Source organism: Pan troglodytes, chromosome 23 (assembly GCF_028858775.2).
Source record: "Pan troglodytes isolate AG18354 chromosome 23, NHGRI_mPanTro3-v2.0_pri, whole genome shotgun sequence".
Taxonomy (NCBI): domain Eukaryota; kingdom Metazoa; phylum Chordata; class Mammalia; order Primates; family Hominidae; genus Pan; species Pan troglodytes.
The window spans coordinates 41496400-42340107 of record NC_086016.1 but is presented as its reverse complement, the minus strand read 5'-3'; the positions used below and the strand labels follow the sequence as shown (position 1 = coordinate 42340107).

The window sequence follows — 843708 nt, the reverse complement described above, 5'->3', positions numbered from 1 at the left end:
TGATACAAGTTAGATTCTGCCACTATACTTCCTCTTCCTCCACACTTCCTCGGTGTCCTCATTCCCTGGCTTGTTCATGCCTCCACCTGAACTCCAGAGTTAGCTGTCAGAATTGACTAGAGTGCCAATTTCAGAATATTCAGGCCATCAGAGAAGCCTGTCAGTCACCTGGGCTGGTCACTGAAGTCTTCTTCCACCTCCCCTCTTGAACTGCAGAGGACTGGTTTTGGGGGTGAGGGCAGTCACAGTTCTGGAAAGATGAAGAATTTGCTCCATCAAACTCCCCACTCTGTTTGCAGAGTGCTTCCTGGCACTCATTGCTTTGATACACTGTGATAAATTTACTTTTCTCATTTTCCACCCATGCCTCTTGTAAAAGGGGAAAGATTTATATAATCTGAAGAGAAACCAGAGCACGCACCCATGCCCATTGTAAACTCAGTGATCTCCTCAGTCTTCTAGGCCTCTGTTCTTCCTCTGCTTCACTTTGCTGTTACTTTTCCTCCTCCAAACAAGTTTCTACCTGAGTCTTCTTCCTCATTCAGGAAAAGATCTTGCTTGATCATTTTGTCTTATATCTTTCATCACCCCAGTTCTGTTTCCCTTCTCCTCTGATTTTTTTATTTTTCAAGACCTTGTCTCAGGCTGTTTAGTTTTTTAGAAATGGGGTCTGTCACCCAGGCTAGAAGACAGTGGCATGATCATAGCTCACTGCTGCCTTGAACTTCTGTCCACAAGCAATCCTCCCACTTCAGCTTCCCGAGTAGCTAGGACTACAGGCACGTGCCATCGCCTTCGTCTAGTTTTGTTTACTTATTAACTTAGAGACGGGGTCTTGTTATGTTGCCCAGTTGGTCTCAAACTTCTGGCCTCAAGTGATCTTCCCACCTCAGCCTCCCGAACGGATGGGATTACAGACATGAGCCACTGCAGTCAGCTCCTCTGAGGGTTTTGTTTTTAAATGCCTAGGTCTCTTCCACTATAGGAACGTCTTCACTTCCCGTGGTAACTCCTTAACATGGAGTCCTCATTTTCTGTCTGCCTTTTCACCGACCATTCCTGGCGCTACCACTTATTAGCTGTGTTACTTGGGGAAGTTACTTATCTTTCAGCACATAAGTCTTCCCACCTATAAAATGTGACTGATGATCCCAGGTGTTAGGTGCAAGAGCAAAAATAGACGCTGGCTCCCTAGCTCACTGTCTGGGACTCCTGTGCTCAACAAATCGTTCCCCTCCCCACTTTTTTCTTTAGCACTGAGGTGCAACTTCTGCTCTCTCCCCTTCTTCCAAATCAAACTATTATTAATTACCAATAACCTTCTCTAACAGACCAATCAAAATGTCCTTTTCCATAATATGTACTTGTTTGCCTCATTAAAGGTGTGGGGTATCATGCAGGGAATGGAATAGACAAGGACAGTACTGGTAGCAAAATTTCCCAATGTACATCTTTATGTCATTTTGACTTTTGAATCAAATAGGTTTTTTTTTTTTTCTCTCTACTCATTCGTCCCTCCTGGCTGATTTAAGTATTTAGCATTTTTGACAATTTCCTTCCTGTCTGCTTTGAAAACTAAACTGTCCTGATTTTACCCCGACTGCTCTTGGTCGTTTTTTTTGTTTTGTTTTGTTTTGAGACAGGGTCTTGCTGTGTTGCTCAGGCTGGAGTGCAGTGCCATGATCACGGCTCACTGCATCCTCAACCTCCTGGGCTCAAGCAATCCTCTTGTCTCAGCCTCCCAGGTACCTGAGACTGTAGGCACACACCACCATGCCCAGCTATTTTTGGCAGAGATAGGGTCTTGCTATGTTGCACAGGCTGGTCTTGAACTCCTGAGCTGAAGTGATCAGCCCACCTCAGCCACCTAAAGTGATGGGATTACAGGCATGAGCCAACATGCCCGGCCTCTTAGTAACCTTTTGAAGAGGCTTCTCCTCTCACTCCTGGAAAAGAAGTAGGGGAGGTTTCCTCAAGATTTAATCCATTTGGGAGGCTGAGGTGGGCGGATGACTTGAGGTCAGGAGTTCAAAACCAGCCTGGCCAACATGATAAAACTCTGCCTTTACAGAAAATACAAAAAAAAAAAAAAAAAAAAAAATTAGCTGGGCGTGGTGGCAGGCACCTGTAATCCCAGCTACTCAGGAGGCTGAGGCAGGAACATTGCTTGAACCTGCGAGGTGGAGGTTGCAGTGAGCCGAGATTGCACCACTGCACCCCAGCCTGGGTGACAGAGTGAGACTCCGTCTCAAAAAAAAAAAAAAAAAAAAAAATTGATTCACCTTTCCTCCCTTGGACACGCCTTGCACATCTGCAAGACTTACCTTCTGAGTCCACAGGTTCTCCAGTTTTGATTCTTGATCTTTAAAGGCCGCTGTGTAGACACTTCCAGCTGGCTTTCACTGTTACCTAAAGCAACATCTCTAAATAGAAATTGTTTTTTGTTTCTTGAGCCCTAATTCAATGAACACGTCTTCTGAGTGTTTTGTTTTTATTTCAAGCTTTTAAAAACCTAATTTCCCGCCCAGGTGCAGTGGCTCACGCCTGTAATCCCAGCACTTTGGGAGGCTGAGGTGGGAGGATCCCGTGAGCCCAGGAGTTTAAGACCAGCCTGGGCAAGAAAGTGAGACCCCCATCTCTATAAAAAATTTTTAAATTCATCATTTTTTCTCTGAGACAGGGTCTTGCTCTGTCCCCCAGGCTGGAGTGCAGTGGCACAACCATGGCTCACTGCAGCCTTTGCCTGGGTTTAAGTGATCCTCCCACCTCAGCCTCCCGAGTAGCTGGGCCTACAGGTGCACACCACTACACCTGGCTACTTTTTAAATTTTGTAGAGAGGGTCTCACCATGTTGCCAGACTGGTCTTGAACTCCTGGGTTCAAGCAATCCTCCTGCCTCAGCCTCTTGAAGTGCTAGGATTTTAGGCGTGAGCCACTGCACCAGGCTTCATCAGGTTTATGCTTTGAAATGTATCATCCCTGCAATTACATACAGAATGTATTGGAGATGGGGGTACTGAATATCAAGTGAGAAACCAGCCAGGCTAATGCAGTGAACTGGTTAAGACCTAATGGTGTAGGTGATCTAGCGTGGACAAAGGAAGTGGCCAAAGAAAGGAGGAAAAGAGATGAAGAGGTACAATCAACCCAGCTTGGTGAAGAATTAGTTAAGGAAGGAAAGGAAGCAGCAGAGTCCAAGAATCCTCCTAGGTTTTTAGGTTTTATTGTTGGGTGGATGATGATGTCAGTTACTACAGGGTTGGGGGTGGGGCATGCAGACAGGTCAAATTCTGCTTTGGATTTATTGAGTTTGCAGTATCATTAAGATAAGCTAAGTGCTCCCAGCACTTTGGGAGGCCAAGGCAGGCGAATCATTTGAGGTCAGGGGTTCGAGACCAGCCTGGCCAAAATGGTGAAACCCAGTCTCTACTAACAATTCAAAAAAGTTAGCCGGGCATGGTGGCGGGCGCCTGTAATCCCAGCCACTGGGAGGCTGAGGCAGGAGAATCGCTTGAACCCGGGATGCGGAGGTTGCAATGAGCTGAGATCGTGCCACTGCGCTCCAGCCTGGGCGACTGAGTGAGACTCCTGTCTCAAAAAGAAAAAAAAAAAAAAAAAAGATAGCCAAGTGCTTGGAAATGTTGAGTAGACAATTACATATACAGGTCTGGAGCTCAATGGTAAGGGTTGGATATGAATTTAGGAGTCATTCACACATAGATGGTTAAAGCCAGAGGCTTTAGGCCCTGAAGCAGGTGAACCTGCCCTTTTTGGTGCTTATATTCCAATAAGGGAGATGGAAAATGAAGAAATAAGACAATTTTACGGAGTGGTTAAGTTTTATGAAGAAAATATAGCAAGACGAGCATAGATAGAAACAGGGTGGGTTTGAGAGTTGTGACAACCATTTTTGGATAGGATAATCGGGTAAGGTCTCACATTTGGTCAGAGACTAGGCAAAGATCCAGGGGAAAGAGCATTCCAGGCACAAGAAACAAGTGTTAACAGCCTTGAGGGGGCATGAGCTTGGTGTAACTAAGAAAAAGGAATGGGCTGGCGTGATGGCTCATGACTGTAATCCAGCACTTAGGGGGAGGCCAAAGTGGGAGGATCGCTGGAGGCCAGGAGTTTGAGACCAGCCTAGGCAAAACTGCAAGATCCTGTCTCTAAAAAAAAAAAAAAAAAAAAAAAAAATTCTTTTTTAATTAGCCGGTCATGGTGGTGCATGCCTGTAGTCCCAGCTACTTGGGAGGCTGGGACAGGAGGATCACTTGAGCCCAGGACTTGGGGGCTGCTATGAGCTATGACTGTGCCACTGCACTCCAGCCTGGACAACAGAGTAAGACCCTAGTATACAGCAAACAAAGGAGGGCCTGGGTTTGAGCACTGATGCAACCCAACATTTCCTGGCTAGGTAAGAGGATGAAAGTATGAGAGATACAGGAGACAGAGGAACGCATCAGAAGACAGAAGGAAATCTAGGATTTGTGGTCTCAACAGGCAAATGGTCATGTCCACTGGACTTAGGGAGATTGTTAGTGACCTTCAAGAAAGCTATTTTAGTGAAATGATAGGGGTAGAAACCAGATTGGAAGACTGTAAGGGGAAGGGAGAACATTTCTGGAGAGTAAAAATGTGGCAGCAGTTGGTAAGGCAGTAGCTGGAATATGAGCTTTATCATGGGATGGACTTGAGCATGTGGAGGGAGCGAGGGCCCCAGTGAACACATGGAGAGAGAATGGGTAACGGAGGTAAAAGTTACCAGAAGGCAAGAAAGGAAGGATCCTGAGCAAAGAAGGAAACAGAAAAAGAAGGGAGACAGATCTTTCTCATAGTGTGGAAGCAGGAATTTGAGGGCATTTTTCTGATATCTCTAATTTTATCTGTGTACTAGTAGGCAAAGTCTTCAGTTGAGAGAGAAAGGGGGTTAAGATTTGAAATCAGAAAAGGTCTTAAATTGGGAAGGGTAGCTGCACATGGTGGCTCACTTTTGTAATCCCAGCACTTTGGGAGGCTTAGGCAGGAGGATAAGGCCAGCCTGGGCAACACAGTGAGACCTCATCTCTACAAAAAATTAGTCAGGTGTGGTGGCACACACCTGTAATCCTAGCTACTCCAGGGGTTGAGGCAGGAGGATCACTTGAACCCAGAAGGTCGAGGTTACAGTGAGCTATGATCACACCACTACACTCTAGCATGGGCAACACAGACCTTGCCTCTAAAAAAACAACATAATTGGGAAAGAAGTGGTAGAGTGAGCTGATTAGAGGAACACAGGTAGCCTGCTGGACAGTGTCAAGGTCTCACTGGGGGGTAGGTTACAGTTGATTTACAGGAGTCCTCATATGCCCTGTAGTGACTTTTTTTTCCCAGCAATGCTGGGCTGCTTTTGGGTGCTGGGGGACAGAGTTTTTCCAAAGTGGGAATGTGGTCAGACAGGTGTCAAGAAAACAGAGCGGCAGGTAAAGTATGGGTATTAGCAAGCGTGTTACTGAAATTACAGGCTACAGAATCTAAACCGGATTAGGCGGGTATGGTTGATGAAGTCAACATAGCCAGAGGAGTGGGATCCAGTTGGAAGGAGAGGAGGTCATGGTCCAGGATGCTGAAATTAGTGACTCTGGGGGGGAGCAGTTTTGGGTGAGCATGGGTATGTGTGACTGGGGTGGGCTGGAGGAAGGGTTGAGAAGCCCAGGTTATAGGTGGATTTTCCATGTGGACACTAAACTCACCCAAGGTGATGGAAGGACACATCTCTGGTGAGGAAAACTGGGTCAGACGCTAAGGTCTAAACAATCACCTTTAATTCTACAATATATTACTCCTTAGCCGTTTACACATTTTTAAAATAATTCAAATTTAAAACAAAGCCTTTGGTAACAAAGGTCTTTACAGTCTCTGCAGTGATCTGTATTCCTCAATAAGAGCACCTACCTGTGACAGGCAGGCCCTCCGTGTTTTTGAACATCTGGTGCATCTCTTCTTACCCGTTTTTCAAGGTTTACTTCTTTTGTGGTGACAGACGGGATGGCTCTACCACTTTGTACAACAGGCCTTAAGATCTTTTCTCAGAAATCCAGGGATTTTTCAGCAGACGCAATTGGGCGTCACTTTTTTTTTTAGACGGAGTCTCGCTTTGTTGCCCAGGCTGAAGTGCAACGGTGCGATCTCACCTAACTGCAATCTCTGCCTCCCGGGTTCAAGTGATTCTCCTGTCTCAGGCTCCCAAGTATCTGGGATTACAGGCACGCACCACCACACTCGGCTAATTTTTGTATTTTTAGTGGAGATGGGTTTTCACCATGTTGGCCTGTCTGGTCTCGAACTCCGGACCTCCAGTGATCTGCCCACCTTGGCCTCCCAAAATACTAGGATTACAGGCATGAGCCACTGCGCCCGGCCTTGGTATAACTTTTGAATCCAATCTGGTCTCCTATTTTGGTTTCACCCGTGACAATGAGTTTCAGTTAACAGAATGCATATACATCACATGCTTAGAATAGTGCTCAGCTTATAGTAAGCACTCAATCAATGCAAACTTCTATTGGCTACTTAAATTATTCTGAGCCGGTTGGGCACAGTGGCTCACGCCTGTAATCCCAGCACTTTGGGAGGCTGAGGTGAGCAGATCACCTGAGGTCAGGAGTTCGAAACCAGCTTGGCCAACATGGTGAAACCCTGTCTCTACTAAAAATACAAAAATTAGCTGGGTGTGGTGGCGCGTGTCTGTAGTCCCAGCTACTCAGGAGGCTGAGGCAGGAGAATCGCTTGAACCCAGAGGCAGAGGTTGTGGTAAGCTGAGATCACGCCACTGCACTCCAGCCTGGGCGACAGAGTGAGACTCCGTCTCAAAAAAACAAAAACAAAAATAAATAAAAATAAAAATAAGAAATTCTGAGCCTCAGCTTCCTAATGATCTTTCTCACAGCATTCTGAGAATAAAATCAGATACAAAAGCATCTGGAAATGAGTAAGTATTAGTTCCTGTCCATTCTTCCTCTTTACCATTCTAGAGGTGTTTCACAATTACATATCTCACAAGTCTCTATTTTAGCAGCTAACCATAAACACATCGGAGATGGGGAAAATCTAGCCCAATGGTTGCGGTTATCATGCTCCTCAGCAGTGTTGCGGCACCCGAAGCAGGGCAGATGGGCACTCAGCATGGCATTTTCTGGACAAAGCTAACTCGCTGGTTATCATCCCTGGGCACTGCAGCAGTGGGATGCAGTAGAACTCTAGGCAGGCCTCTTCTCTCTTCTCATGTTCTCATTCCAAGTGCAAATTATGATTAAACAAGACAACAGCCAAAGGTAGAAGGAGAACATTAATTTCTCTTAGAGAATTTGAACCCTGCACTGTGGCAGACCATGTTCAGCATTGGGGCAGGCGGTGAGCAGCACAAACCAACCAGCCAACCCAACAACCCTAACAAAAACATGACAAGACAAGGTAGACAGAGTTGCGGCCCAAATTCAAATGTTGAATTTCTGACAGCTTTTACATGGGAGCAGGGAGAGAAGAATAAGAAAAAATATATAAACATTCAACAAATGAGCAAATTAAACTGGCAGAATAAAACAGGAAACCACAATAGTAAATGCTTAGCAGCCAAACACATTTATTAGTCTTTTTTCTTTTTTTTTTTTTCCAGGAACCCAAAAATATTTTGTAGTTATAATGTAAGCAACTGAGTTGCACATAATACAATCATATCTTTCCAAAATAAAATAAAATAAAAAAACTAAACAAAAACAAAAATAAGCTGTTTAAAAGCCCAAAAAAACCCTTCAGAAAACTCTTATATATGCATTACATCATCTCTCAGTTTTAATGAAATGACGACGACTTAATTCCTTATTACTCAACCTGTCACAATCCAATAAAACACCACCCTTTAGTTTTTTTTGTTTTTGATACTTTTTTTTTTTTGAAATCCAGCATGAGAAATACAGTACCTGCTATGGCAAAAAATACACATAAAATGCAACTTTTCAGCTTATTTGTACATTAGTAGAGTTTAACATTTTATTGTTTGTTTTTTTAAGTGAACCAGTGATTTTAAGTACCACTATACTAAAAAGGAAAATAAAATATAGAAAAGGGGGCCCAGCCTGCCATGCAAGTGCACCTCTAAAGTGCCTAGTTTCTGTGTCCATGTAAAACCAGTAATATGAGGAGCAATTTCAACATATGGGAGTTTGATTAAACCTCTATGCTAAAAAAAAAAAAAGACAATGCCACATCCTCCCTTTTCTCCCCCAGGCGTCCTTAAATCCCACTATCTACTTCCTCTATTGCCCATCAAAGAGAGAAAAGAAAGCCACCAAAATAATATCGTAAAAGCAACTTCAAGTATAAGAAAAAAAAAAACACTTAAAGGTAACTTGCAGAGAGCATCAATATGTGCAGCTGATTAGTCATTTTTACAGGTTTTGTTTCTGCTGACAGTGTTTCAGATGAGAGGATTTTTGCTGTACCTTCCTGTTACCTGTTTGTGTGCAAAGTTGGAAAGCTGCCTTTTAAAAAATCCAGCCCCTTTTTGATGCCCTTTTCTGCACCTTCTGTCTAAAGGGGGCAAAGAGAGACGTGGAGGGAGGAGGAGAGGAGGAAGGAAGCCGCAAGTCACAAATAATTAAAATGGTACTTCTCTACCCCTCCTCCTCTGCTACGCCCCCCAGGTCCTCCTGCGTCTCTGTGAAGTGACTCCCATTATTCACTGTTTCCTGATTTGGTAGGATGTATTTTACTATGTAAACATAGCCCCCTAGGATTATGGAACCCAAAGCAGCATTTATATCTCCATCTAAATGGAGACAGATAAAATAGTCCAGAAACCTCTCCTCAGGTTGCTTTTGTTGTCTGTTTTTTGGTTATGCAAAACAGGGATGAGGTGGGTGGCGGGGAGGGCACAGAATGTGAAGTTATAAGCACATAGTGGAGAGTTAGGAGTGGGAACAGTTGAGCTGTTGTATCTGCTTTTTATTTTTTTCCTCCCAGAAGGGTTTTTTGTTTTTTTAAAACCTGTTAAAAATGTTCCTGCACCTTAAGTCATACTGAGATTAAGGCCAAGGGTGCAGAATCTTGTGCACGTGTCTCTGTGAGCACATTCACGGTGCATGCACCATTTTTGATGTCTTCTGTGAGATCACTGCATACACTTTGGTCACTGGTGTGTGCAAAGGGTGGTGGTGGGGGGAGTGTCCCAGGAAAGAAGTGCAGAGATCAGCAAAGCCCTTTGGGAGCATTGTATAAGAGATACAAGGGCAGGCAGAACCCATGAGGGATCAGAGACTGATAGAAAAAGGGCCTCCAGATAAACAAAATAAATAAAATTCCAAGGTCAACAGTGCCCAAATCAGAAGGTGGGTGGATAATATGCATGCACTTATAATCAAGCTTCTTCCTTCAAAGGAAGTCGTCACTATACAAGATCAGTGAGATCCAACTGAAAAGGGCTTCTTGACTAGTAAAGGGTTTATCTTAAAGATGGGGGCGAAGGGGATGTCTGCAAAGAAGCAATTCAAAATGATCCATTCCACCCCTGCTTCATGGGTGCCCAAATCTAGGCAAGCAATAGCTGACAGATCCACATGAGCAGCATTTGTTAAAAGCATTTCCCTCTACTTAATGTCGCTTCGAGCTCATGGAGGGGGTAATGGAAGAGGTGAGGATGCACATGGCTTTCAGGGTGGTTTGCACATCTCCTTACACAAGTTTCCTCCCAAGTAAGAAATCAGTACATTTCCAGAGCATAACAAAGTGACAAGGCTATGGATTCTACAGCGCAAACCAAAATGCCAGGGACTACATCCTTCTGTGAACTACAAAATGATACTGAGTTACTCAAGGGGTGTGTGTGTGTCTGAACCAAGAAAGGCTGAGAGCTCCAGGTATTGTGTGGAGAACATTCTGGAGTCCCTGCAGGGGTTGGATCTTCTGGAGTAGAGAAATTCAGACACTTCTTACCCTGGCACTAGATTGCTGGAAGAGATGGCAGCTATTTAAGACAGCGTTTTTGTGTGTGTGTGTCTTTTGTTTATTTTATGTTTTTGAGTTGAAGTCTTGCTCTGTTGCCCACACTGGAGTGCAGTGGTGCAATCTCGGCTCACCGCAACCTCCGTCTCCCGGGTTCAAGCAATTCTCCTGCCTTAGCCTCCCGAGCAGCTGGGACCACAGGCGCGCACCACTGCGTCCGGCTAATTTTTTAGTAGAGACGGGGTTTCACCATGTTGGCCAGGCTGGTCTTAAACTCCTGACCTCAGATGATCTGCCCGCCTCAGCCTCCCAAAGTGCTGGGATTACAGGTGTGAGCCACCGCGCCCAGCCAAGACAGGGTTTACATACTGGTCTGCTGTCACTGTGTGGGAGGCAATGGAGATAACACCCCTCCAACACAAATGCAAACCGGCTCCCCCGACCTCCTCTGCTCTTTCTTCTTAAACATGAAAGAGTAAAGATCTGAAATTTCTGATGGCTTAAAAACAAAAACCAAAAAAATACAAAAGAAGAAAACATATTTTAGGGTTACTTTCACAGCAAAGAAAATGTTTTTTAAAGTTATCCTGCTATTTACATGTTCATATTTTAAAAAGGATAATCCACTGATGTCAGAAAGGAGAGAGGAGTTAAGGGTTTACATTGCAGGGGGAAATGTACCTCGAGGTATTATTTTGTGTGAGACAGTTGAAACGTCAGGATTTTATTTTTTTGTTTTTTTTTTGTTTAAAGGCAATCTAACAGATTGGAACCCTGATAAGATCATGCCTGTGCAGCCCTGCACAGGCACGAGGAGACTGTGATCAAGTCTGTTACTCGTTACAGTACTGTGAACGTCAACAAGAAGAATTGCTGCATGGAAAACACTGAATATAGGCAGAACAATCTCTCGCTTACGATACTGTGTGTTGCAAATAATGCCTAGACCAGAGCAATGCAGGCGCTATGATTCATCACAGGCAAGATCAACAAAGGAATTGTTAGGACAAAGAAGAGGCTGCATGCAGACCTCCCCTGTCAAAACACCTCGCAGCTCATTGGCTTCATACAGCCTGCCAAATGCAAGGGAAGCAGAGAGAGGGATGGTGGGTAGGAAGAGAAAACTTTTTTGCCTGACAAGCAACAGCCCTCTTCCCCACAAAGCAGGACAGTTCCTTATAACTAAGAGTAAGTTCACTTAAACATGATTAAAAAGGAAGAAAGAAATATTAAAAAGGAGAGAGGAGGCGGAGTTTTTCAAAATTGACCTAAAGATTAACTTTCAGGTCAGCACGAGTGAAGCGTGGTTTCCTGAGCTTGAAGGGCTCTGAATTCAGGAAAGGATGAGTACTTTTTCCAGAGAACACTGGAGCCTGTGGAGTTCCATTGCTGCACTGGATTAACACTGCACGGCTAGGATCAAGAATCCTGAACCACATTGGTTGACAGGAACTGCAGGCCCCCTGGAATTTACCTGGCCATCAGACCTGCCAGCAACAGTGGCAAGAGGACTCAGAGGTCTTTATCTCACTGTGCTGACCTTACCACATTCGTCTCTCACTCCCCTTCCCCTCCAGGACACGGGGACACCATGGACACAGAAACTGGAGAACAAGGATGCAAAGCTACTCCCTTCCCCTTTCTGCCCTCTCCTCCCCACCCCCTTTGCAGAATGCATAGTTACAATTCACCTTACAACATAAAGAAGCGACGATGACCACATGTGGGACTTTTTTTTTTTTGAGAAAAAAAAAAAAATCCAACAACCTCTTCTTAAATTCAGTATCAAAATTCACATTTGCATAATAATACATTTCAAGGCCATGAGAGAGGAATGAGAGCAAAGCGCAGAAGCAGCATCTCTCCTCCCTGTGTCTTCCTGAATGAAGCTGAAGGAATCGAGCGGGAGGGACTGTTCTCCTCTTTGGGGGAGCTCTGAGGAATCATGGAAATGGCCCTTAGCATTTGCTTGATATTTCTTTAGAAGATAGGAGTGGGGAGAAGAGGTGAAATTGTTTAAAACATAAAAACAAATAAAGACACTGCAGATTTCTGTGTTCAACTATAATAGCTCTGAAGAAATAAAATATGATTTCAGATTTTTCTCTTTTCTTTCTCAAACACTTCAATCTTAACTCTTCAAAACCCCTTTTCCTTGTGTGTAATACCCTGTTTGCATCAACAGCAACGTGATGTGACGCCCATGTGGGAATGTAATGGCCGCCTCAGGACGCAGACTCAAAGGGTAAAAGCGTGCTGCCCGCTCTGCACACGGCAGAAGCTGGAAAATGCCTTGTTTACATGCATGAATGTGTCACAAGTATCACCATATTCCAATTCTCCAGTGCTTACAGAAAAACAAAAAACAAAACAGCCACAGCCACATGAGCACAAACATACAGACAGAGAAAACTAGGGAATGCAGATGTGTAAACCTGCGCTCTTGGACTAACGTGGGTCTGCGTCGCCTGGGTACCTTCCCCTGTCTCCTCTCCCAAGTCCCAGAATCTCTCCCACTCAACTCTACACTGTGCAATATTGATGCTAATGAAATCTCAACAGCTGCTCCTGGGACTTCCAGGAGGAACTTTGACTTCCCTAATGACTTAAGCTGACCGTCTGTTTGTTTGTATCCAACGGATAGCCTCTTCCTAGAACAGACGGTCTCTGTACTCACAAAGGCACATTCAGAAATACTATACTTAAGTAATTCCTTAGACAAAATTTAAAAAGGGGGGTGATGTTTTAAACACATTTATTCCAACTTATCCCAAAATTTCTGGCAAGAAGTGTCATGCTAAAATGCATCACTTGGTGAGAAACTATACTACCTTTAAAAGGTATGTAACTTCTTAAAGGGTTCCAAAGGTTTTTATTTTGTTTTGCCTAAATACCCACCTTTCCCATTTTTGGCGAACACACATAGGATGTACTGTCCTCCTCTCTATAAAGCTCTTCTGTAGGGCTAGTCCTGGCAATAAGGCCACTCCACTTTGCCTCCAGTCAACTTTTACAGCCACCCCTCTGGGAGTTGTACACACCTTTCAGTAGCCGAAGGGGAAGGAACGCCAGATTCCGGAAGGCGGGAGAGAAAGCAAAGCACTTCCTTTCACAGCTCTGCTACAACAGCATCATAAGCCACCTTGACAACTTTCTTTTGCAGCTTACTGTGAGCAGTAAAGAGGAATTTCCCTTTTTGAAAAAAAAGAAAAAAACAAAAACCATCCCAACTTGTTGATATTGGCTAGATATGGGTCAATTATAATTGGGAATTTATTTCCAAAGCAATGATTTACAGTTTAAAAATGAAGTTGAGGCACAAAGTGCTTTAAACGGACACTATTTATTCTTTATTTAAAACAGAGTACTTCTTGCCTATTTATCTGATCTTTCCCCTCCCATGAACAAGACAAGCATTTGTCACAGTGAAGAACTGAAGACTGAGCTTTTTGCAAAGACCCTTTGGCCAAGGTAGTACCATTTTTCCTGGCCATGTACAGTTTCTTGTTAAAAACAAATTCAGGTATATAGCTAACTGAAAAGGGAACGATTTAAATTCGGTGAGGCAAACACTGGCAGTTACTGCAACTTTCGTTACTTTTTTGGGTGGCGGTAGGAGGTTATGACAAGAGACTGATAGCTTAAAAACTACTCAAATATTAGGGGTATGCCACAATCACTCGGGATCTGGTCCCGGTGGCCACACGCATGCGGGCAGTGTGGGTGCTGAGCTGCTGGAGGAGTAGCTCTCCACTCCCTGACCTGTGTCCCCCTTTACCACCTCGTAGGTTCATGGCCTCTTTCTTCAGAGGCATGGGGTGGGGAGGTATGGTGAGCAGGTTAGGGAGGGTCGATGTTGAATTGTTATTGTTATTACTATGTTCACAGATTCTTGGAGCTGATAATTATTTCAAATCTAAAGAATGTGATATTACCACCCCCTTTGTCAAACTTAAGAAAGAAAAAAAAACACTATCACTGACAAATAGGGACCATTTCTGAAAATACACACACCTTTGGCGCTGGCCACAAACCCACAGACTGTTATCACAGGGTCTGCACTAACTCTGGAAATCTAGATAATATTCTGTTTTCTTACAGAATGACAATGTCCTCAATAGCATTATGTGTATCTGTGTGTTTCTTGACTGTATGGACTCCCTGTACTTGCAGATAAAGAAGTAAATGTGGTGTGCAGCAGGGTTTGTGAGTTCCCTATTTTCTTAATGACCATGAGGTCTGAAGACTGACAATTCATTGTATACACACAGACCAGAATATTTTCATCCGCATCATCACGCGGCTTTAGTTGTCCACTCACAGGAGGAAAAACACAATTAAAGAACAAGGCTTTTTTTTGTTTTGTTTTGTTTGTTTGTTTGTTTGTTTTTGCAGTAACACTAAGAAGTATAGTTAATGCATACACATGAAGTGTGACAAAACTTGGCAAAAACACTGCAGAGGAAAGTTTGATTTTTTTTAACCAGCGAAAAATTTATCTCACTTCTAAAGATCTTATAGATACTTAAAAATAAAAATCTCGAATCTAAAACAATAACCTATAAAGCTTTAAATGTTGAATTTTAACTCTGAGGATGGGGAAAAAACGGATCTTTTCTACATAAAGACTCAATTGTTCTCTAATCTTAGAGATGGCTATTAGAGCCAAGTCTGCTGAAAACATCCTGTTTACTCTGCAGAGAAAAACAGGCTTGGCGTAAGCATTTTGCTCAGCATGCAGACATTTTCATTCTGTTTTAGAGAAGAGTCAAGATGGCAGAATATAAAAAATGAAATTAAAAAGTACACAGCATCTGAGGTCAAAATGGAATCTGGCTGTTAACCTTACAAAAATCACCCCCTCACCCAAAAAAAAAAAAAAAAGTGGTAAAAATGAGTGAATAGTTGCAAAAAGTTAACAGCCTATGAGCTTCTAGTTTCTGCGAGATATATGTGTTAATAAAGGTGCTTCCAAATTCTCAGGCGGGAGTTTTATCTTTTCCTTTCTTTTTCCTCTTGCATACCTTCTATACCATATTCAACCCACAGGAGTTTGGAAGAACCAATTGCTAACTTATGCTACATTCATGTCAGAAGAGGTGGGAAAATTCTTACAACAGGAGCCATACTCATAGGAAATCAAGTTGCTATAAATAAAACTAACTAGCAATAAATGGATAAATGATTTATTGGGGGGACACTGATTAAATAATTTGGTTTGGAACCTTAACTTGCAACACTGCTAAGTTAACTCCTATGAATGTTGTAAATGAAACACGTCCAGGGTTGGGGACTGAGGGATCAGAGATGTTACATGAGCCATCCATTTCTTCACAGTGTCTCAGAGATCTGAACTCTTTTCAACACTTAAAGTTAGGTCATGATACTGGATCTAATTGACAGCAGAGGTCCTCTGTCTGGTGTGAGACACCCCTTTCTCTATTAGTGCTTCTTTTCTTTTGGCTACTCGTGTGGTAGGTAGAAACCAAGTTCGTGATGTTCAGGAGATGTACACGCCTCTAAGCCACTAGTAATCAAGTGTTTTAAAAAGTAGTTAAAAAAAAAAAAAAGGGAAAGCTCAAATTAACATAATCAAAATGTTTTTAAAATAAATCTATGTAATGAGAGGTGACCAGCAAGCCTGTATCTATGCCAGAGTGTGGTAGAAGAGAAGAAGGCACTCTCACTGAATTTTATAAGTATACTGAAGTCACCTAACCTCTTAGTAGACATGGCTCTTGCCAAAGAATACCACGGAAAGAGCTCTTCTCTTCCATGACATCCTCACCATATCCTGTTCTTAGGTCACTGCCAACCAATAAAGCAAAGCTCCCAGCAAGTTGACAAAAAGAAGGGGGAGGTCTGGGGGAAAAGGGGAGGAGACGAAGGACAAGAGCAGAACAACAGGAACCCCTTTCTATTTGCCCAAGACAAAGAGACTTTCCAAATCACTGCAGTTGTCACAATTACACACCTGGAGGAATCAATGCACAGTAATGGAGGGCACACGACACAGGAAGGAACTTGGCATTCTACATTATTGAGACATAAGCATATTAACTTGCTTGACGTTTGTTTATTTATTTTAAATTCAGCCCACTGCCTTTGGGGCCTGTCCAGAACCACTCCAATTTCCTTTATGGGTGAGTATCTTACATCTGTGGAGTGACTGGACCACACGCACACACATGTGCGTCCCCCTTGCTCAGGATGTCTGGGTGTATGTACGAAGGCACTAAAGCGGTTTTAGAGAAATTGCAGGCAGCAACCCCACCCACTCCCTTTACCTGTCGAGCTGGAGTTTCTTTCCCACTGGGAAGCTTAATGTTTAAAAGAAGCTGTGGTCATGCTTGGGAATTCTGACCCCTGGCCCCAGGAGGGAATACAAAAGAATTCAACATCACCAAAAACTGAAAGGAAACACTCCACATCTCCGGCTAAGGGATGGGGATAATTAAGCAGCAGATCTTCAAAACAGCAATTAAAACGAGCACAACAGTAGCTGGGAGCTAAAAAAGTAAAATCACTTGTTCCTTATTAGATTCTTCTATATTTTCTCCTCCTCCCAAAACAAACGGAGGTAAGACAGACATTCTTCATTAATAGGACAGTCCATAGATAATTTTCCTCTAGTAATGCCTATATTTAAAATTTGTTCCAAAAATTATTAACCTATATTTCCTAACTCTTTACATAGATTCTCAGCAATCCAACTGTACTATTTTACAGATTACTTTTTTTTTTTTAAGCTGTTGTTTCTTCCTTCCTTCCTTTCTTTTGTTGCTGGGGTTGTAGGGACAAGGAGAAGGGTTCCTTTAAAAAAATAAAAATTACTAGGGGAGATTTCAGTTCAGTCTCAAATGGAAAGGAACAAAGTGATGGCATTCTCATCTATATACACCAAACACTCTCCCATTAAACTACACACAATTTCAAAAGAATCCATGATCGAGCTCTTACAAAGCTTAATCCTTCTCCCATATTTTTAAGATAATGAATTTACCTGTTGCTGCTAAATTGATAATTTTTAAAAAATATTTCTATGTGTTTTAAAATGTGTGATCCCCAGTATGACAATAATGTTTGGAGACTTTTCTTTTTACATTTTTTTAAGTAAAAATTGTTTAAACTTTCTGAAGTTTCAGGAACTTGTAAAAGTTTATTAACAGGAAAGAAACAGCCATCTCTCTAGGATAAGATATGGTTAAATAAACCATCTTCAAAAAACTGGCTTCCTACCCTAGAATTCCTGAGAATGCTTGCAAATTTTAAAGCAGGAAAACAAATGTTAAAAACAGAAACAAAAAACACTGTTAAATGCTCCCAGAGTTAGTCTTCATCTAAAATATATATTTATATGTATATATATACGCACTTTTTGGTCTTTTTTTTTTTTAAAGTTTTTAGTTTTTTTCCCTTTAAGCTTATGATGGAAGAACATTTTAGCTTCTCATGTTTATTTTTACATATTTCAAATCCCTCATTATGTCTTGTAAACAAGAGGGGCTCTAGCACCCGGCTTTCACCGTAGTATCGTAAGGAACTCAACTAACCCATAGTGCAGGTCAAGGAACCAACAGGCAGGAGGAGAGGAGGGTGGGGCAGGACACAGCAGTGAACCAAGAGCGGCAGTGGACAGGGTCGCCACTGGCTCGCAGGAGCCTTGGGATATGCTCCTGGCCCAGGGACACTAAGATTTAACCTTCTCTAGATGTCTGAATACAAGCTGCTCTTCACCTGGTGGTCACCGCACGACAGCACTTTGCTCCACACAGAGAGCGGTCAGTGGGGGCTGCTGGAAGCAGAGCTTTTGCATGGGGAACAGTGGTGGAAGGGGCACGGTGGTGATTCAAATTGGAGAGCAGGAAGAGGGCATGCTCAAGGCACCCAGCGGGGCCACGTCAATGCTGCAGATGCCAAGTGTGACCACCTACCCACAGAGGGCTCATGCAGGCTTGTATATGTGAACACTCACTTGAGTCATGCCTGTCAATCTCTTTTGAGGCTAGGTTAATAATCAACAGGGTAAGCCAGAAGGGCTACAGAATTTCCCATTCTTTGTCTCACAAAACCACTGAAATGCAAATAACTTGTTTTAGGCTTTTCGTATACACACCCACCCACCCACCTACACACAGACACAAGCTAAAAAGTCAAATACATTAGGCATTGTTGTATTGTATCCTTCACTGAAGACGCTAAAGAAAGAAAAACTCCCTTGTCCTCAATAGCAGCAAGTTACAGAGGACAGTAGAGGTCTGCTCCCACCAAGGGTTGGAATGGGCAGGTATTTGCTGGTACAAAATGTCGGCACTTTATGTTAAACAGTATAATGCAGACTGGGATGTCCACACAAGTGCTAGCACGTCACCGGCATCCATCCCCCCACCCTATCTGGTTTTTCGCCCCCTTCAGGTCTGCTATAATTCTCTTCACAATAAGCAGTTTGATACATTTTGATTCCAACATAAGTACATACATGTTGGTGATAACTGTAGATTAAACATTGACCCCTGTTCGGCCCAGAGTACTACTACATTGATGCTTAAAAAAAAAAAAAGTATTTAAATACCGAAATAAAAAAAGCAAAATTACAAGGTGGGGGGAAGAGGTCAAAAACCAAAAAAAGGTGCAATACTTAAAAGTCTTCGCTAAGTTATACCTGCCTAAGCAAAACCACATACACAGGAAATACACAACACAGAGAAACGAAAGGAAACGCTTGAAGTACACACTGGTTTAAGAACATTCGTTAAGTAAACGTTTCTGTCAGTGATGGCCTGGTGCTGTAATGCGCCGCGGCCTGGCACAGGTAACGCTCGGCGAGAAAGGAGCAGAGGGAGTAGCTGCAGATGCTTTCAGGAGGCTGCTCACCACTTATTCTTTTCTGTTTTCATAAAATGAAAAAGAGAACCAACCAACAGAAATATGTAACTCAACTTCACCTAATTTTTTGAAGAATTTCTCAAACCTGATGATAAGGAAAGAGGGAACAAAGTTTCTCTGTTTTTGAGACATCGCATCATCAAAAGCTATCTTCCGTTCCCATTTCAAACTAACGAAAAGGCCTGCATGAAACTTAACAGATACTCAGATGTGCCTGGTGGCCATTCACTTTAAAAAAAAAAAAACAAAACAGAAATAAACACACCGTTGCTCCAAGAGGTACCTCCTGCTCTAGTTTTTTGGACTTGGCAGTGCTCCACTCTACTGCTAGGTCAAAAGAACAGCCAGAGAAACCCCACATTCAGGCTAAGTTGCAAATGGAAAGGAGCTCCCTGCTTTCATCATTAAAAAGCACTCTGTTCATCTTAATGCAGCCCAATGGAGTTGCTTTAGCAGCAGTGGCTCTCCGGGCCTGTGTGTTCTCATAGTTAAAAAAATAAAATAAAAAGCAGATGGGCCGGCCAGCCAGCCTGCAGACTGTCAGCGATGCAGCTTTCTGAGAAGTCAGGGTGGGGCAGGGGAGAAGGGAAGAACACAGGCACACACACAGAGACAGAGAAGGATGCACGCGAATGCACATGAACACACGTGCACACACACACCAGAACGAGCATGCCTGGGCAGTTACATGTGCCAGAACACACTGGTATTTATCAACCAGCCAATCACAAATTTTTTCCTTTTTTTTTTTTTTTAGGTTTTTTGTGTTTTTGTTTTTAAAGTGAGGCTCCGTCAAGTCTTCCCTCCCCCCTCCCCCAACAATTCTTTTGAATTTCCCTCCCTCCCAAACATGGTAGACCTAAGGACGGAAACACACCCAGTGCAAACAAAGTTAAAAAGCTATTTTTTTTCAGTATATATGTTTCTTAGCAACAACTTCCATATAACATGAAAAAAGTGAAAAACTAGAAACTAATTTTTTTAATTTTTTTGTGTTTAAATTTAAATGGTATGTGTACTTGCTTCACATTGTCTTTCTAGGTTGGCGTTCATGATTCAAGTATTTCAAGAGTGATATGTTCTCTTTTTGGATTCATATTCCAAACGAAAAAACTGAAGTTATAAGGGAGGCAACTATGTGCTCAGACAGTCTGTCAATGACCCACCTTTTTTTCTCTCCGTTTTCTTTTTTCCTTTTAAAAATGTATTTATTGCAAGTTGAAAAAAAAAACGAAAAGGTCAAGTTAGTGCTGCTGCTGTTCCAAAAAAGGTCACGAGGTCAGAGTTGAAAGTTCTAAGTTCAGATTGAATCCGACCCTCCTCCCAGAAGGTCACCAGGTAGTAAAGGAGCAGGGCTGCCCATCCTATGGGGATCTTCCACCGTTGGGACTCCCCATAAGCTAGAAGAATAGTTTGGGGGCCCCCACAATGAAGCGCCAGCAAGATCGGCCCCGCTGCTGCCACCAGCGCTGCTGCTCCACTGCCCGAGCCCAGTGGACCCACCAAAAAGATTCAGAGCAGGTCCCACGGGATCTGACTGGTTCTGGCCGGTCTCCAGCGACTGCCACCCCGCAGCTGGCGCACTTGGGGTTGCTGCAGGTGTAGGGGGCTGAGCTTGTGCCAGAAAGCGGCTGACTTCATCATCAGTGGCAAACTCAGCAAGGATGGTAGTGTTTCCCAACACACACCTGGAAGAAGGGAGGGAAAGAGAGCTATGGATCTCAGGAAAATCCTAAAGCATACGGAGGGAGCGACTGCAGTCCTTGACATTCAGTGTGCAGTCCTTTGACTAGAAGCTGCCATATCCATGAATGCTTTTTAGAATGCAAAGTCCAAGCTCCACCCAAGACCTCTGGGTCCAGAACTTGTATTTCAACCAGACCGCCAGGTAATTAAGAAGTAATGATGTAAAGCAACAAGGCATCACCAAAGCTCAGGATAACCAAGGACTACTAGAGAATACTATATTCTGATATTTCTTGGTGTATGGAATTTATATATTCTAGACAACTTAGCTATCAAGAAAAATGTGTGTGTCTGTGGGGGGCTAAGAGGGATGACTGAACTGGCAGAGGACTCTGATACTGTAATGGTAGATACCCGTCATTATACATTCGTCCAAAACCATATACTGTACAAGGCGGAGTGAACTCTAATGTAAACTACAGACTTTTGGTGATAAGGAGGGGTTCAGCAATCTTGACAAATGCACCACTCTGGTGGAGGATGTTGATAATAGTGGAGGCTATTCATGTGTGGCAGCAGGCGATATGACAGAAATCTTTGTATCTTCCTCTCGATTTGGCTGTGATCCTAAAACTGCTCTAAAACAAAATAAATAAAGCCTTAGATAAAAAGGAAAAAAAAATATGGTCTCTTTCTTTCCCCATGTGAGTTATGAGGCAAGAGACCATACCCAAAGCATCGAAGCAACCTGGCTTCAGCCCCCGGAAGTGCTGCTCTTTCTCAGGGGCTCCTCGCTGCCTGAGCCCCCTCATCCCTGGCTTGCAGTGTGTCCGGCTTTCTGTCATGGCATCTGCAGCCAAGGGCAGTCAGGTCTTCTCCGTCCACCAGTTTGACAGTGGCAGGGAAGGGGATGGGCAAAGTCTGATCTAGCGCCACCTAATTTAAGCAAAGACCCTGCTACCCCCCAAGACCACAATATTTCATCATCTGCAAAGAGGCTGGAGTAAGCAGCTAGATTCTATTATGAAAAACAATGGCAATTCTATTAGCTGTGTGTTTTTTTTCTTTTTTGAGATGGAATCTTGCTCTGTCACCAGGCTGGAGGGCAGTGGCATGATCTCGGCTCACTGCAACCTCTGCTTCCCAGGTTCAAGCGATTCCCCTGCCTCAACCTTCCCAGTAGCTGGGACTACAGGCATGCGCCCCCACGCCTGGCTGATTTTTTGTGTTTTAGTAGAGACAGGGTTTTACCATGTTGGCCAAGATGGTCTCCATCTCCTGACCTTGTGATCTGCCCGCCTTGGCCTCCCAAAGTGCTGGGATTACAGGCATGGGCCACTGCGCCCGGCCCTAGCTTTATGTTACTTAGAATTTACTCACTACTTCACAAATTATTTACGTTTGGAATTCTGACGACTGGCCTCTGATATATACAGGACAATCCAAGCTTTGGTGGAAAAGACCCGGCACCTCCACACTCTCCACACTCGAGACTTGCAGATGCACGTGTGACGGTGCCATTCTTCGTATATGTTCTGGTGCACCTTTAATTCAGCAGCTGCCAGAATACTCACGGGTGCATCTTCATGCATGATTGTCTATGTGGGTGTAGGACCGAATACTCACATGTGCAGTGCAGTTTGGGCCTTGGCCGCCTCCTGTTTGGTGCTGTATCGGATCAGGGCAGTGCCCTGGGTTAGATTCAGATGGAATGTCAGCAGTGGGCCATGCTGCATGCAGATCGTTCTCAAGGTTGACCCATCAATCTAAGGAGTAATGACATTCATGAGATAAAGACTGGAGGTGGGGTGGAAAAGGTACATTTTAAGATATTCAAAGCACTGGCTGAGACCTAGTGTGCCCATTTTGCAAATAAAGTTTCCATAAATGCAGCTCAAAACAAAAGCATATGATTCAGCCTATGGTCTGTTTTAAGAGATAAACAGGTGGGAGTGTTAACTTGTAGAGTCAAAAAAGGACAAAAATGAGATGGTATCCACGTAAGAATGTAAGTTAACATTCTTAGCATCACTGCTCATGTATTCCTCTGTAAAGAGAAAGACACAGACAAGAAAAGCACTACTAAACATCTGATTATTTAAAATGCTGATGGCTGACCTGGTTCATAGCCTATTCTAACACTGTCTTACCCCTACTTTGCCCATCTCAAGGTGAGACTATTTCTGCCTACTTCTCTATCTCCTGTGCTGACATCAGGCATTTTGACCAAAGGCTGTACTCCTCACCCCAGTTAGACTTTCACCACTTAAGATCTTCAGCGATTAGGGACAATTTTCCTAACCTATGAGTTGGATGAACAAACTTATTCACTCTGATTAACTTATTTTGCATCAAGATCTTTTTATTTATTTGTTTTTGAGACAGAGCCTTGCTCTGTTGCCCAGGCTGGAGTGCAGTGGCACAATCTTGACTCACTGCAACCTCCACCTCCCGGGTTCAAGCGATTCTCCTGCCTCAGCATCCTGAGTAGGTGGAATTACAGGCACACACCACAACTCCCGGCTAATTTTTGTATTTTTAATAGAGACAGGATTTCACCATGTTGGCCAGGATGGTCTTGATCTCCTGACCTTGTGATCCACTCGCCTCAGCCTCCCAAAGTGCTGGGATTACAGGCGTGAGCCACCGCGCCTGTCCCATCAAGATCTTAAATAGGTATTTAAGATCAGTCCACCATTTCAGTTCATTTCTTTGGAAGATAAACAGATTACTATTGAATAGATTAAAAAGCTGTACTACTGGTGGCAGTGGTAGACACCCTGCAGGACGAAAACAGGCAGTTTCTCTGTAGTTCTTTGCAGAAAATGATCACAGAAATGCTCTTAGCATTGTTTTATAAGTAACAATAGACTACACAAGCATGTCAGCATATGCCACAACAGACTTTTTAGGATAGATGCTCTCTAGATAAATTTTAGGTGATGAAAGAAAAATTATCCAGATAAAGTAGTCCCCTTTTATCTGAGGGGAACACCTTCCAAGGCCCCCCAGTGGAGGCCTGAAACCACCAATAGTACTGAACTCAAAGTATACTATGTTTTTTCTATACATACATACCTAAGACAAAGTTTAATTTACAAATTAGGCACAGTAAGAGACTAAAATAGAAAAGTTGCCAGGTGCGGTGGCTCACGCCTGTAATCCCAGCACTTTGGAAGACTGAGGTGGGCAGATCACGAGGTCAGGAGATCGAGACCATCCTGGCTAACATGGTGAAACCCATCTCTACTAAAAACACAAAAAAATTAGCCAGGCATTGTGGCTGGCGCCTGTAGTCCCAGCTACTTGGAGGCTGAGACATGAGAACGGCATTAACCCGGGAGGCGGAGCTTGCAGTGAGCGGAGATCGCGCCACTGCACACTCCAGTCTGAGCGACAGAACAAGACTCTGTCTCAAAAAAAAAAAAAGAAAAGTTATAACAATATACTGTAAGTTATGTGAATGTGGTCTTTCTCTAAAAACATCTTAATATTTTTTGACTATGGTTTGACCAAGGGTAAGAAATCATGGGTAAGGGGGTGACAACTGTATCAAGATTTGCTTTTTTTTTTTTTTTAAATTCAGAGATGGGGGGGGGGGTGTCTCACTCTTCTGTCACCCAGGCTGGAGAGCAGGTGACTTGCTCTTATAACCTTTTAAGCTATGATAGAGATTAGTCTGCTTTTAGGAAGCTTTGATTTTAAAATTAGTTCTAACCCAAACACGGCCACCCCCATATTCATTTTATATGGATATATGTGTATAATTAACATTTTTTTCTTTGAAACAGCATCTCGCTCTGTTACCCAGGCTGGAGTGCAGTGGTGCAATCTCAGCTCACTGCAGCCTTCACCCCCGGGTTCAAGCGATTCTCCTGCCTCAGCCTCCTGACTGAGGTGGGACTACAGACACCCACCACCATACCCGGCTAATTTTTGTCTTTTTAGTAGAGATGGGGTTTCGCCATGTTGGCCAGGCTGGTCTGGAACTCCTGACCTCAGGTGATCCACCTGCCTCAGCCTCCCAAAAGTGTTGGGATTACAGGCATGAGCCACCACATCTGGCCAGCATTTTTCATAAGACAGAACAAGTGAACAGCCGATTAGCCTGCCCAGGCTTCTTTCAAAACAGTGCATCTCTTACTGCTTCTCTCAATCTCATCATAACATCATCACCACATTGTGTGACAACTCTTAGAAAATAGGAGGTATACATAGTTTTGAGGATGGTCATACAAGATTCTTCATATTTCAGTCAACTATTTGCTAAAGAAATAACTTGGAACTTAAAAAAAAATTTTTTTTTCTCTGAGATGGAGTCTCGCTCTGTCTCCCAGGCTGGAGTGCAGTGGCGCAATCTCGGCTCACTCCAAGCTCCGCCTCCCAGATTCACGCCATTCTCCCGCCACAGCCTCCCAAGTAGCTGGGACTACAGGTGCTCACCACCACACCCGGCTAATTTTTTGTATTTTTAGTAAAGATGGGGTTTCACCATGTTAGCCAGGATGGTCTCGATTGCCTGGCCTTGTGATCTGCCCGCCTCGGCCTCCCAAAGTGCTGGGATTACAGGTGTGAGTCACCGTGCCCGGCCGTAACTTGGAACTTTGAGCTGAGTTGATTCGATACAGAGATTAAGAGCTGACCCACACCCTCCCTCATGTTAACTGTATTTAGGAAATTGTTTACCTCAATGTGCACCTTGAAATACGAGTCCTGTGATTTACTCCCTACAAATGGGCAAATGTATTTAGGAGATGTATTTCCCCACAGAGAATCATAATATGTGTTAGCATATTAAAAGGCCTAAGAAGTCTCAAAGTGAAAAAATCTGCTTAGTTTTGTTTAACCAAGTATACATGTCAAACACATTAGGCCAGAGACCTAATCATATCTCATGACAACACTCTGGAAAATGTTGGCTTAATAAAGTGTGCATGAATCCATATATGAATTAAATGCCAGAGAATGCATTCTATATGTCAAAAACAGGAGGCATAACTGACTCCTTTTAACAAGGTGTTGTAAAGGTTGTGATGGACTCAGTTTTGATGAGCCCATTTAACCTCGTTCAAGTGCTCAACATAATGCTTCTGCAAATACCTCAGTTATCTAGCAACCAAGGTGAAAGGCAGAGTGGCTTGGTGCAAATGAAGCTCCTCCAATAGAAAACCACCTAGAGGATATGGTCTGATGAGAGCAAGTTATAGTAATGCCATCTACACGTGAAGAGGATAATAGACGGAGAGTTAAACACACCCATGTAGCTTTTTTTATTTTTTTATTTTTTCAGATGGAGTCTCGCTCTGTCGCCAGGCTGGAGTGCAGTGGTGCAATCTCAGCTCACTGCAACCTCTGCCTCCTAGGTTCAAGTGATTCTCCTGCCTCAGCCTCCCGAGTAGCTGGGACTACAGGCGTGTGCCACCACGCCCAGCTAATTTGTGTATTTTCAGTAAAGATGGGGTTTCACCATGTTGGCCAGGATGGTCTCGACCTCTTGACCTCGTGATCCATCCACCTTGGCCTCCCAAAGTGCTGGGATTACAGGCGTGAGCCACTGCGACTGGCCCCATGTAGCATTTATAAACTATGAAGTCAAATGATCTCTTCCACTGGAGAGATGGATGGTTAATTATTTACAAAGCACAAAAATGGTTAATATGTTTTAAGAGGGAGAAAATACTGAGGTTTTGTAAGTAAATGATGCATGAGATCAATATTAAGAAACAAAGAACTTGGTTGAGAAGGGAAGACACTTTCAGGGATAGGGAAGTATAGGTTCAGGTCTTCTTGGAGAATTAACACAGAAACAGGTAGCTTTTGGGTGTCCTTAAAATACTCCCTTTTCCACTAGGTTCCAGATACTAACATGCACATCTGTATAGCAAATCGTGTCTACTACACAGAAATCACCAGAAAATACCACCCTACTCTGTTTCTTTTTTTCTCTTTCTCTGCCCCGTAAGATCTGCAGAAACCCACTCTCTAGTGGGTTTTACCTAGTTTTATAAACTAGCTTATAAAACTAGCTTTCACTTTTGTAAACTGTATGTGTTATCATCATCTTGAAGGCAGGCATGAAGCCTAGTGGCCAGCATCAACCCTTCTCCAGAAGTAGACTGTGAACCTTGGGTGGGGAGGGGACACCCACTCCTGTAGTCAGGACCTCTTTGCAGTGATCAGGAGATGAACTTTCATATCTGCCAGCCTCCCACATCTATTTCCCTCTCTCTCTTTTTTGAGAAAGGGTCTTGCACTATTGCCCAACCTGGAGTGCAATGCAATGCAATTCTGGGCTCAAGTGATCCTCCCACCTCAGCCTCCTGAGCAGCTGTGTGCCACCATGCCTGGCTAATTTTTAATTTTTTGTAGAAACAGGGTCTCATATTGCTTGGACTGATTTCAGACTCCTGGCTTCAAGCAATCCTCTCACCTTGGCCTCCCAAGGTGCTGGGATTACAGGTGTGAGAAACCAACCCCCATCTTTCCCTCTTTTTTGTTTTTTTTTTTTTGAGATGGAGTCTCACTCTGTCGCCCAGGCTGGAGTGCACTAGCGCAATCTTGGCTCACTGCAAGCTCCGCCTCCCGGGTTCACGCCGTTATCCCGCCTCAGCCTCCCGAGTAGCTGGGACTACAGGCGCCCGCCACCATGCTCAGCTAATTTTTTGTATTTTTAGTAGAGACGGGGTTTCACCATGTTAGCCAGGATGGTCTTGATCTCCTGACCTCGTGATGCACCCGCCTCGGCCTCCCAAAGTGCTGGGATTACAGGCATGAGCCACCGCGCCCAACCTTTCCCTCTCTCTTTTTTTTTTTTTTTTTTTTTTTTTGAGACGGAGCCACTACCACGCCCGGCTAATTTTTTGTATTTTTAGTAGAGACGGGGTTTCACCGTGTTAGCCAGGATGGTCTCGATCTCCTGACCTCGTGATCCGCCCGCCTCGGCCTCCCAAAGTCCCTCTCTCTTAATACAATCAAGTCCTATCTAGAAAACTGCGAGAAAGCATAATTACCTGTGGGGTGAGATTGTGAAGAACCAGCCAGTAACTAGGACGAACTGAGCCACCATCACTCCAGGTAGAGGCTATGAGCAACCAGAAAAATGGTTAGGAAGAGAAATAAAACAAAAACAAGAAAAGCCATGAGGGAGAAAGATTTTCATGTAGCTCACATTTCTTCTTTGCTTTTATAAATTCTCTTTTCCACTGGACTCTGACCTTCTTTTTCTCTTCTACTGGTCCCTGACTCCTATGCACTTTTATGCCTGATTTGCAAGACAGTATTTTCCTCCCAGTGTTCTCACTCTGCCATTTTTACTCATTTTACTCATTTTACTCCATCTGTCCCTTGGGAGTTCTTGGGTCCCTTTGCCTTATACTGACTGCGACTTTCACTCACTCAAGAGGTACCTTTTCCTCTACCAGAAGAAAAAGCAGACAACCATGACTTCCTCTCTTGGGAAGACCTCTTTGTGTCTTCACCATCTGTGTTAACATAAGCCCCTTGTGGATGAACAATGGTGTTCCTTTAGGCAGATCCTCCTCACCCGAGGCGAGCCGTGAGTCCTGTGTCCCCCACCCCCTGACTGATCGGGGTGCTGTGCTGCTCCAGGGAGATGATGGTTTGGGGTTGGTCAGACCAGGAGGTGGGCGGGGCAGCGGTGTAGTGTTCCTGGAGGAAATATGGTTTTTCCACATCTTGTTGGAGAGATGAGTGGGGTTGTGTCCTATGGGATCTGGGGACCATGTTGATTTGTAATCAGGGAACTTTGCTGTAAGAAGAGAAAATTAAGGAAGGAATAAGGTTAGACAGTTCACTTTTGTTGACAAATACACATGAGTTTTATCTACATACACATAAATACATGCACATTTATATTCTAAAAAGTAATAGTACACATTTTAAGCACAGCAATACAAAATAACACTGTTCTTAGAGCATAACGAACAGAAAATTTTCAGTGACTACTACTCTGAATTGATAGAATTATCATATGAATTAAAGATTTAATAAGATAACCAATTCTCTACTGCTTTCTTAGCTAAAAATGACTTGAAAAGGAGGACACACTCAAGGAGAAAGTCTTCCTAAAGATACCAGCTTCTGGGTAACAGTGAGAATGTGAACATTAGCAGAATAAAGTATTCTATAAATAATCATTGACTGAATAGAAAGTAATTAGTAAATTACACTTTTCTTGTGCCTTGATCCAGTCTATTAGATATTGATGTTCACACAGATTCTTTAAAAACAATCAAGAAATATTCACTAAGGGCTTACTATGCATACGGCACGAAATCAGTGCTGTGAGGAATAGAAACAATTATCCCTGAGAACCTCAAGCTCAGATGGGAACACAGAACAGATGAGCAACAGAAGTGGTGACCCCGACATCATCACGTAAGCTCAATACGCAGAGGGGATCAAGAACGCTGGGCTTGCAGCAAAGGCTTTATAAAGACAGCTCCTGAAGGATTTACATAAATGGATGGGCACAAAGAAACAGGAATGTGTAAACCAAGGTTCAACATAAACTCTCTGTGTATGGAATATGTTCCCCCCCAATTTTGGTTGAACAGTTCACAGGGGCAGAGAGGTAAAGGAGGTTACATATCAGGAGTTTTTGCAACTGATTCAGCATGGAGTGTTTAAACTACTGTGATAGTAAATAGAATGGAACAGAAGGAATGGATATTTGAAATATGATTGCAGAATAAATCACTAAAGAGAAATCATAACTGCCTGGATCCAGGGATGGAGAGAGAGAGGAAAGAGGAAGAAAATACTGAGGTTTTGTAACTAAATGATGCATGAGATCATTATTAAGAAACATAACTGAGTTGAGAAGGAAAGACACTTTTGGGGGTGGGGAAGTATAGGTTCAGTTTTAGACAAGTCTGAGGTGATTCTTGGGCCATCTCTCAGATGAATTTTCAACTGTTGGAAAAAGACACATAGTTCAATCTGAGATATGGGCATTTATAGGTGTAAAAGAGTTGGGTAACCAGAGTAAGTTTTTACATGTAAAAGAAATCCTACAAAAGTGTAATGTAGGGTGGTAGTTCAAAACCCGGAATATTGAGATGTCTCCTTTACATACTTGCTCAGAACTGAGGCAAGTTACATCTGCTCTCAGAACCTCACTCAGTTTCTTTATCCACAAAATAGGGGTAACAACAGGACTTACTCACAGCCTTTGGTGAAGGTAAAATAAAAATTAACGTGGAAGGTTTAGCATGATGCCTGGCCTGTGGGATCATTCAGTGAGTGGTAGGTTATTGTTGCACTGCTGATATGACAGAGAGGTGGGAAGGAGAACAAGACAATGTGTAGCCCACTAGCCTGCAGCGTCTTCGTAGTTGGACAAAGGTCTACTTTATTTGCTTTTGCCTGGGCAAAGCACGTAAGTCATAATGACTTTAACAGCTTAAGGTCCGACTTGTGCAAACTAAAGGTGCCAATTACTAATATGTCTACCAATCAGTAAGGCACTATGCTCAGTGAGTGACTTCAAAGCCTTTATTATATCCACCAACTTTTCCATTTCCTAATATCTTTTAAAAAACCATGAGGAACTTACCAAATGATGGTAAAATGAATCAAGGTCCCTTTTTTTTTTTTCCTTTGGCCATCTGCCCTTAGCCTTTGTCTATAAGTGGGAGGATTTTTAGAGAAAAGCTAGCTATTATTGGCTATCTTAGGAATAATAACCTGGCCTTCACTGGTTCTTCTCATGACCCTTGACTTCTTGGCAGCCTTGTTAAAAGAGAAGCATGTGTGTCATTAGGACGTGACTCCAGCCCTCTGGATATGCCAGCTCCCTGCAGTTATGTCACTACCGGCCTCATCCCAAAGCTGTATCTGGCTCATCCTTCCTGAGACTAGAAGTTCCTCAAAGACATAGCAAACAGAAAAGGTGTGCTTCCATCTATACTGACCTATGCTACTGAACTTCTGTAAGAGTATATCTTATGAAATACATGCCAGTTTCCTTTATAAAAGGGAACCTGATGAAAAAGTGCTAACCAAAGGGAAACAAAAAATTCACACTCATACCTGAAGTGCTATGAACGTTGGTAAAGGAGTTGTCAGAGGCACTGTAGGGCCAGGCACCAGGTGAAGGCAGCGAGGTGTTGAGGGAAGAATTAGACCCTTGGGTAACAAAGAACAAGAAGAAAATACTGAAGATAAATGTCAGTATAACCAGTGAAACCTTGAGAGTATTTTGTTTAAACTTCAATAGAATGGAGGACAAAATATGTCTCACAAATAAATGTGAAAAGCAATCTTTTTACATTTTTTGGTTAAACTTTTAGGTACCAGCAAGTACAAATGAAGTCACAAACTGACAACTATGAAAATGCTGGGTGTTGAACATGTAATAGATGCTTCGCTCAAGTACCTGTGGTGTTATCCCGCAGCAGTTGGTGGTCAGTATCTACAATGGGAGATGTGGCTGTACCCCCCAGCACACTTCCTGGGGTGACATAGGGGTCAGATTCAGGGTCAATGTTTTGGATACCTTTCCATGGCACTCCTGGTTGGAATTCTGAGACAAGGAAAACAAATATTAGAGAAGGAAGGTCGTTAAAAAAAATGATATAGTACTTTTTTTGACTTAAGAAATGGGTCTGTGAAAAGTATAAATACTGAATTTATTGTCTCTTAGATTTTCATCACAAAATTAAGGGAAAAAAAATCACCATGAACATACTCTTGCCAACAGCACCTTTGTTTTATCACACTGTCTGTGGCAGTCAACTGGAAGCCACAGCTCATCAGAGCCTGTCCCCAGTAACCTGATCCTCCTGCTCCCAGGAGACTTCAGGGCTGAAGGCAGGGAAAGCAGGAGTAAGGACTCTGGTGTTCACAAGAATCATCCCAGCATCTAGGCCAAGAACCGGTGAAAATATGGGCTAGAGATCAGTGCTCTTTCTCATTTTCCTTACGAGATGTTGGCCAAAATGCAAAAAATGTAATACAAATGATACTGCTACATAGAATGCCCAGGGATAACCAGCAGGGATAATTTAGCTTAGCAAAAGAAAGCCTAGAATATACATAAGGGCTCGGAATTTTTTTATTGGTCAATTTAAATCATTTAAAAATTTTAAGGCTATGTGACACAATAAACTTTTATTTTCCAAATCGTGATGAGAAAGAGCAATGTGTATTATATATGAACGATCTGCATTATACAGTTCTACTTTGGCCGGGCGTAGTGGCTCACGCCTGTAATCCCGGCACTTTGGGAGGCCGAGGCGGGCAGATTACCTGAGGTCAGGAGTTTGAGAACAGCCTGTCCAACATGGCGAAACCCTGTCTCTACTAAACATACAAAAAATTAGCCAGGCGTGGTAGCAGGCGCCTGTAATCCCAGCTACTTGGGAGGCTGAGGCAGGAGAATCGCTTGAACCTGGGAGGCAGAGCTTGCAGTGAACCAAGATCGCACCACTGCACTCCAGCCTGGGTAATAAGAGCAAAACTCCCTTTCAAAAAAAAAAAAAAAAATTCTACCTTAATAAAACAAAACTATACATATTCATGTCACAAATACGCATGCACAGAAAGAGGTCTAGGAGGATATATATTTATGGAATTGCTGATTTTAATTTTTGCTTTATTAAATGTTCTCATTTTTCTATCATGAGAATAGATTACTATATCCAACAAAAGAGAGGGACAGAAAGAAAAGAATTAACAAATAATCTCATTGCAATCGCTACTGCATACCTAGAAGCTAACTGGTAATAAACACTTGCCTAAGAACTAACAAATCAATTCAACAGACACTTCAAAAGAACCCATGTTACAAGGCATCCTATGCATGGGACGAATGCGAAGTCCCAGCTACAATGTCACTTATCCCCAGATTCCCCATCTAATGAAAATTTTCTATCTTCCCACAGCACATGCCTTGCTTCTAACAGACAATTATTGAATGAAAAAAATGAAAGCAAGTACCTTAGTAACATGAGTCACAAAAGCAATGTATTCTGAACCTGAAACTGACGATTACAAAACAAATGCTATCCTGGAAAAGCATTTCCTAGACAATACCTGGAGGCCAACTGGCATTGCTGGATTTACTTCCGATTTTATTTGTTGGTGGAGATTTGGCAGGTAACCAGCTATCACCAGCAGGACCCGTATGGCCACCCAGTGTGTCACCAGGGATGATATCAAACTGGTTGTACGGTGACCCTCCCCGGGTTTTACCAGGGGCCACTATAGCGCCTGAGAAAAGAGAGGAAATTAAATCATCCAGAATAACTCCTATGAATAGAACTTGTCTATTTTTTATTCGCTGGAATGCAAACAGTCTTCTGAAGCTGATGGAGTATATACAAACAGCACTGGAATAAGAGGTTGCATTCGAGACTCAGCACATAATTACTAAGCAGCATGACCAACAACAAGTCATTGCGCCTCTCTGAGCCTCTCAGTTCCTCACTTAGGCACACAGGATTGTTCTCATGCTTGAATGTTCCTTTCAGTTTTAAAATTCCATGGTCTTATGAAATTAATGTAACGTTCACATACTAGGAATCTGACCATTATCCCTAGTTTCTATGCTAACGACTCAAGAGTGAGAAATGGGGAAAATTCTAACCATTTGTAGTACATAAGAAGGTTTTAACTAAATTTCTACTGATGCTATCCACCCAGGTTCTTAAGGGCTGGCTGATCAGGCTTAGATCAGCTGGAAGCAGCAGTGTAAACAGAGAGTCCATTGGAGGGAAAAGCATCTGCAATTGCTTTAAATTCCAACGCAATGAGATGGAATTCCCGCCTAGGGTCTTTGCCAGCACAAGACCAGCAATGAACTCTGCAGCTCTGGGATCCGTGGCCTCACACATGAAGAACAGCAAATCCTTTGTAACTGGTTTCCTGAGAGCACTTCAGTGGTTTTGTCGCTGCCCCCATCATGCATTTTATATGCTATGGGGCAGGAAAAGAATTAAAAGCTTAAAATTACCTTGAACTAACAGAACATGCACTTTGAATAAAATTTTAGGTATCAGTGAGATACCAGTCTACTTATTTCTCAAATGAATTTTACATACTATATTGGGTCACTTGATCTATTCTTAGGATGCTGCTTGTGAAGGGATAAAATTATTTCCAGGGTGATGCAGCCTAATGGGAATATTATCAAAACTACCTCCATCTCAGCTAAGAGGGCATTTACTTTTCTGGAGCCACTGACAAATCTGGCTCAGAGGCACATTATGGTGAAGCAGTGGAAAATGACAAGCTCAATTACTTTGGGGATTGCTAAGGAAATGGGAAAACATGATCTATAAGCTCTAAAAAGGCAAGTAGAGATTTTGCCTTCGAGATATCCTCTCACATGCCATTTCATATTTATTATCATGCACCTATCATGTCTTTGGGGACAAGGGGACCTGGTGAATCATCAGCCTAAGAAAGCATTGAAAGTGCCCAAAGCTGTAGATATCAGTGGGCTTATTCAGTCCACAAACAGATTTTACAATTTCAATAAATCATTTTTGACTTCATGCCATGAAACCAAATGATAATGCTTAGGGATGGCAGGCAGAGAGCTCCACGTGGCTATTTCACCAGCCTCCTGGATGGGCTTATTAAACAGTGGTTTATAAAGGAAACCTGAAAGGCTTCAGACTGAATGACTTGGCTGGGGCTGGGGCCTGCCAGGGCGCTGCAGCAGGAACAGCCGGACACCTATTTATACTTGGTTCTCATGGATACAGTTAAGTCCAAGTGAATTACTGTCAAATGAAACAAACACTGAAACAAAGGCTGAAGGAAGGTTCTGAGACCTTTTATCTATTTTACAGGAAATGGAGAAGCCCTTATAGAGAGAAACTGAGAGGAAAAGCCGACCAACATCACGACCAAAGCCTGCAATGCCCTTAAATGCTGTCTTGCAGACACTCTAATTCACATAGAATAAGAAAGCTTTGTGAAAAGTTCAAATCTCATGTATTATGATCTACTAGTCCTCTTTTGGAGATTAAAAGGCAGGAAAATTTTTTAAAGCCGATAAATTTATTATGGTTCAAACAACCAACAAGATAGGTATTGTTATGATCCCTTGCTCCGCAAAACAAACTCAACAAGCTGACTTTGTTCCCTCAGCCAACTTATTAGGGTTTCACCTTGGTGGGTGCCCAAGTTCACTGCTACCACCCTCAATCATGGTGGCTGAAAAATTCTGCTCCCTTTAATTAGAACTAGTACTTTATATTTCTTGTAATTCAACATACACATGACTCTGACCTTCCTCCACAGGCAATCATAGGATTCAGGAGGAAAAAGAATACCAAGTTCTGTACTTCAAAATAGTCTTATAAGATGTTTCATCAAGACCTGCTGTGGGTTGGGGGCTCTAGCTTTCAGTGCTTCTCTTACCATTTTTGTGCATATTGGCTTCCTGTGTGGCTACAGAGGGCAGCCCCTCCATCATGGAGGTCCACTGTTTAAAGCGAGACTCGGTTCCAGCCTCCTTCCCACCAACCATGCCATAGTCCACGCCGCCAGAGCTGAAGCCTAAAAAGGAGAAGACCACATTTTATAAGTCTCCAGCATCAGTACCAAGAGTTCTGAAGCAGAGTCCAGGAATGCCTTCAAGTGTCATTCAAAGACTAATTCACAGAGTTTCTCCACTCAGAAACAGGTATTTTTGATTCCAAGCTTTGATCTTGGCTCTTGCTCGCTAAATAAGTGATGTCTCTCTGTGAAGGTGTGAAGATGTGTATGACTGCCATCGATCAGGTCTGTCTCAGTGCATTCCTGCACGCCCTTTTTCATTTAGCTGACATTTGTGCCAGACAGGATGCTGGGGCCAGCCACTCTCAAACTGAGATGGAGAAGACGACATCCAGCCAATGCAGTGCAAAAGCAGCAACAAAGCTGTAGTCAGGGTATCTTGGGGGAGGAAAGGGTTTGCAGAAGGAAGATGTGATCTAGGGCCTCAGGGAGGTATTTGGGGAAGTCAAGCAAACCAAGTATAAAGCTCTGACTCTTGATAATCAAGTGTGTTTAGGGAATGGTGAGACATTCAAATGACTCCAATGGTTAGCTAACTCTGGGATGAAGTGAGGCGGAGAGTGGTGGGGGATGAGGAGAAATGAAGTTGTGTCATGTAGGGTCTTTATATATTAGGCCAAGGAGTTCGGATCTTTTTTTCTCTAGGATAAGAAGATAGTGAACATTTTAAGCATGTAAGAGGATAACTAGTATGTATTTTAGGAAGAGAATTGGCAGCCTGAGTGTGGGGTGGGTGGAGGTGAGGGCAGAATCTGAAAGATAAATTTGAAAGTAGTCTTTAAGCAATGAGGAAGACACCAAAGCTTGAGTAGGTGGGTAGTTCGAGATTCTGAGCTCACTTTGCCAAGAGCCCCAGGTAAGCTTCAGGGGAAGAGTCTTGGTGGGTAATGTGTTCCCACTGCACAGAGCTGGAGAGCTGGAAGCCACACAGCAGAATCTGGATGACGGAGTCTAACAGGGTCCGTCATCCATTTGGGTCAGAATGTGTGTGACACCTGTTCATAAAAACTCTCAAAAAAGTAAAATAAAGGACTAAAATGATGAAACAGGGGAGGGGGAGAATAATAAATGACCATAGAAAAATGAGAATGAGCCACAGGGAGCGCAGAGTGGCAGCACGAGCGCAGGCATCCCAGGGAGGCGAGCAAGCCTCCCACCACGGCAGAGCCAAGCTTCTCTGCCCCAAGATGTGCAACTCCAGCCAGGCCAGACTCCACACTATACCCATAAAGGGTCCTCAATTTTCATCTCTCCAAATCCCACTAAGGGACCAGGTTGTGTTTTTCCTCCCCTGTGCTTATCCTAGTTGTCTGGGATAGTTTTATAAACACATAATAAATCAAGTAAAAGTCTAACACCTTCCTGACCCATGTTCAAAATGTTGCTATTTATATAAAGAACAGTGTTCTTTCACACTCTGTAACCGAATTTACTAGTTCAAAATGATTGGAGAGTGGAGGGTGGGGGTGGGGAGCAGAAATCTTTAGAATGAGATGAAAATATTTCAAATGAAATTATTATTATTTTGGAGATGGAGTCTCTGTCACCCAGGCTGGAGTGCAGTGGCACAATCCTGGCTCACAGCAACCTCCGCCTCCTGGGTTCAAGCAATTCTCCTGCCTCAGCCTCCTGAGTAGCTGGGACTACAGGCACACCACAGCCATGCCCAGCTAATTTTTTGTATTTTTAGTAGAGACGGGGTTTCACCCTATTGCCAAGGCTGGTCTAGAACTCCTGAGCTCAGGCAATCTGCCCACCTCCGCCTCCCAAAGTGCTGGGATTACAGGCATGAGCCACCGTGCCTGGCCTTATTTATTTATTTTTTTTAAAGAAGAGTTTGAGGCATTTTTAAATTTCTTTCATCCTGGGTAGCAGAAATGAAATTAGATTGCAGGACAGGGAGGTTGCAAGGAACAAAGGTTTTCTCTGACATAGCCTTAATGGCCTAAGCAGGTTGCTCCTTGAGTAAATTACACTTCTGCCTTTGAGAAAACCAGGCCAAGGTGCTTGGATTCCAGGCCACCTGAAAGCTCCGTTCTAATCATTGAGAAAGAGTTTTTGGAAATAACCTAGGATTCTGGCAAAGATTAAAAAGAATACTAGCATTATTAAGAAGAGGAGGAACCATTCCTTACACATTAATTTTCTTTGAAGTTACTCTAAAATTTCTATAAAACCCATGGTGAATTAAATTTCTTTTTTTCTTTCTTTTCTTTTTTTGAGACGGAGTCTCACTCTGTCGCCCAGGCTGGAGTGCAGCGGCACAATCTTGGCTCACTGCAACCTTCGCCTCTGGGTTCAAACGATTTTCCTGCCTCAGCCTCCCGAGCAGGTGGGACTACAGGTGCCTGCCACCACACTCGCTGATGTTTTTTGTATTTTTAGTAGAGACGGGGTTTCATCGTGTTAGCCAGGATGGTCTCAATCTCCTGACCTTGTGAGCCGCCCGCCTCGGTCTCTCAAAGTGCTGGGATTACAGGTGTGAGCCACCGCGCCCAGCCAGTGAATTAAATTTCTTTAATTTCAGCTGCTTAGAGCTTTTTTGGTGACAAATGAAATGCAGAAAATTAAAGTTATAGAAAAAAGGCAAAGAAAGAAAAAAAGCGAAAAAAGAGAAACATAAGAGGAAAGAAGGAAAGAAAATGAATGAGAGAAAGAAAGAGAAAGAAAAAGTAAGCAAGCAAGGAAAGTCAAGAACCTTAGAGAAAGCGGGCACTTTTCTCATTAGAGACTTGGGGATTATGCCACCACAGTAGGGCAGTCCCAGCGCTGCCTCACAAGGTTTGGTCAGGAAAAATAATCCAAGGGGTCAGAGAAAGAATAGGTGAGAAAATTGCCTTGAAAGGTTCAATCTACAAACCCCAAAGTATGAGAGGAAAAATCAGGCGAAGACGGACATAATTTTCTTTGATGTCACGTAGTAACCGGCCTGACGCTAGGATATGGAATGTGTCTGATGCATTTTGATGGAAGGAATTCTGGGACACTGTGCTCTAGTGGGTGCACTAACAAAGAAGAGATGGTGCTTCGCTAGTGACCTTCGGCTATTTACAAGCTGTCATATCTCTAAACCCAAGAAAATACTGACTGTATTGTACTTTCCACTACAGCAAAACAAAATTTCCTTAGTCCACCAAGTGGTTTCCCTGAAATTTCTCACGAACACAGAGCTTTAGCTCAAATTAAGCCATTTAGCTCAGTTCAATGAATATTTATGGACAGTGTAATCTGTGCCAGGCCCTGTGTTAGGAGCTGAGGTACAAGTAGAGGTAAGACATGCCCCTTGCCTGTCACCTGCTTTTATCATTCATGCAAGGACAACCCTTTGCCTGCCTCATGCGTCTTTGCTAGAATTACTCTCTCTCATTCTCCACACACCCTAATTCATGGTCTGTTCATGACTTTTGGCTCCATTCTTACATCCTTGAGGAAATGCTCTTAAATTAACTTGTCCTTACACTGATCCTGCCTTCACTCTCTCTGTTTACAGTTCTGTTTTCTGCTTCTCTTTTTGCTATACATTAAAAAACAAACTAGTTTCTATAATTATTTTTAAAAAATCACCCATAATTGGCCATCCTAACACAACTGTTCTAAGTCCGTGTCCACACGTACACCTGGTATCGACACAATCATAATTGCAGCATAGATACAATTACTCTTCTGTCATTTTTATAATCTCCAATATTTATTCAGCTTTACTTTTCACAGGGATATACCAAATAAATATTACAAATTTTGATAAATTTTAAACATAAAAAGTGAAATTTTATCAGAAATGCATTTTCTAAGAAGATGAATTACTTTGTTTCTAAATGAGTTCAGATATCCATGGTAACCAACACTCCTTACTATAATGAGAATTTTCGCTACTATCTTATTTTAAATTTCTTTGTTGACATAAAGCACTATGAAATTTGACTCATATAAATAAGTAGATGGGAACAGAAGGAGTCTTGTTATAACTTACTTCTCGAATTTCTTTTAAAGTATATGTTCCCTCCCCTAGCCCAGTAACACAGATACTAAAATATAATTTTTAGATAGGTCATTATCACCTAACAATTCAATTAGGTATTCTTTCTCTCTGTCTCCCTCTCCCTCTCACTCTCCACCTCGGCCTCTCAAAGTGCTGGGATTACCAGGCATGAGCCACGCACTCAACCTCAATTAGGTATATTTTCAATTTTGCTAAAAGGACAGAGTTAGAAACCATCTGTTTTACAAAAGAATCAGTAAGGATTAGTTAAGCAGTCATTAGTCATTCAAATTCTTAATTTTGAGATAATGTAACAAAGAGGCTTTATCAAGACATATTAAGAAACTTTCAATTATTCTTGCTACTCTTTCACTTAGAGGTATCCTTTTTAGTTCAACATACTTAGCATCAGGAAAACTGAAAGACTGTTCATTTCATTACATCTTCGGCATTTAATTTATTAGAAAAAATTTTTTAATTTCTATATATGCTTTAAATATATTTTCATCAAGTAATCTATTCAAAACAGGCAGCCAAATCTAACTTTCAGACCTAAAATGTATTCTTCAATTCAAACAAATATAATAATGCTAACTAAGGAAAAAAAATTATTTTTGAGACGGAGTCTTGCTCTGTCGCCAGGCTGGAGTGCAGTGGCATGATCTCAGCTCACTGCAACCTCTGCCGCCTGGGTTCAAGCTATTTTCCTGCTTCAGCCACTCCAGTAACTGGGATTACAGGTGCACACCACCACGTCCAGTTAATTTTTTGTATTTTTAGTAGAGACGGGGTTTCACCATGTTGGAGGCTGGTCTTGAACTCCTGACCTCAAGTGATCTGCCCTCCTCGGCCTCCCAAAGTGCTGGGATTACAGGTGTGAGCCACTGTGCCCAGACAGGAAAATTGTAAGTGAAATAAATGACAAAACACATCTATCTTATAAGGCAGATTATAAATGGTCAGGTCACAATTAAAATGAGACCTAATAATGTTTATCTATTATTTAATAAGTTAACAAATATAGAAACAAGCTAATAAGTCAATATTTCTCTTTAATATGGAATAATATAATGCATAGCTAAATTTACAAGTTACTTATGAAACAGGAGTATGACAAAAATAATAAAATTTCTTCAGTAAATACGTATATATGTGTATGCTTAACTCTGATCCTTTAGCCATTAGAAGTAAGAAAGAATCGGCCAGGTGCAGTGGCTCACACCTGTAACCCCAGCACTTTGGGAGGCCACGGTGGGCAGATCACCTGAGGTCAGGAGTTCAAGACCAGCCTGATCAACATGGTGAAACCCCATCTCTACTATACAAAAATTAGCTGGGAGTGGTGGCATGTGCCTGTAATCCCATCTACTCAGGAGGCTGAGGCAGGAGAATCGCTTGAACCTGGGAGGTGGAGGTTGTGGGAGGTGGAGGTTGGGCGACAGAGTGAGACTCCGCCTCAAAAAAAAAAAAAAAAAAAAAAGAAGAAGAAGAAGAAGAAGGAAATACAGCATAAGGACACCTTTGTTAGTAATCAAGGGAGGCCCCCCCCATGTTTGGTACCCTGGTGTTTTGCAGCCCAGATGAGCACAGAGCTGACCTTCTTCTATATCAAGTGCAAGAAAAGTTATTTCGAATTTAAGTCAGTTATCAGGCAGATCATCTTTAAGAATGAAAACAGTTGGTGGAAGCTAAGGATCTACAAAGTAATTCCGTTAAAATATCCAGATCAAGATCAAGAACACCTTGAAGTCTTTGCTCACCCCCTGCACGTGCAGTAGGAGGATCACGGGGTTGGCGCACAGTCAGCCGCTGCCATTTGTCCAGGGTCACACTGTCACCTAGAACCAGCAATTTCAAGTCTTCCCAACTCTTTTTTTTTTTTTTTTTTTGAGATGGGGTCTTGCTCTATCACCCAGGTGGGAGTGCAGTGGCACAATCTCAGCTCACTGCAACCTCCGTCTCCCGGGTTCAAGCGATTCTCCTGCCTCAGCCTCCCCAGTAGCTGGGATTACAGGCGCATGCCACAATGTCCGGCTAATTTTTGTATTTTTAGTAGGGACAGGGTTTCACTACATTGGCCAGGCTGGTCTCGATCTCCTGACCTCGTGATCTGCCTGCCTCAGCCTCCCAAGGGGCTGGGATTACAGGTGTGAGTCACCGCGCGCGGCCCAACTCTTGTTTTTTGAGTGTGCGTAGAACAGTATCTTCTTTAGAAGATAAATTCTAAATGTTGTAAGTTTGAGATGAAACTGTGATGGTGTGTGGTATCTTTTCCATTTTAAAATTTTATTTTGAAATCACTGTTTCCTCACCAATTAGATTCTGCTTACAGCATGTTTTCCAGTTCTGAAAGAGCTATGATTTGCCTGCCAAAAAATTCTTGAAGAATGTTAAAGGCATAACCTTACTTGTTCTAATTCTATTTAAATCAGATGAAATACTAATATCAAATGAATTTTTATCAATCTGCATTATAATTTTAGTTCATTTTTTCTATAGAAGGCAATTTTATTAATATGAGTACACTAAAACATTTCAAACTAGTACATATTTTAACAGATCATAACCTCAGCCATGTGTACCACTCACAGCATGCACAAGCATTTAAATAGGGTTTTAAAAATTCCCGGCGGTAGGAGAGCAGTTTGCCATTCTTACACACGTATTGAAAGACTGCTTTGGAGCCAGAGAAGTTAGAGGCCTGTCTCTGCTATTTAGTAACCATGTGGTGAGCTCTGGAAACCCACTGAAACTCAAGAAGCCTCAGATGTCTCATCTGTAAACCAGGGATAAGAATATTTACCTACCTTGTACAGCTGACATAAAAACGGAGGGTAATGCAGGCGCAACCCCTACCACAGGCCTAGAGAGGTAGATTTCTAAAAAGGTAATTTTCTCTACTAACAACTTACCAGAACCATATCCAGGTATTGGCCCTTTGGTTTGAAGGTCTGGGAGCCCCACATTCAATGCGTTGGGTACCATGTTGTCCAGATGCGGCTTGGGCCCAACAGGATGAGAGGGCGAGTGCTTCATGCCTGGCTGCCTCTGCTGCTGCTGCTGCTGCTGCAGTGCACTCACCATTCGAGCCAGCTGAGGGCCAAGAGAGACGGACACGTGATAAGCACGGCCCCGAACTTCCCAGGAAAAGACTGTGCCCGGTTCTTTGCCATCAGAGGCTAAGCCGGGATGTACTCCTCCAACACAGCACTGGAGGGACCCTGCCCACCCACGTACCTGCTGCTCTTGCTGTTGGCGTACAGCTTGAGAAATCTTTCTCTGGTTCTGTAACAACTGCTGCTGTTGCTGCTGCTGCAAGAGAAGCTGACATGCCTACAAAACAAGGGGGAAAGACAGAAAACCAAAGTTTCCTGAGACTGATTTACTGAGGACACCTAAAGGGTCTGTGCACTGAAGTACAGGTCACACAATCAAAAGTATCCAGGAGGGAAGTAACACCAAATTCCCGGTCTCTTGGTTACGTTTTCCTCCAGTTGAGCTGACAACCCTTAAGCACACTCCATAGTTTGCAAAGAAGTGTGGACTAGCACCCTTTGAACATAGAAAGTGGCAAAGATGTGGGAAGCAAATCAAAGCTAAAGAAAAAAAAAAGCAAATGACCTTTTAGCCACAGGAAGAAAATCTTCTACTTACCAACTGAAACTGGGGAATTTGTGGAAGCTGGCTCAGCATGGCAATTTGTTGAGGAGATAACTGGGGCCCCACATTGAAAAGACCTGGACTCAGGCCACTGTTGGGAAACTGCTTGAGCATTGAGGCAGAAACCTAGCCAAAAAAATAAAAAAGAAAGAAAAGAAAAGGAATCTTCAGAATTTATCAAAATAAAACTGTTTTTCTGTGAAAAGAATCTTGATGAATCTAAAGCAAGAGTTGTCAAACTTTTCTGTGAAAAATATATAACAGGAAAAATACACTCAAGTGTTAACAATGATTATCTTGGAGCAGTGAGATTACAACAGTTTTTAAATTTTCTTCTTAGACTTTCCAATTTTCTACAATAAAAAGTATAAATTTTATATTCAGGAAAACATCTTCAAGAAAAAAAAATTGATGACAATATGGCTTTTATCCAACCAAGAAATTATTACTGGAAATGTGCCATAAAACAAAACATGCTACATTGCATAAAGCTAATAAATAATACTTACGTGAAAGTATTTCTGTGATACAAGTAAGACAAATATATTAACTTGTAAATAGAAGACATGAGTTTCAATGCATGGCTTCTGATAGCAAACACCCACAGAGTGGCAGTGTAAAAAAAGAGCCAGCATCAAAGAGCCTGGAAGGTCACTGACCCGGCAGGGTCCTTCTCCCTGTTCTCAGGAGTGAGCTAGGCGAGGCTGCAGGAAGCTCTGGCGACAGAGGATTCCCTCCTATCTTTGGTTTGCTCCTCTAAGATGATTTAAGTAAGAAGAAGTGAGTTTCCCTGCACCCTCATCTACTGAACCCACTGGACTAGTTGGGGCCATGGAGAACAAGCTTAAGAACGTGTCCGTGAGTGCCAAGTAGTGTAGCACAATGGCCAAGAATTTAGTCCTAGAGGCTGGGCACAGTGGCTCACACCTGTAATCCCAGCAGTTTGGGAGAATAGCTTGTGCCTAGGAGATTGAGAACACCTGGGCAACATAGCAAGCTATCATCTCTTTAAAAAAATAAAAAGGTTAAAAAAAGACTTTAGAGCTGGGTGTGGTGGCTCACGCCTGTAATCCCAGCACTTCGGGAGGCTGAGGTGGGTGGATTACCTGAGGTCAAGAGTTGGAGACCAGCCTGACCAACATGCAGAAACCCCGTCTCTACTAAAAATACAAAATTAGCTGGGTGTGATGGCGCATGCCTGTAATCCCAGCTACTAGGGAGGCTGAGGCAGAAGAATTGCCTCAAGCTGGGAGGCGGAGGTTGTGGTGAGCCAAGATGGTGCCATTGCACTCCAGCATGGGCAACAAGAGTGAAATTCCATCTCAAAAAAAAAAAAAAAAGACTTTAGTTCTAGAGGCAGACTGCCTGGGTTTGTAATCCCAGCTCTGCCTGCCTCCCCAGTTTTGTTTTTTTTTTTTGAGACAGGGTCTCACTCTGTCACCCAGGCTGTAATGCAGTGGCGTGATCATGGCTCACTGCAGCCTTGACCTTCCGGCTGGTCTCAAACTCCTGGGCTCAAGCCATCCTCTCAAAGTGTTGTGATTACAAGTATGAGCCACCGCTCCCAACCCAGCTCTGCCATTTCTTTTTTTTTTTTTTGAGACGGAGTCTCACTCTTTCATCCAGGCTGGAGTGCAGTGGTGCTATCTTGGCTCACTGCAAGCTCCACCTCCTGGGTTCACGCCATTCTCCTGCCTCAGCCTCCCGAGTAGCTGGGACTACAGGCGCCCGCCACTGCGCCCGGCTAATTTTTGGTATTTTTAGTAGAGACGGGGTTTCACCGTGTTAGCCAGGATGGTCTCGATCTCCTGACCTCATGATCTGCCCGCCTCGGCCTCCCAAAGTGCTGAGATTACAGGCGTGAGCCACCGCGCCCGGCCCCAGCTGTGCCATTTCTAAGCTGACTCAGAGCAAGTTACTTATTTAGCCTTTCTGACCCTTACTTTCCTGATCTCCAACTGGAATGACAACAATATTAACTTCAGTCATTATTAGATTTTATGAGTTAATCAATGTCAAATGCTTAGAGATGTCCTCCATAAATGTTCACATTATTCCACAGGCTGATTCTTCAAATGTCTTCAGACAATGATTACAGTTCCCTTGCATCTCATCTTCAGGCTCAATATGATCAGTTCTTTCACCTGTATCTCCTTCCATTTCTTGGTGAAAAGCCAAGAACAGAAAGGTATTTTCTAGAGTAGTCTAACACCAAGTAGACCCTAAGCATTCTGTTAAAAGCTGTGCTTTCATTAACAATGCCTAAGATGTCAATTTCTCTGGTGATCGTAACTCCTGATTCACACACTAAGCTTAATGTTAGTTAAAATCTATAATATTTAAAAACATGCTTTTGTTCCCTCATGTAATATTTAACCCCTGTAGCTGGGCTTTTTTAAATGATTTTTTAAATTTATTTTTATTTTTATTTTTTTTTTTTGAGATGGAGTCTCGCTCTGTTGCCCAGGCTGGAGTGCAGTGGCGCAATCTCGGCTCACTGCAAGCTCCACCTCCCGGGTTCACGCCATTCTCCTGCCTTAGCCTCCCGAATAGCTGGGACTACAGGTGCCTGCCACCATGCCCGGCTAATTTTTTGTATTTTTTTAGTAGAGACGGGGTTTCACCATGTTAGCCAGGATGGTCTCAATCTCCTGACCTTGTGATCCACCTGCCTCGGTCTCCCAAAGTGCTGGGATTACAGGCGTGAACCACTGCACCCGGCCTATTTATTATTATTATTTTTAGATAGAGTTTTACTCTGTCACCCAGGCTGGAGTGCAGTGGTGTGATCTCGCCTCACTGCAAGCTCCACCTCCTGGGTTCAAGCAATTCTTCTGCCTCAGCCTCCTGAGTAGCTGGGACTACAGGCGCGCACCACCACACCCAGCTAATTTTTGTATTTTTAGTAGAGACGGGGTTTTACCATATTGGCCAGGCTGATCTCGAACTCCTGACCTTGTGATCCACCCGCCTTGGCCTCCTGAAGTATTGGGATTACAGGCGTGAGCCACCGTGCCTGGCCTTTAAATTTTTATTGATTTTTAAATTTGAGCTTAAGACCTTACGTATATCTTTATGAGCATGGCATATAGAAGATGCTCCATAAATATCTATTAAATGAATGAACCTCTATCATATTTAACTTCACAGTCACCCCACCAAGTTCTTGTTGATCCTATTATTCTACTTATTCCCAGTTTGTGTTCCCCCATCCCGTCACGGATGGGAATGCTGAACTTGATAGACCTGAGGATAATCTAGTTATATGCCGCTAAAGCTTCCTTTCAATATGAAACGATCAGCCTAGGAATCGTCAGTTACTAATCCACACAACTGTTTTAATGTTTAGCCAATATATTTCCATCTCGTCCAAAAGAGAGAAGTTGTCAAACGGCCTGTTAAAGTAGAGTACAACAACTATATTGTTCTTCTATGCCAGTATTTTTACCAATCAATGAAGGGAATGTATGAAAACTTGTTAGCAAACTATGATTATTGATTACTGCCATACGTACTCAAAAGCAATCTTCTTGATAATCTAGATTCTTTCCTGGAATTGGGACCAAGTTCATTAATCTTTTAGCTACTTTTTCCTTATTTCTCCTTTCAGAAATCATTTTAAAAATTTCCCCAGGCTGGACATGGTGGCTGACACCTGTAATCCCAAGCACTTTGGGAGGCCAAGTCGGGCAGAGATCACTTGAGGCCAGGAGTTTGAGACCAGCTTGGCCAACATGGCAAAACCCTCTCTCTACTAAAAATACAAAAATTAGCAAGCGCCTGTAATCCCAGCTACTCAGGAAGCTGAGGCACGAGAATCGCTTGAACCCAGGTGGCGGAGGTTGCAGCAAGCAAAGATCGTGCCACTGCACTCCAGCCTGGACACCAGAGAGAAACACCATAAGGAAAAAAAAAAAAAAAAGGCCGGGCGCGGTGGCTCACGCCTGTAATCCCAGCACTTTGGGAAGCCGAGGCAGGTGGATCACGAGGTGAGGAGATCGCAACCATCCTGGCTAACACGGTGAAACCCCGTCTCTACTAAAAATACAAAAAAATTAGCCGGGAGTGATGGCGGGCGCAATGGCGGGCGCCTGTAGTCCCAGCTACTCGGGAGACTGAGGCAGGAGAATGGCATGAACCCGGGAGGCGGAGGAGCTTGCAGTGAGCCAAGATCACGCCACTGCACTCTAGCCTGGGCAACAGAGTGAAACTCTGTCTCAAAAAAATAAATAAATAAATAAATAAATAAATAAATAAATAAATAAAAAATAAAAAAATTCACCATTCTCCTCAATTTCTTATAGTGGAGGGGTGCTTCTTTCCCATTTCTGATCTGAGGCTCCACACAGAGGACATCCACCTTTATTTTATCATAGAACTTAAGGCCCTTAAGGCCTCTTTCTCCTTCTTGGAAGCAAACCTGGAGAGAGGACTGCCCCATTCCGGTGACGCTGGGTTAAGGTTGGAATTCGGTATTAGGAAGTGCGCACGTTCTCCATTATCTGCTTTGTTGGTAGTAAAGAGGGTACTGTGGCCCCAATATGTTTTCCTCTTTTGCCTTAAACATTCAGAATGCGGGCAGGAAAGATGGGTGTCATTAAACTCCCCTCGAAGACTCCCAGCACTCCTCAAAAATCACAGACAGGGAGGGCTCCACAATTCTCTTCACAAATTCTTTCTCTGCTCTAGGATCTGTTTTTGGTTTGAACGTCCTTCTTCTTAATATAAAAAACAAAAGCAACAAAAATTTTTACCTCCACTCTGTAATCCCTGGGCATTACACAACTAGTCTAAGGCAATGATTCCTTTCCTAGTCACCAAACTGCATCAAACCAAACTCTAAAGGTTCTTTTAATCTACCTCATTTTTTTTGCAAGTCTCAGCTTTCTCTGTGTTTTATTCATGCTTGCTTTTACCCTTACTATCCATCTTCTGAAAATGTCCCATTATAAACTAAGTTAATCAGAAAGCTTCCCCATCTCCATTGCATCTTCTCATTTTATCATTCTTTGGCATCACGGTCAGAGTTAAATTCCTCAGTTTCCTAATACTTTTGAGCCACCATCTCTGCTACATTCTCAAGACTACATGCCTATCTTTTCTTTCTTTCTTTCTTTTTTTTTTTTTGGAAATGGAGTCTCACTCTGTTGCCCAGGCTGGAGTGCAATGGCATGACCTCAGCTCACTGCAATCTCCACCTCTCGGGCTCAAGCGATTCTCCTGCCTCAGCCTCCTGAGTAACTGGGATTACAGGTGCCCGCCACCACGCTTACCTTTTTGTATTTTTTAATAGAGACGGGGTTTCACCATGTTGGTCAGGCTGGTCTTGAACTCCTGACCTCAAGTGATCCACCCACCTCGGACTCCCGAAATGCTAGGATTACAGGCGTGAGCCACCATGCTCGGCCCATCTTTTGACACTCTTCTAGTCTATAAACATTTGACCAAGTTCAGGTTTCCTGTACTAGGCTCACCAGCTCATTTTCTCTCAAGATCTGTCACTTTCACTCCACCCATCAACTCTGTCATTTTGGAAAGTACTCTAATTTCAAGTAATAGTTCCCCCCAGCTGCTTCCTCTCTATCCTCTAAGAGATGCTGAGTGTTACCAACCAATTTAAAAATCGGTTTGACTTTCTATTTTAATAGGTGTACTCCAAGCAGACGTGAGCACCAAGTGAGCACACCACTACGGGGCATGCTGCCTCTGCACCAGTTTTAGGGCGAGCATGAGGAACACGACCTCCACAATTTCCCCCAAATAACAACTCCTCTTCATCTCTGCTCTGAATTCACACAAAATGTCACCAGTGTGACTTAACTTACTGTCTCTGATGTAATAATTTCAAACTCACTATAATTTGAGTCTGGGGGAAAGGAGGGTGAGTATAGATATATTCTGTGCTACTGAAACCATGTTCCAAACCGGATTCTTATCCCACTATACCTCAAGGATCCATAAAATCTTATGTACCACCTTCAGTGTGAATCCTAAATTCATCTGAGTTAGCGACTGTATTTGGTAACATAGTGTTGCCCATAAATTCATGCCCACTGGGAACCTCAGAAGGTGATCTCATTTCGAAATAGAGTCTTTGTAGATGCACTCAAGTTTAAGACGAAGTCATACTGAATTAGGGTGGGCCCTAATCCATTAACTGGTGTCCTCATATGAAGAGGGAAATTTTGAGACAGAGAAGAAAAAGCCATGTGAAGATAGAGACACATACGGGAGAACATCGGATGATGATGGAGGCAGACAGTGGTGATTTCAGACAGAAAAGCCTCCAGAACTGAGCTCAGGTTGATTGATTGATTGATTGACTGATTGACTGATTGATTGATTTTTTGAGACAGGGTCTCACTCTATTGTCCAGACTGGAGTGCAGTGGCACGATCATGGCTCACTGCAGTTTCGGCTTCTTGGGCTCAAGTGATTTTCCCAATTCAGCCTCCCAAATAACTGAGACTACAGGCATGCACCACCATGCCTGGCTAATTTTTGTTTTTTTTGTTTTTTGTTTTTTTTTGTAGAGATGGGGTTTTGCCATTTTGCCCAGGCTTGTCTCGAACTCCTACGCTCAAGTGCCTGTCTCAGCCTCCCAAAGTGCTGGAAGTACAAGTGTGAGCCACTGTGCCTGGCCTTTTTTTTTTTTTCTAGGTAGAGCAGACACTTTGGTCATAAAAAGATCTGCAGCACCCAAGTCTCTCACACAAAGTTAACTGCACTTTCCCAACAATTCTACCTTTGAAATCATTCTGATATGCATCTTCCCATGACTTAATATATATTAACTGCGCTCAAAATACATGTGCGGCACAGCTATTGATGCTCAGGCTCCAGCAGTGAACACAGCAGGCCCAGACCCTGCCGCTGTGAAGCTTATTACACTGCTAGGGGCAGGGCAGACAAGGAGCAAGCATGGGAGACACAGTAACAGGGCAAGAACCCATTATTCCCCACCACTCCCCTACCCCCCTCCGCCCCCGCCCTCAGGCATTCCTACTACTCAAAATTAGCTAAAGAAACCACCAAAGTAAAACCTGCCCGTGACCCAGCAGTACCATCGAGAAATTCATCCTGGGAGACAAACATGAGAATATTATAGCAGGCCAGGCACGGTGGCTCATGCCTGTAACTCCAGCATTTTGGGAGGCCAAGGTGGGCAGATCACGTGAGGCCAGGAGTTCAAGACCAGACTGGCCAACATGTGAAATCCTGTCTCTACTAAAAATACAAAAATTAGCCAGGCATGGTGGCTGGCAGCTGTAGTTCCAACTACTTAGGAGGCTGAGGCAGGAGAATTGCTTGAACCCGGGGGCAGAGGTTGCAGTAAGCTGCGATCACGCCACTGCATTCCAGCCTGGGCAACAGAGGGAGACTCCGCCTCAAAAAAAAAAAAAAAGAAAAGGATATTATAGCAGCACTGCTCATAACAACAAAAATCTAGAAGCAATCCAAATGTCTATGAACAGTAGACCTGGTAGTAGAATAGGTAAATTATGGTATAGTCATATAATGGAATATCATATGAACCATAGCTGCCCAAATCCACATGGGAATATATTTGAAATAATACAAGTAAAAATAGCACAACAAAAGAAGGAGGCTCTATACTATATGGGTTAAGTGCAAAAAAGGCAAAATGAAAACAACAGATTGTTTAAAGACAGAGAGACACATGCAGAAAGAATATAAAGAAAAGCATAGGAAAGTGATCTTTAGAAGCCACCAGCTCGTATGTTCCATAAACTGACAATTTTAGAGACAATAAAAGTGTAATTTTTGAGAAATTCCTATCCCAGCCTTGCTCAACTTCTCCTTTCTTAGGATTGCAAATGTACTGTCCCTCTCCAAAGAATACAGAAGGACCAGGGAAAAGCGCCACTAGGCTCCAGGCAAACACCTGTTCACGCCTGCCTGGGCTGCAGAGGAATCACGGTGGTGCAGGTCTGCACATTCTCCATTTCAGGGAGTTAATTATTCTGGCTTAAAAGCCCTTCAATCTCCTGCTGGATTGGAGAAAGTAAAGATCTTGTTGCAATCAATATGGCATTTAACAAAGCACTGCAGGTGCAAAATGACAGCAATTTAAAGTCAGGACAAAAGCCTGCTGGAATATGTTACTTTCTCAATATTGTATTTGAGTAACTGGAGGAAACAGGCATGGTAGAAACCCAAGGCCCGGAACATTTGTAACAAATCTTAGAAGTTTCAGTGTCAATCTTTTTTTTTTTTTTTGAGATGGAGTCTCACTCTGTCGCCCAGGCTAGAGTGCAGTGGCACAATCTCAGCTCACTGCAACCTCCACCTCCTGGGTTCAAGCGATTCTCCTGCCTCAGCCTCCTGAGCAGTTGGGACGACAGACGGGTGTGCGCCACCATGCCTGGCTTTTTTTTTGAGACGGAGTCTTGCTCTGTCGCCCAGGCTGGAGCGCAGTGGCACGATCTCGGCTCACTGCAAGCTCCGCCTCCAGGGTTCATGCCATTCTCCTACCTCAGCCTCCTGAGCAGCTGGGACTACAGACGCCTGCCACCACACCCAGCTAAGTTTTTGTATTTTTAGTAGAAACGGGGTTTCAGCATGTTGGCCAGGCTGGTCCCGAACTCCTGATCTCAGGTGATCCACCTGCCTTGGCCTCCCAAAGTGCTGGGATTACAGGCACGGGCCACTGAGCCCGGCCTCAGTATCTTCTATGTTTACATTAACTACTGATTGCCCCTATAATGTGGTCAAAAGGAATATAAAATCTGGTATTTATCAAAACCTTTTAAAATATTAACGTGCTTTGACCCAGAAATTTCATTTTGGGCAACTAAATTTAGAAAAAATGTGGGCAAAGGATTATGTATAAGGATTTCTCTGCAGCATTATTTGTAACAGGGAAAAATTAAAAACAATTTAATACTCAACAGTGGGGGAAGGGAATGTTAAGTAAATCAAGGTAAATCTACCTGATGAAACATCATTATGATCACCGTGAATGCTACATAGCAACAGCAGAAAATTCAAGGACACAATGTTAACATCAGGTTCTAGTGGCCCTGAGTGCAATAATGTGAAAAGCATCCCTGTATATGAATAGTGTCTGAACAGGGAATTAGTAAAAATAATTCCTGACATTGTATTTGGGTTGGAGGTTTCTTAAAGAATTTGTTTCTCTGCTATCCAGACTGTGTGTGGGGTTATCTTGTCTTTTTCATTTTTTTTTTAAGACAGGATATCACTGTCACCCAGGCTGGAGTGCAGCGGTGTCACCATGGCTCACTGCAGCCTCAACCTCCTGGGCTCAGGTCATCCTCTCACCTCAGCCTCCCAAGTCGCTGGGACTACAGCATGCACCACCATGCCCGGCTAATTTTTTGTATTTTTGTTAGAGACAGGTTTTGCCATATTGCCCAGGCTGGTCTTGAACTCCTGGGCTCAAGCAATCTGCCCATCTTGGTCTCCCAAAGTGCGGGGATTATAGGAGTAAACCACCGTGCCTGGCCTTTTCTTTCTTCAGAGTTACCCAACTGTTTCATTTTTTAAAAATACAGAAATGTTGGGAAAAGACAGAATAATCCAATATTTAATATTCTGCTCCCAGTATGCATTAAATAAATAAAACAAAATTAAAAAATGGAGGGAACACAAGTAATTTTCTTTTTTGGGTAGAGCAGACACTTTGGTCATAAAGAGATCTGTAGTACCCAAGTCTCTCACACAAAGTTAACTGCAACTTTCCCAACAATTCCACTTTTGAAATCACTCTGATATGCATCTTCCCATGACTTGATATATAGTCACCGAGCTCAAAATACATGCCCTGCTCAGGCTCCAGCAGTGAACACAGCAGGCCCAGACCCTGCCACTGTGAAGCTTATTATACTCCTAGGGGCGGGGCAGAGAGGGAGAAAGACAAGGAGCAAGCGGGGCGGGGGGTGGGGGAGTGACAGGGCAGGCTGCACACTGTACGTAGCTGCCCTGAGAAAGCTCCTAGGGAAGGTGGCAGAGAAGCAGAGAGCTGAAGGAGATAAAGACTGAGCCATGCTGCCATCTGGGAAGGATGTTCTAAGCGTATGCTTGGTGTGTGGGGGCCACTTGGCTGGAGCAGCATGAAGGTATGGGAGAGTGACCTGTACTTGTGGGGAAGTGGGATCACCAGGAACCTCAAAGACCAGAGTAAAGACTTTGCTTTTGCCTTGCATTCTCAGCGAGAGAACCAGCCACGAGGGGATTCCCGCTGAAAGAGTAACACAACCTGCCTTTTGTTTTAGCACAGTGCTGTGCAGAACTTCCTGCAACGCCGACACGTTCTACATCTGTGCTGTCTGCACAGTGACTACGAACAAGATGTGGCTATTTAGGTTAATTAAAATAAAATTTAAAATTCAGTGCTTCCAGTCCAGTGGCCACATTTCAAGGGCTGATGTGGCTGACGGCTATCACACTGGACAGTGCGGTGTCAGAGAATCAGTCTGACTCAGACTTGAGACAGGCAAATGTTGAGCCGAGGCAGGGTGGGGAACAGGCAGGAAGTCACTGCAATAACCTAGACAGAAACGGCGGTGGCTTGGCCAGGGCCTGTGCTGTTGAAAGTGGTAAAAAAGGATCCGCTTTTGGATAAAGGTTTGAAGGGCGGTCTTACTGATGCAATGAACATGGTCACGAGCTCCAAGGTTTTTGGCCTGAACTCCTATAGGATGAGAGTGCCATTTGCTGGGAGTTAAGGGGATGTTTTTGAGGGCAGTGTGGGGTGAGATCAGAAGCTGTGTTTTTAACATGTTAACCTGTAAGGCAACCTATGAGTAGTCTGTGGAGTTGAGGAAAAATGATGTGGGCTGAAGACACAATTTTTGAATTCAGTGCTTAAAGTCATTCCACTTGGTAAGATCACCTGGCACTGACTACAGATGGTGAGGAGAGGTTCGAAGGTTGAGATCTGGGACATTCTGCTGAATATGTATTGAGAACTTGAGGAGGAACTTGTAAAGGAGATGGAGAAGGAGAGGCAGATGGAGAACCAGTGTAGTAGGTGTCCAAAAGCCAAACACAGGAAGTGCTTCAGAAAGGAGGGGAACTCTGTCAAATGCTGCTGATACACTGAGTAAGGAGAGACTAGAGAACAGATCATCATATTATGCAACGAAAAGATCAGAGGTGACTTCCACAAGAAGGTTAATTCCCACTGTCGCTGCCTTACCTAGACTCCTGTACTAGTCCTGCAACTGCACTCCTTTGCTCTAGTACTCCTGCCATTCAAACATGTCCTCTATATTACTTCCAGTGTTTGTTTGTTCCCTCCCTCCCTTCCTCTTTTTTTCTTTTTTGAGACGGGGTCTTGCTCTGTTGCCCAGGCTGGAGTGCAGTGGCTTGATCGTGGTTCACTGCAGCCTCGCCTCCCAGACTCAATCTATCCTCCCACCTCAGCCTCCTGAGCAGCTGGGACTAAAGGTACACACCACCATGCCTGGATCATTAAAAAAAATTTTTTGTAGGCTGGGCGCGGTGGCTCACGCCTGTAATCCCAGCACTTTGGGAGGTCAAGGGGGGGTGGATCACTTGAGGTCAAGAGTTCCAGACCAGCTTGGCCAACATGGTGAAACCCCATCTCTACTAAAAATACAAAAATTAGCCAGGCATGGTGGCACGTGCTTGTAATCCTAGCTACTCAGGAGGCTGAGGCACAAGAATCACTTGAACCCAGGAGGTGGAGGTTGCAGTGAGCTGAGTGAGAGAGAGAGAGAGAGACTCTGCCTCAAAAAAAAAAAAAAAAAAAAAAAAAAAAAAAAAAAAAAAAGCTGGGCACAGTGGCTCATGCCTGTAATCCCAGCATTTTGGGAGGCCAGGGCGGGTGGATCAGGAGGTCAGGAGTTCGAGACCAGCCTGGCCAACAAAGTGAAATGCCGTCTCTACTAAAAATACAAAAATTAGCCGGGCATAGTAGCACACTCCTGTAGTCCCAGCTACTCGGGAGGCTGAGGCAGGAGAATCACTTGAACTTGGGAGGCGGAGGTTGCAGTGAGCAGAGATTGTGCCACTGCACTCCAGCCTGGGCAACAGAGTGAGACTCCAACTCAAAAAAAAAAAAAAAAAAATTTGTAGAGATGGGGTTTTACTATGTGGTCCAGGCTGGTCTCAAACTCCTGGGCTGAAGCAATCTGCCTGCATCAGCCTCCCAAAGGGCTGGGATTGCAGGTGTGAGCCACTGCACCCAGCATCTTCTAAACCTTAAATTTTCCTACATCACTACTCAGCTGAAAAATCTTTAATAGTATATTGTCTACAGCAGTGGCCAAACTGTAAGTGCACATAAAGATCACACGGGGGTGACTAAGTCCCAAAGCCACCTGTCACAGAAGATTGGTGGAGACCTGGGAACTGTGTCTTTAAGTAGCAACCCAAATAATGGTTGTAAACCACGTTGAAAAGGATTGGCCCATAGGGCCAAGTTCCAAATCCTAAGCAAAGCAAACACCTTTTCCAAATTTGGTCCCATACTTCTTGTCTAGTTCCTTTCTTTTCTATTCTAAGACAGTGTGTGTGCATTTGTGTGTACGTTTCAACAAGCTCTAACTAATTATTCAGACTAACTGCCTTTCCCCCAAATGCTATGTTCTTCTAGATATTATTGCCCCTTGCACATGAGGCTCCTGCTGCTTAGAAGGCACTTTTAATCTGGTGTGCTCAGAAAATTCTGACTCATTCTTCAAGACTCAGACGTCACTGCTAGTGTGAAGGCTCAGCCGATTACCCAAACTCTGTTAAACATTTCTATACATTTATCACACTATCTGCTGGGAATTCTGCTATCACCTCCTCCTCACCTCAACCCACCCCTCTGCCACCAACTCCAAGAGGCTGCAGAGAGAGAGATGGCATTTTCTCCATCTGTGCACGATGAAGACATTATCTACCATGCTACAGATATTTGATAACCATGAATGACTGTCAGCCTGATACCAAAGGATACTGTAAAGTATGTGTATGCTCCAAGACTTAAGAAGACACTGCCATTGTAGAGTGCCAGGGAAGTCAGAAATGGCTCTGTCTAAAGGACAAACCTCTACCTGGGGCTTGAAGGATGACTGGAACTTAGAGGGAAAGAAGAGGAGAGGTGCCAAGGGGACACAGTCCCAGACTCCCAGGCAAGACCTTGGAGAGGCAGTTGGTGGTGATGACAGGGAGGCAAGGAAGGAGTGTGGAGAAACCTGACCTCCCCCACTAAGAAAGATACAGACTCAGAATATTAAAACTAGAATTTGAAATCTATAGATGATCTTTTCAAATAAATATTTTAAGCCCTGGTCTTAAAGGGCATTTCAAAAAACAAAACAGGCTGGGCACGGTGGTTCATGCCTGTCATCCCAGTGCTTTGGGAGGCTGAGGTGGAAGGACTGCTGGAGTCAAGGAGCTTGAGACCAGCCTGGGCAACATAGCATGACTCCACCTCTACACAATTCTTAAAACCAGCCAAGCTTGGTGGCGTGCGTCTGTAGTCCCAGCTACTTGGAGGCTGAGGAGGGAGGACTGCTTGAGCCCAAGAGTTTGAGGTTGCCATGAGCTATGGATCACACCACTGCACTCCAGCCTGGGTGACACAGTGAGACTCTACCTCCAAAAAATAAAAATAAATAAAAACACAAAAACAACAAAAACTGAACCTTTACAACCTGCTGGTTGGATCTAATAAGCGCTCCCATCTTCTTTTAAGGATGAAACAGACTCAAAGCTTGGTTTATTAAAATAACATTCTAAGGAGGGACTAAGGCCACACACTGAATCCTTGCATGAGCTTATCAGCTATTACTCTATCCTCACGCTTGCTTTCTCACAAAGGGGAACAGGGAAAGTATGTGGTAGACTAACACAAATCTCTCACCTTTATCCCCAAAACAAAGCACCATCTCTTTGCACATCTCCTACTAAGGGACAGACCTAAATGGTTCCCATGGTATCCAATGGACTATGTCCTACACAGAGCTGCTCATGAATAAGAGTTGAATCCAGGAGTCTCTGCTACTTCATTAGTTCTAAAACTCCCCCTAGAGCACCTAATTGCTATGTTGGCATATAGCTCCTCAACATTTTCAGAATAATCCAGAATCTGGCAATTCTCGTTTTCTGTTTTTTTTTTTGAAATGGAGTCTCGCTCTATAACCCAGGCTGGAGTGCAGTGGCATCATCTCGGTTCACTGTAACCTCTGCCTCCTGGGTACAAGTGATTCTACTGTCTCAGCCTCTTGAGTAGCTGGGATTACAGGCATGTGCCACCATGCCCAGCTAATTTTTGTTTTGTTCTTTATGCCTGGCTAATTTGTGTTTTTTGGCAGAAACAGGGTTTCACCATGTTGGCCAGGCTGGTCTCAAACTCGTGGCCTCAAGTGATCCTGGCCTCAAGCACCTTGGCCTCCCAAAGTGCTGGGATTACAGGCATGAGCCACTGTGCCAGGCTGAATTCTCTTTTTATCTTTGGGTGAATCCTTGAGGGCAACCAGCCTCTGAACATTGACACATCAGAACTTATAAAGTAGTTTTAATTATATGCAGTTTCAAAAAATATAGTTAGAAAAATAGGAGATCTAAAAGGAATAGAATAATAAGCTTTTCATGCAAAAATATCTACTTTGTTGGTATGCATGATGAAATAAAAAATGAGATTTGAGATTTTGTTCTAAAAGTCTTGATCTTTGGCAGCTAGATATTTCATATTTTACTCTACTTGATCTTAGCCAAAAGGTCAAGAAAAGATGGCTTTTTCATATTTTATGCTACTTACTATCATTCTTTTTATGCCCACAAAAATCAGTTAACAACTGGTAATGATCTGAAATGGTCTTTCATTTTGAATTGCAGGAACACAAAATTGCTTACCTGGGGGGAAATAAACTGGGGAGGCACTTGCGCCCGGAGACTGGGAGAAGAATTTAGTGGCTGCACTGGTGTGTGCAGACCTCTCGATTGTGCTGTGCTGTTTCCAAACAAACCATGACTACCGCCCTGTAAACAGAAAAGCAGCAGTAAGGCTTTTTGTTAACATAAGAAAATGCAAGTAAGAAACAGTTCTGGTCTTTTAGATCCCTCAGAAGAATCACAGGCTGTGTTCGATGGAATAACAGAATTTTGTAACTGAGAAGTTCCTTATCTTAGAAGGCTTGGGGCAATTACTCAGATTGACTCATGGGCACCTGTACAGTCTGAAGAACTCTATAAACGGAAAGGGTTCAATTTCATCAAATATTAGGAAAAGTCCTACATTCTTTTTTGTGAACCAAAGATATAGGCAACATAACATTTATTTCAAGTACTCTTCTTTGCGATTGGGTTTACCAAATTTATTCTCAAGCTTTATAATCTGAGCTCCATCTTGAAAGGCACCTGAGTAAAAATGCAGCCTTATGAATAGTTATCAGTTGTATTTATAAAACATTATGATGTGATTTCTCTGCCGTCCAAGAGTGAGCCTAGCACCCTTCCTTGTCCTGGATCTGCTCAATCCTTTCTTTGACAGATGAGGAAATGTGACTCAATTACCCAGTGAGATAAAAAAGGAAGAAAGGGAGAAAGTAAAAACCATTACAGGGACACCAAAATAAACATTACTCACCTGTAACTTCTCATTCAAACACGTATCAGTCTAGTTAAAAATAAGCTGAACTCCCTCCTTTCTGGAGGCCCAACTCACTGGAGCACTTCTACACTATTCCAATGAGATAACTAAGAGAGTTGGGTTATATGGTGGCCCTTCCTTTCTGACTCGTTTCTAGCTGAGAAAAGTCCTTCAGCGAAGAAACCATATTTGATAATAATGCAACACTGTGTTCCCTCTGCCTGAGGTTCTTTCTGATACCATCTTCACTTGACCTCTTCAAGGCCCAGCTTGGAGGTCATCCTCATCAAGGAAGTCTTCCCCAAAACATCTTCCTGATTTCACATTCAGATTAACTGAGCCCACCTCTTCAATCTCAAAACGCTTTAAAACTCATCAAACCACACTATAGTTATTTTCCATTCTGTCTTTCTACTGTTAAATCTTTCCCTCTTCGTATTCCCAGAACTCAATAAATCCCCAGTCTGTAGGGTGAATATATCATCTGTAAATATCCATGACCCACCAATTCCACACACCGGAAAATGTCCCACTGAATACCTTCAGCAAAGACAGCTGCATCACTGCTTATACTGAGTATTATACATATACCCTGAATTGAAATCACCACCATTATCATAACCCTGGAATCACATGGATTAAGGTAATTTTAAAGAATTTTGTAATGGCTTCATTAAAACCTAGAACACTAAAAATACTGTGATGGCTTAATGATTAAAAAATAGATTAAGGGACTGCTGTAGGGAAATTAGTGAACTTAAAAGCATTGAAAATAAAAATGATTCTAAACATAAAGTCGAAATGGCAATTAAAATCTGTGTATCTCGTAAATCAAAGATCCATCACGAATTTTATGTCTCCCAAAGGGCTGTTTAAACATGAGAAGACCTTTAATTCTAGAAACTCTAAATCTCTACTGCTGCTGTCTTACCAACACACAGCCCTAACTTTCCTCAGATCGTGGTAGTCAGTAGCTTCGCCACCCTGATCATCTCCAAGAAAACAGGAAACATTTATTTCACCAAGGATATTCTGCTACGATCTTTCTCACTTTATCATCAAAGTAATGACTTAGTTATTAGATGTCAATTATTCACGACTGGTCCTTGGACGGTGGGGTTACTGGTAACTAAAGTTCCTGCCAGAATCCATTTTTTGGCAAATACAAAATTGCTTCCTGAGGGTCATTCTAAATTTCAACCTCTCCTTTAATAACAAGCATTGAAAAGAATTTACTTTTTAAGCTCCTGTAAAATCAATTACTGCTTTCCTCTTCCCAGTAGACAATTTCCACCCTCCCCCACCATAGGTTTTAGGCTTTTCATTATCAAGTGACCCTACAGCCACACAAAGCACTATGATATATCTGGAATGGACAATAATATAGGTAAGTCCACAGTAGTTGATCAAAAAATGCCTCGTCTGTAACTTAATATGGAAGCTGGGCATCACAAGCTGCTCATTTTCTTGGCCCCAATATAGCTATTTTTGCACAGTGATGTATTCAGGGGCAATCATACAGATTTGGTCTTTAAAAATATTTAGAAATTAGGAAAAGGGTAATCAAAAACTTATAAAGGCCAGGTACAGTGATTCACACCTGTAATCCTACCATTTTGGGAGGCTGAGGCTAGGAGTTCGAGACCAACCTAGGCAACATAAGCAAGACCCCATCTCTAAAAAATAAACAGGAGAAAGGCTGGGCGCGGTGGCTCATGCTTGTAATCCCAGCACTTTGGGAGGCCAAGGCGGGCGGATCACGAGGTCAGGAGATCGAGACCATCCCAGCTAACATGGTGAAACTCCGTCTCTACTAAAAATACAAAAAATTAGCCGGGCGTGGTGGCGGGAGCCTGTGGTCCCAGCTACTCAGGAGGCTGAGGCAGGAGAATGGCGTGAACCTGGGAGGCTGAGCTTGCAGTGAGCGGAGATCACGCCACTGCATTCCAGCCTGGGCGACAGAGCAAGACTCCATCTCAAAATAAATAAATAAATAAAATAAAAAATAAAAAATGAAAAATAAACGGGAGAAAAAAGGCACTTGTATATGTGCTAATGCAGGTTTGTGTGGCTATTACTAAAGCTCTACTGTTGTACAAGAGGCTTTTACAATTACCTGAGTCTGGTGGTATTTGCTTCAACTATACTGTTTAACTCAAAAAAGCATACAAATTAAAAACAAAATTACCAAGCTAACCAAAATCTGTGATTTGGAAAATCGAAATCTTAAATTTTATTAATATGAAGTATATTAAAATAATTCTGTAAGAAAATAGTCTTTAAAAACCATGTCCATATTTAGATAGAATATGTGCACAAACCTGGTTAACAATGGACTTTGTAGCAATCTACAGATCAAAAAAAATAAGAAGAATGACCTTTTTTTAGAGCCTAATGCTCAGCTAGTTTGGCTGGTCTACTATACTAATTTATGTACTAATAGCATTTGATAATCATGTGATCCACCACATTTACAATCACCATTAACTGTGAATGTTATGCCTATTTCATGTTTTCTATACCTCGATTCAAAATAAAAGAACCCCCAAAACATCAATATAATAATTTCTTCCCTGTTTATATAAACAGTATATATCCATGTCCTCTGTGGAAGCAGTAAGGAAAATGATGAAATATAAAGGAAGAAAATAAAAAATCAGTTGTAACTCCCAATCCAGAAATAACCAACCGAACACATGGATATAGTATAATCCATTTTTTAAAATGTGCTAAGGCAGCAATTAGAAAGCATATAAGAGACCTATGTGCAACTTAACTGGTGTCAGAGGTATTGCTTCACATCACCCTGTAACGTGTATGTGGAAGTTATCATATGGAGACAGAACATCATCATGTATGCATCATGTGGATGCAACTAATAATTACAAGTTGTATAATTAACGTCCTCCCACAACGTCCTGAGGTGAAGGTCACAGTGACAAGTAAGTGGTCACAGAAGTATGGCTATCACTGCTGGGGTTATTGTTGCAAAGGAATTGTGACTCCAAAGTCCTGGTTTTCTCCACAAAAACTACAACAGAGCTATTGTGGGAAGGCAGGCAGGGTCATGCTGTGCACCCTCAGGCCTGGCAAGGTGAGGAGGCATGATCCTCCCAGCCCTGCCTGTCTTGTTTCTACTGCACAGCCCTTCCCTGGAGGGTTGCCAGATCCAACCCCAGGTGCAATGAAACACTGCTGTGTCTCAGCAATACCCATTCTTCCCAAAGCTTCACCGTTTACTATTTAAAGTTACCCTTCTCCGGGTAATTACTATATTTTACACTTAAAGACACTAGATTTCAAGATGCCATAACCCACAAATACTTAATCATACTAGTTTTCCTATTTTTAAATTAGCAGGTTTATTAAATTGAAAAGATCTCCAAAGTATTACATATCCAATCTAATGTTTAAAATGGCAAATGCGTTGTTAGATTGTCTAAGGTACTTACGTAGCCTCTTTAACATTTTCCTTAGTCAGTTATTAGTTTACTTATTAAATATGAACTTATGATCAAAAATGAGAAGACAAAAAAGAAATACAGGTTTAAAATAAAATCCGTGTTGAAAAACATGAAGAGAGATGGGTTCTATGGGCTGAAAGATCTAGAACCTACACTTAATATCATTCTGTGCATTCAGTAATCAACAAATTTCCCAAGACAGACAAATGATGCAATAAACTGCAGACCAGGACCAAGGCGAGGCCATAGCCAAGCAGTTATAAATTTGAGAGGCCTCCTTACTTGTCTAGCAGCGAAGTTTTGGGGGTTGAGCCCTGTGCCGATTGCTCCAAGGCTGACGTTGGGTAGTGTGGAACCAGAGGGAGACAGCTTGTAGCTGGGAGAAGGGGAGAAGGGAGAGCAGGGAGCCTCATCCCCAAGGCACCCATCTTGATTGGAGAAAGGCAAAGTCAGCTGAAAAGTAGTAGGAGTTAGCCAATCACAACGAGTGTTGGTTAGTGAAGCAACAGAATGCAAGAAGGGAAAAGAGAGAAACACTAGCAATAAACAAAGTTAGAGTGTATTAGCAATAACCGAGGATGGAATTTGGATCTGATAATAATCTTTACACTTGGCCCAACAGACACCATCTGTCATCTTCTTTGATATAGATTTTTCTTTTCCTCTAAGTTAGTAACACGTTCTGTCCATTGCATTACGATAAAAATTGCCAGACACTTTATTTTTACGCGTCTAATATTGATTACTCTAGCAATGTGGCTGCTGAAACAGAAGCCAGGCCAATCTTGTGAATATGTTGCTGTCTGGACCAGCAACAACAGTGTCAAAACGTGCCAGATTTAAAAATTTTGGTTTTAACTGCTTTCTGAAGACCAGGAACACAGCAAATTGGTATTCTGGATCAAGATATAATTCCCACCATTAGAAATGTTAAACATCAAAACCAATAGGTAGAAACTGCTTGGTTAAATTAGGTAGATGAGAATTTGAAAAGTATACCATTGTAACTAAACACAGATCGCTAGGAACTGGGGAAAGATAACAACAGAGTTATCTCAAAACTAGAAGAAGGCAAAGCCTTAGGAGACATGGAATATTTGCACAAAATCCCAAAATTTATTTTGTAGCTGCACAGCAGCGGAAAAAAGAATGCAGAGTAAGTTTATCTCTAAAATTTCCACACTTCATGAATTTCTCAAAACTCAGATTTTCTAATACACACATGCTAAAGACAGATGGTTCTTGCTCTTGCCTGATCACCTGTTGACATCAATGGTTTTCAGGTCACCACGTTAATGCAGGTGATGTTTGTGTTTTGCTCATCTAGTTCAGTAATTCTATGCTTCCTCTAGAATCAATTATCAAAAGACAAATGGGAACCAAAGCGGTTCTCATGAATTACTATCTTAAACAAAGGATTCAACTCACCTTCTCAAAATAAGGCCCACTATCTGTGGTTCCCATGTCTTTGGAATTAGGTGGACGGAACCCAGATCGATCCTTCCTCATGATATCATTAAAATCCCCGAGATTCATCGCTCGCTTGTCCACATCAAATTTTTTATCTGAAAGGCTTCCTGAAAAGTAGCATACACAGAGTGAAAATTTCCAGAATCAATGTTTCCCCCATGAACCAAGAGTGACCTGCCCCACTATCCTCATGGGGGTGCTGGGTATAAGCTATTAAGATTTCTATTTCTGGGGATAAGACGAGACAAACTCTCATTGGTCCAGGCTGCTGGTGTTTGTCCCTGGAACACACATGGGTCCTTTTTATTTATTTATTTATTTTAAAAAACAAAACAAAACATGTATCTGTTGTAGTTTGTTTTCCATGGAAGACTGAAAGAGCCTTAGGGATAACCTGGCAAAAATCTCGCTAAGAAAACATTTAGACTGGATACTGATGTGTCCGATGAACACATCTTGCTCATAAATTCAAATGTCCTCAGGGAGAGAAGTTGTCTGTTTTTGCTATTTTAGCATCATCTAGATAAATGGTCTGGGTGAAACATAGTTACAAGGAATAAAAAGATCAAAGAGGCACAGCGGTTGCCCTAAAATTTAGAACTTAAGAGCTGAACACAGATGTGTCCACATTACCTACACGGTGCAATTTCCCAGGTGCCATAACTATACCACTTTTCTTTCACAACTCTATAAATGTGCTGTCGTCTGCTGATATAACCAGTGCTGCCCCAGGAAACTTATGTTTTAATTATTCTCGTATTTAGAAATATCATAGATCAAAGACTACCTACTTCCTTTACTACCCAGAATTATTTTCATTTCTTCTTAGTTTGATTCTTTTCAAGTTCCTCAGGGTGATCAAGAGCATTACTATGAAAACCCCACAGACTAGTGGCTAACACCGTTTCCACTCCAGTTGCAATGTGAGAGTTTGTCAATAATGAAGCATCCTGGTACAGACAGGACTGGCAACTTGAGGGCCACATCTGGCACACAATTTATTTGGCCCCATAGAGCATTTTAAGAGACCCGAATTAGTTCTGACATATAAAAATCAGGGCTGGGCACAGTGGTTCACACCTGCAATCCCAGCACTTTGGGAAGGCGAGGAAGGTGGATCACTGGAGGTCAGGAGTTCGAGACCAGCCTGGCCAAAATGGCGAAATCCCGTCCCTACTAAAAATACAAAAATTAGCTGTGCGTGGCGGCACACGCCTGTGATCCCAGCTACTTGGGAGACTCAGGTGGGAAAAATCGCTTGAACCTGGGAGGCAGAGGTTGCAGTGAGCAGAGATCACGCTGCTGCACTCCAGCCAGGGTGATAGAGCAAGACTCTGTCTCAAAAAATCAATAAATAAATACAAAAATCATAATGCCAGTATATATCTGAATTTCTGGCCTCTCCTGAAAGACTTGTCATAGCTCAGCCTGGATTCCTCCAGAGCAGCAACTGCTAGGAGCAATGCAAGGCTGATTCTTCTAGGTGGACGCTCCACAGTTAACCTGTGGCCACCTCGTCCCAGGTTTTTTTTTTTTTTTTTTTTTTTTTTGAGACTGAGTCTCGCTATGTTGCCAGGCTGGAGTGCAGTGGCACAATCTCGGCTCACTGCAACCTCTGCCTCCTGGGTTCACGCCATTCTCCTGCCTCAGCCTCCGGAGTTGCTGGGACTACAGGTGCGCCACACCATGCCCAGCTAATTTTTGTTATTTTTAGTAGAGATGGGGTTTCACCATGTAGGCCAGGATGGTCTCGATCTCTTGACCTTGTAATCCACCCACCTCGGTCTCCCAAAGTGCTGGGATTACAGGCATGAGCCACCATGCCTGGCCTCGTCCCAGGTTCTTGTACCTGGCACACATCACTTATTTACATTCTTTGCTGACTCCTGTAGACATGTGAGTTTTCTATCCCTGCAGTGTCTAGCATAGTACCTTACAAAGAGTAAGTGCTCAATCAATGTCTACTGAACTGCACCTATCCCTACTCAAATTGGGCAGGAGATGCCAAAAGGACACTGTAACACTGATATACTCCATTCTTTTCAGTGGAGTGATACACACCTACAGACAAATCCATTTTGCTGCTTGGATTATCTTCAGTCTGACTCTGAAAAATAAAGAACAGATGAGAGAGAATTAAGGATGCACATCTTTGAATCAAAGAAGTGGCATTATTCACCTGAGAGCCACGTCTTACTACTGGCACCATAGAAGGTTCTCTGAAATGAACTTGATGGTAATGAAGACATTAACATTTTTAATATGCTAGCTTGATTGCTGTTTGGGCCTATATTCCTACAATTCAGTTTTCACATACAATTAGTCTCAATAAGTCTACAAAGAGAGCAATAGATAAACAGCTGCCTGAAGAAATAAACCCCCATCCTTAAGTTCTAGTCAGCCCAGGATCAAATTCCATGAGTGGCCGCCAAATAATGACAACTTCTTCTCGTGACTTGTCAAGTCATCAAACCTTCAACTGTGCAGCCAAGTCAAGTCATTTGTCTTTTGGCAACCAGGGACAGGGTGTCCCCACAACATTGCCGAGAGATAAAGAAATCAGAAATTCTACAAGAATTCCCTATGTAATTAGTCCCAGTATAGTTTTTCTAGTTTCGTTATCGTTGCCTTTTTAAAAAATCATAATATGAAAACTAGTACAGTAATGTGGTCGGAAACAATTGCATAAATTTTAAATGCCTCTTTCTTCTCTATCCTCCTAAGGAAAAGGACAAAATGACTACACATTTAAAAGCCATAACCTTTAAATGTTGGAGTATGTCATTAATAAGAATAGAAGAGAAATATTACTTAACTCAAAAGACCAAGAACATTGCTTAACTAGTTTTTAAATCTGTAATTTTGTACTATATGTGGCAGTTGTCTTAAAATTTGTATTAATATTAAACCTAGAAGTTGGGATATGTTATACATTTGAAAAAAATAAAACTTACCAGCAATCCCATATTTGAAAACTGTTTGGCAAGAGGATTCATCCATGAATCATTGTTTCCTCCTTTGAGTGAGCACTACAGAAATGAAACACGGAACCTCAGAACCAAATAATTTATTTCAGCCTCCTGAGTTTTATTAATACAGACTGAAAATGTAGACTTGAGTTTACCTTTTTAAGTCCTATTTCTCTTTAACTAAAATTATGTTGATATTTTATGTTAGTTTAAATGATTAATAAGCCCTAGTTATATCTATGTTTTCATTTTTATAAAATTCACCACACTGAACCAGAACTGGAAAAATACATGCTCAGCTGGTACTTTTGCTTTTCAAATAGAAAGAAGTCTGATATGATTTTCTAAAATAGAAGTTTTGCACACGACTACTTTCACTTTCATTAGGCTGCTCTCCTCGTAACCCAAACTGGTTTATGTTAGGAGAAAACAGTTTGATGTCAGTGCGTGTCATTTGGAAAGGAGCCTATTTAAACTGGGCATTATAAGGAACTCATAGTGCTTCCTCTGTTTGTTTCACAGCATAAAAGACATTGGTCCTGGTGGTAAAGAGACCTAGTGGAAGACACCATTGCTGATCTCCTGGGCAAAGTAGGGCAGAGGTAGGTTTTAATTTTTTAATGGGACAAACTAGTTTCTCCCCTGAACAAGGCACTGACCATGAGCTCCACTTTCACTTCTGTGAGGGAAGCAGGGGGAACTACGAAGAGGATTGGGTGGGGTGGGGCTTTGTGCAGTTCTGTATTTCACAGGTGAAAATTCTCTATGTTGTGATGATAGCTATCTTTTTTTTTTTTTTTTTTCTCTGTCACCCAGGCTGGAGTGCAGTGGCGCCATCCCAACTCACTGCAAGCTTTGCCTCCCGGGCTCACACCATTCTCCTGCCTCAGCCTCCCGAGTAGCTGGGACTACGGGCACCCGCCACCATGCCCGGTTAATTTTTTGTATTTTTAGTAGAGATGGGGTTTAACCATGCTAGCCAGGATGGTCTCCATCTCCTGACCTCGTGATCCGCTTGCCTCGGTCTCCCAAAGTGCTGGGATTACAGGTGTGAGCCACCACGCCCAGCCCGTGATGGTAGTCATCAAATCAATTTTATTATCCTTGAAAGTGATGAAGTACTTAAGTTTAGTACAGGTTTTTTTTGGTGTGTGTGTGGGGGGCGGTTTTTTTTTTTGAGACTGAGTTTCGCTCTTGTCACCCAGGCTGGAGTGCAATGGCGCGATCTCGGCTCACTGCAACCTTTACCTCCTGGGTTCAAGCAATTCTCCTGCCTCATCCTCCCAAGTAGCTGGGATTGCAGCTGCCTGCCACCACACCCAGCTAATTTTTGTAGTTTTAGTAGAGACGGGGTTTTGCCATGTTGGCCAGGCTGGTCTTGAACTCTTGACCTCAGGTGATTCACCTGCCTCAGCCTCCCAAAGTGTTGGGATTACAGGCATGAGCCACCGCAGCCAGCTAGTACAGGTTTTAAGGTCAAAAAAGCCCTCACTAGAGGGAGGGGGGAATGGGGAGTTACTGTTTAATAGGTACAGAGTTCAGTTTTGTAAGATGGAAAGAGTTCTGTGGATAGATGGTGGTAAATGGCAACATAAGTATGTGAATATACTTATTGCCACTGAACTGTACACTTAAAAATGTACGCTATGGTAAATTATATGTTATATGTATTTTATCACAATTTTTAAAAAAACGCCCTCGGTATGTAAAGTCAGAATCACGGGTACTGGGGCTGAAAGAGTCAATTCCCAATTAACTTAATTAATTAAATCTTGGTTGTCACCCTAGAGAGGTATTTATTAGTCCCTTTCAATCAGTTAATTTAGTCTCATTGTTAATTTGTAAATAACCAAAAGAAAGCCAAAATCACACTAGACAACCTAAGAGTGCAAGGAATGCTGAAAAGTTTGCTGAATAATTCCTTCTGTGACTAAAGAAATAAAAGCTCTTAATAGAAGAAAAACCATAAGTGACTGCTTAAGCAAAACATCTCTAAACAGAAACAGACTGTATTCTTATGCTATAAAAGAAAGAGTCATCTACAAAATTAGTGTCCTATAGGCAAAGGGCAAAGGGGATGAAGGCCCAATCCTCAGACATGGGAAGGCCTCTAAGATGGCATCTGGTATTTGAAACGTGGGAGAATATTAGCTGTGAACCGTTTCATAGGGTGCCAAGACTCTCATGTTGAAGTTAAGTATTGGATGCCCATTTCGTATTTCCACTATTTTATTTGTCAAACGAAAATCTGGAATTGAAAAAAGAGAGGGTCTGCCAAGACACTGGTTCAGGCTCAAAGACTACTGTTGTAGATTGAAAACCAAAGTCCTCATCAAACTGTGATGAGGACTTTCACACAGAAGGTGAAAAGTTTAGTACACAACCTGGTACATGATGTAGAGAAATCATCTAGCTGCTAGGCTGGGCGCAGAGGCTCACGCCTGTAATCCCAGCACTTTGGGAGGCCGAGGTGGACGGATCACGAGGTCAGGAGATCGAGACCATCCTGGCTAACATGGTGAAACCCCATCTCTACTAAAAATACAAAAAATTAGCCGGGCGTGGTGGCAGCTGCCTGTAGTCCCAGCTACTCGGGAGGCTGAGGCAGGAGAATGGTGTGAACCTGGGAGGCAGAGCTTGCAGTGAGCTGAGACTGCACCACTGCAGTCCAGCCTGGGTGACAGAGCAAGACTCCGTCTCAAAAAAAAAAAAAAAGAGATATCATTAATCATTTAGCTGCTATAGCACACAAGTACTCACTGGTATTTCATTTGTCGGGAGAAGGGTTCTGGGTCTTGGAATTTCCCAAATCAGATAAAATCAAGACGTGCTGATTGCCACGGGAGAAGCCAGTATTATCTTCCTTTGGATTCCCTCCTACATATCTATGGGGATTTACTGGAAGGACTTCTCTGGCTTTAGAATGCAAAAGCATTTATAAAGTATGCCTTGAGAGCCTCCAACAGATTATTATAATGTGGAAACTAAAAATGAAAAATATCTCGTATCTTTGAAAACTTCATTTTACCCACAGCAACAGTTTTATAGTTCAAGGTTTCAAGGTCATGGGAAAGCAAGACGAAGGGTAAAAGGGAAGTAGTTATTTGTTTCCAAGAAAATATTTTTCCCCTTACTTAGGACCTTGAGGACCCCAGTTGCCTCACACCTTTCATTTAAAAATCCTCAGTTCTGGCTAGGCATGGTAGCTCCCGCCTGTAATCCCAGCACTTTGGAAGGACAAGGCAGGAGGATTGAGCCCAGGAGTTTGAGACCATCCTGGCAACAGGGCGAAACCCTGTCTCTATTAAAAAATACAAAATTTAGCCAGGCATGGTGATAGTTCCGGCGACTAAGAAGGCTGAGGTGGGAGGACTGCTTGAGCCCAGGAGGTTGCTCAGCGAGTCGTGATTGTCCCACTGCACTCCAGTCTGGGTGACAGAGGGAGAACTTGTCTCAAAACAAAAACAAACAAAACAAAACCTCAGTTCTGCCTTCTCAGAGTGAATGAGCAAGTGCGAACATTTCTAAGCAGGCTACCTTCATTTGTTTCTTTCCTCCTTGTCCCCAGCTTGCTGAGTTGTGGGAGGAAGCACTGCCCTGAGAGCCAGCGGTGTTCCAGACTCCTCCATCCTCCTCCTCTTCCCAGCTGGGATGGCGAGTTCCTGTGACTGGCCCGTCACTCTCCCCCCAGCCGTCTTGCATAGATTTGGAATCTTTAAGGAAAGAATGAATTAACTCTTTGCAACAGCTATATAAAACAATCATCAGAATAATAATTCCTTGCAGATGCAGCATTTACGTGTCTTTGTAATTTTATCTACTCCATCCCCATGGCAAGACAAACATTATTACTCATTTTTTAGAGAGCAGGAAACTAAAATCCATAAAGCTTCAATGATACACAGAAAGTTAACAAACCATAGAATCAAGGCCTCCTGATTTATGGATCAATGCTTTTTCCCTTGCACAAAGTTGGACAGGAATTTCAAAACTGAAAAGAACTTATCACAACATTCCTGGCAAGAAATTTCACATCTCAATTAAGATAAATCCGTTCCTCTTAATGAACATGGTTTACTGTAGCCCTGGTTTTATCCTCCATTCAGTATGTACTTTATATACAACGGACACTATAAATACGAGGTATGATAAAGGACAACTGTCTAGCTTGCTTGGGGTGAAGCAGAGACGAACAGAACATGAAAAGGAGGAAAATTTTTTATAACATTTTTGAATATTAGAATTATGGTGAAAGAAGAAAAATTCACATATAGCCATGGAAATCTAAAATGTATTAGAGCTACACACTTGAAATGTATTAGATACTGAAGAGGCAAAGAATATATACGTAGTGGTTTTGAAAAGACAGAAGGAAAAAATGTGAGGAAAGGAGAAAGGAAAGCAGAGAGAAATCCAAGAGGCTTTAATGTTTGAGGAAGTGGGACATCAGTATCCCATTCTAAACAAAGATCTTTAATTTGAAGACTGGAATAAGTCCTTAATTCCCTCCGAAAATACTGTACAGAATCAAAACATACTTTGCAGTAATAATACTGTATAAAATGATGAAAGAAAAGGAAACACATTCTCTTGCCTGGAAACTTCCATCTGCACCTCTACTCTCCCACATGACAGGACATTTATGAAAGTCTTCTGATTTGTACATAGCTTTATATGAAGAGTTTAAGGGCAGAAAATTGGCTCTTCCAGGCCTTTCCTTGAAGGACAGCTGTCACCCTGTAGGATCAGGCCTATGATAGACAAGTAGGTTTGGGCCAAGTACGTAAGGCACAGGGCAATTAATTTCTTCTAACTGTGGCATCTCATCCCCCAGCAAGGCCCAGGTGAATCTGACAGTCTCCCAGTGGGGTTCATTGTAGCCACAGGAAGGGGCTGTCTGTGCACAAGGGGGAGGGTTGGGATGCTCCTCTTCCTGCTGCTGGAAGTGCTGCTGATAACCAGGACTGCTGCCTCTGTATATAGGATTATAAATTTATATAATACCATATTTATGATTTATATTATACAAGCATAGGCTTTATAGCATCCACTGACAAGCAACACGAGTTAAAAACCCAATATAAATAACACACTGACCCCTTTAGAAAAATGAAGACATGCAAGTGAACCTTTCTTTTAGAGAGACAAGCTAAACTTCTAACAAATGTTTCTTACAGAAAAGATAAGAGAGGTCTAATTTTTAATCATAGGATTCATAACATCAAATTTAAGACAGGCTACAGAAGATCACAGGGTAACTGTCTCCATCAACTGGTAGACTATGATGGTTTAGCCCTTTCTTCCGCACATTACACATTTAACTTACCCACAGAAAGGATGTGTGCTATAACTATAGATGATCCTGAAGAGTAGAAGACATTTTTAGAATCTGAGGAAAAGTGGTTTTGTGATAGAAGAGAGGTGATCCTGAGGTTGGGAAAGACACATGAAAATCCTGAATATACTGCTAAAGGATCTCTTTGTGCCCAGGGTCTGATTAACATCTTCTTGCAGCATTTTGGGTCTATTTCAAGTCTACTAGATTACATTTCCCATGATGATACGACTGATTTCACAATAGAAATAATGATAAAAACAAAATTTTCATAAAGCTAACTATTTTAATGAGGTCGAGGAGATTCATGATTTTTAAAATGTAGTCAAATTACTACATATACACACATGTGAATTTCCAGAATAGAGCTAATATCACATTCCCTTATGTGGCACTGTAAGAGTACTGAATATAATGTGATAAACTTAACAGAATTTATCTTCTTGTTTGAATTTTGGTCATTCCAGAAATGTTCATTATTTAATCAAAAGATAATCCCTTAAATCTGCTTCTATATGGTAGAAAAGAGATGTTGGAACATTTTTAAGAAAGTTACAAAAATAAGTGGAAACAGGCACCTGAATTTAGGAACAGTCAATGAGACATTCCATAGCCTCAGTCCAGAGTTCTGCTCATTACTGTGACCACACATCACCAGCTGGATCAAGTACAGCTTAGATTTTAGATTTTCAATGATTCTGAATAAGTGTGACGTTCTTCATTTAAAAAATTGAAGTGAAATTTATGCCAGGTTTAAAAAATCTGAAATGCTCTTATGTGGAAGAGAGACAACGGCAAAGGAAGGTGCAGAAGGATGAAGTCACTGGGCAGCATAGATCGTGTTCCACATTAAAAGCCAGGAACTCTTGTTTTAAATTATACTAACAAGTAGAAATGCAAGCTAGATATGGTGAGCACATAGTCACTGGGCTAAAAGAGCATCACATCAAAATTATAATTCTGTCCAGATACTAAATTTAAAACAAAATTAACTGATGATTTTTAATTCACCTTAAACATTTTAAGAAACGCCAAGCCAAGCCACAACCGTTTGCTATTAACTAATTATTTAACACTCAAGGTCCTGAATCTCATAGAATCAACAGTTTAAAACTAAACAGCCCTCACCAAAATGTCAGATTCTCAAATCTGACATTTGACAAACATTTAACAAAGAATCCCGGCCGGGCACGGTGGCTCACGCCTGTAGTCCCAGGACTTTGGGAGGCCAAGGCGGGTGGATCACAAGAACAGGAGTTCAAGACCAGCCTGACCAACATGGAGAAACCCCATCTCTAATAAAAATACAAAAATTAGCCGGGCATGGTGGCGGGCGCCTGTAATCCCAGCTACTCGGGAGGCTGAGGCAGGAGAATCGCTTGAAGCTGGAAAGCAGAGGTTGCAGTGAGCCGAAATTGCACCACTGCACTCCAGCCTGGGTGGACAAGAGTGAAACTCCGTCTCAATTAAAAAAAAAAAAAAAAAAAAAAGGATCCCTCAAAAATGAAAAGCTTCAGACTTACTAGGCTTCATGGCATTGGGAGCGTTGGCGGGCGTGTTCCCCCAGCCTGTGGTCGATGCTCCTGTATCATCCATCTCGCCCCACCCAGGACTGCTTTCATTTGGCTCACCCCAAGCGGAAGTACCATTATCTGGAGCAGGTGGTGTGCTTTTGCTCCAGACTATAAAGAAAGGAAATGTCTCTAAGAATCATTTGTTAAATGAAATGCCATAATATCCAGTGGGGTGAAGGTGGAAGGAACAGGCATGCCTATATTCTGTTGGTAGAAATGTAAATAGATTCAACTTTCATGTGAGGGGTATTTGGCAATGCTACTTTTTAAAAAATCCGATGCACATTAAACTTTTCACCCAGTAACTCAACTGCCAGGAATTTTTTTTTTTTTTTTTTTGAGACAGAGTCTTGCTCCATCCCCAAGGCTGGAGTGCAATGCCGTGGTCTTGGCTCATGGCAACCTCCACCTCCCAGGTTCAAGCGATTCTCCTGCCTCAGCCTCCCGAGTAGCTGAGATTACAGGCGTGTGCCACCATACCCAGCTAACTTTTGTATTTTTTTTTTTTAAGTAGAGACAGGGTTTCACCACATTGGCCAGGCTGGCTTCAAACTCCTGACCTTGTGATCTGCCTGGCTCAGCCTCCCAAAGTGCTGGGATTACAGGCATGAGCCATCATGCCCAGGCTGCCAGAAAATTATACCATAAATATACTTGTAAAAATAGGCGAAATTACACGTATAACAATACTCACCGCATCACTGATAGAAAAAATTTGGAAACAACCTAAATATCCACCACAAGGGGACTGGTTAGACCAATTGTGGGTCACCCATAAAAGAAGTACTGTGTAAAGGCCGGGCACAATGGCTCACGCCTGTTATCCCAGCACTTTAGGAGCCAAGGCGGGTGGATCTCCTGAGGTCAGGAGTTCAAGACTAGCCAGACCCACATGGCAAAACCCCATCTCCAACAAAAAATACGAAAATTAGCTGGGCGTGACGACGCATGCCTGTAATCCCAGCTATTCGGGAGGCTGAGAAGGAGGCTCACTTGAACCCGGGAGGTGGAGGTTGCAGTGAGCCAAGATTGCGCCACTGCACTCCAGCCTGGGAGACAGTGAGACTCCCTCTCAAAAAAAAAAAAAAAAAAAAAAAAAGAAATACTGTACATGAAGCAATTAAGCAGCAGACTATGTGCTAAAATTGGAAGCTATAAGTATAATGAGAAAAGCAAGGTGAAGAACAGTATACGAAGTACAATCCCTTCTCTGTAAAATTTTTGAATGGGACACAAACTTCTAAGAGATTACCTTTGGGAAGAGACCCTAGGGGTTAAGATTATTATTATTATTATTATTATTATTATTTTTTTTTTTTTTGAGACGGAGTCTTGCTCTGTCGCCCAGGCTGGAGTGCAGTGGCGTGATCTCAGCTCACTGCAAGCTCCACCTCCTGGGTTCACCCCATTCTCCTGCCTCAGCCTCCCGAGTAGCTGGGACTACAGGCGCCCGCCACCACGCCTGGCTAATTTTTTCGATTTTTTAGTAGAGGCGGGGTTTCACCATGTTAGCCAAGATGGTCTCCATCTCCTGACCTCATGATCTGTCCGCCTTGGCCTCCCAAAGTGCTGGGATTACAGGCGTGAGCCACCGCGCCTGGCCAAAGATTCTTTTATTGACTATCTTTTGCTTTTCCACACAGTTTGAAGGTTTTTGCTATGTGGATGTAGCTTTTTAAAATTTTAGCAGGTATTATTCTGCATGGGGAGCCAGTGAGAAATCTTCATTTCCTTCCTCATTCTTTTCAATACTTGAAAAAAGAATGAGTTAAAAGTAATCATTTTTCTAAGAGGCCACAAATGGATTAGCTGAACACTAGAGGTGTACTCGGAGAAAACTGATTCTTGGCTGGGCACAGTGGCTCATGCCTGTAATCCCAGCACTTTGGTAGACTGAGGCGGGTGGATCACCTGAGGTCAGGAGTTTGAGACCACCCTGGCCAACATGGTGAAATCCTGCCTCTACTAAAAATACAAACATTAGCTGGGCATGGCAGTGGGTGCCTGTAATCCCAACTACTCAGGAGGCTGAGGCAAGAGAATCACTCGAACTTGGCACGGAGGTTATAGTGAGCCGAGATCATGCCACTGCACTCCAGCCTGGGCAACAGGGTGAGACTCTGTCTCAAAAAAAGAAAACTGGTTCTTAATATTATGATTAATTTTAACTAAAAAAAGACTGAAAGGTGCATCCCCCTTAATTTGTTGAACTATATGCTCTATAGGGACATTCAAGTTGACAATGACAAACTAAGAATGGCATTACCATTGCTACTTTTACCAGGTATGATGTTTCCTATTCAAACAGTGACGGAAGAAAGTTTAATTCTGGGCAACTGACTATCCTAACAATCGCTCTTTTTTTTTTTTTGGCAACAGGGTCTCGCTCTGTCTCCCAAACTGGAGTGCAGTGGTGAGATCATAGCTCCCTACAGCCTCCCATCTCCAGGGCTTAGGCGATCCTCTTACCTCAGCCTCTAGAGTAGGTGGGACTATAGGCACATGCACCACACCCGTCTGATTTTTAAAAAATATTTTTGTAGAGACTGAAGTCTCTCTAGGTTGCCCAGGCTGGTCTCAAACTCCTGGGCTCAAGGGATCCTCCTGCCCCAGTCTCCCATAGTGCTGGGATTACAGGTGTGAGCCATCTCACTAGGACTGAGATAACAATCTCTTATACAAAGTACTCCCATTCCAGAGGTAATCATTAAAAATCATCCGGAAAGAGACTGAAACCTTCCAGATCCAGCTTTGCTTCAGCATCATCATGGCCTTTGGAAAAACACAGAATTATTTCCCTTTGCTGGGGAAACAGAAGCAGAGACGTGTCCATGGGTAGAACCAGAATGGAAATCAGGTCTATTTCTGCTACTACTTTAATTCTTTATTTTAAAATCTAGAACATAGTTTGTTTGGCAAGATATGTCTTTTGGATTCTGCAGACCAATACAATTACAGAAAAATAATTTTGGGGACTAACACAGGGTTGTCATCTTTTCCTTTTGCCAAGAAAGAACATTAAAATGTACTACCAGCATCTGCCATCACTAGCATTTTATAAAAAGAGGTTCTGTTAGCAACAGAGTAGAAACTGTAGGAAAGCATCTCAGAACAAAACTAAGTTGAATAAATTCACCTAATAAAAATGCCTTGGTCTAGGATTCCTTTTCTTCATCAAAAGCTGCAAGAGAAAGCCACTGCTTACCTGATGCCGATTTACTGGTCATTGGGGTGGGCAGGTTTGGTTCTCGAGGTGCTGGGCCCCCTTGGGAATTCTTATCCCACAGATTCACATTCTTGTAGTTATAACTGTTAGGGTCTCCCCATGCTGAAGTGCCATCATCAATGTCCATTTTCCGACTAATTGACTGTGGGGATGGCTCTTCCCAACCACTGGGTTCCTCATCCTTAGGTGTTGCAGGCTGTGGCCCGCTGCTCCAGCTGGAATTGGAAGGTCGAACATTGCCTGGAGGTGGTGGGGGTGGGCCTCCCCACGAACCAGAAGCCTCTGGTTGCGGTGGCGGCGGCTGCTGTGGGGGCTGCTGCTGTTGGTGTTGTTTATTCCAGGAATTGGGCTGTCGGCCCGTCTCATTCCATGCTGGGGATCTTTTGCAATCCTCCCACCCACCTTTTGAAGCTAGGCTTGCATTGCCACCATTACCCCAAGTCCCGATTTCATTCTGCCCTCCTTCACCCCACCCAGACACAGGTTTACTTGCAGAACTTTCCCAACTGCTGTTTTTTGTCTGATCGACTTCCTCTCCCCAACCATTCTTTCCAGAAGACCATCCTTGATTGGGCTGGCGTCCACCTCCCCACCCCTGATCCTTGCTGGGATTCTCATTCCAAGAGGAAGTTGTCTTTTCATCAGGTCGTCCTCCTCCCCAGTTGGAAGAGTTGTTGTTCTTGTAGTCATTCCAGCCTCCTGTGTTCTTGGGGTCTTTCCACTCTGTAGAGGCTGAGAGCTCCCCCCATCCAGACTTCATTTGATTGCTTTGGCTGGGTGCATCTCCCCAGCCCCCTGAGTTCTTGGTCTGTGTGGCAGCGCTCTCCCACCCCTCAGTTCCTTTGTCAGATTTCCCCTCAGGCCTTGGCACCTCTTCAATGTCCCACACTGTGTCCTGCTTAATTTGAGTTTGGCCCCAGCCAGTGTTTGAGAGCACCCTGGGGTCCAAATCAGTTCGGCTCAAAAGAGTCTGCAAGACAGCCTGACAATCAGGATGTGTGGGCCTGTACGACCGACGGCCAGAGTTATGACTGTCACTACTTCCTGCTTTGTGGTTGCTTCCAGTGCTTTGACCTCCAACTTCACTTCCTGTGGAGCTGGAAGATCTTCCCCAACAGGGAGCCTGGGCATTGCCTTGGTTTTCAGGGAGGGGGTGGCCCTTTTGATTGTCCCATGCTCCAGTGCTAGAATTTGGTTGGTTTGGACCACTCCATTCTCCAATTTTCAACTCATCAGACCCAGTCGGCTGTTTCCATTCTCCCTGAGAGACCCCAGATGTCATTTTGTTCCCTTCACCCCATTTGTTGTCATTAGAGTCCTGGGGGCCAAAGTTCCAGGACCCACCCGTAGACCTGTTATTGTTGTCCCAAGAGTCATTTTTTGACCCAGTTGATTTCTGAACAGAAGCTCCTTTCCAGGAGTCCTCTCTCTCTTTTCCATTGTTCCCATTGTTTCCAGAATTGCTTTGTCCAGAGACTGTGTCAGTTCCAGAAGGCCCCCTAGCTGCACCCCAAGATCCAACACTCCCAGTCTTTCGATCTCCAGTGCTTTGTGAAGGGGCATCAGTGCTCCTGGAGGTGTTCCCCAAGCCCATTCCAAAGGGTATTCCCTTATTCTCCATGGGGTTTGGTGAACTTAAGTTCAAGGAGTTAGTGTTTCCATTTTTTGGTCCATCAGTGTTATGAATTTGAGCCTGTTCTCTGCCAGAGACAACAAAATTAACACCCGCATTTTCCATCTTTGACTGCTGTTCCCTGGATGTCTGACCTACTGTGCTAACCTGTGCACTGGAATTACTATTATCTGTTTCCAATGCCCCTTTCCTAGAAGTTCCTTCTTGGACCAGTGCTGGCCAGGCAGATGGGTTGCTATTTGGGTTAAAGTTGCTGAAGCCAGAGCCAGGTCCAATTCTATCCTGACCACTCACATTCCTCCAATTTCCTAGTCCATTGTTGTTCTCTGTAGTAGAGTTGGAAGATTGAACAGATTTAGCCTTAGGGTCAGATTTCCAGACCCCAAGATTACATTCGTTCCCAGAACTTGCAGACTGGCACTGGCTCCCTTTTCCTTTGTTACTAGTGGTGCTTCCTGGCAGAGTGCTCTTCTCAGAGCCAGGGTTCGAGGCACTGTTGTTATCGGTGGTGTTTTCGGAAGAAGATTCAGTGTCTTTGCTGGCAATACAAGGCCACTCTTCCATGTCAGACCCGTCTACAATCACCTTGTCCCAGATGTGAATTGGGTTGGGGGAGGTGCCGTTGTTGGAGGAGGCTCCCGAGCCCCAAGTGGAATTTGCATAATTTGAAGCAGCAGCACCTCCAAGGGTTGAGTCTGGGGAACAGATCATCTTATTAATCACAGCTTCAAATGCATTCATTACCCATTAATCCCTCAAAGGGGCTCTCCTTTGAGCTCTGCCCTTAGGAGAGCTGATCACATGCCAGTTTCTCTCAACCCAGTTGCTTGTATCACAACTGTCTTAGTCATCTCTTTTTTTTCATTTGCCTTGTGTTACACCGGTTAAGTCTAACTTCATATCTCTCAAAGCTACATCCTTTGCCATTCCTATTGACAGAGAAGGGCCTTCTTGTATCTTGGGACAAGGCAATAGCAATGGCACTCTAAACTTGCTCTGTATCTTCAACCTACTCTAAACACCCCTGGCTGGAGCAATCTTTCTAAAGCACACTTTTGATTATATCACTGCTGTATGGAGAACCTTCAACAGTTCCTTAGTGCACAAGAATAAAGCTGAACTCCTTGGCCTCGAATGTCATCAAGATGTTCCATGACCTGGGACCAACCAACTTTTCTAGTCTTATCTTCTACTACCTCCTATGTAGATGTCAATATTCGATACTACTTGACATTCCACAACTTGTGCCTTCTCACTCTGGCACCATTTCACATTGGCACCTACTGTGTTTTCCTGCTGAATTCACACAGTGAAATTTACTCATCCTTCTGGGCCCAATTCAAGTGTCATTTCATCTGCGAAGCTGTTTTCAAGCTCATCACCTGAAAATAATCTTTCCCTGTCTAGAGCCATTTTGCTCAGTGCTGTGGCACCATGTTCACAACTTTCCTTCCCCATGTTAGCGTCTTTTAGGCAGAGACCCTAACTTGCTAACGTCAGAATTCCACACAGCAGCCAGCACAATGCTGCTGAGTAAGCATCTGCTGAACGATGAATACCCACTGAGCCACTGAGCTAGGTGCCCAGGGTGGCAGGGGTGTCACACGAGTATGAATTAGGCAGAGTTCACAACCCCAAGGAACTTAATCTGATAAATGAGTCTGGCTCACCATATATTTTGGTGGAATTTACCATATTTGGTGGGAAAAACATGTTTTTAATGAGATCATTTCTTCTAAATTTATTTTGGCTTCTTTAACCAGGCAGCTTTTAATCAATTTGAAGTTTCAAAAAGTATTATACGGAGGCATAGAAAAATAAAAAGCATAGAATCCGAAACTCGAGATTTAGGGGCCTCCTCCGTTTTGATAATGTGGACTCTGACTCACACTGGACCCCAGTCTCCACCTAGGCCTGGCTATACTCGGCTGCAGAAACTCCGCCTGACAGCGCCTGCCCCTTCACATGCTTCCTTTTGCAGCTGGTTAGGAGAGCCAGGAAGGAAAGGCCATGGGTAGGGCTTATCTCTGCAGGAAGTCTGTGTCACCACGAGGTTTCTTTCCATCCTTACTCTGCACACAGCAAGATGGTGACCAAATTTTCTAGGCAATTATTTGTTCCAACTCAGAACTCAAATAAAGCATCCTACTGGTGACAACCATCAATTCATTGTCTTTGCCAATGCCTAATGGTATTCAAGCTCTGAATTTTAATATCACCCCAAAAGACATTTTAAGTTGAAATCTGTTAATAAACTTTAAAAGATATTTAGAATTTCTTAGCTGTTAGTTGACTTAGTATTCATCTATTAAAAACTCTCACAACTTTTTTTTTTTTTTTTTTTTTTAAGACGGAGTCTGGCTCTGTCGCCCAGGCTGGAGTGCAATGGCGCGACCTCGGCTCACTGCAAGCTCCGCCTCCTGGGTTGACGCCATTCTCCTGCCTCAGCCTCCCGAGTAGCTGGGACTACAGGAGCCCGCCACCATGCCTGGCTAATTTTTTAATATTTTTAGTAGAGACAGGGTTTCACCATGTTAGCCAGGATGGTCTCGATCTCCTGACCTGGTGATCCACCCGCCTCGGCCTCCCAAAGTGCTGGGATTACAGGCGTGAGCCACCGTGCCCGGCCAAAAACTCTCAAAACTTCTAGTAGAATCCTTCAGCTAAATATCCCTTATTTCTATATGCAGTTTTTAACAAAGCTCAAAATCCAGGGCCCACAAAAAGAAATAGTGAGTTTAAAAATCTAATTTAAAAACTATAGTATTATTTTAGAATCCTCCGAAGATTCTATATTGCAATGTAGCAAATCATTTTCTCTATCCTCCTAGCATTCTGGAAACATAACACAGGCATCTAAAGATTCGCCTTCGCACAAGCCCCATGTCCAATTATGCCCTGAACACATATGACGGTGGAACTATGGAGACTCAAATTTATAACACTCTAGTCTGAGAAGGAAAAAAGGCCCCCAAAATAATGAGCAACAGCAGTTAAGTTAGCCCTCATGCCAAGAGCACACACTTATGGAACACTAAACCTCAGTTCCAAGAATCACCAATACACATCGCATACTAGGATCCTCTCTCATCTTTTGACTAATCCCAGTGGTTTATATAATGAATGGCTTTCCTGGACTTTACATCAAGCAATGCAAACAAAGTGCTCTCTCTCTGTCAAGCTGCCATGCATTCGATTCACAGGGTGCCTTACCTGGCGCAGTCCCACTCTCACTCTGCAGCAGCGCTCCTGTCACTTGTGCGTTGTTTGGGTTTGCTCCAGGTGCTGTGCAGGGAGGAGGCCCTGCCCCGCCCCCAAGGAGCATGCAGGACGGTGGAGGGGGCTGCCCACGTTTTAGTAACACTTTGTGGTCCTGCTGGCAACGGAATCGCGGCGGCACCTCCCGAGGCATGTAGCGGGCGGCGCTTGGCGGTTGTCCGTTCGGCACTGCCACCCTTTTGGCATTGTTGCCACCATTGACTGGTGGCGATGGAGAGCTGCCAATTGGGCTGGCGGCCGTTGGTTGGCTTAAACTTGGTTTCGTCACTTCGGGCACTAAAAGAGAGGGGTTGGGAAACAGTCTTTGAAATACATCAAATACATTTTTTCTAAAAATTTTAAAAATAATTTTATTATTTTATTTAGAGATGGGGTCTTGCCATGTTGCCCATGCTGGTCTCGAACTCGGGCTCAAGGGACTCTCCCACCTTGGCTTTCCAAAGTGCTAGAATTACAAGAGTGAGCCACTGCGCCTGGCCAAGATTATTATTATTATTAATTTATTTATTTATTTTTGAGACGGAGTCTCACACTGTCACCCAGTGTGAGTGTCGCCCAGGCTGGAGTGCAGTGGTGCAATCTCCACTCACTGCAACCCCCGCCTCCCGGGTTCAAGCAATTCTCCTGCCTCAGCCTCCCAAGTAGCTTGGATTACAGGCGCCCGCCACCAAAACCAGCTAATTTTTTGTATTTTTAGTACAGACAGGTTTTCACTATGTTGACCAGGCTGGTCTTGAACTCCTGACCTCATGATCCGCCTGCCTTGGCCTCCCAAAGTGTTGGGATTACAGGCATGAGCCACTGCACCCAGCCTATTTTTTATTTTTTTTGAGATGAGGTCTTGCTGTATAACTCGGGCTGGAGTGCAGTGATCTTGGCTTGCTGCAACTTCTACCTCCAGGGCGCTCAAGTGATCCTCCCACCTCAGCCTCTTGAGTAGCTGGGACTACAAGGCATACACCATCATGCCCAACTAATTTTTTTTTCCTCCTCTAGAGACAGGGTTTTGCCATGTTGCCTACCTAGACTGGTCTCGAACTCCTGAACTCAAGCTATTTACCCACCTCGGCCTCCCAAAGTGCTGGGATTACAGGTGTGAGCCACCACACCCAGACCCTGGCTAAGATTATTTGTAAGAAAGCTTACATGGTACCAATTCTAACAAAGTACTTCTCCTTTTACTCTACTCTCAAGGGACACAGTTTTTCCAAATTCTCCACAATCTCTTCAGTTTGCTGAAGGTAGGATGAAGGTGGCGGCTGACAGTGACAAGAATTTAAACACAGCAAGGTCATGGAATACATTCCATTAATTAAGGCGGAGAGGGAAGCAATCAACATTCACTCCCCTAAATCAACAGTGGAATTAATTCCCTGAAGTGCTGCCTAGAAGAGTTAAATGTCCATGGCAAAGTCCTTGGGAAAGGTTTCAAGCCTCAGTCCAAGGGTCCCTTCCCTTCATCCACATTCTTAAAAGATCTACCCCTGAGTAAACTTTCTTGAAGCCCCTGGCCTAGGTGGGCTAAACATTCGTCCTAAGTGCGCCTGGAACACATCACCCATCTCTCTCTACCATGAAAATTCTCCATTCAAAAATCCATCTATCTCTACCACCGAAATTCTCCATCTACAAGTCCCATCTCTCTCTATCACGGAAATTCTCCATTCACAAGTCCTTCTCCCTCCCCAGGCCATGACTTCCTGACGGCAAGGACCCATCTTTCATCTTTTCTTTCTTCCTTAGGGCATGGCACAGAGTAGACTCTTACAAGAAACTCCAGGCCTAGAAAATCACAAACTCAGCTTGGTTCTGGTTTCTACAGCTACCTGGACTCAAAGACTTGCACCGCTCTCTGTGTAAATACTAGAAATGTTACAAATCTTTTTGCTTTTGTTAAAAAAAAAAAAGTGTTTTTTTCCCAATTCTTTAAAATAGAAATTTCAAAATGTAAATACTTTTTCTGTTTACTTTAAATAATTTGATTTTTTTAAACTTAATTTTAAAAATGGCCCGCACACAGCGTGGGAATGTCGGGGCAACCGTGAAACCGCACTCTGCCGGACCCTCTGGCTCTCCCCGTCGAACATACAGAGAAGGCTCTCTTAGATCTGTACCTCCCTCACTGCATGCTGCCAGAAGATCACTACCCTCTCCATAAAAATCTACCTGGCAAATAGAGGCTGGAAGTCATACAGAAATAATCATCAAGCCTGATAGTTCGGATGATTCTGAGGCCCAAATCCCTGCCTCCCAGGGTAACGTCAGGACCAGCTCTGGGGGTAGTACTGCTTTGACTGCTAAAATGATGCAGGGCCAGCATGTTGCTTGCTGAACTGGCTCCTTTATGAGAGAGATACATCATCAGAAATCAGGCGGCCCAATCTATGCCACTACTGGACATTAACATACTGTGGGTGACAGGAGAAAAGAGCAGGTGCCTGCAGCAACTTCCAGGTGACCCCATGTCTAACCTCAGCTAATCACAAAGCAACACCAGGCCTCCCAGTAAGGGGAGGGGGAGTGGAGGTCAGAGGATCCAAAATCTGATGAGCAGAATAAATGTGTGACTTAAGAAAATAAAATCAGTCGGCCAGGCACGATGGCTCACTCCTGTAATCCCAGCACTTTGGGAGGCCGAGGTGGGTAGATCACAGGGTCAGGAGATCGAGACCATCCTGGCCGACATTGTGAAACCTAGTCTCTACTAAAAATACAAAAATTAGCTGGGCGTGGTGGCATGCGCCTGTAGTCCCAGCTACTCAGGAGGCTGAGGACGAGAATTGCTTGAACCTGGGAGGCGGGGGTTGCAGTGAGCCGCGATCGTGCCACTGCACTCCAGCCTGGGCCACAGAGCAAGACTCTGTCTCAAAAAAAAGAAAAGAAAATTAGTCATTATCTAGTATTCATGACCTATAACGACAGATGGATACATAACTGGTAAATGAATGAATGAAGATTATTTAATATTAATTTTCTATCTGTTACTGGAGGATTCTATAGCACAGGGCATTCGCAATCCCCTTTTATCTTATTATGAGAATAAACAAGAAGTTGGCAGAGACTGGAGAAATTCATCCCCACTGGTTTTTAGGACGGAAAGAGCTATGTTTCTGTAAGGCTGCCCTGCTATAAAAGGTCTAGAATCTTCATTATAAGTTAACCAGGTCTACTACATACTTTTAACTCAATCCAGAAAAACAACAAGACATGACAGAGTGACCTGCAGGACTGAGGGCTGAACACCAGTTTGACTCACTTTAAAACATTCACAGCACTGTTTCAACCGAAGAAATTTGGTAGGTATCACGTATCATGTAAGATTCCTTGCAAAAGTTCCTCAGGGCACTTTCCCACCACATCAGAGACAGAATGGATTGTAAATGATAAAGTCATTATAAAATGGGAACACACCTCAACCACTTTCCTCCCAATACAGTGTGCTCTGGCTCAGGAGATTAGTCATTCAAACTCCAGGACATCATGTACAAATAGGTCAAAGTATAAAAAGAAAAAAACAAAACCTCCAGGAAACAGTCAGAAAACGCCCAAGACACCACCTTAGTCATAGCAAACTGTGTTTCAGCACCTGAATGAATTCTTACTCTATTTTTTAAATCACACCCTTCTGTGAATCCAAGAATGTTAAGCTTTTAAAGGCCAACCAGAATTGCCGGCACTAATTGGAGAGCAACGCAGCTTTTCAGGCAGGATGTCTGATCCAAATTGACTCCCAAAGTCCAAACTTAAGACATCAGAATCAGTGTGCATCACCCATCATCATGGTCCAGAATGTTAGACGATAAAGGGCAAGAGAAGCTATCATTAAAAGTCTGAATATGTTACTTTTCAGGCTGTCTCTTTTCTGAATCTTAAGGATTTGTAAGTTGTGCAAGTTTTTCTAAAGATGAGCTGTTCAAAGTAAGTGCATAGTTTCTTATTTTCCAGAGGAAAGGTTTGTGGCTTAAACATGATCTCAGTACTATAGGGAAATAAAAACATTGTGGGGTAAAAAAAAAAAAAAAAGGCTGTGTATCCTATTTTCTAATTTCCATTCATTTACTTCTTTTTTTGTTTGTTTTTTGAGACTGAGTCTTGCTCTGTTGCCCAGGCTAGAGTGGAGTAGCAGGATCTCAGCTTCCTGCAACCTCCACCTTCCAGGTTCAAGTGATTCTCCTGCCTCAGCCTCCCGAGTAGCTGGCGTGCACCACCACGCCTGGCTAATTTTTGTATGTTTAACAGAGACGGGGTTTCATCATCTTGGCCAGGCTAGTCTCGAACTCCTGACCTCAGGTGATCTGCCTGCCTCAGCCTCCCAAAGTGCTGGGATGATAGGCGTGAGCCACCGCACCTGGCCGTCCATTCATTTACTTTTTTTTTTGAGGCGGAGTTTCGCTCTTGTTGCCCAGGCTGGAGTACAGTGGCGTGATCTCGGCTCTCTGCAACCTCCGCCTCCCAGGATCAAGCGATTCTCCTGCCTCAGTCTCTCAAGTAGCTGGGATTACAGGTGTGCACCACCATACCCGGCTAATTTTGTATTTTTAGTAGAGACGGGGTTTCACCGTGTTGGCCAGGCTGGCCTCGAACTACTGACCTCAGGTGATCCACCTGCCTCAGCCTCCCAAAGTGCTGGGATAAAAGGCATGAGCTACCGTGCCCGTCCTGCATTCATTTTCTTTTAAGAACCATTTACGTGCTCTAATAATTGAATCTCCTCCCCTTCCTCATCCCATTTTTCTTATTCCATTCTTGTATCTCACAGTTTAAACTTCCAATTGCCCCTATTTCTGAAAACTCCAATTAGGTGCTACTTTTTCAGATAAAAGGGCTCTTTAAGAAACTTCCGAACCAGGCAGGGTTCTGAACACAGCAGCTGCACAGAACTAGTACAAACTATTATTTCCTTTAACTATCTCAATGGTATCAAATATAAAAAAGAATGACCTAGAAATGTTTTTAAAGTAGTAGTTAAAATACAAACAAGGCCTAGAAAAGATATTCTAGGCTGAACATTTTAAATCTGATGACATGCAGTGAGCGGTCAATGTGTACTGAACAATTTTCAGTAACCTCTCAGCACTGCCTCTATTTCTTTACCTTCCACTCCCTCCTCAACCCAACACACACTGGCTTTTGCCTTGAACATCTCCCTGGAAGTTTCTTTGATCCTCATAAGTCACTAGTGATCTTTGTTGCCAGTCTAACCAGCCCATTTTGGACCTTTTCTTCTTTGGTTTTTCTGCAGCTTCTGACACCACTCATCATTCCCTCCCTCCCATTTCTGTGAGACGTGCTCCAGCTAGCGCTTCAGCTCTTCCTTTCCTCTTCCTGTGTGGGCTTCTCCTACTCTTGATCAGGGGGGATCAGCAAACTTTCTGTAAAGGGCCAGATAGTAAATATTTTAGGGTTTACTGGCCATATGGTCTTCATCACAACAACTCAACTCTGCACTTGTGGGGCGTGTAAACATATGAGTGTGGCTGTGCTCCCATAAAACTTTATTTACGGACAGTGAAATATGAATTTCCTGTGATTTTCACATGTCTTGAAATATTGTCCCCATTTTTTCTCCAATAAATTAAAAAACGTAGAAAATATTCTTAGCTCATGGGCAGTACAAAAATAGTGAGGCCAACTTTGTCCACGGCCATAATGGCAACCCTGGCTTTTGACTGGAGAATGGCAAATGAATTTGGCCATAAGTAGTGGCTTAAAAACAAAACAAAACAAAACAAAATCAATGTGACGATAGGGTCTGCACCCTTTCCACATTTCAGTTCCTTGAGTACAAACTCTTCCATGCTCTGGCTTTAACTACCACTTATCATCTTTCCCTTCCTCTCAAACTTGTTTCCTAGCCCCAATCTCATTTCTTCACCCTCAAAGAATGAACTTACCACCCAATCAGCTGCTCAAGTCAGAAACCTGCTTGGTATCTTAGACTTCTCAATGTTCCCCCACCCACATATCATTATCCAATCAACATTAAGTTAAACTAAAGCCTCTCTCAATTCCTGGCTAACACAGTGAAACCCCGTCTCTACTAAAAATACAAAAAATTAGCCAGGCGTGGTGGCATGTGCCTGTAGTCCCAACTACTCAGGAGGCTGAGGCAGGAGAATCGCTTGAACCTGGGAGGCGGAGGTTGCAGTGAGCCAAGATCATGCCATTGCACTCCAGCTGGGGCAACAGAGCAAGACTCTGTCTCAAAACAAACAAACAAAGAAACAAACAAACAAACACCTGCATTAATAGACATACAGTATCCAGGAAGGGATTTACAATTCCTGCACCACACTATGAAAAGGAACAGAGAGCAACCTCCATGGACCATGTGGAGTTCGGGCCAGATTGGGCAAGGAATTTGTCAACTCAGGAAGGTTTAAACACCTGGGCTCCTAATCAGGTTCAAGTCCTCATTACCTCCTATTTGGACTATTTTCATGCCAATTTATTGGAGCCACATGTCTTGTAATACCTCACATTCATTCACTCTCTTAGAGGCAGCCAGTTCCATCTCTGAACAAGTGGCTCCCCACCACTGTGTTAGAACACACAGTGTTTCTACAAGGTGTGAGGGGTGCTGTAAGTAGTTTATAAATTATTTAATGGGGGGGACCCCTCCAATATTAATAAATGAGAGTAGACTCAAGGTTACCCTGTACTCACTGTACTATGCCTTCTGAAATAGGCTCAAAACAAAGAGTGGTAGCCAATGTCCTGCAATGGCCCATAACCCCAGCTATGCTGATGGAGAAGGTGCTGCTCTCAGCTGTGTCCCAGTGGCAAAGGACAACACCTAAAAAATTTAACTTCTACTGAGCTAGAAGCTTTTCCCTGTTGGCTTTGACTCACCATTGGTGCTATCTGAAGAGTAAGTTTCACTGAACAAAATATCTGACAGATAATTACCAAGGAACTGTTAAGTGTCAGGCACTAGAGCCCTTCAAATTTTTGAAGACAGTTACCTGAGGTTCCCCAAGCAGGAAGCCTTTCCCTGGGAGCTCAACGAGCCCAGGTGTTTAAACCTTCCTGACTTGACAAATTCCTTGCCCAATCTGGCGCGAACTCCAGAAGGTCCATGGAGGTTGCTCTCTGTTCCTTTTCACAGTGTGGTGCAGGAAGTGTAAATCCCTTCCTGGATACTGTATGTCTATTAATGCAGGTTTGTTTGTTTTTGTTTTTTTTGAGACAGAGTCTCGCTCTGTTGTCCCAGCTGGAGTGCAATGGCATGATCTTGGCTCACTGCAACCTCCACCTCCCAGGTTCAAGCGATTCTCCTGCCTCAGCCTCCTGAGTAGTTGGGACTACAGGCACATGCCACCACGCCTGGCTAATTTTTTGTATTTTTAGTAGAGACAGAGTTTCACTGTGTTAGCCAGGAACGTCTCAATCTCCTGACCTTGTGATCTGCCCACCTCGGCCTCCCAAAGTGTTGGCATTACAGGCGTGAGCCACCGTGCTCGGCCTATTAATGCAGTTTAAGATCATCTTATGCTGATAAACTCTCATTAAAGCCAGCCATCACTCTAACATCTTTTTTTGTTTTGTTTTTGAGACAAGGTCTTGCTCCATTGCCCAGGCTGGAGTACAGTGGCATAATTATGGCTCACTGCAGCCTTGAACTCCTGGGCTCAAGCAATCCTCCTGTCTCAGCCTCCCAAGTAGCTGGGATTACACGCCTGTGCCACGGTGCCTGGCCCCTAACATCTTCTTAACAAGGCTCAATATCTATGTCCAACCTCCTCCATTACATAGTCTATGCAATTGGGCTTTTTAATCCTAAACTTAATCCTAAACTTCATCCCTGTTAAATCTGAACGATTACATCAATCCATCAAACTCTTTTAGTTCTACTCTAAAATCCAACGAAGGAGGATATTAGCTTCTACCTTAAGTGCTTTCTATTATTTGATACCTGGTAGCAAGCCAGCTCTAGCCTATGTCTTCACATAACCTCCACTTGAAATCTCTACCCTATTCCTCACAGAATTCTCACATTTTTTTTTAATGGTGGAGAATACAGGAAGAATATATAATGAATACACTACTACTCTGAAATACAGAAAAATCTCACTTCAGTCCTCTACACAACCAGAGACTTGGCACCAACAGTCTTTTCTTTGTGCTTCTAGCAACTGTTGGGGAAAGATGGGTAGATTCAGAGTGAAGGAGAGATTGCCTGAGGAAGACACCATCTTTGGGGAAAGGAACACGTTCCCCAGACATGTCAGCTGAGGTAAGAGAAGAAGAAGGAGATTTAGAGTACCAAGGTGGGCTTACTGGGAATAAAGATGAAGATGTGGCTGTAAACCTAGACCCAACAATAGAAAGGTCAGGCCCTCCCTCTGTTTACAGTCTTAACATACCCCAGGGACAACTGGTATTTTTACTTGCTGTCTAACAATTAAATCCCTTAGGAGACTGAAATGGCCTCTCATCTCCCTTTAGGATTAGTTTATGTTATCTTTTGATTGGAGTGGTGGGAGGTAGGGAGAGTAGGGAGACTGTGAAACTGTATTTCATTACATAGTAGGTATGAGAAAGACCCCAATTGGAAAAAAAAAATTTTGGTGGTGAGTAGAAAGGAAAGTTTGATTTTTAAGACTGGTAGAGGAAAGAAGAATGTGTTTGAGAATAGGTCTGGTACCCCTCCCAAATTTTTTCTATAAGAAAAGATGCCTAGGCTGGGTGCGGTGGCTCACACCTGTAATCCCAGCACTTTGGGAGGCCGAGGTGGGCGGATCACGAGGTCAGGACACCAAGACCATCCTGGCTAACACAGTGAAACCCCGTCTCTACTAAAAATACAAGAAAAAAAAAATTAGCCGGGCATGGTGGCGGGTGCCTGTAGTCCCAGCTACTCAGGAGGCTGATGCAGGAGAATGGCGTGAACCCGGGAGGCGGAGCTTGCAGTGAGCCGAGATCACCTGGGTGACAGAGCGAGACTTTGCCTCAAAAAAAAAAAAAAAAAGAAAAAAAGAAAAAAAAGAAAAGATGCCTAACAGATTTTCTGTTTCCCAACACCACTTACCATACAGAGGAGCTCAGTTCTACAGCACAACTAACACTTGGCTTTGCAAGCATCAGTCTTGTGGCCAGGGCTAGGAACCCAACCACCATGTTGCAGCAACCAGAGTCTAGACTACCCAGGAAAAAATGCCAGTTTTCTCATCTGCTGTCCCCATAAATCATCAAAAAGCCCTACAAATATAAATACTTAAGTGCCCAAATCCTTTTCTAGAAAGTATGTTGGTTTAGAAAGTATGGGCACTGTACCAGTATGGATAACACTATTTCTATGGTAAAGTATCATTTATATTTCAAGCAAGTAATTTACAAAGATCCTTTCAAAATAAAGCCTACTTCTGGGCTGAAACTGAGGAAATGTACAAGGGCAGATACTATTCTCTGTAACCAATTAATTATAACTAATAATTATGGTTTCTTTTACACATCACTACAAACTCCCGGACTACATTCTCCTTTGAAATGTCTTTTGGTTAGAAATTTATTATAGTAACGCCTAGTCATACGAGAATTTATTTTCCATAACTAAGTTTCCTAAGAAATTAGCACTGTCTTATTACTCTTTCATCATTGTGTGACAGGCTTTGGTCTGGTAGTCCAACAAAACAAAACAAAACAATGAAGAAACCAATCATTACAGGGCTTCCCATCAAGCCTTGACCTCCCCGTCACCCCTGTCCTCCTCCAAGTCATCACAGTCACATCTAATTCCCTTCATCTAAGGCAGTGATTCTCAACTAGGGACATGTACTGGGGTCACCTGCAGAGCTTTTCAAAATACATCTGCTAGGGCCATGGCCTGGGACTGCGTATTTTGACGATTTTATGCAAATGATTCTTATGCATACCTAATTGAGAAACACATATTTAAGTAGGCAAGGAGAGGAGCTATCTCAAAGAATTAATTCTCTCATTCTGAAGGGGAAATGAACAAAAGTGTGACAATCACCAGACAAAACTACATGATCAAAATTAACAGGCGAGCAAGAAGCCAAAACAACATGGACTATTAGATTGAGAATGACCCAAGGGGCACCTGCTTCTGTTTACAACATGTCACTATTTTTTAGCAGAGTTAAGCTACTCAAAATGTATTATCTTTTAAAAAAGCATATTCTAAGTTTTAGCTTAGAAGGCAGAGTAAACATCCTAGGTACAATATTCCATTATCAGACTCAATGCATGCCATGGGTCAAGGTGGTGGACAAACTGCTGTAATTCCCATCTGTTAATTAAAAGCTGTTGTTTGTTTTTTGCTATTATTCTTTAAAAAAAGTTTTGAAAAGGTTCAGTTCACAATCATGACCCATATACTTTTTTTTTTTTTTTTTTGAGACGGAGTCTCACTTTGTTGCCCAGGCTGGAGTGCAGTGGCATGATCTCGGCTCACTGCAACCTCTGCCTCCCAGGTTCAAGCGATTCTCATGCCTCAGCCTCCCAAGGAGCTGGGATTACAGGCATGAGCCACCACGTCCGGCTAATTTTTTATTTTTAGTAGAGATGGGGTCTCAGTCATATCGGCCAGGTTGGTCTCAAACTCCCAACCTCAGGTGATCCAGCCTCCCAAAGTGCTGGGATTACAGGCGTAAGCCACCGTGCCCAGCCATGACCCATATACTTTTTAAAACAAGGTATTTACTCTTTTGACTCCTAAAAAATTTAAGGCCAACTAGAAACACCAATACAAGTATTTTCAATTTGTCATTACTGCTCCTCAGTGACTGCAAACAACCCACCTTAATTACTCTACGCCCACCCTCTTTTCAGTGGATTGGAGGCTGAGTCAGCAACAGTGTAAAAGCTAAACACAAAAGGTTCTAAATAATTTAAAAAGAAAAAAAAAAATCTTACCTTTGGTTTTTTGTTCCGTGACCTGCAAAATAAACAGATAAAAGTAAATGAGATTTGCTTTTTAATTCAGTACTGTATTTTCAGACTACTTTAGTCTGATAACTCAAGTAATCCAAGCTGTCAGGCACACAGGCATAGCTGAAATCCAGAAAAAGGAGCTGGGAGTCAGTTCAGACATCCTTCCAGAGACTATGGCCATATGTCCAGCTATAATTTACATGACCACCATTAGGAAGAATAGTAAAACTTAAAAAAAAAAAAGCATTCCACTCATTATATGATGAGGTCCCTGTACTGAGAATGCTACTTGCATTTTGAATGCTATGACTAGAGAAAAATCACATGAATGTGGCCCAGAAACTAAATTAGCCATAGACACAAAAAGATTCCCCTATGAGTACAGACACAAACACTTGATCTGAAATCTAAAAGCAAAACCTCAGGGACTCATCATCAGAGGCATCAGACGTCATGGTCAGAAAGCAGGATTCAAAACCAAACCTTGTCACTTTCTGGCTATGAGACCCCCAGTTTTCTATTATCTATTGAATGGAGATAATAATAGTATAAACCCTGCAAAGGACTCCTGTAAGGATTAAATCAGATATGCTATGCAGTGCTCAATAAATGTTTGCTGTTATTATCAACATTTATATAAAATAGCATGAAGTACAGCAGTAAGATTGAAATATGTAAATTTTGGACAAATCAAGGGTGCTTTGTTAAAAAAAGAAAGTATTTCTTTATATAGTAACTAATACGTCTATGGAAATGATTAACCTAGAAGGTTGGACAGGCTGAATATAGTAATGGACTTCAGAGAGTTTGGAAATGATGATTAGGAGCCTTATAGAAAACTGCTTCTGATATTTTTAAGAGGGGAAAATAAAGGAGGGCATCTAATTTATAACAATAAAACCACAAAGGTGATGCACAAGCAAAACATCCAAAAGGAACTATGCCATCGTTCCAATAGTGGTTACATTAAATTTTTGAGAGCGTGGGTGATTCTGACCCATTTTCCCAACTGTTAATCTTTTAAAGCATTTTTATTTGGTTATCTGACTTTTGTAATAAAAATATTCATATAGCAAAGAAGAAGTCTGATGATTTGTGGCTGGTAATCGTACTGGATTACGGCCATGGGGGTTCACAAAAACACAATCATCCCTGGAAGAAAGGTCCTGTAGCTGACCAGCCCACCTCGCGATGGATCCCAGCACACCATCAGACTCTAAATAAGAGTTAAAGGATCCGCCTGTAGAACTTCCTGGTGTGTTTCCTACATTCCTGTGTTAAATGACAAGCTAATTCTATTACAGTGAATTTGTGGAATCCAGCATCTTAAAAATGAATGTTTCCCAGTACTGTTACAGAGCTCAATTCTACTGAAAATATTCTTGTATAATTTTTCTACATCTTTACTTATCCAAGAATGAACGACATGCAGCCACATACCAATTCCCGAAGGCAATTTAGGTTTTATATCATTGTAACTATTTCTTAGAATGCCATTTTGAAGATCAGTTATACAGGAAGTCAGTGCCTTCCCATTGTAAGCAACAAGCCCAAATAATGTCAAATATGTTTTATCATGTGGGTTCTGTTAAAAGCTGTCCCCCAGACGGCGAGAAGCTGGATGATCAAAGCATGTGTTCTGCCAACGCTAAACAATGCTCCTTTAGCAGCATCAGCCTAAATGAATGTGAATGGAACCCTTCTTTGACACCTCTCTCATGAATGGGTATCTACCAGTTTACTCAGTGATGGCTCCAGGAAGAGCCAACTGCTACAACCAATGAACACTGGAAAAGGTTCATGCTTAATTTCTGTGTGGAGGTAATTTAGTTTTAGCTTTAAGTAAGTGCCAATTCTTCAAGAAAATTATGTTTCCACCTTCATTCTTGACCATTCACTTATTAAACAATTTCTGAGTGATTATCTTGCACCAGGCACTGCCCTAGTTACTGGCCATACAAATACAAATAAAACCAAGAAACTGAGAGTCAGTCTAACAGTGAAGATGGACACAAAGAGGTGGTCAAAAAGCACTGGGGAAAGCAGCATGAAAGATGTGGAAGCCCTTAGAAGAGGCACCACAAATGTTTGCGGACCGAATGAATGAACCACTGACCACATGACAGATCTCTGGCACGTTCTCCACGATTCTTTGCATCATAGCACATTTTATGGCTCCTAGCTGAGGTGATGTCTCTACAATAAGGTTGGAAACCACGAAGATAATCACATGGTAAGCTTTGTGCTCTCCTTAAAACTGCTAAATCAGAATTTAATTCTGAAATTATGCAATGGTTCAGTATAATAAAACAAGATCAAAGGCCACGCATCAGCCTGCGTCAGCCTAGATTCTATGTCAAGCTGATCTGGAACATTTTTGAGCAAAAACGATAGAATTTTTATTGTTCATAAAATTAATCACTTAAAAATTTTATTTACGGTAATTTTCCCCTTTGCTATCACTTCTTCATCAGTTCTTAATGCAGATGAAGGCACATAGGAGAGACTGTCCAGCTACATAAACTACATTCTCTGCATAAATAATCTCATTCACTCTCAAGTACATTCACACCATCTTTATTTTAAATCATTTTTCTTTGTGGAATCCAATAAAAGTTTACAGAGGCCTATTTTATTAATCATTTTAGGTATTGATATTTGTAGTTTAAGAAAACACTGTTATGTATGTTAAAAATGAAGAAGGAATATATACTCTCTAAATCACTCTGTTTGGCATCCTCTTGTTAACAGCCTTTGCTCAAGTACCTTGGTACCCAGCCTATTAATCACTCATCTCCATAGACTGCAAAATCCGATTTTTGTATCAACTTAGTAGAGGAAATGTGTGAGTGTCCTAAGGAAAGAAAACTTTCACTGAGGTTTAATCTCACATCCCTCCAGTTGGAGGTGGAGGGTGCAATGTGTGCGAGGCACGGGGACAAGAACCCAGAAACCACAGGGGCAATGCTACAAACACCCACAGCTGGTGGACCTGCATACTGCAACCTCAGTGACAGGGCATGTGGCCACGGACGCAAAGGAAAGTACAAAAACATCTCTGGGTTGTTATCTGACTTCTATGGTTTTTTTTTTTTTTTCTAGACACAAGATCTCACTCTGTCACCCAGGCTGGGGTGCAGTGGTGCAATCTCCACTCAATGCAACCTCCCCCTCCTGGGCTCAAGTGATCCTGCTACCTCAGCTTCCAAAGTAGCTGGGACCACAGGTGTGCACCACCACACTCGGCTAATTTTTTTTGTATTTTTGTTGGTAGAGACGGGGTTTTCATGTTGGCAAGGCTGGTCTCGAGCTCCTGGACTCAAGTGATCCCGCCTGCCTTGGCCTCCCAAAGTGTTGGGATTACAGGCATGAGCCACCACACCAGGCAACCTGGCTTATTTATTTAGACTTTTCACTCCAGAATTTTAGGCAATTCTAACAAACTCAGGTGAGAAGCAACACATTAGAAGCAGGTACCCTGACTGCATGAAGATGTGATGGAGAATATACCACTATTAATAGAGACAAACACAATTAAAAGCAGACAAAATCTTAAAGAGCACAGCGGTCTATTATAGCACCAAATAATAATGAATGTTCCTTTTAATTAAGTCATGAAGAAAAGATAAAATTACATTTCATATATTTAACATAGCAGGGACATATGCAATCCAATTCAGAAACTATTTTCAGAATTTTTCTTATGCTGATACTCACAAATTATTATTTCAATAATTCAAAAAATTGAGTTATGAGAAACGCTATATCCAATAATGCTGGAAAAACGTGCAGTGTTACACTGGCTTGTGTGTGACTGCCTTGACTGTCTTCTAAATCTAGAGTTTCCTCTGAACCTTATCACAGTTTCTTTCTCCCTAAACTTAGCTTCAATTAACTAGCACCAGGGCAGGGACCCTCGAACCTTTCCCACAGTAGGCCCTGCTTCCCAAATGCTTTACATAGCAGTAACAATACCTGACAGAAAATCACCTTACCTCCAAAAAAGGTACCAAAGCAACCCTGCTGAGCCAGAGCCCAAGTTAAGAGATGCAAAAAGAATGGTAAGGTGGGGAAACAGGTAAGATCAGACAACGGACAGGGCAGAGGGGCATGCTCTGAGGCAAACAGGGAGGTAAGGTACATTCTAACCACTCTGCCTTGGACAACTCTGCCGGACCAACCGCTCACCTGAGACCTGACAGGTGACAGCCGTTGGCCCTTTGCCTTTTTTCTTTTAGCATCTCTTGTTTTCTCTAAGCAATTCCTCAAAGCCACACAATGCCATATCCTCCAAAGCACTACGTGGGCTCACTAGATCCTTTCCGAGAGGGGTTTCTACTTGTAATTCTCCCAAGGTAGACTCATCTAGACAACAGCACCATGGGTGGAACAAAAGAACACCGGGGCAAACCTCCAGCCAGTTTTTAAAAGCTATTCTATAGGCTTGCTTAAGAAAATATAGATTAAATTAATATACAAATAAGGAAATACGACAAGAGTTGAGAGTTTGAAAACTCTCTTCCCTTTCTAATACTGTTTACTGTTGTTTTCAAAAACTCAGCCATAGCATTATTTAACATCTACTTTATGGTAACAAATGCAGACCTTGAACTTTCTCCCACTTCCAAATATAAAAACTTTTAAGTAAACACATGTCTCAAGTATCATTATTGGGATATCAGGTATTCAGGCCAGGTGCAGTGGCTCACACCTGTAATCTCAGCACTTTGGGGGGCCAAGGTGGGCGGATCACGAGGACAGGAGTTTGAGACCAGCCTGGCCAACATGGAGAAACCCCATCTCTACTAAAAATACAAAAATTAGCCCGGCGTGGTGGCGTGCGCCTGTAATCCCAGCTACTCAGGAGGCTGAGAGAGGAGCATCGCTTAAACCTGGAGGCGGAGGTTGCAGTGAGCCAAGATCACGCCACTGCACTCCAGCCTGGGTGACAGAGCAAGACTCCATCTCAGGAAAAAAAATAAAAGATATCGGATATTCAAGCCAAGACAGTTTCTTGTTCTGGATGCTGGATGCCTAGCAGATATAAAGACAGACTTAACTGATTAAACCTACCTTCTGAGTGGCTTCTTTTTTCTTTTTATCCTCTTTCTTCCTTTTCTTGTCTTCCATTAACTGTTCTTCCCTTTCTTGCTCCTTCTCTCTATTAAAGTAACATCATAACAGAAGGTTATACATCTATATTCACAATCCATTTCCGCAGCAAATTGAATGCTTGTAAGTGGTGGGCAAGACGACATTTCATCTCTGTGACTGAATAGAACACAGTATTTCATTTAAATCAAAAGGATCCATAAAACTCACATTTAATTATTCCCACATCTTGGTTTGTCACCTCTTTTGTAAAACATGACATTAAGTTTGGTTTCAAAGAAGCCTATTAAGGTAAGCTTTTATAATATCTACCTAAAAGAATACACACACAAACACACACACACACGATTAATTTCCACTCAGCAAAGGACCTGATTTGAATATGACAATATCCAGATGGCTTCTGGGCAGTATTCCTCACAGATAATGCAGAATATATTAACTCAATTATGGTACATATGTATTTATCATAAATTAGGTATTTTCCCATTTCATCTTCAGAGTGGTGAACATAAAGCTCTATGTTCTGTATTCTAAATTTTTTCTCTATATGTATTAATACTATATGTTTTATATATTTTCTATTTGTTTTATATATTTTCTATTTCTATTTCTATTTTCTATTTTTAAGGCAGGCACTGATTGTCCTATAAATCAATGTATTCCAGGACAGGCGTGGTAGCTTACGCCTGTAATCCCAGCACTCTGGGAGGCTGAGGCGGACAGATCACTTGAGGTCAGGAGTTCGAGACCAGCCTGGTCAACATAGTGAAACCCCGTCTCTACTAAAAATACAAAAATTAGCCGGGCATGGTGGCATGCTCCTGTAGTCCCAGCTACTCAGGAGGCTGAGGCAGGAGAATCACTGGAACCCGGTAAGAGGAGGTTGGAGTGAGCCAAGATAGTGCCGCTGCACTCTAGCCCAGTCAACAGAGCCAGACTCCGCCTCAAAAATAAATAAATAAATAAATAAATAAATAAATGTATTTCCTATTGGGTGAATTCACTACTATATCTTCCTGTACACATGAATTAAGACAACCAGGTTTTGCTCCACTGAATTAGAATAAAAATGGTACACAATCATAAACATTCTAGTTGGAGAAATGTGCTGAATCTGAAGAAATTAAGAGACTATAATTTACAGCACACATTTGAAAAGTAACATTTATTGGAATGCTGTCAACTTTCACTCTATGTATCAACTGGGAAAAAACATACACTCAACCAACTGCAGTAACTTCAAAGCTCACAGTGGGAAACCCCAGACTCTATGCTTATGGAATTTCATCGCTGGAAGGAGACTTAAAGATCTAGTTCCCAGGTCCTCAGAATACCGAACAGATAACAAATCCATGGTTTCACAGATATCACCTAGCATAAGGCCGAGTTACAAGTGAGTCAAATTAAAGGTTAAGTGAATAACAGGTTTGCAAACACGGCAAAATCATAAAGATGGTTCCCGAAGGACTCAAGTTTGGGAAGCGGAGATCTAGTTTAACATGCTGAAACTATACAAAAGGAACCATGGATGAAAACTGAGGTGGGCTCTCGTGAATACATAATGTCTTATTTATAGAAAAAAAAAAAGACTTAAAAAACTTTTTTACCTACATGTTGTCACTGACTTTGTCCGCATTCAAATATTAGCCTTTCTCCTTCTGCACCTCTGGGTATAAAGATATAAAAGCCTAATACGCAAAATCCACACAACCAAGGAGGAGATTTTACTGAAATTTCCTTAGGTCTTATGCTGGATTTCTTTGGAGTCAGATTGTGTGCCTCTGTCTAGGTGTGAAACACGCGGAGAAAATCCGCCTGCAGCAGCAGTGCCCTCCTTTAAGAAAATGGATTTACAAACACTGGTAAGATGGATGTTGATCATCTCAGGCAGGCTGGCCACAGATCCTGTTATATTTGGCTCTAAAAGCCTTTTGCTTCCTCTGGCTGCAAGTGGAAGGAGTGGATGGGGTTCCTCATGCCCATGTTGCTGTAACTTGGCTTCCACATTTTACAGTGAAACCAACTACAGGAAAGTAGCAACCACAGCCTGAATATTTCCTGTTTAAAGATTTGGTGTTTACAAAAAAAAAAAGGTATTAGGTTGTCATTTTTTTCTAAATCTAAAATTATTCTAAAATTAAAAGTTTACTTTAAAAAATGCAATGTTAGCTGGGCGCAGTGACTCACACCTGTAATCCCAGCACTTTGGGAGGCCAAGGTGGGTGGATCACCTGAGGTCAGGAGTTTGAGACTGGCCTGGCCGACATGGTGAAACCCCATCTCTACTAAAAACACACAAATTAGCTGGGCGTGGTGGCATGCACCTGTAATCCCAGCTACTTGGGAGGGTGACGCGGGAAAATAGCTTGAACCTGGGAGGCGGAGGTTGTAGTCAACCAAGATCACACCATTGTACTCCAGCCTGGGTGACAAGAGCAAAATAAATAAATGAATGAATAATAAATTAATAAAATAAAATGTAAAAAAAGGGGTAAGTTTTAATCAAACACGTTCTTCAAAAACAAACCTTTTCAAATATTGTCCCTATAAACAGGCAATTAAGGGAAATAGATTGAAATTCATGCTCAGTAGAAGTAAATTCATTTCTAAAACAGATATATTTCAAAGCTTTCCGGGTGACAGGCTATACTTTCACCCTGTTTTTTGTTTTGTTTTGTTTTTTTTACCATGCATCTTGGTAGGAGTTAGTCTTCTTTTTAAATTTCACTTCCTTAGGAAGAATCTACTTTGCCAAATCTGGCTTAAAAACCTGCCATTTTTAAATCAAAAATTTATAACAATAAATCAAATAGTGTGAGTCTCACCTTTTTTCTAATTCAGTAATGTTCTCTATCTAGGCTGCACATTAGCACCATTTGGGGAGCTTTAAAAAAATCCAGGCCGGGTGCAGTGGCTCACGCCTGTAATCCCAGCACTTTGGGAGGCCGAGACGGGTGGATTGCGAGGGCAGGAGATCTAGACCATCCTGGCTAACACAGTGAAACCCCATCTCTACTAAAAATACAAAAAATTAGATGGGCGTGGTGGCACACGCCTGTAGTCTCAGCTACTCGAGAGGCTGAGGCAGGAGAATTGCTTGAACCCAGAGGCAGAAGTTGCAGTTAGCCAAGATTACACCACTGCACTCCAGCCTGGGTGACAGAGCGAGACTCTGTCTCCAAAAAGTAAAATAAAATAAAATAAATCCCTGTTCTGAGTGACAGCCCAAGCAAAGAGCAATGGGCGTCTATGTGGAGAAGGCGTCCATGGGGGTGGTGATGGAGATGGGTTACATACAGGAGACTGATGGACTATTTAAGTATATTAAGAATAATAGGGACGGGCGCGGTGGCTCACGCCTGTAATTCCAGCACTTTGGGAGGCCAAGGCGGGTGGATCACCTGAGGTCAGGAGTTCAAGACCAGCCTGACCAACATGGAGAAACCCCACAGAGGTTTAAAATACAAAATTAGGTGGGCGTGGTGACACATGCCTGTAATCTCAGCTATTCAGGAGGCTGAGGCAGGAGAATCGCTTGAACCTGGGAGGCGGAGGTTGCGGTGAGCCGAAATCGTGCCACTGCACTCCAGCCTGGGCAACAAGAGCGAAACTCCGTCTCAAAAAAAAAAAAAAGAAAAGAAAAAAAGAATAATGACAGCCATGTTTCTCACTGTTGAGAAAATAAGTTACACAAATGGAAGAAAATGGAGAAAACTCAAATGAACTCTGTGGGGTTGGATCTAAATTAGTTATTGACGTGAACTCATGGTTTCCAATATATATAGACACAATAAATATTAGCTGTAAGTTTGTGTACATATGTGAGTATATATTCCTTCACACATGCACGTGCGCATGCACACACACACACACACTCTTATTCCCTTAGCTCTGTCACTCTGAGGGCTGGAGAACAAGCAATATCCAAATAACAATGAACACACTTAGCACCCAGTTTTGTGGCTTCTATTCTTCACTAAATAAAACCAGAGTTCTCTGGAACAAGAGCTAATTCTGGGGGTAGGATAAGGAAAGTACAAGATGAACCTGGAATGTACATTTGCCAAGAAGCAAAAGAGTGCTCAAAGAATGATGGGATCCGTCAAATGACCACAGACGACAGTTTGAAGTGCTCCTACAAGCTAAATCTGGAACAACATCAACATCAAAATAAGTAATTATAGTAAGAGACTATAAGCCATCGTATAAAATAGGAAAACACAAGTTCATACAGAGAGAAATAAGCAAATGAATAAATTGAAATGAGGAATGGAATAGTCACATAGTTTCAAAACACCTCCCCATAAAATACTTGTCATAAAGGGTTGAGAAGAGTAATTACGTCAAGGAGAAGCCTGTCAAGATACCACCTTAATCAAGTAATCCATGTGAACATGATCAGCTATGGGACAAATTCAAACTCTGAGTTACATGACAGGATGCTGTAAGAAGAACACAGCATTGATTCTATGAGTCCTTTTAAATGTGTTTAACCTGAATACCATCAAAGGAACCATCAGACAACTCCACATTCAGAGGCATTCTACAAAATATACTGGCCTGCAATCTTCAAAAGTTTTAAGGCTTTGACAGTCAAGGAAAGATTGAGGAATTGTTCCAAATGAAAGGAGACTGCAAAGACCTAACAACCAAATGCAATGTGCGGCAAATCTCACACCTTGAATGGAGCTGAAGAGTAAGTGGTGGTCATGAATCGGTGCGTTAATTTTTTCCCTTTGATGGTTATATTGTGGTTCTACACCAGAATGTTCTTTTTGTTAGAAACAGACTATAGTATTGGTGAAAGGGCTACAGGTGACAGCATTGGATCAGCAGTTAATTCTCAAATGACTCAGGGGGAAAAGAGGCTTTTTAAAATCATACAGATTCAAACTCTGTAAGTTCGAGATTGTTTCCAAAAACAAAAGAAAATATAAACAACAAACACAAAACTATTGCTCAGGCAGTACCCCAGGTCAATTACATAGAAATCTCCAGGGATTTTCAGAAGTCCCTCCAAGTGGTTCTAACATGTAGCTAGGGTTGAGAAACTGCTCTAAATTCTTGTTTATACCTACACTTGAAAACATTATTACCTGATTTATGTCTCAAAAATCAAACCTCCCATCACCTGAGCCCAGGAAGCTGAGGCTGCAGTGAGTCATAATCATGCCACTGCACTCCAGTGTGGGCAACAGAGTGAGACCCTGTCTCCAAAACAAACAACAACAATAAAAAACCCTCCCATACAGCAACAAATGCAAATGCCAGGTGACTAGGTGGGTCCTACTTGATCATCAATTGCTTTTAAGTATGAAGGGCAAGAGAAATCATTCATATTTTCTCTCATCTCTAAATATACAGCCAGATGTAAAACTCATCACTTTCAAATTATTTAATTCATTCAACAAATTCAGTTAAGTATTTACTGAGTCTCTACTATAGCTTCCAAAGCAATACTACGGGCACCTCCAATTCCCTAACTTTGTGCCAAGAATAGTTTATAGGTGCACCCAGCTTCCAGGTACATATGGAATACAAAGCCCCTCAAACTCCTTACAGCCCAGCCTGGGACTGCTGCTAGCCCAGTCCAACCTCATCTACTTACCCCAGTGTGCTGTACTAATCTTTTCTCTGTGTGTCTTGACCTGAAAAGGTTAGGAAGCATTGTCTAGGGGAGCTGGGGGTTTAATATTGCCTCTGCAGGGGACGAATGTGTGGGAGGTACTGTGCAGGCAGGCAAAAGATAAAGCAAGTGCAAACACCATAATCTAGAATAAATCCTGAATGGTAAAAAGCCAAACTACTCTTGAGAACCTCTCAGGTGAAGAGCGAATACAACAGTGTTTTCTTCTTAATTTTTTACAATAATAGTAGAGAAAAGTAGAAGTGACTTGTACCTGAATAGAAAATACCCAATATTCGGCCGGGCACAGTGGCTCATGCCTGTAATCCCAGCACTTTCGGAGGCTGAGGCGGGCAGATCATGAGGTCAGGAGTTTGAGATGAGCCTAGCCAACATGGCGAAACCCCATCTCTACTAAAAATACAAAAAAATTAGCTGGGCATGGTGGCGGGCTACCCAGCTGCTTGGGAGGCTGAGGCAGGAGAGTCATTTGAACCTGGGAGGCAGAAGTTGCAGTGAGCCGAGATCGCGCCACTGCACTCCAGCCTGGGAGACAAAGCGAGACTCGGTCTCAAAAAAAAGAAAGAAAAACAAAAAAAGAAAATACCCAATATTCACAATATTCACTTAAGCTGAGGCATAACAAGACTGTCCCGCATGCAAGTTCAGAACACCAAAAAGCAATGATGCTGACATCCCTAGGAACCGGCTGCATCCCAGAACTGAACCCTCCAATGGTCTGAGACCATGCAAAGGGAAAGCTAAGAGCTTGGAGCATCTGTAATTGGCATTCAAAGCCATTCATAGTACAGTTCTAGCTTTTACATTTTCCTCATTCGGCACGCCTGACAAAAACCATCCTCTTTAATGCCCATCACACCTTACCCTAGTGGCAAGTCCTAGCTCAATATCCACTTGCTTCAACAGCACCATCCCCAGTAACTCCAACTCTAGAGAAACTTGCCTTCTTCTGCAGACCCCACAACTATTGCCCCGTCTCTTGTTTGGCCCTCAAGGTCTCAAGGCAGATGACACCGGTACCGGCAGCATCAGAGCACCTGAAGTGACTTTCTGCGGCATGGCTGCTTTTACCAGGGTGGTAACAGGCACAGACCGGAAGGCACAGACTGACTTGGCTCTCTTCTACTAGGATGTCCAGGAACTGACTCATTCCTTTAACAAACATTTATTGTCTAATATGAGCCAGGCACTTTTCTTTTCTTTTTGAAATGGAGTCTTGCTCTGTCACCCACGCTGCAGTGCAGTGGCGCAATCTCAGCACACTGCAACCTCCGCCTCCCAGGTTCAAGTGATTCTCATGCCTCAGCCTCCTGAGTTGCTGAGATTACAGGCGCCTGCCACCACGCCCAGCTAACTTTTGTATTTTTAGTAGAGACGGGGTCTCACTATGTTGGCTGGCCTGGTCTTGAACTCCTGACCTCAAGTGATCCGCCCACCTTGGCCTTCCAAAGTGCTAGGATTACAGGCGTGAGCCACTGCGCCCGGCCGAGCCAGGCACTTTTTCTAAGCACTGGAGATCTGGCAGAAACAAAACCGAGCTTTGGCTCTCATGTGACTTACATCCCAGTGGGGGAGAAAGGCAACAAATGAACAAGATATACAACAAGATGCATGTATAAAATACACAGTTCAGGCAACAACAGTGCTCAGGAGAAGACAGTTCACCTGACAGAGAAGGAGAGAGGTGGGGAGAGGGCAACACCTTCCATATAATAGTTAGAAAAGGCCTCTGATACAGTTGCATGAGAATGGAGACTCACTGAGGTGAGGGATGGGGCCATGTGGGTATCTGGGGGTGAACATTCCAGACAGAGGGAGTGGCAAATGTCAATCAGTGAGATTGGTGTATCTGAGGAATGGCAACCAGAATGCAGTACAGGGTGTAAGGGAGAAGGTGGCAGGGACGACACCAGAAGCAGGATTCGGGGGTTGGGGGCGGGGGGATCTCCTTACAGGGAACGCATTTTTTAAATTAACCAGCACATATTTTCTGGTAATTGAATAAGGAATCAAATTGTGACTGGTGAACACAAGCACCTAAATGCAAAACTTCCAAAACCTCTCATTCTCAGTTTCAGTCGGGAGGCCCGCCTCTCTCCTCAGCTGTCAACCTTGCCATCGGGGGGCTGGCCTGCTGCACCAGAGCACCCGCCACACTAGAGAACGGCGAGTCGAGTGTGTGTGCGTTTCCCACGGCTGAAGCCTCTGAGCACAAGGGAAGGGGAATGAACCTTCCTTTTCTCCCTGCCCTATGTCCGTGGCACAAACACCAGAAACACAGCAGGGCCTCCAAGTAAATGCTACCAAAATGCATCATTAAAGAGTAAGCAACACTTTCTACCCTCCCGGGGGAGATGCGTTTAAAGAACAGCCTCAAAACAACGAACTACATCATCTAATAAACATGCTGAGTGTCTATGATATGCCACGCACTGACCTGTGACACAATGAGGATATAGGACTGGGCAAAAGAAGGATGGTCCCTGCCCTCAGGGAGCTGACATTCTAGATAGGAGACAGAAAAAACACACACACAACGCCAGGCAATGCCATGAAGACAAAAAGCTGGAAAGGGGCCAGAGTGTCTAAGAGGGAAGAGATGGGAAGAGGGGGCTGCCTTCCATGAGGCATCCGTAGCGGGCATCTGTGAGACAGGGACATCCAGACTCCTCCATAAAGAAAGCCATCTGGGAGATGAGTGACCAGGCCAAGAGAAGAGTAAGTCCCAGGGCCTAAGATGGGAAAGTAAGTGCTGGGTGTGAGTTTGGGGGAAGGGAGATGGCTACCCCCACTTCTTCCTTCTCTCGGCAGCAAGCCTCCCCAGACACACACCCACACCTTCTCTGGTTTTCCGGCTTACTTGGTAGTCACCCTCATCTACACCAGAAGAACTGGGCACCGTGGCTGCAAGTTTCCCTTCCGCCGCATCAGTTCCCTCAGTATTTCAGTGCTCACTTGATGCCAGGCACCAGGCTGAGGCTGAGAATTCAGCAGCAAACAAGATGCTGTGCTGCCTGCTTTCCTGGGGCTCTCAGTTCCACTTTTTAAATAGTCCTACCTCACCTCACAACCCAGACAGCACCTTCAGGGCAGAAAATGTGCTCTCCTTGCTCTGTTCCCTGTCTCTACCACACTTTGGAATACTCTGAAGACAGCCTGCAGTGCCTTTGCTGTTTTGAAAGTACCAGGATCTTGGATGTGTGAATTCAAGCTTGTGATAATCCAGGTTAGAGATCAACTTTTGTTTTTGTGACAGAGTCTCATGCCATCTCCCGAGTGCAGTGGCACAATCTCAGCTCACTGCAGCCTCCGCCTCCCAGGTTCAAGTGATTCTCCTGCCTCAGCCTCCCGAGTAGCTGGGATTACAGGCATGCACCACCACGCCCAGCTAATTTTTGTATTTTTAGTAGAGATGGGGTTTCACTATGTTGGTCAGGCTGGTCTCGAACTCCTGGCCTCAGATAATCCGCCCGCCTCGACCTCCAAAAATGTTGGGATTATAGGTATGAGCCACCATGCCCGGCCAAGAGATAAACTTCTTTCCACAAACTAGAGTCATGACCAATGGTTGCTGTATGCATGTCTCTGAGCCCATCGTGCCTCAAACATGCAGGAGAGGCAGGGCTGACAATTTCACACTTGAACATATTAATCTCCACCTGTAGGCTGATGGGAATGAAAGGATGATAAGAACCTTAATTCAGAAGAACAGCCAGGGTTCATCTTGACAGGAAATGGCTCCACATTCCCAGAAGCATCTTCCCTTCCATTAAGGTCTGGATGACTGGCTGTAACAGCATCAAAACCTATCCCTGACACCCTGTGATCAGTAAGTGTGGCAGCACCTTCGGTCCTAGTTCCAACTCCACAAAATCAAGGCAGACAGACCGGAACAGGAAGACAGCCACCCAACACGGGAACTATGCCAGAAGTAAACTAATACTGTAAAAGATTAAAAAGAACTCCACAATAAAAAGGAACAAACCATTAATAATACACCAACTTGGATGAATCTCCATGGAATTATGCTGAATGAGAAAAGCCACTCCCAAAAGCGTCATACTGTAGATTCCATTTAGATAATATTTCTGAGATGACAGGTGGTTGGGCGCCAGAGGATACAAAGGGGGGTAGGGTGAGGCAGGAGTGGTTATAAAAAATGGTGACACTAGTGACCCTTGTGGTGACAGAACTGTCCTGTATTTGATGGTGGTGGATACATGAACCCACATGTGATAAAATTGTATAGAACTAAACACATAGGCAATTAAATACAAGTAAAACTGGGGAAATCAAAATTTGGCAGATCGTATCAAAATCTGGGTTGCGACATTGTACTATAGTTCTGCAAGAAGTTACCATTGGTGGAATGGCATACAGAATCTCTCTGCCTTGCTTCTGGCATGTGAACCTACAATTATCTCAAAAATTTCAATTAAAAAAAGAGAGCTTCAAACATTGACTCATCTTTTGGTCTCCTGTTTGAAATTTTGTCAAGGACTCCTACTTTAAACGATTTTCCTTATGAAAGTCACGTTAAGAGTCAAAAGGAATTTGAGAAATCATTTAGTCCCCACATTACAGAAATAGATTTCCAAAAATATTCTAGAATCTACACTTCATCTTAACATGCTCAAATTGTTAGTTTAATCGATCAAGTATTCCTTAAGTACAGCAGGAATAGACAGATAGCCACAAGGGTATTTAAAATGCTCCTCTGACACATAATTCACAATACAATTCTTTTCCCAGGAATTTTAGTGGTGTACTAGTCACTGAGCTATTATCTCACTTTGTGGTGGTATCTTCATCAGCTCAGTCAACACCAATTCCAAGCCCCTCTGGCCTATTTCCAAGACTCCTTCACAATTAGAGATGGGGATGTGATTTATGCTATGCCAATAAGGTGCATGTGTGACTTTACCAGAGGACACACAGGGCACCCATCTTCTCAGAGAGCGCTGTAGGGATGACGTGGTCCTGGAGCCTACCCCCGTAACAGCAATTTCCTGAATGTGCAGGAAAAGAAAAAAGCTCCCACGGGACCCCCAGTTCCATGGTGTGGTGCTGGGCGTCACCTGACCCTCAGCCTCTCAAGTACCATTTAATAAACCCACACACCAGTGAGAATGAATTCTACTATCTACATACTAAGGACTCTGCCCAATACAGATTTAAATAGGGGTTTTCAAAATGCACCTAAGACATGTGACTTGTATGAACATTATTTCCTTAGAAAATAAAAGGTAATCTTGGCAACTTATAAAACAGTAAGAAAATAACTAGCCACAAAACCATTGCCAATTATAACTAATTAAGGATTAATGACACCACACGCAAATTTGGGGTAAGAAAAATTAACAAAGGAGTACAATGAAAAGAGTTAAGCCAAGTGCTCAAAGTATCCACTTAAAATGTTTTTAATTAAAAATGCACACACACAAAAAGCATGTTGGAACATATCCATTCAGGCAGAGGAAATTACATAGTAGGGTACTCCAAATATGTATATTGGATTTGTTCTTAACATTTTTTTCATTTGCTGGATATGAGGGAATTTAATGGGATGCTAATGTAATTTGCACATATTAAATTAGCAGACAAGGCCAAATAGCACTAGGGCATAAAAATCATTCTAAGTGGCTTTTAAGAAGAAAACAACATTAAAACTAGAAAGATTAAGGTAAATGCATTTTTAATTAATTTTAAGGGATAAAGAAATTTCTCCTGCCTTCAATTTTATTATGTGACATGTGATAGGTAACACTTTTATATGTTGGTAACAAAATGTAACACAGTTCCTTCTACATTGTGTTACCTTCCTTTCTGAGGCTGTGTAAAGCAATGCTTCTCAAATTTTAATGGGTATCTTGTTAAACGCAGATTCTTATTTAGAATGCTGTGGGACAGGGCCTACAATTTTCCATTTCTAATAAGCTGCTGGTCCCTAGATCTTTGAGCAGCACATGAGTACGCACTTGGTTGTTTCTTTTCAAGAAAATATAGAATTGTAGTCATTTCTTAGTTAAAATCTCATTAATATCAAGCATTTGCCTCATTATTTGTATCTGTGTTTCAATGTGTAATTACAGTATAACCTTAGTGAAGTTTTTGTTTGTTTTGAGACAGGGTCTTGCTCTATCACGCAGGAATGCAATGGTGTGATCATGGTTCGCTGCAGCCTCAAACTCCTGGGCTTGAGTGATCCTCCTGCCTCGGCCTTCCAAGTGGCTGGGACTACAGACATGCACCAACATGTGCAGCTAATTTTTTAATTTTTTGTACAGATGGGGTCTTGCTATGTTGCCCAGGCTAGTCTTGAATATCTGGACTCAAGCAATACTCCTGCATCGGCCTCTCAAACTGTTGGGATTACAGGTGTGAGCACCGCACTCGGCCTGGGAAGGTATTTTAGATTAAACAACTCGTGTAGCGTAGACTTTGTGAAACTCTACTGAAATGATGACATTAGGAATAGCTAGGACCAATCTGTGCATGTGCAGGCAAGAACAACTGCCAGCTGGATGACAGCAAATGAAAGGCACCAGCCATCCAAGGGTGGCATCCACTGTAGGGTGAATGCAGACTTCAGAGATGTCAAGTGAGTAAAAGAACGTGAGGCTCAGAATCCATGAAATATGGCAATAGACTTTTGCTGACATAGCCCTCTGACTCCAAGCTTTTCATGAATTTCCCAGTTTACGTATTTTAAGGCATATGCAAGGAATTGGCTTGTCTGGAATTACTCAAACCAAATAAAGTAAGATAATTTTTTTTTTTTTTTGAGACGGAGTCTTGCTCTGTTGCCAGGCTGGAGTGCGGTGGTGCGATCTCGGCTCACTGCAACCTCCGCCTCCTGGGTTCAAGCGATTCTCCTGCCTCAGCCTCCTGAGTAGCTGGGACCACAGGCACATGAAACCACGCTGGGCTAATTTTTGTATTTTTAGTAGAGACGGGGTTTTGCCATGTTGGCCAGGATGGTCTTGATCTCTTGACCTTGTGATCCACCCTCCTCAGCCTCCCAAAGTGCTGGGATTACAGGCATGAGCCACCGCGACCGGCCGATAATTTTTTTTTCTTTTTTGTGACGAGTCTTGCTTTGTCGCCCAGGCTGGAGTGCAGTGGCGCGATCTTGGCTCACTGCAATCTCCGGCCCCAGGGTTTAGCAATTCTCCTACCTCAGCCTCCCAAGTAACTGGGACTACAGGAACGAGGCACCACACCTGGCTAATTTCTTTTAATTTTTTCTTTTTTTTGAGACGGAGTCTTACTCTGTTGCTAGGCTGGAGTGCAGCAGATCTCAGCTCACTGTAACCTCCACCTCCCGGGTGCAAGCGATTCTCCTGCCTCAGCCTCCTGAGTAGCTGGGACTACAGGCGCACACCACTACACCTGGCTAATTTTTTGTATTTTAGTAGAGACAGGGTTTCACCATTAGCCAGGATGGTCTTGATCTCCTGATCTCGTGTTCTGCCCGCCTCAGCCTCCTAAAGTGCTGGGATTACAGGCGTGAGCCATCGCGCCCAGCCACGCCCGGCTAATTTTTGTAGTAGCAACAGGGTTTCGCCATGTTGGCCAGGCTGGTCTCGAACTCCTGTTATCAAGTGATCCACCTGCCTTGGCCTCCTAAAGTGCTGGGATTAGAGGCGTGCACCACTGCGCCCAGCCAGCTATTTTTAAAAACTTGTTTTTACTTTCCAAAATTCTATGTGGCAAAAGCTATAACCAACAATTTGAAAGCTTTTTCCCCGCAAAAAATTTCAGGGTTAGAATGGTGCCTGAAGAACATTTGTCTCATGCTTTACATACTCTAGCTGGGCAGCTCAGCAAACTCGAACAAGGAGAGATGTGGCTTCCTACTCAAACTTAGTGCAGCTGGGTAGGAAGTTCTTCATAGTGCCTTGAGAAATGTCTCCTGATAGCTTCGACTCCCTGGTCCTAAAACTTCCTTTTCAGAACACATGGAATAAATTCTCCAAATATGTGCAGTTATCCATGATGCATCCCTGAAACACTTTTAGTTCCTTCACACATTCCACTCACGACCTGGTTTTCTATCCCTTTACCACTGGGATCATTATCCCTTAAACATGTTCCAGTTTGTCTGCCCTCATCCAATTACCGGGCAAGGCAACCAAATAGGGTGGGCCTGCCACTTACTTGTCCCGTATGATATGCCGCTGCTAATACTGTTAAAGAGGTCATTTGCTTTCTTGGAAATCACATCTTACTGAGTTACAGCCACCTAACACTCCTGTTTTTTCACAATATTGCTAAGTCACTTTTCCATGACTGAGTAATTATGTATCTCTATTAATACCGTCAGTGCCAGACTGTCAAACTGCCATCACCACCTCTCCTGATCTTCCCTGCACTTCAGGAAATGGCCTGGAACTATATTTTCCAGAATCCCATTCCCTGTAGGGTTCCAGGTTAGCTGCCACCAAGGAGAGGTACCCTTCTTAGATCTGGAAAGCAGAAAAGAAGTCAATATTCACTAGAAACAGTTGCAAAAAGACACATAGGCAACAACAGGCAGGACTTTCCTATTCTGCAGCAGCTTCCAGATCATCTGAAGCCATAGCTGCACGCAACTGACATGACTGCTCCTCTAGGAATATGCACTCTAATTTCATCAACAATAATAGGAGCCTTCCTGAACTTCTTTCATCAGACTTTCCAGCGGTTGTGTGAACCTTCGATTCCCTATATTAAAATCTTTCCTATTTGGAAAATCAAATGGAGCCTACCAAAAAGGTTACCAAAATTAATAAGTGAGTTTAACAAGGCTGCAAAATACAAGATCAATATAAAAAAACTAATTACATTTTTACATACTAGGAACAATCAGAAATAGAAATTTAAAAAAAGATTCCATATATATAAGTTTCAAAAACTGTGAACACATAAGAATAAATCTGACAAAAATATGCAAGTCCTGAATATGTACACTGAAAACTACAAAACATTGCAGGTAGAAATTTTTAAAAACCTACGTAGGTGAAGAGATGTACCATGCTCATGAATGAAAAGACTAAATATTAAGATGTCAATCATCCTCCAATTAATTTAGATTCAACAAAATCTTTATATTAAAATCCCAGCAGAATTTTTTTGTAGAAATTGACAAGTACCTTCTAAAATTCATATGGAAAAGCAAAGGATTCAGAATAGTCAGCAACTATAAAAAGAACCAAGTTGGAGGACTTGCACAACCTGACGTGAAGACTTATTATAAAGTTAAAGTGATTAACACAGTATGGTACTGTCTTATTTTTCTATAGACAAAAAGTTCAATGGGATAGAACAGAATCCACAAATACACTGATATATATATAGAGAGAGAGAGAGAGACAACCAATTTTCAAAAAAGCTGCAAAGGTAATTTAGCTGAGAAAAGAGACTGTTTTCAACAAATGATGTTAGAATAACTAGTAGGAATATCTTTAAAAATGAACCTCAATTTGTACCTTGGCAATATATAAAAATTAATTCAATGAATCATAGAACTAGATGTAAAATCTAAAACTATAAAACTTCTAGAAGAAAACATACAAGAAAATCTTTGTGACCCTATGTTAGAAAAATTATTTTTTTGACACAACACCAAAAAACATGATCCATAAAAGAAAAAACCCTGATATATTGGACTCAAAGTTAAAAACTTCTGCTCTTCAAAAGACATTTAAGAGAATAAAAAGATTAAGCCACAGACTGAGAAAAAGTTATCTGCAAATCACTTATCTGACAAAGAATTTATATACACAGTATATAAAGAACCCCATCTTAAAACTGGGCAAAAGAGGCCAGGCACGGTGGCTCACACTTGTAATCCCAGCACACTTGGAGGCCGATGTGAGTGGATCACTTGAGGTCAGGAGTTCGAGATCAGTCTGGCCAACATGGTGAAATCCCATTGCTACTAAAAAAACAAAAATTAGCCGAATGGTAGTGGTGCATGCCTGTAGTCCCAGCTACTAGGGAGGCTGAGGCAGGAGAAATTGCTTGAGCCTGCGAGGCGGAGGTTGTGGTGAACCAAGATGGTGCCACTGCACTCCAGTCTGGGCAACAGAGTGAGACCCTGTCTTTAAAAAAAAAAAAAAAAAAAAAGAAGATGGGCAAAAGATTTGAACAGACACTTTGCTAGAGAAGACATACATGTGGCAAATAAACACATAAAAAGATATTCAACTTCTTTAGTGATTATGAAAAAAACAAATTAAAGCCACAATGAGATGTCAACACACTTGTACTTGTAGAATGTCCAAAATTAAAAAGACTCACCATTCCAAGAATTAACAAATGGAACTCTCTCATGGTGGGAATGTAAAATGGTACAATCACTTTGGAAAACACTTTGGCAGTTTCTTAAAAAGCTAAACATACACCTACTATATGACCCAGCCATTCATTGCCTAGGTTATTGACTCTAGAGAAAAGAAAGCATATGTCCAACAAAGACATCTAGATGAATATTCATAGCTTTATTGATAATAGCTGAAAATGAGCAACTGCCCAAATGCACATCAATAGGTGAATGGATAAACAAATTAAGGTGGAATATACAACAGAATGCTACTTACTCAGCAATAAAAATAATGGACTATTGTTAAACACAACATGGATGAACCTAAAAATAACTATGTTGAGTAAAAGAAGCCACACAAAAAAGAGTACCTACTGAACAATTCCACTTGTATAAAATTCTAGAAAATGTCAACTAATCTATGGTGACAGAAAGCACATCAATGGTTATCTGGGGTGGAGAAGGGGCAGAGAAGGGTGGCAGAGAGGGGTGATAAATGGGCAAGAGGAGACAGAGGGTGGTGAAGGACATATTAACTATCTTTTGCATACATCGTTTGAAACTTACCGCATTGTAAATGTCAATAATACCTCAATAAGGAGGTAAAAGGAAAAACAAAGGAGAGAGAGAGAAAAAAAAAAGCCGTTCCTACAGGGATACCTGGAATGGCCCATTTCCCTGGCAGAACCCTGAATGACACAGCCCCGTAAGTGAGATCCCTTTATCAGTTGAAATTTCACCCTGGGTGTGCACACTGTTCCCTAAGATCACAAATCTGTAAATCAGAACTTCTGCACAGATAATGCTCCTAGGATGGGTGCCAGGTTTCATTTTTCAATGCAATGAAGCCTCTTGTAGAAAAGAGCTTAATAAGGCAAATGTCTGAATTTTTAGAGCTGTTACCTTTACATCTCATTGTTTTAATTCTCCGGAGTGCTGTAAACTACCAGCATCTTCACTGAACTTTCCTTCGATCAGTAATACCTATATTATGTGTTTATAAGGCAATTGAACCAAAGCTGTTAATTTTTTAACCATTCTTACGGTTTTGCTTGACTTCAAAGGACACCTTAGGTTCAAAGGACACCTTAGGTCTTAATGTAAGATTTAGTGAATAAATCTTTAACATCACCTCACACCTCACATTTTACTCCTGAAAGTACTTTCCTATACATTACAATTAATATGCCATGCTTCTAACAACAGCCTGAAATTAGGAGTGGTTTTACAAATATCCAAACAGGCTAAGAAACAGCCTCCTGGGGCTGGGCGCAGTGGCTCATGTCTGTAATCCCAGCACTTTGGGAGGCCGAGGTGGGCGGATCACGAGGTCAGGAGATCGAGACCATCCTGGCTAACATGGTGAAACCCCGTCCCTACTAAAAAATATATACAAAAAATTAGCCAGGCGTGGTGGCCTGTGCCTGTAGTCCCAGCTACTAGGGAGGCTAAGGCAGGAGAATCGCTTGAACCTGGGAGGCGGAGGTTGCAGTGAGCCAAGATCACGCCGCTGCACTCCAGCCTGGGCGACACAGCAAGACTCCGTCTCAAAAAAAAAAAAAAAAAAAAGAAACAGCTTCTCAACGAGGGCTTATACCACATACTCTAACATACATACATACATACATTTATCTATTTGTTTATTTATTTATTTTTGTTTTATTTTATTTTTGAGACGGAATTTTGCTCGTTGCCCAGGCTGGAGTGCGATGGCACAATCTCGGCTCACTGCAACCTCCGCCTCCCGGGTTCAAGCGATTCTCCTGCCTCAGCCTCCTGAGTAGCTGGGATTACAGGTGCCCACCACCACACCTGGCTAATTTTTTAGTATTTTTAGTAGAGACGGGGTTTCACCATGTTGGCCAGGCTGGTCTCAATCTCCTAACATCAGGCGATCCGCCTGCCTCGGCCTCCCAAAGTGCTAGGATTACAGGCATGAGCCACCACTCCTGGCTCACATACTCTAATATTTATAATCTGGAACTGCTAAAAACTATGTTTACACCTTAAGGGCCAGACCAACCCACAAAAGCCAGAGCAGCACTCTACCGTCAGCACTTGACAGCGAAGAAACTAAAAAGAAGATGAGGAATAGCGGTCTTAGCTATGGCCTTGGAAAGAACTATTCTCTACAGAAAAGTGATGAAATATGGCTCCTAAACAGGAGAGAAAAGAAGTTTATCAACCAGAATCCACAGCTCTGAGGCACATATTATTCAGGAGAAAAACTGAGAACTTATAACAGTAACTGGTGGGACAGCTCTTCTAAACATTCAGGTGTTTTCCTTTTCATGTTGCATTTTTTTATCTGCTTTCCTCCACACATGGTTCAACACAGTTTTTCTTTTCTATTGAAAGAATAAATAATAACTGACCTTTGAAATCAGATTGCTAGCAGTTCAACATCAAAATCACAGTAAATTGAAATTCCATTAAAAGGTAATTTTAGGACCAGGTGCAGTGGCTCACACCTGTAATCCCAACACTTTGGGAGGCCAAGGTGGGGAGATCACTTGAGGTGAGGAGTTCAAGACCAGCCTGGCCAACATGGTGAAACCTCACCTCTATTACAAAAATACAAAAATTAGTCAGTGTGGTGGCATGCACCTGTAATCCCAGCTACTTGGGAGGCTGAGGCAGGAGAATCGCTTGAACCTGGGAGGCCAAGATGGCGCCACTGCACTCCAGCTTGGGCAACAGAGCCAGACTCTCAAAAAAAAAAAAAAAAAAAAAAGGTAATTTCAGGCTAGGTGTGGTGGCTCACGCCTATAATCCCAGTACTTTGGGAGGCTGAGGTGGGCAGATTGTTTGCACCCAGCCTGGGCAACATGGCAAAACCTGATCTATACTAAAAATACAAAAAAATTAGCCTATAATCCCAGCACTTTCGGAGGCTGAGGCAGGTGGATCACTTGAGGTCAGGAGTTTGAGACCAGCCTGGCCAACATGGCAAAACCCCATCTCTAATAAAATACAAATAATAATAATAATAATAATAATAATTAGCTGGGTGTGGTGACACATGCCTGTAGTCCCAGCTACTTGGGAGGCTGAGGCAGGAGAATGGCTTGAACCCAGGAGGTGGAGGCTGCAATGAGCTGAGATTGTGCCACTGCACTACAGCCTAGGTGATAGAGTAAGACTCTGTCTCAAAAAACAAAAACAAAAACTAGTGGTTCTAGGAGGCCTCCTGCCTCTCAACACCAGGAAGGTGAGCACTCAACTAAGAGCCCCTCCCCTCAGGCTCTGGGCCCTCCTCTCTCACTGACCAATGACCAAGTCTCTGTCAGGGCTGCATATGCACACAGAAGAAATGGAGCTAAATAGCGTGCATGAAGATCTTTAAAAAGCATTAATCACAGGCAAGGAATCAAAAAATAAGTGAATTCAAACAATGATACATTTGATTTTCCTCTGACCATGTGTTCTCAACTCTAGGAGGATGCATATCCAGTTAACAAGATTGGAGGAGACTTGTAACGCAGTCCATCAAGGAAGGTGATTTTTGCAGACCTTTCCAGATCTATGCTTTAAGAAAAAACCAAGAATTTTATGTTAGAAAATAGATGGAAGACATGTGGACTCTGCTCCTGAGATCACACGCTATCTACTGCAAACAAGTGATCTGACGGCAGGTGGGCTTCCTGATTATGCTGCACTACTGTCATTTTATTAAGTTTGTGTCTGTTATTCGAATCCTGGAAATCCTCTGAGAAAGGGTGCTATTTGTGACACTTATCTTGGTATTGAAAAAAATCGGCAGACAAGAAAATCAACTCTGAATTCAAGACTCCACAGGTGACAGTCGTACCCTATTTCTCAATGCTCTTAATTTGTGCTCTATTTTCAGAATAGTAAAAATGGAAAGTCGTGTTCTTGTGTGCCAGCAGTTGTCATTTAAATTTAGCAAGCTGAATAATAATTGAATTACCTTGACGAAAATGTATATTTCTGAAAGATAAGCATGTTTAATAGTAATCAAAAACTATAGAGTAAAGCTGACTTGTGAACTTACATGACCCAATTCTTCAACTAAAATTATACACCAGTGAGAAAATGACTTCAAATCTAAAAAGTGATTTACATACAGCATTTTGATAACAACTAAGCCAACATTTACCTGTGTTTAACTCTTCAGGATCAGTTACAGGATGCCCAGTTCCATTTAAAATGACATCCAAGTCTCTATACACACAGTTCAACACCTAATTTCTACTTAGGTAACCCAGGGGAAATGTTCTGTGAATGATCTACCCCTGTAATCTTTAATAGACAATCTCAGTAACAGCTATCCCAACTATGTTCTTCTCCTTCTTTTTTTTTTTTTTTTTTTTTTTTTGAGACGGAGTCTCACTCTGTCGCTCAGGCTGGAGTGGAGTGGCACGATTTTGGCTCACTGCAACCTCTGCCTCCCAAGTTCAAGCGATTCTCCTGCCTCAGCCTCCCGCGTAGCTGGGATTACAGGCACACGCCGCCACACCTGGCTAAGTTTTATTTTATTTAAAAAATTTTTTTAGTAGAGATGGGGTTTCACCATGTTGGCTAGGCTGGTCGTGAACTCCTGACCTCAAGTGGTCTGCCCACCTCAGCCTCCCGAAGTGCTGGGATTACTGGCGTGAGCCACTGCAACCGGCCTCAAACATGTTTTTCTGAGAGGACACTTCAGGTTCTCTTAAGCTATCAGAAGGATTTTTTTCTCCTTTCAGTTGAGCATTATGCTTTCTACACATCATTGATCTAGGGACTGTATTAGTGAGCGCATACAGTATTTTTGTATTTCTTTGTGTCTCCGGACCCTTCCAACACCTTCTTCAAAGTTCTTTTGCCTCCATCTCTCAAAATCCTATACTCAAGCATGGTCAACTGCAATAAGCACATGCCTCTTCCAAGGTGCTCCCCTGCTACACCGCAGCCAGGCCAAGAGAAAAAGCACAGCCTTTGGAGTCTGACACTTCAAAATCAAATTTTACGTATCTTGGACACTACAATGGTAGGAGCTTGGGCAAATTATCTGGCATCTAAGTTTCTGCATCTGTAAAATGGGAGCTATATACTACTTATCTTGAAGAGAGGCTGTGTTGATTAGAAATAATGGATGGAAAGCACCTAACAATACAAAGCACATGAGCTGCTACTGCTTCTGGCAGCAGGGTCCACCTCCTCCTCCACATCAAGCACCTACTCTGCATCAGCAAAGAAGGTGATGAGTAACAGAGGGACGAGGCACACGGCGCCCGGAGAAGGCACTCAAGAACCACACACGACTTCATAAGATCAGACCCATACCTCATACCTTGCGTGAAAATAAACTCCAGATGGATAAAGTATTTAAACGGGAGGAAGAGAGGAAGGAAGGGAAAGGAGAGAAAGAAGAAAGCTGGGAAGGCAACCATTAAAGCATTTGAAAAACCTGTGGCTGATTTTTCTTTTCATAATGCAGAACGAACAAAGACTTTCTAACTATGATACAAACTCAGAAGCCATAAACAAATGACAGCTACATCTGACTACAGAAATGCTTTAAAACAAGTATTATGATAGAATCCACCAAGGTCATTGTTGCTGGGGGAAAAAAATCAGCATTTATATCTCAAAGAGCTAGGTTTCATAATACATAAAGAACTCCTACAAATCAACAAGGAAAAGACCAACAATACAAAAGAAAAATGGGTGAAGGAAATGAACAGACAGTTCACAGAAAAGGAAAGATAGCCTTCTAAGATATAGATCAACTGCATTCTCTATAAGGGAATAGAGTATTCAAAGTATACCAAGACAGGCTGGGCATGGTGGTTCACGCCTATAATCCCAACACTTTGGGAGGCTGAGACAGGCACATTACCTGAGGTCAGGAGTTCGAGACCAGCCTGGCCAACATGGTGAAACCCCGTCTCTATTAAAAATACAAAAATTAGCCGGGCATGGTGGCTCATGCCTGTAGTCCCAGCTACGAGAGGCTGAGGTACGAGAATCACTTGAACCCGGGAGGTAGAGGCTGCAGTAAGCTGAGTTCACACCACTGCACTCCAGCCTGGGCAACAGAGTAAGACTCGGTCTCAAAAAAAACAAAACAAAACAACACCAAAGTACACCAAGATACCGCTTTTCACTGACCAAACTGGCAAAGACAAAATTTGGTGGTAACACACAGTTACCTTGTGTCCAAGGTAACACAGAAAAAGGCATTCACATATACCATTGCTGATGAGAATATAAACGGGTGCAATCTCTGTACGGGACAATTTGGCAGCTACCTATCAAAATGAAAGTGTACAGTCTTTGACCCAGCTATCCTATTTTTAAGTATTTATCACAGGAAAAGAATTACACATGTGGGAAATTATATATGCAAAGGATATTCACTGCAAAATATGTTTGTAACGGCAAAAGATCAGAAACAGTCCATCAATTAGGGGACTGGTTAAGTACGTTATTATACCTTATCCACACAAGAGAATACTATGCAATTATAACAAGCAGTTCTTTTTGTACTAAGGAAGATAAGTCTTCAAGATAAGGTGTTAAGTTTTAAAAGCAAGATGCAAAAAATGTGTACTTGATGATATCATGTACGTATGAAAAGGGGGGCTTTTACGCAATTTTTTATATGTGAACAGAGATTCCTTGAAACAAAAAACTGGCCGGGCACAGCGGCTCACGCCTGTAATCCCAGCACTTTGGGAGGTCAAGAGTTCAAGTCCAGCCTGACCAATAAGGTGAAACCCCGTCTCCACTAAAAATACAAAAATTAGCCAGGTGTGGTGGCACACGCCTGTAATCCCAGCTACTCAGCAGGCTGAGGCAGGAGAATTGCTTGAACGCAGGAGGCAGCGTTTGCGGTGAGTCGAGATTGCGCCATTGCACTCCAGCCTGGGCAACAGAGCAAAACTCCGTTTCAAAAAAAAAAACCTAGTATTACTACTGAGTCAGAGAAGGAAATGCTATTGGCTGTAACACAACTATATACCTTTTTAAACTAGATGCATTCAATTTTTAAAAATATAATACAGGTTGGGTGTGGTGGCTCATGCCTATAATCCCAGCACTTTGGGAGGAGAAGGCGGGTGGACTGCTCAAGTCCCAAAGTTTGAGACCAGCCTGGGTGACATGGTGAAACCCCAACTCTACAATAAAATATAAATATTAGCTGGAAGTGGTGGTGCACGCCTGTAGTCCCAGCTACTCGCAAGGCTGAGGCAGGCGGATTGCCTGAGCCTGGGAGGCAAAGGTAAGGGTGCAGTGAGCTGATATGCCACTGCACTCCAGCCTGGGCAAAAGAGCAAAACTCCGTCTCAAAAAAAAAAAAAAAAAGAGAGAGAGAGAGAATACAGCAAGACGTTACCAATGGGGGAAACTGCATAAAAGGATAAAAGAGATTATTTCTTACAACTGCATTTGAATATATAATTATCTCGAATTTAAATAAAAACTTTAAGTAAAAAGAAGATAATCCACTGTATTTGAACAAGATATGGATCTGGAAGTCAAACGAGTGGTCAAGACTGGAATGCTGTCCTGAGTTCAGAAGAAAGGCCACCTTAGGCTTTGCCACAGGGACCCTAGGATTCCTCCTTGAGAACTCCCCATTTCCTCACACAAGCCCCATTCCTCCTTGGCCCTCTGGCTCACGTACTTCCCTGCCTGGACTGCATTCCTCCTTTCTTCTGGTCCTAGTAAGGCCTTCAAATAGCCACAAAACTTCCCTTTCATCTATGCATCCCCTTTAAGCCCCTTTTATTCCTGACACCTCAGCATTCTGTAGAGCGGTACGCAGAGGCGACTTAAGATTCCCCAAACATGTAGATGTGGGTTGCCTAGAGTGGCCATCAATTAAACCCTCCTCAGCAATAGACCGCAAATGGGTAAGTAAGAGGTTCCAGGGACTCCCTATTTTTACTTTTAGGAAGGGACTACGAGACGGCGTGAAGACAAAATACTGCCCAACAGAGATGGGTCAGAGAGGTCTCCAGACAGCAAGACTTAGTTGGTCTCCACTTTTCCCGGGGCTTAAAGTGAGTTAGATGTAAGTCATCCTACCTTCTGGTACATTTTAAAGTAAAAAATGAGATGGGTGGGCCAGGACAACATCACTTCAGGACAGGAAGCATTAAGATCCTTCCATTCAAGCCCCCCACATATGGACTCCTTGCTCACCAAGTGACCATCTCATTCTCCTACACAGAACACCTGGGTAAGGACAGGTATTTGGGCAGAATGTCCAGTGGGAGCCTTGGAGCAAGCAGCAGCAGGAAAGTAGACAGGAGTCAAAAAAAAAAGAAGGGGGGGGGCAATAAGAAGGTGGGCCAGGTGTGGTGGCTCACACCTGTAATCCCCGCACTTTGAGAGGCCAAGGCAGGAGGATCACTTTGAGCCCAGGAGTTCAAGACCAGCTTGGCCAACATACCGGAACCCCCGTCTCTACAAAAAATTAAACTAGCTGGGCATGGTGGCACACACCTGTGGTCCCAGCTACTCAGGAAGCTGAGGTGGGAGGACCACTTGAGCCAGGGAGGTTGAGGCTGCAGTGAGCAGTGATTGTGCCACCGCACTCCAGCCGGGGGAACCAAGCAAGATCTTGTCTCAAAAAGATAAAAAATAAACAGAAAACAGAGGTAGCCAAAAATCTTCAGCTAGATGAATTATCTGAGAGAGAAAATTAACAACTAAACGTATCTGCATTTATCTAGTTCCTGAGCACTCAACTGGTGTAGCAACATTGTTCCTGAAATAGCTAGACACTCAGGCTAGACAGTCGAGATCTATCTTAGGAACCCAGGTACGTACTACAAACCATTCATACACCTCAAAGAAGGAAACAGTTGCCCTGACAAAAAAGAAACTACCCGCCATGCTGTGTCACAAGGAATGGTGAAAGAACTGGAATCTTCCACACATGGCCTGGACTCAGTGCCCAGACCCAAGAAGGAATGCTACAGGTATCGATAGAGTTGGGAGGGAGGGGCAGGGAACATCCCAGACACCAGGGGGGATGCCATCATCAGTAGGAAACCTAAAGCTTCCCAGAAATAAATAGCCAAGCCTTCTGGCTAAAGGCATGTGAGGCGGGGCTTTGGGTGAAAATGTCCAGTTGTTAGCTCTCCCCCACATGCCAGCTTCAGCTTCACATTTTTCCCTTACTTCATGGGACGTGTTCTGGGCCCTTACCAAATTAGACCAACGAGTCCAGTCTTGAAAAGCTAACAACTGCTCTCCAAACACACCAATTTCCTTTTTCCTAAAACAAAGGCTTTAAAAGGGAAGGGAAAGTGAAGAAAGCAAGCGCCTGCCAATTCTCCTGGCCAACTTGGGGTTTCTATAGTTAAGCTTTCCACTGTTCTACGTGCATCTTTTGCTTTTTTAAAAAACAAAGGTGAAAGGAGATGGGAAATGAAACACCAAGCATCAAAACTAAACTGTAACAGTGCTAACCAAAAGGTTACAAAAATTTCTAAGAAGATACAGTGATTTAAGCAAACACTTGAACAATAGAGTGTACACATACTTATAAAACTATTCAGTGCCTCCAGCAGGGTAGATTCAAACAGTGCCCCTCCCCCCCCTCCTCCCCACCAATCTCCCATCTAAGTCACTCTAAAGCTGACAAGAGTGACAAAGGCACCCCAATGGGGTGGGATGTGGAGGGGGCTCAAACCTCCACCCCTCCCTCAAAGGGAATGGAAAATGCACCTGAGTATACCTGCTGCCTTGACTTAAACTCTAGCTCCTGGTCACACTGGGAATTACATTCTGGCTCCGGCTCCATGACCACTGTGGGCTGTCCATGGCTATCAAGGGTTTGGGGATCCTTCAACAAGGATTCCCTGCTACACACTCCATAAGCCCAGAGTAAGCAGTATAGATTCAGAGCTCGGGAAGCCACAGCATCCAAGCTAGGACACACTGAAATGCTGCCTAGAGAAGCTCCACCCCCATCTACTACCGCAGCAATTCTCAAGGAGTTTGTAAGCTCTATCATAATTTGTTGCTAATAAAATCTCTAAGTTTACAAATGATCTGTATGAAACAAAGGGTCTCCCTCTGCAAGAAAACCCATTTTTCCCCCATGCATTCATTTAGTGTCCTCCATAGGCCACGCTTTGTTCTGGGTACTCAGGACAGAGGAGAAAAAGACCAAAATCATGCTTACATTCCAGTAAAGGGAACAGGCATTAAACCAGCAGACTGATGAATATGAGGATTCCAGTAGTAATCAATACTAGAAAGAAAATAAACCAGACAGGGTAATAGGACAGAATGTAGAGAGGACGGGGAATGGGTCCTTCGGATAAGGTGAGGGAAGGGGGGACATTTGAGAACTCAATGCTGAGAACAGGCCATGGGGAAGAGCGATCCAGGTAGAGGAAAGACAGACCCAAGACATGGGGAACAGCCTCGTTTGAGTGTGAAGCGCAGGAAGGAGGTCTGGGTGGCCACCACGGACACCAATTTCCTCAGCCAAAGGCAGCAGGGCAGATGGAACAGATGTGGCGTGAGGGGCACGGTGAATGCCTGAACCATACAGACCGGGAGGGAGGGCCCCTGCTATCCTTTCCAGAACTCATCCTTTCCTTGGGCTGCAATCAAAGAACTTCCACCCTCCTGCTGGCCTCCTGTCTTCATTCCCAAGCCTAGACCTTTGCTTAGGTCATTCCCACCTCCATAAATGACTTTCTTGCTCCTTCATATACCTTCCTACTCCAAGCTCTCCTTTTCCACAGTGTAGTCCTGAAAGCATGGAGCACTTACTCGTTCTTTAAAGCAAGTATTTACTGCCCATCTACTAAGTGCTATTGGTCCTGGGTATAGATACAGAGGTGAACCAGACATAGCCTGTCTTCAAGGGGCTCAGCCCGGTCTCCCAGGGAGAGGAACTGGTAGGTAAACAAATCCTATACAATGGGTGACTGTAACAAAGTCCATTTGACTTTTCATTAGGTAACAGCCTTTGACAGCAACTTAATAGTTTTGTGCTTGTGTGTATGATGTCATCTGCCTAGCTCAGCCTGAAAACTCAAGAGGCAAGTGAACCTGCTTCTCAGAATGCCCAGGAAGTTCTAATTTATGCCTGCTTCTCCTCAAAAGTGTCCCACTGTTGCCAATGACTCCATCCTTCCCATCAGGATCAAGCCAACATTCTTGGCTGGCTCTTAAAAGCTCGACATTCACGTGGCCTCAACTTTTATCCCCATCTCCTCTCCTATGTCTCCCTGAAGAGACTTGTACTCGCTGTTACCAGAATCCAACTGTAATCTGTCACCTTCTGCCTTTCTTTGGTCACCTTGTGCCGCCCATGCTTGGTCCAAGAAAGGCACTTAAATAAACGCTTGTTAAACAAAGAAATAAAAAGAATGTCTGTCAGTCTTTACCAGCAGCTAACTTGAGTCTTTTGCCTCAGCCAGGTGCAGTGGCTCCTATCTGTAGTCCCAGCACTTTGGGAAGCCAAGGCGAGTGGATCATTTGAGCCCAGCAGTTCGAGACTAGCCTGGGAAACATGGCGAAACCATGTCTCTATAAAAAAAATACAAATATTAGCCAGGCATTGGGGAGCATGCCTTTACTCCCAGCTACTCAAGAGGCTGAGGTAGGAAGATTGCCTGAGCCCAGGAGGTCGAGGCTGCAGAGAGCCATGATCATGCCACTGCACTCCAGCCTGAGTGACAGAGTAACACCCTGTCTCAAAAAAAAAAAAAAAAAGAAAAGAAAAAAGAAAAAAAAAATCATCTCTTGCCCACAAAAGCTCTCCAGGTAGCACTTCCTTTTCCTGTTCAGAATGCCTAGTTCTTGCTATCACTTGGTAATCAATGAGTTATTATATTAAAAAATTTTAAAAATCATTCCTAATATTATCAAATTGGGTCATCATCTCTAAGAATATTATAAGCACTTTGATATTAGTAGCCATAGTCTGTAAAGGACAGTATAAAGAAATGTCAGCCATTGTAACAATCACAGTAGAATTCACTGAGACAAATACGTTTTGTCCTCTTTAAAGCAGTTACCTTGGAGGGTTCTGTGCTTATTTCAGTAATTTTTTTTTTTTTTTTTTTTGAGATGGAGTCTTACTCTGTCGCCCAGGTTGGGGTGCAGTAGCGTGACCTCGGCTCACTGCAACCTCTGCTCCAGGTTCAAGTGATTCTCCTGCCTCAGCCTCCTGAGTAGCTGGGACCACAGGCACACGAAACCAGGCCCGGCTAATTTTTGTATTTTTAGTAGAGACAGGGTTTTGCCACGTTGGTCAGGCTGGTCTTGAACTCCTGACCTCAGGTGATCCACCCACCTCGGCCTCCCAAAGTGCTGGGATTACAGGCGTGAGCCACCGCACCAGGCCTCAGTAATATTTTCTTGGTTCAAACTGTTTTGAAACTATTTTCAGACAGACTAAACCAGTGCTGAGGCATCTTTTTCAGCATCTGCATAGTCTACTTTTTAAAAGCAACATGGATTTGGATGTGTAAATTCTAGAAGACTAGTTTAAAAAGAAATTAATGTACACAGTCACATTGTTTGTCCCTTCCCAACACTGCCTTACATGTAGTAGTAGGTTTATGGTCCTCACTGTGACCAAAATAATGAGCAGGGTGCCAGGAGCCCAAGCTCTGCCTCTGACACCCCACGAGACCTGGGCAGGCCACTCACTTGCTTGGGGTCATACTTATGGGAAAAGAAACTGGGCTACACAATGTCAGGTTCCTTTCAGCACTACATTTTATGGTGCTTTTAGAGAATTAGTAAAAATCCAACTTCAACAAAACAATAATTTGGGAACTGCTACGTAGGACATGTGTTAAGAAGTAGTCTCTACTTTTTTATTCACTACAAAAAAGGTTGATGCTAATGATGCAGTAATGAAGACAAGGAACAATGAGGGAAATGCTTCCAAGGTTAGGAGGAATTTTCAGAGTATGGAAATGGGCTCCTGGAAGGATATACGGTACACCTAGCCAGAGCAGACGACTTACAGGAAAGGAAGACAAAGGTACAGCTGCATCGGTCAGACAGAAGGGGCTGTACTGGAATACAGGAATTTTTAGGAGGGCAAATACCTGTGCGCTGTGGGTTCATGGTATCAAAACCTCCAATTTGGGACTGATGGCAACTCAAGGAAACGAAGTAGGATAATTCATGTTTGTCTTTTAAGGAGGGGTGGTAATACAGAAACCACTATGAGAATTAGGTTTCAACTGAGTATGTACGTTTTCAATATTATCTTTCCTGATGAATACTAGAGAAGGCAGCAACCTAACATACATTATTTCCAGTTTAATAAGTAGATTTTTTCTCCTGGTTTGGCTCCTTGTCAGTATTTTTACTGAAGTAGTTAAATGCACAGCAAGAGAGACTTTCTAAAAAATTAGAAAGAACCACTTAATATAGAGGTGTTGCGTTTTTGTTTCTGTTTTTTTATTTTTGAGACAGAGTTTCACTCTGTCACCCAGGGTGAAGTGCAGTGACGCCATCTAGACTCACTACAACCTCTGCGTCCTGGGTTCATGGGATTCACGCTTATGGTAAAAACTGATTCACCAAATGGTCTCTTCCTACTTTTAGTTCAACAAATATTTATCGAGCATATATAATGTGCCAAGCTCTGGGGCACAGCAGCAAGAAAAAAAACACTGACTTAGTTCCTGCACTCATGAAACTAAATAGTGCAGGTGGGGAAAGAGGCCTGCTGTAGAGAGTAGCACATACAAATGCTCATGGAGACTGTGGGTGCCATAAGGGAAATGAGGGGCTGGGAGTGCATGCAGTCGGGGAACAGACCTTGCCAGGGAGGCCAAAAGGGTGTTCCCCAGGAAGTTACAATTAAACTGAGGCCCAAGAAAGAAAAAGCTGACTAGGTAAGAAGCAGAAGGGGCATCTAACTAGGGGGAACGGCATGGGCCAAGGCTATGCAGCAGAAAGCAATCTGGCTGTTGAGGAGCTAAAATAAGACCTGTGTGGCTGCATCACAAAGATGAAGGGAAGCGAAGTGTGAGATGAGACCAGGCTTGTAAATGAGCCAGACCACTCACGTCCCTGCAAGAATTTTCTTCCTTTACCTGAGAGCATAGGAATCCACTGATGGATCTGAAGGGGAGGAATATCAGATTTACATTTCAAAAGGTCACTGGCTACAGAGAACAGAGCATGTATGAAGGAGAAGCTGAGATGCAGCCCATGCTGAGCTGGTGGCTCTGTTCACGAGGTATTAGTCAAGGTCCACATAGGAGACAGAAATCACACTCATCATCTTAACATACAGAATATAAAAAATTGTTAACTAGACATAAAGTTATTAACTAGTCACTGAAAAGGGGAGAGAGAGAACACTAAGGTACTATAGAGGTGGGAGCTGCCCCAGGGCTGGGGGAACAAAGGGAAGAGGCTTCCATGGAGCTTTGGGCCAGTGTCAACACCCCTGAGGATGCAGCGAAGATGGACCTCCAAGTATTGGGAAAACTGCAAAATGGATTCAGGTGCATCTACAGGAAGGAACTGCTGCTGCTGTGGGGCAAAAAAGCATTGCTCAAGTGCCCTCATGGGAACAGGAAGCAGCAAGTTCCTTCTTCCTTCTCCGGCCATGCAGTCACCCTCTCCTGCCCCGTTGGCACTGCCTAAGGAAGAGCCAGGTGGCAATGAGAAATGTGGCTGGCAGGATCCCAGCTTTAAAAGCACACACAGAGAACGGGGGCTTGGGGCTGAGAAACACACACTTAACTGATAAATCACACATGAAAAATGTAGCTAGCCAAACTGTCACCAGCTACTGTGCTTTTCCAACATGGCTGAATGACTCACTAATCATATGTATCGGATCTAGGACACCAGTGATTCTAAGATACATCAATATTTCATGTGCCACTAAGAAAAAGTGACACCAATTAAAGTGACTCAATGCTAAGTCTCCATAAATTGTTAAGATACATCCTTATTTGAAAGATGTTAAAAGGTTAAAAAAAAAGAAAGCTAAATATTCTTTAGTAAGGTGTCAAACTTGATCAAAACAAATCATTGCACAGAAAATTATTACAGAAGAAACATCTGGGTAAGTAAAAAATATTGAAAACTAGGAGCACCAAGGGAGACCTGCTTTATTCAATTTTTTTGTTTGCTTTTAACTTTTTGAGATAATTGTAGATACACATGCAGTTGTAAGAAATACAACACAAGGCTGGGTGCGGTGGTTCATGCCTGTAATCTCAGCACTTTGGGAGGCCAAGGTGGGAGGATCGCTTGAGGCCAAGAGTTTGAGACCAATCTGGGCAATATAGCAAGACTCTATCTCCACAAAAATAAAAAATAATTAGTTGGGCATGGTGGTGTGTGCCTGTAGTTCTAGCTACTTAAGAGGTTGAGACCAGAAAATCATCTGAGCCCAGAAGTTCAAGTGAGCTATGATCATGCCACTGCATTCCAGCCTGGGCAACAGAGCAAAACTCTGTCAAAAAACTCTGTCCAAAATAAAAAAAAAAAACCAACAGAAAGAAAGAAGGCAACGAATACCACACAGAGATTCTGTATGCCCATTACCCAGTTTCCCCTAATGGTAATATCTTACATAACTATAATATCCCAACGAAGAAACTGACATTGATAAAATCTACCAACCTTATTCAGATTTCACCAGTTTTACAGGCTCTCGTTTATGTGTGTATTTAGTTCTATACAACTTATAACCAACACTCCAGTCAAGAGAGAGAACGGTTCCATCACAAGGATCCCTCATGTTACCCTTTTTTTTTTAATGTTTTATTTTTTGAGATGGAGTCTCCCTCTAGTCCCCAGGCCAGACTGCAGTGGCGCAATCTCTGCTCACTGCAACCTCTGCCCCCTGGGTTCAAGTGATTCTACTGCCTCAGCCTCCCGAGTAGCTGGGGCTACAGGTGCGCACCACCACGCCCGGCTAGTTTTTATATTTTTTAGTAGAGATGGGGTTTCACCATGTTGGCCAGGCTGGTTTCAAACTCCTGACCTCGTGATCCGCCTGCCTTGGCCTCCCAAAGTGCTGGGATTACAAGCGTGAGCCACCGTGCCCAGCCTGCTACCCCTTTATTTATAGCCACAGGCATCTTTCTCCTCGGTACCTGTCTACATTATTTTTTTAAGGAAGAGAGCTTACATATTATTCTCTCATTATTTGTCATATGAACCCGAGTTCTTTTTCCATATTTGAAGAGTTATCAGTTGACTTTGGATTAGCTATTCCTATACAGTAGTGCACTGCAAAATGAGTAAAGACTTCCCCCAAAAGCAGAAATCTTGGCATCTTTCCAAAGCCCATCATTTACTAGCTGTGCGATCACTGCACTCTATGCAGCCTCCCAGGCGCTCATCATTTCCTCCTGAACCACTGCACCACGGGATGCTAGCTGCTATTATTATCACTGTGATTGTTATCAGCCTGATTATGTCTCCCTTGATCCAGTTCTGCCACCCTCTGATACATTTTCTACAGAGCAGCCAGAGTGATCTTTCTTGAAATGGAATCCAAACTTGTCATTTGCTTGCTTAAAATCCCTCAGTGGCTTCCCGTGGCTGGATGGGCCAAGTCTCATCTCCTCGGTCTGCCACACCAGGGCCTGACCCCACTTGTTCTCCAGCCCCTTCAGGTCCAAGTTAGAACCCACTTGTCATCTCTTTTCCCAGGGTCACTGCTCGTATCAATACTTCTCAGACTGAGGGTGCCGCCTCCTCTGGGAAAGCCTCCCTGATGGCCTCTCACTGCAGGCTTTGTGTCCCTTCACCATGTGCTCTTTGACTTTCCATTATGGTAAAATATATGTAACATAAAACTTACCATTTTAACTGTGTTTAACTGTACAGTTCAGTGGCATTAGTACTTTATTCAGTTTTCCCACAAGTTTATTACTCCAGGTGCGGCAGGAGTTTAAGTCTTAATACAGAAAAGTTTTCCATAAAAGAGAGGAAGGAGAATATCAGAAGTTATACACGAGAAGACATAAAATCTCATTTAACAGGAAGGTTAAGCTATCACTAACAGTTGAGACCTGGCCTGTTTAATATGGTAGCCACTAGCCACATGTGGCAACTGAAATTCAATTTAAAAATTAGGGCCAGGCGCGGCGGTGGCTCATGCCTGTAATCCCAGCACTTTGGGAGGCTGAGGCAGGCGGATCACTTGAGGTCAGGAGTTTGAGACCAGCCTGGCCAACATGGTGAAACTCCGTCTCTACTAAAAATACAAAAATTAGCTGGGTGTGGTGGCACGTGCCTATTAATCCCAGGTACTCGGAAGGCTGAGGCACGAGAATCACTTGAACCCAGGAGATCACACCACTGCACTCCAGCATGGGCAACAGAGTGAGACTGTGTCTCAAAAAATAAAAAATAAAAATAAAAATAATTAAAAACAAACAAACAAAAAAGAAATACCCAGCTGTGAAGGGCAAGAGGCAGGAGCAAAGCTGCCCAGCCACAGAGGACACTATGCATGCTGGAAGTATGTAGAAACTCAGTACACAAGAGATCACAACCTTAAACTGTGTCCATACCCAAAGGCCACAAAAATTCCAAACTAATCTGTTCCCAAAGGTATGCATTTAAAAAATAATAAATCCTGGCAATAAGGATACTCACTAAGGAGAGTGCTAACAGCACTATGTATAGAGGCTAAGAATGAAATGGTTAAGAGGCTAGGCTTTCCAGTGAGGGCCACGTTGCATCCTGAACAGGCATCAGCTAAAGGGATGCAGTGGGCAGGGCACGTCTGACAGGGTCCAAGGTCACAGAGGTGGTAGGTGGTAGAGCCAAGTCTGTTCCCTAGGGCCTGTGATCTTGACCACTCCCCAATGTTGAGGAAACTGCAGAAGCAAAAGCATTAATTTGTGAAGCAGTGGGTAGCTGAAGCCTTAAGCACAACTAAGTAAATGAGAGGAGATAAATCTATAACTCCAAGATAAGCAAGGTCAAATATAAAGGGCTTTCAGGCTAAATTTGAACTTCATCTTGGTGAGGAACCATGGAAGGCACCTACTAAGCAAAGTAATTAGACAACCACATTTGTAATTGCAAAAGCGAACATTTGAAATAAGAAAGACTATCCAGCAGGAGAAGAGACAGACGAAAGGAAAGAGGAGTTAGGAAGCAGCACACAGTAATACGAAGAGTTCAGGCTTTGCAGTCAGTCTGCCAGCATTAGCCACAATGTAGCCTGGGGCACAGGGTTCCCCCTCCCAGAGCCTCAATTTCCTGACATATAAAATGGAGATATCTCCCTAACAGTTTTGTTGAAGAACTGGCCCATCCAAGGACTGCTGCCGGAGTTCTCCTGGAGACACCCTTCTGCTGTCCCGTTCTGGGACGGCTGGCTCTAAGGACAAGGAAGCAAAGCACATGCAAGCATGTCCGCAAAATATAGAGAAGGGAGGAGTCCGAGGCTTCCTAGTAACTTAGGCCTCTAAGATCCTCTTTGGGTTTAAAAGTGTGAGCTGGGTTTAGGTTGCTTACAACCCAGAGAGCCACAGTAAGTTTGTGGCAAGGACGACAAATGATATACGTAAAGCACCACATATCAGCTACTCAATACAGGTGGTGTTCCTGAACTACTAGAATAGTTCAGGCATGGGAAAAGCACTCAAACTAACACATGAACGATGAGAATAAAAGAAAAAAAAGAACAGGCCGGGCATGGTGGCTCATGCCTGTAATCTCAATACTCTGGGAGGCCAAGGTGGAGAATTGCTTGAGTCCAGGAGTTAGAGACCAGCCTGGCCAACATGGCAAGACCTCCTTTCTACAAAAAATAAAAAAAAATAGCTGGCGTGGCGGCGCACACCTGTAGTCCCAGCTACGTAGGAGGCTGAGGCTGCACTGAGCCAGGAGCATGCCACTACACTCCAGCCTGGATGACAAAGCAAGATCCTGTCTCAAAAAAGAAGAAGATGATGAAGAAGAAATCTCACTAAGATATTCAGGAAGCAGTATTAAAAGGGCTGGTAACTGACTAAATGTGGGAGGGAAGTGAAAAAGAAGAGTGTAAGACAGTGGTTTTCAGCAAGGATGATTCTGCCCTTCAGGAGACATCTGACAATATATAGAGACATTTGTTTGTCATGACTGAGGTGGCAGGGTGCTAATAGCATCTAGTGGGTAGAAGGCTTAGGAGGCTGCTAAACACCTTACAAGGCACTGGATGGCCCCCACAACAAAGAATTACCCAGCCCCAAATGTCATTTCCAAGGTTTTGAAACTCTGGTCAAGCATATTTCCAGGTTCCTGGACTAAGGTGACAGGTAAAGAATATTTTCCTTACAATTTAATTAAGTTCTAGGAAAGACGGTTATCAATGAATGTTTGCTACCAACAATATGTTAATAGTTTCTGAAGCCAGTCTTTATTTAAGCCCTAACACCGTCTCCACTGCAGTCAAAGGGGCAAACTTAAATAGTGTAAATGAGTTTAGATTCTACACCAGTGTTAACAACTGAAAGCTGTGCGTATAAAATGGTAAAGAAAATAATTTTTACCAAAGTGTTAACAGTTTTCCATGAATAGAGAAGCAGAAACTGATATACAAACTCCCTTACCAATTTTAAGAAAAAGACTGTCCAAGCCATGTTACTTTCAAAGCTGTTTTTTAAAGATCAAATTTTGCATGTTGAACAAATAACATTACCAGGCTTGCTCAGTGAGGGGGCCAATGCCTGGTGTTAGGATGAGCATCATCTGTGCCTATATTCCCACAGAATCTGAGAGACAACAGCTTTTTCATACTCACTGTCTGTCTCATCTCACTTGACTACTTGATCTGTGTAGTGAACTTGTACCACAGATATTTCTATCTCTGTTTTATAGTTAAACCCTTTCAGGTGGGGGAAGGAAGCGAGGTCTCTAGCAGCCTGGGAGTTGGGGGGAAGGCACAAGGCGGGCATCCCACAAGCAAGGGTACAAGGTCTCCAACAGTGGTGATGCAGGCCTGCAGTTTGCAGGTCACCAAGTATGCATGTGTTCACATCTGCATTCTCTCTTTTTTTTTTTTTTTGAGACAGAGTCTCACTCTGTCACCCAGGCTAGAGTGCAGCGATGCAATCTCAGCTCACTGCAACCTCCGCCTCCTGGGTTCAAGCAATTCTCTGCCTCAGCCTCCAGAGTAGCTGGGATTACAGGCAACTGTCACCATGTCCGGTTCATTTTTGTATTTTTAGTAGAGACTGGGTTTTACCATCTTGGCCAGGCTGGTGTTGAACTGCTGACCTCGTGATCCACCCACCTCAGCCTCCCAAAGTGCTGGGATTACAGGCGTGAGCCACTGCGCCTGGCCTGCATTCTCTTTATCCCGGAGAGGTGGAAGTCTTTCTTCCCACTTTGCAAATGAGGAAACCGAGGCTCAGAGTATTCAAGTGAAAATCTCTTGAGATACACAACTAGTGACTGCAGCAGGGGCTCCTCTCACTGGGGGTACGCTTCTTATGCATGCCATGGCAGGTTAGCGTAAGAATGCCACCATTCTGGGAAGCCAGGGGCAGAACTACCACCATGTCCTGAACCGAGGTTCAGAGCCTTTAAGTAAATTACAGAGTTTTTACTCATAGTAAGTGCAGAGATGAGGCGTGAATCTAGGTTTGTTTGTCTGATTTCCAAGCCCATGTTCTTATGGTGAGATAAAGGTTTGGGCCTTTTCAACTGCTAACCAACCAGATGACTGCATGTTCAGACAGGCTAGGAAGAAATAAAAGCTGGTTTTATTATTTTGTTCTTACTATCCATTAACTAAATGGATATTGGTAGAAAGGGGCAGGTATAAGCTATCTTTAGAAGTTTCTGTTCTAGAGAATAAATTGGACTCTCTTAGCCAATTATTCACATTTTGAAGTCTTATCATTAGGAGATTAGGAACAGTAAAATTAAATGGCTGACAGGCATGAAAGCTGAAAGAGAACCTAATGTGGGAAACATTTTCCATCTGGCTCAATTACTTAGTTGCCAAAAAATAATAATAATAATAAAATGAACAGGGGATAGGCATATTGTTGCTCTGATAAAAATGTTGACGGTGCTTTCACATGCCACTAAAACCTCCTTCAGGCTGCTCTTGAGATACACTGTCACGTCTACAGCGGCAGACGCCTCTCAATGCCAATGTCATGGGACAAACAAGGATCACTAGGTCTTTCCTTTCCACGTTTCAGGCATCTCTCATTGGCAAAGAATTCAAAACGCATTTAAAAATAAGTACTCAGTGCCTGAATTACTTTTTGGATGGAGATGACATTTGCGTTATTTTTCCACTCTTAAAAAATAATAAAACTCCTGGAGAAAAATTTTTATTACATATTTAATACATATGAAATAACTTTTATATACCCCCCACTCAGCTTAAGGAATAGAACCTTTCCGGTACTCAGAAGCCCCCTGTATAATCCCACCTTTTCCTACTCCACAAGCGTTAACTTCCCCCTTAACTTAGCACTCCCTTGATTGACCACACCATGCTTGGTAACCTAAACAACATTTCAGTTGTATTTCTGAGTTTCTTAAGTGGAATTTTATCACTTTATTCTTCTGCAACTTGTTTTTCTCACACAATGCTATGTCCCTAAAATTCATGTAAATGTAAAGAGTACCAAGCTGTATTTATACATTTGCCTACTGATGGGCATTAAGGTTTCCAATTTTTGCCAGGACAAGCCACATTGCTGCACACATCTTAGGGCATGCCTCCTGTACATGCATACAGCTCTTCTGTGGGGTAGGTTACCAGCCCACAACTGAAACTGCTGGCTCATAAGAGTGTCCATGTTTTCCAACTTTACTAGACATTGCTACACTCTTTTCCAAAGTGGTTACAACAATTTACACTCCCACCAGAAAAGTAAAAGCTCCTGCTATTCCATAACCACACCAAAACTTGTTTTTTTCTTTTTTTTTTTTGAGATGGAGTCCCACTCTATTGCCCAGGCTGGAGAGAAGGGGCGCATCTCACCTCACTGCAAGCTCCGCCTCCCGGGTTCCCGCCATTCTCCTGCCTCAGCCTCCCGAGTAGCTGGGACCACAGGCGCCCGCCACCACGCCCGGCTAATTTTTTGTATTTTTCTAGTAGAGATGGGGTTTCACCGTGTTAGCCAGGATGGTCTCTATCTCCTGACCTTGTGATCTGCCCACCTCAGCCTCCCAAAGTGCTGGGATTACAGGTGTGAGCTACTGCTCCTGGCCGGTATTTTCTTAATTCTTTTAATTTTTGCCAATTTTATGAGTATAAAATGGGACCTCATTGTGGTTTAACTAGCATTTCCTTGATTACTAATTAAGTTGTATTTCCCCCTCCACATTTATTGGCCATTTGGATTTTCCCTACTGTGAAATTTCTATGTTTCTTTTGAGCATTTTTTTCTTCTACTAGGTCTTTTTCTTATTGATTAGTAGGAGTTCTGCATTGTATTCTGGATATAAATCCTCTGTTGATCACATGTACTGAAAATATCTTCTCCTAGCTTGTCTCTCACTTTGGCCATAATGTCATTTGGTGACTTTAAGTTCTTATCATGATACAATGAACATGTATCAACTTTTTCATTCTTGTTATGTTTATTATACATATATATATATATATATATATATTTTTTTTTTTTTTTTTTTTTTTTTGAGGCAGGGTCTCACTCCATCGCCCAGGCTGGGGTGCAGTGGTGTGACCACAGTAGAGGTGCCCACGAACTTCTGAGCTCAGGCAGTCCTCCTGCCTCAGCCTCCCAAAGTGCTGGAACTACAGGCGTGAGCCACAGCGCCCAGCCACATTATCCTGTTTAATCATCCCTGCTCCAAGGTCATAAATATTCTTCTATATTTGTTTCTAGAAATAATAATTTTTTTCATATTTATCTGAATCCATTTGGTATTTATTTTTGTATGTGGTGTATGACTTGATCCTTACAAGGCAAAGACATTCATGTGAAGACAGAGGCAGAAACTGAAGTGATGCAGCTCTAAGGCATGAACGTGAAGGACTGCCAGCAACCAGAGGCTAGGAAGAGATGGGGAGCAATTCTTCCTAGAGCCTTCGGAGGTTGAGTAATTTTGGACTTTTAGCCTCCAGAACTGTGAGAGAATAAACGTCCGATGTTTTAAGCCATTCAGTTTGTGGTATTTTGTTACGGCGGCCCTAAGAGACTAACGCAATCCATATGAAGTATCCCAGAGCACTTGTCGAAAAGTCCATTATTTCCCCAACTAAACTGCAGTGTCAACTGTCGCCTCTCCCTACTGTCAGGCCAGTTCCGCCACAGAGCAAGATTCCATGTACGCGTGGCGGTCTTGTCTAGGCTTCCCACTTAACGTGCTGACCCACCTCAGCCCCTGCATCTACACCACACTGCTCTTCATTACTACAGCTTTACGGCAAGGGATCTAGCAGGTTAAATCCTCCCACTTGTTGTTCCTGTTATTTCTCTTTTCCATATAAATTTTAAAATCATCTTATCAAGTTTCAGAAAAAAAGCATGGAGTTTTTATGGGAATTACTTTGAATTTATATACCCATTCAAGAAGAATTGACATTTTTTAAAATAATTGAGCCTTCTTAACCATGAATATGACAAAGCTCTGTCTATTTAGATGTTAGTTTAATGTCTTCTGATATAATTTTACATTTTCTCCCATGAAGGTCTTGTCAGGTCTGGTCCCACATTTCTAGTATTTTCTCTTGGTACTATAATGGTATACTTTTAAAAATTATATTCTTAAGCAGGGAATCGTTTAAATAAAAAAGACAAAACTTTGCTGATCTTTAGAAACAGTACCCAATCATATACTTACACCAATAAGTTCTTTAATGAGCATCTCATACAGAAATCAGATATTTTAATAACTATATTAATATCTAATATGTCCATGCTCAAAAAAACAAAAAATTAAAAATTAAAAAAATATATTTCTGGGCTCATTATGTGTTGGACATTGCCCTAAATGTGTAAACCTCACTTTCCTGAGGTAAATTCTATGAAGCTCACTGTACAGTTGAGAAAACTGAGGCTTAAAGAGGTAAAGGCCCAGGAGGCAGCTCTGGAAACGGAAGCCAGCATGTGGCTCTACTGCATTATTTCTTAAGTACTATTGCGTGGATCATCCCTTCGTCATGACAGATGAGAAGAATAAAATCCACCTTAACCTCAGAACCCAAAAAGACTTTCCCAATAATCAAAATCCCTTCTGGCTGCCTAAATTCATTTGGTGAGTTCTGCCAATCAAAGTAGCATTGAAACTTACTGCACTTGTGGATTCAAAACTACTTTTCTGATTAATTTAGAATAAAATGCTCTCCAGATGATAAACACTCAACACTTTCAATTACATTTTTAAAGTAATTAGATAATACAGTAAACCAAGAATGTCATAAAACTAGTATTACTGTTAGGCAGTGGTAGTTTCCAGATATTTTTTCAATTACTTTCTTAAAAATGCTCAATGCTTAACTGTCAATTTTCAGATTAATGACTCATTTTCAAGATTCAGTAATGGACTTCACCTAGATCCCAAAGCTTCTAGGTTGATGATGATTAGTGTTTCTATGGACAAACCAACAGTGAACCATTCTAGTGATTTTCAGTAATTACATTAATATATATCTAAATTCTTTCTTAATCTATAAGCCACAGAATCAGCATATCTAGAATACCAGTAATCTTCTGACCTTAGCCAATACCAAGTAATCCCTTTTCAGTACTGGTGCACAAAACTTTGGTCTCACCTTATATTAATGGATAATCTGTGAACACCATCTACTTAATTACATTTGTTTGCTTACTACAATGCTACAAATATTTATTAAACTTCTACTAAGTGCTTGAGGTAATCAGTGAATGCAACAGACAAAAGATCCTGACAATTTTCACTATGAGGTGGGAACTCAGCACACTCCAGTATGGCCCAGTAGTGGTCAGGAACAGTTGATCAATTTATTAGATCACATCTGTGGAACACACCTGAGATTATCATTGTGAAAATTAACATATGTTAGGCAAACTGCTCTTAGCTACATAGTTGTATACTGTCTTCAAAATGGAAAAACTAAACCATGATGTTCAGTAGGATAAAAATGTACCTGTACTTTCACAATAATAACTGATGAAAGTGTTTAATGTCATTAATTTCACTGGATAAGTGAAATTGAAGGTTAGAAACCAACTACATTTTTCCTATGCCCATTTTAGTGAACTGTTGGTATCACTATAAAAACCAAGTAATTGGCAACTTATTAAAAATAGAAAAAGCAGCAGCGCAGCAGAGACAGAACAATGGCAGGTGGCCTAAGTACAGCAGAGCTTCTTAGTAGCCGCAGGCAGCTCTGTCACTACCAGAGTCAATTATTCTCACAGAAGAGCATCAAGGAGGCCAGGCAGCCCCCCTGGGTCAGTTACACATGTATCATTTAGAGATAACATCCTGCTTACAAATAGTGGTGCAAACATTGAAACCCAAGTTCCACAACTGCTTTTGCAACACATAAAATTTACGCTCGCTAGTCACTTGTTAGCATTTTTGGAATGCAGTGGGACAGAGGAAGCAGAAGGTCAGGTCCGTAGCCAGGAAAATGTACACTGTCTGGACTCTGTTAGTCCCTGGGGACTAGAGTGGCAGGGGATGAATCTGTAATGACTGGCCCTGGCTACTGACCACAGCATCCCAACAAAGGCAAAAAAAATTGAACCTACATGCCTGGTTTATCCCAATGGTCCGTGAATAAATGCCAGAGGCTTACATTTCACAGGACTGACCAAAATTCACAAGTATGTAAAAAGTTCCTGCCCTATACCTCCTTTTCCTATAATTAAACAACAAAGAACCCACAGAGTCTGAACACAGTACAGATGGCTTATGAAATACAAACGACAAAATATTCATATCCTCTAAAAATTAAAGAGATGTGGTGGCATATAAAGACACAGAGTTAAGTATTTTGCTCAAAACTCTGCATTATAAAATGTTTCTCCTTTCTCTTTGCTGTCTTTTTCTTTTTGATTCGCTTTCATTTATTAAGAAGCGAATAGGGATGAAAAGTAGAGGGCTGAGGAAGGTGATGCTATTTGGGTGGGGAGATGGAGAGAAGGAAAACTGAAGGAGGAAAGAAAAAGCAAAATAGACACATCATAAAGGGCAATAAAAGAACAACTAGAGGCCCACGCCGATGCTGGACACCCTCCTCCCTCTCTGACTAACAGCCCGAACCCTTTTAGCATTCTACATCACCGAACCCTTAGAAAGATGGGGCTAGAATATTCAGTGGTTCCTGAAGGTACTTCTCAGCAGCACCTGCCATGTGGCAGGAAATGAAAACAAAACAAAACAAAATTGGCAGAAGCAGAAGGCCTCACCACATGATTCTGTTCTGATGACTGAACCTCAGGCTGTATAAGGAAAGAAAACACTGGGTCTCAAAATTTCATTTTAAATACAGAGCTTATTATAACTAAAGAATTACCATAAGTGGTATCTATCAAAGTAATCAAAGAGTTTTTTAGGCTGTTTTCCCAATTCTATTTTACCTTCTTCAGTTTTCCTTCTCTCCATCTCCCCACCCAAATAGCACCCAAATGTACAAAATTTGTACATTTTTGCATTTTTATGACATACCTGGAAGAGATTAAAGCAGACGCAAGGAGTACTCTCATGAAGGTGACTTTTGTTACGGAAGGGCAAATGGCGGGACATGAAATGATGGAAAGAGCAAAGTGGGTCATAGAACCAAAAACAACCCTGGTGGGAATCCATTAAGGGGGTGGGCCAGACCCTGGACAGGGGTAAGCCTGGCATGCTGTGACATATTAGGTCTTTGCAGAGTGTCCTGACACCTGGCTGGGAAGCACCCATAGCTTAGAACCAAAAATATGTTTTGAGCTACCAGTTAAGTTTGCTCACCAACATGGGATCACCAATAACTACTTCTCTCTACTATACTCAACAAGACAGGCTGATGATCAGTGGCCAGCATTTTTTGAAACCTGCTACTGAGCTAATGCAACCTGCAAGGCTGAAGCCCATTCAACACAGAACTTGGCCTTATCATAGTCTAAGACAATAGGCCTGACGTTCTCCTCACTAAATTCAGTGTGTTCGATCAAACATTAGTGAAAACCTGGGCAAGAAGGAAAGGGCTAGCAAGAAAAGACAAAATGTGTGGAAATAAGACGGATGGAAGCAATGCTGACAAGCTGTAACTTTGGAGATACCTAGTAGTGCAGACTCTGAGGTAAACGGTCAAGAGCAGAGCTCCTTCCACCTGCAGTTATCCCCTCCACGCAGTCTACTCCTGGCCCTCTTCCAGCAGGCACTTGACACATGGACTCCTCTGATACACCTTCAAGGACTAGGGATCCCTGTGGCCAGGGACACGGAGGAAATATTTTGGTCTTCGTGAAGCTATGAAGGTGTTGATCCAACACTGTGGGCTATGTATTTCAAAACTGAGAAACAAGTCATTCGTTATCTTAAGACAACACATAAATCGGATTTATCTTAAAGAAAAGGGTTGTCTCTTTCTGAAAGATGGACTCCTTTTTGCTTCACAGTTTTCAAGCACATCTCCTGTCCTACATGCATTTATATATAGTTACAGCAGCAATGGTTTATTTACATTCCTCCACTGACTGCAGAAAACCACAATCTATTTGCAATTATAATACCCTAAAAATAAGTTATTTGATTCTTTCAAATGTGAAAAGTAACAAGTGGCAACATTCTTGTTAAAAACTCATATAGAAAGTTGGTCATTTGCAAAACAGGTCTGCCAAAGGCAAAAAACAAAAAACAAAAAAACAAAAAAACAACAACAACACATACACATTTAGAGGTTTTAAAAGCCAATTCTGGTTTTTCAAGCAGGGTATACAGAAACAAAACATCAAATTAAATGACTTTAACTCAACTAGAAGTAGGAATTAATATTATTCCTTTCTCTGACATTCAAAGCTCATCAGGCGAAGTTCTCAAAACAGTATTTTCTTGGCTTACACTACTTGAGACAAAAGTATTTCCTAGTGATTAACATTACGTGACCCTTTCAAACCTGAGCAAAGCTTGCCTAACTATTCTAAAATGGTATTACAAATTGAGTGTTCCTTATTGAAATGTCTGGGAACAGAAGTGTTTCAAACTTTTTCGGATTCTGAAATAGTTGCATGAAATTTACTGGTTGAGCATCCTGAATCTGAAAATATGAAATCCGAAATACTCCAATGAGCACTTTCAGTATTGTGCTGGTGCTCAAAAAGTTTCAGATTTTGGAGCATTTTGGGTTCTAGAGCATTTTGGATTTTCAGATTCGGGATTCTCAACCTGTATTTGAAAATGGAGGCTGGGTGTGGTGGCTCACAACTCTAATCCCAGCTACTCAAGAGGCCGAGGTGGGAGGATCGCTTGAGTCCCACCAGCCTGGGCAACACAGCGAGACCCTGTCTCTTCAAAAAATAAAAAATTAGCCAGGTGTAGTAGAGTACGCCTGTAGTCCCAGCTTCTCAGGAGGCTGAAGTGGGAAGATCACTTGAGTCCAGGAGGTCGAGGCTGCAGTGAGCCATGATCATGCCACTGCACTACAGCCTGGGTGACAGAGTGAGACTCTGTCTCAAAAAAAAAAAAAAAAAAAGAAAAAGAAAAAGAAAATGCACCAATCACCACATAAAAACAACGTTAGTAGGCCAACCCTTGAGCAGAGAAAAATCTGAAAGTAAGCCAGTATTTATCTCATACTGCTCAAGTTCCAGCCCTATATGGCACAGACTTTCAGAGACATGTTCCCTATTCTCCATCTAGTTTTTCACAGCACTCTAACAAACAAAGCCACTAAAAGCAAAACTTCACAACAGAAAGGTAGCCAAATTTTTTTTAAAGATTCTAAAGTGTAAGTGTGCAAAAATGTATACAAGGCAATTTTTAGATTTATAAAAGCACGAATGATAACCTAAACGTCCCTCAGTGGGAGCTACCATTTACCAGGTGCTTGCCATGTGCCACCCACAAGTATAGCACCCTACGTGTATCACCACGTGTGATGCTCACAACAGCTCTGTTAAATGGGGATGAGACACATCTCCAGCCTGCAGATAAGGAGGCGGAGGCACAGTGAAGTTGAGTAAGATTTCAGCACAGTTGCTGGCAGGGCTGGGATACGAATATAGAGCTTGAGCTCCCACCACCATCACATTCCACTGCCTCTCATGAGAGGGAACTTAAAGAAATGATGGCTTCTCCAAATAACACAAGGCCATGCAGCTCTAGTGGCAGGGGTTTTGACCGATGACCATTGTAATTCCCAGGAATACAGTGTGCCTGTGCCTAGCATATCATAAATACTCAATATGACCTACAACATATATTACATATACATTCATACATACATAAATAAAATGCTTAAAAGGGGGGGCTAAAATAAGAAATAGGGAACATTTAATTTTATGTACTTCTCATGATTTAAATTTTAGGCAAGAATATTACTTTTTAGCCGGGCGCGGTGGCTCACGCCTGTAATCCCAGCACTTTGGGAGGCCGAGGCGGGCAGATCACCTGAGGTCAGGAGTTCGAGACCAGCCTGGCTAACATGATGAAACATGATGAAACCCTGTCTCTACTAAAAATACAAAAAATTAGCTGGGCGTGGGGGCGCACGCCTGTAATCCCAGCTACTCGGGAGGCTGAGGCAGGAGAAACGCTTGCACCCGGCAGGCAGAGGTTGTAGTGAGCCGAGATCATGCCACTGCACTTCAGCTTGAGCAACAAGAGTGAAACTCTTGTCCCAAAAAAAAAAAAAAAAAAAAAGAATATTACTTTTTAAATTATTTTAAAACTTTGAAACAATCTCAAACTTATGTAAATTTGCAAGAATAGTACAAAGAACTGTCTCTCCCCAGAACCATTGAGGGGAAGTTGTCAACTTGAGGCCCCGTCACCCTGAATACTTTAGTATGTGTTTTCCAAAAAAACAAAACCAAATCACTAGGCCAGGGACTGTGGCTCACACCTGTAAACCCAGCACTTTGAGAGGCCGAGTCGGGCGGATCACTTGAAGTCAGGAGTTCAAGACCAGCCTGGCCAACATGGTGAAACCCAATCTCTATTAAAAATACAAAAATTAGTCAGGTATGGTGGCACATGCCTTAATCCCAGCTAGTCAGGAGGATGAGGCATCATGAGAATCATTTGAACCCAGAAGGCGGAGGTTGCAGTGAGCTGAGATCGTGCCACCGCAGCACTCCAGCCTGGGCGACAGAGCCAGACTCTGTCTCAAAAGAAAAACAACAACAACAAAAACCAAACCACAGTCCTACATAACCATAATACAACCATCAAAATCAGAACATTAACGCTGATACATTTCTATCATTAAATCCTCAAGCCCCATGCAAGCTTCGTCACCTGTCCCAGCAATAGCCTTTATAGTAAAAAGATCGAGGTCAGAATCACATATTGCATTTAGTTGACATGTCTCTTTAGTCTCCTTCAGTTTAGAATCATTCTTCGGTCTTGCTTTGACTTTCATGACCCTGAAATTTTTGAGGATCACAGGCCAGTTATTTTGTAGAATGTCACTCCAACCAGGTTTACCTATCATTTCCTCATAATTAGATTGAGGTCATGTGCCTTGGCAGGAACACTGCAGAGGGAATGGTGTGTTCTCTTTGCATCCTAGCAGATGGCATGATTTCAATTTGTTCCACTGCTGGGATTACCTGGTTAAGATGGCATCTGCCAGGCCTCTCCATTGGAAAGTTGCTCTTTTTCTCCTTTGTAATCATTAAGTATTTTTGAAGAAGTACTTTGAAATTTAGAGAACCCATTCTTCAAATGCTGAATTTACTGATAAGTCCGTACATAGGTTTTCTTACAAAGTAGGTGAAGCTGTGTGAGAACTCTTAGTTTTCTTTTTTATTCAGCAGGTTCTAATCCATGACTATCACTTCTTAAATTTTGAAATAAACTCAGATTTGGCCAGTGGGAACCCCTTCAAACTGACTCTGGGTCCTTTTGGCATGTTTTCATCACTCTTTGAAGACTTCTTTGCTTTCTAACCCAAGATGTTCCGGGCTCATGTTAAACATTCCTGCTCCAATCCTATAATCAGCCATTTCTCCAAGCAGCTGGGGTTCCTTTTAGTGGAAAATGGGATATAGAAGCCAAGATCTAGAAACCTGATACACTCACTGCTATTGGAATACTGCTGTTCCCAGGCACCCTCCCCCTCTACTACGAACAGAACTAGGAAACAGATGTGCGTATGTATGTGCACACACATATGCATATAAATACACATGCATGCATGCCTTTTGCAAAGATTTTATTGCTATTTTTATCGGTCCTTATTAAAATCCAGGCATTCACACCAATACTTCTGATTCCGATCTAGCATCACAGGGTTAATTCTAGCTGTCTCCTTTCCAATATCTGTAATGTTCTTCAACAGTGAGAGCTGCTGGGGGCCATTATCCTGAACATACTTATTTCATCAATCCTCCTATATTCAACCAATCAATACAGGAAGGGCATCCCAGAAGCAATGGATGCCCTTCTCACCTCTCCTGGGCTCTGACACAGCACACCAGACCCTCCCTCCTCATCCTACTCAGGCTCTGATACCCCTGGCCAGGCCAACACCTTGCTGAGCCCACTTAATAGCCTCTAGGACTGAACTGTTCAGGAAGGAAAAGAGAGAGAAAAGAAGAATGCTTTTAAAATTAAAAAGAATTAATGTAAAAATGTATTTTTTAAAGAATATCAGTTAAGTTAGAACTTGTAATAATTCAGACGGCCAAACTAAAGTTCAACTTTGCATCATCTATGAAGAACAGGTTTGCTAAGTAAATTAATAGTGTAAACAAGCTTGTAACCCAGATATTTAACCTACTTAAGAAAACTAATTGTTTTCAAGCACTTTAAAATCACTGGGCATGTACTTGCCTTTAATTATTGTCTAATTACAAATGACTTCTATTTTCTTCGTTATAGCTTTGATAAGCCTTCTGATTATGCTTTAAGAATTACAACTTAAACTCAATACAGTTTAGATCCTTTAAAAATGTCTTTATTAATCAATTGGTTTTTCAATTAATCACCTGAAGTAAACTTTTTAACCATTCAGTGATTTTTCTTTTTTAGTTAATCTGTCATGTTGCTTAAAAAGAAAAAATGGGCCAGGCATGGTGGCTCATGTCTGTAATCCCAGCGCTTTGGGAGGCTGAGGTGGGAGAATCACTTGAGCCCAGGAGTTCAAGACCAGCCTGAGCAGCACAGGGAGACCCTGTCTCTGTTAAAAGAAGTTTTATTTAATTAGCCAGGCATGGAGGCTCATGCCTGTAGTCCCAATTACTTGCGTGGCTGAGACAGGAGGATCTCAGCTTGAGCCCAGAAGGTCGAGGCTGCAGTGAACTATGAATCGCACCACTGCACTCCAACCTGGGCAACAGAACAAGACTTGTCTCAAAAAAAAAAAAAAAGAAAAAAAGAAAAAGAAAAACGCCTTTCGGCTGGGTGCGGTGGCTCATGCCTGTAATCTCAGCACTTTGGGAGGCCGAGGGGGGTAGATCATGAGGTCAGGAGTTTGAGAACAGCCTGGCCAACATAGTGAAACCCCGTCTCTACTAAAAATACAAAAAATCAGCCTGGGTGTGGTAGCAGGCACCTGTAATCCCAGCTACTTGGGAGGCTGAAGCAGGAGAATCGCTTGAACCCGGGAGGTGGAGGTTGCGGTGAGCTGAGATCAAGCCATGTGCTGCGCTCCAGCGAGGGGCAACAGGGTGAGACTCTGTCTCAAAAAAAAACCAAGAAAAACACCTTTCAGCAGCCAGCCAGGGATGCTCCCAAAGACCTCCTATTCTGCACACCATCAGCACAGTCTCATTCTCCTGTTGTTTATCATGAATGCAGTGCTGAGGATACCATAAAGCCAGCAAGCCGTTCCCGTCATCTGCATCCATATTTTAAGACACTCCACTTTATAATACAGGGATTCAACCAATCAATTAGCAAATCATTCTGCACTGTGTTTAAGGCAGCTTGGGAAGAGAAGAAAATTTTGGTGGAGTTACAGCACCCAGTTCCTCCACCTCCTCATGTGTACATGGCTGCAGCCTGGTCATTGAGCTGTCAGCCCTCCTTTTTTCTTATGAAGATAAAACCATCCTCCACATCAGGTTGTTGGGAGGACTAAATGAGGTAATGGAAGTGTGTGCAGCATAATAGGCACTTAATGAATCAGTTCATGTCCCTTCCCCCCGACCAGAGCCTTATGGAAAAACTCAGCATGACTCAGAGCAATGTTTTAAAATTTGGTTACACAGAACCTCAGAGAGAAGCTACTGCAGAGTACAGGTCATAACTGCGAGCCTGAACCGCATCTGCCCTATCACTGCCCTGACCCAAACAAAGGGAAACCAGAAAAAAACATCAGCAAGAGTTCCACAATCTAAAAATGAGCAACCAACTCAACCCTGCCTCAGGAGAATAGAAATATTCTAGGAGAAAGAAATGAACAAATAAGCTGTTTTTTCTACCCTGACTTCCAAATAAAGGTGGCAACAAGTCCTAGAGACTCCAACGAGGCCAAGTTTTAGGGTCCTGGACCACTGAGGCACTCATTTATTCAGTGGTGGGTTATCTGGTTTTTACTTCTAGATCTGTTAAGTACCAGTAACTATTAGGATTTAACATGTGATAGAAGAAGATCACATTATTAAAAATCCATTAGAAAGCCCCACCTCTACAAAAAAATTAGCCAGGCATGGTGGTGGAGCCTGTAGCCCCAGCTACTCAGGTAGCTGAGATGGAAGGACTGCTTGAGCCCGGTAGGTTGAGGCTGAGATTGTGACATTGCACTCCAACAGACTGAGACCCTGTCTCAAAAAAAGAAAAAAATCCATTAGAGGTAAGCAATTTTTAAAATCAAAGGTGTTAACAATATGATGCACTATGGGCCAACCTAGCAGTGTATTAAAAAGAAAAAAAAAAAAGGCTGGACGCGGTGGCTCACGCCTGTAATCCCAGCACTTTGGGAGGCTGAGGCAGACGGATCACGAGGTCAGGAGATCGAGACCATACTGGCTAACACGGTGAAACCCCGTCTACTAAAAATACAAACAAACAAAAAAATTAGCTGGGCGTGGTGGTGGGCGCCTGTAGTCCCAGCTGCTGGGGAGGCTGAGGCAGGAGAATGGTGTGAACCTGGGAGGCGGAGCTTGCAGTGAGCTGATATTGCGCCACTGCACTCCAGCCTGGGCGACAGAGCGAGACTCCGTCTCAAAAAACAAAACAAAACAAAACAAAATAAAGCTGAGGATGGTGGCTCATGCCTATAATCCCAGCACCTTGGGAGGCAAAGGCAGGAGGATTGCCTGAGGTCAGCAGTTTGAGACCAGCCTGGGCAACATATCAAGGCCCCGTCTCTACAGAAAAATTTAGCCAGGTGTGGTACTGTGCACCTGTAGTCCTAACTACTTGGGAGGCTAACCCAGGAGTATTGTTTGGCTCCAGTTTGAGGCTGTAGTGAGCTGAGATCGTGCCATTGCACTCCAGCCTGGGTGACAGAGCAAAGCCCTGTCTCTAATAAATTAAAAAAAAGAGAAGACGACAAAGGCCAAAAAGCTAGTCCCTAATAGTGAATCAAGCAGAGCTGGAAAGGTCCCAGCAGGTTAGACATTTCAAACACGTGGCCTCAAAGGAAAACACTGGGATCAGGAATTAATCTAAGAATTCTCAGTAAATAATGCCAGATGATCTATTTGCTCTATATTTTCAATATCTGAAATATCTAAACTTCCTTGGCATGTAAGATGATGTGGTTTTGGTGTGTTGTTTCTTTTAAAACCATTATAATTTGTTTACATCCAAGAAAATATAGTGGCAATCCTTCCAAATTGCCTCAAGAGCAAAGCCAGACATTTAAAAAATGCAAACAAAAAAGGTACCATGAACATACATTGTTGTCTCTGCAAATAATTCTTCTTCACATAGAAGGATAAAGCTGTCTGCATGTGTCATTTGCAAAGCCTCTGCGCTTCCAAATGGCCTCCAAGCAAAATTTAAAGGAGGGCTCCCAGCAAAATTTAAAGCAGGCCTCCCCTGGGTTTACAAAGGGCCTAGACCCTGAGTGATACATCACAGGACTCAGACGTCCTCCCCAAACCACTGCAGATGCACCAGTGTTCTGCAGCAGGAAACACCAGTTCACCTCCTTTTAGGGACCATAGTGCCTAAAAGTCTCCCCTTCCCCAAGCTGGTGGAGGGGCCAGCCACTCTGGCTTTTCTTCTCTATTGGTGGGGGGAGGACAAGTAAACACAGAAGCTGCTACAGCTCAGAGAATTCACAGGCTGATTGCATTTAAAGCCTTTCCCAATTGTGAGATGTTAGGCATTCTTTGTTTCCTATTAAAGGACATTCAAGCATGTGCAAAGCAGGAGGGGAAAACTAAGAGTTCTGTATCAAGGACACTGCTACCTGAAATACAGACATTTCTTCTAAAAGGGAGGAGACAGTTCACAGCCCCCTTCCACACCACGCCAAATATTTCTTCTGGAAGGAAAGCTGGCCCAGCAACTTCAGGAAGCTACTGCAATGCTACCTGGCCTGGGAGAAGTATTTTGTCTGGTTTCTTCCTAGGGCAGAATACCATAATGCCCAAGCACAGAAGCTCAGCAGCCGAGGCCATCGGGGTCACTTCCTACCTGTGTAGCCTCGGGCAACACAGTCTCTCCGCACCAGCTCACAGGGTCTTCATGAAGATGAAATGAGTTAGCACAGGTAAAGCACACAGGAATGCTCTACCCGGGGTTTACCACAGGAAGTGCTATCTTCAGCCCTTCCAAGATGTAAATTCCCACCTCCTCCAACCCAGACTCCTTCTTCTTTTCCTTTTCTTCAGACCATTTGCCTGCCCCTGGTTCTTTTATTCTCAACCTAACACGCACTGTCATGCATATTCACCAGCATTCTCCAAAGACCTTGCCCCCTGGTTATCCCACACTACCTTTCTAAGCCTATCCTCACGCAACCTCAGACAAACCCCAACCCCAACTAACTGTGTTCTTCACCTTCCCTTGCTGGGAAAAAAAAAAACCCCTGCACAGCCACAGATCACTGCAATTACATATAACGCATCTCCTCTCTCAGTGAAGCTCTTAGGGCTGGCAGCCGGTTCTCTTTGCAGTCTTTCTTTTTTTTTTGGAGGGTGGGTGGCGCTGTTCCACATGTTTTATCTTACTTCAAGTTCTTTTTCCCACTCAGACTTCACCTCCTATTCCTACTTTACAGAAACAGTGAATGCTTCCCAGGAGAACTCCCTCAAACACCCTTCCCTCCATTTCCATATTTACTTTTCCTTCTCTGAGGCTAACCTGTCATCTAGGCAGCAAATCTCTCCCCATGCCTCAGGTCTCTTCTCTGCGGGGAGATTTTTCTCCCCAGGACATCCTCTCTTCCAGGTACAAGTCAACTAACTTTATGAAGTGCCTAGGGAGTGCCAGGCTGCAGTCCACAGATGATGGAGGTAGAGCTCATCCTCACGCCTTCAATGCTTACCTCTCTGCTAGCTCCTTCCTATTTGTGCTTCAGAAGGGAAGCCCAACCAGGGCAGCATTTTTCAATCTATTTTTGTTCACTGCTTTATCCCCAGAGACCAGCATAGCTCCTGGAGCATATGAGGCACTCCATAATTATTTGCTGAGTTGTTTCAAGTCATCTTTGATTCACTTATTCATTCAACAAATGGTCACTGAGCACCCTCTGTCAGAAGCTGTGCAGGTCCTGGGGTGACGCTGATGAACACCGTGAGTTCCTGCTGGAGAACTGCTCAATGTATTGCCAGGGAGAGACCCAAAAACCCTTGAGGAGACTTTGCCACGCGACAAGAAGAAGCAGGATGAACAATGCGCTCGGCTGCTGGGACTCACTGCAGCCTGATGGATGCCAGTGCTCCTCAAGGCCAAATCTAACTGCCCTCATTCAGGGCTTCCCAAGCTGACCGCTGGGGCGCCGGCCCTAAAATCCTTCCTTTTCGGGTTTCTCTTGCACCATCCTTTTTCCTGTTCTCACCCTGCTCCTCTGAGCAACTCCTAAGGGAGCACTGTCACTCCCATGGCCTAAAGGACCACCTCTGCATGTAAGTAAATGGCTTCCAAGCTTCTGCCTTGAGCTCCAGACCCTTATTTCTGCCTGCCAAGTTATATTAAATGTCTGGCAAATCTAAACATGTCCAAAGCCAAACACATTGCCTTCTACCCCTGCTGTTCATCCCACCACATAGCCCAAACCCCTGCTCTACCCACTGACCGCCTACCCCAATTTGTGGCATCATCCCTTCCCCCAGCCTGGGGCTGATCTAGGACCCCTCCCTCTTTCTCACCATAGCTGATGGACTCATCCCACTTCGGAAGGAGCTCAAAAATCTGGTCTTTACTTTCTTTTTTTTGAGGCAGAGTCTCGCTCAGTTGCCTAGGCAGGAATGCAGTGGCTCGATCTCGGCTCACTGCAGCCTCTGTCTCCTGGATTCAAGCGATTCTCATGCCTCAGACTCCAAAGTAGCTGGGACTACAGGTGTGCACCACCATGCTTGGCTAATTTTTGTATTTTTAGTAGAGACGGGGTTTCACCACGTTGGCTAGGCTGTCTCCAACTCCCGACCTCAGGTGATCCACCCGCCTTAGCCTCCCAAAGTGCTGGGATTACAGGCATGAACCACCACACCCAGCCTGGTCTTTCCATCTTTATGGTCACTACCTTAATTTATGTTCTCCACTTGTCCCTCTTGCTTTGACTGCCTGTCCCTTCCACCGGATCCTTAACATGAAAATGAGTGGAGGCAAGTTTAGTTTTTAAAACTGCTTTCTACGGGATAAAATCCAAATTTCTGGGCCAGGCATAGTTGCTCACACCTGTAATCACAGCTGGATCTTATCTCAGCACTTTGGGAGGGCAAGGTGGGAAAATCACTTGAGGTCAGGAGTTTGGGAGCAGGCTAGGCAAAAAAGCAAGATCCTATCTCTAAAAAATAAAAATAGGCTGGGCGCGGTGGCTCACGTCTGTAAGGCAGGTGGATCACTTGAGGTCAGGAGTTTGAGACCAGCCTGGCCAACATGGCGAAACCCCGTCTCTACTAAAAATACAAAAATTAGCTGGGCATGGTGGTGCATGCCTGTAATCCCAGCTACTGGGGAGGCTGAGGCAAAAGAATTGCTTGAACCCAGGAGGTGGAGGTGGCAGTGAGCTGAGATCGTGCCACTGCACTCCAGCCTGGGCAACAGAATGAGACTCTTGTCTCTAAATAATTAAATAAATAAATAAGCTGGCCATGATGGCACACATTTGCAGTCTTAGCTACTCAGGAGGCTGAGGCAGGAGGATCGCTTGAGCCCAGGAGTTCAAGGTCACAGTGAGCTATGATCACACTATTGCACTCCAGCCTGGATGACAGAGTGAGAACCTGTCTTGTTTAAAAAAAATAAAAATAAAACAAATTTCTTAGAATACAAAACCAATCAAACTACAACTCCAAGCTACCCTTCTGCTCTCCTCCAAAGAGTTAACCCTTGTGCCCCACTAATATCTCACCATTTCCCACTCTCCCATTCACTCCCTAACTCTTTGTCCTTGTTTATTCTATTTCTTCTGCCTGAAACAGAGCAGGGAAGAGACCTGGGAAACATCCAATTCCAGTAATAACAATAATGAAAACAGTAGCTAACGCTGACCCAAGCAACATGTTAAACACCTGAAACAAGTTCTCACTGAATCTTCACGATCACTCTTCGAGGTGGGTACTATTACTATCCCTTTACCAATGAGAAAACCGGGGCCCACAAGATGGCACAGCTGCTCAACACTGGGCTGATCTGACCACACAGCTGTCCTGACTTCAGAACCTCAGTTCTTAACCACTCCACCACACCAAGCAACTCCTATCTGCCCATTAAGACCCAGCTCAGATGTTTCCTCCTTGGGGGAGACTTTCCCATTCCCTTCCTCTTCTCTATCCTCAAGGATTCCGAAGCGTCGTCTTTATTATGGGCAGCCTCATTGTGTGTCTGTCTGTTTGCATTACTGGTTGAGTTCCAAAGATAAAAACTAGGTCTTTTTACCTTCTTGTTTCCAGCACTATACAGTGCTTGACACATTAGATTTGTTCAATAAATACTGATGCAGTAAACACATCTTTCCAATCACACAGGACCTAGATTATACCAAGCTCCAATTCAAGTCTACCCAGCATGCCAATGCTTCCAAACACCCGACACAGCTAACCATAACCTCTCCTCTCCTCCCCTCTCTGCCCCAGCACTCTTCGAAAAGGAGAAGGAGCAGGCCTTGCTGGGGCAGCCACTCCCACAACCAGCTGATAGCATTATCACACCAGGGCAGGCCAGAGAACTGCTGGCCATGGCCCTCCTGATTACAGGAGTAAAGTGCATCCAAGAAGCACCTTCTCTCCCTGAGACAGGGACAGAAGGGACATTTGATGTGGGGTTGCCAGATTTAAGGTCTTTGTCATTTAAAATGCAACAGCCGATGATGGACATAAAAATTAAAATGTACATAATATGACAGAAAATCTGCCATGGCCATTTTCATAACTCATGAAGAGCCAACAGGTTAAAATGTATACAAGTAACACAGATATGTAAGTTTTATAACCTACTTGCCATTTTACATAACCTCCAAGACTGAATCAGATAAATTTTGCTGTAAGTTTTGAGTACTATTCTAGATGCTACAACTGCTCAGCACCTAATGGAGTGGGCTTGGTTTTTCTTTTTTCAGACACGAATGTAGAATGGTTATCTGCTCACAGCATATTCAGATGGAACAAAGTAATTTTTTAAAAGGATGAGTCATGAAATCATTATCTTGGTAGTCAATAAATAAGAATGAAGGAAGGTAGTCCCAGACTTGAAATAAGGTTTATTCCTATGAGTGAGGCTAATAAAACCAGCAAGCACATACTTATTGTAATACATACTAAGAGATGGTCTATAATTAGGATGTGGTTCCCAAATGCCAAACTTTAGCACCTGTGATGATCTGTGGGAAAAAGGAAACAATGTAATCATTTTCATAAAGCTTTATTCAATTTAATGAGATGGCTCTTATTCTGAGACTGTTCATTCTACTTTTTTGTTAAAATTTTTTTTTCTTTGAAATGATGGTAACAAATGGTAAGTTTCAAAAATGCCTTTACTTGGCAAATTTCAAACTAGTAACTCATGATGGACCCCAATGTGTCTTTTTCAACCTTACAGTTCCCTGAAACCGAAGTCTGGGAACCAACATATTAAAGTGTTTGAAGAGACCTGGGAAACACCCAATTCCAGTTTGCTTAAGACCCAGTTTTAGAAAGGGATAATTGAAATGGAAAGCTAATCAAGCATTTCCCCAAGTGGACACTAAAAAACAAAAACCTGGCACTTTGAAGATTTTATATATACATCACTAAGATTTCCAATGCACATTCCCACCCTAAAGACGTTAAGAAATCCTGTAGCAAGGAAAGGCCAGTTTAATTCAGTTTAATTAGGAAAGAAACCTCTTTTTTTTTTTTTTTTTTTTGGGCAGACAAATCTATTAGTACCCCAACAAACAGCGGGAAATGCTGAACTAATCAAATGTAATGAAGTGTGTTCTGAAAACAGAACATATTACTAGTTCAGAGATGTGCCTTCGTGAAACCTGGAAGCTGGAAGACAGCACAGCAGTGTTTTCCATGAGGCTTTTCCAAAAGAGAATACATAATCTGGTAGCTACAAAGGTGTTTCCCACTTCAGTTTCTCTAATATCTGGGGGAGAAAGTATAAACACATATTCATTTCTCAATATAAATATATCAATAGCCACTTCTCAGAATGGATGGCCAATTCGGTTTGATCAGAATGAGATCCCCTGGACGGGGAAGACAACACTCTGGGCATCAAAAATATCCATCTTCTACTTGCTGAAGTAACAAATTAACGTTTTCTAAAAGTCACTAACAAATCTGGTGGATATGATAACTGAGTGGGACTGATAAATGATTCTTAGACCAGCAAAAGTGGGGATCATATGCTGAAATGGGGCAACTCATGAGTAGTGCCTTCTAAATGTTTTGAAACCATGGTAAGACAACCCTCAGTGATCATTAAATCAATTTAGTGGGTTGGAATTAGCTTGTTAGGGTTTTGTTCTGTACCATACAAAGTGGACTTAAAAGACTGTATCTGACTACATACACTTATTATCAGAAAGTAAATACTTCTGTTTCAGCATAAACATTCACATGTCTATGGGTTTCAATACAAATTGAATTTTTTATAGTAGAGCCAATCAAAAAGTTTAAAAGCCACTGTTCTACGCTACCTAATTATCTAACTAACTTCAGTTTATAAATGGGAACTTCTTGGCATTAAAAGAACAGCAATTATTTTCGGTAAGCAGAGGGGTAAAGGAAACAACGGCAAGAAGAGGCAGCAACTGATCACAAGCTTCGCTGCCCTGGGATCCTGGAGGGGAGCACACGCGATCACCTGCTAGGTCTCTGACCTTACTAAGGCATTAAAGGGCATTATTTCTGCTCACCACTATACAGTCTGGTTTTTATAAAAGCATAAATGAATAACCAAAATGCACTTCTAAAGAAAAACAAAAATGTAAGAAGTCATACTGATTAAACAAACAAAAAACAAGATTGAATAGCTGATATCCCAAACTCTGACAGGGCACTTCACAGAAAAATAAGCTTCTCTATGTCAACTGAAATGAAATCATGTAGTAACCAAAAACCAGCACTTACTCTCTCCAGTGTGAACAAGGTTTGATTCCAAGCAGGATTCAAGATCATTTCTTTATTTTGTTTTATTTTTTTTTGAGACACAGTGTTGCTCTGTCGCCCAGGCTGGAGTGCAATGGTGTGATCTCAGCTCACTGCAACCTCCGCCTCCCAGGTTCAAGCGATTCTCTTACCTCAGTCTCCCAAGTGGCTGGGATTACAGGCGCCCAGCTAATTTTTTGTATTTTTAGTAGAGACGAGGTTTCACCATGTTGGCCAGGCTGGTCTCAAACTCCTGACCTCAGGTGATCCACCCGCCTCAGCCTCCCAAAGTGCTGGGACTACAGGCGTGAGCCACCGTACCCGGCCAGATTCAAGATCCTTTCTATCTTTACTGGTTATCACTTAGATGGTCTAGTTGACAGCTGCAAAGCAGTCTCAATCAATGAGATAATTAAATGAAAATCTTTGAACCTGCTTTTTATAAACTGAAAAAACCCACCCGTATTTAGTAAATATGCGTTCAATTGGCCCAGGTCGGCAAAAAGTACACAATGAGTGTGACAATCTGGGCCTAAACGGAGAAAAGTGAGATAAGAAAAGTGAGAGACAAGCACAACATAATTAGCCTGGTGGCACCCTCTCCCACCTCACACCTCCACCACACAGGGAGGCTGGGACACTGACTTAAAGCAATCCTAACTTCATCCCCCCAACCTGAAGCCACCACCTCACTGACTCCAGGGAGTGCAAAAGAAACTCACAAACAGTAACAGGAATGCTCCCACCCCTCCTGCTGGATCTGTTTTTAAGTGTAAGCCTCTGCACCAAGCATTTCAGAAACATGGCACAAACCGGTATGTTTAGGAACTTCTACCAATGTACCATTCTGCTGACTGTAGCCCAAACACTATTTCAAATTTTGGAATCGTGTACTTTCATAAAAAGTTTGTCTCCTCACATTCAAAATTAGAGATTTGACCCTTCTAATTCTAAAAATTCCACTAGGATAAGCCAACATGTATTCTAAGAAACACTAATCCTGTGAAATGCTTTGCGATGGTGCTAAACCATTTTGGGTATTTTCAGAGTGCACATCCGCTGTACAGTAGCCTATTTTACTTCGCATAACCCTCCCTGTGCTGTCCAACAGAGTAGCCGCATGTGGCTACTGTGCACTTGCAATGAGACTAGTGCCACTCAAACTGAATTTTTAACTGTATTTTAATTAATTTAAATCTAAAAACTGACACTTATTTCCATTGCTGGAAAACTTTTTTATGTTTGGAAAAACGTGGGTATGTGAACCTACTTTTCCATGAAAAAGTAGTAAGTTTTACGAAATCTAAAAGCAAATCAAGTATTTCCAACGAAAATTTTATGTTTGAACTGAAATGTGTTGTAAGCCTAAGATACACACCAGGTTTCAAAGTCTTGGTACAAAAAAAATGTAAAATGCTGCGTTAACATTTTAAAATCAATAATATGTTGAATTGACAATATTTTACATAAATAAAGTCGATATTACTGAAATTAATTTCACTTATTTCTTTTTATTTTTAATTTTTTTTTTTTTTTTTTGAGATGGAGTCTTGTTCTGTCACCCAGGCTGGAGTTCAGTGGCGTGATCTCGGCTCACTGCAACCTCAGCCTCCCAGGTTCAAGCAATTCTCCTGCATCAGCCTCCCAAGTAGTTGGGATTACAGGCATCCGCCACCACGCCCGGCTAATTTTTGTATTTTTAGTAGAGATGGGGTTTCACCATGTTGGCCAGGATGGTCTCGATCTCCTGACCTTGTGATCCGCTCCCCTTGGCCTCCCAAAGTGCTGGGATTACAGGTGTGAGCCACCGTGCCTGGACTGTTTACTTTTTTAATGTGACTCCTGGAAAATTTAAAATAACACATGTGGCTTGCATTCTGTTTCTACTGGGCGGTGCTGGTGCCATCGAATGATTCCCAAACCAACACTGGAACACCTCCCAACACCAGGTTCGGGAATGTTGCCATAACCAAATACTTTTCTTCCTGTGCAGCATTTGAACTGCTGCCCACACCTGTGATCGAACAGTTCTTCCCTCATCTTCTGTGATGAGGAATGACTGTCCTACAGAGCCACCGTTCTTTTTATCCTTTCCCAGGTCCTCTTTCTCTTCCCGTCCCCAAGGTCTCATTCTCAGTTCTTTTTTCTATTCTTTACACTCCCATGGTGACCTCATCCTCTCCCTTAGCTTCGACTATCACTTCCACGTGGAAGCCTTCCAAGTCTTTATCTCCACTTCTGACCTCTTTCTCAAGCTGCAGATCCACACTGCCAGCTGCCTGCTAACCAGTTCCATTGCCAAGACCCACCAAATTCTCCAATTCAGTAAGTCTGACCTGGAATGCGTCATCTTCCTTTTGGTTGAAGATTCCCATCATTCACCTTAAAAACCTGGTCCCTAGTCGCATGGCCATAGCCTTATAGCAGGACCTTTCATAACAGCCCTTTTATCCCCTAACTGGCCTGCCTGTCTCTCAATTCTTCCTTTAATCAGTGCCCCCCCACCAAGTCCTCCTCTGCACCACTGCCATATCAAAATTCTCACTGCACTGCCATCAAATTTTCAACAGGTCCCCACCGTCTACCATAGCAATACAAACTACTCAGCAGGCACTCAGCTCCTGTACACGTGTGCAACCTCCCCTCAATCCTCCCTGGACACACCTAGTCCTCCTCCACCTTCCTCTAGCTAATACAGCCTGCCATGAGTCTACTCACCACCATTCTGCCCAATCTGTAGAGTTCCACTCAAATACAAAGTCCTCAACAAAGCTTTCTCTGATCAACACAGTTAAAATCAGTGTCTCTCCTCCCTCAAACTCCTTTGGTACTTCTAATAATCACTATGGTAATGAGAGTATATGGCCTTATCTTTATAAAATAGTATAGTATTCCCTTAATAGCACTGAACAGCACCTTGCACTGCATAGTACAGGTATGCCATCTTTGGACACCTTACCAAAGAAATCAACTTAAAAAGGAAAATCTTGCCAGGTGTGGTGGCTCACACCTGTAATCCCAGCACTTTGGGAGGCTGAGGTGGGCGGATCACAAGGTAAAGAGAACGAGACCATTTTGGCCAACATGGTGAAACCTCGTCTCTACTAAAAATACAAAAATTAGCTGGCCGTGGTGGCACATGCCTGTAATCCCAGCTACTCGGGAGGCTGAGACAGGAGAATCGCTTGAACCCGGGAGGCAGAGGTTTCAGTGAGCCAAGATTGTGCCACTGCACTCCAGCCTGGCGAGCAAGACTCCGTCTCAAAAAGAAAAAAAATTTTTTTTTGTAAATTTGGAACTACTGGTAACTCTTAAGTCTTTATCTCCAGACCGGGCCTGTAATTACTCCAGCCTTTCACCTGGATATCTCAGGATTCAACGATTCCAAAACTGAACTCATAATCTCAACCCCACACCTGTGCCTCATCTAAATGCACCCTAACTCAACGAATGGTGGCACCATTCCCACAAGAAGCCAGCCAGAGACACAGGTGTTATTTTACATTTCTCCAACCCCATCTTCTCATACCCAATGACCAACTCCTCCGAAATCTTCCTAAATGCCTCTGGAACTCATTCATTTGTCCCCAACTCTGTTGTCAGTCCAGGCCACTATGACCTGAGATTACTACAGTATCATCTGGTCTTACGTGCAATGTCCCAGCCAGTTTCCACAACACACCAGAATCGTCTTTCAAAAATCCAATCTGAACAAGTGACTTTCCCACTTAAAACCCTTCAACTGTTCTCAGGAAAAAGACTTTCAAACGTGGCTTATACACTCTTCTGCATCTGGTCAAGGCTTAGTTTTTCAGCTTACCTCTCATTTCTCAGATTATTTCTTCCCTTAAGCACACGACACTCCAACCATGTCAAAGTACTCTCTATGCTGTTCCCCAAATATGCCAATGTCCACTAGTGCCCCGTGGTCTTTGCAGAAGCTGTTATCTCTCTAGGTGTCCACCCTTTGTAACCCCCCAACACCCTGAGCACCAGCCAGCCCCTTGCATCTATTCTCTAACTTCAGCAGTCGTGTCTGGAGAAAATCTTCACACTACTGCTAGGCTTGTACTTGTACTTATCAACACCTGGCATGTGAAAAGCACTCAGTAATTATTTGCAGAATGAATGAGTAAACAGATCATTTTCTAAGTTTTTTAAAAAACAAATTCCAACGTCAATGAATGAAAGCCATTTTTCTGTCACCCATATTAATTCAACAGCATTGTATAAAGTGGGCAATGGACCTAAATTTTCATTTTGCCCATTGAGTCAAAACTGGCTGTTGTGCACGGTGGCTCATGCCTGTAATCCCAGAACTTTGGGAGGCCGAGGCAGGTGAATCACAAGGTCAGGAGTTCGAGATCAGCCTGGCCAACATGCCGAAACACTGTATCTACTAAAATATACAAAAAATTAGCTGGGTGTAGTGGCAGGCGCCTGTAATCCCAGCTACTCGGGAGGCTGACGCAAAAGAATCGCTTGAACCCAGGAGGCGGAGGTTGCAGTGAGCAAAGATCACGCCACTGCACTCCAGCCCGGGCGACAGAGTGACTCCATCTCATATTAAAAAAAAAAAAAAACCTAGTAATAATTTGGTCAAATAAACAGAATTTACATGTGTGGGCCCAGAATAATCACAATGAGGGAGAAAACGCTGTATTCAATGTTCTCCTTTGCCTTGTAAACTCTAAGACCAATTCATTTGAAATTGCTGAGAACCTTCTGATGCAAAGCACAGAATGTATGAAAAACAGCCAAGTAAACGTGGATACAACACAGAGGCACAGCCTGAAGGAAACTGGAGAGTTATGAAGAGACGACATCAGACCACAGGAATGTAGGGACTTGAATAAAAAGAAAAGGCTCCGTGCTGCTCCTGTCCTTGTGCAGGCTAAAGCTCTGTGCAATCACTGTACAGGCTTCATGATCCTGGTAGCCATGAGAAAGAACAGAGCCATTCTGCGGGGCCATAAAAGCCTTTCTGGTTCATTCAACAAAGGGAGATACAGCAAAGGGGAAGGAAACACTTACTAAGCAACAAGACTAGGTGCCTAGCCCTCACATATAGCATTTCCTTTATGCGTCGCAACAATATATTATCCCCATTTTGCTGGTGAGGAAATGAGCCTACCATCGTCACACAGTGAGTCCTGGTGACCTTATACTCACACATTTTCACTCAACATCTACTCCTGCCAAGCCCTGTTCTAGATGTTGGGGATACAACAGTGAGGAAAACAGATAAGGTCTCTGCTTTCAGGAAACCGGATAGTATTGTGGAGACGTACCATACACAAATAATTTCAGATGGTGATACAATTTAGGAGTGTTAAAAAAGTAAAATTGAAGGATGTGATAAAATAACTAGGAAGGCAATTCCAGGTTGCAAAGTTCTCAGAGGTAATGCAAAAGATAATTTTGAAGAGATAGTGCACAGAGCTAAAGACAATGTTTAATAAAGTGACTATCAAGTCAAACCTTCAATGAAGTCTCCAAAACTACCAGAAGCAAAAAATTACCACTCATTCCCTGATTATCAGAAAAGATAACTAAGGAGTTATCTCAGTCATAACCTAAAGCAGTAAGTTATATAGTTAGTCACCAGATGGCAAATATTTCCACATGAACCAAACTATTGAAGGCAATGGGCCAAATTAATTCTTAGATGCCCCAGCACCTACATCAGTGCTTAATAAATTACTGCTGAATAAATATATGATGGAAAGGAAAGAAGAAAACAATGTTAAGATGTCACTGCCATGAGTTAAATAAATCCCTTTTCTGGCCAAGTGGCTTCAATTCACTCCACCCTAACCCCGACACCCGTCTTAATCACAAGAAGCAGGTGAGGAAAGTGGGATTAGAGTAAATCCACGAACAATACTGTACAGAGAAACAATTAGCATATGCTGTCCCTCTCCCCAGCCACCAGACAGAAACAAGTTCCACTTAAAGAAGTCTAATATCTAAATAACTAAAAATTATTAAATGGGGTAATTATTTGGCTTCTTTTTTCTTTTTTCTTTTTTTTTTTTTGAGACGGAGTCTCCCTGTACTGCCCAGGATGGAGTGCAGTGGCACAATCTCGGCTCACTGCAACCTCCGACTCCTGGGTTCAAACGATTCTCCTGCCTCAGCCTCCCGAGTAGCTGGGATTACAGGCAGGCGCCACCACCCTCGGCTAGTTTTTTTGTATTTTTAGTAGAGACAAGGGTTCACCATATTGTCCAGGCTGGTCTCGAACTCCTGACCTTGTATCCACTCACCTCGACCTCCCAAAGTGCTGGGATTACAGGCGTGAGCCACCACGCCCGGCCGGCTTTTTTTTTTTTCCTCTTGAGACAGGGTCTAGCTGTTTCCTAGGCTGGAATGCAGTGGCACGATCCTGGCTAACTGCAGTGTCAACATCACTCGCTCAAACTATCCTTTCACCTCTCAGCCTCCTGAGTAGTTGAGATGACAGGCGTGAGCCACCATGCCCAGCTAATTTTGTTTAAAATTTCTTGTAGGGACAGGGTTTTGCCATGTTGCCCAGGCTGGTCTCAAACTCCTGAGCTCAAGCAATCAGCCTGCCTGGGACTCCCAAAGTGATCACAGGCGTGAGCCACCACGACTGGCCTATTTGGCTTCTTTAAGAAATTTTAAAACAAGGACCCTCCTAATGCAGATACTCAGATACTTCTGTAACCTGCTCTGAATATTGCACATAAACTGCCAAGTTGTGACGATCTGTTTACCAATAATGCTGACCTGGTACTCCTTGAGGAAAGGGACAAAGTACATTCATCTATCTGCATTGCCTCAGGGCTGTGTCCAGCTTAAACTGCAGATGATCAATGATTATATGATCTGAGTTATAAAAATTAAAATCTTCCCAAACTTTTCAGTCATGGAGCAGCTGGGTAGGGTGAGGAGCAGCTGAGTAGGGTGAGGACCACCCTTATTCCTCAGGGTGGTCCTCAATAGCCAGAGCTGCTCAGCCTGCTCTGCAGAACCTGAAGGTCTCATCATCGCATAACACTCTTTTAGTGTCTCTTGTAGAGCTGAAGAGCTGGAGAAGCCTTAGAAGTCTCTGCTTCAATGTTCGGAAGTTTATTTTTAAAGGACCATCCGAGTGGCGACACAGAATAACAAATGGCCATTCACAGCTGAAGAACAGAGCTGAGTTTGCACCATATATCAAAGATGCCAAAGCTTCCTTTCTGGGAACCAGATGGAATGACTGAAAAGCACTTTAAAATTGAGATACCACTTCTGATGAACGCTACCAATTTTTGTGATCTTTCAGTCATGAACCTGTGACATTTTTTTCTGAGACAGAGTAATGTTGTGGTATTATCACTAGTCGATCCAGCATTAGGAAATATAGATTGGTGGGGGGGGGGGGCGGGCAGTTAACAGGGATTATATTCACTTTCTCCAATAAGAAACTTCCTCTGCATATGCCATCTCATTTTTAAAAAGTAAAACTACAACGTGCAAGTTCCAACACCCCTGGATATTGCTCTTCATAACATCGGCCACATCTTTAAAGTCTTTAAAGCTTCAATTCACAGTACTCACAGAAAGAAAACTTCAACAGAAGGCACAAATTAAATACTATCCATCTGCACACTTAATTGATTACTCATTTTCATTTCCTTCTGGATGACCATCGTGTTGGTGAGCCAGAAGGATTGGCTCTGCAGGATCTGAGATCCAAAATGGCAGTCGAGCTATCAACTCACCAGAGCCACAATGCTTCCCATACGTGAAGCCAGGTCTTATTTATCTCACCTTTTAATTATCTAGGGGAAAAGAATATTTATAAAAAACATTTCAAAGAATCAAATGGCATTCATTGTATCATTCTCTGTTCTGCCTAAGACAGCAAGTACCCTGCTCTGGTTCCTCCTCTCTGCAAACTGAATTAACCTGCCATTCATATGTTTACACAGCCACAAAAACAAGATAATGGCAAAACATGGAAAGCCTAGGTTTTCTCTCCTCTTCAGTAAGACCAACTTTAGGAAATAGGTGTAAAATGAATCATATAACAAGCAAAGCCCCAAAAAAGTGCTTTCATTTTCAGAAAAACAGCAACAAAAATCAGAGCTGATTTTCCTTTAGGTCTACCACAATGCAACATTCTCTATCACTAAGGTAATTTCTCTATCTTTTCCCTTTAAATTCAAGCCGTAAAAAAATTTAGAGACAACTTTGTTCCAGACTACCTCTTTAATGTAATGTTTCCAATCCTTCTTACACAAAAGCTGAATTTATATCATCAAAAAATTTACAGTGAATCTAAACAGTCACTTCTGTATTTATTACCATTACTAACATAACAACATTAATTTTTTAAAATAATAAAATCCTTGCTTGTTAGAGACAGAGGGCTTTAATTATCTTATGTATTCAAATGGAAAGTCTTTTTGTTAAATTAGCGTGAAAGTCCCTTCATCTACACACAATTGGCCCAAAGAAACAGGCCATTTTCAGCACAAGAGGCCAATCCATTTTAAGAGTGAATAAAGCTTTTGAAAGCACCACACACCCTCTTCCAGACTGTCAAATTTTCAAAATGGTCCAGCATTTTTTCCACTTTATCTTTTTTTAACACTTTCAGGCCCAGTAAGCATCTCATAATTAGATTAATTAAAAAGGAAACAACAAAAAACACTGCTCCTTTCTGATCAAAATTATTCCATTTATGCTTAATTAGCTTTAATCCACGTCTACATATTTAATGATGGGGATATGACAATTCAACCCATTTGCATATTTTAAATGCCGTTTCTAAACTATACTTTGTAACAGATTTAGAAGAACAGTCTCTTTCTCATGCCAATATGCCACAGCATAAATCAGGAGGATACAAATTAGGAAAAAAAGAGAAAAGAAAACAAGGCCTCTCAGAGCCAGGGATGTGCTCAGGGGGGTGGAGTAATTTACCCAGGGGTGGGGGCAATTTACCCGCCACATCACAAACTACAATCCTTTCAGCCCACCAGACCGAGAAGCATTACATCACACTCTCACAATGATAGGGGGAGGAGGCTCTGAGAAAGCAAGTTTTCAGCTTTCTTTCCTCCCTGCTCTCAGGCTTCCAGAATCCTGCATTAGGAGTAATGGAATTTAACTTCAGGCACTGCACAGCTTCAGGGGTTACTAACAATCACATAGACTGCTACTTATACATGTGACCCTAAATGACCACTTCGCAGTGGATACATGGCCGAAACAGGCAACCACACACCCACACGATGAATTTATGCTGAAAAACCCAGTTTTGCATCTGTGTAAAATTAAACAAAAATTTTATTTCGTGAGGAATGAAGAAGGCTAATACACAGGGAGAACTGATAAAGAAATAATTTCTAATCGCGGTGAATAGCTGTTCATATCTTTAAAACACCATGTTTACAACATAGTCCTACCCTTTGGTTGAATCCAGGATCAAAATAAAAGCGCATCTGGCTGCACATTTGAGAACACACACAGAGACCCAGTGCAAATGAGCGCGCGCAGAAAGGAGAGGGGTGAGCCACATATTGCTTGGGAGGTTTTCAAGCAGGGGAATCTACAAACCCCAAACCTCCTGGTGTTCACCCGCCCCCAACCTGATGTTTAAAATGTATTAGGTCTTACTTTAGGTTTTACATCTCTCTAGGAAGGAGGGCCCAGTTTAAAAAATAAAAAGATAGAAAAAGGCTTTCCCGTTCTAGGGCTTGCCCTCCCAGATCCTTTGTCGGCCTTAGCAGCCGAAAGAATGCAAACCCATTTATATTTATGCAAATTTTTGCAGCAGATTTAAGGGGGGAGGGGGAGGTCTGTGTTTTTTAAAAACCTCTTTCTAAATAGCAAATTTCCAATTACTCGCAGCTTCATTTATTGCAAGATAGAAACGATGATGAAAATCTGCATATACATTAAAAGTGCAATTAAATCACTTCAAAATCTAAATATTTTACCACGTCTTTTCCATTTCTAAAATGCCGAACCAAAGTACATCACGGGTCTGATTTACACAGATCCACGAAATGTCTGAAGCCAGTCTCCATGCTAGACAAATGTCTATTTGCAACACCACCAGTGAAAACAGTTAGACAAGATCCATATAAATCAATTGGTTTAAAAAAATTGAAAATATTTACCAACCTCATAAAGTGCAGCAGTGCTTAAATCCAGCAAATTGAGGCATACAAGGTAGAAATGGAAATGAAAAAAGGTCCAAAAAATGAATTCTTTTTGTCTATCTGTTTTTTTGTATTTTAAATATTCAGAAACCAGCAGAGACTCTGTCGGCCATTTTGGCTTGAACTAACTCTCTCTCACACACTCTCCCTCTTGCTCTCTCTCTCCCTCTCTGTCTCTAAAGGAAGCAGCTTTTTGTGACCTTCAAATAGAGGCAGATCATGTGACTTCGGGTAGGTTTGTCAATCAGGAAAGGGGAGGGAGCTGGAGCTGAGACTGCCTTAAAGGGGAAGCAGCCCTTTTCCACTCACTTTCATTTGTGAAATGCTGTTATCTCATACTCTCCGCCTACAGACACTGCATGTGAAAGTGGCAACAGCATAAGGGTAACAGATGAACAAAACAGAAAAACCTTTATTGGTTTATAGAAATATGCTCAGTTGCTAACGATTCTTACAGCTCCTGGATCTTCTCCTGGCTCGCTTGCTAGTTATTCTCTAGATGTTTGGGCAAGCACAGGCTGGCAAACTGCTCTGTAAAAGGGGCTGAAACACAGCTCTACCAAACAAGAGGCTTTAGCTTTGAAAGAATGAGGTGAAATATAGGGCACGACTGATCTCTAAGAAACTCCTAAAATGTATAGAAAAAGACTGAAAGAAACGCACAAAAGTATAAACTGAACTGCAATTCAGAAAGGTTAAGTGACTTATCCCAAATCACACAGCTGAACAGCTGCAGAAGAGGAACTGGTTTCCCAATTCTGAACTCTACACTTATTGTTTTGCCTGTATGTGTGTTCAGTACCTCCTCCCCCCAAACCCAAATAAAAACTATGCTTCAGCACTGCAAACGGAGTTTCTCTGGGCTAGGGCAGGTCTGAGTCATCTTTAATCCCCTCCCCCACCGCAGGAGGTAGCTCTGCAGCTGAGGGAGACTAGGCACTAAATTAAAACCTACCTGGTTTCCACCACTCCTAATCCCTTCTCCTTCGCATATACATCTCCACTCCTACCCACTTAAGAAACCCAAGCTCGGTTTGCATCTCCAGCCCCCACGGCTCACAGGCTGTGTAACTTCACTGCTAACAGCAAGTAAGTCAGTCCCTTACCCATCCTCCCACCCTGCCTGCACTCATTTTGTCATTGGTAGCCGGCGGAGATTGGGCTTCCCTAGATGGTATCTTTGGTTTCTTTCACCTCTGAAACTCTGCACTTGGCTTCTTTGAGTAGTTCTGTTCATCTTTTCCTGGCCATCTCAAAAGTTCGCCTCCACCCTGGGAAGGCTTCTTGACCCTCGCAGTCCAGACCAGGCCCTCCTGTTAACACTCCCATAATATCCTTTACTACTTCTTCAGAGCAATGGTCATAATTGCAATTTATGAAAGAATGTGCTTAACATTAGTCTTCCCCAGGAGACTGTAAACTGTATAAGGAAAAACACCACGTCTTCACTGCTCTGTGAGGCTCCACACCAAACACCACATAGGAGGTAAATAAATGAATAAATCAATGACTTGGACCCTATTCAGAAGGGCTGGGCTGAGTAGGAGGAAATCTGCCACCTGAATATAAAAAATGTAGGGGAATGAGGGTCACATAGTTCCCAGAAACTCGCATTCATCTATGTTTTAAGGACGGCTTCAGGAAAGAAAGTAACTAAAATGGTAAAAAGCGCATGAGGCCGGGCGCGGTGGCTCATACCTGTAATCCCAGCACTTTGGGAGGCCGAGGCGGGCAGATCACCTGAGGTCGGGAGTTCGAGACCAGCCTGACCAGCATGGAGAAACCCCGTCTCTACTAAAAATACAAAATTAGCCAGCGTGGTGGCACATGCCTGTAATCCCAGCTACTAGGGAGGCTGAGCTTAGCAGGAGAATCGCTTGAACCCGGGAGGCGGAGGTTGTGGTGAGCCGAGATCGCGCCATTGCACTCCAGACTGGGCAGCAAGAGTGAAACTCCATCTCAAAAAAAAAAAGAAAAAAAAGCGCATGAGAATGCCCTGTGACTATCGACTCCACCTATCTCTATAAGCCAGAAAAGGGAGGATTCCCTAGTGTGCTTCTCCCATAAACTAGGCTGCCATGCCAGCCAGCAGACAACTGATGGATTCTAGAAACCTGGCTTTCCTTGAAAAGGAACCTACGAATGCTTGTAAAATCCCACACACTTGTTGTCATCCTGGCTTGTGGGTCTTTATACAGTCTCCCGCCTTTGCTCTTTCCACTCAGATATGACGACAGGAAAGGAGCTGTTTCATGGCAGGCAAAGGCCAATGCCTGGACAATCTGGCAGCCTGAATAGCTGTGGCTTAACAAGCTTCCACTGTCTTTGCCTAGCACTGAGTGAAATAGCCAGGCCCTGCACTGACAATTGAGATGCAGGAAAAAGCAGGAAACTCCTAGAATGGAAATTCTGATTATTTAGTCTATTTTTATCCTTCCAATACCTTCCAGATGAGTTACTGAAAGCCTACTTGCTTGTAGCTGGCTCGATTTGTAAAAATGTGTGGAGACTGAACATCCACCTTGTTTTAATTTGTGATGGACATGCTTTCTTTATGAAACTGAACTTTGCTAAGTCTCCATTCCCCAGTGTAGAATATTATTGTATACAAATATTTATATGTGTTGCCTTGTAAGTGTTAAATAGCAAACTGCATGAAAAGTTTGGAAACAGAACAAACATATTTTAAATAAAATATTGGTTCTAATTTCAAGTAATATGCTGAAAACATATATATATATATTTTGAGACAGAGTCTTGCTCTGTCACCCAGGCTGGAGTGCAGTGGCACGGTATCGGCTCACAGCAACCTCCACCTCCTGGGTTCAAGCGATTCTCCTGTCTCAGCCTCCTGAGTAGCTGGGATTACAGACACATGCCACCATGCCCAGATAATTTTTGTATTTTTAATAGAGACAGGGTTTCACCATGTTGGCCAGGCTGGTCTCGAACTCCTGACCTCGTGATCTGCCCACGTCAGCCTCCCAAAGTGCTGAGATTACAGGCATGAGGCACTGCGCCCGGCCACTGAATATTTTTTCCTTAACCTCCACATCATCTTTTCTATGCAATACCTCTAAATTTAATACAATTAGTCTAATCGTTTATCTAAAACAAACAAGTGCAATAAATACATTATTTCTCCCTTGTGTTTCCAGACATAATAGATTCTGTGATAGATTTATTATACTTTTTTCATATTAACAATTAGACAATATTTTAAAATTATATTATTGTGAGGTAAGGATACAAAGAAATAAAATTTTTTTTTTTTTTTTGAGATGGAGTCTCGCTTTGTCGCCCAGGCTAGAGTGCAGTGGTGCTATCTCGGCTTACTGCAAGCTCCGCCTCCCAGGTTCACGCCATTCTCCTGCCTCAGCCTCCCGAGTAGCTGGGACTATAGGTGCCTGCCACCACGCTCAGCTAATTTTTTTGTATTTGTAGTAGAGACGGGGTTTCACTAAATCACCTCGTGATCACCTTGTGATCCGCTGGCCTCGGCCATAAAAATTATTTTCTAAAACTAAAAACAAGAACATTCAAATGACTGTTATCTTTCAAAGCTGGCACCTTTGGAGGTTACATACCATTCCTCAAAATATTTTTATCAGAAAACATGATTGGCCAGGCGTGGTGGCTTATACCTGTAATCCCAGCACTTTGGGATGCCGAGGTGGGTGGATCACTTGAGGCCAGGAGTTCGAGACCAGCCTGGCCAACATGGCAAAATCCCGTTTCTACTAAAAATAACAAAAATTAGCTGGGCATAGTGGCACACGCCTGTAGTCCCAACTACTCAGGAGGCTGAGGCTCAAGAATCACTTGAAGCCAGAAGGTGGAGGCTGCAGGTTGCAGTGAGCTGCAGTGAGCAAGGTCATGCCACTACCCTCCAGCTGCGGCAATAGAGCAAAACTCTGTCTCTAAAAAAGAAAAAGAAAAAGAAAAAAAAGAAGAAAACAAGATTGAAAAATAACTGAACTGAGTATTTAACTCAAAAATCTAGAAAAAGGCTGGGCGTGGTGGCTCACGCCTGTAATCACAGCACTCTGGGAGACTGAGCCAAGCAGATCACCTGAGGTCAGGAGTTCAAGACCAGCCTGGCCAACATGGTGAAAACCCAATTCAAAATACAAAATTTAGCTGAGCATGGTGCTACATGCTGGTAATCCCAGCTACTTGGGAGGCTAAGGCAGGACAATTACTTGAACCTGGGAGATGGTGGTTGCAGTGAGCTAAGATCATGCCACTGCACCCCAGCCTGGACAACAGAATGAGATTCTGTCTCAAAAAAAAAAAAAAAAAAAAAAAAAAAAAAAAAAATATATATATATATATATATATATATATATATATATATGTTCGAAAATCTAGAAAAAGAGTTAATAAACCCCAAAAATGAATAAATATAAAAGCAAGGCTGGCCATGGTGTTGGCTCATGCCTGTAATCCCAGCACTTTGGGAGGCCAAAGTTAGAGGATTACTTGAGCCCAAGAGTTTGAGACTGGGCAACAAACATAGTGAGATCTCGTCTCTACAAAAAAATAAAAAAAATCAGCCAGGCTTGGTGGGGTATGCCTGTGGTCCTAGCTACTCCGGAGGCTGAGCTGAGATCACGCCACTGTACTCCAGCCTTGGTGACAGATTATATATATATCTGTTTTGTTGTTTTTGGCACAGATATAAAGTAACAGCCAAAAAAAAAAAAAAAAAGGAGTAAACTGAATTAATAAAAACAAAAACTAGGCCAGGCGTGATGGCTCACACCTGTAATTCCAGTACTTTGGGAGGCTGAGGGTGGATCACGAGGTCAAGTGATCAAGACCATCCTGGTCAACATGGTGAAACCCCGTCTCTACTACAAATACAAAAATTAGCCGGGCGTGGTGGCACGCACCTGTAGTCCCAGCTACTCGGGAACCTGAGGCAGGAGAATTGCTTGAATCCGGGAGGTGGAGGTTGCAGTGAGCGGAGATCACCAGTAGAGCGAGACTCCATCTCAAAACAAAAAACAAAAAACAAAACCAAAAACTATATTTTGTTTTAAAACATTAAATAAATGTAGATAATTCTGTCAAAAATCTGATCAATTGAAAGAGAGAAGTCACAAACATTAGGGCTGAGAAAGAGGATATCATAACTGCAGATTTAGAGAAAATCTTTTAACTCATGCTAGAATTATATGTAACTTTACATAAATAAACTTGAAGATTAAATAAGATGGATGATAGTCAAAGAAAACAGAAGTTACCAAAATCAACTCAAGAAAAATTAGGGGAACAACAACCCAGAGCAGAAATCTCTAAGATCTTCAAAGAATGAGCCACTAAAACAACAGCAAGCCCAATTTTCTAGGTGAATGCTATCTAACTCTTATTGAACAGATAATTTCCACATTATCCTTACTGTTCCAGGAGGTGTAAGGATAAAAGGAAAAGCTTCCTACTTTCTTCCATGAGGATAACATATTCTTGATATGAATTTGGACTAAGATGGTACAAAAAATAAAACTAAACTAATGTTCACTTGTGAAGACAGATGCAAAAATACTAAGTAAAATATTATCAGACAGAACTGAGTAGTTTTAAGAGAATAATTCATTATGACCACATAGGCTTTACACCAACAATACTACACCAACAATACAAGGATGGTTAAATTACAACGATACAGGGACAGTTAAACTAGCTACTAACATTAATCTTCATTTGTTCAATAAATATGTACTAAGTACTTTCCCTATCAGACTCTGTGCTAAGTGCTAGGGATGCAGCAGTGAAGCAGAAGGTTCTCGTCTATATGGAGCTGACATCCTCACAGGAGAAGGAACTCACTGAGAAGGGAATAAGCAGTTTGACAGGATATAGAATAATTGAGAGAGGCTCACTTTAGATAAGGTGCACAGGGAAGGCTTTTCTCAGGAGCGACATTTAAGCTGAGTTGAAAAGCAGATGTTTAGGCCGGGCATGGTGGCTCATGCCTGTAATCCCAGAACTTTGGGAGGCTAAGGCAGGCGGATCTCTTGAGGTCAGGAGTTCGAGGCCAGCCTGGCCAACATGGTGAAACCCCCATCTCTACTAAAAATAAAAATAAAAAAAAAATTAGCTGGGCATGGTGGTGCGCCTGTAATCCCAGCTACTTGGAAGGCTGAGGTGCGAGAATCACCTGAACCCAGGAGGCGGAGATTGCAGTGAGCTGAGATGGCGCTACTGCACTCCAGCCTGGGCAACAGAGAGATACTCCATCAAAAAAAAAAAAAAAGAAAAGAGAAAGAAAAGCAAATGTTTGAGTGGTCAATAAACAAGAGAAATGATCAGGAGGCTAGGACCTGGGAGCAGGGGATAGAGGCATGAAATGAATCTCAAGAGGTAGGAAGAGCTAGATCATACTAAGTTCTTCAGTCCACAGTAAAGATTTCACTTTTGGAATAGTGGAAAGTCACAAAAGAGTTTTCAGCAGGAAAAGAAAACAGCGCCATTTTATCCATTAGTTGCTTTCCACTGAATGCCTAGGGTCCATAAGCTTTTCAGAGACTTAGAAAAATGTTTGGGATCTAAAAAAAAATACAAGTTCAAAATACAAACAAAAAATTTTGACCACAAAAATTAATAAATGCTTAAATGTCCTTTATTACCACTCAGCAGTCCCATTCATTGTTAAATTTAGCATTTATGGCCAGGTGCGGTGGCTCACGCCTGTAATCCCAGCACTTTGGGAGGCCGAGGCAGGCGGATCACAAGGTCAGGAGATCGAGACTATGCTGGCTAACACAGTGAAACCCCATCTCTACTAAGAATACAAAAAATTAGCCGGGCGTGGTAGCATGCACCTACAGTCTCAGCTACTCGGGAGGCTGGGCAGGAGAATCGCTTGAATCCGGGAAGCGGAGGTTGCAGTGAGCCGAGATTGCGCCACTGCACTCCAGCCTGGGTGACAGAGAAAGGCTCTGTCTCAAAAAAAAAAAAAAAAATTAGCATTTATAAAATGTTCATCACATTTGAAAACAATTCTCACCTTGCAAAAATTCCTATACATACATATATAGATACATGTATGTGTATATATATACACCTATATAGGTGTATATGTCATATATAGGTATATGTGTATATATACACATATATGTACATATACAGGTATATGTGTGTATATATACACACATATATGTACATATATAGGTGTATATATACACACATATATGCACATATATAGGTATATATGTATACACACATATATGTACATATATGTATATATACACACATATATGTACATATATAGATATATACACCTATATATGTATGTTTATATATGTATGTATAGGAATTTTTGCAAAGTGAGAATTGTTTTCAAATGTGATGAACATTTTATATACATATATGTATGTTCATATATGTATGTATAGGATATATATATAAAATATATATATTATATATATTATATATAATAAATATATAATATATATATAATATATATATTATATATATATATATTTTTCCCCCTTGAGATAGGGTTTCGCCCTGTTGCCCAGACTAGAATGCAGCAACACGAACATGGCTCACCACAGCCTCAACCTTTCAGGCTCAAGTGATTCTCCTGCCTCAGCCTCCCAAGTAGCTGAGACCAGAGGTGTGTGCCACCATGCACAGCTACTTTTTCAATTTTTTATAGATGGGGTTTCACCATGTTGCTCAGACTGATCTCCAACTCCCGGGCTCAAGCAATCTTCCTGCCTCAGACTCCCAAAGTGCCACGATTATAGGCTTAAGTCACCATGCCCAGCCCCTAAATATGTTACCTGTTAAGAAGTCTGAGATACTTATGAATTAGTTACTTGTAGCCAAAGAATTTCAGAAGCAGAATTATGAAAAATTCTTTTAAAATGTGACAGCAAAAATAAATAGATAAATCCACATATTTAATATGGGATATGTCTACGTATTTAATATGATATGTGAGTACCTTTTAATTTTTCCTATAAACACGGGATGAAGCCTTCAAAACCTCCTAACGTGAGTATGCCAAGGACCCTTGGAAGTCTTAAAACCACTCTGGTAGAGATACAATCAGATTTGTATTTCTAGAAGCTCTTCCTGGTTTCTGTATGGAGAATACACTACCAAGGATCAAGAGAAGCAGGAAGAAAAGTCGGAAAGCCACTGTGGCCATCTAGGTGAGAGAGGGTGGCTAGAGACAGCTGGGCAGTGGAGGTGGAGAAAAGTATGTAAGTACGCAGTATATTTTGAAGGTAGAAGTGATTCTATTGTAAGATAATTGGTACTTGTTAAGTATGTAATCTTGTGACAATGAAATATCGTAAGGCCAATCAATTCATTCAAAAATAGGACTCCAGACCAGGTGTGGTGGCTCACACCTGTGATCCCAGCACTTTGGAAGGCCGAGGTGGGTGGATCATGAGGTCAGAAGATTGATACCATCCTGGTCAACATGGTGAAACCCCGTCTCTACTAAAAATACAAAAATTAGTTGGTTGTGGTGGTGCGCACCTGTGATCCCAGCTACTCGGGAGGCTGAGGGAGGAGAATAGCTTGAACCCGGGAGGCAGAGATTGCAGTAACCCGAGATCATGCCACTGCACTCCAGCCTGGCAACAGAGCAAGACTCTGTCTCAAAAAAAAAAAAAAAAAAAAAGAAGATTCCAAGCTCTGGACTCACCATTCATTCATGCAGTCAACAACCATTATTTGTTGCACAGCACCTACTATGTAGTAGGTACTATGCTAGGACTAGGCCCAGGGGCATACAAAAACGATTAATAACACCTCAAAGGAAAGAGAGGCATGTAAATCCATAATTAAAATATAGCAAAGTATCAAAATGAAAGTATAAATAGAGATATAACATGGCTGTGCTATGGGAATAAAAAGGGTAACTGCTGGGAGAATAAGAAAAGATTTCACAGGGGAGGAGGTGAGAGTTTGAACTGAGTCTCAAAGAATGAGTAGGAGTTTGCCACGGAGAGAACCTGGGAAAGGCAAAGGCTTTTCCAAGTTTTACCAACTTCGGTACTACCAAATCATGGCAAGGAGGTAGGCTGACAAGAAAAAATGTCAATGGGAGAGCTAAGCATTTCTGCTATTCTTACTCCCAACAAAGTCAGAAGATAGAAATAATAGCCAAAACTATGTTAGATCTCCAATGCAACCTAAATCCAACAATCTCTGGATTCAGTTACAAATTAGAATGTTAACATTTATACTATTTAAGTTAGAATGCTAGCAGGCCTTTTAGGGAACAGTTTTTCTCAAATTCCTTAGAATTGAACCTCAAAAGTTAAATCTGCATTTGGAGGAAGCCTTTCTTGACACTCCAGGCTGAGTCCAGTACCCCCCCATCTGTGTTCCAAGGCACCTCGTACATACCTCTAAAGCAGCGCCTTCATAGCCTGTTATGATTAACCACTTAATTGGCGTTTCCCCCTCTAAACAATGAACCCTTAAGAGGGCAGAGTATGTAGCTTTTATTTCTGGGTCTAGCACAGAAGAGAAATTCAATTAATATTGTGGAATGAATGAACAAATAAGCAAAGGAATGAATGGATGAATACTATGAACCTAGGTACTTTTAGGCTGTAAAAGAAGACAACACTTATCCTACAGTTCAGAGATTAGACATATGCATGAGGCAATCAACAAAAAAGTGTAAGATAAATTATTAACTGTATGGTTATGCTCTAAGAGAGACCAGTTTGAAAATGGAGGCACTACGGCTTAGATCAGCTGGGTTTCAACAGATAGATAAGACCAGAATGGTTGAAACAGATTTGCTTTGCTCTGAAGCTAATTTAAACCTGCAGGCCCCCTCACTTTCATGGGCCCCTCCTAAAGCTCTAGGAGGGATCCTAACAAAGTGCCCAATTATCCCGTATTTTTTGGTTACTGTTTTTTGTTTTTGGAGACAAGGTCTAGCTCTGTTGCCCCGGCTACAATCATGGCTCACTGCAGGCTCAAACTGCCAGATTCAAGCAATCCTCCTGTCTCAAACTCAGCCTCCCAAGTAGCTAGGACTACAGGTATGTGCCACCATGGCCAGCTTTTTCTTTTTTTTTTTTTTTTTTGGTAGCGATGGGAATCTATGCTGGTCTCAATTTTGGGGTTCAAACAACCCTCCCACTTTGGCCTCCCAAAGTGCTAGGATTGAGCCACGGCACCTAGTCTGAAAATTTTTATTGTGGTTAAAAAAACACAAAAAACTGATCATCTTAACCATTTTTAAGTGTATAGTTCAGTAGTGTTATGTATATTCACTCTGCTGTGCAACAGATCTCCAGAACTTTTTCATCTTGCAAATCTGAAATTCTGTACACATTAAACAACAACTTCATTTTTTCCCCCTTTCCTCAGCCCCTGGCAACCACCATTCTACTTTCTGTCTCTAAACTGACTGCTCTAAGTACCTTGGATAAATGGAATTATATATTAATAGTATCTGTCCTTCCATACCAACTTTCTTGCCATTATGGTTCCCCTTGTGTCAATGGACTTATGAGTGACTTCGGCCATTCTGGAGATCCCCCTAAGGAAACCTTAAGTTGAGGATACTTTTGTTTCGGGTTCAATGGAATAAACTAAATTTATGTGGTTTTCATAAAACTGTGTATGGTTGAGATAATGTTAACCATCAATGTACAAAGAGCTGTTACTAGGTCAACTCACTCTATCATGACTGAAATATGCGGGGCCAAATTATGTTATGATATACATATGTCAATTCAAAGGCTATTTCAGATTAGCCAATGTACAAGAAACAGTGAAGCCTGGCAATTTCATAGTGCATATATAAAAGATATTCAATAGAGGTTTTCCCAAAATTGCTAACAATTTTTTTTTTTTTTTTTTTTTTTTTTGAGACAAAGTCTCACTCTGTCGCCCAGGCTGGAGTGTGGTGACACGACCTCGGCTCACTGCAACCTCCACCTCCCTGGTTCAAGCGAATCTCCTGCCTTAGCCTCCTGAGTAGCTGGGATTACAGATGTGTGCCACCACGCTTAGCTAATTTTTGGACTTTTAGTAGAGACGGGGTTTCACCATGTTGGCCAGGCTCGTCTCAAACTCCTGACCTCGTGATCTGCCCACTTTGGTCTCCCAGAGTGCTAGGATTACAGGCATGAGCCACCATGCCCTGCCAACACTTTTACAAATTTATATGATGTTACCAATAACAAGTTGTGAGGCAGAAAGGAACTTAATAACAAAAAACATATTTTGGTCTACCATGCTATAGGAAGCACTGAATTATTTACCTATTTTAGAAAATATCACAGAATAGGGAGGGATGATCAAAGAGTATAGCACACACACAAAAAAAAGAGTATAGCATGGCCAAAAAATGTAGGGGAAAACATTTCACAGCCATGTGTTAGGCAACCAATTAATACAAATATTACATTGTTTTTCTGAATTTTGTGGTATTTGTTAATTTTTTTAAGTTGCCATTTTTGTGATTTATCTCCTCTTTGTAAATAAATATTCACTTTTGAACCTAGTTTTGTCTTTGAAATTAGTTTGCTTTTTCTTAAAGAGTATTCCCACAAAAGCCGGATTTGCAGCTAGTCAGAAAGAAGGATTTCTTTGCCTGCCCAGAGACATGTAAGGGAGAAGGAAACCAGACTTGCATGGAAGACCTTCAGGAGAGCCCCTGGCAGGAGCAGAAGTTCCTTTGAAAATATGCATAGACAGGCTAATAGCATCTTAGGGAGGTCCTTAGAAGAAAAGGTTCAGACTTGGCTAGAAAGGCATTTTCTGCCCAAAAACAAAACAAAACAAAACAAAACAACAACAAAAAAAACCACCCAATAACTGATAACTGGCTGATACAGTTTGGCTGTGTCTCCACACAAATCTCATCTTGAACTGTAGTTCCCATAATCCCCATGTGTTGTGGGAGGGACCCAGTGGGAGGTAACTGAATCATGGGGGTGGTTACTCTCATGCTGTTCTTGTGATAGTGAGTTCTCATGAGATGTGATGGTTATATAAGGAGCTTCCCCCCCATTGCTCAGCACTTCTCCTTTCTGCCGCCAAGTGAAGAAGGACATGTTTGCTTTCCCTTACGCCATGGTTGTAAGTTCCCTGAGGCCTCCTCAGCCATGTGGATGTGTGAGTCAATTAAACTTCTTTCCTTTATAAATTACCCAGTCTCAGGAAGTTCTTTATTAGCAGCATGAAAATGGACTAATACACTGGCCTATAGGCAGGATGCTTAAGGAGAACGAAGATAAAATCAGGTCTGTTGGAACATATTCAAGAAAGGACTGAATCTAAAGTTGATGACTGGGCATGGTGGCTCATGCCTGTAATCCAAGTACTTTGGGAGGTTGAGGTGGGAGGACTGCTTGAGTCCAGGAGTTCAAAACCAGCCTGGCAACATAGTCAGGCTTTGTCGCTACTAAAAACAAAAAAATTAGCCAGGCATGGTAGTGCGTGCCTGTAGTACTAGCTACTCCAGAGGCTAAAGTGGGAGGATTGCTTGAGTCCAGGAGGTGGAGGCTGCAATGAGCCATGACCATGCCACTGCACTCCAACCTGGGTGACAGCGAGAGACCCTGTCTCAAAAAGAATTTTTTTGGTTGAGGCTTGAGTGAGCCCAAATTGCACCATTGCACTGCTTGGGTGACAAAGTGAGACCCTGTCTCAAAAAAAAAAAAAAAAAAAAAGAGCCGGGGGGAGGGGTGGGTGCGGTGGCTCACACCTGTAATCCCAGCACTTTGGGAGGCTGAGGCAGGCGGATCATCTGAGGTCAGGAGTTTGAGACCAGCCTGGCCAACATGCTGAAACCGTGTCTCTACTAAAAATACAAAAATTAGCCAGGCGTGGTGGTGGGTATGTGTAATCCCAGCTACTTGGGAAGCTGAGGCAGGAGAACAGCTTGAACCCTGGAGGCGGAGGTTGCAGTGAGTGAGCCAAGATCGTGTCACTGCACTCCAGCCTGGGCAGAGTGAGACTCCATTTCAGGAAAAAAAAAAAAAAAATTTTTTTTTTTTTTTTTTGAGACAGAATTTTACTCGTTGCTCAGGCTGGAGTGTAATGGCGCGATCTCGGCTCACCACAACCTCTGCCTCCCAGGTTCAAGCGATTCTCCTGCCTCAGCCTCCTAGTAGCTTGGATTACAGGCATGCACCACCATGCCTGGGCTAATTTTGTATTTGTAGTAGAGACCAGGTTTCTCCATGTTGGTCAGGCTGGTCTTGGACTCCTGACCTCAGGTGATCCACCTGCCTTGGCCTCCCAATATGCTGGATTATAGGCATTGAGCCACTGTGCCTGGTCAAAATAAAATAAAAAAAAAATTAATTAAAAAAAATAAAGTGGAACATGACATGTTAACATGTTAACAATGCCCTTTTTTTTTTTTTTTTTAAAGGCAGAGTCTCACTCTGTCGCCCAGGCTGGACTGCAGTGGTGTGATGTTTGCTCACTGCAACCTCTGCCTCCCAGGTTCAAGTGATTCTCCTGCCTCAGCCTCCTGAGTAGCTGGGATTACAGGAGCCCACCACCACACCTGGCTAATTTTTTTTTTTTCTTTTTAGTAGAGATGGGTTTTCACCATGCTGGTCAGGCTGGTCTTGAACTCCTAACCTTAAGTGATCCACCTGCCTTGGCCTCCCAAAGTGCTTCAATGTACCTTTCTTCTGCTGATAACAGATAAAATATTCTGGAATTAGGCTTTATAATAACACCACCTCAGATTTCAAAGTGAGTGTGTAGAAGAGGGATTCTTAACAGTCGATGGGAACTTATTCATTCAACATATATTTATAGATGCTTTTTGTGCCAGGCACCTCTCTAGGCAGTGACCAAGACAACAGAAATCCATCCTCATAGAGCCGAAGATCTAGCATAAAGCTTTAACCTGATCTTTTCTGCCTTGAGCCTCCCCTCCCCTTATTTTATTTATAAAATTAAATAAAATAAAAAAATAAAATAAAATTGTGAAACACATTATCTATTAAAGTTACCCTTTTCTTTTCTTTCTTTTTGTTTTTGAGACAGAGTTTCGCTCTTGTTGCCCAGGCTGGATTGCAATGATGCCATCTCGGCTCACTGCAACCTCCACCTCCCGGGTTCAAGTGATTCTCCTGCCTCAGCCTCCCGGGTAGCTGAGATTACAGGCATGCGCCACCACACCCGGCTAATTTTGTAGTTTTAGTATAGACGGGTTTCTCCATGTTGGCCAGGCTGGTCTTGAACTCCTGACCTCAGGTGATCTGCCCGCCTCGGCCTCCCAAAGTGCTGGGATTACAGGCGTGAGCCACCGTGCCTGGCCTTTTTTTTTTTTTTTTTGATACAGGGTCTCATTCTGTCATCTATTAAAATTACTTTTTTTTTTTTTTTTTTTTTTTTTGAGACAGGGTCTTGTTCTGTCACCCAGGGTAGAGTGCAGTGGTGTGATCTTGGCTCACTACCACCACTACCTCTCAGGCTCAAGTGATCTTGAGAAGCTGGAACTACCGGCACACAACAACACGCTCAGCTAATTTTTCCATTTTTTATAGAGATGAGGTTTGGCCATGTTGCCCAGGCTGTTCTCTAATTCCTGAGCTCAAGCAGTCCTCCCATCTCTCCCTCCCCAAGTGTTGAGATTACAGGCGTGAGCCACCATGCCCGACCTTGAAGTTACTCTTACTGTAATTAATCCATGGTCCACGCATCCAAGAAAAATCAAACAAAATAGAATTCAGAATTTATTACGATTCTGAGACTTCCGGGAAAAAAAGACGTTGTTAGAGATTTTTTTTAAAGTAATGTCAATGCAAATTACAAAATTTATTAGCAACTGAAAGTTCCCCAAAGATCTAGTACAAAAAAATGTTGATGGTTTTACAAAAACTCCCAGCAGCAAAAATTCCATGAGTATAAACTATCATCTACGGAACCTCTTTGTGGCATTTTCAAAGTACCAATTAACTTGAAAAGAAAACTCATTTCCCCCAAAAGCTGTTCAAGATTATACAGAAAAGCCAACTATTCTTCTGATGTCTAGCTTACTACTGTGTAATAATGATTGAGTTTACAGAGAGTTCAACTTGCTACTTCTTAATAAATTTATTTCAACATGTACATATTGTAATGGTTTAAAGGGGGAAAAACTGGAGAAAACCTTATGGTGTAATACACAAAATTAAAACGTTAACAACAACAACTTTCCTATGGCCAAATACCAACATTTGTGTTCTGAAGATGATTATCTATAAAATCTATGATTTGGAAATATTTTTACTTTGCCCTGTGTTTAGGAAATGCTATAGAGCTGCCCAGGGTTTTTAAATAAACACCCAAAAGAATGGTTCCCAAAAAGTTTAGTGCCTAATTGGGTAGTCAAATATGAAACAAGAAATATGCTAATAAAACCGGGTGCGGTGGCTCACGCCTGTAATCCCAGCACTTTGGGACACCGAGGCAGGCGGATCACGAGGTCAGGAGATTGAAACCATCCTGGCTAACACGGTGAATCCCCGTCTCTACTAAAAAATAGAAAAAATTAGCCAGGCGTGGTGGCGCGTACCTATAATCCCAGCTACTTGGGAGGCTGGGGCAGAATGGCTTGAACCTGGGAGGTTGAGGTTGCAGTGAGCCGAGATCGCGCCATTGCACTCCAGTTTGGGCAACAAGAGCGAAACTCCGTCTCAAAAAAAATAAAAATTGGTATTTGGCTTCAAAATTAGAACAAGTGATCTTCCCACAAACCTTTAGACCATCACAAATATAAATAAGACCAAATCAAAAGCCCGTCTGCATTTTATCTATAATGACCTCTCAAAAAGCATGGTCAAACACAATCTATGAGCAAGTACCTGCTTAGCTGCTTTTTTAAAAGCTGTCATAGTTTTAATATTTACTCCTGCAGTAAACACGTCATGCAATTAAAGCTGTGTAATTTTAATGTAGTAATTACATGGCAATAAACTTTGCTTGTCTGATTTGCTAATATAACTCTCAAAGACAATATCCCAGAAAAATGATTACATTAGATAGACTAATAGTAAATAAACCCCATGGAAACAATACACATAAAGTGTTTACAGCTATATACATTATAAATCTTATTCACATACAAATACCAGAATTCAGCACAACTGATCTAGAATATTAATAGTTTAGCACAGATATTTCTCAATATCACAAGTCAATTATTTTTCAAGAGCTTTCTACATATACAGCTACCTAATCTGCCTCTTAATAGAACTTAGTTCTATTGAAATAAACATCACAGAAAATAATTTTTTAAGGTTTTGGGAACCTATGGTCAAAACATTAAATGGGGAGATAAAGAAAGTGGCACAGATCAGCTAATTACATAATTTTAGTCCTAATCATTACAAGAATCTGCTCTGTGACCTTGAGTAAGTTACATTAGTCATGTGCTCTACCAGCCTCTGTAAGTGAAATGGGCTGTTTGTACAGGCTAATACCAATGAATGAGAACCATTTGGAAAAAAATTAAGTTAGATCTCTGCCTCACACCATATACAAAACTGAGTAGCGAATCAATTAAACATCTAAACGTAAAAACTAAAATAGAAAACCTAAAGATATTTTATCAGGTTAGGATAGGAAAGACTTCTCAAGGCAAGCATAAAACATGAAAGCCAGAAAGGCTGATTTTGCTATATAAAAATTTAAAAAGTTTGTTGGCATGAAAGATATCTAATGTTAAACAATAAGGACTGAGAGAAAATATTTAAAACATCTCAACAAAGGTTAATAATATCTAAAATGTATAAAGGGCTCCTACAAAGCTATAAAAACAATCCAATAAAAAAAGGAAAATATATATAAATAGGTGAGACACAAAATAAAAATAAATGGCCAATAAACTAACAAAAGATATTTCAACTCATTAGTAAGCATAAGAACATAAATTAAAACAAGAGGCCAGGGGTGATAGTGCATGCCTGTAATCCCAGGACTTTGGGAGGCTGAGGTGGGAGGACTGCTTGAGCCTGAGCCCAAGAGTTTGAGACCAGCCTCGGCAACATAGTGAGGCCCTGTTTCTACTCAAAGCAAAAAAAAGTATCTGGGCTTGGTAGTGCGTGCCTGTAGTACAGCTACTCAGAAGGCTAAGGTGGAAGACTGCTGGTGCCCTGGAGTTTGAGGTTGCAGTGACTTACCTCACTGCAGGTACTACTGTGTTGTCTAGCCTGTCAATCAGTCAATCAATCAACCAATAAAAATAAAGATATAAGAATAAGAATGTTTAATAAAATATTATTTGTAGTAATCAAGGAAGTGAGGGCCACCAAAATATCTCTTTTTTTTTTTTTTTGAGACGGAGTTTCACTCTTGTTGCCCAGGCTGGAGTGCAATGGCACAATCTCGGCTCACTGCAACCTCCGCCTCCCAGGTGCAAGCCATTCTCCTGCCTCAGCCTCCCTAGTAGCTGGGATTATAGGCATGTACCACCACGCCCAGCTAATTTTGTATTTTTAGTAGAGACGGGGTTTCTCCATGTTGGTCAGGCTGGTTTTGAACTCCCAACCTCAGGTGATCCGCCTGCCTCAGCCTCCCAAAGTGCTGGGATTACAGGCATGAGTCACCGCGCCTGGCCCAAAATATCTCTTACAGAAGAATGACTGTAGTATATCCATTCAACAGAATGTTTGACAGACGTTTAAAAGAATGAAATAGGCTGCACCAGGCGGTTCATGCCTGTAATCCCAACACTTTGGAAGGCTGAGGCAGGAGGACTGCTTGGGCCCAGGAGCTGGAGACCAGCTTGGGCAACAACGTGAGACCTCATTTCTACAAAAAAAATTTTTTTTAATTAGCTGGGTACGGTGGTATGTACCTGTAGTCCCAGGCACTCAGGAAGCTGAGGCAAAAAGATCCCATGAGCCCAGGAATTCAAGATTACAGTGAGCTATGATCGTACCATTGCACCCTAGCCTAGGTGACAGAGTGAGACCTTGTCTCAAAAAAAAAAAAAAAAAAAAGAAAAAGAAAAAGAAATAGACTGAAAATATCTCAAATTACAAAAGTTAAGTCTTAGAAGAATGATATTGGGAGAAAAATCAATTTAATTGTTGTTTAAAAATGTACAGAAAATGTTTAGGAAGATTAGGAAGGGAAGGGTTTCACCTTTATTTATTTATTTTTAAATTTTTTAATTTTTTTTTTAATGTTTTGAGACGGAGTCTTGCTCTGTCACCCAGGCTGCAGTGCAGTGGCACAATCTCGGCTCACTGCAAGCTCCGCCTTCTGGGTTCACGCCATTCTCCTGCCTCAGCCTCCCGAGTTGCTGGGACTACAGGCGCCCGCCACCATGCATGGCTAATTTTTTGTATTTTTACTAGAGGCGGGGTTTCACCATGTTAACCAGGATGGTCTCGATCTCCTGACCTCGTGATCTGCCCGCCTCAGCCTCCCAAAGTGCTGGGATTACAGGTGTGAGCCACCGCGCCCGGCCAGGTCTCACCTTTATTTCTACAGTCACAATTACTGTTTGAATGTTTTCTGACAAGCTTATATTACTTTTATTAAAAAATTACTCAGTTCCGGCCAGGTGCGGTGGCTCACGCCTGTAATCCCAGCACTCTGGGAGGCCGAGGCGGGCAGATCACAAGGTCAGGAGATCGAGACCATCCTGGCTAACACGGTGAAACCCCATCTCTACTAAAAATACAGAAAAATCAGCCGGGTGTGGTGGTGGGCGCCTGTAGTCCCAGCTACTCGGGAGGCTGAGGCAGGAGAATGGCGTGAACCCGGGAGGCGGAGCTTGCAGTGAGCCGAGACTGTGCCACTGCACTCCAGCCTGGGCGACAGAGCGAGACTCTGTCACACACGCAAAAAAATTACTCAGTTCCTAGATTCCCTATCCAGACTGAATCATATTTACAAAGTATAGTAATAATCATTTGCCAACTGCAGTTCTGAGATTTAAAAAAAATTTGTTTTGTAAATATTTTTATTCTTGTTGCCTCAAACAAAGGAACACAGCACCTTTGCTCACAGCACCTTGTGAGAAGATTGATTTCTGCTTTATCACTTCAGTATGTAATAGCTGACCAGGCCCAGAAGAAAACAGAAATAGAACAGAATTCATCTGTGAAAAGGCCAGGCAGTATGAGACTTGTGAAAACAAAACAAGGGAGAATGGTAAGGATACGACACATGGCATTCCAACTTGCTGGGGCTGTTTGAAACTCTCAAAGAAGTACAGTTTGTATAACATAAAACTTGTGGGAGAATCTGCCCAGCAACATTTCCTGAATACCTAAATAAGCTGATTCAGGATAGGGGTTACTAGAGAGGTTTTTAAAGATAAAGACTGGTTTGAGAAATGGATATCCTTTATAGTACAGAACTTCCACCTGTTTTTTTAAAAATAGGCTTATGCCATTTTCATTGTCTCCCCCAACTCCCTCTTTTATTTATTTATTTATTTATTTATTTATTTATTTATTGAAGATGGAGTTTCGCTCTCGTTGCCCAGGCTGGAGTGCAATGGCGCAATCTCAGCTCACTGCAACCTCTGCCTCCTGGGTTCAAGCAATTCTCCTGCCTCAGCCTCCTAAGTAGCTGGGATTACAGGCGTGTGCCACCACGCCTGGCTAATTTTGTATTTTTTTTACTAGAGACGGGGTTTCACCACGTTGGTCAGGCTGGTCTTGAACTCCCAACCTCAACTGATCCACTCGCCTTGGCCTCCCAAAGTGCTGGGATTACAGTGAGCCACACTACGCCTGGCCTACTCCCTCTTATTCATGAGACTTTGATTTTGACAACTGCAGTTTTACTAACCACAGTATTTTTCAAGAGCATAGCTTCCAAGGATGGCAAAGGGTGTGAGAGAGTCGGTAAGATCTGGGTTCAAATCTAAATTGCATTTCAAGCTGCATTACCATGGGCAAGTTACCTACCCTGATCTCTGTGTGAAATGGAGATGAAATGGTGTAATGAGTGGAAATGACAGAGTAAAACATATTTAAGCAAAGTACCTTGTGCACAGAAAACTCTCGACAAATGGAGTTATAATTTTTATATGACAGACCTTTGACCAGAGTGTGGGGGTGGAGGGCTGTGCAGTGGACACGGAGAAAAGCACCTGAAGTGTTTCTCTTGTCATTCTACTGGGACTAGATGTCTGGCATTCTAATTTGCTAAAGATGAATTGATTCCATCAGCCCATGCAAAATGTAAGTGCATTTGATAGAATACAGCAAAGTTAGGATTTATATTGTGAGCTATTTTTTAAATTGCCTGGTTAGCAAATTAAACCAGCTGTGAAAATATCCTGGTTTCCATTCACAACAAATACAAGACGAGCCATTTTCCTTTAATGAATCTGGCCTCGTGGCAGCATAGTCCATTCTGCATAATTTATTCCTAAGGGTTTTAAAGACATAATTTTCTTAAGACAGACCAAAATTAAACTATTTTCTAGGAAAAAAAATATGAGTGAGAGAAGTTTCTCTGTATAGATTTTTGGTAAATTCCATGAATCACTGGCCCATTCAATTTAGGAGACTAATGTCTGAATAAAAAATAGTAGTTATGTTAGTACTTTAAGCAGTCTTAACTGTTTTTCCTTTAAAAGGGCATATGAAAAACCAGTCTGCTCTGCAACACAATTTTTCACATTCTATGACGGAGAGAGGAAAAAAATTCACTCACTGCTATCAAAAAGCTACCCAACAGACTCCCAACTTCAGGTTTAAAACCAGTCACCCCTGGCTGGGCACGATGCCTCACACCTGCAATCCCAGCACTTTGGGAGGCCGAGGCAGGCAAATCACCTGAGGTCAGGAGTTCAAGAGCAGCCTGACTAACATGGTGAAACCCCATCTCTACTAAAAATAGAAAAATTAGCTAGGTGTGGTGGCGGGCAACTGTAGTCCCAGCTATTTAGGAGGCTGAGGAAGGAGAATTGCTTGAACCCAGGAGGCGGAAGTTGCAGTGAGCCCAGATTGCACCACTGCACTCCAGCCTGGGTGACAAGAGTGATACTCCGTCTCAAGAAAAAAAAAAACAAACCAACAACAAACCAATTACCCCTTAAGGAGTTAGGGGAGAGATCCTGAATTATTTAGAATGTTGGCTAAGTTATATTATTTATAATTCCTGTTCCTTTAGAGAAACAATTTGTTATTTAAACAAAGATCAGCAGTGTAAATAACCAAATGGAATAGAATTTCAGAAAGTACCATTCAAATATATTCACACTTAGATTGCAGGGAAATGGTCTATTAGTTTAGTTCACTTCAGAAAGACATTACTGAGAAAAGGATGTACCATTTTATACTTTCTTTGGAAATCAACCAAACAGAATTAGTTCAATTTGGAACATACTGAGCCTTAAAGCCTTTGCTACAACATAACATAAATTTTGATTAGGCGTTTGTGAAAAACTGTAACGCTAACTTTCTTGTCCTTCCAGTTAGTTGGTCTATAAATAGAAGCAATGCATTAACAGCCACCAAAGCAACTGGTGAGTTCCCCAATGTCTCCAACGTATACATCTCTGACAAACACGCTTATCAGCATGTTGAACCAAAGTGTTTCCGAGGATCTGTAATAGGACTCTTTTTAAATAAACTGTGACTCACTGTTTGCTTTCTTCACCAGGAGGTGGAGTCTTGCCATGCCCTTCCATTACAAAATCCTCCTGTTCCACCTGCAAAGGCAAGCACCACAGGTCAGCAGCAGTCAGTAACTACAATGCGACTCACTCCAAGAACCCACACCTGCCCTGTGCAGAACCACAGGGCCGTTTCACTGTGGTGCACAGAACAGAAGCCTGGGCCAATGGTTTTCAAACTTCTCCTTGAGTGATTAGATCTGCAGAAAAAAGGAAACATGTTGATCGGCAAAACACATAACTCTGACAAAGGATTAGCATCTAGAATATAAAAGAACGGTGATGAATCAATGAGACAAAGACAACCTACTAGAAAAATCTGCAAATAACCAAGCAGGAATTTCACTGAAGAGAACACATAAACAGTTTCTAAACATATGAAAAGATATTCAATCTCATGTCAGTCAAGAAAATGCAAATTAAAACCATTTCACAACTACTAGGTTGGCTAAAATTAAAGTCAGGTAATACCAAGTGTTGACAAGGGTATGCAGCAATAGCAACTCTTATCCACTCCTAGTGGGAGGGAAAACTGGTATAGCTACTTTGAAAAGCAGTTTTGTCAGCCAGGCAGGGTGGCTCACGCCTGTAATCCCAGCACTTTGGGAGGCCAAAGCGGGCAGATCATGAGGTCAGGAGATCAAGACCATCCTGGCCAACATGGTGAAACTCCTTCTCTACTAAAAATACAAAAATTAGCTGGATGTGGTGGTGTGCGCCTTTAGTCCCAGCTACTCAGGAGGCTGAGGCAGAAGAATTGCTTGAACCTGGGAGGCAGAGGTGGCAGTGAGCCGAGATCACGCCACTGTACTCCAGCCTGGGCGACAGAGCAAGACTCCGTCTCCCCCAACAACAACAACAAAAAGTTTGCATTATCTATTACATTTGAAGATGCATTTACTGTACACATTAGTAACTGCACTTACTTATAGGTATATACCTAGAGAAGCTTTTGCACATATACAAAAGTATTTATAGTGGAATTATTTTTAACAGAAAAAAATAGAAGAATAAACATCTGTCAACAGTAAAATAGATAAATAGGCTATGGTGTTTTCAGAAAATAGAATACTATATTGCATGAAAATGAATGAACTACAGCTACACACCTCAATCTGGGTGAGTTACAAAAAGGTAATCAAGTGAAGGAAGCAAGTCACAAAAGAATGCATATGTAGTATGATTCTATAAATATCAAGTCCAAATATATATATATATTTTAGAGCAAACTGAAGCAGTATATATATATATATATATATATATATATATTTTTTTTTTTTTTTTGAGATAGAGTCTTGCTCTGTTGCCCAGGCTGGAGTGCAGTGGCGCGATCTCGGCTCACTGCAAGCTCTGCCTCCCGGGTTCACACCATTCTCCTGCCTCAGCTTCCCCAGCAGCTGGGACTACAGGCACCCGCCACTACGCTCAGCTAATTTTTTTGTATTTTTAGTAGAGATGGGGTTTCACCGTGTCAGCCGGGATAGTCTCGATCTCCTGATCTCGTGATCCACCTGCCTCGGCCTCCCAAAGTGCTGGGATTACAGGCGTGAGCCACCACGCCCAGCCAGAAAATATGTATTTTTAACCATATGTATGTATATATAGGCATACATACGTATATACATGCTTTTATTTTATTATTTATTTATTTATTTATTTTTGAGATGGAGTCTCGCCCTGTCACCCAGGTTGGAGTGCAATGACGTGATCTTGGCTCACTGCAACCTCCACCTCCCAGGTTCAAATGATTCTCCTGCCTCAGCCTCCCGAGTAGCTGGAATTACAGGCGCCTGCCACCACGCCCAGCTAATTTTTGTATTTTTTTAGTAGAGACAGTGTTTCACCATGTTGGCCAGGATGGTCTCGATCTCCTGACCTCGTGATCCACCCGTCTTGGCCTCCCAAAGTGCTGGGATTACAGCAGTGAGCCAATGCGCCCAGCCCATGCTTTTATATTTAAAGATATAAAGAAAAGGCTGAGGGCTATGGCATGACCCTGTAAGTCCCAGCTACTTCGGGGCGCGGAGGCAGGAGAATCAATTGAGCCTAGGAGTTCAAGACTGTAGCGCTCTATGATCACACCTGTGAATAGCCACTGCACTCCAGTCGGCAACACAGCGAGACCCTAAGTCTTAAAAAAAAATAAAGCCAATAATTTCTTAATATTAATATTAATTAATATAATTTCATAGATGGAATTATTCCCTTTCTTTAATAATTATAATTTAAATTACTAATTTTATTTAAAAATTAAAATTTATATTAAATACATATACATTATTTAAAAAGTCAAATAACATTAATACTACCGGCTGACAAACAAAAACAGTACTTTCCACCCCTGCCCCACCCTCACAACATAAGCCTCCATCCTCCCTTCCTCACAATGTAAGTTACCGTTTTTGTTCAACTCAATATTCAGTGCTAACAGTGCTATTATGTAGTAAATATATACAGCTGAATCATATGGAATGCTATAATTAAATTTCCTTTCTTGTATAATTTTGGTTTCCCTGGAACTAATAATTACCACTTCCTCTTCTTATTGTTTTTTTTTTTCTAGCTTAGTATTTGTTATGTATTTTTCATTAATTCATCCTCAAACTCTCCAACAGAACTGTAAATCTCCTCTTAATCAGTTCAAACACTTCAGGTAATCTATCAGTTTCACTCCGCCTTGGAGACACCCTCAGGGGTTTCTCCTGCTCCGAACTGGATTGATTGCTTTCTAGGCCACTGAATCGCTGACATCTCGCTAGGGATGTCTCCTACTCTTCATCTCTGGAATGCCCTCCTCTTTCTCCTACGCTGGAGCATCTGTTTCCCAGATCCTCTGTCTCTTTTACAGTTTACTCACCGATTCAGGTGGAGTATATATTCCAGTGATTTCCTGATAAAAGGTATATAGAAGGTGAATTTTTTTGAGACCTTGAATGACTGAAATGTCCTTGTTTTATCCACACATATAACTGACACATAAAAATGTTTTATTTATTTTTATTTTTTTTGAGATGGAGTCTCGTTCTGTTGCCCAGGCTGGAGAGAAGTGGTGTGATCTTGGCTCATTGCAGCCTCCCCTCCTGGGTTCAAGCAGTTCTCCTGTCTCAGCCTCCCGAGTAGTTGGGACTACAGATGTGTGCCACTACACCTGGCTAATTTTTTGTATTTTTAGTACAGACAGGGGGTCACCATGTTGGCCAGGCTGGTCTCGAACTCCTGACCTCAGGTGACCCATCTGCCTCAGCCTCCCAAAGTGCTGGGATTATAGGTGTGAGCCACCACACCCGGCCATAAAAACATTTTTTTTACCCACATATTTAATTAAATATAAAAGTTAAAGCCAGGCATGGTGGCTCACACCTGTAATCCCAGCAGTTTGGGAGGCTGAGGCAGGCGGATCACAAGGTCCGGAGATCAAAGTCATCCTGGCCAACATGGTGAAACCCCATCTCTACTAAAAATACAAAAATTAGCCGGGTGTGGCCGGGTGTGATGGCTCATGCCTGTAATCCCAGCATTTTGGGAGGCCAAGGCGGGTGGATCACAAGGTCAGGAGATCGAGACCATCCTGGCTAACATGGTGAAACCCCGTCTCTACTAAAAATACAAAAAAAATTAGCCGGGTGTGGTGGTGGGCACCTGTAGTCCAAGCTACGCAGGAGGCTGAGGCAGGAGAATGGCATGAACCCGGGAGGCGGAGCTTGCAGTGAGCCGAGATCGTGCCACTGCACTCCAGTCTGGCAACAGAGCAAGACTCCATCACAAAAACAAAAACAAACAAACAAAAACGTTGAAGTCAGTAAACTTTTCCATCCAAAATTTTGAGGGTGATGCTCCGTTCTCTTCTAGCTCCCATAGCTGCTACACAGAAGCTCAGTATCATTCTAAGTCCTAATGTATTGCATGTGTCTTCTCTAGAAACATTTAGGTCCTTATTTTTATAGTGGTAAGAAAGAAAGAAAAACAAAACCAAAAACAAAAAACCCTTTTAGGAGCTTTCATTTATCCTTAGTTTTTAAAAATGCAAACCACTAAGCAAGGTTCTTTTTTTATTTATTGAACTGGTGCTAGGTAAGTACTTATAATCTAGAATCTCTTGTTTTTCAGGTTTGGGACATTTTCTCTACTTATTTGACAGTTTCCTCCCTTCCAACTTCTGTTCTCTCCTTCTGGAATTCCTGTTATTCAGTGTTGAATCTCTCAGATTAACTGATTTGCTTTCTTTCTTCTTTCCTTTCTTTCTTTCTTCTTTCTTTTCTTTCTCTTTCTTCATTTTTGTGTCTAAATGAATCTCTGAGATTGATTTTCTTCTTTCTTTCTTTCTCCATTTTTGTGTCTTTGATTTTTTTATTTTAATTTCTGGGAGGTTCTCTCAACTTTATTTTCTAAAACTTTTAACATATGTACAATTTCTGCTATTTTAATTGAATTTTTAAGAGCTCTTCCTCGTTCTTTGAATATTCCTTTTTCCAGTCTCCTGTTCTTGTTCCATTATAACAGTATCTTCTCTCATCTCTGAGGATATTCTAGAGTTTTTGTTTTAGTTTTTTTTTTTCTTTTTTTTTTTTTTTTGAGATGCAGTCTCACTGTCGCCCAGGCTGAAGTGTAGTAGCATGATCTCAGCTCATTGCAACCTCTGCTTCTCCGTTTCAAGAGATTCTCCCTGCTTCAGCTTCCCGAGTAGCTGGGATTACAGGCGTGCATTTTTAGTAGAGATGGGGTTTCGCCATGTTGGCCAGGCTGGTCTCAAACTCCTGACCTCAAGTGATCTGCCCGCCTCAGCCTCCCAAAGAGCTGGGATTACAGGTGTGAGCCACGGTGCCTGGCCTATTTATTTTTGAGACAGAGTCTCACTCTGTTGCCCAAGCTGGAGTGCAGTGGCGTGATCTCGGCTCACTGCAACTTCCACCTCTCTGGTTCAAGCGATTCTCATGCCTCAGCCTCCTGAGTAGCTGGGATTACAGGCGTGAGCCACCACACCCAGCCTGTTTTAGTTTTCTTCTGCTCCCTACATTGTCTCTGTTTCCTCCAAGTTCCTCTTTTGTCTTTGGTCACCATCTTTCATTCATAGATTTTTATCAAATGTCTGATCATCCTTGTCTATCCACTGATATTTAAGAGCAAGACCCTAAAGAGCTTGATTTTGGGTGTATGTGTGTGTAGGAGGGGAGGGGTAAGGGAGAGTTTCCTTATCCAGGGGTTAGCTTTCTGGAGGGTGATCAGGAAGGGACCTGCCCATTTAATTAGGACCTTCAGATGCCTACAGCTATACATCCTCATCTATTTCCCCCTCCTTGGGCTATTTAATTACCCCAAAAAGACATCCTTCAATCCTCAACCTGACAGATATAAGTCAGGCTTTCAGTGTTCTGGGAATGAATTTGGGAAGAGCTAGTAAAGTCTCATATGTCAGCATGTAGCCTTTTATGTAAGTTCTGTTTTTAATTAGGTACCTCACACCCACCCTCAGCTTTTCCTGAGGTTCAGCCTTTCCAGTCTTCTGCCAGGTGGGCAAGGGTAGCGGTCTGTGGATATGAGGAAAGCGTATCTGGGGCCTTGCTTCTCATTGCCTCTTCAACCCATCTTGCTGTTTTTAGTGTTACTCCAAAAGCTTCCCAGCTTCCTAAACTTTGTCGGGCATCTCTTATCCTCTTCATCTCTTCTTCTATTCACTTTGTTTTCTGGTGGATTTATGCTTGCTGAAATCATTTCGTAAAAATATATATTTTTTTGAGATGGAGTCTCGCTCTGTCACCCAGGCTGGGGTGCAGTGGCACGATCTTGGCTCACTGCAAGCTCTGCCTTCCGGGTTCACGCCATTCTCCTGCCTCAGCCTCCCAAGTAGCTGGGACTACAGGCACCCACCACCACGCCCGGCTAATTTTTTGTATTTTTTAGTAGAGACGGGGTTTCACCGTGTTAGCCAGGATGGCCTTGATCTCCTGACCTCGTGATCTGCCCGCCTTGGCCTCCCAAAGTAAAAATAATTTTAGTGGCACTTTAGAAGGGAGCAGCAGACATTAATAACCTGCCTTAGTTTACCATGTCAAGACTTACTCTTAAAACCTTTTTTGACTCTACTTTTTCCACCCCACCGAAACTATTTTCAATTTTTTGTTGGCTTTCATTTTAAAAAAAATTATTTTATACCAGGTGCAGTAGCTCATGCCTGTAATTCCAACACTTTGGGAGGCCAAGGCAGGAGGATGGCTTAAGCCTAAGATTTCAAGGCTGCAGTGAGCTATGATGGCACCACTGTACTTCAGCCTGGGTGACAAAGTGAGACCCTGTCTCTTAAAAAAAAAAGTACAATTTTTTAGTTTTGACACATACATACACATGAAATCATCACCACAAGCAAGACAATGAACATACCACCCTAAAAGTTTCATCATGCCCCTCTTTAATCTTTTTTTTTTTTTTTTTTTTGGGCGGGGGAGGGAGACGGAGTCTCGCTCTGTTGCCAGGCTGTAGTGCAATGGCGCGATCTCGGCTCACTGCAACCTCCGCCTCCTGGGTTCAAGAGATTCTCCTGCCTCAGCCTCCTGAGTAGCTGGGATTACAGGTGTGTGCCACCACGCCTGGCGAATTTTTTTTGTATTTTTAGTAGAGACGAGGTTTCACCATATTGGCCAGGCTGGTCTCAAACTCCTGACCTCGTGATTCGCCCGCCTTGGCCTCCTGAAGTGCTGGGATTACAAGTGTGAGCCACCGCGCCCAGTCATCCCTCTTTAAGCTTCCTCTCCTGTGTCCCTGCCTAGGCAACCACTGATGAACTTTCTATCACTATAGATGCAGCTGCATTTTCTGGAGCTTCCATAAGTGGAATCAAACAGTATGTACTCTTTTTCTGTCTGGCTTCTTTTACTCAGCATAATCATTCTGAAATTCATCCATGTGGTTTCAAGTGTCAGTAGTTCATTTTCCTTTCACAGCTGAGTAGTATTCCATTGTTCAGAATGTATCACAATTTGATGGGTGTTTGAGTTGTTTCGATTTTTGCTACTGCAAATAAAGCTGCTATGAACACTCACATATGTATTCTTTTTTATTGAGTAAATACCTAGGAGGGTGTATTAGTTTGCTAGGGCTGCTGTAATGAAGTATTTCAAATCTGGTGGCTTAACAAACAAATTTTTTGTCTCACTGTTCTAGCCGCTAGAAGTCCAAAATCAAGGTATTGGCAGGGTTGGTTCCCTCTGAGAGCTGTGAGGGAAGGATCTGTTCCAGTCTGCTCTCCTTGGCTTACAGATGGCTGTCTTCAGTTTCACATGGTATTTTTCCTATTTGTGTGTTTCTATGTCCAAAGTTCCCCCCTTTTAATATGAATACCAGTCATACTGGATTAGGGCCTATCCTAATAATCCCATTTTAACTTAATTACCTCTGTCAAAGTCCTATCCCCAAGTAAGACGACATTCTAAGGTTCTGGGAGTTCGTATTTCAATATATGAATTTGGGGGGTAGGGGGAGCAGACATAATTCAACTCATAACAGAGTAGAACAGTTGGATCACATGGTAGTTACATGTTTTAACTTTTTAAGAAGCTGTTTTCTGGCCCGGCGCGGTGGCCCACACCTGTAATCTCAGCACTTTGTGGGGGGCAAGGCGGGCGGATCACAAGGTCAAGAGATTGAGATCATCCTGGCCAACACGGTGAAACTCCGTCTCTACTAAAAATACAAAAATTAGCTGGGCGTGGTGGCAGGCGCCTGTAATCCCAGCTACTCAGGAGGCTGAGGCAGGAGAATTGCTTGAACCCGGGAGGCGGAGGTTGCAGTGAGCCGAGATTGTGCCACTGCACTACAGCCTGGCAACAGAGCAAGACTCTGTCTCAGAAAAAAAAAAAAAAAAAAGAAACTGTTTTCCAACGTGGTTGTAGCCATTTTACCTTCCTTCCAGCAGCGTATGAGAATTCTACTTGTCCCATGTCTCATCAATAGCAGTACTTTGTGTGGACTTTTTAATTTTAGCCAATTCTAATCATGGTTTTAACTGCACTCATGTTGAACATCTTTATATGAGCTCCTTTGCTATCTGTTCTCTGGTAGTGTCTTCAAGTCTTTTGGCCATTTTAAAAATCGTTTTATTGAGATATAACCTATATGCCATAAAGTTCACCTGTTTAAAGTACACAATTCAGTGGCTTTTATTGTATTTACAGAATTGTGCAACCACTACCACAATCCAATCTTAGAACTTTTTCATCATTCCAAAAGAAACTACTTACATAACAGCAGTCACTCTCCATTTTGCCTCCCTTTCATCCTCCTTCTGAGGCCCAGACAACCACGAATCTACCTTCTATCTCTACAGATTTGCCTCTTTTGACTTCTCATATATAATTGGAGTGACATAATATGTGGTGTTTTGTGTCTGTCTTTGCTGTGGTCTGAATGTGTCCCCCAAAATTTGTGTTGAAAACCTAATCCCCAGTGCAATAGTGTTGGGAGGTGGGGCCTTCTGGAAGGTGTTTAGGTCATAAAAGTTCTGCCTGCATAAATTCACGCTGTTATAAAAGGGCTTGTCAGGGACACACTGTCGCTTTTTGCCCTTCCACCTTTTGCCACGTGGGGACGCAGTATTCCTCCCTCTTAGAAGCAGGGATTGGGGCCTCCCCTGACAACAGATCTACTGGTGCCTTGATCTTGTTATTCGCGGCCTCTAGAACTATCAGAAAATAAATTTCTGTTCTTTATAAAGTACCTAGTCTGTGGTATTTCATTATAGCAGCATAAACAAACTGAGATACTGTGGAACCATCAACCATCCATCTCCACAATTCTTCCATCTTTTCCATCTGAAACTCTGTACCCCTTAAACAGTAACTCCCCAGTCCCTGCTCCCCCAAGTCCCTAACAAGCACCATTCCACTTTCTGTCTCTATGACTCTGACTCCTCCAGGTACCTTATATAAGTAGAATCATACGGTATTTGTCTTTTTGTCACTAGTTTCTTTCACTTAGCATATGTCTTCAATATTCATCTATGTTGTAGCATGTGTCAGAGTTTCCTTCCCTTTGTAAGGCTAAATAATATTCCATTGTATGTATATACCACATTTTGTTTATCCATTCACCCTTCCATGGACACTTGGATCACTTCCACCTTTTCGCTATTGTGAATACCTCTAAGTAATATTTAATACAGTAGCCATCTCCACCCTTTTGAAAATCTCTGCCTTGTACTGGACCATCTTCTGTCATTTCTTTTCCTCTCTCTCACCCAATCTTAGAGGCTTTGGATTTATTCCTTTGACTTAGAAATGTTTCTTGTTCGGGCACGGTGGCTTATGCCTGTAATCCCAGCCCTTTGGGTGGCCGAGGCAGGCGGATTATGTGAGGTCAGGAGTTCAAGGCCAGCCTAGCCAACAGGGCGAAACCCTGTCTCTACTACAAACACACACAAAAAATTAGCCAGGCATGGTGGCGGGCGCCTGTAATCCCAGTTATTCGGGAGGCTGAGGTAGGAGAACTGCTAGGGGGAGGAGGTTGCAGTAAGCTGAGATTGCGCCACTGCACTCCAGCCTGGGTGACAGAGCAAGACTCCATCTCAAAAAAAAAAAAAAAAAAAAATTAGCCGGGTGTGGTGGCACATGCCTGTAATCCCAGCTACTTGGGAGGCTGATGTAGGACAATGCTTGAATTCGGGAGGCAGAGGTTGCAGTGAGCCAAAATCATGCCATTGGTCTCCAGCCTGGGCAACAAGAGAGAAACTCCGTCTCAAAAAAACGACAGCATTTCTCACATATTATTACATGAAAGCTTCCTTCACATCATTCAGTCATCAGCTCTAGGGCCATCTCTTTGATCCAGGGTGATCTTCCCCTACCAGCCCAGCTGAAATACTTCCAGTCACTCCCCAGCATCACACATATCACTACCTGAAAGGCTTATTTGTTCATGTGTCTTATTGTCTGTCTCCCCAGCCACGAATGCAAACTTCTTGAGGCAGAGACTTTGAATGTCTTATTCACCAGAAGCCTGGCACAACAAAGTTGTTTGACCAGGATGTGCCGACTTTCCCTTTCTCCTACTACTCCCTAAGCATTTATTTCCCTAGGTTCTGCCCTTGGACCTCTTTCTTCTCATTCTGCCACAGCCATTTCATCTAATCTCACAGTTTCCAGTATTAAATTTGAGTGATCCCAACTCTGTTTCCATCCCTAACCTATCACGTTTCCAGCCCCACAGTTTCATCAGGCTGACGTTGCCATGCAGATTATATGCCAGTATTTCTAACTCTGTGCTCCATACAGACTGCATCCTATTCACTCCCAAACCCGCTTTTTTTTTTGAGACAGAGTCCCGCTCTGTCACTAGGCTGGAGCATAGTGATGTGATCTTGGCTCACTGCAACCTCTGCCTCCTGGGTTCAAGCAATTCTCCTGCCTCAGCCTCCCAAGTAGCTGGGACTACAGGAGGGCGCCACCACACCCAGCTAATTTTTGTATTTTTAGTAGAGACGGGGTTTCACCGTGTTGGCCAGGATGGTCTCAATCTCTTGACCTTGTGATCCGCCTGCCTTAGCCTCCCAAAGTGCTGGGATTACAGGCGTGAACCACCATGCCCAGCCGATTTATCGTTTTCTCTTTCCTCAACATCGAATAAATTGCTAAATCCTACCCATTTTATAAATATCTCCAACCACACCCTCTACTGCAGGTACTACAGTTAAAAAGAAAATGTATATATTTTTTGAAAGCTGAGAAGTCAGCTGATATAGTGGATAAAAGAATCAATATTTAACATGGTCTCAACAGACTAAGGAGATGGGTGGAAGCTCCTAAATTTTTTTTTAATTGAAGTATAATTCACAAGCAGAAAAATACACACACTTTAAGTGCAGGCTCAATGAATTTTATTTTTATCTCATTTTCTCTCTACTTTTGAGACAGGGTCTCACTCTGTCACCCAGGCTGCAGTGCAACGGCACAATTATGACTCACTGAAGCCTTGACGTCCCGGATTCAAGTGATTCTCCCACCTTAGCCTCCCGAATAGCTGGGACCACAGGCCTGTGCCAGCACACCCAGCTAATTAAAAAAAATTTTTTTTTTTTTTTTTTTGTGGAGCTAGATAGGGTCTCTCTGCCCAGGCTGGTCTGAAATTCCTGGGCTGAAGTGATCCTCCAGTCTTGGCCTCCCAAAGTGCTGGGATTACAGGCATGAGCTACTGAGCCTAGCCTTAATGATTAATTTTAGATATGGTTGTACCTTCAAGCAACATATAGATTGAGACAGAAAATTTCCATCTCCCCAGAAAACTTCTACATGCCCCTTCCCTTGAAGATCGCCCTATTACTATAAATGGGATTGACATGTTCGAAAGCTTAATATCACTGGGATCTGACAGTATGTACCACTTTTATATCTACCTTTTTTCACTCGGTATAATGTTTCTGAGATTTATCCATGTTGTTACACTGATCAAGAGTTCATTTTTTTTTTTTTTTTTTTGAGACGGAGTCTTGCTCTGTCGCCCAGGCTGGAGTACAGTGGCACAATCTCGGCTCACTGCAAGTTCTGCCTCCTCGATTCACGCCATTCTCCTGCCTCAGCCTACCAAGTAGCTGGGACTACAGGTGCCCGCCACCACGCCCGGCTAATTTTTGGTATTTTTAGTAGAGACAGGGTTTCACCACGTTAGCCAGGATGGTCTCGATCTCCTGACCTCGTGATCCGCGCGCCTCGGCCTCCCAAAGTGCTGGGATTTCAGGCGTAAGCCATTGCGCCCAGCCAAGAGTTCAATTTTTAAACTTAGTAGTGTTCCACTGCACAGACAAACTATAATTTGTTTATTCATTAGATAGACAGCTGGCTATTTCCAGTTTGGAGCTGCTATAAATAAAACTGCCATGAGCATTTTCATATAATGTGTTTTTGCAAATCTATGCAGTCATTTCTATGGAGTATACACCTAAGAGAATGTCTGCCTTATAGGGTGGAAGTTCGTTTAACATTATTTAGAAGCTTATGAAACAGTTCTTTAAGTGGCTGTACCATTTTACACTCCTTCCAACAATGTCTAAAAGTTCTAGTTGCTCCACATTCTTGCCAACACCTGGTATTATTAGTCTTTTGAACTGTAGTCATTTTGGTGAGTGTATAATGGCATTACATTACAGTTTTAATTTGTATTTCGCTCATGAATAATGTTGAACATCTGTGTTTTCATAACCATTTGGATGCCTTATTTTGTGAAATGCCTAGTCTTTTGTACATTTTTGAGTTGTTTGACCTTTTCTAACTGATTTTTGGTAATTCTTTACATACTCTGGACATGAGACTTTTATTAGAAAGATGTATTGCAGACTTTTATTAGAAAGATGTATTGCAGGCCAGGCGCAGTGGCTCACGCCTGTAATCCCAACACTTTGGGTGGCCAAGGCGGGCGGATCACGAGATCAGGAGATCGAGACCATCCTGGCTAACACGGTGAAACCCTGTCTCTACTAAAAATACAAAAAATTAGCTGGGCGTGGTGGTGGGCGCCTGTAGTCCCAGCTACTCAGAGGCTGAGGCAGTGAGGCAGGAGAATGAAATGAACCCGGGAGGTGGAGCTTGCAGTGAGCCGAGATGGGGCCACTGCACTTCAGCCTGGGTGACAGAGCGAGACTCTATCCCCCCCACAAAAAAAAATGTATTGCATTTTTTTCCCCCAATCTATAGTTTTCCATATTCTTATTTGATTTTTTTTAGAGTCAAGGTCTTGTTCTGTCACCCAGGCTGGAGTGCAGTGGCGTGATCATAGCTCATTGCAGCCTCAACCTCCAGGGCTTAAGTGATCCTTCCACCTTAGCCTCCTGGGTAGCTAGGACTACAGGAGTGCATCACCACACCCAACTAATTTTTAAAAATATTTTTGTAGAGTCGGGGTCTTGCCATGTTGCCCAGGCTGGTTTCAAACTCCTGGCCTCAAGTGATTCTCCCGCCCTGGCCTCCCAAAATGCTGGGATTATAGGCATGAGCCACTGTGCCCAGCCTTTTTCCACATTCTTAATGGTGTCAGTTGTTTAGCAGAAGTTTACAATGTTTCATGAAATTCAACTGACCAACTGTTGTCTTTTACAGTTAGTGCTTTTTGCATGTTACCAAGAAATGTTCATACCCTCCCCAAGGTTATGAATGCAGACATCTCTTGTGCGGCCATCCAAAGGCTTCAACGTTCACAGTTAGCTCTGTGATCCACCTCAAATTAAGTTTTATATATAGTATGTGACATAGAGGTCATGGTTCATACATTTCCATGTGGTTATCCAGTTCCTCCAGCACCTTTTCCTCACTGAATTACATTAGTCTTTGGATAATTTTTTTCTAATCGTGAAGTCTTATACTTTAGGTTCAAAAGAATCAATTACACAACTATAGGATGGGCAAGACCAGTATAATAGCAGTGTATGGACAATGTGGTTGACTTCTGAAAAAAAGAAACACTTCTTGCTTATTTTAACTGATAACATATTTTAATATCCTTTGAAGCTTATTTTGACCATGTGATTAAACTCTAGTCAAAGAGATGTAAGCAGGATGTAAAGTCCAGCTTCCACAAAGTCTTCCTAAGGAAATGGCAAGTTCTCTCCTTTCTGCTACACGGAACACAGTAAGAATTGTTCTTGTTATTTTTTAGTTTAGCCATTCTAGTGGATGTGAAATGCTATTTCACTGTGGTTTTGATTTGCACTTTGCATGCTTTTTAAAGCAAAGATGCCTAAGCCCTACCCTGGGCTTCCTGAAACAGAATCTCAAGAGTTAGAATCTAGTGGCTGCGCACGGTGGCTCATGCCTGTAATCCCAGTGCTGTGGGAAACCAAGGTATGAAGATCACTTGAGGCCAGGAGTTCGAGACCAGCCTGGGCAACATAGTGGAGACTCCTCTCTTAAAAAAAAAAAAATTAGCTAGGCGTGGTGGCACTTGCCTGTAGTACTAGCTACTCAGGAGGCTGAGGTGGGCGGATCCTTTGAGCCTAGGAGTTCAAGGCTCAGTGAGCTATAATCACACCACTGCACTCCAGCCTGGGTGACAGAGTTAGACTTCTGCTTCAAAAACAAAAACAAGAAGCCCAGGCGCAGTGGCTCACACCTGTAATCCCAGCACTTTGGGAGGCCAAGGTGGGTGGATCATGAGGTCAGGAGATCAAGACCATCCTGGCTAACACGGTACTAAAAATACAAAAAATTAGCCAGGCGTGGTGGTGGGTGCCTGCAGTCTCAGCTACTCGGGAGGCTGAGGCAGGAGAATGGCGTGAACCTGGGAGGCAGAGCTTGCAGTGAGCAGAGATCGCGCCACTGCACTCCAACCTGGGCAACAGAGCAAGACACTGACTCAAGAAAAACAAAAACAAAAACAAAAACAAAAAGAAGAAAAAAACAGCTGGGACCTGGGATCTCTATTTTCTTTACAAGCACCCCAGGTGATTCCTATGCAACAGCAGGCAGACTACAGCTGAACTAAGGGGCAGTCAGTCAGAGGGAGAACCAGTGAATTTTTAAAATTCTCTTTAAGAGGTAAGGCACTTACAGACTACAGAGTAGGATTACAGCTGAGGAAGGAGGAAAGGGATTGGCTTGGGAAAGGGTTACACAGAGGCCCTCAACCATTAACTATATCCTTATTTTATTTCTTTAAAAAAGAGAGAAATTTGATCCCAGCACTTTGGGAGGCCAAAGTGGGAGAATCACTTGAGGTCAGGAGTTCGAGACCAGCCTGGGGGCAGCATGGTCTCTACTAAAAATACAAAAATCAGCTGGGCATGGTGGTGCGTGCCTGTAGTCCCAACTACTCGGGAAGCTAAGGTGGGAGCATCGCCTGAACCCGGGAGGTGGAGGTTGCAGTGAGTTGAGATTGTGCCACTGCATTCCAGCCTGGGCAACAGTGAGGCCATCTCAAAAAAAAAAAAAAGGACAGAATTTGAGTTCACCACCCATGGAAAGAAGTTAACTCCACTTTGCTCAATAAATTCATTAATTAAAAAAAAAGGAGAGAGAGAGAAATTTGAAGCAAATATGACAAAGCAAATATGTTAAATCTTGTTGATGGTTAAGTGGATGTATCTGTTATTTTATTCTCTGTACTTTGCTACATCTTAAAATTTTTTCCTCATGACAAAATCTTACCATGAGAAGGAAAACTACAAGAATAAAGAATATAAAAATATAATTATTGGCTGGGCGCAGTGGCTCATGCCGGTAATCCCAGCCTTTTGGGAGGCTGAGGCAGGCAGATTGCTTGAGGTCAGGAGTTTGAGATCAGCCTGGCCAATATGGTGAAACCCCATCTCTACTAAAAATACAAAAATTAGCCAGGCATGGTGGCATGCACCTGTAGTCCCAGCTTCTTGGGAGTTTGAGGCAGGAAAATTGCTTGAACCTGGGAGACAGAGGTTGCAGTGAGCAAAGACTGTATCATGACTCCAGCCTGGGCAACAGAGCAACACCCCACCTCAAAAAAAAAAAGGAATAAGATAGAAAAAAAATTACCATCTATTCAACAACCACTCTCTCAAATATATGAAGACTGCTCTTAATATCTTTCTTAGAAATCTGTGTAAGTGGTCAAGGACTGGTATGGTCACTTTCCAATTACCAGGGACTTGAGACTTCTATTTTGTTCTTCCATCTTCAATATGTTTCTTCCACTTTGTGTTTTAAGATGGTTGCTCCAGTCCCAACCTTCATGTCTGTGTTCCATGTAGCAGAAAGGAGAGAAGAACCTGTCACTTACTTAGGAAGACTTTGTGGAAGCTGCACTTTACATCCTGCTTACATCTCTTTGACTAGAATTTAATCACATGGTCAAAATTATTAAAATATGTTATCAGTTAAAATTTGTGGTTCTATAGCTAAGCAAGAAGTGGTTTTTTTTTTGTTTCAGAAGTCAATCACATTGTCCGGACACTGCTAGTATACTGGTTTTGCCCATCCTATAGTTGTATAATTGATTCTTTTGAACTTAAAGCATAAGACTTCACAATTGGAAACAAATTATCAGAAGACTAATGTAATTCAGTGAGGAAAAGGTGCTGGAGGAACTGGATAACCACATGGAAATGTATGAACCATGACCTCTATGTCACGTACTATATACAAAACTTAATTTGAGGCGGATCACAGACCTAACTGTGGGGGCTAAAACGTTAAAGCTTTTGGATTACAATAACAAGTATTGGTGATGATGCGGACAAACTGGAACCCTCGTGCATTTCTGGTGAGAATATAAAATGGTGTAGTCACTTGAAAAACAGTTTGGCAGTTCCTCAAAAAGTTAAACCATATGACCCAGCAGTTCCACTCCTAGGTATATAACTAAGAGAAATGAAAATATATTCCACACAAAAACTTGTACACAAATGTTCAAAGCAGCATTATAATGTTCATTTCATAATATTATTAATGTTCATAGCAGTCAAAAGGTGGGAATCATCCAAATATTCATCAACTGTTGAGTATATAAATAAAATGCAGGCCAGGCACAGTGGCTCGCGCCTGTAATCCCAGCACTTTGGGAGGCCAATGCAGGAGGATCACCTGAGGTCAGGAGTTCGAGACCAGCCTGGCCAACATGGTGAAACCCCATCTCTACTAAAAATGCAAAAATTAGCCGGGCATGGCAGCATGCGCCTGTAATCCCAGCTACTCAGGAGGGTGAGGCAGGAGAATCACTGGAACCCAGGAGGCAGATGCTGCAGTTAGCCAGGATAGCACCACTGCACTCCATCCAGCCTGGGCCATAGAGCAAGACTCCATCTCAAAAAAAAAAAAAAAAAAAATGTGTACACCCATGCAATAGGGTATTATTCAGCCATTCAAAGGATTGAGGCACTGATAATGTGCTATAACATGGATAGCCTTGAAAACGTGATGCTAACTGAAAGAAGTCTCACATCACACAGAAGGAAAACATACTATATGATTCTATTTATATGGAATGTTCAGAATAGGTGATTCTGTAGAGATGGTAAGATTAGTGGTTGCCTGTGCCTGGGAGGAAAGGGAATAGAGAGTGACTGCTAATGGATACAGTTTCTTTTTGGAGTAATGACAATGTTCTTAAATTAGATGGCAGTGATGGTGGTACAACTCTGTGAATACACTGAAAACCATTGAGCTGTATACTATAAATGGGTAAGTTTTATGGGATGTAAAGTATACCTTAATAAAGCTGCTGAAAAGGAAAAGGAAAGAACATCCAAGTTAATTCTTTTCTTTCCTTAATTTACCTTTATTTTTACTTTTTTTTAGTACTTTGAATTGCTGTTTGGGGTTTTGTTTTGTTTTGGTACTTTGAGAAAGTGAATTCTTATCCATGCTCAGGTTGGACACAGTCTGAAATATTTCCTACAGTTCTATACTTGAGCCTTTTCTCATCTGCCAGCCCCATCTATTCCTATATGCTGAGAACTCCTAATACGTATCTTGATGTCCTCTCTCTCTACTGAGCTCTAAAATGCCTACTAATTTAGTTTTACCTGGGCTGCCTGCAGGTGCCTCAGTATTTCAAAATCCACACCCAGTTAAAAATAACAATAACAGGCCAGGCGTGGTGGCTCATGCCTGTAATCCCAGCACTTTGGGAGGCTAAGGCAGGCGGATCACCTGAGGTCAGGAATTCGAGACCAGTCTGGCCAACATAGCGAAACCCCATCTCTACTAAAAATACAAAAATTAGCTGGGCATGGTGGTGTGTGCCTGTAATCCCAGCTACTCAAGAGGCTGAGGCAGGAGAATCTCCTGAGCCTGGGAGGCAGAGGTTGCAGTGAACTGAGATCATACCACTACACAATAGTCTGAGCAACAGAGCGAGACTCCGTCTCAAAAAAATAATGATAACAGTAACAATAGCTACATCCAATACCTTGCTCTATCTCCTATTTCACATGGCATCATTTAACCCACTCTTTGCAGATTTGTGCTCTCCTCCCATCCTTCCTGTATGCTTCTCCTGTCAGTCCCCTCCTCTGCAGACCACTGTTACTGCCTTATTTCAAAAGCCTTCCTCAGTCTTCTTGAGGGGACTCCTAACTCTCCTAACTGGTCTCCGTGTCTCCATTTTACAGCCTGTTGGTAATCATTTCTCCACACTCCTGCCAGGTCATTCTTTTTTTTTTTTTTTTGAGATACAGTCTAGCTTTGTTGTCCAGGCTGGAGTGTGGTGGTGTGATCTCGGCTCACTGCAACCTCTGCCTCCCAATTCAAGCGATTTTCCTGCCTCAGCCTCCCAAGTAGCTAGGATTACAGGCGCCTGCCACCATGCCCGGCTAATTTTTGTATTTTTAGTAGAGATGCGGTTTCACCATGTTGGCCAGGCTGGTCTGGAACTCCTGACCTCAAGTAATCCACCCGCCTCGGCCTCCCAAAGTGCTGGGATTACAGGTGTGGGCCACCAGGCCCGGCAGGTCCATCTTTCTAAAATATGCATCAGATCATCAGGTTTCTCCCCTGCTTAACATCCTTCAATAGTTCCCTATTGCCTGCAGGGGTTCTGCTTCTAACTCCATCTCCACGGTCTCACAGACATCTCTCAATGCTCTAACCATCTCTTCTCCGGAGAAATGTGTGGCTCTGAATACGCACAAAGCACCCTCTCCCTTCTTAGGGATTCTTCTATACCCAGGTGACTTTTCCAGTAAGTTTATCTGACATAGGGAAACAGTTGATTACTCTGCCGTGTAACTTGTCCAGGATGGAGTATTGAACTACTATGGCCTCTGGAGTCAGACAGGCCTGGAGTTCAACCCAAATGATGTTGCTTACCAGCTATGTAAACAAATGGGGAAAGCACTTGCGCTGCATGTTTGCTTTTCCAATCTGCTCTTAGAATACCAAAATCCATGAAATCTTGTTACCACTTTTGCTAAAGCAGATCCAGCCTAAGGTAGAGATATCCTAAGCTCTGGAAAGCAAAAGACTTTATTAAACAATGTGTAAATCTTTTTTCTCTGCATCACCTACCAAAACACAAACAAAACAAATTGCCAAGTTCCTAAAATACTTCTGTGTAACACTTTTCTTGACTAAATGAGCACTTAATATTAAGAACAGATCTTGCAGTTCTTTGTCAATGAAACCAATTAAAACAGATCATTCAAATACTACTGTGTATTTTATGTCTAAGTTACCCTATTTAACTATCTTTAATGTTAAGCAAATCAACAGATGACTTTATTCTCTGTAGACAAAGACTACGTTTACTTGCTGCCTTTGATAATGATAAAGAATGTTATATTAATAGCTAAAATGTTAGCTTCCTGATTCAGTAAATATTTATTTGCAGTAATTAGTAGAAACACGTGGGTACTTAAATATATAGCTATAAATTTGAAACCCTAGAGCTTACTTTTATTGTTTTATTATAAATATTTAAATATACAGGCCAGGCATGGTGGCTCATGCCTGTAATCTCAACACTTTGGGAGGCTAAGGTGGGAGGATCTCTTGAGCCCAGGAGTTCAACACCAGCCTAGGCAACATAGTGAGACCATGTCTCTACAAAAAGAGTTAAAAAAAAAAAAAAATTTAGCTCGGTGTGGTGGCATGCATCTATGGTCCCAGCTACACGGGAGGCTGAGGCAGGAGGATCCCTTGGAGCCCAAGAGGTTCAGGCTGCAATGAGCTGTGTTCAGGCTACTATACTCCAGCCTAGGTGACAGGGTAACACTCTGCCTCAAAAAAAAAAAAAAGTATATATATATATACACACACACACACACAAGATAAACATACACAAAGGTACAGAGAATATGATCACAGACACCCAACGGCTCAGCTCTATAACAAATTTTACTATATCTGTTTTAGATTTCACTTAAAAAATGAACATTTCAAGTCTAGAGCTACAGAATCTCTACAACTAGTAAGCTAACATCAACTCATTTAGAATATCGACCTAAGTTACATTACATTTAAAGTGAGAAATGGCTACAGAGTTTAAGCATTCTAATCTATCTTTGTTAAGAACCATAAAGAAAGATTACATCAGGTCTGGAGACCGTGCCAGAAATGCCAGTCCTCGCCTCCCAATTCATTTGACCTTCCATGGGATCTACTTCCTCACCTACGGTTCTTGCTCTAACTCCTGAGAACTCAGGACCCAATGGAAATCAGTCCACAGGCTGAAGTAGGCCTATTAAATCCTCTTTTCTTTTAGAGAAGCTGAATGTAAAGATACAGATATTCTAGTCTACCTACCCTCTCTACATCAACACCAGTTATCCTAACACAGCAAATCATAAAGTAAAATGTACATCTCATTTCCCTGCTTTAAACGTCTGCTGCTTTGGTTGGCTGCAGTGGCTCACATCTGTAATCTCAGCACTTTGGGAGGCCGAGGCAGGAGGATCACTTGAGTCAGAAGTTTGAGACCAGCCTGGCCAACATAGTGAGACCCAGTCTCTACAAAAAAAATAAGAAAAACTAGCCAGGCATGGTGGCACACCTGTAGTCTCAGCTATTCCGGAGGCTGAGGTGGGAAGATCACTTGAGCCCATTAAATTCAAGGTTTCAGCAAGCCATCATCACATCACTGCTCTACAGCTTGGGCAACAGAGCAAGAACATGTTTCTATTAAACAAAAAAAAATTTGCTACTTCAAGGTGTCAATAAGGTTGCTAAAATAAAAATAAAATAAAATAAATTTGTTTAATCTGTTGTCTATTCTTGAAACTCTTCAGCCTAAGATAATCTGGGCTCTGCCATGCCCCCGTTTCCCTGGCACCCAACACTCTAGTCGCTGTGTGGTGGATGAAAGATGACCTCATATTTAAGGTCAGTCTTCCCACTGAAAGGTGGGGTCTGTTTCTCCTCCCCTTGAGTCTGGGATGGTCCTGTGACTTGCTTTAATTCAACAGACTGGGGAAGAAGCAAAGCTGGGTGACTTCTAAGGCTGGGCTTAAGGTGTCTGCAGCTCCTGCACAGTTGGAATGCTCCCTCCTGAATCCCTGCCACCATGCTGTGAGAAACCCAAGGCATGCAGAGGTCATATGGAGGAGAACCTTGGGTCAACAGCCTCAAGTTGGTCTCCTAGCTGACAGCCAATACCAACTGCCAGCCATGTGAGTGGGCCCTTTCAAGCATTTCTGGCCAATTGGGCCTCCAGATGACTGTAACTCCAGCCAATACCACTTTGGAAGAGAAGAACTGCCCTACTGAGCCCAGGAAAACACAGAATTATAAGAAATAAAATGCTGTCTTGGTAATGGAGTCTTAAAAATATATGAAAACTTTATTTTTTAGAACAGGTTTAGATTTACAGAAAAATTAGGAAGATAGTCCATTTATCCGGATGCAGTTTCTGCTGTTAGTAACATGTTACCTTAGTATATCTGTCACAATTCATGAACCAATATTGATACATTATTATTTATTTATTAAACTTTAAGTTCTGGGATACACGTGTAGAACATGCAGGTTTGTTACACAGGTATACATGTGCCATGGTGGTTTGCTGCACCCATCAACCCATCACCTACGTTAGGTATTTCTCCTAATGCTATCCCTCCCGTAGCCCCTCAACCCGATACATTAACTAAAGTCCATAGTTTATTAAATTTGCTTAGTTTTTACCTAATGTTCCAGGATCCCATCCAGAATACCACATTACATTGTCATTGTGTCTCCTTAGCTGTCTCTTGGCTGTGAAAGTTTCTCAGATTTTTCTGTTTTCCTTGAGTTTTCAAGAGTGCTGATCAGGTATTCTGCAGAACATCCCGCTAGTGGAATTTGTCTGATGTTTTTCTCATGATTAGACTGGGATAATGGGTTTTAGGGAAGACAACTAGAAATTGAAGTGCCATTTCCTCACATCGTACCAAGGGTACAAAGTATAAAAATGACTTATCACTGTTGATGTTGACTTGATCGCCTGACTTTAGGGTTCTCCACTGTGTGAATCCACACTTAAAGAGTGGAAAGTTATGCTCCACATCCTTGAGGATAGAGTATTTACTAAACTTTTTGCAATTATTCCACTCAGGAGGTTACAATGGTGGTTTTAAACCACTAAGTTTTGATGGGATGTAACAGACATCAAGATATCTGAAACACAATCAAATTTTTCACCATCTCCCATCGCATATTACCTATTTTTTTTTTTTTTTTTTTTTTTTTTTGAGACGGAGCTTTGCTCTTGTTGCCCAGGCTGGAGTACAATGTCACGGTCTCGGCTCACCACAACCTCCGCCTCCTGGGTTCAAGTGATTCTCCTGCCTCAGCCTCCCGAGAAGCTGGGATTACAGGCACATGCCACCATGCCCGGCTAATTTTTTGTATTTTCAGTAGAGACAGGGTTTCTCCATGTCGGTCAGGCTGGTCTCGAACTCCCAACCTCAGGTGATCCGCTCGCCTCGGCCTCCCAAAGTGCTGGGATTACAGGCATGAGCCACCGTGCCCGGCACATTACCCCTTATATGCTATACACAGTTCCCTCTGCATATAATAGCCTTCTCCCCCTCACCCATCCAACAACAAACCAATAAAAACCATGAAACCCGTCTTTCTACAATGCCCAGTTCAAGTGTTCCCTCTCCATTGTGGACTTCCTTCCAGAAAGAATTCATTGCTTTGCCCTAGGCACATATTTAATATCAGTATCATAGCCTGTATGGTATGGTTACCTCCCTCAACTAGGTTAAAAGTGCCCGAAATGCAGAGACCATGTCTTACATAAATAACTTTGCATGCCTGTACCTACGACATCAGCAACTAGTAGGTGCCCAATAAATGTTTGTTGCATTAAATAAACTGAATGACTATAAAAGTATGTCATTTTTGATAATATCTCAATAAAAAGAGATGATACAAATAAACAGCTTAGTTCAGCATGTGTCAGTAAATCCACAATAGAGCTGAAACCTCCCAGTAATGTACAGTTCCACTATGTGACAGCGAAACCAGACACTAAGAAAAATGAGCATTACATTTAACCAGTCAAAGCCACATGTGACAGATAAAATAGTAGTATCTGTTTTCAGATCAGTGTGATAATATAAGCACATAAATGCCAAATAAAATAGGTCACATGAATTTCTCTCTACGGGAATCAGGCCAATGAAGCATATACATATCCGTGCCTCCGGATTTCCTATGTCATCAAAGACTTTTCACAGAATATATATATATATATATATATATATATATATATATTTTTTTTTTTGAGACAGAGTCTTGCTCTGTCCCCCAGGCTGGAGTGCAGTGGCGCGATCTTGGCTCACTGCAAGCTCCGCCTTCCAGGTTCACGCCATTCTCCTGCCTCAGCCTCCCAAGTAGCTGGGACTACAGGCGCCTGCCACCATGCTCGGCTAATTTTTTTGTATTTTTAGTAGAGACGGCGTTTCACTGTGTTAGCCAGGATGGTCTCGATCTCCTGACCTCGTGATCCACCCGCCTTGGCCTCCCTAAGTGCTGGGATTACAAGCTTGAGCCACTGCACCCAGCCTTTTTTTTTTTTTTTTTTTTGAGATGGAGTCTCGCTCTGTTGCCCAGGCTGGAGTACAGGGGCATGATCTTGGCTCACTGCAACCTCTGCCTCCCAGGTTCAAGCAATTCTCCTGCCTCAGCCTCCCAAGTAGCTGGGACTACAGGCCCCTCGCCCTCGCCCTCGCCCTCACCTTGCTTTTATTGAGATGGAGTTTCACACTGTCACCCAGGCTGGAGTGCCGTGGTGTGATCTTGGCTCACTGCAACCCCTGCCTCCTGGCTCCGTCCCATCCCGTCCCATCCCGTCTCGTCTCATCTTTATTGAGATGGAGTTTCACACTGTCACCCAGGCTAGAGTGCAGTGGTGTGATCTTGGCTCACTGCAACCTCTGCCTCCTGGGTTCAACTGATTCTCCTGCCTCAGCCTCCCGAGTAGCTGGGATTACAGGCACAGCTGGGATTACAGGTGCATGCTAACAGGCCCAGCTAATTTTTGTATTTTTAGTAGAGATGGGGTTTTGCTATGTTGGCCAGGCTAGTCTCAAACTCCTGACCTCAAGTCATCTGCCTGCCTCGGCCTCCCAAACTGCTGGGATTACAGGTGTGAGCCACTGCACCCAGTCACAGAAGGTAATTTTCATATTTAACCTCTAAAAATGTGGAACAATAAGACAGATCCATGGGTAACTCTGTTAATTTGATTCAATTTTATCTCTCACATACACAGCAGAAAAATTAAATAAGCCCTGAAGTGGTCCTTGGGAAAAATGTAAGAAATATTCACTGTTCCTCCAAAGGATATGTTCAGAGGCGTCTGAAGTTTTACATTAACAATAACTCTGTCAACTTGTCTTCCTTCAGCATTTACAATAGAAGCTTTCACAACAATAGCAGAACTCTCTTTGAGAAATTTGTTAGGTCATACAAAATTGCAATCTGGTGACCATTCAGGGAAAAAAAGCTCGTTCTAAACTGATGTGAAATTTAACATTCTTTCTTCCTGCCTCCACTTTAAATGGTTGGAGCTCCAATAATTAAAACAAAGAATAAATAATAGTTTAAGGAGTCAATTCTGTGTATCAACACCCAGCACAGTTCCTAGCACACAGTAGGTGCTCAATAAATATTTGCTGAATTAATCAGGAGAGAGGAGGGGAGGAAAGGAGGCAAAAATAAGGAATTTTGCTTGTGCATAATTCAGGAATGATCTATAATCTGTTTACAGCAGTCTTTTAGAAACCATCACCTGCTTTATATCTTTCTGGCAGAGAAAAAAAAAAAATCCCTAAACTCAAGAGGTCAAAGTCTACATTTCCCAACTCCCGAAGAATATATAATCCTAATCCATCTCTGAACTTCAATAAACATCTCTCTCCAAGAAAATGTTACGGAAGATGCTGCACAGTTTCAGAGAACACTCTTCAAGAGGAACAGCAAAATTCACTTCCTCCAACAAGACTTCTATACCGAGCTGGGCACGGTGGCTCAGCCTGTAATCCCAGCACTTTGGGAGGCTGAGGCGGGCGGATCACGAGGTCAGGAGATCGAGACCTTCCTGGCTAACACGCTGAAACCCCGTCTCTACTAAAAAATACAAAAAATTATCTGGGCAAAAAATTATCCGGGCGTGGTGGCAGGCGCCTGTCAAGTCCCAGCTACTCGGGAGGCTGAGGCAGGAGAATGGCGTGAACCCGGGAGGCGGAGCTTGCAGTGAGCCGAGATCGCACCACTGCACTCCAGCCTGGGCAACAGAGCGAGGCTCCGTCTCAAAAAAAAAAAAAAAAAAAAAAAAAAAGACTTCTATACCAACCCTGCCCATTCATAAGGGCTCCTGATTTATACTTGCACAACTTACCTGGATATTTTGTAAACCATATTGACCGTTTATTCATTTGTTAACTATTCTTTTTTTTTTTGAGACGGAGTCTCGCTGTCGCCCAGGCTGGAGTGCAGCGGCGCAATCTTGGCTCACTGCAAGCTCCGCCTCCCGGGTTCACGCCATTTTCCTGCCTCAGCCTCCCGCGGGGGACTACAGGCGCCCACCACCACGCCCGGCTAATTTTTTTTTTTTTTTGCATTTTTAGTAGAGACGGAGTTTCACCGTGTTAGCCAGGATGGTCTGGATCTCCTGACCTCGTGATCCGCCCGCCTCGGCCTCCCAAAGTGCTGGGATTACAGGCGTGAGCCACCGCGCCCGGCCAATTCATTTGTTAACTATTCTTAGCACCTTTTCTACAACTGCAATTCCAAGCCTTTCCTCTTAATAGGAAATCAAAACTTGTCATTTCAAGTCTTCAACTGTGTACTCTACACTCTACCAACTACAATGACTTCTCTTTCGAAGGCAATACAAAGAAAAGCTGAACCCACTTTCTTTCTTTCTTTCCTCCTCCAAAACTCCCTCCGCCATTAAACAAGAGTCAGAAGAGCAGGATTTGGGCCTGAGCTCAGGCATTACTGCAGTACGAGGCCCGTTAAGCCTGGGAATCTGAGAAACCTTTTTCTAACTGCACTCTGCCTTCCTCCACCCATTTCTTCCCTCTTTTCTCAAACATGCATAGCCCTCTTCCATTTTAAAAAAATCTTTCACTTGAACTTAATCCTCCTCCTCATTGTTCTCTCTTCCATTTATTTCCAAATGTCCTAAAATTGGGTGGTGGACTATAGTCATAACTCATTTTAAAAAATCATTTAATTTCTCTTTAACCCATAAAATTTGGTTTCTGCACCTCCTACTCCAATTAAATGGCACCCTTGAACACCAGTAAGTTATTTTTAGAAACTATCATAGAAAATTTAAAACATGTACAAAGTAAATACAAATAAACTCCTATGTACCCATCACAACACTTCAATAGTTGCCAACATTCTGCCATTCCTGCTTCATCTATACTTCCATGTATTCTCCACTCCATTTGATTGTCAGTTTCACCACATAAAACGTACCTACACTGTAACCATTTTTATTGTAATTATAAACAATTGCACCCCTATCAGACACAGAACATCTCCATCACCCCCTAGAAAGTTTTCTCATATCCTTTCTCTTTAATTAGTTCTTAAACAAATCCACGTGTCTTTTCTCACTTGTCAACCTCCTTGATTCTTGGCAGCATCTGAAGTTACTGAGTGAGACTTTCTCTTGAAATTCCCCTTTTGATTTCTATGATGCAAAAGGATCTCAATCCATCCTCGAGTCACATCAGTTTTGGCGCCAAAATACACCTCAAGTCTGTCTTTCCTCCACTTCCAGTAACACCCATGAATGTAGTCCTACCCGAACAGCTGCACGTGTCTTCTCACCAGGCTCCCTGTTTCCACTCTTAACTCTTTCCAATCCACTGTCCAGACAGCAGCCAGAGCCACCTCTTAAAATGCAAATCCTACACATCACATCACTCCTCGAGTGAACAGCCTTCAATGGCTGCCCTAGGCATGGAGAATAGGTCCACGTTGCACACTGTGGCCTCTGAGGCCTTGCAAGGTCTCTGTCTCTCTCTCTAACCTCCTGTCACACTTGGCCCACAGGTTTCTGAGAGTTCTTGGAAGAGGCCAAGAGCTTTTGCAGCTGTTTCCTGTGTCTAGAACACTGTTGCTTCAGCTCTCCACACAGCTGGCTCCCTTGCCCATTAGCTTCAGCTGAAATGTCCCCGTCTCAGAGAGACCTTCCTTGACTAGCTACGCTCTTCCTCCCAGCTGCCCTGCATGACATGGCTTTATTTTTTTCATAGTACTTACCATCATTTATAATTATTATCTTTATTTATATTTATTCATGTCTCCCACTAAAATGAAACCGCCTTGAGAGTAGGAACCATGTATTTTTGGTTCACTGTTGTATCCCATGATAACACGTGCTTAAGAATTATTTATTGAAGGCCAGGCGCAGTGGCTTACACCTATAATTCCAGCACTTTGGGAGACTGCGTCAGGAGAATCACTTGAGCCCAGAAGTTCGAGACCAGCCTGGGCAACACAGCAAGACTCTGTCTCTACCAAAAAAAAAAAAAAGAGCCAGGTGTGGTGGCACACACCTGTGGTCCCAGCTACTTGGGAGGCTGAGGTGGGAGAATTGCTTGAGGCTGGGTGGTTGAGGCTGCAGTGAGCTGTGAGCTGTGAGCCGTGAGCCGTGATCATACCACCACACTCCAGACTTGGTGACAGAGAAAGATTCAGTCTCAAAAAAAAATATTGAACAAAAATAAATTCAGCTGAAAATCACTTTTTGGTAAAAAATTCTCTACTTTTCCTCAAAACCTACTACCTTTCCTAATGGCCTTCTGTTAACAGACATCCACAAACTATGTAACCACAGCAAAATGACAAATTCCAGCCATACATTAAATCATTCCAAATATAAGATTTTATTGATTGATTGATTTACACCCTTGGAGGAGGAGAATGGACTGACCCCTGCGAGATGAGATCAGCCTCCAAATATAAGATTTTAAACAAAAGCAAACAGGAGGAAAAACATAAGAACCTGAGTTAAACTAAGGCTGATGAAGTTGAAGTTATAATCTAATTTATAACAGAAGCATCCACTTAGTGCAAGTATAAAAAGAGTGTTCTCTTATTCTTGAGTCTAATTCATTCTGAACTGATAAACTATTCAGTAACTGAAAAATCAAGAAAGCTAGTCATTTATTTTTCCAAAAAGAAGTTGAAAACTGAGTTTATGGCACAGTAATATATTCTATACCAGTCTAATTACATGTTCACCAAGCAATCTCCCAATTATACCTTCTCTTTCCAGGGAGAAAATGTACTAGCCAGAAATCCAATCTTCCTTTTTTTTGAGGCAGGGTCTGGCTTTGCTGCCCAGGCTGGAGTGCAGTGGCATGATCACAGCTCACTGCAGCGTCAACAGCCCTGGGTACAAATGATCCTCCTACCTCAGCCTCCTGAGTAGCTGGGACTGCAGGCATGCACCACCATGCCCAACTAATTTTTGTATTTTTTGGAGACAGGGTTTTGTCATGGTGCCTAAGCTGGTCTCGAAGTCTTGAGCTCAAGCGATCTGCCCGCCTCGGACTCCCAAAGTGCTGGGATTGCAGGCATGAGCCCCAGTCTTCCTTAACATTATATTTCACTATCAATTAGTAAATTAGGATCTGGAGGAAGGGTGTATATGTACCTCAGAAATTCTGGGGTGTGTGTATCTTGGGTGTCCTGGGTATGTGTGCCTCTGTGTGTGTGTGAGAGGGAGATTCCTAGATCGTGTGTGTACCTCACAGGCTCTGACTAACCCTACATCAGATTCAGGGTCTAGATGAGTCTGATGAAAACCTATAAGCTTCTGCTTTAGCTACGGAAAGAAGAAAGAAATCTGGTGATATGGGAAAGGAAAACCAAGAGGACAGGATGACATCTGTCCCTCCACCCAAGCCATGGACTAGATCATAGCCCCGTAGAGGGGGCATTCAGAAAGAAACGGAAAGAGTTGTTTTCAGAGCTCCCAGGAAGAGCTACAGACAATTCTGAATGGACAGAGAGGGAAGTAAAAGTAATACTAAGGGTCTCATGTAACTATGTTAAGAAGCAGCCAAGGAAAATCAGCACATGGAGCCAGATATAGACAAAAATATAGATAAATATTTATATATAGGATTTATATATAGGATTAATATATATTTATTTTTATTTATTATATATATTTACATACAAGATTTGATGATAACACTCCTTAGGCTTTAGATTGAAAAAACAAAGCAAACAAATTACCATTTAAAAATTTATAATACGTAGCCATAAAAAAGAATTAAATCATCCAGGCATGGTGGCTCATGCCTGTAATCCCAGTACTTTGGAAGACCTAGGTGGGTGGAATGCTTGAGATCAGAAGTGTGAGACCAGCCTGGACAACAAAGTGAGACCCCGTCTCTACAAAAAATACAAAAATTAGCCAGGTTTGGTGGTGTGCACCTGTAGTCCCAGCTACTCAGGAGGCTGAGGTGGGAGGATGGTTTGAGCCTGGGAGGCAGAGGCTGCAATGAGTCAAGATCGTATGACTGCACTCCAGCCTGGGCAATAGAGCCAGGCCCAGTCTAAAAAAAAAAAAAAAAAAAAAAAAGAATTAAATAACGTCCTTTGCAGCAACAGGGATACAGCTGAAGGCCATTATCCTAAATGAATTAACACAGAAACAGAAAACCAAATGCTGCATGTTCTCACTTATAAGTGGAAGCTAAACACTGGGTACATGTGGACATAAAGATGGAAATGGTGGACACTGGGGACTCCAAAAGGGAGAGGGAGGGAAGGGAACAAGGGTTCAAAGACAAGCTCTTGGGTACTATGCTCACTACCTGAGTGATGGAATCATTTGTACCCCAAGCCTCAGCATCACACAACATACTCATGCAACAAACCTGCACATGTACCTCTGAATCTAAAATAAAACAAAATAAAATTTGTAATAGAAAAACACCTAAAAATTACCAGTGACTGCCTCTGTGCAGCAGGAACAGGGGACCAGCTTTGACTCCTGACTTTATATACTTCTGATTTTTTATAAGCCTATAGTAACTTTCATAACAAACTTTAAAAGACATAGTATTAGTGTTCTAAAAATAAATTATAAAGTTCTCTGTAGTTCAGTAAAATTGTTTTAAATTAGCATATACGATTAAAAAGTATACTGAAAAGAAAAAATATTTCTCAATCTTATGTTAGGTTCTAATTTAACTCAATTGAATTTTTACAGTCATGTAAAATGAAATACCCATTCGACTCATCCACAGCCTCTACTGTTCAATTTCTACCCAAACTGTACCTTTCAGTAATTTACTGACCTTGGAACTGCTTTCTTCCGATACTTCTCCCTCATTGGTTTGCATGGGAACAGATTTTGTGCAAAACTCTGCAGAAACACAAAAATACTGCCTAAAAGAAGAGAGAAGAAAAAAGTATGTAAGGAATTCAGGGCAAAAAAAATTTTTTTTCAAAGGTTTAGACTGGAATTCTCTCAATAAGGCCACAGATACTGTGAAGTAACTTTGACTAACTTTGTGTGTGTGTTTTGTGTCTATGCACATGCATCTTAAAGGTAAGAAAGGGAGGGAGAGAAGCAGGGAGGGAATGTTTCCCATCTTGGGGGAGAAGGGTAGATAGGAAAGGTTTCCAGCATTGGGATATTAATAGCTCTAGATTTCTTTCCCTATTTTATTTGGCTTTTGGCAGAGGTGGTGGTGAAATTCTTACAGCAGACACTGACCTGCAAGAAAGTATGGCAGTGAGCAAAGCAGCGCACCTGTTGTTCCGCCCCTGCAGGTCACAGTGCCTGGGTATTAGGCTAAGGCTATTGGAATTGGCAGGGTTTCCCGGCCTTATAATTTATGAATAACGTTCCTGCTTTCTTTATAACTGAAATTAAAGTACACTATAATGGCTGGCCCCACTTTTCATTTTTAGGAAATGTGCTTAATAAACTAAATGTCAGTTCATTTATTTTTATATGAGACTATTTATAGGGCAAGACAGTAAAAAGTAATTAAGTTTTCCTCAAAGAATAAAATGAGTCAAGAAAAAGTTAAAATTTTATGAATTAAAATGTACCAAAAGGAAACTACTAAAAATTTATGCAACATTTTCAAGAATTCATTACACATGTAATTATTGAGGAATATTTTTTTTTTTTGAGACACAGTCTTGCTGTGTCGCCCAGGCTGGAGTGCAGTGGTGAGAGTTTGGCTCACTGCAACCTCCACCTCCTGGGTTCAAGCGATGCTCCTGCCTCAGTCTCCCAAGTAGCTGGGACTACAGGTGCCTGCCACCACACCCGGCCAATTTTTGTATTTTTAGTAGAGACAGGGTTTCACTATGTTGGATAGACTGGTCTTGAACTCCTGACCTTGTGATCCGACCGCCTCAGACTCCCAAAGTGCTGGGATTACAGGCGTGAGCCACCGCTCCTGGCCCTATTGAGGAATAATTATTCAAATGACACGAATCTCCATTATAATACAGGTATGAATATTTACAAACCTATCAGCTACTCTAAAGCTCATAGCTACAAAACATAAAAACTAAAAAAGGCCAGGTGCAGTGGCTCATGCCTATAATCCCAGCAATTTGGGAGGCTGAGGCAGGTGGATGGCTTGAGCTAACGCGTTCAAGACCAGACTGGGGGCGAAACCCCATCTCTACCCAAAATACAAAAATTAGCCAGGCGTGGTGACACATGTATGTGGGCCCAGCTACTTGAGAGGCTGAGGTGGGAGGACTGGTTGAGTCCAGGAGGTCAAGGCTGCAGTAAGCTGTGATCACACCACTGCACTCCAGCCTTGGCAACAGAGTGAGACCCTGTCTCAAAAAAAAAAAAAAAAAAAAAGGTAAAAAGATGCTGGTAGTGTATGTTTTTTGTGTGTGCAAGAAAAATCTATTAATGCACAACGCTTGATGATCTGTTTTGGTGTAGGCTTCTCTATAACCAGCCAAGACTCAAGGCTAAGAAGGCACTTCCAGGAAGCTGTTGCCTCATCTACTGGGTGGGAAGGGGTTACCAAAATATCTACTTTGCTCACCCACCTAGCAAGGTCTTGTTGGGAACAAATGCATATTTATGTGATGTGAAGGGTAAAATCAGTACAGTAGAAGCTCTCAATTGATATCCATTCACTTGCTCCCAGCTTAATCAACATTGCCCATCCTCTCTGTAAAACACATGAGGGATGCTCACAGCAAGTGAAAATAGGCTTTCTCTAGTTGATTTTGTCCCTCACCTATTTATCACAGTTGTGCAAAAAAAAAAAAAAAAAGTTCTCTTTCTATAAAAATTAGGTTGATAGCATTGGAAAAACTCAATAACTTATCCAGAAAGATTTTATGTGTAATTTGCTTCACAGATGTCTTTAAGTTCTCCTACTTCACTGAAACAGAGACTGCATTTCTCTGTTTCATTATAGGCATAGCTGAACCAGATGATGCATTATAGGCATAGCTGAACCAGAAAAACTCCTTGGAACTCCATTCATGCTTGCAGGCCTGTGCTCAGCACACTCCTTGGTCTGGTGCTGTACTGTCTGCTTCCTCCAGACCCACGCTCCATTCTCCGCCTAACTGTGTGCCCCAGGGGACACCATCATTGGGCTCCTTATCTTCTGGCTGCTGGCTGGGCTAAGCCAGTGGGAGGCACTGACTGGAGACAGGAGGTCGGGAGAGGAAGAAGGGATGGCAGTGGTTGTTTCTTCTATGAAAGGGCACTTCTCTCAACTTGCTGGCTTCTCCTTCAGCTTTAATCTTTTTACTTTCATCCTTTCTGGATTCTCCTATTTGGCTGTTCTATTTTTCTTAAGTCTCTTTCTAGCTTGACTTGCCTGGCTAAATTAGTTTTTTCCTTCTCTGACAATCACTGCTATTTCCCATTACCGACTCCTCCTCCCTATCCCCCAACACTGCACACTGTCATCTCTCCTCCCCCATGCTATCACCCTCTACCCAAGGCTTTAACCAAGACTTCTGCCCCTCCACTCACTTCTTAAAATCCATCGGGTCCCAATAAGATCCTACCAAGGCCCAAGTCTTACCTTCTCTACTACTACAGCCCTCAGTTTTCCAACATGTTAGAATGGAAATAGGGAAACCAACAAAGGCTACTGAACCACCCAGTGGCTGACAACAATTGGGAACCTTACTATTGCTAGACCTGAAGCGGAAGGGGCAGTGACTGGAACCTGGAGGGGGAGCTGTGGCCGTCACTGAAGAGTCCAACAGACCCGAATGCTTACGGATGTGTGACCTTGAGGGAATTTACTCAATTTGTCTCAGTCTCAGCTTCCCTACCAAAACTTGGGAATAGTAGTTATTCTGAGGATTCACTGACAATGTATTTGCACTTGATACATAATAGGTACTTAATAAGTACATGGAGATGACCAACTCACAAGACATTCTCTACTCTGAATTCTTATTCTTTCAGGGTCCGATCCCCAGTGATCTCCATTTCCCTTTGGACATGCTGTGAAAGGGGAATGCTTCTTCCTGGCTCCTGAGTTTCCACCTTTGGCTCCTCTCCACCCGCACACAATCCACTCCAGAGAAGGTAACAGGATCTTACTTTAATGGTGAGTTTGGAAGGAGAAACAACGTAGGTGGAGCTCAGCCCTGTCTTTTCCTTCCTTCTGGAAACCAGCTGCCCCAGGAAGCCTGCATTCTCCTCTTCTCCTCCACCCATAAACACAGGACCCTCACAACTACCCGTGAGCAGGTCAGTCTGTGTTATTATGAAGTTCAGTGTTAAGTTCACTGGCCTGTAGATGTGTCACATTCTCCAATACAGCTTTTTTTTTTTAAGCCCGGCCCCTCTGCCCAGTGGCACACATAATAGCAGTGGCAGCGGGAATGGGTGGTCCAATACCGCTTTATTAGTCAGAGAAACAGTATTTTGGTCTCCCAAATGCCCTCCTTTTAAAAAGGAGGGAAAAATGAAAAGTGTAACAATTTCTCGCTGCATATAAGCTTTTAAAAAGGAGGACATTTGGGAGACCAAAATATAGAGAGCCCAGTCAAGGGAAGGAGAGTGCTATTTATTGGGTCTCAAAGACCCTAACCTCTGGTGCGTGGCACCGAAATTTTGATAAATAGACACGAACTAAAATTCAAGGGAGTAAAATACATGTGGCATTTTTGAGGCTTCTGTTAAGGCCAGGACTTTGGGCCTTGGACTTTAATGAGGGGGCACAGTATTTTCTTGTAGAAGTTTATATTAGGCTTTTTACTGTTGTTTTTATAGTTATACACTAGCTTGTAACTATTGAGGCTGAATTAGAGGTTTATAAACCATAGGCACACAGTATTTTGACCTTAGCAGCGACTGTAGTTATGGCAACTTTGTCTTCACATAAGTGGCTGTTTCTATAGAGACAAGGCTGCGTACACTAGGCACATAAGCCTTAGCAAAGGGTTGGGGGCTTTGCAGGCTTCATCAAGAAACAAGCCACAGACGGTTGTGGCGGTGGTGGTGATGCTGGTATTGAAAGCTCATTTACATATCAGCTGTGCAGGCAGTCTCAGCATACACTGGCTGCTCTGGCCTAGCAAGCAAATGCCAGCTGTGCTGGCCTCAGCAAAGGGAATAGGGCATTAGTGGGCTTGGGTGGCTTCAGTGTACAGAAGGCTGCTGCTTGACCTTGAATTATGCCGGCACAGCTTTTCCTAAGCAGGCATGGCTGAGGAAAGATTAGACTTCAGGGAAAACAGACTTTCTTCCTACAGGCCTTTTAGACATCAGAAAGTGGAACAATTACTCGCTGCATATAAGCTGCAAAGCAGCTGAATTTCAAATAGCACACATGCATTACAAAACCAGTGAAGTTCTTCCTTTAAATTGCTTGTGCTAGGTTTATATAGGTGATTCAAAAGGAAAATGAAAATTAAGAGGTTTCTGGCTATACAAGGAAGGAAGGAAGGACGGAAGGGAGGGAGGGAGGAGGGAAAGGAGGAAGGAAGGGAGACTGGCATAACCCTGGCTGACCTAGACTTACTGGTTAAGAACAATGTACTAAGAAACAAAAGCTAGGGAATGCTAGGGGAGGAAAACTTTTTTCCCTGCTCCTGATGCTTCCTTCCACATGGGACAATATCCAATTTTTCATATTCCTGGCCTTGTATCCCTGACTCAGGCTGTCAGGGGTGAAGTCACTTCTCTGATGAGTGTGTTTGGAAGAAGAAACCAGGCTTGCATAGTCCAGCCCTTTTCTCTCCCTTTTCCCTTGGGGGCACCTGTTCTGCTCTGCTCCTTTTGTTGGCTAGGAGGCAGGCGAGAAGGCAGGTCTATTCCAGACTAGTGTTGGTGGGCGAATAAACCTGTTAAGTCCTGCAGTTCAGTATTAAAAATCTGCTTGCCCTTAGATTTAAGCCAGTTCTCCTATGGCAACTTTATGAATGATAAACGTGAAACTTTGATCTCCACCTATCTGCCTTACTCCTTTGTGCTAAGTCTCTGTTGGTTCAGAACTTGAGCAGGGAAGAGAATATTACTTATTGGATACCCTTTGATCTCAACTTGTATCTAAAACGTATCCTCCTCAGAATTAAGTTCAGTTTTCCATATCAGCCTTGTCTTCCAAATTATTCCATTACCACAGCATTAATCACACACTTTTACTTCCTAAGCTTTTCACTAACCTCATTTCTAGTTACTCTCAAAGCACCCTGTATTCTGCATTCACGCAGGCAAATCTTTCCATTCTCAGCACACAACATGCTGATCTCTCTCTATGTATATCCTAGTCCACACCCTACTGGAAACCCCTTCCCCTCATCACCAATCCACATCTCTACCCTTCTAATATCTATTCAGTATTTTTTTTTTTTTTTTGAGACAGGGTCTCACTCTGTCACCCAGGCTGAAGTGCAGTGGCATGATCATGGCTCAATGTAGCCTCAGCCTCGCTGGGCTTCCCAAGTAGCTGGAACTACAGGTACACATCACCATGCCCAGCTAATTTTTGTATTTATGGTAGAGTTGGGATTTCACTATGTTGCCCAGGCTAGTCTTGAACTTGTGAGCTCAAGCAATCCACCTGCCCAGGCCTCCCAAAATGCTGGGATTTAGGTGTGAGCCACAGTGCCTGGCCTCCAGTCAATTTTTATTTCTAAAAATCTTTCCTGATTAAAACCATGTAATGTGCCCACTTACTAAATGTCATATTGATACCCATTTTTATCTTTGTCCTTTATTTCACTTGCTCTCATTTTTTGTTGTTTTGGAGCTGTCCTTAGTTTTCAATGTGTTTCTTGAACAAACCTTGATAACATTCTTGTTTGAAGGCATGGCTTCTGGTTGTGTCTAGGGCAACTTTACTTTCCTTTTGACAAAACAGAAGGTAAGTAAGGTAGGCAATGCAGAAGTGTGCGGTTAACTAAGGGTTCCATGTAAGAAGTGACAAAGTCTAATGTATCAGTGCTAACAGAGTCACAAAAAAGTCAGGGCAAAGCCCACTTACATGAAAACTAGAGGGGTGAACAAGTCATGCCAAAGTGACAAGTCATGTCCCCTCATGAGATGATGAGACAACACACAAGTGTTTATGTATGCATGTATGTATGTATGTTATCTATGTATGTATTTAGAGACAGAGTCCCGCTCTGTTGCCCAGGTTGGAGTGCAGTGGCGCGATATCAGCTCACTGCAACCTCTGCCTCCCAGGTTCAGGCGATTCTCCTGCCTCAGCCTCCCAAGTAGCTGGGACTACAGGCACGTGCCACCACGCCTGGCTAATTTTTGTATTTTTAGTAGAGACAGGGTTTCACCATGTTGGCCAGGCTGGTCTGGAACTCCTGACCTCAAGTGATCTGCCCGCCTAGGCCTCCCAAAGTGCTGGGACTATAGGTGTGAGCCACCATGTCCGGCCGACACAAGTGTTTTCTGTTTTTGCACATCACTTCAACTTGGAGCAGTCACCAGTCTGTGACCTGCGGTAGGTGGTGGATAGTCTTGACCTGGCACAGTGCTTGCTACACACATGACAGGACTCAGCAAATGTTAAGAACTAAATACAAGTAATGTCCTACAGTACCTGTGCAAGTTCTTCCAGGAAAATAGCCAAATATGTTAATATTTTCAAAAGCCCTCCAGGATCCAGCCCTCGCCTGTCTCTCCAGCCTCGTCTGCCTGGTCTCTGTTCCATTTGTTCCAGCCGTAATGAACATCTTACAGCTTTGCCAATATGGCAGACTGTTTCAGGTTTCCATGTTTTTGTTGCTATCACTCCCTCTGCCTTTCCCTCCTCTGGTGCCACAAGGGGAGACCCTACTTTCCAATCAAGGCTCAGCTTTTATGAACTATTTCCTGATCCATCTCTAGGCAGAAATAATGATTCCTTCCTCAGTGCCTCCAGTGGATCTTGTTTGAATTATATTATGGGATCTGTAACACTTTATTGGATTTATTTACTCAAACAGATTCCTCTATGTGATAAGGATTAGACTGTCAACCCCTTGATACCAGATGCTATATCTTGTTAATCTCTGTATTCAGTCTACTTAAAACTGTGTACCTGGCATTTAATATGTATTCAATAAATTTCTATGTAAGAATGACTGAATTAATCAATGACAGTGCTTTTTCTTTAAAATGCAATAGATATCAATTCAATAAACATTTACTGTGCCTCTACCACATGCCAGATGGTGCTGGGATACTGTGTTATGCTGGAATGAGCTGTGGCTTTGAAAATGTAGAACCGTTCTTCTTTGTCAGTTATTAGCTGTGTGGTCTTGGGCAAGTTATTTAACTTCCTAATCCTGATATTTTCATCCATAAAGCTGTGCAGGAAAAGGTGTTATAAAGATTAAATTAAACAATGTGTGTAGAACTCTTAGCAAGGTGTCTAAGAGCATTTTATCTTATTTCTCTATACTACTGAGGCTGAATTGGAGGTTCAAAAACCATAGGCCACACAGTATTTTGACCTTAGCAGTGGCTATGGTTATGGCTACTGTCTTCAGGTGAGTGGCTGTCTCTATAGAGACAAGGTGCATACACTAGGCACATAAGCCTAGCAAAGGGTTGGGGAGAAATTCATCATGAATTTCTCATCCTACCCTGGACCCCTCATATTAGCTCATATTAGCAATCCTACCCTGGACCCCTCATATTAGCAAGTCCTATCATTTTTGCTTTCAAAATTTGTTTCTCAGATCCACCCACAATTCTTCATTTTCACTGCTGTCATCCTTTCTTGCTTGTGGGGGCCTCTTTTAGGCATTGAAAATAGGTTAGCTCCTTTCCAAGCAGTCTCAAAGGGTTTATATATTAGTAAAGGAGACAGATACAAATAAACAACTTTAATATAAAATATTGAATAATTTATTACTGTAATAACAACAGGTGCTCTTAGAATACAGATGAAAAAGAAATTCTGCCAAGGGAGTTTGGGAGAAGAAGACAACAGGAAAAATACAACAAGAAGAGTAGATAGTCACATTCTTCTCCCTGCTTCCAAGCTCTAAAAAGAGAAAAGCATCAACCAAGGCACAAAGCCACGAAAAAATACTATATATATATATCTAGGGAAAAGAAAATGGTCCATTAAGGCTTACAGATAAGGATTCACTAAAAAAGCAGCCAGAAATGTTGACTGGAATTAGGTTTGAAGGGATCTGTGGGACAACATCTGCAGCAACTGGATGCCATGAGGGCTGTTTAAGCAAAGGCGTGACCTGAGTAAATCTATCGTTCAGAAAGTGAACCCTGGCAGTAATGTGGACTACAGACCGCAGCAGGGAAAGGTGAGAGACAGAGACGCTAGGGGAACACTCACATAAAATTCACATAATCCTAATAACTAAGTTGTAGCTTTCTAGCATGAGGCACCAAATGTCAGTATCCATCTAAATACCAGTGCTTTTAAAAGGCACCTACCATATAGTAGGAAAGCAAGGGGCTGGTATGATGGTCACCTTAAAAATATCTTTCTGTAAGAACTTGGTAAAAGGGCAACAATGTTTTTGAAAAAGTACTTTTCTTCTTTTTAAGAAGACTATTGCCAATACATGGTAGATATATATTTTAAAAACTTACCTTTGACAGTACCTGGGGCAACACAAGCCCGTGAAGATGAGTCTAGGTTACATTCAGTGCAAAAAACCACAACCCTGAAAAGAGAAAAAAATCACTATGAACTGTATGCTCATAGCAAGATGCCACATGAAACAGTGGCACAGGCAGACTTGTGGAAATCCAGCTCCTCCTTTCACCAGCTATTGTTTCTAGGCCCGCAGCCCAACCCCTCAGAGCTCAGCTTCCTCAACCAACACTGGGAACAACACCACCACCTTCTTCACAGGGTTCTTTTGAAGTTTAAATGAAGTATGTGTAAAACTCTTAGTACAGGGCAGGATACCAAACACATGCTCAATAAAGGCAAGTGGTTATTAATATTAAGGCTTTGTACTATCAAGGGCATCACCCTCTACCCAGGTGTTTAGGTCAGACCCTGACATCCGTCATGAATTTCTCACCCAACCCCTCATATCAGCCCATCAGCAAGTCCTATCATTTCCTCTTTCAAAATCTGTTTCTCAGATCTACCCATAATTCTTCATTTTCACTGCTGTCCTTCTTGCTTGTTGGGGCCATTTCGCTGGTTCTCTGTTCCTACTCTTGCTCCTCCCCAATCCATTCCCCCATAATAGCTGGAACAGTCTCTTCAAAATCAATTCATAGCAAGTTGCTAGTAAATGCAGTAAATATTTTATTTATTCCATGATGGAATCTCTCTCTGAAATATATATTCATGTATTTGAATACAGAGATATAGGAATATATATTAAATGGCCAGCAACTTCATTTTACAATGACACAAACAAACGCAGAAGGAATGCTCCTCAAGGTTGGAGCTACCTATGTGTGTGTAGGTGCTCAAAGCAATGGCGAGCCCAGCAGAGGCTCATCTGGGACCAGCATCTACACCGCTGTCAGAAAGCTGGCACTATTTGGAAGTTGGCCCCTTAGTTTCACAGTCAACCCAATACTTCTGTCCAAGACAGCGTGCTCCATTCCCCACAGCTAGAGATTGTAAGTCAGGGCTTCAGCCCCACGTTAGAGCACAGTGCTGAGACAGTGCTGCAGGGAATCTGAAAGCACCTCACTGCCCTGCTATCTGTCGTCCCCTCTATTTGACTTACTTTATTTAATAGTGTTTGAATCAATACATCTCAGATGGAACTGTGATGAGAATTAGAAATATTTTGACTTGTCTCCCTATCTCCCTACTGTACACTGTGTCACAGCAGTCTTTCTTGCTAAAGAGCAAATTTGACCTCTGGGTATCTCGCCACCTAAATTCAGTCAATAACTACCTTTAGGGTAAAATCCAAGGCCTCTCCAGACCCATTATCACTTCATGACTGCACAGTTTCCTTACTCACAACACACACATTAATGTCTGAGAGCCCTCTGCCTATTCCCTTCCCCTTTTCCTTTAGGTGTTATCTCCTAGAAATTTTCTGTATCCTCCCTGGTTGGACAAAGTGTTCCTCCTCTGAGATACACATTATATTGGTAATATCCACGGGTCCATTTTCTTCACTCAGCAGGAGCTCCTTGATAGCAAGGACCATGTCTGACACACCTTTGAATTTGGTATTGGGTAGAGTCCAATAAACATAAGCTGAACTGAATCCCAATGGGATCCCAGCAATTCAGTACTTGAATGTGGATGGGTCCCCTAATTAAATGCATTGGTAAAAACTGAAGTTAGCTGCAACCTCCAAGATGGGTCTGGCCCTTACAGAGAACTCGAGGCTACGTGGTTATGTCTGACCCTCAGCACTTCAGAGGACGACTGGATTCATTAATTTTTTGTCAACCGCAGAGACTATCAAGAGAATAACACTAATTTTTAGTTCCCTATTCTGATTAAAGTTTCCCGCTTAGGTTAAAACACAGCCTCTTCTCTGGATCTATCATTAGTCCAAATAGTGTGCCAACCCTGTAAAGTTGTTCATTACATGTCTCCTTAACAGACAAGGCTAGAAAGAGACCATGCCACTCAGTCCCTAGCCTGCTTGGCAGTGAGTCTCAGACACTGCCTGTATTCAGAAGGGAGGGGAAAAAAAGAATTAAGGTAGAGGATAGGTAGGCTAGGGAAACTGAGCAGTTTTCCAAGTACTCTTGAATCCAGGTTTTACAGAACAGCTGCATTACTTTCTCTGCCAGGCTGTGAACCTCTGTATCAGGTACACACGTATTCAAAATAAACATAAAAATTAATTATAAAATCAACATTTGAAATTATCTAGTTGAAGTTACCTACAGCACTATTTTCCTTCCAAGGTATAAATAGCGGCAAATTCCTCCACAACTGCTTTGAAATGCTCAGAACTACACGGTAATCCTACCATCTGATCAGGTACAGCTGCAGCAGTAAAACTGTGAACCACTCCAGTTTTCTCTCTTCTCTTTCAGAGCAGCCAAACTAGTCTTGGAATTCATAGAAGGGGTGGGAATGTTCAGTGGATCTTGGATTAAATCAATCCCCAGGTCCTGCTAAACTGCAAGCCGGCTGCAAGAATTCCTCTAGGCTGGGCGTGGTGGCTCACTCCTATAATCCTAGCACTTCACTTTGAGAGGCCGAGGCAGGAGGATCAGTTAAGCTCAGGAGTTCGAGATCAGCCTGAGCAACACAGGAAGACCCTATCTCTACAAAAAAATGTAAAAAATTAACGGGGCATGGTGGCATGTGCCTGTAGTCTCAGCTACTAAGGAGGCTAAGGCAGGAGAATTGCTTGAGTCTGGGAGGTCAAGGCTGCAGTGAACCATGATTACACCACTGCACTCCAGCTTGGATGACACAGTAAGACCTAGTCTCAAAAAAATGAAAATAAAAATAAAGAATTCTTCCAAAGCCAAGTACCTAACTAAACTCACAAGATTTAATTAGAACTAAATCTTTCCTAGAGAATATGGCAAGTTGAAAGAAATACATATTCAACAAACTATATTTATTTTGCTGGTATCTTACTAGTATCACCTCTGAGTATGGCAGGGTTTTAATTTTCAAACTTGACTATTCAGCACAATTATTTTACATTTAAATTCTCATTTTAAAAATTCAAGCAGTATAGAGAGGGTCTTAACCAATGTCCCCTCTCCTTCCATTCCAGTCTTCCCAGGACTCACCACTCCTATCAGTTTGATATCCAGCATAATTCTTGGGATACAGATTATTAAGAATACACTATAAACTTTTAATTGAGTCGCAAATAACTCTGAAAACCCTGTCTGCCTACATTGTTGGCAACTGGCCTAACTTCAAGCAAGACGTCCAGAAGAGATGTCTTAAGTGAGGCAGCAGATGTGAGGGAGGAGCACAACACCAGCAAGGAGGCCTGGAAGGTCTTCCCAGGAAGCAAGAGGGGATGCCAGGAGACTTGGTGGCAGACAGGAGGGTACCACCCATCCAGCTCTGTGAGCAGGGCACCCGGCCCAAGCAGACAAGAAGATACCTAGTTAATTAAGTAACACAAATAATAATATCAAAAGTTTAAGGAGGCCACGTGTGGTGGCTTACACCTGTAATCCCGGCACTTTGGGAGGCAGAGGTGGGCAGATTGATTGAGCTCACGAGTTCAAGACTAGCCTGGGCAACCTGGTGAAACCCCATCTCTACAAAAAACACAAAAAAATTAGCCCAGCATTGTAGTATGCACCTGTAGTCCCACCTACTCAGGAGGCTGAGGTGGGAGGATGGCTTGAGCCTAGGAGGCAGGGGGTGCAGTGAGCCTAGATCACACCACTGCACTCCAGTCTGGGCAACAGAGCCAGACCTTGTCTCAAAAGGAGCACAGGTGGAGGTAGATCTGCTAGAAACAGATGGTTTTATTTAGTCCCCATACACAAGAGATTTACCATCATTCCAAGACCTGGAAATACTATCTTTGCAGTTTTAGGCCACTCCCTACTTCACTTCAACGCTTTGGAAGTTCTGTAAAAATACTGTCTGTCCACTCCTAAAAACATCCTCTTTAACCTTAAAATCTGTTCTAGCTATTGCACTCCTCCTCCCCTCTTTCCCTTCCTAGTCCAGCTTTTGTTGTTGTTGAGATGGAGTCTTGCTCTGTCGCCCAGGCTGGAGTGCAGTGACGCAATCTCAGCTCACTGCAACCTCCACCTCCCAGGTTCAAGCAATTCTCCTGCCTCAGCCTCCCGAGTAACTGGGATTACAGGTGTGTGCCACCATGCCTGGCTCTATTTTTAGTCGGGGTTTCACCATGTTGACCAGGCTCCTCTTGAACTCCTGACCTCAAGTGATCAACCCTCTTTGGCCTCGCAAAGTGCTGGAATTATAGGCGTGAAACACTGCACCTGGCCTAGTCAAGCTTCTAGAAAAAGCAGTTTATATTTGTGGTCTCAACATACTAATTTCTCATTCACTTATTAATCATCACAACTTGATTTCTGTCCCTATCAACCTCAGTGTCAATGCAACGGATACTATTCAACTGTTCTTCCTTTAATCTCTCTCTAGCATTTAAAAGTCAGAACCATTGTCTAAAAATAAACACAAAATAAATAAATAAAAATCCGAACCAGAACCACCTGAAACCTGTCATTTGGGAGCTCCTTTCGTGTCTTAAGAGTAAGGATACTGAAGATCCAGCCACTGGGCCAGGGGCATCCTGTTTTAGTTCCTGGTATCCTGGCTGTGTCGGGTCCTCCTGTTCCCTTGGGTCTGCAACCAGCCTTCTTATCATGGGCAGGGTTTGGGGTGGGTGAGACAGTGAAAAGCTGCTGCTACAGCTGCTGCTGTACATGGCAGACTGGGGGACAGGGTCATGGAGAGGGAACCAAACTCAACTCTTGGCTTCACGGATTGAACTCAGTTCTGATGCCCAATCTGACATGCAGCAGGTTTAGTCCCTTCACCCACCCCCCTGGAAGGGCCCACGGCAGTACTTTGGCTACCTCTTGGTCTGTTTCTTTCCAGTCTGTTTCACAGGACAGTTTTTTTTCTCCCTGTCCTTTCATTACTCGTGTATTCCTCCTCCGGAGTCCACACCTCCCTTTCTCTTTTTATTACACATCCATCCTTTTGCTTTCTCTTTTTTGAGACGGAGTCTCACTCTGTTGCCCAGGCTGGAGTGCAGTGGCGCGATCTTGGTTCACTACAACCTCTGCCGCCGGGTTCAAGCAATTCTCCTGCCTCAGCCTCCCAAGTAGCTGGAATTACAGGCGCCTGCCACCGCGCTCAGCTAATTTTTGTATTTTTAGTAGAGTTGGGGTTTTACCATCTTGGCCAGGCTAGCCTTGAACTCCTGACCTCGTGATCCACCCGCCTCGGCCTCCCAAAGTGCTGGGATTACAGGTGTGAGCCACTGCGCCCAGCCTGGTCTTATGCTTTCTCATAGATACACAGCTTCCCCCTGGATCTTGATGACTCCCAAGTCTTTCTCTAGTGCTGACCTTTCTTACAGTCTTTAGAACTATCTACATAACTGCCTGATGCAGCTCCACCTCAGGTGCCACAGGGCCCTAAAATAAAACAACCCTCCCCCAAAGCGTGTTCTTCTGCCTCACTTGGGAATACTGCCATCCCACTCAAATCAGAAGTCTGCGAACATCAGCAGTTCCTTCCTCTCACCAAACTGTCAGTTCTAATTCCCAACTATTCTAGTATATACTTCCTTATTCCTACTGCCACAGACTGCCCTGCTTCTGGCATAGCTTCTCACCAGTCTTATGCTAGTTATCTTTTCAATTGGTTTTCCTACCCTCAAGACCCACCCCTCCCCTACACCACTAGAATTACCTTTAAAAAGTAGAAATCCTTACTGCCTTTGCAATGTGCCTCAACCACCCTGTAGATAAAACCCCATTCCCACTGCGGTCGGTGAGGCCTGGTCCCTGCTTGCCCCACTGCCTTCGCCTCCAAAGCCCAATTGTTTTCCATTTCCCTTGAGCACCACGTGGTTTCGCGTGCCGTTGAACGTGCTGTTTGCACCTGGACTGCCTTCCCACAGACAGGACAAATTTCTTCCCGACTTTCAAGATGCAGGCTTAGGGAAACCTGTTCTGTGGTCTTTCCTGACTCCCTCTTCTCACAGGTGATCTGGACGGATCCTTCCCCTGGTGAGCAACTGCACTCAGAACACACACTAGGCTTGCTTATGTGTGTGTACACTAGGAGGTGGTTAGCTTCCCGGTCTAAGGCTTCCTTATCACCGTCATTCAATATAGTGCCAGCACAAAGGACGTTCCCAATAAATTATTGTGGAATAAACACACACATTTTTACGAAAAAACTAAAATCAACTCAATACAACATGACATTCTGAGCTTACAAAAACAAAGCTGGGGCTTATCAGCTGTAACAGTCTATGAGGGCAGTCAGTGTACTACTTGCACAGCATCCCCAGACTTCCTGGGAGAAGCAGTGAAGGAAACTTTGGGACTGATGGTAGGACCCTGGCACAAGAATGTTAATCTGATTTTTATGTCTTGGAAGTCAGGAAAGGTTGCCTAAGGAAAACAAACTCAGTCCAAAGTATGAATGACCAGAAAGACTCATACCCAACCTTGGGGTATTAATCCAGCTTGCTCAACTAATTTATGCCCTCCAGCCTGGCCCCAGAATAATCTGTCAATTCTTTAACAGAAAAGGCTTGAGAAAGTAAGACTGCCTTCTAAAAGCCTAAAACAACTGCAAATCACTTACAGGTAGAGGCAGGGATGGTAGGGAATTCACCGAGGGTTACAAGAACAGCAGAGGCAGCTACTGAAACAGCAGATTCAACTCAACCAGCTTTACTGAATGCTTACTAAGTACATGGCACTGTGCTCAGCAAGTTTTCAGAGCAAGGGCCTATGTCCAGGTTTTATTGCAATTGTTGGTCACATAAGAATTAAGCAGATTAGAGGTAATAAATATGTTAACTGGGTTGACTTAATCATTCCATATTATATTCATAAATCACAATATCACTTTGTACCCCATAAGTATATGCAATTATAATTTGGCAATTTACATTAAAAATTAAAATTAAAAGACATAATTAAGCAGATTAACATGTTAACTTTTGTGACCAATTTATTGGTGATTAAAGAAAAACCTTTGTTCTTTTTCTATATTGCATATTGATTTTATGAGGTGAGATTGTTCACAAATTTTAGATGTATACTGCTTCTCCAATTAACCAGTGAGTTGAACATTGATAATGATGATAGTAATATGAATAATCATTAACAATTGCTTATGCTGTGCCAAGCACTGTGTACCTTGGAAGTCTCATTTCAGATCTGATCCCCTTTTTCAGGGGCCTTACACTATATATAAGGAGAAAAAAGCTAAGCGCTAAGCTGAGTGGCACAGAAGTTTAGAGAACGTAGAGAAAACGGTGAGCTAGATAACCTGTGCCGCCTTCAGAGAGAAACTGGGATTCCAGCTGGAACTGACAGGATTTGAAGCAGGTGATTCTCAAACCCTTTTGTCTCAGGATCCCTTTACACTTACGAAAATTATGGAGGACCTCAAAGAGCTCTTGTTTATCTTAATTTTAATTATCAATATTTGCCATACTAAAAATTATAACTATGAAACATCAGAAGTATTAGTTCATTTATTCGGCCAACAAACTTAAGAAAAAAGCTCACTATCACTGATCATTAGAGAAATGAAAAACCACAATGAGATGCCATCTCATGCAAGTCAGAACGGTGATTTTATATTAAAAAGTCAAGAAACAACAGATGCTCGCAAGGCTGCAGAGAGATAAGAATGCTTTTACGCTGTTGGTGGGAATGTAAATGAGTTCAACCATTGTGGAAGACAGTGTGGTGATTCCTCAATGACCTAGAACCAGAAATACCATTTGACCCAGCAATCCCATTACTGGGTATATACCCAAAGGAATATAAATCATTCTATTATAAAGATACATACACGCATATGTTCACTGCAGCACTATTCACAACAGCAAAGACATGGAATCAACCCAAAGGCCCATCAATGATAGACTGGATAAAGAAAATGTGGTACATATACATGATGGAATACTATGCAGCCATAAAGAGGAATGAGATTATGTTCTTTGCAGGAACACGGATGCAGTTGGAAGCCATTATCCTCAGCAAACTAATGCAGGAACAGAAAATCAAACACTGCATATTCTCACTCATAATTAGGAGCTGAACAATGAGAACACATGGACACAGGGAGGGGAGCAACACACACTGGGCCTGTTGGCTGGGGGTGGGTGGCGGCGGGAGGGAGACATCAGGAAAAATAGCTAATGTATGCTGGGCTTAATACTTAGGTGATGGGTTCACAGTGCAGCAAACCACCATGGCACATGTTTACCTACGTAACAAACCTGCACATCCTGCACATGTACCCTGAAACTTAAAATAAAAATAATAAACTATTGCTTTTTAAATTAAAAATGGTATTTCAAAGGATTAAAAATTTGAGGACAGTGGCACTGTTTTACATCTTTGCAAATTTCTTTAATGTCTAGCTTGAGCAACAACAGCTGCACCCAAATATATACTTTTGCATTCAATCTTTTGCAGTATCACATGTCTGGAAAAACTCCAACGTGCACTCATGGGAGAATGAATTTAAAAGGCATACAGCATCTTAGTATTATTAAAATAGTTGTGACCTTCCGAAAGGGTCTTGGATGGGAGGAAGGAGCACACTTTGACAAGTGTTCATCGAAAAAGATAAAGAAAATGGTCTAAGCAAGCAAGAGCTGGGCAAGAAGGAAATGTGTGGCTCCTAAGCCCTAACTTCCAAGAACACAAACCCCTACTCTTAACAGCTCAGCTACAACCAAGCTAACCTCCGTGGTGAATCTCAGAGACAGAGATGGCCAGGGCAAGGCAGGGTTCTGCCGGGCTGTGCAGGGTGGTGCTGACAGCAGTGCCACCAGGGAGGCTCTACTGCCCTGGGCAACATTCTCTAGAGGCCACGTCAGGTTTTCCTCTCCAGAGCCTCCACTGTGCTCTCCTGCTAGAAGAGAAGCTGTAAATGGCTTACCAGAACTGCCTTGCCATGGCTTCCCGGGGCTGTGTTTACTAACTGCAAAATCATCTCCCTGCTGCAGTCTCAAAGTCTTCAGACATTTCTTGATCTGGCTGTCTTAAAAAGCAAATTTAACATCAGCCACGTAGCCAGGTTTTCCTTGCCAACAATCATGTGAGTTTGCTATTCTGTTCCTGTGCATCTTGCGCACTGTAAAAACAGTTCCTGGAGCATCATATGTCATGGATCTAGTTGCCATAAACTGAAAACATTTTCTTCATATTTTGTGGCACAAACTAAAAGCATTCTGGATGCGGTTTGCATACAGTCCATCTCTGGCCAAAAAAGAGGTTTAAATTTACGGATAAACAGAGAAAGGGGGGTAGCCACTGCCTTAGTTAAGCCATTTTATTATCAAAGTCAACGTTGGATAGTGTGTATTTTTTAATTTAATTTTTTCCAGTGATTAACGTTCTGAAATTATCCTGCAATAAGTATAACCATGTTCATTTTATGTAGCGAGCTTAAATTTGTCTAACAGTATTTTATAGCTGACAGAAGCAGAGAGGAAACAGAAGCTTCTTTTTGGTCTCTTAAAATAAAAATAAAAAATAGAAACAGTCATGAATCTATATAGTTTTTCAGTCTTTTTTTATTTTTTAGTACACATATTCATTAAGGCCCCTTAACAAGACGGGACAGATCATTTTTAAGTCAAAGTGAAACTAAAACTTTAAAAGACATTTCTGCTTCTGGGAATGGTAAACCAGGTAATGAAGACCAACCATTCTGCTGAGGACAGCCAGAAAGTCTGGATAGAATATTTAAAAATTTTTAAAGGCAGAGGAGTACTAATAAGTTAGCTAAGAATTGCCATACACAAAAATCAAATTCCAGGTGAACTGTATACTCAAATGTGAAAGATAAATAATAAAGCTTTTAGAAGATAATATGGGAAAATGCTTCATAGCCTAGGGGTAGGGAAGGATTTCTTAAATAGGATACAAAAAGTACCTAGTATTAAAAACCCGACAAACATGACTACATGAAAATTAAGAATATTTGTTCATCAAAAGATACCCTCCCTCTTTTTCCGGCTGGAACCATGGAGGGTGTAGAAAAGAAGAAGAAGGTTCCTGCTGTGCCAGAAATCCTTAAGAAAAAGTGAAGGAATTTTGCAGAGCTGAAGATCAAGCGCCTGAGAAAGAAGTTTGCTCAAAAGATGCTTCAAAGGGCAAGGAGGAAGTTTATCCATGAAAAAGCGAAGCACTGTCACAAGGAACATAGGCAGATGGACAGAACTGAAATTCGAATGGCAAGGGTGGCAAGAAAAGCTGGCAACTTCTATGTACCTGCAGAACCCAAATTGGCATTTGCCATCAGGATCAGAGGTATCAATGGTGTAAGCCCGAAGGTCCGAAAGGTGTTGCGGCTTCTTCGCCTTCCTGAAATCTTCAATGGAACGTTTGTGAAGCTCAACAGGGCTTCAATTAACATGCTGAGGATTGTAGAGTCATATATTGCTTGGGGGTACCCAAATCTAAAGTCACTAAATGAACTTATCTACAAGCGTGGTTATGGAGAATTCAGTAAGAAGCGAATTGCTTTCACAGATAACACTTTGATTGCTCGATCTCTTGGTAAATATGGCATCACCTGCTGGAGGATCTGATTCATGAGATCTATACTGTTGGAAAATGCTTCAAAGAAGCAAAATAACTTCCTGTGGCCCTTAAAATTATCTTCTCCACGAGGCAGAATAAAGAAAAAGACCACCCATTTTGTAGAAGGTGGAGATGCTGGCAACAAGAAGGACCAGATCAACAGGCTTATTAGAAGAATAAACTAAGGTGTCTACCATGATTATTTTTCTAAGCTGGTCAGTTAATAAACAGTACCTGCTCTCAAATTGAAAAAAAAAAAAAAAAAAAGACAACCTCGAGAAAACGAAAAAGCAGGCAACATAAAACCAATAAAAGGCCCATATTCAAAATAATAAAGAGTTCTAACAAGTTCTAAAAGAGAAAAAGATAACCCAACAGGAAAAGGGGCAAGAGGCTAGATGAAACATGTCATCAAACGATGACAAAAAAACCTAAATTATCCAAATGGCCAATAAACATAGGAAAAGGCATCTAGTCTCAGTAGTAAGTAAGGGTGATGCAAAAGAAAATCATAATGATACACCATTATATACCACAATGGCTAAAAACATCAAAGTCTGATATGATTAAGTGTTGCTCGGGCTATGGAACAACAGAAATCTTCACACACTACTTGTGTGAATGCAAATTATTACATCTACTTTGGAGAATGGTTTGGCTTGATTCTCCTAAAGTAGGTTCAAGACAGATACGCCCCATGATCCAGCAATCCCACTCCTAGGTACATACCCAGCAGAATGTATGCACATGTACCCCAAAGGCACACACAGCAGCACTATCCATAATAGTCCCCAGCTGGGAACAACCCAAATATCCTCAATAGCACAATGGTAAGTACACTGGTATATTCATAAAATAGAATGTCATACAGCACAAAAACAAAGGGACAGCCACATGTAACAACATGGATGAATCTCGCAAACATAAGGACGAGACACAAAAGGAGATACAGCATATGACTCCGTGTGTTCAAAACCAGGCAAAACTATAATGTTTACAGGGACATGGACAGTAAAAATAGAAAGGAAAATAAAGAAATCAAAAGAATGGTTACCTGTAGGTGGGAGAGGAAGGACTGTGACTAGTGAAGGTCACTAAGAAGGGGCTGTTGGGCCGCTATAATGTTCTATTTCCTAACCTCAGAGGTGGTCGTTTTAAAATAATTCATTGTTTTACATTTGTACTTTATGCACTTTTCTGATTGTGTGATATATTTCACAATTAAAAAGATTTAAATCAAAACAAAAATAAAATTAATACAAAAGGAAAAATGGTATTTTTGGTATAACTTTAAAAATTAGATCACGGAACCCAAATTCCTCGGATGGCCTGCCAGGCCCTTCATCCTCAGCCTTGTCTTTCTAGTCTCATTCCTTACCACCCATCTTTTCTCACAAGTAGTCTGCCACACTTGCTCTCAATAGTGTGCTTTCTTTACCTTTACTTGTGACACTTCTCTGCCTAGAAAACCATGTAGACATATCCCAATCACCTTTCTGCAGACTAGCTACAAGCTGTTATTCAAGACACAGCTTGGGTGCCTCTCCTCTGAGAAACCTTTTCAGGAGACAGACTCCAGAGCCAGACTGATTGGTCTAAATTCCAGGTCTACCATTCACTAGTAGTGTGTGACTGGTCAAAGTACCACACTCAGTTTTGTGGCCTTCTCGTCTGTAAAACAGGGTAAGGGGTTGAAGTGAAGATTAAATGAGTAAACATGTAAAATTTTTGGAATGTTCCTGGAACAGAGTATGCACCAGGTAAGTGTGAGCTATGATATCATCAATACACTCTGACACCCTCCTCTCTGCTCCCCACTCTACCTTGTTAGATCCTCTGCTTCTGGGTTCCCATGGCCCAGAATTATAGTTTTTTCTTGTATACAGCCTTTATGGACAGTTAACTCCTCAAGAGCAGAGACTAAATCTTTCACATCTCAATCCTCCACCATCTTGCACAGTGCCTGGCAGGTAGCAGATATTCAGTGAATATTTGCAGAATGAATAAACTGACTCCAAATTTGGATCTACATCACATACAGAAGTAGTCCTTTGGTGCTGCTCTATCCTGTGTGTACACCACAAAATGGAAGCATACTCTTGATAGGTTTCCTATGGCAATAACCTGAGAATACAGGTGTAGACTCCCTCTGGATAGCAACAAATAAGGGTAATACTACTTGTCCTGTCTACTTGTTGTAAGGCTACTGTAGGGCTCAAATGATAATGACTATGAAAACCATTTTTTTTCTTCCCTGAGACGGAGTCTTGCTCTGTTGTCCAGGCTGGAATGCAATGGTGTGATCTCCGCTCACTGCAGCCTCCACCTCCTGAGTTCAAGTGATTCTCCTGCCTCAGCCTCCTGAGTAGTTAGGATTATAGGCACCCGCCACCACGCCTGGCTAATTTTTCTATTTTTAGTAGAGACAGGGTTTCACCATGTTGGCCAGGCTGGTCTTGAACTCCTGACCTTGTCATCCACCTGCCTCGGCCTCCCAAAGTGCTGGGAATACAGGCATGAGCTACCGGGCCCAGCCTTCTTTTTTTCTTTTAAAAGATAGACTTGGCTGGGCGCGGTGGCTCATGCCTGTAATGCCAGCACTTTGGGAGGCCAAGGTGGGCAGATCACATGAGGTCAGGAGTTTGAGACCAGCCTGGTCAACATGGCGAAACCCTGTCTCTACTAAAAATACAAAAATTAGCCGAGTGTGGTGGCACATGCCTGTAATCCCAGTCACTCGGGAGGCTGAGACAGGAGAATTGCTTGAACCTGAGAGGTAGAGGTTGCAGGAAGCCAAGATCGTGCCACTGCACTCCAGCCTGGGTGACAAAGTGAGACTCCACCTCAAAATGTAAAAAATAAAGAAAAAAAAAGAATTATTACTCATAATAGCCAAAAAAGTGGAAACAACCCAAATGTCTTTTTTGTCCTTCAAGTAATCAATAGATAAACAAACTGTGGTAAATCTATCCAGTAGAAAACTACTCACCAATAAAAACGAACAAGCTACTGATACTACAACATGAATGAACCTCAAAAATATTGTGCTCAATGAAAGCAGCCGGACTTGAAAGACTACGTACCGTATGATTCAATTTTCAGGGGCTGCCTGGGGCATGGAGTGGGAAAAGGGACTGACAGCACTTGGGCAAGAGGGATCTCTTTGGGTTGACGGAAATGTTCTAAAACTGGGTTGCGAATGATGATGGTACAACTGTATAGACTTTTTTTTTTTTTTTTTTTTTTTTGAGACAGGGTGTCATTCTGTCGCCCAGGCTGGAGTGCAGTGGCACGAGCAGAGCTCACGGCAGACTCAAACTCCTGGGTTCAAGCCATTCTCCTACCTCAGCCTCCCGAGTAGCTGGGAATACAAGCACATGCCATCATGACCAGCTAAATTAATTAATTAATTTATTTATTTATTTTTATTTATTTATTTTGAGACAGACTCTCACTCTGTCGCCAGGCTGGAGTGCAATGGTGCGATCTTGGCTCACTGCAACCTCCAACTCCCTGGTTCAAGCGATTCTCCTGCCTCAGCCTCCCGAGTAGCTGGGATTACAGGCACGTGCCACCATGCCCAGCTAATTTTTGTATTTTTAGTAGAGACGGGGTTTCACCATGTTGGCCAGGATGGTCTCCGTCTCCTGACCTCGTGATCCACCCGCCTCAGCCTCCCAAAGTGCTGGGATTACAGGTGTGAGCCACCACGCGCAGTCAATTTTTTTATTTTTATTTTTTTAGAGATGGGGTCTAGCTGTGTTGCCCAGGCTGGTCTCTTAACTCCTGGCCTCAAGCAGTCTCCCCATCTCAGCCTCTCAAAGTGCTGAGATTGTAGGTGTGAGCTACCACAACTGGGCAATTTACTATGTTTTAATTGTATATCTAAACTGGGTGAAGTTTATATATATGATGTATATAAATTATACACAAATAAAGGTGTTTTGTTATAATGCAAATACCTGGCACTCTTTTATAACTAGCTATGATTCTCACATATTTAAAATCTCATCCACACATGTGAGGCCAAATCATGTAAGACTAAGACAGAAGTCAGCTTTTAAAAATTAAGAAATAATTAAATGTCACATACTAAATATCTTAAAAACCCAAACTGTCCTCTCTATACTTATTTTCCAAATAATGAATCCTAATAAGGGACAACAACAAATAATGATCCTGATAAGCAGGCTTTCACTGTCATTTGTTTATTTCATCCCACCTGTACAAACACACACTTTGGCCTCATCTGCATTTATAATTGCAAACATGAGTATCTGGCACAATATCCCCCTCCTTGTTTTTGTCCAACAGCAAGCATAAGAAAAAGGTAAATCAGAAAGCATAGTATATAATTTTTTTTAAAAAAATATATTCATATGATAAACACGATTTCTAAATAGGGTTTAAACTAACCCTTAGAAATTAACAGTTCTTTTATATACACAAATGTACCATAGTACTTCAGATTAAATTCTGCAAGTCCTAAAATGCTATCCAAACTAGTTTGCTGAACTGGAATTGTTAAATTGGATACTGCTTAAAGTAGGTCACTGGCTCGGCCATGAAAGTATTTGGTAATGCAGAGATCTACTTGCAAAGTCATCTGTCATAATGAGATTTGACTTAGACAAAACCAGAGAAGCGACACCGGTTGGGTGTCAATTGTCAGCTGTATTTTATTCAAATAAATCTCATTTTAGATTTATCTCACTGCAGATTCTTGAACTGGGAAATAACAAGATGAAAGAAGTGTTTTCCAAAGAGTAAATCTGGTGTCCATGTTTAGAAAATGCCTCTTTGCTTCCTGTCCTTTGTCCCACACATCTACTCAGTCTCTAAAGCCCATTAATCCTTCTTTTGAAATGTCTTTCAGCTTCATTCCTTTCTCTCCACTTCTATTCTCACCACTGCAGTCCTAATTTGAGTCAGGAGGCTTTAAAGGACAGGAAAACTAGAAAAAAAAGCCCAACTAGAGACCATTAGAGTAATCTAAAAGGGGAGTGAAGAGGACTCAGTCTAGAGCAATGGTTCTCCAAGTGTGGTCCCCAGACAGCAGCAACAGCACTTGGAATCCTGATAGAAATGTGAATATTCAGACCTTATCCCAGAACTGGTGAGCCAGAAATGCTGGGGGTGGCGCCGGCAATGTGCTGTTAACAAGCCCTCTGGGTGATTCTGATATAGGTTAAAGTTTGAAAATTAGTTATTTAAAGAAGAGGGGCCAGGCGCGGTGGCTCACGCCTGTAATCCCAGCACTTTGGGAGACCAAGGTAGGCGGATCACAAGGTTAGGAGATCGAGACCATCCTGGCTAACGCAATGAAACCCCATCTCTACTAAAGATACAAAAAATTAGCTGGGCATGGTGGCAGATGCCTGTAGTCCCAGCCACTCGGGAGGTTGAGGCAGGAGAATTGCTTGAGCCCGGGAGGTGGATGTTGTGGTGAGCCGAGATCATGCCACTGCACTCCAGCCTGGGCAACAGAGTGAGACTCCATCTCAAAGGAAAAAAAAAAAAAAATGCTGAAGAGAAAGCAATGGGCCCAGATGAGGAGAGAACTTGGGGACCTGCTGAGAATGTCTTCCACAATGTCCCTCCAATCTCCAAACCACCCTATCAAAAAAGAACTCTTCTCCAAACCTATCTCTAGGTGTTACTGACTTTTGATACCACAACCCTCTACAGTGCTTAGGTTCAATCTTCCTTCCCCCAGTCTCCATCCAATATAATACACTCATCCCTCAGTATCCTTGGGAGATTGGTTCCAGACCTTTGGTGTATACCAAAATCCATGGTTGCTTAAGTCCCTGAAACAAAATGGTATAGAGACTGGGCACAGTGGCTCATGCCCAAAACCCGTGTTTAGGGAGGCCAAGGCGGGAGAATCGCCTGAGGCTAGGAGTTTAAGTTCTGCCTGGTAAGACCCAATAATTAAGACTCCATGGCTATAAATTTTTTTTTTAAATTAGCCTGACATGGTGGTGTGCACCTGTAGTCCTAGCTACTAAGGAGGCTGGGGCAGGAGGATCACTTGAGCCTAGGAGTTCGAGGCTGCAGTGAGCTATGATTGTTATCACTGCACTCCAACCTGGGCAAGAGACAGACTCTGTCTCTAAAAAATAGGCCAGGCGCAGTGTTCATGCCTGTAATCCCAGCACTTTGGGAAGCCAAGGCAGGCGGATCACTTGAGGCCAGAAGTTCGAGACCAGCCTAGGCAACATGGCGAGACCCTATCTCTACTAAAAATACAAAAAAAATTAGCTGGGTGTGGTGGCACAGGCCTGTAATCACAGCTACTCAGGAGCCTGAGGCACAAGAATCATTTGAACCTGGAAGGTGGAGATTGCAGTAAGCCAAGATCACACCACTACACTCCAGCCTGGGCAACAGAGACCCTGTCTCCATAAATAAATAAATAAATAAATAATAAAAATAAAATGGAGGGGCCAGGCGCAGTGGCCCACGCCTGTAATCCCAGCACTTTGGGAGGCCGAGGTGGGCGGATCATGAGGTCAGGAGATCGAGACCATCCTGGCTAATATGGTAAAACCCCATCTCTGCTAAAAATACAAAAAAATTAGCCAGGCATGGTGGCGGGCGCCTGTAGTCCCAGCTACTCGGGAGGCTGAGGAAGGAGAATGGCGTGAGCCCGAGAGGCGGAGCTTGTAGTGAGCTGAGATTGCACCACTGCACTCCAGCCTGGGCAGCAGAGCGAGACTCCATTTCAAAAAATAAATAAATAAAATAAAATGGAGAAGTATTTGTGTATAACTTATGCAAACAACCTAATGCCCCCTCCTTAGGTACACATCTTCCTGTATTCTTTAAATGTAATCTCTAGGTTATTTATGATATCTAATACAATGCAAATGCTATGTAAGCAGCTGTTGTACTGTATTATTTAGGGAATAATGTCAAGGAAAATAGTCTATATGTGTTCAACAGAGACGCAATTTTTTTCCTGAATATTTCTGATCCATGATTGATTGGAGTCATGGATGTAGAACCCATGAATATGGAGGACCACTGTACTAATCTTGTTGAGGCTCTAGGTAGTCAAGGAAAAAAGACACATACCACAATGTGGAAAATTATGATTAAAAGAGTGCTTCAAATCAGTGGAGAAAAGATGAATTATTCAACAAATGATTTTTTAATAACTGGCTAGTCACTGTGGGAATCCAGAACAGGAAGCTATATATTCCTTACTGTATGTTTTTTTTTCCTTTTTTTTTTTTTGAGACAGAGTCTCACACTATCGCCCAGGCTAGAGTGCAGTGGTGCATGCGATCTCAGCTCACCGCAAGCTCTGCCTCCCAGGTTCAAGCAATTCTCCTGCCTCAGCCTCATGAGTAGCTGGGATTACAGGCGTCCACCACGGTGCCCGGCTAATTTTTGTATTTTTAGTAGAGACGGGGTTTCACCATCTTGGCCAGGCTGGTCTCGAACTGCTGACCTTGTGATCCATCCGCCTCGGCCTCCCAAAGTGCTGGGATTACAGGCGCGAGCCACCGTGCCTGGTCCTACTTTATGTTTTCTTACTCCATATATCAAAATAAAATTCCAGACAAATCAAACACATCAATTTAAAAACAAAAAGAGCTGGGTATGGTAGCATATGCCTTAAATCCCAGCACTTTGAGAGGCTGAGGCAGGAGGATCACTTGAGCCCAGGAGTTCGAGATTGCAGTGAGCTATGATCATACCACTGCACTCCAGTATGGGTGACAGAGTGAGACTGTCTCTTAAAATAAAAAAACTAAAAAAAATTAAAGAAATATGACAGTAGCAGATGAAACCATGGGTAAAAATATTTTTATAATCTTGAATTGAGGAAGACATTCCTAAAAGCATGATAAACCCACCCCAAGGGCATAAGAAATTACTAATACATTTCACTACATAAAAATCTAAATCTTTTCTATGACTTAGAACAATTTTGATTAAAAAGTCTGATAATGCAAAGGTGTGTAGACAGGCACGATCATATGCTGATGGCAGGATGTAGAGTGCCTTTCTACAGCACAATATGACAACATCTGCCAAAACCTGAAATATGCATCTCTTTGATATAGTAATTCCCCCCTTTTTATTTATTTATTTATTTTTTGAGACAGAGTCTTGCTCTGTTGCCCAGGCTGGAGTGCAATGGCGCAGTTTTGGCTCACTGCAACCTCCGCTTCCAGGTTCAAGCAATATTCCTGCCTCAGCCTCCTGTGTAGCTGGGATTACAGGCACCCGCCACCGCACCCGGCTAATTTTTGTATTTTTAGTAGAGATGGGGTTTCACCATGTTGGCCAGGCTGGTCTTGAACTCCTAACCTCAGGTGATCAGCCCATCTTAGCCTCCCAAAGTGCTGGGATTACAGGCATGAGCCACCATGCCCAGCAGCAATTCCCCCTCTAAGGGTGGATTTTACATACACTTACACACACACACACCTCACAAGTATACAAATGTATTTATTTAAAGTTGTTTTAATCTAACAACTACTTGTTAGATTAAAATAAGAGCCAGCCAGGAGTGGTGGCATATACCTGTAGTCCCAGTTACTTGGGAAGCTGAGGTGGGAGGATCATTTGAGCCCAGGATTTTGAGGCTAGCTGGGGCAACATAGTGAGACCCTGTCTTAAATAAATAAATAAGCCATTATAAAACATTTTGTATATCTTAATCCCCTGTTGGTCAAAAATATACAAATAAATATATAAAACATATATATTCATTATACATTATCTGTGTGTATATATAATGTATACAATGTATAATACAGTGTGTGTGTGTGTGTGTGTGTGTGTGTGTGTGTGTGTGTGTGTGTGTATGATATACCTGAAAGCATGGAGAAAAGTCTGGCAAGACATCCAACAGCCTTTAAAAATAGGTACCTTTGGCAGAGTGCGGTGGCTCACACCTGTAAATTCAGCACTTTGGGAGGCCTGGATCACTTGAGTCCAGGAGTTCAAGACCAGCCTGGACAATATAGCAAGACCCAATCTCTACAAAAATATTTTTAAAAATTGGCCGGGTGTGGTGGCACCCACGTGTAGTCCTAGTTACTCGGGAGGCTGAAGCAGGAGGACTGTTTGAGCCCAGTAGTTGAAGACTGAAGTGAGCCATGATCACACCACTGCACTCCAGCCTGGGAAACAGAGAAAGACCCTGTCTGGCTGTCTTAAAAAAAAAAAAAAGGACACACCTGAGGAATAGGATGCAAGAATTTTCCATTTTCTACTTCATAAACATTAAGTTTTTACAAAGAGCGTAAATTGCTCTTATAATAAAAAATAAATCTGATCATGTCATTCCTTTTTTCAAAAAGTTCAAAAGCCTTCCAGCCCACAGACAATACAGTCCAAACTCCCCAGTGAGATGTAAGGATGGTCCAGCTATGCCACCTGACACCTAACCCATCACCAGGGTGAACTCCCCTGATGGGGCAGGTAAGGATGGGGTCTCTGTTCTCCCTCCTCCACTGTATCTTTCCTGAAGCCTGGTGCCATATGGTCCTTAATGGTCAACTCTGATAACCTTTTGTGTCATTTGCAAAGCTTTTGTCATAATGGAGCACACTGCTACTACATTCCAACTTGTTCTTTTCAGAACAATGTTGACAAAGCTGTTCAAATAAATTAATAAATTTCTTCTCTGCTTTCATGGAGAAGTAAGTTCACATGCTAATGTGTAGGTGGATCAATAAAACCTCCCCTTCTAAAAGCCAAAATCTAACATTATGCTTTCTGGCTAATAAATATTAACTTTTTTTATAGACATTCGTTGGCATATATCTGGCATAGTATGTAACACATGACTATAAAAATTACAGTTGTTTAGGCGCAAGAGAAGACTGGGGGAAGTTTTCTTAGAAGTGATGAGAGGTGGAGCCAGTTTTGTGATCTCCTTGGCTGGGGCATAATGGATGATGCACACTGAGTAGCTGGACAACATCTTGATGAAGTCCTACCATTCATCTCACAAGCCCAGACTCATGTTGCTGTCAAGGTAAAGAGATATCACACCACCGGCATGCTAGTGCAAGTTTGATCCAGGGCTCAGTTAATAAAAACATCCTATCTCTGCAGGAAATGTAGATGCTTCTAAAAGAGGTAACGCTATGTGGGAATAACAGATTGTCTCCTCTGATTATCCATAACAACCATGGTTTCTTAGTATTCACTGGGTATTACCTGTGCTTTACTCTAAGCTGTTCCTTATGGCCAATGATTGTCCTCACAGACTTCCTAAGAATTGGCCATTGGAAGAGTTCCCTGTGGCTAAAGATTTGGAATCTGAAGTCTCATAAAGTTTTGGCCATGATCCTGGCATTGAGTGGTTGACCATTTACCATAAGAAGCACCAATGTGTTCAATACAACAGATCGTGCTTTCTGAAGCTCGTCTCATAGTCATGTTTATATGTTTCTAAGACAATCAACTCAGTAAGACACAAGGATTTGGGGCTGGGGATAGGAGGGGTGCAGAGGAGCTACACTGCTTGGAAGGCCTAGGCTAAAGTCACCAGCTTAGTTACCTGGTGATGACACGGATGAGCCACTTTATCAATAACATCTGCCTTGAAGCATGAGGGTTACAGGTTGTGGTACTTGTAAATTTTGTTGATATCCATCTCCCCTATCAAATGGGGTACCTTATTCATTTCTGTATTAACAGTGCCTGGCACAGAGTAGGTATTCAGTGAACGTTGGCTATATTAATGAAGCACAGGTATAAGGAAATACACATCATATAATAAAGGGGCAAGTGAGAAAAACTGATAATTGCCTACTAGATGGCATGAGGTGGTAAACTCAGTTACTTAAAGGATAATGTTAGGCTGTGGGCTCAGTCACAATGTAGGTCAGTTAAATTTATGGGTGCTTCATGGTCACAAATCATGGTTACATCGTAATCATGGCAATTGTGGTAATATCATTATTTGTTTTGCAAATGCCTGGAATCCAGATTTGGCCAGGGGTAAACTTAGGTTCAATTAGAAAGCTACATTTCCCAACTTTTCTTAAGAAGAGAGGTGGCTACATGTCACAGCTCTGGTCAATCATTAGATGAGGCACACCTTTTATACCTCACTTGGGAGGGTGCGTGGTCTGAAACGGAAGCAGAGAAATGGCCTTGCCACCATCAAGGATGGATCAAAGGAATTTGAGATATTAACAACACTGGGAGTGACTACTTATTTCCCAATTTTCTGGTGTGTAGGAAAAAATAAATCTTTATTTGGTTGAAGCAAAGTTGGATATTCCATTACACAGAGCCTAATTTATTTCTAATTGATAAAATCACAGAGGTAGCAAAAAGAGTTATGAGGCTGCTGTAATAATCTATGTATCCTAATAACTGAATGAGTAGTCAACTTCTTTGTGGTAATATAATTGTAAAGATTTCTGGAGTGTACGGCATCATGAAACGACAGCACTCTAGCTAGCAGCTTCAATAATGATTTGAGATGATCTAACCAAATCAAAATGTTTGGAAAGAGTGTTGATGCTTACATGCTCTCCGAGACATACTGCAGTATCATCAGCAATAAGACCAACTAAAACAGAGCAACATCCAGCCTCATACGAAATTAGCAAAAATCTCCTCTCAACTACATGCAAGTGGTAATCAAAACCAAGTGGAAAAGAAAAACTGAAAACATTTCAAAAAGCACCTGCAGAAGAATGCTACTATTCCAGCTGCATATTAAACTTCTGTTTATCAAACATGTTCAACATTCAACATCTGGCCTTTCCACAAGCTAGTGCTTACCAATGAAATGCTAAAGAACACTTTTCGTTTAAGTAACAGCCACTGGGAAATCTTAAGCCAACTCAAGGGCAGTTTGGTTGTAGTTCATATTTACTTCTGAAGAAATGAAAGTGAAACAGCTGTTTTAACCTTCAATAATTTATACACAAAACTCTCCAGCCATGGGTACTACACATTTAAATTCTGGGCTTCACAACACTTTCATCAACTTCTTCTTCAAACTGTTTTTTTTTAAAAAATATTTAATATACAGTATTTTCTCCTGTACTTGAGTATCTGCTATCAAAATACTATATTTCATCAATTTTGAGATTCATGGTTTTTTTTCTTTACAAGTTAACATTTGTGAAATCCGGACAGATTTTACAATTAATGACATCTTACAATTAATTGGCAGCATTCTTTCTTTCTTAATGGAGCATAAAATACAATATGTCTTAGGAATGATGGCATCTTAAATTCCATAAAATATGGTAACAGCAATCCCTAACATTTACTAGATGCGTACTGTGTAGGACTCATAGTGCTTTACATATAATTCATCTGCTTATCAAAGCATTCCATGAAGTAAGTACTACTGTCATCCTGTTTTTAAAATTATTTTTATTTTTAATTATTATGAGTACATAATAGTTGTATACATTTACGTGGTACATGTGATGTTTTGATACAGGTATACAACATGTAATGATCAAATCAGGGTAACTGGGGTATTACCTCAAGCATTTATAATTTCTTTGTTAGAAAAGTGCCAATTCTACTCTTCCAGTTATTTTGAAATATACAATAGATTATTGTTATCTATAGGCATCCTATTGTGCTACCAAATACTAGATCTTATTCATTTTATCTAACTGTATTTTTGTACCCATCAACCATTCCCACTTGTCATCCTATTTTGTAGAGAAGGAAACAGAGAAGTTAAACAACACAGTTCACTAGCAGTACAGCTCAAACTATCTGACTCCAAAGTTTAAGCTCTTAACAACTGTCCTAACTGAAAGCTCAAAAATACTATTCTACTTTTCTCCATTCATAATAAAAATGGTTTTTATTTCAAAATGTTTTTGTTTTGCCCTCATCCTTGACAGATGGTTACTTTTCTTCCAGCACTTTGACGATGAATTGTCTTGTGGCTTCCACTGTCACTGAAAAGTCAGCTATCAGTCTGCAGTCTGCTTTTTCTCTCAGGACTGTACTAGGATCTTGAATTTGCCAATGTATCCAGGTGATATTTCTCTTTCTTTACCCTGCTTGAGCTTCCTGATTCAGACGATTTAGTAATTTCATCAATTTTGGAAAATGTCTTCAAATACTGCCTCTCCCCCAGTGCTTCTATTCTCCTAGAACTTTGATCAGATGTTATATGAAACCTTCTAATTCTATCTTCCATGCATCTTAACCTTTCTTTAACATTTTCTCTGTCTCTATGGGTTTTATGTGGACAATTTCTTTAGCTTTATCTTCTAGTTCAGTAAGTCCTGCTTCACTTGTGTCTAATTTGCTTTAAGATTAGACTTGTCTACTAAATGCCAAATTCAATGATGTTGTTTGCTTCTGAAATGGTTATTTTTTCATTCTTATTTTCTTAATTGATAAAAATTGTATTTATCATGCACAGCATGTTTTCAAGTAGCTATAAACTGTGGATGGCTAAACTGATGAAATGGTTCTTTTTCAAATATATCTGATTATTATTATTTTAGCTAGTCAAATACCTCTATAGTGGCATACACCAGTTGCAAAACCCATCCTTGACATACAGGACTTTTGGCCTGATTATTCCTGATAGTCTCAGTTGCCATCTTACACCTTAAAGTTAATTGGCAGCATTCTTTCATTTACAATTTACAATATCTAATTACATTTACATTACATTTACAGTATCTGTTTTTAGCCAGGCATGGCGGTCTGCACCTCTAATCCCAGATACTCTGGAAGCTAAGGCGAGAGGGTCATTTGAAGACCAGAGGCCGGCATTTTGAGGCCAGCCCAGGACACAGAGCAAGACCTTGCCCCTAAAATAGTACTAAAAAATTAGCCAGGCATGGTGGTGCATACCTATAGTTCTGGCCACTTGGGAGGCTGAAGTGGGAGGATCACTTGAGCCCAGGAGTTTGAGGCGGCAGTGAACTATGATTTCACCACTGTACTTCAGTCTGGGTAACATAGCAACAACCCATCTCTAATTAATTAGTCACCAAAACCATAAAAAAACACAATTTATTTCCTTAAAATATTAAATATACTTATTCTATGTTCAGTTTCCAATAATTACAATATTATAGACTTTTCAAATCTGTTTTTTTTTTTTTTTTTTGAGACAGAGTCTTGCTCTGTTGCCCAGGCTGGAGTGCAGTGGTAGATCTCAGCTCACTGCAACCTCCGCCTCCCAGGTTCAAATGATTCTCCCACCTCAGCCTCCCAAGTAGCTGGGATTACAGGCACATACCACCATGACCAGCTAATTTTTGTATTTTTAGTAGAGATGGGGTTTCTCCATGTTGGCTAGGCTGGTCTCGAACCCCTGACCTCAAGTGACCCAGCTGCCTCGGCCTCCCAAAGTGTTGGGATTACAGGCGTGAGCCAACACGCCTGGCCTCAAATCTGATCATTTTTGTTGGTTCTGCTGACTCATTCACTGTAGCTCAGTGTTTTGAGTGTTTTGTGACTCTTCATTTTCGACTTCTGAATAATTTTATTTGTGAGACATATTTGAGTCCTAAGTAAGGTGTATTTTTCTCCTGAGAAGATTTATGTTTCTCTGGCAGGTTCCTGGAGGCACTACTAACCCAAGAACAATTTAAATTTTACACTGCACAGATAGTATGAATTCAAGTCTCACACCCATACACGGGCCAGTTTGTGGTTATAAATTCTCAAGGAAAGTTTTTTTTTAAGTTTCATTATAAAAAATGCTAGACACAGAAGTAGACAATAATATAATGAACGTTCAAGTTCCCATCGTCAGCTTAAATAGTTAACTCCCGGCCAACACTCTTTCACCTGTATCCCTTATTGGTATCCCTGCCTTCACATTAGTTTTAATGCAAGGACATTTCATTGATAAATACATTGGTAAATACCTATCTCTAATATATTTTTAAAAACCGTTAAAAATTTATAATACCATCATTACACTTTAAAAACATTAGTAACAGTCCCAATACCATCAAGTAATCAGCCAGTATTCAAACTTCCAACTGTCTCGTAAATGTCACACAAGACTTTGCTTTGCTGTGCTTTTTTTTTTTTCTTTGCAATTTATTTGTTGAAGACCCCAGAGCTTCACATAGTCTGGATTTTTCCAACTGTACCCGACGGTGGTACTAATATGCTGCTCTGTCCTCTGTAATTCTTATAAATTACTATATAGCTCTAGAAGCCAGATCTGTTTGTATAGGAAAGGGATGGTATATGGTTAATGTAGTGTTAGCAAGTGGTATCCAATAGCTTTTTAAAAAAATATCATCATGCTTTGGGAGGCTGAGGCGGGCGGATCACGAGGTCAGGAGATCGAGACCATCCTGGCTAACACGGTGAAACCCTGTCTCTACTAAAATAAAAAAAAAAATTATGCGGGTGTGGTGGCGGGCGCCTGTAGTCCCAGCTACTCAGGAGGCTGAGGCAGGAGAATGGCGTGAACCCGGGAGGCGGAGCTTGCAGTGAGCCAAGATCGTGCTACTGCACTCCAGCCTGGGCGAGAGAGTGAGACTCCGTCTCAAAAAAATAAAAAAAACTTTATTGGTATTCAGATTGTCTCATCATTGGATGAAGAGAGTCTTCTCTTGTATGTTCTTTGGTTCTTTTGATGTGATCCTGATCACAGTCTTTTATGACTTCCTTGTTATGTGGTGTAACCGGTTCCTGTATCAGTGATTTCTCCAAATAACCCTGCTTCCTGTTAGTGAGAATTGGTATTCCAAGACCACAATTTGGGGACTAGGGTTACACACTGCTACTGGTCACTGTTTATAGGATTTTTCAATTGAATGGGTTAGGAGGTGTTTTTTGTCTAAGATAAAATATATAAATAATTCATACCACAACTTGTAATTCAAAATTAAGTTAATCGAGAGAATGAGAAGATAAGTCAAAGACTGGGAGAAAATACAAAGATATATCTGATAAAGGACTGTTATCCAAAATATACAAAGAATTCTTAAAACTCAGCAATAAAAAATAAACAACCTGATTAAAAATGGTAAAAGACCTGAGCAGACACCTCACTGAAGAAGACATACAGATGGCAAATAAGGATACGAAAAGATACTCAACATCATATGTCATTAGGGAATTACAAATTAAAAAAAAAAAAACAATGAGATGCCACTACACACCCATTAGATGCCCAAAATGCAGAACACTGACACCACCTAATGCTGGTAACGATATGGAGAAACAGGAATGCTCCTTCATTGCTGGTGGGAATGCAAAACCGTATGGCCACTTTGCAAGACAAGTTTGGTAGTTTCTCACAAAACTAAACTTACTCTTACCATTCAATCCAGCAATTGTGCTCCTTGACATTTGGTCAAATGAGGTGAAAACTTATGTTCACACAAAAACCCACACATGGTGTTTGCAGCCGCTTTATTTTTATTTACTAAAACTTGGAAGCAACTAAGATGGCCTTCAATAGGTGAATGGATAAACTAGAGTACATCCAGGCAATGGAATATTATTCATGCTAAAATGAAATGAGCTATCAAGCCATGAAAAGATGTGAAAAAACCCTAAAATACATACTACCAAGTGAAAGAAGCCATCATGAAAAGGCTGTGTGATTCCAACTACATAACATCTGGAAAAGAAAAATCTACGGAGACAGTAAAAAGATCAGTGGTTGCCAGAAGACAGGGAGATGGAGGGATGACTAGGTGGAGCAGAGAAGATTGAGAGCACTGAAACCACTTTGCATGATTCTATGATGGATACATGCCATCATACATTTGTCCAAACCCATAGAATGTGCAACACCAAGAGCGGACCCTAATGCAAATGAACTTTGAGTAATAATGGTGTACCAACATAAGTTCATCATTTATAACAAATAGACCTTTCTGGTGTGGGATGTGACACTGCGGGAGGCTGGCAGGGACACAGAACAGGCAAATATGATAACTCTATACTTTCTGCTTAATTTTACTGTGACCCTATAACTGCCAATTAAAAAAAAAAGTCTTAACGCTGGGCGCAGTGGCTCACGCCTGTAATCCCAGCAATTTAGGAGGCTGAGGCGGGTGGATTATTTGAGGTCAGGAGTTCACAACCAGCCTGGCCAACATGGTGAAGCCCCATCTCTACTAAAAATAAAAAAATTAGCTGGGTGTGGTAGTGTGTGCCTGTAATCCCAGCTACCTGGGAGGCTGAGGCAAGAGAATCGCTTGAACCCGGGAGGCGGAGGTTGCAGTGAGCCAAGATCACACCAATGCGCTCCAGCCTGGGTGACAAAGTGATATTTCATCTCAAAAAAAAAGAAAAAAAAAGTCTATAAAGAAATCAAGTTAACAGGGTTTTATTTAACCTCTTTTATTTTATATTTGTGTCTCCTTTCACCCATGTTGGGAATCTGGATCTCAAAACAGTGGAAATTATAAAGTACCACATAATTACTCATTTGTTTTTTTCTGACAATATACACTCAACAACAATCTCAAAATAGTACTAACAAGATCACTGGTATGTTCCACATGAGTACAGTTGAAGGACTTTGTTGTTGTTGCTACTGTTTGTTGCAGTTCTTTTTTCACTCTCAGGGCATATACCCACTAAGAATGTAAAGTTCGAATTAGTGAGGTTTAAAATTTAGGTTTACTTGTTTCTCATTTTCCATTTTAAAAAGCTATCAACCATATTTAAGGCAGTCTAGCTTCTCTCCCTGTCCCCTCTACCCTATTTCCTTCCTCCTTCTCTCATAATTTTTAAGCTTGTATGATTTATTCTTCCATTAAAAAAATATAAATTGGCTGGGCAAGGTGGCTCACACAGGTAATCCCAGCACTTCAGGAGGCCAAGGTGGGTGGATCACCTGAGGTCAGGAGTTAGAGACCAGCCTGACCAACATGGTGAAGCCCCGTCTCTACTAAAACACACACACACACACACACACACACACACACACACACACACACACACAAAAGTAGCCGGGCATGGTGGCAGGTGCTTATAATCCCAGCTACTCAGGAGGCTGAGGCAGGAGAATTGCTGGAATCTAGGAGGCGGAGGTTGCAGTAAGCTGAGACTGCACCACTGCACTCCAGCCTGGGCAACAATGTGAGACTCTGTCTCAACAACAACAACAACAACAACAAAGAAAACAAAATAAATAAGTTGCAGATACTGAGATCAAAATATGTAGAAGCTCTTGCATTCATAGTAAGTGGAAGAACAGAGCACAAACACCACTGGGTCTGTAGTCAGAAGGCCCGGTGTCCAGTTCCTGCTTCACCACCTATTAGCTGGCCTTGAGGAACTACCTAATTTTTCAGAGCTTCAGTCCCTTTTCTGTATGATGTGAAAAATAGTAAATATCCACCTTATAAGGTCGCTGTGAGGATGAGACGAGATAGGAAAGTCTTTTAAAGGTAGAACTTTTTATGAGTTCATCCTTGGAGTGAAGGTTTCTGAAGATTAGCCAAAAATAATTCCGTTTATTAAAAGTTTCTTTCACTCTTAAGTACAAGGTAAGCAGGAATAATTTTAAAAATATTTCTTTATTAACAAAGGACCCTCGAGAAATAGGAGAGAAAAGCTGAACTCAGAGTTCCCAGCATCTCCCAGGAGGACCAAGAGGTCCTGAAAAGTATTATGTCTGGTCCCTAGTCTGGGTCACCAAACGCTGTACATCTGTAACGGAGATGGAGGCCAAGAGCAGCCTCTGTGATCAGGGCCCTGCCTACATCTCCAGCTCCTCTCCTAATTCCCTGCCTCCCTCTCAGTCTCCAGCCTCACTAGCATTCCCAGGTCCCCCAAGGCTTCAAGCTCTTTCCTCCCTCAGGACCTTCACACATAGCTAGCCCCTTTGCTTGAAGGCTCTGGATCCCAGTGATCACCTGGCCAATGCCTACTTTTCCTTTAAATCTTTGCTTAAATGTTACTTTGTCAGAAAGGCCTTTCTGTCCTCTCAGACTAAGCCAGGCTCCCCCCAGTTAATCACTCTTACAGCTCCCTGTATTTTTCCTAAAATGCACTTACCAGTGTTTGGAATTACATATATAATTGTCTTTCTCCCACTAGAAAATGGTCAGTTTAGCATGTGTGTTTCTTATTTCTTTATTCTCATTTCCTAGTACCATGCCTGGGATTACTCTGGTGCTCAGTATGTGTCAAATGAATAACTGAATTAATGAAAAGCTTAACATATCATGTATAAAACGGCTGAATTAGATCCTGAACACTGGGAAAGAAGGCAGGACCAAGTTGTTACATACTGAAAAAAATTTCTACATTCCAGAGTCTTCCCATAAGGGGGCAATATTCCATTCTCCTCTAACTTGATTCATAATTTAAATATACAATCATTCTAATGATATATTTCCATCTCTTACCTATAATGAGTTTTTATGATAAAAATATCCAGAAACACATTACTTACACCAAACACAAAACTAAGCTTTTCACTAGTGATGCAGTATAAGCTGAGGATATATAATAAAGCAAAATTTTCCAAACACAACACCAGGCCCTCCTAAAAATGCCAGGAAGAAGGCTTGTGTCTGTGAGAGGGGAGCCTACAAGGACGGGGGACCTGGAGGTAAAAAAAGACTTAAGAAATACATCAAACAAATGCTATAATGATAATCTTTAAACACTGCCTGGTTTTTATGTAGCTGGAAATATGAAAAGCTTATTAGCATCTCTCTTCACTGGACATGATGAACAAAGTATGGCAGAGAGAGGACAATCAATTTTAAAGGTGAGTTAAGGCTTCATTTTATTTCTATCTAAAACCTTTGTTTTCCTTTTTCTCTAACAACAAACGAAAACACTCCATATTTCACAGAAGAAAAAATTGAATTTCTCTCCATTCAAATTCAAAGTGAAAGAAGACATCTTTTGAACTCTACAGATATTCTGATAAGTATCTATTAAAAAGTCTGTCATCCATTGTTCAAGCATCCAAATGTGCCTCCATATATCCTTTCCTGCTGAAAAGAACGAGAGCTCCCTGAAGAAATGACTGACGGCTGAGACAGAAGATGCATAAGATGAACCTAAACATATCATCATACCAAAAGGAAGGACACTATAAAAAGTCTTCAGAAACCAACTTGAAGGGGCTCCTCTCACTAGTCAAGGATGGGATCATTTGAGCATCAATAAAAAATAATCATTGCAATGGATTCACATCTATGAAATATGATGAAATCCATCAGTTCATAATGAAATAAATATATTTTAAGACCTTACTGGTCTCTTTTGGAGGATACTAGGGAATCAATTTATTATTATGAAAACTGATAAATAAGAGAAAGAATCAATCATTTAATCTGCCTTTCCTAAATGGAATATACCTCAGATTAACCACAGAGTGGATAAGAGACTATTTCTGGCCAAGCATGGTGGCTCATGCCTGTAATCCCAGCACTCTGGGAGGCCGAGGCAGTAGAATTGCTTGAGCCCAGGAGCTCAAGACCAGCCTGGGCAACATGGCAAGACCCCGTCTCTACAAAAAAAGTAAAAATTAGCCAGGCATAGTGGTGTGCACCTGTGATACCAGCTACTAGAGGGGCTGAGGTGGGAGGATCACCTGAGCCCGGGAGGTTTAGGCTGCCATGGGCCATGTTTGTACCACTGCACTACAGACTGGACAACAGAACAAGACCCTGTCTCAACAACAACAACAACAACAACAACAACAACAACAACAGCAACAACAAAAATAGCTTCTCTAGCTAATAAACGAAGACAAATGACTTAGGATATTACCATTTTGTAAACCCTAATTAACATATCTTAGTATTGCTCTTCAATAGCTGTTAACATCATAATAAGATTAGATGAAACAACTGGTTATTATGTGCCTCTTGATGGAAGTAAACACCACCTCCTATAAAATATTCTTGCCAAAAAAACCCAATCTGAATTAGATCAAGCCTCCTCTGGATATAACTACAAGTTTACATAAAATTCAAGGTAAAGGAACACTCTTCCTTGCACTCTGAATGGACACAATTAGCAAAATCCAGAATGTAAGAAACTATAGGACAAACAACCAAGTTTCTTTTTAAGATAAATTGAGGGGAAGAAGAGTGAGGGAAGCCACAGATAAAGAAGCTTAGGAAACATTAACCAGATACTATGTTGGTCCCTTTTTTTGGATCCTAATGCAAATAAACCAAATTTAACAAGTAAAACAAATTTTTAAAGTCTCTGAATTTTTTGTAATATTAAGGAATTATATTTTTAGATGTGACAATTGTATAAGGCTTAAGTTTTTTTTAAAAAAGTCCTTGCCTTTTAGAGAGAGACACAGGATATTTATGAATGAAATATGTATGTGTGAGGGGCTGCAGTCACCTGAAGGTTTGTCTGGGGCTGGAAGATCTTCTTCCAAAACAAAGTGCTCACATGGTAGCTGTTAGCTGGAGTTCCTCTCCATGTGAGCCTTTCCACAGGCTATTGAAATGTCCTCACAACACAGCAGTCTGACTTCCCTCAGAGCAAGTGCTCTACAAGAGGGAGGCAGAAGTTGCAATGACCTAACAACAGAAATCACAAACCATCCTTGCCACGATATTCCAGTGGTTACACAGGTTAGCCCTGTTCAGCAGGAGAGGGGACTACACAAAGGCATGATACCAGGAGGCAAGGACCACTGGGCCATCTTGGAGGCTGGCTAGCACACCAAGGCACTTAGAATTAACATACATGCACCAAACTCCTGAGCATGACTTTCAAAACCCTTCGTCATCTGACTCCTACTGCACTCTAACCTCATTTCATCCCACCCTTTCTCAGCCCAATAAACTCCAGCCTTCCTAGCCTCCTCCTTCTCCTCAAAGGTGAGGGATTTGTACCTATTTCAGAGCCTTTATATTAACTGCTCCCTCAGACTGGATTAATTCTCTCCACTCATCATTTTATCATCCAGATCTGAGCATAAATAGCACCTCCTCAGAGAGGCCACCAAGTCTAAAAGGCCATCTATCCTCTTTCTGTCCCAGAACTCAATTTTTTTGGCAGAACACTTATCACCGTCTGACATTTGAGCACATCTGGCTCAGTGTTAAACTCTCTGGCACAATTAGTCACTACGGTTAACATACCTTTAACCTTCAAATGCATAACCTAGCCCAACACCCTGGCCTTGCAGTTGTGGAAACTGCTCAGCTCCAAGGACCTTGTCCTTCAATCTGCCTCACTCACACTCTACCATCATCAAACTCAGCTCATCTTGTGTCACCAAATTCAATTCACGGTGTGATTATTTTAGCTCACTGGCTCAAGCGTCCCATGCAAACAACTTTTCAACTGCCATGGGTCCTTCTACCCCTTGACCCCATTTTCCTTCCCCTGACTTAATTTTTCTCTTTAGCTTAGATTACATAGTTAATCATTATAATCACTTACTTGCAAGAACCTTCAATTCGCTTCCAAGGTCTCCTTCTCTCAAACTCCACAATCCCAGAACTCAAGCAACTCCCTTCTCCATGCCAAGAATACTGATGAAAAAGCATTTAACTTGGCAGGTTTACCATAAATTAAAGGTCAGGCAAATGGGCACTCAATTTAAATTGGCAGTCTAACTAGATCTCTTTAGCAGGCTGGCTCTCCTACTCTCCCCTCTGCAAGAAGGCTATTTCTTACTTATTTTTCCCTCCTCCCCAACCCTTCCCTGCCTTTTAAGCTAATGTCAATGACTCTTCATTGAGAACAAAAATACCATAATACAACGATCTGCTATCTCATGACCAGTTGTATAAACCTACCTGAATCTGCATCAATTTTCCCCTCTTTCCCCTATTTCAACAGAAGTGGCCCTCCTCCTTTCTAAGAATACTTATGCTCCTGATCCCATCCCCTCTCTCTTACTCATAAACTGCAATCTTGCAATTCTCCCCTTTTTCCTCCACCAACCTTCACTCACTGTTTCCTGGATCACCCCCACGTGCATACATGTTCTAGTATGTCCCATCTTAAAAAGATAAACAAAAATTATTCTTTGACTCTATATCACTCTTCAGCTAATACTCCATTTTTCTGCTCCCTTCACAGCCAAACTTCATCAGAATTAAAAACCTGCTATCTTTCTCATACTTTCTCACCTCCTATGCAAGCTCTGTTAAAACCATTCCGACATGACTTCTGCCCCTATCATCAGCAATATCCATGCTGCCAATCCAATGAATAGTTCATGTAACCCTTTCAGCAGCACTCAATTCAGTTAATTATTCCCTCTTTTTAAAAATGATCTCTTCTTTTGATTTCATTCAACCAATAATTACTGAACACTGTCCTGGCCAGTCACTGTTCTGGGATTGGTGAGGGATACAGCAGCTTCTAGGGCACCACACTCTCCTGGCTTTCCTTCTATGTCTTTGACTCCTCTCCTTCACCCTCCTCTGATTCTATCCTTAAATGCTAATAGTAATTCAGAACTTAATATCAAGCCCCCTTCTCTTTACTTTCTCCTTAAACAATATTCTCCATTCTCATGGCTTTTATTATTGTCTTTATAATGAAAACCTTCATATTTATATCTGTAGTTGGGAACTTTCCTTGGAACTCCAGTTCTCCTGTATTCAATTACTTAACTTGATATTCCCACTTGGGTGCCCCAAAGCATCTCGGACTTAATATAATCAAATTTTAACTCTTGACTTCCCCCCAAAACATTCCATCTACTTGAGTAAATCTCAGTAAATAACACAATATACAGCTTTCAAGCCAGAATTCTGGATTTCTATGCCTTCCTCCACTCCCACTTCTAATCCACCGGGAAGTCCCACAGAGTCTGCCTCCAAAATACATCCCAAATGTTTTCACTGTTCTCCATTTCTCTGACTATTATCATCTCTTCCCTAAACTATGGCAATAGCTTCCCCATTGGTCTCTCTGTTCCCAGCCTTGTCTTCCTCCAATCTTTTGGATACATACCTGTAAAAATGCAAATTAGACTGGCTTACTCCCTGCTTTAAGTCTTCAACAGCATCATACTGTAAAAGGAATCAAACCTGAACCCGTTCTTTTTGTCTTCAAGCTCTTAAGCAACATGGACTCTGTTTACCTGCTCTCCAACATCATCTATCCATTCTTCCTCACTCTAATACAGCCCCAGTGACCTTTCCATTTCTTGACTATGCTAAGACTTGCTCTCCTATGGCTTGGTACATGCTATTCCCTCTGTCAGAAACACCCTCTCCTCTGGCTGGCTCCTTCTCAATTTCCAGTCTAAACTTAAATGTGAACTCTCAGATCTTTCCTGACCATTGTATCTATAATAGTTCTCCCTGACAGTTTATAACACAGGTTTTATTCATTTTCTTCATAGCATATAACATTTTATAATTGCTTATTCATTTATTTAAAACTCACTTTGAAAATTTACTAACATATACAAAAGTAGAACAAGCAGTAGAATGAGCCCAAAACTTCTAGGATTTTTGTTTTCAACTACTTCCCCGGCTCTACTGTAAGCACCAATGAATAGAGACTACATCTTTTTCTCTCATTATATATACATCCAGGGCCTCGCACTGCGGCTAGCTTGTGATAAAAACTCAGTATTTTGTTGTTGTTGCTTTGAATGGGAAGCAAAGTTAAAGATGACTCTAAAGAGAATAATGCCACCACCGAGAAAAGTGACACAGGAAGGAGAGTTCTGAGGACAGTTGTTAATTTATTCATCAGCCTACTGGCGGCTAGGCTCTTGGCTAAGTATTGGGTTTCAGAGATAAACAAGAGAAAGTCTTATCCAAAGTCTTGAGTAGAAAGATACAATAATAGGAAGTATGTATTGAGGGCCACCTATGTGCTGGATAGAGCTAAGCGTTTCAGAGATATTGTCTCATTTAGTTCACAAGAACCCTATAAAGGAGGAACTATTATTATCCACATTTTGTACCTAAGGAAACTGAGGCTTAGAAATATTATATAATTGGTTGCAGGTGACAAAGCTGGAAAGTGGCAAAGCCAGGTTGAGCACTTAGGTTATCTAATTCCAAAGCCATGCCGCTAAACAACACTGAACTTGCAGATACATATTATGGTATAGAGCATTATGAAAAACGTTTCAGCAGAGACATGCACAAGGTACAATGGAAGCAAGCAGGGAACTCTGATGAGGAGAAAGGGCGGGAAGGCTCTTCCAGAGGTGACCTCTCAGCAGTCTGAAAGTTTAAGCAGGAAATTGCTAGGCAATGAAGTCCAAGGAAAAAGTATGTGCAAAAACAAAAAACAAACAAACAAAAAAACACGCAGACACTTAAAGGAACATCATGTACCCTGGATACATTGAAGAATTACAGTTTTATTTTTTAAAACTGAGTGTAATGAATAACACTGGGCTAGGGCTTAGGCTATGAGACAAAAGATGAAGCACTATGAGAAAGTTATGTGTGGGCTGAGCGTGGTGGCTCACGCCTGTAATCCCAGCAATTTGGGAGGCCGAGGCGGGTGGATCACTTGAGGTCAGGAGTTCAAGACCAGCCAGGTCAACATGGTGAAACGCACCCCCCCACACACTAAAAATGCAAAAATTAGCCAGTGTGGTGACACACACATGTAATTCCAGCTACTTGGGAGGCTGAGGCAGGAGAAACGCTTGAACCCAGGAGGCAGAGCTTGCAGTGAGCTGAGATTGCACCACTGCACTCCAGCCTGGGCGTCACGGCGAGACTCTGCCTCAAAAAAAGAAAAAGTAAGTTATACATGAAAAAAAAAAAAAAACAAAAAAGAAAGAAAGTTATACATGAAACACTCTGAAGGCACAAAGGAGGCAGGTTCTTTGCAGCCTAGCAGGAATTTGAGAAGACTTCACAAAAGAGATGTGGCTGAGCTGGATCCTGAAGGGCAAATTAACTGCCTGAGGATAAGAGGGCAGGCAAGGGAGTGACTTGCACAAAGCCATGGACATCTGGTAAAGCAAGGAACACTTGGGGAACTGTGAGAATTTGAAGTTGGATATGGACAGATTTGGAAAGAGTGGGTTACAGGTGAGTGGCAGCTGAGTGCAGATGTAATCTTCAATGTCACTGTATCTTATCATAAGAAATGTGGATTTAATGTTGTGTTTAAATAGCAGAGTGACATAATAAGATTAGATAACTGCTTAACAAAAGTGCTTCAAAGCCACCGTTACTAAAACAGCATAGTCCTCATACAGGAATCTATAATCAAACAGAATGCAAAAATAAACCTGTGCATACTATACATTGAAATCTGATGTATAATAAATGTGGCATTTTGAATCAGTGGAGAAAGGACAGATCATGCAATACAATGCCCTAGGGACAACTGGTTATCCATTAAAAAAAAAAAAAAATTGGCTGGGCATGGTGGCTCATGCCTGCAATCCCAGCACTTTGGGAGGCTGAGGTGGGAGGATCACTTACGGCCAAGAGTCAGGAGTTCGAGACCAGCTTCGGCAACATAGTGAGACCTGTGTCTCTACCCCCCCCCAAAAAAAAAAAAAAAGGCCAGGCACGGTGGCTCACGTCTGTAATCCCAGCACTTTGGGAGGCCAAGGCAGGCAGATCATGAGGTCAGGACATCAAGACCATCCTGGCTAACACAGTGAAACCCCATCTCTACTAAAAATACAAAAAATTAGCCAGGCGTGGGGTGGCAGGCGCCTGTAGTCCTAGCTACTCAGGAGGCTGAGGCAGGAGAATGGCGTGAAGCCGGGAGGCGGAGCTTGCAGTGAGCCGAGATTGTGCCACTGCACTCCAGCCTAGGCGACAGAGCGAGACTCCATCTCAAAAAATAAAAAAATAAAAAAATAAAAATTAGCCAGGTGTGGTGGTACATGCCTGTAATTCCAGCTACTTGGGAGGCTGAGGTGGGAGGATCTCCTGAGTCCAGGAGTTGGAGGTTTCAGTGAGCTATGATTGTGCCACTGTACTCTTGCCTGGATGACAGAGCAAGACCCTGTCTCAAAAAAAATAACCCAAAAATAAAGTTAGACCTGCTTCTTCATATCATAAAAAATATATATATATACTTAGATTTGGGATTAAATAGAAATAATAAAATATTTTTAAAACAAAATTATATTTCATGGAGTAGAATATAAATTTTATAGGAATTTCTCAGTTAAAACTGGAGACTTCCAGGAAATTTTATTCTGGTGGCAGACTAATGTGGGCTTGCTTACCAACATTCAGGTCATTACATTCACCCTGCTGGAAAAGACCAGAAGCACCGGTCTATAAAAATGGTCCCCATACGTTGCTGCTTATCAAGGCCACTTGGAGAGCTCTGTAACACCCACTCGCCCACCAGAAGCATCTTAGAGCTTCCAGGATGAGGGAGAGATCTTCCTTTAATGAAAGCTTTCATTTGCAAAGTAGATATTGCCCGGGCACGGTGGCTCATGCCTGTAATCCCAGCACTTTGGGAGGCCAATGCAGGCAGATCATTTGAGTTTAGGAGTTTGAGACCAGCCTGGGCAACACGGCGAAACCCTGTTTCTTTTTCTTTTCTTTTTTTTTTTTTGAGACAGAGTTTCACGCTTGTCGCTCAGGCTGGAGTGCAATGGTGTGATCTTGGCTCACTGCAACCTCTGCCTCCTGAGTTCATGCGACTCTCCTGCCTCAGCCTCCCAAGTAGCTGAGATTATAGGCTCCCACCACCATGCCCAGCTAATTTTTGTATTTTTGGTAGAGACAGGGTTTCACCATGTTGGGCAGGCTGGTCTTGAACTCCTGACTTCAGGTGATCCACCCGCCTCGGCCTCCCAAACTGCTGGGATTACAGGCACGAGCCACCACACCTGGCAAAGAAACCCTGTTTCTACTAAAAATACAGAAATTAGCTAGGTATGGTGGTGCACACCTGTAATCCCAGCTATTTGGGAGGCTGAGGCACGGGAATCACTTGAACCTGGGAGGTGGAGGTTGCAGTGAGCTGAGATCGTGCCACCTTATTTCAGCCTGGATGACAGAGTGAGATCCTGTCTCAAAAAAAAATAAACAAATAAATAAATAATAAAAAGTAGATACTGCTTCTCAGTAGTAATTAATTGGTGATTAATCATAAATAATTTTCTTTTGAGACAGGGTCTCATTCCATCTCCTGGCTGGAGTGCAATGGGACAATCAGGGCTCACTGCAACCTTGACTTCCTGGGCTCAAGTGATCCTCCTGCCTCAGCCTCCCAAGTAGCTGGGACTACAGGCATGTGCCACCACATCTGGCTAATTTTTAAATTTTTTGTAGAGACAGGCTCTCTCCCTATGTTGCCCAGGCTGGTCTTGAACTCCTGGCCTCAAGCAATCTTCCCACCTCTCAAAGTGCTGGTATTTTAGGTGTGAACCACTAAAACCAGCCAATCATAAATAATTTTTATTAAGAAACTGAAAAACTGCTTTAATGAAAAGTCTTCCAGTAGTACAGTAGTATGGAGGCTTCATGAAAGAAGTTTCCACTACTGTATCTAAACTTTACCTTTAGCTTGACAATGTGTATCTTTAAAGCCTTAAAAAATATCCACATACTCTGTGACCCAGCAATTCTTATGGAAATTTAGCTAATAAAATAACTATGGATGTGTGCACACATAGGTGTACAAATATATTCACTGCAATGTTGTTGACACTAATCAAAAACTGAAAATAAGCTACAACCAGTATGAGAAATTATTAAGTACCTATGTAGTGAAAAACAATGCAGCCATTAAATACGAAGTCTACTTACTGACACAGAAAGATAGTCACAGCACACACTGAGTGAGCAGAGCTGATCTCAATGCAGTATGTATCCACTGACATGAAAAAACTTCTCCAAGTGTGTATACACACACACACACACACACACACACACACACAAAAGACTGCCATCAAAATGTTAACAGTGGTTATCTCAGCGTAAGAGGATTACAGTGATCATGGGCTATGTGTATGTTCTGAATTTGTCTACAATAAATATTTATTACTTGTGTAATAAAGGGTTTTTTTTAAAGATACCTGTATTCAAGTCCCATCAAACAGAGTAAAAGCAATGAAAAACTGCTTGTAGCCCAGCAAATGCAAAATACTGAATCACCGTACGTGTGATTCAGAAATAAAAATTTTAATGGTTACTATAAGAAAAGATATGCAAGGTAAAGGTCAGCAGTGGGAATTGAATGAGATCTCAACTTCTGCTTCAGGCCACGATGAAGCAACTACTACCAGACTTGCCCTCCCATTATAAACAACTAGAAAATTGGACAAAACATATGAAACAATGACTTCAGGCAGTGAAGAACAGTTAGCACTGTGATTTCTGAGAGAAAGGAACCAAAGAGGTGAGTCCTTGAAGGCTCTGGCTTTCTGCTCGTGGGCACTTTGCAGACCACGGCATGGGAGAGAGAACCTATGCAGACTACCGTGAGCAAAATAATCAGAGGAGCCTGAGTTCAGGGTTTGTAGGGGTTGAGGAAGCTGGGTTTCCAAGTCAGGATACCGTATAGGAAGAAGTGCCCCGCCTCCCCTCCCCTCCCCTCTCCTCTCCCTCCCTCTTTCTCCTCTCCTCTTCTCTTCTCTCTTTTCTTTTCTTTTCCTTTTCCTTTCCTTTTTTCTTTTTTTCTCTTCTTTTCTTTTCTCTTTTCTTTTCTTAGAGATAGGGTCTTGGTACTTTGCTCAGACTAGTCTCAAATTCCTGGGCTGAAGCAATCCTCCAAACTCACTCCTCAGAGTAGCTGGGACTAGAGGTGCACACCCCCGCACCCAGCTAAGAAGTGCTGGGTCACAGGGTATGTGGATATTTTTTAAGGCTTTAAAGATACACATTGTTAAGCTAAAGGTAAAGCTTAGAAACAGTAGTGGAAAGTTTTTTTATGAAGCATCCATACTACAGTATTACTGGAAGAATTTTCATTAAAGCATTTTTTCAGTCTCTTAATAAAAATTACTTTTGAGTGGCTGGTTGTGGTGGCTCACACCTAAAATACCAGCACTTTGAGAGGCTTAGGTGGGAAGACTGCTTGAGGCCAAGAGTTCAAGACTAGCCTGGGCAAAGGGAGAGAGGCTGTCTCTACAAAAGAAAGAAACAATACAAGATAGGGATCTTTAACAATACAACAGAAAAGCATCTTTAAGGTGCCAAAAGATAGAAACTGTCTATCTAAAATTTGATATCCAGCAAAAATAGCCTTCAAAAAAGATGGAAAAATAAAGAGATTTTTCAAGAACAAATGCTGAGACAACTAATTGCCACCAGGTCTCTACTAGAAGAAATCTGTGGCCCACTGAATGACCATGGCTCACTGCAGCCTCAACCTCCCCAGGCTCAAGTGATCTATCTCAGCCTCCTGAGTAGCTGGAACTACAGATGTATGCTGCCATGTCTGCCTAATTTTTGTATTTTTTGTCGAGATGGGTTTTTGCCATGTTGCCCAAGCTGGTCTTGAACTTCTGGGCTCAAGCTATCCTCCTGCCTTGGCCTCCCAAAGTGCTGGGATTACAGGCGTGAGCCACCGTGCACAGCCTAGAAGAAATCTTTAGTACAAAAAACGGTGAAGCTTTTCAGGCTAAATAAAATAATACAGATGGGAACTCAGATCTAAATAAAAGAATAAAGGGCATTGGAAATGGCAAATATGTGGGTAAATGGAAAATTCTTTTTCAGACTTTTTGTCATTAAAAGCAAAATTGGTAACAATGAATTGTGGGACATTTAACATGTCGAAGTAAAATGTATGACAATAGTCCAAAGATATAATGGGAAAATGAAAGTGCACTTTTTGAAGTTTTTACGCTATAAATGAAGTGGCATATTATTTTAAGGCAGACTGCATAAGTTAAAGATGCATATTTTAAGCCATAAAGCAACTGTTATAAAAGTAAAACAAAGGTTTATAGCTAACAGAGGAGATGGAATAGTAAAAAAGTAATCAAAAAGAAGCCAGGAAAAGAGGAAAGAATAAACAGAAAACAGATGGGATAAATAGAAAACAAACAGCAAAATGATAAACTTAAACCCAACCATATTAAAAATGACATAAATGTAAGTGGTCTAAACACTTCAATTAAAAAACAAAGATGGTAAGATTGGACTTTAAAAATCCAACTATCTACTATCTAAAATAAATTCATTAAAAAAATAAAGACACGAATAAGTTAAAAGTAAAAGGAAACAAAAAGATATACAAATACATAAATAAGCTGGAGTGACCATATTAATATCACACAATATAGGCTTCAGGATAAGAAATATTACCAGGGATAAGGAAACGTTCTATAATTACAAAGGGCTAAATTCATTGAGAAGACATAAAAATCCTAAATGTGTATATACACATAGTTACAGAAGCTCAAGATGCATGAAGCAAAAATGAACAGAACTGAAAGGGGAAATAGACAAATCCACAATTATAGTTGGATATTTCAACACTTCTCAGAAACTACATTATATCAATGTAGAAAGAAAATCAGTAAGAAAAAAAAAAAAATATATATATATATATGAACAGAACCAACAATCAACTTGGCTAAATTGACATTAATAGCACACTACACCCAAGAATAGCAGAACATACATTTTTTTCAGGTACACATAGAACTATTCACAAAGAAGACCATACAAATCATGACAGATCTCAAAGGACTGAAATTGCATGTGTTTTATGGTAACAGTATTTTTCTTTGAGACAAGGTCTCGCTCTGTTGCCTATGCTGGAGTGCAGTGGTACAACCACGGCTCCCTGCAGCCTCCACCTTCCAGGCTCAAGCAATCCTCCCACCTAAGCCTCCCGAGTAGCTGGAAATACAGGCACACACCACCATGCCCAGCTAATTTTATTTTATTTATTTATTTTTTTTTTTGAGACGGAGTCTTGCTCTGTCACCCAGGCTGGAGTGCAGTGGCGTGATCTCGGCTCACTGCAAGCTCCACCTCCAGGGTTCACACCATTCTCCTGCCTCAGCCTCCCAGGAAGCTGGGACTATAGGCGCCCACCACCACGCCTGGCTAATTTTTTTGTATTTTTAGTAGAGACGGGGTTTTACCGTGTTAGCTAGGATGGTCTCGATCTCCTGACCTCATGATCCACCTGCCTTGGCCTCCCAAAGTGCAGGGATTACAGGCGTGAGCCACCGCGCCCAGCCATTTTCTTTATTTTTTATAAAGTCTCATATGTTTCCCAGGCTGGTCTTGAATCCTGGACTCAAGCAATCCTCCCACCTCAGCCTCCCAAAAGTGCTGAGATTACAGTCATGAGCCACCATGCCTGGCCCACCATCTTGAAATGTACTAATTTCATACACTCTAAAGATAGTTTTTCCATATGTATACCTTTTATTTACTCTTAAATTATTAGCTTGAACTAGTTACCATTTTCTTTTCCTTTTTTTTTTTTTTTGAGACAGAGCGACCTTCACTCTGTCACCCAGGCTGGAGAGCAGTGGTGTGATCTCAGCTCACTGCAGTCTCTGCCACCCAGGTTCAAGCAATTCTCGTGCCTCAGCCTCCTGAGTAGCTGGGACTACAGGCACACGCCATCACATCTGGCTTTTTTTTTTTTTTTGAGATGGAGTTTCACTCTCATTGCCTAGGCTGGAGTGCAGTGGCACAATCTCCACTCACTACAACCTCCACCTCCCAGGTTCAAGCGATTCTCCTGCCTCAGCATCCAGAGTAGCTGGGACTACAGGCACACGCCACCATGCCCGACTAATTTTTTGTATTGTTTTTTGTTTTTAGTAGAGATGGGGTTTTGCTATGTTGGCCAGGTTGGTCTCGAACTCCTGACATCAGGTGATCTGCCCACCTCGGCCTCCCAAAGTGCTGGGATTACAGGCATGAGCCACCGCACCCAGCCCTGGCTGCTAATTTTTGTATTTTTAGTAGAGATGAAGCGTCACCATGTTACCCAGACTGGTCTCGAACTCCTTGCCTTAAGAGATCCACCTGCCTCAGCCTCCCAACGTGCTGGGATTACAGCTGTGAGCCACTGTGCCTGTCCATATTAGTACCACTTAATGGTTTATTTCTACTAAGTTGATTTTATAGTTAAGTTTCCCTTCATTGACCAGTATTTTTTCCTTCAGTTAACAACTAGTGGCTCTTTGTAATGTCATAGTTCCCAGCACCCCCAAAACCCCAATAAAAGACACCACTAGATTCTTGTACTCTACCAGCCAAAGCTTGCCATAAGATCCTTAAAAATCTCTAATCCACCCCCAACAGTTTCCAGCCATATTAGAGAAGCTCCTGTTTAATGCAGAGTACTGAATCCTAAAAGGCTCCACAGGACTTGCTGTCCCTAAAGGAAGACAAAGTGTTCTTGACCTTCACTTAACAAAAAAAGTGTTCTATATTACACTCTGCAAAAACAAGGACTCTGAGACTCTCAGCTAGGAAACAGGCACCCTGGAATCCCAATGACCATTTCTGCTGTCCCACATATATGGCTCTAAATATAAGGATTGGAAAAAAAACAAAAAAACAAAAAAAACCAAGGCCCTATGTATGTGTAGGGTGTGGGGCAGTAGGGGATAGGAGTCTGGGAGTGACTGCCTGTTAGGGACTTGACCAAACAACTTGAGACTGAATGTCCTTATGTAGAATACATGTCAGGCAATACTTATTACGTGTGCCCTCATTTGAAAGGAAATATCTTATAGCCTCATTATGACAAGCAAAAGTGATTTCTGATCTTTTGTTCTAGCTTATGTCCCAATGCTCTATACCTCCACTGTGAAGCCAGCTTTTTTTTTTTTTTTTTTTTGAGAGAGTCTCGCTCTGTTGCCCAGGCTGGAATGCAATGGCACAATCTTGGCTCAGTGCAACCTCCGCCTCCCAGGTTCAAGTGATTCCCCTGCCTCCGCCTCCTGAGTATCTGGGATTTCAGGCACGTGCCACCATGCCCGGCTAATTTTTGTATTTTTAGCGGAGCTGGGGTTTCCCCATGTTGGCCAGGCTGGTCTCAAACTCCTGACCTCAGGTGATCTGCCCTCCTGGGCTTCCCAAAGTGCTGGGATTACAGGCATCAGCCACCTTGCCAGGCCAAAGATAGTTCTTGACTAAGTTAGTGCTCAATAAAAGTTTTTGAACTGAACAATAAAAGAATGTGGATTCCATATTAAGACAAAAGTTTACACTTTCCCAAAAAGGACATTCATGTTTAAATGCATTGTGATCTTCTTTATTATGGATTTAAGAACATAAATAATGTCAACAACATCCTTGGGAGTAATTAGTAGGATGACATCTGCATCCCACTGCCCACATGCTTACCTTGAGAACAACTGACTTGGTGAAGGAGCCAACACCCCGTTTCTTAAGTAAGTGCTCCGTTAGGGAAACCTCATTGTCAAATATATTATATGCTGTTTTTGACTCCTAAAAATTATTTTTCATTAAATAGATCAATAATTTATATTTCAATCTCTGTGTCTGAATAATACTCAGACACTTTCAATCTGTCACAATTAATATTCTTAAAAAATGTATCTTGTAATCCCAGTGCTTTGAGAGGCAGAGGTTGGATGATCGCTTGAGTCCAGGCATTCAAGACCAGTCTGGGAAACACAGTGAGACCCTGTCTCTACAAAAAGATTTTTAAAAATCAGTCAGGCGTAGTGGTGTATGCCTGCAGTCTCAGCTTTCCAAAAGGCTGAGGTGGGAAGACTGAGCCTAGGTGTTTGAGGTTATAGTGAGCTATGATAGTGCCAATGTACTCCAGCATGGGTGATGGAGCAAGATCCGGTCTCCAAACAAACAAAAAGTATTTCATTAACAGTTCAAAACCATGCAATCTGAACAAATCGCTCTAGAAATAAAAGCTATAACTGCCAGTTAACACAGAAAAGGCCATCTCCATAATTTAACATACAATGAACACAAAATCAATCCAAGTGGGGTTATAATGCCTAATCAGAATTCCCCAAACTGTCCCCTGGAATGTCTGAGCTAAAGAAAAAAATTATTTTAAAAGGGTCCAAACCTTGTGGTCAGAAGCTGGAGGAGTGAGGGGCGCAGTAGGGCAAGAGAAAACTTCTGCTTTTCCTTTATACTTCTGTACCATTTGGAGTTTCATGTTATCGTAAGTATATATTCCCTTATGGTAATACCAAAGTCCAAATGACACACAAGTATATGTTACTTTTTAAGCTTCCACATTCGCTGGTAATAGGAAAAGTCGGTCCAGAGAAAGCATGTTGCACCTTCTGAAACATTTCTATTTGAGATAGGATAGATATTACATGAAGTACTGTACATTTTAAATCTCTTTTACTCAGCATTTATTAACACGAGGTACCTCCGAAAGGAGAGAGGAGAAGAGGGGAACTATGAGATCCTTCATATAAAGCCAGCAAGGAGTAGGAAGTATCTAGTGGAGGTATCAGGGGACAGTGGCAACTGCCTAAGGTATTGAGCTTTGTGAAGAGGTGTCCTAATTTCTATTAACTGGCCTATAGAGAAAGAACAGATTTAATCTTACATCCTGTAGCAGAAAGAAAAAGGAAAGTGGGTTCCATTTTCAGAGAGTAACAAATGCTAGCAAACATTAGAGCTAAGAAAGTAAATACAGTCTACAGTCCCTTACCCACAATTCCAAAATCCAAAAACTTCTGAAAAACAAAACTTTTCTGGAATTCATTGGTGGTGAAACCTGATGGGAATTTAATTGGTGGCAAGGTCTGACCTGAACTGACATGAAACTATTTATAGTCTACCCACTTTAGACTTTAGTCATAGCTTTGGCTGCTGAAATACTAATGTATTTGACTCTGAAGTGCTGCCTCTGACCCTGCAGGGGCATTGTATAACATATGGTAAGTGCATCTTATTAGTTTTCAAAAAAAAAAAAAAATCTGAGCTATAAAATAAGTTTCTGATAAGGATTGTGAACCTAAAAATGAGTTTTTATTAAAATGATCATGTCAACCTTCCTGAAATATACCATTTTTTTCTTAAAATACCTGTAAATTAATTTGAATTCTTTTCCTCAAACTTAAAATATTCTACTTTGAATATCTATAAAGATATAACTGTATTATTAGTTACAATATTTTATTCCACTTCAACATTAAGTCTTATTTTAACTTCTTTCTGAAGGAAACACTGAAATCAGCCTTTAGCAGATGGTATCAGAATGGAGTGAAGACAAAGTTAAAAAAGCAGATCTCTGTCAACGAGCTTCACCCTTTCTTTTTATGTTTAAAGAAAAACAGCATGAGATTTTCTGATGTATCAAAGAACATTAATTTCAAAAGTTAACAAATCCCAATTTAAGTCATTAAAAGAATCAAATCAAATAAAAAGTCACAAAATCCAAGAAGTTACTAAATCACAAAATAAAAGTCAAGTAATAGAACAGCTACAAGAAATGAAAATTATATACTTTAGCCCAGTTACTTATCGATTTTATTATACGAATAAATGACAAAGGCACACGGAACACGCAAAACTCAAATGTCTCTCTTAGAGAAAAAAACTATAAAGCCAGATTAAAGCAAGAACTAAGACATAAAACTAACAACCTATAATTAATTACAATGAAGGGTATTTTAGAAGATAGGAAAAAATAGGCACAGAATGAACACTTTAATAAACATAAATACAACACTTGTACCTACATAAAACATAATTAGTTAAAATTTTTTCTTTTAATATACACCAATCCTCCCAACTCCCCACCTCCTACAACACAACTAACATGCCAGAAACACTCCAGCCAAATAGGAACCTCATTTCATAACTGATAGCCGTGAAAATCTCTTTTAATAAATGTGTGGTATAGAAAAGAACCCCTAATTATTTCTGTCTAAAAGAAGCTCTCGGCCGGGCGCAGTGCCTCAGGCCTATAATCCCAGCACTTTTGGGAGGCCGAGGTGGGTGGATCACCTGAGGTTGGGAGTTCAAGACCAGCCTGACCAACATGGAGAAACCCCATCTCTACTAAAAATACAAAATTAGCCAGACATGGTGGCACATGCCTGTAATCCCAGATACTCTGGAGGCTGAGGCAGGAGAATCGCCTGAACCTAGGAGGCGGAGGTTGCCGTGAGCCGAGGTCACGCCATTGCACTCCAGCTGGGGCAATGAGAGCGAAACTCCATCTCAAAAAAAAAAAAAAATTAAAAAAAAAAAGCTCTTACAAAGTTATACTCAAAGAAACTAAAGACTGAAAAATAACACAAAATATTCCTTAAAACAACTTTTAGGCCAGGTGCAGTAGTTCACACCTGTAATCCCAGCACTTTGGGAGGGTGAGGTAGGAGGATCCCTTGAGCCCAGGAGTTTGAGATCAGCCTGGACAACATAGGGAGACCCCATCTCTACAAAAAAAAAAATTTTATATCAGTCAACCTGGTAGTGTGCACCTGTGATCCCAACTACTCAGGAGGCTGAGGTGTGAGGGCTGCTTGAGCCCAGGAATTTGAGGCTGCATGCAGTGGGGCATGATTGTACCTGCACTACAGCCTGGGCGAGACAGCGAGATACTGTCTCAAAAACAAAAAACAAAAAACTTTCATAGCAAATTTGTGGCTAGGTCCTGGAAACAAAGGATAATGCTACCTTTACACTATTGTTTACTAAAGTGTGGTTTTTACTCTCCATGAAAAATATGTGGTCATAAAAATAGTATGTATGGAATTCTAAATTAATCAAAAATAAAAATTAAAAATTTCAATGCAAATTTCAAGGTAAAAAGTCCACCTCATATATATGGATTTAAAAGAAAAATCTGGCAAGGTGCAATGGTTCATTCCTGTAATCCCAGCATTTTAGGAGGCTGAGGCAGGGAGGACTACTTGAGGCCAGGAGTTTGAGACCAGCCTGGGCAACACGGCGAGACCTCATCTGTAGAAATAAAAAATAAAAGAAGATTTTCCTGTTGTAACCTTCCTTTTACTTAAACAAAACACAGAATTGAAAGAAAATGAAAAGAAAACAAGACAACGAAAAGTTACTAAGATACTAAACAAGAACATCCAGATAAAGAACAAACCAAGAGGCCGGGCGCGGTGGGTCACGCCTGTAATCCCAGCACTTCAGGAGGCCAAGGCAGGAGGATCACCTGAGGCTAGGAGTTCGAGACCAGCCTGGCCAACATGGTGAGACCTCCTCTCTATTAAAAACACAAAAATTGGCTGGGCATGGTGGCGCGTGCCTGTAGTCCCAGCTACTCAGGAGGCTGAGGCAGGACAATCACCTGAACCCAGGAGGCGGAGGTTGTAGTGACCCGAGATTGCGCCACTGCATTCCAGCCTGGGCAGCAGAGTAAGACTCCATCTCAAAAAACAAAACAAAACAAAAGAACAAACCACGTAAGTAAAAGAGTATCCACTCTATCTACTATAAGGTTCACTATTCACTATAAAGGAACTGTGAAACTATACAGTTAACTAAAAAGATGAAATTAAAGAAAATAAAAGCTGAAAGCTAAAAATCTAAGAATTCAAACCATAAGAATACTTTTTTAAAGTGCTTATCTTTCTGAATTGGGGGTGGGATGAGGTTAATAGGATCTTAGGGTGCTGGAAAACAAAGACTATGGAAAAACAATTTTAACCCCTTTCCCCCAAAAAAGAATTTGACCCAGTGATTAAGGTGGCATATGATAGAGTGTATATTCCAATCTACTTGGTTCTATGGACATTCTTTGGTTAATGACATAACATATCCACTGTGATGGTTAATTTTAGGTATCAACTTGACTGTGTTGAGAGATCCCTAGATGGCTGGTGAAGCATTGCTTCTGGGTGTGCCTGGGAGGGTGTTTCCAGAGGAGACTGACAGGTAAGTCGGGGAGTGAGACTATTGCCCTCAATGTGGGCAGGCACTATCCCATTGGCTAGGGGCCTGAATGGAAAAACCCTGTAGAAGAAGGGTGCATTCTCTGTCTCTTCCAGGATGGGATTCCCTCCTCCTCCTGCTCTTGAACATCAGAACTCCACGATCTTCAGCCTTTGGACTCTGGGATTTGCACCAGCAGCCTCTTGGGGCTCTCAGGCCTTCAGCCTTGGACTGAAAGTTACACCACTGGCTTCCTTGGTTCTTAAGCCTCTCAACTTGGGCTGAGACACGCCTGAGCTTCTCTGGTTCTCCGACTTGCAGACGGGCTATTGTGGGACTTCTCGGCCTTCATAATCACAGGAGCCAATTCTCCTACTAAATCCTCTCTCATGTATCCATACAAATATATATTCTGTTGGTTCTGTCTCTCTAGAGAACCCTAATATATCCAGAGTCAAGGCATCTCTTTGAACTAGGGCATTCACATAATTCCCACAGTACAAGACAAATACAGATATGCGCTCGTGCTACTGGAATTCAACATCGTATATGAATAGCTTTTAATTAAACTTACGAAGGCATTATAAACTGTACAGGTAACAAAAATCAATTTTACATACTTTGTATCATGCAACATATTTTTGACAGAGTGATATCAGTTTCTTTACACAGAAATTAATTAGTTGATTATCATGATGTGACAAGCTTCCACATTCTAGCCTGGGCAACATGGCGAAACTCCATCTCTACAAAAAATACAAAAATTAACTGGGCATGGTGGCATGTGCCCGTAGTCCCAGCTACTCAGGAAGGTGAGGTAGGAGGATCACTTGAGCCTTGGAGGTTGAAGTTGTAGTGAGATGAAATCATGCCACTGCACTCCAGCCTGGTGACAGAGTGAAACTCTGTCTCAAAAAAAATTTAAAAAGAAAAGAAAAAAAAAAAGAAAAGAAGCTTCCACAGTTAAGAGTGCAATGTAGTAAGGAGAAATGTACAAAAGTATTCAAATATCAGTAAGTTTATAATCAAGTTGGAGGGAGACTATCACATAAAACCAAGCTTTCTTAAATACTTCAGTTCAAATTTTAAATATAAACAATAATATATACCAGCAAATATAGAGAAGCATTCAAACTAAAGTTATTTTTCAAGATACACACCCCTAAGAAGTTTTATCCTTATCTTAATCAGGTTACCAATGAAAATACTTTGCAACTCTTATTTTGTTTCCAAACTAGTTTACAAATCACACAAGGAAAGCTGCCTTATTACACTGAGCTCATTTTGGACCTCAAACAGTATTACCCAGATGAGAAATCACATATCCAGACCTGAAAACATACTCCTGGTTGCTCCTCAAAATCAAATCCATCCTGAAAGAAGGAAGATATTCCCCCTACGGAAATTCCAAAGAATATCTCATACTCTGGAAGCAACCCCTAAAGAATTCCTGATATTTTAAGAAAAGGCAAGACTTCCGCTTCCAGAAAAGGTGAAGTAACGAGAGCAATATTTACCCTCATACCTGAAACAACTAAGAAACTGGATGAAATATATAAAACAGTTTTTAAGATACTGGCCACAGGCACCATGGGACAGTGATGTGATCCCTGAGACACGGCAAATGAAGAAGGTGGCCTATGACTGGCCTAGCTTGCTGCCTAGGGAAAGTTTCCCAGTCACAGAACAGGGAGGGAAACCCAGGGGGAACTCAGAGGAATACCTTTACTTGAGGAGCCAGAGCTAGATTCTGAAAAGGCCAAGGAATCAGAATTTGCAGCATACAGTAGTACCAAGAGAGGAAAGAGCTGCACAGAGAAAGAACTCCAGAGATCTGTAGGAGACCCTCTGAGTATTCAGCTGAGTTCAAAAACAGCACGTTTATGTGAGAAAACTGCCCTAAGCTGGGGAAATAACTACCCAAAATGATTAGAAGAAACAATCCTTGGAACTCACACGGGGCCAGGAATTGTGCCTAATCTCACCAGACAGAGTAAAAACCATCATTCGTGGGGCACTAAGTAGAAGACTCAGAAGATTCAGTTGCTTCAGTAGTGAAGAACATTAATCCAAAGTACTGTTCTGCTTCCATCTAACAGAGCTTAAAAGCAACACCCAAATGGATCAAACAGCGTCGATCCAGAACAAAGCTCAATAATATTTACAGAGATACACAAAGATCCACCATCCAATAATATAAAACTTACAAAGTTTAGCATCCAATAAAAATCACCAGACATGAACTGTATGCCAACAAATTAGAAAACCCAGATGAAATAGACAAATTCCTAGAAAGACACAAACTACCAAAACTGACTTTGTAAGAAACAGAAAATCTGAATAGGCCTGTAATAAGCTAAATTCATAATAAAAAAATTCCTATAAAGCAAAGCCCAGTGCCAGGAGAGGTGGCTGTAGTTCTAACAATTTGGGAGGACAAGGTGGGAGGGTTGCTTGACGCCAGGAGTTCAAGACCAGCCTGGGCAAAACGGCAAAACCCTACCTCCACAAAAACAAAATAATTAGCTGGGTGTGGTGGTACACACCTGTAGTCTTAGCTACTCAGAAGGCTGAGGCAGGACGATCACTTGAGCCTAGGAGTTCAAGGTTACAGTGGGCTAAGATCCACTCCAGCCTAGGCAACAGAGCTCACTGGGGAATTCTATCAAATATTTAAAGAAAAATTAATATCAATTATTTACAAACCCTCCCTCCACCCCCACCCTCCAAAAACGAAGGGAACACTTCCCAATTCATTCTATGAGACCAGTATTACCCTCATTAGAAAAAGACACAAGAAAAAACACACACATACAAAAACAATGCTATAGACCATTATCTCTTATGAACATAGATGTGAAAATCCTTAACAAAATATACTAGCAAGTCAAATATAGCAATCTATAAAAAAGGATTATAGGCTAGGTGCAGTGGCTCACGCCTGTAATCCCAGCACTTTGGAAGGCCAAGGTGGGCAGATCACCTGAGGTCAGGAGTTCAAGACCAGCCTGGCCAACATGGTGAAACCCTGTCTCTACTAAAAATACAAAAATTAGTCGGGTGTGGTGGCACATGCCTATAATCCCAGCTACTCGGGAGGCTGAGGCAGGAGAATTGCTTGAACCCAGGAGCCAGAGGTTGCAGTGAGCCGAGATCGTGCCACTACACTTCCACCTGGCGACAGAGTGAGACCCTGTCTCAAAAAGAAAAAAAAAAAAAGGATTATACACCATCACCATGTGGGATTTATCCCAGGAATGCAAAGTTAGCTTAATATACAAAAATCAATGTAATATACCACATCAGTAGAATAAATAACAAAAACTACATGATCATCTCAACAGAAGCAGCAAAAGCATTTAACAAAATTCAATACCCTTTCTTAATAAAAATGCACTGAAAACTAGGAGTAAAAAGGAACTTCCTTAACCCGATAAAGGCCATCTTAAAAAAAAAAAAAACAGCTAACATCATACTTAGTGGCAAATGACTGAAGATCATAGTGGTCCCCCTGAGACCAAAAACAAGATAAATATCCAGGCTTGCCACTTTTGGCCAACATTGTACTGGAGGACAATTAGGCAGAAAATGAAACAAAGAGCATCTAGACTTAAAAGGAAGAATTTAAACTATCCCTATTTGCAGATGACATGATCCTGTATAAAGAAAATCCTAAGGAATCCAATGAAAAACTATCACAACTAATAAATGAGTTCAGCAAGTTTGCAGGACACAAGATTAATGTATTAAAATCCATTGTATTTCTACATATTAGCAGTGAACAAACCAAAAATAAAATTGTGAAAACAATTATATGTAAACTAACATTGGGCTGGGTGCAGTGGCTCAGGCCTGTAATCACAGCACTTTGGGAGGCTGAGGCGGGAGGATCACTCGAGCCCAGGAGTTCGAGACCAGCCTAGGCAACATAGCAAAACCCTGTCTCTACAAAAAATTAAAAAATTAGGCAGGCATGGTGCCGTACAACTCTGGTCCTGGTTACTCAGGAGGTTGAAGCAGAAAGATCACTTGAGCCCAAGAGGTCAAGGCTGCAGTAAGCTGTGATCGTGCCACTGCGCTCCAGCCTGGGTGACAGAGTGAGACCCTGTCTCAAAAACAAAAACGAAAAAAAAGAAAAAAAGAAAAAGAAAAAAGAAAAAACCTAACATCAAAAAGAATAAACTCTTAGGAATAAATTTAACAAAAGAAGTGCAACACTTATACTCTGAAAACCATAAACCGTCGAAATAAATTAAAAATGATCTGAATAAATGGAAAAGCAGCAAATGTTCATAGAGCAACATTTTGTTTAAATGGCAGTATTTGCCAAATTGATCTGTAAGTTCAGCACAATTTCTATCACAATCTCAACTGACTTCCTTGTAGAAATGGAGAAGCTGATCCTAAAATTCATGTGGAAATTCAAGGGATCCAGAAGGGCCAAAACAATTTTGAAAAAGAACAAAGTTGGAGGACTCAAACTCCCTAATCTCAAAACGTAATACAAAACTACAATAATCAGTGTATTGTGGTAATGGCATAAAGACAGACATATAGATCAATGGAATAGAATTGAGAATCTACAAATAAACCCTCAATTACAGCCAATTTCACAAGAAAGTTGCCAAGATAATTAAATGAATTAAAAGAATAGTCTTTTCAACAAATGGGGCTGGAAAAACTATATATCCCCATGCAAAAGAATTAAGTTGGACTCCTCCCCTACACCATACACAAAAATTTACTCAAAATAGATCAGAGATATAAATGTAAGAGTTAAAACTATAACAATCTTAGAAGAAAATATAGAATTAGATCATTGTGACCTTAGGTTAAGCAAAGTCTACATAGATATGCCAAAAGCAAAAATAGCAAAAGAAAAAAAAAAAGATAAACTGAACTTTCTCAAAGTTAAAAGTTTAGTGCATCAACCTGCAGATTAGGAGAAAATTTCACAAAACGTGTCTAAAAAGGGATTTATATCTAGATATATAAAGAAATATTATAATTGAACAATAAGACAAGTAACCCAATTTAAAAATGGGCAAAGGATCTGAATAGATATTTCTCCAACAATAATATACAAATAGCCAATAAGTGCATGAAAACATGCTCAAAATCATTAGCGTTCAGGCAAACGCAAATGAAAATACCATTTCCTACCCAGTAGGATAGCTGACAATAAAAGTGCCAGACAATGAAAAGGATCTGGAGAAACTGGAACCCTCATATACTGCTGGTAGGATTGTAAAATGGTGCAGCCCTTTTTGAAAATAGTCTGGTTGTTCGTCAAATGGTTAATTTAAAACAAAAATAATAATATATGGCCAGGGGCAGTGGTTCACACCTGTAATCACAGGACTTTGGGAGGCCAAGATGGGCAGATCACTTGAGGTCAGGAGTTTGAGACCAGCCTGGCCAACATGGTGAAACCCCATTTCAAGTAAAAACACAAAAATCAGCTGGGCAGCTGGGCATGGTGGTGGATGTCTGTAATCCCAGCTACTCAGGAGGCTAAGGCAGGAGAACTGCCTAAACCCAGAAGGCAGAGGTTGCAGTGAGCCCAGATCACGCCACTGCACTCCAGCCTGGGCAACAGAGTGAGACTCTATCTCAAAAAATAAATAAATAAAGTAAAATTTAAAAAATAACATATTGTGGGATTTATAACATACGTATAAGTAAAATGCATAACAATAATACAAAACCTAGGAGGGCTGAAATGGAGACATATAGTTGTAAAGTTTTCTTTTTATTTTTGAGACATAGTCTTGCTGTGTTGCCCAGGCTGGAGCGTAATGGCACAATCTCGGATCACTGCAACCTCCACCTCCCAGATTCAAGTGATTCTCCTGCCTCAGCCTCCCAAGTAGCTTGGATTCCAGGCGCCCACCACCACGCCCAGCTAATTTTTGTATTTTTAGTAGAGACAAGGTTTCACCATGTTGGCTAGGCTGGTCTCGAACTCCTGACGTCAGATGATCCACCCACCTTGGCCTCCCAAAGTGCTGGGATTACAGGCGTGAGCCACCGTGCCCAGCCTAATTGTAAAGTTCTTATAACGAAAGTGATACTATACTATTTGAAGATAGATTGTGGTATGTAAAAGATGCATGTTATAAATCACTAAAATAATACACAAAGAAATACAGCTAATTAACCAAAAAAGAAGATAAAATGAAATTTAAAAATACTTAGGGAAAAGGAAGGCAGAAAAAGAAGAAAAATAAATAATATATGAGCAAGTAGACAGCAAACTAGTAAAGATACTACCAACCATCTGGACCTAATTGACATTTATAAAATATTAAATCCAGGCCAGGCACAGTGGCTCACACCTGCAATCCTAGCACTTTGGAAGGCCGAGGCAGGTGGATCACCTGAGGTCAGGAGTTCGAGACCAGCCTGGCCAACATGGTGAAACCCTGTCACTACTAAAAATACAAAAAAAAAAAAATTAGGCAGACGTGGTGGCGCATGCCTATAATCCCAGCTACTTGAGAGGCCAAGGCTGGAGAATCGCTTGAACCTGGAAGACAGAGGTTGCAGTGAGCCAAGATCACACCATTGCACTCCAGCCCGAGCAACAAGAGCAAAACTCCGTCTCAAATAATAATAATAAATCCAACAACAGCGGACATACATTCCTTTCAAATGCACAAATAATATTTACCTAGATAGACCATATTCTGTACCATAAAACAAATCTCAATACATTTTAAAGGATTCAGTTATACAAAGTGTACCAAAAAGAATTCAAATAGCATAACCGGAGGCTACTATCCTTGGAAAAGTCGGCTTGCAAAAAGGTTGGCTCTTGGGTGGCATCTGGGAATCTAAATTTCAGGATTGTTTCCACCATTCTCTAATTGATAAGGGTGGTTTACTGTGTCTAAACTCTACCTACCATGCGGTTCATGCAGAACACCTGTTTTCCTACTGGGAGCCTGAAATTTTGGTTCATGCTAGGTACCAAACTAACTCCTGATAAAAAGCCTGGATTCCTAGGCTCAGGCAAGCTTTCCTAGTAGACAACACTTCACACATATTGTTACAACTTGTTCCTGGGGGAATTAAGTGTGTCCTGTATGTTCTACTGGGAAAAGACTTTTGGAAGCTTGCACCTGGGCACCTGGCTTCTACCAGCACCTTTTCCCTTTTAATCTTGCACTGTATTTTTTCACTGAAATAAATCTTAGTCATGAGTATGACTATATGCTGGGCCCTGTGAGTTCTCCTAAGTAATCACTGAACCTAGGGATAGTCTTGGGGACCCTAGAAACACAAAGTCTATTCTTTGGTACAATAAAATTAAAGTAGAAATCAATAACAGAAAGATATGTAGAAACTTCCAAGTATTTGGAAATCAAATAACACTTCTAAATAATCCATAGGTTGGCTGGGCATGGTGGCTCATGCCCGTAATCCTAGCACTTTGGAAGACTAAGGTGGGCCAACATGGCAAAACCCTGTCGCTAATAAATTTATAAAAATTAGCCGGGTGTGGTGGCACACACCTGAACTCAGGAAGTGAAGGTTGCAGTGAGTGGAGATTGTGCCACTGCACTTTAGCCTGGGCAACAGAGTGAGACTTTTTGTCAAAAAAATAAAAATAAATAAAAAAAATAAAAAAAAGTCGTGCATTTTTTATGTTAAAACTTTTTTTGCTAAATTAAAAAAAAAAGAAAAGAAAAAAAAATGATGGCCGGGCACAGTGCCTCACGCCGGTAATCCCAGCACTTTTGGGAGGTCGAGGCGGGCGGATCACATGAGGCCAGGAGTTTGAGACCAGCCTGGCCAACACAGTGAAACCCCGTCCCATCTCTACTAAAAATACAAAACTTAGCTGGGCAATGGTGGTGTGTGCCTGTAGTACCAGCTACTCAGGAGGCTGAGGCAGGAGAATCGCTTGAACCTGGGAGGCGGAGGTTGCAGTGGGCCGAGACTGCACCAGTGCACTCCAGCCTGGCAACAGAGCGAGACTCCGTCTCGGGGGGAAAAAAAAAAAAAAAAAAAAAAAAAAAACTCTATCATGACCAATGGGGCTTATCCCAGGAATCCAGGGTTGTTTAATGTTCAAAAGTCAGTCAAAATAATTTACCACGTTAACAGACTAAAAAAGAAAAAAACATATTTTAATATATTTTAAAAAGCACATCCAATGAAACAATCTCCATTCCTGATTAAAAACTCTCAGTAAACTAGGATTAAAAGAGAAATTCTGGAACCTGATAAAGTGCAACTATGAAAACGCACAGATCATACCACAGTTAGTGATACAAGACTAAATACTTTCTCCCTAAGACACAGGAGAAAAGCAAGAATGCCCACTCATATCACTTCTGTTCAGCATGGTACTCGAAGTACTAGCCAGGACATTAAGGTATGAATTAGAACTCAAAGACTGGAAAGTAAAATTGTCTTTCTTTGTAAATGATATATTTGTTTAAAAAAACATCGAAATCTATAAAAATGCCATTAGAACTAATGAATGCAATTAGCAAAGTCTACTTAATTCATTATCATCACAATCATATCAGTAAGAACAAACTATTATCCAAATGAAGGAGGCGTTACTTAAGAAAGGCTTTCAGGAAGACAAAGTTTCGAGAAGGCTTTTTGAGAGTAAGGGGGACAATGAATTGGCAGCCAGAAGCAGGGAGAAAATTTTACATAAGTCAAACCTTTATAGAGCATGGGGACAAAAAGAGAGAAAATAATATGGAAAACAGAGAAAAGATTGTACAGAAGGCAAAGATTCAAAAGAAAGAAATGACAGTTGATAAATGGGAGCAGTAAACGAACTTGGCTCGAACAAAGGTGTTTGGATTTCACACAGTAAGGACAGGTTGCTAAAGAAAGGAAAAGAAAATAGTACGTAGGAAATGTTTTCTGGGGAGAAACTAGAAACAAGACAACTGACTAGAGAGCTATTTAAATAACCCAGAAATAGACCAAGGATGATTTAGATTCAGGATGGTGGCATGAACATAAAAATGAGAAGGTCAAAGTCCAAAGCCACAGAGAAAAGAAAAACTAAAGGATATGGCAATGTTTCCAGATTCAATGTGTCAGAATTTCAAGATTCAAGTACTGGGCAGGTGGGTTGCCAGCGACAGGGTATCCAACAGCATCACGCCTCCCCAGACGGAGGTGAAGTAGGGGCCCCTCTCCAGCCTCCAGTTACCTTTCTGAAAAGCACCCTGAATGATAAGCCCAAGGTCTGAAAAATAGGAGGTTAAAGCAAAGCAAGAGAAAATGACATGAAATACACATTTTTCAGTACAGTCAGTCAGTCTAGAGACTGTCTGCTTCCAAAGCTAACGTGCTGCATCGGTTGAGTCCCGGCTCTCGCCAGTTCAGGAAGCGCAGGGTGGCGCCACAATGTGCTGAAGCCGAGTCACAAGTTTTGGAGGACAGGTAGAGGGCCCCCTTTTTAAAGTTTTCAAACCATCCCTTACTGGCTTGAAATGTGATGTCTTTTACATCTTCATTCATTCTTCTTGTCTTTGTGATTTCGACCAAGAGCCTTTTTTACCGTTTATGTTTTGTTTTTGTTTTTTGGTGTTGTAAAAGTAGTATTTTCCCCTCTGAGCCTTTCGGCTACATACTGGGGTGTGGGGCATAAAAAGATCTCTTTCTGAAGCAGTCCACAGACCCACCTGCATGGTTTAAGCTGGAATCAGTAAGTATTGTGGCCTTTTGTTTAAGGCAATTGAGCCAAACTGCAAGATAAAACACTGTAAATTTTAAACATATTGGTGTAAAAATATAAAACTTGTATAGTAAAAAGAAGGTTGACAAAACTGACTAAAGAGTAGATGGTGAAAGATTAACTTAAAATCTGTTGTCCATGGTACATCTAACAGGAAAGTCTTTATTTAGAAGGTCTATAGAGATAACATCTGAGTAAAACCTCTCCTCAGGAAAAGGATATTACTGAGCATGAGACACCATCAGCAGGATTTTCACAGGAGAAAAACATTTAGCTCCTCAGAGAGCAGCTGTTTCATCTTTTACTTTGGATTGCCTTCCTCCACATCAGAATCTTGTACCCAGCAAGTACCCAAGACATTTCTCTTGATATGCTGACCAGGGGGTCTCCAGGTTAGAAAGCCTGGTCCACTTCCAGTTTTTGAGGCTCGAGATAGATATATATATTTTTAAATAAAGACATGCCAAAACAGCATTATGAAAATTCTGGGCCAGGCAAGGTGGCTCATGCCTGTAATCCCAGCACTTTGGGAGGCTGCGGATCACCTGAGGTCAGGAGTTTGAGACCAGCCTGACCAACATGGAGAAATCCCGTCTCTACTAAAAATACAAAATTAGCCGGGCGTGGTGGCACACGCCTGTAATCCCAGCTACTCGGGAGGCTGAGGCAGGAGAATCACTTGAACCCAGAAGGCGGAGGTTGCGACAAGCCGAGATGGTGCCGTTGTACTCCAGCCTGGGCAACAAGAGCGAAACTCTGTCTCAAAAAAAAAAAAAAAAAAAAACCTGGCATATTTTTAATGTACACATTTAATAAATCAACACCTTTAGGAAAAAAATTCAATGTAACTGTACTATTCACAAGAGGATTAATAAACATGTTCCCTTGTCATAAACCACAGATAGTGTTACCTGGTAAGAAGTTTAAAGGTATAATCAGTATCATCTTTCAATCCTGTGACTTTATCTCGACTGTTTACACCTACTATGTGCAAACCATTCTAGTGAGTGCCATGACAAAACAAAGTAGCATAAACTCATTTTGAGCTCAAGGTATCCAAGATGAGAACCCATGACTTCTTCTTACTCTGTTGAGATACTACAAGGAACTTCCAATGAGTATAGTCTACCTGTGCCCATGGGAGGAATCTGGTGGCCTTGCCCCATCAAATCTGCTACCATCTCCATTCAAGCAACTTTCATTTTTCTTTCTCTGCTGGGTGCTTCCTGTATATCTTTTAATAGATTATAGATTTTTCTTTTTTTTTTTTTTTTTTTGAGACAGGGTGTCACTCTGTCTCTCAGGCTGGAGTGTAGTGATGCAATCCTAGCTCACTGCAGCCTCCAACTCCTGGGCTCATGCAATCCTCCTGCCTCAGCCTCTTGAGTAGCTAGGACTACAGGCATGTGCCATCATGCTCAGTTGATGTTTAAAACATTTTTTGTAGAGATGGGGTCTCACTATGTTGCTCAAGCTGGTCTCGAACTCCTGGCCTTAAGTGATCCTCTTACTCTGGCTTCCCAAAGTGCTGGGATTACAGGCATGAGCCACTGCACCCAGCCTGATTTTCTATCTTACTTAAAGGTGTTGCCTTCTCAACCTCGTCCTGCTTCCATTTTTCTCTGTCCTTTCTCTTCCAAACATCTTAAACTAAACTGCATTCATTACTACCATTCTCCCTATCATCACTTAGCTCCTTAGCCCTTTGTTATGTAGATCAAATACATACACAGAACTTGCAGAAATCGGCATTACCATAAGTCAATTAACATCTTGTGAGTGTAATCAGCACTACCAGAGCATAATCACTTCTTCCCATCTGAAAAATATCAAGCTCTGAATATGCAAAGCTGAGAAACATTAGTTTAGCCAACAAGGTATGGACATCCTGCAACTGAAAGCAACTTAGCGGAAATAGAATGGAAGATGGCTAGAGATGGGGTGGATGGGGAAAGGAAGCACTACTTAAGAGTAACAGGGAGAGAAAAATGGATAGGAGGAGACAGAAAAGGAAAGAGACATTGAAAACAAATAGGAGTAAATGAAGGAAAATGGGCTACATTTTTATCCAATTAATCTCCCTTTTTCAAATCTGGTTGAGAATTAAATTAGATTAATGTTAGCTCAGTGAACCACTTGGAGACTTGGAGATATGTAAAGACCTTCAAGCTGTAGGAACTGTCTTTCCCAGAACATATACCAGAGGCCCTTCTGGGTAGTCCTCTTTTCTGATTTCCTCTCTTTCACTGGTTCAGTGTCTGATCCATTTGAGATGGTATCAGCACTCACCTCAGGTGATCTAGAAGTCACTTCCTTTACACTCTCTGCTCCTACAGATAAGCTTAAATGAGTCACCACTTTCTAATTCCACCTAACATCATTTGCATGGGTATAGGTAGACCACTGAAGCAAGTATATTAACTAGAAGTGACAAGTGCCGTTGTGGTTTATGATTATCTTCTCTGAATGGTACTCTATGCCTTTATGAATTCAAACATACAGAGTCAGATCATTATTCTAAGGTCATTTCCTGTCCTAAACTGCAGTGGAGTGAAAGAGGCTGAGTCTGACATATCATGGTTCAACTGTAAGTCAGCTGTTAGCCCTGTACCCTAATGCCAGCCTTGTAAAGCATACCGCTGTGCCGGTCATCTTCTCCACATACTAAAAATGCTCCCCCATGCCTCTACACAGGCTGTTCCCTCTGCCTGAAATGCCCCTTTCCTCCACAACTTAGTGCGAGTGTCACCTTCCCTGGGAAGGCTTTCTCAACCTCCCCATCGTGATGACGACCTTCCTTTTCATGCCCGCAGCACCTCTTGTACTGTCTATTACAGCACTTATTACGCTAAATGGCACTCATCTGTGTCCACATCTGTCTCACCCACCTGGCTGTGCATTCCTTGGGAACAAAGCTCTCCTTTCGCCCCACCTCTGTAGTCCTGGCTCCTAGCACAGCATTCAGCATGTCTATGCATTCAAATGTTTAGTGAGAGCGTCATCATGTCAAGCCCAAGCATAATTTCTTTTCTTTTTTTGGAGACGGAGTCTTGTTCTGTCACCCAGGCTGGAGCTTAATGGTGCAATCTCAGCTCACTGCAACCTCTGCCTCCCAGGCTCAAGCAACCTTCCTGTATCAGCCTCTCGAGTAGCTGGGACTACTGGCGCGCACTACTACAACCAGCTAATTTTTTTTTTTGTACAGATGGGTTTCACCATGTCACCCAGGCTGGTCTCCAACTCCTGGACTCAAGTGACCTGCCTGCCTTGGCCTCCCAAAGTGCTGGCATTACATGCATGAGCCACCGAGCTTTGCCTAAAATGAGGTTTTTTAGAAATTCTATTTTAAATTCTCTTTCTTAACTTCATTTGAAAAAATATTTATTGAGGACCTACTATGTGCAACTCACAGTGCCAGATGTTGGTGACACAAATGTGAATAAAACAGAGTATTTTTATTCATGTAGCTATTTTCCAGAAGGGGAAATATAATATACGAATTAAATAATTATACAATTGATATATTCTAATGTGGGGTGGGGTGATTAGGAAGTCATTAAAGAGGAGACACACACACTGAGCTCAGGATTGAAGAGGCATTAACTAAGGTTGGGCCTGCGGGCTTCCAGCTGTGAGAACAGTATGCTCAAGGAAGGGACCTTGGGTACTGAAGAACACACATTTCAGGAACTTGAAGAGGGTCAGTATGGTGAGAGTACACTCAGCAAGGGGGAAGACAGTAGGAAAAGAGGCAGGGGACGCTGGCAGAAGCTTCACTGGGCAGTCAGTGAAAAAGGCAAGAACAAGAATTCAGGTTCTTATCAGGGTCTTTAGGCCTCACTGACAGTTTTGTTTTTGAGACAAGGTCTCACTCTGTCACCCACACTGGAGTGTGGTGGCACAATCTCGGCTGACTGCAACCTCTGCCCCCAGGCTCAAGCTAGCCTCCCACCTCAGCCTCCCGAGTAGCTGGGACTACAGGCAGGCACCACCACGCCCAGCTAATTTTTGTATTTTTTGCAGAGACAGGGTTTTGCTATGTTGCCCAGGCTGGTCTTGAACTCCTGAGCTCAAGATATTCACCCACCTCAGCTTCCCAAAGTGCTGGGATTACAGGCACGAGCCTGTGCACCCAGTTATTAACAGTTTTAAGTAGGGGAGAAATATGATCAGATTTACACTTGTTTTTTAAGTAAATGTTTTAAATTAAGATATATACAGAACACATCTGTAGTTTTAAAAGATTATTCTCACTACAGTTTCAACAATTCTCTGAAGCAGAGAAGTTCCTACTTGCAAAAGTAAAAACTAAGACTCTGCAAAGCTAAGTAACTTACTTCAAGTTATTTATTTAACAAACATTTGAGTGTCTACGATATGACAGACACAGTACAGTATGTGCCTAGGGATGCAAAGATGACTACAACAGTCTCACTTAATAAATTTGCAATCCAGCGGGAGAGACAGATTAAGAAACATGATATAATGTAGTCTATGTCAGAAATGAGTAAAGTCTAAGAGAACAGAGAGAAATTAAATCTTCCTAGGAAGAATTAATCATTTCACCTTTGTGTTAAAGGGGTATTTTTTTTTTCCATACTGTAGTTTTTGAATTTTCAGTCATTCCTGCGCTTGGCACCCAGTATGCACTCAAGCAAATGTCAGCAATACAAATGAATCCAGGACTTTTGACTCCTAATTCAGAGACTCTCCAACTCTGCCCTAATTCTGGAAGACTTGCATTAATTACAATAATTATGGAACTATTTTGGAGCTCTACTTTTGAAGCTGCTTTCGGAGCCTGTTTATAAACCACAAAGAAAGTCAGTCTCATTAAAACTGTCAAACTTCATTAATGACCCAACCTGAAAATCCATAACAATATCTAAACATAGTTTTTTTTTTTTTTTTTTTTTAAAGAAAATCTCCAAACACATCGAGTGGTATATGTTAAATACCTAAAGCTTTTAGTATGTCAGTCATACCTCAATAAGGTGGTTTGGGGGAAAAAGAAAGCACAAATCGACATTCAGAGGATGGTGAAATGCTCCCATGAAGACAACCAAGCAAATATACCATATACACCTTCGTAATTCATGATCTCTGTACTCAAAGGACTTACATTTCAGTTTCTAACTAGAAAGACAAAGCATAGCACATAAAAAGAATAAAAGAGAATAGAAGGTAACATTTGTTCATTTATTTAAAACATTTACACACTGCCTACTACTACACGCCTGGTCAGAAACTGTTCTAGGGATACAAAGCGGGTAAGATAAATGCCTGCCTTCAAGAAACTCAGTCCTATGGGGAAGTCAACAATACACAGGCCAGACATGGTGGCTCACGCCTGTAATCCCAGCACTTTGGGAGGCTAAGGCAGGCAGATCGCTTGAGCCTGGGAGATCCAGACCAGCCTGGGCAACATAGTGAGACCTCGTCTCTACAAAACATGAGCCAGGTGTGGAGGTGCGTGTCTGTAGTCCCAGCTGTTCAGGAGGCTGAGGTGGGAGGACTGCCTGAGCCCAGGAGATGGAGGTTGCAATGAGCCATGTTTATGCCACTGCACTCCGGCCTGGGTGACAGAGTGAGACCCTGCCTCAAAAAAAAAAAAAAAAAAAAAAAAATACACAGCGTTGCTATTAAGCAGGTACACACAAATGAGAACACTGAGGCTGTGTACAGCTGCCATCAATTCTAATTCATCAGACACCGATTCTTATTGGTCCATGCTTTATCTGTTGTTAAATATTGTAATATTACCTCTGATTATAACGCAAATTGGTAAAGACCGTAAGTAATCACTATATGAAAAAAACAATGACACCAAAAAAATTGTTAAAAGTTTTCAGAGAATATGACGAGAACTTAAATTTTAATCTTAGGGTCCCCCTTTGATCTTGGGGTCCCCTTGTGTTTCTTGGCAAGGAAGGTTGGCACATTTGGATAAGGAAGCTGGTTCTAGGTGAGGGGAATAGTAGCCAAAAGACCAGTGGCTGGAATTACCCAGGTATGGCCCTTCAACTATGTGGAGAGCATGGTTTAGAGTGGTGCTGTCCAACATGGTAGCCACTAGCCACATGTGGCTACTGAGCACTTGAAATGTGGTTACTCTGAACTGAGATGTATATGAGTGAAAAATACACTCCAGATTTCAAAGGCTTAACTAGAAAAAAGAATGTAAAGTATCTCATTAATAATTTTTACCAATTACCTATTTAAATGTTAATATTTTGGATATACTGAAGTCAATAAAATGCTATAAAAATCAATTTCACCCCTTTCTACTTTTTTAATGTGGCTACTAGAAAATCTATACATATCTGGCTCATATTTGTGGCTTACATTCGATTTCTATTGGACAGTGCTAGTCCAGAAACTTTAAATAACAAGCTAAAGCATTTAAACCCTCTAGGCAATGAAACACCATTGAAGGCTTTCAAACTGTAGTGCCTGTGGTCGATTTGGGAGGGAGCAGGAAACATAAACAGAGCACTGTTTCAGGAAGATCAGTGTGGGGGCAATCTGCAGGGGTGAGACACTGGAGGCAGTTGTCAATGTCAACAGGCTGCAAAATGTCAAAGGGTAAGTAGGCTCAGCTGGAAAGTATACAAGGTCTTTAGAAGCCCCATGATGGGTGGAGGGAGGAGGAAGAAATCAAGAGCAGGTTGAAATACAGGAAGAATAACAGCCGCAAGTGCCGACCCCAGCCTGGACAACCAAGGTGCAATACTTGTGGGACTTACAGTGAGCTTAGCACAGTTTAGTTTAGATCTAGTCTGGCTTAGTGATAAGGGCTTCCAGGCAGAGGTACAATTCAGAACAGGATTGGTGTCCTCTTCAGCAATTTTGGAATCTATCTCACTGTGGCAAAACTTCCAACAGTGAGATCAAGTCCCAGAGGAGACACTGAAGACGTAGGCAAGGCTACCAGAAACTACAGGATAGGCTGGGTGCGGTGGCTCACGCCTGTAATCCCAGCACTTTGGGAGGCTGAGGCAGGTGGATCACAAGGTCAGGAGTTCAAGACCAGCCTGGCTAATATGGTGAAACCCCATCTTTACTAAAAATACAAAAATTAGCCAGGTGTGGTGGTGCGCACCTGTAGTCCTAGCTACTCGGGAGGCTGAGGCAGAAGAATTGCTTGAACCCAGGAGGCAGAGGTTGCAGTGAGCCAAGATCATGCCACTACACTCCAGCCCGGGCAACAGAGCCAGACTCTTGTCTCAAAAAAAAAAAAAAAAAAACAACCCAAAAACAAAAAAACTACAGGATAGCAATAAATAACAAAAGCAAAAGCCCAGACTTACAACACAGCCTACAAATATTTACTGGAAGTCCGTTGTATGCCTGACACTTGGCCAGGCTCTGGAGATACACTGAGATTCAGGACCAAAACAGACATGGTCCTGAATTATAAATTGTGGTGAGAGCTATGAAAAAATAACAGGAGCTCTGCCAGTCTTAACTGAGGGTGGATGGGGGTAGTGGGACGAGAGCATAAAGGAGGGCCTTTCTGAGGTGACAATTTAATCTGAACCTGAAGTTAGCTGGGTAAAAGCTAGTGGGGAGCAGAGCAAGGACAGCCCAAGCCAAGAGAGCGGTGCAGGTGTATACAAAAACAAAAGCCTTAAGGCCGGAAAAGGCTTGGGCAATTTGAGGAACTGAAAGAAGGACCTTGCAGTTAAGATGCTCAGAGAGGAGGATGGGGTGTAAAAGAAGTGAGAGAAGGTTGGGGAGGCCAGAACACACAGAGCCTCATAGGATAAAAAGTAAAATCCCAAACCGGCCTGAGTGCAATGGGAAGTCATAGAAGGGTTTTGACCACAAGGAAATGGTACAATCCTAAAGGGGGTCTAAGTGCTCCAACTACCCATGCTCCTCTCAGGTCGCTGGATCCGGGCTGGCTTGGTAGCAAAGGGGCAGCAGCCAGTATCGTAACTAAGTAGCAGGATTCCAGGTTTGAAATAACAGAGTTTATTATATGGCCCTCCAAATGCTCCAGGGTTGCAAACTTGAGAGGATGATGGCACCACTGAAAAACACTAATAATAACTATAAGTTATAGAATAATAATTAATAGAAACTAACAATAACAGAAACTAATACTAATGGGAGGCATTACTTGACTTTCAACATACTGAGTACGAAGAAGTAGCAAAGAATGCCAGCTGGGCGCGGTGGCTCATGCCTGTAATCTCAGCACTTTGGGAGGCTGAGGTGGGCAGATCACCTGAGGTCAGGAGTTCGAGATCAGCCTGGCCAACATGGTGAAATGCTGTCTCTACTAATAATACAAAAATTAGCCAGATTTGGTGGTGTGCGCCTGCAATCCCAGCTACTTGGGAGGCTAAGGCAGGAGAATCGCTTAAACCCGGAAGGCAGAAGTTGCAGTGAGCCAAAATCACACCACTGCACTCTAGCCTGGGTGACAGAGCGAGACTCCATCTCAAAAACAAAACAAAAAGAATGCCAGCAGGTAAATATGGATTTTGTTTTGGAGTATGGAAGAGAGGTGAGGCATGGATATGTAGGCTAGCATATACAGAGGTGACAGTTAAGTCTCATAAATAACACTTAAGAAGATTAGAAAAAGAGAAAAATAAAACAATAAAAGGAGCCCTTAGTAATTGACCTTAGTGTTTATCTCTGGGATAGAAGTCAGGAAAGGAATGATGCCCCAAAAGGTAAGAAGTTTTTCTAACAGTACGATGTTAGAAAAACTTAAGAAAAGGCAGAGAGTTAAGAAAGCTGACTGGGCACGGTGGCTCATCCGTGTCCTAGCACTTCAGGAGGCTGAGGTGGGAGTTTGAGACCAGCCTGGCCAACATGGTGAAATCCCTAAGGTTGGGAGTTCGGGACCAGCCTGGCCGGTCACTGTGCTAGCCAGGATGGTCTCGATCTCCTGACCTCGTGATCCACCTGCCTCGGCCTCCCAAAGTGCTGGGATTACAGGTGTTAGCCACCGCGCCCATCCAGCAGTGTATAAATGTTTTAAATAAATGAACAAATGTTACCTTCTATTCTCTTTGTACTAAAAATACAAAAATTAGCTGGGCGTGGTGGTGCGCGCCTATAATCCCAGCTACTTGGGAGGCTGAGGCAGGAGAATCGCTTGAACCCAGTGAAGTTGGGAGGGGGGAGCGGGGCAGAGGTTGTGGTGAGCCGAGATCATGCCACTTCACTCCAGCCTGGGTGACAGAGCGAAACTCTGTCAGAAAGACAAGAAAGATGGATGGATGGATAGAAGGAAGGAAGGAAGGAAGGAAAAAGAAAAGAGAAAGCCGTGATCCAAAGGGATGGGACAAGGGAGTTTTTTTTGGAGTGATGGAACCGTTCTGATCCTGACTGTGTACATTCATGTGTGAACATTCACAGAACTGTAAACACACATAAAAAGTCAATATTACTGTATGTTATTTTTAAAAAAATGTTTAAATGGATAGGAGTTGTCAAAAAGGATTGGCTGCTGCAGGGAGACAGAAAAGGATGAAACCTGAAGAGAGAGTTTTGGAAATTTTTTTTTTTTTTTTTTGAGACGGAGCCTCGCTCTGTTGCCCAGGCTGGAGTGCAGTGGTGCGATCTCAGGTCACTGCAGCCTCCGCCTCCTTGGTTCAAGCAATTCTCGAGCGTCAGGCTCCCGAGTAACTGGGACTACAGGCGTGCGCCGCCACACCAGGCTAATTTTTTTGTATTTTTAGTAGAGACAGGGTTTCACCATATTGGCCAGAATGGTCTTGATCTCCTGACCTCATGATCCGCCTGCCTCGGCCTCCCAAAAGTGCTGGTATTACAGGCGTGAGCCACCACGCCCGGCCAATGTGGGAAATTTACCCACTAGGTAATTGGCAACCTTGGAACAATCTGGCTGCAAAAGTTTAAAGAATGACTGTGTAGTGAAGACGTGAAGAAACGGAAGCAGCCAGCATAGACTGCTCTTTCAGAACTCTGGAAGTGAGAGGAACAGAAGCTCAAACATGATAGTAGAACGGAGAGATCCAGCAAACTGGCAGAATTTTCCAAGACCCCATGAGTTGCTCCATTTAAGTATTTTTTCAAAACGCGCATTTTGCACATGAACTAGTCATTTTCTTATTGTCCTGTTAAACTAAAACTGCACAATTCAACGACTAAAATGAATCCGAAATCTACACTTTGATTCTGCTCCTTAGAATCAAATGTCAGTCAACTAACGTTTTCTGTGTTCCCACTATGTGGCAAGCACTGTGCTGGATAGAAAAATGAGTAACACTTAATCCCTGGAAGAGCACACAATTTATCACAATACACAATAGCCCGGGACTGGAGCAGAGATCTGCACAAACGGCTCTAAAAGCCTTGAACTCTTGAGCTAAAATGTATTTTTACAAACTTTATAAAAATTAAACAGGGAAGAAATAAGATGTACTTTTGCAAAAATGTTATTAATTTCTAAAAGCCAAGAATGAGCTTAATGCAAACTTTTTTTTTTTTGGAGACTGAATTTCGCTCTTGTTGCCCAGATTGGAGTGCAATGGCACAATCTCGGCTCACTGCAACCTCCGCCTTCCGGGTTCAAGCGATTCTCCTGCCTCGGTTTCCTAAGTAGCTGGGATTACAGGCGCCCACCACCACACCCGGCTAATTTTTTGTATTTTTAATAGAGACGGGGTTTCACCATGTTGGCCACGCTGGTCTCGAACTCCTGACCTCAAGTGATCCACCTGCCTCGGTCTCCCAAAGTGCTGGGATTACAGGCGTGAGCCATCGCCCCCAGCCTAATTTAAATTCTTAAGTTAGGTATGGGCAACCTAATCATCAGTGGTATTCTCCTTTTCTATTCCTCTCTACTTTTCAGTGCCCTTTCTCCCTCTGATAATTCAGGGAGGAGGCAAAATGAAACACGCGTAGGCTCTCAAACCAGACAGACGTTGAGACTAAACCTATGCCCTGGAACTGCATAGCTGTGTGGCTCCTAGAGATCCCTTTTCTCAATCATAGAATAGTAATGATACCTACCCCACAGGCTTGGGCTAAGAATTAGGGGAAAAAATGTAAAAAGGCTGGCATAGAGTAAGCATACAATAAATGTTAGCTAATATTATTACTGCCATTTCAACAAGTGGTATTGCTCCGACTTGAAAACATTTTTAAGGCCAGGCGCGGTGGCTCACGCCTGTAATCCCAGCACTTTGGGAGGCCGAGGCGGGAGGATCATGAAGTCAGGAGATCGAGACCATCCTGGCTAACATGGTGAAACGCCGTCTCTACTAAAAATACAAAAAAATTAGCCGGGCGTGGTGGCGGGCGCCTGTAGTCCCAGCTACCCGGGAGGCGGAGCTTGCAGTGAGCCGAGATTGTGCCACTACACTCCAGCCTGGCACAATCTTTGAGACTCTGTCTCAAAAAAAAAAAAATTTGAGACTCTGTCTCAAAAAAAAAAAAAAAATTTAAGTGCTTCCATTTGAATGAGGGAAATTTTTTTCAAGGGCATGACATTTATATGTTACCACAGAAAAGCAGCTACGGAATTCCTATCAGAAACCACTCTGCTCAAATAATGGTGTTTAGGATAAGCCCTTAATAATAGTAAAGAACTAAGAAAATATAAAAGTATTATTATCATCATCACCACGTCCCACGTGGGACAAGCCAGTCTGATTTGTATTCTGGATATTGGTGAGTGTGTCTTCGTGCAAGTGGGCACTACACAGCCCTCCCACTACCTGCCTACAGCAATGCCGCACGCTGCAGAGACAATGCGCTAAAAGTTCCGCTCTATAAGAGGCATTTACACAACACTACCCAAAACACATCTGTACTTTCGAAGCCAAGATCACTGATGAGTCTCCAAATCAAGAGAAACCTTATACTACTGAAATCTCCCACAGCGAAGAGAGAAGTGGCCTCTATTAGTAAACTTTCACAAAATGCTTACGTCTATCATTTCTACACACTTTCTATATATACTTAACTGTTGGTGGGGGCACTAATGTTTCATTCACTGATTCTTGGCTTGTTTTATTCACTATGAAGAAATATCTTTGGCCAATTTTGTATAATTTTGCTTAAATTATAATACAAATGACCAACTTGAAATTCACCATCCTCTCGTTCAATCTCTAGCACTGATGCTAAAAAGTAATAAAACAGCCAAAACACATGAGAAAGCACGAACTTAAAGTCCCAGGCTGGTAACCTGAATTCCAAAGAATTCAGAATAAGCTGGTCCTTAAGGCGCTTGACTAGAGGTGACCGTTACTGGACGTCTTTAACCACTACAGCGTGTCTCGCTGGATCGGATGTCCAGCCTCCACAGCCGAATAAACCGGTAGTCTGGAACTGAAGGGCACCGGACCACGGGAAGGTGTAAAAACACTCTCCGTGCCCCTCGTTTCCTTGTCCAGAGTCTGAGCCGCCTCCCCAAGTGGCCGCACACGCAGGGCCCTGGCGAGGGGTGTGGAACGCATTCACCTTGTCACGCAGGTCCTGCACACAGGCCGGGACGCTGCGCAGGGACCCGAGGATCCGAGGCCTGACGCCTCCCTCTGCCACCGCCAGCCAGGGGCGGACGCGCCTCCGCGGGCTGGGAAGGTGTCCCCGCGCCGAGGCCCCCCGGAGACGGGAAGCGAACTCGACTCGGCTGGGCCAGCCCACCCGGAAGCCCTCCCCCAGCTCACACCTGCTGGCGCGTGACGCCCGGAGCCGCGCGCGCGCCCGCCAGTGCCTGCCCGGCCGTTCGGGGCGCCCCGGCCCGCGCGCCGGACGTCGCCCCGAGTCCCTCCCCGCCCCTCGACTCAAATCTCGGCGGCGCCCGCTCCCGCGGAGCGCGCGCTCAGCGCCGCCGGCAGCACCGGCCCCGCGCGCGCTCACGCCCCCTCCCCGGCCCGCTCCCCGCCCCACGCGCGCTCCCTCGCGAGGACACGCACACGCCGCGCCTCCGCTCACCGCCCCGGGCCGCGCCGCGCGCCCCCGGGGGCGACCTCGCCGACCCCCAGCCGCCCCGCGCCGTCCCGGCGGGGCGCGGGGGAGGGGAAGGACGGCGCGGCCGCCGCACCTCACTCACCGCCGAGCCGTGCCGGCTCCGAGTGCGCGGCGTTTCGCTGTGAGGCGAGGCGCGCAGTCCCCGCTTCTCCGCAGACTATGGAGGCGACGTCGTAGGGGGGACTGAGGGGCGCAGGGGTCACTCCCTCCCGTTTCGCCTTGCAGCAGCACGGGGACCCCAAAAACTAAAAACAAAATAAACAAACTTTCCCCTCCGCATCCCTCCCCCAAAACCACAACACAAACACTCGGGGGCCCGCCCAGAGCCCCACTCCATTGGCCGCAGGGAGGATGCTTCCGGCTCTCACTGGCTGACTTTTGTGCCCGTCAAGCTGTCGTTCCGCCCCTCCAATTCCTCGTTGCTGCCTTCGCCCCTCATTGGTTAAGTGCTTCCCGTTTAACGAGCTAGGATTGGCTGAGCTGCCTGAGCCAATCATGTGGGGACACACCCCCTCAGCATCCCAGAGGCCGCTTCCTCGGTCGAGGACCCAGAGAGACTCAGGGGAAATTAGAGCATGATGGCGGCCGAGGTCGCTTGGCGCAACCATCGTCTTTTTTTTTTATTTTTAGCTCATTAGTGCCTTGCCTCGGCGCTGTTTCCCTAAGCTCCTCTCTCCAACCAGTACTGCCCTATAACGGAATCCATACGCGCCGGCTCCTTGATTTATCCCCTCCGAAGTGCTGAGTGTGGGCTGGTTGTGCGTCATTGGACTGTCAGGATGTCACTCCCCAGTCAAATCTTCAAGCTATTGGTGGAACAGCAAGAAAGCCCGTCCAACAACAAGGGCTAATACCATTGGTTTGACTCCACTGTGTTATTTCCTGGCACCTTATTGGGCAAATAGGTGCGTCAGATCCGGATTCGCTCTGCTACGGTTAATTGTTTACTGGGGATTTGGGGTCAACTCTGGTTGTTTGGCCAGTAGTTGACGATAATAGTGACTCCCTTGCCTATTTTATGCCAAGTATTGGGCTGCTTTCTTCACAAACATTATCTGGTTAAACCTGGGAGTAATGCAGTATCCAGTTTTTATAGATGGGAAATTAAGGCTGGCGAAAGCTTAGAAAACTTGCCCAAGGTCATCCAGATACAGAGTCGTTGGTGGGCCTGGCATCTGGTCCTGGGTCAAACTGCAGAGACTTCACTCTTTTTATTATGCTTTAGTGCCTCCACCTTAGACAATGTAGTTGTCAGCCAACCTAGCATCTTAAAAACGTTTCATTTGGAACTCAAAGTCTTCAGTCAGTTTCTGGAAGTGACTTTGTTGGGGACTTACTATGGAGAGGTTGTCATTGCCTCCACCACATCTTCCTCCCCAGGACCCATTCCTCTCCCCTTTAAGTTAAGGTAGACATTTCTGCCTCCTTTTATGTGAAGCCTAGGCGCCACTCGCAACCCCTGACCAACCATCTACAACTCATTCTTTGGAGAGAGTCCTCAAGAGCTGGAAAACTAGGAGAAATCAAGTCTAAAGAGAGAGACAGAATAAATCGTCTTAGAAATGAATAATTTATTGCATGCAAAGAGAACAGCCCTTCAGCTCCTGGAAATCTTCCAGGATAATTGATGGTGAGCAAGACGTGTGCTCCTGGCTGGTGGCCACTGGGTTCTTTCCCTATAGCAGCATTCATCGAAGTGAATCCAACATTTCAGCCAGAGGAGGGCAGGATGCTTAGGACCCATTGCCAGTGAGCTTCTGCGACCGAAATGATCTCCAGGAGCACAACGCTGGACTCTAGCCCACATTCCATCTTGGGTAATTAACATTTTACCGTCCCAAATCCCCATCCCCTGTAGCTTCAGTGGGATCACCGCCCTTATTTCACTTCCTGATCCAAGCTGTTATGTAACCTCCTTGGCACTGCTTTAATAATAAAACAACCATTGTAACATAGTAACAATGCTCAACACTTAAGAGCCTTTCAGCAAATGAAGCCAAGGTATTTCATAAACGTCAATGAAGAGTAAGTGGCATGTATTCCTAGGGCAACTGCAAGAAGGACAGAAGAAAGATCATGCGTCAAATTCTAATATAGGTTGTAAGAACGTGAATCCTTAAAATTGTATGCACATACCCCATATTTGCCTTCCAGTATGGGGATTCTGAACTCAAAAACACAATGAATGAGAAACATTCAGAATCTAAAACCTTCCTAATCTTCAAAGTTGGTTGCTTGGACCCCTATTTTAGCACTTAAGTTGGTGCTTGACTTTCTGGGTAATTATTTGATACATTTCAGTTGTAAGTACCTTAAAGCAGATGGTTTCTTTTTCATCTCTGTGTCCTTCACATTGTTCTGATCGTAAAAGGCCCCCAAATAAATACTCAGTAAATGTTTAGTGAGCATGTCAGGCACTTTTACTAAGTTACAAAGGCTATGCAGATGAGTGATACACTCTCTCTTCCTTCAAGGACCTCAGTCGAGTAGGGGTGTCCAGCAGATAAGCAGATAACCATGATGCAGTGCTGTGAGAAGGTGCCCTGGAAGCAAATGGTAGGGACATGGGACTCCATCTCGGGAGGGACAGAAATGGCTTCCTGGAAGAAGTGAAACCTTCAAGGAGAACTAAAGAATGAGTTACGGTTAGCTGGCAAGAGACCGGTGATGTGTGGTGACCTACGACATTTGCTCTCTGGTGGCAGGGAGCAGAATGGGAATATCCAGAGATGGCCAAAGCCTGTTCTTCTTAGAATCTTTGTCCATAAAGGCCTCAGCAATTTGTCCACTCCACCTCATTGTGCCTTCCCTCCCAGAGACAAAACAAATGTCTGAAACCTTCTCCTATTTGCCCACTTGAGAATAGGAAAATAATTTCCAAATAAGATGGCCGTTTTTCTGATCATAAAAGTAACATTGAGGCCAGGCACATTGGCTTATGCTTGTAATCCCAGCACTTTGAGAGGCCAAGGCGGGAGGATTGCTTGAGGCCAGGAGCTTGAGACTAGCTTGGGCAACACAGGCAGAGCCCATTTCTACAAAAAGAAAGAAAATAAATAGTTGCGCATGGTGGCCTGCGCCTACAGTCCCAGCTACTTGGGATGCTGAGGTGGGAGGATTGCTTGAGCCTGGGAGTTCAAGGCTGCAGTGAGCCACACCACTGCACTCCAGCCTGGGCAATAGAGCAAGACCCTGTCTCAAAAAAAAAAAAAGTAACATTGAGTAAATATAATATTAACTCAATATTTAATATTCTGTATTTCAGACAATATAGAAAGTTATAAAGTAAAAGCCTCCCATAGTCTGTTACATCCAGACACTGTTAAGGAGACTATCTTCCCAGACTCTTTTATGAACAGACCCACAAATGAGTTTCTTCTTCCAACAAACAGTGGGATGTGGTTCAGGGTCTTTTCTGGGCTCTGAGAGCTCTCATCACCCAGAACTGCGGCTTTGGATGGAACCTGCCCTCGCTTTCTATACTTACAGGAAGGAAGCCAATCTGTCAATCAAATATTTATTGTGGAGAAGATGGGTTTCAATTCCTGTCACAGCCAATGGCAGGACTTTTGGGGCTTACTCAGCCTGGTGTGAATGTTAAGCCAATGATTGGGGTGAGGGCGTCTGCACTGTAGGGCTTACAGGCATGCCTTGGTGCCTGTGGAATCAACTCATACCCTGAAAAGGCAGCCCAGGTCAGAGAATGCTATGCCAGGGTGCTCTCTTGTGCTCGCTCTCATTTCCTCTCTGCATGCTACTTGGGGAAAATATTTTTCTGTTTGTTTGTTCCAACCCACCCAGCTTTCAGAGTAAAAAGACTCGTTAAGCCCTGCACACTTGTATGCAGGCCAAGTGCACTATGTTCTTGGAGCGCTGTGCTATTCTTAGCACTCTATATGTGGTGTTCTATACAGTTGGCTTTTTGCTGGAGGGGAAGGCAGATTTCATGAGTGATAGCTGCCTTGGCTGGCTACCAAAAGTGCTCTGAGCCATCTCAAGCAACAGGCCTTCCTTTTTTCCCTTGAGAGGTTGTGTTGTGATCCCTGCCCTTGGCTTGGACAAATTCCAAGGCAATGGGAATTTTTGTGAACAATTCTGCAATAACCCACAAGCTGGGGGAAGGGGGGATAGCAAGCTGGATCTGCTCCAGCTCTAATTTCTGTGACACAGAAGAACTCCTTCCGCCCTTTGCACTGGCCCCTCATAGCTATGAAGAATTTGGAAGTGTTCATTAAGCATTCTCCAATTCTTGAAGCTTATAACAATGGGAAGATCCCTGTAAAGGAATCTGATCCAAAAGACAAGGGGACAGCTGACAGCTGATACTGCTTGCTTGGGCAGTGGGTGTAGCCATTGCCAAAGACCAAGAGCAATGAGGCAGGGAAACTCTCTAGAGAGGGCTGATTACAGAGGGCATGCTTATAAGCATTTATTGCATGTCTGGGAGCATTTACTGTGCAACACATCCCTTGTGTCTGTCTCACCTTCTAAATCACCTATCATTTTTTATGACCACACTTCCTGAGAAGCTACTTAGTTAAGCAGCAAACACTGGACCCCCTCATGTGTGCTGGCCAATGCTAGACACACAGGAGGCAGCTCACAAGAGAACCAGGATTATGGTTAATAATAACTACCCTTTGGTGGACACTTGCTGTGTGTCATACACTGTACTGAGGGCTTTACGTGGATTATGGCTGTTAATCTTCACAACAACCATTGTTATCCACATTTTCTAGATAGGAAAATGGAGGCACTGAAGGGCTAACTAACCCATCGTTGAACCTAGGCGGTCTGACTCCAACGAGTAAGCTCTTGTCCACGCTGCTACATTGCCTCTGGGATGTCTGACTTGGGAACCCCACAGTGCAGCTGGGGAGATGACCAGCCCTCAATGAACAGTTGTCCTCGTAGTCTTTAGTATCTCAGCCCCATCCTCTTTACCCCCTATAAACTCAAGGAAAGAAATACACCTCTTTCCGGCTAAATTACTGCCTCCGGTGGTCCTTCCTCCACGTCCCAACTGAGATCTGGCTTTTCTCCCACTCCCTTCAAATAGCTTCCTTCCCTTTCTTCTCTATTTTCTTATCCTAGCTTTTTAAATAATGGCCTGCGGCCATCTCCACCACCAGGAATGCTCTCTCATTCTTTCTCTCTCCGAACCTGGCTTCTAGCCCTAACTCTATTGAAATTCATTTCTCTAAGCTCATCTATAACCTTTTTGTGGCCAAGATCCAAGAGACTTTCTCAGTCCTTGTTTCCATGGCTTCACCAATACGTTTTACTCTGAGAATCTTTTCTTTGCTTCCCCAAATAGCCAGCTTTCCTCCTACCTCTACAACTGTTCATGCTCTTTTCCCTACCATCTCTTTCTCTAAGCTCCTTCAAAGGAGTCTGTCTGCACTTCTCTCCTTATGTTGTCTCTGGGGGCGTGCGATGCTCACAGGACTCAGCAAGCTCAGCTGGGTCATTATCCTACTTTCACCTCTAAGATGAGAATTCTATCTCTCCATCTCCACCCTTCATTCTGCAGCTTGTTTGCTGCGTGACTTTTTGCAAGTCACACAAACTATCTAAGCTTCAGTTTCCTCGTTTCTAAAATGAATATATTGAATCGGATTTGTTATTCTCCACCTAAGATAATGATAAAACCTCACATTTTAAACCACATACCAGGCCAGGCGTAGTGGTTCATGCCTGTAATCCTCCCAGCACTTTGGGAGGCAGAGGCAGGTGGATCATGGAAGTCAGAGGTTCAAGACCAGGCTGGCCAAAATGGCAAAACCTCATCTCTACTAAAAATACAAAAATTAGCTGGGTATGGTGGCGCGCACCTGTAATCCCAGCTACTCAGGAGGCTGAGGCAGGAGAACTGCTTCAACCTGGGAGGTGGAGGTTGCAGTGAGCTGAGATCGCGCCACTGCACTCAAGCCTGGGCAACAAAGGGAGACTCCATCTCAAATTAAAAAAACTGCATACTATGCCAGGCAGGACTAAGTGGAAAATGAAAGCATGGGGTTCTGTGTTCACAGGTTTCATGCCCATGAAGCCAGCTCTAGTACCAGCCTCTGCTCCAAGCATTGTATATGTATGAGCTTATTCAGTCCTCATAGTAACTTTCTGAGGTAGATACAGATGAAGAAAGTAAGGCAGAGATAGGTTAAGCAGTTGCCCAAGGTCAGTTTTTAATTGGTAGAATTGAGGAAAATAACACTTGCCTGTTGGGGCTGTTGTGAGACTCATGGGTGCAGGTGCATAGGGAAGGCTGGTTCCTGTCCAGGGACCCCTCAGCCCGGCCATGCCCATTCTCTGGCAGAGAGTTTGTCCATGCGGTTTCTGCTGCCTATGATGCCCCCTCTTCCTCTGCCTGTCCCCAAGTCTACACTTTCTTCAAAGCTCAGTTCAAGCCCCTCCTCCTCCTCTGAGGGGTTTCTGCAGCTGAGGCAGGCCCACATCTCCCTTCCCCTGGCAGATTTCCTGAGCACCCATAGTGAAGGCAGCCCCCTCCCCACCTTAGGAGCACTCGCTGGCCTTTGCGTACTCCAGGCTCAGTAATAACCAATCCTACAAGGCCAGAGGAAAAACTTTTTTCTCCATATCCTTGGAGCAGCTTGCTACACCAGACAGGAAGGCTTTGCGGGCAAAACCTATATTTGAGTTATCTGAGTCTTCACTGTGTCCTCGATAACTGTGATTCTCATAATTCTCCTAAAAGAGTTCTGTCTAGGCTCTGGACCTTTCCCTGGAATGCCTTGCCTTATTGTCCCCTCCTCCATTCACTCCTCAGGTGTCGGCTCAGAGATTACCTCCTCCTCCAGGAAGCCTACCCTGTTCTTCTCCCCCAGGTTAAGTGCCTCCTCTGGGCTTCTTTACATGCTGTGCTTTCCCATCACAACACTTGCCTCCCAGTATCCATCTTCCTAACCATGTTCTGAACATTTGAAGGTAAAGGCCAGGTCTATCTTATCACAGTGCCTGGAACACAGTAAGTTCTCAATAAGTTCGTTTGAACAAATGAATGAACGAATGAATGAATGAAAAAATTAAATGTTGAGCAGGTGCAGTGGCTCACATCTGTAAGCCCAGCTACTTGGGAGGCTGAGGTGGGAGGATCACTTGAGCCCAGGAGTTAGAGACCAGCCTAGGCAACATAGCCAGACCCCATCCCTAAAGTTTTTTTTTTAATTAGCTGGGCAGGGTGGTGCATGCCTGTAGTCCCAGCTACTTGGGAGGCTGAGGCGGGAGGATCACCTGAACCTAGGAGTTTGAGGTTGCGGTGAGTTATGATTATGTCATTGCACTCCAACCTGGCAACAGAGACCCCATCTCTTAAAAAAAAAGTTGGTGAAAACTCTGGGCTCTGCAGGCATCTCAGCACAGGGCTTGGCACCTGATGGGTGCTTATGTACATTTATGAAATGGGTGAGAACAAATCCAGAATTTCTGTTTAGAAGAAGCCTTAGTGGCAGCGGTCTGGTTGGAGGAGTGAGACTAGTGAATTTCTCTTGACAGAACAATGACAAGGTAAACATGAGAGTTGAGAGTCCGTGTTGGGAGCAGAGGCATAAAGGAGAGGTGTCCTAGGCCAGAGGTCAGCAAGCCCAGGCTTGAGGACCAAATCCAGCCCACTGCCTGTTTTGGCACAGCCTGTGAGCTAAGACTGGTTTTTGCTTTTGTTTTTTTGTTTGTTTGTTTTTGAGATGGAGTCTAGCTCTGTTGCCCAGGCTGAAGTGCAGTGGCATGATCTCAGCTCACTGCAACCTCCACCTCCCAGGTTTAAGCAATTCTTACGCCTCAGCCTCCCGAGTAGCTGGGATTACAGGCATGTGCCACCACACCAGGCTAATTTTTGTATTTTTAATAGAGACAGGGTTTCACCACGTTGGCCAGGCTGGTTTCGAACTCCTGACCTCAGGTGATCCACCCACCTCGGCCTCCCAAAGTGCTGAGATCACAGGCATGAGCCACTGCACCTGGCCGGTTTTTGCATATTAAAAGAATATTACTACTTTGTGATACATGAAAATTATGGATTCAGATTTCAGTATTCATAAGGTTTCACTGGAACATGGCCACACCTGCTTGTTTCTGTACTGTCTAGGGGTGCCTCAGTGCTATGACAGTAGCTGCAACAGACACACTGAATGTTCACTTTTTGGCCCGCCACAGAAGGAGCTTGCAGATCCCTGTTTTGGCCGTCTAGCTGACCTAGGGGAGGAAGGACGCATGCTGCCAGCCAGCCACAAGGTGTCAGCCTCTCACCATGATGCTGCCAGCCGTGTGGGCTTCTCCAAGTTCTCCAAGGCTTCTCTCCAGGGCCACCTGCGCAGGACCAGGACTGTGGCCACTAGACCCCGTCCCACCAGGCTATAGTCACTAGTGTGAAAGCCAAAGACATCAAGGCGGGGTGTGGAATCTACATGAGGAGTACAGGCCTGGCTTGGGAAGCCCCATGGCCTGGAGAAGGGTTGGCAGACTTCTCCGGACATGCTCTGTTTCTTTGATTTAGGTTTTATTTGTATTTTGTATACAAAAGATTCTCCAAACAAACTAAAATTGTTTATTTCACCACAAACTATCAATCCAGAAAGGTTGTGGGACTTTTGCACAACCAGATAAGACCGCAGCCCTCTAAGGATGAACCTGCATGAGGGGAACACAGGTTCCTGCCAAGCAGAGTGGCTCCGAAATGGCATCTCTGGCAGGTTTTCTCTCCCTTTCTGTCGAAACCTGGGCCTTGGCCAGGTGTGGTAGCTAATGCCTGTAATCCCAACACTTTGGGAGGCCAAGGCGGAAGGATCACTTGAGGCCAGGAGTTCAAGACTAGCTTGGGTAACATAGTGAGATCCCATCTCTACAAAAAAATATTGAAAATTAGGGCAGGAGCGTTGGTGCAAGCCACTACTACTACTAGCTACTTGGGAAGCTGAGGATGGAAGATCTCAAGGAACTCATTGAGCCCAGGAGTTTGAGGCTGCAGGAAGCCATGATTATGCCACTGCACTCCAGCCTGGGTGACGGAGCAAGATCATCTTAAAAAAGAAAAAAGGAAGAAAAAAGAAACCTGAACTCTGTAGCTTCCTTCAGGTGAACAAGCAGTTAGCCCTGTGTGCCAACGATTCAATATGAAAGTGGTAAATTTCACAGGGAATTAAGGGGGAGGATCTAGGAGAGAAGATCCCAAAAGGAAAATAAGCCACTGGAGGTCACACCCCTGGAGGCTCCTCCGATGCCCAGCTGTTTGCGTCAGCCCCTGTGCTAGGTGCTTCACGTGGTTACTCTGGAGAGTCGTCTCGAGATCATCCCCATTTGACACATGAGGAAACAGGAAAGTTCAGGGATGTGAAATTGCTTGCTGGGGTCATTAGCTGTTCGGTGGCAGAGATAGGATTTCAGCCCTTGCCTGCCTGTTCTGAAGCCTGTCCTCTCTATGCCATGCGCCCCCGCCAAGGTCATGCAGGCATACCACTTCAAAACCATGCCTTCCTCGCTCACCATGGATCCCCAGGCCAGGCACCCAGCAAATATCCACCGGATGAATAAATGGGTGCAGGCCTGCAAGCACTGCAGCGAACCTTTCCCTGTGCAGTCGCCTAACTTCCAAGACACTTCCAGGAAGAGATGAGGCAGAGAGTCAAAGCTGCGAGCAGGAAATAAGAATCATGACGCATGGTTTTCCGCACACCATGGGCTCTTTTCCCCTTGCTTGTACCCACAGCACTGTGGGCACCGCGGACATACTGCCTGTTCTTGCCTTTTGCTCCTTTCCTCCCCCAGCTCCCACGTGCTTGCTGGCTTCCGGGGCAGGCCCTAGCCCATCTCCTTCTATTACGTGGACATCTGCTCCTAAAGCTGCTTTTCAGTGGCTGCAGGCAATGCCCTAACTTCTAGCCATTTTTCTAAATGAAAACTTGATTCCAGCCGGCTGTCACTGTCAAAGTGCTCTAGGACGGTCCAGATAACGAGATTCTAGCCCTTCCTGCGACTCATTGGGTGACTTTGGACAAATTTCCTCACCTTGGGCCCTCCTTTCTGTGCTAGCTTTTGAAAGGAAGCATGCAGACAGGGCCATCCTTGAGCAGCTAGAGGCCTGCAGGCCCAGTGCCACCTAGTCTGGACCACCCAGGAGATGAAGACCATGCACTTAGGACAGACGAAGAAAGGAGAAGCCTTCCTAGAGGAAAGGATTAGATCAGGAGGGACTTTTGATAAACCCAGTCCTTAAGAAATTAAATCACAGTAGAACCCCATTTGGCATATATGGTATTAGAAGTCAGGAATGAGACAGAAAGGGTCATGATCAATCCTAGAACCTCTATGACACATCCTGTTTATTCACCTGGCTAATTCTCTGTACTGAATGGCAGTCAAGTCTTCAATCATTTAACAAATAGGTATTAAGCATATATTGTGGTTGCAGAGCTGAGCCAGGCAGGTGAGGCACCAGTGCTCACAAAGCCCGCTCTCCAGGCTCAGGAACCCCAAGGACAGATGGGTACCTATCGTGCCAGGCACAGCACATGGCATCTAGAAGCAGGGCTTTCCTCAGTCCCTAGCTGGGAGAGCAGAAGCTGCAAGGGGAAGGGCGAGAAGTCCAGGCCTGCCTAACTGTGCAAGGTCTCTGGGCTGATCTCACGGTTACTTAGCCCCAGAACATACTCACAGCTGTGCCTGCCCTTCTTGCCCTTCTCCTCACTCAACCTTGGACTGGCTCTGCTCACTGAGCTGGGGGTACCTGTTTTGCAGCAAACCTCCTGCCCCTGGAACAGCAGTGCAGATGATCAGCAGCAGCCACTACGTCCTTTGGGCAGGGAGGCAGGAGTGTGGCGCACTGCCAGATGAGAAATTGCATCCCTAGCGCACGGCAGGGCTAATTAGCTGCTAAGGGGGCTTTGTCAATGTTCACTGAGAATGTGGCCACGATAGGCAGGTAGCGATTCCTGCTTGGCCTGACTTGAGTGTGGAAGGCTCTCTGCTGTCAGCACTGGCTGCTTTTGGAGGTGGGTCCACCGCTGGGCACACACAGTTATGTGCAGTGGTACTGTCTGTGCAGGACGTAGCTGAGCCTGAAGGAAGAGGGACAGACTGGCAGGAAACCCGACAGGGAGCTGAGTGGAGTGAGGCAGATGTGTGTACATAAACACACCTGTCATAGGGAACATAAGGTGGTAAAGAACTAAGAAAGATAACCAGAACAGAAAGGAAAGATGCTACTGCGTCTCCCAGGAAGCAGCGTCTCAGGCAAGTCAGCCAACCTCTCTGGGCCAGGGTGCTGTGTCCAAGGTACCCAGGGCAGAGAGTGCATTGAAACACTTCGGAGAAGTGGCCTGTGCAGGCCACCAGGTCAGGACTGTGAAGAAAAGAGCCAGTGCTCTCAACGGGGGCACTTTTACCCCCCAGGGGACATGTGGTAACATCTGGAGACATTTTTGGTGGTCTCATCTGAAGGAGTGCTAGTGGCATTTAGTAGGTGGAAGCTAGGGATGTTGCTAAATGTACTATAATGCACAGGGCAGCCCCATCCCCAACAGAGGATTCTGCAGCTCCAAAGCATCACCATTGCCGAGACCCTGAGCTCAAGGAACAGGCTCAGACCTGCATTCTCTGTGACGTGGGATCTGGGGAGAGTTGTGTGCCTCCTCATCTGAAAGATGGGGATAATGAACCTTAGCCAGGCTGGGCGTGGTGGCTCATGCCTGTAATCCCAGCAGTTTGGGAGGCCAAGGCAGGCGGATCACCTGAGGCCGGGAGTTCAAGATCAGGCTGACCAACATAGTGAAACCCTGTCTCTACTAAAAATACAAAAATTAGCCAGGCGTGGTGGCGCGTGCCTGTAATCTCAGCTACTCAGGAGGCTGAGGCCAGAGAATCACTTAAACCCAGGAGGTGGAGGTTGTAGTGAGCTGAGATGATGCCACTGCACTCCAGCCTGATCGACAGAGCAAGACACTGTCTCAAAAAAAAACAAACAAAACAATTACTTGCACTTCTCATCATACAACTTTATGAGACCCACTCCCCCAATACACAGGAAAACTGTTAACCTTTCTAAAGGGCTCTTTCTTGAGCTTTTCTTAGTTTGAAACCTTCATGTTACTAAAGCATCTAGCATGGTGACTGGCATATAGTAGGTGCTCAATAAATATGAAAAAGAGAAAAGCAATACAGTAGTAAACAAAAACAAACAAAAAAAATAGCCTGGCCGGGTACGGTGGCCTGTAATCCCAGCACTTTGGGAGGCCAAGGCGGGCGGATCACAAGGTCAGGAGATCAAGACCAACCTGGCTAACATGGTGAAACCCTGTCTCTAATAAAAATACAAAAAAATTAGCCAGGCATGGTGGTGGGCACCTGTAGTCACAGCTGCTCAGGAGGCTGAGGCAGAAGAATGGCGTGAACCCGGGAGGCGGAGCTTGCAGTGAGCCAAGATCGCTGTCACTGCACTCCAGCCTGGGCAACAGGGTGAGACTCTGTCTCAGAAAAAAAAGAAAAAAAAAAGAAATAGCCCACTTTCCCCTCTTTGGCCAGTTTCTTCCATATCTCTGGGTCTCATTTTTTGCCTAGCCTTTCTATAAAGTTCTACACAGGCAGAGGGTAGTGATGTTAACAGAGGCTATCTTGAAAGCCCTCGAGGGGTCAGGGATAAGATTAAGGACAGGTAGCTAAGGAGATGGGAAGTTTTGCCAAATCCCAAGGGGCAGGCTCCCAGATCCATCCAGAAGTCCTGTGGTTACTGCCCTTGTGGGGCAGAAGCAAGCGTGGCGGCCACACCAGGGGCTCAGCTCACTGGGAGGTTAGGTTTCCCAAAGAGCTGCACCAGCTGTGAACACTTACCCTACAGAAGCTGACTCAGAAAGTCAGACAGCAGCTTGGTGGTGGTGTGGGGGTGGGGGTGGGGGGCAGTGAAGCCAGACCCCAGTCCCGAGAGTGCTGCCTTATCCTGTTCCTCCTAGAGCCCTTCCAATGTAACCAGCCTTGCAGAAGCTGCTGTGCAGGGACCAAGGGCATGATCCACCCTTGAACATGCCATCCAACTGGGAGGGCCAGATGTACCCTTGAGATTTGATGAGTAAGAGACTGCTTCACAAAGTATGTGCAAGTGCTGGAACAGAGGGCAGGCGTACTCACAGCTGAGAAGCCAAGAGGCAGAACAGAGTGGGCCGGTGCCTAGGCAGACAGGCAAACATGAAGAGCTGCATTTTGTGAGTTCAAAATCCTTGCCATCTCGGACTACAGTTTCTGTCTCAAGCCTTTTGGAGTGGGGGGTGCCGACACCATCTTGTCCACACTGCTATAAGGACAAGGACACAGGCCAGCAGGGAGAGGCACCCTGCCTGGGCACTCCTGCCTTGTGGCTGGCCCTCTTCCCACTATGCCAACTTGCTTCCTAACATATGGTCTCCCCATCATTTCTACCAAGAAAGTGTGAAAAACGCCATCTTGGCACATGGAGAAACTGAGGCAGAAAGGAAGGCCTGGCTCAAGGCTGTGGTGACTTGGAGATTCCAATCAGGGATCCTCCCAGATTAGATGTCAGGGCAGGGGAGGGACCTGGGTGTGCTTTGGGCCTAGAGGAGGTAAAGGGACAAAGCAGGGCCTGCTCTTCTGGCAGGGGAGGCACAGATGCCCTTGGCTGACTTGCTTGGAGACCGGTCACTTCCCCAAGCTGCCTCCCTAATCCCCAGAGACACCCACCCTCCACACCAGAGAGTGATCTCTTTGCCCCGTTGCAGTTTACACGTCATGTCCCATACCTTCAAGGTGTCCCCCTCGAGCTGAGGTGTAACACCCCCACACCCCACCTCCCCCCTCTCTCCCTTCCCTCCCCTCCAGAATGAGCTCATGCCACACTGCCTGGCCTTGGTGCCTAAGGAAACACTTCCCAGAAGCATTTCACCTTCATAAAAGCTCAGGGAGGTGGGCCAGAGTCCCTTCTCCACACACCCTAGAAGCCAGCCTTGGGATTAACAGAGAAGACCCTGGGGACAGGCTCACCCTTCCTTTCCCTTCCCCTCCCCACTGCCAGAGAGATTGCATCTCCTCAATGGCCGCCACATGTGGTCCCCACTTCCTGCTTCCTCAGAAGCAATGCCTGGCTCCCGCAGCCCAGCCAGAGTGGCCCCTTTTCTTGCTCTCACATCAGCTGCCTTGCAGACATCTGTACCCCTCCCCCAGGTGCTGGTAGTGTCCTAGGGTTTTTTAGAAGGAAAGAAAGAGGATGAGAGTTTGGTTCAGAGGTCAGAGGGCAAGAAAGTCCGCTGCATGGCTCTTCCACAGGGCTTGGATCCCCCATTGCCCTGCCGGCAGGGCCGGCTCACAGAGTCTGCAGTTTGGCAATTTCTCCCAGGTCCATTCACAAACTCTCCTCGGCCCTCTCCAGTCACCCAAGTGGGGAAGGCAGAGTGGAACTGCTTACTGGGTCTCCCAGCTCAGCCTCATGGCCATTAGGCTGACCTGCTCTGGCGAGGCACAGGCTCCTAAAAATGGCCTGACTCTCGCAGGAGGCAAAGGCCAGTCTGGCCAAAGTGTAACCTGGAAGCCCTGGTTGGTGAAGGGGTCCGAGGACCCTGTTAGAGTTGAGGGAGAAAAGGCAAATGCTCCTGTCCTCAGGGCCCAGCCTCCCACACCCCCAATCCCCTCTCAGCCAAGCTCCCTCCCTGCCTTGGGCTGTAAACCAAAGTTTACTGACTGAGGGAAGGAGCAGTCCCAGGTAAAGGCCCTGTAAGGACCCCCACATAGGCCTGCAGCAGGCAGCAGCCGAGGAGGTCTCGACCACTCATGCCGAGACTGCCAGGACGGCACTGGGCAGGGAAAAAGAGACCTCAGTGCGAGCGCTCTCAGAACAGCAGTGTCAAATTCTGCCCCTCACTGCGGGAGGCCGCGGGATCTTCCCCTCATTCAAGTCTAGTTCAGGAGCCTGCAGGGATGGGGCCAGGAAGGCCACTGCAGCCAGTGCCCCTGCAGTTCCAGCTGCACCTTACATCTGGAGTTCAGAGGCTAGAGCAAGACTGGAACTCGGGATCCCAGGCTCAGGGCCCTGCCCTCTTCCCTTTTATTCCACCAATCTCTTGGGTGGGGAGCGGCGTGGGGAACCAGAAGCACCAGGAAGCCTGGGAAAGGAGAAGCCACTGCAGCTGCCCCAGACACCCCACCCCATAAAGGTTTAAAGAATGGGCCCTCACCCCATCTGGCGATCAGCGGAGGGGGTGGGGCACAAAGGCGAGCAGACACTGGTCAAGCTTCCACTTCATGTAAACAAGGAGGCCGTGGCACTGACCCCCGCCCAGCCACCGACAGTCCGGTGGAGGCGTGTGACTGAGATGCTTCGGACCCTCTCATTTGGGATCCAGCGTCCCTGAGGCCAGGACGGAGGCTGTAGGGCAGAAGGCCAGTTGGTGTCTGATGTGCAAACTGGTGCAGTGTGCGACCTGCGCTCTCCACGGCACAGGGCAGGGCAGGCAGGCATCCACACGTCCTGCCCACCACCATCCCGCAGCTCAGGAAATCACACAGTTGCTAGGCTTGGCAGAACTGGGACTTGTTTTACCTGCAGAGGCAAGGGACAGAGGCGGGGAAGGATGTAAGTGAAACGCTTGGTGGATTCAGCTTCAGTTCCTACCCTGTGTGCTGTCCACATCTCCAGTTGAGGGGCTGGGGTCACTGTCTCCCTCCCAAGCTGCTGATCTGGAAACCAAGTCAATAGGGCACCCGGGAAAGTAGAAGGGAAGATTCTGCCTGTCTCAGCAGCCTCAGCAGGAGCCCCACTGGGTGGGACATCAAGGTGACAGCCATCTCCTGACCAAAGAGGGGTCGGGGAAGGATCCAGGCTGCAGAATCAATGACAACAACCATCAAGTCCAAAGTCTTGGCTGCTCTGTCTACAGACTAGCCATTCTTTTGTTTCTTTACTTTTCTAATAAACTTGCTTTCTCACACACACACACACACACGTCTAGCCAAGAGGCCGCTCACTACCAGCTAGTACATGCAGCTCCACCGCCTGCAAAGTAAGACTGCGGTCCTTCTCTCTGGTTCCCCTCCCGGGCTGCCCCATTCTACCGTGAGATGCCCACAGCTCCCAGAGCCAGCCAGCGACAGTGCCAGAACCTGGCCTTCCCGGTCCAGTTCCAGCTCCTTCTGCCACAGGCCGCCTAGGCTGGAAGAAGGAAAGCTGGCGCCTCAGGAAAGGCTGGCGCTGGCCAAGAGCTGCCACCGTGGGGTGGATCACACTGCTTAGGACACGCCTTTGAAGGGAGGACGGAGAAGAACGCGCTGCCTGTAGGGAGGGAAGGGGGAGAGAAAGCTGCCCCCCGCCCCTAGCCAGAGAAGCTGATTTCTCCTCTTCCCCAGGCCTCTACCATTCCTTCCCACTCTCTTTACAGTCCTGAGATGAGGCCTGTGGTTCCTTTGGCTGGATTCCTGCTCTCGGACCTCCGGAGGGAGTGCAGGGGAGTAGTGAGGCAGGCCTGACACCTGCAGGCCTGCGAGGTGTCGGGCGCTGGAGCGGGGAGCCCATGTCCTCGGAGCGCTGGCTGCCTTTCCCCAGGTGGAAGGCACTCGTGTTATTTCCTGCCAGTTCCCCTCCACACAGCAAGGGCTGCCTCCCTGGTGCTCACACAACCTTCCAGTATCACCTCAGTTGTGAATTTAATTAAGGCCATGTCTGCCTCCTCTCCTGGGCCATGAGCAGGACCCACTGAACAGAGCCCAACTTGGAGCCCTGCCCTGCCACACAGGCTGCTGCTCCTGCCCACTGCACTGTGACCCACGGCCTCGGGCCTCATCCATCCAGGCAGACTGAACGAGCTCTTCAGGACTGACCACAAATCCAGCTGCACCCTCATTAAGGGTGTTCCCCCACCTTTGGGCAGGAGGCTACGCCCCAAGGGCTCCATGGCCAAGGCGCTGGGGGTCACTTTCCGCAGTGGTGCCGAGCTCTGCTAGTGGGATGAAATGCGGCCGTCTTAGAGTCACTCACTGCTGCAATGGACACATTCGTCCCCATTTCCTCCCATCAGCTGGTTTGATTTGCGTGGCCCACTAAGCAGATGTCAGTTCCTCCCCAGAGGCAGCAGCATTTTGGAGGCAGGTAAGCAAATCAACCTCCAGATCGTTAAACAGGGGAGGCGGTGTAGCTGGGGGTGGGATGGTGGGGGGTGGTGGTGGGGGTAGCTGCTTCCCAAGCCTGCACACCACCCGGCTGGCTGCCTCCGGGAGAAGCCTGGCAAGGCAGGGGCAGGGCCCGTCTTCACCAGCACCATGCTCCCCACTTTTTTGTACGGCAGGGTGAAAGCCTGGAGACAGCACCTAGACTCAGAATTCATTTCCTAGCCCCGGACAGGACAGAGAAACTGGCTTGGCTTGAGGACAAACTCTGTGTCCCTTGTCATTCCCTGAGTGCTCACATATTGGGAGCTAACCACGTGTGGGGAGTCAGCCCTGCTCAGGTGAACAGGGAAGGTATATAAATGGCCAGAATAGTCTTTTTTACAAAGTATGCGTGGCCTGGGAGCTTCAGAGGTGACGCCAAGGTGGAGCTGAAAACGGGTGCAGGGTGGGAGGAGGGGCCGCTCAGCGGAGCGGAGCCATGTGACATAAGCATGGTGTGAGGGTGGCAGCCTGGGGCACTCAGGACCTGCAGTCAGTCTGGTTTGCTGGCAGGTGAGGTGGTGCAGGAGAGAGGGAGGCAGAGGTCACCCACATGGAAGCCATGACAAGGACAATGATGTGCAAACCGCATGCACAGGCTCCAGGGCTTCGCATTCCCTGTATCTGGAAGAGTCTTCCCTCAGATGTCCACAGGGCCCTCTCCTTCCATTGAAGTCTTGCTCCGAGGCTCCTTGGTTAGAGAGGCCTTCCCTGGCACCCTTTATAGAAGGGTCATCCTCCCCTAATCCTCGTCTCTCCCCAGGGTAACATGCTCCATAAAAGCAAGGACCATGTTCATTCTGTTCACAGCTGTGCCAGGAACTTAGAGCAGGGCCTGGCACAGAGCAGACACTTCGTAGACACATATTTATTGAACAAAATGCATGAGACAGCAATGGCGAGCTACTTAGGGGTTTAGCACAATCCTAGTAACAACAGTAATAACAGCAGCAGATGCACCAGACGCAGCAAGAGCAAGAGAGAGATCTGAGACCTGCGGCCCCAAGGGATGACACAGGAGAACAAGTCCCCCAATCCAGCGGCCCGGCAGCCACAGCTCTACAGAGCCAGACCACACTGCCAGCCGGGGGCTCAACCACACATAAATCCAGGGACCCCAGGAGAGTTCTGGAAAGGGACTGTCACTGCAGGTCACCTCAGAGAAACTGGGAAGCAAAGCACAGGCCCAGGGACTCTGGGGCAGGAAAGGACCCCGAGGCACTCTGGGAAGCAAGTTGCTGCTGTCGTCTTCCTCTCGGCCCCCACAACACCGTGGGAAAGGGCTGGTCCTCTATTTGGGGCTCTGGCTCTTCCAAACAGTTTTTTGTTTTGTTTTGTTTTGTTTTTTGAGACAGATTCCTGCTGTGTCACCCAGGCTGGAGTGCAGTGGCGTGATCTCCACTCACTGCAACCTCCGCCTCCCGGGTTCAAGAGATTCTCCTGTTTCAGCCTCCAGAGTAGCTGGGACTACAGGCAAGTGCCACCATGCCTGGCTAATTTTTTGTATTTTTAGTAGAGACGGGATTTCACCGTGTTAGCCAGGATGATCTCGATCTCCTGACCTCATGATCTGCCCACCTAGGCCTCCAAAAGTGCTGGGATAACAGGCATGAGCCACCACGCCGGGCCCAAACAGTCTTTAAAGGTGCAGGGAAACGGTGCCGATCCTAGCCTTCTGGAGATGGCCATGATATCTGCAGAAGGCTGGGGAGGCAGGAGATCACACTGCCCTTTCTCCCTGGGCAGCCACGGACACAGGGCCTGGCCTCTCTGAACCTCGGGGGTCTCATTGTGAGATGCTGTCATCAGGCAGGATGGCAGCGAGGAGGACGCCAGTTCCATGTGACGGAGTATGGCACCATGTCTCTCGCCACTTAAAAAGTGTTGGCCATTTCCCAGTCATCTCCCTGGGGGAACTGGGTGGGGTCTCAGGCACAGCACAGGGATCTCCTCCCCTAGGCTGGCAGCACTCAAAGGGCAGGGCCTCATCTGTGTTTCCTCAGTCGCCACGGAGTCGGCTGGTCTGAGGACCCTCTGCACTGCGGAGCTACACTGGAAAATGAGGGCCCTAATTTAAAATGCAGATTCCTAAGCCCTGCCCAGTGGTACAGACTCTATTTGTTGGATTTTATTTTTATCTTTAAAAATTCTATTACTATTATTTTGAGATGGAGTCTCACTCTATCACCCAGGCTGGTGTGATCTCAGCTCACTGCAGCCTCTGCCTCCTGGGTTCAAGTGATTCTCCTGCTTCAGCCTCCCAAGTAGCTGGGATTACAGGCACCTCCCACCATGCCCAGCTAATTTTTGTATTTTTAGTAGAGACAGGGTTTCACCATGTTGGCCAGGCTGGTCTCGAACTCCTGACCTCAGGTGATCCACCCGCCTCGGCCTCTCCAAGCGTATTTGTTGCATTTTAAAATTTGTATTTACTTTTACTTTTATTTTTTTGAGACAGGGTCTCTCTGTCGTCCAGACTGGAGTGCAGTGGCACAATCACAGCTGACTGCAGCCTCGACTTCCCAGGCTCAAGTGATCCTCCTGCCTCCACCTCCCAAGTAGCTTGGACTACAGGCACACGGCACTACCCCCAGCTAATTAAATTTTTTTTTAAGAGATGGGGACTTGCTATGTTGCCCAGGCTAGTCTGGAACTCCTGGGCTCAAGGGATCTTCCCAGCTCAGCCTCCCAAAGCACTGGGATTACAGGCATGAGCCACCTCGCCTGGCCTCGTTGCATTTTTACCAAGGCTCTCCACTGAGGCTGCTCTGTGAGTTTGGGGGTCCCTGACCCAGGGAGCCTGTGCGGAGGGCACGGAAGCTCCAGAATAAGGGATGAACACTCCCAGCAGGAGGCGAGGGCGGAGGGAAGACGTAGAAGGAAGAGGCGCCTAGCTTCTGCCACTAGAGTGCGCCGTGAGCCTTGAAACCGCTGGGCACCCCTGGCCCCCAGCTGGATCCCCAGCCGGAAAGGAGGAAGCAACTTCCCTAAGGTTCTCCCAAGGGCCACACCTGGGTTTGCAAAAATTTGCATGCTGTTTGACAACTATATACTCCTTATCAAGCAATTTTACAGGCTGTCAGCTCTGAGCTTTTTCTATTTTTTCTCTTATGACAGAAACTGTCATCAACCCAGGTTCTCCCTTGACAAGAGGACAGCAGAGACAGAAAGAACAGAGGCAGAATCTGAACTCCAGGGGACCTCGGAAACCCTCAATGGTGCACTCCCCCCCTTCTAGATGAGGACACAGCCCCAGGGAGGGGACGGATGTGTCCTGGGTACAGGGAGCAATGTGTCCCGAATTGAGAGCCAGGTGGCAGCTGCTCTGGGAGGTTCTGAACATTTACCAGGGGAAGGGGACACTTTCCCTGCATGGGGGTCCAAAGGCAGGAGCTCAGGTTCTCACTGATTCCCACCGTGGGTGCCCCATGCTGTCAGGGGCCCACCTTCTCACACATGCAGTCCTGGCTGCTTAGCTGCTGCTGCCTGAGGGGAGACACTGAAGCAGCCCCACTTGGCCATGGTGTGGGAAGCTGGAGGCCGTGAAAAAGGGCCTCTTAGGAGAGGAGCTCCTGGCCAGGCGTGGTGGCTTGTGCCTATAATCTCAGCGCTTTGGGAGGCCCAGAGGTAGGAGGATCACTTGAGGCCAGGAGACCAGCCTGGGCAACATGATGAGATCCTGCCTATACAAACAATTCAAAAAGTTAGCCAGGCATGGTGGCACACACCTGTGATCCCAGCTACTCAGGAGGCTGAGGTGGGAGAATCGCTTGAACCCAGGAGGTTGAGGTTGCAATGAGCTGTGGTCGCACCACTGCACTCCAGCGAGACGCTGTCTTAAAAACAAACAAAACCAGCAAAAGACAGGAGAGGAGCTGCTGCTTCTCCCTCAGGCCTTGGGAGGGAGAGGAAAGATGCGTGAATTTCAGGGCTGCAGGTACTGGGCGCCCACCCAGGTGGGCAGAAGCCTTACCGGAGGAGGCTGCTCTGTGTTCGTCTAAAGGACGGACAAGGAACGGGATGATGGTTCCGGGCTTCCCCGGACCTTCCTGGCTGTCCGTGCCCTCGCCCTCACTATTCCCTCTCTCTCTCTATCCCAGCATCAGGTGCCCTGGAGAGGAGCTTCCCAAGGGCACCGTCTGTGTCTGCAAGGCTGGCTCCTGGGCACTGTGTGCAGACACCAGAGAGCGGCAGCAGGGGCAGGGCCGCCGTGACCACCCGAGATGTGGGAGCAGGGACATGGATGTGGAGGGACACGCAGAAGGCAGCGGGAAGGGACAAGACAATGGACTTTGAGTTTCCATGGAAACTGCACCTCAGGGCGAGGGGCTGAAGGAAGAGAAAGCTTCCACTCCACTTCAGTCAGGACTCGGGAAATAGTCCTTGCTGCTGTCGGCTCGCCCCCTCCTTCCCCTCTTCCCCCTCCTTCCCCTCTTCCCCTCCCTCCCTTGCCAGGTGTTCACCATGGCAACCCTTCCTCCAAACCAGAGGTACAGAGTAGCAGCAGCAGCTGGTGTTAGGGGAGCCAGGGAGCCCAGGAGGAATGGGGATGGGGCCAGCCACCCCTCCCCTGACAGAACATGGCTGTGCCCATGCCTGGTCTTGAATCCTGGCCTTACTACCACTTCCTGTGACCTGGGACCACTTCATTCACCTCTCCGAGCCACCTGCCACCTCTGTGCTTGAAGGGTGGTTGTGGGGGCAGAAGGGGAGAGAGAGTGCCTGTGCAGGACCTGGCAGGCCAGCAGCTCAGTCAACGTCTCCAGGCCAAACGGAAGGAACGCCCTGACACTCCCACTGTGCCCACAGCCACAGAGGCGCCCAGGCCTGTTCCAACTCCAAGAAGCAAAGTTAGCCAACATTTCCTGAGCACAGAATGTGTCAGACTCCAAAGCAGTGCTGGGGAATTAGCAGAGGGGATGACACTTGTGCTCCCTGCTCTCACACCATCACAATCCGGTTAAAGCTGGTGTGCAGGAATGCAGGAGTCCTGGGAGCCCTTGGGCCGGGCACACAAGACCTCAGGCCCTGCCATCGCCCACCTGGCCAGCCAGAGCCCAGTTCTCATCACTGGGCTCCACAGTGATGGAGGGAGAAACCCCACCATGGAAAGTCCCCTGACTCAGGGATGCAGAGATGAGAAAGGCACCGCCACCAGCCACCGGAAAGGCCACCCCAGAGACTGCTGCAGAGAGAGACATAAAGTCCAGGGCCTCCTGGGGATCCCAGAGAGATGCCCAGAAAGACACTGCCATGGAACAATCCCACCCAGGGACAAGCAGCTGGGCAGACAGCACTCAGCAGAGGGACGTGGAGAAACCAAGTCGGACTGCCCGTCACAGAGACAGGAAACTGGGTCAGGGCACCAGTAGGGTACAGGGGAGGGTGGGGTGTGTCTAACCAGGTGAGATCCTGACAATAGGTGATCTGGCAAGGAAGAAGATTTGCTAGAAAGGGCCCTCAACTCAGAGCCAGGGTCGAGCCGCAGCCATGCACCCCACTGTGCGGAGCCCCCGTTTCTTCACTTACAAAGGAGAAAGTTTCTCAGCTTATTTGATTTGTTGGGTTACCATGAGGGCTAATCTGAATGCCTTCTAGCAGTAGCATTAGAAGCTCTGAGACCCCTCCATGCCAAGCCTGGAATCCTTCTCTTTTTTCAGAGAAGAGGAAAATGAAACTCAGAGCTGCAGGACTTGCCCAAGGCCTCCAGGCAGCTAACGGCCGGGGCCAGAATGGGAACCAAGGACCCCGGAACCCCAGAGCTCCTGCCCTCTCTGTGCCCACAGATGGAATCTACTCCTCTGCAGGTATGAGGCAGTGCTCCTGGATAAGAGCTGATGCGGGGCCAGGGCCAGAGGCCTGGGGAGGCACCAGGCCAGAGGGAAGAGGGCTCACCTGAGATGTCAGCACTGGAATTCTCGTTGGGCCTCTTCCCCGTCAGAAACTCCACTTCAGAGAAGGTCTCGGTGGAGACAGAGCTGGCCATGCCATTGGGCGCCGCAGGCCTCTTGGCTCGGCGACTGAAGAGCCTGCTGCTGAAGCGCCTGGCGGGGGCGGCCTCCCCCCGGGCCGCTTCTCCCATGCCATTTCGGCTGGGTGCCTCTCGGGATTTGGGCTTCAGGTCTCTGTGCATGTGAGAGACCATCCTGCCATCCTTCCGGCTCAGCTCTCCCAAGGGGATGGGCTCCACGGGGGGCAGCACCTGCTCCACCGTAACCAGGTCTTTCAGGAAGCTCTCCAGGCGCCGGGCCGACTCGCCACCGCTGGCGCCCTCCTCCTGCCCCTCCGGGTTGCCACCCGCCTCCCGCTGTTGCCGGGCAGCCCAGCGCATCATCTCCCCAGGCGGGTGGCGGCAGCCTGACACCAAGGCGTACTTGGGGTTGATAAGCTTTCGAGCCACAGTGGAGGAGTAATGGAGGCCAACCCTGCCCGCCAGGCTCAGCTGCCGGTACAAGTCCACCTCCTCGGAGATGGCGTACAGCTCCCGGAACTCCGTGTCAAAGGGCTCCACGTTCTGCCCTGTCAGGAGCAGGAGGAGGTTTCTGTCCACATGGGAGGAACTCCAGGTGAACCTGGGAACGTGGGGACAGAAAAGCAAGACACATGTGCCCAGGCCTCTCTCTTGCCCTGCCCCCGCCCCCACCTGCCCCTCCGCTGTGGCCAGACCCTTGCTGCAGGTGTACGGCTCCTTGTGGGCCACACGCTGGACTGGACTCCCTCCACCCACCCGTAGCCTCCCTTTCCCCAGAGCTTGGCCTCAAATGAAGCAAGCAGGCAGTGGGTGCAGGGAAAGAGCATGGGAAGTCAGGCCTGCATTCAAACCTGGTTTATATTCTCGTGTGCCTTGTAAGCTGGGGCTCCCAGGACATATGTTCACAGGGTTGTTGTGAGGCGCAAATGAAGTAACTCATATAAAACATTTAGCTCAGTCCCTGGCACAAACACACATTTAAAAAATAGTAACTGCAGCTGCCACTATTATGAATATTATTCTACTCTGTATTGGTTCTTTTCTGATTTTTTTAAGCACTTAGTGTCTGCAGAAACTCATACTCTGACCATGTGACAGGACTTACCCTGCTATTCACTGTTTCATGTGCTCAGGTCTCTCTTCTCGTCACCTATATTTTAATTTACTTGGAGGGCAGAGATTACACAGATACAGTCTCTCGTGTTCCTGGTAAATTATTTTAAAATCAGAATTCTGAGGCCAGGCTCACACCTGTAATCTCAGCATTTTGGGAGGCTGAGGCGGGCGGATCACTTGAGGTCAAAAGTTCGAGACCAGCCTGGCCAACATGGTGAAACCCCTTCTCTACTAAAAATACAAAAATTAGCTGGGCATGGTGGTAGGCACCTGTAATCCCAGCTACTCGGGAGGCTGAGGCAGGAGAATCGCTTGAATCCGGGAGGCAGACGTTGCAGTGAGCCGAGATCACGCCACTGCAGTCCAGCCTGGGCAACAGAGCAAAACTCCGTCTCAAAAAAAAAAAAAAAAAAAAAAAAAAAAAAAAAAAATTCTAACGACATTCCCTGCACACCACACCTTCCCGTTTCTTTCCAGATCTGGTGCATCCCACTTCCTGCTTGTCCTACCTAATGACTAGCCTCAAAATGCAACTGGCTGCAAATGGACCATGAAAAGCAGACAGTGCGTAATGCCTAGGAAGAGTTGACCCTCTTTCTAGAATAATCCATCAACCAGGAAGTTTGAGGGAAGGGATTGGGCAGAAAGCTGTCCTTTGCTATTGCGTCAGATGATCCCTGTTACAAACTCATGATGACGGAGGCTCCAGTCTGGCATCTTCCTGAACACCTACCTGGAATCAAGGCCTCCTGGGCCCTTCTTTGACCTGGCACAACTCACCTGTAAGATCCAGTGGCCACTTTGTCACCATCCACCATCAGGAACCTTGATGACAGGGTCCCCTTGATCCTCCCCATGGGCATGTAGAAGCCGACGCCTGTCACAGAGCGGACACGGATGTTCTGTTGGGAAGAGTAGAAGGCCCTGTCACCTGGGTTGGGCCAGCCTCCGTGCCAGGTCCTTGCTTCTGCAGAGGAAGAGCCCCCTTGTGTATGGACCCTGCCTGCAGGCTCCTGTCTTCACTAGACGCTCTGCTTCCTACAGCCTTCCATAGGGAACCCTCTTTGGCGAGCAGGAAGAAGTCCCCAAATCTTGCTTCAGGCATGGACAAGCCCAGGGTAGTTCCTGCCTCTTCTCAAAAGGCCCCAGAAGAGAACAACAGCCCTCACTTTGAAGTCAGTTATTCTGCAGGCTAAGCACCCCAGGACCAGCCCAGAGCTGCCTCCTTCAGTCTCAGCAGCCTAGGGATAAAATTGAAACTGGGCATATGATTCAGTAGTTAACAGTAAAGCCAAGGTTAAAGGCTTGACTTTCAACAAAAGGAAAGGTGTTGAGATCTTGAAGTTCGCCTGAGCCCCCATTCAGGGAAGAGGCAGAGGGGAGCTGCAGGACGGGACAGAGGTAGTCTCTGTCTCATCTCCTGTCCACTTTCCACCCCAGTGGTGCAACTTACCCGAATCCGGAAGTCAGTGAGCTGCAGGTCCTGACACATCTCCAGGAAATACTTCACTCCTGCCTCGTCCAGGATGATGTACACTGGGACCCGGCGCTTACAGGCAGCATCCACAATGTCTTGAAAGATATCACCATCAGTGAAGAGGTCCATGACCACAGCAATGACCTGGGTGGGGAAAGGCACTGGTGAGGCACACGGTGTCTACACACCCACAGAGGCATGCCCTGCTCAGATGGTACCACCTCGCCCTAGGGTCACTGGTGGCCAAGAGTCAAAAACTCCACCTGCACCATTCCTGGAGTTCCACGTCCCCCGACCTTTGAGCATATCTGAGCCCTGGAGATGGGCCTGGGGGTGCAGGCCGTGTGCTTGTACTTCATCCTGGACAAATCCCCACCTCCCCATCCTGGGGGTCTTCCAGCAGCTCTTAAGAAACTGTATCAGGGCCAGGCGAGGTGGCTCACACTTGTAATCCTAGCACTTTGGGAGGCCAAGGCAGGTGGATCACCTGAGGTCAGGAGTTTGAGACCAGCCTGGCCAACATGGTGAAACCCTCTATTAAAAATACAAAAAATGGGCTGGGCATGGTAGCGGGCACCTGTAATCCCAGCTACTTGGGAGGCGGAGGCAGGAAAATTGCCTGAACCTGGAGGCAGAGTTTGCAGTGAGCCAAGATTGTGCCGTTGCACTCCAGCCAGGGCAACAAGAGCAAAAAAGAAAAAAAAAAAAAAAAAAAAAGCCAGGCGTGGTGGCAGGCACCTGTAATGCCAGCTACTGGGGAGGCTGAGGCAGGAGAATTACTTGAACCCAGGAGGTGGAGGTTGCAGTTAGCCGAGATCGTGCCATTGCACTCCAGCCTGGGTGATAGAGACTGTCTCAAATAAATAAATAAATAAATAAAATGGAATAAAGAAGCCATATCACGGGAGATCTAGGGGCCTGAGGAAAGTTGCTCCTGACACCCTAGAAAAACAAGCAGGCACAAGGAGATGCCATCACTGAGATGCCAGGGGTGGGTTCATCTCCGTGAACCACACATCTGCTCAAACATCACTTTCTCAGCAGGCCTGGATGCGCTGATGGCCTTGCAGCTGTGCGAAGCTCTGTGCTTCCCCAGGCACAGATCCAGGCAGAGCTCCGGCTGGCTTGGATTCCCTTGGCCTTCAGGTGTCCATCCCATACTACCCCATCCTCAAATCAAGGTCATTGCTCAGGACCCTTCATTTACAAAAATCAGTCCTGATTATCCACCCTGGAAGGCAAGGTTTATGCAGCCTGAGGCAGCTCCACCTTTCTAACCACATCTACTTCCAGCTTCCTACACAAACCATGCTCCACGCTCCAGCTGAAGGCTTTCTTATTGGCCCAAACACCCGGCGTGTGATGCTGAGGAAAAGTCCTCGGCTTTGGGGTCGGAGAGATTTTGTTTTAACTGTGGATCCACCACTTCCTAGTTGTGACCTTAGGCAAGTCACTTAACCTTAATGAGACTCTGTTTCCTCATCTGCAAAGTGAGGATACCTTGTATTTTACACTTTTGCCCTGAGGATTAGGGATAACTTTGTAAAGCAGCAAACACAACCTCTGGCGTGTAATAAGTCCTCAGTAAACGGTAACTGCTATACAGTCCAGGAAGTCGGTTTGCCTTCAAAACTGAAAGCACCGACTCTAAAGTCAGGCAGACCAGGCTGGTATCCCCATGCCACAGCCGGCCCAAGCTTCTTTGGCCGCAAAATAGAGCTAATAACTGCACCTATCTCAAAGGGTTGTCCTAGGACTTAGTGAGATGCACCATGAAAGTGCGAGTGCAGGGCCGGGCATGGTGGCTCACGCCTGTAATCCCAGCACTTTGGGAGGTCGAGGCGGGTGAATCACTTGAGGTCAGGGCTTTGAGGCCAGCCTGGCCAACATGGTGAAACCCTGTCTCTACTAAAAATACAAACATTAGCCAGACATGATGGCGGGCACCTGTAATCCCAGCTCCTGGGGAGGCTGAGGCAGGAGAATCGCTCATTGCAACCCAGGAGGCGGGGGTTGCAGTGAGCCGAGATTGTACCATTGCACTCCAGCCTGGGTGACAAGAGCGAGACTCCGTCTCAAAAAAAAAAAAAAAAAAAAAAAAAGAAAGTGCTGAGTGCAGCACCTGCCACCAGGACCAGGTACGCTCAATCAGCCTCCGTCACGGGGGTGTCACCACCTTCACATGTGTGCTCTGCCATCACCCTGACTCTAAAGACTCCTGTGCCCTGCCCTACACAATACCATTTAAAGTTCTTCATAGCTCTTACATTTTGAGAAACAAAAACAAAAACAAACAAAAAAAAGTTTTATCTGAGGAATCAGAGACCTTTTAAATTACCAGGCCCAGAGAGGCATTTAAAATGTAACAGCAGCCAGATACAGTGGCTCAAGCCTGTAATCCCAGCACTTTGGGAGGCTGAGGTGGGCGGATCACTTGAGGCCAGGAGTTTGAAACCAGCCTGGCCAACATGGTGAAACCCTGTCTTTACTAAAAATACAAAAATTAGCCAGGCGTGGTGGCGGGTGCCTGTAATCCCAGCTACTCAGGAGGCTGAAGCAGGAGAATTGCTTGAGCCAGGAAGGCGGAGGTTGCAGTGAGCCAAGATTGTGCCACTGCACTCCAGCCTGGGGGACAATGAGAGACTCCATCTTAAAATAAAATAAAATAAAATAAAATAAAATAAAATAAAATAAAATAAAATAGCAGTCATGTCTCACTCTCCCTCAAGCTAAATAATTACTATTATTTAATAAGTGGCTTGAAGCCACTTGCTGTATGAGGCCTCTAGACTGACTCTAAGTAGCCATAAAATGCTACACACTCCATAGTTCAACAAGGTAGGCTGGGCACAGTGGCTTACACCTGTAATCCCAGCACTTTGGGAGGCTGAGACAGGAGGACTGCTTGAGCTCAGGAGTTTCAGACCCACCTGGGCAACATGGCAAAACCCTATCTCTACAATACAAAAATTAGCTAGGCATGGTGGCACATGCCTGTAGTCCCAGCTACTTGGGAGGCTGAGGCAGGAGGATTGCTTGAGCCTATGAGGTTGAGGCTGCAGTGAGCCATGATAGCACTACTGCATTCCAGTCCAGCCTAGACGACAGAGTGAGACTCTATCTCAAAAAAAAAAAAAAAAAACAACAACAACAACGTATAGTCAATCACTGACAATGTCATTTCTGTAAACCAATGAGACTTCCTGACCAATGGCTTTGGTTGTCCCCCCTCTCCTGATTTCATCCTTTTTTCTTTAAAAACTTGAACCTCCCCAAGGAAACCTGGAAGTGTGTCCCGGGATGCCATCCTAAATCTTGGCCCAAATAAACTCTCTATACTAATTTTGCCTCAGAGTCTTCCTTTGAGGTTGATATTGTGATAATCATTCATGAAGGGAGAATGAATTCTTTCTGAGCCCCACAGGCAGAGAGAGGACCTAAAGACAGATAAGCTACAATGCTGATTTCAAGGGGTTAATCCAAGTGGAATGACAAGACCTTTGCACAAAATAACTAAGACATGAGATAAATGAGATAAATGCCTTTAAGAGCATGACATATGATGTGGGTTTGGGGTGAGTGGGTGAGTGGAGAGATTACTTCTAGCCAGGGGAGAATAAGACTTTACCAAGGAAGCTGAACTGTGAAGGATGGGAAGCCTTTGGCACCCAGAGAAAGGAACAGGAGGAAAATTGAGCAGGGAGGTTGTCTGGGCTGCCTTGCACGAGTGTGTCCTGCACATGGGCACTGGCTGAGGAGGGGAGTGGGAGCTGCGTCTGCCCAGGGAAGGGTCACCTTTTTCTAATCTACGTACAGGTGTCACGTGGCCTAGCAGGGGCCTGCAATGGGAGCATTTCAGGGAAAGGGCACAGCACAAACAAAGGTACCGTGCCAGTTAATTTTATGTGTTCGCTTGGCTGGGCAAACATTATTCTGGATGTTTCTGTGAGAGTGGTTTTTTGGATGAGGTTAACATTTAAATCACTGGACTTCGAGAAAAGCAGATTACCCTCCATAATGTGGGTATGTCTCGTCCAATCCACTGAAGGCCTTACTAGAAGAAAGACTGACCTGCCCTGGGCAGGAAGGAATTCTGCCAGCAGACTGCCTCTGGGCTCAAACTGCAGCTCTTCCCAGCATCTCCAGCCTGACAGCCCATCCTATAGGCTTTGGCCTCGCATCTCCATTATCCCATGAACCAATTCCTTAAAATCAATCAATCTCTGTCTCTCCGTGGATCTCGCTTACACACACACAAACATGCCCATCCAGTTGGTTCTGTTTCTCTGGAGAACCCTGACTAATACAGGCACTGAGGATGGGAATTAACATGTACTAAATACTTTCAGTGCACTCTAGGCTGTTTCCTCTGCTTTAGGTAAATTTTCTAATCTGATCCTCACAACTATTTTGAGAAAGAGTTATTCCCACTTTACAATTGAGGAAGTAAACACATAGGGGGCAAAGTCCTATGCCCAAGGTTATAAAGCTGCCATGTGGCAGAGCAAGGAACTCAGTCCTAGGTGGCTCCAGGGTCTTCATTTCACTGCTTCCTAGAGATGGGATTGCTGGGAGGTACTTCAGAAACACTGAATCAAAAACTGGCTGTTTAAAAAGACTGAACAAGATAGACAAACTTCTGGTAAAACCGACAAAAAAGGAGGAGATGTAAATAAAATACTGAATGAAAAAGAAGAAATTACTACAGACATAATAGAAATTTAAGGAATTGTAAACACGGGAAAAAGAATATTAAGGCCAATTATCTGCTAATGCAATTGAAAATGCACATGACATGAGAGTTCACTTAAAAAAGTGAACTCAAAATATACCATAACCAAGTAAAGTTTATCCTAAGAATGTTAAGGGTGACTCAACATCAGAAATGGTATCATTTTAATTTAAAACATTTATGGGGTCAAGAGGAGGAAATCATAATTATCTTAATAATTTTACAAAGTATTTAATAAAGCTAGATCCCTACTTGTGATTATAATTCTCAGAAAACAAGGAATAAGACGGATCTTCCTTAACTTGGTCAGCTCTATCTACCAAAAACCCACATGAAACATTTTACTTAACAGAGAAATTTATGATGTACTCCCTTTAAGTCTCAGGCAAGTGAAGGATACTCACTATCACTACTATAGTTCAACATAGTATTGGAGGTCCTCACCTATGCAATAAGACAAAAAAAAAAAGAAAAAAAAAAAGAAAAGAAATAAGAGACATAAGGATTAGAGAAGACAAAACTACCAGTATTTAAGAATACAATTTTCATAGAAAATCCAGTAGAATAAAGAAAAAAGCAATTAGAATTAATAAGAGAATTCAGCAAAATTGCCAGATCCAAGAAAAACTTAACAAAAACCAATAGCCTTCTTCTATTCCAGCAATAATCAACCAAAAGAAAGAAAAAAGGAAAATAAAAGAAGGAATGAAAGAAAGAAAATAAGATCCCTTCACAGTTAAAACCTAACCACATGGCATTTGGAAATAAATACCTTCAGGAAGAAATATTGGAAACTCTGCTAAAGGGCATTTTAAAATATGTGAATAAATGAAGCAATAAATCATGAAAAGATAATATGATTTAATATTTTAAAAATCGAATACTCTCCATATTAATAAAATTCAATGCAATTCCATAAAAAGCTCAGTAAATGTTTTTGAGAAACTCAAATACTTGTAAGATATAAAGAAGAATAAAGATCCACGAATAGCTACATCCATTTTGAAAAAGAAAAACTAAAAGGGAACACTTGTCCTATAGAGAGTAAGGCATACTACAGCACCATAGCAATAAGAATTGAATTACTTGTACTACTTAAGTAGGAAGGAACTGACCAATAGACCAATGGAACAGAATGGTGAGACCTAAAGTATACACACAAACACATATATACATGTATACCCACACACATACACAAAACTTCATGTATGATAGGGTAGAATCACAACTCAGTGGAGAAAAAAAATGCCCTTTAGCAGATGCAACTGGGAAAGCTGGCTTACTACATAGAGAAAAATAGAGGTGGATCCATCCCTACTTCACACCACATGTAAAGGAAAATTTCAGGTAGGCTAAGTACTTAAATGTGAAAGATATAACTAATAAGGGAGTTGAAGAAATGCAAGAAATTATCTTCATGACATGGGGTAAGAAAGAATCTCTTAAATGCACAAACCATGAAGGCAAATAAAATTACGCTAATAAGTATGTAAAAAGGAGCAGTCTTTTTTTTTTTTTTTTTTTTTTTTTGAAACGGAGTCTTGCTCTGTCGCCCAGGCTGGAGTGCAGTGGTGCGATCTGAGCTCACTGCAAGCTCAGCCTGCCGGGTTCACACCATTCTCCTGCCTCAGCCTCCCGAGTAGCTGGGACTACAGGTGCCCGTCACCATGCCTGGCTAATTTTTTTTTTTTTTTTTTGTATTTTTAGTAGAGACAAGGTTTCACCATGTTAGCCAGGATGGTCTCGATCTCCTGACCTCGTGATCCGCCTGCCTCAGCCTCCCAAAGTGCTGGGATTATAGGCGTGAGCCACCGTGCCTGGCCCTTTTGTTTGTTTGTTTGTTTTTGAGATGGAGTCTCCTTTTTCACCCAGGCTGGAGTGCAGTGGCGCGATCTCAGCTCACTGCAACCTCTGACTCCCAGGTTCAAGCGATTCTCGTGCCTCAGCCTCCCGAGTAGCTGGAATTACAGGTGCACACCATCACGCCCAGCTAATTTTTGTATTTTTAGTAGAGACAGGGTTTCACCATGTTGGCCAGGCTGGTCTTAAACTCCTGACCTCAAGTGATCCACCTGCCTCGACCTCCCAAAGTGCTAGGATTTCAGGTATGAACCACCGCACCAGGCAAAATAAGCAATCTTCATTAGTAATCAGAAAAATTCAAATTAAAACAAAGAGATGGCTGGGTGCAGTGGCTCACGCCTGTAATCCCAACACTTTGGGAGGCCAAGGTGGATGGATCACCTGAGGTCAGGAGTTCGAGACCAGCCTGGCCAACATGGTGAAACCCCGTCTCTACTAAAAATACAAAAATCAGCTGGGCGTGGTGGCACATGCCTGTAATCCCAGCTACTCGAGAGGCTGAGGCAAGAGAACTGCTAGAATCTGGGAGGTGGAGGTTGCAGTGAGCCGAGATGGCACCACTGCACTCCAGCCTGGGTGACAAGAGCAAAACTTCATTCCAAAAAAAAAAGAAAAGAAGAGATGAAAGGAAGAGACTACTTTACAACTATGAGATTAATGAAAAATCAGAAAGTTGGATAATCCAAACTATGAGATTAACGGAAAATCAGAAAGTTGGATAATCCAAAATATTGGTAGGTGGAGGAAAGGGGACCGTTGTCACTGCTGGTGGGTGGGAGCACTGGTGCAGCTATTCTGTAGAGCAACAGGCAGAAGTTAGTGGATTTAAGCAAGTGCACAGCTACAAGCCAGCAAAGCCACTCTTGGCCGTGCACCCCTGGGAATCTCTTGGATCTTTGCACAGGTCTATATGGGGGCCAGAACAAAGATGTTGCCTGCATCTTTCTTTGGGATAGCAAGGAGCTGGCAATGACTTAGATGTCTATTTCTAGAAGACTGGGTAAGGAAAATGTGAGGAATGTGATAGAATGTTTTACAGCAGACAGAAGCAACGAACTAGTTCCATGTGCCATAACTTGGATAATTCCATTTAAAATGGATAGTTCAAATGAAAATGTTAAAGAGTGAGATCTATAGCCTAATACCACTCATGTAAATAAAAACACACTACAGGCCTCAGCGACATGTGTCCACTCTAAGCTGGACACCTTGGAGTGTTTGGAAATGAGAGGACAGTGAACTCTGGCCTAGACAGCATGTGGGAGATAAACTATCAGGAGCACTGATAGATAAACTATCCCAGCCCTTTGGGAGGCCGAGGCAGGCAGATCACCTGAGGTCAGGGTTTGAGACCAGACTGGCCAACATGGTAAAACCCGTCTCTACCAAAAATACAAAAATTAGCCGGGCATGGTGGCGCACACCTGTAATCCCAGGGAGGCTGAGGCAGGAGAATGGCTTGAATCTGGGAGGTGGAGGTTGCAGTGAGCTGAGATCATGCCATTGCACTCCAGCCTGGGCAACAGAGCAAGACTCCATCTCAAAAAACAAAACAAAACAAAAAAGCACACTGCATAACATAACACTGCATACTTTTCAAGGATACAAAGATGTCTGAGGACATATGCTGAACACATGAGGGTGGCTGCCTGTGGAAGGAGAAAGGAGTGGGAGGGAAGGAGAAAGGTAAAGTAAGAGGCCTTTCAAGGCTCTCTGGTGGCATTGTGCCGTGAACTAAGGTGCACAATCAGCTCTTTGCACCTGGGGTCCAAAATAGCCAACCAACCAAACGAAAATCACCTTCGAGTCCTCCAGCTGGGCTGGCACACTTCAGGGCAGGTATGGGGTAGGTATAAGGGTGAAGGTACATGGGCTGGATACGGAGGGTTTGAACACAATGTACAGAGTTCTGGCTTCATTCCACCAGCAATGCAGTTTCCAGGGCTCTGATACTTGATCGCCATCTCCTAGTGCTGATAGTTTATCTCCCACGAGCTGTCTAGGCCAGAGTTCACTGTCCTCTCATTTCTGAACACTCCAAGGTGTCCAGCTTAGAGTGGACTCATGTCGCTGAGGACAGCTTGACCGGTTTGCAGAAGCATGTCTCAGGTTCACAAGCTTACTTTTGCTTTGTGGTTGAAAAATTAAGCAGGGAAGCTGGCCTGTCCTAGCCCCACCTGCCTAAGGATGTCAGGAGAGGCAGCAGTCCCCACAGCCTGGCTTTCGTGAGTCGGACTGTGACGCCCTGGTGCGAGCCAGCCATCTGTGTCACTACCAATTAAACAATGAAATATCTGAAGTAGAAAAAAAAATGAATTGCTGGCTGACTCCTGCAATCTAGTTGTGGAGAAGTGATAATTACCCTCCGCTTTGGTCTCTGAGGGCCCTGCTTTGACATTCAGCTCCGCAGTGTCAGGCCCAGGGGAACCACCTCCCCACTCTCTCCGCTTGGGTCTTTCACTGAGCACGTGATTCTCCACACCGAGCGGACTTCAAAGCTCCCAGTGTAGATGGAAAATCGGGTTTAAAAACATGACATCATGGGCTCAGAACCCAGGGAAGCCGATTTTGTTGGGGGAGGAAATCACGCCCCCTCCAGCTGGCTGCCCACCCCCGGCGTCCTTTACCTGGTTACCTACTGACGCGCAATGCCTGGGGAGAGAGGTTGATTCGAGGTGGCAGCAGTTTCTATAAGCTGTCGCAGGCGCATTGGCAGACAGCTTCTGATGTTGTAAGACTTCTCATTGGGTGTTTGATGAGCTCAACGTCTCCTCATCTGATATCCTGCCTGGGCGGCAGGATGGGGAGTGAAGGCCGGGAGGGAGCCTCCAAATGCCCCTCTCCTGCCATTCAGCTTTAATTAAACTGCCGGCATTTCCAATTCTCTTTCTGGACTCCGTAATTACCGTCAGATAACAAAAACGACAAGAGGGCTCCACCTGGCCCCTGCACCCCACGTGTGTTTGGATGACCCAGACTAGAGAAGGCATGGCTCTGCCAGGTGTCCACATCCACAGAGCCTACTGCAGCTTGGACGTGTCCCTCAGCCACACAGGCACTCCCCAGATCAACATCCTCCTAGTCACTCTGGCCAGAAGCCCAGGCCTCCTCCTCCTCCCCACCGACCAAATCCCATCAGTCACTGAATCCAGCGGGCCCCACCCCGGGCACCCTCTCAGGGTTAATCCTTTCTGTCCCCACTGGTACCGCCCCAGCTTGGACCCTCCTCCTTTCCTACCATGCTTCGATGAGCTTCCTAACTGCTCTCTCCTACTCACCTCTGCCCTCCAATTCATCCTCCACAGCAGGATGCAAACTGAGATGCATGGCCAGAGAAAGACAACACCATCCGTCCCCTTGCCCTGCTGACGTGGAGCTCAGGACTCGGGCGGGTGCGGCTGCTGTTGCCTGCAAAAAGCCCCAGCTTCACCCCTTCTGTGGGTGTGAAAAAGCAAAAGGCCACAGGCCAAGCTTGCTGATCTCAGTGGGGCCTGTTGGTGACAGTCACTTATCCTGGGGAAGGAAGGGAAGCAGCTAGGGACACTTTCCCACTGATTACCTACCCATGTGCGCCTGGGGCTGAGTCGCCTCCCACGCCTGCCCTGCCTGCCTCCCAAGGGCTGTTGGAAGGCTCGGATGAGATCATGCCCACGAAATCCCACAAAAACGCTGTGCAGTTATGAGGGATCGTTATAAGGCAAATGGGGGGAACTCCCCACATCTGAAGCCCTAAGTCTCTCAGGGTGGAAAGGATAGCAGCTGAGCAAACAGGTCAAACTGCTGTCTCCCAGAATGGCCGCCTGTGTGGCAGCCCAGGGGAGTTAGTCTATCTGGGACCAGAGGGCAGTTCTTCCCTTTCCCATGGAGGGTAGAGCTGGGTCTGCCTGCAGCCTCTGACTCACACATCTCCAGCTGTGGAATCTCCTTTTCTGATCTCCCCAAGGAGAGGATCAAGGTCTACGGGGCAGGTTGTCAAACTTCAGTGTGTAAAGAATCACCTGGGAGCAGGGATGTGGGTATGCCTATTGAAGATGCAGATTCCAGGACCCCATCCTCAAAGACTCGAATTCAGCAAAGGCCCAAGAAAATGCATTTTGACAGCAGCCTCCGTCTTCCACCCCCATTCAGGTCACTTGAATGCACGAGGGGGACGTCCCACTTTGAGTGAAGGCTGCTGCGTGCAGGATAATATATGGTCTGGAAGCAGAAGGTCACACGGGTTGTTTGGCTTGGAGTGAGTCATCTACTGGGTCTCAGTTACCTCATTTTAGAGTGGGGAGGTGATGCCTTTACAGGGCTGTTCTGAGCTTTAAATGAGATGCTGCAACAGCGCGGTACTTGTCCTGCTGTGAGCGATGGGTAAATGCAGGTGCCCTCTTCTCTCCTCAGTGATGGAGCCCAGAACAAAGGGGCCACCACTTCAGGAGACGGGGCGAGAAAGAAGGAGACAGCCCGTGGGGGGCCCGCTGAGCTCCCGAGGAGCCAGGCAGCCCGCGCCTCCCGCGGCACAGACATCAAGGTGGGGATGTCGTTCCTCTGCTCAATGCCGGGCCCAGCAGGCCCTGCCAATGGTGCTGATTAAAGCTCAGGGAACACGACACTTCCAGAAAGGGCAAACCTTGAACTAATTGAGGGGAAGGGCAGCCCAATTAAGGAAGAACCCACATGGTGAACCGTTCACCCAGCCATACCAGGTGTCTACACCCATATGCTGAATGTCGCAACGCACGGCTAAGAAAACCGCTGCCAGAGTAAAGTATCTCAAGGCAGGCTGCGGGGAACCAGTGCAACTTCTAACTGGCACAGCTGCCACCAGAGCACAGAAAGGTGCTCTGTGGAGACGATGCATCCAGGAGAGGGTGTCGTAAGTACTCTGGGTACACTGCAAAGACTGTCACCAAGACTGCAACAGACCCCATCTGAATTATCACCAATGTTTATGCCAGTAGAGTGGGAACCACTAAACAACAAACTTTCTCTTAAGTTCCCCATGTACATACCCTGGGGAGAGAGGAGGAGAGGAGGAGGACAGGAGGAAGAGAGGAGAGGAAACAAGGAGGAGAGGAGAGGAAACGAGGAGGAGAGGAAACGAGGAGGAGAGAAGAGGAGAGGAGAGGAGGAGGAGAGGAGAGGAGGAGGAGAGGAGAGGAGGAGGAGAGGAGGAGGAGAGGAGAGGAGGAGGAGAGGAGAGGAGGAGGAGAGGAGAGGAGGAGGAGAGGAAGAAGAGAGAAGGAGGAGGAGAAGAGGAGGAGGAAGAGGAGAGGAGGAGAAGAACAGGAAGAGGAGAGGAGAGGAGGAGAGGAAGAAGAAAGGGAGAGGAGGAGAAGAGGAAGAGGAGAGGAGGAGAAGAACAGGAAGAGGAGAGGAGAGGAGGAGAGGAAGAAGAAAGGGAGAGGAGGAGAAGAGGAAGAAGAGAGGAGAGGAGGAGGAGAGGAGGAGGAGAGGAGGAGGAGAGGAGGAAGAGAGGAGGAAGAGAGGAGGAGGCAAGCAGGAGGAGGAGAGGAGGAGAGGAGGAGGAGAGGAGGAGGAGAGGAGAGGAGGAGAGGAGAGGAGGAGAGGAGAGGAGGGGAGGAGAGGAGAGGAGGAGAGGAGAGGAGGGGAGGAGAGGAGAGGAGGAGAGGAGAGGAGGAGGAGAGGAGGAGGAGAGGAGGAGGAAAGGAGGAGGAGAGGAGGAGGGGAGGAGAGGAGAGGAGGCTGCACGGCTGCCCGCAGGAGGGGCTCCTGCTGCAAGACCCCCACAGAACACCCCTTTAACTTCCTCCATCCCTGGCCTCTAGATTCACATCGATCCAACAGTAGGGAAGTGTACTGCAGTGGGGAAAGTGCCACAGATTCCACGCTGGCTGTGAGGCCTTGTGCAAGTTACTTAACCCTCTGAATTCCACCTGTAAAATGAGGCTACTTCATGGTTCTATGAAGATGAAAAGAAATGTGATCAAGCCTAGATAAAATCTTGCCTGGTGCCTGCCCCAGCTGGCTGAGCTCTGCCCTTCCTCTGGGACAGGGCCTGACACACAGTAGGTGCTCAGGGTCACCGTGCAGCAATGCTAGTTCACGCTGCCCTGACTGTTCCCCTCTTGGCAGACGGACCCCATCACACAACCCAAGTGCCCTGTTTCCCTGCCCAAACACTCAGCGGCTCCGGACTGCCTACAGTCAAGTCCAAGGCCCTCAGCTTGGCTGCAGACCCTTCATGTGCTTCCAACCCAAAGAGGCATTTATCCACTTTCTCCCCAGATAATCAGCTCATACCCCACAAGATTATTTGACGTTCTCCAAACTCACCCAGCAGGCCCCGGCTTGTGCCTTAACTCACACGGTCACTCTCTAAGCCTGTAGTGATGGGAATGCTCTTTGTTGAGGTCCTTGTTTCACTCTTCCCAGGGCTGTCCCAGGATTGTCCTCTGTCCTCAGTCCCCCGTGTAGTGTGTGCCTTCCCTAGGACACATGTCTGCCCAGGGCTGTGTCTGTCTAGGCACATGAGGGTGTCTCCCCATCTATCCAGGAGGGGTGGGGGACAGAGCCCTGCCATCGATCTAAACAGAATGCCTCCACATAGGGGGCTTCCCTTGGGGAGCTGAGATGTGGCTTGGGCCTGAGTCCTGGTCCATCAAGAGGGCAGAGCCAAATCCAGAGCTGCAATAGCATCTTTTTTTTTTTTTTTTTTTTTTTTTTGAGATGTCATCTCACTCTGTTGCCCAGGCTGGAGTGCAATGGTGCAATCTCTGCTTACTACAACCTCTGCCTCCCGGGCTCAAGCAATTTTCCTGCCCCAGCCTCCCGAGTAGCTGGGATTACAGGAGTATGCCACCACACCTGAGTAATTTTTATATTTTCAGTAGAGACGGGGCTTCGCCATGTTGGCCAGGCTGGTTTCAAACTCCTGACCTCAAATGATCTGCCCGCCTTGGCCTCCCACAGTGCTGGCATTACAGGTGTGAGCCACCGCGCCCGGCTACAACAGGGTCTTGTTCCCCACTTGGAGGCGAGGCTGCCCCCACCCCAGCAGCAGAGCATCTGTGCTTCGTCCGCTGGGGCTTCCCGGCTATCTGTGGCCGCGTTCCATTGTCTTGGACTCACTAATTAGACATCATAAAACACTGGGCTCCCTCCCTACACTGGCAGCAGCGGAGCCCAATTCCACCCAGCCAGGCCGCTTCCTCTCCCAGAGCCCTCTACCTCAGTGTGGGGCTCTGATTCTGACCCTGCAGGTCAGGTCTCCCTGCTGCGCCCCCTGGGGCTCACTCCCTGTCGAGCTGATCCAGTGAGGCCATCACTTTCGACAAGGTTGAATGAAGGAGGGTGTATGTACAAAGGAGACCCAGGCTGGCTCTCCAGAGGAGGAAGACAGATGGCACCCATGTGAGCAAGGCCAGCTAATTCAGCTGTGAAGAACCACGTGTTGTGACCTGCCAGGGAGTAGGCAGAGCAATTCTTTGTAAGATCCTAGGCCAGCTTTTCCCTGCCCCACGGCAAGCTTCTGGGATGACTTTCCCGGCACTAAGTTGGTGTTAATTAGTGAAAATTATCTAATGCAAGCTCATTTTAACATTAGCTTAAAGCCAAACATAATTAGAAAGATAAATCAGTGGCTAAAAAAAAATCCAAAGAAGATACACAAGCGATTTTTAGGATCATCTGCTGGTTGGCGTTACTAGCCTTGAGCTCTCAAGTACATGGACAGAGCGAGGCAGGGCTCAAGAAATATCTGTCGAGGTATTTCTTGATTGATCTATCAGGGTAAGACAAATGGAGTTGGCAGTTTGCCTGGGAGGTGCTGAGACGCAGCAAGGATAACTCTGTGGCTATTGCCAGATGATGTTACCTGGGAGGGCTTCCCTAGGGAGGCAAGTTGAGAGTGCAGGGAGGGATATGATTGAAAGTGATCAGGAGGGCATTCAAGTGATGGGAACAGTGTGAGTCCACGTGTCCTGGGCCTCCAGTTTTGTACACAGCCTGCCCCGCCCTTCCACAACTGGCTGATTCAGCCATCAATTCCCAGGAAGCCGCTGTTCACCTGGAGCTCAGTACAGGTGCACAAGCCTGAGAATCGACGCATCTCAGTTCCCATCTAGCGTCCTATTTACTGGTGGTGTGACCTTATCCTCTCTGAACCTCAGTTTCCTCATCCGTAAAATGAAAAGCTGCTAGATTGTTGTAAAAAAATTAAATGGAATAGGCTAGGCGCAGTGGCTCACGCCTGTAATCCCAGCACTTTAGAAGGTCGAAGAGGGTGGATCACTTGAGGTCAGGAGTTTTGAGACCAGCCTGGCCAACACGGTGAAACCCCATCTCTACTAAAAATAAAAAATTAGTTGGGTGCGGTGGCTCACACCTGTAATCCCAGCACTTTGGGAGGCCGAGATGGGTGGATCACCTGAAGTCAGGAGTTCAAGGCCAGCCTGGGCAACATGGCAAAACCACGTCTCTACTAAAAATACAAAAATTAGCCAGGTGTGGTGGCACATGCCTGTAGTCCCAGCTACTTGGGAGGCTGAGGCGGAAGAATCGCTTGAACCCAGGAGGCAGAGGCTGCAGTGAGCCGAGATAAGAGTCACTGCACTCCAGCCTGGGTGACAGAGCAAGACTCCCTCTCAGAAAATAAAATAAAATAAAATAAAATAAAATAAAATTCTAAAAGGGCTGGCATTTGCCTAGCATTTATATGCCCAATAAGTAATAGCTATCAATATCCCCACCCCTACCACTGTGCTGTAATTTAGTTTCTTTTTGTCACCCCCCCATTAGACTTAAGGCAGAATTCTCACCGTACTCCTCGGTAAATTTCTGGTTCCTGGCACATAGTTGGGTCTCAGTGAAACATGGTGAGTGAATGAGCAAATGCAGGGAATCTCCAGGCCGTCTGGGAGCCCTCCCAGGCGGGTGAGTTAGGGAAACTCATAGTCTGTCCTCAATGGCCCACTGAAAGGTAGAGAGTTCTGGGTCCCACCTCCGCACCCCCATCTCCTGACTCACTGCTGAAAAATAAATAAATAAATAAAATAACACTTATCCGGAGCCTCCCACATGCCTTGCCAGGACTGCAAGGAGCCCAGCAGAATGATGACCGGCGTGCAAGCTGTGCCCCGGCATGCATATGTTTCCAGATTATTGGAAACCTGGGCCAGAGAGACTAATAATTAGAAAAGCCATAGGCTCTCTTCCAGGGCTAAGATTATGGGATCATTAGCAAGTCCACAGACTCTGATTTCAGAGAATGAACAAGGAAAGTGGGAAGGGCAGCAGCTCCAGCTGAGGCCGGCTGGTCATGGCACCTGGCATGGTGTGTGGGGGTGGGGGCAGGCAGAGATAGCTAGAATGACTCAGCCTGGGGGGTGGCTCAGGACAGCCCCAGGAGCAGGGGCAGGTGGTCAGCTAGGACGCAGCCCTGGGCTCGTTTGTTCTCTGCCCTGCTCCCCACCTCCCCCAGCTTGGATTGGAAGCTTGTCCCCAAACAGGCTCTGCTTTGCACGCTCTAAGAAAAGGGAGGCAGATCTGGCCACCAGCCAAGGTGAGGCAGCATCCCTGGGGGTGAGAAGATGGGGGGACTGACAGTTGCTGGGCTAGGATTCACTTCAAGGTCTCAGCCTGTCAGGGAGGGGCGTAAGTCCCAGGGGGCCAGAAAGTGGCCATAAAGAGGACAATCTAGGTCTCTGGAGAAACTACCTGTACCCAGTTTCCCTGTGTTACCTGCCTCAATGTCACTAGGCAGGAGGAACCCTCTTCCCCAGCCTTGGCACAGAGTGGACCAGCTGGCAGTTGTGTACTTGTCTGTCTCTAGAACTGGCCCAAGAGCCTCCCAGGGCCTGGCTGGCGACATACAGACTTTGAATGTTTCTGCAAGTTTTAGAGGAAGAGATGGCCCCAGAGGACAATTCCCAAGGGCAACTGCCGTGGATGGACACCACTTTGAGCTGAGACCTGGGTGGAATCTCCCCCAGCCTCTTCTGAGTTCTGCAACCTTATGCTTTCCTGGAGCCTCAGGGAAAATATCTCTTCCTTTGCAAGGTGCTGAGGGTTGGATTAACGAAACGAAATGGCACGCAGGGCACCGATCCCGTCACTCAACATTAGCCCTTCTTCAGAGAAATCCCTTTTACTGCACGCATCACTCACCTTTCTCAAAGTGCTTTCTCATAGCCTTGAACTAGGTTCTCAGAACAATTTGTGGAAATAAGCAAGAAGGCAAGAATTATCCCCATGTTAGAGATGCGGAAACAGAGGCCCAGCAAAGCTAAATGATGTACCCCACGTCACCCAGTGAGCTAGGAAAGAGATGGCCAGGGCAAAAATTACGATTCCCAGGCTCCAGGCTCCCAGCCGCATGGGCTCCCTCCACCCGCCAGTGGCCTGGACTTTTGGAGACCTCCACCCAACAGAACTGGCTTTGCTACCGTGAACCTTCAAGAGAAGGTCATGAAGTTTACTGAGGCCCCAACTTCTACTTTTGAACTTTCTGGGAAACACCCATCCTCAGAGGTTCAGGGACCCAAAGTATCGGATTTCAGAGGAGCCAACTCTCCCCTCCCTCTTCCCCAAAGAGGGAAACACAGCCCAAGGCAATGATTACATCAGGGTTAACCATCAGCAGCCCCACCCTCTTGTTCCAATGAAAGCTTTAGTTCTCCAGAACTAAAAGAACTTGGGGAGTCTTTCCAGGCTGCCCTGGGGCTCTCTAGGCTGGGCCTGTGCAGCAGTCTGGCCCTTCAGGATGACCGTGTGTGGGGAACATCCTCAGGGGACCCCCGCTTTAGGAACAAGGAAGCCTCTGCACCTTCCTGCTTTATCCCTCTCTGCCCATGTCAGATCCCAGCATAGATCCTGGGCTGAGGATTCCAACGCCACAGCCTCCCGAAGGCAGCTCGGAGGCCGGCAGAAAGCTGCCCTTACCAGCCACGGCCCACCACCACCAAATCAAGGCCAACAGATCAATGCAGTGAGCGGGTGGGAGGGCTGTGGACAGCCACTCCTGTCTCGCTCAAAGGTGGAAACAGGAAACACACCGGCACAGGGTCTTTGGCCCTCCCAATTCCCCTACCTCTAGTCTCCTGGGTGGGGCTCCCTAACTTCTGGGAAGAAAATTTGGCCACCCTTCCCTCCCCTGCTCTGCAAAAAGGCAGAGATGACAGCAGTTACTTTCTAAAATAATGAACATTTGTATGATACTTTCCAGTATCCTCAGTTTTCACACATGGTTTCTCCCTTGTTTTTCTTATCTTTTTGGTTTTTTGTTTTGTTTTTTATTTATTTATTTTGAGATAGAGTTTCACTCTGGCACCCAGGCTGGAGTGCAGTGGCGAAATCTCTGCTCACCGCAACCTCCACCTCCCATGATCAAGCAATCCTCCTACCTACCCAGCTCAGCCTCCAGAGTAGTTGGGACTACAGGTAGACACCACCACATCTGGCTAATTTTTGTACTTTTTGTAAAGATGGGGATTTGCCATGTTGCCCAGGCTGGTCTCAAATTCGTCAGCTCAAGCGATCTGCCCACCTCGGCCTCCCAAAGTGCTGGGGACGTGAGCCGCCATGCCCCACCCTCCCTTGTTTTTCAAAGCCATCCAGGAAGCTCAGTATTATCTTCCCCATTTTATCAGCCAGGAGCTTTAGAGAGGGAGGTGATTTGCTCAAGGGAACACAGTGAGTAAGTGGTCAGATGAGGGCAGAAATCAAGACCTTTCAACTTCAGAGTCTGTCTTCTGTTTTTGACATGAAGCTGGTCCATTGCTCAGAAATGCCAGCTCCTGGGATCATTGATCAAGCATAAAAGAGAGAGACTCAGAACCCAATAGCCAATTCGTCCAGGGCTTACCAGGAATACCTGGACAGGCCGGGGCAAGATCCCAGAAAGGCTAAGAAGTGCTTATTCTCTGGAGCTGCAGCTGTGCCATTATCCACCAGCCTTAATGCAGCAAGGACTCTGGAACTGCCCAGTGCCTCTGAAACAAAGCTCATGTGGCATGGCCACTTGCAGAAGGGTGGAACGATTAGGAGTGCATGGGGCCTGTGGGTCCCTGGGCTGCCTGAGAGGCCTCTTCTTGCTCTGTGAATTTAAATCAGGCTTTTAAAAGGCAGCTTAGGAGCTTCTAGATAAAGTCAATTGTCCCCCTTAGATGGAAGGGGAGGAGGATAATGGGAGGAAAGAGGGAGGCAGGAAGGTATTAGGAGCAAGTCAAGAATTGGGACCGGCTCTCAAACAAGGTGGTGAGGTGACTAATGAATGTATTGCTTGACTTTCAGAATTCAAAAACCAGTAACATTTTTAAAAATTACATACTTTTTAAACTAGGGTTTTTTGGGGCATCTGCTTCATTGCAGCATCTCAATGTCCAGCAAAGTGCCTGGTATGGAGAAGGCGCTTGGTACTGTTTGCCAGTGTAGCTGAATGAGGGAAATGTCATTTGCAGTTAATGGGGAAAGACAGTAGGCTCCACTCAGGGGCCAGGCCCACCATATGCAAAGCTGAGTCTTTTGTGGAGTTGAGCTGATGACTCCAAGACTTTGCCATGCCCGGGGGCATCTGTATCCCAGCTGTTCACCATATCCTCCTCCCACCAGCTGCCCAGACCTCAAACCAAGGCTGCTAACCTCAGCCAGCCATGCCTCCTGCTCTGGAGCCTTTCCCTAAATCCCCTGATGCACCTCCCTCCCTGCACCCCTTATCCCCAATTTAGAGCATTCTTCTCTCTGCTGCCAGCCAGCTTGTTACGATGTAGATTAAAGGAGTTCCCCAGGGAATGTGCAATTCCATGGGGACATCTCCAGACACCTGCTTCCCCAGAGGGACAGGCGGCCAATAGAAGACAGTTTTCAATTCTATAAACAGATAATTAATCACCTGTGACAGTCAGAGCACTGTTCGGGTACCGGAAAGGAAACTGAGAGAGTAAGCCAGTCTCTCTTTTCCAAAGTTCCCAATCCAGGAGGGTCAAATGCACTCTCCCAAAGCAAACTGTGTGGACCTTCTGGATTGAAAATTAAATTGACAAAATGCCAAGGCAGAGGTGGCTTCTTAGCGAGGCCTTGAAGGAAAAGGGACAAACCCATCGACAGGCAGAGGTGGGTTAGGGACCAGCCTGGCTGGTTACCCTCCTTCCTCAACCATTCAGGCAGGCCTTTTCCACTAACTACAACAGGAATAAAAATAGAAGCAGCTCCTAGTTAGTCATGGTTACCTACTCCAGCAGCCTCCCTCTCCTAGGTTGTGTTTACAATCCACATGGGGTCACTGGCGTCACTGGTAATCCCAACCAAGGACCTGGGGATGTTGTGTAACCTCCTTGTCCTGGTATGAAGATAAGTCATTTCACCCTTTTGGAGCTCAGAGGGAGCCTCTGTGTAATGAAGACAAGACCCTGCCTTACGCAGCTATTGAGGTGCCAAGGAGATTGGACAGTTTGTGATAAACCAAGATGAGCTGGTTAGCTGGGTCAATGGTGCATTTGGGTGTGAGCCAGGAATGCAGGGGTCAAGGGTCAATCTTTGAGAAGCGGATGTGGTAAACTTGCCTCTGTTCCCAAAGCACAAGGCAACGTTCTCTAAATCCGCCCAGCAGCCTCAAAATTGGATGCCGCTGGTCACAAGGGAGCCTGGGCGCAAGATGGGCGGACAGCTTCGTGCCATCTCAGCTTCCTGCTGTGTTCAGACATGCCTGTAGACAGGTCCTCGGCATCAAAGGGCCTTCCCTAACCTGGTTTAGGGGCTGGGCTAGTGCCCCTCCCGCCACGCCCTCTGTCCAGCACTCCTCAGACTGTATTAGATGATGGATCAGCAGAAGATTAGGCTATTTAAAAGCAGAGGTGTGTTTTAGGTATCTGCTTTCCACTAAAGTATGCTTGGCACATGCAGTAAACCTCTAAATATTTGTCCAGTGGCCAAACGGATGCACAATCCTTCCAAGTTGCCAGCCCATCCAGATTGGTCCCCTTACTCTGGCTTTGCAAATAAGAACCAAGAGTTTCCCAGTCTACACATGGTCTTGCTGTGAGTCCACTCCGGGGCAGTTACGATGACCTGAGCAGCCCATGCATCAGCAACTTCCCCTGGTCTTCTTTGTTAGCGTAGCATAGGTCAGGAGATCATTTTTGGGTCCCTAAAGACGCCCTTTCTGCCTGTAATTTAAGTAGACAAAGTCCCTCATTCAGAGGCACCCAGGTAAGCAGATGACTCAAAAGGAAACAAAACAAAACAAAACAAAAACAGCAGGAAAAAACCCCGTCCTACAAGTAAACAGCTGAATGGCGATTTGGGAAGGGCTTTCTGACATTTGCAGAGGCCCAGGGTACAGGCCGCTCAGCCAGACCTCCTCAAAGGCCCTCCTACCAGTCCACAAGGCCCCTGCTGGGCTGTTTCCTCACTGGTCCCCATCCTCAGCCCCTCCCCCCTCACCCCCCATTCATGTTCTCCTAATTTGGTTCCTTTCTCCATATCCCTGAGTACCAGGTATAGAATCACCCGCTGGCCTGTGACTGTAGGCACGGCAGCCACGGGCAACTCCTTCTGAACCTTACTTTCCTGTCTGTGATTCAGGAATCAAAATGATAACACCTTACAGGGTTATTCTGAGGATTAAATGAAATAAAATGCAAAACTCTGGCACACAGTTGGATGTGTGCATGTCCTGCTGCCTCCCCTCGGCAGTTCCCCCGTGTCCCTGCACATAAACCAACTCAGTCTGCCCCACCTGGCCTCACAGCAGCCAGACTCTCACTGGAAACAAAGGAAACTCCCTCCCTCAGGGCGAAAGGGGAGGAGGAAGGATCTAAGTTAATGGCCAGGGAAGGCTGCCTGCTAGCTGGACAGGCTGGCGTGGGGGTGGGGGACAGGCAGTGGTCAGAAGGTGCAGTCCCTAGAGCAGAAGCTGGGTTTTTCTAGAACCAAGTGACCTCTGCCCACGTGACCTCTGGGCAAGTCTCTTTCCTTCTCTGTGCCTCAGTTTCCTCACCTGTAAAACAGAGTCAATCTCTCTGTCCCAACTTCTTCACAGGGTCTTCGGGAAGAAGAGGCTGTGCAGACAGGCAGGACAGTGATTAAGGGTGGGGACCCGGAGGTCCTGATACTTGGGTGGGCACAGACAGTGTCCAACACTGTTGCTTCCTTGGGCGTGGCTGCCTGCCTTGGGCCCAGTTTTAGGGTCCCCAAACCAGGTCCCCACACAGTACTCACCTCCCCCCACGACAGCTCTTTTTACCTGCCAATCAAACCTCCTTGCTTTTTCGAAGCAAAAAGCTCTCTTACTGAAACAGTGCCCATTCCAGTTGACCCTCTCCCTTTCCAATTCTGCAACTCACCTCCCTCAGGAAGCCTTCCCAGATTAGGCACATTCAGCCTTAAAAACTCTTTTCTTTCCAGCAGAGCCCTAGCATTTGTTAAGCTCTTGGAGGGCAAAGCCACACCGTGTATCTTCTTCATGGCTAGGTAGTGCCTGGCACACAGTCAGCCCTCAGGAAACCACTGGTTAAACCTGTACTTATTGGATGGGTTCACAATTGTTAAAAGTTTCTGTTGTTAAATATTTAAAGAGTCAAAAATACCTCACTATGCAGGAAATAGTCCTGTCATCCCACATGGGACTAGATGCCTCAGTGGCCAGAAGTCCAGTCTCCCCCTTCTTGTAACAGGGGTACACCACCTGCACTCCAGGTTGTGACCAGGCTAGCTTCATTCAAACCCCTTGCTTAAATGGACTGCACCATTATTTCAGACACTGGGGCAGTGTAGCACAGTGGTTAAGAGCAAGGGCTTTGGAGTTTGGGTCCTGGCTCAGCCACTTACTAGCTATGGAACCTCTGGCAAGAAACTTCTGAATCCTGATGTCTTTTTCTCCAAAAATAAGGAAAACACATATTCACCCGGTTGTTGTGAAAAGCTAATGAGAAAATGCAGGTGAGTCATTAACACACTGGATGGCACATACTAAATGCTAAATAAATAGAGGCTTTGTTAGTATGACATCACGAGACTTGACCCCTAACCCCAGCTGCAGCCTGTATTGCCGCCTACATCCTTTTTCCCTCTTCTGTGTCCAATCTTGCCTTTTTCTTCTGCAGAACACAATATACAAAGAAAACTCAGTCAGACAGGGAGGAATTATAGAGAGGGAGGGTAGAAATGTGCGCAGTGGAAAGTTAACCCTTCCTTCTGGTAGCCAATGTAGCCAACTATCTAGATCACCCCAACTACCTAGATCACCCCTTCCAGGAAGATGAGCCTGAGCACTGGTCTTTCTAGCTCTATTTTCCCTCCTCAGGCCTCTTCAGCCTCGAGGGGAACCAGGACTCCAATCTCACTCACTGAGTGGAATTCGAGTGGTGAACCCAAGCCACTCCTGTTGTATTATTCTGAATTGGGCACCAAAAGCTGCTGCTGTTTCTTAACAAATCTCAGTGTAGGGCAGCCAGGGTTAGCAAATAAAAGTACAAAACGTTCCCATTCTATTTGAATTTCAGATACACAACGAAGAATTTTTCAGTATCAGTACGTCTCATGTCATGTTTGGGATAAACTGATACTAAAAAGTTATGTGTTGTTTATTGAAAGTTCAAATGTAGTGGGGCATCCTATATTTGATCTGGAAGCTGCCCAGGACTCCTACCCAAAGGCATAAAGATTAAAGACTTCCACCTGTTCCACAGTGGACTGGCCTCACCAGCCACCCTGGAAACAGCCCCTCCTTCCAACTCTCAAGCAGGACACATATGCTAAGTAGGAGCCCTTTCCTGAGCTGCCGAGTCAGGTGACCTGCTGTGCCAAGGCGCCCAGCACAGGGCCAGGCACACAGTAGGTGCTCAATATACCCCGTCCCCCATTCATTCCAGGCAGCTGGGGCCTAGTACCCGGCCCAGGAGAGGCTGTGACTGTGAGGGCGCCAGCTCAGCTTTGACTATGGGAGGAGAGGGGTGGTCCAAAGAGCAGCATGGCAGAGGTGGGACCGGGAAGGTCACCGCCACCCACTCCCTGAAGTTGTTTTGACGATCACATGAGAAAGCGGCTCGGGATATGTTCTGGGCAGCACGTAGGTTATCATCAAGACCTTTGAGTGGTGCATTTTAACCACAGGGCCTCGGCCCCCAGTCTTCCCTGGGGAGGAAGACTGGACAGGGAAGTTTCAGAAGTACAGAGCAGAGCCAGTGCCTCTGAACGCTGGAATACCGACGGCTGACATCTGTCCAGCACCTTGTAATTTGCCAAACACGTTCCCAGCCATTCGCTCTACAGGCCTCACTGCAGCCCCACGAAGTAGGGGCGGGTTGGGGCCCATTTTCCAGAGGGTGCTCAGGGCGGCCTGCCCCGGGCCCTGCCTGGGAGGTGGGGCCCGGTCCAGGGGACTGGGGCCGAGGTCCCAGCGGTGTGGGGGCGAAGGCGGGGGCCTACCTTCTGGGCCTGTTGGATCATCTGCCTGACCACCTGCTTGAGGTGCGGCGCCTTCTCGTCCTTGGGCGGGTGGGTGAAGAGCGTGACCCGGCTCACGCCGCGGTAGAAACCAGTGTCCGTCCAGCCCAGGTCCAGAGGAGGCACCTCGGTGTCGGAACGGTCGGGCCAGTAGGCCAGGGACTCGCCGGACTCAGCCGGCGCCGGCGCGGGGGCCTTGGCCTTGGCCTTGCTCTTGCCCCGGGCGTTGGCGGCGGGGACGGCGTCCTCGTAGGGGCTCCAGGCGGCCCGCAGGGCCTGGCGCTCCGGGCTGGAGAGGAAGTCCCGCAGCTGCTCCTCCTTGAGCCGCTCGCGGTAGGCCTGCTCGCCGCCGCCCAGCAGCGCCTCCAGCGCGGCCCGCCGCCGCTCGCAGTAGTAGAAGGCGGCCTGCGCCTCGGTCACCTTCTCGTTCACGTGCGCCTCGTCCAGGCAGTTCAGCTGGGACTCGGCCATGGCGCCCCAGCTCCGGCCCCGCCGCGGTCCGAGGTCCCACAGCCGCACCTGGAGCCGCCGAGGGGCGGGGCGCCTCACCTGGCCGCGAGCTCTGCCCCGGCCCGTCCCGCCCCGCCCCGCCGTCGGGGAGCGGCCAATCCGCGCGGGCGTGGCCGTCGGGCGGGGAGGGGCCGCCGCCTCCGCCGGGCTCGCCGGGACCTCCGGGCGGCCTGGCGGACGCGGTCGGGCCCGGGCCTGCAGAGCCCACCAGCCGGGGCTGGAGTCCCTGAGGGGACGCCCCCAGGGGGCGGGGCCGTCGCAGACCCACGTGCGGGCTCCGGCCCCGACTCCTCCGCGGGGTAAAGGTTCGCTGTCCGGCCCTCGCTGCCATCCGCCCCCGCCGGCCGCGTCGCGGGTACGAGTTCATTTTCCGCGCACGTGGAGTCCGGAGCACGTGTTCTGGCCCAGTCGCCTCTGGGGCCGCCGAGCTGACCCCTTCCCCGTCGAGGGTCCGGTGTTGGTGGGGGAGCCTGCTGCAGGACGGGATTGTGACGGCTGAGGAGCGGGCAGTGGGTGTGCAAAAGCGAAATGCTAATGAGAGCTCGAGCTCCCCACCCTTGCGTCCCAGTTCTGAGATCAGAGCCCTTCTGGGCTGGGAGTCCAACACCTTCACTGTAAAACTTTCTTTTAAAAAATAGCTATCCAAACAGAAATGATGTAAAGAGCAGCAGTGGAATTCCCCCCGCCCCCACCTTAATTTGCAGTAGGGTGTGTGCTGTCCGTGTGTGTGTGTTTGGGCAAGACAGGCTGCCAGAGACATGATTACTATATTAGTGATTCAAAATATATGTTTGAGCTCAAGGAAGGAAACCGCACGTGCGTGCACACCACACACGCACACACACAGCAGCAGCAGCAGCAGCAGCGGTGGCAGCAGCTCTGCTGTTTCCCATCGGATTAAATACAATCGTCTTAGTCATTAACATATTATGTTGTTCATGCACTGCTCTACAATTTGATTCTCCACATTCAAAATATTTTCAGATCATAACAACTAAAGGTTCACATTTCTCTCATTTTATAGCGCAGCATCTCAGAGCTGGAAGGAGCTTTTCAAGCTCCTCCAACCCCCTCATTTTACAGTTGAAGAAATTGAGGCCTAGCAACGTGTGCGTTGCCCAGGTCTCCCGTGAAAGAGGCAGAGCACGGGGACTGCAAGGTTTCCTGTCTTGGAGGTCTTTCGCTGACATCACGGCCGCCTTTACCCTTTCTCCTTTTCTTGTGAAACGACAGGTTATTGGGGACCTGGTTTTCACCCCAGGGGATTTGAAAAGGTCACTTACCATTTCTAGGCCTTCCTTTCATGCTCTGGAAAAAATGAGAGTTAGATTTTCAAATGTCTGCACATTATTGTTATTAATATTTTTTTACAATAATCAGTTCTGGCATCCTGTGTCAGCCCAAAGATTGGGAGTGGTGAGCAGCGAGGTGTCTTCACTCCTGGTAATGCTCCACTCTTAAGTACATATAGACAGATTGTGTCCTTAGATGGGAGAGCACTTAGTTTATTACGACTTGACGCCCTACAAGATGCCAGACTCAATAGTCTGGAGACACACAGGAGCTCAGGGCAGTGGGAGAGACAGACAAACACAGAAGAGGATAGGAGTAATGAGAGTGGTTTCTTTGGGCTTTTTTTGTTTATTTTGTTTTGTTTTACTTTGTTTTGTTTGAGATGGAGTCTCACTCTGTCAACCAGGTTACAGTGCCGTGGTGCAATCTTGGCTCACTGCAACCTCTGCCCCCTGGGTTCAAGCGATTCTCCTGCCTCAGCCTCCGAGTAGTTTGGGTTACAGGAACCTGCCACCGTGCCCGGCTAATTTTTGTATTTTTAGTAGAGGCAGGGTTTCACCATTTGGCCAGGCTGGTCTTGAACTCTTGACCTTGTGATCCACTCGCCTTGGCCTCCCAAAGTGCTGGGATTACAGGCATGGCCCAAGAGTGTTTTAATAAACACAGTCAGAAATGCTTTGGGAGCAAATGGGCTCAACAAACATTTACTCAATGCCTACCATGTGCCTGGTACACAGTTTGCACCCAGTGTACATTTCTTAAAGAATTTGAGCCAAGAGAAAGGTATGTGGAGGGAGCTTATGGGAATATGAAGGAAGGAGCAATCTGCCCAGTGGGAACTGGGTAAGAAGGGCTTTGTCCAGCAAGAAGGGATTTCAAGTGGAGCCTAAAAGGAGGAGAATAATTCAAGGTGGAGAGAGGGAATGAAGACATTATAGGTGGAGGGACTTGAAACTGAGTTTAGTCAGAACATTATGCTGGCATTGGGCTTATGTGGACTCAGTCACTTCAAGATACCTTTCAGAGCCTTAGTCTCCTCATCTGCAAAATGGGATAATAATGCTTAACTCTCCTGACCTCCCACATTGGTGTAGGGATTAAACGAGAACACTTGTTTGACTTAATTAGTACTCGTGTATCCCTGGTAGAAAGTGGTTTACAATAGTGCTTCCAAAATTTTACTGTGCAGCCAGGGGGCTTGTTAAAATGTAGATTCTGATTCAGTAGGTCTGGGGTGAGGCCTGAGACTCTGCATTTCTAGCAAGCCCCCAGGTAATGCTAGGAGTGCTGGTCCACTGACCAAACTTTGCATGGCAAGGATATCAGAGATGGTAAATAACAGCGTGAACTTTCATATCACAGAGTCCTGGGAATGAATCCAGCTTTCCTAATATTAGCTGTGTGTCCCCAAGAAAGTTATTTTTATTTCCTGGGCCTTTGTCTTATCATCAGTGAAATATGGGCAATAAGTCCCACCTCAGCTGGGCGCAGTGATGGGCCAGTAGTCCTGGCTACATGGGAGGCTGAGGCAAGAGGATCCCTTAAGCCCAGGAGTTTGAGTTCAGCCTGGGCAACATAGTGAGACCCTGTCTCTTAAAAATGAAGTCCAACCTTACTAGGTTATTTGAGAAGGGAAACAAGTTAATGGATATAGACCACTTAGAAGAATGTCTGGCACAGGTAGCAGCCAGTAAAGGGCAGCTAGTGTTAAAGTATGGGAAGATGGGACTGGAAAGAGGGGGATATGGGGCCAAATTATGGATAATTCGACTTTAGGTCTATCCAGTGGTTAAAGGGCAGCCAGTGAAGGTTGTTGAGACTGATATGGTCATAAAAAAAGTAGCAATTACTATGTGCTAATTATTTTATGTACACTTTAAATGAACCCTGTAATCCTATTAGAAAAATTGTTAGCTGAGCTGAGTGGCTCACACCTGTAATCCCAGTGCTTACGGAGGCCAAGGTAGGAGGATCACTTGAGCCCAGGAGTTTGAGGCTGCAGTGAGCTATGATTGCACCATTGCACTCCAGTCTGGGCAACAGAAGAAAAGAGAAAAAATGTTATCCTCATTTCACAAGTGAGAAACCTGAAGCACAGAGAGGTTCAGTAGCTACTCTAGGTCACCCAGCCAGTAAGTAGAATAGGCAGAATTCAAACCCAGACCATCTGATTCCAGAGCCCGCCTACCTAACCATTCTGCTACACCGCCTCAGTCTGGAATGTTAGAAAGAGATATTAGAAAGAAAAAGTATCCCCCTTGTTTAATAATTAATCCAACCAACATTTGCTGAATGCGTAGCTCTGTGTTAAGGGTTAGAAACCATTTGTTTATTTACCAAAAACTCATGGAGTCTTACCAAGCGCAAGGCCCGTTTCCAAGTGCAGGCTCTGAGCAAAACCAAGTCCTTGCCCACCCGGAGCTCACATTGAAACAGAATGATTAAGGCATGGTTTTTGCTCTCAAAGACCACAAATATTATGTGATGTGATTTGCAGTTGGACAGAAGGTTAGAAGCAGAACAGAATATTTTAGTAACAGTTCACATTGGAAAAGGTCTTTCCTAGATCTAACTAATATGAAATATTGCGGTTGTTTTGTGATATTCACCTTTATGTACCAATGACTTACTTATTCAACCAACAGTTGGAGGCAGTTAATAGATAAGCAGTACTAGATAACACACTTGACTCTGATAATAACACAGATAGATAACACGCTTGCCTCTGAGAATAACACGGAGGAATCAGACATGATAGCTGGCTGCCCTGGTGACTCTCTTAGTTTAGCTGGGAGTCAAATTCTCACAGCAGTCTTTACAAGGCAGGTTGATAAGTGATACCGTGCCACTCACAGAGAGGTTGCAGGCTATGGAGGCCTTTTAATATACAATTATCTAATTTGACCCATCCCCCTTTCCCCAAATCTGTTGAAGTACTCCGTGAAACGGATTATTGTGAGGTGTCACAGATGAATAAGCTGAGGCTTCTGGAGGGGAGACATCCAGTTCAAGATGATCCACTGGCGACTGGAAATACTGGGATGCATTTCCACATAGCCTGATCCCCAGGCCTTCCACCCTCCGGCCCAGCAAAATACTCTGTGCAATGTGATTGAGATTTTTTTTTTTTTCTGAGACAGAGTTTCACTTTTGTGGCCCAGGCTGGAGTGCAGTGGTGCAATCTTGGCTCACTGCAACCTCCGCCTCCCTAGTTCAAGCAATTCTCCTGCCGTAGCCTCCCGAGTAGCTGGGACTATAGGCATGCACCACCATGCCTAGCTAATTTTTGTATTTTTAGTAGAGACAGGGTTTCACTATGTTGGCCAGGCTAGTCTCGAACTCTTGACCTCAGGTGGTCCGCCTGCCTCGGCCTCCCAAAGTGCCGGATTACAGGCCTGACCCACCGTTTCCGGCCGTGATTGAGATTTTTTTTTTTAAATCTCTTTTTAGAGAGTGGAAACTGATTTCTTTCAGGCACAGGCCCTATAGATTAAGCTAAGTAACTTCTTTTCCAGGGACACTCCATGAGGCCATGACACCCTAGGAAAGCCCCTGGTCCTCTCCCGGTCTCTCTGGTCCTGATTCTGGACTTTCCCTGAACTAGGTGGGGCCCGATCGTAGTTACATTTCCAACTTCGGAGGCCACCTTGCCCAAGGTGACTTCAGGCTTCCTGAGAACTCGCCCCTCCTCCAGCAATTCCCCGCAACCCTGCCTGGCTCCCTCCTCCTTCCTCCGGCAGACACCCTCCCCCAAAACCACCCAACTCCTGCCTGGGTACATGGCGGGAGGGATTCACCTTCCTCTCGCCCACCCGCCAGGCACTGAGGGCTGTGTGTTCACAAGATAAAGACATGACACCTTATAGTTAATATTAATTGTAGCTGTGTTCATCCCTGCACACTTCCCAGGCCCTCTTGTGTAATTTGAGTCCCAAAATAGCCCACTTCATGATATATTCTTAGTTGAGTTTTCCAGGGGTGACTTTTTTCCTCTGTAGCAATCTGTGTCATGAGCATCTCTACAAAACTTCGGGGGCTCTCTCTCTCATGCCTCTGTAAAATTCTTGGTTGGCCAGAGAGGGTGAGAGAGAGAATAAGGGGAAGGGGTTCCCCCAGGCCCACTGGGAGGAGAGGCAGAGATCCTAGGACTGAACGACTTAAGCAACCTTCCCGTCTGATCCACTCGACCGCTCCACAATACGCATACACCGAGGTCTCTCACCTGTGTCGGAACTCACCTACGGCTTTCATCTGTTCATTAAATGACTGTTTATGGAGCACTAATTATGTACCAGGCAAGTTCCTGCCCCCACAGACCTTCCAGACTCAGGAGCTTTGCTGCTTCTCCAGCCTTGGAGGTACAGAGGCTCCCAGTCCCCTGAAGACTCTGCCACTGCACTGTTTTCTCTGAATTGGTGATTCCTGTTTGTTGTTTGTTTGTTTGCCTCCCTGCCACTCCTTCTCATTCTCCTTCATCCATCTCTGAAATGCGGTGTTCCTCGGGACCCTGCCCTGACCTTCCCGCCTTTCACATCTCGCCCATCCGTGGGCAACCTCGCTTCCCTGTGCTTGGATGACTCTAGCTCAACTCCAGAACCCTCTCCTCAATCCATGCCAGTTCATCAGGCTGCCTGCTGGTCATCTCCACTCACACATCCCCCAGGCACCTCCAACACAACTTGTCCCAAATGGCACCTGTCAGCCCCTTCTCCTATGCCCCCCAGGCATGCCCCTCCTCCTGGGTTTACCATGTCCAAAACGACCCAGCCCTCCACTAGCCAGCCTCCATCTCACCAGCATGGGAAACAGGGGCTCATTTTGACTCTTTCCTTTCCCTTAGGCCACCAGACCAGAAGAGGCTTTCTCTGGGCTAGGGTGTGATGTGATGTGGGGTGACGTGGTGTGTTTCCGTCACTGCCCCTCCCTCCTTCCCTGCTGCCACTCCCCACTCCTCCCTTCCCGGACATCCTTGCAAGAGCCTTGCAAGAGCCTCCTAACTGGGCTCCCTAACCGGATTCTCCCCTTAGATCTCTTCTAAAAGGTAAACACCATTATGTCATTTCCCTGCACAAAACCCTGCCAAGGGTCCCTATCCCTGCAGGCTACAGCCCAAGCGCCTCGAGGCCTTTTAGGATTCAGACCTACTTTTCTTCCCCTCCCCAAGCTTCTGCTGCTACCACGTGTTTCTCCCCAGCCCACGGGAGACTCTTCTGGCTCCTCTTGTCTTTAGCCTGGTGGTCACTCCCTCTGTAGAGTCTCTCCTGGACCTCTAAGTCCGGGTGCAGGGACTTTCCTTGCTTCCCGCTAGACCTGTCTGAGCATCCAGGCTCTGTGTTCTCATGGTCTGTCTCCCCCAGCAGTTGTGAGTTCCTTGATGGCAGGACTGTCACATTCGTCAGGGTGTTCCCAGGCCTTAGGCCCTAACCCCTGGGCTTTCACCTGAGGTCACCCGCTTTTTTTTTTTTTTTTTTTTTTTGAGACAGAGTTTCGCTCTTGTCCCCCAGGCTGGAGTGCAGTGGCACTATCTCAGCTCACTGCAACCTCTGCCTCCCAGGTTCAAGCGAGTCTCCTGCCTCAGCCTCTTGAGTAGCTGGGATTACAGGCATGCCACCACGCCAGGCTAATTTTTGTATTTTTAGAAGAGATGGGGTTTCATCATATTGGTCAGGCTGGTCTCAAACTCCTGACCTCAGGTGATCTTCCCACCTCAGCCTCCCAAAGTGCTGGGATTACAGGCGTGAGCCACTGCACCCGCCTTTTTTTTTAAGACGGAGTCTTGCTCTGTCGCCAGGCTGAAGTGCAGTGGAGTGATCTTGGCTCACTTCTCGGATCTTCGCCTGCTGGGTTCAAGCGATTCTCCTGCCTCAGCCTCCCGAGTTGCTGGGATTACAGGCGCCCACCACCAAGCCCGGCTAATTTTTGTATTTTCAGTAGAGACGGGGTTTCACAATGTTGTCCAGGATGGTCTCAATCTCTTGACCTTGTGATTCGCCCACCTCGGCCTCTCAAAGTGCTGGGATTACAGGCCTGAGCCACCGCGTCCGGCCCCCTCACCCTCTTTATTGCAAACGGATTGGGAATTCTTTCTCAAAACTTAGTAGGGTTTCCTCTCTTCCCCTGCCGTAAATACCACAGGAACATAGAAATAAGAACCCAAATGCCAAAGACAACTTAATTGAACATGAGTCTTTTCAGCCATTCTGTTGCCCAGTGTGACTCTGTGTGTGTGTGTGTGTGTGTGTGTGTGACACAGAGAGAGAGAGAATGCATATGTGTGGTAGGGTGTACACAGTGGACCTTTTTTTCTTTTTAGAGACAGGATTTCGCTCTGTTGCCCAGGCTAGAGTGCAGTGACACAATCATAGCTCACTGCAACCTTGAACTCTTGGCCTCAAGTGATCTCACCTAAGCCTCCCGAGTAGCTGGGATTACAGGCTCCAGTCACCATGCCTGGCTCTGGTAGACATTTTTGATTATCTTTAAAGATGAAGAAGGATTTCGGCATCCATGTCCTCCCGGGAGGCATAGTCCAAAGGAGGCCTTTTCTCCAGCCAGTGCGGATGGAGGACCAGCATCAGGAAGAGAGAGGGTTTAATCCAAAGGCTGCCTAGGAAGAGGCCTAAGGGTTTGGCGCTTCTCCCCGCCTGAAGACTCTCCGCACAGGGGTTGTTTGTTAGAACTACCCCACTGTGTGTTCCTGATGTGCATTGATCCAGAGCAAGAGCTGGTCACTGGAGAGATGACCGTGGCAGATTAGCTTGAGTTCTACCCTCTGGTCTTTAATGTTTTTTTTTTTTTTTTTTTTTTTTCTTGAGACAGAGTTTCGCTCTTTCACACAGACTGGAGTAAAGCGGCATGATCTCGGCTCACTGCAACCTCCATCCCCCAGGTTTAAGTGATTCTCCTGTTTCAGCCTCCTGAGTAGCTGGGATTATAGGCACCTGCCACCACGCCTGGCTATTTTTTGCACTTTTAGTAGAGTTGGGGTTTCACCATATTGGTCAGGCTGGTATCGAACTCCTGACCTCAGGTGATCCACCTGCCTTGGTCTCCCAAAGTGCTTGAAGGGACAGGGGAGAATATTCTAGGTAGTAGCTGATGGTAGGGAAGCAGGAAAGTTATGTTCCAGCTCTAGAACAGACCTGGTACTGAGAGGGTTGAGTGGATGAAGAGTGAGTGAGTGACTGAGTAAACGTACTGCTCAAGGTAAATGCAGACGAAACCAACTGACTAGGTCATGGTTGTGTGTGTGTGTGTGTGTGTGTGTGTGTGTATGTACATGTGTGTATGTAAGTACATGTACATGTGTGTACCAGTGTGTAAATATGTACATATATGTGTATTTCAGGGATGGGAAAATGACAAGGAGCCAGAAATACAGGTTGTCTCACAGATGCTCTTGAGTGCTTGAATTCCAGGCTGAGTTTGCATTTTGTTTTCAGCTGGGAGCCATGGAAGGCTGGGAAACTGGGGAATGGCAGGATAAAAATGATGCTTGGGATGGATGCACCTGACCAAGAGCATGGGATGGACCTGAGGTAGGGAGAGCCCGCAGTGGGCTCCAGTGACATTTAGCGTTACAGAAAGAGGGCTGCTCAGGTTCTGAGACTAGGGAGGTTTCAGGAAGGAAGCCTCGGGGAGGCATGGGGTCTTTTCTTGCTTTCTCTAGGTAGCCACACAGGAACAGGGAGTCTTGGAGCAGAGGTTCCTGGCAGGCTGTGCAGGCAGTGCAGGGCTGCTTGTGTGAACAACTTCACCCACATGACAGAGGCAGAGTGCTTTTGAGTCAGACACACCTGACTCAAGGGAGTGCCTCCCCGCTTTATGGCTGGCAGCACCAGAAATATTTTTAGGCAAAGTTTAAAACAGCTCTGACCCCAACCAAGAGGCCTGGGCTGGAATTATTTCCTTAGTGTTTGTTCAGCCTTGTCCTTGGGGCCTGGAACCTGGACATTCCAGGGCACAGGACCTGAGTGCACTCACCCTTTTAGGGCAAGGCTGGCAGAGAGAGCACCCGTCAGAAGAAGGTTCAGCAAGGCTGCTTGCTCTAGGCTGAGGGTGGAATCAAAGATGACTTTGTGAAGGGGGTGGCCTTTTCCCTGGCCTTGAAGGCTGGCTAGGATGTGAACAGAGGTAAATAGAAAGGAAGGGGGCCCCTAGGTGGAGGTGGAGGGACCTATGTGAGCACAGTTACCGAAGAAGGAGAAAGGTGCAGGGGTCAAGGGCAGGTGCAGGGCAAAGTGCAGGGGTCGAGGGCAGGTGCAGGGCAAGGTGCAGGGGTTGAGGGTGGCCCAGATGTCTTGCCTCCATGCAGCCCCACCTCCAAGAGGCAGCTTGAACCCCAAGCTCGGGGTGGCAGGGGAAGGGCATTCTAGTAAAGCCAGTGACTGATCTGGGTGGGATGCCTTGCAAAGCAGTGGAGAGCCACCAGAGGAAGTGACCTGGGATGCCTCTGACACCCCTGCCTAGCCTGGCATTCTTCCTTCAAAAATTATTCCTTTACTTGGCCAACACCCTCAGCACTCTGTCCCTTGCAGGTGGCCATCACAGGACAGGCGTACCCTGGAAAAGGGTGGGTGAGGTGAGGAAGGGGAGCTCTCCCAAAGTTGATGTGCTGTGTTGGCAAGTTATCAGTTTGATGGGTGCAGAGAGATTACCCGGGGGAGGGTGGAACACAGGACAGGCAAGTTTCAAAGGGAAGGAGGCTGTTGCAGCAACAAGTCCCATTGGGGTGGGGCAGGGAGGGGTGAAGAAGAGGCTGTTTCTGCCAAAAATGGAAAGTAGTTATGGGTGAGGTAGAGGCTGGGCAAGACTCCTGGGAGGGCCAGGAACCTTAGGAATGGACCAAGTTTCTTCTCTTTTTTTTTTTTTCTGAGATGGAGTCTCACTCTGTTGCCCAGGCTGGAGTGCAGTGGGGCGATCTCGGCTCACTGCAACCTCCGCCTTTCAGGTTCAAGTGATTCTCCTGCCTCAGTGATCAAGTGATTCTCCCTACTCGGGAGCTCCCTCTCCCAGCTCCCAAGTAGATGGGAATACAGGTGCGCCACCACACCCAGCTAATTTTTGTATTTTTGTAGAGACAGGGTTTCATCATATTGGCCAGGATGGTCTCAATCTCTTGACCTCATGATCTGCCCGCCTCAGCCTCTCAAAGTGCTAGGATTACAGGCGTGAGCCACCACGCCCAGCTGAGTTTCTTCTCTTTCATGCCCTGTTGCTTGGCCTGGGCCATAGGAATAAAAAGAATGAAGAAAGCAGTCGTGATGTCTCTCCCACTTGCTAGGCTCTTACCAAGTAGTTCCTATAATTTTGTTTACTTCTCATGACAACTCAGTGCTATTATCCCCAGTTCTCTAGATCGGCTCAGAGTGGTCAAGAAACTTGTCCAGGCTGACAGCGTAAGTAGCAGAGTCTGGACTGCAGCCCACGTGTTTCTGACTCAAAGCTTGTGACTTTTCCACCTCTCCACATTGCCTGGAGGAGAGAAGAGAGAATAGTTAGAAAGGAGGGGAGGGACAGGGTGTACAGGGTGGGGTTTTCTCTGCAGGGCCAGAAGGTTCTTGAATGCCCCAGAGCAAAGCTGTTAGCTGAGAGACCACTGACCCTGACACCCTAGAGAGGCTCACTCTGTATGTAAAAGATGTGAATTTCTCCTTCTGCTCCCAGCCAGGAGAAAACTCAGTTGTTGAGTGGGGATGGAGAATGTTCCCTGATATGATGACTGCAGTGTCCTTAGCCACACTCAGACATTGCCCTGTTTGTCATGTTTGTATGGTGGTGGGGAGGGATCAGGAGTGGCCAAAACTTAAAACTGGACCCTGGAGGCGGAGACCGAGAAGGAAGTGGGAGTAAAGACCAGCTTCTGGGGGTGGGATGGGGTCCAACCTGTCTTCGGGGATTACAGGGGCCTCCTGTGACTGTGGGTACAGATGGTGGTGGGGGTGCTGTGCAGCCAGCAGGAGCAGGGGCTCCGGCACAAGGTCATCAGAGTGCTGAGTGGGTGACATGCATGGTGGGAGAGGGAGCCACCACTGCATCATGGAGATTCGGGCGTGTAGACAGGAGGATGGCAGCTAGTGCTTGGAAATGTCATATGGATTCTGGGAATGGGATTGGCATGAACAAGGCAGGCGAACGGGGATCTGGGTACTGCACTGGTCCCAGCATCTGGGCCTGGGCAGAGATCTTATTGCAGAAGCAAGGGAAGAAGGTGGGGCTGGATCTCAGAATGAAAGAAGGAACAAATAGCAGACCCAAGAGGCTTATGCAGTGGCCCACATTGGAGGAGTCAGGATGGGTCCCAGCAACCTAGAGAGGGCTGGACCTGTGCCATGGCTCCATCTGGGGTAGAAGGACCAGCAGAGCCCAATAACTGGGAGACCCTGTCTGAAAGGACATCATGCTTTAGCAAGCTGGGTGTTTTAGGGACACACATTGCATCCTAAGTTTTTTTTTAGGAAGACTCGGTTCAGAAGAGGACCTAGGGAGCCCCAGGACTTGTGAATATTGATGTCAGAAGTGAAATTTCTCCTAGCAGAAGGGAGAATCTCTATAACTTTTTTTTTTTTTGAGATGCAATCTTGCTCTGTTGCCCAGGCTGGAGTGCAGTGGCACGATCTCGGCTCACTGCAACATCCACCTCCCAGGTTCAAGCAATTCTCCTGTCTCAGCCTCCCAAGTAGTTGGGATTACAGGTGCCCCCCACCATGCCTGGCTAATTTTTGTATTTTTAGTAGAGACAGGGTTTCACCATCTTGGTCAGGCTGGTCTCGAACTCCTGACTTTAGGTGATCCGCCTGCCTCAACCTCCCAAAGTACTGGGATTAGAGGTGTGAGCCACTGCGCCTGGCCAATTTTTTGTTTGTTTGTTTTTGTTTTTGTTTTTTTTTTTTAGACAGGGTCTTGCTCTGTCGCCCAGGCTGGAGTGCAGTGGCGCCATCTCGACTCCTTGCAGCCTCCACCTCCCAGGTTCAAGCAATTCTCCTGTCTCAGCCTCCCAAGTAGTTGGGATTACAGGTGCCCCCCACCATGCCTGGCTAATTTTTGTATTTTTAGTAGAGACAGGGTTTCACCATCTTGGTCAGGCTGGTCTCGAACTCCTGACTTTAGGTGATCCGCCTGCCTCAACCTCCCAAAGTACTGGGATTAGAGGTGTGAGCCACTGCGCCTGGCCAATTTTTTGTTTGTTTGTTTATTTTTGTTTGTTTTTTTTTTTTAGACAGGGTCTTGCTCTGTCGCCCAGGCTGGAGTGCAGTGGCGCCATCTCGACTCCTTGCAGCCTCCACCTCCCAGGTTCAAACAATTCTCCCACCTCAGCCTCCAGGGTAGCTGGGATTACAGGGGCCCACCACCATGCCCGGCTAATTTTTGCTTTGTTTTGTTTTGTTTTGGGATGAAGTTTCACTCTCGTTGACCAGGCTGGAGTGCAATGGTGTGATAGCTCACTGCAACCTCCATCTCCTGGATTCAAGTGATTCTCCTGCCTCAGCCTTCCAAGTAGCTGGGATTACAGGTGCCCGCCACCATGCCCAGCTAATTTTCATATTTTTAGTAGAGACGGGTTTCATCATGTTGGCCAGGCTGGTCTCAAACTCCTGACCTCAGGTGATCCACCTACCTCAGCCTCCCAAAGTGCTGGGATTATAGGCATGAGCCACCATGCCCAGCCAATTTTTGCATTTTTAGTAGAGACGGGACTTCACCATGTTGGCCAGGCTGGTCTTGAACTCCTGACCTCAGGGGATCCACCCGCCTCGGCCTCCCAAAGTGCTGGGATTACAGGTGTGAGCCACTGCGCCTGGCCTATAGCTTTTATTTATCCTAATAGAGACACAAGCTTGCTAGTTTCTCTATTTTTTTAAAGAAAAATAAAACTTTTTTGTTTTTGTTTTTTTAGACAGAGTCTCAGTCTGTCGCCCAGGCTGGAGTGCAGTGGTGCAATCTCGGTTCACTGCAACCTCTGCCTCCCAGGTTCAAGGGATTCTCCTGCCTCAGCCTCCTGAGTAGTTGGGATTACAGGCGTGTGCCACCATGCCCAGCTAATTTTTGTATTTTTAGTAGAGATGGGGTTTCACCGTGTTGGTCAGGCTGGTCTCAAATTCCTGACCTCATGATCTGCCTGCCTCGGCCTCCCAAAGTGCTGGGATTACAGGCATGAGCCACCACGCCTGGCCTTTTGTTTTGTTTTGTTTTGTTTTTGTTTTTTAAGATGGGGTCTTGCTCTGTCACTCAGGCTGAGTGCAGTGGCACAATCATAGCTCACTGCAGTCTCAAACTCCTGAGCTCAAGTGATCCTACTACCTCTGCATCTGGAGTAGCTGGGACTACAGGCAGGTGCCTGTATGTACCACACCTAGCTAATTAAAAAAAAAAAAAAAAATTGAGAGCCGGGCGCCGTGGCTCATGCCTGTAATTTCAGGACTTTAGGAGGCCGAGGCAGGCAGATCACTTGAGGTCAGGAGTTCGAGACCAGCCTGGCCAACATGGTGAAACCTGTCTCTACTAAAAATACAAAAATTAGCTGGGTGTGGTGGCACATGCTTGTAATCCCAGCTACTAGGGAGGTTGAGGCATGAGAATCACTTGAACCCAGGAGGCGGAGGTTGCAGCGAGTGGAGATCACGTCACTGTACTCCAGCCTCGGTGACAGAGTGAAACGCTCTCAAAAAAAAAAAAAATTTTTTTTTTGTAGAGACAGGGTCTTGCTATGTTGCCCAGGCTAAGACATAAACTTAATGCATTCCTTTTCTGCACCCATCTTGAGTCACTCCTTGCCGAAGAGGGGTCTGAGGATCAGTGCTCACTGAGGGTATGCCATCCACATGCATCAGTGGTTTAGAGCAAGAAGTGACCCAGCCTTTCCTTCATTTTACTAGGAGGAAACTGAGGCCCAGAGGGGTTGAGAGACTCCCCTTAGGTCCAGGGGCTCAGGAGAGAGTGGGGACAGAATCCCAGCTGCAGACCCCCAGCCAGTGCTCCCTTCCTCTGCACCCCCCCACCCATCTGGACTTTCCATGGTAACTAAGCCTCCTCCAGTGTGGGAAGCAGTTACCTAGCAACTTCCCATAACCAGGTTAGAGCCGAGGGAGTGAGATACCACATGCTGCCTGCCCTGGGGAATTTAGATGTGTAGAAATGGGATCGCCCACGTCATAGTGTGGCCACAAATGACCCTGCATAGAGCTATGCCTGGAAGCCCCTGTCGGGGAGAGTCTCACATCAGGATCAGTGAGTCTCAGGGATGACGGCACAGCCCTGGGCTGGCTGAGGCATCCACCCCTGCAGTGGATGCAGGGCCCCACTGTGTACAGTACTGGTTTCTCTGAACAGCATGGAACATGTCCCCATTGACCTGCTGGCTCAGTGTGGATGGGGGATCCACAGAGGAAGGCTGATGGAAAGGCTGTGTCTGTGTCCTTGCAGGTGTCTCACTGTGGCGGGGGGAATGGCAGGGAAGCTGTGCTCCTTCATGCTGCCTCTTGTTCCCTAATTATGTCAAGAAATGTTTATGAAATGACATGATTGTAAAGTAAGTGACTCTTCCTGTAATGTTCCCTGTATATTGGGTTTTGACAGCCATCCGCCACCCCCACACGTTCACCTGCTTCTTCCTGTGGGCAGAGCCCTGCCTAGGTTCCCAGGTTCTACCTCCTGAAGGGTCCTACCAATTGGCCTAAGCCAGTTATGGTGGCCTCATTCTCTTGGAAATGGCTGGTGTAAGAACAGCATGGGATCCAGTCTTGCCAGTGGGATCTGTGTGAATGGCCGCTGAAGGACCTCCAGGAAGGAAAGGGTTTCTCATTGAGTAGAATTGGGAGAGAATGTGCCCCTTCTCCATTAGACATTGTCACGTCTGCATGTGATGTCTGGAGCTGTAAGCCACTGAGAAGAGACACCACTGATGCTCAGAGACATCACTGATGCATTGTTGGGCCATTGTGTTAAGCCAGCCAATAGCTGTCTTGTCTCTGGACTTCTTGTGATGGGAAATCATGAGCCTCTTGTTGCTCTAGAGCCTTTTGGTCAGGCCTCTGTTTTTTTCGCCTCCAGCTCACTCACTTTGCACTTGTCTGAGTGGGCCACTTAATAGAGATGCCTTGACAAGTCTTGGTATTAAAGGTAAAGCACCCAAAGAAAACAAATGTCCCATATCTTTGATTTACTGACTAAATCAAAGATGGGACTCCCTGATCCTTTATCTCCTCAGTTGGAATTGAAATCTGACTAGCAGCTGCATGCCCAGCTCTTGCAGGTCTGAATAGACTTCTCCCTAAAGAGCCTGATGGCGTCCCTGGTATTCCCAGCATCTGGCACATTTCATTCATTCATTCATTCACTCATTCACTCACTCACTCATGCAGTGGTGTGCTGGGGCTGGCTCCTATCTGCCCATGAAAAACAATTGTGTACATCTCTTCCCAACTCTGGATTCAGTGATGTCATGTTGGTAGCCTGAAATCTGCCATGGTGGGAGTTGTTCTTTTTTAAGTAGACTTTTTTTTTTTTTCAGCAGTTTTAGGATCACAGCAAAATGGAACAGAAGACACAGGGAGTTCCCAAATACCCCCTGTCCCCACACACGCACAGCCTCCCTCACTGTCAACATCCTCCAGCAGAGTGATATATTTGTTACAATTGTTGAGCCTACATTGACACACCATAATCACCCGAAATGCGTAGTTTACATTAGGGTTCACTCTTCCTGTTGTGCATCCTATGGGTTTTGAAAAATGTGTCATGCCATGTGTCTATTGTTGTGGCATCACACAGAGGAGTTTCACTGCCCTAAAAATCCTCTGGGCTCTGCGTATTCATGCCTCCCACCCTCAACCCTTCCAACCACTGATCTTTTTACTGCCTCTCTAGTTTTTCCTTTTCCAGCATGCCATGTAGTTGAAATGGTACAGTGTGTAGCCTTTTCATATTGGCTTATTTCACATAGTAATATGCATTTAAGGGTTGGGTGCAGCGTCGCATGCCTGTAATACCATCACTTTGGGAGGCTGAGGTGGGCAGATCACCTTAGGTCAGGAGTTCAAAACCAGTCTGGCCAACATGGTGAAACCCCGTCTCTACTAAAAAAAAAAAAAAAAATTCAGCCAAGCGTGGTGACGGGCGCCTGTAATCCCAGCTACTTGGGAGGCAGAGGCAGGAGAATTGCTTGAACCAGGGAGGTGGAGGTTGCAGTGAGCTGAGATTACACCACTGCACTCCAGCCTGGGTGACAGAGTGAAACTCCATCTTAATAATAATAATAATAATAATAATAATATGCATTTAAGGGTTTTCGTCTTTTCATAGCTTGGTAGCTTATTTCTTTCTGAATACTATTCTATTGTCTGGAGGTACCACAGTTTATTTATTCATTGACCTATTGTAGGACATTTTGGCTTCTTCTAAGTTTTGGCAATTATGAATAAAGCCACTATAAATATCCATGTCCAGGTCTTTGTGTGGATGTTTTCAGCACCTTTCAGTAAATACCAAGGAGTGTGAATGCTGGATCCTATGACCAGCCTAAGTTTAGTTTTGCAAGAAACCATCGAACTCTCTTCCAAAGTGGCTGTACCATTTTGCCTTCCCACCATCAATGAATGAGAGTTCCTGTTGTTTCACATCATCACCAGCATATGGTGTTGTCAGTATTATAGATATGGGGCATTCTTATAGGTGTGTGGTGATATTTCATTGTTTTAATTTGTATTTTCCTAATGACATATGTTATTGAGCATCTTTTTATCTCCTCACTTGCCATCTATATCTTCTTCCATGAGCTGTCCATGTCTTTTGCCCATTTTTAAATTGGGTTGATCATTTTCTAATTGTGGAGTTTTTTTGTTGTTGTTGGTTTTTTTTGTTTCTTTTCTTTTTTTTTTTTTGAGATGGAGTCTTGCTCTGTTGCCCAGGCTAGAGCGAAGTGGCAGGAACTTGGCTCACTGCAACCTCCACCTCCCGGGTTCAAACAATTTTCCTGCGTCAGCCTCCCAAGGAGCTGGGATTACAGGTGCCCGCCATCAAACCCGGCTAATTTTTGTATTTTTAGTAGAGACGGGATTTCACCATCTTGGCCAGGCTGGTCTCAAACTCCTGACCTCATGATCCACCTGCCTCGGCCTCCCAAAGTGCTGGGATTACAGGCGTGAGCCACTGTGCCCTGCCTATTGCCTATTGTTGAGTTTTAAGAGTTCTTTGTGTATCATAGTCCTTTATCAGATATGTCTTCTGTACATATTTTCTCCTGGTCTGTGACTTGTCTTCTCATTCTCTTGGCATATGGTGGGAGTGTTTACACCATAGAATTGGCAAATACCACAAGTTAGGGCTTCTTCTTAGAGAGAGCCAATTATTAAATCTTTACGAGCACGTCACTGCATCTAGGCATCAACCATTTATTGACTGCACTGCTTATCTTTGACCTAAAAAAGATTTGGTCTAGCAGAGGAGGCAGATCAGTGAATCACTGACAATGGTGTTCTGAGTATTGGGATAGAGGGAGAACAAGGTTACTACAGGAACGTAAGTGGGGGTTGGGGGACAGGGGCACTTACATCAACCATAATATTGGGATGGTTTCCCAGTGGAGACCTTGAGCCCTGAGCTAATGATTTCAAAGTAAGTAACAGTTGTCTGGACCCACGCTGCCCAATAAGGCAGCTCTTTGCCACATGTGGCAATTTCAGTCATTTATACCAGGTATATTTCAAGTATTCAATAGCCACATGTGGCTAGTGGCTACCACATTGGATGGAGCAGATACAGAGCTTTTCCCTCATCACAGAAAGTCCTAATAGACAGCCCTTGTCTAGACAAAACAGTGGGAGAAAGCATTCCAGGCAAAAAGAACAGAATGTAGGAGACCAGAGGTCTTAGAAAACATGCCTCATTCTGGGAACCACAGATAGTTCTAAGGGACTGAAGTAAAGGGTGTTTGGGACTGGAGAGGTAGAAGATATGGCTGAACGAACAAGGCAGCAGGCAGATCACAAAAGGCCTTTAGTGCGAAGCTAAGGAGGTTAAACTCCAGCCTGAAGACTATGGAGAACCCAAAGATTTGAGCAGGAGCTTGGTATCATCAGCCTGTCTGCGAATAAGATCTCCCTGACTGCGTTGGAGGCTGTATTACAGGGTGCCAGCCAGGAAGGCGGGGAGACGAGTGCTGAGACTATTGCAGTCATCAGGGAAAGAAGTGAGAGAGGTTTGAAGTAAGGCAGTGGCTGTGGAATGGGTGCAGAGAAGGGACAGAGTTGAGAGAATGTGAAGGACCCGATGGCTGATTGTGTCTGACCCTGAAGAGGTGCTTTGTAAATATTTGTTGACTTAATGAATGAATTACAGCAAAACTTAAAACAATAGAAGTGAGTGCACAGCTACTAGGCTTCTAGGTAGTATCTACTGCACAAATGGTGTGGTGCAGAGGACACCCTTGCCTTGGTATGGACAGGCTGAAGTGTTGACTTTAGACTAAGAAAACAGCAAATATTTTGACCATGCTAATCAGTCCCCAGTGTGGGCTGTTGTGTTTCAGGTTAGCTGGGAGCTAACGATGGCATGTAGGTACATTCCCCTTCTTTTGAGCTCAAGGAGAAAGAGGCAACAGGGAAGAGTGAGAAGAGAGAGACGGAGGGAAGGGTTGGTATCCCTTGTTCTGTCTGATGGAGGGAGGGCTCGGCTGAGAAGAGAGCCAGCTGTGCTCATGGAAGATGCTGAGGGAGCCAGGGTCCAAGCAGTGCCTCAGAATTGGGCACAGGCTGGCCATTCTCCCCTCTACCTCTTCCCCAATCTCCTTGTCATGTGGACTGCAGGGCAGATTTGGTGTCCTGAAGGATTGGGTCAATTCACCAGCAGATAAATGTGGTGCATAGTGGATCCGCAGCATCTGGGAAGGCATTGTCAGCAGAGGATGCGTGGGGCAACAGAACACTGGAAGCAGAGTAGGAAGCATGAGTATACTGGTGCCTAAACACGTGAGAGATAACAGCCTCCCTCTCTTGGCCTCTCAGAAGTTAACTGGAGGAGAATCCGAAGACAGTGGCTAAAGCTACTGGAACCTGGACATCATTGTAAATATGACCTTGTTTGCATCTACATGTCTGTTAGGCCCAAGACAGTTGAGTTACAAAATGAGTAAACAAATGAGATGAAGCAGGTCCAATCATTCCTTCATTAGAAAAATATTTACTGAGCCTCTGTGTGCCTTGCATAGTGCTAGATGCTGGGTGTACAATGGTTTACAAAACAGAGGTGACCCCTGCTCCGTGGAGCTTACAGCTCCAAGTTCACTTGAACTTGGGAGGCAGAGGCTGCAGTGAGCTGTAATAGCCATGCAGCTCAGTCTGGCACCATCATCTGTGTACGTGCTATTCAGGAAAAGCACAGGACTCATAAGACCATCTTAGGGGAAGGATTATTTTAGATTAGAGGGCAGAGGAGGACTGTTTGGAAGTGACATTTAAACCCAGACCTGGGCCAGGCATGGTGGCTCACACCTGTATTCCCATCACTTTGGGAAGCCAGGGTGAGTGGATCACCTGAGGTCAGGAGTTCAAGACCACCCTGGCCAACATGGTGAAACCCTGTCTCTGCCAAAAATGCAAAAATTAGCCAGGCGTGGTGACATGACCCTGTAATCCCAGCTACTCGGGAGGCTGAGGTGGGAGAATCACTTGAACTTGGGAGGCAGAGGCTGCAGTGAGCTGAGACTGTGCCACTGCATTCCAGCCTGGGCAATAGAGCCAGACCCCATCTCAAAACAAAAACAAAAACAAAAACAAAAAACAAAAAACAGAAAACAAAAAACCAACCCAGACCTGGAGATGAACAAGAGTTAGCAGGGTTAGCAGGGGATGTGCCTCCAGGTAGCAAGAATGGCAAGTGTGAAAGGTTTGGGGACAAATCCTTGGCCATTTGGAGGCTGAAAGGCCAGTGGGGCAGGAGCATAAAAGCAAGGGGCAGGGGAGGCAGAAGAGGAGGCTGAGGAGGGAGGCAGGGGCCAGACTTCACAGGGCCACATTAGGACTTTGGACTTAAGCCTAAATCCAGTGGGAAGGGGAGTGATGTGATCAGATTTATTTTTACAAAGATCACTTTGGCATCTGTGTGGAGGACCAGATTACGGGAGAGAATGCAGGGAGAAAGGTATGAAAGCTGACAGTTGCCAAAGGAAGAGATGATGGTGGCATGGCCAAGGTGATGGAGTAAAGTGGAGGAACTGAGGAGGCATTTTTTAAAAAGAATTGAGACAATCAAGGTTTTTCTCACACTCTTGCCTTGGTATAGACGGGCTGGAATGTTGGCTTAGACAAGGCAAACAGTAAATATTTTGGCCATGCTAATCTGTCCCGAGTGTGGGCTGTTGTGTTTTAGGTTAGCTGGGAGCACAGTCCCCTGCCTCAACCAGGGCCACATCTGACCAGAGTCAATTTTATGACTAAAGATTTCCTGACAAAGCTTTTACAACTTCTGCAATCTCTGCTGATGTTTAAAATAATTACTATTAGGAAATAGTAATTATTATAGGAAATTCCTGTTTGCATTTCATCTGCATTCCTCTCACATTACATTTTTTTAATTCTAGAGATAAGGATGCTAAAATAATAAGTCACCTGGGTAGCCAAATATGAATGACGTCATAATGACCGTTCTGAATTGCATCTGTCCCAAAGCCAAAGTGACCTATTCGTTAGCAGCGAAGAAAAAATGGCCGAATATCCTCAGAAGAAGAGCCCAATTAGAGTTGTGCTCACTGCTAAGTTCTTTGCCTTTGCTCCTTAACATGTGGACCTAGCAACAGCACCCAGTAGCTTGTTAGAAATTCAGGACCAAGTTGGAAGCTGCATTTCAACACGGTCCCCAGGCAATTCGTAGGCACTTTAAATTTTGAGAAGCACCATGGTTAGATCACCCTAGGGCCATCTAAAAGTGGGTGGGCAGTGGCAGGTGCCAGATATTTGAAATGCGGTGAGGCACAGCAAGTGGTTAGGAAAACCCAACAACTGGTCCAACAGGAACTGGCTTTTCTCTGGAAGCTTCAAGTTCCCAAGTCACATAGAGTGTTGCAGCCAAACTCGGGGACAATGTGTTTGTTGGCTGCTGGTTCTGTGGCTGGTGAGAGGAGCTGGCTCGACCCTCCTCTGGTGCTGAAATGCTGTCAGGTAGAAACTAGGGCCCGTGGGGACACATGCAGAGGGGCTCCCCCTGGCAGCACCAGAGGCTGAGGGGGGTTGAGCTCTCTTTCCCCCTCCCCTCGATAATGTGGACAGTTTGGTTCTTGTCCTCTTTACCTGGCCGCTAAGAGCCCTCATTCCTTGTAGGTGGTTTGGGTGACTTTCCCGCTTCCTTCTGAATGGAGGCTGATGAGCAAGGGAAAGATGCTTTGGCATCTCAGTACAAAATACTCTTCAGTAGCTTTTGCTACAACAGAACACCGAGCTCCAGGGGTTCTGAAAGCTCTGCTCATACCGCCTGCCTACGGGGTCAGCTCCTGCAGGCCGATGACCCCTGTCACCCCTTGGTCTCGTTCTCACTCTCTACCTGAGGGGTATGCAACGCAGACACCAGACACGGCCTGGCCAAACAAAGACACTTTGTTTTATTACTGCTTTCTTGAGAAGTCTTTCAAGGCACAAAATCTCCACCAGAATCGAATCACATACCTCCGTCTAACTAGAGCTGGTCCTCCCACATCATCAGACAACTGGATGAAGTTTGTGGGCTGTTTAAAGCATATGGTTTGTAAATACTGTAAAATCAAACATTACTTATGGCTTTTATTTACTGCAGCATTTCACATTACCTAGCACCAAAATAGCTGAGGAGGTCTTCTCTGCCTTTGTTCTTTCTCCTGTTCTTTTTCTTATGCTTCTTTGCTCCCTGCCTTCCGCAGCAGCGGTTTCTCTGCTCTGATTCTTCCTCTCCCCACTGCCCGGCCCTCCTCCTGCACCATCTGCCCACCAACTCCACACCGCTCTCTTCCCTGGCCCCACTCACCCTCTCCCTTTCCTCCCCCTGTGCCTCTCACGCTGCCCCTTGATCCTCCTGGATGTCTTAGCTACCTTTCCCTCTCCCTGCTTTCACTTCCAAAAGCTGCAGGTGCTCCTTACTCACACTCGACTCCCTCCTGCCTCCACCAGGCTATTTTCTTTTCCCTCCCAATACCCACCACAGAGTTCCTTTTTTCCTCTTTCCTCTAAAGGAAACATGGGGATCAGAGAACTGTAGAATCACAGTCACAAGGGACACTGCTTGTGCTACACTGGCAGTTACTTCTGAGTCAGAAAATCTTTCTTCTCCGATCACCTTCAATAATGGCTGCCCCCAACCCCATCCCTCCTTAGAGCAAGAGAGGTTGGGGAAGAGAAAACTTCCAGGCTCCCTCACCAACACTTTCACCCCCTTTCCTGTCTCAGCACACACACAGACACACAGATGCATGCACGCACATGTCCACACATGCAGGAATGCACACATATGCATACACAAGCACACATGTATACACACAGGAGTGCACAAATATGTGCGTGCAAGCACACATGTGCACACCTGCAGGGGTACACACCCACACCCACAAACTCCGAGTGCACTTGGTGCAGAACGGGTTTGCACCCGGCCTCCCCTAAGGCCCTGAGCTTCCTCTCTACTGTCTCCTTCGCCCCTGGCCAGGCTGACCTGTGCTGTGCACCTCCAGGGTGAGCACTTGGACACATGATTCTAGCGTGAGGGGATGGAGAGCGACAGCCATGGTGGGGTTCCTTGCTCCAGGTGCAACTCTTGGGCAGCAGGAGGACAGCAGTGGTCAGACTGAACAGGAAGCTGGTGTCAAAGCCAGCTTCCACCTGGGGTCATGTTTAGTCAATCAATTCATAGTCAGGCTCCTATCATCAAGTGGGCTTCTTTCCATGCCACTGGGCAAGGCATCTTCAAAAGAGAAAATCAAGAGGGAAAATGAACAGAGCCCTGAAGACACACCCTTGTAACCATAAAACAATGACTGTAAAATTCAGCATTCTCAGCTAGAGCTTTTCAAGCACTTTACAGAATGTAGGATGCTATTTCCTTCATAGCTGGGGAAACAGAGGTTCCACTGAGTAAGCTGCTTGGGGATTGTGGAAAATCCCTCGATTTCCCAGTACTTGGCTCCTCACATTGGAACATTCATTTGAAAGACCCAAGGAATATTAATTTGAACAGAGATGAATGTCTCAGCTAGGTGTTGACTAGGAGGCCAGCCTTGCACAGGCAGGGTCTCTCCAACCCTGTCCTGCCTTCACATCCCCGCTCAGACTCGCTTGGCTGCCCGCAGCACTGGGCTGCACCTTAATTCCTAATGCAACAGTGCCCACCCCTTGGAGAACAGGAGGAGAGCTGCTCTGCAAGCCCTCCAGGTGAGCGGGGCTTGCAGGTCAGCTAGAACGTGCCCCACCAAGTTCAACCCCACCCTGTTGTTCTGTGTCCAGTGCCGAGGTGTGGTCTCTGCTTAGTTGTTCTCCGTGAAAATTCCCAAGACAAGGAGGAAGCAGTGACAGCTGAAGGCCAGGACAAAACTCCATTTCATTTCCCTGCCCCCCTCCCAACTCCCCCACTGCCTTCCACACACCCCTGAGGGGGGCAGAAAAGCAAGTGTCAATATTATTCTCCACCTGAGTTCCCTTTTGCATCAACTAATTACCAGCCCAATTGCCAATAAATTACTAGTATAAAAAGTTGTGTGTGTACACAGGCAGATGTAGATAGATGTATGTATATATAGTCATGGAGTCCAGCCTTTTTTCCTTGCCCTCTTTCTTGTGGGCAGCTCCAGACAAAAAGCTTCTGTCCCCTGAAGAGTTCATCGGGTCATGGGTGCCACATAGTTGGCAGGGAAGAGGCCCAGCTTGTTGTGCAGGCGGCCGGTCCACCAGGATGGGTTGGAGCTATCCAGGACCTCCACCACCTCCCCGCTGTGGAACCCCAGCTCGTCATCCTCCAGGGCCTCAAAGTCATACAGCGCCCGGGCCCACCGCACTCGCTGTTGGGGGAAGCACAGAAGAGGCTCTGCTGAGCTGTGGGCTGGGCAGGCAGGGGAGGGTCTGCTGGCTCCTCCTACCACATCCAAGTCTTTGAGAGCAACATTCCCTGAAGGCTGACCCCTCTGCAGCTTAAAAAAAATTTTTTTTTGTAGAGATGGGGTCTTGCTATGTTGCTCAGGCTGGTTTTGAACCCTTGGCCTCAAGCAGTCCTCCTGCCTTGGCCTCCCAAGTAGCTGGAACTACAGGTGTGAGCCACCATGCCCGGCTACCCTGCTGCAGTTTAAATCAGATACCTATGCACAGGCCTGAGCAAGAAGTTCCCAGAACGCACCAGCGTCACTCTGGAGACCCAGGACTTTTACCAACAGATGTTATTGTCCAAAGCCCCAATAGACTCCCTGAGAACCACTCTCTCCACATCAATAGGTGGTATTTTTATCTTGAGTGACAAACAGAAGGGCAACATGCCCCAAACAACAGCCCTTGGTGTTAGGGCAATCAAGTCACAGGTCAGGATGGATCACAGGCCAGGCACGGTGGCTCATGCCTGCAATCCCAGCACTGTGGGAGGCTGAGGTAGGAGGATTGCTTGAGCCCAGGAGTTCCAGACCAGCCTGGGCAATATAGCAAGAGCTTATCGCTACAAATAATATACCTAGCTACTTGGGAAGCAGAGGCAGGAGGATCGCTTGAGCCTAGGAGTTTGAATCTGCAGTGAGCCATGATTGTGCCACTGCACTTGAGCCTGGGAGACAGAGTGAGACCCTGTCTCAAAAAACAACAAAAAAAGATGCAATGATAAAGGCAATGGTAAAGGGCTATGATAAAGATGATAAAGAACTAGAACTGAGAACTATGAGAACAGGGAAGGCCTGGCACCAGACTGAGATCAACAGACTGGACGGTGCTGGCTCAGCCCCAGGCCTCCCCAAACATTCCATCACCTCTCGTTGATCTGTGTGCGCATTTTTGTTTTGTTTTGTTTTGTTTTTTGAGACGGAGTTTCGCTCTTGTTGCCCAGGATGGAGTAAAATGGCGCAATCTCGGCTCACTGCAACCTCTGCCTCCTGCGTTCAAGCAATTCTCCTGCCTCAGCCTCCCAAGTAGCTGGGATTACTGGCATCTGCCACCATGCCTGGCTAATTTTTGTATTTTTAGTAGACGTGAGGTTTCACCATGTTGGCCAGGCTGGTCTCGAACTCCTGACCTCAGGTGATCCACCTGCCTTGGCCTCCCAAAGTGTTGGGATTACAGGTGTGAGCCACCGTGCCCAGCCAGATCTGTGTGGTTTGAGTCTCTCCTGCCTCATCTCCTCCATTGACCTCTGTCCCAAGGCCTTTCCCCAGGGATCCCAGAGAAGGACAGTTCCCATACCCCTGCCGCCTGGAGCTGCACTGGGTCTGTGTGTCTCCGATGCATGAGGGCCGCATTCATTTCACTGCCCAAGCCGGTGCCACAATGCCCATCATTTATGTCAAGGCTGCCTCCTCGGCGTTCCTAGAAACATACAACAGAAGACCGGTCACCCCACTGCCAGGACATCTCCCACCGGTTCCCCCAGTGCCTTGCTCAGATGCCATCCACAGAGCCGGTATATTCCAGGAATACTTACTGATAATGACAATAAACCCTCCACGCTGAGGAGGACCTAAGCTCTAAAGGCACCTTAGATTCTGAAGGCCAAGAAGGCAAAGGCGGGTTTTATTTATTCAGTCAAGAAATATTTATCAGGCACCTACCATGTTTCCAGTAGCAGACACAAGGGAAATATAGCTGGAAAGAGAAGGTCTCTGGCTTCATGGAGCTTCCATTTAGAGGGGGAACCATGCACATTTAAGTGGTAAGTGAGCAGAGAGAAGAAATGTCTGTATCTGCCCGGGAAATCAAGGAAGGCTTCACAGAGGAGGTCATGCTTGAACTCCAGCTTAGAGGGGTAGGACTGCCCAGGGAGGGGCTCATCAGGCAGAGAGATCAGCATATAAAACGCCACAAAGGCATGAGAGGAAACGCAATGGACCATTCGGGTAACTAAGGCAGCGTGGGGGGTTGCTGGAATGTGTGTTTGCACAGGGAGTTGGCAGGGAGGCAGCAGGGACGAGGCTGGGGAAATAGATTCTGGCAGCTCACAAAGGACTTTGTGTGCCCTGCTAAGGAATTCAGGAATGATGTTATCTGGTCGTATTGTCCATCTCAGTAAGCCGCCTGAAATCCCATCGGGAACAAGGGTGGAGGGAGATAAATAAGTAATAAACAAGGCTCTGTTGTGGGTATTAAGCCTTTTTCTCTTGTGGATCTGACAGCCAGATGGGCTAAGGGGCATGAATAGATTTGGAATTGTGCTGATAGGAAAATGAAGCAATTGTTTACTGAGTCCTCAGGGGAAGTGTGTGTGTGTGAGTGTGTGTGTGTGTGAGAGTGTGTGAGTGTAAGTGTGTGTGTGTGAGTGAGAGTGTGTGAGAGTGTGTGAGTGTGTGTGTGTGAGAGTGTGTGAGTGTAAGTGTGTGTGTGTGAGAGTGTGTGTGTGTGTGTGTGTGTTCAGGTGGGAGCCATTTAATTCACAGAGATGTCTTTGCCAAGAACAGTTTCCCTATTTCTGCCATTTGGTGGGGTCCAGGGTCTTCATCATGAACTCTCTGAGAACTCAAGAGGCTGGGCCAGGCCTGCAGGGGAGGCAGGTTCTCCTTTCCACCGTACTGTGCCCACTGCCTTCTTTCCAGATACCTGGTGGAAATGGTGGTGCTGCAGATATCGCTGCTGTGGGGGCTGCTGCAGCTGCTGGGGCGCTGGGGCATATTGCGGAGGCTGTGGCTGGTGCTGGTGCTGCTGCAGGGGAAGGGTGGGGGGGTGATCCGACAGCTTCCGGTTCATCGAAGGCCGGATTTCTTCTCCCACAGCCCCACTGAGGTGTGGGCCTCCCTGGGACCTCCGGTCCAGGCTGTTGCCCCGGTGACCCTGGGAGAGAGAACAGAGATGCTGCAGATGCATCCTCCTCTCTGATCGTCTGGCCCTACCCTACCCTTGGGCAGTTGTTCCCAGACCCTGCTCATCTGGCTCCAAGAAATAGCTGGTGGGGTGGGGGCAGCTAAAAGATAATTGATGCTTTAGACCTTCACATTTTCCAAAGTGGCCTCTGCATTCTCAGATCCTCCCAGTTTTAGGAGTGCAGGTCTCTGGTTCACAGACTAACACTTTTTGCCTGGTAGCCATTTAGTCCATTTCTAGGGCGCTCGTTTTTTCTCTGTGTAATCAAGCTGAAATATTCCATTTTACTGATACAATGCCACCCCTTCTTATCACATGTTGCCACACCACTGGACAATCTACCCTCCAGATAAGCTCCACTGTTGACTTTGCATGATTTTGAACTGTCATTTACAGCCTGGTGATAGAGACCCAAACAGCAACATTCTTGCAACACCATGGGAACCAGGCCTGCCGCCGGGCTGGGCGTGGGGGAAGAAGTAAGGCCTTTTTCCCTAATGTTACAACAACCTTACAAATCAGAAATACCGTATTGTTAGTTTCATTTAACAAACAATTATGTAGGACCCTGAGGGCAGCATATACCAGGCACTGTTCTAAGCGCTTTACAAATATCAACTCATTTAATCCCATTTAATGCAATTTTATATTGCTTCTCTGAATGCCCATCCTAGTGAGTTAATACCTCTGTCCGTTTCCTGGTTAGAGTGATTCACAAGGTCTTGGCTAGCCTTTGTTTTCCTTTCTGAACTTCTGTGTGCATTTGGTGGTAACTTCTTTTCTCCTTTGGCAGTAACTTCTCAGGCTTAAAAGCAACTAGGGACTCGAAAAAGGAGGATTTTCTTGACTTCCCCAAAGCACACATTGCTTTCACAGTCTCAATATCTTTTCAAATAACCTGTCCCTAGGATTTCAGCTATTCTAGTGAATGCCTCTTCCTATGATACCTGTCTCTTATAACCATGTTATTTCCTTTGAAAAATAGTTCATAAATTGGTGTGTGTGTGTGTGTGAGTGTGTGCATGTGTGAATTTACTTATGGGAGGCAAGTTAACATGTTCTTAGTGCTTAATATGGACCAGACTCTGGTAGTGCTTAGCTGTATTAAGTCATTTAATCCTCACAACAGCCCAGTGAGGGAGGTTTTATTGTTCTCTCCATTCTACAGATGAGAAAACTGATACTCAGATGGTTTCTTAACTTGGCTAGGTAATACAGGTAGCTAAGCGATTAAAGCAGGATTTCATACCAGGTCTGTCTGACGCATTTCCTTTTAAAGCAATAGTCTGTATTCCAAACAGTTGCAACAGCAATAATTCCAAGTGCAGTTTTCTCCTCCCATGTCCTCCCTACCCCCAATCCCATCATAAAACTCCACATGCTGATTTAACTCCTGAACTCTAGGCTGTTCCCTAATGTCCCTGTCTGTAGCACCCCCAACTCCTTCATCCTTGGGCAACTCTTGAGCTAGGTTGAAAACTTTGGTGTAGCAATGTCTATGAATAACAAGAAAACAGCACCTGTGGTAAGAGCTGATGCTTGCTGAGCGCAGTGTGATGAGGAATGACATGAGGCGTGGGATACATTATCTTCTCCAACCTTCACAGCCATTCTGGGAGGTAGATATTACCATTGTCCCTACTTTATGGATGAGGAAACTGAGGCGCAGAGAACTTTCCAAAGTCACACGACTAGGAAGTGTTAAGTTGAGATCTGACCTCAGAGCTCTGAGCTCTGTCTTTCAGTATACTCAGAGGATCTACCCATCCTATGCATTTTTCCTGGTGGTTCATGTGAGAACTCGGGCTGCCTAAAATCTCTAGATTGGGGTCGATCAGATCTGGAGCATACCTGGTCTTCTCGGGTTCTGTCTCTAAGGAAGATCTGCTTCTGTCTGGAGATGGAATTTGTCCTGTAGTAGTCCACCAGCTTATTTAGGGATGGAAACTTCTCAGTCCACAGAAAGTAATTACCCTTGTTGTCTCGCATGACCTTGAAGTGTTGAACGTCATCCTCATGCCTGGAGATCAAGGCAAAACAAAATTGTATGTTACACGGTGATAATGTCACCACCTCCAGGCTGCTCACATCTGGGATGGTGGAGTTCTCTTTGAGCAGGAGATGTAGATATGGATGACTCACTCATCACTGGGCAGGTGGGCCAGCCCAGTCAGGCTTCGGCAGGAACTTTGTAGGATGGACCACTTAGGATACAGGCTATGCTAGACGGGATTTACATCAGCAGAAGGTAATCAGATGAGCTAAAATTTGTTTTGGACACTGGAACTAACCTTTTACAAGAAAAGCATGTTCCAAGTGACTTAACGACAAAGAGATCAAAGACCTTTTCACAATGTTTATTCGCAAGATGTCAACAGGGGTATTTCAAGCTCCTATTATCTTTCTGTTACCAGAAATTCTTTGAACCATCTCCTTTAAGCCCATAAGCTAGCACTGGCAGGTAAGAAGCTACTCTCTTTCCTAAGAAATATGTCACATTTTTTCTCTATGTAATAAGGATCTCTTGATCTTGGTTTATGTTTTGCATAAATAAGGTTACAAAATGTTTTCAGCTTTTAGTGAAATAGCTTTGTATGAAATACAGAGTTTTTGTTTGTTTGTTTGTTTTGTTTTTTTGAGATGGAGTCTCACTCTGTCGCCCAGGCTGGAGTGCAGTGGTGTGATCTCTGCTCACTGCAACCTCCGCCTCCCAGGTTCAAGCGATTCTCCTGTCTCAGCCTCCTGAGGAGCTGGGATTACAGGCACCCACCACCAAGTCTTTAGTAAAGACAGGGTTTCACCATGTTGGTCAGGCTGGTCTTGAAGTCCAGACCTCCGGTGATCCACCTGCCTTGGCCTCCCAAAGTGCTGGGATTACAGGTGTGAGGCACTGCGCCCTGTGAAATGATAGAGTTTTAATTGGCAAGGATGTTGGAGATTGTTTAGCCTTACTTCTCCATTTTACAGATGAGGACACTGAGGCTCACAGAGGTGCAGGGGCTTGGTCAAGGTCACTGCTGAGTAAGGGCTGAGGCCAGAACCCTGAGTCTCTGACTCCAGTCTAGTGAGCTTGGCCTGTCACGCCACCTAAACATGATAACTTCTTTTTTCTTTTTTTTTTTCTTTCAAATGAGTTGGTTTAATTTCAGGTGATACAAAGTTTAGGGTAGAACAACGACCAAAGAGCAGATTCTGGCAAGATTCTGAGCTGGTTTTACTTTAAATTCACAGTTATGGTAGGAATGACTTAGTGAAAACAACTAAAGAGATGATGAGCCACTGGAAGATTTTTTTTTTTTTTTTTTTTTTTTACAAAAGTTTATTCTTAAATGTACAACAGCTCCAAGACAACACTTAATTCCAGCTATAGGTGGCAAAAGATGTTATAGGAGGGAATAGAGAGGTTTAAATACGGATGAAATAAAGGGTCACCATCTCCTTAGGCACAAGGAACAGCTTGCTTTTTGCCAGATTTCTTAATTCCACCTGTGGCCAGGGGCCCCTTCCCCACGACCTTCGCTTTTAGCACCTCGAGTTTCTTCTGCTCCTCTTTTTGTTTCTGCTTGAAAGCCTTCTCTTCCTCGTCCATCTCCTTGGCCTGCTTCTTGGGCTGTTTCAGTGCCTTCTTCTTGCCACCTTCGTGGCCGGACATGGCGCCTGCCACCCCTTCCCCAGACCCTGCCACCGGACGATAACTTCTTTTAGATCAGCACCTTTTGTTGCCAGTCTGGACTCACAAGTGATGGGACACATTCGAACCAGGGCTAGAGAAAATGGATTTTATCCATCTAGGAAGTGTGGGCTGAGCCTTTACCATTAGATCCAGTTTTACTTCATTGCCAAGTCATTCTCTTTTGGATGTAAAGTTTATTTTTCAAACGGACATACATTTATATCTAAAAATAAACTGGCACTAGTGATGCCAATTGCCTGATGTAAAAGAAAGGTCAAGAATTTTAAAGGGTCTCGGAGAGTAAAGATACTTCTGAGATTAAGTGGAGGTTTCTTTTTGAGTCAGAGTCTCGCTCTGTCGCCCAGGCTGGAGTGCAGTGGCGCGATCTCTGCTCACTGCAAGCTCCACCTCCCAGGTTCACGCCATTCTCCTGCCTCAGCCTCCCAAGTAGCTGGGACTACAGGCCCCCGCCACCACGCCCAGCTAATTTTTGTATTTTTAGTAGAGACGGGGTTTCATCGTGTTAGACAGGATGGTCTCGATCTCCTGACCTCATGATCCGCCCACCTCAGCCTCCCAAAGTGCTGGGATTACAGGCGTGAGCCACTGCGCCTGACCATGGAGGTTTCTTAGGGATGGATTTAGGGACCTGTGTTAAGAAGGAGATGGAAATTCTGACCCTCAATCTCATCTTATGTGCTGGGATTTGCTCATAGCTGGGTGAAGCCACAGGTTGTACAAGTGGCCTCTTGCTTGACTGATTTCGGGTGGTAATCAACATATTGCAATCACTTTGTGGTCTTCCCCTTGGTTTTGGCCACCAACAGATACTTTCTTCATTCTAAGACAACATGGATCAACTCAAAGTCATTATCCTTCACATCCGGGTGAGGAGGAGAAAATATTCTTGTGATATTATAATTTTTCATCCACCACCTCAAAGAACTCAGAGTGTGAAACATTGACCCTTTTACTCTCATAAGCTGTAAGGATGGGTGTGAGGGTTGCAGCTAGTTATCTGGGTCTACAAGGAGAAGATGGCCTGACCATTGTCTCAAGCCTGAAGAGGAACAAAGGAAAGGATGTGACTCAGGGCGCTGGACTCCAAAATCTGGTGTTTTAGGCCCTTAACAAATGCTGAGTGATAGAACTACAATTAGCTCTTAATTATCTGTGCCCATGACAGATGTAAAAATAATTAATAATGATTTTGCTTTGGAAAATATTATACTACATTTCTGCAAAGACGTGATAATGATTACGGTAATTGTCACCATAACTAGAAGCTTCATCGCCTGAATATCAGGGGAAGACTTCGGTAGAAGTCAAGGCCTACTGTTTTGTAGAACTCACTTTAATTAAGGAAATATAAACCATAGTTCTGGGTCCGGGCACAGTGGGTAACGCCTGTAATCCTAGCACTTTGGGAGGCTGAGGCGGGTGGATCACATGAGGCCAGGAGTTCAAGACCAGCCTGGCCAACATGACGAAACCCCGTCTCTACTGAAAAAAACCACACACACACAAATTAGCCAGGCGTGGTGGTGCGAACCTATGGTCCCAGCTACTCAGGAGGCCAAGGCACAAGAATTGCTTTGAACCTGGGAGGTGGAGGTTGCAGGGAGCCGAGATTGTGCCACTGCACTCCAGCCTGGGCGACAGAGCGACAGTCTGTCTCAAAAAACCAACAAAACCACAAAAACCATAGTTTCTAGCTGAAAAAGCCAGAGTCATCTTCATGCAAACCAAAGGCCCAAGAGATACCCCTCAGTCTAACAAATTACTTGGTCAAGTTTATGATGGGGTAAAGAGGGGAGGCTTAAGAAATAGATTTGACTTGTAATATATATACATGCATGTTAAATATATGTATAATTGTTTTTTCTAATAATATATGTATATAATATATGTAAATAATTTTTTTCTCTTGAGACAGGGTCTTGCTCTGTCACCCAGGCTAGAGTGCAGTGGCGCGATCGATCTTGGCTCACTGCAACCTCAACCGCCCAGGCTCCAACAATCCTTTCACTTCAGCCTCCCAAGTAGTTGGGACCACAGGCATGCGCCACTGCACTGGGTTAATTTTTTATTTTTAGTAGAGATGAGGTCTCGCTAGTTGCCCCGGCTGGTCTCCAACTCCTTGGCTTAAAGCATTCCTCCCCACTCAGCCTCCCAAAGTGCTGGGATTAGAGGCATGAGCCACCGCGCCCGACCCTGACTTGTAATATATGTTAATGGAGCGAAATTTCATTAATTAAGACCTAACAAGATTAGAATTTGTGATACATCAATATTGGCCTGAACTAAAGTTAACCATTCTCCAAGCTATGAAAATAAAGTTTTTATTGAAGAAAATTAAGAGTTTAAGCAAGATTGCAAGGGCAATGCTAAAGAGACCACTTTAAAGGTATGTATGCATACAAATTGTTGACCTGTTATTTTTAAGTCCTTCCTACCTATCCTTTCAAATATCCATTCTTTCTAAACAGCAAAGTGGCCACAGTTTATTACTTGAGATTGGATTTCTGTCCTTAAAACAAAGCTTTATGCCTTTCAAAATATATTGAATAAACCAGATCGGTATTTCCTGCCAATAACTTGACAGTAAGGTTTTGCTGTACTTCTCCTGATCTGCTAACAGCATTATATTCTTGCAGTTTCACATGTGGTGAAGTCTGATACGTGACTTGCGATCCCCAACATGCTGACCACACACAGTGTGTTCCGAACTGGGCTTCTGAGTTTGGGGCTGTGTAATGTCTACGCGTGGACTGAGTCACTTCCTATGGGGTGCTGCACCTTAGTGAGATTTCGCTGTTACAGTCCTCCCCCACTCCTGGCCCTCTGTTCTGTGGTTTTCGGTCTTGCTGTACTGTACTGTGTTGAAGTAGCCTTTCTTTTTGTTCAGCTGCCAACAACTATACATGTATTTGTTGGGGCTCAGAAAACGACACCCCTTGGCATGCTGAGTGCTTGGAACCAAAGGAGATGGGAAGGTTTCAGAAGCAGCCTTGGAATCAAAGTCTTCCTTTGGCCTTCTCCTGCCCTCCTGTCTCCCACTCCTCTTTCTCCCCCTGAGTGAGTCATAGAAATTAGAATTCCTCTTCCCCACAGTGGGTCAGAGAGACTAGAAGGGTCACTATGGGGGAGGCCAAGGCAGGAGGATTACTCGAGGCCAGGAGTTTGAGATCAGCCCAGGCAACACAGTAAGACCTAGTCTCTACAAAGAAATAAGTTAAAAAAATATTAGCCAGGTGTGGTGGTGTGCACCTGTATCCCCAGTTACTTGAGAGGCTGAGGTGGGAAGATGGCTTGAGCCTGGGACACAGAGGCTGTCGTGAGCGATGATTGCGTCACTGCACTCCAGCCTGGGCAACAGCTGTCTCCAAAAAAAAAAAAAAAAGAAGACTTGGGACAGGCCTTGTTCAGTTTCCCACCTCAGTCTGTTACCTTAGATCAAACCCCCTTTGTCCAATCCCATTTCTACAGGGCTGTCTGTCCTTTGACAAACCTAAGCATAAAAATAGACAGCTTTCCCTGGGTCTTGGGTCTTCATTTCTGAAGGCTTCTGTGTCACACAAGTCTTTGATTAAATAAATGTGTCCACTCTCCTCTTGTTAACCTGTCTTGTAGGAGTGTCAGCTGTGACTCCTCTGATGGGCGAAGAAAGGTGCCACAACTTTTCCGCCCCTGTATATCCTACAGCAGTGACTTGAGATTTCTATTTTTCTCTGACTCTTCTTCAGATATGCATCAATCATAAAAGAAAAGGTTAAGATTTAAACCCCCAGATGGATCTGGACAAGTGGGAGTTCTCCTCCTCCTACCCCTCCTTCCTTCCACAAATACTCACTGAGTGTCTCTCTTTTATGCAAGACACTGTTAAAGGCATAAAGATGAAGTAGAGGAAAATCCTGCCCTTCCAGAAGCACCTGGGCTAGAAGGGGAGGCAGATGGGCGTAGAAATAATTTCAAACACACACCAGTGTTCTAAAGAGTGGTGTGTGCGTGTTTTGGGAAGGCACTGGGAGCAGCAGGTTGTGAAGCTGCTGCCATGCTTGGCCCCTAGGCCACCATGTTTCTGACCATTGGGTCATATTCCAGAGGTCCCTTCATGGCTTCAGCATTCTGTGAGGTTAACAGGCCGAGAAGGGCCAAGGCAGTGTCAGGAATAGTCAGTACCTGACAGAGATGGAGAAGTCCCCTGGGGAGCTCTGGCTGGCCCGGATGATGAAGAAGCCAACCTCCTTGCCCATGAGTAAGTTCTCTGCCTGGTGTCGAGAGAGGCCTTCGTGAAACCATCTGTGGGGGCGAGATCAAACAAGAGGATCAGGATGAGACAGAGGAGTGACAAGAGGGAGACGTGGAGAAGAGGTGACCCAGAGGGAAAGAGGCTGGGGACTCTGTACAGTAGGGAGCAGAGAGAGACCAGATGCTGTTTGAAATCAAACCAGTGCTCCAGGCAGCTTTCAGGAAAGGCGAGGGAGCATTCCCCTTGATTCACCCTCTTTGTTCCTTCTCTCCAGGAGAAGTCTCTCTCCAGCCTGGGAAACGAATCATGGAAATGTGTTGCTGCACCAAAATGGGGCAGTGTGGGAGTGACTCACTGCAGGAAGCAGCCGCCTGCCGGCAGCTGCGGAAGAGATAGACCAGAGCTGCGGGGACAGAGGATGCACTGGGGAGGGAAGGGAAGGCTTCAGGCACTGGAGCCAACCAGGTGCAGCCGGCTGAGCAGGGCCTGGGGTGCTCATGCCTGCACTGAGGTCTCAGTGGCCTAGAGGTTCCTCCCTGGGCATTAAAGGAGAGTTACAGCCCAGGGCGTCACGTTACCTAGGCTGGCATGGAGCACAAGGGGGCTTTGCTCAGTGTGCCTAGCAGAGGCTGCAGTGTTCCTAGGGAGTCCACTGTACATGCTTGGAAATCAGCGAGGCTGGCAGCCGCCAGAGAGCGGCATCTATACAACCAGATCCTGGGCCTGCCCCAAAAATCCAGGCTGGGAAATAATCTTTACTGTGGAAAAGAAGAAACAGGAGAAATTACTCTTTCAGCAGAATGGTCAGGGTGGCAGCCCCTGGAGGTACAGCTGCACACAGCGTGGCATGTATGAAATAGGTCAAACACTTACACAGGGCCAGGGAAGCTGTGGCTGCAGCCTCAAGGCAGGAGGCCAGAGACCTTTCTCCACCACAGACAAGCAAAATGAGTGTCTGCAATCACTCAGCGGCCAAAGGTGGGACTGTGTCACATTGCTTCAAGGTGGCTGCTCTAATTGCTGTCACCAGAAGGCTCATACGCATGTTCCTTTAAGATAAAAGCCCGTCAGGCCTTGGCTTTGGATTCCTTTGTGAGCAATTCTCTGTGCTTTCTAGAATTTGGGAACCTGAGACATAGGTAGCAGGAAGGATGTACTTATTGGAGACTGAGTCCCCCACTGGGACTGAGGGGGAAGTTTGGCTGTGCTCTGAGAGGGCTGAAAGCAGCAGTTTCTGGTGGCCTGGAGATTCTGCCTGAGTATTTGCCACACAATTCTACAGGGCTAAACAAGAGGCCACCACACACACCACTGCCACGTGTGGGAAATGTAATGGGGATGGGAAGAGGAATGGAGTATGCACCACAGCAGCCGTATCGCAAAGGAAACATTTCAGAAGTGAAGGGGATTTAGGAAATACACATTTGTCCTCTGACTGCAATCTGATAGGGGGCTTCTTTCAAGATTTGTAAAAATCACCACACATTGCATATTAGACATGAGTGGTCATGGTTTCAATAATACATATTCGTTCGTTCATTCATTCATTCATTCAACAGCTTTACTGAACATCTAGTACTGTGCTGGGCCCCTCCTGGGCACTGGGGACACAGTAGTGGGCAGAACAGACACACACCCCTGCCTTCAGGGAACTTACATTCTAGTCGAGGGGGACACACACAAAAGAACAAAATAATTAAGATCTGCAGCGTGCCAGATGATGGTAAGTGCTGTGGAGAACATGAAAACTGAGAGGAGAGATGGGGCGCTGTGGGTGGGAGATTAATGTAAGGTATGGTGATGAGAAAGACCTCACTGAAAAGGAGACATTCTAAACCTATAGGGGACTGGGGAGTGGGAGGAACCAACACAAGAGACTGAGGAGGAGAAGCCAGGGCAGTGTGAGGACAACCGGAGGAAGGACGTCCTGGAGCCAAAATGAAAGAGGTGTTCCAGTGGGAGGGGGGATCCCCAGGGCAGGTCATGCTGAGATGACCCCTGGGAGCTACAGCCCATGGGGAACCTGGTGGGAAGGGTCGGGAGATGAGGAGTTGGAAGTAGCAAATACACACACTCCTTTTGAAGAGATGGAGTGGCAAGTGGAAGGGGATTTGGGATTAAGAATTTTCTTGATTTATTTATTTATTTAAATTTTTTTTTTCTTTGAAACAGAGTCTCTCTCTGCTGCCCAGGCTGGAGTGCAGTGATATAATCACGGTCCACCACAGCCTTGAACTCCCAGGCTCAAGCGATCCTCCTGCCTCAGCCTCCCAAGCAGCTGGGACTATAGGCGCATGCCACCACGACCAGCTAATTTTTAAAAATTTTTTGTAGAGATGGGGCTCGCCATGTTGCCCAGGCTGGTCTCAAACTCCTAGCCACAAGTGATCCTCCTACCTCAGCCTCTCAAAGGACTGGGATTACAGGCATCAGCCACCACAAAACCCACCTGGCCTCTGGGTTTGGTTTTGTTTGTTTGTGTTTTGGTAAGTTGGGAGAAATTGCAGCGTGTGTGTTTGCTGACAGGAATGATCCAGCAGAGAGGGAAAGGAGGTTGACGTGGGAGAGAGAGAGGAGAATTTCTGCTAGAAGCAGTGACAGTTCCTTCCAGCCAGCTGCAGGAAAGGCCGACTGTTTGAGCACACTTGCAGGAGGCAGGTGGATGCGGTGGGGGAGGGGGGTCTGGGAGCTTCACTTCTGGTGGCTTTCATTGTTCCAGAGAACCTGGAATCAAGGTCACGGGCTAAGAGTGATGCACGGAGGGGCTGAAGGTTTGAGGAGCAGGTGGGGTATGCAGAGGTCACCTAGCAGATTCCTGGGCAGCATCAAGGGTTCCGTCAAGGTCAGCGGTCATTCTCTTGGTTTGGTGGTCAGTTCAGGTTTACCAAGACTGGTGCTCTTGCACCTTGCTGGAGTCACCAATACTACTGTGGTTTTCTAACAAACTTTTGCTCTTTGAGCTAGACCCTGGTTCTGAGGCAAGATTAGATTTCTATCTAACCCTTGTGGTCAATTCTTGAGACAAACGAAGCCCAATCTCAATTTTTCATTTCCTCTTTAGGAAGAGAATTTCCCCTTCCCCCCGCTGACTTCTCTCACTGGGGTGAGCATGCTTTACTGAAGGCAGGGAGTGTCTGTCGCCCACCGAGTGAAGGGTGAGAGCCTGGTGAGGATGGTTAGGATTAGGAGGTCACAGAGAAGCGCTTAGGAGAGCAGCTCCCGAAGTGGGGTGGCCAATAGCATCCCCTTTGGAATTCTGGGGAACGCCATGATTGAAATCACTATAGATAATTTGAGTTTACAAACTCATTTTATAAAAACTTAAAATAGGCCGGGTGCAGTGGCTCACACCTGTAATCCCAGCACTTTGGGAGGCCGAGGCGGGTGGATCACCTGAGGTCAAGAGTTTGAGACCAGCCTGTCCATCATGGTGAAACCCCATCTCTACTAAAAATACAAAAGTTAGCTGGGTGTGGTGGCATGCACCTGTAATCCCAGCTACTAGGGAGGCTGAGGCAGGAGAATTGCAATGAGCCGAGATCATGCCACTGCACTCCAGCCTGGGCAACAGAGCAAGACTCTGTCTCAAAACAAATAAACAAATGAATAAAAAAACCCAAAAAAACCCAAAACTTAAAATAGGCCAGGCATGGTGGCTCACGCCTGTAATCCCAGCACTTTGGGAGGCTGAGGCGGCAGATCACTTGAGGTCAGGAGTTTGGGACCAGCCTGGCCAACATGGTAAAACCCTGTCTCTACTAAAAATACAAAAACTAGCCTGGCGTGGTGGCATGTGCCTGTAATCCCAGCTACTTGGGAGGCTGAGGTGAGAGGATGGCTTGAGCCAGGAGTTTTAGGCTGCAGTGAGTGGTGATGGAGTCACCGCACTCCAGCCTGGGTGACAGAGGGAGACCCCAACTCCCCCCCCAAAAAAAAAAAGTTAAGAACAACGTAAAATAGCAATACATGCACATGGTGTAAACATCAAAAGGGAATGAAATGAAATGCAAAGTCTCCCTCCTGCCCTGGCCTTCAGCTGCATGCTCTGGAGGCTCTCCGGAGAGAGCTCCAGAGGCAGCCATTTTTGACAATGTCTTGGGTTCCCATGGGTAACTGTAGTGACTGCTGGAAACGTAAGAGGAGGGTGTGTGGGTAGGCCCATCTCAGCAGGCTGCAGATACTTACTCGGGAAACTGGATGTCTATGAAATTCTTGGGCACATATCCTTCCTGGCTCCCAAGCTCCGCCTTAAACCACTCCTCTTGGTTACTTAAAATCTACATGGAAGAAAAGGAAAGACAAAGACATTGGAGGGAGGACACCAAAAAAACAAGAGAAAGGGGCTGCCAGGCAAAGAAGGCCCTTTTGGACTTAGAGGAAAATATGTTAATAAGTTGAAAGAACTCAACAGCTGTTCTAGGATTTACCCCAGGCCTGTGGAGGAGCCGTGGGTTTACCTTTGGAGTCAGCTTCTCCTGACCCCAAGTTATTTCTGTCCACTTGTGCCATCCACTCATGTCACCCCACTGTGGCTTGGCCTCCCAAATTCAGCACTCAAGGACTTCCCTGAATCCCTTTTTCTATTTTGGAAATTCATTTGTCCCAGGTAGCACCTTAAGTTCCTCATCTCAGCAGATGGTGGGAAGGAAGAATGGTTACTCCATGGTGTATTTTTTTTTTTTTCTCTTCCAGGTAACCAGGAAACTTTTCTCTTTTTTTGGTTGTTGTTTTTCGTTTTTTTGAGACAGAGTCTTGCTCTGTCGCCAGGCTGGAGTGCAGTGGCGGGATCTCAGCTCACTGCAACCTCCACCTCCTGGGTTCAAGCGATCCCCCTGCCTCAGCCTCCTGAGTAGCTGGGATTACAGGCATGCGCCACTACACCTGGCTAATTTTTCATATTTTTAGGAGAGACGGGGTTTTACCATATTGGCCGGGACTGTCTTGATCCTTTGACCTAGTGATCCACCTGCCTTGGCCTCCCAAAGTGCTGGGATTACAGGCGTGAGCCATCAGGCCCAGGAAACTTTTCAAAAATTCAATTTGTTATTGTTTTTTAAACAGGCAGATTAAAACTTAAACATCCCAGTGGGGCCAGCTTTGGAAACAGTAACTCTTTGTGTTCACATGCTGTGTATTTCACAGATATTTGGCTGGAACCCAAGATACTTGGGATGCCTTTTCTAAACTTGCTTTTAAAGCCAGATCCCAAGCAAAACCAAAAGTTCTGTCTTGTTACTCTGTGGCCTGACTTTGACTGTGACCCCAAATGTTATTGTCTACCTCAGTTACTCATATTACTCACCAGACTTGACTGTATGTGGCTTCTGGTTTCTCAAAAAATGAGATTCACCATTAAAAGACAAAATATTTGACACCGCCACTGAGAATGTTTTGAAAGTCTGAGGCCAGGTGTGGTGGCTCGCGCCTGTAATCCCAGCACTTTGAGAGGCCGAGGCACATAGATCACTTGAGGCCAGGAGTTCGAGACCAGCCTGTCCATCATGGTGAAATGCCATCTCTACTAAAAATACAAAAAGTAGCCAGGCCTGGTGGCACATGCCTGTAATCCCAGCTACTCGGGAGGCTGAGGCAGGAGAATTGCTTGAACCCAGGAGGCGAGGTTGCAGTGAACCGTGATCTTGCCACTGCACTCCAGCCTGGGCAACAGAGCAAGCCTCTCTCAAAAAAAAATTTTTTTTAAGTCTTTGATATAGACTAGAACAATAATTCTAAATAAGGATAGCAGAGCAAAAGATGGAAAGAACTCTGATAATGTCACTGAACCGCTGAATTAGATGATACCCAGGAGCCTTCCTACTTCTGGACTTTGAGAAATTACAAGTCTTTGTTATTGTTTAAGCCATTTTTAGTTTATGTTTCTTGCTCCTGAAAATATCTTAACTGATAGAAGTGTGATGATAAAGAAGAAAGCAGAAATAGACAGAAAAGGCATCCATATGTAGAGGAGAGACCACTTGCCTTGGAAACGAAAGGAGTTACTGAGGCCAAGTCAGATGGCAATGGACTTCCTCCTTCAGCTCTGAGGAGGTGTGGTGTGTTCTGGGAATGAAATGCCTCCAGGTGGCTGGAACGTAGACTGTGAATATCTTGAAATGTAGGGGGAGCCCTTAAAGGATTTTGAGCAGGGAAGTAACAGTAAGAATTAGAGTTCAGACAGATCTCTGGCTGGGTGCGATGGCTCATGCCTGTAATCCCAGCACTTTAGGAGGCCCAAGTGGACGATCGCTTGAGCCCAGGAGTTTGAGACCAGCCTGGGCAACAAAGCGAGACCTTGTCTCTACGAAAATAAAAATAAAACTTAGCAAGGCATGGTGGAAGTGCACCTGTAGTCCCAGCTACTCAGGAGGCTGAAGCGGGAGGAGGGTGTGAGCCCAGGAGTTAAAGGCTGTAGTGAGCTCTGATTGTACCACTGTACTACAGCCTGGACAACAGAGAGAGACTCTGTCTCTAATTAAGAGAGAGCGAGAGAGCGACAGAGCTCTGTATCAGAGATCAGAATGTGAAGATAGATTGCAAGGCTAAAGTCGGCAGAAAAACTGCAGGAAGATGAGCGCAGGCCTCCAGTCAAGAGATGATAGGGCCTAGGCTAAGAAGAGGTGAGGATATATTTTAGAGAAATTCAGGAAGCAATCAGGCAGGATTTCTTGACCAATCTTGGAAGCTAAGGGAGAGGAGGACTCTGGGATGCCACTGGATTTCTGGCTTGGGAGACTGAGTAGGTGGTGACGGCTTTACAGAAATAGAAGATACATGAGAGGAGGCAGGGCTGAGAAAGGGCTCATGGGCTTCAGATTGCATGCGGGTGACTGTGAGTTGAATTCTTCAACTAAGAAGAAAAGCTCAGGGAGCAGCTGGATATGTCAGTCTGGACCCAGGAGAGAGGCTAAGATTGGGGCTTGGGGTTTCAGAGTCATCAGAAAGTGGGTGGAGTTGAAGTCACAGGGCCCTTGGGCTTCTTTCTCCCAGAAAAGAAGATGGGAAGATAATGGAAAGAACTAAGTGCTTGAGTGGAGATGATGACCTATTTCTAACATCACTCCAAGGTGGAAGGAAGGGGACAGTGTTGTGAGTTGGGAACGAGAAGACCTGGTTTCTATCTTGGCTCCATCACTAGATATGTGATCTTGGCCAAGTCAATCAGCCATTTGAAAAATGGAGATAATAATAGCCACCTAGCACCTCACAGAGCTGATGTGAGGATCAAATGAGCCCTGGTACCTGAAAGTCCTTCAGAAAGTGTAGACTCTTTTCAAAAAATACAATTCCATCAAATGTGGTATTCTTATGAGGGAGGCCTCCAGCTCTGAATAGGACATGGAAGGGTTTATACGTTCTTTAAAGCATTATGTGTGTATGTTTTGAATTTAGTCATTTATTCTGAAGAAATAAAAGTGTGTCCCATATTTGAGTTTGAGATTGCTGAGAACAGAAAACTTTATAGTTTCTAACATCAAATGTGACTGCTGGTGTCACTAAGGACATGTGGGTATGTGTGTGCTGAGGGGGCAAGGGAGGAAGCAGAAAATCTAGGTCAAAAGAACTAGGAAACCCAGCAGCAGTGCCTCGTAGCCACGTAAAAACACAAGAGCACAGTGCACTCCATCCATCGCTTCTGAATTCATGGCATTGGAATTCCTTTCTCCCGTCACATGGGAATGTGGTGTTTGGCCAGGGTAGCAAATGTCACACAGAAAGGGGTAAAAGAGGCCATTTGGAAACTACCTTGTCACCGTAAGAACCACACGTTGAGGCCGGGTGCCATGGCTCACGCCTATAGTCCCAGCACTTTGGGAGGCTGAGGCGGGTGGATCACCTGAGGTCAGGAGTTTGAGACCAGCCTGGCCAACATGGCGAAACCTGATCTCTACCATAAAGACAAAAATTAGCCAGGCATGGTGGTGCATGCCTGTAATCTCAGCTACTTGGGAGGCTGAGCCACGAGAATTGCTTGAACCCAGGAGGCGGAGGTTGCAGTGAGCCGAGATTGTGCCATTGCACTCCAGCCTGGGCAACAGAGCAAGACTCTGTCTCAAAAAAAAAAAAAAAAAAAAAAAAAAAAAGAACCACACACTTTGTACTTCGTCTTCTGACCTGAAAGCAGCTCTGTAATTTTAGTTATCATGCCTCAGACCTCCTCTAGAAACTGAAAGATTATCTCACAATGCCAGCCATTTCTCTCCGCCACCTGGTGCTTGGTCTGCCTAACACTGTGTTTCTAGAGAGGTGAATTTGCAGGCTCTTTACCATGTATAGAAGGTGAGGTTTTTTTTAAAAAAAAAATTCTCATTTTCTGCAAAGAAAAGTATTTGAGGGGAGGGGAGATGGTTTCCTCCTGCCGTTGTGGGCCCAGGGCCCCGCACATCCTGTTCTTCTCATCTCTCCATCTGTTCGGTTCCCCCTATCTCGTGTACCCATCGTGTAAACCTGAGCAAGGCGTTCAGCCTGAACACTTGAAGTTTTACTCTTGACTGTTTCTTAATTCTTATAATGTTCCCTAAGAGATGATTTTTTGGGTTACATGGCCTGAGAATAAGTTAGACGTGGGAAGAGAAGGGCCAAATTACGGCTGGAAGAATTTTTAAATTGGATGAAATTGTAGCTTTTAGAAACATAGCAGAAATCTGAAGTATTGAAGAAATGAATTATGTAGAATTAACTCTTAGTGCTTTTAGGTTGCTATTTTAGCAGGAAGAAATGAGGTCGCATTAGCTGCATTACAGAAGGAGACAGAAATGGACTGGGTCAAGAGATATTTTTCAAAACTACTGGCAAATTTAATGGCAAATTCAAATGTGAGGCTGGTGCTGTGTGTAGCTGCAGGTATGGTAGTTTGTGGCATGAATAGGAAAAAAATCTGATTCCTGAGTTTTCAAATGTTTCCGTCATGGGAGAAGCAGGATCACGTCATTTGGCAGCATTTTCCTGTCCACCATCTTGATCTACATGCCGTGTAGATCACCATCTAGTGAGCACCTGCTGATTGCACTTAGGTGCATGAAATATGGAGATAAATAAGCTGGGGCCTCTGGCCCAGGAAACTGATGGTCTGTTGAAGGGGGGTGGCTGCTCAGACTTTTTTGTACCTTTCTAATGAAAACCTCTGTTTAGTCTTTAGCACAAAAGGCCAAACAAGTCAGAGAATCTCAGAAGCGAATTGCTGGGGTAGTCAGGAGCTGGCTTTGAAAGTATTTGTGAGGATCCTGGGTGTGTTACCCATTGAGGATGGTGGGGGGCAGACATTGCAATCACATGTGGGGAGTCCCAGCCATGGGAACCAATCACCATCCTGTAGACATTCTGTGGGGCTCAGTCAACAAGCCCTCCCCATTTTGCTCTTTACCTGCAATGGACAGAATTTGAAAAGAGGGAGGGGGTTGGCTTTCTGATGGAATTCTAAATGAACAGGAAGAAATGCAATTTAGCAATTCAAGAAATATGTACTGGGCATCTATTTTGGGCCATGACTTGTGTTAGATGCTGTGAAGACACAAAGACGAACCTGGCATTGTGTGCACACGTGCATGACATTGCTCTCAGGGAATGGAGAGGAATTGAAAGTTCATTCATTCGTCAAGTATCAGGGAGTTCTAGGCACAGCTCTTCTAGACATTGAGGCAGACACAGTCCCTGCCCTTGCACAGCTTTGGCTAGTGGAGTAGACAACACATAAACGAACAATTAGGATCCCATGGGGCAAAGGCAGCAATGAGAGGTAGAAATAGAGGGTGCGTGAGACCACAGGGTCATGGCCTGCCTATAAATAGCTGCCATGTGAGGCAAAGTCATAAGTGCCTGGAAATGAGTGAAGTTTATGTGAAATGTTGGGGAGGAGCTGAAGAGGAAGTGATTTGTTTCCCTGGGATGGTAGGGAGTGGAGAGGACCAGCGAGGTTTCCGTGGTAGAGGAGGTCAAGTATGTGTGTGTAGGAGAGGGGAAATCAGAGTATATAGGGGAGAGCCTGAGAAAGGGCGGTGTATACATTGCAGTGCAACCTGGGGGCGCTACATCCACAAAGATGTCTCTGTGTGGGTGTGTGCACACATGTGTACATGTGCATAATGACACTGGACAGTGGTTTGGGGCCAGATGTTTTCGGTCTCAATCAATTGGTAACTGGAAACCCCTGAATGCTTTTGAGCAAGGAAATGATATGATCTGATTTGTCTGGAAAGATCACTCTGGGACTAGTAAGAAGAATGAGTGAAGGAGGAAAAAGACAAGAGGTAATGAGGTCAGTCAAGGAGCTGTGGCAATGATCTGAGCAGTCAGAAGCAGCGGGGATGGATGATCCCGATAATGCGGGCCACCATTTATTGGGCGTCTACGTTGGGCCAGGGTCATCACCTCGAATCCTCTCCACAACCCGGCAAGATGGATACTACCTCCACTTGCTGAGGAAGACACTAAAGCTCAAAGGGGGCAGATGACTGGGCCCCAGTCTCCATGGTTAGTAAGCTGAGATTCAAACTCAGATCCATCTGACTCAAAGTCTATGCTCCTTTTTACTGACTCACACTCCTTTCTGGTGAAGAAGAGACTTGCTTGAGAGATATGAGGAAAAAAATACATTCAGAGCAGAGTTTAGTGCTTAGGAGTCAGACAGAGTTCTGTCCAGGTCCTGGATTGGTCACATGCTAGCTGTGTGACTGTGGACATGTGATTTAATCCCTAGCCTCAGTTTCTCATCTGTGAAATGGAGGGGAAATGAATGCCTACCTCATAGGTTTGCTGAGATGATGAAATCATGCCTGCAAACCACTTAGCTAGATCCTGGCCCTGAACAGGAGCTCAGGGGATGTTGGTTACTGGTCATCAGGATTTGGTAAAGGAGGCATTGATGATAACTGGGGCTTCTAGCTTGTGACTGACCTAGGATAATAATTAGAACATGGAAAGAAGAGTGGCTTGGGTGGAAATGGGGGTGAGATGGGCATGGGGGTTTGAGTGATTCTGGGCATCCTGAGTTAGGGGCTGGAGTTCATGTGGGGACATCCAGCAGACAATTGGAAGTCTGGGTCTGGAGTTCAAGAGCAAGGCCAGAGCTAGAACACGAGCCACAGACTTGAGGGTTTTTGGCACAGAGGTGATAGTTGCAGCTGAAGAAGTGGATGAGGTGGCTCAGAGTGAGAAGAAAAATCAGAAAGCCAAAGGCAGCACCTTCAGGGAAGTGTATATTTCAGGATCAAGAGAGGAAAAAGAATGCTTGGAAATGAGACCTGTAGGAGTGGTCAGGAAGGGAGGAGAAGAACCCGGAGAGGGTGGTGCTGCCAAAGCCAGGGAGAAAGGGGCTTCCAGGAGAGGACCAGTTAGCAGCGTCAATCCCACAGACATTTCCATAGGGTCATTATACTACACATTAAGGAGATCACTGGTGAACTTCAAGAGAATGTTGCAGGGAGGGTAAAAGGCAGATTCCAGAGAGTTGTGGAATGAGTGGGAAGTGAGGAAGTGAAGCACATCCAGCGTAGAGAATTCTTCCCAGTATTAGCAACAAAGGGGAGGAGGAAAGAAATCAGGAGCTGGATTGGGAAGCAGAGTTGAGCAAAGTTTTTTTTTTTTTTTCTTTCCTTTTTCCTTTTCTGAGGAATAGAGAAAACTTAAGATACCAGGTTCTCTTTGTAATGGAAGATGAGGGTGGAAGTTGGTACAAGGATGGTCTCCAGTGGATGACAGTCACATGATCACAGTGCCCCACAGAGAAGGCAGGAACTTCTCACTGCATGGCAAGTCCCTCCAGGAGCTTCGTAAGACCCCAAAGCAGTGACAGACAGGTTTTCCTGGGTCAGGAGGCCCAACTCATATTTTAAGTTTGTGAAGGCCTACGCTTTGCCACTATGTTACTAGATCTTGAAAGTTGAGAGCAGTTAGAAGGCTACCTAATGGGCATGTTCATATTCCAAAAGAAGCCATTCTGTGGTGTTTTGTGCTCCTCAGACACTTTCAATGTCACCCTCTCACATGCTGACAAGGTTCTTTGTATAACAAACATAATTCTCGGTGGTGAGACACTAATGGCCTCAGTGTTGTTGGGCGTCCGAGAAGGCTCATCGGGACTGCTGAGGACCAGGGATCAGGCTATCTGAGGACCAGGGATCAGGCTATCTGAGGACCAGGGATCAGGCTATCTGAGGGTGCTCTGAGGTCAGGCAGAGGGGGTCTGGCTCCACACACTCCCAAATGCCCTTTTGAAGGGCTTATGCTCTTTTGCAAACAAACAAAACAAAACAAAAACCCAAGGGCTAAGATGCAGAGTCTGAAAGTATGGTGCATGAATGTGGGAGAAGTCCAAGGCCACTTCAGCTCAGCAAGTGGCCACTACAACTCAAGTGCAGGATGAGGACAAGCTTTAAAAAGCCCCTGAGTGGCCAGGTGTGCATGGCCTTTGTTGAGCCATGTCCTCTGTGGCTGACTTTCCCAAGCTGTCTCCACCCACAACCTCTCCTCCTGAGTTCCAGCTCTGCTGAGCCTGGCGCTGCTCCCTGCATTCAGCATGGGCTTGCACATCTCTGAGCTTTAGCTAAAAGCCCAAGTCACCTTCAGTGCATTCCTGACGTTCACATTGCACACACTCCTACAACCCCCATCTTTCAAGATGGAATCACTTGTTCCCTCACCTGTGCTCCCTGAGAACTTAGCCAAGAACATCTGTAACAGCCCTTTGGGTGGATGTGTTCCCCTCTCCAGACTACGAACCTCCCAGGACAAGGATGGTGGCTTATGCCGACTGTATTTCCATCACCCGGCCTGGTTGGTGTCTGGTATAAGGGTGCACAAAGGGAATCAAGGTGAACTTCTCTTTTTAAAAGGAACCACATGCAGTTCTTAAGAGACAAAGGCAGGGACTGTCAGATTACTGAGTAACTGAAACTCCCTACTGCTCCCCTGGGGCCCCACGTCACCTACCTTCAAAACATCTCCAGTGTGAAAGCTCAGTTCATCCTCACCTGAAGCAGTGAAATCAAACTTGGCGACAGCTTCCATGCTGTAACGTGAAGCTGGAAGAGAAATAATGTGGTCATTGTGCCTCTCTGCCAGGGGGAGGGCAGCAGAGCCGATGGTGCTTCCTGGTAATCAGCAGTTCCTAGGAGAGTGGGCAGATGGATGTCTCCAGGCCGGAGAGCAAGGCTCAGGCACACAACAAGGGCTTGTGTTTGCAGGAAGAGCTGCCGGAATCTATAGGATCTGGGTCCTGGGATCATTCTCGGAATCCCCAGATGCCAGGAGCAGGAAATGAAGGCCATCCGCAGCCTTTCCCTTCTCCTTTCATCATCCTGGCCTGACACCACTTTTGGGGGCATCTCTGTTTGCAGCTGATAAGGAGGGAAGGCTTGCTATCATCTATAACTTGAGGCCTGAGGGGCTGGAAAGACTATTCTGTAAACACTGTCCCAAGGCTGTCCCTTGGCAGCTATATTTAACCAGACAGTGTTAATTAGACAGATGCCATTTCCTCTTTTACATCTGAATCATTTAAGAGAATTAGACAGCATTGGCCAGTGGGGAACTCAGCTTCCTTCTGCATGGTTTGGGAGTAGAAAGAAGTTTTTGGTCTTTGAGTTGGGAGGCTCAATTGGTCAGATTACTTATTTTATGATATATTATAAACCAAGTACATTTTGGAAATTTTGATTTCAACATTTTTGAATTGAGTTAAAATAGTGGCCCCCTTCTTGTAATGCACGAGACCCATGTAAAGATAAATGAGTCGGCCTATGTAATACATTTAGTATGAACTAGAGCTGTGCTTTAGGAGGCAGCGGGGATGTAATGGTAAGACAGCTGGCTCCAATCCCAGTTTTGTTGGTAGATAGCTGTAGACTCTTGGGCAAGTAATTAAACCCTTGGGAGTCTCCGTTTCCTCATCTATAAAATGGTGATCATAATATTCAATTAATAAAGTTGTAAGGTTAAATCAAATTATAGATGCAGGCCGGGCGCTGTGGCTCATGCCTGTAATCCCAGCCCTTTGGGAGGTCGAGGCGGGCAGATCACCTGAGGTCAGGAGTTCAAGACCATCCTGGCCAACATGGCAAAACCCTGTCTCTACTAAAAATACAAAAATTAGCTGGGTGCTGTGGCACGTGCCTGTAATCCCGCTACTTGGGAGGCTGAGGCAGGATAATCGCTTGAACCTGGGAGGCAGAGGTTGCAGTGAGCCAAAATCATGCCACTGTACTCCAGCCTGGGTGACAGAGCAAGACTCTGTCTCAAAAACAAAACAAAACAAAACAAAAAAATTATAGATGCAAAGTATTACACCAGATAAAGCTAAATAGTATTTACGTTTTAAAATAATTTTATGGAATGAATTTTTCCCCAGCAAAGGTAGCCTGACCAAAATCAGCACAAGTTTTCTTTCCTCACTCCATCTCCTATGAACTTTTCTCATTGAAATTTGAGAACTAATCTCCATGACTATCAAATCCTGTGATTCTCTGCTAAGACAGCTTAACTGTCAGGACAATCTTGAAAGCTGTTATTTTCTTGTTGATCAAAATTTCCCTAAGTTTCAAACCCTTTAGGGTAGAAAATAAATACTCTCCAACCTAATAGACTTTCAGCGACCAGTCAACTGGGACCACATTTGTCCTCTCAGTGGGAATTCCTACCCAAGTTAACAAGATTTGGGTAAATAAGGAAGGTGGCTGCCAGTGAGAGGGTGAAACGCCAGGAGATCAGAGGATTAAAGCCGACTGCAACAGGGTGATAGCAAGGGGCTCATTTCTCTGATTCTCCACAATTGTTCAATCTTTCGAAGGTAATTTATAGAGATGACTATTACCCATTCAAAGGTAGATGTTAAGCAAAAAATAGACCAGGAGCCAAAGTAAAATGTCACAGTTAACTCTCTGAGTCAAAACGTACTTCCAAACAACACCATCACAAATATACTTTTTGTACACTTTCTTCAAGATCCATCTATCGAAGGCAAATTAAAATTGTTGTGACCTAGGACGACCCACTCAACAGGAAGGAGTATTCTGCCCTCCTAAGTTAATGCTAAATGCCTTTGCTGATTTGATTCACCCCATCATTTTAACACACAAGGCTTCTTCTAATTAAGGCCTTGCCTCTAGTTTGCAGAGAGACATGACTTCTGTGGGTCATCCTCATGGTATCAACAGTAGACAGTGGTCGCCTCGTGGGATCAAGTGTCAGGTGAATGGTCCTGAAGACCAAGGTCCCATTTCTATGCAAATTCACCTTAATAAGCAGGATGGAGACAAGGGAAGGGCAAATGCTAAACATATTAGAAAGTTACATAAATTAGAAATGAAAAAATATCCCAGGCAAGCTCTAGATACGACCTTGATTTGGGGAAGATCTTTCCAACATGACATGTAACTCAGCTCAGGCTTGGGCACTGGGTCCAGGCTGGCTGTAAATCACTTCAGTGAGAAGTGAGAAGGCCGAGGCAGAAGTAAAATTGCTTCTGAATAGCAGCACTTTCCTCTGCCTTCCCCCAGGAGGTAGGCGGTATGGCAAAGCCAACGACACAGCCATGTCACAGAGCTCCCCAGCTTGTAATATTAATCCTGGCTCAAAAAACCCAACTAAACAGGCCCACTCTTTATAAAATCGCTTTGAAAAAATTTGTTTGCTCCCATTTCCATTTGTGAGATGAAATCTGCCCAGCTGCTGTTTGTTCAGGGTGGGGTGGGGTATGTTCTCTTTTTGTTTAAACCACAGGGCTTCAAAAACTCTTCCCTTGAAGCACCCCTAGTAGTAGAGAATAGTAAATATGTCACCCTCATGGGTCGGTTTTCTGTTTGGTCATAAAAATGCATGGAAATGTATATCCCATTCCTCTATATCCATTAGCATTAATTTTGAAAAGTTTAAAAATTACCACCAGGGAAAAAGAAATCTGATTATCCATTTGTTTTATGATCTGTACCTGCCACCACTACATACTGCATTGGAGAAACAACAACAAAAAATATGATGGAGATATAAACTGGGTAGCAACAATTTAGACAGAGTTGTGGGGGGCGGAGTGCAACAGCCTGAATTCAAGAATGCAATGAAGGCTTCTCGCTGCTGTTTTCAATTTCAGCACTTCTGACTTCTGAAAAGAGAGACCCCTCGGCCAGGCACAGTGGCTCACGCCTGTAATCCCAGGAGGCGGGCGGATCATGAGGTCAAGAGATGGAGACCATCCTGGCCAACATGGTGAAAACCCCATCTCTACTAAAAATACAGAAATTAGCTGGGCATGGTGGTGTGTGCCTGTAGTCCCAGCTACTCGGGAGGCTGAGGCAGGAGAATCACTTGAACCCAGGAGGTGGAGGTTGCAGTGAGCCGAGATTGCACCACTGCACTCCAGTCTAGCGACAGAGTGAGACTCCATCTTAAAAAAAAAAAAGAAAGAAAGAAAGAAAAGAGAGACCCCTTTTTAGAGAACCTCACAGACGGATTAAATGTGCTTTCCCTGCCAGTGATGGGCTTTAGAAATGGCTGAAATGCTACCTGCCCATACAGTGTGAGAAGCTGCAGCCTCTAGGGGCAGCCAAACCACCTCCAGCAACAGCCCCCAACCCCCACCCCGCCAACCTGATTGATGATGATGCCATTTGTAGGGCCTCAGTGCTAGCTCTGCTTCTCACCAGCCCTCTGCACCTCTCTCGCTTACCCCTTTAAGAGCTGTCACGCAATAGCCATTAGCAGCATGCAGCGTGGATCTGCTTCACCAGAGGGTAATGCCACACAGGACTGCCCTGAACATGATTTTTTCTGCCCTTGCCTTTCCATGTGAGCTTCTTTTACTACCAAAAAAATCTTAAAAAATATTCAGGCTATATACCAGGAATGCTTGTCTACTTCTAAAATATAGCCACCACAGAGGATGAAAACAAAAGCCATGCTACAGCTCTTTAAAATAACCTCCACTGGAAACCCAGATTATAAGTGGATTTGTTCAGAAACACGTAGTTACCATCAAAATGGCACCCGGCAAGAAACTTCTTGATCAAATTCAGCTCCTCCTAAGTTGGCTATGAATAGCTAAGGTTTCCATTTTATGTATCTCTTACAAAGGGCAATTGCATAACACCACAAAGCTATGTGAAGATTCAGGCTCAGGACCCAGTGAGAGAAGGAGACAGGTCCTAAATTGCTATCACTTCCTATTTTGCTGGGGAGAGCTCTAATCTGAATACTTGCCCCAGTTTATGTTGTAATTCAGATAAGATAATGTCTTGAAATTTTTTAAAAAGAGAGGGAAACATTGCTTTTTACAAGTATTGCTTGTCACATATTTGTCAGGACATCAGCAACAAAATTAATTAATTAGTTCATTAATTTAGAGACAAAGTTTTCCTCTGTTGACCAGGCTGATGTGCAGTGGTGTGATCATAGCTCACTGCCGCTTTGAACTCTTTAGCTCACAGGATTCTCCCACTTCAGCCTCCTGAGTAGCTGGGACCACAGATGTGTGTCATCACATCCAGCTAATTTTTTTTTTTTTTTTGGTAGAGATCGGGGTCTCACTATGTTGCCCAGGCTGGTCTCGAACTCCCGGGCTCAAGTGATCCACCTGCCTCAGCTTCCTGGAGTTCTGGGATTACAGGCATGAGCCACCGTGGTCCAGCCAACAAATAATTTTTATTAGCATATCTTGTATACGAAATGAAGAGAATAGCGAGAGTAGTTTACACTTTAGGACTTTGGCTGCAGCTACTGAGAGGAGCTTAGTGAAAATGTAAAATTATACCAGCTACTCAACATCACACAATGCAGAGACAGAATCCACAGCCTTGTTGTTCGACAAATAAAGCCCCTCTCGGAGACAGTAGAGGAGAGTGCCTCCTCCCCCATTCGAATTGACAAGGTCAGCTTAATCACTTTTCAGAAGTAGGAAACCTTATACTGCCAGGAAAAATGATTATAGTTAAGCTTCACTGTACACAATAGGTATATTCTTGAAAAGTTATAATGAATAGAGTATTTGTAAATGGAATCATATTAGCATGTATTATGGAGGCTCACTCTATAAAGGAACCCTGTGGTGAATCGCTTTATAAAATGAAAGGAAAATTTGTTATGCAAATAACTACCTTTTAATTTATCTGTTTTAAAGTCAGGGTTTTCATGCATTGAGTCTTAAAACAGAGCACACCTGCCTATCCCCTCCAGCTCTGCACACTGTGGGCCAAATAAACATTTGTTTCCCCTCCTCTGAACTCCTCAAGCACTTAACAAAACAAACAGACAAAAAAAAAAAAACACCTCTCCTGTTGATATAGAACATTTCACCTTGGAGTATAGATGTGGAATTGTCAGACCTTTTCTGTGCAGAGCCAGAGAGTAAATATTTTGGCTTTGTGGGCCATCTAGTCTCTGTCACAATGACTCGCCGTGTTTTTGTAGCCAGGAAGGTGGCCTTAGATGATGGTAAATGAATGGGCATAGCAGGGTTCCCATAAAACTTTATTTGTGGACCCTGAGATTTGAATTTCATAGCATTTTTACATGACAGGAAGTATTATTATTCTTTTGATATTTTTTTCAACCATGTAAAAATGTAAATTAGCTCAAGGTCAAAAACACATGATGGGCTGAATTTGGCCCACTGGCTGTAGTTTGTCAAACCCTGATATATACATTTATAGCTATATCCTATCTCCCCCTAATAGTTTATAAACTTCTTAAGGGGAAGGGTTGTAGTTTAGTGGACAGAATATAGGCCTAGTAGTAGACGAACCTGGATTTCAATCCAAAATGTGCCACTTCCTGAGTGTCCTATTTCCACATCCGTGGGATGGGAGTCACCAGAGTTACTCTGTGGGGTTGTTCTGTATTAATGCGTAGACTCTGACACACAGTAGGTGTCCAACGAATGGCAGTTGTTATTTTTTCTTAGATTCTCTACAATGCCTAGCCCGGGCTTAGCAGGCAGCCAGGAAATGTTTGTTGGATGAATGAAGACATGCAAATGACCTGCCCTCAGCATTACTCTGGTTGATTTCCTCAGGGAAGGAGCAGGAGACAGAAGGAGCCATTTAAAAGGATCAATTAACTTCCCACTCAGAGGTGCCCTGACTTCTCAGCAAACTCAGCCAGAGATAGTGCAACATACCTACACTAAGAGGTCTGATTTATTTAAAATCCAATAGAGGGCAATGGTGCACCCCAAACCATCATTTCCATCTCGTAACTTTTCTTTGCATCTTGAGTCCCGGTAACCTTTAACTAGACAGGTTCGGTGATTGTCTTCATTGTCTCTCATGAGTTTCAAGGCGCATAAATTTTAACATTTCAAAGACTCAAACCTTTAAAATACAGAATTGCTTAGATGCCAAAGAATTCGTGGTCATCTTCTCCTACACACTGTCTGATGCTTAAATTCCTCCTGAGCAGCCTGGAGAGGTGGTTCCCATTCCTCCCAAGTGGACTTCCCTCACTCCTGCTTGGATTCTGGGTTAATGATCCTGTATTGAAACCCCTACTGTGTGTTATTCTTTGCTCTGCATCTTACATCTGTGTTTGGGGCCTTTCTGCCTTAGTTTATTACCTCTTATTGGGCATTGGACATAGGAACAGGAAACTGAGAAAGGTTACAAATGGCCCTTCTTGAAAATTTGTAAGCATAGAACGGACAACTACCTTATGGCTCACCTGTAAGCCACTGCTTAAATATTCTTCTAGAGACCCAAATCAATCTATTCTGAAAATAAAGTGGGAAAGTGAAAAAAAAAAAAGGCTGGGCCTCACCAAGAGACCAAGGAGTAGCCTTTCCCCATTTTGGGCTCTCAGATGACAATATTTTTGCTTTATTCTAAACCAGCAGACACCCTGCTTAGAGAATACCTCTTAATCAGCTGGTCATGTTGGAAATGTTACCCTTCTTACTGAATGTCTACCAAGGCTTACATATTCCTTTACTGTGCCTGCTCTTGAATCACTTCTAACTCATCTTCCGGAGCCTTTAAAATAGACTCTCACATTCTTTTTTGGTAGGGTCTTGCTTCTAGTTTTCTCTGGAGATGCGGCTCTGTGGCTAGATGCAGAGGGTGGCGTGGGAGTTGGAATCATGGCAGCTACAACCAACTCATGCAGGGCTTCCTGGGCCCCCCACCAGTGCTTCACCACATAAAGTGTGCAGGTAGCTATGAACTTGGGGGTGGCCATCAGGGTCTTCTGCTTTACTTATTTACTTTGAGATGGAGTCACCCTGTCACCCAGGCTGGAGGGCAGTGGCGCAATCTCAGCTCACTGCAACCTCCACCTCCCAGGCTCAAGCAATTCTCATGCCTCAGCTTCCCGAGTAGCTGAGATTACAGGTACAGCCCACCACAGTCCGCTAATTTTTATATTTTTAGTAGAGATGGGGTTTCGCCATGCTGGCCAGGCTGGTCTTGAACTCCTGACCTCAGATGATCACCTGCCTCGGCCTCCCAAAGGATCCTCTGCTTTAGAAGATTTACAGCCAACAGTTCCTCTGCTTAATTGGACCTCCCAAGTCAGAGATGCAGGACCATTTCTTTTTCTTTTTTTTTTTTTTTTGAGACGGAGTCTCACTCTGTCCCCCAGGCTGGAGTGCAGTGGCAAGATCTCCACTCACTGCAAGCTCCAGCTCCCGGGTTCACGCTATTCTCCTGCCTCAGCCTCCTAAGTAGCTGGGACTACAGGCGCCTGCCACCACGCCCGGCTAATTTTTTGTATTTTTAGTAGAGATGGGGTTTCACCGTGTTGGCCAGGATGGTCTCGATCTCCTGACCTTGTGATCTGCCTGCCTCGGCCTCCCAAAGTGCTGGGATTATAGGCGCGAGCCACCGCGCCAGGCCAGGACCATTTCTTCTCAGGTTCCAGATCCCAGGAGAACAAACAGCCTTCTCAAGAGGACCTGTCCTGTTTGCACAGGTGATCCCTCCAAGAGATATAAACATTTCTGGCTTTACTGCATCCAAAGATAGCAAAGACACATAAAATATACCCCCAGCAAAACCCTTTCTGGCTAGTTGGCTGGGATTTGAGTGTCCTCTAAAAGCCTCCATTTTAGGTGATTTTGCACATACAGGGCATTTTTGTTTTTCTCTTGTCCCCAGTGACTCATTATTTTCTCCTCCCAGCCCCAGGAAGCATAAATCCCCCAGTATGAGCGGCAGGGGTGAACACATGGAACTAGAGGGGCCTCTGCAGCTTGTCTGAGAATTATAATTCATCAGCGGCTGAGCTGCTGATGCAAGTCTTGGAGACCATGAGGATGGCGTTTGAACAGCAGCCCCAGGGCGCTCCCCACTCCCATCCATTCCTGTCCTGTGTGCAGGTGTGTTCCCCGAATAACGATTCATCCTCTGGCTGCTTCAGTTTTTCTGAAAGCCGCCAACAGAGCTGTCTCCGATGACAGGTGACTAACGGGCAGCTGGTTCTTGAGTGAGATACCGAGGCGTGGGCAGGAGAGGTGTGCTGTTCTCTCTTCCCCGTCTGGGAAGGGCCTCAGGCTCAGCCCACAGTCACCTTCTGTGAGGGTGGCTTTACCTGCCCTTGCATTCTCATGCTTCTCTCTGCCAGGGCCCCTCCTGCAGACCCTTGGCCAGCTTCTTGGGGTTTCCACCCAACATGGGATCCCCAGCCCTGCCAGAACCCCATGGCCTTGCCTTGTGATTTCTTCCTAGTTTCCAAATGGGAACAATCTCCCCTGTCAGAAGGTTTTCAGGTTTGGGAGCCAAATAAATACGGTATTTTTCAGACGTATGGACACACTTTACACAACTGGAGAGTCCTTCTAAATCCCTTATATCCTTATTTAATCAAATTGCTGTTCTGCAGGTCCCTGTCTGTCACTGTGGATTATGGAGATTTCATTGGTCTCAAGGATGTTTTTCTCTTTTTAAATTAGCTCCCTTTTTTCCTGCTTAAGGTTTTTTGGGTTTTGGAGGGAAGGGTAGTGAAGGGAGGGAAGTAGAGAAGGAAGAAGGCAAGTCAGGAGACTGTCCCCATGTAGGGCCTATCCCCTCCCCTGCCTGTAACTTGGATGATGCCCAAGGCAGAGCCAGCCACTTCTTTCTTCTTATGCGTATTTATTACCTTGCTCTTCTTTAATCAACGCCAGTCTGGCTTATATAATCTAACTTTTTTTTTTAGTGCAAGACGCATCACATGAAGTCTCATTTGTCCTCAAACTTTCCGTAAGAAAAGTATCTTTCTCTTTAAGTATAATGTATATGTTCTGTTAAACTCAAGCACATTTGATTCTTTTTTCCCTAATTTGCCACTGTCTGCAAGGCGAGGCTTGCCTACCTCAGTGGGAGGTTTACTACGGGACTTAGGTGTCAGACCTGGCTTCAAACTCTAGGCTCTGCTGCTTACTTCGTAGCCGGAGAACCATAGTTTATCTTCTCTGTGCCTCAGTGTCTTCACCGGAAATGCAGATAATAATCCTTAGTCCCCAGTGTTGCAGGGAAGAGGACGTAGAATACTTGGTTCCACTGCTCAATGTTTCTTTCTTCAAAGCATTTTTGCATTCTGGTTATCTACAATCCTTTCTTGTAGAGACAAATTCAAAACTGTTTCTACAGTGTAAGGCCACCAAGCGTATACTACTTTTCAGCCTCTCAAGCACCTATTTTTCCTCACTTTCCCTGGGCAGGCGCTAGCTTCTCCCGACTGCCTGTGGAGTCCTAGCTGCAGTGTTATCAGAAAGTATGACACTAATCAAGACAATTCAGTGAGGAAAGAGAGAAGACAGCACTAACCAAGGGGAAGTGGGGAGAAACGGTGGATGGAGAAACAGAAAACTGACCAGGCTTCTACACTTTGCCATCTACGCAGAGCTCAGTCACTGTGATGCTACCTTTGAGGGGACACACACCACCCAGACTGTGCCAATGCCTAGAAACGTGAACCAGCTAAGAATAAGTTACCATGGATTGATATGATCTATCAGGTGCCAAGAACTTTATAAACGGTCACCCGTTGCAACATTTATTATTGTTATTATCATCCTTTGCATTTTATAGGTGGGAAATGGAGGCAAGAGACTTCAGGACATGTCTGTTGGCACCTAAGGCTGTGTGTTCTCTTCACTTTGCTGCTCTGCCTCTCCTGCTACGAGCAACATAACCAAATCCCTCCTACTTGGTCAGGGTGACTGCTCACTAGCTTAGGCCCTCTCAACCTTCCTGGGTGGCTGTCCTTTAGCCAAAAAATTCAAGAGCAATTTTCACATACCCAGGAAATTCAAGCCCATTACTTCTTGGTCAAAGAGGTAAAGACTGCAATCGACCTGGCAGACCTCAGACCAAGCAATCATGCGCTTTAAGGCAATTGCAGAAATGGAAACAATCTCAGCTAATAGACTTACAAACTGTCGCTCTTTTCCTTTTCTTCTGCCGGTCCCCTCCACCACCCTGTCTCTCTCTCTTCCTCTTTCTTTCTCTCTCCTTCTGTCTGTGTCTCATTTGTCACAGTTCTCTTACCGTTCCCTTCATCAACTTTCCCCACAATATATTCTGCTTTTTCCAAGTTCTTTTCTTTCTCCTTGAAACATTAATAACTTACCATGAATCCAGTTAGAGAAAGTGTATCTCGCATACTTCCACTTTTAATTCTCTGACACTTTTCTTATTATAATGACACCATGAAAACATCAATCCAAAACAACAAAAATAAGGCAAAAAGAGACCACCAACCTCGCTGGAAATGCTACTTCAAGCCTCACTCTGCTGCTAGACTGATGTATCACTTGATGTTTCCTCATTTTATTCTTATTGTTTCCTAAAGCAATAACAATTGTCTACAGAAACACCTCGGATCCTGCTGGCAAAACCCAAACATAAGTGAAGCATTAAAAATACCACCCCCCACCCCCGAATCAGAAATCATTTAATGAACCCCATCAGAAGGGTGGAGGGTGGGGTGGGGGTGGCAGGGGTAGATGGGAATGACAGTCGAGAGAGACAGACAGACAGACAGACAGACATTTTACAAATCTCCAGGCTTCATTTTCTTTTACTTCTCATTTTCTATTCACATCATGATTTCCCCTGGAATATATCACCAGGATTTTATGGTGGCTTCATGTTCTCTTTTTTTCCCTCTTCCCTTCTGTTCACTTAATGTTTGTTTTTATTGATTTGGGCTCTGAAAGCATGGCTTATTTATCATGGATTTGAAAGCCTCCATCTTCTTGCTCTGTTTTCGCCAGGGCTGTGACATTGTTCACAAATGCTGCAAATATGCTCAGCGCCCCCTCTCCTTTTCCTCACTGCCTGTGCCCTGGGCTACCTTAATTCTCATCTGGGCAAAGCACAAAAGTGTCAGCAGAGGACGGCATGACCACAGTTACTTTAATCTTGCTGTCACTTTTACTTACGCTCCCAAGCCCTCATTTGTTGTTGGAATGCTGGTCATTTTTTTAGCTCACTGATCTCAAAGCTTGCAAAAGTGATCATCTATCCATAGAGAAGCTCCCCTTGCTTCATTCGATAAGTCTATCCCAGAAAAGTGGGAGGGCCTGACATTTTTACAAGTAAAGGTACTAAAAAAATGCCAGTAAAAGGGATAATATGGCAAATTCCTTTCATCAAATGAATTATAATATTCTTATTTTTGGGAAATTTTGTTCTTTCTAATTTGAGTTTGGTTCAACACCTCTTGTATTTGTCTTGTTTAAATTATCTCTTTCTTTTTACTTGCCAGTTTTGATTAAATAGTGCCCCTATCCTAGATTCTCAAAGTTAGAAGTGGCCCGGAAAGTCAGTCTTTCCCTAATTCATTGAGATGACAGACAATGGGCATCGGGGACGGCTGGGATTGGAAAGAGTGAGCTGACAGCTTGGTGAATTGTTTACGTTGAACCAAAAGCTCTTTCATCTGAATTCTGTGCTAAGAACCACAACAAGAAAGAAAAAGAAAGAATGAAAGAAAGAATGAACGAACAAAAGAAACAGAAAATGAGAATCACAAATCCCAAATTCCCATTTCTAAGCTGAAATAACCCCAGAGTCCTTGACCACCCTTCATGTGACAAGGTTCCAACTCCTTGATCTCCTGGTCATTTTCCTCAGGTCTCCTCTCAGCTATTCAATGTTTTTCTCAAAATACAAAATACATTATCTAGACTTGAACCCAGTATTCAAGATATGGTCTGAGCTGGGCTGAGTGGAATAGGATGATTTAATCACTTCATTGGTACATGAAGATTTTGTAATTGTGTTACACTGTTGGCTGGTTTTTTGTTTTCTTTTGTTTTTTTTTAGACAGGGTCTTGTTCTGTTGCCCAGGCTGGAGTGCAGTGGCGTGATCACGAGTCACTGTAGCCTTGACCTCCGGGGCTTTAGGCATCCTCCTGCCTCAGCTTCCCGAGTAGCTGGGGCTACAATCGTGTGCCCCCACACCCCGCTGCTGTTTGGGAATTAAGCAACAACAACTACAACAAAAGCCCGGGTGCTTCCCAACATGAAGACGGTCAAGCTGGACCTCTCCACCTCTGCAACGGGTTTCTTGAAGCCAAAAGGCACGGCGTCACATTTAACCTTTCTGACTGTCACCGTGTTTTTGTTCTCCCCCTTTGGCCAATTTCTCAGCCTATCACAATTCATTCGGGCATGGATTTGTACTCCTAACCCTCTGGTTATATCTTTCAACTCTTCTTTCATAAATGAACTTCGTGCCTTTTTGGTTTTTGTTTTATAATAAATGGAAAATGGACTTTTGAATCAGGTAGGGCTGGGTTCAAATCCTGGCTCCTTCATTCATGCAAGTTGGTTATCTTCGAACTCAGTTTCTTTACCTAAAGACCTCCTCCAGGTTGTCACTGACCACCCTTTAATCAACACTCTGAGTATCAACTTGAAACCTACCCAATTAAGTAGTTATCCTTCAGCCTATCTGTCCTCATTCTGTTCTGTAGGGTGTCACGCAAAGCCTGGCTGAAATCAAGCTGTGCCGTGCCTGTGGCCCTTTCCTTATATGTCACTCTAATAACCCCACAGGAAAAAGAAAGAAACCGTAACAGGGTCAACTCTTCCTTCAGGGCCATATTTGGGGAGATGCCAAGTGGAAGAAACTCTTCTTTTCACTTACTGTCCCTCTTCGGCATTTGCTTTTCCGCTTTCCTCGACCTCTTTTGCAAGCCATAGACTTTCCTTTTGTGAGGCAGCTGTCACCTTAGCTACTGTGTTCCTGTTCCTCCTCCACCCTATTCTTCTTGCTTGACAGAGCAAAGGCCCCTGTGTGCTGAAGCTTTTGACACACAACTTTCTTTCTTTTCTTTTTTTTTTTTTTTCGAGACAGGGTCTCGCTCTGTTGCTCAGGTTGGAGTGCAGTGGCGCAATCTCGGCTCACTGAAACATTCGCCTCCCAGGCTCAAGAGATTCTCCTGCCTCAGCCTCCTGAGGAGCTGGGATTACAGGCGCCCGCCACCACGCCTGGCTAATTTTTGTATTTTTACTAGAGATGGAGTTTCACCATGTTGGCCAGGCTCGTCTTGAATTCCGGACCTCTAATGATCCACCTACCTTGGCCTCCCAAAGTGCTGGAATTACAGACGTGAGCCACCATACCCGGCCTTGACACACAACTTTCTGAGGGTCATTTTTTCCATTTAGAATTTGTTAATGTCATGTTTGTCACATGACCTCTCAGATCCACTCAAGTCTCTCTTGTCATTTCAGGCCTTCAACAATCTTTCCCCATCCTGTCTGTCAAAATTAACTTTAGAAAATCACCTGCACCATGCAAACATGCTTTAGTAAATAGCTTCCCTTTGTTCTCTAAGCACCCCATCGACATCCTTGTCTCTGCACTGGTCTTCCTTCTCCCATCAAACTCACACTGCTATGTATGGTTGTGCAGGTTGCTCACTGCATAAAGGCCTCAGGCTGAGGTTGCAGTAAGGGCTGAAATGCATCCAGTGTGCTTCTCATCAAGCTGTGAGTCCCAGTATGGGGCTGCATCTGTTTAGAACTAGCACATTTTTCTTACTTAAACAAAGGCACCGGGTCTAATTTCAACTGCTCCTTTAAAGCTTTACTCAGGGCCTGCCCCCCTCATACCCCATGGTCTCACTTTCTCTTATTCTTCCAGGGTACTTGAAGTTATCTACCCCTTGCTCAGTGCTGCCGCCATCTGGGTAAGGTAGGCAAGCACACGAGCCTTGGAGTCAGGCCGCCAGCATTCAAACCCTTCTCTACTACTAGTTTTCTGGGTGACCCTTAGCAAGTTATTTAACATCTCTGAGCCTCAGTTTCCTCATTTTAAAAACAGGGATGATAATAGTGCCTGCCTCATAATGTTCTTGGGAAGAATATGTGGAATATCCATCTAATCCACTTAGCATGGTGCCTGGCACATAGTAGGCACTCAATAATTCAATAGTTGTTAGCTATTGCTACTTTTTTTTTTGAGACAGGTATCATTCTGTGGCCCAGGCTGGAGTGCAGTGAGGCAATCATGGCTCACTGCAGCCTCCAACTCCCAGGTTCAAGTGATTCTCCTGTCTCAGCCTCCCAAATAGCTGGGACTACAGGTGCATGCCACCACATCCAGCTTTTTTTTTTTTTTGTAGAGACAGGGGTCTCCCTATGTTGCTCAGGCTGATCTTGAACTCCTGGCCTCAAGTGATCCTCCTGCCTCAGCCTCCCAAAGTGCTGGGATTAAAGGCATGAGCCACTGTGCCCAGCCAGCTATTGTCACTTTTATGCATAGTCCTTAATAGCTAACAACTATTAAGACATGTTGAGGCTCGCAGGAAGTATGAATAAGAAAATGTACACCTCACCAAGTAGGGTTGTCAGATAAAATACAGAACGCCCAGCTAAAGTTAATTTTCAGATAAGCAACCAATAGTTGTTTTAGTATATGTATATCTCAAATCTTTACTTTCTCCACAGAAATCTCAAAGTGGTGGACTGAAGCATCGTTAAGAAGAATAGCAAGGACTCGTTTGATCTTTTCACCCTTTCATCTCGAATTTCCCTGCTGCCCCTCACCTCATGCAATGCCTGTCCCACAAGATTTCTTACATGAAAACCGGGGAGTGGGCTAGCCTTTGGGATAAGCAGTATGAAGGTTCTAGAATGAAGCCTTTAGATGTTCTAGTGAAAGTTGTGGTTTGGAATAGAAGTATATAATCTCACTCATATATCCTGTGAGCCACAACATGTTGTACCTTCTGTTTTCTCTACCTTTCTTGTGTTATTTGCTGCTTTTAATATTGTGTGGGTCAAAAGGCATGCTTTTACCATTATATATTATGGAATACTGTGTGTTTTGATAAATAAGTTTTATATATTGGAATTTCTGTTCTTATAAGGGAATTTTTCTTGAAGTCCGTATTTGTGGTAAAGCAGAAATCTTCTAAACTCTCTTACATATTCAGACATTTCTCTTGTGATTACTCTGGCATTTTACATTGTTACTCTCAAATTCGCCATCTACTTTCTCATGCCTATAACTCATCAAATTTTTCCATGCTTGGCATCTGCACCACAGCAAAAAAATTCCTGGGCACCAGCCGCAGTGAATTATTACTAGTCCCATCGTGTAGCACCAGCCGCAGTGAATTATTACTAGTCCCATCGTGTAGCACCAGCCGCAGTGAATTATTACTAGTCCCATCGTGTAGGCATCAGGTTGACATTTACTTGTACCACCCATGTATCTAGTCCTGATGACAAATAATCCTTGAATTGGCTTATAATACCCCATCCTTTCTTTATACGATTTGCACCATCCTAGAACCTTGTCTCTTCCTGGAACCATTTCAGAGGAAGTTACAAAACCACCAACAGTACCAAATGTGGTTCTGTTGTTTGAATGATCTTCTCTCTTTAATAGCCTTTCATTTCAAGTCCTCCATTACTGACTCCTTGCACAGATTCTTCTCTCTCCTTCCTCTCTCTGTACTTCCAGGAATTGGTGATTTCTATCCAGGTTCGTTTTCAGATTTTCTGCTGCTTAACTTCACAAGGCTGTCCTGCCCACCTTCTCTCTCTCAGGAGTATCCATATGCTTTGTGTATTCGTTCAACAAACATTTCCTGTGCCCCACTCTGTGTCAAGCCCTGTGTAGAGCATGAAGATCCAGTGTGGACTAGACAGCCCATCTTAAGACCTCAGACAGTTCAGTCTTGTAGGAAAAACAAGTCAGCCAAACCAGTGAGATCAGCACGATAAAGGAACCACACCTCAAGTGGTTCAGGAACCCAAAGGGCAGGCTCCTAATCTAGCCTAGGACGGAAACAGGTGCAGGAGGGATTAGTGGAAGCTTCCCAAATGAGGTGACAATTGAACTGAGTCTGGCAGACAAGTAGCTAGGCAGAGTAGAGAGCTCATATATGACACACAGAGAGAATGGTGTGTGCAAATAGGAGTTGGGGACCCAACTGGTTCAATCATGGACTGGCAGGAGATGGGATCAGTGATTGGACTGGGGGCAGATCATGGAGGACATTGAAAGCATGCCAGGGACTTTGGATTTCATACCAAGGATGATGGGAAGTCATTGGACATTTGATAACATTTGCATTCAGGAATGTTTAATCAGATGGCAGTATGAAGGAATGGAGGGCAGGGTGAACTGAAGATGGAGAAAGCATCGCAGTAGTCTTGGCTAGTAATGATGAGGGCCTGAACTACAACAGTGACAGATCATGCTCTTTCTTTTGACACTGGGTCTTTCCACATGTTTTTATCTCCATAGTAAGTACTTTACACATTATCTCATTTAAAGCATGCAAGAATCTCAAAATAAGAACTGCTATTGTATCCAGCTGACAGATGAGGAAAGTGAAGCTCAAAGGGGTTAAATAATCACCCAAGTTCATATGTATCAAAAAATGGTGGAGCCAGGATTCAAACTCAGCCTGTGCACTTAACCAGTATTCTCCCTTGTCTTAACTCAAGGGAATCACTGTGAATTATGACCAGTTGGAAGGGGGCTAAAAGACAGAAAAGAGTCTAGAATGGTGTTATCCAATAGGAATAGAATGCAAGTCACAAATGCCAGCCACTATGCCATTTTAAATATTTTGGTGGCACTTTAAAAAGTAAAAGAAAATTATTTTTAATAACTTATTTAACCCAATATGTCCAAAATATTATCATTTCAATTTGAAATCAATATAAAATATTATTGAGATACTTTGCATTATTTTTTCCAAACTAAGTCTTTGAAATCTGGTGTGTATTTTACACTTACAGCACATTTCAATTTAGACAAGCCACATTGAAGTACTTGGGACAGCATAGGTCTAGAACGACTCTTGGGTTCCTGCTGGGGGCATTAGGGTAGATGTTGGTAGCATTTTCTCAGATAAGGGAATACAGAAAGAGGAGATAATTAAAGGGGTGTTTGAAATGCTTGTGAATGATCTATGTAGAGACTCCCAGTCAAGGGTTGGCTATGCAGGTATAGAACTCAATAAAAAAGTCTGGGTAGAGCTATTAATTTGGGTGCTATTCCAATATAGATGATTGTGAAAACCCTGAATAAGAAGGAATTCACCTAGAGAGATTATGTAGCAGGACTGAACCTTTGGAGACAGCAGGGAGGGATGGGACACCTTGGTCATGTGGAGGAGTTCATTTGTTCAGCAGGAGACGCATCTCCCCTTTGAATGGGAAAGAAGGAGGACAAGGATGCAGAAGGTAAGTTTGTATAGGTAAGGAGGGTGAGGAGAGGCAGGAAGTAGGTGGCTTTCTAATATAATGTTGGCAGGGGTTCTCAGCTCATTCTATTGTCTTTCTTCTCTTCCATAGAAAAGGGAATGCTAGCTTTTAACCATGACTATTCACAAAATCTATACAAAGAGGCAAACAAAATGTAAATATTTGTCCAGCCAGGGACATAAGCCAACATGAACACTCCTTTTTCATGTCACTCCACTCATTCCCTCCTCTCTCTCTCTCTTTCTCTCTTTCCCTCTGTCTCTCAGGAAATTGCAAAAATAGTACAGAGGTCCCCTGTACTCTTCACCCCACTTCCCCTAATGGGGACATCTTACATCACCATAGTACAGTATCAAAGCTGGGAAACTGATATTGCTACAATACCATTAAAAAGACTTCCATCTTCTCTTTTACAACTTCCTAGCAGGAAGTATCCTTAGTAAAAAACATAAACATCTGTGAGATGTAATGTTCAACCAGGCCAAGAGCTTTATGTGTGTTCAGGAGGTTTTATCTCTGTAACTAAATGACATGCATCAAATACCACACCAAATGCCACCTAAATGCTCAGGTAAAAATTACCTTCTTATGACCATATATAATTTGCACCAACGTTATGTGGTTAGACCAGGCTCTTCACTGTCTGTTTGGCTTTATCTCATTATGGAGAAGAGCAAAGATGAACAGACAGCTCTGTTGTTCCCATCAGCATCTATAATGAGGAATGTGTGACTCAAAAGAGAGCAGCAACGTGCCCAAGCCTGCACTACTGTACAAACCAGGTCTTGCTAACTTTAGAACTCAAGTTCGGTTTATGACATCGCACTATCTCTTGGTAAATGGCTACTTCATACCCCTGTCTACACAGCAGGAAAACCAATGGATTAGGAGGGAGTTAGTATTCAGATGGGTGACTCCAATTCAACTTTCAAGTGGGGAGGAACCCATAGCACCCAACACAGTAGGCTCCTCCATAAATGCCAGGGATTTAATCAATTCAGCTTACTAAACAAACAGACTCAAATAAGTTGGGCACATTCCTTAAAAGCAGAATCAAGCAAAGAAAGCTCTGAGAAATCTCTGTGCTTCAAGGAAACAAAAGCCAACGAGAGAATATTAAGCCAACTTGAAGGGAACAGTGGCTATCCATCTGCCTCTGCCATGGTTCAACCAAGGTGAATAACCCATTTATTAGCAAAGAATGAGAGAAGTCCCAGTATTTTCATGTAAGTAGTAATTTGTTAATGGGTAAACATGGAATGAATTTCTTTCTCCCTTGGAGATAAATGAGCTCTGGTTCTCAAAAAACAATATTTCTGGCAAGAGACAGAAGACAAAAAAAAAAAAAGAGGTGTTTCATCCATTAAGATTTGGAAAGCAAAGGAAATAAGTGTATTTCTGGAATCTGGGTGAAAGGAGTTTGGCCTCGACAATTTCTGAGCAGCCGAAGGAGGAAAATGGTAGCAGGAAGAGGCAGGAACATGGGTGGTCAGATGCCTTTAGGGACAGTGATCTCTCTAATGACACTTCTCCCATCTGGGCTCCCTATTTATTTGTGGACCTGCACCTTCCTACTTACATCTCCACTTGTGGTATCCATAGTACCAGTAAGAAAATAGTTTTTGTCAAATCCAGGAAGGCAGGCCTGAGAGCAATTTGCAGCTGTGAAGGCAAACTATAGGATGAAGGAGACAGAAGGACAGGGTCCCCTTACCCTGTTGTAGCCACTGGGAAGGGGCCTCAGCCCTCAAGTGGTGAGACAGGGCAGCACACGGGGGATGGTGGAAAAGAGCCGAAATGAACTTGGCCCCGGAAATGGCCATTATCAAGTAGTCATGGGTGAGAGGAAAAAAAAAAGTCATGCCTTAGATCGATTGGGCCTGGATGGACCAAGGTTGAAATCCAGCCATGAGATCAGTTTTGTTTACCTCTCCCGATGCGATTAGGCCATTCATATCCGATCCTGACCATTTGTTTGAGGAAGAAAAGATGCAGCCTGCATTTTGAAATCTGGGCAGATGCTTAAAAAGACCTTGCTCTCCATTCAGACAACAGGAATGCCAGCAGATGTGACTTAAACATGTCTGCTTTTCAGCTGTTTAAATGTGAGCAATTCCTCCCGTCACTAGCCCACTGCAAGGGACTGTTTTTTCAGGGTCTTTCAATCCCAGGGCTGATTCACATCACAGGTATTCCCAAAAAGCTCCACAAATCAACAATGAAATAAACCCAATGCCGGACCGACTTGCACATGCCGGCGGGCCGAGAGGATGGGAGGTCCAGTCAGGGCACTGTGCCTCACCATCACTTTCCACTACAGAGAAGGTAAGTGGGGATAGCACGGCCGGGGGGGGGGGGGCAGAATTAAAACGTGATCAACGTGGCATCTGCTTTTTCTTCTCTTTTCAGCTCTCACAGAAGTGAGCATGAAAAAAAGAGAAGAAGAGGGGAGGAAAAATGAGAAGAGACAAGTTTCTCTCTGGGAGAAGCAATTCTAGTCCTGAATTCTCAACTGTGCATTCCACCTCAGAAAGCCAGTGACCGCCTCTGCTGAGCACAGGGTGACAAACTGGGCTGGATCCAGGCTGGAGCCAGGCAGTGGGTGGCAGCTTCTGCCTCAATCTTTCTGCAGCCTCCCTTCCCCATTCCAATCATGATAAATATATTTATACTTACTTGATTATGTCAGCCAGACAATACTCCCCTAATTGGCAGTGATCAGGGTTCCAGAATTGTTTGGGCGAACCTGCTGTCTCTCTATCAGGCAAAGCGATAAGGGGCCGCTAATGCAGTCCCCATTAACAATTTCCAGTGGAAAAAAAACCAATCCCCCGACTCATGCATGGCAATGAATTTTCCAAACAGCTCCTGAGAGCCAGCGATTGAGGAACTCAGACTTAACACGAACCGGTCCAGCATAGAATGCTTTTATGACTTTTCCCCACCCCCACAGCTAGAGCACATAGAAAAAACCATAGCCACTTCCTTATGCTCAAGGTTCTTTTGTTCTTTTGCTTTTTTGCTCTTTTCCTTTTTTTTTTTTTTTCTTTTGTTGGGCTTACGGAGCTAACTGTCATTTTTGGTTCTTGGTTCTTTGTAAATTTCAGGGACATCTGGCACACAGTTTATTTCATTTGCTAGCTCTGGTATTTGTAGATACGCACACTCTCTGCTGCGTGTGCATGTTAACACTTCACATGTATAATTTATGCATGCATAATTTGGAGCTTGAGAGGATAGGCTCATTTTGATGTTTAAGTGTAACTACACAGCGCCAATTCAATTATAAGTAATTACTCAATAAATATTTACCAAATGAATGAATATACCAAAAAGACAAATATGCAACTGTCATTCATTTATCAGACATTTCAATACCTAGTGTGTACCAGGCACTGTGCTAGATGCTGAGTATTCAACGATGCATACCCACAGTTCCTTTCCTCAGGGAGCTCACAGTTGAAGGATAGGAGGCAGACATATAAATAGACAATTGCAAGACATCATGGAGGCAAAGTGACTGAGCCCTATGCAGGGTAGCATGGAGCTCCAAGGAGGAAGCTTGGTCCACCTAAGGGAGGGGCTGAGGCCATGGAGAGTCTCCTGGAGGTGATGAGGCCTAAGAGGGGAGGTAAAGGCTTCAGATAATGAGGACAGCACAACCAATGGCAGGATGCAAGAACTGATAGGGTGTTGTGGAAAAGAAGCAAGGCAGAGATGAAGTCGGGGACTCAGGGAGGTACAGGATCTGGGGGGCTTGGTGTAGAGTAAGGGAGAGGAGCTTCAACTATCTCAATTAGGGCAAGAAAACACAAACAACTCCTTCATTCGTCCAAAATGCTTCTGGATTGCACCACAATTGGCACACGCACACCTCAAAGCAGAATTTGGACTGGCCTCAGAAGCACTGCTGGAGCACAGGAAGATCTGAGGCCACATGCTGAATCCGTCATTAGGGAGACGAGCAAGAGTTAGCTTATTTCTTGGTAAGTTGAGGAGGTGGACTTGGAGGGCTCCAAGCTTTTACATCTATGCTGCCTGGATTCTTTGAGGTTTGTGTATAGGCTGCACTTGGGCCCACTCCAAGTCCAAACTGGGGTGCTAAAGGAATGAGGCTGGTTCCAAGCAGCACACAGGATCACAATATCACTGTCTTACAGTGCAGAGACAGTAGGCACGTTGAGGCAGAATTTCATATGAATCCATAAGAAGTATTCACAGGAATGTAATGTATGATGGAGACATCCCATTGTCCCCAGCCTGGGTCAGGGTCTCATGATCTCAAGTCTGAAACATGTCCAATTAATTTGGAACACTGATCCCTGCTAGATTTAGTTTCTCAAAAGCACTGTTCAGCTCACATCATTTCTACTCAAAATCTCTTAATAATTCCACCTTGCTTGTAGAGTCAAGTCCAAAGTCCTTAGAGTGGCATGGCATTCAAAGTCATCCTCAGTCTATCCCACCCTGCCTGCCGTAACCCCCACCTGAGCTTTGATTCACAAAGTGTTGGGATTACAGGCATGAGCCACCGCGCCCGACCATGCATTGTCACTTCTGTGAGCCTACTGCGTAAAACTCATGGAAAGTACGACCGTGGTGATTATTGTCACAGTGCTACTGCCCGAAGTTCTTTTTCTCTCTTCTAGGAAAAAAAGCGAATCTTGGAGAGAGAGGCTTGGTATGATTACTTGGGAGTAATGAGAATGTGAAACATTTCTCCCGCGATTTATAAACAGTATTTTACATGCATTTCTTGGGAGCTTAAAGTTCATCCAGAATGAGTATTTCATAGATCAAAGGAGCATATGTGCAATCCACCAGGAGGAATAATCACTCTGCTAAATTTAAAGGGAGAATGATTGAACACTCCAGCCTGAAAGTAGAGATGGTTTAACGTCACATGGCTGGAGAAGAACATGAGTGACTTACTTAATTTCTGGCCCCCTACGTTCAGTTTTTATGGTACATATGCCAGTAAGCAGCACGTGGGATTTTTCCTAAAAGAGGAACTGGCATTAAATCAATAAGGAAAATCACCATTTCCCTGCTGATCCAATGGCATTTAAGGAAGCTGAGCCCTGCCAATATGTACAACTGTGCAGAATTTGTAACCGGGCAGTGAAAACCACCATCTAAGCTGGCAGCTGTGACTTTCCCAGAAGTAGAGCTGCAGGGAGAAAAATAGCTTTTAAACTTCAGTTCCATTTTTGCAAATTGGATCTTTTTGTAAAAACTGTTTTAAGTCCAGGTTTGTTTGTTGTTTTCCTTTTCTTTCCTCATTAGTAAAGGAAATGACTGTTTCTTTTTACTCAGATGGAAATTCAATCATTTACTCGATAATTGGGAGTCAAACTTAGTTTTAAGGGCTAGGAATGGAGATGAGGACAAAAGAGACAAAATCCCTGGCTTCAGAAAGCTTACCTTCTAGTGGGGAGGCGGGGGAGACAATTAATAATCTTGAACCGTAGATATATACTATGCTAGGCATAGATAACTGAAATAATGCTAGCATCTCATATTTGAAAACACAATTGCCAGAAAATGAAAAATGAAACCTCCTGCATGAATACTATCTTAGCTCATGTATGTCCCATATATTAAGAAGTATTTTAAAAAGAATGGCTAGTAAGAAATACACACATATTGCTCTTTGCACATGAAGTTGGCCTTCCCTACTGACCTTCAGCAGAACAGATGTCTCAGAGGTGCATTTCTGAGAGATGGATTTGTGCCAATCTATATATTTCATTCTGGCACTATCTGGCACCATTGCCCTCACAGTTATCCAGGCCAGAAATCTGGAAATTTCTTCTGGACTCCTCCGTGTCTTTTCCTCCCCTTTCTCAAATCTGGTATCTTCCACTAATGGGTCTCTAAACACTATATTTTAAATATACCTGAATTTTTTTTTTTTTTTTTTTACTGAATCTCACTCTGTCGCCCAGGCTGGAGTACAGTGGAGCAATCTCGGCTCACTGCAACCTCCGCCTCCTAGGTTCAAGCAATTCTCCTGCCTCAGCCTCCCGAATAGCTGGGACTACAGGCGCATGCCGCCATGCCCAGCTAATTTTTTGTATTTTAGTAGAACGGGGTTTCACCATGTTGCCCAGGCTGGTTGTGAACTCCTGAGCTCAGGCAATCCACCTGCCTCGGCGTCCCAAAATGTGGGGATTACAGGTGCGAGCCACCGCACCTGGCCTAAATATACCTGAAATTGATTTCCATCTTTCCATCAGCCCTCCTTTGTGTGGGCTTTATCGTCTTTCCCCACAACCCTGGCATCCTACTTCTCCTTCCTGACTCTAGGCTCAAATACCTCCATTCTCCCCTCCTCATTGCTTCCAGAGTGATTTGTGCAAAACAGATCAGACTGTGCCATGTCTCTTCTTGCACTCTCCTCTGGCTCTGCACACCTGCAGGATAAAGCTCAGGCCTCCTAGCCTGGCCTTGGTTGACCTGGGTAGCTTTATGACTCTGCTCCCTTCCTTGACCCTGTGCCTCAGTCACAGCAGCCCCATGTAAGGCATGTAAGGTTACCTAAATTTACAATGTGCAAATCATCCCTGGGTGTTTCTTCTTGGACTATTCTCCTTTTTGTACTCCTCAATTCTTGCCATCCTTTAATATGGTGCAAATGTTACCTTCTCTGTAAAGCTGTTCCCTGAGCTTAATCCTCCCTCCCTTCTGCCCCAAGGGTACCCTGGCCTCATCTTCTCATTTCAAGTATGGCACCCAATGGAAAGGCATTTGTAATGATTTGTTTGCTTGTGTGTCTTCTCTCTCAAGCTGTAAGCTCTCCCAACTGAGAAGTATCTTCTTTGTGACCTTACAGCATAGCCCAGCCTCTGGCATACAGCAGTCACTTAGTAAATGTTGAATGAATAATGAATGAATGACCTATGGTCTCTTCTGGTTTGGCTTGTGCTAAACTATGCATCTGAGAATTAGGTGGTTTTGGCAATATGATGGAGTGAAACCAACTGACAATATGATGGAACTCAGCTTTGCTCTTAAGAATAAGAAGTTTTGGGGAGGCTTAGGCTGGAGGATTGCTTGAGCCCAGGAGTTCGAGCCTGCAATGAACTATAATTGTGCCACTGCACTCTAGCCTGGGCAAAAGAGTGAGACCCTGTCTTGCAAAAATAACTAAATAAATAAATAATAAAAATAAAAACAATGGGTTTTAAACATTTGAGCTAATGGACCACAGATGATAAGGAATTTCAGTAACACATTTTCCTAGACAATGTCTCTGTGTGTACTACATCTGGAGATGGTTCAAATAAATGATTAAAACATGTAAAACAGAACCATTAAGTAATCTAGATCATTTACTGCAGAAGAGAAACTTGAAGAGACTTAATAATGGTTTTTAATAAAAGATTGTACTCCAAGGATGGCTAAACATCCTCCTTCTCCACAAACACAAAATAAGAAGAAATGAGATGAAAGCGCTTCAAAGATTAAAGTCAAAAACAAAAAGGAATTGAATGGTTTCCTGCCAGGCAGTGTAAACCCATTTCAAGTCACTATTACAGATAACTCACATTTGGAATCAGGCACAGCTCTAAATGCTTGCTATGTATTATGTCATCAATCAATCTAATTTTCATAATGAACCCATGCAAGTTTGTTTTAATTTTATTATTCCCATTGTACAGGTGAGGAAATAGAGGTTCAAGGTGGTTAAGCAGCTAACCCAGGTCACACAGCTGAGAAACCATAGAGCTGAAATTCAAATCCAGGCTGGCTGGCTTGTGAGGTTTTGGTCCGACTTCTAAGCTTCCTGCCTTGCTAGAGGCTGACATAGATGTCAGACCTCTGTCTGGGGATGGAGGCCTGAAGCTAAGCTCAAGAAAGCTCGAGAAGTTCAAGTGGCTAGCTTAAATTTAAACAAGAAAATCCTTGAATATACAAACGATTCTTCATTGCCAGGGCAACCAGCTCTCTTGAGGTCGTTACATCAGATTGTGTGTGTGCGTGTGTGTGTGTGTGTGTGTGTGTGTAGAGAAGTTAAATACCCATTTTTTGTATTCTTTATTCTGGTGAGCTGGCCTATCAGGTCTTGTCCTGCTAATGAGACAGTAAGTCGTTTTGACTTTTTTTTTGGCTGTCAGGGCATGCACGGTTTCAGCATCCACGTGTGTGTGTGTGTATTTATAAGACCTGACATGAATCGAGCCATATTTAGATATTATGACTTTACCTCCAGAGTGACGGAACTTACTCTGGGGGTTGGAGAGTCAGCATCTTCTTCCCTGTTATTTTTTCCAAGGCAAGCTTGTTTAGCCTGCCTCTGGGGCACATGAAGTGGGGTCACAGTCAGCACAGAATGGGGGTAGCATGTTCTGCAATTCAAATGCAACTCAAATGCCTGTGCCAAAGAAAGTCAACACTCATCTGATGGGCAGCAGAGAGAGGGCTCGAACACTGAGCTGCACCCCGGCTGCAGGAGGCCTGGAGGCTGGTTCAGGAGAACCAGGCAGCCCAGCAGGAGCCCCGTGAGAAGGGTGGGAATGAGTCACCAGACTTTTCAGGTTGATTGAGGTGATGTCTGTTGATTTTCTTTGAATTTAGATGTGTTATCAGTTCACACATTGGGCATAACGGGAAGAAGATGAGTGAACATTTTCTTGATAGTGCCTGACCTTCAGCAGGGTTGTGATAAGATGTGGGGTAAGATATGACTCAGCAAGAATATGCTGGACAGTGTGTGTCCCCTAGCGTGTACCAAAGGAGCGGAGGCAGATGGACCCTCTTGGGAGAAAACAGTGTGACAGGCCCACTCTTTGTTCTCTGACAGACACAAGTTGGCCTCGGTGGATATTTACTATCTTAGGGCAAGGGGAAGAACTGCTAATTTGTCACACATTGTGTTCATGGTCTGGGAAAAGCACTTGCTTTTTTGACATTGGGTCCTCCACTATAACCAGATAGATTCTGAATGCTGTGGTTAAGAGTTAGGGTTTTAGGAGTTCATATAATCTCTCTGGCCTCAGTTTCCTCGTCTTTAAGATGGAAATAACAATGGCACTTATCCCCTTAGATAGGAATAGACTAATACATATCAGGTACTTAAAACAATATATATCCAGCATTAAACTTGTATTTACATGAATGCATGCATCCTTATTTACACAACTTCATATTTATGGGAGGAGTTACTCCAATGCTTGCTCAAGATAGATGCTTGGTAAATATTTGTCAAGTATTGAAGGAGATAGAAGAATGGATTTAGTGGGGTACTTCTATGGCTATCTGTTCTGACTTCTCAGTAACCTGTAATTCAAGGATAGACAGGTAAAACTGGGTGTTAGATTTAATCTCTATTGAGCAATATTTCAAAAAAGGAGAGTTTTCTGCAATCATACATCTCTGAAGAATAGATGGAAATGGAGATGATGAGTTTGCATGAAGATTGTGAAGGAAATGGCATGAAGCATTGACTTGTCACATGTGAAGGACAGGCAGCAAGGACAATGACTCTAAATAAAATAAAAAACAGGGTCTAATATAATTAGAAACCTTAAAACTGCAAAACATACGTTATTTGTGAATCTACAAAAATAAAAACATACAAAAAACAGGAGTCAAATCTCTGACCTGTATTTACCTTCTCTTGGTTGTTGTAATAATGATAGCTTAGAAATAGAAGTAAAATGAAAAGTATTAATGTTTAGGAGCTGGTACAGTATGACAAGAATACCTTAATATTAGATTAAATTATATAAAATTACCACTTTTGGGGTAAAAAATAGGGCCAGCTATTGTCAATATCTTCTATTTATTTTTATTTTTATTTTTATTTCTTTAGAGACAGGGTCACACCGTGGCCCAGGCTGGAGTGCAGTGGTAAACCCTGGCTCTCTGTAGCCTTGAACTCCTGGCCTCAAGTGATTATCCTGGGCCCCTAAAGTGCTGGGATTACAGGCATGAGTCATGGCAGCCAGCCCCCAGATATTGTCAATTTCATATGATTTGATGTAGTATATTTCAGCTAATTGTAGCTAAATCAAAATACTTACAGTGTCTTGCCTTTATTGCCTTTTAACTATGGCCATAAAAATAAATTGGACAATTTTATTTGTCTTAACCTCTTTTACCTCTCAGACTTTGTGCATAGTAGGTACTAAACAAACCTTTTGTTAATTGAGTGGTGTTTTTGGTTATCTTCTCTCAAAAGGCAGGACAAAAATTTGCCACACTATCTAATGCTGAGACTGCCCTTAAAATATAATTACCAAAGTGTTCGCTTCACTTCAGTTTTCATGATTTAGATAAATCCTTTTTGTTCCTTGTTTGGGCAGCACTGGGAAGCTAATTAATACATTATTAATATATTGTAGAGGCAAACAAGACTCTGCTTGCTCACACAGCTATAACAATAATAAATTCAGGTCAGAAATATTTTTTCAATTAAGGGAAAATGTTATTATAATGAGAAGTTATTTTTAAACAACAAGACACAACTCAGTGTCGAAACATGGCAGAGATTTACAAATGAGGTGAATGGCAGAGTCAGGCAAGCCCTCTCCTGATGGTTCCAATCATTTAGGGCCCAATATGGACATCTAAAGTGCCCTGCAATGAACTCGAAATGATAACCTTTTGGGATCCCAGCAATGAAGAACTTCGTTATTATTCGCCTGCGATTTCATAACAGTTGGGATTGGTGCCAAACTTAGGAGCCAGTACTGAAATAGCTGAGCAGGAGGCATGAAATGCTTTTCAATTCAGAAAATAAAGAGCTCCCTCCCCAGTAGAAGAGATGCGGGAATGTTCAGGGAGGAGCGTGAAAAACCCGTGAGTTATAGTACCTCTTTGGGCCTCAGTTTTTCCATACTTTGTTAACTACCTCTTACAGAATATTCATTCTCTGTAACATCTGTTGTTGCAAGGATAAATCAGATAATGCCTAAAAATGCTATGCATTTCTTGAGGCGGGAAAAAGCTAGAGCCAGAAAATGTATTATTTTGGTTTTGGTTGACCCAGAGATGTGACAGCAGCCACATTACATAACAAGAGTTCTAAGAAAGCAGAGTTGCCTTCATTTTTTAAACAGAAGAACCACAATCTCCTCTCTGTTTGGATCCTCATACAAATCAAATATGTGAGCAAGAAAGGGCCTAAGAAATCACCAATTTTAACTTTCCCCCTAATGCCATTAATTTTTCTTAGAGATATTTTGAGCATGGAGCATGCACAATTCTGCTCAATTTTTGCCATCTAATGAGATCCCAGCCCCAGGTGCTGTGCTTCTACAATAATGTCTCAATGCTAATTACATTTTAGAACAGTTAGGGCAAGAATAGTTCCAAACATACTTGAAGTAATAACTAGTCATATATCCAGAAGGTCAACAGTTCAATCAAAGAGAGAAAAAAATTAGCATATCTTAAGAAAGAATACAAGTGGTTTTGTACAAGAGCTCTCATTTAAGTCTACAAGTGCACTTAAAATACTGATACAGCTAGGTAATTCTATATTTGCCTTTTTAACTCAGTGAAAGCTCCCAATTTCAGGGTGCAGTGTCTGAGAACGAGAAGCATCTGGCAGGTGAAGGGGAGAGGCGTGTTGTTAGGGAAATTGGCTGGAGTTTCAGGTTAGGGGTTTGTGCCAGGACTGTGCTGCATGGAGTTGTAGAGAGCGGGGCTTTGGGATGCTGATGAAGGAAAAGAAACGATGTTAGAGAGCTTTGCACTGGGCCAGGGCTCTGCGCCAATCCTCTGTTACAGTAACAACACAGCGCTGATCCATAAGCACAGTAAATCCCTCAAATAATTGTGTATCAATCACTACCAACAAAATTACACTGCTGTCATCAATGCAGTTTCCATAAAAATATCTGATCTTTCCCCCAACTTCTCAGTTTCAAAAATGATTTCTAATGAATACCAAAGAGAAGCAATTGGAAGCTCCACCCATTGCTTTCTATTCTACATGACTGAAATTACCTTTAGTTTAGAAGTGCATCACATTTTAATTAAAAGATAATAATAATTATTGAGTACTTATTATGTACTTGGCAATAGTTACATGGCTAATAGTGTTAAAGATGATTCCTAAAAAAAAGTCACCTGCCAAAACCATCAAATAAATCATTTCTGCTCCACCAAAGGTAAAGTATTAAAATAATAAAACAGCTCAAGGATTTGTTTTTAATGTGCTAAAAAAGTGGTACTTTTCTTTCTCCAAGAGCCCCGCACTCTGCACAAGAAGTTCCTTTCAGTAAGGGTGCAATGTGACCTGGCATTGTGTGAAACACAGTCTAAGAACTCGTGATTTCATGGGGGAACTAAGCTGGGAATCTAAGAATGATTTTTATAATTTGAACTATAGGAAAACCTTTAGGAAGAAAATCAAGTTATAATGAAACTTATTCAACTCACTAACTTTTAAATAGGATGGGATCTTTTTACATTCAATTTAAAATATAAAACACTTTAAATGTACAGAAAAGTAAAGAGAATAATAATAACCAACTCATCACTGAGGGTTTTTACGAGTCTAATAGACCCTGTTCCATTTCAGAGGGGTCCTACAGTTGCTCAGGTAGGAATTTTTCCAAATTGAAGACCAACCTCTGGGGACAAAGCCTTTTTACAGGATGCTTTGGGTCCGTGGAATTCTCTCCTTGATCCTCTGCCATCCTAATTGAGCTGTTCCTTCCATTCACTTCCGTTCACGGAGGTGATGAAGTGCTGTTGGGGGAGGGGGCTGTGGCAGATGCCAGGACCACTGCTGCCTTCAGCAGGTCACAGTCAATCCGGGAAGATCAATGCCCACATAAATAATTCTAACATAAGACTGAGTGCTGGAGAGAAAGAGATTCACTTAATCTGGGGCAGAGCTGGGAAGGGAGGGTGGATTGGGGGTTAGCCCTTGGGGTCAGCTAGGATTTGGGAAGGTGGCGATGAGAGGGATGGGGGAGCTTAAGCAAGAGGGAAGGCCTTAGGTCCAGAATGGTGAGCAGGCAGTCCTCAGAAGAGAGTGTATGCTCTCAGCTAAATGGGTGTGCTTTGGCTGGAAAAAATGTTGAGAGGCCCCTAGCTTGTTGATGGAAGCGTCCGTGCCCCTCCCCATTTTCTAATTTTCTTTTCCAATGATGCTACTGAGCCTTGAATTTTTACATATCATCCAGCTGCTTTTTAAACCCTAAAGTCATATAATACAGTAATAATTTACTTTTGAAGAGCATGTTACAGTTTACAAATTGCTTTTTGATACACATTATTACATGTGACCCATGTAACAGCCCTGTGACACCCCAGGCTCATCTCCACAAGTTCTTTCCTTTGAAAGTAACTTCTGCTTATAGAAACTGCCAGCTATAGAAGTCAGAAAAACATTTCCAATAGCAGTCTTATTGTGTTAGAAGCAGAAGCTGGAATAAAGTCAGCAATTTGGGAGAGACAAAGGAGAGGGCACCAGCATAGACAGAGACTGAGAGTCCCGAGAGGATGACACGATTGTGGCTTTGGAAATACAGAGTGATGCAGAAGAAAAAGAAGAAAGAGTGTGCTGCAGAAAGCAGAAGGTGGAGCAAGGAACAGGGTGGTGGCTGGCTCCAGGGCGGTGTGCTGGCAGGGAGCCAGTGTGGGGTCAATGCCTGCTCAACCACAAGTGGGGCTGGGTGTTTACCTTGAGCAGTGCCCCGTGAAACACAACTCAAAAATAAAAAAGGGTGGCTTTCAGAACATGGGGATAGAATAAAATGATTTTCTTTCTTTCTTTCTTTTTTTTTTTTTTTTTTTGAGATGGAGTCTCACTCTGTCGCCCAGGCTGGAGTGTAGTGGCGTGATCTTGGCTCACTGCAGCCTCTGCCTCCCGGGTTCAAGTGATTCTCCCGCCTCGGCCTCCTGAGTAGCTGGGATTACAGGCACCCACCACCACATCCAGCTAATTTTTGTATTTTTAGTAGAGATGGGGTTTCACCATGTTGGCCAGGCTGGTCTTCAACTCCAGACTTCGAGTGATCCACCTGGCTCAGCCTCCCAGAGTGCTGGGATTACAGGTGTGAGCCACCGTGCCTGGCCTAAAATGAATATTTTTTTATAAGGTTGGGGGGCAAAAGACCGTTTCAAGATCTGGGAAGGCAGAAATGCTCATTTCATTTGACGTACGTACGTTCTGTCGCATCCCACAATACCTCATCTGTTGTAACTTTGATAAACTGTTTTTCAGATCGAGTACGAAAGTGGTGCACTTTTGCGACTACTTTATAGAAGCAAAAACAACCAGGACACCATTTTCTGGTTGCAATCTAGTTGGAATAAATCTCACTGATGCTGGATGCATCAACATATCCACTTAGCCTGCTGTAAATCAGTTTACTTTTCTACTTAGAGACATGATGTGAAATGAGATTAATCCAGCTACAGCAAAGTGAGTGAATTCAGTTGAGTAAATCCTTTCCATGGAAAAGAACTTTGTTTTGCAGCTCATTCGAAATGAAATCCACAGGACAGTACGATGCCTTCTCTAGAACTGAACAAATGCATTTATCCTAGTTTTATTTAGAGCTAAATTCACATTAGAGCTATCCCATTTGATGGTGTACTCTATCGTCCTTAGGTGAGGGTCACAGTGAAAGCGTTTGCTGAACAACCAAAATGTTTTGGTGGAATTTAGCCTAAGGACTAGTGCTCCAACTAGACTATAAGTGCAGAGAAGATTGACAACTCCTTGGAGAGAGAGGAGAGAGACTAATAAAAACCAACAAAACTGTGTATATTCTTTTATATTCCTCCTTCTTTGTGTTCCATGGCAAAAGGGTAGTCTGCACACAGCTTTTATTTAACAAATACATATTTGGTGGTAACTATTTCAAGCAGGCAAGGCTTGGAGCAGGTCCAGAGGATAATGAGGGGATTAAAAGGTCGGGGAGAGACTCTCAGGGCAACACACTAATGGAATTGAGATGCTTTAGCCTGGAAAAGGGGTGGCTGTGCTTGGCAGTTGCAGAGGGCAGTTTGTGTTCTTTATCATTACTGAATGTCAGAAATCACATTGTGTGCAGGGTGGGATGAAAGACACTTGCTTTACATCCCAGGAAGAGGTGTTTAGGGTTAGAAATGGGGAAGAAGTTTTGACTTCGATGGATTATAAGGCACCCACTGGTCTTTAAGAAATCTTTCTCTGAAAATGTTAAAGTTGAAGCGTAGATAATCTTTCTGAAATGATTTAGGTGCACCTTGCAGTAGGGGAATGACCCAGAGGACCTCTCGAGTTCTATTCCATTTCTTATCCCGTGATTTTTCAGTGGCCACTGTCACTGGCCTACTTCTGGCTTACTTCTGGTCTACCTTTCTCCATAGCTGGCAGCCCTTGACCCCTTCTTGCAAGTCAACCGTGCTGTAGACTCAGTACTAAGCCCCTTCTCAGTTGGGAGGGATTTAAGAAGCTCACTCTAGCTGAACACTTGGCTGACTCGGCATCGGTCATGCCTGCTGCTGGCCTGGCTCTGAGGCACCCTAGTTCTAGCAAGCAGGATTCTGCCTTGTTCCTGAGTCTTCATCTTACTGGATTTACCTGAAATCTGCCTGTGTACTCCTATGCTAATACTTGAAATCCTTTCTTGTTTTCCATGTCTAACACAATTTTGAGATCATACCTGGTATCCACTCTAGAACTGAAGCCTTCTCTCTCTCTATTTCTCCCACACCTCCTTCCACCCCTCCTGGAGCTCATACCTGGTGTCCAGTCCCTGAACATCAGCCCTGTCCTCTTTTCTTTTCTTTTTTTTTTTTTGAGATGGAGTCTTGCTCTGTCACCCAGGCTGTAGTGCAGTGGTGCAATCTCTGCTCACTGCAACCTCCAGCTCCTAGGTATAAGCGATTTTCCCACCTCAGCCACCTGAGTAGCTGGGATTACAGGCGCCCGCCACCATGCCTAGCTAATTTTTGTATTTTTAGTAGAGACGGGGTTTCACCATGTTGGCCAGGCTGTTTTCAAACTCCTGACCTCAGATGATCTACCCGCCTCAGACACCCAAAGTGCTGGGATTACAGGTGTGAGCCACCATGCCCAGCCTTTTAGCCCTGTCCTCTAAAGCTGACTGCCTTTGTGCACGGAGTACCAGTTAGCATTGGTCCTAGATGTCTCCTTTCATCTGTGGCTGGATTTTCCAATCCCTGCCACTCACAACCCCACCACCATCACTCCGGCCACTGCTGGTCTATTTGTTCTTTGCCTGGTCATATAGTGACATGCCACATGACTCTATTTTCCTATGGCATTCTATGGTTTATGGTCGCACATCTGAGTCTTTATAAATCATATACTGGTGTTTTCCAACCTTGTCACTATTGACATTTGGGGCCAGTTAAGTCCTTGTTGTGGGGGCCCATCCTGTGCATTGTAGGATTCTTAGCAGCATCCCTGGCTTCTACCCACCAGTAGGACCTCTCCCTGCAAACTGTGACAAAAAATGTTTCCTGGCATTGCCAAATGTCCTTGGTGGGAGTGGGGGAGAACCCCTGCTCCACAAGAACCCAGAAAGGCAAGAGCACTTTTTTTTTAGAGACAAGGTCTCACTATGTCACCCAGGCTGGATGGAGTACAGTATCTCAGTCATATCTCATTACAACTTCAAACTCCTGGGCTCAAGGGATCCTCCTGCCTCAGCCTCCTGTAGCTAGGACTACAGGCATGCATCACAATACCTGGCTAATTTTTAATTTTTTTGTAGAGATGTGATCTCGCTATGTTGCCCAGGCTGGCCTCAAACTCCTGAGCTCAAGCAATCCTCCCACCCTGGCCTCCCAAAGGGTTGGGATTACAGGTGTGAGCCACCATGCCTGGTCGACAAGAGTACTTTAAAGCCAGTTACATACACTGAGAAATAGCTGAATATATAAACAGAACATTTGAATCTGGTAACATTTTAACTAAGGACTCTAACCTTTTAATAAACACCAAATGGAAGTTTGTAAGTTTTGTATTACAACATAAGGTCTACAGCGGGTAAAATGGGAGTGAAAATCCCTTCACTCTAGATCTGTTCTTCTCAGATTTTACTGTGCATAAGAATCACCAGGGGAATTTTTTCACAGTTTAGATTCTGATTCAATAGGTTTGAGGCAGGGCCTGAGATCCTCACTTCTAACAGGCTCCCCGGCGGTGCCGTTGCTGCTGGTCCTAGGATCACACTCTGCTACGAGTGCCCAGGCCCTGGATTAAAAATCACGTGAAAGGTTGGGGAGGGGCTACTGGAAAATTAATAATTATAGGGTCACAAGAGCAACATCACAATGTGCATTAGAATGGCAGACTAGAAAAATTTGGATGTTCCCTGCACCTGTCTATAAGGAACAAAAAAACTGCTCTCAGGGATGTGTTTTGAAATATGACATTTCTATTAGCTTGAAATGATAAATATTACACAAGTTACCTGTGAGCTCTCTGCGCTGGCCAGGGATGAAAATCTATGAACTTCTAAGCTAGCTTGGTAAGTCTTTTAAAGGTTTCCAAAAGTCTGATGGAAACCTAAACTATAAGATCTTTGTAGTCCCGTATTACAAACAGAAGAGGGTAGAGTTGAGGATGGGGCTGGGGGAGGGGATGGAGGGAAGAGAGTCATTTTAAATGAGTCTTGCAGATATACTTTATGGCACTTGCTCACATTACAAATAATGTGTAAAATGATACTGACCATCACGTGATGTTACTACAACCAAAAATCAGATAACCCAGTTATATTTTTAAAATAACTGCAAAAATGAAGTCATTAACTTTCACACGTAGCGATCAGGATAATCAAGTCTTCTGAAAGCTGCTGAGAGCCTGAAATAAACTTTTTCTCCCCTCATCTAATGCTGCCTCTGAGTGACATTTCCTTAGGGTTTTGCAGACATCGAACTCATTATTGCATATCCTCACCGCAAGGAGGAAATGGCCATTCACACTTATTCCTATCTTACTTAGGAAGACTGAGGCCCACTAGTTTGTCTAAGGATGCAGATTCATCCAGGGTTGCAGAGAATTTATGGATAGGAAAGAGACAATGAAGTTGTGGCCCTTTAGAGGCCAGAGATCCATCATGAGATTAGCTGCACCAGCAGGTAAGTACTCACCTGCAGGGAGGGGAAGCTAATACCCTAGCTCTGAAAGATTTGGACAAGTTGTTATCAAAATGATCGAGTGGAATAGAAATAAATGTCTTTACATTTAAACCTCTGTCCTAGGGTTTTTTTTTTTTTTTTTTTAAATCAACAGTGTAAGTACAGAATAAGAAAGATCTGGCTGGGCACGGTGGCTCATGCCTGTAATCCCAGCACTTTGCGAGGCCGAGGCAGGCGGATCACAATGTCAGGAGTTCGAGACCAGCCTGACCAACATGGTGAAATCCTGTCTCTACTAAAAATACAAAAATTAGCCGGGCGTGGTGGCGGGCGCCTGTAATCCCAGCTACTTGGGAGGCTGAGGCAGGAGAATCACTTGAACCCACGAGGCAGAGGTTGCAGTGAGCCGAGATTGCGCCACTGCACTCCAGCCTGGGTGACAGAGCGAGACTCGGTCTCAAAAAAAAAGAAAAAAAGAAAAGAAAAAGAAAGAAAGATCTGGCTTAGTAGTAGTGCATGGGAACTCATGGGTTTTAGTTGACCACAATTTCGGTACGAGTCAGCAGTATGACATGGGTGCCAAAAGGGCTCATGCAATCATGGGCCATATTAATAGAAGTATAGGCTACAGATCAAGGGAGGCAACTACCCCATGGTGTTCTGCATCCTCAGATCACTCCTGGAGAGCATTGCTCCATTCTGAGTCCCGTGACTTAGGAGAGGCCCTAAGCTAGAGTCCAATCAGAGGCGGGTGCTTAAAATAATGGCAGCACGCAAAACTGCCTCATAGGAGGAGTGGTTACAAGAACTAAGGATATTTATGCTTGAAAAAGAAGACTTTGAGGGACATGATTGGAAGCAGGGGAAGAGCAGGCTATCTGGGAAAAGATCTTGAGGTAATTTCCAGTGGCAGAAGTTTAGTTTCTGGATTCCCCATGGAAACTTCACATGGCTCTTCTGACTCTTTGTTGTTTGCAAAATAAACAGATCTTCAGCAAAGAAGACCCTGTTTCTCCTATGATTTCCTTGAAGTGTAAAGCTTTGTGGATGCATTGATGCCTGCTTGCTAAACCATCTCTCTCAGCCTACAGATGCACCTCCTTCAAGAAGTTCTTTCTAAAAATCTCCATCTTGAGCTGTTTTTTAATCTCCTCATCAGTTTTGCATTGTGGTAGCATTTTTTTGTTTGTTTGTTTTTCCTAGTTTCCCAAATACACTGTTCATTCCTTAGGGGAAAGGACCCAATTTTTTTTTGCTTTTATTTCCCTAAGTGTTCTCAGTACGTCTGCATACCTGTGAGCTAGGGACTGAGTGAATTTCTGCAGACAGTAGCCAAAAGATGAATTAAAGTAATCAGACAGGTAATTTTTATAGCATCTACAAGATGAAGCACTACAGCATGCTTTCTTGATGATAATAACACCTAATTGACGCTTCACTTTATGAAATAATACGAGCTGACAAAGTAGGCTGTATCATAAATCTCCCTTACATCTTACATTTAAAAATGGAAGTTGTGGATCTTCACTGGAGGAAAACAAAGTCTGCTCTCTAAAAGCTCCATCTTTTTTGTTCCAGGTATTGGGAATTTCTTTTCAGCTAGGGGATTCCTTGACTTCACACTTTCTCCTTCTTTGATTATTTGGATACTTACAGGGTACCAAGTGTCAACGCATAAAATCTTACAGTATCCGGTTTATAAAATGAATTAGTAGTCTATTTAAAAATATTGATCTAGGAAATAAAAATTCCACAAAATGAGTTTGTTTACATAAGAAAGCACCATGTTCTGCATTGTACAAATGAGATATTGTTGGGGGTAGCAACACATAAATCTTCAAAAGTCTCTTGTATAGTGGGTTAAAGAATGGCATAATTTCACTCGAGGACAGAGGAGTCGATGAGGCACAGTGAGTCATCTGTGAGGCTGAGCATAGAACACAGAATACGGGAGCCAAGCTCCTGCTCTGTCACTCTCATCGCTGGTCAGTATAACCTCCCACAGTCCAGTGACCTGACACGGTACTGAGCAGATGATACTCTCTGTAACAAGTTGATCTAACTCCACTTGCCAGCCTGAAGTTCCCTTAGAAAATTTGAAGCACAAAAAGACTGAGACACAGGGGCCCAATTTCCTATCAACACCTGGTAATCACAAATATTAGCACTTAGCTTGGATGACTCCAAAGGCCAAGGGAGAGTGGTGATGTCCTCCCCTAGTCTCAGGACTTCTGCATTCACAGCTGCAGGCCCTTTTGTGAGTCTCCAACTTCCAAGAACAATTCTGGGACATTAAAGGATATAACTGTTCGTAATAAAAAATCAAGGAGAAGGTTTTGTGCCCTTTGAAAGGCATAACCTCTTTAGAAGGATAAGAATCTATCAGCCCAAAATAAGCCCATCAGCATTATTTACTTCCATATGACTCCCTGAACTACCCAAGAGGGGTAATAAAATCTCATGGGATGTCTGCCCATTGCAGAGCACAGGGTTGGAGTATAATTGATGTGGACAGTCAGCCCTGCAGCAAGTGAGGCAGCCAGCGGCATGACACCCAAGCAGCCCACAAAGGCACTATTGAGATGTTTGTAGTTTCTAATGGGATTTGGACATTGCAAGGGAATCCGTTAAGAATTGGATGCCAGCTCTTATGCCCTACAGGGAAGGGTGAAGGGTCTTGCCATTTATGGCAGAAAAGGTCATTTCCCTCTGTTCCCAGATCCAGTAGGATTAGGTAGTTTTCTGCAGAAAATCAAAGGGCTTCAGAGAACACACAGTCTAACCTCTCACTTGACTAAGGAAGAAACTGAAGCTCAGGGAAGTTAGGTGACTTGTTTAAGATCACGTGGGTAGCTCTGGTAGAGCCAGAATTCAGCTTTCCGGAAGCCCATCGAGGGCTCCTGCATCTCCAGAATCCTGTGTTTGGACCAGTGTTGTGGAAGGGGTACAGCCTACAGTGTGACAGGCTTGGTGCTACGTCCTGGCAGACATTAGCAAATTACCTTGAGCAAGTCCCAGAAACTCTCCAAGCCTTGCTTTTCCCACTCTGCAGAATGAGAGGTAAAATCTGTGGTCTGTCTACCTCAAAGATCATAGCCAGATCAAACAAGATAATGACAACTCTTTTTATTTACTTATTTATTTTTTGAGACAGGATCTCACTCTGTTGCCCAGGCTGGAGTGTAGCGGTGTGAACACGGCTTACTGCAGCCTTGATCTCTTGGGCTCAAGGGATCCTCCTGCCTCAGCCTCTGGAGTAGCTTGGACTACAGGTGCGGGCCACTGGGCCTGGCTAATTTTTTAAAAGAATATCTTGTAGAGATGGGGCCTCACCATGTTGCCCAGGCTGGTCTCAATCTCCTGCGCTCAAGCAATCCTCCCACCTTGTCCTCCCAAAGTCAATGAGCCTGCACGACAACTCTTTTTAAAGCTCCATCAGGATCAGTGTACAATAACTCTAGAGAAAGACAATTTTTCCTATTCAGGATATATGGGTGGACACCAGGTGATTTATGATGGATGGACACCAGAATTTCCCACGGAAATTCTGTACAAAGTTGTGTAGGATAAGTGCTAGGCAACGTTGGTTTTTTTTCCCCATTGGGGAGAGTTTTCATAGCTTTCGTTGACATCTTGAATGTGTCTGTGACACTCCCCTTCCCCCACCCACCCTACCACTGCCAGTAAGAACCTATGTGCTATGGATATCAGTGTATTTATGGTCAACTTAAAGTACTGATATAAGGTATTAGATTTAGACAATTTTCTTAGTTGTCTCAATGTTTGGTTGAGATTCTCCTATTATTCTTACCGATTTAATGATCTATATTTTCAAACAAATCTATTTAGTGGAGGAGAGCCTTTTCAGCTATCAGACTTTACATTTTGTTTTATAAAGGGTTAAACTCTGTGACCTATAAAATGATGAAGAGAAATTTCAAATTACAAGTCAGCCAGGCTTTCCACCCCACTTTGTACTTCCCTTGTAATATTTCCTAGTTATTTAGAAAGAGTTTCTTTAAAATCATATTTAACAAGAGAACTATCTACTTATTATTTACTGAGTTCCTACTGAGTTCTCAGCAGTTTGTTTCTAATATTTTCCCATAAAGCACTAGACAAAAAACACAAATCATGAACCATTTGTAGGCCGACACATTAAGCCCGTGGTTCTAGAAGGCTGGCGGGTGTGGAGAAAAACAAACGAAAAAGTATTATTCATGACCAATTGATCAATTAGGCTGCTTTTCATTAAAAAACACAAAAAGGCAGAACCAATTTGGCAATGACTGTGTTAGAAATGCAAAAAGAACCATTATTAATGCTGGATTTTTTTTTTCTTATTTATTTTTAGTTCTCTTTAGAAAATTACACTTGAGAGCTTTCTGTAATGGCCACTGAAGGAGTGGATAAGATTCAACTCAGCAGTCGAACCCTTTTGTAATGCTAATGAAGGAGCATGGACCAATACCTAGTTTATACAGCTTTTTCTCAATACAGTTTCAGAAGCCACAGGCTGACTTATGGAATATCTGAGTGTATGAGATAACCAACCAGGGAAGTTACCTACTAACAACAGTCATCCATCGTCTCTTAAGGAAATCCACCATGGCCTTTTATAAATCTGACAATGGCTTATACTCTTGTGTTTTATGGTAAAATCTTATATAGTACAGAAATGTGAAAAATGAGAGGAAATTTCTCCCTCCTGATTATATCAAAATATCATCTTCCACCCCGAGGCTCTGAGGTCCCAGGTCTCATAACTCTCTGCTTGTATCGTTCCTTTCAGGGATTTTTTTCCCCCCATTACTTCATAGTTCTCCTACTCTTTTCTGTTCCAAGTATTTTATGTTCAAGGTTTCTTGTACAGAGCCTTAAGCTATGTAAATGTAATAAGAGTACTTATCTGTGCTTAGTGGAATGCTGTTCTTATTCAGATGAATGAAACCTTAAATGTGTTTGGGTGGCAACCTCCCGGATTTTCAATAACTTCAAGTCTGAGTGTGTGCGAGGGCTACTTCCACTCAGTTCCACTTGTATCACTCCTCGTTGCATGTGCCCATCATCAGAGAGAGTGCTCAGGAACCAGATAGCCTGGGTTCAAATCCTGGCTCCACCAGGTACTAGTTAAGTGACCTTGTGCAACGTACTAGACCTCTCTGTACCTCAGTTTCCTCATTGTGAAAAAAGGGTAATATTAGCACTTTCTTCATTGCACCATTAGGAGAAGTAGACGAGTTAGTACCTACAAAGTATTAGAACAATGCTTGGCAAATAACAATAATAACAGGTACTGTTTTAGGAAACTTAAATGTATAAATCATTTACTCTTCAGAACAATCCCACGAGATAGGCACCATTATTTATCCCATTTTATAGCTTAAGAAACTGAAGCACAAAAAGAATAACTTGTCCCAGTTCATTCGCTTAGTAAGTGAAAGACTGGGCTCACACCGAGGCTGTCTTGGCTCCACAGCAAGCACTCAATAAACATTACCTACCATTATTATTATTACCTGAACTTAGGCACCCAATAAATATTTCCAGCCACTATTGCTGCTGATAATGATGAATTTGCATGTCGAGTCCATCTTCAAAGCATATTAAAAATATATATGAACTCCAATGAAATAATCAATTTAGGCAAAGATTATTACCTAAAGTCACCGGGTGAGAGTTTGTTGGGAAATAGGATATTGCCACCGTGCCAAAGTGTTTATGAGATACACTTTGAGATACCCCCTGAGAGTACTTGCTAATTGCAAAGGGTGAAAAAGTGCCTGTACAACAAGAGATCCTCTGAGCAAGATCACTACCTCAAGCCCTGATCAAACTTGGCATCATGCACAGTGGAACAACCTGGCATTCTGTACCTCCTGATAAGACGCAATATGGAGCACCCAGTGGCACCTTGCAAAAAACGTTCAATCAAAATCAAATCATGCTTTTAGTCCTAACTTGGAGCTTATGAGAAATAAAGTGGTTAGAGGAACAAATTAACCATGAGGCAACAACGAATTCAGAAAGTGGGACCTGGTACAAGAGAACTGGCTTAATCTTTAAAAACATCCAGTGTTGAAGAAAGAAGCATGAGACCCAACAGCAAAATATGTTCTTATTTTTAAAAATTAGATTCCTTTTTTAAAAAACGGTATAGAAGACATTTGGGGGACAAATGGGGAAGGTTAAATCTGTACTAGCTATCAGATGATATTAAGGACTTACTGTTTATCCTCTTAGGCCTAATGATGGAATTGTGGTTAGATAGAGGAATGCCTTTATTCTTAGATGAGTACTGAATTATTTAGGAGTGAAGTATTATTTTATCTGCAACTTACAAGTAATTCAGAAAGAAATAGGTATAGATGGAGCAAATACGGCAAAGAGTTAGCAATTGTTGAACCTAGGTAGTGAGTACTAATATTTCAACTTTTCTATATGTTTTATGTTCAGTTATTTTCTCACTATCTTTTCTTTTCTTTTTTCCTTTTTTTGAGACAGGATCTTGCTCTGTCGACCAGGCTGGAGTGCAGTGGCATGATCTCAGCTCGCTGAAACATCTGCCTCCCGGGTTCAAGCAATTCTCGCGCCTCAGTCTCCCAAGTAGCTGGGATTACAGGCGCCTGCCATCATGCCCGGCTAATTTTTGTATTTTGGTAGAGACAGGGTTTCAACATGTTGGCCAGGCTTGTCTCCAACTCCTGACCTCAGATGATCTGCCTGCTTTGGCCTCCCAAGTGCTGGGATTACAGGTGTGAGCCACTGTGCCCGGCTGTTCTTCACTATCTTCTTAAGGTATGTCTTAACATTTTCTTTGGAGAGTATATAAGACTTTTATCATCATACACTTCGTGATAGTTTCTTTTAATTCTCTAAAATTTTTGTTTATAAATACATATTTAAAAAGAAAACAATCTTTAAAAATTATTTACTGAATTCCTATTGACTCAAGTTTATTGAAACTTAATGTTAACACTGTTGAAGAGAACTTGGTGCCTAGTGCCAGGCCTGGCATATAGTAATTGATCGATAAATGTTTGTAAAATTCTTATTTGTTAAACAGGACCATGCTTTCTTAAGAATTTTTAAGAGGAAAAGAAAGGGCAGGCCAGGTGTAGTGGTTCACACCTGTAATCCCAACACTTTGGGAGGCTGAGGCAGGTGAATCGCTTGAGTTCAGGAGTTCAAGACCAGCCTGGGAAACATGGCAAAACCCTGTCTCTACTAAAAATACAATATTAGCCAGGTGTGGTGGTGTGTACCTGTAGTCTCAGCTACTTGAGAGGCTGAGGTGGGAGGATCACTAAACCCAGGGTAGTTGAGGCTGCAGTGAGCTGTGATTGTGCCACTGTACTCCAGCCTGAGTGACAGAGTGAGACCCTGTCTCAAAAAAAAAAACAAAAAAAAGACTCATGAGGCTGTGTTATTATCATTATTATTATTTATTTTTGGAGATCTGCCCACCTCGGCCTCCCAAAGTGCTAGGATTATAAGCATGAGCCACCGCGCCCAGCCAAGGCTGTACTATTTCTTTACAGACCAAGGTATGCTGGGCAAATACCTCAAATGGACAAAATGGGGACCTAGCGACCCTATTGTTTGATTCAAACAACTTATAAAGATTCTTTAACAAGTTTTGAGTTTGTTTGATAGGGGCACAAAAATGAATCATCTGCCCCCAGGATTATCCAGCAGCAACTGTTACTTATTTAAGAAATCCTGATGGAATCACACTTACTGACACATTTTCGAACAATTGCAGACTTTTCTTGACCCAGGAAAAAAGGGCAAGTTCTACTCAAGTTTAGGCATGAACCCTGTCAGTCATCAACACCAGTGGGTGTTATTATCCGGGAATCAATAAATATGTTGGAACTAGGATCATTTTCAGCTCTTCTAGGAAGCAATAGTTCTAAAAGAGATGGCTTCAGGAAATAAGTGAGAGACATTTTGTATAAGAAGTGGGAAGAAAATGATCAAGAGTCAAAGAAACAACTAATCATGATATCACCTTGCATTTTTATAGCGCCTTTTTCCTAAGGCACTTCATATCTACGTTAACTCATTTATTCTTACAACATCCCTACGAGGTAGACAGAACAATTGAAAGGGATTTTCACCAGGGCCTAAGACGTGGGAAATATTCAAAAGGATATTGTATTAGCAACAGAAATATTTCTTCATATTGAATAGATTGATCATCTCCTCCTCTGCTTCAGTAAAGTCATTTTTAAAAAGATAAAATCTATTACAATTTGGGGAGAATAAGATTTCAGTTTACCACATGGGAGACACTCCAAGTTCAATCTAAAAAAGCAGTTTTATTCAATAATATAGGGCCACCTCTCTTTTACAAAAAAACAAAAAAGGGCATGAGTCAGATTTTTTTCGTATTTGAAAATTAAATATACTTAGGTGGTCCTCTATTTACACAGTGTTCCTTATGTAATAGCAGATGGTTTTGTAAGGAGAATCACTATAAAATTATTTTATAAAGTTTTACATAAAATACTGGATTGTTAAAGGAGAGTAACTTCTGCTAAATACTCTTTCCGAAACCAAAAATAAGAAACAAAAAGGAGCCACTAAAGAACTAAACCATTTATGACAAACATTGCTGCATAGAACAAAAGATTCTTCGACCTGAAGTTTCCCATCCTCAGATAACATAATGAGAACACACGAAATTTTTCCCATTGGATGTTTAGATCTAAAACATTTCCCACTCCTAGTTTATCTAGGGATGTATATGTTCAATAGTGTGCAAATTATGCTGCATACACTTTATTAAGAAGGCCTAATTCCAGGTAGATAAATATGGTAAATTTTTTTTGACAGTATACCTGTCAGGGCAATACAGTACATTTTAAATTAGTGAAACCTTTGGTTGGTATGTTCAATCCTCACGTTCAGGAAGAGTTGGGACAAAGAACACAAAGCAGCTATCTTCAGACTGGACGCCTAAACCAGAGACAGTCATAGGGATGGAGCCTAACGGCTAGTACGAAGAGAGACAATACCCTTCCAAAATACACTTCAACATAAAGTTTTCTTTTTGTAAAGGAATGAAAACTGGTGTCCTTTGTACAGGTAACAAAAATGCGAACAGAACTAGAAATTCAAGCAAAGAGAGAAATCCTGACCTCAGAGTGCTAGTGTTCATTCATCACTGCTCAGCCCTCTACCACCCCCTCCAACCCCTTCCAATTTGGATTAAATTCTGACCATGGTGAAGTGGAATTTTACCTCCATGATCCCAAGGTTGAAAATCTTTCCCTGAGATGCTTCTGAAGCCAGTTTGTGGAGATTTTTGTGTTATGCACTGGGTAAGGAACAAGTGTTCTCCCAGTTCATTTGATAGAAGTCAAATCCCATCACCACAAACATTGTCACAGCAAAAGGTTTAGAGACCTTAGCTGATGGGACTTAAAAGCAATATTTAGAGAACCAGTGAGATTCATTTTAATTAACTCATACAGAACATTCTGCAAATTATAAAACTGTTCAAAGTTTCTAGAGTATATGTACAGATGTTGTATAATGACATACCTTTTGGAAGAGAAGGGGTTGAGTTTATGTCTTGGCTTTGACACCGAGTTATTAGAATCCTTTCTGGCAAGAAGGGAGACAAATTCAAGCATCAGAGTTACTGCATTTCAGAGTATGGATCCACTTTGTGCTGTCTTCCATGTACCACTCTGAAAGAGGGTGCAAGTTTACAGATCCATTAACTGTGCCTCCTCCTCCCCACCTCTTACTCCCTCCTCCAAACTAACCCTAGTCAGCCCTGCAGTCTGTAGGCAAACCACACAGGAACTAGCACATATGGGGCTTCGGAGAGTTGGGCGTGAGCCTTAGATTATGTGGTTTTGTTTTCTTGCTGCCAGAGTTGAACTAAAATGCAGGAGGTTCACTGAAACACTTTTGCTTCTTTATGCTTGGTTTCAGTTTTAACAATATCCCCCCTGAACACTTGTGTTCACATAAGAAAATTTATAGTTCTTGATATGGCCCATCAGCAAGCTGATCTTAAGGAAAATTCTTATTCTCTTAGTATAGTCATGCATCCAGAGGAACATTAGGGCTTCTTGGGGGAACTTATTTAAGAGCACCCTCGATCACTCACAATGTTAAAATCCCAGGAAAGATGCTTTGTTCATACACTCAGCCTCTAATATTACTCTTGACAAAAAAAGAAGAAACATTCTGAGCTGGGATGCATTCTCACCCCAGGTTTGCCACAGTCCAGCATGAGTTGGAACCAGTTCCTTCAATTTCTGGGACTTCAATTTCTGTTGAGTCTTAGGCTGAAGGCTTTCTGGGATTTAAGACTTTCCATTGACCTTGAGTTTTGTTACCTTCAACTTCCTTAGTTCTTACCTTTAAATGTACCACTCACCCTTCCCCCTATATCAACTGCAACTTGTGAAGGCCTCTTCCTTTCTCTTTGCTCTTGCTAGAAAATGGATTGCCAACGTTGCATCTTTTACAGAAAATTAGAGACATTGCTACTTGCTAAGTGGCACCATTCAGAGTTTGGGGACTGGATCCAAGATGAGGAGGGAAATGTTGGCTCACTGGGATGTTCCTAGCATTAATCCCTGGAATACCAAGAGGAGAGTGTCAAGGAGAGATTCAATTTGGGGTTCTAAAATTTAAACTTTTTCTGCAATGTGAAATGGCATCCTTTTCCATCTCTTTGCTTCTTTATATCTAAACCTTGCTTAAAATTTACTTTCTTAAAACCTTTTCCTTGGTTATAATTGCCCAACATTTTTATTGAAATAGAAAAGAAGAATCAGCAAAGTGTCAAGGTGACAGAAAATGCTCAGTAAATATTTGTCAAATGAGTTAAAGGAAGTAATTTGCTATCCATAACTCCTTTTTTTTTTTTTTTTTTTTTTTTTGAGACGGAGTTTCGCTCTTCTTGCCCAGGCTGGAGTGCAATGGCATGATCTTGGCTCACTGCAACCTCCGTCTCCCAAGTACAAGTGATTCTCTTGCTTCAGCCTCCCAAGTAGCTGGGATTACAGGTAACTGCCACCATGCCTGGCTAATTTTTTTGTATTTTTAGTAGAGATGGGGTTTCACCATGTCGGCCAGGCTGGTCTTGAACTCCTGAACTCAGATGATCCACCTGCCTCAACCTCCCAAAGTGCTGGGATTACAGGCATGAGCCACCGCACCCGGCCCTGTAGCTCCTTAATAACAGGCTTTCTTTTTATTAATGCAAGTTTGTCAAATTTTCTTAAATCCTGGTTATATCTGAAAAGGATCTCTGCCATTTCCACATGTTATAAAGATAAAATTTAAAAATAACAACATCTTGCTACTTTAAAAATAATAACGTCTCAACCTTGACCTCAGAATTATTCAGCCTCCTAAGGACCTTCTTGGATCATTATATTGAACAGCTCTATTGCCAAGTTTTTAAATGCTGAAATCCTCTGGCTACAGTCCTTATTCTTTGATAGCTCCCAAGTCGATGGTTTTGAAATGGTTAAAGGAGTCCCTAAAATTCTATGGTTGGGGAGTGGGAGCGAAGGGAAAATGTTGAATGGTGTTACATGGAAAGTATCATGGTGTTTTCAGCTTGTACCCTAATGAGGAAGCTAATTTTGCACCAGGCACTACTCCCCAGGGAGCAGAATATAATCCTTCCCCTTACAAGCATGGGACAGATTGCAGAACAGAAAAATCTCAAAGGCAAGTTATTTTGGTAGTAAGTACTGATTGACAGACATGTTATGTAGAGCATAGTGGGAGGGAAGCAAGGCCACTTGAGTGGTTTATTTCATAACAGCTCTGTAACTGAACGAGTGCAAAGGCAGATCCTAAGAATAAAGACCCTAATGTGAGAATGCCAGCATTTCAGTACTCACTATCATGAGATACTCAGAAAAATAGCAGCAAGATGAGGAGGATAAAGTAACATGTGAAATCTGGACTTAGCCAAAGTGGAGAAGTTTCTTTTTTAAACCATACTTTGTTTAAAATTTTTTTAATCAATTCCTTTTGAGGGGTCATTTGTTTATATCTGAACTTCTGTTTTGTTTTGTTTTTTGTTTTATTTTGTTTTTTGGAGACTGAGTCTCGCTCGGTTGCCCAGGCTAGAGTACAGTGACGCAATCTTGGCTCACTGCAACCTCCACCTCCTAAGTTCAAATGATTCTCCTGCCTCAGCCTCCCGAGTAGCTGGGATTGCAGGCACCTGCCACCACACCCAGCTAATTTGTATATTTTTAGTACAGCTGAGGTTTCGCCATGTTGGTCAGGCTGGTCTCGAACTCCTGACCTCAAGTGATCTGCCCACCTTGGCCCCCCAAAGTGCTGGGATTACAGGCATGAGCCACTGCACCTGGCCAATATCTGAACTTCTTGCTATAATTATGCTCAATTTAACTTTATGGTAAAATATGTACTTCTTATTTAATAGTGTGAATTCAGACATTCTCATTTCATTTATTCAATAAATAAAGTTTGAACACTTACTCTGTGTTAGGCCTGTTCTAGGTGCTGGAAAACTATCAGTGAACAAAACATAATCTCTGCCCTCCTGGATCTTACATTCTGGTAAAGGGAGAAACAGGAGGTACATCAGATGGTCCTACTGTTAGGGAGAAAAATAAAATGATGCAAGAGCCACAGGGAGTGTGGCTGAGATGGGGGTTGTGATTTTACGTTGGGAAATCCAAGGACATTTGAGCAAAGTCTAGAACAAAGTGAAGAAGCCAGTACTTCCTGGATGGACATCTGGGGAAATAGCTTTTGCAGGTATAGGGACTAGCAAGTGCAAAGACTTCAGGTGGAGACATGTTTAACATTGTGAGTGAGGTGGAGAGGAGTTGGGATGGAGATCAGAGAGAGAGCAGAACATGTAGGGCCTTGTTGCCATGGCGAGGCCTTTGGATTTTACTCTGAGTGAGATGGAAGCCAATGGAAGATTTTGAACTGGGGAGTAGTATGATCTGACTTGGGTTTTAAGTTTTAAAAGGGTAGCTCTGGCTGTTGTGCTGAAATTAGATAGCAAGGGAGCAAGAACAGAAGAAGAGAGACCAGTTAGGAGCCTACTGTTGGCCAGGCATGGTTGGCTCATGCCTGTAATCCCAGCACTTTGGGAGGCTGAGGCAGATGGATCACCTGAGGTCGGGAGTTTGAGAACATCCTGACCAACATGGAGAAACCCAATTTCTACTAAAAATACAAAATTAGCCAGGCATGGTGGTGCATGCCTGTAATCCCAGCTACTCGGGAGGCTGAGGCAGAAGAATCACTTGAACCCAGGAGGCGGAGGTTGCAGTGAGCCGAGATTGCGCCATTGCACTCCAGCCTGGGCAATAAGAGCAAAACTCCATCTCAAAAAAAAAAACAAAAAAACAAGAGGCTACTTTCATAGTCCAGACCAGAGATGGTTGTGGCTTAAAACAGGATGATGTAAGTGGTGGGAAGTGGTTGGATTTTGAATATACAGGGTGATCGTAAAGTCTAGAAACATAGATAATGTTATTGTATCTTGTATTAGAATGTAGCATCAATAAATCATTTATTATCTAGACTGGGTAGCCACCTTGTATTTCAAAGCTAAGCTCATGGATATCATGAGAGCTATAAGAGACAAACACAGGAGTTAAGGTGACTCCCAGGTTCATGGCCTGAGAACCTAGAAGCAAGGATGTGTCATTTACTGAGACAGGAGAGACCGTGGGAGAGCAGGTTTGGAAGGCAAGACCAGGAGTAGAGGTCAAGGTAGTTAGATACACGAGTTTGGAGGTCAGGAGAAGCTGAAGAGAAAACCTTGAGAGTTGTCAGAATCGAAGAGTATTTACCGCTTTGCAAGTGGATAACACTACCTGTGGAGTGAATATAGATAGAGAAGACAAGAGGTTAGAGAATGGGCTCCTTCAAAGTTGAGAGGTCATAGAATTGAGAACGGATGAGTCAAGGAGATGAGAAGGAGAAATGGTGTCCTGGAAGTCAGGCAAAGCAAACTGTGTTCACTTTTATAGAACCTCAAGTTCAAAAAATTAAAGGAGAAAACCAACCAAGCTACCATAGAGCAATATTTGTATTTAGTGGATGTTACGGTATTGCAACTAAATTGTGCCCCCAAATGGAGGAAAGCAGATAAGAAGGACCCCTTACATATTGTCACTTGAACAGGGTTAATTCCACTAAGCGGGTAACACTTGACACTTTTGCCAAGCCTAACCAACTCCCTCACTGTTTATTGGGACTTCAGTCTTTAATCTTACCCTGTCTCCTACTTCCCATCTGCCTCCTCAATCACCTTCTATATGCTGACTACTCTGAAGTCTATGAACCTAGCCCCAAACCCTCTTCTTTCAGTTATCTCTATTCAACTGTCCCCTGAACATCTCCCACCTGTTGCTCAGATTCAAAATGTCCGAAGCAGAATTCCCCATCTTTCCTGCCAAACTGACCCCTCGGATCATGTTCATCTTGGTGAACACCAACAGTCATTTACTTGGTCACCCCAAAAAGAAACTTAGTCCCTGTAGACTCCTCCTTCTCTCTCATTGCCACATACATTCAGAGCCCGATCCCATAACTTCTACACTTTAACATTACATGTAAAAGTATATGTGTAAGAGGAGAGTGAACAGAGTGGAGATTCACACTATGCCCATGACCTCTGCCTTAGTTATGGCCTTCATCACTTATTGCCTGAACTATCAGAACATTCTGTTCTTCTTCCAGTTCCTCTGCTTCCAATCTACTCTTTGAACACACACAGAGATTTTAAAAGGAGAAAATGAATGAATTTAAAAATAAAAAATTGGAATCTCTGACCTTCTCCAAACATAACAAGTCCACTTGTGACTGAGTTGCTGATAGAGCTTAAAATCAAGGACCAAAGATTGGTCCTTGGAGTAGGGGAAAGAGCTAGACACAGGAGATTTGGGTTCAAGTTTCAGGTAAACTGCTTCCTAGTTAAATATCTCTGGGCAATTACTGTAATCTATTTGTTTCTCCAAACTCAGTTTAAGCTCACCTCCTCCAGGAAGCCTTCCCTGACTATGCAAATATAGACAAGTCCCCCTTTCACTCCCGTAACATTGTTTGCCTTTATTATGGCAACTACTTACAATTGCTGATTTATTCCTGTTTCCTCTATTAGAGTATTAAACTACAACTTCCTTCTAGTCTCATAGCTCAGCATAGTGCTTGGCAAATAGCAGGTGCTCAATAATGTAGAATGTATGCATATTCCACAAACTCAGCTTTCTCACCTGTACAATGGGATAATAACGCCTACTTCTCAGCATTCCTTTGAGATTTACATAAGCTATACATATAAAAAAACTTCATAAACTATACCTCAATGTATAAAATACTTGTAGTTTGTCCCCCACTATTTTATAAAGTCAAAATACCTCAACATAGCATTCAAGGCCCTGAACAATGTTTTCCAGGTCACCTTTTCGATCTCCCTCTGGCTCCCACCCCATTACTCTATATTATAGCCAGTCAAATAATATTCCAAACTCACCAACTTCTTTCATACCTCCTATCATTTTATATTGGATTCACCTATCTACATGTCAGTATCAATAATGTGGGCTATTATTATTATAATTATGACTGAAGTAGTAGGAGATAGAAACAAATGTTGCTTTTGTCTACTAAGTGTTTTGTTATCCTCTGTCTTTTCCCCTCATCCTAGTCAATATTCCATTAAAACACAGGTTCGATTACATTTTTCAATGCCTACTGGATAAAATCACCTTGTAGTATGGATAAGGTTCTTCATGATCCAACTTCCCTCTGTTATTTAACCTTCCTCTCCTGCTCCACTAATAGCCTTTGTGACAGTTGTAGTAACTACAGTACATGTAGTTTTTCCAAGATAATAGGCTGGCTCAGCTTTCATGCCTTTACACATGATGTGTCCTTTGCCTCTTACGTCCTCCTCTACTTTGTCTATCCAGTGAACTCCCTGTCATCCTTTAAGATTCAATTCAGATGTAAACTCTTCTGTGAAACCTGCCCTTAAATACTCAGTGGCAGAATTAGATGATCTCTTCTCTCTTACTATGCCATACATATCTTGTTACAATCTTCTCTGACGGTGCCTGTCACCTCCACTAGCCTGTAAACGTATCCAGCAGAGGGCTGCTTTTTATCTCCGAGTCCTTACTGCCTGGCACAAAGCGGGTGCTCACGGAAAATCAGTTGAATACATCAACAATTACCCGTCAGTGGCACCTGAAGCCATCAGTCACTGGAGCTACCCCATCATTGTCCATCACACACACTGCTCTTCATAGACTACTATTACATTCTCAGTCCTTTGAGGTGGCAATCACGTGCTGGTGGTATTTCTAGTCAGTTGAAATGACAGTAGTAACACACTTTTAAAAATGTATTCATGTGCCATGCTGGTGCGCTGCACCCACTAACTCGTCATCTAGCATTAGGTATATCTCCCAATGCTATCCCTCCCCCCTCCCCCCACCCCACAACAGTCCCCAGAGTGTGATGTTCCCCTTCCTGTGTCCATGTGTTCTCATTGTTCAATTCCCACCTATGAGTGAGAATATGCGGTGTTTGGTTTTTTGTTCTTGCGATAGTTTACTGAGAATGATGATTTCCAATTTCATCCATGTCCTTAAAACTTAAATAATAATAAATAAAAAAAGAGATATTATGCTAGAAATCTGAGTATTTTACTGATTTTCCATTTTAAGAATAAATTATCATGGCAAATTTTAAGTTACATACATTATTTTATTGTCTACTTTTTAAAAACATTATCAGCTTACCTTGGCATTTTTTTTCTTTTTTTAATGTCCGTTTTTACGTTGTGAACTTTTAGTAAATTAATTTATACTCATTTTTATTTAATTAAGAAAGCAGCTAAGAATAAATGCTAGTGTCTGATTAAACTATTTCCCAGATCTCAAAAAAAAAAAAATTTATTCTTCGAAAGGAGGATTAGGGCAGTGTCACAGCCCGGCAGCCTGTGAAACGAAGACACTTACCTTCATTCCCCTTGGTACCCTCCAGCTCAGGTATCGGCAACCATCTTGCTTGACGCCCTGACAGGAACTGCACCAGGCCAGGAAGTGAGGAAGCGGAAGTGGGGACCGGCCTGGGCCCTTGAGCCTGGCTGGAGTAGGTGGAATATCCTAGGGAGAGGAGGTTTGGTCGTTGGGCAGCGGCCGACTTTCCTCTCAGGTAACAGCCTCTGCTTGGGAGTGGTGGTGGGGCTCAAGGCGGGTCTGGAAACATCGGTTGCCTTCCCTCCTCCCGTTTCTTGCCGGCACCGTCGGAGTCCAGGTGGGGGCGGGAGGGCGGCGAGGCCATTACCATCCGCAGGAGGTGAAATCCCTGTGGCGTGACGTGACGCCATCACGTCCCTCTCTCCTTCTAGAGGCTTTCCTGAGGTCCAGCCTTCCCCTCCACTGCCGGTTCTCCTAGGGTAATCGCTGGTCTGATTCTCTGTGTGGCCGAACGCCCAGCACCTGGCTCATCTGGTACACAGTCGTCATCTGAAATGGGGGTTGTATGAATGAAGACGAGGATGCCGAGGAAAGGCCCTGCCCACAGAAAGTTGATTCTTGCTCAGCCTCCACCCGCCATTTTCAAAATTCTTTCCAAAGCATCTCGTTTCTTCCTCCCCCACGGCCCTGTCTGGCGATTATTCTTTGTGTTGCGGATGAGGGAACTGAGACTTAGAGAAGTTGTTAAGTCTTAGTTAGGAAATGGCAAAGCAGGACCTCAAATCATGACTTTGAATCCTAATTAAAGGAGAGAGATGAGGCATGTGAAGGCCCAGGTGTGAGCACATTGTGAGCGTTCAATGAAGAGTAGCTGTTTACTCCAGGGTGTGAGGACTGTGTCTTGTGCACCTGTTTCTCCATTTCCTAGAATGGAGCCTGCCACATGGTAAGCTCTGGAAGATTATTAGTTGAATAAATTAATGAACACACACTTAGGGCTGGAAAAGATTAGATTCTCTGCCTCTGACAGTATTCTTTTCATCAAAACAGTAACACCTCCTAATGGCATGGTAGTCTCTATAACCATTTTTCCGTAGCATTCTTGGCCAGAGCTCATTTCCTTACGAGTCAAACTCATGTCTATAGGCAGAACCTGCACAAACACAAGAGCTGTTCTTTTCTCATAGTTCCACCTTAAATGCATCTTTTCAGAGATAGCTCTGGACACTCAGCCTCTTAGATGCTATTGTCATTATTGTCCCAAGTCTTTGGATAAAGTCAGTTCAGCTCCTCTGTTCCTTATTCTCAATCCTGAAATCCAAAAACTTTTGGAAATCAACTTTTCCTCCAACTCATTTGGTGGTAAAACTTGGCCTGAGGCCATTTGTAGTCTTTATTCCAAATATTTACATGTTTTTATTGCAGACATGTTAATGTGTTTAATTGTTCAGAGCAGCCCCACACCTTACTGTGGGTATCATGTAATATATGGTATAGACATGGCACTACTCTTGAAAATTCCACCCCTACCACCGCACCCAAAAGAGAATTTCCACAAATCATCTGGCCTCAAAGGATTGGGATAAAAGATCGTGGACCAATAGTTTAATGCCAGCTGATAAATCATTTCCTGTTAGAATTCAGATGAAATGGGGGGAAGGAAACAGCATTGTGAAAGTGGGCAGATCTAAAAATAACACTAAAAGACCTTTTCTACGTAATCATTTGTTTTGCTGGGAATTATTTAGGAGAGAAAGCTCCTTAACTGAATGGTACGTTTTAATGTGAGGTTCATGTTTTATATTTCTCCACAAAGCTATACAAATGGTAGGTACTCAAGAAATATCTGTTGATGATTTGAAAATATTTGCTCAAAACTATAGAATTTTACTTGACAATTATGAGAGCTAGATTTTATTTATTTATTTTTTTAATGTCATGCTTTATAGGAGTTTGTGACCATCTGGGCAACCAATAAGAACTCGTGTCTAAAAAAAAATTTTTTTTGAGGCCAAGCACGGTGGCTCACACCTGTAATCCCAGCACTCTGGGAGGCCGAGGCAGGCGGATCACTTGAGGTCAGGAGTTCAAGACCACCCTGGTCAATATGGTGAAACCCCGTCTCTACTAAAAATACAAAAAATTAGCTGGGCTTGGTGGCTCATGGCTGCAGTCCCAGCTACTTGGGAGGCTGAGGCTGGAGAATTGCTTGAACCTGGGAGGTGGAGGTTGCAATGAGCCGAGATCGTGCCACTTCACTCTAGCCTGGGTGACAGAGCAAGACCCTATCTAAGAAAAAAAAAAAAAATTTTTTTTTTTTAATTAGTTAGGCTTGGTGGTATGCACCTGTAGTCCCAGCTACTTGGGAGGCTGAGGCAGGAGGATTGCTTGAGCCCAGGAGTTTGCAAGCAGCCTGGGCTACATAGTGAGGCTTTATCTCAAAAAAAAAAAAAGTGATTATAATTATAAAGCTATAGAATCAGTGCAGGTTTATCCCAAGGCAGAATCATTCAATCATTGTGTTATTTGCACAACACATGTTTCTTGAGTATCTACTGTTGCTAATTAGCTGTTAGGGATAGGATTACAGTGGTAAATAAGACAGTCAAGGTCCCTGCCCCCAAGGAGCTTCCAGTTTGGTGGTGAAGAAAGGCACTGAGCAAATGACAAATAGGTAAGTACAGATTGTTACAAGTGCAATGAAGGAAATTAACCAGGTTCTGGGGAGACCTAAGTAGTTAGTGAGGTCGGTGAAGACCTCTCAGATTTGTGACATGAAATACCTAACTTCTTCCCTCTATTTCTAAATATTATAGTGAGTTGGGTAGCCAGACAACCAAGATTCAGATGTGGAAATTTACCCTCTTGGGCACTAATTTTGTCTCATGTCAATTTTTGTCACATCACTGTAGTTACAATCTCACAGTTATTTGATGCTGTGTGTAAACAGCATTTTCATGTAGTCAGGTGTCTAAAACACATAATAAACCAACATATAATTTACAACTAACACCAATTAATTGAGCTCCTTGTCAATTTGAAAAGACAGCAGTAGTAGAATGGTGTTTTACATATTCTACGTTCATATCACAAGGTAAAGTTCAAGTCATTGTACATTAGTAAGTGATAAGAATTCACTTCTCTAGACTTTTTTCCTTGTGATTTTTCTAATGGTTGGGGTTGTATTTAATTCTGATATGGTGTCATGTAAATTCATTTTAAACTACTCTATTGGATTAGAAGGCTATTATTTTGATATTTTTCTGGGTTAGAAAATTCATTTAAGAAAACAGTTTTTAAAAGTTTAAAATATAGGTTAGAGAATGTAGAAAAACCTAAAAATTACGATTGTTCTTCCAAAATATAGATAGCTATCCAAAAAAGAAAAAAAAATTAACATTTGTTGTTCAATTCCAGCAAGTTATGATTCTAACAGGGCTTTAAAAGAAAATAGACTCGTGAAGAAACAGATCAATATTTGTTGCTCTAAGCCAATGTCATAGTGCATCTCTGCATTGAGTGAGTTTGGTAGAAGGAAAAAAAGGACAATAGAAAAAAAAACCCTCCTGCTTGACAATTTTAATAGCTTTGCTGAAATATTATAAATCAGTTTTTCACTGCAGGAAGGTGCCAAATAAAAATGACTGTGTTTGAAGTACGAAAAAGAGAAAATCAGAAAGTTGTAGAAACACAACTTCTCTTTTTCTTCCTAGGGTTAATGATAGTGTCTTTCTGAGAAATCTTAATTAAACAGATATTTAATACGTTTTCTTATTTATTTATTTATTTATTTATTTATTTTTGAGACAGAGTCTCACTCTATCTCCCAGGCTATAGTGCAGTGGCCTAATCTCGGCTCAGTGCAACCTCTGCCTCCCAGGTTCTAGTGATTCTTATGCCTCAGTCTCCCAAGTAGCTGGGATTACAGGTGTGTGCCACCAAGCCTGGCTAATTTTTTGTGTTTTTAGTAGAGATAGGGTTTCACCATGTTGTCCAGGCTGGTGTTGAACTCCTGAGCTCAGGTGATCTGCCCACGGCAGCCTCCCAAAGTGCTAGGATTACAGGTGTGAGCCACCACGCCCAACCACTTATACAGGTACATTTTCTGTCTTGCTTAGTTAAGAGTGTGTTGTATTTTTACCAAAAAGAGGTTATCTCATTTTTTTAAAAAAAAAGAAGTGATAGTTTATTTAGGATGCTTCTAAAAATTTATGTCTTCCTTTAATACACATACAGAAATTAATCAAGACTGAGCTAGTTATCTGAGAAGGTCAAGAAAGGGAAGCAAAACTAAAAGCAGTGAACACATTTGTTATGGATTTTAACATTTTTTCTTTTGTATGTATGCAGTTTCTCTAGTAAAATCTGATTATAGATCTTCTAGGTTTCGTTGGGTCTGGATGTTCGTCAGGGCTTGAAATCAATTTGATACACTGTCTTGGCAGCCAGCAGTGGTGAATCACTAGAGAAATTGCAAACTGACTGACCCTCCTTAATACAAAATAATGAAAAAGAGAAAGGGAATGGTTTCCTATACACTGAATTGATCATTCACAAGCATTATGTAAAGTTTGGGGGCTGCATTTCCCTTTTAAGTTTTAGTATATGGGCCTCTCTGTGTGTCCTTGTTTTGAGATCTGATAGACACAGGCTGATCACTGCAGGATTTAGAGAAATCCTTGCATTATTTGAGTCTTACTGTTGACACTGTTTAATCCTAAACTCATTCTTCTTTTTCCAAAGGTGAACAAATAAAGTAATTTAACCTTTCCCTCTAATTTACCAGGCTTATCTGGACTAAAATAGAGGTTTTAGGGTACCATGAATTAGCTGTGGAGTCCACTGATATACAGCTGTTTGTCTTCATAGTTGATCCTCCTTTCTTTTAGGTTTAGCAAGAAAGCAGAGTATATTTAGATCTGATTCTCGGGACTTGTAGTTCTAAAAAGAATACAGTCATAGGGTCAGTGGGTGATTCTAAGACTCAATTTTACCCCCATTTTAATTACTCTCAGAATATAATATTTTTATATGTGACAATATAAAGAGATGCCTGAAATCCTAGCACTTCAGGAGGCTGAAGTGGGAGGATCACTTGAGGCCAGGAATTTTTGAACAGCCTGTGCAACATATTGAGACCCCCATCTCTACAAAATATTTAAAAATCAGCCAGGCAGGCCGGAAGCGGTGGCTCACGGCTATAATCCCCGCACTTTGGGAGGCTGAGGTGGAAGGATCACAAGGTCAGGAGTTTGAGACCAGCCTCGCCAACATGGTGAAACCCCGTCTCTACTAAAAATACAAAAATTAGCCAGGTGTGGTGGCGTGCATCTGTAATCCCAGCTACTCAGGAGGCTGAGGCAGGAGAATCGCTTGAACCCGGGTGGCAGAGGTTGCAGTGAGCCAAGATCGCACCACTGCACTCCAGCCTGGGCAACAGAGGGAGACTCCATCTCCAAAAAAAAAAAAAATAGCCAGGCATGGTGGCGCACACCTGTAGTTCCAGCTGCTTGGGAGGCGGAGGCAGGAGAATTGCATGAACCTAGGAGTTCAAGGCTGCAGTGAGCTATGATTGCACCACTGTACTTCAGCCTGGGAAGCAGGGCAATACCCTGTCTTTGGAAAAAAAAAAAAAAAGAAAGAAAGAAAGAAAGAAAGAAAGATGTCAGAGTGCAAGTTCTGTTTTTTAAAATGTTGCTTGTCTGCTGTCCATGTAATGCTTTATAGCCATTATATTTCTGGCCAAAGAGGTTGAATGATATTTTCTCCAGGAACTTTTATGACTAGAAAGACAACCTATATTTCTTTAAATAATATAGGCCAATTTCTCATGAGGGATTTTCCCATGCCTATCCTAGGAACAGTTATATGGTACCCTCAATTCTGGCTGCTGTAAGTGAGGGGCTGATTTAGAAACAAAACCTAGATTTTCAGATTGATTTGGTCTTCTATAGACTTAAAAAAAAGTTTAACGTAAATTTTTTTGTGCTTTCCTTGCAGGAAATTGATACTTTATCAACATAGAGATTAATTATTTGTATTTGGGAGCAGCAGAACTGGGGACCAATTACCTGTCAAGAGTTTTATAAACCAGTGACATAAACAGTTATTCCATTGCTTTCATCCTCCATCTCACCTTGGAACTTGTATTACTTATGGCATTCAGGAGACAAGTGAAAAACTTTGTGAAAAATTACTCAGATGCTGAAATAAAAGTCAGGGAAGCAACTTCTAACGACCCTTGGGGTCCCTCTAGTTCTCTGATGTTAGATATCAGTGACTTGACTTTCAACACAATTTCTCTCTCAGAGATTATGAATATGCTATGGCACAGACTCAATGACCATGGGAAGAACTGGCGCCACGTGTATAAATCCCTTACCCTAATGGATTATCTCATCAAGAATGGATCAAAGAAAGTTATTCAGCATTGCAGAGAAGGGTTCTGTAACCTTCAAACACTAAAAGATTTTCAGCACATAGATGAAGCTGGAAAAGACCAAGGTAATGGTTAAAGAAGTTTATATAAGCTGGGTGTGGTGGTGTGCACCTGTAATCCTGGTGCGTGGGAGGCTGAGGTGGGAGGATTGCATGAGCCCAGGCATTTGATGCTGTAGTGAGGAAAGATTGCACCTGTGAATAGCCACTGTACTCCGGCCTGGGCAACATAGCGAGACCCCGATCTCTAAAGTTTTTTTAAAAAGTTTATAGCATGTGCCAATAAAGATTAAGAGTTTTGGGGGATCATTTTATACCAGGAGGTGGGGAAGAGTTGTACTTAAATGTACTAGCTGTCTTTCCTCTGGGACAGTTATAGTTTCCAATTTAATCCTCTGTATTGAGTCTTCAGTGCCTTAGAGAACAATACTTTTTTTCAAAAGGAAAAAAAAGGCGAACACACTTAGGTTTCTGATAAAATGATACCTCATAGAAAATGAATAAAGTGAATAAAATAGGAGGCATGGCAATTTGGTGTAATAATGTCACTGTAATTTATAATTATAATTAAACAGGAATTTAGTCATAAATTAAGGAAATATTTCCACAGGCTGGAATCTTCAAAGACTATCTAGATGGAAGCAGTTATATGAACACAAAAATTTAGATCATAAAATAATTCTTTTGGAGGCGGAAGAGGAGGTGCAGTAGGGAAAGGATAGGATCCTGAGATGATTCAGTAGTGCCTGATATTCTACAGTGGCAAAAGGCTCAGTGCTTCCTCTCCAGCTACTGTGAAATTATAATTTGTGTTTAAAATGAATAGTCTTATGAATCATGAAAAGAGGATAAAATTCAGAGCATTCTCTCTCGGAAGCATGCATTTTAAAAATAGACCTTTTTTAAGGGCAGTTTTAGGTTTACAGAAAAATTATGCAGAAAGTTACGCAGAGTTCCCATATACCCTTCCCCACTCAGACACAATTTCTCTTAATAACATCTTGCATTAGTGTGGTCCATTTGTTACAGTTTATAAACAAATACTGATACATTATTGTTAATGAAAGTTCATATCTTACATTAGGATTCACTCTTTGTGTTCAACAGTTCTGTGGGTTTTGAAAAATGCATGGTGTCATGTGTCCACCATTCCACTATCATACAGAGTAGATATGTCCTGTGTTCCACCTATTCATCCTTTTCCTCTCCTCTTGAATCCCTGGCAACCACTGGTCTTTTTATCATCTCCATAGTTTTGTCTTTTCAGATGTCATATAGTTGGAATCTTAAAGTATGTAGCTTTTTCAGACTGGTTTCTTTCACTTGGCAATATGTACTTAAGACTCCTCCATGTTCTTTCATAGCTTGAGAGTTTATTTTTTTCTTCCCTTTTTTTTTAAAAAAAACTTTATTGAGATATAATTCACATACCACACAATTCACCCACTTAAGGTGTACAGTTATATGGATTTTGGTGTATTACAGTATAATTTTTTAAAATTGTAACTATAACATAAAATTTGCCTTTGTAAGTGTACAATTCAGTTGCATTAATCACATTCACAGTGTTGTGCGGCCATCACCACTATTTGTAAAACTCTTTCATCACCCCAAACAGAAACCCCATAAGCATTAAGCAATAGCTCCCCATTCCCGTTCCACCAAGGCCCTATCTGTCTCTAAATTTTCCTGTTCTAGGTATCTCATATAAGTGGAATCATACAGTATTTGTTCTTTTGTGTCGCTTATTTCACTTACCATAATGTCCTCAGCGTTGTCATGTTGTAGGATGTATCAGAACTTTATTCCTTTTATGTCTGAATAATATTCTATTGTATGTACATTACACATTTTAAAAAATTTACTCATCTGTTGATGGACTCTTGGGTTGTTTCTTTTAGCTATTGCATTGAACATGGGAGTATAAGTATCAAGTTCTGGCTTTCGGTTTATTTGGGTGTATACTTAGGAGTGGAATTGTTGGATCATATGATAAGTCAGTGTTTAGCTTTTTGAGGAGCTGCTAAATTTTTCCATAGTGGCTGTACCATTTTACATCTCCACTGGCAGTTTAAAAATGTCCCAGTTTTTCTGTATTCCTGCCAACACTTGTTATTATCCTTTTTTGTTGTTGTTGATTATAGCTATCCTACTGGTTGTGAATTGGTATCTCATTGTGGTTTTGATTTACATTTCCCTAAAGACTAATGATGTTGAACATCTTTTCATGTAGTTGTTGGCAATTTGTATGTCTTCTTTGGTGTAACATCTATTCAAATCCTTTGCCCATTATTAACTTTTTTAAAACAACTGTTTGAGTATTAAAAGTTCTTTACATATTCTGGATACAAGACCCTTATCAGAAAGGTGATATGCAAGTATCTTCTCCGATTCTGTAGATTCCTTTTTGTTGGAGGTGTCTTTTGATGCACAAAATTTTTAAATTTTGAAGTGCAATGTATCTATTTTTTCCCTTGGTTACTTGTGCTTTAGGTGTCATATATAAGAAACTATGGGCTCCATTGTCCAATCCAAGAACATGAAGATTTATACCTATCTTTTCTAAGACATTTATAGTTTTAGCTTGTAGATTCAGATCCTGGGTCCTTTTTGAATTAATTTGTGTATGTGCTGTGAAGTTTAACTTCATTCTTTTTCATGAAGATGCCCTGCTATCATTTATCGAAAAGACCATTTTTTCTCTGTTGAGTTATATTGGCATCCTTGCAAAAATCAATCAACCAAATAAGATGTATGGGCTTATTTCTGTACTCCTAGTTGTTTCATTGATCTGTATGTCAGGCCTTATGCCAGTACTGTACTGTTTTGATTACAGTAGCTTTGTAGTAAGTTTTAAAATTAAGGAGTGTGAGTCTCCAACATTGTTCTTTTATAAGCTTTTTTTTTCTATTCTGAGTCTCTTGCATTTTCATTTGAAGTTTAGTACCAGCTTATGAATTTTGTTAAAAAGATGGCTAGGGCCAGGCGCAGTGACTCACACCTATAATCCCAGCACTTTGGGAGGTGGAGGCAGGCAGATCACTTGAGGCCAGGAGGTCAAGACCAGCCTGGCCAACATGGTGAAACCCCATCTTTACTAAAGATGCCAAAAATTAGCCAGGTATGGTGGCGTGCACTTGTAATCCCAGCTACCCGGGAGGCGGAGGCAGGAGAATTGCTTGAACCTAGGAGGTGAAGGTTGCAGTGAGCCAAGATCACACCACTGTACTCCAGCCTGGGCAACAGAGTGAGACTCTGTCTCAGAAAAACAAAAAAGAAGATGGCTAGAATTTGGCTAGAATTTTGATGGGCTTACATTGAATCTGTAGATCAATTTGGGGTATAATGTCATTTTAACAACACTAATTTCTCCAATCTTTGTACACAGGATGTCTTTCTTTTTATTTAGATCTTTTTTTCATTTCTTTCAACAGTGCTGTGTAGTTTTCAGGGTACAAGTCTTTCATGTCTTAAGTTTTTTTCATTTTAAAGATTATTTTCCAATTAATTTCAGAAGTTCTTGCATTTCTGAAAGTTATTTCTAAGCATTTTATTCTTTTTGAAGCTCTAGTAAATGGAATTGTCTTATTTTTTTTTTTTTTTTTGTGGGACAGAGCCTTGCTCTGTCATCCAGGCTGGAGTGCAGTGGCACGATCTCAGCCACTGCAAGCTCCGCCTCCCAGGTTCACGCCATTCTCCTGCCTCAGCCTCCCGAGTAGCTGGGACTACAGGCTGGAATTGTCTTCTTAATTTCATTTTCAGATTGTTCATGGCTGGTGTATAGAAATACACCTGATTAACTGATTTTTGTATATTGATCTATATACTAGATCCTGTCATATACAAATAGTTTCACTTCTTCCTCTCCAATCTAGATTCCTTGGCTAGAAAGAAGCGTTGAGAGCAGACATCCTGTCTTGTTCCTGCTCTTTGGAGGAAAGCTTCCTGTCATCAAGTATGATGTTAGCTATGGGTTTTTTCATAGATGTCCTTTATCAGGGTGGGGAAGTTCTCTTCTATTCCTAGTTGTGGAGTGTTTTTATCATGAAAGAAGTTGTCTTTTTATGCATTTGTACCTTTTATATGTATAAGATAAGGTATACATGAATATGTTTAAATTGACTATCATAAAGATCTTTCAGATTCCCTAACAGTTGATCTTAGCACCAAAAAAGTAAGTACAAGTACACTATGCTAGACTTTATGAATACTCTTGATGATTTATTACCACCAAGAGAGCAAGAAAAATACAAGTTAGAACTGAAATGTCAACAGAAGCATAGTGCATTCATTTGTTGATTATGGAAGGTACATTAGCAATTGATTGATAACATTGTACACATTATTCACTAATAAAAATTAATGAAAAAGATTCCATTGGGGAAAATATTATCTTTTACATATTTCTCTTTGTGTATTTTCTTTTCTTTTTTTTTTTTTTTTTTTTTTTTTTGAGATGAAGTCTTACTCTGTCACCCAGGCTGGAGTGCAGTGGCGCTATCTAGGCTCACTGCAACCTCTGCCCCACCAGGTTCAAGTGATTCTCCTGCCTCAGCCTCCCAAGCAGCTGGGACTACAGGCACCTGCCACCGCGCCCTGCTAATTTTCGTATTTTTAGTACAGACAGGGTTTCACCATCTTGGGCAGGCTGGTCTTGAACTCCTGACCTAGTGATTCACCCACCTCAGCCTCCCAAAGTGCTGGGATTACAGGTGTGAACCACCGTGCCCAGCCCTCTTTGTGTATTTTCTAATGAATGTGATATACTAGAAGAGTAGCTCTTGGCATAATTTCACTCATACTTAAATAAATGTGCATTTATTGAGGATATATGCATGCACAACAATTTGTTACTGCTGAGGTGTACAGTCAAAATAGTTTGCAAACCACTGGCTCTCAGGATAAAGTCAGGCCCCTTAACATGTTTCCAATCTACTTTTCTGCTCTTATTTCCCTAGTCTTCAATGTAGCACATTGCATTAACAATCATTCCTAATATATTGTATGCTTACACATTTCTGTGCTTATACTTAAGATTTGTCTTTCCCCTTGGAATATTCTTTTATCACTGTCCATGCTTTGAACTCCTACTTAGTCTCCAAATCCTAGCTCAGAATCCTTTTTCCCTCTATCCCCAACTACTCTTTCCCTCAATGGGCAGAATTAATTGCTGTAGTACTTTATTCATAATATCAAAGCAGTGCTTTTTATGGTATATTTTATTGATTTTATATGTCTCATTTTAACTAGATTGTGAGGGCATGTACCATATGTTAATCATCCTTTCACCATCAGGCCTGCACAGAGTAGACAGTAAATTTTTATCAAATGGAAGTCATAGAAAAAAACAAGAAAGAAAAACTGCTAGATAAAAATGATTTTGTTGTCTCAGAGAAGAAAGAAGGCAGTGTCAAGTCTGTACTGAGAAATGAATGAAAGAGAAATTATTTGGTCCAAGTAATCTATATCTGGAGTCTGCCCTAGTTACAGGTTATCAAGAGAGATGAAGACAAAAGAAGATACTATAGAAAAAAAGGCTTTCTTGGCTCTCTTATTTGGTCTTTACACTTGCGTTGCCTTTGCCTGGAATGCTGTTTTCCAGAAACCTGCATGGCTCTTCCACCTCCTTTGGATCTCTTCTCAGAAAGTCTTATTAGAGGCCTTCTAGGTCTACCCTAGTTATAAAAAAGCAGCCTGGCCTCCTTGTTGTACTGATATGCCCTGGCCACCTTCTGTTTCGTTTTTCCCCATAGTGCTTCTCATCTGACATAGTGTATATTCTATTTTAGGATGTGTTTATTGTCTATCCCTACTAAAGTGTAAATTTCACGACAGCAGCAACATTTTGCCTTTTATATCCGCTTTGTCTATGCCCCATCTCCAGTATCTTCAGCAGTGCCTGTCACATGGCACATGCTCAGTAATTAATAATAGTTATACTAGTAGGAAAAACATTGGGAAAACAAATCAGAAAAATTGGGAAACATCGGAGAATAATAAGTTACTTTTTCAAATAATTTCTCAACACATTTTTCCTTAATCTCTAGACAGCTTTTCAGGTGATATATCTCTGAATTTAAGCAGTGAGTCTAATTGTTAATCTGAAAAAATAAATTCATGATTTTCCCTGTGTTTCCAGACTTTGGTGATATTCTATATTGTACTTATTGTAGTTTTAAAAGAGTCACCAGTTGGATACATTGCTTTAAAGTTAGAGGTACTTCACAGGAAACAGTGTCTAGGCTATAGAAGGACATATTGAGCATATTGTTTGAAAATGTAACTAACGTAGCGTTTAAAAATAAATTTGTTCTATATTTGCTAACTTTGGGGCTCTTTTATTAGCAAGCATGTTTACTGCACTTTGTAACGAGTGGTATTCTCAACACTTGGCATGTATGAATTCATTTAATCTTCACAATAACCCTTTGAGATGGGAAATGTTGTTGGCTCCTTTTTGCTGATGGGGAAACCAAGGTGCAAAGAGGTTGAATAACTTTCCACACAGCTAGTTAGCAGAGTCAAGATTGCAGTCTAAGCATTTTGGCTCCAGAATACATGTTCTCAACAACCACAGTATATTGTTGAATGAAGGAATTAAGGATGTGATCCTCATCCTGATCATTCTGTTCACTCCTTTACTCCATCCTGTCAGCATGTGTCATGTTTCCAGCTTTGACCAAACATTTAACCAGTTACATATAGCAGGATGGAAAGGACTGAGACTGAACTAATTCTGATCACTATCCTGGGACAAGAATTCAGAAATGTATCCTTTTTATTAAAAAGTTTTTTAAAAATAAACTTCGTTTTTTAGAGCAGTTTCAGATTCACAGCAAAACTGAGAGGAAAATACTGAGTGTTCCCAAATACCCTCTTCCCCTGTACATGCGTAGCCTCCCCCATTATAAACATCCCCAACCAAAGTGGTACATTTGTTACAATCGATGAACGTATAGTTACATATCATTTTTACCCAAAGTCCATAGCTTACTTTAAGGTGCACTCTTGGTGTTGTACATTTTATAGGTTTGGACAAATGTACAATGACATGCATTCATCATTATAATATCACACAGAGTAGTTTCACTGCCCTAAAATTTTTCTGTGCTGTGCCTATTTTTTCCTCCCTCCTTCAGCCCCTGCAAGCATTGATCTTTTCACTGTCTCCATAAGTTTTCCTTTTCCAAAATGTCATTTAGTTGGAATCATTTAACATGTACCCTTTTTAAGTAGGCTTCTGTCACTGGGCTGGAGTGCAGTGGCATTATCAGAGGTCACTGAAGCCTTGAACTCCTCGACTTAAGCGACCCTCTCAGAGGAGAATCAGCTTCCAGAGTAGCTGGGACTGTAGGTGCACACCACCATGCCCAGCTCATTTTAAATTTTTTTGTGGAGACAGAGTCTCACTACATTGCCCAGGCTGGTCTTGAATTTGTGGCCTCAAGCAATCCTCCTGCCTTGGCTTCCCAAAGTGTTGGAATTATAGGCATGAGCCATTGCGCCCAGCCTCATTTCCTTTTAGCACTTAATAGTAGCCCATTGTTGGGATGAATCACAGTAAATTTATCCATTCACCTACTGAACGTTACCTTGATTGCTTCCAAGTTTTGGCAATTACAAATAAACAACTGTATGAAGTTTTTTATGTGGACAATAATTTTCAACTCCTTGGAGTAAATACCAAGGAGCATGATGTACTCAATTGTATGGCAAGAGTGTTTAGTTTTATAAGAAACTGCCAAACTGTCTTTTAAAGTGGCAGCCCCATTTTGCATTCCCACCAGCAATAATGAGAGTTCCTGATGCTCTGCATCTTTACCAGCATTTGGTGTTGTCAGTGTTCTGGATTTTGGTCGTCCTAATAGGTATGTATGTAGCATCTCTTATTGTTATTTTAGTGTGCATGTCTCTGATGACGTATGATGTGGAGGATCTTTCATATGCTTACTTGCCATCTGTATATCTTTTTTTTTTTTTTTTTTTTTTGAGACAGAGTCTTACTCTGTCACCCAGGCTGGAGTGCAGTGGTGCAATCTTGGCTCACTGCAAACTCCGCCTCCTGGGTTCCCACCATTCTCCTGCCTCAGCCTCCCAAGTAGCTGGGACTACAGGGAGCTAATTTTTTTTATTTTTTAGTAGAGATGGGGTTTCACCATGTTAGCCAGGATGGTCTCGATCTCCTGCCCTCGTGATCCGCCCGCCTCAGCCTCCCAAAGTGCTGGGATTACAGAAGTGAGCCACCGTGCCCGGCCTGTATATCTTCTTTAATGAGGTGTCTGTTAAGGTTTTAGGCCCTTTCTTAAGTCAGGTTGTTTGTTTTTACTGTTGAGTTTTAAGAATTCTGTGTATATTTCAGATAACACTCCTTCGTCTCATTTTTTTTTGCAAATATTTGCTCCCAGTCTGTGGCTCATATTTTCATTTTCTTGACCGTGTCTTTTGCAGATCAGAAATTTTAATTTTAATGAATAACACTATATTGCCTCATGGGTAGTGCTAGTACCTTATAATAATAAAATAATTCTGATTTCTTCTTCCTGTCCCTTGTATCATTGCTGTTACTTATTTTGCTTATACATAAGCATATGTGTAAGCATGTATAATCAAATACATTGTTGCTATTATTTTATTAATAAGAAAGTTTTTATTTTCACTTATTCCTTTTCTGATGCAGTTCATTTCTTTATGCAGATCTGAGTTTCTGAACTTTATCATTTTCCGTTTCTCTAAAGAATTTCTTTGAATATTTTTTGCAAGGTAGGTTACTGGCCACAGATTCCCTCAATTTTTGTTTGGCTAAAAAGTCTTTATTTCTCCTTCACTTTCTTAGTTTTGGTTTCTGAGAAGTTGAATGTAATTCTTATCTTTGTTCCTCTATACGTAAGGTGTTTTTTGCCTCTGGTTTCTTTCAGGAGTATTTTTTTTTTTTTGAAAAAAAATATTTCCATTTATCCTGCTTAATATTCTCTGAGCTTCCTTGATGTGTGGTTAGTGTATAACACTAATTTGGGGAAATTATCAGTGACTGTTTCACATATTTCTCCTGTTCCTGTGTCTCTCTTCTTTGTTAATTTCCATTACACATATGTTACACCTTTTATAGTTGTCCCATAGTTCTTGGATATTCTGTTCTTGTTGTTGTTGTTGTCATTCAGTTTTTCTCTTTGCTTTTCAGTTTTAGTGGTTTCTATTGAGATGTCCTCCAGCTCAAAGATTCTTTCCTCAGCTGTGTCCAGTCTCCCAGAAAGCCTGCCAAAGGCATTCTTCATTTCTGTTACAATATTTTTGATCGCTAGCATTTCTTTTTGATTCCTTCTTAGAATTTCTGCCTCATGCTTACATTGCCCATCTATGCTGCATGCTGTCCACATTATCTGTTAGAGCCCTTACATATTAATCATAGTTATTTTAAATTCCTAGTCTAATAATTCTAATATCTCAGCCCTATCTGCACCGGTTTTTGTTACTTGTTCTGTCTCCTCAAACTGCGATTTTTTCCTTTTAGTATGTCTTGTGATTTTTTCTTGATAGCTGGGCATGAGATACAGTAAGAGGATCTCAGGTAAATAAGACTTTAGTGATGTGGCAGTAAGTTAGGCTTACTGATCTTCCAGATCAGTTAGGCTCTGTTAATACCCCATCAGGTTAGGCTTTGGTTAACTAGCTTCTCCTAAGGGCAGAACTTGTTAAGAACAGAGTGCTCTGGAAAATTCTGAATGGTTCCTTTTTTTCCTTCCCCTGCTAGAAGCACCAGGGGATTTTTCTCCAGTATTTACTGCGAGAACTTGGTCGAGCTCCTTGAGGTAAAACAAAAGTGGGGGAGGCCCTGAAGACTTCCCCTGGAGTTTTTATCTCTCAGTTATAGTTCAGGCTTCCCGACCTCAGCACTTGTTTCCTTGGAGGTTTCTGCTCCAGCAAGCCATGATTCTCTGTACTGTATTTGCCTGTCAGTCTCAATGTGGGGCTCAGTGGTTTGCCCTGTGACTACACCTCTCTGACGGATCCAAGAAGAGTTGATTTTTCTGTATGATCAGCTTTTTACTTGTTAGGATGGAGTGGCGACTCCAACTTTTTACATTTTGCATCAGAAGTCAGGTTTATCCTTTTTTTTTTTTTATCCGTTTCTAAGTTGTTTAGGTCAAGGATGGCAAGAAGCATGCACCATGTGCTCTTTATTGTGGCTCTTGAGGCTTTAAAAATCCTTCACTAATTTGAAGGTCTTGGGTGGACAGCTAGAAACAGTTGGCAAGGCTGGGTCAGTCTCTTTTATCTTAGGTTAAGACCCATTACAATTTAGGCTCAACCTCACAAGAGTGGGCACCATAGTTACCACAGGTGATTCAGGGTTCCCAAGTGATCGTCCTGAATCTCGTTAACATCCGCAGGTAGTCTGACATTCTCTTTTTTATGCCTACAATGTCTGTATTCCTCTGTCACAGTCCATTTATGTACACATCTTTATCCCTTGCAAAACTCTGAATTTTTCAAGGGCAAGAACAGTGTTCCTAGCACTTAGTACCTTGCCTTGGGGTAGGATCACTCAATACATATTTGATGAATGAATGATTAATACCTTGATATTTTTATACCTTTAGCAAATTTAAAGCAATTGACTTTTTTTAGAAAGATAAAAAATAGAAATGTCAGAGTTGACTAATACAAAAATTTCCCTTTCACTACAAATTACTTTTTAAAATAGTTTTATGCTAACTACTTTATTGAAATATAATTTACATATTATGACATACTTAAATCTTAAGTGTACAGTTGGATGAATTTGGATGAGTGGAACTATCACCCATAGCACAATAAAGAACATTTTAATCACCTCATCCAGTTCCTTCATCCCTGCTTTCCCTCCTCTCCAGAGGCAACTACTTTTTGAATTTCTTTTTTTTTTTTTTAGATGACCCGTTAATTTTACTTCATCCCAACAATGACCTTGCAGAATCTGCGTCCCTGACGCAAAGCAGGAAGCAAATATTTGGGCAAGAAAATAAAGTCAGTTACAGATTTCACAAGTATCTTGTACACCAGTCTGTAATTTTTCATTAGAATTAGCTAAAAGACATTGTACCCTTCGCGTGTATGACTGAGCATAACAATGCTTAACAGTGGCTTTATTAAGTGAATGCCTGAAAGTATTCAACATTAAATTCAATTTATTTCACATTAATGTTTGCAAACACATCATCAATTCTTACATATTTCAAATCAACTTCAAGTACAGAAGGCTTCCTCTCAAATAAGTCTCCTGAGGTGACCTAAAGACTGAAAGAAGCCTATGACTTGAGTCCAAGTCTCTAACCAACAATCACCATATCGTCACTGGTGAACTCATACGTGGGGACTTCAAGGTTGAGAGGAGCAGGACCCAATCTGATCCTGCCAGATGCATCATAGTGTGACCCATGGCAAGGGCAGTAATAACCACCAAAATCTCCTGCATTTGCAATGGGTACACAACCAAGATGAGTGCAAACACCTATCAGGATAACCCATTCAGGTTTCTTTACTCGATCTAGATCATGCTGTGGGTCCCTCAACTGTGATAATTCAACTGCAGCTTCCTGCTCAATTTCCTTCTGGGTTTTATGACGCACAAACAGGGGTTTGCCTCTCCATTTGAAAGCCATGTTCTTGCCTTCTGGAATATCGGATAACTTGATTTCGATTTTCGCCAGGGCCAACACATCAGCAGAAGCACTCATGCTGGAAACGAACTGGGTGACGGCATTCTTGGCAGCATATGCGACACCCACAGTAGTTACTCCAGTTACCAAATAGGAGAAACCTTTCCTAGCCTCGCTGCTTTCTCTTGAAGACTTCGTACTATCTAAAACTTCAAGGCGGCGGTATTCAGAGAAGTCAGGCACCTTGACGTCTGTGTGGGAATAACAAACAGAAGCAGGGACATTGAGGCCCACGGAGGCGACCAAAGGCCGGTGCACGGCCTGGCCGCTCAGTGACTCCCGGCTGAGGAAGGGCCGCTTCAGGTCCAACACAGGCTGCTCCGGGGTGGCGGGCACCGTGGCCTGCACCAAGGGCCGCAGCGCGCCCGCCACCCCGCGGGACGTGGCCGACAGGACGGGCGCGAACGGGCCCGAGCGGGCTGCGACCGACCGAATTTCTTTAACTGTATAGATTTGTTGCATTTGTTCTTAAAATTTATATAAATGGAAGCATACCGTATGTGTTCTTCAGTTTCTGGCTTCTCTCAACATAATGTTTCTGAGAGTCATCCATATTGTTATGTATATCAGAATATCATTTGTTTTTATTGCTGAGTTGTATTCAATTGTATGTGCATACCACAGTTTATCCATCTTTTGCTGATGGATAATATTTGGGATGCTTATAGCTTTGAGTTATTGTGAATAAAACTCTTATGAACATTCCTGTGCGATATGCATTCGGTTCTCTTTGGTATATCCTGAAGAGTGAAATTTCTGGGTTGTAGAAACCATTAAATATGACTAGAAACTAAAGTTTTCTTAAGTGATTTCACTACTAATATATGAGAATTTGTTGTTCACATCCTTATCAACACTTAGGAATGTTATTATTTTCAATTTAGCCATTTTGATGGGAGTATAATGTTGTTTCAATTTGGTTTTAATTTGCATTTCCCTGAAAAGTTGTTAAGTGCCTTTTCATATGATTTTTGCCCACAAGGACATCTTTTGCCTGTTCAAGTATTGCCTGCTCAAATATTTTGCCTATTTTTAACATTTTATCTTTTATTGTTGATTTCTAGGAATTTTTACATATTTTGGATATGAGTTCTTTTGTCAGATAGACATATTATAGATATTTTCTGCCATCCTACAAGCTACAAAAATTCTGTAGCTTGTCTTTTCCATTTCTAATGTTGTCTTATGATGAGTAGAAGTTTGTCATTTTGGATGTGAGGGCAATCTGGCTGGCTAGGCAGGAGTCCTTTTCCTTCCTCACCGCTGTATGTGTGTCTCTCCTAAAGTTGGATTCTTGGTCAAAGAGGATGACCTTTGCTGATAGAAGAGGATTTTTCTTTGGTCAAGGGTATAGGAGTAGCTGCACTCCCTTTTTAGGACCTCCAAACAAGCTCTCAAGATCTATTTGTAGGAGAACATGGGGTAAAAATAGTTTTAAGTTGGTAATTTTCATGAAGTTCAATCTGTTTTTCTTTTATGGTGATATAGTTTAGCTGTGTCCCCACCCATATCTCATCGTGAATTCCATGTCTTGTGGGAGGGACTCTGTGGGAGGAATTGAATCATGGGGGCAGGTCTTTTGTGTGCTGTTCTCATGATAGTGAATAAGTCTCATAAGATATGGTGGTTTTATAAGGGGGAGTTTCCCTGCACAAGCTCTCTTTCTTTGCCTGCCACCATCCACATAAGATGTGACTTGCTCTTCCTTGCCTTCTGCCATGATTGTGAGGCCTCCCTAGCCATGTGGAACTGTAAGTCCATTAAACCTCTTTCTTTTGTAAATTGCCGAGTCTTTGGTATGTCTTTATCAGCAGTGTGAAAGTGGACTAATACATATGGTTAATGCCTTTTTTACCTTGTCAGAGAAACTTGCCTATCCCAAGGAATATGTTCTATGTTTTCTTCCAGATATTTATAGTTTTAACTAGGTCTGTGATCCATGTAGAATTAGCTTTTGTGTATATTGTGAGATAGAGATAGAGTTCATTCTTATCTGTATGGTATCCAATTGCTTGAGAATTATTAGATTTTAATAATAGAGTATTTCCATATGCATGATCTTGTTTGATCTCCTTAAAGCATCTTATGAAAAGTGAAGAGCAGGTATTTTCTCTCTTACAGAGACTTGGAGGCAAAGCTCAGAGATATTAAGTTATTTAGGTAAGGTTACATATCCAATTTATGGCTGAACACAATTAGAACTCATCTAAATAATATATCCTGATATTTAGTCATATGCTATTAGTATACTAAACAGCCTCTCCTAGTTGAGTCTTAAAAATATCCAAATGGGGTTTCACTGAAATACTAGTGTGAACTTAATTAAAATTATCTGAAAAATATCTAATCAAATATGAAAGTTTTAAAATATCATCAAATTATTTACACAAATTACAGTATTCTTTTAAAACCAATTCAGATTCTAGGAATTGTATGGATTATAGATTTGTGTGTTTTTTTAATTCTCAATTAGCTAAGTCATGAAACTGCAATTAATTTTATTTAAATAAACTATTTCATATACACATACACACATACATTTCAATTAAAAGTATAGTTTTAAAAAGAGGGCCACATTTTAAAGAGACAGATTTCAATGTTGTTATTAAAAGTTATGTTAGGCTGAGTGTGGTGGCTCACTCCTGTAATCCCAGCACTGTGGGAGGATTTCCTGAGGTCAGGAGTTCAAGACCAGCCTGGGCAACATAGTGAGACCCTGTCTCTACATTAAAAAAAAAAAGAAAAAGAAAGAAAAGAAAATTAGCTAGGCATGGCTAATAGGGGGGCTGAGGTGGAAAGACAGCTTGAGCCCAAGAGTTTGAGGTTGCAGTGAGCTATGATTGTGCCACTGCACTCTACGCTGTCTCTAAAAAAAAAAAAAAAGTGATTTTACTAGAAGTAGCATTCATTGGTGATATTCCTGCCATTGTAGCTTTTCATTTTCATTTTCAGTCACCTAATTTAGGAATGAGGTGCTTCACATTTATACTAATGACTGATTTCTGTATTAGTATAATACTCCCCATTGTATCCTCTCCCATTGTATCCTCCAACACTTAGGGATGTGCTCATACCAGTTGCCTACCTATTTGCTCACCAGATTTTGAATATCTTAGACTAAGAACTAAGCCTTTAAGCTATAGATGAGATATAAATTAAAATATGAAAGGCAAATACTCTGGAAGACATAATACATTTATTTATATTTACACTAGGTTTTGTTGGGCAGTGGGGGGAGGTTGTTTTTTGAGTTTAGATTCTCATAGAAAGAGAGAAAACATCAAGTATTTGGCCCTTGAAAAAGGTTTAGACAAAGCGGGAACCCTAGGAATAGAAGGAAAAAGCAATGTCTGAGGTCTTCCTTTTCAAGGCAATTATAATGAATTGAATAAAGCCAAGATATCTGGAAAAAATACATTCAAGAAAAATAAAATAGAAAATATTTTTTAAATTGCTCTAGATGTTGATTAGCCATGTCAAGGCTATAAAGCCAAATAACTAAAATTTGGGGGCATTAATACACTTACAGAAGGGATGGATTTGGGGTATATGAGGCAGTTCCTAGTAGTATGATACAGGGGCCAAGCATTATAGGAAACAATCTAGCTTAAAAGTGGATCAGATTTAATTTTCAGACTAGTGTCAGACATCGAGAGTCAGAATTCTCTAATCGGTGAACCCACCTAATATATGATGGTGGATTAGATTAATAAATTAGTGCAATTTCAGTGCACTCATTGTTGGTGGGTTAATTAACACAGGCTTCTGAGTTCATTTATAGCTTAAGTGAGCAAATGTAATTTCGTGTAACAAATATTTTTGATGAACAAATAGTTTCCTTTAACAAACATATGTTACAGGCTTTAGGTCATCATAAGCCTTGTTGTTAGAAGTTGTATCATTGTGAATTTAAACCAAAAACTTTTATTTAAAATAGTTGAATATTTAGCCTTGTGTTCCTTTTCAACAAATGTAATCCTGTTGGTAATCATGATAGCAAGAAGCAAAGCATGAATTCTTTTAAGCTTAAATGTGACTTTTACCCAGCTGGCTAGTCTTCCCACGGAGCTCTTTATTTATTGTACTCAGATGGACGACAAAGCACAGTAAACAAAAAAGGGAAAGCAACCAGTTTAGCCCTTTCAGTGCTGTGTCAACAGAACTATTCTCTCTTAAGGTTCTCATCAAATGAAATCACTGGTAAGTATATGCTAAGGTCAGTCAAAGAAATTAAAGCCAACCTCCACTTTCTAGTTTATTAGCTTTATGACTTCAGGAAAGTTACTTCATCACCCTAAACCTTACTTTTCTCTTTGGTAAAATGGACTTAACTCTGAGGATGGTTGTGAGGATTAGAGATATGTCTGAGAGTTAGTCACATAGTAAGTTACCCGTCGATATTAGTTACTACTATCAGCTCTTGATAGATTTTAACTTTTATTATTTTCATTTCCTAGAACAGATATTCATGTTCAAATAAAGCTCCATTCAGATACTCACTAGGAAGGTCCGTATTTATTTATTTATTTATTTATTTATTTATTTATTTATTTTAGAAGATGGGCTCTCACTCCGTTGCCCCGGTTGGAGTGTAATGGTGTGATCACAGCTCACTGCAGCTTCCAACTCCGGGTCTCAAGTTGTCTCCTGAGTAGTGGGGACTACAAGGGTTTGCCACCATGACTAGCTAATTTTCTTTCTTTCTTTTTAATGTAGAGAAGGGATCTCTGTATGTTGCCCAGGCTGGTCTCAAACTCCTGGCCTCAAGTGATCCTCCCACCTCGGCCTCCCAAAATGTTAGAATTACAGATATGAGCCAGTAGAAAAGGAGGTCTTTTCTACTGTCCTGTAGAGTTAAGTGGTCACCCTCTACTTGTCCCTAGCACCTTGTCCACGTATACATTGTAGCCCTGTCACACTGCCATAATTATTGATTGACACCTTGGCCTCCCTTACTAGGTTTGGAGGGCTGAGGATACTTTATTTGTATCTCAGTTTCTTCTCTTTCTGTGGTGGAAGTGGGAAATCAGCATTTGCTGACAATGGCTGATGGGCCGACTGAATGGCAAGTATGCTATTATAAACCCAAAGAAGGAATTTGTAGGTTTAATATTTTCTCTTTATCCTAAATATTCTTCTATTTTTCTAAAGTGTTTCTGGTATAGATTTATTTTTATTTATCTTACTTCGTCTTTGGAGATCATTTTTGACGTGAAAATTTATGTCTTTTCTGTAAAATTCTCAACTCTTGTCTCTGAATATTGCTTTTTGTCTATTACCTTAATTTTCTTTTGAAACTTCCTCTAGACGAATATTAGGGCCTATAATCTGTTCTTTATGACTTTTAATTAATCTTTTTAATCTTGTTGCCTCTCTGTGCTGTATTTTGGGAGAATTCCTTAGTACTGTTCTCCTGTTGGCTGGACACGGTGGCTCATACCTGTAATCCCATCACTTTGGGAGGTCAAGGCAGGTGGATCACTTGAGGCCAGGAGTTGGAGACCAGCCTGGCCGACATGGCAAAGATATTAAACATACAAAAATTAGCCAGTCCTGGTGGTGTCTGCCTGTAATCCCAGCCACTCGGGAGGCTGAGGCATGAGAATTGCTTGAACCCAGGAGGCGGAGTTTGCAGTGAGCTGAGATTGTGCCACTACACTCCAGCCTAGGTGGCAGGTTGAGACATTGAGACTGTCTCAAAAATAAATAAATAAATAAATAAATAAATAAAGTACTGTTCTCCAATTACCAAATCTATCTTCAGCTGTTCTAGTCTGGTTTTTATCTTGGATGTTGAGTTTTTTAAAAAAAATCTCAATGACTGTAGTTTTCATTTCTAGGATTTTTAATTGATTTTTTTCATATCCATCTGTTCCTGTTTCATATCTGCCTTTGTTTTGTTTTATACTTTTATATTCCTTGTTGTCAATATGCGTCATGTATTAATCTCTTTATTTAAAAATCTTTGTTAGAGGGTTTTCAAATCATAGAATATAGATTCCATAGAAGATCCTATAGAAACATTGATTTCATTTGGTGTGGATTTATATTGTGATTGCTGATTTTTTTTTTTTTTTTTACAATTTTAACTTTTATTTTAGATTCAAGGGGTACATGTGCAGGTTTGTTACCTGGATACACTGTGTGATGCTGAGGTTTGGGGTATGATTGATCCCATCACCCGTGTACTAATCATAGTACTCAATAGTGCATTTTTCAGCCCTTGCCTCCCTTCTCTCCTCCCACTTCCAGTAGTCCTGTTTCTGGTGTTGCCATCTTTATGTCTATGGGTACCCAATGTTTAGCTCCCATTCTCCCATTTATAAGTGAGAACATCCAGTATTTGGTTTTCTGTTCCTGCATGAATTTGCTTAGGATAATGGCCTCCAGCTGCATCCATGTTGCTGCAAAGGACATGATTTCATTCTTTTTTATGGCTGCATAGTATTTCGTGGTATATGTACCACACTTTCTTTATTCAATCCACCATTGATGGGCACCTAGATTGATTCCACGTCTTTGCTATTGTGAACAGTGCTGCAGTGAACATACAAGTGCATGTGTATTTTTGGCAGAATTATGTATTTCCTTTTGGATATATACCTAGTAATGGGATTGCTGGGTTGAATCCAGTTCTCAGTTGTTTGAGAAATCTCCAGACTGTTTTCTACCATGGTTGAACGAATTTCCATTCCCACCAGTAGTATACAAGTGTCCCCTTTTCTCCACAGCCTTACCAGCATCTGTTGTTTTTTGGCTTTTTGATAATAGCCATTCTGACTGGTGTGAGATGGTATCTCATTGTGGTTTTGCTTTGCATTTCTCTGATGGTTAGTGATGTGGAGCATTTTTTCTGTGTGTTTTTTGGCCAATTGTATGTCTTTTGAGAAGTATCTGTGCATGTTTTGCCCATTTTTTTAGTTGGGTTATTTGTTTTTTGCTTGTTTAATTGTTTAAGTTCCTTATAGATTCTGAATATCAGACCTTTGTCAGATGCATAGTTTATGAATATTTTCTCCCATTCTATAGGCTGTCTCTTTACACTGATAGTTTCTTTTGCTGTGCAGAAGCTCGTTAGTTGAATTAGGTGCCACTGGTCAATTTTTGGTTTTTATTGCAGTTGCTTTTGAGGACTTAGTCATAAATTATTTCCCAAGTTCAATGTCCAGCATGGTGTTTTCTAGCTTTTCTTCTGGGATTCTTATAGTTTGAGGTCTTACATAGATTGCTGATTTCATTGGCTGACTTTCTTATCGTTAGATTTTAAAAGTGTGTATTTTAGAATTTTAGTGTTTAGGCTATTTTGAGTGGGAGATTTTTTCCCACAGCCACTCAGGTTCATTTTCTTCCTTTTTTTTTTTTTTTTTTTAAATAAAATAAAGGTTTCTCCAGTTCCCTCTACCCAGGTCTTCTAGACTCCCTCCTGTACAGGCCTTATAAAGGTGGCTTGGGGCACATGCCCTGTGATAATACTAGAATGTCCTAGACCCAGGGGCTGAGCAAGCAGGTGGCTTCATTTAGTTCCAAGTATTAAGACTGCATGTGTATCCTCCTGCTTTTAGATCCACAGCCACAAATAAGTTGTATCCCGGGAAGCAGTTGATGGCTATTTTTTTTTTTTCTTCTCCTTTTCTTCCCAGGCTTCTCTCACAAACACTGCCCCCATAACATTAAAGAGTGAGACCAGCTGTGGTTTCCTAACACCTGAGGAGCTGAACTCTGGGCTGGCAGATCAAGAGCCCAGCAGCCCTTGGCTTCAGCCTCGCTCACTGCTTTTTCATTTCTGTTATATTTCTGCTTCGTGGGGGTTTTTATCTTGTTTTTGAGACTGGCAGTGTCTATTATTGCTGTGTATTTGGAATAGAACAGGGGGATACTTTGAAGCATGAACTTACTGTGTCAACTTGACTGGAGGGATTTTTTTTTTTGAGACGGAGTTGTGCTCTCATCGCCCAGTCTGGAGTGCAATGGCGCGATCTCGGCTCACTGCAACCAACTGAAGGTTTTCTATCCTGGAAACTTGATCAGATATTTTAGATACTTCTCCCCTCCCTTTCTACCCCCACCGCGTTACCTGAAGGCATTGTGGAGGGTAGATTGGAAGGGAGACTAAAGCTAAGTAAGTAATTTAGGACACCACAGGCAACAAATGATCAAGGTCTGAATCAAGATGAAGAGGAGAGAATGGATTTGGAAGATAATTAGTGGGTATAGTCAATAGACATGGATAACTGAATTTGGGAGGTATATGTTCATATTTCTAACTTAGAGTAGAGATAAAAGTCACCGAGAAAGGAATATGGGAAGAAGAGTAGATTTTGGTAGGGCAGTAGGTCAGGAATAGAGACAGGAGTATTAAGATTTTTACGATTGTTTGAAGCCTAGCGCGTGTTTTAGTAGAAAGATCTTCTGATACATATTTTTCCTAGTGGTGCATCTCAATGCCAAAGATCTTTGAATTTACCATATTTGCAATCTCTTTACACGATGGTCAGCTGTAAATGTATGTAGATTTCTCGGGCCGGGCGCGGTGGCTCACGCCTGTAGTCCCAGCACTTTGGGAGGCCGAGGTGGGTGGATCATGAGGTCAGGAGATCAAGACCATCCTGGCTAACATGGTGAAACCCCGTCTCTACTAAAAAAATTAGCCGGGCCTGGTGGCGGGCGCCTGTAGTCCCAGCTACTCGGGAGGCTGAGGCAGGAGAATCGCTTGAACCCAGGAGGCAGAGCTTGCGGTGAGCCGAGATCGTGCCACTGCATTCCAGCCTGGGCAACAGAGCGAGACTCCGTCTCAAAAAAAAAAAAAAATGTAGATTTCTCCTCAGCATTTGGAAAACTTTTCCTCAGCATATTCATTCATTTCATAAACTTTTCTTAAGTGTCTCTTAAACAAGCATAGTCTGGACTTCGTGGATGTCACAGTTAATTGGAGGGAAAAGACAGTTACCAAATGGGCAATGACTAACTGTGGAAGTGCTGTGAAGGACAAGGGTAAGGTACTGTGATAGTGTTTGAAAGCAGGGCCTGGCCAAGTCAGAGGCCCATGTCTGCATAGGGCACAGCGGGAGAGGGTGTTCACTGTCCGTGGAAGGCTTTCCTGAAGAAATTGGAGCTGTTCCCTGTCTGGCGCACTCTGCCCTAATGTCTGTGCAGAGCTGGCTGCTTCTTACTATTCAAGACTCAGCCATGTTACCTCTTCTGCAAGACTTTCCGCGACCACACCCAAAATTAAAGTCCGGCACATCACCCTTCTTTATTTCCTTTAGAGCATTTATCTGAAATTATCATGTTTATGATTATTGGCTGTTTCAACCAACTACAATGTAAGTGTCACAAGTGCAGGGACCTTGTCTCTTTTTTTCTGACTTGCACCCCCATTGCTTAGAATACTTCCTGAAACATAAGTATTCCAGAAATTGTTAATGGACTGCATAAATGAATGTCCTTGGACCTTGATCTCTTGCATAGTTGCTCTACTAATTTGATTTCCTTGTCCTTTTTTTGTTTGTTTGGGAGGACTCCTCAAGTTGGCTGTCTAGTTGTTCATTTTTCTATCACCTGGATCCTACCCTCACTCCCCTGTCGTGCTCTAATTGAGGTTGCCAATTGTAGCATCACACCCTATGGCCATGGTGATGGGCATGTGACTGTTTCAAGCTGGGTCAGTTGGAGTCCTTCTCCTGATACTCCAAATTTGAAGAGGGAGACTTCTCAGGTGGCAGTGTGAATCTAGAGCTGTTGGTGGCCATAACCATCCAGATAAGAGAAGCCAACTTGCAAGAAGAGAAAATGCAAGCATTTCCTAGAGAAGCAGAGATGGCAGGGGCGAGATGTCCTGGTAGTTTTCCAGTCTTGGCTTCCTTTGTACCTGAGGCTCAGTTGCAACCCCTGGTTTTCCCTAGCTTTTGCATTACCCAGTTCAAATGGAGTTTCTGTCACTTAGAGCCAAAAGATTCCCAATTAAAACTGTATATAGCTTTATTTTCACTTTAACCTGCACCTCATCTAACAACCTTTTTATCTTGATGTGTTTTATGTAATATCCTTGGGTATTGATCTGTTGGACTAGTTTAATTTCTGATTTCAGAGAATCCATGTTTTCTACTTCCAACTCCATTTCTTAATTTTGCTGCCTAAGTTTTCTACTTCCAGTACTATTCTTTGTTAGTATGCTGTCCTCCCTTTCTTTTCAGAAACATATTGTTTAGTAGTAAGAAGGTGCTAATTATTACTGTTGTTGTTATTTAACTCATCCTTGAAGCAGGTTTATTACGTTCTTCTTAGATTTTCTCACTTTCAACTTTGATGCTTTTGAACAGCCAGGCTAGTATCTAGTATTTCTAGTACCTTCTCTAGGATGATAGGAAGCTAGGGTAGTGGGCAGAAGCTCACTTCTGGGTGATTTATTCCCTATGTTTGGTGAACTGCTGTGGCCTGATCTTCCTGGTGCTGCTGACTCCTACCTCAGGGAGGGGCTCTGATGATCTGGGGAGAAGTCCTCCACTATTGCAACTGGCTCTTTGCTTGGTGTAACTGCTTGTCTCTTAGAACTATTGCAGCTGTCCTCAAATCCCACCAATCCACACAGACTCCAAGGAGAATATTTCATATCTATTCTATAATTTCTAGTTCTAACTTAATGAGAGCAGTGTTACAAGAAATTATTTCAGGCCAAGCAACTGTCTTAGGCAGCTAAGTTGTAAATTGACTTAGTATTTTTCATCAATCTGGTTCCAGTTACACTATGTCAAGAAGAAAATTAGCAGCTTTTTGGTAATTTATTCCTTTATGATTAATTCACTCGGTAAATTTTTTGTTTTGTTTTTGAAACTGAGTCTCACGCTGTCACCCAGGCTGGAGTGCTGTGGCCCAATCTCAGCTCACTGCAACCTCTGCCTCCTGGGTTCAAGCGATTATCATCCCTCAGCCACCTGAGTAGTTGGGATTACAGGTGTGCACCACCGTGCCCAGCTAACTTTTGTGTTTGTAGTAGAGACAGGGTTTCACCATGTTGCCCAGGCTGGTCTCAAACTCCTGGCCTCAAGTGATCCATCCACCTTGGTCACTCAGTAAATATTTACTGAGCATCTACTGTGTGCCAGTCACTCTTGCAGACACTGAAGATATCAGTGTCTAAAATGAGACTTCTCTGCCCCTCATGGAGCTTATATTTTTGGTGAGGAAACAATAAATAAGTAAACCAATAAATATATAATATTAGGTAATGATAAATGCGAAGGTGAAAAATAAAGCAGGATAAAGGAATAGAGAGTGATGAGGGTGGGGCTATTTTAGAAAGGGTAGGCAGAAGGGAGATTCTCTGAGGAGGTGACACTTGAGACCTGAATGAATCAGGGATAGAGCCACACAAAGAGTTCCTGGCAGAAGCAACAGCCAAAACATGGCTCTAAGTAGATGAAGAGCTTGGTGGGATTGCAGAATAAAGCACCAGGGTAGCTAGAGTAGAAGGAATGAGGGGGAAGGTGGAAGGAGATGAGTTCCTGATGTTAAAAATGGGAAAACATGTTCTTTGTGCCTCCAAAACCAAGCTTTGTCCATTTTTCAGGGGAAAGATAAGTGTCTGACATATTGTTCCCAAAGGCTAAAATTCACAGCCGACTTCTGTTTATCACACGACACTGAATGGTTACCCAAAACATTGTGGAAATTCGTGTTATGGAATGCAAACTGATCATAGGAAGCTAAGAGTGTTTAGAATGATATGATTTGAAGCAGTTATAAAGTAGATTTGGAAGGAAGAAATAACTAAGAAGTGAGATTAGATAAAATAATCTTGGAAAAGATGGCAACTTGAGCAAAAGTTTCTGACACTGTCCACACCAGTCCTTAATGAAGTGACCCGCAGTGAGAGAACATTGTTGGCCACTGTCATCTAAATACACCCCAAATCTGACCATTTCTCATCTCTTCCACTGCTAGTAAATTATAGTTAGAAAACATTAATACTTTAATTCATCACACCTAGAGCCCAAAATGAACATACAAGTGGATCATTAGGGACTTTTCAGTTTATTTTTGAAAGGTGGCTTGGGAAGCCATGTTTGTGAGTTCATCCCAAGATGGAGAAAGGTAAGTGATTTCCTTTATCGTTTTTCTAGGAAGAAGGTTGAAAAAATAGTAATACCTTATATTCAAGTGAGTTATAGGTTACAGTGTACCTTTGTATCTGGGAATTCAACCATACAGATACTGCTTGTGCTGCTTTTCAGATAGAAGACTCAGGCCCAGATAGAGACCACCTGACTGACTGAAAGTCACACAGATGGTTAAGGACAGAGCTATCAGTCTCACTAGAATTCTTGTCTTTGACTGTGCTCTGTCACTCTGTTAAAAAGCAGCAAATTGTTTTGATAGGATGTTACGTCAGAGAAAAGCCAATTGCTCTCCCTTTTCTTGTCCCACCCCAACTGTACCCCTGGAAGGTAACAGATGTTAACAATATTCTGAGTATGCCATCTGTTTGCCTGCCTGCCTGCCTTCCTATATTCTTGCCTGTCTGTCTATCTGTCTTAGTCTGCTTGTGCTGCTATAACAGAGTATCACAGACTGGGTAATTTAGAAAGAAGAGAAATTTATTTTCTCATGGTTCTGGAGGCTGGAGAGTCCAGGTTCAGGGCACTGGCAGGTTCAGTTGTCTAGTGAGGGCTGCTGTCTGCTTCCAAGATGGCACCTTGATGCTGCATCCTCTGGAAGGGAGGAATGCTGTGTCCTCATGTGACAGAAGGTCCGAAAGGCGATGGTGGAAGGCAAGCAAGAGACAAATGCTGTGGGAAGCCTCTTTTATAAGGACCTTTAGTCTGTTCACAAAGGAGGTGACCTCATGGCATAATCACCTCTTAAAGGCTCCACCTCTTAATGCTATCACATTGGCAGTACTTGAATTTTGGAGGGGATACATTCAAACCACAGTTGTATGTATTTCTTTATCTGCTTCTCTCTTCCGTGTACATATATAGTGATTTCTTTTCCTCTATATGTTACAGCTTCAAATCATATTGTGTAGGTTACTCTAAATCTTTAACCATGTGTCCTGGTCATACATCTAGGTCAGTATATCTAGATCTAATTCATACCCCTTCTTTGTATGCCTATATTGTTTGATTATTGCAAAGTATTATTGCTTTTTCTTTTTTTTTTTTTTTTTTTTTGAGACAGAGTCTCGCTCTCTTGCCAAGCTGGAGTGCAGTGGTGCAATCTCAGCTCACTGCAACCTCTACCTCTTGAGTTCAAGTGATTCCCCTGTCTCAGCTTCCTGAGTAGCTGGGACTACAGGCACATGCCACCATGCCCAGCTAGTTTTTTGTATTTTAGTAGAGACAAGGTTTCACCATATTGGCCAGGATGGTCTTGATTTCCTGACCTCGTGATCTGCCCACTTCAGCCTCCCAAAGTGCTGAGATTACAGCCATGAGCCACCGCACCCAGCCATATATTGCTTTTAAAAGGAAAATCCAATAATGTATTTAAAGTGAAAAATGTAATGCCAGTATATAATTTTATCATATATTAATGACTTATTTACCTTTTAAAGTATAAGAAAAGGAATATACTTATCAGTAGTTCTTTATTTGCTGCAGGTTTTTTCACTGCTGAGAGTTTTATTTTTAAAAAAATTTCTGTAGAAAAAAAATTAATTATAGCCTTAACTAGTATTTCCGTTTCTAAGCAGAGTCAATGTATTTTTCAGGTTATTATATCCGGGAAAAATCTAAGCAAGTCATCACATTGCTGATGGATGAACCGTTGCTGTGTAAAGAGAGGGAAGTGGCATGTCGGACTAGACAGCGTACCTCCCACTCTATATTGTTTTCTAAAAGACAACTTGGTTCAAGTAACTCACTGACAGCGTGCACTTCTGCCCCCACACCGGATATTTCTGCTTCAGAGAAGAAGTATAAGCTTCCTAAGTTTGGAAGGTTACATAATAAAAGTACGTATAATGAACATTGGCCTAAAATGCAACAGGTATCATTAAAAATGATTTAAAAATATAAAATATTATGTTTTAGTACTAAATTATTAATATTAGTATTACTATTACCATATTAGGCTTCATACTATAGAAAACAACAACGAAGAATATTCAATAGAAGATTTTATGACCTTTTTAAAGTTTATTTGTTTGTTTGCTTTATTTATTTATTTATTTATTTTTGAGACGGAATCTTGCTCTGTCTCCTAGGCTGGAGTGTAGTGGCACTATCTCAGCTCACTGCAACCTCTGTCTCCTGGGTTCAAGCAATTCTCCTGACTCAGCCTCCTGAGTAGCTGGGATTACAGGCACCCATCACCATGCCCAGCTAATTTTTGTATTTTTAGTAGAGACAGGGTTTCAGCATGTTGCCCAGGCTGGTCTCGAACTCATGACCTCAAGTGATCCTCCTGCCTTGGCCTCCGAAAGTGCTGGGATTATAGGCGTGAGCCACTGTGCCCGGCCCAATTTTATGACTGTTTTCTGAATGCAGTTATCTTTGATTCAAATAAAATGTTTTTGAGCTTTTAAGGTATTAAACTAGTGACTACCCTATTTGGCATCGTGATTCAATTTTAAGTTTTTTATCCTTAACTGGAAAGTGAAGGAGTACAGTTTTCTAAGACTAGGTGTCTAGATATGTGCGTATGAGGTCTCTTTGATCCTGTAACATAAATCAAATAATTGAAATTTTCTAAAGTATGCTTCAGAATCCTAAAAGTGCTCTAAAATTATTCTAGGACAATACCTTTTACCCTTTCCTTTGCTTAAAACTTTAAATATGGACTACCGAACTTTTATAAAAGAGGGATTTATTTATAATGTTATAATAGACATGAGTAGAAAAATGCTATCATCTTTTCTACCAAATTTGCTAAAACTTTAAAAAATATCATTTTGCTCTAACTTCTCCAGTAGAAACCCTGTTGATAAGTTGTGTATGAGAAATGGACAGCTTGAGGAAGCAAAAACATTAATGAAATGTGACTTAGAGAACTGTCCCTTTGTATTCAGTACAAATAGATAATTCCAACTGTCAGTTAAGTGCAAAAATGTAACAATGTTACTAGTAATACCAACACAAGTTAAGCTTGCTAAAAATCATTCAGGTACTTTTCTGTCTTAATCAAGAGTTTCAAATGTTCACCCAGTGAGACACAGAGTGAACATCCACACTTGGGATTGGAGAGAGACATTATAAGAGGGTAGCCATTGTAATTATAGTAGCAAATACTACCTACCTGCTTCTAAAAGTGGTGGGATCTTTAGGGGATCTGATTCTTTTGAAATAAATCTCCGAAAGAGACAGCCACTCATTCTGAAATTTTCTCATGGGAGCCTTTAAATCAAACTGATGCTAAAAACAGAGTAACAGAGAAGAATAACCAATTATGACTCATCCAGAGTTTCTTCCCCACTTTTGCTTCTTCGATGTTACCTTTCTTACTCTTCCTTCTTCCTTCCTTTTGTCAGTTCTTTCTTCTTTCATTGTAAACACATAATTATTGAATTTATTTAAAATTTGGATATTCAGCAGAAATTTGGAACTATAGGAGTGAGTAAAATAAATTTTCTTTTATCATGGAACTAACGTTCTAGTGGTAGAGACTGGGATGTCTCTGTCACAAGCATAAAATATGTCAGATAATAACAAGTCCTGTAAAGAAAAGGAAAGCAGGGTCAGGGAACAGAGTGACAGGGGTGGGTTTATTTTAGGTCACGTAATGAGAGAAGGCCTTTTGGAGGAAGTGAATCTTTAAACAGACCTGAATGAAGTGAGGGAGCAACCCACATACAGGCATACCTCGATCGATTGCACTTTGCTTAATTACACTTCACAGATAACGTATATTTTACAAATTGAAGGTTTGTGGCAATCCTGTACCCAAGAAGTTTATTGGCACCATTTTTCTGATAGCATGTGCATACTTTGTGTCTGTGTCACATTTTGGTAGTTCTTGCAATATTTTTAACTTTTTCCTTATTATTATATGTGTCATGGTGATCTATGATCAGTGATCTTAGATGTTACTGTTGTAATTGTTTTGGGGTACCACAAACCATGGCTGTAGAAGACCAGTGAACTTACTGATAGATGTCATGTGTGTTCTGACTGCTTCACTGATCCCGATCTCTCTCTCTCTCCTTGGGTCTCCCTAGTCCCTGAGAGTCAACAATATTGAAATTAAGCCAATTAATAACCCTACAATGGCCTCTAAGTGTTCAAGTGTAAGGAAGAGTCGCAGGTTTCTCACTTTAATTCAAAAGCTAGAAATGGTTAAACTTAGTGAGAAAGGCATGTTGAAAGCTGAAACAGGCTGAAAGGTAGGCCTCTTGTGCCAAACAGTTAGCTAAGTTATGAATGTAAAGGAAAAGTTCTGGAAGGAAATTAGAAGTGCTGCTCCAATGAATACGGGAATGATAAGAATGGGAAACAGCTTTATTGCTGTTATACAGAAAGGTTGCATGGTCTGGATAGAAGATCCAACTAGCCCCATTATCACTTAAGCCAAAGCCTAATCCAGAGCAAGGTTCTAACTGTCTTTAATTCTGCAAAGACTGAGAGAGAAGAGGAAACTGCAGAAGAAAATCTTGAAGCTAGCAGAGGTGGGTTCATGAGGTTTAAGGAAAGCAACTGTCACCATAACACACAAGTACAAAGTGAAGCAGCAAGTACTGATGGGAGAAGCTGTAGCAAGTTATCCAGAAGATCTAGCTAAGGTAATTGATGAAGGGGGCTACACTAAATAGATTTTCAATGTGGGTGAAATAGCCTTTTGTTGGAAAAAGATGCCATCTAGGACTCTCATAGCTAGAGAGGAGAAGTCAATGCCTGGCTTCAAAGCTTCAAAGGACAGGCTGACTCTCTTGTTAGGGACTAATGCAACTGGTGACTTTAAGTTGAAGCCAACTGCTCCTTTACCATTCCCAAAATCCTAGTGCCCTTAAGATTTCTTTAAAAATATTACTGCTCATTGACAATGCACCTGGTCACCCAAGAGCTCTGATGGAGATGTACAAGGAGATTAATATTGTTTTCGTGCCTGCTAAAACACAGTGTTTATTCTTCAGCCCATGTGTCAAGGAGTGATTTCAACTTTCAAGTCTTATTACTGAAGAAATACATTTCATAAAGCTATATCTTCCATAGATAGTGATTCCTCTGATGGATCTGAGCAAAGTAAATTAAAAACCTTCTGGAAAAGATTCACCACTCTAGATGCCATGAAGAACATTTGTGATTCATGGGAGGAAGCCAAAATTTCAACATTAACAGGAGTTTGAAAGAAGTGGATTCCAACCCTTACGGATGACTTTGAGGGGTTCAAGACTTCAGTGGAGGAAGGAACTGCAGATGTGGCGGAAATAGCAAGAGTACTAGAATTAGAAGTGGAGCCTGAAGATGTGACTGGATTGCTGCAATCTCATGATCAAACTTGAACAGATGAGGAGTTACTTCTTATGGATGAGCAAAGAAAATGGTTTCTTGAGTTGAAATCTACTCCTGTGAAGAAGCTGTGAACATTGTTGCAATGCCAACAAAGAATTCAGAATATTACATAAACTTAGTAGATAAACCAGTGGCAGGATTAGAGAGGATTGACTCCAATTTTGAAAGAAGTTCTACTGTGGGTAAAATGCTATCAAACAGCATCACATGCTACAGATAAATCTTTTGTGAAAGGAAGAGTCAGTTGATGTTGCAGGCTTTATTGTTGTCTTACTTTAAAAAATTGCCACAGCTTTCCCAACCTTCAGCAGCAACCACCCTGATCTATCAGCAGCCCTCAACATGGAGACAGGACCCTCCACCAGCAAAAAGATGAAGACTCGCTGAAGGCTCAGATGATTGTTAGCCTTTTTAAATTAGCAATAAAGTATTATTTAATTATGTATATATATTTTTTAGGCAACATGGTATTGCATACTTAGTCTACTAAGTAGACTGCAGTCTAATGTAAACATAACTTTTATATGCACTGGGAAACAAAAATGTTTGTGTGAGTGGCTTTATTGGAATATTTGCTTTATTGCAGTAATCTGGAACCCAACCCACCGCAGTATCTTCAAGGTGTGCCTGTATATCAGGCAGAGGGAACAGCAGGGTAGATGCTCTGAAACTGGAGCAAACTTGGCCTGGTGAATCGTAAGCTTAAGAAATGAATCCCTAAATTGATACAGAAGTAACCCAACTCTGATTTTACGATTCATGCAAGAAATTCTAGTTTATTGTTTTGTAGTCACAGATTACTTTTTTTTTTTTTTTTTTTTTTTTTTGAGACGGAGTTTCACTCTTGTTGTCCAGGCTGGAGAGCAATGGCACCATCTCGGCTCACTGCAACCTCTGCCTCCAGGGTTCAGGCGATTCTCCTGCCTCAGCCTTCCATAGTAGCTGGGATTACAGGCATACGCCATCACGCCTGGCTAATTTTGTATTTTAAGTAGAGACGGAGTTCCTTCATGTTGGTCAGGGTGGTCTCGAACTCCTGACCTCAGATGATCTGCCTGCCTCAGCCTCCCAAAGTGCTGGGATTACAGTCATGAGCCACTGCGCCCAGCCCCACAGATTGCGTTTTTAAACCTAAAATGATATTCTCCATCTTTATGACATGTCTCATTCACTACACTGAGCTATGAATGACTTGACTATTTTAAAAAAGTGAATCCACTTTCAAATGAAGTTTTGCTACAATTTATTATTTTTTAATACGACAAACACATATTGAGTGTCTGCTCACTATAATGCCAGACATTGTTCTAAGCCTGTTAAGTAAATTGACTGTATTTCTGCTCTATTGGAGGCTATAGCTTGTGATGTACTGTGTGCTTTTTCTTTTCCTTTCTTTTTTTTTTTTTTTTTTTTTTGAGACAGGGTCTTGCTCTGTCACCCCGGCAGGAGCGCAGTGGTGTGATAATGACTCACTGCAGCCTTGAACTACTGGACTCAAGTAATCCTCCTGGCTTAGCCTACCAACTAGCTGGGACTACAGGCACACACCGCCACACCCAGCTGACTTGAAAAAATATTTTTTCGAGACAAGATCTTGCTACCATGTGCTTTTAAGTATGTTTCACAAAAAAGATGTTCTAAAAAAGCTTTAGTCAATGATGGCATCATTATTGTAAATCTATAGTAAGAGTACCATTTAAAGCGAACAGTGAATGTTTGGATGTAAAATCTGTAGTAAATTTGTTTTAAAATCTGTTATTTTTATTTCATTTATCTGCTTTCTATATGAATACATCCTAGATATACAGATGTGTGTGTTTGTGTTCAAAAAAGAGTAATTGGATTAAGTAAACTTGGCAATACTAACCAATTCCATGTAGGCATTTGAATCTGAAGCTGTATTTTAAAGGAAGAAAGAAAACTGACAGTTTGGAGTTGGGGTGGGAAAAAATAAGAAATTGAGGGGACATTCTTTTTTTTTTTTTTTTTTTTTGAGATGGAGTTTCGCTCTTGTTGCCCAGGCTGGAGTGCAGTGGCGCAATCTTGGCTCACCGCAACCTCTGCCTCCCAGGTTCAAGTGGTTCTCCTGCCTCAGCCTCCCCAGTAGTTGGGATTACAGGCACATGCCACCATACCCGGCTAATTTTGTATTTTTAGTAGAGACAGGGTTTCTCCATGTTGGTCAGACTAGTCTTGAACTCCCAACCTCAGGTGATCTGCCCGCCTCAGCCTCCCAAAGTGCTGGGATTACAGGCGTTGAGCCACCGCGCCCGGCCACGAGGGGGACATTCTTAATGGGACAGGAGAAGTAGCAAATTAAAACTCAAAGATAGGTAGATTAGTTAGAAGGAGGTGCATCCACAAGTTATGATAGTAGAGGCCACAAAAGTGCTAGCAGCTTAAACATACAAATTTATTTCTCTCTTCTGAAATACTCTCTTGTAGGTGTTCTATGACTGATATGGCTCTCTACACTGTTGGTTTCAGGGCTATTTTTGAGTCTCATTGCTCCACCAAACTCAGCGTTTAAGTTCCACTTCATGGTCCACTTCCACTTTTTGATTCATTGCTGCTTGAGCTCCAGCCATCACATCTGCCTTCTAGCCAGTAGAAAGGAAGGGATATTGAAAATATGAATGTCTCTTCCCTTTTTTTTCTTTCTTCTTTTTTTTTAACAAGGACACTTGTTAAAAGTTGCTTATAACATTTTAGCTCACGTATTATTGTTTAGTACTTAGTCCCACTGACACTCCTAGCTACAAAGGAGGTTGAGAAATACCATGTGCCCAGATGAAAGTTAAGAGATTCTGTTATTAAGGAAGATGGAGAGAATAAATGCTCAGGACCACAAATCATTTCTACAATAATGGTAAAGAATACAAGCAAGACACAGATTAAGCATGGTAATATAGAGTTGTCTGACTAAATGGAATAAAAATATAAATTTGAATATGTAAAACAGTAGGGGTAGATAGCTGAGAGTACTCAGAGCAATTCATAAATGACCTAATAAACTCAGTTTGATATGAGTAGCAACTAGGAACCATTGTAGGCCTTGGAGAACAGAAGGAATGTTTAGCTTAGTCACAGAACTGAGCTTCCTTATTACTGAAAACAGCTATTTGTGGAAGATAATTCTTATTGCTTTGTGTAGAAATGAAGGAGATACAAATTGAACGAAGCTTGTAAGAGACAGTTGTTTCAATCCAGGCATCCAGGACCTGCTCCTAGGGTTATAGAAATGAGGAAACAGTAGTGTTTAAAGATAGACTGTAGAGAGGCAATGGGGGTAAGTGGATGATGTATTGGAGAAGAGAGAAATTGAAATTGACTAACATTTGCATTAGAGAAAATGGAGGCAAGTGATGATATCATACAGGTAAATTTTCATTAGAAGGAGTCTAAAGATGTCTGTAAGTTATTTAGTTACAGCGAAATGTAAAATTGAATGCAGGAAATGTGATTTCCAGCCTTTAGGACCTAGAGCTGAAACAGCTGTGCCTCCCTTCTTTATGGTGAATCAGCAAGTGAAAAGAGGCACTTTAAAGAAGGTGTTATATACACATCACCACTTCTACTTCTTTTTTTTTTTTCTTTTCTTGGATGTTTTCCCAAGTTTTAATTCTAGTAGATAGCCTGGGTGGTTTTTGTTTCGATGCTTTTGAAGTTTGAAGGAAGAGATGGACTGAAGGATCATTGCTGCTTGATGGCAAGACAGAACAATACAAAAAGGACAATTATAACTCAGCTGTAAGCGTCAGGCCATTTTTGTAGAGGCAACAGTTATTACAAAAATGATCTCCAGAGGCACTACTTACAGCCAGACCAGCAAAACTTTACCTGTGTTGGTCATCTGATCTTCCATAAAGAGCTCTTCGCTAGCATCATTCTTTGCAACAGAACTTTACCTGTATTAAGGATTACTCTGGTCTGTGTCAAATGTAATAGCATTCCATATCATGGAAAAATTTCCCTGAAATCTATCATTGCTGTTGAACCAAAATTATACAGTAGGTCCTTGAATAACATCCTTTTGTTCAATGTTGTTATAACTGATGAGAAAAACATCAATTCCTGGCTGAGGTCCCTGTCTGTGTGGAGTTTGCACTCTCCCCCTGTCTGCCTGGGCTTTCTCCATGTTCTCTGCTTTTCTCCCACTTCCCAAGGATGTGCACGGTGAGTGAATCAGCATGTCTCAATGGTCCCAATCCAAGTGAGTGTGGAGTGGGTGTGAGTGCACCTCACAATGAAGCAGCATCCCTGTCCAGGGATGGTTCCCACCTTGTGCCCTGAGCTTCCAGGATGGCTCCAGCCACCTGTGACCCTGAAGGGAGCACATGAATCATCTTACTTATTTTTACTAATCTTCCTTAAATGTATGTATAGCTCACATTTATTTCAACATTTAATAATAAAAGTGGGCCAGGCACAGTGGCTCATGCCTGCAATCCCAGCACTTTGGGAGGCCAAGGCAGGCAGATAACCTGAGGCCAGGAGTTCAAGACCAGCCCGGCCAACATGGTGAAACCCCTATCTCTAGTAAAAATACAAAAATTAGCCAGGCATGATGGCAGTTGCCTATAGTCCTAGCTACTCAGGAGGCTAAGGCAGGAGAATTGCTTGAACCTGGGAGGCAGACGTTGCAGTGAGCTGAGATCACGCCACTGTACTCCAGACTGGGTGACACAGCAAGACTCTATCTCAAAAAATAATAATAAGAAGAATAAAAGTGTTTTGGTTTTTTTGTTGTTGTTGTTTGTTTTGAGACAGAGTCTCACTCTGTCGCCCAGGCTAGAGTGCAGTGGCACGATTGCAGCTCACTGCAATGCTCCTCAGGTTCAAGTGATTCTCCTGCCTCAGCCTCCTAAGTAGCTGGGACCACAGGTGCCTGCCACTACACCCGACTCATTTTTGTATTTTTTTTTAGTAGAGAGAGGGTTTCGCCATATTGGCCAGGCTGGTCTCGAACTCCTGACCTTGTGATCTGCCTGCCTCGGCCTCCCAAATGTTTTGGTCTTTATTTTTAAGTTTGGTGAAATTTTTGTGACTAGAAATACGCTGTAGGAACTTAGTTCTTGTTTATATTAATTAGCCTATGGTAAAATTGGTTTCATTATACATTGTTTCCCTTAAAGTAGCAATTTCCAAGAGACTATGGACATCATTAAATGAGGACTTGGTGTACTGCAAAGTAGTTGTCATGCTTTTATAATAAAAAACAGCAACGTTGATGTTGTTACTTCCTACAAAGAGCTTTGTACTAACAGAGTTGATGTGGAGTCATGCTTGGTTGCCTTGCCACATGTAGATGAGATGGCAGGGCTAATGGTACAAACTGTGGTTGTAACTAAAACATTTGCATTGATAAATGTCAAACAGCTGATCTTTTAAATTTAAAAATAAATATATAAAAATAATTTGTATCTGTACCACCCTAAACCGACCACTGTTAACATCTCAGAATAGTCATGTGTCATATAATGATGTTTCAGTCAATGGTGGACTGCGTGTATGATACTGGTCCCATAAGATTATATTTTTACTGTACCTTTTCTATGTTTAGATATGTTTAGACACACAAATTCTTACCATTGTGTTACAATTGTCCTTGTGTTACAATTGCCTACCACATTCAGTACAGTAATATGCTATACAAGTTCATTGCTTAGGAGCAATAGGCTATATCATACAGCCCAGGTGTATAGTAAGCTCTACCATCTCAATGTGTGTAAGTACACTCTATGATGTTTGTACAACAATGAAATTGCCTAGCAATGCATTTCTCAGAAAGCATCCCTGTTGTTAGGCTGTGCATAACTGTTTCTTTTTTATTTTTGTTTCAGAAAACCATTATACTCTTGTAAAAACAATATAGGCTTGTTATATAATTACTCAGAAATAACCATCATTAATATCAGATGATTGCAATTCTAGGCATCTTTTTTGTGAGACAGGCTCTCACTCTGTTGTCCAGGCTGAAGTACAGTGGCACCATCACAGTTCACTGCCACCTTGACCTCCCTGGGCTCAGGTGATTCTCCTACCTCAGCCTCCCAAGTAGCTGGGACTGCAGGCATGTGCCACCACACCGGCTAAATTTGGGTTTTTGGGTTTTTTTTTTTTTTTGGTAGAAACAAAGTTTCACCATGTTGCCCAGGAAGGTCTCAAGCTCCTTGGCTTAAGCAATCTGCTCGCCTCAGCCTCCCACAGTGCTAGGATTACAGGGGTGAGCCATCATGCCTGGCCAGCATTTTAAAAAAATCTATACATGCATATAGAGAGATGGATAGCTAGAGAGAAATTATTTTTATAAAAATGGAATTATATGCTGTTTTTTAGTAAAAAATATTAAAGGCCTCCTTCAGGCAATGAGACTAGGAACTCCATTTACTACACAATAACCAAAGACTGGAAGTGACACACTATTTGCGACACTACTGGCCTCACAAGAAGTGTGGGAAGTCTCTAAGTTTCTCTTTTTGAAAAATGTAAAATAAAATAAGAATAGTACATGTGAGCTGAAGTCAGAGTGACTTGGCATTCTGCCTGTGGGAAGCTGCAGGTAACTGTAGGGGTTGAGTTGCTCAAGATCAGAGAATGAGTTTGGGGCCTGTCTTGAGCATTGGGAAGGAAAGCCTTGGTTACTATGCTGAACCCAGACCCTCAAGGGGACTGAATTGAGAAAGTGTACTCAGTTCATAAGTTATGTCCAATAGGATTTTCACCAGTTTAAGACAAGCAATGAGCTCAAAATCCAGTATCACCAAAACAGGAGGAGGTAAGCAGCAAAGAACATACTTAATCCCCCAAAGAGTGTAGATATTGGAAAGGTCAGATACAGAACAGCTGTGTATTTACATAAATAAAGGATATAATCGCATGCATCACCAGTTATCAAGAGATTATTAGGACTGAATGGATGAATTTGAAAAAAGGGAACTTGCAGAAATGAGAAATACTACTGAACTAAAAAAATGTATTTAGTGAGCTAGAAGATATGCCTAAAGAAAATGGAAAACATGAAAGTAATATTAATTAAGCCATATGGAGGATACTGCTACAAAGGAATGACAATTAATTACTGTACCAGAAAGCTTCTCATCTTCTACAGTAGAAGCCTGACGACAGTGACACAGTATCTTAGAAATGCTGAAGGAAAATAACAGCCTATAATTGTGTACCAGCAAGACTATGATTTAAGGGTGACGGTGAAATAGTTATTTATAGATGAATAAAAAAACGAAGAGAGTTTACAACCATGAGACCTGCATTAAAGGGTATACTTCAAAAAGAGGAAAATTGTTCCAGAAAGATAGTTGAAAATTCAAGAGAGAATAATGAATAAATGGTAAACACACACATAAATATAGATATGTATGTATAATAAACATTTGATATATAAATCTAATTTTTGAGTTAAGAAAAAGACAACTAGAATAGTGGGTAGCCACGGTATGTAAGTGGGGGTGGGCAGGTCCAGAGTTGTGTTCTAAAGGTCCTTGTGTTTTTAAGAGAAGGTAATGAATATTCTTCGACTGTAAACTTTTAAAGGTAAACGTGCATGATAAACTTTCAAGAATAAACTTTAAAAGAAGAGAAATAGAGTGCATAAATTCCAGACAAGTAGCAAGAAGAAGCAGAATGAGAAAAAAATAAAATTTTATAAAGGGCAAAAAGCATAAAGTGGAACAAATGGAAATTAAAAAGTAAAATAAATAATAGAAATAAGCCCAGATAGATTAATAACCACAGTAAATAGTAATAGATTAAACTCACCTATTAAAAGGCAGAGACTATCAGATTGGGGAAAGAGAAATCCAGATATATGCTGCAAGCATAAATTCACATAAAGATTGAAAGCAATGTATGGAAAAAGGTAAGTCAGGCATATACAAACTAAAAGAAGGCTAGTGTAGGTACTTAATAACAGACAAAGGAGACTTTAAAGCCAAGAGCATTAAGGATAATAATAAGATGCTCAATTTCCCAGGAAGATGTAGTATTTCCAAATGTGAATATACCCAGTAAAATAACTTCAAAGTATATAAAGCAAAAGTTGGTAGAACTACAGGAATAAATTGAAATATCTACCATCATAGTAGATAATTTTAAAACATCTTTATTGATAGGTGAAGGACATAAAACTTTTTTAAGTATGGATTTTATAACTGATTATATGTGTTATAAAGGAAGTCTTTACATTTCCAAAAATCTGTTTCACAGAGGACACGTTTTCTGACCAAAATACCATTAAATTTGAAGTTAACAAAAAATATAAATAAAAAATTTCCATATATTTGAATGTGGGACTATTTCTTTTAGAATAAGGTGGAAGAAAAGGACATCAGTTCTCCTTGCTACGTCAGCTTTGTAGTGGAGGTCCTAGCCATCACAGTAAAACAAGCAAGAGAAATTAAAAATGTAAGTATCAAAATGGAAGAAACGAGCATCATTTGTAAATGATAGGATTTTCATATAGAAAACTTCAAAAGATCTACAGACATATTAAAAATAGTGAGTTTTAGAAAGATGGCTGGCTATAACATCAAAACATAAAATCAAGTTATATTCTATATATCAGTAACAAATATTAAACATAATTTTTAAGATACCATTTATAATAGCTAAAAATCTTGATTTAGGAATAAGTCTTACAAAAGAAGTACAAAATCTGTACACTGTAGGTTATAATGTTTAATTGAAATACATTAAAGACCTATATAAATGGAAAGATATTCCATGTTTATCAAAATAATAATGTAAACATGTCAGTTCTCTCCAAATTGTCTAGATTTAGTGGAGGGTTTCTCAGCCTTGGTACTATTGATATTTTGAAACAGATCATTCTTTGTTGTGGGAGCTGTGCATTGTAGGGTAGTTAGCATCATCCCTGGCCTGTACCCACTGGACGCTATTAGCAAACATCCCTTTCTGTTGTATTGAATCAAAAAAGTCTGCAGACATTGCCAAATGTCCCCTGGGGGCCAAATTGTTCCCAGTAGAGAACCGCTGATTCAGTGCAGTTACAATCAAAATCCAAAAAGGATTTTAAGAGTTGAATTTGATGTACTGATTCCAGAGTTTACCTGGAAGAATCAAAAGTTCAAGAGTATCCAAAATGTTCCTAAAATAGAGTAAGGTGGAGGGTTTGCCTTTCTAAATAACAAGACTAAAATTTTACTAATCATGACACTGTGGTATGGATGCAGGATAGGTGCATGGACCAATGGAACAAACCATAACCCTAGAAAACAGACCTGGGCCACTATGGAATCAGTAAATGACAGAAGTGGCATTTTTGAATAGTGGAGAAAAACTGAACTGCTCAATAAATAATACTCGGATAATTTTTTATCCATATTGTAAAAATGAAATGAGGTCTCTACCTGGATGAATTAAGGATTTAAAGGTAAAAAGGCAAAACTTTGAAATGTTTAGAAGAAAATTTAGAATATATTTTTTACATTGAAATAGGGAAGTATTTCATAAACAGAAAAAGTGCACATTATTTTTTAAAAGTGTTTATGAATTTGACATTTGTGGTAGGCAGAGTTTTGAGGATAAGCCCCATGACCCTTGCCTATATACAGTCCTCTCCCCTTATGAGTGTGGACAGAACCTGTGAATATGATGAATTACCACCCCCATGATTGTTATATTCTAAGGCAAAAAATGTATTATGCTGGTAGGCCCTATCTAATCAGATGAGTCCTTTAAAAGCAGAGAGTTGGCTGGGCACTGTGGCTCATGCCTGTAATCCCAGCACTTTGGGAGGCCAAGGTGGGTGGATCATGAGGTCAGGAGATCAAGACCATCCTGGCCAACATGGTGAAACCCTGTCTCTACTAAAAATACAAAAATTAGCTGGGCGTGGTGGTGCATGCCTGTAATCCCAGCTACTCGGGAGGCTGAGGCAGGAGAATCACTTGAACCCAGGAGGCGGAGGTTGCAGTGAGCCAAGACTGTGCCACTGCACTCCAGCCTGGTGACAGAGACTCCGTCTCAAAAAAAAAAAATTAATTAATTAATTAATTTTAAAAAAATGAAAGCAGAGAGTTTTCTCTAGCTGGTGGCCGAAGAGGGAGTCAGAAAGATTCCAAGTGTGAGAAGGATTTGAAGCGCTATTGTTGGCTTGAAGATGGAGTAATAATGAATGCAAGTGGCCTCGAAGGTGAGAGTGGCCCCTGGTTGCCAGCCAGCAAGGAAATGGGGACTTTAGTCCCACAATTGCAAGGAGCAGAATTCTGCCAACAGCTGGATTGAACTTGGAAGTGGATTCTTCCCCAGGGTTTCCAGATGACAGTTCAGCTTGGCCAACGCCTTGACTTTGGCTTTGTAGAAACAGAGAACGCATTTAACCTGCCTGCACTTCTGACTACAGAACTGCGAGATAATAAATGGTTGTTGTTTTGGGCCACTAAGTTTGTGGTAATTTGTTATAGCATCATTAGAACAAATGATCTTATAGCACCATTAGAAAACTAATAAAACTGTATTACCTTTTATTTTCTGTGCTTTTGGGGTCATATACAAAAGTTCTTTGCCCAGATCAATATCAAGAAGTTTTTCCCCGTTGGGTGTGGTAGCTCATGCCTTTACAGGTGACTCATGCCTCTCAGCACTTTGGGAGATCAAGGCGGAAGGATTTCTTGAGCCCTGGAGTTTGAGACCATCCTGAGCAACACAGCAAGACCCTGTCTTTTTTTTTTTTTAAGTTTGCTAATCAGCTGACTTTTTTTATTTTTATTTATTATTATTATTAAAGTTTTAGGGTACATGTGCACAATGTGCAGGTTACATATGTATACATGTGCCATGCTGGTGTGCTGCACCCATTAACTCGTCATTTAGCATTAGGTGTATCTCCTAATGCTATCCCTCCCCCCTCCCCCCACCCCACAACAGTCCCCAGAGTGTGATGTTCCCCTTCCTGTGTCCATGTGTTCTCATTGTTCAACTCCCATCTATGAGTGAGAACATGCGTTGTTTGGTTTTTTGTCCTTGCGATAGTTTACTGAGAATGATGATTTCCAATTTCATCCATGTCCCTACAAAGGACATGAACTCATCATTTTTTATGGCTGCATAGTATTCCATGGTGTATATGTGCCACATTTTCTTAATCCAGTCTATCATTGTTGGACATTTGGGTTGGTTCCAAGTCTTTGCTATTGTGAATAGTGCCGCAATAAACATACGTGTGCATGTGTCTTTATAGCAGCATGATTTATAGTCCTTTGGTATATACCCAGTAATGGGATGGCTGGGTCAAATGGTATTTCTAGTTCTAGATCCCTGAGGAATCACCACACTGACTTCCACAATGGTTGAACTAGTTTACAGTCCCACCAACAGTGTAAAAGTGTTCCTATTTCTCCACATCCTCTCCAGCACCTGTTGTTTCCTGACTTTTTAATGACTGCCATTCTAAATGGTGTGAGATGGTATCTCACTGTGGTTTTGATTTGCATTTCTCTGATGGCCAGTGATGATGAGCATTTTTTCATGTGTCTTTTGGCTGCATAAATGTCTTCTTTTGAGAAGTGTCTGTTCATATCCTTTGCCCATTTTTTGATGGGGTTGTTTTTTTTTTCTTGTAAATTTGTTTGAGTTCATTGTAGGTTCTGGATATTAGCCCTTTGTCAGATGAGTAGGACTTAAATGTTAGACCTAAAACCATAAAAACTCTAGAAGAAAACCTAGGCATTACCATTCAGGACATAGGCATGGGCAAGGACTTCATGTCTAAAACACCAAAAGCAATGGCAACAAAAGTCAAAATCGACAAATGGGATCTAATTAAACTAAAGAGCTTCTGCACAGCAAAAGAAACTACCATCAGAGTGAACAGGCAACCTACAAAATGGGAGAAAATTTTCGCAACCTACTCATCTGACCCTGTCTCTTAAGAAAAAAAACAAATTAGCTGGACATGGTGGCATGTGCCTGCAGTCCCAGCTATTGAGGAGGCAGAAATGGGAAGATCGCTTGAGCCTGAGCGGTAGAGGCTGCAGTGAGCTGTGATCACACCACTGCACTCCAATCTGGGTGACAGACCAAGACCCTGTCTCAAAAAGAAAATTTTCCCTATGTTTTCTTCTAGTAGTTTTACAGATTCAGGTCTGGCATTTTAAATCTTTTATCCATTTTTAGTTGATTTTTATATGTGTGGTGGATTATCCAGTGTTCCCAGCACCGCTTATCAAAGAAACTGTCCTTTCCCATTGTGTATTCTTGGTACCTTTGTTGATCAGTTGGCCATAATTGCATGGATTTATTTCTGGGCTCTCTGTTCTGTTCCATTGGAACAGATTATACGTCTGGTTTTGTGTCAGAACCACCCTATTTTGATTACTATAGTTTTGTAGTAGATTTTGAGGGGAAAAAAAACCACCATGTAAAAGTGAAAAAAAAAAGCCACAAAATGGGAAAATTTTCCAACGCATATAACTGACAAAGGATTAGTATCCAGAATATATAAAAAATTCTTGCAAATCAATGAGAAAAGAGTAGCTCAACAGAAAAAGAGGAAGCAAATATGAAAATCATTTCTAGAAAAACAGGAAACATGTAAGGCCAAGAAACATTTTTTAAATGCTTAGTTTTGTATTATGTAGTGACAAGAAACAATTATGAATTTTATGAAAGATATAATTTACAATAACTTCAAAAATGAATGCCATATTGTGAGGAATTTTCCTTCTGTTTCTTGAGCTACATTTTCTTCTGCATTTGGGATCTTTCTTTTATGCATGCCATCTCCCTTTCTTTTCCTTTCATGCTTCTCCTTCCCTCCTTCTCTGCTCGTTTTTCTACCGGAATGTGTTTGTTTAGTTGCCAGGCCATTTCTTCACATCTTGCTGATGCTTAGGCAGCTCTCACTAGGCACTGTCTCTTGAAGGTGGTAGAGTATAATGGTTAAGGGCTCAGGTCCTGGAGCCATACTGTCTGCATTTGAATCCTGACTGGTTGTATGACCTTGGACTGGCTACTTAAGCCCTTGTGCTGTAATTTCACCTTCTGTAAAATGGGGTTAACATGGGCCCTGTGAGGGAGTTGTTATAAGAAGTAAATGGGCTAATACAGAGTCAGCACAATAAACTTTGGCTGTTGTTTGTTCAGAAACACTTAGTGATTTCTTGACTCTTCCCACCATATCTGAGATCAGTTTGTTTTCTCCACCAGGCTGCAGTCTGTGGGCTTTTTTTTTTTTTAATCAATTTTTCTGTAGCAGATCTCAGCTGAGGCCATGTATGGTCTTCTTTAGAATACCTGAACTCCGTTCTGTTTTTGAGTCTCTTATACGAGGTCCTGCTCATTCTACCTAGTTGAGGTATGTATCCTATTCCTGTGGGGGAGAGATACCTTCAAGCTTTAGATCCTTCGCCCAGTTCAGTGTCAAACTGTAGCTTTCATGCCTGTTGAAGTGTAAGCACCTTTATTTACGCTGTTACACCCATTTTTTTTCTCTAGCTATTTTCACCTCTCCTCCGTCATAAGTGGGAAGAAAGCATTCTCCATTCAGTTCTCTTTTTTTCCAGACATGTGGATATTGATGAGAACTCTAAGATTGTTGTCATCTTACCAGTATTGCTTTTGGGGGAGAAGGGATGTCCTAGATCTTGTTTCTTTGCTTGGCCACCAGTTATTTTGATTCTTTTTCTTTTAGAAATTTTAGTTATATCTGTTTCTATGTTAGATTGCTATTGACTTTTTAAAAAAACCTTATTGCATACTGGGTGATGGGAATTCTGTGTTGCAGTTTCACTTTGCTATCTTAACCCAGGAGTCAGCCACTGAATATTAAAACTTGCTTTTGTAGTGACTGTTTATTTTTCCTTGTCCCTGGAGCTGAGCATCTAACTTGGTTTGTGAATTTCCCTGTTTCTCATTATTCTTAAGTGAGAACTACTGGCAGTGTCTCAAATTTTATATGCTATTGTTAGCAAAATACTGAAATAAAATTGTCTCAACTCCATTTTTAAGATCTCCAGCAGTAAAGTTGGTTCTTTTTCACTTTTCTTATCTACCTATTTCAAATTTAATTTTAAAAATCTACTTAAACATCTCTGCTTTCTTATTCTTCTCTTTTCACCTTAAAAAATGCCTTTCCCCTAGTAATCTCAAAATTCATCTACCAAGAAAGATGTACAGTAATTGTACATCTTTAATCTCAAAATTCATCTACCAAGAAAGATGTACAGTAATTGTACACTCCATCTCCTGTGTTTTGAAGCATTTCTCAGGTAAATGGAAGCAGAGCAATAAAGCAGAAACATAGAGGTTGTGTCTGTAGTGGATACTGTGGTGTGTCTCCCAGATCCTTGCTTCAAGATCAAGGCACTCTTGAGTTGTGGGAGGGTGTTGGCTGTGGGCTCTCAACTGAATCCTCCTCTGGGAATTCCCAACAGCTGAAGACAGCCTCTTCGTTCAAGGTCATGCCCCCTAGCTAAGGGATCCTACATCAAGGCAGGACAACTGTGAAGAGCCATTCCAGCCTCAAAGCTCCTATAAGGATCAGCTGAGTCCTTTATTGCAAGTGTGCTACAGTTATTGCAACTGCGCTTGCTTGACCCGATCCTTCCTGCCTGCCTCCCTCCTCACTGGTAGTTTCTTTTTTTTTTTTCTTTTATTATTATACTTTAAGTTTTAGGGTACATGTGCACATTGTGCAGGTTAGTTACATATGTATACATGTGCCACGCTGGTGCGCTGCACCCACTAACTCGTCATCTAGCATTAGGTATATCTCCCAATGCTATCCCTCCCCCCTCCCCCCACCCCACAACAGTCCCCAGAGTGTGATGTTCCCCTTCCTGTGTCCATGTGATCTCATTGTTCAATTCCCACCTATGAGTGAGAATATGCGGTGTTTGGTTTTTTGTTCTTGCGATAGTTTACTGAGAATGATGATTTCCAATTTCATCCATGTCCCTACAAAGGACATGAACTCATCATTTTTTATGGCTGCATAGTATTCCATGGTGTATATGTGCCACATTTTCTTAATCCAGTCTATCATTGTTGGACATTTGGGTTGGTTCCAAGTCTTTGCTATTGTGAATAGTGCCTCAATAAACATACATGTACATGTGTCTTTATAGCAGCATGATTTATAGTCCTTTGGGTATATACCCAGTAATGGGATGGCTGGGTCAAATGGTATTTCTAGTTCTAGATCCCTGAGGAATCGCCACACTGACTTCCACAATGGTTGAACTAGTTTACAGTCCCACCAACAGGGTAAAAGTGTTCCTATTTCTCCACATCCTCTCCAGCACCTGTTGTTTCCTGACTTTTTAATGATTGCCATTCTAACTGGTGTGAGATGGTATCTCATTGTGGTTTTGATTTGCATTTCTCTGATGGCCAGTGATGATGAGCATTTTTTCATGTGTTTTTTGGCTACATAAATGTCTTCTTTTGAGAAGTGTCTGTTCATGTCCTTTGCCCACTTTTTGATGGGGTTGTTTGTTTTTTTCTTGTAAATTTGTTTGAGTTCATTGTAGATTCTGGATATTAGCCCTTTGTCAGATGAGTAGGTTGCAAAAATTTTCTCCCATTTTGTAGGTTGCCTGTTCACTCTGATGGTAGTTTCTTTTGCTGTACAGAAGCTCTTTAGTTTAATTAGATCCCATTTGTCAATTTTGTCTTTTGTTGCCATTGCTTTTGGTGTTTTAGACATGAAGTCCTTGCCCATGCCTATGTCCTGAATGGTGCGATCAACTGGAAGAAAGTGTATCAGCAATGGAAGATGAAATGAATGAAATGAAGCAAGAAGGGAAGTCTAGAGAAAAAAGAATAAAAAGAAATGAGCAAAGCCTCCAAGAAATATGGGACTATGTGAAAAGACCAAATCTACGTCTGATTGGTGTACCTGAAAGTGACGGGGAGAATGGAATCAAGTTGGAAAACACTCTGCAGGATATTATCCAGGAGAACTTCCCCAATCTAGCAAGGCAGGCCAATGTTCAGATTCAGGAAATACAGAGAACACCACAAAGATACTCCTCAAGAAGAGCAACTCCAAGACACATAATTGTCAGATTCACCAAAGTTGAAATGAAGGAAAAAATGTTAAGGGCAGCCAGAGAGAAAGGTCGGGTTACCCTCAAAGGGAAGCCCATCAGACTAACAGCGGATCTCTCGGCAGAAACCCTACAAGCCAGAAGAGAGTGGGGGCCAATATTCAACATTCTTAAAGAAAAGAATTTTCAACCCAGAATTTCATATCCAGCCAAACTAAGCTTCATAAGTGAAGGATAAATAAAATACTTTACAGAGAAGCAAATGCTGAGAGATTTTGTCACCACCAGGCCTGCCCTAAAAGAGCTCCTGAATGAAGCGCTAAACATGGAAAGGAACAACCAGTACCAGCTGCTGCAAAATCATGCCAAAATGTAAAGATCATCGAGACTAGGAGGAAACTGCATCAACTAACGAGCAAAATAACCAGCTAACAGCATCATGACAGGATCAAATTCACACATAACAATATTAACTTTAAATGTAAATGGACTAAATGCTTCAATTAAAAGACACAGACTGGCAAATTGGATAAAGAGTCAAGACCCATCAGTGTGCTGTATTCAGGAAACCCATCTCACATGCAGAGACACACATAGGCTCAAAATAAGAGGATGGAGGAAGAGCTACCAAGCAAATGGAAAACAAAAAAAGGGAGGGGGTTGCAATCCTAGGCTCTGATAAAACAGACTTTAAACCAACAAAGATCAAAAGAGACAAAGAAGGCCATTACATAATGGTAAAGGGATCAATTCAACAAGAAGAGCTAACTATCCTAAATATATATGCACCCAATACAGGAGCACCCAGATTCATAAAGCAAGTCCTGAGTGACCTACAAAGAGACTTAGACTCACTGGTAGTTTCTAAGAGCGCTCCCTAATGGCTCTCCCACATGCAAATCTGAGTCTGAGAGTCTGTTTCCTAGGGAACCCAACCTACAATGGCTTTTCCTCTAGATTTAAAATATAGGACAGTAATAATATGTGTACATAAATAGATAATGAGAATAGAGAATAAAGCAAATGGGGCAAAATGTTAACAATTGGTGAATCTGGGATGAAGACCATATGGGCATTCTGTGTACTATTCTTGTTACTTTTCTGTAAGCTTAAAATTATTACAAAATGAAAGTTAAAAAAATACGACAAATACCAACTACTTTAAGATGCTTAAGTTAGCCAGGCGCAGTGGCTCATGCCTGTAATCCCAGCACTTTGGGAGGCCGAGGCGGGTGGATCATGAGGTCAGGAGATCGAGACCACGGTGAAACCCTGTCTCTACTAAAAATACAAAAAATTAGCCAGGGGCAGTCGTGGGTGCCTGTAGTCCCAGCTACTCGGGAGGCTGAGGCAGGAGAATGGTGAACCTGGGAGGCGGAGCTTGCAGTGAGCTGAGATCACGCCACTGCACTCCAGCCTGGGCGACAGAGCGAGACTCCGTCTCAAAAAAAAAAAGATGCTTAACTGTGTGCCAAAACAACGAAATTGGAGTCAAGGTTCCAAATTCACAATTCTGTAAAAGTTAGATATGAACTTAAGCACCATCAGACTTGACTTTTAGATCTTACTAGCTCTTCCTTAGCCCACTGAATATTTTCTATAATGCAATGTATCTGTCTGTTACTAAAAATTAATTTTGTTAAGCAAATTATTTAATTCACTTACATTACACCTAAAAGGACATGGTTATTATATGCTAAATAATAAATGGAACAATTTGGAAATCTGTTCAACTTATGGAGCGTTGCATTTCCAAAATGTATGGTGCATTGCTAATGCCTGATAATTTGAACGTCAGTTTGATATCTCATCTAAGAAATATCGGAGGGTTCACAAGTTCTGCTTTGTGATATTATCTGAGTGGTGCAGGCTCAGTGGGATGTACAGCTTCTTTCTAGATAGTTTCCACAAAGTACTTACAACCTTGGTATCGAAGCACTCATCTTTGAATGACTCAATGGCTTCATTTCCTGCAGCATCATTACTTTTTCCTCTGAGGTTTCTCATTCACATACTAGTCTTCACTGGCTTGTGACTTCACAGTGTCAATTGATAAGTAGCTTACAAGACCAAAGGGATCTCATTTCCACTAAGGAACTATAAGGAACTAAATGTATGTTCTCTCCTACTTGCTTGTGAAAATCCAGAAATAAATGTTATGTAATTACCAAATCTAATTAAGCACACCTCACTTCCAGTGTTATGCTATCTGATACTGAAAGAAAAATTTAATGAGTTTCCATAGGCCCACTATATTCTAATTGCTTTCTTTCTTGCCTTATAAGATAGGTTTACTACATTTAGGCTGTTCTAGGCCAAAGTGCATCTCCAACATGCAAGATATTTTTTCTTTCACAATTCTTGCTATTCTTCAGTTTCTCTCACAATTTACTTCAAAATTGACCATCTGACATTTTTACTAATCTACTTCTGTAATGTCTAAAACCTAAGACCATATGATTTCCAAGATAATTTAGTTGCTGAATGCCGAGCGAGTGATAATGTAGTTGATTAAATCCAGTGAAAGTAGATAGATGATCTAAGCCCCAAGTCACCACTCTTTGCCAATATTAGCTACAAAATCTCCAAGCCCCAAATAAGCTCATTTTAATTATTCACTTTTATGTGAAGTTAAAACAAAATGAAAAGTTACAACCATAAATGAAAGATTCTTATTTCTTCAGTATCTCTGGTATCTACCATACTTTCTCCCTTTGCCCACGTAGTTCCTTCTGCTCAGAGTAATTTCTCTTTGCCTCTACCCTTATTGGAATCCTAGCCATCCTTCAAAGCCTTGTTCAAATTTTACTTCCTCTTTGTGGCTGTTTTTGATTACCCTGGTGCACATTGTTGTTTTCCTCCTTAGAGTATCTGTTCCTAAAATTAATTAATTCAAGAATGTTTAGCATATAATTGTTCTCTGTTTCCTGTAAGTCTGTATGTTAGACTTATATACCTAGTCAGGCTATAAACTTCTAGAAGGTAAAGACTGTGCCTTATATTACCGCTTTTCAGTATTTTTTTTGTTTTGCATAACCCCTAAAATGATTTTGAAACACTATGTACCTCCTCACACATTTTTGAGTTGATATATGAAGTTTTATAAGTATAAATAACTGCAAAGGATATAATTCTGGCACATTGTAAATATTGACATTAAGGACAAAAGAAAAGAAAAAACAAGCAAACTGTTAAGTTATATGCATCTTTTAAATGTATCTAAAGGAATCTAAATACCATTGTGATTGATAACTGTAGTCATTCATTTAAAAAAAATACATGAAGTCCTTAACTGTTAGAAATTTTACATTATTCCCTTTTCTCTCTGAAGTCATATGTTTATTCTACATTTCTTGCAGAATTTTATTCTAATATAAAATATTTTTATGCTTGGAAATCTTCTCTACATCAAATAGATATAAAATTGAAATTATTTTTCTAAATTTTCTCTGACCAAAGGTTTTAATATTTCTTCTAGATTGACTTATTACAATTATTGTTAGTATGCAGTCAATCAAAACCACATAAATGCATTATAAATCTGTATGAATATTTGTTAAATATAATTTTATTAGAAATATATGGTTTTATGAGATAATTGGAACTGCTCGTTTGCCCACATAGGAATGTGACTGATTGCTAGCTACAAGCAGGGCTCAGCAGAAATCCTGCCTCTATTTTATTTATATTTGTATAAAGATAAATGCTGAGAAAACTTGTTCACCTAAATCATAGATGGGACAAGAAGGTGCTTTATTATAATAGTGTCAGTCAATTCTATGAATTTCTTCCAAGTAATATGCTGGAAATTATATAGTGATTTATTATAAAATATATTTTTATCTCTTGTTGACTGTTAACTCGATGAAGTCATTTTTCAGTGTTGCTAAAAGCAAAGAATTAGAAACACCCTACTTAGAAAAAGACTTGTTAAACAGTCATAAGGAGTAATTTACTTTCTCAATTTCTGGGAACAATACCAAAAAAATTCATACTAAAATTTACTAAATAACTATTAATTAAACCTGTTATACTTTAATTTAACCGAATATACTCAGAAAGTGTGAGAAAAATTAAAATATTAATTGCAGTATATCTGTCAATACAATTTTTTGAGAAAATGATTTTATTGTATCATATGCTGTAAATATACTTTCATCAACTCTACAGAACCTCAGATTTGGTTCATTCAATTTTTGGAAAATATTTACCATATAATCTAGGTTGGCAAAGCCAACTCTCATTGTTAAGACAACTAGCCAAATCAGATTTAAAGTTTCCTTCAGAAAATGTCTTACTTTATTCAAATAAATGTATAAACAGATGTTGTCCTGATTGTCTTCACACTCCTGAATCCTTTCCTAAGATGGATGGCAAAGGCATGCAGCCTCATCAGGAGTTTGTTGCATTGGTGACATATGGCACCCCTGCCTCTCATGCTTGCCTGGCTTTACTCCCAGGGGACTCTTCCTTAGGAATAATGCATTCTTTGATAATAGGTGAGGAATGAAAAACACAAGGACATTAAACAAAACTTGTCATCTGTCCTGCTGCCTCGTACTGTAATATATCAGAATACCAAACATGCTGGTGTGGACCAAAATACCTTGTTATTTATGCCATGCTTTCCCATTACAAGAAATGTCTGGACAGACAGACCATTAGTTTTTTTCTGCTTTGATTAAAGGAGGCTTCCTCTATGTTCGTATTTTTAACTATTATTTGGTGCCTTAGAGGTTCTTATGCTTGGGAAGATATCATAATAAGATGGGTGAGGATATGCCTTTCTTTTGTAAAATGGGAGAAAATTGATTATTGGAGGGAAAGGGGAAAGAACTAGCCTGATACCTCTGCATAGTTGCATTCTCAGGCAGATCAGTTTTTGGTAAGAACATAGGTGGAAGTTGCGGATCTGGAAATTGCTTCCTTTAAAACTATCTATGCCCACCTAGCCCTTGAGAAATCTTTACATATCTCCAGTAGTGTGTATATACCAATTTGAAGGTAGTTTTTCTTATACTTCTTATTGTGCCCAATGATATGCTGAGATAGAGTTGGTACTGATACTTTCAGATTAGACTTTTTAGAGTTGGTACTAATATATAGTAATTAACATAGCAAGGGAAAGATTAGGACTATGAAAATATTGTTTAGCAAAAAGATATAAACAGAAATATCAGTTTATTTTCACTGGTTGTATTAGTACATTCTCAAATTGCTATAAAGGACTACCTGAGACTGGGTAATTGATAAAGAAAAGAGGTTTAATTGGTTTATGGTTCTGCAGGCTGTACAGGAAGCATGGCTGAGGAAGCCTCAGGAAACTTACAATCATAGCGGAAGGCAAAGGGGAAGCAAGAATGTCCTACATGGCTGGAGAAGGAGGAAGAGAGCGAAGCGGGAGGTGCTACACACTTTTAAACAACCAGCTCTCATGAGAATCCACTATCACAAGAACAAGGGGGAAATCTGCCCCATGAACCAATCACCTCCCACCAAGCCCCTCCTCTTAACATTGGTGATTACAATATGACATGAGACTTGGGTGGGGACACAAATCCAAACCATATCACAGGTGTATTCTTTTATGTTCAAATCAAAATTTAAAAATTGTGTTGAGTTCTTTTATCTAATAATCTATACATTTCTGATTAGTTTCTCTTAGAACACATCAAATTCACACTGCAGTAATAAAGTTCTTTAAAATATGAATTAAAATAATTAGTTCTCATTCCTGCTTTGCTAAAATTTTATTTGAATACTTTTCACTTTTTCAAACTCTATTTTCTATACTACATTAAACCTTATTTTTTAGAAAAGATGACTAAGTAATGTTATAACAGAGTTGTTGATGTAGGAAAGGGCTAGAATTTAAATTATTTTTCTAAATTTTCTCTGACCAAAGATTTTAATATTTATTCTAGATTGACTTATCATAATTATTGTTAGTATGCAGTCAATCAAAACCACATAAGTGCATTATAAATTTGTATGAATATTTGTCAAATATAAAGAAAATAATTTTATTTTCTTAAGAATTTAAGTTGTATTTTTAAAATCAGTCTGAACTTCTCACTTATTACAAAGAGACATATTAAAGTGATTAACACTCATAGGTTACCACTGGCAGATGGTTTATATTTAGCAGGAAAAAAGGTATCTTCAGAAGTGATTAACTTACAAATTGGGAACTAATATAAAAACATAACTGTGTTTTGCCAAAGTAAAATCTTAGCTTTATATTGTTGACAGAAAATGTGTGCAAGGCAGGATTGAAACAAGAGCATTGCCAAGATGTTCATTTGCCTACAGAAACTATGTTGTCCCAGGAAACACTTCCACTCAAGATTCATGGTTGGAAATCAACAGAGGTAAGTCTATAGTTTCCTATAGCTGCTGTAATAAATCACTGCAAGTTTTGTGCCTTAAAACAAACAAATTTATTATCTTCTGTAGGTTAGAAGCCTGACCCAGGGCTCACTGGGCTAAAATCAAGGTGTCCGTAGGGCTGTGTTCTTTCTGGAGGCCCTAGCGGATGATGTGTTTTTATGTTTTGGGTTTTTTTTAAATTTGTCTTTTGCAGCTTCATGTGTTCCAAGAGAAATTGTGCTTGTCTTTTAACTTTGCTTTTGGTGTCTTTTGTTATTCAGGGCTTTAAATATTAATAAGGTCAAATTATCAAAGTTTTATGGTCTGTGCTATTAAAAAAATCTTGAGAAATTATTTCTTACCCTAATATAATAAAATCTCTTATTTTTTCTTCTAAGTGTTGAGGTCCTTATGTCCTCTAGAATTTTTCTGTATAGTAGAAGATAGAGTCCTTCTTTGTACCCTTGTGGATAGGCAATATTTAATTTGTTGAATAGTCTTTTTCTACCCATTAAAAAGAATTCTTACTATGAAATAATTGTATACTCACAGGAAGTTGCAAAAATAGTACAGAGTCCCGTATGCCCTTCTCTCAGCTTGTGCCACTGTTGGCATGTTGTATGGTTGCAGCGCAACATCAAAACCAGAAAACGGATATTGGTATATTAATTACTACCAACTGGATTGCAGCCCTTATTCATTGTTCAACTTTTCAATTCACTGTTCAGATTTTTAAACTTGCATTTGTGTTTTTGTGTGTGTGGTTCTATGTAATTATATCCCATGTATAGATACGTGTAAACAGAACCACAATGAAGATATAGAACTGTTCCATCACCACAAAAGAAGTGCCTCGTGCTACCCACCCCACTCCCAACTCATCCTCTGGCAATAATAATTTCTCCATCTCTGCAGTGTTTGTCATGTCTAGAATGTTATATAAATGGAATGAGACAGTATGCAGCCTTTTGAGATGGAATTTTTTCACTCAGTGTAATGCTCCTGGGGGGCCGACAGGTTGTCACATGAATCAGTAACGCATCCCTTTTTGTTGCTGAGTATGTTCCACTGTCAGGATATACCAGATTTTGTTCAACCATTCATTCATTGAAGAATATTCGGATGTTTCCTTCTTTAGCTATGATGAATAAAGTTGCTGTGAATATTTGTGTACATATTTTTGTGTGAAGTTTTCATATCTCAGGGATAAATGTCAGAGAGTTGTAGGGTTGTACGGTAAGTGCGTGCCAAGTTTTGCAAAAATAGTCAAACTATTTTCCAGAGTGGCTATACCATTTTATATTCCCATGAGCAATACATAAAAGATCCAGTAGCTCCGCATCCTAACCAACTTTTGGTATTACTGCTATTTTAATTTTAGCTCTTCTAATAGGTCTGTAATGATATCTCATTGTGATTTTAATTTGCATTTTCCAAATGGCTAATGATGTTGAATATCTTTTCATGTGCTTATTTGTGGCATTATAACTTATCTTTGACCTTATTCATATGTTCACATCTTTTATCCATTTTCTAATTGAATTGGTTTTCTTTTTACCATTGAGTTTTGAGTTCTTCACATATTCTGGATGTAAGTTCTTTGTCAGATACGTGATCTGTGTATATTTTCTCTCCATTTGTGGCTTGTGTTTTCTTTTTAACAATATCTTTCACAGAGCAAAATTTTAAGATTTCAATGAAGTCAAATTTTTCAGTTTTTGAAAATCATGCATTTGGTGTCATATCTAAGAACTCTTTGCCTAAACAACGTCACACAGGTTTTCTCCTAAAAGTGTCATGTTTTACGTTTAGGTCTGTGATCTAATTTTGAATTAATTTTTGTGTAAGGTGTGAAGTATATAGATAAAGGGCTTTTAATTTTTTTTTTTTTTTTTTGCCCAAGTATATCCAGTTGTTTCAACACTATTTGTTGAAAAGACTTAATTTTACTACAGTATGCGTAAGTGTGGTTTTCTTTTCTTTCCTCTTTCTCACCCATGGGACTTTTCAGTTGCAGGATTTTTCATCTGTATTTAGTCCTGTGAAAGTTATCTCGATTTTTCTTCAAACATTTTCTACTGTTGATTTTCACTTTTTTATCTTTCTTGGACTCTTATTATCTGGATATTAGTAATTCTCTTTCTATCTTTATATCTCTTCACTTTTCTTTATAGTTTCTATTTGTTTTCTCATTTTCCTGTGAGTTCCTCAATTTGATCTTCCAGCTTAGTAATTTATTCTCAGCTATATCCATTCAATTTTAAATATCATCTATATTCTCTATTTCAACTATTCTATTTTTATATGTAATATTCAGTATTTATGTTTCTTCTTTATATCATGTCTTCCTGTTTCATATTACTTATATCCCTTTTTATTTATCTTGGTATGTTTAGTAAATTTATTTTAAATCCTTGGTCTATGTTTTCTAATATCTGGGCTTCTGATGAAATCAGTGATTCAGTTTTTAATTTTTCTTTTGAAATAGTTATGCTCCTCCAATGAATGGCTGGTTATCTTTAGAGGTAATGGCTGCTTTTTTTTAGGATTGCTAAAGGCTAGAGCTTAATCTGTCTGCTCCCTATCAGCTTAAGTGGGAGGTGAAGGAAATGGACTCTAGAGTGAAGAGTGTTTCTTCCCCTTCACCCCCATAAGACCTAAGCTGATCATTCCTCATCCTAAGGATCAATGCCTCAAGTTAGGAAGTAATTCTTAATACCCCAAGAAGAAGTAGCCTTAGGGGGAGACACTTCTTAAATTGCAAACCACATGCCCACCTGGGGGACAGGAAGAGGAAGGGTGAAGAAGCATCTTCCCAAGCCTACCCCAGTCGCCCCCAAATTTTCTCAGCTCCTTGCCCACTCGGCTTCTGCACAGACTGGAAGGTACTCCTGCGTACAGCTGCCTGAGTCCCAGTAGCTGTGGAGGCCAGTTGCAGGGCAGCAAATGGAGTGTCATTATGATACTTTCTTCCTATGTTATCTTGTCACTGCAGACTCCCTTCCTTCCGTCCCAGGATAAAGCCAGCACCGACACCCCTACTCACTCTCACACAAATTTACCAGTTCAAAAGAGCTCTGTGTCTCCCCAGGGGCCTTTCAGTTTCCTTCTCATTTTGATGTCGTTCCTTTATAGTACCTCCTGGGTTGATCTTGTGAGAGGGAGCCACCAGAACCAGGAGCAGGACTCGCTGTTCTTTCTGCAGTGTTCTGCGACCTTCTCAGACATAGTATCTACTTAACTCCTGTTTGCACTTTCACATGACAACTCACATCTTTAATTTTAGCATATAGCTCTTCAAACATTACTTTTCCTCCATCTCCTTGAACACTTTTTCTGCTTAATTTCCGTTAAATATACATTGGATTACTCTGTCATTTTTAATGGCTTTCAGCAGCTTTTTAAAACTTTTTTTTGTTTCATATCTCCATGCTGCATTGTGATTAGATCATCTTTCAATTCATTTATTCTCCTTTCATAGGTGCCCACTTAGAATTTTTCTGTCTAGTGAGGTATTTATTTATTTATTTATTTTAGAAACAGAGTTTCCCTCTGTTGCCCATGCTGGAATGCAGTGGAATGATCATAGCTCACTGTAACCTCAAACTCATGGGTGCAAGCGATCTTCCCACCTCAGCCTCCCAAGCAGCTGGGAGTCCATCACTATGCCTGGCTAATTTTAAAAATATTTTGTAGAGACGAGGTCTTACTATATTGCCGAGGCTAGTCTCAAACTCCTGGCCTCAAGTGATCCTCCCGCCTTGGCCTCCCAAAGCACTGGGATTACAGGCATGAGCCACCACACTCTGCCAGGTTTTTATTTCAATAACTCTATTTTTCATTTAGAGAACCTCTCATTGCTTCTTAAGTATATCCATTTGTACTTATTTCATATCTGCCTGTTTTTATTTCTTGATTTATTCCGGTAAATTAAATGTTATCCTTTTCATTATATTTTAAGACTACGTGTACTCAGTTTTAAATACTTTCTATATATTTTGTTTGTTTGTTTTGTTTTTTGAGACAGAATTTTGCTCTTGTCAGCCAGGCTGGAGTGTAGTGGCGTGATCTCGGCTCACTGCAACCTCCGCCTCTGGGGTTCAAGCGATTCTCCTGCCTCAGCCTCCCAAGTAGCTGGGTATACAGACGCCCGCCACTACACCTGGCTAATTTTTTACATTTTTAGTAGAGATGGGGTTTCACCATGTTGGCCAGGCTGGTCTTGAACTCCTGACCTCAGGTGATCCGCCCGCCTTGGCTTCCCAAAGTGTTGGGATTACAGTCATGAGCCACCGTACCTGGCCCCTATATTTCTTTATTATATTGACTTTTTCAGGAGTGAATTTGGTTTTCTTTCTGTGTTTTAGAGTATTGGATTATAAGCTCATCTTGAGTAGCTCAAGTTTTTGTTTTTGTTTCTTAATCTTTCTGTGTCCTTTCTCCTTCCTGCTTAACAGTCTTTCATTTTGCCTCCTCCTGACACCCAGAACTATTCATCCACATTCAGGACTTACTGGCAGCTTGGGATTGCTTTCTTTTGCTGGTATCAGAGATATTGCAGATCTGGTCCCTAGACCAAAGGATGCTGTGTTTTAATTGCTAGAGAGGTTTGTGTTCTCTCACCTATCCGAGTCTAATACTTTTAGAAGCCACAACCCCAGGCTGTGACTGATGACAGGTTATTTCAGCTTCCTTTGTAAGTGGGGATCCTAATACCTGAGCATAATCTCAAGCAGGGATCCATATTCAGCACTCCTATCTTGAATTGACACTGTAGCCTTCAGCAGTTGAGCTCCTGATTTTCTCTGACATTTTCTGTACCCAGAGCCCCAAAGGTCCACAGCTTCAGCCTCTCCTTACCATTATTTGTTTCTGTTCCATGAAGATGTTAATCTTGGTTTTGAGCATGACTATATCTTTTTAATTTTCACATTTGCATTTTCTCTCTCATTGCTCTATATTTGGAGAAGGGAGACATCCCCAAAGTATGAACATACAGAACCATCTTGGCTAGAAATCCGTTTCACTCATGACTGTGAAATTATCTCATTAATTCGTTTTTCTGTTTGTTGTCTGTTTCTCCCACTAGAAGGAAATCTTCTTGAGTAGAGACCTTTTTAGTCTTTATTCATTGCTGAATCTTCAGTTGACAAATTTTTGTCAACTGAAGAAATGAATGAATAATAGACAGTAAATGAACGTTAGCTTCTCTTTTTTTCCTGTGAAAGATGCTTGTTTAGTCTTGTGCTCAGAGTGCTTTTCTTAGTGTTCCCTGCTGCAATTCCTATAAGGAAGGTTGGAATTATTATTATTATTTTTTACTTTCTGTTCCTGATGCCTTTCCCCAACCCAATTAGGTATCGGATTCAATTGTTTTTCTAACAGCTTAGAAAGGTACATAAAATTAAAATTTCGCTGTTCTTTAATTTCGTAATAGCTCACTGACTGAAAAGACATAGATTATTTTAGGGGCGGGGCACAGTGGCTCGCACCTGTAATTCCAGCATTTTGGGAGGCCGAGGTGGACGGATCACTTGAGGTCAGGAGTTCAAGACCAGCCTGGCCAACATGGTGAAACCCCATCTCTACTAAAAATACGAAAATTACCGGGCGTGGTGGTGTGTACCTGTAATCCCAGCTACTCGGGAGGCTGAGGCAGGAGAATTGTTTGAACCTGGGAGGCGGAGGTTGCAGTGAGCTAAGATTACACCACTGCACTCCAGCCTGGGTGACAGAGTGAGACTCCATCTCAGGTGTGTGTGTGTGTGTACACACATAGATTATTTTAAAAGATAAAACAACAGGGCATAGTGATGTGTGTCTGTAGTTCCAGCTACTTGGGAGCCTAAGGCAGGAGGATCACTTGAGCCCAAGGAGTTTGCAACTGTAGATAGTATGCTATGATTACACCTGTGAATAGCCACTGCATTCCAACCTAGGCAACATAGTGAGACCCCCATCTGTAAAATAAATAAATAAATAAAATTTAAAGATAAGACATTAAGTCAAAAATTATGTTATGTTATTTATTTATTTATTTATTTATTTATTGAGACAGAGTCTCTCTATGTCACCCAGGCTGAAGTGCACTGGCACGATCTCGGCTCACTTCAGCCTCTGCCTCCCAGGTTCAAGTGATTGTCCTGCCTCAGCCCTCCAAGTAGCTGGTACTATAGGTGCCTGCCACCATGCCCGGCTAATTTTTGTATTTTTAGTAGAGACAGGGTTTCACCAGGCTGATCTTGGCCAGGCTGATCTTGAACCCCTGACCTCAGGCAATCCACCCGCCTTGGCCTACCAAAGTGCTGAGATAACAGGCGTGAGCTACCGTGCCCAGCCAAAATGATTTTAAAATTTGAGATCAGCCTATTTTCTGCTGATGGCTTTTGAGGTAGAAAATAGACTTGAATAATCCTATGTGCTTTGGAACGAAAGAAATAAATTGTCACCTAATTTTTTTTTGTATCTGTCTTTAAATCCTGATTACTCTTGTTTATTCCTTACTTCAGAGAAACTCAGTGTTATTGATCTACATTACATCTTATTTCAGTGAGAAAAAATGTTGCATTTCTCTCAAAAGAAGTTTAGAAGTTGGATTTTCCTTTTTCAAAGCATCACTGTATTATAACAATATCCCATTATCCTCTTGACAAGCATCTTTTCTTATTACTATTAGGAGCATTTGTTACATTCCAATATGTCCTCTTCAGTAGTCTGCTCTTGTAGCAGAAGACAAAACCTAGTAAGTTGAACAGTAAATCTAATTGTTGTTGTCAAATGTACTACATCTACAGAATGAGAAATAAATGATTGCTTAGGCAGAATGAGGGGCGCTTAAAATATCTCTTAAAAATGTAAATAGAAACCTCTTTAACTATTCTCATTTTATAAATGAAAGAAAAATTATCTTAAATGCAGTAAACAAAATTCATAACAGAATAGAGCTTTTAAAAGCAGAACAGGGCTTGCCTAAATGTTACTTTCGAAACTAAGGAAAGACTTTAAATTTATGACAGACATGATCTGTTTTCTCTCTATATATACTGCCCAGGATTTTTATTAGTAGATTTGCTAGTGAATAAGGCTATTTGCAGCTTTTCATCACCTCAAAAGACCTTACTCTTTTCCTGTTTGAGGAGATTCAACAATGAGGTTGTGATGTTTTTGGTCGCAGTTGTTTCCATAGAAACAGATAGAGATACTATGAATTGGTTCACACAAAATTAAAGCTGACCGAAACCTTCAGTCTAGTTGTGATTTACTAAATTGATAGTGATACACAATAAATATTTGTTTCCTACTGCCTTCATTTGTTATTTTGCTAAATGAAGAGTATACATTTTTATCTTTTGGTTTATTGGGATGCCATTTATTATATTTCCTAAAATTTGATCTCACCAAAGTTGTTAGAGAAATGGAAATTCTACTTATTCTAATTATGTTAATTCATTTTTCTTGTATCTTTTTGCTACGTCATTGTTTTATGCTTAAAAGGTTTTTTTTATTTTCATGCTTGTACTCTTGTTACTTCTTTTTAAATTAGAAAGCACTTATTGAAAAGTGTTCAGACAACATCAAAGGGTAAAGAGTACAGAGCAGGGTGGCTCCTTACTCCTCCATGCTTCTCAAGTTCCTTTCCCCAGAGGCAACTCCAGCAGTTTCCAGTGATTTTGGGGGGAAATTTTGTGTCTACACATTTCTTTTACCTAACTGGTCTCATTCAATATGTATTGCTCTGCAACACGCTTTGAACTGAACAATATATCATGGACATCTTTCTGTATAATAAATGTAATCATTCAATGTATATTTCAAGATATGCTTTTTTAGTAAACTACATCTTATAGACATTTTTCTATATCAGTACATATTGCTGTGCTGTATTCTTTATCTATATACGTATACACATATATATATATATAATCTTAGCCATTTCCTATTGGTAATCACTTGGCTCTTTCATGTTTTTGCCTGTTAAAGCAAAGTTGCAATAATAATCCTTGTACATATATTTTTATGATGCTGTCTCAGAAGGGGAATTGCCAAAAGGTTATGCTTATTTTTAATTTTGAAAAATGCTGCCAAATTATTCTCCTAAAAGTTGTACCAGTTTACTGGTACACAGTACTGGCATACAGTTTATACAGTCTATCATCTTGATTCCCCTCATCTTTGCAAATACTGTTATCAAAAGTTTTCATTTTTGTCAATCTGAGAGGAAGAAAATTTTTATTTTAATTTTTTACTGTAACTTTTTATGTGTTTATTGGGCATGTTTGTTTCTTTTTACTGTTAACTCTATTCATGTCCTTTGCTTATTTTCCTGTTTGGTTTCTCATCTTTGTCTTAGCAATTCCTAAGAGCAATTTATGTATTAGAGAATTAGCCCACTTCCTGGTTCTTTATCTATTTTCCATTTGATTTAAAATTTTTATTTATGACTTTTTTTGCTTTATAGAAATCTTTATAAAATGTTTATAAAATCTTTATTAAATGTTTAAAAAATCTTTACAAAATGTTACCCTGGGCTGACCATACTGGTTCATGCCTGTAATCCCAGCTCTTTGAGAGGCTGAGGCAGGTGGATCACGAGGGCAGGAGATCGAGACCATCCTGGCTAATACGGTGAAACCCCATCTCTATTAAAAATACAAAAAATTAGCCAGGCGTGGTGGCGGGCGCCTGTAGTCCCAGCTACTTGGGAGGCTGAGGCAGGAGAATGGCGTGAACCTGGGAGCCAGAGCTTGCAGTGAGCCGAGATCGAGCCACTGCACTCCAGCCTGGGTGGCAGAGAGAGACTCTTTCTCAAAAAAAAAAAAAAAAAAATTCGTTGGGCATGGTGGCATGTGCTTATAGTCCCAGCCGCCAGGGAGGCTGAAGTGGCAGGACAGCTTGAGCCAAGATTATACCACTGCATTCCAGTCTGGGCAACAGAGCAAGACTCTCCCTCAAAATTTAAAAAAAGTCACTCTGATCTTTTTTTTTTTTTTTTAACATACTATTTTTTAGAGCCATCTTAGGTTCACAGCAAAATTGAGTGGAAGGTACAGAGATTTCTCCTTATGTCCTCTACCCCTCCTACAAGTACACCCTTCCCACCCCTACCAACATCCTACATAAGAGTGTCAAATTTTTACAATCAATGAATCTACATTAACATATCATAATCACCCAAAGTCCAGTTTACATTAAGGTTCACTCAATATTAGCAATATGTGAAATACAGCTAAAGCGGTGGTGAGCGGGAACTTTTCAGCACTTACATTTATAATGTAAACTTTTTTTAAATTTTAATTTTTTAAACGCTTACAGTAGAAAAGAGGAAAGGTTTGAAATCAATAATCTAAGTTCTTTCCTCAGGAAACTCAGAAAAGTGAAATAAATGCACAAGGAATAGAAGAAAGGAAATCATAAAGAACAAATTAATGAAATTGAAAACAGGAAAACAACAGAGAAAAAGGAATGATACGAAAAGCCAGTTCTTTGGGGGGAAAAAAAGATAAATAAGTAAAAATAATTAAAAAATTTAAAAAACAATAAAAGTTGATAAACCTCTAACAAGACTGGCAAAGATAAAGAGAGAAGACACAAATCACCAGTATCAGGATGAGACAAGAGATAACCACTACAATTGCTTCAGCTCTAAAAGGATAGTAAGGGATTACTATCAACAACTTTATACTTACGGGCCAGGCATGCTCATAATCCTAGCACTTTGGGAGGCCGAGGCAGGCGGATCACTTGAGGCCAGGAGTTCGAGACCAGCCTGGCCAACATGGTGAAACCATGTGTCTACAAAAAATGCAAAATACAAAAATTAGCCAGGCGTGGTGGTGTGCGCCTATAGTCCCAGCTACTCAAGAGGCTGAGGCATGAGAATCACTCGAACCTGGGAGGCAGAGCTTGCAGTGGGCCCAAGTCATGCCACTGCACTCCAGCCTGGGCTACAGAGTGAGTAAGACTCTGTCTCAAAAACAAAACCAAAAACATCTATTTGGTTTGTTTGGTTAGTGGGAGGGAGGGATGAATAGAGCACAGAGGATTTTTAGGGTAGTGAAACTACTATGTCTGATATAAACCAAACAAACCAAATAGATAATCAAAATAGGCAGGCAGAGTGAGACTCTCTCAAAAAAAAAAAAAAAAAAACAAAAAAAGCACAAAAACTTTATAACTTTGACAAATCAAAAGAAATAGAATACTTTCTCAGAAAATGTAAACTACCCAAACTCAATAGTTCTACAATCATTTTAAAAATGAGAGTCTTGATTGCACCACTGTACTCCAGCCTGGGTGACAGAGTGAGACCCTGTCTCAAAAAATAAAAAAATAAAGAAGAATTAACAGCAGTTTTACACAACGTCTTCCAGAAAATGGAACAGGAGGGAAGACTTCCCAATTCATTTTATGAGGCAAGTATTACCCTGATCCCAAGTTTAAACAAAGAAGGTACAGAAAAAGAAAACTACAGACTAATATCTCTCATGAAACTAGATGCAAAAATTCTCAACAAAATATTAGCCAGTTGAATCCAGCAATATATAAAAGCATACAGAAATCAACTGAATGTCTACATACTAACAATGAACATGTGGAAACTTAAATTAAGACAATACCATTTGAAATACTTAGGTATAAATTAAAATACTTAGGCATTAAAATACTGAAGTATAAATTAAAATACTTAGGTATAAATCCAAATTGAAATACTTAGGTATAAATCTAACAAAACATGTACAGAGTCCATATGTTGAGAATTATAAAATACTGATGAAGGAGATTAAAGAGGACCCAAATAGAGACCTATCATGTTACATGGATTGGAAGACTCAACATAGTAAAGGTCATAGTACAGATGACCCTAATTATTCTATAGGTTTAATGTGATTCCTATTAAAATCCCAGAAAGGTTTTCTATAGGGGTAGATAATAACCTTGTTCTAAAATTGATATGGAAAGGCACAGGCCCTAGAATAGCTAAAACAATTTTGAAAAGGAAGAACAAAATGGGAGTAATCCTTCTGCCTGATATTAATGCCTGTGTATAGCTACAGTAATCAAGAGAGTGCGGTATTGGTGGAGAGACAAACACGTGGATCGGTGGAACAGAATAGAGAACCCAGAAATAGACACACACAAACATGGCCAACTGATTTTTGACAAAGGTGCAAAAGAAATTCAATGTAGGAGGATTAGCCTTTTCAAAAAATAGTGCTACAGCACTGGGCATTCAGACAACCATGAATCTCAACCTAAACCTTGTATAGAAATTCACTCCAAGTTAATCACAGACTTAAATGTAAACTATAAAACTATAAAACTTTTAGAAAATATAGGAGAAAAATCTTTGAGATTTAGAACTGGGGCCGGGTGCGGTGGCTCACCCCTGTAATCCCCGCACTTTGGGAGGCTGAGAAGGGCGGATCACTAGGTCAGGAGTTTGAGACCAGCCTGGCCAACACGGTAAAACCCCGTCTCTACTAAAGATACAAAAAATTACCTGGTCGTGGTGGCATGCGCCTGTAATCCCAGCTACTTGGGAGGCTGAGGCAGGAAAATCGCTTGAACCCTGGAGGCGGAGGTTGCAGTGAGCTGAGATCGTGCCATTGCACTCCAGCCTGGGTGACAGGCGAGACTCTGTCTCAAAAAAAAAAAAAAAAAAAAAAGAACTGGACAAAAGCATGATCCCTAAAAGGAAAAATATGATACATTAAACCTCATCAAAACTGAAAATGTTTGCTCTGCAAAAGACCCTGTTAAGAGGATGGAAAGATAATTTACAGACTGGGAAAAAATATTTGTAAACCCCGTATCTGGCAAAGGACTAATATTTGGAGCATTTAAAGAACTGTTAAAACTCACCAGTTTAAAACCAAACAGTCCAATTAGAAAATGGGCACATGTTATGAACAGTCATTTTAACAAATACAGATGGTAAGTAAGCGCACGAAAAGTTGTTCAACGTTATTAGCCTTCAGGAAAATGTAATTTAAACATGCAATGAATATTAAAATGGCTAAAATTTAAAAATAGTGACAACACTAAATGCTAGTGAGAATATGGAGAAATTAAAACACTAATATATTACTGGTAGGAATGCAAAATGGTACAGCTACTCTGGAAAACAGTTTGGTAGTTTTTAATAAATCTAAACGTGGCTACTATATGAACAGCAATTGCTCTCCTAGGAATTTATACCAGAGATATGAACATCTAGGCTGGTACAGTGGCACATGCCTGTAATCCTAGCACTTTGGAATGCCAAGTTTGGGTGGATCGTTTGAGCTCAGCAGTTCGAGACCAGCCTGGGCAACATGGCTAAACATCATTTCTAAAAAAAAAAAAAATTAAAAAAAATTTAGTCAGGCATGGTGATGCGTACCTGTAGTCCCAGCTACTTGGGAGGCTGAAGTGGGAGGATCACTTGAGCCTGGGAAGTTGAGGCTGCAGTGAGCCAAGATGGCGCCACTGCACTCCAGCCTGGGCGACAGACTGAGACTCTGTCTCAAAAAGAAAAAGAAAATGTATATCATACAAAAACCTGTACACAAATGTTCACAGCAGCTTTATTTGTAATAGCCAAAATCTAGGAACAATCCAGAGGTCCTTTAACAGGTTAAACTATGTTACATCTATATCAAGGGTACTACTCGCAATGAAAAGGAAGAAACTTGAAATGAAATAATTTGGATGAATCTCTAGGAATTATGCGAGGCTAAAAAAGCCAGTCCCAAAAGGTTACATACTGTATGATTCCATTTATATAGCATTCTTCAAATGTCACAACTATAGAAATGAAGGAGAGATTAGGAACAGATTAGTTCTGTTGAGGGAGTGTATGTCTATAAAAGGTCATCAGAAAGGATTCTTGTGATTGTGATAGAAATGTTCTGTATCTTGACTATTTCAATGTCAATATCCTGAGTATGATATTGTACTATAATTTTGCAAGATGTTACCTTTGGAGGAAACACAATAAAGGTTACATAGGCTCTATTATTTCTTACATGTGGATCTAAAATGAGCTCAAAGTTGAGTTTTTAAAAGGGGTAAATCACTTTGGAAACTGGTTTGGTAGTTTCTAATGAAGTTAAAAATAGACCTGTCCTATAAGCTAGAAATGCTATACTACTACTATGTAGTATCCAGGAATAATGAATGCATTTGTCCACAAAAAGATTTATACAAGAATGTTCATAGTAGCTTTATTCATAATAGATGAACTTTGGAAATAATCCATATGCAGGAGAATGGATAAACAATTGCGATACATTCACATCTGTTTTTTGTGCAATCTCTCCCTCGTTTCTTATAGGTAGGAAAGGAGGGAGGAACTACACAGTAAAACATGGATGAATCTCATGTACATTATGTTGAGCAATAGGAACCAGACACAAAAGTATACATAGTATATGATTACATTAATATGAAACTCAAGAACAGACAAAATTCAATAATGGTGATATGATAGAATAGTGGTCATGATGCAGGCTGGTGGGATGGTATCAGCTGGAAAGGAGCTTGAGGAAACTTTCTGGGTGAAGGAAATGTGGTTACTATATAATTGTATACTCATAAAAGTTATCGAGCTCTACATGTAAGGTCTGTGTATTTTACTGTATGTTAATTACAATGGAGAAAAATTATCCCTAGTTCACAGAAAAAAAAAAAGACATACCAGCTAAACCCACTCTATAGACTTGATTTGGATCCTTTTCAAACAAGCTGTAGAAAAACCTGTTTATGACATTTAGGAGAAGTTGGAAATATGAACAGTTTATGGTAATTGATGACATTAGGAGCTATGAAGTGTATCAGTTTGATGCAGTTATTATCAGTTAGAGATTGCTATCGTCTGAATACTTGTTTTCCTCCCAAATTCTTAGTTGAAATCCTAACACCCAAAGTGATGGTATTAGGAGGCGGGATCTTCGGGAGGTGACTAGGTCATAAGGGCATAGCCCTCATGAATATGATTAGTGCCCTTATAAAAGAAGCCAAGAGAACTCCTTGGTCACCTTCTGCCATGAGGTTATAGTGAAGAAATGACTGTCTAGGAGGTGGGGCCTTGCCAGACATCAGATCTGCCAGCAGCTTGACTTGCTAACCTCCCAAACTGTAAGGAATAAATTTCTGTTGTTTATAAGCCACTCAGTTGATGGTATTTTGTTATAGCGACCGGAATGGACTAAGGCAGAGATACATAATGAAATAAGGGATTATTCTAGGATTTGCTTCAAAGTGAAACAGGTTGTCACAGATCACAAATGAGGCATGGTAGGGATATAAATGAAACAAGATTAGCCATCAGTTGATTATTGTTTAACCTGCATGATTGGATTGATTATCTTTTGTGTCTACTTTTTACTTGATGATAAAAAGTTAAAAGTTTTAAATATGAATAAAAGATATATACGAGTGACTTTATGATTGCCAATGAGACAAGATAATTGGCCTCTGAGATAGTATGCTGTAAGGATGCTGAAGGGTGGTAGGTAAAGGTAGTGCCCTAAGCAAAATCCTTGCTATCTACCGACGGTGTCTTCAGCAAGGTCTGGGGATTCCCGAGGGCACAAAACCTCCCTACACCCAGTAGACAGCCAAGTGATAGATGTATGTTTGAGTTAATTAAATCAGAATGTGTTTATGATGATGTTAGCACATTTAGATACTTTGTAGCTCAATAAATTGTCCATCCAGGGATATTAATTTTTTTCTTCAATTCTCATGTTCTTGTGTTTTCTGTCAGGACCTGATGACATTTTTGGATGATGATCCAGAGCTGCCTTTACTAGCAACACCTCCTTCCATTGTCTCTCCAATCACTTGCTTGTCAGAAGCAGAAGAAGTTTGTAATCTTTCGGGTGCAGGTAAATTGGTTAAGGAATAGGAAGTTTACTTATCAGATTTAATTTTGTGAAGTACAGCAACCGTTGGCTTCTATTTAACTTTGTTAATCAGGGACAGAACTAGCATGGATAAATTCAACCCACAACATGGTCCTATAATCTTGTTTTACCATTTGTTTCAGTGTTTTCTCTCTTCCTGTTTTACTTTTTCCTTTTTCATTGTTTGTTTCAAAAATTGACTACAAGCTTTAACTCTTTTACAAGTAGTTTTAATAGCAGAAAATTAATTTTAGTTCCTGTTTTTTTATAAAGAATTTAAATTATGAACTCTTTCAAAAGCAGGCATCAAGTGAAAATGTGAAGAGCTAAGATGCACAGTAGCCACAAATTGGTTAATCATCTCTTGAATAATTAACATTAGAGAAAGGCACAGTATAAAATTATACAAAACTAGCCTCCAATAAATTACACGATTGAGTTCCAACTGGGCTCTGCGACTACTCTGGATCCTTGAGGATCTGACTGACTCACTGTTGAGTCACTGCATCCTGTCTCTATTCTCCATGAACTCTCAATTTTCAATGCATTCTTCCTCTTGATTTTCTCAGAAAGTAGAATGGAAGATCTTCTGCCACCATGAGAACGAAACGTTCTCATTAGTATCTTTCATCACCTTATAAATCTTTGCTTTTATATTCATACAGGCATCTTTTCCCTTACCACAGAGGTGGCTTTTTATGTTTTGAGTTATATCTTCCCACTCTTCTTGGACCATGCATCTCACATTTTCTCCTTATATAGATCTATAATATCCAGTGTATAAGTGCTATAGTTTATTAGTATGGGTTTATTTTCTTGTTCAAGTTCGTATTTATAGAGTTTTCTTACAAAGCCAGTTGTGAGAATGATGAGGATATTTTAATAAACACAAAAACAAGAAATTGGGGGTTATAGTGATGTTTGTATAAGGATGGCATTAGTCACATGGATAATTAGTTATAAGTGGTTATAATTTTTAGACAGCTTGCTTTGTATTCTTAAACAGATTTAGATCCAGAAGCTTGAAAGAAGAGCATTAAGGAAAATGTTTTGTATTCTGCACCCCCTGACAGTTTTTTCTCCTAAAATTTTAAAAATAGACTTTGTTTTAGAGCAGTTTTAGGTTCACAGCAAATTTGAGCAGAAAGTAAAGAGTTCCCACGTACCCCTGTTCCACACCAGAGTGGTACATTTGTTACAATCAATGAACTTCCATTGCCATATAATCATCCGAAGTCCATGGTTTATATTGGGGTTCCCTTTTGGTGTTATATATTCTGTGGGTTTGGACAAATGTATAATGATGTGTATCCACCATTATAGTATCAGACATAGTAGTTTCACTACCCTAAAAATCCTCTGTGCTCTATTCATCCCTCCCTCCCACTAACCCCTAACAACCAGTGATCTTTTTACTGTCTCCATAGTTTTTCCTTTTCCAGAACGTCATATAGTTGGAATCAGATGGTATGTATGATTTTTAGATTTTTTTTTTTTACTTGGTAATTAACACTCTGGGTTCCTCCATATCTTTTCACGGCTTGATAGCTCTTTTTTTTTTTTCTTTGTTTCTTTTCTTTTTTTTGTTTTTGTTTTGAGACAGAGTCTCGCTCTGTCACCCAGGTTGGAGTACAGTGGCGCAATCTTGGCTCACCGCACCTTCCACCTCCTGGGTTCAAGCGATTCTCCTGCCTCAGTCTCCCGAGTAGCTGGGACTACAGGCACCCGCCACCATGCCTGGCTAATTTTTGTATTTTTAGTAGAGTCGGGGTTTCATCGTGTTAGCCAGGATGGTCTTGATCTCCTGACCTTGTGATCCACCCGCCTCAGCCTCCCAAAGTGCGGGGATCACAGGCATGAGCCACCATGCCTAGCCGATAGCTCTTTTCTTTTTAGTGCTAAATAGAATGTACCACAGTTTATTTATCCATTCGCCTACTGTAATGCTGAATAGAATGTACCACAGTTTATTTATCCATTCACCTACTGAAGGATATCTTGGTTGCAGTTTTGGCAGTTATGAATAAGCTGCTTTAAACATCTGTGGCAGGTTTTTGTGTGGAGAAAAGTTTTCCCTCCTAACATTTTAATACAAGTGAAATTGAGTATAAATGAGCATAAGAAGCAATCCTAAGGAGGGAAAAAGTAAAAAATGTAGCCGGAGGGGGGATCCCACCATTTTACTTGGCTGGGACCCATCTTAATCAGAGGGGCTTTTTCTATTTTTAAGTCATTCATTTCTGCAATCTTTCCTTTACAGTAGTCTCAGAGATATCTTGCTAAAATGCAGATCTTAGCATTTCACTTCCCAGCTTAAAAGCTTTCAACAGTTCTCCACTGGCAATAGGATAAGTCTAATTTTTAAAATAGTACCAGACAAGTACTTTTCATAGTCTGGTCCCACCCAGACTATGGGCTTCATCACCTAAAACTGCCAGTACTCACAATGCCCTGTGACAGTCCACTGCTTGTGTACTTTCTTCTCTTTAGAATGTCTTTGTTCCAGTTACTTTGACTGTGTAACACATTGCCCTGAAACTTCGTGGCATAATCATTTTTTCTGCTCAAGGATTCTCTGGGTCAGGAATTAGGATAGAGCACAGTGGGGATGGCTTGTCTCTGTTCCATGATGCATATCTAGCCTTAGCCAGGGAACACAAAGGCTGGGGCAGGAATCATCCGAAGGCTTGCTGACTCACGTGTCTAGCAGTTGATGCTGGCTATCGGCTGGAGGCCTCAGTTCCTCTCCATATGAGCCTCTTCATGTGGTCTTTCCATGTAGGCTAGTTTGGGTTTCCTGACAGCATCGTGGCTGTGTTTCAAGGATGAGTATTTTGTGAAAGAAAGGACCAGACAGAAATTGAATCATCTCAGAAGTCATGCTGTAATACTTCCACCTCATTCTGTTCAACAAGGCAATCACAAAGTCCTGCCCAAGTTTAAAGGCGTGGGGACATAGACCCCCCCACAACCTCTCCATGGAGGAAGGAGTGTCAGTGTCATATTGAAAGAAAGGCATATTGGATGAGACATATGTTGGCATAGTCATCTTTGGAAAATATAATCTGCAACAATCTTCCATCAAATTATAAATCCTTGACAAAATCCTGTTTGAATAGCCAGGTCCAGTGAAAATGTCACAACTGCTATAAAATCTTTCTGCATGCTAAACTAGTTTCTCCTTTCACTATGTTCCCAGAAGACTTTGCCCATTTCCCCATTATACAGTTTATAATTTTGTATCATAATTATTTTATAAATATTTATTTTAAAATTATATAAGTGAATATACTCTTAATTAAAAAAAATTCAAATACAGAGAAAATCAAAAGCTCCCTTGACTGTCCCTTACCCCAACACAGTCCCCTCCCCAGAGTGAACTATTACCAGTTTAGTGATTACCTCCCATACCTTTCTCTGTGTATTACATACATACGTGTACCTTTAGAAATATATAGAATTCACTTTGTTTTAAAACATTATTCTGCATTTTCCTGAAGCTTTTTTTAACTTAAGAATATCAGTTGACTATCCTTCAGTGTATGTCAATATGTAGAGATTTGCCATATTTTTAAAAACTCCTGCAATTCTTGCTATCATAGTTTATTCCCTTGCTGATGACATTTTGATATTTTTCACTGTTACAAAGAATGCTTCAGTGAATAACCTTGTGCACATATGTGAGTGTTTCTTTAGGGTGTGCTCCTAGAAATGGATTCTCTGGGTCATGATTTGTGCCCATTTTCATCGTAATTCATACAGCCAAACAGCCCTTCAGAATATCAGTATCAATTCACACCCTGGTTTGCAGCCTATTCACTCACATTCTCACCAACACTTGATGTTTTCAAGCCTTATGTTTTTATCACTTGGGTAAAAAGTTGCATTACATAGTAGGTATAATTTGCATATAGCTACATATTGAGTAGATATTTCTATTTCCTCTTCTATGGATTACCTGTTTTTTAACCTATTTTTTATTTTTTTCATTTAAATTGATTTTATAGCTATATATATAGATATAGATATATATCAGATATATTTCTATATATCTATAGATATATACATAGATATCTGATTCTTTCTCTGCTATTTATGTTGCAAATATCTTTCAGCTTGTGAATTGTCTTTCAACTTTCTTAATGGTGTCTTTGTAGAAGTTTTATGTTTTATTTAGTCATATTTATTCCTCTTTTTCTTCATGGCTTTTAGTTTTTGTGTTTTTAAGGTGGCTTTTCTTATACCAAGTTAATAGAACATATTTGCCCATATTTTATTTTAATTATTCTGTAATCCATGTGCATTTAAAGTATTTGCGAATGGTTTTAGATAAGGGCAATGGGCAGCCAGTTGTCTCAACATTTATTGACTAGTCCATTTTTCTCTACTGCTTTGAAATGACTCTTTAACCTGCACTAAATAGTATCTGTTTAACAACTCTATTCTATTCCATTGGTTCACTTTTCTTGTTCTGGTCTGTTTAATTTTTTGCAACAACTATAACAGCGTACCATAGTGTTAATGTATACTATTTTATTTAACCAGTATTGTCATAATGGTCATTTAGGTTATTTCCGTATTTTTGCTTTTATAAACAATGATGAAATGGCATTATTTTCCCCTCCCAAATAAAATAGACTTTATATTTTTCCCTGATTTGACACAGATTCTAAAATACATCATTCTGAATTTCTCTTGGTAAATTCTGTCCAGTTCACTAACTTATCCTGTCAACAGATGGTTCTAATTTCCATGTTATGATTTTGGCAACTTCAGCTCAAGACAAAAATAAAGTAGGAAAGTTATTGTGGTACAGAATCCTCAGTTCTCCTTTTCTCCCTTGCCTTTGCCCTCCATAGGCACGTGATGATCTGCTGTTCACACTCTGGCCTGCAGTAGAGAGGTCTTACTCCCTCACACCCCCACAAGCACTAGGGACTTGTCTCACTGACTTGCCCCTATCCTCACCTCCAGAGGAACCTCTCTTTACTCATTATTCCTTGCTTTTCTTTATAGTTTTACTACATGTTTATACTCTACACAATATATATTTCGTTTCACAGGCTTTTGAACTTTATATAAGTAGAGTCATTATGAATTTATTTTTCTGTGACTTTTATCATTCAATATCATTTCTTAAGATTCACCTATTTATTTTCACCGCTGTACAGTATTTCATTGTATATACATACAATGAAATGTATTTATAATGCATTTGTTTATTCTGCTGTGGAATACTATCCTCATTATGTATCAAGTTATTGTATTGTAAACAATGCTGTTTCTGCATTTGTATATTTGTACAAGATTCCTGGTTCTCATGGACAGGAGTTTCTCTAGGGCATATATTTGGAAGCGAAATTGCCGTACGGTTAGATATGAACATCTTCAAATTTGCTAGGTAATGCCAGATTGTTTTCCAAAGTTCTAGTTGCAGTTGCTGCGTGTCCTCACCGATTTTCCCCCTAGAAAAATCCAGTCTATTGGGTGGGTATCATTTGTTCTAAAATGTTTACCTTTTTTTTTTTTTTTTTTTTTTGAGACGGAGTTTCACTCTTGTTGCCCAGGCTGGAGTGCAATGGCACGATCTTGGCTCACTGCAACCTCCACCTCCCAGATTCAAGCGATTCTCCTGCCTCAGCCTCCCAAGTAGCTGGGATTATAGGCACGCACCACCACGCCCTGCTAATTTTTGTGTTTTTAATAGAAACGAGGTTTCACCATGCTGGCCATGTGTTTTTAATAGAAACGAGGTTTCACCATGCTGGCCAGGCTGGTCTCAAACTCCTGACCTCAGGTGATCCACCCACCTCAGCTGGGATTACAGGCATGAACCCCTGCACCAGGCCTTAAAATGTATTTCTTATAATGAAATTCAGCATATTTTCATATGTCGACACATTTCATAGGTGTGACTCACTCATGTTTCCTCATCTGACGTGTCCATGTCTGTTGGTCATTTTTCAGTTTGGTTGTTTGTTTTTTTCTTAATTGATTTATAGGAGTTCTTTATTCTGGAGCCTAAGTATCACATCTCATAAACATTTTTCCAGTTTGTGACTTGTCTTTACACTTTGTATGGAGTTTTTGAATAACAGAAGTTCTGAATTTTAATGAGGTAGATTTTTTTTTCTCTATGGTTTGTACTTTTCATATGTATCTTGTGTTATTTTAAGAAATTCTTATTCAAGACTATAAAGATAATTCTATATAGACTAACATTTTCTTATAGTTTGCTTCCCACAATTAAATATTTAATGCAGCTGGAATTAATTTTGGTGTATGATTGAGGTAGAAGTCCAATTTTACTTCTAAATGGATAGCCAGCTGTCCCAGAATCATTTATTGAAAAGTCTGTCCTTTCCCAAGTGAACTGCAATGCCATCTGTAACCTAAAGTAGATTTACACATATGCATGGAACTGTTTATAGCCTCCCTATTCTGCTCTGTCAGTGATATGACCAACCCTGCATTGATAAATAGTTTTAATCACGCCACCTTTGTAATAATTCTTGATGACTTTTCTTTCATCAGGAATGTTTTGGCTTTTTTTTTTTCCCCTGAGACAAGGTCTCACTCTGTCGCCCATGCTGGAATGCAGTGGCACAACTGCGGTTCACTGCAGCCTCAACTTCCTGGGCTCAGGTGATTCTCCCACCTCAGCCTCCCAAGTAGCTGGGACTACAGGCTCACACCACCACACCTGGTTAATTTTTTTTTTTTTTTGTAGAGATGGGGTTTTGCCATGTTGCCTAGGCTGGTCTTGAACTCCTGGACTCAAAGGATCTGCCTGTCTCAGCCTCCCAAAGTGGTGGGATTAGTTTGGGCTATTTTTGACCCTTTGCTTTCACACATGAAAGTTGGTCAAGTTTCTTGAATAAAACCTGTTGGAGTTTTGATTGGCTCTACATTGAATCTTTAAGTCAATTCGGAGAAGTGACATTTTTATGATATCCAATCATTCTATTCATCTAATTCTTCCTTAATGTGTTTTTTTATAGTTTTTCATATAGGTTCTGTATATCTTTTGTTAGGTTTAGTCCTAGGTACTTATGTATTTTCATTGCTACTCTAAAATATGTCATTTTATAAATTGCATTTTCTGTTTGTTGATGAAAATGAATAGAATTAAGTTTTGTATATTGATTTTGTATCCAGCAGACCTGCTTAATTCTTACCAGTTTTCCCAGTTTATCTGTAGATTCTTCTGGGTTTCTTAGGTTGAAAATCATTTAATCTATAAATAATAATGAACTTATTTCTTAATTTTCAAGCCATACACTGTGTATTTTGTTTTCTTACCATACCATGCTAGGTGGAATGACTTACACAGTGCTGAATGAAAGTGTGATCGTGGACTTTCTAGACTTAATGAGAATGATTTAAACATTTTGTCATTAAGATACAGGCTTAATGTGTGTTTTTGCAGATCTCCGTTCCTTAACAGTTTTATCTTGACTATATGTTGAGTTTCTCCACTTTTAGCATTTATATGGATAGTTACAGGTTTTTCTCCTTTAGGCTGTTAATTTAATAAATTAGTTGATTTCCAGATATTAAAATAACCTTGAATTCCTGGAATAAGCTGAATGTGGCTGTGATATATTATCTTTGATATATATTACTGGATTTGATTTGCTAATATTTTGTTTAGGAGTTTCGCATCTATGTCTATGAGTAAATTAGCTAGGGTTGTTTTTTCTAAAATTCTCTTTGTCATATTCTAATTCTAAGGTCATGCTACACTCATAAAAAGAGTTGGAATATATTTGCTCTTTTTTATACTCTGGACTAGTTTGTGTAGGGTTGTTTGTAAGGTGCTGTGAACATAAATAAGGTGTTCTGTAAGTGCACAAACGGTGGTGCTGGCAGAGGGCTGCAGCAAGGGAAGGCGAAGCTGCACCCACAATGTGTCTCTCCCTGTGAAGACAAAGCACTGGGCCGGGCACGGTGTCTCACACCTATAATCCCAGCACTTTGGGAGGCTGAGATTGGCGGCTCACTTGAGGTCAGGAGTTCAAGACCAGCCTGGCCAACACAGTGAAACCCCACCTTTACTAAAAATACAAAAATTAGCCAGGCATAGTGGTGCACACCTGTAATCCCAGGTACTCGGGAGACTGAGGTGGGAGGATTGCTTGAGCCTGGGAGGCAGAGGTTGCAGTGAGCCGAGATTGTGCCACTGCACTGCAGCCTGGGCGACAGAGCAAGACTCCCATCTCAAAAAAAAAAAAAAAAAAAAAAAGACGAAGGGGTCCAATGTAATCAACCTGCCACCTGGTAACTGGCTGTTTTCCCTGCTAGTGATGTAGCATTAGCTACCACTCCGGGCATTTTGGATGCTCCGCATCTGTGGCAGCCAGGTCACCTTGGTGAGGAGCAGTCATGTTGTTGAGCCCCTGCCTGTTGAGGTCATCCTTGCTACATGGCCTACTGAAGAACCACTGGAATGACTAGGAAAGAAGATTATTGACAGCCACTAAGTCGAGCATTTTTCCCACCTGATTTTTGAGAACCTCTTCCACAGTGAACGTCCCCTAGCAAGCATTTATAGTGACATAAATATCTTCACATTGTGCGCACATCCTGAAAAGTCCATCCACATGCCTCCTTGTTACTCTTTCTAAGTCCCTGGCCAATACCCATTAGGTATCTTGTCTTCCAGGATGTCCTGTGTGAAGATATACTGTTTCCAATGCTGTCGACTAGGAGGATTATCCTGCAGTCTTTCAGGAGCACTTCTGAGTGGGCTGTAGTGTTGCAGTTACCTACTTCTGGGTAGCGCTGGCATACTTGACGTATTAGCAATCCTGGCTAATTTCATGTTTAAACCAATCCTATACATATTCCTTTTGACTGACAATAGAGAATTATCCATGAAGCTCTAGCTCTAGGTGTAGGTTGAGGGAGAGGCAGTGAAGGAGTGGGATCATGCTCCATGGAGTATGAGCCACCTGCTTGCATTGTTTACATGGGCTTCAGGACTGGTTTCATCTATGTCATTTTTTTGTTTGTTTTTGTTTGTTTGTTTTTGTTTGGTTTTTTTTTGAGATGGGGTCTCACTGTGTCGCCCAGGCTGGAGTGCAGTGGCTTGATCTCGGCTCACTGCAAGCTGCGCCTCCCGGGTTCACAGCATCCTTCTGCCTCAGCCTCCCGAGTAGCTGGGACTACAGGCGCCCACCACCACACCCGGCTAATTTTTTGTATTTTTAGTAGAGACGGGGTTGCACTGTGTTAGCCAGGATGGTCTGGATCTCCTGACCTTGTGATCTACCCGCCTCAACCTCCCAAAGTGCTGGGATTACAGGTGTGAGCCATCGCACCCCGCCATCATCTATGTCATTTTGATTTGACAGTGGAATGCTACTGCGTACATCCAGTTTCATCTTCTATGGATCAGGTAACACCCATAATGTGAGCTGACAGAGTCACTTGGTGTACTGTGGTCAAGCATTCAGTCTTTATCAGGGTGTAGTAGCAAGCCAAGTGTTGTTTTTTAGGTGGATAATAGTTGTAGGCAGAAGAACGCATGACCTTACTCCAAAGCCCTAGTGGCCCACTCCTAGGGTTCTGCTCTGTGATTTTCTTACTGCTGCCTGTCAGAGGCTCCATTGATCACCTGTCTGCCTCAGGCACTTCCCTTACCCTTGGTTCTGCTAAGTTATATGATCCAGGTGTCGGGGCAGCTTATCCAGTGGCCTGGACCTGCTGCAGGGCCTTTTGTTTGCTTTGGTCCTCACTCAAAACTGGCAGTAAATAGAGAGAGCAGCATACCCATGGCCTCCAAAGTTTAGAGAGGCCCATGATTATCATGTTTCTTTCCTTATGTTGGGCATTTCAAGATGCAATAACATGTCTCTGACTTTAGAGGGGATATCCTGACATGCTCCAGACCAGCGGATACTCTAAAAACGTCACAGATGTGGCATTCCCTTGAACTTTCCCAGGACTTATTGGCCACCTTCTACATACATGTAGCATCAAGAGTGCTTGCCACTTCTTGCATAAGTCCACTTAGCACTGTATCATCAATGTGATAGCCAGTGTGTTGCTCTGTGGGACAGACATCAAGAGATTTAAGGTCCCTCTTGCCTCTATTGAAGGACATAGCAGAGTTGACACAGCCATAAGGCAAGACAGTAAAGACAGTATACTGTTGTCCCTGTCACATGAAAGTTAACTGATTCTCATTATCTTTATTAATAGGGATTTTAGGAAAGTTTCTAGGTCGACACCTATATACTATAGATGCCTGGGGCTGTGTTGATTTGCCCTAGTAAAGAGCCCACAACTGGAACTATAGCTATGCATGGTACCATCACCTGATTATATTTGCAATAATCTACAGTCATCCTTGACAGTCCACGTGGCTTTGCAGAAAAACAGGCAAGTTATACTGGAATGTGGTAAGAATCACTACCCCTACAACTTTGAAATCTTTGATGGTGGCACTAATTTCTGTAATTTCCCCAGAAAGATTTTTAGAGGGGAGGTGGTATAATTATAGCGGTTCTGCCTGGTCTCTCTAATACCCTAATAACTTGAACTCCATGGGTGGTGGAAGCAGAGGGGAGAATTTCACAGGTTACTAAGCAGGTCTGTTCTCACCATACATTCTGAGACCATGGAAATAACTAGAGGTAGGTCTGTGGTTTAGCTGGATTTGGTGTGAGGTAGCTCTTAGGCCAAGACTTCATGTGTCACCTGGTTTCTTAAGTTCCTCCTCTGGCCAGTAGACTACGGTGGCATTGTTGGATCTCCAGAAATTAGTGTCAGTTCAGAGCCAATATCGGATAAGTACTTATCTAAGTACGGTCATTGTTGTGAATAGCTTCAGGTACCTCTAGGGGAGGCTTGGGGAAGATTTACTGTACACGCCTGTGGCTACATTGCAGGATTCATTCTCAAAGGGCTCAGACCTTCCCCTCAAGAAGTTCTTGCTCTGTGAACTGGCCTAGGCTTAGGAGCTGGATAAGAGGCTATGAATCCCCTATAATGACAGTAGTTAGGTTTTCTATCTATTTATATTAAGCTCACTTAGTAGGCTGCCTATATATTTTCCATAGGTCCTGTGATTCATTAACCACCACCACACATCCTGAAAGTAAGAAAACAAAAAACAAAAAACAGAAAACGGATACCACGGCATCCCTGTGGCTTACTATGATTATCATGCCTAGCTTGTCTCCAAGAGTTAAGCACTGCTATTTGCTTTTACTGCTCCAGGACCCCAGTATTCCCAGTGAGATCAGGAAACCCAATTCCATTGCACCATCCCTGTTATCCCTGGTCATCTCAGCCTACAGATGACAACCACTACAGAGCTCTTCAGAGATGCTGGTGCCCCATCAAAGTATGCTTTTTAAATGCCTTAGTGAACAGAGTGTCCTCCAAGGCAATTAAAAGGTGGCCGAGCAAATTGTATGTAATAGATCCATCCCGACAGTCCCATCTCATGGAGCTTTTAAGCTCCCTCTCCAGTGTGCCAGAGCAGTGCCCTTTTTCTGAGTCCTACACACATGGCACATTCTCACGCTCTCATTCTTTTCACATCCTGTTGAGATGTTACAGTCTCAGGGAGGCTTTCCTGGACATTTTATTCAAAATCAACACCTTCCCACTGCCAGTGGCGCTCCTCCCTCTTCCCTGCTCATTCACTCTATAGCACTTATCAGCATCTGACTTACTGTGTAACTATGTGTTTGTCTGATTTAGGCAGGAGTAGTGTGACCCAGGAGTCCCCAGACCACTCTCTGATATCCTAGTGAATCTGCCACTAGCACAGCACTGACTTTGGCCTGTGTTCTTTGGCCACTCCTAGGTATATAGGCTGCTTTTCAAGCCATTGCATACAGTTTTTGTGTGTTGTTTATAAATTGGATGCATTTACAATGTCCTCCATTTTGGGGGAAGTTGCTGCCTGCCTTCACATTTCCTTAAAAGTGTCTTTATATCAGTCATCAGAGCATTGCAAAGTGTGCCTCAAATTATAGAACTGACTGTAGAAATTCGAGAGGGTATCAACATAGTAACTGTGTATTATGTGGTTGACATTAAGACATCCAATTAAAACCTTTTTAAACTTAATTCCCCCCTCTTTTTTACTTTAAAAATATGGGAAAGCATGATTCATGCATGAAAAACAGATAAATGAGACTACTAAAGGCTTTCATTGATAAGAATGAATAAATAAAACAAAGCCACAGTTGCAGTAGAAGTCAATTAAAAGGCCAGAAGGGTGGTAAGTACATTTAAACATGCCATTCTTTATCTGCAGTGGCCAACTTTTTTCATTATTGTGATAATTAAAAGAATATTAAGAGACACTGACTTTTGAACTATTTATGAATTTTAGGTCAAGAAGCCATCCAACCTAAACTCTTTTTCCCATTACTAATGAGTGTATGTATTATAACAATGTCATACAACCCCTTTGACAGTTCAAATTAGGAGAACGAAGACTAATCTAAACTGACAGATTCTTGATTAAAATGACCATGACCTCTCAAGTGTGGAAGTTCCAAGTTGACTTTTTATTAGAATGAAACAGCTGTATGTTTCTTTCAAAGGGTAAGTTATTCATCCCACAGAAATTTACTAAACGCCTACTGTGTACTAAGCACTGTGCTAACTGCTAGGTAGTCAATGGTGAACAAGTTCCTGCCTTTATGCAGCTTCCAGTCTAGTGGCTTAACAGACCTAATCAAACAAATGAGGTATCAGGATAGGGAGAGGACACGAACATGTACAGGAGGGCACCTAACCCTGCCTTAGGACGGCAGGGGGCGCTTTCTGGAGAAAGTGATGTCCAAGCTGGAACGAGAGGGATGGGTGATGATAGTAGCAGTAGCCAGCACTCATGTTGTGTGTGCTGGGTGTACTTTTAAATGTTCGAGCTCATTTAATCTTCATAACAATCTTATGAGACAGATGAAGAAAGTCCACAAAGAGATTTTTAAAAATTTGCCATCAGTCACCAAACTAGGAAGTGGCAAAGTCAGCATTTAGACCAAGCTGCTGGTGTAACCCTAGAGCCTATGCTGATGTGTTTCAAACCTTTTGACTGTGACCCACAGTCAGAAATGCCTTTTATGTCATGACCCAGTATATATATATATATATATATATGCACGTACATATATATACACACACGTGTGTATATATATATACACTATATATATACACACTATATATATACATATGTGTGTGTATATATATATACGTATGTAATATATATATACACACACACACCCCTAAAACAAGAGTTTCACAGTTTCACAAAACAATGTTTATTGACAGTGTACTCTGATCTATCTTAGTCATTTTACTTTTTAAAAAAATTTAGATGTGACCCACAAAATTTATTTCACTACCCACTAATTGGTCACAACCCACATTTTGAAAAACAGTTCACTGCACTATTTTGCCTACTACGCAGAATGAGCCAAACCAAGTGAGGAGAGAAGAGAATCTCAGGCAGCATGAACAATGTGAGAGGCTGGGGTGGGAGGAACAGGAGGAGCGGGCAAGAGAGACTTGGCCAGTTGGGAGAATTGAAGGAAGTTTAGCAGAGCCTCAGGATGAGGTGGATGGCAGGAGAGGCCTTGAAGAGGTGAGCAAGGTCTTATATGTAAAAGTGACCATATTGCTTCCTGGCCTTTGGGCTAAGATCAGGTGTAGAAGAGGTGGCCATATGTTTATTGTTCAGTCAGGCCACTTTAGAGAGTGAAAGTGAAAAATTATGCCAGGGTAACAGATGTAAACCTGGAGCTTCCCTGGCAAAGTGGCACGTAGGATAAGCCATGTTGAGGAGTTTTTATTGCGTCTGAAAAACAATGGGGAGCCTTTGATGTGTTTTAAGCAAGGACATGATACAACCAGATCCTTGCTGTAGGAAGATGACTGTGAATGCATTGTAAAGAAAGGACTGGATGTGAGCAAGTTAGGGAAGCAATCAGGGGTCAAAACAGAATTAGAGACTTAGGACATTCCTAAAATGAAGCCCTGATCAGTCACAATTCTGAGAAGCTCCCTTAGGATAAAGTTCTAACAACTTAGTGTGGCAGGTAAGCTCCTTCCCACATTGGCCTGTGCTCACCCCTGCAGCCTCACCTTTAACCTCCTTTCTTCCCCCAGCCTCTGATGTTCCAGCTTCGTACACTGAACTGCTTCCCCCAAACACCATATTCTCTCATGCTTTGCACACTTCTCAGCAGGGAAAACCCTCCCCTTGCCTCCGTCCTCCATTCCTATTCATTTGTCTGAATCTTGCTCATTCTTGGGATTTAGCTAAGATGTCACTTTTCCCAGAAAGCCTTCCCTGGCATTCAGAAGGCAGGGGCTATTGTTCTCCTCCTCTGGGCTCTGAAGACACCCTGTGCCTGCCTCAGATCTGGTGCCGATTCTGCTGGGTTGTCCTTGCCTGTTATTTCCCTCACCATCAAACCAAAGCCACTGTAGTTTTTTGAGAGCAAGGGCTGTGTCTTCTTCATCATTCTAGTTTCTGCCTCTAATCCAGAGCTTAGTACATAGTAAATGCCCCAGTAAATGTCTGTTAGCTGAATAAGTATCATTGGAAATGCCCCTCAATTGAATACAGCCATCCTCTCAGTGCTTTTTGTATTTTTTGCATGTACTTTAGAAGTGTCTTCAAAGAAGATTCATCATGGCTTTTTAAAAGAAGAGCAGCATGGCCAGCACACTGGGAGTCCTCTGAGCTCACCAGCGAGGTTCCCCACCAGCAGGGCTGTCTTTTGAAATTTTATAGAACTTTCCTCATCCCTAGTTGACACTTGATTGTTAACATTAGCTAAAGAGAGTCTATTGAAAAGGAGGAAGTGCTCAAAACACATAGAATTTTAAATAATGTTTAAGGAAATAGTGAGGGAATGCATGTGGGCATTGGCACTGGCCCCGATATTATTTATTTAGGTTTTCCTTTCATACCACTTCAAGTCTGATCTGAAGCCAGGATCTGTCTGTAGTGTGGCAGGAACCCAGAGATGTAGCATTGATTTCCCCCGAGTTTCTAGATGTTGGGGTATTCACTGAAGTTAGTAGGTTGTAGAGGGCTACAAGTGAATGAGGAAAGGCTAGAGGGCAGAGAGCAGACTGAGGAGCTGTCTTAGTAGTAACTTAGAAGAGGTGGTTGGAGAAAGGACAGAGGGCCGTCTGGCAGCTGGAAGAGCCCCACAAAGGCAAGATGGCATCTTATTCATGCTTAGTTGTGGACACAATATTTTCAAGCCATGACCTCAAGTGTGCCCAAAGGAGTAGCTATATTTCTGTAATTCAAAAAAAAAACAAACAAACCAAAATCTTAAATTTCCTGTGGCAGAAAATACAACCTTGGTTATTCTGTTTTCTTAGTCACTTCCATCTTAAACTCAGTCAATTCAGGATTTCCTGTTTTCTCCCTCTTGCTCTTGAGAACGACCTCAAAGTTCTGGGGACCTGCTTGGCATCATAACTTTGGGGATGGGGGAAATATCTGGTCTGTGGGTTGTTGGGCATCTCTTCACACTGACTTCTGCTAAGGGGAAATTGATCCCATTGTTTTTAATTGTCCAGCTGTGTTTCTGCCCACATTAATTGATACGTTAGCAGCACTGCCCTGCTTAGCACAGTTAAGCCATGCACTCTGCATCTTCCATGTCCCCAACCTGAGGCCCTTTCACTTCTGCCACCCTCGCTCAGCTAATTCTCTAATGCACAAAAACTGCTAGTCTCTCACACATCTCACATAGTAAGGGACTTTGAGTGACTGATGCAGATATTCCCTTCCCACACCCTCCCAACTCCTACTTCCGTTCTACTTCTTCCATCCTTCAGCTGTGAGGTGAAGAGGGTTGAGGGAATTCTGCAGTGTTGCTCACTTTTTCAGGCTCCACCTGGGAAACAAATAGAAATCTTCTTCGCCCTCAGAATGAAAGAAGAATGAGGGGGAATTTTTCTCTATTTCATTCACAGAACACTCAGTACCTAGAACAGTGGCTAGCTAATAGTAGGTGCTCAAGAAATACTTGTTGGATAGATGGATGACCAGCCCCTCCCTGGTCTCCCCAGCTCCCAAGACTTAGCCATTGACAGACTCGAGATGCAAGGCCTCCCTCGCCAGGGACATCCTTGGTGCCCTTGCCAGGATCTGACTCTTGCTGCAGATCTCTATCCTCAGGATTCTCAGTCTGGGCTAGAAGCTTAGATGGAGGGGTGGGCATGAGGGGAGGGAGAAGCTCAGCCAGTATACTTCCCAAATCTTTATCTGTTACATACGAATCTAGTTTTTGTTTGTTTAAGTCTTTCATCTCCTAGACACATCATGTGCCTTCCCCTTGGGCAATAGTGGCTTCATCTTTAGGAGCCTGTGCTTGGGGAAGGGCCTTGGGGATTCAGTGACATGTGGAGTTGTGGGGAGGGAGACCATGTCTGTTAATCCTCCACTTGTTATCCTTTCACCTTTGTACACCCAGTTCCTAACACGGTACCCAGCACATAGTAGACTTTGAATTAATTTTTGTTGAACTGAATATTGGATGAATCAGAAATTGGTAATGTATTGAAGAGAAAAGAGCAAAAGCTTGGGGATGTCCTGAGGTTAAAGAGGGAAATGGGATATTGAGAAGTGCTCAGGATTATCAATTTTTTTTTTTTTTTTTTGAGACAGAGTCTTTGTCACCCAGGCTGAGTGCAGTAACTACTAGGGTCAAGTGATCCTCCCACCTTAGCCTCTCAAGTAACTGGGACTAGAGGCATGTGCCACCTCGCCTAGCTAATTTTTTACTTTTTTGTAGAGACAGGGTCTCGCTATGTTGCCCAGGCTGGTCTTGAACTCCTGGACTCAGACAGTCCTCCCACTTCAACCTCCCAAAGTGCTGGGATGACAGGCATGAGCCACTGCACTCAGCCTTTTCTTTTGTTTTGTTTTTCTTTTTCTTTTCTTTTTTTTGAGACAGAGTTTTGCTTTGTCACTCAGGCTAGAGTGCAGTGGTGTGATCATGGGTCACTGCTGCCTCAACCTCTCAGGCTCAAGGGATCTTCTTGCCTCCATCTTCTGAGTAGCTGGGACAACAGATACATCCTACTATGCCCAGCTGATTTTTTTCTATTTTTTGTAGAGATAGGGTCTCACTATGTTGTTTACACTGGTCTCAAACTCTTGGGCTCAAGTGACCCTCCTGCTTCAGCCTCCCAAAGTGCTAGGATTACAAGCATGAGCCACCGCACCTGACCAGATCATTGATTCTTTGTTGAAACACTTCCATTCAATAAAGCCATATAATTTGTTAATAAAGCCTTTTGTTAATTTTGATACTGATGAGAAGTATTGCTATTATATTTATTGATTGGCAATATAGTAGGTGATCTCTAGACCCCACTTAGTAAATTAGCACCCTAAATTAGAGTCAAAACCCAGACATTGTTCAACTTGCTATAAGCATCAAGTGAAGCATGGTTATCAGCATCTAGGTGTTAATTGTAACATAGTAAAATTCTGGAAGGAAATATTGAGAAATTAGATTTTAATTCAGTAAATACTTAATGAGTTTCTGTCAGGCACTGTAATCAGCATGGATTTATGGCAGTAAACATGGCAGACTCTGCCTTCAAGGAGCTTCTGTTCTGGTGAAGATAGATAATAAACAAAACAATTATAGATTGTAACATGTGCTATGAAGGAAATAAACAAGGAGCTTCATGAAGCAATGATGGGAGCAGCAACTTTAGTTAGGGTAGTCAGAGAAAGCCTTTATGCAGAGATGTTATGAGGTGAGACGAGAAGGATGAAGAAACCTGGAAAGGAACTTTCCAAGCAGAGGGAAGCGCAAATTGAGAGACTCAGTTATGGAGAAAAGGTTAGTTTGCTTCTAGAATTGCAAGGAGGCCGTTGTGGCTAGAACGTAGCAAACGAGGGGATGGTGGTGTGAGAGATCAGAGAAAGACAGGCAGGAGCAATGGCATGTGGGCAGTGGAAGTCTTGTGGGGAGATTTAGACTGAGTTCCGAAGACAGCAGGAACATAAGAAGCAGAGGAGGGATAGAATCTGATTTATATTTATTTAAACACAAATTGGGGAGGATAAATTGGAGATAGGGGAGGAAGTGCGAGCAGAAGCAGAAAGATAAGGAAGAAGCTATATTGACTATCCAGGTGACCGTGACCGAGGACAAAGGCACTGGCAATGGAAGAAAGTGGGCAGATTTGAGATAGACTTTGGAGTTTGGCCCTGAGGATTTCCTCATGACTGATTGTCAGAGTGATGGAAAGAAAGATGGCTCTTAGTGTTCTGCCTCTGAGAAGTGAGTGTGTGATGGCACTCTGTTGGGGATCAGAGAACAATACCCCAAAGCATGGCACTTGGGTGTGCCAAGTACTTTGAACTGAGGGACATCGGAAGAGCTTCAGAAGCAAAGGCTCTCCTTGCTCTTCTCTTGCCCTTCTTTCTCCTGTTTCCCTTTCTCTCTCAAGGCAGGCCATAGAAACTAGAATTCCTCTTCCCCAAGGTGGGTCATAGAAACTAGAAATACTACTTGAACCTTCCCCTGCCTTTCTGTGTAGGAGCCGGCTATAAAGAAATTCTCTGACCTACCTTGTGTGATAATAGGTTATAAGACCCTCATTCCAGAGGGGTCCTGCCCTGTACTGGGGAGGAAAGAATGTCACACAAAGAGACCAAAAAGAATCTGAACACACAGGCCTTGCTGGGTTTCCCCACTCAGACTATTAGCATCTGACCATTCCCTTTTGTCCAATCACATTTCTACATGGCTGTTAATTCTTCATCCAACCTAAGCTTAAAAACAGACGGTTTTCTCTGAGTCTTGAGTCTTTATCTCTGGAGACTCCCATGTCATATAAAATTGTGATTAAATAAATCTGTTATACTTTCCTCTTGTTAACATGTTTTAGTTACAGGAGTGCTGGCCATGACCCTCATGATGGGGAAGAAGGGTATCACACCTTTTTCACCCTATAGTTCTATTTACTGAGAAAGGGAGGGTGGAGGAGAGAATAGGTTTGGGGATATTTGAAGAGCTACATTTTAGATGTATTGTTACATTTGAGGTGGCTATGAGACACCCATTTAAAATCCTATATTTACTCTTCTGGGAATATTAAACATCAATGCACTAAAATAATTAAATCAGAACTTAGACGATTGTTTTTCCTATTTCTTTAATATGGCTCTCCTTCCTTGAAAAAGCAAATTAAAAAAAAATGTTAACTGTGCTTTCTGGATAATGGTTGTATGTCTGCTGTGCAATTTAGATATCTGAACCTTTCATTACTATTAAAAAAGAAAACCACAACAAACCTTGAATGTAGGTCATTAACAAACATGCCCAGTCCCTTACTAAAATTCTGGGAGAAATCTAGTAGTCTTTGCTCTTGTTTCTGATTATAGCTCAACATGTTTAAGTTACAGCTTCATTCTTCCTGAAGTTAGCAGTTTTAACAAAATGTAGTCATCTTCCTCTTTATATTACTACCTCCCATACAACAGAATATGATGCTTTAGAGGACTAGGCATAGTAGACAGTGAATAAGCTTGTTTCTGATGGGTTGATTACACTCATGCAAATGTTCTTTTTTCCTTTCTAAATATTTTGTAGTATCTCTTTGTATGAGTGTATGTGTCTGTAAGTGTGTAATATGATAGCACTATTGTACAACACAGCCACTCTAGAAGTGCCTTAGAGAGTTTTGCAGCAGATGTTTCTTTTGTATTGTTGGATCCACATGCAATGTGGCCTTAAGATAAGCAAAGGACTACAGCAATTACAAATCTTGATAAGCAAAGGGTTACAGCAATTACTACAGCAATTACAGAGCTCAGCCGTGGCTCTTGCCAAGGTCAAATGTTTAGAATAAATACAGATTTAAAAGGTGTTTTGCTTCCTTGTAAGAATTTGACTCATTTAACTTAGGAGTGCTTAGTGCTTAGTAATGATAATTACCATTGCTTTGCTACCTATAAACTTGGAACAGCTTAATTATTCAGAAATAATCACTCAATTGTGATAAGTCTATGATAATCATATCTTAACTGTCATCTCTCTCCCTACTTTGGACCCTTATCATCCCCTGCCTGGGCTGTTAGAATACCTTTGTTAGTGACCTCCTCATTTGAGCCTCACTCCTATCTATCTGATCATGTCACTTCCTCTTCAAACAGCCTTTAATGGCATTTCATTGTCACCAGGGTAAAAACTATACTACTGACTCCTTACATTTTCAGCAGTGTGGTGGACTAGACAACCTCAAGGTTCTCATGCCATTAAAAAGCAAACCTAGATTCTGGATGAAAGATATCTTTTAATGCATTGCTGCATCCATGGGAGCTAAAGGAAATCTCTAAGGGCGAAACAGAACAAAAATTGCACAAACCAAATAAACCCAAAGCTGAAACCTGATTGGAGCAGGGAGCTATGAATGTAAATGAATCCAAAGGCAGGTTTCCCTGAAGGCAAATGCTATATCAGTAACAAATCAGAAAACTAAGCCTCAAGCCAGTAGCAAGAGAGGAAGGTGGGCCTCAGACTTTTGCATGAAGTTAGAGCATTCAAGGAGGCTAAACTGACTCTAGATCCCAGGCTCCTGAGAAAAACACAGATCCTTTCTGGAAGAAAGCATGCGTAGGTTAGACACGCAGGATTCTTGCAGATTAATCTCATCCTGACATGATTGGAAGTTGCCAAAAGAATAAGAGAATAGAGAGGGGCTTCAAAATGGCTGCCTAAAGGCATCTTGGCAATCATCTCTTCCACAAAGAAGAACCAAAATAGTAAGTAGATAATCACACTTCACATAAAACATCAAAATGAAAACACTGGAATTTAACAGAGAAATGACAGGAACCACCTAAGGCATAGGAGCAGAGGGAAGCAAGGCAGCCAGCTTGGCCAGGATTGGCTGGGAGCTTGGAGAGGCTCCCCAGTGTGGAAGTAAGTGAGAAATCCTCATGGCCAACATTCCTAGTATGGACTCCTGTAACCTTAGCTACAGGAGAAATCCTCAACCTTGTGGTCCCCAAGACTAGCATAGGGAGCTGCCTAGAGACTGCAATAGATTGCTCCAGAGAGGGAGCTTATGCTGGCTCCCACATATTCCCTAAGTCCTAAGCAGCTGTAGCACAGTGCCATTTTCAGAGCCCAGCCCCCACCAGACTACATCCTGACCTGGGACCTAACAGCCCCTGCATCTCCACATCCTGGGAGTCCTCCAACCCCCAACTACCCAGAAGGTTGCAGCAGTGTGCCACTGTTGGACCCAGCAGAAGTGACAGGGTCCCCAGTGATAGAGACAGGAGACAACCGAATGCTGCCCAGGTCATTGTGCACAGGAGGCTTGCCTAAACATGCCCACAGTGAAAAATTCTGTCTCTTAACACATGCGCCGTAAGGGAAGTAAATCAGTGTGGAGTGGCTCAGACTAAGAGCTTGCATGCGCACTGGACGAATGGGCTGGAGCCACCAGGAATTCACACCTTACGCTGCAGGGGAGTCTAGCCTCTTCAGCTCGTGTGTGGTGGCCTGGTATTCAATTTTTTTGAGGTGGAAAACCTGCATGCAGGACCCGTCTTTTTTTGTTGAGACCTTTCTTTTCACTTAATAAATTCCGCCCTCCTCACCTTTCAATGTGTCTGTGTACCTACTTTTTCCTGGTCATGAGACAAGAACCTGGATTTTAGCTGAACTAAGGAGCAAAAAATCCTGCATCACCACCACTCTAACACACAGTGTCCTGCAGCCCGGGGGAATGGAGGTGCACTAGGGAGGCTGCCCATGGCACAAAAGAAGCCATAGTGCATGCTCCTTAGAGCCTGAGAACTACCTGCCTATGGCTGAAACCACTGTGAGCACACCCTCCCCTCCCCCCAATTGCGGTAGGGCCGAGGTATACTTGTGCACATACTAGGGACAGGCTCCCACCATCCACTGCCACCACTGCTGTAGCCACCTGAGCACTCCACTGCAGGGAGCCTGGAGATCACCCCACTACAGCCAGTGCCTGAGTATAAAACCAGAGGGCCTGAGAACAAGCCTGCGTGGCCTAGCACCAGTGACCTCCAGGGCCCAGACACACCACCTAGGGGCCTGGGGATTATCTTGCCCTGTCCATCATAGCTGGCATCTGTGCATTCCCTCTGGGGGCCTGAGGATGAGCCCACCCAGCCTGCCACTATCACCACAGCCAGCACATGCCACCTAGAGTCCTTGGGAGTGGACTGCACACTCCATCACAGCTACTGCTAACATCAATACATACCGCTTTGGAGACCAACGATTGTCCCACCACTGCTACTGCCATCACACACTGCCCAGGGGACGGAGGACTCACCCACCCATCTAGCTCACCACTGCCACTGCTGGCTCCAGAACAAGCCATGTGGAAGCCCAAGAATAGGCCTGTTTGGACCTGCTTCCATTAGTGCCTGTTTCTACTGCCCAGGGGCCCAAGGACAGGCACCCTCAGCTTGTTGTTGCCACCACTGGGGCCCAAGGACTGGCTGACTTGACACTCCTGTCCCAAGAAAAACCTTGCCACAGCCCCCTACTAACAACCACAGCCTAAGCCACTGAGGAAATCACAGACACCACTGATGCTATTTATAGCCAAAGAAATAATATGGAGACTACACTACTGCATGCACCCAGAATCAAAGCTAACATGTCCTACCCAACCAACACCATAGATACATCCTCAGAAAGAAGTCTTCGCCTACAAAAGCCAATCCAATACTTAACAATACAAAGAAATCAGAAAAACAATTCAGGATATAAATGAGAAATTTACCAGAGATAGATATTATAAAGAACAAAACCAAAATCTTAGAACTGAAAAATCCAATGAATAAAATAAAAAATTTATTAAAGAGCTTCAACAATAGACTAGAACAAGCAGAAGAAAGAATTTGGAAGCATGAAGATGTCTTTTGAAATAACCCCATCAGACACACTCAAAAAAAACCTATAATAAAGAATTTTTAAAAAGAACAAACAAAACCTATGTGTCATATGGAACACTATAAAGCAAACAAATATACACATCTAGGATGTTCAAGAAGGTGAAGAGACCTTTAAAGGCATAGAAAACCTATTTAACAAAATAATAGCTGAAAACTTTCTAAGTCTATTAAGAGATTTAGACTTCCAGATACAGGATGCTTAGAAATTCACAAATAGATACAACCCCAAAAGGTCTTCTTCATGACACACTATAACCAAACTGTCAAACATCAAAAATAGAGAATTCTAAAAACAAGAGCAAAGCATCTAGTCACATATGAGGGTACTCCTGTCAGACCAACAGCTGATTTATCAGCAGAAACTTTACAGACAAGCAGAGATTGAGTTGATATATTCAAAGTCCTGAAATAAAAGAAAAAAACTTTCCAGCCAAGAATACTATACCCAGCAAAGTTATCCTTCATAAATGAAGAAGTAGTCTTTCCCAAACAAGCAGAAACTGAGGGAATTAATCACCACTAGACCAACTCTACAAGAAATACTTAAGGGAGTTCTACACCTGGAAGCAAAAGGTTGATTTCTACCAAAATGAAAACCATGAAAGTATAAAACCCACTGGTAGAAAAGTCACCCAAATGAGGAAGAGAAAAGACTCAAATGCTACCACTACAGAAAACCACCCAACTACAGTGATAAACAATGAGAGAAAGGAACAAAGAATATACAAAGCAACCAGAAAACAATTAACAAAAAGACAAATAAGTCCTCACATTATCAATAATAACCTTGAAGGTAAAAGAATTAAAATTTCTGCTTAAATGATATAGACTGAATGAATGGATGTTTAAAAACCCCAGAACCAACTATATGCTGCCTACGATAAACTCACTTTACCTGTAAAGACATACAGATTTAAGGGGTTGGAAAAAGATATTTCATGCTGATGGAAACCAAAATTGAGCAGGAATACCTATACTAATATCAGATGAAACAGACTTTAAGTCAAAAACAGTAAAAAGAGACAAGGTCATTATGTAACAATAAAGGGATTAATTGAGCAAGAGGATATAACAATTCTAAATATATATGTACCAACACTAGAGTACCCAGATATATGAAGCAAATATTATTAAATCTAAAAGGTGAGATAGGCTCCAATAATAGTTGGAGACTTTAACACCTCCTGCTCTCAGGATTAGACAGATCATCTAGACAGAAAATCAAAAAGAAACGTTGTATTTTAACTACACTTTAGACTAAATGGACCTAACAGCCATCTATAGAACATTTTATCCAACAGCTGCAGAACACAGTCTTCTCATCAGCATGTGGAACATTCTTTAGAATAGATAATAGGCCACAGACATATCTCAACATATTTTTAAAAATCAAAATTGTACGAAATGTCTTTTCAGACCACAATGGAATAAAACTAAAAATCAGTAACAAACTTTGGAAACTAGACAAATACATGGAACTTTAGTAACATGCTCCTGAATGATCACTAAATGAATGAAGATATTAAGAAGGAAGTTTAAAACTTTCCTGACACAAATGAAAATAGAAATACAATATACCAGCCAGGCATGGTGGCTCACCTGTAATTCAGCACTTTGGGAAGCCAAAGTAGGAGGATTGCTTGAGCCCAGGAGTTTGAGATCAGTCTGGGCAACAAAGTGAGACCCCACCTCCACCATCTCTACAAAAAAATTTAAAAATTAGCTGGGGTCCCAACTACACGGGAGGCTGAGGCAGGAGGGTTGTTTAAGCCCAGGAGGTTGAGGCTGCAGTGAGCCATGTTCACACCATTGCACTCCAGCCTGGGCCACAGAGCAAGACCCTGTCTCAAAAAAGGAAAAAGAAAAGAAAAGAAAAAGAAAGAAACAGAGCATACCAAAATTAGTGGGACACAGCAAAAGCAGTAGTAAGAGGGGGAAGATTATAGCAGTAAACACCTATATCAATAAAGTAAAAAGACTTCAAACAATCTAACAACATACCTCAAGGAACTAGAAAAGGAAGAACAAACCCAAAAATAGAAGGAAAGAAATAATAAAGATCAGGGCAGAACTAAATGAAATAGAGACTAAAGAATACAAAACGTCAACAAAATGAGAAATTGGTTGTTTGAAAAGATAAACAAAACCAATAAACTGCTAGCTAGACTAAATAAGAAAATAAAAAAGAAGATCCAAATAACATCAGAAATGAAAAAGGAGACATAACAACTGAGACCACAGAACCATAAAAGATCACCAGAGACTATTAGGAACAACTATATGCTGATAAATTGGAAAACCTAGAGGAAATGGATAAATTCCTGGACATTTACAACCTACTAAGACTGAATCAGGAAGAAGCCGAAAATATGAACAGACTGATAGTGAGTAACAACATTGAATCAGCAATAAAAAGTCTTCCAGCCAGGCACAGTGTCTCATGCCTGTAATCCCAGCACTCTGGGAGGCTGAGTTGGAGGATCACTTGAGCCCAGGAGTTTGAGACCAGCCTGGGCAAGATAACAAGATCTTGTCTCTTAAAAAAAAAAAAAAAATTAGCCAGGCATGGTGGCATGTACCTGTGGTCCCAACTACTTGGGAGGCTGAAATGGGAGGATTGCTTGAGCCCAGAAGGTCAAGGCTATAGTGAGCCATGATCACACCACTGTACTCCAGCCTGGGTGACAAAGTGAGACCTTGTCTCAAAAAGAACAAAAAAAGAAAAAAGAAAAAAAAAGCCTTCTAATAAAGAAAAGCCCAGGACCAGATGGCTTCACTGCCAAATTCTACCAAACTTATGAAGAACTAACACCAGTTCTCCTCTCACTATTCCAAAAAACTCAAGAGGAGGAAATTCTCCCTAACTCATTCTAGGAGGCAAGCATTACCATGATACTAAAGCCAGAGAATGACACAACAAAAAGAAAACTACAGGCTAATATACCTGATGAACATAGTTGTAAAAATCCTCAACAAAATACTAGCAAACTGAATCCAACAGCACATCAAAAAGATAATATACCATGATCAAGTAGAATTTATCCCAGGGATGCAAGTGTGATTCAATATACGCAAATCAATAAATATACACCACATCAGTGGAATGAAGGACAAATGCCATATTATCTCAATAGATGTCAAAAAAGCATTTGATAAAATCCAATGACGCTTCATGATAAAAAAACTCTGAACAAACTAGGCACAGAAGGAATATACCCCAACATAAGAAAGGCCATATATGACAAACCCACAACCAACATCATACTGAATGGGGAAAAGATAAAAGCCTTTCCTCTAAGAACTGGAACAAGAAAAGGATGCCACTTTTTTTTTTTTTTTTTTTTGAGATGGAGTCTTGCTCTGTTGCCCAGGCTGGAGTGCAGTGGCACGATCTTGGCTCACTGCAAGCTCTGCCTCCCAGGTTCACGCCATTCTCCTGCCTCAGCCTCCCGAGTAGCTGGGACTACAGGCATGTGCCACCACACCTGGCTAATTTTTTTTGTATTTTTAGTAGAGACGGGGTTTCACCATGTTAGCCAGGATGGTCTCGATTTCCTGACCTCGTGATCCATCTGCCTCAGCCTCCCAAAGTGCTGGGATTACAGGCGTGAGCCACTGCGCCCAGCCAAGGATGCCACTTTTACCACTCCTATTCAACATAGTACTGGAAGTCCAAGCCAAAGCAGTCAACCAAAAGAAAGAAAGAAAAGGCATCCAAATTGGAAAAGAAGTAAAATTGTTTGTCTTTGCAGATGACATGATCTTATATTTAGAAAAACCTAAAGACTCTACCAAAAAAACTCTTAGATCTGATAAACAAATTCTATAAAGCTGCAGGATACAAAAATCAACATACAAAAATCAGTAGCATTTCTATACACCAATAATGAAATAGCTTAAAAAGAAATCATGAAGACAATCCCGTTTACCATAGCTACAAATAAAATAAAATACCTAGGAGTATTTTAACCAAGGCGGTGAAAAACCTCTACAAGGAAAACTACAAAACACTGATGAAAGAAGTTGAAGAGGACACAAACAAATGGAAAGACATCCAACGCTTATAGATTGGAAAAATAAAAATTGTTAAAATGATCATACCACCCATAGCAATTTACAGATTCAATGCAATCTCTCTCAAAATATCAGTGTCATTTTTTACAGAAATGGAAAAAACAATCCTAAAATCACATGAAACCAAACAAGAGTCCAAATAGCCAAAGTGATCCTAAGCAAAGAGAACAAACCAGGAGAGACATTTCACTACCTGACTTCAAAATATATTACAAGGCTGTAGTAACCAAACAGCACGGTATTGGTATAAAAACAGACACATAGACCAATGGAACAGGAGAGAGAACACAGAAATAAATCCATGTATTTACAGCCAACTGATTTTCAACAAAGATGCCAAGAATATACACTGGAGAATGAACACCTTCTTCAATAAATGGTGCTGGGAAAACTGGATATCCATATGTGGAAGGATGAAACTAGACCCCAGATTAAAGAGCTAAATGTAAGACCCAAAATTATAAAACTACTTGAAGAAAACATAGGGGAAACACTTCAAGACATTTGTCTAGGCAAAATTTTTATGGCTAAGACCTCAAAAGCACAGGTAACAAAAACAAAAATAGACAAATGGGATTATATTAAACTGAAAAGCTTCTACACAGCAAAGGAAACAATCAACAAGGTGAAGAGACAACCTGTTGAACAGGAGAAAATATTTGCAAATTATTAATCTAACAAGGGACTAGGATCTGGAATATTCAAGGAACTCAAACAACAGCAAAAAAAAAAAAAAAAAACCAACTAATAATCCCATTAAAAAGTGAGCAAGGGACATGATTAGACATTTCTCAAAAGAAGACATACATATAGAGTAATTGGCACCCTTGTAAAAACATTAAAAAGTATAAAAGACATATAAATGGCCAAAAGGTATATGAAAAAAATAGTCAATATCATTGTCATCAGGGAAATGCAAATAAAAACTACAATGAGAAATCATCTCACCCTAGTTTAAATAGCTTTTATCAAAAAGATAGGGAATAATGAATGCTGGCGAGGATGCAGAGAAAGGGGAATCCTCATATACTATTGGTGGAAATGTAAATTAGTACAGCCATTATGGAAAATTATAGGGAGATTTCTCAGAAAACTAAAAATAGGCCTACTATATGATCCAGCAAACCCGCTTCTGGGTATTTATCCAAAAGCAAGAAAATCATTATATCAAAATGATACCTGCACCCCCGTGTTTACTGAAGCATTATTCACAATAGCAAAGCTTTGGAATCAACCTAATTGTCCATCACAGATGACTAGATAAAGAAAACATGGTATATATACACAATGGGATACTCGGACATTCAAAGAAAAATGATGTAACTACCCAATGGGTTCTTCTTGCCTGCTGCCCAGATAGAGCCAGTTTGTCAAGACAGGGAAATTGCAATAGAGAAAGAGTTTAGTGCACCTCCTGGGCTCAAGCAGTCCTCTCAGCTCAGCCTCCCAAAGTGCTGGGATTACAGGCATGAGCCACCGCACCCAGCTGGTAATGGTGCTTTTTTTTTTGCCAACTCATTAGCAGGTAAAGGAGATATACCATCAGCACAGATTTGCAATTTTTTTGATCATAAGGCTTAAGATAATTAAAAACAAAAATCACAGATTAAAAAATAACATTATAACATCTAATTTGTGGTATTAGAAAAAGAACTAAAATGCTAGGTAACAATAGCATGTAACTGAGGAGGGAGGAGTAAATTTGTCACAGGAGTCTAAAGTCTCAGAGGTGGGGTGGGAGTGTAAATTAGTCCAATCATTGTGGAAGACAGTGTGGTGATTCCTCAAAGAACTAAAACAGAACTACCATTGGCCCAGCAATCCCACTACTGGATATATACCCAAAGGAATATAAATCATCCTGCCATAAAGACACATGCACATGTATGTTCATTGCAGTACTATTCACAATAGAAAAGACATGGAATCAACCTAAATCCCCATCAGCAGTGTACTGGATAAAGAAAATGTGGTACATATACACCATGGAATACTGTGCAGCCATAAAAAAGAATGAGATCATGTCCTTTGCAGGAACATGGTTGGAGCTGGGGACCATTATCCTTAGCAAACTAATGCAGGAACAGAAAACCAAATACCACATATTCTCACTTATAAGTGGGAGGTAAATAATGAGAACACATGGACAGAAAGAGAGGAAGAATAGACACTAGGGCCTACTTGAGGGAGGAGGGTGGGAGAAGGGAGAAGTTCAGGAAAAACAAAACAAACAAACAAAAAAACTGAGCATAGTACCCAGGCGACAAAATGATCTGTACACCAAACCCAAGTCACAAGCTTATCTATATAACAAACCTGTGTTCTGAACCAAAAATAAAAGTTAAAATAAAATTACATATGTAATTGTGATTTAATTATAATTTTAGGCCAGACACGGTGGCTCATGCCTGTAATCCCAGCACTTTGGGAGGCTGAGGCAGGCAGATTACCTGAGCTCAGGGGTTCAAGAACAGTCTAGGCAACATGGCAAAACCCCGTCTCTAATAAAAATACAAAAAAATCAGCCAGGCCTGCTGGCACACACCTGTAGTCCCAGCTACTCAGGAGGCTGAGGCATGAGAATTGCTTGAACCCAGGAGGTGGAGGTTGCAGTGAGCTGAGGTCATGCCACTGCACTCCAGTCTAGGTGACAGAGCGAGACTGTTCCCCCCACAAAAAAATTATGATGTTAAAGATATAAAGTCTAATCTTTAATATATCTTCATATATTTTTAATATATCTTTATATATATTTAATATATCTTTATATATAAAATTATGTAGTCTAACTATATAGTCTAAAACTATATATAGTCTAGACTATAGTCTAAATATACTCTAAAACTATATAGTCTAAATATATAGTCTAAAGATATTAGACTTTATATCTTTAAAATTATATATATATAATATATATAACTATAGACTCTACCAGGCTATCTATATGTATTAGGATATTAAAATGGGATTCTTTTTCTCTTTTGCTGTGGATACTACTAATAAAATATATATCAGATATCAAATCCAAATGTGGAGATTTTTAAAGGAAATGGATGAAAACCTGCCCCATGATTATTGAGCCCTGCCCTCGCCACGTACACACATTCTCACCCACCCACTCACACAGTTTGAAAATATTATAAAGGGACAGTGTGGTGGAAGAGGGAGAATCTAGTGTGAGGAGGTAGGTGATGAGATTTCTTAGGAAGGAGCTATTACCATGTTGTGAGTCTTCACCCAACTCCCTTGTGGGGAAGCAGTGGGAAGACCGCTACTTGCTAATCCCAACCCTAGTGAGAGAGGCTTTGAAATAGGTTCCCTGGAATTGGAGACACCAAGAACTAGTGCCTGACTCATGCCTGGGAGTGTAGTCAGGGTCTGATTCTAACCTGGGAAACAGACGATCTGACCAGTAGCTCTTTGGTGGTGAAGCCACAGAAGCCTGGTGAGTTGGGACTGGCCTGTGCCCCAAGTTGGTCAAAGCAAGGGCTGCACAGAGGTGAGTTATGTAGGAGAGAACTGTCATGGTTGTCATAGAGGCTTGTCCAGTAGGGCTGCCTGGAGGGCAGAAAGACCTCAGCAGAAAGATATGAGAGGTCTGAGAAGAACGTGTCAAAAATAGCCACCTGGAATAGAGGTGCATCCAGCCCAAACCTCAGAGTCATCCCTGACTCAATTCTTTCTCTCCTATCAGCTCTACCTTTGAAACATGTCCAGAATCAGATCACCTCCACTGCAGTTGCCTTGATCCTGTCCACCATTGTTGCCTCCATGAATTATTGCAGCAGCCTCCTAACCTGTGACCCTGCTTCTCCCTGTGCTCCATGAAGCCCTCTTCACATAAAAGCCAAAGTGATTTTATGAAAAAGAAGACACACCATGCCATTCCTTTGCTTAAGCACCTCCCAGGGACTTCTCATCTCACACAAGGACATCTTTGATCTGACTCTCAACTGTCTTTCTGACTTCCTCTCCCACCCCTTCTCCTTCTGCACATTCAGCCACAGCCATCTTAGACCTGTTGGTGTTCCTGGAACGTGTCCAGCCCCCTCCTGCCTGTGGGTCTCTGCAGTGACTCTTCCCTCCAACTAGAACACTCTGCCCTCCACTGATCCACATGATTTTCTCTCTCACCTCCTTTGGTTTACTGCTCAAATGACACCTTAACAGTGAGGCCTCCGATCACCCTATATAAAACAGTCACACTGCCCCACCCCTTCCTGCTCATTCCCCACCAGCCTGCTCATTCCCCAGCTTTCCCTATACCCCTTGGCTGCTTTGTTTTCCTCCATAAAACTTGTCACCGCCTAACTGCTTTTATAATAAATACTTGTTCAGTTGTTCACATTTGTTCTTCCCCCACTGTAATGTAAGCTTTAAGAGGGCAAAGACTTTGTCTTTTTGTCCACTGTTGTATTTTTAGTACCTAGAGTAATAGTACCTAGAATTAGTACGCAGAATAATTTAGTACCTGAATATGACAAACTGCCTAAGAAATATATTTTGAATGAATGAATGTAAAAAATGAAGGGTGAAGAGGGAAGAGAGGAATCAGTCAATGTTAAATGCCACAGAGATGTCCTGAGGCCTAAGGACTGAACATTTCCCATTGGAGTTACCAATTAAAACATCAGTGATGGCCTAACAGAGGGCAGCTTCAGTTGAAAGGTAGGAATGTAAGCCAGATTATGGTGTTTTGAGGAGTTAAGGAAGAAAAAAAATTCAATTGAGAAATTTTTTTCAGTGTACTTGGTGAGGGGAGCAAGAGAAAGATGAAACACAATAATGAAAAGGGCCTATGTATTTAAAATGGAAGAGATAAAAATAGAACTACTGTGTGATCCAGCAATCCCACTTCTGTGTATATATCCAAAGGTATTGAAATCAGTATGTTGAAGAGATACCTGCACTCTTGTGTTCATTGCAACATTATTCACAGTAGTGAAGATATGGAACCAGTCTAGCTGTCCATCAGTAGATGGATAGATAAGAAAATGTGATGCATACATGCACAAGCATACCTTAGATGTATTGTGGGTTCCATTCCAGACCACCGCAATAAAGCCAACATTGCAATAAAGAGTCACACATATTTTCTGGTCTCCCACTGCATGTAGAAGTTATGTTTACACCATACTGCAGTCTACTAATGTGCAGTAGCATTATATGTAAAATACAATGTACACACCTTAATTAAAAAACACTTTGTTGCTAAAAAAGGCTAACAATCATCTGAGCCCTCAGTGAGTTGTAATCTCTTTGCTGGTGGAGGGTCTTTCCTCCATGTTGATGCTGCTGATGGATCAGGGTGGTGGCTACTGAAGGTTGGGGGTGGGGGCTGCAGCAATTAAAAAAAATAAGATGATGAAGTTTGCCAGGTCATTTGACTCTTCCTTTCACAAAAGATTTCTCTGTAGCATGCAATGCTGTTTGGTAGCATTTTACATACAGTAGAACTTCTTTCAAACTTGGGGTCAATCCTCTCAAACCCTGACAGTGCTGTATCAACTACATTTATGTAATATTCTGAGTTCCTTGATGACATTGCAACAATGTTCACAGCGTCTTCACTAATAGATTCCATCTCCTAAACCACTTTCTTTGCTCATCCATAAGAAGCAATTCCTCATTCGTTCAAGTTTGATCATGAGATTACAGCAATCCAGTCACATCTTCAGGCTCCACTTTTAATTCTAGTTCTCTTGCTATTCCCACCACATCTGCACTTTCTTCCTCCACTGAAGTCTTGAGCCCCTCAAAGTCATCCATGAGGGTTGGAATCCACTTCTTCCAAACTCCTGTTAATATTGATAATCTGATCTCCCATGAATCACAAATGTTCTTAATGACATCTAGAATGGTGAATCCTTTTCAGAAGGTTTTTAATTTACTTTGCCCAGATCCATAAGAGGAATCACTGTCTAAGGCAGCTATAACCTTACAAAATATATTTCTTAAATAATAAGACTTGAAAGTCAAAATGACTTTTTGATCCATGGGCTGCAGAATGGACATTGTGTTAGCAAGCATGAAAACAACATTAATCTCCTTGTACATCTCCATCAGAGCTCTTGGGTGACCAGGTGCATTGTCAATGAGCAGTAATATTTTGAAAGGAATCGTAAGGGCCTTAGAATTTTTGGAATGGGAAAGGAGCAATTGGCTTCCACTTAAAGTTACCAGTTGCATCTTTTGCCAACAAAAGCCTGTTTCATCTACATTGAAAATCTGTTGTTTAGTGTAGCCACCATCATCAATTATCTAATCTTCTGGATACCTTGCTATAGTTTCTGTATCAGCACTTGCTGCTTTACCTTGTATTTTTATGTTAGGGAGTTGGTTTCTTTCCTTAAACCTCATGGACCAACTTCTGCTAGCTTCAGACTTTTCTTCTGCAGCTTGCTCATCTCTCTCAACCTTCATAGAATTGAAGAAAGCTAGGGCCTTGCTCTGGATTAGGCTTTGGCTTAAGGGAATGTTGGGGCTGGTTTGATCTATTTGGACCACTCAGACTTTTTCCATATCAACAATAAGGCTGTTTCACTTTCTTATTATTCTTGTGTTTTCTAGAGTAGCACTTTTAATTCCTTCGGGAACTTTTCCGTTGCATTCACAGCTTGGCTAAGTGTTGGTACAAGAGGCCCAGCTTTTGGTCTCTCAGCCTTCAATATGCCTTCCTCACTAAGCTTAATTGTTTTTCTCTTTTAATTTAACCTAAGAAACACATGACTCTTCCTTTCACTTGAATACTTAGAAACCACTGTAGGATTATTAATGGCTGAATTTCAATACTGTTGTGTCTCAGGGAATAGGGAGGCTGGAGAAGAGGGAGAGAGATGAGGGATGGCTGGTCGGTGGAAACATCAGAACACACACAGCATTTATCGATTAAGTTCACTGTCTTATGTGGGAGAGATTCATGGCACCCCAAAATGATTACTGTAGAAAAATCTAAGGAATCTAAGGTCACTGATCACACATCACCACAACAGATATTATAATAGTGGAAAAGTTTGAAATGTGAGAATTACCAAAATATGACACAGAGACATGAAGTGACAAGCTGGTGGAAAAATGGCACTGACAGACTTGCTAGATTCAGGGTTGCCACAGACCAATTTTGTTTTTTGAAAAACCGTAATATCTGAGAAACACAATAAAATGAGGTATGCGTGTGTGTGCACATGCACGTGTGTAATGGAATACTATTCAGTCTTTTAAAAAAAATCCTGTCATTTGTGACAACATGAATAAACCTGGAAGACATTATGCTAAGTGAAATAAGCCAGGCACAGAAAGACAAATAGTGCATGATCTAACTTGTGTGTGGAATCTAAAACAGTCAAGCTCACAGAAGCAGAGAGTAGTGTGGTGGTTGCCAGGGGCTGGGTGGTGAGGGGATTGGAGAGATGTTGGTTAAAGTGTATAAAGTTTCACTTCAGATGAATATGTCCTGGAGAGCTATTGTACAGCTGAACTGAAAGATAGGTGCCAAGAAATTATTCAAAAATTTAGCACAGAGATCAAAGAGAGAGAAAATATGGAAGTCAGATTAAGAGAAATGCTGATGGAGTGAGGTCTAACATCATATCTAATCAGAGTTGCAGCCCTCCTTCAAGTCTGAATACCTGCCCCATTCCACGTCAGCCACTCTGCACTTGAAAGTAAAAATGTATTGTAATACTTGAAAATTGCTAAGAGGGTAGATCTTAAATGTTCACCAAAAATGATAAGTATATGAGGTGGTAGATATTCGTTAGCTTGATTTAATCACTTCACGATGTATATACGATCAAAACATCACACTGTACACCGTAAATATATATAATTTGTGTCACGTACCTTAAAGATGGGAAGAAATAAAATGGAAGACACTGAGCATCTCTGTGAGCTAGGGGGAGAAAGCTAATGAGAAAAAGTTGAAGACAGGGAGTAGAACGGACTTGAGTGGGTTTTTTCTGTGACAGATGGCAGGACAGGCCTGGATAGAAAGGAGGTTTCTGAACCTCAGGTCTGAAGGGAAGGAATACTATGGGCGTGGTTCATTTTATAAGCAGTAGGATGAGAAGCTGAAGTGGATCAGTTTAAAAGCCTCTCTTTTCTTGATGAATAGGAAAGAAGGTCATCTACCAAAAGTGAAGAGGGAAAGGTCAAGTTGACAAAAGTACTTGAGACGAGCAGAGAGGGTTTGAAATTGTCTTTGAGAGAAATCAAAGAGCCAAGGCTGAGCCAAAGGATTTACGGGCACTCCTGAGACCCCAGATGACCTAGGCACTATGAAATGACATTGTGAATTTCCTCCAGCACTGGTCAGTCACCCAGTCCCAAGGTGCTAGATGCGAAGATTAAAAATTGGAGAGGGGGTCGGAATAAGTTGAACAAGTTGAACCAGGCTTGGATGTCTCATGTTTGGGGACTGGGAAGTTAGGGGCCTTTCCAAGGTACCCTAAAGAACTCTCATGTTTAACCTATGAGAAAGCCAGCATTTGGACCCGCCATACAGACGGCATGGATGGCCACATTAGCCAAAGAGGCAGCAACAACCAACACAAAGGTGACTACAACCATGGCCAGATGAGAAAGAGAGATAGTTGTCTCTTTTACTCTCCACCCTCTGTTCCAACACCCTAGAGGAGCTGAGCTCAGAGGGTGTGGGGGAAGATGAAAGCAGATCAAAGCCGACTTCCAGATAAGAAAAGGGAAAGAAATAAAAGAGCTGCCCAAGATGAGAGAGCAGCCAGGGTGAAATCACAGAGGTGAGATGGCACCGGATATATCGGGGAACCTTTCAAATACAGAGTGGCTGATGTGGAATGGGGCAGGTACTCAGACTTGAGGAGGGCTGGAACTCTGATTAGATGTGATGTTAGACCTCACTCCATCAGCATTTCTCTTAATTCAGCTTCCATATTTTCTATCTCTTTGAGCTCTGTGCTGTATTTTTTAATTATTTCTTTGGATCTATCTTTCAGTTCACAATTTCCTCTTCAACTGGGGTTAATCTGTTGTCTTAATCCACCATTTTATTTTTTAATTGATATATAATAAATATACATAGTTTCAAGGCACATGTGATAAGTTGATACATTTATATAATTTGTAAAAATCAAATCAGTGTACTTGGGATATCCATCACCTCAAATACTTGTCTTGTCTTTATGCTAGAACCATTTGAATTCTTCTCTTCTAGCCGTTTTGAAATATACAATAAATTATTGTAAACTATAGTCACTCTACTGATCTATCTAACATGAGGTCTTATTTATTCTATCAAACTGTACATATTTGTGCCCATTAATCAACTTCCCTGCATCCCCACTCCACCCTTCCCAGCCCCTGGTAACTTCCACTCTACTCTCCATCTTCATGAGATCCACTTTTTTAGTTCCCACATATGAGTGAGAACATGAGATATTTGTGTTTCTGTGCCTGGCTTATTTGATGTAAAATGATGACCTACGGTTCCATCCATGTTGCTGCAAATGACAAGATTTCATTCTCTTTTATGGCTGAATATTCTAGTGTGTGTGTGTGTGTGTGTGTGTGTGTGTGTGTGTGTGTGTATACAGAGAGAGAGAGAGCGCATTTTCTTCATTCATCATTGGTGGGCACTTAGGTTGATTCTATATGTTGGCTGTTGTGAATAGTGCTGCAATAAACATGGGCATGCAAATATCTTTTTGTTGTATTGATTTCCTTTCTTTTGGCTATATACTCAGTAGTAGAATTGCTGGATCATATGGTAGATCTATTTTTAATTTGTTGAGGAAACTCCATACTGTTCTCCATAGTGGCAGTACTGTTTTTACATTCCCACCAACAGTATACGCCAGTTACCCTTTCTCCACATTCTCACCAGCGCTCATTACTGCCCATCTTTGGATAACAGCCATTTTAACTGGAGTGAGATGATATCTCATTGTAGTTTTGATTTACATTTCTCGAGTGTTTAGTGATGTTGAGCATTTTTTTTCATATACCTGTTGGCCATGTGTCTGTCTTCTTTTGAGAAATGTTTATTCAGATCTTTTGCCCATTTTTAATCATATCTTTTTTTGCTAATGAGTTGTTTGAGCTCCTAATATATTCTGATTATTAATCCCTTGTCAGATGGGTAGTTTGCAAATATTTTGTCCCATTCTGTGGTTTGCCTCTTCACTTTGTTTACTGTTTCCTTTGCTGTGCAGAAGCTTTTTAGCTTGATGTAATTCCATTTGTCTAAATTTGCTTTGGTTGCCTGAGATTTTGTGGTCTTAACACAAAAAATCTTTGCCCAGGCCCATGTCCTAGAGTGTTTCCCCAATGTTTTCTTCAGTAGTTTCATAGTGTCAAGTCTTAGGCTTAAGTCTTTAATCCATTTTCATTTGGTTTTTGTGTATAGCGAGAGATAGGGATCTAATTTCATTCTTTTCCTATAGTTATCCAGTTTTCCCAGCACCACTTATTGGAGAGACTGTCTTTTTTTCATTGTGTGTTCTTGGCACCTTTTACAGCCAAAGATGAGTTGGCTGTAAATATGTGGATTTATATCTGGGTTCTCTATTCTGTTCCATTGGTCTGTGCATCTGTTTTTTTATTCACGCTGATTTGGTTACTCTAGTTTTGTAGTAAATTTTAAAGTGAGGTAGTGTGATGCCTTTAGCTTTATTCTTTTTTTCTCAGGACTTCTTTGGCTATTCAGTGTCTCTTGTGATTCCATATAAATTTTAGGATTGTTTTTTCTACTTCTCTGAAGAATGTCATTGATATTTTGATAGGGATTGCATTGAATCCTAAATTGCTTTTGGTACTATTGTCATTGAGCATTGAAAATCTTTCCAATTTTTTAGGTCCTCTTCAATTTCTTTAATCAGTGTTTTGTGGTTTTTCTTGTATAAATCTTTCACTTTTTTGGTTAAATTTATTCCTAGGTATGCTATATTTCTTGTAGCTATTGTAAATGGGATTGCTTTTATGATTTCTTTTTCAGATTGTGCATTGTTAGCATATATAAGTGCTACTGAATTTTGTATGTTGATTTTACATCCTCCAGCTTTACTAAATTTGTTAATAAGTTCTAACAATTTTTTGTGGAATATTTGGGTTTTTCTAAGTATAAGAGCATGTCATCTGCAAACAAGGCTAATTTTACTTCTTTCTTTCCAATTTGGATGCCCTTTATTTCTTCTGTTACCTAACTGCTCTGGCCAGGACTTCCAATACTATATTGAATATAAGTGGTGAAAGCAGGCATTCTTATCTTGTTCCAGATCTTAAAGGTAAGGCCTTCAATTTTTCCCTGTTCAGTACAATGTTAGCTGTGGGTTTCTTATATATGGCCTTTATTATGTTGAGGTATGTTCCAGGGATGTTAAATGTTATTGAATACTTTTTCTGCATTTATTGATTGAAATAATCATATGGTTTTTGTTCTTCATTCTGTTGATGTGATGCATCATGTTTATTGATTTGTTTATATTGAATCATCCTTACATCATTGAGATGAACCTCACTTATCATGGTGAATGATCTATTTAACGTGTTGCTGAATTGGGTTTATTAGTATTTTGTTAAGAATTTTTGTATCTATATTCATTAGTGATATTTGCCTGTAGTTTTCTTTTTTGTTGTGTCCTTGTCTGGTTTTGGTATCAGGGTACTGCTGGCTTCATAGAATGAATTTGGAAGTATTCTCTCCTCTTCAGTTTTTTTTGAAGAGTTTGAGTAGAGTTGCTATTAGTTCTTTTTTATGGTGGAACTCAGCAGTGAAGCCATCAGGTCTTGGGCTTTTCTTTGATGGGAGAATTTTTATTGCGGCTTTGATCTTGTTACTGGTTCTTTTTTTGAGACAGAGTCTCTCTCTGTTGCCCAGGCTGGAGTGCAGTGGCACAATCTCAGCCCATTGCAACTTTTACCTCCCAGGTTTAAGCGATTCTTGTGCCTCAGCCTCCCGGGTAGCTGGGGTTACAGGCATGCACCACCATGCCCAGATAATTTTTGTATTTTTAGTTGAGATGGGGTTTCGCCATGTTGGCCAGACTAGTCTTGAACTCCTGGCCTCAAGTGATCCTCCCACTTCAGCCTCTCAAAGTGCTGGGATTACAGGCATCATCCACCATGCCCGGCCAATCTTGTTACTTGTTATTGGCTTATTGAGATATTCTGTTTCTTCATGGTTCAATTTTGGTAGGTTGTATATGTCCAGGAATTTATCCATTTCTTCTGGGTTTTGCAATTTGTTGGCATATTGTTGTTCATAATAGTCTCTAATGATTCTTTGTATTTCTGTAGTCTCTGTTGTTATGTCTATTTTTTGTTTGTTTCTGATGTTATTTGGGTCATCTCTCATTTTCTTTTCTTAGTTTAACCAAAAGTTTGTCAATTTTTTTTTATCTTTTCAAAAAACCAACTTTTTGTTTTATCGATCCTTTGTATTGCTTTTTTAGTCTCTCATTTGTTTAGTTCTCTCTGATCTTTATTATTTTTTCCTCCTACTAATTTTGGGTTTGGGTTTATTCCTGCTTCTCTAGTTCCTTGAGGTGCCTTGTTAGGTTATTTGAAGTCTTCCTACTTTTTTGATGTAGGCATTTATTGCTATAGACTTCCTTCTTAGCACTGTTTTTGCTATATCCCATAGATTTTCATATGTTGTATTTCCATTTTCATTTGTTTCAAGAAATTTTTAAATTTCTTTCTTAATTTCTTTCATTGACCCATTGGTTGTTCCGGAGCATGTCGTTTAATTTCCATGTGTTTGTGAACTTTCCAAGGTTCCTTTTGTTATTGATTTCTAGTTGCAGTCCATTGTGGTCCAAAAAGATACTTTATATTAGTTCTACTTTTTTGAATTGGTTAAGACTCATTTTGTGGACTAAGATATGGTTTGTTCTGGACAACGGCCCATGTGCTGAAGAAAAGAGCTTATGTTCTGGAGCAGTTGGGTAAAATGTTTCATAAATGTCAGTTAGGCCTGTTAGGTCTAGGGTGTAGTTTAACTCTGATGTTTCTTTGTTGATTTTCTGTCTGGATGATCTGTCCATTACTGAGAATAGGGTATTAAAGTCCTCTAATATTATTTGTGTTGCAGTCTGTTGATCCTTTTAGATCTACTAATGTTTGCTTTTTTTTTTTTTTTTTTTTTTTTTTGAGATGGAGTCTCGCTCTGTCGCCCAGGCTGGAGTGCAGTGGCGCAGTCTCGGCTCACTGCAAGCTCCGCCTCCTGGGTTCACACCATTCTCCTGCCTCAGCCTCCCGAGTAGCTGGGACTACGGGGGCCCACCACCATGCCTGGCTAATTTTTTTGTATTTTTAGTAGAGACGGGGTTTAACTGTGTTAGCCAGCATGGTCTCAATCTCCTGACCTCATGATGTGCCTGCCCTGGCCTCCCAAAGTGCTGGGATTACAGGCGCAAGCCACCGTGCCCGGCCTAATATTTGTTTTTATACTTGGGAGCTTCAGTGTTATAATTGTTATATCCTCTTGCTGAATTGACCCCTTTGATCATTATATAGTGACTGTCTTTGTCTCTTTTTCAGACTTTGGTTTGTAGTCTGTTTTATCTGATATAAGTATAACTACTCCCACTCTTTTTTGGTTTCCAGTTACATGGAGTATCTTTTTCTACCCCTTCACTTTTGGTCTATATGTGTCTTTATAGGTGAAGTAGGTTTCTTATAGGCAACATATAGTTGGGTTTATTTCTTTATCCATTCAGCTATTCTATGCCTTTTAATTGGAGAATTGAGTCCACAGTATTTTTTTTTTTTTTTTTTGAGACTAGTCTTACTCTGTCACCCAGGCTGGAGTGCAGTGGTGTGATCTTGGCTGACTGCAGCCTCTGCCTCCTAGGTTCAAGTGATTCTCCTGGCTCAGCCTCCTGGGTAGCTGGGACTACAGGCGCATGCCATGACACCCAGCTAATTTTTTTTGTATTTTTAGTAGAGACAAGGTTTCACTATGTTGGCCAGGCTGGTCTCGAACTCCTGACCTCAAGTGATCCACCTGCCTTGGCCTCCCAAAGTCCTGGAGTTACAGGCATGAGCCACCACACACAGCCCCCACAGTATTATTATTGTTAAGTAAGGAGTTAGTACTTCTATTTTGTTGCTTGCTTTCTGGTTCTTTTGTAACTTCTATCTTCTTTTGTAACTTCTATCTTCTTTTGTAACTTCTATCTTCTTTTGTAACTTCTATCTTCTTTTGCGGTTAAGTGATTTTCTCTGGTAGTATGTATTAATTCATTGCTTTTCATTTTAAGTGAATCTATTATAGGTTTTTGCCTTGCAGTTACCACAAGGCTTACCAAAATAAACCCATCTTATAGATATAACAAGTTATTTTAAAGAGATGACAACTTATTTTAGATCACAAAGAAAATAATAGAAACAAAGAAAAAATGAAAAAAAACTTTCTACACTTTATCCCCTCCACATTTTGACTTTTGTATGTGTCAATTTACATATTTTATATTACCCATCTCTTAGCAGATGGCAATAGCTATTATTGTCTTTGATAGATTTGTCTTTGGGGATTCATACTAGAGTTAGAAGTGGATTTCACAACACAGTTACAGTATTAGAGTATTCTGGCTTGTCCATGTACTTAATTTTGCCAGTGAGTTTTATACCTTCAAATTTCTTTTTTTTTTCTTTCATGTTACTGTCTTTTTTCTTTCAGACTAAATAACTCCCTTTAGCATTTCTTGTAAGACAGGTCTGGTGGTAGTGAATTCTCCCAGCTCTTGTTCACCAATTTATTTTAAAATTTCAGTTGTTATTTTTCATTTTTAGAAGTTCTATTTGGATCTTTGTTAAATCTGCTTGGTTTTGTTTTTGGTTTTTGGTTTTGGTTTTGGTTTATTTTTGAGACAGAGTCTTGCTCTGTCACCCAGGCTAGAGTGCAGTGGCGTGATCTTGGCTCACTGCAACCTCCGCCTCCTGGTTCACTGCAACCTTCGCCTCCCGGGTTCAAGCAGTTCTCCTGCCTCAGCCTCCCAAGTAGCTGGGATTACAGGCACTCACCACCATGCCCGGCCAATTTTTGTGTTTTTAGTAGAGATGGGGTTTCACCATGTTGGCCAGGCTGGTCTCGAACTCCTGACCTCATGATCCACCTGCCTCAGCCTCCCAAAGTGTTAGGATTACAGGCATAAGCCACCACACCTGGCCTGTTTTTATAATCTCTTATACCTTGCACATCTTTCAGAAATACTTTATTTCTCTAACCACATTAAGTATATCTGTAGTTATTTTATCTTCTGTGCTTAATAATTTTAAAGTTTAAAGGCTTCACTGGCCTAATGATTCTGGCTTTTGTATTCTTGGGCACGTTTGTAGTACATGGTCTGTCCTCAAAAATATTTGTTGCATGAATGAAAATATGTGTAAGGCATGGGAATAAAAAAAGCAAGAGAAACATTAGTAGATAAATTATAGTATAGTCCTGTAAGTCATATTATAAAAATATAAGGAAAGAGCTGTAAGAACAAGGACCATACAACTGCCTCTGTCTGGAAGAAGAGAAATGGTATTTGCCATCTTAGGTATTCAGTAAGGTGTTTCCAAAGGGGCATGTTCTCTGGTATACTGTAATATTTAAAGTTTTAATAGGTGTCTTTTTTGCTTATTTTGAATAATAGAACATTTATGTTTCACAAGAAATAATACTTTATCTGAATTTATGATCGAAATGATATTTAAAGGCTTGTTTCAGTGTTGCAGACTTAGACGTGATTTTTACTCTGTGTCGAAGTTTAAAAGTGTATTAGTGGTCTGTATATCTAATAGGGCATATGTCTGAGAGTTATAGTTCTTCATATCACTGTCATATTTACATAGTATACCAGTTCTCTTGATCTCAAATACCCCCCTTCCTAGAATTGGCAGGTTCAAGAGAATGCATCATGCTTGCAGATCATAAATACAGGAGTATCTACGGGGAAGGGAGAGCACCTGGTTTGTTGACATTCCCATCCACTTCCAGTCAGGGCCATGGCAGGAACTCCCTGTAATCCCACTTCTTCAGACTGTTTCATGATACCAATAACCATGACTAAATAGAGTTTGCTGTGTGCCAGGCACCTTTCAAGCATTCCATATATTTAATTCACGTCAGAATTAAACCTCTGACCCAATTTAGCTTACATTTTCAGTCTTCTATAATCACCTGTAGGGTTTTATTGTCATTGCCTGATGGCCACATACTCTTGTGCCCTCAGGCACCTGCTCATCTTGTTCAGCCTGGCATGCTTTATAAAGCAGGGAGACCATCCACATACCAGAGACCAGGCTCCGTTGAAACTCTCACTAGCGGAAAGACAGGAAACGTTGCAGTAAATAAAGATCGCCAGCTTCACAAAGACATTTTCAGCTTTCATTTTTATAACTATAATCTATTGAGGGAAATTATGGTTTTTATAATTGGTGGAACCTTAACTATGGTATAAAATTTAACAATGAGCACCCTCTACCTGTTTTATAATCCATTCATTATAATCCATTTTAATGGCAGGAAAGTCTTTAGCTGACCCACTTATTTTTTTAAAAAGCACCTTTATAGAAGAAGCAAGTTACATGAAAAAAAGCACCTTTACATGTGTCCAGATCTGTATTTGTCCATGAGAAATTAAGCCATTATTTCAAGTTTATATTGAAGTGGTAGTAAATGGTGCTTGCCATATTTCATCACTGTGTTTTAAAACTATGTTTTCTTATTTTAATACTTGAGTATAATATACACTACAATTATATGTCATGATATATGATAAAACTCTCAGGACCTACAACTGTGTACACACACACACACACACACACACAATCATAGGGAGATTATAGCTATTCTAACTTGTTATGATTATTTAGGTTTTATGCATGTACTGTAAGAAAAAATATATTAAAATTTTCATGTCAAGCATGTTATTTAAGTTGCACATTCAATATTCATTTTAACTTGGTTGCTTGTCTTTTAAACCAATACATTTAATAAGCAATTTAAGTCACCCCTCTATATTAATTTATAACTGTGGCCTCTTAGCAAAATGGTCTTATTATTACCTTCAGATCCTATTTCCTCTGATTGACTTAATTACTAAAGTAGAAGCTCCTTCAGTTACACATTTTTAAACTACAGAAAGACATATTTTGGCATCCATCTTTTGTCCTGCTTGCCAGCTCTCTGCTTTGTAGCTGTAATTGGATACTATGTATCAGAACAAGGGCAAGATCATAGCAATAACTCTGTTGGAATATAACCCCACTACTAAGATTCACAATAATGAATACAAAATAATATACAATGATTGTAACACCTGAAACAATGCAATGGTATTATTGCAAAATGAAAAAGAGGTAGCAGGGTGGAATGTTCCTATCTGCAGGCAAAATCTCTTAACTCAGTAGCAAATCTGAAGTTCTCTTTCAACAGATTTCATCGTCATCTGCAAACTGGCAAAAGTATTCTTAGTTACTTTAGCAGCTTAGCTATTCTCTTTTGTCCTTAGGCTCAAAGCATGGAGGTGTTTTTGTTGTTTTTCCTACTTCAGTCATTTTCATGATAGTCTGTATTTAAATTTGCAGCCTGATGTCTTACATAGGGAACAAACTAAAGGATACCTAAAAGATAACTGTCAAGAATAATCAAGCCAGCTTTAATGAGACTCATGTGTCAAAGTCCCATTTTGCATCAGTCAATTATATTGGCAGGTATAAAAGCACTGTATGATAAAGAATACTGGGTATAGTCTCATAATTCAATACTGGGCTTCCTGTCTAGGAGTCAGCTGGATAGATCCTCGAGAACAAAGCTCTTTGACATTCAGGTTCAAATGGAAAGAAAATGAGAAGGCAGATAAAGCAAGCCAACTACATTAATTCACCTGTACCCCTCTCTGCCTTTTCAGTGGAATTCAGAGAAATTCTCTCCCAGCAAAGGTTGGAAAGTCCTCATGAAACAATCAGTTTAGTGTTTACAGAGTATACATTTACATGTTTGTGTTCAAACATACAAAGACAGTATTCAGCTGGGTGTGGTGGCTCATGCCAGTAATCCCAACGCTTTTGAAGGCTGAGGCAGGTAGATCACTTGAACCCAGGAGTTCGAGACTACCTGGGCAACATAGCAAGAGCTCGTCTCTACAACTAATTAAAAAAAAAAAATTAACCAGATGTGGTGGCATGTGCCTATGGTCCTCAGCTACTTGGGAGGCTGAGGTGGGAGCCTGGGCAGGCCAGGCTGCAGTAAGCCATGATCACACCACTGCAGTCCAGCCTGGGTGACAGAATGAGAACCTGCCCCCAACCCCTTAAAAAGAAAAAAAGACAGTATTCATTGCAGTTCTCCATCAAATCTCCTCAAGTTCTTGTGGACTTCAGAAAAGTTTCCACAAATGCTGCATTATATCTATTCAAGAAAGCATCTACCCAAAGCCGTCTTCCTGGGAGAAGGCAAGCAGCACAGATACAGAGGCCAGCTGTGTGCTGACTCAACTCCATTCCCATTCCCACGGTCCTGCACCTCCGGGAGTAGCACCAGGGACAAATGGAGTGAGCCCGAGGGGAAATCGAGTCTCTTTACGGTTATGAACATGTACACATCAAGCTGTTAGAAGTGCTAGTAAAGAAAAACCTGGTGCAGCTGATTCTCCCATACTTTTTTGTTCCTTCTTTTATTCCCCTAGTAAATAACATTGATTTGGGATTTGGGAATCTGGGATTCTAGTTCTAGTTCTGCTCTTTAATCATTGCGTGATCCCGAGCAAGTCACTTGATCTCTGGGATCAAAGGGACTAAATAAAGACCTCTCCTTTCTCTACAGTTGAGTCTTTTAATGACCAAATCATCCAGCTTATGATTCATTGAACACACACTTATCAAGTGAATACAGGTATACTCTGCTAGTTGCCTATGGGTTGAACAGGATCTGTGACCTGAGGGGTTTGCAGTACCCTATAGGTGACAGTTCTATAAACGTATAAGAAGTTATAAATAATAAATTTGTTTACTCCTGTATTTCCAGAGCTTATAATAGTGTCTAAGACATCCTTGTACTTAGTATTTGTCAAATGAATGAATAATATTTGAAATAATGAAATCAATGAAAAACGTGAGTATTCACATTGTACTATGTAATAGCAGAGAAAATGGATTCATTTTAACGTGAAGGATAAAATATTTCACTAAGGAGGTTGTGTTTGAATGAGACCTTGAAGAATGAAACCATTTTTGATGGAGAAGAAGGGTGAGGAAGAGGATATTCTAGGCTGAGGGAACAGCATGAGCAAAAACACAGAGGCATGGAAATGTATGTTTTTTTAAGGGACGTGAATCTGGAAGCTGAAAATCAGTTCGATATAAAGAGACGAGGAACATTTCAGACAAAAATATCAGCATGGGTGAAGGCTTAGTGCTGAGAGGGAGCATAGAATTTGAAGACTGAAAGAAGTATAGCTGGATCATACAGCTTTAGAATAGTAGCACAAGATGAGGCAAGAGAGGTAAATGGGGACTAATTTATGCAGAGCCTTGTAAACCATGTTAAATAATTTGAAAAAGTATTGGGGAGAAATAACATCTGACTTTCATTTTAGAAAGGTCACTCTGGCTGGGCTGTGTAGAGTGGACTGAGGGGGTAAGCTGGAGAGACCTCTTAGAAGTTGTGGTAACAACCATAGTTCCAAAATAACCTGAGTGACTGGGAAGCTGATGGTCATATTAACAGAGGTAAAGCAAACACCCAAGGATGAGGAGGCTGGAGGATGATAAGACCTCCCTGAACACAGAAATAGGTAGATATTTAGGGCTAAAAATCAGCAGAGGTCAGGGTTCAGGATTAATATGTGTGAATTACTTGCCCACAGGTGACCATCTAGATCTAGTATAAGTATAATAATAGATGACATCACCCTGGGAGATTGTAAAGGCAGAAGAGGAAAGTCAAGGACAGACTGTTTACATTTCACAGGAAACGGGGCCAGGAAGAATGTTGACAAGATTGCCTAGACAGATAGGAGGAGAGCCAGCAAAGTTCGTTGGAGGCATCTGAAGAGGAATGAGTTTCAAAGAAATGGTCTTAAGATTTCAGTTTCATTCTTTCTCATCAAACCTGTCTGTCAAGACGTCTGCCAGCCCTGGTTCTGTCTATGTCTCTAGATTGAGCTCCTCTGCTCTCTGTGTGCACTGTGCACTCGTAACGCTGAATGCTTTGTACCTGCCCTGCCACTACCACACAGCACATTGTGTACAGCCTTCATTTCTTTGCTGAAATTGTTCCCTTTACTTGGACATTTTTGTGTCCTTCTTGACTTTTTTCTCATGCTTTTAGCTTGGTTCAGACATCATTTGTTTGAATCTCTTACACATCTTTATACCTCTAAACCTAAAGCAATGCCTAAATTTGTAGTTGCTTAGTACTTGTTTTGGTATTAAATTAACCTTACAATCTGAATTATTTCATTGGTCTCCTGGTTTTCTTATTTCTATTATCTCCCAACCCCAGATGCAACTAAAGATACAGCAATAATTTTCCTAAAGCATTATATCTGTCAGAATCTGGTCAGGAGACCAAAAAATACACCAGCTATGAGGTTAGCAGCTTTATTGAGGTATAATTACCATTCAATAAACTGTACATGCTTAAAATGTATAAATTTCTTTTTTGACCCATGGGTATTTGAAGTATGTTTTCTAAATTTCCAAATATTTAGGAGTTTCTTCTAAGTACATTGTTATTTCTACATTCAATTCCATTGTGTCCAGAGAACCTAATAGAAGGCTTTGGGCTTTTAAAGCTTATTGAGACTTGGTTTATGGTCCAGCACATGGACCATCTCAGTGAATAGACCATGTGTACCTGCACGCTTGCAAAGAAAATGTGTTTTCTGCCATAGGAGCTTTATAAATGTCTGTTAGGTCAAGGTGGTTGATGTTAAGTCTTCTAGATCCCCGCTGATATTTTGTCTACTTGTTTTATCAATCACTGAGCAAAGGATGTTAAACTCTCTAAATATGACTTAGTTGGATTTGGCCAGTTCTTTAATTCTCGAGGTTCTTTTTTTTTTTGAGATGAGGTCTCACTATGTTGCCCAGGCTGTTCTCAAATTCCTGGGCTCAAGAGATCCACCTGCTTTGGCCTCCCAAAATGCTGGGATTACAGGCATAAGCCACTGCGCCTAGCTAGTTCTTTAATTCCGTCAGATTTTGCTTCATGTATTTGAAAGCACTGTTCTTAGGCATATATACATTTATGTTTGTGTCTTCCAGATGATTGGCCCTTTTGTCATTATGAAATATCCCTTTTTATCTCTACTAATACCATGGTCTCTAAGTGTATTTTATCTGATATTATTATAGCCACTCAGCTTTCTTATACTTATCGTTCCATGGTATATCTTTATAAAGCATTTACTTTCAACCCATTTGCAATTTTGTTTTTATAGGGTGTCTCTTGTATACAGCATATAATTAGATCTTTTTTATCCAGTCTGAAAATTTGTGCCTGTTAATTGCATTTACTGTGGTTATTGAAATGGTTGGCTTTACAACTACTATTTTTCTATTACTTTCTCCTTGTTTTGTCGGTGTTTGGTTCCTCTGTTCCTACCTACCTTTCTTCTTTTGAGTTAAGTCAATAATTTTTAGAATTCCACTTTACCTATTAGACTTGGTAGTTATACCAAGGGATTAAATTATACACCTTTAGGTATTCACGGTCTATTTAGAGTTAATATTGTGTCACCATTGCAACCACATAGGCCTATTTACCATCTCATCATTTATGCTATAGTCCAGGGGTCCCCAACCCCTGGGCCACGGACTGGTACCAGTCTGTGACCTGTTAGGAACTGGGCCGCACAGCAGGAGGTGAGAAGCAAGTGGGCTAGCATTGCCACCTGAGCTCCGCCTCCTGTCAGATCAGCAGCGGCATTAGATTCTCATAGGAGCACCCTATTATGAACTGCAATGCGAGGGATCTAGGTTGCACACTCCTTATGAGAATCTAATGCCACATGATCTGAGGTAAAACAGTTTCATCCCCAAACCATCCCCACCACACCCTGTTCTGTGGAAAAATTGTCTTCCACAAAACCAGTCCCTGGTGCCAAAAAGCTTGGGGACTGCTGCTATAGTCGTTTAAACTATATTTACATTTGTTATAACACTCCACACATATTGTTACATTTTCTAAACAGTTACATATATTTTATTTTTAAAAAATTAAGAGTAAAAACAATCTTTTACATTCTCCTATATATTTTCCATTTCTAGAACTGTTTATTTCTTCCCAAAGATCCAACTTTCCATCTGGTATACTTTGTCTTCAACCCGAAGTACTTCCATTAACAATTCTTGTTATAAAGTTTTACGGGCAATTCATTCTCTTAGTTTTTGTTTATCTTACAATGTTTTGATTTTGCCTTCAATTTTGAAGAATATTGTTGCTGGATATAGAATTCTGCATTGACAGTTTTTTTTTCAGCATTAAAAAAAATGGTGTCATTCTGCTATCCTCTAGCCTCTGTTGTTTCTGATGAGAAGTCAGTCATCATTCATCTCATTCTTCCCTTATATAGAATGGGTCATCTTTCTCTGGGTACTTTCAAGATTTTCATTTTTATGTTTGATTATCAGCAATTTGACTATGATGATAACAGGTATGGTTTTCTCTGAGTTTTTGTTTGTTTGTTTTGTTTTGTTTTGTTTTTTAACCAGATTTCTCCCCTTTCCAGTGCTGTGGTAGCTCTGAATCTTGTTTTCTGGTTCTTCAGGCCAGTTAAGACTGTGGTTTCAGCCCACTTTTAGCCAATTACTGTAGAGCTGGCTGGATTCAGGGTAGCAAGTTGGAAAAACAGCAAACTTCCCCAGCGTTCTCTGCCTTCTAACTCTTCTCCCTCTCCAGTTTCTGCCTATTTTTGGTCCCCCTCCTATGCCTTCAGGTTATTGGTTTCTTTACATTTTTTAATTTTCTGGCTGTTATCTACAGAAGAGTTGGTCCACTTGAAACTACTCTGCCATTATCACAAAAATATGATACAATACAGAGAATTTAATACAAAAACATTAAGTATTAAAAACTGAAAGGGCAAAAAAAAAAGAGTACAGGTTAAGCACACCTAATCTGAAAATTCAAAATGCTCCAAAATCCAAAAATTGTTTAGCACTACGTGATGCTCAAACATCATGCTCAAAGAAGTGCTAGTTGGAGCATTTCAGATTTGGGATTTTCAGATTAGGGATGATCAGCTGGCAGTATAATGCAAATATTCCAAAGTCTGAAAAAGTCCAAAATCTAAAACAATTCTGGTCCCAAGCAATTCAGATATGGGACACTCAGCCTGTACCAGGATATCATGGGTACAGGCTGATTTACTTGCATCCAAGGATATCATGGGTACAGGCAAATTACTTGCATCCAAGTCTGCCTTTTGGGGTATCCAAACTAAAACATGTTCAAATTGTTGCTGAGCAAATATATTCATGTTCATTCACTTATTGGGAAGCTACAATTTTCTAGACACTGTGAAATCGAACTGGTAACTTATATTATTAGTTATTTTTATGTGTTTATCATACATATACCCATGGTATGATCAAGGTAGCAACTGCAGGGATAAGTCACCAGCCCTAACGCTGGAGGAGTTATTCAAATTTAGAAGCTTGAAGAAGGGGCTCTGTGGGGTGGTGACCCAGGCCTCTTAGGATGGGGTGCTGGTTGGTGGGTGCTAATGTTAAGAGAGTATGATAAGGTTGCTTCTACAAGTGTTGGAAAAATGGAAACTGGCAAGAACGCATTCTTTCTATCTTCTCCACCGATGGAGTGGAGAAGCGTTGCAAGGGTGTTGCAGTCAGGAGCAGAGGACAAACAGGAAGGAGCAAGTCCTCTCTTCCTACTCTAACCTTCCCATCTCCCTCTAGCACCTCTTGTTGGCAGCACCTAACAAAAAGCTAACTGGCAAAGTATGAACATGGTATGTGGTGTCACAGCTCCAGTATCACAAAGCAAGAGTATAGAAGGGTGTGAGTATGAAGCTGACACAGCAGCTCAGTAGCTGCCACAGCCCATCCATTGCCTACTCAGCATCATACACATTCTACACATATTTAAATTTCCGAGCAACAACAACAACCCTCTTTGTCTACCTAACAAGATACAACTATCTTTGAATGAAGATGCTGTCCCCAAAACAAAGCCACAAAGTTCTCAGACCTCTAAGATACCCAGTCCCCAATTCCTAAAACTTTCTGGAGTTATGTTGTGAGAATCAGTTTCCATCACATTGGCTTTCCCCTCTACAGGCATTTAGGTTTTGCTGCTTCTACTCCTCCACAAACTTTTCCTTTTCACAAAATTTGTTGACATTTCTTATCTTTTGTTGTCTCTTCTGTTCTATTTCCCCTTTGGTTGGTGCCTTTTTATTCCACTTCTGTCATTTCAATCGGTTTTGAGAAAGGAGGGGGAGTGATTATATCTTGTAGATGGTACTGTTGATGCCCCACCCCATACTCTCTTGGCCTTCCTCTGAGTACTACTGCAGCCTTGGTGACCAGTTCCATTTACACTGAAAGTACCTGTATCTCTCTTCTTCTCCACCCCGGAGCTTTCTCCAGAGCCCTTAGACTTGTTCATCCTAAGTGCAGGGTAGCCTGGAAGTTGCAGGGATTTAATGCCCAGAGTCAACCCTCAACCAGTGATAGTTAAGAGTTATTGAAAAAATATTCCACCTTCTCATCCCTGGGAGGACAGTTCTGAGGCAACCCAACAGGAGTGGCTCTCATTTTCCCACAACAGTAAATTGCTTGTTAATATACTCTTTATTGACTTTTGTCCCTTCTTTGTTTTAACTTTCCCGGTCCCTCATTTGTGCTTCTTTAAATCACTGGCCAAATTACTTGCATCCAAGTCTGCCTTTTGGGGTATCCAAACTAAAACATGTTCAAATTGTTGCTGAGCAAATATATTCATGTTCATTCATTTATTGGGAAGCTACAATTTTCTAGACACTGTGAAATCGAACTGGTAACTTATATTATTAATTTTTATGTGTTTATTGTACATACACCTGTGTGTATATGTGTACATATACACAAGTTTGTGTGTGTATATATGTACATATACACAAGTTAGTGTGTGTATATATGTACATATACACAAGTTAGTGTGTGTATATATGTACATATACACAAGTTAGTGTGTGTATATGTATCTATCTATATATACATAATCCATACTTTGTTCATTGACAATAGGAATTCATCGTTCATTGGCATTAGTTCATCGACAGTAGGAATTGTGACTTCCGCTTGTGCATATCTCCTGCATTTAATACAGTTCAGTACAAACAGTGGGTACTAACAATGATTTCTTGATGGACCATTCCTATTTTTAGGCGTCAAATACAATATACATTGTTATACAGAAAATCAACATATAAAGTTGATATTAAATAATTTATAAATTAAGATATAGTTAAATTTAACAAACATTTGACACCTCCTATATGCAAAAGCATGATGCAGTTATAAAGTCAAAATGCAGGAACTTAATATGATATGTGATAGGCACTAAATAGCATATAATTAAGTGAAAAATGAGTTTATAGAAATATTACCTCAGAGAAGGGAGAGATTAAGATAGAGTGGTAGACATGATTGGAAATAGCTTCTAGAAGTAGTAGTTATTTGAGGAATAGTAGGGTTTAATAGGATTTAAATAGGTGGAGAAGAAGAGGGTATTCCAGGATGGGGAATCAGTGATGATGGTCAAGAGCCCTGTGTTAACATGGAGAATGAAGCTAAATGGATGTAAATGCTCATGGCGTGTGAAGTGACAGGGAGAATGGCCTGACTGAGGGTTTGTTTCCTGTTGAATAGCAACAGAAAGTAAGCAATGAAGGGCCTTTGAAACCCAAGGAATTTGGACTTTCTCACTGACACAAGAGGCAATTTTTGAAGGATTTTCAAATATAAACTATAAAGTAGTAATTGAATTGGAGAGGAATAATTTGACGTATTGCATAGACAGCAGGGGTGGATGAAGGCTGATGGAAGAGAAACCTGGTACAACTTGCTTTCTAGAATCTTCAAGACTCTTTAGCTTTCTGTATAAGTAAACATTTTTCTCTTTGAAATAATGTACTATCCATTTCAAATCATTATTTTTCATTTGGCTTCTTCTAGGTCATAGTATTTGATTCATTTAAAAAGTTAGCAACTTTAGCAAAAGTCCAAGCAACCAAAAGATTGCAGCCTATTCTTCCTGGGCTAATGGGAAAGGGGGTGGGTAGAAATGGAATGACTTCTGTCTGGTTTGCTTCATTGAATTTTAAGGATTTGTTCATTTGTTTCATTTTAAACTTTTTTACTAAACCTTAAAATGGCAGCCATACAGACAACTTTATGCATCTCAATTTTGAGATTTAGATTAAGTATTGTGAATATTTTCATCAGAAAGTTCTGGTCATTCTGAAATGTCCTAGTTTAATATTGCTAAATTTTAAGATGATCTTATTACATATAGAGCAAAACATTTTTGTCTTGTTTTTCTCACATGTAAAATGAAAGTCAATGGAAAAATATTTAACTAAAATTCACTTTTAATGAATGATTTGATGTAAATGTGGTGATATGCAAAGTCACTTTGAAATACCATAAATCTAGTAATCTAGTACTCAACTAGGAATATATTCATTTGGGTGTTTTGTTTTGTTTTGTTTTGTTTTTCATAGAAATGGGGTCTCACAATGTTGCCCAGGCTGGTCTCAAACTCCTGGGCTCAAGTGATTTTCCCACCTCAGCCTCCCAGTAGCTGGGACTACAGGCACTGCGCCTGGCTTATATTTGGTATTTTTAACAGACTTTCAATCATCTAAATATAATTCAGTCATATGCAAATTAGGAATATTTTAGGAGAGGTTCTTTTCATCTACCTATTTCCTTTAATCATTATTAAGCAGTTAAACTATATTCAGTTTAGAAAAATGAAGGCGTTACTTTTTCTTTCATCTTTGTGCTTCAGTTTCCCTTGCACCCAATGAGCATTCATTGAACCTGTCCTCTGGGAATGGCACTGTTAGGTGCTGACACACGAAGATGACTCCTTGCAAGGTCTCCTCAAGGAGACTTTTGTCAGGTAGGGGACAAGATAAATGAGATATGAAGTGTTATAATTACTCACAGAGCTTCAAACAGGACATGTGAAGATAGACAATAATAGGATAGGGTGAGGAAAGAAAAGGGTCAGGGCAAGCTTTAAAGAGAAAGTGATACTTGAATTGAGTTTTAAAAGATGAGAGGATGGAAGAAAAATGGAATTTCTGGTGAAGATAGTAATGTAAGTTTCTTGAACTGTCTTAATTCTGTGGTACATACCAGCAGTATTTTTGCTAAGGCTAACCTCCAACTGCAGATGAAAATGAAAAGGAAGCTTTATAGAGACAAAGAAAAGTTTCTTTTCTTTAATAACTCAGAGCCCAAAAGTGATGAGGATAGCATGTAAATGTGCATTCTGAAGTATTTTATGACATACATTGTGATGTATAATCACTCGATAGTGAATCACGCAATTTCTGTGTCCTCTTTTGGGAGCTTCGAAAGATAGCCTCTTCCTTTGGCCCTCTTCTACCTCATTACGCTTCTCGTTTCATGAACACAACCTCGTAAAAATAACGGTCTTTCTTTTCATATCCCGGTTCAGATGGAGCTGTTACAGAGCAAGCCCTGGCGCTTGAGGGTGTTCCTAAGAATTTGCATCTAGAAACTCGGACCAGGTCTATAATGCGTAGATTCAATAGACATTCCTGGATCAGGCCCACCTTCAGTTTCAGTTTCTTACAATTCCTTCAGTGTTTTCTATTTGTAATAAACATTGTTTGTTATATTCTAGGGACTATTTTATGTACTTTGGTGATATTAACCACTAGAATGGACAAAGATCTCCAGCCCAGTGGAACTTACATTTTACTAATTGTCAGAACAGCTCTGAAAGATTGTTTCCTTTCTTCCGTATAGACAAAGCATTTATTAAAATTAAGCTTCTACCTAAAGTACTGAGTTTCTTTAATGTGCCTTGTATATAGAGACTGTGTGGAAGAAGACATTCTTTATTTTTGGGAAGAAAGCTTTTCTTTTTCTTTCTTTCTTTTTTTTTTTTTTTTTTTTTTTTTTGTAGCTGAGGGTTCTGTAAGGATAGACCAGTATGATGTGGCATATTTTCCCTAGTTTATCTTGTAAAAAAGATGAAAGTTGGAAAGTACTAAAAATATGGTGGTTTCAGCGACGGATAAGTGGGTGAAGGGAGAAATATTTAAAGACAAGTTATTTGAAGCTTTCCTTGCTTTGTGCTTCAGTGAGGAGAGAGGGATAAGGCAGCTACCAAAATGACTAAGGCGTCAATTATAGCTTGGGTGTACTTTAAATAGGCAGAATATAGAAGCATAGTAAGAAAGCAGAAGGGCTAAATAGGAAAGAATTCTGTTATGACATTAAAAAATCCTATTTATTAAAATTGTAACAGATTTGAAATAGAGTATTTTCAGTTTTATTTTTTGATTATAGTTCTTATTTGTTCTTTTATAGATGCTGTGCCTACTCTCTCAGAAAATAGTCCTTCTGGGCAGACAGATGTGAGTTTGGACAAGAGATCAGATGGTATCCTTACAAATACTGTCACAGAAAACCTCTTGGAAACACCTTTAGAAAAGCAATCAGCTGCAGAAGGTCTTAAAACATTGACAATTTTACCAGCATGTTGGTCAAGTAAAGAGGAGTTTATCAGCCCTGACTTAAGGGTATCAAAGTCAGATTCTACTTTCCATAACCAGGCCTCTGTAGAAACACTCTGTCTCTCTCCCTCATTCAAAATATTTGACCGAGTGAAGGAGATTGTAATCAACAAGGCCTACCAGAAACCAGCACAATCCAGCATTCAGATGGATGATAAAATCCTCAAGACAACCACACGGGGTGAGTCTGCCAAACACACACACACACACACACACACACACACAACAAAACAAAAAACCTCTTTTGAAGCATTATTTTACTTTTCTCTGCTTTCTGTCTCCTTTTTTGGTTCCCTCCTTTCACTCTTCATCAGTGATATTAAAATGTACATGCCATACACATACTTCTTAGTTGGGAAAGTCCCTCTTTTATTAAAGGGCTAATAGATAATTCATCACCGTGGGTTCTGAGTCCTTGGTTGAATATAAGTTCTGAGCAATTTTGGTGCAGACCAAATTAGAAGGAACTAGCGTGAAGTAAGTGCTTTCTGTTAGACATGTAGGTTACTTATTAAGAGATTATATGAAAAAGAATTGGTTATTATGTGTATTGGTGTATACACACACCCCCACATACACACGGGTGTATGTGTGCCCCTTTAAAAAGGGCTGTGTACTGATTGCACAAAAGGGGCAGGGGATCTTGTCTTTTTTATATTATATATATATTATAAAGATATAAAAAACATTAAGAAGATTGCAATATTGTTTAGACTGGGTAATAAAGGATAAAGCCAGTTGAGATTTCAGGTTATTGGTTCTCAGTTACTAAATCCTCTATTATATAATTATGCTTTCTACTTTAAAGTTTACTAGTAAAATAATAATTTTTTATGAATTTTTCAAAGACTAAGTAGTAGTTTTATTGGTTCTTACATATAATAGTGCTAACCAACTCATATAAATATAAAGCTTTTTAAATTTATTTATTTTTATTAGAGACAGGGTCTTGTTCTGTTGCAATCAATGCAATCATAGCTCACTGCAGCTTCAGACTCCTGGGCTCAAGCAATCCTTCCACCCCTCAGCCTTCCAAGTAGCTACGACTACAGGTGCATGCCACCACTCCTGGCTAATTTTATTTTTGTGTGTGTGGAGGTGGGGTCTTGCTATGTTGCCCAGGTTGGTCTTGAACTCCTGGTCTCAAGTGATCCTCCTGCCTCAGCCTCCCAAAGCTCTGGGATCACAGGCATGATCCACTGTGTCTGGCCAATACAAAGATTTTAACGTGAATCTTTCAAACAGACTCAAACCCAGATCAAAAGTACATATAAATATAAACAATGGAAGCCACCATGTTGAAGGTAAAGAAATTTATATTGGTATTAGTAAGGTCAATGAGTAACAAAAGATTTTCCTTGGTGCTCTTTCAAGACTTTTTTGATACAGAATAGCCTAAAGGTAGTAAAACTGATTCTCAGTTTTGTCAACCAATTAACTTTTCTTCTGAGACTGCTGATGTGGAAACCTGTTAGTACTGGTTATGATGGCTCTGATGGCTTATGTGCCTGGCTGTCCCTGGGAAGTTGATACGTTTGGTTTTTTTATTTCATGAATACCACAAAAAGATCATTGAAAATACTTTTTGGTCGCTGTGAGTGTACCAAGTACACTTAAAATTTAGCGAGAAGTTCCTCTAAAACTGGTTAACAAGGAGAACTTTTTTGTCTGCTTATAATAGATAGTATTGATCTAATTCTACTACCAAAAATAATTATTAAATCTAGGAAATTATTAAAAGCTGGTTTGAAGTCATCATCAAACAACCAAGTAGAAAATACATAATAGGTTAAGATCCCAGGGGAAGGAAATTGAGATGAGTCCCTCAGTCACCTTAGTTTCCCCACCTTGAGTCATTTGCCATTTCTCAGAGCAAGATAATAGAAGCTGAAGAAAAATCAGAGGCGTAGGCTTTCCACAGTCTCACTGAGCTTGGGAGACACGGTAGGAGTTTGAGCTTTCAAGGTGTCAGGGACTTGAAGGGCCTGTATTCCAGAGGGAGGGAATCACAGAGAAGAAATCCTAAAACCTTTTTGTCATTTCGAAACATTTGCCTACTGCTAAGCTACATGCGTTCAGGATGAGATGCCAAGAAACTAAATGGGAAGCAGCTTCTAAGAGGCCAGTGAGCTATGCAGAGATTCTGATGATTCTGATGATACAAGGAAACAAATGTTGGAGTTCAGGATATAGCAAATGGGAGGAGCCATGGGAAACACTCCAGGCTTTCCACTGGGACCCCTGGATAGGCTACACCCTAGGCCTCAGGACTATACTCTAGGAGTAAGGACAAATGAGAAGTTGAGCAGCCCTCACAAATACTATTAATAAAACCTATTTCACCTAGAGCAAAGTGATTGACTTGTATTCCATCTGCCTTCCAGAAGACAATTCAATCCTTTCCAGAGAGCTCTTAAAATTTTTCATTAAAAATTTTGACTTTCAACAAAAAGTTACCAAGCATACTAGGATATGAAAAAACGGCCAGAAATATAGGAGAAAAGTAGACAACAGAAACAGATCCACAGTAATCTAGATTCTGAATGTATAAGATAGGTAATTTAAAACTATGATTAATATTAATATGATCAAGAAGACAGGAAAGATGAAGAATTTCATCAGAATACTAGTATCTATTTTAAAAATCAAATGGACCTGGTACAGTGACTTGTGCCTGTAATCCCAGCACTTTGGGAGGCTAAGGCAGGGAGATTGCTTTGAGGCTAGGAGTTCAAGATAAGCCTGGGCAACATAGGGAGACCCCATCTCTACAAAAATATATATATATATTAGCCAGATGTGGTAGCATGTGCCTGTAGTCCTAGCTACCCTGGAAGCTGAGGCAGGAGGATCACCTGAGCCCAAGAGATTGAGGCTACAGGGAGCCATTATCATGCCACTGCGCTTTAGCCTGGGTGACACAGTGAGAGCCTGGGTGACACAGTGAGATCCTGTGTCAAAAAAAAAAAAAATCAAATGAAAATTGTAGAGCTGAAAAATACAGTAGCTGAAATTAAGATTCTGAGGGTACTCTTCAGTCCTCATAGCCTGGAGTGTCAAAAGAGAGAGTTCGGTTCTGGCAGGGAAGCTGGAAAGTTATCAATGAAAACCTAAAAGAGGAGACTCAGAAGGGGCAAACCTCATTATTTGTGTATAAACTCTTCCCAAATTCTTGACCGACCACTAAACTATACGTATAGGGGGACCCCAGTGAGTCTGACCAGAAAAGAAAATCCTACTGGAAGCCAAAAGAACTGAGATGAGACCAGCTTTTGCTTACTGGAGTTTGAAAAGGCCAGGCAAGTTATCTTCCAACCAGAACAAAAATCAGTGTTCTTTAGAGGAGTATCACAGAATCCAGACACTTTACAATGTATCATCCAAATGTCCAGTATAAAGTTTTAAAAATCACTAGGCATTTGAAGAAATAGGAAAATATGGGTCATAATGAAGATATTAAGAGTCAGTAGAAACTGACCCTTAGATGACCCAGGTGTTGCAGTTAGCAGACAAATTCTAAAAGCAGCTATTACAAATCCATTTAAGAACTTAAAGTACTCACAACTAATGAACAGAAAGGAGCATCTTGGCAGGCAAATAACTGTAAAAAGGAATTAAATGGCAGTTCTGGAGCTGAAAGATAAATAATTGAAATGAAAATTTTACTGGAAGGGCTTAGCAGAAGATTAAAAATGAAAGAAAGAGCAAGTGAATTTGAAAATAGATCAATAGAAATCATCTAATCTGAAAAATGGAAAGAAAAAGATTAAAGAAAAAGAAACAGAGAGACTCAGTCTTGTGAAACAGTGTCAAGCAGTCTGACATTGATGTAATTGGAGTTCCAAAAGGTGAGGAAAAGGTTAGGGGTCAGAAAAAATCATTTGAAGAGATAATGCTCAAACCTCTCCAAATGTGTGAAAGAAATAAAGTTTCAGATCCAAAATGCCCAATGAATTTCAAACAGAATTAAAGAAAAAAACACTATGTCTAGACACATCATAGTTGGACAGCTGAATTCCAGAGGCAAAATCTTGAAAGCAGCAAGAAAAATTATCATATTACATGCAGAGAACCAAGAATATGAATGACACCTGATTTTTCATCATAAGCAGTGTTATACCAGGAGACAATGAAAAGTCATCTTGTAAGTGTTAAATGACAAAACCTATTAACCCAGAATTCTATATCTAGCAGAACCAAAAAATGAAGATGAAAACAGGACTTAATTCAAATGAATAAAAACTGATCATCGGGGAATCCATACTACAAGAAACACTGAAGGATTATTTTCAGCCTAATGAGAAATTATGCTAGTTACCTGAATCTACAGAAACGAATGATGAGCACTGGAAATGATAAATATGTGGATAAATATAAAATACTATGCATATTTTTTCTTCTAATTAAAAAGTACATGTAACTAAAGCAAAACTTATAATACTGTATTTTGGGGTTTAAAACATATGTAGATATATATTGCAACATAGCACCAAGAATGGAAAGTTCATGGAATTATACCATTGAAAGATTTCTATATTTTACATGAAGTAGTACAGTATTAACTATGATTAACTCATGATAAGTTAAGCATGCATATTTAATTACGCTTGTAGAAAGAATAGTGGTATAGCCAAAGTCCTACTGAGGAATTAATATGGAATAGTAAAAATATATTCGATCAACACAAAAGAAGAAAGGAGGGACAAAAACAGACAAATAGAAGGCAGATAGCAAAATAGAAGACCTAAATCCAAGCATTTCAATAATTACATTAAATGGAAGTGGAATAAACTTTCCAATTAAGAGGAAGAGACTTTAGATTGGATAGAAAAGCAAGAGTCAACTATATGCTATCTATGAGGGAAGTGCTTTAAATACAAAGACATAAATTGATTGAAAGTAAAACAATTAAAAATATGTACTGTGCAAACAGCATAATAAAGTGGGAGTAGCTATATTAATACCAGACAAAACTGACTTCAAGACAAGGATTATTACTAAAAAAGAACATTTCATATTGATACATAGGTCAAAACATGAGGGATATACAGCAACTAAACGTGTGTATGTAACTAATAAAAGAACTTCAAAAATACATGAAGCAAAAACTGACAGAATTATAGGGAGAAATTACACAAATCTGCAGTTTTAATTTGAGACTTTATTATTCTCAGCAATTGATAGAACTAGGCATAAAAATCCATGAGTATTAGAAAGTATGAATAACTATTCAAAAACATTAACCTACTTCAAATCTCTAAATCACAACATCCAATCACTGCAGAATACATTATTTTTCTTTTTTTAACATTCTTTTTCAAGTGCAAAATGAACATTCACCAAGAAAGAACACATACTGCATCATTAAAAACAAAAAGTATTTTGAAATAAAGTGCGGTATGAAAACAAACAAAAAGTAACAATAAATTTCAAAAGATTGAAATCTTTAAAAAGTATGGTCTCTGGCCACAGCAGAATTAAATTAGAAATTGGTAACAATGAAATACATAGAAGAACTCCAAATATTTGGAAACTTAGCAATATGCTTCTAAATAATCTATGAGTCAAAGAAGAAATCTGAAGAGAAATGAGAAAATATTTCAAACAATGATAATGAAAATCAAAAAATGTGAGATGCATTAAAACTAGTAGGAAATTGCTAGAGGGAAAATTACAGCTTTAAATGCTTATATAAGAAAGGAAGAATGCCTTAAAAATCAGTAATAGAAGGTTCTAACTTAAGATGCTTGGAAAAAAGGAACAAATTAAACCTAAAGTCAGTAAAAGGAAGTAAACAACAAAAATAAGAATAAATGAAATAAAAAGATTAAAGGTGGCTCTTTAAAAAGATTAAAATTTATAAACCCCTATTAAGACTGATCAAAAAAAATAATTACAAATTACCAATTCTAAGAATTAAAGATAGTATATAACTAAAAAACCTATAGATTACCAAAAGATTATGAGAGAGTATTATGAACAACATTATGGCAATAGATTTGATACCTTAGTTGAAATGGATAAGACAACTGGCTAAAACTGACCTGAGAAGACCTTTGTGTTCGTCAGATAAGCTGGGGAAAAAAGACATATAGATACACACATATACACAAACACACATATACATATATTATCAAAAACACATCACAGAGAAAACCTCAGTCCCCTATAGTCTTACTAGTGAATTCTAAGAAAGAAGTAATGATAATCATGTGCCAATTTTTTCAGAAAGTAGAAAAGGAAGGACCACCCAACTCATTTTATGAAGCTAGCATAATCTAATGCCAAAATCTGACAAAGACATTTCAAGAAAAGTAAATTATAGACCAATATTCCTCAAAAATTTACACAAATGTAGAAATCCTTAATAAAATATTAGCAAATCAAATCCAGCAACATAGAAAAATAATAATACATCATGACCAAGTGGGATTTTTCCCCGAATTATAAGGTTGGTTTGACATTTGAAAATCTGTAACTGTAATCTACCATATTAACAGAATCAGATGGAAATGATAAAATTATCTTGATTCATGCAGAAAAGCATTTGGCAAAATTCTACACTCATTTACAATCTTTAAAAAATTTAAGCAAACTATGAATAAGAGGGAACTTCACTCAAGCTGATAAAGGGTATATATTTTTAAAGGGTATACTTTTTAGGCCAGATATGGTGGCTCACACCTGGAATCCCAGCACTTTGGGAAGCCAAGGCAGGACGATCAGTTGAGGCCAGGAGTTCAAGATCAGAGTGGTCAACATAGTGAGACCCTGTCTCTACAAAAAATTTAAAACATTAGCCAGGCATGGTGGCATGCGCCTGTAATCCCAGCTGTTCAGGAGGCTGAGGTGGGAAGGTCACTTGAGCCCAAGAGTTTGAGGCTGCAGTGAGCTATGATTGCCCCACTGCACCCCAGCCTGGGCAACAGAGCAAGACCCCCCGTCTCCAAAATAAATAAATAAATAAAATGTTTTTTAAAAAGCCCTAATATGTACTGCTGACATAATTAATGATAAAAGACTGAATGCATTACCACTCAGATCAGCAACAAAGAAAAGATGGCTGCTGTCACCGCTTTTATTCAACATTGTATTAGAGGTCTTAGGCAGTGCAGTTAGGCCAGAAAAATAAATAAAAGGCATATGTATTGGAAAGGAAGAAATAAAATGTTTTTATTCGAAGATGATAGGATTATCTGTGTGGAAGATCTCAAAGAGTCTGTCAAACAGGCTACTAGACCTAGTAGGTGAGTTTAGCAAGATTTCAGGATACATAGTTAGCATAAAAAAATGTATTGTCCCAACCTGGACAACTGTATTAGTCTGTTTTCACACTGCTATCAATAACTAAGACTAGGTAATTTATAAAGGAAAGAAGTTTAGTTGACTCACAGTTCCTCAGGGCTGGGGAGGCCTCAGGAAACTTAGAATCATGGTGGAAGGAGAAGCAGGCACCTTTTTCACAAGGTGGTAGGAGAGAGAGTGCATGAAGGAGGAACTGTCAAACACTTATAAAACCATCAGATCTCGTGAGAATTCACTCACTATCATGAGAACAGCATGGGGGAAACCACCCCATGATCCAGTCACTTCCCTCCCTTGACACGCGGGGAATACAATTCGAGATGAGGTTTGAGTGGGAACACAGAGTCAAACCATATCAACAACATAGGGAGACCCTGTCCCTATTTTAAAATTTTAAAATTTTTTTTTTTGAGATGGAGTTTCGCTTTGTCACCCAAGCTGGAGTGCAGTGGGGTGATCTCGGCTCACTGCAACCTCTACCTCCTGGATTCAAGTGATTCTCCTGCCTCAGCCTCCTGAGTAGCTGGGATTACAGGCACGTGCCACCATGCCCAGCTAATTTTTGCATTTTTAGTAGAGATGGGGTTTCGCCATGTTGACCAGGCTGGTCGAACTGCACCTGGCCGAAAATTTTTAATTTATTTTTTAATTTAGCCTGGCATGGTGGTGCACACCTTGTGGTCCCAGCTCCTTGGGAGGCTGAGGTGGGAGGATCGCTTGAGCCCAGGAGTTCAAAGCTGCAGTGAGCTATTATTGCACCACTGGACTCCAGCTTGGGCAACAGAGTGAGACCCTATCTCAAAAAACAAACAACAATAATAAATAATTAGAAATTGAAATTAAAACAGTACCATTTACATTACAGTAGCATTTTTAAAAAACAAAATACTTAACAAAAGACATGTAAGACCTCTGCAGTGAAAACTATGAAACATTTCTGAGAGCAATTAAAGACCTAAATAAGTTGAGAAGATACACAGTGTTCATGGATTGGAAGACTCAGTATTGTTAAGATGTAATTTTTCTCCAAATAGCTCTGCAGATTCAATGCAGTCCCAGAAGGCTTTTTTTTTTTTTTGGTAGAAATTGACAAGCTGAGTCTTACATTTAAATGGAAATACAAAGTATCTAGAATAGCCAAAACAATCCTGAAAGCAAAAGAACAAAGTTGGAGGACTCCTACTACCTAATTTCAAGTCTTACCGTAAAGCTATAGTAATCAAAATAGTGTGATATTGTCTCTATTGTACATATATTTTTGTATCATTTTTATAAATACTTTGAAGCTTTTATAAATGTTGAAATATTGACCCTCTGATTGAAATTTCTTGAACATCAGGTAAGGTGATTGGTTGAATAATAGAATAATATTTTCCTCCAGTCATTGCTGTGGTACTTAACTTGCTATGTAATTGCTTAACTATAATATTTTAACATTGATTTGTAAAAATATATGTGTGTGTGACCAGGTACCATGGCTCACGCCTGTAATCTCAGCACTTTGGGAGGCCAAGGCAGGAGGATCACTTGAGGTCAGGAGTTCAAGACCAGCCTGGTCAACATAGTGAAAGCTTGTGTCTACTAAAAATACAAAAATAAGCCAGGTGTGGTGACATGCCTGTAATCCCAGCTACTCAGGAGGCTGAGGCAGGAGAATCACTTGAACCTGGGAGGCAGAGGTTGCAGTGAGCCCAGATCACGCCACTACACTCCATCCTGGGTGACAGAGCGAGACGCTCTCTGAAAAAGTGTGTGTGTGTGTGTGTGTGTGTGTGTGAGAGAGAGAGAGAGAGAGAGACAGAGACATTGATAGGTTTAACAACATTTAACAAATTCTTAATAGGGTGAAATACAGTATTTCTCTGTTGATAAATTAAGGCCAAATTATTTCAGAATTGGTCAGAGCATGGCTTGGCTCCATGACGGAGGGCCACAATTTGAAAGTTGCCTAGTTCCGCAGAAGAGGCAGCATGAGCCTGATAGGAGAGGATGGCAAAGCTCCCAGTCCTAGAGGGAGATCGGAGAATAAATCGAATGTCCCTTTAAACCTCACCATAAATTCAAGCTAGGCTCCTACTTGGATGAATAGCATAGTTGCTGATAGCACAGGCTCTGGAGTGAGATTGCCTGGGATCATAATCCCAGCCCACCCACTAAATGTGCAACCTTAGGCAAGACACCTGACCTCTTGCAGGTCAGTATCTTCATCTATAGAACAAAGATAATGATGGAACTACCACATTGAGATATTGTGGGAATTTAATAAATTTACAAATGCAAAGTGTGTAGAGTAGAACCTGGTGATAGGATAAGTGTAATGTAAAATTTGCTATTATTATTCAAGTGTACATATTTTTAATTCCACCTTTAGAACTGCAGAACCTCAGTCCCATCCTAACCCTCAAAATCCTCTCTAGTTGTTTCCAAAAGTACCCAGGAGTTTCTCATTTTATGCTCAGGAACAAGTAAATGCCTATCCTTCCAGAAAGGGCATTCCAAGCAAAGGAATGATGCAGAATTGTAACCAAGCAAAGAGATTCTGGGGAGCTCCAGTTCTCCATCAAGCAGCTGGAGTAGTTTGATCACTAGTACTCCCCAACTTAAACAGTGGACTGATCACCATGTTCTTAAAGCCCTGGGAAGCCTAGCTTCTGCCTCTCTAACCAGCCCGATATTTTCTCAATTTGTCAGATAAACCATCTTGCTTCACCACGGTTGTTCCCTCTGACCAGAACACTCCCGGCCCACCCCTTCCCCTGGTTCACTCCTACTCATCCTTCAGAGGTCAGCTCGAATATCACTTCTTTAAGATTTCCTGACCTCCTAGGGTATTTCAAATCCCCCTAACCATATGCTATCTTAGTACCCTATAATTATCCTCATCACACTGTCATTCTAGTTGACTGCATATGTACTGTTATTTAATATATTAATATTTCTTCCCAACTGAAATGTCATCTTCATGAGAGAAGAGACCGTGTCTGCCGTTTCTTATTGCATCCCCAGCAGCAAACACAGTAGCTTGCACATAGTCAGTATTCAACATTTAATAAGTGAACCAAAGGCAGCTTAGTAAAGCAGAAGTGGAAAGTGTGCATGAAGAAGCGGTAGAAGAAAACACTGGAAAATTAAGCCAGACAGATGATAGGAGCTATGTGTGCCAGGTTAAGAAATTTGAACTTTAATTTGAAGACAGTGCTGGTCAGTAAAGGTCTTAAGCTAGGCTAATGACCTTGTTTTAGGAATGTGAAATGCTGATCTGGCCGGTGAAATTGGAGGTGAGGAACGCTTCAAAGGCTGTTATAGAAAACCAGGTGAGAGGTGTTAGACAACAGAGGGTGAGGTAGAGGGAGATAGCCAGGAGCCTTAGGTGGATCACGATCTGAGAGAGGTGAACTAGAGTCAAGAATCCAGAAAGAAAGAGACTCACCCCATCTGGAGGGCCTGTAAGGAAGGAGGAAAAAGGATGTGTCAGATGTGAGGGAAGGGTTTGTTGTTACTGCTTGTTATTTGTAATAAATAAGATGTATTGAGCCTTTGTGTGCCATACACTGTGAGTAATGGCCTCAGTTTCTTCTCATCAGAGGTCACCTGCCAAGCCTGAGGGATGTGAAGTGGTATAGGGACCATGAAGAGAACGCTTAGGTTTAGAACAGACACTGTAGAGAATGGAAGAAGGAGCTGGCAAGATGCTGGGAGAGCGTGATTGGTGCCACCCTAGTGTGCAGAGGCCTGTGGTTTTCTCCAGTGGGACCAAGCAGCCTGGGCACAGGAATGAAAAGGGTGGATATTTAAATCAAAATAGAATTAGGGCAGTGGGTGGCAAACTACAGCCTCTGGGCCAAATCTGGCTCACTGCCTGTTTGGTAAATAAAGTTTTATTAGAATACAACCATGCTAATTTGCTGTTTTTGTGCTGCAACAGGCAGAGTTGAATAATTGCCACAGAGACTATATGTCCCACAAAGCCCAAAATATTTGCTATCTGGTCCTTTACAGAAATGGTTTGCTGACCCTTGGATTACAAGTTAGCAGGTAAGGCAGAATACATGGCAGCAAGGGAGTGGTAAGAAAGTGGTTGAAGGGGTGGAGAATGGGGATCTAGACTGGTTAAGAAAGGAAGCAAAGCCAGGCAGGCATTGATAGAGTGGGAGAAAATAAGAGGATTTTCGTTGCATCTGTTCTCTCAGTGAGGCCAAAGTATCAATACGTTAAAAAGAATGGGAGAGCTGGAAGTAAGCGAGAAGAAAAGTAATTTTGGAAAACAGGTTTCAGAGGAGGGCAGTCCTGAGTGATGACATGTTCTAGGGACTACTCAGAGGAATGGCTGAAGGTCATTGCGGTGAGGAATTCAAGAAACAGTGAGGCCAGGATGGATGGCTAGTCTCCATGGACATTGGCGTCACTCAGGGTGATGGAGAATAGAGAAGATAGTGTCTGTGTTCCAGTTTTGTTTTAAGAAGTATTTGTTTATATGAAAGGTCCAGGTCTGGCATTATAACCTTTTCGGAGATAACGAGTTAGGAAAATTAAAAAATTCTTGCACGCTCATATTTTAGTGGATCTCAACTATCAGGAAAGTGAAGGCAGCCACCTACCTTAATATTTGTACCAAACAAGAGGGATGTATTTGCTGCTGCAACCTCATTTGATCTTGATACTAAATAACTCTGTTCTTGGAACAGCTCATTTCTTCCCCTCAGTTTAAATTTTAAGTTATTTATCTGTAGCTCAAACTATTCTTTCAAGTTATTAGATACTTGATCATGTACACAAGAAGAGGAGGAGGAAGCTAGTAGATTCTTGGAAGCTAGAAATGGTGGCAGACAGCCTTCAGTATATTTTCATAAGCCACAGTTATAGTAAGTATGTTCAGCTACACTGGTCTTGGCTTTCTAATTTTTTTGGAGGAAAAAATTCAGTATTCTACACTTTCTCATATTGGATAGTGGTAGGCATTGTCACTGCCTTCATCCTTTTTTCCTATCCAATTGGCTTTGTTTTTTACCATGGTCTTCACTAGTAGTTCTTCTAGATACCTGTTTTTCAGTCCACCTTTGAAAGTGAAAGAAATCAAACTTGACACACACACACAAGACCCATTAACCATGCACTTTTCCTTTTTGTCTGTAAAAGGCTTCAGAGCCAGAAACTAAGGAAAATGGTAGAAAACAGTTCTGCAAAGTGTCTTGGCAAAGCCTGAGTTACTGGTCAGGCTGGCTCAGAAGCATAGTGCAGAGTAGAGTTGAAGGCAGCCTTCATCATCCCTCCAGGGAGGCAGCCCCAGCAACTCTTGTAGTATACGTCTCCTGCCTGCTGTTTCACAGGCAAAAAACCACACCTATTTAATTTCCAAAGCTTATACTTTATAGGTAAGTGAGAAAACTCATCTTTAATCCAATTTTCCCAATTAAAATTTAGCATAAGTGATTAAGAGGTTTCCTAAATCTATTATTTTATGTAGCATATTTATAATGACATTAAATTTCCAAATGTTACACTTTTTAAAAATTGAAATATAATTAATGTACCATAAAATGCATCCTTTTAAAATGTGTGATTTAGTAGCTTTTAGTGTATTCTCAGTTGTTAAATCATCACCACTAATTCAGAAACACTTTCATCACTGGCTAGAAGTCCTACACTCATTAGCAGTCACTCTCCATTCTTCTTTCCCTCTAATTCGCATCAACCGCAGATCTTGTTGTCTCTATGTATTTGCCTATTCTAAACATTTCATATAAATGGAATCATGCAATATGTGGCCTTTTGTGTCTGGCTTATTTCACTTAGCCTAGTATTTTCAAGATTCATCCATGTTGTAACATATATCAGTACTTCATTGCTTTTTATGGCTAATTCCATTGTAACAAGATATATATAGATACAGATAGATAGAAAAATAGAATATAGTATATAGTATACCAAAAAGTATATAGTGTATAGTATACCAAAAAGTATATAGTATACCAAAAAGTATATCTATTTCTCTCTCTCTTCTATAGAGATCTGTCTCTCTTCTATAGAGAGAGAGAGAGAAATAAAGCTTTCTCTCTTCTATAGAGAAATAGATATGCTTTTGGCTATTACAAATAATTCTGCCACAAACATTTGTGTAAAATGTTACATTTTTATTTTTTAAGGCTCATGTATTATACACTCTACAAAAGAACAGAGTATAAATGTAGTAAAGGACAAAGGAAACAAAAATGACAGGCATACACATTTACATAGCAAGTATGGACAAAACTTGTCAAGATTCTTTAAATACTTCTACTTTTAACATTTAACAGTCAAAATCAGTTTCTACAAATAATTTATTGTCTCAGCAAGAAGTTTTAGAAGACTCAACCTATGTGATTCAAACTATGACTGTCTTAATGAAAAAAGTTTAATTTTATCCTCTTTGAAAATCTCCAAATTGCTGGAAGCCAAGTAAACCAGATCAGTACCAATTTTTAAAAGATTCAAAGGCTTTTAAGCCTATGACTTCTCAGGAAGTCATAATTGCTTAGAAAAATTATTCAAAGTATGTGTTCAGCTTTTAATTATATTAACATGCAAGAAAAAAACATCTGTACATCTAATTATCATCAGTAGCCAGTTGATTGCTGGATCTTCCAAAACCAGAGACAAGTCTTCTTAAGAATCAAGGCTTTTCAGACCTCTCCACTAATACATTGCAGTATGCAGACTTTGTTTAACTTCGTTTAACAGAAGAGAAGATCCTTTGAAGTGTAGTGGAAGACAGGCTGACATATTTCTGTGGTCTCTCCTTCTAAGTGTAGACACAGCTTTTGTTGCTGATACCTTGGTCAACAGCCTTTGTACTTATCAGTTCTTCCTTAGTTCGCTGTCCTTCTGACTGAGAAATGTGATGTCCAAATGTTGAAGTTTCTGGACAAGAAAATGGAGAAGGCTCCTAAGATCTATTTTCTTTCTCAAATGAATCATCTTTTTGAAATGCAAATTTCTGCTTAAGTGCATGAGACGTTAAAGACATCGGATCCCAATATGAATTTTTTATTTTCCTCTTATGAATGGGTCTGCCACCAGGTGACTGTTCAATTGCACAGAGCTTCACTTTATTTATGTCCTCTAGAACATCCAACATGTTTAGAACATCTTTATTTCTGTGGCTTTTTGGATGATGACTATACTAGCACCTGGGTGCTGTTTGTTCATTTCAGTAGCTGGATTATCTGAGTCACAAATATTATTAGATCCTAGTTGTATGGGAAGAAAACATGGAAGCTAGAGAGAAGAAAACTGAGGAGGAAGTGGTAGTGGAGGAGAAGAAAGCATTGAACTTGGAAACTGATTTTTATTATGTTAAGGCTCATTATACACTCTACAAAGGAACAAAGTATAAATGTAGTAAAGAACAAATATATATGTGTGACTCCCCACTCAGCTGAACAGCCCCTGATGATGGCATTTGTCCCAAACTAATGGGCCCATCATTCAAGCCAAAGGAACTAGAATTTGTACTGTTTTTCAATTCCTGCATTTCCAAAATTGCAGGAATCTGAGAGTGAAGAAAAGTTAGCTCATCTTCAAGGGCACCTATTTTTTTTTTAATCGTAGCTTCATTTACAAGCAGATCATTTTTCACTGGTTTGTTGTGTTTTAGAGCAGATGACACTGGATCCCAAACTAGTTGCAAAGGATGGACACATTCCATTTTCTCTTCATTTTTCCATATACTATTTTGAAATCTGAGAAAACTGGCTTCCTCAACATTTGCCACACACAAAATATCAGCAAAAGATGAAACAATAGATCCAGAATTGTCAGAGTCTACAGAGTTCAAGAACTGGATCAACTCAAAATTGTGCCTTCAACAAGGTTCTAACAGAAGCATTTCCTCATTAATATGAACAGTATTCCTAGTTGATCCATAGCCTTTATTTTCCCAAATCAGCAAAACCTGATCTATAGGAACACCAGAATATTCACTATGAGAGACACTGATGAAGCAAATACAGAAGCCAATTCAAGGAAGCATTGTCAGTTTCCTGGTACCTTTCTCTAAAACTGGCCTTCCGGCAACTACCAGAATGGCAAATGGAGGGCATTATGAATCCTGTCTCGGAATCCTCCATTGAAGCGGCACTGATCCTGGTCCAGGAGTACGCAGACATCAACCTGGTGTCTGCTCGCACACCTTGGCTTGCAGGCCACAGGCAGTAACGATGACCTCACTGAGGGGTGTGAGATCAACCCAGTGCCCAGCCCTGGAACCCCTCGCTCAGCCAGGGTAACTCCCTAGGCGGCATGGTTGCCTCCTCCTGTTCCCAGCCAACCTATCACCGGTCCCGAGGACAGGACCCCTCAGTGTTACATTTTAAACCATGGAACAAAATCAGAATATTTTAATTTGTATATAGTTAACTTGACAGACATTGTATATCAGCTAGGAAAACTGAAAGAGGTGAATTGGAGAATGACAAAAACTTCTCTGTTTTACAGTGAACTATTTAAAGTGTTTAGTTGACCAAAGACCTTCTGCTTACAGAAAGATTTATATCTCTAGCTCATAAGAGTTTTTAATTATTTCTAGAAATTTCTCAGTTTATTTTTGCAGCACAGTTCTAAATGCTTCTAAAATGGAAAGTTTTAATATCACGATTAACTGGTCCAATATTATTTATGAGTATAATAAGTTAAAGTTAACACATCAGCATTTGGAATAATTTCATCAGGGCTATCTTCAAGCAAGCCCAACATTAACTGGTGTGCGTACATCACACAATGAGATTTTTAAATACAGCGATTTATTGTAGCTTATTTCGGTTCTGCTGAGTAGACTGTGTGAATGTTAACAAGAGACCCAAATAACTTCTGTAGTGAGCCTGGGCAGGAGAACTAAATGGGCAGTGAGGATGCACCCTGGAGAGCAGCTTGAAGTATGTGTACAGCTGTGGAGTGTTTGGAAACAAAAGTAAATTGGTATGCGGCAATTATAGATGAAGTGGCTTTTTATAAGCAAAAGCATCATGTAGCCTATGACTCAAAGCTGCAAAACTGTAAACAATGATAAGCGATTTCATCAGCAGTTGTAGTCATAAGGCAAAAGAAAGGTGGCTAAATAGTAGAAAGCAGTGGGTCCCAGACTTTAGCATACCTCAGAAACACCTGGCAGCTTGTTACAACTTAGTTTTCTGGGCCCAACCCCCCAGTTTCTGATTTAGTAGATCTGGGACCCAAGAAATTCATTACTGACAAATTCCCAGGTGATGCTACTGCAGTCACATTTTGAGACCCACTGGCATCAATTTAAATACCAGGTTTTTTAGTCACAGCATATATATGTGACTAACCTAACTGTGTATCTTTAAAAATATACGATAACATGGGGGCCAGGCTCAGTGGCTCACGCCTGTAATCCCAGCACTTTGGGAGGCCGAGGCGGGCAGATCACGAGGTCAGGAGATTGAGACCATCCTGGCTAACACAGTGAAACCCTGTCTCTACTAAAAATACAAAAAAAAAATAGCTGGGCGTGGTGACAGGCACCTGCAGTCCCAGCTACTCGGCAGGTGGAGGCAGAAGAATGGTGTGAACCTGGAGGTGGAGCTTGCAGTGAGCCAAGATCGCGCCACTGCACTCCAGCCTGGGCAACAGAGCGAGACTCCGTCTCAAAAAAAAAAAAAAAGAAAGAAAATGATATTAATATTTTACTCAAATATTATTTCCGTCTTGGCCTACTTAAAATGTTTCTTATTAAGTTATTCTTTCTGACTAGAAGGAACCCAAATTCTATTTCTAGAGTCTTTTCTTAGTACTTTAACAGATATGTTTTGAGTCCTAGAATCTTTTTTTTTTTTTTTTTTTTTTTTGGAGACAGGGTCTCACCCTTCTGCCCAGGTTGGAGTGCCCTGGCATGACCACGGCTCACTGCAGCCTCAAACTCCCAGGCTCAGGTGGTCCTCCCACTTTAGTCTCCCAAGTAGGTGGGACCACAGGTACACGCCACCATGCCCAACTAATTTTTGTACTTTTTGTAGAGGAGGGGTTTCACCATGTTGCTCAGGCTGTTCTCAAATTCCTGGGCCCAAGCTATCCTCCCACCTCAACCTCCCAAAGGGCTGGGATTACAGGTGTGAGCCACCATGGCCAGCCGGGTCCTAGAATCTCATCAAGAATAGATAAGTTCTGTAAAGTGATGCACCGATCTTGCCTCAAATATCCCTACCAAATGGTTATTCAGGCTGTGCATGAGCTCTGAGCATCTCTCACCATTATTATTTTCGTGTGTGAAGAACCATGACAATGAGAAAGTTTTTTTTTTAATTAAGTGGGCTAAAATCTGTTTTCTGTAAGTTCTACCTGTTGATCCCAGTTCTAGCTCCTGCAAACTATGAGTAATGGAAGGTATTATTATTAAGGTTTTCTGATTGTCTTCAAATAATTAGATATAGCCTCTCATCCTTTTACCATCTCTTTTCGGGTAAAGATTAGCATATCCATCAACCATTTCTTATAGATAAGATGTCAAGTCCCCTCACTGTCCTGGTTACCTGCCTTCTAAATTTTATACTCAAAATTTAACATAATTCTATAATACAGTAAAAATAATTCTAATGTAATAGAATTGTGTGGAAGTATAGAATTGTGATTAAGATCATATTCTATGACATCAGAGAAACTTGAATTTGAATCCCATCTTTCCCCTTTTCTAGCCTTGTGGTCTTGGGAAAGATTTTTAGCCTCTTTCAGATTCCCTTACCTCATATTTGAAACGGGGTTATAAAACCTACTCCATCTGGTGCTAAACAAAGAGAATTTAAAAACAACTATTTGAGGGGGCCAGGCACAGTGGCTCACAGAGGTAATCCCAGCTTCGGGAGGCTGAGGAGTGAGAATCACTTGAGGCCAGGAGTTTGAGACCAGCCTTGCCCATGTAGCAAGAGCCCTTCTCTACAAAAAATTCAAGAAAAGAGCCAGGCATTGGTGGCCCACACCTGTAGTCTCAGCTACTAGGAAGGCTGAGGCGGGAGGATCGCTTGAGCCCAGGTTGAGGCTGCAGTGAGTCATGACTGCACCACTGCACTCCAGTCTGGGTGACAGAGCAAGGTCCTGTTTCTAAAAAAAAGAAAAAAAGAAAAACAGGCATTTGAAAAGTGGTTAAGTCCTTAGACAGGTGAACAATTAACCATGAATACCCACCTACCTCTGCAACCCCTGGCAGAGTCTGAAGATTTGTTTTCTGGAGAGGGCAGATGGAAGGTCTCTGAAATGAGGGATGCTAGGTAGAGTTACAAGTGTGGGCACTGTCACCAAAACCACAGGATTATGTGATGATATGTAAACCACATGCTGAATGCTGCAGCCCCCTCCCGCTGCTGGCCTCCCAGCACCCTGGTAGCTAGACCTTTACCCTCTAGGTAGGAGATAGGATAACTTTTCTCCTAGAACCTAACTGGCCTAGAGGAAAGAACTAAAGATACTGACATTAGTGGTTCCCCAACAAATGACTATTCACTGAAGCTCAAAGTTGACAAGTGCCATACACACACTCAACGTTCCTTTCAACTTTTAATCCTCCACACTTAAACATAAGCGGGCAGCAAGGGGTACCAACATCTGAAAAAAAAAAAAACTTCTAATATAAAACATTGAAACAAAAACAAAGAAAAATAATTTTGAGGAAACATACACTATGAAGGGAAAGGAAAACTTTTTCAAAGAAGCTTATTATCCTCAAAGAAATAAGAGAATACAGTATATGAAACAAGAACAAGACATTACAAAAAGAATTTCTGAAAACCAAAAAAAAAAGAGATCTTGGAAATTTAAAAATATAATAGCAGAAATATAAGCAATCAGTGAGAGGATTGGAAGCTAAAGTTGATAAAATCTACATTGAAGTAAAGCAGAAAGACGGAGGTGGGGAAAATGGGAAAGAAAAGTAAGAAAATTAGAAGACTAGTCCAAGAGATCTAACATCTGACAAGAGGAGGTTTTGAAAGAGACAACAGAGAAAACACAGAGGAGAAAATAAGTGATTAAATCATTTAGAATAATTTTCTGGGGCTGAAGGAAATAGGTCACCTGATTGAGTTGACCTCAGTGAGTGAAAATAGTCTCACTTCAGGGTACATCACTGAGAAGTTTCCAAACCCTCTGAAACAAAGAGGAAATTCTGTAATGCTTCAGAGATAAAACAGGTTACATGCAATGAATAAGAATTCGAATGGCTCCAACCCCTGCACAGCAATACTAGAAACAAGAAGACAGTGAAATGTGGCCTTCAAAATTCTGAAAGAAAGATTTCTGACCTAGAATTCTTTAACCAAACGATCATTAAGCCTAAAAGTAGAGTACAGACATTTTCAGACATGCAGGTTCTCAAAACGTTTACTTCTCATGGCTATCGTCATTAACATGCCCACTACCATCTTTCCACCTTTTTAATCCAAAGATAGTCTGTCTCGATTAGCCTGACCTAGATTCCTAACTGTTCTTGGCTTTTCTTGACCATGTGCTGATGAAGTTCCTGCTTTCCTTTTCATGTCCCTGCTGCTGCATCGGCTGAGAATGTATTTCATCCCCCAAAAAGTTTTGTGATTGGAATTTTTCCTGAGAACTGGAGATAGGCCATGGAAAGCTTTGAAGCAAAAAATAGAAGCTGCCTGCCCTGGCCATAGTTTTTACAGGAGGTCCAATTTAGTTTAGAAGGGACATGAATATGTAAAGCAAAATAAAATAATGTAGAAAAATAAGCCATGTGTTCTCATTAGTAAGCATCAATTTCCCTTTTCTGTGACTTACAATGGAATTTTTTTTTAAGTAGTAAGTTCAGAGTTCATTGCAAAGAGTTTAGAACTGGATTCCACCAATTTGTATCACATATCATAAGTGAATGTAAATAGATATTCCAGGAAGAAGAGAAAAAATTTCCATGTTTAAGAAAGCTTGGAAGACACTTGAATAAATTACCGAAGATTTCTCAGAACTTTAAATGCACTGATGGACACTGTTAATCTCCTTTTGGGAGGCACAGTATGCAACTGCCCAGGTGTATTGACTATGAAGCCTGTTTTTACAAAACATCTTCTAACATCTGAAGGAACACAGTGTTTCTCAGAAAAGTTTGGGAAATAATGATTTAGAATGAAGTGTGGGAGATTTAATATGATTTTGCCAGAAAGGAAGTAAAAACTTTCCCAAATATGTAATTTTATGGAAAAAAAAGGCTTAGAATGCTTTTTACTTCACTTAGTTTCTTGGTGAGAAGAAAAATGATTATATACGTGTGCTCTAAAGTGTTCTAGATTTCAGATGTGTTGGATTTCAGTCTTGATTATATTTCACTATAGACAGAAAAATATTTATTTCACTAACTTTTGGGTACTTGTAGTTGGTAGTTCATTTTGCCATAATAATCTCTACAGGAAAAAAAATTTAAAAGTTGAAGGAATCTGTTACAGGTTTCTCACTTTCTACTTTAAATACCAACTTAAAATGCTGGCAGTCAGTAGAATGGGGTTTAATACTTTTCTACTCTCTCTGATTAAGTTTAGTGTAAAAATATGTTGGGCAGGGTTTGAGTCAAGATGAGTCAAGATGAATATTGATAATTCTATTTTAGCTTCATTTCCATGGTATTATTGATATATAATACATCTGTAGATTTTCTTAGTTTCCTGCTTTGGGTTTTTTTAAGCTTATTATGAATAGTTAACATTTAAAATTCTAAGCAGTTTATTTATGTTGAGCCCTTCCAGATAGGCTTTTACATTATAAAATTATTTTAGCTATTACTCTCATTTGTATGTTGCATAAATCTTTTTTCTCTCATTTACACATTTTAGTTTCAACTGCTTCTGAGGGAGCATCTTCCTTTTCTCCTTTATCCATGTCATCTCCTGATTTAGCCTCTCCAGAGAAGTCAGCTCATCTCTTATCCCCGATTCTGGCCGGACCTTCCTTCTGGACTTTGTCCCATCAACAGTTGTCTTCTACCTCCTTTAAAGATGAAGATAAGACAGCCAAGCTGCATCACTCCTTTGCTTCTAGGGGCCCAGTGTCTTCTGATGTAGAGGAAAATGATAGCCTCAATCTACTGGGAATTCTTCCAAATAACTCTGATTCTGCTAAAAAGAATATAAGTCACATTTCTAGTAGTCACTGGGGGGAGTTTTCCACCCAAAATGTAGACCAGTTCATCCCTCTGTCCTGTTCTGGTTTTCAGTCAACCAAAGACTTCCCCCAGGAACCTGAAGCAAAGAATTCCATTAGTGTTCTTTTAAGGGAGGTAAAACGTGCGATCGCTAGATTACATGAAGATCTGAGCACAGTGATCCTAGAACTTAATGTCATCAATAACATCTTGATGAGCATGAGTCTGAATAGTTCACAAATAAGCCAGTCTTCCCAGGTCCCCCAGTCTTCTGAGAGGAGCTCAGATCAGATCTAATCATCACAATATCTATTTTTGATAGAACTCGTGTGGTTCCACTTCCCCAAGACTTACGTTAGCATTGTATAAATTCATATTACTATGGCAAAAAAGGGGATGGTTTAATTTTTCCTTGTCAGGTTTATTAGCAAGTATCTTTCAAACTAATACTTTCATTTGGGTGGTTTATTTTTTAAAAGGGAAAGATGTCACCTTTGATAATTTCAGATTTAGATATTAGTTCATTTGAAACAGAAGAGAATTTCATTCTTTCATGCTCTGTACCTCAAATGGGTTAAGCATTAGTGAAAATTGTGGTAAGACCTCAAACTGCAAATGACTATTCAAGAGCTTTTGGATAAGGAGGCAGGAAGAAGCTCTTTATCTTTCAACTGTATGGAGCTTGTTAACAAGCCTCTGAGATGACCTAGGAGGATTGAGTTTGGGGGTATACATTTCACACGTTCTTTTGCAAGTTTTAGGTTCTGCAACCAAGGGCCAGAAATCTTTTCTTTCTTCCAGATGCTAGTGTTAGGAGTTAAATGGAAACAAGAAGGACATGGGGCAAATGTTTTTTACTGTCAATGTATATTGCAAGGTGAATTCAAATGCATCCTTTTATTCTACTTCAGAAAATAAATTTGATATTTTTCATCTTCTGTGTATCTTTTTAATTCATTAGGACAGCCTTTCAAATAGAAATGTCTCAGTTATTTATGGGCAAAACAGTCCGGTTTGGGGATTACAGGCCAGTGATTCCCAACCCTGCTGCACACTGGAATCACCACAGAAGCTTTTCTTTTGTTTTATATTTGTCTGAGAGAATCATGTAATGGGCTCCATGTGCCCATCACTCAGTTTCAACAATTACCAACTCGAGGCTAAAATAATCCTGATTATTTTGAAGACATACGAAACATTTTAAAAATATACTAATGCCAGGGTCCTGCTCCCAGACAAATTGAAACTGGTTTTCATCATGCAGACTGGATTAGGTGATAAAGGAATTGTCAGTGAAAAGACCTTAAAGCTGGAGGAATTTGGCGTGGTTGAAGAATGGCAAGAAACCTGGTGTGGCTGGAGCGAAGTGAGCAAAGGGGAGAGTAGATGGAGTTCAAGGTCATGGAGCAAAGATGACAGATGACATAGGTTCTTAAAAACCACTGTTAGAGACCTGGTGTGGCAGCTTACATCTGTAATCCCAGCACTTTGGGAGGCCGAGGCAGGTGGATCACGAGGTCAGGAGTTCAAGACCAGCCTGGGCAAGATGGTGAAATCCCGTCTCTACTAAAAATACAAAAAAACATTAGCCGGGCATGGTGGCGGGCACCTGTAATCCCAGCTACTTGGGAGGCTGAGGCAGAGAATCGCTTGAACTCTGGAGGTGGAGCTTGCAGTGAGCCAAGATTGTGCCACTGCACTCCAGCCACTGGGCAACAGAGTGAGAATCCATCTCAAAAAAAAAAAAATTGTTAGAGATTTTGGCTTCTACTCTGTGAAAATAAAAATTGGGATAGGGGTTTAGGATATAAAATGATATGTGACCTTTGATTCTTTTTTTTTTTTTTTTTTTTTTTTGAGATGGAGTCTTGCTTTGTCGCCCAGGCTGGAGTGCAATGGTGCGATCTTGGCTTGCTGCAACCTCCGCCTCCCGGGTTCAAGCGATTCTCCTGCCTCAGCCTCCCAAGTAGCTGCATTACAGGTGCCCGCCACCACGCCCGGCTAATTTTTGTATTTTTAGTAGTTTCACCATGTTGGGCAGGATGGTCTTGATCCCTTGGCCTCATGATCCACCTGCCTCTGCCTCCCAAAGTGGTAGGATTACAGGTGTGAGCCACTGCGCCCGGCAACTTTGATTCTAAATGATTGCTCTTGCTTTGGCAGGGGAACTGGTACAAGAACATGGGGTGAGGCAGGTAAGCCAATTAGCAGGCTGTTGCAGATATCCAGATGAGAGCTGATGATGGCTCAAAGCAGGGTGGGCATAGTGAGGGTGAGTGAGAAGTTATTAGTTCAGGGATTCACTAATGGATTGGACAAAATATTTATAAGAGAAAGAAGAGTCAATGACAAACTCAAAGTATTGGACCAAGCAACAGAAATTCAAGATGACCTTGCCATCAACTGAGATGAGGAAGGCTATAGGTAAAGAAAATTTAGAGACATTCAATTTTTGATATGTTAATTTCAATTATCTGTTAGATAGCCAAGTAGGCACCTGGATGTGAAAGCCAAGTCTGTGAGGGAGTCTAGGTTGGAATGGAGGCAGGCAGTTAGGATTTGGTGGTTATTTAAAACTATGAGATGAAATGAAATGACCAACAGGCTAAGCATGATCATGGAGAGAAGTTGAAGGCCTGAGTCCTAGGTGATTATAACAAAGAGATTAAGGAAAAGTTGAAGAGCCAATGAAGGAAACTGCGAACAAGCCATCACCCAGGTAGAATTAAACAATAGCGTGTTGTGTTTGGAAACCAAGAGTATGCAGTTGTACATTGAATATATGCCCTTTACATAGATTCACCAGTTGTTAACATTTTGCCATGTTCACCTTATCTCCCTCTGTTGCTAAACATGTTTATATATGCATTATATCAATAGAGAGACATGTTTTACTGAACTTTGTGAAGGTAAGTTGCAGACATTTTGACACTTCACAACACTTATGGTGAACATACTAATTACATGATCAAGGGTAATTATTATCCAACTTACCTTCCAGTTAATCATTTCTCTCTTCAGCTATGTCTAGTCCATTGTCAAATCATCCCTCAGGTTTTAATTAGGTTATTGTATTTTTTATTTCTAGAATTCTACTTGGTTCTTTTAAAATTTGCTATAGTTTTATAAGTCAATGTTTATTGCAGATATTTTCAAGTATATCTTTACTATTAAGAATAGTAACCAAACTAGTATAGAATTCTTACTGGTAAGAATATTAGGCCGGGCACGGTGGTTCATGCCTGTAATCCCAGCACTTTGAAAGGCCGAGGTGGGAGGGTCACTTGAGCCTAGGAGTTCGAGACCAGCCTGGGCAACATAGCTAGACTGTGTCTCTACAAAAAATGAAAATTTAGCTGGGCATGGTGGCATGTGCCTGTGGTCCCAGCTACTCAGGAGGCTGAGATGGGAGGATTGTTTGGGCCTGAGAGATTGAGGTGGCAGTGAGCTGTGATCGCACCACTGCACTCCAGCCTGGGAGACAGAGTAAAACCCTGTCCAAAAAAAGAAAAGTAAAGAATATTAAGTAAACTAGAGAGTATTCTTACCAGCAAACTAGTAATAATCATTTAATATATGTATTTAAGATTAAATAGCTTAAATGTATAGCTGCATCCCACAAAGCCTTTAAAGTTGAAATATAATTCACATACCATAAAATTTACCTTTTTAAGGTATATAATTCAGTGATTTCTATTGTATTCACAAGGTTGCACAGCCATCACCATTATCTAATTCCAGAACATTTAGGTCATCACAAAAAGGTACCTCATCCCCATTAGCAGCTGCTCCCCACACCCCCCTCCTCCAAGCCCCAGCAACCACTCATTTACTGTCTGTTTCCATGAATCTGCTTATTTTGGCTATTTCATACAAATGGAATTATATAATATAGCTTTTTGTGTTTGACTTCGTAGCATAATTTTTTGAGGTTCATTCATGTTTTAGCATGTAACTTACATTCTTTTTGTGGCTGAGTAATATCCATTGTATGGATATACCACGTTTTGTTTATCCATTCATCAGTTGGTGGGCATTTGGGTTGTTTACACTATTTGGCTATTGTGAATAATGGTGCTGTGAACATCTGTGTGAATGTGTTTCACTTCTGTTGGGCATATACCTAGAAGTAGAATTGCTGAGTCATATGGTAATTATGTTTACCTTGCTGAAGAACTGCCAAACTATTTTCCAGAGTGGCTGTACCATTTTACCATGAGTTTTGGTATGCAGTATTTTCACTGTCTTTTGGCTCCAAATATATTCTAATTCCTATTATGAAGAAGTAGAGAGGTACATTTCCTAATTTTCATGCATATTGATAAACTAATAACGGCAAAAGTTAGTTTAGATCTTAGTTTTTGTTAATTTGATATCTCCGCTGGTTTGTGCTCATGGTGTTGCATTTCCTTGTGTGCCTGATTATCTTTGACTATGAGCTGGTCATGATACTTGGAAAATTATTTGTATGAATAATACAAGAACCTGCTTTTTATTTCTGCCAAGTGCCTAGTGTACTCCCACATAGGTTAAGTCAATTAAGGTCACGGCTTAAAGTTCTCTAGAATACCTAGGTTAATCCCAGACTTAAATTCCTCATAAGAGTTGGTTTATCTCCAATTCATTCTCACTGCATAGCTATTAGATTTCCCTTTATTGTAAGGAGCATCTCGTGTTAGACTTCCCACCTTTTATGAAGGTGATTTCTGTTCTTTCACCATCAAAATGCAAGTTGGAATTTGTTGGACTCAGCAAATGCCTTTAGGGAAAGGTGGCTTCTGCGATCATTTACCTATCAGGTGCCTGTCTGAGTACCTACTATTGTAAGGCTCTGTACCAGGCCCTGAGAATACAAAAGGGAATACAAATAAACTTCTTTATAAAATAAAATAAGAATTAAATATGAAGACATCTTCCATGGGCTTTCTTCATACATCTGGGAAATCTGCCAGTGGATTCCTAGGGAGTTACTACTGGGATACAGCATCCCCTTTTTGTACTGGCTGTAAAATTTCTTAGCTGTACATTGCTAAGAATGGAGAAGGGAAAAAGCCTCCAGAGATAAGCATTCCTCCCTCCCCATCCCCCTAACCAAAAGGTGCAGCATTGGGTGTCTTGAATACTCAGAGAAACCCCACAAATAACTGAGGCAGCAACAACTATCCCTTTAAGAAACTACCTTACTTACTCTGAGCTCACTACATGCACATGGTAACCTCAGATTTTAACTAGGTTTTAGAGAGCTCATATATTTTAATGCAACCATGCAAACATTTGTTAATTAGTATAATTAACAAGCACTTATTTGAGCCTCTATTTAGCCAATTCCATTAAATGAAGAGAACAAAGTTGGCTTAAATTAAGAGTGGCTGTATTCTGACTGACTTGGTAATTATCTTAGGTTAAAAATACTTCATTAGATGTTATTCTCTTAAGTACTTTGGAACTTGAGGATCCTACTTTATAAGGCGGTTATAAAAATATTTTACAGTTTGCTTACTGTCAAATTACTGATGTGTTCATTCTTTAAATATGTATTAAGCACCTATGATGAGTAGGCAGTTTGCTAGACACTGAGGACACCATAGTGAGCAGGATGGGTGTGCTTACTGCCTTCGGAGCTAGTTCAGTGGAGACACAGACAGCTAAGTGGGTAGTTACTGTCAATATGTAGGTCCTATAAATTTGAGCACAGCGTGGTGTGGCAGAGCCTGATAAAGCGGGACAACCAGCTCCGATTAGGGCCTCAGGGGATGCTGCCTGGAGGAAATGAAGTCCAAATAGAATCCTGAAGGATAACTAGGAGTCAGTCCAAGTCCAACAAAATGAGTTAGGGGAGAGAGAGCTTTCTAGGCAGAGAGGACAGAATGTTCAAAAGCTGGGGGTAAGAGAGAACTTGATGAGCTTGAATACAGGATGTACAAAACTAGTGGTGGGTCAGAAATTTGAATCACTGCAGTTTCAGATTTTATGCAGTGACACAGTAGGTGATGGTTAGGTGACCAGTGCAGACTGAATAAAAGAAAAAGACTGAGTGACAAGTAAATGGATCGTATTGAAAAATAGAGTGTCATAGAAATCTGGAGACTGAAGAGCTTCCAAAATCCATTCCAAATGAGTTCATTTTGACAATGGTTTGCCCTGAATATACAAGGAGTCCCTCCTTTTGTGTGCTTTCATTTTAAAGAGAAAGGGAATACTGAGAACAACTGGGTGAATCAGTTACATATTCAATATACTGGGGACTGGTTTTCTAGGTTTTACTTTATTTTTAATAGAGTAGATTCTGAGATGTGATAAAAGGGTTTAGTGTGTAGATTTGAGAGATTTTTATTTCTTGCAGAACACCAAGTAATTTAAGGAGGCCAAGCATATTATTGTTAAGCCAGAAGATATGTGCCACCTTTTATCAGCAGGCAGGCTTAGAAAAGAGAAAATTGGCTCAGAAGAAACTAGGTTTTCAAGATGATTTTGTTTGGTAATTTTGAATTCTGTTTTCTCACTGATGGTGCAGAAAGTTCTCAAAGATATGGTAATTATTGCAGAATTATGGCTTCAGGCATTTGCAGCTATTCAAACAGTAAAATTCCATTATAACATACCACCGTCTACATGTTCACTAGGGCTGCAGTTGAGAACTTGTCCCCTATACTGTATACTACATCTTTCTTGTAACACAGAACTCCTATAGCATGGAGGAGGAGACATCCTAGAACTTGAATCACAGAGGGCAAAGATAAAGGAGTATTATTGCATTATGTATGGCAGATGCCACATGGTCAAGCCAAATCATTAAAATACTGCCTGTACATTTTTTGGTCCAATATCCTGTTGGGTCTGCATAGAGTTCTTAAACAGTTGCACAGTCAGAAATCGGATAAATTATATTTCCTTCACATTTCTGTTCTTATATCATGGTTCATTTATTTAACTGAAAAGCTTTCAGCACATCATAAAGGTGGTAAAAGCAATGTTGAGCAGTATATATCAGCTTGTCTGTTGATAAGGTGAGCATTTTTTATTATTCACTATCGCTAATTAAATCAACCGTCAATTAAAATTAGCAAATCATCAGTCTCTATTGCTGCTGAGGTGACAATATATGAAAAGTCTACTTTGTTTTTACATTTTGGGTCATCTCACAGGTTATTATTCATAAAGATTGTTCTAGTTCTGAATCTAGTAACATGAGTCCCCCTATAGAATATTTGGGATTTAGAAAGCATTCTAATTGATTTAGCAAAAGCCTCTTGGACAGACTTAGAAGTCTAAGCTATTGGTAGCCTGGAAAATCTACCCCTTCAAAATAAAAGACATGGACTTACAAAGATGAACAGAAAGGCCATTCCAGGAGGAGGGACCGGCAGGTCTAGCAAAGGTGAGACCTGAGCACATCCATCCACGCCTGCCGCAGGCCACAGGTGGCCAGACTGCCATCCAGGGATGGTGTCTGTGGGAGATGCTTTCTGAGTTCCCAAGGATGGATGAACAGCTTGGAGATATTCTTACTATTAGAAACAAACATCTCTTCAATTTCACTAATATTACTGAATGCAGCCTCTGCTCTAGGTGCTTAAGAGGCATTCGTTAATAAGATACTTTTTTAAAGCCCTGCCCTTGTGGAGCTTGCATTCTCACGGACCGGAGAGAGAAAATCCACAGTAAACACAATAAATAAGTGAGTTATGTAGCATATTATTAGCAACAAACATGTGCCATGAAGATACCAGAGCTGGGAAGGGATGGAAGGGGCTGGGCGACTGGAAGAGGCTTACGGTTTGGTAACACTTGGGCGAAGACCGAAGAAGGTAAAGAGTTTGCCATAAGGATCTCTGGGATGTGTCTTCCAGGTCGGGGGCACAGCTAGCTGGCTTATGGCTGAGAGATTCACAGACTGGCAGGCGGCCAGCATGTGTGGAATGGGATGTGGCAGGAGAGGATGGCAAAGAGGTAAGGGGATAGGGCTTCTAGGCCACCATAAGGCCTATGGTCCCACCTTGCAGGAAAGGGCATATCGGAGCTTTTGAGCAGAAGCGTGATGTGCTCTGTGGAGTGTTTCAAAGGCTCCTACTGGCTCTTGTGTTGAGAACGGACTGCAGAGGCCAAGGCAGGACAGGGAGGGCGATTAGGAGACTCCTGGGTGCATGCTATGTGCCATGAGTTATTTTAAAAGTACTTTACATGTATTAACTCACTCAGTCCCCACCACAATCCTTTGAGGTAGGGACTATTATTATACCTATTTTATTTTATTATACCTACTTTATAGGTATAATGCGCCTTTAAAGGAAATTGAGGCACAGAGAGTCTAAGCAACTTGCCTAAGGTCACCCAGCTACTAAGTGGCAAAGCTGGGATTCAGATTCAGATAGCCCACCCTCTTAGCCAAAACAGGGCATGAGAGAGCACACACTGGAAGAATTTTTCACATATAGGTTCAAAGGGATTGAACAAATGGATGGCAGGGTTGGATGAGAATCTTGGATTCTATTTCTGGATTATATGTCTACTACTTTGGACAGATGAATTATTTTGTTCAATTCCTAACAGAATGTGCCTAATAGCTATATCAGTCCCTAAAGCATGTATCACTGCCAGGATTATCATTAATAAGATTATCATGTTATCTAAATGTCATGAAATAATCACTTGCATTTGTGTAGCAATTTGTAGATATCACAGCACTTTTGCACACATTTTCTGTTTTGAACCCCACAACAAATCACGAGCTCATCATCTTCCCAGCCTCTCCTCTGCTTTTCTCTTTCTGGTAATGGCACCAGTAGCTCCAGATGCCACTTGGGTCTTTCCTCTTCCTCTCTCCCCAACATCCAGTTCCTGGGCCCTGTTGGTCTGTTCTGTCTTCTCTGGGTCTCATTCCTGCCCACTCTGTACCACTCACCCGGCCGTCACCCTAGTTTAGGCAAATAATGACCTCACTCCCTTCTACTTCTAGTCCTTTCCCACCATGCTGCATATTACTGCTGGCAATGCTCTTGACCTCTCACCACCAAACAGACCTCCCTCGAGCAACCAGCAAGCCAAGGCCGTGGCTTGACATAAGCTAGAGGCAGAAGGGTGAGAAAGGAGAGATGGGAAAAAGTTGACAGACATAAGAGAAGTGGAAAAAGTTCCAGGACTCAGAGATTAGTTAAAAATGGGGGTTGGCCCATCAAAAAGTAGGCGAAGGATATGAACAGACATGTCTCAAAAGAAGACATTTATGCAGCCAACAAACATATGAAAAAAGCCTATCATCACTGGTCATTAGAGAAATGCAAATCAAAACCACGATGAGATACCATCTCATGCCAGCCAGAATGGCGATTATTAAAAAGTCAGGATACAACAGATGCTGGCAAGGCTGTGGAGAAATAGAAATGCTTTTACACTGTTGCTGGGAGTGTAAATTACTTCAACCATTGGGGAAGACAGTGTGGCGATTCCTCAAGGATCTAGAACCAGAAATACCATTTGACCCAGCAATCCCATTACTGGGTATATACCCAAAGGATTATAAATTATTCTACTATAAAGACACATGCACATGTATGTTTATTGCAGCACTATTTACAGTAGCAAAGACTTGGAACCAACCCAAATGCCCATCAATTATACACTGGATAAAGAAACTGTGGCACATGTACACCATGGAATATTATGCAGCCATAAAAAAGAATGAGATCATGTCCTTTGCAAGGACATGGATGAAGCTGGAAGCCATCATTCTCAGCAAACTAACACAGGAACAGAAAACCAAACACCACATGCTCTCACTCATAAGTGGGAGTTGAACAATGAGAACACATGGACACAGGGAGGGGAACATCACACGCTGGGGCCTGTTGGGGGGTGGAGAGGGGACAAGGGGAGGGAGAGCATTAGAACAAACACCTAATGCATGCGGGGCTTAAAACCTAAAAGACGGGTTGATAGGTGCAGCAAAGCATCATGGCACATGTATACCTACGTAACAAGCCTGCATATTCTGCACATGTATCTCAGAACTTAAGGTAAAAGAAAAAAAAAAAAGAAAACCTTAAAAATAAAATAAATGTTAAAAATGGGGTTGAAGCCAGGTGCAGTGGGGCCTGTAGTTTTAGCTACTCATGAGACTGAAGCAGGAGGATTGCTTGAGCCCAGGAGTTCAAGGCCACCCTGGACAACATAGTGAGACTCTATCTCTAAATAGGGATGAGCTCCAGAATGCCGGTTTAATAATAATAATAGTAGTTGACACTTAATGAACACTAACAATGTCACGAGCATGTTTTAATCCTCTTAACAACCCTACCGGGAAGGTATTAGATCGTCACATTGTATATGAGAAAACAGAGACTAAAATGAGCTAAGGAACTTGTCCAGGGCCACACAGGCAGTAGTCAGGGTCAAAGCCAGACCTTGAACCATGGTCTTGCTTAGAGCTACACACTGCCTCACAGTTGGTGCCATTGGCTGGGCCAGGCAGATGGGAAGAAGGGGAACAGGTCCAGCCGGGCCATCCCTTGCTTCTGCCTTTCCACCCCTGCCCCTCAGTCTCATCCTGCTCTCAGGCTGCCCCAGTCCCACTGCCAGGAGCTGCTGGGCTGCAGCCGCACCCCAGACCCTCTGGATCTTCTTTTGGTGGCTCCCATTTCTGAAGAGTTGTCTGCCTCCACCCACACTTCCCAATCCCTTCCCTGCCCCTTTCATGTCAAGACCCAAATTGGCAGAGGCTGGGACAGGAGTAGAACATTTTTAGAGCTGGTTTGGAGATGAAGAGCCTGTCCCAATTTCTCTTTCTCACCTAATCGAACCTTGAGAATGTCATGGAGCCCCCACACACTTTGATTTTAATTGGGGACTGTTGTCACTGTTTCACCCTGGGGGAGAATTTTCATTTACTACAATGGGGTCTCTGTCTCTGGAGTATGTAATATGCTCCTGAAAATCACACAGAGCAATCCAGAAATAGCCAACAGAGACTAAAGAAAAAATATGAATTCAGGGACATAAAGCAATAATATGTCCATACTTTTGAAAAATAAAGTGGGGGCACTTAGTAGTGTCTCTTTAGCGGTTAGTTTCATCATCCCTGTGCTGCCGATGGGTGTCTGCTTTCCCTCCACACGCATTGTGTAGGGGAGTGGCCGGGAGGGCCACCAACCCCAAAGGAGCAGCTTCTGTTCACATAAAACCTGTTCTGTTCCACCTGTGCACGCCCTCGCCACCTCCCCAAAGCCAAAAGTCGGGGGGAAAAATAAGAAACAGCACCTCACTGGATTAAGCCAAATGTGAGGGTAAACACAATGTGAAAAGCACCAATTCCAAGGATAAAGAGAACCAGCAAAAGAGGAAAACAAGCCAGTCACCCCGCGCCAGTAAGAAGGCCAGGTTTAGCCAATCTCACAGGAGAACAGATCTAACTCCTGGGGACCAGCAGCGCCTAGAGCTTCTCTCCATTTCACAAGGTCAGAATGGTAAGTCAGTAGCAGACCCACTGCAGACAGCATCGGCTGGCAGCCGGAAAGCCTTTGGAGAAGGGACCGATGGGACCTCACTGAGAAGCTGATTGGAGGATGACAGAAGCAGGCAGGGGCGGGAGGTTGGTCTTCCTGGCAGGCAGGGAGGCATGGTCTCCAGGGGGCAGGCCCAGCAGGCTCACTGCTTCATTGTCCCCCCTGGGGCTGTCAAGGATCCATTTAGCCACAACTCTGGTGTGTTCATATGTACATGAGGGAGGGACCCTTACAGAGGCACAGGAGCTGCACCTCCAGCCCTGTCCATCAGATCCTCGTGTGTGCCCCAAAGTAAATAGGAGCCACCAGAAGCTGTGAGACCTGCAGGGGGATGGGCTTTCCGAACCCTCTCCACAAAGGCTGCCCAGCAGAGGGGATGGCCTTTCCACTGAGCTCTGCTCCTGACCACGTCTTGTCCTTCCCAGGGGAATTTGTCTGCAGCTCAACAGATGGGTGCTGGTGTACTCACTTGTCTGTGGGGACCACTATTGAGTGTGTTTCTGCCACCTCTGCCTCTAAATTGTCATTGCTGTATTGATAAGGATGGCTGCAATTATCGCCTTAACTAGCCGTGGTCCCCGTCAAGGACAGGAATAGTGTGTGGCTTAGGAACAAGGGGTCCCACAGCTCTTACCTGCTGCTTGGCGGGGGTGGGGGTGGCTGCCAAGTGTCATCCAGGGGCCTGTGGCTCTCTGCTTTATTTATTTTACTGTAGGAAGCTCTGGGAGGAAAAAGTGAACCCACAAGTTAGCGGGATACACTGGTTGTTTGCCTCAGAAGGTGTCCACTGCTCAGTCTGGCCAGGTCCCCTGGGCCTTGTGCTTCCTGACACTTGTGGAGCACTCTACAGTCGGCAAAGCACTTACCACATCTCTGTTTGGCCTCATTGCCCCCTGGAGAGCTAGGCAGAGGAGGAATGGAGGACTCAGAGAGGCTGGGTCACTAGCTTGAGGTCACACAGCTCTGAGCAGTGGGCTGGTGCCTCCCTCAAGATTTCTGATGCGAGCCATGTCTTAGTCATTTGCGCTGCTGTAACAAAAGGCCATTGGCTGGGTGACTTGCAGACAAGAGAAACGTAGCCCTCACAGTTCTAGAAAACTTCTCATTATAGCCTCATGAGGCAGGAAAGAGGGTGAGAGAGCTTTCTGGGGTCTCCTTCATAAGGGCACTAATCCCACATGAGGGCCCCACCCTCGTGACCTAATTACCCCCCAAAGGCCCCACCTCCTAATGTCATCACATTATAGGTTAGAGTTTTGACATCTGAATTTGGGAGGGACACATTCAGTCCATAACAGGAGGCATCCTCTCCCGCTGGTTATACGGCCCCCAGCCCCCTCCCCTAGCACAGGGAAGCATCAGGATTCAGTCAGCTGCCAACAACTCAACATGGAGTCCCTGCCCTTAAAATTGTCACACACACACACACACACACACACACACACATATATATATATATTTTTTTTTTTTTTTTTTTTTTGAGACGGAGTCTCGCTCTGTCACCCAGCATGGAGTGCAGTGGCGCGATCTCGGCTCACTGCAAGCTCCGCCTTCTGGGTTCAGGCCATTCTCCTGCCTCAGCCTCCCGAGTAGCTGGGACTACAGGTGCCTGCCACCACGCCTGGCTAATTGTTTTTTTTGTATTTTTTGGTAGAGAAGGGGTTTCACCATGTTAGCCAGTATGGTCTCAATCTCCTGACCTTGTGGTCTGCCCACCTCAGCCTCCCAAAGTGCTAAGATTACAGGCGTGAGCCACCGCGCCCGGCCTCTATATTCTTAATCTCGTAGATTAGCTTTGTTTAAGCCATCGACATATTTCATCATCTCTAATATATGGAAATTAGTGTTTTCATGTGGCTCATTCATCTTGGCTTCTTCCTCTAAGAAGGTCAAAGTTATTGGAAATGATGTTACACAAAACCAGGACCCCTCAGAGTCTGCAGATGAGCTGAAGCAGGAGGGCGGTTATCACTGATTTCGTCTAGATGCCTAAATGACAGTCAGTAAGAGGGTGAATTTCAGCAACTAATCTGCTGCGGTTTGTGGTGATGCTGTTCCGCTGTTTACCGTTAGAGCATAGCGGTGTTTGCCACTAGCATGTGACCATTACCACATGGAAAAATAAATACAGATGCTTCAATATTAATAGACAATCAATTAATTCATTAAAATTGCAAATGTTAAAGAGTTTGTAAATAACCCTGGGAGTGGGACAGGGTTGGGAGTGAGCACGTGTCTTTCCCGTGATTTCTCTGCTGGAGGAATGCCTAGGTCTCCAGGCCTTGCGGAGTGTTCATCTATCCCCTGGGCAACACAGCGGCACTTACAATGTGATACCATAAGAACACGATCTTTACCACAGCTCTTTGGGGACAGAGGCAGGGGACGGGGGGCGACTTCCAGTGCGAATACTGGTGTTACCAGAAACATCACCAAAGCCCTCGGCCAGAAGCTGAGCTGTTCTGTTTGCTACAGGGCCCTGATTTTGCAGAGGAAGAGGGCTGTCGTCACTGGGAAACAAGATGAGGGGTTCCAACAGCAGAGGGGAACCAAGTGCACCACGATGTCCCCTGTACTAGTTCCCTGGGGCTGCCCTAACAGGGAGCCACAGACTGGGTGACTTAAAATACCAGAAGCTGATGGTCTCCCAGTTCTGGGAGCCTGAGATACAGGCATCAGCAGGCTCAGTTCCCTCTGAGGGTGTGAGGGAGAATGCAGCACAGGCCCCCTTTCTGTTGCCACTCTCCTGGTGGCGGCAGTCCGTGGCGTGCCTTGGCCTGTCCTCTGCCTGGCCGCAGCCTTCTCCCGGTGCCTCTCCACATCATTCCCTAAGCACGTGGCAGTCTCTGCCTCCAAATTTCCCTTTGATAACAGCACGAGGAGATTGACTTAGGGCTCACCCCATGGCCACATCTTCATTTTATTACCCTTATAAAGACCCTGTTTCCAAATAAGGTCACATGCAGAGGCACCTGGGCTTGGGACTCCAGCATATCTTTTCTGAGGAACACAGTCTGACCTGTAACCCTTTTCCCACAGGCAGCCTCTCCTCTACTCAGATGTGAACACACACTTCAACAAAAGCAGGCACCTCCCCCGGGAACTCACGGGGCTTGGCCCAGTTCTGATCCCAGCAGAACTCGGTGTAACCCAAGGCCAGCCCTTCTGTGTGGCCTTGTCACCATGAGGAAACTACACACAGGTGTGGGAGGCACCTGCTTCTGGAAGGCACAGTTCTTGGGATCAGATCGTCCTGGTTTGAGCCCAGGCCCTGACCCTTCCTGGCTCTGCGGCCCCAGACTGTACTCAGCCTTTCCAGGCCTCTGTTCCTTCGACTGCCTCGGAAAGTCATCATACCCACCTTGCCTGGTTATTGTGAGAATTAAAGGAAATCATGCTTACAAGATGCCCTGGACATAGAAGATGCTCAAAAATTATTGGTCGCCTTCTCCCATCTCCATGATTCCCACGTCTCGCATAGTCCTGGGATTTTAGGTTGACCTGACACTGTTCGATGATTCCGCAGCACGTGTATGCTCCTCCAGCTGAATTCGCGGTTCCGTTAATTGACAAGGAGGAGCATTTTTCGGTGCCTGGCTTTTTGGCATACACCAAGGGTACCAAGTCGCTGATGTGCTGCCTTCTTTGAAAAGGATATAGGCCAAACCCCAGCCCGGAACTGACTGACTGTCGCAGCATCTCTCCAGGTCCCACCTTGCGTGGGCTTTTGTGTCTGCCATACAGAAATCAATTGCCCTGCTCCAGGAGCCTGCCTCCCAAGGAGTAGCACTCAGAAGAGAACAGCTGTGCCAGGGCGGCGTCCCTCTGGTCGGGGGCTCTAACAGACTCTCACCTCCCAACCCCCACCTCAGGGCAGATGAGGCTGTCACCTGCTTCAAAATGATGCTTGTTGGGAGGGCTGCCCTTTGCTGGGGTCACCGCCACCTCACTTTTGTAGGTTCAGAAACGCTCACTTTATCAGCCTTTCTGGAGGGGCTCAAGCCCAAAGAGTGTGGATTGGAATAGCCCAGACCCAAAGACCGCTTCACGGGCCAGGGAAGCTTCTAGCTCCAGACTCTCCAGGATCTATTCATTTGTTTATTTAGTCACTCATTCAGTGTACACCGTGGAGGGCTAAGCACTTCCCCATGTTAACTCACTTAATCCTAAATATAATCCAGACAGGTATTGTCAGCCTCCCTCTTACAGATGGGGAAACTGAGGTTTGAAGGTGAAGTGATTTTCCCACATGCCTGCTCTAGTGGTGAGCACAGAATAAAGTCAGGAAGAGCACGGGAGACCAGGGAGAAAAGCCAAAAGCCATGGGAAGAGGAGACTGGGGCGGCGGGGGGTGGCGGCGGGGGCCGGGCGGACTGAAAACCTAGGGGGCACCTGTTCAGCAGGACAATACGTGAGCGTTTTAGGGACTATGAACTGCTGCCTGGCATCTTCCCACCTCTTTAAGGCATCTCTAGCTAACCACAGATGTGTCCCCCAGAAAGCATGCCCTTCTTAAAATCCTTAAGCCAATGCATTCCATCAGCTTTTGCGAAGTTACGGTGTGGGAGCAAGCCCGGTCCCCAGCGGCTTAGAGCACTCACGGTTTGTTTCTCACTCGGGGTAAACATCAGCTGCTGTCGGATGAGGCTCTGATTCATACATCTCCATCTTTCTGGGATCCGGGCTGAAGGAGTGGCCACGTTCTCATGGCAGAGGAGAAAAAACACCGGCGGGACCGCACGACAACTTTTACAACTTCTTGCAAGTGTTGCTTCTCTCCTATTTTCTTGGCCAAAGTGAGCCATGTGGCCGAGCCTGCTGTCACTGGGGCAGAAAATAATTGGCAATATAAACTACAGTCACAGGTTATTGATACTGCTGGTCTCCATTTCCTAGTTCACAAAATGGAAAGAATATCAGTTCCCTCTTAATGAAGCACTTACAAAGATTAAATGAAATATGGCTGGCAGCACAGTACATTGTAAGTTGACTTACAATTTCCTAGTGCCCAGCACAGGGGCTGGCATAGAGTGGGTGCTCAATAGACATTTGTGGAACTTTATTCATCAACAAATATTTACTGCACACCTGCTCTGTGCCAGGAACTATCCTAGGCTATTCTAGGCTAGCTTTTAGGATCTAATAGAGAACAAGACAAGCAAGATCTCTATTCTTATGGACCTCACTTTCCAGTTAGTGGGAAACAGACAACAGACAGCTAAGAACTTCAGAGAGTGGTAAGAGCTGTCAAGAAAATGAAACAGAATTAATAAGAAACAGGGTAGAGAGTAAAGCTAATCTAGCCAGGCACAGTGGCTCATGCCTGTAATCCCAGCACTTTGGGAGCCGAGGCAGACGGATTGCTTGAGCTCAGGGGTTTGAGCCCAGCCTGGGCAACATGGAGAAACCCTATCTTTACAAAAAAAAATACAAAAATTATCCAGGCCTGGTGGTACATGCCTATAGTCCCAGATACTCAGGAGGCTGAGGCAGGAGGATCACCTGAGGACGGGAGGTCAAGGCTGCAGTGAATCGTGATCATGCCACTGCACTGCAGCCTGGGCAACAGAGTGAGACCCTGTCTCAAAAAAATAAGACTAATCAAGAAAGACTCCCCCAGATAGGTAACTTTGAGCTGAGATCTGCATGATGAGGAGCCAGTCTTGAAAAGATAAAAGGTAACAACATCCTGGGCAGAAAGGGGATCCTGCGTGCAAAGGCCCTGAGGCCAGGACGAGTTTAGGAAGGCCACTCAGGCAGGGGTGTCCCGAGCACATGGCAGAGCCACAAAGAAGGACGTCGGAGACCAGGAGGAGTTTAAGAAGGTCACTCAGGCAGGGGAGTCCCGAGCACATGGCAGAGCCACACAGAAGGACGTCAGAGAAGCAGGCAGGGACCCTCATCCCTTTTCTAGTCTCTTGCTGTCCTTTCCAGCACGTAAGTCCTTTAAGGACAGGGTCACCAGAACCTGGCGCAGTGCCTGGAGCTTCCCAAAGATCTGGGAAACACCTGCTGGGGAAAGAATTCCATCAGGGTGGGACAATGGCCACACCAGAGACAGAGCTGCCCATCCCCTAGAGGGGGCTTCTGAAGCTCTGACCCATTCTCTCCTTCTCATTCTCCTTCTGAATTCCCTGTCTCCTAGAAACTTCTCTCACTCCATGACATCAGCATCACTTGGTGACATGTTACAATTTCCAAAATTACAGCTGTTTTTATATTACATTGCACAGTGGCTGCTTTCTAACAACCTAGAGAAAAAGCCTCTTTTACAAATAAGCTCTCTCCAAATCACAGTGTGGGATGGGCTACAACTAATTCCATCCATTATACACTGATTGCCTTCAGCTCTGCCTCCAAACCATGGCAGGTGCTGACCTTGGCTGGGTTTCAGGGTGACCTTCACTTTGAGGACATGGATCTTGCTACCCACACACAGTGGAGTCACGTCGTAAGCACACCTAACTCCATATGCGTACTTCAGTGATACCTGCCTGCAGAAGAGAAGGAGAGAGTGATTTAAATACACCAGTGAACGCATGCCACAGAAAGCCAAACCTGGAGGTGTGACTCAGGGTCCTGCAGGGCCCTGCTGCCTCTCCTGGTGTGAGCATCCCTCCTTCCTCAGTCTGCAAGATCCTTGTGTTTAAAGCTCTGGGAGGTTTGAAGACACCTGTTCTGCAAGGAGACGCATTCAGTGCCCACGTGAAGGACAAGTGGATCTGGCTGGACTGTTGAGAGCCAGGATGGCAGTCTCAGCGTAAGGCTTAAGGGGGCTGGGGGGAAGGGCAGGGAGCCGTCACTATAGCTTACAGCTGAGTCATGTCTGCTATTCGGGCTCACTTCAGAGCAAGTCCCTGAGCCACTTGTGCAGAGACAGGTGGTGGGGAGACAGGAGGAAGCCTGTGTCTTTAGCTGGGAGTCCAAAGACCTAGACGCTGGCCCTGGCTTGGCATGAGCGAAGGGACCCTGCTGTACATGAGGGCCTGTGAGGGGTGGGCTCAGACCCTCTGTGGGCCCTTCCAACTCTGCCATTTCTGTGATTCTGCAGGGAGGTGTTGGGAAATAGGCAGGAAGGTGTAGGCCTACTGTAGGAAGGTGGAGACCTACAGGTGATCTTTCCCCTGACTGGCTAGTGGGTGGAGACCAGCTCTGGGTCAAAGGAGGCATGGAAGTTTGCCCGCCAGGCCCTCCCCAGCAAAACTGGGAGGAATTAGCATCCACCTCAAAAGGAATCGGCCTATTCCAAACATGCCTTCAAGAGGGTCCGCTTCTGAGGTCTGTTCCGCAGAGGACCAGGCCGGTGACGGTGAAGCCAGCCACCTTCCTGGCTCAGGAGCTCCTCCTCACCCACGGCCTCTGTTAGCATCCCAGGTCCTGGAGACGGCGAAAGCAGAGCTGAGGGGACAAGGAGTTGGGGCCAAGCAGGGCCAGGGCCCAGCAGGAACATCAGAAAGTGTCTCAAGCCTCAGGTGGGGTGGGGCACAGTCCTTCCTGCCTGAGTTCTCTTGTTACCATATGGAAGGTCTTGGCTGTGAGTTGTCCAGGTTCTTGGCATGTTGAATAAAGAATTGAACAAAACACACAAACAATGCAACAAAAGAACAGAGTAAGGAAGGCACAGATGTATCGAAGCGCACAAGTACAACCCACAGAGCAGGAGCAGGCTGGAGCAAGCGGCTCAAGAGCCACTATTAGGGTTTTATTAAGTCGCAAATGTTTGGTAACACCCCTAGGTGCCCTTTAGAGTCCTCCAATTGGTTACACCCTATGAAGGATTGGCCTGCAACCAATCAGAGGCTGAAGTGGAGACTTCGCTTGCAGCCAATCAGAGGCTGAGGTGGAAACTTCTGCCTTGTTATGACAGGAGGGAGGGTGTGGCCTGTGTGCTGCCCAATCTTGCCTAGAACTGGCTGCACCTGTTGTTCTTTGGCTTCTGCCTTAACCCTTGGTTACCCTAATTCCCTTGTTCTCCTGCCTCTTCTGGGAAAGGGAGTGATGGGAGCAGGCTGGGTGAGGTGAGGGAGAGGCAGGCCTACAGTGGCCAGAAATGGCTCCCTGCAGAGGCTGCAAGGCTGGCCCAAGCACCAGGTCAAGAATGCCAAATGATTCCACCAGGGCTGGAAGGGGGCCAGAGACTGCAGAGCCGCATGGCTGGAGGGTGAGCCTGGAGTGAGGGTACACCTGGAGTGAGGGTGCACCCAGCCCAGAGCCCTCCTGAGGGGCTGCTCTTACGGCCATGTGGAGGTGGGCCCAAGCCATGAAAGCAACAGAGAATCCAAGCAGGCAGGGGACTTGGGACAGAACTAGGGTTTCCCAAGCACCTACACTGTGGGAGGCACCATACAGAGGAGATTCAGTTCCATGAGTCATGGACCCATGTGGTCCAGCCTCTGAATAGAGTCACAGATAAGAAGTCCAATCCAAATTGTCAGAAGTGATAATAAAGGAATTCTCATTCTTACCCTGACTTCTCTTTAGGCGGATGCAGCTGTTCTTTCTGGGCTTTGGAGATCCCTTTGTCCCACCCACACTGCTCCTGGGCTGCCCATTTGCCAAAGCCCCACCCCCTCCCAAGTCTCCACCTCAACCTTTAGGCTTCAGCCGCACCCATCTTCCTCCTGCTCAGCTGGATTCGGAAGGGCAGGCTTGGAGCCCTGAAGACTGGAGACTGGAGTGAGGCCTCCCAACGCCGGGCCCAGGTGGGCTCCATCATCACATGGGGGCTGGGAGAGTCCAGGGCAGGCAGGTGCAGGCCCTGAGCCAGGGTTACCAGCGGGAGAGGAGAGGGAGGGCAGGAGGCAGAAGGCGGGCACGGTCACCCCCGGCCCATTTGTGAGCCTGTAAGGTGCTGCCTTCCCCAGCTATGGTGAGGAAACTAGGTGCAGGGAGGTTAGGAGTGGCCCAAGATCACCCAGCCAGCGAGAGTGAGCATCAGGAATTGAACTCGGGTCTGTCTGAAGCCAAGGGTGTCTTCCTGAAACTTCATTATCTACACGTCCTATCAGAGAAGAGATGCAGAGAGAAGGAAGCTAGAGCTTAAGGGGTGTGTGTGTGTGTGTGTGTGTGTGTGTGTGTGTCAGGTGGGTGGGGTGGAGGGGAGCATGGGGAAGATGAGACAAGGTCATCAGAAAGGAGGAGGATGCCAGGCACGGTGGCTCACACCTGTAATCCCAGCACTTTGGGAGGCCGAAGCAGGTGGGTCACTTGAGGTCAGGCGTTTGAGACCAGCCTGGCCAACATGATGAAACCCTGTCTCTACTGAAAATACAAAAATTAGCTGGGCATGGTGATGCGTGCCTGTGGTCCCAGCTACTCAGGAGGCTAAGGCAAGAGAATCACTTGAACCTGGGAGGCAGAGGTTGCAGAGAGCCGAGGTCGTGCCACTGCACTCCAGCCTGGGCCACAGAGTGAGACTCCGTCTCAAAAGAAAGATGGAGTTGCTGAGGGAAGGGGAATGAGGTTGAGGGAAAGAGAAAAGAAAGACTTTTGGAAGCATAAACCTCAATGCCAGACATTTAGACACTGTTAGAGGTTGTCAGGATCTTTCTCAGAGATTTTTTTTTAAGCCATGGTAGCCAACCTATGGTATAGCTTTGGGACAGGGCCAGGGACAGCAAAACAGAAACAATCAAATGGGCACCCCACCCTTGAATGTGTTCCCAGAAACCTCCCAACCACCCTGCAGGGCGCTGAGGCCCGTGGAATGGTATAAAAACCACAGTGTTCATGTCACAGTTTAAAGACCCAGCACGTTCCATCTGTAGCTGTGCACCATGATGGCTTGTTATCAGGCTCTAGGGCCCAAGTCTACTAAAATTCTGGTGCTTCTGTGGCTTTGGGATTGGATAATGATAGAAACCTTGGCAGAGGAAGGAAAAATGGAAAGACAATCAGCGCACCAGGAACCCAGTGCAGCCCGCACAGCCACAGCGCGGGTCTGCTCCGGGTCTTTTGTCCTGACAGGAAGGGGATGCGTCCGACGGCCACGGCTGATTCTTGGAATGGTGTTGAAGATGGGAGTGACAACAACAATGATGAGACATTCATGGTTTATGTTTGTAATTTACATTTGTGTTTTGTGTGTGTAATTTACATCTGCAGAGGGCTTGATATCTCACAAGGCACATCATACACAATTCCCTCTCCATCCTAACAACCCAGTGAAGCAAGCTGGGAAACTCCCATCATAGGCACGAGTGCCTGGTTCTCTTTCTCCCAGGGACAAGGCGAAATGGCGCTCCCCACCCCCTGGAAGTTAGGCATGGCCATGTCACTTAAAGGATACGGCTGAAGCCTTTCCGCTACAAGTCACTTGTTGCCTGCCCTGGTGTGGCCCAGGTCCCAGAAGGAGGACCCCCAGAGCAGGGTCCCCAGTTAGCCAGCAGTGGGTATAGCATGAATGTGTGTTACTGCAGCAAAACCCAGCCATACTCATGGGTACAGAAATTATCACCACTTTCAAAATGAGTCAGTGCTTAACCCAAGGCCTCCTAGATACAAGCTTGGAACAGAATCTAGGTCTTTTGCTCCTTAGACTAAAGGCTGGCACTATAATAAGTTGGAAAGGACTTTACCATAGGCAGAGCAAGGATTGAAGCCACATAGGCTCTACCTGTTAAGGCTGATGACCTTGACCTAGGGCAAGCTATCTTAGCCTTTGGGAGTATTGCATTGCTCATCTGAAAAACAGAGGGGCTGGTAACCACGCACAGGGCGGTGGGGGAACTTCAGTCAGAGGACAAGTGCAAAGCCTTCTCTATGCCAGGCACTCCCTAAGTGCTCCGCCCCCGGGGTCCGGGGCTGGCTACTCTCCTGTGCCACGGAGTCTCAGAGGTTTGCATACAGCTCGGGAAGTTTGAAGATGATTTAGGGTTCCCTGAGCATCCTGGCTGAATTGTTCTTCCTTCTGCCCTCTAAGTAGAGTCTTTATTCCCGTCTGGGCTTGGAATCTGGAAAGTGTCTCCTTTGTATCCAATTAGAACATTTTTCATTTCAAAACGTATTGTTGTCCAGGGACAATGGCATAAAGCAGAGCTTAGCTGGCTCCTGAGAATAGAAGCAGACAGTGAAAGGGCTTCCTGAGAACAGTGGCATCTTTGAGAGTGACTGTCCCTCTTGGCTCCGCACCAACAGAGCTGGCACCCAGGTGTCAGCAGGAGAGCCCTTGTAATTAATTTTTAAATTTGCTATTTTCATGCATTTAGGCATGGGGCTGAAGTTCCAGTTGGTTTTGACCTTTAAAAATCTTACAGGCAATATCAGCCTTTCTCCAATGTGAAGGACACTGACTCGGAGGCTATAAAAACCCCAGCCTTGCAGGCTGGCACCTTCCCTTCTGTTTCCTCTCTTTTCCCTGCATTTCACTTGTCATCTATATAAAGGAAATCCACATACACACAGACTTATTTTTTTTTTTTTTTTTGGAATGAGGTGTATGTTTCCATCCCTGCATTTTCCATTCCCAAAGTGGCTGTCACACATTTTTTTATTGTGGTAAAATATACCTCACATAGAATTTACCGTCGTGACCAGTTGTGAGCATGCAGTTCTGTGGTAGTAAGTCCATTCCCATTGATATGCAGCCATCATCACCACCCCTCTGCAGAACCTTCTCATCCTCCCCCACTGAAACTCTGCACCCGTGAAACACTAACTCTCTGTTCCCCCTGGCCCAGCCCCTGGTAACCCCATCTACTTCTTGTCTGTATGACTTTGACACTGTAGACCCCCTCATCTAAGTGAGTATTTGTATTCCGTGTATTTGTCTTTATTTGTCTGTATTTCCCAGTATTTGTCTTTCCGTGACAGGCATTACATCCTCAAGGTCCATCCAAGGTCGTGGGATGTGTCAGAATGTCCCTCCTTTTTAATGTTGAATGCTATTCTGTCATATGGATATCTCACATATATTTTAAATGGGGAAAGATCCTCAATGGCTATTAGTGAAACACTGGTTTTCCCCTTTAGAAGGTGTTTTCTCCACACATTATTTCATTTGATCCCCAACAAGGTTTGGAGGTAAACGCAATTACCCCAGTTCATACGGGAGGGACCAAGTCTCTGAGAAGCTAAGGGGCTGTCCTGGGCCACATGCCGGGTAGAACAGCAGGGCTCAGACCCACGGCCTCTCACCAGAGCCCTGGTCCTTCCAGCCCCCGTCCCATGACACCCCCGTCTCAAATGTTAAAAACAGAACTTAGCCTTTGTTCAGGCTAATGTTTGCTTGTCCATTTTCTTTCACTCCCCACTTACATCCATTAGTCAGAGGCTTCCAGCAGGGGCTCAGATAAGGTCAGGGTGGAGAGAGAATCTGGTTTCAAAAGAACCCATAGAAAGAGACAGGAAAAAACTCCACCCCAATCCCAGTCCCCTCCAACCACAGTGAACCACTAAGGCTATGCCTTTCGGTCTTTTTTATAAGATAAAATCAAAATGATTGAAAAGGTACAGAAGGAAATCTCGTATTTGCATTTAAGGCCACTGGTGATGCAAACCGACCCAGATTAGACTATGTCTACGCTGGAACGGAACCAAACCTGCCGGGGGCAGAGCAAACCAGGGAAGTGACAGAGCCATTGGTGGCTGGGCACCGACTGGGGGATGGGGCCACCTGCCAGTCAGTAGGTGGAGCGCCCTGCCAGGAGCCCCATCCAGCATCTCCACTCTTCACAGCAACCCACAAGGGAGGGGAGCTGCCCCCACCCTCCCCATCACACCCTCCCCATCACACACTTCACTGCCACATGGCTAGAGGATGTGGCACGAGGAGGTGGGATGGAAGAAGAAAAGTGAAACCAATCTAGAAGTCCAGCTTCAGGGCAGGGGGCTCACAAGGCCCAGACTTGGGCTCCTTCTACTGCTGCCACCACAGTGGTCTTGAGGACCCCTCCTCAGGGACCAAGACCCCAGAATGTGGCCCGCCCTGTGCTCTGTCCTTGGCCACTTTCGGGTAGGAAGTTAGTGACTGCAGGGGCTGTTCTGGGAAGCAGGCAGGTGCCACCTTCTACAAGGCCCAGGAGGACCACCAACAAGCCTGGGCATTTGAACTTTCTCCTATAGGTAAGGGGGCTCCAGGAAATGTCTGTACTGAGGAGAGGCAAGGGGTGTGTCAGTGCCTGCTGGGCAGACCCAGGGGAATAGGGAAGAGAGATGGAGTTGGGGCAGCGGCCCAGGAAGCCCTAGGAATGCTGAATCCATCCCGCCCTGGGCAGGGAGTGTGAGCAGAGATGAAGATCAACACGGAGCGCTTCTTGGGAACAGCCATGCCCTTGGTGGCTGCAGGCCCTCAGAGTGGCAGATTCGTTACAGCCGCAGTGTGCCTGGACTGGAGAGGCTCCACACACTCCAGTGATAGAAGGCTGACTTCTCACTGCCTGTAAAATATCACAGTGAGGAACTGAGGGGCCCTTTTTTTGAGACAGGGTCTCTGTCACCCAGGCTGGAGAGCAGTGGCACAATCACAGTCCACTACAACCTAGACCTCCCGGGCTCGGGTGATCCTCCCACCCCAGCGTCTCAAGTAGCTGGGACCACAGGCATGCACCATCAGGCCCAGCTAATTTTTGTATTTTTAGTAGAGACAGGGTTTCACCATGCTGCTGCCCAGGCTGGTCTCAAACTCCTGGTCTCAACTATCCTCCCACCTCGGCCTCCCAAAGTGCTGGGATTACAGGCTGAGCCATGGTGCCCGGCTGGAACTGGGGGCTCTTGAATGAAGCAGAAAGACCTGTCTGGCCTGGTCTGGGTCTTCCAAATGAGCTTCAAGGTATCATTTACACCATCAATAAAGGCTTACACTTCTGATGCTAGAGATTTCCTTTCCAAGCACCAATCTTCAGAGGTAGCATCCAGCTTGGCTCCCTCTTGCTGGCTGTGTGACCTTAAGCTCTCTGAGCCTTGGTTTTGATACAGAAATTACAACTTTCCTTAATAAGACCATCCAAGTTGGCAGCAAAGAGACACTGCTGACAGGGGTGGGGCACCTCTCCTTCACAGTTCACCTTGGGAGTGGCTGGCTGATCCCAGCCACCACAGGCACGCTGCCCTCAAAGATACACGGTCCCCCATTTTTGTTTTTGTTTTTGTTTTTTGAGACGGAGTTTTGCTCTTGTCGCCCAGCTGGAGTACAATGGTGCAATCTCGGCTCACTGCAACCTCCTTAGCCTCCCAAATAGCTGGGATTACAGGCACCCGCCACTGCGCCCAGCTAATTTTTGTTTTTTTAGTAGAGATGGGGTTTCACCATGTTGGCTAGGCTAGTCTCAAACTGCTGACCTCAGGTGATCCACCCGCCTCAGCCTCCCAAAGTGCTGGGATTACAGGCGTAAGCCACTGTGCCCAGCCCACGGTCCCCTTTTACTGCTGGTGAGAGGTGGACACTTGCCCTTTAGCCCAGAGAATATGCTAGGATGACACCGTTGTCAAGTAAATATAAGCATCAAGGGTGCCCTCAGTGAATGCACCCATGTTACGCCACACAGCCCGATCTCTGGGGTTGAACAAGGCTGTCCCTCCAAGATGCCGCCCCTGCCTGATTCTGAATCCTAAAGTCATTCCAGAGGCCCCCAAAAGGTCCGCAGCATGGCTGATAGCCAGGCCGGCCCCTGTGATCACATTCATTCACTCACATTCATTTATTGGAGGAATAATCCTGTTCCCAGGCCCTGTTCTATTTGAACACGCTCCTAAGGAAAAGCTGCCCAGAGGTGTTCTTGAGCCAGCTCATGTGGACTCCAGGGTCCGATGGAGTTTACCTGTGTGCAGTGACTTCGCCTCGGCAGCTCAAGACTGGCCATGGTAGGATTCTTTACTCCAGGGAAGCTGGTCAACACCACATTCTCCTCAAAGAGCCAGTGGTTAAACCAGTGCACCATGGTTAATCTGACCGGCCTATCCTATAACTTAGCAATTGCACCACTGGTTGTCTACCTAAGAGAAAAGAGTCCACATATCCAACCAAAGACAAGTGCAAGAATGCTCAGAGCAGCTGTATTCAAAGTCGACAAAGAATGGAAACAAACCAGATGCCCACTGACAGGAGGAAGGGTGAGCAGTGTTACACCCGCACAATGAAGAGCTCCTCAGAGATAGAGAAATGAGCTATTGATCCACATGACGGCATGGCTGACTCTCGCAGACACTGCGCGGAGTGAAAGAAGCCAGGCACAAAAGCCTGCATTGTGTGATCTGCCGCATACAAAGTTCAAGAATAGGCAAAACTAGTATACGGTGAGAGAGACCAAAACGTGGCTACCTCTGGGGAAGGGGCTGGGATTGACTGGGAGGGGCAAGAGGAGGCCTTCTTTCTGGGAGGCTATTCCGTATCTTGAACAAGGGTGTGCGCATATGGAAAAGTTAATCAGGCTGTGCATTTGAGATTTGTTCGCTTTGCACTTCACACTGCTTGCTGCACATATTATATACCTCTATTAAACAGGAAAGACAAAGTGTGTGCATGTGTGTGCGTGTATCTGTCTGTCTGTCTTCCAGGAAGTCCCTTCCTTCTTCCTAGCTCACTGCCCAGCTCAGTCCCCAGCTCCTAGCAGCTCACATCTTCCTTAAAGTGAAGACCCAGGAAATACCAGCTCCTGAGTTCCAATTCCTGAGTTCCGGCTGTCCGAGGCCTCCCCCGCCCTCCAGCCCTAGACAACGGCCTTTAGAAAGACCCTGCGCGAAAACTGAGTTGACTGTTGAACAAGGCTGTCCCACCAAGACGCCGCCCCTGCCTGATTCTGAATCCTGAAGTCAGTCCAGAGACCCACGAAGAGTCCCCAACATGGCTGATAGCCAGGCCAGCCTCTATGATCACATTCATTCACTCACATCCATTTATTCAAAAGCGCAGGTGAGGCCCCGGGCCAGGGGTGGCATGATGGACGGGCCCAGAGTGAGGTGGGATGTGGCAGCAGCCGTGCGGATGTGGTACCTTCAGGGCTTGGCATCTGGTAGGATCAGGCAGGGGAAGGACTTGGTGACAACTGGGGACCGGAAGGGTGGTCACGCATCTGCCAGAAGTCAGGTGAGGCACAGGCCGTTGTCGGCCTTGGCTGCCTCCGGGGCTGCCCAGCTCTAATTTCCAGCCAAGAGGGGGGAACTGCAGGAGTCAGAACAGTAACAAGGAGAGTTACCCACGTTCGACAAGTGAGGAAACTGAGGCTCGGAGTGGGGAAGAAACTTTCCCAGGTTCACCCAGCTAGAAGTTTCAGGCCTGGAATCTGAACCTGCTTATTTTGTCTAGGAGCTGGGAGGCTCTCGGGAGGGCAGGCTGGGGTCTGCAGTAGAGGTCTGCACGGGCCCTGGCGGGGGGGCAGGAAGCGCCAGGACATGGGTCGGGAGCATGGAGAGGCTGGTGTGCCAGGGTATGACGTGAAAGACTCCACCAGGTCCGTCACTGTCTGTATCAGCCCCGGGGACTCCCAAGACTTGGGACAAGCTCAAGACAAGGCAGAGCGAGGAGAGAGCCAGCTGTGTCCCCAGCATCCGGGCCCCTCGCGAGCTGCCGCTGAGACTGCTCCAGGGCCAGGAAGTGGCAGGTCTGGGGCAGCGTCCCAGCTGGGCCCCTGCCTGCTGTGAGACCATGGGCAAGCCACCTCTTCTTCCTCGTCTGTAAAATGGAGACAGTGACCCCCGTTTGGGTTTGGATTAAGAGATTGGGTTTATAACACACCAGGCAGTTTTAGGGTGTGCGAAAACACAGTAGCAACTCCAGAACCCTTCACTGAATACATTCAATCCAACCAAGCGCCCCCAGCAAAGGAGTATGAAGGTTGACCGCTCCTGCTCAAGCACATGGCAGCGTCACTGGGGCAGGGATGGGGGGTGGGGGGACAGCCGAAGGAAGGGGACAGCCCCGCAGCGCTTGGACAGAAACTCGCGAAGGCCCTGAAGAATAAGCTGTACTCAGGTTTATACTGCTTTGCAGCTACTTTTATTTTATTTTGAGACGGAGTCTCGCTCTGTCACCCAGGCTAGAGTGCAGTGGCGCGATCTCGGCTCACGCTTCGCAGCTACTTTTATTAAAAATCATGAATTCTGGTCAGGGACATGGTCGGCCTCAAATCCTAAAAAGCTGCCAGGCACAGTGGCTCACTCCTATTATCCTAGCACTTTGGGAGGCCGAGGCAAGAATATCACATGAGACCAGGAGTGTGAGACAAACCTGGGCAACAGAGTGAGAACCCCGTCTCTATAGAAAATTTTAAAAATAAAAATAAAAGATTTAGCCAGTCGTGGCAGTGCTCACCTGTAGTCCCAGCTATTTGGGAGGCTGAGGCGGTAGAATTGCTGGAGTCCAGGAGTTCAAAGCTGCAGTGAGCCATGATCGCACCACTGCAGTCCAGCCTGGGCAGCACAGCAAGACCCTGCCTCAAACTTAAATAAACGTCATGAATTTACGAAGTTCTTTGAAATGAATCCAGTCCTGCCAGTGTACGCACTGCTCCTCTTCCACAGCAGGGAAGGGGTGGTCTCTGAACAGCTGAGCCCACCCCTAAATGCCCAGCTGAGGAGTGCAGCCCCCAGCCTCTCGGCTACACCCTTTCTAAGCCCACTTCTGCGACCTCATCTACCGGACAGGCGGGGAAATGTCCATGCTTCCCGCGGGCCCAGCTCAGGGGGGGGTCGGTATTTCACAGAAATACAGAGAGAACAGCCAGGCCCAGTGCCACCCCTCCATCCTTGTTTCCTCTGGACACCTCCCTTCTCAAGGGCGTGCAGTAATCGAATGCACAATGCCCCATGCGTCTGCCTGGCAAAGACACCTTTAGAGGAAACAACACATCTTTCTACAGCGCCACCACCTCCCAGGTGTACAGGGCATTCCCTTAGGCTCAGGCTGAGCAGGATACAGACCCCACTAAGCAGGCCTGAGTGGGCATCAGGGACGGCCTGCTCTGCGCTGCTCAGTCACAGAGGTGCCGGTGAGGGCTTGTGGCCCCAGAAGCCTCACTGGTATCCACAGTGAGTCTGGGGCTCTCAGCCACCCTGAAGAATAGCGCAGACAGGGACTGTCTACTACTGTACCCTCTGCTACTACCGGCTGGATCACCTGGACTTGCTTGAACCTGAGCTTCCTTGTCTGTAAGATGGGATCATCACCGTGCTCATGGCGCATGATCTTTAGAGGTGTCGGTGAGAGTCGGTGGAAAGGGTCTCGCACCAAGCCAGGTAAGCCAGGGCTATGCCACACACTGCAGCACTCACAGCCTTTATGCTGCTATATTCTGGCTGCCGCATGAACCTGCAATGATTTCTGTGGCAGTGCCCTGGACTGGGGAACCCAGGCCTCAGCTGAACCCCTGTGGCCATGACCCTGTCTGGCTCTCCCAGGCCCAGACTCAGCCTGGTCCGTCTGCTGCCTCTCCTCAGCCCCTACCCCAAGTCTCTTCCGGTGGCATCAGCCAGGACCGCCCTCCCACCTGTGGATCCAGCCCCTCACCTCCCCCAGAGCCAGCCTCGGCCCTGCTCTAAACCAGGGTCCTCCTTCTTCTATGTTTGGGGAACACTTTTGAAAGATTGATCACATTTTTAGCAAGCAACTTGCTCCTTCCGCTGGAAAGGTGCTAAATAAGTTTCGTGTTATTATTTTCTATTTTTAGTCATACTTTTAAAACTGAGACAGAAATAAAAAGGGCAAAAGCAGGAGGCTTGATGATAAGTTGGTCTCCATCTCCAGCCCCACCTCTTCCCCTCAGACAGCCATGGCGGTCCCTTCTGCACGCGGGGAAGGACCCAGCCCACCCGCCCCGCCCCATCCCATCCCATCCCATCCCATCCCATTCCCGATTTGTGTTTCACACAGCTGATCCTGTACCTGCTGTTTAGCCAAGCAGCTTGCAGACCTTCTTTTATCAGATGGACTTGATTCTCTCTAAAGGCTTCCTGGAATTCCACTGTGTGAATGCTCCCGGATGCAGAGTGTCTGGATCCCTTTTTGATGGAACGTCAGTCTGCTTCCGCGCGGTAGTAAATAGTCATTCCGCGGAATACGCTCCTAAAGGTGGAATTGCTGGGTCGAAGGTCACAAGGCCTCCCTGGGTGCCGCATACTAGCTCAGCCCGACAGTCTGCGGGGTGTCCTGCACTGGTCCTGCCTGGCCCTGTCCACCTCCAATGCCGGCCTCACAGCCAAGCCCATTCATGTTTTGACTGTCATTCATTCATTCACTCATTCATTCATTCATCATCTCCCCTGGGCCAGGCCCCAGGTGCTGGGGATTCACACAAGACCTAGCCCAGCCTTCAGAAGCCTCCAGCCTGGGGCTGAATCTTCCTTTTCTGTGAAATCTCCTGGGATCACCCCAAGCAGGGCCTCTCCCCCCTCCTCTGGGCTCCCGCTGCAGTGGGTGAATACCTTATACAGCTTTTCATCTGTGATAGAGACGCACATGGGCACCTTCCAAAGAGACTTTGTTCTACAGCCAGTGACAAGGGTGTGCTCCCTCCCTCCAGGAGACCGCCCCCTGTCCACCACTGATCAGACCAGGACTAACTGGACTCCTGTCCTGGGAAATCGGAGCAGCTGAGTGTCAGGCAGGCAGTGCTGGGCTTGGGAGTTGCAGAGGCGGAGGTAAGAGAAGCTGTAGGGCCCCACACACGACAAAGCTATGGGACAGCCAAAAGGGCCTTGTCAGGGAAGCCTGCCTGTAGTGTGGAGGATGGAGCTAGCAGACAGAAAGGGACCAGGAGAGACCCTCCCTAACTGCAATTAAGTGTTGGGAGATCCCCCTAGAGCCTGATTCAAACTCACCTTATTTAAACAGGCTCGAGAGGGATTTGCTCCTTCCCATCCAACAAACCCTGAGAGCTTCCATCCTCAGCTGGGGAGAGTCTTCAGGGAAGGAAGCCAGGTTCATCCCCTTCTGCATCCTCTGCACCCAGCATGTGGCTGGAAAAAGGGAGGCTCAGAGCAGCAGCCAGTGGGCACTGACCGGGCACTTTCCCGTGCCAGGTGCTAGGCTGGGCATGTCATCCCTGTGAATCCCATCTCAGACCCATGAGGAGGCACCACCATGTGCCCTCTTTGCACTGCAGCTGCTTCTAACATGATGTGCTTGACTTCAACACCTCCACTTCCATCACCTCCACTTTCATCACCTCCACCACTGTCACCTCCACTTCCATCACCTCCACCACTGTCACCTCCACTTCCATCACCTCCACCACTGTCACCTCCACTTCCATCATCCCCACTGCTGTCACCTCCACTTCCATCACCCCCACCACTGTCACCTCCACTTCCATCACCCCCCCCACTGTCACCTCCACTGCTATCACCCCCACCCTGTCACCTCCACTTCCAACCCTTCCACTGCTGTGACCTCCACCACTGTCACCTCCACCTCCGTCACCTCCACTGCTGTCACCACTGTCCCCTCCATTTCCATCACCTCCACTGCTGTCACCTCCACTTCCATCACCTCCACTGCTGTCATCTCCACCTCCATCACCTCCACTTCCATCCCCTCCACTGCTATCAAAGCTATGCTCAGCCTGCCTGACCTAGGCTTGAATCCTAAATCCCTCTGTTTCTTGCTTTACAGAAAGGTTTGATTTGCACCAGTAGCATTTCTGAGGAATGGAAGGAATGTAAAAACATATAAGCAAGGCCAATACCAGGGTCTGGAAAGAAGCAGGCTGGGCAGCCCGGTGCCACCCATAACGCCTGAGCCTGGATGCCCCCTGAGCCTGTAAGGCGGGGGCTGTAAGCACCTTTTCTGCTGCACACAGAGCCTTGCTGGGCCCTTGAGGCTACGGGGTAATGAGGAAGACACGATGGAAACCAGCCTGTTCCAGAATGAGCAGGAAGTTTATTGTCCTTCTGAGGCTCCTGCAGTATGGGCACAGGGAACACTGCGTCTCAAAGGAGCGCACTGTGGCTACAGCTTATATAAGTTAAAGAATAAAAAAGCTCTCTCCCAGCAAGACATTTCCCACCCTCGCCCCGCTCCCCCCACCCCCTGACGAGCAGGGACACTTCTTGCGAGGCAGCTTTCAAGGCACAGGCGGCCCCGTCCTCATCTTGACGAGGACCATCTGGGTCCTTGCCAGATCCTCTTCTTGGGCTCCTAGAATCGGGGACCCACTTGTCCAAGCACCTGAGGGATTTCCAGATGGATCCGATCCTGACGCCACTGGGGTCCACCCCAGGTCCTCCCAGTGAGAACATGCGATGAAAAGTAAAATGTTGCGAGTCTGCAGTGAGTGAGCTGAGAGCACGGGGACCCTAAGAGCTGCATGGCCCCCTGCCGTGGATGTGACTTGTCAACCTAACAAACTGGAAGAGGCTTTCTACAAAAAATGAGGTTCATTTGGGAACGGGCGCTACGTGGGAATATGTGTGCCGTGGTAAACTGCGTGCGCGTCCAGGGAGGTCAAGGAAGGCAAAGGTTTTTAAAGGAAAATGAAGAGGATTAGGTCATCATTTTGAGATAAGTATCCTTGGCTGCTAGAATCAGGAAGAACGGTGGCACCAATCCAAGGCTGGACAGGCAGCTGCTGGGCCGATGTCCTCCAGGAGCGGTTTTCTGTGTAAGGTCGCAATGGCCTTTGTGCAAAGTGGTGGTTTTTAAAGAGACTTTTATGACAGTTCTTGGTATCCGGCATTCATGCATGAGAACCCTCCCTTTGTAGCCTTCTCTGGCTCTGTTTGTCAGGGTTTTCAACACAAGTGACTCCATTTTTACCCTGACAACTTTCACCAAAGACACGGTGAGGGCAGCTGTGCCTGAGCAGAATCTGGGAGAAAAGGCAGCTGGCCGAGCAGCTTTGGCCTCAGAGCTCTTTGCCCCGGAGCAGAAATCCCAGGTGGCACCTCCATGCCCTCAGGGCAGGGCACCTGGTCTCCAAGGAGAGAGAGAGCAGAGCGGGTGCTGGCAGCTGAGGGGCATGTAACCTGGGCGCCCGGAGGCTGGCCGCCTTCCTTCAGGATCCAGCTTCAGGACCCTGCTGGTTCTGGGCAAGCTTCTCCCCTGTTTTGGGGGCTCCATCTGAGTGGAAGTTTCTGATCTACAGCAGGGTTCCCGGGAGCGGCAGAGTCGGGCAATCTCATGGGCTGCAATTTGGGACAGAGCTAGTGTTCTGGAGGAGATGGGACACTGGGGACAGACAAGTCCCAGACAGGCGGTGGCATTACCTAGTGCAGTGAGAGCGGAGAGGGTTTTGCAGCTCGGGGAGGGCTTCCTGCAGAAGGCAATGCCACTGGAGCATCTTAAAAATTAGAAGTTCTTCTAAGACTCATAGGAATTATTTGGCAAAACACAGGAGGTTGGGAGGGGAAGGACATTCGGGCCGCCGGGGTGTGGGGTGGAGGACAGCATGAGACCCAGAGCTGTAGCCAGCATGGCATTTAGAGGGGAGCCAGTTATCATCCCAAAAGACTTAATTCTGGACACCTTCATCCTGAATGTTGAAATCCCAAAGCTATCACTTCTGGAAAAAATAAATTAAAAGTCTTTAAAAGATGTTTATTTACAATTTTAAAAGATTTATTTAAGAAACATATGAAAGCACGACAGAACACTTCACAGGCCAGTTTACACCATAAAACAGGCAATAACACCATACATATTTTTGCAAGCAGAAACACCCAGGTATGCTAATGACGGTCACACGGGTACAAAAATTATGAGCAGGCAAAGCTTATTCATAAAGAAATAGGTCAAAAGGGAAAGTATACATGCACATCACCGAGTATAACAATTATAAGCAGACAAACCGTATTCATAAAGTGAGTCAAAAACGGACAAGGTACATGCACATCACCGAGGGAGTGTGTGCACTCAGCTTCATAACTGTGGTCATCTGAAATATTACATGACGGACAACCTAAGCCTTTTGATGAAATTGACCAAAAGCCACAATGGGTCGTCACGGCGTGTGCAGGCACCCAAATAGCTGAGATCTCGAAAGATTTTATTTCACAAATGCAGATGTACATAAAGGACATTTCTTCATCTGTTGAGGAGGATTCAATGTTTCTGTGTTGAAAACCAGGAAAGCCGATGATCTATATCTCAGGCTGAGGCCAAAAGCCTCAAGACCCCGGAGCGGGGGGATGCTGGTTAAGTCCTGGAGTCTAAAGGTTAAGAGCCTGGCATTCTGATGTCGAAGGCAGCAGAAGGAAAGGCTGTCCCGGCTCTCGGAGATTCGCCTTCGGGATTTGTTCTCTCCCACCCCCTGGCTGCTTGGATGGTGCCCGCCAACACTGAGGACAGAGCTTTCCACCCAGCCTACTCAGACCCACACACTGGTCTCCCCTGGAGACCCCTCACAAACACACCCAACACAGTCCTTCACCCGGTCCTTCCTCCGGGCAAGAGGACGCCTAAAATTCATCCACAAATCTACCCTTGTCAACCTGGCACCCGTACGCATGTCCTGAAGCCACACTTAATTTCCAAATAAAGACAATAGCAAGGTCATAGTTCTGCCTAACACGATGCAATAGCCTGTGACTGTGATTTTCGGGATTTTAGAATTTAAGGATTTTAGACAATCGGGATTTAGACTTTAGGGATTTTGATCTTCAGGGATTTTGACCTTTTGGGATTTTGACATTCAGGATTATGGCATTTGAAATTGTGTCTTTCAGGATTAGGATCCAAATCCCCTTTTGAGAGAAGCTGGAAAGAGCGGGCGGGGGCGGCCGGTGTGAAGGAGCAGGAGCCTCCTTCAGAAAGCTCTGGGGCCACCAAAGGTGAGGGGCTGGGGGCTGGACTCATTCACACTTAACATGGATCCGGGGTGTGGGGCGGAGGGTAGGGTGAGGGGGGACCCGTGGGGGCGAGGGCCGACTCAGGACAGTGATCTTGTCAGCAGAGACATTTAGGAGGCAAAGTTCTCTGGATTTGAACTTTGAGCCTCAGCCTACAAGTGGCAATGAGTGGTAATAAAACAGTCAAGGGCAGTCGGGCACAGTGGCTCATGCCTGTAATCCCAGCACTTTGGGAGGCCTAGGCCGGCGGATTACTTGAGTTTAGGAGTTCAAGACCAGCCTGGCCATCATGATGAAACCCCATCTCTACTAAAAGTACAAAAATTAGCCAGGCGTGGTGGTGCTCGCCTCTAATCCTAGCTACTAGGGAGGGTGAGGGAGGAGAATTGCTTGAATCTGGGAGGTGGAGGTTATAGTGAACCGAGATCTCGCCACTGCACTCCAGCCTGGGCCACAGAGTGAGACTCCATCTCAAAAAAAAGAAAAGAAAAGAAACAGTCAAGGCAAGAGGCCTCAGGAGGCGACCAGGGCCACCATCACACCATCACACTCAGAGCCCAGGGGAGGAAGAGGCCCCACAGCTGTTAAAGCTGGCCATTAATCTAAGAGCATGTGGAATCTTCTTTAATGAGAGCTACACGCTGTCCCCGGAGGCCTTGCTTCTGGAAGGCAGGGTGCTGTTGCCAGCTCCCGTAACAGAAATTCCATTAACATATTATAGCTGCAGTCCTAAGAACCTGCTTTTATGTTCCAAAGACAGAGGATAAATGGCCTTTATCATTTTTATGTGGCTGCTGTCACCGCAGAAGCTGTGCGTGGAAGGATCTGAGCTGTATTTCCTGTGTTTGGACCTTGTTTATTAGGTGTTTCAAGGTCTTTCTCCAGGAAGAAGTTGCATCTGGGCTGAGAAATGGCTCGGCCCATCCCAGAGCTGGATTACACAGGCCTCATTCAACATGGTCCAACTCTATGGGGCCCATGTAGAGACACTCGTCACCCCCAGTTAAAACTGCAGGCGAAGTCTGAGCAGGGGGTGCCTGGGCCCATCTGCAGTGACTGCATCCACCCCTGGCCTGAAGCCTCGCTAAGTGTGGAAAGCCAGGCCCCTGGGCTCAGTCAGTGACTCCGCTGAGCAGACAGCCCCTCTCACCAGATGACCAGGTGAGGTGTCGCCAGGGCAGGAAGGCAAGATGCTGCAGGGGGAGCTTGCCCGGCTCTCACTGAGCATCCTGGAGCTGCTCTGTGGTGGGAAGGCAATCACCAGCCAACAGTGACACTGAGGCCTGGAGAAACAGAGTCACAGCCCAATGCCGCAGCCCTAGAGCAGACACGGCCCCTCCAACCAGCATCCTCTCCTCCTCTCAGGCTTTGGTGAGCCTGGGAGGGCCAGGGGCTTGGCCTGATGAGAATTTTTCTTTTTCGTTTCTTTATTTTTGAGACAAGGTCTCACTCTGTTGCCCAGGCTGGAGTGCAGTAGCACAATCATGGCTCACTACAGCCTCAACCTCCTGGGCTCAAGTGATCCTCCCGCCTCAGCTCCCTGAGTAGCTGGGATTACAGGCACATGCCACGACACTGGGCTGACTTTTGTATTTTTTTGTAGAGACAGAGTTTTGCCATGTTGCCTGGGCTGGTCTCGAACCGTTAGGCTCAAGAGACCCGCCCCCCTTGGCCTTCCAAAGTGCTGGCATTACAGGCACAAACCACCGCGTCCTGCCAGATGAGAATCTTAAAGTCACCCCAAACTGGGCAGGTCCTCGCTGGGTTTGAAGCTGGGTGTATTCTGAGACGTCTGTGAAGGTCAGAACCAGAGCCGCAGCGCCGTCTCCAAGTTCCAGACTACTTAGTCAGGGCACAATCCATTTTCTTCATTAAAGAGCAGGTTCCTTGTCCATCTTTCAAACTAATGAGAAATCTTACTTGGGCGTGTTGAGCTGCTCCCTCCCCCGATTTTTTATTACTTTTCCCCAAAGCCTTCCCTGAATACAAATCTACACAGGGTGTGACTGCTCATGAGCCGTGAAGCCGAATTTAAGCCCCGGTCTGCTGAGCGTCACCCCAGGAATCCAGGGCGGGGTCTGCTGGGTGGGGGCGGGGAGGACGCTTTCACTTTTGTCTATGGCTGCACAGAGATGCCACTCCTGTCTGTCAAGCACCGAGTTTCATGGGGAAATAAGAACCCTACAGATGAATCCTTTGTGTGCCCGAAACACTGCTGTCTGCCAGCGGGAAGGGAGAGACACCACAGCAAGGCTGCTGCAAAGCAGAGTGCCCCAAGGGGGGTGGGGAGGGACAGGCTCCGGCTGCAGGACCTGGTGGACCACCAGGTCCAAGATGGCCACACTGAGCTGTCCCAGAAGACACAGATCAGAGCAGGATGTGGCCAGTGTGCGTGGCCCATCAGGGCCTACCCTGGGAGAGTTGTTTTGCATGAGGAGGGGACATCATCCCCGTTGACAGTGCAGGGGCCTCCGCAGGGCCCAGGGAAGCAGCACACACTGGCCCTCATAAGGCAGGGGACGGACACCGGCACCTGCACAGGGCTGAGCTGACTCAGTTTTATAGGCTTGGCTCCCTACTCACCTGCCTCCCACCACCACCAAAGTGGGTAACAGCTCCTGCCCCTTTTTCTGGGAGAGGCTGGGGGTGGTGACACCGTTCATTCAAGGTCACGTAACTAAGGACAGAGCCTGTCTGAGCCAGGCAGGGTCTGCACACACAGCACGGCCATCTCAACCCTCTTCCTAGAGAGGTTCACCCACCCTGCAGACGCCTGGGGAGCGGCAGGATGGACTGGGTCAGAGCAAGGGCCCTGGAGTCAGATAAACCTCGTTCAAACCCACCTGGCAACCATGTGGCCTTGAGCAAGGCATGGACTTTTCCAGCATCCACCTTCTCACCTGCAAAACAGGGAGAAACGCTTCCTGCCTCCCAGGCCACAAGAGTCCAAGTAGGTGCCCAGGAAAGCCATGCTGCCCAGAGCTGCCCCCTGGGGCCATGCCCACACTCCCGGGGCACCCACACCTCCAGGAAGAGTACCCTGGCCAGCATGGCCTATGCCCACCTAGCTGGCGCTGAGTCAGAACCTGAGTCACGGGGCTGCTTCATCCAGCACAGGAGCTCGCGTGGGCACAGATGGATGGGCCCTGCCTGGGGGTGGCCTCTGCAGGCTGTGGCGGACTCGAGCGGCGTGAAGCCTGGTCATCAGTTTAGGAAATTTCAAACGTCCCACTCACGCTCCTGTGGACAAGGCCCAAGACGCAGCACACTTCCCCAGGGGGGCTTTGGATCCCGGAACGTGTCTCAGGGAGCTCACAAAATGCTTTCATGAGCATGGGGAAGTGGTGAGGCCAGCCTTCCTGGTCTTCCAGAACTTTCCCCATAGGTCCTTTGCCAGGCAGGAAGCAGAGCTCCTCTCGAAATTTACTTTGCGGCTCCTGAACAGAAATGGGATTCGCTTCAAGAATCCTAAACAGGCCAAGCGCAGTGGCTCATGCCTGTAATCCCAGCACTTTGGGAGGCCGAGGCAGGCGGATCATGAGGTCAGGAGATCGAGACCATCCTGGCCAACATGCTGAAACCCTGTCTCTACTAAAAATACAAAAATTAGCCGGGTGTGGTGGCACATGCCTGTAGTCCCAGCTACTCAGGAGGCTGAGGCAGGAGAATTGCTTGAACCTGGGAGGTGGAGGTTGCAGTGCACCGAGATCGCACCTCTGCACTCCAGCCTGGGCTACAGAGCGAGACTTTGTCTCAAAAAAAAAAAAAAAAAAAAAAAAAGAAGATCCTAAACAGAAAGCTGGGCTCTGGAACTGGCCCTTGTGGCGTTGGCATCCCTGCCCTGCACACTGTGGCCTCAGGTGCCCCACTGTGCAATGGGGTCTCAGCCTGCCTGGAGCCCAGGGCCCAGGCCACACCTGCAGCTTTCCTCCTCCAGCCAGTCACTCTTTGGGGCCCCAACCCCTCCTGGCCACTCCGGACCCACAGGCAGCCTGCAGGTGCCCCACTAGAGTGGGAACATAGGCCAACTTCTGACCCGCCTGAGTTGGGCAGTCCAGGGACAGCAGGGTGACCGCATAGCCCAAGGTGGCTGCAGACGAATAGTCTTGGGCCAAATCCCATTCTGCCTCCCACGCCTGGTCCAGTCAGGTTCCCCATGATTCAAGATCACGGCCCTATCCCTCGCTGCCAGCGCTGGCTTCCAGCTCATGCAGACTTCACAGCCAAGCCAGCTTTCCTGCTATCCGGCTCTGTTTCAGCCCATTATTCCTCATTACTCCCAAACCACTGTCTACAAAGCCTCTCCCTTCTCCACCTTTGTGCCCTTCAACGGTTTGCAACAGGACTCATTTCTGGGCTAAGGGACAGGCCATCAGTCTTCTTAATCTGGCCTCATAAGTCAGCCACCTGAGTACCCCCGGGCGCCTCCACTGCCCGCCCCCACCGAATTCCTGAATCCTCTGGCACCTCTTGGGGCAGCCCCAGGACCCCCAGCTCCCTCCTGGCGGGGGCAGCCATGACCCCAATACACCCAGCACTGTCCTTCTCCCCTCCCCTCCCAGGGCCTGTCCCCCAGGACAGGCTGAGGGCTCACAGCTGCTCTTGCAGGATCCCTGCCAGCAGCCTCAGCAGCTGCCTCCCCTGTCAGCAGGGCCTTCTCCTGGAACGGGACATCTTAAGCTTGTTGGGATCAATTGCCCGTGGCGTTCCAGTTAATCCCCCTGGCAGGCGACTGTCAGCTTTAGCAAGAGGAGGCGCAAGGACTTGTCAGGACGTAGCCTTCCCTTAGGGTATGGAGAGCAGAAAGGGGCCAGTGGGGTCTGAAGGGCTTGGGGGCTAGTGGAAGCACCCCAGGGCCCGTGATCCCATCTTTACAAAATGCCCCTGGGCTTTAGCCCCCACTTATCCAGAGCAATGGGCAGGAGGATGAACCAGAGTCCAGCACCTGGCCCGGTGCAGCGGGCACTCAGGAAGGTTGGTAAAAGGCTGTGTGGACCTAGGTGGAAGCTCCAGTGAAGAGAAAAGAGTGTGTGTGTCGGGGGTGGGGCTGTGGGTGGGGGTGTGGGGGGTGTGGGTGTGGGGGGTGTGTGTGTGGGTGTGTGGGGGGGTGTGTGTGTTTCCTGGTGGGGGAGAGGGCCTAGAGGTATCCTTAGCCTCTAACGCCGCCCGAAGATCCCCAGCCAGACGTGCCCTTTAAGAATCGTTTGAATCCAGGAGGCGGAGGTTGCAGTGAACTGAGATCGCACCATTGCACTCCAGCCTGGGCAACAAGAGTGAAACTCCATCTCAAAAAAAAAAAAAAAGATTCACACAGCCAGTCATTCAGCTGCAACTGATTCTGCATCTGCTCCGTTCTTAGCAGACCATGATAGAGACGCAGAGCTTGCCTGCTGAGGTGTTTCTGCCGGAAGGCTTCCTGGAGGAGGGGTGTTAACCCTGCAACAGGCTGAGGAGACGAGGGGGTCATCAGCTACAGCAGCGCTTCTGAGACTGGTCTGGGACCAGCACCTGGGAGCTTGTAGAAACGCTGATTCTCAGCAGGGATCAGCCACTCCTGGGCAGGGCCCAGCACCCGAGTCTTAAGTGACCAGGTGTTTCTGGGGAGACCCACTGGGCTGGGGCATGGGAGACTGGGTCCCAAGGGAACCAGCATCCAGGGAATTCTCTCCTTCGGCCAAGAGTTTGCGGCCTGACAGTGTTTTCTGCACTGTGGTCAAGGGGCTCATAGGTGGACAAAGTGTGTACTCGGAGCACTGGCAAAGCAGAAAACAGTTCTAGAAGAATCTGGTATTTAGTATTTTTCCGGAAAGCATCAACATCAGCATCATGGGAAACGCTAGTATCCTGATGGACGCTCAGTCTCTTTTATCCCCCAAATTAGGCATTAGGACAATTGTTCTAGGAAGTGAATGTGTGTTCAGGTTCTCCCGCACAGTTGGCCATTTCTTTGACCTCTCACTCTTGCCTCTTGGGACCTTCCTTCTGGAAATATTTTCCTTTAGAAATGGCTCAAGGGAGGCTCCAAGCTCACTTGGGATTTGTCCGAAGATGCCGACATCTTGTTCTTGAAAGATATTTTTACTCAGTACGAATGCGAGGTGGGCAGTTATTTAACCTGTTCATACTAGTGTTTGGTGACGTTGTTTTCCAGGCTTGTGGTCTCTATTAGTGTGGTCAGGAAGTTGGTCTGCCACCTAGTTGCCATGCATTTGTAGGTAATTAGTCTCCTCAGCAGCTTCTTTTGAAACCGTCTCTTTGCTATTGTATATCACTGTGTTGGGTCCAAGCATGGATTTTTTGTTTAATCTCTTGCTCAGGCTTTATCATGTTCTCTGAACTGAAATTCGTGTCTTTTAACAATTCTGGAAAATCCTCAGCCATTATCTCTTTGAACAGCAAGTCTCGCCCCTCTCCCTCTTAGCGCTTTCTGGAGCTGCGAGCGGATGAGCATTCTCACTTCTCGCTCTGACCTTCCCTCTGAGCTTCCACCTCGCAAGTTCTGTCCTGCGTTGTACCTTCTGGCAGTTGCCTCAGCTCCATCTTCTAGACCGCTGATTCCCTCCTGCACTGGGTCTATTTGCTGTTCAGCCAATGCACTGAGTTTCTCATTTCACTTATTACATTTTGCATTTCAAGAAGTTCTGTTTGACTCTTTTTTTCATATCTCCCTGAACACTTTTGTAGTCTGTTTTTCCTTGTCTATGCTCTCCATTTTTTAAATGTCTTTAGAGATGGAGTCTCACTCTGTTGCCCAGGTTGGAGTGCAATGGCACGATCTTAGCTCACCACAACCTCTGCTTCCTGGATTCAAGTGACTCTCCTGCCTCAGCCTCCCAAGTAGCTGGTATTATAGGCAGGCGCCACCATGTCCAGCTAATTTTTTGTATTATTAGTGGAGATGGGGTTTTGCCATGTTGGCCAGGCTGGTCTTGAACTCCTGACCTCAGGTGATCCGCCCGCCTCAGCCTCCCAAAGTGCTGGGATTACAGGCATGAGCCACTGTGCCCGGCCTAGGATTTTTAAACTTATTTTTATTCTATTTCTGATCATTCAAACGTCAAATCTTTTGATCTAGTTTTACATGTATGGCTTCTTTCAACTGTGACTCACTGTGGAATGTTCTCTCCTAGGTTTTGCAGTTTGAGGCTGTGGGCCTGGCAGTGTTCTGTAGGGACCTGGTAGGACCCTGATGAGGGCTTGCTCTGGCCACGTGCCCAGGTCCACCAACCCAACACCTCTTTAGGTTAATTTCTTGGCTTGGGGTTTCTGGACCACTCCAAAAATTTGAACCCGATCCCGAGCGATCCGCAGCCTAAACTGACACATTCTTAGGAAGGAATCCTTTTATCCACATTGATTGCAGAGGCCAGGACAAATGAATATCATTGTCATTTTTATTTGCTAGAAGGTTGTTGTTTTAGAGCCCTTACACTGAAGGTACAGCCTTTGAGGACTCCAGCTTGAGATAAGAGTCTTACGTGCCACTCCCAACCTTTTCTCAGCTCAAGATGTAGTGTCTTCTGTTCCCTGCACAAGGTCCCAGGCCCCAGATGTGGGCAAAACGCCTCAGGGCATCCAGAAGTCAGCGTTTGCTTCCTGTCTGGCATCAGTTTCCTCTTCATTTCTGGCTCTCAGAAATTTTCCTTACTCCCTTGCAAACTTAGCTGTGCGTTGAATAAAGAAGTTTGTGGCAACTTGTCCTGGATTTTTAGGGGTTTTGTAGCAGAAGCTCTCCTACCCCACCCCCGCCCCAGAAAGTCTGACTGTAGCAGAACAGGTCTCACTGCTTTACCAAACCATTTCTTCTTCCTTTGGGCTCACAGCTGGACCGCAGAGCCAGACTCCCCTGCACTGAGCACGGCCACGTGTCTGCGTTCTGTCCAGTGGGACGTGGGTGGGAGTGGTGGGCACCATTCCTGAGCCTGGCCCATAAAACCCTCCCACACAATGCTCCATGCCCTTCCCCTTCTTCAGTGGCCTTAGAAGCCTTAGGGTGACGATGGCAGAGCCATGAGATGGGTGTGCTTGTGTCCCTCATCACTGTTCACAGGAGAGCTGCCTGCCATGTCAGGGGTTAACAAGCAGGACGAAAACCCCTGGGACCAAGGGTGTGTCAGCTGGTGGGACAGCACAGTCCACGGGCCCACCGTTTGCCAGAATCAAAGCCTCTCTTTGTGATCCCATAGCTTAGTGTCACACACAGAATCGCTGTCTGGCGTAGGGACGTCAGGATGTTTATCTGGCCTGGCTCTCAGAAGGTGGGACGGCGGGTTACAAAGCCCAAGCGGCCCCTGGCACTGCAAATGGGACACTGGTGCTGAGAAAGATTCCGCCGCTTCTTCCCACCAAGGCAAAGCTCTGGGCCAGGCCCCGCACTGGCCACCAAGCTCCAGACAACACAGCTGTGGTCCTGCTCTCCAGGAATTCCTAGGTAGTCGCGGACACAGGCACACACAAAGGCGGCCCAGGGACAAGAGGACAATGGCCACAGCGCATCTGAGGACAGGGGCCGTGTTACTCAGGCAACAGCACATTCAGGCCAAGGCTCCAGGGCCTGGGGGAGGACTATGCCTGTGCAGGGACCACATGGTCAACAGCACTGGAGTCAGAGCAGCAGGCGGCCTCTCCTGGGCTGGAACAGGTGGGACTCTAGGAGCAGCCCAGCCTTACCTGGCAGGAGACAGTGCACACTCCAGAGATGGGGTGGCAGGACTAGAAATTTCATCTCCAAAGCCATCGATGACACCTTGCCTGCAGTCACTGGAGTCCTCAGGCCGCCCACTGTGCAAACATGTCATCAAGAAGCCATCAGAGCTCTAATGACTACAAAGAAGCTCTTCTCCCAGGGATGAGGACTGGCTTCCTGCGGCTGGCAACACTCCCACAACAGGCTCTGCAGTGACACAGCAGGCCAGAGGAGGGGTGTCAGGACCCCCAGCTGGGAACCCAATGCACGCAGCCTTCTCTGCTCCTCTCAGCAGCCCGCCAGGAGAAGTGCCACCAGCCTGCCGGCTGCCAAGGCTCAGGTGCGGCAGATGGGCCACCACTCACACGGGCTGGAGCCAGGGTTTGAACCCAGCCGAACCCTCTGATTTATGTGTCAGGCTGGCTGGGCTACGGTGCCCAGTTGCTCAGTCAAACGCAAATCTAGATGTTTCTGTGGAGGTATTTTGTGGCTATGACTAACACCTACAATCAGTTAACTGTGAGTAAAAGCAATTACCCCTGGTCACCTGGGTGGGCCTCGTCCAATCTGCTGAAGGCCTTCAGAGGAAAAACAGAGGCTTTCCAAAGAACATAGAATCCCACCCGGAGACTGTGACATAGAAATCCTGCCTTAGAGGCTGGGCGCGGTGGCTCACACCTGTAATCCCAGCACTTTGGGAGGCCAAGGCGGGCAGATGTGATGGGGGAGGTGATGGGGAGTGATGGGGAGGTCGTGACGGTGAGTGAAGAAGGAGGAGGTGATGGGGAGGTGAAGGAGGAGGTGATGGGGAATGATGGGGAGGTGAGGGAGGAGGTGATGAGGAGTGATGGGCAGGTGATCGGGGAGGTGATAGGGAGTGATGGGGAGGTGATGGGGAAGGTGATGGGGAGTGATGGGGAGGTGACAGCAAGTGAAGGAGGAGGAGGTGATGGGGAGGTGAAGGAGGAGGTGATGGGGAGGTGAAGGAGGAGGGGATGGGGAGGTGAAGGGGAGGTGAAGGAGGAGGTGATGGGGAGGTGAAGGAGGAGGTGATGGGGAGGTGAAGGGAAGGTGATGGGGAGGTGAAGGGAAGGTGAAGGGGAGGTGATGGGGAGGTGAAGGGAAGGTGAAGGGAAGGTGATGGGGAGGTGAAGGAGGAGGTGTAGGAGGAAGTGATTGGGAGGTGAAGGAGGAGGTGATGGGGAGGTGATGAGGAGTGATGGGAGAGGTGATGAAGGGGAGGCAAAGGAGGCGGTGATGGGGAGGTGAAGGAGGAGGTGATGGGGAGGTGAAGGGGAGGTGAAAGGGAAATGATGGGGAGTGATGGGAGAGGTGATGAAGGGGAGGTGAAGGGCAGGTGATGGGGAGTGATGGGGGAGGTGACGAAGGGGAGGTGAAGGAGGAGGTGATGGGGAGTGATGGAGGAGGTGATGGGGGAGGTTTCCCCTACCTTCCATGCCGCCTCGGGAAACGGAGAGCTCCTGGACTGCACCTGTTCAGTGTTTATCCACAGTGACCGGGAGGTTCTTGAGAAAGTGCCACTCAGAAGCCCATCTGCTCCTCCTCCCCTCCACCCCATGCGCCACAGGACATAAATCCCAGATGAAAAAGGAGGCTGGAGCTGGATCACACCTGGAGCCACCCATTGCCCCCATCACTGCAGGAGGAGGCCCCAGGGCCTGGGTGCAACCCACAGCCTCCTTGTCCACCTCCCGCGCTTCCTGCAGCCTGGGCCAGCCCTGTGACCTGATGAGGATCTATTTTAGTCACTGCACTGCAGGACAGAGAAAAATTGCTCCTCCTCTGCACTGTCCCCTTCGGTCACCCCATTTCAGAGCAGAGCCCCTGGGTTTTAGGATCAAAGAGCAGTGGGAAGCTGAGAGCACGGCCCGTCCATTAATCAGCTGTTAAGGACTCCCAGAAGCCCACAGAGGTCTGCAAAGAGTGGTTTATTTTCCCTTACATCCTTAAAACCTGTGGCTCTAGCCAGAAAGAGCGTGGGCGTCAGAGTCCACCGGTCAGGGCTAGTCCTGGTGATGCCCTGTGGGTGGGGTCCCTGGAGAGGTTGCTTCACCTCCCCCAGCCTCCATTCCTCATTTGCAGAAGCAGGAAGGAGAACACCGCTTCAGCAGGCTGGCATGCTGGTGAAGGGCGGTGAAGCCCAGGCACCCACCCCTGCACCCCTGTGTCTCTCCCCAGGCCCTGCTTCGGGCTCCTTCCTCCATCTTCACTGTGCCAGGCCCCCAGCCAGAGAGGGGATTTAAAGGAGAATCTGGCTTTGTCCCTGCCTGGAGAAGCTCATGGGGATATAGAACCTGTGACACCTAACACCATTCGGGGGTGCAAGGAGAGCGGGAGTGGTGGTCACAGAGGTGACCCCAGTACCAGGAGCAGCATGGGCCAAGGCCCAGGGGCAAGACAGCCCTGTGCTATTCTCTGAGTCCTTTCCTCCATCTCTCCACTGTGCAAAGCGTGGGATTACAATGCACATTACAAGGGCTGGGAGTCTTAGGGAGGCAGTTTCCTGAGCCCCGTGGATACTCTCAGAGATGGGCTCTGAGGCTTTCCTCGCAGGCCAGGGCTGTGGGGGCCTGAACCACCTCCTTCTTTGCAAAGGGACAGCCTGGAGCCACAGCCCAGGGCTGCTGTGAAGTGGTGCATCTTTTCACCAAGTCACTTCTGGATGTGACACAGACTGGACCTCATGAGTGAGGCCCCCAGAGAAACCTCCCAGCCAGGTGGCTGAGCCCCACACCCAGAGGAGGCCAGCCTCAAAGGGAAGACACAGCCAGGAGGGGACAGTGCCTGCCCTTCCTCCGGCCACTGCACCTGCTGTGCACCGGCGCTATAGCACAGCTGGGCAGAGTGAACCGCTGTCACCTGACTTCACCCACACAGCAATTTGTATCTCTGAGACACTGGGAAATTGAGGCACAGGTGGAAATGGCAATCCGTAGGTTAACACCGCTCAATCATTCAGAGCACCTGGACCTGGAGACATCTCAGCTCTGCCACGTCCTTCTTGCATGACCTCTATGCAGTGAGTGCCCCGTGCCTCAGTTTCCCCATCTGTAAATTAAGAACCATCACTTCTTCCTTGTGGGTAGCGATCAGGATGGAAGAACACATTAAGAAGCCTCCTCAGATGCCTAGCATGTAAGAAACCTTGATTAGAATTACTACTCAGACCACAGAGCCATTTCATTATTCTTATTTTTGCCATTAAGCATGCTGTGAACATTTGTGAAATAAATGATTTTTCCTGGTGTTTTATGAAATGTTTAGACACACAACAAAATTGAGAAAAAGTGTTTAGTGGGCCGGGCATGCTGGCTTATGTCTGTAATCCCAACACTTTGGGAGGCCAAGGCGGGCGGATCACAAGGTCAGGAGATCGAGACCATCCTGACTAACATGGTGAAACCCCATTTCTACTAAAAATACAAAAGATAAAAATAAAAATTAGCCAGGTGTGATGGCAGGCGCCTGTAGTCCCAGCTACTCAGGAGGCTGAGGAAGGAGAATGATGTGAACCCGGGGTCGGAGCTTGCAGTGAGCCGAGATAGCGCCACTGCACTCCATCCTGGGCGACAGAGTAAGACTCCATCTCAAAAAAAAAAAATGTTTAGTGATCATTCTTATGCCCATCACTTAGAATTCTACCATTTATGTAGAATAATACTTGCTTTATCATAAATCCATCCAGCCATCCCGCTCTCCACTCAGCAATACATCTTATTTTTCAATGCATTTCAAAGAAAACTGAAGACATCAGCACACTTCCTCCAAATGCTGCAGTGTTTATTATTTCTCATGTAACATTTACATACAAGGAAATCTGCAAATCTTGAAAGACATTTTCTGGATGTTGACAAATGCATACACCTGTGTAACCCAAACCCCATCAAGATGGACATCACTCACCATCATCCCAGCATGAAGCTTCTTCGTGCCTCTCCTCAGTCAACCCTGCCCCTACTCCCAGGAGGCAACCACCGTTCTGAGGGCTTTTTCCCACCATAGATTGATTTTTTCTGTTCTAGAATTCCATATAATATAGGGCATGATTTCCTAGCACAGTACGGCGTGTACTTGTATTAGTTCATGCCTGTGAAACAAATTACCCCAAATTTAGCAGCTTAAAACAACGACATTTATTATTTCACAGTTTCTGTGGCTGGGAACCAGGACGCAGCTTGACGGGGCCTCTCTGGCATGGAGTCTCTCCAATGCTGCCATCTACACATGGGCCGGATGGAGGCTCTGTCCCTTGAGGGCTGTAGGCTGAGGGTCTCCGCTCCTTGCTGGGTGTTGGCCAGAGGGTGGCATCTTCGGTTCCTCTGCTCGTGGGCTTCCACAGGGCAGCTCCCACATGGAGCAAGACAGGAGCCAGCATCTTTCTGTCATCCACTCTGGGAGGCAGCATCCCACCACTTATGCCATATTCTACTCATTAGCAGGAAGTGGGTGACCAGGTCCTGCTCACACGCCCAGGAGGGGTCATACCCAGAGCGGGGACAGAGCAGCCACCATTGAGACCCGTCTGAGCAGCTGCCCCTTGCAGTGCTCTGGCTTGGGTGGAGCGCCTCTCACTTGGCGTGTTCCTGAGACGCCCATGGCCTGCCCGTCACAGCTGCAAACAGCACTCCTGGGGCTCCCTCCAAATGCCCACCTGGCTGCAGGAGGGGGCCGCAGTGACAGACCTGTGCCCATGTCCCTCTGCGTGGCTGCCTGGAAAGACGCCCCCTCCCTGTGGTTGCAGGCGGCCTGCACCCTGACCTGCAGCCAACCGAAGCCCAGAGGTCCTGACTTTTGCCTCTCCAAGCCTCCCAGGAACATGTGCTTTGTGGGGACACCCCATGTGGATGGGGACACCCCATGTTGAGAACATGTAGACGGGGTGCCCTGGGGAGCGGAGAGAAGCCCCCGAGCCCTGAGTTCAGCATCAGACCCGGTGCCGCACGTGGTCCCTATCTGCCCAGTGAGGGTGACCCTGGGCCACAATCACTCAGGGGCTGACAGTGGGACTGCAGCCCTGTCCTGAGTGCCCCCACCTTCACAGGGGATGCAGGAGGTGAGGATAGGACCAGGAATCTGGCTCTCCTCCTGAGATGGGCAAGCCCCTCCCTCTCAGAGAGGAAATGGACAGGAGGTGTGCAAAGTCTGCGCAGAGAGGCAGAGAGGGAGAGACAGAGAGAGGGAGGGAGACACAGAGACAGATGAAGGGATGAACATAGAGAGATAGATGAGAGACAGACAGAAAAAAGGAGGAAGAGACAGAGAGAGAAGATGGGAGCGGGAGGAAGAGACAGAAAGATTGAGGAAGGGAAAGAGAGAGAGGGAGGAATAAAGGGAGGGAGAGAGTGAGACAGACAAAGAGACAAAGCGAGAGGCAGAGACAGAAAGACAGGAAGAGGCAGAGAATGAGACAGGGAGAGAGAGGTAGGGATGGGTGCGGACAGAGGCAGGGAAGGCTAAGGGCTGGGGACAGTGAAGGAAGAAGTCAGTGCCTGCAGGAGCCCGTCCCTCCCCACTGCCTCCAGGCATGTCCGAGGAGGCACAGAAGCCTCTTCCTGGAGTTCAGGGCCAGCCCTGGAGATGAGGAAGGCCGGGCCCCAGCCCGTGAGCTGCAGGCAGGGTGGTGGGAGCTGCGTATGGCCTGGCAGATCCCTGCTCAGGAGGGGCCTGGGCCCCGTCCAGCTGGGGAGTGGGTGCAGCAGACCCTTCAGCGGGGCAGGGCGCCTCCCAGCCCAGGAGCTCAGAGAGGCCCGGCCACCTCTCTGCCCCCATCCATCAGCCCGGCTCTTCCTCAGTCCGCCCCTCCAGGCTGTGCCTCCTTGCACTGTGCCAGGGCACCGTACAGGGCCCTGTAGCCGAGCCCTGTGGCCTAAGATGTGCACCCCTCTCGCCAGCGGCCCTGGCTTCTTCCAGACCACAAGTGGCCCAGGGGACCGCTCTGCCCAGGCAGAGCCCCCACAGCCACTCCTCTTGGGCCCCAGACCCTCTCTCCTCCTCCTCGCTGCAAACTCCCTCCTCTCTTTTCCGCACTCTCCAAGTTCTCCTTTGGGCTTCTGGAAACAAAGATCAGGGTGGCTCGAGGACCACACAGCAAGAGTGTGCCAGAAAGAGAGGAGGGGAGATGGAAAGAGGAAGAAACAGGAGGCAAAAACCCCACTGCACATCACCCATCCAAGGGTGAATCCAGCCTCACAAAGAAATGAATCACCGAGGTGGGAATGGGGAGCCTGCCGCCCTGGAGACAGCACGGCAGCTCCTCAGACACTTTAACCCAGAATCACCGCCTGACCCAGCAACACCACCGCTGGGGACGCACCCAACAGAGGTGAACGCAGGGACTCGGGAGCCATTGGCACACCCAGGGTCACAGCAGCACTCCTCACAGTAGCCAAAATGTGGAAGCAACCAAGGGCCTCTCAATGGGTGGATCCAAACCCAATGCGGTGTAGACACGTGACGGGAATCCCACTGCACCTGAAGAAGGGAGAAAAGTCCGACACGCGCCACAGCATGCGTGAACCTCGAGAACCTCAAGAACCTCGTGCTAAGTGAAATAAGCAGTCATAAAAGGACAAATACCGTGTGACTCCACTCACACTCGCGGTTCCTGGCATGGTCACACTCATGGAGACAGTGGCACGGTGGCTGCCGGGGACTGGAGAATGGGAGTTCGTGTTTAATGCGTACCAAGGGTTTTGGTTTTGCAAGATGGAGAGTTTTGGGGATGGGCGGTGGTGATGATCACAGAACATTAGGAACATTCTCTTTTTTTAACTTCTGGGATACATGTGCAGAATGTGCAGGCTTGTTACATAGGTATACACGTGCCATGATGGTTTGCTGCACCCATCAACCCGTTATCTAAGTTTTAAGCCCCGCATACATTAGGTATCTGTCCTAATGCTCTCCCTCCCCTCGGCCCCCACCCCCTTGACAGGCCCCAGTATGTGATGTCCCACTCCCTGTGTCCATGTGTTCTCACTGCTCAACTCCCACTTATGAGTGAGAACATGCAGTGTTTGGTTTTCTGTTCCTGCGTTTGTTTGCTGAGAATGATGGTTTCCAGCTTCATCCATGTCCCTGCAAAGGACATGAACTTATTCTTTTTTATGGCTTCATAGTATTCCATGGTGTATATGTGCCACATTTTCTTTATCCAGTCTATCACTGATGGGCATTTGGGTTGGTTCCAAGTCTTTGCTATTGTAAATAGTGCTGCAGTAAACATATGAGTGCATGTGTCTTTACAGTAGAATGATTTATAATCCTATGGTTATATACCCAGTAATGGGATTGCCGGGTCAAATGGTATTTCTGGTTCTAGATCCTGGAGGCATCGCCACACTGGATTCCACAATGGTTGAACTAATTTGTACTCCCACCATCAGTGTAAAAGTGTTCCTATTTCTCCACAGCCTCACTAGCATCTGTTGTTTCCTGACTTGTTAATGATCGCCATTCTGACTGGCATGAGATGGTATCTCATTGCGGTTTTGATTTGCATTTCTTTAATGACCAGTGATGATGAGGTTTTTTCATAAGTTTTCTTTTGAGAAATGTCTAGGAACATTCCTAATGCCACTGAACTCTACACTTAATAAGAATTAAAATGGTAAATTTTACGTCATTTGTGTATACTTCACCACAGTTTCTTAAAAGGCTAATTTTTTTCAGGGAGGAGCTGAGAGTCAGAGGGTGGGAACAGCCTGGAGTGACAGGGAAGTTTCTCGAGACAGTGACGCCTAAGTGGGGGCTTGAAGGGTGAAGAGCCCAGCAGAGGTGGGAGAAGGGCAGAGCAGGGCAGGTCAGCATGGCTGATCCATGAAGCCACGCTGGGCAGTGGGTGAGGACTGGAACGCCCAGAGCCCTGCAGGCATCAGGCAGGTCCCGGGAGCCATGGAACCACTGAACTGAGCTGCAGAGGTGGGGTCAGCTGGTGTTTCTCCTTCACCAGGCTCCCAGTGAGAAGGGATTGAAGGGGCAAGGTGGGCGGCCAACCCAAAAGCAGCATCCCAGGAGGACAGGGCAGGGGTGCCAGGCAGGCCATCGTGCAGGGGTGCCGGGCAGGCGATCAGGCAGGGCACGGCCCCTCATGGCCCAGGGAAGTCACCCCCCACTCTCTGACAGGCTTGCCGACTTCACAAAGAAGAGTAAGGACAGTCAGTTAAATCTGAATTTCAGATAAGCAACAAATAACTTTTTAGTGTGACTATGCCCCAAATCCTGCATGGGACCTGCTCACACTGTAAACGTGTTCCTGGCGTGTTCAATGTTCTCATGTAGCCGGGTGCCCTGGGTCTCATCTGGACGCTGCCCTCTGAGGCTCCTGCCTCTCATCTGGAAAGGGGTGGTCGCTGCCTTGGCAAGGCTCTCCCCTCTGGTTCTTCAGGAATCCCCAGCCAGTCCTCCCGGACCACCCAGCCAGGAAGACCCCCACCCCCAGCCCCGGTCACAGTCACTCCACCGGCTCTGCTGCCTTCGTGGCACTTGCAGGCTCTGAAATGGCCCAGCTGTGTGCCTGTCTGTCTGGGATCTTTCTCCCACTCTGAGGTGCGGGCTCCGTGAGCACAGGGACCCATCACCACTGTGTCCCCAGCACCTAGCAGAGGCTGGGCGCGCGTGGGTGTGCAGCCATGATTTACTGAAGATGACACAGACGCCTCCCCGGAGGGGCAGCCTGAGGGGAACAGGAAGATGAGGGTGAGTGGGGCGGGGCCCCGTGCAACTGCTGTTTCTGCCCCACCATTCCCCTCCTGCTGATGACCGGCCCCCTCTCCTCTGAGGCTCAGGCTGGCCTCCGCCCAGGGGACGAAACGCCCCTAGCTCTGTGCAGATGTGGGCCGGCAGATCCGCACCAGCCCGGCCTGGCCCTACCCCCACCCCTCCCGACAGGACCAGCCTCTCGTCCACAGATTCCCACGGCAGCCTGTTACCATGGTGACAGCAATCGGAGGTCACTGCGCTAGAAACCAGAGGATGCCTCCCTCCTGGAGCACAACAAGTCAGAATCTAATTTTCATTACAGCCATAATAGTGGTTTTGAATAATGTTACATATATTAATACCTAACATGCCTGTGTTTATTTGGTTAAAATTCATGAATTCAGGTCTAAATAAAAAGTGCTGATGGCTGAAGTTTTTCATTCTCTTAAAATGTTCTTGGGTTATTTTTTTTTTTTAAAGCCAGTCTCTCTCCTTGGCAGCAACTTGCTTTTAATCCCATTATTAACGGGGAAGAGAGAGGATGACAAATCAGGGCTCTCCTCCCCAGGGGCCGAGCCTCTGGCTGTGGAGGTGGCATGCGGGTGCCCGTCACCCCTAGCCTCTGCCTCGCTGTGTGGCCCAGACCACACCCTGCCGCCTTTCCAGGCCTGTTTCCTCAAGTGGAAAAATAAGATAAGGCATTAGTTGGTCTTTGAAATCCCTTCTGCTTCCAAAACACAGCCATGGAGCTGACATTTGCTGAATCTCAACCTGCACCAGGCTCCAGGCGGGAGGAGTAAACACAGTCCCTGTCCTTGGGTCAGCGCAATCTGATGGGGACTCACTCAAGAAACAGACAGTGCAGGCTGGGCGTGGTGGCTCATGCCTGTAATCCCAGCACCCGAGGCGGGTGGATCACCTGAGGTCAAGAGTTCGAGACCAGCCTGGCCAATGTGGCAAAACCCTGTCTCTACTAAAAATACAAAACTTAGCCAGGCATGATAGCAGGCGCCTGTAATCCCAGCTACTCAGGAGGCTGAAGCGGGAGAATCGCTTGATCCTTGCAGTGAGCTGAGATCTTGCCACTGCACTCGAGCCTGGGCAACAGAGCGAGACTCCATCTCAAAAAAAAAAAAAAGAAAGAAAGAAAGAAAAAGAAATAGACAGTGCCAAACGGTGAATAGATTATTCTTCCCACGTGACCCTCTCGCCCGGGTCCAGCAACTCAGCCACAGCAGCAGAGCGTGGGAACCAGGCCTGCTTCCTCCCCAGCTCCACAGGCCCCCAGCCACCCAGCGGCCATGAGAGCACCCTGCCATGAGCATTGTTCTAGGTCCCCGACGCCCCAGGCCCCACGCCTGAAAATGGGGGAGGAGACACTGCCACCCCTCCCTTGAGAGAAGCCTCAGCTTGACACCCACCCCGCTGGGGAAAGAACAGCAGAGACACACGGAGAAATTCTTAAATAGGCTTCTGGGCTTTTATTCAAAACAACACTGGTGGTGGCTGCCGCTTGGTTTCTCTACACCCGGGCCATCTGGGCCAGCAGGTACCAGCGCCATCAGCAACTAGGAGGGAAGTTCATTCACACCATAGAAACTGTACAGCGACTGAGAGTGCTAGAGTCACGGCGGCGGCCCAGGCCGAGGGCTTTCTGGAGGAGGTGGCCTCTGCCTCCTCAGTAGGCTGCAGCTTGGCCCAGGCTCTGCCAGGAACACTGATTATTGCACAAAGACAAAAAAGAGTATGTGTATCTGGGCTAAAGAGCAGCTTCTAAGACCCCAAGCCCTTACACAAGGCAGCAAACTGGGCTGGGGTTGGCCCTGGAAGCGGAAGGCTCTGAGCTGAGGATTTGGGGGAAGCCAGCAGACGGGCTTTACACACTTTGTCCTCCTTTAAGGGGCTGCCTGGTGCCGGAGAAGGTAGAGCAGAGGAGAGGAAGAGGATTTGGCCAGACTGGGCCGTCTGCACGGATGCCAAGGTGCCTGCCCACCACCGCTCTACGGAGCCCAGCAGAGACAGCTCAGGGACCTGGGTCCCCACTTTCCCCTCAGCCAGGCCCATGTGGGTTAGGGCAAGTTTGTGCTTTTGTGATAGACACAAGCCTGAGGCCATGGCCCCAGACCACAGGGTTGGGGAGGAAGGAAGGGCCCTTTGCCCAACCCCACCCATGTTGACTTGTCCTGGCCAGTGGATCACAGCTTCCCTGGTTCTCATCTCTGTCACCCACAGGAACAAGGTCAAGTGCCTGGGATCGGCAGGTGGGGCCTCCAGGAGCCTGGGACGGGCCAGGCCATCTCCCAGTGCTCCCTGCAAGGAGCTTCTCTGCCTCTGAGCTCAGCTCTTCCACCTTCTCCACACTCCCTGCTCTGTGGGCCCTGGAGCCTTCGCTCATGCCCATCCCTTTGCCTAGAACACCTGCCTCGAGGTGTCTGCTTGCAGAGTCACACGGTTCAGGGTAAGGGGAGGTTTCACGTCAGACCTGCCTAGGATGTGTTCCCTGCTCAGCTGCTCTGAACCCATGTGACAGCAGGAAAGGCTGCTCAGTGGAGTCGCAAGATGACCTGAGGCTGCTTGACTGGTGTCTGATCCCGTTAACTTGAAGCCCAACCTTCCACATGGTATTCCCAGGCCACACAGCCCCTCTTCTGGGCTCCAATACACATGTCCCTTCAGCAACACGCGGACTTGCAAAAAGTCAAGTCTGTCTGCTTCCCTCCAACTGCGAGCGCTCAGGGTCAGCCAGGAGCAGTCAAGCCTGCCCAGCCCCACTTCTTCGCCAGACAAGGTACCTCGTTCCACATAAAACCACCTCTGTGGAAAGGGAGACAGGGCTGAGGCTCTCTGGAGCGGGCAGCGTTGGGCTTGGACCGAGCCATCCCCACAGGTCTACCTGCCCCCAGGGAGGACCGGGCAGTTCCTCCCACCACAGGCACCTTGCTCAGCATCACAGCTCTAGGGTGTGGAGTAGGGCCCTCCATGCCACCCCAGCTTCTTTGCTGCCAGGGCCCTGAAGCATCCTGGGCTGGCTGCTTCCCCTCTCCAGGGCTCAGTTTCCCGGGTGGGCTTGACAACCCCTCCCGGCCCCCTCTCCCTCAGCCCAAAAGGGAAGGGTGCACCCCACACCCTCACCAGCCTGGCCACAAGCTGAGTTCTTCCAAGTCAGAGTTTGGGAACAAGGACAAGGCCCCCCCTCGGCAGGCCCCCCTGAAGCCCTCGGATGGGGTCTTAGCAAAGGCAAGGTTATTGCTGAAGTACAGCATCTCCAAACTCGTGGCCTCTGCAGCCTCTCCAGATCACTGCCACCAACATGCTCCCAACCTCCTTCTTCAAACTGACTTCATGAAAGTCACTCCCTTTTTAAAAAGTAGGCTTGACCTAAGCAAAATGTCTGTGAAATCACAGGTTCAATGCATTTTTTTCCCCAATAAATAGTGAAATAAATGCGTAACTCTTCAAATCAAACACCCAAGTCTAGAACCCGTTTGGGAAGCACTGCTATAGTGAAAGCTGACCTGCAGTTAGGGGCAGCGGGGAGGAGAGACAGGGGCTGGCAGGTGGGGTGGGAAGATGTGGCCTCCAGGTGACGTGAAAGGCTGGGCATGGGGATGCGGCTGGACCCAGGGCCCAGGCAGGTGCCCCCACCCCTGCCTAGAATTCAGTCAGAGCTGCTTTACCTTGAACCTACTGGGGCGGGGGCATAGTTGCTCAGGACGGGGACAGCACAGTGTCCAGGAACAGCCACAGCTCAGCGCCCATATGGGGGATAAAAGGCATTAGTGGCTGAACAACTAACTACCTGAGCCCAGGGGCACCTGCAGCGCAGCTGGAGCCAGCCGAGACCAGGCGGGTACCCTAGCCCCTCCAAGCAAGCCACGGCCGGCTCAGTCTCCCGCACCCTTCCTCTGCAGGCTGCCTCCACTCCTGCCCCACCCACCCCCGCCCTCCTGGGGGTGGAACCCACCCCCTCAGAAGTGCTCAGGAGCTGGGGACCTCCCCTGGGGCCAGAGCCCCAGCTCAGCCTTGGAGCTGCCCTCCATCCCCCACCCCAGTCCTAAGGAAACACAGCTACTCACCCCTGATTTTTCTAAAGAGAGACATCTAACCGGTGGACTAAGGGGATGTGTGTGCTCTGGGGTGTCTACGAAAGACTTCACAATAACGAGACAGTCAGGATGACAGGACAGACACCCCAACACGTGGGAGCCACGTGGGATCTTAGCAGCGTTTCTTCTTTAAAGGAAAAAACACACACACACACACACCCTGAATTGCACCTCTTCTCCAGGGCCTGGTGCCCTCAGAGGCCTGAGGGTCCTCTCCAAGCTACTCTTAACCAGGGAGGAGACATCAAAAAACACAGCTGGGACGCCCCCGCAGGACATGTGCCCTGGGGTGGGTCTGGCCAGAATCCCAGAGCATCAGACAAAAGCCCCGTCCAGGCCCTGGCCCACCTCCCACCTTTAGCACTTTCTGGAAGTCATAAGCTCTCAGTAAAAAAAATAAATATATATATATATGTCTGTCTATGTGTGTGTGTATACACATATATATATATATATATATATATATATATATATATATATATATGTATGTGCACTGGAAGGGCCACCATGGGCCACGCAGGCCTGGCTAACCCAGACTCCGCTCAGCCCGGCTGTCGGGCGCCTGTGCCCTGCGGGCCCTGCGCGATCCCAGGTGTGGACGAAGTATTGCTGTCTGCTCCTGGCTCCTGAGGTAAAGAAGGTGAGACGGGGCGGGCGGTGGGCGGCCGGGGGCCCCTGCGACCCTCATCTCTTCCTCTTGCTGGCGGCGTCTCCCGGCTCCAGCTCTCCGGGGAGCGGTTGCGGCGGGGGCGCCAAGGGGCCCAGGCCCATGGGCAGCGGCGCCCGGCCCGGGGGGTCCTTGCTGCGGTCCGCGGCCCACGAGGGGCTCCGGGCCAGGCCGTGGGCCAGGGCGGCGGCGTGGGGGCGGCCGGGGGCGGCCAGGCTGCTGGTGCTGCTGAACTTCCTGGCGGGCGTGAGGCCGGGGGCCGGCGGCGGGGGCGGCGGGCAGAAGAGGGAGGTGAGCGAGAGGCTGCTGAGGGTCTCCGAGTGCTCGCTGCCCCCGCCCCCGCCGCCCGCGCCACCGCGGCCCTCCTCGTCCGAGGGGTCCATGGAGTCGTGGTGGGTGCAGCCCGGGCTGGTGGAGCCCCCGCTGCTGTGGCTGCGCTGATGCGCCCGCAGCCCCCGCAGGCTGAACAGGCCCCGGCCGCGCAGGCTCAGGCGGCGGCGAGCGGCGGGGGACAGGCCGGCCCGGGGTCCTGGAGCAGGCGCGGGCGGCCCCAGGGCGCGCCGGGGGCTGTCGCTCAGGGTCAGGCTGTCCTCGAGCGTGGTCTGCAGGCTGCCCGCGGAGCTGCTGGGGCTGGCGTCCAGCGACGTGTCGCTCCCGGTGGCCTGGGGGGAGGTGGGAGCCGTGGAGGCCGCCTGTGTCGGCCCCCACCCCAGCAACGTGGACGCCCCCCTCCCCCGCACAGCAGGCAGCAGGCAGCCCCCATCCAAGGAGCTCCCTTCGGAGCAGGGCTTCTCCCCTCCGCACGTCCAGCTTAGGCGGCAGTCACGGCAGGGCCTTCACCTGCCCCGAGAGGTCCCCCGAGAGGAGCTAGCATCCGCCTCAAACCCAGGTCAGACCCGGCCCTGCCCTTCACAGAAGGCTCCAGGCTCACTCCAAGGGAAAGCCCTGGGCCCACAGCCCTCCCCCAGGGCACGTGGCACCCCCACCGCACCCCCCATGGTCTGACGCGGCCCCAGCCTTGGCTGCTCCCACTGGTTCCGGTCCCTCCCACTTGCTCCGGCCCCTGGCCCCCATCTCCCAGCCCCAGAGCCCCCCACCCGCAGCCCCTCCCCAGGAGCTGTTCTCCCTGCCTGTCCACCATGGAGTAGACTTTACTCTGCAGACATTTATTTTGGTTATCATCCCTCCTGCACCCAGGCAGCTCACTCTTAGCACTAAACAGTGAGCCCGCCAGGCAAGGAGTTTGTGTCCTGCCCGCCAGAGCACACAGCCTGGTGTGACGGGTCAGACAGTCACCCAGTGAATCAACTGCACTCACTGCACTGTGGGAGCCGGCCCGGCCCCATTTCCCCACCCCCACAACGGAGCCCTCAGTGCTTCAGACCTCTGTGTGCCCGTGGGTAGGAGGGCTGTGGCCCTGGCCAATCCAGTACGGGGGACCCTGCAGCCCGAGGCTTCTCATCCACCAGACCCGCCCTCCCACCTCCATTCCTAGTAATCAAGCCCCCACTCACACCCACCCAGAGCACCCAGGGTGTCCTCCCCACTGCCAGCACCCCGCCACCCTGCAAAACCTCCAGTACTCCTCCTCCCCTCCCCTCAAGCTAGGGAGCACAGGCCTCTTCCAGACCCGCCTTGGGATCCTCCCCACACTCTGCTGTCCCCAGGACCCAGCCCCGCCCACTCCATCCGCCCCAGTGCCACCTCCCCCTCCAGTCTCAGCGTCACCCCAGCGTTCCCAAACCCCCTTGCACGGTGGTGCCCTGGGCCTTTGGTTGGGTCCTTCCCCTCCCAGTCCCTTGGACTCCCAGGCCTGGCTTAGATCCTGCCCCTTGCCCACAGACCAGTGCTCTGGGGCCTGGGAGGTGTCGGTACCTGCCGGAGGAGGGTACAGTTGACCCTTGGTGACCGCAGAGATGCCCAGGAGCCCTGCAGCGCAATCTTGGGGAGGGTTCCTGTGCCAGTGCCCTTTTCTGGGCCTTTCTGGCTGGCAGACACTGCAGGGTGGAAGAACTCGGCTGGCATGGGCAGGAGAGGGCTGGAGGCGTCCGGGGAGAAGGGACTTGGGGGTGCTGCTGGGAAAGGAGAAGACAGAGCTGAGGGTGCACGCTCAGGCCTGGGGGCAGCCCCTGGAAGGTGGCATTGAGCACCAATCTCACTGGGCCAGCAGTGAGGGGCCACCTAGTAAACTGACTGTGAGACTGTGGACAAGTCCCCCCTCTCTAAGCCTTCGTTTCCCCATTGTGAGAGCAAGAGAGAAATCCTGAACCAGCCCTTTTGATTCCAGGGGGCGGGGGCCCTGGGCAAAGACACAGCTTTTGGAGGCAAGCAGACGCGGGCTCAAGCCTAGCTCTCTTCCTCTGTAAAAGGGAACAAGATGCCATCTTGAGGGGCATAAGGAGAAGAAACAGCTGGAAGCTCCCAGCTCAGTACCAAGTACATAGTAGGTGCTCACTAGGATCAGTCACCTCCAGGTCCTGACCCCACCATGGGGCCTGGCCAGGCCTGGGGGCTACTGTGGGACAGCAGGTGGGTTGGGGCGTCCCAGCCCCGGGTCAGGCGCTGCACTGGATGGCAGGTCAGTCTGGCCTGGTTGGCTGCACATGGTGAGGGGCAAGGATGGGGGTGGGGGGTCTGAAGGCTGGGGCAGGTCTGGGTGTGGGGGGCGTGGGGGGTAGCAGCAGCCTCTGCCCACAGTCCCCTCCACACCTTGCAGGTTGAGGGTGAGATAATGGAAAAATGTACCCAAGACGGCTGGACAGTCTGAATGTCCTGGCTGGGGTTCCTACGCCATACCATCTTACCATTTAAGGAAAACGTAAATAAATGGTTGGCTAAAGGGAATGAGATTGCATTCCACCAGAATGGCTCTCGGGTCAGCCCTGTGCCCTGAATTCTGGTTTGGGAAGTCTGGGATCTTGGCACCTCAGCCACCCTGGCCAGCTGAGAGCCCATCAGCTTTCAGGAGGGTGCCCAGGAAAGTCACCCCACCCCTGGCTCCTGGGAGGCGTCCCTGAAGGGTACTTGGGGTGGGCTCAGAGTCTTGGGCATCCCTCTTCTGCTGGGCTCCTCATCTCTCTGCCTCCCTCCACAGCCAGTGATGTGAAACCAGGTTCCTGCCACCCTCCATGAGGACCACAACAAAGATGAGCCCATGATGGCAGGCCAGCTTAGTCCCCTGGCCCTGTGCCCAGAGCCCAGCCACGGGCCCAAAGCATAAACAGAACACTGCAGGTAGGGCTGAAGGATAAGTATCAGGAATTCACAAAAGGGCTATTGAAGACACCAGGCTTTCCTATGTTTAACATCCCCGTGTATATGAAGATCTGTGGGCTACACACCTCTCAAATTCAGCTCTAGAAAAACACCACAATAATTTGGCAGCTTTCCTTCTGCTTGATGAGAGCCGTGTGTACCCACCTCTTTCCCTTTTCACCATGGCTCCTAGGAAGCTCAGCATGAAGCTTCCTTTAGATGCTTAGGTTTTTGTTATAATTACCTCATCTTTTTGTACTATTTGGCTCTTGATCTTTTATCATTGTTATATCAGGCCTGAGAGACTATCTCTCATTGTCAGATATCCATCTGGTTCTTTCTGGACTAAATATAATAATCTGGGTAAAAATACTAAGGAAAAAACTCAGCCATCTCCCTCTGAAGCAGATGCCCAAGATGAGGGCTGTGGGGAGCTGGCAGGGCTCCCACCCCTCACCTTGACTGCTGTCATGTTTCAGCCAGGACCGGACAGGGTTGAATGGGATCTCCTCCATCTCACACAGGAAGTTCTCTGGATCCGGTGAGACGGCCATAGAGGACAAGGGGAAGAAGCATTCGCCCAGGTCTCCCACACGCATGGGCTCAGGTGGGTCCAGCTCACCCTGCAAGGAAAGGGAGGTAGGATGGGGCAGGACTGGGAAGGGGGACAGCTCATGAAGGGTACCTCATGACCCGCTCCACGGCCCCTTGCTTAACTAGGCTACCCTCATGTCTAGTCTGACCTTCCTCTCACCTCCTCCACCTGACCATCTTCCAAAATCCCGTGAAAGGAATCCACCTCCGAATGCCCACTGGATGCCCCAGGCAGTTAGTGACTTCCCCTGGTACAGACCCTGGCCCAGCGAAGAAGCCAGGTCAAGGCTGGCGAAGGCATCAGAAGACAGGCTGAGTGGCCACACGAGTGTCCCATGAGCATGACCTTGGGTGGGTCCCTTCCCTTTGCTGAGCCTGTTTCTGCATCCAAGGAGAGTAACGCCTTCCTTCCTAGGCATTCCCTGGCCCCCACATTCCTCAGCCCTGCAGCCCAGAATGACCCCTTCCCAGAAGAGCCGCCTTAATGCCCCCTCCAAGGCAGATGACCTTGTGCCACCCCGACCTCCGATGACTTGCTGAGTCTGGCACAAAAGACTGCACCCTGCCCAAGTCCAGCTGAGTCCCAGAAACTGTGCATCCTGATATCCTTTGTAGGAGAGCAGTGTAGGGGTGCGGGGAGCTGCAGCAACTGTTACCAATCAGGGAGGGGACCAAAATGACATGGAAGGGACAGGAAGAACTGGCCCCACAGCCTACTCTGAGCTGATGGAGGGCCAGCCTAGGGGGCAGAGGTACCAAGCCCAGGGTATCCCCCAGCTGTCCCTTACACCCCCGACCCCCAGCAGGGCAGGACCACCTTGACCTTGAGATCAGGAGCCCAGGTCTTGAGATCTCACCCCCTAAGACTGCAGGATCAGCAAGAGCCCCCTCCTGGCCTGCAGGCCTCCTCAGACTGACCCCCTGGGGTGGCTTCCTGCTCTGTCATTCCTGGCTGTGTGATGTGAGCATCGCCCCACTTCTTGGAACCCCCATTTCCTCACATGTGAAGTGGGGACAAATCATCCCTGCTGCACAGAGCCGTGGGGCAGACAAACAGCTGGCACGGGCAGAGCGCCTGCACATAGTAGGTGCTTGTGCCTGACGTGACTGCCCCCGCACATAGCAGGTGCTTGTGCCTGACATGACTCCCCCGTTCGCTTCAGCCTCACAGCCCCGCCGGCCAGGGATGACCCCCCGTGGAATGGACCAAAAAATACTCAAAGCAACAAGAAGCAGCCAGTACTGCTGGGTGCCAGGTTGGAGTGGCTGGGCTTGTGGCTGTGTGACCTCAGGCAAATCACTCCACCTCTCTGAGCCCTACTGCCCTCATCTGTCCAACAGGAGATGAAGGCCTAGTAGAGTGGGTGCCGTTTACATGGTAGACTGGAAAGACAGGGGGGTCCTGCCTGGGTGGGCAGGGGCCAGGTTTCAAGGACAGACCCGCCTGCTCAGGAGTCCCCAGGGGAGCTGACCTTGCTGTCTTTGCGGCCAGGTGGGCAGGCTGTGGGGTCCTCGAGACTCAGGTCGTCACCCAGCAGGATGGACGAGGACCTGTCTGAGTTCAGGGAGAAGGCCTCCGTCTCAGCCAGCTGCACCTGCAGGAAGAGGGGGTGGCCTCGGGTCACCCAGGTTTGGGATGGGCAGACCTGGGTCCTGGGGCGTGCAGCCACAGGCCTGAGGCTCTGAAGAGAGGCCAAGCAGTGGTCAGAAAGGTCCAGACACCTGCTGGACACGGATGATGTGTCCATCCTGTGCAGGGGCCCAGCCTGGGTGACATGCGATGGTGACAGAGTGGCCACCTCCAGTGGAAGCCAGCTCTGAGTGGCCCATCTTGCTACCTGGACCTGAGGGCAGGTGAGTTGCCGTGGGCTGTGAACTCCACAGCTGTCTGCTTGCCCCCAGACCAAGTGCCCGTCAAGACTGGGCTGGACTTGACTCATCTATGGCCCCATGTGGATGACCTGCACAGCGTGTCACAGGCAGGGGACACTGCGGGGCCCAGAGACACCGGAGAATCTGCAGCCACCACAGGGCAGGGATGTGGGGCAGCCCAGACCTCCAGCTCCTGCTGATGGTTCCTGGGGACCTGCCCTGCAGCCACCTGAGGCTGGGGCCACTCTGAGGGCTGGAACACCCCAGGGAGAGCTCAGGGGCCCACACTGCTGGGGAGAGGGGAGGGGGCTAACTGCGCCTGCTCTGGAGTCAGGCCCATGGGAACCCCTGAGCTGGGTGGGCCTAAGCCCTGAGGTGGAGGCCAGGACAGGGCACCTGGAGGAGGTTGAGTGCCAGGATGATGCCTTGGGGGAAGAGCGGGCAGATGACCCCTCATGTCACAGAAAGGGCAAGCTGTCCTGCAAGTGACACACAGGCTCCCTGCCTGGCACCTGCAGCACACAAGGTGGGGCAGCTGCCCTACCCAAGCACCTACTGTGTGTGGCACGGTGCTGGGGTCGGCAGCTGTGGCCACCACACCACAGGCCCACACCACAGGCCCACACCTGGCCCTGGCTCAGGGGGCCAATCTGCCCCAGCCATGGAAGCTATGTGTACCCACGTTGACCCAGCCTGGTCTCTACGGCCCAGAGCCAAGCTCTGCCCTCGGGCAGGCCCCCCACCAGGTTTCGTGCTGCCCCTGCCACAAGGGGCCAGGCCTCCCGGGCTGCCATTACCTCTTGCTTGTCGTGGTGACACTTCTTGCAGCCGGCAGGCGAGGAGTAGTGGTGGAAGATGGAGCCCGACAGGTTGTCGATGATGGTCAGCTCCCCCTCCAAGGAGTCCTTGATGATTAAAGAGACGCTGTCCAGCCACAGGTTCTCCTAGGCGGACGGGGACGGGGTGGGGACAGGCGGGATTATCAGCCGGGTCCCGGGGCTGCGGGGTGGGCAGGATACAGCTGCCCTCCCGGTTGGTTCTCTGCGCCCATGGCCTGGGACCGACCCCCTCATCACAGGGTCACCCCTTCTATGGAGCTGAGCAGGGTGGGGCCCAGAAAGACAGAGGTCTCTGTGCAAGGCCTCCCTGGCCCTGCTGCCCATCTGGCCCTGCGGTGCCCCCCCTCTGGCGACCCTCGCACCTCTCCAGCCCCTGCCCACCTGGGCAGGCGAGTAGCAGCGCCGGCACAAGCCGCCCTCGGTGTCGCCCCCGCCGCCCGCCCCTCCCGGCCCTCGGCCAGGGGCGCCCGGGGAGCCGGTAGGCAGCCTCGGGCCAGGGCCCAGGCCGTGGGCCATCTCCAGCTCGAGCTCGGCATCCATCTCGGCGTCCTCCTGCGCCTCCTTGTTGCTGTCGTCCAGGTGCTTCATGAGCACAGCCACCACCACGTTGATGAGCACAAACTGCGCGGTGAGCACGAAGCTCACGAAGTACAGCGGCGACACAAACTGCAGGCTGCTCAGGCAGCTGCGCTCGTCATGGGTGCAGTCCCGCAGCGTGTCCTGCGTGGCGGGGAGGGCGGTGAGGATGAGGATGAGGACATCCCAGAGGCTGCTGGAGGCAGAGGCCAGCCCAGGGCCACGCTTGGAGGCAGCAAGACCGAGATTCAACCCCCGAGATGGCCCCGGGCTGCCCTGCCCCACTCTGCCTTGTGGCGGCATCTGCCTGCCTCAGCTTCAGCTAAGTCCCCGCATGGACAGATGGATGGCCCAGCGCCCTCTCCTCCTCTCTTGCTCCTGCCCATGTCACCCTCCCCACAGCTGGCCTGCTTCCCCGGGACAGTCAGGCCTGAGAAGGGGCATCTGGGGCTTCCTTCAGGGGCCCCTGGGGAGTAGGGTGCATTCGGGACCAGGGCCTCCCTGTCCTTCCTTTCTGGTTTTTCAGCTCAACCCCCAACCACAAAGCCCAAGAAGACTCCACCACCTTCCCGCCCTGGGCCAAGGAGATTGGCCGCCTCTCCCAGCACCCCGGCTTCCTGCCCCCTTGCTGGGGGCACTGGGGGCTCTGCAGGGTGGGGGTGGGAGGCAGAACAGGCCTACCTCTGCCCTCCCCACCCTAGGGCCCTGGAACCGAGGCCTTACCCCTGTCCTCTGGGAGCCCCCTCCCTGCCCTTCCCAGCCCAGCCCGGGTTGCAGCCCAGGCCAGGGAGCCTCTGCTGGGTGACCTGGTCAGTGTGGCAATCACTAGGGGGCCTGGCCCTGGCCTTCAGGCCTGCCTGGGCCCCAGGTCCCCTCCGGAACTGGGTGGAGTTGTCTACCCTAGAATCTGAGCCCTGATCCCAGGCAACACTGGGGGATGAGGCAGTGTAGACAGGGGGCCTGTTCTGGCTCAGCTCTCCACACTGTGCTGGTCCCGGGCAGGCCCCTCCACTCCTCCGTGCCCTGCATGCCCCTCCCATGTGTAGTGGGGCCCTGGGTGGGCAGAGCCCTGAGCAGCAGGACCAGCATCCTCACTGTCCCAGCACCTGGCTGATTTCTCCACCCCAGCCCGCCCAGGAGTACCTTCATGATCCCGTTCCAGTTGTCACCCGTGGAGACCTGGAAGAGTGTGAGGAAGGCCATGCCGAAGTTCTCGAAGGTGGCATGCCGGCTCATGCCCTCGCACGGGTTCTCGTCGTTGCAGACTGGAAGCGGGGAGGAGGTCAGCCCTGCCCGATGGCGGAGTGCCTTCGGGGCTCACCCTGACCTGGTGCCTCCCGCCTCGCCTCAGAACCCTCATCACACCCTAGGAGGGGCCTGCAGACTGTGCCCAGCCCACAGATAAACTGAGGCTCGGGGAGATGGCACATGAGCTGGGGCTCAGGTTTGGGTGAGTCTGGCTCTGCTCCCCACCGAAGAATGGGTTTCTGAGAAAGAGGGTGAAATGGGGTGAGGACCAGCCCCTCGGGGAACCCTGCTTTCTGGAGCCATCCCGGTGCAGGGCGGAGCTCAGCGAGCGCTCTGTTGCTCTTTCCCCTGCCCTGGCCTCTCCACTTGCTGGGGTGGCGCTGGCTCAGGACAGGCACCAACACCGGGGTAGGGAGGGCAGTTTTCCTGGGAGACCAGACAGCTGAGGGCCCTGCTGTAGGCATCTCCCAATACAAAGACCCTGATGTGACGGGCTCAGGGGTCTCAGGCCTCCCCCGCCCCCCCAGTTCATCCTGCAGCCCTGCTGCACCCCCGCCACGGGCCTGCTCTGGGAGTCACTCACCCAGCTTCCCAAAGAGCTCCACCCCGAGAGCAGCATAGATGAAGAAGAGCAGCATGAAGAGGAGGCCCAGGTTGCCCACCTGCGGGAGGACAGGTGAGGCCGGGTGGGGCTGGGGAGCGGGTGGGGGCGCACCAGGCCTGGGAAGGGTGGAGGCTGGGGCAGTGGGGTTGGGCAGCCTGTGGGTCAGAGCAGCTGTAACATTCCCCCAGGCTGTGTGTCCACGTCTGCCACCCCTACAGGACCTGGAGGGCAGGCTGGGTCCAGCACAGGGCTCAGAATAACAAGAAAACACTTGTGCCCCCTTTACCACAAGCTGCCCCATTTCCAGCACTTAAGGTTCATGAGCTCACTTCCTCCTCACAATAATCCACGAACTATCTTTTATCCCCATTCTTCAGAAGAAGAAGGAGACAGACTGAGAGGTGACATCACTTGTCCAGAGTCGCACAGCTAGCAACTGGTAGGACAGGGGTCCAAACCCAGCAGGCTGGCCCCAGGGTCCATGCACACGATCTATGCTACATGCCTTGAGTGGCTACCAAGGTTGAATGGATGGATGAACGAAGGGAAGGGAGAAGGCAGGAGGTCTCAGCTCTAACACTAGCTCCTCTACGAAACCACCAAAATGTACTTATCCCTGTCACTGTCATCTGCTGGTCTGGGAAATCTTCAAGAGCAGGAACACAGCTGCATGAGGTCAGATTTGCCTCCTTGGGCCAGCATGAGGCCTGGCCATAGAGAGGAGGGAAGGCAGGAATCACGCAGGCCCGTGGGCCCCAGAAGCCTCTGCAAACCCAGCCACCCCCGTCCCACAGCTCCTGTGGGAGAAAGCGTCCCAGATTCCAAACCTAGTTCAAATCTATCCATGCATTGGAGACCACCTTTAACTCATGCTATGGATAAGATAAGGCTAAAACACATTCTTGCCCTAGAAATGAAATATCTCTTAGAACCCTCAGAAGGCCTTAGAACCCTCAGAAGACGTTCACGTTAACTGCTGAAAAGTAAACCCCGTTAATCACCACTCCTCAAGTTTCTCCGCTCCACTCCAGAGCAGGGTTTCCTGGCCAGCCGTTCTACACTGCTAGTGTCTGACTAATTAAATGATGTTCCCTTCATTAATAAAACAAGCACTTACTGAGCACCCGTGAGGCCAACTGTAAGGCCCTGACCGCTGAGAAGGATCTGGCATGGTCGCGGCTCTAGGAATTCAGCTTTGTGCCCTGCACAGGCCGGCGGGGGCAGCATCTCTTAACCAGGATTGCCGTCAGCTTTTCTATCTGTCCCCTCCCTGCTGTCAGCATCTCAGAGCCGGCAGGGTTGCAGCAGCCTCCTCACCAGCTTCCCTGCCTCCAGCCTCTCCCTCCAATCCATTCTCCTCCCAGCCGGCAGAGCCACCTTCTCAAAGGCAGCTCGGCTGCAGCCTTCCTTGTCTAGAACCCTCCTGTGGCACCTGCTGCCTGCAAGATAAAGCCCAATTCTGCTGCCCTAGCACTGAAGGTGTGCTGTGACCTGGTCCCCAGGGACCCCCCTCCCAGCCTGATCTTCCAACCCCACACACTCCAGCCACACAGAAAACAGCCCCACAGTGCCTTGGCATATTATTTTCCCTCTGCAGGGAGGACCCTCTATCTTTGCCTGTAAAATGCCTCCTCCCCACCCCTCAAAGCCCAGTCCATGGGTCACCTCCCCTGAGAAGCCTTCTCTGATGCCTCCTCCCTCTTCTTGGGGCAGAGACTGGTGGGAAGAGGCTGAAGTTTCATTTTCCTAGCACTTTACGTAGAATCGAGGAAATGGCCAATGTCCATACAACAACATGAGCAACAGCAAATGGATTTTGAGGGGTAAGCACCATTTCACGGCCAGTGGCACTTGGCACGTGCTTCTTCTAAAGTGCTAATGCACTTGTAATGACTACCTTGGGTCTCCTGCTGAAGGCTGGGATGTCCTCAACCTCTCCATGTGCCGTGCCCCATGCCAGCTTCACACTGGATTTGGGAGTCATGATAGGACCGCCCAGGGGTCAGAGCATGGGGAAGGGGAGTGGGAGCAAGGAGGCCAGGGAGGCCGAGCCACACACTCACCATCCCCATCCCTAGCAGCCTCTTAAATGGCACTTCTCATGAACCAGGCCTCTTAAGTGCTTCATAAGCTTTAACCATCTGACACCTCACCGCCGCCCTTTGAAATAAGCGCTTGAGGGAGCGATGCTTCACCACCATCCTCATTTCACAGGCAAGGAAACTGAGGCACGAAAAGCTAAGTCGCATGCCCAGGGCCCAGGCTTTGCTCTCAAGCATTATGGCCCAAGCCGGGGCTCCAATCTACTTCCTGCCGGCACAGCCTGCAGCCCAGCATCACCCCCATCTCCCATGGGACAAAGTCCCCTGAAGGGATTTAGTGTTAGGAAAAACCACGTCTCTGAATGAATGCCCTTGCTTTCCATCCAGACCATGCCACTTTCCCTTTATACCAAGGCTGCTGGGAAGCTCACACCAAATTCAGGAACAGAACTCACCCGTGTCCTTAGCCCCGGTCCCCGAAAGAATTAGCTCTGCTTCCACCTTCCCTGGGCCATTAATCTTGTATCCTCGTTTTTAATGTGCAGTATCTGTGCCTTGTATTTTAAGGCACCTAAAGTTCCTGATGACTCGATGAGTCATAATGAATAAATAAATGTGCCTGAGGCTCAGCTGAGAGCAGAGGCCACCCTGAGGGGAGGGGGAAGGGGAGCCTCAAGCAGTCAAGACAGCGGGGGAGGGAAGGACTGGGATTGCAGAATTCCCGGGAGGATGAAAAAGATGCCCTCTGTGGCCCTGATCACATCTCCCCTTTCACTAACCGCAGGGTGCGGGTAGAGCAACTTCCCTAACTTCTCAGATCCCCACCTGGGTCAGGGTCTCATGCTGCCCCTCCTGGAATGCCATCTCGGAACTTCTCCATCCACACTGCCACCTCCTTCTGCCAAGCCACCCTTGGAAGTCAAGCTCAAAGGTCCCCTTTCCTAGGCTGCCTTCCCTGATCTCCCCAGGGAGTGTCTGGCACTCTTCTCTCTCTCTAGAGCATGCTGGAGGTCCCTCCCCACATCTCCCTGAAGTATCCATCTCCCTCCACCAGCCTGGGGGCAACCAAGGGCACAATGTGGACCCTCAGTGCGTGCACAGGGCTGGACACAGAGTGGCACTGGCAACCACGTGGTGAAACCGGAAGAAAGAGGCATAAAGGGACCCTTCCTGCCTCTCAGCCCCTGGCTCAAAATGCATCCCCAGAGACAGCATCTGCCCTGGCTCTGGCAGATGTGAGGAGAAGGGAAATCAGGGCCTTCATGCCCCAGGGCCCAGCCTGACACCGATGACCGCTAGGAGGGCTGCCAGAAAGAGTGGCTCTTACCTGGGGCAAAGCTTGCACCACCGTGTCCAGCAGGGCCCGCATTCCCGTGGCCATCTTCAACAGCTTCAGCACTGCGGGCGAGACCCAGCCCTGCCCACTCAGACCCAGGCCGGTGGGGACGTGTGTGTGCACGTGTGTGAACTCGGGAGAAGAGAACATGAAGGCACGTGCAAGCAGAGTCTGGCTCTCAGATGCCACATTACAAGAATGTGGGTGCAGCCACAGGGTGAGTGGGGCATGCACAAAAACATGTGGACACAAGGCGTGGGTGTCACTGTAGAAAAGCCCCCGAGGACGGGGCATACTCATGGAAACTGAGGTCTATGAAGTGTGTGAATGGGTGGACCATGAACTGTCATGGGCACAAAGGACCAGCGTGAGTGGCCACATCTCTTCTCTTCCCCTCTCGATAAAGAGGACTCTGGCATCACTCGCTGAGTTTCTGGCAGGCAGAAGAGCAAGAGGCACCTGGGCTCGCCCTGAGGCAGGAGGCTTTTAAAAGAAGTGTACGAACTACCTTGAGGGGAGGGAGAAGAGTCTCTGAAGACCTTGCGTCCCAGTCACTGTGTTTGAGAAATGCCAGCGAGGAACTGGAGGTGTTTCACATCTTCCCAGTTGGACTGGGTTCCTTGCATCACACTCTGAGACTGGACCCCATGGGTCATGGCATTATAAGGAAGTGGGAGTGTGTGTCCATGTGTGCTATGCAAAGTTGCCTGTGTGTTGGGGGAGGTGTGTGCATACAGAGGGTGCATGCGTGTGTGTTGGCTGTGTGCCTCCCGGCTCCTTCTCACCCCTGCTCAGCAAGGAGCCCACCATGCCTGCAAACTCCTGCCCCCACCCCTCCCCACCCCACTCCTGTGTGTTCTCATCAGGCAATGAGGAGTCTCATCCCGCCCCTGCTTGTCCCCGTTCCCTGTCCCACCCCTTGCCCCTCACCTCGGGCAATGCGCAGAACCCTCATGATGCGGATGATGGTGGGATTGATGGGCAGGGCCGCATTGATCTCAATCTCCTCCAGGGTGATGCCCATGACTGACAGTAGCACAATGGCCAGGTCCAGCTGGTTCCATCTGCTCAGCCGTGCATGGGAGGGCAGGAGTGGGCATGAGGAGGATCCCTCTGGTTCAGACACACCTTAGTGGGGGGAGCCTCCCAGGTCCTCACCCTTCTATTGTGGCCCATTAGGCTGTGTGGCTGCCCTCCCTTACTAGCCCCTCCTAATGCCACTGGGTCCAGGCCCCTCTCTGCTCCCCATAGCCATCACTCCCTCAAGCAAGGGGCTGATCAGGCTAAATAAATATCTCTGGCCTCCTGCAGGAGAGGAGGCATGGACTGTGACTTCCAAGTCTAATCTTGAGCTGGCTGCTCTCTCTGTCTGGCCTTAGGCTAGTCCATCAACTTCTTTGAGCCTCACTATTCCCTTCAAAAAGGAGTATTAGCATGAGGCAGACCCTGCTCTGCCCATAGAGTAGAGACAACGTACCAAAGATGAGCCAAGAAGGGCCAGGTAGAATGCCCTACGCCCATCAGATGATACCATAATTATTTCCTGTTCAGAGCTATAAGCAGCAGCTGGGGCACCTGTCCATCAGTGCCTAGATGCTTACTGGTTCCCCTCTTCAGGCTGCTCCAGACTTCCCTAAGGTCAGGACTGCTTCTTCATCCTGCAGTCTACCCTATTACTGCCCTAATCCAGCCTGGCCACTCACCGGTCCTTGAAGAAGCGCCTCAGACCAAATGCCACCAGCTTCAGCACAGCCTCCAGCACAAAGACAGTGGTGAACATATAGTTGCAGTACTTGAGGGCTGTCTCCAGGGACTATGGAGGAACAAAGAGAAGCATGATCCAGGGCACATGACCTGCTCCACAACCTTCCTCCACTCAGAAAGTCTCTGCCTTTTAAGGAGAGAATTTAGTCCATTTACTTTTAGTGTAATTATTTATATGCTGCTTTTATTCTTTCCATCTTAATGTGTACTATTTATTTTATGCTGCTATTCCTTCTGTTCCCTTTTTCTTATTTATGTGTATCTGGTCGAGTTGGTACCTTTGGAGGCAATATAGGGTATTAATGAAGAGCTACCGAGCCAGACTGCCTACATTTGAATCCTGGCTTAGTGCTCACTCCATATTCACCTTATGATCTTGAGTAAGTCATTTCATCTTAGAAAGCTGGTATGCAAATTAAATGAGCTGATAGTTCAGTGCTGGAAACAGAACAATACTTGGTAAATGTAAGCTATTAATATTCCATTTTTCCTGTTAATTTGGAAGTTCTATAATTATTGTTTCATTCTGCCAATGGTTATCTTTCTTTTTTCTGCATTCATAATATTCCTCTCCCATCATTTGAAATAAGGTATTAACTTCACACCTGGCGGCTCTGCTTCCCTCTTCTTCCCCTCCAACTCCATCACGGGTTTTAGAATGCACTTGCTCCTCACATGCCCCTCACATACCTGGTCTGCAACAAGCTGGGAAATGGTCATCCTCACCCACCCCCAGTGTTTGCCTGAAATGGTCCTTCCACCCTTTTGCCTAGTCTCCATATACCCAGGTAGTAAAGGAGGCTACATGGTAGGCTTTGAATGCAAATCTAAGTTCCAGACCTGGTTCCACTACCTATGGCTGAGTAATTTGGGCAGCATATTTAACCTAAGCCTCAGGCTCTTCACCTATAAAATCGAGACAAAGGATTCCCCCTGCCACCCTTAGGATTGCTGCGAGGATTAAAGAGATCATATATGTAGCATGCCTTGCAAAGAGTCAATATTTAACACATCACAGTCATTGCCACCCATGTGCAAGCCACGGTCCAAATCCTGCCTCCCTGACCCACCTTCCCTCTGACCGTTCCCTTCCAGACTCTGAGCTTCCTGAGGGCAAGCTTGTCCGGCACCTCCTCCCACTGCAGTGCCCAGCATAGAGCCCAGCATGGAGGGGCTGCTCACATCCTGCTATCAGCTAACCCCTTCCCCACCCTATCCCTGGGGTGGGGTCCTGCTGAGACCCCACCCTCACCTTGTAACCTTGGGCTGGGAGGCAGACCAGGGCTCACCGTGGGCTGATTGTAGTGCTCCAGGGACATGGTGACCACGTTGAGGCAGATGATGAAGGTGATGAAGATGTCCAGGTAGTGGCTGGTGCACATGGAGTGGATGAGCAGCCGGGTGTGACAATAGGTGGCATAGTAGGGCAGCCGCTGGGCCTCTGCAGGTGGTGCAGGGGGAGTGGCAAAGACCACAGAGGGTTGGGGTCAAGGGAAAGGGCACAGAGCACAAAGGACAGAAAGGTGGAGGAAAGGGAGGGGGCAAAGAGGAAGATGTTGATCCACCCCAGGCCCTGGGATCAGTGTTAGATCTCCTCCACCCAGCCAAAGCACCATGAGAGAAACTGTGGGGAAGGGTGACAAAGAAGGCAGGATATTCATTCTCTCCATCTACCCCAAATGAGCTTGTGGCAGGAGCTCTGGGCCTGCCTGCTGGGAGGGCACGTTTCCCATGGCCCAGGGCACCCAGGGTCTGCCTTTGCCCTATGCCTGGGCTGAACCCCCAACAGCCTCACTCAGGTTGGCAGTGGTGTCAGCCATTGGACTCTGGGTGGACACTGATGGGGCTCAGATCCCCTGGACAGGAAGATGCTGGGAGAAGTGGCTGAGCCCTGGGCACAGGGGCTGTATCTTTTGTTCCCTTCCAGCTCCAAAGGCTCAGGAGGCTGGGGTCAGGCCCAGGCAGAAGGGCTTAGAGCTGGGTGGCCACGCCCTCCACAGGCACCCACTCACTCCGGCGCTTCTTCTCCAGGCGCCGCAGCCGCTTCTCCTCACGCCGCCGCGCCTCTTCAGCCTCCTGGTGCTGCCGGCACTTGTGGAAGTTCTCCACCACGACACCCACAAACATGTTGAGCACAAAGAAGCTGACGATGAGCAGGAAGGAGATGAAGTACAGCAGCATCCAGGGGTTGTGGTTGGTCACAGGCTGCAGGGGAGTCAGAAAGGGCTGAGGAGGCTGATTGGGCCCTACAGGGCCATGGGGAGGTGCCCATCCTGGCTGAGCCTCCATGGAGTGGGCATGTGTTGAGCCTGCCTCCAGGAAGGTGGCTGTGAGGTCTAAATGAGGCAGCAGGTAAGAAGTAAATACCCTGGGCATGGCACAATATCGTCCTCAGCCAAGAAAGCCACCTCTCCTTCCCTGCTCAGTGGCTGCCTCCTGGAAACATCTGTCTTCTTCCTCTCATTAACCTATCCATTCATTCACCTATGCATGCATCCATCCATCCATCCACCTATCCTCTCACTCACCCACCCATCCATCCACCCACCCATCCATCCACTCATCCACCCATCCATCCATTCACCCATCTATGCATCCACCCATCCATCTACCCACCAGCCAGCCAGCCAGCCACCCATTCATTTATCTACCCATCCATCCATCCACCCACCCATCCATCCACCCACCCATCCATTCATCCATCCACCCATCCATCCATTCACCCATCCATGCATCCACCCATCCATCCACCCACCAGCCACTTATTCGCCCATCCAGAAATAAGGCAGAAAACCAGGCGGCCAGCAGAGGGGAGAACTTGGATGCACAGATTCCTTGGTGGAATCCATGTATGCATGTGCATGCGTGCACTGGTGGGGGTGAGGAGACAGAGCAGACAAGGAAATAGAGAAAGATGCATCCAAGTGTTCTCATTCCTCCCACACAATACTGCCACCCCCACGTCCAGCTCCAGAGCCTTACTGGGTGGGACCCATGAAGCCAAGAGCCAGAGGTCCATTACCGGCCTGGGAGTTGCACACAGCCCTGCTTCCACCGCTGAGTGGGCCCTGTCTTGAGCTAGAGAATCTTTCTGTTTCTTCTCCCAGTGACCCCCTCAGTCTGGACACAGCCAACCTTGGTCAGCCACACGTCTTGCCTAAAGTCCCCGCCTAGCCCCAGAGGGACCCCTGCTACTCAGGGGTCTCAGAAGCCAAGGCTGAGTCTCTTCCCTGACCTCCTCCACCCAATCCCCCTCCCCAAATCCATCTTCACCCAGCAGCCCTCAGGAAGCTGCACTGACAAGCAGACCTGACAAGCAGGGACACCACTCTTGCTGTAAGTCCCTCACTGGCTCTCTCTGCCCTCAGAATAAACTTTTGCCCCTTGTCATGGCACACCCGGGGGCTTGTAGACCACCTAACACTACCTGCCTCCTCTCCCCACCTCATGCCTCTCTCACTTTCTACTCCTGGCTCCCAACTCCCAATTCCCTAAACACATCACTCTCTCACACTCTGTTCCTCTACCAGCTGGCTCAGCCCCTCTTCTCTGCCTGCACTTGGTTCTCCTCCCACCAGGCTCTGCACCCCTCCAGGCAGGAGCAGCTCAGATGCCTCTTCACACAAAGTGGGGGGATTTGCCAAAGCAAATGGAACGATGATTTACGCTACCCAAGGAGGGGCTGTAATGGTGAAGATTCAGGCCAGGATGTGAGGAGTGGGCTGTGCTGACAGTGGGGAGACACTGGGGCTGTGGATCTCATTGGCACCAGTTTCAAATTCAAACCACTGGGCCCCAAGGACACCATGTTCCTCCCTGCATCAAGGCTTGGCCTGGTCCCAGTTACACCCACCTGCTGGTCCACAGCAACAGCATCCAGTCCATTGTACATGATGTTCACCCAACCATCCTTGGATGCCAGGACAAAGAGGGACATCAGAGCCTGGGAGACATGGGGAGGGGGAATGCAGGGGTGAGGACTGAGTGACTCCAGCTGCAGCCACCCCTCCTCAGCTCTCTATTCTTCTGCCCCTGGGAGGCAGAGGGACAAAGAGGTCTTCTCTGTGTGGCAGAGCTGTGCCCTCGTCCAACAAACTTTCCTAAGGACCTACTATGTGCCTGCCACATACTCTTGTAGTTACTGTTATAGAAGAAAAAGTGCTGGACCCACGGTCCTGGGTTTTGGTCTCAGCTCTGAAATTATCCAGCTGTGTGATCTTGGGCAAAAAAAAATTCATGAACTCCTGTCCCCTCACCCACAGAATGGAGCTAACAAATACCTTTCTGGCAGGTGTGCTGGGAGGGCCAGCTGAGGCTCAACCAGACGGTCCCTGCCATCCTTACTCCAGTGGGTAAGACACGCTTGCCCCAGCATCTGAAAACAGGAGCTCGTGAGAGGAGTCAGGAGCCCTGGGTCAGAGCCCAGGCTGTGCCACTCACTGGCTATGTGATTTGGGGCAAGTTCCTTGATGTCTATGGGCCCATTTCCTCATTTGTAAAATGGTAATAATTCCTCTCCCTGGTTTTGAAAAGGAGGTGGTTCCCAGAACACAGCCACCCAAGGCTCCCACAGCGATGGCAGATCAGCATCCTCATGTCCCTTAAGTGAGTTCACATCTGGTTCTGCAGCACCCAGCACAGAACCTTGCACACAGCAGGTGCTCAGTAAAGGTTTTCTGAACTGAACTTGAGCACAGCCTCCTGTGCCATCTTTGCACCAGTAGTTAGTAGGTTCACAAAGGGTCCCATTTCATCTGAAACTGCCCGGAGGTTACATGTCCTATTCAGGAAGCCTTCTCCCCAGGGCAGAGGTGGTCACACCCCCCTCTGCGCTCCTGCCACTGTGGGCCAGGGCATGGGGTTCTGGAATGAGTCTCTGGCCCTGCACTTGCCCCTCCTTCCCACCATCCAGAGCACAGACCCCTTCCTCTTCCCTTCCCAGGTGGGAATGGTGCCAAAGGTATCCAGAAAGTGTTCAGACCCAGGAGCAGGGAAGGCAGAGGAAGACCCCCTGCCAAGGGCACAGGAGGCTCCTACATTCCAAGGACCTGCCATCACTGTCCCTGTTGACAAATGAGGACACTGGAACAGAGGGTCTGGCACTTGTCTGAGGGCACACAGCTGGTAAGGGCCACTGAGGAGTCAGAGGCTGCAGGCCAGGCTGGAACCCTCCAGGTGGCTCCGAGTACAGAGAACACCCCACGCAGGGTTCCAAGAGAGCCAGGTAGACCCAGAAATGCTCCAAAGGGGCGGAGCTGGCACTGGGGTGGGGCCCATAGGTGAAGGGGGTCAGGAGCATGGGCACAAAAGGCCCCTGGCTGGTTCCCCCTCAACTTCCTAAGACATCTTTTCCCCAGGAGGGCAGGGGTAGTGACTGTCCTGGTTCCTGACATCCTTTCCCTGGGCACTCACTACCCCTCCAAGGCCCTGTGGCTCCCCTCCCAGGTGCCACTGTGGGGCAAGCCCTCCAGTGGGATCTAGCTGGAGGCTGCCCATCAGCCAGTGGGGGACGAGGGCCTGGAGCCTGCTCCTCCCTGTGTGCCCTGGGGCAAGGCACGCCTACGTCTGGACATACCTGGCCTCCTGGGCAGGCCCTCAAGAAATGAGAGCAGGGAAGGGGAGGCAGCCAGCCAAGGGCCCTCACCTGGGGCACTGCCCAGATGGGTCACACCTGGCAGGCCCTCAGGAGAGGAGACCAAGGGAAAAGCAGACACCAGGCAGGGGTCTGCCTGCCGACAGAGCAGAGAGCAGCGGTGGGTGAGGGGAGAGAGTACCACCCCGGGCCAAGGGCTTGATATCCTTTCATCTCGACCGCAGCCTGCCTGGCAGGCTATAACATTCCCATTTCATAGATGAGGAAACTGAGGCTCAGGGAGGCCACACCTACAGAAAGTGGCAGAGCTGGATTCACCTCCAGGACTGCTTGATTCTAAAACTCCTGTCAGGGGTCCCTGGGTCGGGGGTGGGAGCCAAGAACCAATGTTCACAAAGCACCTACTAAGTGCAGGCATTTGCTGGGCACTCTGCCCACAGACTCTGTAAGCCTCATCCCACCTGAGAGGTGAGTGCTACCCTTACCCATTTTGCAGAAGAGGAAACTGAGGCTTGGAGAGGAGAAGTCAGTGTCAGTCCTGGCAGTGCAAGACAAGCCAGGTCTGTGATTCCCAGAGCCACTGGCATCCAAGAGAGGGGAGGGTCTGATCAGGGCTAGGACGGTGGTGCTCACCTGGCCCAGGTTGTCGAAGTTGTATTTGTGATGGACCCAGCGGTAGTTGGCGGCCATGCAGTCCGAGCGGTTGGTGATGTTGCGGGTGTCCACGCCCAGACAGTGGTAGAACTTGCCCTTGAAGAGCTGGGGAAAGGGGGTGAGGTTGGTGCTCTCACAGGTGAGGGTTGCAAGTCATAGAGGAACTCGCCTCTCGATCACGTTTACTCAGACTGTCTTGTGCTCAGTCATCTGGGCCCATGTCTGTCTCCCTCCCTGGAGGAGGAGCCCACAGCTGGCAAGGCGCATGAGGTCGGAATGTGGAGTCTCTCCCCTGGCTGTCTGAGACTTCCTTTTCCCCAGTCACAGAGCCCAGTCCCTGCCCAGACTGGGCACCCCTCACCTGCACTCCCAGGATGCCAAAGATGATGAAGAAGGCACAGCAGATGAGCACGATGTTGCCGATGGGCTTGAGGGAGGAGATGAGTGTCTCCACCACCAGCTTCAGGCCCGGCGCCCGGCTGATGACACTGAGGGCAGGGAGAGGCCAGGCACACATAATCCATTGGCCAGGCCAGGAGGCAGTCCCTACTCAGCCCAGAGTCACCAGGGCTGAGTATCCCAGGGCATGAGTCCCCAGGGCTCACCAGGGCTGAACACCCTGGGGCATGAGGACAGTCGCCAGGAATGCAGAGAAAGTGGCCAGGCAACCCAGACACGGGCAGAGCAGGAGGCAAGCTGCACCCAGGCCTCAGATCTACAGCAGCAGCAGGGTACCTGCCCTCACCCCTCACTGTGCCCAGCTCCTCGGGGTCCACACCACACCCTGGTCTAGGGACTGATGCCCAGAGATGGCAACGAGCCACTCAGGGACACGCAGAGTGGGCAGCAATACTGGGGTCCAGCTTCAGCCCTGCTCTTCCAGCATACCCCACCCCCAGGGTCTGCAGACCCCTCCCCCGGGAACAGCTCAGGGTGTTTGGCCCTCACTATTGGAGGACCGAGTGGGCGGGTGGGGAGGGCGAAGTGAGGGCCCAATTCGACCCGTGGCTTCTTGGTACAGTGCATGACACTTTTCCCCATCCGCCCAGGAGGGGTCCTCACCGCAGGGGGCGTAGGGTGCGCAGGAGCCGCAAGACTCGGAGGACCCCCAAGATCTTGGCTCCCCCGGCTGAGGCCAGGGACACCACGATGTCGATGATGGACACGAAGACAAGAAAGCCATCCAGCACGTTCCAGCTGCTGCGTAGGTACGCCTGCTCGCCGAAGTACAGGCCCAACGAGACTACCTGGGGCGGGGGGTGGGGCCGGGGTCAGGCCGCCGCGGGAGGGGCGGGCAGGTGGGCGGGGCCAGCCGGGCTCTACGCGAGGGGGCGGGGTGAGGCCTGATCGGCTTCGGGGAGGGGGCGGGGTCCTGCAAGTGGCGGGGCCGGAGGGAAGGGAAGGGTTCAGGCCGCCCTCTGAGGGCGGTTGATGGGCGCGGACAGGGCAGGGTCAGGGCCCAGCAGGCCGCCCTGTTAGGTTCCCGGTGCCTCTGGCAAATCCAATTGAAAACTGTCCGCCCTGGGAAGCGCCCCAGACGGGATGCTTCCCCTGCGCCCCACACCTCTAGCAGGTGCCTCCATCACACTCAGTGTTCCCTGCACCCATCTGTCTGGTGGGGTTGTGACTCCTGTGAATGGGGACGCGGCTGACCCCCTCTGGGTCGCAGGAGCCCAGCCCAGGGGCTGGCACCCAGAGGGGTGGGCCATGGGGCTACGAGTGGAATGAAGCCGATGGCAGGCGAGTGACAAGCTGAGGCAGGGGCTGACCCAAGGCCAGGGGCCCGAGCTGGGGCTAGCAGGGGTCCCGGGTGAAGCCGGGAGCTACCTTCAATGTCATCTCGCCCACGAAGATGGCCGTGAAGATGTAGTTGGACACGGTGAGAAAGATGCGTTCCTGAAAGCATCGGGAGATACCATAGGCTCAGGGGCTTCCAGAGCTGCCCGGCCACTGGCCAGCCGCTGCTTTGGCCAAGGTTCGTAGAGGAGAGGCTGCCACCTCTCAGTTCAAGGAGGCTTTCCCTGCCCCAAAGGCAAACTCCCTGTCCCGCCTCCCCACCTCGGTGAGGTCTCCCTGCCCCCCTCAGCCCTGGCGAGCTGTCCCTTGGCCTGGTCCCTGCCCTGCCCAAAGGCTACAGCCACTCACGGTGCTGCCGGCCTCGATCTGAGGCCGCTCCAGGGCGATGGTGATGCAGTTGAGAAAGATGAAGGCCAGGACGACGTAGTCGAAGAGCTTGTGGGCAATAATGGTCTGACACAGGACCCGGAACCTGGGCAGGGTGGGCGGGGGCTGCCTGAGCGTCAGCTGCCTCCCACGCTGGCCAGAAGGAAGGCAGAGGGCCCAGGCAGCAGTGCAGACCACGCTGGCCTCGAGGAAGCAACCCCTATCCTCTCCTCTGGCCAGGTGCCGACTCTACACCTGCTCAGGGTGCCCACCTGGCGCTGCCTCCTCTGACCATACACCCACACCACGAGGTCACCCACCTTTCCCTGGCACTCGAGGCTTACCCAGCCCAGATCCCTGAGCCTGTCAGGAGGATACCACGCTGCCTAGTATCCTCTGCTTCTGCCCCAGGCCTTCCCTCAGGCTGCTCCCTGCCCCTGCACCAGGCTCCTCCTCTTCACAGCCCCTGATGTGCCTACTGGAATGCCACCTGCCTCCAGAGCCCAGCACAAAGGCCTCCTCCTCCAGGAAGCCTTCTGATGTCCCCTCAGATGCAAGCCATACAGGCTACTTGAGAATGGTTCAACCTGGTGCCCAGCACAGGGATGGCCTAGACTAGAGGAGAGCCCAGGAGAGCCTGGCCACTAACATCCGTCTTGCCTAAAGTCCTCGCCTAGCCCCAGAGGGACCCCTGCTCCCCAGGGATCTTGGAAGCCAAGGCTGAGACTCTTCCCTGACCTCCTCCAGCCAATCCCACTCCCCAAATCCATCTTCACCCAGCAGCCCTCAGGAGGCTGCACTCTCCCCTGGAGACCCCCACCTCTGGGCCGGGAGGGTCCGCTGTGGTCTGGGAGAGCGCTACCAATGGCCTTGCCTGGCTTGGCAGAGATCCGTCCCTCCCACGTCACCCCTACTCTAACCCTAACCCCAGGCCTGGCCCCGCCCACCTGTTCTCGGGAGAGAAGAGGTAGACAGACCAGTCTTCGCGGACCTCGCACCAGTCGGGCTTATAGACGTCGATCATCTTGCGGACGCGGAAGCACAGGGTCTAGCAAGAGGAGGACGGAGCGCCGGGAGTCAGCGATGCGCAGGGTTGCCAATCTCCGCCCATGCGGCCATCGCGCCAACTAGGGTCGCAGGGTCACCTCCGAACTCTGCCCCCCGGGGGCAGCCAGGGAGGGCTTCTCTCCCAGGAGCCGGCCCAGCTCAGGTGTGGGCAGTTCTGGCCCCGCCCCTCCTGCCTCACACCTGAAGCCCTAGCCGCTCCGGCCACGCCCCGGCCACGCCCCCGTGGGCCCGCCCGCTCGGGCCCCGCCTCCTGGGGCCGCACCCGCTTCTGTCCTATCCCACCGCACCAGGTCCCCTTCGGCCCCGCCCCCACTCACGTAGTCGATTTCCTCCTCATCCTCCCCGCGATCCCCGCGGTCGCCCATCTTGGTGAAGACGTCCTTGGCGATACTGGGCATCCTGCCATTGCAGTCCTCATGCCCGGGGGCCGGGCCTGTCGCCCTCCAGGCGGCCCGGGGGTGGGCGCCCACCGCGGGCACCAGCTCGGCCAGGTCCACTGAGTCCCTGTTGTCGAGGGACAGCGTCCGGCGGTGGTGGCGGTGGCGGTGCGCCAGATGGGGCCCGTGATGAACGTGGTGGGCGTGCGGGGCGTGCAGGGGTGCGGCCCGCGGCGGCCCCTCGTCCGCGACAACCTCGCAGACCCGGGTGCCGCCGCCGCGCTCCGCAGAGAGCAGGGACTCATGCTCCGCCGACGGCGGCTTGTGCTTGAGGCTGTTCCAGCTGGAGCGACGGCTGGCCCAGGCCGCGCTGCGGCCCCATGGCCCGTAGTAGGAGCTCCGGGAGCTGGACTGGAAGGAGTTCCCGTTCGGGTCAGCGCCCCACAGGCACACCCACGGCTGGGGCACCAGGTGCCCAAAGGCAGCCTGCACCCCCGCTGTGGCTCTAAGACCACCCACCTGGCCAGCGGGTGATGGAATGGGCTTGACCCTAGAGCTCCTCTCCCTGTCCCACCTCACTCCATCCACATCCATAGGGACATGGGGGCACATCCACCCGGAGGTTACATCCCCTCCTGCCACCTCACTTCCCTTGAGGAAGGTACAGCAAGTTAGGGCCATCTTCCCATTTTGCAGGTAAGGAAACTGAGGCTCAGAGAAGGGCAGTAATTTGCTCCTGGTCACACAGCTTGGAAGTGGCAGAAGGTGGATTCAAGCTGCAGTCTGCCTGACTCCAAAGCCCAGCTCTTTTTACCCTACACATTGCTGCTGAGATGAAAATCCAATTCTCTGCACCAGACCCCACTGGCACTAGGCCTTCATTCGTTCCTTATTGCCAGGTCCCACTCTGGCACTGGGCACCTAGGAATGCAACAGACATGGCCCGTGCCTGACTTTGGCTGGGCACCAGAGTCTGAGGCTAGACTGGCAGGTACCTCTCTTCAGGGCCCCTCCACACACACCCCAGCAGCAAACACCCGTCCAGAGCTCCCCACAAGGACTCACCAGGGAGCGCTGGTCATAGCTCATCCTCCCTAGAGACATGACGCTGCTCTTTCGGGAGCCCAGGGCCACCAGCATGGGGTCCGGCTGCAGTGAGAGTCGGGGGGCAGGTCCCGCAGCCCCAGCAGGACCTAGGTGCCCACCCAGTGGGAGACTGGGGTCCAGGTGCCCATTGGGGGTCATGGGGATTGGGCAGAGCTTGGGATCTGGAGGAGTGAGATGGAGACAGAGGGAGGGACAGATGGCAGACAGGACAGAACAACAGCAAGGGAGCCACGAGACAGACAAACAAGGAAGGAGCAGAAATGGAGAGCTTTTCTGAGGAGGCTTCCTCTACCAGGAAGTCTTCCTGGTTGTACCCCATCACAGTGCCTCCCCTTCGCCCCACCTGCAGGGCTCTTAGCTTTATTTAGGTATGTGTGGACCCCTTGCCTTCTGTGCTCAGGACCGGCCTGACACCTCACTCCCATGCCCACTATGGGAAACAAGGCAGGGACTGTCCGCCCCGGTTACCGAGAAAGACACTGGGCTAGGGTTGGGAGATGCTTGTTCCAAGATGCCCAGTAGTGCCAGGCAGGACCAGAACCTACACCTTGACCTAAGGCCCCAAGGCTCTAACCAAGGGGCCCTGGTATGTGGAGGGATGCAGTGGGCTGCGGCTACCCCTGTGCCTAGAATCCCAGGGGTCCATGGATGTCACTGACCTCTTTTGAGATTTCACATTTTTTCCAATTATGAACGTAAACAACAAACCATAGATAAGTAGCAGTCCCTGAGCCTGGGCTTGAGGGGAAGTCAGACGCTGTACCCTCTGCCCACCTGGATCTGTGAAGAAGGCTCTGGGCTCTCTAGGTGACAAGCGAGGGCCTGTTTACCTCCGCTGCTGTCCAGGCCTTCCTGGAGCTTATCAAACTCCTCTATGTTGGATGAGCTCTGGTCCTCGTCCGAGTAGGAGCGATTGGCGTCACCCTGGGAGAGCATCCGTCACGTTAGAATACAGGTCAGTCCAGCTCCTCCCTTCCCAGCTCCCTCTAGAATTTTTCTATGGGTGTTTCCACCGCGATTTTACAAATGGGAAAACTGAGGTTTGGAAAAGGGAAATGAGATGCTAACAAGAACCTAGGTCACAACCCTACATCTGCCTGACTGCAAGTATCCCCAGAGCCTCAGAGAACGGAGGGAGCAGGGCCCAGAGTCCCTAATCTTGGGGGATTTCGAATCTCAGAGATGGAGAAGCCTAGTCCTACATCCCTGGGGGGGAGCAGGGATGGCAGACGCAGTCTCCATTTGCATGCTTCCTATGATGAAGAGCTCACCACCTCATCAGCAACCCCCTCCTTTAGGGATAGGTTGCCTGCTAGAAGTTTGAATTGCAGCCCTCCCCCATCCAGGCCACCTCTCCCTCGCCCAGTCTTTCGCAGGCCCTGTGGGGGTGCTTCCTCTGCCAAGACCACAGTCACCTCCGCCTGGAAGCCCTCCACCAGGATGGCCACCAGCAGGTTGAAGAGCACATAGTTGCCGAAGGTCATGAGGGCGACAAAGTAGAGGGAGGCCCAGGGAGAAGTGGAGGCCATGCCATTGTAGAGAACGACGTTCCAGTCCTCCTGGGTGAGGATCTGTTGGGGAGACACAGTTAGCCCTGGGGTACCCCTAGTCCAGGGCTAGGCTCTACAAGGAGGCATGGGAGTTGTCAGCCCCGCCCCTCCCAAGCCTACTGTCCCATCGCTTCCCCAGCAAACATGAACACACAGCGGCCACTCACCTGGAACACAGTGACGATGGCCCACAGCAAGGAGTCAAAGTTCTTCCTGTCGGGCACCGTGTCTCCAGTGTCCGTGCGGAGGCTGAACTTGCAGCCAAAAATATGCATCCCAAGGATGCTGGGGAAAGGATGGAAGAGGCTCATCGGACTCACATGCACCAAACTGCCCACTCACCTTGTTTCATTCTCAGTCAACTCAGTAAAATGCAGGGCAGGGGGAGGCGGGGCAGCGTTGGTCCCATTTTACAGAGGTGAACACTGAGGCTTAGGGGGTCATGCTTGCTGAAAGCCACAGGGGACTGAGGGACAGTGTCAGGCTTCACACCCAGGTCCAGGTGGCTTTGTCCAGAGAAGCACAGTGGACCACATCCCCCAGGCTCCTGCCCACAGCCCCAGCAGGTGCTGAGGTATGGCCCCCAGCGGGGCAGGCTCACCTGAAGATGAAGATGAAGAGCATGAGCAGCATGCAGAAGGTGGCCACGTTGTCCATGGTCTTCATGAGCACCACGAGCTGGCGCCGCAGGGCAGGCATGAAGCGCACCAGTTTCAGCACGCGCAGCAGCCGGAAGGTCCGCAGCACCGACAGCCCACCGTCCGCCTGCCCCACGATCTCCCAGATGCTGCGGTCCCGCAGGGCAGGCCCAGGGTACAGGTAGGAGGCAGCAGTAGGAGGCCAGGGGGAGAGGAAGACAGAGGGAGAAGGGAAAACAGAGAGACAGAGCTTCCATTCACCCATCCATCCGACAAATATGTTGGATGCTGCTCCACGCCACGAGCTAATCAGGGGCTCTTCACCTGGAGTCCATGGACCACCACCACCCCCACAAGAAGTCTCTGGCTAGAATCCGGAGGTCCATGGATGTCGCTGTCCTCTTTTTGAGATTTAACGTGTCTTTTGGTTATGAATGTAAACAGGAAGCCACAGAGAATTAGCAGTACCTATGGCTTTGTGGCAATCAAAGTAACTGGTGTCTTCACGTCACGTGACAGCCGATGCAGTTGTTTCCCAATATTATTTATGCCCATCCCTTCCTCGGAATGATAGCAGTCACAGACGTGCTGCTAGATCGTGCTGTTTAACTTTACAGAAATATGTTGCTAAATCACAAATGTTTGACTATTTCGATAATTGTTTCAGTGCAACGGGTTTCCACAGCCATCTTATGTCCTTTATATACTGGCTGGGGCCTTTGCAGTAAATCTCCCCCCGAGGCACTCTGCTGCCGGGTGGGTTGGGGGAGGGGTACCTGATGATGACAATGATGCTGTCGAAGATGTTGTAGGGGTTACGCAGGTAGTCGAAGAGCCCAAACGCAGCCAGCTTCAGGATCATCTCCAGGGCAAACATGCTGGTGAAGACCACATTGCAGATCTCCAGGATGTTGGTCAGCTCCTCTGGCTGTGGGGCATTGGGGTGGGGAGTGGAGACCCAGTCAGGCCAGAGGGCAGCTGTGGATCCCCTCTGGACACCCACCCTGGCTGTGTGACCCTGGCAAGTCGGTGTCCTCACCACACCTCTGTCTCCCCACTGCCCCATGCACAAGGCCCCGAGGGCCCCTCTCAACTCTGCTACCTCGGGGTCCTGAGAGGTCTGCTGAGATGGTGAGGGTTGGGGGACCCCACAGCGCTGACCTTCCACAAATTTGGAAATGAGGCTTGTAGCGCACTACCAGGGAAGTGTTCTGATACCCATTTTACGGATGAGGAAAAAGAGGCTTGGAGGCCAGCCTGAGGTCACACGGCTAAAGATGCAGAGCAAGACAGGAAAGCAGGACAGGCATCGCTAGACGTCACTAACCCATTTAGTGAGCACTTACCACGTGCCAGGAACCGTTCTATGCATTTTACAGCCATCACTTCACTTAGCCCCTCACAAGAACCCATCTGCAGGCAGGCAAGGACACGGGTTCACAGGACGCCAGTCCCTTGCCTGAGGCCACAGAGCTAACAAGTGGTGTGGCCAGGATTTGAACCCAGGCAGCCTGGCTCCAAGACTCCTGCCCTTAACCCCCACCCATGCAGAACTTTTCTCTCCCCTTCCCAGCAATGGCCGTCTCAGGACCAAGGGTGGCTGGGGACATCGTGCCCCATGAAAGGAGGGTGGACACAATGTACCTGCTGCATGCCAGGCACAGTCCTGCACACAGAGCACCCGTGGTGGCTCTTAGCACACCCAGCAGCTCTCGGAGGAGGACATTCAGACCCAGGGAGGTTAGAGGACCTGCCCAAAGCCACTAGTTGGTCAGAGGGAGACTAGCTCCCTCCCCCAACAGCTGTGGAGCCTCCCTCTGCTCCCAGAGCTGTTTACCCCTGGTTTTTAACTGATATCCTGCAAATGGCATTGTTCAAAGAACCCCAGTGTTCAAAGCAGGCCACACTAGAGGCCACGACTGGGGGCAGTGGGGGAAGTTGGAGGGGTCCGGGTTTGGTTTGGACATTAAGTGGCTGTGTGGTCCTGGGAAAGTTGCTTCCCCCCTCCTCTGGAGTTTAGTTTCCTTATCCATAAAACCATGGGGTCGAGTGAGGAACCAATTCATCCAAGCCTCTCCTCTAAGGCTCCTACGAGGCCCAGCCCCTTCTCTCCCTGCCACGGCTCCCCTGGGACTGCTGAAGTGTCTGGTGTGTGCTCACTGTGGTGCCAGGTCATCCCTGCCTGAATTACAGAGAAAGGAAGCACTGTCGTTGAGACCTGATTTGACGCCCAACACAAGTTAGCCTCTCCGTTTTACAGATGAGGAGACTGAGGCTAGGTAAACTGGGAGGGAGAATGACTTGTTCAGAGCCACCCAGCAAGGATGTGGCAGGGCAAAGGCAGGGCACTAAACCAAGCTGGACTCCAAACTGCTCTCCCGTTACACCACATGGGGACTGCAGCCAAATTCATTCATTCATTCATTCATTCATTCCTGCATGGCTACCACAAATTTGAATGACATGATGTGCTGGGCTCGAGCTACCAGGGTGGGCGGTGGTGAGGGAGTCAGGGCACCATCCCTGCCTTTGAGAAGCTCGTGCTCTGGGGCCAAAGCCCAGTAAACCAAGTTAACAAACCAAGCCAGTGTGTGCTGACACCAGGAAAGTGGGGGGTGGCTAGGGGAGCGGTGCTAGTGGGGTCAGGAGGCAGCGACATCTCAGCAGAGACCTAAAAGCTAAGAGAGAGCTGGCGCCAGGGAGCAGAGAAGGGTGTGCAGGTGGAGGACCCAGCTGGCTGGGAGGTGGGAGAGCAGAGGACCGAGAGCAGGAGCCCCTCCATCAGCAACGGGGAGCCGCAAGGACCTGACTCCGACTCCATGTGGGTTAAAAGGAGGATGGAAAAAGAAAATAACAACCCAAGCGCCAGCTTCCAGCCTGATGCCTGGGAAAGCTAATAAAACTGCCAGCTCCTCTCAAGCCCAGATGAAAGGAGAAGGCCCATTTCCATCTGTAATTACATCTGACTCAAGAAGTCGTCCCAAAAGAGGAGTACGACCCTGAGAGGGACCCTCGGTGGGGAGGACTGAGCCAGGGTCCAGATGCTGCTCAGAGCCAGCAATTTGCCAGCCCAGTAAGCGATGTCCGCGGAGATGAAAGCTGTAGGCGCTGACACTCCGTGATGATGATCAGCTGGCTCCAGCCGCGCGCGCCACGCACACACTCCTACCAGGGATGCGGGGAGCCACTGCCATCCAAAAGGTCACCCCGCGCCTCCTCCTCCCTCACAACAGATGTTCCTCCATTCAGCACACCTGTTAATCTTTTTCTAATGGACCATCCATCACTCATGAAAGCATTTCTCCGGGACAGAGACACACAGACGAATATAGACACAGCAAGTGGGAGCCCAAGGAGGAGGGGACATGGAGAGGGAGGGGCGGAGATGGGCAGAGACAGACAGACAGACAGATAGAGACAAGGGAGTGAGGGGCAAAGGTGGGGCATGGAGAGATGGAGACACGGAGAGAGGAAAGCAGGGACACGGATGTGAAGAAGGACCAGGACAACGAAGCAGTGACACCATGGGAACCATAGATACGGCCAGAAAGAGACACAAAAAGAGCAGGCAGACAGACAGCAGGACAGACAGACAGATGGCAGAAAGCTCGCTGGAGGTGGCAAAGACCACCCAGTGAAGGCAGACATGCTGAAGGGCTGAAAACACCAAGTTCAGCCAGAGGCAGGAGGTAGGGGGCAGCAGTGGGAGCCTGCAAGTCCCTGCCTGATGCGGGTTTGGGTGACACCAGGCTGCCCAGCCTCTGCCATTTCTGTAGGGGTAGATAAGGGTGTGCAGAGGTCAGCTGGCCCCCCGGGAAGCCCTCCAGCCCAGCACCATCCCCATCATAATAATGGCAGCTAGTGTTGATTAGGCCCCTCCCATGGGCTGGGTGTGCTGAGCACGCCCCATGCATTATCTCCTCTCAATCTCAAGCCCTGTATTATCACCATTTTACAGACAGGGAGCCTGAGACTCAAAGAGAACTGACTGCCCAGGGTCATGGCCAGGCTGTGTTGAAGTCAGATCTCAAACCTAGGTCTTCTCCCTCTGGCCACATCCCCACCTCCATGGCCCAGGTGCCTTCACCTGCCCCACTTTTCTGATGAGGCCCCAGTTCAGCACAAATGTGTCATTTACTTGCAAGCCTTTCCGGGCTCCCCATTGCCCTAAGGATAAAACCAGCTCCAAGGTCCTCCTGAATGAACAGCCCTCCTGGCCTCCTGCACTGTCTGCCCTGCCCCTTGTACACATCCTTCTTGAGGACTCAGGGTCCTTTTGGGGGATACCTATGCTCCTGGTCCCTGTCCCTCTGTCTCGCTGATGAACTCCTAGTCATCCTTCGGGATCCGTCCCCAGTGCCATCACCTCCAGGAAGCCTTCCATTACTGCTGTCCATGTTGGTGTTTCTCTCCCTTGGGCCCCTATAGAGCTGGAATGTCAGCCACTAAGCCACCCCATTCTTCACTTCCCAGAGTCACCCCAGACCTGGATTGGCAGTGACTTGACACGTCAGGGGCTGCTGAAGGAAGAATAAAGCCAGCTTTGATCCAGCCACTGATTCAGAGGCCTTGAATGCAGTCCTCTGGGAGCTGGGGCCAGTAACTATGCCCTGGCCTGGGGTCACCCCTACCCAGGAGGCTCCCCGCACCCTGCCCTGCTGCCCATGCACCCCAACCCTCTGTTTTTTGTTCTCCAACTTGGTGGTTAGCCTCCAGCTCCAGGACATGATGAGGCTGCAGGGCAGCCCTGCCCAGCTCAGGAGGAGTCAGGGCCTGCATGGGTGTGTGCAGGAGAGAGAAGCTGAACAGACACTGCTCCTAGGAGCAATGCCTTCCTCCAGTTCAACTGTCCACAGCTGACCTCAATCTCCGGGAGCCCGGCTCTGTCGCTGCTCACCCTGGCACCTTGGGCAAGCCATCTACTTCACTGAGCCTCAGTTTCCCCATCTGCCTGGTGGTGATTAGATGCTCCCCCAGCCTGCCCCACAAGACTGCCAGAGGATCACACCAGGAAGAGCTGTGATGCAATGATGGCGGTGATGATGAAGGAATCAGGCCTCCCTGGAGAAGCCTGGCCACCCCAGCTGACCTGTCCCACCTGCCTGTCACACAGCCTGGGCTACCCAGGGGGTGGGAATTTCAGCCCCATTTCACCACTTCGTGAGTCACACACAGGCCCCTGCCTGGCCTACACCCTACCTCACCCATCCCCTCCTTCTAGGCCAGGCCCTGCAAGAAACAGCATCTGCTGCCATGAGGAACCTGGATGAGCAAGCTGTTCTCTGGGTAATGCCCCCAAGATTTCAGCAGCAGTGGTCACCCTAAAGGCTTGAGCAACTGCAATCTAACCTGTCATTCGAGCACCCTGTGACCAGGCCTGAGGTCACTCTGCCCCACTTCACAGATGTCACACCCTCGCCTCCTGCCCCTCAGTGTCACAGAGCTCCCTGCCAGCCAGGATGGGGTATGGGGCAAAGCCCCCCATGCTGCCTCCCCTGCAGGAGAAGGGCTGAGGGAGTTCACCCACCCTCACCCTCCTCTCCTTCTCTCCCTGCACCCCCCTTGGAAGCCCTGGGCCACCTCTCTCTGCGAGCGCCACCTCAGACAGGGCTGCTCAAAATAAACATGGGGGCGGATCATTTCCCGCAGAGCAGTGTCTGGGAGCCGAGCGAGCGGAGCAAAAATACCAGCGGGCCCATAGTCAGGCCCTGCGCAGAGCCCAGGAGACCATGGCTGCCACTGGAGCTGCTTTATAAAGGACATTTCAGAGACTCATCCTCCCCCTCTTACTTTAATTTTTTGAGGCTCCAGACAGAGGATGGTAAATGCACCCAGGGGTGGTGGTATGAGGCTCAGACAAGACTCTGAAGCAGTGACTCATCAGTGAGCACCTACTAAGCGCCAGGTTCTCAATGCAGTCAGCCCTCTTAGCCACCGTGTGGGGGGACCTGTGTACCCATTTACAGATGGGGGGTGCCAGGTGAGGAAGCCAAGTGATGCACTCCGGGCCACCCTGCCAGTCAATAGCAGAACCAGGATTGGTTTGTTTGGCTGATTTGGAATTTTTTGTTTGTTTTGACACAGGGTCTTGCTCTGTTTGTCCAGGCTGGAATACAGTGGCACAATCACCAATCACTGCAGCCTCAAATTCCTGGGTTCAAGCAAACCTCCCACCTCAGCCTCCTGAGAAGCTGGGACTACAGACATGTACCACCACACTTGGCTAATTTGTTTATTTTTTGCAGAGACGGGGTCCCACTCTGTTGCCCAGGCTGGTCTTGAACTGCTGGGCTCAAGTGATCCTCTCGCCACAGCCTCCCAAAGTGCTGGGATTACAGGCATGAGCCACCAAGCCAGGCCAGAACCAGGATTGAAACCCAAACGTTATGTGATCTATTTGCTTTCTGAGCAGTGGCCTTCCAAGGGTACGAGAGGGGCGAGGTAGTAATACCTGCCTTGAGGGTGGCTGGACTCACTGGCACCATGCTGGCACAGGGCCTGGCCTGCAGTAGGTGCTTAGTAAATGGTGGCCTGTCCCTGTGAGGGAAAGACATCTGCTTAGTAGATGAGGAAATCAGGTGGGCCCTGTGACCAGGCAGGAGACGCACAGTGGGAACAGCCTCTCTCATCTCTTAGCCTGGTCAGGAAGCCACGTGAAGCCTGCTGCTCCCAGAAGAGGCTCCACCTGGCTGGGCGCGGTGGCTCATGCCTGTAATCCCAGCACTTTGGGAGGCTGAGACAGGCAGATCACCTGAGGTCAGGAGTTCAACACCAGCCTGGCCAACATGGCGAAACCCCGTCTCTACTAAAAATTAGCTGGGAGTGGTGGCACACGCCTGGAGAATTGCTTGAACCTGGGAGGGGGAGGTTGCAGTGAGCCCAGATCACACCAATGCACTCCAGCCTGGACGACAGAGTGAGACTCCATCTCAAAAAAACAAAGGCTCCACCAGATGCGAGGTTGGAAAGCTTGATCAGACAGATGTGACAGAAGGAGGGAGAGGCAGATCCTGAGGAGGCTTGGGCAGGGACCATGGCCTGGCCTGAGGCTGGACCTGCCCTGGCTGTGGTGTTGACATGGATGGGGTGGGTGAAAAGGCAGGGACCAGCTGGACCCTGGCAAAGAGCCCTCTGCAAACAGCCCTGATGTGTAACATCTGCCAATTTCCATGGTGTAAATACTCCCTCCATGGCCAATTTCAAGCTCCCAACTCTTTCATCACTGGCTTGCAAAATTCCTGAGTGTTTGGAAATTGGCCCTCACCAGCTGGCTCCAGCAAGCCCCTGGCAAGGACAGTGCCGGGGCTCGAGGGTAGCAGGGCTGTGCAGGCCCCCTCGATGCTGCCCCACTTGGAGACTGGAGCGAGCCCCACAGCACTCATTCCCTGTGGGGCTTTCTGCAGGAATGCTGCTCCCCTGCAGGCCTGGGTCAGGCACTGACCAGAGGCTGAACTCTAAGCAAGGGGGTCCTGGGGGCCCTGTCTCACCAGCTTTCCCCCTGCAGAGAGCCCTCTCGCTAGCCCTCCCCAGAGACCTTTTTAATTAAGCTGGAATGGCTGGCAAATGAGCAGCTCTGAACAGAGTGTCACGGCAGCCCCGGGAGCCCCATTTAAGTAAATTGAATGGAGCCTGTGCTTGGTGAGCTAATGAAGAGGGAGGTGCGTGTGCGGCCCCATGGGGTGCGGCATGCAGGGCCTCCGCAGAAGGAGGGCCACAGGGAAGCAAACAGAATGTCAAAATCCCAAGCCCTCCCAGGGCGTCAGTCTTGCCACAGAAAGAAGTTGGTTTGAACCTGGCCCCCAGCTGGCGGCGGGACCTCGGGCCAGTGACTTCCCCGCCGTTGGGCCTCAGGGTCACCAGCTGCTAGGTGGGAACCTTCGCAGAGCTGGGGAGTGGGTTCAGGGAGTCACCCCATCCAGGGGCTGGTGGATGGCAGGAGCCAGAAAATGGTGTTTTTCCAAATGGGGCAGGACCAGACCTGCCACCCAGGCTGTCAACCCCAGGTGGGGCCTGTGGACTGAGGCATCCTTGCTAACCCCACTGCCCCTCCCTCCCGTGTCCCCACAGAGGCCCTGCTCTCCTCACACACACATCCTCCCCCAGCTCCCACCACCTCCCAGAAGCTGTCCCCTCCCCTATGTACTGTCCCCCTGGGGCCCACCAGCCCTGTGATGGCCCAGGGGCCTGGAGCACACTGTTCAGCTCAGCGCCCACTCCTCCTGTCCTCCCTGCTCCCAGCCCACAGGAGGGACATGCAGAGAGGACACATAGGACAACCACAGGGCCACTCGCCCTCAGCGCCATGGGGCTGTATGGGGTGGAGTCACTGGATGGGACAGGACACCCTGGCCTGGTGAAGGGACGTTGTGACAGAGACAAGGGGCCTTGAGGGTCATGCAAAGGTCTGGATTTTGTCCTGAGGGCAATGAGGAGCAACAGAAGTTTTGAGGCAGGGAAGAGCCCAACAAGACTGGCCCTCTGGAAGAATCACCCTAGCTGTTTGGGGGCAAATGGACAGAAGGGCCCAGGTGGCCAGGCTTGGTGGCACCTCCCTGTAGTCCCAGCTACTTGGGAGGCTGAAGAGGGAGGATCGCTTGATCGTGCCACTGCACTCCAGCCTGGGCAGCAGAGCAAAACTCTGACTCTATCTGTTTTTTAAATTTTTTTTTTTTTTTTAAAGAAGAAAACAGAAGGGCTCAGGTGGAGAGGTGAATAGAAGTCAGATTTGCAGGGGCTGGCAGGGGATGCGCTGTGGTTGTCTTGGTATCCAGGCTAAGCAGCTTAGGAGGAAAAGAGCCCCGGAGAGGCCCAGTCCTAGCCAGCTTCACTCGTTCACTCATCATTCATTCAGCAGACACCCAAGCCCTTCCTTCCTCTGAGCTCGGCCCTGGCTGGGCAGTAAGGCCACATGGATGAACTGGACCCAGCTCAGCCCGGCACTTCTAGGTGGACAGACACACAAACCCAGGCAGATGGATGGGGCTGCCCAGGCCTGGGCAGGGTCCTGGGGCCCTCACACCTCCCCCGCAGGCCCGGCCCGGCTGCGCTGCACTGGCCTGCTCATGGTGCTCGATGCCCATGCTGACAGTGTTGACCAGGATGGCCATCATGATGCCCCGGTTGAAGTACTTGCTGTCCACGATGCCGCGCAGCTTGGCTCGCGTCTCCCGCCACACATCCCCGCACAGCCAGACCGCCCCATCCGCCTGCTCCTCCTCCTCCTCCTCCTTCCCCAGTTCTGAGGAGGCTCCGTCCTCGCTGCTCCGGGCCCCGTCCCCATCCGCCTCGTCCTCGCCACCAGCGGAGCTCCCGGAGCCCGAGCCTTCCTGGCCCGAGTCGGTGCTGCCCAGGCCCGAGGGCCGCCGGCCGGCCTCATGCTGGCAGCAAGGGCAGCTGGCGGGATCGGAGGCCAGCGTGGCGGGGATGGGCTGCACCAGGGTGTGGGGCGTCGCATCCAGGGGGCTATGTTGCGGGCACAGCTCTGAAAAGCAAATGAGAGGGGCATAGAGTCGTTGCCCACACCAGGCCCAATCCACCCTGGGACACATCCCTGAGTGCGCTTGGCTCCCAGGCCCACAGGTCTGCCTGGAACCAGCCGACCCAGCCTGGAAAGGCGGTCGGGGGTGCCTGGGGAAGCGGCTGCAGCTCTTTGAGCTTTGTCTGCCCCTGTTGTAGAAGTTGGGGCAGGAACGCCCACCATGCAGGCTGTAGGAGGATTCTCTCCCTTAAGGCACATGATGGGCCCAGCACGGTGCAGGGCGCGCATCCGTGCTGACCGGCCATCCCTCCTGGCCTAGGCCCTGGGTCAGCATGGAACAGACCCAGAGCCCCAGTCGTGCAGCTTGGGAACTAGATGTGATTCTGAAAGAGTCAGGCCAATGTGGGGGCAGCCCCCGTCAGAGAAGGCCATGGTGGCCTTGGTGTTCTCAAGTCTCCTGCCTATACAGCAGGTGGGGAGTGGGGAAGGGGTGAGGTTTGCTTCCCAGGGAGGGGAGGAGGCATGGAGCCCTGGGGCAGGGGCAGACCCTCACTCCAGAAGCCCCTGGGACTTCCCTCCACGCAAGGGGTGGAGGTGGGGGCAGCGGGCAGGAAGGGCCCCTGGGAAGAGGGAACTTCATCCCTTTGCTGCCCCGGAATCACAGGAGATGCCTGGGCTGGCCCTGGACTGAGTTCTGTGATCTGTGAACCATCTCAAAGAGGTGTCAGAGAGGCCTCTCTCTGCTTGGTTTAATGCCTTCTTTGTGTTTTCCTATATATTCCTAGAATAAACACATTTTGCTTGTGTAAGCCAAAAAAGTAACATGAAAGGGAAAGAAAAGCATGTCACGCCTACCCTTCATTTCCACACTTGCCTCCAGATGCCTCCCAAGCCCTGAATAAGCAACCCTGGCTCATTCACACCTCTGGAGCCAGGGCGGGCAGCCAGGAACCCAGGGGTCAGTCCCATCTCACCCCGGAGGACAGGCCCAAAGCCCTTCCCAGCGCCCGCTCACTGCTCCCACCTGGACATGGGGCGACAGCCAACTCTCGTTTTCCAGGGCAGAGGGGAGGCCCAGGGGCAAGGGGGAAAGAGTGCCAGGAGAGGGGGCTGGGCGGCCGCAGGAAGCCCGTTGGAGTGAACACTTCTCCCCCACGTCCTCCAGCAACACCAGTGCCAGCCTTGCCCGGCCCCAGCTCCTGTGTCCGCGTGCCGGGCCTGCCCACGGGCCACCTGGGGCCTCCTCCGAGCCTACGCCTGGATGGCTGGCACCCGAGGACGGGTGGGCGGCAGCTCTGAGCGTGCATTCTTCTGCTTGCCTCCCAAGAATCGATTCCCAGACTGTGAGAGCTGGAAGGACAGGGCTTTCCAGAGCAGGGCCTGGGGTGGCTGACTCCCGCCGCTGACGGCCACGTGCTGGGGGCCCCTGTCCTCACTTTATAGAGGGAGACAGGCCTGCAGAGGGTCGCGGCTGCTCAAGCGCCGTCCCCATGCCTGCTGACTTCCTTCTCAGCACCAACTGGGAGAAGTGGTATTGGGGCTGGGGGCAGGGCCCACCTCCTGTGGCCCTGGCTTGCCTCTTCCCGAGTGATCATTTCCAGGGGAGGCAGGCCCATGCAAAGTCTGGCAATGCCAGCTTCCGAGATGTCTCCCTTCATCTCCCTGACCCTTAGTCTTCCCATCTGAAAAGTGGAGATAATATTACTATCTTCTCCCTTCTCAGGACCATTTCCTGGAACAGATGAGGCAACCAACAGGGCAGCCCCTTCCAAGCCTAAAAGCATAACCTTGGCCAGGGGCGGTGGCTCATGCCTATAATCCCAGCACTTTGGGAGGCCAAGGCGGGAGGATCACGTGAGCCCAGGAGTCTGAGACCAGCCTGGGCAACATAGGGAGACCCGTCTTTACAAAAAAAAAAAAAAATTAAAAAATTAGCCGGGCATGGTGGTGCATGCCTGTAGTCCCAGCTACTCCGAAGGCTGAGGCAGGAGGATGGCTTAAACCTAGGAGTTTGAGGTTGCAGTAAGCTGTGTTTGTGTCACTGTACTCCCTGGGTGACCCTGTCTTAACAACAAAAAACAAAAGTGTAACTCTCACAGCCCCACGGCAAGCACAGAGCACAGGGTGGCATGAGTCCCCAACATGCCACAGCTTTGAGGGGCAGGCCCACAGCCCCTTTGTGCCAGGTACCCAGGGTCATTGCTCGGGTGTGCTGGAAAGCAGGGGACAGCAGCAGGAACCCAGAGAAGTGAGTGATGTGGCTGCAGTGGGGGGGGGGAAGAATTTTAGCTTTCCGAGACTGAGGAGAGACACTTATTCATTCCTCTCAAGTGTGGCTACCGAGGCAGATCTGCTATCTCCACATACACACAGGGATCGAATTCCTTCAGGGCAAAGGCTGAGTTCCCTCAGTCCCAGGCCCAGCCCAGCACAGGCTCTGACAGGTGCCAGGAGAGGGCAGGCAGAGGTGGGGACAGAGCTCCCTGGGGGCTGTGAAGGAAACACTTGAGCATGAAGTGAAGACCTGGAATTTGGAGGCTGCTGGGCCTGCTGGACGTGCTGGAAAGGAGCGACACTTGGCACGCAGTGCCTGAGTGCCACGTCGGACGCAGGGCCACTTACGGTAGTGCCGGGGCTCCTTGGCGTGGGGCCCAGGTTTGGCGGGGGCCGGGGCCTCCGGGCCCAGGGCCTGGCGCCGGCTCTGCAGGGCCTGGTAGAGGCCCAGGGCGCGGCGCTTGGCCTTGCGCAGGATGTGGCAGACATACTGGAAGATCTCCTCATAGCAGTCGCCAGGCTCGGCGTAGCTGGCCACCGTGCTGGAGGACAGGTAGCGCTGCCGCTGCTCCAGCATCAGCCGGTGCTCCCGTTGCTTGGTCTCTGAGAACTGGGTCGCTATGACAACGAGGCACAGGTTGATCATGAAGAAGGAGCCCACCTGTGACCAACGGGAGGAGAGGACAGGGACAGGGACAGGGATGGAGGGGACAGAAGGGTGAGAGAGGCAGAGTCATGGAGTGGGGACAGCAGGGAGACATGGGGAGAGGGAGGCAGAGGGAGATGGGGAGATGGAGATGGAGATGGCGGTACAGAGGCAGAAATGAAGCAAGGAGGAGGGGCAGGGACCAACCGGAGACACAGAGGCCAGAGCAAGGGCAGGTAGAAAGAGACAGTGAGGTACAGAGACGCGATGACAAAGAGAGTAAGATGGGCTCAGAAAAGACAGACGCAAGGGAGGGGAGATGCAGGGGACGAGTGGAGACAGGGAAAGAGAAGGGCAGGGGAGGTGGAGGGGCCCAGAGAGACACAGGCACAGACACAGATGGGGACAGGAAAAGATCGCTGAGGCCTCGCTCCAGGAGAAGGCGACGGCCCAGGCAGCTCCCTGGGCCCGACTGGAATCTGCTTCAAAGCCCAGCTCCCCTCAGACCCCTAGGCCCTGGCCTAGCCCCCATCCGCCTGGGACATCTGCACTGAGCCCAGAGAGGGAGGCCACAGCCCGTCGTGGGCTTCCCAGGCCCTGAGTCTTGCCCAGCCCTGCCTTCTCTCTGACCAGAATCTGGCCTCAGTTGGGACCCCAGATAAGAAAAGAGAAGCTGCCTTGGGGTTTTCATGTGGCTTTATCTGTGCTTGCATGAAATGAAGGGGGAGAGGCTTCCCTGGTTGGCACTGGGGATCCCATCTCCTTGTGGCCCGAGGGCTCCACGAGTGGGGCTCCTCTCCAGTTTCCAGGCTTTCAGGGCGCAGCCCCCTCCCCAGCATTTGCTGAGCCTGAGAGTGAACTTGGCTGCCGGCCAGCCTGAGCAGATAGCTTTCATCCCCCTTGGAGGTGCCCGCCAGGAGGTCTTCCACGGCTGCAGCCTCATCAATGATGATTGAGGAGCTAGAGTCTGGGAGGGTTGCTGGCCCAGAGGACTCTGGGAAAATCCCCTGCCTCTCGGGTAAGAAGATGGCATCCCATCCTTGTCTCAGTCACCTCGTCCACAAGCACTTCCTGGGGAGCCACCCTGCACCAGGCCTGTGTGAGAGTCACAGGAAGAGAGAGCTGGGCCCTGCCCTCTGGGACCACACGCTTGTCAGGCTCCTACCCGCCCCTGCCTCTGCAGCTGCTGCCCTGGGCGACCCTGGGTGGGCCTCCATCCCCTCCTGGCCTCTACTTCCCCATCTGTAAAATAGGAGGCTCAAACCTGATGAGCCAAGAACTTTTTTAGTCAGAAGGAAGCCAGGTGCGGTGGCTCATGCCTATAATCCCAGCACTTTGGGAGGCTGAAGTGGGTGGATCACTTGAAGTCAGGAGTTCGAGACCAGCCTGGCCAACATCGTGAAATCCTGTCTCTACTAAAAATACAAAAATTAGCCGGGCATGGTGGTGCATGCCTGTAATCCCAGCTACTCAGGAAGCTGAGGTAGGAGAATCACTTGAACCCGGAAGGCAGAGGTTGCAGTGAGCCAAGATCAGGCCATTGCACTCCAGGCTGGGCAACAAGAGCAAGACTCCGTCTTAAAAAAAAGCACTGGGGACCGGGGGCTGCGGCTCATGCCTGTAATCCCAGTGCTTTGGGAAGCCAAGGCAGGAGGATCACTTGAGTCCAGGAGTTTGAGACCAGCCTGGCAAACACAGCAAGACCCTGTCTCAAAAAAAAATTTAAACATTAGCCAGGCATGGTGGTGCATGCCTATAGTCCCAGCTACTCAGGAAGCTGAGGGGGGACGATCGCTTGAGCCCAGGAGATCAAGGCTGCAGCGAACTATGATTGCACCACAGCACTCCAGCCTGGGCAACAGAGCCAGACCTTGTCTCTAAAATTAAAAAAAAAAAGAAAGAAAGAAAATTTAAAGAAGGAGCACTAGGGCCTGGGCTTGAAGGCCAAGGACCCCTCACCTTTCTGGGGTTCAGGGTCCTCACAGGAGGTGACCCTGCAGGTGACATAGCAGTGCATTTGTCCTGACTTTGCTCTCTGGACCCTTCCCAGTGTCTGAAAAAACTCAGCCCTTTCAGCCTCTCGCCAGCACTCATCGTCCTGTGACAGGGCCACCTGAGACCCAATAATAGCAGCAATAATAGTAGCAGGGCACATGTACTGAGCACTCACTGTGTGCCAAGGACATGCAGGCTTCAGGCTCTGTCTCACCTAACCCTCCTGAGAGCCCAGGAGCAAGGTGCTGTCACTGTCCCCCATTTCACAATGAGCTCGGGGAGCATCGTGCTTTACCCCATCTGTACCCTTAGCCACCCTTAACCCCACAGCGAGAGCAGATGGAGCATCCTCCAGCCCCTCCCGGGAACTGGAGACTCCTCTTGCAACCCCAGGGGCTTGTGGCTCCCACACTGCAGGATCCTGGCCAGCTTCAGGGGCTCTGTGAGCCACCCCTGCCCAAGAGGCTCTTTCCCTGCTCACCTCCCTGAGTCTTTAAGGCTCAATTCTGGCATCACCTCCTCCAGGAAGCCTCCCACCTCCCCATCCCTCCTCCAGGCTGGATCGGGAGCCTTCTCTGGGCTCCCTTCTATCATGGCACCTAAGGTGCTGTATGGTCAGACTGCTGTCAGCCCATCTTCCCCACGAGACTGTGAGCTCCTCAAGGACAGGGGGTGGGCCTTACTCACTGCTCTGTTCCTAGCACTCGGCTCAGGGCCTGGTGCAGTGTGGGTTTCCTGAATGTTCTGGTGAGTGAATATGCAAGGCCATGGATGGCAATGCTGAATAAAATCTGGCCCCTCTCCTTTTACCTGGGGCATCTTCTATAGGTTCAAGGCCCCAGCCTCCCCAAGAAAGCACTGGAGCTTAGACAACAGCAGGTGTCTCAGGTCACCTGCTGGTCTGTTCTGCGGCCCCAGGTCAAGGTCCTGCCAGCCCAGGATGGGGCACTGCCCTGGAGGGCCAAGCGTGCCCTCTCCCACCACCAGGAAGCCAGAGAACCCAACCTCGCAGCAGCAGGGATTCAGCAGCGACTCCTGGGAGTGAATCACCTTGACATTTTGGGGACTGTGCTGTGCTGAAGCTGCAGTCAGGCATGACGAGGTGGATGAGCTCACTCTGGGAAGACCATATAGGGGTGCAGGCAAGAGGGGCTGGCCAGGAAGAGGAGGGTGAGCCCACCTCCATCTCCAGGTTACCCCAACAAGGCAGGGCTGCCCAAGAGATGGGAGTCCCTCTGAGAATTCCAGGGAGCTCCACCAGGTCACTATCAGGCGACCTCCCTCCAAACCCTGCTCAGTCTCCGGGCATCTTGTCTTCTCCGTCCAGGAAAACAGGAATGAGCTGGAGCCCTTCTGAGGCTTCCAGTCTGAGGCTGCTCCTTGGACTCAGGTCATGCAAAGAATGTAGCCCAGAGATACGAGGCAGAGAAACAGGAGCAGAGCATCGGTGGGGAAGTAAGTGCCCACACATGAGAAATGACAGCAAACGAAGGTGTTGGATGCTCCCGACAGCCGCCCCTGATGAGACCCTTCAATCACCTGCTGCCCGGTGGTGCTGAGAAACAGCCCTTCCTGCTCCCTCATCCTGGCTGTCCTGGCTCTGAGGGGCTCCCTAGGGACTCCCAAAGACCCTCCCTCCTCGGGTCCCCTGGTCCATGGGTTCTGAGCACACCTAGGAGCCCAGGTTCCCTGACACTTACTATGATAAGCAGGATGAAGTAGATGAAGTTGTAGAAGGAGTGAGCATCCATCACGTAGTACATGATCTCCACCCAGCCTTCCAGAGTGATCACCTGCAGTGCGCAGAGGAGAGAGAGCCGAGAGGACTGGCCCATCAGAAAGCCTGTAGCCCAGGCAGTGCCCCAGACAGAGGCCCCACTGTGTGCCAGAACGCATCACACATGCTGCCTCGAGTCTGTCTCACAGGGGCTGGACAAGGCACATCACATTATACAGGTGAGGAAACTGAGGCTCAGTGAGGGGAAGGCACTTGCCCACTGTCACACAGCCAGGAAGGGGAGGTGCCAGGACTTGAACTTTGGTCCCTCCAGTCTACCACACCAGCGGGAGGGCTGGAAAAGCAGGGAGCCTGCCCCTGCTCCAGCTTATCAGCTGGGCCACCCACCCTCTTTGAGTCTCAGCCGCTTCTTCTGTATGTGGGGAGCCCACCTGGCAGAGCTGGGGTGCAGCTCAGTGGAGCCTGGGAGTGCACACCGCAATGAGGCTGGTGTGACTTTGTCACCCCCCACCCCACCACAACTCCTTCCCAGACTGGGGGATGGAGCAGCCTTGAGAAAGACAAACCCTGGGTCCTTGTTGGCTTCTGGCAAATGCACAGAGTGGGACCCCCTGAGCGGCCACCCACCCTCCTGGGCAGAGGGTTCCAAAACACAGCTGTTGCCGTCACCTCACACCCTGCATCTCTGAACAAATGATCCTGATGCTCCCCAGGGCAAAGTGCCCAGGGCAGCAGAGGGCAGCACAGGGCAGCAGAGGCAGCGCAGGGCAGCGGAGGCAGCGGAGTTCAGCCCTCCCGCTGCCCCCTCAGGGACTTCTCAGCTCCCCCTCTGTCTGCTCCTGCCCCTTCTTTCTGAGGACAGCAGAAAGGTAACCTCTACCCAGCACTCTGTACACAGGGCTGGCTGCCCTGAGCGTGCCATCTGCTTTATTCTTAACAATGACCCAAGGTGAGGGGGGCTATTACCCCATTTTAAAGATGGGAAAACTGAGGCACAGAGAGGCCAAGCAATACTGGCCAAGGTCCACTGCCCTAGTTCTTTCCCTACACATATCCCAGCCCATCCTCTGCAGAGTATAGGCTGACAGTCAGTGCAGTGGGGCCACGCAACAAGCCCTTTGCACGCCATGAGGCTAGTGCTGCTTTGTGAATGTGTGTGCATTATGTGCACTAGGTGACAAGGCGAGACACATTTTTTACTGACTCCAGATGAGCTACTTGGCACTCCCTGTACCAGAATTTTGCTCAGGCTGTCCCCACCAGGAATGTCCTCCTACCCCATGATCCTGGCCTTGGTCAGCCAATCCCTCCAACAGAGCTTGAATCCTGCCTCTCCTCTCTGAACAGCCCTCCCTGCTGGGATCCATAGGGCCCAAGGCAGCCTGGGGCTCTGCAAAGAGCTCAGGCTTTGGGGTCACCCAGAGCTGGGGTAAAAGCCTATTTTTGCCATTTAATAGTCACATCATCTGTGGTCAATTAGCTTGCTTCCTTTCTTTGAACCTTGGGTTCTCTGTCTATAAAATGGGCATGATAATGCCTATTCTGCCAGCAAGCTGGGCAGGTTTCAGTGAGATGGGGGCTGGCAAATGCCTAGCACAGAGCCCTGCCCACCAGGCAGAGCTGCCCACTCTAGGACCAGGCTGGCGCCAGGCCTGAATGGCCTCACCTGGAAGATGACAATCCAAGCATAACCGATGTTGTCAAAGTTGATGGCACCCTTGTGGGGGTTGGCGCTGCCCGTGCGGCACACATTGTAGTAACGGTTCCAGTTGACACAGAGGCCGCTGGCATTGAGGTCCTGGCGCCCCGCCCCAAAGTCGTAGACGTCGTCCTTGGACAGGCAGCACTCACGGCCCTGCTCCTTGAGCGGGGGGATCTCATGGCAGCCCATTATCCCATTGTCGCCCGACAGGGAGCAGATGAAGGGCATCTCATCATCCTCCTCCGGCTGGTAGTATGGGGGCAAGGCCACATCCCCTTGTCTGTCCACAGGCGAGGGTGGGTAAAAGAGGGAAAGGGGAGGGGTCACTGTCAGGAGGATCAGGAAGGGAGAGGCCATGCAGCATAGCAGGATGGCCTTGTCACTGCCTCCAGGCCTTGGCACATGCTGTTCCCCTGCCTTGGTCACCCTTCCCCACCTCTGTTATGGCCATGAAAACCCCCACTGGCCCACTGTGGTCCCCTTCTCTGGGGAGCCTCACTGTGCCTTGCACACACCTTCATTATGGCTCCTGGGGGAGATGCCCCCAACTCCCCCGGGAGTCTGGACATCTCAGCATCCCCAGGCCACACACACTGTTGGGTTCGCACAGACAGAGCAGGTGGTCAGTAAACAAGCACTGGCTTTTACCGATCTAGCAGATGACAGGTAGATCCTCCATCTGCTCCACCCACTTCCATGTAAGTGATCCTGGGCTGATCACTTCCTCTCTCTAGACTTCGTTTCTTTTTTTTCTTTTTTAGACCGAGTCTCACTCTGTCACCCAGGCTGGAGTGCAGTGGTGAGATCTTGGCTCACTGCAACCTCCACCTCCTGGGTTCAAGCAATTCTCCTGTCTCAGCCTCCTGAGTAGATAGGACTATAGGTGCACACCACCATACCTAGCTAATTTTTGTTTTTTTAGTAGAGATGGGGTTTCACCATATTGGTCAGCCTGTTCTCAAACTCCTGACCTCAGGTGATCCACCCACCTCAGCCTCCCAAAGTGCTGGGATTACAGGTGTGAGCCACCGAGCCGGGCTGCCCTTCTCTGGACTTTGATTTCCTCATCTATAAAACAGACAACAATCCCTACTCTGACCATCCAGAAAGGTTAATCTATGCTTCATTGCAATCCTAATCAAAAATCCCAACATTTTGGCCTGTGGAGCCTGCCCAGATGGTTCTAGGATTTATTTGGATGGGAAAATAGTCAAGACAAGCTTTAAAAAGGAGAGAGATAAACAGAAACCAGATCTATAAGAGAGCAAAATACTGTACAACTATGATTGTTAATACAGTGTAGCACTGTGACAGGAACAGAAAGGTTAATGGAATGCCATAGAGCACAAAGACAAACCCATGTACAAAGGAGAACTTAGTATATCACAGAGATGGCTTTTCAGACCTGCAGAGAAAGGAGGGACCCATCAGTAAGTGGTGTTAGGATAGTTGCTATCTATTTGGGAAATAATAGTTGGATCCCAACCTCACACCATACACAAAAATAAACTTTTTGAAGACCTGGTATCCAAAAATAGACATATAAATTATCTCATTTTTAATTGTTATACTGATTGCACACTAAAAATAATATTTGGATATATTAGATTAAGTAAGATGTATTATAAAACTAAAAACAGTAAACTTCCAGTGGATTAAAAAGCATAAATGCAATGAACATCACCACAAAAACGTTATAAGAAAATATGGAATATTTTTTGTTAACTCAGGATAGGTATAACCATCCTGGGTAAGACAAAAAATCCAAGTTTTGTAAAGGAAAAGTTCAACCAGATTGACTACATACTAATGTAAAATTTCACTGAGACAAAATATACAAAGTAAAAAGACAAGCAACAAATTGGCATAAAGCAGAGGTAGGCAAACTTTTTGTGTAATGGCCTGTATTAGCAAATATTTTTCTGCAGAGCACATGGCCTCTGTCCCAATGACTCAACTTTGCCATTGTAATCTGCAAACAGTTATAGGAAATAGATAAACAAGTGGGGATAGCTGTTTCAATAAAACTTTATTTACCAAAACAGTCCATAGTTTGCTGTTGAATGGGATGAAGTATTCGCAACATACAAAGGAGATAAGAGGTAACTATCTAAAGTAGGGGTCCCCAAACCCCGGGGCCACACAGCAGGAGGTGAGTGTCCAGCAAGGGAGCATTACTGCCTGAGCTCCACCTTCTGTCAGATCAGTGGTAGCATTAGATTCTCATAGGAGGACGAACCCTATTGTGAACTTCACAGTCAAGGGATCTAGGTTGTACACTCCTTATGAGAATCTATTGCCTGATGATCTGAGGTGGAACAGTTTCATCCCAAAACCATCCCCTTGCTCTGGTCCATGGAAAAATTATCTTCCACGAAACTGGTCCCTGGTGCCAAAAAGGTTGGGGACCGCTGATCTAAAGCATATGAAAATCTCCCATAACTTAATAAGGAAAAGGAAAAATAACCCACTAGGGGGAAAAAAAAGACAAAAGATAAGAACAGAAAAATTCACAGAAGAAATAAAAAATGGCCAATATATAGGAAGAAACACTCACCAATGGAACAAAATAACCAAATGCAAACAAAAAATAATGAGATCATTTTACACCTACCCAAATGGCAAACATTTCATGGCTGGTAATATTCAGCATGGGAAAGAATAAGTGTAAACAGACACTCACATACACTGTTGTGGGAGTATACATTGGTACAACCTTCTTAGAGGGCAATTTGGCACATCCATCAATAATCAAAATGTACACATCCAACCCAAATACATATGGTCACCTGAGTCTCATACAGGCACCCCTGCAATTCAGTGGAGAAAGGACAGACTTTTCCACCGCTGGTCCTGGGACAGTTGACTATCCACTAAAAATAATTCAATAAATCTTGACCCCAACTGGGGCCAGGCGCAGTGGCTCACGCCTGTAATCCCAGCACTTTGGGAGGCCGAGGTGGGTGGATCGCTTGAGGTCAGGAGTTCGAGACCAGCTTGGCCAACATGGTGAAACCCCATCTCTACTAACAATACAAAAATTAGCCATTTAATAGCGTGGTGGCATGCCAGCTACTCAGGAGGCTGAGGCAGGAGAATCGCTTGAACCTGGGAGGCGGAGGTGGCAGTGAGCTGAGATCATGCCACTGCACTCCAGCCTAGGCGATAGAGTGAGATTTCACCTAAAAAAAAAAAATCTTGACTCCATCTACAAACCATACACAAAGCTAGAGATGGACTTCAGACCTACATGTAAAGGATTTTTCTTTTTAAAAAAGTAAGTTCCTAAAAGAACGCACTGGAAGATATTTTCACAACCTTTAGAAAAGATTTCTTAAACAGGACACAAAAAACAATGCTAAAAAAATGATTGATAAACTGGACTTCATTACAACTAAGAGATTCATTCATCAAAAGACACCGTTAAGAGAGTGAAATGTAATTCCTTCTTTTTCATGTCTGTGAGTATTCCGCTGAGTGAGTACACTGCCACTTATTTATTCATTCTGCCGATGGTTTGGGGTTGTTTCTGGTTTTTTGGCTCTTATGACTCATAAATATTCTTGTACACATCTTTGGGTGTATATAAGCCATCCCTTTTTTGGGTAAATACACGGGAGTGCTGCCAAGTGACAGAGGCAGGATTTGACCCTGAACGCCAGGCTGGGGCTCCGATTTCTAACCCACACACCACACCGCAGCAGTGGGGCTGCCTCGATCAAGAGTACCCTCCCCACCTACTCCCTGTCCCCCCATCTGCCTGGAGACATTTTTCTTGAATCTTTTAGGTTCAGCTCAAGTTCACAGCCTCTGAGAAGCAAGAAGTCCCACTGGTCCTCTGTGAAGCGAGAAGCCCCGTTGGTCCCCACCCTGGCTGGTCTTGTACCCACTCTGGGCTTCCAGGCCCCACTCTGCCAAGCCCAGAGCATCCTGGGGCCTAATTTTCAACACATGCAGTTCCCCAGTGAGACAGCACAGAGGGCAGTGGCCAAGATAAAGGGTCTCTGCATCCCCAGGGCCCAGCATAGGCCCTGGCCCCTGGAAGGGGTCGGTGAGTGTTTGTGGAATGACAGTGTCCTGACACCCACACAGCCAGGGAGAGGCTGGATGCTTGCTGGAAGCCTTGCTGTTGGCCCTGGGTGAGTCCCTTCCCATCTAGGCCTCAGTCCCCATCTGCATAGTGACAGGTTGGGCTGAGGCTTTCAGTGGCCCCATCTCCCACCTGTGCGTGTTACGCCCCAGGAAGGGCCCTTCTCCGCCCTGACGACGGAGCTCTGTCCGTCTCACAGGGCCCACTGTGCCAGGAGCTAGAGGCTTCCAGGCAACAGCCCGGCTGGGGAGAGCCCGAAAAGAGGACTTTGAGGAATTCCCCTGCCCAACTGCCTGGTTCCTCAAGATCCTAGCTAGGATCTTCTCAAATTCCAGCTTTCTGATCACCCAGAAGAGATCTTGCTGCCTCTTTGTGAACCCTGGTTACCAACTTCTCTGCTCCCTGCCCTAAACAAGCCTTGTGAGTTAAGGTCTAAGCCTCCCTTATTTCTACAGGAGTCACAGGCCTGGGATGACCCTGGCCTTGCTCTCCACCAGACGTGCGTGAACTTTACTCTCCTTTTTCACGCAACACCGACCATCCCCCAGCCCAATAGGGCATGTGAGTTAATAACAACCACCCTAAGAGAATGAAGCCAGGAGCTCAGAGGGAGGCGTGGCAATCACCCAGCATCTTCCCTTAGGGCGTTCTTTCTCCAGTGACATTTCCTTGTATTTATTATTCCCTTCCTGGGGCGGGGATGGGGGTGGACCAGATAAGGTTCCTCTTTAACACAGCCCAAGCACATCCTCAGCATCCTCCCTCCAACTCTCCTTTTGCAGCCAAGACAGGGCTGGGGCCATCTCATGGGGCCTGGGGACGACCACAGAGGAGGAGACATCAGGGAACGGGACGCAGAGTCTCCAACACGCCAGGCCTAGGAAGAACTGGCTCTCGCTCCCAGCCTGCCTCTGGGTGGTAAATGCACTCACACATCCACTTACTCACTTATTCCTTCAACAATTAGTTGGGAGCACCTGTGCCAAGCCCTGCTCTAGGCCTGGGAGGAGTTAAGCCCCAGGTGCCCCTGCTGTGGTAGAGAACGCACATTTCAGGGGCCTCCAGAGACCTCGGATGAACTGACAGGAGATGATTTCAGAGAGATGAGTCAAGAAGAAAACCCAGCAGGGCTGTGTGATGGCGAGCTTGGGGCTGGGGTGGTGAGGGAGGGCGAGGGAAGGCCTCTAGGAGGAGGTGTCGGGTGGGCTGAGCCCACATAATAAGAAGAGGCTGGCCACAGAAGGATCCAGGGAAAGAGCCCTGTGGGACAGAGGGGCGGAGCTCACACTACCCTGACTTCGAAGCAGCTGCCTCTCCCCAGCCCCACTGCCCCGGGCCCTGACTCAGGACCTGCCTCTTCTGGGGGCGGGCACAAGTGTAGACCCCCTTCCTGAATCCCCACTTGGGGCCTTTACCCACCAAGGTGCCCCTGCTGTGGTCTACCCAGGTACCCTACTGTTCCCCCACAGCGATGGGTGGATGGGCCAGTTCCTACCCAACTTTCACCCTCCAGCTCTGCTACCCTCTCCCCAACCAGGCCGGGAGGGAGAAACTAGCCCTCACCTGTACAGTGTCCCCACGTCCCCACGCTTCCTACAGTCACCTCAGTCCATGATTAACAGACTGAGAGGCACTCACTAGAGGTGTTTGGGATCGGCTCCCAGCCCTGCGCTTCTCAAGGGCAGGGGGCAGGGATCCCCCCCGCTCCCCGCCTTCTGCCGCATCCTGAGCCCCGAGCACAGGCTCAACAAAGGGAAGTGAGAACATGGATGAAGATGCTCTCCTATTTCTGACTCCCTGGGGCCTGGCACTTAGTCGGTGCACGCCATGCATATCTGAAATGAATGCATATTCACATCCAAACACATACACGCAGGTACATGTGTGTGCACACTTATCCCCCACCACTACGGAAGCACGGGTTCTATAGGTGTCCAATTTTTCAGACAACTAAGCCCAGCTCCTCCAAGATCCAGAGCTTGATTTGTGTGTCAATAATCCTCTCTCGGAGGAATGTCTCGCCCCCTGCTTTCATACACAAGCGGCCAAATGGGAGCTCACCCTTCCTGGATGACTCAGCCACCAAGGGGAATGAATGTGCTGTGGGCGGAGAGCCAAGTTCTGTGCCTGCTCTTCAGGTTTTCTGTCTTCTTTTTCCTCCTGGGCATCACTTCTGCTTGTGTCTTAACTTCCCTTTCCCCTCCTACCTGACCTCTCTTTTTTTGCTGCTTCTACCCCATTGGTCCTGATTCCCAATGACCCAGAAGGTTAAAACTGTGTCTTAGTAAGAGTCCCTGGAGCTGCATGGGTGGCAGGGGATGAACTCACATGGTGAAGTTCTCCTCCAGGAAGCAGCGGTTACGCAGCAGGCCCGCCCAGAGCTGCACGCCTATGATGCCAAAGATGAAGAAGACAAAGAAGCAGAGCAGCAGGACATTCCCCAGCATGGGCAGTGTGTCCAGGAGCAGGTTCACCAGGATCCGCATACCTGGGAGGGGAAAAGGTGGAGGGATGGTCAGACAGGGAGCAGAGGTCCCAGAGACGAAAGAGTGAGAGCAAGGTTAGAGAAACAGGGAGGGGGAGGGGGATGCATTATCAGGGGCTCCTTGCTGTTTCCATCCTCTTCAGTGGCTGCCAGATACACCCTCTCCTTTTTATCTGCCCCTCCACCGAAAAAGCCATGGAAATGGCTCTGGGCCCCGCTCCACTTACACTAGATTGTGAATGAACAAGCAAGCATTTATGCAGCACCTTTTATGTACCAAGTGTTCTTCTGCGTACTTGCACAAATGTGATCTTCAGTCTTCACGACAACTCTGTGAGGTTGGTACTCTTATTTCTATTTTATAGAGAAGGCAACTGGAGACTCAAAGAACTGAAACTGCTTGCTGTAGGTCACACAGCTCAGAAGCAGCAGGGCCTAGATTTAAACCAGGTGTCTTGACACAAAGTCTAGCTGTCTTTTCACAACCCCCTTGTCCCAGAGGCCTTGGGACTGAGGCTGGTTCACCTTAGTATGCCCCGCACCTGCAAAGTGGTTGTAGTACGTGCCCAATGAATGTGTCCTGAATACCCTTTGTCTCTGAGACAGTCACTGTTCCCCTTGACCATGTCAGGACACAGCAGTACCAGCCAGAACTACCACTCCCACTGCATGATGGAACCAGGCAGAGCCCCCAGAGCCAACTTCAGAAGAGCCAAGTGCCTGCTAACGGGCTCTACAGAGAAGGCCCACACAGGAGTCCATGGCCCCAAAGAAGGTGAAGAGCTGGTGGGGCACCTTTGAGTACACACCCTCCCCCTAAGATCCTGTAGAGTCCATACTGCCCACCTCTCTAGTTTCATACCTCTCTCAATTTGCAGTCTACTGCCTTGCAGTGCCAAATTATTTGAAGTTCCCTAAACATACCGTGAGATTTCACACCTCCATGCTTTTATCCCTGCTGTTCCCTCTTCCTAGAACACCCTTGCTCCTCTCTTCTGCCTGGCAAATCCCTATTCAGCCACGGCAGCCCTGTGAAAGCTCTTTCTGTGAAGGCTTCCAGACTCTTACATCATCCCAGGTAGAGTTCATCCTTCTCTCTTCTGCTCTGGGCAATCTCAGCACCTCTGACCTAGCCTAGGCTGCCACGTACAGTTGTGCAGGTTGTATACTGCACAACCTAGGAGGTTCCATCCATATCAATATCTCATCTTATTCTAGCCCTAATGTATAGTTGTCTGTTTACTTTCCTATCTCTTCCACTAGGCTATAAGGTTCTGGGGGCAGGGCCCTTGTCTAAGTCACCTCAGTATTCCCAGAACCCAGCAGGTCCTGGCCCAGAAGACAGGCTCACCTAACATTTGTTCAATGACTACTCATGAATGAATGATGTGATAAGTCATGGGGAGGGAGTGGAAGATTGGAGAGAGGAAGATGGAAGGATGGTGACAAGTAGAACAGTGGCCCTGTCCAGATGGTTGTGTATGCTAGGGGTGAGCCTGAGGTGGTTATTAATGAGGATAATTATTTGGAATTTGCGTCACAAACTGTGTGTGCAGTGATTTCCAATCAATAATTAAGGCCCACCCCATCTTCCCTCTCCACAAAACGAGGTCAGCCTCCTCTCAGGAAAGACAGTGGAGCTTGCCTGCCGGCTGCTTCACCCCACCAAGAGCAGGCCAGGGTGAGGGCTCAGCTCCCCACCACCCTACACCCCCAAGCAGGGAAGCGAGGCGTGTACAGCAGAGGGAAGGGAGAAATAGAATGGGTGCCCTCATAATCCATCCAAATGGATTCCCTGACTCAAGTAGGCCAACTGCAGGCCTTTCTGGTGCCCTATCGTTCATTCATTCATTCATTCATTCATTCATGAAACACATAGTAAATGCCAGCTGCATGCCAGGCATGGCGTTGGGCACATGGGGAATCCAAAGACAAACAAGACCCATTTTTTAGCCCCCCAACCCTCCCCCCCCACACACACACAGAGCTCACAGCCTGGCAGCAAGGGGACAGGGGACCAAGTGTTGAGCCAAAGGACTGTGTCTGGGGAGTGGGGCCGCTCCGGGCACATTTGCTGAGCTGGACTCCAGGATGCGAAGCCATGGCCAGCAGAGGGACTGGCATGGGCAAAGGCACTATTCCTGAAGGCGGTTGCAGGGGGCTCTGAGGAGTGTGGGGCTCTGTGCTGGGTGGCTGGGCAAGGAGGTCTGCTGGCATATTTCTAAGCAGGCAGAGCCCTTGATCAGCTCTGAGCTTCAAAAAAGAATGGGCGAGCCCCGAGGCCAGGACAGGGGCAGGAGGCAAGCACAGAGGGCCAGTAGCAGCTGGAGAAGAGGCTGGATGAGAAGGGCCTGGAGAAGGCAGCTCCGCACGGTCCCAGCCTGGCTGCTTCACTCCCCCTCCTGCTTCTCCCTCGGGCCGGCCTTTGTCGCTCAATTAATTACATCTCCCTTGTTCTCTGGGATATTGAAATTCCAAAAGGCTCCTGCAAACCTATCCGGCTGGCTTCCCTGAATGGCAGCCCCGTCCCTCCTCCCCGACCCGCCTCACTCTGCCCAGCTGGGCCCCAGCGCACTTCACAGCCCTCCCTGGGGCCCAGGGAGTCCCAGGGCCACAGAGCCCTGGCATAATTAGCTAATTAAGGACTTAGAACTACTTTATCCCTTCCTTGCCAGGGAAGAGGGGCCACAGGATTAGGGAGTCAGGGAGGACCCCAAGAGACTATGGCTAATCTTCCTTTTATGCCCACAGTCAAGTAATTAGCCAAGACAGGTTGGCCAGTTAAACTCTGCCCTCAGTGCCTCTGGAGACTGGCACGGGAGGTGGAGGCAAGGAGAGAAGAGAGAAAAGCAGACAGAGGAGAAAGTGAAACCAGGAGTGACAGAAAGAGAGACAGAAGACAGAGAGGAAGAGCGGAGAGGCTGCCTGCAAGTCACCATCTGCCTCAAACCATCCTTTCTACTTCATCTCCCGCCACACCTTCCCCCGGCCAAACCCTCCTCCTCCAGGCAGTCCTCCCTGATTCTCACCCCCAGTTAGTCATGAAGCCCTCCTGCCTCTCATTGCCCCAAGGCGCTCAGTCACTGTCAGGATGGGCTTACCTGGTTCTGTGTTCTTAGTGCACCTTTTCAGGCCTTCTGCCTGGAGCAAGAGCCAGATGGGCCATGATGGGGATAGGCTACAGGCAGCCCCATGAGTGTGATTGAGGGCCCTGGCTCCCCAGCTAAAAAGGGGAAGAGGACCCTGGAGTCCTCAGGACACCTGATGCAGCCCCCAGCCCGGTGAGCGCCCAGAGCACAGACCCAGGACATGAGATCTGGTCCCAGTCCCAGTAGGGTGGCCTTGAGGCAAAGCTTGCCTTCTCTGGGCCCCAGTGGCCTCATCTACAGAGGGGACAGTGGCTCCTGTCCAGCCAGCCCTTCAGGAATACCACGGGGCCAGGACACCTCTGACGAAGATTCCCTGAAGTCAGAAGCCTCCAACAGCCCATACGCCCCATGGGAAAGTGCAAATCCTTATCCCCCACCTTCCTGGCCCCTGCTCACAGACTCCTCCCGAGTCTGGCCCCACCTCCCTCCATCCTCCCTGCCACACCTGAACCTGCAGCACCAGCCAGACCGGCAGCTCCCAGCATCCCCACTCCCCAGCCCTGCACACACTCTGCCCCCACCCACGACACCTCCTCCACCCTGCCATAGGATCCCGGAACCACTGTGCTGCACCCAGCCAGAAAGATCCACTTCCAGTGCGGGAAAGCCCACTTTCGGGGCTGCCTCCGTGCCCTTGCACATGCTTGGAGGGCCATCCCTCGCCTCCTTTTTGGGGATCTCAGCTGAGCGGTCGCCTTGTCTGGGGTCTCTGCCATGAGTTACTGCTGCCCACCCGCCCTCCATCATAGCCTGTGCCAGTTCCCAGCTCTGCCTCCTCCTCCCCGCTGGAAACCAGGCATGCTCTGCGCCCAAGGCCAAGGCGGCTGCTCTGTGTTCTCCCGTCCAGACCAGGACCGGGCACAAAGCAGCCCCTTGACGGCCGACAGCTTGAATGAGTAACGGAGTGGTGGGCGAGTGAATGGAGCCACTCAGCAAGTACTGAACGAGGGCTGGCTCCGTGCCGGGCACCGTGCTAGGCTCTAGGGATACATGAGTTGTGAAAAACCAAAACAGAGTTCCCTGTCCTCGTGAGGCTCACATCCCAGGTACGGTAGGGAAAAGCAGGCAATAAATAAATAATAAATAAACCACATGGGTGATACACAAGGTCACGTCCTCGTTCGTTGGGTGAAAAGTGCTATGAAAACAAAACAGAGAAGGGAGAAAGGGTTGGGGGTTTGGCCTGGGGTCAGGTGAACATTAAATAGGGGGCCAGGAAAGGCAGGATGATGCTGAGCAGAGACAGGGAAGGGGTGGCAGAGTCAGCTGAGGGGCTGTCGCTGTCTGGGGGACAGCCCTCAAGTCGGAGGCAGCCTGGACAAAGGCCTGGAGGCGGGAGGGAGTCAAGCACAGCCACAGCCACAGCCACAGCAAGGAGACCATGCGGCTGGGGGGAAGCTGAGCAGGGATGAGGCTGGGGAGGAGACAGGCCCAAGGGGCTGGAAGACTTGAGCTTCTCCAAAGGGTCATGGAGCAGAAGGGAGACGTGATCTGGGGAAGGGGTGAGAGGATTGCTGGGCTGCTGGGTGGAGAATGGATCGGGGGGGCCAGGGCAGAGGAGAGAGAGCGTCAGCCGCACAGTCTGCAGGATCCTGTGCAGACGCCCCTGTGGACAGCGCCCCGAATGGCACACACATCTCTGAAAGGGGGCCGGGCCTGTGGGCTCCACAGCTGTGTGGTCGCTGCCTCCCGGGGGTCTCACGTGGGACAGAAACCGGAGCGCTGAGGGTGGGGCCCAGGAGAGCTGTGGTTCCCTGCTCTGTGCCCTCACTGTTGAGATGGCCCAGGCCAGACACTGGGCCCTCTCCACCACCCTCACGGCCTGATGATTGGGCCTTCCGTCCCCCTGCTCCTCTCCGTCCTGCCTGGCCCTGCCTGGCCGTCATACATTCATCATTGTGATAAACCGGAAGATGGTGGGGCTGGGCCCAGATAATGATGGCAGTGGAGTGGGGAGCATGGTGGATTCTGGAGGTATTTTGGAGGCCAAGCAGAGGGATGGGATGTGGATGTAGGAGGAAGAGGGCAGTTGGGGACGACTCCAAGGTTTGGGGCCTGGAGCCACAGAGCGGCCTTCAGCGGGGGTGGGGCTCCATCTGGAGATGTGGAGCTTGGGGTGGCTGGGGTACATCCCCATGGAGTCGCTTTGCCAGATCTTGGGGTCTGGAGTTCAGGGGAGAAGAGTCTGGCCCGGGAGCGTCATGTGGAGCACCAGGGTGAGGACGGTCTCTAGACAGCACTGAAAGCTAGGGGCTTGGTGGCGGCAGATGGCAGCGGGCAAGTGGATGGAGCTGCTCACCCTTTTTGGGGACCCCTAGGCTAGAGCCTCTGCTTGAGAGAACCTGGGCAGCAGCCAGGCAGAGGCAGCCCCTCGGTGGCAGTGGGGACACCTGAGAGGAGGTGGCAGGAAGAACAGGAAGCACTTCCTGACAGGCATCACCCCTGGAGGTTTGGGGTGTTCTTGGCAGAGGGGAGCTGTCAGCCCAGATCAGTCCAGCCAGGCCAGCTCAAGTAGAAATCGCCAGACACGTGCCAGCCTCTGCCAGGGCAGAACCCGTGGCCCAGAAGAGTGGAGTCGGGGCGAGGGGAGCCGAGGCTGTGGCCTGGCCACTGGGGGCCACTCTCCCTGGACTGGCCAGGTCAGTAAAGGGGCTGGGCGGCTGGGAGAGGCCGTCTGCTGCTCCTGCCATTGCCAGCGCCAACTAATCAGGAGCACAGTGGGCACCAGGAGGCCTGGCCAGGCAGCAGACAGCCAGCTTGCCGGGGCCACAGCTGCCGGCCCAAGGCCCAGCCAGGGAGGGGCCTGTGGGCTGGTGGAGGGCCTTGGTGCCCACTGCTGAGAAAGGAAGCCAACCTCAGCCAGCCAGCAGCTCACTTCCCCCATCCCAGGAGAGGCCTCAGGTCCCTCCCAGAGCTGGCTACGCTCACACCCTCGGGGGCTGGCCCGGCTGTCTCACTGAAGGTCCCCCCACCTGCTGTGCCCCAAACCACTCCTAGGCATCCTTCAAATGTCCTGCCACCCCCTCCTCTGGGAAGCCTCCTCCTAGACCAGGTAGGCACCCTTTCCCATCGGCCCCTGCCCCGATCAGATCAGGCATCCCACTGGCCTGCAGCTGTCAGCCTTTGGGGAAGGGGCTGTGCCTGATCTTGGCCCCACATCTGGCCAGGGTCTCGCCCAGAGAACCCCAGGTGGATTTTACTTTGGATGAATGATGGAATCAATCCATGAGTCAGTTAATCCACAGTGGCCCAGTCCTTTGATCTAGTGTCCTGTCCAGGACACTCCCTCCCTCCGGATTTGTAGAACAGAATGCAGAACTCGACCTGAGGGAGGGGGAGAGGGAGGCACTGCCTTTGCCCTGCCCCACCCCCAAGCACTTCTCCCTGCAGGGTCCAGGCTGCTCTTTCCTGTTCCCAAATCCAGTGCTCGCCAGGTGCTCTGGCCAGATGTTCTCCCACCCACCCAGCCCCACCTCTTCCAGGAAGGGAGCAGCCCTGGGGAAACTGGTCCCCCTCATTTCATCTCCCCGTTTCTCTCCCTCCTTCCCTCTCTTCCTTCCCCATGGGGACTGTCAGGCCTTTCTCCCTCAGGACAAAGTGGGAGCCCCTTGTGGGTGCCTAAAACAGACAGCCCTGAAGTCCAAGGTGTGGCCTGGTGGGGGCTGACAGCCCCGTAGCCTTCCTTCTGCTCTCCCCAAGCCGCGAGTAAACACACGCTCCAGGCGAAAATGCCGACACTTCCACGCCAACTATTTCAAGGTGCATCTCTCAGACCTGTCCAACAAATGCCCCCCAAGGCCCTTCCAAGAAGGAATCCTGAGGCCTTCCTCGCCCCTCTTCAGCAGGGCTGGCCTGACCAAGACCCTGGTTGGGCAGGCACCTGGGCAGGAAAGGGCTTGGCCTGGGGCGCGAGGGTTGGCACCCACTGTGCACTAACCACAGTGCCATCCTGCCCGGCCCCCTTTCAGAGATGTGTGTGCCGTTCGGGGCGCTGTCCACAGGGGCGTCTGCACAGGATCCTGCAGACTGTGCGGCTGATGCTCTCCCTCCTCTGCCCTGGCCTCCCGCCTGCCTCGTGGCTTCAGCCCGAAAGGGGATCAGCACCACGAGACCTGTGCACCCCAACAGTGAAAGGCACTCAGAGGTCTGGAGCAGACCAGGCTGAGGGGGGAGATGGAAGGAGAGAGGGCCTCGAGGTGTTACTGCAGCCCACGGGACCTCTCTCTTTTGACCCTGGAAGTGGGCAGGGGTGTTTCCTGATGTCCTGCAGACAGTGGGGACGGGGGTGGGTGTCTGGCGCCTACACGCTAAAAGAACGGAAAGGAGGTACTGACACAGAGTGAAAAGCTGTAGGGTCAGGTGAACACGGGTTCAAACCCTAGCTCTGTCCCCAGCCAGCTGTGTGGTCTTGGGCAGACTAGTCAACCCCTCTGCCTGCTTCCCCATCTAGAAAGTAGGTGTCACAATGCCACTAACTTCCTAAAGCTGCAGTGAAGATGAAATGACACTGCCCATGTAAAGCACTGTGATGAGCTTGTCACAAGCACTTGATAAACTTTAGCCACTTATCGGGCGGATCTCAAGGTCCAGAGATCAAGACCATCCTGGCCAACATGGTGAAACCCCGTCTCTACTAAAAATACAAAAATTAGCTGGGTGTGGTGGCACACGCCTGTAGTCCCAGCTACACAGGAGGCTGAGGCAGGAGAATCGCTTGAACCCAGGAGGCAGAGGTTGCAGTAAGCCAAGATCACGCCACTGCACTCCAACCTGGCAACAGAGCAAGACTCCGTCTCAAAGAAAAAAAAAAACTTTAGCCACTTATGATTATAATTAACTCCCTAGAAGATGTGAACAACCCTCTCCTTTTCCCGCCACGCAGTCCCCTGCCCACCCACACGATGCCCAGCCCAGGATGACACCTCCACTCCACCTTTGCACATGCCAATCTATCTGCCAGGCACACCCTCTCCAACCCTCAGCTGATGAGTGTCTTCCAAAACCAGCCCCTGAGAAGACGCCCCTGACACTCTACGTCCACCCTCACTACTCCCAGCACCTTATCTAGCAGCAGCACCTGCGGATCGCGTAGGCACACGAGGCTGTGCACGCAGCTCTCTACACCCACGGTGGCATTTCAGCCTTCCTAACCAGATGGACATCGGTATTATTAACTTCTCTTGAGAGCTGGGGAAATGGAGGCACAGAGAGGCACGTGGCTTACTCAGGGTCCCACAGCCAGTGGGTGGAGGCCCTGGGACCAGAACCTGGCCTGACAGCACAGAGCAAACCTCCAGCTGGTTGTGCAGCCGAGGGGATGGCAGCCTTCCCCACAGCATTGTCAGGGACTGTGAGCTCGGGCTCAGGGCTGCCCCTGAGCTCCCCAGGGTCTGCCTCACCCCTGCGCCACAGCCTGGGTCGGGGGAACTATCACCTCTCTGGCCAGGCCTTGGCAGTGACTGCCCTCATTTCTTACTGGAGAAAACAGCACTTTTCATATGTAAATGACTCAGGCAGTATGCTTAAGGAAGCAAGGCAGTGCCTTGAGAGATGTATAGGCTGGGGGTGGGGTGGGGCGGGGGCACATTTAGAGATAATTCAGCCCCATCTTGCCAAGGCCCAGAGAGAGGCGGTGACTTAGGAAAGGTCACACAGAGAGGAACCAGAACCCAGACTCCTAACTCCTAATTCGGCGCTTCCTTCCTCCCTCCCCAACCACCTCTCTGCTGTCTTCCTCTCTTTATCCATCAGAGACTGAGTGGCCTGAACAAGGACCTGCAGGGGTGGGGTGGAGAGACATGTATTTTATATGATTCTGTAAGCAGCACCATGATGTCCATGTCCCCCGCTCATCCTGGACAAAGTTGAGAGCCACATATTTAATCCAGTTTATCCTCCTGCTTTGTTTGTACGAGTAGGGAAACTGAGGCCCAGAGATGCCAAGGGACTTCTCAGGTCACACAGCAGGCATATGGCAGAGCTAAGACCAGAACTTTTATTCTCTGACCCACACTTGCATCTTCCTGGTTGTTCATGCTGGAGCTTTGCAGCCTTCGCTGTATTTTTAAACCACAGGCAACCAGCCCACTCCTCATGGCTTTGCAATTAATAACCCGTCATTTGACTGTGCCCATCACCAGCTCTCTAGCTTGCCCTCTAGTAATGAGACTAAAAGCTACGGGCTACTGTTGAAAAGACTGTGTCCCGGCTGGGCACGGTGGCTCACACTTGTAATCCCAGCACTTTGGGAGACCAAGACGGGTGGATCACAAGGTCAGGAGTTGGAGACCAGCCTGGCCAACACAGTGAAACCCCGTCTCTACTAAAAATACAAAAATTAGCTGGACGTGGTGGTGGGCACCTGTAATCCCAACTACTCAGGAGACTGAGGCAGGAGAATCTCTTGAACCGGGAGGCGGAGGTTGCAGTGAGCCAAGATCATGCCACTGCACTCCAGCCTGGGTGACAGGGCTAGATGCTGTCTCAAAAAAAAAAAAAAAAAAAAAAAAAGACTGTGTCCCAGGGCAGAAGCAGCTCAAACCATAAGTAGGAGAAATGTCTGCAGGAAAATCGTATTTAAAAAAAAAGAAAATTAAAAAACCAGGCAACTATGAAATCTCTCTAGGAAGCACTTCTGAGAGCCTGAGCCACCCCTTCCCCACCTCAAGTCACTCATCCCCTGGTGGCTCTGGGCAGGGGACCTGGCACCTGAGGACACAACTGTCTGTCCTGTGAAATGAGGGTTAGACCAATGGACTTTCAGCCCCACGTACTCCAACAGCCTGCGGCTCCCGCAGAATCGCCTGTGAGTATCTGCAGGGCCCTTCCAGGGGAACATCAGCTGCTGGAGGGCCAGTGCTCCCAGTAACTCCCCAGTGCTGGTTCTGAGAGAACCAGGCTGTCCTCTGAGAAGCGGAATCAGGCTCAGCGGCGGGAAGCCGACACTCCCCCAGCTCGGCGCTCCTTGCTGCCCAGCGGTGGCCACTAGCAGGAGGAGACCCTGAGGAAAGGCTCGGAGCCCACTCGGGGCTCCCTCTGTAATTGGAGCGCACGGGGATGTTGGGCACAGGGTCAATCCCTGCCTTCCCCAGAGGCCAGGGCAGGCTGGTGCTGGGGACCGGGAGTGTCCTCCACCTCCGGGGAGCAGCTTAATGAACTCCCCACACAGCGGGAGAGGAACCAGGAGGAGCAAAGAGGACCTGGAGGGAGAGGCACAGGCGCCCACACACACGTGCAAGGCGCACGCACGCTCTTCACACACACACACCCTCACAGGCACACACACACACACACTTCGCACACAAACCCTCACAGGCACACACACACACACACTTCGCACACACACCCTCACAGGCACACACATGCTCTCTACACACACACTCTTCATACACACACCCTCACAGAGACACACACACTCTTCACACGCGCACTCTCACAAACACACCCTCACAGGCACACACATGCACTTCACACACACACCCTCACAGGCACACCCCTTCACGGACACACACACGCTCAGAGGCGCACATACACTCTTGACACATACACACCCTTTCACACACACACCCTCATAGGCACACACACACACTTCACACACACACACCCTCACAGGCACACCCCTTTATGGACGCACAGACGCTCAGAGGCACACACACACTCTTGACACATACACACCCTTTCACAGACACACACACCCTCACAGGCACACACATTCACGGACACACACACCCCCACAGGCACACACAGGCTCATAGACACACGTATGTTCACAGGCACACATACTTTCATAACACGCACATCCTTACAGCACACACACCCTCACAGCCACACACCCCTCACAGGCATACCCCCTCGCAGCACACACACACACACAGGCACACACACCCTCACAGGCACACACACACAAGCACACATATGCTCAGGCATGAACATATTCATAAGCATACACAGACACCCTCACAGGCAGACACAGCACACACCCTCACAACACACACACTTTCACAGGCACACACTCTCACATGCACACACCCTTACATGTGCCCATTCACGTGTGCAGGCTTTCACATTTGCTCACATGTGCACACACATCCTCAGATGCACACATTGTCAAATGCAAACACACTCTCCCATGTACTTACATGTGCACACACACCTCACAGGCACATACCTGTGCACACCCTTCATTGCACACACACTCACTTGTGCACACACATGTCCTCACACGTGTTCTCTGGTGGACACACACCCTCACACCCACACACACCCTCACACAGATGTAGAGAAGCCCGCCTGGCAAGAGCAAGGCCTCCGCCCGTGTCCCGTCCCATGCCCCTAAGCCCGCCTCCAGCCTCAGCGGTCCCATCACAGTGCTGTCCCCTGCTGGGCAGACCCTAGACCTGACAGGAGGTTCAGATCAAGATCACGCACAAACATCCCTTGTGTGCGACCCCCTGCAACGTGCACACACCTCTGGAAGGTGACGGTGCCTGTGGGCTCCGTGGCCTGGAGTGTGACCGTGGTCCCATGGCAGCTGCCTGCTGAGGGCAGCCCCCACCCTCCCCCAGGACAGAAACAAGCAGCACTGTGGGTGGGAGCCAGGAGCGACGTGGCCCTCTGTGCTGGCCCCTGACAGCTGAGGTCCCTCCCGCCCACCCAGGTGCCCACACCAGACACTCAAGGAGGACCTGGACTGGGCCCAGCAGTCCCTCTCCCATCCACTTGCTGCTCTGCATCCCACCCCCACCCCTGCCCAGTACCGGCCATTCGCTCACACCTGTTCCAGGAGCAGTCCCATGTCCAGCTCACCCCCACTGCCCGCCCCCCCCCCCCACCACACTCTGGCCAGGGGTGTTTCTAAAGCAACCACTTACTAACCTCTTCCTATGCTCCCACTGCCCTCAGGCACATGGTCCATGCCCAGGCCCTGTCCTCTCCAGCCTCATGCCCCACCCCTTGGTCCACCCAGCCTGTAACCCCCAGCTCCTGCAGCTCCCTCCCCAAGCCCTTTACACTCCCTGACCCCCCGCTACTGCCGCCCAGCCCTCCCCCTCCACCTACTCAATCCCCATCCTCCCCTGGGTCTCACCTCAGACATCCCCTTCTCCCGGAGGCCTCCCGACCCCCAGCCCCATTCTCCCTGCCTCCTCATGCCCGGCACAGGAGCACGTATAGCTCTGTGGTCCTGGCACAGTACACAACTCAGTACACCTGCTGTGTCCATTTCACACGTGTCTGGAGCGCCTTCTGTCCGCCAGGCAGGGTTCTGGGTGCTGAGTGTATGGAGGCCACCTTTTGGCTCATTTCCCAGTAAAGGCAGGCGGGGCACATGGGAGAAAATCACACACTGTTGGGGAAGGTGTGCTGGTTTGGTTTGGTCCTTCCTGAACTGCTGTTCAGTCACACTGAATTGCTGTGTGACCCTGGACTAGCCACGACCCTCTCTGGACCTTAGTTTCCTTATTTGTTAAATGTGGGAAAGATGGTTTTGAACTAGGTGATCTTCAAGGAGCCCTCTGGGATTGGAGGGGATGAGGACAGAGAGAAGCTGGCCCTAAAATGGCCTCTCCACATGTCCCCTCCCTGTGCCCAAGGGGGTCTCCCTAGGGCAGTGGGAAGGGGCCAGGCTGGTAGAGCTGAACTCCCCCTCCCCCTCCCGCACAGCTTTGGTTCCCACTACTCACTTGCCCTACCTCGCCTCCCAAACCCTTCCCCAAGACCCTCACAGTAGCACTGAGGACCCCCAGCGTTTTCTATCGTATTGTGACCTTGAGACCCCAGCCCTCAGGCCCCCTCTGTGCCCTACCCAAGCCAAGCCAGTCCCTCTCAGAACAAAGCAGGATTGGGCCACCCTCCAGGCTCAGAAAGCTCTGCCACCCTCCTGGTCACCTTGCTCCACAGATATTCTGAAGCATGGCCTCTCCTGCCCCGCCAGGCCTGCCCAGACTGACCGATGCATTCTGCAAGCCCGGGGTCAGGCCAGCCCCACAGGGCGCTCAGGATGGATGGACCACAGAGGTTGGCTGGGTGGGGTGGGTGACAGAGCCCCAAGGCCCCAGGGCTAGGAATTAAGGGAATGGGGACAGCACTGCCTGTGGAGGGGGAGCAGGTGCCAGGAGACCTGTACTCTTTGGCAGATGGGGAAACAGAAGCTCAGGCAGGGAAGAGAAGCAAGGGGTCAGACACAGCCAGGAAATAAGCTGGGCTGAGGACAGACAGAACTCTATTCAGATTCCAGCTCTGCCGCTGAATTGCTGTGTGACTTTGTGTGAGTCACTTAACTTCTCTGAGCCTCCCACAGGTTGTTGAGCCATCAGATGTCAAGTTCCTGGACCATAGGAAGTGGGTAGATGCGTATAAAAGCCCCACGCAGCCAGGTGCAGTGGCTCATGCCTGTAATCCTAGCACTTTGGGAAGCCAAGGTGGGTGGATCACCTGAGGTCAGGAGTTCGAGACCAGCCTGACCAATATGGTGAAACCTCATCCCTACTAAAAATACAAAAATTAGCCAGGCATGGTGGCACATGCCTGTAGTCCCAGCTACTCATGAGGGTGAGACAGGAGGAGAATTGCTTGAACCTGGGAGGCAGAAGTTGCAGTGAGCCAAGATCACACCACTGGACTCCAGTCTGGGCGACAGAGCTACGGGCTGTGTCTCAAAACAAAAACAAAAACAAACAAACAAACAAAAAACCCAGGAAGGCAGGCAGGGCCCTCATCCTCTCTTTCCCCAGTCTTCACCCCATTCCTAGAAGAGAGCAGTGAGGAGTCAGAAGACCTAACTGACTCCAGCCTTTGCTACTCACTGGCAGTGCGTCCCTGGGCAGGTAACCTCGTGTCTCCAAGTCTTAGTTTTTTCATCTGTAAAATGGCAATAGCTCACCTCCCTCAGAATGACTGTGAGGCTCAAAACAGGTCATGGACATGAAAACTCTACAGGGCTTATGGTTGCAAGATAACCTCTCTTAATACTAGGTGGGTGGGCAGGTGGATGGATGTGTGGGTGGACAGATGGATGGATGGACAGATGGATGGGTGGATGAGTGGATGGACAGGTGGATGTCTGGCTGACTATACAGATGGATGAATGGACAAATGGAAAGATGGCTAGAAAGATGAGCAGATGTATGTATGTATGTATGGATGGATGGATGGATGGATGGATGGATGGACAGGTGGATGGGTGGACAGGTAGATGGATGGACGGGTGGGTGAATGGATGGATGAGTGGATGGATGGATGGATGGATGGATGGATGGATGGATGGAAGGGTGGGTGGATGGATGGGTGGGTGGATGGATGGACGGGTGGATGGGTGGACAGGTAGATGGATGGACAGGTGGGTGGGTGGACGGGTGGGTGGGTGGACGGGTGGGTGGGTGGATGGATGGATGGATGGATAGACAGGTGGATGGGTGGACAGGTAGATGGATGGACAGATGGGTGGGTGGACGGATGGATGGATGGATGGATGGATGGATGGACGGACGGATGGATGGATGGACAGGTGGATAGGTGGACGGGTGGATGGATGAACCGGTGGCTAGGCATATGGGTGAGTAGGTACATGGATCTGTGGTGGGTGAATGACAGAGCTCGACTTCTAAGTCAGTCAGCACAAGTGAGGGAGTCAGGTTTCATTGCCCCAGTGAAATGCTCTACGACGTCCTCCTTCAAACTAAGCAGCTTCTTTTCCTATGGGTGCTTGCCTTGACATCCTATGAAGACCACTCTCCCATAAACTCTTCGTCCCTGAAAAGCCAGACTCCCCAGCATGCTCTCCAGGCTCTCCTGGGACTCAGAGGCATTGGGGCCACCTGCCACTGTCTTCAGGCCCATGAGCTCTATGGGAGCAGGGCACATCTGTCTAGACACCGCAGGATCCCTGAGCACACCCGGGCCCTAATCAGTCTTCTCCAAGTGAACGAAGCAGGGTGGGGGGGTGGGCATTGGCTAGGTAGGCCAGGGATGGGTTGGCCAGGGATGGATCAGCCAGGAATGTGTGGACAGGGCGGGGCTGACTCACTGGGCACGCGGTTGATGGCTTTGAGGGGCCTCAGGACGCGCACGGTGCGGATGGCTGACAGGTTGATGTTCTGAAGGTCCAGGGAGTACTCGACCATCCTGCAGAGAAAGGAGAGAGAGTGAGGGATGATGCTGGAGGGCAGCTGGGGCCAGGGCCCGGGCCACAGCATTCTCCAGCCACCTGCGCACTACTGCCCGGACAGGGCAAGTAAAGACAGCAGTCGGATCTCCAGCTACACCCGGCCAACATGTGGCCTGGGGTTGGTGGCCCTTGTCTCCTCCTCTGTAAATGGCACCGGTGACAGATGTGGGCAAGGGCTTAGAGCATGAAGGGAGCACAGATGTTGGGCTCCCACTGTGTGCCCAGCCCTGTGCCAGGTGGCTTCTGCCCCGGCGCATCCTCCTGGCCCATGGCCCATGTCAGCCCCAGCTTCCACAGCAGCCTCTGAAAATGGGAGGAACATCTCCTGCACCAAACGGCTCCACACCCCACATCCCTTCCATGCTCAACTAGCCCTGCAGCTCTTTGGAGGCAGCTTGCCTCCTTCAGGAAGTCTTCCCAGATCTCCCTCAAGAGGCAGACCTCTGAGGTCCCTTCACGGTGGAAGCACAGCAAACCTCAGTTGCGGGGGACTGGGAGATGGGCCCGGCCTGCATTTCCAGGATGACCCCCCCTGCCCCCCATCACCAGACCCTTCCCCTGGCACCTCCCACCCCAGGACTTCAGCACTGCTGCCAGCTCCACCTGTCACCACCTATGTCACCACTGTCAGTAGGAAATGAAGGCTTTTCCTACATGCTGCACAAACCTGTCCGACTGTTGTGAAGCCGCCACCCCCTCCCGCTGCTTGAAGAGTCATTGAGTGAAAGCTCCATTCGTTCCCTGAAATGCCACCACCATCCATCCCCCACCCGCTGGAGCGCATGCACACACACTTCCACACCTGTGTGCACACACGCACAGTCACACACCTGCATACACAGTCACATACACGCACACACCCACACACCCACAGTCACACCCATGCACACACAGTCACACACGCACACCACACACCCACAGACACACACCTGCACAATCACACACACGCACATAATCACACACCTACACACACAGTCACACACTTACACACAGTCACACACTTGCACACACAGTCACACAGGCACACAACCACACACCCGCACACAGTCACACACCTTCACACAGTCACACACACGTACACAACCACATACCCACACACACAGTCACACACCTCCAAAAAAAGTCACACATACACACAACCACATACCCACACACCCAGTCACACACCTGCACACAGAGTCACACACATGCACACAACTACACACCCGCATACACAAGCACAAATACACACACAACTGCACACCTGCACACACACACTCCCTTCTTGGACATCCTCATACATGCACACTCCTACTCAAGCATAAATTCAGATGAGGGGGAGTGACCCAAAAAAGTGACAGAGACCTAGAGCTAGAGACAGAGACCTTGGGGACCTGAGGGGGAGGGAGGAAAGAGGGAGGGGGGAGCTGGCAGAGAGCAGGGAGGGAGGAGGGGGCCAAGGGAAGGAGCAGGAGGAGGGAAGAGGGGGTTGGGGGAGGGGCCGGGAAAGGAGGGGTGCGGTGGGCGGGGGGCAGCAGCTAGGCAGAGAGGGTGAAGGCCGGCGGTGACCTGGAAGGGGCAGCGAGGGAGCAGGACTGCATGAGGATTCTGCGCGTGGGTGAGCCCAACTGTCATTTTCACATTTTGTAGAAAGAGCTCTCCAGGCAGCCGGGAGACACGTGTGATGGAGGGGCTGCGGGGGTGGCACACACAGGCACACAAACAGGCGCTGGCACCCGCGGGGCCCAGGACTGCCGAGTCCCATCGCAGGCAGCCAGGCCCAGCTCCAGCCAGCCCTCCCCACCATGCCCCACCCCCACAGACGCAGCCTCTCTTTCTCCTGCCTTGGTTCTCCAGATCCTGTGGGGGGCGGGGTGGGGGGAGTCAGTCCCTAGGGAGAGCTGGGAACCCCCTCAGGCTCAGTTCATGCTTTGCTGGGTGAGTTGGAGATGGGAGCTCCCAGCCCACACCAGACTGAACCCACCCACGTGCTGCCTTCCCAGAGCCCAGAGGGCACACCTGCCCAGCTCTGGCAGGCGCTCATCGAGGACTTGTTCCCGTCCCCATGAAGCCTCACCATGAAAATAAACAGATGCCTGAAAGATGGATGGGTAGACAGAAAAGCAAGGCTGTTTGAGACCCTACTGGGTGCCGGGCACTGTTCTCTTTACCTGTGGGAACCCATTTCAATCTCCACTCATTTGAGCGCGGGCCCATTATTCTCTCCTGCCACAGCCTCCCTCCATTCCACCCCGGACCAGAGCAAGCCACATCCATGACTGGCTCATTGAGAGAGCCCTTGGGACAACCCCCTGCTGGTCCCTAACTCCCCTCCCCTACACGGCCACCAGGCTCCACCTTCCCCACCCAGTCTAGGACTATTGGCTCTCAGTTAAGTGAGGACACCAACCATGGCCCCTGCCCCAGGATAGGCTGGGGGACAAGACTGCCCTCGTGCACAATTCAGCCCCTTGATGACAAAGAGTGTTTTCTTTTTCTTTTCTTTTTCTTTTTCTTTTTTTTTTTTTTGAGACAGAGTTTCACTCTTGTTGCCCAGGCTGGAGTGCAATGGCACTATCTTGGCTCACCACAACCTACGCCTCCCGGGTTCAAGCGATTCTCCTGCCTCAGCCTCCTGAGTAGCTGGGATTACAGGCATGCACCACCATGCCCAGCTAATTTTGTATTTTTAGTAGAGATGGAGTTTCTCCATGTTGGTCAGGCTGGTCTCGAACTCCCAACCTCAGATGATCCACCCACTTTGGCCTCCCAAAGTGCTGGGATTACAGGCATGAGCCACCGTGCCCAGCCGACAAAGAGTGTTTTCTTACACTTTGTGTTTCTCTACAACAAGGGGTGGCAGGAAGAGACTGATCCCAGGGTCCTCAATGAGATACAAGTTGTGACTGGATGTCAAAGGGGGGGCCCACGATGACCCAGTTAGTAACTTTAGGATCTGAACACCTCCCAGACCCCAGCCTTGCCACAGGAGGCTGATCAGACACGTGTGCTCTCGGCTACAGACTTGGGCAACCTCCCTGCCATCCGCCCCCATCTTGGAGGGGAACAGAAACAGCCGCTGCCTGGCAGTGCATTTGAAGCTCCCAAACACTCTGAGCTGGTCCAAATAGGGCAGGCCTGGAGCAACACACCGGCCCAGCCCCTTTCCTTCACGCCATACATGACCCTCTGGGTCTTCAGCACGGGAACACACCTGCAGTCTATGTCTGCGGCAAACATTCCCCACATTCCCCTGAGAATCCACCAGGTGCAGCCCTCAGACCCCGGTGAAAAGCTCCCCCAAGAAAACGTTCCTGTAGAATCTGGTGTCAAGATCTTAGCTCTGAGCTTCCTGGCAACCAAGTCAAAAAAGGAAATGTGATATTACTGAGTTCTTAGCAGCATGAAAGATCTTGACACTTTAGATCCTTCCAGGGAATCCATTTGCTTAAATGTTTCTCCTGGGTCCTAACTCTCACTTCTCCACTTCGTGAACCATTTGCGGGTATTCTGCAGTGGCCGCATCTCCTGCCTGGGGGAATAAGAGCATATAAATGCATTCAGTGAAGAAGAAACATAGTAGCTGCACAGTGAAGAATTGGGTAGTTCTCATTCTTCTCTGAGCAGAAGAGGATAGAAAGGAGGACGCAGGACAAGGATGGGGAGAGAGGAGGGAAGAGGGAAGAGCACTTAGTTGGGAGGGAGGAATTGTGGGTTTAAGTCTGTGTCCTGGGAACCTCACTGTCTTGACAATGACTCAATGCACCAATTGGCCCAACCTGGGATAGCTTGCTGACAGTTCCACTCTCCCTGTCCTAGCCCGGATCACCCTCCCTCTGTCCCGACAGTGGCACAAGCCTCCCAATTGCCCTCCTGCCCCTTGCTTCCTCCCCTACAGCCCTTCCTCAGTCAGCAGAAATCTCCTAAACTCAGACCTAGCTGTGTCACTCCCACTTAAAACCCTCAGTGACTCCCCATTGCCTTCAGAACAAAGAGACCTTCAAGGGTCTCCATAATGTGGCCTCAGTCCATCTCCCCCGAGTCTCTGCTCACCCTAGGTGCCATGTCAGGCATAAGCACCACGTCTCAATTTTTGCTGAGGGCCACCTGGGATGGAGGAAGCTATCTCCCTCCCCTTCTCCTCTTTCCACCCCAGTGACAGCCAAGACAGCTGGGACTTCCTGCCCACATTCCAAAAAGAGAAGGTAAGGAAGGGCCGGCTTGTGGGCTGACTCCCCTCAGGCCCCAAATAAGACATCACTTACAGGAGTGAGAAATTAATTCCTAATTACACAGTTACTTTCTCACGCAACTTCAGTGCTAAAAGTCTAAAAAAGAAATCAACAAAACCTCCCCACTACCTCCTGCCAGCTCCTAAGCGCTTAATTAGGTAAGTAATGTTGCTTTAAAGAGAGCACTTCCATCCTGAAGTCGCCCCAGGAGGAGGTGGCTGTCTTCTGGGGAGAGGGGCTCCCGTGTCGTCAGACTGGTAGAGTGGCCATGCAAAGGAGGGCAGGGAGGGTGGACACCATTTCTTCCCAGCACCCTCTACTCTGACCTTATTCCTTGAAGAGCCTCCCTCCCTGGCTCCTGGCTCCTAGCAGAGGTCCAGAGACCCAGGCCTGGTCCACCAGAGGATCCCATGCCCCCAGCTGGGCCACCATGGTTGGTTCAGGATAGGCACGTGATCCCAGGTGAGCCACAAAGGCAGCCCAGCCCTTAAGCCAGGACTGCAGGGAAGAGCCCTTCTCCCTGGCTAAGCAGCAGCCTGCAAACCCGGAGGCCACCTTGGCTCCGTGGTGGCCTGAGAATTTTGCCAACACAAAGGAAGGCTGAAGCAAGAGCTGGAGAGAGGCGGGCTCCTGACCACATGCTTGGAGGACCTCCCTCCAGCTCAGCCCAGATCCCTGACCTACCCTCTGCTCTCCCCGGTTACTTGAGCCAGTGCCTTCCTTTTGGGTTCTAGGTCCTGCTTATACTGTGTTTCTGTCAACTGGAACTCAGGGTCCCGGTTGGTTTAGAAAGGTTATCTGAGCACTCACTACCTGCCGCAAGCTTCATACCCCTTCCCTCAAGTACTCCTCTCTCAGTTGGATTACAGCACCCACTGCAGATGAGGAAACTGAGACAGAAGGGGCCCATGTCAGGCCCAGCATGGTGGCTCATGCCTGTAAGCCCAGTACTTTGGGAGGCCAAGGCAGGTGGATCACCTGAAGTCAGGAGTTCAAGACCAGCCTGGCTAACATGGCAAAACCCCGTCTCTACTAAAAATACAAAAAAAAAAAAAAAAAATTAGCTGGGCATGGTGGCGCACGCCTGTAATCCCAGCTACTCAAGAGGCTGAGGGAAGAGAATCGCTTGAACCCAGGAGGCGGAGGTTGCAGTGAGCTGAGATTGCGCCACTGCACTCCAGCCTGGGTGACAAGAACAAAACTCTGTCTCAAAAAAAAAAAAAAGAAGGGATCCATGTCCCACAGACAGGTACCAAGGGACCCAGGAGCTCTGTGTGACCTGCCCCCTCTCCCACTGCATCAGTCACCGGCAAGGCCGGAGCAGGCCAGCGCCTCCGGCTCGGGAGCGTTACCCTCTGCTGACCAGGTAGGTGGAAGGCACAGCGCCCACCACAGCACTAGGACCAGGGCCAGCATCCTCCAAGGCAGTGCTACCCGATGGTCAGAGTACAGAGCTGGGTTCCAATCCCAGCTCGCTGCTTGTGTCCCATGTGACTTTGGGCAAGTCACTGACCTGAAACATGTTCATATACAGATCCAGTACTCAGAACAGGGCCTCACACAAGGAACAGCCAAGAAATGTGAGCTATTATTGTATCGCAGCCTCAACTGTTACCTCAGCTCACACGCACCCACGAATCACATGAGGCCCTCTCCAGACCCCACCCCCAGGCAGAGATGAGCTCTTCTGCCTGGTGTCCCACTGATCCTCTATGAGGGCACCTCTGGGCGCCTGTCCCTGTTCCTCAGAGCAGGGGCCGGCTCAGAGCCCCTGCTGGGTCCCCAGTGCCCAGCCCAGGTTCTGACTTAGAGGTGGATTCCCTGTGTGAGTTTGTCAAACAAATAATTTGAGGGACAAGATCAGAAAAAAAGAAAAAAAAAAAAAGCTTGGAGCTGACAAGAAGCCACAAGAAATGACTGAGATTTAACATCTTTCCAGGAAATACCCCGCCCAGGAGATGATTTCTGTGTGTGGCTGATAAAAATAGGGTGTTTCCTCAATCTTCACAAGGGGCCCACGGGGGCTTTCTTAAAATGTGATTTAAGATGTAGCTAATGGAAGGGAAGCTGAGATGCTGGAAATCACAGATCATCTGTCAGGAGGCAGCTCTGTGATGACTCAGGCTTGTGTTGGTTGGTAACTAGACCACCAGCCATTGCCAATATCCGGGGACCTAGCACACAGTAGGTGTTCTGTGGAGGGATGGAGGGAAGGAGGGAGAGAAGGAGGAAGGAAATAATGGAGAGGATTTGGGAGTAATGACATTAACCCTTGACTGTGGCCAGCACCTCATGATTTATGGGTCATTTCACCCATTGCTATGGTCTGAATATTTATATCCACTTAAAATTCATATATTGAAATTCTATCCCCCAAGGTGATGGTATTAGGGCCTTTGGGGAGGTGATTAGATCATGAAGGCAGGGCCCTCAAGAATGAGATTAGCACCTTTTTAAAACAGGCAAAGGGAAACTCATCTGCCCCCTCACGTGAGGACTCAAGTGAGGACTCAGTGAGAAGACTCATCTATGAGGAAGTGGCCCCCACCAGACATTGAATCTGCCAGCACCTTGATCTTGGACTTCCCAACCTCCAGAACTGTGAGAACTAGATTTCTGTTGTTTATGAGCCACCCGGTTTATGGTATTTTGTTAGAGCACCCCAAACAGACTAAGATACCTGTCTTAGTCCATTTTCTGCTGCTATAACAGAAGCAGAAAGACTGGATGATTTATTTTTAAAAAAGAAATTAATTTGGTTTACGATTCTGGAGGCTGGGAAGTCCAACATCAAGGAGCTGCATCTGGCGAGGACTTTCTTGCTGTGTCATAGCATGGCAGAAGGGCAAGAAAGTGTGTGTGAGACAGGGAAGGGGCCAAACTCATCCCTCTCATCAGGAACCCACTCCCACGATAACCATCCCACTCCCACAATAATGGCATTAATCCATCCACGAGGGCTGAGTCCTCATGACCTGGTCACTTCTTAAAGGTCCCACCTCTCAACTCTGTTGCACTTGGGATTAGGTTGCCAACACATGAACTGTGGGAGACACATTCAAACAACTGCAACACTCACAGTTCCTCACACAAACCTATGAGGCCAAAGAACAGAGGTTATTAAGCCCAGTTGACTGACGCTCTGAAACCAACTCAGGCCAAGCTCAGAGTACAGGGGGGATTTGGGGGAAGAATGCTGGGTTGGCCACAAAGCTGAAGGATGGGCTGCAAAGACAGAACCCAGGCAGGTGGGAACCAGGGCAGCTCCGGGAACCTCAGTGGCAGAAGACCTGGACCTTCTCTCTCCAAGCCTCCATTTGGGTTACTTTACTCCAGTGGTTTATTTCTGGGTAGAGTTGCCAGATAAATAGAAGCTTCCCAGTTAAATCTGAGCTTCAGATAAACAATGAATAATTTTAGTGTATGCCTCATGATGTCTGCCTCCCGTGAAACTTAGCTCCATTACTCCAGAGTAGTCTTGGCAGCACGGCAGGTGAGAATGGCTGCTGGGAACCAGAGAGTGGGCTCTGTGTGGTGCAGAGATGCTTTTGGCTCTACCAGAGCCTGGGGGAAATGTTCCTCTCAGGGGACTCACCTCACTGCTTTCTGAGGGCTAGTGAGGCAAATCAACGGCTTATATTTCAGACTCTGGAAATGTACAACCCCTTCATGTCATGGGTGAGCACGAGCCCTGGGGGCAGCCAGACCTGAGCAATCCCAGATCTGATCCATAAAGGCTGAGTGTGTCCTGAGGCAGGCTACCAATCTCTCTGACACTCCATTTTCTCATCTGCAAAATGGGGTTAACAATACTAATTTCTGGGGATTGTCAGGATGTAACACCATCATGGGTGTAAAAAAGCCCAACTCAGTCAGTTAATGATAGTTCATGGTAGGCCACCTAAACGGCTTGGTTTCCACCAGCCAGGGCGCCCTTGTGAACTCCAGGAGTAACAAGGCCTGGCCTGGGATCCTCCCTGTCCAGCATCCCTTTCCAGCCTCCCTGACCAGCCTCCCCACCCTCAGCCACGTGATAGGGGCACAGCTGACACATCCTGCCAGGGGTGGGCCTTCACCTCCGTCTGGCCTATAGGAGCTCTGCCCACCCCACCCTCAGTGATTGGCTTAGGGATGAGCACATGCCCCACACCAGCCAATCCAAGCCAAAGAGGCTCAGTTCCAGGACTGATTGGAACTGCTAGGAAAGGAAAGGTGTGTCTGAACTGGAGGGAGTCAGCACTGAGCCCCGAGCTGCCTGCCACCACCCTGCCACCGTGAAAGCTCCAGAGAGGGAAGTCAGCACAGACTAGCAGAGCTGTGGGATAGCAACACACACCATCTAGAGACATCTTTCAGGATTCTAGAGCAAGTGGGCCCTGAAGCTGGAGACCTCTTGGCTTTTCAGTAGAGGAAACAGTTGACTCCCTTAAACCAGGTTCAGGGTTTCTGTCCCACGTAACAGAGATAGTCCTTCCCGATTCATGATTGACCCGTGTCAGGCACCTCAGCCTGTGGCCAGAGAATCTCTGGTGACTTCCCCCAACATCACACATGGCAGCTACCATCCTGTTTCCATGGAAATGAGCCTCCACAGTGACCATCACCCTCTCTCCCACCCCATCCCATATGCAAATGAGAAAAACACACTAAGGTTCCTATTGGAACCTTCCCCAGTCCACGCCCACCCAACGGCAGCTCAGCTTAAAGAAAATGGCTCCAGATATCCTCTCCCTAGCTCTTTCGTGCCTGGGTGCAACAGACAGGAAACAAACATGTAATGATGCCTCCATGGCTCTGGGGACTTCAGGATGATGACTAGCCTTGGTCCTGCCCTCAGAGCACCCATTGCATCTGAGCATCCACAGCCACAGGGCAGACAGACCTGTAAGTCCAGGATAGATCAGAGTGTAAAGTCAATGACAAAACCAGAAGGGTCCCCTGGGCTTCAAGACATTCAGAGGGCTTCCCTTACCCACCAATAGTGCACACAGAGTTGTGCAGGAAGGCCAGCTCCAAAGGCTTCTGGGCATCCAAGTGATTGCCTTCTGATCCCCATGACCACAGCAGGATCTGCTGACAGGCGCTGGGCTCTGTGGAGCTTGCATAGGTTGGTATTGACGTTAGAGATCTCAACAGAGCCCTGCCCCTGCCCAGTCAGCACAGGCAGAGCTCCAGAAGCTCTAACCAGGGCTTGGAGACATGGTAGAGCCACGGCTTTGGCAGAGGGTGGGTGAAGAAACTGAGGCTCAAGGAGAGGAATGTGGCTGACTCGGAGTGCCCCCATGATGTGCGTTCTCTCTCTTGTGATCTTGCCTGAACCCAAGGAACAACTCTTGTTTGATTTAGCCAAGTTCAATGATGCTTTCTGCTTTCCTAGCCTTGCTGCCACTCAGGTGTCCATCAGACCCAGTTCTGGCCAAATGCACTAGGGAAGGGAAGGATCCCAGAAAGAAAATCTCATTTTCCTGATCCAAGTGGACATGCCCTGTCACTCTTCACCCTTCTTTCCTGTCTTTAATTCAGACATGACACCCACGGCTTCACCGGCTGCCTTGTGACCATGAAAGAAAGGCCTGGAAAATCACAAGGATGTCAGCCCCCACACTGCAGAACTATCACCAGTAACCAGAACTTTGTGTTATGTCAGAAAAACATGGATTCAGGATTTGCCTGAGCCACAGTTGGTTGGGTTTTCTATTACTTGCAGCCAAATGCATCCCTGACAAATACACCCAGCAGTCACACTGAACCAGGACCCAATCCTGGTGGAGCTGGTGGAGCTAAGCTCCCTGGGTTCAACTCCTGACTCTGCCCCTTACCAGCCTGTGACCTCAGGCAAGTTACTCCTGTCACTGCCTCATCTGTGAGGTGGAACTGAGCACAGCCCTCACAGGGCTTGTCTGACCATTCAACAGGATGATGCACGGTGTGAGCACTCAGCAGTCAGCATCCTTATTCTTATCACACTCCTGGAGGAGGCAGCAGAGAATTAAATTACCTTTGCCTTTTAAAGTCCCACTGATGGGGCACTTTGGAAAAAAGGAACTCTCAGCCAGCAACCTCAGCAGGGACATACCTGCCTGATCTTTCTAGAAAGCCCTAGCCCAGAGCTGAGGAACAATTCTTAGTGGCTTTTTGTTTCCCAAGAGTCTGTAAGAGTCAGGGTGGAGAAGCTCTTCCCAGCATTCCAGAGACCATGTTTCCAGGGTACAACAAATTTTTTTTTCTCTTTTCTTTTTTTTGAGACAGGATCTCACTCTGTCACCCAGGCTGCAGTGTAGTGGCGCAATCTTGGCTCACTGCAACCTCCGCTTCCCAGGCTCAAGCAATCCTCCCACCTCAGCCTCCTGAGTAGCTGGGACTACAGACACACACATTTTTTTTTTTTTTTTTTTTTTTAGCTGTGGTTTCACCATGTTGCCCAGGCTGGTCTCAACCTTCTGAGCTCAAGCGATCCATCCACCTCGGCCTCCCAGAGTGCTGGGATTACAGGCAAGAGCCACTGCACTCAGTCCAGGATACAAGTCCTAACCCAGCCTCTCCTTCTCACCCTCTAGCCAAGGTGCTAAGTTACTAATATTACTTTATTAATACTATTAATGATCATAGAAATTCTCTTTTAAAAAATGTTTTAAAGAGATGGGCTCTCGCTATGTTGCCCAGACCGATCTCTAACTCCTGGGCTCAAGATATCCTCCCACCTCAGCCTCCCGAGTAGCTGGAACAATTGACACACACCACTGGATTGGGTGATCACAGAAGTTCTTTTTTAGAGACTGAGGCTCACTCTGTCTCCCAGGCTGGAGTATAGGAGTGCAATCTTGGCTCACTGCAACCTCTCTACCGCCCGGTTCAAGCTATTCTCCTGCCGCCCAAACAGCTGGGACTACAGGTGTGCGCCACTGCGCCTGGCTAATTTTTGAATTTGTATTTGTATTTTTTTTTTTTTTTTGGAGATGGAGTTTCACTCTCATTGCCCAGGCTGGAGTGCAGTGGCACGATCTGGGCTCACGGCAACCTCCGCCTCCTGGGTTCAAGCAGTTCTCCTGCCTCAGCCTCCCGAGTAGCTGGGATTACAGGTGTCTGCCACCACGCCCAGCTAATTTTTTTGTATTTTTAGTAGAGACAGGGTTTCACCATGTTGGTCTTGAACTCCTGACCTCAGATGACCCACCCGCCTTGGCCTCCCAAAGTGCTGGGATTACAGGTGTGAGCCACCGCACCCGGACTAATTTTTGTATTTTTAGTAGAGATGGGGTTTCATCATGTTCGTCAGGCTGGTCTCAAACTCCTGACCTCAGGTGATCTGCCTGCCTCAGCCTCGCAAAGTGCTGGGATTATAGGCATGAGCCACAGTGCCCGGCCAATCACAGAACTTCTTACATAGAGTTCCCACTGTTCTGTTCACAAAGTACTTCTACCTGTCATGAGAATTATTCAAATCCTGGACACAGATGCAGAGATGGAGCCCTCCCTATCTCTCTTCCCCTTCCTGCGGTTCCCAGACTGGGAATCATGACCTCTACCTTTCAGTGCTCCTGATTAGAGGCTGCTGTGACAGTCGAATGAGCTGTAGTTTCTCCACAGGTGGCCCACAGACCACATCAGGGCCACCTGGGCATTTGGTTACAATGCAGATTTCTAAGCTCTGCCTGCCTGCTGGCAGTGGATCCCTGAGCTAAGGCCAGAAATCTGCTTTTAAACACATGCCCCAGTGATCCTGCTGCTCCCTGACGTTGGAGGAACATTGAGAAGGGGTGAAAGGCTGTGCATGAGTTTGGGGAGTGGGGCAGTTCCCATTCCTGATCTGTGCACACCCTGCCCTCAGCTGTTCCATTCTCCACACAGTCAGAAGCTTTCGAAGTCTTTCAGATGTAAGGTGCCTCCTGTTCTCTGTACTCATCCAAGACAGGGCCCACATCAGCCATGTCCTTGGCAAACCTCATTCTGGAGAGATCCCAGTAGCCTCACCCTCCACCCCTGGCTCACCCCCAGAGACCAGACATCAGAATTCTTGGGGAACTTTTAACAGAAGTGCCCAGGCCCCTCCCCACAGGTGGCAATGGCCATTTTGTTTCTGGTCGAGGGAGGAGATAGAATTACCAGCATGATGCACCAAGGGAGATACATAGATAAAGAACGTCTCAAGTTCAGCAAGTATGTGATTGAATAGTTCATGACCTCCTAATGGACAGAGGCAGAAAAGTGTAGCTTAAATGATAAGACAAAGAGTTGGGATTGGCCAGACATAGTGACTCACGCCTGTAATCCCAGCACTTTGGGAGGCCGAGGAGGGTGGATCACTTGAGGTCAGGAGTTCAGGACCAGTCTGGCCAACACGGTGAAACCCCATCTCTACTAAAAATACAAAACTTAGCCGGCATGGCGGCGCATGCCTGTAATCCCAGCTACTCGGGAGGCTGAGGCATGAGAATTGCTTGAACCTGGGAAGCTAAGGTTGTAGTGAGCCGAGATGGCGCCACTGCACTCCAGCCTGGGCAACAGAGAGAGACCCTGTCTCAAAAAAGAATAATAAATAAAAGAGTTGGGTTCCACCAAACACAAATAGAGATGACGACGGGGTCTTTGTCACACACTGGAAGAGTCTAGTGCGGTGCCACAGGACTCACTATCCTGAGCGGCGTGAGTACAGGAAGTGCATGGAATGAGCGGCTGCCTCAGGACTCCAAGAGGCCACGGTGAGATGAAATCAACAGCAGTAACTGCAAAGTTTTTCACGTGGGTTTTAAAAATCACCAACTTTTAGTTCCAGGGTGGGAGAGACCTGGTTTGGAGAGTGAACATGACCTGATGGCAAAAGGGAGCATGGCCACTCCCCAGGTCACCGCAATCCCACACTTCACTGGGGCGAGGGCAGCCCATTCTCTCTACCCCATAAGCCATCATTGGGAGGGTGGGATCCCGTTCTCCTGCCAGGGACAGAGACAGCCTGAAGCGAGTCCAGCAGATAAGGGATGAACGCTGTCCTTTGACAAATGGTGGGAAGGCTGGGGACATTTCATCTGGAAGGGGAGACTTGAGGAGGACAGGAACCACCCCCCAACTTCTGAAGGACGGCTATGAGTTTGTCAGTGACACCATCCCTGCAGCCTCTGGACCTTGCCTGTGCAATCAAGCCCTTGCCCTTCTCTGGCCTCATCTCTTAGCACCCACCCCACAGAAACCCTGGGCTCCAGCATCCCCTGTCACTCACCTTTCCCTTCCTCATGCACCCCCTCAGGACTCCTGCATGCTTCCCCGCTGCCTGAAACTCCCTTTCCCCCAGCTCTCTGCCCGGCCAGCTCTTACCTACCCCAGGTCTGTCCCTCAGTATGACATACAGTGACACCCCCCCAATCAAAAGCAGGACGCCATTCCATGACCTGATGGCCCTCTATGCTTCCTGACAACAGCATGGATCCCAATTTAGACTTTAGTTGTGGTGATGTGTTTTATTTCTGTTTTCCAAACTGAAAGTTCCATGAAATCACAAAGGGCCTGTCTTGTTCATCTTCATGCCCCCACTGCTCTGCACAAGGCCTGGCATGTAGTAGATGCTCAATAAAGGTCGATTTAGTGAGTGAATGAATGAATGAATGAATGGTACCATCCGGTGGGAGCCACAGGAAGATCAGTTTCAGCTCCGTGAAAGAAAGAGCTTTCTAGTGCATCTGGATGTCCTAGTTTGAGACCAGCCGCCTGGTGAGGCACTGTGCTCCCTGCAGGGGCAGCCTGGGAACAGAGGCAGGCCCCAGTCTCAGACACACCTGCCATGAGGGTTACACCAGATGTGGAGATGAAGGCCGTGACCTCTAAGGAACCTTCTAACTCGGAGGTGCTATGTCTGCCTCCACAGCTTGAAGAAAGAGCTAGTAATTAATTTGGGGAAGGGGAGGTAGAGGAAGGGAGCAAATAGGCCGGTTACTCGGGGAACAGAACATTTATAGCACCAGGCCTGGGTGGGATTTGGGGGGTGGGTGGGCCACTCTGGGGACGGGTCTTGGGTGGGAGGGGGACTGGAGGGCTGGGCTCTGGAGCCAGGGTTGTGACTCCCCATCCTGTCCTCTCCACCCACGCCGTCCCTGGGCACAAAGGATGGGAACGACCTTGAGCACGGGGTGGTCCTGTTCACCTGAGTTCCCAAATCCAGCACATAGCTGGGCAGTGAGAGTGCTCATGACTCCAGCAAAGAAGTCAGCTGAGCATGGTGGCTCACACCTGTAATCCCAGCGCTTCGAGAGGCCAAGGTGGGAGGATCACTTGAACCCAGGAGGTCACATAGTGAGACCTTGTCTCTACAAAAAAATTAAAAAGTAAAAAAAAAAAAAAATTAGCCAGGCATGGGGCATGTGCCTGTAGTCCCAGCTACTTGGGAGGCTGAAGTGGGAGGATCACCTGAGTCCAGGGAGGGCGAGGCTGCAGTAAGCTGTGATCGCACCACTGCACTCCAGCCTGGGTGACAGAATGAAACTGCCTCAAAAAAAAGTCTCCTTTGCATCTATCCCTCAGCCAGGACCACCTACATCATTGTGGGGCTTGGTGCAAAGTGAAGATGCAGGGCCCCTTGTTCATAAATGATAAAGAATTTCAAAATAGCGACAGCAGAGTATGGACCCAAGCGTGGGGTCCTGTGTGACCGCACACATTGCATGTCAGCCCCATGCCCAGCCCTCCCTGATCTCCCAAGGATGCTGGCCTGCAGACCTCGCCTCATCCAGCCCCCATCTCGAGGACCAAGAGAAGATGTCAAACTGAGAGCTCACCACGATGCTGAAGCTAGGCAGCTCTTCACCCTGCTCAGCTTAGAGCCTCATCGTCTTTATTTCTAAATATAAGCAGACAGGAAAGAATCGCTAAGCAATACAGAATGCTTCAAGTCAAAAGGGCAGTGTGGGGGTGCCCATGGGAGTCAGTCAGTGGAGCCAGCAGAACAAATGACTTCCCTGAAACAAGAGTTAGGAAAAATTACCCTAGAACTTGGAAATACGGCAAAAGGAGGGCACTATTTCTCGCAATGTCATTTTGAAGCATAATTTAACAGGCCATTTAAAGATTATTTCATTATCCAGGGAGAAAATACCTTTGTTTGCTTCACAATTTCCTGTTCACTAAAGGTCTGGATGCTATGAAATTACATTTTAACTTGTAGATTTTTATCTGGCAGAGATGTATGTGATTTCTGCCCAAAAGATAACTCCAAAGGTTATGGTTTATTACCCTGTAGGTTATTAACCAGTTTTGACTCTAATCTCACTTTCTTCCTACATTCTTTCTCCGATGTCTGTTTTCCTAATTCTGCTGATTACCATCTGCTGAGTCCCTACTCCTTAACGAGCTGGATAAATCTGCCGTATACATTCATTCTAAGATTTGTGTAAGGGTCACTTTTTTTACCTTTTCAGAAATTATACTTTGATACAGGGTTACTTCCAGAATCGTGAAAAGACTTTTAAGAAGCCTAATTAGTATATAAGGAGATTCAGGTGAATATTGTATTTATAAAACAAGAGCAGGCATCCATAAAACAAGAACAGGCACAAGGTACTCTGAAAAACAAGAAATCCAAAAACAAGAAGTGTTCTTGTGAATTAAAAAGACACTGAGGAAATGAATTATTCCATAGGGGCAGTAAATAGGGGAAAGGACATTGCTGAAAAGCCCACTTGTGATTCAGAAGCCCAAGTCAAAGATTTCTCTCATATTACAAGCAAAATCTGTGAAAGAAAAGGGGAAAGGCATGGACAAAAGATAGAGGACAGAAACATCTATATAACATGAATTCCAGAAGGAGACAGCAGAGAATAATGGGCCATAGCCAAAGAAGAGATGGAAGAACTTTCTTCTGAGATGATGGAAAGCATGAATCTTTTTTTTTTTTTTTTGACAGGGTCTTGCTTTGTTGAAGACTAGAGTGCAATGGCACGATCACTGCTCACTGCAGCCTCAACCTCCTGGGCTCAAGGAGCCCAGCCTCCAGCCTCAGCCTCCTGAGTAGCTGGGACTACAGGAGTGCACCACCACACCCGGCTAATTTTTTTTTTTTGTAGAGATGGGGTCTCACTATGTTGCCCAGGCTGGTCTCAAACTCCTAGGCTCAAGGAATCCTCTTGCCTCGGCCTCCCATGATGCTGGGATTACAGGGGTGAGCCGCTGCACCTGGCCAAAAGCACCAGTCTTGAGTTCTCTAAGGTCCCCTTTAGACCTGCCCTAGAGAAAGGTCTGATTCTGAAGGTAAAGAGAAAAGCCCACAAGCTTCTAGTCAGGAAAAAGAAGGTCATCTTCCAAGAAAGAGGAACCAGATCTGTACTGGACTCACCTGCAATACTATAGTGCAGGTTTGAATGGCAGGATGTGTGCAGTGTTCTGACTCTACAACAGCACAAATAACTGTCCACACTCAAAGATCAAAGGAATATATGTTTGGACAGGCAAGATTGAAAAATGACACTATCCAAACACCTTTTCTTTTAAAAAAAAAAATCTACTTAAAGATGTTCTCCAGCCAAACCAGAATAAGAATGAAAATGAAGAATGTGACTAAGAGGAGGATACAGTGCTCAGGAAACCACAGGAAACCAGAGTAGCTTCCATACAGGTCTCAGTGACTGTTGACAATGTGTTTGTAAAACTGAAGACAGTGATTGAGAGAAGATGCTTAGAGGCCAGGTGCAGTGGCTCACACCTGTAATCCCAGCACTTTGGGAGGCTGAGGTGGGAGGATAGCTTGAACCCAGGAGTTCAAGACCAGCCTGGGCAACATAGTGAGACCCTGTCTCTATAGAAAAGAAAAATTAGCCAGGGTTGGTAGCACATGCCTGCAGTCCCAGCTACTCAGGAGGCTGAGGTGGGAGGATCCTTTGAGCCTAGGAAGTCAAGGCTGCAGTGTGTGGTGATTGCATCACCACACTCCAACCTAGGTGACAGAGTGAGACCCCATCTCAAAAAAAGAAGGAAGGAAGGGAGGGAGGGAGGGCGAAAGAAAGAGAGAGAGAAGGAAGGAGGGAGGGAGGGAGGGAAGGAAGGAAGGAAGGAAGGAAGGAAGGAAGGAAGGAAGGAAGGAGAGAAAGCGAGAGAGCAAGCAAGCTTAGAAGAGGTGTAACTTTTTTAAAACCCTAGTGAAACGAATCACCTCACTTCAGAACACATCTGTGGAATTTAGCAGATAGCTGATGGGATTCTCACACCCTGACTGTCCGTCTCAGCCATGAGTCTACTGAATCAAAAAGGTCACACCTCCTCGATAGCATTCTACACACAAGGTCACACACATACACACATACACTGACACACACACTCACACATCCTCTCTCACACACACACTTACAGCCTCCAGCCTTTTTCTCTCTCCTCTGCCCTAATAATGACCCACTCCTGGGCATGGTTAATGTCTCCTCATCCTTCAGCTCTCCTGTGTCACCTCCTCAGGAAGCCCTCAAGCCCCCAAGTCCCCAGCTTGGCTCAGTCGGGCTGCTGTGTTAAACGCTCTCAGCAAACCACATGCTTTGCCCAGTGCCCTGGTCCCCGTGTGTGAAGGCACGCCCACTGGCGTAGCAGGTGGGTGCCTCCCCGAGACAGGAGTAGGAAGGACAAGGCCTGTGTCTGGCTTGCTCTCCTCCTTGCCCCTAGCAGCTAGGATGGCGCCAACACTAGGGAGCAAGTTGTTCAGTCCCTGGTTGACGGATGAATGCATGGATGGGTTTGACCCAGGAAAGCAGGCACAAGGCCCAGAGCAGGGTCCCAGACACTCCAGATGGGCTCAGCTGTAACCAGGCCTGTCCCTGACGGCAGCCTGTGTCTCGGTAGAAATAACCACAGTCTGGAGTCAGACAGTGCTTGAGTCTGTGCTCGGTCTCTGGCGTGATGAGAGATCCAGGATAGCAATCCTAACAGCTAGCATTTATTGGGTGCTCATTTTGACGCAGCTACTATTATTATTCCCCTTTTCAGATGAGGAAATGAAAGCTTAGAGAGCGTCAGTGGCTCTCTCAAGGTCGTATCATTAATTAGCATAAACTCACCCAGTATCCGCTGGCAGTGCTGGAGGATGCACAACTTAGGAAGGGAGGAAAGAATGTCTTTCTGTCCATCATTCCTCCCAGCCCAGGGGTCCAGGAGGGTCCCACGCATCACCGTGATTCCCCTTCATCGCCATCAGCAAGAAGCCCTGGATTCTCTCAATTATGCCTGGTGTGCACCAGAGGCTAGGACCTGCCTGGCGGGCGCTACCTACCCTGCCATGACGATGAAGAAATCCAGGCGGTTCCATGTGTCCCCGAGGTAGCACTTCTTGCCAAAAATCCCCAGGGCCACCATCTTGAGCACCATCTCCATGGCAAAGAAGATAAAGATGAAGTCATCAAAGACCTGCAGGGGCAGGAGGAGGGAAGTAAGGGACAGGGTGAGGTTGCAGAGCAGGGCCCAGGGGTTGCAGCCACCGTGTGAGGTGGGGACACCACATGGATGCAAGGGGCCTGGGAAATACCCGGAAACTCCTCCTGGACAGGAGGAGAACCTCAGTGATCCCAGTCCAATGCAGTCATTTCATAGATGAGGAGACTGTGGCCCAGAGAGGGGAATGAGTTTGCCCAAGGTCATACAGCCCGTTCTATCTGTTCCCTAAGCCTGGGAACAGATAGAAGAGCCCCAGGTGGGGGTGGGGTGAGGGGCCGTCCCATATTCTCCCTAACAATTACCAAGCACTGGCTACACACTTGACCCCCATTCTCTCTCCTAATTCTCCCAAGGACCCCATGGGTAGTCCCATTTTACAGATGAGGAAACAGAGACTCAGAGAGGTTAAGCAACTTGCCCCACAGGTCACACAGCAGATAAGTGGCAGAACCAGGATTGAAACTCCGGTGGGTCTGACCCCAAAGCCCCCATGGAAGCAGCTGTCTCAAAGTAGCCCCCAGGCACAGGCCTCAGTGTTGCCTTTCTCTGCCCACAAAGGAGGCTATGAGATTATGCTTCCTGAGGGCGGGGACTGGGCGGAATTCCTGTTTCCAGGATTAGTGAGGGCTGCAGCCAACTCAATTCAACAAACAGGTGCCACATACCTACTGTGTGCCAGGGCTAGGCCAGTGGTGAGGACACAGAGGTGCTTGTTCGGTGAACTCACCATGAGGCTAACCAGGCCTGGGGCCGGGGGCTGCTGAGGAGCTTGTTACCCACTAGGACCCCAGACCCACCCAGAAATTCTGCTTCAGCAGGTCTGAGATGGGGTCAGGGGTCTGGATTTTTACCAAGTGCCCGGGGAGACTCTGGCCCAGTGCTGCCTGGGAGCTACTGAGTCCTATAGAAACCTAAGAGGCAGAGGCCGGGCACAGTGGCTCACGCCTGTAATCCCAGCACTTTGGGAGGCCGAGGCAGGTGGATCACGAGGTCAGGAGATCGAGACCATCCTGGCTAACATGGTGAAACCCCGTCTCTACTAAAAATACAAAAAATTAGCCAGGCGTGGTGGCGGGCGCCTGTAGTCCCAGCTGCTCAGGAGGCTGAGGTGGGAGAATGGCATGAACCCGGGAGGTGGAGCTTGCAGTGAACCGAGATCGCACCACTGCACTCCAGCCTGGGGCGACACAGTGAGACTCTGTCTCAAAAAAAAAAAAACAAAAAAAAAAAACCCCAAGAGGCAGAAAGCAATGCCTCCCGGGAGGAATCTGGCTTTCCCAGGGAGAGGCACCGAGTGTTTCCACATCTGTAAAATGGGTACAACCCTAACATCTGTGCTACCCGTATACATGCTCTGCACAGGGTTATGTCAGGTACCAAAGGTCAAGCCCCACCCCAGGACCTCAGGAGATAACAGAATGTGAAACCAGAGGCCCGCTCCTAAAGGGCATCTAGGGCGGGGTGTGAACTCGGCCCCTAGTCCAAGAGCACGGGGGACGAAGTGCAGGTTGTAGGCAGAGGAGAGTTGGGGTCACTGTGCTTTGCAGGTGTGCATGTGGGGGGTGCAGGAGAAGGCTCGTGGGGGCACCCGGGTAGGAGAAGATTGAGGCCTGGACTAAGGTAGAGGCTTCAAGGTGGAGAGGACAGATAAAGGGAAGAGAGGATCCGAAGGCTAGTAGGTAAGACCAGGTGGGAGTGAGGAAGGGTCAGCCAAGTTAGTGCGGCTGGTGGTGGCTGAGTGCGGCAGCGCTTGGTAGTGCAGCGCAGGATGGGGAAGGGCACGGAGCGGGGCGGGGCATGGAGTGGGCGGGGCATAGGCCGGGTCCTGGAGGATGAGGGCGGGGCGGGGCGGGGCGGGGCGGCCGGCTCACCTGCAGGATCTTGCAGCGGTCGGACAGGCAGTCCATGTCGTCGCACGGCTGGTACATGCCAAGTGTCACGCAGTTCAGCAGGATCACCAGCATGCTGACACATTCAAACCACGTGCCCACCAAGTCAAGGACAAAGCAGCAGGTGGGACCGCCCGTGGGGGCTGGGGTGCACCCTAGAGTGTAATACCCGCAACCCACCACACACACAGGCATACACCCCATTCCTCATTCTTCTCCCTCTGGGTGCCATCCCTGAAAGAGCTCAAAGCCCGTGGTGCCAGTCTGCCCCCATCACAACAGACATGGCCATATGCGCCAAACCCACCAGGCCCCCAGTTGCAGGACCCCACTCCTTGCCCCAGCCTGAGAGCTCCCCTCAGGCCCAGGGAAGGGAGAGGTTCCCGGAAGCCTGGCTGTCAGGGAACTCGGCTATCCCAGCCTCTCCACCCCAACTACCACCCTCTGACTGTCACTGCCTCCCTTCTCTGACCACCTTTCCCTCCCCTGACCCATGTTCCCTCCGTCTCTGCCAAGGTCTGGGTCTGGAGCCCGCAGAGGGCCCTCCAGTGGGGCTGAGATTGGCTGGATGGCCCCGTCCTTCTCTCCTTGCCCACTGCCAGGGTTAGGGCTCAGGTAGGGCTCATCACCTAACTCCAAAACACCCGCACCAAGCCCAGCCCTGGCCTGCACCACATGGGGTGGGGCTGGGCCCCCTCAGTCCTGGCCAGGAAGAAGGTCTCCTGCTGCGGAGGGGATCCAGAGCCGGCCATGAACCTGGCCTTGGGCAGGGCCTCTGGGCACAGCTTGCAGCTGGGGTGAATGGGCTCCCCTCCTGCACCTGGCCAGACTGCTCTCCTCACCACTGCTGAGAGCCCCTCCATGAATGCCCTCCTCCCTCCCTCCCAGGCCAACTCCTACCCATCCTTAGAACGCAGCCCGCAGTGTCCAGTCCCGCCACTCTCTATCCTCCCAGTCACAGGACCAGGGAGGTCAGGCCTCAAGGAGCTCAGGGCTGTGTCACTTCCAGCCCCCGCCTGTCATACCAGTAAGAAATCCGAAGTCTGCTCAGATCTCCCCAACGGGATCTCCAGTTGACTGAGTCCTGGGGCCTTAGAAAATCTGTGCCTACTTGAAAAGAGGCAATCCAGGATGAAATGGACTTGAGCCACACATAGTATGAATGACTGAAGTCAGACACCAGGTGAACTTCCAGACTATGCAGCCTGACTGACCTTAACAGGCAATGACTGGAGTCGGGAGTAGGTTCTCCTTCTGTAAGAGGAGAGATGCTGATGGAACTCACCACACCCCACCTATGCAACCCCCTTTCCTCCCCCAGAAACTGAGTGTCAGGAAACAGAAAGGGGCTCTCATGCAGTAAAAGCAGCAAACAAGACCACGAAGCCAGGAGACCTGCATTTGAACTCGTCCCAGCACTGAGTGGCTCTGCGGTCTTCGGCAAGCCCCTCCTTGTCTCTGAACCTGGAGGTCCTCCACCGGATGACCAGGAGCCTCCCCATCGGCCCCCTGGGTCTGCCCTGGCCCCTCCAAACCACCCTTCCTGCAGCAGCAGTGGGCAGTTTAAAACATCAGTAAGACCACCTCCCTCCCCAGCACAAAACCCTGCCCCTGCTCCCGGGCTCTCTCAGCACAAACTTTGAAGCCCTTGCCTGGCCTGCAGGGCCCCACTCTGACACCCCATCTCCCTGGGCCCTAATACCCCATCTCCCTCCGCCCTGCCCCCCATCTCCCTCCGCCCTGCCCCCCCATCTCCCTCCGCCCTGCCCCCCCATCTCCCTCCGCCCTGCCCCCCCATCTCCCTCCGCCCTGCCCCCCCATCTCCCTCCGCCCTGCCCCCCATCTCCCTCCGCCCTGCCCCCCCATCTCCCTCCGCCCTGCCCCCCCATCTCCCTCCGCCCTGCCCCCCCATCTCCCTCCGCCCTGCCCCCCCATCTCCCTCCGCCCTGCCCCCCCATCTCCCTCCGCCCTGCCCCCCCATCTCCCTCCGCCCTGCCCCCCCATCTCTCTCCGCCCTGCCCCCCCATCTCTCTCCGCCCTGCCCTCCCATCTCCCTCCGCCCTGCCCTGGCTCACTCTGCTCTGATCTCACTGGCTCCTGCCGCTCCTCGGACACACAATGAGTGACATCAGGACACTCCGCCTCAGGGCCTTTGCATGTGCTGTTCCCACTTCAAGGGCTGAGCTTCTAGCATCATGGTCACCTCCTCTGAGAAGTCTCCACCCAACCTCATCACCCCCAGCTGCCGCACGCCCTCTTCACGCCCTGCCACTGTCTTGCTGACATGCTCATTGTCTCTGCCACTACTCTAATCTACATTCCAAAGGGGACAGGGACTTTACACTCACGGCCTAACATCTAGTAGGTGTTCAATGAACATCTGTCGGATGAATAAATACAGTTGTCCCTCATTATCTGCCGTGTCAGTTACCCATGGTCCACTGTGGCCCAAAATTAGGTATGAGTGCGGTACAATAAGAGATTCTGAGAGAGACAAAGAGGGAGACCGCATGACCACATTCATATAACTTTGATTATCGTACGTGATTCTAATTGTTTTTTTTGTTGTTGTTGTTGTTTTTGAGACGGAGTTTCACTTTTATTGCCCAGGCTGGAGTGCAATGGCAAGATCCCAGCTCACTGCAACCTCTGCCTCCTGGGTTCAAGTGATTCTCCTGCCTCAGCCTCCCAAGTAGCTGGGATTACAGGCGCCTGCCACTACGCCCGGCTAATTTTTTGTATTTTTAGTAGAGACGGGGTTTCACCATGTTGGCCAGGCTGGTCTTGAACTCCTGACCTCAGGTGATCCACCCGCCTCAGATCTCCCAAAGTGCTGGGATTACAGGCATGAGCCATTGTGCCTGTCCTAACTGTTTTATTTTATTTTTTATTTTTGTTTGTTTATTTATTTATTTATTTATTTTGAGACGGAGTCTTGCTCTGTGGCCAGGCTGAAGTGCAGTGGCGTGATCTCGGCTCACTGCAACCTCCGTCTCCCAGGTTCAGGCGATTCCCTTGCCTCAACCTCCTGAGCAGCTGGGACTACATGCGCCTGCCACCACGCCTGGCTAATTTTTTTGTATTTTAGTAGAGATAGGGTTTCACCATGTTGGCCAAGATGGTCTCGATCTCCTGACTTTGTGATCCGCCCGCTTCGGCCTCCCAAAGTGCTGGGATTATAGGCATGAGCCACCGCGCCTGGTGTGATTGTTCTATTTTATTATTGGTTGCTACTCATCTCTTACAATGCCTGATTTATAAATTAAACTTTATCCAGGTATGCAGGTATAGGGAAAAAACATAGTAAATATAGGGTTCAGTGCTATTTGTGGCTTCGGGCATCCACTGGGGGTCTTGGAATGTGTTCCCTGTGGGTAAGGGGGGGGTGCTACTGTAAATCTCTAGGGGCCCTGCCCACTCCAACATCCGGGGACTCGGGAGTGTCTCCAAGCAAACCCCTCACCCCTCCATTTCAAAGCCCTTGCCCTTAGCTGGGATGTAGCCAAACCCTCAGCAGGACCCCACCCAGAGAGGAGTGGGAGAGGTGACCTGGTTTCCATGGCAACAGCCTCCCTCCCATCCCCAGCCCTGCCCACTTTGGGATGCTGCCTCCTCGTGGCCTCTCCTCAGCTCCTCCTGGCCCCAGCCCTGCTCCTTCCTGTCCCCTCACCCCACTGCCACTCTCCCGCCATATCCTGTAATTAATTTCAGTCGCTGCCAGGGCCCCCTTCGAGCCTGAGCCTGGCTCCAACAGCAGCTTCATCATTAATTAACTTTTTTGAAGTTCGAACATTCTAATTACCAGAGAACATCCCCCATCCCCCTCGCCTTTCCCCTCTTCCTGTCGTGCGCTCTCTCCTTCCAGCCCCATCCTCTGCTCCTTCTGCCCCTCCTGCCAGTTTCAGGCTCAAAGTGCACTTAGCAGCGTCTCCCCGGAGCCCCTGCTGCCTCCTCAACAAGGCCCTGAGCAGTGGAGGTCAGCAGGCCCATTTTACAGATAAGGAAGGCTGAGACATGGGGAAATGAGGGGCCTCTCCTGGGTTTCACAGCTAGGAAGTACTGGCACAGAGATTCACACCAGGCCTGCTGGACTCCAAGGCCAGCGCTCTCCTCTGTGAAGTACGGCCTGTCTCTGCCCATGGCTCTCCTCCCTCCCCTGAGGCCTCTCAGCCCATCTTCAGTGTGTCTCCCCAGGACCCTGACCCAGGACCCTGACTCTGTATCCCCCAGCTCTGGTCTCTGCCCCTCCAATCTGCCCCACACGATAACCAGGCACTTGCTGTGTGCCCAACACAACTTGAACATTTTCCAAATGTTATCTCATTTAATCCTCACAGCTCTATTATAAGCCCCATTTACAAATAAGGAAACCAAGACACAAAAGGGAAACAGATTGGCCCAAGGTCACCAGCTGGAAAAGAGCAGAGCTGAGACACAAAACCTCAGGCTGGAGGCTTTTCCTGCCTCCAAGCTGTTTTGCCACTGCCAGGCTAATCTGCCTGAAACACACTCTCCAGATGCCTCTCTCCTGCTCAAGAACCTCCCATGGCTCCCCATCACCCTCCCAAGCCTGGTACGCAAGGCCTAGACTCTCGCCTCAGTGAATCCTTGCAGTCTTACCACTCACTGGCCTCAGCACACACTGAACTCCTCGCTTTCTCCAAACACGCCTTCTGCCTACACTTTCCCTTTCCTCCACCTCTCCAGCAGGCAGACTCTTTCAGAGCCCAGTTCGCAGGTCACCTCTTCTTGAAGCTTCCTCGGATGTGCCTCTTGCCCCTCACAAGGTGGTGGCTCAGCCTCCTCTCCAGAAGCACTCCCACTCCCACCTGCCCCGGCTAGCACATACCACGGTGATGAATTTGGCAGTACCTCTGACGACTGTGTACCAGACACCCTAGGGACATGACCTCAGCTCTCACAATCCCCTGGGGATGGATAAGGAACAAGCCTGGAGAGCTGACACCACTCACACAAGGTCACCCAGTCCCCGAGCAGCCCAGATTGTCTGATTCGCAGCAGTGCTGGTGGCTGCTGCACAGCACTGCCTCTGTGGCCCATCTAACTCGCCCACTGCACTGGGTCCCCCCAGGGGGCAGATGGAGTGGCTTTCATCCCTGGGCTGCTCAGCTTCAGAAATTCAGCAATGGATGGTCTCAGCCCTTGCCCAGAGGTGCCCGGGGAAATCCCAGATGGCACAGCTTGGGCCCCTTCCAAGAGCCCAGGAGGCTTAGAAGTCAGGCCAGAACTGGCATCACTGCCCGCGGTTCCTGACACACTCCCCACTGGCTCAGGGATCAAAAGCACCAGCCCTCCTTGAAGTTAAACCAGACAGTGCAGCGTGGGGTAGGAGGGTGGCGGGGGGAGTCAAGGTCTCCGGCTTGAGCCACTCTGCAGCCTGGCCCGACGCCTCATGCTTCCACCATGAGTCACAAGTGTTGAGGAACTCTCTGAGAACACAGGCAAGCGAAGCCGCGAGGTTCGGGGACAACCTCAGGGAAGCTGGAGACCCAAGGGGGAGCACAGGATTTCTGGGTGACAGAGGGGGCAGGGCTGGAGTGCTAGTGCCACGACGGCAGGACGTCTTCAATGGCTCCCAACTGCCTCTCACAGCGAGGCTTGAAGCCCTGCGACGGGCATCCGAAGCCCTGCGACGGGCATCCATGGCCCAGCTGCCTCGCCTACTTCACCCCTCAGGCCCTCACTGCAGTCGGGGTGACCTTTGCCACAGAGCAGCCCTGCCAGCGTCGTTAGAGAGCAACGGCTCCAATCCCTCATTGCACTGATGGAAAACAGGGGCAGAAATCTGTCCCAGCTCCACAGCAAGCCCAGAGCAGAAGTGACACTTAGACAACAGACTCACCACCCACGGGGGTCCCCAAGCCACAGTCGATTTTTCAAACTCACACAGAAACCCTCCGCGTTTCCCCACACACTCGGCACAGCCGCAGCACCATCACTTTAAGCTGATTAGATCCCTGACGGGCAGCCCTGAGCGCCTTTGAGGAACACAGATGGAGAAACAGATCAATGGTGATGCAATCAATCGAGTTTCCTTGGCAGGCAAAGCCGTCCCAAGCACGCAGGCCTCGGGAAGAAAATCACTCAGGGTCTTTGGGTGCTGCTGCAGAGCCCCCCAGCGCCTCAGCACAGCCTGGGCCCTCAGCCCCACTTCCTACCCACGTCCCCGCACCACACCTCTCAAAGTCTTCAGAACTGGGGTCTCAGAGCTGAGCAGGGGGAATAAATGTGCTTATATTGTGTGCCTGTTGTGTGCCAGGCGCCAGCCTGCCGGTGGTAATAATGGTGACAATCGCGAACACTTCTTCAGTGCCCCTGAGTGTCTGTTTGCCAAGGAGCCTCCAAATCAAACAGCATGCATGGCCAAGCGCGGTGGCTTATGCCTGTGATCCCAGCACTTTGGGGGGCCAAGGCGGGCAGATCACCTGAGGTCAGGAGTTCAAGACCAGCCTGGCCAACACAGTGAAACCCTGTCTCTACTAAAAATACAAAAAATTAGCTGGGCATGGTGGCAGGCGCCTGTAATCCCAGCTACTTGGGAGGTTGAGGCAGAAGAATCGCTTGAACCCGGGAGGTGGAGGTTTCAGTGAGCTGAGATTGCACCACTGCACTCCAGCCTGGGTGACAGAGTGAAACTCCATCTTAAAAAACAAAAACAAACTGGCGTGCGTTATCTCATTTAAACCTTGCAGCCAGCACGGGAGGCAAGAGCCCCAGTAGCTGTGGACTCCTGGGACCAGGCCTTGCCACATGGTGTGCACCAGAGAGCCGCTTTTATTGTCATCCTCTCTTATAACAGGACCAAGGGGTCTCTCATTGTGGGCTTTAAAAAAAAAAAAAAAAGGAAAAGCCACCTCCCCAGGAGAGAACTAAGAATCTCATGCTGGTATTACCCACTGGTTACTTCATATTACCTTGAGTAGAAAATAAGAGATGTGGCCAGGCATAGGGGCTTACACTTGTAATCCCAGCAATTTGAGAGGCCGAGGCGAGTAGATCATCTAAGTTCAGAAGTTCAAGACCAACCTGGCCAACATGGCAAAATCCCATCTCTACTAACAATAACAATACAAAAATTAGCCGGGCGTGGTGGCGCGCACCTGTATTCCCAGCTACTCAGGAGGCTGAGGCAGGAGAATCACTTGAACCCGGGAGACAGAGGTTGCAGTGAGCTGAGATCGCACCACTGCACTCCAGCCTGGGTGACAGAGCGAGACTCCATCTCAAAAACCAAAGAAAAAGCAAAGAAAAGAAGAGATGCTAGTACAGCCCCTGTGATAGATATCTGTCCTGCGGCATAGTGAATCTTCGCCCACAGCCTTTTGTAAAGAATCCAGGCCGGGCCGGGTGCCGTGGCTCACATCTGTAATCCCAGCACTTTGGGAGGCCGGGGTGGGCAGATCACTTGAGGTCAGGAGTTCAAGACCAGCCTGGCCAACATGGTGAAACCCCGTCTCTACTAAAAATACAAAAATTAACTGGGCGTGGTGGCGGGCATCTGTAATCCCAGCTACTCAGGAGGCTGAGGCAGGAGGATCGCTTGAACCCGGGAGGTGAGGAGGTTGCAGTGAGCTGAGATCGCGCCATTGCACTCCAGCCTGGGCAACGAGAGTGAAACTCCGTCTCAGAAAAAAAAAAAAAAAGAATCCAGGCCAGATGCAGTGGCTCACATCTGTAATCCCAGCATTTTGGGAGGGCAAGGCAGGAGGATCACTTGAGCCCAGGAGTTTGAGACCAGCCTGGGCAACATAGTGAGACCTCATATCTGCAAAAAAAAACAAAATTTTTTAATTAGCCAGCTGTGGTGGTGCGCGCCTGTAGTCTGTTACTTAGAAGGTTGAGATGGGAGGATCACTTAAGCCCAGGATATGAAGGTCGCTGTGAGCCAAGATCAAGCCACTTCACTCCAGCCTGAGGGACAGAGCGAGATCCTATCTCAAAAAATAAAAATCAAAAAGAATCTGTCAACCAATTCAGGCCTAGCAATGAGCAGGGTCACCCTGCAACATCAGCGGAGTTCTCCCAAACTGGCTGATACTACCGTTATCCCCACTTCACAGGAAAGGAAACTAAGGCCACAGGAGGTGGTTCCAGGGTCACTCCCGTGGTATGTGGCAGGGGCAGGATCTGCACTGACTCTCACTGGCTGCAAATCCCATGTTCTCATCCACACATCCTGCCATCACCTGGCTCAGTGTCTGCGATGTGAGGGACCCCCAATTGAGATGGGTTTCATGGAATATTTGCTCTTTCCTCCCCACCCACATCGTCTCTCTCTGAGGCTCCCAGCCAGGCAGAGGGAAGCAGAGGCTGGGTCAGTGGTGAGCCCAGCCGGCAGCCCGTCTGGCTGTGTCCCTGCTGGGGACCCAGGCCTGTGTTGTATGCAGTGGGGTCAGGAAGAGGGATGTTTCAGCCCCTGCTGTGGTTCAGAAGGAAAGCTCTACCTGCAGGAAGAAGGGGAGGGGAAGCCAGCAAGGGCATGTTTGCCTCAAGGTCCGCCAGCCAGGAGGATCAAAACCCAGCTAAGCCAGATCATAACCACACCACACCCTAGCCACCAAGGCCTGAGAAGGTCAGGATGTGGACTAAGGGGACAGGGTCACCACGGAAGCCACTATGCTGGGGCTCCCTCAAACCTGCCAGTTCCCAGCTAGAAGAGCAACCGTGTGGAGGGGCAGTGCCCGGCGCCCGGGCAGGCCCTGCAGGGCAGCCTCCTCTCCAGGAGCCGAGCCAGAGGCCTGCACGGTTACCATGGCGACCACCACCCTCCTTCTGCAGGCCCAGGCAATAGTCAGTTTCTGTGATTCGGGGGGCTCTGGGAGGCTGGTGGGGGCGGGAGTGCTGGGTTTGGCGGGGGTGGCCAAGTTTGTTTTTATTTTTGTCAAATCTAAAATCTGATCCACTTCCCAGGGTGCGTTTCAGTTGTCTAAATAAATCAGGTGGAGAAAAGGGGCTGGGGGCTCCATCCTCCTGGATCGGGGAGGTAGGGAAGGTGGACCAGCACCTACACCGAGTGTCCTCCCCTGCTGGTCCCCAGTGAACCCAAAGGAGGGGGAGCTCAGGCCTCAGGCCCTCCAGGCCTGAGGTTCCAGATCCCAGTTCTTGGGCCAGCTCCATGCTCCTCTGAGGCCAGGCCTACAAGCATCCAAGGACCACCTGCTGTATACATGGCCTGTGCCTCAGGGTGCTGAGATGAACCAGGCTCAGCTCCTTCCCGGAAGGTGCCCATGTGCATCCCTGTTCCAGGACCACCCGTGATGTGTGACGGTGTAGCATGTGTTCGAGCAACAGTGGCCACCAATTTGAACATCAGCTGTTTCAGAGCCTGGGGTTTTGGGAGGACACTCATTCACACATTCATTCGTTCATTCGTTTATTCATTCATTGAATAAACGAATGAACATCATCATTCATCGAACGATCATTGACTGATCTTTACAGGCAGCAACCACTCTGGAAGGCTGCTCAGCAGCTTCTACTAAAACCAAACATAGGCCCACGCTAGGACCCAGCGGGGCCACTCCTGGGTGCATACCCAGGAGAAATGCTCACACACCCCGCAAAAAGCCACGTCCCAGAACAGGCACGTCTGTGTTATCGGTAACAGCCCCAACCTGGGACAACCTAGGTGTTCATCAACAGAAGAATGGGGTAGGGTGGTGGTTTTCAACCAGGGATGATTTTGTCCCCCAAGGGACATTTGGCCATGTCTGGAGACATTTTTGGTTGTCACACTTGAGGGGATAGGACACCGGCATCTAGTGGGTAGAGACCAGGGATGCAGCTAAAACACCCTACAACGTACAGGACAGCCCCACAACAAAGAATCATCCAGCTCAAAATGTCACCAGTGCCATGCATGAGAAGCCCACATGGAGTACTACTTAGCCATGAAAAGGACAGGCGACTGAAACACACAACAGCATGGAGGGATCTCTGCTGGGAAACAGAAACCAGCCGCAGCAGAGCAAACAACGCACAACTCCAATTACATGAAGTTAAGAGCCAGGAGAAGCCAATCTACAGTGAAGAAGGTCAGAAGAGCAGTAACGTTGGGGAGTACCCAAGGCAGGTGGGGGACAGGGAAGCTTCGGGGACTGGAGATGTTCTTCTTGACCTAAGTGGTGGCCCCAGGAGAGGACTTATATGAAAATGCCTTGAAGGCCGGGCGCAGTGGCTCATGCCTGTAATCCCAGCACTTTGGGAGGCTGAGGCAGGCGGATCACGAGGTCAGGAGATCGAGACCATCTTGGCTAATGTGGTGAAACCCCGTCTCTACTAAAAATACAAAAAATAAGCCGGGCGTGGTGGTGGGCGCCTGTAGTCCCAGCTACTCAGGAGGCTGAGGCAGTAGAATGGTGTGAACTCAGAAGGTGGAGCTTGCAGTGAGCCGAGATCACGCCACTGCACTCCAGCCTGGGCGACAGAGTGAGACTCTAACTCAAAAAAAAAAAAAAAAAATGCCTTGAACTGCACATTAGGATTTGTGAGCTCAACTTGTACATTTAACCTCAATAAAAAATGGAACAGCTGAGTTTGCCGGCATGTACCTGTGGTCCCAGTTACTTAGAAGGCTGAGGCAGGAGGATCACTTAAGCCCAGAAGTTCAAGGCTGCAGTGAGTTATGACGGTGCCACTGCACTCCAGCCTGGGTGACAGAGCAAGACTTTCTCTCAAAAAAAAAAAAAAAAAAAAAAAAAAAAAAAAAAAGAAGAGCAACTGCTTTAAGGAAAAACAAAAATGCAACTATTAAAAAACCACAATCAGCCAGCACAGGGTCTTACCTGTAATCCCAGCACTTTGGGAGGCCAAGGCAGGCAGATCACATGAGGCCAGGAATTCAAGACCAGCCTGGCCAATATGGTGAAACCCTGTCTCTACTAAAAATAGAAAAATTAGCCAGGTATGGTGGCACATGCCTGTAGTCCCAGCTACTCCAGAAGCTGAGGCAGGAGAACTGCTTGAACCCAGGAGGCAGAGGTTGCAGTGAGCCGAGATCACACCATTGCACTCCAGCCTGGGTGACAGAGCAAGACTCTGTCTCAAAAAATAATAATTATTATAAATCAAATAAAATAAAATAAACCACAGGCACCTGCTAGGGCACCTGCTATTGCCAAACCCCGCAGGAACCTTTACAACAATCTGCAGGAATGGGCATCATCTCTTTTCCTTAGCCTTGCCCAAGGACACAGTCAGTGAGGGACAGAGCCAGGATTTGAACCTCATACCCTCCTGTCTTCTAATTCTCCTTTAAACCTCATTCCACCTGTGGCCACAGCTGCCTCGGGAGACAGGCATGGCAGACATTATTACACCCCACTTTATGGCCATGAAAATGAAGGCCCAGAGAAGACAGCACTTGCCCGAGATGACACAGTGATTGAGCTGAGACAGAAAGCTGCTCCATAAAATGAAGAGACCTGCCAGGCAGATGGTCCCAGGCCTCCCTCCGCTTACATGCCTCCAGCGACAAGGAACTCCCCACATGACAAATGGCATGATTGGTTCTGCTTATAAGCTATGCCATCTCAGTGCATTGAGATCCTTTGCAGGAGGGGACAAGGGAGTGAGCCCTTCCTTGTTCCTACGCCAGCCCCACTTCTTGGAATCCCCGTTGTATAAGAACTCATTGGATTTGGCCAAAGCCTCTGATTCCCAAATACCTAGCAAGCTTCAGTACCCAGTGCAGACAGCAGAGTAGGGGAGGCAATGGCAGGAAACAGAGGCTGCCAGCTGGGATGAGAAGCCAAGGTGGAAGGTCCACAGGAAGGATGCTCCAGCCGAAGAGATTTGCCAGACACAGCTGCTTCCATCACTGCTGAAGAGAAGGGCCAGGCAGGTCCCTGGGGGCCAGGGTCCCACTGTCTGTGGGCTGATCCAGCCTCAGGAGCCCAACCACACAGAAAGTATGCAGGTAGGAAGGCTTCCTTGACTCCTGGGCAGGGGCTGCAGATGCCTCCTCTGGGACCTCACCGTGCCTCTGATGCCCCCCTTCTCCCAAGCAGCCATTGAACTGAGAGGGTGAGGGCTCGACCAGTGTGGATTACATTCTTCTCTAGCCTCCCTGGGGACCTGTCCTCTGCCGCGTGTCTCCCCTGCCTGCCCCTGAACACACGTCCGTGTTCATGTGTGCATTCCCAAGGAGAGCTGCTGCCCCTCATGCACCTGCACCCCTTATACACGTGTGCACACAGATGCAGCAGGCATTCTCACTCGCATGTGCCAGCAGCACTGGGCATGACTGACTCCTCTTCTAGAACAGGGGTTCTTAACCTTTTCTGTGCCACAAGCCCCTTTTCAGAATAAAGTTTTTATTTATTTATTTATTTATTTATTTATTTATTTATTTTAGAGACGGAGTCTAATTCTGTCACCCAGGCTGGATTGCAGTAGCACTATCTTGGCTCACTGCAACCTCCACCTCCCAGGTTCAAGTGATTCTCCTGCCTCCGCTTCCCAAGTGTCTGGGACTACAGGCATGTGCCACCATGTCCAGCTAATTTTTGTATTTTTAGTAGAGACGGGGTTTCATTATATGTTGGCCAGGCTGGTCTGGAACTCCTGACCTCAAGTGATTCACCCACCTTGGCCTCCCCAGGTGCTGGAATTACAAGCATAAGCCACAACACCCAGCCAGAATAAAGTTTTTAAATGCTATTTTTTTTTTTTTTTGAGATGGAGTCTTGCTCTGTTGCCAGACTAGAGTACAATGGCACGATCTCGGCTCACTGCAACTTCTGACTCCCTGGTTCAAGCGATTCTCCTGCCTTAGCCCCCCGAGTAGCTGGGATTACAGGCACATGCCACCATGCCTGGCTAATTTTTGTATTTTTAGTAGAGACGGGGTTTCACCATGTTGGCCAGGAAAGTCTCAATCTCCTGACCTTGTGATCCACACACCTCGGCCTCCAAAGTGCTGGGATTACAGGCGTGAGCCACCGCGCCAGGTCAAATGCATTTTTTTAAATATTGAAGTGTAGGATTAGTAAACCAGGTGCAGTGGTGCACTATAGCCCCAGCTACTGGGGAGGCTGAGGCTGGTGGATCACTTGAGCCCAGAAGTTCAAAGCCAGCCTGGGCAGCACAGTGAGACCCCATTGCAAAAAAAAAAAAACTTTAAAAGTTTTTTTTTTTTTTTTTAAGTTTACAGCTGGGCATGGTAGCTCATGCCTATAATCTCACCCAGCACTTTGGGAGGCCGAGGTGGGCAGATCACTCGAGGCTAGCAGTTCAAGACCAGCCTGGTCAACGTGGTGAAACTCCGTCTCTACTAAATACAAAATTTATCTGGGCGTGGTGGCTCAGACCTGTAATCCCAGCTACTTGGAAGGCTGAGGCAGGAGAATCGCTTAAAATCGGGAGGAAGAGGCTGCAGTGAGCCAAGATCGCGCCACTGCACTCCAGCCTGGGTGACAGAGGGAGACTCAGTCTCAAAAAAAAAAAAAAAAAGAAAGAAAGAAAGAAAAAAAGCCCGGGCCCAGTGGCTCACACTTGTAATCCCAGCACTTTGGGAGGCCAAGGCGGGTGGATCACCTGAGGTCAGGAGTTCAAGACCAGCCTGACCAACATGGTGAAACCCTGTCTCTACTAAAATGCAAAAAAAATTATCCGGGCACAGTGGCACATGCCTGTAATCCCAGCTACTTGTGAGGCTGAGGCAGGAGAATCGCTTGAACCCAGGAGGCAGAGGTTGTGGTGAGCCGAGATTGCACCACTGCGCTCCAGCCTGAGCAACAAAAGCGAAACTCTATCTCAAAAAAAAAAAAAAAAAAAAAAAAAAAAAGCATAGAACTAGAAAGGAAGGTAATTATGTTAAAGTAGTTATCAAAATATTTTTAAAACAAATTTTTGATAAAGAAACATATATTCTTTGTTATCAACACAGTAAGTAGCAAGCTCCAGTGCTGGGCTGGATGCTAAGTGACACTGCCTCAAAGTGATGGCTGTGATGATATTCTGAGAGCTCTATAAGGACCATGATGTGACATGGAAATATTGGTGATTGCTATGGGTGACAGCCACAGGAGTTGCTAATAATACCAGTGTGGCTTGTTTCCTCCATCCATAACAGAAAGAAATGCTAAATTTCAGTCAGGGGTCAGTGAAAACAAATATGCAACTTGTGCCCATGCAAGCTCATGAACCCCAGGTTCAGACCCCTGCTCTAGAAACTCTCTTCTCCTTGGGCTCCAGGAGATGCCACAAGCCCCTAGACTTGTCTTCCTCCCACTTTGTGGTTCTGTCACTTAAATGCTGGGCTCCTCCAGCCCCCAGCCCTCTGGTCTCCCATCTCCTCTCCTGGACTCCATATCCACTTCCACAGCCTAAATGACTATGGCTGAGCAGGTCCCAAGTCTGTCCCAGCCCCAGGAACCCTGACTGCTGAGCACCAGGCCTCCCAGATATAGTGCTGGGAAGTCTCTGGGAACCTCAGATTCATCGCGTCCAGAAGAGATGTATCGTATTATTCCCAGACCACTAAATTCTCCCCCAGCATGTCCCACCTCCATGAAGGATGCACCCCCATCACCAGTCCTGGAAGTTTTCCAGACTAGAACTCTCTGGAACCTCCCTTCCCCTTGCCCCACACCTATCTTGGAGATCTGTCCATTTCACCACCTAAACCCTTCCTTTCTGCCCACTCCTCAATGCCCCATTGCCCCAGGCAGGCTGCATTCTCTCCTTCCTGAACAGCCTTCTCCTGTAGCCTCGTATCCTCTGATACATCCCCCACCTCCATGGCAGCCAGAGAGCCCTTTCAAAACCAAAAGCCTTCTGTGGCTCCCCACTGCCTTCTTTCCGAAGTCCTTGGCTTGGCATACAAGGCCCTCTGTGACAGCACTCTTGGTCTCCCCCTCCAGCCTCATCTCAGGCCATACAACCTCTACCTCCAACCTTGCCTGCCAGGATGCACCTCATCAAAAGCTGTGCTGCACACCTACTATGTGCAGGGCCAGTGGCCAAGGTCTAGGGAAGAAACAGGCACTCTTGGAACATGGAACCCATCTTCAAGGAGCTCATAGTCCAGCAGAAGGTGAGGAGAATAAGCCAAATACAAAAGGCCTTGTGAGTGGTTCAAAGGATGAGTGATCGTGCCCAATACAGGTTTTTTCTGGGCATTCAGCAGACAGTAGAATGGATGAGAAATGTGGGAGGATAATCAACAAGCATCTGCCAAACAAATGAATGGATAGATGAGTGGACGGATTGATGGTTGTGTAAATAGGTTTTTGGGTAGTGGGGTCAATGTTGATTAAATAAGTAATTGTTAGGAAGATGTGTGGATAAATGCATGAATGTAAAGGTTGAGTGGAGGGATGGGTGGATAAGCAGATGAATGCATGAAGAGATGGAAAGATAGGTAAATGGATGAATGGCTGGATGGATGGGTGGGCGGGTGGATGGATGGATAGATGGATGGATGGCTAAATGGGTGGATGAATGGATGGATGGATGGATGGATGGATGGATAGATGGTTGGATGGTTGGCTGGATGGATGGATGGTTGGATAGATGAATGTATGGTTGGTTGAATGGATGAGTGGTTGGAGGGTTGGATGGGTGAATGGATGGACAGTTGGATTGATGAATGAATGGATGGATGGATGGATTGTTGGATGGATGGATGGATGGATTGTTGGATAGATGGATGGATGGAGAGATGGATGCATGCATGGATGGATGGATGGATGGATGGATGGATGGATGGACAGTTGGATGGATGAATGGACGGATTGTTGGATGGATGGATGGATGGATGGATGGATGGATGGATGGATGGATAGTTGGGTGCTTGGATGGAAAGACAGATGGATGGATGGGTGGGTGGATGGATGGATGGATGGATGGATGGATTGTTGGATGGATGGATAGTTGGATGCTTGGATGGATGGATGGTTAGATGGATGAATGGATGGTTAGATAGATTAATGGATGGATGGATGGATAGATGGATGGTTGGATGAATGGATGGAGTGATGAAGCAAAGAAGGGTGGGTGGGGAGTAAAGATGGGTGAGTGTATGGGGGAAAGATGGGTGGGTGTATGGGGGAAAGATGGGTGGGGGGGTGTATGGGGGAAGATGGGTGAGTGGGAGTATGGGAAGGTAGTTGGGAATGTGACTTTTCAGTAAATGGTAGCTCCAGGGTTCTAATCCAAGTCTATGTGACTGTACAATCTCCTCCTCCTCCTTCAGGGATCCCCACTCTCAGTCTTGGTGCCCTCCCTCCAAGGCCCTCGACTCCATACTGTTCCACACTTTCAGAGCTTCAAGAGATCTCAGAGACTGCCTGGGCTGGGTTTTTCAGACTGAGTGCCACTGAATAATTCTTTGTCACTGGGGCTGGATAATTCTTTGCTGTGGGCCCCTGTCCTCTATCCTGTGCACTGTAGTGTACTTGGCCTTTACCCACTAGAAACCAGTAGCACATCCTCCCCACGTTGGAACAACCAAAACCATCTCCAGACATTATGAAGTGTCCCCTGGCAGGCAAAGTCACCCCGATTGAAAACCACTGATATAGCCCACCCCACCCCAATTTTATGGATAAGGAAACTGAGACCCAGAGAGGAGGGGTTACTTGCCTGAGGTCAAGCTTGCACTTGGTGAAGCCCAAACTGTACCTTGGAGAGAGTCAATCCATAATCACCCTTTCACTGTGACATGTGTGTGGGGCTGGGAGCCTCCCCCACTGCTCCACTGGGAAAAGCCAGGTATAGTCCTCAGCACCCCCTGCTCTGTCCACCTCCACCTCGGCCCTCTTCCCACGGCTCTGCACCACAAGCCTTCACATTCGCACAGCACATCTCAGCCAACCAAGCCTTCTCCTCCTGCTTGGAAGTGCACTCAGAGAGGCCAGATAGCTTGCTCAGCATCACACAGGATAAGCACCGGTGTCAGGATTTGAACTTGGGGAAGAAGAGGAAGACTAGAGAGCAAAGCATGGCTCCACTCGGCAGATGAGGATGGAAATGTGAAAGGTGGTCCTACAGGAGAGCTGGAGACAGATTAGCAGAAGACATCCTGGCTGATTAAAAAGACTTATTGATTTCTCTCCAAGGAAAATAAATGAGGCTATTTGTCTCTCAATGGGACCATGAGGCAGTTTGAGGGAGGCAGCAGGGCAGAAGCCCAGGCAGGATGGACCAGTAAAAATCCAATCATGTCTTAAATTCCCTGGCAGGGGCTGGCCCTTCAACAGCCAGCCAGCTTGCTTTCTAGTTCTCCTTCAATTATGAGACTTCCCATCCCATCAGGTCTCCCATCCAAGCCCCCACCAGGCTGGGTGGCCCAGGACAGGCACTTTGCCTCCCTGTCAAACGGGTGACTCAGGGCCGGCTCAGCTGCTGGGAGCAGGAACGGCACCCAGCATACAAAAGGCCCCTCATCCACACCAGTGCCTCCCCTCGCAGTCTTCCCTTCTGCCCTCCAGAATCTGGACCCCAAATGTCCTTCCATCCTCATGCACATCCTCTCCCAGCCCACACACCAGGCTATTAGCAACCTGGTGACCCTAAACTCAGCTCTGAGCCCTTGATCAGGCTGCTTCCTCAGCCAGGAGGCCATGCCCCATCCCACTCCCCACTTCTCCCCTCCCGCTCTCTCCTGCCCTAGCTCCGAGGCTTCCTTCTTCATGGGAGGAGGCTCCTGTGGCATCCCCACTCAGAACAAGCTGGCTGCCCTGTTCTCCTGTCACTCATGCCCCCCAGAGGTTCCCTCTACCCAGCCTAGACTCCACTTTCCTTCACAAGAGTGTGATTCAGGTGTGGCTCTGCCTCCTCCATCAGGCTGGGGACTCCTTAGGGTCACCACCGGGTGCCCAGGCCTGGTGTACTGCGGTCCCACATGACATGGCTGAACAGGCCTGGGGGCGCCTCAACTCAAGCCCAGACCAGTGTCCAACACATAGCTGGGCTCCAACACTTGTCGAATGAATGGGTGATCAATCCATCCATCGGTATCCATTGTAGGGGCCTCTTACCTGGTTTCTATGCCTCAGTCTTTCCCTCAAGCCTCCTCCAGTCTGCTTTGGGAGTCACCATTCTAATAAGTGAATTTGCCCAAGTCCCACCCCTGCTAGACACCCACCCGTGGCCCACAAGACCAAGTGTAAGCTCTAACCTGGCATTTGACACCCTGCCATCCAGCCCCTGCCCCACATGGTTCCAGCCTCACTAAACCTCTCCCTGTGCCCTACCGTGTTCCCTCTGCCTGGAAAACCCTCCCTGAACTGTTCTGGAAAATTCCTATTTATACAGCAAGACCCAGGCTGAATAGCCCCTCCCCTAGGCAGGCTTCACCAGTGCCCCCAGGTTGGATCAGGGACAGCCTTGCAGTTCTCTTTACACGAAAACCTCCATGCCAGGGTACCTGAGGTTGCCCTGGGGGTCAGGCTCCTCCAATGCCTGCTGGGCCCACCCTGCTGGTCAGTGAAAGTGCAGCCTCCGCTCTGGCCCGGCTGAGCATCCCTGGGAATGGTGCCTGATGCTGACTTTTATTTCTGAGAAAAACAACTTTCTCCACAGCAGATGGAGGGAAACGGACAATTTCCCAGACATGTGTTGCTGCTTCCAGTAATGCTGGCCTCCCGTCTGGACAGCCCATTAGGCCAGAACTGAAGGCGGAAGGGACACCTCCCCCTCTAAAGAGCCCCTTCCCCAGAGATATGGCTTTGATGTGTGTCTCCTCCAAATCTCCTGTGAAACATGATCCCCAATGCTGGAGGTGGAGCCTAGAGGGAGGTGTTTGGGTCATGGGGTGGATCCCTCCTTAGGGGCTCAGTGTCCTCCCCTGGATAACAAGTGAGTTCTCTATTAGTTCATGTAAGAGCTGGTTGTTTAAAAGAGCTTAAAAGAGGCTGGGCATGGTGGCTCAGGCCTGTAATCCCAGCACTTTGGGAGGCCGAGGCTGGTGAATCGCTTGAGGTCAGAAGTTCCAGACCAGCTTGCCCAACATGGCAAAACCCCATCTCTACTAAAAATACAAAAACATTAGCCAGGCATGGTGGTGGGCGCCTGTAATCCCAGCTACTCAGGAGGCTGAGGCAGGAGAATCGCTTGAATCTGGAAGGCAGAGGTTGCAGTGAGCAGAGATCGCACCATGGCACTCCAGCCTGGGCGACAAGAGCGAAACTCTGTCTCAAAAAAAAAAAAGAGCTTGAAAGAGCCTAGCACCACTCCCTCTCTCTCCATGCAACACACCTTCTCCCCTTCGCCCTTCCACCATGAGTAAAAGCTTCCTGAGGTCCTGACCAGAAACAGATGCTGGCATCATGCTTCTTGTACAGCCTGCAGAACCATGAGCCAAATAAACCTCTCTTCTTTATAAACTACCCACCCTCGGGTATTCTTACACAGCAATGCAAACAGACAGATACACCCAGCCATAAGCGGGCTAGGGTAGGCATGGCTCTTGCCTGACAGTCTGGGTCCTGAGCTTGCCTTCTCTGGCTTTGCTGATGACTCAGTGTGTGGCCCTAGGCATGGCATGCTCCCTTCCCGGGCCTCAGTCTCCCCAGCTGTGGGTGGAGAGTTGGCACTCGCTGCCCTGTACCCTCTTAGGAGTGCTCAGAGAGTCTGATGGGTCATGGTAGGTGGGGAAGAGCTCTGTGAACTGGAGAGTGCCTGAAGCTTGGGAGCGCCAGGCCTGTGCTGGGCATTGGAGACATGGTAAAGTCAGAGGCGTAAGCCCTGTCTTCCAGGGTGTCATAGCCCAGTGCAGGGGACAAAGCTAGCAGCAAACAACTACTGGGAGGACAGAAGGGCAGGACCCACATAGGGCTGAGGAGGCTAGTGAGGAAAAGGGAAGACTTCCTGCCGATGGTGCCTGGAAGTTGGGCTTGTGGGGCTGGTGGGGTTGAGAACCACGGTGATGGGGAAGGGCATCACAGGTGGTGCCCAGCAGGAGCAAAGGCAGAGGAGGGGAAAGGTTGGGAAGCCTCAGCAGCTGGCTGGGGCTTCAAAACAGAGCACTGGACCCCAAGGGAAAGAACGGGAAGAATAGGGCTGGAGGATAATAGGCAGATGGTGGAGACCTCGAGTCCAGGCTCAGTTAGCCGATTCCCGGGAGCTACGGGGAGTGAGGAAAGAATCAGCACACAAATGAAGGGAGGCAGGGAGCAGTGGAGCAGGGCTGGGACAGCAGCCCCTCTGGGTACACAGCACTTGACAGCAGACAAACCCCCAAGGAGGAAGGTGAACTGGGGAGGAGAGGGGGGGCCCAGGGGAGAGGTGACTGCCAAGGTCACACAGTTTTGGGCACCCGGCCCAGTGCTGTCTCTGCAGAGCAGGGGAGGAGGAGGGAGGGTGGTACCAGTCGTCACGTGGGGCAAGGTCCCAGGAGCTGCCTGTGTAGACAAGAAGAGATGGAAGAACCCAACCCCAGACACTCCCAGTAGCCCCAGCAGAAAGGACTGGGGGCAGGGAGGATGGAGATTAGATTAAGGGAGGACTTCCTAATAGTCCAGAGCTCCCAGAGAGTCCCAGAGGCCTTTATCCAGAGGCCTGAGGCCCTGTCTGGAGCAGAACTGAGAGGTGGCCTGCTCAGAGGCAGGGGCAGGGGCTAAGTGACCAGGGCAGGGACAGCAGGCAATGGCAGGAGGTCTTCTGCAGAGATGGCGCCATTCCTCTCCCAACACGCTTACAGCTCTCCAGGCCCCACTCCCCACCTTCCCGCCCTCCCACCTCCACGAGCCAACAATCTCCCACCCTGGCCAAGCCCTAGGCGTCTCCGCCCATTGCAGGCCCCTGTCAGCGCCTCCGTCAGCTCCAGTGTACACACAGCTGCCACTCAGCACTTAGTTTGTCCATGCTTGCCCCAGAATTCTCATTGGACCCCCCTTAATATCCCCAACTGGGGGTCACTGTAGCCCCCATTTCACAGATGAGCAAACAGAGGCTCAGCAAGGGCAAGGGACTTGGCCAAGGCCACTGGTCTAAGAAGCCAGGAGCAGATTTTCCTTCACCTGGCAACCAAGCCACGGACCCTGGGGTCACCTCTGAGTCTCCATCTCCTAACACCAACCCTAAAGGAGCCAGGGCTGCACCAAGCCCCCTCTCCAGGCCCTCAGCCGGCACCCTGGTCCACCGTCGTTTCTCACCATCGTCCCACAGGCGCCTCTCGACGGGTCTCCTGGCTGCACAGCCAGAGCAGTTTTCCTCCTGTACAAAAAGGCCAGAGCTGTGCTCTGCACAGTCCAGGTTCACAGCTCACACTCAGGAAACGCTTGGTGGATGTACTAATGACTGGGAGAACAATGGATGAACACGAGCCATTCGCTCCTTCGACAGCCTCAACCCTCGTCACGCGCAGCACAAGACTGGGCTTCGAGGGGCCATGAGGAGACCGGGCGCCCTGGCCTCTTCTTGCCCAGTGCCAGATGAAATCAGTGGATGCGAGAGGCAGGGGTCTCCACCAGGTGCATGGGCAGAACCAGACGGCCGCTTAGAAGCACAGACATTGGCTGGACGCAGTGGCTCCCGCCTGTAATCCCAGCACTTTGGGAGGCCGAGCTGCGCAGATTACCTGAAGTCAGGAGTTCAAGACCAGCCTGGCTAAAATGGTGAAACCCTGTCTCTTATTAAAAATTCAAAAATTAGCCCGGCATGGTGGTGCACTTCTGTAATTCCAGCTACTCAGGAGGCTGGTGAAACCACGTCTCTACTAAAAACACAAAAATTAGCCGGGTGTGGTGGTGAGTGCCTGTAATCCCAGCTACTCAGGAGGCTGAGGCAGGAGAATAACTTGAAACTGGGAGGCGAAGGTTGCAGTGAGCCGAGATTGCACCATTGCACTCCAGCCTGGGCAACAGTGCAAGACTTGGTCTCAAAAAAAAAGAAGAAGAAGAAGAAGCACAGACATCCAGACCCCAGCACTGGCAGGCAGAGAGCTGGAGCCAGACAGGGGAGCAGAAGCAGACAGAAGTCGGCAGAGGGGCAAGGCGGGGTCAGGAGAGAACCAGGAACACAAAGGCACAGAGGCGGGGACCCACCCACGAGGAGGGCGGCCGGGAAATGGGTGCCCTGGACAGCCGCTTCCAGACCTGGTGCCCAACTTTCCCCATCCCACAGACAGGGAGACGAGGGCGCAAAGGGTTATTGGGCAGCTGGCCTCTCCTGCCTCCCCCCAGGCTGGCGCCCTCCCCTTTCCCGAGCAGAGAGGCGGCCTTCACAGCTGACTGGCTTCCGCACTATGCATCACTGCTTCCCACCACAGCAGAAGCGCTGGCTCAGCACTGGCTGGCATGCAGGAGGCCCAGCCCAGGAGCATGCCAGGAGGGCAGGGGGCTGCAGACTTCTCAAGGGGTTCGCTTCAGGCAGGCCACAGAGAGGCAGCGGGACCCTCGCCCCACTGCCTGGAAACGGGAAGCTCCTCTCTGCCCTGGTGGAGTGTGGAGAACCTGGTGTTTCTCCAGACTCTGCAGGTGGCAATGTTGTCCTGAATAAAAGCCAGGACTGGGGAGGCACAGAAATCGGGGTTTTGATGCCAGCTCCGCCACAGCCTGGCTGTGCAACCCTGGATAAAAGTGACTCAACCTCTTTGAGCTTCACTTTCCTCATCTGTAAAATGGGGCTATGAGAGCCCCTATCCCCACGGGTGGTTATGAGGGTTAAAGCTGACAAAATGCTTTCAGCAATCAGCATCAGCTCTCATCCTGCACATTTTTGTGCTGGACACACCGCTGGGTGCTTTACAGGAACCATTGCTAATCATCTTTAATCAACCCATTAAAGAGATAAGAAAACTGAGGCTCAGGGAGGGGGAAAAGGAAGTGAGTGCAACCCACTCTGGCCCTTCACTCATATGCAGCCAGCTATGCTCCTAAGAAAGGCTCTGAAGGCCGGGCACATTGGCTCACGCCTGTAATCCCAGCACTTTCGGAGGCCGAGGCGGGCAGATCACTTGAGGTCAGGAGTTCAAGACCAGCCTGGCTGAAATGGTAAAACCCCATCTCTTATTAAAAATTCAAAATTAGCCCGGCATGGTGGTGCACTTCTGTAATTCCAGCTACACAGGAGGCTGAGGTGGGAGAATCACTTGAACCCAGGAGGCAGAGGTTGCAGTGAGCCAAGATCATGCCACTGCACTCCAGCCTGGGTGACAGAGAGAGACTCTGTCTCAAAAAAAAAAAAAAAAAAAAAAGGGAAAGAAAAGAAAGAAAGGCTCTGAAAGTCTAATCTAGGGTGGAAAATAATAATAGGTTTCAGGCTGATGGCTCCCCATAGCTGCCAGAGGTGCCCTGCTGGAGAATGCCGGGAGGCTCGATTAGCAATGTCTGCACTGATGGGGGCATGGCCACTAGCAGCAGAACAAGCTCAAATCCACCTAAGTTAACAGAGATTGGATCTGATGTTCCTTGGAAACAATGTCCTCTGAAGGTGTTATGTTCTATCTAAAGACCTGTCCCCAGTGTCTAATTGAATCTACAGCAAGCAGAGTGTTGACTCAGCAGTACATGAGGGCCCTGTTCAGGGTTCAGGCACAGGTAATCAGAGTGATAACCACACATATGGCGGCTTTTCCAGTTCCCAAACTCCACTGTCACATTGTCCTGCTCTGTCCTCAGTGCAATCAACCCTGTGGAGTGGGTATTACCACCCGTGTTTGACAGGTGGGGAAACTGGGGCTCAGAAATGTTAAGAAACTGACCCATGGTCACACAGCAAGAGACAGAACCAGCCTCTGGGTCTGTGTGATTCAGGTGCCCAGCGCTTTCCACGGTGCCACACGCCACCTCCCCGTGATTCAAGTAGCACAATCTATCCCCTGACATTTCGAACCCAGAGGCCTTGCAGCTGCATCTGCAGCTGACAGCCCACGCCCACGGCCCAGGCCAGGCAGGGAGCGGTGCTGACATATGGGCGAGTGGCCCTTTCCCACCCCACCTTGCAGGCTCCACAAGGGTCCCAGCAGCCTGCTGGCTCTCCAGTGAGTCAGGCGGTGACTCAGGGCCTAGCTCCGGGCTGGAAGAGGAGCTGAGTCAGGGAGCACCAGGCTTCAAAGAGCAGCTGGCTCTGGGCCAGGGCCCCTCAGCACCAGGACATGAGCTCAGGACAGGCTGTCTGGGGGACCCTCCCATGCTGCCCTCCCCTTCCCGGGCCTGGCCATCATGACAGCAGCTCCCACCAGCCTGACTCTGATGTTACGCACCCACCACCCCTTTGGGTTCTCAGTGGGGGAAAGAGTCGCCCTTTGCAGGGTCTAGACATGTGAAAGGTCATTTATGGTAGTCACAGTGATTGAAGGACACTACTGCTATTGAATATGCAAGACAGACAAGACTACAAAGCACCGTCAACCCCCAAATGCCAATGGTGTCCCATTGAGGAGAACAAGCTTAAGCACTGCCCCAGGCCCCCTCCCACAGAGCACAGGAGGGAGTGAAGTTTCCAGCCAGGAAAGAATCCTAGAGGCTTCAGCCCCTGCCCCACCCACACACACACCCCATCCCAAGCCCCTAAAGCCCACCCTGAGCTCCCCACGACTGAGTCTCTGCTCCAGGGGCCCCCTATGGACAGCCAAGTCTCCTGGGTCTCTGTTTGTGGAACCCTCCTTGGCCCCTCTCCCACCTGACCCAATTCAGCTATGAACTCTCAGGCCAGCAGCGGCTGCAGCCACTGGGTCCAGAATCCTCCAACTCGTAGGCACACAGCATCACAGCCACCAAGTCTTAGGCTCACACACTCTTTGAAACACAGAATTTTGCAGCCTTTGAATGACAGAAGCTTAGAATTTCAGTGTCGCTGAGCCTTAAATCTTAACTTTGAACCCTTAGACTGTCGCAGAAGTTTTGAGTCTGAGTGTCCCAGAGCTGACACCTTTGAAGTTGCTGTGCTTTTGAGTCGCCACATCTCTGGCCTGAAGAGAGTCCATATCCCACCAGTTAAGGCCGAGACCTGAATCACCTCTATCCCAGTCCAACCTCAGCAGCCCTGGCCATGGGGATGCCGGGGGAACCCTCGCTCTGCGCAGCTCCCGGGACTGAAAAGTCCCTCCTGATGGAGTGGGGCTGCTTTCTGCCCCACCCCTTGGACCCAGGGCTCTCTCCAAGACAGACAAGAGGCAGGCCCAGCTCCTCCCGAAACCAGTACTCCTCTCCCTCCTGGGCCAGCCCCACTGTTGTCTCCAACCCCAGGCCACAACCCACATGACCTGAGGGTGGAGGTGAGAGGGGTGGTGAAAACCAAGGAGACAGTGGCCCCAAGGACTCTGTTTGCCCAACAGGCCAGAAATATGGAAAACTGGGTGGGTTCCCAGGGGCTGGCTCACTCAGTGGTCAGGTGTCAGGGTGCCTGAGGTCAAGGCAGCCCCCATGGCGTGTGTGGCTAACACCCTGGGCTCCCAGGGCTGGAAGGGGTGATTCGTCTGCTGTCTCCTTTTTAGGTGGAGGTGCTGAGGCTCAGAGAGAGGAGACTGCCCAGGGTCACACACATGGCAGACAGGACTCGACCACCCCCATCTAGGGGCCTCTCCGTGACACTTGGGCAGCAGCCCAGCCAGCCCAGCCAGAGCCCATCAGAGATGCAGCTGGGTCAGACTCCCAGGCCAAGTCCTCTGAGCCATGCCCCTGCCTCCAGCCCAGAGCAGTATTGCCCATCCAGACCCCCTAAGGCTCAAAGAAGCAAAGTGACTTACTCATGGTCACACAGCACCCAAGTGACAGAGCCAGAATCAACTCTTGTCGTCTCACCCAGGAAAGGCCCCTGAGACATTGTGAAATTGTCCCCCTGGTCCTCCTGCCAGCCTTTCTCTTCCTAAAGGCCCAAAACTCCTGCGGCCGCCCCCTTCTCAGGCCTGGCACTCCTCTGTTCATATGCCACAAGCCCCTGAGGTTTCCCCAGTGCTTTGTATTAAAACTAGCCATGTAGGCTGGGCACAGTGGCTCACACCTGTAATCCCAGCACTTTGGGAGGCCGAGGCAGGCGGATCACGAGTGAGGAGTTCGAGACCAGCCTGACCAACATGGTGAAACCCCATCTCTACTAAAAATACAAAAATTAGTAGGGCATGGTGGTGGGTGCCTGTAGTCCCAGCTACTCGGGAGGCTGAGGCAGGAGAATCGCTTGAACCTGGGAGGCGGAGGTTGCAGTGAGCCGAGATCGTGCCACTGCACTCCAGCCTGGGTGATGGAGCGAGACTCCGTCTAAAAAAAAAAAACTAGCCATATGGGTGGTCCCTGCTTCCCTCTTCCCCGGGCACTCCCTGGGACAGACACCAGCTCTGCCTCTTTGTCCTCAGTGTCCCAGGGCAGATGTCAGTGAGTGCTGGGTGAACTAATTACCGAGCAGACCCTCTCACCAAGCCTGAGACCCTGTGAGCCGTCCCCCAGAAGGAGCAGGGAGGCTCTTAGCCCCCACCCAGCAAGGAACACCCAGTTCTGCATCCCAATCCAGCAGAGACCCGCTGGTTTCCAAAAGTTAGGGGGATCCAGGGCCCACGATCACCTCAGCCGCCTACAGAAGGGAAGCCTGGCAGTCCTGCAGCCAGTCTCAACATCCCAGCCTGCATCTGGCATCCCTGGATTCCAGGGCAGGACTCAGGCCTGCACCTGACCCACCAGCTCCCCGCACCCTGCCCTGTGTGGCCACAAGGACCAGAACCTCGAGTCACATATGGGCATTTTTTGGTGGGACCCTCAAACCACAAGGCCACCATGGCTTGGGTCCCCAAGCCTCCTCCTCAGTGGTCCCCAGCCCCCACTTAACCCTGCAAGCCAGTGCCACACAGTCCTTCCAGAGCACAGATCTCTCCAGCCCCTGCTTCAAATCCTGCCCTTGGAGCACAGTCCCATCCCTCATGCAGCCTCCAAGGCCCTGCAGGGCTCCCGCCACACCTGCAGCCTCACCTCACTCCTCTCTGCCCCTCAGGGCTCCAACACTGCCTGCAACTCCTCCCTTCTCCAGGCTTCGCTCCTGCCATGCCCTCCTCCTGCCTCCCACTGCCCTCTCTACCCAACCAACGCCCTTCCTTACTGAGGAGTCAGCTCTGGCATTGCCCATGTACACCCAGCAAACACTGCCAGAGCACCCACGATGTGCCAAGCACTGTGCCGGGTGCTAGGGTCCCCATCCCAGTCATCTGACAGTACCCCAGGGGAGGCAAATGTTAGATTCAGAATTCCACAGTTAGATGTGACAGTTAGATATGAAGCAGAGGAGGAATCCCAGAGGGCTTCCCTGAGGAGGTGATGCTTAAGCTGGGATTTTAAGGATGTAGCAAAGGATTTGGCCAGGTCCAGGGGGAAGGGAAAAGCTTTTCAGACAGGGGGAAGAGCCAGTGAGAAGACCCTGAGGCTCAGAAGAGCACACGGGGGAAGCCAAGTGGTGGGAAGTGAGGCTGGGTGGAACACACAGGCCCTGATGGGCTGGATTAGGACTTTGCTCTGCACCTCCAGGACCATAGCAAATCATGACAGTCTCAAGCAGGGGGGACATGAGCCCACTGGAGGCAGCAAGTGGAGGCAGGAGGCCTGGGAAGAGGCTGCTTGGAGGCATGGCAAGGAGAATGAGTCCTGCCCTGTGTGTTGGGATCAGCTGCCCCGCTGCCCACGCCCACAGTTCCTGATCACGGCTTCCATCCTCTGTATGGTCACGGCCCATCAGGTGGCTCCAGAGTCTGACTGATCTGCATTCCCAGCCCAGCACAGGTCTGGGGCCCACACTCAAGGACTTTCTGAGCCAGCCAGTCACTGGACTGACCCCACAGCCACCAGCAACTTCCAGAACCTTCACATCAGCAGAACACCAGGTCCTCATCCGTTTGAGGTCTCCCCAGACCCACCCTCTGAGCTCGCTCACCACCACCAAGGCCCAGTGGCCTCACCGCAGACCTCAGGTCTTCCAGCCGGAGCAAGGTGTGAGCAGCAGGACTCAATCCAGCCCCCTACCCTTCAGCCCCTGCAGGGCCCCGATCAGCCAAGGCTGCGGAGGATATGGGTTGCACACCATCTTGATGCACCAGTTCCGGGGGCTGGTGGTCTGTCGCAGGCAGAAGAAAGCAACGGGCGCCAGGTCTGGGTGTGGGACATGAGGATCAGCTCCATCCAGAGGCTCCTCCAGGCCTGGCGGGGAGGATAGGGGGCTCCGGGGTCCGGGCTGCTCCGTGGTGACTCCTGGCTCAGCGGCTGGGGCTGCTGCAGATGAGGAGGGCGGGGAGGCGCTCTCAGCCATGTCCACGCTGAGCTGGGAGCCCTGGGGAAGACAGAGAGGGTGGCACGTGGTGGGGACAGGCCTGGTACATGCTCCCCAACCTGCCTCTCCACCAATAAGTGGACGGATGCAGCTCTGACAGCCCCACCTGAGCCCCACAGGCCCCTCACCCTCACTCTTGCATGAGGATTACGAAACAGCTGAGGGCCCAGCTGCACCCAACTTGGAATCCGCTTCCAAGCTGGGTGATCATGGGGCAAGTCTGCTCACCCTGGCTGAGCCTCAGTTTTGGCAAACGAAGATAGTAGGGAGAATAAAGCCTTCTTAGAATATAATTGTGATATTAACTCTTTTTTTTTTTTTGTCTATTGGCAATTTTCTGTATTTGAAATCTTTCATTATTTAAGAGAAAAAATGATTGATTAATTATAGACAAGAAAGAAGGAAGGGAGGGAGAGAGGGAGGGAGGGAGGGAGGGAAGGAAGGAAGGAAGGAAGGAAGGAAGGAAGGGATCTTAACTTTTTTACAAGACTAGAGCTATGTATTTATTGCACCATCAAAGGTAAAGAAAACTTGCAAGAAAAAAGAGGTGATTGTAAAGACAGACATTATTGCCAGGACAATGCAGGTTACAAAGGCAATGTTGGGGTGCTGCAGAATCAGAGACTGGGGGAACGCTGGCAAGCCAGGAGGGAATCACAGTTGGCTTCCCTGAGGAAGTAACCCCCGAGCTGAGACCTACAGCCGAGCCCTTGACCCAGGGACCTCCCAGCCACTGCCTTACAAGGCTGAGAACCCAGGAATCTTAGAGTCTAACCTCCTTGCCTTACAGATGAAGAAACCGAGGCCCAGAGAAGGGACAGGACAGACATGTAGCAGAGTAACAGCAGAAATAGAATTCCAGTCAAAGGCCAGGCGCGTGACTCACACCTGTAATCCCAGCACTTTGGGAGGCCAAGGTGGGTGGATCACCTGAGGTCAGGAGTTTGAGACCAACCTGGCCAACATAGTGAGACCTCATCTGTACTAAAAATACAAAAATTAGCTGGGTGTGGTGGCGCACACTGTAATCCCAGCTACTCGGGAAGCTGAGGCATGAGAATCACTTGAACCCGGGAGGTGGAGGTTGCAGTGAGCCGAGATCACACCACTGCATTCCAGCCTGGGCAACAGAGCAAGACTCTGTCACCAAAAAAAAAAAAAAAAAAGAATTCCGGTCAGAGCCCGCTTCCTGGGTCTGTGGCTCAGGCAGCTGCACAGGGCCCCGTGCTCAGAAGGGCCCTGAACTTGCTTTAGAATTCTTCTGTCACCAACATGAAATTCTTAATTGCTTATCAAGAGGTCCCACATTTTCATTTTGTTCTAGGTGATGCAAATCATCTTGCTGGCTCCGACTCCAACTCAAAGCACTTCTACTCCCTGGCCTTGTCTGATGCTCACAACAACCTCAGGAGGACTATTATGCCCATTTGGCAGGTGAAGAAACTGAGGCCGAGAGAACAAAGCGGGTTGTCAAGGCTATGCACCCAGCCAAGTGAAGCACTAGGTGGTGTTGAGAGGCCAGAATCCCAGCACCAGACCCCCAGGCGGGCTTCATGACAACTGATGGTGCCCTCGCTGGCCGAGAGCCTCCGCAACCAGTCAATGGCAAGATGGGACGGACAGCCACTCCCAGGGCCTGCCCCTCACCACCTCACCCCAAAGGGTACTAGTCCCTAAAACTTTGTCCACTGGGGTCCCTGGGATCCTAGAACCCCTACAGGGCCAGTCTGAGCCGTGGGATTGAGAGATGGGGTCCACATCCCTGGTGCCCACCCAGCTGCTGCTGGGCTGTCGACCAAGCCACCCGGAGCTGATGCATTTGGACATTTCTCTGGCTCCCGGGAGCAACGGGCAGGGTATGGCACCTCCTGCCACTTCCCCTGGCTGGTCAGGGAGGCAGAGTTTTCTACTGAGCTCAGGGCTTTGCTCTTGATTCCAGAAAAACAGCCACGGGCCTTACATAAGCTCCCAGGCACCTTGGCCTGCCACGTGTCAACCTCCTGGGCTGAAACGCACCCTCCCTAGGGTGGTTCCAGCTCTGCCCACCACCGTGCCAGCCTCGGAGCCCACCACTCCCTCCCCTGGCCATTTGCTCTGGCCAGATTGGACCTCCTCAGGTCCTAGGCCCTGCTCCCGCTCTTCCCTCTCACTGGGGCACCTTCTCCTTCCGCCCAGGCCCTGTTCTCCCAGGCCCTACTGATTCATTCATTTTGCCCAATGAGCACCTACTATGTGTGGGCACTGTGTGGGCTTCGGGCTATGCTGGGGCACGAGCCAGACTCAGCACCAGCCCCCATTCAGCCCACACTTCCACAGAGGAGAGAGACACACCGATCAATTAATTTCTCTCTTTCTGCTTTTCCACAACTCTTATCACCATCAAACACGGTGCATAATTTATGTCTTTATATCTCCATGATTTGGTGTCTGTCTCCCCAGCCTAAGAGAAGCCTGTAAGGGAGGTGTATCCTTTCACTGCTGTATCCCCAGCGCCTGGAATGGTGCCTGGAGCATACTAGGTGCTCAATCGATATTTGTTGACTAAGTGAATAAAAAGTGCTGGGAAGTAAATAAACAAGGGGAAAGGTGGGAGTGGAGACAATCATCTTGCCCTCTCTAAAGGAAGAGATGTTTAAGTGAAAACCAAGACGCGGGAGGCTGCAGCCCTGACTGATCTGCTGGAAGAGCACAGGAGGAAGAGCACGTGCGAAGGCCAGGAGAATGGGGCCCGCTCAGTGCATTTAAGGAACACAAGCGAGGCCGAGCCTCGGGCAGGGAGGCGGATGAAACCAAAGAGTTCAGCAGGGCCCTGGGGGAGAACACAGAGGAGCGTGGGTTTTATCCCAAGTTCAGTAGAAGCCACAGGTGGGTTTTAGGCAGGGGAGTGGTGTGCTCTGGTCTGTTTCTAAGCCATCTCTCCAGGGGCTGAAGGGAGAGTGGATGAAGGGGCAGGGGTGGAGCAGGAAGGGCTGGGAGGAGCTGGGCTGGCCTGCCCTTGGCTGCTGGTGAAGACAGGGAGAAGGCGGTGGATTGAGATTTATTCTCGAGGTAAAGCACCTGGTCTCGCAGCAACTGTAGTGGCCCACCTGCAACCCTCGCCCCAGCATTACCGAAGTCCTTCCTGAAACCACACAGGTGGAAAGAGCTCCCCCGGCCTCCGGGACTGCACAAAACTACCCCCTTCCTGCCTCTGGGCTACGTCGCTTGCACTGACTTGCTTGTTGCCTCTCTTGGCTTGTTTAATGCCGCCACACTGTGCTGCCCTCTGTGCTCACACCTCTCCCCTCACTGTGGGGCTCCCAGAAACCACACCCCTAAGGCCACCACCCTCAACTCTCTCCCCAGTGTCCACCCAGCCTCCACCCTCTGACCTGCTCCCAGCGGCCACCCAGCCTCCACCCTCTGACCTGTTCCAGTGACCACCCAGCCTCCACCCTCGGACATGCTTCCAGTGACCACCCAGCCTCCACCCTCTGACCTGTTCCCAGTGACCACCCAGACCATCTCCCTCTGACCTGTTCCTTAGCAGCTTCCCAGGCCACTATTCTCTGACCCACTCCCCACTCCCAAAGCCCCCAAGTCCAGTCCAGATATCTCTCTTTCCTGTGTCTGTGGCCTAGCTCCTATCCCAGGTGCCTGTGTGCCCATGGCTGGAAGCCCTGAGGGGACTGGCAGCTGGGCCTCCCTGGGCTCCAATCTGTCCGCAGTCACAGAGACTAAAGGACTTGCTTTAGGTGACAGCATTGGTGGATTCAAACTCAGGTCCATCAGGTGCCAGAGTCTGAGCTGCCTCCACATCCCTGAGTCCCCTTCTTCTAGGTGCTCCCAGGACCTAACCCTGATGCTCCTTCCCCTGAGTGGCCCACCAAGCAGCAGTGTGGCAATTGAGCTGGCCTCCAAGAGCAGGGATAGGAGCAGAAGCCTGCTGTGTCTGGAACACAGACCCCCATTCCTGACTCCGTCAGCTTCTTAGAGCCTCAGTTTTTCTCTGTAAAGCTCAGCCCTCCTCCAGCCTGCTTCAGCAGGCTCTTGTTAAGAAGCAACATGATGGGCTGCCAGGTGTGGTATCTCACGCCTGTAATCCCAGCATTTTGGGAGGCCGAGGCGAGTAGATCATCTGAGGTCAGGAGTTGGAGACCAGCCTGGCCAACATGGTGAAACCCCATCTCTACTAAAAACACAAAAATAAGCCAGGCATGATGGCGCACACCTGTAGTCACAGCTACTCAGGAGGCTGAGACAGAAGAATCCCTTGAACCCAGGAGGCAGAGGTTGCCGTGAGCCACGATTGCACCACTGCACTTCAGCCTGGGTGACAGAGCAAGACTCCATCTCAAAAAAAAATAGAAGCAAATGATGTAAATGGGGAGGCACTCTGGTGGATGGCTGAGCATGCACTGGTCCAGCTGTGTCATCCCCAGGGGCTGCTACCCCAGCCCATTCTCTGCCATCACCGTCACCACCATCACCACCACCATCACCAGCACCAGCACCATCATTATCATTATCACCACCCCCACCATCACCACCACCATCACCAATACCAACACCATCATCACCACCACCACCACCATCACCACCACCATCACCATCATCACCACCACCACCATCATCACCATCACCACCATCATCACCATCACCACCATCATCACCATCACCACCACCATCACCATCGCCATCACCATCATCACCACCACCATCACCAACACCATCATCACCACCATTATCATTATCACCACCTCCACCATCACCACCAGCATCATCATCACTACCACCATCACCACCTCCACCATCACTACCACCATCACCAACACCAACACTAGCATCATCATCATCACCACCACCATCATCACCATCACCATCATCAATATCACCATCATTGTCCTCACCACCATGATCATCATCACCACCACCACCATCACCATCTCCACCATTACCACCACCGCCACCATCACCATAACCAAAACCATCATCACCGTCATCACCATCACCACCATCATCACTATCACCATTACCCTCACCACCATAATGACCATCAACACCATCACCACCACCATCACTAACACCAACATCATCACCACCACCACCAACAGCATCATCATCACCATCACCATCACCAACACCAACATCATCACCACCAACACCAACACCATCATCATCACCACTATCACCATCACTAACACCATCACTTCCATCATCATCAGCACCATCACCATCATCACCACTATCACCACCATGACCCCATCAAGCAATGGCCAACAGGTTCCCTATGCATCATCTGTGTCCATTTTTACCACAACTCCATGGCATACAGACCATTCTCATTCTTACTTCATGGAGAGGGAGACAGGGGAACAGCCATGACCATAGTCAGCCAGCTGGTACCGGGCAGTTAGTGTCCCAGTTCTGGTCTGCTTACTCCCGAGCCCAAGCACTGAACCATTCCAGGCACCAACCTGGGATGGGAATGGTGCCCTGGAACCAGGCCTCCCCAAGCTGAGTCATCAGACAGTGGCAATACAGCTGCTGGTCCAGCCAAGATGCCCAAGCAAGTTGCCCAAGTCTTCCCAAGGCAGTGGGAAAATCTGCCTCCCAGAATCTTCCAGCCAGCACTCTAGAGCCCTAGGAGTGCAGTGTCAGGATGTCCTGTATCTTCAGAGCTCAGAGTCCTGGTGGAGGAAGACCTGAGGCCTGCCCTGGTCGCCTCATGTGTGTGTGTGCATGTGTGTGTGTGTGTGTGTGCACATGTGTGTTTTCATACAGGGAGGCAACTTTGTTTATCCTTTTGTCAATAACCACACACTGCTAGAAGAACAAGCAACAAATTCGTTCAGGAAATACTAGAATCCAGGAATTTCAGACTATCTTAGAATCACCCAGAACTTCAGAGGCCCAAAATATTAACTACAGTCACCCTGAATCCATAGTGTGGGTTTCAAATCACGGGCAGTGGAAGCTGAGACCTGTATTTAGGTCCCGACACCAATCCACCTTGGCACACAACTCAGCCTGGCAGGTGCCCACAGCTACCCTGTCTATAAAATGAGGAGACAACCGCACCATGGCAGGGCTGCTGTGCCGACAAGCTAGGGTAGCACCACTGAGCACTAGGCAGGTGCACAGTGAGACCCTCGACAGTTTCCCATCCTTGTTAGTATCCTCAGCCATGGAGTTCCAGACTCCTGAACCCCAGGGGTCCCAGAAACAGTGTCTGGTTTTAAACTCTCATTGTTTCCAGGTCTTCAAACAGGGGATCTCTGAAAAGAATGAGACCCGGAAGGTGACCTAATCCATCACCATACACACTCACAAGCACAAAAATCACACAGTCACACTCACACACCCACAGTCACATGCTCCATACCACACTCACACACAATCACACACAGACATACACAGATAACACACACTTGCAGACACAACCTCACACACACACAGACATATGCACACACATAACACACACATAGACACACACTCACAGACACACAATCACACACATGGCACATGGGTACACCAGCATGCACTCATACAGACACACAGACACATAATCACATACACAGACACATGATTACACACACATACATAACACACAGAAACACAATCACACACATGCAGACATATGCACATAACACAAACTCACACAGACACACACACAATCACACACGTGGCACATGGGTATGCCAGCATGCACTCACACAGACACACACACTCACAGACACACAATTACACACACAGACATACACAGAAACACAATTACACAGTTACACACATAACACACATCAACACACACAGACACACAATCACACATGGCACATGGGTACACCAGCGTGCACTCACACAGACACACAGACACACAATCACACACAGGCATACACAGACACACAATTACACACACAGACATACACACATAACACACAGACACACACAGACACACAATCACACACACATTCACACACAACACACATTCACACAGACACACAACCACACATGGCACATAGATACACCAGTACCCATTCACACAGAAACACACACAGACACACAATCACACACAGACATACACACATAACACGCACACAGACACACAACCACACACAGTACATAGATACACCAGCACCCACTCATGCAGACGCACACACTCCCATACACACACTCACACAGACATACACACATACACACTCACACACTCACAGACACATACATACACAATCACAGACACATACATATGCAATCACACAAATACACTCACATAACATACACTCACACTGACACACACAGACATGCATGCACACAAAGAATACACAGACACACACAATCACACACAACATACAATCACAAAGACATATACTCACAGGCATACATACACGCAATTACACACACTCACACATAAACACACAAAACACCCATTTACAGGCACACACATAACTCACACAGACACACTCACATACACACACACACTTACCCAGACACATAGATATGCACACAATCACACAGATCACATACACTCACACTGACACATATGCACACACAGAATACACAGATGCATACACACAATCGCACACACATAGACACAACAGCCACTTACACATACAAACCAATGCAGAGCCTGCATCTGGTGATCTACAGAAAAGCCTTTGTGAGACTGCAGGAAGCCTGCCTTCCAGAATCTTCCAGCCGGCCTCCCAGAGCCCCTGGAACCCTCTATCTGCTCCCTCTTCCGCATGACAGCCCTGCAGACGCATGACGACAGCCCGCCCACCCCTGAGCCTCATCTGCCCCAGGCCTCTTGTCACCAGCTCCCTCAACCATTCCTTGGGTGACAATTTCCACATCATATGCCTCCCTGGGACCCCCTCCGCAGTCACACTCAAGTCTGTGCCCTTTCCTCTGCATGGGCAGGACTGGATTTGCACCAAGCCACCCAGAGCACAACAGACAGGTTACCTGCCTGATTCTGGCCTTTCTTGATGCGGACTGGGAGCATCAGGGCCCAGCTGGCAACCCAGTCCTACTGCAGCACCTGTGGGGCATGTGGTCCACTGATCCCCTCAGATCTTCTTCAGAGAAGCTGAGCCAAGCCAGAGATCCTCAGCCTAAAGAGGAAAGGCTGAAGTGCGGCCCCCCCAATTGCATGACCCGTCACAAAACTTGCTCTGGTCTGGTCAGCTGGGCCTGCCCACATCTTGTAGTCATTCACCTCAGACCTGTCACAAAAATGAACAGCCAGCCCTCCCAGCTCCGCAGCCTATTGAGTGGGTTCTCGGTCAGCAACCCCTCCCGTGATGGCCAACAAGAATCAAAGCCAACATTATCTGTGAATACTTACTATATGCCAGGCACAGAGTACGCTTTTGAGAAGTGCTTTTGCTCTGTCCACCTTATAGGTGAGGAAACTGAGGCACTGGAAGGTTAAAGGATCTTCCCAAGGTCAAAAGCTACTTAGTAAAAGAGCTGGGGTTTGGATCTGAGCAGTCCAGCTCCAGGTCACCAGTTAAAGGGTTGTCCAGGCCAGACTGTGGACAAGAGGTTGCAGCCTACCAGCCCCCCGACCCCTGCACCTGCCCACGTGTCTGTCACCAGGCATTGCCATTTGTTTGTTTTCAGCCGGCTCTCGGCCTTATGACAAGTGCGGCAAGCGAGGCTGTGTCGGAACCACCATCAGTGTGTTTGAACATCTCCCAGCAGGCGCTTCTGCTGATCAGTTTTTACTCACTCTGCAGTAATTAGGGCCTTGGGTCTTACTTCAGCGAGCAAATCAGGGTGAACATGGCCCCTGATGGGAGGGAGGGGTGGCCAGCAGGAAGAGCACTGGATCAGGAGTCCCAGGACTCAAGGACCAGCTCTGCCCTCCCCACATCACATGGTCTCCCCAAGCTTCATTTCCTTTTGTATAAAATGCAGAAGACGATGCCTTTTCTGCCTTGAAAACCAGATAGAAAATGGGGAAAAACATTTGGAAAGCAACTTCATGAAAGAAAAGACAGCTTCATTGTACGAGGCCCCATGCTAGGTGCTGCAGAAACACGTCTGAGCCGCACAAAAATCCTTTCAGGTGGAAGGTATTATCCTAGTTTTATAAGAAGCGGATGCTTCTGTTGATGCTAGGTCACCTGATCCTCTTGCCATGGTTGTGGACTTGCTCACCTCTACCCCAGCTGGGACAGAGCTTAGGCCCCTCCCAAAAGGGGCCTAAGACCCTAGAACAACAGAGGGCTGGATGCAGCCCCCGCTGCTCAACAGGGTAGGGCAGGCAGCAAGACCCTAATGCTCCTCTCTACATGCACCGTTAGCCAGACCTCTCTGGCCAGAGTCCAGGAGAAGGGGGCAGTGGGCAGAGGCAGACCTCAGAGATGAAGGGAAAAGTTCTGGGAGGCAGGGCCAGGTCTGCACTGAACCTGGCCCTGAAGAGCCCACAGCCTCCACAGAACCTCCACCCTCAAGATACCACGTCCTTCTCGTCCTCTCCTGCTCAAGGAGCCCCAAAAGCACCCAGCTGTTTTGCAAAGGTGTCCAAATATGCCATGCTAAATCCTCTGTGATCTGCACCCCTCATCTATCAATATGGTCTGGGTTCTCCAATCTGAGAGCACGAGTGGAAACCAGGACTCGTGGCCATGTCCCCACAAAGCACCTGGCAGGGGAGGCCAGATCCTCTCACAGGCACAGCAGCTCCAAAAGGGCAGGTTTTGTCTGTTCCCTTCCGTTCACTGCTGTGTCCCCCAGTGACCAGAACAGGCCTTAGAACACAGTACGTGAAGAATAAATATTAGAGAGAAAGAGAGAAAAGGAAATCGGAAAATCCAATTTGTTTTCTTCCCTCTGTAGACTGGCAGCCATGGTGGGGGACAGACTCAACCCACATCTTCCTGGATATCAGGATCCACAGATCCACGGACCCATGGATCCACCATCCACAGATTCACAGACACACCCACAGATCCACAGATCCCTGGACCCACAGACCCACAGACCTGCACACTCACACTCCCAGAGATCCACAGACCATACACCCACAGTGTGCAGGGCACACACAGCACCCTGGGCTCTTTGAGCCCCCAGGCCAGACCCGGGATGCCAGGGGCACAAGAGTAGACTGAGGGCATTAAGGCTGGGGCATGTCCTAGGAACATACGGGAAGAAAACATTCTGCGGCAAAGAACAGGAGGTAGGGAAGGGGTTGGAAAGGAGAAGTGGGGACAGGAGGACAGGCGAGGAAGAGGAGCAGCAGCAGGGGAAGAGCTGGCTGCAGAGGAGAAGGGATGGAGGGGAGAGCGCCCTGCTCTCCCTGCAGCCCAGAGGGGTCTCTCTAGACCCCCATGCCCAGCCCAGCATCCCCTCTTTCCAGACAGTTTTTGACACCAGGAGCTGGGAGGCTGAGGAATCAAGAGAAGAAGGCAGCTGCCAAAGTGGAGACAGCCACGGATCAAGGAGCCACATAGGAGCCTGTTTGGCTACCTTGGAAAGCGCTAGGAACTGCGGGGTGGCGGGAGCCCTGCCAGCGTGGGGGAGGGACAGAGTGGTGCCCAGAAACAGACTGGCCTGAGAGCCCCTTCCTTGGGGCTGAGGCCCAGGGCAGCCACACTTGGGGTGTGGGGTGAAGGTGGCAGAGAGGGCCACGAAGGGGGCCATGATGAAGGAGACTGGGAGAGGGGACTTGGAGGTGGTGACCCCTGTGGGCTCAGGGCGGGGAACTGGGTCCAGAACCACAGAGAGGCTGCAGTCCCCAAAACTGCTCCCAGCTTGGCTATAGACTCAGGAAGATGTCTGGAGCAGAGAGAGGGTGAGAGAGGATGGGGTTCTCACGGCACCCTCCACCCCTACCTGACCACTCAAGGTCACGGGGAGGCCGCAGGGACCTGAGGACAGCCTGGCGCCCCCTGGTGGGCCTGGAAGATGCCCTCTCAGCCCCAGCTTTCTCAGGAGGGCTTGGAATGGGGGCGAGGGGAGGGGCATGCAGGGTGAGGAGGAAGGAATGCGGAAGAAGCGGGCAGAGAACTTTGGTCAAAGGAAGGGGAAGGGGCCTCCAGCCAGGCCAGCAGCCCCTTCCCCAAGCCTCCCATTGTGAGCCCTGGGGCAGGCACAGCAGCTCTGCACAGCTAGGAAGAGAGCGTGGAGGGCACGGTGTGGTGACCAGGCCCTCTGGGGTTGTGGGCAGATTCATGGGTTTGGTGCCAGGCCAGCTCAACAGCCTCCAGGCACATTCTTTCCTTTTCCTCTTCCTCCCCCTGCTGAGGCCCCAGACCTGGTCTCTGCTCAGTGTCACCCTGTCCTGTCCTGACCTATCACCCACTGGTGTCCCCTCCCTCTGTCTCTGCGTTGACGGCGGAGGTGGGAAGGTAACAGGGAGGTCTCTAGACCCCAGCTCAGTCCCCAGCCCAGCCCTGGATCCTGAAGCCTGAACAGAAAGTTTGTCCTGAAGAGTGGACAAGAGTTCCGGAAGCGAGTCCTTAGGGCTAAGAGGAGCCACAGATTCAAGAGGTGACCAGGTGCCAGCAGGGTCTGAGGACGGGGTGCAGGGAGGTAGGCCCACACTATGGGCCAAACCCTTCCCCTGGGGCTGGGCCACAGATCCACACCCCTGTTCACACAGCGTCCTAGCCCCGAGGTGGTGCCAGCGTCTGCGGGGCAAATCCTCCAGGCAGTGAGAGACAGAGGACGAACTGACCACTGCCTGGGCCAATCTGAGTGCTCCAGCGAGGACTCTCCTCGCATGGTGATCAGACCCCGGCACACCACACACGCCAGACACGCAGGCCCACTCCAGCGCTCGCTCATTCTCTCTCTGACACACACACACACACACACACACACACACACACACACACACCTGGACCCAGGATACAGACCCTCAGGACAAGAATATAGCTCAGAGGTCTTCTCAGACCCCAATCTCATCCTCAGGTCAGGAGCCCCCAGGGCCCTGACAAGGCAGAAAGACACTAGCAGAGGGGCTGACTGAGGCCTCAGCCTGGGCCCCACCACAGCCCCCTCCCCCAGGCACCATGACTTCCCCCAAAAGAGGCCTCCCCACCACTGCCAAGCCCCGTAGTCCCCCACAGCTCCCCCACAACACCACCCAGTAGGCAATTAGCACCCAATCATCATAAGCACTCATTACATAACACCTCCAGCCGGCCGAGGGTCCCTTTCACCCCTACAGCCCCGGCTCCGACCCTGGCCTGGCTTCATGCAGCGAGGCCTCCGCCCCGCTGGGGTGCCAGCCAAAGAGGGGGTCTCCGCCACCCCCGCCTCCGGGAAAGTTAAACCCTGCCCGGGATTCCCCCATCCAGTGCCCCCCGCTGCCGCGCTCCCAGGCCAGCGCTCCCAGCTCAGCCCGCCGGACACGGGCACCAGCTCTGGCCCAGCTGCCCGCAGAGCCGCAGCCGCGGAGGGGCGGCCGGACGCGCGGACAACCCGGGCCCCGGCCGGCAGCCTGACTTGTTGAATAAATTTCTGCAGCGCTGGCTCAGCTGGCTTCAGTATTGGCACCGAGAGAACTTTCGTGGCCTTGGAGAGAGGACCGGTCAAAGTTTCCTGTCCTTCCTCCCAAGGCATGGCCCCGAAGGCGCGGGATGGGGGGCTCACCTGACGGGTACGCGCGGGTGGGGAGGATCGATCCCCAGAAATAAATAAATAAATGCCCCAGTGAAGAGAGAAGCCAACGCGCCAAGAAACTGGCATCGAAGCGAAGCCCTCCCTTCCTTCCCCCCACCCACCCAGCCCCCACCTACCTTGGCATGGACGTGGCCCGGCCGCGGGGGGTCGTCCAGGTTAGAGACGCGGGGACAACGCGTCCCCACCCGAAGCCGGCGATCGACAGGGACCCCCAGCCCCGCCAGCCGACCCCCCGCCAATTCAGGATCAGCTGAGCCCCCGGGGCGCGGGGGGCGGCGGGCGGGGGGCGGCGGGCCCGGGAGCCCGGGCCATGGCGGGAGGAGGAGGAGGCGGCGGGCTGGAGGGACGGCGAGGCTCTGGGCGGGCGGCGGGCGGGAGCGCGGGTGCTGCGGGGACCGAGCAGCGGGGCAAGTGCCCGGGAGAGACCAGCGCGGCGGGGAGCGCGGGGCTGAGGCCGGTCTCTCGCCTGCCTCGGCTCTGCTCGCGCCTCCGGCTCAGGGCTCGAAGCGCGGGGTCTGCGCGCGGCGGGGGCTGCGGAGGAGCCCGAGCGCCTGGCGGTGCGGGGACGTGCGGCGGCGGCGAGACCGAGCCGCGCTGCGTGCGAGGAAAAGCCGTCCTTATACTGACACCAAATGTCTTCGGGGAAAGCTGCAGGCGCGGGACGCTGGAGGGGGGAGGCGTAGAGGCGACAGACAGACTGACGGCGGCGGCTGGTGAGCTCCCACCCCTTCCCAGAGGGTAGGAAGCCCCCAGCCCGCGGCCAGCTCCTTAAAATCCAGGTTCTTGCCTGGGGTAGGGTCCTGACCCCTCAGCATGGGGGCTGCGTCATGAGTAAAAAGAGGTGGGGGGGGGGGCATTACTGACCACCCCCGGGTCCCAGGTGCCTGCTCTGCCACGTTCCACCCTGTCTCCTCTCTGAGATCCAGGTCGGGGGTGTTCACCCCACTGCCCCGGTGAGGGGTCACCCACCTAAGACCCCAGCTCTCTAAAGGTCGCTCAACCGCCCAGGCTGCCTCCACACTTCTCATTCACACCCCTGCTTCTTCCCACCCTCTAGGCTTGGCTGAAAGGCCACCTCCTCCAGGAAGGCTTCTCAGAGGGCCCCCAGGTGAAACAGATGCCTCTATCCAGCTGCAAAGGCTTCATTCTCACCACTTTCCAGGACCCTGTCACACCAGTTCCCCCAATCCCACGCTCCTCAGGCCTGTCTCCCTTCCTCTCTCACCCAAGGGCTGTGGATTGGGGAGAGGGAGTGTTCAAGGTTATAACCTCCTTTTATTTGTTCATTTGCATCCAGCCAAACAAATTAAAAGCACCAAGACTCTCCCCAATGCAGGCCAAATGGTCTACTCACTGCCTCACAACTCAGGAAGCATTTAGTGAACACCTGCTGTGTGCTAGGCACTTCTTTAAACTGCCTGGAGTTCCACCCTTTTGCCCCCATTTTACCGATGAAGAAACTGAGGCCAGAGATGAGCTGCCTGGTCAAGGTTACTCCGCTGGGAAGCAGCAGCCCCCAGTACGAGTCCAGTGCTCCCAACCCCTGCCCAGATGTTGTCACACTGGGCTGCCCAGCGCAACCCTCTCCACCTCTTTGGAGAATGTGTGGTGAGGGCCACCAGGGGGTTGCTGAGGGCTGCCCTGAGCCCCCCCACCCCTTCGATGCTGGCAGATAGTCACAGCTTTAGAGAAAGGTACACTCAGGTTTGATCCCAGCTCTGCTGCTTCCTGACTGAGGATGGGAAGCAAAGCCCCTTAACATCTCTGAGTCTCAGGTGCCTCATCTGTGAAATGGGGATAAGGCTTCACACTTTGCAGGATGCAAACCATCTTTAAAGGGCTTAGCACAGTGTCTGACACATAATAGGCGTCCAACAAATATTCATCCCTTTCTAGCTTTTAGTCTAAGGAGACAAAACAAGCCTTTGTCTCCAGACTCCAAGACAAGGTCGTCTAAGCACACACGGGCTGAGAGGTGTCTTACAGGTGTGAATTCAGCAAGCCAGACAGCCCTGCAGGTGGGACGGATTTATATCAGATCAGAGTGGGCTTCAGATCAGGAGTCCTCAGGGAAGCCTCATCAAAGGCGAGAGACTTGAACTGAGCCTTGAAAGCTTGTACAGGATTGAGATAAGAAGAGAGAAGGTGGGTAGAGAAATGGCATCAAGGAGGGAGAAGGCATGGAGGCAGGAACAAGGTAGCATGGCAGGCACTCCATGCCCCGAGCAGCTGAATGCACAGCTAGAAAGCCGCAGGCCTGGAGGGTGAAAGAAATCAGGCGGCACGATGGGGAGAAGATACCAACCACCACCAACTTCTTCCCATTCTCCTCCAGGGACATTTTCATAAAGCAAAGTTCAGAAGACTGGACAGGACCTCGAGAAGCCACCAGACGGTGAATTCTCAGGTCTGGGTCCCTTCAGCTATAGTCTTCCAAAGTGGCCACCCTGTCCCTGCTTGTACACCTGAGGTGATGTAGATCTCACCACCTCCTGGGGCAGCTCCTCTGCTCTCTGGGTATTTCTGATCATTCAAAGCTCTTTTACAGATTTGAGCAGAAATCTGCTACCCTTCGTGATCTGGGTCCCTTCCTTGTCTTGACAGGACTAACACTCCCACCTCAGCCTCATTCAAGCATCTATACTAGCAGAAAGTCCTGTTTTATATCTAACCTTATGTTTCTTTTTTTTCTTTTCTTTTTTTTTTTTTTTTCGAGACAAGATCTCACTCTGTTGCCCAGGTTGGAGTGTAGTGGCTCAATATCGGCTCATTGCAGCCTCAACTTCCCAGGCTCCAGTGATCCTCCCACCCCAGCCTCTGAGTAGCTGGGAACACAGGCACACACAACCACACCTAGCTAATTTTTTGTACTTTTTGTAGAGACGGGGTTTCACCATGTTGCCCAGGCTGGTCTCAAACTCCTGGGCTCGAGCGATCTGCCCACCTCAGCCTCCCGAAATGTTGGGATTACAGGTGTGAGCCACCACGCCTGGCCCATGCTTTATGTTTCAACTAAAACCCTAGGCCAGGCGTGGTGGCTCACACTTGTAATCCCAGCACTTTGGGAGGCTGAGGTGGGTGGATCATCTGAGGTCAGGAGTTCAAGACCAGCCTGGCCAACATGGTGAAGCCCTGTCTCTACTAAAAATACAAAAATTAGACGAGTGTGGTGGCAAATGCCTGTAGTGCCAGCTACTCGAGAGGCCGAGGCAGGAGAATCGCTTGAACCCAGGAGGCGGAGGTTGCAGTGAGCTGAGATCATGCCACTGCACTCCAGCCTGGGTGACAGAGCGAGACTCCATCTCAAAAAACAACAACAACAACAACAACAACAACAACAAAAAACGTAGTTGTCCACTCTATCTCTGTCACTATTCTGCCCACCCCACTATCCACCCAGGATAGGGAGTGAGTTATGTGGATATGAGGGATGACCCTGAAACCTACTGGGGCTGAAAGTACCACTCCATGTCTTAGCAAGAAGCAAGACTGGGGAGGTCCCTCCTGAGGGCCCTTGCTGACTGCAGGAGCTTCATCCATTCATTACTGCTATTTATGTTGTGCCTGATAATTGCAGAAGGCTGCATCAGCCACACATATTTGTTGGTCCTACCATGTCCTGGGAGTAGGGCTGCCAGGCCACTACCAGAGGGTGGACGAGGTAGACCCCAGCCTGGAGCCCCCTGATGCACCCACCTGACAAATGAACCAGGCTCCCTACCACCTCCCTAGACCCGGAATCCCCTGCCCTCTTCCAGGGACAAAGCCCAACCAGGCTCTTCCTTGCTGCTGCAGCAGCTGCTGGGCCCAGGCTCACCTCCACCCCCCCAGAACTTTCTTGCAATTGTAGTGGCTGCATAGAAAGGGATCATCTGTCCATGGGGACAAATAAACAAGTTGGGCTGAAGGAAACTGGGGCAGAATTCCTGCCCTATGACATGAAATGAGGTCCCTTCCAGGCCTAAAGATCTTAATAGCACAGGGACAAAGATTCCAGTATGCTCAGAATTCACACTGATTTATTTCTCAGATGCTCACAGATCCTTTATCTGTGCCAGGCCCTGGTCTAAGCACTTGACAAAAATTAACCCCCTTAATTCTTACCATAATCTTGTAAAATCGGGCCAGGCGCAGTGGCTGACGCCTGTAACCCCAGCACTTTGGGAGGCCCAGGTGGGTGGATCACTTGAGGTCAGGAGTTCAAAACCAGCCTGGCCAACATAGCAAAACCCCATCTCTACCAAAAAATACAAAAACTAGCCAGGCATTGTGGCATGCACCTGTAGTCCCAGCTACTCAGGAGGCTGAGGCAGGAGAATCACTTGAACCCAGGAGGCAGAGTTTGCAGTGAGCCGAGATCATGCCACTGCACTCCAGCACTCTGGGTGACAGAGCGAGACTCTATCTCAAAAAAAAAAGAAAGAAAGAAAGAGAAAAGAGAAGAAAAAAATCTTGTAAAATCATTGCTACCATTTTACAGGTGAGAAAACATTGGCACAGAGAGGTTAGGTAACTTGCTCAAAGTCACACGGCTAATAAATGGCAGAGCTGGGATTCCAATTCAGGGAGTCTGTGCTCTTAACTAGGATCCTATGTTCTAAGACTCAAAAGCTCCAAGATTCCAGGTTTCCAGGATTCCAAACTGACAGAGTGGCTCCACCTACTAAAGGAGGAAGGGAACTGGCCTGAGTTACCCTCCCTCCATGGGCCACACCCCAGTGGAGCACATTCCTCTGGGACATGGAGAGGGGCCTCTCTCACCAGCCCTGCTCAGGCCCCAGAATCCCAATCACACTGCAAGCAGTGACCCTAAGAACCAGGCCGAAACAGGAGCACTGGGCCCCAAATGTCCCTGGCCTGGGAGCAGTCCACCATGATAGGAGAAAACCAATGGCAGAATGCAAGCTTCAACAGTCCAAAAGCATCTGTTAATCACCTCTGTGTACCAGGCCTGTGCCATGGCTGGAGGACATTACGAGATGGAAAATTCTGGAAGTGCTGACTGTGGGTAAAACAGGGAGGAGATTTGGAAGGAGACCCTAGGGAGGATGGGCCAGACGCTGGGCTTCCCATATGTGATGGGGCAGGCTGAACCCCAGCACCTGTGGGCACCTTGATGGGTTTGAAGAGGCCAAGATGGACCCAGAGCCCAGTCTGGAAGGTAGTGGCTGGATTGTTCTGCAACATAAAGAGAGAAGAATCAGAAGGTCCAGAGAGAAAAGAGTGGAGAGGGAAGGGAGAGGAGAGAAGAGATTGCAAGATGGAGGAGACCAGGGACACGCAGAGGGGGACGCACCTGGGGGGATCCCCCAGAAGCGGGGGGACTTCGATTTGAAGTGGTTTGCATGGCTGCAGTGTCAGTGTCCCTCCCCTGCCAAGTCCCCAGGAACATCTGCTGGACCCACACGGGTACTCAGTGTGTGGATATCAAGAAAGGAGCCGAGCTCCCCCTCAGTGCTGACATGAACAAGAACAGCCCTGGGCATGTCACCCAGTCCATCCCCAACTGCACTAAGCCAGCAGAAGCAAAAGGTCAAAGCCAGAGGGGTCCAGGAGAACACTGGCAGCCCCCCAAGATTGCTGCATCCCTAGGAATCTGGGCAGGAAGTGTGGGGGTGGAGCTGGCTTATCTAGCTGAGGAGCAGGGAGCCCCTGGGCCCGGCTGCAGGTGTCCACTTCTTCCATCAGCCCACTTAACCCCCAGCAGTCCTAGGTGACAGGGATCATGCAGCTCCACTTACACTCGGGAAAACCAGAATCCGGAGAAATTAAGTAAATTGCCCAGAGTCACACAGCTAATAAGTAGCATAAACAGGATTCTATGCCAGAGTGCATGTGTGTGCGCATGTGTGTGTGTGTGTGAGAAAGAGAGAGAGAATCTATCTCTGCCCAGGACAAAAGCCTATCTATCTGCCCAGGACAAAAGCCTGGAGTGGGGGCAGAGCATAGCTGGGGACAGACCCCAGGAACCTCAAGTTCCTGCCAGGTCGGAGGTCCCTGACTCTCAACCGAAACAGGTAGCTGATGCCTGAGGAGCTTCCTGGACGGGGCTCAGAGAATCCAGTCTCTACTAACAATACAGAAATTAGCCGGGCGTGGCAGCATGCACCTGTAATCCTAGCTACTCGGGAGGCTGAGGCAGGAGAATTGCTTGAGCCCAGGAGGCAGAGTTTGCAGTGAGCCAAGATCGCGCCACTATACTCCAGCCTGGGAAATAGAGCGAGACTCCATGTCAAAAAAGGAAAAAAGAAAGAAATTGAGTTCAAGAGAGCTGGTGTGACAACAGTTACACGCCAGGCCATCACTCAGTGATGTTTATTGACCACCTACTAAGTGCCACGTGTCAGGTATACAGAAACAGATGAACCCCAGCCCTGTGGGGAGAAGCCACATCTGGACAACCTGGATTTAAGCTCGGAAGAAAGGAGTTGGGAGACCCCAGGAGGAAACGATATTTTCTGGGGTCAGACCAGGAGGGCCAAAGAAGGCTCCACAAAGGGAGAGACAGTGAAGGCCTAGAAGGGACAACAGGCAGTGGGCAGATCTGAGTTTTCCTAGCCGAGTATAGGAGGAAGGGCATCTCAAGCCAAGGGACAGCAGGAGCAAAGGCCCGGAGAGCATCAGGTTAAAAAAGACATGGGGGTCTGGGCGCAGTGGCTCACCCCTGTAATCCCAGCACTTTGGGAGGCTGAGGCAGGTGGATCACCTGAGGTCAGGAGTTCGAGACCAGCCTGGCCAGCTTGGTGAAACCCCGTCTCTAGTAAAAATACAAAAATTAGTCAGGCAGGGTGGCAGGCGCCTGTAATCCCAGCTACTCGGGAGGCTGAGGCAGGAGAATCTCTTGAACCCGGGAGGTGGCAACCTAGGTTGCAGTAAGCTGAGATCATGCCATTGCACTCTAGCCTGGGCGACAGAGCAAGACTATCTCAAAAAAAAAAAAAAAGAAAGAAAGAAAGAAAAGAAAATGACACTGGGGAAGAGGTGGAGGAGAGACCGGAAAGCCCAGCTTAGGCGCAACGGAGCCAGAGAGGAGAGTGGACGACGAAAAGAGGAGAAATCACCTTGGGGTGCAGGGGGTGGGGACCCTCTGCCCCTGCTGGCTTCTGTCCACCTCTGTCTCTGTCTCTTTGGGCATCTCTCTCCTGCTTCCTGTTTCCCTTGCCTGGCTCTCTTCCTCCTTGGCTGTTTCTCTTACCCTTTCTCTGGCTCTCTCATGCCCCTCTGTCTCTCTGTCTCCCTAACTCTTCCTGTCTGTCTCTTGCTCTCCCGTCTCCCCGCTGTGTGTATGTACATCTCTCACGCACATGTGCCCTCACACTCTTCCTTTCTGCCACTCCTGCTGCTTGGAGATAGAATAATAGAGCAGGCAACTATCCCTTTTATCCTCAGCTGGACAAAGTCCCGGCACCCGGGCAGTCAGGCTTCCAGGCAAACACCCTCAATGTCGCCATCAAGGAGAGACGATGAGGCCTGTGCGGTGGGAGTGGATCTCAGGCTGGAGGCGCTGTAGTTGGCCAGGTCATTACTGTAAGCCTGGGCCCTGCCCTGTGGTCTTTCAAGCCCTGATGGCTTAGGATGGGCATTTGAGGGAGCAGGCAAGCTTTGCCCAGAGGCAGAAGAGGCAGCCTCAGCCTCCCGTGGCACTTGAATTCCACCGTCAGGGCTACAGTGCTTTCTTGCAAGGTTTTGATCATTGTTAAAACCAGAACCTCCTGGAAAGGATTATTCAGTCCAGTTCGCCAGCTGAGGCCAGTTCTGTGCCTTCGCCATATATGGGTTTTGGAGAATATTCACCAGCCCGGCCCTCAGTTCGGCTGTGGTCTTATGGGGTTAGAAAAGGCTATCATCAGATGTTGCCACATAGAGAGTGCCTTTGCCTCCCTCAGGCCTGACTCCTCCAGGGCAACCCCAGGCAGAATCAGTGGTCCTTCCCTCCAAACTCCTGCCCTGTCTCCATGGCCCCCCTCTGTGCCACCCCAGCCAGACTGGGAGCCCTACAAAGCAGGACCCATTTGTAGAGACCAGAGCTGGGCATAGAGGGAGTGCCAGCAGGTTTGCTGAAGGAATGAATGGGCAGTGATCCTCACACACAGGAGGCTGTGATGGGGCAGCTTTGCCTCTTCAGCAGCCACCCCCAAGCTCCCACCATGTGCCAGGCCCAGTTTGGGCCCTGGAGGTACAGCAGTGAGCAAAACAAAGTCCTGGTCCTCTTGGAGCTTATATTTTAGTGGGGAAGTCAGAAGATAAATAAGTAAAATATATAGTACATCAGATTCTGATCTGCCTGTAGAGCAAATTAAAGCAGATGTGGTGGGTGGGGAGTAAGGATGGGGTGGGGGGAGTCTTGTCATTTTAAATGAGGTGGTCAGGGACATGATCTGACTCAAATCCTAAAAAGCAGCCAGGCACAGTGGCTCATGCCTGCAGTCCCAGAACTTTGGGAGGCCAAAACAGGAGCATCACTTGTGCCCAGGTGTTCAAGATCAGCCTGGGCAAAATGGTGAGACCCTATCTCTACAAAATCATTTTTAAAATTAGCCAGGCATGGCCGGGCAAGGTGGCTCATGCCTGTAATCCCAACACTTTGGGAGGCTGAGGCAGGCAGATCACAAGATCAGGAAATCAAGACCATCCTGGCCAACATGGTGAAACCCTGTTTCTACTAAAAATACAAAAATCAGCTGGGCATGGTGGTGTGTGCCTGTAATCCCAGCTACTCGGGAGGCTGAGACAGGAGAATCTCTTGAACCAGGGAGTCAGAGGTTGCAGTAAGCCAAGATTGCACCACTGCACTCCAGCCTGGCAACAGAGCGAGGTTCTGTCTAAAAAAAAAAAAAAAAAATTAGCCAGGCGGTCGGAAGCGGTGGCTCACGCCTGTAATCCCAGCACTTTGGGAGGCTAACGCGGGTGGATAACCTGAGGTCAGGAGTTCAAGACCAGCCTGGCCAACATGGCAAAACCCCATCTCACTAAAAAGTACAAAAATTAGCCAGGTATGGCGGCGGGCGCCTGTAATCCCAGCTACTCAGGAGGCTGAGGTAGGAGAATTGCTTGAACCCAGGAGGCAGAGGTTGCAGTGAGCCAAGATCATGCCACTGCACTCCAGCCTGGACAACAAGACCGAGACTCTATCTCAAAATTAGCTGGGCATGGTGGCATGTGCCTGTACTAAGTGCCATGTGTCAGATATATACTCAGGAGGCTGAAACAAGAGGATAGCTTGATCCCAGGAGTTCGAGGCTGCAGTGAGCTATGATCACGACACTGCACTCCATCCTGGCAACAGAGTGAGACCCCATCTCTAAAAAAAGAAAAAAAATCCTAAAAAGCTTGCCCTCATTGCTATATAGAATAGACTGGGAGAAAGGTGTCACTCTGGAGCAAAAAGGCTGTGCAGGTTCCTTGGTTCCTGAAACAAAGGGCCCTGACACCTGCACCCACCTACCCAGCTGAGGACCCAGATATTTCTCCAGGCTGGCTGAGCAGAGCCTGGGGCTCCAGCTGTCCTGCCAGCCACCAGGCGCCTCTCTCAGCTCCTCCCGTCCATCTCTCATCTCTCACACACTCTCACACACTCTCTCCCTTTCATAAAACCTTTCCAGGAATCCCTTCGTGGAGGGCAGACGCAGGCCATGGTGGGGGATGTTAGGGAGGGATGGAGGAGGCAGATGCACACTCTCCGAGGGGGAGCTCCCTGCAGGGAGTGTCTTTGAAGATGTACCCTGAATGTGGGCGTGGCCATCCACGGATTCAGATGAGGGGGGCCCTTCCAGTGGGGGGCCCAGCCTCCAATTCCATTTGAAAGTCGGCATAAATTATAAATAGACATTTGGGAAGCAGATGAGCCAACCCCTATGAGGCACAGACTTGAACAAGAGTCCTCAGGATATCCGGTGACTAGCGTGTCCTCACTACTCCCCCATGCCTGTGAATTCCCTGACTGCCCCCACCAGGCCCCAGCCTGCAGAGGGAAGCAGGTTCATCACACACCTCTGGCACATGCAGAGCAGGAATCAGAGAAACCAAGAAACTGGACCAAGGTCACACAGCAGAAAGTTACAGGGCAGGGCCTGAAAGCCAAGCCCATGCCCACCCCACTCCCCTTGCCCAGCTAGGTCCAGATAAGCCCAGAGCCTGCAACCACCTCAATCTCAGCCTGCAGAGGTCTGGGGGTCCCCTTGCACCCTGACCCCCCAGAGCAAACTTGGGGGTGGTCTCTGATGTTTAACTCAGAGTATTCACTTCCCAGGCATGCAGCTGCCCTCCCCCCAAGGGAGAATAAACACATGGAGACACTGACACACAATCTCACACTCCCACGTGTGCACACACAGATACACACACTGACACATTCACACAGACCCACAAACACCCTCACGTGTACACCCAAACAGATACCACTTTTGTTAAATACACTCTCACACCAAGATACAAAATCACACAAATACATTCACACTCCCTCTCAAGTACACACAGACACATCATGTTATTATTATTAAGTTCACCCTCACACAAACACAAGCACAAATAGATCCTTTCCCAAATGCACTCGAGAAGAGGGAAAGACATTGGTACTAGAGACAGAGGGAAAAGAGAGAGAGAGGAGGAAGACAAAAAAAATCAAAGGAGAGGGAAGAGGAGGGAACTGACTGATGGGGAGGGAATGAGTTTAGAGCATCAAAGAGGTGAAAAATTGGGGGAGAAAGACAGGAGAGGAGAGGGGAGAGATGAGGAGAAAGAGATAAAGAGATAAGGAGGCAATAAGGGAACCAAGAAGGATGAAGAGGAGTGAGAGGAGAAGGGAGCCTGTGATTGGAGCCTAACTTTAGCTGCAGCAGCAGTGATGACTCACACTTCGGGGGGAGCATTGAGCCAGCTCCAGGTTTCTGTTTATATTCCTCGATGAGCTAAATATACAGGCAAGGGGTTCTTCTGTTCTGGTCCAGCAGCTCCTGTGTTCTTCCTCCCACCCTCGCCTCCCCTCCCCTCCACACACACTCAGAGCCCCTGCCTCCTCTCCCTCTCCATGCCCACAGGGTGCTGCCTGTGCTCTCCTGCAGCCATTGGCACACATCCTAACCTGGCCCACAGTTCTCCCCACCAGGGAGTCAGTGCTAGGAGCTGACCATGGGGTTGGGCTCTGAGCTTAGAAATAACATGGTCCAAAGAGCCCCTTTCTGAAGCCAGGAAATCAAGTGGAAGGGGGCGATGATTGCCCAAGGTCACACAGCAGGCAAGTATAAGATGAACCACGCCAGTCTCCTGTGGCTGCCAGGCCAGACACTCCCCCAGAAGAAGGGAATGAAGGCCTGGGGTAGTGGGGCTGAGGACCCATGACAAGGGGCTGGAGAGGGGAGAGTGGGGTGTGAAGGGAGAAAAAACAAGAGCCAAGGCTTGCAGACCACAGAAAAAGTGGAAGTGTGTATGTGTGCACATGCATGCACTCGAACTTGTTGGGGTAGGTGGAGGGGTGGTCAAGGGTCTTGGAAACAAAGGAGGGAGTGAATACCATTGGCAAATAATCTCTCGATCCCTGAGTCTAGGGATCCCCCTGCATCCTGACCCTCCAGAGAAAACTGGTGGGGAGGGTGGTCTTCGATGCTTAACCCACAGCGTTCACTTCCCAGGCACAGAGCTGCCCTCCCCTAAAGGAGAAGAAATCCACGGAGACACTCGCAGCCCCACATGTGCACACACACACAGCCACAGAGACTGACACGTTCACACAGACCCACAAATCCCACAAACATCCTCACACGTACACCCAGATACGACTTGTATTAAATACACTCTTACACCAAGGTACAGATTCATGCAAATACGTTTGCATTCCCTGTCGAGTACACACAGACACATGTATGTTATTATTAACTGTGGAGGGGGAGGTGGTAGGGGAAGGTGCAACTGTGGTCAAGGGTCTTGGAAACAAAGGAGAGAGGGAATTTTATAGGAAAATTATCTCCAGATCCACAAGGAGCTCCTCCGACATCATCAGCACCCCCGATCCAGCTCCCTGCACCCCGACCTCCTGAGTCGGCGTTCAAGGCCTTTTGCTACCCAACAGCGGGTCATAAACCTACAAAACCTACAGAATAACTTCCTGAGCCAACCGCACGCCAACTGCGCGCCGCGCTGCTGTCCGTGGTGCTGAATTCCGCTTCGCCTCTCCGTGCCCTGGAAGGTGGCGATTCCCGCCCTAACCTCTCCCAGGAAGGAGTTCAGTAGGATTGAGGGAAGAGGCTGCGGCAGGAAGGAAGGGACAGGAGGAGACGAAGGACAGGGACGGTGAGAAAGGCAGCTCCTGCCAGGGATTTTCAGGGAGAGAGAGCAGCGTTTGCTTTGACATCGCTTTCAAATAACCACAGTGACCAAGGAAAACACCACCAGCGAAGATGGCCGACAAGTCGGGGAACCACTGCAGAGGGAGACGCCCGTGTGCCCGGCTGTGCAAGGCTGGGCGAGTGTTGACACAGAAACGAATCCAGGCCGGAGGGGAGAGCCTGGGCGGGCTTGGAGTAATGTCCTCAGCTGAGCCAAACCAAAGCACTTCCAGTTTTCTCATGTTTTCGTTACCCATCTCGATGAAAAGGTTGTGAGTTTTCACACTGTCACAGAACAAACAGAGCTGTGACTTCCGTTTCCCAGGGTACGTGGCTGTTTCATCTTCTCCTGACAGCTCCATCACATTTCTGACAGTCTCTAAAATTTTATTTTCCTCTGGGGAGGGAGAGGAGCACTAACCTTCCCTTCCCCTGGTCAGACAAAGGGGCCTCGTTGGCTGGCACACACCTGCTCCTCAGAGGTCAGTTACACTTTCCCTATCCCTCACTGACTCATGCCTCCAGGCCTCTGCACATGCTGCTCCCCCCAACCTGGAGTGCCCTGCTTTCTCCTTCGAGGCCCAGCTCCCCAGTCTCCCCCACTGGAGAGGGAGCTTCTGGAAGGCAGGAAATACCATAACTCATTGCAGCACCCCCAGCAGCTAGCACAGAGCCTGCCATACCGATTCACTTAGTTATCTGTCCTTCTATACGAGAAAAATACTTGGCTGAATATCCTAGGGTTAGGGTGGGGGTACAAATTGGTTCCTCGAGCAAAAACAGTATCGCAGGTATTACAGAAGAAGAGATGTCCAAGTTTATGGATATAAACTTATTGCCTATAGCTGAGCATAGTGGCAAACGCCTGTGGTCCCAGCTACTCAGGAGGCTGAGGTGGGAAGATCACTTGAGCCTGGAAGGACGTGGGCACAATAGCTCACGCCTGTAATCTCGACACTTTGAGAGGGTATGGTGGGGAGATCATCTGAGGTCAGGAGTTCAAGACCAGCCTGGCCAACATGGCAAAACCTTATCTGTACTAAAAATATAAAAATTAGCTGGGCAGGCCGGACGCGGTGGCTCACGCCTGTAATCCCAAAACTTTGGGAGGCAGAGGCGGGTGGATCACGAGGTCAGGAGTTTGAGATCAGCCTGACCAACATGGTGAAACCCCATCTCTACTAACAATACAAAAATTAGCTGGGCGTGGTGGTGCGCACCTGTAATCCCAGCTACTCAGAAGGCTGAGGCAGGAGAATTGCTTGAACCTGGGAGGCGGAGGTTGCAGTGAGCTGAGATCGCGCCACTGCACTCCAGCCTGGGCGAGTGAGACTCCATCTCAAAAAAAAAAAAAAAAAAAAAAAAAGCTGGGCATGGTGGTGTGCGTCTGTAGTCCCAGCTACTTGGGTGGCTGAGGCTGGAGAATCGCTTGAACCCAGGAGGCAGAGGTTGCAGTGAGCCGAGATCACATCATTGCACTCCAGCCTGGACAACAGAGCAAGACTCTGTCTCAAGAAAAAAAAAAAAAAGAAAAAAAGGAAAGAAAAGAAAAGAAGGTCGATCACGGTGGCTCATGCCTATAATCCCAGCACTTTGGGAGGCCAAGGCGGGTGGATCACCGGAGGTCGGGAGTTCAAGACCAGTCTGACCAACCCCATCTCTACTAAACATACAAAATTAGCTGAGGTGATGGCTCATTCCTGTAATCTCAGCTACTCAGGAGGCTGAGGCAGGAGAATCACTTAAACCTGGGAGGCGGAGGCTGCAATGAGCCGAGATTGCGCCATTGCACTCTAGCCTGGGCAACAAGAGCGAAACTCCATCTCAAAAAAAAAAAAGGAAAGAAAAGAAAAAGAAACTTACTGCCTAAATCAACCTTAAAGACAATTGAATAGAATCTTCCCCCCCACCCTTGGTACCATTTTGCAGATGAGAAAACTAAGGCTGAGAGAGAAAAGGCCTCTTGCAAGATTGTCCAGGAAGACAGTGGTATCTGAGACTGTGGGAAGGATCTTTCTGAGCGGGAGGAGTGGGGGCCGGCTCTCTCTCTTAGGCCCCTGGGCTGGCCTGGGCCAAACACACCTCTCCGGAGAGAATCTTTGAGCCCAGCAGGAAGATGGCCCCACCTCCCCTCCTCCACCACTCCACCTGCCAAAGGATCCCAGCCATCAAATAATGAACGATTCCTAATTTACTTACAACTTTAATTCATCTGGGTCTCTGAGGAACTAGGGACTGGAGACTCAGCTGGAGTCTGAGATACACTCAGTAATTCCCAAGAGGGAGGGAGGATTTCCTCTCCTGTTTCACAGAAGGGAGAAGGAGAGACTAGAAGCTCTCATTTTCCTGCAGAACTCTGTATACCACTGCTTCCCTGCAAGAAATCCCCCTTCAGACTTGAGCTTTGGGTCGGGGAGGCAGGGGGTAGAGAAAGTAAGGGACAGAGGAGAACGCCCCCACGTGGTACTGGAAAGCACACAGGGCTCGCGCACGCAGCCGGGGAATTGGTTGCAGATGGCCGTATGATCATAATCCTGGTGAGCGTTTCTTGAGGTCTTCTCTTGGCAGGCACTTTATCTGACTTAACTTTTGTTTTGGGGTTTTTTGTTTTTTTGTGTTTTTTGCTTTTTGTTTTTAGATGGAGTCTCGCCCTATCACCCAAGTTGGAGTTCAAAGGCACGATCTCGGCTCACTGCAGCCTCTGCCTCCTGGGTTCAAGCGATTCTCGTGCCTCAGCCCCCTGAGTAGCTGGGATTACAGACGCATGCCACCATGCCTGGCTAATTTTTGTGTTTTTAATAGAGATGCGGTTTCACCATGTTGGCTGGGCTGGTCTTGAACTCCTGACCTCGTGATCTGCCCACCTCAGCTTCCCAAAGTGCCGGGATTACAGGCGTGAGCCACTGCCTGTGTGAGCCTGGCGGGATTGTTTTTCTTTTTAAGATAGAGTCTTTCTCTGTTGCCCAGGCTGGAGTGCAGTGGCGTGATCATGGCTCACTGCAACCTCGAACTCCCAAGTTCAAGCAACCCTCCCACCTCGGCCTCTCAAAGTGAGGTATTGGGTGGCTCACACCTGCAGTCTCAGCAGTTTAGGACGCCAAGGTGGGAGGATTGCTTGAAGCCAGGAGTTTGAGACCAGCCTAGAGAACATGATGAGACCCTGTTTCTACAAAAAAAAAAAAGTTTTAATTAGCCGGGCATGGTGGCATGCACCTGTGGCCCCAGCTACTAGGGATGCTGAGGTGAGAGGATCATTTGAGCCCAGGAAATCAAGGCTGCAGTGAGTTGTGTTTGCATCACTGCACTCCAGTCTGGGCAACAGAATGACACCCCACCTCCTCCACATTCCAAACAGCCCCTGGCACATAGTAGCACTCAACAGATTTTTTTTAACCTAAACAAATGGTTTGACACTTATTCATTCATTCAACAATGGCGTCTGGCACATAGTAGGTGTCATGCATCTACCAGGCACCACTGGGGGCTCCGGCCACAGCAGAGGAACAAGACAGACCGAAGCCCCAGGTGCTTACGTTCTGTGGGGAAAGACAGACAAGAAGCAAGATGAAGAAGTAAGCTGTGAGTTTGGGTGGGGGCTGGGGGGCGTCAAGGGCTGTGTCAATGGCTGCCACCTGTGGAGTAATTACTGCCCTGCCTGGCTGGAGGTTTCTCACCCCACCCTCCTGGTCACATTTTGAGGTGGGTGTGATTATTCTTTTCATTTCATAGATGAGGAAACTGAGGCAGAGGCAGGGTAAGTCTCTGGCCTCTGGTCACAGACAGAATCTGAACCAGGCCATCTGCCTCCAGAGTCCCTGCTAGAAGCCACCATGCTAACTGAGGGCGGAGGGTGGGATGTCTTAGACAATGCCCAAGCTGCCAAGCGCAGTGGCTCACTTGCATAATCCCAACATTTTGGGAGGCCAAGGCAAGAGGATCACTTGAAGGCAGGAGTTCGAGACCAGCCTGAGCAACACAGTAAGAGCTCATCTCTACAAAAAAATCAAGGCCAGGCACAGTGTCTCACGCCTATAATCCCAGCACTTTGGGAAGCCTAGGCGGGTGGACCACCCGAGGTCAGGAGTTGCAGACCAGCCTGGCCAAAATGGCGAAACCCCGTCTCTACTGAAAAAAAATACAAAAATTAGCCAGGCGTGGAGACAGGCGCCTGTAATTCCAGCTATTCGGAAGGCTGAGGCAGGAGAATCGCTTGAGCCTGGGGCATAGAGGTTGCAGTGAGCCGAGATCTGCAGTCTGGGCGAAAGAGCAAGACTCCGTCTCAAAAAAAAAAAAATCAAAAGATTAGCCAGGCGTGGTGGTGTGCACCTGTAGTCCCAGCTACTAGTGAGACTCTGTCTCAAAAAAAAAAAAAAAAAACAGAAAAAGAAAATGCCGAAGCCAAAACTCTTCCAAAGCTCTGTGTGCCTGTGAGCAGGGTTCCTTCACAGAGAGAGCCACACACAGTGTCACACAAGGCCCCACCCTCAGAAGGGCCTCATGCTTGGCTAATGCTCTGCTGTGGCCACCTCGAAATGTTTAACAATTTTCGAACAAGGGGCCCCGCCTTTCTTTTTTAGATGGAGTCTCACTCTGTCACCCAGGCTGGAGTGCAATGGCGTGATCTCAGTTCGCTGCAAGGTCTGCCTCCCAGGTTCAAGCAATTCTCCTGCCTCAGCCTCCCGAGTAGCTGGAATCACAGGTGCCTGCCACCACACCTGGCTAATTTTTGTATATTTTAGTACAGACAGGGTTTCACCATGTTCGCCAGGCTGGTCTCAAACTCCTGACTTCAAGTGATCTGCCTGCCTCGGCCTCCCAAAGGGCTGGGATTACAGGCATGAGCCACTCTCCCGGCCAAGCCCTGCCTTTTTATTTTGCTGTGGGCTCCACATATTACATAGCCAGTCCTGCCCTCAGGGTAACAATGCTTTGCCTGGTGTTCAGGCCCCCAGCTGGTTTCCTTCCCTGCCTCCCCTCCTTTCCAACTCTGGCACCACCAGCCCTTATCACACCAAGGCAGGGTCTCTCTGCAGGGACAGCACCACTCTTCTCTGTGTCTCCAAAGCCCAGCCCTGAGGGACAGAAAGTGGAGACTCAGGGGGCATCTCCTGGGTTGGATACCACGGGCTGGAATGGACTGAACTGGCCCCCTGTTGGGGGTCTTCGTGGAGTTTGTTGGTCCAGTGTTCAACTCTTTTCTCTTTTCTCCTCTGAGCTCCTACAGTTCCCTTCTGGCCACATCCTGCCTCCTGGTCCAGGGCGCCTCACACAGATGCAGCCCTCCGAACACACCTACCCAAGAGCTCTGGGGTTCAGGGAAGTCCCCCTGACCTCCTCAGGCCCTGTTCCCTGCACGCTCAGCTCTACCATGCAGGGTGAACAGGAGCACACTTTTGCACCTTCTCTCTGCTGGCCAAGGGGGCCCAGAGGGGCGGACTGTCCTAGGCTGGCACCTAGTACACGGTAGGGAGCCCAAGCCCCAACACTCATTCTTCTCTAAGTCCACCTCCCAGCGACCTCCTGGTCCCCAGGTGTGGATTCCTCTGTGGCTGAGGAAACCCCAGGGCCTGGAAGAAGGCTCAGCTCCTGGCCAGGGAAGTGGAGAGGCTGAGGCGCAGGCTTCTTAGTCCTTTGTGTTCTCGAAGGCTGAGCCCACAGGGGGAATGGTTTGGAAGACTGAGTGAGCATGTGACTTTGAAACTGTGGTGTGCACCTGTAGTCCCAGCTACTCTGGAGGCTGAGGCAGAAGAATCACTTGAACCCAGGAGGCAGAGGTTGCAGTGAGCCAAGATCACGCCACTGCACTCCAGCCTGGGCAACAGAGCAAGACTCCAACTAAAAAAAAAAAAAAAATTATTCAGGTGTGGTGGTGCATACCTGTAGTCCCAGCTGCTCCAGAGGCTGAGGCAGGAGGATTGCTTGAGCCCAGGAGGCAGAAGGTGCAGTGAGCCTAGATCACACCACTGTACTCCAGCCTGGGCAACAGAACAAGACCGCGTATATCCTTCCCCTCCTGGCACTTAGTATAAGGCCACAATCATGGAAGCCTAGGGGCTGAAAGGTCTGCACAGAACAGCTGTGCATGCTCTCTCTTTCTCTCTCTCTCTGTCATAATTGCTAATTTATAATTTATACTCTCAGCTATTTCTAAAGAGGATTTTTTAAGTGAAATAAAAGATCAGAAACCACTAGGGAATAGGCATGAGCTAGATGTACTAGAAAGTTGACATGAACGTTTATTAGAGCTGAATAATATAGGGATATAATACAGTCATGTAATAAATTACACTTAGGACAATTGAATAATAATTTCCAACCTGAGCTTCCTACCAGCAGAGGCAAAAAGGCCTCACATATTCATCTCTTGCTGCTTCTTTTGCCAGCTGTCTTTTCCCTTCTTAAAATTTCTTCTCTTTATCCTCCCTTGTTCTCAGATCCGCTGGGAGAAGAAAGACCCCCTCCCCATTTTCTAGGTATCCATATCCAACTTGCAAGGAAAGAACAGCATAAAGTTAAATGGTTACATGATTAGCAGGATGGAAGCTTCAGCCTGAAGAAATGAGTCTACATAGGCCTTAAAGGTACGTCCTACACCATCTTTTTGGCTCCTTGTCCACAGATGGAGCAGGGAGTAGGACTTGAAGGCAGGAGACAGCCTTGACCCCACACAGGGAGCGGTCCAGGCCTTGGCTTCAGGGAGTTCCCTGGAACCTCATTGGAAGGCAGACTCCCTTCCCTGATGGCTCATACATTAATTCACTGAATCCCCAGGACCGGCGTGCAAGAGAGGACTTGTTATCTCCAATTCACAGATAGGGATACTGAGGCCAAGAAGGAGAAATGATTTGTGCATGGTTACCCAGCTCCCTTTCCCTGAAGACATGGCCTCAGGGCAGGAGCCCCCCAAGCTGTGGATGAGATTCTCAGAGTTCTGAGCTGGGGAGGAAAGGGGCTTCTGGGCAGGCCCCAGCTTGGTCTGGAAGGATCAGAAGATGGAGACTTGCTCCTCTCCCCAACCACCCCACAGACGCCAGTTGCCATGACAACAGGGCCTCCCTTCCAAGGGTATTGGTTGGAAATTTGCATTTTAATGGAGACATAATTAGAATTAAAGGACGGAGATTAGAAGGGACAGAACTCTCCCCAACCCCATTCTAGCCCCTTGGGAGCCAGAACCCCCACCACAGAGATCTTGAGGCCCCAGAACCACCCACTCCCCACGCCCTCCCCTCCCAAAGCCCTATAGGGATATTTTCTCTGCCACAAAGTGCTATGTCTGTCCCTACTGCCCAGATGGGGATAGCAAAGCCCAGAATAGAGGAGGGACTTATTCTAGATCTTACAGCGAGGTCAAGTTCCCAGAGCCAGGTGACATCCGCTCTGCCTAAGGACCTCCCATCTGACCCCAACCTACTGGTAAGGTCTTTGGGTACAAGTTGGCTTGAGGAAGGGGTGCTTGCTTGCTAAGGGGCCCCCAAGTTCTCCCCTGAGTCTTCCAAGCTCACCCTTTCCTCTTCCTGTAACCTCTTAACATCTCAGTGGCCCTGGGGACCTGGCAGGACTGGGGACTCCGCCCCATCTTTCTCCAGGGACTGGGAGGAATGTACCCAAGATCACACAGCAGGCCAGGCACTGGTGGCTCATGCCTGCAATCCCAACACTTTGGGAGGCCAAGGCAGGCAGATCACCTAAGGTCAGGAGTTCGAGACCAGCCTGGCCAACATGGTGAAACCCTGTCTCGACTGAAAATACAAAAATTAGCCAGGCACACCGGCGGGCCCCTGTAATCCTAGCTACTCAGGAGGCTGAGACAGAAGAATCGCTTGAACCCAGGAGAAGGAGGTTGTAGTGAGCCAAGATCGCGCCACTGCCCTGCAGCCTGGGGGACAGAGCAAGACTTGCTCTCCAAAACAAAAACAAAAACAAAAAAAACAAAAAAAAAACATCACACAGTAGCTTAATGGCAGAGCTGCATCTTTGGCTGGTCAGGGTGGAGACATTAAAAAGACCCCACCTTTGACCCCCACCCGGGGGTTACTGTCTGACCCCATATCTCCATGGATAATTTCCAGTAGCTTCTTCTGTGTCTTCATTATACCCTTAAAATCAGGCATGCCACTATTTCACCATTCACATGATTGGAAAGAAGCCACTTGGCCTCTGCCTGGATGCCCTGAGGGGGCTGCTGTCCCTGGGACTGGTGGGTGCCACCCTGAACCCTGCAGACCCTGGACGACAGAGACTCACACTTGCTGAGAGTGTAACACGAGCATGTGGGCACCGCCAGGCCCAACGGAGCCCTTCATTCACCCCAATGCCCGCCTCCTGCACGTGGAGCAGCTCCTGGTTCACGCTCAGCAAATGCTGGCTGGTTTTTCTCCTATTGGCTGCTCCGTCAGTGGTATCAGCAGGTATTTATTGACTGCACAGATGAATAAATGCCAGGCCTGGTGCTGAGCACATTTCATGCCACCTCACTGCACTTCCAACAGACCCCAAGCGCCCCCTCGAAGCTCAGAAAGGTGAGGTAGGCGCCCAGGTCACACATCTGCTAAGCAGCAAAGGCGGCGTCTGAACGGGGATCAGCGACTCCAGGCTGTCAGGTGTTACTCCCTGTGGCCTCCAACCTAACCGTGTGTGAGCACAAGAGTGTGGAAATCCAGAGGCGACATACAAGTGCAGGTCACACCCACAGATGGGGGCCCAGGTCCCACCGGCACACTGCTGTCCACAGAGCAATCACCGATTCACAAACTAGAGTGCTTATTTTGCGTCCAACGGAATTCCAAATGCTCGACCCTCGATCCTCACAGCAGCCCTATGAGGTAGGGATTATTATCATAGTCAACTCATAAACGAAGAAACTGAGGCACAGAGAGGTTGTGGGACTTGCCCAAAGTCACACAGCTAGTGAGTGGAAAAGCCAGGATGTACAGCCTGGCTCTGGAGCAAGTGCTCCCTTCATACCACAGGAGCCAGGAGCTCCGGGCGCCTCCCGCCTCGGCCCTGTATGGAGGACTGGACAATACTCTCTAAAGCCCCCAAAACCTCAGAAGAGGAAATGGGCTAGGGGAGGGAGGGCGGCTTGCCTGTGGACACACAGCTGTGTGAGCCGAGGCCTTGTGGAAACCGGGGCATCTGTGCCAGCCCCAGACCACCAGGACACCCTCTCCAGAACCGCTCACCTCCCAGAGACCCTACGGTCCCCTCTCCAGGGGGCCACTGGTCCCTGGGGGCCACACACATACTCTTGCTTAGGACCCGGAGACCTGGGCTTGAGTCCTGACTCTGCTCTTGAAGGGCTGCACAGCCCTGCAGAAAGCCACCTGCCTCTCAGCCTCCCAGGCCCAGGGTAGTTAAGCTGTTTCACGGAGCCTGGGAGGAGACATAGGGCATGGGGGCCGAAGGGCCCTTTATGGCGATGGTTCCTCTGTGTGGCCAAAAGCCTCAGTGCGGGGATCAGGGGCAGGCAGGGACCCAGTGTGGAAACAGGCTCAGAGCAGTGAAGCCGCTCATCCAGGGTCATGCCAGGTGGGGAACTAGCCTGGGAGACCTCATGACCCGCCCTCCCACAGGGAGACAGGAAGCAGCTGCCCAACCCCCCTCCCCCTCCCCCAGCTTGACCCATCAGGGCCAACGTCAAGACTGGCAGGTCGCAGGTGCCCAAATGCGGGCTGTGGCGTGATCTGCTTGGGCCCAACAGTGGCTGCCCCTGCCCATCCCGTCTTGCCCAGAGGGAGCAGGTAGCATGGCAGCGCTGTAGCACCCTCTACACGCAGTCCCTGGGCGCAGACCCACCCAGGCCCGGCCCACACAGCACGGTATTGATCCACCGGTTCTCACACCTCTCCTAGAAGGGAGCTGCTGCCCTGCCAAGCCCCATCCAACCAATGAGGAAACTGAGGCACTCTTTGTTAAGGGATTGCTGGGGTCACACAGCTCCCAGCTGTCATTTGCACACTTTTCAGGAAGGGACCTCGCCCCCTGCCCTGGGCAGCCCAGCCTGGTGGCTCTGCCTCAGCTTCCCCAGCCACTCCTCCAGGCCAGGGTGAGAGTGGGAGGGGGTGCGGGACAGCAGGAAGCCGGGGCCACACGGTGCTGGCTGCGAGGAGCCAGCCGAGGCAGAAGGACGTCCGGACCCCCACCCCCACCCCCACCTAGCCTGGGTGGGCGCAGCTGAGGCCTTGGAGTCTCGCCGCGTGAGAAAGCTGTCCTGCGGCGCCACCTATTGGCAGAAATGCGCCCGGCCCCGCGGATGTGCTGATAACTCCGCGGGAGGCTGGGGCAGCGCCTGGCCTGCCGTCCCGCCCGTGCCCGGCTGGGCTGCGGACGCTGCAGGGGTCCACCTGGCACGTTGGCAGAAAACTCCTCCACCCGGGGGACCGTGGGCTGATTCAGCCTAGATCGGGAGGAGGACAGAGCTTGGTCCTTTGCCCTCCTGAGAGGCTGACTCGCTGCACATCCCACGACCTCCTGGGCCTCAACCCAGCGGCTCACTGGCGTCCCAAACTCAGCTCTCATCCACTCATTTCGTGCGTTTCTGGAACTCTTACCGTATGCCAAGCACTGTTCCAGGCGCTAGGGATATAACAATGAACAAAACAAAGATCCTTGCCTTGAGGAGCTTACAGTGGGGTATGGGCGGGGAAATAGACAATACGCAATACACATAATAAGTAAGACAACAATCCGGCTATGTTAGAAGCAGGAAGGAGGCATATGTCTGAACAGTCACTGGGTTCCAGGCCCCACACTCCCCTTAGGACAAAATCATGGAGTCTGAGGCCTTTGCGACCCTCCAGCCCAGCATGGCATCCTGAAGGGCCACTAGTGTGTCACAGGGGATAGGTCCTCGCTACAGCGGTCTCCGCCTAGAACAATCCCCGCTGCCCATACATGGTCAGCTCCTCCTCACCCTCCAGGGGCCTACCTGACCCCATGGCTTGACAGGCCCCACCCAGCACCACAACACTGCTCTCCCTGGTGGCTGGGGCAGGAGCGCCCCCACAAATCCTGCGGCCAGGCTGCCAGTCTTAACTCCCACCCCTGACTCCACCCGTGTGACCTTCGCCTCTCTGTGTTTGTTTCCTCGTCTGTAAAATGCAAAAGACAATTCCTACCTGGAAGGGTAGGGGGGATAAACAAGTTAACAAATGTAAAGCACGTAGAACAGCACAAATGCTTGAGTTTGTGTTGGTTGTTATTATTACTATCTAGCCGATGGAGCTTAAACGGTGTGGTCTATCCCGGAGGACGAACTCCAGGTCCCACACTCTGTGGTGTCAAGTACACAGAAGGCCCTCAGAACCCGGCTGAGTGAACCCAGTGGTCCCTTCTGATTCACCGTTCACTTATTGCGTGTCTTCTCCATGCCAGGTGCTGGGCTGCCAGCTGCAGATGGAGCAGCGAACAAGCCCAGGGCTCCTCCCCCAGGTAAGCAGTGTCACTTCTAGGCCAGAGGGGCTCAAATGTTTTGGTCTAAGAAGCTTCTTACATTTAAAACTTCAGAATCCCCTCACTCCTGTAATCCCAGCACTTTGGGAGGCTGAGGTGGGCGGATCACTTGAGGTCCGGAGTTCAAGACCAGCCTGGCCAACATGGCAAAACCCCGTCTCTACTAAAAATTTTTTAAAAAGAAAATTAGCCGGCCGTGGTGGCGGGCGTCTGTAATCTCAGTTACTCGGGAGGCTAAGGCAAAACAATCGCTTGAACCCGGGAGGCGGAAGTTGCAGTGAGCCGAGATCGCTGCACTCCAGCCTGGGCGACAGAGCGAGATTCCGTCTCAAAAAAAAATTTAATTTAATTAAATAAAATAAATTTTAAAAAATTCAGGATCCCAAAGAACTTTTGTATGTAGGCAACTGATATTTGTCATACTAGAAACTAAAACAAAAATTTTACATATTCATTAATTCACTTAAAATGACAATAAACCCATTGCTTGGTAACATAACGTATTTTATGAGAAATAATTGTAGTTTTCAAAACAAAGATATGTCTTTAATGTCTGGCTTAAGGGAAGACAACTGGATTCTCATGCCGCACTCAACCTGTGCGATACCTAGTGCTGGTTGAAGTATATGAAAAACACTCCGCCCTGTCCCCATCCTAGCCCGCCACGGAGCCACGAGACCCGAGAGGATTGGCCAACCCGGCGGAGCAGGTTGCGGACGACTTCCGGGGAAGGAGGGGACTGAGCGCCAGGAGCCAGGTAGATTGGGATTGAATAACACATGTGTCTTTCTGCGCCTTGGACCCGCCTCCAGTTTCCGCCCCTTCTTCCGCTCAAGTGTAAACCCCTAACGCATGCGTCCTAAGAAAGATGGGCACTTCCGCCCATCCCCCTCCGGAACCCTCTGTTCGGGCTCGGGTTTCCACCGAGACGACAGGGACTGCCAGGTCGGAAGTAGTGTGAGGCTCGTGGGCGGAGCCAAGCGCCGCCATGTCCGCCGCCCTGCTGCGGCGTGGCCTGGAGCTGCTGGCGGCGTCCGAGGGTGAGGAGGGCTGGCCAGGGGACGTCCGGCGCGGGCAGGAGGATGGCAGTGGCTGTGGGCGGGAGCCCTGGATGGAAAACAATCCAGGCCGGGCTTAGCCCCAGTGGCATGGGAACGCTGCGCGCCCTCTGACCTGGGTCTCTTCCTCTCTCTTCCCCTACAGCCCCCCGGGACCCTCCAGGTCAGGCCAAGCCGAGAGGGGCTCCGGTGAAACGGCCCCGGAAGACGAAGGCAATTCAGGCCCAGAAACTGCGGAACTCGGCCAAGGGAAAGGTGCCCAAGTCGGCACTGGGTAAGTTCGGGAAGGGGCTGAAAGTGCTGCCTCCGGTGCTGGGACCTGCGCCCCAGAGGAGGTGGCGCTTGAGGCAGGGCTTGAAGCGTTCGCCCGGTATTGCTAGACCTACTGTGTGCCAGGCGCGGAGCGGGGCCCTGGACATACGAAGGTGACAGAACACGCCACCGTCCTGGTCCTCGTGGACTACGGCCCTAGTGGGGAGAGAAGCATCAAAGAATATCAAACCCAGTGTGTCATTGCTAAGTGCATTGAAGCCTATGAATTAAAAGACTACGGTACTCTGATGGGGACTTAGGCCAAGTCAGCCTTCTCTGAGGAAGCGACATTTCAGCCGAGAGCTGAAGGATGTATAAGAGTGAGCTAGGTGAAAAGTAGGAGAATATTCTAGGAAGAATAGTATGTGCAAAGGTCCTGAGTCAGAAAGGAGGTTGTTGCCTTTGAGAATTTGAAAAAATAAAGGCTGGTAAAGGTGACCTAGTGAATGAGGATCAAAGATGGAGCATTTAAACACATTCACTAACACTCTGTACCAGGTGCTGATTCTAAGTGCTGTACAAATGTAAGCTCGTTTGATCCTTACAGCAGCCCTTTGAGGTCGATACTACTATCACCCCCGTTTTACAGATTCAGAAAAAGGCACCTGCCCAGGTGGTACAGGCATTGTGGCTGCCCAGGCATTGTGTCTCCAGAGTGCTGCTATTACCTACTCCATTGAAATAGGACATGCTGTGGCCTGGGCAGTGGCTATAGCAGCAGAGATAACAAGAGAATTGTGCAGGTGGAAAATATGTTGAAGAGGGGGCAGCAGAGAATTTCAGCCTTTAGAGGGGTTTTAGTGGTGAATTGGCTGTGAAGGTGGAGCCTAGTTTCTTGGGGGACGTAGTGTCACTTAATAGACATAAAGACTTTTGGAGGGGCTGGTGTAGGCAAGATGGTGATATTTTGACATGTGTCAGGACGTGGCAAGCTCTTACTGTGTCTGAATCCCTAGAGTCTAATGCATAAAAGATGTTAAAGTATTTGTTAAAAGAATTATGAATTCCAAGGAGGAAATACAACTTAAGCCAAAGTCTGGAGGCAGGAAAGTGAGACAGGTTTGAGCCCCAGCGATACTTGCCATGAAGCAGGAGTGTGGAGTGCCAGAGGTCATTCCCATCTGTCCCAGCCCTTGTCTCACTGTCGTGTCCTGGGTGCTCACCCACCTCCCCTGTTGGATGGAAGCTCCTAAAGGCACACACCTCCTTGGGCTTGTCCGCAGCCTTGGTGTCCACCATAGGTTTTGGCACATAGATGCTGAGTGAGAGGAATGGCAAGCCTCGCAGCCAATGGAAAGAACACCTCTGCGGCTGCCACTTTGCTCCAAGCTGCATCGTCTCTTGCCTGAATTATTGCAGAAGCCTAGCCGGTCTCCTGCCTTCCACATGCCCCCTCCCCCCGTAATCTTGTTCTCAACAGCAACCAAAATGATCGTGTAAAATCAGAAGTCATTCCTTGTTTTTCCTCTGGGTGGCTCCCATTGTAGTCACTAAAAGGTGGTGGTCTTAGGGTGCCTGACAAGGGCTATATGACCTACCCCCACCCCCAGCCAAACTTGGTCTCTTCCTGCTACCCACTCCCCCCACTCCAGCTGTTTTTGTTGTTGTTTTTGTTTTTGTTTTTGTTTTTGAGATGGAGTCTTGCTTTGTCACCCAGGCTGGAGTACAGTGGTGCAGTCTCATCTCACTCCAACCTCTAGCCTCCCGAGTTCAAACGATGCTCCTGCCTCAGCCTCCCGAGTAGCTGGGATTACAGGTGCCCACCACCACACCCAGCTAATTTTCGTTATTTTTAATACAGACGGGGTTTCACCATGTTGGCCACACTGATCTCGAACTCCTGACCTCAGGTGACCTGCCTGCCTCGGCCTCCCAAAGTGCTGAGATTACAGGTGTGAGCCACCGCACCCAGCCATTCCAGCTGTTTTGTGTTTTTCAAACACATTTGACACATTTCTGCTTCAGGGCCTTTGCACTGGGTGTTCCCTCTACCTAGACAAATGCTCTTTCCCGGATATCCACAGCTCTCTTCGAGTCATTTCAGTGAGACCTTCTCATTCCCTCCTATTTGAAATTGCACCCTCCACCCCTGGAATTCCCCTTTTCTGTTTCCTCTTTTGTTTTTCTCCATGAAATGTTTACGCTTCTAAAATACTGGGTCCTTTGTCCTTCATCTCTCACTGAAGCGAAAGCTCCAGAGTAGCTCCCTTGGTGAGTAGTATTCAGGACATAATTGTTGGAAAATGGGGGTGGGGGCCAAAAGCCTGGGGCTTTCAGCAGGACCTGTGTGGAGAATGCATTTGCTGGAGAAGAGCCCAGCCGCTGTAATAACCTGGGAAGGGAACGATGAGGTCTTTGGCAGGGCCATGGGCCAGGGACTGAGAATGCTTCCAGGGGGAGTGAATCTGAAATGGTGCTCCCTGCCTGCTACCCACAGACGAGTACCGGAAGCGAGAGTGTCGAGACCACCTCAGAGTAAACCTGAAGTTTCTGACCAGGACGAGAAGCACCGTGGCTGAGTCTGTGAGCCAGCAGGTTGGTCGAGGGGACTATAGGAAGGGACCTGGGAGGTGAGAGCCGAGGCTGTTCCCCTAGGACCCATGGCGGTCTCAGCCCTGAGCATAGGGTGGGAGGCTGGGCCAGCCCTGCCCTGCGCCAAACTCCCCTGTGACCTTTGCGGGCCTCCTCTGCTCTTGAAATGATGGGCCCTCGGTCCCGCACCCTCGCCAGATTTTGCGCCAGAACCGGGGCCGCAAGGCCTGTGACCGGCCTGTGGCCAAGACCAAGAAGAAGAAGGCTGAGGGCACCGTGTTCACCGAGGAAGACTTCCAGAAGTTCCAGCAGGAATACTTCGGCAGCTAGGCTCCCTGGAGGGCACGGTGAAGAGGCCTTCAAGCCCTGCAGCCTCCGACTCCTGCTGGCTCCAGGAACCGGCCGTGCCGCGCGGCCAGCAGATGGCGATGCAGGACCAGCCTGGCTCGAGGAAGCCGCGGAGCTGAGCCGAGTGGAGGCTGGAATGGAGCTGGTGGGCCGGAAGTCCTGGGGAGGATTTACACACAGACCGGAGCTGGCTTCCGCAGGCCTGGGCAGAGCATCTGCACCTGCCGGAAAGGAACGTATCTGTTTTGTTTGCTTTTGCCCAGGTGGGGCCTCTGGGCTGTTTGCTGTGGAGCAAGGCTAATTCCTGAGCCCTTGGGGACGACAGCTCCAGGAGTAGGAAGAAGGGTGGGCTTCCAAGTTACAATAAATGTGAACCCAAGAGCTGTGTATGCTGCTGGTCTGCCCCACAGGGTGTCTCCCATCTCCTGTGGCACCAAAGCGCCACGCTGCCTTCCCCATCTCCCAGCGTGCTTCTGAGCTCCGGGTCACAAGTCCTCCAGTCCAGCCCCGGCAGGCAGCCATCAGAACACCCACCTCTGCTGCCAGGGGCGCGTCCCTCCTCTGGGGATGGCCACCACAGCTGAAAAGGTGACTCTTGAAGCAAAAATAGCTGCTGGGAGCAGTTCCAGTGCAGGTGGCTGGGTCCGGCAGTGGGAGTGTTGCTGCTTCCGCCCGCGCCCGGGGAGCGTGGAGTCCGCCATGAGCGGAGCATTTCACCCGGTGTGTTCCCTTTCCGGCTCATGCTCTGGTGAGCAGCCAGGTGGGGTCAAATGCCTGTCATAGTGGGGAGGGGACAGTAGAGAGGACTCAGGAGGTAACCTGAAGAAACGGTTTCACACTCAGGTGTGCCTGAGCTGAAGGATGAAGGCGAGGGGAGGCAGGCGGGACCCTTCCAGCAGGCATGGGGTGGGATCAGGAGGTGAAGGACAGGCAGGCACTGAATGTGTGAGTGAAGACAGGAGGCGGAAGCGGAGGCAGGGCCAGCGGAGGAGAGGTGAGAAGTGAGAGCCCAGGAGTCTTTCATCAGGGGGCCTGAGGGGAAGGAACCTGGGAAGCCTTCAGGCAGCTGCTTTTGTCTCCTAAACTCTCTCCTCCCCACCATAGCCTAAGGGCTCCTTTGCTGTGGTGACTCCCATTGCTGCTGGTCGAGAGCCTGGCAGTCCCCTGAGGCTGGGTTTGATGGGAGTGACATCTGGCTCCCTGGGGTCCCTGATGACATTGCCTTCGGGCCTGTTATTTGTAACAGCATTTGCTCCCCCACTGCCCTGGGTGGTCTGTTCCTGGTCTTTAACCGTGTTCCATCCTAAATGAGGACATGAGGGGGCCACACATCTTCCGGGGGCAGAGCTGGAGTCAGGTCCTGTCTCCAGGCGACCTCCATCAGCAGGGGGAGGGGGAGGGAGTGTGCTGTGACCCCAAACCTTAGAGACCAGGGCCTCTTCCTGCCTGCTGGGCTGTAATGACCCCACTGGGCAGAGAAACTTGGATATCCGTGGAGACTAGTGGCCTTAATCTTTTAAGCGGCTTAACAAAAAGCCAACTCAGCCTCTAGCACCTGGAAGAACAGGCTGACCATAGGCCCAGGGCCCCTTTCTAACAGGAACACGCCCACTGTTACATAATCGCCCAGGTGTTCTTCCTGCTCCCTCCCTGTGTAGAGTGCAGAGTGACAGGCACTGTCCCACGAGGAGGATGGGAGCCAGGGTCCTGCTGCTTCCCCACTTGTGAGCTTCCCCATAAATCTTACACTTAACGCCAAATAACACTATTGGGTGCCTGTCCATGCCCCTCTGGGTGACAGTCATTTGTGTTTACTGCTGGCACTCTGGTCCGGTGGGTCAAGGACAGGACTGAGGAGTCTGCCTTTTAACTGTCACCCTGAGCAGTTCTGGTGCAGCTGTCTGGAAGGCAGCAGGGAGCTGGGGCGACTGGGGTAGCACTGGAGGAGAGAGGGTTTGTCCCCATGGGGGGCCGAGGAGGTGCTGTGATGGCCAGGACCTGGTGACCAACGGGGCCCAAATAAGAGGACACTGAGGCCAGACATAGTGGTTCACACATGTAATCCCAGCACTGTGGGAGGCTGAGGCAGGTGGATCACCTGAGGTCAGGAATTCAAGACCAGCCTGGCCAACATGGCAAAATTCCATCTCTACAAAAAAAATACAATAATTAGCCGGGCATGGTGGTGTGCACTCATGGTCCCAGCTGCTTGCGGGGAAAAGGGCTGGGGTGGGAAGATCACTGGGACCCGAGAGGCAGAGGCTGCAGTGAGCCAAGATGGCGTTACTGCACCTCAGCCTGGGTGACAGCAAGACCCTGTCTCAAAAAAAGAGGACACTGAGTTGTCACTTCAACCCAGGGCCGACAGGACAAAGCAGGAGGCCTCCCTCAGTCTAGACATCATGGATGGGTGTGAAAGCACCGGAAGCATTTGCGTCACAGGTGGTTTGGGGAAGCAGGGTTTGAGGAAGCCACCCCATGACCCAGAGGAGGGCCCCAGCCATGGCTTCCTGTGTCTTCCACAGTGGGATGGGCTGCTCAAGCCCCCACACTCTCTGGCCCTCTTTGCTACTAGAGGAGTTGGCCAAGGGGGCCAGGCAGGAGTGGGCCAGGACTGCAACATGGGACTCTGCTGAGGCCCAGCTGCAGGCTCAGAGCTTAGCCTGGGCAAAGGCCTCCGCCACAGGCAGTGGGACTGTGGCACTTGGTGTGTGCCCCATTCTTTCCTGCCAGGCTTTTTTTTTTTTTTTTTTTTTTTGAGACGGAGTTTCGCTCTGTCCCCCAGGCTGGAGTGCAGTGGCGCCATCTCAGCTCACTGCAAGCTCCGCCTCCTGGGTTCAAGCCATTCTCCTGCCTCAGCCTCCTGAGTAGCTGGGACCACAGGCGCCCGCCACCACGCCTGACTAATTTTTTTTGTATTTTTAGTAGAGACGGGGTTTCACCATGTTAGCCAGGATGGTCTCGATCTCCTGACCTCGTGATCCGCCCACCTCGGCCTCCAAAAGTGCTGGGATTACAGGCGTGAGCCACCGCACCCGGCCTGCCCGGCTGACTTTCATGGGGTGTTCTCATTCTCTGTCCACAACTCTCCCCACCCTTCAAAGCCCAGCTGGGAGGCCCTGCTCTGTCTTCTGAAGCTGCCACTTTCTACTTGGTCTAAGCATCCACCTTCCGTTTCCCAACTAGGCTGAGAGCCCCCACCCCACCTCATGGGGCACCTGGGCAAGGGTGGTTGGCACTTGAGTGTCACTGCAGGGGCTTTTTCTTTTTTCTTTTTTTTTTTGAGATGGGAGTCTTACTCTGTCACTCAGGTTGGAGTGCAGTGGTGTGATCTTGGCTCACTGCAACCTCTGCCTCCCGGGTTCAAACGATTCTCCTGCCTCAGCCTCCCGAGTAGCTGGGATTACAGGCACGTCGCCATGCCCAGCTAATTTTTTAGTAGAGATGGGGGTTTCACCATATTGGGCAGGCTGTTATTGAACTCCTGACCTTGTGATCCACCTGCCTTGGCCTCCCAAAGCCAGGGACTTTTTATTTCTCCCTGGCCTCTTTGAAATAAAATCATGCTCTTCCCCTGGTTTTCCCCATCTCAGGAAATGGGCCCTCCATCCTTTCTCTTGTTTGGCAGCGGGGGGGTTCCCTCTCTTCACACCCACATCCTGGCCGCCTCTCCTTGCCAATCCCAGCCCAGTCCCCTGCTGGGCTGACCCCTGCAACTCCCTAAGCACCCGTCTTAAGGAGCATGCCCAGCATGTCCAAGCCCTACCCAGCTGCTGTGTCACATCTGACTGTGACACGTCACCTCTTTCTTCTTTTTAGGGTACACCTGTCTCCTTTACCAGAAGCAAAGCTCCATGAGGGCAGGGATGTTTATCTATTTGGCTCACTGCTGTAGCCAGCACCCAGACAGTGTAGTGCAGAGCAGGCACCCACTCAGGACTAGTTGTAGAAAAGATGAAGGTCGTTCTCTGCTCTCCACAACCTACAGCCTTGTCCCAGACACAAAGCAGGAGAAAATGCTGAGTGCTGTCTGCTCCCGCCTGTGAGGTCCCTTCCTATCCCCCAGCCCCGGGCCCCTGGTCACTGGGTAAAGCCCAGCTCCACCTCTGACCTGGTCAGCCTAGGCTGGGCTGGCCAAGGCCTGGCAGGGGCCACAAGTTGCCACATGCAGGGTGGTGGCCAGACATCAACTTCATCTCTGCCCCCTCTTCCCGTACCCCTTATTGTGCTGGGCTCTCCGGAACAGATATCTGCCTAGCTGAATCCAGCCGGTCTGTCCAGGCCACTATCACTGCCTATACCACCTGCCCATGGGCCAGTGTCCACCCACAGGCCAGGCTTCCCAAGGGGGTGCCTAAGTCTGGGTCTTAGCTGCATCAGTAAGAGGGTTACAGTCATAAGACCCTCCTCACAGCCTCTCAGGAGGACTCTGAGCTCATCACTGGAAGGCGCCTAGAACCTCAGAGCTCTTTGAACATTTTCGCTGCAGTCATTTTCGCTATTTCCCAGGCACTGCTGTAGTCCTGGAAATACGGGAATGAACAAGACAGCAAAATACCTGCTGCCATAGAGTGAGCTTATATTGTAGTTAGGGAATGGAGAACAGAAAGTTCATCTGTATACAGATAAACTCAATGGAGAAAAAAGTTACAAAAAAACAGCAAGTGCAAGGCTCTGAGGCAGGACCAAGCTTGGCAGACAGATGGAGAGAGGCCGGGAGCACAGTGAGGGGAGGAGATGAGGTCAGGGAGAAGGGCAAATCCACTGTGACCTGAGCTGGTGCCTTCTGGGCGTGGGAGGACTTAGCTGCAGGGGCCTGGGAAGGGCACAGCCCCAGCATCCTGGCTCCACACCACTGGCCTGCACTGCCCTTCTTGGTGCCTCAGTTTCTCGTCTGCCAAATGAGGGCCGACCCCCACTGGCATTGGATGACTCTGATGCTCCTGGCCACACCCTAACACCTATTTAGTACCTGGATGTGGATGGAGGCCCATGGCCTTTGGAGAATTCTAGAATCTCAACAGGAAAGACCTCAAAGAGCACCAGGTCCAAGACCCATGTGTGATGCCCACTCCCAGTGGTGCCTCGGGCCACTTCTCCACAACCAGCTGCATGCATTCCATCAACAGTCGGCTCTCAGGTGACAGTCTATGCTGGGCACCAGAAAGGTCACGTGGGCCCCACCATGCAGGTCGTTATGGGCCATTTGTTTCCAGCTCAAGAGGCAAAATGAAGAGCCCAGACTGGAGCCCGAGTCCTGGGTTCAAATCCCAGCTCTACCTCCTTGCTCAAAATCCTCCTAGGTGAGCTGCGCGTGGTGGCGGGCGTCTGTAATCCCAGCTACTCAGGAGGCGGAGGCAGGAGAATCGTTTGAATCCGGGAGGTGGAGGTTGTGGTGAGCCGAGAATGCACCATTGCACTCTAGCCTGGGCAACGGAGAGAACCTGTCTCAAAAAAAAAAAAAAAGGCCGGGCGCGGTGGCGGTGGCTCATGCCTGTAATCCCAGCACTTTGGGAGGCCGAGGCGGGCGGATCACGAAGTCAAGAGATCAAGACCATCCTGGCTAACACGGTGAAACCCCCTCTCTACTAAAAATACAAAAATAATTAGCTGGGCGTGGTGGCAGGCGCCTGTAGTCCCAGCTACCCGGCAGGCCGAGGCAGGAGAATGGCGTGAACCCGGGAAGCGGAGCTTGCAGTGAGCCGCGATCGTGCCACTGCACTCCAGCCTGGGCGACAGAGCCAGACTCCATCTCAAAAAAAAAAAAATCCTCCTGGGTGTGGCATCTGCCTCACGGGTGTGCTGCGGGGACTGGGTGAAAGAACACATGTGCTGTGCTCAGTTACAGCAGTGCCTGGGCTGCACTCACCCTCACTCTCCTCCCAGCCATTCCCCAGGCACACCCGGTCTACACCACCTTCCACAGACGGAAAACGCGGCTAATCCCGAAGGACACAAGAGGAAGGGCAGACCTACCCGGGCTGCGCTGATCTTTGCATTCAAGCATTCATCCGCAACGCAGGACAAAAGACATCGCCTGCCTGGAAAGGCGAAGTCGCCCCGCCAGAAGTCCGAAGCTGCAGTGAGGTGTGGCTTCTAAGCACTGATCCATCCTAACATGTCCCGAGGCCGTCAGGCCTCCTAGTTTAGATAGCAGCAGGCACAACAGCCTTCACAGGAACTGTCGCCTGCCTTTGTGCCCAGCTCTAGCCAGAACCTGCGCAGGCTGTCATCCTTCCACCCCGTAAGGAGAAACGGAGGCCAACCCTCAGCTCCTGTCCTGTTTCAGCATCAATTCCCAAAAGGAGCCATTTCTTTCTTCAGGATGAGGCTTCTGCAGAACTGTTCAGGTAACAAGTGAAACCTAATCTTGTGTGCTATCTCAAAGACTGTGCAACCTTATTCAGGGTTTTATGCGACAGCTGTTGGCATGAAGCCCTCTTGAATAAACAGGTGGAGGCCCAGGCTGTCCCTCCCTCTGAACCTCTCAGAGATCTCCAGCCTCCTCCCTACACAACGAGCACTCAGCTCTGGGCAAAGGACCCAGCCTACTATAAATGGCCAACTATACGGTTCCAGGGCCCCACGAATCAGCCATCGTGGCCTACACCGAGCAGGGCTGAGCAAATCCCACTCTGGGAACCAATCTTCAGCCTTGGACTGCCTCCTCCCCCAGATCTCACACGAAATGTTAAGACCAGCTTGGGGTGGGTGGGTGGCGCTTCACTAGGTTACTTTGCCAGGAAAGGAATTCACACGCGCAAGTACTTTCCCTACAAAATAATTTATTGGAACACACAGCTACAGCACTCTATGTACAAGCACATTGATGCTCCTGACTATCCTCAACTAGGGGACCCTTTTCTTCCCCCTTGCCTTGCGGACCTCTTCTATCAAATCTTTCAGGTACTGGATCTCCTTGGCCAGGGAATCCGCCCTCTCTTTTAGAGCCTCGTTCTTCTTTTCCAGCTCTTTGCACTCACCAGTAAGAGCCTCCTGCTCCGCCCTCTTCTTCTGGCGGTACCTAGTGGCTGCTGTTTTGTTTTGCTCCATTTTTTTCAGCTTCTTATCCAGTTTCTCACCCTTTACTTTTGCTGCTACCATCTTCTCTCCAGGAGGATCGTAAGGTTTGGGGCGGGCAGACCCACAGAGAACACCTGGAGATGGGAGGCTCCTATTTGGAGAGCCCCTGGTAGAGGGGCTGTGCTGAGGAGACCCCAGATAGGACTCTGGGCTCATACAGATGCCACTATCATTATCTGAAGGGGTGTCTTCCTCCTTTATGCACTGAGGGATCATGGCAACGTAACCAGTGTAGTCTGGCTTCCTATCTCCTTCAGTGATATCCACTTCACTGCCCAGCTCTAAACTAAAGGAATGATCTGGAGTGGAGGACAGGACCCCTGAGGAAAGGGGAAGAGGTTGCAAGAAGGTGAAGGGGGCAACCTGGTCGGGTTTTGTTAAACTTTCTGGGAGATGGCCAATTGGGTTCACCGTCTGGGGGGGCTCCTTATTAGTCTCCTGGACTAGGGGGGCAAAGAGATCACAAGTGTCATCCAACGTGGTCAGAAGGTCATCTGGCATGGTTTCCAGGTCATCTATACCCAACAGGGCATCCAAGTCGAACTCCTTCAAATCCATTTTCTCCAACATCCAATCTGTCCCGGAGAAGGCATCCTCTGCAAAACATTTGAGTGATGGGGCCAAGTGAGTCAGATACAAAGGTAGGAGGCCCCTAACCCTAGATCCCACCCGGACGATGTGGTGGTGGCCCACTCACCCTTGCTGTTGTTGGAGGGACTGACCAACCCATCCACAGCCAGCCATTCGGAGGAGCCCGCCTTAGCCTTGTCGCTGGAGAACCCATGAGGTTTGAAGTGCTTGGCCACCTCCAGGTAATCATCTAAGAGACCTAGGCTTTCTTCAGCCCCCAAACCCGACTGGTCGAAGGGGGACATCAAGTCCCCCACCAACACCTCGCTGCTCAGGAAGCTCATTTCGGTCATGTTGTGGTGCTTTGCTGGAATCGAGGAATGTGCTTAATTCGAAGGTGTCTTTGTCGGTTACAGCAACGCTGCTGCTGAATGCCGTGAGAAGCCTGAATGAGAATCAGAAGCCAACTCCCATTAGAGGTTAGCTGTTCTGAGAATTTCATCCTTCCACTTATGAGGCGGGACTTCTCTAGATCGGCCATCTAGAGAATCGGGAACAGGGCAGTTGTATCTGCCCCTCCCTGCTTGCAACTCAGGTTCCACAAAATGGACGCTCACGGAGACCAGGCAATTCTTCCACCGGCCGCCAAGAGGAAGGCGCTCCGTCCCCACGTCCAAATGCGGCCAGGGCGGCCGCGCCCCGCCCACCGCCCGCCCTTGACTCACGCCCGCGCCGCCGCCCTGCCGCCGCCATCTTGGTTCCTGCCACGTTTCGCGGGGCAACAGCCAAGACCCCTGGGACCCTTGCGGGGCTCGGGGTCCGAGGGCTGTAGGGCCCCTGGGGAAGCAGTCCGGGCACCCGACTGCGCTTTCCCGATCCCAGGCACGCGAGCGTCTCGGGGACACCCAAGCAAAGACCACGCGTCCCGGGCGCTCGTTAAATCGCTTCCCCCTTGGCGGCACCGCCCTGGCCCCAGGCCGCACCCCACCAATCCAAAACCCGCGTCGGCCCCAGGAGCACAGCTGGACGACCCGCCCCGGTACTCACGCCATGGCTTAAGCCGCTGGGGGTTGCCGCTGCAGAGCCTGGTGCTGCTGCCGCCGCTGCAAAGGCCAATGCTGCCGCAGGCACTGCTGCCCCTAATACGCCATGGTGGCCGTGGACCCTGAGGGCGGGGAGGAGGGAAAACGCACACGTGCAGGGAAAACTACATCTGTGGGCGGGCAAAGTAGAAATGGCTGCAGTGGCCGCCCGCCGGCCCTTTATAGATTTCGTCTCTATGGGGACGCAGCACAGACGCATCCTTCCGCCGCGACCACGTGACCGTCTCCTCCCGCCCGCTCCCTTCCCTCCCTCCCTTTGACGCCCCAACCGTTTATGCCCAGGGCGTAGCTGTGACGAGAAAAGGAGTTTGTTCTTATGGCCTCACGAAAGGAGAGAGGCGTACTACTTTACTAGGCTTCTATGATCAGAGTCCGTTCTTTCCTTCGCCGCCGGAGCGCGGAGTGATCTCCCAGACACGCCTCGCTTCCGGTGTCAGCGCAGTGGGCGGGGAAAGGTCGTTTTCCGGCGAAGAGTTTTTATTGTGAAGGGCGAGGACGCCAGGTTATCGCGCGAGGTGCTGGCGAAGAGCGCGCGTCAAGGTGATTGGCCCAGGCCCGGTGAATCATATATACCTCGAGCTCTTATTGGCTCAGGGCCCTAGATGGGCGGCTGCTGGGAGAGGGATCCCGGGGTCCGCGTGGGAAGGGTAGGGGTCTCGGGTCTCTGCTAGGTCTCTGCTAGTCCTCAGCCAGCCTCGCCTGCTGGCCCGCCACGATCGCGCTGGCTCCTGCCCCCAGGCGGCCTTAGCCCAGCGCACCCCTTAGTGGCCTCAGGGACCAGCCCCTGCGGTCGGATCCCGCCGCCCTCAGTGGAGGTCCGCACTGGTGGCCCCGCCGCCGCTCCCAGCCTGCGCGTCCTTCGGTTGCGGGTGGTGATTTGTGGCCTGCGGAAACCGGGGGGTTACCTGTTCCAAGCCTGAGTTTTCCAGAGGCCCCATTCATAGCCGACACGGCGCTGCTGCCCCCGGGAGGTTGAAGGGGCCTCGAGAGGGCGCGCCGGGCCTGTCCACCTACCCCCAAAGGCCGGCTGAGTCTGCATGGCTCCTCCTAAACTCTGGAAAGGAGCCGGGAAGACGCGCCGTCCTGTCGCCCAACCTGGGTTTTTACAATTTTCATCCGGCTCAAGTGCAAGGCTGCCACAGAATAGCATCATAGAGGAACTTCTGGTGTCCGAAGATTGCGTTCTCCTAAGAACAAGATTTTCTTCGCTGCCGTCTCCCTGGGGTAGTTCGGATTCACTCCGGATTCTGAACTCCCCGGCCTAACCCGCTTTTCAGCAGTCACGCCCATGGCCCAGGGAGGAGAGGCGCTTGGGAACCCACGGCCACTTACTGGGGGTTGTGCGTTGGGAAGGGGTAGTCTGTTTTAAGAATACAAGAAACCTCCCCATCATCTTTCAGCCCCTTCCAGTCAGGCCCTGTGAAGGTGGAAACTTTGAGTTTCCGCCTCCATTTCACTGGGCCACACAAGTATGAGCGCTGTGATATCAAACCACCAGGGAAGCACTGCTCTAAATAACCACAGGCCATCTGCTGCGCTCATTCAACCTCGCCCACAAATCCTTTCCAATGGTAAACCGTGGCCCAATGGGATGAAGCTTCTTGCTCAAAGTCACAAGGCTCCCAGTGGAGGGAGTATGGGGTAGGAGTTAGAAGACAGATTTTGGGGAGCGCATCCAAAAGAATCCTGGCTGGGACATTTTGGCTAAATGACTTATACTCTCTGAGCCTCAGTTTCCTCATTTGTAAAATGAGACTACTGATGAGTATCCTTGCCTCATGAAGTGAGATCATACATGTAAAGCACTTAGCACAGTGCCTGCCTGGTACATGTAAGCGCCCAATAATGGTTGCTGTTGCTGCCACTGTTCATAGAACTCAGGTCTCCTGACCCTGACTTCTGCCACTCTCCATCACATCCTCCTGCTGCCTCAGAGGACTCTTCATTATTATTTAATGAGATGAAACCAACAACTTTAAAACTGGTATACACAAGGCATACTGGATGCTGGAATAAAAGTATGTTTTTTCTTTCTCCTTGGGGAATCGTGAGTGTTGAGATATACAGAAGTTGGCGCCAGGAGCAGTGGCTCCAGCCTGTAGCCCCACCTACTCAAGCCGAGGTGGGAGGATTGCTTGAGCCCAGGAATTCCAAGCTGCAGTGAGCTGTGATCACAACACTGCAACTCAGCCTGGGCAACAGAGCAAGACCCTGTCTTTAAAAAAAAAAAAAATACAGGAGTTTTCTAGCCTTTCCATGCAAAGGCAGTAAGAATACCTGAGCCATTAGCCATGTCTTCCAAAGGCAGAACTAGGGACCCACAGGACGTGTTCTCCTTTTGCTATAGACAGTACCTCCTGACAGATGACTGTGCAAATGGTTGAGTATTAAAGTAACACTGCCCCAATTTTGACACTGAAAAGGTCATAAAAGAATGACTCCCATGGCAGCCTGTCCCATCCATTCTTTTATAGAGACCTAGCTCAAACACTTCAAAGGTTCCCCTAGCTGAAAATGGAGACCCAGTACCACTCCCACAGTAAAATGTTCCATACGACACACACAAGTCACAGCTGTTGGAAAGGAGATGTTTATTTTCTTCTTCCCATGCTATGGAAGGACATTGTGTTCCGCAGTTTTATTTCCTCCCTCAAGGAGAAAAAGGACAGCAGGTCTCTGGGCCTCGGGGCTAAGCTGCCCCTACTTATACAGACCTAACCAAGACAGTACAGAAAGACTGGTGACTGATTCCAAATCTACCAGCTAACACATCCACCACCACTGCGGGCAGGCAAGTGACTAGAAGGCAAGTTGTGGACTTGGCCTCAGGGACCAAGAATTTAAAGACTACAAGGTGATCCAAATGTAAAGGTAAACACCTAGTGTGCATTTGACCATGGAACCCACCTCTCTGGTATTCTGGCCACTTACAGTAAGTGGCATCTAAAAGGGCTGCAGCCTCCCAGCCTGGTGCAAGGGTCAGCTCTGTCCTAAGTCTCCTATCATTCTCCTTGGCCTTGAGTTTCAGACAAAAGGGCAGAGTTCTAACAAATCCTCTGACAGAACACGTTCTCAGCCAAGTCAGTCCCAAGGAACTATCATGGCAGAGAGCTCTGGACACTCGCAGTAGTCTGTATTTACAGAACCCCCCCACCTCGGGGCCTCTCCTGGGTCCTTCCATCCTGAAGCTGATTCCCCTTCAAGACTATTTGAACTCTCAACTTGAGTGGAGTGCAGGGAGCACAGTCAGCAAATGTGGAATATGGACAGGTGGCTGGGACCCAGGAGACCGTGGGCCTCTGCAACGCTTCTTTAAACTTGAGCTTCAACATTTCTTTATTTAAATAAAACTTTAAAAGTCATAACCAAGCATGTAAAGAAAAATACTGTCATCTTGAGCTCATTTTTTAGGAAGGGCAACAGAGGAGAACCAAAATAAACTCTGGAATTTATTAGCTTTAAGATAATGAGTGCATTTTTTAAGTGTTAGGCTAAGTATAAAGTTTGCTAACCTTGATGGCACACACACAAAAATCTCTAGATGGAGAAGTAGAAGATGCTGTTACTTCAGGCAAAAGTAAGAGTTACTGAACAGGAAGGCAGAGTAGTGGGGAAAGTTACTCATCTTTCCCCAAAGACTTAAAAAAGGGGACAGGTGCAGAATGTTGTCCTCTTCTATCCAAGAATCTCAAAGCAATTGCCTATGTTCCACACTTTATGATGAGGAAGATGGCAGCAAAAAGAACGGCTTGCCCAGTCATGGTCAGCAAACCCACCAGGACCAGCGCTGAGAGTTCACACTGCTTCTGGTTCTGAGGACTTCTTAAGAGGTTCTTCCTTGTAAAATGACAAAGTTATGGTTTTGTCCAACAGTTAAAAGAGATGCTCTTTAAGAAGGATGATAAACTCATTTGCCTTCCTTAAATGACAATTACACTCAACTTAAATAACTTGGGACTCTTTAAAATCTTATCTTTTCTAAGCTCTCCTTCCAATTTTTATTTTTTTGAAATAGGGTCTCACTCTGTCACCCAGGCTGGAGTGCAGTGGCACGATCTCAGCTCACTGTCTGTAACCTCCGCCTCCCGGGTTTAAGTTATTCTCCTGCCTCAGCCTCCCGAGTAGCTGGGATTATAGGCGCCTGCCACCACGCCCAGCTTATTTTTATCTTTTTCGTGGGGACGGGGTTTCACCACGTTGGCCAGGCTGGTCTCGAACTCCTGACCTCAAGTGATCCACCCGCCTTAGCTTCCCAGTGCTGGGATTACAAGCATGAGCCACCGCACCCAGCCTCCTTCCAATGTTTTATGTGAAATTTGGTCAGAGATGCAAGCTTGGGAAAGCTTAAATTTTTTTAATACTCATGGCAGGGAAACCAAATCCTTTATCTCAATGAATAATCTATACTTTTGCAACACTCTATCAATCCTCTCCTCTCCCTTCCCTCTAACGGATACCCAGTGGGTACACAGGAACCCTGTCAAGCTCTACCCCATACCTTCTAGATTCATCCAGGATGGTACTCAGGCATACAGATTTTTTTTTTTTAACTCTCATTTGAGTCTGACCAACAGACAGGGTAGATGAGCTCTCTCAAGATTCTCAGCTTTATGTTTTTTGTTCCCTCTCAATACCTTTATGCAAATGAAACTGAAACCACCATAAGAAATCCTTGTTAAGGGGAAAAGAGGCAAAAAGACCTCTAAATATAGTCAAGGTTAACCCTAGTTCTCAATTTCCTAATCTGTGACAAAAGAGGGGCAGGAAATCTCTACCCTAAATTGATGTTGAGGTATCGATGCTAAAGAGTCATTTCCTGTTACTATCGTTGGGAAGGAATGAGACAGCTGCAGAGAGCTTCACCAGAACCTCAATGATGGAGAGGTAGTCATTGAAAAAATAAGACAACTTGACGGAAGGAAAACAAAATACTGAATGGGCAGATGAGAAACAGAATTATCATCAGAGTCTTGCTACAAACAGGGAAAAACACAAACCAAGATGACACACAGACATGGTAGATTAAACATTCCTCCCCACCTTCAGGATACATTTACATTGCAATAAATACTGCAATCTCAGCAGCGGCAAACAAGGAGGAATGTAGGAAATGCCCACCTCCTCCCCTCTGTCTTATCTGTGTGCTCTCTTCCTTGGTAGCACCGATCTCCCCAGGTGCTGGGTGAGAAACAGGACAGGGGGAAGAGGTCCGTGCATGCTCACTTGCCCTCTGGCCGTGCCCGGAGCGCTCAGCAAACACCCCTCTCACATTCCTATGGCAGACGCTGGAGGATGAAGGGCTGGCTGTTGGGTCTGTTCTTGCTCTAAGGCCACATCCTAGAAAAGCAGGGCCTGTCTGGGGAGAAAACATGGCCACCAAACCCCAACTAGTGACTGCATTTTCCAGCTGACATTCAGTCGACTGTCTACCTCCGTCATCCTCACCTGATGTCTAAGGCTGCGTTCCTTCAAGGCCTTGTCCTGATTGGCAATAAAATAAGGAAAAGGTGTGAAAACCAGCATTCATGATGAAGTGGTGCCCTGGCAGCCCCCATCCTTGTCTGTCTGACCCCTGCAGCCACAGATGACGAGCAGACACTGGGCACACAAACCCTTCACCAGGCCCTTAACCAGCTCTGGTTCCCCACTCTGCACTTCTGCTAATAGCCACCAAGAAATTCAACCTGCAAATAACTTTGCATTCAGCTTATCCTGTGTGGGTCATTAACAGTGTTCCCATGAGAGACATTCTCAGCATTTATGAATGGGTCAGGAGGTTGGGGGGAGGATGGACTTCTACTCCAGGAACCGTGGTCAAAGGCCAACTCTTCTACCAGCCTCACTCCCAGAAACCCTAAATACTGTCTCAGCACTCGCTCTGTAGAGTTCAGCTTTGAAACATGCTATCACACCTCTTCAGTGGCATTCAACTAAAAGGCAACATCTTAATTAGGCAGATATGCTCCAGGGACAAGAGCAAAACAGAAGGCATGAACGAGAGAGGAAAAGACAGAAAAGACACTGAAAAGGAACAGGCAAACGGGCAAGGCAGACCAGATAGAGGCAGCAAACATGGGCCGAAACGCAAAACACCAAGTGGTCCATCAGCTCAGGCCAGCACGCCACCTTCTCAATTCATTCCAGAAAAATTAGCCTGGAGCCAGGGGGCGGCAGAGAGCACAGTGATTGGTAACAAAAATAGGAAGAGTTGGGTAACAAAATAGGAGACGGAAGAGATGTCATTCTAATCAGCATGAAGTGACCAGGGTGATGATCAGCAAGACACGAGGCACCAGGAACCCTGTGAGGCACCAATTAGGTAGCCAAGTGTATCTAACGGAGAATCCAGGGCCTGACCACCAACACCCGCTTTGGCCTTTACCTGCCCTACGTCTGCAGCAGCACCTCTGGCTCAGACAATGAGCAATACAGAGTGTATCCTAATTCGTCTATTTCTTCAGGGGTGAGCTCTGCAAATAAGTTCACCTTGGGGTTTAGGGCACTGGGCAGGACTCCAGCCTCTAAGTAGCTGATAAGTCCCCTCAAGGCCTGCAGGAAACGGTCGGCCAGCATATCCGGAGACCAGTCAGCCTCCTCCTGGGCCAAGTGGAGGATGACATTGGTTAGCTGGCTGGCAGTGAGGTGGCCCAGAGCCGGGGTGGACTTGCATATGGCCTTGAGGATCTTGAGGCACAGAGATCGGCAGCCCGAGTCAGCCTGGTCCAGAGCCCGCAGGCGTGCCGTCTCCGCGGGACGCAGGCTCAGCCGCCACAGGTTGTCATACTGGGCTAGCCGGTGTGGTTTGGCCACCAAGACTGTGTCACCGAGGGTCACTGATGGCAGGAAGTCAATGAAGAGATGTTTGTCACGCTCATACTGCACCTCCAGTGTGAGGGCTTCTGGGGGTGGGGCCGGGCGGATCACATAGTCCAAGAGGGACCCTATGGCTGGCCAATTGATGGAGCCAGCCACTACCTTCTCAAATGTATCTGCGACTGTCTTTGGAGAGAGGTAGCCCCCTACTACACAGCGGTCCCAGTAACTGCTCCCACGAGGAAAGTACTCTGGATTCTCACGACGCACCAGGAAGAAGCCAGGGACATTCATGATGGTGTCTTCACCAGGAATACATGACCACAGGTTCTGCTCCAGCACAAGGGGCACAATGAGTTGGATGTGGTCAGCTGTCACCACCTGTCAGGGCAGAATTTAAAGGGTTTTGAGGGTTTACTCTGTTCAAAAGACATGCTTCCTCTAAGACGGTTCCCACCATCTTACATTCCCCCCCAGCAAGAATGGGAACTCTAGGCCGGGCGCAGTGGCCCATGCCTGTAATCTCAGCACTGTGGGAAGCTGAGGCGGCTGGCTCACTTGAGGTCAGGAGTTCAAGACCAGCCTGGCCAACATGGTGAAACCCCATCCCCTACTAAAAATACAAAAAAATTAGCCAGGCATTGTGGCGTGTGCCTGTAATCCCAGCTACTCAGGAGGCTGAGACAGGAGAATTGCTTGAACCCAGGAGGCGGAGGTTGCAGTGAGCCAAGATCGTGCCACTGCACTCCAGCCTGGGCAACAGAACAAGACTCCATCTCAAAAAAAAAAAAAAAAATTCTTTCATGTCACCATGTCAATCTACACAGAGTGAGAAAACTAGAAAGGAGAGATGGGCACGAGAATATAGGAAGGAGGAGGCCTCTTATAGCTTCCTAGAAGTTGTAAGTAGGACTAAAACATGAGAAACGATTAAAGACACAAGAATAAAGAATAACAGGCCAGGCTCACGCCTGTAATCCCAGCATTTTGGGAGGCCGAGGTGGGTGGATCACCTGAGGTCAGGAATTCGAGACCAGCCTGACCAGCATGGCAAAACCCCGTCTCTACTAAAAATACAAAAAAATTAGCCAGGAGTGGTGGCACACAACTGTAATCCCAGCTACTCGGAACGCTGAGGCAGGAGAATCGCTTGAACCCGGGAGGCAGAGCTTGCAGTGAGTCGAGATCGCACCACTGCACTCCAGCCTGGGCGACAGAGTGAGACTCCGTCTCAAAAAAAAAAAAAAGAATAACAAGCATGGATCTCCAAATGCTGCTGAGGTACACAGGATTCGGAAGCTGTAAGACCTCAGTCTTTCTGGCAAGCCTGGGACACTGATCTGTGCCAACAACACTACGGTGCTCAGCACTCAAACCCCACCCACCATGAGAAACACCTTGTTACCTGCAGGTCATCATAGAGGCTGCCACTCAAGTACATGTCCCGAAGCGGCATGTCAGGCAACTTGGCCCGCAGGAAGCTCCGGAGCTCGGCACATATGTCCACAGCAGCTTGCTTGGCCCGAGCCTGCTCTCCAGCAGGGATGGCTGCCCGGTTCCGGTAGTAAGTAAGAAGTTTCTCCTGCAGGGACATGCGGAGTCGTGACTTCTTCAAGTCTACCTGGCCCTTCCTGGCCACTGGCTTGGGCCGGGGCGGGCAGAATGTATCTGCCAAGGCAAGAGAGAGAGGCACGTGAGCTCTGCCCATGCCTGCTCAGTCCACAGCTGCCTCAGCCCCAGAAAGAAGGGCCTGGCATGGAGGGCAAGTGCTGACACAGTGCCGGGCACAGATGTGCTCAGGAAACATCTGCTGAGTGCAGGAGTGGTACTGAAAGTCCAGAGAGGTCCCAGGAGGGGCAGCAGCCCTTCTCACCTGTGTCGAAGGCAGAGGAGTCTGTGGAAAGGGTCTGCAAGGACCGGCTCAGGCCCGTCTTCATGTCCCTGTTCAGCAGTCGGGGGGAGCCCATCCAGTTGGGTTCTTCCCAGCTCCTTTTCCCCGAATGGCTCAGGCGGGTGGGGCTGGTAGGGGCACTGATCGCCCGATCGTACATCTGAAATAGCAGAGAGGACACAGGACATAAACCTGCCCTCTTTCCCTATTTCCTTCCAATTTACTTCCTCCCAGAAGCTCTGTCCTAGTAAGTTCTTTTAGTAATTTTGTTTTTATTTTAGATTATAGAATACTTTGCTCCATGCAGAAAATCTCAGGGAAGACTAAATCATATAAGACATAGATAATCCATGTCATGACCCAGAGAAAACTGTTTGTAATATCTGGTATGTTTCTTTCTAGATGCATGTAATGACGATCACTCTATACATACTTTTGAAACCTGTTTTTTTCACTTATCATTGCGATCATTTCCTCCTAGAACGCTTCGACATTTTCTTTCTATAAAACATTACATCTTATGACCATACCACTACATTCCACCCCCAGCCCTGGCTGCATGCACTTACCCGCTTAACTGCCAGCGTGGCGATGCCCAGCATGGCCGCTCCACCCACCCCCAGCACCAGCCGGGCATTGGAGAGCACAAAGTCAATGGCCGTGCCAATGCCATTGTCATCCTTCTTGCCTTTGCGCTCACCAGCGCCTGCCATTGCTCATCTGAGAATGAAGACAGAACACGGCTATAAGTACTGGGACCCCAAGAACCTCCCTCCCCTAACAAGCCAAACCCCAACAAGTACAGGGTACTCTGTGAGTTCCAGCAACCCAAATCTTCTTGCCTCCAGCACTGCATGCTTTAGGGTCTGGAGGGAGCTACAATGTCCCATGATAGATCAGGATGCAAGGAGGAGGGGCTGATCTTGGGTATTGTAGGAAAACTTTCCCCAAGCTAGTGAGATTAAGAAAGCATTAAGCTCAGTGTCAGTCCTTTTTTGTATTACAATGAAGTACCCCACCATGCAAAACAGCCCTCTCTCTGCCCCTTTACAATGTTAAAATGCAGGTCTCTACTCCTTCACAGGGGTTATAAAGCAGGTCTCTACCCCTTCACAGGGGTTATAAAGCAGGTCTCTACCCCTTCACAGGGGTTATAATGCAGGTCTCTACCCCTTCACAGGGGTTATAATGCAGGTCTCTACCCCTTCACAGGGGTTATAATGCAGGTCTCTACCCCTTCACAGGGGTTATAATGCAGGTCTCTACCCCTTCACAGGGGTTATAATGCAGGTCTCTACCCCTTCACAGGGGTTATAATGCAGGTCTCTACCCCTTCACAGGGGTTATAAAGCAGGTCTCTCTACCCCATCACAGGGGTTATAATGCAGGTCATTTCTTCGTCCTTTGGCCACTACTTTGTGGAAGGTTAGATCTGAGCGGGACCTTGGAGCTCATCTAATGCCATCACATCACCTCACACAGAGGTTCTCAACATAGGGAGGTGATGTGTCAGGTCTCAGAGAAAAGAAATGGTACAGGCGCAGTGGCTCATGCCTATAATCCCAGCTACCCGGGAGGCTGAGGTGAGAAGATCGCTTGTGGCCAGAAGTTCAAGACCAACCTGAGCAACATGGCAAGACCCCCATCTCCAAAAGTAAAAGATAAAAATAAATTGAGCGTGGTGGCACATGCCTGTAGTCCTATCTACTTAGGAGGCTGAGGCAAGAGGAATGCTTGAGCCCAGGAGTTTGAGGCTACAGTGAGCTATGATCGCGCCACTGCACTCTAGCCTCAGTGACAGAGTGAGACCCCATCTCTTAAAAATAAAAATAAAAAAACAAAATGGGCCGGGCACGGTGACTCACGCCTGTAATCCCAGCACTTTGGGAGGCCGAGGCAGGTGGATCACCTGAGATCAGGAGTTCAAGACAAGCCTGGCCAACATGGAGAAACCCCGTCACTACTAAAAATACAAAATTAGCCAGATGTGACGGCGCATGCCTGTAATCCCAGCTTCTCAGGAGGCTGAGACAGGAGAATCCCTTGAACCCGGAAGGCGGAGGTTGCAGTGAGCCGAGATCACACGATTGCACTCTAGCCTGGGTAACAAGAGCTAAACTCCGTCTCAAAAACAAAAACAAAACGACACAGTCATCTCCAGAACTCAGGACTCCCCACTCCTTGTATGACGCTTTTTCTACTGTACCATGCTCACCCTTACCCAAATCAAATCGGCCCTTATTCTATCTACTTTCTGCAAACAAAACACAAAACAACATGTACCAAACATCCTGCACACGGAACTGAAACTACACGTCCATATGTGAGAAAGGTCCCTCCATGGACCCTCCTACTTGACAAATGCTTTGTTTCTTGAGAGAAGTGCGCAGCGGGGACTATAAAAGCTTAGGTGAGACTGGTATACCGGGAGATAAAAAACACAAAGGACACTGCAGACTCGACTGCTAACTGGAAAACAAAACACCCATCTGCTCGATTACACCTGGAAGAGGAACTAAAAATGTGTTCACCTGAAAGAAGTACTTGGGCACCACAGCGAAGAGGCTGGCCTCCAGCACAGTGCTCAGGCCAGTGCTGCTCCCGGCTACAGTGGAGTCTTCCTGACTGCAGCAGCAGCAGTCCCCAGATAAGCCCATTCCTGTGGAGTTAGAACCCTGGGCCTGAGCCGGGTAAAGGATGACAGTGTGATTCAGATCGGAATACCACTCAGCATGCTGCCACTCTCCTCTATAATATCCCGTGTCCTTCACGCCAGGAATGACATAAGGGAAAACAAAGTCGGATACCATTTAGCGTCCCAGAATGGGAGGACATCAAGAGACAGGATCAGCCGGGCGCGGTGGCTCACACCTGTAATCCCAGCACTTTGGGAGGCCAAGGTGGGTGGATCACGAGGTCGGAAGTTCAAGACCAGCCTGGCCAACATAGTGAAACCCCATCTCTACTAAAAATACAAAAAATTAGCCAGGCATGATGGTGCATGCCTGTAATCCCAGCTACTCGGGAGGCCAAGGCAGGAGAATCACCATTGCACTCCAGCCTGGGCGACAGAGCAAGACTCCGTCTTGAAGAAAAAAAAAAAAAAGGATCACTGAGGATTATCTTCCATGTAAAATAACATTCCTTCTAATACCGTGTTACAAGTGGATATTTCTAGCTTCCACGTCTTACGCTCCTGCCTCTACCTCCCTGAAAAACAAAGAAGTATTTCTGACTCTATTATTCCAGTAATTGAGTTAACTAAGAGTCACTGTCAAGCCCAAAAATATTTTTTTCCCTAACTAGAGTTCACACCTTGGGGGTACTTTCCTTTCCTCTACCATTTACAGTCAATAGAGGCTTCAGGTTTAGGGACATGAAAGACTATTTCGCCAAACCGAGTACATTCCCACCTCAAATGCACAGAGCAAAGCCAGGGAGAAGAGTTAACGTTTGTATTTACAGGTGGAATCAGGGAAGAACACCAGACACCCTCCCTCCAGTGGCCACTGAGATAGAGACGGGACAAACCAAACTTAGCAGAGGCAGGATAACCCAATCAGGAGAAAAGCAGAACACTATACATTTCCCCACACATAACAATGTCTCTTGTTTTAACTCTTTACTGAAATATTTACAATAGGGAGAGCCACTGGACACATGTGCCCTCTAAATGATCCTTGAGTGTGATGCAGCAGGGCCAGAAGGGCACCTCCTCACTCTGGGCAGAAGCAGCCTCCCTGGACCATTTTAGTCCTTGGTGCCCTTCTGATGACTGGTGAGAGCAAGGTGGTGCTACAGATGACAGAACAGAGCGTGGGTTTTAGAGTCAGAAATCCTGAGATACAGAACTTGCCTTGAGCCCTGACTTATTAGCTGGGTGACCTCAAATGAGTTACTTAACACCTCAGCTACGAAAAGGGGATAATGGTCCCCGCGTGGGACCAAATCACAGGGTTGTAGTGAGGAAAAACCATTCACTGCAATCCTGTATGTGAACGGTATAAACTGTATTGCAGTGGACGGTCTATAAACTGTAGAAGTGCTCCACAAATGAGTTAGCATCTAGTCTTTTAAGATTTCCATCCACAGGACAAAGGTCAGCTTCCAGAAGTCAGTCAGCAACCCAGACTGTCCTCTGAGTGACAATGCACCTTTTCAGACTGCTCTAAAACGGCCTTGAAAATTCGCAGTGATGCCATCTTGGACTTGAGATCAAAATTATTTTTTCTTTTTTTTTGAGACTGAGTATCACTCTGTCACCCAGGCTGGAGTATAGTGGGGCAATCCCGGCTCACTGCAACCTCCACCTCCCGGGTTCAAGTGATTCTCCTGCTTCAGCCTCCCTAGTAGCTGGGATTACAGGCATGAGCCACCACACCCTGCTAATTTTTTGTATTTTCAGTAGAGACAGGGTTTCACCATGTTGGCCAGGCTGGTCTTGAACTCCTGACTTCAGGTGATCTGCCCACCCTGGCCTCTCAAAGTGCTGGGATTACAGGCGTGAGCCAACAACTGAGATCAAAACTCTTAAGTTGGGCCAGCTTGTTAAGCCTTTTCGGCCGGGTACGGTGGCTCACGCCTGTAATCCCAACACTTTGGGAGGCCAAGGTGGGCAGATCACGAGGTCAGGAGATCGAGACCATCCTGGCTAACACGGTGAAACTCTGTCTCTACTAAAAACACAAAAAATTAGCCGGGTGTGGTGGCAGGCGCCTGTAGTCCCAGCTACTCGGGAGGCTGAGGCAGGAGAATCGCTTGAAGTCGGGAGGCAGAGGTTGCAGTGAGCCAAGATTGCACCCACTGCACTCCAGCCTGGGCGACAGAGCAAGACTCCATCTCAAGAAAAAAAGGCTTTTCCTACTGTAGTGCAATAGGCACCCCCCGCCCACCATCCAAGGACGGACTGCCATCACAGACCTGGTGACCTGGAACAGAAGACGGCATCCACAAGCTCAACAGACAGACACGGACCTTACTTGAAAAGTTAATTCAACTTGTTCCAGTTTAAACTGCTTCTCCATGACACGCTCTCCACTCAGGTTCTGCTGCATAAGCTTAGAGCCTACTAGCAGGTAAGAACTCCACCTCCAATCGGGACTGTCATGAAGGAACCCCATTGCTTAATGGGTACAGAGTTTCAGATGTGCCAGATGAAAAAGGTTCTGGGGCTCTGTTACCCAACAATGTGAATATACTTACTACTACTGAACTGTACACTTTAAAATGGTTAAGATGGTTAAAATAAAAAACAAAGAAGGAACACAGACCTGGTGGGCAGAACTAGGGATGGAGAATTTCAGCTCTGCCAATATTTCAGGCAAGTTATTTAACCTGTCTCGCTAGATACAAAAATGGGAACAGAAATGCTCATCACCCTAATATAGTTAAGGATGATGAATAATGGAGGCCTTGCGGCTTCCTAGGATGACAGCACAGAAGTGTGAAAGTTCCAACTTATTTTAATTGAAAAAGCCATAGGCCTTTTTATAAACCTATCTTGCTTGAGTATGTACGAGACTAGGTAGCAGATATTGAGTGTGTATTATGTGCTGGGAATTTTACACTTATTATTAATTCCCTCAATCCTCACAACAACAATCCCATGAGATCAGTAATATTATCCCAAATTTACAGGATGAAGAAACTGAGTAGTTTCTGTAACTGACCCAAGGTCACTGTGTCAGTAAATTATGTGACCAAGATTTGAACCCTGAGATCACGCCGTGGGGAGAACTAATCTACAGGGGTCCTAGGTACTTGCTCCACACCTTGTTCCCATCTCCACTCCATTAACCCCCAGACCATATGCTTCTGGGGGACATTTGGGCTCATTCACTGCTGCATCCCCAGGGTGTGCAGTGTTTGATGCATAGCGAGTATCTGTTGTGGGAATGAAGTATTAACTCTACGGCGTTTTGTTTCTTGGTTTTTTTGAGGGGGTAGTGATAGCAGCGTGTAGCCCAACTCACAGCCAAAATATATTAGGAACACAAAGATTTCAAGGAACGCCCTAATTCCCTCCTAGATCCGCTAGCCAACCCTCCCTGTGCAGACAGGCTCCCATGGGCATCACCCCATCCCTGGCCCTGTACTGCCAAAGGCAGATGTGCCAATCCTAAGTGGCTGAGAAGAACCAAAAGTCATTACATAAGGCTCTCTTCCTACTTTCCCTCCCCCAGTTAAAAGCAGCACCCTCCACCCAGCTGGCAGGCCTTACACCCAGTTACTCTTCATCTTTCTCTCTCCTCCTCCTGCCTCAGCCAACTGATCACCAAGTCCCACTGCTGTACACACTGTGTTTATATGTGGCCACCCCCATCCCTCGGTCCCTCAATCTGATCTGGCTACATCCACTGCCTCTAGCATCTCTCATCAATTTATTCTTCACACTGCCACTGGTATGCTCCCTCTACGATACAAATGTGGCTATGTCATTCCTCTGTTTACAGAGCTGTGATGGTCCCCACATAAGAAGATATACATTACAATCTCAACTTGGAGTCAACGTCCTTCCAGACCAGGCCCAGCCTCAACTCTGGCTATTTGCCTTACAGGGGTACCATGCTGGCCACATCAGACTTAAGTTTCCAGACTACAAAGTGCAGTTTCTGGACAGGCAGAGCTGTTTGAACCTATAATCCCAAAGCTTTGGGAGGCAAGGGTGGGAGGATCGCTTGAGGCTAAGAGTTTGAAAGCAGCCTGGGCAACATAGCAAGACCGTCTCTACAAAATAAATAAATAAATAAATAAAAAATTAGCTGAGCACATTGGTACATGCCTGGCGTCCCAGCTACTCAGGAGGCTGAGAAGGGAGCACTGCTTGAGGCCAGGCATTCAAGGTTCCAGAGAGCTATGATCATGCCACTGTACTCCAGGTTGGGCGAGAGCGAGACCCCGTCTCTTTTTTTTTTGGAGACGGAGTGTCACTCTGTCACCCAGGCTGGAGTGCAGTGGCGCGATCTTGGTTCACTGCAACCTCCACCTGCCGGGTTCAAGCAATTCTCCTGCCTCAGCCTCCTGAGTAGCTGGGACTTAAGGCATGCGCCACCATGCCCGCCTAATTTTTTGTATTTTTGGTAGAGACACGGTTTCACCATGCTGACCAGGCTGGTCTCGAACTCCTGACCTTGTGATCCTCCTGCCTTGGCCTCCTAAAGTGGTGGGATTACAGGCGTGAGCCACCGCACCGGGCCAACCCTGTCTCTTAAAAAAGAAAATTGCAGTTCCCACTCCAGGCATTTGCTTATTCCTGCCCCGCTGCTGGTAAACCTCTATTCTCATTTGAGGCAGACCTCAAATGTCCTCTTTTTCCCCCCCCACCCCAGAGACAGGGTCTCATTCTGTCACCCAGCCTGGAGTGCAGTGGTGCAATCATACCTCACCGCAGCCTCAACCTCCTGGGCTGAAGCCATCCTCCTGCCTCAGCCTCCTGCAGAGTTGGGACTATAGGTGCACACCAGTGCACCTGGCTCTCCACTGATTTCTAATGACTAAAAGGATGACTTTGATCCTTTTCTCGGTCCCTTGCAACAAAAAATAAGGAAACCTATAGGAACGAGGGCCTACGTACCTGAGGCTTCTTAATACATCTGTAAGACAGGGATGGAAGAGAGCAGGAGTGTCTACAGAAGGCACCTTTGTCCTCTTTCCCTTGGAGGATCCTAAATGATCCTCCCCAATTTGCCGTTGAGAAAGACCAGGCCCTTCTCCAGCTGCCTCTCCCGGGCCTCAGGGTCCTCTAGCTTCTGATTTTTTCGGAATTCACGGCGGATGGAGGCAAAGTAGAAGTCTCGATCAGTGTAGCGAAGCTGTCGGCCCTGGCGCAACAGAGCCCGATAGAGACTCAGCACCGCCTCTCGGCTCCACGGGGCCATGGGGGACTGGCAGGGGCTGGGTGTCACACTATAAACAGAAAGAAAGACATACAAGCCTAGTATCAGAATTAATAACAAAAGGACCTGTAGAGACTATGTGAGGGCTTTTTAATCCAAGTTCCAGAGACCCCCCCCCTCCAGGTCACCGTATGACTTAATGGCAAGACTAGGACTAGAGACCCCAGCCTCTGGATGCCCATTCTGGAAACATACAGGTTGTGGTTCACCAGGGCTCAAATCCTGGCCCTGCCACTTACTTGCCATATGACTTTGGGCAAAGGACTGAACCCCCGCTGAGCACCAGCTTCCTCACTTATAAAATGGAGATTAGGATATTATGGCAATAGTACCTACCACATAGGATTATTTTGAGAACTGTGCACGTAATGAACGGTAATAGAACTTCAACACAGGGGGTGATCTAGGAGGGTTGAAGACAAGCACTCAGCCATACTTGAATCCTGGCACCAACACTTACGAGCTGCATGACCGTGGGCAAGTCTCCTAACCTCTCTGTGACTGTCTCAGTTCCTCATCTGTGAAGTGAGGATAAAAATCATATTTTGCCCATACGGTTGGCATAAGCACTAAATGAGTTTAATGTATGTGAATATGTTTAGAACAGCACTTGGCACACACGAAGCACTCTATCAACAGCAGCTATTATTAATAGCACCTAGCCAGGTTTGTAAATGCTCAATAAATAATTACATTTAAGTATAAACTGCCACTGCCTTCCTTCAGTAACAATAAACCCTTACACAAGCATATCTGTAAAGTGCTTTGTTGCCCATGACCACATTTAAATTAAGAATCTAGAAGGTGGTCAGGGTTCTTAGTAACAGTAAATGCTTACTGCATTATATTGCACTATATACAACGTGCAATGTTCGAAGCATGTCTCACATAACAACTCATTCTGTCAGCTACCCTAGGGGTCAACATTACCCCATTTTAAGTGGAGGAAACAATCTCCCAGAGGGAAGTAACTTGCCCGCGGGCCCACAACTGTCAAGGGGAGGGCTGCACTCCTGACCCCAACTCTGCCTGCCTCTGGAATGAGTTACCCTTTGCTGGAGCCGGACCGTGTGTACAGCACTTCTGGGTGCTCCACGAACTTTCCCAGCACAGCGCTTGGCACATACAAGGGGCTCAAAATTATGCGTAACGGAGAGAATTTCACAACGTCCCCATGTGGAAGAAATGATCACCTCCGTTTCAGAAATAATGACACCAAGTGGGGGAAGTATTTGGCTGGAAAAAAAGATTGGACTTTGGGCCCAAACTCCGCTAGCCCTTAGCCTCCGGCCTTGCTAACTTCCTGCGCAAGCTTGAGCAAGCCACCATCCCTGCCCATTTTTCCTCAACTGTTTAAGAGATCCCTCGGCCCTAAGGACCTCCCGATGCAGAAAATCAACAGAAGTGTTTGATGCTGTAAAAGGCGACTGTCACGGCGAGGGCTGTAACTACAAGGTCGCTGGGCGACTGGGCGGCTGAGCCCCAGCCAGTCTGCACTTCACCAACCGTGGGGGCCGGGCCGGGGTGCGGAGGCCCAGAGGCCAGGGCAGGCCTGCTTCGGGGCACTGGAGGTCTCCGAGGTTGGGGCGGGGCAGCCGAGGGGTCTCCCAGGGGAAAGTCCCGGGCGGGATGGGGCGAGACCCCCGGCTGCATGCTGGTATAATGACTCCGGGCCGCATGCGAGGCGCCGGCAGCAGCCTGAGAGGAGGCGCTGCAACCTCCCGGCCGCCCAGCCGCCGGCGGCCCTCATTCCTTCTCTCACTCACCCGCAGGCCGCGCGCGCTACCACTCCGCAGGACTCGCCTCTGGCCGGGTACCTCTCCCCGGCTCACCCATCAACATGGCCCCTTCACTTCCGGGACACGACCTTGCGCACGGAGCTGCGAAGGGGCTGAAGGGAGCACGAGGGCGAGCGGAGGCGGAGGGACTTCCGGTCTTCTCCAAGCTCTCTCGGGCCCCGCCCCCTGCGCATGATTCCGCCCCCCAATCCTGAGCCCCGCCTCCGTGTGTGACCTCACCAAGGGACGGGCCTGCAGAGGCCACTCGCGCCCCGCCCACAGAGGACTCCGGTGTCCGGGTCCGGCTGTGGGTACCGGGGTGGTCCCGATGCTGCAGAACTTCAGAGGGCAGGAGGTAGCCTCGCTGTCCAACAAGGCTGCCGCACCGGGTAGGCCCCTCACCTGCTGGCAGCCCCTTAGCCTGTCGGGGTACCTGGCCAGCCTCCTGTACTGTATATGCTGATCTCTGGCTGGGGCCCTGGGGTACCTGAGGGAATTCTAACACTAATATTCAGAGCTCCTCCAAACCCATTTTCTCAGATCGCCTTCTTTTCATCCCTCCATGCTGTTCCTACTCCCCAGGCCCCATGGCTTCTGGCAAACTCCTACCCTTCCTTCAAAGTCTACCTCAAATGTCCCCCTTCACTGGGAAATCTCTCCCAGCCCCTTCCTCGCCTCCCTCTAACACACTCACGTGCCTTCTTTGGGCCCCACGGAAATGTCTGCACATCTTAAGCCTCATAATCTGTTCAACAACAAAACGTATTTCTTGGCGCCTACCATTTGCCAGGCACTGTAATTTACCCATTTGCTTCTCTGTCTCTCACTAGATTTGAGGACGGAGGCCGTGTCTCTATGGAAGCTCCCTCCCCCAACTGCCTCCCTCCATGCCTGGCTCTGCCAAGCCCAGGGCCTGGGGCTTTGGAGTCCGGGGCCACTGGGGCCACCGCTGGCTCCTAGTTCCAGTTCCACCACTTAGGGACAGCTGCCCTCTGCCAAGTTTCCTAACCTCACCCAGCCTTGGGGCTGTGGTGAGGATTAAAAGGTAATATCTACCAGTAGAGGGGTGGGCAATTGCAGAATAGTCAGGCTATCTGATAAAAGGACGAGAACCAGGAGAAGAACATTGCAGGGAAGAGCATTTCAGGCCTCCCCCCAGGTAAGCCTTTAAGCTCAGCGTGGTCTAGGAGCCACAGGGAGAAAGCCAGTGCTTTCGCAGCTGGGTGAGCAGGAGCTGGGAAAGAGGCCAGAGGGGAGGCCCTTATCAGAACTGGGAGGGAGATGGCGGGTGCAAAGGAACCACAGCAGGGTTCAGAGCCAAGAAGTGCTGGGATCTGACTTCCCTTTCAACGGGATCTGTCTGGCTTGAGAATAACGGAATGGAACCAGGGCTGAGGCAGGGAGACCAATCAAGAGTCTGTTGCAGGGCTGGGCACGGTGGCTCACGCCTGTAATCCCAGCACTTTGGGAGGCTGAGGTGGGCGGATCTACTTGAGGTCAGGAGTTCGAGACCAGCCTGACCAACATGGTGAAACCCCATCTCTACTAAAAATACAAAAATTAGCCGGGAGTGGTGGCATTGTACCTGTAATCCCAGTTACTTGGGAGGCTGAGGCAGGAGAATTGCTTGAGCCTGGGAGGCAGAGGTTGCAGTGAGCCAAGATCGCGCTACTGTACTCCAGCCTGGGCGACAGAACAAGACTCGGTCTCAAAAAAAAGAAAAAGAAAAGAAAAGAAAACCAAGATGGAGAGAGGCATAGTAGTTTCTAAGACACTGAGCTAAGAAGGAAAGAAGCTTTCAGTGGAAGCCAAGTCTGTCTTACTCTGAAATGTGTGTTCTTTCCACTCTTTCAGGCTGCCCTAATTTGCTTTTTAAAGAATTTTGTGACCCAAATAAATATAATTGGTGACATTTCCATTGGCATACCAGATGGCCTCTTCATATCTCTCCTGACTTTCTTGTTCTATGGAATGTTATTTTTCGGAGGGAGGGACAGAGGGAGGTCATTTGGAGGGGTCTCCCCCTTCGGATCAGCCCCTCTAGATCCACTTGCTCTTCAGGGTCTTATCTTTACTTAGACTGACAAGGCCTCTCCCTGCCCCCGATGCTTCCGTGGCAATGGAGTGTGGGCAGTGAGGTGGTATCTAGCACTTACATGTACATACCCATGGTGCCTTTGTAGGCCAGAGACCCACGGCAGGGGGCACTGACCCAAACCTCAGGGCTCTGCCAGGTTTCACAGGGCAAGAGGCATTCCAGGATCTCTTGGATTGATATTGCAGGGTGTTTGTTTGTTTGTTTGTTTTGAGATGGAGTCTCGCTCTGTCTTTAGGCTGGAGTGCAGTGGCGCGATCTTGGCTCACTGCAGCCTCTGCCTCCAGGGTTCAAGTGATTCTCCTGCCTCAGCCTCCCGAGTAGCTGGGACTACAGGTGCACACCACCATGCCCGGCTAATTTTTGTATTTTTAGTAGAGATGGGGTTTCACCATATTGATCAGGGTGGTCTCGGTCTCTTGACCTCGTGATCCACCCGCCTTGGCCTCCCAAAGTGCTGGGATTACAGGTGTGAGCCACCACGCCCGGCCAGATATTGCAGGTTTAACAGTAACCCCCCTGATTTCACATCCAGATGATGGCATCGGCCTCTTAATGGTGATCATGGCTGGAGGGAGAGAGGGGAGCACTCGCTTACCCAGAACAGTGACTCACATATAGTAGTGAATGGGTTTAATTGTTGAATGAGTGAACGTTTTGTGGAAAGACAGGAGAGATGGACCATTTCACCTGGGTCAGGGTGATCAAGTCTGTCTCATTTGAAAGGGGCCTGTGGGTTGGTGGTGAGTGCAGGGCAAGTGCGTTGGGCTTCGTGAGCCTTAGTCCCTCCACCTGTGTATTGGAGATGGTGAGAAAGGACTAGCTTATCAGGCTGTTGAAGATTAATCAGAGAGGGCATGTGAGGCCTGATGCATGAGGTGAGGGGTGGCTAATTATAAAATGTCATTGGAGGCTGGGTGTGGTGGCTCACGCCTGTAATCCCAGCACTTTGGGAGGCTGAGGTGGGCGGATCACCTGGGGTCAGGAGTTTGAGACCAGCCTGGCCAACATGATGAAACCCCATCTCTACTAAAAATAGAAAAATTAGCCAGGCATGATGGCAGGCGCCTGTAGTCCCAGCTACTTGGGAGGCTGAGGCAGGAGAATCACTTGAACTCAGGAGGCGGAGGTTGCAGTGAGCCGAGATCGTGCCACTGCACTCCAGCCTGGGCAACAGAGTGAGACTCTGTCTCAAAAAAAAAAAGAAAGAAAGAAAAGAAAAGAAAAAATGGAGACAGTGATTTTGCTGGAAAGGGAAAGAGAAGATGAAAGGACAGCTACAGGGGACAAAAGCCAATTGTATGTGTTGCATCTGGGTTTGTTTAGGGGTTGGCTGGTATTTATTCTAGCCTTGATGCAGGGAGGGGGCAGCCAGAAGAGGGAGAGAAGTTGAAAAACGCAGAGAGAGGGAGCCCTCAATGGCGTGATGTCACAGAGGAGACAGGGGACAGTGAGAGAGGCCAGGTGCCCCTTAGCTGCAGGGGGAGCAGGGAGGGACAGCCCAGGCTTCCCAGCAAAAGGGCAGAGGAGCCTGTGTCTTACCAGTCTCGTTCCCTTTACTTTGCCCAGTAGGATGCCTTATAAAATTGAGACCCTGTGTAAATGCTTAGAGGGAATTAGAGGGAAATTGCTACTGGGTGATAAGGCAGAAAGCTCAGTCCAGCCCACCCCCTCCTCCCCACCCCCTCCCAGGGGTTACTCCAGGCTGATGGAGGAACAGAGGAATCAGGAGTTCCTGGTTCCTGTAACCAGATCAGGAAAGCTCTGGGAAGTCAGCCAGCCAGCGACCTGGAAATTACTGTCAAAGAGAGAGCCTCCTCCCTCTTAATGGGGTTTGCTGTCATCAGATGTCATTATTCCTGTATTCACCAGACAAGAACCTGATATCCCCAGGCAGAAGGGCCGGTCCCCCATTCACCTGTAAAATCTCCACTGCCCACATTGTGCCAGGTGGT

At 45.9% G+C, this 843708-nt stretch overlaps 11 protein-coding genes, 2 long non-coding RNA genes and 3 pseudogenes across 48 annotated transcripts; 5 read left to right on the top strand and 11 right to left on the bottom strand.

Annotated features, from left to right (window-relative positions):
* Nucleotides 1–19830: 19830 nt before the first annotated feature.
* On the bottom strand, nucleotides 19831–297971 carry TNRC6B (trinucleotide repeat containing adaptor 6B). Of its 13 annotated transcripts, none has more exons than XM_024352845.3 (26): nucleotides 297710–297971; nucleotides 225682–225755; nucleotides 216950–217040; nucleotides 186713–186780; nucleotides 97233–97320; nucleotides 92142–92163; nucleotides 81198–81539; nucleotides 76331–78679; nucleotides 73075–73233; nucleotides 69754–69929; nucleotides 66202–66276; nucleotides 65309–65354; nucleotides 63206–63354; nucleotides 62060–62230; nucleotides 57578–57703; nucleotides 42716–42847; nucleotides 42299–42394; nucleotides 41974–42154; nucleotides 34945–35082; nucleotides 32608–32784; nucleotides 30950–31096; nucleotides 30604–30699; nucleotides 28094–28318; nucleotides 27561–27631; nucleotides 22177–22316; nucleotides 19831–20552 (listed from the first exon to the last, which is right to left on the bottom strand). In XM_024352845.3, the coding sequence occupies exons 3-26, from the start codon at nucleotides 216992–216994 to the stop codon at nucleotides 20165–20167; spliced, it is 5607 nt and encodes a 1868-aa protein (XP_024208613.2). In that variant the 5' UTR covers nucleotides 216995–217040; nucleotides 225682–225755; nucleotides 297710–297971; the 3' UTR covers nucleotides 19831–20164. The 13 variants fall into 13 exon arrangements, 12 of the variants coding, with proteins under 12 accessions (XP_024208613.2, XP_016794701.3, XP_024208617.2 ...); XM_016939212.4 differs by having other exon boundaries at nucleotides 297701–297937; XR_010156023.1 differs by lacking the exon at nucleotides 62060–62230 and having other exon boundaries at nucleotides 27957–28318.
* On the top strand, nucleotides 66720–70010 carry LOC129138508 (uncharacterized). Its single transcript, XR_008541821.2, has 2 exons — nucleotides 66720–66818; nucleotides 69785–70010. It is a non-coding gene; the product is annotated as an uncharacterized LOC129138508 (long non-coding RNA).
* LOC745645 (large ribosomal subunit protein uL30-like) lies at nucleotides 235682–236550 on the top strand (annotated as a pseudogene).
* A 14890-nt stretch (nucleotides 297972–312861) lies between the features above and the next one.
* Nucleotides 312862–347883, bottom strand: FAM83F (family with sequence similarity 83 member F). The gene is made up of 5 exons (XM_016939211.4): nucleotides 347308–347883; nucleotides 323316–323483; nucleotides 322643–322764; nucleotides 320671–321347; nucleotides 312862–313174 (listed from the first exon to the last, which is right to left on the bottom strand). Exons 1-5 carry the CDS (start codon nucleotides 347794–347796, stop codon nucleotides 313125–313127), a joined length of 1506 nt encoding a protein of 501 aa, XP_016794700.1. The 5' UTR covers nucleotides 347797–347883; the 3' UTR covers nucleotides 312862–313124.
* Nucleotides 347884–358426: 10543 nt separating this feature from the next.
* GRAP2 (GRB2 related adaptor protein 2) lies at nucleotides 358427–449209 on the bottom strand. 12 transcript variants are annotated; one of them, XM_054675911.2, is made up of 10 exons: nucleotides 448746–448818; nucleotides 442123–442343; nucleotides 441292–441354; nucleotides 395963–396054; nucleotides 387224–387315; nucleotides 382969–383088; nucleotides 376965–377133; nucleotides 374853–375083; nucleotides 373506–373628; nucleotides 358427–358602 (listed from the first exon to the last, which is right to left on the bottom strand). In XM_054675911.2, the coding sequence occupies exons 4-10, from the start codon at nucleotides 396038–396040 to the stop codon at nucleotides 358501–358503; spliced, it is 915 nt and encodes a 304-aa protein (XP_054531886.1). In that variant the 5' UTR covers nucleotides 396041–396054; nucleotides 441292–441354; nucleotides 442123–442343; nucleotides 448746–448818; the 3' UTR covers nucleotides 358427–358500. The 12 variants fall into 12 exon arrangements, with proteins under 12 accessions (XP_054531886.1, XP_024208664.1, XP_016794696.1 ...); XM_016939207.4 differs by lacking the exon at nucleotides 358427–358602 and adding an exon at nucleotides 369693–372130 and having other exon boundaries at nucleotides 448746–449101; XM_016939208.4 differs by lacking the exon at nucleotides 358427–358602 and adding an exon at nucleotides 369693–372130 and having other exon boundaries at nucleotides 442142–442343.
* TMA7B (translation machinery associated 7 homolog B) lies at nucleotides 378311–383043 on the bottom strand. Its single transcript, XM_054675917.2, has 2 exons — nucleotides 382969–383043; nucleotides 378311–378791 (listed from the first exon to the last, which is right to left on the bottom strand). The coding sequence occupies exon 2, from the start codon at nucleotides 378763–378765 to the stop codon at nucleotides 378553–378555; it is 213 nt and encodes a 70-aa protein (XP_054531892.1). The 5' UTR covers nucleotides 378766–378791; nucleotides 382969–383043; the 3' UTR covers nucleotides 378311–378552.
* Nucleotides 448709–599726, top strand: ENTHD1 (ENTH domain containing 1). Of its 7 annotated transcripts, XM_054675909.2 has the most exons (9): nucleotides 448832–448941; nucleotides 449138–449652; nucleotides 454707–455210; nucleotides 480549–480791; nucleotides 506565–506683; nucleotides 521431–521551; nucleotides 577155–577226; nucleotides 577410–577541; nucleotides 598486–599726. In XM_054675909.2, the coding sequence occupies exons 3-9, from the start codon at nucleotides 454862–454864 to the stop codon at nucleotides 599088–599090; spliced, it is 1641 nt and encodes a 546-aa protein (XP_054531884.1). In that variant the 5' UTR covers nucleotides 448832–448941; nucleotides 449138–449652; nucleotides 454707–454861; the 3' UTR covers nucleotides 599091–599726. The 7 variants fall into 7 exon arrangements, with proteins under 7 accessions (XP_001166227.3, XP_016794695.2, XP_054531885.1 ...); XM_016939206.3 differs by lacking the exon at nucleotides 449138–449652 and having other exon boundaries at nucleotides 448769–448941; XM_054675910.2 differs by lacking the exon at nucleotides 449138–449652 and having other exon boundaries at nucleotides 448831–448941; nucleotides 455016–455210.
* Nucleotides 466296–467270, bottom strand: UQCRFS1P1 (ubiquinol-cytochrome c reductase, Rieske iron-sulfur polypeptide 1 pseudogene 1; annotated as a pseudogene).
* Nucleotides 591444–592626, bottom strand: LOC104003789 (mitochondrial fission regulator 2-like; annotated as a pseudogene).
* A 53143-nt stretch (nucleotides 599727–652869) lies between the features above and the next one.
* CACNA1I (calcium voltage-gated channel subunit alpha1 I) lies at nucleotides 652870–684971 on the bottom strand. 4 transcript variants are annotated; one of them, XR_001712716.4, is made up of 28 exons: nucleotides 684243–684970; nucleotides 683430–683615; nucleotides 682996–683113; nucleotides 682694–682849; nucleotides 682109–682202; nucleotides 681237–681439; nucleotides 680112–680582; nucleotides 679674–679774; nucleotides 678709–678832; nucleotides 678391–678459; nucleotides 677626–677810; nucleotides 676925–677051; nucleotides 676543–676668; nucleotides 674170–674259; nucleotides 672329–672521; nucleotides 671606–671757; nucleotides 670256–670365; nucleotides 669483–669616; nucleotides 668544–668614; nucleotides 665154–665232; nucleotides 664466–664587; nucleotides 663128–663466; nucleotides 662705–662851; nucleotides 661508–661630; nucleotides 659899–660064; nucleotides 658062–658261; nucleotides 655091–656848; nucleotides 652870–654227 (listed from the first exon to the last, which is right to left on the bottom strand). XR_001712716.4 is itself a non-coding variant. In XM_016939204.4 (27 exons), the coding sequence occupies exons 1-27, from the start codon at nucleotides 684530–684532 to the stop codon at nucleotides 656204–656206; spliced, it is 4782 nt and encodes a 1593-aa protein (XP_016794693.3). In that variant the 5' UTR covers nucleotides 684533–684971; the 3' UTR covers nucleotides 652870–656203. The 4 variants fall into 4 exon arrangements, 3 of the variants coding, with proteins under 3 accessions (XP_016794693.3, XP_016794691.3, XP_016794692.3); XM_016939204.4 differs by having other exon boundaries at nucleotides 652870–656848; nucleotides 662705–662812; nucleotides 684243–684971; XM_016939202.4 differs by having other exon boundaries at nucleotides 652870–656848.
* A 6641-nt stretch (nucleotides 684972–691612) lies between these two features.
* On the bottom strand, nucleotides 691613–745005 carry LOC129138517 (voltage-dependent T-type calcium channel subunit alpha-1I-like). Its single transcript, XM_054675906.2, has 8 exons — nucleotides 743660–745005; nucleotides 741628–741761; nucleotides 723046–723143; nucleotides 707718–707877; nucleotides 701264–701579; nucleotides 699560–699652; nucleotides 695567–695879; nucleotides 691613–692947 (listed from the first exon to the last, which is right to left on the bottom strand). The coding sequence occupies exons 1-8, from the start codon at nucleotides 743879–743881 to the stop codon at nucleotides 692409–692411; spliced, it is 1875 nt and encodes a 624-aa protein (XP_054531881.1). The 5' UTR covers nucleotides 743882–745005; the 3' UTR covers nucleotides 691613–692408.
* Nucleotides 745006–809136: 64131 nt separating this feature from the next.
* Nucleotides 809137–812906, top strand: RPS19BP1 (ribosomal protein S19 binding protein 1). The gene is made up of 4 exons (XM_515142.6): nucleotides 809137–809315; nucleotides 809479–809607; nucleotides 812083–812180; nucleotides 812376–812906. The coding sequence occupies exons 1-4, from the start codon at nucleotides 809264–809266 to the stop codon at nucleotides 812505–812507; spliced, it is 411 nt and encodes a 136-aa protein (XP_515142.1). The 5' UTR covers nucleotides 809137–809263; the 3' UTR covers nucleotides 812508–812906.
* Nucleotides 812907–819290: 6384 nt separating this feature from the next.
* Nucleotides 819291–822342, bottom strand: ATF4 (activating transcription factor 4). Of its 2 annotated transcripts, XM_063807587.1 has the most exons (4): nucleotides 822296–822342; nucleotides 821226–822165; nucleotides 820306–820623; nucleotides 819291–820204 (listed from the first exon to the last, which is right to left on the bottom strand). In XM_063807587.1, the coding sequence occupies exons 3-4, from the start codon at nucleotides 820529–820531 to the stop codon at nucleotides 819375–819377; spliced, it is 1056 nt and encodes a 351-aa protein (XP_063663657.1). In that variant the 5' UTR covers nucleotides 820532–820623; nucleotides 821226–822165; nucleotides 822296–822342; the 3' UTR covers nucleotides 819291–819374. The 2 variants fall into 2 exon arrangements, with proteins under 2 accessions (XP_063663657.1, NP_001239446.1); NM_001252517.2 differs by lacking the exon at nucleotides 822296–822342 and having other exon boundaries at nucleotides 821226–821415.
* A 1513-nt stretch (nucleotides 822343–823855) lies between these two features.
* On the bottom strand, nucleotides 823856–830698 carry MIEF1 (mitochondrial elongation factor 1). Of its 3 annotated transcripts, none has more exons than XM_063807708.1 (5): nucleotides 830555–830698; nucleotides 829968–830145; nucleotides 829500–829762; nucleotides 827768–828475; nucleotides 823856–826762 (listed from the first exon to the last, which is right to left on the bottom strand). In XM_063807708.1, the coding sequence occupies exons 1-5, from the start codon at nucleotides 830696–830698 to the stop codon at nucleotides 826619–826621; spliced, it is 1437 nt and encodes a 478-aa protein (XP_063663778.1). In that variant the 3' UTR covers nucleotides 823856–826618. The 3 variants fall into 3 exon arrangements, with proteins under 3 accessions (XP_063663778.1, XP_054531879.1, XP_063663779.1); XM_054675904.2 differs by having other exon boundaries at nucleotides 824600–826762; nucleotides 827664–828475; XM_063807709.1 differs by having other exon boundaries at nucleotides 824718–825118; nucleotides 827664–828475.
* Nucleotides 830699–837649: 6951 nt separating this feature from the next.
* On the bottom strand, nucleotides 837650–839890 carry LOC129138516 (mitochondrial ribosome and complex I assembly factor AltMIEF1). The gene is made up of 4 exons (XM_054675905.2): nucleotides 839647–839890; nucleotides 838372–838398; nucleotides 838217–838283; nucleotides 837650–837890 (listed from the first exon to the last, which is right to left on the bottom strand). Exons 3-4 carry the CDS (start codon nucleotides 838219–838221, stop codon nucleotides 837650–837652), a joined length of 246 nt encoding a protein of 81 aa, XP_054531880.1. The 5' UTR covers nucleotides 838222–838283; nucleotides 838372–838398; nucleotides 839647–839890.
* On the top strand, nucleotides 839878–841574 carry LOC107970250 (uncharacterized). Its single transcript, XR_001712715.4, has 2 exons — nucleotides 839878–840047; nucleotides 840489–841574. It is a non-coding gene; the product is annotated as an uncharacterized LOC107970250 (long non-coding RNA).
* The last annotated feature ends 2134 nt before the right edge of the window (nucleotides 841575–843708 follow it).

Coding starts and splice junctions, on each gene's coding strand:
- TNRC6B (XM_024352845.3), bottom strand. CDS start 216,994: ATGCAAACCAATGAGGGAGAAGTATCGGAAGAAAGCAGTTCCAAG. Junction 81,540..92,141: donor CACGGAACAAAAAACCAAAG/GTAAGATTTTTT, acceptor CCTCTCTTTTAG/TGCCCGAAGTGACGAAACCA. Junction 30,700..30,949: donor GCTGCGGGATAACACCACAG/GTACTTGAGCGA, acceptor TTGTTACCCAAG/GGTCTAATTCTTCCCTCAAC.
- FAM83F (XM_016939211.4), bottom strand. CDS start 347,796: ATGGCCGAGTCCCAGCTGAACTGCCTGGACGAGGCGCACGTGAACGAG. Junction 323,484..347,307: donor TGATCCAACAGGCCCAGAAG/GTAGGCCCCCGC, acceptor TTCCCCACCCAG/GTCATTGCTGTGGTCATGGA. Junction 313,175..320,670: donor TTCCAGTGCTGACATCTCAG/GTGAGCCCTCTT, acceptor TTGCCTCTGCAG/GTAAAACAAGTCCCAGTTCT.
- TMA7B (XM_054675917.2), bottom strand. CDS start 378,765: ATGTCCGGCCACGAAGGTGGCAAGAAGAAGGCACTGAAACAGCCCAAG.
- GRAP2 (XM_001166508.8), bottom strand. CDS start 396,040: ATGGAAGCTGTCGCCAAGTTTGATTTCACTGCTTCAGGTGAGGATGAA. Junction 387,316..395,962: donor ACACTGGAGATGTTTTGAAG/GTAGGTGACGTG, acceptor TCTTCCATGTAG/ATTTTAAGTAACCAAGAGGA. Junction 372,131..373,505: donor TGCAGCTCCAGGCGGCAGGG/GTATGGGAACTG, acceptor TTCCCCCAACAG/CGAGTGCGGTGGGCCCGGGC.
- ENTHD1 (XM_001166227.6), top strand. CDS start 454,862: ATGGCATTCAGGAGACAAGTGAAAAACTTTGTGAAAAATTACTCAGAT. Junction 480,792..506,564: donor TGGAAGGTTACATAATAAAA/GTACGTATAATG, acceptor TATTGTTGACAG/AAAATGTGTGCAAGGCAGGA. Junction 521,552..577,154: donor TTGTAATCTTTCGGGTGCAG/GTAAATTGGTTA, acceptor GTTCTTTTATAG/ATGCTGTGCCTACTCTCTCA.
- CACNA1I (XM_016939202.4), bottom strand. CDS start 684,532: ATGGGGCAGTGGGGAGACAGAGGTGTGGTGAGGACACCGACTTGCCAG. Junction 677,811..678,390: donor TGGGCGAGATGACATTGAAG/GTAGCTCCCGGC, acceptor CCCCCGCCCCAG/GTAGTCTCGTTGGGCCTGTA. Junction 663,467..664,465: donor ACTGGAACGGGATCATGAAG/GTACTCCTGGGC, acceptor CCCGCCACGCAG/GACACGCTGCGGGACTGCAC.
- LOC129138517 (XM_054675906.2), bottom strand. CDS start 743,881: ATGGGGTGTATGCCTGTGTGTGTGGTGGGTTGCGGGTATTACACTCTA. Junction 707,878..723,045: donor AGCCATCAACCGCGTGCCCA/GTGAGTCAGCCC, acceptor TTCCCCTCCCAG/GTATGCGGATCCTGGTGAAC. Junction 692,948..695,566: donor CAAGGAGCCCCGGCACTACC/GTAAGTGGCCCT, acceptor TTTGCTTTTCAG/AGCTGTGCCCGCAACATAGC.
- RPS19BP1 (XM_515142.6), top strand. CDS start 809,264: ATGTCCGCCGCCCTGCTGCGGCGTGGCCTGGAGCTGCTGGCGGCGTCC. Junction 809,316..809,478: donor GCTGCTGGCGGCGTCCGAGG/GTGAGGAGGGCT, acceptor CTTCCCCTACAG/CCCCCCGGGACCCTCCAGGT. Junction 812,181..812,375: donor CTGAGTCTGTGAGCCAGCAG/GTTGGTCGAGGG, acceptor CACCCTCGCCAG/ATTTTGCGCCAGAACCGGGG.
- ATF4 (XM_063807587.1), bottom strand. CDS start 820,531: ATGACCGAAATGAGCTTCCTGAGCAGCGAGGTGTTGGTGGGGGACTTG. Junction 820,205..820,305: donor TCCCTCCAACAACAGCAAGG/GTGAGTGGGCCA, acceptor AATGTTTTGCAG/AGGATGCCTTCTCCGGGACA.
- MIEF1 (XM_063807708.1), bottom strand. CDS start 830,698: ATGGCAGGCGCTGGTGAGCGCAAAGGCAAGAAGGATGACAATGGCATT. Junction 829,763..829,967: donor CTCCTCTGCCTTCGACACAG/GTGAGAAGGGCT, acceptor TTGCCTTGGCAG/ATACATTCTGCCCGCCCCGG. Junction 826,763..827,767: donor CCAGTGCCCTAAACCCCAAG/GTGAACTTATTT, acceptor ATTGCCAATCAG/GACAAGGCCTTGAAGGAACG.